The sequence below is a fragment of the Carcharodon carcharias genome, chromosome 18, assembly GCF_017639515.1.
Source record: "Carcharodon carcharias isolate sCarCar2 chromosome 18, sCarCar2.pri, whole genome shotgun sequence".
In the NCBI taxonomy this organism is placed as follows: Eukaryota; Metazoa; Chordata; class Chondrichthyes; order Lamniformes; family Lamnidae; genus Carcharodon; species Carcharodon carcharias.
Genome location: NC_054484.1, coordinates 70,480,864 through 71,634,296, shown reverse-complemented (window position 1 = coordinate 71,634,296; position 1,153,433 = coordinate 70,480,864). Strand labels below are relative to the sequence as shown.

At 42.6% G+C, this 1,153,433-nt stretch overlaps 6 protein-coding genes and 1 non-coding gene across 19 annotated transcripts; 3 read left to right on the top strand and 4 right to left on the bottom strand.

Moving 5' to 3' along the window:
- Positions 1-413,911: 413,911 nt before the first annotated feature.
- On the bottom strand, positions 413,912-424,438 carry LOC121290462 (putative nuclease HARBI1). The gene is made up of 6 exons (XM_041210900.1): positions 424,383-424,438; positions 421,373-421,472; positions 419,109-419,241; positions 418,286-418,365; positions 415,031-415,127; positions 413,912-414,384 (listed from the first exon to the last, which is right to left on the bottom strand). Exons 1-6 carry the CDS (start codon positions 424,436-424,438, stop codon positions 413,912-413,914), a joined length of 939 nt encoding a protein of 312 aa, XP_041066834.1.
- A 58,141-nt stretch (positions 424,439-482,579) lies between these two features.
- On the top strand, positions 482,580-976,809 carry caska (calcium/calmodulin-dependent serine protein kinase a). 7 transcript variants are annotated; one of them, XM_041210835.1, is made up of 26 exons: positions 482,580-483,191; positions 593,292-593,404; positions 648,713-648,818; positions 655,739-655,816; positions 681,740-681,812; positions 780,048-780,150; positions 795,781-795,956; positions 796,325-796,447; positions 797,818-797,901; positions 816,574-816,673; positions 835,560-835,681; positions 888,610-888,687; positions 891,225-891,305; positions 904,223-904,411; positions 909,025-909,103; positions 910,154-910,239; positions 922,665-922,733; positions 940,354-940,422; positions 942,432-942,467; positions 943,595-943,791; positions 948,416-948,531; positions 961,329-961,409; positions 961,532-961,612; positions 964,532-964,734; positions 967,341-967,424; positions 974,839-976,809. In XM_041210835.1, exons 1-26 carry the CDS (start codon positions 483,133-483,135, stop codon positions 975,013-975,015), a joined length of 2,763 nt encoding a protein of 920 aa, XP_041066769.1. In that variant the 5' UTR covers positions 482,580-483,132; the 3' UTR covers positions 975,016-976,809. The 7 variants fall into 7 exon arrangements, with proteins under 7 accessions (XP_041066769.1, XP_041066771.1, XP_041066770.1 ...); XM_041210837.1 differs by lacking the exon at positions 940,354-940,422; XM_041210836.1 differs by lacking the exon at positions 942,432-942,467.
- On the top strand, positions 652,759-652,971 carry LOC121290998. The gene has a single exon (XR_005945928.1). It is a non-coding gene; the product is annotated as a small nucleolar RNA U3 (small nucleolar RNA).
- Positions 709,536-774,470, bottom strand: LOC121290408 (probable G-protein coupled receptor 34). Of its 5 annotated transcripts, none has more exons than XM_041210845.1 (3): positions 774,301-774,470; positions 719,691-719,769; positions 709,536-710,535 (listed from the first exon to the last, which is right to left on the bottom strand). In XM_041210845.1, exons 2-3 carry the CDS (start codon positions 719,705-719,707, stop codon positions 709,548-709,550), a joined length of 1,005 nt encoding a protein of 334 aa, XP_041066779.1. In that variant the 5' UTR covers positions 719,708-719,769; positions 774,301-774,470; the 3' UTR covers positions 709,536-709,547. The 5 variants fall into 5 exon arrangements, with proteins under 5 accessions (XP_041066779.1, XP_041066778.1, XP_041066781.1 ...); XM_041210844.1 differs by lacking the exon at positions 774,301-774,470 and adding an exon at positions 750,546-750,627; XM_041210847.1 differs by lacking the exon at positions 774,301-774,470 and adding an exon at positions 744,788-744,822.
- A 20,372-nt stretch (positions 976,810-997,181) lies between the features above and the next one.
- On the bottom strand, positions 997,182-998,585 carry nyx (nyctalopin; the record flags this gene model as incomplete). The annotated part of the gene is made up of 1 exon (XM_041210899.1): positions 997,182-998,585. A coding segment is annotated over one exon (1,404 nt), but the record flags the coding sequence as incomplete, so codon positions are not given.
- A 26,819-nt stretch (positions 998,586-1,025,404) lies between these two features.
- Positions 1,025,405-1,087,699, bottom strand: ddx3xa (DEAD-box helicase 3 X-linked a). Of its 3 annotated transcripts, XM_041211446.1 has the most exons (19): positions 1,087,387-1,087,699; positions 1,078,384-1,078,444; positions 1,075,857-1,075,907; positions 1,060,090-1,060,143; positions 1,059,489-1,059,560; positions 1,043,843-1,043,963; positions 1,043,396-1,043,596; positions 1,042,424-1,042,523; positions 1,041,971-1,042,106; positions 1,040,770-1,040,861; positions 1,040,584-1,040,682; positions 1,040,347-1,040,507; positions 1,038,769-1,038,913; positions 1,037,303-1,037,447; positions 1,033,263-1,033,444; positions 1,032,918-1,033,035; positions 1,032,590-1,032,743; positions 1,028,961-1,029,070; positions 1,025,405-1,028,188 (listed from the first exon to the last, which is right to left on the bottom strand). In XM_041211446.1, exons 1-19 carry the CDS (start codon positions 1,087,429-1,087,431, stop codon positions 1,028,112-1,028,114), a joined length of 2,124 nt encoding a protein of 707 aa, XP_041067380.1. In that variant the 5' UTR covers positions 1,087,432-1,087,699; the 3' UTR covers positions 1,025,405-1,028,111. The 3 variants fall into 3 exon arrangements, with proteins under 3 accessions (XP_041067380.1, XP_041067381.1, XP_041067382.1); XM_041211447.1 differs by lacking the exon at positions 1,060,090-1,060,143; XM_041211448.1 differs by lacking the exons at positions 1,059,489-1,059,560; positions 1,060,090-1,060,143.
- Positions 1,087,700-1,130,976: 43,277 nt separating this feature from the next.
- Positions 1,130,977-1,140,157, top strand: rpl8 (ribosomal protein L8). The gene is made up of 6 exons (XM_041211864.1): positions 1,130,977-1,130,998; positions 1,131,627-1,131,773; positions 1,131,951-1,132,092; positions 1,133,526-1,133,744; positions 1,134,454-1,134,569; positions 1,139,951-1,140,157. The coding sequence occupies exons 2-6, from the start codon at positions 1,131,636-1,131,638 to the stop codon at positions 1,140,107-1,140,109; spliced, it is 774 nt and encodes a 257-aa protein (XP_041067798.1). The 5' UTR covers positions 1,130,977-1,130,998; positions 1,131,627-1,131,635; the 3' UTR covers positions 1,140,110-1,140,157.
- The last annotated feature ends 13,276 nt before the right edge of the window (positions 1,140,158-1,153,433 follow it).

The following is a 1,153,433-nucleotide window of genomic DNA, read 5'->3' as shown; positions in this document are numbered from 1 at the left end:
CGATTGGCGGCAGCTTTGCCCATTGGACTGCATGCTGTGCGCTCAGCTCAGGCGCAGACATTCTCCTAAGCTGTGCTGCAAGGCTGCACTGCTAGCTTGAACCATGATGGATACCGTTCCAAACCTTACGCATTGCAAGAGGCTGTGAGCGTCTCCACCAGTGTCTGCGCCATGGCCACCTTTTGAAAGGGGATTCTACAACTTTCCCAGTCAGCTAATTATTCTGCTGTTCCTTAAAATGCAATTAATTTGCAACCTGCACTTGAAGGGTGAAACGTTCTGGTTGCATTTGGTGGCAGATTCATGCTTTTGCATTGCTTGAGTGGGCAGAAAAGCTTCAGAGGCCGACTCCAAGCCTGGCAATGGAGCTGCTGCTGAATGGTCTCAGCTGCGGGAGAATGCTCATTTTGAAAGGCTTTTCCCAAGTGCGTGGTTTTTTCTCTCAACCCCCCTCCCACCCACCCCCAGTCCCAGCACGCATGTGCTTGTGTACTTCCTTCAATCTGTGCTGCTTTGCCCCCAACACCCAGCCCAGCCTCACCCGCACTGGAGCCCTTGCCCTGGCACCACACTGCAAGCCAACGGGGGAAAAGCAATTTGCATGTGCCCCCGATGAATGCACGGCGCCTCTTCCTTGGTGTTCTACAGCGATGCTCATGAGCATTGTGCAAAGTTGTGTGCACCCAGCTCTGAATTCATCCCGAAGTTCAGCTTGTCAGGTGCGTGTCTTTTAAAGGGAGTTGTGAATCACGCTGTCCTGAAGTTACCCTGATGTGGGCGGTAAATTTGATGTGAGGGGATGATTCCAGCATGAGGGCACAATGATGAGATGCAAATGCATTCAAATTAAATTCCCAACATTGGACAGTGGAAAACGTGGCTGGCCATTGATGGGTGGAGAGGATGATCGCAAACTGGTTTCGCAATGGCATGAAACCAATTTTTGGCCTTCCTGCCATATCATCTGCTCACGCTCGCCATGGGACTGGACAATTCTGCCCTGAGACAGCAAAATTCAGATGTGTAACACTGATTTTTCTGTTGCTGTGAATGCCGTTTTGCCATCAAAATAGCATCTGCAGCATTGTACACTCCTGATGCTGGCCATACCGCTTGCCATTTTGATGAGAGTGTTAGTGCGTGTGCGAGGAGCATCCATTGGAAGTAAGCTGAGCAAACAGATTGTGACATCATGCATAATACCACCATGATACCATTGCTGCAACCTTAGAGCTCAACGCTCCAACTACTGCCCCCTCTTAACCTCAGAAAACTGAACAGGCATTCAGCAGCAGGAAGGAATTCCCCACTGGTGCCCTTTAAAGGGATCTTCAACTACTTTCAGGTTAGTTGCTGGTTGATTTATTCTGTCTGTTGCTATGACTCCATAAGTGCTTAGTGCTTTCAATAGCTGTTTCAAGCTGAAACTGAATTTTGGGTGCACTAATAGGAATTCCCCTTGGAATCATGACTTGGAGAATGAATATAGGTCGTGGAGAGTGGAACAAGCTGCTGGAGGAAGGAGGAAGAGGAGAGAAAGAAGCATACTCAGCAGGAAGCCATACCCACACAGGGTGTTCAGGGGCAATACTCCTTCCTGAGTCTTAGTGAGGAGTCATGTGTGAAATGTACGTACTTCTATAAGGACATCCTCACTGAAATCTGCCACCAGGTGCAGCCACAACTGCAGCCTCAGAGCAAGGCAAGAATCACATTCCAATGGCTATGAAGATGACCGTATCCATAAACCTTTATGCATCTGGCTCTTCCAGTCTGCAATTGGAGATATTTGCAATATCTCACAGTTTACCAACATGGTTGTGTAAGTGAGGTCATTGAGGCTCTCTACTCAATGAGAACTAACTACATTCCATTATCTCTTGCCAGAGAGAACCAGGTGAAATTAACAAGCAGTTTGGCTGGGATTGCAGGCTTTGTCATGGTGCAGAGTGTCATTGACTGCACACACATTGCTTTGCAGTAGCCACAATGTCCAGCTGGTAAGTGACCATAGACAGTGAATCATGCAGATCACTGCTCAGTATCCTGGCAGCTGTCATGATGCCTTCATTCTGTGGCATTCTGCCGATAAGCCAAAGGGTGTCGGCTGAGCGATGATGACCATCTATTGACCTCCAGACATATGACTCTGGTACACAATCCACAGAAACTTGGGCAGCATGCTTAGTAATGAAATGTGATGGAGCAGACCATCATGGTGCTTGTGCAGCACTCCCACTGCCTGTGTGACGTTGAAGGATCCCTGGAGTAGTCAGAAGAGTGGGGGGCAAGATTCATCATGGTCTGCTGCATGCCGCACAACCTTATCATGACGACACAACCTTTTCCATGAGCTATATGCTGACCAGCTGAGAAGGAAGAGGAAGGGAGGAGGCCACCCTCTTCTGTCTGTTATTGACTTAACTAATTGTGGTACCAGTAAAATTCCACCTCAATTTCCCATTTACTAATAATGCCACGCTCTTAACTTCCTTCTGTCACTGACCACCACAGTCTCCTCTTGGCTACAATGCTACAGTAAAAGCAACCACAAAAGAAACATTCCAAACCAGACTTATAAATCAAACATTGCCATATTGCATACAAAAATCAACTAATCACCATTGTACAGTGGGTGCCTTTGCCTGTTCTAGTGCTCATGCACAGTGCCATCCTAGTGACTGCAGTATGGCTGGTGGAAATCTGCTGATTTTTAGTGGGTAAGCCTTAGGTTGTCTTGCAGGACTCCCTCGAATAGCTCTGGGTCTAGAAGCCCTGGCATCGGACTGCACTGGCATCAGACTGCACTGGCATCGGACTGCACTATCTCTGTATGACCGGCGGCAGCTTGGACTGGCTGGCTGACAAGCAACAGGAAGGGCACTGGCAGAGTGGCAGTGGTGGGAAGATAAATGCTCTCATCCTGAGGGAAGACAGTAGGTTTGTGCTCCATGGAGGCACTGCCACTCATCCTGGACAGCCCCTCAGCAACCTTAGTAATTTGCTGGAGGCCAGGTTGCTGGACTGCTGTGAGACCCTGCAAGGCCCCTTGAACACTTGTATCCACAGCTCTGATGGCAAGACTCATGGCAGCAAGTTCAGTTTGAATGATAGCATTTTCAGGTCACAGGCATTGAGTGGCTGCTGCTTCTGCTGCAATGGAAGCCACAACGTTGGCCAGCAGATGCTATATCATAGTTGGGCCCACAAGTGTGCAAATGGAGCTGGCCACTGCTTCCATGCTTGGAGCCCTGTGCAAAATTGTTGCTGGGCCCCTCCATGCTCCTTGATTTTGAATGCAGGTTTTCTGGCAGGCCTGCCAATGCAACAAGCATTTCAATCTACATACCCATTATCATTCTTCTGAAGCCCATCCCATTGAAGTGGTCATCTGAGTGCTCTACTCGTGTGTGACTCTGCATCCCTGGCACCTATGCTATCCTTGTCCCCTGACCTAACTGCAGGCCACTCATGTCTGGTGTTTCATCACATGCAGATCGCAATTTCATGCTATCCTCCAAGCTAGGCGTAGTGTCAGTATCTGGCTCTCAGAAAATGAGTAACAGTATTTTAGCATAGCCACTATTTCCCTGCTCTTCCTCTTTTTCTTCCACCATTACCTAACCAACCTGTGTTTCCTGTGTATCTGAAAGGAGAAAGGCACAAGGCTATGGTTGTGGTGAGGGGAGGGGGCAAGAGGTACATGCTTACACCACCTACCTCATTAGGAATGAGAATACTGCCATCATTCATTGTTTTAGCCCTGCCCGCTTGCTACTGCCTCAGCAAAGGCTGCTCCAATGATGGTGCTCAATCAGGGTAAGGACACCCATCTGTGTCTGTCTCCTGCCAGTTAGGTACTGCTGTCTCCACTTATGCAACACCTTGTCCAGTAAGTGAGAGGGAAATGCGTTTGTGAGTGCAGTGCAATATGACACTCGTGATTGAATAGCTGACAGTCGGTGCAAGCTGTGAGACAGGGGTATGAGGCTTGCAGCAGTGCTTTTTTTTAATTCATTTACGGGATGTGGGCATAGCTGGCTAGGTCAGCATTTATTGCCCATCCCTAATTGCCCTTGAGAAGGTGGTGGTGAGCTGCGTTTTTGAACACTGCAGTCCATGTGTTTAAGGAACACCCACAGTGCTGTTAGGGAGGGAGTTCCAGGATTTTAACCCAGCGACAGTGAAAGAATGGCGATATATTTCCAAGTCAGGATGGTGAGTGGCTTGGAGGGGAACTTGCAGGTGGTGGTGTTCTCATGTATCTGCTGCCCTTGCCCTTCTAGATGGTGGTGGTTGTGGGTTTGGAAGGTGCTGCCTAAGGAGCCTTGGTGAGTTTCTGCAGTGCATCTTGTAGATGGTACACACTGCTGCCGCTGCTCATCGGTGGTGGTGGGAGTGAATGTTTGTGGAAGGGGTGCCAATCAAGTGGGCTGCTTTTTCCTGGATGGTGTCAAGCTTCTTCAGTGTTGTTGGAGCCACACTCATCCAGGCAAGTGGGGAGTATTCCATCACATTCCTGACTTGTGCCTTGTAGATGATGAACAGGCTTTGGAGAGTCAGGAGGTGAGTTACTCATCGCAGGATTCCTAGCCTCTGACCTACTCTTGTAGCCACAGTTTTTATATGGCTAGTCCAGTTCAGTTTCTGGTTAATGGCAACCCCCAGGATGTTGATAGCAGGGGATTCAGTGATGGTAATGCCATTAAACGTGAAGGGGCAATGTTTAGATTCTCTCTTGTTGGAGATGGTCATTGCTTGGCATTTGTGTGGCATGAATGTTACTTGCCACTTGTCAGCCCAAGCCTGGATATTGTTGAGGTCTTGGTGCATTTAGACATCAACTGCTTCAGTATCTGAGGAGTCTTGAATGATGCTTGAACATTGTGCAATCATCAGTGAACACCTCCACTTCTGACTTTATGTTGGAAGGAAGGAAGTTCATTGATGAAGCAGCTGAAGATGGTTGGGGGCTAGGACACTATCCTGAGCTAAGCATATAAGTGTGAGGTGAAGCTATAAATATTAGGTATTAGCCATGATTGATAGAGATTGTTTTAGGTGAGTGATGGGTTTGATGCACAGAGCAGTGGCTGAAGCTAGTGCTACAGCTGTGTGATGTTATATATTTACAGCGTCTGTGTCAACACATGGGGAACCATGCTTCCCCACCTGAACAAAGAGGGCATCTGTTATTGCCTAAATGCACCTGTGGGCTGCTGATTGTGAAATGCTGCAGGGGTCTGTGACAGACCCCTGAAATGAACCTGCCACATAAAATAGAGCCACTGTCACCTTATGTGCCACTGGCAGGACATGCAGATCTGCAGACTGTGGTGTCAGATCTTGCTGCAGCATGGCACATAAATCTCCCACCGTTTCTCGAGAAACTTTCAGCTTTCTTCTACACTGGTTTTCTGTCATCTCCAGATATGATTTTCGGAGTCAGTAAAAATGTTCCAGGCCTTTCCAGAGACCTTACAATTACTTTATGATTTCTCCATAAAGTTATGTCACCCAAGTTGCGCCTGAGCAATTGCACTGGTGAAAATCGCTTCAGGTAGTGTCAGCCGCACTTTAAATGTCCTGCTGATTCCAGCACTTCCAGACCTGGGTCCCACCCACAATTTCAGAAGGTCTGTGAAGTTTCTGGGACTTCACAAAAATCTAGGCCCAAGGTAAGTAGAAGGAATTTCACAGGGTCGGGCTGGCAGGCCCTGGTGAGGGGGCTGAGGGGATGGAGGTGGGAAGTGGGCTTGAGAGGCCAGGGATGAGGGTAAAGGGGGAAGTGTAAATTCGGTGTGGGGGACTCTGATGGGCACAGATGACCATAAAGGAGGTCTGCCACCACTCTCCCCAACCTTGCCTGACACCAGTCTGTGCAGCTGAAGCTGCTGGGCTTCCCACATAGTGTTGGCCTCACCATGCCACAGATAAAATAACAACAGGGGGCAGGATTGACCACCTGAGGGCTTCACTAGGCCCAAGAGTGACCAGGTCACAACTGCAGAAACCCAACACCCCCACCGCACCCCCATCCCCCAATTCCCAACACCCTGTAAAACTTCACACAGGTTGGCGGCCCACAGTTAGGCAGCTGGATTTTATGAGCTCCCCATGCCTTCAAACCCACCAGCGAGAGAGCATAAAATCCAGCCCATGAATTTTATTTGAATTGTTTGTGAAATATTGGCGCTCTCTGTTTTAGAGATTCCTACATTCATTTGGAGACTATCCTTTTTCTTGTAAATTTCCAGTGGGATGTTCCCAATGAGGAATTACCCCTTTATGGTATATATATGTTGAAGGAGGAACAGGGGGAGGAACAGCAGAGAACCCAGATGGCAGCTTTAAAAAATAGCACTGCAGGGATCCAAATCCTCCCATGGATACTCGCCATCCGAGTGTATAATCCCTGATAATCTTATTTGAATAGCACAGCAGAATAGGAGTCTTTGATTAACCCCAGACGCTGTGGAAAAGCTTTATAGCTACGCGAGATCTAAAAATCTTCTAAAAAGGAAGATAGTCTTTAGTAAGGCTGAGAAAGTCACTACAGCAATTAATTTTTCAGCCACTACTTCATTTCAAGGTGTTGCAGTCAACCTCAGCCAGGTCAGTTAGTTCATTCTTGCAGGAGGCAACTCACTAATGATCTAAAAAGAAGAAAAGACTTGGATTTATAAAGTGTCTTTCACAATTGCAAGATGGTCCAAAGAACTTTACAGCCAATGAAATAGTTCTGAACTGTAATCACTGTTGATGGGGCGCCCCAGTTCATTACACAATACAGGTGCAAGGCAATTGAGTGAGCAGGCCCTTAATTTCATTATATTGTTCAGTTTTTATGATGCTTGAAGCAGTACACTGCAATTAGATAGCCATATGAGTCTCCATTATCAACCCATGCCATTATGTCAACTGGAAGAAGTCTCATTCCCATAATGGGAAATTAGTGTGCAACTACAGGTAAAGGTTATTGCATGATACTGCCCAATAGGCCAAGAGTAAATGTAAGAGACTGACAACAGAGTACAGGAGAAACGTGTTGACTCAGAGAATTAAGAGGCTGTAGAATTCACCTCCATCACCCAACACCTGAATGCCCTTAATCAAAGCTTGCACTGTGTTCTGTGGCATAAAAACAGAAGTTTCTGTAGTTGTGACTTGCTCTTGGCTACTCTGCATTGTTGAAAAACTGTCTCTGGTGCAAATGGGGAATAGGCTGCCAAACTTGCCAACAGCTGCATATTTACAGGGAGATTTGGCTGGTATTTCCTTAGCCTCCACTCCTACAGCATTCCCACCACCTCTTCCTCTAGCTGCCTTTAGTAGCATTTAGTGTTCCCTCTTCACTTGCCCATCTATTTACCTGAAGAGTACAAGTGAGATGATGAATAAAACAGTGTGGACACATTTCTGCTGATTGTCCATACTAAAGGGTCTATCATTGAATCGATTTTTTTTACTCTCTGCTTCTTTTTCGCTGTTTCGCTGGCTAGGCCAGCATTTGTTGCCCATCCCTAATTGCCCTTGAGAAGGTGGTGGTGAGCTGCCTTCTTGATCCGCTATATTCCATGTGGTGTAGGTACATCCACAGTGCTGTTAGGCAGGGAGTTCCAGAATTTTGACCCAGTGACATTGAAGGAAGAGCGATATAGTTCCAAGTCAGGATGGTGTGTGGCTTGGAGGGGAATTTGCAGGTGGTGGTGTTCCCATGTGTCTGTTCCCCTTGTCCTTCTTGGTGGTCGAGGTCACAGGTTTGGAAGGTGCTGTCGAAGGAGCCTTGGTGAATTGTTCATGGAATGGTTTCCACAGAGAAAGAGTGTCAGAAAGCTGAAATCTTTGGAAATTAGCATTTGTTCTACACAAACTGTCTGTTGGGGGAAAGACCTTCCACATCTCCTTCACCATCACCTCAGCTGAATGCTGAACTAATGGATAGAAATGTGCAGTTCCTTCTTCTGTAGTTTGTTCTTCCTTCAAATTATGAACAAATTGTTCCTGTACAAGGACAGAAATTTTACCTATCAAATAGGGACATTGATATTATGGAGGAGAAAAGTTTTCCCACCATGTTTCCTGCATCATGCACTATCAGGTATAGCATAAGCAGATTCAGGGTGAAGCTCTCTTCATTTTATCCAAAAATATATCTTAAGCAAAGAAGCAATCATAAAAGCAAAATACTGCGGATGCTGGAGATCTGAAATGAAAACAATAAATGCTGATAAAGCTCAGCAGGTCTGGCAGCACCTGTGGAGAGAGAAACAGAGGGTGGAATCATCCCAGATTTGCACCAAATGCGATAGCAGGTGGGAAAAAGAAAATTTTACCATCAGTTACAATAGTGACTTTTCATGCCATATTGTCTCAATCCCCCACATTAATTATGCATTCCCAGGAAATACGCTGTTTTGGTGGCGGGCGGGCTCTCATTTGCCCACCATGTCATCACCACGCCACTTCCTCATGCCGAGTGTCATACTTAAAGTGCAGCCGCGTGCACACCTCTCAGTGTTTCCAGCCCACGACTGCTGCACAGAAGACATGGTCCCGAAAGGCAAGAAGACTGCAACTCCCCGATTCAGTGATGTGTCCCTGGGATGCCTTTTGGACACTGTGGAGGCCCACCGTAATGTCCTCTACCCCGGCTCTGGCATCAGGATGGGCAGCAATCTTACCACTCAGGCTTGGTAGGCAATGGCAGTGGTGATCAGTGCCAATGCTGCACAGAAGAGGTTGGCCATCCAATGCAGAAAGAGGATAAACGATCGCATCCGTGCAACCAGGGTAAGGCAACCATCTCATCACTCTAAACTCACACACTTAAGCCCATCACACATTCACTGGCATCTCACTCACTGCCAGCTCAAGGGACATCACCACTCACTCTCTCACACACACCCTCAAATCTCCATTTGGCCTTATCTCCTCTGGAGACTACCTCCTCAGCCCTCAACATCTTGAGGCCACTTGCACAGATTACCTGTGTCCCCACACACACTCTAGGAGACCCCCCTTCCCCGGTATAGCCCTCGCCGTGCACCCTCTTTCCTCGCCTGATGCCAATTCTTTCACTTCCCCAAGCAAAGCCTAGTCTTGCAGCTGTTGAAAAGTCACCCCTGCCTTATGGCTGATCTGGTAGGTGGTGACCTGCCAATGAGCCCCCTGAAAGTGATGTGGTGCTGTCTGCGAAGCCTGTCACTGATAACTGTGAATGCTGATTGAAGCAAGGTAGGCAAACAAACCTTCCAAGTCCCAAGCAAAGTGCAGCTCGCCAGGTAAATGTCACTTATGTGCAGTTGTGAAGCACATTGACATGCTTGGATGATCCAGCATGGGGGATGATTCCAGCAGGCTGGACCTATAATGAAATGCAGATGTACTACAATGACGTTCCTGATGTCTGATGGTGGAAAACTCGGCCCACCATTGACGAGCAGTGTGGATGACTACAAACTCATTTCATGACGTTGTGAAATCAATTTTTGACCTTCTCGCCATATTGTGCACTCATGCCGCCAAATTTGCCTGCCTCCAAGGGGCATGGAAAATCCTGCCCAGAATTAACATTCTGAAGAAGAATCATATCAGTCTTGAAATATTAACTCTGTTTCTCTCTCCAAGAGAAGATCATTTCTTCTGAGCCATTGTGACTTTCTGTTTCCTACATTTTCTTTCCTTATGCTTTTTCTAATTGTATGCCAATTTAGTGGCAATTTGTGCCAATTTATGGATAATATTGTATCCTAGAGTTAAAGCAACTGGGAACTGAGTTGGGACTAGCTAAATTAATTTCAGTTAGGTCTTTACATTAGGCAAGAGAGAAGACTTTCATCCATTCATTATGAACTGGCATCAGCCCAAGTCCCTGAGGTGAAGGGCATTGTGGTAACCTATTGTAACATCCAACCCCCAAGCTGTTTTGATTTTGAACAGAAAACAAGTCATGGAGATTAAGCTGCTGGGTTATTATTACTGATTTATTTATTTATCACTTTCACCTCCACTTCCTTTCTATTGGCAACAGGATTGCATCATTATGCCAGCAGTAACGCTGGCACCAATTTTTCATTTATAACAGCATGGCTATTTTGGCGTTAATCCTATTTCTAATATAATGACTGTAAACTCACATCATGGGAAGTTAATTAATCATGGATTAAATGGATCAGTGTACAGCAGAAGATCACAATTTTATGTAATTCATAATGGATGGAGCCAATCACTGACAACAGTGATTGTTATACCACTTTTCTGTGCTAAAACTGGACATTGAAAAGTACATTTGAAGAAGGGTTTAATGTTTCGCCACTTTAAAGATATACCAAGTCACAAATCTGTCATATACGGAGAACCTTAACTCCTGGATGGGAAGCTGTCTGGACAAATGGGCCACTCGGCTGCTTTCAATAGCCGGCTTCCTGCTGGCCAGTTGTGGAACTTGAAGGTCAGGTCACTGACAGGCCACCTCAAGGTGCTGAGATAAATTGCAAGGATGGGGTGGAGGGCATTCAGCTGCATTTTGTGGGCAGGAGGGGGAAGAATGGGCCAGCAGAGGGTCTAAAATTTCTAATGCAATCTGGAGGGGCAGACCAGGCGCACCTCTGCAACCATTTAACATACCTGCTCTCCACATTAATCTCAGATCCTCCTCATTGTTCTTTCTTATCTTCCCTTTTTCCCCTGGCTCTTGTTTAAAAGCTGTTAATCACTTCCCACTCTGGTGAAAGGTCATCAACTCGGAATGTTGGGTGGAATCTTGTTGAGGCATCAGGGGTCTCAACTACCAGCTGCCTGTTTTCGGTAAGGCACACCAAAACACATGCCAATCAGGCAGTGACAAGGCCACAAGTGGACCTTCTCCTGGAATCTCACTCCAGGGGTTGAAGTCCCAACTTGCAAGAGCTGTCAGCCAATCAGAGGCCAGCAGCTCTTGTGCTCAGCAGCGCCATTGAGGCCATGGTTGCTGCTGGAAGAACATTGCCCCAGCCCACTCTACCCCCATCACCTGAGTCCTAGGATCATGGAAGATCCAGGCTACAGGTAAGTAATGTATTGGGCAAGTCAGTGTTTGCAGTGGGGACATGGTGATCAAAAGCAGGGACAGGAGATGGTTCTCAGCAGGCCCCCTTTCCCTTGGTCAGGCACTGATTGTCTTTGATTGAGAGAGCCCCACCCCACCCCAGACAAGTGACAAGTGGCTTCAGCAAACATTCCCGCCACATGGCGAAAGGCCTCCTGCAGCTGGATTAATACCAGTGACGGCAGGATGAGGTCCTAAGAGGTCACTAAATGGCCACTTAAGGGCCTCAGTTGGCGGTAGGGCAGGAAAGTCGACCATAGGCCTTCTCATCAAGAACTTAATTGTGGTGGAAATAGAAAGACAGCGGGGTTCAGGTACACCACCACCCCACCAGCAAATGCCCTTCCTGCCTCCAAGCTCGACACCAGCGAAAGCAGGAGATTCCATCCGTAACTCTGTTTCTCTCTCCACAGGTGCTGCCTGGCCTCTTCAGTGTTTCCAGGATTTTGTTTTTATTTCAGATTTCCAGCATCTGCAGTATTGTTCTTTTGGCTAACTGCTTTAATAAGTTAATTTTAAGACAATCCATTGTATTCTGCCCACCAACCACCACCCTCCCAACCAAACCCCACTATTAAACACTAATATCAAGTTTTAAGGGATCCTTACTGACTGATTCCCTGTGACATGACATTTTTGCAATATCCAAGCACACCACTTGAGTATAATTACTTACAAGCACCTTCTTAGGTAATCATTGAAAACACCAATGGAATGCTGAAACAATGTTTCAGATACCCTGGTGCTTCTAATACTATAACCTAACTAAGGATTTTGAGGGTTAATGTTGTATAGTGCATTCTATAAAACTTCGCCATCACAATTGAAGCTCCAGAAGAGAGATCCGAAGAAAACCATGAAGAGAATCTGGAAAATGCAACAAGTGGAACTTGATGCCACCTGCATCTTTCAATGCCCTCTTCAAATATCCCTTCAATGACAGTGCTTTAAATCTTCTAGCCAACTCACACATGTCACATTCAGGCCACTTGAGGAAACAAACTTTTGCAAGGACTACTATCCCTGCACATAACTTCATTGCAGCCAGGTTTTTGCTGGCAGATTGTAATAAAGATCAGTGTTTGCTTCCACAGTATTTCTGCACAATACTTCTTCTAGGTGCTAACTCAAGGGATCTAGAAAGTGACATAGTGTGTGAAATAGGCTCTGTGCTTCCTTCCCTTAACTCACACGGCCAAAATTCTCAAAGGTACCCCACTGCCCTAGCCTTGAACTCACATTTTCTCTAGTTTCTCTCCTATGTCCCTAATGCCCTCTCCAAGCATATCTTGTCCATGATGCCCATCTCCTGCTTCCTTGACCCTATTCTCACTAAACTCTGAAACCAACAATCCTTTCTTGCCCACACATAAACAGATATTATTAATGGTTCTCATTCCTTGGGCACATTTTTCCTCTCTTCTTCAAATCTGCTGTCACCAACACTCTCCTCAAAGAAACAATCCTTAACCCTCCTCCTTCCTTGCAAGCTACCTGCCCATCTCTAATTGTCCTTTCCTCGCCAAATGGTCATGAATGACATCCTATGTGACACCTTTCTCAACTTGTCTTGTAGCCTTTGGCAGTTGAACACATCATCCTCCCCCAGTGCCTCTCTATCATCATCCAACTGGGTGGGACTCGCTCACCTGTTTCCATTCTTGCCTATTCAGTCTTAGCCAGAGGATCAACTACAATTATTTCTTTTTCTGGTTCTTCGCAGTTACACCTTGTGTCCATAAAGATCTTCCCTTGGCCGCTTCCTATTTCTCATCTACATGCAATTTATTAGAGTTCTTTGAAGTAGTAACATGCACTGTGGATAAAGGGGAGCCTGTAGATGCACTGTACTTGGATTTCCAGAAGGCATTTGATAAGGTGCCACATCAAAGGTTATTGCAGAAAATAAAAGCTCATATTGTAGGGAGTAACATATTAGCATGGATAGAAAGTTGGCTGGCTGGCCGAAAACAGAGATTATGCATAAATTGTTCTTTGTCTGATTGGCAGGATGTGACGAGCAGAGTCCTGCAGTGATAAAAACAGAAAATGCTGGACAAGCTCAGCAGGTCTGGCACTGTCTGTAGAGAGAGAAATTGAGTCAACATTTCAAGTCTGTATGAGTTCTTCAGAGCTAAACAGAAGTAGAACTGTGATAGATTTTATACAGATTAAGAGGGGGTGGGGCAGGTGGAATGGGATAGAAGGTCAGAGATAGGTGACAGCTAAGGAGAGATTGACAAAGATGTCTTGGACACAAGACAAAGGGAATGTTAATGATAGTTGTAAAGAGTAAAGAAGGTACTGATAGTGACATAAAGGTAAGATAACACAATGTGTTAATAGCAGAATAAGGGTCAGCGCTCTGTGAAAGCACAACATAAAACAAAGTGACAGATGGCCCTGTGGGGGGAGAGGGGTTTTGGGGAAAAAGGATTAAAAATGAGTGAATAAATAAAAGAATAAAATAAAACTAAATAAATAAATGAATAATAAAAAGTGGGTTAAAAAAGGTGTCAAGGTGGAGGAGAGAGCCCATGGTCTGTAGTTGTTGGGCTCAATGTTAAGTCTGGAGGGCTATAAAGTGCCTAATCAGAAGATGAGATGCTGTTCCTCCAGTTTGCATTGTACTTCACTAGAACATTGCAGCAGGCCAAGGACAGACATGTGGGCATGAGAATAAGATGGTGTGTTGAAATGGAAAGCAACAGGAAGGTCTGTGTCATGCTTGCGGACTGAACAAAGGTGTTCCGCAAAGCAGTCACCCAGTCTGCGTTTAGGCTCCCAAATGTAGAGGAGACCGCATTGGAAGCAGTGAACACAGTAGACAATCTTGCAGGGGTCTGCTCTAGGGCCACAGCTTTTTACAATTTATATCAATGACTTAGATGAGGGGACTGAAGGCATAGAAGATAAATTTGCCTGTGATACAAAGATAGGTAGGAAAGTATTTTGTGAAGAGGACATAAGGGGGTTGCGGACGGATATAGGTAGGTTGAATGAGTGGGCAAAAATCTGGCAGGTGGAGTATAATGTGGGAAAATGTGAAGCTGTTCACTTTGGCAGGAAGAATAAAAAGCAGAGTATTACTTAAGTGGAGAACAACCAAGGTGCGGAAGGATCTAGGTGTTCCAATGCATGAGTCACAAAAAGTTAGTCTGAAGGTACAATAAGTGATTAAGCAGGTTAATGGAATGCTATCCTTTACAAGGAGAGGAATTGAATATAAAAGTAAGGATGTTATGCTTCATGCAGGGCATTGGTGAGAACACATCTCGTATATTCTGTACAGTTTTGGTCTCCTTCTTTAAGGAAGGATGTAAATGCACTGGAGGCAGTTCAGAGCAGGTGAAGAGTATCCTACAGTCAGCACCGCGGTGAAGCAATCTGGGAAGAGTGTCCTGCAGTCAGCATCATAGTCTGTACTGGAGTGCAGCTTTGAGAATTTGGTGAGGAGGGAACGAGGTGATCCTTTGAGTAGCATGAGCACAGTCAGGTAAGTATTTATTACTTTTATCATTTATAGTTTTTAAGGTCTTATTTTGTGGTTCATTGTTTGTAAGGGCTATATTCTGTAACACCGAGGAGCAGGGAAGAAGGGTCCGAGAGTAATAGATATTATTTAATATTATGGACCCTCCAAAAGGTTTAATTTAATTTAAAGGGGTAAGTCATGGTAGGAGAGCTCAAAGCCGTGGTGTGCTCCTCCTGCTCTATGTGGGAAGCCGGGAACATTTCCAGTGCCCGGGGCCAGCATATATGTGGGAAGTGTCTCCAGCTGCAGCTCCTGGAAGCCCAGGTTTTGGAGTTGGAGCGGCAGCTGGGGACACTGTGAAGCATTTGCGAGGTGGAGAGTATCGTGGATAGCACGTGTAGAGTGGTGGTCACACCGCAGGCTAAGACTCCACAGGCAGGAAAGGAATGGGTGACCACCTGGCAGATCAAGAGGACTTTGCAGGCAGTGCAGAAATCTCCTGTGGCTATTCCCCTGCAAAACAGATATACCGCTTTGGATACTGTTGAGGGGAATGGCCTCTCAGGGGAAAGCAGCAACAACCAAATTTGTTGCACCGCGGTTGGCTCTGCTGCACAGGGGAGGAGTAAAAAGTATAGGAATGCAATAGTTATAGGGGATTCAATTGTAAGGGGAATAGATAGGTGTTTCTGTGGCCGCAAACGAGATTCCAGGGTGGTATGTTTTCTCCCTGATGCTAGGGTCAAGGATATCTCAGAGCAGCTACAGGACATTCTAAAGAGTGAGGGTGAACAGTCAGTGGTCGTGATACACATTGGTACAAACAACATAGGTAAAAAAAGGGATGAGGTCCTAAGAGCAGAATAAAGGGAGTTAGGAAGTAAGTTGAAAAGTAAGACCTCAAAGGTAAAAAAACAAAAACAGAATTACCTGGAAAAACTCAGCAGGTCTGGCAGCATCGCCGGAGAAGAAAAGAGTTGATGTTTCGAGTACTCACGATCCTTCGACAGATCTTGAGTGAATCCAAAAAGGGGTGAAATATAAGCTGGTTTAAGGTGTGTGTGTGTGTGTGTGTGGTGGGAGAGAAGTGGAGGGCGTTGGTGCGTTGGTGTGGTTGTAGGGACAAACAAGCAGTGATAGAAGCAGATCATCAAAAGATGTCACAGACAACAGAACAAAAGAACACATAGGTGTTAAAGTTGGTGATATTATCTAAACGAATGTGCTAATTAAGAATGGATGGTAGGGCACTCAAGGTATAGTTCTAGTGGGGGTGGGGGGAGCATAAAAGATTTAAAAATATTTAAAAATAATGGAAATAGGTGGGAAAAGAAAAATCTATATAATTTATTGGAAAAAACAAAAGGAAGGGGGAAGAAACAGAAAGGGGTGGGGATGGAGGAGGGAGCTCAAGACCTAAAGTTGTTGAATTCAATATTCAGTCCAGAAGGCTGTAAAGTGCCTAGTCGGAAGATGAGGTGTTGTTCCTCCAGTTTGCAGTGGCCTTCACTGGAACAATGCAGCAAACCAAGGACAGACATGTGGGCAAGAGAGCAGGGTGGAGTGTTAAATTGGCAAGCGACAGGGAGGTTTGGGTCATTCTTGCGCACAGACCACAGGTGTTCTGCAAAGAAGTCGCTCAGTTTACGTTTGGTCTCCCCAATGTAGAGGAGACCACATTGGGAGCAACAAATGCAGTAGACTAAGTTGGGGAAAATGCAAGTGAAATGCTGCTTCACTTGAAAGGAGTGTTTGGGCCCTTGGACGGTGAGGAGAGAGGAAGTGAAGGGGCAGGTGTTACATCTTTTGCGTGGGCATGGGGTGGTGCCATAGGAGGGGGTTGAGGAGTAGGGGGTGATGGAAGAGTGGACCAGGGTATCCCGGAGGGAACGATCCCTACGGAATGCTGACGGGGGGGTGAAGGGAAGATGTGTTTGGTGGCATCATGCTGGAGTTGGCGGAAATGGCGGAGAATGATCCTTTGAATGTGGAGGCTGGTGGGGTGATAAGTGAGGACAAGGGGGACCCTATCATGTTTCTGGGAGGGAGGAGAAGGCGTGAGGGCGGATGCGCGGGAGATGGGCCGGACACGGTTGAGGGCCCTGTCAACGACCGTGGGTGGAAAACCTCGGTTAAGGAAGAAGGAGGACATGTCAGAGGAACTGTTTTTGAAGGTAGCATCCTCGGAACAGATGCGACGGAGGCCAAGGAACTGAGAGAATGGGATGGAGTCCTTACAGGAGGCAGGGTGTGAGGAGCTGTAGTCGAGGTAGCTGTGGGAGTCGGTGGGCTTGTAATGGATATTGGTGGACAGTCTATCACCAGACATTGAGACAGAGAGGTCAAGGAAGGGAAGGGAAGTGTCAGAGATGGACCACGTGAAAATGATGGAGGGGTGGAGATTGGAAGCAAAATTAATAAATTTTTCCAAGTCCCGACGAGAGCATGAAGCGGCACCGAAGTAATCATCGATGTACCGGAGAAAGAGTTGTGGAAGGGGGCCGGAGTAGGACTGGAACAAGGAATGTTCCACATACCCCATAAAGAGACAGGCATAGCTGGGGCCCATGCGGGTACCCATAGCCACACCTTTTATTTGGAGGAAGTGAGAGGAGTTGAAGGAGAAATTGTTCAGTGTGAGAACAAGTTCAGCCAGACGGAGGAGAGTAGTGGTGGATGAGGATTGTTCAGGCCTCTGTTCGAGGAAGAAGCTAAGGGCCCTCAGACCATCCTGGTGGGGGATGCAGATGTAGAGGGATTGGATGTCCATGGTGAAGAGGAAGCGGTTGGGGCCAGGGAACTGGAAATTGTTGATGTGACGTAAGGTGTCAGAGGAATCATGGATGTAGGTGGGAAGGGACTGGACAAGGGGAGAGAGAAGGGAGTCAAGATAATGAGAAATTAGTTCTGTGGGGCAGGAGCAAGCTGAGACCGGGGCAGTTCTGTTTGTGGATTTTGGGTAGGAGGTAGAAGCGGGCCGTCCAAGGTTGGGCGACTATCAGGTTGGAAGCTGTGAGAGGAAGATCCCTAGAGGAGATGAGGTCAGTGACAGTCCTGGAAACAATGGCTTGATGTTCAGTGGTGGGGTTATGGTCCAGGGAGAGGTAGGAGGAAGTGTCTGTGAGTTGACGCTCAGCCTCCGTGAGGTAGAGGTCAGTGCGCCAGACAACAACAGCACCACCCTTGTCAGCGGGTTTGATGACAATGTCAGGGTTGGACCTGAGAGAATGGAGTGCAGTAAGTTCAGACAGAGAGAGATTAGAATGGGTGAGAGGAGCAGAGAAATTGAGATGACTAATGTCGCGCCGACAGTTCTCAATGAAAAGATCAAGAGAAGGTAAGAATCCAGAGGGAGGAGTTCAGGTGGAGGGAGAATATTGGACGTGGGTGAAAGGATCCGTTGAACGGGGAGAGGACTCCTGCCCAAAGAAGTGAGCCCGGAGACGAAGACAGCGGAAGAAGAGTTCAGCATCATGCCGAGCCCAAAATTCATGGAGATGAGGGCGTAAGGGTATGAAACTAAGTCCTTTGCTGAGCACTGAACGTTCAGCATCGGAGAGGGGAAGGTCAGGGGGTATAGTAAATACACGGCTGGGGCTGGGATTGGAAGATGGGGTGGGGACGGAGGGACAGGGAAGGGTGGAGGGTCCTAGATGGGTGTTGGTGTCGATGAGTTGTTGGAGCTTGCGTTCCTTAGCACTTGAGAGAAAGAGAAAAAGTTTCTCGTTGAGGCGTCGGATGAGACGAAGAATAAAATGAAACTGGGGGCACGTGCAGCTTTGAAAAAGGGTATGGCGATGCTGCTGGAGGGAGAGGTCGAGTGTGTTCATATGGCGGCGCATGGCACTCAAAGGTAGTGATCTCAGGATTACTACCAGTGTCACGTGCTAGTCAGAGTAGAAGTAGCAGGATATATCGGATGAATACGTGGCTGAAGAGATGGTGTGAAGGGGAGAGTTTCAGATTTCTGGGACATTGGGATCAGTTCTGAGGGAGGTGGGACCAGTACCAACTGGGCAGGACCAGGTCTGATGTCCTAGGAGGAATATTTGCTAGAGTGGTTGAGGAGAGTTTAAACTAAAATGGCAGGAGGTTGGGAACCTATGCAAGGAGTCAGAGGAGGGGCATTCAAGGACAAGAACAAAAGACAGAAAGGGGCATAAGAAAAGAGATAAGCAGAGAAATCAAAGGCAAGAATCAAACAGGGCCTCAGTGGAAAGTAGTGGGAACAGGACAAGTAATGTTAAAAAGACAAGCCTCAAGGCTTTGTGCCTTAACGCGAGGAGCATTTGTAATAAATTGGATGAATTAACCACACAAATAGATGTAAACAAGTATGATATAGTCGGGATTACGGAGACATGGCTGCAGGGTGACCAGCGATGGGAACTGAACATCCAGTATTTAGGAAGGACAGACAAAAAGGAAAATGAGTTGCATTGCTGGCGAAAGAGGAAATTAACGCAATAGTGAGGAAAGATATTAGCTCCGGCAATATGGAATCTGTATTGGTAGAGCTGAGAAACACTAAGGGGAAAAAAACATTAGTGGGGGTTGTATATAGATCCCAAACTGTATTGGTGATGTTGGGAATGGCATTAAACAGGAAATTAGAGATGCATGCAACAAAGGAACATCTGTAATTATGAGTGACTTTAATCTGCATATAGATTGGGCAAATCAAATTAGTAACAATGCCGTAGAGGAGGAATTCCTGGAGTGTATATGGAATGTTTTTCTGGACCAATACGTTGAGGAACCAACTAGAGAACAGGTCACCCTAGACTGGGTATTGTGTAATGGGAAAGAAATAATTGGCAATCTAGGTGTGCGAGGCCCCTTGGGGATGAGCGACTATAATATGATAGAATTCTTCATCAAAATGAATAGTGACATAGTTGATTCTGAGACTAGGGTCCTGAATCTCAATAAAGGAAACTACGATAGTATGAGGTACGAATTGGCTCTGATGGATTGGGAAACATTACTTAATGGGATGACGGTGGATAGGCAATGGCAAACATTCAAAGAGCACATTGGTGAACTGCAACAATTATTTATTCCTGTCTGGCGCAAAAGTAAAACAGGAAAGATGGCCAAACCATGGCTTACAAAGGAAATTAGAGATAGTATTAGATCCAAGGAAGAGGCATAAGAATTGGCCAGAAAAAACAACAGACCTGAGGATTGGGAGCAGTTTAGAATTCAGCAAAGGAGGATCAAGGGATTGATTAAGAAAGCGAAAATAGAGTACGAAAGTAAGCTTGTGGGGAACATAAAAACTGACTGTATAAGTTTCTATAGGTATGTGAAGAGAAAAAGATTGGTGAAGACAAATGAAGTTATTTTTCAAGGATGTAACTAGTAGAGTTGATGAGGGGGAGCCAGTGGATGTGGTTTATTTGGACTTTCAGAAGGCTTTCGACAAAGTCCCATACAAGAGATTAGCATGTAAAATTAAAGAGCATGGGATTGTGGGTAGGGTATTGAGATGGATATAAAACTGGTTGGCAGACAGGAAACAGAGAGAAGGAATAAACGGGTCTTTTTCTGAATGGCAGGCAGTGACTAGTGGGGTACCACAGGGATCGGTGCTGGGACCGCAGCTATTCACAATATATATTAAGGATTTAGATGAGGGAACTAAATGTAATATCTCCAAATTTGCAGATGACACAAAGCTGAATGGGAGGGTGAGCTGTGAGGTGGATGCAGAGATGCTTCAGTGTGATTTGGACAAGCTGAGTGAGTGGGCAAATGCATGGCAGATGCAGTATAATGTGGATAAATGTGAGGTCATCCACTTTGGTAGCAAAAACAGGAAGACAGATTATTATCTGAATGGCTATAAATTGAGAGAGGGGAATGCACAACGAGACCTGGGTGTCTTTGTACACCAGTTGCTGAAGGTAAGCATTCAGGTGCAGCAGGTGGTAAAGAAGCCAAATGGTATGTTGGCCTTCATAGTCAGAGGATTCGAATACAGGAGCAGGAATGTCTTGCTGCAATTATACAGGGCTTTGGTGACACCACACCTGGAATATTGTGTGCAGTTTTGCATCCTTACCTGATGAAGGATGTTCTTGCTATAGAGGGAGTGCAGCAAAGGTTTAGCAGACTGATTCCTGGGATAGCGGGACTGACATATGAGGAGAGATTGAGTCAGTTAGGATTATATTCACTGGAGTTCAGAAGAATGAGGAGGGATCTCAAAGAAACCTATAAAATTCTAAGAGGTCTAGACAGGGTAGAAGCAGGAAAGATGTTCCCGATGGTGGGGGAGTCCAGAACCAGACCATTTAGGACTGAGATGAGGAGAAATTTCTTCACCCAGAGAGTGGTGAGCCTGTGGAATTCGCTACCACAGAAAGTAGTTGAGGGCAAAACATTGTATGTTTTCAAGAAGGAGTTAGATATAGCTCTTGGGGCAAAAGGGATCAAATGATATGGGGAGAAAGCAGGAGCAGGCCATTGAGTTGGATGATCAGCCATGATCATAATGAATGGCGTAGCAGGCTCAAAGGGCTGAATGGCCTATTCCTGCTCTTATTTTCTATGTTTCTATGTTTACTAGATTGATACCTGGAATGAGCGGGTTGTCTTATGAGGATAAGTTGGACAGGCTGGGCTTGTTTCCACTGGACTTTAGAAGAGTGAGGGTGACTTGCTTGAAGTATATAAGATCCTGAATAGTCTTGACAAGGTGGACATGGAAAGGATGTTTCCTCTCGTGGGTGAGTCTAGGGGACGCTGTTTTAAAATTAGGACAAAGGTGAGGAGAAATTTTTTTCTTTCAGGGGTTGTGCGACTTTGGAACTCTGCCTCTGAAGACGGTGGAGGCAGGGTCATTGAATATTTTTAAGGCAGAGGTAGATAGATTCTTGTTAGGCGAGAGAATCAAAAGGTTATTGGGGGTAGATCAGAATATGGAATTCAAAACACAAAAAGATCAGCCATGATTTTATTGAATGGTAGAGCAGGCTCGAGGGGCCGAATGGCCTAATCCTGCTCCTATTTTGTACATTCGTCTGCTGTCCCACAGTGAGATCATCTGAAATCAGAATCAGTTTCCACATATCTCACTCTCACCTCTCTTGTTTCTTCCCTGTCTTTGAATTGTAAGATTGCTTATCCGACATCAGTGTTGGATGAGCAGCAATTTGCTCCAACTACATATTGGAAAGACAGAACCCATTGCCCTTGGTTCACTCCACATAATCCATTGCCTAGCTACCAGCTGCACCCCCCTTCCTGGCAACTGTCTGAAGCAGAACCAGACTCTGACATTGTTGGTGCCATTTTTCACCCCACCACAGCATATCTGCTGCTGAAACCTATATCTATGCCTTTGTTATCTCTAGACTTGACTATTTCAACACACTCCTGGCCAGCCTTTCATGGTCTACCCTCTGTAAACGTGAGGTCATCCAAAACTCCACAGCCATGTTCTAAGATGTACCAAGTTCCCTTCACCCATCAGCCCTGTGGTTGCTTAATTGGCTCCTGGGTATAAGCAATTCCTTGATTTTAAAATTCTCATCCTAGTTTTCAGATCACTGCATGACCTTGCCCCTCTCAATATTTGTAGTTACCCCATCTCTACACCTCTCTGTCCGGAATCACCTGGTCTCGTTGGTGGCGGGCGTCATGGCTGGTATGAGCAAGAAGGCTAAAAATCAGTTTTACGCCATCGTGGAACCAGTTTGCAATCGTCCGCTCCACCCCTCAATGGCGACCCATGTTTCCCACCATCCAACGTCAGGAACTTAATGCATTTGCATCTCATCATTGCATGCCGGAATAATCCCTCCATGTCAAATTTACCACCCACGTCGATGTGACTTCAGAACGGCATGATTTATGACTGCCTTTAAAAAGTGTGCTCCTGGAAATCTGAACTTCGAGGCGAACTCAGAGATAAGTGCACACAACCTTGTGCAGCACTTGCAAGGATCATCCATAGGACGTCAAGAAAGAGGTGCCGCACATTTGGGGGTGTGGGTTGGAGGGTGCACAGGCAAGTCACTTTTTCCCAGCTGGTTTTCAGTGCAGTGCGGGGCAAGGGCTCCAGTGCGGGTGAAGATGGGCGGGGTGCGGCGACAAGTTGGGGTGTGGGGAGGTGGGGTTAAGAACTCACCGACTGAGCTTTTCCAACACCTTCAACCGCCATGTGTACGCTCTGGACTAAACTAAATCTCTGCCCCTTCACAGTGATTCGTCTTCCACCACTGTAGGGAGAAAGCAGCGGGTTACAACAGTGAGCAGTAACACGTGGAACTGTTTATCGTAATGTGATTGCTCCACACTGCAAGGGTACTAGACCAGTCCCTGGGCAAACTGCCAATGGGACTGAGTCTCACAGCACTGACTGTGTGTGCATAACAGGACTGAGTGTCGCAGCACTGACTGTGTGTGCATAACAGGACTGAGTGTCCCAGAGGGAGAGTGAGAGAAGTGGCCACTCACTTGGAAAAGCTTGTCAAAAGTGAGCATTCTTCCTCAACCGAGATTGTTGAGCAGCAGCTCCATTGACATGCTTGGAGTCGGGCCTCTGAAGAATTTCTGCCCACTCAAGCAATGCAAATGCATGAATGTGCCACCAAATGCTCCAGAACTTTTCACCCCTCGGGTGCAGACTGCAAAATAATATGCAGTTTAGGGGGCTGCAGAACAATTAGACGACTGGGCAAGGTTGTTTGGCAAAGGAAGGAGCACCACCCTCAAGATCAAGGTGCAGCAGGACCTTGTACACATATAGCTGAAGATCAAAGTGAGCCATCACTCATAGGCACTTCACTAGACCCAGGGTCTATAGATGGCGCCTGTCATTCCTGCAGATGACTGAGAACAAATGTCACCAAAGACTGCGCATGTCTAGGGAACTGGTCGGTCACATATGCCACCTGCTGCAGGATTTTGCGCCATGGGGACATGGAGGGCATCCATTGCAAGTGGCCATGAAAATGTCTGCAGTGCTCAATTTTTATGCCAGTGGCTTCTTCCAGGGCTCCACAGGTGACCTATGTGGGATCTCGCAAGCCTCCACGCACAAGTGCATCCAGGAGGTCATGGATGCCATCTTCATGAAGGCACGGATCTTTGTGCGTTACAATCAGGATCAGTCAAGCCAGGAAGCAAGAGCACTGAGACTTGCGGTGATCTCTGGTTTTCCACAACTGCAGGATGCCATAGACTGTTTAGGTCTCTGTGGCAACAAGCCGTCAATTACATCAACCGCAAGGGCTTCCACTCGCTGAATGTTCACCTGGTATGCGACCACCACAAACGCATCCTACAGGTCTGCGCACAATTCCCAGGGAGTGTTCACGATTCCTACATCCTTAGCAAGGTTCAGGTCCCTGACATCTTCCAGGGTTTACATAGGCTGCAAGGTTGGATCCTCGAGGGCAAAGGCTACCCACAGAGGACCTGGCTGTTGACACCTGTGTGGTGGCCTCAGGCTGCAGCAGAGAGATGGTACAACAAGGCCCATTCCGCAACCTGGACTTTGGTGGAGCAAATAATAGGTATTTTGAAACAGGTTTCAGTGTCTCGGGAGATCCCGTGGAGCATTGCAATTCAGTCCCCAGAGGGTGTCATGCATCACTGTTGCTTGCTGCTCATTACACAACCTGGCGCAGCAATGGTAGAAGACCTGACTGAGGAGGAGATGGAAAGCTGTATGTCTCCTTCGATAAGAAGTACATAGAAGGGGATGAGGGTGATGAAGTCCTCGAAGGTGAGGATGCTGGCAATGAGGCCATCGCACTGGCCAGATGAGGCAGGAGCGCTCATGAGGCCCTCATAGTCAGAAGAATCATGGAGGATGATGACGAGATGCAGTGAGGACAGTCCTGGCATCCTCACCTTGCATCTGTGAACATTTGACTCCTGTGTAGCTAATGGCAGTGCACATACCCTCAGTGCTCAGGGTCATGTCATGGAGATGCAGCAAAGGCCCTTATAGTTGAAAGATTCCAGGAGGATGATGACGTGTAGTGAGGACACTCCATAGATCTTCACATTGCCTTTGTGAATATCTGACTCCTGTCTGGCTGAGGGCAGCTCATTTATGCTCTGTGATCATGAAGATGCAACCATGAAACTTTAAGTGTACCTTTTCCGCAGTCTCACCAGTCAGTGCAATGGCACATTCCTCACAGTGGGTCACTGCGCGCCGCCCCCCACCCCCCCCACCTCCCACCCAGTCTGGGACCTCTCCCTGCTGTTGTAAGCCAAATTGTCTTGCATAAAAACAGATGGAGAGTGTTAGCAGGACGCATGGCACTGTTTGTGTGGTGAGCAGAGGTATGGACGGGATGAGGACGCGAGCTCCTGAGGATATGAGCCTGATGGAGATGTGAGGGTGTGTCCGAGAGTTAATGGTGTTGTCCCTTAAGGTGTGAGATCCCTGTGGATGTGAGTGTGTGAGTTGAGAGTGATGAGCTGGCTGACTTACCTTTCCTGCACTGCATGGCTGACCTCCTCAATGCTCCTGCGGTGCTGACTGCTGCTGCCAATGCTTCCCAGGCCGGATTGGTGACTCTGGTGACCTCCTGCAGCCAGAGCGGGAGCAGAGGACATCGTGGCGGCCTTCTACTGTGTCCACGAAGCACCCCAAAGAGGTGTCACTAAATTTGGGGGCTGCCATATTTGCTTTTGGACCACCTGTTGTGTGGAGCAGTCCTGGTCTGCAGACATGGGGCTGAGTTTTCACCTCATCATGTGTGCATGCGCCTGGCACGTACGAGCGTGAAATAGTGCACGACAGTGTCAGGTCAGCGTCCCGACATCATCGCGCTCTGACGCGATATTTCGGTCAGCGGGCATGCGCGAGCGTCGGCAGTATACCCGCCGACAATTAAGAGGACTGTTAAACCCATTAATAAATTAATTAAGCTGAATTTTTCCCTGCCCGTCCAACCTTATGGTTGGTGGGCAGGCAAAAAGGCCAAATAGCCTTTGGATTTTTGAGGAAACTTCATCCACAGGTGAGATAATATTTTACATGTTAATTAAAAATAAAATAGAAATTTTTAAATCTCATTTATAACCTGTGCCTGCTCATGTGACAGAATCACATGAGGGGATATGTTTTCCTTTTTCTAAAAACTTTATTTTTCATGTGAAAAATCTTCAGCTCCGTGAGGCAGCTCTGTGCCTTCGGGGAGCTTTCCGTGAGTGCACCATTAATTGGCCAGTCAGCACGAATTCACAGTCTGGCGGTCACGGGCAGCAGACCATTGCGTTGCCACTCTGGGGCCCGCCTGACGAGGGGAAAATCCTCCCCATGAAGTAGGCATGGGCTCCGACACATTTTAAATATGGCACCCGGAGCAAGGAAGCGCTGAAGTCATTGCTTGGCGGGCGAATCTGAGCCTGCCCGCCAGTGATCCAGCGTGTTTCCCATGAGTGCATTATTTATAAGGTGGGATGATACAGCATGAAAAGCTGCTATTGCAGCCAGCAGGTAAAACATCCTTTTTCCCACCTGCTACCGCATTTTGTGCATATCTGGGACGATTCTGCACCAACTTTAATCATTCCACCATTGCCAGCCATGCCTTGAACTCCTGAGGCCCAAGGCTCTGGAATTCCCTCCCTAATCCTCTCCCCCTCTACCTCACTTTCCTCCTCTAGATGTTCTTTAAATCTACCTCTTTAAACAAACTTTTGGTCATCTGCCCTAATATCTCCTGATATGGCTTGGTGTCAAATTTTGTTTGATAACCCTCCTGTGAAGCACCTCGGAACGCTTTACTATTTTAAAGGACCTGTATAAATATAAGTTGTTGTTGCTGCTCATGTGTAAGAATTATTTGGGATTAAAGTTGTCCCCTCCTCCCAGCTAATGATGCAGGCAGTACCATCTTTATTACTTACAAGGGGGTCAGGCCCTGCCTGTTTGCTGGTGCATATGTAGCAATTAGACATTGCTGATGGGAGGATCTGGATGAAAGACAATGCTATATCTGTGCCCACTCCAGCTATTTGCTTGTTTCTGGGCCCTGCCTCCCCATGACCACACAACAAAGGGGAAAGTTGAGATGAGAGAAGTCCTGCCTCTTGTTTCTCGCCCATTCATCTGCAAGCTTGTCAATGTCAGAAGAGGTGGTCCTTCCCAGTCTGGTACCCCAGACCTCTATGATAGGAATCTGAGCATTCATGGGAGAAGCAAGAATTTCTCTGATGTCCTTTGATATAGGGACAAATATGCAGATATTCCTGAAGTTGGTAAACACACCAAGGGGACCGCAGCGTCACACAAAGATGCATTGTCTTGTCCATTTGGGAGATTTACAGAGCAGACCTTTTGCAGGGTTTTTACATTTCAGCTGTAGAATCATATGTCTCTTCAAACATGTACTTGCTGAAACATGGTTCAACTGGAATCCCTTAGCCATTTGCTTTGAAGTAAGCCAATGTCATTAGCAAAATTCAAATCAATCAGTTCTCAAGCTGTTTAATTTCCATGATTACATCTAAAATGCCATTGCATGGTTTAAAGAGCTAGTACTGTTAAAATAACTAGATATTTAAAAACACTAAATCTTGTGTTATTGCTTTATAAATGCACACATTTACCCTCTGTTAACTATTTAAATAGCATTAAAGGCCATAGGCAAGATGATTTCCCCTAAGAATGTTGTGCTGTTTCGATGGCACCACTTAGGATCTTTGCCTGTGTCGTGCATGAAGACCATTGATAGCTTTTTCAGTCACACATGATGATTTCATCTATTTCCGGGTAACTGAAATATTCTGGTTATAATTGCAGCATCGATTTACTGAAAGGCATTCATATTTTTTCAATTTTTGCTCTATATTGCAACTTTTCTTGTGCTCCCAACTTGCATTGAGACATTACACAATTCTTTTTACATTAGTTTTCAATACAAAACCCATTCACACTTAAACTGTTCAAGAACTATAAGCAAGCAGCATCTTCCTATCATTAAACATCTTAATTAAAGCTATTTATCTTTGTTTCAGTGCGGATTGGATTAATAGTTTGAAGGCACTTTATCACTGTTATAATTGAAAATGTAGTGAAGGCAAGTTCCGCGAAAGACCTTTCAGCTGCTTCTTCCTGCTTCAATATCAATCAGAATCTGAACCCATTTCAGGTTTTAGTTGATTCTGAAAAACATATTGTAGGACTCAGCTATTGTCAATGGGTGCGAGGGCCAAAGCTGCTTCAAATTTAAAGTTATCCAGACAACACCAAAAAAAGGTTCAATTTGGATTACAAATAAACCTATTTTTCTAAAACCTGGTAATACATAAGGGTGGAATACTTCTTTGTCTGATCACGTTGATACATTCATTAATTTTTTTAGCATGGCTGAACCTTTTGGGGGTTTCTCGTCTCTGGCAGAGTAGAGCTGGGGTGCATGCTATCAATTTCTTTATGTCTGATGGCATGGAGAAGCCATATCTAAATCTGTAGCAAGCTAAGAGTCTCATGACCAGTCAGGGACTGAATCTGAATTGTGAAATATTCCAAATGCTTAACTTCTATTTCCAATTCACCAGTCAAATATAAAACATTAAGTATGTGGCATTAGGTATTCATTTGTTCATAATCACAAAACTATATTTAGCTCAAATCCACTTCCTAAACCACTGAATTATTAGAATACATCAGCATTTGCTTTTTCTACCGTATGTGCAAAAACTCAAGTCCATTAGTTCCAGGCAATCAATATCTTTATCAAAATTAAATTTCAAAACTATTAATAAACATGAACTCCTATGTCTTAAGAAAGAGATATTTGTGTAACATATATATTTTTTTCATTTATATAGTAAGATAACCTAAATATTTTTTAAAGAAATACTTTAAGCAAACTATCTCTGGGTCTTTGGTCCCTGCATACCTTCCAAAAAGATAGCTTTGTTGCCTAACAGTATTAAAAACTACACCATACGGTAGAAACCAATCACCAGATGTATTGTTAAAAGCAATATCTAGTTAAATGAGTAGTGTTCACAGAGAGGGTTTCCTTTGTTCAAGGGGGAAGAGAAGAATCATGAGACCCTATGTTATTTTCAGCCTTATTAAAACATACACAAATATTTTCATTAAACTTACATCTTCATTTGAAAGGTTACTAAAAATGTAACATCTTCCAAACAAACTTGAAGATAATGATGCCTGAGTGTCCAAAATAACAGGAAGCATTTTCAATTTCCATGTCAAAAGTGTCACCTGCCATACTGGACCGAGCTCCTCTGTAGGTGTCCAGTGCACATGTGAAATGACTCAGGAAGTTCATTATAATATTTGAATAGAACCCCAGCACTGGTTCTACGACCTTTGTGAGAAATTGCTCTGCCCTAGCATCTGATTCGCAATGTGATAAACTCTATTTGAAGCATTTATTCTCTCCTAATAGGTTAGTTGCTGGTTTGTTATTCTTGACTGCTAGTTAACTTCTGTGTACTTTCTGCATATTTTCAGACTTCCATTGTACAATTCTGACTGGAGTCTAGAGGCTTGAAGTTCAGTATAGCTTGAGCTTCCATGCTCAGGAAATAATTGTGATACGATTAACTCTGTCACTTCCATCCATGCTGCTCTATGTGTTGCACTTTATTGCACTGTGGTCATCTTCCCTAAATAGGCTAAATGGCCACTTGCAAAGCTATTCCTTCAAAGCCATATGGCTTAATAGGTTTGTTCTGCTCCCAGCCATCAGGAGAACTTTAAATACCTAGATAATCTGTCCTTCTCAGTGTATGGTGCTCTAAGTGATAAGAAAAATATTTGGATTAGCCAAACTGGTCGTACAGCATGAAGTCAGCACTTGATTCCCATCATATTTCTTGATCCACTGTGCTTGGAATGCTATTTTGGATTCCCTGGGCTGCCTTTTACAGGCGGGGAGGTGGGGGGGGAATGGCTGGCAGAGCTAGATTGCTAACTGCACCACCCCCCTCCCCGCCTCAGAAGGAAGGTCAGCCAGAAGCCGGCACGGCAGGAGCAAGCCCACCCTGCAGACATTACACACTGGCGGTGGGCTGAAATAGTTGAGCCTGGAACTTCCGCCCTTCAGTGGGAGGAAGTCCCAACCTTGGGAGCTGCTGGCCAATCAGTAGTGGGTGCTGCGGAACTGAAAGAAGGAGGATGAAAAAGATCATGGCTGCCTCAGAAAGTTAAGTCCCAAGGAGGGATCCGAGAGCTTAGGGAGCAGGGAGAAGGTAGTGGAGGGCTGGGTTTTGGATGGCAGGAGACGTGGAAGGAAGGGGGGAAATTACATCTGGTGGGGGCCCTGATGAGCACAGGGCAGCCCCAAATTAGGTGCCTCCTCTTCCTCCCGCTTTGTCATTTAGGCCTTAACAAATGGCCAGAGTATGCCTGCTTGACTGCCCATGCCAACCATATTTTGGTATGGGCAATGTATTATTCAGGTCGATATGCTTGTTAACAAGCCTGACTGACCTTTAATTATTTAACTGTGTATGGTGGGCGGGCTGCCAACTTAGCATAATATAGGAGTCAGCTCAGGAGTGGGCAGGAATATGGTAGGCTAACCAACCGACTAATTTAACCTGTCTCCCACTGCCAAAAACACGCCTGACGGTGACATGTAAAATCCAGCCCCATGTTTAATTTCAGAGAAAAGGAGAACCTCGGATATTCAGATTGTGACTAAAAATCTCACATCAAGGATTTGTCCAATATTGACAGCTCAAATATTCAAAGTAAGTAGTTAGAGATTAATTTTGCTTTTGCCTTTTGGGCACATAGAGGACAAGTTATAATCAGTACTTCCACTTCTAATGCTGTTTTCCTTTCAGCGACAATATGATAAAGTCAATACTTAGTTGCTATGGATACATTCCCATAGAGATGCTACCATTCTAATGCACTTTATAGATAAGAATTGTGACAGAGTTTCATAGGGCTGAAGCTTAACTCCCAAAAATGGGAAGTTGGGGGTCATATCAGGGGTTACCATGCAAAAATTCTGAAACAGAAGCCCCAACCTTCAAATCTGTCCACTTCTAGTTTCAACACAGGCAGGATGAGGAATGGGTGACTAATGCACTAATGGGATGTGGGTTGTCTATTTAAATATTATAATGAGGCTGCTTGCCTTCACTTAACAACCATTATATTTTAACTCTGTTTACCTGGGTTTCCAAAGCCTGGGGAAACCTAGGCCTGGATTTTCTGGCCCAGACATGGTGGGATACACTGGGGAGGATTTGGCGGGTCAGCTAAAAGTCCATTGACTTTTAACAGGAGCAAGATGATCCCAGCAGCAGGTGGGCCAGAAAATCCTGCTCCTCAAACCACAGCTACAAGGAGGTGAGAGGGTGAAGTGGATCCACCTGATCAGTGCTTTTGCAGCACTACTTGTGGGCCAAGAGAAGCAAGAGTGTTTCCTCCAAAAAGCTACCCAGTAAACAATCTTTGCAATTTGTCTGCTCCCCCTACCCACATCAGACCACTCAGACCACCACTGCCTCTCTTCAACCACCGTCTTCTCCCCCTCGTGACTGCTATTAGGCCCCCTTTTGACTATCATCAGCCTCCCAACCACCATTGGGCTATTGGATGCCACTCAAATGATAGGGATACCCACCCCTGCTATCTGAACAGCTCCCTCATTCCACGATTGGGTCTCTACTCACGGTTTCTCTCAGTCCCTGTCCAATAGACCTCCAGCCTGTCGATCAGGCACCAGGGCTGGAAATCAACAAAAAAAAATTAAAAAGGCACCCTGCAGTCAAAAACTGCCCGACATTCAGGAAACTCATTCTTCTGGGCTTCCCCCCTCACAATAACAACCCCGCATTAACCTCATTTCCAGGCTAAAATCCAGATATTGGTGCTGATTCTTCCACCTACTGAAGTTAAGGAAGTCACATAAGGGCACGTCATATATCCAATAAGCCATAATACAGTGACAAAGATTCTCTGTTTGACCTTTGGACTTGCTAAGAGTGCCTGGATTTTTGGCAAGTAAAGACACCTTCAGGGCCGTAATGAGGACATGCTCACTTATAGGAGTGGATTGTAATACTGCATCCAAGGAGGTTTTTCTTTTATTCTTTCACAGGATGCAGGCTTTGCTGGCTGGGCCAGCATTTATTGCCCATCCCTAATTTCCCTTGGGAAGGTGGTGGTGAGCTGCCTTCTTGAACCGCTGCAGTCCATGTGGTGTAGGTACATCCACAGTGCTGTTACAGAATGAGTTCCAGGATTTTGACCCAGCAACAGTGAAGGAATGGCAATATATTTCCAAATCAGGATGGTGGGTGGCTTGTAGGGGAACATCCAGGTGGTGGCTGCCCTTGTCCTTCTAGATGGTAGTGGTCGTGGTTTGGAAGGTGCTGTCTAAGGAGCCTTGGTGCATTCCTGCAGTGCATCTTGTAGATGGTACACACTGATGCTACTATGCGTCGGTGGTGGAGGGAGTGAATGTTTGTGTATGGGGTGCCAATCAAGCGGACTGCTTTGTCCTGGATGGTGTCAAACTTCTTGAGTGTTGTGAGAGCTGCATTCATCAAGGCAAGTGGGAAGAATTCCATCACACTCTTGACTTGTGCCTTGCAGGGGTGGACAGGCTTTGCGGATTCATGAGGTGAGTTATCGTCGCAGGATCCCTTGCCTCTGACTTGCTTTTGTAGCCACAGTATTTATATGGCTAGTCCAGTTCATTTCCGGTCAATGGTAATCCCAGGATGTTGGTAGTGGGGGATTCAGTGATGGTAATGCCATTGAACATCAAATATCTAGTGTAAAAATACAAAAACGTAACACCCTCCAACACTTCTGATCTGCACTGACACAATTAGAAATTGAGTCTGTTCCTCGTAAATGAAGCATCATTTTACTTAATGGATGTAAGTCATCCTGGTTTAGCATGATGTGTAACTGAAGATACAGTTTGAACAGTCAACTGGCTTGAAATGCGAATCCTTATCACAGGAATTTGGCTTACTGGTATGATGTATCCTTATGTTATTTCCTTTACTTGAGTAGGTTAAAGAATAAATACTATGGCTTAGATTTTAGCCTGGAGGTGAGTTCCATGCCGGTGGGGGTGAGATCCTGTTGTGTTGTTCCTTTAATTGCCCTGAGCTGGGTTTACATTTGTGTCTAATAGTAAAACTGTTGTTTAAGAGACATTTATTCTCAACAGGGCTTCCCTGTATGATATCATTCCACCTGCAGCGTTCAAAGTATCTTCACATTTCAATTACTTTAATCTTTAGCGGAGAAAAAAAAGGTTAATCAATAAAGCTTTGAAAATGGACACGTTTTGAATGAGTATATTTCTGAATTAGGAAATGGACTTTTTAATTAGGTCAATGCAATAGGAAGGATGTATTCATCACATATTAAGAATTATTTTGTGTCATTCCTCAAGAATACATTGTCAATTCTATTTTGAATTAGACATAAATTTCAGATATATATCTGTATAAAACACTATTAAGACAAGTTAAAGGTGACCTTTTGTAGGTTACATACTTTGTTTTCTGGACAATTACTGGGAACATTGAAGAAATAGAATCAAAATAAATACTCAAGGCTGGATTTTTGCTCCTGAGGCAGCTAGCTCGAGTTGGGAAATTTCCCAACTAGGCAGACTCGCTTTGGTTTAAAGGGCCCCGTTAGAACCAATTTCCGCTCCAGGATGGTGCGGCTGGGATCAAATCAGGCCTGCCGACCCTGGAAGCAGATTGTAGGTGGCCACGGGGACAGGTGAGTGCCAAGGCAGACTGATTAGAAGGCCCATATCGGTTCTCTGGGACATCATCCCAGTTGTTTTAGAAACTGTTAGGCCATTTAGCCCTCACCTGTCACACCCCCTCATTCCCCACCCAACCTCGATGCCACTTCCACGTCAATTCATGCCCTCCAACAAACCCCCATGCCTCCTCATATATCCCATGCCAACTCATGCCCACCACCCACCCCATACTCCCGCATAATCCCATGCCCACTCCATGCCTACTCATGCTTGCCCTCTCATACCCCAATGCCACTTCCATGCCAGTTCATGCACCTCACCCAACTTCATGCCACCTACATAGCCAATTGCCAGTACAATTGGTTACATGATTTGCAGAGACTAAGTGGTCTATTTCCACTCAGAAAGGTGAAATATTCAATCCTCTCTAATTTTCTTCTGCTTAGTTGAGATAACTTGGAGTAGAAATTAGTCTGGATCCATCCTGGGCCAATAGGGAACTGCAGAGGCAGCCACACCAGAGGCAGCAAGAGACCTGAGGATCAACAGAAACTGGCCACCCACTCAATATCACCAATGGGCAGACCTCAGAAACCATGTGTAGATGGAAGAAATAAACTTCTAACAATCTAATACAGCTCTCAATCATACCTACTTGATAGACTGCCTGAATCAGGGTTCCGCAGCCAAATGTAAGTACTTAGATTTTTTTTTAAGTAAGTACTTCCTGCAAAGTTGGGAGGAGCAACAGTAGTCTCCTGACTCCACAGAAAATACGATCACCCCCATCCCACTGTAGCTCGTACCAATATCCCCCAGGATTTATTGCCACCAAGACAGGCAGCCTGAAATTGATGTCTCCCATCGGGTAAGCTTCCTGTGTAGCTTGCCTCAATTATTTGGGTGACACCAGAGGACCAGTTTCTGTTGATCCTCAGGTCTCTTGCTGCTTCTGGTGTGGCTGCCTCTGCAGTTCCCTGTTGGCCCAGGATGGATCCAGACTAATTTCTACTCCAAGTTGTCTCAACTATGCAGAAGAAAATTAGAGAGGATTGAATATTCCACCTTTCTGAGTGGCAATAGACCGCTTAGCCTCTGCAAATATGTAACCAATTGCATTGGCAATAAATGGTATCTCTATCATAACTGAACAACGTTTCATTGAAGTGGAGTGCTTTGTATTGATTGTATAGCACAAAATATTATCTGTACAATCTTTGACATTTAATTAGATTACGGAGAAGAAATGTGGATCTGAATTAAACATTAAAAGCAATGTGTTAGAGATAACAGAACGGGAGAGAGACATGAGTGTTTCGATGGCCGGGCGCAAACAACATTGGTTGGGAATTTACAGGGCAGGAGTGGCCCTGACCTCCGGCCAGAAAGTCAGGGTCAACCTCACCTCGGCCAGTCATGGAAGCGCCGATTGCATTGTAAATTCATCAGGCATTTGAACCTTCTTCCCTTTAAGGAACAAGGTCCCTCCTCATAAGCTGCCAGCCGATCAGAATGCCTGCAGCTCTTCTGCCCAGCAGCACCATCAGGATTAGTAGACATTGGTGGAACTGCAGCAGGCCCTGAAATGAAAGTGAGTGGGGTTGGGCTCGCCGCAGCCAGGCAGACAAGCCCTGGAAAGAGGGTGGGAATTGTTTGTGGGGATTGGGGAGTAAGGTTTTTAAGTACATGGGGAGGGGGGTAGCAGGAGTTTTTTGGCCCTTGCGCCTGGGGAGGCCCATTTTTTGGCCACAGGGTGCCTGATCAAGAAGGCTCCCCTACCAAGCCCACAAGAAGGCTGCAAGGGCATACCTGGCAGTCTCCCTCCATGGCAAAGTGTCTACCAGCCACTTGTAAAATACCCTTAATGGGCCATTTAATTGTTTCAATTGGTTTAAGAGTGAACGGGCTGTCCGGTCTCCTCTCCATCGTTGATAAAATGCCAGCAACAGCGGGAAGGCGATGGCCACAACCCCCACCATCCCACCTGATTTAACACGCTTCCCAGCATGCTCCCTTGGGCCCTGGCCAATTGTGGTTCAGTTTTTGTCAACAAGGAAGGAAACAAAGAAAATATTGAAATGTTTAGATAGCATTACGATGAGTAAACCCAAGGAGGTAATCCTTGAAGTTGTACTTTGGCTCTGAGTGGAAACATTGTCTAGTTTGGGACTTAATATAATTACATATTATTTACAGCATATTCACAGGCATTCGGCCTAACAGATCCATGCTGGTGTTTGTACTTCACAATAGCATTTTCCTTCTTCATCTAACCTAATCAACATAAACTTCTATTAATTTCTTCCTTGTGTGTTTATCTAGTTTCTTCTTAAATGCATCCATGCAAGTCACCTCTTTGTAGTATTGATTTCCACATTTTAACTGCCCACTGAGTAAAGAAATTCCTCCTGAATTCCTGATTGGATTTATTAATAACTATCTTACATATATGGCTTCCAGTTTTGCTCTCGTTTGTAAGTGGAAGAGTCATGCTGGATTTTCACCGAGTCAGGATGACTTGGGAGCCCTTTAAAAATGGCAGTTGGAACCTGATTCCCAGATTCCCAACTTCATTCCCAGCATTTCTGATTTTCAGGAGTGCCTTTTAAGGATGTGGGCTGGTTCTGGTCAAAAGCCCAAACCCAGCACTCCTGACCTGGCTGGCTCCATTGCGGCGATAGGCATGCCCTAGTGCTCCACAACTTTCATGGGGAGTTGGGCCAGGTTTTCAATGCGTCATGGTTCTTAGGGTGTCATGAATCATAGCCTGCATGAGGGGACCTTTTAAAAGGTAAGTTCAGAAGATCCTCCTCATGCTCCCCCATGCCAAGCTATGCCCACCCCCCAAACAAAACCTTTGGTCCCTCATGCCCCCTCATGCATGCTATGCTAAGACATGCCTCTCCACCCACCCCCATGGCCACTCAAGGTCCTTATGCCAAGCTGTGGCACCTCCATGCCCATTGTTTCACTATACACTGTGTAGAATTAATGAGCCCAATAGTGACAGCAGTATGTGTCAAAAAAAGCTTTAAAAGAAACAGTAATTCATTCATAACATTCCACTATGTTAAAAATGTCCTTTTACTACAGGACAATAAAAGCGTCAATCATCCAGATTCTTTAAAGTTTCAACAGCTGAAACTGCAAGCATTTGAAACCTCTTACCCTTATGTAAATAAACATTGTGAAATTGACAGCAGACATCAGACAACCAGAGCTGTTAATCAAGCAATACTTTCTCTGGAGATCAGGGGCAGAATTTTTAGCTCGGTGTGCGGGTGTACTCCAACCCATTCGGATGCAAAATCACACGAGATGACATCGGGCGAGCGTCCCAACATCACCCGTGCTCGCACGATATTTTGGTCGGCAAGCACACACAAAAGTCGGAAGCACACCCACCGACAATTAAGAGGCCAATTAAGATCATTAAAGGTGCAACTGACTCCGATTTTTCGTGGTCCGTCCTACATTATGGTTGGCGGATGGGCGAATTGGCCAGGTGGACTTCGCACTTTTGAAGAAAACTCACTCAAGGGCGGGATGAGGTTTCTGTTCTTAAGTGAAAGAAAAATAAAAGTCTATTGACAGCATTTTTATCATGTAAATAAAAACAAAAAACTGCGGATCCTGGAAATCCAAAACAAAAACAGAATTACCTGGAAAAACTCGAGGACTCGAAACGTCAATTCTTTTCTTCTCCGCCGATGCTGCCAGATCTGCTGAGTTTTTCCAGGTAATTCTGTTTTTGTTTTTATCATGTATATGTTCAGGTGACTGATTGTGATGCTTGCACATTTTTTTCCTGATTTTAAAGACTTTATTTAATACTTTTCAGGTCTTCAGCTCCCTGAGGCAGCTCTCTGCCTTCAGGGAGCTTTCTGTCAGCGCTTTTCCGTGCCTGCGCTGATGCCAGCGCCTGCCCCCTTCCCGTCCCCATTCCAGCAGCGCTGAGCTTCTCAGTGTGTGTTTCACGCTGGCTGGCCATTAATTGGCCAGCCAGCGTGAAATCGTGGTCGGGGGCTATTTTCAGTCAGCGGGTTGTCCTCCTTCGAGGCCCGCCGACCTAAAAATTCTGCCCCAGGTGTTTTGTTACCCTAATGGATGCCTGGGCTCTCAACCAGAGTACATAATAAGGCTTGGCTGAGAGCTCAGAAATCCATTAGTCTGTTGAGTTTAAATGGCCTAGATGATTCATAATCCATGCCTGTGTGCTTCAGGCCTCACCCCATTTCCCCACAGGTGAAAGTGGGATTTGCTGTAACTGGGAAGGGACTCCTGGATCCGGGTTCTGTTTGCCATTTTTAAGTTGACATGACTCCACGAAAATCTGGCTCAATGTGCCTGAGGATAGGTGGCCTCTGCTAGCAAGTAGATAATTGTTAATTGGTAAGCAGAATTTCATGTTGGACCGGAAAAGAACTGCTACATTTTAAACAAGTTTAAGTTCATGAAACATGGGAGCCTGGCAAAGATGATGCTGGAAAAATCAAGTTTGGAAGTGACAAAGATGTAGTTAAGGATTTTAAAAACAGTGACAGTAAAGTGGGGTGGAGGCAGATTATATTGTGGAGTTGGAAATAAGCAGCCTTGACATAGAATAAAATGTAAGATTTGAAGATCAACACCAGCAGGATGACAAAGTTTGCATTGGGTGAGTGGCTGATGTTGGAATTAGTGACAAGGGGACAGAATGTATGAAAAGGGGCATAAACTATAGATTTAATCCTTCAATTCAACTCATTTATGCCAATGTCTGACAGACAGTCTAACTACACAAGAGGTGGTCACAGGGTTATGGAAGCCATAGCAAAGTAGCACTGGATGTCATCAATGTACATATAGAATGTACATAACGTGCCTGTGAATGATGTCACTGAAACGGCAGCATGGAGATGAGGAAGGGAAGAAAGCCAAGGGTAAATCTTTGAGGGAATATGGGCATTTTGATCTCTTTGCAACTGCTCCATCTCCAATTTGAAGGTAGCAAACAGCTTATTAACAGAAAACAGGGTTAAGCAGCCAAAGGATGAGATTTTAGTCACAATCACAACTGTTGCTCCTTAACAACACTGCACATGCATGCATCAGGATTATATTTAGTGCTCTTGCATATTGGACATACGTAGACTATGAATGTCTGTGAGCCTTACCTATGTTAGCTGAATATTAAGGATGTATCATAGCCTCTTTGCTTGCCAATGGATGCCTTTGCTTAGATAAAGGTCAGTTCCAATCGGAACTGTGCACAGACTAGAATAAGGTTTTCTCTTGATATTAATTGGTTGTCAATCTACAACCTTTTGTCACCATCAAGATATGGATCCAGCAAGAGAGCAGGTCCTTAATAAGATAAAAGTAAATATATATTATGTGTGGGAGAGGTGGAAGAATGCCAACACACATGGTGCATTTGTTTTACTGGTTCATAACTTGGAAACCAGTCACAAGCATGCTGCTCAGCCTGCTTCATTAATGTTTGTTTGTAGCTCCACCATATAACAGCCCAAGCATCTCTTTTTATCTTGAAGGCAAGTCATCTCCAGTTATCCATGCATTTGTGTCCATTCAATCACATTTCCTAGGTAGCACAGGAAATGAAAATGCACCTCTTGCAAGAAATTAAGGCTGATCAACTCTATTTTTTGGGCAGGGATAATTTGCAAGATGCCTGCACCCGTTGCAATGGAGGTGGACAGCATGCCAATTTATTGCTATCTCTTCATTTAAATGATTGGAACGTGCAGACCAGCATGACCCACACTGCTGGCTGGCTGTATGCTCAACAGAGGGCCTAATAGTATGCAAGACTAGCATGTGATGCAGTTAGCCTCCAGCTCTTAAAGGGAATCTACTCCTCTTAAAGAGACGCTACACCAGATAACAGGCTGTTACAGATTGATATTGCTACAAATCTGAGCAAGGAATATGAAACAACAGACCAGAGAGAGGGTTCCCAGATTCACAGATGTGGCATTAGGAATACCAAAGCATTACTGAGTTGGACAAACAAAGCCATGTTTTCACAGGACCTCAAGGCAGACACTTCACGAAGAATGGGAGCAGATGTCAGGGGAGCTCAATGCCCTGAGTCAGGCTCGAGGATCTAGCACCAGTGCCAAAAGAATTTTAATGATCTTACAGGTGTGCCCAAGATTAATAAATGCAACTTCACATGACATCTCCTACCCAGCAATCCACCAACCCCTCGCACTGCTCAATGCACCAGGTCATCATCGTAAGTCCAGCAACACTCACAAGCACTCAGGACTCATGCCTAACATTCACATACTCTACCTCACCCTCACACACCTTGAAATGCTGCCAGTTTCATACCCACCTCCTGCTGCCTCCACATACCTCCCGCTGTTCAACTATGGCAGGTACATCACCCAAATACAGTGTAACCCAATCACAGATATTCTACCTTGCAGAATACAATAACTCAATAGAAGGGACCACTTGAGTAGTTGCAGTGAGCCGACAGGACTTCATCCCTTGAGCCCAATGGAGTTGATGTTGCTGCAAATCATGAGGTGTCAACTGCAACTGAGCCTAAGGCATCTGGGGTTGCCAAGACCATCGAAGATGATGTAAGTTTCTGTCCTATGCCCCATCTCAACTTCCTCCTCACCCGCATCTTGCTATCTGACATGGTGCAAGCTGCGGATAGTGTAACCTTGCAACCCCACTTCAATTACTTTGCCCCAACCCTGTCCTCCTGCTTTCATGCTTTCAGATAAGCGAGAACCCCAGGTTGGCCTTCAGCAGTGCAGCCAGGAGGAAGAGCATCCCCACACCTGCACTGAGAAAGAACCATCACGTAACCTAACATCTGTACTCATTGGCTCAGATACTGGTACTGCACAAACTTTAAAGTCTGGTGTAGAGTCTGAACCTGCACTTGGTGAGTCACCTGGCAAAAGTGGGCTGCAGCCCCAGCCAAGGGAGGAAAGGATAGATGTGTGCCAGCTTCCCAGCAAGTGAGATCACAGATGAGTTCTGTTATTGGGACTCAGATGAGAATTTTGAAGGGGCGACCTATGGCACAATGCCGATGAACATGTACACCAAGATGCTGGGTACATTGGGAGGCCTGCCAGATAACCCTTTGGATCTGTCAGGACAGAGGGCATTGCACAGAACTTGGAACTCTTCCTTCGCACCATGGTAGAGGTGGCAAACTGCATGACAGTACTTGTGTATCCACCTCTGCTGCAACATCTGATGGCTGCTATCTCAGCTGCCGCTCTCACCTAACATCTCAGTGCTGCAATGGAAACTCACAGAAAGACCATGAGATCCATTCTCATGAATTCAAATCACCGTCTGCTTATGGACAGTTGATGAGGGACAATAAGTACAGTTTGCATGTCTCTCTCCTGTCCATAACAAGGCCATTTAGCTCCCTGAGTCTGTCCTACAATTCAATGTGATCATGATGCACCTGTCACCTAACTCCATCTACCAGGTTTTATATCATATCATTTAATAACTTTAGTTAACAAAAAATGTATCAATCTCAGATTTGAAATTAACAATTGGTCCAGCATCAATTGCTGTTTGCAGCCTAGTGTTCCAAATTTCTAACATCCTTTGTGTGTGGAAGTCTTTCCCAATTTCACTCCTAGTGAATTAGAGTCAGACCTTTCAGACTATGTCCCCTAGTCCTAGATTATTTTCTGTACCTGTTCATCATATTTTGATGATCACTTTGGACTTCCATTGTTTCTAGCTTTCCACCATTTAGAAAATATTCTATTCTATTCTTTCTAGGTCCAAAGAAGGTGAGTTTACATTTGCCTCCATTGAAATCGATTTGCTACAGTTTGCCCATTCACTTTATCTATTCAAACCTCTTTGTAAGTTTATGTTTCCAAATTACTAGGATTGTTGAAGTGTTGCCCCATGCAAGTGGCAGTGGCATCTTGGAGCACAAACCTGTTGGCAGGATGACAGAATTAGTACTCTCACCACTGCCAATGCTCCTGCTGTTGTCTCTCAGCCTGCCAACCAGACTGCTGCTGCCCATGCCAAGGTAGTCCAATCTGAAGCTGGGTCCTCAAGGTGCAGAGCTGCTGGGGGCACCCTGCGAGGTCATCTACAGTCCCCTAGTGGTAGTTTGTAGCCTTCCACCAGTCATGGTGCAGGCTACAGAGCAGCACTGTGTAGGTGCACTAGGCTAGGTAAAGGTACCCACAAAACAAGCACTAAGGGAATACACAAGGTGAATTAGTTGTCTAATTGAATGTATTCTTGAATAAAGATGTCAATGAGAAAATTTGTGGGTGACCTTTATTGTTGGATTTTGACCAAAGGAACACTGTGTTAGGGCATCTCAGATGGATATGATAGAGTGAATAGTGGTGCAAGGTGACAAGAGTAAATACTTTCATTGAAAAAAAAGTCTGATCATGTGCTGCCTTGCAGCCCATCTGGTTAGAAGGGGTCTAGAGTCTTCCACCTGTGCCTCCTTCTAGTTGCAAGATGCCGGGACGCAATGGCTGTGCTCTCATAATAGTAATATTGTGGAGATCACACAGCAGACCATCATGGACTTCAAGACCTGCTCTGATGTGTAGAGCATGGCTCTGCTTGCCTAAACCCCCTTCCCCACTCCCAAGCGGTCGAGGCAGCGGGATAATTGTTTCAGTAGGCCATTTGCCTGAGCTACAGTGATTCACGTGGTTCCATGATTTTCATCTTATTTGTGCTGTCTTCACGTGGTGGGATAGTGGAGGAGGCTTATCCCCCATCAGTAGAGGGGGTGGCCCTTGTCCCAGAGCAGCTACCCTCTGGTTCTTCTAGGAGGACGGAAGACAGATGGCTGACTGGTGCAGGATTAATGCAGTGTGGCTGCTGCCGGGGTAGTAGGCATTCACTGAGATGAAGGCCTTGGCATGGTCACATGCTTGCACATTTTCTGTACCTCTCCCCAGAGTCATGTAGGGCCAACAGAGCCATGTCTGCGGAATCAATGGCACCCTGCATCACTGGGAATCCCACTATCTTGGTGAAGGCTGCTTGTCCCTCCAGAGCAAGCAGATAATGTATTGGCCTCTGTGACCTCCCAGAAGCACTGATGGCCAGTGTATTGGGAAATGTTGGAGGTGTCACCTGCCCCTGCCCGGAAGTACTTGGACACATTTAATTATGTACCTCTGAAAAAGTTTACCATTGAACTGACCCTCTCCCTGTTAATGTCTGTAACAGTGTATCTTTTTAAATAGTCTTTAGAATGATCGACCTAAACAGAGTTGGTGTATTTGGTGAGCGCTTTGATGCCTTCAGAGAAGGTACATTTAGCCAGTTTTCCAGGCGGGATGAGACAGACAGTGCTCTGGGTCTCCCTGGCCGAGATGGTGTGGCGCTTGTTGTAGTGAATCAGGTGCGAAGCCTCAGAGGCGATGATCTTGAAAATGTCAACAATGAAGGAATTCATAACACTTGGAGGGGATCCTGGTGGGAGGGTGGACCTGGATCAGCCCCCTGTACACCTAAGAGGAATAGCTTTGCTTGTGAGATTTCCTCCACTTCTTGGGCGGCTTCTTAGTGATTTTAGTTAGCGACTGTTTCGACGCCTTGCAGGACACGTCGTCCTTAGCCACAGACTCCACCTCAGGCATTCCACTCAACTTGGACCAACTATGTCTTGTACATCAGTATGATCCAATAAAGGTTTAAAGTGTAAGAAACCTAAAAAGCAGCTTATCCAGCTCAGCACTGGGACATAAACACATATCAGGGCTGACATCTTTTCACAAAAGCCAGGATAAAACTGGTTCTGATTTTCAATCATTAATTTTAATGGGCAGAAAATTGTGAACAGCTTGTGCCCAATTTTCTGTTACCATTTCCACTCCACTGAGCTCTTACATTCTGGTCACAAAGTGGAAAATCTACTCAAAGATTTAATTTAATTTCCACTGACTCTGAAATGAATGCTGAGAATGAGTCTTTAAAGTGCTTGCTGTACTCCTACAGATGTTCTGATCTGTTAATAATAATCCCAAGTACAATTGTTTAAATATAGTTTAAGGTGGACATTTATAACTTTACTTATTTATCAACACAGAATGGCTGTCTCTAACATCTTCACCAGCATCATAAATGCCACCATGATGGATTTGCATTCCTCCTTGATACACACCATCATTGATTGGTTTGCAGAGTTATTCACCTCTGTTTTGGAATTGTGTGCCTAGTGACTACTTTAATGGGCTGATTTTTTTGGTGGAGGCTGAAGTCACAGTGCCAGGGCCAAAAGCAGGAGCTGACCAAGTTCCTGATTGCAGCGAGACCCTGTGGTGGCATTTTGCCAATTAAGTGGCTGCTGCCATAACCGTCGCACAACTGAGGACAGTAGCCCGCCGCCTCCTGCTTTTGGTCCAATCAGAAAGTCGGCAACTCAGTAGCACACCAGGAGCAGTGGCCATTACTCTGGCTGCATCACCAGGGAAGAGGGTGGCTGAATGCTAAGGTGCTTTACGAGAAAGTTAAGCTTTTCTTGAAATCAGGGACCAGGCATATGAGCATCACTGGCTAGGCCAGCAATTATTGTCCATCCCTAATTGCCCTTGAGAAGGTGGTGGTGAGCAGCCTTCTTGAACTGCTTCAGTCTATGTGCTGTAGGTACAGCCACAGTGCTGTTAGGGAGATACTTCCAGGATTTTGACCCAGTGACAGTGAAGGAACAGCAATATATTTCCAAGTCAGGACAGTGAGTGACTTGGAGGGGAAATTCTAGGTGGTGGTGTTCCCATGTATCTGCTGCCTTTGTCCTTTGTGGGTTTGGAAGGTGCTGTCTAAGGAGCCTTGGTGACTTCCTCCAGTGCTTCTTGTAGATGGTACACACTGTTTCCACTGTGCGCCAGTGGTGGAGGGAGTGAATGTTTGTGGTTGGGGTGCCAATCAAGTGGGCTACTTTGTCCTGGATGGTGTCAAGCTTCTTGCGTGCTGTTGGAGCTGCACTCATCCAGGCAAGTGGGGAGTATTCCATCACAGTCCTGACTTGTGCCTTGTAGATGTGGACAGGCTTTGGGGAGTTAGGAGGTGAGTTATTCACTGCAGGATTCCTAGCCTCTGACCTGCTCTTATAGCTACAGTGTTTATATTGCTAATCCAGTTCAGTTTTTGATCAATGGTAATCCCCAGGATGTTGATAGTGGGGGATTCAGTGATGGTAATGCCATTGAATGTCAAGTGACGATGGTTGGATTCTCTCTTGTTGGAGATAGTCATTGCCTGACACTTGTGTAGCATGAATGTTACTTGCCAATTGTCACCCCAAGCCCGGACATTGTCCAGGTCTTGCTGCATTTGAACATGGACTGCTTCAGTATCTGAAGAGTCACGAATGGTGCTGAACATTGTGCAATCATCAGCGAACATCCCCATTTCTGATCTTATGGTGGAAGGAAGGTCATTGATGAAGGAATTGAAGATGGCTGGGCCTAGGACACTACCCTGATGAACTTCTGCAGTGATGTCCTGGAACTGAGATGACCGACCTCCAACAACTACAACCATCTTCCTTTGTGCTAGGTATGACTCCAAATGGCAGAGAGTTTCGTCCTGATTCCCAGTGACTCCAGTTTTGCTAAGGCTCCTTGATGCCACACTCAGTCAAATGCGGCCTTGATGTCAAGGACAGTCACTCTCACCTCACCTCTGGGGTTCAACTCTTCCATTCATGTTTGAACCAAAGCTGTAATGAGGTCAGGAGCTGAGTGGCCCTGGCAAAACCCAAACTGAACGCCAGTGAGAGCGTTGTTGCTAAGCAAGTGCCACTTCACAGCACTATTGATGACCCCTTCCATTAATTTATTGATGATCGGGATTAGACTGATGGGCCAGTTGGATTTATTCTGCTTTTTGTGTACAGGACATACCTGGGCAATTTTCCACATTGCCAGGTAGATGCCAGTATTGGAACAGCTTGGCTAAGGGCGCGGCAAGTTCTGGAGCACAAGTCTTCAACACTATTTCCAAAATATTGTCAGGGCCCAATGCCTTTGCAATACCCAGTGCCTGCAGCCATTTCTTTATATCACGTGGAATGAATCGAATTGACTGAAGACTGGCATCTGTGATGCTGGGGACCTCCGGACGAGGCTGAAATGGATCATCCACTCGGCACATCTGGCTGAAGATTGTTGTGAATACTTCAGCCTTATCTTTTGCACTGATGTGCTGGGCTCCCTATGATTGAGGATGAGGATATTTATGGAGCCTCCTCTTTCATTGAGTTGAGATATCTTGCTGCAATTGTACAGAGCCACGTTGGGCAGGGAACCGCAGCCAAAAAGAGTGCGAAAGTGCAGCTTTACTCAGAAGCAGGAAGCAGCCACAGCCAGCAGACAAATTAAAGGAAGTAACTTATCAGCAAAAACATGGCATAATGATAACAGAGGTGAGGCAGACAACCTTCTAATGAATCTCAATTTAAAAAGATCAGAAATTCAAATCTGGTATGAAGAAATTACCAGGAGATTCTATCGTGAATAAATAAGCATGTTTTCTTTACCTTTATAGAACCACCCCTCATATGACAACAGGTGTCACACCTGCGAATTGTTGATGCAGCGCCGTATTTGATTGAGATTGAGCCTAATTATGCCAATCTCGGGGGGTAGGGTGGAAAGGAGTCAGGGAAGTCAGAAAATTGGACATGACTGTCACAGTCATGACAGGACATTTAATGTAGGACAGAAAGTATTTGTGAAAAATTTTAGAGAAGGTTGTTTGGTGAAATAAGTGCTGTAAGGGGACCACTTTCTTAACAGGTGAAAGTGGAAAATCATATGGAGACATGTGGATCATATAAGAGGAGAAACAAAATACCCAGAAATGATTCCACCAGCGTTCATGACTGAATCAACGTCTCCTGTTGAAAGAACTCAACTGAGTACAGATGTGTCTGAAGGGCTGGCCATACCTGAAAGAGTCGAAGAAACAGATTTGCAGGTACCTACTGAAGCACCAGATGCTCAGATGACTACAGTGTGGGAGGTTCTGGATCAAACATCAGAAACTGCAGAGTTGAGACTTTTTACATGCCTAAGGAAACCCCCAGGAAGACTTTGTAAATTATTGATCTGTGTGAATAATTTAATATTTTGAAAAAACTTGTAAAGTGTATTTCTGAGTAAAGGCGGAGGAATGTAGTAATCTGACATGTAATATATCTTTAAGACAAATGTTGTAATGTAAGATCACATGATCTTGATACCCAATAGCAGAGTAGCACGAGCTACATCTGTAATCAGTAGTCTTGAGTTAAAGTCTGAAGAGTAAAGACAGAGTTTTGAGTTGTAAGCACACAAGTGTAGCTGATGAGTTCCCTTTGTAAATAAACAGAATGTGTTTCTTCTAAAATGGTCTACAGATCTTCCTTGTCTTGGTATCAACTCGGTCACTATGAAACAAGCATGCAATTCAGATCCTTTAGCCCCAACAAACCAGGGCACTGGATCCAAGACATCTTTACTCTTGTACTCAAATCCTCTTGCAATAAAAGAACAAGATACCATTTGTCTTCCTAATTGCCTTCTGCACCTGCATGTTAGCTTTCAATGACTCATGAACGAGGACCTTTGGGCATCAAGACTTTCCAATCTTTCACCGTTTAAGAAGTACTCTGTATTTCTGTTTTTCCCACCAAAGTGGATAAAATCACATTTTTCCACCTATTCCATCTGCCATGTTTTTGCCTACTCACTTAACCTGTCTCAATTCCCTTGAAGCCTCTTTGCGTCCTTCTCACATCGCACATTCCTACCTATTCGCCAGTGCCAAAGAAAAATCATATTGGACTCGCAACGTTAACTCTTTTTCTCTCTTCACAGATGCTGCCAGACCTGATGAGTTTTTCCAGCACTTTTTTTTATTTCACATTCCCTAATTTTGTGTCAAACTTGGAATTATTACATTTGGACCAGGATTTTCCAGTCGTCGGGCAAGCTCGGCGGGGGCAAGCGGGAGCGGCCATGAATCAGACTGCTGCCCGCGATGGGCCACAGCTGCCATTTCACACTGGCTGGCCGATTAGCGGCCAGCTAGCATGAATCACACACTGTAGTGTGCAGTGCTGCCTGTGTTGGGGGGAGGGGTGGAGGGCAAGTGCGGAACTTCACGCATGCACGGGGGGTGCACAGAGCTGCCTCAGGAAGCTGAAGCTTTTTGAACATAAAAACAAAAAAATTAAAAATGTTAATAACATGTCCCCTCATGTGACTATGTTACAAATTAGGATGAATTTTTTTTAACTCACTGATTGAAACCCCATCCCGCCCGTGGATGAGATTTCGCAAAAAATCTAAAGGTCGCTTGGCCTTTTTGACTGCCCGCCAACCGTAAGGTTGGACAGGTAGTGAAAAATTTCATTTAATTGCAACTTTAATGGCCTTAATAGGCCTGTTGATTGTCGGTGGGTGTCCTGTCGACCGAAATATCGCGCAAGTGCACAATGATGTCGGGACACTCACCCAACGTCATCACACTTCATTTTACGCTCGTTCGGGTCGGGCACCTGACCGAGTGCAATATTCTGCACCTGGTCTCCACATCCAAATCATTAACATAGTTTGTGAATAGCTGGGGTCCAAGCACTGACCCTGGGGTACCCCACTAGTCACAGCCTGCCAACCTTAGAATGACCCTTTTATTCCTACACTCTGCTTACTGTCCATTAACCAATTCTCACTCCATGTCGGTATATGACCCCCAGTCCCTTGGGTTCTAATTTTGCTTACTAACTTCCTGTGTGGGATGATATCAAAGGCTTCTGAAAATCCAAATACACCACCTCCACTCTTTTCCCCTTATCTATTCTGTTAGGATATAGATAGTTAGGTTTGCCAAATATGATTTCCCTTTCATAAACCCACGTCAACCCTGCCTAATCCGACCATTATTTTCTAAGTGTTCTTTTATCACATCCTTTATAATATGTTCTAGCATTTTCCCTACTAATGATGTCAGGCTAACAGGTCTGTAGTTCCCTGTTGTCTCTCTCCCTCCTTTCTTAAATGATGGGGTTACATTTGCCACTTCCAATCTGCAGGAACCATTCCAGAAATTATACAGATTTGGAAGGTGACCACCAATACAGCCACTATCTCAACTGCCACTTCTTTCAACACTTTGGAGCATAGATCATCAGGTCCAGGGGATTTATCAGCTTTTGGTCCCATTAATTTCTCCAGTACTACTTTTTTACTAATAGTAATTTATTTCAGTTCCTGAACCTCTTGGGTCTCTAATATTTCTGAGTAGATATTTTCCATTTTTGAACCTAAATGCCATGGTGGATGGATTCTACGGCTCATTTCCGTACCCCAACCCCTCATTGCCCATTGTCCCCTAAGTTTCCTTCCTCTCCCCTCTCCCACCCCCATCCCAGTTGCAGTTATTGGTTTCTCTTGTATACATCGTATGCAGCCCTGCCTGAGCCCCGGATAACACCCTCCCAGAGAACGGAAGAAGGTAGGGAGGACAGCAATCCTACACCCCAACCAGTGTAGCGTATCACTGGCATTGCTGAGAACCCAGAGCAGTTAAGCTGTGAATGTTGCACTCACCTCAAAGTCGTGAGCGAAATGAGGGTCAACAGCTGCACTCCACTTACTTCCAAATTTTCCAGTTTCACCTGCCAGAAAATGCACCGCAGGCTGGAGGGGAAAATTCAACCCAAAGTATTTGTTTAGTTTCTCTACCATTTCCTTATTCCCCATTATAAATTCTCCTGTCTCTGCCTGTAGTGGGCCCACATTTGTCTTTGCTAATCTTTTCCTTTTTACGTAACTATAGAAGTCTTTAATGTCCGCTTTCATGTTTCTCGCTGGTTTACTTCCATATTCTATTTTCTCATTTGTTATCAGTTTCTTGGTCCTCCTTTGCTGAATGCTAAAAAGTTCCCAATCCTCAGGCTTACTACTTTTTTGACAACTTTATATGCCTCTTCCTTTGATCTAATATAATTTCTCTTGTTAGCCATGGCTGGATCAGCTTTCCTGCTGGGTTTTTGTGCCTGAAAGAAATATAAATTTGTTGTAAATCATGTATTAATTCTTTAAATACCATCATACCATAATTTCCCAAACTACCATAGCCAATTTTCCCCTTATACCTTCATAGCTTCTTTTGTTTAGATTTAAAAGCCTAGTTTTGGATTGAACTACACCACTTCCAAGCTTAATGTAAAATTCCAAATATTATGGTCCCTCTTCCTTAAGGGCTCATTTACAACGATATTATTAATTAGTCCTTACTCATTGCAAAATACCTGATCTAAAACAGGCCATTCTCTAGTTGGTTCCTCAGTGTACTGTTCTAGCAAGTTATCTTACATATATTCCAGGAACTTGTCCACCACAGCATTAGTGCTAATGAGGTTTACCCAGTCTCTATATAGATTGAAGTCCCCCAAGGTTACTATATTATCCTTGTTACATGCACCTTTAACTTCCTGATTTGTATCATACCCTACATTACCACTACAATTTGGTGGCCTAGAAAAAACTCCCACTAATGTTTCTGTCCCTTGCTGTTTCTTAGCTCCACCCAAACTGATTTCTACATCTTGATCTTCTGATCTAAGATCCTCTCTCACTGTACTGTACACTGTAATGTACTGATCCCATGTATCCCACCTCTTTTTCCTTTTGGCTTATCCTTCCTATATGTCAAATACCCTTGAAGATTCAGTTCCCAGCCTTGATCACCCTGCAGCCATGTCTCCATAATGAAAATTAGATGATACCTCTTTACTTCTATGTGTATCATCAATTCATCTACCTTGTGTGATTGCTGCATATACTCAGATAGAGTACCCTTAATTTTGCCTTTTTAACATTTTTCTGTATTTTGTCCCTATTGCATGCTGGCCTTTGTTTCCACTGCCTTCTAATGTTGCTTATTACTTTTGTTCCTACCATTACCAGCTTTGCTTTTCTCCTATCTGAATTCCTGATCAGGTTTCCATCCCCCTGCCAAACTAGTTTAAACCCTTCCCAACAGCATTAGCAAATCTACCCCCAAGGATATTGGTTCTGGTCCTGCTAAAGTACAACACATCCTCCTTGTACAGGTACCACACCTGCTCCAGAACCAGTCCCAATGCTTCAGGAATCTAAAGCCCTCCCTCCTTCACCATCTCTCCAGTGTTCATTTGCTCTACCCTTCTATCCCTGCATTCACTCACACATGGCACTGGGAGTAATCCTGAGATTACTGCCTTTGAAGTCCTACTTTTCCTAGCTCTCTAAAATCTGCTCTTAGGACCTCAACCCTTTTTCTACCTATTTCATTGGTGCCGATGTGGACCATGACCTCTGGCTGTCCACACTCCCCCATAAAAATGCCCTGCATTCATTCAGTGACATCCTTGACCCTGGCATCAGGGACCATCCTGGAGTCACGTCCAAGGCCACAGAAATGCCTGACTGTTCCCTAACTAATGAATTCCCTATTACTGTTGCTCTTCCACTCTCTTTCCTTCCCTCTTGTGCAGCTGCACCACCTGTGGTGCCACAGTCTTGGCTTTTGCTGCACTCCTCTGCAGAACCAGCACCCTCACAGTATCTAAAATGGGAATACAGTTAGTGAATGAGATGGATGCAGGGGACATCTGCACTACCTCCCTAGTCCTCTTAGACTGTCTGGCAATCACCCATTCCATCTCTGCCTTCCATCTCTCTTAACCTGCGGTGTGACAACCTCCCTAAATATCCTATCCATGTAGCTCTCAGCTCATGGATACGCCACAATGACTCCAGCATTGCTCGAGTTCTGAAACCTGGATTCAAGTTTCTTCAGCTGGTGACACTTCCTACACATTTTGGCATCCAGGAAGCATCCATGACTTCCCACTTGCTGCAGGATATGCATTCCACATAGCCGTACCTGCCCTGCCATGCCGTACCTTTACTTTACAGAATATTTATTATAAACTGGGGGTTAGGAAGTAGAATTACTCACCGGCTACTCAACAATCAGCTTTTACCCCTGTGACATCACTTTTTATTCCTGATGTCACATTTCAAACTCTGCCTGTGTTCTGCTCCCACTTTTTATGCCCCGCTCAGCTCTCGGTCCTTCCCATTGCTACTAATTAGGTAATTACTTATTTTCTTAATAATTTTTTAATTAATATCTCTCCTTACCACCACTTAACATACTACTTTAAACCTTAGTACTCCAATTAACCTTACCAGTTCAAATTAAAATGAAACAATAGATTCACCAGCTTCTTACCTCCCTTCTGTTTGGATCTCTCCAATACTAACAAATCTCATTGCTATTAATAAACCTTACTAATACTGAAAAACTCTATTAGTACTTAGTATACCTTGCTAGCTGTAATAAACTTTATGTAAAAATAGAAGATAAGACTCACTAGCTACTCACTTGTTATTTGTTATTAATAGCTAATATTTTAACAATTGTTAAACTCCCAGGTTTTTAGATTCAGTCCCTAAGGAGCAATACTCATCAGCCAAACAATGTACAGCTTCCCTATGATGTTACTGTTCACTTTTTTTCAAACTCAGGGTGCTCCTGTCACATCTTCAACCGGAGTCTCTCGTGTGGTCATCAATAATTTATATGTGCGAATGGGCTGCTATGCCAGAAGAGTGAATGTGTAATCAGCCTTAGTGCCACATAGCAACTGAGGCCAAAGTGTGTGGAAGTATGCCTTTTGTTTGCGCTTGGATGCAATGCGTGAATGACAGGCCTGTATGTGTGATGGGGATGCATGGAGACAATGGGGTTAGGTGTCAGTTGACATGTAACTGACACTGCATTTTGTCATACAGGACAAGCAGGCCCAGAACAGCAGGGAGAGGAGATGCACAGGAGAGGAGTTGTTCCTTAACTGACATTCTTGACAGCCACCAAGGAAGAGGCGATGGAGATCACTGGGGAGGAGGGAGCGTGATCTGTCACAGGCAGCGAGGCTGGGCCAGCTAGATGTAAGAAGGAAGAGGCAACCATCCTGCTAGAAGCAAAGATAAAAACAAAAAAACTGCGGAAGCTGGAAATCCAAAACAAAAAATAAAAAATACCTGGAAAAACTCAGCAGGTCTGGCAGCATTGGCGGAGAAGAGTACAGTTGACGTTTCGAGTCCTCATGACCCTTCAACAGAACTAAGTAAAAATAGGAGAGGGGTGAAATTTCCAGTTCCCTGGCCCCCAACTGCCTCTTCTTCACCATGGATGTCCAATCCGTCTACACCTCCATCCCCCACCGGATGGTCTGAGGGCTCTCAGCTTCTTCCTCGAACAAAGGCCCGAACAATCCCCATCCACCACTACTCTCTGTCTGGCTGAACTTGTTCTCACATTGAACAATTTCTCCTTTAGCTCCTCTCACTTCCTCCGAATAAAAGGTGTGGTTATGGGTACTCGCATGGGCCCCAGCTATGCCTGTCTCTTTATGGGGTATGTGGAACATTCCTTGTTCCAGTCTACTCCGGCCCCCTCCCACAACTCTTTCTCCGGCACATCGATGATAACTTCGGTGCTGCTTCATGCTCTCGTTGGGACCTGGAAAAATTGATTAATTTTGCTTCCAATCTCCACCCCTCCATCATTTTCACATGGGGTTCATCTCTGACACTTCCCTTCCCTTCCTTGACCTCTCTGTCTCAATTTCTGGTGATAGACTGTCCACCAATATCCATTACAAGCCTACCAACTCCCACAGCTACCTTGACTACAGTTCCTCACACCCCACTTCCTGGTAAGGACTCCATCCAATTCTCTCAGTTCCTTTGCCTCCGTTGCATCTGTACTGATGATGCTACCTTCAAAAACAGTTCCTCTGACATGTCCTCCTTTTTCCTTAACTGAGGTTTCACACCCATGGTAGTTGACAGGGCCGTCAACTGTGTCCAGCCCATCTCCCGTGCATCCACCCTCACGCCTTCTCCTCTCTCCCAGAAACATGATAGGGTCCCCCTTGTCCTCACTTATCACCCCACCAGCCTCCGCATTCAAAGGATCATCTTCCGCCATTTCCGCCAACTCCAGCATGATGCCACCACCATCTTCCCTTCAACCCCCCTGGCGGCATTCCATAGGGATCATTCCCTCCGTGACACCCTAGTTCACTCCTCCATTACCCCCTACTCTTCAACCCCCTCCTACAGCACCTCCCTATGCAAACGCAAGATATGCAACACCTGTCCCTTCACTTCCTCTCTCCTCACCGTCCAAGAGCCCAAACACTCCTTTCAAGTGAAGCAGCATTTCACTTGCACTTCCCTCAATTTAGTCTACTGCATTCGTTGCTCCCAATGCGGTTTCCTCTAAATTGGAGAGACCAAATGCAGACTGGGTGACCGCTTTGCGGAACACCTTCAGTCTGTCCGCAAGCATTACCCAGACCTCCCTGTCGCTTGCCATTTTAACACTCCACCCTGCTCTCTTGCCCACATGTCTGTCCTTGGCTTGTTGCATTGTTCCAGTGAAGCTCAACGCAAACTGGAGGAACAGCACCTCATCTTCCGACTAGGCACTTTACAGCCTTCCGGACTGAATATTGAGTTCAACAATTTTACATCTTAAACTCCCTCCTCCATCCCCACTCCCTTTCTGTTTCTTCCCCCTTCTCCTTGTTTTTTCCAATGATTAAATAGATTTTTCTTTTCCCACCTATTTCCATTATTTTTAATGTATTCCACCAATCATTTATCTATACCTTTTATGCCCTTTTAGTCTTATTTCACCCCACTCTCACTAGAGCTACCTTGTGTGTCCTGCTATCCATTCTTAATTAGCACATTCTTTTAGATAATATCACCACCTTCAACACCTCTTTGTTCTTTTGTCTGTGACATCTTTTGGTTATCTCCTCCTATCACTGCTTGCTTGTCCCAACAACCACCTCCCCATTTCTCTCTCTACCCACCCCCCCCACCCCCCCGCCCCCACCTTAAACCAGCTTATATTTCACCCCTCTCCTATTTTTACTTAGTTCTGTTGAAGGGTCATGAGGACTCGAAACATCAACTGTACTCTTCTCTGCTGATGCTGCCAGACCTGCTGAGTTTTTCCAGGTATGTGAAGTGATAAAAGTGTGATAATTCTTAATGTAATTTGTTTTGTGTTCCATGACAGGCCATCTCCATCCAAAGATCAGGCAGCAGCCACAAGAGGAGCCCAAAGACTCCACCTCTGGGGACGAAGAAGCCACTGCCCCAGAGGATGCTCCATCAACTGCCTCATCAGAAACCTCCAACAGCATGGTTATATCCACATGATCCATGGAGAGTGAATCTGGTGAGCACAGACTAGAAAAGTCCAAGCAGCTGAGGGAGGATATGACAGCTGAATTCCCAGATGATTGGAGGATTACTGGGGATCAGCCCCTTGCTGAGCACCACCCTGATGACAGGCCTTAAGTTATGGCCACGAGAAGTCTACTGGACATGCAGCAGAAGCTGGGGAGGAATGGTGGAAATGCCAGGAATTATGAGCAGCTTTGCATGGGGTACGGCGAAGTACATGCTAGCCATGAGTTTTGCTATGTCTCAGGCATGGCTTCATCCATAGAAAGGGCAACAACCATCATGGACAGCCAGGTTGAGCATTCCTTTGCTCTAGTCTTGGGCTTATGCAGCAGTGGCTAAGTGAGAGGGGCCTGTAGGAGCTCTTTCCCATCAGGGAGGCAGGGAGGTGCCATCATGTATACAGATGGAGGAGGAGCGCATGCCAGCAGCCTCGGTGGTTTCCTCTCAGTACACCCCCATGGTTAATGGCGTCTCTTCATCTTCCACCAATGACCCAAAAAGCTCCAGCATGGTGCAGGATATCCCCAGTAGGCAGATGCCCTCAAATCCCATGGTCATCCAAGGCAATGGGCCATCCCAGTGAGCAGACTGCCTCCACCTCAGCTGTTGATGTTGCGGTAGGAAAAGAAAAGTTAAAAAAATATGAACACAAAGGTAGCACGAGTGACTCATCCATGTGTTTATCACTTATAAAAATAGGCAGAATATAATGTCTTTTCTGATCCGGGGCCAGCATGTGTGCGGAAAGTGTCTCCAGCTGCAGCTCCTGCAAGCCCGGGTTTTAGAGCTGGAGTGGTGGCTGGGGACACTGTGGAGAATCCGAGAGGTGGAGAGTTTCATGGATAGCACGTATAGACAGGTGGTCACACTGCAGGCTAAGAGTCCACAGGCAGGAAGGGAAAGGGTGACCAGGCAAAGCAAGAGGATTAGGCAGGCAATGCAGGAATCTCCTATGGCTATTCCCCTGCAAAACAGATAAACCGCTTTGGATACTGTTGGGGAGAATGGCCTTTCAGGGGAAAGCAGCAACAGTGAGGGTGAACAGCCAGCGGTCGTGGTATACATTGGTACAAACGACATAGGTAAAGAAAGGGATGAGGTCCTAAAAGCAGAATATAGGGAGTTAGGAAGTAAATTCAAAAGTAGGACCTCAAAGGTAGTGATCTCAGGGTTACTACCAGTGCCACATGCCAGTCAGAGTAGAAATAGCAGGATATATCGGATGAATATATGGCTGAAGAGATGGTGTGTCAGATTCCTGGGACATTGGGATTGGTTCTGGGGGAGGTGGGGCCAGTACAAACTACATCTGGGGCAGGACTGGGACTGATGTCTTAGGGGAAATATTTGCTACAGTGGTTCGGGAAGGTTTAAACTAAAATGACAGGGGAATGGGAACCTATGCAAGGAGTCAGAGGAGGGGGAATCAAGGACAAGAACAAAAGACAGAAAGGGGAATAAGAAAAGTGATAGGCAGAGAAATGAAAGGCAAAAATCAAACAGGGTCTCAGTGAAAAATAGTGGGAACAGGACAAGTAATGTTAAAAAGACAAGCCTCAAGGCTTTGTGCCTTAATGCGAGGAGCATTCGTAATAAAGTGGATGAATTAACCGCGCAAATTGATGTAAACAGGTATGATATAGTCGGGATTGCGGAGACATGGCTGCAGGGTGACCAGCGATGGGAACTGAACATCCAGTATTTAGGAAGGACAGACAAAAAGGAAAATGAGTTGCATTGCTGGCTAAAGAGGAAATTAATGCAATAGTGAGGAAAGATATTAGCTCCGGCAATATGGAATCTGTATGGGTAGAGCTGAGAAATACTAAGGGGCAAAAAACATTAGCGGGGGTTGTATATAGATCCCAAACTGTAGTGTTGATGTTGGGAATGGCATTAAACAGGAAATTAGAGACACATGCAACAAAGGAACATTTATAATTATGGGTGACTTTAATCTGCATATAGATTGGGCAAATCAAATTAGTAACAATGCCGTAGAGGAGGAATTCCTGGAGTGTATATGGGATGTTTTTCTGGCCCAATACGTTGAGGAACCAACTAGAGAACAGGTCATCCTATACTGGGTATTGTGTAATGAGAAAGGAATAATTGGCAATCTAGTTGTGCGAGGCCCCTTGGGGATGAGAGACCATAATATGATAGAATTCTTCATCAAGTTGGAGAGTGACGTAGTTAATTCTGAGACTAGGGTCCTGAATCTTAATAAAGGAAACTAAGATAGTATGAGGTACGAATTGGCTATGATGGTTTGGGAAACATTACTTGAAGGGATGACGGTGGATAGGCAATGGCAAACATTCAAAGAACACATGGGTGAACTACAACAATTGTTTATTCCCGTCTGGCACAAAAGTAAATCAGGAAAGGTGGCCAAACCATGGCTTACAAAGGAAATTAGAGATAGTATTAGATGCAAGGAAGAGGCATACAAATTGGTTAAAAAAAACAACAAACCTGAGGATTGGGAGCAGTTTAGAATTCAGCAAAGGAGGACCAAGGGATTGATTAAGAAGGGGAAAATAGAGTACAAGAGTAAGCTTGCGGGGAACATAAAAACTGACTGTAAAAGCTTCTATAGGTACGTGAAGAGAAAAAGATTGGTGAAGACAAATGTAGGTCCCTTACAGTCAGAAATGGGAATTTATAATGGGGAACAAAGAAATGGCTGACCAACTAAATACATACTTTGGTTCTGTCTTCACAAAAGAGGACACAAATAACATACCAGAAATGTTGGGGTACACAGGATTTAGTGAGAGGGAGGAACTGAAAGAAATCAGTATTACTAGGGGAATGGTGTTGGGAAAATTGATGGGATTGAAGGCCAATAAATCCCTGGGGCCTGATAATCTACATCCCAGAGTACTTAAGGAAGTGGCCCTGGAAATAATGGATGCATTGGTGGTCATCTTCTGAGATTCTATAGACTCTGGAACAGTTCCTACAGATTGGAGGGTAGCTAATGTAACCCCACTATTTAAAAAGGGAAGTAAAGAGAAAATAGGGAATTATAGAACAGTCAGCTTGACATCGGTAGTGGGGAAAATTCTAGAGCCCATTATAAAAGATTTAATAGCTGAGCACTTGGTAAACAGTGGCAGAATCAGACAGAGTCAGCATGGATTTACAAAAAGGAAATCATGCTTGACAAATCTACAGGAATTTTTCGAGGATGTAACTAGTAGAGTTCATGAGGGGGAGCCAGTGGATGTGGTTTATTTGGACTTTCAGAAGGCTTTCAACAAAGTCCCACACAAGAGATTAGTGTGTAAAATTAAAGCCCATGGGATTGGGGGTAGTGTATTGAGGATGGATAGAAAACTGGTTGGCAGACAGGAAACAAAGAGTAGGAATAAACGGGTCTTTTTCCGAATGGCAGGCAGTGACTAGTGGGGTACCATAGAGATCAGTGCTGGGACCCGAGTTATTCACAATATATATTAATGACTTAAATGAGGGAACTAAATGTAATATCTCCAAATTTGCAGATGACACAAAGCTGGGTGGGAGGATGAGCTGTGAGGAGGATGCAGAGATGCTTCAGTGTCATTTGGACAAACTGACTGAGTGGGTAAATGCATGGTAGATACAGTATAATGTGGATAAATGTGAAGTTATCCACTTTGGTAGCAAAAACAGGAAGGCTTATTATCTGAATGGCTATAAATTGAAAGAGGGGAATGTGCAATGAGACCTGGGTGTCCTTGTACACCACTTGCTGAAGGTAAGCATGCAGGTGCAGCAGGCGGTAAAGAAGGCAAATAGTATGTTAGCCTTCATAGCCAGAGGATTCTAGTACAGGTACAGGGATGTCTTGCTGCAATTGTACAGGGCCTTGATGAGACCACACCTGGAATATTGAGTGCAGTTTTGGTCTCCTTATCTGAGGAAGGATGTACTTGCTATAGAGGGAGTGCAGCGAAGGTTCACCAGACTGATTCCTGGGATAGCGGGACTGACATATAAGGAGAGATTGAATCAGTTAGGATCATATTTGCTGCAGTTCAGGAGAATGAGGGGGATCTTATAGAAACCTATAAAATTCTAACAGGACTAGACAGGGTAGATGCAGGAAGGATGTTCCTGATGGTGGGGGTGTCCAGAACCAGGGGGCACAGTCTGAGGATACAGGGTAGACTATTTAGGACTGAGATGAGGAGAAATTTCTTCACCTAGAGAGCAGTGCGCTTGTGGAATTTGCTACCGCAGAAAGTAGTTGAGGGCAAAACATTGTATGTTTTCAAGAAGGAGTTAGATGTAGCACTTGGGGCGAAAGGGATCAAAAGATATGGGGGGAAAGGGGGAGCAGGCTCAAAGGGCCGAATGGCCTACTCCTGCTCCTATTTTCTATGTTCCTATGTTAATCATTTGAATTATTGAGTAGTCTTGGGGCCTGGCATAGTATCAGATCATCAGATCATCATCAGTCATGGTAAGCTCCATATTTGTCACAATATGATAGCTCAAGAGGAGATTGGGACATAGACATCATTCCTGAATGAGATGTGTTATGTTTTCATACATTCTTTATTGAATGTTCTTGCGAGTTGTTATTTCTGTGATGATCATTCTGTGGAGCCTGGCTTAAAATGCAGACACAACTGCACCCCCTCCATTTATTTAATATTTATTCATGGGATGTGGGCATTGCTAGTGGGGCCAGCATTTATTGCCTATTCCTAATTGCCCTTGTTCAGAGGGCATTTGAGAGTCAACCACATTGCTGCAGATCTAGAATCACATTTAGGCCAAACCAGGTGAGAACAGCACATTAGTGAATCAGATGGGTTTTTACAACAATCAGCAATCATGGTGATTATCAGGCTTTTAATTCCAGATTCTTATTGAATTCAAATTCCACCATTGGTCATGGTGGGATTTGAACCCAGGAACCCAGAGCATTACCCTGGGTCTCTGGATTACCAGTCCAGTGACAATATCACTATACCACTATCTCCCCATAATTTATGCACTCTAAAGGATATTGGACCACTTCACTCTCACCAACTATAAATGAGCCAGGTGCAGTTGCAAGCAAAGCACTTTAAAGATGGTGCTGGGTCAGAATAATTGGGCAAGGCAGGCTGTTACATGGTTGTCCTCGTACCCCTAAGATTTCCTTGGGACCAGCATACATTAGCGAGTGTGTTTGACAAAGCTCCACTCCCTGTTCTATTCTAGGTGGTAGAGGATGTAGGTTTATAGTTAACTCGGCAAGGGAGGATGGCTGGGTAAGATCTACATCCCAAAAAAGGTGATGGAGGTCTATAATGGAGCAATGGTCAAGCAGATATGTTATTGTTGAGCGAACCTTGTATAAATCAGGTTGCCCATCTCTCCATGGCTCCATGAAATCCATGAAAGGCTCACTTGAATTTATGGCCTCCTCATGCTCCGACAAATCCTCCTCATCTGAGGAGGGCTGATGTTCCTTGTGCCCTTCTCCTTGCAGCACCTGTTCACATTAAAACATCAGGTTGTGCAGTGCACAGAGACCTCTACTATTTGTGACATACTCTGGGGTGTATATTGCAAAGCCCCTCCAGACTAGTCAAAGTAGTGGAAGCACAATGGTGTGCTCAATGGTGGCTCTGGTGGAAGCATAAGTTGATTGCAGCGCTCCTCTGCATCGCTCTGGGGATTCCTCACTGGAGCCATCAGCCATGTATGCAATGGATAGATCTTGTCACCGAGGATCTATTCATCAACCTGGGCTGGGCCTTCAAAAAGCTGCGGGAGCCATGAGTTGCACAAGATATATGCAGCGTGACTGATCCCCGGGAAATAAGAACAGACCTGCATTATTCCTCTCCTGAGGTCGCACACCGGTTGTACGTTCAAGGAGTGAAAACCTTTATGATTTACAAATGCAGCTGGCTGTTCCCAGGGAAATTTTCTGAGCCACATGAGCAAAGTTGATGACACCTTGTACTTGAGGAAACCCTCTTGATCAGCCGAAAAATGGATAAAATCATTGGCATGACTAAATAGGTCATTGGTCACCTCCTTTATGCACCAGTCATGCCCTGGAAGCCATTGCTGGTATAGAAATTGAGTGCCACTGTAACCTTGAGGGTCACTGGCACGGTGTTCCTACCAAATCTATGTGGCTGCATGTCTTGATGAACAATCTGACATATCTCGGTGACTATTTCCCAGAACATCCTTAGATATTTCTGACATCTGGGAGTAATTTGTTCCTGAGGACACATTGATGCACCAGTGCCCATCGTCACCAATGCTTTTCTGGGATGTCTGCATCCGGACCAGCCTCCTCCTCTGGTGCTGCCTCTTGTTGATCTTGCAACCTCTGTTGTTGGACAGCAAGACCTCTCCTTCTTCGCATTCTCCCCTCCTGATCCCGAGGTTGCAAGGATATTGGGTGAATGAGACCCATGGTTATTGCAGTAATCGCACTGTGTGAAGAGGGCAAACATTCATAAGAGAGCATACTCGTCCATGATTTCCATCCATTGAACTAATTATTAGGGAGTTCCTCTAATCAGCCAATGGTGGACAACCTGAATTCTACCCACCCAAAACGATCCTTCTCCCACTTCAATCAAGATTACATTCAGAGGAGCTGTGTTTTATACAAGGCCCTAGATATGCTGTGCATGACCTATTAAACCTGTTCCTGTGCCTTCTACCCTCCTCCTCTTACCCTCACACTCACCCTAAACACCAAACATAACCTTCCATCATCCTTCTGTTACACTTGAACCTCTTCCTTTTGCCCTGGGCTCTATTACCAGTTCCCTGGACATTCCATCTCTCCTCCCTCTGTGTACATCCCTGACCATCCAAATTCATGGTCTGACCAAGAACCCTCCTGTTATCCTCTTCAATGCTTTTGTCCACTCCTGTGACCCATCCCATGAGACCTGCCAATACCTGACCCTGAACTGGCCCCATACCGAATACAACTCACTGCTTTGACTGTGACAGCTCCCTCCTTCTCAGCACCCTCAATTTTCCCCAAAGGGCTCCAACATTGCCAGCACTGACCCGCTCCCCCCCACTTTAGGCCCATCATCCACCTTACCATCCCTGCCTGGAACAGCCCGCCCCCCTCATCATTCCATTACGTGACTACCACACTCAGGACGTTAGGCCCTTCCCTCCAGTGCACCTGCCAGTACTGACCACCTCCCTCTATCACACCTACCGGCACCTGAATGTATGCCTTTCAACACCCTCTGACTTGTGGCACAGAGTTCAAAATGGACAACTGCTTACCTTAGTCACGAGTACACAAAGCCGACTGGTGTATGCCACCTTTAAATGATCCAGTGCCATGAGTTTCTCATGTTAACTTTATCCCGAAGGTAGGACTTATTAAAACCTGCTTCACAGTAATGAGTACTTGTGGCTTGCAAGTGTATTATAAGTATGAACCCCCCACAGGCCAGCAGGCTCGACATGCCGCAAACACACTACTGACTTTATCTCTGCATCTCAACCGCCATTAGGGAATTAAAATTTTGCACCCCATCAAATTAAGTCATGCAGCATGCCACACTCTGTGCTCTCGCAGGGTCCACAAAATTCACCCCCCACTCCCCCAACAACTACCTCCCCAGATTGCCAACTTTTGTCTGAATTAGATGTCCAACTTTTAACTATGTTTATTTGCATCCATAATCCCCTTGTGAAATTGGAATGGAAGGTTTCAGTGGTTGGGTTTAATTCTTTGTAATACCTGACTGGTTAAAAGCTGTTGATTAAAGCCTATGTCCACTTTGATTTTTCTTGGTGTGTGCAGCCATTTAAGTATTCAGGATTTTTACATTTTGTTGTGTGGCCCTGCATGCATGGTAACTTAAAGGGATCAACTTCTGGGTTGCTACTTGGCCGTGCAGCTTAACTCCTGCAAATGGCCCTCTCATTCGGCAGTAACCATTCAGCCTTAACTACAAGCTAGCATCCAGTCTTGCCTGGTCCAGGTGTTTTCCTAAAATTTATCTCCTTTAATTATTTTTTGACAATATAATTTATGCAAAATGATAAAGCCTGATAATGTTAGGAGGCAACTTTGTTAAATCCTTGAGATGATGCCAGCATTTTTTCAATGTTTTCTATTAGAAAGCTATTATTGTTAATGCTACCTGCAGATGCCTAGTCAAAGTGCGCTTTGGCAGAGGGCTGGAAGCAGGCCATCTGCTGACAAAGCAAACTACCAATAGGGAAAGAAATTAGGGTGTACACTTTAAATGGGATGTAATATTTTTTAAAAATACATTCACTTTGCATACTAAATGAGGTATTGCTATAACATAGCATTCATTCAAGTAATATCATTTTAAGTATAACAATTAGAAATAAGTTCTTTTTATTTCTTTGCTGATAGCTGGTTGCTATTTTTGATGGACAATTACCTGACATTCTTCATCTGTAGGTTTTAGACAAACTGATTTTTCTCATGAGGAAATTATTGATATTGAACTGGAGAATGGGGAGGATGTCATTCCCACTGTTGTTCCTTTTGTCTTTTGATTTTCTCCCTAAATGGTAAAGCTTTCTTCACTATTACTAAGTTTAATACTAAGTTTATAATCTCTTCCACACACTCCTTTAAGGCTTTTTTAATCTCCCTTGAATTCTTCTTGTAACCTTTAGCCACCTTCCTTAAATCATTCGCTGATAAGCCAGTACTAACCTTCATGGCACCCTCTATAAACTACCTCAAGCCATTTCCACTCCCCATAACCTCATGCAATCTTTTCTAACCTTCCTTTATATACTCCCTCAAGTTATTTCTGACATCAGAGATGGTCTTTTGTAATTCTTCATCCATCCCCCTCCATACTGTTCTGGTTATCATGATTATCATGACCTTGGTTATTCTTTTCTCTAACAACTTGCTCTTATTAAATTTTTTCTTCTCGCCTCACATGACCTCTAACAAGATATGGCCCAATCATCTTGTAACCATGTTAAAACACCAAAGTTTGCTCTCCTGCATGGCAAAAATTGTAATTCTGAAATTACTGATTACCAAGTAAAATGACTGATTGTTAATTTTATAAAATATGGAGTTAAAATCAACAGAATTAAAATCACTAAGCAGGTTTTTCAGTGAACAATCTGTTCTGCCAGATTACTGCCTGGGGACAAAGTTGAAAATTACCTAGATGAGTATCAACAAAAAGTCATTACAAAATCCTGAAATATAAACAGAAAATACTGAAAACTGAGCAGGTCAAGCGGCAACTGTGCAGAGAGAAGCAGAGTTAATGTGTGTAATTTTCCCATCCTTCCCACTGCAGGTTTTGAGGCAGGTGGGAGTGGAGAATCCAGCAGCAGTCAAAAAGTCGGAAACTCACAGCATAAAATAGCTTGTGATTCAACCGATGGCAGGTTAATAGCAGGTGGGTTATCCTGCTGCCTAGTGGCATGAATACCTTTTACATACAATACCATCTCTTGAATGCTCATTAAAACAGCTGCTCGCAGGAATCTTGTGATGCATCACATCAGCAGGAAATTACGTCAGCCTCAAATCCATTTGAAAAGGAGTGGCATGCACACGTTGGACCTCAGTTCACTCATGACTTCAAGGTGAGTGCAACATACATAGCTTAGCTGCCACAACACTGCGTCTGTCTTGTTGCAATGAACGCCACACTTCTAGAGCTGTAGGGTTGGTCTGCTACAGCTGTTTCCCTACATTGTCCCGAAGGTACTCATGCAGGCCTCCACTTCCAGACAGTGACCAGTAATGCGGCTGGGGTTAGGGAGTGCAGGAGTCCTCTACTCCCGGTGGCTGATACTGTTGTCCACAAGAACACCGCTGTGCAGTGGGCCTCAGGCAGAGCTCCGTTTTCAGAAATAAGCATTTTGACCGAGGTCGGGGGGGGTAGGTGGGGATGACGAACACGAGGGGGGCAATGTGGATGGAAGGCTGTGCAAGGACTGTAAAGGGGGGCAAGGGGGCACAACGGAGGACAGAGGGTAGGCCGAGGGGTGGGAAGCTAGAGCCCAACAGGGAACATGAAGCGCTTACATTCCAGGGTTGGTGGGGTGGGGGGGGGGATGAATAAAGGGATAACATATGCTTGACTGGAAGCAGATGCATGCAGACTCCAGAATAGGAAGGGGCGGTTGTTAGTCTGACACAAAAGGGATGGGTTGCACAGAGAAATAGAAGGTGGGGGTGGGGGCGGGGGGGTGTGTGGTTTGGGAGGGGCCACTGTAGCTCTCAATCATTAAGGCAATGGGGAACTCTGCAAAAGACCAAGTTCTTGGTCTGGGACTTGCAGTCAGGAATCACAGAGTACAGGCAGTCCAGAGACAATGTGGAAAGGAGTCACAGAGTACAGGCAGTCCAGAGACAATGCGGAGAGGAGTCACAGAGTATAGGCAGTCCAGAGACAATGTGGAAAGGAGTCACAGAGTACAGGCAGTCCAGAGACAATTTGGAAAGGAGTCAAAGAGTATAGGCAGTCCAGAGACAATGTGGAAAGGAGTCACAGAGTACAGGCAGTCCAGAGACAATGTGGAAAGGAGTCACAGAGTACAGGCAGTCCAGAGACAATGTGGAAAGTAGTCACAGAGTACAGGCAGTTTGGAGACAATGTGGAATGTAGTCACAGAGTACAGGCAGTCCAGAGACAATGTGGAAAGGAGTCACAGAGTATAGGCAGTCCAGAGACAATGTGGAAAGGAGTCACAGAGTACAGGCAGTCCAGAGACAATGTGGAAAGGAGTCACAGAGTATAGGCAGTCCAGAGACAATGTGGAAAGTAGTCACAGAGTACAGGCAGTTCAGAGACAATGTGGAAAGTAGTCACAGAGTACAGGCAGTCCAGAGACAATGTGGAAAGGAGTCACAGAGTATAGGCAGTCCAGAGACAATGTGGAAAGGACTCACAGAGTACAGGCAGTTCAGAGACAATGTGGAAAGGAATCACAGAGTATAGGCAGTCCAGGGGCTATGTGGACCTCATAATCAGAAGTCAGAGATAGGAGGCAGTCCAGGAATGCAGTTGGCATGCAGCAGGAGGAATCATTGGGAATATGGTGTACTCCAGCTTCAAAAAGGGACAAGGGCTGTGCATTCAGTAGGAAAAAAGCACAGCTTGGTGTACAGGGCTGTCTCACGGTCACTGTTCATGGGCTTGTCTGCCCTTGTACTGGGCTGGGGTGCAGATAGAATGGTGATGGTAATTGGAGGCATCTGCAACCTGTAGATTGGAAACACATAATTAAAGGGGGTGGGGGGTGGAATGTGAAGCTCTCCTGGAGGTCTTCACATTGGTAGTTGACTATGCACAGAGCCTCTAGGTGGGGAGGTTAAAGGTCCACATGGGGCATGGGTATGTCAGCAGTGATGGGTTGGGGGATGGGGTGGTTGGGGGGGTAGGAATGTCGACCACAACAACTATGGCATCCATATTACTGGGGACAGCTGGAGAACAACAGGAGGGAGCTCTACCTTCACAATGTGAGGTTCCAGGTATATATCATTCTGATGGACAGTGAGAGAGGTAATATCGAATTGTGTTTTGAAGTAATAGCAGAGAACCACCATCTTGCTGTACCACTGTTGGTGCTGTCTCAAATAGAAAGTACCAGCGAATCTGATCGGGAGGCGTCTGAGACAGTGTGTGGGAGGAGCACACTGCTGGGCCAAGGGTTCCTTTCTGGGGTCGCCTTCGAACTTGTTGGTGCCGCAAGAGTGAACATGAGTCTGCTTAGTGAGAAAGGAGGAAGACCTCCTTGGAAAGAAAGCTACTGAAAGCCAATGCCTTCATTAGCACTGTTAAGGGGGTACTCAGAACTCCGGGGCTTCACATCAGAGTCACTGCATCTCAAGACTAACACACAGGAATTTAGAATTTGGGAATGCAGGCAATAGTGAAGGAGGCACAGCTGTATCATACAGGGAATTCCATCAATGAAGGCCTGTCACGTGTTCATCAGATTTAACATTCCTAACGGGCCAAAGGGCATCTGTTCATTGACCATGAGCAACTGATTGGTCATTAATATGCCACATCAGATGTTGGACCACAGAGCTAGGTTGGGTCACTCATTTCATTTACACCTTGTCATTCAATGCAGGACTCCAGATGTTACACATGTGGGATGCCATCTTGTTCACCTTGATGTGTGTGCTGGCATCTCAGGAACGAGGCTCCATCAGCCACCATGTAAATAGGGCAGGAAAACTATAAAAACCTCTCAGCTGCCATACCTTTCATATTCTGAGCTTCACTTCCTTGACCCTTTAATCATTAATGTCTTCAATGTTTCATTTCCAAGAGAAGGCAAGGCACATATGGATCCAGGGCTCAATGCTGCCTTTGTCAGGATCCTAATGCAATGTGGTGAAGAAGGAAGAGGCAATGCCGAGTGCAGCTCCAGCAGGAGGCCACGCCTGAGGGACATGGTCAAATGGAGCCAGAGCACGAACAGAAGGGTCAGGAGGAGAGACTCAGACAACTAGGGTGACTCGTCAGACCTAGGGTTTATCGTAGAAGAACCTCCTATTTGCAAATGAGTGTCAGGCAATACTGTGCACATGTGTGCTTGTCCTGAGCTCTGGTACATCACATATGTCACATTCTTCATGAGGACCTGAAGCCACATGGAGTTGGAGGGTATCCCCTGCCAGTAGCTTTGAAGGTGACCGCAACACTCAATTTCTTTGCGTAGTAATTATGGTTTTATTTAGTGTGCAATGTACCTTTAATAATAATACTTGTTAGGAAAGATCACATGATCTGTAGTAATCAATAGGAGAGTAGCACGGGCTACCTCAGCAGACAGTGTAGAGATAGAGTCGGAGTTGAAAGCACATGTGTAATGGCTGCTGAGTATATTGTAAATAAACTTAATGTTTCCACCCAAAATACAACTCGGCCACCCTACAACACTTTGCCTTTGGGTCTTTCCAGGGGTCGACAGGGAATCTGTGCTGCATCTCTCAGTCCACAACACTTCGATCCATAGAGGAGGTCACAGATGCCCTTTACAAGAAGGCCCATCACTATGTCAGGTTTCCTCTGGACAAGGATAGCCAGAGTGCGAGATTCACCAGCTTTGCCACCATCCCAGGCTTTTCAAGGGTGCAGGGTGCAATAGACTATTGGCTATTCAGGCTCCATGGCAGCAGCCCCTAATGTTTATAAATCGTCACCGGTGTGTGATCACTGGAAGCATATTCTGCACGGTACCCTGGGAGCTGCCATAACTCCTACATCCTGAGTCACTCCCGGGTGCCTGAGATTTTGGAGAGACTGGTACATCTGCAGGGATGGCTGCTTGGTGACAAAGGGTACACACTGAAACATGGACTGATGACACTTGTGCATCACCGTCAGTCATTCCGAGGAGAAGTATAACGCTGCTCACAACACCACGTGCTCCCTTTTAGATCAGACCATAGGGTTTCTGAAGGTGCGTTTCAGATGCTTGGACCGCTCAGGTGGCTCATTCCAGTACACTCCCGACAGGGTTTCCCGCATCGTCGCAGTGTGTTGCACCGTTCACAATCTGGCTTTGCAAAGAAGTGACCCCCTGCCAGAGGGTGAATTGGAGGAGGATGAGAGCTCATCGGAGGATGAAGATCCGGAGACCCAGGAACCTCAGGAGGCTGCTGAGGGTCAGTATGATCGCAAAGATGCCATGGAGGAAGCAAGATGTGGGGGATGTGCCCGTGACACTTTAATTGCTGACAGGTTCCTGGAAGAGCTTCCACTTTGGGCATGGTCTGGGGCCTCAGACTTACGCTGGGCTCCTTGTGGGCCTCCATCTGCTGCTACCTAGAAAATAAAGAATAGAGTTTCAGTTGATGAGCATGAGCTATATAAGACTGCATGTGACTCACTTTGATTGTCAGGATGTGATGAATTGATGGAGATGTGATCTGTACTAGGTTGATGAGACAAACAGATATCCCCTTCACCGCAGGAGCGATCCCTGTCCTCCCCAGCCTCCTTGAACTCAGTGAGGGCAATGATGTTGGCCGCCTCTCCCCTTGTCTGCGATCTTTCCCTTCTGTTCTGTGCCAACCTGGCCTGTATGAAGAAGAAAGAAACGTATGTGATGAGAAGGGATGGAGCAGAGGCTGGGTGAGATGCATGTCCCCTGTGTGTGGTGAGCCCTCCCCAGGAAGGTCAGAGGATGGAGTGTGAGCATCATAATGGATGGGATGGTGGTAATGTGAAAGTCTCGGTGAGTGTTGATATGTGTCCTCTGCTAATGGTTGCGTGAGATCCCTGAAAAGAGTAGCCATTTCAGAGCATGATGCCATGATTGGTGTTTGATATTGGAGTGAGTTGAAGGATGACTCACCCTGGCAGAGTGGATGAGATCATTCATCCTCTTCCTGCACTGGACAGCGTTTTGAGCACAGTTGCCAGCTGCACTGGACATCCTGTGCAACAGCCTCCCAGGCTGGAGAGGTGAGGCTGGTATGTTTCCTGGATCTATCCCTGGGATACAGGACATTCCTGTGCACCCGTGCTCCTCTGATCAATGTTTCAAGGGCCTGGTGGGTGAAGTGGAGTGCTGCCTTCTTGCTGAGGCTTCCGGCTTTCTTCTTGTGCATGGAAGACATCTATAATGGTCTCATGGAGACGGGTGGGCTGGATAGAATGAGGTGTAAGTGTTTGACTGGCATTTAAATATGGCACCTGAACTTTTGACCCTGCCAGCTGACAGCAGGTGGGCAAATCAGCTCCAAACTGCCAGCTGATTCAGTTTGATAATTGCCTGTGCAAATTTAAAGAGCTTCGAAGTGTGGAATTGGGCATGAGGGGCTTTTAGCCATTCGGAGCAGCAGGGTGAGAACTGCCGAAACCAACTGCTACCGCGCTTAGTCTCATAAATGGAAAATTCCGCCCAATTTTTCAAGGCAACAACCTTTTGCCAGAAATATGAAGTTCTGTCTCTAACAAGGCTATGGGCCATGTGCTGGTAAATGGGATTAGGTAGGTAGGTTTCTCACATGTCGGTGCAGACTCGATGGGCCGAAGGGCCTCTTATGCACTGTGTGATTCTGTGATATCTGCTGTGCTGTTGTATTGCAGGGAAGCTGCAATTTTCCTTTGCAATCTGTAGTACTGTGTCATAAGGCAGTAATGATAGTATATATGAAGTAAATATACTTTATAGTTTTACTGATATATGTTTGGATGAAAGCCCTATTTGTTTTGTGTCATATATATTTGCTTGTTCTAACAGTTCTATGGAGTTACCACTGGTCTCCCATTGTATCTCCAATAGGAGACCGGCAGAAACCCCAGAGAAGCCTGTCGTTGTTTTGTGCCATTTCTCTGGGAATTGCGCTGGCCTCCTACAGTGGCACAACAGTAGACTAATGGCAGCTTTGCAGAATTTGAAGGCCCGTTATACTGGGGATGATCTTTTGTCTCCCATCTCTCATTTTTCAGATGAATGGCACTTCAGAAAAATCGCACTTAAAAAAAACTCATCACCTGGCATGATTCCATCAGACTCAACTCCTTCCTAATGGTGAGAGGTGGGTAAATTTACCTTGCTTCCTGAAGCAAATCACTAAGCTGGCTATTGTAGCTCATCAGTTAGAGAAATGGGGAAAGGATCTCTATATAGAAAGTTCATGGCAAAAAATAAAGATAGAAACCTTCCTTTAAATTATAATGGAATCTAACTCCCAGGAAATATCAGCACTGACCCTCTGCTTGCATGTGTGCTCATTTTTCTTAATAAAGAGAGCCTATTAGCAAAGGAAACTGAAACGCTTGAACTTCAAGTAGATATAATTGCCTGTGGTTCAACCTAAGCCAATATTAATCAATGTGTTGTATACTCATGGTGCGTTTCAACTTTCAGGATTCCCTAGCGAAGAACCTTGGCTATTCCATTTGTGTGCTGGATACTGCAGGTTCAATCCATTGAATAATATTATTTTCTGCCTGTGTAGTGGCTCTAGTTGAGGATGAAAGCTGGGCCTATAGTCCAATTCCCTTTGCCTCCCATTTTTACTGATAAATGGATAAATTCACAATATGTGTCTCACCTGCAGTGGCTTTAAGCACAGATTATGGAAGAATGGAAAATAAACTAAATCTAAAATTGAAAAATTTAGGTCTATTACATGGTCAATGCGCAAAGGCTAGTATTTTATTGTTGGCCTGTGCTACCATTGTAAGGTTTATGCATTTTCTGCATATTATCTGTCAGTGTAAGTCTGCTGCCCATATCTTAACTCATGCCATTTCTTAACTCATACTGGAATTTTACACTGGCAGGATTTTACCATCCCACTGAAGTCAATGGACTTTTGAACGGCTTGCCGCATTTTACAGCCCTGCCCCCCACTGCGATGGGGCCTTAAAATTCTGCCCCATGTCTCATTCATCCATGTGCTAATTGCACATCATTGGTTCCCATTCCAAAAATACTTCAATTCTAAAGTTCTCATCCTTGATTTTAAATCCCAGTAATCTCCTCTCATTCTATAAGCCTGAAATATCTGCACTCCTCTTGCCCACCCTAATTTTAATGACCCCACCACTGGAGGCCGTGCCTTCAGTTGTCTTGGCCCTAAGCTCTGGAATTCCCCTCCTAAACCTCTCCAATTCTCTTTATTTCTCTCTTCCTTTAAGATGCTCTCTAAAGCCCACTTCATTGATCAAGTTTTTGGCAATCTTTCCTGATATATGCTTTTGTGGCTGGTGTTGAAATTGTTTCTATTGGTAATGCTTTACAAGGTTGTAAGGAAGAGCAAGATAATGAGACATTGCATCACTTCCTGTGATGATGTATCCTGTGTCTCATTAACATATGACACAGTTAGAATTAACCCCTTATACTGCACCCCACCCCCACCCCCCCCAAAGTCTCTGACCTCCATTTCTTTTTCTAGGGACAACCGCCTATGGTGGTTTCATTCATCTTCCTCACCAGGTTCTCTGCTTCTTTGAAGGGGGTTGGGGATTTGAGTCCTGTGGATGAGGCTCTGCTGGGAAAAAGGAGAATTTGTAGATAACTCAAGTTCTCTGATCTGGCTGTCATCTGGACCTCTCAATAAACACAGCACCTGTTCAATTTGGTAGATGATTGCTTCGACTGTGTAGAAGGTTTCTTCTGTGTGGCAACTAGTGCACGTCTGTTCCATCTCACCATACCACTATTTGTTTGGATGAAGTAAGGCTGTCGATGTGGTAACCACTTGGCCATAGTGAGCTTGGTCTTGGTTCCAAATTGGCTCTCCTGGTTGGAGGTCGGACAGGTTGCAGGTTTGGTGACGTTTGTCATAGTTCTGGCTGGAACAATATGCATCCTCTTTCTTTCTCACCTTGTCCAAGTCATTAGCTTGTACACTTGACATGAGTGTGTGTGGTAGAGTAGGAAGTTGAGTTCTCAGTCTTCTTCCCATTAAAGGTTCAAATGGTGCTAAACCATTCTGAAGTGGAGTTGAACAATAGCTCAGAAGTGCAAGTTAGATGTCATTGTTCTTCTTCAGCAATACTTTTACAGTATGCACTCCTTTTTCAGCTTCACCTTTGGTTTGAGGGTACCTTGACGAACTGGTAGTATGGACAAATCCAGGCGATGCCTTGAACTGTTTAAAGCATTCATCGGCACACTGCGATCCATTGTCTGAGATTACAGGATCTGGGATTCCATGTGTTGCAAGTATCTTCGTCAGCGATGTGATCACTACTTCAGAACCCTACAGTTGTTTGACTTTTATCCATCAGGTGTAGCAGTCTATTATGATCAAAAACATTTTACCTCTCTGTTCAAAAAGGTCCATCCCAAGATGTTCCCATAGTCTTGATGGAAAACAAGATGACATCAGTGGTTATCTTGTCTCCTGACAATGAACAGCACAAGTAATACAGTTTGGCATCATCTCTTCCAGTGACTTTGAGAGACGTGGCCACCAAACAGGATATCTTGCTCTGGTTCGACGTTTTGTGATGCCCAAATGTCCTTGGTGCAATCGTTGCAGTATATCAAGGCTCAGAACTCTCGGAATGACTAATCTCTCATCATAGATGAGCAAATCATCAACAACACTGAGGTGTCCTCTCTGTTCATGGTACTGCCTGAGAATGGGATTGTGTGGCATGTATGCTGGTCATCATTTGATGCAGTCCTCTTGGACTTGAGTACATTCTTCATCGGATTTCTGTGCATCTCTGATTTAATTCAGTTGTTGCTGTTGAGTTGTGGTTGTTGTCAATGTAAAGGCTTCTACTCTTCAACAAAGGTGACATCGCCTTATTCAGGTCTTGCCACTGGGTTATGGGACAAAGCGTCTGCTGTAGTCTGCTGTTTTCCTGGAACATACTCTATCTCTGCATCAAATGGCATTATCCACAGTCTGAATTGTTGTACTCATGGAAGCATTTTTGCAAACTCCTTAGAATTTAAGAGTGTCATTAAGTGCTTGGGGTCTGTCTCTATCTTGAAGTGGAGACCAAGAACATAATCTGCAAACTTTTCACAAGCCCATGTAATATTCTCTATCACTACTTATCTCTGTTCGGTCTCTGTTAGTGAACGGGATGCATATGTAAATTGTCAACATTTTCTATTCGTCTGTACCTGAAAGAGTACAGCTCATAATCTTATAGAAGATTCATCTGCAGCAATGATAGTGGGTAGTTCTTGATCATTGTGAGCCAAGATATCAGCATCTCTTTGATTTTCTCAAAAAACCACTGTTATGCTTCCTCCCAGGACCATGTATTGCTTTGTCATAACAGCTGATGTAGTGGGTCATTGACGACAGCTGGATTGGGCAAGATTTTTCAAACTTAGTTTACTACACCAATGAATCTCAGGAACTCAGTCATGTTGCATAGAGCTGGAAACACCTTGCTCTTCTCTGGATCAACCCTGACGCTGGATGCATCCACATCATGCCCAAGAAACTTGACAGTTGGCTGCGAGAATTCACATTTTGTTGTTGTTGTTATCCATAGATCAGGACATCATCCATGCGATATACAGTCCTTCTAGGATACTTAACATTGTCCTTTGGAAGATTTCTAGCACTGATGTGAAGCTGAAGGATAACCTGTTAAAACAAAGCCTCCAACCATTGTAATGAAGGTTCTGAGCAACTTGAACTCTTTATCAAGGGGTAGTTGCCAAAAAAACTATTTGCATCTAGCTTTGTGAATATTGAATTCATTCCCAATTTTGCTTAGCTCTCGTCCACAAATGACACATATTGAACTTCGCTTCAACTGCTTTGTTCAACTGTGTAAGATCTACGCAAATTCTGATAGATCTGTTGGATTTTGACAGTGGGACTATCCCTAAGCACCAGCGTGTTGGTTCTGTCACATGTAAAGTAACCCCTTGTTTCAACATTATATCAACATCCTTCTTTACCTTTGAGTGGATTTCTGGGTATAAACAAACACACTAGCCTCATTTTAAGATGTAGAATAATGTGGTATGCTGTTTTCAGCTTTCCTAATCCTGTGAATAGCTGTGGAAATTCAGCTCTGAGGGTTTTAGGCAGACCTTCTCGGCTTTCCAGTTCCTCTGCTCTGCAAATCAGGTATAAGTTGGTACAGGCTTTCCTGCTCAAGAGTGAACAGCCCTGGTTCAGTATCAAATGTAAGGTTTCAGTGATTTATCTCTCTATATTGAACAGTTGTATTCAGTTGTCCTATGACCTTGAGTTTTGTACCTCCAAGACTCTGGCAACAATTCTGTCCCTGGTTCGTTCATATTTTAAGCTGCCATATTCACAGTTTTCTGCAAGTCTATGCAGATCATTGATAAATGTATCAACGGTTTCCCCTTGTCATTGGGTATGCTTGTTAAATTTAGTTTGCTCAGCAATGGTATTCTTTTGCAGATTTAAGTAGGCATCAAGTGCTTTTATTACTTCCTTTAATGTAGCTTTTTCTATGTCAATCCCTTGCCTGACTAGGAGTTCATCTGCAAAGCCACACATCACATACAATAACATCCTGACCTACTCACTGTTCAGTTTCGCAGCGAGCCCCAATGTGGCATGATATCTGGTAAATCTTCAGCACCAGTTCAGCCATGCTTCTGCTTGATTAGGGTGTGCAATCTGGTCGAAGCTTTCCAGTAATAGCAGAGACTTTTCCATGCTTGGCCTTTCACTTGCTGCCACCATATAATATTGTTGGTCTTGTGTTAACACAGAATATTTAGAGTCTGCTGAGGTAAGAAAAACACAAAGCTTATTGGAACATTTCTAACGATGACTACATTTTAACCATGACGTTGCACAAGAAAGAACAAGATTATGAGGCATTGCATCACTTCCTGTGGTGATGTATACAATGTCTCATTAGCATATTACACAATAAGAATTAACACCTTGCCAAGTTTCTAATTCTACCATTATACTACACCCATGGTTCCCAAAATAGGAATGGTTACGCTTTTGTCATGTCAGGGGTAAATAGTATTGATTCTCACGAGCGCCACATTGTTGGGACTCATGAAAATCAGGTTCAAAAGGAGTAGTAACAAAATGAGTTTCTTTAAGTCCAGCCACGGTATGTAAGCAATTTTAAGATCAACTACAACTCAATACCAAAATAATATTGACACAATATTGCAAATTCTACTTTTAAGTTTAACGAACTCCACTGAGTCATTTTTGGCTTCAAGAAAAACAATTCAAACTTTAAAGATCATTATGTGGTTGTTTCACTTTGTATATGATTGACAGTTCCTTTCTAATCCTGAATAGTAGGATATTCAAAATCCAGGAATAAAAGGCTGATTCTCTCTGAAATGAGGGGATCATTGTGAAATTCCCAGGGAAGAAACAAGTCTGTTTTAAACTATTTAAAGAGGACAAAATCATTTTGAATTTTCAAAAAATAGTTTAGATTATTGGAGACTTCTGTAGCAGTAAGAAATTTATTAACCCATTTAAGGTTGTAGTTACTGTTTTTCTCCACATTGCTATTTATCATGAGGAGTTAGATAATTGATTTTAACTTTAATATGTAATTATGTTACCCGACTATTATTTATTTACTTGTTTGCTTTTTATTAAATAAGTTTGCTCAATGGTTTTAAAATTAAAATGAGGACTGATTTAATATCAATTTGCTCATCAAAGATGAAAGATGAGACATCCAGCAGCAAAAAGCAGTTAGCGGTGTGGGCCTAGAAGTTTTGGATGTTTTGGCATTCCTTATTTCACCTGTAAAACAGGCAGAGTCATTAAATTTCAAGGCCATAATTTTCTGGTTATTGTCCCATGAATGGTATCAAATGCTTATCCTAAGGCGAGGTTGAAACTTTTGAAGGTTTGGGGATTTGGAATTGAGTGAAATAATCTGCAATAAAGAAGGTGGAAAAGGCACAAATATTTAACAGGGAACAGTATTAAAATACTCAATGCAAGATACATATTCAAAATACCTGCTTTGCAAGATAATATAGGCTGTTTGTTTAGTTGTCAAATTTTGTTTGATAATGCTCACTTGGGATGTTTTGCTATGCTAAGAGGAGCTATATAAGTGCAAATTGTTGCTGTTGTTTGTATATTTCTGTGGGAATGTGTGAGAATGAGGTCAAGAAAAAAGAGCTGGGCCCTACTTGGCCTGAACTATGACAATGCGATGACAAGGGGGTGAATCATCTGGACCAGATGTGAGCCAGGCAGAAGATTTTTTAATTTATTCATGGAATGTAAGCATCGCCAGCAAGATAACCATTTATCGCCTGTCTCTAATTGCCCTTGAGAAGCTGGGGGATTGAATACAACTGAGTAGGTTACCAGACCAGTTCATAGGACAGCTAAGAATCAACCACATTGCTGTGAGTCTGGAGTCACGTATCAGCCAGGTGTGGTAAGGACAGCAGATTTCCTTCCCCAAAGGACGTTAGTGAAACAGATTGGTTTTCACAACAATTTGGAAGATTGGTCACAATTACTGATACCAGCTTTTTGTCCCAGATTTCTGTAATTAACTGAATTTAAATTCCCTGCTGCCATGGTTGGATTTGACCTCATGCACTGAATTTTTAAAAGAGGTCGAGGTTGGGATTGGAGGGGGTTTGGGGGGGGCCTGTGATTTGGTGCCGATGACTTTTGTGTTGGTTTCCTGGCATAGTATCGACCCCGAGCCATTTTGAAAGAGGCCGGCTCACTGCCAACAAGCAGCAGGTAGTTAAATGCTATTAATTAGAAGTATTAAGGGGTCTATTAAAGTCCCATTCCACAGTGAATGAGATTTCCAGTCGGCATTGAGGGTAGTACACGTCATCCTGAACCACATCTAGGTCAATGTGATGGGTTCAGGGCAACTAGTAGGGAGCCACGATGAATCATGCAAAGGATCTCTCCCCATCCCCCACCAGACCTATAAAGGCTGCAAGGTCACAGCTGTGGCTGTTGACTCTCCCCTGGAGAATTGGTGGTGTATTGGTAATGGCACCAGACTAGTAATCTAGAGATCCAGGCAAATGCTGTGAGGGCATAGATCCAAATCCCACCATGGCAGCTGGTGGAATTTAAATTCAATTAATAAAACCTGAAAACTAGCTTCAGTAATAGTGACCATGAAGCTATCATCGATTATCATAAACAAGGAACATCTGGTTCACTAATGTGCTTTTGGGGAAGGAAATCTGCCATCCTTACCAGGCAGATCCACAGCAATGTGATTAACTCTTAACCGCCCTCTGAAATGGCTGAGCAGTCCACTCAGTTCAAGGGCTATTAGGGATGGGCAACAAATCCTAGCATTGCCCCCATCTAATAAAAAAAAATCAAGGCCAGTCCGGTAAGGCATTTTAAAAATTAAAGTTAACTTATTGGCACTTATCCCTCGCTGTCTGTATTCTCACATCAGCAGCTCCTATCTTGGCTGGTGAGACTGCGCCTTGGAGGACTTCCAGCATCGGAATCCCATTCACTGTCCCTGATTGGATGGTGAGTCCACTCCCTGGCCTTTGATTGGCTAAAGCTTTTAAAAATTGCGATGGGTGTGTCTAAAGTGCAGCATGTGGGATTGATACCTGGAACTCGCTCCCATGTCCAGTTCCCCTGATTAAAAATTCAGACCCTTTTTTCTGACCATTAGTAGAAGCTTCTAGATTACTAGTCCAGTAACTGCTGCTGTACTCCAAAGTATACCTCCTACCTATTTGGTTACAGCCAGGACATTTTCAGAGTTCAGCGGCTCATTGCATGAACATTTAGCAGTTAGCAACTGCATTGCCTGTGTTGGAATCTCATGGCCTTGTGGGTGGGAGATTTAGTATGATGCAAACTTTAAAACATGTGACTGGATTTTAAAGGGGGAAAAGTTTCTGAAAATCCCTACAACATGGTTAAAGCGAATTGGACCTCATAATCCTCTTCCTTACCAATATTTACCTGCACCTCCATAACATCATTGACACCATCCCCCACCAACACCTTGTGATGACCTTTGACCTGGAAGCAATACACAAGGAAAATTTGTAATTTATTTGAAATATCTTTGAAATCTGTAGTTTTTAAGAAAGTTTGAAAATGACTTGTAAGAGTTTGCGTTGATTGTAAAGGAATCCATTGGGCAAAATCTTCAGGTCAGCAAGCAGGGGCAGGGCCCACTCACCAACGCGTAAAATGACGTGGGAATACGTCAGTTATGTGTCCCAACGTCACCCCGCGTCATTTAGATTTTCAGTTTGGCGGGCACGCAGCCGAATCAGCTGCACACCTGCTGAACTGTCAATGGCCTATTAAGCCCATTAAAAAACTCATTAACCCAATTGATGGATCTGCCCATCCAACGTTAAGGTTGGCGGGCAGACTGGGAGCCCAGTTGGGCCTCGGAAAAAGCATGAAATCTCATCCACGGGTGGGATGAGGTTTCATGAGGGTATTTAAATTTTTATTAAAGGTTTCAATAAAAGTTATGGGCATGTCCCAGCTCATGTGACTGCGTCACATGAGGAGACATGGCAGGGAATTTTTTTAAAAACCTTCATTTAAAATTTTAAATCGGAGCTGATCTCCCTGAGGCAGCACTCTGCCTCAGGGAGGTCAGTGCGCTCTTTTGTGCGCATGCGTGAAAGAGCGCACTCCCGGCTGAGGGAAGCCCCCCCGCCCGCACAGGAGGACATCACGCTGGGTGGGCCTTAATTGGCTCTCCTACGCAAAATGGTGGCACCCCCCCCCTGACCGGGGACGTCAATTGGAAGGCTGCTCACCCTCGCCTACTCGTGCAGTTCCCCCCTGACAGGGGGGAAATTGTTACCCTTTGTAACTTTCTTGGATTATGAGAAATATTGGTCCATGTGATGTGATGTCATTTGACCTGGAACCAACTGGAAAGAAATTAAGAAAGAAGCTCTGTGGTCAGCAGACACAAAGAAGAGCTGCAGACAGGGAAGAGTCACAAATTGGTGGGTAGAAGCAATTAGCACAGAGATGCAGACAAAAAGAGAAGCAGAAAGGGGCAGAAAGAGGAAAATAGAGATTTCTTGTGAGGAGAAAAAGCAAATCACTCTCAGGAAAAGATCAGTTTTTCTGTTTGGCAGAAAAGGAGACAGGAGCTCTTGTAGGTACTAAGCAAGCTGGCTGAAAAGTGTTGAAACCTGGAAAGCTTTGTGAACAGCTCAGGTATGCCAAAGAGCTGGGTGTTTCCCAGAAGTGACCAAACCATGAACTAGGGTGTTATTGGTTGCTCGGATGAAAAGGAACTCTGGAAAGCTGAGGGGTTTATAGAAGTGTACCATGTTGATGATAATTGTCCCTGTGAAACTTGAAGGTGAAAGCTGTTGTTGATAGGACTCCTGACTTACCCTGTGTGAATAAAGAATGGCATATTGCGCGAGTGCCACATTTGTGCAGGGAATAATGTGGATGCATGTAGTTGCATTTTTTTATTCATTAATGGGATGTTGCCCATCCCTAATTGCCCTTGAGAAGGTGGTGGTGAGCTGCCTTCTTGAACCACTGCAGTCCATGTTGTATAGGTACACCCATAGTGCTGTTAGGGAGGGAGTTCCAGGATTTGGACCCAGTGGCAGTGAAGGAATAGCGATATATTTTCAAGTCAGGATGGTGAGTGACTTGGAGGGGAACTTCCAGATGGTGGTGTTCCCATCTATCCACTGCCCATGTCCTTTTAGATCGTATGATCCTGGGTTTGGAAGGTGCTGTCAAAGGGGCCTTGGTGAATTCCTGCAGTGCATCTTGTAGATGGTACACACTGCTGCTACTGTGCGTCGGTGGTAGAATGAATGAATGTTTGTAGATGTGGTGCCAATCAAGTGGGCTGCTTTGTCCTGGACAGTGTCAAGCTCCTCGAGTGTTGTGGGAGCTGCACTCAACTGCAAGTGGGGAGTATTCCATCACACTCCTGACTTGTGCCTTGTAGATGGTGGACAGGTGAGTTACTCGTCGCATGATTCCTAGCCTCTGACCTACTCTTGTAACCACAGTATTTATTTGGCTAGTCCAGTTCAGTTTCTGGTCAATGGTAACCCCCAGGAAGTTGATAGTGGGGGATTCAGTGATGGTAATGCCATTGAACATCAAGGGGTGATGCTTGATTTTCTCTTGTTGGAGATGGTCATTGCTTGACATTTGTGTGGCACTAATGTTACTTGCCACTTGTCAGCCTAAGCCTGGATATTGTCGAGGTCTTGGTGCTTTTGGACATGGACTGCTTCAGTATCTGAGGAGTCACAAATGGTGCTGAACATTGTGCAATCATTAGCGAACATCCCCACTTCTGACCTTATGATGGAAGTAAGATGAAGCAGCTGAAATGATGTCCTGGAGCTGAGCTGACTCCAACAACCACAACCATCTTCCTTTGTGCTAGGTATGACTCCAACCAGCGGAGAGTTTTTCCCCTGATTCCCATTGTCACCAGTTTTGCTAGGGTTCCTTGATGCCACACTCGGTCAAATGTGGCCTTGATGTCAAGGGTAGTCACACTTTTCTTACCTCGGGAGTTCAGCTCTTTTGTCCATGGTTAAACCAAAGCTATAATGAGGTCAGGAGCTGAGTGACCCTGGCGAATCCCAAACTGGGCATCAGTGAGCAGGTTATTGCTAAGCAAGTGCCTCTTGATCGCACTGTTGATGATCCCTTCCGTTCCTTTACTGATGATGGAGAATAGGCTGATAGGGCGATAATTGGTCGGGTTGGATTTGTTCTGCTTTTTGTGTACAGGACATACCTGGGCAATTTTCCACATAGTCGGGTGGATGCCAGTGTTGTAGCTGTACTGGAACAGCTTGGCTAGGGGTGCGGCAAGTTCTGGAGCACAAGTCTTCAGTACTATTGCCAGAATATTGTCAGGGCCCTTGACCTTTGCAGTATTCAGTACCTTCTGCTGTTTCTTGATATCACGCAGAGTGAATCGAATTGGCTGAAGCCTGACATCTGTGATGTTGGGGACCTCCAGAGGAAGCCGAGATGGATCATCCATTCAACCTTCTGGCTGAAGATTGTTGTGAATGCTTCAGCCTTATCTTTTGCACTGCTGTGCTGGGCTCCTCCATCATTGAGAATGGCAATATTTGTGGAGGCTCCTCCTCCTCCAGTGAGTTGTTTAATTGTCCACCATCATTTATGACTGGAAGTGGCAGGACTGCAGAGTTTAGACCTGATCCATTGGTTGTGGGATCGCTTAGCTCCGTCTATCACATGCTGCTTATGCTGTTTGACATGCAAGTAGTCCTTGCTTCACAAGGTTGACACCTCATTTTTAGGTATGTCTGGTGATGCTCTTGGCATGCCCTCCTGTACTCTTCATTGAATCAGAGTCGATCCCCTGGCTTGATGGTAATGCTAGAGTGGGAATATGCTGGGCCATGAGATTACAGATTGTGTTTGAGTACAATTCTGCTGCTGCCGATGGCCCACAGTGCCTCATGGTTGCCCAGTCTTGAGTTGCTAGATCTGTTCGAAATCTATCCCATTTAGCACGGTGGTAGTGCCACACAACATGACGGAGGGTTCCTCAATGTGAAGGCGGGACTTTGTCTCCACAACGACAGTGCGATGGTCACTCCTACCAATACTGTCATGGACAGATACATCTGCGACAGGCAGGTTGGTGAGGATGAGGTCAAGTATATTTTTCCCTCTTGTTGGTTCCCTCACCAACTGCCAAAGACCTAGTCTAGCAGTTATGTCATTTAGGACTCAGCCAGCTCAGTCAGTAGTGGTACTACCGAGCTACTCTCAGTGATGGACATTGAAATACCCCACCCAGTGTACATTCTATGCTGTTGCCACCCTCAGTGCTTCCTCCAAGTGGTGTTTAACATGGAGGAGCATTGATTCATCAGCTGAGGGAGGGTGGTATGTGGTAATCAGCAGGAGGTTTCCTTGACCACGTTTGACCTGATGCCATGAGACCTCATGGGGTCTGGAGTCGATGTTGATGACTCCCGGGGAACTCTGTCCCGACTGTATACCACTGTGCCACCACCTCTGCTGTGTCTGTCCTGCCAGTGGGACAGGACATACCCAGGTATGGTGATGGTGGTGTCTGGGACATTATCTGTAAGATATGATTCCATGAGGATGACTATGTCAGGCTGTTGCTTGAGTGTGAGACAGCTCTCCCAATTTTGGCACTAGCTCCCAAATGGTTAGTAAGGAAGACTTTGCAGTGTTGACAGGGCTGAAGCTGAGATTGTCATTTCTGGTGACTTGGTCGATACCAGGTGGTCTGTCTGGTTTCATTCTTTTTTGTGACTTTTTAGCAGTTTGATACAACTGAGTGACTTGCTAGGCCACCTAGGCATGTAAGAGTCAACCACAGGGAGTCACATGTAGGCCAGGCCAGGTAAGGATGACCGATTTCCTTCCTAAAGGGTATCAGTGTCCAAATGGGTTTTTACAACAATCAACAATGGCTTCACAGTCATCATTAGACTTTTAATTCCAGATTTTTATTGAATTTAAATTCAATCTACATCTGCCATGGCAGGATTTGAACCCGGGTACCCAGAGCATTACTCTATTTCTCTGGATTACTAGTCTAGCGACAATACTATTACGCCATCACCGCCCCCCCCTTTAAGATGTAGCTTTGTTGTATCAGCTATTTAAATTGAAATTTGCCTTTGGATTTGAATTATCATTTGCCTGTTAATTGATCTACCATCACCCACCATACATAAACTCCAACTCATGTAAAATGCATTAGCCTGCATTCTGTCCTGTAGTGAACCCTGCTCACCCATTATCCTCATTCTTGTTGAGTTTACAGTGTACCTAACATAATATCCTAGACCTCATTTTAAATCCATCCACAATTTCACACCTTCCTGCTTTGCACATTTTTCTAGCTTTACAATAATTCCTGGATCGTGACTCTAGCTTCTTATGCACCTTTGCTGTTTTCATCCCACCACAGGTGATAAAGTCCTCTGTTACCCTGGCTTTTCTATCTTGACAGCCTCTCTCATGTCTCTGTCCACAGCAACTGACCACTGTAATTAAAGGCTCTGACAACTAGGCAGTAATATATTTTCTTCCCACCACCCAAATCCCTGAACCAACCCCTCCACCGCACCCCCAACAAATCATTCTAAGCGTTTTCCAAAACGTTCATTTGCCAGTTTTTTTTTCTCTCTGAAGTTCTTAATCTGGAAAATGAGGGCTTAAAAATATTAAATTCTGAAAAAACATATTTCACAAGAACACATTTAAATTCATTCATAAAAGTATAATTTGTGTCCTTTGATTCATTCCTAAATCTTTTATTCAAACGCTATAGCTTTCACAAAAGCCTGAGTTTGGATCTGATATTTTTGCCCAGAGCTGCGTGGGCTGTTAGCTGAGTTTAGATTTTAAATCCATGCATGTGCAGTATACCCAATTTTAAAGGATGCATCAGCACTTCATTATGTATGCTTGGCTGAGAGTCCAGACAGCTATTGAACACTTGCTCCCCAGAGGAAACATTGTCTGATTGACAGCTCAGGTTTTCTGACCTCTGCTGTCAATTTCACAATGTTTGTTTACTCAAGTTAAGTGGTTTCAATGGTTTGTGATTTGTGATTTTTGAGACTTTAAAGGAACCGATGACGGACATTTTTATTAGCTTGTCGTGCAGACTTTTCAAACATAAGAGAAAGTTATCAATGAATTACTTTCTTTCAAAGCTTTTTTATTACACATACAACTATGGGCTATAGGTTTCATTTGTTCTAGAAAGTGTACAGTAGGTCAAATGGCGTGAAAGAGCTATAGCTTGGCATAAGGAGCATGAGGGGCCATAGGTGGTGGGTGGAAGGGCAGAGTTTGGTATAGGGGCATGAGAGGACATAGGGGTGCGTGGAGGGGCATGGGAGCATCAGATGTCATGGGGGTGAATAGAAGGGCAGAGCTTGGTATTGGGGACATGAGGGGCCATGGAGGTGCGTGGGACAATTATTTTAACTGGGACCCACGGCACCGAGGCAGGCATTTTAAACAACACAATCTGCACCCAGCAGCCCTGTAGCTGCCTTTGCAATTCTTCCCGGGTCGGCTGGCCTAACTGCAGCCCACACCCACCCCTCAGTAATGAAGATCCCGCCTTTGGAGGCATTTTTCCTGGTGACAGATGGGCCGGGCTGGGAATTTTCCCAGCTCCCCCTACCCACCTTGAGGATGAAAATCCAGGCCAATGTTTCAGGTCAAAATGGCCTTTCATCAGAAACCATTCTGATGAAAGGTTAACCTGAAATGTTAACTCTGTTTAATTTCACAGATACTGCCTGACCTGCTGAGTATTTCCAGCATTTATTACTTTGATTTCAGATTCCCAGCATCCACCGTATTTTGCTTTTGTATTATGACCCGGTTATAGTTTTCTTTTGTTCGTCTACAAATTTCATTAAGCTGAGGAATTGCCCCAATTTTAAGTATCAGCATACTTCCAGCAACTTTGTGGGAAAAACCTAAACATGCATGAATAAGTCTAATTAACAGGACATGTCAAGAGATATTCCACTTCAGTAAAATCTGGGTCAATATTTTCTAATTGTCAACATATTTGCCAATCAGGTGATAATGAGAGTTTGTTTGCTTCAAAATTCAACTAATGTTTATGTTACTTTTTCAAAAATTAATTCAAATTAAAATGAGGATGCTCACTGTTACTTTGCACTCCAGTAACAATTAGTCAGGTCTTGATATCTCCGGGACTCAACTTTGCATATGTTAAACTGGGCCTTGTCTACTTTATGCAAGTGTGTTAGCTGTCTGCTCAGCTGAACCGGTGACAGTAGCGAGAGCAGGCTCCCGGCAATTCCAGATTGGAAAGTGATTTAGATGATTGGAGACTTGACTTCCAGCAGACGGGAAGAATAATTATTATTACCTGATGATCACTTGCACTTTGACAATTACCATTATAATTAGCAGTACTTGTGAGACACAAAGAGGGTGATCAAGAAATAGAGGCCCAACTTTACTCAACTGTTTCAGTGGATACAAAAGCAAAATACTGCAGATGCTGGAAATCTGAAAAATACACAGGAAATTCTGGAAATAGTCAGGTCAGGCAGAATCTGTGGAGAGAGAAACAGAGTTCATGTTTAACGTTGATGAGCTATTGTCCATTTGTTTCAGAGGCTGCCTGTTGTAACTACAGTGTTCAATCTGTGTTTGATTAAAGAGTTTTACTATTGATACTCACTGTGCTTGATTGGCTAAGCCTGGGTGTGGACTCGGACAGTAAACAAACTGTAGAAAGAGCTGAAAGTCAGAGCTGAAGCATGAAGTAGACATTTTAAAGCATTGTAAATAAAACCTGTTACACACATACAGAAACTAGTGCATAGCTTTGAAAGATACAAAATATGCCCAAGTAACTCTGCTGGAGGTTGAGTGAAATGGCTGGAAACACCACCAGGACCCAGACAAACTGGGTCCTGTACAAGCACTTTCAATGAACAAAGCCTCTGTCCATTCTAAACAAGGGTATTGATGCAAAGGCAAGGAACCAAGCACAAGGACTCCCCATTGTATGAGTTCACAACCTTAGCCTCAATGAGATCCTGCATATGTTTGGAAGATGATATGTAGAGTGAGGTAAGATGCATGTGACCCACATTGGGTGAGTCGGGGTGGAATTTCTTCATTATAATTCATTTGCTCAGGGCACCAATTATGTCCTTTTAGGGTTGGGGGTGGGAAGTAATCTTACCAGGATCCTCAAACTGCCCAAGACAGCTCCTGCAAGTTCCTCATGTACCCCAACCCAATGAACTCCAGCAGCATCAGCATTGGAGCTCCACAGCGAGTACGGTCACCGAGCAACTGCTTGAAGCCCACTTCTTTGAGGCCAATAGGATTTAGTATGATGGTACGTGATATGAATGCATCTTATACAGGAATTTTGCTGAAAGAAACAGTTTAATTTAATACTCAAGAGTGCAGTCTCAACCTTTTGATTTCCCTCTCACGAACTGCTAGAGCTATGTTAACCTATGTAATTTGGCAAATATCACTTTCCCCGCAACTCTACTTTGCCTTCTTGAAGATCAGTGGTCACCAGTCATACAGGATAGACGCTATACATTCCCCATGGCTTTGACTTGTCTTTATTGATCAGAAGTGAATTTGATTCTCTTTCTATGTGGTTGATTTGGCCCTGAGCTAGTTTGGCACATTAGCGTAAAGGCATCTAGTTACAGTCTGATGACGCATTGGAGAGATGAGGAGCTGGAATAGCAGCAGGCTTTCAAATTGCTTTAATTCACAGTTGGTTTAAAACTGGTAGCATGAGCTATGGTGCAATAAACAAATTAACACTGTTTATATATTGCATTTTAATTAATAACAGCTGGAAAATCAGCATTTAACTGGCAACTGCCACATAACCCAGATGTCAGAAGAGGGATGTTTGTCAGTCTAGGCTGTGTAATTAACTATTCCCTGACTCAAAGGTCATTGTAAGCATCATGCAGAGAACTTAATATTTGTACTGAAAAAGCTGGCATTAAGTGCAATGCTTCAATAATATTGCATCATGATATTTCAAAATATGGGGAGGGAGCTGAAGTTCAATTTTGGTGGGGCTGCAAAATGAGCAGTAGTGGATTGGCCACCAGTTACAAACCCTGCCCAATGTACTCAAATTCTTGATCTGCGATCGATTGTTTTTCACTGTTGCCAAAGTTAGATTTCATCTCCCTGGTGTTTTTCATAGGCCGAATGCTGAGCTCTTAACTTGCTTGGCCACAGCCAGACCTGAGTGAAATTACTCTTATAAGAAACTCACCCATTAACGAGTGTACCCAATAGACAACGGGGCCGATTTTTTCACCTGGTAAAATCAGGGTTAAGAGGGTGGAAAGGGCCTGTAAATGGGGTCAGTACATTGCTAGTCTTACTGTCCCATGAAGCCAAGCAATCAATTAGCTGCCACTTTAAAGTGGGCCTACCATTGGTCAGAGGTAGTGTTGTTTCAGGTTTGGGTGTTCCTTTTTCACACGCAAATTGGCACCAAATGTGCCCCAGTCATTTCCACAAGTGTTAGAGGCCCAGTACAAAGAAAAATTGAAATTCTTTGTGTGGGGACAGAAGGTATTGGGTTGCTTCTCCGGGCAACACAAGAGAAATATGGACTTCTGCCCCTGGGGACCCTCCACTCCCCAGTTGTATACCCTACCCAACACTTCCTTTGCTGCTGGCCAGGTTGGCCTGATTCTGGCCAATGTTAATCCAATGAGATGCCTCAGGAATGTAAACATGGCCATTTCTTTGTGGCTGGGATAGGTGACAAATCAATGGTCTCTGCCAGTCAGCCTCCACTCCAAAAACTCAAAATTTGCCCGATTATTTAAGAAAATCAAAAACATGTTGCATTCCTCACAACCAAAGGCAAAGACAAATGAATTTTACATCAAGGTTAACTTCTGCTCCTCTTCTCCCCTTTCATTTGGTAAAATATAAAGGATAGAAAGCATGAGTTGCAACATCTTTTCAGGCACTGCATTCAAAATATAGGCATTTCCATTCTGCAGGGAGCAACAGAATAATGATGAACTAACATTTCTAGTTATAAATATGTAGCACTGCTGCCAACTTCTCACCTTCCTGCTGAATAGCACACATCACCAGAAAGGTGAAGAGCTGACAATCGTGACCCATGCTGCATATTTGTAACAGGAACTTTTACTTTATGCTCAGCATAAAAATCCAGATGTTCTTTGGATATCATGGCCTGTTTATTTTTCCTGCCTTTTACCACTTTCCAAATTCCTTTGATAAAAGCAAAATTGGCAATCTCTTCTTGGCCTCCACCTATCACTGGCCCCCTATTGAGCTCTCCTGTCCCACCCCCTTCTATCAGCTTATATTTCATCTCATTTCTATATGTCTTAGTTCTGATGAAGGGTCATGAAATGTCAACTGTATCCCTCTCCGCCGATGCTCTCAGACCTGCTGAGTTTTTCCAGGTATTTTTGTTTTTGTTCCAAATTCCTTACTTTGGTTGAAATAGCTTGCAGACTCACAAAGCAGAATTATTAGTCACTGACCTACTTCTCCAGTTGGCTATTCAAATTCTCTACTTGTCCATTGTTCACCAATATGCTTAAAGCTCTGGTGAAATAGCAATACCAGCTGCTTGTCTCCTATTGTGCAAGTATGAGTTAGGGATGCTGTTTTTGAAGGAGTTTGTATGATGGTCTATTCATTCAGGCCAACTGCCTGCACAGTTTTCTGTGGCACTGTGATGCTTGTTTGGTTAAATCTCAGTTTTAAAAAATGACTGATTAATAATCATTTTTTAATTCTTCTCTTTCCATTGATTGTCACTGATTCTGTCAACTTGTGTGAATTAACTCATGTATTATATTGAAATTGTTGATAAATGTTTTGTTAAGTAACTCACTCTACAATGATGAGGGTGCAATCCTCTCGACTCTCTGTTCTCCCCTCCCCCAACAGCTGGCCTCTTGAAAGTGCCAAAATAAAAAAAAAAATGGCCAGAGGATACAAAAGTAACACAAGAATAGTTTAGAGATTATTTTTTAACTGTCGCTTACCTCCTCATTTATACAGCACTGACTGTGTTTCTTTATGACCTGACTCCTCACTTTCATTAGAATATTGATTCTTTGCCACTGCAGGACATGCAATACTTCCTGAAGCCTTGCTTCCTTTGTTAAATCCTTTACCCTAAGATGGAGGTCAAAGTGAACTCATTCAATATCTGTTCAACAGACTTAACAGTATCGTAGTAATCTGTGGCGCTTGCAGTGAAATCTTACCAGTCAATCCCGTCAAGCAGCAAGGAGGAATCTAAGTTATTCCAAAGCTGCAAGTGCAAGAATAAGAAGAAAGAATGAACTTTAATTTATATAGGGTCTTTCCTTTCCTTGGGACATCCTAACCACTTCACAGCCAAGAATTATTTTTCAATTGTAGTCACTTCTTATGTGGGCAAAACAAGGCAGCAAATTTACATTTAGCAAGATCCCATAAACAACAGCAAGATAAATGACCAGTTAACTTGTTTTGGCAGAATTGATTGAGTGATAAGGGAGAGCTTCCTTCCTCTTTTCCAAACAGTGCCTTTGGATCTTTTACATTCACCTGAAGAGGCAGACAAGGTCTGAGTTTAACATCTCACTCAAAAGATGGCACCTCCAACAATGCAGCACTCCCTCAGTACGGCATTGAAAGAGTTATATATTCATTCCATGAGGATCGATATGGAAGGGATTCTTGTGAAAAAGACACAAAGATTTTATTCTCCTGGGCCTACCAGAAACAAGGCTGCCTGCCCACATGACCATATCAACATGGTGATCAAGATTCCTGTTCCCAACTAGCGCTCCACTGCTGAGGTGTAGGGACATGTGGTTCAGCTACACTCAATGCTTCTTCCTCTTGAAAAGGAAAAGCCATAATCTGTGGCAAACAAATATCACAGGTGGAGGAACATCAGATGGCAGCTTCCTGGTTCTGAGTGGAAACACTTTGGGAATCCCAGACAGGGCTGGTGCCTGCAGTCACCTTTGGTTTGGGGGATCGAAGTAAAATTTAACAGGGATTTGAGCTGAATACTCCCCCTTTTCCTTTTTTCTTTTATTCTGTACCATCTGAAGTTGGCAGATCTCCCCAGAAAAATCATTTCCTATATTTCTAAACCTTTACTAACAAACTTGTGAAGTGTCACATTTCAGCGATTTCTCTTTTATTATTAGCTTTCATTGTTAACGGAACTTCAACGACAGATTTGAAGGCTCCCAGGAAGCTGACAGCCAATGCTTGGGCTTGGAAAAGGCCTGTGCAGGAACTTAAGCCATTAAAATATTCGCTTAGCTGTTTCTTTTACTTTGTTTTATGATGGTTGTATTGGGTGAGTTCCGTCCTCATTTTATCGTTCTAATCTTTCTTTACCTGACCCAGTTTAGCACTTGCATTCGAGAGTAGAGTCTGTAGTATAAGGGTCTGGGATATAAAGGATTATTGTGGGACTGGGTACAGTACTGTTCACAGTCTGATGTAAAAGAACACGCAACCTGAGTCTAGAGGGCAGCCTTGGACTGGACAGAGATGTGTATTGGGGCAAACATGGAGACAGCACCCAGGTTAGACCTTGTTTATTACTCAAACAGAGCTTACTTCTCCACTCTAACATCAGGCACCCAGTGCTGGCTGACTCTTCACTATATACACATTTGAGTATAATTAACTAATCAATAACCAACACCTCTTCATCTTTATTACCTTAAGCTACTAGGTGTTTAACATCCATCATGGAATCTATTAGATACTGACAGATTCCCCTCTTTTCTTTAAACTAAATTGATATGCAAACGGGAACTATTCATAACAAAAAATACAAAATGAAAATACGTATTATCTTATTATATAATCAATCTTTCACATACTCCATATTCCCCCCATCTTGATATATTTTTTTTAATAAGGTTACAACATGAAAATTTCCCTGTTCTCTGACTCTATTATAACACAAGGTGTCCCTCTTTGAGGATATCCAACAATTTCTTTGGACAAGCAGTTCTTTTTGTGAAACAATCTGACAACTGGTGACTTGTGTTGACCCATTTTATTTTAGAAATCTCCTTCCTTTCCAATGTGAGGCATCATTAAAAATGGCTAATTTCATCCCTTCTGGGTCACCCAAGTCTGGAAATCTGAGCGTACATTCTTCTAAACTTAATTTCCTCAATGTCTTATTTGCTTTTAGCACTTCCCCAATGGTATCCTGATCTTCACTATCACTCGGCCTGCTCCCAGTTAGCCTGTTATCTCCCACAATCTGTTGCTCGTGAAGGTCCAGCATATACATTTGCAAAGTGTATGGTGCATCTTCAGTTTCCACCGTCTGTTCAGGTTCCTTCAATGTGTAATCAGTGCCAGTAAGCCATGTGGAATGTACTCTCACAATTTGGTTACCATGTTGCAAGATTATCATTTTGCCGTCAGTGCCTATAATTTTTATAGACATAGAAAATAGGAGCAGGAGTAGGCCATTCGGCTCTTCGAGCCTGCTCCACTATTCATTATGATCATGGCTGATCATCCAACTCAATAGCCTGCTCCCACTTTCCCCCCATATCCTTTGATCCCTTTCGTCCCAAGAGCTATATCCAAATCCTTCTTGAAAACATACAATGTTTTGGCCTCAGCTGCTTTCTGCAGTAGTGAATTCCACAGGCTCACCACTCTCTGGGTGAAGAAATTTCTCCTCATCTTAGTCCTGAATGGCCTACCCCGTATCCTCAGACTGTGACCCTTGGTTCTGGACTCCCCCACCTTCAGGAACATCCTTCCTGCATCTACCCTGTCTAGTCCTGTTAGAATTTTATAGGTTTTCCTGGGCCTCTCCATTCTTTCTGCCCTTCCCTTTTATAATATGCCATGTCCCTGGGCTTAAAATTAATTTCTTACTGCCTGATTCGATATTTCAAAGCTCTCCTGATGTTTTCTGAAACCCCTGCCTTAACAAACGCTCTCTTCCCTGCATGCATAGCGTTTAGTTGTTCTAAAAAAAATGGAACTAATGTTAGTTCCCTCCAAAGCCGGGGAATGGCCCTACATTATTGAAAATATCTTCAGATTCCTGCTATAAACTAATTGATAAGCCTCCAGGTCCGGATGGACTTCATCCTAGGGTCTTAAAAGAAGTGACTAATGAGGTAGTCAATGCGTTGGTGTGAATTTTCCAAATTTCCTTGGATCCTGCAAAGTTTCCATCAGACTGGAAAGTAGCAAATATAATTCCTTTATTCAAGAAGGGAGGGAGGCAGGAAACTATAGACAGCTTGACGTCTGTCATGGGGAAGATGTTAGAATCGATCATTAAAGAGGTTATAGCTGGGCACTTAGAAAAACTCAAGGTAATCGGATAGAGTCAGCGTGGTTTTGCAGAAGGGAAATCATGTTTAACCAATTTATTGGAGTTCTTTGAAGGACTAACATGTGCTGTGGATAAAGGGAAGCCTGTACTTGGATTTCCAGAAGGCATTTGATAAGGTGCCTTGTCAAAAGTTATTGCAGAAGTAAAAGCTCATGGTGTAGGGTTGACATATTAGCATGGATAGAAGATTGACTGGCTGGATGAAAACAAAAGTATGCATAAATGGGTTTTTGTCTGATTGGCAGGATGTGACAAGCAGAGTCCCACGGGGGTCTGTGCTGGGGCCTCAACTTTTTTGCAATTTACATCAGTGGCTTAGATGAGGGGATTGAAGGCATGATAGCTAAATTTGCAGACAACACAAAGATAGGTAGGGAAGTCTGTTGTGAAGAAGGCATAAGGAGTTTGCAGACGGATATAGGTAGGTTGAGTGAGTGGGCAAAAATCTGGCAGATGGAGCATAGATGGGCAAAGTTTTAAAGTGTTTTGCAAAACAAGCAAATGCAAGGTGAGAAAAAACTTTTTCATTCAGAGGTGAGCTGGCAAGATGCATATAGAATTGGCTTGGTCATAGAAGACAGGGGGTAGCAGTGGAAGGGTGCTTTTCTGAATGGAGAGTTGTGACTAGTGGAGTTCCGCAGGGATCAGTGCTGGGACTTTTGCTGTTTGTAATATACATAAATGATTTGGAGGAAAATGTAACTGGGCTATTTAGTAAGTTTGTAGACGACACTAAGGTTGGAGGAGTTGCAGATAGTGAAGAGGATTGTCAAAGGATACAACGGGATATAGATCGGTTGGAGACTTAGGTGGAGAAATGGCAGATGGAGTTTAATCTGGACAAATGCAAGGTAATGCATTTTGGAAGGTCTAATACAGGCAGGAATTATACGGTAAATGGCAGAATCCTTAAGTGCATTGACGGGCAGAGGGATCTGGGTGTACAGGTCCACAGGTCATTGAAAGTGGCAACGCAGGTGGATAAGGTAGTCAGGAAGGCATCTGGCATGCTTGCCTTCATTGGCAGGGGTATTGAATATAAAAGCTGGGAAGTCATGCTGCAGCTGTATAGAACCTTGGTTAGGCCACACTTGGAATATTACGTGCAATTCTGGTCGCCACATTACCAGAAGGATATGGAGGCGTTGGAGAGGTGCAGAGAAGGTTTACCAGGATGCTGCCTGGTCTGAAGGTTATTAGCTATGAAGAGAGGTTGGAGAAACACGGACTGTTCTCACTAGAGCGACAAAGATTGAGGGGGCGACTTGATAGAAGTTTACAAAATTATGAGTGGCATGGACAGAGTAGATAGTCAGAAGCTTTTTCCCAGGGTGGAAGAGTCAATGACTAGGGGACATAGATTTAAGGTGAGAGGACAAAACTATAGAGGAGATGTGCGGGGCAAGTTTTTTACGCAGAGGGTAGTGAGTGTCTGGACTTCGCTGCCAGATAAGGTGGTGGAAGCAGGTACGATAGTGGTGTTTAAGAGGCAGCTTGACAAATACATGAATAGGGTGGAAATAGAGGGATACGGACCCCGGAAGTGCAAAATGTTTTAGTTGACGCGCAATATGATCGGCGCAGGCTTGGAGGGCCGAAGGGCCTGTTCCTGTGCTGTACTTTTCTTTGTTCTTTGTTCTTTGTTCAAGTAGTTAGGGTTTGGAATGCACTGCCAGGAAATGTGGTAGAGGCAGGTTCAATTGAGGCATTCAAGAGGGCACCAGATGATTATTTAAATAGAAACAATGTGCATGTCTACGGGAAAAGGCTGGAGATTGGGAGTAAGTTAAAATGCTCAGAGAGCTGGTGCAGACATGATGGGTTGAATGACCACCTTCTACACCGTAACAATTCTGTAATTCTGTGATAATGTGGGAAAATGTGATGTTGTTCACTTTGGCAGGAAGAATAAAAAAGCAGAGAATAACTTAAACTGAGAATGACTGCAGAATTCCGAAGTGCAGAGGGATATAGATGTCCTAGTGCACGAGTCACATAAAGTTACTATGCCAATACAGCACATAATCAAGAAGGCTAGCGGAATGCTATCCTTCATTACAGGAGGAATTGAACATAAAAGTAAGGAGGTTATGCTTTAGTTATACAGGGAATTGGTGAGACCACATCTCGATTACTGTGTGCAGTTTTGGTCTCCTTATTTAAGGAAGGATGTAAATGCATTGGAGGCAGTTCAGAGGAGGTTTACTAGACTGATGCCTGGAATGAGCAGGTTTTCTAATGGGGAGAGGTTGAACAGGATGGAGTTTAGAAGATTGAGAGGTGACTTGATGGAAGTATGCAATCGTGAATGGTCTTACCAAGATAGATGTGGAAAGGATGTTTCCTCTTGTGGGTGAGTCCAGAACTAGGGGGCACTGCTTTAAAATTAGGGGTTGCCCTTTTAGGACAGAGATGAGGAGAAACTTTTGCTCTCTGACAGTTGCGTGACTTTGGAACTCTCTGCCTCAGAAGGTGGTGGAGGTGGGGTCATTGAATATTTTAAGGCAAAGGTAGACATTCTTGTTAGGCAAGGGAATCAAAGGTTATCGGGGGTAGATGGGAATGTGGAATTCGAAACAAAAGCAGATTAGCCATGATCTTATTGAATGGCGGAGCAGGCTTGAGGGAGTGAATAGCCTGCTTCTGCTCCTATTTTGTATGTCCATATGACATGGGCTGTAGCTCCCAACTATCTGAAGCTTGTCTTTTGCATGTACTGCCCACACTAGAGCAGTTGCCAATTTACAATTCAGTAAAAAAAATTTCCGGAGCATTTTGTCAATCACGATGTGATTTCTCTCACATATTCCATTGCTAATTGCAGTGTGCATTGCCACAATATTCAAACTTTCACCCACACTCCTGAATTCATCATTGGCAAATTCTCCTCTATTTTCCTTTAAGAATTTAGCTGGTGTTCCCAGCCCCGTCCCTATCCATCTTTTCATTATCTGATCGATAATTACTTTTTGGTCTTCACTATAAATTATTGTTGCCAGACTAAATCTAGTCGCTACATCTATAAAATGTAGAAGAAAAATATTTTTTTCTTTATTGCATACTTTGAGGTCCATTGCTATGGTTTCTTTAAATGGAAGACTAACTACTGGTCACAGTGGCGTTCCCCTGTACTTTTTACAAATATTACATTTTTCACCAATATCCTCTACAAGTCTAGTGTATTCCTCATCCAGTACCCCCGCATCCTTTGACAGAATCTTCAATCTATGGTCAGAGGGATGTGCAAATTGTCAATGTAGTTTTGTAATGATTTGTTTCTTCTCCTTTAAAACCCTATCCCCAGCTGCCATTAATACTTCTTTAACATTCTGCCTAGAGATGATAGGCCCTAAAGGAATACAATAATGGCCCAAATGTGTAAATTGCAAATCTACAGATCTCCCAAAAATAATTGTTTCATCATGCTCCATGTCCCTTGAAAAGGCCATTCAAAATTGTCAAGCAATCCAGAATCCGTTCACACATTTTAAGAGCTGAAAGCAAGCCATGGTACAGAGCAACCAACACTGCCCAGCTTGTAAAAGAACAGAGGAGCAGGGACACTCCAGGCCAAGGGAACCAGTACCCTAACGGAACACCGGTGGGCAACCATGCCTGTGCAGGCGTGATCAATGTCCGGCGATCTCAATACAGGTGTTTCATTTGTAACCTCATTGGACACTTCAGAGAGCCATGCAAAGCTAACATAACCAGACAAACAGATGATCCCAAGATGATTCATGAGGTCAAGGTACCACACCAAGAGGAAACACAACCATGCTTCTTGGTTGAGGTCAAAGATCAGGGATTTTCATTCTGGAAGAGAGACCTCTTGGTTAATTATTTCACAAACTTTAAATTGGACTTGGGAGCCAGTATTACGGTCCTCTCAGGCAAGAAATTGTGGCTGAGAGATGGTATGAGCGACAGACATGCATTTCTATGGGCCTGGAGGATTCCAACTCCCTGTTATAGGTATGGCAGTAAATAAATCTTCAAAGTCATGTACATCATCTGTAACCAGTCTTTTTCCCTTCAGAGCAGAAATGCCTATGTTGCCTTGAACCTTCCTAAGATGGCAGGAAACGTCAAAACAGACTTTGTCATCAATTACACAGAACAGCAAGTTCAAAAGAGCTCCAGCAGAAAAGATACTCTGGGACTTCAGCACTGAATCGTCTTCACTTTTTGGAGAACCAGTTTATCTATTTTCTTTGCAGGTGCGAGAAGCTCCTCATTGGTCAGAGCAGCCAACTATTCAGATGGTTACCATGACGCCTCGAATGGAAGACAGCCAAGAGATGAACTAGAAGCAAGAAGAGTCTCAACCTCCGGCTCCAATATCTGTTGGTAAGATACCTCCAGGTACCATGTCACAGATTCTGCATCCTCCAGCCAGTACACCGTTAGCCAGACAATATTGGAACAGAGAAGTGGCCATCAACCAACCGCAGCACACCTCAGTGAGGCCAGGAAACAAATCCATAAGAACGCCGTTGCACAGAAAGCTAAACTGCAAGCTGAGCCCATTGATAAGTCAAGCCCACACAATAGGAAGAGATATCATCCATCCCAATGTGCATCACAGCAAACCACACGTAGGAAGAAAAATGGAATGAGCACAATAGACAACAGCAAGTTCAATCTCCCCTTAAGGAACGAGATAAATCGATGACTATTGGTAACGCCAGGTGGGAAGTTGAGAAGGAGCGGTTCAACTCCAAAGAATTCCAGAAGAGTCACATGGACTCGAATTTTCCCAACATTTTCTGTTTTCATTTCAGATTTCCAGCATCTGCAGTGTTTTGCTTTCATTTTAGAGTCTACCACTCCTCTAACTATTGTAAGGGCAAGATCTGGAAGAATTATAAAGTCTCCAGACTGCCTGAACCTGTAAACACAGATACGTGAGGGAGGGAGAAGGGGTAGAGAAAGTAATGTAAATATGTTGGGTAAACAGGAATGCATTGTAAATACATTGGATAAAGACTTGATGGGAGGTGTCATATAAGGGTCTGACATAGAAAGGGTTAATATGAGACTGGGTATAGTACCGCCCACAGTATGATGTAAGGGAACACATGACTAGAGTCTAGAGGGCAGTCTTGGACTGGAAAGAGAGGTATATAGAGGCAAGCACTGAATCAGCTCCTAGCTTAGACTTTATACTGTATAAATGTAGAAGATACTCGTAGTTAATAAACGCTGTTAAACTATACAAGACATAGAACATTTTTGTGAGACCTACTGAACTACACACATCTTGCAGCAAGGCCATAGCTTGCTGACAAAAGGTTGCAGCCAGATACCCAGAAACACAAGAGATTGCCCAGGTGCCACACTTTCCCCTACGTCCTGTTGGGAGACATCTCAGCCTCTGTTCAACAACGCCCCCCATTTGAGAAGCCTCAGACCAGGGCAGAAAGCTGTGACAACTCCCACTTTCTGACACTGCCCCTAAATACTTTAGCTTGCTGTCACGTTTGCTACTGTCTTAAACAACAAAAGGCAGCAGCATGAGATGGGGCCTGCCACAATCCACAACTTGAATGACTTTGAAAGAGTATTTAAAGCGCGGGCAGTTATGTGAGAAGATTGCAATCAATTCCACGGAAAAATATTTAATGCAGAGATCACACATACATAAACATATTGGAAATGATTGACTGAGTTTCCTAAATAGGATTTCTTGGCGATAAGAAGATGACAAACTGAGATGCAGGTTCCTGGAAGAGTGCCAGTTAAAAATGTTTTTTTGATTGATTTGTTTATTCATTTATTTCTTCTGATTTATGAGTTTCATTTTTCCCTCTTGCATTCCTTCCCTGTAATCCATTTACTCCAGAGGCAGCGCAGGCTGGACACTTAGTCAGTGTAATGGAATGAAAATGATTGAAATTAGATATTTCTTCAAATTGCTGGAGAAGATTTCAAGCTTTAACTGTTAGACTGCATTGAAGTTCAGGGAGATACTTTACCTGGATCGGTTTTCTGTTTTCAGAAAGAACATCCAACAGTTGAATACTGAAGGCTACAAATCTCATATATTTATTTAAGCTTAAAAAAAAAATCACGGATTTGATTCTTGCCTGAAAACTGGCTAATTTCTCATTAAATATTCAAAATATCATCTAGTGAGACCAGCCCCATTGCTATGGTTAGTTTCTTGGTGACCATGGGGCTAAAGGCATCTGTTTCATATCAGTTTTATTTGTCAATGTCAAAAAGTGGGCCATTCTACCTTCTGTTGGGCTGAGTTTATGGTGCCTGCAGGAGCAGACTGGGAAGAGGGAGGGGAGGATGAAAACTCAGGAGGGAGGGCAAGGTTGGCAAGCTTGGAACCTTCCTGCCACTGGCATTCTGCTAGCAGGGAGGGGGGTGGATAATGGCCTTCCTGCCAATTGTGCCACTTAAATGACTAATTAAGGGCTTCCTCCCACTGCTACTGGCATTTACCAATGGCGAATGGGCCCTTTCCACCTTGGAAGACTGCCAGTTATACCGTGGGTGGCCTCCCTGTGGGCTCAAGTGGGGAGACCCTCCTAATTCGGCACATAATAAACATTGTGGTCCAGAGGAGCCCTCCGATAGCAATGGACATCCTCTTGGCAATACTCCCTGGCCCTCACCAACCGCCACCCCTCTCATCGGGGTCTCCCTGACTGCCCCCACCCTGACCCCACTTACCTTGTTCCAGGGCAGTGTCCATGCTGCTTTTCTGGGCTGGGTGTAGTCCCAGCAGTGGCCACCACTCCAGGTGACACTGCTGGGACTGAACAGCTGCCGGTCATCTGACTGGCCAGCAGCTCTTTTGAGGAAGGATTTCAGCCCTTAAAGGGATGGGAACCCTGATGGCAGCTTACTGGCTGCCTGATTGCCACAGAATCCAATTGGGGCTCCCCAAAACGGCCAAGGTGGGTTTTATGTCTTGGGTAAATGAGTTCATTGGCCAACCAAACTCTAACTACAAGCATTCCTAAGTTCTCCTTAATTGCTGCTTGCAATCAATAATGGGGAGAGACTGATGTAAGAATAAACAGTGATGGTTTATTGAGACATAGGACAGAGCACCAGGTCATACGTGCTCACTCAGAAACCTCCAGAACTAGACTTAATGTTCCCAAATGCCCATGCTGTACAGTGATTCATCAGTGCTGTCACATGATCAGTACACTTGCCTTCTCTTAAAGGAACAGGGCACCTCACTTTACCACAATGAGGTTATCCCCAGCTTTCTGGCCATCCTGACAAAATCCAGCCTATTGTTTCAATATCACTGTGGGTAGTTCCAGAGCTGCTCACTCCTCCATTTCTCTAGTTTAATTTAACTCCCTCTTAAAAACATATGTAACCTTAATTCCATTATAAATGCACTTGAAGAAAATAGCAGTTTGATTGTTCTAGGGCTGGAAATAGTCCAGTCTGTTTAAAGAAACTGCTTAGTGATAGCATGCTCACCTCTGTGATCTCACTTTGAAGGTGCTGTCTTTCAGATGAGATAAAAAGCTCAGTCTATGTCTGCCCTCAACCACATTATAGCAAGCGGGCCCAGGAGCGATTGCAAAGACAACCCCCGCCTATGATAAAGCCCTGACATCAATTTCACGCCGACTGGCCAATTAACGGCCAGCCAGTATGAACTTTGTGCTGCAGCACTCAGCGCTGCTGGGGTGGGGGTGGGAGGAGGGCGAGCACAGAAGTTTATGCATGTGTGCAATGAAAGCTCCCTGAGGCATAGAGCGTTCTTAGGGAACTGAAGGTTTAAAAACCCAAAAATAAAAAGCTTAGCAATGTTTAAAACATGTCCCATCATGAGCAGGGACATGCTATCAATGAAATTGAAACATTTTTATTCAATTTTTAATTGTTTTTGGAAACCTCACCCGGCCCATGGATGAGGTTTCTTAAAAATCCAAAGGCCACTTGGCCTTTTCGCCTGCCTGCCAACTGTAAGGTTGGACGGGCAGTGAAAAGTTTCAAAACAAAAAAACTGCGGATGCTGGAAATCCAAAACAAAAACAGAATTACCTGGAAAAACTCAGCAGGTCTGGCAGCATCGGCGGAGAAGAAAAGAGTTGACGTTTCGAGTCCTCATGACCCTTCGACAGAACTTGAGTTCGAGTCCAGGAAAGAGCTGAAATATAAGCTGGTTTAAGGTGTGTGTGTGGGGGGCGGAGAGATAGAGAGACAGAGAGGTGGAGGGGGTTAGTGTGGTTGTAGGGACAAACAAGCAGTGATAGAAGCAGATCATCAAAAGATGTCAATGACAATAGTACAATAGAACACATAGGTGTTAAAGTTAAAGTTGGTGATATTATCTAAACGAATGTGCTAATTAAGAATGGATGGTAGGGCACTCAAGGTATAGCTCTAGTGGGTTTTTTTTTTAATAATGGAAATAGGTGGGAAAAGGAAAATCTTTATAATTTATTGGAAAAAAAAAAGAAGGGGGAAACAGAAAGGGGGTGGGGATGGGGGAGGGAGCTCACGACCTAAAGTTGTTGAATTCAATATTCAGTCCGGAAGGCTGTAAAGTCCCTAGTCGGAAGATGAGGTGTTGTTCCTCCAGTTTGCGTTGGGCTTCACTGGAACAATGCAGCAAGCCAAGGACAGACATGTGGGCAAGAGAGCAGGGTGGAGTGTTAAAATGGCAAGCGACAGGGAGGTTTGGGTCATTCTTGCGGACAGACCGCAGGTGTTCTGCAAAGCGGTCGCCCAGCTTACGTTTGGTCTCTCCAATGTAGAGGAGACCACATTGGGAGCAACGAATGCAGTAGACTAAGTTGGGGGAAATGCAAGTGAAATGCTGCTTCACTTGAAAGGAGTGTTTGGGTCCTTGGACGGTGAGGAGAGAGGAAGTGAAGGGGCAGGTGTTGCATCTTTTGCGTGGGCATGGGGTTGTGCCATAGGAGGGGGTTGAGGAGTAGGGGGTGATGGAGGAGTGGACCAGGGTGTCCCGGAGGGAGCGATCCCTACGGAATGCTGATAAGGGGGATGAAGGGAAGATGTGTTTGGTGGTGGCATCATGCTGGAGTTGGCGGAAATGGCGGAGGATGATCCTTTGAATGCGGAGGCTGGTGGGGTGATAAGTGAGGACAAGGGGGACCCTATCATGTTTCTGGGAGGGAGGAGAAGGAGTGAGGGCGGATGCGCGGGAGATGGGCCGGACACCGTTGAGGGCCCTGTCAACGACCGTGGGTGGAAAACCTCGGTTAAGGAAGAAGGAGGACATGTCAGAGGAACTGTTTTTGAATGTAGCATCATCGGAACAGATGCGACGGAGGCGAAGGAACTGAGAGAATGGGATGGAGTCCTTACAGGAAGTGGGGTGTGAGGAGCTGTAGTCGAGATAGCTGTGGGAGTCGGTGGGTTTGTAATGGATATTGGTGGACAGTCTATCACCAGAGATTGAGACAGAGAGGTCAAGGAAGGGAAGGGAAGTGTCAGAGATGGACCACGTGAAAATGATGGAGGGGTGGAGATTGGAAGCAAAATTAATAAATTTTTCCAAGTCCTGACGAGAGCATGAAGCGGCACCGAAATAATCATCGATGTACTGGAGAAAGAGTTGTGGAAGGGGGCCGGAGTAGGACTGGAACAAGGAATGTTCCACATACCCCATAAAGAGACAGGCATAGCTGGGGCCCATGCGGGTACCCATAGCCACACCTTTTATTTGGAGGAAGTGAGAGGAGTTGAAGGAGAAATTGTTCAGCGTGAGAACAAGTTCAGCCAGACGGAGGAGAGTAGTGGTGGATGGGGATTGTTCGGGCCTCTGTTCGAGGAAGAAGCTAAGGGCCCTCAGACCATCCTGGTGGGGGATGGAGGTGTAGAGGGATTGGACGTCCATGGTGAAGAGGAAGCGGTAGGGGCCAGGGAACTGGAAATTGTTGATGTGACGTAAGGTGTCAGAGGAATCACGGATGTAGGTGGGAAGGGACTGGACAAGGGGAGAGAGAAGGGAGTCAAGATAACGAGAAATGAGTTCTGTGGGGCAGGAGCAAGCTGAGACGATTGGTCTACCGGGGCAGTTCTGTTTGTGGATTTTGGGTAGGAGATAGAAGCGGGCCGTCCGAGGTTGGGTGACTATCAGGTTGGAAGCTATGGGAGGGAGATCCCCAGAGGAGATGAGGTCAGTGACAGTCCTGGAAACAGTGGCTTGATGTTCAGTGGTGGGGTCATGGTCCAGGGAGAGGTAGGAGGAAGTGTCTGCGAGTTGACGCTCAGCCTCCGCGAGGTAGAGGTCAGTGCGCCAGACAACAACAGCACCACCCTTGTCAGCGGGTTTGATGACAATGTCAGGGTTGGACCTGAGAGAATGGAGTGCAGTAAGTTCAGAGAGAGACAGGTTAGAATGGGTGAGAGGAGCAGAGAAATTGAGACGACTAATGTCGCGCCGACAGTTCTCAATGAAAAGATCGAGAGAAGGTAAGAATCCAGAGGGAGGGGTCCAGGTGGAGGGAGAATATTGGAGATGGGTAAAAGGATCCGTTGAACTGGGAGAGGACTCCTGCCCAAAGAAGTGAGCCCGGAGACGAAGACGGCGGAAGAAGAGTTCAGTATCATGCCGAGCCCGAAATTCATTGAGGTGAGGGCGTAAGGGTATGAAACTAAGTCCTTTGCTGAGCACTGAACGTTCAGCATCGGAGAGGGGAAGGTCAGGGGGTATAGTGAATACACGGCTGGGGTTGGGACTGGAAGAAAGGGTGGGGATGGAGGGACAGGCAGGGGTGGAGGGTCCTAGATGGGTGTTGGTGTCGATGAGTTGTTGGAGCTTGCGTTCCTTAGCACTTGAGAGAAAGAGAAAAAGTTTCTTGTTGAGGCGTCGGATGAGCCGAAGGATAAAATGAAACTGGGGGCACGCGCAGCTTTGAAAAAGGGTACGGCGGTGCTGCTATGGGGTATGTGGAACATTCCTTGTTGCAGTCCTACTCCGGCCCCCTTCCACAACTCTTTCTCCGGTACATCGATGATTATTTCGGTGCCGCTTCATGCTCTCGTCAGGACTTGGAAAAATTTATTAATTTTGCTTCCAATCTCCACCCCTCCATCATTTTCATGTGGTCCATCTCTGACACTTCCCTTCCCTTCCTTGACCTCTCTGTCTCAATCTCTGGTGATAGACTGTCCACCAATATCCATTACAAACCCACCGACTCCCACAGCTATCTCCTACAGCTCCTCACACCCCACTTCCTGTAAGGACTCCATCCCATTCTCTCAGTTCCTTCGCCTCCGTCGCATCTGTTCCGATGATGCTACATTCAAAAACAGTTCCTCTGACATGTCCTCCTTCTTCCTTAACCGAGGTTTTCCACCCACGGTCGTTGACAGGGCCCTCAACGGTGTCCGGCCCATCTCCCGCGCATCCGCCCTCACTCCTTCTCCTCCCTCCCAGAAACATGATAGGGTCCCCCTTGTCCTCACTTATCACCCCACCAGCCTCCGCATTCAAAGGATCATCCTCCGCCATTTCCGCCAACTCCAGCATGATGCCACCACCAAACACATCTTCCCTTCACCCCCCTTATCAGCATTCCGTAGGGATCGCTCCCTCCAGGACACCCTGGTCCACTCCTCCATCACCCCCTACTCCTCAACCCCCTCCTATGGCACAACCCCATGCCCACGCAAAAGATGCAACACCTGCCCCTTCACTTCCTCTCTCCTCACCGTCCAAGGACCCAAACACTCCTTTCAAGTGAAGCAGCATTTCACTTGCATTTCCCCCAACTTAGTCTACTGCATTCGTTGCTCCCAATGTGGTCTCCTCTACATTGGAGAGACCAAACGTAAGCTGGGCGACCGCTTTGCAGAACACCTGCGGTCTGTCCGCAAGAATGACCCAAACCTCCCTGTCGCTTGCCATTTTAACACTCCACCCTGCTCTCTTGCCCACATGTCTGTCCTTGGCTTGCTGCATTGTTCCAGTGAAGCCCAACGCAAACTGGAGGAACAACACCTCATCTTCCGACTAGGGACTTTACAGCCTTCCGGACTGAATATTGAATTCAACAACTTTAGGTCGTGAGCTCCCTCCCCCATCCCCACCCCCTTTCTGTTTCCCCCTTCTTTTTTTTTTCCAATAAATTATAAAGATTTTCCTTTTCCCACCTATTTCCATTATTAAAAAAAAAACCCACTAGAGCTATACCTTGAGTGCCCTACCATCCATTCTTAATTAGCACATTCGTTTAGATAATATCACCAACTTTAACTTTAACACCTATGTGTTCTATTGTACTATTGTCGTTGACATCTTTTGATGATCTGCTTCTATCACTGCTTGTTTGTCCCTACAACCACACCAACCCCCTCCACCTCTCTGTCTCTCTATCTCTCCGCCCCCCACACACACACCTTAAACCAGCTTATATTTCAGCTCTTTCCTGGACTCAAACTCAAGTTCTGTCGAAGGGTCATGAGGACTCGAAACGTCAACTCTTTTCTTCTCCGCCGATGCTGCCAGACCTGCTGAGTTTTTCCAGGTAATTCTGTTTTTGTTTTGGATTTCCAGCATCCGCAGTTTTTTTGTTTTTATCTCTGTGTTTAATTGACTGCCACTGCTCTTCAAGAAATGCCTACCTCCTTGAAGAAGTTCTGTTCCTCTCTGCGACAAGATTTCCGGATCTCTCTGTTGCCTTGTTCACCTTCATTGCTTTCCATTTTTCTCCTAGTGTTTGACAAGGTGTTTACTAAAACTCGCTTTCACAGCCATATCTCCTTTCTCAGTGACTGTCTCCGTCTCCGACTTAGCCCACGTGGATTTCAACTGAAATTCCACCCCTCATGTTTCGAACCCACCCAGGATTACAGGTATCTCCGGGACATAAAACGTTTCTCGGACAGCTGTTCCCGTCACATTCTGAAATCCACTCTCAGTGCCATGCGCCGCCATATGAACACACTCGACCTCTCCCTCCAGCAGCACCGCCGTACCCTTTTTCAAAGCTGCGCGTGCCCCCAGTTTCATTTTATCCTTCGGCTCATCCGACGCCTCAACAAGAAACTTTTTCTCTTTCTCTCAAGTGCTAAGGAACGCAAGCTCCAACAACTCATCGACACCAACACCCATCTAGGACCCTCCACCCCTGCCTGTCCCTCCGTCCCCACCCTTTCTTCCAGTCCCAATCCCAGGCGTGTATTCACTATACCCCCTGACCTTCCCCTCTCCGATGCTGAACGTTCAGTGCTCAGCAAAGGACTTAGTTTCATACCCTTACGCCCTCACCTCAATGAATTTCGGGCTCGGCATGATACTGAACTCTTCTTCTGCCGTCTTCGTCTCCGGGCTCACTTCTTTGGGCAGGAGTCCTCTCCCAGTTCAACGGATCCTTTTACCCATCTCCAATATTCTCCCTCCACCTGGACCCCTCCCTCTGGATTCTTACCTTCTCTCGATCTTTTCATTGAGAACTGTCGGCGCGACATTAGTCGTCTCAATTTCTCTGCTCCTCTCACCCATTCTAACCTGTCTCTCTCTGAACTTACTGCACTCCATTCTCTCAGGTCCAACCCTGACATTGTCATCAAACCCGCTGACAAGGGTGGTGCTGTTGTTGTCTGGCGCACTGACCTCTACCTCGCGGAGGCTGAGCGTCAACTCGCAGACACTTCCTCCTACCTCTCCCTGGACCATGACCCCACCACTGAACATCAAGCCACTGTTTCCAGGACTGTCACTGACCTCATCTCCTCTGGGGATCTCCCTCCCACAGCTTCCAACCTGATAGTCACCCAACCTCGGACGGCCCGCTTCTATCTCCTACCCAAAATCCACAAACAGAACTGCCCCGGTAGACCAATCGTCTCAGCTTGCTCCTGCCCCACAGAACTCATTTCTCGTTATCTTGACTCCCTTCTCTCTCCCCTTGTCCAGTCCCTTCCCACCTACATCCGTGATTCCTCTGACACCTTACGTCACATCAACAATTTCCAGTTCCCTGGCCCCTACCGCTTCCGCTTCACCATGGACGTCCAATCCCTCTACACCTCCATCCCCCACCAGGATGGTCTGAGGGCCCTTAGCTTCTTCCTCGAACAGAGGCCCGAACAATCCCCATCCACCACTACTCTCCTCCGTCTGGCTGAACTTGTTCTCACGCTGAACAATTTCTCCTTCAACTCCTCTCACTTCCTCCAAATAAAAGGTGTGGCTATGGGTACCCACATGGGCCCCAGCTATGCCTGTCTCTTTATGGGGTATGTGGAACATTCCTTGTTGCAGTCCTACTCCGGCCCCCTTCCACAACTCTTTCTCCGGTACATCGATGATTATTTCGGTGCCGCTTCATGCTCTCGTCAGGACTTGGAAAAATTTATTAATTTTGCTTCCAATCTCCACCCCTCCATCATTTTCATGTGGTCCATCTCTGACACTTCATTTCCCTTCCTTGACCTCTCTGTCTCAATCTCTGGTGATAGACTGTCCACCAATATCCATTACAAACCCACCGACTCCCACAGCTATCTCCTACAGCTCCTCACACCCCACTTCCTGTAAGGACTCCATCCCATTCTCTCAGTTCCTTCGCCTCCGTCGCATCTGTTCCGATGATGCTACATTCAAAAACAGTTCCTCTGACATGTCCTCCTTCTTCCTTAACCGAGGTTTTCCACCCACGGTCGTTGACAGGGCCCTCAACCGTGTCCGGCCCATCTCCCGCGCATCCGCCCTCACTCCTTCTCCTCCCTCCCAGAAACATGATAGGGTCCCCCTTGTCCTCACTTATCACCCCACCAGCCTCCGCATTCAAAGGATCATCCTCCGCCATTTCCGCCAACTCCAGCATGATGCCACCACCAAACACATCTTCCCTTCACCCCCCTTATCAGCATTCCGTAGGGATCGCTCCCTCCGGGACACCCTGGTCCACTCCTCCATCACCCCCTACTCCTCAACCCCCTCCTATGGCACAACCCCATGCCCACGCAAAAGATGCAACACCTGCCCCTTCACTTCCTCTCTCCTCACCGTCCAAGGACCCAAACACTCCTTTCAAGTGAAGCAGCATTTCACTTGCATTTCCCCCAACTTAGTCTACTGCATTCGTTGCTCCCAATGTGGTCTCCTCTACATTGGAGAGACCAAACGTAAGCTGGGCGACCGCTTTGCAGAACACCTGCGGTCTGTCCGCAAGAATGACCCAAACCTCCCTGTCGCTTGCCATTTTAACACTCCACCCTGCTCTTTTGCCCACATGTCTGTCCTTGGCTTGCTGCATTGTTCCAGTGAAGCCCAACGCAAACTGGAGGAACAACACCTCATCTTCCGACTAGGGACTTTACAGCCTTCCGGACTGAATATTGAATTCAACAACTTTAGGTCGTGAGCTCCCTCCCCCATCCCCACCCCCTTTCTGTTTCCCCCTTCTTTTTTTTTTCCAATAAATTATAAAGATTTTCCTTTTCCCACCTATTTCCATTATTAAAAAAAAACCCACTAGAGCTATACCTTGAGTGCCCTACCATCCATTCTTAATTAGCACATTCGTTTAGATAATATCACCAACTTTAACTTTAACACCTATGTGTTCTATTGTACTATTGTCGTTGACATCTTTTGATGATCTGCTTCTATCACTGCTTGTTTGTCCCTACAACCACACCAACCCCCTCCACCTCTCTGTCTCTCTATCTCTCCGCCCCCCACACACACACCTTAAACCAGCTTATATTTCAGCTCTTTCCTGGACTCGAACTCAAGTTCTGTCGAAGGGTCATGAGGACTCGAAACGTCAACTCTTTTCTTCTCCGCCGATGCTGCCAGACCTGCTGAGTTTTTCCAGTGAAAAGTTTCATTTGATTATAACATTAATGGCCTTAATAAGCCTGTTAATTGTTGGCGGATGTGCTGCTGACTCCCACGCATGCCCGCCAACCGAAATATCACGCATCATTTTACGCTCGAACAGGTCGGGCACGCACCCACCTACTCAGCACAAATTTCAGCCCATTAATTCTAGCCAAATTTTTGCTCCTATGTCGGTTGCGCAGAGATAGAGAACACCCAGCTCTGCGAACCCAACCTTTTTAAAATGGCAGCCCGCAGTTCTGATTTTCGGTCCGGGGGCAGGTTGGATTAGAAGTCAGGCCCACTGCCCCAGAACGAGTGCAGAGGCTGCTGGATGCAGAGGCTGGCTGGGCCTCATGCTCCCCACCCACCCCCCCATGGCCCCTCATACCCCCATGCCAACCCATGCTCCTCTACTCAGTCCCCATTATTCCTCATACACCCTATGCCCACCACATCCCGCCACATCCCATGGCCCTTTATGGCTCCATGCCAGTTTACTGCCTTCGCATGCCAACCCATGCACCCACACACCATACTTTGCCCTTACTAAATCTGTAGCCTTTGACGGTTCTTTGACAGATTTTGTGCCAATGAGTTTATGCACTTTTCATGCACAATCATGTTTACTTTTAGCAATCCAAAAGGTGCTTTACCTATCCCAAAGGGTACCATACCTCTCCAAAGGGGTACCCTCGCTATCCAAACAAATCCACCAAGTTCAGGCTTCCTCTTACCTGTTTTAGTCTGCACACTCTGGGTTTCACAATCCTGGCCTATCAAAATTCCACTTCAGTGGAGGCAGCTGACCATCTAGATCAACAGCTGTAAACTGCGTATGCTCGAACTTAGGCCCAGTTCCACTCCTGCTCTGCGAAAATAGAAAATGCCATGTTCAGGGGTGGAGCTTAGAATTTACAGGCTGATCCATCATTTTCACCAGGATGAAGAGGCTCTCTTTCATAGTGAAAATCTAGGCCTCTGTTTCCTTTTCCAGAGATGCGGTCAAACCTGCCGAGTATTTCTAGCCTTTTCTGTTTTTATCCCAGTACCTAATGATGGTTACTTTGTCTGATATTCTTCAACAGAATCTGGCATCTCCATATAACTAAAAATTTTGCCACTGGTTGGTTGGTTTTCCATTCTGATTTTCTCACCAGGATGATTTATTATACCAGTGATTCCCTTTGATTGTACTCACTATATTAAAGTAATCCTTTTCTGAAATAAACAGGACTAAATCAAATGGAGGCAAACTGCCTGATTTGAATCTAACTTCTCTTCTTGTTTATCACACTAATAAATATAGATGTTATAATTTTAATTATGTACACCCTCTGAAGTAAATATTCAAATATAATGATTCCCATGCTATGTATTGAATTCCAGAATCGTTGGACTATATGCTAATTTTTGCAAAGTTTCATCAGGTTCTCACCAAATTGTTAGGTGGTGGTCCAAGCTTGGAGGAAAATCCAGACATTCCATTTGCTTCTATGATGGAAGTTTGTACTTGCTGGCAAGGTTATGGTGTCAGAAGCAGTGTAGCAGACTGTGGCCTGCTTATCTCATCTCCCATTCAGAGTAAAATGAGATAAGGATATGAAGTGATGAAAGGAATGCTGAACACTTGAAAAGGACGTGGGGGGTGGGGGGGGGGTGTGTGTGGGCAGGAGCAGTTTGTAGGAGCAGTGTCAGATTCATTCTTATCTGATTAATATTTTCTATTGTGATTTTGGCATGGTGACCCAAAGTAATTCTGACATTATGAATTAGATTTATGAGGCAAATCTGTATCAGTTACTTTTTTATCACATTAATAGCAGCTGCTGCAACCTTTTCCATTTATTCATTTCTTATAGTGTATCTGTCATGGTATTAACAACTTCACTCAATACTAGAGGTCACAAAAAATTATGGCACATTCCTATTTAATAACAGTAAATTAGAAGTGACACTGTAGATTTTATTAAATTAAGGTTATTGCCTTTGAATGTCTGGTCTGACAGTCATAAATGGTGCTTCAGTGCTTCCAGAACATGCACAGTCAGGCACTCAGCAATACCATCCTTTGTATTAATAATTCATGCCCTGCACATAGCACAAAACAGTAGGCAAGACTCAGTGCTTTTGATATTTCTGTTGTATGTGTGAAGAAATAGTCAGCACACCAAATGAAATTGTGCAAGATTAGAATAATATCAGTTGTGGCAGACCACAGCACCGAATTCTAATATAACAGTATCGTATTTAAAAGCCTTAGCAATGAAGAGGAAGAAAAACAAGGTAACAAAAGGAAGAACAATCCCCATCTCTGTACCCTTTATTTATACTCTACAGTAATCAGTTTTCCTCCAATCTTCCTCACAGTCTCTGATGTTTAAAGGAAAGTGCAATCGATCCGCATTTAAACTCAGTCAGATTAAATGTATGAAGATGATGAGCCTGGAATGCTAATGGTTTGATAGAGCGTAAATGCAGTGAATTTAACCAGTGGAAGTTGCAGTTTGGAAGGATGCATCAGTTTGAAGTTCTACCCTAAATTCTGCAGGAAATGAGTTGTAAGATAAGTTTGCCCAACCAGGATGTAACCATGCAAATGACACGTTTAGACTGAGATGACATCATCAGTCTTGAATCCTGACATCTTCACCCTAGGATTTGTCAGTTTGACTTGCCACATTATAAAACAAGGATTCCATTTACAGTATGATCTACACGACGACGAGCACGAGCAACAAAATATACAATTCTAATTGTATTAAGAGAAAGGATCACAAGTCAGTGGTGACACCTACTTTGCAAGTCTCAGTAAGAGTTCAACTCTGGACACATAGAAAGCTTCAATAAAAACAAACAGGTTTGAAAAATCACATTACAAATGCATTTTTGTTTATTTTATTGTTCAATAAGATGAAAAACAACTGTGCTTAGGAATTAAACAATTTTCCCATTTCAGGCACACTGCATCAGCATCAAGTATGATAAATCACATCCAGGTCTAAAGAAAGAGCCATTTAGTTTATCCCATCCTCAGAAGATCACCCTTGACTGCACTATTTTCACATTTCAGTTGACACAGTGAGCATGTCGTTATTCCACCCATCTTCCGTGGTTTAGCACATACTAATCAATTCCCTATTCATCTCTTTACCAAGGTTGTCTGGTCTTTTCTTTACACTTATATTTCTAAATTTCATCAAAGCTTACATAAAGCTTCTTTGTACCTGTGCTCATGTAGTGCAATGGTTTAGCAACTAATAGACTGTTAATAATTTTTAAAAATATTGTGAATACAAATTCTATATTTTTTGGAAAGTGAGTATGGAAATTTCTTTCTGAATAACTGCCACATCGTGATTCCCTCTACTGGGCTTATTTTTGTTGAATTAAGAGAAAATGCTGGAAGGATGAAGCATATCGGCAGATTTTGATTTCCTTTCATCACTGCTTTATCTTTCTAATGTCTTTTCAGTGTCAGGGTTGACTTTGTGTTTGGAGTAAGCCAATCACATTTCAAATGTTGTAAAAGTATAAAAAGGTAACCCCGAGCCCCGCTACTTTTTCAAGCCTGGATTTGCAAAGTTGGACTTGTAGCACAAAGTCTCCCTGGAAACCATTGGAGGATCAGGTCAAGGCACTGCAGTCCTTCACATCCAGTCATGAATGGTGGTGGAAATTAAACAGCCAAAGGAGGGAGGCGGTTTAGTGAACATTCCCATTGCCAACAATGGCAGAGTACAGTACATGCTTTCTAAAAGACAAGACCAAAGCATTCAAAACTGTCTGTAGCCAGAAGTGCTGGTGGATGATCAAGCTTTCCTCTTCCTGTGGTCTCCAACATCGCAGATGCCTGTCTTCAGCAAATTCGATTCACTCCACATGATAACAAGAAACAGCTGGGTGTACTGGCTATAACAAAAGCCAGGGACCCTGATAACATCCTGGATGCAGTGCTTGAAGATTTTTGCCCCAGAACTAGCCATGGCCCCCTAGCCAAGCTGTTCCAGTACAGCTACAACAGAGTCTAGAAATCTATTTTCTCCTTAAATATATTCAGTGACTTGGCCTCCACAGCCCTCTGAGGTAGAGAATTCTACAGGTCACCACCCTCTAAGTTAAGATGTTTCTCCTCACCTCAGTCCTAAATGGCCTACCTTGTATCCTGAGACTGTGACCTCTTGTTCTAGACACCACCCCCCCCACCCCAGCCAGAGGAAACATCATCCCTGCATCCAGTCTGTGCAGCCCTGTCAGAATTTTACATGTTTCAATGAGATCCCCTCTCATTCTTCTAAACTCCAGTGATTACTGGCCTAGTCAATCCAATCTTTCCTCATACGACAATCCTGCCATTCCAGGAATCAGCCTGGTGAATCTTCACTGGCTGGGCCAGCATTTATTGCCCATCCATAGTTGCTCTTGAGAAGGTGGCAGTGAACTGCTTTCTTAAACCACTGTAGTCCACGTGGTGTAGGTACACCCAGAGTGCTGTTAGGGAGTGATTTCAAGGATTTTGACCCAGCGACAGTGAAGGAATGGCGATATATTTCCAAGTCAGGATGGTGAGTGACTTTGAGGAAAACTTTCAGGTGGTGGTGTTCCCATGTATCTGCTGCCCTTGTCCTTCTAGATGGTGCTGTCTAAGGAGGCTTGGCGAGTTGCTGCAGTACATCTCGTAGATGGTAAACAGTGCTACCACTGTGTGTTTGTGGAGGAGGGAGTGAATGTTTGTGGACAGGGTGCCAATCAAGTGGGCTGCTTTGCTCTGGGTGGTGTCAAGCTTCTTGAGAGTAGCTGGAATTGCACTCATCCAGGCAAATGGAGACTATTCCATCACACTCCTCACTTGTGCCTTGTAGGTGGTGGACAGGCTTTGGGGGGTCAGGAGGTGAGTTACTCGCCCCAGGATTTCTAGCCTCTGACCTGCTCTTGTAGCCACAGTATTTATATGGTTGGTCCGTTTCAATTTTTGGCCAATGGTAATGCCCAGGATGTTGATATTTGGGGTATTCAATGATGTTAATGCCACTGAATGTCAAGGGGAGATGGTTGGATTCTCTCTTGTTGGAAATGGTCATTGCCTGGCACTTGTGTTGCGTGAATGCTACTTGCTACTTATCAGCCCAAGCTTGGATATTGTCCAGGTCTTGCTGCATTTGAACATGGACTGCTTCAGTATCTGAGGAGTCATGAATTGTGCTGAACATTGTGCAATCATCAGCGTACATCCCCGCATCTGACCATATGATAGAAGGAAGATCATTGGTGAAGCAGCTGAAGACGGTTGGCCTAAGGCACTACCCTGAAGAACTCCTGCAGTGATGTCCTGTGTTGTAGGGTGGCCAACTTGTGCTATTAGTGATAGAGTTGATCTGCAGACACGTATTGGGTGGAAACATTAAGTTTATTTTGAATATACTCAGCAGCAATTAAACGTGGAATGTCACACCTCCACAACTTCAGATTCTTTGTCAGGAACCTCCTTTTCCAAAGTTGCCTGAAAATCAGGTGCTTCCGTGGGCACTTCAGACTTGTCAGTCCTGGGCTAAGTACCCTCAACAGGAAACGCAGGCCTGGTCATGGTCACTGATGCAGCCATATGTTGATGATTTGTCTCTCTCTTCCTTAAATAGTCCACATGTTTACGGATGATCCGGCCTTCCGCCTCCACATGGTAAGACAGAGGTCCAGTCACCACGCTTATTTCACCCAGTAACCACTTTGGTCCTTCCCCAAAGTTTTTCACTTATACCAGCTCTCCCATAGTAAATTCCTATCATTACAATGTCCATCGTGTCGAGTTTTCTGACTTCCCTGACTCCTTTCCATCTTCCCCTCTAAATTTGGTGTTATTAAGCTCAATCTCGTCCTGAGACGGCATCTCAACAATAACTCTGCAATTGTGGTACCTGTTGTTGTGTGAGGGGTAGTCCTGTAATGATAAAGAAAACGTGCTAGCTTGGTTGCCAAGGAATCACCAGTTAGCTTTTTCATGCCTGCCTTGAACATTTGAACTGCTCTTTCAGCCAATCTGTTTGAGGAAGCATGGTATAGTACAGTTTTCACATGAGTGATACCATTGAGGCTGATAAGCCATTGAAACTCAGCATTCTTAAATGTTGTGCCATTATCAGAAACAACTGCTTCTGGCAGTCTGTGAATGGCAAAACTCTGACGTAGTTTTTCAACTGTAGTGCCCGACAATGGTGACTTCACCTCATATACATCCAACCATTTTGAATGGGCATCGACATTGAGCAGAAACATTGTTCCCAGGAAAAGCCCAACGTAGTCAATGTGTAACTGCACCCAGGGACTACCTGACCACTCCCATGGGGGTAATGGAGCTGTCACTGGCAACTTTTGCAGTTGCTGACATTACACACAGTGCTTTACTAAACTCTATTTCACCATCCATCCCTGGCCACCATAGATAGCTGTGTGCTGTGGTCTTCATTCAGGGAATTCCTGGATGGGCACTGAATAGTTCAATTAAAAGTGTCTCCCTTCCCTTTGGAGGAACTATCACTCGTGCTCCCCACAATAGGATGTCATCCTGGCTGGTTATTTCATGTCTTCTGTTGAAGTACGGTTTCATTTCATCACATGAATCCTGGGACTCACTACGTAGCACTTGTTCTCATACTTGAGAGAGGACTGGATCTCGACTTGTCCGGTCTCTGATCCATCGAGCAATCTGAGAAATTTAACAGTAAAACAAGTTCCTGTGGAATTGGGATGTGCTCATCATTTTCTTGTAAATACTAAGGGCGTTTGCGATTTGATTGCCAGGCCTATGTACGAACGTGTATACGTATGCTGCCAGAATTAAGGCACTATTAGTATTTCTGTGTCTTCTTTCTTTGTGCCTTCTTCTTTCTGTCATCAAGCAGGGTCTCTTCGAGTTTCTTCTGCTGTTCTTCCAGGTTTTGGCTTAAGACAGCCTGCATTTCTTCAGGTTGTTGAGTCCTTACACACTCCTTTTTCAAAACAGGAACGCTTCCAGCTTCCTTTTGGAGTCTCAGTGGCCAACGTAGGCTGATTTCCCTTAGCCAGTTTCACCCTAGGAGGCTTGGTCCTCTGCCTCTCTATAACAACACTGGTAGCTTTGCCGATTGGCTTCCATAATGGACCCAGCTTATGCCTTTTACTGGAATGTCTTCACCTGTATACACTTTTAGCTTGGCAACTGTTCATTCCAAACTTAATTGATGTTCACCAAGATTCAAATATCCGAAGGTATGTTCCCCAATTGCTGTAGTGGAAGCTCTCATGTCTACTTCCATTTTAGCAGGTTTGCCATTTACTTCCACTGTGACAAATATCCAAATTTCAGATTAAGCAACGAGTAAATGTCAGAATTTGTTGTTTCAGGCTCTCTTGCATTGTAGATTTCATTGGCATCTCCTTTTGTTTACAAGCCTGTTTGAATCTTTCCTTGCACTGCCTCATCATTTCTGTGACAATAGTAGTATTTGATTTTTTTAACTGCCAATCACTAAAAGACTGATTGTTTCCGCCTCTGTTAAAATTCTTCGATTTCTCTGCTAAGTTATTTTTCTTTATTCTTTGGCTAGTAGGGGCTGTTTCCCACTTATTGGCTGAGTCTTGCTTTCTCGTGCCACTTTTGGCTGAGGTTTCCCACCCGATGTGGAGGATGGTGCCATTTTGCGCACCCTGTATAGTTCGTAAGTCTCTTATAGCACTTTCCATGGCCAGCACTATCTCTAGCGCTTTCTTGAAATCCAGATTCACTTCAGACAATAATCTTGTCTGAATAGAGTCACCTTTCACACCACACACTAAACGATCTCTGGGCATGTTGTTCAGAGTCATACCAAACTTACAATGTTCTGTTAGCTGCTTCAAATTTGCCAAGTAGTATGCAATTGTCTCATCTGAGGCTCTGTTTCATGAATTAAAACCTGAACCTCTGCATCATGATTAAGGGCTTGGGTTGATAGTGACCCTTCATGAGGCCCACCAATTCATTGAAAATTTCCAATCTGGGCCACTGGGTGCCATCAAGCTTCGAATCAGATTGTTGGTTTTGCGCCTACAAGTACTCGAGGATCACTCACCTCTTCTCTTCCCACGTAACCTCGTTCGCTTGAAAAAAAGAATATGAGGCATTCTATGTATTAAGACCAATCGTCTGTGGCTGGTTCAAAAGGATCGAGTCTCCCAAAGTGTGGCATTTTGAGAGAGAATAACTTCTTCAATTCTAACGGAGTTTGCTACTTACAATCATTGGGTGAGGTACAATGATGATTTCTTTTTAACTCGATTTCTTCTGCTCAATCCTGTTTTATCCTCAGGGCCAGTTTGTTATAGGGTGGCCGACTTGCACTATTAATGATAGACTTGATCTGCAGACACTTCTTTGGTGGAAACATTGTTTATGTACAATATACGTGTGCTTCAGCTCCAACTCTATCTCTACACTGACTGCTGAGGTAGCCTGCGCTACTCCCCCATCAGTTACTACCAGGTCATGTGATCTTTCCTAACAAGTATTATTCTTACAGATACATTACACACTAAATAAAACCATAATTACTACAGCCTGCCACTCTGAAAAAGACGCATTTATTTCTACTCTCTGTTTCCTATCTGCTAACCAATTCTTAATCCATGCCAATGTATTACCTCTAATCCCATGTGCTTTATTTTTGCACAATAACCTCTTACGTGGGACTTTACCAAAAGCTGTCTTAAAATCCAAATATACCACATCCATTTGTTCTCCCTTAACTATTCTACTAGTTATGTCCTCAAAATACTCCAGTAGGTTTGTCAAACATAATTTCCCTTTCATAAGAACATAAGAAATAGGAGCAGGAGTAGTCCATTTGGCCCCTCAAGCCTGCCCTGCCATTCAATAAGATCATAGCTGATCTGTCCCAGGCCTCAACTCCACTTTCGTGCCAGTTCCTCATAGCCCTCACTCCATTAACTTTGTCTAACCCTGTTGATATTTTCTAAGTGCCTTGTTATCACATCATGTATAATACAGTAGCATTTTCCATTCTACTGATGGTAGGCAAACTGTTCTAATTTGCTCTTTTTTCCCTCAGTCCCTTTTTTAAATAGTGGGGTTACATTTGCCACCCTCCAATTTGCTGGGACTGTTCCAGAATCTACAGAGTTTTGGAAAATGATAACCAATGCATCCATTATTTCCAAAACCATGTCCTTTAGTACCCTGGGATGTAAATTATCAGGTCCTGGGGATTTATTGGCTTTCAGTCCCATTAATTTCTCCAGCACTATTTTTTAGTAATACTAATTTCCTACAATTCCTCCTTCTCACTAGACCCTTGGTTTCCTAGCATTTCTGGGAAGTTATTTGCGTCTCCGTCCGTGAAGACAGAAATAAAGTAGTTGTTTAGTTACTCTGCCATTTCCTTGTTCTTCATTATAAATTCTCCATTTCAGACTATAAAGGACCTACATTTGTCTTCACTAATCTTTTTCTTTTTACATGTTTATAGGAGCTTTTACAGTCTGCATTTTCATTCCTTGCAAGTTTACTCTCATACTCTCTTTTCCCCTCTTAATCAATCTCTTGATCCTCCTATGCTGAATTTTAAACTGCTCCCAATCCTCAGGCTTGCTACTTTTTCTAGCAGCTTTATAGAACTCCTCTTTAGTTCTAATACTATCCTTAATTTCTTTTATTAACCATGGTTGGGCCACTTTTCCTATTGTGTTTTTGTGCCCATATGTCCTGTCGACAAAAAGCAGGACAAATTCAATCTGATCAATTACCACTCATCAACCTTCTCATCAGCGAAGTCTTGGAAGGAATCATTGATAGTGCTATCAAGCAGCACTTACAAACCAACAATCTGCATGGCAGGACCACTCAGCTCAAGAATTTGCTACTTTGGTCAAAACATGGATTAAAGTGCTGAATTCCAGAGGTGAGGTGAGGTAAGTGTGATTGGCCCTGACATCAGAGCAGTATTCGACCAATTGTAGCATCAAGGAGCCCTAGTGAAATTTAAGTCAATGAGAATCAGGGGAGGTAACCTCCACTGGTTAGAGTCATACTTAGCACAAAAAAGATGGTTGTGGTTGTTGGCCAGTTATATCAGCCCCAGGATATTGCTGAAGGAGTTCCCTAGGGTAATGTCCTAGGCCCAACCATCTTCAGCTGCTTCTTCAATGACCTTCCCTCAATCATAAGGTCAGAAATGGGGATGTTGACTGATTGCAGTTTTCAGTACCACTCACAAGTCCTCCAGTACTGCAACAGTTCATGCCAGCATGCAGCAAGATCTGGCCAACACTTAAGCTTGGGGTGATAAATGGCAAGCAACATTCATGCCACAGAAGTGCCAGACAATGACCATCTCCAACAAGATAGAACCTCACCACTTTCCTTTGACATTTAACAGCAGTACTATCTCCCATCATCAATTTCCTAGGGTGACTATTGACCAGAAACTTAACAGGACCAGGCACATATGTGCTTTGACTATCAGAGCAGGTTAGAGGCTGGGTATTTTGCAGTGAATAACTTACCTCCTGACCCCTCAAAGTCAGAGTCCCCAAAGTCCACCATCTACAGGGCAGAAGTCACTTACCTAGCTGAGTTCAGCTCCAACAACATTCAAGAAGATCAACACCATTCAGGACAAAGCAGTTGACTTAATTGACAGCCTACCCATCAACTTAAATATTCACTCTCTCCACCATCGGCACAGTGGCAGCAGTGTGTACCATCTACAAGATGCACTGCAGCAACTTGCCAAGATTTCTTTGACAACAACTTCCAAACCAGTGACTTCTGCCACCGAGAAGAACAAGAACAACAGAAGCATTTGGGCACCACTGCCACTGGGTCAAAATCCTGGAACTCCCTCCCTCACAGCACTGTGGGTGTACCTATACCATATGGGTGCAGCGGTTCAAGAGGGCAGCTCACCACCACCTTCTCAAGGGCAGTTAAGGATGGACAACAAATGCTGGCCTTCCCAGTGAAACTCACAATAATAAATTGGGGGAGGCAGTGGCGTAGTGGTAATGCCACCAGGCTAGTTATCCAGAGGCCCAGGCTAATGCTTGCAGGACACAGGTTTGAATCCCACCAAGGCAGCTGGTGGCATTTAAATTCAGTTAATAAATCTGTAATTAAAAAACTAGTCTCGGTAACAGTGACCATGAAACCATTGTCAATTGTCATAAAAAACCTATCTGGTTTACTAATATTGTTAAGGGAAGGATGTTTGCAGTCCTCACCTGGTCTGGCCTACATGTGACTTCAGATCCATAGCAATGTGGTTGACTCTTAATGCCCTCTAAAACAGCCTTACAAAGTACTCAGTTATATCAAACTGCTACACAGCCTACAAAAGGAATGAAGCCAGAGATATCACTTGGCATTAACCTGGGCACCGGAAACGACAACTGCAAACCCAGCCCTGTCAACCCTGCAAAGTCCTCCTTACTAACATCTGGAGGCTAGTGCCAAAATTGGAAGAGCTGTCTCACAGATTTGGCAAGCAACAGCCTGACATAGTCATACTCATGGAATCACACCTTCCAGACAATGTCCCTGACACAACCATTCCATTCCAATGACAGGGCAGAACCACCACAGGTAGCGGCAGAGTAGTATACTATCCAAAGGGAGCTGCCCTGGGGAGTTTTCAACATCAGCCCTAGACCTCATGAAGCCTCATGGCTTCAGGTCAAACATGAGCAAGGAAACCTCCTGCTGATTTCCACCAACCACTACCGCCCCCCCCACACCCCTTCCACCCCACCTTCGTCAGCTGATGAATCAGTGCTCCTCCATGTTGAACACCACTTTGAGGAAGCTCTGAGGGTGGCAAGGGCACAGAATGTACTGGGTCAGGGACATCAATGTTCATCACCAAAAGTGGCTCGGGAACACCACTACTGCCCAAGCTGGCCGAATCCTAAAGAACATAGCTGCTAGACTGGGTCAGTGGCAAGAGGGGAGGGAAAAAAAAACAAGAGGGAAAAAGCCTACTTGACCTCATCCTCATTAGACTACTCTCGATCATCAGCAATGTGATGGAAGGGATCATCGTCAGAGCTATCAAGCGTCACTTATTCAGCAATAACCTGCTCACTGATGCTCATTTTGGGTTCTGCCAGGGCCACTCAGCTCCTGACCTCATTACAGCCTTAATCCAGACATGGACAAAAGGTCTGAAATCTAGAGGTGCGGTCAGATTGACTGCCCTTGACATCAAGGCAGCATTTGGTCGAGTGTGGCATCAAGGAGCCCTAGCAAAATTGGAGTCAATGGGAATCAGGGGAAAATTTTCCACATGTTGGAGTCATACCTAGCACAAAGGAAGATGGTTGTAGATGTTAGAGGTCAATCATCTGAGTCCCAGGACATCACTGCAGGAGTTCCTCAGGGCAGTGTTCTAGGCCCAATCATCTTCAGCTGTTTCATCAATGATCTTCCTTCCATCATAAGGTCAGAAGTAGGGATGTTCACTGAAGATTGCACAATGTTCAGTGTCATTCCCGACTCCTCAGATACTGAAGCAGTCTATATCCATATGCAGTAAGACCTGGACAATATCCCGGCTTGGGCTGACAAGCGGCAAGTAACACTCTTGCCACACAAGTGCCAGGCAATGAACACCTCCAACAATAGAAAATGTAACCATCTCCCCCTGACATTCAATGGCATTACCATTGCTGAATCCCCCACTATCAACACCCTGGGGGTTACCATTGATCAAAACCTGAAACAGACCAGCCATATAAATACTGTGGTTATAATAGAAGGTCAAAGGCTAGGAATCCTGCAACTCACCTCCTGACTCCCCAAAGCCTGTCCACCACCTACAAGGCTCAAGTCAGGTGTGTAATGGAATACTCCTCACTTGTTGGATGAGTGCAGCTCCCACAACACTCAATAAACCTGGCACCAACCAGCACAAAGCAGCCCATTTAATTACCATCCCATTCACCACTTCCAACATCCACTCCCTCCACCACTGGCACACAATGGCAGCAGTGTGTGCCATCCACAAGATGCACTGCAGCAACTCACCAAGTCTCCTTTAGCAGCACCTCCCAAACCAGTGACCTCTACCAAGGGCAGCAGATGCATGGGAACACCACCACCTACAAGTTCCACTCCAAGCCACACACCATCTGGACTTGGAACTATGGGCAGAATTTTCTGTGCCTGCTGGTGTCAGATGTCATGGTGGGCATGAGCAGTCAATATGGTGGGAAAGCCAAAAATTGGTTTCAAAACATCACAAAACCAGTTTGTGATCGCCTGCTCCACCCATCAATGGCAGGCCACTTTTCCCCGTTGGTCATCAGGAACTTCATTACAATACATCTACAGATCAGTATAAGCCCAGTTTGCCAGAATCATTACCCCCCCCCCCCCCCACCCCCCATCCCACCACCCCCCACCCCACGCTGGATCACCCAAGCACATTGACGTGAATGCAGGTTGGCCTGTTTCACAACAGCATATATAAAGCATGTACCTGGTGAGCTGCTCTTTGTGGGGAACCCAGAGCTAAGTGCACAGTAACGTTGCACAGTGCTTGCGAGGGTCACCTGTTGGACTTCAAGGTTGGGGTGCTGCCCATTCAGGCGAGGGCACGGGCAAGTTGCATTCTCCTGGCTGGCTGAAAGTGCAGTGCCTGGGGCAAGGGCTGACCTGCAGGTTGAGGCAAGTTGATGGCGGTGGCGGGTGCTAAGGGCTGCACTGCAGTTGATGGCACATGCGGGTGGGTGGGAGGGAAGTGGACACACATTAGGGAAACCTTGTATACAGTGACCATTCCTCCACAGCTGAGACAGTTCAGACGCAGCCACATTAATATATTTGGAGTTGGGCCTCCAGCTTACCTGCCCACTCAAGCAAAGCAAAGGCATGAAAGTGCCTCCAAGTTCTCCAGAGCTTTTCACCCCTCAGGACAGACTGCAAACTAATGAACATTTTAGTGGACTGCAGTGCAATTGGATGCCTGCACATATTGTATAATTCCCTTGCTAAAGCTGGCCATGGAGCAGTCACTGGTGTAGGCGTTCACAGCCCCTTGCAACGTCAGCATCCCAGTTTGGACCTGTCTCCTCATAGTTCAAGCTAACAGCGCAGCCTTGCAGTGTGGGTTAGGAGAATGCCTGTGTCTGAGCTGAGAGCACAATCTGCAGACCAGTGAGCAAAGCTGCTGCCAAACAGTCAGGCAGAGTGGGGTGGAGTTAGGTGGGGTTTTGGGCAGCCATGCAGTGCACAAAACTCTGGCCATCCAAGTGGCTGCTGGCACTCTCCAGAATGCATTAAGGGACCTTCAGACTTCCCAAGAGAGGTTCTTAATGCAGCCATGCTAACATAAACATGTCTCCCTTTCATTCTGCAGGAGGGGTACATCAGGAGCATGGAGTCTGGTGAACAAGATGTAGGCCTCATAGTTCACAGGGAGCGGAAATGAAGGAGAAGAGGGCGACAGGTTCACCTGGCTGGGTACAGGGAGGAGCAGCAACTCCAGGAAGAAGGGACGGGTGGGGCTCCTTCACACACCGAAGAGCCACAGCGAGCCATCACTGGTTGATACCTAGCTAGACCTGAGGTCTATAGACGCCACCTTTGATTCATGCAGATGACCAAGAACCAGTATCGCCAAAGATGGTACATGTCTAAGGAAATGGTCAATCACATTTGCCAGTTGCTGCAGGATTTGGCGCCACAGGGACATGGAGGGCATCCAGTGGCTACGAAAGTGATCGCGGCACTTACATTTAATGCCACTGGCTCCTTTCAGGGCTCCACAGGTGACCTCTGTGGGATCTCACAAGCCTCCACCCACAAATGCATCCATGAGGTCACAGACACCATCTTCGTGAGGGCACAAAACTTTGTTCATTTTGCCCAGGACCAGAAAAGCCAGGATGCAAGAGTGGATTTACCCAGATCTTAGGTTTCCCACAGGTGCAGGGTGCCATCGACTGCATTCACGTGCTGCTCAGATCTCCATGGCAATAAATGGTCAAATATGTCAACTGCAAGGGCTTCCACTCGCTGAATGTTCAGCTGGTGTGATACCATCACAAACGCATCCTACAGGTCTGCACATAGTTCCCAGGGACTGTGCATGACTCCTACATTCTCTGTAAGTCTCCGATCCCTGATGTCTTCCAGGGTCCACAGAGGCTGCAGGGATGACTCCTCGGGAACAAGGGCTACCCACAGAGGACGTGGCTGATGACACCTGTGCAGCGATCTCAGACTGCAGCAGAGCGAAGGTATAATGAGGCTCATGCTGCAACTTGCACTTTGGTGGAGCAGACCATCGGAATGCTGAAAATTAGGTTCTGGTGTCTGGACCGGTCTGGCGGAGCCCTGCAATACAGTCAGCAGAGGGTGTCTCACATCGTCATTGCCTGCTGCGCCCTTTACAACCTGGCACTACAATAGGGAGAGGAGCTGACCAAGGAAGAGACGGAGGAGCTGGAGGTCTCCTCCGATGAGAAGCACTTTGATGTGGACGAGGGTGAGGAGGTCCTCAAAGGTGAGGGTGACAGCAATGAGGTCATCACACTGGCCAGATGAGGAAGATGCACTTGGGAGGCCCTCATAGCTGCTAGATTTGTGGAGGATGATGATGACATGCAGTGAGGAGACACCATAGATCCTCACATTGTATCTGTGAACATTTGACTCCTGCCTGGCTGATGGCAGCACACATACCTTCTTTGATAATGCTCCTGTTGTGGAGGTACAGTGGAGGCCCGAATAGTTGCTTGATTCCAGGAGGATGATGACGACATGCAGTGAGGACACTCCACAGATCTTCACATGGCCTCTGTGAGTGTCTGACTCCTGTCTGGCTGAGGGCAGCTCACTTGCGCTCTGTGATCAGGGTCAGTTCATGGAGATGCAGCTGTGAAACTTTAAATGCACCTGATCTTTTGTCAGCCTTCAGTGCCTGACTCCTTCAGGAGCACACTGTCACTGGTCACAGATGCTGACAAGATGAGAAGCCGGACCATCATTTTGGTCTGAAGGCTGCACAAAGCACCAGGAAGGGGCCCTGGACTGAGACATCTGCCTTTATCTTGTGCAGGAACCAAGGTTTCACATTTGAGTGACATGAACACTGCCCATTAGAAAAAGCAGCCATAGGCAGGGAGACATTCTTGGGAGTTTATTTACAATAGTGTACATTAAGTACAAGTGATTCACACCCATACCCAGGCTGTGCAATTAATTCTTCTTAACCTTCCTAACCCTGTTGCCATGTCCTGGTGCTCCCTGGACATCCACAGCGTAGGTGGGGCAGCCTGTTGACTGTTACACCCTGGCTGTGATGTCCTTGACAGGTGTCCTCTGGAGGGCCAAAACCTGGAGGGCCCTGGATTGCTTTGGGGATCCTGTTGTGTGGCAGTGCCCACCCTCCTTGGCCTGTGGAGCCAGAGCTGCTGGGGTCACAGGAAGAGGGGATTCGGATGGGCCAGACACTCCCAGAGTCAACTGGGTGGATGGCCCTAGGTTGTGCTTCTGCTGATCCTCCTCCCTATGGGTGCCCAGGGCCCCTCACTGACTACTTGAGGAGAATGGGAAGCAGGAGTGAGATCGGGTTGCTCCACACCCTTCTCATGTTGACGCTGCTATAGCATCAGAGATGGAGTGCAGCTCCTGCAGCAGTGCAGGCCCGATGTCCTGGACCAAGGTCTCCATAGTGGCCACCATATTATCACTGTTGACCTCGATGCATTGTCATGCCACAGCGCTATCACCTCAGCCTGAAGGCGGACGGACTCCTCCATTGTGCCTTGCAATCTGAGAAATGCAGCAGACGTCCCTTCCTGATATTCCCAAGCTTACCTTTGCAGCTCCAGCAACTGAGATATGACCCAAATCCAGAGGCTCATCATCTGACCCGGACCGAGCAAATTTCTGGCCTCCAGCAGCTCTCCAAGTGCTGGAAACCTGGGAAGACCCTGCTGCCGCCTGCTGTGGATCAGACAGTGTGATGTGCTCACCAGATTGTGACCCCAAGGGTACTCTAGAACTGAGTCACACTGAGGTGCGTGTTTCTGCGCTAATGGGGGGTGTGTGTGAGTGCTGTGACAGGTCTTCAATTAGGGTGTCATCAGATTCTGCCAAGGTGTCTTCGGGGCTTGATTGGAGGCCCCGGGTTGTGGACTCCGTCGGCTGTTTCCCAGAATGGCCTGTGAAAACAAGGAGAGATAATTGTTTCCTGGGAATGCATGATTAATGAGGTGAGATTGGGACAAGACAGTGTTAACAGCCGCCAGTGAGGCTGGTGGGTAAAACATTGTTTTCCGCCCGCTACCGCACTTAGTGCAAATCAGGGACGATTCTGCACTTTATCACTGTTCCTTCACTGTTGCTGGGTCAAAATCCTGGAACTCCATCTTTAACAGCACTGTGGGTCTAACTACACCACATGGACTGCTGCGGTTCAAGAAGGTCAGCTCACCACCACCTCTGTAGGGCAATAAAATATAAAGCCAGCAATGCCCACAAGCCATGAAAGGTTGGAAAAAAAATAAAAGATCTAAATCCCAGCAGACCTTAAAAATGATTGACAATTTTTGTGGGGAATAATTCTGGTGAAGGTACTTAGCAGCAGTTTTGAAATGGTAGTTTTTAAGAATTAATTTTCCCACCTTTTCATGCCTTAAATCTGCCCCACATTGGGCAATAATTCTTCACAGCACACACCGCTGTATTGGGAAGGCTTTGCCAAGATAATAACTGATGGTAGTATGGTGTAAAATGGCAATTAATGTACAGTAGATAAGAATGCTTAGGATGTTGTTTTTGGGAACAATGAATGGCATTTTATTCTTCTGTAATTGTTATGTGGGGGGTGGATCTGAGATTTACTAATATTCAATGAACACCTGCTACACCATTCTTCCTGGCTATTTCTCTGCTCCCTCAATTTTCCTCTTCCCTTCTTCATCCTCCTTCTCTGTGAGAGCAACACTGTTAGCCTCCCCTGTAGCATACTTCCTTCTTTTTACATACTAGGAAGATATTTAGCAGGCAATAATTATGATAAACTTCTTTACTAGGCCTTAAAGCAGCCTCCATCAATGTTTTGGCATTCCAATAGTGTTCTCCAAAGTGTGTCTGGCTGTGGCATGGGCCTCAATGTTTTTACATGTCTACTGCTCTTATATTAAGGCTTTTCAGATAGATCATTAACTATGTCTGCAGAGGATAATTCTGGTCTTCTCAGCAACCACCAGTTCAAAAATAACCTGAACATAGGTTGAAAGGAAGCCCCTCCTGTTCATGGAACCTGTGAGGGCATGAGGAGCCCAGATGCCCACACGCGTTCCATTTATTCTGCTTTGGTTTCTTGAGAATCCTACTATCCAGTGAAAGTACCATGCTCTGCCCAGTTAATGTTTCTGTCTCACGGGTAGGTAATGGTCATATTTCCCCTTGGAAACATAACATCAATAATTAGTTTTATGAATCTGGAAGATAGGCTTCTTACCAGAATTAAACCCCAATGGAATTCAAGGGCCATTGGCAGTGTGGATACAAAATTGGCTAAAGGACAAAAAGAAGAGGAAGGTGTTGAATGATTGTTTATCAGACTGGAGGGAAGTATACAGTGGTATCTGCTTTGGGTCAGTATTAAGACCACTGCTCTTTTCGATATATTTCAATGACCTGGACTTGGGTGTAATTTCAAAGTTTGCAGATGACACAAAACTTTGCGATGTTGTATATAATACAATGGGGAGAATAGTAACAGATGTCAGTTGGACATAGATTGGTAAAATGAGCAGACATGTGGCAGATGTGGTTCAATGGAGAGGAGTGTGAAGTGGTATATATTAGTAGGAAGACTGAGGAGAGGCAGTATAAACTAAATGGTACAATGTTAAAATGAGCGCAAGAGCAGAAAAATCTGGGTATGTATGTAGATAAATCTTTGAAGGTGGCAGGACAAGTTAAGGAGGCTGTTTAAAAAAAGGATGTGGGATCTTTGACTTTATCAATAGAAGAAGGGATTACAAAAGCAAGGAAGTCACGCTAAACCTATATAAAACACTTAGGCCTCAGCTGGAGTTTGTGTTTAATTCTGGGCCATTTAACAGCCGGGGGTGAGCTGGCCAAGCGGAGACTATTTTAGGAAGGATGTCAAGCTTTGGGGTTGAATTTTATGCTGGGGTTGATGGCTTTGCCTGCTTGCAGGAAGGTCAGATGTGAGCCCGCTTCCACTTGGCCAACTCATCCCACAGCTGTTAAATGGCCTGAGACCCTTTAATTGGCAAGAGGCAGAACATCCTTCCCTCATCAGGAGGAAGTCCCGCCTCAGAGAGAGATGTCAGCCAATCAGAGGGCTGGCAGCATTCATGCCCCAAAAGCACCACCAGGAGCAGTAGCTATTTCTGGGACTGCAGCGAGGCTGACAGGAAGACAATCAGCATTGGAACTGGGACGTAAGGTGAACCTGGAGTCTCACCAGGGCCAGGTTGATGGGCCCCAGTGAAGCGGTGAAGGGGTTGGGGAGCATGGTTGGAAAGGCCAATGGGGGGAATGCTGGCTGGTGGTGGTGGTGGTGGTGATCACATCTTGAACGGGGCCTCCGATGGGCACACCCATCAAGGAGGCTAACCCAGCCCAGCACCAAGGCTTGCCAGCTTTAATGTGGCAGCCTTGTGACCAGGCATGGACCTTTCCCACCATGGGTAAAATCTTAGTGGAAGCTTTAGGAGACCTTTAAATGGCCATTAATTGGACACTTAAGGACCTCAAATGTCCCACAGGTAGGTGGGCTGCCTGGCATCTCCCCTGCTGCTGGTAAAACTGCAGGGTGGGCGGATGGTTAGACACTGGGAAGTGTAGTTGGCACAGAACCCAATTTTATAGCCCCCCTCCACCCACTGCTGGCCATCCCATCCATAGGGGTCCATGAAAATTCCAGCCTTTGAATAGGTCCAGAAGAGATTTACCAAAATGGCATCATGGATGAGGTACTTCAGTTATGTGGATAGATTGGAGAGGCTGGATTGTTCTTGTAACAGAGCAGGTTAAGAAGGTTGAGGTGTTCAAAATCATGAGTGGTTCTGGAACAGTAAATAAGGAGAAAACATTTCCTGTGGCAGAAGTTAGGTAAAGGAGGGACACAGATTTAAAATGATTGGCAAAAGAACCAGAACTGGAACGAAGAAACATTTTTCTATAGAGTGAGTTGTTGTGATCGGGAATGCACTACCTCAAAAGGGTGGTGGAAGCAGACTTAATAGTAACAATAGAGAATTGGATAAATGCTTGAATACAGTTATAGAGATATGGGTAAAGAGAAGTGGAGTGAGATTAGTTGAATAGCTCCACCAGAAAGCTGGCACAGGCATAATATGCTGAATGACCCCCTTCTTTGATTCTATGATGACTTCTTTAATGGCTTAGAAGGATCCAATAACATAAACACTGTATGTTGCAATAACCACCTCAGCTATGGGAGGAACAATTCAAGTGGTAGAAATTCTCTGCAGGTCAGCAAGGAATAAAGGGCAAATCTCAGTGAAAACCTCTCTGCTGAAGCGGTGGTAATGAAGGCAAGTCAAGTTACAGCGTCGGCGTTATAAATGCAAGTCCTTGGTTAATGACAAGTACAGATATAATGGGGACATTTTTAACCTAACCCACCTGTTGGGAACTTGATCTCCCACCTGAGATCAGGTGTCATGGTTTTACATGCTGCCTGATTTTACTCTTCATTAACATCAGTAAAAAGCAATATTGTGCGGGCTGTTCCATTTGGTCCTGTGGGTTTCCCTCCTGGCTAGTTAGGCCCTGAGTGTCTGCATTTCATGAGCCTGTCTTTTGGACCTGAAAAATGGCCTATCAGAACTCCAAGGAAATTTCCATCATCAGTATTTTGCTTGCTGCTACTAAAATTACAGCAGCAAGCAACAATGATAAGAGAAAGACTTGTACAAAAAATATATTCATGCAGAAAGTGCCTCTCTCCATCAGAACACAAACCGAGGAAAGGAGGAAAAGGTGAGTAAAAGTAATCACTTCTTCAGAAAAATACTTCAACATTTTCAACAGAAATCTAACTTAAAGAAACTAATTTCAGCAAGCTAGGCCGCAGGATTAGTTATGCACTTAATTGCTTGACAATTTTGACACCTTAAGATCTGTCACCCAGTGAGTCAAGTATATGGCTGTTGTTTAATTAGCCTATGCGGCAGCTCTGCAATTTTGGAATGTATTGCTAGATGTTAGCGAGGAGGACTAGTAGGGTCAATGTGTGAATTTGATGTCTGACACCTGTCACATAGAAATAGGGACAAAGGACTGTGGTTAACCCTTCCAAGTCATTTATCTGAAATTCCACCCTATATCTACCATATGCTGCCATGGCTTGGTTGTTAATACTCTTGCCTCTGACTTCAGCAAAATTATTGAAATGGTGGAGTTTCTGGGTGACATTTGGCTGCAGGAATGGATGGTCGGTGGTCTTTTGTTTGAAAAGACAGAAGAAACTTGTTCTTTGTTAACACTAGCAATGGCAATGGCAGAGACACAATCAATATTTTGCCTCAGTTTTCACGGTGGAGGACACTAGTACAATCCCAATAGGAACAGGTAGTGCAAAGGGTATTGAGACGGAGGAACTTAGAACAATCACCATCAGTAGAGAAAAGGTACTGAGCAAACTATTGGGATTAAAGGGTGACAAGTCCCCAGGACCTGATGGCCTACATCCCAGGGTCTTAAAGGAAGTGGCAGTGGAGATAGTGGATGCATTGGGTATAATATTCCAAAATTCCCTGGATTCCGGAAAGGTTCCAGTGGATTGGAAAAATGCTAATATAACGCCCTTATTCAAAAAGGCGGGGAGGCAGAAAGTAGGAAACTATAGACCAGTTAGTTTAACGTCTGTTGTTGGGAAATTGTTGGAATCCATTATTAAGGAAGTAGTAATGGGGCGTTTGGAAAGTCAAAATGCAATCCATCAGAGTCAGCATGGTTTTATGAAGAGTAAATCGTGTCTGACTAATTTGTTAGAGTTCCTTGAAGATGTGACAAGCAAAGTAGATAATGGGGTTCCTGTAGGTATATCTGGACTTCCAGAAGGCCTTTGATAAGGTGCCACACAAAAGATTAATACACAAGATAAGATCACATGGAGTTAGGTTAATACATTAGCTTGGATAGAGGATTGGCTAATCAACAGAAAGCAGAGAGCTGGGATAAATGGGTCTTTTTCTGGATGAAAATAGGTGAGAAAGTAAGTTGCAATGAAGAAATAAGAAATTTACAAATGGATATGGACAGGTTAGGTGAATGGGCCAAAATTTGAAGTCTAACGTGGGTAAGTGTGAGGTTATCCATTTTGGTCGGAAGCAAAAAGGCAACTTATTACTTAAATGGAGAGAAACTTCAGAATGTTTCAGTGCAGAGGGATCTGCGTGTCCTCGTGCATGAATTGCTAAAAGCTAGTATGCAGGTACAGCAGATAATAAGGAAGGCAGATGGAATTTTGGCATTTATTGCTAAAGGAATAGAGTATAGAAATAGGAAAGTGTTGTTGCAACTGTACAAGGCATTGGTGAGATCACACCTGGAGTACTGTGCACAGTTTTGGTCCCCTTACTTGAGGAAGGATGTAGTTGCATTGGAGGCGGTTCAGAGGAGGTTCACTAGATTGATTTCAGAGAAGCGGGGCTTGTCTTCTGAGGAGAGATTGAGCATTTTAGGCCTATACTCGCTAGAATTTGGAAGGATGAGAGGAGATCTAATTGAGATATATAAGATGCTAAAGGGGATAGACAAAGTAGGTGTGGAGCAGATGTTTCCCCTTGTGGGATATTCTAGAATGAGAGGCCATAGTTTTAGGCAAAGGGGTGGTAGATTTAAATCAGATATGAGGAGGAATTACTTTACTCAAAGGGTTGTGAATCTGTGGAATTCACTACCTCAGAGTGCAGTGGATGCCGGGATACTGAATAAATTTAAGGAGGAGATAGACAGATTTTTAATTAGTAATGGGTTGAAAGGTTATGGGAAGAGGGCGGGAAATTGGAGTTGAGGCCGAAATGAGATCAGCCATGATTGTATTGAATGGCAGGGCAGGCTCAAGGGCTGAATTGCCTACACCTGTTCTTACGTTCTTATGTAGAGATGAAATGAAAGAACTGCCCCATTATAAAGGAAAATTTGAAGCCACTTGCAAACTAACCTAATCGTGCAGTCAAATAGTTGTATTTTTAAATTCCATTCCAGGCTTGAATACTGAAATCAAGGCTGATACTCCAATGCAGTACTGAGGGAATGTTACACTGTTGGAAGTGACATCTTTCAGGTGAGACATTAAACTGAGGCCCCATCTGTCCTCTAGCTGGATGTACCAGGTGCCATTGTGATATATTGAAAAACAGCAGAACAGTTATTCCCAGCGTCCTGTCAAATATTTATCCCACAAGCAATTTCACAAAAACAGATAATCTGGCCATTATCACATTGTTTGTGGGAGCTGGTTTTGCACAAATTGGCTGCAATGGTTCCTACATTAGAATAGTGATAACATTTCAAAGTACTTCATTGGCTATAAAGTGCTTTGAAATGTTAAGTGGCTGTGAAAGGTGCTACATAAATGCTTGGAGGTCAGGACAAAAGAGTGAGATTGACGATGCCAACTCTCTTCACTATAATCCAATTCATGTGCAATTCATGTTCATCACCTTTCAATCATCTGTCATCCATCAACTATCCGTCACAAATCCTGTGGCCATAGCAGCAGGTGTGGATTCACTAGGAGCTGGAGTTATGAACCTGCACACAGGTGGCTCAGGCCACAGGGTCGTTTTTCACTCAAACGAAGAAGAAATGTAACTGGGCAGCCCCTGAGTGACTGAGCAATCCTTTTGGGACCATACTACTCACCTCTTTTGCTCAACTTCTACCACGTGAAATGTTCTTCCCGTAGCTGAGATGGTTATCGCACCATACAGTGTTTATGTTACTGAATCCTTCTAAGCCATTAGTATAAGGAAGGGATAGGAAGATTGCCCTTAACATTGTCTGCTTCATCTCCCTGGCCAGCAGGCCACAACTGGCAGGGATCCTTTCAATACGGTCGTAAGTCAATCTCAAAAAAGAATGCAGAGGTGACACTGGTTACCATTGGTGCATGGAACATGAGAACCTTCATGGAAAACGCAACAGCCAACAGATCTAAGACAAGCACTGCTCTTGTTGGTAGAGAGTTGGCTAGGTACAACGTCCAGATCACTGCCCTCAGCGAGAGGCATCTACCTGAGGAGGGTCAGCTCAAGAAAATTGGTGCAGGGTTCCACATTCTATTGGAGTGGCTGCGGAAAAGAAAAACAGTGCGATGCTGGAGTACGCTTTGCTGTCGTGAACCATCTCATCAGTGAGTTAGCTTGCCTTCCCATGGATGATGATAATCGTTTGGTGCTTAAACTCCTCCACACAGCAGCACCAAGCAAATCTAATCAATGTGTACCTCTACCATGACCAACCCTGATGAAGCTGAGGATAAATTCTGTGATGACCTCCATTCCTTGATTGCTACTGTGCCAAAGCCAGACAAGCTAATCATTCGTAGCAACTTCAATGTAAGAGTTGGTGCAGATCACCAGGCATGGAAAGAAGTTGTCAGAAAAAATAGGGTTGGCAGTTGTAACAGAAATCATCTCCTCGTGCTGAGGATGTGTGCTGAGCATGAGCTCTTAATCACCAACACAGTTTTCCACCTCCCTAATCACAACAAGATGAATTGATGCACCCCCATTCCATGCATTGACATCTAACTGTCACCAACAGGCAGAGGAAACAAGCAGGATGTGAATGTAATGAAAGCTATGTGCAGTGCTAACTGACGGACTGACCACTGTCTTAGCAATTCAAAGCTAACCATCAATGTCTATCCCCCCTGCCAAGATGCTCTCATGGCATGAAGGTCCCGAAGTGTCTCAATGCTTCAAGGCTCAAACAAGCATTCATGAAGGACTCTCTCTCAGAGAAACTCAAGAGTTGCCTGCGTACAGTGAAAATGGGCACTCACTGAATTGAGGATGACTGGGTGACCTTCAGGTGTACTCCACTGCTCTAGAGGCCCTTGGCTCTCGTAAGCATCAAGATTGGCTAAATGAAAACAACAAAGTCATTTAGAAACTTGTATCAGAGGAGAAACATCACCTCTACAGAGTTTACCACAATGACAAATCATCACTCTCCAAGCATGATGTCTACCAAAACATCTGCAGGGCTGTTCAATGCAAGCTCAGGGGGATGTAAGACATTTGGCTGAATCAGAAAGTAGACAAACTTCATCATATGCAGGCCACAAAGACTGAAAAAGATTCTATAACACTCTAAAAATCTGTCCACGGGTCCCAGTCTACTGGTTCATCACCAATCCTTTGTGCTGACAGATCAACAGTGTTTACAGAAAAAGCCCAAATTCTAGAAAGATTGGCAGAGCACTTTAACCACACCCTCAATTGGCCTTCATCCATCAATGAAGAAGCAATCAACAGGCTGCCACAGGTTGACATCAACTTATCTCTTGATAACCCTCCCGCGCTGTTGGCAACGAACACAACCTCCTGTCTAGTGCCAAAACTCCAAGAGCTGATGCTATCCTAGCTGAAGTCTACAAGGCTGGAGGTCAATGCTTGGTCAAGAAGCTCACTGAAATCTTTCAGTCTATGTGGAAGCAAGGAACCATCCCATAAGAATACAAAGTTGCCTCCATTGTCCACCTATACAAGCAGAAAGGAACTCGCCAATCTTGCGACAATCATAGAGGAATCTCATTCCTCTCAAACATTGACAAAATCTTCACCAGGATTGTTCTAAACTGCTTAGTGCAACATGTTGACCAGGATCTGCTGCTGGAGAGTCAGTGTGACTTCAGAAAAGGTTGAAGAAACACTGATATGGTATTTTCAGTTAGGTAGCTCCAGGAGAAATGCCATGAACAAAACTTTACATTACATTTGTTGAGCTGACCAAGGCCATTGACACTGTTAGCCATGAAGTCCATTGGAAGATAATGGAGAAATTCAGCTGCCCTGAGAAGTTCATCACAATGGTTCAAAAGTTCTATAGTGGCACGTTCTCACATGTCCTAGATGATGGTGAGTCTTCTGACAGGACCTGCATGCTAGCACCAACCCTCTTCAGCATGTTTTTCTCCACTATGCCCTCTGATGCCTTTCATGATGGTGATCCTGGCATCAAAATCAGGTATCACATGGACAGGAAACTGTTTGTTCTGAGATGTCTCCAGAGCTGGACATGCAATGTAGCATGGAGTTGTTCTTAATACATGTGCTAACTTTGGCTTTATGATCAGCACAAAGAAAACTTAAGTAACGTACCAGCCTGCTCTAGGAAAAAATGATCTCGAGCCTAAGGTTTCAGTTCATGACCAGAACAAATGAATGGTGGATAAGTCCTCTTATTTCGAGCTAGCACACGATGCATCTGCACCATAATTAGATGATCACAACTGAGTTGGGCTGATCATGTAGGCAGAATGCCTGACGCTCGCTTACCAAAGCGAATCCTCTATGGAGATCTTGAGACTGGGGTGCACTCTGGTGATCAAAGGAAGCGCTACAAAGGAAGAACACCCTGAAGGTGTTTTATGATGTGGACTTTGAGTCCTGGGAGAAGGTTGCTGCACCTAGTGCAACCAAATTAAAAATGGTGCCGCATCCTTCAAAAGCAAGTGCATATCAGCGGCAGAGACAAAATGCAATAAGAAGAATTCCTGGATAAAAACAAAAAACTGCAGATGCTGGAAATCCAAAACAAAAACAGAATTACCTGGAAAAACTCAGCAGCTCTGGCAGCATCGGCGGAGAAGAAAAGAGTTGACATTTCGAGTCCTCATGAGTTCTGTGGAAGAGTCATGAGGACTCAAGACGTCAACTCTTTTCTTCTCCGCCAATGCTGCCAGACCTGCTGAGTTTTTCCAGGTAATTCTGTTTTTGTGTTGAAGAGGAATTCCTGAGCCAGCAACTCGTCCAAAACTCAATCATCTGCAGGATCCTGGCTTATTTACAGAAGAACTTTCTGGGAGCAAATTGGTCTTAACAGTCACCAACGTATCTACCGGAACTCTACCAAACAGCCCAGAAGATGAAGATGGTCAACTTCATCTCAAAGGATGAACAAGACATAAATGCAAATCTTTTTTTATTCTTTTATTCTAAGACTTATCCTTGGCCTCTTCAGTTAGATAAAATTGAGCCACTTTTCCATGGAGATTGTACTCCTAAGGCTAATTCCATAAACTTGAGGTCTCCAAAAATGTTACTGCCCAAATCCTTACTCTAAGCAAGTCCAGTTCATCTATCACCACTGTGCTCACTGACCTACAATATACATGTTTTTGTTATATATCAACATGGATATCATGTATTTTAAAACGCAATCTCTGAAATTTGTTCCCCTTTTCTCTCATTCAAGTGCTGAGGTCAGAATTAAAATATTTATATATTTCTAGATTCTCTGCAAATGTCACTGTGGCTTGGCTGGCAGCACTCTTGCCACTGAATCACAAGGCTCAGGGTTCCATCACAAAAACAGATAATTTGGAGATTATCACATTGCTGTTTGTGGGAGTTAGCTGGGTGCAAATTGGCTGCCATGTTTGCTACAGCACAACAGTGACAACAATTCAAAAGCACTTAATTCGCTGTATAAAATGCTTTGAGATGTCAGATGGTCATGATAATTGCTATATAAATGGAATCTTCTTTTCTTTACCAAGTTGGTGGTAGAGGCAGAAACTTTAAACTCTTTTAAAAAGTACCTGGATCTGCACTTAAAGTGCTGTAAGCTGCAGGGCTATGGGCTGGGTGCAGGAAGGTGGGATTAGAAAGGGAACCTGGGTGTCCTCGAGCTGGCATGGACAAGATGGGCCAAATGGTCTCCTTCTGTGCTGTAACTTTTCTATGGTTCTATATAGGCATCTACAGAAATGACAATAAATATGTAGATGCTGCTTTGAAATAATACCATCAAATTATGTTTACGTGTAATTCATATTTTAACTGAACTGACTGAATAGAAACACTCTCAGACAATCTTAAATAAAGTTCCTATTTCAGTCCTTCTCATAGGGCCTACATAGGGCTTGTCAGAATTACACAGGAATTTCCCGAAGGCAACTGTTGATTAATCTCTACAGGAGAAAACTACAGGAGGCAACTTCAAGAATGTGCTTTGAAGGTTAACAAATTATCTCACATATATCCCTCCAGCTCCATTTCCAGATCTCAGTTGCTCACCTTTTCCTTTCTTTTTAAAATTCCTGTTGATTTCCCTTGCTGGCTTTGCTTTGTAACTGCATCTACTCTTCTATAGCTTTTCTACAATGATCAAAGACCTTACCCTGTGTTTCACTGGAGTAACTTTTAGATCAATGTAAAATATATTTTAAAAACTCTGCCCCTGGAGAAACGTCCCTACTCTTTCTAGCCCCACAAAAGAAGTTTAATTTTTTTTAAGAACTTTATTTTTGGCTTTTTGGGCCTCTTCTGATCTCGATCTTTGCCACTTGTGTCGAACTACTGCTGCTTTCCACTCAGGCTGCCAAGTTAAGGTTGCAACTGGGTCCAGATTATGTTATAGGCACTGAATATAGATATATAAGAAAGGACTCCTGTGTCTTTGGATAAATGTCCTTGTCACCTGCTCAGCTGAGCAGCTTAAAATCTCTAAAAGTCAGCTCACAGAAGCTCCAGAACAGTTATATGGTCTGGGCAATTTTAACTGCCCACCCATCTCATTTCTATCAGAACTTTATTTGTCCCAGTAAAGTTGAGCAGTATGAGGTAACATTCACAAGATCACCAAGGGGAAGCACAACAATAGGTAATAAAAGCACAAATTCCAAAGTCTGAAAAAACGACAGAGTGGAATTTAATGTTGGTGACTGGGAGCCCCACTTAGCAGCTGGAAAACTGGTGGAACCAGCTGGGAACAGTGAGGCCCAATGCCATCACAAGGCAATCAGGTACTTACCTGGGTAGCATTGGGTCTCTTGTCAAAGTAAGCCCTGAGCAGGGCAGAAATCCTGCCTGGGGAGTTGCCAGTGAATCTGAGGCTGGCAGCTCTCCAGTATCAGCTGTGGCAATGAGATCGGTGGCCATTGCCAGTATTGCACCCGGGCCTTCAGGTGATATGGCCAATGGACCCCTGGAGAGATGTGAGTGTGGGCGGGATAGGGGAAGCAGGGACGGGGTCATGGTGAAGGTCGAGGGGTTTTAAAAGCAAGGACGGGGGAGGGGGCTGACTTTCCACTAGTCATCCACCGCCCGACCCCCTACATCCCCACCCACTGCCGGGTGCCCCGAGCAGGCACTGGGTGCACAAGGAACAAAACCTGAAGGGGTTTGCTGGGTAGTCTTTCCAGATGGCGACTTCCCCGCCCACCACTGGTTGAATGCCACTAAAAAATTAAATGTGGCTCCCTTAGGGATAGGGGAAATTATCATGGAAATTAAAGATGACAGAAAAGTTCAACAAATGTTTTGTATCTGTCTTCACTGTAGAAGACACAAAATTCATAACAGATATGGTGGGGAATCAAGGGTCTAACGAGAGTGAGGAATTTAAAGTAATTAATGTTAGTGAAATAAAGTATTAATGGGACTAAATGCTGACAAATCCAGTAGATTTGATGGCTTACTGTATTTTAAAAGAGGTGGCTGCAGAGATAGTGAATGTATTCAGTTTTTAATCCAGAATTTCCTAGATCAGTGCTTCCCAAATTATTTTCCAATGTGACTGTACTTCAATATTTAAAATTTAATGTTACCCCAGACGCAACAAAAACACAACAGCAATAAAGCAGCAGAGCAACATTCAGTATCTAGTTATTAAAGTTTTGTGTATTATAGATCAATATATAATACATCATATAAATACTTTATGAAAATCTGTGTTTTTAAAGTATTTTGTAAGAGGGTTATTATTTTATGTACTCACCAGTCATTTACTTCATTTGAGCCGGTCGAGCTCGTGGATCTTGGCCAGGAAGCAGCAGATAATATTGACATTCAAATTTGCATTCAGCATTACTGATCCATAGCATAATCGTAATGCCAAAGTACAAAAGGCCGTCTTGACATCATTGATTTTAATGTGAGATGAATCAAATAACTTTTAAATTTTCTACTGAGGATTTCAAATGACACAAAATAATATTCACTGCTCCAGAAACTCTGCTGTTTCATTGTGCATTCTTTTACATACAAATGCAACTTTAAAATAAAATGAATTTAATTCACAAAGTATATACCTAACCTGAATGTGGAGCCATTTTCCTTCCAACCCAGAGCCTGGCTTTATGAGGAAAATGGCATAGAACTTAACGGCCAGGATTCTATGGCCCCTCACGCCCAGCGGGATATTACGGTCCCGTTGACTAGAATGGAGATTTAAATGGTTTGCCGCATCCCATCGGGGGGAGACACGCCGCAGCAGAACCGTAAAATCCTATCCAACATGTGACATTTACTGGCCATTTATGTTTCAGCCAAGCTCTCGACATTTCCCAGTGACTGAAGATTCAGTGAAGCCCCTTCCCTACTACTAAAAACACACACACACACACACACACACAGTAATCACCCCTTTCCTGACTCACCTCCCAAACATATATACACACTGTATTCAGTCCCTCTCACCCAATCCCCCCTACACACACACTATAATCAGATTTTCCCACCCTCACCCCCATACATACACACTATAATCAGCCCTTCTCCCCCATCCCAAACACACACACACACACACACACACACCAATCAGCCCTTCTTACCCACCCCCACACACATGTCAGCCAGCCAAAGGGCACTTCAGCTCTGATAGCCTGGACCTGAGCTGGTGTGCGGCCATTCTTAAATTGGCTTGTAGTAATCTGATGTGTAATATATCTTTAAAACCAATGTTGTAATGTAAGATCACATGATCTTGATACCCAATAGCAGAGTAGCGTGGGCTACCTCTGTAATCAGTAGTCTTGAGTTAGAGTCTGAAGAGTAAAGACAGAGTTTTAAGCACACAAGTGTAGCTGCTGAGTTCCCTTTGTAAATAAACAGAATGTGTTTCTTCTAAGAATGGTCCACTGGTCTTCTCTCTCTTGGTACCAGCTTGGTCACCCCGGACCAACGTGCAACACGGATCCTTTAGCTCCAACGAACAAGGGCACTGGATCCAACATGGCTTGAAAAGAAAAAAAATTTCTGAGACCAAAGATGAGCAGGGCAAGGGCAGTGCTGGCGGCTGCCTGGTGCAGGGTGCAATCTCAGAGGAAGGGAGCTCCCGGCCGCTTTCACTGTTTCCGTGACCCCAATTGGGGTTGTGTCTCGTGGTTTGGAAACCACTGTCCTAGATTCCAGAAAGGTTCATTCTGGAATGGATTGGAAACTGGCAAATGCAACCCCTCTAACCAAGAATAGGTGGGAGAAGAGAAATTAAGGAACTATAGATCAGTTAGTATGACATCAGTGCTTAGGAACATAGTACCAAGAGTAGACAATTTAACCTCTCAAACTGTTCCACTATTCAAGGTTGATATGTGACCTAACTTCATATGCCAGCCTTTGCCCCATATCTGTTAATACTTCCTGTTAACAAAAATATTACAACCTCAGACTTAAAGCTAACAATTTGTTACAAGGTTTATGAGATTTTTATGTTTTGGGACTGTGTTTCTAACTTAAGGTAAAATGAGTGAGGTGGGTTGGGGGGGGGGGCGTGGCGGGGGTGGAGGGGTATCATGTGACCTGTTCTGAAGTCTGCCTAACAGCAAGTCTGGGTGGTTTGATTGTTAGAGATTAAAGGGGGCCAGTTTGTTTTACTGGGAAGAAGGTGCAAGGTGTTTACTCTTGGAGACAAAGTCAGCAGTTGTATTAACAGTAGATTCAATGTGAGTCTCCAAAGTCCCAGAAAAGGGATTTTAAAAAAATTATTCTTGAGATGTGGGCGTCACTGGCTAGTCCAGCATTTTTTGCCCTTGAGGGCATTTAAGAGTAAACCACATTGGTGTGGGCCTGAAGTCAAACATAGGCCAGACCAGCAGATTTCCTTCCCTAAAGGGCATTAGGGAACCAGGTGGGTTTTTACAACAATCATTATCACTAGACTTTTAATTCCAGGTTTTTATTGAATTCAAATTCTACCATCTACCATGTTGGGATTCAAACCCAGGTCCCCAGAACATGCCCCAGGACTGTGAATTACCAATCTAGTGACAATACCACTATACCACCACCTCCCCTTGTAAATAGCTGTGCTTTAAACTGACTGTCCAGTTCCAAAACAAAAGAGAGTCAGGCTCTCAAGGATAACTAATCAGCATTTATACCTGGATTCAAGGTCTATGTGATTCACATTGACATAGAAACATATAAACTAGGAGCAGGAGTAGGCCATTCAGCCCTTCGAGCCTGCTCTGCCATTCATTATGATCATGGCTGATCATCCAACTTAATAACTCAATAGCCTTCTCCCGCTTTCTCCCCATACCCTTTGATCCCTTTCGCCCCCAAGAGCAAAATCTAACTCCTTCTTGAAAACATACAATGTTTTGGTCTCAACTACTTTCTGTGGTAATGAATTCCACAGGCTCACCAATCTCTGGGTGAAGAAATTTCTCCTCATCTCAGTCCTAAAAGTCTACCCATATCCCCAGACTGTGACCCTGGTTCTGGACTCCCCCACCATCGGGAACATCCTTCCTGCATCTACCCTGCCTAGTACTGTTAGAATTTTACAGGTTTCTATGAAATCCCCCTTCATTCTTCTGAACTCCAGCGAATATAATCCTAATTGACTCAATCTCTCCTCATATGTCAGTCCCGCCATCCCAGGAATCAGTCTGATAAACCTTTGCTGCACTCCCTCTATAGTAAATACATCCTTCCTCAGATAAGGAGACCAAAACTGCACACAATATTCCAGGTGTGGTCTCACCAAGGCCCTGTACAATTGCAGCAAGACATCCCTATTCCTGTACCTGAATCTTCTGGCTATGAAGGCCGACATACCATTTGCCTTCTTTACCGCCTGCTGCACCTGCATGCTTACCTTCAGCGACTGGTGTACAAGGACACCCAGGTCTCGTTGCACATTCCCCTCTCTCAATTTATAGCCATTCAGATATTAATCTGCCTTCCTGTTTTTGCTACCAAAGTGGATAATCTCCTCACATTTATCTACATTATACTGCATCTGCCATGCTTTTGCCCACTCACTCAGCTTGTCCAAATCACACTGAAGCATCTCTGCATCCACCTCACAGCTCACCCTCCCACCCAGCTTTGTGTCATCTGCAACTTTGGAGATATTATATTTAGTTCCCTCATCTAAATCATAAATATATATTGTGAATAACTGGGTCCCAGCACCAAACCCTGCGGTACCTCACTAGTCACTGCCTGCCATTTGGAAAAAGACCGGTTTATTCCTACTCTTTGTTTCCTGTCTGCCAACCAGTTTTCTATCCATCTCAATACACTACCCCCAATCCCATAGGCTTTAATTTTACATGCCAATCTCTTATTTGAGTCTTTGTCGAAAGCTTTCTGAAAGTCCAAATAAACCACATCCACTGGCATCTCATGAACTCATCTTCATCCTCATGAACTCTTCTAGTTACATCCTCAAAAAGTTCCAGTAGATTTGTCAAGCATGATTTCTCTTTCATAAATCCATGCTGACTCTGTCCGATTCTGCCACTGTTTTCCACATGTTCTGCTATTAAATCTTTTATAATGGACTCTGGAATTTTCTCCACTACCGACATCAGGCTGACTGGTCTATAATTCCCTGTTTTCTCTCTGCCTCCCTTTTTAAATAGTGGGGTTACATTAGCTACCCTCCAATCTGTAGGAACTGTTCCAGAGTCTATAGAATCTTGGACGATGACCACCAATGCATCCATTATTTCTAGAGCCACTTACTTAAGTACTCTGGGATGTAGATTATCAGGCCCCGGGGATTTATTGGCCTTCAATCCCATCAATTTCCCCAACACCATTCCCCTAGTAATACTGATTTCTTTCAGTTCCTCCCTCTCACTAAACCCTGTGTTCCCCAACATTTCTGGTATGTTATTTGTGTCCTCCTTTGTGAAGACAGAACCAAAGTATGTATTTAGTTGGTCAGCCATTTCTTTGTTCCCCATTATAAATTCCCCTGTTTCTGACTGTAAGGGACCTACATTTGCCTTCACCAATCTTTTTCTCTTCACATATCCATAGAAGCTTTTACAGTCAGTGTTTATGTTCCCAGCAAGCTTACTCCTGTACTCTATTTTCCCCTTCTTAATCAATCCCTTGGTCCTCCTTTGCTGAATTCTAAACTGCTCCCAATCCTCAGGTTTGTTGTTTTTTCTGGCCAATTCTTATGCCTCTTCCTTGCATCTAATACTATCTCTAATTTCCCTTGTAAGCCATGGTTTGGCCACCTTTCCTGTTTTACCTTTGCGCCAGACAGGAATAAACAATTGTTGCAGTTCACCCATGCGCCCTTTGAGTGTTTGCCATTGCCTATTCACCGTCATCCCTTCAAGTAATGTTTCCCAGTCCATCATAGCCAAATTGCACCTCATACTATCATAGTTTCCTTTATTAAGATTCAGGACGTAGTCTCAGAATCAACTACGTCACTCTCCATTTTGATGAAGAATTCTATCATATATTATGGTCTCTCATCCCCAAGGGGCCTCGCACAATTAGATTGCCAATTATTCCTTTCTCATTACACAATACCCAGTCGAGGATGGCCTGTTCTCTTGTTGGTTCCACAATCCATTGGTCCAGAAAAACATCCCGTATACACTCCAGGAATTCCTACTCTACGGTATTGTTACTAATTTGATTTGCCCAATCTATATGCATATTAAAGTCACCTATATTTACAGATGCTCCTTTATTACGTGTCTCTAATTTCCTGTTTAATGCCATTCCCAACATCACCACTACAGTTTGGGGGTCTATATACAACTCCCACTAATGTTTTTGCCCCTTAGTGTTTCTCAGATCTACCCATACAGGTTCCACATCGTCGGAGCTAATATCTTTCCTCACTATTGCATTAATTTCCTCTTTAACCAGCAATGCAACTCCATCGCCTTTTCCTTTTTGTCTGTCCTTTCTAAATACTGAATACCCCTGGATGTTCAGTTCCCATCCCTGGTCACCCTGCAGCCATGTCTCCGTAATCCCGACTATATCATAACTGTTTACATCTATTTGCGTGGTTAATTCATCCACTTTATTGAGAATGCTCCTCACATTAAGGCACAAAGCCTTGAGGCTTGTCTTTTTAACATTATTTGTCCCATTCCCACTATTTTTCACTGAGACCCTGTTTGATTCTTGCCCTTAATTTTTCTGACTATCACTTTTCTTATCCTGCTTTCTGTCTTTTGTTCTTGTATTTGATTCCCCTTCCTCTGACTCCTTGCATAGGTTCCCATTCCCCTGCCATTTTAGTTTAAACCCTCCCTAACCACTCTTGCAAATGTTCCCCCTTGGACATCAATCCCGGTCCTGCCCAGGTGTATCCCGTCCAGTTTGTACTGGTCCCACCTCCCCCAGAACCGATCCCAATGCCCTAGGAATCTGAAAACCTCCCCTTCACACCATCACTTCAACCATGTATTCATCCGATATATCCTGCTATTTCTACTCTGACTGGCACGTGGCACTGATAGTAATCCTGAGATCACTACCTTTGAGGTCCTACTTTTCAATTTACTTCCTAACTCCCTATATTCTGCTTTTAGGACCTCATCCCGTTTTTTACCTATGTCGTTTGTACCAGTGTGTACCATGACCACTGGCTGTTCACCCTCCCCCTTCAGAATGTCCTCTAGCTGCTCTGAGACATCTTTGACCCTAGCCCCAGGGAGGTAACATACCATACTGGAGTCTAATTTGCGGCCACAGAAACACCTATCTATTCCCCTTATAATTGAATCCCCTATAACTATTGCTTTCCCACACTTTTTACTCCTTCCCTGTGCAGCAGAGCCAACTGTGGTGCAATGAATTTGGCTGTTGGTGCTTTCCATTCCCCCCCAACAGTATCCAAAGTTGTATATCTGTTTTGCAAGGGAATATCCACAGGAGATTCCTGCACTGCCTGCCTAGTCCTCTTGCTTTGCCTGGTGGGAACCCATTCCCTTCCTGCCTGTGAACTCTTAGCCTGTGGTGTGACCACGTCTCTATATGTGCTATCCACGATACTCTCCACCTTGCGGATGCTCCACAGTGTCCCCAGCTGCCGCTCCAGCTCCAAAAGCTGGGCTTCCAGGAACTGCAGCTGGAAATACTTCCCGCACACATGCTGGCTCCAGGCACTGGCAATGTGCCCGGCTTCCCGCATAGAGCAGGAGGAGCACACCACGCGCTTCTCTTCAACTCCCGACTCCTCTCGCGCTTCTCTTCAACTCCCGACTCCTCTCGCACTTCTCTTCAACTCCCGACTCCTCTCGCGCTTCTCTTCAACTCCCGACTCCTCTCGTACTTCTCTTCAACTCCCGACTTCTCTCGCACTTCTCTTCAACTCCCGACTCCTCTCGCGCTTCTCTTCAACTCCCAACTCCTCTCGCGCTTCTCTTCAACTCCCAACTCCTCTCACGCTCCTTTACAACTCTGACTCCTCTCACGCTTCTCTTCAACTCCTGACTCCTCTTGTATTTCTCCATCTCCCCGCTCCTCTCGCGCTTCTCTTCAACTCCCGACTCCTCTCGCGCTCCTTTTCAACTCCCGACTCCTCTCGCGCTTCTCTTCAACTCCCGACTCCTCTCGCACTCCTTTTCAACTCCCGACTCCTCTCGCGCTTCTCTTCAACTCCCAACTCCTCTCGCGCTTCTCAACTCCCGACTCCTCTCGCGCTTCTCTTCAACTCCCGACTCCTCTGATGCTTCTCTTCAACTCCCGCATCCTCTCGCGCTTGTCTTCAACTCCCGACTCCTCTCGCGCTTCTCAACTCCCAACTCCTCTCGCGCTTCTCTTCAACTCCCGACTCCTCTCGCGCTTCTCTTCAACTCCCGACTCCTCTGATGCTTCTCTTCAAATCCCGCCTCCTCTCGCGCTTCTCTTCAATTCCCGACTCCTCTCGCGCTCCTTTTCAACTCCCGACTCCTCTGACGCTTCTCTTCAATTCCCGCCTCCTCTCGCGCTCCTTTTCAACTCCCGACGCCTCTGACGCTTCTCTTCAACTCCCGACTCCTCTCGCGCTTCTCTTCAACTCCCGACTCCTCTCCCGCTCCTTTTCAACTCCCGACTCCTCTCGCACTTCTCTTCAACTCCTGACTCCTCTCGTACTCCTTTTCAACTCCCGACTCCTCTCGGGCTTCTCTTCAACTCCCGACTCCTGTTGTGTTTCTCTAACTCCCGGCTCCTCTCGCACTTCTCTTCAACTCCCGGCTCCTCTCGTGCTCCTTTTCAACTCCCGACTCCTCTGACGCTCCTCTTCAACTTCCGACTCCTCTCGCGCTTCTCTTCCAATTCTCGACTCCTCTCGCACTCCTTTTCAATTCCCGACTCCTCTGACGCTTCTCTTCAATTCCCGCCTCCTCTCGCGCTCCTTTTCAACTCCCGACGCCTCTGACGCTTCTCTTCAACTCCCGACTCCTCTCGCGCTTCTCTTCAACTCCCGACTCCTCTCACGCTTCTCTTCAACTCCTGACTCCTCTTGTATTTCTCCATCTCCCCGCTCCTCTCGCGCTTCTCTTCAACTCCCGACTCCTCTCACGCTTCTCTTCAACTCCTGACTCCTCTTGTATTTCTCCATCTCCCCGCTCCTCTCGCGCTTCTCTTCAACTCCTGACTCCTCTCGCGCTTCTCTTCAACTTCTGATTCCTCTCGCGCTTCTCTTCAACTCCCAACTCCTCTCGCGCTTCTCTTCAACTCCCGACTCCTCTCGCGCTCCTTTTCAACTCCCAACTCCTCTCGTGCTTCTCTTCAACTCCCGACTCCTCTCGCGCTCCTTTTCAACTCCCGACTCCTCTCGCGCTTCTCTTCAACTCCCGACTCCTCTCGCGCTCCTTTTCAACTCCCGACTCCTCTCGCGCTCCTTTTCAACTCCCGACTCCTCTCGCGCTTCTCTTCAACTCCCGACTCCTGTTGTGTTTCTCTAACTTCCGGACTCCTCTCGCGCTCCTTTTCAGCTCTTGGCTCTTCTCGCTGATTGGTTTTGAGATGGGAAGGGTACAGAAGATGCCATTGTGATATCAGGTTACAGGATTTCCAGAAGAAAGAGAGCAATCAGAGGCCAAAAAAGTCTATGGTTCACCATGCCAGAATGTGAGTGGAAATGCATGTTTGGATTGAAAAGACAAAATTAGGCTGGAAGTTTTGGCTAGCTTTAGCCAGATGGAGAAGTCTCCAGTAATATTCTCTTTGTAAAGGACAGTTCTGGAGGCTAGAAGTTATCAGGCTGAGAAAGGAAAGAAACAGAAGTAAACCCTAAAGAGCTGGGAATCATTTTGGACTGATTTTGGGAGAATTGAATGTCTACTTAAAGAACAGTGTAATGTATGGCTACTATTGCTGCCAAAGCAATACAGACACAGTTGTACTGAGGTGACATCATTGCAAGCAACGGAGATCAAATCTCTACTCACTTCCTCAACCTCAGTGTGATACTTATCCTCTCCATTTAGTTTCTCGTTTCTCTTTAAGCAAAATTCAAACTCGCAGTAATCCTGATGAGAACTGAAACCAACTGTCCCTGTTTTTCAAATAGAGAGTCTGATAAACTGTAGCATCTTCAGGAGAGGAGGAAAAAGGGGAGAGAATTGAATAAAACTATCTTGGTGGTGGGGAGAAAAGAATTCTTAGTTTCATCTTATTATGTATCACAGGAAAACCTGTGTGAAAACCTGCAGAGAAATTACAGCATTGTTCCAAAACAGCAAGACTGCTCCTGTCACTTTTTTTGGCGGAAGAGGAAATCAGGCATTCCGACTTGCGTATCAGCTACTGGCTGATCCCATGCTACCTCCCTTTGTTGTAATAATGCAGCTCTGGTTTTCTTCAAGTGTGTTCTTTTACCACATTTTAAAAAAATGCTTTAAAATTATTTTATTTCGTGCATGTGTGGATATTGGTGGACATCCTTTAGACGTCATGCATTGGCAGGAGACACAGTGGTGATGCATACTTGTGAAGTGTATTTTTTTGGTTGTGCTAAAAATAGGAAGGGGATATTCTGTTCTGTGTTTTAAAGTATAAGCTGCCTACAAAGCTAGTGTTTAGTCATAGAGCTTTTATTCATTTGTTACAACGAACATATTAAAACATGAAATCTTATTGTGTCATCCTTTCTGCTATTAGCTGGAAGTTCGAATTTCTTTTTAAAAGTTATTTCTCTCCAAGGGGATCATAACAAAACAATGTAACATAAATTTCCCTTTGCAGAAGAGAATTTGAAGATGGGGTTGCGAGCCAGTGAAGGTAATATATTTGGATTTTCAAAAGGCACTTGATAAGATGTCACAAGGTTAGGTTTCATGGGGGTAGGAGTTATATATTGCTTTGAATTGAATTGGTAAATGGACAGAGAAGAGAGAGTAGGAATAAACAGATCATTTTCAGGTTGGCAGATTTTAACTAATGGAATGTTGCAAAGATCAGTGCTTGGGCCTCAGCCATTTACAATCTTTTCAATGATTTGGACTAGGGGTCTGACTGTAATGTATCCAAGTTTGCTGATGATACAAAGGTATGTGGAAAAGTAAGCTAAGAGGTGGATGTGAAGAGATACAGACAAGTTAACTGAGGAAAAGAAGATAGCAGATTGAGTATAATGTGGGGAAATGTAAAATTATTGGGTGGACTTTTCCATTGTGGTGTCTAAGGGCAGAATCATCCCAGATTTACGGGCAGGAAAAAGAACCTTTTATCCGCCGGTCCCAATGGCAGCTTTTCACACGCTATCATCCCAATCCCGCCTTATTAATCATGTATTCCCGGGAAACATGCTGTTTCACCGATTCACCCGTCACGCCATCACTTTGCCGTACCCTCACATCCGGCACTATATTTAAAGTGCAGCCACATGCACACTTCTCAGTGCTTCCAGCCCAGGACTGTTGCGCAGAAGACATGACCCTGAAAGGAAAGGAGACAGCAGCCCTTCGATTCAATGATATGCAATGCCTTTTGGAGTCGTGGAGGCCCACCATGATGTTCTCTACCCCCACTTTGGCCGCAGGAGGGGCAGCAACATCACCAACTGAATTGGGAGATGGCAGCAGGGTGGTCAGTGCCGATGCCCTGCAAAAGAGGACAGCCACCCAATGCTGAAAGAGGATGAATGTTCTCCTCCATTCTGCCAGGTTAATTCACTCTGCTCATTACTCTCAACTCACACACTCACAAACCCATCACATATCCACAGGGATCTCACTCACTGCCAGTTCAAGGGACATCACCATTCACCCTCTCACACACACCTTCATCGTCCTCATCCTGTCCACGGGATCACTCACCACCCACACAGGCCGGGCATACTTATCATCTGGCCTAGCAGCGTTCCTGCTTATACACTCCTTCTATATTCATGCAGGATAAGCTGGCATGCAAAAAAAGGGACAGGTCACAGACTGGTGAAGGAATGCCTGACATCAAGGTCCTCACGGATTTTGAAAATAGTGTAATCCAGCTGGCTGGCAGCGATCTGGACCATTCCTGTGCTGATGATGAGGTCGACGGTGCTCAACCAAGTGAGGATACAGCAGTGCAACATCCATTAGACAACCATGCTGTGAGTGATCTGTCCTGTTACGCAGTCCTCTGCCATGTGCTAATTATCTCTCCTAGCTTTCGCAGGCACATCTGGGAAATGGCCGACGGAATCCATGACCAAAACCCTGAAGATATCTCAGAAGAGGAATCTGCTGAAACCTTCATTGAAGACCTGTCACAGTGCTCAACCACACCCTCCAGCAGCGCAGAAACACACACTTCAGGGTGATCCTGAGGCCACCCTAGAACTAAGTCCCAATCTGGTGAGCACATCATGCTGTCTAATCCACAGCAGGCGGAGGCAAGGACTTCCCAGGTTTCCAGCACTCAGAGGACTGCTGGAGACCAGAAATCTGCTGAGTCTGAGTCAGATGAGGAGCCACTGGACTTAGTCATACCTCAGTTGCCGGAGCTGCAAAGGGGACATCAATAAAGGATCTCCGCTGCACTCCTCAGATTGCAAGGCATGAAGGAGGGGTCTATCCACCTTCAGTCTGAGGTGATAGCGCTGGCATGCCAACGCACCAAGGTCAACACTAATAGGTTGGTGGCCACCATAGGGACCTAGTCCATAGTCCAAGGCATCGGTCCTGCACTGCTGTGCGGGCTGAACTCCATCGCTGATGCCATAGCTGTGGCAGTGTATCCATGAGAGGGCTGCGGGGCAGCTCGATCTCACTCCAGCTTCCCTTTCTGCTCAAAGAGTCAGGTGAGGGCCCTCGAGCACCCATAGGGAGGAGGATCAGCAGGTGCATACCCCAGGGCCACCCAACCAGGTGACTCTGGGAGTGTGTGGCCCATTCTAATCCCTTCATCCTGTTACCCCAGCAAATCCAGTTCCACTGGCCGAGGAGGGTGCCACTGCCACACCTCAGGACCCCAAAAGCAATCCAGGGCCACCCAGGTCTTGGGCCTCCAGAGGATGCCTGTCAATGTCATCACAGACAGGGCGTAGCAGTCAGCGGACTACTTCCACTTCGATCCTGTGGATGTCGGGGGAGCGTCAAGATGTGGTGGCAGGGTTAGGAAGATTAAGAAGATGTAATTGCACAGCCTGGGCACATGTGTTAATCACTTGTACATAATGTTAACTTTGTTAATAAACTCCCAAGAATGTCTCCCTGCCTATGGCTCCTTGTTCTGATGAGCTGTGTTTGTGTCACTCAGATGTGAAACCTTGGATCCTGCACAAGATAAAGGCGGATGTCTCTGTTCAGGGCCTCTTCCCTGTGCTTTGTGCATCCTTCCCAGCACACTGATGGTGTGCCTTCACTGTCATTGGTCACATCAGTCATGCCTGCACCTTGATGGGGTTTATCCTTGCTGCCAGGGTGTCCTGGGCTGGCGGCACAGAGCTCCATCATTCTCTCTGTGCACTCCCAGAACCTTTGAGGTGCAGCTGGCCCCCATCTCATCAGCATCTATATCCTTTGACAGTGTGGTCCTGAAGGGTTCAGCTCATGAAGGATACCATAGGACTAGGAGAAGTTAAAATTTCCCCACTGCATATCCATGATATGACCCTGTTCATGAACAGAACATGAACATGCACGGAGCGCAAGTGAGCTGCCATCAGCCAGACAGGTGTCAAGCATTCACAAAAGTTATGTGACGATCTATGGAGTGTCCCCACTGCATGGTGTCATCATCCTCCTGAATGTAACAACTATGGGTATCCACTGCTTCTCCATCACAGAAACCTTATCACAGAGGGTATGTGCGCTGCCATCAGCTGGACAGGAAATATTCATGGATACAATGTGAGGATCCATGGTGTGTCCTCACTGCATATCATCATCATCCTGTATGAATCTAGCAGCTATGGGTGACTCCCGAGTGTGTCTGCCTCATTTGACCAGTGCAATGACCTCATCGCTGTCATCCTTGCCTTCCAGGACCTCCTCACCCTCATCCCCATCGATATCTTCCTCAAAGGAGGAGACGTGAGCTCCTCCATCTCCTCCTCAGCCAGATTCTCTCCCCGTTGCAGCGCCAGATTGTAAAGGGCGCAGCAGGCGACGACGATGTGTGACACCCTCTGTGGACTGTATTGCAGGGCTCCACCAGACTGTTCCAGGCACTGGAACCTCATTTTCAGCATCCCAAAGGTCTGCTCCACCAAGGTGTGAGTTGCTGCATGAGCCTCATTATATCTTCGCTCTGCTGCAGTCTGAGACCGCCGCACGGGTGTCATCAGCCACGGCCTCTGCAGGTAGCCCTTATCCCCGAGGAACCATCCCTGCAGCTCTGTGGACCCTGGAAGATGTCAGGGAGCTGAGACCGACTGAGAATGTAGGAGTCATGCAAACTCTCTGGGAACCATGCGCAGACCTGCACGGTGCGTTTGTGGTGGTCGTGCACCTGCTGAATATTCAGCGTGTGGAAGCCCTTGCATTGATGTAGTTGACTGGTTGTTGCCATGGAGATCTGAGCACCACATGAGTGCAGTCGATGGCACCCAGCACCTGTGGGAAAGCTGAGATCTGGGCAAATCCAACTGCTTTTGCATCATGGCTTTCCTGATTCCAGGTGAAAAGCACAAAGTTGTGTGCCTTCACAAAGATGGTGTCCATGACCTCATGGATGTATTTGTGCATGGAAGCTCGTGATATCCCACAGAGGTCACCTGTGGGGCCCTGAAAGGAGCCACTGGCATAAAAATTGAGTGCCGTGTTTACTTTCACAGCCACTGGCAATGGATGCCCTCCATGTCCCTGTGGCGCTAAATCATATAGCAGGTGGTAGATGTAACTGACCAGTTCTCTAGACATGTGCAGTCTTCAGTTACACTGGTTCTTGGTCATCTGCAGGAAAGAGAAGTGCTGTCTAGCTAGGTGCCTACCAGCAATGGCTCACTGTGGCTCTTCAATGGCGTGCACAGGAGCCCCAACTGGCCCGTCTTCCTGAGGGTGCTGCTCCTGCCTCTGCCCAGCCAGGTACCTCCATCACTGTCTTCTCCTTTGTCTCCGATCTCTGTAAACCATCAGGCGTACAGCTAGGTCACTATGCTCCATGCTCCTGATGTATTCCTCCTGCAGGATGAAAGAGAATGTTGCGTGGGTTAGCATGAGTGCACTAAGAGCCTCTTTTAGTTAAGTCTGGTCAGCATCCCAGAGAGTGCTGACCGCCACTTGGATGGCCAGAGTTTTGTGTGCTGAATGACTGGCCAAAACCCCACCCACCCTTGCTCCACTCCACCTGAATGATTGGCAGCAGTTTTGTCCATTGGACTGCATGCTGTGCTCTCAGCTCAGGTGAAGACATTTTCCTAACCCACACTGCAAGGCTGCATTGTTAGCTTGAACCATGGGGAGACAGGCCCAAACTGGGATGATGACATTGCAAGAGGCTGTGAGCACATCCACCAGTGACTAGCCCATGGCCAGCTTTAGCAATGAGATTGTATAATGTGCCCAGTCATGCAATTGTTCTGCAGTCCACTAAAACGCTCATTAGTTTGCAGCCTGTGCCTGAGGGTTGCAAAGCTCTGGAGCACTTGTTGGCACTTTCACTCCTCTGCGTTGCTTGAGTGAGCAGATAAGCCAGAGGTCCGACTCCAGGCTTGTCAATGCTGCTGTGCCTAAACTACCTCAGCTGTGGAGGAATGGTCACTTTATACAAGATTTCCCTAATGTGTAGCTGCTTCTCTCCCCCAGCACCCGGCACGTGCTTGTGCACTACCATCAACCGCTGTGTAGCCCTTGCCCTAGCACTGCACTGTCAGCCAGCCGGGAAAATATGACTTGCCTGTACCCTCGCCTGAATGGCATCTCATCCCTGAAGTCCAACAGATGACCCTCGCGAGCGCTGTGGTGGCAGGCAGCAAAGTGGGTGTGATTCCTGTTGGACAGATCTTCCACTTCTTAGCTTATTAATTTTGCATCAGCGAGGAGCTCGTCGAATCTTGTGGCTGGGTGGCAGTCGTTTGTCCGCCCCACCGTTACCTCATTGGGTCGCAGGTCCTGGTACCATATTTAAATGGCATCTGCACATACATTTACTCACTGCAGGCCAGGTGTGTGCTGATGGTCTAAATTAGCATGCTGACCAGATGTGCAAAACCATCTGCTCCAATCTTCAATGAGGCCTCTATAGGAGTTCTTGTCCAGGCCGTACAGGAACATGAGAAATAGGAGTACGAATAGGCCCATCAAGACTACTCCACCATTCAATATGATCATGGCTGATCTTGGGCTTCAGCTCTATTTTCCCGCCCATTCCCCATATCCCTTAATTCGCTGAGAGACTAAAAATCTGTCCATCCCAGCCTTAAACTTATTCAACGATGGAGCATCCACAACCCTCTAGGGTAGAGAATTCCAAAGATTCACAACCCTTTGAGTGAGGAAATTTCTCCTCATCTCAGTCCTGAATGATCGGCCCCTGATACTGAGACTGTGTCCCTGTGTTTTAGACTCCCCAAGTAATGGAAGCAGCCTCCATGTCCACCCTGTCAAGCCTCTTCAGAATTTTGTAGGTTTCAATGAGATCGCCTCTCATTCTTCTAAAGTCCATAGAATATAAGCCCAATTTATTTGGCCTCTCATTATAGGACAATCCATCTCCAATGCAAGTCTATCCTTTCTTAAACATGGAGACAAAAACTATACACAGCACTCCAGATGTGGTCTCACCAAAACCCTGTACAACTGTAACAAGTCTTCTTGTACTCCAGTCCCCTTGCAATAAAAACAACATGCCATTTGCCTACCTAATTGCATGGGGCAGGAACAGGCTGACACGATCGGCCTGCCGGGATAGTCCTGTTTGTGGATTTTGGGTAGGAGGTAGAAGCGGGCCGTCTGAGATTGGGAGACTATCAGGTTGGAAGCTGTGGAAGGCAGATCTCCAGAGGAGATGTTCAGTGGTGGGGTCATGGTCCAGGGAGAGGTAGGAGGAAGTGTCTGCAAGTTGATGCTCAGCCTCTGCGAGGTAGAGGTCTCTGCGCCAGAAAACAACAGCACCACTCTTGTCAGCGGATTTGATGACAATGTCAGGGTTGGACTTGAGAGAACGGAGTGCAGCAAGTTCAGAGAGAGACAGGTTAGAGTGGGTGAGAGGAGCAGAGAAATTGAGACGACTAATGTCGCGCTGACAATTCTCAATGAAAAGATCAAGAGAAGGTAAGAATCCAGAGGGAGGGGTCCAGGTGGAGGGAGAATATTGGAATTGGGTAAAAGGATCCATTGAACAAGGAAGAGGACTCCTGCCCAAAGAAATGAGCACGGAGACGAAGCCTGCGGAAGAAGAGTTCAGCATTGTGCTGAGCCCGAAATTCATTGAGATGAGGGCGCAAGGGTATGAAACTAAGTCCTTTGCTGAGCACTGGATGTTCAGCATCGGAGAGGGGACACTTCTTTGTCCTTTTGTCTGTGACATCTTTTGGTTATCTCCACCTATCACTGGCCCTCTATCCAGGTCTACTTGTCCCACCACCCCTTAAACCAGCTTATATTTCACCTCTCTTCTATTTTTGCTTAGTTCTGTTGAAGGGTCATTCGGACTCAAAACGTTAACTATACTACTCTCCACAGATGCTGCCAGACCTGCTGAGTTTTTCCAGGTATTTTTGATTTTGTTTTGGATTTCCAGCATCCTCAGTTTTTTGCTTTTTTTCCCCTTTAAAAAACCTTGTTGACTTGTTCTAATCATACAATACTTTTCTAAGAGCATTGTTAAGACTTCCTTAAAAGATTCCAGCATTTTCCCAACATTTGATGTTAGGCTAACTGTCCTGTAGTTCACTGCTTTCTCTCTCTCTGCCTTCTTGAAAAGTGGTGTAACATTTGCCAACTTCAATCTAGTGAGACCATTCCTGAATGTAAGGAATTTTTAAAAATCATAGGTAGTATATCCACTATCTCCGCAGCTATCTCTTACAGCCCTAGGGTGAAGGCCATCAGGTCTCGGGGATTTGTCAGATTTTAGTCCCTTAAGTTTCTCCAGTAGTTTATCTCTGCTGACATTAATCTCCCTAATTTCCTCACTTGTTTTAGCCCCAGGTTATCATCTATTTCTGGTATGGAACGTGTGTCTTCCATTGTGAAGACAGACACAAAATATTTGTTCAATGTCTCCATCATTTCTTTGTTCCCCATGATAATTCCCCTATCTCTGCTTCTAATGGACCAACATTTACTTTAGCTACTCTCTTCCTTTTTAAATATTTATAGAAGATCTTACAATTTGATTTTATATTTCTGACTAGCTTACTCTCATTCTTTTTTTTCCCCTTTTTATGCACTTTTTAATGGCCCTTTGCTGGGTTCTAAAGCACTCTCAATCTTCAGACTTGCTACTGTTTTTGCAACATTGTAAGCTTCTTCTTTTAATCTAATACCATTCTTAACTTCTAGAGTGAGCCATGGATAGCCAATGGTGAGCTGTTCAAATACCGGAAGGAAACTTGAAACAACTGTCAAAACCCATTTTGTAATTTGTATGTTTTGAGATGCAGGCTTTGAATTTAATAATATTAAGACGACCAAGTCTTGAGAAGGTTTTATAAAACTAAATTAAACATTTATTAATACAATAAAGGTTGTAAACACATACATATGTCTACAAAATTATTACTATAATAACTACAAAAATCCCCTAATTAATCTGACTCCTAGTTATACCTCTGTTAAGGCAACAGTAAAACGCATAGATTTAAACAGACCTCTGGCAAAGCACACTTTGGACAGTCACATTCAAAATGAGTTTCTTTCAGCTCTGGGTCCCTGCAGACAGACTTGAGGCTTACAGATTGGAAGCTTTAGATCTTAGAATCCCTCTCCTTTTTTACCAACAGCCTTCTCTACCTTTATACATATTTTCTTCTTTGAATGTAAATTTTCATTATATTACTAGGTTTTTTTGAACTTTCCCTCTTCTAACAATAAAACCCTTTCATAATGTCAATTTTATTAACAAGCTTTGGAAAAAGTAAACATATTATTTGGCTTCTTCTGGCTAGCTGTAATGTTTTAACCATTCTTTTGAATGGTTTATTTAAAAATGCAAATTGCCCCCTTTATACTTCACCTTGTAATTTATCTAATTAACATTTCAAACCTACTTCCCTTTTATACATTAAAGCCTCTAGACCAGTTGGCTTTAATCCAATTAAGCCACACACATACATACACACACACGGACACAGACACCACTAAGCTCTATTTTAAAATAATTTTCAATAACGTTATAGACATTATTATATCTTCTTGACAACATCCTGCTTACTGAGTTTTTGTTCTTCAATGGAATGTATTTTTGTTGAAAAATTTAAATTGTTTCTTTAATATTTCTCACTGTTCATTTACCTCAATACTTTATAGTCTACTAACCCAATTAACTTGCCAGTTCTCCCCTCATTCCTATGTAATTGGCTTTGTTTATGTTTAAGATTTTTGTTTGCAATTGTAATATATCACTTTCAAACTTAACATGGAATTGAATAGTGTAATGGTCACTATTTCCCAGTGGATCTTATACTATGACAATACTAATTAACCCTGCTTCATTACATAATACCACTGGAGGCTCTCTTTCCAAGGGACAGGAGCAGATGGTCCATCCACCTGACCACGCCGGCCTGGGAAGAGGTTGCCAGGGAGGTCAATGCCCATGGGAAACAAAAAAGGACCATCTTGCAGTGCAGGAAGAAGATGAAAAATCTGATGTGCTCCACCAGGGTAAGTGAACCTTCTCCTTACACTAAACTCATACTCTCATAAGAGCATCGGGCAGTCTAAGGGTTAGACTCCACAGGGATGTCACACACTACCAGCAAATGGGACATCAGCACTGCAGGTCTCCCAGCCACTTTAAGATCACCATCTCATATTAGATCCTTCACAAACAGCGTCTTCATCCTTATTGGGGAGGGCTCAGCACACATATCAAGCATGCATGTTTCTGAACTGCTCTTTCATCTGTAGTGCTCATAGTCAATCCATCTGTTCTTATCCAGGACAAGCTCCCCCATAATTGGCATAAGAGGGCCAAGACCAGAGAGAATACCCCAGAGCTGAGAGCACTCACGTCCCATGAGGTGCAGGTCACAGAGCTGGCTGGTGAGAACAGAAGTCGTTCCTGTGGAAGGCGAGATTGGCCACCCCTGACAAGCCAATGAGGCTACATCCAGTATTCATTGACAACATACAGACAATAATTGTGAGTGTCCTATAGTGTAGATACCTGCCTAGTCAATCACGGATTATCTCTTTCCCAGCTTGTCAGCAAGACAAGGTGAGGGAGAGTCTAGCAAGTTCTTCAGTCTAGCCCCTAGGCCATCTCCGATGAGGAGGCAGAGGATCCATATGATGAAGATCTGTCACTATATACATCTGCACCTTCCATCAGCGCAGATACACACACTTCATTGGGTCCTAGTTCTAGACCAAGCTCGGGGTCACTCTCTGGTGATCACCTCATGGATATGTGTCCATAGCAGATGGACGTAGTGACAACCAAGGTGTTATGACACAACAGTTGGTAAAGGCTGAGTTGTCTAAATCCCAGAGGTAAACTTAAACAACTGTAATAAACTGTATTTTCAATTGGTATGTTTGAGATGCAGCTCTGAATTCAGAAATAAAACCACCAATCCTCAAGAGGTGTTTTGTATAAAGGCAACAATAACCCATAAACTTTAAACAGACACCAGGCAAAGCACATTTGATCTTACGAATTCAAAATAAGGTTCCTTTGCAGACACAGTCCTAGACTTCCAGGCTGTTTAGGTCTTGAATGCCTTTGCCTCACACACACAAACTCCTTTCGGTTTATACCTAGCTTTCCCTTTGAATGTAAATTTTCCTTTGTATTATTGTATTTTTTAATTTTACCTATCCTAAAAATAATCCTTTCATTCCACCAATTTTGTTAGTAATATAAACACATTGCTTAGTGTCTCCCAGTTAGGTGCAAGATTTTACACATTCTTTTGAATGGCTTATTCAATAAATGTAAATGTACTCTTTATCTTCCATCCTTATATTTATCTAATTAACATCTCAAACTACTACACATCAAAGCACCTAGACAACCTGGCTTTAATCCAATTAAGCCACACACAGACACACACATAGGCACAGACCCTACTACAACCCAAATTTAAAAATAAGTTTGAAAAATATTATACACATTAATATCTCTTCATGACATGAGGGGTGGAACTTTCCGAGCTGGCTGGCAGTGGGCACGGTAGATGGAGGGTGCGGAAAATATGGCACGACCTGCTTCATATCGGTGTGAAGGTAGGTCGTGATCGTCCACTCAGCTTGCCGACAGCTGCATTTTCACCATCGGTCAGCAGGGAGCTATTTGTAATACATCAGCATATAATTAAAGGCCATCTCGCCAGGCTCTTGGAACCCTATCGTATCGGTCTGTCCACATCAGCGGGAAAGTACGCTGACGTGTTTCACAACAGCACACAGGCAACACGCACTTGGCGGCCTTCACTTTGGGGCAACTGAGGTGAGTGAGCAGCAGCGTTCTCCACAGCTCACCTGTTGTTTACAGGCCTCAGGAGCACTGGCGGCTGGGGGCAACTGATGTCTGGTTTCAGGGATGACTGCTGTAGGGGGCTGGGGGGGGTGGGGGTGGGGCTGGTGGCGGGGGGGCGCAGGGTGTTAGGGGGAGAGTGCTAGCCAGCCTCGGAGGCGACCGTTGTCGGTGGGGGTGGAGGGTGAGTCATGTGCTGCCCTGGCGCTGCATCCCACGCACCGGCAATCGAGGTGGGGGGGGCAGGGTAAGTGAGGGAAGCGGCCACGCTTTAGGGACACTGTATAAACTGACCAGGCCTCTGCAACTCAGACAGATCAAGTGCAGCCACAGTGATATGACTGGGGTTGGTCTCCTAGCCTGCCTGTCCATGCAAGCAACTCAGAGGCACCAAAGGGCCACCAAGCACTTACCCCCCTTGCCATTGGATTCGGCCTGATCTCGAGATTCCCACAGATGCAGGGTGCGCTTGACTGCGCTCATGTGGTGCTCAGATCTCCATCGCTACACTCCGTGGACTTCATCAACCAGAAGGGCTTCCACTCACTGAACGTACAGCTGGTGTGCGACCACCCAAAATGCATCCTGCAGGTGTGCACACGGTTTCCAGGGAGTGTGCACAACGCTTACATCCTGAGTCGCTCACAAATCCCTGCAGTCTTCCAGGGTCCACAATGTCTGCAGGGATTGCTCCTCAGGGGAAAAAGGCTACCTGCAGGGGCCTTGGCTGATGACACCTGTGTGGTGGCCTCAGAATGCAGCAGGGTGACGCTAAAATGAGGTTCATGCAGCAACTCGCAACTTGGTGGAGCAGACCATCGGGATGCCAAAGATGCAGTTCCGGTGCCTGGGCCGGTCTGGTGGACACCATCATCGTTGTCTGCTGCAACCTTTATAACCTGGCGCTGCAACGGGGAGATGAGCTGGCTGAGGAGGAGATGGAGGAGCTGCACGTCTCCTCCGATGAGGAGGATGCCGACGAGGATGAGGGTGAGGGGATCCTTGGTGGTGATGATGATGAAGGATGACGCTCCCACACTGGCTAGACGAGGCAGGTGCGCTCGGGAAGTCCTTGTAGCTGCTAGATTTGTGGAGAATGATGACAACATGCATTGAGGTGTCTCCATAGATCCTCATATTGCATATGTGAATGTTTGACTCCAGTCTGGCTTATGGCAGCTCTAATACCCTCTGTGAGAATGCTCCTGTCATGGAGATGCAGTGGAGGCCCTAATAGTCACTCGATCGCAGGAGGATGATGACGACATGCAGTGAGGACACTCCATAGATCTTCACATAGCCTCTGAGAATGTCTGATTCCTGTCTGGCCGAGGGCAGCTCGCTTGCACTCCATGATCAGGGTCATCTCAGAGACGCAGCCATGAAACTTTAGATGCATCTGATGCTGTGTCCGCCTTCAGCACCTCAGCCCTTCAGGAGCTGGTACACAGCATCACTGGTCACAGATGCTGGTGTGATGGGGGCCAGCCCCAACTTAAAGGTGCTGAGAGCACACAGAGAGTATGAGAGAACTCTATGGCGCCTGCCCCCTACATTCCGGCAGCAATGACCAGCACCGCTGAGGTGCAGGCATCAGTACCGTTTCCAGGGAGTGTGAGGCTGGACTATCACTGTGGTCTGAAGGCTGCAAAGAGCACAGGGAAGAGGCCTTGGACTCCTGCCTCTTATCTTGTGCAGAAAGGTGTCACACCTGAGTGACACGAACACTGCTCATCAGAACGAGGAGCCATAGGCAGGGTGACATTCCTAGGAGTTTATTGACAATAGTGAACAGTATGTACAGTTGATCAACACCCGTGCCCAGGCTGTGCAACTATTTTTACTTAACTTTCCTAACCCTGTCTTGGTGCTCCTGGACATCCACAGCAGAGGTGGAGGCAGCCTGCTGACTGTGATACCCTGCCTGTGATGACTTTGGCGGGCATCCTCTTGAGAGCTGAGACTTGGAGGGCCCCAGCCTGCTTTCGGGGTCCTGCTGTGTGGCAGTGGCACCCTCCTTGGCCTGTGAAGCTGGAGCTGTTGAGGTCACAGGAAGAGGGGATTTGGATGGGCCGGACACTCCCGGTGTCACCAGGGTGGATGGCCCCAGAGTGTGCACCTGCTGATCCTCCTCCCTATGGGTGCCCGAGAGCCCCTGGCTGACTCTGTGAGGGGAAGAGGTAGCTGGAGTGAGATTGAGCTGCCCAGCGCCAATCTCATGTAGGCTCTGTTGGAGGTCAACTATGGCATCAGCGATGAAGTTAAACCGGCTCAACAGAGCAAGAGTGACATCCTGGACCAAGGTCTCCATGGCAGCTGCCATCCTGCCAGTGTTGACCTTGATGCGTTGCAATGCCGGCGCTATCACCTCAGCCTGAAGACGGACAGACTCCTCCATCATGCCTTGTGATCTGAGGAGTGCAGCGGACATCCCTTCCTGATGTTCTCGAGCTTGCCTTTGCAGCTCCAGTAACTGTGACATGACCCAGTCCAGAGGTTCGTCATCTGACTCGGACTCAGCAACATTCTGGCCTCCAGCTGTCCTCCCAGTGCCAGACACCTGGGAAATCCCTGCCTCTGCCTGCTGTGGATCAGAAAGTGCGATGCACTCACCAGATTGTGATCCCGAGGCTACTCTAAAACTGGGTCCTACCAAGGTGTATGTCTTTTGTGCTGGTGGAGGGTGTGGGTGAGCATTATGACGGGACTTCAGGGAGGGTGCCTTCAGATTCCTTTTCAGAGGTTTCTTCGGGCTTGATTGGAGGCTGTGGATCATGGACTCCTTCAGCTGTTTGGCAAATGTGCCTGTGAAAGCATAGGGAGATAATTAGTGCATGGCAGTGGCCTGTGAAAGAGGACACTTCACTCACAGCATGGTTGTCTGATGGATGTTACACTGCTGGATCCTCACTTGGCAGGGCAGCGCTGACCTCACTGTCAGCACAGGACCAGTCCTGGTCATCGCCAGCCGGCTGGATGGCTCTGTTTTAAAATTCTGTCAGAACATTGATTTCTGGTATCCCTCCACCTGTCTGTGACTTTTCCCTCCTGTTGTGCGCCAGTTTGTCCTGCATGGATAGAGATGGGGAGAGTGTATCAGGACACCTGCCGGGCCAGATGATAAGTATGCCTGGGCTGTGTGGATGATGAGTGGTCCCATGGACGGGATGAGGACAATGAAGGTGTGTGTGAAAGAGTGACTGGTGATGTCCCTTGTAATGGGAGTGAGTGTGGGCCCTGTGGGTGTGTGCTGGGTTTGTGACTCTGTGAGCTGAGAGTGACAAAAAGGGTGAGTTACCCTGGCGGAACGGAGGAGATCATTCATCCTTTTGCAGCACTGGGTGGCTGTCCTCCTCTGCAGGACATTTGCACTGACCACCGCTGCCACTGCCTCCCAAGCCGATTTGGTGACCTTGCTGCCCATCCTGTAGAGATAGAGCACATCCCGTCGGGACTCACAGCATCCAGCAGTTTCTCGAGGGACCTGTCGTTGAAGCAGGGGGCTGCAGTGTTTATGCCTTTGCTTGTCATGTCTCCCAGGCAGCAGTGATGAGCTGGTGGTGATGAGCGTTTTGCTGGCTGCTGCCTTTTAAAGATGGCGGCCGGCGTGATGCAACAGCGGGATGACGGCGGGCAGGCAAATGAGACCCACCCGCCATCGAAACAGCGTATTTCACGGCAGTGAATAAATAATGAGGCAGGCTCAGAACGATACGGCTTGAAAACCAGCCATTTTGATTGGTAGGACTCCATGAATGCGTTCCAGGAATGGCTAGGCAAGAGGGGGACAGGGCACCTCAACCAGCCTCCAGGTGCCCCTTCTTCTCAAGGAATCAGAGACAGGCCCTCGAGCCCCCAAAGGGAGAAGGAGTGCCATCCAGACACCCAGGAGCCATCCATGCAGGAGTCTCCAAAGGTGTCCTGCTACTCCAAAGCCCCTCTGTCTGTGACCCCATCAACTCCAACAGGTCAGGCCAAGGAGGGTGCACCTGCCCAGAGCAAGAGACCCTGAGCAGGCTGGTGCCCTCCAGGCCTCAGGCCTCCAGAGGATGCCAGCCAAAGTCATCTCAGACAACAGGGCATAGCAGTCAGCAGGCTGCCTCCACCTCTGCTGTGGATGTCAGGGCTATACCTAGATATACCAGTTGGGTAAGAAAAATTAAGAAGTTTTGAATGCATACTGGTGGCACAGTTGTTTATTCACTGTATATAATCTGCACTATTGTAAATATATTTTGCTCTTATCCCTCAAAGTCTCAGGTATTGAATGGCTAATCGATGTGACCCAAGGTCTCACATTCATTCTAGGGTTTCAAATAACACTGCCCCCCCCCCAACCAAATTTTCTCCCATCTTGTCCCTCGGTTCCACTAAGTCTCACTCAACCTCATCAGAGCGAATTGCCTTTAGTTCCACATCAGCAAAATGAACAAAGGCCCTTCCTATATGAAATTGATGGTTGGACAATATACATGTAACCCTTGCATCTGAGGCACACATTATGTGACCTCACGAGAATTGTTCGTGGAAGGTTAGCCATTATCCTGATGTTGCCACACTGAAGCCTATTCTTTGTGGAAGTTTATTGAGACCCATGTTGGAGTCTTTTCACCCAAGTGCACTTTGCAATGGCCTTTATTTTATGACTGTGAGGCATTGGTAAAAGGATTATTCATCGTCGAGCACCATAGCCTTTCATGCCTCACTGCTGCGTTATTTCAGCTCCACTTTTAAGCCTGAATCTTCCTCTATTAGTTCCCGCTCTCCCCATGCATGACACTGAGCAATGGAAGCTGGCTCCACTCGGTGACATTTTAAATATCTGCTAGACAGGAATGAGTGTTTGGTGTCAGAGGTGTGTGCTCATCCTGCTGAAGCCGTCCAATTACCTGTGAGGATGTAACTTTGCTCCTGAACAGCTGCCTAATGTTGCTTGACGGAACCTCTCGATGAGGTCACAGAAGGTCAATCGATATGGAATTCATTACTTGACTGCGCAATCAGTGACTTAGGGTTCATAGCAAGGTTTGACCTTTGATAGATGGACAATGTCGAGGACTGTAATTATATGAAGGCAATGCTCCAGCACATCTCCTGAGTGCTAATCAGTTTCTATGAAAGGACTAAGTTATCTTTTACTGCTGCGTCAAAAGTAACTGAGCCATGTCTGTCCCAGATTCCAAAACAATGCAGGACGTAAACTTGGCAGGCTTTCGACGAATGCAGGGTAATGAATGTTTGTCAATAATCACACGATGGTCCTGCTGAACCAATCTATGAGTACAATGCTAGTATAACTTGCAGCTTTGTGCCCATGCAGCAGTTTGACAAATCACTGCATCCTGATGTCTGATGGCATCTTGGGGCTCAGTATCAAGATATGGCCTCTGAATTAATCATGCTTGAGAGCAGTGTTGGAGACATAGTGCTATCGTGGTGTAGCTCTGTCTTCAGATGTCCAAATGCAGCAAAACCTGGACAATATTCAGGCTTGGGCTGACAAGTGGCAAGCAACATTCACGCCACACAAGAATCAGGTAATAATCATCTCTAACAAGAGAGAATCCAACTATCGCCCCTTGATGTTCACTGGCATTACCATCACTGAATCCCCCACTATCAACTTCCTGGGGGTTACCATTGACCAGAAACTGAACTGGATTAACCATATAAATTCTGTGCTACAAGAATAGGTCAGAGGCCAGGAATCGTGCAATGAGTAACTCACCTCCTGACTCCCCAAAGCCTGTCCACAATCCACAAGGCACAAGTCAGGAGAGTGATGGAATACTCCCCACTTACTTGGATGAGTACAGCTCCCACAACACACAAGAAGCTTGACAATGTCCAGGACAAAGCAGCCTGCTTAATTGGCACCACATCCACAAACATTCGCTCCCTCCATCACCAACGCACAATAGCAGCAGTGTGTATCATCTACAAGATGCACTGCAGGAATTCACCCATGACAGCACCTTTCAAACCCATGACCGATACCATCTAGAAGGACAAGGGCAGCAGATAGATGGGAGCACCACCACCTGGAAGTTACCCTCCAAGTTACTCACCACCCTGACTTGGAAATATATCGCCACTCCTTCACTGTCGCTGGGTTAAAATTCTGGAACATCCTTCCTAACACCACTGTGGGTGTATGTACGCCACATGGACTCCAGCAATTCAAGAAGGCAGTTCACCACCACCTTCACAAGGGCAACTACAGATGAGCAGAAAATGCTGGCCCTGTCAGCGAAGCCACATGTCATGAATGAATTAAAAAAAAGATGATCAAGTGATAACCATTGACTAATGTTTTTCCTCTTGGAGCTGCCTTGCTAAGCTGCTGTCACACTGGCATAAGTGCATCAATGTGTGCAATTGCATTTCAGCCTCTTGAAGGCTGCCATGGCCAGTGACTTTTTCACATCATGGTTGAAAGGACTGCACTATGTGTAGTTACTTAAGCAAGTGTGCTAATGAAATGCTTATCCCATTACACAGTAGCCACGTACTCCATAAGCTACTGCACCTTCCAGTGGACCCCATCGTTTGGGCTGAAGGTGACTTATGTTTCCTCCATTATCATTTTGAGATTGATGACCTTTCATGAGCTGTTGAAGATGACAATGAAGTCTTGTTGTCTCCCTTGCATCGAAGTGTGAAGAGAGCTGCACTTGTATTAACTTCTCTTCACTTTCTTCCTCCATGTCTTCTGTGTCGTGTCTGTGCATTGGCATCCTCATGTGGTCCGTCTGAATCCTCGCCCCCTTTAAATTCATCCACTTCAACATCCTCCTTGTGCGAGGAGATGTGTAGCTCCCCCACGCCTCTCTGTGGCAAAGCATCCTCCTTCACAATGCTAGGTTGTGCAGGGTGAAGCAAACAATGATTATGCAGGACAACCTCCTGTGGTGAGTATTGGAGAGCCATGCCGGATTGGTCCAAACACCTGAAACACCTCTTTAATAGGCCAAAAGTCTGTTCTATTAAGGACCTTGTGGCTGAATGTGCAGCATTGTATCTCTCCTCAGATGCACTCTGTGGACATTAAACAGACATCAGCCATGCCTTTAGGTGTACTCCTTTTCATTGAGGAGCTAACCCTCTAAGTGCAAGGTCCCTCAAAGATCTGTGGCACCTGCGAGTGACTCAAGATGTAAGAGTCGTGAGAGCTCCCTGGGTACTTAGCACAAACATTCATGATCTGCTTTCTGTGATCACAGATTAGTTGGATGCTAAGAGAGTGAAATACTTTTTTATTAATGAATCTCACAGGCTGTTGCCAGGGGGTTCTCAAGGCTACATGTGTGCAGTCGATGGCACCCTGCACTTGCAGAAAGCCTGAAATTGCAGCAAATCCCATAGCTCTGATAGCCTGGCTTACTTCATCCATGCTAAACTGCACGTAATGGTGAGCTTTATTGAAAAGGGCATCTGTCGCCTCCCTTCTCCATTTACGTGTGGTCAATTTTGAGATTCCATAGAGGTCCCCAGTGGATCCCTGGAAGGATCCATTGGCAAAAAAATTCAAAGCAGGGTTAACCTTAAGAGCAACCAGCATTGGATGTCCTCCAAGTCCATGCAGCATCAGTTCCTCACAGAGAATGTGGCAAATATGAGCTTTCCCTAGACAAGTGAAGACAGTGGGTGGAATTTATTGTGTCTGCTGGCGTCGGGCACCATGGCAGGTGTGAGTGGACAAAATGGCAGGAAGGCCAAAAATCAGTTTCATGATATTGTGAAACCAGTTTGTTATTGTCTGCTCTGCCCGCCAATGGTGGGCTGCGTTTCCCGCCACCACATGTCAGGAACTTCACTGTAATACATCCATTTATTAGTATAAGCCCAGCTCACTGGAACATTCCCTCATGTCAAACTTACCACTGATGTCAGCAGGAAAACACACAGGTGCAGAACACATCCTGACAAGTGTGACGTGCAGAAGCTGGGACTTGCCATTAGGGCCTTGCTCACATCGCGGACGTCCGAGGAGCAGAAGATGCTGGAGCCTGACAGCAACGGGACCCTGGAGGAATGTGCATCACGTGTTGGGTGGATTCTCATGGACGTGGCTTCGCCATGAAGCAGTTCACGGAAGGTGGAATATCACCATTGAGGGTCTGCTTTGGGACTTCAGTGTCTTGGCCATGGTCTGCTATGGATGATTGTGGAGGGGGTGGAGAGTAAGGTCCAGCTGTTAGTAAGAGAGGAAGGTGTACCAGGGACGATGGGAGAGGAAGGTCTAGGTATGACTGGGAGAGGAAGGTGTATCAGGGTGTGAGGTTGTGGGAGTTGAACCAAGGTATCGAGAGGGGTGAGGTTGAAAGGGAGGGAACATAGGTATCAGAGGGTAATGTTGGGAGAGGGGAGGGAGTAAGGGGGAGGGGGGTAATGTGGGAGAATATGGCAACTGAGGAGGTAGGTGTAAGGGGGGAAGAAAGTATAAGGGAAGGAGTTCAGATGGGGGAAGGACTTCTGGGGGAGGAAGGAGTTCCAAGGGGCACAGGACTTTGGAGAGAAGGAAGGAGTTCCGAGGGGGAAAGGAGTCCGGCAGGGGGAGGAAGGAGTAAGGGGGAGATCCAGGTGAATGTGCAAGGGAGGGCTCTGTGGAGTCAATGACTGCTTCCTGGAGAGTGAAATGAGGGTGGGCATGGTTGGAGGGAATGATGAGAGTGAGAGAGGGCAGACTGAGCAGGTAGGGTGGGAGGGTGCAACAGTATCGGTAGAAGGGATGGCGAGGATGGTTGGTGGGGACTCAGAGACAGGCACGTACCCTGGGGGTGGGAAAGAGGAGGTTGGGGAGGTTAATGTGGATGAGAGTGGGATTTTTGGGAAGGTAGAGAATGTGCACATTCATTTGGACATCTCCGAAGGAAAAAGGTTGTGGCTGGTAGGTTGGGGATGTGGAAGGTGATGCTTGTGATGGGGAAAAAGACATGGGTGACTGGGCCAGGGGAAAGGGCGGGTGAGCTAAAGACGAATGTCACATGCACCATACTTCTAATTCCAAAAATGAATGGAGACTCGTGGTGGGCGGGAACGGTGCTGCATGGGAGTGTGATCAGTGGGTTGTTGGAGATGCCGGTCAGCTCAGATGGACAACTGAAAGTGAACCCCAGCAGGGAGCATTGAAAATACTCAGGTCATTGAGATGAGTGTGATGGAGGAAAGATCCACCTCCATGGGAGAGTGCTTGCACGAGGCTCCAAAAGGCCCTGTCACACACACACACACACACACACACACACACACACACACTTCTCCCTCTAGAATCACTTGTGGGCTGGCTACATGAAGCTGAACTGCTAGCTGGGGGGAGGTGGGGAGGGATACAATGGGAGGACTCCCGAAGCCTGTCATTGAAGCTGAAAGACAGCATTACACATTATTCAGTGAAATTGAATATATTTCCAGATTATAAAGCGACCAAGTGTGTTCACCCAAGCAACCAGTTGTAATCACAATTTCTCAACTTTTCTAGGCGTAACACTTCTAGCTGCTGCCCTGACACCCACAGCAGGGGTGGAGACAGCCTGTGCAATGGTTAGCCCTGTTGTCTCTGATGACTTCAGTGTGGGTCCACTAGAGAGCTGAGGCCTTGGGGACCCCAGCTTGCTTTGGCTAACCTCCTGTGGGCCAGCTGCCTCCGTCTGCGCTGAGAGGACAAGTTTGAGGGGGGGCAGAGTCAAAGGGGAGTCGAAGGGGGAGGACAGCCTCTGAGATTCCTGAATGGATAATCCAGGGCTGTCCAGCTGCCGGTCCTCCTCCCTTCAGGTGCCCGAGGACCCCGGCCTGTCTCCTTGAGGGGAAGGAACACCTGGAGGAATGTCGAGGTGACCCGTTCCCTCTTGCATGGCCACTGCAGGAACTCACTCAGGGCTAACGCAATGGGGTGCAGGTTTGCACACATCTCTTCATTCTACTGGACCAGGGTCTCCATGACATCTGCCATCCTCCCCATGGAGACTTCCGTAAGCGCACATGCGGGCATCACTTCATCAGAGAGCAGGCAGATGCACTCATCCAACTCCGGCGCCACTCTGCTGAGAGCTTCCAACAGCTCTGCGTGATGTTCCCCTGCCTTCTGCTGACTCTCCAGGAGGAGTTGGAAGGCTGAATCCAGAGGCTGATCATCGGATCAGACCTCACAGATGCCTCTTTCCCATGCAGTCCTCTGAGTGCTGGGGAGCTCGGCTGAACCTGTCTCCTCCTCCTGCGGACATGTGTCCGTGCAGTGACCACCAGATGGTGAACCCGTGCCTGTTCTAGATCTAGGTCCTACTGAGGTGTGTGTCCCTGTGCTGGTGGAGGATGTGGGCAAGGGTTGTTGATGGCTCTTCCAGACTGCTGATTTCCAGCTCTTCAATGGAGGAGGTGTCCTCTTGGCTAGAGGTGAGGATGTGAATGGAGTTGAGGGACTGGCTGGCTGAGGGTGTTGGTCGCTTGGCAGAGCTCCCTGTGAACTGAAGTGGAGATAAGTAGTGCATGGCAATAGAGTCAAAAGCAGGGGAGAGAGCCCTCATAGTTGTGTGGAAAGAGGGATGCTGTGGGTGAGGGGCCACTACAGCCCCCGGTCTGGGACCTCTTCCTGCTGATGTGAGCAGGCTTCTTCTGCGTGAAAACTGATGGAGAGAGAGTGAGCAGGACACATGGCACTGTGTGGAATGTTTGTGTGGTGAGTGGAGCCATGGTTGGGATGAGAATGCAACCCCCCAGAGGATATGAGCCTGATGGAGATGTGCGCATGTATTTGAGAGTTAGTGGTGTTGTCCCTTGAGGTGTAAGATCCCTGTGGATGTGTGATGGGGTTGTGAGCGTATGAGTTGAGAGTGATAAGAGTGCATTACCTTAATGGAATGGATGAGACCATTCATTCTGTAGCAGCACTGGGCGGCTGTCCTCTTTTGCAGGGTGTTGTGCTGACCACCGCTGCCACTGCCTTCCATGCTCGTGATGTCCTATACCACCTTACTTGCAGGACTTTTCCCAGAGTGGGAGTATAGGACATCATGGTGGGCCTCCACGGAGTTCAAAAGGCATTCCAGTGCCGCATCACTGAATTGGGGGGCTGCAGTCTTTTTGCCTTTTGGGGCCATGTCTTCTGTGCAGCAGTCCTGGGCTGGAAGCACTGAGAGATGTGCGTGCGACTGCACTTTAAATATGGCACCTGGTGTGAGGAAGCGGCGAAATGACAGCAGGGCAGGTGAATAAGAGGCTGTCTGCCAGACATTTCCTGGGAATTCATGATGAATAAGGCAGGATTTTTTTTCTTATTCATTCATGGAATGTGGGCTTTGCTGGCTGGGCCAGCATTTATTGCCCATCCCTAATTTCCCTTGAGAAGGTGGTGGTGAAGGAGGTGCCTTCTTGAACAGTTGCAGTCCATGTGGTGTAGGTACACCCGCATTCTGTTAGGAAGAGAGTTCTGGAATTTTGACCCAACGACAGTGAAGGAATGGCATTATATTTCCAAGTCAGGATAGTGAGTGACCTGGAGGAGAACTTCCAGGTGGTGGTGTTCCCATCTATCTGCTGCCCTTGTCCTTCTAGATGATAGTGGTTGTGGGCTTGGAAGGTGCTGTCTAAGGAGCCATGGTGAATTCCTGCAGTGCATCTTGTGGATGGTACACACTGCTGCTACTGTGCGTTGGTGGTAGAGGGAGTGAATGTTTGGGGATGTGGTGCCAATCAAGCAGGCCACTTTGTCCTGAACAGTGTCCAGCTTCTTGAGTGTTGTGGGAGCTGCATTCATCCAAGCAAGTGGGGAGTATTCCATCACACTCCTGAATTGTGCCTTGTAGATGGTGGACAGGCTTTGGGGAGCCAGGAGGTGAGTTACCTGTCACACAATTCCTAGCCTCTGACCTGTTCTTGTAGTTGTAATATTTATATGGCTAGTCTAGTTCAGTTTCTGTTGAATAATAACCCCCAGGATGTTGATAGTGGGGGATTCAGTGATGGTAATACCATTGAACATCAAAGGGCGATGGTTGGATTCTCTCTTGTGAGAGATGGTCATTGCCTGACACTTGTGTGGCATGAATGTTACTTGCCACTTGTCAGCCCCAGCCTGGATATTGTCCAGGTCTTGTTGCATTTGTACATGGACTGCTTCAGTATCTGAGGAGTTGCAAATGGTGCCGAACATTGTGCAATCAGCAGCCAACATCCCCACTTCTGACCTTATGATGAAAGGTAGGTCATTAATGAAGCAGCTGAAGATGGTTGGGCCGAGGACACGTTTGGATTGGGATGATATGGCATGAAAAGCTGCCATTGCGGCTGGTGGGTAAAACATTCTTTTTCCTTGCTGATACTGCACTTAGTTCAAATCTGGGATGATTCTGCCCACTGTCTTTTGCTCATCTCCACGTATGAGCTGTGTCTTCTGCAGACCCTTGGCCACACCAAACGTTTTGATAGATTTGGTCCCTCTCCATCAGCATCTGGGTCTTCCTGGAGCCCTGTTGGCTTTTGTTCCTCAGGGCGGGCTTGCCTGAGCTGTGCCAAACAGTGATGGGCCCTTCTTCTCATTCACATCAAGGCTATCAAGAAGGCAGCATTGCCTGCAGCCTGGATTCTCAACTTCTATTTGTTTCTGTGAACTGATAGAATTGAGCAATCAATGTTATTTCCTGTTGATTTATCTTCTTCCATATACAGAGCAGCTATGCATTCTCCAGCCCTTGACTTTCCCTTAGTTTGCACGTTGCATACCAAGGTCACCCCTTGCAGGGTGATATCATCCTGGAGGACAACAGGAGATTGATCTTTCCCCTCAGACATGATTGCGCATTTGTAAGGGTGTTCATTAAGGTCAAAAGACCAAGTCATAGGGTTGAACCACAGTCAGACTTGTGTTGGTTGTCCGCTTGTGGCCTTTACAACAACCATGGATACCCAGTCCACTTTTGCCCTGTCTGCAACATAGTGCCTTAAATGACATGATCAATGCACTGGGAAGATGAAGGCTTGTAGGGCCCTTGCTGCCTCTGCACAGCAGATGTGGCCACTGATTCTTGGAGCATGTATCCATTTTGACATGTCTCTGTGAGGATCAGATGCCAATTAAAACCATCTGCAGTGCAGCACCTAAACTTAATGGGTTGTTGCCTGAATGTGCACCATTAGAAAAGGACCCAAATACATTCATTGTGCATTGGACCCTCGAGTTCAGCACTCAGCTGAGCCATGCCCTCCAAAACAGTTATAGGGTTCCCCTTCTATCAGCCAAGAGTTGCTGTGCTGAACTCCAACCCAACACCCCGAGACCTCTCCTTGACCAATTATTTTCTAGCTTGATTTTTGAACTGCACCATTGGAAGGTAAAGTGGAAAATGGTGCTGCTGACATTTGTGTGGGAGACCAGCTTCCAACTCCCCCTATCACCCACCAAGTCCCTCTCATCCTCCACCATCCTCACCGCCTCCTAATTCCCCTTCCTCCTATCACTATCTAGCACCCACCCCACCCCCCACCACCCGTTACCCTTGAATCCATCATTTTCCATATTGATATTCTTGTTCTCCCCCCTGAACCTTTCAATATTGATGTCCTCATGCCCTTTATTGACCTGATCTCTCCCTTTCTTGAGGCCACATGCAGCCTGGATTTCCAGGACCCCTTTCCATGAGACAATCCAATACCTCATATGACATTTCAGCTTCCAGTTTACAGGATGCAGATGCAGTCTGTTCACTATACCCCCAGCAACTTTACCTCAGCCCTAGGACAGTCTACTCAATATGCCCCAACAGCGTGACCTCAGTCCCAGGAGAGTATGTTCAATACGTCCCTGACAATGTGACCTCAGCCCCAGGACAGTCACTGATTCCTCCTTGGACAGTCTTATAACTCTTGCCTCAGGACAATCTTTAACTATTCCACTCTGTTCCCTGATTTCTCCAACCACCATCTCTGCCTTCGTCTTCCCCCTTCCTGTTCACATTTCGCCAACCCTTACTCCCCTTCACTCCCTCTAGACCTGCTTTTGCCTTCTCCCTCCCGGTTGCTCTTGCCTCCCTTGCCCAGCGTTGGTGCAGCTTCTAATGCAAGCACCTGAATCTCACAGCAACGCTCTTAAAGATAAGTGAAAGCAACGTCTATATACCTCAAAGTCATTGATGAAGTAAAACTTGCCAGGTGCATGCCACTTATATGTAGTCAGGAAGCAGACTGTTCTAATTATCTGCTGCTGGGCACTTAATTTGGGGGGGAAACATGATTCCAGTGAGTTGGCCTTTTAATGAGCATTCATGAGATGCAAATGAATGCAAATGTGCTTCCCAGCATTGGTCAGCAGGAAACGCGGCCCACCTTTAACTCACCATCAAAATCAGGAGAACAAAATTCCAAACTAATTTCCTGCCAGCAGAAAACTGACTTTTGCCATCACGCCAAATTTTGTGCCCCCGTGTGCCACAATCCCCACCGCTGGCAGAAGTGGCAAATTCTACCCATCCACTTTGGAAGGAAGAATAGAAAAGCAGCATGTTTTTTTGCAAAGTGAAAGACTAGTAAATGCTACAATGCAAAATGATTTGGGTGTCCTTGCAATCGAATTACAGAAAACTAACATGCCGGTACAGCCAGCAATTAGGAAGCAAAATAGTATGTCAGTCCTCATTGCAAAGGGTTTAAAATATAAGAGGAAGGAAGTCACACTGCAGTTATATAGAGCTTTGCTGAGACCACACGCGAGTATTGTGTATAGTTTAGGTCTGATTACTCAAGAAAGAATATACTTGCCATGGAAGGGGTGCAATGTTGATTTACTTGATGAGGTCATCCTGTGGAGAGAGACTGAGTAGAATGGGCTTATGTTTTCTGGGGCAAAAACAAAAAAATGCTAGAAAAACCCAGCAGGCCTAACAGCATCTGTGGAGAGAAAAAAAAACAGAGTTAACGTTGTGAGTCTGGACTCAAAACGTTAACTCTGTTTTTTCTCTCTCCACAGATGCTGTTAGACCTGCTGAGTTTTTCCAGCATTTTCTGTTTTTGCTTCGGATTTCCAGCACCTGCATTATTTTGCTTTTATCTTATATTTTTGGGGTTTAGAAGAATGAGAATTGATCTCACTGAAACAGATATAATTCTTAGAGGGCTTGACTCAACTGATTCCTGGGATGAAGGGGTAATTTTATGAGGAAAGGGTGGACAGGTTGGACCTATATCCATTGGAGTTTAGATGATCTTACTGAAGGAAATAAGATCCTGTAAGGACTTGACAAGATTGATGCTGAGAGGATGTTTCCCATTATGGGAGACACCAGAACTATGGGACACAGTTTAAAAATAAGGCATCTCCCGTTTAAGACAAGGATGAAGAGAATTTTTTTTTATCTCAGGGGGCTGTGGAATTGTCTTCTCCAGAGAGCAATGGAGGCAGGGTCATGGAATATTTTAAAGGCTGAGCTAAATACATTCTTGATTGACAAGGGAATCAAAGAGTACAGGGGGTAGACAGAAAAGTGGAATTGAAGCCACAATCAGATCAGCCATGATCTTATCAAATGGCAGAACAGGCTCAATGGGCTAAATGGCCTACTCCTGCTCCTAATTCGCATGTTTGTATCTTCGTCTGACATGCTGTTTCCCCTGGCTGGAGAATATAGTAATAGGGGTTATAGTCTCAATATAAGGGATCAGTATTTACAACTGAGATGCATTCAGATTGTTGTGAATCTTTGGAATTCTCTACCACATGAGGCTGTGGTTGTACTGTTCTGGAGATTGACAGGTTTTCGTACTTTAAGGAGAAAGTGGAGTTGAGGTAGAAGACCATGAATGGTGGAGCACACTTGAGGGGCATTGTGAACTACTGTGCTCCTAGTTCATATCACTTTAAGTTCTTAAATAAGCTGCTTTTACTTCCTGCAGAAGAAATAAGATTAGATTTGAATCTATTATTCTTTAACAATCACCAACTTAACAGATTGAGGAAAATGTTCACCCATTTTACCAAATTAACATCTTGTCCATTGCTACTCAGATACTGACAAAATGGAAACCCTGAAGTAAAGATTTGAGTCATAATTAGATCAATGGAACCTTCATTTCCCAACAAACATAAAAGTTTGACAATGCAAATGCTTATTACCTTTAATGTACCCAAGATGGGAGAGAGACAGGCCTGCAAGAAAGCTATTGCCGTGGAATTTCCTTTTGCTCCTGCAATTTTGATCAGGCGTCAACCCTTTGGATTTTGTTTTCATATGTTGTAACAATTGGTTCACAGCATACTGTAATTAGTAAAAAGATTGTTGCTATGAAAGAGAATATTCAGAGTATATACATTTTCAACCCAGAAACCATAGGACAGTATACTAATTATTACTCACAGCTGGAAGCAAACCACAGAGGATCAGAGTTAACCATCAACCCACATGTTTACCTCTTTCCTAGTTCTTTATATAATTACTTTTTTAACACATGATAAAAGCAGAATATGTTATGAAGACCTGTGGAAAATGAGTAATATCTTGCATACAGTATCGATCACAACTTTATTGTTAATAGTTTGTTCCAGAGCTACCCGGCCAGCCCATTCATAGGATATAAATGATAATCCCATGGGGCTGGATAATGTATACTCAAGATCATCGTCTGTTTCAAGGAATTTTGTTAATCTGATTGTTATATTTTTCTTTAGTATGCATCTGCTGATTGTAGTGCTTTCCTTCAGTCCACTTGTTAGGAATCTTTCTTCTCTTCACTGATCACCCTGAAATACTTAATTTAACATAACCTGTTGATTATGCAGAGAAATTGTTTCTTGTCCATGTTCTTTTGCCTGACTCAAGCATAAACACAGTGGGAAATATGATCATGAATCCCAAATAGGCTGCTGCCTCATTTGCAATAAAGCTGAATTCACAGTAGCATTTTCAGTCAAAAGAGTACTATTTTTTTCAAGTAACACATGATACAAAGGAGCCTGTGGCACAGTATATTCATACACAAGTGCACTGAGCCAAGGAATCTCTAAATGTGGTGTAATATTGTGCTGCAGCTAATTTTTCAATGTTGAGATCTTGAGACTTGTATATTTAAATATGAACTCTTTATTGTTAACCTTTAACTATTTACAGATCCCAGGTTGCTGTCATGAATGGTGTTGTTACCTCCATGCAGGCTGGTTCTAGAGTGTTTTCTCTGGACTATTCTCTCGATCTATTACCATGTGACTCTATATATCATACCATGGGCGAGGCTGTTCTCTACTTTCACCTTAACCCCTGCTCTGCCAAGCACCTTTACGTTACAATGGCAAGCAGGTACATACACCATCATCCAACATCCCCCTTTCTTCCCCAAAGAAAACTTTCCTTTCCACTGGAGTACAGCTATTTTTAATATAATCATTACTTGCTATCCCTGCTCCTCCATCTCAAGTCTCTGATTTTATAAATTCAGATGGTCTTGAGGCTTGACAGTTCTTCCACATCTCTGTCTGTCATTTTTGGAGGAATGGTAGTAACACTCTATGTTTCTGGTACTTGGTTATCTCTATTTGATTCACTTTTTGAGCACCCTCAAGTTGTGTTTGTCTTTATTAACAACTTGTCTGCTTCTTCCAGATACTGTGGGTTTGTTCCATTCCTTCCAAAGGGAATGAGCACTCCATTCATTCCTAGAGTGGACTCGAATTTTCTTACCCCATCGTGTCTGCAGTGTTCTTGCTGAACGTATATGTTTTGCAAGTGGATCCTACATTTCCACTTGTTTCATAATTTCAGCCAAACACTTGTTTGCTGCTTTATTTTCAAATCCTTCTGCAAGCTCTTGAATCTTTTCCTTCTTCCAGTGCCTTGCGCTTCAGCATCAGATTCACATTTTCTGATCTTATTTCTGCCTTTTTTTTTCTGGCTGCAACAGAACTTTGTCCTAGTCCTTCATTTTGGATTCACTGTTTGCCAGGTCTATCTGCAGTGGAGTCTTAACTTGCTTTAGTTCTGTAAGTCTGCTACTCATGGTTTCATTATCTGCTCGCAGTTTGTAATGTTCTACAGATTTTCCTTTCAATGTCTTTACTTTTCCATTCAACTGCTTCTTCATCTCTTCAGTCTGTTTCTTGTGGCTTTTGGCTTCCTCCTGGAATATTGCACATTGCTGAGTCTTCTCTGACAACTGGTTCTTCAGTTTGTTCAGAGTGATGTTGAATTCATTTTCCGTCTCTTCGTAATTTTCCAGAAGACTAAACTTGGACGAAAGGATTCTTATAACACGTGAAAGCCTTTCAACAGGTTTATCTCTTCTTTGAGAAGCTCACTTCCTTCATCTTGAGTTTTCCTGTAATTCAGCAGGGTGTCCTCTAGTGTCTTCTGCTGATTTTTTTCATTTTGCTGTTTAAGACAGTATTCTTTGCTTCATGTTGCTGAATGGCCATGCATTCCTTTTGTATTTGATCTTGAAAAAGACAATCAATTGTTCTTTTAACTGTTTATTTTTCTGTTGACCTCTTGCCAACTCAATCCGGGCTTCAGTGCATTGTTTTGTTGCTACTGATAATTCCAATGCAGCTTTATCTGAAGTAAAATTCAACATCCTTTCTAGCTCTTCATGATTTTCCATGGCTACATATTGATTTTTCAAGGAATCCTTCAGAGTTGCATACCTTTTCTGCCTGCTGTTTTGCCTGGATGTACATCTGATTGCGTTTTCCTAACTTCAGCTTTGATTTGCCAACTGTGAAATTAAGGGCTGTTATTTCCTTCTGGTACCTTTGTGTCATCTCTGAAATGCGTTTGTTCAGATCTCAAACACCTTGGCTGATTGAAGACTTTAATCTATCGCATGTTTTCAAAGGTATAGGCTCAGACTCAGCTTGAATCTTGTGCTTTAAATCTTCCGGTTCAGCTCTGATGCAAGCATTTTCCTGTAGAACAGCTTAAATTACTTGCACATTTTGCTTCTTTTGAGTTACCTCAGATAGCTTTCCTTCATTCATAGCTATTGCTCACTCTGCACTGCCATCTGCCTCCCTTGCTCTGGGGTCTTTTGTTGTCTGTGGCACTTTATTAGGATTTGCCTTCTCTCTGGGGTCTCTTGTTGCCTTCGGCATTTTATTGGGAATGTGTTAGTCCTTCTTCTAGGCTCTGTGCTCTCCCCAACTTGGAGTTTAAAATGTTGTTGAGCATTGATTTATATGTTGTCTGCAGAGTACTTCACCAGAAAATGAACTAAAGACAAATAAAAACTTATCAACCTGCACTTCTTCTGAGCCCTAATTTAATCTTGTAAATCTCCTGTAGACTAAAAGTTGTCTTCTCCAAGACTCCCACTCTTCTGTCTGGTTTAGCTCTTTCCATAGCACAAATATATCTGGCTCTTCTAATTTTCCATCCATGGATGGTTTTTTATTTTGTATTTACTGCTTTAAATAGCATTTCCACTTTAAGACTGTCAGTGAGGTAACCATTCTTTTCACTAGGGCAATCTGTAGCTGTCAGCTTTCTGCACAGAGTTTCCCATGCTTTTTCTGATTTTAGCAGGCTTTCCGGCAATTGTGGCTGCATTTGTTTTTGAACTTCTAAACTTTAAAGGCAGGTTGTTTTGTTCTGTGATTCTTTCCTTTTTTCTGTAGGCCCTCTTTGGGGTTTTAGCAAGTTCATGGTCCAATTGGGGCCTGTTTTTTTTAACTTAAAGCAACAATACTTTTCTCCTCTGCACTGCCTGCCCTTTGTTTTTTTCGTTCAGGTAACTTTCTTTTTTTGAGCAGCTTCTTCTTTACTCTGCTGTTTTTCTTCTTAAACTTTAGGCTCTGCCAGCCAATTTTTACGGGTTTGTTTTTTTTAAAACCTTTGTTTTTTACTTGCAGCTCTCCTTAAGCTGTCCTCTAGATGCTAATTTCTTGGAACCACCACCTATTCTCAAACGAAAGTACAGCTACTTTTTTGTATTTTTGCTCACCATTTTGTGAAATGTGCCACTCAGGTTCTTGCAATTTTCTATAATGGACTTTCATTTTGGTGGATTCCTCACTTCCAAGTCTGTAGTGAAGCTTCTTCATTGTTTTCTTCAAGTTTTCTTCTTAGATATGTGTCTGTCTAGTTAAGCTTCAGTTGCTTTTGGTTTTTCATACCTTTGGGTGCTGTTCTGGGTTCATGCATTTAGCTGCCACCTTTCATGTCACCGCAGGTCACCATGTCAGATTATATTACTATCACTGATGTGATATCTTGTAGAAGTGACCACTGCTGCCAACCATGTTATACTATGCTGATATTCCACCGCTGCCTACCATGTTGTAATATGGTGCGCGGTGGTGTTTCAATGATGATGAGATCTGGAGATTTGTATATTTAAACATGAACTTTTTATTGTTAACCTCTAACTATCTACAGATCCCAGGTTACTGTCATGCATGGTGCTGTTACCTCTATGCAAGCCGGTTCCAGAGTGTTTTCTCTAGACTGTTCTCTCAGCCTATTACCATGTGACTCTATACATCATACTGTGGGTGGGGCTATTCTCCAGTCCCACGTTAACCTTTCCTCTGCTGAGCACCTTTACATGACAATAGCATGTAGGTACTTACAACATCATACAACATGTGTCTACATTGTCAGTTTGAAATCTTGACCTAGTTATCACTCCTGGTTATGCCACCTTCCACAGCCCCACTTAAGAACTTCCTTCCACTGTTTCATTCTGTTCAACCATCATGATATCATGTTTTATTTTTATCAGGTCAGTCAGATTTTCTACTCTCAACTGCAGGACATTTATTCTTAATGCTCTTTCAATTATCCTCAAGATATATGCCTCTGAATCTCTCTGCCATTCCTGCTCATGTCTTTCCCTTTCCCATTTCTAACATGCCTTGGGACACTTTGCTACATTAAAGGCTCAAACGAAATGTGTCATCATTTAATTTACATTGTTTTTCGCTGTCACTTCTATCTCTCTTATTCCTATTACATCTTTGCTTCCGGGAAATGGTTGTTGTTCAGCTTATCCCTTAAAGTGTATGACTCTTTCCTATGTAACTATATAACGTCATATTGCTCTTTGTAAAATTATAAAAGCTGCTGTTAACTCTCAAGTTCTCTAAGCCCTATATTTGTGGACAGTTTCCTTTCACCTTGCTCAATCTGTGACAGTTAAGACTCATACAATGACTTCTTTCTAATTAACTCAGGAATTACCCAATGTTATCCTCTTTCTCTGATCATTTTTTGCATATGAAAGACCTCCTTCTTCATCATCCATTCATTGATGATCGCAGTTCGTGTTTGCTAACATCCTTCAGGCCATACACTCTCAAGCGATCACAGGTAAAACCACCTTCCTTTGTGCTTATTTTTTCAGCTAATGAAGACACCAGCAACCTGAGCATCTTTCTTGTAGACTTAGGAAAGTAATTTGACCAGGTGGGTTTACCACTGTAGCCTCTCAAAGTCACTTCTGTCTCGGGTATATGACTAAACACTTTTAAAACTATCTTTTCCTTCTCTCCTTAGTCTCAAACTTCTGTTTTTCTCCCTCTGATTGTTCATAGTTTTGTATCAAGATAATCTCATCTAAATTATTCTTTCCTAAAACTTCAACATGTTTCCTCACATAGTCTCATATCTTTCTCAGCCTTTTTTTCACCTACAATTTTCAGGCTTTTAAAAGTTTGGTTTCAACTCATCATTACTATCAGATTTAATTCAACTTCTAGGGGCAGAAATATCCCAGTTTGCACTAAGTGGAGTACTGGGCGGGTAAAATGATTTTTTACCCATGGGCCGCAGTGGTGGCTTTTCACACTGTGTTGTCCCAAACCTGCCGCATTAATTATGCATTCCCAGGAAACACACCGTTTCCATGGCAGGCGGGCTCTCATATACCCACCACGCCATCACCTAACCGCTTAAGCACGACAGGCGCCATATTTAAAGTCCAGCCGCACGCACTCCTCTCAGTACTTCCAGCCCAGGATTAGGAGCAGGAGTAGGCCACCAGGCCCTACGAGCCTGCTCTGCCATTCAATAAGTTCATGGCTGATCTGAATGTAAACTCAACCCCACATTCCTGCCTACCCTCAATATCCTTTCACCCCCTTATTAATCAAGAATATATCTAGCTCTGCTTTAAAAATATTCAAAGACTGCTTCCAAAGCCTTTTGAGGGTGAGAGTTTCAAAGAATCACAACCCTCTCTGCTGCAAAGAAGACATGGCCCTGAAAGGCAAAAAGACTGCAGCTCCCAGGTTCAATGACGCGTCCCTCGAGCACCTTTTGGATGTAGTGGAGGCCTGCTGTGATGTCCTCTGCTCCCTCTCTGACTGCAGGATGAGCAGCAACCTCACCACCTGGCTTGGGAGGCACTGGCAGTGGTGGTCAGCACCAATGCCCTGCAAAAGAGGACAGCCGTTACAGGATGAATGGTCTCAGCCATTCCGCCAGGGTAACTCACTCTTCTCACAAACCCATCACACGACCACAGGGATCTCACACCTCAAGGGACAACACCACTAACTCTCACACACACCCTCACATCTCCATCAGGCTCCTATCCTCTGGAGCTCGCATCCTCATCCTGTCCATGGCTCTGCTCACCACACAAACATTCCATATAGTGCAATGTGTCCTGCTCACACTCTCTCCATAAGAGAAGCCTGCTCACATCAGCAGGAAGAGACCACAGACTGGGGGTGGAGTGGCCCACATTAGGGCCCTCACTCACTATGAGGAGTGTGCCATCGCACTGATCAGTGAGGACATGGACTGTGCCTGTGGTGACAATGAGGTCAGTGCTGAACACCCTTATAAGGATCCTGCACCATATTATCACTCTCTCAACGCATCTGTGAATGCTTTCTCCCCTGCTTTTGACATTGCTGACATGCACTACTTATCTCTACTTTGGTTCACAGGGAACTCTGCCAAGTGACCAACAGCCTCAGTCAGCCAGTCCCTCAGCTCCAGCCACGTTCTCAATTCCAGCCAAAAGGACACCTCCTCCATTGAAGAGCAGGAAATAAGCAGGCAGGAAGACCCATCACAGCACTTACCCACACCCTGCACCAGTGCAGAGACACACACCTCAGTGGGACCTAGAGCTAGAGCAGGCTCAGGTTCACAATCTGGTGGTCACTGCACAGACACATGTCCGAAGCAGGAGGAGGCAGGTTCATGCGAGCTCCCCAGCACTCGGAGGACTGCTGGCGATCAGGAAACTGAGTTCCAAGTTAGATGATGAGCCTCTAGATTTGGTCTTCCAACTTTTCCTGGAGTGTCAGTAGAAGGTGTGGGAACTTCACGCAGAGCTGCTGGAAGCCCTCAGCAGAGTGGCACGCGAGTGGGAGGAGTGCGTCCGCCTGTGCTCTGATGAAGTGGTGCCCACATGTGTGTGTATGGAGGTCTCCATGGGGAGGATGGCAGATGCCATGGAGATTCTGGTCCAGCAGAACACAGAGGTGTATGAAGACCTGCACTCCATCGCGGGAGCCATGGATGAGTTCCTACATTGGCAACACGAGAGGGAAATGGGGCACCTTGACATCCCTCCAGGTGCTCCTTCCCCTCAAGGCATCGGGCTGGGGCACCCCTAGGCTCCCGAAGGGAGTAGAAGCGGCAGCTGGACATCCTTGGTTCATCCATTCAGTAATCTCAGAGGCTGTCCTCTCCCTCCAAGCCCCCTTTGCCTGTGAGCCCCTTACCCTCGTCCTCTGTCACTGCAGAGGGGGCAGCTGGCCAGTGAGTTATTCTGGAGGGAGAAGTCTGTGTGTGGCAGGGCCTTTCAGAGCCTCATGCAAGTACTCTCCCACACACACACATCCTTCATGTATCACACTCACCTCAATGTCCTGAGAATTTTCAATGCTACCTGCTGGGGTTCGCATTCAGTTGCCCATCAGAGCTGACCTGCATATCCTCTCACCCAATGTTCACACTCCTAACAGCACCTGATCACGCCCACCATGACTGTTGTTTCACTTTCCATTTAGACAGCATGGTTTGGATTCGATTTTTTAGCCGCTCCCCTGTCTTTTCCCCTCCCCCAGTCACCCATTTCCTTTCCCCAATCACTGTTGACACCCAACCACCCCCCCCCACCACCCCTGCCCCCCCAACCCCACCACCACCCCCTCCGGCATCAGGTGAATGTGCCTGTTCTCTTCTTCCTGAAAATCCCACCCCCATCCACATTCACTTCCCCGACCTCTTCCTGCCCACCCCCAGGGTCCGTGTCTGCTTCTGTGTCCCCAGCAACCACCATCCCTTCCACCACTATTGTCAAATCCTCATCCTCCCACCCTACTGCCTCAGTCTGCCCTCGGTCATTCTCACCAATCCCTCGTTCTATATCCACCCTCAGTATGCTCTCCAAGAAACAGTCATGGACCCATCAGACCCCTCCCTTGCACGTTCACCTGGACATCCCCCACCTGCAGACCCCTTCCCCCCCCCCCCACCGCAGAACACCTTCCCCCACCAGAACCCCTTCCCCTCTCCAGATCCCTTCGCCCTAGGAACCCATTCCCCCCAGAAGCCTTTTCCCCCCATAGACCCTTCCCACCTTCTCCCCCGGGACCTCCTTCCCCCCACTTAGTTTTCCCACCACCCCCCTGCCCAGACTACCCCCTCCGCTTAGTTCTTTAGTTTCTCCCCCTTCCTGACTCCCTCAGACACCCTTACTTCTTTTGTCAACCTTAGTCCTTCCCCACCTCCTGACTCCTTCATCCAGCCTTCCCTCTTTCTCCAGTGTCATTCCTACCTCGAGCCTTACTCATACCCCTTTCCTGACTCCCTCAGATATTGTCACTTCTTCCTCCACCTTTACTCCCTCTCCTCTCCGCACTCCTTTCTCCCCCCCAGACTCCCTTCCCTCTCTGCACTCATGCCTCACCTTGGACTCCTCCCACTCTCTGCACTCCACCCCCCCCGAACTCCTTCCCTTACACCTTCCACCCCCCTTACACCTACTTCCCCAGTTGCCATCTTCTCTCTCATTCACCCCTCCTCCCCCTGTACTCCCTCCCCCTCCCAAACTCACACCTTTGACATCTTCATTCCCCCCAACCTCACCGCCACCCCCCCACCACCACCCCGACACCTTTATTCCCACCCCAACCTCACACCCCCAAAACCTTTTCCCCTCCCAGTCAATCCTGGACCTTCCTCCCCCACTCCCTCAACCATCGTTCACTGTGAGCAACAACAGTGACTTTCCAACTTCTGTGAGCAGCTTTGTAGCAGAGCCATGTCCATGAGAATCCACCCAGCATGGCCATGGATGTTCTTCCATGTTCAGCTGTTTTTGTCAGGAGCACCAATTTGTAAAAGCTTCTCCAGTATCCATTACTGAAGATGTAATTTTCAAGGACAAGAAAAACAGATGTCACCAAGTAGAGAGAATGAAATATAAAAGATCTTGTTGGCTAAAGTGGGAAACTTGGATTCAATCAACATGCTTCTTGTGAACACATTGTTATACTTACTTTTCATCTCACAAAATGTATGAACTCCTGAAATGTTTGTGCAAGCTACCAATTGGAGAGATGGTGTTTCCATTAAATTGCATTGGCTTTTCACATTAAATAGAATCATTGAATGGTTGCTTTGGACAGAGCTGGGACTGAGTTCCTTGCGGGGCATTTTGCTAGTGCTGTTGGGAGGGCTTTAAACTAATTCAGCAGGGATGTGGGAAGCAAGAGAAAATATTAGAGAAGAATACCAGGGTGCACCAAATACTGGGAGGAACAGATAACACTAGTATAGAGAATAGTAAATTAATAGGTGAAGTCGCGATGAGGGAGAAAGTAATAAAATCTATATCAGGGTTACTATTCATGTACGTAAATGCACAAGGTATAGTAATTAAGGCTGGGGAGTTACAGGTGCAGATTGCCATGTGGAAACATGATATTGTGGCGATAGTAGAGACCCGGCTCAAGGAAGAGCAGAACTGCGTGCTAAATATTCCTGGGTACAATGTGTTCAGAGAAAATATAAAAGGAAGGAAAGGAGGAGGGGCAGCTTTATTGGTTAAAGAGAGCATTGCAGTACTGGAGAAAGAGGATGTCCCAGAGCGTTCAAGGACAGAATCAATTTGGTTAGAGCTAAGGAACAGAAAGGGTGCAATTACATTGCTCGGTGTAGTCTATAGACCACCAAATAGTGGGAAGGATATAGGAGAACAAATCTGCAGGGAAATTACAGAGAGATGCAAGCATTATAAAGTCTCTATAATGGAGGACTTTACCCAAATGTAGACTGGGACAGTGGTAGTGGCAGAGAGGGCAAACGTTCCTAGATTGTGTTCAGCAGAATTTTCTACAGCAGTATGTGTCCAGTCCAACAAGAAAAATCACACAGTCTGACCTGGTTCTTGGGAAATGAAGTGGGCCAAGTAGATCAAGTGTCAGTGGGGGAACATTTAGGAAACAGTGATCCTTGTATTGTGTATTTTAGGATGATGATAGAAAAGGACGATAGGCAATCCAGAGTAAGAATAATTACCTGGGCGAGAGCTGACTTCGATGGGGCAAGAACAGAACTGGGTCAGAGAGACTGGAATGAAAGATTGACAGGAAAAACTGTAGTTGAACAATGGGCTACCTTCATAAAAGAATTGGTTCGGGCACAGTCAAGGTATATTCCATCAAAAGGGAAAGGTAGGGCAAACAAATCCAGAGCTCTCTGGATGAAAAAGGAGATTGAAATTAAGATAAAAAAGGTGTGCTAATGAGAGGTGTCAGGCAGAAAATACAATTGAGAACCAAGAGGAATACAGAAGTTTCAGAGCTGAGGTGAAAAAGCATATTAGAGAAGCGAAGAAGGATTATGAGAAATGACTGGCAGGCAACATAAAGGAGAATTCCAATGTCTTCTATAGGCATCTAAATAGTAAAAGGGTGGTAAAAGGAGGAGGAGGGCTGACTAGGGACCGAAAAGGGAACTTACGCATGGACAAAGGGGCCATGACTGAGATATTAAATGAATACTTTTCATTCGTCTTTACCAAGGAGGTAGATGCTACCCAGGCCATGGTGACAGATGAGGAAACTCTGTCAATAGAAGGGTTCAAAACTGATAAGGAGGAAGTGTTGACTAGACTGCTGGTACTTAAAGTTGACAAGGCAACAGGACCGGATGAGATGCATCCAAGGATATTGAAGGAAGTGAGAGCAGAAATTACATTGGCACTGGCCATAATTTTTCAGTCTTCCCTCGACACAGGGGAGGCGCCAGAGGACTGGAGAATTGCAAACATTACACCCTTGTACAAAAAAGGTTGTAAGAATAAGCCCAGCAATTACAGTCCATTCTGTTTATCTTCAGTGGTGGGCAGGATTCTAGAAACAATTAATCGGGATAGAATTAGCAGTCACATGGAAAATATGGGTTGATAAGGAAGAGCCAGCATGGATTTCTAAAGTGGAAATTAATGTTTAACTAACTTGCTGGAGTTTTTTGAAGAGGCAACAGAAAAGCTCAATGAGGGTAATGCTGTTGATGTGGTGTACACGGACTTTCAAAGGGCATTTGATACAGTGCCACACAACAGACTTGTGAGAAAAGTTATTGCTCATGGAATAAAAGGGACAGTAGCAACGTGGATACAAAATTGGCTGAAAATAGAAAGCAGACAGTAATAGTCAATGATATTTTTTGGGCTGGAGGAAGGTTTGTAGTGGAGTCCCCCAGGGGTTTGTATTGGGACGTTTGCTTTTCCTGATATATATTAATGATCTAGATCTTGGTGTGCAGGGGACAATATTAAAGTTTGCGGATGACACGAAGCTTGGGAGTGTTGTGAACTGACAGGAGGACAGTGTGGAACTTCAAGAGGACATAGACAAGTTGGTGGAGTGGGCAGGTATGTGGCAGATGGAGTTCAATGTGGAGAAGTGTCAGGTGACACATTTTGGCAGGAAGAACATGGACAGACAATATAAAATAAGGGGGAAATTTTGAAGGGGGTACAGGAGCAGAAAGACCTGGCGTATATGTGCATAGATCATTGAAGGTGGCAGGACAGATGGAGAGAACAGTTAATAAAGCATATAGCACACTGGGCTTTATTAATAGAGGTATAGAGTACAAAAGCAAGGAGGTTATGCCGAATTTATATAAGATACCCGTTAGACATCAGCTGGAGTATTGTATACAGTTCTGGGTGCCACATTATAGGAAGGATGTGAGAGAGTGCAGAAGACGTTTACAAGAATGATTTCAGGGATGAGAAACTTCAGTTACGAAGTTAGGTTGGAGAGGTTGGGCCTGTTCTCCTCGGAGAGAAGAAGGCTAAGAGAGATTTGATAGAGATGTTCAAAATCATGAGGAGGCTGGACAGAGTAGATCAGGAGAAGCTGTTCCTGCTCGTTAAAGAATCAAGAATGAGAGGGCACAGATTTAAAGTGATTTGCAAAATAAGCAAATGTGATGTGAGAAAAAACTTATTCACATAACGAGTGGGTTGAGTCTGGTATGCACTGCTTGGAAGTGTGATGGAGGCAGGTTCAATCGAGGCATTCAAGAGGACATTAGATGATTATTTGAATAGAAACAATGTGCAAGGGTACTTGGAAAAGGCAGGGCAATGGCACTAGGTCATAATGCTCATTTGGAGAGCCGGTCCAGACATGATGGGCCGAATGGCCTCCCTGTGTGCCATTAAAATTCTGTGATTCCAGCAAAGGAGACCATTTGACCCATCATGTCTGTACTGGCTCACTGAAGGAGCAATTCACCTAGTGCCACTTCCATCTTTTTCCCGTAGCCCTGCAGATTTTTCCTTTTTTGATCATGATCTAATTCCCTCTTGAATGCCTCAATTGAACTTGCTTCCACCACACTTTCAGGGAATGCATTCCAAGTCCTAACCACTCGTTGTGTGAAGAAGTTTTTTCTTATGTCACCATTGCTTTTTTTTTTGCTTCATTCATGGGAAATGGGTGTCAGTGGCTGGGCCAACATTTATTGCCCATCCCTAATTTCCCTTGAGAGCTGAGTGGCTTGCTCAGCCATTTCAGAGGGTATTTAACCACATTGCCATGAGTCTGGAGTCACACTTGGCCTGACCAGGTAAGACAGCAGGCTTCCTTCCCTAAAGGACATTAGTAAACCAGATGAGTTTTCACAACAATCAAATGTGTCATTAGATTTTTAATTCCAGAAGTTTTATTGCATTCAAATTTCACCATCTGCGTGGAGGGATTCAAACCCAGGTCCCCAGGGCATTATCCTGGGTCTGGTGTACTAGTCCAGTGCTAATACCACTACGCCACCATCTCCCTGCTTCTTTTGCCAATTACCTTAAATCTGTGCCCTCTAGTTCTCGATCCTTACACCAATGGGAACAGTTTCTCCCTCTACTCTGTCCAGACCCCTCATGACTCTGAATACCTCTATCAAATCTCCTCTCAACCTTCTCTTCTCCAAGGAGAACAGTGTCAATTTCTCCAGTCTATCTAAGTAACTGACGTCCCTTGTCCCTGTAACCATCTTCAATGCAATTCACCCAAAATCTACCTAACCAGCACAAAAGATCACATTTCAAACACAAATTACATCCAACACAATTAGTGTAAAAAAAACACACCAAAAACTAGCTTTGCCCACAAAACTGGCCACACGCAGTGCTGTTAAGCTTTTTTGGCATTTGATCACTAATAGGCCTTGGTTTAAAAGCTTCTAACAATATTTTTAATTTACTTCTATAGTGACTTATATACACAAACGTAACTAGCAAATAATCTGTATATTTCTTTTAACGTTATTTTCAGATATTTAAAATTGGAATACTCCCAAGTGGTGGACTAGACACAATTAACATTACTTATCTTTTGTGATAAACACAATTTCAGCTGCATTTATAAACCTGCACCAGGTTACCACCCTTAAACATATCAAAGAATTTTTCTTAATGTAAATTTTTCAAACAAAATGATTGATTGTGTTGGTTCATGATACATTTCACATTTGGCAATATGCAAATAAGTTTGAGCAGAAGATTGAGCAAGAAAGACTTTGTAAAACCAGCACAGTTTTCCGCACAATGTGCACCTGCATCACCAATTGTGCCCAAAGCGGAAATGCTTGGGCATGGTGTTTAACAAAGTTTAAAGTTGTATTATAGTGAATACAAAAATACCGAAGTCCTGGGCAGAAGGGATCTCAAAACATACTGGCTGCCAGTCTTGATAATGTTCATCTCTGAGTACTCAAAGTAATGAGAGCCACTTGTTTGAAATCAGTTTAAAGGCATTTAGTTACCATAATAGGCTTGGAGAGCTGCTTGTTTTTATTCTAGGAATCTACAGGCTTCAAGATGATTTGATTGAGCTCCTTAGAATATTTGGCTTGGGTCAATACAGATATTTTATTTCAATAGTTTCGTGAGGATCAGGGACATGCATATATGTTACATAAGCATAAAGCTAGGCTAGCAATCAGTAAACCTTTCTTTTCACAGAGGGTGGTTGACCTTATGAACAAGTTGTTGATTCATGCAGTGAGCGTGGATTTGCTGCACGCTTTCAAGAGAAAATTAAATGGATTCTTAACTCTGGCTGACATCACAACATACAATGCAGATCAGATATTGGATGGTGTGTCTCCCAGATTATTGTGGTCACCTGGTTGATTGGCATCAAAGTGGCATTTCTCAATTTTTGTATTTTCCTGAATAATTCTATGGCTTTATTATTTTTTTCTTTTTACATTTTTCAGGATGGATGCATACATGGGGATGGTGAGGTCATTGTGTCAGGTTGCTTCTTGACTGTATGCTACAGGTTCAATGGAGTAGCTGGTCATATCCTGTTCATTGATTTTGCATGCTCGTAACTAGGAGATGGAATATTGGGTTTGGCTCATTGGCCTCTGCCAGCAGCGGTGGGAGAGGAAGGACATGAGCCTGAAAACACTGCTTGAATGTGGGCATCTTAGCTCTGGGAACAATGGTTTAGAATTTTCTAAGAGATTGCTATAAACATTAAAATAGGTGTTTTGTAATTTATCCTTAGATGTCTCCAATAGATGGTGACAGATATCTTTTTATCTGTATCAGCCTCTTTCTCTGGGGTTGATTTAACCCTTCCGACCTGGTGGAAATTTAACAGCTGATCAATTAAAAACATATATGTTCAAGCATTGTATTGGTGACCGAGCATTGCCCAACTCATGAAATTCAATGTGGACAAAGCAAAATACTGCGGATGCTGGATATCTGAAATAAAAACAGAAGATGCTGTAAATACTTAACAGACTTGACAGCATCTGTGGAGAGAGAAACAGAGAGAGAGAGAAACTAGAGTCTTTTCTCAAGAAAGGTCCTTGACCTGCAAGATTAACTCTATTTCTCTCTCCACAGTTTCACTGCAGAATCTTATTTGATCATTTGGAGATTTGCCTGCTAATAGCACTGCCTCTTTGTTCCTGTTAGAAAGAGCCAGTGGAAATTTAGATATGTTGTGAATTGGGTATGGGAGGTCAGGGGCCTGGGCCCACCAGTAGCACATTTCCTTGGATCAAGCAAAGCCTAATAAAATTGGATCTGTAGTACTCTCTTCCAAGTGGTTCTACATGAAAATTCTCAGAAAGTCCTAATTGGTGGTATGAGCGGACAATATGACGTGATCAGTTTCATGACAGTGTGAAACCAGTTCACGATCATCTGCTCAGCCTGCTAATGACAGGCTGCGTTCTCCATCAGGAACTTCATTATAATACATCAGCATTTCATTATTAGGCCTGCCTGCCAAAATCGTTCTCCGCACCGCCCCCCCTCCAACCACTGGATTGTTCACCCATGTTGGCAGGAAAACACGCTGATATGTTTCACAACAGCACATAAGCAAATTGCACCTGGTGAAATGCATTTCACTGGGGACTTCAAGGTTTGTTTTCCTGCCTTACTTCTAGTCAGCATGCACAGTCATCAGCGCCAGGCTTCACAGACAGCACCACATCACTTTTAGGGGGGCTCACAGCAGGTCTCTACCGACCAGATCAGCCATATGTCGTTAGCTTTTCATTAGCTGCAGGGCAAGGGCTTGCTTGAGAAAGGGGGGGAAATGGCCTCAGGCAAGGGAAGAGGTTGCAGGATGAGAGCTGTACAAGGGAAGGAGGGTATCCTAAGGTGTTTGTGTGGGGGCACATGTTGATCTGTGCAAGTGGCCTCAAGATGGTGAGGGCTGAGGAGGCAGTCTCCAGAGGAGATGAGGCCAGATGGACATGTGAGTGTATGTGAGTGAGAATGGGTGGTGATGTCCCTTGAGCTGGCAGTGAGTGAGATGCCAGATGCCAGTGAATGTGTGATGGGCTTGAGTGTGTGAGTTTAGATAGATGAAATGGTTGCCATACCCTGGGCACACAGTTGAGATCATTCATCCTCTCTCTGTATTGGATGGCCAACCTCTTCTATGCAGCATTGACACTGAGCACTGCCACTGCCCCCCAAACCTGATTGGTAATGCCGCTGCCCATCCTGCAGCCAGAGCAGGGATAGAGGACATTGCTGCGGGCCTCCACGGTGTCCAAATGCCATTACAGTGACGCATCATTAAACCAGGGGGCTGCAGTCTTTTTGCCTTTTGTGGACATCTTCTCTGTGGTAGTCGTGGGCTGGAAGCACTGAAATGTGTCCGTGCAGCTGGACTTTAAATATGGCGCCCGGTGTGATGAAGCAGCGAGGTGATGGCATGGCGGGTGAATGAGAGCCTGACTGCCATCGAAACAGCGTGTTTCCTGGGAATGAATAACTAATGCGGCAGATTTGGGACGATACAGCATGAAAACCCACCATTACTCCTGGTGGGTACTGCTAGCACACTTAGTGGGAATCTGGAAGATTTCACCCAGAGAACATGGACTCTCTGTACTGCCTTCGAATCAGAGTTGTCAAAAGACGGTGTTCAAGTAATTTATCACTGTGGTTGACATCAATAATATAGTAATTTCCGCAGGTAGACAAATAATTTAAACCAATAGCAATTAGTGACAATTGACTTCCTCTCATTGACCATTGATGGTCGGGGAATTTCTTTGCCTCAGGACAAGTTATTTATTGCCATTAGACATTGTTGCTTTACAACAATGATATCTTTTCAGTTGAAGCTTCAGAAATTTAGCATTGTGAAAATCTAAACAAGGAGAATGAAATAAATTGCTTTTATATAGTACCATTCATGTTCTCAGAACATTCCGAAGTGCTTCAACCAAAGTCCAAATGACATCATCAGCCCCCATTTTTGAACACCTGAGGCCTTTATCTGCCTGTGGCGAGCACCTCAACATGTCTCCCAAAAGCTGGGATTTAAATTGCTGGCAGGCAGGAATAAATGGAGTGGTAAGTATTCTGCTTCTATATTAAAACTTACACAGATGAGGTTTAATTTCCGCCAACTCCAGCATGATGCCACCACCAAACACATCTTCCCTTCACCCCCCCGGCAGCATTCCGCAGGGATCGTTCCCTCCGGGACACCCTGGTCCACTCCTCTATCACCACCTACACCTCAACCCCCTCCCACAGCACCTTCCCATGCAATCGCAGAAGGTGCAACACCTGCCCCTTTACTTCCCCCCTCCTCACCGCCCAAGGGCCCAGACACTCCTTTCAAGTGAAGCAGCATTTCACTTGCACTTGCCTCAATTTAGTCTACTGCATTCGTTGCTCCCAATGCGGTTTCCTCTACATTGGAGAGACCAAACACAGACTAGGTGACCGCTTTGCAGAACGCCTTCTGTCTGTCTGCAAGCATCACCCAGACCTCCCTGTCACTTGCCGTTTCAACACTCCACCCTGCTCTCATGCCCACATGTCCGTCCTTGGCCTGCTGCCTTGTTCCAGTGAAGCTCAACGCAAACTGGAGGAACAGCACCTCATCATCCGACTAGGCATTTTACAGCCTTCCGGACTGAATATTGAGTTCAACAATTTTAGATCATGAACTCTGTCCTCCATCCCCACCACTTTTCCAATCCCCCTTTTTTCCAATTATTTATATAGATTTTTCTTTTCCCACCTATTTCCATTATTTTTAAATGTATTTCCATCCATTATTTTATCTCTACCTTTAGCCTATTTCAATCCCTTCCCCCCACCCCACCCCCACTAGGGCTATCTGTACCTTGCTTGTCCTGCTTTCTGACCTTAATTAGCACATTCCTTTAGATAATATCACCACCTTCAACACCTCTTTGTCCTTTTATCTATGACATCTTTTGGTTATCTCCACCTATCACTGGCCCTCTATCCAGCTCTACTTGTCCCACCCACTCTCCCCCCCACCCCCTTAAATGAGCTTATATTTCACCTCTTTTCTATTTTTCCTTAGTTCTGTTGAAGAGTCATACGGACTCGAAATGTTAACTGTGTTCCTCTCCGCAGATGCTGCCAGACCTGCTGAGTTTTTCCAGGTATTTTCATTTTTATTTTTGTTTTAAACCTCACGCATCCCGTTTTCATCAGGCATGGAGAGTTAAAACAGTGGGCTACAGTTTTCTATTCAGCAATGATAACCTATGGGGATTTTCCTCTTTTAATTTTATGCAAAATATCTCAGAGGAGGACAAACAGCTTTCCTGTCTGTTCAGTCGTTAGTAAGACGGAAGTATTGTTTCAGGATCTACAACCTTCAAATGTACTAATGACATAGCAGCATTACAAAACATTCATAGTGCAGAATTCTCACTTGATACAGAAAATTCTGGTGAGACATACTTGAGTTAATTCAATTTATTTTATAACATTGAGGGATTTATGTACTTACAATCAGCATCCTTGCTTCACAGCTCCTTGAGCCCTGCATCAAATTCTAGATGTTGACAGTTCAATTAGCCAATCAGGTTGCAGAACTCTTTGTTGAGTTTCCATTCAGTGTGTTAGAGCTAGGGATGCTGCACATTGATCTTTATCCATTTAAGCACATCTACTAACAACAATTATTTTTCAGTATTCTGCTACCATTCAAAGTTGCTGAAGTGTGTCTTAGATAAATGAGCTCTTCTGCTTGCTGGAAGTGCAACAGCAGAAGGAACTCAGGCAAATGGAAAAGGAGCAGAGATGTGGCACAAACACGGATAAGCTGTGAAACATGGCAGCTGTTAAAATAAAGAGCACAGTGTCTCCTGCCAGCGCAATATGGCCGTCTGTGCATGCGCACTGGTCTGTGCAGATGTCACTCTGTTGTCCCCAGCCTGCCAATTATTCTACAAAAGTGCACCCAAAACGTGAGTTTTGTAGGCAGGAAATGGATGCAGGTCTTAAGATTTTTAATATTTTATAATTATAGCTGAATGGCATAAAAAGTATTAAATAATTACAGTTCCACTAACATTGCTCAAATAGCAAAATTCACCCAGGAGGCAAGAAAAATATTGCTGATGCTGCAACTCGGAAACATAAAACTCCGGGGGCATTCAACACAAGATGCTGCCTGAGTGTCTCCAAGATTCATTAGTTTGCTGCTTTAAATTATCCATTTTATTTTTGCATTAGAATGGTGCAAAGGCTTTTTTTTGACACTGAATGAATTTCAGACCTGCTCTGCTGCTAGTCTGATACAAGGGGCCAGTCTTAAAGATGGGCCACCCCAATTAGTCACGGCAGCGTGGGTCTGTAAAACAATAAACTTGGTGGAGAAACACTTGAAATATGCATATGTGGCATTGGCAGCAAATGTAGCCAATAAAGAATAAAGAGACTTGCATTGATATAGCACTTTTCACAAACATTGGACATCTCAAAGCATCTTACAGTCACTGAAGTACCTTTTCAAGTCACTTATGATATAAGAAACATGGCAACCAATTTGCACTCAGCAAACTCCCACAAACAGCAAAGCGTTGATGGCCAGATAATCTGCTTTTGTGATGTTGATTGAGGGAGAAATGTTGACCAGGATACAGGGGATTGCTCTTCTTTGAAATAATGACGTGGGATCTTTTACATTGACCTGAGGGGGCTGCTGATGGTTTATAAAAGTATGTGCAAACCTTGGTTTAATGTCACATCTGAAAGACAATTGAGAAAATTAAATAAATACTTGCATGCTGTTAATAAATTTTGAAGTTATTTTATTGGTGGCAGCTTGAATTAGTAGCATTCTTACCTCTGGAGCAGATGATTGTGAGTTCAAATTATACTTAAGTAATTTGGCCTGACATCACAGTGAAATCTTGAGAAAATTCTGCATTTTTGCAGTTTGGTGCTAAACTGGCATCAACTGGAAGGGCAGGAAACTGGCACGATCTCGGTAATTTCCCATTGCAAATGACATTGGGCATACACTATGTCCAACCCATTATAGGTGGGACTATTAAAGATAGTTACAAATGATGGGAATATGGCACATTTTTTGTCATATCTGCCTTGGCAACCATGGATGCCAGGAAATGCCATAGTTACTGTTGGCCGCAGAGGATTAAAAAATTCAGGACCACCTTGTTTAGTACAACCAAATGTGCCAAGCCTGGTGGAAGGTTAGTAAAAAAATTGAATTTAAAAGAAATTCTGCCTGCATCATTGGGCACCATTTTCTGCTCCCACCCCACCCAAGGCGATGACCCACCTCCACCACCACGAGCTCTGGGGACCAGGGAATGAGAGGTAGAGGCATGGGGTGAGCTATGGCCCTGTCTCACCACTGCACTCCCTCAGCCTGCTGCTGTAATCATCAGCCAAAACTGACTTTTCAGTGAGTTCCCTCTAATCTCCATGCCCACCAACCCCTAGCCCCCAGCCCCCTTGTGCAGGCTATTGTTCTTTGACATGGAATTTATACCAATCACCACTCAAGTGAAAAAATGAATGAACATACCTAGGAAATTCCCATGTAAATTCCTTTACAAACTATCAACAGCCACAGCTTATTTTCCAAAGAAATATTGGAACATATCCCATGGAATTTCTTGGTCACTGGAGGTAATTTTTCCAACTTCAGATACTTTACTTGCCAAGGGGTCTACCAGAAATTCAAAAGTACACTGATAACTTAAATTGAATTATTTCTACTATCTGAAATGAAGTTATAACTTTTATTAATGTTCCTTGAGATATTTGAACAGAAGGAACGTTTGAAAAAATAAAAATTCCCTTACAGCAGTACACACATTTTTTAATATATGTTTGGCTCTGCGTATTCTAGCACATACAGCATTATTTCTCTCTTTCTCCTTGGACAACACTTAAATTGTCTCTGGGTAAGTTAGTAGCATAAAATGGCATCCAGCCAGTTGTACCCATTAACCTTTGCATCCACCTTATCCTCCATCAAGAATTTTGCTTTTAAAAACTAAGCTCAGAACAAAAGAATTGGTCTAAGGCGAACATACATGTTTGGTGTTCTTGGATATTCTGTGGGATTAATAGAGGCGACGATTGTGCAGGCAGATGCATTGCTCATTTTAACACTGGGGCCTCTTTAACAGTCGATGGGTGGGTTGTCCTCTTGATTGCCTGCAGGATATGTTAGCCCACTCAGTTTCCTGCACATTTACCAACTACTTGAAGTGGGAGATGTACCTTTAAAGCAAGGTTATATCTTGTGTTATCAAGTGGCATTTACTCACCAATAATCTGCCTACAGATGCTCAGTTTGGGTTCCTGCAGGACCACTTGGTTCCAGGACTGATTACATTCTTGGTCTAAACATGTATGCAAGGGCTGAATTCCAGAGGTGAGATGAGAATCACTGTTGTTGACTTCAAGGCAAACATGACACCAAGGAGTTCAAATATGGATCAGGGGAAATCCCTTTAAATTTACCCAAAAATCAGTATTTTTGTTAGTTAAATTGAGTAAATCTTTTGATTGTTGTTGAAACACAATCCTGCACTGGCTAACAATAACCTCATGGGTTATTGATAGGTCAGACTGAAAGTAGTTGAGGATCCAAAGGACAGGCACTTGGAGATCCTGCACAACTTAATGGTGGGATCTCATCAACATTTTGTAATTCTGTTTCCCATCCAGCAACCAACTAGATCGATAGCCTGACTGATAGATGGGAAAAATCGGTGCTGGCAGGAAGCTGCAGTCAGAGATCTCTGGGGGCAATCCCCAGCAATTGGGAGCTAGGTTGGAGAGGTGTGCTTGACAAGAGGGAGGATGAAGGTTTCCTTGAGGGACCTGGAGGATCACTGCTGTAGAGCCATCAGCTCACAGCTTGCTCTCACTACCACATTTCTCAACTCTTGGGAAACATGTGCAGAAATCATCAATTTTAAATTGGGCTTTCAACTGCACTGTGGGAGTCAATTTAAATATGCCAATTAAGTGGCCCAGGGGACATTTGGATGCCTAGTACATGCCACCGTTAAAAAGACAGCAGGAACATGAACAGCGTGTAGTCACTTTCTCGGTACTTAACTCTTCAATCGCCACCCTGACCATCCTGTGTCCATTGGTAGGGGGTTGGGGGTGGGGGTGGGGTGTGCGCAGTGCGGAGAAATGGGGGCCGTTTCATCCAGTGCAATGACTAACACCATTTTTTATTTTGGTTGTTAAATTATACTTAAAGTAGTAAGAATTTAAACCCCAGTGTTGGAGTTTGCAAGGGTGATGTGTCAGCTGGAGTTGTAAGATAACCTGCAGTCATTCTACTGTTCCAGCTGCATTTTATAACTAACACTCAAACTGATCCTATGTTAACATTTAGGTTTCCACTGGATACAACTTAACAAGCAAATTGTTGATGGCAGCAAATTTGTAACAAAAAAAAGGCATTCCCACTGGTTGCTATGTTAACTGTGCAAGGAGTGTCTTTATCAACAACCAGTGATTGTGTTGTTACTTTGTCAGAAAGCTAGCATTGAGTTTTATTTTTAAAATCTGCTGCTTTCAAAATTTGTTTGTAAAATTGTGCTTTTCAAGAAAAAGAAACCTTAGTTTGAATGCAGGATTTTGGATCGACAGATGTTTGTTAGGTAAGGGAATCAAGGGATATGGATCTAAGGAAAATTGAGTTGAGATAAGCTGTGATCTAATTGAATGTGGAGCAGGCTCAAGGGCTTGAATGGCTTACTGTTCTTATATTCCTATGTCAGCTGGGATGTCAGCATTATTAACTAAAAAGACGCAACATAACATTCAATTATGTTGACAGCAGCCAGTTTTTTTTAAATTATAGAAAGTTATTTTGTTTAAAAATTGCAACTCAAGGTCTGAGTAGCACATCATGAAAACTGTCATAGTATGTCACACCTCAATATCCTCAACCACAACTCACTTGTGACTTCAGCAGTTGTAGCTTATTAAATCAGTCAATTCATGCAATACAAATCACACATTACCACCCTTCATCATGTACCTTTGTATAAAGGGTACAGAATAAAAGACTGGAGATGCTGATATTCTTAAGCAAAACCAGAAAATGCTGGAAACACTTAGCAAGTCAGGACAGACAAAAAACTATGCCCAAAATGTTAACATGTGAGGTTAGAGCGACTGCCCTTGACATCAAGGCAGCATCTGACCGAGTGTGGCATCAAGGAGGCTGAGCAAAACTGGAGTCAATAGTAATCACTGGGAGAGGTCCCTGCTGGTTGGAGTCATACCTAGCACAAAGGAAGATGGTTGTGGTTGTTAGAGGCCAATCATCTCAGTTCCAGGACGTCACTGCAGGAGTTCCTCGGGGTAGTGTCCTCGGCCCAAGTGTTTTCAGCTGCTTCATCAATGATCTTCCTTCCATCACAAGGTCAGAAGTGGGGATGTTCGATGATGATTGCACAATGTTCAGCATCAACCTTGACTCTCAGATACCGAAACAGTCCATGTTCAAATGCAGCAAGACCTGGACAATATCCACGCTTGGGCTGACAAGTGGCAAGTAACATTTGCACCACAGAAGTACCAGGCAATGACCATCTCCAACAAGAGAGAATCTAACCGTCACCCCTTGACATTCAATGGCATTACCTTCGCTGAATCCCCCACTATCAACATGGGGGTTACCATTGACCAGAAACTGAACTGGACTAGCCATATAAATACTGTGGCTACAGCAGCAGGTCAGAGGATAGGAATCCTGCGATGAGTAACTAAACTCCTGTCTCCCCAGAGCCTGTCCACAATCTACAAGGCACAAGTCAGGAGTGTGATGGAATACTCCCCATTTGCCTGGATGAGTGCAGCTCCAAAAACTTTCAAGAAGCTTGACACCATCCAGGACAAAGCTGTCCACTTGATTGGTACCCCATCCACAAACATTCACTCCCTCCATTGCCGACACAGAGTGGCAGCAGTGTGTACCATCTACAAGATTCACTGCAGAAACTCATCAAGCCTCCTTAGACAGCACCTTCCAAACCCATGACCATTACCATCTAGAATGACAAGGGTAGCAGATACATGGGAACACCACCACCTGGAAGTTCCCCTCCAAGTCACTCACCATCCTGACTTGGGAATTTTTACCATTCCTTCACTGTCGCTGGGTCAAGATCCTGAAACTCCCTCCCTAACAGCACTGTGGGTGTACCTACACCACGTGGACTGCAGTGGTTCTAAAAGACAGCTCACCACCAGCTTCTCAAGGGCAATAAGGAATGGGTAATAAATGCTGACCAAGCCAGCGACACCCACATCCCATTAATGAATGAAAAATATTCTTCCTTTCTTTACAGGTAATGGCTGACTTACTTAGTGTTTCCAGCATTTTCTGTTTTATTCCCATGCGAAGAATGCCCAAATGATATATTTGTAAGGGAGTGTAGGGGCAGAGTGGGGGGGTTGTGCCTCCCTCAAGGGGCCCCCCTTCCACATCGGGAACCCTCCCTAATGCTCGATCTCTCCATTAAGACCTCCACCTCCCTCTCCCCACTCCCCCAGACTCACTTTTCCTCACTGCCGTGAGGGCCCACTCCCACCCCACCACCCACCCTCCACCAATCCCTCCACTCTTATCAGGCCCTGGGCTCTGGCACTTAGAATCTGGGGGCTGCTTGTAGTCCCGGTCCTGGCCACTGCTGCTGCTGGAGTTGCTGGGATAAAAAGTGGCTGGCAGCTCCCTGAGTGAGGGGCAGAAGTCCTGTTTCCAGCCAATTAATGCTCTTCAGAACATTATCTTTGGGTGGCAGGGAGGGAAACCCAGCACCTGAAAAGTCCTGCCCCATGTTAATACCACTGTAATTCAGTGGTTAATATTTTTAAATGACAATCTGATCCTCCAGAGGTGGTTTCTCATATGAACGCGTTGAAGTTGGAAGGCTGGAGACAGCTTCGTGATGTGCCGTCAATGTTCCCAGTTTTAACCCCACCCGCTCCCAAACGTACGCACTCCTGCACATTAAAATGCAGTCCTTAGATTCAAATTTTACTCATAGTGCCTCCTTATCATTTAAAAGGGGGGGGTAACACAGTGAGTGACAACAATGCTCCTCAGAAAAGACTTAAAAATTGTAACTTGATACTCCAACAGTACCATTAATAGCAGCATTACTGTAATATAGGGCAGAATTTTCCCATCCTGCCCGCGGTGAGTTTCATGGTGGGTGGGAGTGGAGAATCCAGCAGTAGGCAAAAAGTCGGAAATCCACCAGCGTAAAAGCAGTTTGCAATTCTCCCAATGGTGGGTTTATGGCGGGTCGGTTATCACACGGACTAGTGGTGTGAACACCATTTGTGTTTGTTAACATGTCATGGATGCTCATTAAAACAGCTGCTTGCCAGACCTTCCAATCTTCGGTAACGCCAGCGGGAGATTACGTCAGCCTCAAATCCATTTGAAAAGGGGTGGCATGCACAAGGCCGACCTCAGCTCACTGGTAACTTTGAGGTGAGTGGAACATACATAGCCTACCTACCATAGTTCTGTGCCGGTCTTGTTGCGATGAATGCCACACTGCTGGGGCTGTAGGGTTGGTCTCTTCCTGTTCTCTGCCTATATTGTCCCAAAGTACACCACTGTGCTGTGGTAATCATGCAGGCTTCCACTTTCAGAAACCCTTCAACCAGGCAGGGTTGATGAACACGAGAGGGGCAATGGGGAGGGAAGGCTATGGAATGGTAGTCAATGGGAAAGGCAAACACAAAGGGGGCCTTTCTGGGGTCGCCATCTAACTTCTTGTTGGCACAGAAATGAACAGGAGTCTGCTTGGAAGGAAAAAAGGAAGATCTCCTTGTGATGAAAACCACTGAAAGCCAATGGCTTCATTGGTGTTGCTAAAGGGCTACTTAGAACTCAGAAGCTTCACATCACAGTCACTGCATCTCAAGAGTAACACAGGAAAAATGTTGAATTTGTGAATGCAGGCAATAGTGAAGGAGGCACAGCTGTATCATATATGGCATTCTATCAATGAAGGCCTGTCACATGTAATCCAGATTTGACACTCCTAATGGGTTGAAGGGCATCCACTCATTGACCATGAGCAACTGATTGGTCATTAATATGTCACTTCAGAGGTTGGAGCACAGAGCTAGGTTGGGTCACTCATCTTATTTAAACTTTAGCATCCCACGCAAGGCTCAAGGCTGCGATGCCATCTTGGTCACCTCGATGTAGGTGTTACTGTCTCAGGGACAAGGCAGCATCAGCCACTATGCAGGTAGATATGGAAAGACTAGGAACTCTCACAGTTTCCAAACATGTCACCTTCTGAGCTTCACTTTCTTGCCCCTTGAATCATTAATGTCTTCAATGTTTCCGTTTAGAGAGAAGGCAAAAGCACAAATGGATCCAGGGCTTTGTCATGGTTCTAAGGCAATAGATGAGGTGTAGGAGGGAGAAGCGACTCCGTGTGCAGCTCCAGCGGGGAGGACATGGTCTAGGAAAGCCACAGCATGAACAGGAGGGTCAGGAGGAGAGGCTCAGACATCAGGGGCAACTTGCCAGACCTAGGATTTATTGTAAAAGAGTCTCCTATTTACAAATGAGTGAGAGGGAATGCCGTGCACATCTGCACTTTGTCCCAGGCTCTGGTACGTCACATATCCTGCATTCTTCATGAAGACCTGATGCCATGTGGAGTTGGAGGGTATCCCCTGCCAGTGGCTTTAAAGGTGACCACAGCACTCAATTTATTTGCATCTGGTTCTTTCCAAGAATCAACAGGGGACCTGTGCAGCATTTCTCAGTCAGCAACACATCGATGCATAAAGGAGGTCACAGATGCCCTTTACAGGAAGGCCCACCATTATGTCAGGTTTGCTCTCCTGCAGGAATAGCAGCACCTCGGCCCCACATTGCCTACATCTTGATGGTGCCCACCAGGGTGTGTGGCCCTTGAGTGCAGGGCCGAATGCAAGACCTGCTGGACCAAGGTTTCCATGGTAGTTGCCAGCATTCCCCTGGTGACCTCGAGGTGCTCACGTGTCAGAGCCACAACAACAGACAGAACGTGGACGGACTCCTCCATCATTCGCTCTAGTCTGCTGAGCGACTGTTGAGTCTCTGCCTGATGTTCCACCGCCTGTCGTTGAATCTCCAGCATAGATTTGGCGGCTGCTTCCAGAGGCTCATCATCTGAATCTGACTGAGTGGGTGACTGGTCTCCAGCAGACCTCCGAGTGCCAGAGTCCTGGGGTGTCCCTGCTTCCGACTGCTGCAGGGATGTGTCAGTAATGTGTCCCCAAAAAGTGAGGCCGAGCCTAATCTGCAGCTGTGTCCCACCGACGTGTCTCTGAGCTGGTGGAGGGTGGGTGTGAGCGCCATGATGGTTCTTCCAGAGCTTCCTTCTTGGATATAGTCTGTGGGCTCGCACTAGTGCTGGACTGACTTAGGGGCCTCGATCTGCTGGTGCATAGAAAATAGAAAAGAGAATTTCAGTTACTGAGAATGAGCTAGATAAGACTGCATGTCACTCATTGTGAATGTCAGGATTTGATGAAGTAATGGAGCTGTGATCCGCAATGGTTTGCTGGAAGGGGCCAATCTCCCCTTTCCCACAGGAGTGATCCCTGTCCTTCCCAACCAGCTCGACTGCAGCCTCCTCAAACTCACTGGGGGCGATGATATCAGCCACCCCTTCCTTGGTCTGCCATCGTTCATGCCAGTTGTGCCCCTGCTCCTGTATGAAGACGAAAGAAAGGCATGTGATGAGAAGGGATGGAGCAGATGTTGGGTGAGATGCATGTCCCTGTGTGTGGTGAGCCCTCCCCAGGAGGGCCAGAGGATGGAGTGTGAGCAACACGACAGATGGGTGATGTGAAAGTCTCAGTGAGAGAATGAATGGCGGTATGTATCCCTCACTAATGGGGGGGATCCCTGAAGAGAGCCACCATTTGAGTGCTTGAAGCCATGATGAGAGTTTGATATTGGAGGGAGTTGAAGGATGACTCACCCTGGCAGAGTGGATGAGATCATTCATCCTCTTCCTGTACTGGATGGCATTTCTTACGGGTTTGCCAGCCGTGCTCCGCGAAAGCCTCCCAGGCCAGAGAGGTGAGGCTGCTGCGCTTCCTGCAGCCATCACTGGTATAGAGCATTTGCCTGTGCGCCTGCACCCCTCTGATCAAGGCCTGGAAGGCCTGGTGGGTGAAGCGGGGTGCTGCCTTCTTCTTCTGGCTGTAAGACAACCTGGTGGGTTGGAGAGAGTGAGATTATATGTTGGGCTGGCCTATAAATATGGCGCCTGGACCTTCGAACCCGCCAGCTGATGGTGGGTGGACGAATCAGCTCCTGACTCACCAGCTGATTCAGACCGATATGAGCCTGTGCATAATCAATAACCCTCCAAGTGTGGAATCAGGTGTGAGTTCCCACCATTCCGGCCAGCGGGGTGTGCACTGCCTAAACTGCTCGCCACTGCACTTAGTTTCATTAATGGAAAATTCTGCCCATAAATTCAGTAGTGCTGCTGAGCCATTTTAAAGCAGGTGCATTCTTCTTTACATGCAGCCATTTATAACTGCAGGTTTTTTTGCTCATTCAGAAGCACAAGCAGAGGTAAAGAACTGACACCATGAGGAGGGTACTCAATCCCTAGAATTAGGCGCACATCTACATCTTTATCATTGAGTGGATTTCTGTCAAGAGTTCAGTGAGCATCTGAAATGTAACAGACCAATGCCAGTGACATTGAAGTTATCAGCATCATTCACCTTTTGCACCATGGGTATATTTTTAACACAACAGGAGCTATCTTTGGAATTAGCCATTTCTCTTTATTTAAAAGCATTTTCCAAGTGATTGCTGCATTAGTCATGCAGCCAGGTGCATACATCTGATTTCCTTTCATTGCCCAGCAGCAGTAAGCAGCAAATGTAATAAGAACTATGTGGTCTTCTCACTTCCCTCAGGTCCTAGGTGTTATCAATTGTGTTCATGATGTTTTGTATGAATTTTAAAGCCAAGGCATATTAAACAATTGCAAGAGCTTTAATCATCTGAATATTCATCATCTTTTATGATGCTGCCATCACATTGCTGCGTGAAACCATTTTCCCAGGCTCATGCAGCTTTTTATTCCTTCCTGCAGTTGTAATCTTATAAATTCTTTCCTCCTCTCTCACATATCAATTCAAGACTGGTGGTGTTGGTGGGGGTGGGGGGGTTTGGCAGGGGGGTGGGGGGTGGGGGGATGCGAAAAGCAAGCTATTGGAAAATGTCTTTTCTTAGCATGATTTTTTTTTCCAGAGGGATACAACCACATGTAAAAAGTTGTGAACCTTCAGGGAGAATTCCAGCGGGAGACATGACCCAAGTTAAACAAAAATTTTGGGAGATTCAAGAACTGTGTCCCATACTTACCTGCCTCAGTAATTGTGCTTATGTTTCTAAGAGATGAATAGGATACTAATGGTCAATTCTAGCTCTGATGTATCTTCACCAGCTTTGCAGTAACTGCTTAATCTCATATCATGCCTCTCCATTTGGGAAAGTGTACAGGGTGCATAATGCACATTGATATCAGGTTTTTAACTTCTGCTGAGCTTTGCCCAGATGATTTATCGTTCTCATTGGTTACCTGATTTATTTTTCCATAACCCCTTTGAATTGATTTTAATTCTCCCACTATCACCTAAAAGGATTTTAGAAAGATTTCCATTTGGCGTTGTAATTTTCCTGTTTCTACCTTATAACCACACATTCATTTACTTTATTTAAACTCTTCTTGGATCTTATATTTCAGAGTATAACCTGTTACTTTGTGTCTGTAAAGACCTGGGGCAGAATTTTATGCTCGGCTTGCAGGCGCGCCTGACCCACTCAAGCGTAAAATGGCACGCATTGGGCGTGCGTCCTGACATCATCACGCACTCACGTGATATTTCGTTCAGCAGGCATGTGCTGGAGTTCGCAGCGTGCCCACTGATAATTAAAAGATCTATTAAGGCCATTAATAAGTGAATTAAATTTAAATTTATGCTGCCCATCCAACCTTACGGTTGGCAGGCAGGTAAAAAGGCCAAGCGGCCTTTACATTTTTTTTAAAAAACCTCACCCATGAGCCGGACAGAGTGACAGAGTCACATGAGGGGACATGTTTTATTAAATTTTTATTGTCTTTACTAATTTTTTAAATAACCGCTTCAATCTCCCTGAGGCACGGAGCTGCCTCAGGGAAATTGAAGCTGTCTTTTGCGCGCATGTGTGAACTGTGCGCTAGGCCCTGCTCTACCTCCTTCCCCTGCCCGCACAAGCAGCGTTCAAAGCGCTACCACTCGCAATCCACGCAGGGCGGGCCTTAATTTGCCCGCCTGCATGAAATCGCAGTGCGGAGCTGATCGTGGGTGGTGGGCAGCTGCCTGACTGCCCCCGCCAAGCACCCCTGCTAAGGACAAAATCCTACCACTGGCCAATTTGGGACTAATCTTCTGAATTTATTTGTGCAAATTAGGTCCTTATGACTGAATTCATGACTAAGGGCAAGGGAAATTGATAGCATGCTGTTTATTTGTTTTAAGTGAGAGAAAAAGAAGATTAGTGATGGGCTAATAGGGAAGATGGATGGTTCAAGGGATGATGTAGCAGTTTTGAAAGGGAAGTTGAGGAAAAGAAACTGTTAAATGAAGAGGAAGAATCCAGTGGGCAGGGAGTCAAAGGGTCAGGAGGTGGGCCTCAGAAGAACATAAGAAAGAAGGAAAATAGATGTTTCACATGTATAATGGCCAGCATGTTACCGCCCCTCCTACCCGATGGAATATTATCAACATACATACGAAATAGGAACATAAATATGACATTCAGCCCCTCGAGCCTGCTCCGCCATTCAATAAGATCATGGCTGATCTGCTTGTGTTTTGAATTCCACATTCCCATCTATCCCCAATAACCTTTGATTCCTTTGCCTAACAAGGATCTGTTGGCCTCTGCCTTAAAAATATTCAATGACCCCGCCTCCACCACCTCCTGAGGCAGAGTTCTAAAGTCACACAAACTTCAGAAAATAAAAAATCTCCTCATCTCTGTCCTAAAAGGACAGCCCCTAATTTTAAAACAATGGCGCCTAGTTCTGGACTCACCTACAAGAGGAAACATCCTTTCGACATCCACCTTGTCAACACTGTTCAAAGATCTTGTATACTTCAATCAAATTACCCCTCACCCTTCTAAACTCCAGTGGAAACAAGCTCAGTCTGTGTAACCTTTCCTCATAAGACAACCCACTCATTCCAGGTATTAATCTAGTAAACCTCCTCTGAACCCTGTCCAATGCATTTACATCCTTCCTTAAATAAGGAGAACAAAACTGCACACAGCATTTGAGATGTGGTCTCACCAATGCCCTGTATATCTGAAGCATAACATCCTTAATGTTCAATTCCTCTCATAATAAAGGATACAATTCCATTAACCTTCTTAATTACTTGCTGTACCTGCATACTAACTTTTTGTGACTTATGCACTAGAACACCTAGATCCCTCGGCAGCCATTTTCCGGTTAAGTAATACTCCGCTTTTTTATTCTTCCTGCCAAAGTGAACAACTTCACATTTTCTCACATTATACTCCATCTGCCATATTTTTGCTCACTCACTAAGCTATCTACATCAGCCTGCAACCTCCTTATGTCCTCTTCACAAGATTCCTATCTATCTTTGTACCATCTGTAAATTTAGCTATCATCCCTTTGCTCCCCTCATCTAAGTCATACATATAAATTATAAAAGGTTGAGGCCCCAGCACAGAACCCTGTGGGACTCCACTCATCACGTCCTGCCAATCAGAAAAAAACCATTTATGCATGTTGTTTTGTGCCAGCCAGCCAATTTTCTATCCATTCTAATGTTACTCCCTACACTGTGAGTTTTTACTTTCTGTAATAACCTTTGATGTGGCACTTTATCAAATGCATTCTGGAAATAACTACAAAATAATCTCAAATTATGGTCCCACCGAACTGAATGGAAATTTAAATGACTCACTACATCCATCGGGGGGAGACATGCTGCAGCGGGGCCATAAGATTCTGGCCAATTGTCATAGAGTTGATTTTCCAGGCAACTTCTCTTGGTGAAAACATTTAACTTTATTTATAAGACAGCAGCAACAACTACACGTGTGCATCAAACTCCATAACTAAAGAAGAACTCTCTCCTGGAAGTTCCTTGTGCTGCTAACGCATTGGTTTACACAGATCATGTGATCTTACAACACAGGATTAGTCTTAAAGCTACAGTCCTATGTCTATCAAAACTATAATTACGACACCAATGTTATTTTCTCACAATAAAAAACAGAAAATGCTTGAAATTGACTGCAAGCCCATTAACACCAGAAATGAGAAAACAGGTTACATTTTCAAGTAGAAACCATGAATCAGAATTCAAACTGCAAACCTCTACCAGGCTGGACAAAATATGGATGCACCAATGCATTTGCGTAGGAAGGGTCACAAAAGTCATATTTATGAGCCACCCTTAGGGCAGCACTTTGCCCTCAGATGGTGGGCGGGCCCGACCGGCTCGGCAGCGGGCGGACAGCCGACCCCTGCCACTGAAACGGGGCCCGCCACCATTTTGAGTGGGCTGGCCAATTAAGGCCCACCCAGCGGCCTGCCCGACAGCGCTTCCTGTGTGAGGGTGGGGGGGGAGGGATTCCCCATCTGTCAAAGTGCACACTGCTCCCTGAGGCAAAGTCCTGTCTCAGGGAGATTCGTGACAGGTCAGTAAACTCTAAAAATTGAAAAAGAGTAAAATTATTAACATGTCCCCCAATGTCACACAAGATGGAACATGTTAATAATAAACACTTAAAAATTTATTACATTTTTAAAAAACGGACATGAAAATTCATCCCGCCAGTGGATAAAGTTTCATTAATAATCTGGAGCCCACTGGGGCTCCTGGCCTGCCCACCAGCCTTAAGCTTGGACGGACAGGTCTTTAATTATCTTAACTATCCTGTCAATGGCCTCAATTGGCCATTGATAGGTCGGCGGGCAGACAGCTGATTTCGCTGTCTGTCCGCCTTCCTAAAAATTTAAAGGGACCTGGATGACATCAGAGATTCCTCCCAACGTCATCCCGCGTCATTTTCCCCTCGGCGAGCTGGCCCCGCCCCCAAATCGCCGAGGGGAAAATCTTGGCCTTAGTATCATCAGGCCCTTCCCTCAGTTAAAAAAAACACAGAAACCTGAAGGCAACAAATGCAAGCATTGTCTTTAATTCCTCAGTGTTGGTTTCATACAGCACCATAAATGTCATCATCATAAAATATTTACAGGTGCTGGTGAATCAAAGCCATTTCCGCCACCTCCAGTATAATGCCACCACCAAACACATATTCCCCTCCCCTCTCCTTTCAGCACTCTGAAGGAAACATTCCCTCTGGTCCACTTTTCAATTACCCCAAACGCCCTCTCCCCTTCCCATGGTACCTTCACGTGTAAGTGCAGAGGATGCAACACTTCCTTCCTTTTACCTCCTCACTTCCCACCAGCTTGGGCTGCAAACATTCCTTTCAGGTGAAACAGCCATTTATTTGTCCTTCTTTCAATTTAGTATACTCTGTATCTGTTGCTCACAATGTGGTCTCCTCTGCATTGGTGAGACCAAATGAAGATGTGTGACCATTTTGCAGGACACCACCATTCAGTCTGCAAGTGGGGTCCTGAGCTTCCAGTCGCCTGTCATTATAATTCTCTACACCACTCCCACTCTTACCTTGGCCTCCTACACTCTTCTAATGAAGCTCAGCATAGGTCAAGGAACAGCATATCATCTTTTGAATTCAGCATTCCGGACTCAACATTAAGTTTAACAATTTCAGTTCACTAACCACTGGTTCCATTAGTTCAGACACCAGCTGTTGGTGATGACACTGCATGGTCATTTACACCTCCTCAAGACCACCCTTATTTCTTTTAATCACCCATTACCACCCCCTTTGCCTTACACAACCAACCCTAATCTCTCCTGTCCTCCACCCTATCATAAAACTTCCCTCTTGTTCATTCCCCTGCATCCCCCAGAGCTCAGACCTTTTCCCATCCTCTGTACTTCCTTGAAACTTGTTACATCTCTAATTTTTTTTTTAGTTCTGATGAAAGGAAATGAGTCTGTTTCATTTCCCTCTTTACAGACGCTGCCTGACCTACTGAGTATTTCCAGCATTTTCTGTGACTGTCAGATTGGAGAGCAGCACTTCATTCTAATCACATTTTTTGGATGAAATCGTCCCAGATTTACATCAAGTGCTGTAGCGGGTGGGTAATACGGTGTTTTACCCACCGGCCACGATGGTGGGTTTTCACGCTGTATCATCCCAAACCCGCCATATTACTAATGCATTCCCGACGCCATTTCCATGGGGGCAGGCTTTCATTCGCCTGCCATGCCATCACCTCGCCGTTTCATCACACCAGGTGCCATATTTGAAGTCTAGCACACATCTCAGTGATTCCAGCCCACGTTACTGCAGGGAAGATGTACACAAAAGGCAAAAAGACTGCAGCCCCCAGGTTGAATGACGCGTCATTGGAATGCCATTTGGACGCGATGGAGGCCCATCATGATGTCCTCTATCCCCGCTCAGGCCGTAGGATGGGCAGTGGTGTCACCAGTCCAGCGTGGTAGCAGTTGTCAGTGCCAATGCTGCACAGAAGAGGGTGGCCATCCAATGCAGATAAAAGGTGAATGATCTCATCCGTGCAGCCAGGGTATAGCAACCATCTCATTATTCTAAACCCACACACTCAAGCCCATCACACATTCACTGGCATCTCACTTACTGCCTGCTCAAGGGACATCACCACCCATTCTCACACACATCCTCACATGTCCATCTGGCCTCATCTCCTCTGGAGACTGCCTCCTTAGCCCTCATCATTTTGATGCCACTTGTACATGTGCCCTCACACAAACTCTGGATACCCCCCTTCCCCAGTATATCTCTTGTCCTGCTGCCTCTTCCCTTGCCTGAGGCCACTTATTCCCCTCTCCCAAGCAAGGCCTTGCCCTACAGTCATTGAAAAGCCAGCCAGATATGGCTGATCTGGAAGGTAGAGACCCCTCCTAAAAGTGATGCGGTGCTGTCTGTGAAGCCTGGTGCTGATGACGGCGAGTGTTGATTGAAGCAAGGTAGGCAAACAACCTTGAAGCCCAGAGCAAAGTGCAACCTGCCAGTTGCACATCGCATAGGTGCTGTTGTGAAACACTTTGGCGTGTTTTCCTGCCGACATGGGCTGACAATCCAACGTTGGGGGTGGGGGGGAATGCCGGGGGGGAAGTGTCCAGCGGGTTGGCCTTATAATGACATGCTGATGTACTGCAATGAGGCTCCTGACATCCGATGACGCAAAGTGCAACCCCCCATCGGCAGGCTGAGCGGATGATCACAAACTGGTTTCATGCCATTGTAAAACTGATCGCGCCATATTGGCCACTCACACCACCAAACAAATCCGATGCCAGCAGGCACAGAAAATCCGACCTTTGTGTTAGTGAGTCCTTAATCAGTCAATACTTAAGTCAGTGAAGGTTGGACTTGGGGCTCCAGGGCTCCCATAATATCTCACTTCATTTTCAGCTACAATAACATTCTGAAAATAAACAATGAAATTCTCAAAGCCTCATTGTTCCTGCTATTTAGGTTGGAGAATAGAAAATAAAATAGCTTGGTAAATTAACGTTAACTTTAAGTTTCACTTTTTATTTTTACAATTCTGATACTATAAGGGGAGGGTTACAAATACAATTAATGTAATCCCCCTTGTGAGTTTGGAAGATGCTGTCGAAGGAGTCTTGTGAGTTGCTGCAGTGCACCTTGTAGATGGTACACACTGCTACTACTATGCATCAGTGGTGGAGGGGGGTAAATGTTTAAGGTGATGGATGGGGTGCTAATCAAGCAAACTGCTTTACCCTAGTTGGTGTTGAGCTTCATGAGTGTTCTTGGAGCTGCACTCATCCAGGCAAATGGAGAGTATTCCATCACACTCCTTGTGCCTTGCAGATCGTGTTCAGGCTTTGGTGAGTCAGGAGGTGGGTTACTTGCCACAGAATTCCCAGCCTATGACCTAATCTTGCAGCCACAGTATGTATATGGCTGGTCCAGTTCAATTTCTGGTCAATGGTAACCCCCTGGATTTTGACATTGGGAAATTCAGAAATGGTAATGGCTTTAGAGAGGCTGGTGTGGAAAAAGTTTGTCTTAGAGACAGAAGCACCAAATGGATTATTTTACTGGATAAGTGAATTGAGCTGCTGCCTCACACAAATTGCTCTTTAGGTTTCTGTCTTTGGGAATATGCTAGAATCCATTATTAAGGAGGAAGTAGCAGGACATTTAGAAAATAATAATACCATCAGGTAGAGTCAACAAGATTTTATGAAAGGGAAATCATGTTTGACAAAGTTATTAGAGATCTTAGAGGATATGATAAGCACAGTGGATAAAGGGGAACCACTTGATGCAGCGTATTTGGACTTCCAAAAGGCAATTGATAAGGTGCCACATAAAAGGTTACTGCACAAAATAAGAGCTCATGGTGTTGGGGTGATATATTAGCATGGATAGAGAATTGGATAACTAACAGGAAATAGGAAGGCACACTAAAAGGATAATTTTCAAGCTGGCAAACTATAACCAGTGGATTGCCACAGAGATCAGTGCTGGGGCCTCAACTATTTGCGATCTATAGTAATGACTTGGGTAATGGAGCTGAGTGTGTTGTAGTCAAATTTGTTGATGATACAAAGATAGATAAGAAAGCAAGTTGTGAGGAAATACAAAGGGCGGGATTTTGACTACCGAGGTGGATAACTTAATTCGGGAAATTTCCCACTCGCCAGACCAACCTCGGAATCTAAACAAAGAACTCAACAAAGACAACAAATAGATGCTTTATCAGCTGGCCTGTCAATCAAAGTAGTCCAGCATAGATTCTGAGGGGGGTTGATAGGGTAGATGCTGGATGTTCCTCCTCATGGAGAAATTTAGAGCTTGGTGTACAGTTTAAAAATAAGGGGTCTCCCATTTAAGATGGATATGAGGAGGAATTTCTTCTCTCAGAGGATCATTAGCCTTTGGAATTCTTTATTCTAGAGAACAGTGGAGGCTGGGTCATTTAATATGTTTAAGGCTGATTTAGACAGATTTTTGATCTACAAAGGAACCAAGGATTTGGGGGACAGGCAGGAAAATGGAGTTAAGGCAAGAGTCAGATCAGCCATGATCTTATTGAATGGCAGAGCAGGCTTGATGGACCAAATGGCCTACTCCTGCTCCTATTTCTTGTTATCTTATGATTGCTGCTGCACAAATCACATTTATAAATCTATAGCCCTCAAGCTGCATCTGACCCAGAAATGCTTGATGTTTGACACTGCATGCCAAAATTATAAACAACTATCCTCACTTTGATAAGCACTATATCTCAATTCTCCCCCAAAACAACTGCAGTTGGAATACAAGCCTTGAAATTAAAAGCTAATTGAGCATTGCTTTGGATTCTTTGTGGGTTACAAAGAAGTTTACCTACCTGTACTGATTTGGGTAAATACTTCAGTGTCCACATAATGGCCCATTCAATAGGATTGCATTCATTATTGCAAAGCACTTATTAAATGTAATTATTAAAACTCCTCAAATAGCACAGAGAGCCTACACCAGCTGTCATCAAAGCAATTCTGTTGAATGATGCAGCCATCCAAGCAAGCAAAAGTCAGATTCATAAATGAAACTATAGGAGCTATGCCTTAGCAGTTAGAGGGAGAAGGGTGACAATCTATTGGATAGAAAGGAATGTTGATCCCCTTTCCATTCTCTCCCCAGAAATTCCTGACCCATGTCAAAGAACACTGTAACCCCTGCCAATGCAAGATGCCTACCAACTGCCTTCTGCACAGGTGCGTAGCTCTACGCATGCGCAGGAATCCAATGTTGTCACCATGCTGTCCCCAGCCTGCCAGGACCACTTTGTCATGCACTGATGAGACACTGCACACGGGCATGCTGACGGCAGAAGGATCATGCATGCGTGAATTTGAAAATTCAGTGATTATTTAACTGTGAAAAGGGAGATGCCTGCTCTCTCTCTCTCTTTCTCCACCGGCAGGCTCTCCACAAGTTCATGACAGAAGAGGCCACCGAACGGTGCAAGCGAGTTGACAACGGGCACCACACACGGGCACCACGCACAGCCACCATGGAATTTGACAAACTCCGTGGGGAGTCCTCCTGTAGCTCCCTATCCCTGATGCTTTCTTCAGACAAATCTCAACTACAAACCCCTACAAACCTCAATAATCCTACCCAGACATTATACCCTTCCCTATCTTTTCCTCCAACCCCCACACACCTGTGTGATTTGCATGTTACCACAATTCTGGCCTCTTTAGCATTCTTCATTGTTCCTAAATTGGAGCCTGTGTTTTCAGCTCCTAAATCCCTCATGCCTAGAAGTTAACCTCCTTTGGATGAGTGCAAATTGAAACGTTTCACAATTCTGCTCCGAATGCACGTTAAAAGGATGCCACTGTGATGATTTCAGCAGCATCTTTGGTCCTAGCCACTGCCTACTCTGTCGTCATGAAGCAACACACTCGAACTGTCCATGCATGGAGCATGCACACTGTTAGTAGGAAGCACAGCCATCACAGAAAGGCGTAATATGGTCTCTCACATTACCAGGGTACAGGAAGATGTCAGACTGGAAAATAGCTGTGCAGGATACCAACAGAACTGTTTATTTCTCTTCAATACTATGGGCAGATTTGTGGCAGAAATCAGCAAAATCCGATACTGGGTGGGGAAATAGGCATGTGACCAACTGATAGCAATGGTGGCTTTTTCCACCATATCATGTGCCACTTTGTTTAAAAAATTGAGAAGCACAGGTTTTCCGTAAGATCACTGGCAGGGCATCCTCTGATTCCTCTGCTCCGCCGTGACCTCAGGCCTTCAGTAAACTGGGCGCCAAATTTAAAGGCCGCCCCTGCAAAGAGCTAACACTCTTCATGGGAAAAGAAGCTGCTGGGAACTGATGGCTGCCAAAGGGAGGAAACATGTTGCCCCCAGATTTAGCGATGCCTCCCTCAAGTGCCTACTGGACACAGCGGAGGCCTGCCATGATGTCCTCTACCCCTGCTCTGAGTGAAGGACATCAGCCAAGCTGACAAATCCAGCATGGGAGGCGGTGGCAGCAGTGGTCAGCGCCAACGCCCTTTAAAAGAGGATAGCCACCCAGTGCCGAAAGACAATGAATGACCTCCTCTGTTCCTCCAGGGTAAGTGGCTCTTCTCATCACTCTCAACACACACACACGCACACACACGCACACCACACACACACACACACACAAATCCATCCACAGGGATCTCACTCAAGGGACATCACCATTCACTCTCTTACATGCACCTTCATCTACCCTGTGGATCGTGTCCTCATCCCATCCGTGGCACCACTCAGCACCCACACATGCCAGGCATCCTTCTCATCGGGCATGACAGGTGTCCTGCTTACACACTCTCCACCTGTCTTCATGCAGGACAAGCTGGCCCACAACAAAAAGGGAGAAGTCACAGACTGGTGGAGGAATGCCTGACATCAAGGTCCTCAGAGACTTTGAAAATTGAGCCACCCAGCTGGCCGGCGACAATGTGTACCATTCCTGTTGCTGATGATGAGGTCGGCAGCACTAAACCAAATGAAGATTCAGCAGTGCAACATCCACCAGACAACTACACTGTGGGTCAGTTCCCCTGCCATGCATTAATTATCTCTCCTTGCTTTCGTAGGCACATTTGGGAAGTAACTAAGGGGTCCACGAGCCAGGTCCTCAACCCAGCCTCAAGGACACCATGGAAGAGGAATCTGCAGACATCGAAATTGAAGACCTTTCACACCCTCCACCAGTGCAGAGCTGCACACTTTGGTGCGACCTAGTTCTAGGGTCACAATCTGGTGAGCGCATCACACTATCTGATCCACAGCAGGTGGAGGCAGGAACTTCCCAGGTTCTGGCACTCGGAGGACTGCTGGAGGCCAAAAACCTGTTGTGTCCGAATCAGATGACCAGCCTCTGGACTCAGTCATACCTCAGTTGCTGGAGCTGCAAAGGAAAGTTCGGGAACGTTGGGAAGGGATGCCCGCTGCACTCATCAGATTGCAATGCACAATGGAGGAGTCCGTCTGCCTTCAGTCTGATGTGATAGTGTTGGCATACCAAAGTAACAAGGTCAACACTGGAAAGATGGCAGCCACCATGGAGACCTTGGTCCAGGACTCCGGTCCTGCATTGCTGCAGGACCTGCACTCCATTGCTGAGGCACTTGCTGACATCCATCAGTGTCAACATGAGAGGGGGCGCAGGCATCTTGAACTCAGTCCAGCTGTCCCATCCTCTCAAGAATTCAACCAGGGACCATTAGGCACCCATAGGGAAGAGGATCAGCAGGTGCACAACCTGAGGCCATCCATCCAGGTGACTCCAGGAATTTCTGGCCCATCCGAATATTCTCTTCCTGTGACCCCAGCAGCTCCAGCTCCACAGGCCAAGGAGGGTGGCACCACACAGCAGAACCCAAAAAGCAGGCCAGGGCCCTCCAGGTCACACCCGCCAAGGTCATCACAGACAACAAGGCGTAACAGTCAGCAGGTCACTTCCACCTTCACTGTGGATGTCAGGGGAGAACTAAGACATTGTGGCAGGGTTAGAAAGGTCAAGAAGATGTAGTTGCATAACGTGGGCATGGATGTTAATCACCTGTACATAATGTTGACCATTGTAAATATACTCGCAAGAATGTCTCCTTGTCTATAGCTCCTTGTTATGATGAGAAGTCTTCCTGTCATTCAGATGTGAGATGTTTCCTGCACAAAATGAAGGTGCGTGTCACAGTCCAGAGCCTCTCCCCTGTGCAGGGTGTAACCTTCTGAGCACAGTGACCGTCTGGCTTCAAAGTCACTCTCCAGATCAGTGATACCTGCATCTCCATGTGGCTTGTGTTTGCTGCAAGGATCTCGTACCCAAGTGTCACAGGGTTCTGTGGTGTTCTCTGTGTGCTCCCAGCACCTGAGAGGCAGGGCTGCCATCTCGACACCATTCCTGACAAGTGAAGGCGTGGGGCTGAAGGGAACAGGTGATGAAGCCTGTCAAAGGATCAAGGTGTCTTATAGCCCATGTGCCTGCTGTATCTCAGCAGCATTTCCAAGATATGAGCCTCTTCACAAAGCGTGTGTGCACTGCCCTCAGCCAGACAGCGTCAGACATTCCCAGATGCAATGTGAAAATCTCAGGAGTGTTCTCGCTGCATCTCGTCATCATCTTCCTGGAATCTTGCAGTAATGAAGGTCTCACTAGTATGCCTACCTTGCCCGGCCATTGCAATGGCTTCATTGCCTGCACCCTCACCTTCCAGGTCCTCATCACCCTCATGCCCTTCGACTTCCTCCTCATCGGAGGAGACATGCAGCTCTTGCATCTCTTCATCATCCAGGTCCTCCTCCCTTTGCATTGCCAGGTTGTGTAGCATGCAGCAAGCCACTATGCTGCATTACACCCTCTGACGAGTGTACTGGAGTGCTCCACCAGATCTGTCCAGGCACCGGAACTTCATTTTCAGGATGCCAATGGTGTGCTCAACCAAACTCCAGGTTGCGGCATGAACCTCATTGTACCTTCTTTCCCCAGGAGTCTGAGGCCACCGCATGGACATCATCAGCCATGTACTTTGTGGGTAGCCCTTGACCCCAAGAAGCCAACCCTGCATCTTGTGTTGTCCTTGGAAGATGTCAGGGATCAGAGACCTGCTGAGGATGTACAAGTCACACACACTTCTAGGGAATCTTGCATACACCTGCACGATCTGTTTGTTATGGTTACAGACCAGCTGAACATTGAGAGAGTAGAAGCCTTTGCGGTTCACAAACTGGACGGCTTGTTGCCAGGGAGATTTAAGAGCCACATGGGTGCAGTCGATGGCACCCTACATCTGCAGGAATCTGGAAATCTCAGAAAATCCCAATGCTCTTGCTTCCTGGCTTGCCTGATCTCTGTTGAAGTTGACAAAGTTATCTGCCTTGTGTGCAAAAATGGCGTCCATGACACCCTGGATATACTTGTGGGCGGAGGCTTGTGAGATCCTGAACAGGTCCCCAGTGGAACCCTCGAGGGAGCCACGGCCGTAGAATTTGAACACGGCAGTTAATTTAACTGCCTATGGCAGTGGATGCCCTCCAAATCCCTGTGGTGCCAAATCCAGCAGAAGGTGGCATATGCGAGTGACCAGCTCCCTTCACATGCGTAGGTGTCAGTGACACTGTTCTTGTAGATCTGCAGGTAACACACATGCTGTCTACAAAGCCTGGGTCTAGCAATGCGCCTATGAAAGATGCTTCTGTGGGGTTCATCCTTTGTGTGCTATGCCACCCCTTAGTCTTCAGGGTTCTGCTCCTTTCTTTGGCGAGCCAGGCATCTCCATCTCATTAAGATAACAGCAAAACACTACGGGTGCTGGAAATCTGAAACAAAAACAAAAATTGCTGGAAAAACTCAGCAGGCCTGACAGCAACTGTGGAGAGAAAGACAGAGTTAACATTTCGAGCCCGTATGACTCACCTTCAGAATTTCTTCAGACTCTTCTTCAGTTCTGAAGAAGAGTCATACGGACTCGAAATATTAACTCTGTCTTTCTCTCCACAGTTGCTGTCAGGCCTGCTGAGTTTTTCCAGCAATTTTTGTTATCGCCTCCATCGCATTCTTCTCCTTCTTCTCTCCTGCCCATAAGCAATCAGGCAGACGGCGAGATCATCAGACTCTATGTTCCTGATGTTCTCCTCACTGCAGTATCAAAGAGAGAGACACAAGAGTAAGCGATTTTCTCCTAAGGACCATTCTTGGTTCAAGTCATTGCCTGCAGCTGCCTCTCAAGACCTCTTGATGCGTGTTGGAGAGTCCAGGCCATCACATGGATGTTCAGTGTTTAATGCACATGATGACTCACCATGCCCTCACCCAGCACTGCCCCACACCACATGACCGCGTGGCAGCAGCTTTTTGGCATCCTGAATTCTCACCTCAGGTGCAGGCATTTTCCTAACCTGGACTCCAAGGCTTCACGCTTTGCTTGGACCATGAGGGTAACCTTTTAATGTCAACTTTAATGTCAACATAATGCAAGGGACTAGGAGCGCACTCAACTTTCAGTGTTCCGTGGCCGCTTTTCTCAAGAAGATCCTCAAACATGGCCTGTCGCCCAGTAGTTCTGCAGCACCATAGCACTCATTCCAGTTTGAAGTGTGCATGCAAGAGGTTAACAGGAGAGGAGCAATCAATGGCATGGTCAGGAATTAGTGCTGCTTGAATGGGCACATTTGCTTGACTAGTCTGACTCCAGTATGTCATCTGAGCTCAAGATAAACGTTCTCAGCTGCAGATGAGTGCTCACCTTTGGCAGCGTTTTGCCCGGTCATTTTCTTCAATGCCCCCCCACCGCCCACCTCCGGTGTGTGTTTGTGTTCAAACTTCAGTCTGTGCTGCCACGAGCCCCCCTTGCACTGTAGCCCTTACCCCGATCCCCTTCGCTTCAGCTCTGTCGCCCGTAGCGCAAGGTTCCCTTTTCCCCCTTTCCCCTTTGCATTGTAGCCCTTAACCCAAGATACCCTTCTCTTCAGCACTGTTGCCCTTGCCCCAAGGTTCCCTTCTCCCCCTTTGCACTGTGGCCCTTGCCCTGAGGTTCCCTTCCCCCCAGACTTGTAGCTCTTGCTCCGTGGTTCCTTTACACCGGCACTGTCACTTTTGCCCAGCACCACAAGCCAGCCATGAAGAAGCTGTTGTGGAGTCGCCTGTGTCACCCTTCCTTCCGAATCTGCAGAGCTGCTTCCTTGCATTGGGATCATTGCAAGCGCTGCGCAAAGCTGTGTGCACTTACCTCCATGTTTCCTCGAAGTTGAGCTCGTCAGGTGCACGCCTTTTAAAGGCTGCTGTAAACCACACCATCGTAAAATCACACCGATGTGGTGTTTAAATTTGACATGGTGGGGTGGTGATTCCAGTGTGTGGCCACAATAATGAGATGCAAATGCATTCAAATTAAGTTCCTGATGTTCGAGGACGGGAAATTAAGGGGGGGAGGAGACAATCACTTCCTGGGAAATGCACTAGGGCCTTCTTGTGAGATTCTCCGATCTCGCCTCTGAACATGCCTATCACAATCGGGTGCAGAAAATCCCAGCCTACAGTGCACAAGAGTCACTTTTCCTCATAAACAATTTAGCAATACTTGCTAACAGGTGTGAATTTTGTACTACTCTGTATTTCTGGCATTATTCATCATTACCCACAAATAATATAGCCAGAGCTAACACTGATAGTCATGTCCTGGCCATAGGTGGAGTACTAAATGATACATGGCACACTTGGAGACACCCAAAGACAACTAGTGACCTGAAAACATGTCAAAGGGCACAGATTGTCCATGGGACCATACCAAAGAACACCAAACATCCCTGGGCCATTCCAAATCATACAGTAGACTATCACTGCTTCTGGGGCTTTACCAACAGATAGCTAGTACCTCTTGAATCAAGCCAATGGACACTCAGCACCACTGGAACCATGCTCAAAGTTACCCAACTATTCTGAAACCATGCCAAAGGGCTCCTAATCCACTTGAAATCATAATGAAGGGCACCTCTCGGAATCCCATCTAGCATTCAAGGTCTTCAGGGCAGATTGGGTAAGGGGAATTGGCAAGAATATTTTTAAGTGCAGCACGACTATTTTTTGCCAAGAATGCCCTATTTAATTTTTTGTTCAATATCAAGTGATATTGGTGTATAACAGTTTGTGAGCTTAAAGCTTCTGGATTCAACCAGATTAGATATGCACGAGTCAAACTCCAAATTATTTCCCATTTTCAGTGTTTATGAATTTTATTTCCATCAGAAATTCATCAGAAGACAGATATCACCTTGTAATTAGTGATTATGACACCACATTTTACAGATAAATTCTCTTCCACTTTGATATTTTCTATTTTACAAGAGATCATAAATATTCTGCACTTCTGCTCAAAGTAGCATCATAATACAAAATTAAATTCTCAAAGAGCATTTTTGTCAAGGTGATGAAAGAATTAGATGGAATCGTAGAATGACTACTGCACTTTTGGACCTTCGTGTCCATGCCGGCTCTTTGCAAGAGCTGCTCAGGAGTAAAATTCCTTTTGCTGGTTTAGATTTGTTGCATTAACACTGGTTCAAACATTAAATTTGAACCATCTCTTTATTTTGAAACTTGAATTAAGATATTCACCTGTTTTGTTTAAACTGTGTACCGAGAACAGTGCTACATAAGCACCAACCCTGAAAGATATGAGAGTTAATGGGAAATCTAAGAAACAACTAAATGAGTCCTGCTACCAAAGACAAGACAAGCTTGTATGCAGTAGCATTATTATAGGGAGGCATGTACTCCACACCCAATTTTTTTTCCATGCTAAATGGGCTACCAATCTGCTATGACTTCCTTTCATGCTACAAACAGAGACTAATTTTGTCCCCAGTGATTTCAAAATCAATCTGACAGAAAGAGATTTCTTGCAACTCATACAAATTTTTATCTACATTTTTCTCCCTATTCCAGTTAGTTCACATTCATTTTATCATCCTCAGTCCGACAGCTGTATCTCCAGACTGTGTATGAATACACACACACACACACACACAACTCCCTAGATAGTTCAGCTTCTTTGGAAAATCTGAATGCAAATAAGTGCCTCAAGATGTATAGAATGAAAAGGCCAGTAGGCTAAAAAAAAACTGAGTGCTTCCAACAGAGGTTATACGGTTTGTAATATCATGGACTCTCCCCAACTTACCTGATTTCCTGAAGGATGTGAAGCTAAAACTTCTGTTAGAATCAGACTTCTCAAGACTGATGTTTTCTTTTACAAATGGAAGGATTCGGCATGATCTGGAAATGTGGATGCTAACCTGGGATTTATTTTTATAAAGAAGGCCATACGTTCACCTGGGAACTGTAAACAAGCAGGCCTCTCCCAAGAAATCACCCGGCATATATGGTACTTGAGAAGGAGTTGTTTGTGTTGAACTGTAAAGAATTTTAATTAATGAAGCTGGGAGACAGAAAGGCAATCCCATGGGAGAGTGGGGGGAGAAAGCTTAAGTTATGAACCTGCTTGTTTTGATGGCAGTCTTGTTGGAGAATAAGCTGAGGGAAGAAGACTACCTTAACTGGCTCCCTCTCTCTACCTTGCATAAAATTGTGTGTGGCTATCAACCTGTAGCCAGAGAAACCTCATCTGAGTGTACTCATTCTGCATTTGGACCTGCAAAGCTGAGACCAGTGGTGAGAATGTCCAAGCCTCCACCAGCACCACATGAGAGAACTCCAGGTCGACAGCATCAAGACTCTGTGGGCTTGATCCTTTATCTTATAACGCCCAGCCTCCAAAGCCCTTCTCTGCAGAGAGACTCCATCTGTTCGTCCTTTGTTTGTCTGTGTCTGTGTGTTTGCGTGCTGGGGGAATTCTTTAGGAAGAGATAGATAGTTGTACTTTCTGATTACAACTGTGTGTTAACCAGTATTTGCAACTTGTTAAAAGAAGTTTTGTTTTAAAATAAATTAAACCTTCTTAGTTTTTGAAAGAAGCCTGGTCAGAGTCTCTTTTCTTCTTCTATACCAGAAGTATAGTTATACATTTGAGCATTTTGGTGAGAAAATTAAACATTTAAATTAATGGTATGGTCTGTGGAGTAGTGGGCCTTGATGATTCATGCACTCCTCCCATTCTGGTTGTAACACTTCGATAAATATAAAGTAGGCTGAAAGATCTTAGTCTCACAAGTTGCATTCCACAGACCACATTCCCTTTGTCACAGCAGGACAGGAATCGATGCCCCACAGAAAACACAGTCATTGATGTCTATTGGACATCCTTAAGATTTTAATTAATTCCCTGTTCCCAATTCCTTACTAAAGGAACTAATCAAGGCAGGGTCACTGAAGAACCCTAAAATCTGGATCAAACGTGTTCTCCTCAGTGCAAATTAATTTTTGGGAGGGCTTCTCAAAAGGCCTTAGACTTCCTTTAGCATTTGAAAAGGGCTAATGCCTGCATGTTTAAAGTGACCACCAGGGATGTCTGAATATCACCCAAGACAAAATTGCATTGGCAGAATTTCAGGCACCAGATGTAACCCCACAAAATTCAACCTATTGGCTCTGATTTCATGCCCAAAAATGATTCCCCTCCATTGTCTTTATTCTGACATCTTCTGCACATATCCCTTTCCAGTTGTGGAAATTATCCCTTTGCCTTGTCAGAATAGCAACAGCCATTAATAAAACTTGCCCTGTTTATATGTGTAAATAGTGCGCCCCATCTTCCTGATGGTTTAATATTGATTTTGTAATACAATTGATTCCGCTAAAGAAACTATGCAAAACATTAAAGCGTACTACTGTAGGACCTCCTTAAAAATTAACATTTTTCCTTTAATGAGGATTGACGTTTTTTTAATTGAATGAATTAATATGAACATCTGTTTTTTGTTGCTATTACTTTTTTTTATTTAAGTTTAGACAATGACCACTAATGCGGTCATTGGAGAAATATACTGAAGAATTTACTGAGACCAACAGTATAAGTGATTTAGTTAACATACAACCACATGCACATGCACACACGCTTGGGGATGCAGCACCTTGAGTTAATGATGGTATCAACCAATGTTAATTTAGCTCAATTACAGTATCAGAAGCAGTAAATTCTTTAAGACAGTACCCTGGATGGTACAATCAAACTGACTATGTTAAAAACATTTCAAATCAAGACAGAAATATGAAAAATATTTTCAAGTTTATAAAAATTGTTTGTGATAGTTGAACATTTGAAAGGGTCAGAATGATGGTCAGAATCCAAGCCTGAAAATTTACAAGGCAACACATTTTGGCTTGCACAAATGCATTGGACTCTGAACTCCGCTGCTGATTCCATTCAAGTTTTCAGGGACAGAGGGCTGTCCAATGATTTGTCTGGTTACAAAGGGTTGGGGATACATTTAAGCCAAATCCTTGAAAAGCCGTTGGAAAGTCTAGTGTAAGTACCCAGGGCTGAAGAAATATTTCGCTGGCCCATAATCCCTGTAAAAAGCAGATCTGATGAAAACCATTTATAACAAACTGTGTCAATCTTTAGGGTCCAGGCACAATCTCAGTCAGGACCCCCAGATGAGTAAACAGTGACTTAGAAACATTGCCAGAGGCTGAGAGTCAGCTATGCATTTGTCCTTTAGACTTAACAATAACAAAAACTTGTATTTATATAACGCCTTTAAAATAGTAAAATGTCCCAAAGGATTTCACAGAAGCATTACGAAATGAAATTTGACACCGAGCTTTTAAGGAGATTTTAGGGCAGATGGTCATTGAGATAGACTTTAAGGAGGAATGTGAGGTAGAGAGGCAGAGGTTTAAGAAGGGGGATTTCAGAGCTTAGGGGGTTAACACTGAAAGCATGGCTACTGATGGTCGACAGACTAAAATTAGGTATCCTCAAGAGGCCAGAAATGAAGTAGCACAGAGATCTCAGATGTTGTTCCAATGAGAGCAACGTAGATCAGCGAGCACAAGGGTGATAGGTGAACAGAACATAATGTGAGTCAGGATATGTGCAGCAGAGTTTTGGATGGTCTCCTGTTTAATAAGGATAGAAAGTGCTGATGTATAGCCTTGCAAGAGAGAGTAAGGAGATTAAAACATCACTGCTGTAAAAATAATTTTTTGCACAGTATTTTCAAATTTTCTCCCCGGGCTGAATTTTATCAGCCCACTGGGGACGGGCTGAGAGGCGGAAGGCTGGCAAAATAGTACAGGGGGGTGTTGGGGGATGGGGGGGGTACCTAATGTCTTCTCATCTCCATGCCAGCAGTGGGAAAGTTGGCAAATCAGCACCCTGTCGGGAGCTCAATTGAGGGCCATATCTCATCTCCGTGAGCATTCTGCCCATGTCGGAGGGGCACAATGCTGTGTAAGGAGACTTTACAGTGAAGTTAAAAGCAAAAAACTGCGGATGCTGGAAATCCAAAACAAAAACAAAAATACCTGGAAAAACTCAGCAGGTCTGGCAGCATCTGCGGAGAGGAGCGCAGTTAACGTTTCGAGTCCAAATGACCCTCAACAGAACGAGTTGCCAGACCTACTGACTTTACAGTGAAACTTGGCAGTCTTCCAGCAGGCTCCAGGGAGACCCGCTCATTTAGGGATACTCTGTGATCCATGAAAGGGCCCCTCCGGTGACAATGGCAGCCCCAGCAGCAACAGAATCCTTCCCTGTCCCCAGCCTGCCTTGTCCCGGCTACCCCCAGCCCCACTTACCTGTCTTCCAAGTCCCCTGGCCATTCAGACACCTTCTCCCTGATGTTGCAACCTCTGCAATGGTGGCACTGCTGAGGTTGCTGATCTGTGAACCCTCTGATTGGTCTGTCAGCTCTTGGGGGTGGGCCATCATTCTTAATAGAACAGAGGTGTGGTTTCAGCCACTCAGTGGGCTTTGCCAGCTAAATACTGTTCCAGGTTCTGGCATGCACCAAGCAGTGTTGCCTCCCACTTCCAGCCCCGACAATGGGACTTCTGGACTGTTAAGGCTTGTTGAGGTATGGGGTTGTGAGCAATGCCAGCTGTCCACAAGTGCTCATTCATCATTTGAGCCCAAACAATCGACATTTTGACTACCGGGTCAAACACAGTCCTGTTTTTACCTGATGTTTGCACACACAGCAAGGGTCACTGGATATTAATTGGGAATGGGAAATCTTCCTTGGCATGTTTTCCTTTATAGCCGAAAGGTACTGAGGCCATTCATAGAATTCCTGCTGATCCCTGGCTGAAATCAATTAACTAATCTAGATTGATGTTCAAGTCATATGTTTAATACCAAACCATGTGGTGCAGTTTCCCAGTAAGGCATCAGGGCACAAAAACATGGGCCAGGATTTTACAGTTGGCATGTGGGGGCGGGCCCTACATGCATTTGTGTAAAATGACACACGATATTTCGGAAGGCCGGCATGCTATGAGTTCAGAGGCTCACCCACGTTAACTAACGGGCCAGTCAAGACCTTTGAGGCAGCAATTGATTTCCATTTTTCACAGCCCGTGCAATTTTCAGGGCGTCGCATGGGCGCAACGGGCAGGTGGATAGGCCACATTTTCCAAAACCTCATCCACATGCGGGATAAGAGGGGTGAGTAGGCTTGCTAATGTGAGTTGTTAGAACTTTAAATTATTAGTTGCTGCTACTTGCTTGTGTGAACAGGACAACTTCATTTTGCTTCAGAGGTGCTTTGACAGAAAGAACAAGCTTCAGTTCAGGGCTCCGGAGGAGTTATAACACTTGGGGCCTTCCAGGTATCAGACAGCCTTCACTTAGCCTGGGAATGGGGATTGTGGTCTCCGCTGGAGGCACCTCTTTTGAGAAGGAGGAGAGGGCCAGAAGGGGGAAGAGGCCGTGTCCCTATTCAGCCTCCAGGGGAGCAACCTGTGGGAGGAGAGGAACAGGCACAAGGAGCGCAGGACCGACAGGAAGTCGAAAGTGGAAGGGGTCCCAGAAGATGCCACTATCCTGCTACCAGGGTTTACAGGCAGTGAGGCAGCTACCTCAATGTGTTTGAGGTGCAGTGCTGAAGGAGGCTTTGCCTCTCAAGGGTAAGTGACCTCCATCTGTCATATGATTGGGCATGAGATCAGCTCCAACTGTGTGGGCGGACACCCATGCCAGTGGCGCTGAAGGTCACGGTGGCCCTAAATTTCTATGCCTCCAGCTCTTTCCAGATGTCAGTGGGTGACCTTTGTGAAGTCTCCCAATCAGTGTCCACAGTTGTGTCAAGCTGGTGACAGATGCTCTGTTCAGGCATACATTGATTTTCATTCACTACCGCACGGACGAGGCCAGCCAGGCAGAGCAAGCCAGAGGCTTTGCAGTGATTGCTGGGTTCCCCCACATCCAGGGTGCAATTGATTACACACATGTGGCCATCAAGGCGCCAGCAAGTGAGCTGGGTGCCTTCATCAACAGGAAGGGCTTCCACTCCATGAACATGCAGATAGTGTGTGATCACAGGTTGCAGATTCTACAAGTCTGTGCAAGGTACCCAGGCAGCTCCCATGATGCTTACCCCTCAGACACTCCCAGGTGCCGGGGCTCTTCAGTGCTCCAGCCCGGCTGGATGGACGGCTGCTGGGTGACAAGGGCTATCCCCTCAAAAGGTGGCTCATGACGCCTCTCCGCCATCTAAGAACAGGTGAGCAGCTGTACAATAGGAGCCATGCCTCCACATAGGTGGTGGTAGAGAGAACCATCAGTCTTCTCAAGATGCGCTTCCGATCCTGGACCATTCAGGGGGCGCACTCCAGTACTCCCCAGATCGCGTGTCACTGATAGTGGTTGCATGCTGTGCTCTCCATGAACTGGTGCTGGAAAGGGGGGACACAGTGGAGGAAGAAGATGTTGATGCAGCTGCTCTGGCAGCAGACGATGAGTCCAATAGTGAGTCTGAGGTCGAGCACAGTCAGGAGAACGCTGAGGGGCTGGACGCTGACCTGGGCAACCTCCAGGGAGGCTGGGATACCCGGGAGGCTTTGATCCAACGCTTCTTCAGCTAACCTACCAAAGATGAACCAATGCTGCATGTCAGGGCTGCAGGCTCCATACTCAATACCTGAGAGCAACACTTGCTTGGTCAACAACATGCGCTATCTGCCATTTCAATAAAGCTCAATGACAAACAAGTCACTCATAAAATCATGGGATCCCCTTCACCTGCACAACTAATGATGCACTCAAAGGCTTGCTGAAAACAAACACATTTACTGCTTTGTAGTCTGGCATACATAAATCAAAGTAAATGAAAAGGTGTTCAACTCACACCACTTAGAAATAACTTAAAAGTGGGGCAAAAGAAAAACATTGGTTATAAGCCCATATTGTGCCTAAGGTGCTTTACATTTACGTTTGCGGGTGCTATGTCTAGGTGCTCCCCCCTCGCTGGCACCGGCATTGGAGACAGCCCGCTCACTCTGCTGTCCTGTCAGCCTTGATGACCTTGGAAGGGGTCCTCTGGCCCGTGGAGCCTGTGCTGGCCCCGCCTGGGAGGGAGTGGCCAGTGCCATGGCTGGCATCTCCCCCAGTTGCCACAGCCTCATTGGATGCCACAGTCACTGGCAGAAGGGTGGAGGAGCTGCTGCCATGATCTGGAGTGCCCTGAGAAGAGCCCACAGAGACGACAAGCAACTCATGCGCCAACGTTAGGTCACATTGGACCTCCCTGTTCACCATTGATGGGTGGGCACCGAGCTGGGATACTGGGTGCCCAATCCATCTCCCACACTGACACTGACCACCTGAGGTCATTGCCGCTGTGAGGCCTTCAGGTCTGAGCGCATCCCCAGGAACCCTTGATTGTTCTCCTGGAGGAGCCTCTTCATGAGAGTCGCCACTCTCTCCGTGGAGGAGGTAGTGCGCTTGGCCATGAGGGTCATTGCATTGCTCATGCTCTTCATGGACTCCTCCATCACGGAGACCATGGCACGCATTCCCTCATGTATCTCCGCTAGATCATCCCGCACACCCTGCTGGACTTCCAGCATCTGCTGCCTCAGGGACGACTCCAGGGTCACATCATCAGCCACCGACTGAGCATGTTCCTTATCCCCAGCAGTCCTCTGACTGAAGGCACCCTAGGCGTTCTCTGTCTCCAGCTGCACCTCAAGCGAGTGTGAAGTGCCCTCAGCACTATGCACTGAGATACTAACCGATGATCTTATTCCCACCAAGGTACTGGTACCTGCCTGGCTGAGAGGGTGTGACGCTGGTGTGTTCAGATCATCCGTGCCCCGGTCCTTCAGGCTCCTGAGACCGAGGGCGTTCTGGTGAGCCTGAAAGGAATAACAAGGACAAGTGACTAGTTGAAATAGTTACACTGTTAACGTGCATGCCTGGCACCCAGATCAGGATGCCCTCGTCTTTCCATTATCAATGGAGATTCCATGTTGAGGCTCACATCAATATACAGCCAACTGTAGGATGATTGCAATGACAGACGTTCTGACCTCAGTACACTGCACTCTTATGTCCCTGTGGCACCCCAACATCACCGCGGCCGGTTGACCTAAGTGTATGGCACCTCGCCAGCTCCTGTGCCTCCTGCTCATATCTGGTCATGATGAGAAGGCAGGGCTGCCACCCGCCAGTCCGCAGCCGCTCTGTGTTATTGTGAGCAGGCTTCTCCTGAAAGGAGAGAGGAGCATTGATGAGTCCACCCTGTGCCTGCATTACCATTGCAGCCTGGCCAACCCCACCTGAGGAAAACCTTGCTGGATTCAGCCAATTCATGACCCTGGAGTGCAAAACATTCATTCCAAGCAGCCAGGTCTGACCCCTTTGCCCAGATGCTGCCTCCATGATATTTGCCACTCACACTCTAAGAACTCTGAGGTCTGGGGGTGGGGGGGGGGGCGGGTTGCGGGGGCGGGGGGGGAGCATCTCACTGCTGTGCTAAGTGACCCAAACCAACACGGTGCTCACCCTTCCCAATCTCAGGAGGTCATTAAAACGCTTGCAGCATTGCACCCATGTGCACCTCAACACATCGTGGGAGCTGACCAGTGTTGCCACCTCCTCCCAGGCACATTTGGTTAGGTGTGGGGGCCTCCTCCTCCCATCCCTTGAGACAAGGATATCCCGGCATGCTGCCATCCCCTCCAGGAGGGCAGCAAGACACTCGTCAGGAAACCTAAGGGCCGACTGCCCCGGCAGACAGCCCTCCCACCTGCCCTGTTCTCCGACCACGTCCTGCATTGCTGATGTGCGAAGTCAATGGCAGCGTTAGCACAGCTGCCTGCTCCGTTTTTGAATAGGCCCCCGGGTCGCCATTGGACCTGTTGGACGTTGGCCTCCCACCCACGCTTGCCTCTTCCCGTTGACCTCAGGAGACGCGCATTACGCTGAGCGGGCCTTAATTGTCCCGCCCGCAGAAAATGGAGGTGCGCAACCGATCGTGGGCAGCGGTCGGGTTCCTGACTGCTCCCGCCAAGCCCGCCTGACACAGGAAAAACTCTGGCCATGAGGTATCTTTTGAAAGGATGAGTTTGCCATATTCCCTCATTTTCAGGAAAAAGTGAAATACAGCACATTGATTTTAATTATTAAAGGTACCCAGAAGAAGCCCATTTTCCATTGCTGAGTCATTAATTTAGAATTATAACCCGGTGTATATTTTTAGAAAAACATAGGCGCACCATTATTGCCTCAAGGCTATTGATGACTGTCAACAATGAAAGGGTAAAATGTTACAGCATTCTCAGCTGATGCAACCTACTGAAGCTCTAAGTTAATGTTTAATCCATCTTAGACTATCTGTTACAGTTGGCTTGTGTCCAATTTATACCATGTGCTAGAAACGTATAAATATTATTTACAGCAGAGCTGCCTTAAAGTTGCTTCTGCTGTTGGTGAATAATTTATGGAAAACTTCTTATTTCCCACAACACGGAAAGGTTCTTTTGAATATATTTAAAAATAAAGTAATTTATCTCAGTTATTTAAACATCCCCTGCACCCTTCTGTTCTGCTGAAACAAAACAATTTAAAGTCAGACAGGACCAGCTGACCTGAGGTTATAAGGGGCCATGCATTTTAATGGAAACTTCATTTCCAGGGCTATTGTGATTTACATTTCAGCTGCAAATAATCCTGCAGTGTTTCTGTGCCATGGCAAAACTGCTGCAAAAGTCTGAACTATTTAACAGTTTTAAATAGAGTTTGACAATGAGATGCGAGGGGAAAGAGAAAATATTTAACTATTCAGTCTTTGAAAGCCCTTTAAACTAATCCGATTCAACGTTTAATTTATAAAATGTCATTAATAAGCTTTCATGTTAAATTAACATCAAATACTTAGGGGGAGGATAGTGGTACTATTACTGGATTAGTAATAGAGGACCAGGCTAATGATCTGGGGACATAGGTTCATATCCCACAATAGCAGCTGGTGGAATTTAAACTCAATTAATGATTACAGTAATGGTGACCATGACAGCTATCATCAATAGTTGCGAAAATCCATTTGGTTCACTAATGCCTTTTAGGGAAGGAAACCTGCCAACCTTAGGTGCTCAGGCCTACATGTGACTCCAGACCCACAGTAATGTGGTTGACTTGTAACTGCCTTCCTTTCAAGGGAAATCAGGGATGGGCAACAAATGCTGGCCTTACCAGTAATGCCCATGGAAGAATAAAGAAAAAAAATTCATGTAGTATTATAAGACATAGGAGCAGAAATTAGGCCATTCGGCCCATCGAGTCTGCTCCACCATTCAATCATGGCTGATAAGTTTCTCAACCCCATTCTCCCACCTTCTCCCCGTAACCTTTGATCCCCTTACCAATCAAGAGCCTATCTATCTCAGTCTTAAATACATTCAATGACCTGGCCTCCACAGCCTTCTGCGGCAATGAATTCCATAGATTCACCACTCTCTGGCTAAAGAAGTTTCTCCTCATCTCTGTTCTAAAAGGTCTTCCCTTTACTCTGAGGCTGTGCCCTCGGGTCCTAGTCTCTCCTACTAATGGAAACATCTTCCCCACGTCCACTCTATCCAGGCCTTTCAGTATTCTGTAAGTTTCAATCAGATCCCCCCTCATCCTTCTAAACTCCATCGAGTATAGACCCAGAGTCCTCAAATTTTCCTCATATGTTAAGCCTTTCATTCCTGAGTTCGTTCTCGTGAACCTCCTCTGGACCCTCTCCAGGGCCAGAACATCCTTCCTGAGATACGGGGCCCAAAATTGCTCACAATATTCTAAATGTGGTCTGACCAGAGCCTTATAAAGCCTCAGCAGCACATCCCTGCTTTTATATTCTAGTCCTCTCAAAATAAATATTAACATTGCATTTGCCTTCCTATCTACTGACTCAACCTGCAAGTTAACCTTAAGAGGATCTTGGACTAGGACTCCCAAGTCCCTTTGCACTCCAGATTCTGAATTCTTTCCCCATTTAGAAAATAGTCTATGCCTCTATTCTTCCTACCAAAGTGTATGACCTCACACTTCCCCACGTTGTATTCCATCTGCCACTTCTTTGCCCATTCTCCTAACCTGTCCAAATCCTTCTGCAGCCTCTCCACTTCCTCAATACTACCTGTCCCTCCACCAATCTTTGTATCATCTGCAAACTTAGTCAGGATGCCCTCAGTTCCTTCATCTAGATCATTAATGTATAAAGTGAAAAGTTGTGGTCCCAACATTGATCCCTGTGGAACTCCACTAGTCACCAGCCGCCATCCTGAGAAGGACACCCTTATCCCCACTCTCTGCCTCCTGCCAGACAGCCAATCTTCTATCCATGCTAGTACCTTGCCTCTAACACCATGGGCTCTTATCTTACAGAGCAGCCTCCTGTGCGGCACCTTGTCAAAGGCCTTCTGGAAGTCCAAGTAGATAACATCCATTGGCTCTCCTTTCTCTAGCCTACTCATTACCTCCTCAAAGAATTCTAACAGATTTGTCAGGCATGACCTCCCCTTGATGAAAACATGCCGACTTTGCCCTATTTTACCATGCACTTCCAAGTTTTCTGAAATCTCATCCTTAATAATAGACTCTAAAATCTTACCAACGACTGAGGTCAGGCTAATTGGCCTGTAATTTCCCATCTTTTCCCTCACTCCCTTCATAAACAGGGGGGTTACATTAGCGATTTTCCAGTCCTCTGGGACCCTCCCTGACTCCAGTGATTCCTGAAAGATCACCACTAACGCCTCCACTATCTCTTCAGCTATCTCTTTCAGAACTCTGGGGTGTAATCCATCTGGTCCAGGTGATTTATCCACCTTCAGACCTTTCAGTTTTCCTAGCACCTTCTCCTTAGTAATGGCCACCATACTCACCTCTTCCCCCTGACTCTCTTGAACTTTGGAGATGTTACTCATGTCTTCCACTGTGAAGACTGACGCAAAGTACCTATTCAGTTCCTCCACCATTTCTTTGTTCCCCACTACTACTTCTCCAGCGTCATTTTCCAGCGGCCCAATGTCCACTTTTGCCTTTCTCGTACCCTTTACATATCTAAAAAAACTCTTGCAATCTTCTTTTATATTACTGGCTAGTTTACTCTCATATTTAATCTGTTCCCTCCTTATTTCTTTTTTAGTTATCCTCTGTTGGTCTTTGTTGGCTTCCCAATCCCCTGGTTTCCCACTGCTCTTTGCCACATTGTATGCTTTCTCTTTAGCTTTTATGCTGTCCCTGACTTCCCTTGTCAGCCATGGTTGCCTCGTCCTCCCTTTAGTATGCTTCTTCATCTAGGGATGAATTTTTGCTGTGTCTCCCAAATTACTCCCAGAAACTCCTGCCATTGCTGTTCCACTGTCTTTCCTGCTAGGTTCATCTCCCGGTCAATTCTGGCCAGTTCCACCCTCATGCCTCTGTAGTTGCCTTATTCAACTGTAATACCGTTATATCTGATTCCAGCTCTATCCTCTCAAATTGCAGGGTAAATTCTATCATATTATGGTCACTTCCTCCTAAGGGTTCCTTCACCTTAAGCTCCCTTACCAAATCTGCCTCATTCCACATCACTAAATCTAGAATTGCCTGTTCCCTATTGGGCTCCACCACAAGCTGCTCCAAAAAGCCATCTCATAGACATTCTACAAATTCCTTTTCTTGGGACCCACTACCAACCTGATTTTCCCAGTCTACCTGCATATTGAAGTCCCCCATGATCACTGTAACTTTGCCTTTCTTACCCAACTTTTCTATCTCCTGGTGTATCTTGTGCTCCACATCCTGACTACTGTTCAGAGGCCTGTACATAACTCCCATTATGGTTTTTTTACCTTTGCGGATCGTCAACTCTACCCACACAGATTCTACATCATCTGACCCTACGTCATTTCTTGCTATCGATTTAATTTCATTTCTTACTAACAAAGCAACCCCACCCCCTCTGCCAACAAGCTTACTTGGATATTTAGCTCCCAGTTCTGATCCTCTTGCAGCCATGTCTCCTTGATGGCCACCACGTCATACTTGCCAATTTCAATCTGCACCACAAGCTCATTTACCTTATTTTGTATACTGTGTGCATTCAGATATAACACCTTCAATCCTGTATTTCCAGTCCCCTTTCTCATTGTCATTTCTTTATCTGATGTGCTTGAAGTTAGATTCCTAGCCCTTTCCAAACACTATTTTATGTTCTGGAGACTTTAGTATCCTCTCCTAGGCTCTCCTTTCTTTTCAGTTTTTTCATAATTTTCCAAGAACTTGAATCCACCTCGCACACCCCGCCCCCCCACCACCCCGCCCCACCCCCCAACACGCTAGCCTGCTGCTTCGTTTCCCATTAGTCATACTTCTTGGAGTTTTACTTCCCTTCCCCACCACTTTCTAGTTTAAAGTCCTGTTGGCCACCCTATTTACCCTTTTCGCTAGAACATTGGTCCCAGATCGGTTCAGGTGGAGACCGTCCCAACAGTACAGATCCCTCCTGTTCCAGTACTGATGCCTGTGCCCTACGAAATGGAAACCCTCTTTCCCGCACCACTCCTTTAGCCACGTGTATACTTCCCTTATTCTCCTGTCCCTATACCATTTTGCTCATGGCTCGGGTAGTAATCCGGAGATTATAACCCTTGAGGACCTGTTCTTTAATTTAGTACCTAGTTCCTGATAATCCCCAAATGGGTCCTCTTTCCTAGTCTTACCCATGTTATTTTTCCCAACATAGACATAAAAACTAATGGATTCTCCCCCTCCATCTCAACTATCCTTTCAAGTCGGTCAGAGGTGTCCCTCATCCTGGCACCGGGCAGGCAACATACCATGCGGGACTCTTGATCCTGCTTACAAAAGATGCTATAAATTCCCCTAATTATAGAATCCCCTACAACTACCCCTTGTCTTTTTGCTCCCCCCTCTTGAATGGCCTCCTGTGCCACGGTGTCGTGGTCAGCTGGCTCATCCTCCCTAAAGCCCTGTTCCTCATCTACAGAGGGAGAAAGTACCTCACACCTGTTGGACAAGGTCAAGAGATGAGGTGTGGTGACATAAATCAACTATCCAGTATATTCACAAAGTGAAACTATTCTGATGAATGAGCTTGGACAATGGGTATTTAGGGTTATCATAGCTGAGCCTGGTTTTGTCCAGACCAATCCTGGATGCATTCTCAGCAATATGGGGATTGTAGTCAGACAGTATTTTTTTCTCTTCCTGCCTTAGGAGTTGTGAAGCCTTTCTTGAAGCTTCTGCAACCTCTGCTGCTGAAATCAGCAAACTCAGTACAGACCAATAATCAAAGCTTCATAATTCCATACCACATTTTCTATATACCTACTAAGACATTGGACAAACTTTATGGAGTGTATTTATTTCAGCAAGTCCAGTGGGGTTGCTCAATTTAAAATATCAAAGTCCAGGTTGCTAGACAGTTAATGATTAATTTATTGCGATGCATTGTAGTTTGCAATAGAATTTAGTTTTGTATAGGTCTTGGGTTAGGAGGTCTTGTGGCACAGTGGATAGTGTCCTTGCCTCTCAGCCAGCAGCTCCAGATTTCAGTGCCTGATGATCAAAGAAGATGGATTCATAATGTAACCAGGCAGGTTGAGTTCCTCTTTGTGAGACCTACTGAACAGGCATACAAAATGGTGTTCCACTCAGGTTGAGTATCAATTTGTAAATCCTTCCAACATGTGTCAATGGCAGGTGGTAAGAGTGGGAGAGATTCCTGGTCAGCTATCTACAGATGGCAACAGCAAACCATTGTAGTATCTTGCTAAGCATAACCATGAACCAACAAGGAAGCCCATAGTTGCCAATGCGCTTTCAGGATAACTATTAATTAACAATGAATTATTTTGAAATTATCTTTTTGCATGCAGGTTTTATGGATGATATGGTGAATAAAGGTACCACTAAACATACTAGAAACATTATTTTGTCCCTGTGTATGGTAGAATATTTTCATTTTATTTCCTTTGGTGTCCAATATTTTGACATATATCTTTGTGAATTTATTTTGCCTTGTGTATATGTTGGCTTTTCTGACAGAAGTTAATATTCTTCTGATCCACTACAGTAAAGTGGCAAGAATTTAAGGAGGATCATGTGATCCACTGAGATTCAGCACAGTTCCTAGAACTCCGAGCTGATCAAAGTTGATGTTAGATGGTTACATAGAAACTTTCCTACATTGGTAGGTAAGATCAGTAGGGCTGGCAGGCTCAGGAAAAATACAAAAGCAACACCCTGCCACCCTGCACTCCACTTCCACCACCTCCCACCCCCACCCCCGCCCCTGCCACACACACATACATACCCCTTCTCCACAATAAACACACACTCTTCCCCTGCAATACACACACTGAAGAAAGCAGCTGTCACTAGGAATAATGGAATTAAGGTGGGGATCATTAGGGTCTGAAAGTAGCTGGTATCTTACAGAGCTTCCAGCTGTCGATTGCAGAATTGGATAGCCACTGAAATAAATTCTTTACAGCTCAGCTTCTCTAATCTGACAAACTGAGTCAATCTGGTAGAATAAGTTACAGCTGCAGACAAAGATAACGTACAAGCTGTTCTCTTGCTAAGTTACTGTTTTATAATTTCAAATCAAGAAGCTAGTGTGCATAGACAATCTTAAAAACAGATTGTATAGGAAAAGCTTCCATCTCGAATCATCCCCAGAGCAGGAAGAAACAAAGATTAAATAGGCTTCCTTGGAAATATGTTCTTGTGGAACATTGTGTTCTGTGTCTGTTCAGTAAGTCTCACAAAGTGGTTCTGAGCCCTTTATGGTTGAACATTAAATATGCGTTGATAACACATAACAACGTACTGGTATACAGGGTATAGCCCAACCGATGAGCTAACTCCAAACTTGCTTCTACACAGGTCTCTGTCCAGTCCACAACTGACTCTAGTCTCAAGTCATGTGTCACTTTACATCACACTGTCGGTGATACTATTTCCCAGTCCGACATTAACTCTTGCAATGTCAGATACCTTTACACTACGCCTCCCCCAAACCTTTATGCAATATATTTACATTACAATCACACTACCCCTTTTTCCCCATCAAGTCTCTGACTTTATAAAATCAGAAAGTCTGGAGGCTTGATGATTCTTCCATAACTATTTCTAGTCACATTTGGGGGAGTGGTAGTCTCTGTTGATTTGGGCAATCATTGTTGATTTGAAGTTTGAGATGTAATCTATGTTTCTGGCACTTTGCTGCCTTCTACTGATATCTTTTTTCTGCTCCTTGGAGTTGAACTTCTCTTTGTCAACTTCCCATCTGCTCTGCTCAGGGATCACCAGCTTGTCTCATTCTTTCTGGAGAGAGTATTTACTCTGTTCATTTGTGGTAAAAACCCATTTTTTCTTTTTCTGTGTGATCCACTATTTTGAAGGTGTCTCCCCGTCATTTGAATGTTCCTCATCAGTGGCTTCACTTTGCAATTTGATTTTTATCGCAACATTATGTTCTTCCATGTGTCTCTGTGCCTTGCTGAGGTGTGCTCTGGTGAGTTAATGATGGCTGGTTCCTTGCTCCAGCATCGCCTTGCAGCTTTGCACATTGGTTGGAGGTTGCAGTATCTGTTTACAGGTAGTGTGGCAGCAACTGTTGGAGCCTGGGGTTGGGGCTCATTCTTCTGTTGCTGGTCATTTTCCTGTGCGTCTTCCACCCCAGCTACAATGGTAATTATTTGAAGATTTGGTTGTTCTGACCAAAGAGGAGCTTCTGCCTCTGGCAAAGGAATTGGACAAACCGGCGCTTCGACGAATGAAGACATTTCAAAGCTGAAGTCCCAGTCCAGAGACTCTTTACTGGTGGGCCTTTTGGGAGCTTGCAGTTCCGTGTAGTTGATGATAGAGGTTGCCTTGACGTCTTCTGCTATTTTAGGAAGTTTAAGGGAAACACAGGCGTTTCTGCTCAAAAGAGAAAAAGATTAGTTTCCGATGACATACATGACTTTGAATATCTGCTTGTCTCCATAAATAAGTGGTTCTAGAATCATTCCTATGACCAGAAGTCGGATACCTCCGGGCCAATAGAGTGGTGTCTCTGTTGTTCATAGCCAGAAGTCTCTCAGCCCCAGTTGTTGTCTGACAGGACTGTAAAATTGGGTCCCATGTCCAATTTGAAGTTGGTGAGGTGACCACTTACCGAGATATCCACATTCCAAAAAGAGAATCCAGGATCCTTGACCCAAGAAGCATGATTAGTTCTCTTCCTGGTGTAGTATTTCAATCTCATGAATTGGCTTTGGATCCTCTGCCCATCTCTGTATCCTAGCTTTGCATAGCTTTCCGAAGTGTCCCAAGCAGTTGCAGTTGAAACACTGCACTGGGATTGGTGGATGTTGCTGGGTATACATTACTGACATGGTCACCCATCCTCTTGTGGTTGGTTTGGGTACTGCCTTTCTTGACGTGGAGCTTTTCTGTCTCTCTGTTGCTTTACTAGATGGACAGTTGATGTTGCTTTGTACCATGGTTTGCTTTTGCCATGGAATATGGATTGGCACTGTTGGCAGGTTTCAGATTGTCTGACTACTTGGATGGCCTTTTCAAGAGTTAGATCTTCCTTTGCCTGTAGTATGTTTGGAACAGCATCATCAGCCACTCCAACAACAATTCTGTCCCTTATGAGTTCTGACTTAGGGTCACCATAGTCACAGCCTTCAGCCAATCTGTAAGATTCATTTATAAAAGAATCAATCGGTTCTCCAGGCTGCTGGACATATTTGTTAAACTTCGTTCCCTCTAAAATGTTATTGCTTCTTATATTAAAATATGCATTGAATGATTTCAGAACTTATTCAAATTTATCTGAATATTTGTTTATTCTTTGTCTCACAATAATATCATCAGCTATCAGATCTACTGAATGAGGTAGTGTTCAACTTGTTCAACTTATGTCATTTTACCTATTCCGAAGCTATCATGTACCTAAAGAGTTTTTTCACCAAAGTCCCAAATTTAGTGTTTGGTCTGGCCCTTAGATCAGTTCAAATTGATCTGGTAATGTTGATTTGTTGTCCATGGTTGCTTTAAGGTTCAGAGGAGTGCAGCTCTAAATGCTGTGTAGGTTTTTAAGATGGTGCCACGCCTAGCATTTCAAAGAGTCTTCCCGTGCTTGTTGCAGTTCATGCTTGCCCCACCCACCCTCCCCCCCACCCCACCACACAGGCAGTGCTGAGCACTGCCGCTCGCGCTTCATGCTTCCTGACTGCCCCCACCAAGCACCCCTGCCAAGGGCAAAATTCTGCCCTTGGTCTAATGTCGCACAAGGGACAACATCAAATGAGACTCTAAACTATTTTTTTGCTGAACACTCATCCATCACTTCAATGGGAGAATCCATCACAGTGCAGAAACAGGCCATCCGAACCATTTTGCCCGTGTCAGTGTTTATACTTCACAAGAGTTTCTTCCCATTACACCTGCCTTAGCTCAGCCTTTCAGCGCAGCTTTCTATTCCGTTTTCCATCATTTACTTATTTCATTTCCCTTTAAGAGTATCTAAGCTATTTGCCTCAACCACTTACAGCAGAAATTCCACATTTTAACCATTCCCTGAGAAAGAAACTTCTCCTCATTTCTCTTTTGGATTTATTAGTAACTGCCTTGTATTTGGCTGGTAGTTTGGATTCCGCCACAAGTGGAAACATTGGATGGAAACTTGTCCACTTAGCCCTTGCCAGAGCTTTGCCAAGGCTCTTTCACAGAGGCACCGCATTATTATCCTGCCTCTGGGCTTCCCAACCAATTGGGGAAGGCAGGCGGGCCAACGGGTTACAATGGCTTACTTGCATTTGGGTTTTTGAGACTGTAGGTACCACAGGAATGGAGAGACGACTTGGGAAGACTGCTCCTTGGATCTCTCACTCTTACCTGGAGGTTCTGCTCCCATATCTGAGGGATTGCAGTGAGATGAGCTCTCCAAAGAAGAGCAGGAAGGGGGCAACCTCTCCAACTAAGAAGATATGAATGGAAGTGACTGTAGAAGCATGGAGACAAGTTCATTTTTCAATTAAGGATGGCAGGTAGACTCTCAAAGCTGGAGGGCCAACCAGAGACCTTCCAGTTTGAAAGGGTTGCAGCAGGCCTTAATAGAAGGTAAGAAGAGAAAACAGTACCCTCTCTCCAACTTTTTTAAACCTTTGTCGCAATGACCTGCTTATGTCAAAAATTGGTTTTTCATCCACTAGCTCTGGCTGGAAACAAAAATTAAACCTTTAAGAAACAGACTTTTAAACTCACAGACTGAATGGTCTGTGCCTGCTAGTGTCAGGCATGTTTGGTGGTGTAAGCGGACAATATGGCAAGAAGGCCAAAAATTGGTTTCACAACGTTTGTGATCATCCGCTCAGCCCATCGATGGTGGGCCGTGTTTCCCGCCATTGGACATCAGGAATCTCATTGTAATATATCAGCGTTCCATTATAAAGCTAGCCCACTGGGCTCATCCCCGCCACACCCCCACCCCCTGCCCCGCTGAATCGTCTGTCCACGTCGGCGTGATTGCACATCAACCTGTTTCACAACAGCATATAGGGGTGTACTTGCAGGCTGCACTTTGAGGAGAACTCGGAGGTGAATGCACAGTAATGTTGTGGAACACTCACAAGGGATGCCTGTTAGACTTCAATGTTAAGGGGCATTGCTGGGGTGGGGGAAGGCTGTCCTGTGGTTAAATTGACTTTGAGTGGGGGGTGCAAAGGTTGAGGTAGTGCAGTTGAAGGTAGTGCACAAGCATGTGCAGGGTGGGGGGATTGGTGGGCAAAGGAAGCGGCCATGCATTTCAGACCCCTTGTATAAAGTGACCATTCCTCTCCATTTGAGACAGTTCAGACATAGCCACATTGATATGAGTGTTGGTCAGCACTCTCCAGGATGCGTTAAGGGGCCTTCAGACTTAACGAAGAGATGCTCTTAGTGCACCCATGCTAACCCAAACATCTCTCTTTCATCTTGCAAGAGGAGTACATCAGAAGAATGGATCTTGGTGAACTAGCTGTATGCCACGTGGCGTACAGAGAGTGAAGATGACGGAGAAGAGAGTGACTGAGGCTCCTGACTGTGCAGAGGGATGAGTAGCACCTTCTGGAAGGAGGGACTGCTCCCGCACATGCTGCCAAAGAGCCACAGTGAGCTGTCACCAGCCGGCACCTAGCTAGACCCAGGGTCTATAGACGCCACCTTTCATTCCTGCAGATGATCTAAAACCAGTGTCACCAAAGACTGTGCATGCCTAGGGAACTGGTCGCTCACATCTGCCATTTATTGCAGGATTTGGCGCCATGTGGACAAGAAGGGCATCCAATACCAGTGGCTGTGAAAGTGACAGTGGTGCTCAGTTTCTATGCCAGTGGCTTCCTTCAGGGCTCCACAGGTGACCCCTGTGGGATCTCACAAGTCTCCGCCCACAAATGCATCCATGAGGTCATGCATGCCATCTTTGCGAGGGCACACAAATTCGTGTATTTTGCCCAGGACCAGAGGTGTCAGGGTGCAAGAGCGATTGGATTTGCCCAGATCTCGGGTTTCCCTCAGGTGCAAGGGTGCGATCGGCTGCACTCAGGTGGCGCACAGATCTCCATGGCAACAAGCGGTCAACTATGTCAACCGCAAGGGATTCCATTCATTGAATGTGCAGCTGGGGCACAACCACCACAAATGCATCCTACAGGTCTGCGCACGGTTTCCAGGGAGTGTCCATGCCTTCTACATCCTCAGTCGGTCAGAGATCTCTGGTGTCTTCCAGGGTCCACAGAAGCTGCAGGGATGGCTCCTCAGGGACAAGGGCTACCCACAGAGGACGTGGCTGATGACACCCCTGAGGCTTGCCTCAGACTGTAGCAGAGTAAAGGTATGATGAGGCACGTGCTGCAACTCGCAACTTGATGAAGTAAACCATCGGGATGCTGAAACTGAGGTTCCGGTGCCTGGACCGGTCTGATGGAGCCCCGTAATATAGCCCACAGAGGGTGTCATGCGTTGTCGTCACCTGCTGCATCCTTTACAACCTGGCGCTGCAACAGGGAGAGGAGCTGGCTGAGGAGGAGATACAGGGCATCAACCATAATGAAGGTGAGGAGGTCCTCGTAGGCGATGATGACGGCCTTGAGGCCCTCACACTGGCCAGACAAGGCAGGCATGCTCTGAAGGCCCTCATAGCTGCTAGCTTTGTGGAGGGTGATGACGACATGCAATGAGGGGACACCATAGATCCTCGCATTGCATCTGTGAAGGTTTGACCCAGCCTGGCTTATGGCATTGAATGTTAGTTCTGTGATAATGCTCCTGTCATGGAGGCGCAGTGGAGGCCCTAATAGTCACTTAATTGTAGGAGGATGATGGTAACGTGCAGTGAGGGCACTCCATAAAACATCACATAGCCTCTGTGAATATCTGACTCCTGTCTGGCCGAGGACAGCTCGCTTGCGCTCTGTGATCAGGATCATATAATAGAGACGCAGCTATGAGACTTTAAAAGCATCTGATCCTTTGTCTGCCTTCATCACCAGCCCCCTTCAGGAGCACAGCCCCCTGTATCTGTGACCAGTGATGCACACAGCATCTCTGCGATGCCTGCCCATGACATTCTGGCAGCAATGACAAGCACTGTCCATGTGCAGGCATCAGTAATGTGTCCAGGGAGTGTGAAGCCAGACCATCACTTAGGTCTGAAGGCTGCACAAAGCACAGGGAAGAGGCCCTGGACTGAGACACCTGCCTCTTATCTTGTGTAGAAAGGTTTCACATCTGAGTGACATGTACGCTGCTCATCAGAACAAGGAGCCATAGGCAGGGAGACATTCTTGAGAGTTTATTATTATCATTATGTACAAGTGATTAACACCCATGCCCAGGCTGTGCAACTACATCCTATTGCAGCTTGGCTTAAATAGCCAAGTGGTTATGGTACTGGGTTTGTAACCCCAAGATCAAGAGTTCAAATCTCACAATGGCAAACTATGAAACAATGTAACTTCATCTGAAACAGATGGAAACGGGTTTGTACTCGAGAGTGTTACATCTTCTTGCACAGCGCGGAGGGGTTTCCTATACGGGGTGCTACTGCACACCTTTTACTTCCTTGCCCTCGCCCACCGCCCGGACATGCCCTGGTGTGCCTTTTTGCCGTCCAGCGGTGGAGGACCCCGTTGGGAGTGTCCACAGGAGTGTCCTCCCACTTTCCATCGGGGACCTAGGTTGGAGGGTGTTGCATGCAGCAGTCCCCTATAATCATAGGATGTGTCAGTTCACAGACTCCCAGGACACCTGCCCTTTTTGTGGTCTTGTGGAGTCCGTGGACCATGCTTATATAGGGTGTGGGAGGCTGCACTCCCTTTTCAGTTATTTAAAAAACCTTTTATTACTGTTTTGTTTGCACTTCAGCCCCACGCTCCTGATCTACGGACACCCGGTGCGGAAGGGGGTCGGGAAGGAGGAGGACCTCCTCGTGAACCTGCTCCTGGGCCTGGCCAAGTTGGCCATTAACAGGTCCAGGCAGCGGGCGATCAAGGGGGTCGTCCCACCCGATTGTTTGTCCCTCTTCCACGGCTATGTTCGCAGCTAGGTGTCCCTGGAGAGGGAGCACGCGGTGTCTGCCGGCACCTTCGAGGCCTTCCATGCCCGGTGGACACCGCGGGGACTGGGGTGTTTTAACGACCCTGATAATCACATTTTGGTTTAATGTTTGTAAGCTTCCCATAAATGTTGTCTTTGTTTTTGCAGTTTCCCTTTAAGGGACTGCTTTTTACTTTGTCCCTGTTTTATTAATTTAGTTTATTTGGTTGACTCAAAAGAGTTACATCTTCTTAACTTTCCTAACCCTGCCACTACGTTTTGGTGCTCCCCGGACATCCATAGCAGAGGTTGAGGCAGCCGGCTGACTGCTACGCCCTGTCTGTGATGACCTTGGCGGGCGTCCTCTGGAAGGTCGAGCCCAGGGGGGCCCCAGCTTGCATTTAGGTACCTGCTGTGTCCTCGGCCTGTGGAGCTGGAGCTGCTGGGGCCCCAGGAAGAGGGGACTTGGAGTCACCTGGGTGGGTGGCCCCAGGGTGTGCACCTGCTGATCCTCCTCCCTATGGGTGCCCGAGGGCCCCAGGCTGACCCCTTGAGGAGAAGGGGTAGCTGGAGTGAGATCAAGCTGCACCACACCCCTCTCACGTGCGCACTGTTGGAGGCCAACTATGGCATCAACGATGGAGTTGAGCCCGTGCAGCAGTGCAGGAGTGACATCCTGGACCAAAGTCTCAATGGTGGCCGCAACCCTACCAGTGTTGGCCTGCTGCATTGACGTGTCGGCGCTATCACCTCAGCCTGAAGGATGATGACTCCCTTTCATTCTGAGGAGTGCAGCAGGCATTCCTTCCTGATGTTTCTGTGATTGCCTTTGCAGCTCCAGCAACTGTGACATGACCGAGCCCAGAGGCTTATCCCAGGTGTCCTTATGATTCCCATCCTGGGAAGTCCCTGCCACCCCCTGTTGTGCATCAGAAAGTGTGATGCACTCACCAGAATGTGATCCTGAGGCTTCTCTAAAGCTAGGTCCCACCGAGGTGTGTGTCTCTGTGCTGGTGGAGGTTGTGGGTGAGAGCTGAGATGGGACTTCAGGGAGGGTGCCTTCAGATTCCTCTTCAGGGGTTGCTTCAGGGCTTGATTGGAGGCCCTGGATTCGGGACTCCGTCAGATGTTTGGCAGATGTGCCTGTGAAAGCAAGGGGAGATAATTAGTACATGGCAGTGCCCTGTGATAGAGGACACATCACTCACAGCATGGTCGTCTGATGGATGTTGCACTGCTGGATCCTCACTTGGTAGAGCACCGCCGACCTCACCGTCAGCACAGGACCAGTCCAGGTTCTTGCCGACCAGCTGACAGACTCTATTTTCAAAGTCTGTGAGGACCTGGATTTCAGACATTCCTCCACCAGCCTGCGACCTCTCTCTCTTGTTGTGTGCCGGCTTATCTTGCATAAATAAAGATGGAGAGAGTGTAAGCAGGATGCCTGCCAGGGCAGATGATAAATATGGCAAGTGTGGGTGGTGAGTGGACCCACGGATAGGATGAGGACAATGAAGGTGTGTGCGTGAGAGAGTGAATGGTGATGTCCCTTGAACTAGCAGTATTCAAGTGAGGGGCCTGTGGATGTGTGATGGGTTTGTGAGTGTGTGAGTTGAGCGTGATGAGAAGAGTGATTTACCCTGGCAGAACAGAGGAGAACATTCATCCTCTTGTGACACTGGGTGACTGTCCTCTTTTGCAGGGCATTGACACTGACCACCACCTCCCAAGGTTTAGCGGATTAGTGAAGTTGCTGCCCATTCTGCACCAGAATGGGGTTAGAGGACTTCACGGTGAGCCTCCACTGCATCCAAAAGGCACTCGAGGGACACCTCATTGAACCTGGGGGCTGCAGTCTTTTTGCCTTTCGAGGCAATCCTGTCTTCTGTGCAGCAGTCCTGTGCTGGAAGCACTGAGAGGTGTGTGCATGGCTGGACTTTAAATATTGCGCCCAGTGTGATGAAGCGGCGAGGTGATGGCTTGGCGGGCGAATGAGAGCCCGCCTACCATGGGAACAGCATTTTTCTCTGGAATGCAAAATTAATGCAGCGGGTTCGGGACAATACGGTGTGAAAAGCCGCCATCATGGCCAGCAGTTATCCTCACGCTACTGTACTTTGTGCAAATCTGGGACCATTCCGCCCAATGGGGCATGTGGAGGACTCACATATCCTGCCTCATTAACTAGGCATCAATGGCAATCACCTGAGATATTCAATTGTTGGAGCCAAACCATTAAAGGCTAATTGCTTGGACAACGAGACACTGGTTTAAGATAGCTTTCAAGACATGAGCTAATTAAATTACAGTTGGAATACACAGTGATACTTGAGTTATTGGTCAGTTGAAGAAAGTTATAAGCTAACGTCTTCATGTGTTTTAAGCATATGCTCTCTCTGCAGAACTGAACAAACAGCTAAGAAAGATCCTTCCTGCCTCCATCTCCATATAGCTTGCAGGCCTTTTGGTTTTGTCTACTATTGTTGGACTCTGCAGCAGGCAGAGGTTTTAAAGAAAAAACTCAACTCTGCAGCTGCGTCTCAAGAGCAAAAATTCATCCAACTGCAGCTTTAAACTGCCTTGATGCTGAAAGCAGAAAACCACCGGATTCAGCTGAGGCACCAAACTATGGACTGTATACCCTTTTACCCTTTTTTATGCACTCTAATTTGGCCAACCTATCCTTCCTCACTCTGTAATCTGTACAGACTCTGAGTATGTATGTGTGTGAGTGAACATCGATGTGTATTTTATTATTTTACTTAGCTTTATTATACTTAAATCAATCTAACTTTTTTCTTTGTCTGAACTCATGAAAACCTGTCTGGTTCTTTTATTTTAGTGTGTTATTAGTTAAATACTCACTCAATTGGTAAGTATACCCATTTCAAACAAAAAAAAACCGTTGCAGTTAAGCTAAAAGAGGCAAAGTAGGAGGGCCATTTGGCCCCTCCTCACCTGATTGCAACACCTTTAATTAAAAAATGGCTTTGCAGTTAAGCCACACTGGGGTGCTCCAGTGTGCTGTGTCGCTAATCTTGCACTCAGGCAAGGTGGGAGGGCTTTTAAGCAGCTAAACTGGCCCTATCCCTACTTTAATTTCCTTAAAATGTTCAATAGATATATTATTAATTATTTATTTGTAAATTACTTGATTAATTTGATATTGTAATTTCTCCATCTTCCTGATCATTTTAATAACTTCTTTCCTACATTTTTGTATTGTGTTTTTACCTCCTCTTCTTTAGTATCTAAGCACTACTTAAGGCCAATGCTCCAGTGCAGTACAGAGCGGGTGCTGCACTATTGGAGGTCCCATTTTATGGATGAGATGTTAAACTGAGGCCCTGTTGTAGAATCAGAATCCCCTCCAACTTTACTTTATTAAATATAAAAACCCCAAAAGACGTCACTTCATGGACATAAACACTGCAAAACAAACCAAACCTCAACACAGAGGCAGGTTGTACCGCTAGGGGTTAATCATCAAACATGTCAATACTGAAACCAAATCGATACCATGTAAAGATACTGGGACATTCTCATCTCAAAGACACAAAGCAGGTGTAATCAGAGAATCCAATTAAAGAAAATGGGAGATCATCACAGCAAATCGCCCTAGACAACAATCATCACACAAACAAACATCGACAACAACTATGGAGAAATAGGTCTTATCACATGCACGTTATCTTGAAAACCAGAGGCTCCACACTGGAATTGGGCCCATTGTTTCGGTTGTGGAAACAACATCGCGATGAATGGGTTGTCTGAACCAAGGCAGGGCCCAGGCTAAAGAGATTAAGGGGCGCTAAGCACCAAACATCCAAACAGAATGTGCTCCAGAAAATATATTTTGATGCTTATAAACAAGATTTTTAATAAAAAGACCAAGGTTGTGGGGTCTGGCACTGCAGTCACCAAGGAGGATCAGAAACGGTCAAGCTGATTCACGGACTTACAGCTCGCATCGGAACGACCAACCAACCGTGTCGGGAGTTGTAAGTATGAGCCAGGTCCATGGATTTTGGGTCTGAGAATTAAGGATAGCTTTAAGGGTAGTAACTAAATCCTGAAAGGGGGTTTGAGTTGGACCAAGTAAGTTTTGGGCACAGAAATGTGGGATTTTGCCTGTGGTTGTACTTTTCAGTAGAGTTTCATAAATGAGTTTGTGGTTTAGAGTGTTGTGTGGCATCATCACAATAGTTTACAGCTCTTGTATTGGGGCAGTGGAAGTGTTCTGTCAGTAAATAAGTTTGTGGTTGAGCCTAACCCCCTGTGTCCCTATGAGTTTGTCCTTTATTAGATCCTGAAGTCAAGAACCAACAGTAAGGGTAAACGAGCACCAATCGAACCCCTTTCACTATCTGCCCTCTCAGGTGGAGGTAAAAGGTCCCAGGGCACTATTTTGAAGAAGTGCAGGGGAGTTGTCCCCTTGTCCTGACCAATATTTATCTATATTGAGGATCAATCCTGCTCGTACAAGTGTCTGCCTACTGATGGTCTTGGCCTTCTATCCTCAATGCTGTTCTGAGAACTAATGGAAATTATTCTGTTCACTGCATCCTGTAGGCAGGAGTTCTTGACTTATGCAAAGTTCCATCTGCAAAGGAGGGAGTAATGCCATTAGCATTCAGGGTCACCTTGGGACAATTAGTAGCCAGAATCAGGTAGCAGTGGAATGAAGGAAAATGGACCAGACCTATACATATTTTTTTTCAGAAAACTATAACACACTGACTAGGCTCCATTATACTGACTATGTCACTATTAAACGTTGATGACTTTCAGGCATAAACTTAATTTGAAATACAACTACACACGTTAAGGACAACATCTGTTGGACTAACCATTTTTCAAAACTGAATATATTTCACAGTATTTTTAAATCTACTTGACACATTTGATGAAGATATGATGTAGATTTCCAAAAGTTCTGCAGAGGAAGGTGGGAATTCAGAATTAATCTCATTGTTTCAGGCTTGTCAGTGCCTTTTTATCTTGGTACCTGGTACCCACTGTGCAGTCAAAAGTTGGCAGTGATCCCAGCATAGGCAAATTACAGTTCTTTTAACTTTGATAAAATATTGTGCAGATTTGCATTGCACATTATGTCCTCTAAACAAAGGGTGCTGCTGTATTTGTGCATATTTCATTGGGTACTTAAATTTAGACAAGTACACTTGTGAAAATGCAATCAATATGTAACGACGAGTACATATTATGTTGCAGATTTAGGTCAGAGTGGTGCTATCAAAAATATTATTTATAACAATATTGGATACACATTTGTACAAAGCCTGGTTTGTTTGCTTTTAAAGATCAGACATTATGGGTTAAAAAAAATCTGTTCTCCTTAACATCTGTTGATTTCCTGGTTAGATGTCAGATCCTTCATTCTTTTAAAGCTTCCAGACGGCAGCATGCACTTGAGAGGGAAACTGAACAAAAACTCATTCATGCAAAGGATCCTGGAATCAAAAATCAGTTCATGTGCTGAGATGCCTCAGAATAGTGCAAACATGCCAAAGAGAATATTAGTACTTTTTAAATTAACAAAGTTAATCAACAGTGCCCTTCTTCCCTAACTGTCTTAAAGAAATTGCCTCTGACTTGTTAAAGATATTTGTCTTATACAATGAACTCTTCCTAATAAGAAATTATCGGCAAAGAAACGCGGGAAGTACAATATATAGAGCATAATAAGAATGAAGATCACTTGGAATAACTTGTTAAATAGCAAAGCATTCCCTTCCTAGAAGTCTCTGCTTTCTTGTATGACATGACATGACTTGTCCTTTCCTGGGGGTCTTCGTGCTGGGATCACTGCCAACTTTTGACTGCACAGTAGGTATCAGGTACCAAGATAAAAAGGCACTGACAAGCCTGAAACAATGAGATTAACTCTGAATTCCCACCTTCCTCTGCAGAACTTTTGGAAATCTACATCATATCTTCATAAAATGTGTCAAGTAGATTTAAAGTTACTGTGAAATATATTCAATATTGCAATTTAGTCTTAAGGCTAAATCTAAACATGAACTGGCAAGGCAAGTTAAGCCTTCCTCTTTAAACAGTAGTTCCTTATTCTCATACTTAAATAACACTGTGAAAACTGTGCCAGAAATTTGGTTAGAAAGACATCTTCATCTTTCTCTCCCTGACCCCCAGCATCTTTTGTTATCTTCTGCTATCATTTGAACCCTCCACAATTGATTTTAATGAACACTCAGCTCTCATCCTGTGATTTCAAATAGAGTTCACGAAAAGGCACCCCATCTTCGTACTCTCTCTTATTATCATGGCTGATGGTTCCATTTATTTAATAATGGAATTTGCACAACATATTATAAAAGGTTTAATCAAAAAATGTTGAGCATCATTACCTTGGGGCTACAATGGAGGCTTATTGTAGTTTTGCAATTGCAATTCCGGATCACAAAGCTGAAAATATATTGCACAACTTACATTAAAAAAAACTATGTTAATTACATTTTCTATATAACTATTGGTGATTTCCATGTCTACGGTATTGTTTCATGCTGAGCATGGATCCAAATCGGGAACAGTGCAGTGAACTCTTGGCTGTTGCTATGTGATGGTGCAACACTCTAACAGACTCATAAATGCCACCTCACATGGCTGTGGGAAAAGTGTCATAGGCATGAACTTTAGAAAGGCATACACTGAATACTGGTCTGGATAGAGTTCCAAACTCTATCAATAATTAGGCACTGCCATGTAGCCAGCTAGTCAGTAGCATCCAGGGGAACCTGACCATTAATATGGATGAACTAGCCAGACAGTGTCTTGTTAATGCTGCTGAAATTTCCATATCATCAAAAATAATTGGATATGGGCATGAGTGGCATATTCCCACCCACCCAAATTTTTGCTTCCACGAGGAAGGGAGTTTTAAAAGTTTAAAATTCACAGCGCATCAGGAAGCCAAAGGTACTCAGTGGCTGATTGAGGAACCCAGCACTAGGAAGGGGGCACTGAGAGCAATAGCCCTGCCCTTGCTGCCAAACTCCCACCTGTCATCACTCACCAATGATAATCCTCAGCCTCAGTGGATGTCACACTGGTAGTAGCCACCAATTCACCAGTGGCGTTGTCATGAAATAGGCCTGTCAGCCTCTGATTGACTGGCAGCTCTTGGCGGGCGAGACTTCTGCCCCTGGGGTCCTTTATCCCAGGGAAGGCCTGCTGCCCATCACTTAAATGCCTGAGAGGAACTTAATGTGGCAGGTCTCCTCTTAAATTGGTGACACAGGGCTCTGGCTGGCTCTCCAGCCAACGCCCAAGACTTCTGTCACCTGCATTAAAATACCACTCTACTTCTTTCGGGGCAAGCAATCACATACATTTTGCCACCAATGATGGCAATCAGGCTTAGTGGGCATTGTGGCTTTCACTGACCTTTCACATGTGTAGGGCATTATTGACTGCCCTATATGGTAATCAAGTCTCCAGATCATACAGGAGTGTTTGTGAACTGCAGGGGATTCCACTCTATCAGTGTGCAGTTGGTGTGCAACCGCAAAATAACTTTATGCAGGTGGGTGCAAGATATCCAGGGAGCTGCCATGATGCTTTCATTTTGTGCCAGTTCACACTCCCTGAACTCTTCACACTTTAGAACAGACTTTCAAGCTTGCTGTAGGGTGGCAAGGACTACCCACTTAAATCATGATTGATGATACCTATGAAGAGCCCAAGATTTGAGGTCCAAGAATGATAAAATCAAAATCATATAATGGCAAGGCGTGTCATTAGGCTAACTCTCGGAATGGTAAAGATGCAATTCAGGTGGCTCACAGGTCTGGAGGTGTCCCTCAAAAGCACCAGTCAGGGTTTCCAGAATGATAGTGGTGTGCTGCACTCTGCACAACATAGCACAGCAGGGAGGATTGGACCTTCGAGAGGAGCAAAGTACAATGTATAGTGCCTCTTCAGAAGATTAGGAGGAACGTAATGTGGCCATAGTTCAGTTGAAATCATGCCTGGTTGGGAAAACTGGGAAGTCAGGTGTAAATACAGTGGCTGGGTTAAGTAGCCAGCTGACAGACCAGCTCTACTTACATCCGGGTTCCCTGCTGCTGCCAGCTCTGTGAAACCAACTCCCAGCATGTCCCAGATGAAAACTGCCCTTAAAACAAACCAATGTGGTGATTCAGCAGAGACAGCCATCAAGGGAAGACCTTCCATGGAACTGATGACTGAAAGTTAGCTTTAATTGGAATTTTAATAGAATTAGAAAAAAGGAAGGCGGGAATGGAAAAGTAAAAGAACCAAGCACAAGAAGAAAGTTAATAGGTTGAATGATCTACAACCTGCCAAAGGGAAAAGCAGGACACAAGACAATCACATATGAGGAAGAGCATTTTAAATGATCCACACAAAGAGAAACAAATGGACCCAGTCCCCATTGTAACATCCAATTGTTTTTCAAATTTCTCCGGGGTTTTTTGCATTCCAAGAAACTGCACAAAACGGCAACAAAGATGAAATTATATTACTCCAACCTAAAATGTATTAATGAAGTTGCCTATTTCACATGTGTGAAATAGCTTCTAACTCCTGCACCAAAGCCTAGAATAAGTGATGATTGGGCAGCACTGATCCCTGCACAACTCATAATGCCTCATCTGCAGCTGTCTTGGGGCATAGAAGACATGAAAATTGGATGCTTGTCAAACAAACTTCTGTGCCTCAGTTGTCTAATTTTTAGTGGGCTCTCAGCCAAGCTGCCAAACAGTTTCAACTGGGGCAAAATTAACATTGACTCACCTTGATTAAATTCTGTTGTCCAGCTTTGAACAGCATGCTGGTGAGCCTGGAGCAATTCTAAATTATTTTATCTTTTTCTGGGGTAGAAAATTTGTGCATGGCCAGGAATTTCTTCAGACCTGCTCCTGTTCTGTCAGTCTAACTTCATTGGAAATGTGGTGGGAACCCCTTTTACGCTTTCAAACAGGGTCCCTGCCAGACTTACTGCAAAATTATGGCAAAGCTATGGGAAATTCCCAGGTACTATGAATAATTTGAAATGCAAACAGAAAGCAAGCATAAATTGACATCTATGTGTTTAGAAAGTTCAGAGGTATTGGTCTTTTCGTTTTGAAGTTTAGATATGAGGACAATTTGTTTAAAAGTTTGTTTTTTGATTTGTTAGGGTCCTAAAGAGTTAACAATTCTGAGCAGTCACTTTTATTGCAGTTATGTACAGCTGCTAAAAATGCCTCCCATTCAACATGAACTATTCTGTAGGTTACCATGGAAACAGCTCTACAATCTCACACAGCTTTCAACATCATGTCACAAATAATCACTGTAGTTCCACTGGAGAGGAAACATCATTTTAACACTGCACATTTATCACAGGCTGAGGACATGATAAAGCTAAAATTGTGTTTACAGAGTTGTAAGGAGGATGATGAGTCAAGAGAATACACTTGACATGGTATGTTCAAGGAGGTAGTTTTCATCACAGAATATTAAATAAAGCAAATAAGAAAATTAAGTTTAGTAAGAGCTAAGCCCCAGATATTGATTTTATATATGCATTCGTTGTAGATAGCCATTAGGTTCTGATCCAATGCGGAGCATAATATTTAAAATCTTCCTCTAATTAAATTGAGGATAATAGTCAAATGAAACCAAAATTAACAGAAGCACGATAACATGAATTGCTCCTGGCCCTCATAAAAATTGCAGATTGGACTTCCAGAGCTACCATTCAGTGAACCTCACATGCAAGTGCAAGAGCAACTTTGACAAATTATTTGCTAGACCAATGAACAAAAAGCCAGTAGGATATGGCATCTGGAAAAGTGAAAAAGTCAGTTTATTCCATTGACAAACACAAGTATTAGTTTACCATCGAATGGCATTAATGGTTGCTGAATGTTCTGAAGCACAGAGCATTCTGGCTTGTAAATTCCAGAAGCACAATGATGATGCTGAAAGTGTATCAGGCCTAAGCTTCCACCCACCAGGGTTATTTACACATTAGGGCCCACCAGTCCCAGTGTTACCATCATCCATCACCTGCCCCACAATCCTAATAAGATTTTAGAGCAGCATTTGTTACTCCTTTTCTACTCCACAGGTAGAATCAATTACTATTTCAGTACACAATCGTAAGGCCCACTTACAGCCCAGTGCAGTAAGTACACCTGCTTCAGCGGGCATATTTCACTGTCCATTTAGGTGGTGTTGTGAAATTACTGGTGCATCCAGGATCCTGCCAAGATCCCAAAAGCAGCATCAGCATGAGGAAGGGGTTGTTACAGGTGGAATAAGCATCACCAGGAGTTACAGTGGGAATGAGAAAGGGGTGGAGCCTCAGTTTCAACACGTTCTGTACCAACTTCCCTTTCCTCTGCTGCAAGAAGACTAGATGTCAGCCCCACACCAGAACATAACAGTTAGATTCCCACATTATCTGAAGAAAGCCTGTAAGGATGAGTGATTGTCATTTAAAATATTGGGGCTAAAACAGTAACAGTATTTATATTGTGTAACATTTCAGGCTATTTTTATACCTCACACCCTTCCTTTGCTACTTTTCTGGTAGAATGAAAGCAGACATGAAAGAGGGTACATGAGCAATCAGGCGTATTGTAAACATATGCAAATTTGGAAAATATTTTCCTTTGCTGCCCTACAATTATTTGCCAATATTTCCTTCCAGTTAATCAGGGTATGATTCCTTTCTATCTATTTGCTTTCTTTCCAGGCAACATACATTTGTCTTTGATTTTTCTTTCTCTATTCTTACATTGAGCCTAACTACATGCTTAGCAATAACCTGCTCACTGAGGCTCAGTTTGGGTTCTGCCAGGGCTACTCAGCTCCTGACCTCATTACAGCCTTTATTCAAACATGGACAAAAGAGCTAAACTCCAGAGGTGAGGTGAGGTGAGAGTGACTGCCCTTGACATTAAAGCAGCATTTGACCGAGTGTGGCATCAAGGAGCCCTAGCAAAACTGGAGTCAATGGGAATCATGGGGAAAACTCTTCACTGGTTGGAGTCATTCCTAGCACAAAAGAAGATGGTCGTGGTTGTTGGAGGTCAGTCAGCTCAGTTCCAGGATGTAGTAATTATGTTTTTATTTAATGTATAATGTAGCTTTAAGAATAATAAGCGTTAGAAGACATCAAATGCTCTGCAGTAAGCAATAGGAGAGTAGCTACCTCCACAGTCAGTGTAGAGATCAAGTTGGAGTTGAAAGCACACATATAGTTGCTGCTGAATATATTGTAAATAAACTTAATGTTTCCAGCCAAGAAGCAGCTGCAGATCAACTCTATCATTAATAGTACAACTCGGCCACCCTACAACAAACTTGTGATGAAGATGGGATAAAACAGGGTTGAACAGAAGAAATCAAGTTAGAAAGAAACCGGCACTGTACCTCACCCAGTGATTGTAAGTAGCAAGCTCCGTTAGAATTGAAGAAGTTATCCTCTCTCAAAATGCCACAATTTGGGAGGATTGATCCTTTTGAACCAGCCACAGCTAATTGGTCTCAATACATAGAATGCCTCGTGTTCTTTTTTCAAGTGAACAAGATCATAGGGGAAGAGAAGAGGCGAGCAATCCTCTTGAGTACTTATGGGAGCAAAACCTACAGTTTGATTCGAAGTTTAACAGCAGCGATTGCCCCAGATTTGAAGAACTTCGATGAATTAGTGGACCTTTCAACCCAAGTCCTCAGTCATGATGCAGAGGTTCAGGTTTAATTCATGAAATAGAACCCTGGGTGAGACAATTGCATGCTACGTGGCAAATTTGATACAGCAAATGGAACATTGTGAGTTCGGTATGACTCTGAATGCTATGCTCAGAGATCATTTAGTGTGTGGTGTGAAAGATGACACTATTCAGAAAAGATTATTGTCTGAAGTGAATCAGGATTTCAAGAAGGTTCTAGAGATAGTGCTGGCCATGGAAAGCATAGTAAGAAATTCAAAAGCAATGCAGGGTGTGTAAAATGACACCGACCTCCACATGGGAAATCTCAGCTAAAAGTGGCGCGAAAAGTGAGACTCTGCTGACAAGCAGGAAATAGGCCCGCTAGCTGAAGAAAAAATAAAAATAACTTAGCAGCAAAATTGAAGAATAATTTTAATAGAGGTGGAAACAAGCAGTCTTTTAATGATTGGCAGTTTTAAAAAACTGAATGCTACTATTGTCACAGAAATGGACATATGATGAGACAGTGCAAGGAAAGATTCAAGCAGACTTGTAAACAAAAGAAGAAGCCCTATGAAATTTACAATGTAGAAGAGCCTGAAACAACAAATTCTGACATTTGCTCATTGTTTAATCTGAAATTTGGAAAGACAGAACCAATATTTGTCACAGTGAAAGTAAATGGCAAACCTGTTAAAATGGACATAGACACGGGAGATTCCACTACAGTAACTGGGGAGCATATAAGACCATAAGACATAGGAACAGAAGTAGGTCATTGGGCCCATCGAGTCTGCTCCGGCATTCAATGAGATCGGTTGATCTGATAATCCTCAACTCCACTTTCCTGCCTTTTCACCATAACCTTTGATTCCCTTACTGATTAAAAATTTGTCTATCTCAGCCTTGAACATACTTAATGACCCAGCCTCTACAGCCCCCCGTGGTAAAGAATTCCCACAGATTGACTACCTTCTGAGAGAAGAAATTCCTCCTCATCTCAGTTTTAAATGGGCGCTCCCTTACTCTGAGATTATGTCTTCTGGTCCTAGACTCTTCCACAAGGGGAAACAACCTCTCAGCATCTACCCTGTCAAGCCCCCTAAGAATCTTGTATGTTTCAATAAGGTCACTTCTCATTCTTCTAAACTCCAATGAGTACAGGCCCAATCGACTCAACCTCTCCTCATAAGAAAATCCCTCCATCCCAGGATCAACCTAGTGAACCTTCTCTGGACTGCCTCCAATGCTAATATATCTTTCCTTAGTTAAGGCGACAGTATTCTAGGTGTGGTCTAACTAGAGCCTTGTATAGTTTTAGCGAGACTTCCCTATTTTTCCCTCTGAAATAAAGGCCAACATTCCATTTGCCTTCCCTATTACCTGCTGAACTTGTACGCTAGCTTTTTGGGATTCATGCACGAGGACCCCCAAATCCCTCTGTGCTACAGCTTTCTTCAGTCTTTCTCCATTTAAATAATATTCAGGTCCTCTAATCTTCCTGCCAAAGTGCATAACCTCACGCTTTCCCATATTATATTCCATCTGCCACACTTTTGTCCATTCACTTAACCTGTCTATATCCCGCTGTAGACTCTTTGTGTCATCCTCACCACTTGTCTTTGCGCCTACTTTTATGTCATCCACAAATTCGGCAATAGTACATTGATTACCCTCATCTAAGTCATTAATATATATTGTAAATAATTGTGGCCCCAGCACTGATCCCTGTGGCACTCCACTAATTACAGGTTGCCATCTTGAAAATGCCTCCCGTAACCCAACTCTCTGGCCAGAATTTTCCCGTCGGCGATTTGGGGGTGGGGCCCGATCGCTGACAGGAAAATGATGCAGGATGACTTCGGGAGGAACCCCCGACGTCATCCTGTTCCATTTAAATTTTTAGGAAGGCAGGCAATCAGCGAAATCAACCGACCTGTCAATGGCCATTTAAGACCATTGACAGGAATAATTAAGATCATTAAAGACCTGCCCGTCCAACCTTAAGGATGGCAGGCAGGCCAAGAACCCCAGCGGGCTTCTGATAAAACATGAAACCTCATCCACTCGTGAGATGAGGTTTCATGTTCGTGTTTAAAAACTTTAATTAAGTTTCAGTGCTTCTTATTAACATGTCCCATCTTGTGTGACTATCACATGAGGGGGACATGTTAATAACATTTTTATTTTTCTATTTTTAGAGGTTTTGAACCTGTCATTAATCTCCCTGAGACAGCATTTAGTCTCAGGGAGCATGCACGCGCATAAGAGTGCACTTTGACAGTTGGGGATTCCCTCCCCACGCCCCACACAGGAAGCGCATAGCGCTTCCCGTCAGGTAGGCTGCTAGGCTGGCCTTAATTGGCCCGCCCGCTCAAAATGGCGGCGGGCCCTGTTTCGGCGATGGGGTCAGCTGCCCGCCTGCCACCGAGCCGGTGGGGCCCGCCAAGGGCAAAAATCTGCCCTTTGTCTTCTATTAGTTAGCCAATCCTCTATCCATGCTAATACACTACCTCCAATGCCATGGGCTCTTATGTTATTATGTGGCCTCATGTGTGGTATCTTATCAAACGCCTTTTGGAAATCGAAATATATTACATCTACTGGTTCCCCTTTATCTATCCTGCTTGTTATCTCCTCAAAGAATTCTGATCAATTTGTCAGGCATGATTTCCCTCCCATGAAGCCATGCTAACTCTGGTTGATTAGATTATGCATTTCTAAATGCTGTGCTTTATAATAGACTCAACATAGACTTTTTGAATAAGGGTGTTAGATTGGCAGTTTTCCAATCCTCTGGGATTTTTCCAGAATCCAAGGGCTCTTGGAAGATTACTACCAGTGCACCCACTATTTCTGCAGCTATTTCCTTTAATATCCTAGGATGCAACCCACCAGGCCCAGGGGACCTATCAGCCTTTAGTTCCATTAGTTTCTCTAGTACTCTTTCTCTAGTGATAGTTATTGTATTTACTTCTTCCCCTGCTTTTGCCCCATGATTATTTCGTATTTTTGGTATGCTATTAGTGTCTTCTACTGTGAAGACTGATGCAAAGTATTTATTCAATTCCTCTGCCATTTCCTGGTTCCCCATTATTATTTCCCCAGCCTCATTCTCTAAGGGGCTTATGTTCACTTTGACCTCTCTCTTCCTTTTTATATATTTAAAGAAGCTCTTACTGTCCAATTTTATATTACTTGCTAGTTTCTCCTCAAAGTTTATTTTCTCCCCTTTATTTGTCATCTTCTGTTGTTCTCTAAAACTTTCCCAATCCTCTGGCTTACCACTAATCTTTGCCACATTGTATGTTTTTTCTTTCAATTTGATACCATCTTTAACTTCCTTGGTTAACCATTGTTGGTTTATCCCCTTCTTACAATCCTTCTTTTTCACTGGGATACATCTTTTTTGTGAGTTATGAACTATTTTCTTAAATGTCTGTCATTGTTCATCAATCTTTTTTCTGCTAAAGTCCTTTCCCAGTCCACTCCAGCCAACTCTGCCCTCATTCCTTTGTAATTACCCTTACTGAAGTTTAGCACATATATCTTCAGATATTTGGATAATGGTGAACATTAATTAAGCTCAGAACAAACAGCAACCAAGTTAAAAACTTATACAGGTGAAGACATTCAAACAAAAGGCATAAGCAGCGTCCATTATGGAACCAATCAGCAAAGCTACCAGTGTTTGAGATGAGGTGAGCAACCTTTGAAGAGAAAAAGAAAACCAATTGAAAGAACTTCACACATGACAAGATTCCCTCAGGTTAAATGTTGTACCTCTGGAAAAGTAGGAAGAGAAACAGAAAGAATTCAGCACTTCTCTGAACAAACAGAAGAATGAGTTGGCAGGAAAAACACAATAATGTTCAATTTTCCAGGAGGCAGCAAACAAATACAAAAAAGTGACAGAAGAACTGAAGAATCAGCTAAATGAAGCCAAAGATGCTTTGGAAACAAAAGTCACATAATTTTCCAAGAAGCAGACAGATAATGCAGTTTTGGGAGACTCAGCCACTGAGCTCAGACAAGTTGAGCTGGCATCTGAGAGAAGTCTGGCCAATAGTGAAGTCACAAAGAAGGCCGAGATTAAAGTCTGTGCTAGAAAGAAGAAGGCACAAAGAAAGAAGATACAGAAGTACTAATTGGGCCTTAATTCTGGCAATCAAATCGTAAACACCCTTAGTATTTACAAGAAAATGATGAGCACATCCCAATTCCACAGGAACTTGTTTTACTGTTAAATTTCTCAGATTCCTTACTGGTATGTGCTCGATGGATCAGAGACTGGACAAGTTGGGATCCAGTCCTCTCTCAAGTATGAGAACAAGTGCTATGTGGTTAGTCCCAGGACTCATGTGATGAAATGAAACTGTACTTCAACAGAAGACATGAAATAACCAGCCAGGATGACATCCTATTGTGGGGAGCACGAGTGATACTTCCTCCAAAGGGAAGGGACACACTTTTAATTGAAATACATCGTACCCGTCCAAGAATTCCCTGAATGAATACCATAGCACGCAGCTATCTATGGTGGTCTGGGATGGGTGGTGAAATAGAGAGTTTAGTAAAGCACTGTGTGCAATGTCAGCAACTGCAAAAGTTGCCAGTGACAGCTCCATTACACCCATGGGAGTGGCCAGGTAGTCCCTGGGTGAGGTTACACATTGACTACATTGGGCTTTTCCTGGGAACAATGTTTCTGCTCATTGTCGATGCCCATTCAAAATGGTTGGATGTATATGAAGTGAAGTCACCAATGTCGGGCACTACAATTGAGAACTACATCAGAGTTTTGCCATTCACAGACACTGGAAGTAGTTGTTTCTGATAATGGCACAGCATTTAAGAATGCTGAGTTTCAATGGTTTACCAGCCTCAACGGTATCACTCATGTGAAAACTGTACCATACCATGCTTCCTCAAACAGATTGGCTGAAAGAGCAGTTGGAACGTTCAAGGCAGGCATGAAAAAGGTAACTGGTGATTCCTTGGCAACCAAGCTAGCACGTTTTCTTTTTCATTACAGGACTACCCTTCACACAACAACAGGTACCACACTTGCAGAGTTATTGTTGAGATGCCGTCTCTGGACGAGATTGAGCTTAATAACGCCAAATTTAGAGGGGAAGATGGAAAGGAGTCAGGGAAGTCAGAAAACTAGACACAATGGGTATAGTCATGAGAGGAAATTTACCATGGGAGAGCTGGTGTAAGTGAAAAACTTTGGGGAAGGATTAAAGTGGTTACCGGGTGAAATAAGTGCGGTGACTGGACCTCTATCTTACTATGTGGAAGTGGAAGGCCGGATCATCTGTAAGCATGTGGACTATTTAAGGAAGAGAGAGACAAATCATCAACATATGGCTCCATCAGTGACCATGACCAGGCCTGCGTTTCCTGTTGAGGGTACTTAGCCCAGGACTGACAAGTCTGATGCTCCTGTAAGAGTTAAGGATACAGAACTGTAAGTGCCCACGGAAGCACCTGGTTTTCAGGCAACTTTGGAAAAGGAGGTTCCTGACAAAGAATTTGAAGTTGTGGAGCTGCAACATTCCATAAGTACCAGGAAACCACCTGAAAGACTGAACTTGTAAATTCCTTACCCAGTGCAAATGTTGTGTTGTCTTGAAAAAAATGTACTTGTAAATATAATATATATAGCTGAGTTAAAGGGGAAGGAATGTAGTATTTATGGTTTTATTTAGTGTGTAATGTACCTCTAAGAATAATACGTGTTAGGAAAGATCAATGATCTGTGGTAACTAATTGGAGAGAAGCACGGGCTACCTCCACAGTCATTGTGGAGATAGAGTTGGAGTTGAAAGCACACATTTAATTGCTGCTGAGTATATTCTAAATAAACTTAATGTTTCCACCAAATAAATGTCTGCAGATCAACTCTATCACTAATAGCACAAGTTGGCCACCCTACAACACAGGACATCACTGCAGGAGTTCTTCAGGGTAGTGCCTTAGGCCAACCGTCTTCAGCTGCTTTACCAATGACCTTCCTTCTATCATATGGTCAGATGCGGGGATGTACGCTGATGATTGCACAATGTTCAGCACTATTTGTGACTCCTCAGATACTGAAGCAGTCCATGTTCAAATGCAGCAAGACCTGGACAATATCCAAGCTTGGGCTGATAAGTGGCAAGTAGCATTCACGCAACACAAGTGCCAGGCAATGACCATTTCCAACAAGGGAGAATCCAACCATCTCCCCTTGACATTCAATGGCATTACCATCACTGAATCTCTCAAATATCAACATCCTGGGGGTTACCATTGGCCAGAAATTGAAATGGACCAGCCATATAAATACTGTGGCTACAAGAGCAGGTCAGAGGCTATGAATCCTGGGGCAAGTAACTCACTTCCTGCCTCCCCAAAGCCAGTCCACCACCTAGAAGGCACAAGTCAGGAGTGTGATGGAATACTCTCCATTTGCCTGGATGAGTGCAACTCCAGCTACTCTCAAGAAGATTGACACCATGCTGAGCAAAGCAGCCCACTTGATTGACACCCCATCCATAAACATTCACTCCCTCCTCCACAAACACACAGTGGTAGCACTGTTTACCATCTACAAGATGCATTGCAGGAACTCAACAAGCCTCCTTGGACAGCACCGTCTAGAAGGACAAGGGCAGCAGATACATGAGAACACCACCCCTGAAAGTTCTCCTCAAAGTCACTCACCACCCTGACATGGAAATATATCGTCGTTCCTTCACTGTCGCTGGGTCAAAATCCTGGAACTCACTCCCTAACAGCACTGTGGGTGTACCTACACCAGATGGACTACAGCGGTTTAAGAAGGCAGCTCACCACCCCCTTCTCAAGGGCAACTAGGGATGGGCAATAAATGCTGGTCTAGCCAGCGATGCCCACATCCCTTGAAGAATCAAAAAAATATTGTGGCCACAGCCTTCCAAATGTTCACCTATCTTTAGGCTGCCTTTTTTCTCTACTGTATCACCCAGAATCAGGCTAAGCAGTCTAAGAGAGCACACCACTCAATTCTTATAACACAGAGCCATCGGAAGCTCTGTACAGTTCTAACAAAGTTAAGAAGTTTTGTGGGAACTCAAGGGACTATAGAAAATTAGCTATTGATTTGAAACAAATAGCTACATGGCGGTGATGCATGCTGCCCCAAAAAATGCTTACATGATCAGAAATAAAATGATTGCAACTGCTTACAATCTGCTGTGTAAGAGAACCAGCCTATGCTTTAATCCTTCCAGTCTGAGAGTGCTTTGTGCTGTTTCTTATACTCAGAATTAAGAAACAAAAATGTGTGTATTCAGACAAAGTATTTTAGCACAAGCTAGTTAATTTATTATAAATCAGTAAGAAGGAGCCCTTTAAATTTATCATGCATGTTAGTATATTATAGAAAATAATGTATATATAGAGGATTGATGCCATTTTCATGTCATGAAACTGCTTCTGGACTTCCTTCCAGGCCCTCATTCTACTGAATGCTAAGACCACTTGGTCTGTTTTATATTATCACATCCTTTGTGCAAAGCATAATCTACTATCTGCGACATGAAAAAGATAAAAAAAATTTCCTCTTATCCACGTCGCAGTTAATCACCACCCAATTTTCCTCTTATGGAACTGGATGACACTTGTAGAGAAATTTTCCAACTATGAATGTAAATCAATGGAAATAGATCAAGCTGTATTACAGGCCTGCAGTGCAGAGATGACTATTTAATACCCAAGTGGAAAAGAGGCTTATATTGCGCAATTTTCTTCCTGCAATATACCACCTACTGTTCTTGTAATGTCACAGGCATTCAACATGATTTTATGAACTGGAAAACAAATCATAATTGCAATATTTAACTTTTATTTTGTTCACGAACAGCTGTAACATTCCCTGCTTACACCAGAAAAGTGGTAAATTAGTTGTTTGAGATCTATGAAAGAAACACTGGGTGGAATCTTCTGGTCACGTCAGAAGTGAGAAGAATGGCAGCAGGGGGACTTAATTTGGCGTGAGGCCAAAAATCAGTTTCCTGATGTTGGGATGAACTGTAAGAATTTTGATCTCAGGATTTTAAAGGCAGCTTAAAGGCAGGTCAAGATTCCTGATGAACAATGTCAGGAAGGCCTTTTGCATTAGCAGGTCATGCATGCTCATTAAAAGACAACCTTGCCGGAATTAAGTCCAAATTAAAGCTCCTTGCCAGCAAGAAATTAAAACATTCACTTTTACGACTGAACATGAGTGGTGTTCACCTGGCGAGGCAGACTTCTTCCATGACTTTGAGTTGAGTACACGCTGCTTTCATGTTCTCAGGGGCCACTCAAACTTGATACTTATCAAGTGCCAGTAGCATAGGCTGCCTGGAGGCTGGAAGGTGGGTTGGGAGTAGGGTGGAAGGCCGGAGCAGAGGCTGGAAATGGGAGGCATGCTAATGGGGGAAGGAGAGAGGCTGTCCAGGTGTCCTTTAAATATGGCACCCAGACCTTTGACCCCATAGCAGTGGAGAGGGTGAATTCCTGCCACCCCCTGCCAGGAGATGTGCCATATTCCACATGGATGCATAAGTAATGAGCTAAACTGCATAAGATTGCGTGTGGTTAACCATCCCGCCCCTCCCCCCAATGGAAAACACTGATTTCTGCTCTGGCCACCAAACTTAGACTTCAGAACGAGAGATTCCGCCCGTTATTACTGGTGCATTGTAATTGACCAGTTTTCTGTCAAACCTACTATCAAATTCATGCTTTGTGAAGTTGCCTGAAGGAAAATTACCATCAGCTGCAATTTCAGAAGAAAAGAAAAACAAATTGTAACATTGAAGAATGTCCTCCTTCATGACCACTGAGGGCAGGGAGATTCATGTGAGGATGATACAACTTGTCTGGACAGAGGTTGCAGAATCAGTCAATGCAACATACACAAGCAAAGAACAGTTACAGAGTGTAGAAAGTGGTTCAGTGATTTCACAAAGGTGGCCAAAGTGTGTCAAGACATCTGAGCCAATACATATCGTCTACCACAAACAAAGCTGTCATTCATCTCTTGATCCTTCATGCTGTCCCTCTCTCTCTGTCTCTCTGTATTTGGGTATCAGGAGAACTCACTCCTATGAAAAACATTTACAAACACTCAGCCACCACCTTTAATCCTCAGCCATACTCTCAACTCACTTTCTTGCCATCGTACTTAATCCATCTCGTACCAACAAAACTACTCCACCACCCGTTCCTTCCTGCCCGTCCTTTCAAAAAATCATATACCCCTGAATGTTTCATTCCCAGCTTTGATCTCCTTGTAACTATGTCTCCATAATGGCTATCAGATAATATCCATTAACCTCTATTTGTGCTATTAATTCAATTATCTTGTTCCGAATACTACATTACAATGTGCATATTAAGAGCCATTAATTTTCCCTTTTTACCATTTTTCCCCCTTTGACCCTATTTGCTGTTTTTTTTATTATGTTCGTACAAGCTGTCCCTTCCTTTCACACTCTGGCTATCATTACCTGAATAGCTGCCCTGCAAGGCTGCCATATCCTTTTGCTTTGTAAGCCTACATACCCCCTCTCCAGCACCTTCCCCCCCTCTATTTAGTTTAAAGCCCTCGCGAAAGCCCTAGTTAGACAATTCGCTGGGACATAGGTCCCAGCACAGATCAAGTGAAACCCATTCCTCCGTAACAACTCCGTAACAACTCCCTTCTACCCCAGTACTGACGCTAGTGCCCCATGAATTGAAACCCATTCCTCCCATATCAATCTCTGAGCCACACATTTAACTCTTTGACTTTATTTATCCTATGCCAGTTTGCCCGTGGCTCAGGTAGCAATCCTGAGATTATTACCTTGGAGGTTCAGCTTTTTAATTTAGCTCCTAACTGTTCAAATCCTTTCAGCAGGACCTCCTTTCTAGTTCTGTCAATGTTATTGGTACCAACATGGACAACGACAACTGGATCCCTCCCCTTCCACTCCAAGTTCCTCTCCAGCCCTCAGGAGATGTCCTTAAACCTGACACTGGGTAAGCAACACAGCCTTCGGGACTCAAGCTCACGGCTGCGGAGAACAGTATCCATTCCCCCTAATTATACTGTCCCCTACCACTACTACATTCCCATTTCATGCCCCCACTTGAATGGCTCCCTGCACCACTATGCCATAGTCAGTTCACTCATCCTCCCTGCGGTCCCCACTTCCATCCACACAGCTTGCAAGAACCTCTTAACTGTTGGACAATTGCAGGGCCAAAGCTCCTCGAATGCTACCCCATGGGTCCCCATACCTGCTTCACCTGCAGTCACACCCTCCTGTCCCTGATCACATACCAAATTTGAAGAACATAACCTGAGAGGTGTGATCACCTCCTGGAGCAAAATGTCCAGGTAACTTTTCCCCTCCCTAATGTGGGGCAATGTCTGCTGTTTGGATTCCAGCTCCTCAACTCGGATCCGCAGTTTCTACAGCTGCAAACGTTTATTGCAATGTTTGTTTTGGATCACCTTGGTGCCCAGCAGCTCCGCATGCTGCAGCAGCAACACATCACCCATCCTACCATCACTATCATGTTTCATTTACTTATTAATTAATTACTCTCAAATCCCTGCTCTTTATGCTTGAAGAATCCCCCACCCTTTACACTTCATTGTAATTCGTTTTTTTTATACACCAGTATCAATCTTATACTTAACAAGCTATTTTTAAGAAAAAGAGAGACAAAAAGACTAGAGACCTAAACAGAAACTAAAGACCTTACTTTTACTTTAAAGACTAGAAATACTCAACAATCCTACTCACCAATCAGCTGCTTTCCCTGTACTCACGTCACGTTGCGGTTCATAATGTCACTCCATCGCTGGTCTCACTGTAGGTAGACCTCTCAATCCCTGCCTTTTATCCTCTACCATTCACTTCTTGCTCAAAATATACTATTTTGAGCCTTAGAAATAGAATGAACGTTAATCACTTACCAGGTACTCACCAATTAACCAGCTTCTTCTTCTGTAGCAGAGCAAGAATCAATTCCTGGAGGTTAAAAAGATTTAGGCAAAGGCAACAAACACCTCTTTCCCATCCTCCGCTTAACTCCCTGAAGCGCTGTATGGATCTGGGTATCCTAGTGCCTCACTCACAAAAGGCTAGTACGCAGGTACAACAAGTAATTAGGAAAGCTAATGGAATGTTATCATTTATTGCGAGGGGAATTGAATACAAAAGTAGGGAGGTTATGCTTCAATTGTACAGGGCACTAGTGAGACCTCATTTAGAGTATTGTGTACAATATTGGTCACCTTATTTAAACAAGGATGAAAATGCGTTGGAAGCAGGTCAGCGAAAGTTCACCTGACCAATACCTGGAATGGGTGGGTTGTCTTTTGAGGAAAAGTTGGGCAGCCTAGGCTTGTATCCGCTGGAGTTTAGAAGAGTAAGAGGCAACTTGACTGAAACATTTAAGATCCTGAGGGGTCTTGACAGGGTGGATGTGGATGTGGAGAGGCTGTTTCCTCTTGTGGAAGAATCTAGAACTAGAGGTCACTATTTAAAAATAAGGGGTTGCCCCATTTAAAACAGAGATAAGGTGAAATTTTTTCACTCAAAGGGTTGTAAGTCTTTGGAACTCTTCCTGAAAAGGTGGTGGAAGCAGAGTCTTTGAATATTTTTAAGGCAAAGGTGAATAGATTCTTGGTAAGAAAGTGGGTGATAGATTATTGTGGGTAGGTGGGATGCAAATTTCAAGTTTCCATCATATCAACCATGATCTTATTAAATGGTGGAGCAGGCTCAAGGGGCTGAATGGCCTACTCCTGCTTCTTGTTCATATGTTAGCAACAGGATGCAGGTCCAAGCACACACCCAACAGCCACTAAGTGTTCTGCTGGACCTGGGTCTCCATTGCAGTTGCCAACCTCTCCATGGGGGAAGCCATGTGCTCGCATGCCAGAGCCATGACAGAACTCATTGCTGAGTGGATTCCTCCACCAATTGCTACCAGATGTTCCGCTGCCTGTCTCTGTGTCTCCAGCAGGTAACTTGAAGCCGTGCCCAGGGGCATGACATCAGCATGGGGCTTATCCATGGGCAATCTCCAACTGTTAGGAACTTCAGCTGTCACGTCCTCCATCAGCTGCTGCGACATGTTTGTGATATGACCCCGAGGCTAATCACGAACATATTTCCTCCATTGTGACTGTCTCTATGCTAGTGGAGTGTTCTGTCCCATCATCCTCAGAGCTGGAGCTCTGGCAGATTGCGGGCAACACGTCTCCTGACTGTGAGAATCTGTATAGAGAACACAAAGAATTAGCTTGAGGTTATGCACAATCCCATTTCCCAGTGCAGTGTCACACACATTGTGATAAGAGGTACGTGTATCTTTAAGGATGCATATCTTAAACTGTTGTCAATCATTATCCACCTCAACAGCATGTGATGTATTAGCTCCTTGAGTTGTATTCAGTCTGCAGCAGCAGATGGTAGGAGTCAGATGCATACACTTAGCCTCCTGGTTAACCCTATATGTATATAGTCTTATCTTCAAATAAAGAACCTACATTATTCTTTCACCAATCTTTGTTGTGTGATTGGTACTTTTACGGAGAAGAGAAGAACATAACAATGTGTAACTCAGCATGCCCAGTTCTCGACACCAGATTGGAGACATTCTTACTCTGTTGAGACATTCTCACTCTGGTCTTGCCATCAGTAGCTGAGAGTCTGCCCTGCTCCCCGGCCTGTTCAGCCACCTCCTCTTCGTATGACACCTGGAAATTCAACCTCTTGAGGCCTCGGCAGGATTGGCAACGTCCTGCCTGCACCCCCCACCGCCCCCCCGCCGAAAAACTGAATGGGCCCTTCGACTGTGCATACCGAATTGGTTTGTCACCACGAGATTGCATCCCACTTCCAAACGGAAGTCCCACTCACTTGTAGACACTTCGTCCTACAAAAGGATTTCGCCCAAACTGTCCATATTTCAGGAAAAGACACATTCTATGAATGCCTGGATCAGCCTCTCATTTGGTTGCTTTTGTGTCCTCATCCTCTTCCACAGCATAACACAACAATAAAGATGTTCCATGAAGAAATGTGCTAAACAGTATTTTGAGCAGAGCTGATTAAGAGTAGCAGCAAAAGCCTTCACTTACATGCAAATGTTCTTTAAAGAATACTATGCAGAGGGAAAACTACCAATGAGTTAACTAATGTCCTCCTCCATGTTATATTGGCCCCTGGGATACGTGTTACAGATTCTGCCACCATATTTATAGTGGTGTTAATTACATGGGGTTGGTTTCAAATGGAAATGAAGGACCATGGGTGAGAGAAGTTTGCCAGAGTCCTGTCATCCCATTTACATGCAGAGATAACTACATTTGACATACCTTAAAAGGGGCTGGTAGCTTCTTGGCAGGAAAATATAGATGCAGTTCCGGAGACAAGATTTGAGGTTATAACTTTGAGGATCTGTTCTGTTGTTTTTAACACCCCAAATCAACCAAAACATGGGGGGAATGGGTGTCTAACTGAGAGGAGAATCCCATGGTATTGTTCTTTTATTCTCTGGGTCAACATTTTCCATATAAAGTGATCTAGCATGTGCCAGTAGAAATATTTAAATTATTTCCTGATATAGAAAAAGGTAAATTCCACGATCATCCATAAGAGCACTACAGTAATGCCATATGAAGTTAAATGGTTTTGTCACACACATTGGAGTTAGCAGCAATGTTAGGTTAAAAAGAATTAAATTGCTTTATTATGCAATATAATGCATCAGTGATGTTTAAATATTAATATTATATTGAAAATTTTGCCATGTATTAAAAATGAAATGAAATGCATTCACCTAAGTCTACTTGCAAAAATTAAAGCTGATTCACTATTTGACTTATAGCACTTGCAGCACTTAAATTTGAAAATATTAGAATATGGCTGAATTACTTAAGCTAATCAGTTCTGCTGTCTCTAGTTGGTTAAGTTAGTATCTAATTCACCCGAAGTAATAATTTATTGCCCTGTTAAACCTATATTAGAATATTTAGAGCAGTTTTAAACTGACTTTATTCCCATCATTAAAGCAAGTTTGGTAACTATAGGGCCTAAAGAGTTTCATGGAAAATAGTTTCAGACCCATTTGAATTAGGTGTCAATGTGTAGGAGAAAGTGATTGGAAGAAAGAAATTTCAATCATATAACATCTTGGGACATCCTTTAGTTTTACTTTGATAGTTACAGTAGTTGGGACAGGTTAATGGTGTGGTTCAAAGGAAATGTGTAATCCCATTACCAGCAGCTTTGAAGGTATTGATGAATTTTAAATAAAAGCAAAAGCGCTGAAAAAACACTGGAAAGGTCTGGAAGAAGAGTTCCAAAGAAGAGCCATATTAGATGCAAAATGTTCACTCTGTTTCTCTCTCCACAGATGCAGCCAGACCTGCTGAGTTTTTCCAGCACTTTCTGTTTTTATTTCAGATCTCCAGCATCCGCAGTATTTTGTTTTTATTTGACTAATAAATTTTACTTCATTCTGATAAAGGGAGTGATTTTTTGACTTACAGCCAGAAAGCACAATCCATGGATTCCAACTGTATTTATAGGTAACATGCTCTGGAGTTATGCAGCACATTAATGCCAATTTTTGTGGCATACTGTTTTGACACAGCAGTTGGTAAAGGCTGAGTTATTTAAAATCCCAGAGGAAAACTTTAAACAACTGTCATAAACTACATCTTCAATTGGTAGATCTGAGATGCAGCTCTGAATTCAGAAATGAAACCCACCAAGCCTCAGGAGGTTTTTTATATAAACTAAATTAAACATTTATTAATTTAACAACAAATTTAAACACATGCAAATTACTACCATAATGACTATTAAACAAATCCCCAAATTAATCACTCCTCGGTAATCTTCCCTAAGGCAACAATAACCCATAGACTTAAACAGACCCCAGGCAAAGCACATTTTATCTTACAAATTCAAAATGAAGTTCCTTTCAATTTGTTTCCTTTGTACAGTTGTAGGCTTACAGGTGTCTTAGATCTCACATGCCTCTGACTCACACACAAAACTCTTTTCTGTATATACTTAGCCTCCCCTTTGAATACAAATTCTCACTGTATCACCAGGCCCTTTGATCTCCACCTCTTCTGACAATAAAACCCCTTTCATAGTACCAGTTTTATTAGTAATATAAGCATATTGCTTGGTGTCTCCTAGCTAGGTGCATGATTTCACCCCCAGCTTTTATATGGTTTATTCAACAAAATGCAAATGTACTCTTTACCTTAACTCCCTTACTGTTTAACATCTCAAAACTATTGTACATCAAAGCACCCAGGCTAGTTGGCTTTAATCCAATTAAGACAAACATACTCACACCCACAGACACAGATCCTACTACAAGTCCAATTTAAAATAATTTTCAATAATATTATATACATTAATATCTTCATGACACATGTCCAATTAAATTCTGCAGCAAGATTCTATGGCATATTACCAAGTGCACTCCACATATTTATGTCCAGAGAAAAATGTGTAAGAACAGCAATAAATGTATTAGCAAAAACAAATTTGGAGAACAGTAAGCGATTTATAAACTTACAGGATCTGACAAGGAGGAAAGGAGATGGAGGTGTGAGTAGAATAGAAGCTGATATAGCAACCAGCAACACTTAGCTTGGCCACCCTTGACAGATCATTGAACCACTTCTTACACTTCTGGCCATTCTAAAAATGATGGCCTGAGTGCCCAAGAGTCAGTCCTTTCTTGTCTGTTCCTTACTGATAAATGTTTATTCAAATGAATTCTAAATTTAAGTTGTGCAGCTTAAGCATTCAAGGTTTTCAGGCAATGGGCAGAATTGTCTTAGATTTGGACTAAGTGTAGTAGTGGATGGATGAATGGCGTTTTACCCGCCGGTCGCAATGGCAGCTTCTCAAACCGTATCATCAAACCCGCCACATTAATTATGCATTCCAGGGAAGCACGCTGTTTCCAAAGTGGGCAGGCTTTTATTCGCCCACCACGCCATCACCTCGCCACTTCATCACGCTGGGCATCATATTTAAAGTTCAGCCATGTGCACACCTCTCAGTGCTTCCAGCCCACAACTGCCACAAGGAAGACAAGATGGCCGCGAAAGGCAAAAAGAATGCAGCCTCTCCCCAGCAGCCCCCCCACCCCTCCCCCACTCCCGCTTTTGTTTGGCAGCCCCTCAAGCACCTTTTGAACGGAGGCCCACCATGGTGTCCTTGATCCCTTCTCTGGCCGCAGGAGGGGCAGTGGCATCACCAATCCGGCTTGGGATGTGGCGGCAGCCGTGGTCAGCGCCAATGCCCTGCAAAAAAGGACAGCCACTCAATGCAGAAATAGGATGAATGATCTCCTCCATTTCGCCAGGGTAAGTTACTCTCCTCATCACTCTCAACTCACACACTTACAAATCCATCACACATCCATAGGCCCTCACTCATTGCCAGTGAAAGGGACAACACCATTCACTCTTTCACAAACACCTTCAATGTCCTCATCCCATCCATGGGACTGCTCAGCACCTGCACAGGCCAGGCACACCTGTCATCTGGCCTGGTAGGCGTCCTGCTTACTTTCTCCATCTCTATTCATGAAGGACAAGCTGACACACAACAAGAGAGAGAGGTCGTTTACCGGTGGAGGAACACCTGACATCAAGGTCCTCACGGACTTCAAAAATAGAGCCATCCAGGTGGCCAGCGAGTATCTGGACTGTTCCTGCTCTGACAGGGAGGTCGGCGGTGCTCTACCAAGTGAGGATTCAGCAGTGAAACATCCATCAGACAACCATGCTGTGAGTGATGTGCTCTGTTTCACAGCCACTGCCATATAATAATTATCTCCCCTTGCTTTCACAGGTACATCTGGGAAACTGACAAGAAAGACCATGACTCAGGGCCCCCACTCAAGCCCCGAGGGAAGTTCAGAAGAGGAATCTGCTGAAACCCTCCCTGAAGTCCCGTCACAGTGCTCACCCACACCCTCCACCAGTGCAGAGACACAAACCTTGGTGGGACCTAGCTTTAGAGTAGCTTTAGGATCACAATCTGGTGAGCACATTGCACTTTCTGATCCACAGCACGTGGAGGCAGGGACTTTCCAGGTCCTCAACACTCAGAGGACTGCTGGGGGCCAGGATTCTGCTAAGTCTGAGTCAGATGATGAGCCTCTGACTCAGTCATGCCACAGTTGCTGGAGGTGCAAAGGCAAGCTCGGGAACATCAGCAAGGGATGTCTGCTGCACTCCCCAGATTGCAAGGCACGATAGAGGGGTCCGTCCACCTTCAGGCTGATGTGATAGCGCTGGCATGCCAATGCACTGAGGTCAACACTGGTAGGAAGGCGGCCACCATGGAGACCTTGGTCCAGGACGTCACTCCTGCACTGCTGCGCGGGATGAACTCCATCTCCAACACCATAGTTGCACCCCAACACCTTGTACATGAGAGGGGTGCAGGGCAGCCTGATCTCACTCCAGTTACCCCTTCACCTCAAAGCCAGGGGCCTTCGGGCACCCATAGGGAGGAGAAGCAACAGGTGCACACATGGAGCCATCATCTAGGTGACTCCAGGAGTGTCTGGCCCATCAGAATCCCCTCTTCCTGTGACCCAAGCAGCTCCAGCTCCACAGGCCAAGGAAGGTGCCACTGCCACAGATCTGCCTTCCAGGTCTTGGCCCGCTAAGGTCATCACAGACAAGACTGGAGTCAAACACTCACAGATGCAATGTGAGGATCTATGGTGTCTCCTCACTGCATGTCATCATCATTCCCTCCACAAGTCTAGCATACTGAGGGCCTCCCGAGTGTGCCTGCCTTGTCTGGCCAGTGCAGGAGCCTCATTGCCATCATCGTCAGCTTTGAGGACCTCCTCACCCTCATCACTGTTGATGTCCTCCTCATCGGAGGAGACCTCCAGCTCCTCTATATCCCCCTCAGCCAGCTCCTCTCCCCGTTGCAGCGCCAGGTTGTAAAGGACGCAGCAGGCAACGATGATGCATGACACCCTCTGTGGACTGTATTGCAGGGCTCCACCAGACTGGTCCAGGCACCAGAACCTCATTTTCAGCAACTTCATCAAGTTGCGAGCTGTAGCATGAACCTCATTGTACCTTCGCTCTGCTGCAGTCTGAGGCCGCCACAAGGATGTCATCAGCCACGTCCTCTGCGGGTAGCCCTTGTCCCCAAGGAGCCAACCCTGCAGCCTCTGTGGACCCTGGAAGATGTCAGGGATCTGTGACTGACTGAGAATGTAGGAGTCATGGACACTCCTTGGAAACCGTGTGCAGACCTGCAAGATGCATTTGTGATCGTTGCACACCAGCTGCGCATTCAGCAAATGGAAGCTCTTGTGGTTGACATAGTTTACCCCTTGTTGTGAGAGAGATCTGAGCCCCACGTGAGTGCAGTCAATTGCACCCTGCTGCTGTGAGAAACTCGAGATCTGGACAAATCCAATTGCTCTTGGATCCTGGGTTTCTTGGTCCCATGTGAAATGCTAAAAGTTACGTGCCCTGGCAAAGATGGCATCCGTGACCTTATGGATGCATTTGTGGGTGGCGGCTTGTGATATCCCATGGAGGTCACCTGTGGAGCTCTGAAAGGAGCCAGTGGCATAAAAATATGTGCCACAGTCACTTTCACAACCACTGTCAGTGGATGCCCTCCATGTCCCTGTGGCGCCAAATCCCGCAGCAAATGTGACCAACCAGTTTGCTAGACATGCACAGTCTTCAGCGACACTGGTTTTTGTTCACCTGCAGGAATGAAAGGCGGCATCTATAGACCCTGGGTCTAGCTAGGCGCCAACCAATGACGTCTTGCTGTGGCTCTTCAGTGGCATGTGTGGGATCCCCAGCTGCCCCTTCTTCCTGAGGCTGCTGTTCCTCCCTCTGTGCAGCCAGGCACCTGCATTGCTCTCTCCTCCATCGTCTTTGCTCTCTGTAAGCCACAAGGCATACAGCTAGCTCACCAGTTTCCATGCTCCTGATGTACTCCTCCTGCAGGATGAGAGACATGGGCGGTTTAGCTTGGGTGTACTAAGAACCTCTCTTGGTTAAGTATGAAGTTCCCTTTATGCATCCTGGAGAGTGCTGGACACCACTTGGATGGCCAGAGGTTAGTGAGCTACATGGATGCCCGAAACCCCACCTTCCTCTGCCTCTTGCCCTTTGACTGCTGTGCTCTCAGCTCAGGCACAAGTAAACTCCTAACCCGCAAGGCTGCACTGTTAGCTTGAAGCATTGGGAAGACTGGTCCAAACCAGGATGATGACATTGTAAGGGACTGTGAGCGACTCCACCAGTGACTGCTCATGGCCAGCTTTAGCAAGGAAATTGTACAATGTGTCCAGTCGTCCAACTATTCCACAGTCCACTAAAACATTCATTAGTTTGCAGACTGTGCCCAAGGGGTGAAAAGCTCTGGAACACTTTGTGGCACATTGATGCCTTTGCATTGCAGGAGTGGAGAGATAAGTTAGAGGCCCGACTCCATGCATATCAATGTGGCTGTGCCTGAACTGTCTCAAATGCGGAGGAATGGTCACTTCATACAAGGCGTAAATGCGTGGCTGCTTCTCAACCCACCCAACCCGCATGTGCTTATGCACTATCTTCAACCGCAGGGCAGCCCTTGCCTCCCCACCCACTCCTCCAATGTGCCTCAACCGCAGAGCAGTCCTTGCCTCCACCCCCAAGTTGCCTGAACTTCAGGAAAGCCCTTGCATCCCCCCCCCAACAACGCGTCTCAGCCTTGCAGTCCAACAGGTGACCCGGGCAAGCGCTGCACAATGTTACTGTGCATTCACCTCCAAGTTCCACTCAAAGTGCAGCCCGCCAAGTGCGTGCCTTATATATGCCTTTGTGAAACACACCGGTATGCAATCACGTCGACGTGGGTGGACGATCCAGCATGGGGGTTTGATTCCAGCAGGCTGGCCTTATGATGATATGTAGATGTATTACAATGAAGCTCCCAATATTCAATGGTGGGAAACGTAGCCCGCCATCGATGAGCTGAGCAAACCATCACAACGTCGTGAAACCAATTTCTGGCCTTCTTGCCATATTGTCCACTCATGCCACTGAGCATGCCTAATGCCAGTGGGCACAGAAGACTCCACCCAACGATTTTCTCTCTTGCTGACACATTGTAGTTTTTGACCAAACTGGCTAGTCATGTATCTAGGAATGAACCAGGGACTGAAAGAGATAATATCCATCTCCTGTCTCATTTCTTTTAGCAGGATCATGGTGCAGAGGGTCAAAGTTCCTGGTGGATTTTCCTGCCATTTGTCCTTATTACAATGAATTCTGGACATCACCTAGTGAAGAATAGTGATAGACTCAAGGTAGCATTGATATGGCCCAATTTCTGTAAAGAAAGTTACAGGGCTTATTGCCAGAAGCTTTATTCACCTTCAGGGCTCTCCTGCCCTTTTCAGACCCTTCACCTCCTCTTTGATGCTACAATAGTGGCTCCACTGTAGCTTTATTTTCCAGCCCAAGCAGGAGTAGGCTCCATCAATGGGGATCCCACCCAGAACTCACCCTGCATGGCAAATGACCTCAACCAGGGGAATCGAGTCAGGGTTCCAGTAGTCTAAGGTGAAGTGTGAAATCTTGGCCCATTGTGACACCACAGCGAAGAGGGGAAACCAACCCGGGTTTCATTTTGCAACTGCTTATCATTGTGTTTCCATGTTTGCTCCATTTCAGGTAATGTCCAAAGAACGGTATATTCCAAAGTACATCACTGATTTGATTAGAAACTTCAATTTCCACCTTGACAATTCAACAGGAAGAAGGTAAAATCGATCTCCATTGCCAGTCAGGCTGTCACAATCTTATTGGTCACTAATGGACTCAGTTTGCTTGTCTGTGCTACAAATAGATGTATTACTTATTTATGTTTAACATTAACTTTAACATTGTCTGATCATGTGACAGCACTCAACAAAGCACCATGTCTTACCACTATTTGGCCTGCTTCCAAGTTTAATTTAATTGGTGTCTTAAAAGAAATTTAAAGTAAAGGATTTGGTTGTGTGACAGGACTAATTGTAGCATTGCCAGTTTAATCAAATGTAATGGAATGGATAGAAAATCATATGTGACTGAACAAAAATACTCTTTACATGTAAATTCCCAATATCAACATGCCCTTTAGTAGGTATGCAGCCCCTGCCCATTTGTTTTGAAATGCCTGCTTTAATATTTTTGTCTTTAACAAACATGAACAACGTCATTCAAAACAGTTTCTTTGTGTTTGTCTTTAACAAATATTACTTTAATACCTTTAGAGTGATACGTTACTGTTCACTAAGAATAATTTGGTTTAAATCCAATACAAACAGATGATAAATTTTTGAGTTAATTTCTTTTCTTTCTGCCCTTTAATATTCACACAAATTGTTATCCTATTTCAGCAAGGAGAGCAGTACACAAGAAATGCCTGTTTTTCAAAAAGCATTGCATTAATGGATTGTGATATAAATATAATTGTATTGATACTTTTAAAAAATAACAAAAACTTGCATTTATATAGCACATTTAACATAGTAAAATCTCCCAAGGACCATTATCAAACAAAATTTGACACTGAGTCACCGAAGGCAATATTATCAAAATGATCAAATGCTTGGTCAAAGGGGTAGGTTTTAAGGAATGTCTTAAAGAGGAAGGAGAGAAAGAGAGGTAAACAGGTTCAGGGAGTGAAGTCTTGAGCTTAAGACCTCAGCAGTTGAAGGCTTGGCTGCCAATGGTGAAGTGAGTAAAATCGAGGATGCACAAGAGGCTAACGCTGGAGGAGTGCAGATGGCACGGATGGTTGTGGGACTGGAGGAGGTTACAGAGATAGGGAAGGGCAAGGCCATGGAAGGATTTGAAAACAAGTTTGAGCATGCTAAAATCAAGATATCACTCTACTGAGACCTAATGTAGGTTAGAGGGCACAGGGGTGATGGCTGAACAGGACTTGGTGTGAGTTAGGATATGAATAGTGAGAGTTTTGGATGACCTTACATTTATGGACAGTGGAAAGTGATATGCCAGCTAGGAGTGCGTAGGAATTGCCAAGTCTAGAAATAACAAAGGCATGGATAAGTGCAGATGATAAGATGATAAGGCAGGGGCAGAGTCGGGCACTGTTACATAGATGAAAGTAGGTGATCTTTGTGATGTCGCAGATATGTGGTCAGATGCTCATCTCCGGGTTAAATACAAACAAGATTGCAAGAAATCAGGTTCAGACAGTTGCCAGGGAAAAGGAAAGAGTCGGTGGCTAGGAAACAGAGTTTGTGATGAGGACCGCAGACAATGGTTGTTGCCTTACCAATATTTAGTCAAAGAAAAATTTTGCTCATCCAGGGCTGGGTGTTGGACAAGCAGTACATTGTCTATTTGAATAATTTATGGAGATCGATCTCATTGTGATAATTATTACTGCTTACTTTTAAATGGATTAGCATTTGTGTTATTATAGTGCATAGAGGAATAAATGCAAAGCTCTAATGGATGCAATATATATGCAACGCACAATGAGGAATACAACACATTTATTTTTATTATGCTGCCACAAACCTGACATACCACTGTAGAGCAGTATCTAGATGGATAGATTGCACAGATGTATAATGATCACAACTTGGCTCAATGAAGAATTGGTCAAATTATTCAAATTTACCACCTGAATAAACAGAAATGAGTCACTGATCCATTGAAGATGAACATGACTTACTACACCAGTGTCAATAAAGGGCACAAAGCAGTAACTAAACAAAGATCACACAAGAAATCATATTACACTGATCCTGAACTAATGTGTCAGTGCAAATGGAAAATTGGTTTCATTGGCACTCAACTGTCATTGTCAGAGATACATCAACATATCTCAGTCACCACTCTGTAAAATGTCAAAAGGGTTTCTCAATGTACTGTAAAGGGTTAAAAGCTATTATGCTAATAGCTAGAGTGCATCATCAGTGGTGTTAGATGATGTCAGACCACATGTAACTAGAACCTGAGGGAAGAAGCTTATAATGGAATCCTACTGAAGTCCATCTCTGTAAATAGTGTAAATAGTCAATAAATGTTCACTCCTTTGCAACAGCATGGTTTCCAGCTCTCTTCTGTCAAAGGCTACCAGAGCCCGGTCATGATAATAATACATGATGGCAGCGGTTTATGAACCATTTGCTAAGGACCTCAGCTGATGCCAATAAAGGCAGGAAAAGTGAAGGCTGTTGGCCCACAGAGCACACTCGAGAAATGCCCGGAGGAGCATTCAGAGCAACTAATCACTATTGGAGTCCCACAACAGCCAACCAGAAGTACAAAGAACTTTGGAGAAAGTCTGCCCAAGCCCCTGGACCTTCTGGAGGGCCTCGACCAAGTTGTGCACCGGAGAAACGGGCAGCGCCAATTCAGTTGATACTGGACTGCCTCCAGACTCGCTCAGAAACTAGATAAGGTTCAGGTCAGTGTTCTCTGTGCAATTGGCAACTGTGTCGACAACATCTTAAGAAGACAGAGATTGATGAAGAAACCTCTAAGTATGAAGAAGTCATCAAAGCCTTCAATTCCTACTTTGGCTATGGTGCAATACTATAATACACTGCGCAAAATTCAACCAGCACAGCCAGGAATCTGGAGAGAATATTGATTCTTTTGTAAATAACCTGTATCACTTAGCAGATAACCGTGAGTATGGGACATTGACAGAGGTGCTCATCAGAGACCACGTCATAGTGGCGGGGCGGGTCGAAGTTCACAAGTGAAAAAGTGAAAATCCTTCCTGCATTCACCAGACTAATAGACAGTAGCAATATGTAGGATTTCACTGACTCCAGCCACTGAAATCTACTGGTCATCAAGAACTGTATCCACAGCTTTGTCAGGCTTCTTATAGTCCAGAGACAATTTAGCTTTGTCTAAAGCCGTATAGTTAGCCTGACAGACTGAACTTTGCAAGTAAAGAAGGCTATTCATCTGGGGTGATAGGGAGTCTTCCTGGGGGCCAACTCAGTCCAATTCATGAACTATAGCACTATCAGCATGCCCCCCATTAAAACAAAGCCAGTATGGCATCATTGTTCCATGTCCACATTGTGGCAGAAAAGAACCTCATTGGTGCAAAGCTTGCCCAGGCATTAACACAAAGTGCTGCTCCTGCCACAAGCTGGGGCATTTTAAACTAGCAGCAGGAAAATTCCATTTTCAGGTCAAAAAGTTAGAGAGAGACCAATCAGATCAAGTAGTATCCAGAAAATAGAAGATATTGAGGAACATGAAGTGCCTTTCTTGGGTAAAGTTGCAAACTCTAAGGACACCTTTTGGACTGCAGACATCATGGTCAATGGCCACAAAACCAATTTTAAGTTGGATATTGGTGCAAGAGTGTCCATTCTGTCTGATATGGTACCATGGCTGAAGCCTGAATTTCTCCATCTATGACTCCACTGCACGGTCCAGGGGGCACTTTACTCAAGGTGCAAGGTAGGTGACTGCCACACCTCGCCATAGGGGAAGAGAAATTACAGAAATTCTCTGTTATCCCAAATCAGGGATGTTCATTACTGAGCCAGATAGCCTGCTCAGATTTACAAGGTAGAAGAGCTGAACAACTAGGATAAACCAAATAAGTAATAAAAGAGAATTGCTGAAATTGTTTACAGATCTGGGGAAGCTCCACAAGGCTTACCGCATTACTTTAAAGCCAAATGCCAAGCTGGTGTGTTTGTTTACCCCATGAAAGGTCCCCCACCCTCTCTTGAAAAAGGTGAAGCAAGAAACCAACTCCATGCTACACCAGGGAGCGACATTGCCAGTAACACTGCAAACTTCTTAATGGTCCGGCATGGGACCTGTACCTAAGACTAATGGCTCACTTCGCATTTGTGTGGACCTCGCACATTTGAACAATGGCGTAGAGAGAGAAGTCCACCGCATGATGTTGGGCAATGAAAGCTTGGCAAGATTGTGAGGAACTCAGTTTTTAATAAAGATGATGCCAATAAGGGCATCTGGCTGCTCCCGTTAGACAAGGAGTCAAAATTGTTAACCCCATTTATCACAGCCTTCGGCCGGTATTGTTTTAACCCCCTACCGTTTGGAATTGTCTCAGTACCTGAGATCATTCAACGTACCATGACTGACACTTTGGAAGAGCTGAATGAAGTTATCTGCCATATGGATGATATTCTCAATCATGGATCCATCATGGAAGAGCACGATGCCAGGGTGTGAATGGTGTTACGATGTTTACAGACCACAGGCCTCATACTTAATCATAAATACAAGTTCTCTAAACCCAAAATCAACTTTTAATTCACATTGTTGACCCATCTGGCATCCAAGCCAACCCTCAGAAAACTGCAGTCATCAATAATTTCCCAGCACCCCTTAAGATTACAGAACCTCAATGCTTTATGAACATGGTTAATCAGCTGGGTAAGTTCCTGCCCAATCTTGCGCACATCAATGAACCATTACAACAACTCCTGTAGCAGGATCTGGCCTGGTTCTGGGACGGACACCAGCAGAAGGCATTCGATACAATCAGGGACATGCTCATGTCCACAAAAATACTGGCTCATTATGACCCAGACCTACCCACCATACTCGCGGCTGATGGATTGTCTATTGACCTAGGGACCATATTGTTCCAAATTCAGCAAGACAGTTCTCACAGACCAGTATATTATGCCTCCTAGGCACTGGCTGAAACAGAGCAGTGGTACACTGTCATTGAAAAATCTGGCCATCACATGGGCTTTCAAAAAGTTCTTGGATTATGTCCTGGAATACAAATTTGTGATCCAGACCACCCATAAGCCACTAGGTACTCCGCTCAACACCAAGGGATTGGTGAAGATACCACCCTGCATTCAAAGGTTTCAATTACAGCTCATGAGGTTTGATGCCAAAATAGAATACATCCAGGGTAAGCACCAGACCACAGCTGATGCATTGTCTCACATTCCTGACAGGAAACCAGCATAAAGTCCTATGTCTCCTTGTCTACTAGATCCCTTCTGCTGACCACCCAGAAACTAGTAGAAATTTGAGCAGCCTAGAAAGCTGATGCTGAGTATGCACAGATACGGGAGTACTGTACTACTGGATGGCCTGTACATTCCTAACAATTGTATTCTGAAGCAGTACTTCAAACAGCATCATCAGCTTATCGTCATGAATGACCTGTTTTCTACAATGATTGGATTGTCATTCCCAGGGTCCTCAGGCTAGACATTCTCCAATGGCTGCACCAGGGACACCTGGGTATCACCAAGTGCAGGGCCAGAACCCACAATTCAGTCTGGTGGCCAGGTATCTCCAAAACAACTCATGATTTCCAATTGTATTACATGTACCATCCATAGACAAGACCACCAGGAACCACTGATTGCTTCCTCCTTCCCATCCCGATGGTGGGACCACCTCAGCATGGACCTTTTTGTCTGCAAAAGTAAAATCTTTCTTCTCATCATGGATTATTACTCTTGCTAGATTGAGGTCAAATGGTTACACGGGCCCACCTTGGCAGCAGTTATTACCATGCTCAAAGAAATTTTTTGCCACACATGGCATCCCCAATTTGGTTGTCTCTGATAATGGTCTCCAGTTTGTCAATGACTACTTCATATGCTTCACAGAGACATACAGTTTTGTCCACATCACCAGTTCGCCTAGGTACCAACAGACAAATGATGAGGATGAAAGAGGGGTCCGTACCATTAAATCCTTAGTGAACCTGGCCTTACTGAGTTACCAGTCTACACCACTGCAGAACTGTCTGGCTCCATTAGAACTCTTAATGGGTAGGAGATTATGTACACAGCTCCTGAGTCTCCCATATACCCTCCGACCATGCCTCAAGGCACCAGAGATTGAAAAGGTTGAAAGAAAAAGAGGACCACTACAGGGCACATCAGGCCCTGAGATACAACCATCGCCACCTAGTGCAGGATTTACCAACACTCTCACCAGGGCAGTCTGTCTGAGTTCAAAACCAGAACCCACCTGGCCACGTTTTGAGTCAGTCCATTCATCCACACTCCTACCTGCTGCACACTGACCACGACATCTGCCGGCAGAACAAATCCGCTCTGGTATGTACCAATAGACAGCCTCTACAAGAGTGGATAAACCACCCTGAATGGGCAGCTCTAGAGAAGCCCTACTGTGTTCGGCAGAGCATGTGTCAAGATGTGTGGCGGTCTGCTACATACTGCTCAACTTGTCCAACATGAGTTGACTGCTCTTGCCACCACAATGAGTAGCTGAGGAAGAGGAAGTAGAAGAAGAAGAGGGGGAAGACATACCTAGAAAGCCCCTTTCTGTCCAGGCTTTCCATGAAAAACTCATCTAACTGCGATACAAGTAACTGTAACCCCCCACTTCTCCGTTCAACAACAATCCAACACCTCACCTTCCGTTAGTCTTTGACAATCACAGAGTCCACTTGACCATCATACAAAATAAAAGCTACCATATTAGAAACATTCCACAACAAATTTATAAGTGAAATCATGCCATCACTCATCTGCATTTCCTTAGAGTCTGTCATCCATGAGCTTTTGCCTGGCCTAGTGCTTCCCCAGTGGTTTCAGGGTTCCACCATCTGAAGGATTCTCGGCTTTCATAATATATTGATGTAAAAAATGGCTATCTTATCCGGTTGAAAAATAATTTATTTTCTCTACAAAAATTTACAATTACAAACTTTTCTTTAATATTAATTCAGAACAATACTGGGAATCCATATAATGCAATAAGTTTGTTGCTTATTTGACTTAGCAGCAGCGCTAGAAAAATATCATTAAGGTTTTATACTAGGAACTCTACCATGTACTTTTTAAAGAGCTGGAAGTGTTGCCTTAAGTCTCTTAATGGTAATGAAACAGTGACTTTCAGCACTGATGATATAATGCCGTTGGAGCATAAAGTCTCATGGGTTAATTGGATGTGCCCTCTAAAATTGGTCAAATTGCTGTTTTGAGTTGTCTTCAGAAATTACATATCTCTGTGCTAAGCCCATATAGAAATGTACAAAGCCGTGCTGGTATTGTGAAAAATGCCTGCTGCCTAGCCTGCATTCTTCTGCCTGGCAGTAATTGGGTGGTGAAATTATCACTCTAATATTCCCTGCAAAATATGATCTTACTGTTTTTACATGCATCATATGAATCATCATACAAATTGCACAAAATTTATATCAGCTGTCTCCATATCTGCTATTGTGCTTGCTTATACTGCATGCTCAGCAGAAGAATAAAAATAACTTTTAAAAATCCATGTTGATTGCACCTTTTTTTTGGTTTGCTGATTGCGTTCCTTCAGTGTTCTGGATTGCTCTGCTAGCTTTCCAGCAGTACACAGAGATTTTATCACATAACATTCACAAGAATGCACATTTTGAACAATGGATTCAGAGGAAAGTATAAAACTGCAGAATATTAGCACAGCTATGTGAATATTTTAATTTTATATTATACAAAATCTATGACCTAACCAATGCAAAATGTATTCAATAATTGATAACCCAAATTAAATATGACCACATTCTGCATCATAAGTTGTCTCCATGGCTCCTGCACTAAGTGACTTGATTTCTATGCAGCAGGTTTTTACATTTTTGACTGGAAAGGTTTAAGTGTTGTTTTGAAATTTCTCCAAGCTAAATGCTGTATTGATATTAACATAATGCATATACTTGAGATGTTATGGTCTATCTAGCTGGAATATGTTATTCACAAATATTTTTTTAAGTATAGCCATTTTGAATCTGATGTCAGAGCTGCGAAATTCCTGTTAGTATTATTGTTTATACCGGCAGGGATTGTGTGGTTGAGTTCATGAACACACATGCTTCCTGCCTGCTCAGTACAGCTTTTGGAACTTCTGGGGACATCTTAGCAGACAGAGCGGTTTCTTGCGCCAGAGTCTAACATGTAAACCTGGCCATTAAAGGTATTTAAGTAGACAGTCAACATTGCCAAACTAATTGGCCACTCTTTCAATGCATTAGTTTCACCTAAAATTGCAATGAACATCTAAGGTCATTCTGGCATCTCATGTTGGGAATGAAAGCAACCTTTTGTTTTACAAAGAACTAAAGATATATGGCTTAAGCACTGCATTCGTGGTTTAGACAGGAGAGAGAACTAAGAATATTTTTAAGTGATATTTATCATGCTTATGTCTCAATGTAATAAGAACCAGTTATTTCAATTGCAGCCATACTAATCTACAAATTTATATATAAACTTGCAGTTAACTGGGACCAAAGCTATAGCATCATAATGCATTACCTTATTTAATATTAATTGTTAAGTTTTATTGTAAATTTATACTTTTAACAATATGTCACAGATATTAGTTGGATCCTGGGGCCCTCAATTTCCCTGGGCTTTGAACTGCCAAGAATCTGCATGTGAGCCAGCTATAACCGGGATTATGGCAATTGATGGTAATTGCCTCTTTAGGCTACCTCCTCCCATGCCTGCTGCAAAAGGCACTTCTGAGGGGTAGATGTTTGCCCCTTGAAGTGGGTGCCTTTTCTCTCTGAGTCATTGATGGAAGGATTTGCAGCACATGACCAGTCAAACCAGGCTTACTTAGTCAGTAATCCTCAAATCTATGCAGTATTGGCAACGGTCAGCTAACTTTGTTTCCCCATCATTATTTCAAGCATTTTCCTGTCTGTTAACTGCAATGAGCATCTAAGTTAAAGATTTAGTGCTGTTCTTTGTCATTCACTGGCCCAGCATGTGGGAGAGATTTACTTTAGCCCACCAACCACATCCAGGCAAATAAGTGTAAAACAATGCTCTCATTGAAAACTCTCAGAAACCAACTAAGTTTGCTGTGATGAGCAGATAAACAGGAATTTTGGGTGGAATTTTCTACTTCATGTGGTGGCAGGTGGGTTTCCCGGTGCATTTCCTACTGGGCGGTGGGGTGGGAACCCACACCCAATTTCACGCTCGGAAGCTAATTAATTGTGCATTGGTGAGTAGCTCACATGAATCAGATGGCGGGGCAGGCACTGATTTGCCAGCCCTGCCATTACCTAATGGGGTCGAAGGTCCGCGGACCATATTTAAACACCACCCAAACACACATGTTTCTCTCAGCAGGCCAGCTGTGTGCAGGAAACTTCAACATATGGCCGCACTCAAGAAAAATGCTGCACCAAGGTTCAGCAATGACTCCCTCAAGGCACTCATCCATGGAGTCCGCCAGCACTGGAGTGTCCTCTATCCGAGGGATGGCTCCAGGAGGCCCATCAGCCTCACCTTGCCAGCCTGGGAGGCAGTTGCAAGAGAGGTCAGCTCGTTGGACACCTGCCCAAGAAACACCATCCAATGTAGGAAGAGGATGAACCTTCAGCTCGCTCCAATCTCACACTCTCATTATGGCATTATACACTCAAAGGGTTACACTGCTCAGGGATCTCACACAATGTTAGGCGGAGACACATCAGCACTGATTGTCTCACGGACACTTTAACATCACAAGCATCCCATTTATCGTATTGCGCAAACTCCATCCTCAGCCCTTACTGGAGGATGCATGCATAATTCCCAACCTCTGATCCCTCCCTTCTCATCACATTCCATCCATTTGTCTTATGCAGGCCAAGCCAAGCTTGCCCACAACAAGAAGGAGAGATCCCAGACTGATTGAGGGATGGCCAATATCCTGGAGATCCCCAAATTCGAGGAGGAAACTGCCGAGTTGGCAGGGGAGGGCTGGGATTTCTCCTATGCTGAAGATGAGATCGGCCTCTCCCAGCAAGCCAATATGAATGAGCCCTCCATGGGTTGGTCACATCTTGACATTCACAGTGAATTCAGCCTGTTCATGAACTAAATCTATCTTCTCTCTCCTACAGGCAGCTGCAGGTCTAGACAGACCAGCACAGGCTACATAAGTCCCAGCCCACTTTAGAGGAGGATGATAAGGTTCCAATTGGAGAATACCCATCATTGCACCTCCACCAGTGCAGAGATACGCACCTCAGTGGGTTATAGTTCAGATTAGGCTCAGGGTCACTTTCTGGAGAACATCTCATAGACATGTCTTCACAGCAAGTGGAGGCAGTGACAGCCCAGGTGTCTGACACTCAGAGGACTGCTGAAGATCAGGCACTCACTGAGTCTGAGATGTTTTAAATTCATTTAGTGATGTGGGTATCACTAGCTAAGCCAGCATTTATTGCCCAACCCTAATTGCCCTTGAAAAGGTGGTGGTGAGTTGCCTTCTTGAACCGCTGCAGTTCCTGTGGTGTAGGTACATCCACAGTGCTGTTAGGGAGGGAGTTCCTGGAATTTGATCCAGCAACAGTGAAGGAACGGCAATATATTTCCAAGTCAGGGTGGTGAGTGGCTTGGAGGGGAACTTCCAGGTGGTGGCGTTTCCATGTAGCTTCTGCCTTTGTCCTTCTAGATGGTAGTGGTCAAGTATTTGGAAGGTGCTGTCCAAGGAGCCTTGCATCTTATAGATGGTACACACTGCTGCTACAAGTTAGTTAGTGGTGGAGGAAGTGAATGGTTGTGGATGTGGTGCCAATCAAGCGGGCTGCTCTGCTTTGTTGTGGATGGTGTCAAGCTTCTTGAGTGTTGTTGTAGCTGCACTCATCTAGTTAAGTGGGGAGTAATCCATCACACTCCTGACCTGTGCCTTGTAGATGGTGGACAGGCTTTGGGGATTCAGGAGGTGAGTTAGTCACTGCAGAATTCCTAGGTCAGAACCTGCTCTTGTAGTCACAGTTTTTAGATGGCTAGTCAAGATCAACTCTGGTCAATGGTAACCCCCCCCAGGATGTTGATAGGCATGAGCCTCTGGAAACAGCCATCTCTAACATGCTGGAGATGCAATGACAGACAGCAAAAAATCAGGTAGTGTTGCAAGAAGCAGTCAACAGACTAGAGTGAAGGATGGAGGAGTCCATCTGCGTTCTGTCTGATGTCGTGGTTCTGACATGCGAGTGTCTTGAGGTCTCCATGGGAAGGATGTTAGCTGCCTTGAAGACCTTGGTCCAGTAGATCCTGCCGGATTTGCACTTGGACCTGCGCTCCATCACCATAAGCATTGGTGGGATCCAATAGTGGCTAGGTGATGGGGCTGGGGCACCTTGACCTCCCTCCAGGTGCCCCTTCACCTCAGGTAGTAAGCCAGGGGTCTTTGGGCACTCACATGGAGGTGGACCAGCAGCTGGTGACCCAGGGACATTCAGCCAGGTGACTCCGAGAGAATCCAGCCAATCCCAATCCCCTCTGCCTGTGACCCTCATCACCTCCAGCTGAATAGGTCATGGAGTGTTCACTTGCCCCACAGCAGGGGACCCAAAGCAGGGCATTGCCCTCCAGGTCTCGGCGCTCTAAAGGACGCCCACCAAAGTCATCAAAGACAACAGGGGGTAGTAGACAGAAGGCTGCCTCCACCTCTACTGTGGATGTCGGGGATGCACCAAAACATAGTGGGAGGGTTAAAAAAATTAAGGGACTTTGACCTCACTTCTGGGTCACGGGTGTTCAATCACTGCACCTTTGTAAATACATTTGCTGTTCATGAGAACGGTGTCATCATTTGAAAGCATTGTGCGTGTGTATCTATGAGTCCTCTTATTACAAAGATGATCCATGTTCCCATTCAGTGATCGTCTCCCTTTGTGAGCCTCACATTAATGGGGTGTGCAGCTGAGCCATGAACGTTACTCGACCCTTGTGTTATGTCGGGGATAAATGTCAAACTCTTTACTATAAGTATTTGCAAAATGCGTTAGTAACCTCTACTCCTTACAAGACAACAAGGAGTTAGGTGTGTTCACTCCCCTTGGAGGGTTAGCTGTAATTGTTTCTCAAAATGAGAAGACTGTCTTCATTGGTAGTGCCAAAGGACAAGACCTGTAGCCATGATGCTCTCTCCAACCATGCACGCACCTCAGTGCCCACTGAAAGTTTCTCATTAAGGTGGTGATGACTGCATCAAGTCCTTTGATGCAGTGTTTGCATTGCTGTACCAAGTTTCACTTTGCTGAGCGCATGGATACAGGGTTCGCCGCTGACCTTTCCAAAGATTAGGGCCTGGTAAATCACGAGGGTTGAAGGTACAAGTCCAAATACTGAACTTGTTCTCTATGTTGCTGGTTGTAAAGGCCTTTCAGGGCACTGGCATGGCACTCAGGGACAGAAGGAATGTAGCCGTGTCCTGCTGCCTGCACCTTACTCCACTTGAAATCTTGTGGCTATCAGTGTGGCACAGGCACATCTTCCACATCGTGCCTCTTCAATGCTATCCTCACATGGAAGCTAACCCTCATCTCTCTCTTCAGTTTCCTGCCCTTCCTGCTCTTCATCACCTGAGGAGCTCTCAGCCTCTACCATGTCTCCCTCTGGCAAGGGATCTCCTCTTCGAAGCGCCGAGTTGTGAAGGGCACAACAGACAACACTCACTGTGGAGAGTACTGCAGAGCCCCATCTGAGCAGTCAAAACATCGGAAGCGCATATTCAGGACGCCAGTGGTCTGCTCGATGATGGATCATGTCGAGCTATGTGCTGCCTTGTATCTCTCCTCTGAGGCACTCTGAGGATAATGCACAGGCGTCATGAGTCATTGTTTCAGCAAGTACCCCTTATCCCCAAGCAGCCAACCCTGTCTCGATTGAAGCCTTTCAAATATGTGAGGCTCCTGGGAATGACTCGGGATGCTTGAGTCATGGGAACTCCCAGGGTACCTGGCACAAATGTGCATAATGTTACTTCTGATGATCACATCCAGTTGAACGTTCAGGGAGTGGAACCTTTTCCTGTTAATGAACATCAGGGGCTGCTGCCATGGAGATCTTAAAGCCACCTGTGTGCAATCGATTGCATCCTGTACTCTAGGGAAGCCTGAGATAGCTGCAAAACCCAGAAATCTAGCAGCCTGGCCAGCTTCATCGAGCGTGAACTTCACATAATTATGAGCCTAATTGTAGAGGACATCTGTCACCTTCTTGATACATTTATGTGTTGAGGACTGTGAGATGCTGTATAGGTCCCTGTGGACCCCTGGAACGATCCGCAGGCAAAACAACTGAGCAAGAGGGTGACCTTCAGGGACACTGGCAGGGAATGTCCTCTTAGTCCATAGGGTTTTCGATCCTCCCGCAGAATGTGACAGGTATGATCCACCACATCCCTTGACAAGCACAGACAGGCGCGGCATTGACTGATACTCATCTCCAGGTAAGAAAGTCTTCTTCACCTGTCACTGCATGAATCATCTCCATGGGATGGGTCTAACATCCTCATCCTCTGCTTCTTGCTGGGGCTCACCTGGACCATGGACCTGAGGCAGGCCTCCTCTCGAAGCTGGACTAGGCAGTGCTGGACCCTTCCCCTCCTCCTCAATCAGATCACTGCCATCAAGAAGGTAGCATTGAGCACAGGCTCCATTATTCAATCCTCCTTCTCCCTGTGGACTGATAAGTGCAACAGATTAATGAACACTGAACATAGTAGACCTCCAAATCGCTAACAGAAAGTCAATGCCATGCCCCAGAGATGCCCCAGCTACACTGCTAGCTTTTTGCTGATACAATCTTGCAGCTGAGGCACAAACTCACAGATCTTGGTGACCAAGATGCCAACCCTGATACTTGACATCTCAATCCCACAGAGGTTGGAAGGGGTTTGGACACATTCATGAAATATGCCATCTGATCAATGGTACTCCTGCAATCATTGATCTGGTATACTGATTAAGCTCACAGCAATGAATGGATGCCCTTTGGCCCGATATCCATGCCAGTTGAAGGAAGCATATTAGAGGCTTTGATTAATGATCTGGTAGATATGCAGCAGCTGTGCTTCCTTAACATTTGCCCGCATCTTCTATTCTTACGTACCTCCCTGTTAATGTTCAAATGAAGCGACTGTATTGTGAAGCAAATGACTCCTGCAGACTCTCATTGTAGCTCACCAAATGGCAGCTCCAATTGCACCTTCTCAAGGAACTTTTCCTCTTTTCTCTCAACTCTGACTATTTCAAAGTTGAGACTCTAAGCAGTCTGAGGGTATGACCTCAAAGAGCTCCTTAATCCAGCCATGGGCTCCTCCCACATTGTCTCAGATACCTCCCATGCAGATTCTTTTCCAGTTTCAATTTTAAACTGCATACTAACTTTGGGGTTTCAATATGGTGGTGCTTCATTTTTATTTTGAGACTAGCATCAACCCTCCCCCTGTCAGTCTTCGGGTCCCTCCAATTTCCCTGGAAGCTCATGACGTGCAGGCAGCCCTCTCTCTGGTGATTCTCCAGCCTCCCCCTGTAACCCTGGATCCCATTGTCATTGTGGTGGACATTCCAGCCCTCCCCCTGAACCCATCACTGTTGATGTCCTCATGCCTCATGCGGATCCCACCCCTCCCCTCTTAAGGCCATGTGCATGGTCACATACAGAGGAGAATCCCCCTAGGAGACCTTCAAGTACCCCCCGCCCCTTATTACAGGCTGCAGATACCTTCCCAAACAATGACCATTCCACCTGCAGCCCAGTACCGAGCCTGAGAAGCCCATCGCCACTGACTATAAGACAATGAACACGCCTTGCTCACCAAGCTGTGCCTTATCCCAATTGGCCCCACAGGCTTTGTGGGACTACAATGTGTGTGCCATGCTGAGCCCTGTATCATACCCTACAAAGCCTCAGAACAGCCTTTAATCTCTTACACTGACTACGAGATCCACAAAGCCCCAGGACTGCCATTAATCCCTCACTCTGACCTCTTGGCCCCAGACCAGGGACGATAACTGTCTTTCAATAAGCCCTCACATTCTTTCATGCCTGATCACAACACAGTCTCCCTTCTGCCCCCACCATCCACTTCATGAGTCTCTATGCAACCCATCCCTCTTGTGCCTCACTAACACAACACCCTCCCCCCACACCATCATTCCGGAGTATGCGCACAACCCCTCCCATTCAGACAGTTCAATTCCCATCCACCCACTTCTGTGTCTGCGTTCTAATCTTCCATGCCAGGCTCCAGCTTCCCCATCCTCAGTCTGCCCTCTGCCGTGCATTGTCCCCCCCACCCCACCCCAATTCCAACACCACAATACCCCATTGACCTCCATGTCTCCGTCATCCTTCCCCCCTCCAACACCACCCTATCATTGGCCCCCTTATCTCTGTCATCCTTGCCCCCCTTTCCAACCCGCCATACCCCAGTGACCTCCCCCCCCCCCCCAAGTCTGCACCATCCTTCCCCCAACCTCAGTTTCTCTGTTTCAGAGTGCAAGCCTGCCTGAGAGCCATTGTACACACTGAGTGCTGTCCTCCTGGAGTACGGAGTCACGCACTGTGAGCAGACCAACCTTACACCTTACCAGTGTGGCGTTACACTGCCATTGCAGAGAAACTGGAGCAGTGCTGTTGCAGGTAGGCTTTGAATGTTGCACTCACCTCGAAGTCAGGAGCGAAGTGAGGGCCGACAACTGCAGGCACTTATTTCCAAACGTGATTCAGACCAATCTAATTTCCCGCTGACATGGCACAAGATTGGGAAGGGGAACATGATTCTGGCGAGTGGCATTTTTAATGAGCTTTCACGAAATGCGTGCAAATGGTGTTCCCAACATGGATCAGCAGGAAATCCGAATGGCCACCAGCGATGAAAATGATGAGGGGAAAATTCTGAACTGATTTCCCACTGGCAGAAATCCAATTTTTGGCCTCTCTGAATTTTCCTCTCCCAACCACCATGAAACCTGCTCCTGGCAGGGCCAGAAAATTCCACCTTTCATGTCAGAGCCGAGGGCCAGAACTTTCTAGAGTGTGATTTGAGGGTGGGGCCCGCTCGCCAACGGGAAAATGACGTCGGCAGGAACCCTCGATGCCGTTCCGGTCCATTTAAATTTTCAGGAAGGCGGGCGGACAGCGAAATCAGCTGTCCACCCGCTGACCTGTCAATGGCCGATTGAGGCCATTGACAGAATAATTAAGATCATTAAAGACCTGCCCGTCCAACCTTAAGGCTGGTGAGCAGGCCAGGAGCCCCAGCGGGCTTCTGATAAAACATGAAACCTCATCCACTGGCGGGATGAGGTTTCATGTTCGTGTTTAAAAACTTTAATAAAGTTTCAGTGCTTCTTATTAACATGTCCCATCTCGTGTGACATTATCACATGAGGGGGACATGTTAATAGTGTTTTTATTTTTCTATTTTTAGAGGTTTTGAACCTGTCACTAATCTCCCTGAGACAGCACTTAGTCTCAGGGAGCAGAGCGCATGCGTGAAAGAGTGCACTTTGACAGTTGGGGATTCCCTTCCCCACCCCCCCGTACAGGGAGCGCATAGCGCTTCCCATTGGGCAGGCCACTGGGCGGGCTTTAATTGGCCCGCCCACTGAAAATGGCGGCGGTCCCCATTTTGGCGGCAGGAGTCAGCTGTCCGCCCACCACCAAGCCAGTGGGGCCCGCCCACCAAGGGCAAAATTCTGCCCTAGGTGTATTTTGCAAGAAGCTTTATGCACAAATAATAAATCACTGAAAGCAATTGTGATTTTAAAGAAGAAATAATATCTGAGGATCCACAGTGTATGGTCCACCCAACTGTACTGATATTGATCAACCTCACCAGCAGTCCTATATTAGTGCCTCTGGACCCAATCTGGAAGGTCAAGAGGGGTACCCTGACATTTGGGCAGTCCAGGGTCTCCATAAATTTTGATGAAGGTCTGTGCCCTGGAGAGAACACTTAGAGTTGACCACTACAACGCAAACCATCATCTCACAAGATGGAAAAGTCTAATCCAACCCATCTACACCTCCATCTCTAACCAGGATGATCTCTGCTACTTCCATGAGCAGTGCTGCAACCAGTCCATATCTACTAACACCCTTTTTCAATTGAATGAATTTCTTTCTCTCTTTAACTGCATCATTTTGTCAAAAGACAGGGCTGAAGCATTTGCAACCATCTTCAGCTAGAAGTGCCAAGTGGATAATCCATCATGGCCTCCTCCTGAGGTCCCCAGCATCACAGATGGCCAGTCTTCAGCCAATTCAATCCACTCCATATTGTAATTCACTCATGATATCAAGAAACGGCTGAAGGCACTGATACTGCCAAGGCTATGGAGCCTGAGAACATTCAACAAACAATATGGAAGATATGTGCTCCAGAACCAGCGGCACCCCTAGCCAAGCTGTTCCAGTACAGCTGCAACACTTGCAACTACCCAACAATGTGGAAAATTGCCCAGGTATGTCCTGTACATAAAAAGCACAACAAATCCAACCCAGCCAATTATCACCTTATCAGTCTACTCTCAATCATCAGCAAACTGATGGAAGGGGTCGTCAACAGTGCTATCAAGCGGCACTTACTCAGCACTGCCCAGTGACATTCACTTTGGGTTCTGCCAGGGCCACTCAGATCCTGACCTCATTACAGCCTTGGTCCAAACATGGACAAAAAAGCTGAACTCAAAAGATGAAGTGAGAGTGACTGCCCTTGACACCAAGGCAGCATTTGACTGAGATAAAAATGGAAAATGCTGGAAAAACTCAGCAGGTCTGACAGCATATGTGGAGATAGAAAGTGAGTTAATGTTTTGAGTCTGTATGACCAAGGGTCATATAGCTGTCAGACCTGCTGAGTTTTTTCAGCATTTTATATTTATATTTCAGATTTCCAGCATCTGCAGCATTTTGCTTTTAGCATTTGACTGAGTGTGGCATCAGGGAGCCCTAGGAAAACTGGAATCAATGGGAATCAGGGGGAAAACTCTCCATTGATTGGAGTCACCTAGCACAAGAAAGATGGTTGTGGTTGTTGGGGGTCAATCATCTCAGCTCCAGGACATTGCTGTAGGGTTCCTCAAGGTAGTGTCCTAGGCTCAACCATCTTCACCTACTTCATCAATGACCTTCCCTCTATCATAAGGTCAGAAGTGCGGATGTTTGCTGACAAATGCACAATGGTCAGCACTGTTCACACTCCCTCAGATACTGAAGCAGTCCATGTCCATATGCAGCAGGACCTGGACAATATCCAGGCTTGGGCTGATAAGTGGCAAGTAACATTCGCACCACACAAATGCCTGATCATGACCATCTCCAACAAGAGGAGAATCTAACCATATGCCACTTGATGTTCAATGGCATTACCATCACTGAATTCCCTACTATCAACATCCTGGAGGTTATCATTGACCAGAAACTGAACTGGACTAGCCATATAAATACTGTGGCTACAAGAGCAGGTTGGGGGCTGGGAATTCTGCGGTGACTAACTCACCTCCTGAATCCCCGAAGCCTGTCCACCATCTACAAGGCACAGGTCAGGAGTGTGATGGAATACTCTCCACTTGCCTGGACGGGTGCAGCTCCCACAACACTCAAAAAGCTTGACAACATCCAAGCCAAAGCAGTTCACTTGATTGGCACCCCTTCCACAAACATTCACTTCCTCCACCGCCGACACACAGTGGCAGCAGTGTGTACCATCTAGAAGAAGCACTGCAAGAACTCACCAAGGCTCCTTCGACAGCACTTTCCAAACCTGTGATCTCTACCATCGAGAAGGACAAGGGTAACAGGTACATGGGAACACTACAACCTGCAAATTCCCCTCCAAGCCACACACCATCCTGACTTGGAAATATATTGCCATTCCTTCACTGTCACTGGGTCAAAGCCCTGAAACTCCCTTCCTAACAGCACTGTGGGTGTTCCTACACTACATGGGCTACAGCAGTTCAAGAAGGCAGCTCACCACCACCTTCTCAAGGGGAATTATGGTGGGCAATAAATGCTGGCCCAGCCAGTGAAATCTACACCCCTTGAAAGAAAACATTTTTAAAAAAATTCCAGATAAGTGGTCTTGCCTATGAACCTAAATTGTTTTCAGCTGTGCCTTTTTTTATATGGAGCACTTTTTGTGTTGGTACCGTAGACTCATAGATGTTTACAGTTCAGAAGCAGGCCATTCGGCCCATCGTGTCCACACAGGTCAACAAAGAACTCACTACACTAATCCCATTTTCCAGCACTTGGCCCATAGCCCTGAAGGCAATGGCAACACAAGTGAATATCTAAATACTGCTTAAATGTTACAAGCCTTTCTGACTCAACCACCCTTTCAGGCATTGAGTTCCAGACTCCCACCACCCTCTGGGTGAAAAGATATCTGCTCAACTCCTCTCTTAGCCTTCTACCACTTACCTTAAATCTATGCCCCCTGTTTATTGACCCACTTAGGCCCATTCCTTGAATAGACCTAAAAGAGATTATCTAGTCATGTATCTCATTGCTGTTGATGAGATCTTTTGGTATGTGAAGTGGTGGCTACATTATAACTTGCTGTGCTGGGACATTTCTGAGGAAATATAAGGTTCTTCTTTAAATGCAAGTTCTTTCTTTCTCTATTTGCTGAATCACAAAAATCACTTATATCAAATCCCATATTGTTGTCTACTATGCCCTTACCCTAGCTCATCTGCTACTAAAATTTAATCCTGCTTATCCAGATCTGACTATTCCAAAATTCTCTTGCCTGGACTCCCATTTTCTGGCATCCTTAAACTTCATCTTATCTAAAACTCTGCTGTTCACATCATGCTTTATCTAACTCCAGCTTCCACTGAGCCTTCAATCCTATCCTTGCTGATCTACATTGGTTCCTAGTCCCCCAATGACTTACATTCAAAATTCTGATCCTCACATTTAAGGCCTTTCATGGCCAAACTCCTCCATTTCTCTGCAACCCCCTCCAGCATTATGTCCCTCACTGAACTCTCCTCCATCTGTTATAACTTCCTCGCACCCTTCGCACCACCATTGGTAGCGGTGTCTTAAGCTGCCTAGGTCCCACTCTCAGGAATACTTTTCAAAATCCCTTTGCATCTCCACCTCCATTTCCTCTTTTAAGACCCTACTTAAAACCCACACCTTTATTCAAGCTTTTGTTCATCCCTCCTAACATTTCCTTCATTGGCTCAGTATCCATTTTTTTAAATTATTTTTCCATGAAGGACTTCTGGGCATCTTTCTATTTTGTAGATGCTACATTAATGAAAATTGTTGTTGTTTAGTCCTAAAATGCTTGCAATCACTGCAATTTGCAATCCCTCTTCAACAGGCACCCAAAATGTTTTGATAGTAGACATGGGTATCCACCCAGAAATTCCAGCAGTCTCAGACTCCCAGCACCCTGGCAGAGTATATATAAAGCATCAGGATAGCAGATATTTAGCTCCAGTTTGTTTAAATTAATTATTAGCTGCAGTATTCTTATTATATTAATATTATGTTTCTGAGACTTAAAATAGTGATACTACCTCAGAGATAAAGGAAGAGGTGCCATAGCATTTTCATGTTCACAGTCAACCAAAGGGTAATAATTTAGACTCCCAGTAGTCTGTCCTGCTATTGTCAAGTTTAGGTACGATAATAATGATGGGGGAAAAGCTAAAAGGGAAGTCAGGCTCTTTCCTAGTGTGCTGAGCAAGGAAAATAGGCAGTGAATAATTGTGTTAATGTAAACATTTTGGCCCCTAGGTTCCATTGGGTTGCAATAATCCCAACGTTTATACCTGGACTCTGCACAAAGATGTCCTCCAGCGTTAACTCAGCTGGAGTTTATGGGGGTATAGAGAGGGCATCTCATTTGATGGACATGGCAGGTGCAAACATTTTTGTTGGTGCTTCCCTGTCATGCATAGTAGAAACTCTAGAACCCAGCCTCACATGGGAGTCAGATTGTCCAGGTATCCCCTTCCAACACTTCATCACTGTTCCTACAGACCCCAGGGAAAGGGACAATCTGCCCAAATCTTTTAAGTAAAATTCCAGATATTTTGTGAGTCAAGGCCCTTGATTGGGACTGACCTGATCACACCAGTGGAGCTCACGTATGCCTATGAGTGGACTGGTATGACTCCACTGACTCTGTTTACTCACCATCATTACAAATGCCAGGTACCAAATGAAGTTCAGGAGCCTGAACTCGCAGTTTAGGGAGTTACCTCTCCTACCCTTCATTTGTCCCAAAATGGTTGACGGAACTTTTTCCCATTACACAGCATAGAGAAAACCTCCATAAACAGAAGAAACTTGCAGCTAAATCAATAATTGGTTGTCACTAACAGCTTAATAAGCAGAGACATTTTTAATCCATTAATAGAAACATGAAAGACACTGAAATTCCACAGGGGTACCATTGATCTCCTGCTGTAACTCAGGCAGGCGACTGGTGGCATCGCTATGAACTTCAGGGCTTTTCATTTTTTCATCAAAAACTCAAAAATGTCTCTCTTTATTAAACATGACAAGGATTGCTGTAAGCTGTTAGTGACAATGTATTAAGAAATTATGTTAATTATACCCAATTAATGTATATGTAAATTTGGACACTTAAAATGTAATGGTCAACATTAGCCATAACATGTATGTTCAGGCTTTGTGAAACGTGTTATACAATATGACCAGCAAAGTCTTGACCCCAGGAAATAGGATACTGTGTTTTACATAAAGCGCACATATTTAGATTATGTATATGCAAATGTTAGATGTGTGAAGGTGGTTTTGGAAAAGCATTAGCCTACTAAATTAAACATAGGTAAAATTCTATTTCACTTCTCAAAACCTAACTTTTTACATTGCTATTTTTTCAATTTAAGTCAAGCTGTTTTACTTAGTTTTCTTGTAGGCAATTGTGTCCAACTTAAATATAGATGAGCATGCATGAACAGCAAATAATGCACAATTCTGGCTGTGCTGCTTTTTTGAAGTGCTGGCAATCTGAGTGTTGCTATTTTTAGTATCTACAAAAACCTAAGTTCAACAACAGTGAGAAAATCTATGCAAATCAATGTATAATTTTGTTAAAAATTTATATTTCTTGTCAGACTGGGGGCGATGCTGGCATAGCTAACTTCATTTGTGCCTCCCTAACTGCCCTGAGAATGTGGTAACTCAGGATGATGTGTGACTCGGAGTGGGGCTTGCAGATGCTGGTGTCCTCATGATATTATATTCTTGATCTTTTCCTTTCTGGTCAAGGACAGGGACTTGGTGAGTTCATGCAGTGTGTCCAGTAGATAAAACATTAGTCAAGAGGATGGATATTGAGGCCAGGATGGCGTCAAGCTTCTTGTATATTGTTGCAGCTGATCCACACAAATGGTGAATAATTCATCACCCTCTTCACTTTAGGAACAGGAATAGACCATTCAGCCCATTGAGCCTGCTCCACCATTCAATTAGCTCATGGGAGATCATCTACCTCAATGCCACTTTCCCGCACTATCTCCAGATCCCTTGATATAATTAGTCTCCAGAAATCTTCCTGTCTTGATCATGCTCAATGATTGAGCTTCCACCACCCTCTGGGGTAGAGAATTCCAAAGATTCACCAACCTCGGAGTGAAGAAATTCCTCCTGATCTCAATCTTAAATGGCCCACTGGTTCTAGATTCACCAGCCAGGGGAACCACCTTCTCTACACCCAGCTTGTCACACTGTAAGAATTGTGTAAGTTTCAATGAGATCAGCCCTCATTCTTTGAAACTCCAGGGAATACAGACCTAACCTCCTCAATCTCTCCTCATAAAACAATCCTGCCATCCCAGGGATTAATCTGGTGAAACTCCGTTGCACTCCCTCTATGGCAATACATCCTTCCTTAGATAAAGGGACAAAAGCTGTGCACAGTACTCCAAGCGAAGTCTCACCAAAGCTCTATATAACTTCATCAAGGCATCCTTACTTAAATCCCCTTTCAATGAAGGCCAACATACCATTTGCCTTCCTAATGCTTGCTGCTCCTGCATGCTTTTAGTGACTCATGAGCAAGGACACCCAGGTCCCTTTGGACACCTGCACTGCCCAATTTCTCATCATTAAAGAAATATTCTGCCTTTCTGTTTTTTTTCTACCAATGCGAATAACTTAACACTTATTCACATTATATTCTACCTCCCATGTTCTAGCCCATTCACTTAGCCTGTCCAAGTCCTCTTGAATCCTCCTTGCATCCTCCTCACAATTTACATTGCCACCCAGTTTGGTGTCATCAGCAAATTTGGAAATATTATACTTGGTCTTTACATCCAAATCATTTATATGGATTGTGAACAGCTGTAGACCTATCACTGATCCTGTAGGACTGCACTAACAACAGGCTGCCATCCTGAGGATGAACCATTTATTCCTACTGTCTGTTTTCTGTCTGTTAACCAATTTTCAGTCCATACCAGCACATTTCCCCCAATCCCATGCGCTCTATTTTTATTTACTAACCTCCTGTGTGGGACCTTATCAAAACCCTTCAGAAAATCCAAATACACCACTTCCATGGGTTGTCCTTTATCTATGCTGCAAATAACATCCACAAAAAACTACAACAAGTTTGTGAAACATGATTTTCCTTTCCTAAATCCATGTTGACTCTGCCCAATTTTACCATTCTTTTCTAAATGTCCAGTTGTTAGCGTAGCAGCCTGATGTTAGTGCAGTACTGCAGGATTAGTTCTAGGTCTACAGCTGTTCACAATCCAGATAAATGTTTGGATGTAGAGACCAATTGTAATATTTCCAAATTTGCTGATGACACTAAACTGGATTGGAATGTAAGTTGTGAGGAGGATGCAAGGAGGATTCAAGAGGACTTGGACAGGTTAAATGAATGGGCTAGAACATGGGAGATGGAATATAATGTGAATAAGTGTGAAGTTATTCACTCTGGTAGAAAAAAACAGAAAGGCAGAATATTTCTTTATAATCCTTTATAATAGATTCTAACATTTTCCCTAATACTGACATCAAACTAACAGGTCTGCAGTTCTCCATTCTCCCTCTTCCTGCTTTCTTAATTAGTGGGGTTACATTTGCTACTTTCCTGTCTGCAAGAACCTTTCCAGAATCAGAATTTTGGAAGAAAACCACCAATGTATCCAATATCTCTCTAGCCGCCTCCTTCAACACTCTGGGGTGAAGCTCATCTGTTCCAGAGGATTTATCAACTTCAACCTCTTTACTACCTCTTTACTAATACTAATTTCTTTTAGTTCCTCAGTTTCACAAGTCCCTTGGTCATCTAGTATTTCTGGGAGATTTTCTGTATCTTCTTCTGTGAGGACAGACACAAAGTTACTGTTTAATTTCTCCGCCATTCCCCTGTTTTCCATTATAAATTCTCCTGCCCCACCTCTAATGGGCCCACATTTGTCCTAGCTAACCTTTTCCTTTTCACATACCTAAAAAAGCTTTTACCGTCCGCCTTTATGTTCCTCGCTAGTTTGCATTCATATTCTCTTTTCCCTTTCTTAATCAGTTTCTTGGTTCTCCTTTTCTGGGCTCTAAAAATTGCTCCCAATCCTCAGGTTTACCACTTTTTCTGGCATCCTTATAAGCAACTTCCTTTGATCTAATGCAATCTTTAACTTCTTTCCTTAACCACAGTTGATTTCTCTGACCTTTGGGTGTTTGTGCCTTAGAGGAATGTATATCTGTCGCAGACCATGTTGTATTCCTTTAAATACTAGCCATTGCCTGACGACCGCTAAATCTTTTAGTGTACCTTCCCAATTTACTATAGCCAACTTGCCCCTCACACCTTTATAATTTCCTTTATTCAGATTTAAGACCCTAGTTTCAAAATGAACAATATCGCATTCAAACTTACTGTGAAATTATTTCATATTATATCACTATTTCCCAAAGGCTCCTTTACAGCAAGGCTATTAATTAAACCTTTCTCATTACACAACACTAAACTCAAAATAGCCCAATCCCTAGTTGACTCTTCAATGTACTGCTCCAGAAACCCATATCCTACAGACTCCAGGAGTTCCTCCTCCAGAGCATTAGCGCTGATTTAGTTAACCCAGTCTATGACCAGAATTTTGCCCTCAATGAATGGACTTGGCAGGGGTGAGCAGGAACGGACAGAAAGCCGACCACTGCCCACGATCTGGCCGTAACTGCGATTTCATGCTAGCAGGTCAATTAAGGCCTGCCCAGCATGAAACACGTGCTGCAAGGCCTCAGCGCTGCCTGTGTAGAGGGTGGAGGGCAAGCGTGCAATTTCACACAGAAGGGTGGGTGCACACAGGAAAAGCTTAGGGAGATGAAGATTTTTGAAAATATAAAGGAAAGAATTCAAAAATGTTAAAAACATGTCCCCTCATATGACTCTGTCACGTTAACAGGGACATGTTATGAATGAAATTTAAACATTTTTATTTAATTTTTATTTGCTGTTGGAAACCACATCCCGCCCATGGATGAGGTTTACTAAAACACTCAAAGGCCGCTTGGCCCTTTCGCCTGCCCGCCAACTGTAGGGTTGGACGGGCAGCGAAAAATTGAACTTAATTATTATTTTACTGATCTTAATAGGCCACATAATTGTTGGTGGGCGTGCTGCTGACTCCCACACGTGCCTGCCAACCAAAATATTGCGCAAGTGCATGATAATGTCGGGAAACTTGCCCGGCATCATCGCACATCATTTTACATTCGTTCAGGTTGGGTGAGCGGCCTGTGTGTAAATTGGAGTTGCCCATTATTACCATGTTACCCATGTTACATGCATCTCTAATTTCCTGATCTATACCATGCCCAATATTACCACTCCAGTTTAGTGACCTATAGAGAACTCCCATCAATGTTTGCCACCCCTTGCCATTTCTTAGCTCCACGTAAACTGATTTTACATCTTGATCCTTCAATCTAAGGTCCGCTGTTACCAATCTACTGATCTTGACCCTTATTAAGAGTGCTATCCCACCTCTTTTTCCTTTTTGCCTATCCCTCCCAAATACTGAATACCCTTAGATATTCTGTTCCCAATCTTGGTCACCCTGTAGCCATGTCTCCATAAAGGCAATTAAATCATACCAATAACCTCAATTTGTGCCTTCAAATCATCAACGTTTTTGTGAATGCTATGTACATTCAGATAGAGTGCCTTTAATTCTGCTTTGTAGATTTTGAAGAAGCTTTGGGATGATCAAGAATTGAGTCACTCAAAACAATAAATTGCTTTTATAAATTGATTTAATCCTGAAAAGCATCTCAAAATTATGAGATGTAAGGAAAAAGATTAAACCGTGAACCTACTCATCACCCTATTCCCTGCTCTTGTAATTATGTTGTTGATATGGCTGGTCCTGTATTTTAAAGTTTCTGGACATTAGTCACTACCTTAGGTTGATGGCAAGAGACTTGACAATGATGATAAAATTGAAGGTCAGGGAGGGTGATTGGGTCTTTTCTTATAGATGATCATTGATGTTCATGGGCATGTTAACTTCCAATTGTTAACTTAAGCCTGGATGTTGTCCAGGTGTTGTTATAGACTGACACAGGTTGCTTCATTATTGGAGGAGTTGTGAATGAAGCTAAAAACTGTTGAACCTTTCCTAACCTTATGATGGAGGGACGGCAATTAGTAAAGCAACTGTAGATGTTTGGACCAAGGTTGCTACCCTGAGGAAATCCATTAGCAACATCCTGTAGCTGCAATGATTGGTCTCCAACAATTCTTGTCTTCATTTGTATAAGATATGACAATGGAGGGTTTGATCTGCATTAAGCTCAGTTTTACAAGAGCCCCTTGTGCTATACCGCAACCATTTCAGAGCAATCACTGCCATCAAAAAGGAGTCTGCCAGTGCCTCTGAGGAAGGTTGGGCAATGCTGTAGCAGGATCGCCACTACAGTGTCCAAAGAATTGGTGAGGGGTCTTCAAGAGACAGAACAGCCCCAAATATAGCATGAGTTACAGCGTTGTAGACCTTGGCAGAGACCAGAGTTGACAAAGTTAAGTACCTGGAAGCCAGATTGGAGAGAAATGAAGCCTCTTTCTCCTCTATCCTCTCTTTCTGTTTGCAGACATCAGGATCATTAGTGCCATTGCCTGGAACTAGCACTACCTTCCAATAGGCAGGCTCGGGTAGCAGCATTAAAAGAAGAAGACTGGAAATAAATGGGATAGGAGGTCAAGTAGTGCACTCTGCTGACATTTACATTGCAATGAATAGGGAAAGAGTGTCCAACAATGGATATGGAGGAGGGAAATTTAGACCAGGCTGAAAATGGGGTGGTGGTCCTTACCACATAATTTTAGCCCCTTTCCACTAATATCCCATCCAGAATCTCACAGGATAATACTGGAAAATTTAGCCACTTAAGTATGCATTCGAGGTTCTGGAACAGCTGGCCATTCACCATTATTTAGATCTGGCAGACTTATTCAGCCTGCAATAGCCTAGGTCAGTGGCAGAGTGCCTCATAAACATCTCCTCTGGCTCTGGTGCATATATTAGACCCTTCCAGGACATACAGACCTTCATCCCAAACTACAGCACCAAAATCCAAGTGTCTTTGATCAGATACAACTGTATTGCAGGCGTACCTCAACTTTCAGGGTTAAAGTTAAGGAAGGGCGGACTAATTTTTGTCACACTTACATCCAGGATGTGAGGGATCATTTTCTCCATCCAGCATACTAGATCATAAGTGCAAAATGAGACTGATGATGTAACGCATCATAATTCTTATTATTCTCATCCCCAATTAAACATCATTTCTGTTGTTATAACTTACAGACAAAAGGAGTAGACCTGGCTAGATGAAATGATCCAATGAAAAGTGTTTAATAAAAGAGTACCTGGACAAAATTTGCTCATAGCTCGGGGATGCCAGCCAATTTGGGAATTTTTGTTTTGCTTTGTGGAGCACTTCAATCTTCCAAAATAAAGATTTTCTTATCATCAGCACATTTTTTGACTGCCACCTACAGTTAGAGATATAAACCAAGCAGCCTCTAAGTTTCGTGATTCTTCTATTTGCAATGTTAGTGGAGGACAAGGAGAAGAAAAAGTACAGAAGATATCAAAGGGAGTGAGGCAATATCAAAGAGGATAATACAAACCCACAGGCACCATAATTAGTATCTAAGCCATGGGGATCTCACAAAGGATTTAGTGGTGATCTGTATCTTTGTCCTGGATGATCTAAGTACTTTTTGTACAGACCTGCAGTTCATCTTAATTAATAAACGGAACAGCTCTGTCAGTGGCTGTCAAAGTCAGTACACTTCTCAACTTTTATGCCACTGATTTCTTCTGAGATATAACCAGGGACTTTTTAAAATTGATCGGCTTGCTGCCTGAACATACAAGTTCAACTGGTAATAGGGAATGCAAATGGAATGTTGGCCTTTATTTCAAAGGGAATGGAGTATAAAAATAGGGAAGTCTTGCTAAAACTATGCAAGGCACTAGTTAGACCATACCTAGAATACTGTGAACAGTTTTGGTCCCCTGATCTAAGGAAAGATAAATTGGTATTGAAGGCAGTCCAGAGAAGATTCACGAGATTAATTCTAAGTATGAAGGGATCTTCTAATGAGGAAAGGTTGAGTAGTTTGGGACTGTACTCTTTGGAGTTTAGTAGAATGAGAGGTGACCTTATTGAAACATATAAGATTCTTAGGGGTGCTTGACAGGGTAAATGCTGAGAGGTTGTTTCCCCTTGTGGGAGAGATAGGCCCTGAGGGCATAACCTCAGAGTAAGGGGTTGCCAATTTAAGACAGAGATGAGGAGGAATTTCTTCTCTCAAAGGGTAGTGAATCTGTGGAATTCTTTACCGCAGAGGGCAGTAGAAGTTCGGTCATTAAGTATATTCAAGGCTGAGATAGGCAGATTTTTAATCAGTAAGGGAATCAAGGATTATGGGGAAAAGGCAGGAAAGTGGAATTGAGAATTGTCAGATGAGCCATGATCTCACTGAATGGTGGAGCAGATTCGATTCTATCATGTTTCTTCAAAAGTATTGAGATGACTTTTGTGCAACAAGGCTTAAGACCCCACCTCAACTCACCAGCTCAACATTGCTACAACTGGTGTCATTCATTTCTATATGATCACTGAGTGAACTCTAAGGCTTCTGAAAGTTTTGCTGTATCAATAGACCTGGCACTGGAGTATGTGCCCAAGCAGATTTCTCATGCTGTGTCTGCACAAGTTTGCTATTCAGAACAAATCTTAAATTAAAGACCAGTAGGAGATTGGTTTGGATGCAGCGGAGCTGAGGATCCTGGATCTCACCTTCAATGAGGATCGATACTCAGAGGATTTTTTAAGGCTAGCTACACGATGACATCTTAGGCAGATTATTAGTAATGCATTCTTCTCAGCTTAAAATGGTATCCTTGAAAACTTCCATTACTATATCCCAAGGTCCCCAGCCTTCCTGATAACATAGTCATCCCATACTTGAGTATCTATCATCCTGCTCCATTAATAAAAATGTCAAACCAGCCTTGCAATACTTGATATGCTCATCAAACAACTAAACCAAATTAAAGTGCCCTTAGGACTGAGGCAACCATCATCTAATGACAAATGAGTCCTGGAAAGGCCTTGCTGGAGGCTGCATCTTTTGTTAAACTGAATGACTAGCTTGGTCTTGGCATTCTTGGCTGGTGGCCTGATAAACAGCAGCTACTTGTAAGATAGTTCCAGGCATCTCCATGCCTACTGGGCTGTGGTTTACAGGTCTAATGCTTTCCTTCAGATGCAGAAAACCTGAGAGAACGACTCCTGCAAGCTGGTCCTAAATGAAATTAGGGCTCTCTCTCGAGTTCATCCCTCAGGGCCCCCAGGGCCCATAAGGAGGACATACTAATATCCTGGAACATTTCTGTGAGGGCAGGATACTTACAGACACCAATGAAGAGCCCACATTCTCTGTTGATAATTTCAAAGAGGAAAATATTCCTATATATTGCCACCTTTAAGGCCAATGGACTCTGTGATGAACTATCTCCTACACATAGCCAGAAAGTGTTTTGTACTAGCTTGCCAGCATTAACTGGGTGCAGGGAACAATCCCTGTGCTGGAACAAATTGGCCCAAGGCACGCCTGATATTGGACCGAGGACCTTATTTTCACTAGGCTGGCAAGATGCAACCATTTACTGGGCAATCAGGGAGATTTCTGTAAAGAGGATTTCAATTGTGGGTCATTGCGTCAACAGTAGTGGCCCTCAGGTAGGTCCTGGGAAAAGACTGGAAGCCATCAGGAGAGAGGGGTGCAATTAGAAGAGGGGCATAAAGAGCATAAAAAATAAATTGTTAGAATTGTTTGATTAGACCTGGTTTCCATAATACAGTTGATCACTCTACAATTGCTTGCATTGCCAAATCAGTCTTTTAAACTTTAAATCCTCCCCTCAAGCTTTAAGTAACATTAGTGCCAAGGGCGTACAGACAACTATTGCACCCAGCACTGATTGGATGCAAATCCAACAATTTACAAAAACAAAGATTAAACAATTCTCTTTTAAACAAAATCTATGCCCTAGCCATGAGCGTAGATTTGCTCCATCATCCTTTGAGGCAGATTACTGTCAGGAGACACCAAAAAGAAACATTTTGCAAAATAATTAAGGCACTGGACACTTAAAAATAGTATCTTGACACTCTCATTTGTCACAATGACAAATACTTTGCATTTGTGATGTTTTAAATGCACGCTAACTTCCTTAAATTATATAATTTTGGAATATGAATCGGAAACAGATAAAATGCCTTGCAATATTTTAGGCAGCATCAAGAAACTGACAGAATGAAAATATCATGAAGGTGATGGTTGTGGGGAGGGGTGAGGGTATATGTAATTTCTTCACAGTGAGCGGAAACCACAATTATGCTGACAGGGATGATGTATGCACCCTCCAATGTCATCTTCCTTATATTAAGTATGCTATATTGTAGTAGGAATGCTTTATCTGATCCCTGTGGGGCTTTCATTCCTCCCATCCTGGAAAAGGGGCAGAGGAAGTTAAATTCAACTTTGACAAAGGTGCCAAACAGGTGATATCAGATGTAAAGCAAAATCAATCAGGGTGGAAAACTGAAATCCTCTCCTCAAAAACTGAAATCTAATCTGAACTTTTCTCACTAAGTGAAAAACACCCCCTTCCACCTCTCAACCTACTTCCTTCTGTGTCTGCCCCTAGAAAAAACTCTCTTCTAATTCACATTTAGCCACACTCAAAATCCCAACTGCCTAGCCTTTGGCCTTTCATTCAGCACAACATTTCTGCAGCTATTGATCTGCTCAGCCTTACACTCACCCTCACCTTTGATGCCCTAGTCTCCTTTAAAATCATTCTTTCTCACCCTAAACATTCCACCTGGTACAGCTCTCATCTCAGTTCCCTTAAGTCCAAGTGATGCCAACTGGATATGGTGGACAACTAGTTTAACCGTTCACTGCCAGATCTGGCTGGATCATATAAATCATAATTGGGTTCTACCCTCAAATGCTAAAACTGCTCCCTTTTCCAGGATCATTATGGAATGCAAAGATAATCACTAGCTTCTTTTCCCTTCTGCAAACAATTCTCTTCGACCCCTCCTCCCTGCCTCCTCCAACCTCACCTCCAACAACGAATGGGAGGTGCCTTTGTCACTAAAAGTGAGACCATTGGATTAGCTGCCTCTGCTGATTTCCTCCCTTGCCTTAGCCCACTAGGCCAAACTTCCTCTAAGGATAATCATTTCCCTAACCTTGAACTTGCATCTTTTTCTCTCCCATCTCCCCCCCACCCCCCCCACCGCCCCCCCACCCCACCCCCACCCCCGCCATGTCCTCTCCGAGTTCATCTTGTCTATGAGACCAAACTCCTGCTCTCTCGACCCTATTCCCACTAAATAACTGAGCGTCCAACTTCCCATCCTGGATCCCATGTTAGTTGATATTATTAACAGTACTCTTTCCTTGGGTACTGTCCCCCTCTTCTTCAAATTTGCCAATATCACTCCTCTCCTCAAAAACCAAACACTGACCTTCCATCCTTGCAAACTACTGGCCCATCTCCAACCTCCCCTTTCTCTCCAAATTCCTTGAGTGTGTTGTTATCTCCAAAGCCTGTGCCATCTTTTCTGGAATTCCATGTTTGAATCCCTCCAATGTTCCCATTCCTGTCAGAATAACAAAATGGCTCTTATCAAAGCCATAAATGACATCCTCTATGACTCTGACAAAGGTAAACTATCTCTCCTCATTTTTCTCAAATTTTGACACAGTTGACCACACCATCTGCCTCCAATGCCATCCAGCTGGATGGGACTATATTGCTGGGTTCCATTCTTATCTACCCAGTTGCAGTCAGTGCATCACCTTATTTATTCTTTCATGGCAAGACCAGCATTTGCCCAACCCTACTGAGTGGCTTGCTAGGTAATTTCAGAGGGCAGTTAAGTGTCAACCACATTACTAAGGACCTGGAATCACATGTAGGCCAGACCAAGTAAAGACAGTAGATTTCCTTCCCTAAAGGGGATTAGTGAACCATTTGGGTTTTTACAATAACCAATAACAGTTTCATGGTCACCATTACTGAGATTAGCTTTTGATTCCATATTTTATTATTTGAACTTAAATTTCACCAGCTGCCATGATGGGATTTGACCCCACATCATTATCCTGGGCCTTTGAATTACTGGTTCAGGGGCATTACCGCAATGCCACCCTCTCAACCGCAATGACTTCTCTTCCTGCTCCCGCATTGCTAACTCTGGTGTCCCCTGAGGATCTATCCTTGACCCCATCCTATTTCTCATCTACATGTTGTCCCTTGACGACATCATCTGAAAACGTAGCATCAGTTTTCACATATAGGTTGATGACACCTAGCTTTATCTCATTTCCACCTGTCTCTGAATCACTTCACTCTCTCCAATTTTCTGACCGTTTGCCCAACATAAACAGAAATTTCCAAAAACTCAATACAGTAAGTCCCCATTCAACAATGCCTGGTTTTACATTGTTTCACTTTAATCAGTTAATGGGGCCTATATTCTCGTTTAGTGTCACGAATTTCATTTTAAAGTCATTTCGCACTGGTCTGACGAAGGGCCTTGTGACCCAATCGGTGTCATTTTGGATTGGCTTTTCCCACTCTATAACCCTTTCTCTCACTGCCAGCCCTCCAACTTGAGGACTCTCCCACTCCCTAACCCACTCCCACGCTGCCGACACTCTGATTTTCAACCTCTCCCGCTCCCTAACCCACCCTCTCACTGATCCTTCATCTGCCAACAACCACCCCCACCCCCCCACACACCACTTCCTTCTCCTGAACCCTTACTGTGAGTGAGGGTACTGGAGATGAGCAACAAGAGGCAAGAGGAGCAGTTTTGAAGCCATTGTCTTCAGCTCCCATCACAAACTTAGTTCCCTAGTCACTGATTCCACACATTTCCCTGGCAACTGTCTGAGGCTGAGCCAAACTGTTCACAACCTTGGTGCCATAGTTGACCAAAGATGAGTTTCCAGCCACATATCCAGTCCATCAGTAAAACTGCCTATTTGCACCTCCATAAAATTGCCTGACTTTGCCACTGCGTCAGCTCATCTGCTGCTGAAAGACCTATCATGTTATATTACCTCTAGATGCAAATATTCCAAATACACTCCTGGCTGTCCTCACACGTTCTATCCTCCATAAACTTGAGAGTATCCAGAAACTCTGCTACCTGTGTCCTGACCCACACCAGGGCCTGAAGTTTACTTTTAGTGGGCGCACCCAATCGGCGGGCCCGGGAACAGTCGGGAAATGGATCGCCGACTGCGATCAGCCCCCGACCACAATTTCACGCTAGCTGGTCAATTAACGGCCAGCCAGCATGAAACAAGTGCTGAAATGCTCAGCGCCGCCAGGGTGGGGGCGGGAAGAGGGCGGGTGATGATATTTCCGCGGGCATGGTTAAGCACTGCGGGAAAGCTCCCTGAAGACAGACAGCTGCCCCAGGGAGCTACAGACCTGAAAATGCTGAAAAAGAAGTTTTAAAAGCTGAAGAAAGTGTCTATGCATCATAATCAATCACCTGAAAATATAACTGATAAAAAATTATTTTTATTTTATTTCAGCAGGGAAATTTCATTCCGCCCTTGGATGAGGTTTGATGAAAAATGCAAAGTCCGCCTGGATGATTCACCCGTCCGCCAACCATAAAATCAGAGTCAATTGCGCAGATAAAGGGCTTACTTGCCCTCTTAAAAGTCAGAAGCGCGCCTGCTGAGCGAGGGGACGATGACATTGGGCGTCACCTGGAATCTTCTCTTGCGATTTTACGCCTGGTCGGGTCGGGCACGTGCCTGTCTGCGGGACATAAAATTCTGCTCCAGGTCCTACTCGCCCATTATCCTTGCGCTCACTGGCTCCGGTTAAGCCATATCATGATTTTAAAATTCTCATCCTTATTTTTCCCTCCATAGCCTCATCCCTCCCTACCTCTGCAATTTCCTCCGTTCCACAACCCTCCAGGATATCTGCACTTGTCTGATTCTGGCCTCTTGAGCATCCCAATCTTAATCACTACACCGCTATTGGCACACCTTCAGCCGCCTGGGTATTAAACTCTGGAATTACCTTCCTAAACTTCTTGCCTTTCTACCTCTTTTTCCCCCCTTTAAGACAGTCCTTAAAAGTTACCTCTTCCACCAGCTTTTCGTCACCCGTCCTAATATCTCCTAAAGTGATGGCTGGGTTACAAGTTTTGTTTGCTAACAGTCCTGTGAAGCATCCTGAGAAAGTTGATGTTATTTTGATTCCTCAGTTTTCCACCCAGTTTTTCTCAGTGCCCTTGAGGATTTTATGCCCAGGCTTGCTATAAATTAAACATCATTTCCTGATATATCTTGTCATTTTTATGCTTTTGAACTTGCTGACTCCCTGCATCATGAGCATTGACTTGGTTTTTTCAGATTAATAGAATTGTAGACTGATTAATCCAACCTTGTGTCCAAAATCATCAGAGGAATCTTACAGAACCATAGTCCATGCCCCTGAAAGTGGAAATCGGATCAAAGATACTTTTATTTTTCCCAGGGCTCTGCAAAAGTTGCTATGGCTTGAACCCCTGATTAACATTTCTTAATTCAGGTTAAAATAAGCATTGCTGCCACCGCAGTTCATGGAGCAGATTTATTTTATTGTTAGGTCCTTTTAGTTGAAGGAAAGATAGAAAATGAAATTTACTTGAAGAAATGAAACCTACCTTCAATGCTTTGAAATGGTTACATGTAATTATGTATTCTATATGTATTATGTATATATATCATATATGTAAACATGCACAAAAACCCAAAAAAGAAGAAAAGCATGCTTAGATTCTTTGCATCTGTGAAGCTATGAGGAATCTGTCAAACACTTTCATTAATTTATGCTTTAATCAGCTAAACCTACCAATGCTTCATAGTCTTTAATGTTATCTTCTACACAGAAATGCTGCTGTTTTTCTGATTCTGCTGTGGACCTCCTTAAAGTGTAGCTTTTTCACAAATATGTATTAAAGACGCATGTAACCTTACTGCCCTCAGAAAATGTAAACATTATTACCAAAATATAGTATAAGAATTTTAATTTTCTCAATCATTCATACATCAGGATTTAGACATTATGAAGTCAAAGTGAAAATCACTTCAATAAAAGCACAAAGTACTGGGATACCCTGAAGGTCTGTTAGCCTATGGCCTTTTTATTCATTCATGGGAAATGGCATCACTGGCTACACCAGCATTTATTGATTGCCCTTGAGAAGGTTATGGGAAGCTTGAACTGCTGAATTCCATGTAGCATAGGTACACCCTCTGTGCTGTTAGGGAGGGAATTCCAGGATTTTGACTCAGCGACAATGAAGGGATGGCGATATAGTTCCAAGTCAGGATGATGTGTAGCTTGGAGGGGAAATTGCAGGTGCGTGGTGTTCCCATCTATCTACTGCCCTTGTCCTTCGAGATTGTAGTAGTTGTGGGTTTGGAAGGTGCCCTCTAAAGAGCCTTGGTGATTTCCTGCAGTGCATCTTACAGATGATACACACTGCTGCTACTGTGCATTGGTGGTGGAAGGAGTGAATGTTTGAAGATGGGATTCCAGTCAGGTGGACAGCTTTCTCCTGGATGTTGTCGACCTTCTTAAGTGTTGTTGGAGCTTTACTCATCCAGGCAAGTGGAGAGTTTTCCATCACACTCCTGACTTGTGCCTTGTAGACAATGGGCAGGTTTTGGGGAGTCAGGAGGTGAGTTACTCACCGCAGGATTCCTAGGCTTTGACCTGCTCTTGTAGCCACAGCTTTTATATGGCTAGTCCAGTTCAGTTTCTGGTCAATGATAACCCTCCTGTGCTAAGTATGACTCCGACCAGAGGAGAGTTTTCCCCATGATTCCTATTGACTCGTTTTGCTAGGGTTCCTTGATGCCAAACTTGGTCAAATGCTGCCTTGATATCAAGCGGAATCACGCTTACCTCATCTCGGAAGTTCAGCTCTTTTGTCCATGTTTGAACCAAGCCTGTAATGAGGTCAGGAGTTGAGTGGCCCTGGTGGAACCCAAACTGAGCAACAATAAGCAGGTTATTGCTAAGCAAGTGCCGCTTGATAGCACTTCCAAGCCTTCTATTACTTTACTGATGATCAAGAGAGACTGATAGGGCGGTAATTGGCTGGGTTGGATTTGTCCTGCTTTTGTTAACAGGACATACCTGGGCAATTTTGCACATTGCCAGGTAGGTGCCAGTGTTGCAGCTGTACTGGAACAACTTGGCTTGGGGCAAGGCAAGTTCTGGAGCACAAGTCTTCAATACTGTTGCTGGAACATCGTCAGGGCCCATAGCCTTTGCAGCATCCAGTGCCTTCTGCTGTTTCTTGATATCACGTGGAGTGAATTGAATTGGCTGAAGACTGACATCTGTGATGCTGGGAACCTCCAGAGGAAACCGAGATGGATCATCCACTCGGCACTTGTGGCTGGAGATTGTTGCAAATGCATCAGCCTTATCTTTTGCACTAATTTGCTGGGTTCCCCCATCATTGAGGATGGGATATTTGTGAAGCCTCCTCCTCCAATGGGTGGTTTAATTGTCCACCACCATTCATGACTGAAAGTGGCAGAACTGAGGAGCTTAGATCTGATATGTTGGTTGTGGGATCACTTAGTTCTGTCTATCACTTGCTGCTTATGGGCATGAAGGTAGTCCTGTGTTGTAGCTTCACCAAGTTGACACCTCATTTTTAGGTATGCCTGGTGCTGCTCCTGGCATGCCCTCCTGCATTCTTCATTGAACCAGGATTGATCCCCTGGCTTGGTTGTAGTAGTAGAGTGGGTGATATGATTGAGTACCATTCTGCTCCAAGCCACTCTTGGTGGTGGACATTGGGGCCCCTCCACCAGAACACATTCTGCACCCTTGCCACCCTTAGTGCATCCTCCAAGTGGTGTTCAACATGGAGGAGCATTGATTCATCAGCTGAGGCAGGGCGTTACCGAGTAATCAGCAGGAGATTTCCTTGCCCATGTTCAATCTGATGCCATGAGACTTCATGGGGTCCAGAGTTGCTGTTGAGGACTCCGTCCCGACTGTATACCACTGTGCCGCCACCATGCTAGGCCTCTCCTGCCAGTGAGACAGGCCATACCCAGGGATGGTGATGGTGGTATCTGGGACATTACCTGTAAGGTATGATTCTGTGAGGATGTCAGGCTGTTGCTTGATAAGTCTATGAGACAGCTCTCCCAATTTTGGCACTAGCCCCCGGATGTTGGTAAGGAAGACTTCTCAAGGTCAAAATGGCTGAGTTTGGCATCATCATTTCCGATGCCTAGATCAATGCCTCATGGTTCATTCGGTTTCATTCCTTTTAGGCTTTTTAGCAGTTTCGTACAACTGAGTGGCTTGTTAGCTAGGGCATTTAAGAGTCAACCACATTGCTGTGGGCCTGGGGTCACATGTAGGCCAGACCAGGTAAGGATGGCAGATTTCCTTCTTTAAAGGGCAATAGTGAGCCAGATGGGCTTTTATGGCAGCTGACAATGGTCATCATTAGACTTGTAATTCCAGGCTTTTATTGGATATAAATTTCACCATCTGCCATGTGGGATTCAAACCCAGGTCCAGAGAATTATGCTGGGTCTCTGGATTATTAGTCCAGTGGCAATACCACTACACCACCGCTTAATGCAAGTTTCAGTACCCCTCCCTGAAATTTAGCTGTTCCATACAAAGTTGGCACTGGGTCACGAGCATTCAAGATAAACATGTCTTCATGCAGGCTAACCAACAGTCCTTAAAGTGGAGCTCTTAACTTTAAAGCAATCCAATAGACAGTTGCCAGTCGCCATTTGGCCCCTCCATCCAAATCGCTCCCTCCCTATACCAATCATCCCCTTCCATTCCCATTCACCCACGTCATATTTAAATTGAGCCTCTCTCTTCCTTACAACCCTCAGAAAAATTCAGGAAGCTCATGCCTACAACACCTTTGGCTCAGAGACACAACATGCAAAGGAGCCCAGCTGTACTGAGGGTGATCCCAGGAAGAGTCAGGGAAACTCAGGAGAAATTTTAAAGCACAAAAATGGTGTAAATTACTTTAACCTGAGTATCGTGGAATAATACAGCACAAAAGGGGAACATGTGGCCCATTGTGTCTGCACTAACTCTTTTGAAGAGAAATCTAATTAGTCCCAGTCCCAAGCTCCTACCCCTGTTCCTGCATTTTTCCTCCTTTATCAAATTCCCTTTTGAAGGCTACGATTGAATCTGTATCCACCATCCAATCAGTCAGTGCAATCAAAATCCAAACCACTCATTGCAATAAAAGTTTTCCCTCAAGTTGCCTTTGGTTCTTTTGCCAATCACCTTAAATCTCTGCCTTCTGGTAATTAACTTTTCAGACTATGGAAGCCGTTTCTCTTTTTTTATTCAATTTAAACTCTTCCTGATTTCAAAAGCCTGTATCAAATTTCCTGTAAGCTTTCTCTGCTGTAAAGAGAACAACCCCAGTTTCTCTAGCCTATCCACAGGTAGGATTTTCCAGTCCCTTCCTGCCTGAAGTCAATGGACCTTTTGCTGGTCTGTCAAACTTTCTGCTCTGGGCAGGGTAGGAATGTACATTCCACATAACTATAACCTCTCATCCCTGGAACCAGTGTAGTAAATCCTCAGTGAACTTAATTCCTACACTGTCCAGTGTTATTAATGCACCAAAAACAGTTAGTAAATTCACACACAGGCTATGCTTTGTCAAAAATTGTGTGTGCAAATCAAGTCACTCGTTCAGCAGATATTATAAAAGATTTGGTGCCCCTAGTCAAGCTGTTCCAGTACAACTACAACACTGGCAACTACCCAGCAATGTGAAAATTGCCCAGGTATGTTCTGTACACAAAAGGCAGAACAAATCCAACCCGGCCAATTACTACCCCATCAGTCTACTCTCCAACATCAGTAAAGTGATGGAAGGGGTCATCAACAGTGCTATCAAGCGACACTTGCTTAGTAATAACCAGCTAATTGACACTCAGTTTGGGTTCCACAGGGGCCACTCAGCTTTTGACCTCATTACAGCCTTGGTTCAAACATGGGAAAAAGAGATGAGCATCAGAGGTGAGGTGAGATTGACTGCCCTTGACATCAAGGCAGCATTTGACTGAGTGTGGCATCAAAGAGTGCTTGTAAAACTAGAGTCAGTGGGAATCAGGGTGAAAATTTTCTGCTGGTTGGAGTCACACTTAGCACAACAGAAGGTGGTTATGCGTGTTGGAGCTCAATCATCTCAGCTACAGGACATCACTGCAGGAGTTCCTCAGGGTAGTGTCCGAGGCTCAACCATCTTCAGTTGCTTCAGCAATGACTTTCCTTCCATAAAAAGGTCAGAAATGGGATTTTCATGGATGATTGCATAATGTTCAGCACCATTCGGAACTCAGATACTGAAGCGGTCCATGTCCAAATGCAGTAAACCTGGATAATATTCAAGCTTGGGCTGACAAGTGGCAAGTAACATTCGCACCACACAAGTGCCAGGCAATGACCATCTCCAGCAAGAGAGAATCTAACCATCACCCTTGATATTTAATGGCATTACCATCACTGAATCCACCATTATCAACATCCTGGTGTTACCATTGACCAGAAACTGAACTGAACCAGCCATATAAATACTGTGGTTACAAGAGCAGGCCAGAGACTAAGAATCGTGCAATGAGTAACTCACCTCCTGACTCCCCAAAGCCTGTCTATCATTTACAAGGCACAAGTCTGGGGTGTGATGAAATACTCTCCACTTGCCTGGATGAGTAAAGTTCCAATAACACTCAAGAAGCTTGACACCATCCAGGCAAAGCAGTCCACTTGATTGGCATCCCATCCACAAACATTCTTTCCCTCCACCGTTGATGAACATGGCAACAGTGTGCACCATCTACAAGATGCACTGCAGGAACTCACCAAGGCTCCTTAGACAGCACCTTCCAAACCCAAGACCACTCCAATCTAGAAGGACAAGGACAGTAGATACATGGGAACACCACCACCTGGAAGTTCCCCTCCAAGCCATTCACGATCCTGGCTTGGAAATATATCGCCGTCCCTTCACTGTTGCTGGGTCAAAATCCTGGAACTCCCTCATTAACAGCACTATGGGTGCACCTACACCACATGGACTGCAGCGGTTCAAGAAGGCACTTCCTTCTCACCACCTTCTCAACGTCAATTAGAGATGGGTAATAAATGCTGGCCCAGCCAGCGACACCCAAATCATGTAACTGAATTAAGAAAAGTTGGTCATGCCTGGTTTAGCTAGCGCTCTCCATATAAATGTTGGCAGAATAAGGATATTACTCTGTGATGTCAACAGAACCAAAGCAAAAGCAGAAACAAACAGTTCAGCTAACAGGTGCAGAGGAGGAGCCTCGGAGATAAGTGACACATCTGCATCCCTCTCAGTCGGAGATGGAGAGTCAGGAAACTTAATGAAACCGGTGGCAGAATTACAAATATCTTCTCGATACACATATGCTGACTTAATTTAATCAATAACTAAACTATGAGTAGACTGAATGTAGTATATTCAAGACTGTGACTTTGCCATGACTAAAATTTATTCCTATCTTAAGTTTTCTAGGCCATATAGACACAGACGTTAAGTGTTGAGGGACATCCATGAGGAAAATTCCTCAGAGGACTTCAAACACTGGTAGCAGGGACATCTGTGGAGAATCCATTAGGGGGCTGGAATTCTCCTCCACCTCTGCACAGCTGGACTAAGATACTGAACCCCATGGGCCATCTTTTTTGTATTATTTCCTGGTATATGAGAAAGCTGGCATGGCCAACATTTGTTGCCCATTCCTAATTGCACTTTTTGACCTTGCTGCAGTCCGTCTAGTGTAGGTACACCCACAATGCTGTTAGGAAGAAAGATGTTGAGAAGGAGAATGCAAGAGGTCAGATACTGACAGACATGCCACTCAAACTCTCTGTAACAGCAGAGAGGCTGGAGTAGTGCAATTCAATTGCTCGTGGATTGGAGAGAATGTCTGCCATGGAGAGAATGACTGCCTCCATGAAGTTCCAAGCACAGATCCCAAATGAGTCCATGCAGAGACTTTACAGACTTTGGATGCAATATATTTGCTACCTTAAACAGGATGACAGATACATTATCCTTGGCCTTACAACACATCACTGATCTCCAACAATCTGGTGTGCAAGAGTTCTATCTATTCTTTAAAAAGTTTTATTCATTCATTCACAGGATATATGTATCACTGTGAAGGCCAGCATTTATTGCTAACAATAAATGCCTTTGCAAAGGCAGTGATGAACCTTCTTCTTGGACCATTGGAATTCACGTGTTCAAGGCACTCTTACGGTGCTGTAAAGGAGAGAGTTCCAGCGTGGTAGGAGTGTTGGCGCTGGCCCAGTAGCGGGATGATGATGAAAGGGGACATGGAAGTGGGGACTCCACACAAAGTGTCCCCACTTCTCACCCGTTTCCCTAACCCCACACCCTCACCGCACTCCAGCCAGCACCCAACATGCTGCCTCATCTTCCAATGGCTAATTCTGCCCCTGCAAAGGTATAGGGTGGAGCATATTTTGGTGGGGACCTCAGGGCTCCCAAAACCCAAAAGGGCCTAGGCACAATGCACTTTATAGTCAGGTGGTGGGAGTGGACCACAGCATTTCACTTGTTATGTTTCACACCAGGTGAACCTTTGCAACATTAGGGAATCCTTAGCATCGCAGACAGCAATTTAAGTGGCTGGTCTGACGATGGTTCATCCTCCTCTTCCTCCATGTTCTGCTCATCCAAAGGAGAGCAATGTGCCCATTCATCATCCTCAACTGCAAACCTCCCTCCTGTGCTATGCTGATTCCACTGCAGCATGTTGTTGGCTGCCATGGATGGTAATGATTTTCTTCATCTGATGTGCTGTCAAACACATCCAAGGTGCCTCCATCCTGAGGTTTGAAAAAAGCTGTATCCACACAGGCACTGTCTGTCAAACATTTGCTGGAGGGAACTGAGACAGCAGCTGCAGTAAGTGAGCTTTACTTCTTTTCTGAGTTTTGGTTTTGTAACTCTTTCGTGTACAAACATGTTTCCATCTAGTTCCTAGTCAGATGAAGTTACGTTGTTTCATAGTTTGCCATTGTGAGATTTGAACTCTTGATCTTGGGGTTCCAAACCCAGTACCATAACCACTTGGCTATTTAGGCCAAGCCCATTTGCTACATTGTTTCATAGTTTGCCATTGTGAGATTTGAACTCTTGATCTTGGGGTTCCAAACCCAGTACCATAACCACTTGGCTATTTAGGCCAAGTTTTAAATCCTACCAGCTATTGTGGTGAGGGTGATGCTGTGTAACTCTTTCGAGTACAAACACATTTCCATCTGTTCCTATTCAGATGAAGTTACATTGTTTCATAGTTTGCCATTGTGAGATTTGAACTCTTGATCTTGGGGTTACAAACCCAGTACCATAACCACTTGGCTATTTAGACCAAGCCAGTGCACGAAGATGTAACTCTTTCGAGTACAAACCAGTTTCCATCTGTTTCAGATGAAGTTACATTGTTTCATAGTTTGCCATTGTGAGATTTGAACTCTTGATCTTGAGGTTACAAGCCCAGTACCATAACCACTTGGCTATTTAGGCTAAGCGGTGATGCTGTGTAACTCTTTCGAGTATAAACACGTTTCCATCTGTTCCTATTCAGATGAACTTACATTGCTTCATAGTTTGCCATTGTGAGATTTGAACTCTTGATCTTGGGGTTCTAAACCCAGTACCATAACCACATGGATATTTAGGCCAAGTTTTAAATTCTACCAGCTATTGTGGTGAGGGTGATGCTGTGTAACTCTTTCGAGTACAAACACGTTTCCATCTGTTCCTATTCAGATGAAGTTACATTGTTTCATAGTTTGCCATTGTGAGATTTGAACTCTTGATTTTGGGGTTAAAAACCCAGTACCATAACCACTTGGCTATTTAGGCCAATCTCCAAGATGTAACTCTTTCGAGTACAAACCCCTTTCCATCTGTTTCAGATGAAGTTACATTGTTTCATAGTTTACCATTGTGAGATTTGAACTCTTGATCTTGGGGTTACAAACCCAGTACCATAACCACTTGGCTATTTAGGCCAAGCCAATGCAAGAAAATGTAACTCTTTCAAGTACAAACCAGTTTCCATCTGTTTCAGATGAAGTTACATTGTTTCATAGCTTGCCATTGTGAGATTTGAACTCTTGATCTTGAGGTTATAAGCCCAGTACCATAACCATTTGGCTATTTAGGCCAAGCGGTGATATATTTAAGGAGGGCTTGTACTTAAGGCCCATTCAAAACTTTGTACTAGGTGTAACTCTTTCAAGTACAAACATGTTTCTATCTGTTTCAGATGAAGTTACATTGTTTCATAGTTTGCCATTGTAAGATTTGAACTCTTGATCTTGGGGTTCTAAACCCAGTACCATAACCACATGGATATTTAGGCCAAGTTTTAAATTCTACCAGCTATTGTGGTGAGGGTGATGCTGTGTAACTCTTTCGAGTACAAACACGTTTCCATCTGTTCCTACTCAGATGAAGTTACATTGTTTCATCGTTTGCCATTGTGAGATTTGAACTCTTGATTTTGGGGTTAAAAACCCAGTACCATAACCACTTGGCTATTTAGGCCAATCTCCAAGATGTAACTCTTTCGAGTACAAACCCCTTTCCATCTGTTTCAGATGAAGTCACATTGTTTCATAGTTTGCCATTGTGAGATTTGAACTCTTGATACTCTTTCGAGTACAAACCTGTTTCCATCTGTTTCAGATGAAGTCACATTGTTCCATAGTTTGCCATTGTGAGATTTGAACTCTTGATACTCTTTTTGAGTAAACCTGTTTCCATCTGTTTCAGATGAAGTTACATTGTTTCATAGTTTGCCATTGTGAGATTTGAACTCTTGATCTTGGGGTTACAAACCCAGTACCATAACCACTTGGCTATTTAGGCCAAGCCAATGCAAGAAAATGTAACTCTTTCAAGTACAAACCAGTTTCCATCTGCTTCAGATGAAGTTACATTGTTTCATAGCTTGCCATTGTGAGATTTGAACTCTTGATTTTGGGGTTAAAAACCCAGTACCATAACCACTTGGCTATTTAGGCCAATCTCCAAGATGTAACTCTTTCGAGTACAAACCCCTTTCCATCTGTTTCAGATGAAGTCACATTGTTTCATAGTTTACCATTGTGAGATTTGAACTCTTGATCTTGGGGTTACAAACCCAGTACCATAACCACTTGGCTATTTAGGCCAAGCCAATGCAAGAAAATGTAACTCTTTCAAGTACAAACCAGTTTCCATCTGTTTCAGATGAAGTTACATTGTTTCATAGCTTGCCATTGTGAGATTTGAACTCTTGATCTTGAGGTTATAAGCCCAGTACCATAACCATTTGGCTATTTAGGCCAAGCGGTGATATATTTAAGGAGGGCTTGTACTTAAGGCCCATTCAAAACTTTGTACTAGGTGTAACTCTTTCAAGTACAAACATGTTTCTATCTGTTTCAGATGAAGTTACATTGTTTCATAGTTTGCCATTGTAAGATTTGAACTCTTGATCTTGGGGTTCTAAACCCAGTACCATAACCACATGGATATTTAGGCCAAGTTTTAAATTCTACCAGCTATTGTGGTGAGGGTGATGCTGTGTAACTCTTTCGAGTACAAACACGTTTCCATCTGTTCCTACTCAGATGAAGTTACATTGTTTCATCGTTTGCCATTGTGAGATTTGAACTCTTGATTTTGGGGTTAAAAACCCAGTACCATAACCACTTGGCTATTTAGGCCAATCTCCAAGATGTAACTCTTTCGAGTACAAACCCCTTTCCATCTGTTTCAGATGAAGTCACATTGTTTCATAGTTTGCCATTGTGAGATTTGAACTCTTGATACTCTTTCGAGTACAAACCTGTTTCCATCTGTTTCAGATGAAGTCACATTGTTCCATAGTTTGCCATTGTGAGATTTGAACTCTTGATACTCTTTTTGAGTAAACCTGTTTCCATCTGTTTCAGATGAAGTTACATTGTTTCATAGTTTGCCATTGTGAGATTTGAACTCTTGATCTTGGGGTTACAAACCCAGTACCATAACCACTTGGCTATTTAGGCCAAGCCAATGCAAGAAAATGTAACTCTTTCAAGTACAAACCAGTTTCCATCTGCTTCAGATGAAGTTACATTGTTTCATAGCTTGCCATTGTGAGATTTGAACTCTTGATACTCTTTCGAGTACAAACCTGTTTCCATCTGTTTCAGATGAAGTTACATGTTTCACAGTTTGCCATTGTGAGATTTGAACTCTTGATCTCAGGGTTACAAACCCAGTACCATAACCACTTGGCTATTTAGGCCAAGCCAATGCAAGAAAATGTAACTCTTTCAAGTACAAACCAGTTTCCATCTGCTTCAGATGAAGTTACATTGTTTCATAGCTTGCCATTGTGAGATTTGAACTCTTGATCTTGAGGTTATAAGCCCAGTACCATAACCATTTGGCTATTTAGGCCAAGCGGTGATGATGCCCTTCATGAAGTACCACATAATTGACTTGTTAGCAAATCAAAGCCCAAGCAATTAAAGGGACAGTCACAGTCTCGAAAAAAATTGGCTTACGGACAGAAAATGGAGACTAGTGTTGAACATTTGTTTTTCAGGCTGGAGGGTGGTATACACAGGGCTTGTCTTAGCATGTATATTCATGACCAAGACTTGGGTAAACAGGCCATAATTTCAAAGTTTGCAGATGACACAAAATTCAGCAATGCAGCAATGAATGAAAAGGATAGTAACATACTTCAAGATTTCAGACTGGTGAATTGGGTATAAACATGGCAGATGAAATTTGATGTAGAGAAGTGTGAAGGGATTTGTTTTGGTAGAAAGAATGAGGAGAGATTAATATAAACTGATATAATTTTAAAGGGGTGCCAAACAGACAGACCTGTGATGTACGTATACAATTCTTTGAAGATAGCAGAACAAGTTGAGAAGGCTTTTGAAAAAGTATATGGGATCCTTGACTTTAACAATAGAGGGATAGAGTACAAAAGAAAGGATGTCATACTAAACCTTCATAAAACACTGATAAGGCCTCAGCTAAAGTATAGCGTTCAATTCTAGGAACCCCTTTTAAGAAGGATGTCAAGACCTTGGAGAGGCTGAAGAAGGGAGAAGCAGGATAAGTGGGTTTGTGGCTTTGCCAGGAAAGTGCAATTCCCAATGGTGCACTCATTTGGGTCACCCATATCAATGGGGAGAGTTAAGGAATCATAAGGGCTACTATTCACTTAATATGTAGTTGGTGCGCAATCATGCAGAGTACATCATTTTGGTGAATGTTTGCTATCCTGGCAGTATCATTCTGAAGCAGACTGTTGTCCCTGCCATCTTCATGCTTCCAAGAACAACCAGAGGGTGACTGCTTGAGGAAAAAGGGTATCTCCCTTGAACATATAGATGTGATCTCTCCATCACTCGATCCAGTAAGGGCAACGTGCGTATAACTGGAACCATAAGGAACATCAGGGAGCAGGCTGCTGACATGCTGAAGCAACACCTCTGATACCTGGTCCACAAGGAGGAGCGGGAGAGTGTCCTAGAGTACAAACTGCACCAAGTGTTCAAGTTGGTGGTGGTCCGCTGTACCCTGCATAACATCACCAGCATGAGGGTTCAGCCATTGCCACCAAGATTCCGGAGGCCACCTTAGGAAGAGGAGGCATGGAGTGTACATCCTGAATCCCTTCACTCTGGATGACTGCCCGAGACTGCCTGCGCAGACTCCAGTTCCCAAAGAAGAACTTCCCTTTATCATTATGGATCCACTATTCCCCACCGTTACACCCATCTGAGACTCCCCATCACAATGTCACATTAACCAACATCCTAAAATAAAAGCCATCAATAACAGACTTTCCATAGCAACTTTCTCTAAAAATACATGCAAATATCCCATTTACTCATATGCATTTCCTTTGTGCCTGTCTTGAGGATGCCTCTGCCTAGCCTAGTGGTCCTACATGAGGTTGGGGGAGGCGGGTGTTGGGGGGGGTAGCTATGCTGGTGGTGGTGGAGACTTAGGCATGGGGCTGGTAAATGCTACCACATGAATGCATCTGTAGATCATAGGGTGCCCATAAAAGAGGTCTACGCCCCCACAACGGAGCCCACTGGGAGGCTACCAAGATTCACATGGCAGTCTCCCCACATGTCGGGTGTGGGCTTTCCCAATGTGGGCAAAATCCATGGAAATGGGAAGTGAGAAATAATTGGCCACTTAAGTGACTCAATTGTCCATTAGCTGGTGATCACCATTAGCAACATGGCATTGGCAGAAGAAAGAAACAGGCAGCCTCTCCTGATACTTTCCCCCAACACTTTGGTAGTACTCCCTCATCCCAGCCCATCCCCAAACGGTCCAGAAAATTCCAGGCCTGCGGATGGCCTTCTAGGGTGACCTTGAATAGCTCTGGGCCTTGAGGGTCCAGCTTCAAGTTGCAACACCTTGACATGAGCTGCAACATTCTTGGCTGACTGACAGGCAACAGCAAGAGCACTGGCAGATTGGCAGGGACAAGCACAAATGCTGTCATCCTGAGAGAGGACAACAGCTTCATGCTCCCCAGAGCAATTGTTCACTGATCCTCTCATAGGCCGGACTTCAACAATCCTAGTAATTTGTTTGAGTACAGATTGCTTTATTGCTGTGAGAGTCTTTGAGCACTGAGATCCACAGCTGTGATGGCAGTAGTTTCAACCTGCATGGCAGCAAGTATGGATCTCATGATCTCCATCTGTACTTCCACTGATGTACCGAGACACTGAGTAGCTTTCACCTCTGCTGCAGTGGAAGCTGTGAAAGCAGCCAGCAGATTGGCAGATCCGCAATTGCAGTCATGGAGTTGGCCACTACTTCCATACTGGAAAGGATGCGCTCCAAGTTCTGAACTACGCCTTGTGCCACGTTGAAGCTGAATTTCCTGATGCTCCTTATGTTACAATCCTCATAGAAACCAATAACATGAAAAGAAAGACATCCTGAAATGACCCCGATGAAATGAACCGATGGAAAAGATTTCATCTTTCAAAGCATTTACTAAACAGACAAACCCCCAAAATCAACATAAAATTAATCAAGCGTTAATAATCAAAGGAGAATGTGTAAGGTTACAGGGATAAGGCAGGGGAGTGGGGCTAGGTGGAATGCTCTTTCAAAGAGCCAGTGCAGACTTGATGGGCTGAATGGCCTCCTTCTGCACTGTAAAGATACTGTGATAATGTGAACTGATATTTCACTTGAAATAGTGAAGTTTACTTTAATAGTTGATACAATTGTCCCAGAGCTAAGACCTCACTCTATATTTTTACAAAAATTATATCATCATGGTGAATTTATACTTTTTTTTAAAAACTGGACAACGGCTTTAAAATGACTGAAGCCATGACTGGCTATGACTCAAACAAAAGGAGCTTCCTGGTATTCAGAACAGCTGCCACCTTGTTATCTCTGGAGAGACGCTAATGACACTTGTGACTGCAGAGATCAAACCCAAGGGAATTGTACAAAGACAATTTATATTTCCAAGGCCAAGACCCGGCCAATGGAGATGACAGTCTGATAGACAGTTTGATAGGACAAAGGACCCCAAAACCTCTTTTGAAATTATTAATGGTTGAAACGTTAATCATCTCAAGAATCCAGACAAAGAAATATACATCCTTTGTCCAAACAAAAGTAGAGAAGTCACATCACATGACCTCGCCTAGCTTGGAGAACCAGTTACTCTGTCTTGTGGAGCTGCAAAGCAGATTGCCACCATCCATCAACCAAGCAGCAGCTCAGAAAAGGGGCTCTGTGTAGGTTTGAATGTCTGGCCCCCATTTACACTGTTTCTATTGGAGGTTCTGAAATTCTGTACCATCGCCTGCAAGACTAATTCACCTTTGCTTGCCCATCTCATCATGAAAGTCATCTCTACTGGAAAAGTGAGTTATCCAGCATCAGCTTTCAACCTACCAACTCTGTGAAAGAAAAACCCTGGATTCTGGACACTGGACTTATGTGAAACTCTTTCTTTCTCTGTCCCTCTTTTACTGTATGAATGTACTGGGGCTATATAGAGACATGCCCCATCAGCACCTCCCTCCAGCACCCGCCCCCCCCCACCACCCCTAACGTTGAGTGTGTGTGCAAATAAACTAACCCCCTGATTTTACCTTAACTCCAGTTTGCTAATGGAAATTGGATCACACCCAAACTGAGGGACTGGGAAATACGCCGTCACTTAAAAAAGGGGGAAATCAAAATAAAAACCTCTTTCTGTTTATGGACGAATGGTGAAAGGAGAAATCAGGGCTGTTTAAATTAAACATTCTCTTATCCATAACACAACAAAGATACATCTCGCAAAAGTACGAGCATTCCCTTTCAGCATGTCTGGCATTATGTAACTGCCCAGTTCCTTAATATCCTGTACTTTAATCATGCAGGGGAAATCAGGAGTCCTATCTGACAACAGCTTTCACCCCCACCTCCCCCTGCAAATTTCATGGGTACCATCATTATCAGCAAGGCACAATTCTACAAACCCTCTCTCCCACAAGCCATGACAATCCTGATGGTGTAGCTTTTAAAAGTTCCTTTTCAATCAACCAACCAATAACACCCAGTTCACAGTTTAGCCATTTCCGGCAAAGCATCTAGCTCTTTAGCATCGCTGAGCTATTGCCACAGTTTTCCAGGTTTTAGACATTTTTAGCCAGATTGCTCATTGCCTTCTTGAGCTCCTGATTCCTTTACTGCCAAAACAGAAAAACTAACCTCTTCTTCAGAGAGATTTGCTTCTTCTCCAAAAAAGATCCTGTGCATTCTGCTGCTGACCACAAGCTGTAACCCAAAACTCCCAATTGCCTTTTTTAACCTAGGTTTCATCCACATAGCAATGTCAGCCAGATTCTAACTTCTCTGAAATGAGGTCATGGCCAGGAAATCCAATTATACCCACCTTTCCAAAATTCTCTTTACTTTCACTTCAGTTTATAGGGATAGCTTACAAATATAAGATTTTTGCAAAGTACAGTGTTTGTTACACTTGATGGTGAAAGGAGGCTGTCTATCAGACTTACCAATGCACCATGTATCTCAGTGTGCACGTTCATCAGTGTTCTTCTGTATGCCTTCCCATTAAGGTCCTCACCTGAGTCCTCTGAAATCAAACTCATCAGCAACCTCACCCTCTAGTGAGCTGGCACATGTACTATCCTTTCCTGCTGTCTTGGCTGCAGCCCATTTGTGCCAAGTGACTCACTACAGAGTCATAGAGTTATACAGCACAGAAACAGGCCAGTCAGCCCATCGTGTCTGTGCTGTCCATCAAGCATCTATCTATTCTAATCCCATTTTCCAGCACTTGGTCCATAGCCCTGTATGCTATAGCATTTCAAGTGCTCATCTAAATACTTCTCAAATGTTGTGATGGTTCCTCTACCACCCCATCGGGCAGTGTGTTCCAGATTCACCCTCTGGGTGAAAAATATTTTCCTCAAATCCCCTCTAAATCTCCTGCCCCTTACTTAAATCAATGCCCCCTGGTTATTGACACCTCCGTTAAGCAGAAAAGTTTCTTCCTGTCTATCCTATCTATGGCCCTCATAATTTTGTTTACCTCTATCAAGTCCCCCCTCAGCCTTCTCTACTCTAAGGAAAACAAACCTTGCCTAGTCTGTCTTCATAGCTGAAATGCTCCAGCCCAGGCAACATCCTGGTGAATCTCCTCTGCACCACCTCCAGTGCAATCACATCTTTCCTATAGTGTGGTGGCCAGAACTGCACACAGTACTCCAGCTGTGGCCTAACAAGTGTTTTATACAGCTCCAACATAACCTCCCTGCTCTTATATTCTATGCCTCGGCTAATAAAGCAAGTATCCTATATGCCTTATCTACCTGTGCTGCTGCCTTCAGGGATCTATGGACATGCACACCAAGGTCTCTCTGATTCCCTGTACTTCCTAGGGTCCTATCATTTATTGTTTATTCCCTTGCCGTGTTAGACCTCCCAAAATGCATCACCTCACAATTCGCAGGATTAAATTCCATTTGCCATTGCTCTGCCCATATTACCAGCCCATCTATATTATTCTGTAATCTAAGGCTTGCCTCCTCACTATTTGCCAATCCTGACTCAAACTGGCCACTAGCATTTGTTCTGTGCCAACAAATGAGCTGATGGCTGCAGGTGTTCAATCAGGTAATGGTGCTTTTTCTTTGGAGGACTGGCGCAGCTTGTTTTCTCCCATCTGGGCTGCTGTGACTGGGTAAGTGGAGATTCTTGGATATCTGAAATCATTAAATCAAAAGGGGAACTTGGGGGGTGGCGGGTGCTGAATAGGGTGTAAAGCAAGAGGTTCATGGTCACCACATCTGCAACTTGCACTTATTGCTACACAGCAGGATGAGGTTCAGGTATGAATTGTGAAGGGCAATAAGACAGTAACATACCATTATCCTAATGCTGTGTGCCAAAAGCTCTGTTGCAGCCAACGCCATGAAGCAGAGCACCATCGCCTATGTTGGGGGTTGAAGGTGAACCTGGTCCCCACCAGTAGTCTGCTGATCCCTTCTATTTCATGCCCTCTCGTGCTTAAAGAAAGAAGAAAGAATGTCAATGATTGTGTTGCACTGTGTTTGGGTGATGTGCCTGCCATACTGAAAACTGGAGTTGTGTAGAAGCTGTGGGAGATGGGTGTGACATTGGCAGCATTGTTATGTATGTGAGGGTGAAGTACGTGAATGTAAGGTCTGAGTCCTGAGTACTAGAGAGTGCTGATGGGTGAATGATGGGGTCTGAGAAGTGTGAGAGGTTGGTGGTGTGGCGGGTAGGAGGTGTCAAGTGAAAAATGGATTCACTGACCTTGATTATTCCCATGAGGTCATTAAACAACTTCTGGCACTGCTGGCAGGTCCTCAGGACAGACTCCAGGAAATGACCTCCTTGGCAACCGGCTCCCAGTCCCTTTGGAAAGCGGTCTTTGAAGGGCTCTGGCTGCCTGTGGAAACAAAGCATCTCTTCTCCTACTCTATGACTGAGCCTTCTGCTGCATCTGTGAACCATGGAGCCTTCACTCGACCCTGCTGCTTTATTTCCATTCTCTCCATTTGCAGTACTGACAGTCAGCAACAGAGTGTAGCTTCCCTTTAAGAGGAACACTTTCTTTAAGAGCTGGAGGCTAGGCAGAACATGTGCTAGTCTCATATGCTGTTAGGCCACTGTGTGTGCAGTAAGCCAGAGACATGGATCTTACTGGGTTGCACACATGAATCAGCAGAAAGTTTCTATGCTCCCTGCCTCAATGGGAACTGGTGCAGGCAGATTGTGAATTGTAAACCACCCCCCAGGCCCCCTGCTTGCCCCATGCCTGAAAATGAACTTAACAAATTTTCCTCCATCTCATCTCTATTTTTCCTTGATGGATACTTTTCAGTTGCTAATTTTAAAAGTCCAGCTTCTTGCATGTTTGAAAGTTAATTTTGTGTATTTTTGACCCTTACAGATGTGTTAGTGACCTTGCCAGCATTTTCATGCCCCTCATGTTTCATGTTGTCCAATACTGTTTATTAATTGTGGAAAATAATGAGATCTTTTTGAACCAGGTTTTAACTCTGTATAAAATATAAATAGTCCTGCTGCAATACCGAACTACAGAAAAATTAGCAAAATGTGTAGAAAAATAAAGTGGAGGAAGAGAAGAAATTCTATTGAAGCATACAGTGTTCATTATAATGATATAGATGTAGTTAAACCAGATTATTAATTTAATAAATTAAACAAGGAAAGTAGAGCCAGATGACATAAAGGGAAAACAGTGAAAAATAAATTTAGAAACCAGGAAATATTTCTTCAATCAAATTGATAAATGTTAAATGTTTGGAATAATCACACATGGAAGATAATAGGGGCACAATTGTTGAAGTTATTGAAAGTATAATTAATTGTCAAGATGGGAGAAATCTTGCTATAGCACTAGTCACATTTACGTTGCTACAAAGTGACTTGTGCTTGCCAGCAATGTCAATATGGCAGTTTAGTTCTGTAGTCAGAGCACAGGTCTGAATTTGTAAAACATTAAAATAGAAGAATTGAAACTCCTACCAATTGGAATTTAAAACATGATTTTTAAATTTGCATGTAGCAATATAATTCTGGTCACCCATAGCAGCAGGACATCAGATGAATGCCTATTAATGCAACTCAGCAACAAATTGTATTGAAGATGCTGTCTTTCTGTGTGCCAGTAGCACTTTGTGTTGAACAAAGCTTTTATCTTAAGTTTCCACTTTTACTTTCAATGCTTGATGTTGGAATAATTGGCAACCATTGACTTTCTAAGTGAGTGAGCACTGATTTTGGTCCTTCATTCACGTATCCTGGGTAATGTTGCTCATGTTTGTAGCAGCACAACTCTTCCGTATATTTGCTACATTGATACTTTTTTATTTTGTTGTTGCTTGTCAAACTTTGTTGCTCAATTTCAAATGCAGTCCTGAGTTAATGTGAAATCTCTGCACTGATCTTAAGACTCAGGTTTCAAGTGAGTTCTTGATCATATGACTACTGGAAGGTCATCAATCTGAAATGTTAACACCACGGATGCTGTCAGACCTGTTGAGCATTTCCAGCACTTTATGTTTTTGTGGTAATTGTAAGTTGAACCATTTCTTAATGATATGGGGATCATGTGACTGTACAGACGAATCAGCCCTTAGCGTGGAGAATCTTAGGGGCAGAGTTTTTAGCCTTGGTCTTGGGACAAGCATGTAGCCTCATCAGCAGTCTGTGAATAAGGTTTATTGTTTCTTACAAGAAACCAGCCCTGCATGCCAAGTTTATTACATTTGGCGATGAGGATAAATAACGCCAACACCAGCACCTCACCTCACAACTGTAAGTATTTCAATTTTTTAAGGGAAAAAAGAAAAGAAGTATATTCACCAGCAATGCCTCTCTTTGGCACAATTGACCTGTACAACTCATCTATTGAGGACTAGAGTCAATACATTGAGCGATTAGGTTTCTACTTTGTGGCTAATGAAATAACGATGGAGGGGAAACAGAAGGCAGTTCTCCTAAGTACCTGCTGGAGCAAAATCTGTAGTTTGATGGCTCCAAAAACGCCAAATTCCAGATCCTTCGCTGAGCTAGTTGACCTCATGAAGGCACATTTCAGCTTAAGCCCTCGGTGATCATGCAAAGATTCAAGTTTAACTCTCGAGTAAGGTACCCCAGTAAGTCAATTGCAATGTACATTGCGAAGTTAAAACAGTTGCACTGTAACTTTGGTGTATTTTGCACATGTCACGAGATCATTTGATGCGCGGCGTAAATGATGACACCATTCAGCACCTTTTGATTGCAGAAGTTGAGATAGGCCTGAAGCGCGCCATGGAGATAGCGCTAGCAATGGAGAGTGCGGAGAGGGACTCACAGGCTTTGCAGAGTGTGCAACATGGCTCCGTTCTACGGTTAGGGCAGGAACCTGCCACCGGGTGTAGCACAAAGCTAAGGGAGGCTACTGCGAAGCGGGACACGGTCCCTACCAGTAGAAAAATAAAAAGAAACACTGGAAGCAGCTCACCAGTAACCCTGAAGTTAAAGTGTTACCGTTGTGGGGGAAATCACACGTCCAAAGTCTGTAGGTTTAAAGAGGTTGAATGCCACTACTGCCACAAAAAAAGGACATGTTGGTAAACAGTGCAGGACTAGATCAAGACAGCCATTCAGACAGCAGATCAAGTTAAATGAAGTACATGGTATGGATGAGTCAGAAGTTACTGAGGCTGACATTTATTCCCTACACAATGTGAAGGCCAGGAAAACTGAACCAATCACTGTTACACTTCAAGTAAATGGAAAGCCTTTGCTCATGGAGGTTGACATAGGAGCATCAACCACAGTGATGGGAGAACACATCTTTAAATACCTCAGAGAAGATACCCAGCTATTGAGTTTGGAGAAAACTGCTGCTCAGTTAAAAACATATATAGGAGAAGCAATACAGATGAAAGACATCACCTCTGTACCTGTATCATGCAAACAACAGGCAGCTCAGCTACCAATAATTGTTGTAACAGGAGATGGTTCTGGGCTGTGATTGGCTGAAGGAAATCAAACTAAACTGGTCAGAAATTGTTTAGGTTCAGACAAGAAGAAATCCTGAGCTAACAAGGGAATATGATGGTGTGTTTTGGAATGAGGTAGGAGAACCAAAGGACCTTCACAGGAAGCAAGAATCCCTCAGGTCAGAGTTGGTTCCACGGGAAAATCATGAAAAGAGGCTAAACAAATGCAGTGCCATTACCTCAAGAGGTAAGTACTTGTGTTGAATTTTCTGGACTCTTCACCAGTCTGCGCGAAACAGATAAAGAATTGGACATATCGGGAACCAAGAAAAAATATTAGAGAGGAATACCAGGGTTCACAAAATACTGGGAGGAACAGATAGCACTAGTATAGAGAATACTAAGTTAATAGATAAAATCGGGGTAAGGGAGAAAGTAACAAAATCTAAATCAGGGTTACTATGCATGTATGTGAATGCACCAAGTATGGTAAATTAGATTGGGGAGTTACAGGCGCAGATTGCCATGTAGAAATATGATGTTGTGGCGAAAGCAGAAACCTGCCTCAAGGAAGGGCAGAACTGGGTGTTAAATATTCCCTGGTACAAGGTGTTCAGAAGAGATGGGAAAGGAAGGAAAGAAGAAGGGGCGGTGGTATTGAGCCGACTACGATGGGCCAAGAACGGAGCTGGGCCAGATATACTGGAACAAAAGATTGGCAGGAAAAACTGTAGTTGAACAATGGCTACCTTCAAAAAAGAATTGGTTCAGGCATAGTCAAGGTATATTCCATCGAAAGGGAAAGGTAGGGCAAACAAATCCGGAGCTCCCTGGATGAAAAGGGAGCTTGAAATTAAGACAAAGAAGAAAAAGTGTGCTAATGAGAGGTGTCAAGTAGAAAATACAATTGAGAACCAAGAGGAATACAGAAGTTTCAGAGGGGAGATGACAAAGCATATTAAAGAAGCGAAGAGGGATTATGAGAAAAGACTGGCAGCCAACATTGGAGAGGTTGAGGCCACTCTCCTTGGAGAGAAGAAGGCTGAGGAGAGTCCATAAGACCATAAGATGTAAGAGCAGAAGTAGGCCATTCAGCCCATGAAGTCTGCTCCACCATTCAATGAGATCATGGATGATCTGATAATCCTCAGCTGCACTTTCCTGCCTTTTCTCCATAACTCTTGATTCCATTACTGATTAAAAATCTGTCTGTCTCAGCCTTGAATATATTTAACAATGCAGCCTCTACAGCCCTCTGTAGTAAAGAATTCCACAGATTGTCAGACAATAGTACTGCTTTCACTAGCACTGAATTCCAAAGATTTGTGAGCCTAAATGGGATTAGACACGTCAGAACAGGACCGTATCATCCTTCATCCAATGAGTCAGCAGAAAGAGCAGCACAAACCTTTAAAACAAGCATGAAGAAACCATCAGAGTAAACATTAGAACAAGACCTTTATCTTATTAAGTAGAAGTGGAAAACAGGATTATTAGGAAACACGTGAATCATCTCAGAAGTCAAGAAACCCTCCAACAACCAGTTAATCCACCTGAAATCGAAGTCAAAACTTCAACCCCTGAGGTGCCAGATCGACAAAGAATAGACATACCAGATGTCTCTGTTGAAGTAAATAATCCTGAATTGCCATTGTGTAGGGATGTCCCTGAAGCTGCAGTTCCTGTTCACGTCGATCCAACAGAAGACCCTCCAGTTGTAGAGTTGCATCATTCTATCCAAATCTGAAAACTGCCTCAAAGACTAAATTTATATTGGCATGAACTGCTTTTAATTGTATATAATATGGGTCAAGATGTTATTGTGAATAAGAGGAAAAAACAAAATTAAAGGGAGAGGAATGTAGTAACTGTAAGTTGAACCATTTCTTACTGTTATGGGGATCATGTGACTGTACAGATGAGTCAGCCCTAAGCGCAGGGAATCTTAGGGGCAGAGTTTTTAGCCTTCGTCATGGAACAAGCACGTAGCCTCACCAGGTGTCTGTAGATAAAGTTTACTGTTTCTTACAAGAAACCAGTTTATTACAGTTTTTATTTCAAATTTCCAGCATTCAGAGTATTTTGCTTTTGCACCTATTCGTATGATACAGATTGATGCAAATAGACAATTTGAGGGATTGAGGGTCATGTGACAGTACCACCACAATAAGCAAACATGATTCCCCAAATCAGCCAATAGTGCAACAGCCTATCTAAAAAGTTAGCTTTAACCTGAAAAGGTTAACCTTTGTTGGTAACTCTAACTTGAACATATGAGTTTGAGTAAAATAACTTTGTTAACATGCAAAATCAATTATTGAAGATACGTTGAACCATTCTACCAGATAGCAGATAATGCCAGTTTGGGGTAGGATTGGGAAGTTGGGCAGAGCTCCAATTGGCTAGATACCTGGTCAAATTGCAATAATTGGAATTTCCTGCCAACCAAGAGTGTTTTTGCACAAAAAGTAGGAGAGCAACAATTAAATGATAAATTTACTGTTAATATCGATGGCACTTTCCAATCTTCTCTCTGGGAATACTTTGAATATTCAGCTAGACCATAAGACCATAAGGTGTAGGAGCAGAAGTAGGCCATTCGGCCCATCAAGTCTGATCCGCCATTCAATGAGATCAAGGCTGATCTGATAATCCTCAGCTCCACCTTCCTGCCTTTTCCCCATAACTCTTGATTCCCTTACTGATTGAAAATCTGTCTATCTCAGCCTTGAATATACTTAGTGACCCAACCTCTACAGCCCTCTGTGGTAAGGAATTCCACAGATTAACTACCCTCTAAGAGAAGAAATTCCTCCTCATCTCTGTTTTATATGGGCGCTCCCTTACTCTGAGATTATGCCCTCTGGTCCTAGATTCTCTCACAAGGGGAATCAACCTCTCAGCATCTACCCTGTCAAGCCCCCTAAGAAACGTATATGTTTCAATAAGGTAACCTCTCATTCTCCTAAATTCCAATGAATACAGGCTCAACCTACTCAACCTCTCCCCATAAGAAAATCCTTCCATTTTCCCACATTATATTCCATCTGCCAAGTTTTTACCCACTCACTTAACCTGTCTATATCCCTCTGTCGGCTACTTGTGTCATCCTCACCACTTGCCTTAATTTAGCTCCTAACTGTTCAAATTCTTTCAGCAGAACCTCCTTTCTAGTCCTATCAATGTCATTGGTACCAACATGGATGATGACATCTGGATCCCTCCCCTCCCATTCCAAGTTCCTCTCCAGCCCTGAGGAGATGTCCTTAACCCTGGAACCGGGTAGGCAACACAGCCTTCGGAACTCATGCTCACGGCTGCAAAGAACAGTATCTATCCCCCTAATTATACTGTCCCCCAACCACTACTACATTCCCATTTCCTCCCCCAACTTGAATGGCTCCCTGTACCACGGTGCTGTGGTCAGTTCGCTCATCCTCCCTGAAGTCCCTGCTCTCGTCCACACAGCTTGCAAGAACCTTGTAACTGTTGGACAGTTGCAGGGCCAAGGCTCCTCAAACACTACCCCCTGGGCCCCCATACCTGTCTCACCTGAGGTCACACCTCCTGTCCCTGATCACAGACCAAATTTAAATTAACTAATCTGAGGGGTGAGACTGCCTCCTGGAGCAAAGTGTCCAGGTAGCTTTCCCCCTCCCTGATGTGATGCAGTGTCTGCAGTTTGGACTCCAGCTCCTTAACTCGAATCCAGAGTTCCTCGAGTTGCAAACACTTGGTACAGATATGTTCGCTCTGGATCACCTTGGTGTCCAGCAACTCCCACATGCCGCAGCAGCAACACATCAGCCGTCCTGCCATCACTATCGTATTTTACTCCATTAAATAATTAATTACTCTAGTATCCCCATTCTTTACACTTTATTGTAATGATTTTTTATGCACAACAGTATCAATCTTGTACTTAACAAGCTATCTTTAAGAAAAAGAGAACAAAAGACCAGAGATCGAAACACAAACTATAGACCTTACTTCACTTTAAAGACTAAAAATACTTACCAATCCTGCTCACCAATCAGCTGCTGTCCATGCTCTTTTCCCTCTTGCGCTCTTTAATGGTTTCACACTCTTCTCTCACTTTCTCATTGTTAAAGGCCCCATTCCTCTCACACATGGTCCCTGTAAATGCTCACACTGTTTCTCCCACACTCGCTCCGTGTAAATGGCCCCGCTGTTTCTCTCACGCTCTCATTGTAAATAGCCCCGCTGTTTCTCTCTCACTGTAAATGACAGTTCTGCTTCTCTCACAGTCTCCTCACTGTAAATGGCCCCACAATTTCTCTTGCACTCTCTCGCTGTAAATTACCACACCGTTTCTCTCCCAATCTCTCACTGTAAATGGTACTAACTGATACTAGTAAATGGGCAACACAAATCCAGTATTCTGCTGATCATTTACTAAGTGAAATCTTAAACCTGTAATTTGTTTTGCTGCCATCCATATCCTTAATTCTTAATATGGGAATTGATATGTCTATTCATTTGTGGTTTGTGTTTCTACAGGTGGAAGAAGAGGATGCAATGAGGAACACAATGCAGATTCACTTGTATCAGAGATAAGCTATTCTCCAGGTCTCTATGCTCTGGATGTTACTGAGCTCCATCACAGTCTCCTACTCCTTAACACTAAGAGTGGAATCATCCCAGGTTAACAGTAAGTGTGGTAGTGGGTGGGTAAAACATTGTTTTGTCCAGCAGCTGCAATAGTGGATTATTATGCCGTATTGTCCCAAACTCGCCACATTATTTATGCATCCCTGCATGTTTCCCATTTCATTCGCCCGCCCGCCATCACCTGGTAGCTTCATCACACCAGGCTCCAGATTTAAAGTCCAGTCACAAGCACACATATCAGTGCTTCCAGGTCACGACTGCTGCACAGAAGATAGGATGGCTCTGAAAGGCAAAAATACTGCAGCCCCCTGCATCAGCGACACATCTCTGGAATGCCTTTTGAACGCAGTGGAGTCCTGCAGGGAGGTCCCATACGCCACTCTGGCCGCAGGATGGGCTGTCACCAACCAGGCTTGGAAGGCGGTGACAGTGGTGGTCAGCACCAGCGCCCTTCAAAAGAGGACACCCACCCAGTGCCACAAAAGGATGAATGATCTCTTTTGTTCCACGAGGGTAAGTCACTCTTCTCATCACTCTCAACTCACACACTCACAAACCCATCACACATCCACAGGACCCTCACTCACTGCCAGTTCAAGACGCATCACCATTCACTCTCTCACACACATTCTCATTGTCCTCATCCCATCCATGGGACCACTCACCACCCACAGACACCAGGCATGCTTATCATCTAGCCTGACAGGCGTCCTGCTTACACTCTGACTCCGAGAGTGTCCGGCCCATCCGAATCTACCTTTCCTGTGACTTCAGCAGCTCCAGCTCCACAGGCCTAGGGGGATGCCACTGCCACACAGCAGGACTCCGAAAGCAGGCTGGACCCTCCAAATCTCGGCCCTCCAGAGGATGCCTGCCAAGGTTATCACAGGCAGGGCATTGCAGTCAACAGGCTGCCTCCACTCCGCTATGGATGTCAGGAGAACACCAACATGTAGCAACAGGGTTAGGAATGTTAAGAAGAATTAGTTTTACAGTCTGGGCATGGGTGTTAATTACTTGTACACAATGTTCACTATTGTCAATTAACTCCCAAGAATGTCTCCCTGCCTATGGCTCCTTGTTCTGATGAGCAGTGTTCATGTCACTCAGGTGTGAAACCTTTCTGCACAAGATAAAGGCAGGTGTCTCAGTCCAGGGCCTCTTCCCTGTGCTCTGTGCAGCCTTCAGACCACAGTGATGGTCTGGCCTCACACTACTGGAAACATTACTGATGCCTGCACCTCGGTGGTGCTGGTCATTGCTGCCAGAATGTAATGGGCAGGCGCCGCAGAGAACTCTCATTCTCTCAGTGAATTCTCAGCATCTTTAAGCTGGGGCTGACCCCCAGCTCTTCAGCATCTGTGACCAGTAATGATGTGCCTCTGAAGGGCTCTGTTGCTAAAGGCGGACAAAGGATCAGCTGCTTCTAAAGTTTCATGGCTGCATCTCTATGATGTGGCCCTGATCACAGAGCGCAAGTGAGCTGGCCTTGGACAGACAGGATTCAGACATTCTCAAAGGCTATGTGAAGATTTATCAGCGTCCTCACTGCATGTCGTCATTATCCTCCACAAATCTGGCAGCAATGAGGGCCTCCCGAGAGCACCTGCCTCATCTAGCTCATCAGCGTCACCTCTGAGGTCTTCCTCACCCTCATTTGGGTCAGCGTACTCCTCAACAGTGGAGACCTCCAACTCCTCCATCTCCTCCTCTGCCAGCTCACCTTCTCATTGCAGCGCCAGGTTGTAAAGGGCGCAGCAGGCAACGACATAGTGTGACACCCTCTGCAGACTGTATTGCAGGGCTCCACCAGACTGGTCCAGGCACTGGAACCTCATGTTCAACATCCCGATGGTCTGCTTCACCAAAATGCGAGCTGTGGCATGAGCCTCATTATACCATCACTCTGCTGCAGTCTGAGGCCGCCGCACAGGTATCATCAGCCACGTCCTTTATGGAAAGACTTTGTCTATGAGGAGCCATCCCTGCAGTTTCTGTGGACCCTGGAAGACATCAGGGATCTGTGAGTGACCAAGGATATAGGAGTCATGCAACTTCCCTGGAAACTGTACGCAGTCCTGCAGGATGCGTTTCTGGTGGTCACACACCAGCTGCATGTTCAGCAAATGGAAGTTGATGTAGTTTACCGCGCGTGTTGCGATGGAGATCTGAGCACCACACCCTGAAACTGTAGGAAACCTGAGATCTGGGTGAATCCAATGGCTCTTGCATCCTGGCTGTCCTGGTCCTAGACGAAATGCACAAAGTTGTGTGCCCTGACAAAGATGGCATCCATGACCTCATGGATGCACCTGTGGGTGCAAGCTTGTGAGATCCCATAGATGTCACCTGTGGAGCCCTGAAATGAGCCATTGGCATAGAAATTGAGCACTGTGCTCACTTTCAGGGCCACTAGCAGTGGTTGCCCTCTATGTCCCCATCCTGCAGTAGCTCGAAGATGAGAGTGACCAGTTCCCTAGACATGCACAGTCTTCGGCGACACTGTTTCTCAGTCATCTGCAGGAATGACAGGCGGCGAATATAGACCCTGGGTCTAGCTAGGCCTCGACCAGTGATGGCTCATTGTGGCGTGTGCGGGGACCTCAGCGACCCCTTCTTCCAGAGGGTGCTTCTCCTCCCTCTGCGCAGCCAGGAGCCTCAGTTGCTCTCTCCTCCATCGTGTCCACTCTCTGTCGGCCATCAGGCATACTGTTAGTTCACCAGGTTTCATGATCCTGATGTAGTCCTCCTGCAGGGTGGAAGAGGGAGTCATGTGGTTAGCATGGGTGTACTAAGACCTGTCCTGGTTAAATGTGAAGGCCCCTCAATGATTCCCTTAGAGTGCTGGCCACCACATGGATGGTCACAAGTCACCTCAGCGGCAGGGCTGCCCTTAACCTCAACACCCCCAGCGCCCCTCAAACTTGAAGTCCGACAGACGACCCTAGGAAGGGCTGCACAATGTTACTGTATACTCACCTCCATTTCCCCTCAAAGTGCAGCCTGCCAAATGCACTTCACATATGAGCTGTTGTAAAACATATCGGCATGTTTTCCTGCCAATGTGGATGGGCGATCTAGCAGGGTGTGGGGCGGGGGGCAGGCGATTCCAGCGGACAGGCCGAATAATTATATGCTGATGTATTACAATGAGGTTCCCGACGTCCAATGGCAGGAAGTGCAGCCCGCCATCGCCGTGCTGAGCGGTCGATCGCAAACTGCTTTCACACCATCATAAAACTGATCGCACCTATTGTCCACTCCTGCCACCGAACACGCACGATGCCAGTGGGCATGGAAAATTCTGCCCTAAATCACAGTATACTTCAAAATGTTGGGAAAATATGCAAAATGTGTCTTGGGGAGGGATGTCTCTATTTGCCCCAGGAAAGAAATTGGGCATCATCAGAGTTCATTTCTTCCATCAAAAAATTCTGAATTCACCACTCCAAAAAATAACGCTTTTTCTACTTTAGTGTTCCCCTTCCATTTCAATATTGGGTGCATCTGCAGCTTAAGTTCACATGCCACGACACTTCCCCTTAATTTGCTTGGAAAAAGATGGATTAATTAAGGAAAGCCAACATGGCTTTGTTGAGTGCAAATAGTGTTTAAATAATTTGAATGAGTTTTTGAAGAGGTAACAGCGAAGTTTGATGAGGATAATGTAGTTTATGTGGTGTATATAGACTTCCAAAACTGAATTTACAAAGCACCACATAACAAGCTTGCCAGCAAAGTTGAAGCCTGTGGAATAAAAGGCATAGTGGCAGCACGGATATAAAGTTGGCTGAGTAACAAGAAACAGAGAGCAGTGATGAAGAGTTGTTTTTGGACTGCAGGAAGGTATACAGTGGGGATCCCCAGAGGTTGGTATTATGATGACTGCTTTTCCTGATTTATATTAATGTCCTACACTTGGATGTTACGAGCACAATTTTAAAATTTGCAGATGACACAAACTTGGAATTATTGTGAACTGTGAGAAGGATAATGATAGGCTTCAAGAGAACATAGACAAGCTGGTAGAATGGGTGGACACATGGTAGCTGCAATTTAGTGCAGAGGTATGCAGTGATACATTTTTTTAAGGAAAAACGAGATAAGGCTACGTAAAATATACAATTCCAAAGATGGTGCAGGAGCAGGGCGATTTGGGGGCTGTATGTACACAAATCGTTGAAGGTGGCAGGACAGGTTGAGAAAGTGGTTAATAAAGCAAATGGGATCCTGGGCTTTATAAATAGAAGCACAGAGTATGGTGTACCTTTATAAAACACTGGTTTGGCCTCAACAGGAGTATTATATTCAATTCTGGGCACCGCACTTTAGGAAGAATTGAAGGTATTTGATACGGTGAGAATAAATTTATGAGAATTGCTCTAGGAATTAAAGACTTCCGTTACGTGGATAGATTGGCAAAGCTGGGACTGTTTTCCTTAGAGGAGAGAAGCTTGAGTGCAGATTTGATAGAGATGTTCAAAATCATCTGGGGTCTGGACAGCATTGACTGAGAAACAGTTCCCACTGGCGGAGGAGTCAAGAATCAGAGGACACCGATTTAAGGTGATGGTAAAAAAATGAGAGGTGGCATGAGGGGAAACCTTTTTATACAGCAAGTGATTAGGGTCTGGAATTAATTGCCTGAGTGAGTGTTGGAGGCAGATTCAAACATGATTTTCAAAGGGGAATTGGATAATTATCTGAAGAGAAAACATTTGCAGGGTTACAGGGAAAAGGTGGGATAGAGCCAGCATGAACACCATGGGTCCAATACCCTCCAGAAGGTAACCATTCTACAATGCCTGAATCAGTCTTTGGGCAATTTGCTTATGCAATTCAGAAGTCCAGCACCTGTTTCTGCTTCTACTTTGGTTGTGTCAGCATCACAGACTAATATCTGTATTCCACCAACATTTTCTGGGTAGCGCTAGCTAAACCAGTCCTGACCTGCTGAAATGGTAGTCCTGATAATGAAAACTTTTGAATGGAAATAACCTAAATGTGGGTCTCAAAGATTTCAGGTGATGGGGCTATGATTATTTCCTTTGACAAATTGTCCCATTGTGGGGTTGTCATGGGGAAGAAAGATTGTTGAGATTCTATCTTGGAAACTTTAGTCTTTGTTAGTCTACCTTGTGTTTTGTTATTGCTGGAGGGCAGCAGTACCTGTTTCTGTCAATTCCCACCAGCCCATTCCATATTTTATAGAACAGTCAGTCTATTTTTCTCCTTCCTTTGCTGTAGTGATTCCCATTCCAAATCTTTGATCAAGGATGTGACACTGGTGTATTTCCCATAATGAAACCTGTTTGAAAAACTGGATTGGACACAAGCACAGTCTGCATCGAGCATGCTGCAGTCAGTTTGTTCAGACTCTTGGCAGCCAAACCAGCAGTTCCAAAAGGACTTCAATACAAATAAAAATCAGGAGAGATACCAAATAGGCTGCTGACTTGTTATTACCTTTTTCACATTGTGGAAACTAAAGGTCTACCCCAGAGTGTGTTTTGTTGTATTGTTTGCTGTGGTGTGCACTGTGTGATGTTGTGTGGTGTGGCAATTCTTTGCTTTGTGTTGTATTGTGTGGTGATGGGGTGTTGCTACATTGGTTCTGCACATTGCTACATTATTACATATTTTATGACATTTCAGCTCTGAGCCCGGTTCTGCCAAAAATGAATTATCTTATGTCTTGATTTTTGGCATCGCGTTAAATTTTGAAATCAACAATATAGGCCCGGTTCATAAGCCCCAGCAAAGCTGCACGCACTTGAATGTCATGCTAAAATGCAAGGTGAGCCAATTTGCAAAACTTTGTTGTGCTCCTGGCACACAGCACTAACTGGGAGTGCCATGAGGTCATGCAGGTTGAGGTCTCTGCTGACTGTAGATCTTAGAGCATCTTGCTGCATTCTCTTAAAAATGTCCTGCTACTCAGAAATGCTGGAGGCAAAACTGCACAATTCGCACACTGTTTTAAAGATCCAGCTGCAGGGAGTTTGCATCATAGCAGCAGGGGTAGTAGTGGTCGAAAATATAAGAGCAGTCTTATTTGTGACCTGAAAACAGGGCAGGTGAGTAACTTTCCAGAGTAAGTGTGCTGACACATGACTTGATTTACTTCCAATCTACCTTCACTGCTTTTCAAATTAAATTTGGTGTATTGTCACACACAGAAAAAACAGTGCACTCTGCCAACTATTTGCATACTTCGTACATGCACAGGCATGCTTACGTTGCATTAGGGCACTTTGTAATGTGGCTATATCAATGTTTCAACCCGTGTCCCTAGTTATATGCCCATGATTTAATTTGAAGTAATATTTTGGGAATTTTTTTCTCCATTCTTAATAATCTTATATACCTCTACAAGGTTACCCCTCAGATGCCTCCTTTCCAAGCTGAAAATAACATAGGGCAGAATTTTCCATTCTGAAGACTAAGTTCGAGGGTGGGCAGGAAATTCGGCATGATTGTCGCTGCGTGGAGGGGTAAGTGAGCACACGTGATCTTCCGCTCATCAGTTATGTAACCATGACGAGCTCAGAGAATCTCGTGGAGGGGCAGGCAGGAAGTCACATGGTCTGCTGTTACCTCGAAGGTCCATTTTATTCATTCATGGGATTTCATGACATTTCAGCTCTGAGCCCGGTTCTGCCAGAAATGAATTATCTTATGTCTTGATTTTTGGCATCGCGTTAACTTTTGAAATCAACAATATAGGTCCGGTTCATAAGCCCCAGCAAAGCTGCACGCACTTGAATGTCATGCTAAAATGCAAGGTGAGCCAATTTGCAAAACTTTGTCGCTGTCTCGGCCAGCATTTATTGCCCATCCCTAATTGCCCTTCAGAAGGTGGTGGTGAGCTGCCTTCTTGAAACGCAGCCGTCCATGTGGTGTAGGTATACCCACAGTGCTGTTAGAGAGTGAGTTCCAGGACTTTGACCCAGCGACAGTGAAGGAATGGCAATAAATTTCCAAGTCAGAATGGTGAGTGGCTTGGAGGAGAAGTTCGAGGTGGTGGTGTTCCCATGTGTCTACTGCCCTTGTTCTTCTAGACGGTAGCAGTTACAGGTTTGGAAGGTGCTGTCTATGGAGGCTTGGTGAGTTTCTGCAGTGCATCAAAGTTTGTGGATGGGGTGCCAATCAAGCGAGCTACTATTTCCTGGATGGTGTCAAGCTTCTTGAGTGTTGTGGGAGATGCACTCATCCAGGCAAGTGGAGAGTATTCCATCACACTCCTGACTTGTGCCCTGTAGTTGGTGGACAGGCTTTGGGGAGTCAGGAGGTGAGTTACTCTCCGCAGGATTCCTAGCCTCTGACCTGCTCTTGTATCAACAGTATTTGTGTGGCTAGTCCAATTCAGTTTCTGGTCAATGGTAAACCCCAGGATGTTAATAGTGGAGTATTCAGCAATGGTAATGCCATTGAATGATAGCTAGATTCTCTCATGTTGGAGATAGTCATTGCCTGGCACTTGTGTGGCATGAATGTCACTTGCCGCTTGTCAGTCTAAGCCTGGATATTGTCCAGGTCTTGCTCATTTGGACATGGACTGATTCAGTATCTGAAGAGTCACAAATGTTGCTGAAAATTGTGCAATCATCAGCGAACATCCCCACTTCTGACCTTATGATGGAAGGAAGGTCATTGATGAAGCAGCTGAAGATGGTTGGGCCTAGGATACTACCCTGAGGAACTCTTGCAGTGATGTCCTGGAACTGAGATGTTTGACCTCCAACAACCACAACCATCTTCCTTTGTACTAGGTATGATCCAACCAATGGAGCATTTTCTCCCTGATTCCCATTGACTTCAGTTTTGCTAGGGCTCCCGGATGCCACACTCGGTCAAATGCTGCCTTGATGTCAAGGGCAGTCACTCTCACCTCACCTCTTGAGCTCAGCTCTTTTGTCCATGTTTGAACCAAAGCTGTAATAAGTTCAGGAGCTGAGTGACCCTGCCGGAACCCTAACTGAGCTTCAGTGAGCAGGTTATTGCTAAGCAAGTGCCACTTGGTAGCACTGTTGATGGTCCCTTCCATCACTTTACTGATGTTGGAGAGTAGAATGATGGGGTGGTAATTGGCCAGGTTGGATTTGTCCTGCTTCTTATGGACAGGACATACCTGGATAATTTTCCACATTGCCAGGTAAATATCAGTGTTGTAGCTGTACTAGAACAGCTTGGCTAGGGGCACTGCAAGTTCTGCAGCACAAGTCTCCAATACTATTGCCGGAATATTGTCAAGGCACATAACCTTTTCAGTATACAGTGCCTTCAGACATTTCTTGATATCACATGGAGTAAATCGAATTGGCTGCAGACAGACATCTGTGATGCTAGGGAACCCGAGAGGAGGCCAAGATGGATCATCCACTCAGCACCTCTCACTGAAGATTGTTACAAATGCTTCAGCCTTATCTTTTGTACAGATGTGCTGGGCTCTCCCATCATTGAGGATGGGGATATTTGTGGAGCCTCCTCTTCCAGTGAGTTGTTAATTGTCCACCACCATTCATGACTGCATGTGGCAGGACTGCAGAGCTTAGATCTGATCCGTTTGTTGTGGAAAAACTTAGCTCTGCTAATGCTTGCTGCTTATGCTGTTTGGCATGCAAGTAGTCCTGTGTTGTTGCTTCACCAGGTCTCCACAAGGACTGTGTGTTGGTCGCTCCTACCAATACTGTCATGGAGAGATGCAGCAGGCAGGTTGGTGAGGATGATGTCAAGTATGTTTTTCTCTCTTGTTGGTTCCCTCATCTGCCGCAGAACCAGTCTAGCAGCTATGTCATTTAGGACTCAGCCAGCTTGGTCAGTGGTGGTGCTACTGAGCCACTCTTGGTGATGGACATTGAAGCCCCCCACACAGAGTACTTTCTGTGCCCTTGTCATCCTCAGCGCTTCCTCCAAGTGGTGTTCAACATGAAGAAGTACTGATTCTTCAGCTGAGGGCAGACAGTACGTGGCACCATATTTAAAAGGCACCCAGCCAGACATTCACTCATTGCAGGCCAGGAGTTACAGATTATTCCTACTGAGTCCTTGTGACTGCAGCTCATTCTGGAGAAACTGGTAGATATGAGCAACCACATCCCAGGACATATGAAGACACCTCCGCATTGCCTTTTGCTCATCTCATCTCAGGCCCTTGTTTCTCCTGGCTCTGTGCCAACCTGCAATGGGCCCTCCTTCTCCTCATCTGGATGAGACCCATTACCTTGGCAGCATAGAAAGATAAACTGCATGATCCCTTGACAACAATGACCACTCACCGGAGAGGAGAAGGTTTAGAGTCGTGAATTGGCTGTCATCCACCAGCCGTACCTCTTTGTGACATCCACCTCCCTCTCTCCCTTCGTCCCTTCCTCTGACTGCAACCAATGACAAATGGCACAGAATGAATGGCAGCTCCACACATTGCTAGGATTGCAAACTTATGAGACCCATGAGTTGGGGACAATCCTGCTGCAACGCAGGCTTAATCTTCAAGAAGAGAACACAAGTGAGCAACTTTGAAATCCAGATGCCTCATAATTATTAGAGTGTCCCTTTATTTGGCCACATATGCTGACCTTGAACTCCACCCACCCAAAAAGGCCAACTTCCCACCTCAAGGGATCTCACTGACTGACTAAATGTGTGGTCAAGGTCAGTTTGGAAAAATGGTGCATGCCCCCTTTCAAATTCACTCTACCACCTTCTACCCTTCCTTTGGCACTCATCAATTTCTCCCCATCACCATAGTCCCACCCAATATCACTGTTCCTCTCCCCTCTAACACCCTTGAACCTCCCCCCATTATCTTGGATCTGATCACGATCCACCTCCACATGCCTATCCTCCCCTCAGAGCCAACACCTGTTACCACACCTATGCCTACCCTGAACCTACCCCTCCCTCCTCTCACCAGTACCCTGAGTTCTACCCTCAGGACCCCAACATTAACACAACCAAGGTGGGCTTTTAATGAACTTGCATGAGATGCTCATGAATGCAGATAGAGTTGCCAATATTGTTTGTCAGGAAGTTCGACCTGCCTTTAGCCCACTTTGAAAGTCATGAGAACAAAACTTCAACAGCTTATCCCGCCTTTGGGAAACGGATTTTTTGCCTCTTGCCAAATTAAGTGCCCCTGCCCACCACGAATCTCACTACTGGTGGGAGCAGAAAATTTTGTCCAAAGTCCACCCAGTCTTTCTTCACAACCAAGATCACTGGCACTGAGCATTAGTTAGTAGCTGTTCCTTGCAATGCCTTCAGCATTTAAATGTCTCTTTTGTTACTTGGCAACCAGAACTGGTAACCATATCCAATATGCAATATGACCAGAGCACTATACAGTGTGATCATTACCTCCTCTGCCTTATATTTTACTAGTTTTGGTATGTAATTCAACTCCGGAGCCTCATATAAATTGCTTCAGGTGGGAAGCAGCAGGAAGTTGCTCACCGACACAAAGTAGATCACAGGACCAGATTCCTGGGGTATCTCATGGGGGTCCTGGTTTTAGGAAAGAGGGGATTTCCTAGGCAGGGGAGTTCTGAGCTTTCCTTGTGATATGTTTTATTTTTGTTTTCTTTGAAAACTTCTGTTCATTAAATTAAAAATAGTAGTGATGGAAAATATGGATCTTTGACTGACAGGCAAAAATCATCCAACTGGAAAACGAAGAGTCTTTTTGCTTTCCAGTTTGCATGGGGAGGCATGAGGAAGGGTCTGTTGGATAATCAACAGCAGGAGCAGGGTGGCAGGGCAGTTACACACAGGAGCTCATATGATGAAACATCCAGGAATACGTCCAATCTGAGTTAGTAACTCTACCCAGAGGAGTGAGAAAAATACTTTTCTCAGCATCTTTTGGGGTTGATCCTCTTCTGTTCTGGTTCAGCCTGGTTTGCTCACTCAAGCCTGAGTTAAAATTGCAATCGTCACTCAATGGCATCCTGGGCCTGACATTAATATGGAAAGAAGATGATATCCTTGAGCCTATTAAAAACATGTACAACGAGATCCAGGCATTCCAGCAAGCTTCACTTCTTTCATGACTTTGAGGTCCATAGATGTTGCTTTCTCCATCTTGGGGATCTTGCATAACTTCACTCATACGAATGCTGTTAGCAAACACTGCACCAAGACTGGACAAGGGAGGCAGGCAAAGGTGAGAAGGTTGGTGGGGTGGGGGGGTGGGGGTGTTGGTGGGAGTAGGGTGGAAGGGTGGAGTGAAGGCTGGGCAGGGAAGGCAAAGTGGGGAGAATGCCCAGAAAGTTGAGGGGTTGGGGGGCGCTAGGAGGGGTGCAATGTCAGTGGAAGGTGGGGGAGAATGTCCGGGGAAGGAGGAGGTGAGAGTGCCCACAGATCTCACTGTCCATGATTCCAGCAGGTAAGCAATCTGGGAAGTTTTAACTGGCCATTGATCTTATTTATGCTAGATAAGTATAGTTACAATGGGCCCTATATCTACTAAGACGCCAAAATCTCTTTCAGATCTATCCATAGCTATTTTGCTGCCATCCATAGAGTATGTGCATCATATATTTTTCATCCTATTTGTATAACTTTAATTTTGTCTATATTAAATTTCATCTGTTAAAGTTGTACCCACTACATATTTTGTCCAACTCATTCTGTAAGTTCTGAGTTACTTCCTCCAATTCCATTGGCCCTCCTGATTTAATATCAGCTGCAATTTCTGACCACATTGCACTGACACACTTCCTTTCTGTAAGTGCAAGTTGCACACAATAGCAAGGAGCAAGCATGATGGGGGGCTATGTGCTGTCCTAATTTGAAGAGTGGGTCATGGACATCATGGACAGGGGAGCGTCAGGAATGTACTGTCTCAAGAGGCTAGAGAATAGGTCCTACAAGGTTTTAAACCATTTTTCCCTTCTGCCCTTCTCACATAATTTTCATCATTACATGATGTATGACAAATTGCTACTGCTTTCAGGGCCAACCATCTGTCTCTGCTTACCCATGCTATTAAATACTCTAGTCACTTTCTTCCAGTTCAGCCCTCCAGAGGAAGAAGAAAGCAGGAATCATCACTCAAGCTTACACGCAGAGATCAGCTCAGAGACTGGACTTGTATACAGTTCACTGGGTAGACAGGGGCTTCTTCAGGTGGAGCTGCACCTAACATCAGCAAAGAAGGTCAGGAGGATAGGATGGCCCAGCAAGCTGCTTATCAAAAGGTCAGTTTGCACCCTAGTCCTGCTGCACAAGGTAAAGGTGAATATTTGGAGGAGCCAACATATATAAAAATGGTAGCAATGCACAGGGACTTTCTAAGTAAATTGGACTACCTCCCAGCAAGCTAGGAAACAATGTTGGAGAACATGAGAGTTCAATTCCAACTTGCACAGTGTGGAGACCATGCAGTCAAACATGGAGCAATTGATCAGCAATACCTGGATGACCCTGGGATTTAAAATTTAGAGGCCAATTTCCACAATGCAACTGATTATGGAGCACTTGATTACAAGGTAGAAACCAAAATATTTAGGCATTGTAGTTTACAAAAATGTTTCCAGTCTTATCCATAGACTTATGGGCAATTTTTCACCTGTTATTTCCTCCCTTACTGTTGAAGCAGGTGTCACAGCTGAAATATAAATGGTGTATAAATGGTATGACTCAACAAAGTAGGGCAGGGTCATGGGCACAACAAGTGAGTGGGCAGGAGTCCACAGTTATGTTTCTTATCTATTTTGACAGGTCCTTGAAAAAAGTCTGAGTACATAGAAAAGTTTATAATCGCTACAGAAGGTCCTTGGGAAAACATCCTAGTTCTAACTATCTTCAGCTGCTTCATCAGCAATTTTCAATTCATCATAATATCAGGAGTGGGGCGTTTGCTGGTGATTTGTTGTTCTCCTGAGAGAAGAGAAGGCGAAGTGGAGGTTTGATAGAGAAGCTCTTTCCAATAGCTGAAGAGTTGATAACCAGAGAGTACAGATTTAAGTTGATTGACAAAAGAATCCAAAAGGACATGAGGAAGTGCTTTTCTACACAATCAGTGATTAGGATTTGGAACCCACTGCTTGACAAGGTATTGAATGCAGATTCAATAGTAGCCTTCAAGAGAAAATTAAATAAATACTTCAAGGCAAAAAAATTGCATGGGTATGGAAAAATAAACAAGCTTGTGGGGCTAACTAGATTTTTCTTCAGTATAGCCAGTGTAGACTTGATGAGCCAAAGACCTCCTTCCGCGCTGCTGCATTTTTCTATAATTTCAGTATTCAGCTCCATTTACAACTCCGCAGAAAATGAAACAGCCCAGGTGAACCCACAGCAAGACTCAAATAACATCAAGGCTTGGTCTAGCAACTGAAGGGTAACAAATGCCAAATAATTGCCATTTAATGATAAACTGAACAAAAAAAAGCTCAGTCTTCCCCTCTAATCTTCAATGCACACACCTCCATCATCAATGTGTTAATGGTATCATCGACAAAAGCTTTACTGGACCAGCCATATCAAAACCATGTCTACAAGATCAGGGTATAGGCTGGGTAACCTGCAACAAACAGCTCAACTCTTGACACTTCAAAACTTATCCCCCATCTACAAAGGTTGTTAAGAATGAAATCCCTCCACCATGACTTCTATTATCTGGATGGGAGCAGCTACAACAACAATCAAAGCTTTACACCATTGAGGACACAGCAGTTTGTTTGATCAGGGCCACTGGCACTGGATTGTATAAGAACCCTTCCACCACTAGTGCACTGTGTCTATAATAAGTAGAATGTTCTGTAGCAAGTCACAAAGGATACTTCAACAGCATCCTCCTCCCCAGTGACTTCTATCACGGAGAAGATAGGTTGTGGGAGCAATATCACCTCCAGATTTCTCTCTAATTCACAGGCCATCATGATTTTGGCATACATCCCTGTTCCTTTATCATTTGTAGGATGATATCCTGGCATTTCCTAAGTAACACCATTGTGGGTGCACCAACACTACAAAGACGGCAATGACTGAAGAAGTCTTACTGTCACCTTCTCATAGTAACTAGGAATGTGCAAATTATTCACCTTGCCAATGTTCTACCATATACAGAGAACAAATTAAAAAATAAAAATCACTAATCTGCATTAGGTCACACTTATTGTTCAAAACGTTCATGTCCTGTTTCAGGCTCTTAGTGATAGTGGAGAGGGGAAAGCTGTATAGAGATACTAAAACAATTCCTGGACACAGGTGTACCAGATTCTAGGATATGCCAAAGAAGATTGAGTTAATATTTTTTACCCAAGAGAGTTAACAGGGTCAATGAAACTTGTGGAATTAACATGGGAACACCACCACCTGGAAGTTCCCTCCAAGCCACTCATCATCCTGACTTGGAAATATATCACCGTTGCTTCACTGTTGCTTGGTCATAATCCTGGAGTCCCTTCCTAACAGTACTGTGGGAGAAACTGCACCACATGGATTGCAGCAGTTCAAGAAGGCAGCTCACCGCCACCTTCTTAAGAGCAATTAGGGATGGGCAATAAATGCTGACCCAGCCAGCGACACCTACAACCTGTAAATGAATTTTTAAAACTAATTTGTACAACACAAATTAATAAGTTACTGATCAAATAGATTCAAAATAATTGCGAAAGAAAATATTACAAATAATTTGCCACCCTGGTAATAAGCAAATGCAAAATAAATTGCTTCAAAATCTCATTATTAGAATAAATACAAACTGATTCAAGTAGTAAGATATGCCGATAAAAAGATAATGAGATGAAGTTTTGATGGGAATAACAATTCTAAATAGGAAAAGTTGGTATAAAATATGAAAACTTGCCCCCAGGAAAATTTTGTTTCAGAATTCAACTAAATAACTGTAACACATTTTAGTCAATGATCGGATTAATAAAGAAATAAATTAATACCATATGACAGCATTCGAGGCCCTTTGCTCTAGACTTCAAGGAAATATGATTGAAGTTCTTAACATAATGCTTAAATTAGATTCAGTTCACATGAGTGAGCTATCTGAGTTAGATAGGTCAGAGAGGATCAAGGGACATGAGTATAGGTTATGTAAGCATACAACTGGGTGAGATGTCTGAAATGTATTTCTTTTCATAGTCTTCAACCTATGAAACCTATGGTTGCCAGATTCACTGCAAAGATTCAAAAAGGATCTGGACAACATCCTGAAAATGGTGGAGGTAACTATATTTAGAAGGGAAGTTCATTGAGGCATGTGTCTCCCTGTCTCCTCCTGTAACATTTTTTTATTGCATTTGGATGTTAGGCAGGAATAACACTGTTTTTCCTATGATTTTTTGGCTCTCTCAGAGGATTGCGTGGTCAGTGGCTGGATGGGGGCGGGGGGAGGGCTGATGAGAGTGATGATGTGGAAACGTTGCACACGGCAGTAAGGGACAAGCTTAATTTCCCAGAATGGCCTTTTCCTGTCTTTTGCATTTGTATTTTGTAATATAAAGGTCACTTCTGTGATTCAAGTAATATCTGGGACCCCAGAGCAGTGAACCCCTGAAACCGTGTTTCTTTTCTGTTTTCATCCTTTACTGGGGCACAATATCCAAAACAACTTGAATTTTTATAGTTTTTTTAAAAAGGAAAACGTTCCAATATGCTCCACAGGTAGCCATTGGGAATGGTACTAAGCCAGGGCAAGCCATTCAAACGTCCATTGACTTCGACGGGACCGTAAAATACCGCCGGCGTAAAATTCTGCCCTATGTTTCAATGAGTTCATCTCTCATCCATCTAAACTCCAGAGAATATGGGCTAAATTTGCTCAGCTTCTCATCAAAGGACTGCCCTTTCATCCCAGAGACCAATCTAGTGAATCTTCACTGTACTGTCTTCAGTGCAAGTAAATCCTAATCTAAATATGGAGACTAAAACTGCACATAGTGTTCCAGGTGCAGCAAGGTCTGTAGCAAGACTTCTTTATTCCTATACTCCTTTGCAATAAAAGCCAACATGCCATTTGTCTTCCTAATTGCTTCAATGTGCCTGCATACTAACTTTCTGAGTTCCTTGCACAAACATACCCAAGTCTCTTTGAACATCAACATTTGTAAGTTTCACACATATTAAAATATATTCTGCTTCTCTATTCTTACAACCATAGCAAATAGCCTCATACTATCTCACATTATACTCCATGTACTATCTTGTCCACTCACTTAACCTGTCTATATCTCTTTCAGTCTCTCTGTTTTCTCACAACTGTAAGGATTCCCCTTTTCCCTCAGAGGCCCTCCCAACACTCAAGTTCATGACACCAGATTCACAAGGGCATGGCTTGAACAGGATGACCAGCGAGACAAGTTTCCTCTGATTATTCACAATTGCTTTATTGAATCACCCACAACCCCACAGTACAAAACCCAAAATTTAAAATAACCTATTACCAGTACCTGACACAAAGTTACCACGACTTAGTTAAAACTTACAAAAACACAGGCAAAACACCACATTCTGTCCTGAAACCTTAAGAAAAAAAGCCCTCAGACCAAAATCACCAAGATACTGAAACAAGTTATAAGGTATTGGCAAAAAAAACCCACCAAGTTTTCGCCCTAAACCTTCACAAAATCCTCAAATCGATATCACTTCGATTTGACTGAGACTTACAATCCCCAATATGGCTGGTCTGTCCAGTGTTGACTGCAGGCCTGAGTCAAGGTGACCAAACTCGACCCTTCTTCTGATTGCAGCCCAAAACTTTCAGGCCAGTAGCACCACGATATGGCTGAAAACACTTACAATTTCCAACACGGCTGATCTGTCCGGTAATGACTATAGACCTGAGTTGAGGTGACCAAATTCGACCCTTCTCCCGACTGCAGCTCAGATACTCAGATCTACTCTGGTTTTATAATAAGTTAACTCAGACATGTCAAAACATATTTCCTGTTGTCCCAGTGTCCACTTAGTTGATACCACACAAAGTCCAGACAAATGTCATCAGCTCCTGCTGGTTGAAATAATACAGGGTTTTCCATGGAAGTTGCATCCAGATAAATATTATCATTTCTCATTGTATGAGCAATCCTCCTGCTTTCTGAGGTGGCACAGTAACAGCACAGTACTCCAACGTTAATTAAGGTTTGAATAACCCTGTTCTAGTGTTATTGTCTGTGGTGGTTGAGTAATTCCTTGAGTGTATTGTATTGATGATATGCCCTTTGTGCCATTGTATTGGGTAATCAGACTTCTGCATCACATTAGTCAATGTCCAAACCCTTTTGATGAGTCACTGTGTTTTCACTAAATGTCCAAAATAACCCCTTGCTGCCCAGCCCTGTACTGCTAACTGCAACTTATCTTTTTGAAATTTATACTTCCCATCATGAAGTCAAAACATGTTTATGGGTTTGAAATTATGTTCCATAAATTTCCCAGTTGGAGGGGATTTCAATCCTACATCTCCCCCCTTTAATATCTCTTTTATATGAATCTTTTATATGAATTTTATATGAATCTTCCACCGTGATGAGATATTGCAGATCTCAGCCAAACCTTACATTTTTACAGAATCTATACATTTAAATCCATCAGCCCAAATCTACCTTTAAATACTAAGATAAAGACAAAATACTGTGGATGCTAGAAACCTGAAACAAAAACAAAAAGCACTGGAAAAACTCAGCAGGGCCGACAGCATCTGTGCAGAGAAAGACAGAGTCAACGTTTCGAGTCCATACGACTCTCTTTCTCTCCATGGATTCTGTCAGACCTGCTGAGTTTTTCCAGCACTTTTTGTACTTGCTTCCCCCTTTAAATAACCCTTCCAACTTCACCTGTTTTGCCTTGTGTTTTAATTTACATGATAGTATAAGTAGATATAACACCATAACTAATCATACAATTACTAATACATGTGATACAATTCAAATCCAGTGATGGGAGGCTTCGATATTGAGATCAATAGCCCACCACAGCAGGGTAGTTATCATCCTGATCTCATCCCTTATTTTACTATTCTCCTGTTGGAGAGTATTATAATGTTTTTGTGAAAGCTTTTACCAGTTTTGTTAAACACTCAGGAATGGCAGGATATCATACCCAAAATGAGATATTACTGATAGGTCACATGTCTTTTTCCAACCATGGGTGACTGTAAGTATTTCCTCCTCCTTAACTAACTAAGTTACGTACATATTTATCGAAGCAGTTACCCATTTTACAACATCCCTTATCTTTCTTTGCAATTGCATATAATCATACAGACATCTAGCTTTCTTACATCTTCTCAAATCACACAGTAAATATAATACAATAATGAATTGCACAATAACAAAAAATGAGGAGCAATACAGATCCAGGAATGGATCTGAATATCACTTCCAAAATCCATCCCTAGTATCACTGATCTCTCTGGGGTGAGACAGCTTATCCATTGTAACTTGAATGTGATCTCTGAATATTATCAGTTTAGATTGATACCCCTTTCGGTATGACACTCCAGACCTGCAGATGACCTCACTCAATATCATTAAAAATTACATCATGCATGGTCTTAAAAGATCCTCCAGCTTTCCCTTTATCAGTATCCATCTCGTGATTTCCCACTCAAGGGTCTTGCAATTCCAGTGCTTTTCACATCTCAGAATTGTCCTAAATCCAAATAACAGTGTTGTTGGGCAGACAGATTTCTTGTAATACTTAATTCACTTCTTCCTCAAAAGAAACCTTTTTTCATATCCATAGAAACCACCTAGATGGTCTGTGTATGTTGTTTTGTTTTCCTAGAATCCATTTGAATTTCAGATCATTTTCCCTCAAAATGTTTAGAGTACCAATCCATATGAATTAAAATTAATTCCTCAATTCCAATTTCTTGTGCCCAGACTTATTCGGTTTGAAAAGTCTGATGCTCATTGGTCAATGCGTTAACATCAGATTTCCCACACTCAAGAACTTTGTTTGGGAAATCACCAATGGCCTGAATGGGTTAAGGCCAAATTCCTCTTAGTTTTCATTTTATTTTTAAAAAAGGTCTTTAGTTCATGACTATTTTGTCAAAACCACTACAGATCTTTTTACTTGCAGTTTACCTGTAAGAAAAACACAAAAAATACATTTTGCTCGGAGCAAAATGGGTTAATTTGTCCAAACATATCTGACAATTGAGAAACTTGAATATTTTATAATGCCCAATACAAATAACTTTTAAAGAAACAGCTTCTGTTTCTAGGTTTTGAATTCTCATGATATCTTTTATACACTTGCTCAGATTTCTTAACTTTCCCCTCAAACAGCATGTTAAATTACCCTTCCAATTGTTTAAAATTCCAAGCTCTCTTTTTTTCTTTCCCTTACTTTTGACAGTCTAAACTCAAGTTCCAATTAGCAGTATCCGATCTCAAAATTTTCCCTTTTCTAGGGACAAAATTCCCAAATCCTTAAACTTTGTGACAAGTTTCTAACCTAAAACCAATCCAATTAGGATTAGCCATGATCACTTCAAATATCTCAAATTCCAATCAACCTTACCAAACACTAAAAATACCTCACTCTCACATGTGTGAATTCGTATCCAGATTAAAATTCCCACATATTTATCAAAATACCCTGGAGTCATGATACTGGCCAGTAATCATGACTCCAGGTTCAAACATTGAAGATTTTACTTCACTAATTACACTTCCCTTTTCAGATAGATATCACAGCTTCAGGAGAAATTTTAAAACATACTCATATTCACGCAAAATCTTTATCTCACACACATTCTCTCACAATATTACAATTTGTGAAACACATTAGACAACCAACTGTTTGAAAACCACATTCAAAAACAGACTGTAAGTGGCAAAGCAACCTTTAAGGGCCACAGGCATTGCCTTGCAGACACACATAGAAATCAAAGGGACAAAAGACCCAGGGCAGAATTTTCCCAGAATTGCACTAAGTGCAGTAGCAGGCGGGTAAAATGGAGTCCTACCCGCCAACAAAAATGGCGGGTTTTCACACCGTATCTTCCAGAGCCCACCTTGTTATTTATTCATTCCTGAGAAACATGCCATTTCCATGACGGGCAGTCTCTCACTCACCTGCTCGCCATCACCCCACTGTTGCTTCACGCCAGCCGCCATCTTTAAAAGGCAGCCGCCAGCAAAGCACTCATCACCACCAGCTCACCACCGCTGCCTGGGACACATGGCCAACAAAGGCAAAAAGACTGCAGCCCACCGCTTCAATGGCGGGTCCCTCATGCGACTGCTGGATGCCGTGGAGACCCACCGGGATGTGCTCTGCCCCCACTCTGGCCGCAGGATAGGCAGCAAAGTCACCACCCCTGCTTGGGAGGCGTTGGCAGCAGTGGTCAGCACAAACGCCCTGCAGAGGAGAACACCCAGTGCCGCAAAAGAATGAATGATCTCCTCCATTCCACCAGGATAAGTCACTCTTTTCATCATCCCAACTCAAGCACTCACAAACCTATCACACACCCACAGGGCCCTCACTCACTGCCAGTGCAAGGGACATCACTATTCATCTTTCACACACACCATCATTGTCATCAGCCTGTCCACGGGACCACTTACCACCCACACAGGCCAGGCATACTTATCATCTGGCCCAGCAGGAGTCCTGATACACTCTCCCCATCTCTATCCATGCAAGACAAACTGGCGCACAACAGGAGGGAAAGGTCGCAGACATGTGAAGGGGTGCCAAGATACTGAAACAAGTTACAAGGTATTGGCAAAAAAAAAACAAGTTTTCGTCCTAAACTTTCACAAAGCCCTCAGACCAATATCGCTACGATTTGGCTGAAACTTACAATCCCCATCATGGCAGGTCTGCCAGTATTGACTGCAGGCCTGAGTCAAGGTGACCAAACTCGACCCTTCTTCCAACTGCAGCCCAGATACTCAGGTCTGCTCTGTTTTTATAATAATTTAACATAGGCGTGTCAAAACATATTTCCCGCTGTTCCAATGTCCATTTAATTGGTTCCACGCAAAGTCCAGGCAAATGTCATCAGCTCCTGCTGGCTGAAACAATGCAGGGTTTTCCATAGAAGATGTATCCAGACGAATATTGACTTCTTATTGTTTGAGCGATTCTCCTGCTGTTTGAAGTGGCACAGTAACAGCACAGTAACAGCACCTGGCTCCAAAGTTAATGTGGGTTTGAATGACCCTGTTCCAGTAATATTGTCTGAGGTAGTTGAATAATTCCTTGAGTGTATTGTATGATGAAACATCCTTTGTGCCACTGTATTGGGTAATCAGACTTCTTGATCACATTAGTCAATGTCCAAACCCTTTTGATGAGTCACTGTGTTTTCACTAAATGTCCGAATTAACCACTTGCTGCCCAACCCTGTGCTGCTGACTGCAGCTTATATTTTTGAAATTTATAGTTCCAATCATTTAGGTCATATAGAGAAATCAAATGATGGGAGGAGGCAAGTTTGGAATAAAAAGATCATCTTCAGGTTAATTTCCTTGGAAGGAATTTGAATGATTTATAACAAAGATAAGTCACTAGTATTCCTGAAGCTTCATTTTATTCAGATAAATCCACTGGCAAAGACTTGTCTCCCAAGTGGCAACGTTCTGTTCAAAGGATCATGCCAGTTGATGAAAGTACAACAAATACCAATTGATTTTTTTTTAATCAGTATACAATTGGTCAATACATGTCCATGGGTTTGAAATTATGTTCTATAAATTTCCCAGTTGGAGGGGGTTTTGATCCTATACAACTTACATTTCCACCTAGCTTTGTATTGTCAGCAAAACTATTAGAGTTAAAGTAATAGAGTTTTGGACATGTTGGAAATTATGAAGAGGAGAACTTGAGAAGCCAGCAAGTAGGACCTTGAAATAGCTTGAACTTGGAAGTGACAAACATGTGTACAGGTGTTTCAGTAAAGTGTAGATGTAGAAGTGATCAGTCTCGGGATTTAATAAAGTATGGACTACATGCTTTAACTCAGAACAAAATATTGCTCCAAGATTCTGGACAATCAAGTTCAGCCTGACAAAGTGTCCATGGAGGAGATGCAACCAATGGCAAGGGATCAAGATTCGAATTGGGGCCAAAGACAATGGTTTCAGTCTTCCCAATGTTGATTTAGAAGAGGCTGTGGCAATATCCTGACAGGACAAGTAGTTGATGAATCAAGAGTGGTAATGGCAAGATAACATTGAATGCCATTAGAAGCAGACCTGTGGAGCCAACCCCTTGCTTATGGATAGTGTTACTAAAGCGCTATAAATAGGTCTACAAAAGGTCAGAGTCAAGGATACATCCTTGGGGGCACTCCAGAGATGACAGTGCAAGGGAAAAAAGAAAATCTTGGTTGGATATGCAGTGGATGCATGGAAGAGTTATCCCATGGAGCTGAGTGATAAAGGAAAGATGTTGGAGGAGGTTGCCATGATCAATGCAGGCAAAAGATTCATCTTGGAGAATAAGTAGGGATAATGCTCCTAAATCAGAGTTACAAAGTATGTTCATTCATGCCATTCGCAGGGGCTGCTTTGGTGCTGAGAGATGGAAGAAACAACAGATAGATTCAAACAGGGGTGTTTTAGAGAGAGAAAGGCACAGAGCTAGGAGGCAACAATACATTCAAGGACATTAGAGATGGGGCAATAATTGGACAGGATGGAAGGGTTAAGACTAGTTTATTTAAGGAGGGAATGATGATGGCAGTATTGAAGAGGATGGGATGGTGCCTGATAAAAGGGAACCAATGCCAGTGTTAGATGACATGGGAGCCAAGAAAGGGAGTTGACTGAGCAGAAATTGAATGTTGAGGTGATCAAGAAAGCAAGTCGTGGCTCTCATGATGGTGGATGTGTTACAACTTTTAGACTGAGACAAATATTTCATGATAAATCCAAAATCTGTACTGTTTTATGTCATAGAAATATGTATATTCTTGCAAAATAAGAATGATTTTGAAGTTTTATGTGTTTCTCCAAAATCATTTAATTTTCAGTCTCTTTGTGAAGTAATCATATTGTGAACAAAAGCACTGGAAATAAATTGCTTTGGGATGGTGAAGGTATAATTAACAAACAAATTACAATTAAAGTTGTTAACAGAAGCCTTGACGTAAGAACAGATTGAAAGTGATGTTCAGATAGCAGAAATATTTATAGTCAGTCAACAGTATAAATGATCCTGATAGTTGGTGCAGTAGTTTACAAATGACCTTTGTTAAAAAATGTAACTGTGACACTCATTTTGTACTTTAGAGGCTAACCAGATAATCAATCAGGTTCAATACAGACAAAAATGGGAGAATTTTAAAGAAACTTAAAAACAAAACACAATCTATTTTTCATTTGAAAGGATGCAGATTCCTGAAATAAACACCACTTATTGGTGTTGTGAAAGTTTTATTTAAAGTATTTCAGATCGGTATTCAAAGAAAACAAAAAGGCTCAGGTACAACCAAAGCCAAAATATTAGGCAAAATTTTGTTGCATCATAGGGGGTCTTTCCTGCAGCTGGAGAGTTGGCGAGAGACCCACACTACCTCTTATCGGGAAGGCCCGCCAAACCACAAGCCAATCAGGCAGTGACGGGCCTTCCCCTGGAATCAAGGCCCTGGGGGCAGAAGGCTCATCTAGTGAGGGCTGCCAGCCAATCAGTGCCACTGAGAGGCTGTGGCTGCTGCCAGAAGGACAGGCACCAGAGTGCCAGGATCATGGAGCAACCCAAGCTACAGGTAAGTAATGTGGGGGTGGGGGGTGTGGATTTTTCCTGGATGGGGGTTGATGGGAAAGGGGTGCATTTGGGTTGGCAGCAAGGGCAGGGAGGGTGGCACTCAGCTGGCCCCCCCCCCCACTTTCCCGAAGTCCCTTGCTCGACGGACCTGTCACCTCATGGGTGACAAACTAGCCACACAGTTTTAGCCATCCTGCATGCCACATGATGACATGCTGCCCATCATTGGGCTAATACCAATGGTGGCGGGATGAGAACCTTAAGTGGTCATTAATTGGCCATGTAAGAGCCACAATAGGTGTCTCAATGGAACTTAATTCTGGTGGAGATACGAAAACGGCAGTGTTCCAGTACGCCACTATCCTGCCTAATTACATGCTCTTCCTCCCCCAAGCTCATCACCAGGGAGAGCAGAAGATTCGGTCCACTGTGCACAATTTTGGCAAACCTAGAGTAGTGTGGGTAATTTTTGTCTCCATATTTAAGGAAAAATATATTTGCATTGGAGCTGGTAAAGCAAAGGTTCACTAGATTGGTCTCTGGGATGAGAGCGCTGAGTAAATTAGGTCCATATTGTCTGGAGTTTAGAAGAATAAGAGGTGTCCTCATTTAAACATTTAAGATTATGAAGGGTCTTGACATGGTAGACACTGAGGCATTGTTTCTCCATGGTTGGGAAATCTAGAACATAAGAGCACAGTCTCAGGATAAGTGTGTGATTATTTACATATGAAAATATATACATAAAAACAAATTAGGAGCAGGAGTAAGCCATTTGATCCAGTGAGCCTGCTACGCCATTCAATAAGATCGTGGCTGATCTGATTGTAACCTCAACGCCACATTCCCGCCTACCCGCAGTAACCTTTCACTCCATTGCTTATCAAAAATCTATCTTAAAAATATTCAAAGACCCTGTTCCAAAAACTCATTACTCTCTGAGAGAAATACATTTCTTCTCATCTCTGTCTTAAATGAATAAATGCCCTTATTTTTAAATAGTGACCCCCCTAGTACCAGATTCTATCACAAGAAGAAACATCCTTTCCACATCTGCTTTGTCAAGACCTCTCAGGATCCTATATGCTTCAATCAAGTCACCTCTTACTCTTATAAACTCCTACAGATACAAGCTTAGAATGTCCAACCTTTCCTCATAAGACACACTTCCATTCCAGGTATTAGTCAATTATACCTTCTCTGAACTGCTTCCAATGCATTTACATCCTTCCTTAAATAAGAAGACCAGTACTGTTCACAGTATTCCAGATGTGTATAATTGAAGCATAGCCTCTCTACCTTTGTATTCAATTCCCCTTGCAATAAACAATAACATTCTATTAGTTTTCCCAATTACTTGCTGTACCTGAGTACGAACCTTTTGTGATTCAAGTACTAGGACACCCAGATCCTGCTGCATCTCAGAATTCTGCAATCTCTCACCATTTAGATAACATGCTCCATTTTTATTCTTCTTGTCAAAATGGACAATTTCACATTTTCCTACATTATACTCCTTTTGCCAGATGTTTGCCCACTCACTTAACATATCTATTCTCCTTGTAGCCTCCTTATGTCCTCTTCATAACTTACTTTCCTACATATCTTTCTGTCATCAGCAAATTTAGCAACAAACCTTCGGATCCTTCATCCAAGTCATTTATATAAATTGTAAAAAGTTGAGGTCATAGTACTGATCTCTGTGGTACACCACTCATTACAGAAAATGACCCATTTATTCCTACTCTCTGTTTCCTGTTAGCTAGCGAATCTTCTATCCATGCCAATACATTACTCACTACACCATGAGCTTTTATATTCTGCAAAAACCTTTGATATGGCGCTTTATCAAACCTTCTAGAAATCTAAGTACAGTACATCCACAGCATGTTATTTCTTCAAATTTGTTAAATTTGTTAAACATGATTTTCCTCTCTCATTTTGACTCTGCCTGATTACCTTGAATTTTTCTAAGTGCGCTGCTATAATGTCTTTAATAATAGTTTCTAACATTTTCCCTATGACAGATGTTAAATTAGATGTTAATCTAACTGGTTTGTAGTTTCCTGCTTTCTGTCTCCCTCCCTTTTTGAATTAAGGACTTTTATTTGCTATTTTCCAATCTAATGGAACCTTCCGCGAATCTAGGGAATTTTGAAAAATTAAAACCAACCCATTAACTATCTCACGAGCCACTCCTTTTATGGCCCTAGGATGAAGTCCATCATGAGCTGGGGACTCATCAGTCTGCAGCTCCATCAAATTGCTCAGTACCACTTCCCAGGTGATTGTAATTTTCTGAGGTTCCTCCCTTTTTTCCCTTTCTGGATTTACAGCTTATTTCTGGATGTTACTACAGTGAAGAAAGATGGAAATTACCTGTTCAATTCATCTGCCATCTCTTTATTTTATCTATAGGACCAAAACTCACAGTGTTAACTCCTTTCTTTTTTAAATATCTATAGAAACTCTTACTATCTGTTTTTATATGTATAGCTAGTTTTCTCTTGTACCTTAATTTTTTTCCTCCTTATTAATATTTTAGTCATTTTTTGCTGTTTTTTATATTCTGTTCAATCTTCTGGCCTGCCACCCATCCTTGCACAATTATATGCTTTTTATTTACTATCTTTAACTTCTTTAGTTAACCACGGTTGGTCGGCTCTCCCCTTGGAATTTTTCTTTCTCGTTGGACTGTATCTATTCTGTGTATTCTGAAATATCCCCTTAAATGTCTGCCACTGCACCTCTGTGGACTATCTCTTCACCTAATTTGCCAGTTCACTTTAGCTAGCTCTGCTTTCATGCTGTCATAATTGCCCTTATTTAAATTTAAACTACTAATCTTGGACCCACTCTTCTCTCCCTCAAACTGAATGCAAAATTCAAACATATTATGATCACTGCTACCTAGGGATGCCTTCACCATGAGGTCATTAATAAATCTTATTTCATTGCACAATACTGGTCTCGTATAGCCTGCTCTCTAGTTGGCTCCAGAATGTGCTGTTCCAAGGAACTATCCCAAAGGCTATCTATGAACTCCTCATCCAGGCTACCTTTGCCCATCTGATTTTTCCAGTCTATATGTAGATTAAAATCCCCCTTGATAATCATCATACCTTTCTGACAATCTTCCATAATTTCTTCCTTTGTACTCCTACTGTCTGGTTACTGTTAGGGGGCCTGTACACCACTCCCACAAGTGACTTCTTGCCTTTATCATTTCTCATCTCTACACAAACCATTTCTATATCCTGGTTTCCTGAACTTAGGTCATCCCTCTCTATTGTGCTAATACCATCATTAATTAACAGAGCCACTCCTCCACCTTTTTCTAGCTTCCTGTCCTTCCTAAATGTCATGTACACTTCAATATTCAGGTTCCAATCTATGTCATCCTGCAGCTTTGTCTCTTTAGAACTGAGATGAGGAGAAATTTATTCACTCAAAGGGTTGTGAATCTTTGAAACTCTCTACCCAGAGGGCTGTGGATTCATCATCATTGCATATATTTAATGCTGGGATAGATAGATTTTTGGTTTCTCAGGGAATCAATGGATATGGGGAGCAGATGGGAAAGTGGAGTAGCCCAAGGTCAGCCATGATCATATTGAATGGCGGAGCAGGCTCAACGGGCCGCATGGTCTTCTCCTGCTCCTATTTCTTCTGTTCGTATGTTCTTAAATTAATTCCCAGTAAGGAGTGAATGTGCAGTGTTATGCATTACTCAACCTAACAATTCAAAAACCACTTAAATATTTACAGAAAATGCTTTGGTCTTTTTCAGTGCACCAGCAGGATTCAGAATAATAGATTAAAATGCTTACTTTCTAACATTTAATTTACTCTTATCAAGCGGCCATGCATTCTGCTAAACATCTTAAAGACTATTTGGACCATTGCTTAGGTACAATTCCCTTTGTCGATTTCTACAAAAACATGGAATATTTCAATTTACATGTTCAGACTCTTCAAAATGAAGTAGATTTTATCATCCCTGTCAACTAAAATTGATCACAAATCATCAATCATGTTAAAACCACTCCTTTTTTTTCTATTGCTGTAACTCAAACTTCACCCCTTAGCCAAAACTAACAATATTAAAATTTGTCCCTCAAAAGCCTTCTTGCCTGGTTGGAAAGGTCTAAACTTACTGGAGTTCTTTGGAAAGGTAGGGTATCCTTTTGGAGAGGTAAAGCGCCCTCTTAGATATGGTTGGGACACCTTTGGGAGAGGTCAGGTGCCCTTTGAGAGAGATCAGGTGCCCTAAGGGATTGTTAAAAGTAAACACAAATGTGCATAAAAATTTCATAAACCCGTTGCGACTGTAAAGGTCATTGGAACTGTCAAGAAAGCTGTCAAGAGAACTGTCAAAGGAGCTGTCAAGAGATCTGCCAAGAGAACTGTAAAAGCAAGCTGTCAAAGGGATCTGTCAAGCTGTCATAGTTTTAAATCTCCTGCCCTTTAAATATTTGAAAAAAATTCTCTGCAATGTTAAAAAAAATCAGTGCTTGCTATTTCGCCCTGTCTGTTGACATAAGTCTGAGGGCTACCATTATATGATTAGTGTTGTATGACTGATTTTACAACCTATCATTATCCAATCAGGATGCTTGTCAGTTCAAAGTTTGCTTGACAGCTTATAAAAGTACTTGAAGTGGGACTATGGATACAAATGCTTGTTTTATAAGGAATTAAAGGAAATTAAATGTAATGAATGGGTTTTTATCAATGAGAGTGTTTTTGCTTTTATAGTGAATTCATCAGTAGGCACTTAAGAGCTTTATCTAATCTCAGCATGGGTCCTGAGATTTGCCCATGGTGGATACTGGGTGAGTTGGTATGGAGGGATTAAGGGCAAAGGGTAGTGATGGGGCATGGGTTAGCATGAACTGGCACTAAATTGGCATAGGGGTTATAAAGGGCTATGGGGATGATTGGGGGGCATGGGTGGGAAGGGAGGATATGAGGAGCCATGGGACTGAGTAGAGGGGCATAGGGTGACATGGATGGTTTGAGCAACTGTGGGGATGGATAGAGAGGCATAAGTTGGCATGGAGGGTATGAGGAGCCATGGAGGACTTGGTGGGAGCATGAGGTGTCGTTAGCTGGTATGCTAAGTGTGTGAGGTGTGAAGGATGAGGGGAGTGCTGGAGCAAAGTCTGAGGAACTCCTGGACTTGCTTGTAACAAAGATTGAGATGACTTGTTCAGTTGCTTGCCCTTTTATGTTTTCCCATCAAGCCATGCCACCACCAGGGTCCTCCTGCCCCGGCCCTGAACCTCTCCCTCTAGATTTTACCTCATGCTATCTCATCCTTGAGACCAGTCAACCACTCTCTTAAACCCATTCTCATTAAACTGTTGACTATCCAACTTCCCACCTAGCCCCCATGTTAGATGATATTGTAACTGATTCCCTCTTCTATTCCCAGTCTCCCTTCTCAACCAATGAAGGAAATATGTCCGATTGGCAAGCCAAACTTATGGTCCTCTGGATCAGAATCCATCATTCTCCTTCTCCCCTTCATTAGACTCCTTGCACATTGCATTTTACGTGATTCTAATATCTAAATATACTTTCATACATGTGTTGCTATCATACCCCATAATTCCCTGCTAATGAATGACCATGGTTTTTTGAAAGAATAAGCTAGTAGACTGTGTTAAACAGCATCACAGTTATTCCCATAGGAACACCATTCAAGTAGTAATCTGTAACTATTTAATGATAATGGCTGCAGTTTAAGACTTGAAATTAGCACTGAAAATAATCTGCAATTTGGGGTTATACTTTAATTAAATTATTATCTTATTGAAACCCCTCCAACATATGTTCCATGACTCTGCTGTGTGTGCCAGTTACTATGTTCCAGACAGCATGCTGATTGTACATTGTACATTTAGTTGCATCAGGTGAGTGTATAATTAATATCCATTGAAATGCCAGTATCCTGGCCTCTAGCTGAAAGGTAACAGCATTGGTCCTTGTCAGTTTATTTAATAACATATCTAGTGCATACATGATACCATCTAATGTTTCATGCGCTGAAGTTTTTATCAGTTTCTAAACATTAAGCAGGTTACTATAGTCCAGTGTTTTGTGTGATTCAAAATGGTATATTTTAGAACAATGTATGGTATGGAAAATGTCAGTTTTTGGATTTAAAATTTTTAAATACTGTTGAGGTCCTCAAAGGGTTAACATAGTAGTCTAACTGGCTTTGAGATAATTAGAAATGAGACAAATAAGTCTTAAATGTATTTGAATAAGTGTTATTTCAATTCCTATATTTTGGAGGATTGTGTAACTCATTTTGCATTCTAGACAGCATCTAAATTCTCTCAGAATCTTTCATTCATTTGATTTCTCAAGGACAGAAGGAATGAGCACTTAAGAGAAATTTGAGTTGATTCAGGAGAACCAACATGGATTTGCAAGTGTAGGTCAGGTCTAATGAACTTAACTGAATTTTTTAAGCAAGTAACTAAAGTAAGAGAAGGAGAATGTATATGGATGTAGTTTTTGTAGATTTCCGGAAGGCATTCAATATTTTTTAAAAATTCATTCTTGAGGTGTGAGAGCCACTGGCAAGGCCAGCATTTATTGCCCATCCCTAATAGTCCTTGGGCAAGGTTTGACATAAGAGATTGTCACTCTAACACTCATGGGACAGGATTTTCCCATTGGCTTGCAGGGGCCCCACATGTCCGCATGTAAAATGACGCGTGGTGATGTCAGGTGAGCATCCTCTCATCACCACGCACCATTGCAATATCTTGTTGGGTGGGTACGCAATGATATCTGCTGCGCTCCCGCCATTAATTAATGGGCCATTTAAGGCCCCTTACTCACCAATCGACACCGACTTTTCGGCGCCCGTGCAATCTTCAGGTCGGCGCATGGGCACAACAGGCAGGCGGTAGGACACATTTGTATAAACCTCATCCATGGGCGGAATAAGAGGGCTCACTGGGGTCACAAGTATGCTCTCTCAAGTTTTGATTTTTCAAAGTTATTGGAACTTTCCTGTGTGATCTGCAATATTTCAAAACGCATACCAGCTTCTTTGTCTGGACTCTTAACCTTCATGTCAGCACTCTGCAGCAAGGAATCTATTTTGGGCCTACAGGTTTCAGGAAGCCTTCCCTTAGCCTGGGAATGGGAGCTGAACTGTCTACTGAAGGCACCTCCTCTGAGGAGGAAGGGAGGGCTAGAAGGGGGAGGAGGCCAGGAATGCACATTCAGTTTCCAGGGGAGCCACCTTTGGAAGGACAGGCACAGGCACAAGGGGCGCAGTGCCAATAGGTAGACCAAGACGGAAAGGGCCGACTGCTGGCGCCTTGGACACTCTCTGACTCTGTTATCCTTCCAGAATGCAACAAGTCATTGAAGCACTTGCAACACTGGATCTAGGTGCACCACACCACGTCGCAGGAGCTCACCACCTCTGCCACCTCCTCTCAAGCATGTTTCATTTTGTGGGAGGGCCTCCCCCTCCCTTCCTGCGGAACCAGCATCTCCCGCCGTTCTGCCACCTCCTCGAGGAGGGCAGCAAGGCAGTCATCGGAAAAACGAGGGGGACACTAGCCCCCTGCCCTGCCCTCCGGCCTGGCCTGCCCTGATGGCCTCCCCTCCGGACTTGCATCACCTCCATTGCCTCTCAGCAGAGCCCTTCACCCAGCCATTGCGAGCAGCCTTTCCAAGGCTGCCAGCCCTTCTTTTATACAGGATGCCAGGTCGCCATTGGGCCCGGCTGGCTGAGCACGCCCACCGCTGCCCGCCTACTCCCACTATGCACGCGAGTCATGGAGTATGCTGGGCAGGCCTTATTTGGCCCACCCGTGAAAAACGGCGGCATGGACCCGATCACAGGCGGCAATCATGTCCGCTCCCCCCCACACTCCCAACCAGCCTGAAAACTGAAGGCAAATTATTGGCCTGGTGAGGGCATTGGCTCAGCAGTTGAAGCTAGAGTAAGAATAATGGTTATGGACTTCAATTGGAAGGAAGTGACGAGTGGTGATCTCATAAGGATCTGTACTGGGGCGTTATCATAATAATATTAAAAATGTAAATGTTTATTAATGACTTCTATAACCCAATGAAAACCATAAATCCAAAATTTGCCAATGACACAAAGATTGGTGGTACATTAAGTAGTGTAGACAGGAGCATTAAATTTCAAACAGGCATTGATAAATTAAGTGAGTGGCAAACTGTGGCAGATGGATTTCAATTCAAGTGCGGGACCGTACATTTTTTGACCAAAATGGATATATCAAATATTTTTTAAATGGTCAAAAGCTAGGAACAATGGCGGCCCAATGAGATTTTGGGGACAAACGGCACAAATCACTAAATTGTAATCGTCAGGTACAAAATATATTTAAAAGGGCTAATGGAACGTTAGTTTTGTAACTAGAGGGCTAGGGGCTATAATATAAAGGTAGGGGGCAGTGGTTGCTGCGGCTACATAAAGCTGTGGTTAGACCATATCTGGAGTACAACTTACAGGTCTGGGCACTGCACATTAGAAAGGATATAAAGGCCTTGGAAGGAGTGCAGGGCAGAGTCACAGGAGTGTTACCATGGCCTCATGGATTAGATTATAAAGAGTGATTACACAAACTGGGTTTATATTCCCTGGAATATAGGAAGTTAAGAGGTGATTTGAAAGAGGCTTATTAAGATTTAAAAATGAATTAATAGTGTAGATGAAGCAAAACTTCTTCTGCTGGTGGGGGACAAGGGATATATATATATATTCAAGTCAGGCTATTAAGGAGACAAGTTAGGAAACATTTCATCATACAAAGCATAGTCAGAGTTTGGAACTTTCCCCTACAAAAGCAATTGATACTAACTTAATAATTTTAACTCTGGGATATGTAAATGTGTTTTCAGCTAAGTGAATTAGGGACATTAAACTAATTAGGGTGGTTAGAGTTTGATTGTTTCATAGCTTCACACATTTCTCCCCCCCTGGGGAATATTTGGAAGGATTTGCAAGCTGATTATCAACCTCATGAACAGCTCTTCCATAGCCAATAAGTTCTGCAGTAGGACTTGAACCCAGAGCTTCTAGCTCAAAGACCAGGGCACTACCTACTGAGCCACAGGACCACCACTGAATGGAATTAGGTTGCAGGTCAACCATGATCACCTTGAATGGCAGAATAGGCTCGATGGGCTAAGTGTCCTACTTATTTTCCTTTGTCTACATATCCAGTTTTTATTTAATTCATTCACGGGATGTGGGCTTTGCTAGCTGGGCCAACATTTATTGCCCATCCCTAGTTGCCCTTGAGAAGATGGTGGTGAGCTGCCTTCTTGAACCGCTGCAGTCCATGTGGTGTAGTACACCCACAGAGCTGCTGGAGGGGGAGTTCCAGGATTTTGACCCAGTGACAGTGAAGGGATGAGGATATATTTCCAAGTCAGGATAGTGAGTGATTCGGAGGGGGACTTTAGGTGGTGGTGTTCCCATGTATCTACTGCCCTTGTCCTTCTGGATGGTTGTGGTCATGGGTTTGGAAAGTGCTGTTGAAAGAGCCTTGGGTGAATTCCTGCAGTGCATCTTGTAGATGGTGCACACTGCTGTTCCTGTGCGTCAGTGGTGGAGGGAGTGAATGTTTGTGGATGCGGTGCCAATCAGGCGGGCTGCTTTATCCTGGACTTCTTTGAGTGTTGTGGGAGCTGCACTCATCCAGGCAAGTGGGGAGTATTCCATTACACTCCTGACTTGTGTCTTGTAGATTGTGAACAGGCTTTGGGAGTCAGAAGGTGACTTACTCGTTGCACTATTCCTAGCCTCTGACCTGCTCTTGTAACCACAGTATTTATATGACTAGTCCATTTCAGTTTCTGTTCAATGGTAAGCCCCCCAGAATGTTAATAGTGGAGGATTCAGTAATAGTAATACCATTGAACATCAAGGAGCGATGGTTGGATTCTCTTTTGTTGGAGATGTTCATTACCTGACACTTGTGTGGAATGAATGTTACTCGCCACTTGTCATCCCAAGCCTTGATATTGTTCAGGTCTTGCTACATTTGGACGTGGACTGCTTCAGTATCTGAGGAATCATGAATGGTGGTGAATGTTGTGCAATCATCAGCAAACATCCCCACTTCTGACCTTATGATGGAAGGAATGTCATTGATGAAGCAACTGAAGATGGTTGGGCCAAGGACACTACCCTGAGGAACGCCTGCAGTGGTGTCCTGGAGCTGATATGACTGATCTCCAACAACCACAACCATTTTCCCTTGTGCTAGGTATGACTCCAACCAGCAGAGAGTTTTCCCCCTGATTCCCATTGTCCCCAATTTTGCTAGTTCCATCCCTCTGTTCAGCCATCCCATTCCCCAGCCTATTTGGCTGTCATTGTCAGCTGTCAATTCCAGGATTTGGCAATGCAATGCCCTGCTCTTGATCTCCAGTGAAAGAAAGCAAATAAATGCTCATTGGAACACTGCTATTTTATCCTTGTAACCTGCTCAAGGGTTCTTATATTGATAATGGGACTATTGCGTCATAAAGCTCTTCCAACAATCCTACTGATGCAGAAGATGTCCCACTTTCTAATAGCTTCCCCATATTTTATTCTGCTGGAGAATAAACTGTGGTCCATTTTGTGACTGATAAATGGTAATAATAAGGTAGTTCAGGGAACTGAGCAGGGGTGCATGGAGTGAGCTGGTCAGAATGGGAAATGACAAGAACCCCCAGGGGAATAGGAGGGATTAAGAAGTCAGAAGCATAGAGGTTATTTCTTTCAAGTTCCCAAGCTATCTGTGCCCACACTTCCAGATTTTCCTCCTAAAAAGTCAGCTTTAAAATTTCTAATTGTGTTTTATCAATGAGCCCTAAGCCCAAAAAAGTCCTAAGGCCAAATTAGCGATTTTGGTGGGGAACAAAACTGATAGTAACAAATAAGGCATTCATTATAAACTATGTTGCCTCCAATTGTCCTCAGCCCGGTTGCACAAAGGATGGCCGATCGATTAGTGCCTGTATTACACTGCATCTGGAATGTACAGAAGTCTGGATTTTTAGTGAGAAGAAAATTAACTCAACTATTATGTTCCCATCCATAGAATTAAACAGTCTGCTGGCATTCATGTTTATGCTCACGCATGAAGAATTGTCACCTGGGCAAGGTACTGGAGGGTGTCAATGCCTGTGGAACCAAACTACTGCACAAGTCATCCATTGGGACTGATACAAAATTGGCTTACGAGAAGAGAAGGATGTAAAATTATGTCAGTTCTTTTTACCTTGATTTTTCTCAGGGATTATTTTTGTAAATGTTATTTCATAATTGTTTCCTTACTTATCAATTTTTGGGACAGTAACTATGATAAATTCTAAATGATTTTTTGGGTACTCAGACTGAGAAGATAACTGTGATAGCATCATAGAATCATACAGCAGAGAGAGAGACTATTCGGCTCATCATACTTGACACTGCTCTTTGATGGAGCTATCTAATTAGTTCCATTCCCCTGTTCTTTCCCCAAAACTTTTAAATCTATCTGTTTTTAAGTATATCCAAATCTCTTTTGAAAGTCACAAATAAATTTGCTTCCACCATCTTTTCAGATAGAGAATTAAAGATCATACTTACTCATGCATAAAAGAAAGTCTCCTTATTTTCCCCTGGATTTTTTGCCAAATACATTAAATCTGTGTCCTCTATTTACCATGCTTCCTGCCCATGCAATCAGTTTCTTCCTATCTATTCTAAGAAAACCTCTCATAATTTTGAACATCTCTATTAAATCCCCTAATCTACTCCGCTTTAAGGAGAATAATCTCAGCTTCTCTAATTCCTCTACATAACTGAAGCCCTGTACTCCTGGTACCATTCTGGTAAATCCTTGTCCAAGGCCTTGTCATCCTTTCTTAAATGTGGTGCCTAGAAATAAAGGGGGGAATTCTAATCTCCAAGAACAAGTGGGTTGGCAGCAAGTTGGGTAGGGGGGTGGTTTAAAAAGTTTTAGAGCAGGAACGCAAGCTGGCTCCAACGTGCTCACTTCCCAATTTAACAAAGGTATGTTTAAATACCAGCAAGAAACATACTCGACAAAGGGATTTCATAATTGGATGTGGGCTCAGGAAACTGACCAGGAAAACTGACGACTTTGAACGGGGTACTTAAACTTGTCATTGTCCCATCTGAATAAAAGCTCATTTATTGCAGTTGCTGTTTCGGTACCCTCTGGCAAATGTTAAGCAGAGAGCATTTGTGAGTATACAGCATTTTTTAATCTTTGAGGCTTTCAGATTGACAAGGTCAGGATAGGAAACCTCGTTGGATACGTTTAACAACATATCATAAGAGGAAGACCATCACCATCCACATCAGCAACAACATGCTGTGATGGGGTCAGCACAAGCATGGGAGAGAGGTGCACAGGAGAGGAGCTGAGGTCACAGGAGAGACCATCTCTGCGGCAGTCAGGAAAAGACCCATAATTTTAATTTTATTTGTTCCTGGGGTGTGAACATCACTGGCAAGGCCAGCATTTGTTGCTTTCCCTAATTGCCCTTGAGAACATGGTGGTGAGCCACCTTCTTCAACCACTGCAGTTCATATGGTGTAGGTATCCACACACAGCTGGCAGGAAGGGAATTCCATATTTTTGACCCGGCAACAATGAAGTAACAACAATATAGTTCCAGGTGTGTGGCTTGGAGAGGAACTTGCATGTGGTGATCTCCCATGCATCTGCTGACTTTGTTCTTCTAAGTAGTAAATACTGCAGGCTTAGAAGATGCTGTTGAAGGAGCCTTGGTGAGTTCCTGCAGTGCATCTTGTAGATAGTACACACTGTTGCCACTATACGCCAGTGATGGAGGGAGTGAATGTTTAAGGTGGTGATGAGGTGTCAAGGGGGTTGCTTTGCTTTGGATGTTGTTGAGATTCTCAAGTGTTGTTGGAGCTTCACCTATCCAAGGAGGTGGAGAGAATTCCGTCACACTCCTGAATTGTGCATTGTAGATGGTGGACAGGCTTTGGGGAATCAGGAGATAGGTTATTCGCTACAGAACTCCAAGCCTCTGACCTGTTCTTGTAGCCACAGCATTTATATGGTTGTCCAGTTAGTTTCTGGTCAATGGTAACCTCCAGAATGTTGATGGTGGGATTTCAGCAATAGTAAAGCCATTGAATGTCAAGATGAGATAGATTCTCTTTTGTTGGAGATGGTCATTGCCTGGCACTTGTGTGACAAAAATCTTTCTTGCCACTTATCAGCCCAAGCCTGATTGTTGTGCAGATCTTGCTGCAAGAGGGCACAAACTGCTCCAGAATAGGAACAAAATGTGAATCATCCACAGAATAATTTCAGTTTACTACTATGTGGCAAAGGCTCTGGAATGGATAGTATTGAATTATCTTAAAATATGTTTTTTTTGCTGCACGACTCAGTGAAGAGGCACTGCAGATGCATCAATTGGGAACCAACATTTCTAAACTTACACTTTACAAAGATCAAATTTGCCAGTTTATGCCTGATCAAATCAAAAACTGTCTTCTAAATTACATGTTCTAAATAGGCCAAAACAAAAGAATATCACAGCTGACAAACTGAGAGGCTGGATAATGTAATTATTTGGTTTCTGCCTTGCAGCAAGATCCTTTAAGCATCTATATAAGAATTGCACTACTGCTACTAATTATGCAATGGTATTTGGCAACTCTACTGAGTTTTCTAGTACTGAACATAATGTTCTTCAGAAAGCAGCAGCATAGATTTAGATGCTAAATTGGTTATTTTTCAAAGCAAAATGGCAACTTCATGGGCCATATGATCTATATCCATCTTTTATTTCTCCAGGACCAAAAACCAATTTACTATCTATCACTTTGTCAATTCTCCAGAGTTATCTAGGATCTAGTAATGAGGTCAGGACATGAGATCAAAGACCCCCAGTAGAAATGCTAGGCATATGTCTTTATTATGGATGGATGCCTTCAATAGATAAGTCTCTGGAGAAAACTGGAGGAATTTTGGGTCTTTAACATCAGTTCCCAGTGCCTACCATTACCTTCCACATAGCAGTCCAAGAAGCAGCAGCAACTGAGGCAGAAAAAGGGAAAATCCACTGGGGAGTGGGGGTATTCTGATCCTGCTGCACAGCAATGTTATTTCAGGAGCTGGGCAGGGAAGGAGCAGCCAATGGCAGTCCCAATGGGGGCAAGAGAGGAGAATTGCAGTTGAGACAATGAGCGTGAGGCCTTACCACCTACATTTTCAACATTCTCCACTGGATGGTAGAGAAAGATTCCATCCACACTAGAGTAAGATAATTACACAAAAGCACATCTTCTAATATTCATGGTATTCAACATTGGTATCAGTCAGACAGAAGGCAGAATATTCCACACAGTGGGATGAAGAAAACAAAAAAGGAGTAGAATTCTGCAGTGTAATATAGAAGGGAAAATATTTAAATACATATATACATTTTTAAAGATACAGAATTACCCACAAAGTGGTTCAGTAGCAAGCTGTCAAAATGCATCATACAGATTGATTGATGAGTTGACATGACAGTCTCTGCTGGAATTCAGACTGAAAACTATTTCAAAGCTGTCTTAGATCATTTATTTTATTTATTTTGATGCCCTTCTGGAGAATGAGATGTTTTTTTCTCTCTCTTCTGCATTCTTCCTCAATTTCCTTCCATAAATGTAGCTTCAATTCCAGCCACCAAGGAACCAACCCCTCTATGATTAAGATGCTTAGTGTTTACTGTATTCGCTTTCCAACCAGATGATGTTGTGTTTGAAAGTGAGGGCTACCTGTCACTTGATTCCACTTAGTGCAGAGAAAGATTGTTTTAGTAGTTCTCAAGTGGACAATTATGTCAAACATATCTAACATCAAGGAGAGAGGAAATCTCTTTATTTCTCAGCTGAGTGACCTGTTGTTTGATTGTAGAAACCATGGACAAGAATCTGGATCTTTCTAACTGAGGAAAATCAAGTATACATAAAAGGCATTATAGTAATGGGAAGTGAACAAATGAGTAAGCTTTCTGAATTTCCTGGAGCAAAGGGTGACATTCCAACTCGCTACACCAATTATAGTTGTCTTGAATTCAATCCAAAAAAGATTTAGATTTTTTGTTTTTGCTTTAATGTTAAAGTTCAATATTTTGATCTATTTTTGTTGGGTCTTGATTTACATGCAAAAGATGAGCAGCACCTATGTGTATATTGTTCTCTTACAACCTTATCAAATTATAGTAAAACTGAACTTTGCTACAGCTAATGAATCTCCAAGAGGATTACATTTCAAAGGTATAAGTGTCTCTGGAGATTTGAGGTACTTTAAGGAGTTGGGGTACTTCCCTGAAAGCACTCCTCCTGCATAGCTACTGGTTGAATTCCTGGATATTGCTAGGCTATATATTGATGTGGACATCTGTACGGCCTTATGAAACTGGTGTGTATTCTTTTCCAGCAGACTTAGAGATTAATTGGTTTGTTTTCAAACCTTTGCTACCCATTTCTTAACTTGCAGCAAGTCCTGTTACCCTATCATCCCTGTGCTTGCTTGACCTATATTGGCTCCCAACATCTTGATTTTAAAATTCTCATCCATGTTTTCAAATCCCAACATGGCCTTGCCCTTCCATATCTCTGTAATCTCCTCAAACCCCACAACCCTCCAAGATATCTGTGCTTCTCTAATTCTGGCCTCTTGTGCATTCCCACTCACAATTGCTCCACCATTGGTGGGCAGATTGTTGTCCATGGTTTCTAAAATTAAATAACAGGTCACTCAGCCGAGAAATAAAGGGATTTCCTCTCTCCTTGAGGTTAGATATGTTTGACATAATTGTCCAGTTAAGAACTAGTAAAACAATCTTTCTCTGCAGCAAGTGGAATTAAGTGACAGGTAGCTCTTAAATCCAAACACAATGTCATCTGGTTGGAAAGTGAATACAGTAAACAGTAAGCAACCTAGCCACAGAGGGGTTGGTTCCTTTGTGAACCCAAGCTCTGAAATTCCCTCCCTTCCTTTCCCTCTTTCTACCTTGTTTTCCTCCTTTAAGGCCCTTCTTAAAATCTACCTTTTTAACTAAGCTTTTAGTCTTCATGACTTAATATCTCCTTATGTGGCTTGGAGTCATACTTCTTTCATAATTCTCCTGTGACATGTCTTGGGATGTTTCATTCCATTAAAGATGCTTTATAAATAAGTTGTCGATGCTGTTGTTGTTCACCTGTATATGTCAAAATTTGTAAATGATAGCAAAATGCAGAGAATGGCTAACTCTGGGGAAGAATGCAGTATAATACAAGAAGGCACTGGAAAACTTTCAGACAGGGCAGTTAAGTGGAAACGAACTTTAATGTAGAACTATGGGTATGCAGGTCACAATTACAAAATTTACAGATGACAGGAAACCTGGAAATATTGTGAACTGACACATGGCAGCTGAAATTTAATGTAGAAAATGTGAAATGATACATTTAAGAGGAAGCACAAACTGCTGAAGATGGCAGGGAAGGTTGAGAAAGCAATTAATAAGGCTTAGAGATGCTGGAATTTATAAATAGAGACATAGAGCAGAATAATACAGTCCCTTGCCTGCAGGTTTGCAAGTGGGGGGGCCCATAAGATACTCTAGTGGCCTTCCCACCGCCTCCTCCCAGCCCTCACCCTGCTCAGGCCTCAGGTGGGAAGAGTGTGGTGAATCCCTCAAGGGCCCCCTTTCCACATTGGATGACCCACAACCCTAAGATCTGCCCGTGTGGGTGCTCCCTGCCCCCTGCCTCTCCATCAAGACCCCACCCTGCTTTCTGCATACCCCAGGCCTCACCTCCCTTTCCCACCCTGAGACCACACCCTGCTGCCACTCCACCTTCTCATACTTATTTGATCCTGGGATCTGGGGACTGCCTGTAATCCCAGCCCTGGCCACTGCTGCCACTGGCGCTGCTGGGACTACACATTGCTGGGACTACAATCAGGTTAGCCAGCAGCTCAATGAGGCAGGACTTCCACCTGAGTAAGGGACAGAGATCCTGTTTCCAGCCTTCTTTGGAAATATAATCAGCTGCGGGGCTGCTGTGATCAGCTAGAATGCTATCCCCGCTGACTCTTTTGGTGGCATCCGATAAAACATATCCATAGAGTACAAAAGCAAAGACATTAGAGTGGACCTTTACAAAACATTGGTTGAAGCTCAACTGGAGCATTGTGTCCAATTCTGGGCAGCACACTAGACCGAATATGAAGGAATTAAAGATGGGAGAGAAAATATTTACGAGAATGGCTCCAGGGATGAGGGACTTTGTTACAAGGATAGATTGAAGAAGCTTGTGTTGTTCCCCTTAGAGAAGACAAGGTTGAAAGGAGATTTGACAGAAGTGTTCAAAATAATAAGGGGTCTATGTCATTACAACCACAAATTACTTATGGAAATATTGAATATTTTAAGGAAGACTTGTGTGTTTTTAAAGGAATACAAGAAAGGACACTGAGCAAAAGATGGCGGAAACTGTAAAGTGACCACTTTCTGGAAAAATGACTCTATGACTGTAACAAATTGGGGGCTCGGTGTCGAGATACTTTCCATGGACGAAACAAAAGATTTAGGGTGGGGAAAGTAAATTGTTCCTTTGAACCAATTTTTAAAAGCCGCAAAAAATGTTTTCTTGTGTGTCCCCCTACTAAAGTGTCAAAATGTCCACATTTGATGCCAGTGTTTTTACAGATGGAAGGGAAGTTAGTTATGAAAAGTTAACAGTTCTGACCCTCAGAGAGTTTGAAGAGCTAGGCATTTAGGATTAAAATTTTGCCCGAAAGCCAGAAAACCCAAAATTTTAAAACAGGTGGTCAATGGTCTACAAGTGGAAATTGAGGACAGTGAAACAGATAAAGCAGCAAGAGAGAGATTAAAATTGGAGCAGCAGAAATTAGAATTTTAGGAAAGAGAAAAGGAAAGGGAGAGAGAGAAAGAGGAAAGTGAAAGGGAAGGAGAGAAAGCGGAAAGGGAAAGAGAGAAAGAGGAAAAACAGGAAAGGGCACAGAGAGAAGAGAGAGAACTTCAGGACAGAGAGAGAGAGAGTTTAAACTAAAACAGCTCAAACTGAGGAGCAGAAATCCTACTGTGTCCCTTGAAAACACCACTTGCTCAGACTTAAGGGCAGAGGGAATCCAGTTAGCTCATTTAATCCTTAAGTTTGATGAAGTCGAGGTGGAAGACTTCTTTATCTCTTTCAAGTGATTAGCACAGCAGTTAAAGTGGCCAGTCCAACATTGGTCCCCACTACTGCAAAGTAAGCTTTCAGGAAAAGCTTACGACGTTCACTCCCTCTTGCCTCAGAAAGGTGCCACTGACTATGAAGCAGCAAAATGGGCTATTTTAAGTGTGTACCTGTTAGTGCTGGATGAGTATCGTCAGAAATTCTGGACCCTCAGGAAATGGCCTAACCAGGCATACCTGGAATTTGAAAGGCTTAAGCAGCTTGCAGGAACTTAAAACAGGAACAACTTATGAAAACCACCATGAAATAATTCTCCTTGAGGAGTTTAAAAACTCCATACCCTTCCCAATAAGATCACACCTAGAGGGACAGAGGGTAACAGGAGCAAAGCAGGAAGCCACACTGGCTGATGATTATGAGCTGATCCACAAAACCTTGTCCTGGAAGAGACGCTCCCCTAGTCACCCCAACCAACTGGAAAGGATAGAGCTGGAGCGAGTGATAGGAAACTGAGCACCCATGGGAAAGAGGAAAATGCCGGGAGACCTCCTCAGGACAGAAAGGAAGATGCTGAGCTGAAAAATGAGGCCAAGAAGCCCATATGTTTTAACTGCCGACAGGTAGTTAAGGCCAACTGCTGGGGGTTACGGGAAAAACCAGTTGATTTATCAGGGTACACACACCTCGTGCAGAGAATGGGAGTCAGTCAGAAAGCAAAGCAGACTAGACTATGGTTCTGTCTGCAGCTGCAAATCCATGTAGATGTACTCCTGAGTGTGCAGATGAGGTAAAACAAATACCTGAGCATTACAAGGATTTTGTATCCGAAGGAAGGGTGGCCATATTTCCCTAGGGTAAGGCAAGTAAGCTTATAGCGATACTGAGGGAATACAGGTGCCACACAAACTCTACTTCTGGGAAAAGACATGGCCTTTCCACCAGAAAGTGCAGTAAGAGCCAAGGTTTTGATAAAGCACCCCACAGTGTGTTTCCCTGCGGCAGGGCTGCCAAGTCATTGAGATCTCCATTCACATCAGTGGGACTGGAAGATCCTGCCAGCATGAGGGATTGGAAAATTCTGGCTGGGGATTGAAGGAGGGTACATGCCCATCCCTTTATATCGGGTGCATCTGGAGTGCGACCTTATGTCAGGACCATGGGTTTCGTCCCCAGTTTGCCTGTGGATGGGGTCGACCTGCACCTCGGTAATGGCCTGGTGGGATCAAAGGTTATAGAATCCCCAGTGGTCTCAGAGAGGCCACCTGACATCAGGGAGACAGACCAACTGCAGGAGAAATTGCTCGGCATTTTCCCTGAGCGTGTGGTAATGTGGTCTATAGCCAGGCAAGCTCCATCAGTGGAGGCTGAAGTAGCACCATAGACAGAAGACCCTATGGTCTGACTATCTGAGGCCTTTTTCAGGGGTCTAGGAGACCACAAGGAGGTAATAAATAGATTTTCCTTGGTAGCGGCCCAGCAAGCTGACCCACTTTTAGAAACATTAGCTCAGACTGCCCAGAAGCTGAGGCAGAAGCAGTCCCTGAATGCTACTACATTAAAAATGAGGTGCTAATGAGAAAATGGAGACCCCCTCATAGACCTGTAAACAAGGAGTGGACAGTGATCCACCAGGTAGTGGTGCCGCCGAGGTACCATAGGGAAATATTATGGCTAGCTCATGAAATTCTGATGGCTGGGCATGTCACTATATGCAAAACCCAAGCCCGCATCAGCCAGCAACTTTACTGGCCACATCTCCACAGAGATACAGTAGATTAACTACCAAAAAATGGAGCTTAGCAGGAAAAGCTGGAGCTCCCCAGTTGTGTTCATGCCCAAGCCAGGCGCTTCCACAAGGTTCTGCATTGACTACCAAAAAGTTAATACAGTGACCAGAGCTGACTCTACCCGATACCTCGCCTGGAAGACTGCATTGACAGGGTAGGTAAAGCAGTCTACATTACAAAGATAGATTTACTCAAGGGATACTGACAGTTCCCTTGACTGTCCGCCTTTGTAACTCTGGATGGATTATCCCAATGTTATAATCATGCCATTTGGACTCAGAAATGCCCCAGCCACCTTCCTACAGCTGATGAACCAGGTAGTGGCAGGCTTATCCAATTGCATAGTGTACCCAGATTAAAGACCAGCCAGCGTGAAAGGCGCGCTGAAAAGCTCAGCGCTGCCGGGAGGGGGGCAGGAAGAGGGTGAGCGCTGAAGTCAGTGCAGGCGTGGGGGAGTTTGGAAAGAAAGCTCCCTGAAGACAGTGAGTTGCCTCGGGGAGCTGACGAAATTAAAATCAATAAAAACAGAATTTAAAACGTGGAAAAAATGTCCACGCATCAGAACGAGTCACCTTTGCGTAGACGTTATAAAAATTCTGTGCATAGATTTTTTAAAATTTAATTACGATAACCTCATCTCACCCTTGAATGAGGCTTCCTGAAAAATGCAAAGGCCGCCTGGCCCATTCGCCCACCTGCCAACCATAATGTTGGAACGGCAGTGAAAAATCCCTGTTAATTGATACTTTAGTGGCCTGAATAGGCCTCTTAATTGTCAGTGGGCGCACTGCCGACTCTTGCACATGTCCGCCGTCCGAAATATCGTGTGAGTGCGCAATGACATCGGGGCGCTTGTCCAATGTCATCGCGCCTTATTTCACGTTCGAGCGTGTCAGACGCGTGCTCGCACGCCAAGCAGAAAATTCACTCCTTGGAAATAGTTCTCCATCGGTCCCAGCAGCATCACAAAGGTGCCAGTGGCCACTACCAGGACTGCAGTAAATGAGAAGCTAGGTACCCAGATCAGGTAGACCCGGTGGGCTGGGAGGCTTTGGGTAGGTTAGGGAGAGGAGTGTGGGAGGGAGCGGGTTTATCAGAGGGAGCGAGTAGAAAGGAAGGGGAGTTTCGACGTTAGGGGGGCCACCCTGTGGTCGGGGAAGGGCAGCCCCCAAAGTGCAAACCCTTCCTTCCTGCCCTTTAACCATCTCAGTCAGGCTGCCAATGCCAACCATTTTGTGGCATGTGCAGTGTCTTATCAGGGTCAATTGGCTTCATAATAAGCCTAACTGACCCTTAAGTACTTGTTTAAATATGGCAGGGAAACTGTCAATTTTGGTGCCCACCCACCCTTGGTATTATCAGGGTGAGCTTTGGGTGGGCAGGAGGTGATGGGGTGGCCACCCAACCTTTTGTACATGACTCCCCTCCACTGGGGACATGTAAAATTCAGCCCTTAGAGAGACCTATATGAATGAGCTCTATGAAGTCATAAATGGGGATGTTTCCACTTGTGGGAAAATCCAAAACTAAATGCAAGATAATTCCTAAGGAGTCCAATAGGGAAATAAAAAGAAATTTCTTTACTCAGAGAGTGCATAGAATGTGGAACTTGCTACCACAGGAAGTTATTGAGGCAAATAGTTTAGATGCTTTCAAAAGGAAGCCACACATATATATTAGAGAGAAGGAAATAAAAAAGATAGGCTGAAAGGTTGACACAAGGTAGATAGTGTAGAGAAGGCTCATGTGAAGCATAAACATCAACACAAATAATATGGGCCAAATAGCCTGTTCCTTGTGCTATATACTCCATGTAATTCTATGTTATATCTGAATCCTCTCTATAAATTATTGCCTCCAATTCACCCATTTTGTTTTGCGTAATTGATGTACCAACATCTTAAAATGTTTTTATTTATTGTTGCTATATTTTTGCTTATAATAGTTATATTACCCTTATGCCCATGATTATATGATCTCTGGCCATTTGTATTTTCCTTATTCCCTCATTTAGCTTGTTCTTTACTCTCTTTTCCTAATTCTTTTTATCATTAGATTACTGTATTTTCTAGCAGGCCTATCCCCCCACATTATTAGTTTAAAGAATTATCCACTACTTCAGATACCTTATTCGATTGAACCTTGGTTCCAACCTGTTTGAGGTGCAGCCAATCCCAAGTCAAGTCTGAGTGTGGTGACTGAGAATGAGAAACTAAAAGTAAGCAGGAAGCTTGTGGCTGCTGCAGACAGTATAAAGCATTGAATAAAACGCCTGGACAGGCACAGAAACTGGTGTCGTCTCTGAGGCATAAAACACAACATTGAGTACTTTGTATCAGTTGTACAGGAGCAGCATCTGCTAGAACTCCCTTACTACTCTCCTATGCTCCCCTTACCTGACTGACTGACAGTCACACTCACTACTTCCTGCACCTGTGCCTTTCTTTAGCGTATACTTAGACTCTAGTGTAAATTGTCCAGTGTTCCTCCTCCTCCCTCATTGTTTGGAGTATCTCTAGCTTGGAGTTCAGCTCAGTGACACTGAGCTGCAGTGTCAAGAGGCAGAAATTTTCCTTTCAGATGTGCAGTCTGGGCAGACTCCTTGTCATCCAACTCCCACATATAAAATCCTAACATGTTGGATGGAAAGGAGCTGGATGAAGAAGACTCATTTGTGCAGACAAGAAGGAATTTACTCTTTCAATGGAATTGGTATAAACCAGCAAATATGGAAGAGCTGCTTTAATTACCAAAAAAGAATAATTAACGGATTTGAGGTGCAGCTGAGAATAATTAATACAAATTGATAATAGAAAACTGATTCAGATAATGCTATTAACAGTGTTTTATTAAATTCCTCCTATCTCTTCCATACATTTGAGATATTTGCACCAAATATTCCACTGGCAATACTTTGTTGACTTTCTGAGATGTCATAGTCCGGCTCTGTACAACCTTTTCGCAAGGGTGTGGAGGAGTCGGGGTGTGGAGGAGTGGGGGTGGGGGTGTTGGGAGGACTGGGGGTTGGGAGGTGTGGGGTTGGGGAGGTGGGGAGGAGTGATGGTGGTGGGGGGTGGGGAGGAGTGGGGGTGGGGAGGTGGGCAGGAGTGGGATTTGGGGGGCAGGGGGGATGGGGAGGAGTGGGGGTGGGGGGTGGGCAGGAGTGGGGGTGGGGGTGTGGGGAGGAGTGGGGGTGGGGTGGTGGGCAGGAGTGGGGATGGAGGAGGTGGGGAAGAGTGGGGGTTGGGGGTGTTGGGAGGAGTGGGGGTGGGGAGGAGTGGTGGGGGGTGGGCAGGAGTGGGTGTGGGGGAGTGGGGAGAAGTGGGAGTTGAGGTGTTGGGAGGAGTGGGTGTTGGTGTTGTGGGGTGTTGGGAGGAGTGGGGGTTGGGGTGTTGGGAGGAGTGGGGGTGGGGAGGAGTGGGGGTTGGGGTGTAGGGAGGAGTGGGGTTGGGGTTGGGGGGTGTTGGGAGGAGTGGGGGTGGGGAGGAGTGGACGTTGGGGATGTTGGGAGGAGTGGGGTTGGGGTTGGGGGGTGTTGGGAGGAGTGGGGGTTGGGGGTGTTGGGAGGAGTGGGGTTGGGGAGGTGTGGGGGTTGGGGGTGTTGGGAGGAGTGGGGGTGGGGAGGAGTGGCGGTTGGGGGTGTTGGGAGGCACATTTCAATTTTTTCTCATACTCTGGAGGCCTAATGAGCAAATTTCAGAAAGATGAGGTTTGGCACAACATTAAACATGAATTAGTTTTTAAAAAATGACATGAAATAAACAACTTGTTGAGCAAAAAATTTCACAACAATAAATTGATTATTTATTACTCTTATTTAAACTTAAGACAACAATTCATGTGTGAAAGGGTGAGTGTGTGTGTGTCCAGCTCATTCTCAGTCTCAGATGCTGAATTACTCACCTTCACCACTGTGAGAGTGGGTGAAGATGCCTTTTGGTGTGTAGGGATGAGAGTGAATGAGAACCCTGAGACTGGGAGTGAACCAAACCCCTCCCTCTTACATATCCCCCCGTATCTCTCTCCATCTCTCTCTGTCTCACACACACACTCACTCAACCTCTCCCTCTCTCACATACACACACACTCATGCTCTCTCTCTCTCTCACATACACACACCCTCTCACACACACACACACACACACACACACACTTTCTCACTCTCCCCCACACACACACACTCACCCTCTCTCCCTCTCTCACATACAGGCATGCTCAACCTCTCTCTCTCTCTCTCACGCACACACATACATACACACATACATACACACCCTTTCTCACTCTCTCACACACAAACACATACACCTTCTTTCTCTCTTACACACATTCTCCCTCTCTCTTATACACACACACGCTCAACTTCTCTCTCTCTCTCACACACACACACACACACACACACACTCGCAACCTCTCTCTCACAGACACACACACAAAAACACTCTCTCTTCTCTCTCACACACACAAATCCACTCTTACATATACACACACACACCCTCTCACTCACACACACACTCACCCTCTCTCTCTCGCACACACACACACACACACACACTCACTCTCTCTCTCTCTCTCACATACAGACTCACCCTCTCTCTCTCACATACACATTCGCCGTCCCTCTCTCTCAGACACACACACACTCACTCACTCTCTCACACACACTCTCACTCTCTCTTACCCTCACATACACACTCACACACACTCAGCCTCTCTCTGGCTCTCTCACACATTCTCACCCTCTCTGTCACACACAGACTCACCCTCTCTCTCTCACATACACACACATGCACACACTCGCCCTCTCTCTCTCACACACACACACTCACACATTCACCCTTTCTCCCTCTCTCTCTCAGGCACACACACACTCACCTTTTCTCTCTCACACACACAAACACACTCATCCTCTCTCTCCCGCACACATACACATGCTCACCCTCTCTCTCACTTTCTCAGACACACAGATAATCATCCTCTCTCTCTGTCAGACACACACACATTCACTCTCTCTCTGTCAGACACACACACACACACACATCCTCACTCACTGACCCACCCAGCCTCACCACTGACCCACTCACAGTCACTCACCCACTGGCCAACCCACCCTCACTTAATCACTCACCCACCCTCATACTGACTTACTTACCCGCACTCACTAAATCGACTGCAGGGGTGGGGGAGGTGTGATGAGAGTGGAAGAGAAGCTTGAAGTGAGGCCTGAGGCCTCGCGGCACCTGAACACGGGTGCCCGCTGAGGGGAGCGCTGAGAATTGTTTGAACGTAGGGAGGAACCAGGGGAATGCGAGGCGAAACCTGGGAATGCAACCAGACCCAGGAGAATGTGGGGAGAACTGGGGCAATGCGGCTGGAGCTGGGAGAACACAGGAAGAACTGGGAGAATGTGGCTGGAGCCGCGCCAAAGCACCATAGGCCAAGGGGGAAAGTATGCCTCATGCTTGTGCTCCAGAGTTGCCAGTGTTCACTTTTCCTTCAATCACAGCCTGTTTCTCTTCCATGTTTGCTGCTGATAGTCTCGCTATTGAATCTATCAACAGCAAACGCGGGAGAGAAACAGGCCGTGATTGGAGGAGCGTTCCCTGCAAAAATCTTCAAACTCACTGACCCGTCCTACCAGCATTTTCAACAAATGCTGCAGGGGCCACATGAAGGGGCTTCGGGTCACAGGTTGAACAAACCTGTTATAGTCCATTACTTTGACTCTTCTTTGCATGTTGGAGTTAATTTGTTTTGAAAAAAATCAACTTTGGATTTATTGCTGAGAAAAGAGACATGCTGTCAAACCTTTTCATCTTGCACTCATCAGGACAGATGCAGGAATATCAAATTTCAAAGCAAACAATAATTTATATTGCATGAGAAAAGAGTGCTGATTTGGCAAGTGAACTTTGATTGGTTGAAGTGTTGCACCAGGGAATAGTTATCCCCCAAGTTTTTGTTTAAATTCAAAACAGACTAGACTGATTGGTGGAGGCATTGCCATAGGGAATGCATCAGAGAACAGTTGCCCCCACCCCCCCATAGTTTTGTTTAATTGAAAAAGGCACAATGCCTTCGGATTTGGTAAATTGTCTTGCTAAAATGAACAATTTAGCATATATACAATATAGTAACTAATGCACTTCAGTTGCCGTGGCAAGTTTTGTCTTCTTAATGCCTCAGGTGAGGGCAGTAAAAGGCAGGTTGTATGACATTACCACCATACTAAATGGAATAAATTCAAAATAGATCCAGCAGCTCAAAACTCATGGGGTGCTGTGGGCTATCATCAGCAGAATTGCAATCAACCACAACTTGCAAACTCATGGCTAGAGACATCCCTCACTCAACTATTACCATCAAACCAGGGGACTAACCCTGGATCAATGAGCAGTGCAGGACAGCATGCCAGGAATAGCACCAGGCATACCTAAAAATGAGGTGAAGCTACAACACAAGACTGCATGCATACTATACAGCTGAAACATAGACAGAGCTGAGCGATCCCACAACCAATGGATCAGATCAAAGTTCCCTAGTCCTGCCACATCCAGAATGGTGCTAGGACAATTAACAACTAACCAGGTAGAAGGTTCCACAGATATCCCCATCCTCAATGGTAGGGGTACCCAAGACATCAGTGCAAGTATTTTCAACCAACTTGAGTCAGATGTGCTGAGTGGGTGATTCATCTTACCCTCCTACTGAAATCCCCGACATCACAGATGCCAGTCTTCAGCTAATTTGATTCACTCCATGTGATATCAACAGCTGAAGGCACTGGGTGCAGCAGAGATAATGGGCCCTGACAACATTCCAGATGTAATACTGAAGACTTGTGCTCCAGAGCTAGCTGCACCCCTAGCAATGCTATTCCAATACAGTTACAACACTGGTATATACCCAGCAACATAGAAAATTGCCTGGATATGTCCTGTCCACAAAAAGCAGGACAAATCCAACCTGGCTAATTACCACCCCGCCAGTCTACTTTCAATCATCAACAAAGTGACGGAAGGTGCCATTGACACTGCTATCAAGCAGAACATACACAGCTCACTGATCTTTAATCTGACTTCTCCCAGAGCCCCTTGGCTCCTGACCTTGTAGGCTTAGTCCAAACATGGACAAAGGAGAAGAACTCAAGAGGTGAGATGAGAATGACTGCCCTTCAATCAAGGCAGCATTTGACCAAATGTCGCATCAAAGATCCCTAGCAAAACTGGAGCCAATTGGAATCGGGGGGTGGGGAAACTCTCCACTGGTTGGTGTCATACCTAATATGGAGCATAAGAAACCAGAGCACCATCAATCCTACTCCTCCACTTAACACGTTCATTGGCTTCAATGCCACTTTCCTGCTTGTCCTCCATATCGCTTGAGGCCCTGAAAGACCAAACATCTAATTTAGCCTTAAATGTATTCAAAGATGGGGCATCCACATCCCTATGAGATAGAGAATTCCAAAGATTCATGGCCTTTTGAGTGAAGACATTTCTTATCATCTCAGTCTTAAATGATTGGCTCCTTATCCTGAGACTGTGCCCCTGTGTTCTGGATAGACAGCAGAAACAATCGCTCCATGTCAACCCTGTGAATTTCCTGCAGAACCTTGTTTCTTTCATTGAGACCCAGAGAATGTAAGTCCTTCCATCATAGTATGATGATCTTTGACCTGGAAACAGTACAGTAAGGAAACTTTGTAATTTCTTTAAAAGGTCTGTAGAAACTGCAATTGTTTTTTATGAATGCTTGAAAAGGACTTTTAAGAATTTGCATCAACTGTAAAGGGATCAGTTGTATATTTCTTGGATGACATAATCTGTGTGACCTGGCGACCCTTGACCTGAAAGCAGTACGAACAGGAAGGAAGTTAAGAAAGAAGCCTGTGGCTCACAGACATAAAGCAGAGGAGCTGGAGTGTGAAGGTGATCAATACATGGTGCAAGTATAAAGACAAAGCAGACAGAGACAGAAGGAGGAATACAGGGAATTCTTGTGAGGGGAAGAAGCAAGTCACTCTGAGGAAGAGGTCGGTTTTTCTGTTTGGCATGAAGGAAGACAGGAACTTTTGGGTGTACTGTGCACGCTAGCTGAAAAGGTCTAAAACCTAGAAAGCTGTGTGAATAGCTCAGAGATGCTAAAGACCTGGGTATTTTTCCAGATCTACTGATTCATGAACCAGGGTGTTATTGGTTGGTCAATTGAAAAGGAACTTTGGAAAGCTATACCAACAGGACTGTCATGACCCAATGATAATCTTACCCATGGAAATCAAAGGTGAAAGCTGTTTTGGCTAAGACTTTTAACTTAGCCTGTGAGAACAGCATTTTGTGGAACTGTGTAGATACGTAATGCCACATTTGTGTGGGGAGTGATGCAAGTGCTTGTGGTTGTGTAACTTTATTGTATCGACTAGTTGAAGTGAAATTTACTTTTTTATTTTAAGTATTATATCTCTGTTAATTCATGTGTAATTTACATTGATTATGATTCTTGTTAAAGTAAAAATTACAAAAAGTGGAACCTTGTTGGTAATTTCCTCCTTTGGGGGTCATTTAGTAAATTTGGTTATTTTGGTTTATGGTTTCCCAATGAGGATCATATCAAAAGGATAACCCTCTTATGCCAGAGACCAATCTAGCAAACCTTTGCTGTTCTGCCTCCAATGCAAGTATATCCTTCCTTGATATTGAGACTAAAACTGTGCACAGTATTCAAAGTGTGTTTCGCCAAAGCCCTATTCAGTTGTAGCAGTTCTTCTTTATTCTTGTACTTCAACCACCTTGCAATAAGGCAAACATGCCATTGCCTTCCTAATTGCTTCCTGTAACCCTAACTTTCTGTGTTCCTTACACGAGTACACAAAAGTACCTTTAAATAAGCTTCCCGCCTTTGAAAAAAAATTCTGCTTTTCATGCAAATGTCGTACCCTAGGTTCAATGATGCCTTCCTGCATATTCTGCTGGAAGCTGTGAGGAGTAGGATGGCCATACTATTCCCCAGCGATGAGAGGAGAAAGCCTGCAGCAGAAACCAAGAAGGCTTGTTTAAAGGTGTAGAGGAGGTGCAGAGCAGGAATATTTTGCCACGTTCTGGACGCAGTGTGGGAAACAATTTAAATAACCCAAGCAGGTCAGGAGAGTCAAGTAATGTGGCACATTCACCTATATGGGCATGAACATCACCCTAACCCTCTCACACGGATATGAAAATCACCCTAACTCTCCCTTCTCAAGCCTATCTATTTATGCACTTCCACATATATCCATCTATCCATTCACCATCCTCACTCACACTCATCTTTATACAATTTAAAGTCTCTCCTGCATGATTGGCCTCACCAAATGCACTCCATCCATTGGTTCAACATATTACTTTATATTCATAGGTCTGTTCTTTCTTCCTCACAGGAGAAGAAAGCACAGAATACCAGGGAGAGGTAGAAAGCCAGAACTGGCCCTCCACAAATCTTGCAATTCACAAGCATGAGAAGGTGGCGATGAAGATCAGCAGAGTCTTGGTGTTCCTCACTGTAGATGATGGGAGATGGGAGTCTTCCCTCTATCTGGTGACGGAATTAAGTATCAGAGCGCCACATGTCATACAACACTCAGACATGTTGACTTGATTTCAACAGTGACTGAAATGTGATCATCTTCAGAATGATAAGTTGCAACATTTTTACCTTGATAGTACTCATTCATAAATTTTACCTCCAACAGGGCCCTCAGGAATGCAGCAAGTGTTGGTGAATATTGTCAATGACAATTCTTTTGAGGGTGCATTGTTACAGGATTCATGCAGACCATGCACCAGCTCAGATATTTACACTTTGTGGGACCAGTTGGAGAAATAATTGGGTTCTTATCTAGTGATTCTCACTTCAAAGGTGACCAAGAGCAGATGATGGAATCAGGACAGTTCACCTAGAATGTTGCAGGACATTCCGAGCTCTGCTCAGCTGGTCACCATTCCTGTATCCAGGAGGCCATCAATGAAGAAGGTTAGTCATTGGCCATCAGCAAACAACATGTGATGTACTGACAGGCATTGAAGCCACACTGTCAATGATTACAGAGCAATTGGAGGAGTTTGCCTCAACATGACTGGTGTCATGACAGCGGATCATAGCCCAAATTACTTATGGACATATTGAACTTTTAAGTAAGGTATGTGGGTATGTAGGGAAATGGTATTGGGGAAATTGATGGGGTTGAAGGCTGATAAATCCCCAGGGCCTGGTAATCTACATCCCAGAGTACTTAAGGAAGTAGCCCTAGAAATAGTGGATGCATTGGTGGTCATCTTCCGAGATTCTATAGACACTGGAACAGTTCCTACAGATTGCAAGGTAACTAATGTAACCACACTATTTAAAAAGGGAGGCAGAGAAAAAGCAGTGAATTATAGATCAGTCAGCCTGACGTCGGTAGTGGGGAAAATTCTAGAGTCCATTATAAAAGTTGAATAGCTGAACACGTGGAAAACAGTGGCAGAATCAGACAGAGGCAGCATTGGATTTATGAAAGGGAAATCATGCTTGATAAATCTACTAAAATTTTTCAAGGATGTAACTAGTAGAGTTGACGAGTGGGAGCCAGCGGATGTGGTTTATTTGGACTTTCAGAAGGCTTTCGACAAAGTCCCACATAAGAGATTGGCGTATAAAATTAAAGCGCATGGGATTGGGGGTAGTGTATTGAGATGGATAGAAAACTGGTTGGCAGACAGGAACCAAAGAGTAGGAATAAACGGGTCTTTTCCAAATGGCAGGCAGTGATAATGGGGTACTGCAGGGATTGGTGTTGGGACCCCAGTTATTCACAATATATATTAATGACTTAGATGAGGGAATTAAATGTAATATCTCCAAATTTGCAGATGACACAAAGTTGGGTGGGAGGGTGAGCTGTGAGGAGGATGCAGAGATGCTTCAGTGTGATTTGGACAAGCTGAATGAGTGGGAAAATGCATGGCAGATGCAGTATAATGTGGATAAATGTGAAGTTATCCATTTTGGTAGCAAAAGCAGGAAGGCAGATTATTATCTGAATGGCTATAAATTGAGAGGGGGGAATGTGCAACAAGACCTGGGTGTCCTTGTACGCCAGTCGCTGAAGGTAAGCATGCAGGTGCAGCAGGTGGTAAAGAAGGCAAATGGTATGTTGGCCTTCATAGCCAGAGGATTCGAGTACAGGAATAGAGATGTCTTGCTGCAATTGTATAGAGCTTTCGTGAGACCACACCTGGAATATTGTATGCAGTTTTGGTCTCCTTATCTGAGGAAGGATGTACTTGCTATAGAGGGAGTGCAGCGAAGGTTTACCCGACTGATTCCTGGGATGGCAGGACTGACTTTTGAGGAGAGATTGAGTCGATAAGGATTATATTCGTTGGAGTTCAGAAGAATGAGGGGGTATCTCATTGAAACCTATAAAATTTTAACAGGACTAGACAGGGTAGATGCAGGAAGGATGTTCCCATTGGTGGGGGGAGTCCAGAACCAGGGGTTACAGTCTGAGGATATGGGGTAGACCATTTAGGACTGAGATGAGGAGAAATTTCTTCACCCAGAGAGTGGTGAGCCTGTGGAATTCGTTACCACAGAAAGTAGTTGAGACCAAAACATATATGTTTTCAAGAAGGAGTTAGATATAGCTCTTGGGGAGAAAGGGATCAAAGGGGATGGGGAGAAAGCAGGAACGGGCTATTGAGTTGGATGATCAAAATGAATGGCAGCAGGCTCGAAGGGCCGGATGGTCTAAGCCTGCTCCCAGTCTCTATGTGTTTTTAAAAATATAAAAACATATAAGCAAAAGCTGGCTGAGACTGTAAAGTAACCACTTGCTGGAAAATTCCTATGTAGATTACACTTGACCAACTAGTCCAGAGAACAGAATGTCATATCTAAAAAGGTGCTAAGGCCTACTTCAAACATAGACACTTCAAAGGAAAAGATGCAATGCAAAAATTGAACTGTAATCTCCTGTAGTTGCAGAGATAATGAAGGCTGATTACCATCTTTGCAGAAACCATCTCCTGTGAGTTATATCCCAGACAGTGGACATGATGTGAGTTGAAATGATAGCAGATCTGGGCGAAAGACATGCTTGTTTTTTTCCCTTCCAGGAATACACAAGAAAAGGGGTTAAAAAGCCAACTGCAACCCTAGTTCTGTGTGCTAGTTTGGCATTCCAGGCCTAGTGTATGAAGGTGTGCTGTGAAGTTCACAGCTGAAGAACATTAACTAGGCACCCCTACCCTTGGTTCTTGAGGGTAAAAAGGTCCTCTCTAATTGCTGGAAGCAAGTCACAGGTCAGCAAAATCCACCGTCAAAAAGGAAACAGGACAACTTCTTTCAGCTAACCTGCAGAACCAAGAATTCCCAAAACAACTGCTCAACTGCCCAAAGTCAGCTCTACTGAAATCATCCAACTTAACAGCTGCAACGTTTTATCATTTACTCCTCATGGACCAGCCAAAGACTGATTCGTATATCTTTTTAACTTTTAATTCTGGACTAATTTCTCATTTCTAATCTGTATGTATGTGTGTTGCATTTTTTTTTCTCACACTTTAGTAACTAACTGAAGAAAGCCTGGTTAAATTGGCTCCTTTTAAAATATAACTACATTTGGACTGGGAAAAGGTATCCATGAAGGAAGGGATTCTTTTTTAAAATAACTTTGTTGTGACCAACCGACGTGGTTGAATAAACAAAGTGAGCCAATTTATTCCTCCTCACCCGGGAGCATACAATTTGGGGTATCTCATCCAGGATCATAACAAATTGAGGGAACCTCACCCGGGGTCCTGTCATAAGACTGGGTTTCTGTCCTAGGTGAGTATGTTGATGTTGTTTTCCATGGATAAAGTAACTAGCTGCACGAAGCATCAGATGTGACAATCAAACAAGTGCATGCAGGCCTTGAACAAGGACTTGGAGACTTTGGACGCCAGCCTAAATAGGATGACCAATACCCTTGCCTTTTTATTTCATCGTCCTACTAATCTGCAGCAAAGTGTTCTCCAGCCTAGTGGTTTTAAGGAAGTTTGGCTGGGCTATGAGAGAAATGATGGTAAAAGAAGACATGGACATGGAAACTCCACTAAAAATGCTTCACTTTTTATCTGTTGCTTCCCTCCCTCAGTCAGAGTCCAATATGTTGCTCGTGTCCTGATGGTTGAGTCTGCCTTTGCACAGGTACAGATGAAGCAGTCTTTGGAGGCCTGTCATAGGCTCCAAAACATAGAGGACATCAGCCAAGAGCATTTCAGCAGTCAGAGCCGAGATCTGAGCAGCCTGCCTCTACCTCTGCTCAAGGCACAGAGGTCGCATAGTGTAGAAGTGCTAGGAAAAAAAGGATTAAAGATTTGTAGTGGTACGCTCACAGATGCCTTAGACACTATTATATTGTTATGTTTCTGTTCTTTACTAGAAGAGCATAAATATAATTCTTTTGCAACACCTCCCATCTAGCCCATTCTTGGTTCACTGTCTGACAAGTGGTCTTTTCTGAAAGGGAAAAAAGGGATGCTTAGATGTTTGCAGGACTTTTTTGTGCTAGTGGCACTGGGGTTGAGGGCAGGTAGGATGCCAAAAGTGATTTTTTTTCCTGTAGTTATGAGGTGGGTGCAGTAAGGAACATATCTTTTTATTTCTGTTGGACTGCTGTAAAGAACATATCTTTTTATTTTCTGTTGGACTGTGGATTAGAATTACAATGGCTGCAATTTAAAGGACGTGTCCACTGGAACTGGGTGAGAGATATATACAATGTTGCAGTCCTGGAACAGAATGTGCCATGAATGAAAAGATGGTGCCTGAAAGGAATCCTGGACCAAGGGAGCTTCCTGACAACAGCATTTTAATTGGCTCCTGACCACATGACCAGGGTTTTGTGTGAGAGCAGTGCAGAAAGCCCTTGGCCTGCAACAAGAAAACATCTAAAATCTCTTTTCCTCATATCTCTATAACCTGCTCTCTCTCTCTCAGGAAACCCCTGTAAAAAGGAAATGGGGAAAACCACTGTTATAGACATTGAAAAGCAAGTTCTCAACCAGTGAACTAAATGCTGAAAGTGCTGGAAGACCACTGTGTCATCAACAAGAACTGAAAGGAATATGGAAGACATCAATCAAAATCAACCCATCGAGTCCTGAACCCTGGATTGGTGCTATTGAACTGTTTTATCCCACCCTTAAAATCCATGTTTTGTGTGCCTTATGTGTGTGTGTGTGTGTGTGTGTGTTTGTATGTGTGTATAGGGATTTAAGAAGGGGGTAGAATTTAAGTTATAGTGTTAGCAGTTAGCAGATCACATTTCTTTCTTTTGCCACTAGTTAAAGACAATTTGCTCAATAAACAGTTATTTATTTAAGTTTACAAACCTGGTGCTCGTATTCTATTAACTTAAATTAAACAGTTAGGTAGAATTGGGGCAATCTGGTGGTTTGGTCAAACTTTTCACATCTGTCATGGCTCAGGGAACAGTGGGGCTTGGTATTACAACGCACTATCCCCAGTGGGTCGTGAAAATGCACTGATGGAACCAAAGTAAAGCTTGCAATAACTAAGGCATCCTGGATATGCCAGACAGCAACGTGCCTTATTGCCCATATCACTTTCTTCTTTCTCATCTTGGTTCTCCTTCTCCCCCTCCTCAAATCCTCTGAAGAGTCTTTGTGCTTTGGTTTTCCTGCAAGCTCAAATCTTGCTGCTGGATGATGTTGTGCAGAGACACCGATTGCTGCATACTGAAGGGCTCTTCCAGGTCAGTCCAGGCAACTGAAGCACATCTTCAGTATGACAATAATTTGTTCCATGACACATCTGGTGCTGATATGACATTGAATGTTTTGCACCTGGGCCTCATTCCTCAGGTATCTGAGAGGTGTCATCAGCCACATTTTAAGTGGGTATTCCTTGTCTCTGAGAAACCAGATGGTAACTTTGCTTCTAGGTGCAAAGACATCAGGGATGATGAACTGCTGCAGGACAACACCACCATGGCAGCTGCTCAGGAATCTTGCACATGCCTGCATAAAGATATTTTTGGGCTGCACACCATCTCCGCACCAGCCGTTGTGGCTGATAAATACTCCTGCATGATCTATGGGTGCCAGCACCTGTGGGAAATCAGTCAGAGCTGCAAACTAGAGCACCCACTCATTCTGACAGGTATCAATGCAGACACACAAACATAGAAAGATTCATGTCAAGAATGAGGCCAGCCATTCAGCTCACCATGTCCATGCCAGCTGAAAAAGAGCCATCCAGCCTAATTCCCCCTTTCAGCTCTTGGTTCCATAGTCCTGTAGGCTACAGCACATCAAGTGCTCATCTAAGTGTTTATTCAATGTGATGAAGGTTCAGTCTTTACCATCATTTCAGGAGGTAATTTCCAGACACCCGCCACCAACTGGGTAAAACAATTCCTCCTTAAGTCTCCTCTAATCTTTTTACCAATTACTTTAATTCTATTCCCCTAGATATTCACCTCTCTGCAAACAGAAATAGCTGCTTCCTATCCATTCTATCTAAGCCCCTCATAATTTTATACACATCAATTAAATCTCCCCTTTGCTTAAAATAAATCAACCCATGTCTATCCAATCTTTCCTCATAGTTAAAATTCCCCATTCCTGGCAACATTGTCTTAAAACTGCTCTGTACCCTCTCCAGTGTGATCACATCCTTTCTGTTATGCGGTGACAAGAACTGTATGCTGTACTCCAGCTGTGCTTTAACTAGTGTTTCATACAGTTCCAGCATAAACTCCCTGCTCTTAGTTTCTAGGCCTAGCCAATAAAGGATAGTATCCTCTATGCTGTCCATTTTACATTAATTACCTGCCCTGCCTTCATCAGGAATCAGTGGACATGCACTCCAAGATTCCTCCGTTCTGCTATCCTTCTCAGAATCTGACCAACAAAGTTGACATAATTGGCAATTCTGGCGAACAAGCAATCAGTCACCTGCCTCACGCACTTGTGTTCCTCCAACAATGAGATCTACAAATGTATCTAGCAGATCCTAAGCAAAAATGTTAAGAATAGTGGTGACTTTGATAGCCACTGGAAAAGCATGGGTATCAGATTCGGCTGGTAGCAGGTCTTGTTGCGGCAGGCAGCAAATGTCTGCCACCACCTGACACGGCACACTAAGTATCCTGACATACTGCCTATCCTCTTCCTGTACACCACGTGTGCCATGTATGGCCTCCTCTGAGCTGCACCTCTCTATGCTGCCCTCTCTGCTACTCCACCCTTTCCCTGGAGTTAAATGTCTGTGTGGTACTGTAAATGGATATCTTCGCTGGCTGTTGGTCCAATCTAAGGCAGCATAAACAATATATCAGACTTCCAAACTGTAGCTCAGACCTCCAAAGTGCAGTTGAAACCTTAATAGTTTGTAAAGTAACCTTTCAACGAATGTACTGTGAATAAACTGTTATGATGTGGCAGGTGATATGGGCAAGGCAGACAAAATCCACAAGGGAAACTTGGCCATGTTATCACAATGGTTTTGCAATTTGTATTTATTACGAGAAGACTAGTGCACAGCATTCAGAAGTAGTGAGTCCACTAATAACTTTAGGGGCAAGATTTTACATGTTGGTGAGCGGGGGCGGGGCCTGCTCCCCGATGCATAAAATGATGCGCGGTGATGTCAGAGGGAACTCCCGAAGTCACTGCGCTCCATTTAAATTTTCAGGAAGGTTGGGGTGCAGCGAAATCAGCTGCGCGCCCGCCAACCTGTCGATGGCCAATTGAGGCCATTGACAGAGGCTATTAAGTAATTAAAGGACCTGCCGTCCAACCTTAAGGTTGGCGGGCAGGCCAGGAGCTCTGGCACGAATTGAAAACAGCATGAAACCTCATCCACCGGCAGGATGAGGTTTCATGTAGGTTTTTTAAAATTTTAATTAAGTTTTTCTGAAAATTATGGACATGTCCCAAATCATGTGACATTGTCACATGAAGGAACATGTTAGGGAAATTTTATTTTTCAATTTTTATCTTCTTGACATTTACAGCTGATCTCCCTGAGGCTGCACTTAGCCTCAAGGAGATGAATGTGATCTTTCTTGCGCATGCGCAAAAGAGCACACTCTCAGCTTTGGGAATCCCCCCGCCCGCACAGAAGAGCATAGGCGCTTCTGTGCGGACATCACGCTGGGCGGACCTTAATTGGCCCACCCACATAAAATGGCACTGCGCCCTCAATCGGTGGGGGAAATTCAGCCCTAGAGATTTTAACAATTAAATTAGAACTTTTATTAACAAAAGAAAAGAAATCAAACATAGACATAAGATTACAGCTACTTGATATAACAAATCCCAAAATTCCTAATAGACCTGGCTCCCAACTTTAAGGCAACGGTCCAAAATAGATTTTAAATTTAAATAAGCAAACCAACAAGTCACCGCCTACTCCACAATGGAATTCCAAAAGCTTTTAACACAGCTTTAGTTACTAGACACAACAGATTTCTGCAAAAGTGGCTAGAGGCTTTTCCCCAAGGCTGTTTTACATGGTGTACCTTTCAGGATGTTACATGGCCACCCCTACATAGCCTTCCATCCCTCTTTATATATGTTTTCTTCCTTTAATGTGTAAAATCCCATTGTTCTACATGTCTTTGGAAATTTACTTTTTCCATAATATAAAAATCTTTCGTGTTGCCAATATGATCAGTACCTTTGGGGAAAAGAAACATACTACTTGGCCTTGCTTATCATGTTAGATGTAAACTTCCTACCATTCCTTTGAAAATCAAACAACCCCTTCACTTATCTAAAAATGCAAATTTCATTCACGCCTTATCTGTGGAACCCACATCCTCGCTTGTCCATCTCCAATTCAAAAGTCTGCTTTAAATCTAACTCTTTTGATAATTTCAACTTTGAAGGCTATCTGGCTCTAATTTAATTAAATCATTCACACAGACAGGGCAGAATTTTACGGCCCAGTTTCAGCGGAGACAGGGACGTAAAATGTAGTGGGCTGTTATAAATCCCATTGACAACACCGGGAACATAAAATCCCGCTGTCATAAAATTCTTCCCACAGGGTCATCCACGCTCACACCCACAAACCTACAATAATATTATGAAAAATATTATAGTTTCAAAAGAGAACTCTTTCCCACTAGCCGGTAAGAATGAATGTGCGTGTGTGTGCTACCCACTGTGCCACAAGATCTCCAAGAATAAATGTCAAGTATTTATTGGCATATGTCCCTAAAATTGATTCAGCTCCTCAACTGCCACTATGTTCTTGCCTTGCTATCAGCGACGAGTTCCAGGAAGCCTGGGAAATCCACGAACCCATGTTCAAAAATCTAGGTCAATATCTTTTTAATTGAAGAACCTAAAAATGCATATTGGGAACCTGCCTCTCCAGAGGTGGCCCAATGTGCCCCCTTCTCTGGGCAATCTTCCTGGAGGCAGGTTGTCACCTGCTAAGGCAACCTGCCAGGCAGCAGCAGGTAGCCAATCTGCATAACTAACTGCCCATTTGTGGGCTGATTGAAGATGCTGCCAGAAATTATTCCTTACTGAGGACCAAACCCAGCAGGTTCCTGGAGGTGGCTGGCCTGGAAACTCCCTGTTTTAACATCGCACCACTAGAGCCATGGCCATTAGTGAGCCACAGCTGCTGCTACTGGCCATCCTATGGATGTGCTGCCCATCCATAGGGGTGACCTCGCAGCTATGGCCACTATTTATTTAATTGTCCTTTAACATTCAATGGCATTGCAATCGCTGAATCCCCCACTATCAACATCCTGGGGTTACCATTGACCAGAGACTGAACTGGACTAGCTATATAAATACTATGGCTACAAGGGCAGGTTAGAAGCTAGGAATCCTGTGGTAAGTAACTCACCTCCTGTCTCCCCAACACCTGTCCACCATCTACAAAGCACAAGTCAGGAATGTGATGGAATACTCCCCACTTGCCTGGATGAGTGCAGCTCCAGCAACACTCAAGAAGCTTGACACCGTCCAGGACAAGGCAGCCTGCTTGATTGGCACCCATTCCACAAACATTCACTCCCTTTACCACCGTGGACAGTAGCAGTACCATCTACAAAATGTATTGCAGGAACTCACCAAGGCTCCTTAGGCAGCGCCTTCCAAACCCACGACCACTACTATCTAGAAGGACAAAGGGCAGCATATCCGTGGGAACACGACCACCTGGAAGTTGCCCTCCAAGCCACTCACCATCCTGACTTGGAAATATATCACCGTTCCTTCATTGTCACTGAGTCAAAATCCTGGAACTCCCTCCCCAACAGCACTGTGGGTGTACATACACCACAGGGACTGCAGCAGTTCAAGAAGGCAGCTCATCACCACCTTTTCAAGGGCAATTATGAATGGGCGATAATTGCTGGCCCAGCCAGTGATATCTACATTCCATAAATAAATTTTAAAAAATTAAGTTTAACAAATCTTTAGAGCATGCTTAAAGTTAGAGGCATTAACGCATTCTCTTTCCAACAGTGGCAGAAACCACCTCTTGCGGTGGGGCTGCCTTCCTTCCAAAGCTGAAGGCCTTCTGATTCAGCCTGCAGCCTTAGGATACAACCTGCTTGCCTCTTAATTGGTTGCATCCAGGAAGATCTCCCAGACAGCGCCCTGACAGGCAGAGCAGGGTGAGGCAAAAACAAAAATAGCTGGAGAAACTCAGCAGGTCTGACAGCATCTGCGGAGAGAAAGACAATTAACATTTCAAGTCCAAATGACTCTTCATCAAAGATCTTTGAAGAAGAGTCATTTGGACTCGAAACGTTAACTGTCTTCCTCCCCGCAGATGCAGTCAGACCTGCTGAGTTTTTCCAGCTATTTTTGTTTTTGTTTCAAATTTCCAGCATCTGCAGTATTTTGCTTTTATCTTCAAGCAGGGTGAGGGCCTGGAAATGTTACCAACTCACACTCAGCCTAAGGGCAGAAGATTCCACCCGCAGTTTCAAAACATTCAAATTGTAATGTATCAAATAGTGGAAAATCACCCACTTAGATTTTAGCATAGTTCTAAAAACCATTTTCCCGTTGTTACTGCCAGTAGATATATGACTCTTATAAAATGTCTTATTACTTAATTCCCTGATGTCAAACTGATTTATTTGCATGATTGCATTTAATGGTGCAACTTACAGCCAGGAGTAAATAAAAACATGCAAAACAGTAAATCATGTACAAGCATTGAACTGGTAATTGGGTGTTAATATAATAAATTAATAATTTAAGAAAATAGCTTAGATGAAATAAAAATTCTGCCAGTAATACATATCCCTCATTTAGCTATGTGCATGAAACAAATGAGTAGCAATCTTTTGGAGGTGGTGGAAGCAGGTACGATAGTGGTGTCCAAGAGGCAGCTTGATAAATACATGAATAGGATGGGAATTGAGGGATACGGACTCCAGAAATGCAAAATGTTTTAGTTGACGGGCAATATGATCGGCGCAGGCTTGGAGGGCCGAAGGGCCTGTTCCTGTGCTGTACTTTTCTTTGTTCTTTGTTCTTTGTTTTGTGGCTTAATTATTTTCAAAAAATATTCTGGTGTGAAGTGGTATTTACCATTTATTTCTCTTTGTATATCCCTGTTCTTCCATTCATAAGAATAGAATCATCTATTCCTGAACCCATCTAGGTTCAGGAGTTCATAACAACTGCTATCAATGCTTCTTGAATTGGCTGACAAAAGGCAGAATAATACTCTTCAACAATTCCCCTTCCATAACGAAAAAAATGGCAAGTACACTACTATCATGAAGTATTTCATCTTCTAACCTGGTCAATAACTGGTGAAATCTGTCATCTGAGAACACTTGAATAAGAATGTCAGCTGAAGATGATGTCTACACCTGTAGCTTCTGGTTTCAGGACACACTGCTCCAACACTAGATCTATTGGTCTGCTTATGAAGCTGAAACTAAACTAATTTATTGATAAAGTATAAGACCATTTATCATGTGCAATATTTTATTGCATTTACAGGGAGAATTTGAATCAGCAGTCAACAAGTTAAAAGAACAAAAAATGCTAGTGTGTTGGGAAGCCGGCAGGAACTTGCCACCTTCTGCATTTAACTCACCTTTGTTAGTGGGAAACCCTTGTGAGACATTTGAGTATGTTAAAAGAACAGATTGTTGTATGTCTGTGACACCCTGCAAACCAATTTGCACATGGTGTCTGCAGCAATGATGACAGCAGTCTGAGCTTGCTCGACAGCAAGCTGAGCTTCAATGTGAGCAAAACAAACCTCTCATGACTTTAGTCTGAGCTTTCACTGCAATATTCAGGCATAGGGTGGTTTCTGATTGTGCTGCAATATGAGCTGAGATGTCAGCCACCAGACACTGCATCATGATTGGGTCCGTAAGTGTCCTCAAGGAGTTGGCCACTATTTCCACACTAGAAAGAATGGGCTTCAAGCTCTGAGCAAAGCCCTCTGTCATGTTGATGCCGAACTCCTTCATACTCCTTGATGTTGACCATAGACTTTCTGGCAAGCCTACTAGTGCACCAAGCTTTTCATTGTGCCTGCCCATCAACCTTTTTCTATAGGCAACCCCATCAAAGTCCTCATCTGAGTCCTCTGCAGCAGAATCCATGTCCAACCTGGCACTACAGTGAGCTGTACATGGCTGCAACCACTTGAGCCCAGTGTCTCATCACATGCAGAACCCACCAATCAGCTACTCTCTAAAGTACACATAGGGCTGGATTTTACAGGCTGCCATGGTCCCCATCTCACTAGCTAAAATGTTTGAGCCCACCAAGGCATGGGACAGCAGTCCCACATCAATTAAACGGCCAGTTGGCCATTAAGTGAGTTGAGGCAGGACTTCTACCCCTCAGGAACAGGAAGTCCCACCTTTGACAGCTGACAGCCAGTCAGAGAGCTGATGGCCAATCAGACAGGTGCAGCTCTCCAGTACTGGCAGCGCCACAGGGAGCAGTGACCACTGCTGGTACTATGCGCGGGGCTTGAGGAGGCGATCACTGATTGATTGGAACTTGATAAGTATGGTCATGGCAATGGCGCGTGTGGGGGCTGGGGTGGTTGGAGAGGCTAGGGGTAAAGGGAACCTGGGTGGAATAACACCTTGGGGGACCCTAAGGGCCACTGGAGCTCATTAATGAGGGATCCCTTTTGTTGCTGGGCTGGGCACTTGGCATGGGCCTTTCTTGCCTCCTTAAGACCTGGCAATGAGGGGATAGGTCCCTTAAGTGGGCAGCAAACCCATATAATCCAGTCCATAATGTCAGTGTCTTAACTGGTGGCTATGAAGAAATCACTGACCTTGGCCATGGTATGAAGTAATTTTCCTATGGCACTACATCCAGGTCCTTGGGATACACACTGCTTGCATTTACTTCAACAGCCATTTGTTATTGCCTTTTCAGAGTCTGTCTGGTGGGATCCAACCCTGTGGATAGAGGACATCTTTTTATCATCTCAACCTCCAGCATTGCAGCCTCCAGTGCTATGCCAGAGAACCTTGTGCATACTCTCTATTCTGTTGCACCATTAGTCAGTGTTATTCATAGAAACACAGAAAAGTTATGGTGCAAAAAGGGGCCATTCAGCCCATTGTGTCTTCACCAGCCAAAAAAGAGAAGAAGAAATGTCTTCCCTATACACTTCCAGCTTCTGCTCCAGCCGGAATGCACTTTCCATTTAAAGAATGAAAGTTGACTTTAAATGGTTCAAGCCTTGCAGGGAGTTAGGCCCCCTACTGAGGCGTACAACCACTCAGCTACATTTTGAGCACTAGGCTACATGCAGTTGTCATGTAAATCAGCAGGCAGCATGAAATTTGCATAGGAATGAACAGGCATGGGTTAATCACACGTCGCGATTCTCTCATACATTTTTAGGTGCTATTCAATTTTGCCCACAACGTTTATCAGCCAGGATCCTGAACAATGATTCCAATAGTTAGTTGTAGTTCTGCTGAGCTAAAACATATTCAATGACCATAACTATGATGATGCAACAGGGGGTTATAAGCCTTAGTGTCACAGGCAGAATTTATGTTTTTTTTTACCGCCCATGATCAATATGTTTGTATTCAAGAGGTGAGTTTTTCTTACCCCCAGGTTCAGTGCCCAATTAAATAATTCCACTAGCAAGCTTGTGAATTTAAAAATAACAAAGGTAATTTATTCTTACTCACCCCAAATTAAATGTGATGTCTCTCGCACAATGATTATATAGAATGAAGGTAATGTACTGTTACAGATTATAATTATGTCAGTCTCTGATTTATGTTCTCCAGCTCCCACATTGCAGGCCTATAAACTAAAGGATTCTCAGCAGAGTGTGATGTTTCTTGTAGTTGAATTTCTGGCAAGTTGGTTCTCAAGTGAACTTTAACTGGAACAGGTTGGGAGTCCTTCTCCTGGGTGGGTTGTTCCTCTTTTCAAAGTTTTGCTGTTAATTGCCTTGGCTGCTTGCTGATTTGCATCTAGTTTGATGGTTTTTGGTGTCTACAAGCAACTTCTTGCTGGTTTTAAAAACGGACTGCAAACATGGCTGTCTCATCATGTGACCTTTTACAAGTTCAAAGTCCTTTTCCAAATAAGATGGGTAGTTTAGGTTGATTGTACATCGTATTGTGGGTTTTATACCTTTAGAGCTTGAGAAAGCCAGTTTCTTTGTGTTTGAATGGCCCATTCAATTTTGGATTAGTTTCAGGAAAGAGCATCAATCCAACTCAGTCTGGAATGTTCCTTTTGTTCCCTCTTGAGACTGTGGAGTGGTTTCAAACCTCAGAAGAAGTCAGGTGACCCTCAGGCAGCCATCTTTTGCAGCCTTTTCTGTTCGATTTTAAAATATGAAAATTAGTTTAAAGTTCACAATATACTGGGGCATGACATTAGGAGTATGGCAATTGACAAATTGTCATTTAGAAAATCATCATATTAATCAACATTCACATCCATTATGCTAACAGATTAATACAACATAGACCCCATTCAGGGTTCCTGTCCAGTGCAGGGAGGAAGGGGAGTCATTGAGACAGATCTCACATTCTTCTTTCAATAAAATAATAGTGAATTGCCCATTTTTCAGGATAATTAGCAAGCCAGTTATGAAATCGTTGTGCATAACTTTGAAACATAATTCCTGAGAACACAATTTTTAGCAACAATACAAGCTAACAGAAATGATCTATTAAAACTTTTCAGGTGGCTAACACGCCACCTATTATACATGTTGGAGTAAATGACAAAATGTTTATTAATCCAGCTGACAAGCATACAAGGAGGTGGCTGGATAACAAGTAAGGAAAGCAACTTAACGACAAGGCTGGTTACTTCTGCAATTAGCATATTTTTGGTGGATAGGGCAGTCTAGATGTGCAGAGGAAGCTCAAGAGTGATAACATGTCAACGATTTTCTAACCATTCATTTTAACAGGCAGCATGCACCCAAATTTCTCCTCGACAGGGCACAAATTTGTAAATTACTTCCACTGTCTTAGTAGGTCTGCAAACGTTGCTTTACTTCAAGAAATAATAGCACAGAATACTACAGACATAATAGGAAGTGAGTGGAGCTGTTAAAAATATTGCCAAAGCATCGTACGGATACAAAGAAACGTTAGCAATGATGTAGCAAAAAAGGTGCCCACTTTCTCCATGTACTAAAAATGAATCTTGTTAAATTTAAAATAGGGTTATGCAAATTACCATGTCTCAGTCTTCAGTGCTTTTATGTTCAAAGAAAAAAAGTAGCACACAGCAGGGAGGCACAACATAGAACAGCTAGTGAAACCCCTCACATCAAAAGATTCATTTTGTGTGTATGTTGATTATTTGAGATGGAGAGTTCAGAAGGTATTGGGACTTGAGATTAGAGGGCAGAAAAAATGGTCTGTATTACATTGGCTACATATTCTACCATCTATGAAATATGTCAATTCAACTTGCCCATATACACTGATTGCACATAATAGTGCATGAAACGGAAATACAGATCCAAATGGATAGTAATAATTATGTACTCATCAAATCCCATCTGCTCTTTCTACAGGGAAAGGAGAACCCATTAGATTACGAGGTGCACATGAACGCCATTAGATGCCAACTGTGATCACCCCATTTGAAGAGGGAACAGCAAAAATTCATACATCATGAGAAAAGTAAATTATGATTATGATGATGAAACATTGAGCACTAGCGAACAAGGCTTGCAGTAATGACAATTGATGGAGTACCTGAAGGTGCAATTTTCTGAATGCCTCCACTGGAAAACCTTAGAAGACTTGCTTCCAAAGGCCATTACAGCAATAGCACCATACTGCAGTCATTTCTTTTCCTGCACATTACATTGGAACATGTTGTAGGTAATGTGGGGGAGCCCAGTAACTAGATGTGCAATACTACCTGTCATATAAGCAATGTCATAGAACACCAGAAGCATCCACTGAATTTGCTATTGTTAGCATATGCCAGCACCAGCAGCATCTGTGGTAGACACCTCAGTTACTTGCACCTCAAGCACTGAAGGAGTATCTCGTGTGAATGCACTTATCGCACTTCTACAATGGAAGTTTTGAAGGTACAAGTTCCAAGATGCAGTCATGCCTGCTTCAACTTATTTAGAGAATCATTACAAAAACCATGATAAAGGAATTCAAAAACCAAACAAAATTTTAGGACTTAATACTCACACAGATTGATGGGCATTGTATGGTGGTGCTTTTCAGCAAAGGCTTGCATGGAGTAGCAGAAGAACAGCAAAGCTCTGCACAAGTGACAGCTGGCTCAGAGATCAATAACCCCTTAGCATGAACAAGGTTATTCCCAAAGCTGATGCAGGCTCGTCAAGTATGTATCAATGTGGAGCATAGTGGTAGCAGATTCCTGCAGGTAGTGTTCAATAATATCTTTAAGAAATGTATGACAGATTGGGGCAGCCCAGAATTTAATCATGAGCCAGAAGAAATCTTTTGTCTCTGAACTCAGCATTGATGATAGGATATTTTACTAATTTCAGCAAAGCAAGTGATGTACACAACACAACTGTCCCTTGTGTGATTGTATTTACATATTCTGTTTTAGGATAACTCTCTGCTGGTTTTGCAATAAATGTTTAGAAAACACCCAATAAGTGTTATAAAATGTAAACCGCATTTGTTAAAAAAAAGTATTGAACATATTGATTCTTATTTGTAATCTTTATCTTGAATTGGTGGCTCAGGTTCAGGAGGTTCTACAAAGGAGTGTGACTGCAATATAAGACTTAAAGAAACACTGATTTAATAACTGTCACTTCAGAATCAAGACTCACAGCAACAGCCAACTTATTAGTCCAGGTATACTCTATGATGATTGGGGCTTTATACAGTTCAGTATTGGGAATTACTAATACTTAGTTATACATAGAGAAATGAAAATTATTTTCAAGTAATGCACATTTAATCGACTTCCACCACAAACAAACACACAGAGGAACACTTTAATTGTTACCTGGACTATCACAACTCAAACTTGTAATTAACTAGAGCAGTTTGTAGCTGAAGGAAAACTCTGATGAGAATTTACCAGAACAACTATTACTGTATGTTATGGACTTGATTTTCCAGACAGGTTTTTCATAAGAAACAGTGAACTTTATTCACAGGTCTTCAGCAGCAGTTACATGTTTCTATCAAGAACCACAACTAAGCACAAAAACTCCACCCTAAGGTTCCCCACACCAAGGGCTGATTCGTTCAAACTGTCACGTGATACTACATAGTGCAATAAGTCTTAAATCTACAGTCACTAGATTCCTTAAAGCTACGGTCACTACATTCCTCCCCCTTTAATTTTTTTTTGCGATTTGTATTTACGGGAACAACTACATTCATGACATTACAAATATATACCCCTGTGTTTTCAGGTGATCCAGCCCTCCACTTCTACGTGGTACGACAACAGTCCGGTCACAGAAACTATTATACCAGGTAACCAACTCGATCCACCACTGGAGTTTCAGACAAATACTGTTTCACCGACATTAAATTCTCGCTCTTGACTATGCAAATCATGAGTCACTTTTTGATTCCCTTGACTGTTCTCTACCTTCCTCTCCAAATTGGGAAGTACCTTGATTAATCTTATATGAAGGCGGCACTTCATAAGTAATTCTGAAGGAGTAGTGTGGGAGGTCATTCATTGTCTTTTCTGAACTATCTAAAACTTTGTCTTCTTCTGTCTACCACAAAGTTTAATCTCGTCATTTTGACTTCACAGTCCGCCAGACTTCTCTCAGGCAAAATCTCAGTTTGGTTCAGTACAGGGGTTCACCCACCCATTGCTTTATCACCCACTTGCATTTTGGAAAGTTCCACAACTTTTCCTTCTAATGCCCCTTTTGTTTCACTCAGCTGATTCTTCAGCTCTTCTGTCTCCTGCTTGAATCTTTTGGCTTCTTCCTGGAACCTTGAACATTGCTTCATCTTCTCTGCTAACTGGTACTTCAGTTTGTTCAGAGTGACGTTAAATTCATTCTGCTTCTCTTCGTAATTTTTTAGAAGTATAAACTTTGACCTGAGGGATCCTTGTAGTGTGTGAAAGGCTTTCAACAGGTTTTCCTTTTCTTTGCAAAACTCACTTGCTTCATCTTGAGTTCTGTAATTCAGAAGAGACTCCTTGAGTTTATTCTGCTATTCTTCATGCTGCTGTTTTAAGAAAGTTTTCATTTCCTCAGGCTGCAGAATGATTACACACTCCTTTTGCATCCTGTGACTCTCCAGCCTCATTCTGAAGTACCTTGCCTTCTTCCTTTTCCAACTCAAGAACTCTTCTGGCTTCCTTTTGAAATCTAACTGGCCAGTCAAGGTTAATTTCCCTCAACCAATCATGACTTAAAAGGGTTGGTCCTTCACCTGCCGTTACAATCAGAGGGAGCAGTGCTCCCTGGTGCTTATAATAAACAGGCACAGTGGTAATACCCTTCACTTGTATGGCTTCACCAGTATACATTTATAATTTGGCTGAAGTCTGCTCCTTATTCAATTGTTGAGTACCCTTGTTTAAGTATTTTTTTTTATCCATTCATGGGATGTGGGTATCGCTGGCTGGGCTAGCATTTATTGTCTATCCCTAGTTGCCCTTGAAAAGGGTGGTGAGCTGCCTTCTTGAACGTAGGTACACTGACAGTGCTTTAGGAAAGGAGTTCCAGGATTTTGACCCAGCGACAGGGAAGGAATGGCGATATATTTCCAAGTCAGGATGGTGAGTGACTTGGAGAGGGATTTCCAGGTGGCAGTGTTCCCATGTATCTGCTGCCCTTGTCCTTCTAGATAGTAGTGGTCGTGGGTTTGGAAGGTGCTGTTGAAGGATCCTTGGTGAATTCCTGCAGTGCATCTTGTAGATGGTACACACTGCTGCTACTGTGCATCGGCAGTGGAGGGAGTGAATGTTTGTGGATGTGCTGCCAGTCAAGTGGGCTGCTTTGTCTTGGACGAAAAGAAGCTTCTTGAATGTTGTTGGAGCTGCACTCATCCAGGCAAGTGCCACTTGATAGCACTGCTGATGACCCCTTCCATTACTTTACTGACAATCGAGAGTAGACTGATGGGGAAGTAATTGGCCAGGTTGGATTTGTCCTGTTTTTTGTGTTCAGGACATACCTGGGCAATTTTCCACATAGCCGGGTAGATGCCAGTGTTGGAGCTGTACTGGAACAGCTTGGCTAGGAGCGCGGAAAGTTCTGGAGCACAACTCTTCAATACTATTGCCAGAATATTTTCAGGTCCCATAGCCTTTGAAGTATCCAGTGCCTTTAGCTGTTTCTTGATATCACATGAAGTGAATCGAATTGACTGAAGACTGGCATCTATGATGCCAGCTTCCGAAGGAGGCTGAGATGGATCATCAACTCGGCACTTCTGGCTGAAGATTGTAGCAAATGCTTCAGCCTTATCTTTTGCACTGATGTGCTGGTCTCCTCCATCATTGAGGATGGGAATATATGTGGAGCCTCCTCCTCCAGTGAAACTGAATGTGGCAGGACTGAAGAGCTTATATCTGATCCGTCGGTTGTGGGATCACCTTAGCCCTATCTATTACTTGCTGCTTATGCTGTTTGGCACACAAGTAGTCCTGTGTTATAGCTTCACCAGGTTAACACCTCATTTTACATATGCCTGTTGCTGCTCCTGGCATGCCCTCCTGCACTCTTCATTGAACCAGGGTTGATCCCCTGGCTTGATGGTAATGGTAGAGTGGGGGATACATTGGGCCATGAGATTACAGATTGTGTTCGAGTACAATTCTGCTGCTGTTGATGGCTCACAGCACCTCGCGGATGCCCAGTCTTCAGTTGCTAGATCTGTTCAAAGTCTATCCCATTTAGCACAGTGGTAATGCCACATAACACAAAGGAGGGTAACCTCTATGTAAAGGCAGGACTTCACCTCCACAATGACTGTGCGGTGGTCACTCCTATCAATACTGTCATGGATGCATCAATGGCAGGCAGGTTAGTGAGGATGAGGTCGAGTATGTTTTTCCCTCTGCTGGTTCCCTCACCATCTGCCGCAGTCCCAGTCTGGCAGCTATGCCCATTAGGACTCAACCAGCTGAGTCAATAGTGGTGCTACTGAGCCACTCTTGGTGATGGACATTGAAGTCCCGCACTCAGAGTACATTCTGTGCCCTTGCCACCCTCAGTGCTTCCTCCAGGTGGTGTTCAACATGGAGAACTGATTCACCAGCTGAGGGAGGGTGGTTCATGGTAATCAACAGGATGTTTCCTTGCCCATGTTTGACATGATGCCATGAGATTTCATGGGGTGCAGAGTCGATATTGAGGACTCCCAGGGCAACTCCCATCCAACTGTATACCACTGCGCCACCACCGCTGCTGTGCCTGTCCTGCCTTTGGGATAGGACGTACCCAGAGATGGTGATAGTGGTGTTTGGGACATTATCTGTGAGGTATGATTCCGTGAGGATGACTATGTCAGGCTGTTGCTTGACTAGTCTGTGAGACAGCTGTCCAAATTCTCACACCGGCCCCCAGATGTTAGTAAGGAGGACTTTGCAGGGTCGACAGGGCTGAGATTGCCGTTTTCGGTTCCGGTGCCTAGGTCGATGCCGGGTGGTCTGTCCAGTTTCATTCCTTTTTTGTGACTTTGTAGTGGTTTGTTACAATTGAGTGGCTTGCTAGGCCATTTCAGAGGGCATGTAAGAGTCAACCACATTGCTGTGGGTCTGGAGTCACGTGTAGGCCAGACCAGGTGAGGATGACAGATTTCCTTCCCTAAGGGGCATTAGTGAGCCAGATGGGTTTTGACAACAATGGTTCCATGGTCATCGTTAGACTTTTAATTCCAGGTTTTTATTGAATTCAAATTCCACCATCTGCCGTGGCAGGATTCGAACCTGGGTCCCCAGAGCATTACCCTGGGTTTCTGGATTACTAGCCCAGCGACAATACCACTACAATGGTTGATGCACCGGTGTCTACTTCCATAATCAAAGGTTTTCTATTGACCTGCAGAATAACAGTGATTGGCTCTGTTTTCCCTACTTCCACATTAAATAGAGAATAAACATCAGAATTAGTGGTTTCTGGTTCTTCCACATAATGTACTTTGATCACTTTAGTTTGCTGCCTGGGAGTCTGTCTCAATCTTGCTTTACATTGCCTCAGTATGTGCCCTCTTTTATGATAATAATTGCGCTCCACTTCTTTAATGTGGCAAGTTTCAGGTATAAGGTTACTTTCACATCAGTAACAATTCGTTTTCCGATTTGCTGCTGAGCTGTCACCTGTATATTTTTAAAATTTTCGGGTGGCAGGGACTGTCTCCCACTTCGCGGCTAACTCCCAGGTTTTTTGCACCACACCCGGCTGTCTGTTCCCGCCCCAATGGAAAAATGCGTCATTTTGTACAAACTGTAAGGCCTGCAAATTCCGTTCAGTGTTTTCCATTGCAAGCATTGTTTCCAATGCTCTTTTAAAATCAATATTTACTTCAGCTAATAACCGTCATTGAATGACATTATCGTGCACACCACAGACCAAACGATCCCTTAACATACTGTTTAGGGTCTCCCCGAAATCACAGTGTTCAGTTAGCTGTTTCAACTTCACTATGTATGTTGCTATGATCTCCCCTAGGGCTCTTACTTTCAAAGTAAATTTGAACTTTTGCATGATTATAGAGGGTTTGGGTTGAAAGTGACCCTTTGCGAGGTCTACCAACTTGTTGAAGGTCTTTAAATCAGGATAATTCTAGGCAATCAAACTATGGATTAAGTGATGTTTTACTCCCGCAGACTCTTAGGAGAATTGCTTTCCTTTTTTCCTCCGCCGTTACTTTGTTTGCTTGGAAAAAGAAACCAAGGTGTTCTCTATATTGACTCCAATCCTCTGTGGATGAGTCGAAGGGGTCAATCTTGCCAAAAAGTGGCATACCTGGTGAGTTTATCTTCTCTTTCTTCTGTTTAAAACAAGATAGTCACATTCACTGGGTGAGGGAGAGCACCAGAACCAATTTATCCTCATCGCCAGTTGTTATGGACTTGGTTTTCCAGGCAGGTTTCTCAGAAGAATCAGTGAGCTTTATTTACAGAGCTTCAGCAGCAGCTACATGCTTCCATCAAGAGCCACAACTCGACACAAAAACTCTACCCTTAAGGTCCCCCATGCTTAAGGCTGATTCGTTCACATTGTCACATGATACTACACAGTACAATAAGTCTTAAGGCTACAGTCACTGCATTCCTTAAACCTACATTTACTACACCATGATATCTTTATAGGGCAGAAAACAGTGTGCAGCACATAAAGATCAAAGTACCCAACTGAAACTAGTTTATTCTGGTTTGCCTATATATAAATACACACACAAATGGCCACAAGAGGGTGCTATTACACTATTACAACTTCTTGACTTATCCATAATAATACGCAGTTTGTTGGCTATCTGGGCTGTTATATCGGTCAGTTTAATGGGTGCGTCTGTTGGTTTAAGACTTTCCTCCTTTATTCCAGGCTTCTACAAATGGACCAAAAATTGTTATATTGTTATATTTATATGAACTGTTATACTTATATTTATCAAAACTGTTATATACACTTGGTATCTTAATGTGACAATAAAATGTTACAATAAGGGGTGCATCTGTCAGTGGATTTATTTGGTGGGCAGTGCCTGCATTTAGTTGTTGGTGCCATTTTCAACTGGGAAGAAGGTGAATAGTGGAAACGAAATTTTTTTAACGGGATTAGATGCATGACAAATTTGTAGAAGTGTTGTTTCAGGGAAGTGGTTGATCATTTTTAAACATTAATTCCATTTATTGCAATAAACTGAGATATGTGAGCATCATACACAGGGGGACCAATTTAGTTTTTAGCACCAATTTAGACTGGAACAGAAGTATCTGGTGGAAATGAATTATTTTTTAACACGATTAGATGCATGACAAATTTGTAAAAGTGTTATTTCAAGGAAACGGTTGATAACTGCAAATTTCTTAAAATCTAATTCCGTTTATTGCATTAAACTAAACTTTGAGATATGTGAATGTCGTCCGCATGGGGCACATTTATTTTTTGGCACCATTTTAAATTGGGACAGAGGGGAGTGGTGGAAATGAAGAGTTTTTTTTAGTGGGATGAGATGCATGACAAATTTGAAAAACTGTTGGGCAGAATTTTCCATTCTGGAGACCAAATGCAGTGGCGGGTGGGATAAGTGGCACGTTTCCTGCTTGTACACTTGGAACCTCATTAATTACACATTGGCGAGCCACTCTCCGAATCACATGGTGGGGCAGGCAATGATTCATCCACCCCACCAACACCTTATGGGGTCTAAGGTCCTGGCACCATATTTAAACGTCACCCAAACACATATATTCACTCTCTGCAGCCCAGCTGTGTGGTCTGCACATTCTGAGATGGCCCCCAGGAAAAAGAAGTCATGTCACCCCTAGGTTCAGCCATGACTCCCTGGTGACTCTCCTCAACATCATATGCAAATGCCGTGATGTCCTCTTCCCGAGGGACAGAACCAGGAGGCCCACCAACCTCACCTCACCGGTCTGGGAGGGGCTCACAATGGAGGTCTGTGCTGCTGGGACCTAAAAAAGAAATGCCCTGCGGTGCAGGAAGAAGATGAATGATCTAATCCACTCCAAAAGGGTAAGTCAATCTTTTGCTCACTCCAAACCCACACTCTCATAATGACATCAGACACTCAAAGCAGGGATCTCATGCAGTATTGGCGAAGGCGACATCAGCACTGAATGTCTCATGCACACTTTAACATCACCACCATCTCATCTATCATCTTGCGCAAACAGCATCTTCAGCCCTTACTGGGAAAGGCTTAGCATACACAGCAGGCATGCATGCTTCCCAACCTCTCCTCCATCTCTTCTCATCACTTTCCATTCATTTGTCTTCATGCAGACAAAGCTGGCCCACAACAGGATGGAGAGATTCCCAGATGGGAGGAGGGACAATAGACATCCAGGAACTCACTCCCTTCAAGGAGGAGACAGCTGAATTGGCAAGGGAGGGCAGAGGTCGCTCCTGTATCAACCTAGTATGAATGACTGACATGCAATGTTGTATTCTGCCTGCTTGTGAACTAAAGCTATCTTCTCTCTCTTACAGGCACCAGCAGGCCCAGACCCAGGTCCAGCAGACCATCAGCCCCAGCCCCCAGTCCTCCTCAGATGAGAATCCATTCAATGAAGACCCATCACTGTGTTCACCTGCAGACTGCACCAGCACAGAGACACACACGTTAGTGGGTCCTACATCTAGACTAGGCTCAGGGTCATTTTCTGGAGAACACCTCACTGGCACACCTCCACAGCCCAGGTCTCTGGCACTTGGAGGACTGCTGGAGAACAGGCACCTGTTGAGTCTGAATCAGAGGATAAGCCTCTGGAAACAGTCATTGCCCACATGCTGGAGATGCAAAGACATGCAGCAGAATATCAGGCAGAGTTGTAAGGGGCAGTCAACAGAAAGAGCACAGAATGGAGGATTCCAACTGCGTTATGTCTGATGTCATGGCTCCGACTTGCAAGCACCTCAAGGTCACCATGGGAAGGGTGGCAGCCACCTTGGAGACTTTGGTCCACCAGGTTCTGTCAGATTTGCACTTGGACTTGCACGCCATCATTCTAGCCATAGGTGGGATCCATCAGTAAATAGGTGAGAGGGAAATGGGACACCTCGACCTTCTTCTAGGTGCCCTTTCTCCTCAAGGAGTCAAGCAGGGGTCTTCAGGCACCTAAAAGGAGGAGGACCATCAGCTAGACACACCAGGGCCATCTATCCAGGAGTCTCCAAGACTATCCAGCCACTCCCAAACCCACCTTCCTGTGACCCCATCAGCTCCAGCTTCACTGGCCGAGGAGGGTGCCCCACAGCAGGAGGCCCAAAGCAGGCCGGGGCTTTCCAGGCCCGAGACATCCAGAGGATGACCGCTGTAGTCATCTCAGACAACAGGGCATAGCAGTCAGCAGACTGCCTCCACGTCTGCTGCAGATATCAGAGATGCACCTAAACGTAGTGGTAGGTTATGAAAATTAAGAAATACTGAGAGCACAATGGTGGCACGAGTGTTCACTCGCTGTATATATCATGCACCTTTATAAATATATTTTGAGTACATGATAATGGTCTCATCGTGTGAATGCCTCTTGCATTTGAATCTATGTGCCCTCTTATTGTGAGGGTGACCCAAGCTCCCACTCTGTGATCACTACCCTTTGTGTGCCTCAGATTCGTGTGATGTTTAGCAGCCTCATGTTAGTCTCTCACCCCTTGTGTCATGTAAGGGAGAAGTTTCAAGCCACATCCTGAAAGTGACAGCACAAGAAGATTTGATCATTTAAGCCTTGCAACACACCATAGAGTTATGTGTGCTCAGGTGAATTGGACTATTAACTGGAATGTTGTATCATCAACCCTGAAGTGTGTTCATTGTGAGTGTGAAAGCACATGGACCTGGAGCCATTATGGTCTCCACAACCATATACAAATCTCTGTGGCTGATGAAAGTATCTCCTTCAGGTGACAATGACTGCACAATGTGCAGTTGATGCTGGCTGCACACTGTTGTGCTGCCCTTCACCTTGCACACCTGCTCTATGCAGCTTTGGGTGCTGACCTTTCCAAGACTGAAGCCTTTGTGATCATTCAGGGTTACAGGTCCAAGGCCGAAGGCTGACCTTGTTGCAATGTCACTGCTTGTAAAGGCCTTTTTGATCAATGGCATGGCACGAAGGGAGAGGAGAAATATGCTTGGGTCCCCTTGCCTGGATCCTACTGAAGCCTTGTGGTTATCAGTGTGCCACAGGAACATCTTGTTTGTCCTGCCGCTGCAATGGCATCCTCACGTGGGAGTTGACCATGATTGCCGTCCTCAGGTTCCTGCCCTTCCAAGTCCTCCTCCTCCGAAGAAATCTTTGCCTCCTCCATGTCTCCCTGTGGTAAGTGATCTCTCTTTTGAAGCACCAGGTTTTGCAGGGCACAACAGACCATGATGATGTGGGACACTCTCTTTGGATAGTACTGCAGAGCCCCACCTGAACAGTCCATACAATGGATGTGCATCTTCAGTATGCCAATGGTTTGCTCAATGATGGGCCTTGTCACAGAGAGGGCTGTGTTGTATCTCTCCTCTGAGGCACTTTGAGGATGATGCATGGGTATCATGAACCATTTCTTCAGCGGATACCCCTTATCACCCAGTAGCCAACCCTGTAGGTGCTGTGTCCTTTGAATATCTGTGGCACCTGGGAAAGAATCAGGATGTAGGAGTCATAGGAACTCCCAATGTACCTGGCACAAACGTGCATGACCTGCTTCTGATGATCACACATGAACTGAATGTTGATGAAGTGGAGCCATTTCCAGTTAATGAAGGTCATGATGCCAGGGAGCTCTTAAAGTTACATGTGTGCAATTGATTGCACCCTGCTCTCTTGGGAAGCTGGAGATCACCACAAGTCTCAGAAATCTAGCAGCCTATATAGCTTCATCTGTCGTGAACTTTACATGATAATCAGCCTTACTGTAGACGGCATCCATCACCTCCTTTATACATTTATGTGTTGAGGACTGAGAGATGCTGCATAGGTCCCCTGCAGATCCCTGGAATGAGCTGCTTGCAAAACAATTGAGAGCGGTGATGTACTTCAGGGGCACTGGCAGGGAATGTCCTACCAGTCCACGTGGCGTCAGATCCCCCCACAGAATGTGGCTGATATGAGCCACCACATCTCTTGTCAAACATAGACGTGTGCGGCACTGTCACTTGCTCATCTCCAAATAGGAGAGGCCATATACCCTTGGTCGTGCCAGTCGCCCCTCAACCTCTAGATCTTCTTGGTGCACCCCTGGACCATGCACCTCAAGCTGGGGCTCTTCTCTAAGTTGTACCAGATGGCAGCGGGCCCTTCTTCTCCTCCTCAATCTGAGCACTGCAATCAGGAAGGCAGCACTGACCACAGCCTCCATTCTGCAATCTTCCTGCTTCCTGTGGACAGGTAGAACAAAGAGATGAATGTAGCCAATAATTACAGACCTCCCACTCCAAGCCAGAAAGCCACTGTCATGCCCTTGGGCTGTGCTTGTGCTACCTCCCTTTCCCTGTTCCAGCCTTGTAGGTGAGGCGCTCCAGCACCAATCATAGGTGTCTAGGAAGTCGCTCCAACAACTTGACATTTCAATGCCATATAGGATAGAAGAGGGTTGAGCATTTTGAGCATCACTAAAAGCCTAACTTGGATTTGAGATTATCTCTGCCTTGCACTTTTGATTGTATGCCTTGTGTGCTGTGACCTATGTCAAATGGGCAATGCGATTTGCAGAGTTTGCTAGAGCTTCCTGCACATATCCAGCAGATGTGCTCCCTTAATAGCTGGCTGTCTCCCTTCCCTTTTCTCATTCCTCTGATGGTTAAGTGCTCAATGAGACAATATCTAGTGTGACCCCAATGCCTAGTGTAGTCTCGCTTAAAAGCACACCATGAGTTATTAGTTCCAGCTCTAACTTTTCAAAAAATTCTTCATGAATTCTATCAGCTGAGCCATTATCTCCATGTTGAAATTCTATTAAGTATGAGGTTTCCCCCTGAAAAAGCCCCGGAGTCCAGCTGCAGACTCCTCCCACACTGCCTCAGATTCTTCCTTTGTCAATTTTTTTCTAGTTTCATTTTTAAAGTGCATCATTGATTTGGGGCCTCAACATGGTGGTGCTGCACTTCTACTTCCAGATCAGCTCCAACCCTCTTCGTCACTGTTCACATCCCTCTAATCATCCTGGAACTTCACGATGTGCAGGTAGACCTCCATCCATTCACTCTCCAGCCTCCACCAGTAACCCTGGATTCTGCCTTGTTTTTTATTTCAAGAATGCGGACAGACCGTCAACATAAAGGTATCTGCACTAACTGAATCCTATCAAGATATGTTCCAACATGTGCTATCTGACCTTCAACTCCCACGTCAGGTGACCCCACATCTAGTACAGAGTACCGCATAGTATCTAATACTAGAGTCCACTACCACAATCAACTATTATCATGATATTTCCCTTTTTTTAAAAAAAACTTTTATACAACTCATGTACACAGAGTCTCTTATCTATTCTTTTCACTCTGTTTTGATCAGTCTGTTTTGTCTTTTACTCATTTCTGTATCTCTGGATTTTTTACAACCATTCCACTGGATGTTCCGAATGGTGACAGAGGTGATTTTGAAGGACAAGGGGCCTGCTCCAGCTCTGTGCCACTATCACCCCTTGGATAGTTTTCAGGACCCTCAGGCTTTGTCTAGCTATCTGTGGCTTCACTGTTGCATTCTGGTCTTTGATCATCAGCTACACTTTCTGCTTCAGAGCAGGGTTGCGTTTCATTTGTTTTCCACAAGTATTTTCAGTTTCTTCTGTACTGTTGTCAGTTTGGAGTCTGCACTATGTAAGATCTTGATTCTCCTGTGATTTCTGTGACAACAGCAGGATTCTAGATCCCTTCATGCTGAATCCTCACTGTCTCTCCCATGTTCAGGTCAGGCAGACGTCAGGCCCTTCAATCAAAGTACTGTTTCTGCTTCAGCTGTCTCAATTTGAGCAGATCCTGCACACTGTAGCTTACTGGCTGTGGAATTAACAGTTGGGGCACAGTTGGAAGCTTAGTTCTTAGTCTTCTCCCCACCAGGAGCTGGGCTTGGAGATGATCCAATGCCCTCTAATGGAGTATCCCAGAAATCCAGCAGAGCCAGGTAGGGATCTCTTCCGTCCGCCTTTGCCTTCTTCAACAGGTGTTTTAAGGTCTGCCCGGCACGTTCCACCATTCCGTTGGATTGTGAATATTTGGGACTTGATGTAATGTGGCAAAACTCCCAGCCCTGTGCAAATTTGTGAAACTCAGTGTCTGAGAATTGTGGACTGTTATCTGAGATGAGTACTTCAGGTATGCCATGGCAAGCAAAAATTGATTTTAAATGATTTATTACAGTGATGCTCTTAATATCATTTCACAGCAACACAGACTCAAAAACATTGAGTAATAATCTATTGCTAGTAGGTACTCACTGTTGTCAATGCGAACAAGTCCACTCCAATTTTCCGCCAGGGCCTCTCTAAAGTGGTTCTTTTTGTTGCGATTTACTGTATTTTTGGCACACTGCACAGGCATTCACCATTTACCCACTTTATGCTCCCATTCCAGGCCAATACATTACCTCTCGAGCTCTTCTCCTGCATGTTTCTATGCCAAGGTGAATCATGTACGCGCTGCAGCAATTCTTTCCTCAGTTTTGCAGGAACTATGATCTTTTCTCCTTTGAAAAGTATTCCTTCTGCTACATGAAGTTCCTCACGAAATATCCAGTACTCTTGTACAATAGAAGGGATTCCGCTCCAACGTGTGGGCCAGGCAGTTTGCACAATCCACTGCTGTTTTCTCAGGATGGCATCGTTCTTGGTCGCTTCCCTGATCTTATCCAATTTGGTTACAGCCACAGGAAAGTTCTTTGTCAGCATGTGAACCTGTGCTTCCGTTTCTTTATCCTCTTCCTCCGTGATGGGTAGGTATGCAGGTGAAAGAGTGTCTGCAATGTACATTTCCTTGCACAGTTTGCATTTAACTCTGACCTTGTACTTCTGCAGATGCATTAGTAATCTTTTGATTCTTGGTGCTGCGTTTCAGTCCTTGCATTTGAAGCGTATGCCACTGATGCCTCATTTTGCAAGAGCCTTTGAAGCATCCACTGAGATCTTGATAAGCTGACTGACATTGTAATACTTTAACACTGGTGCCTGGGTCAGTGTTCTCTTCAAACTGGTCAAAGCTTCCTGGTGACTCCATTTTCAGTGCCATTCCACATCATTTTGCAGACGTTCTCTGAGATGCGCTGTCAGGTCTGACATATTCGGAATGAATTTCCCAAGATAGGTCACCATTCCCAAAAACCTCTCCAAGCTTTTCTTATGTTGTGGCGGTGGCATGTTCACAACAATTTTGATTTTACTCGGGTCCGGCTTCAGTCCCTCACTTGTTAGCACATGTCCCAAGTATTTAATTTTATGAAGATCTATTTTGCACTTTGCCTTCTTCAACTTGTTCCTTTCTCTAGCTTTAGCCAGCACCTGCCCCAGTCTGTGGACGTGTTCTGCTCATGAGGCTCCCCAGACCAGCACATCATTGATACAGGTTTCCATGCCCTCTAAACCTTCAAATAGCTGCTTCGCTGTTCTGTGGAACACCTCTGGAGCTGAATTAATACCAAAAGGTAAGCATAAAAACCTGTATCACCCGTATAGTGTGTTGAAGGTACAGAGATAGGAGCTGCGTTCATTCAACTTGACCTGCCAGAAGCCTGAATTCGCATCCAATACTGAATAGTATTTAGCATCAGCTAGCTTACACATGATCTTTTCTGCTGTAGGCAGCTGATAATGATCTCTTTGTGCAGTCTGGTTTAGGTCTCTGGGATCCAGACAGACTCACAGATCCCCATCTGATTTTTCTACAATTAAAATTAGATTAACTCACTTTGTCGGTTCTTCAATTTTCCTGACGATGTGAAGTTTCTCCATTCTGTTGCACTCAGCTTTCAGTCAGTCTCTCAGCATCACTGGTATTTTCCTGGGCGGGTGCATTTTGGGTGTCACAATTTCATCAATCTTGATGGTGTGTTTTCTTTTTAAGCAGCCAATCCCCTGGAAGGCATCTTTATACTCACTCAGGATATCATCAGTGGTGACAGTCATTATTCTATTGATTAGCTTTAGATTTTCACCAGCTTTGATTCCAAGAATGGGTTTTGCATCAGTTTTCACCACTATGAATGGAAGCGCTTGAGACTGTTTTTTGTAGTCCACTTTAAGTGTGCACATGCCTTCTACTGCAATTTTTTCACCTGCATACTTAGGCAGCTTCACTTTTGTTTTAGTTAGCTTTTTCTTTTGCTTATCTTAAGCTACACGCATATGGGAATGACATTTGCTTGTGCACCTGTGTCAAGTTTGAAATTCATCATCATGTTGGCAATTTTGAAATCACCCTTCCATTCGTCTTCTTTGGAAGTTGTTGTTACTGCACCAAAGAAAAGTTCAGTTTCAGTGTCTGTGCCAATCATCTGCACTTTCTTCAATTTACACATTAGCAAAGTGATTTAGTTTATCACAGTTCTTAGGGTGGACAACTTCTTGGTAAATGCTCTGTTCCACATCGGCTGCATTTAAATGTTTTAATAGCAGTTTTGTTCTTTTTACCTTCAGACTGCCTATTTGTTCTTTCCCAGGGCTGTTTCTGTTTAACTGCACCTAACTGCTTGACGTAATACAGCTTATCACCTTATGGCTTCTGTTTAACCTGGCATTTTTTTGTCTCTGCAGCTCGTCAGATATTTATTGTTTTCTCCAGAGTGAGATCAACTTCTCTCAAAAGCCATTCTCTCGGAGTGTCATTTGCGATCCCACAAATTATTCTATTTTGGATGAGTGATCCTTCAAGCTCTCCAAATTCACACAGCTCAGTCATGTACTGACTAATGTTGTCACTGCCTTGCATGCACATAAAAAATCAGTATCTTTCATAGGTGATATTTTTCTTAGGGCTGCAGTAGGCTTCAAATTTTTCCATTATTTTTTTCAAGTCATTTTGTTTCTCATCGCTTTTGAAACATGAATGTGTTATAGACTTTGAGGGCTTCTTCCCCTGCTACATGAAGAAAGATGGAAGACTGTATCTGAGGGTCTTCTTTATCACTGCCCATCACTGTGAAGTACAGCTCAAATCGCTGCTGGAACCTCCTCCAGTTTTCAGCGAGATTGCCCTCCAAACTGAGCTGTGATGGTGATTTCAGAACCTCCATTGTTGCATTTAGTTTTCTCCTGACACCAGGTCTTGTTTTTTTGTTTCAATGATGCACACAGGCCTTTGACATTGTGGCTGAGCTAACTTTATTGATAACATATTTTCCTAACATGAACACATATCTGCACTAACTGAATTCTATCAAGACAGGTTCCAACATGTGCTATCTGACTTTCAATCTCCAGGTCGGGTTACCCCGTATCCAGTACAGAGTAGCATATAGTATCTACTACTGGAGTCCACTACCACAAACAACTATTATCATGACAGAGTCCATTGTAATTATTGTGAACATTTCTTCTCACTCCCCTGAACACATCACTGTGGACGTCGCCATGCCCCATGTGGACCTCACACCTCACCTTCCTGAGGCTGTCTGCATGGGCACATTAAAGAGGTGCCCACACCTCCCACTCATGAGAGCTTTGAGTACACCCCCTGCAATTATTACATTTTCCCCATTTACAAGCTGCGGATGCCTCCCCTGACCAAAGCTTTGCCATCTGCAGTAAACACAATTGTTTTCCATTCTCCATGTCTAATTTCATCTATGCTTTTTTTCATTGAAGATTTGCTCAACAATAGAAGTATCCCACTGGAGACCACATCAGTACTGATGAACAGATTGATCCCAGTTATCTTGCATGGGAGGACTACTTTTCTGGAAGACGCTAGCGTGTTGTCATCACTAAACCTAAAGCACGTGGAGCTTCCATACTCCTTAACCTTCTGCCGATCTACCTCATTGAAAGATTCCAGATAGAAATTAAGCCAAACCACCCATTTGTGGTGCAAGTACAACCACCATCCAGCACCGCGCAGTTGAATGAATAAGCAAACCAAACATTCATCACCAGATTCAAACTGCCAGTGTCCAACACAATTCGTTCATGGCAGTCACCATCATCATTCTTGTGTCGGAATTATCTGTTTCATGCACTGCTTCAAAAACATGATTCTTTCGCTGAGGGCAATTCATTGTATAATGATACTTAGAATCGCACCAATAAATCATTCCCCGTGCATTTCTTAGGTTCAAGAGCCTACGGTCACCACCCACTTTTTGTCTCAATTCTCAAATTGGCTAAAAGTATGACTGTCTTCAGACTGCCTATCAACTTATGAACAACCCCATCTTTGTACTGAAATCTGCATCTAATATTTTGGCATTACCAAACTTCGGTAACCATGAAGTCTTCCATCCTTTGCTTTACAGCAGAGTTGTCTGTATTTGATAGAAATGTAGCTGGAAATGACAGCTTTCCCCCCAATTTTTTTTTAGGGCAGCAGCCACCTGATCTAGGAGCGTGTCTTTTTTATGAAATTGAACCCCAATCAAAAACCAAAAGTCTGTGAACATGAGAAATGCATGCACAGCCCAGTAACTTGAAAATCAATACAGACTCCGGGATTTCAAGGTTAAACTTTTTCAGTCTCTTATACCACTTATCAAAGTCCATAATATACTCTTCCATGGACTGATCATCTGTTTTCTTAAATCTATTAAAAGTTGACTGTACTCATATGCTTTCAACAAATCATTCTTTTTGTAAATCTTATCCAAAATATTGTAATAGAAGGGTTAATCCCTCTTCATTGTCTAAGTCATCCACATCCAATTCTAAAATCATTTACTCCTAATCTTATATTTTGCAGGTAATGACAAAGCCAAGGCCCTACCTGGCTTCCTTCAGGGTAATGAGGTAACCCGTATCCACATTTCAACTTAATTTTTCTATTGCTGACATAGTCCAACCTCCGAAAAAGCTGGTGGATATTGTCATGAAATCCATTGACCTTTGGGTCCCTGAGTGCTAAATTAGCAGTCTGTGGAGATTATAACATTTAACATGCAGAATGTTCCAATGCTGGTTACATTGGTTCCTGCCTAGTAACAAGGGTGGACCCTCTTGCAGTGTTGTGATAGGTCACCAGATCAGTTCAAGGGTCAATGAATAGCTCTCCTTGAGGCAGTCAGTTTGAGGCAGTCTGCCAGCCAACAAGTATCACAAGACAAAAGGGACAGAAACAGGTCCCAGTTTTAAGTTAAAAGAAAGGAACAGAGAAACAGGCTATACCTTAAAGAGCTGCAGGGATCACACTTTAAGTAAAGAGGGCCATTGGAGCAAAGGTACTCCTTTGGAGCAGTGGTGTTCTGCTTGGCATGGTCATAGATCTGAGAGTGCACTTGTAGCTAGTGTTAGTGTGCACTCGGGAATCCGGGGAAAAGGAATCTCAGAAGGCAAGGTTGAACCCATGTGAGGTGGGCCATCATTAAAGCCATCCAAGTGGGAGCGAATTCCAAGGCAGGATCTTCAAATGTGGAGATTGGAAACCCTCATGAGAAAGACAAAGTTTCAATGAGATTTTTTGGCTCACAATGTGACAAGCATCAGGCAGGGTTGTTGAGAAATCCATGGAATCAGATTTAGTTGCATCTGTCATTTATTGTGTGGTGTGTTCCACCACAGTTCACTTGTTAATTCACATGTACCTCATACTTACCCTGAATGTTAGGGTATAAGATAAATATTTGTAAATTGTTTTATCTTTCTGAACCTGTATAGTAAAGTTTATTTTTGCTTGTCAAAACTCGTGGAATCTTGCAAATTTATTCACTTGGTAAGCATCTTGTATTTCAAACTTTATCCACTATAAACAAGGTGTTATTGATCCCTAATCAGATCTCCACAATCGCCCACCATGTCCTGTGGTCTGGCCAAGGGCCATAACACTAGTAAAAACCTAAGATTTTGCATCTCCTTCCCCCATTCTGTTACAGGTTGTCAGGAACAGTACGCTTCTTTTTCTCACAGAGGATAGAGACAAAAACGTCTTATTCAACAACCAGTCACCGGAGCTTAATAAAGGCAAAATACTGCGGATGCTGGAAATCTGAAACAAAAACAAAAAGTGCTGGTAAAACTCAGCAGATCTAACAGCATCTGTGGAGAGAGAGACAGAGATAACGTTTCAAGTCCGTATGGGTCTTCTTCAGATCTAAAGGGAGGTAGAGATGTGGTGAAATATATATTGATTAAAGGGGGTGCAACCATTGAAGCTGGATAGTAGGCCAGTGATAGGTGGAGGCAAAGGAAAGATGGCAAAAGATGTCATAAACAAAAGGTTGAAATGCAGACTGGGTGACCACTTTGAGAAACACCTTCGGTCTGTCCACAAGCATGACGCAGACCTTCCTGTCATTTGCCATTTTAACACCCCATCCTGATCTCATGCCCACATGTCCATCCTTGGCCTGCTGCAATGTTCCAGTGAAGCCCAACGCAAACTGAAGGAACAGTACCTCATCTTTTGATTAGGCACTTTACAGCCTTCCAGACTTAACACTGAGTTCAACAACTTCAAACCATGAACTCTCTCCTCCATTCCCACCCCCCTTTTCATCCCCTTTTTTCCATATTCATTTCTACTTTTAAAATTTTTATTAATTTTTTTCCACTTATTTTCATTGTTATTATTTTTTAAATTTATTTCCATTTTCATTCATTGTTTCATCCCCAGCTTTTAGCCTATTTTCAATCTTTCTTCCCACCACCATCCACTCTCCCCACCCCACCCCCACTAGGGCCATCTGTCACTTTCCAGAGTGCTTAGCCTGGTCCGGCCATTATCACATTTTACTTTCTTAATATCACCATTAGCACCTCATTTAGCCAGTATCACCACCATTCACGATTCTTTGATCTTTTGTTTATGACATCTTTTGCCATCTCTCCTTTGCCTCCACCTATCGCTGGCCTTCTATCCAGCTTCACTGGTTCCATCCCCCTTAATCAGTATATATTTTACCACATCTTTGCCTCCCTTTAGATCTGAAGAAGAGCCATATGGACTTGAAACGTTATCTCTGTCTTTCTCTCTCCACAAGTGCTGTTATACCTGCTGAGTTTTTCCAGCATTTTTTGTTTTCGCACCAGAGCTTAATGTTCATCCTCTGCCACCATGTTAAACTCAATATTTGTATTTTGAGGAAAGACTGAGTCTGAAGCCAGCTTGTATATTAAGACAGATTTATTCCCAAACCTACAAAGTAAAGATACAGACTCTTACCCCCAAGCAACCAGTGTGAACACCTTTCTATACTTTTGTAATGAAGCCCTAAAACTTCCCCAGTTGGGAACAGTTCCTTTTGGTTACCAACGTAAAGCATGTACTCTATTGCAGCATGATTCCAACAGTCCATTGTGCCATCTGCATTTGAGCTGCTTTGACAAATTAGAAGACGGCTGCTGGGTGACAAGAGCTGTCTGATGATTACATGGCTTATGCCTCATGTTTTTGATGTGCAACACATGCACTCATGTGCAGTGTGCATACAATAAAAGCCATGATGCCCCACAATATGTGACAGAGTAGAGCTTTGGTGTGTGGAAACAATGCTACTCCTACCTGGACTTCTCTGGAGAAGCCATGCAGTACTTGGCAGAGCTGGTGTCAAGATTCATGGTTGCGTACTGACAACTGCATAATGCAGTTGTCCAACTTTCAGTGGAGGTGACTGCATGTGGCCTTGGTGGATGTCCCCAAGCAGCTCTAGGCCTAGAAGGGCCTGAGCCATGAAGGACCATCGCAGCATAGGCTGGCTGACAAGGTCACTAGTGGAATAGCAGCAGTAAGAGGAAGAGTGCTATCATCCTGAAAAAAAGGACAACAGATTCATGCTCCATGGAGCCACTGACACTCACACAGGGTGCAGCCTCAGTAATCCTAGTAATATTTTGGAGGATAGATTGCTGGACTGCTGTGACACTCTGCAAGCCCCTTTGCATACTGGTATCTGTAGCCATGATGGCAGCTAAGTTTGTGTTATGATATTAGTCTGAGCTTCCACTGTAGCACCCGGAGATTGGATGGCTTCTGATTCTGCTGCAATGGGTGCTAAAAATTCTGCCATCAGATGCTGCATCCTGGTTAGGTCTTCCTCTTTAAGCAATCTAATGGAGTTGTCCATCACTTCAATACAGGAAAGGATGGTCTCCGAGTTCTGCACAAAGCCCTGAGCTAAGTTGGTTCAGGATACCTCCATGCTCCTTGGCATTGACTGCCAACCTTTCCACCAGGCTTTCCAGTGCCAAACATTTGGTTATGTACACCAATTTCCCCTTTAATCTCTGTTTGCTGTTCGTAGCCTGCTTATTTCATTGCGTGGTCCCTTCAAGGTTGATGTGCAGCAGCACATGCACCGATCTTAAAGGGACACTGCTTTTGGGCAGCTTTGTTTGTTTTCTGTGCAGCACATTCTCAATTGCTGAGTGGCCATGCTCACGTGCAGCTTAGAGGGGCCATTGATGTACACCCATCAGCAATCTTCTATAGTCTTCCCCATCAGAGTGCTCATCTGAATCCTCTACAGCAGAATTTGTGTAGGACCTCAAGCTCTGGCCCACACTACCCTTGCCCCCTGCCCAGGCTGCAGACCACTCATGCCTGACATCTTACCACATACATATACTACCATTAATCTTGCATCTAACATACACATAATGTCAGTGTACGAGCTGGTGCCTGCAAGAGGGATGGCATTTCCTCCTTATCAGTGTATTCGTGTTCTTTTGCTCTTTCTCCTCCATCATTGCCTAGTCACGTTACAGTTCCAGGGTATTCAAAAGTTGAAAGGTACAAGGGTAAAGTTGTGGAGAGGAGATCCCTTTAGGAATTGCCACCATGATGTTGTGGAGCGGCTTGTGCACTCTGACGATCCCTTGAGCGATGCCATTGGGAGGTCCTTGCTCCTGGTAGAACCACCAAAGTGGGTAAGATCAGGGGGAGATGTCAGACAAAATGCGGTCCAAAAAGTCCTCAACAGCAGAAGAGGCGAAGGAAGTCTGTGCATCTTACCAGCTGTGAAGACAGAAGAAGGCTGCGGCTGCGAGGTGGTCCAGGTCATTGTGGTTCAACACATCATTGAAATCTGACCACCTACCCATCCAGACTGTTTGGCAATGATGGTGCAACTCAGTCCCCACATTAAACAGTCACACACAGACTTCTTCCAGGGTCCGTTTGCCAAGTTCTGTGGTGATGGAGAATTGACGACAGGGACAGGGTTGTGAACCTGCAAGTCCCTAGTCAAGAATCTGCATACAGGCAACAGATGTATGAATGTTGTTGGACACCTCTGTTAAGGCGGAAGTGTCTTTGGGCAGCAGAATCTGTGCCTGAGCAGTTGTCTTCAGGATGCTCTCTACTCATCCCAAATGGGGAAGGGGCAAGAAAAAGTGTACCAAAAATAGGCGGTCCTACTTTCTCCTGGCTGGTGAACCAGCAGGATCAGCATCTTCGTGGTCAAAGAAAGAAAACTTTAAATTTTGTAACTTGGAATGTTAGAACACTTATCGATAATATCAAGAGTGACAATATCATTCTTGACATTAAAGTAAGAAAACTGTATCATTTGAACTATCAAGACTCCTAATTGACATTGCTGCCCTCAGTGAGACCTGAAGCAGAAGGAACAAGCAGGGGGATACACTTTCTACTGGAAAGGAAAGACTGACAGTGACCAACATGCCAATGGAGATAGTTTTGCCATCCGGAAAAGAATCTTGGATGCATCGCCTGAACTCCCCAATTATATTGCATAGTAAGACAACAGTGTTGGTGAGGAGAGGAGGGGAAACAAAAGGTCCATGCTTACACTGTCTGTAGCTTCTAAGTCAGAAGAAATAGTAGGATGATGGGGAAAGTAGGATGTGAGAAGGAGGATTATGTACAAGGATATTGTAATTTTCTATCATTCCAGCTACGCCATTAGTCATGGCCTCAGCAATAGCTGCTCTAATAATGGCGACCACCATCTTTTCCATGAGGGTAAGGACATGCCCGCATGCCTGCAAGCTCTGCCTGCCAACATACTCTTCAAGAGGAAGGGTACAATAATGTGTCAATGAGTGTGAGGATATGTGTTAGCTGATGTGGTTGTTGTAATTGAATGGCTGGTAGCCTGTCCAAGCTATGAGAGGTGGATGTGAGGCTTGCAGCAGTTCTAACTTTGTGACTGTGAGGTAAAGTTGTGAATTTTAAGTATAAGTTCTGATTGATAGATTGCTGTCAGTTGAGTGATGGGGGTATGATGCAACGAAGTGCTTGAGGCTAATGTTACAGTTGGTGGATTATGATATTTGATTATCCATTCACTGACCTTAGCCACTTATGTGAGGCCACTGGACTTTTTGTGGCACTGCATCCAAGTCCTCAGGGCTTGACTTCTATTATTGCCTTCTGAGACTTTGGGCCCAATTTTAACTCTATGTAACTGAATGGGTTTTAAATGAGTTAAAATTGTGCCCTTTGTTTGGAAGGCCTTCTGACCCACTATGCATAGAACACATCTGTCCTCCTCTGCACCTTCTTGACCAAGACCTCCAGTGTGCTGTCAGAAAATCTTGGAGCCTACCTTCTCCCATGTTGTGCTACTCTTGTGTCTAACTCAGGTTAGAATCAGTAGAAAGACTTTGAGCACCTGCTCTAACTACAATGCACCTCCCCTTTAAGAGATGCAGGCTGGCTTTACATGGTACAGGCTAGCTTTTAAGTGCTTGTTATGTACAAAAATTTTCCAGAGGGGGGACATATTGTTACCATTTTATAATCTATGCCAACAGTGAAAATTTGACCAATTCCAACTTTCTTCCAATTGTTATAATTTCACTCTTAACAGCTGTTTAACTAGAATAACTATCAACTTCAGCTCACAAAGACCCACAAAAGCAAATGTTGATGAGTGAGGTCAGTGCACGTATCCAATTCATCTTTCCATAGAAATATTAATCTAGAATTTACTGTAAAAATAACATTAAGGCTAACAGTGCTCACTATTATTTATTTACAAATTAGATAGCAACTTCAGGCGAGTGTGGCTATACAGTTAAATGTGAAAATCTTGAATGACTCCAGAATATTTGTCTCCATTATCATTCCCAGAAATTGATCACTTTTTGTGTGAAGTGGTCCTTCCTAGTTGCGGTGCATTATTGTTTCTCATCCTCCTCGACCTCTCTATAACCTTTGATACAGTTGACCACACAATCCTGTTCAAACTGTGTTAGCTACTCCTGATTTTGGATCTCCTGTTCAGGCATGCAGCCACTCAACAGTGCAGTTTGTGCTGCCTGCATGCCATGATCATGTCAATTCGCAGGCAGCACAAAGTTGGTGATCTCCCCGCATCGGAAGCATCAGGAGAGGGTTAACCTCGCATCACAATCCCTGCAAAACAAAAACAGAATTACCTGGAAAAACTCAGCAGGTCTGGCAGCATCGGCAGAGAAGAAAAGAACAGCATCCGCAGTTTTTTGTTTTTATCACAATCCCTGCACCTGTTTTGGGAGCTATCGAATTTAACACCTGGAGAATTTACAAAAAATGGTGCTGATCAAGGAAAGCACAATACAACTGTTTCATGTGCATAGATATAGGTGGGCCACAGATAAAACTTTAGATTCACAAGACTTTATGTTCTATTATGCCTTGCTGTGTTAATGCACAAGACATACACATTCATTCACACCATTTCCACTACGGGACATGAATGACATTAGATGAACTCCTCGCTTACCTATATAAAACCTCTATTTCCTGCCTTTATTGGACAAAAGTGTTCTCATTACAAAATGAGTTGGCCTCATATGTAAGGGTCTGCACTACTTATAAACCATTTGCACGTTAATTTTAACTGTCACACCATACTTGTCTCATGTTATGGTGGTAACTGAATGCTTCCGCTACAACATGCTTGGGACAAATATTTGTTCACAATTCATATCTTTTTAACTATCCATTATTTATTATAGTTCTCTTACCTTGCTGAGTCTTCAGTATTTGAAGAGGATGGTTGGCCATGTCAATGGTTATAGAGTTCGAGGAGGATGAAAAATAATAATGCACTACAGCCAGGAAGGATCACTTCACACAAAAAGTAATCAATCTCTGGAAAGGGTAGTGGAGCCAAAAATTCTAGAGTCATTCAAGATTTTCACATTTAACTGTGCATTGCACTCGCCTGAAGTTGCTATCCAAATACGAATAAATAACAGTGAGCACTAGTAGCCTCAATGTTATTTTTACAGTAAATTCTGGACTAATGCTTCTATGGAAAGATGAATCGAATAGAGTCACTGACCTCATTCATCAACATTTGCCTGTGTGGGTCTTTGTGAGCTGAAGTTGATACTTATAATAGTTAAACAGCACTTGAGTGAAATTAGTATGATTGGAGGAAAGTTAGAATGACCAAATCTTCACTGTTGACATAAATGATAAAATGGTAAAAATATCTCCCCCCTTCCTGAAAAACATAGGGAATTTTCCCAAGAGAAATGTTCGTTTTACACTAAAAATAGCGCTATTAATACTTAAGCAAAATCGGAAAATACATCTGCTAACTATAGAATCATAGAATAGTAAAGTGCAGAAGGAGGCCATTTGGTCCATTACGTGTGCACCAACTCTTTTGAAAAGCAATCCAGTTGGTCTCATTCCTACGATGTTTCCCCATATACCTGCAATTTTTCTCTCCTTCAGGTATTTACCCAATTCCCTTTTGATGGCCACATTGACCCTGTATCCACCACTCAATCAGGCTGTGCACATTGCATAAAAATGTTTATCCTCATACAGCCTCCGGTTCCTTTGCCAATCACCTTAAATCTGTGCCTTCTCGTTATTGACCTATCAGTTATTGCAAATAATTGCTCTTTACTTATTTTCTTATGATTTTAAACACCTCTATCAAATTTCCTCTTAGACTTAGAATTCCATTCCATTCTCCCAGTTTCTTCATCTCTGTTGCATCTGGTCTGATGATATAACCTTCCATACCAACGCCTCTGATATGTCCTTTTTTGTCTTCAACTGAGGGCTCCCCCCCCTCCATGGTTGACAGCGCCTTTGACTGTGTCTGACCTATTTCCTATACTTCTGCTCCCAGCCTTGCCCTCCCTCCCAGGGCTACTATAGAGTTCCTCTTGTCCTCACCTTCCACCCTGTATTCAACAGATCTTTCTCCACCATTTCCGCCACCTCCAGTATGATGCTACCACCAAATACATCTTCCCTACCCTCCTCTTTTAGCATTCCAGAGAGACTTTTCTCTCTGCATCACCCAGATCCATTTCTCTTTCATCCCCAACACCCCATCCCCTTCCCATGGCACCTTTCCATGTAAGCAGAGGAGATGTAACATCTGTCCTTTTACCTCCTCTCTCCTCACTGTCCAAGGCCCCAAACACTCCTCCTTTGTACATGTTTTTATTTCAATTTAGTATGCTGTATTTGTTACTCATGACGCAGTCTCCTCTAATCTGGGGAGACCAAACACAGAACGGGTGACCACTTTGTGGAACACTTCCACTCATTCAGCAAGCATGACCCAATCTTCCAGCTATTTGTCATTTTAATGCACCACCATGTTGTCATGCTGACATCATTGTGCTCGTCCTATTACTGTGTTCCAGTGAAGCTAAACAGAAGCTCGAGCAAAAGTAACTCATCTTTTTGGCACTTTACAGCCTTCTGGACTCAACAATTTCAGAGTAGACTGTCTTCTCCCCCCCATTTTGTCTCATTTTCTTTGTAGGTTTCAGTCTTATGCTTGACAAATTTGCTGGAATTTTTCGAGGATGTAACTAGTAGAGTTGATGAGGGGGAGCCAGTGGATGTGGTTTATTTGGACTTTCAGAAGGCTTTCGACAAAGTCCCACATAAGGGATTGGCATGTAAGATTAAAATGCATGGGCTTGGGGGTAGTGTATTGAGATGGATAGAAAACTGGTTCGCAGACAGGAAACAAAGAATAGGAATAAACGGGTCTTTTTCCGAATGGCAGGCATTGACTAGTGGGGTACCGTAGAGATCGGTGCTGGGACTCCAGTTATTCATATTAATGACTTAGATGAGGGAACTAAATGTAATATCTCCAAATTTGCAGATCACACAAAGCTGGGTGGGAGGGTGAGCTGTGAGGTGGATGCAGAGATGCTTCAGTGTGATTTGGACAAGCTGAGGGAGTGGGCAAATGCATGGCAGCTGCAGTATAATGTGGATAAATGTGAGGTTATCCACTTTGGTAGAAAAATAGGAAGGCACATTATTATCTGAATGGCTATAAATTGAGAGAGGGGAATGTGCAACGAGACCTGGGTGTCCTCGTACACCAGTCGCTGAAGATAAGTATGCAGGTGCAGCAGGCGGTAAAGAAGGCAAATGGTATGTCGGCCTTCATAGCCAGAGGATTCAGGTACAGGAACAGAGATGTCTTGCTGCAAATGTACAGGGCCTTGGTGAAACCACACCTGGAAAATTGTATGCAGTTTTGGTCTCCTTATCTGAGGAAGGATGTATTTGCTATAGAGGGAGTGCAGCAAAGGTTTACGAGACTGATTCCTGGGATGACAGGACTGAAGTATGAGGAGAGATTGAGTTGGTTAGGATTATATTAGCTGGAGTTCTGAAGAATGAGGAGGGATCTCATAGAAAGCTATAAAATTCTAACGGACTAGACAGGGTAGATGCAGGAAGGATGTTCCCTATGGTGGGGGAGTCCAGAACCAGGGGTCACAGTGTGAGGATACAAGGTAGGCCATTTAGGACTGAGATGAGGAAAAATTTCTTCACCCAGAGAGTGGTGATCCTGTGGAATTCGTTACCACAGAAAGTAGTTGAAGACAAAACATTGTATGTTTTCAGGATGGTGTTAGATATAGCTCTTGGGGCAAAAGGGATCAAAGGAAATGGGGAGAAAACGGGAGCAAGCTATTGAGTTGGATGATCAGCCATGATCATGATGAATGGCGGAGCAGGCTCAAAGGGCCGAATGGCCTATTCCTGCTCCTAGTTTCTATGTTTCTATGTTAACCTTGGTTTTCTCGTTTTTGCTTTCAGACAGCAGCTGTTCATTGTTCTGCCATTTAGACCTTCTCTGGACTCATCTTTTGTTTCTTAACTTATCCCATTGTCAACTCTTTTGTCATTTAATGTCCCATCTTCTGACTGATCATAGATCTTCCCTTTTGTTTTTTTCCACCGTCCCCTGTTTCACCTCCTTAAAAGCAATTACATTGCTGAGGTTTCCCATTTCTGACAAAAGGTCACAACTTGAAACAATAACTCTTGTTTCTCTCTTCATAGATGCTGCCAGACCTGTGGAGTATCTCCAGCATTTTCTGTTTTTATTCCTCCTAGACTTCTTTGTTATAAGGATTCTCTAGCTTATCCTAACTGTAATCCCTCATCCCCATCTTCTTTTCTGTATCCTTTCCAAAGCTTTTACGTTCTTCTTAAACTGTGGTGCCTAGAGTTGAATGCAATAATTTGCCAGAGCTGAACTAGTGTTTTATTTAGGTTTAGTATCACCTCCTGGCTTTGTACTCTATATCTCCATTTAGAAAGCCCAGGATTCCATGTTTTATTAACCGTTTTGTTAGCCTCCTAACACCTTCAAAGATTTGTGCACAAACTTCCTCAGGTCTCTCTGTTCTTGCATTCTTTCAAAATGTATCTTGTATTGTCTTTCCTCAATCTTCCTACCAAAATGTATCACCTCACACTTCTCTGCATTGAATTTTATTTGCAATGTGTCCACCCATTCCACCAGCTTGTCCATGCCCTCTTGAAGTCTATTACTATCTTCCTTACTGTTTACTATACTTACAAATTTTGCATCATTTGCTAATTTCAAATTGTGCCCTGTATTCCAAAATTCAAATTATTTTTGTAAAACAAAAGCAACAATGGTCCTAAGTACTGATTCTTGGGGAGTCCTGCTGTATGACTTCCACCAGTCCAAAAAAATAGCCGTTCGTCACAAGTCTCTATTTTCTATCTCTTTGTCAATTTTGTATCCATGTTTCTACTGCCCCCTTTATCCCATGAGCTTCAATTTTGCTCACAGGCCTAATATGTAATACTTTATCAAATGCTTTTGAAAGTCCATGTACAGCATCAACTGGACTGCCCTCACCTACCCTCTCTGTTATCTCATCCAAACGTCAATTAAATTAGTCAAATCCAATTTGCATTTAATAAATCTGCACTGGCTCTCATTTACTAGTCCAGGCGTGTCCACCGTGGCAGTTAATTTTCTCCTATATTATTGTTTCAAAAAGCTTCCCTACCACTGACATTAAACTAACTGGTCTGTCATTGCCAGGTTCATCCTTTTTCCCTTTTTGAACAGGCTGTAATATTTGCAATTCTCTAATCATCTGGCACCACCTCTGTATTTAAGGAGGATTGATCAGCAACTCTGCAATATCTGCCCTTACTTCTTTCAGCAACCTAGGATACATCTCATCTATCCAATTTTAGTGTTGCCAGCCTTACTAATAACCCCTCTTTGTCTATTTTTATCTTATCTATAACACAGCAACCTTCTATTTTACCATAGCTTTGGCAAAGACCACTTCCTTGGTAAACGCTGATGCAAAGTATTCATTTAGTTCCCCAGCCATGCATTTTGCTGCTATGAATAGATCTTCTTTATGCCTGTAGAAGGCATTTGGATTCCCTTTTATGTTAGCCACCAATCTATTTGCATACTTTTTGTTTGCCCTTCTTATTTCCTTTTTCACTTCACCTCTGTACTTTTTATGTTCAGCCTGATTCACCCTTGGATTATCAAGCTGTCAGTTATCATATGCCCTCTTTTTCTGCTTCACCCTATTGTCTATTTGCTTCATCATCCAGACAGCTCTAGATTTGACTGCCCTACCTTTCCCAGTTGTAAGAATGTAACTAGATGGCATCTGAACCTTCTGCTTTTCAAAAGGTTCTCCGTTACATTTCTGCTTGTCAGTCTTTGATTCCAATTTACTCGGAATATATCCCTCCTCAATTCATTAAAATTAGCTCTCCTCCAGTTAAGCATTTTTTGTTCTTCTCCATAAGTAAGTTAAACTTTACAATACTATGATCACTATTTCTAAAATGCTTTCTGACTATGGCATTTTCCATTTGGTCCACCTCATTCCCCAGGAGTAGATCCAACAACGCCTCCTTCCTCATTGGGCAAGAGAAATACTGATCAACAAAATTGTCCTGAACATACTTCAGAAATTCCCCACCTTCTCTGTCCTTAACAGAATCACTGCCCCTTTCAACACTGGGGTAGTTAAAGTCCCCCATCATCACTACTCTAAGGTTCTTGTACCTCATAGTAGCTTCTTTTAAAATCTGCTTCTTTAACTCTTTCCTACTATTTGATGGCCTATAAAACAACCATGTCGCATAACTCCTTGGTTGTTTCTCAAATTCAACCAAATATTTCCTACCTTTGATCTACCAAGCACATTCTCTCTTTCTAATAGAGCAATATTTTCCTAGTTCAAAATTGCTACCCCGCCTTCATTTTATCCTTCCCTATCTTTCCTGAATATCTTGTATCCAGGAATATTAAGCATACAATCTACCCTTTTTAGAGACAAGTCTCAATTATCACCACTACATTTTATTCCCAAATGACTATTTGCAACTGCAGCTCAGCAACTTTATTAACTACACATTCTGCATTTACACACAGGCACACTAAATCCAACTTAGACTTCTTTCTTAAGATAAAAGCAAAATACTGCGGATGCTGGGAATCTGAAACAAAAACCGAAAATGCTGGAAAATCTCAGCGGGCCTGACAGCATCTGTGAAGAGAGAAAAACAAAGTTAACATTTCCAGTCCATATGACCCTGAAGAGAAGTGGAAATGTGATGAAATTTATACTGTTTATGGGGGGGGGGGGGCGGTGGCAGGGCAGGTGGAGCTGGACAGAAGGCCAACGATAGATGGGGACAAAGGAGGGATTCACAAAGATGTCATAAACTAAGGGACAAAGGATTGTTAATGGTAGTGGTTAGTGCTAAAAAATGTGCTGGTAGTGGCATAAATGTAAGAAAGAACAATGTGATCATAGCAGAATAAGGATAGCATTGTGTGAAAGAACAACATGGAACAAGTAACAGATGGCCCTGTAGGGGATGGGGTGGAGGAAAGGGGGCAGCGGTGGGATAAAAAAGGATAGAAAATTGAATTAAAAAGGGGATGAAACTACAGATAAATGAATAAAAATAAAAATAAAATAAGTGGCTGAAGAATAAAAATGAATGTGGAAGAAAGGGGATTAAAAAAGGGGGTGAGGATTGAGAAGAGAGTTTTATGGTCTGAAGTTGTTGAATTCAATGTTAAGTCCAGGAGTCTGTAAGATGCTTAATCGGAATATGAGATGCTGTTCCTCCGGTTGGCGCTGGGCTTCACTGGAACATTGCAGCTGGCCAAGGATCAGCATGAGAGCAGGGTGGTGTGTTGAAATGGCAAGCAACCGAAAGGTCTGGGTCATGCTTGCAGACAGAGTGGACGTGTTCTGCAAAGAGGAGACCACATTGGGAGCAGCGGATTCAGTAGACAAAAATGAAGAAGGTACAAGTGAGGTGCTGCTTCACCTGAAAGGAATGTTTGGGCCCTTGGATGGTGAGGAGGGAGGAGGTAAAGGGGCAGGTGTTGCACTTTCTGCGATGCATGGGAAGGTGTTGTGAGATGGGGATGAAGTGTTGGGGGTGATGGAGGAATGGATCAGGGTGTCCTAGACGGAATAGCCCCTATGGAATGCTGACAGGAGGACTGAGGGGAAGATGTGTTTGGTGGTGGCATCATGCTGGAGTTGGTGGAAATGGCGGAGGATGATCCTTTGAATGCAGAGGCTGGTGGAGTGAAAAGTGTGGACCAGGGGAACCCTATCATGGTTCTGGGGAGGAGGGGAAGGTGTGAGGGTAGAGGCACGGGAGATGGGTCGTACACAGCTGAGGGCCCTGTCAACCACAGTGAGGCGGAGGTCTCGGTTAGGGAAAAAGGAAGACATGCCAGAAGCGCCATTTTGGAAAGTGGCACCATCAGAGCAGATACAATGGAGGTGAAGGAACTGAGAGAATGGCATGGAGTCCTTACATGGGGGGGGGGGGGGGTTGCTGAGTAGGACTGGAACAAGAAATGTTCCACAAACCCCATAAAGAGACAAGCATAGCTGAGACCCAAGCAGATACCCATAGCCACAGCTTTTATTTGGAGGAAATAGAAATGCTTCTTTCTATTTTCTATGATGTCACCTAATTTTGCATTATTTCTAACTTTAACTTTGTCAAGAAGATATAATAATGTCTATAATGTTATTGGAAATTATTTTAAAATAGAGTTCTAGCAGTGTCTGTGTCTATGTGTGTGTGTCTTAATTGGATTAAAGCCAGCTGGTCTAGAGGCTTTGATGTATAGAAGAGAAGTAGGTTTGAAACGGTAATTAGATAAACATTGGGAAGTTACAAGGTGAAGTGTAAAGGGTGCAATTTGCATTTTTAAATAAGCCATTCAAAAGAATGGGTGAAATATTACATCTAGCCAGAAGAAGCCAAACAATGTATTTACTTTTTCCAGAGCTAATTAATAAAATTGGTGCTATTAAAGGGTTTTATTGTTAGAAGAGGTGAAGTTCAAAGAACCTGGTGATACAATGAGAATTTGCAGTCAATGAGGGAAATATGTATAAAAGAAGAGAAGGCTGCTGGTAAAAAAATTAGGGATTCTGAGATCTAAAGCCTCCAGCCTATGAGCCTCAAGCTGCTGTCTTCAAGGACCCAGAGCTGAAAGAAACTAATTTTGAATGCGAATGTCCAGAGTGTGCTTTGCCAGGGGTCTGTTTAAATATATGGGCAGGATTTTCCCATTGGCGAGTGGGGGCCAGGCCCACTTGCCGAAGAATAAAATGACACGCAGTGACGTCAGGCAGAACTCCTGATGTCACCGCACCCCATTTAAATTTTCCGGTAGGCGGGGGCGCAGCAAAATCAGCTGTGGCCAATTGAGGCCATTGACAGAGTTATTTAGCTAACTAATGGACCTGCCTGTTCAACCTTAAGTTGGCGGGCAGGCCAGGAGTCCTGGCGGGAATAAGAAAAAGCATGAAACCTCATCCACAGGCGGGATGAGGTTTCACGTAGGCTTTTAAAAATGTTATTAAAGTTGTTGTAAAAGTTATGGACATGTCCCAAATCCTGTGACAGTGTCACATGAGGGGACATGTCAGGATTTTTTTTTTCTCTATTTTTAATATTTGTCACAGAACAGCCGATCTCCCTGAGGCAGCACTTGGCCTCAGGGAGATGAGTGTGCTCTTTCGTGTGCATGTGCGAAAGAGCGCACTCTCGATTTAGGGATTCCCCCCCACCCCCGACCACATAGGGAGCACATAGCGCTTCCATGTGGACATCACGCTGGGCAGGCTTTAACTGCCCCACCCACGTAAAATGGCACCACGCCTACAATTTAACTTCGCCCCAACAGGGAGAAAACCCTGCCCTATGTGTTTTATCGTTGCCTTAACGGAGGTGTAACTGAGGGTCAGATTAATTAGGGGATATTTTGAAGTTATTATTGTAGTGATTTGTAGGCATATGTACGTGCTTACAATCTTTTCATCAATAAATGTTTAATTTAGTTTTATAAAAACCTCTTGAGACTCGGTGGTCTCATTATAACTGAATTAAAAGCCTGCATCTCGAAACATACAAATTGCAAAACTTGGTTATGATAGTTGTTTCAAGTTTCCCTCTGGAATTTGAACAATGCAGCATTTACCATCAGCTGTCATAATAATTGGGGGCTCTTTGCGGGATATATTTGAAATTCCTTGATTTTTGGGGATTGGTGAATCTTAAGATTACAAGTACCAGAAGTACTTTGAATTCAGGAGTTGTTGTGAGGTATTTTTGAAGTGGTGAGACTGCAAAAATGGCTGTAACCATGGTGAAATCTTTTTTGGAAGTAGAAGGTACACCTCTGATTGGGTTACAGAAGGTATCCAAGAATAAGTTAAGAGTTGGCAGATAAGTTACAATTGGAGCTACCTGCGGGGGCTAGGAAAGCAGATATAATTGAAGTGATGGCGCAACATTTGAATTTGGAACTGATACCTGACACTAGTGAGTCACAGCTGGAGATAGTGAGACTTCAGTTAGAAATAAAGAAGCTTGAACTTGAACGAGAAAAGGAAATGAAAAAGCTTGAGCTAGAGGCAGCAGGAAAGGAAAGGACATTTCAAAGGGAACAAGCAGCAAGGCAGGAGAAATAAAGGAAACTGGAACTGGAATTCCAGGCAAGAGAGAAGGATATAGAAAGAGAGGCAAGGGAAAGAGAGAAGGAAAGAGAAAGGGCATACCAGTTTAAAAGGCAGTACACCAGGGATAACTCCCCTGCTGTTCTTTAAAATGCCATGAGATCTTTTATTTACAGCTGAGGGGGCAGTCAAAGTCTTGATTTAATATTTCATCCAAGAGACAGCAAATCCAGCAGGACAGCATTCTCTAAGTACTTAAGTTGTGGAGTAGGACTTGAAGCTGTAGCGTTCTGACTCGGAGGTGAAACTGTACCAACTGAGACACAATGGTCACTGTGATAGCAAAACAATTTACTGTCTTGGATAATTAAGAGCTAAATTTGTGGAGCATCTATGTGTTACAATGATGATTTTCTCCAATTGACATTTAAAATTATTTGTTGCAGTGGATGTGTTATTAGCTGACTTGCTGAAATGTACAACGTGCATTTTATTCTTCCGAGTCATATCTAATATGACTTCTGTCACTGCAAAATATGCAGTCCCCCAAACAACAAACGTCACCAGGGGCTGAAGTTCCACTCCCTTTGTCTTACAGCACTGAAGTTAGGATGGCTGTCAGCAACAATACTGTGAGGGAAAAAGCATATAAATACTTGAGTCTAAATCTGAAAGTCAGCTGACTTTCAGCATTCCCCTTCCAATGGTAGCGCCACTATCTTCCTAGCACCTTCCATGTCACAAGAAAAAGATATGTAACTCACTTGGGAAAGACATATAACAAAATTGATTTCCTTTTGCAACAAACTGCAGCAGAGTAGCAGATTTTGGTGCAACTGCAGTTTTTCTGAATGTGCCTCAAAACAATTTACCTTTGTTTCGGAAATGCAACTAAAATTACATTGCAGAGTAATTTTAAGAACCTATGTTGCCACAAGGTGAGGCTCCATGCCAGCTGAGGAATTGTAAAATCATCTCATATCATTAAATCATTTGAGGTTCAGAGCTACTCAATAATTAGAGAATAATGGGTATTTGAGAGTAGTTCCAAGACAATAATGTAACCAACAAGTGAAGATGACATCATAAGCCATAAGATCAAAGCTTGAGTGCTTAATAGCAATCATTTAAAACCTAAAATTAAATTACAACCTTGAACCAACTCCAGGACATAAGGGCCTATAAGTCTGACCATGCCCAGTTTCAGACATGCAGGGGCAGGGCACTGCACACACTTGTTACTGTTGCAGCACACAATATTTGTGCTGCCTGCTCACTTTAATCATGCAGGCTTGCAGCCAGTGCTATCCATGCTACTCATTAGCTGCATGATTGTACGGTGGCCAGATATCAGGTGTCTATGCCACCATATAAATGCAGCTGGCGCCTCTTAAAGGAAAAATGGACTTTAGCTACAGGCTTAGCTTAGTGGTAGCGATCTTGCCAAGAGTTCAGAAGGCTCTGGATTTAGGTCCCACTCTAAGCACTTGCGCTCAAATCCAGGCAGACATTTAAGAGCAATAATGAGAGGGCATTGCATTATTGGAGATATCCTCTTTCATTTGAGATGTTAAACTCAGCAGCGGTTCAAGGATGATGTCTACGCGGGGTTGAAAGTTTCTGCCACGGGCCTTCATGTTCCTGACCAGACCAATTGTTGACTCACAGGTTTTTAGGTACATTGAACAGGATGTCCCATGAGGTAGTGAGATCAGGAGTGCTTCCTTTTCTTTCCTTCTCTACCCCCACTCTGCCTCAATATTAAGATACTGCGACTTAAAGCATGATGCAGTTTGATGAGCAAGCACCTCCCAGTAATTAATGTCAATGCTGTCGCCTTCAAGGAGAGCTTCAGAGTATCTTGGGAGCATTTTCTTTGGCCTCTCCTGAAACATTGGCCCTTTGAGTGTTGAGAAAACAGGAGGAACTTTTCAGCTTTTCAACTATCTGGACACAGTGTCCAGTCGATTGAAGTTGATTTTGCAGTTTTGCCTGAATGCTTGTGGAGCCGTCTTCAAGAAGGACATTAGCATTTGCTCGACGGTTCTCCCATTGATTCTGGAGGATGCGACTGTGTCGCTGATACACAGTCCAAGTCCCATTGCAGTACAAGAGCGTGGTGATGGCAACTGCTCTCTGCTCTATGGCCCAGATTTTCATGGTAAAAATCCCAGAAATGGACAAAAATTCTAAATCTCACCCCCAAACACAGTATGTTTCATTTCACAGGAGCGGGAGTGGGGTTGGACCAGGATTTATGCTTGCGTGGTTTACGGAGGCAGCTGGCCATTTATCACGAGCTAGCTCCACTGAAGTGGAATTTTGGTGGGTCAATAGTGCAAAATCCAAAGTGTGCAGATTAAAACAGGTAACAGGAGGTCAGAACTTGATGGATTAATTTGGATAGCCAGGGTACCCCTTTGGAGAGCTAAGGTACCCCTTTGGATAAAGTCTTAGGACAACTTTGGGAGAGGTAAGACAGCCTTTGAGGTGTTAAAAGTGAACATGATTATGCACTTTTAACGCAAACCCATTTAGAACTGTCAAGCTGTCAAGAAACTGTTAAACAACTATCCAGCTGTCAAAACTGTCATTGTCAAACAACTGTCCAGCTGTCAAAGAACTGTCAAGCTGTCAAAGAGCTGTCAGTCTGTCAAAGAACTGTCAAGATGACAAAAAAACTGTCCAGCTGTCAAAGAACTGTCTAGCTGTCACGGTACTGTCAAAGCTGTCAAAGAACTGACAAGCTGTCAAAGGATTGTCCAGCTATCAAAGAGCTGTCCAGCTGTGACAGAACTGTCAAGTTGTCAATGACTTGTCAAGCTGTCTGTCAAGAAACTATCATATGTTTCCGAACATTACTGTGGAATACTTTAAAGCAGGCTTATGTGTGTATGTGTATGGTTCTATGTGTGGGGCTAATTTAATTAAACTAAAGACAATTAGACTACAAGGTTTAAATTATAAAAAGGAGTTAGGTGTAAAACAGGCATTTGAAAGGGAGATGAATAAGAAGGTGAGATCTCAGCAGAGACGGTGTGAATGAAATCCGCACTTTTAGGGAAGTGGAGAAGTGTTTAATTTTCAAAGGGACATGGAAAATGTTTACAACTGGCAAATTAAGTAAGGCAAAGTGATTACGTTTATTGTTCTCTAAAGTGCTGGGCATAATGATAACATAAAATATTTTTATATTATGTGAAAAGTAACTTCTAAAGGCAAGTTGAAACAATAGGATTTACAGATCAAAAAGGGAGAAATATAATTAAAGAAGGATGGAAGGCTGTGTGAGCTGTGGCTGTGTGAGAACTTGAAATGTGCGTCATGTGAAACAGATTTGGAGAAAAAGCCTCTAGCCACCATGCAGAATTTTGCTGCCTCAGTAACCAAAGTTGTATTGAAAGCCTTTGGAATTCCATTGTCCAGTGGGTGCTGGTGGTAATATTGCTGCATGACTATAAATTTAAAATCTATTCAGACTGTTGCCTTAAAGGGGGTGTGTTGTTGGGAATCTGGTTAAGTAGAAAATTTTGGAACTGTTATAACTGTGTAACTGTAAGTTTGTGTGGGGAGGGAAACTCCGAACATTAAATGATATAATTCACAGTCTGTGCTGTCCCCTCTTTCCGCCCTCCCCCGCTGAGTTTCATCACTTGACCTTGATAGCTCACGTGATACGATTGCAGTTCTCCTTTCTGCATGTTCACTCTTGAGAGTTTCTATGAGTTGCAAAATTTCAAGTTTGCTTTCTTTGATCACAAAGATGATGATCCTGCAGGGTCTGGTCTCCCAGCCAGGAGAAAATGGGACAGTCCATTTTTAGGGCACCTTTTCTAGCCCATCCCTATTTGGGCTGAGTAAAGGGTATCCTAAAGAGGACTGCTTAATCACAGATGATGCTCCCAAAAGACATTTCCGTCCCAAGGTGTTCAATGGCCTTCATGCATCCGTTGCCTCTGTGCAGATTCTTATCTAGGGTCTCCCAGGTTCTATAGCCCTGGCCGGTCGCCAATTCTCCATCAGCACAGAACTTGGCAAATGGACCCTGGTAGAACTTGAAAGTGACTTTGTTTAATGTGGGGACCTCGGGGTCACATCATTGTCCACATGACCTTATTGGTGGCCAGATTTCAGCGAGATGTCAAACCACGATGACTGAGATCCACCTTGCTATTGCAGCCTTCTTCTGCCAACACAGCCTGTGAGCACACCTTTGCCTGTTCTGCAGCTGAGACGCAGCCCAGGTAGATAATAGGACTCTTAGTCCCAGGGTCATGGTCAAGCATCACATGGCATGTTAAACTAAATCCCCATCTGCCATATCAGATTGATGTAAGATAACTTGGAATTACTCAAAGAAGAGCAGAGGAGCTCATTGAGCCTTCTAAGCCTGGCCAACATTTGTTGCTGAACCAATGCCACCAAAGCAGATTAAGTGGAAGACATGTTGGACGTTATGGGCAGGAGGTAAGTCACAGCCTTGGCAAGGAACATCACTAAAATAGATAATGTGCAGGGTTTTTCACACCATGCCCACCTTTTTCTAAGATCTCAGCCATGGATAGTGGATAGCATTCTCACCTCTGAATCAGATGGTCATGGGTTCAAGTTCAATTCCAGGGATTTGAGTATATAATCCAGGTTGACAGTTCAGCACAGTACTGAGGGAGTGCTGCATTGTCTGACATTGACCTTCTAGTAGAAAAATTAAACCAGTGACCAGCCTATCTTCTCAGGTGGATGTAAAACATCCCATGACAGGGGTATTCTCTCTAATGTCCTGCTTTATATTAATCCCTCAATCAACAAACAAATTATCTAGTAATTAGAAAATTGGCTAACCCAAAAACAAGTGTAAGGATTTCAGTACTTAATTAACCACGCCTGTTGGTAAATTGGTAAACAGTAAATTAGTTCTGCCTGCTCTTTTAAATTATTTCTGCATTCAGGCAGCACTCGCCCCATTCTTTTTTGGCAGCATGCGTCAGCAGGGGTCTGATATTGCAAGTGGTTAGCACGACGTAAAGGCAGCCTGCACCTCTTAAAGGGGAAATGCATTGTGGCTCCAAGAAGGAGTGAATTTTTTTCAAGTCACTCTGTGCTGTGATATCTTGAGCAACAGATGAACATGCGAGGGAGTGAGTACCCAAGTTTTCAGACAATTCACTGTATGTCGATCAGGAAGAGGTGGAAAAAAGGAGAGACATCCTGTATCTGCAGGAGAACAGGAGGGCCTCAAGACATGTGGGACTGTATTTAGTCCTACTGTTGCAGCACCCACCAGTGGGCTCAGAAGTCATGAGATCTGGCACAGATCCATGACAGTCAGCTGAATCTGACAATGTGGCAGCAAGCTCATGAATGTGGGTGAGGCACATTGCTGCCAGATCACAGGGTGGGGGCAACTCGGAAAGCCCACATCATCTTATAGTCATGCAGGAGATCATGCCATACTTAAAGGGCAGTCAGCCCTGTGTCAAAAGTTGGAAATTGTCTCACAGGCTTTTTAAGAAAGCTTTATGGTTTAAATCTCCAACATCTGAATTTATGTTGCTCCAGCACAAAAAGACATTCCAAAGTCAAGGGAGAAGATTCATAGATACAAACATATGAATTAGGAGCAGGAGTGGGCTACTTGGCCCCTTAGGCCTGTTGTGCCATTCAGTAAGATCATGGCTGATCTAAATTGTGACCTCAACCCCACATTCCCACCCACACCCAATAACATTTCACCCCCTTGCCTAATAAGAACCTATCTACCTCTGCCTTAAAAATATTCAGACTCTGCTTTCACCACCTTTTGAGGAAGAAATTTCCCAAGGTTCATGACTCTCTGAGTGAAAAAAATTCTCCTCATCTCTTAAATGGGTGATCCCTTATTTTTAAACAGTGACCCCTGGTTCTAGATTCTCCCAAAAGAAAAAACATCTTTTCCACATCCACCCTGTCCAGACCATTCAGGATCCTATGTTTTAATCAAGTCATCTCTTGTTCTTCTAAACTCCAGTGGATATGAGCCTAACCTGTCCAACCTTTCCTCATAAAACAGCCCACCCATTCCAAGTGTTAGTCTAGTAAACCTTCTCTGAACTGCTTCCAACACATTTACATCCTTCGTTAAATAAGGAGACCAATACTGTACACAGTACTCCAGATATGGTCTCACTAATGCCCTGTATAACAGAAGCACAACCTCTTTGCTTTAGTATTCAATTACCCTCGCAATAAACAATAACAGTTTATTAGCTTTCCTAATTACTTGCTGTACCTGCATACTAAAGTTTTGTGACTCATGCACAAGGACACCCAGATCCCTCTCCATCTCAGAGCTCTGCAATCTCGCACCACTTAATATGCTTCTTTTTTATTCTTCTGCCAAAATGGACAATTTTACATTTTCCCACATTATATTCCATTTTCCAGATCTTTGCCCACTCACTTAACCTATCTATATCCCCTTGCAGCCTCCTTATGCATTCTTCACAATTTACTTTCCTATCTATCTTTGCGTCATCAGCAAATTTAGCAACCATAGTCCCTTCATCCAAGTCATTAACATAAATTGTAAAAAGTCAAGGCACTGATCCCTGTGGCACACCACTCATTACATCTTACCAATCAGAAAATGACTCATATATGCCTAGTCTGTGTTTTCTGTTAGCTAGCCAATCTTCTATTCATGCCAATATGTTATCCGCTACACCATGAGCTTTTATTTTCTGAAATAACCTTTGATGTGGCACCTCATCAAATGCCTTCTGGAAATTTAAGGACAGTGCATCCTCTGCCATCACACAAAATCATTCAGTGGCATCAACAGGTTCAACTGAGGTCTGAGATGTCACAGTTCAGCCAGCACATCCCCTCCAGCACTTGAGCATATAGAAGGACAAGGATGATGATCACCATGCTGCCACTACCTCTTCCTTTCCTTGCAGGCAGCCCCCTAACTGTCCTCCCCTTAGGGGCTCAGATCTGTGATGCTACTTTAAAAGATGACCACTCTGCACCTCAGTGGGCTGCCCCTTTGAATTTTTGTCCCAGTATTTCTAGATTCTGAATTTTCTGCCTGAGGCTCCAACCTTCAGAGTGCCAGATCAGCAAGTTTTTACATGGAGAAAATGTCTCCAAGATCAATCCAGTGTCCTGTGAGTCAGTCTCCTGGAAGTCCAAAGAACCTCACACTGAGTCAAGGAAGCCACATGTAAGACACCAGCCGAGATTTTCCGTGCCCTCCGCATCTGGCGTGTTTGGTGCCCTGAACGGACAATATGACGAGAAGGCCAATAATCGGTTTCACAACGTCATGAAACCAGTTTGCGATTGTCTGCTCAGCTCGCTGATGGCGGGCTGCATTTCTTGCCTTTGGAAGGTAAGAACCTCATTGTAATACATCAGCATATCATTATAAGGGCAGCCCACCGGACTCATTCCCCCCTCCTCCATGCTGGACCGTCCGCCAGCCAACATCTTTCACAATAGCATATATAAGGCATGCACTTGGCAGGCTGCTCTTTGCTTGGGACTTCAAAGTTTGTTTGCCTACCTTGCTTCGATCAGCACTAGTAGTCATCAGAGCAAGGCTTCACAGACAGCACCACATCACCTTTAGGGGAGCCCAAGGGTAGATCTCTACTTACCAAATCAGCTGTATGTGGGTGGCTTTTCAATGGCTGCAGGGCAAGGTCTTGCTTGGGGAAAGGGGAAAAGTGGCCTCAAACAAGGGAAGAGGCTGCAAGACGAGAGCTATACTGGGGAAGGACTGTATCCCAGGGTGTGTGTGGGGGCACATGTTGACCTGTGCAAGTGGCCTCAAGATCGTGAGGGCTGAGGAGGCAGTCTCCAGAGGACATGTGAGGATATGTGTGTGAGAATATTGGTGATGTCCCTTGAGCTAGCAGTAAGTGAGATGCCAGTGAATGTGTGATAGCCTTGAGTGTGAGTTTAGAGTGATGAGATGGTTGCCATATCCTGGCTGCACGGATGAGATCATTCATCCTCTATCAGCATTGGGTGGCCAGACTCTTCTGTGCAACATTGGCACTGATCACCACTGCCATCGCCTACCATGCTAGAATGGTAATGTAGCTGCCCCTCTTGCAGCCAAAGCAGGTCTCCACGGCATCCAAAAGGTGCTTGAGAGCTGCAGCTTTCTTGCCTTTCAGGACCATGTCTTCTTTGCTGCAGTCCTGACTGGAAGCACTGAGTGCAACTGTACTTTAAATGCAGTAACTGACATAACGAAGCGGAGAGGTGATGGCGAGGAAGGCGAATGAGACCCCGCCCACCATGGAAACGACATGTTTCCCGGGAATGCATAATTAACGCAGCAGGTTTGGGATGATACGGTGTGAAAAGCTGCCATTGCGGCCAGCAGGTAAAACCTTGTTTTACCCACCCGCTGCCGCACTTAGTACAAATCTGGGACCAATCTGCCCACCATCTTTCAATGGGCTGTTTACTTAAGGCAAAAGAGACACTTGTGAGTTTCACTATATCAGGCAGGGAGGATTAAACCATATCAAATTGCATTTAAATTATATGCAAGTGGGCAATCAAGCTCACTAAAGGGCGAGTTTCCCGTTTTGTTACCTTCCCACCACTGATTTAATCGTTTACAGTTTTCCTGCTACTAGGAATCTGACATGTGGCCTTCTGCGCAATTCTGTGCCCACCCACCATCTTGCCTGCTCCAGCAGACTCCACAAAATCCAGCCCATGGTTCAGTGGCAATAGGAACAAGTAATGAAGGAGGTCAATGCCAGGTGCATTGTTCCAATAACATGAATGCAGTGCAGGAAGGAGTGCAACCATCTGACATAAGCTGTCAAAGTGAGTGAGCTCATATACAAATGGCATATCCTAAAAACTGCACCACTAATCTCATCCACTGCTCAATTCGCCACACCCTCATCACCCACCCTATCAACGATCTCTATCAATCAGGACTCATGCCTAAAATTCTTATGTTTTACTGCACCCTCACACTCTCAGCACTGTTGCAAGCCTCATACCCACACCTCACAGCTCAAACACAGAGGCAGCTGTTCAGCCATGACAACTACATCATCAACTATATTGCAGGGCATTCACTGAGACACTGCCCTTTCTCTTGCAGGAGTTGGTGGCATATCAAAGGAAGCAGCAGGAAAGAATTGAAGGAGGACACATGTACCTGCATGTTTCAACCCCCATAGGGGACCAAGTGCTGGCCATCATTTGAGGAGGCATCGCTGAGGTCACGGCCACTGTCAGGGCTGGAGGGATTGATGATGAGGGTCTCTGCATACTTAATCCCCCTTCTCTAATCCAACATCTCTTCTGATTCACAAGCTTCAGACCATGCGCTTCTTACTTTCGCCTCTCTCTCACTGCAACCCCAACTTTGTCCCTTTTCTTTTCAGATTCCCTAGTGCTGAAATCTTCCCAGTCAGTGGAGAAAGAGGAAGAATACAGTAAATGTGAAGAGACACTGTCACTATAACTTAGACCCACTGCCAGTAGCTTAGAGACTGATACTGCATGTTTTTTAGAGGCTAGAAAAGGGCAAGGTTCAACATTAATTCTGCTGCAGAGGAGTCAGAGGACTGCGGTGGGCAAGGCTACAGAAGGAAGCTGATGCGTGTACATAACCAAATGTTTGGTGCACTAGAGCGTCTGCCAGTAGGTTCGGGATCAATGTCAAGGAGAATGGAGGAGCCCAGCACCAATTTGATACAGGGCTTTGCACAGAGCTTGAAGCCTATTTTTTCCAACATGGAAATGGTCACCTCCATTAGCACATCTGCGGAGCCCACCAAGATGCTGCACCTTATGGCCAATGTCACAGGTTTCACTGCAGCACAATTAGTTTTGATCAAAATCTGAGTGGTGCAGGAAACTCAGCTTGCTGCCATCATGGCTCTGGACACCACTGTTCAAAAGGGCTTCCAGGGCCTCTCAGAAAACCATCAATCTGTTCTCCAACAGATCAGTAGGAATGCTGAAACACCACCCCAAGAGAGGGGCAGTGGTTCAATGGAGCACAACCCATCTGTTTTCTCCCAGGATTACAGTATTCCCGACTCCTAACCCTGCCACTTTACCAGTGGCCTTGCTGTTGCCTATTAACCAGCCAGTCCAGAGGCTAAGGCCCAGGCTGGGATCGTATAGCCTGACGTCAGGCCCTCTATGCCCAGAGCTATTCAAGGTCATCTGCTGTCTCCTCAATTGAAGATCAGCAACTTTTCACCACACATGCTACAGACAATAGGGAAGTAACTCATCGCAGCTCTAGGAATGAGAAAATCATATTCCAGTTCATATTGAAGACAGGCACTAATTGATTGCATAAGGGTAATTAGGCTACTTTTGTATGCATATGTTTGAATTTATAAATATGGATTAGAATGTGCATTTTCTGGTGATTTTTTTGTTGAATATTCAGTGACAGATAAAAGATAAAGAGCATGGGACTGTTAGCGATTGGAGAGGTGTGGTTAAGGTGATTCATACTGCTTATGAATTATTTGATCACATAGAGCCCGGGCAGAAGAGATCTATCCACCTTGTAGCCTCCATTTCTCTTTGTATTCATCTAGTTCCTGTTACACTACCTCCTTTTCCACTTCCTCCTTTTTCTTCTCTTTCTTGTGCTCCTGCTCCTTATCTGATAGATAGTGGTAAGGGCTGTTCCCTCATAATGACCAGTTTGGGCAACATGTTGCATACTATCACAAATCTTTATATCCATTTACTGAGTACTGCAGGACTCTTTTGCTCAGTGGCCAGCCATTGACTGTCTTTGAAAAGTCAACAGAAAGTGATCTGATTCCAAAAACACATACAATTTCACCAGCAGCCAGGAGAATTAATCCAGCAACTAATCTGTGCCTAGTTCATGATCCCTTTAATTGTGTTGATGAGGATCTTTTATTTTATTTAACATGTGTTCAGCTGGGTGAGGTTAAGATAGGGCCTAGGCTGGAGCATGGAGTTTGAAAATGAAGCATTGTAATCAAATCAAAGCACACTGATTGTGTCTGCTCTAAATACTGCCAATGGTCATTAGGTGTGCATGTGCAAACTCCTTTAACAAGATGGTGCCTGCGCACTTCCATTGGAAATGCACATGTGCAAGTGAGACCTTATTTTTGAGCTTTTAGATGCCTCTTGGCGTGTAAAAATGGGAGCTATAAAGCCCAATTTCTGCCTCATTGTCACATTGTTGTTTGCAGAATCTTGTGCATGATTTAATTGCCGTGTTTCCTACATTACAACAGCAACCTTCAAAAGTACACCATTGGTTGTAAAGCACTTTTGGACATTCTGGGGTTATGATAGGATCTATAAAAATGCAACTTCATTCTTTCTTTTATTGATAACACCAGGAAAGTGTTGGTCTACTGTGAACAGGGAAATGCAGTTGAAGTCATCTGTTGCAAGCTGAAAGAAGCCTGGGACATTTAAGTTGAGGGTTACAATGACCTTGACAGCCACAGGTGGCGCTATTCATTCCAGGGTTCAAGGCTCAAGTTGTGCACGTGACATAGCTTGATTATTGCCCCCCAGGTGAAGTGAAAGTGATACTGCTTCTGAGTAAAGCTGAAGCAAGAGAATTGCTCCCTATTTACCTACTGTCAGTATGGCTTTCTGCCAGTGCCCTCTAACTCCGTCTTGTGGCTGCTGCTTCTTTGTGATGGCTGCATTGCTGCTGCCCCACATCCTCCAGCCCTGATGGCAGTCCTATGAGACCACCCATGACTGCAGCCAAACTATCTGAGAGGCAGCTAACAAAAATCTTGTTCTCAGCAGTCAAAGTGACACATCAAAAAATACCCAGAACTTAACTAGCAACCTGAAGTGAGACACTGGCAAATGACCTATAACTACTGCATGATTCCCATAAATATCAATTGTAAAGGTGCCTTCCTGATAGTTAGCACCAAACTGTGCTGTGCATGTACATATGGCAAGTCAAGTACTAGGGCATTTAAATACAGGTGCTACAAGAAATGTAGGACCCTCGTTTAAATAAAATATTCCAGCCATTAAATAATCTGAACATGTGTTCCTGGTGCAAGGACATCCACCATTATGGCGGCTGGCATACTTCCATCTGGAAATGCATCCATGTTTCCTAACACTATATTGGGACCTTAATAGGCCAGTTTGTGCCCAAGATTCACACACTGTGTGGCCAACTCACAAAGAACAAAGGAAAGTATAGCACAGGAACAGGTCCTTTGGCCCTCCAAGCCTGCGCTGATCATATTGCCTGTCAAACTAAATCATTTTGCACTTCCGGAGTCCGTATCCCTCTATTCCCATCTTATTCATGTATTTGTCAAGCTGCCTTTTAAACACCACTATCGTACATGCTTCCACCACCACCTCTGGCAGCAAATTCCAGGCACTCACTACCCTCTGTGTAAAAAACTTGCTCCGCACATCTCCTTTAAAGTTTTCTCCTCTCACCTTAAATCTATGTCCCCAAGTAATTGACTCTTCCACCCTGGGAAAAAGTTTCTGACTATCTACTCTGTCCATGCTACTCATAATTTTGTAAACTTCTATCAAGTCACCCCTCAATCTCTGTTGCTCCAGTGAGAACAACCCGAGTTTCTCCAACCTCTCCTCATAGCTAATAACCTCCAGACCCAGCAGCAACCTGGTAAACCTCCTCTGCACCCTCTCCAACACCTCCATATCCTTCTGGTAATGTAGTGATCAGAATTGCTCGCATTATTCCAAGTATGGCCTAACCAAGGTTCTATACAGCTGCAGCATGACTTCCCAGCTTTTATACTCAATACCCCTGCCGATGAAGGCAAATATGCCATATGCCTTCCTGACTACCTTATCCACCTGCATTGCCACTTTCAATGACCTGTGGACCTGTACACCCAGATCCTCTGCCCATTGATGCACTTAAGGGTTCTGCCATTTACTGTATAATTCCTACCAGTATTAGACCTTCCAAAATGCATTACCTCGCATTTGTCCGGATTAAACTCCATCTGCCATTTCTCCGCCCAAGTCTCCAACCGATCTATATCCCATTGTATCTTTTGACAATCCTCTTCACTATCTGCAACTCCTCCAAACTTAGTGTCGTCTGCAAACTTACAGTTACATTTTCTTCCAAATTGTTTATGTATACTACAAACAGCAAAGGTCAGTACTGATCCCTGCGTAACACCACTAGTCACAGCTCTCCATTCAGAAAAGCACCCTTCCACTGCTACCCTTTGATTTCTATGACTAAGCCAATTCTGTATCCAACTTGCCAGCTCACCTCTGATCCCGTGTGACTTCACCTTCTGTACCAGTCTGCCGTGAGGGACCTTGTCAAAGGGCTTACTGAAATCCATGTAGATAATATCCACTGCCCTTCCATCGTCGATCATCTTTGTCACTTCCTCGAAAAACTCGATCAAGTTAGTGAGACACGACCTCCCCTTCACAAAACCATGCTGCCTCTCACTAATACACCCATTTGCTTCCAAATAGTAGTAAATCCTATCATGAAGAATCTTCTCCAATAACTTCCCTACCACTGACGTAAGGCTCACTGGCCTGTAATTTCCTGGATTATCCCTGCTACCCTTCTTAAACAATGGAACAATATTGGCTATTCTCCAGTCCTATGGGGCCTTACCCATAGCCAGTGAGGATACAAAGATTTCTGTCAAGGCCCCAGCTGGCCCTGGGGACTTATCCACCTTAATATTCTTCAACACGTCTAACACCTCCTCTTTTTTGATCTCAACATGATCCAGGCTATCTGCACACTCTTCCCTAGACAAATCGACTGCTAAGTCCTTCTCTTTGGTGAATACTGATGAGAAGTGCCCACTTAGTATCTCTCCCATATCTTCTGTCTCCACACACAGATTCCCACCTCTGGCCCTGGGTGGGCCTACCCTTTCCCTGGCTACCCTCTTGCTTTTTACATATGTATAAAAGGCCTTGGGATTTTCCTTAATCCTGGTTGTCAATGACTTTTCATGACGCCTTTTAGCCCTCCTAACTCCTTGCTTAAGTTTCTTCCTACTTTCTTTATATTCTCCACGGGCTTCATCTGTTCCCAACCTTCTAGCCCTTACGAATGCTTCCCTTTTCTTTTTCACTAATCTCACAATATCCTTCGTTATCCAAGGTTCCTGAAACTTGCCATACTTCTCCTTCATCCTAGCAGGAACATGCCGGTCCTGAATTCTTATCAACTGACGTTTGAAAACCTCCCTCGTGTCAGTTGTTGGTTTGCCTTCAAACACCCGCCTCCGGTCTCAATTCCTCAATTCCTGCCTAATATTGTTATAATTAGCTTTTCCCCAATTAAGCACCTTAACCCAAGGACTCCTGTTATCCTTATCCACTAGTACCTTGAAACTTACTGAATTATGGTCACTTTTACCGAAATGCTCCCCTCCTGAAACTTCGACCACCTGGCCGGGTTCATTCCCTAATACCAGGTCCATTATTGCCCCTTCCCTAGTTGGACTATCTGCATATTGTCTCAGGAAGCCCTCCTGGATGCATCTTACAAATTCTGCACCATCGAAACCCCTAGCACTACGTGATTCCCAGTCAATATAGTGAAAGTTAAAATCACCCACCACAACAATCCTATCGCTTTTACATCTTTCCAAAATCTGCCTACATAACTGTTCCTCAATCTCCAGCTGGCAATTGGGAGGCCCCAACATTGTGACTGCACCCTTCCTATTCCAGAGCTCTACCCATATTGCCTCGCTGCATGAGCCCTCCGAGGTGTCCTCCTGTCGTACAGCTATGATATTCTCCTTAACCAGCAGTGCAACTCCCCCACCTCTTCTACATCGCTCTCTATCCTGCCTGAAACACCTAAATCCTGGAACATTTATCTGCCGATCCTGTCCATCCTTCAACCAAGTCTCTGTAATAGCAATAACATCATAGTCCCATGTACTAATCCAAGTTCTAAGCTCATCTGCCTTGCCTGTTATACTTTTCGCAATAAAACAAATGCAGTTCAGACCCCCAGTCCCATTGTGTTCAGTAATTTCTCCCTGCCTTCTCTTTCTCTTAGTCCTACTGGCCATATTCACTAGTTCCCAGTCATTTATTTCACCCACTGACCTATCGCTCTGGTTCCCACCCCCTGCCATACTAGCTTAAACCCTCCCGAGTGACACTAGCAAACCTCACTTGGCCATATTGTTTTCATCCTTTACAATAAGCACCGACAGTTCAATAGTATGGGCAGTGTTTTGGGTTCATTTTTATGCTAGTGTCTTCCATCAACAGAATCGGTGTCGGTCACAACATGTTCACTGAAAGATTTGTGATGTTATGCCATGAATACAAGTATATTGAGACATAATTTGCAATTGGTTGTGAGAAGATACTAAAGGTTTGTACCTTTTGTATCTAATTTGTATAAGAAAACAATAGTCATAACAATTTTTTAAAGAATCATTATGGGGTTATTGTAAATTTTAAAAATATACACTGCTGAAGAGAAAACTTCCAAGTAACTAAATTTGAAATAGATGTGGTCAGACATTCTCTGGATGTTTTATATCGCACAAAAACAAGGACTTAGTCTTTTATGAATTCCTGATAAATTTTCATAAGATTTTTATGTTCTTCCTTCCATTCCCCAGGGTGTAATTTCAGCAGCAGCATATAAAAATAAAGAGATAGTGTTTGCCAATTCTTTTTAAAAAGGAACCACACCTTTGAGCCCCTGATGTTTTCACAGGTTATAGAACTAACAGTTGACATGTAAGTATCACTATATTAAAATTCCAAAACTGCTTGGCTGATTAACTTCAGCAACCATGCGGTATGAGCAATTATGAGTAATTATGATGGACAGGCATTGAAACTGACTGCAAATAAATCCAAACTGAAAGGGTTCCAGTGGGTGAAGCTCAAATAGAGATTCATTTAGATTAATTTTAGGTTCCAATTTCTCTTTTATCGAATGGTGAAACAACAACTTGGAACTCAACCAGAACAAAAAGTTGCAATCAGAAAAAAATATGACAGGCACAGAGGGTTGACTTGTCAGGTGCACAAGTTAGCTTGAGAAATTGTATTGTGCATCTAATGGACAACACATTTCCATAGGCCAACTGCCACTGAGTTAGGGTAGGAAGTGGCTTTTCAGTTATACAATTAAAAATGTGTAGCATATTTTTATCTTTCAAAAAGTAAAATTCTTTTTGCAAGATGTTAACCTACTTGGTACTCACACAGCTATGATTCCTTTTTTGTTTTAATTAATTTCATGTGTTGCTTATTTAAGATCAGGGTGAACTTATCCCAAACAAATAGGAGCAATCCTGAGTCACATCTTTTGAGACTTCTTTCCTTTCAGGTATCTTATATCTTTAGTTTTTCTCTAATAGACTATTCTATAATACAGGAGAAGTTTGTCCTGCTGACTGTTATTCCAGTATACTTCACTAAAATAATTCAGATAGAAGATACCAGACAAAATTAGCTAATCTTAATCTGACTGACAGTACCGAGATTTTCCACCTTGGCAGGGCTGAAGTACAAGTTGGGCTTATGACCTGACAAAGATCCATTTTTGACCATTATTAATTTTTTTTAAAGAAAAATTGGGCCCTTTTTTCCAGGCTGTGTGGGGATGGAGGAGCCACTTCCATTATAATGTGCAATGCATCACTTTGCGAACAATTCCACAGGTCCTGGCAACACAATTAATTTTTGGGTATCCACCGCCATCATAACAACACTGGTGCCAAGGACTAATAGAAGTACTTGATGTTGGGCGAAATTTTCCGAGACCACTGCTGTCGGGCATGTGGTATCATGCGTGGAAGATACGACGCGACCTGCTTCACAACGGTGTGAAGGCAGGTCGCAATCGTCTGCTCAGCCCACCAGCGGTGGGTAGTGTTTCCCGCCATCGGTCGGCGGGGAGGTAATTGCAATACATGAGCATATAATTAAAAGGCCATCTGGCCAGGCTCTTGGAACCCTGACATATCATCCGTCCAAGTCAGCGGGAAAGCACGCTGACGTGTTTCACAACAGCACGCAGGTGATGTGCATGTGACGACCTTCACTTTGGGAGAACTGAGGTAAGTGAGCAGCAGTGTTCTCCACAGGTTGCCTGTTGTTTACAGGCCTCAGGGGTGCCGGGGAGGTGGGGGAGGGGGTGGGCAGGGGCAACTGAGTCCTGGCCCGGGAGGCGACTGCTGAGGGGGAGAGGGTATCCGGGGGCAAGTGCTGGCCAGCCTCGGAGGCTACCGTTGTCATTGCAGGAAGAGGTCAAGTGCTGCCTTGGCACTGCATCCTGCGCACAGGCAATCGAGGTGGGGGGCAGGGTAAACAAGGGAAGTGGCCGTGCATTAGGGACAACTGTATAAACCGACCATGCCTCTACAACTGAGGCTGATCAGGCGCAGCCACTGTGATATGATTGTGGTCCAGCTCCTAGCCTGCCTACCCATGCAAGCAACACAGAGGCACCAAAGAGCCACCAAGCATTCCACACCTTACCCCCACACCCACACATCCACCACACCGGCACAGACTTCGCGTCCACCACCACTTTATTAGAACATGAAGCAGTTGGACTGCACACTTTGTACAATCTCCTCGCCAGTGTGGCCATGTAGCAGTCACTGCTGGAGACGGTCACAGCCCCTTGCAATCTCTGCATCACCGTTTAGACCAGTGGTCGCCATGTTGCAGGCTGACAGGGCAGCCATGTAGCAGTCATCTCTGGCCATCCGAGGAGTGATCAGCACTCTCCAGGAAGCATTAAGGGGTGGTCACACAGGGCCAGGAAAAGTGCTAAGTACAGCCATGATAACCACGTCTCTCTCTTTCATGCTGCAGGAGGACCACGTTAGGATCCTGGATCATGGTGACCTAGCTGTATGCTTGATGGCCTACCGAGACCATAGAAGACAGAGGAGAGGGTGACTGAGGCGCCTAGCCACACAAAGGCTAGAGCAGCAAATTCATGAGGAAGGGACAGCAGGGGCTCCCGCACATGCTGCCCAGGGCAACGGTGAACCGTGGCTGGTAGGCGCCTAGCGACACCCAGGGTCTATAGGCGCTGCCTGCCATTTCTGCAGATGACTAAGGACCAGTGTCGCTGATGACTGCGCATGTCTGGGGACCTGGTGGCTCACATCTGCCACTACTGCAGGATTTGGCGCCAAGGGGACATGGAGCCACTGCCAGTGGCTGTGAAAATGACCACAGTGCTCAATTTCTATGCCAATGGCTCCTTTCAGGGCTCCACAGATGAACTTTGTGGGATTTCACAATCTGCCACCCACAACTGCATCCATGAGGTCACGGATGCCACCTTCTCCATGGCACACAGCTTTGTGCATTTCGCCCAGGACTGGGACAGCCAGGATGCAAGGACCATTGGATTTGCCCTGGTCTAGGGATTCCCACAGGTGCAGGGTGCGATTGACTGCACTAATGTGGCGCTTAGGTCTCAGTCGTTACATGCGGTGGACCTCATCAACTGCAAAGGCTTCCACTCACTGAACGTACAGCTGGTATGCGACCACCAGAAATGCATCCCGCAGGTGTGAGCATGGATTCCAGGGAGTGTGTTTGGCGCCTACATCCTGAGTCGCCCACAAATCCCTGTAGTCTTCCAGGATCCACAGAGGCTGCAGGGTTGGTTACTTGGGGACAAAGGCTACCTGCAGAGGCCAGGACTCATGACATTCTTGCAGCGGCCTCAGACTGCAGTACAGTGATGCTATAAGGAGAATCATGCAGCAGCTCGCAACTTTCTGGAGCAGACCATCGGAATGCTGAAGATGCGGTTCCGGTGCCTGGACCGGTCTGGTGGAGCCCTGCAATACAGTTCATAGTGGGTGTCACCATCGTTGTCACCTGCTGTGCCCTTTACAACCTAGCGCTGCAATGGGAAGAAGATCTGGCTGAGGAGGAGATGGAGGAGATGCGTGTCTCCTCCGATGAGGAAGATGCCGATGGGGATGAGGGTGAGGGCTTTCTCGATGGTGAAGATGATAGGGATGAGGATCTCACACTGGCAAGACGTGGCAGGCACGTTCGGGAGGCCCTCATAGATACCAGGAGGTAGCTATGTGGAGGATGATGATGACAGGCAGTGAGATGTCCCCATAGATCCTCACATCGCAGTTGTGACTCCAGTCTAGCTTATGACAGTGCCAATACCCTCTGTGTGAATGCTCCTGTCATGGAGATGCAGTGGAGGCCCTAATAGTCGCTCGATCGCAGGAGGATGATGACATCATGCAGTGAGGACACTCCATTCATCTTTACAAAGCCTCTGAGAATGTCTGACTCCTGTCTGGCCGAGGGCAGCTCGCTAGCAATCTGTGATCAGGGCCATCTCAGGGATGCAGCCATGAAACTTTAGACGCATCTGATGCTGTGTCTGCCTTCAGCACCTCAGCCCTTCAGGAGCTGGTGCACAGCATCACTGGTTGCAGACGCTGGTGTGAAGGAGGCCAAACCCGCCTTAAAGGTGCTGAGAGCACAGAGAGAGTAAGAAAGAACTCTGTGGTGCCTTCTCACTACTTTCTGGCAGCACCGCCAAGATGAAGACATCAGTAATGTTTCCAGAGAGTGTCAGGCTGGACCATTACTGTGGTCTGAAGGCTGCACAGAGCACAGGAAAGAGGCCCTGGACTGAGACACCTGCCTTTTATCTTGTGCAGAAAGTTTTCTCTTCTGAGTGACAAGAACACTGCTCATTAGAATAAGGAGCCACAGGCAGGGTGACGTTCTTGGGAATTTATTGACAATAGTGAACATTATGTACAAGTGACCAACACTCGTGCCCAGGCAACTACCTGCCTAACTATTTGCCTAACTACTTGTGCAACTACTTTTGCCTAACTTTCCTAACCCTTGGTGCCCCCCCCTCCACCCCCCCCCCCGGACATCCACAGCAGAGTTAGAGGCAGCCTATTGACTGTGACACCATGTCTGTGATGACTTTGGCGGGCGTCCTCTTGACGGCTGAGACCTGGAGGGCCCCAGCCTGCTTTCAGGGTCCGGCTGTGTGGCAGTGGCACCCTCCTTGGCCTGTGAAGCTGGAGCTGTGGAGGTCACAGGAAGATGGGATTCGGATAGGCCAGTTACTCCCAGACTCACCTGGGTGGATCGCCCCGGAGAGTGCACCTGCTGATCCTCATTCCTATGGGTGCCTGAGGGCCCCTGGCTGACTCTGTGAGCGGAAGGGGTAGCTGGAGTGAGATCGAGCTGCCCAGCACCCCTCTCGCATACACACTGTTGAAGGCCAGCTATGGCATCAGTGATGGAGTTAAGCATGCGCAGCAATGCAGTAGTGACTTCCTAGATCAAGGTCCCCTTGGCAGCCACTGTCCTACCAGAGTTGACCTCGGTGTAATGCTGGCGCTGTCACCACAGCCTGAAGATGGATGGACTCCTCCATCGTGCCTTGCAATCTGAGGAGTGCAGCAGAGATCCCTTCCTGTTGTTCCCTAGCTTGCCTTTGCAGCTGCAGCAACTGTGACATGACCTAGTCCAGAGGCTGGTCATCTGATAAAAGCAACATACTGGGGATGCTGGAAAGCTGAAACAAAAACAGAAAATGCTGGAAAAACTCAATTAACTTTCTAAGTTTAACTCAGAGTGCAAAGTGTAAAATTTTCACATACCGTCACCTTCCACATGGAAAATCTGATGATAATGTGGTGGAAGCCAAAAATGTCTGCTGGAACCCAAATGAGCTCCACTCACCACCATCTCTGCACGCAGCAAGTAGGTAAGAATTGGACTGCAACTGCCCCAGCGAGGGAGAGGCAAGGAAATCCCAGTCAGGGTGGTGAGGCAACAACAGGTCTCCTACGGCATGCCTGCTGAATTTCAGACAGTACTGCAAAGAAAATTCTCCCCAAGTCACTTGGGAATCTAGGCTTCTGCCAAAGAGTTGTCTGAAAGCACATCAGCTGCCCATCCTCCTGGCAGGACAAAATATGTTTTGCAGAGCAACTTAAAAAGATTGAGAAAATTGCAAATACAATGCAATACTTTTGTGTGAGTGAAGTGAAGACTCGAGCAGAGATACATCTACTCCTCCTGATCCTGCAAAGGAAAGTCTCTGACTTGCATCTTGGGCCTTTTCAGCCTCGTGACAGGTGCCAATTTGCTTTTACTAGGCAAGGAACACACAGCAAATTTCCCAATGAGGACTGGGTTAAAATGCATTCAGTGTCTTACTGATGAAATAAATTCATGAAGCCCCCATCTGCTTTACGTGGGTTTTCAACTGTAGATAGATCCTTATGATCAGATTATGATCAACTTCCTCAGTCTTAACTTTCCACCTGCCCAATCTTTGCGGTGAGATAGGATTAAAGTTACCTCCATAGGCATTAAAAAAAAGACAGATCCAGGGCCTAGTAATGATTAACACTTTTAACTAGTGGTGACTCTGCAGGCAACATAATTAAAGTAAGAAGTTAAATAAAAGTTAAAAATGTGCTCAAAGTTTTATTTTTTGATTGACTTTATGGAATTAATAAAGTATAGAGCACCTTTTGCACACCAAAGACCCCAGGTTATTGACACTAGTCCCATCAGAATTTATTCAAAAAAGAATGTGTTTGGCTAAATAGTTGGATTTTAAGGAGCAGATTTTAACCTACTTGCCCAAATAAAATTAGGTAATTGGGAAGTTGAAAACAAGCGGATTACTTGCCTGCTCAACTCTTTCCTACCTGCAATATTAAGTTACAAGGTTCTACATGTAGATGATGTACTCATCTAAAGGCGTAAGCCTCATGAATTTATGCAAATTGAGATCTATTATCTCAACAGGACATTTTGCTTTCTTATGTTACAGTTCTGAATTTTAAAGGATACAAGTAGAATATCCCAGCCTGTTCATCTTTTCTATTGTGAGGAATCCGTCTTTGGAAAAATTGAAGGACATTCAATTTTGGACCTTCTTCTTCCTGAGTTACTTTTAAAAGTTTGTAATATTAATTTGGGCTGTGACGATGCCATTCTTCAAGAAACTACGGGTCAAGATAGATGTCCAGCAGAGAACCCCTGGAGAGGGAAGAGATACTTTGTATATCTAAGTTAACAAAGAACTGCTGTTGCCAGCCTAATGACTCTTGCTGATTGGTCAAAAACACCTGGCCTAAAAATTCTTAGTTTTTAAAAACTCTCAGGTAGAGTGTGTGGGTGTGCCTCTGAAGCAAGCTAAAAGGAAAAGACTCTTTCGCTCCCTCTCCCTGCCCTAACTTTGTGTTAAACCTTCCTCAGGGACGTCTCATTGGAATAAATAATCTTTTTTTTGAAAGTCTGCAAAGTTGTGATAAGTAAGAGACATCAAGGACAGTTTCACCAACAAATGCGTCTTAAAGAACTTCCAGTTGAATTCTGTTTGATCAACAGCATTGAGATCTCTTCGAATTTTATCCTTTTAAAAGAAATGCTCCCATCTTCCAACCTCTGCAGGGGGCTGTTTGTTTTGTTCTCTTTTGTGTTTGTGTGTGAGTGTATGGGGGTTTGAACATCTGTTATTAAAAAAGGGAAAAATCATTACACTCTTAACTACAACTTGTACATTAACCAGTTTTATAACTTGTTTTAAAAAAGAAGTTTATTATATAATAAATCAATTTTTTTTAGTTTACCAAAAAAAACCAGATTAGAGTTTTTTAATGCTGGGAGTAACAGTGTCAAAGGTAAATAATTGGCCAGTTTTGTGAGTGAATTAAAGATTTAAACTTATTGTTGCAACCTGTGGAGAAGTGGGGCTAGAATTAACTGCACAATTCTCCCATCACAGTCCGTAATGCTATCCCGATCACAATAGAGGCTTGACAAAACCTCACTAATGGGTTATGTTATGGAAGTTAGTCCAGGTTTAGTATTTCTAACAGAGTTAGCAAATGTAAATTATTTTTGGACTAGAGGAGGTGTAAATTAAAAATTTTGTATTCATTTTCCACTGCTGCCTAACTTAGTTTTAATAAACTTGATATATAATCAATGGCCTAAGTCACATTTTCTAATAATATATTCATTCTTATGATGTCTAAAGACAAGGAGATGCCTTGTGTCAATTCAGTGGAAATCACAGTGGTAAAGATTTTTGGCTCACCATAGGGCCAAGATATTGTGCAGATGAGAACACTTTTGTTTGTAAGAGGGCACAGGCACAGGATAGTATTTGCCACTAAGAACATGAAAAACATCTGATAGAATAGCAAAGATTTTGCAATTTTTTTTCCTCCCAAAAGTGAATGAAACAGCATTTTGACACACCACTTTTACGTCCTACACTATTCAACCCTAACAAATTGTCTCCCTTGGGATTTTCATGGTTCTAGCAGTTTAAGAGTCATCACATACCACAGTTGATCATCTCCCTCAGTTGTTACAAACCCAGATGATGTTAATACTGGACAAGTCAGATCCAAGAGTGAAACCTGGCTTGATGCATCCTAACTTTTATGTTTTTTTTAGAAACCGTGGAAATAATGTCCTGAACAAATTCACAGGAGTTTGCTGATGAATTTTTAACACAAAGGCTAAAACATTTATTAAACAACAGAAATGAATTATATTACACTAGACAAAAAGGCTGGAAAGATCTCAATACAAACACAAGAAAATAATTAAAATCAAAAATAAAAATACCTGGAAAAACTCAGCAGGTCTGGCAGCATCTGTGGAGATGAGCACAGTTAACGTTTCGAGTCCACATGACTTCAACAGAACAAAGGAAAAATAGAAAAGGGGTGAAATATAAGCTGGTTTAAGGGGGGGGTGGGGGTGGGACAAGAAGAACTGGATACAGGGCCAGTGATAAGTGGCGATAACCAAAAGATGTCACAGACAAAAGGACATAGAGGTGTTGAAGGTGGTGATATTATCTAAAGGAATGTGCTAATTAAGCGTAGAAAGCAGGACGAGCAAGGTACAGATAGCCCTAGTGGGGGTGGGGTGAAGGAATCGAAAAAGGCTAAAAGGTAGAGATAAAACAATGGATGGAAATACATTTAAAAATAATGGAAATAGGTGGGAAAAGAAAAATCTATATAAATTATTGGAAAAAACAAAAAGGAGGGGGAAAATCGGAAAGGGGGTGGGGATGGAGGAGAGAGTTCATTATCTAAAATTGTTGAACTCAATATTCAGTCCGGAAGGCAGTAAAGTGCCTAGTCAGAAGATGAGGTACTGTTCCTCCAGTTTGCGTTGAGCTTCACTAGAACAATGCAGCAAGCCAAGGATGGACATGTGGGCATGAGAGCAGGGTGGAGTGTTGAAATGATTGGAAAAAACAAAAAGGAGGGAAAAGATGTTGAAGAGTCATGCGGATTCGAAACGTTAACCGTACTCCTCTCCACAGATGCTGCCAGACCTGCTGAGTTTTTCCAGGTATTTTTGTTTTTGTTTTTGTTTTGGATTTCCAGCGTCTGCAGTTTTTAGCTTTTATCTAAAATGATTCAAATATTCACTATTCCTTCACTCCAGCTATCTCATTACAGACACATACAAACTCAGAAAGATAAGACAATTCACCATATCTGTCTTATACTCTGACATTCAGGGTAAGTATGCAGAACATGTGAGCCAACTGAAGAACTGTGGAAAGACACATCACTCAAAAGTAAATGATAGATGCGACCAAAGCAGATTCTATGGATTTCTCAAAAAACACTGTGAGCCAACTGGTGTCACTGAAACTCTGGCTGGATTTTTATGGACCCCTCATGGCAGGGACAGGGCTGTAAAATGTGATGAGTCATTCTAAACTCCATTGACTTTGGTGGGACCATAAAACCTGCTGCCGTAAAATCATGCCCTCTGTCTTTCTCACAAGGGTTTCCAATCTCCACTTTCAAAGAACTCACCTTGGAAATCTCTCCAAATGTTGCTCCCACTTGGATGACTTCAACAAGTATCCACCTCCAGGTTTGGATCTCGCTTCTGAGATTCCTTTGCTCTGGATCTCTGCGTACATTCAAGCTTCACCATCCAAGCACACTTTCAGATCTATGGTTGTGTCAAGCAGAACCCACTGCCCCAAAAGACCCACAGTAAGGATACACCACCTGTTGGCTGTCTCCTAAGACTTTCTGGGCTTCTCTTGATCCAATTTTGCTTCAAATCTGCTCCCTGTCTTTAATTTGGAGCCTATTTCTCTGCTCTTTACTTTTAACTTTATTTAACGGGACCTTTTTTCATATTCCTGTCCTTGTCCCTTAATTTGGGACTTTCTTCTGGGACATCTTTCTGCCCCACTCTCTGGTTTGGGACTTTCTTCTTAGTATGGGACCTTCTCCCTGTCCCCCTCCTGTGTCCAGCTCTCTGGGACACACTCTCTGCAATGGCGCTCCACTTTAGCTCATCTGACCTGTCTTTTCGTGCTGTTTCACTTTTCTTCCTCTTATTCTTTTGCACATGCGAGCAGGCCCGGGTCCTACCCTGAAAAAACTGAACTGCACATATGAGCAGGGCCATTTCCTGGCCTGAAGATGTGGAAGACACCAACTGCACATGTGCAGCCATTTCCAAGCTGGCACATGGATGAATTCAATGAACTGCTCATGCATCGTAGAGTCAGAGTCATAGAAGTCTACAGTACAGAAAAAAACCCTTCGGCCCATCCAGTCTGTGCCGGTCAAACATGTACCTAACTATTCTAATCCCATTTTTCAGCACTAGACCCATAGCCTTGTATGCCATGGGATCGCAAGTGCACATCCAAATACTTCTTAAATGTTATGAGGGTTTCTGCCTCTAGCACCCTTTCAAGCGGTAAGTTCCAGATTCACACCCTCTGGGTGAAAAAGTTCTTCCTCATATCCCCTCTAAACCTCCTGCCCCTTACCTTAAATCTATACCCTCTGGCTATTGATCCCTCCGCAAAGGGGAAAGATTATTTCCTGTCTACACTGTCTACGCCCCTCATAATTTTATACACCTCAATCATGTCCCCCCCTCAATCTCCCCTGCTCCAGGGAAAATAACCCCAGTCTATCCATTATCTCCTCATAACTAAAACTCTCCAGCCCAGGCAACATTCTGGTAAATCTCCTCTGCACTCTCTCTAGTGCAATCACATCCTTCCTATAATGCGGATTCCAGAACTGCACGCAATACTCTAGCTGTGGCCTAACCAGTGTTTTATACAGTTCCAGCATAACCTCCCTGCTCTTATATTCTATGCCTCAACTAATAAAGGCAAGTATCCCATATGCCTTCTTAACCACCTTATCTACCTGTTCCACTACATTAAGGGATCAGTGGACATGCACACCAAGGTCCCTCTGATCCTTGGTACGTCCCAGCATCCTACCGTTCATCGTGTATTCCCGTTCCTTGTTTGTCCTACCCAAGTGCATCACCTCACACTTATCCAGATTAAATTCCATTAGCCACTGATCAGCCCATCTAATCAGCCCGTCTATATTCTACTGTAATGTAAGGCTATCCTCCTCACTATTTACCACCCCACCAATTTTCATGTCATCCATGAACTTACTGATCAACCCTCCTACGTTCAAGTTTAAATCGTTTATGTATACCATAAACAACAAGGGACCCAACACCCAATCCCCGTGCAGCCATCTCACAGCTGGTGCATGTGCACGAGACAAGAAAACAGACAAAGTCTCGAACCGCATATGTGGGGCCAGTTCCCGGCCAGTACATGCGCAGACGTCCTGAGGCCCACTGGGAACTGGATCTCCCAAAGTCCCAATCTAAACTCAAGGTAAATGAGTTCATTACACAATGCTTATCCTTACATACCTGAATCCTATTCCATCTAATATTTTCTTAAAGATGGCAACATGTATAACAGTAATTGCTTTTACTGAGAAACCTGTTCTACCTAACTTGTGGGGAAAGTTTATGAGTTAAAGCCTGGGATTGTCCATGCCTGCCAGCACCGGGTGTTCGATGGCATGAGCACACAATATTCCGCGATCAGTTTCACAACAGCATGAAACCAATTTGCAATCATCCGCTCAGCCCACTGATGACAGACTGCGTTTCCTGCCAAGAGACGTCCGGAACCTCATTGTAATCTATCAGCGCATCATGAGAAGGCCAGCCTGCCAGACTCATCCTTACCAGCTGGATTGTCCGCCTACATCGGCGGGAAAACACGCCGTTTCACAACAGCACCTAAGCGGCATGAGGGCTGCATTTCACTCGGAACTTTGGTTTGTTTGCCTACCTTGCTTCGGTCAGCATTCACAGTCATCAGCGCCAGGCTTCACAGGCAGCACCACATCACCTTTAGGGGGACTCACAGGTAGGACTCTACCTAGCAGATCAACCATATGTGGGTGGCTTTTCAATGGCTGCAGGGCAAGGACTTGCATGGGGGTGGGGAAGAACTGGCCTCAGGCAACGGAAGAGGCTGCAGGACGAGAGCTGTATTGGGGAAGGAGGGTATCTCAGGGTATGTGTTGGGGCACATGTTGATCTGTGCAAGTGGCTCACGGTAGTGAGGGCTGAGGAGGCAGTCTCCAGAGGAGATGAGACCAGATGGACATGTGAGGGTGTGTGTCTGAGAATGGGTGGTGATGTCCCTTGAGCTGGCAGTGAGTGAGATGCCAGCGAATGTGTGATGGATTTGAGTGTGTGAGTTTAGAGAGATGAGATGATTGCCATACCCTGGCTGCAAGGATGAGATCATTCATCCTCTACTTGCATTGGATGGCCAACCTCTTCTGTGCAATATTGGCACTGATCATCACTGCCACCACCTACCATGCTGGACTGGTTCCACTGCCCGGACATCATGGCTGGCCTCCCAGGCATCCAAATGGCATTCCTGTGACCTGTCATTAAAACTGGGGTTTGCAGTCTTTTTGCCTTTCGTGGACATCTTCCCTGCAATATTCGTGGGCTGGAAGCACTGAGCTGTGGTAGGTATGGCTGGACTTTAAATATGGTGCCTGGTGTGATGAAGCAGCGAGGTAATGGGGGGTGGGCGAATGAGGGCCCACCCACCATCTAAACGGCATTTTTCACAGGGATGCATAAATAATGTGGCGGGTTTGGGACGATACAGTGTGAAAACCTGCCATCTTAGTGAAAATCTGGGATGATTCCATGCAAAATCTTTTTTAAGGCCTGTTAATTTTATACATATTTACTATAATCTTATAATTAAAATGTCAATTCTGCTCAGCTGGTAGCACTCTCAGCTTGAGTCTGAAGGTTCTAGGTTCAAACATTGCTCCAGGACTGGAGCACAATTTAGGCTGACACTTTGGTATTGCATTGTATTAAGAGCGGTACATTGTTGGAGATGTTGCTGTCTGAATGAAACATTAAACTGAAGCCCTATCTCCTTATTTAGGGCTTTAAAGATCCTGTAGCACTTATTGAAGAAAAACGAGGAGGGACTAATTTTTGTCTTTAGCTCTAAGAGTGGAATTGTCCCAGATTTGCACAAAACGTGGTAGTGGGCGGGAAAATGTCATTTTACAAATTTTCGCGCCATATCATCCCATTCCCACCTCATTATTTATGCAGCCACAGGAAACACACCATCTCACTGACAGACAGCCTCCAATTTGCCCACCATGCCGTTACCTCGCTACTCCCTCATGCAGAGAACCATATTTAAATTGCAGGCAAGTGCACACTTCTCAATGTTTGCAGCCCAGGACTGCTCTGGTGAAGACATGGCCCAAAAGCCAAGGGGAGTGCAGCCCCCTGACTCAGTGACATCCCTGGGACATCTACTGGATGCCATGGAGGCCTACCACAATGCCCTTTACCTCCGATCTGGCCGCAGGAGGCCCATGAGTTTCACCACTCCAGCTTGGGAGGCAGTGGCAGAGATGGTCAGTGCCAACGCTGTACACAAGAGGTCGGCCATCCAGTGCAGAAAACGGATGAATGATCTCACCCCTGCCACCAGGGTAAGGCAACTCTTCGCTCATACACTCACAAGGCCATTCCACATTTAGTCATTTCACTCACTGCCAGCATCACCACTCACTCTCTCACACACTCCCTCACATCTCCATCTGGCCTCATCTCCTCTGGAGGCCTCCTCAGCCCTCACCCTCTTGAGGTGACTTGCACAGATCAATATGTGCCCCCACACACACCCTGGAATACCCCCTTTCCCCAGTACAGCCCTCATTCTGCAGCCTTTTCCCTTGCCTGAGGCCACTTTTCCCCCCTCCCCAAGCAAGGCCTAGCCCTGCAGCCATTGAAAAGCCACTTTATGGCTGGTCTGATAGGTAGACACCTTCCCATAATCCCCCTAAAAGGGATGTGGTGCTGCCTGCGAAGCCTGGCGCTGATGAGTGCGAATGCTACCTTAAGCAAGGTAGGCAAACAAACCTCGAAGTCCCAAGCAAAATACAGCTCACCAGGTGCATATCACTTATGTACAGTTGTAAAACACAACTTCATGATTCCCGGATAATCCAACATGGGGATGATTCTAGCAAGCAAGGTGTATAATGAGATGCAAGTATAATGAGATGAGTATTTCGGCGGCGGCAGGAAACTGCCATTGATGGGTTTCACGATGGCATGAAACCAATTTTTGGCCTGCTCACCATATTGTCCTCCCCTGCCCACTATGATGCCTGACGCCAAAGGGGCCTGAAAATTCCGGCCTAAGTCAGCTTTAATTTAAGAACTGCTTGAGTCTTAAGTGCTAGAAGCACACAATTTTCTGGGCTAACCCAATTTAAAATTATTCCCAACACCAAGTGAAAGATGAAATGGATTTAGCAATAGCACCATTCAGAGAAGAGAAGAATTGTTCGCAATTCAAATTCAAATTGACAGGAATAATTAAAATGAAGTATTATAAAGAAGGGGGAGGGAAATTTTGAAAGTTTTTAGAGAACATTGAGAACATTAAAATACATCTCAATGCACCAGTAGTTTATTCCAAAATTGAAAGGGCAAAGATTAAGAACTTGAGAGCACAAGAAATAGCAGCAGGAGGAGGCCATTTCAGCCCCTCAAGACTGGTCCACCATTCAATAAGATCATAGGCTGATCTGAATGTGCCTTACCTCTGCTTTCCTGCCTTCCCCTGACTTCCTTGAATAGCCCAACCAAACTGAATGTAAAGGAACCTGCAGGTGCAAGCATGAATCTATAGCCAACTGACAATGCAACCCAGCACATGCTATCCTTTTTGATGGCTGCTGAAGTGATGCTGCCAAAGATGCTTGTGAGCACCTTCCTCCTGCAGGACTATCCAAAAGGCCAACAAGAAAATCCAAGGCATGCCTGACTTCTACGTGCTTGTACTTGTGCAAGATGTTTACCGTATGATAGCTGCAGGTGTCAATACAATGCAGCTTGGCATCTGACCTGCCTCCTGTTTTGTTGACCCTATTCCAACTAAACTACTGACCACCAAACTTCCCTTCTGGTTTCCATATTAGCCAACATTGTTAATGGTTCTCACTCCTTAGGTTCTGTCCTTCCTTCCATTCTGTTGTAAACACCCCTCTCCTTAAAAAGACAACACTTGACTCCTCCATCCTTGCAAACTACTGCCCCATCTCCATCCTAAAACTGTCTGAGGCTGAACCAGACTGTTCGTTAGTTTGGTGTCATATTTGGTGAGTTTTCAACCACATACCGCACTGTCACTAAGAACCCAATTTCCACCTCCATAACATCGCCCATCTTTATACCTTCTTCTGCTACTGACATCTGCATTCATACCTTTGTTACCACCAGACTTGACTATTCTAATATAAAAGCAAAGAACTGTGGATGCTGGAAATCCAAAACAAAAACAGAAACAAAAATACCTGGAAAAGCTCAGCAGGTCTGGCAGCATCGGTGGAGAAGAGCACAGTTGACGTTTTGAGTCCTCATGAAGGATCATGAAGACTCGAAATGTCAACTGTGCTTTTCTCCACTGATGCTGCCAGACCTGCTGAGTTTTTCCAGGTATTTTTGACTATTCTAATGCAATGCTGGCTGGTCTCCCACATTCTACTCCCTGTAATCTTGAGTTTGTCCAAAACTCTGCTGCCCCTGTCCTAACTTGCAGCAAATCCTGTTCACCTTTCACCTCTGTGCTTGTTGGCCTACACTGACTCCTGGTTAAGCAATACCTCAATTTTTAATTTTCATCTATGAATTATATCCCTCAATGGCCTGGCCCATCCCCATTTCTGTAATCTTCTCCAGCTCTACAATCCTCCGAGATACCTGTGTTCCTCTAACTCTAGCCTCCATGAGCACCCCTAATTTTAATGTTTAAGGTTTACTAGACTAATACCTGGAATAGGAGGGTTGTCTTATGAGGAAAGTTGGACAGGCTAGGCTTGTTTTGCTGGAGTTTAAAAGAGTAAGGGGTGATTTGAATGAAACATATAAGATCCTGAGGTATCTTGTTAGGGTGTATGTGGAAAGGATGTTTCCTCGTGTGGGAGAATTTCAAACTAGGGGTCACTGTTCACTGTTTAAAAATAAAGGGTCACCCAATCATGACAGAGACGAGGAGAAATTATGACTCTCAGACGGTTGTCAGTCTTTGGAGCTTTATTCCTCAAAAGGTGGTGGAAGCAGAGTCTTCTGGGGTTATCAGGGGTAGGTGGAAATGTGGAGTTGTGGTTACAATCAGATCTTATTCAACGGTGGAGCAGGCTTGACGGGCTGAGTGGCCTACTCCTGCTCCTAATTCATATGTTTGTATGTAATTGCTCTATCATTGATGGTTGTGCCTTCAGTTGCCTATGCCCTAAGCCCTGGAATTCCCTCCCTAAACTTTCCACCTTCCTATCTCACTTTTCTTCTTTAAGATACTCCTTAAAATCTAAGGTTTTGATCATCTGTCCTAATATCTCCTTATGTGTCTTAGTATCATATTTTGTTTACTTTAAAGGCACTGTATAAATACAAGTTGTTGTTAACAATCTGCTGACAGACACTGAGAGTCATTCCAAAGTAGGTTTGTTAGAGTTTGCAGAAATCTTTGGCGGCATTTTGGAAGTTGGATTTAAACAGTCAATGCTAGCTGATAACTTGGCATGCTTCATTTTGTGTAGTAATGTGTAAAGTCAGATATGTGATCGGATTGCTTCTGAAGAACCTTCCAGGATAACAGCTGGACAGGCCTTCAAAACGATGTCCATGGGTCTGTTGCTGCAACTTCTGAGAAAATAAACCCCAACCAACACAGCAGAAGGCATGTTATCTCTCCTTGCAGATGTGGGAGGGTGGATGCATGTGAGAGGATGCACAACCTGACCTGCATGCATTCCTCTGCCGATCCTACTCTTCCTCCAAGCATGTCAGATCCAAGTTCTCCAGTGATAAAGCCTCTGGCACCAACAAATAAACTGAAGAGAAAACAAATGTCAACTGGAGTAAAGGTTTATTATAGTCTAAGTTTCAGCAATTAAAAAATGCCAAAAAATACAAGAAAGGCTATTAAAGGGCTTAAAAATCAAGCAGCTTTAAAATCCATGGAACTTTTAAAGGCCTTTCCCTTGCTTCATTTTTGACAAGTTTCCATGAGTATGCCAGGTACTTGGTGCCCAGCCCAGGGATGCAAGATGGCAGTGCACTTTTTATAATGCCTGATCATATGGGAGTTCTGCAAATTACCCAATGATCCACCTCCCCAGAAAATTCAATAATGCTTCTAAGTTGTCAGGACTAAATCCCACTCCATTTCTCAACTGTTGCCACCCTATTATTGATCACAAAATAAAGAGACAAAAATCCTCCATGAGCTTTCTTGGTATCCTGGTCAACATTCTCAACACCACCATAATTGGTATTTGTGAGATTGTGCGAAGTGTAAAGTGACTTCCATGTATGCCTACACAATTTACATAAGGTCAAAGTAATTCAATATATATGAAGAGTTTTGTAACATTTCTGAGAGGTGTGACAAGGAGAAATGTAAATGTAATTTATTCTAAATCATAATTTTCCATCTACGTTATCCATTCTTTAAGATGCCTCTCTTTAATCTTTTTTGAAAACAAACTTAGTTCTTTGAATATGTGTCTTTTTCAGAAAACAAAAGCCTCAGGTCATTATAAATGCACATTCCTCTTTGCAATAGATATGCAAGAGTGCCAAAGAGAAATTTGCTTGCTATCAATTTGTTTCTCATTTTCATGATTTAGTCAATGCCAAATCAATGATGCCCTTTTTACTGTCACCATCATATATGGTGCAATTAACATCCCTTGTGGTAGTAAAGTATGAGCAACATTGAAAATGGGCTGTCAAATGTATATCATTGTCAGTCCTGAAAATATCAAATCAATAATTCTGTCAAGAGGGTTTGACCATCATGTAGTCCACTGACATTTCTTCTATAAGGGCACCAGCCTCTCTTGAGTTATAACAGTCAGCTCAGTAATAACATCTGATCCATGCTGAAGCAAATCAATTGTAAAGATGGCTGTAAAAGTTGGTTGAAGAGTAGAGATTTTCAAGAAGTTTGACTTTACAGATCACAGTCAACTGATTGTACTTAAAGAAGCTTGTACGAACCAAGTTCTGATGAAAGATTAATGGCCTGAAACATAACTCTGTTTCCCCCTTCGTACAGAAGCTGCCTACCTGGTGAGTGTTTTGGGCATTTTCTACTGTTATTTGCTTCAGCTAGATTCTGTATGGAAGGCTTCAGAGAAAAACTCACATCTTGCTCAGGCTCAGCACAGTCCAAAGCTACAGAATTTACTGGAGTGTATAAAGCTGGACTATTCATTACTAGAATCCATCCTGCACAATGCTGAAGTAAGAAATGTATTTGGAATATTAGTCTTCTCTATATGCATTAGACTTGAAACCAGATGTGTTATAAACCATTACGGGAGTACTGTGTTTGTGCTTGGAAAGGGATAGCAGTATATATTTCTTTATCATTATGCCAATAATGGCATGTTGCAACGTATTTTATATTATTGCATTGCACTGTATATTTGTAAAGAATAAAACATATTTACCAAACACTTTTTCTTGAAGATAATTGCCTTTGATCTAAGATCACAATAATTGTGGCAGGCACAAAACCATTTTTTTGTCTGAACATCTTGCATGAATTCAAAAGGGCATGGAGTACTCTACCAGCAAGTTTTGCACCCTATTTCTGATAGTGTCATCAGCTTGAAGGAGGTTTAAAAGTGTGTTAACTTTCAGCTTTAGTATTGTTAACAGTATACATAAGGCAATAAGAAAGAGTGGATATTATGTTATTTATTCTCAGCCACCAACAACGGACAGGTGTTCTATATTCACTATGGTTGTCTCTAGCTATACCTGTGCTATGCTACATAACAACCTGTGTCAGCTGTGGTTTAGTAATAGTATTCTCACCTCTGAGTCCAGAAGGTTGTGGGTTTAAATCCCACTCTAGAAACTTGAGCCTATAACCTAGACTGATACTCCAGTGCAGAACTGGGAGTGTGCTGCATTGTTGGAGGTAGTAGGCTAGAAATTTGGATATCTCTATTTTCAGACACGAGGGCTGTAACTCGTGGTATACCCATACTAGCCCTGATGGAGGTTGGGAGCATGTGATTTTGGGCCTCCTACCTCATTTCCATGATTGTATCAGACAGATCAGCTTCTGTGCTGTATGTAAGGCTTCAGAGCACACTGTATCAATGTTTTTTGCATATCACAAAGGGCCAACAAAGTGATGTGAGTAAGCCATATGCTCCAGGTAGCCTTCCACTTTTATACGCACAGTCCCTGTAAAAGGTAAACTGTATTAATGGAGGGAAGACACAGACTCTATAAAAGGTAAACTGTATTAATGGAGGGAAGGCTACGGCAAAATCACAATGGAAGACATAAGTTGAACGGAGATGTCACAATGTGCCAGGGAGATATTCAATTCATTGATGCTTCATGGAAGCACTGGTGACACAAGTAGAAAGCAAGAAAAATGCCATGGGAGGTAAGGGGATGAGGCCAGATTGCAAAGGTGGTTAATGTCTAGTGTGTGGGATCAGAAACCTGGCAGCAGTGCTGAAAAAAATGTAATTCCCTCATTCAGGTGGTCAAGGAGAGTGAATGACTCTGCTTATTGCCGTTCACACTGTTCAATATACCACACCCTTATCACTCATCCAACAGCACGTCCTAGCACTCAGGATTCACCCCTGACATCCTTATACCACACCTTACCCACAATCATTTTACAATTTTGCCAGCGGTACACAGACCTCTCCGTGCCTCCACAAATTAATTACTTTTTGAAATTCATTCATGGGATGTGGGCTACGCTGGCTGGACCAGCATTTATTGCCCATCCCTAGTTGCTCTTGAGAAGGTGGTGGTGAGCTGCCTTCTTGAACCGCTGCAGTCCATGTGGTGCAGGTACACCCACAGTCATGTTAGGAAGGGAGTTCCAGGACTTTGACTCAGTGACAGTGAAGGAACGGCAATATATTTCCGAGTCAGCATGGTGACTGACTTGGAGGAGGATTTCCAGGTGGTGTTCCCATCTTTCTGTTGCCCTTGTCCTTCTAGATGGTAGCGGTTGAGGGTTTGGAAGGTGTTCTCTAAGGAGCCTTGGTGAATGGCTGCAGTTCATCTTGTGGATGGTACACACTGCTGCTACTTTGCGTCGTTGGTGAAGGGAGTGAATGTTTGTGAATGCGGTGCCAATCAAGCGGACTGCTTTGTCCTGGATGGTGTCCAGCTTCTTCAGTGTTGTGGGACCCGCACTCATCCAGGCAAGTGGAGAGTATTCCATCACACTCCTGATTTGTGCCTTGTAGATGGTGGACAGGCTTTGGGGAGTCAGGGGGTGAGTTACTCATTGTATGATTTCCAGCCTCTGAACTGCTCTTGTAGCCACAGTATTTATATGGCTAGTCCAGTTTAGGTTCTGGACAATGGTAACCCCCAGAATGTTGATAGTGGAGGATTCAGTGATGGTAATGCCATTGAACATCAAGAGGTGATGGTTGGGTTCTCTCTTGTTGGAGATGATCATTGCCTGACACTTTTGTGGCGCGAATGTTGCTTGCCACTTGTCTGCCCAAGCCTGGATATTGTCCAGGTCTTGCTGCATTTGGACATGGACTGCTTCAGTATCTGAGGAGTAGCAAATGGTCCTGAACATTGTGCAATCATCAGCGAACATCCCCACTTCTGACCTTATGATGGAAGGAAGGTCATTGATGAAGATGGTTGGGCCTAGGACACTACCCTGAGGAACTCCTGCAGTGATGTCCTGGAGCTGAGATGACTGACCTGAAACAACCACAACCATCTTCCTTTGTGCTAGGTATGACTCCAACAGGTGGAGAGTTTTCCCCTTGATCCCCATTGACTCCAGTTTTGATACGGCTCCTTGATGCCACACTCGGTCAAATGCTGCCTTGATGTCGAGGGCAGTCAATCTCACCTCACCTCGGGAGTTCAGTCCATGTTTGAACCAAGGCTGTAATGAGGTCAGGAACTGAGTGGCCCTGACGGAAACCAAACTGGGTGCTAGTGAGCAAGTTATTGCTAAGCAAGTGCCGCTTGATAGCCCTGTTGATGACCCCTTCCATTACTTTACTGATGATTGAGAGTAGGCTGATGGGGCTGTAATTGGCCAGGTTGGATTTGTCCTTTATGTGTACAGGACATATCTGGACAATTTTCCACATAGCCGGGTAGATGCCAGTGTCACAGCTGTACTGGAACAGCTTGGTTAGAGGGATGGCAAGTTCTGGAGCACAAGTCTTCAGTACTATTGCCAGAATATTGTCAGGGCACATAGCCTTTGCAGTATCCAGTGCCTTCAGCCATTTCTTGACATCATGTGGAGTGAATCGAATTGGTTGAAGACTGACATCTGTGATGCTGGGGACCTCCGGAGGAGGTTGAGATGGATCATCCACTCGGCACTTCTAACTGAAGATTGTTGCGAATGCTTCAGCCTTATCTTTTGCACTGCTGTGCTGGGTTCCTCAATCATTGAAGATGGGGATACTTGTGAAGGCTCCTCCTCCAGTGAGTTGTTTAATTGTCCACCACCATTTACGACTGGATGTGGCAGAACTGCAGAGCTTAGATCTGATCCGTTGGTTGTGGGATCACTTAGTTCTCATTACCACTTGTTGTTTGTGCTGTTTGGCACGCAAGTAGTGGTACAACTTCACCAGGTTGACACTTCATTTTTAGGTATGCCTGGTACTGCTCCTGCTACACTCTTCATTAAACCAGGATTGATGCCCTGGCTTGATGGTAATGGTAGACTGGGGGATATCCCAGGCCATGAGGTTACAGATTGTGTTTGAGTACAATTCTGCTGCTGCTGATGGCCCACAATGCCTCATGGATGCCCAGTCTTTAGTTGCTAGATCTATTCGAAATCTATCCCATTTAGCACGATGGTAATGCAACACAACATGATGGAGGTTATCCTCAATGTGAAGGTCATCTCCACAATGACTTTGTGGTGGTCACTCCAACTGATACTGTCACGGACAGATGCACCTGCAGCAGGCAGGTTGGTGAGGATGAGGTCAAGTATGTTTTTCCCTCTTGTTGGTTCCCTCACCATCTGCCACAGACCCTGTCTAGCAGCTATGTCATTTAAGACTCAGCCAGCTTGCTCAGTAGTGGTGTTACTGAGTCACTCTTGGTAATGGACATTGAAGTCCCCCACCCAGAATACATTCTGTACCCTTGCCACCCTCAGTGCTTCCTCAACTTGGAGAAGCAGTGGTTCATCAGCTGAGAGAGGGCAATATGTGGTAATTAGCAGGAGGTTTCCTTGCCCAAGTTTGACCTGATGCCATGAGACTTCATGGGGTCCTGAGATGATGTTGAGAACTCCCAGGGCAACTCCCTCCCACCACTGTGCCGCCACCTCTCCTGGGTCTGTTCTGCCGGTGGGACTAGACGTAACCAGGGATGGTGATGGTGGAGTGTGGGACATTATCTGTAAGGTATGATTCTGTGAATATGGCTATGTCAGACTGTTGCTTGACTAATTTGTGAGACAGCTTTCCCAATTTTGGCATTAACCCCCAGATGTTAGTAAGGAGGACTTTGCAGGGTTGACAGGGCTGCGATTGCCATTGTTGTTTCCGGTGCCTAGGTTGGTGCTGGGTGGTCCGTCCAGTTTCATTCCTTTTTCGAGACTTTGAAGAAGTTTTTTTAACAACAGAGTGGCTTGCTAGGCCATTTAAGAGTCAACCACATTGCTCTGGGGTCACATGTAGGCAAGACCAGTTAAGGACGATAGATGTCCTTCCCTAAAGGGCATTAGTGAACCAGATGGGTTTTTACAACAATCAACAATGGTTTCATACTCATCATTAGACTTTTAATTCCAGATTTTTTTCTTGAATTCAAATTCCACCATCTGCTGTGGTGGGATTCAAACCCAGGTTCCCAGAGCATTACCCAGGTCTCTGGATTACTAGGCCAGGGGCAAAAACACTACGCCATCGCCTCCCCCTACTCAGCCAAGAGATAAGCACCCAAGCACAGTGATGCACAATCACTGACATTTTGCTCTATCTCTTTCAGGAGAAGGTGGCTCACAACAAAAGGGAAATTCAGGGGACCTGTGAAAGTCAAGCATGCCTGCAAACCCTCAGTGCCCTTGAGGGGATGGAGCAATGAATATGAAGATGCCAGAGACAGTGGTACCTGGTGCCACTGAGGACACTATAGATTATGGTAAGTTGCTACCTTTTGCACCTTTGCACTTACCTCTCGCCCTCATCCTGAAGATGCTACAAAATAGAAATTGCAGGTGGTGCGATTGTGTAGCTCCTGCTTTCCTACCCCTTCCCACTCCCTCACCCAACCCTCTCCTTGTGCATTTGTGCTTCCAAACAGTCAAAAAGTAATGCCTGGTCAGCCTCCAAAGAGTCATGAGGAAGAGGAGGCACCATCATTTGACCTTACACTCACAGCCACCAGCTCAGATACTTGCACTATGCAAACTTTAGACGCTAGTGCATGTGGTAGGGCATCAAGCATGAGTGGGCTGCAGCCATGCCAGGGGTGTGAGACAAGTTCTGCTGCAGGTGACTTATATGAGGATCTACTGCAGTAGACTGCAGGAAAATGCAAATGACGATGCTCATTGAGATGCTTGGTGTATTGGCAGGCCTGCCAGGTAACCTCCACTCACTTGCAAGGAGCGTGGAGGATTCTGGTTCCAGTGTAGCACAGGGCATTGTGCAAACCTTGGAGCCCATCCTTTATACGTTGGAAGTGGTAAGTAACTCCGTACAGTACCACCAGACTGATCCATAATGGAGTATCTGGTGACCACTGTCTCAGCTTTCACTGCAGCACTGGCCTCCCTACATCTCACTGCATGAGGTTCGCAGTTCCTACCATGCAGGCTCAGACTACTGCCATCATGGGTGTGGATCTCAGTGCTCAGAGAGGCTTGAAGGCTCTTAGTGTAGTCCAGAACCCTGAACTCTACCAGGATTGCTGAGGTTGTGCACCCATGAGAGTGCACTGTCACTGTGAAGCACAAACCTGCAGGAAGACAAACCTCTCTCAGGAGGACACTGCCACTCCACCTTGCTGTGGCCTCTCAGCCAGCCAGTCCAGATTGCCAGCCATGTCAAGGATGTGCATTCCAAAGCCAGGTCCTCAAGGCCCAAAACTATTCAAGGGCTTCCTGCAAGGCCATCTACAGTTCCCCATGAAAAATCAGCAGCCTTCCATTAGCCATGCTGCAACCACTGGAATAGTACTGCACAAGAGCACTAGGCCAGGCAATAGCACCTGCAAGACAGATACGAAAGAGATGCACAAAAGTCAATAGTTCTGCTTTTTTGGTATTTTTAATATGATGCTGGATAAAGTTATGGAATGAAGGATTTTGCTGTTGACCTTTATTGATTGCTCATGGCCAAGGGGACTTTGCGATGGGGTGTCAAATATAGATGGAAGGTTGAGAAACGGTGGGTCCATGTTGGGATGGGGAGGTTCCTTTTAATTGAAGCGATGTCTTACAATATTGAGTCTCTCACTGTCCAGTTGCAGGTGGTTGATGTGGCCTCCTTGCCGCTTCTTCCTCCCAAGGTGGCCTCCAGAACCCAAGAGGTAGTAGCTGGGCCCTTAGAGCACCTAGGATGTGGAGGATGCAGCATACAAACACAAATATGAGCACCCTCTCTGGTATGTACTGCAGAGCTCTCCCTTAGCAATCTTTGCAGAGAAATTGTTGCTGGAGGAAGTGATAGCTTACTCTATAATGTTGCAGGTCTCGCCATGGTTCTCATTGAAGGTCCTCTGACCTCCTGTGTTGAGACTGCAGAAGGAGATCATGAGCCATTTTGGAGGGGGTAGCCTTCATTGCCAAGAACCCATCCTTCAGTGCATCTTGAGGACTCAAAGACAGCAGGCTGTGTGGACTGGCACAGGATAAATGTGTTGTGGGTGCTGCAAGGATAGCAGGCATTCACCAAGATGAACTACTTGGTATGATTGCACACCAACTGCACATTCAGAGAATGGCACCTCTTGCAGATGTGAGGGGCCTGAAGAACCGCATGCACCATCAGTAAGTCCACTATCCTGGTGAATCCACGTGTCCTTTAATTATGGTGTTTCCTCTTCAGGAAAAGAAGATGAGGTTTGGTCTCCTCTTTTCCAGTGTCTCCATGATCTCCAAGATGTACCTGTGAATGTCAGCTGTGAGATGCAACTTATGTCATCTGCTCCTGCCTGGAAGGATGGCAATCGTCACGGTCACTGGGAAGCCCTGCTTTGAGCCTCTAGTGGTAATTGTGAAGGGGGTAGCACAACAGTGGCAACCTTCTTAGTGAAGTATAACCTCCTCATACAAGCTAAGTAGAATTGGTGGCCTTTGAACACATTTTGTCAGGAAAGCCCTCCATGGAGTTTCTTCTTTCTTCTCCCTCCTCACATAGCTTCCCTCTGCTTCCTCCTCTTCAAGTTCTGGTCACACTGCAGATCTTGAGGTACTGCAACAACTGTCCCCATACCTGAGTAAGGCACTGGTCTTTCTTCCTTTACTATTTGCAGCAAATATCTTAGAATAGCTCCAGCAAATCATCACAGTGCTTCCAGAAACTTTGCATTTGTAAAAGTAAGTCATTTTTACCTCACATGGAACTTGTTGAGTGGCCATTTAAATAATTCCAGAACAGGGCCCAGTTTGCTTCATAATGCTTCATTCATGAGTGATTAATATAGATGCTGCCTGCGTATGTGTTGACCAAATCTGGGATTCTGGTATTGCATCAGCTGAATGACATTATGATAGTGTCCATTCAAGGTGTTCAATCACACACAGATGTATCACTTGTTCCATTTTAATGTAGCAACTCTGGGAGGAATGTGCAGGAAGCAGCTAGTGGCACACCCCGCACATACTTTAAATTCACTTATGGGATGTGGGCGTTGCTGGCTAGGCCAGCGTTTATTGCCCATCCATAATTGCCCTGGAGAAGGTGGTGGTGAGCTGCCTTCTTGAACCGCTGCAGTCCACGTGGTGCAGCTACACCCACAATGCTGTTAGGAAGTGAGTTCCAGGATTTTGACCCAGCGACAATGAAAGAAAGGTGATATATTTCCATGTCAAGATGATGAGTGTCTTGGAGGGGAACTTCCAGGTGGTGGTGTTCCCATCTTTCTGCAGCCCTTATTCTTCTAGATGGTAGTGGTCGTGAGTTTGGAAGGTACTGTCTAAGGATCCTTGGCGAGTTTCTGCATCTTGCAGATGGTACACACGGCTGCCACTTATCATTGGTAGTGGAGGCAGTGAATGTTTCTGGAAGGAGTGCCAATCAATGGGCTGCTTTGTTCTAGATGGTGTCAAGCTCCTTGAGTGTTGTGGAACTGCATTCATCCAAGCAAGTGGAGACCATTCCATCATACACCTGACTTGTGCCTTGTAGGTAGTGGACAGGCCTGTGGGGAGTCAGGAGGTGAGTTACTCACCACAGGATTCCTAGCCTCTCATCTGCTCTTGTAGCCACAGTATTTATGTGGCTAGCCCAGTTCAGTTTATGGTCAATGGTAACAATGTTGTTAGTGGGGTTTCAGCGATGGTAATGCCATTGAATATCAAGGGACAATGGTTAGATATTCTCTTGTTGGAGATGGTCATTGCCTGGCACTTGCGTGGAGCGAATGTTACTTGCCACTTGTCAGTCCAAGCCTGGATATTGTCCAGGTCTTGCTGCATTTGGACATGGACTGCTTCAGTATCTGAGGAGTCAAGAATGGTGCTCAACATTGTGCAATCATCAGCAAACCTTCCCACTTCTGACCTTATGATGGAAGGAAGGTCATTGATGAAGCAGCTGAAGATCTTGGGCCTAGGACACCACCCTGAAGATCTCCGGCAGGGATGTCCTGGAACTGATATGATTGACCTCCAACAAACACACCCATCTTTCTTTGTGCTAGGTATGACTACCACCAGTGGAGAGTTTTTCCCCCTGATTCCGATTGACTCCAGTTTTACTAGGGCTCCTTGATGCTGCATTCGTTCAAATGCTGCCTTGATGTTAAGAGCAGTCACTCTCACCTCATCTCTTGAGTTCAGCGCTTGTGTCCATGTTTGAACCAAGGTTGTAATGAGGTCAGACGTTGGATGACCCTGGCAGAACCCAAACTGAGCATCAGTGAGCAAGTTATTGCTAAGCAAGTATATTTGATAGTACTGTTGATGACCCCTTTATTGATGATCGAGAGTGGACTGATGGGGCAGTAATTGGTCAGTATAGATTTGTCCTGCTTTTTGTGTACTGGGCATATCTGGGCAATTTTCCACATTGCCGGGTAGATGCCAGTGTTGTAGCTGTACCGGAACAGCTTGGCTAGAGGCACGGCAAGTTCTGGAGCACTAGACTTCAGTTCTAATGCCGGAATATTGTCAGAGCCCTTTGCTGTATCCAGTTCCTTCAGCCGTTTCTTGATATCACGTGGAGTTAATCAAAATGGCTGAAGACTGGCATCTGTGATGCTGGAGACCTCTGGAGAAGGCTGAGATGGATCATTTACTTGGCACTTCTGGCCGAAGATCATTGCAAATGCTTCAGCCTTAGCTTTTGCACTGATGTACTCAGCTCCTCCATCATTGAGGATGGTGATATTTGTGCAGCCTCCTCCTCCAGTGAATTGTTTAATTGTCCGCCATCATTCACAACTGGATGTGGCAGGACCGTAGAGTTTAGATATGACCCGTTGGTTGTAGGACCACTTAGCTCTGTCTATCATTTGCTGCTAAAGCTGCTTGGCATGCAAGTAGTGTTGTAACTTCACCAGGTTGACACCTTATTTTTAGGCATGCCTGTTGCTGATCCTGCATAGGGTCTGAAGTCCCTCCAGACTGTATACCACTGTGCCACCACCTCTGCTGGGTCTGTCCTGCTGGTGGATCAGGACATACCCATGGATGGTGATGGTGGTGACTAGGACATGATCTGTAAGACATGATTCCATGAGTATGACTATGTCAGGCTGTTGCTTGACCAGTCTGTGAGACAGCCGTCCCAATTTTGGTACAAGCCCCCAGATTTAGTAAGGAGGACTTTGCTGGGTGAACAGGGCAGAGTTTGCCATTTTCATTTCCAGTGCCTAGGTCAATGTCGCTCATTTTCATTCCTTTTTATTGACATTTTAGCTGTTTGATACAACTGATTGGCCATTTCAGAGGGCATTTAAGAGTCAACCACATTACCGCGGATCTGGAGTCACATGTAGTTCAGACCAGGTGAGGACAGCAGTCAATGTTCTAGTGACAATACCACTACGCCATCGTCTAACGGTACTTTGCAATTCAATTTCACACCCTGTCTTTCACATGAGATGAGGTCCCACAAGATATCACATAATACTATTTTAAAGTGCTGGGGAGTTTACCCAGGCATCCTGGCCAATATATATCCGTTAAGTAACATCACTAAAAATAGATCATCTTGTCATTATCACAATGTAGTTTGTGGGCCAATTGGCTGCTGATGATGATTATACAGATGGGTGGGCGAGGCATGAAGGGATTTAAACACATGAGATTTTTAAAGCTGAGGCATAGGGGAACGAGCAGATATTGGTCAACAGAGATGGGATGAGTGGGACGAAGCAAGCAGCAGAGTTTTGGAAGAGCGGACATTGATGAGGCCTGGAATATGGAGGCTGGCAAGACAGCATTGGTATCATGAAATAGGCAGATGACAAAGGCACGGAAGAGGAGGTCAGTAGCAGATGGGTTTACAGTACTATCTTCAACTGGATCTGCAATCGCTCCCGCTCATTCGCCAACAGTGTGCAACGCAATAAATCGTTTCAAAATGTAAAATATGTAGTCAAACTAAGTTTTCCATTTACATGCACGAGAACGGTGTCTTTCTTTCGGGCTAAAAAATTACCTAACCGCTGACAAGGTGCAAGTTGACAACCTAAGCAGCAAAAACCAAGCGCGCGCACTGCGCAGGTGCTATAGGCATTCCGGTTGACGCATGCGCAGTGTTGGGCCAGGATGGGCTGGTTTGCAGCTGCAGCGCATGCTCAGAGTTTACCTACTCCCGATCAGCTCGGTGCTGACGCAGCCAGAGTGCGGGCAGCAAAAGGAGCGGGCACTGATTGGTGGTTTGAGCTCCGACCAACCGCCGCCGCCGCCTGAAAGCGAGCGGCGCACCGACAGGGGACGGGCCGATATCAACAGCAACACTGCGGGTCTGGGAGAAGTGCTAATATGGTTTAAAGAACGCCGGCTGTGATATATATATATTTTAAAAAAACCTTCCTTTCATTGCGAATAATTCCCGGGGCTTGGCCTGGGTTTCCAGGGAGCAGTTACATCCCGAGAGCAGAAGCCTTGGACTGTGGATTATCGGGTTTTTCAGCCAGTGAGAAAGAGAAGGTGGGGTCGCCAGAAGGAGAGCAGCGCCGAGCGGAGCCGAGCAGCCTGCTTTACCCGGCTGCTTCACTATCAATCAGTCTTTTCGTTTCATTGGCGTTGTCTGGAAAATTTCATTTTTTTTCTGTTTTGTGTTGAATTCCTTAACTGATCTACAAGGGAAACGGTTTTTTTTATCGAATTCACCGATTGGAGAGTTTTTTTCTACTTTGAAATCCCATTCTCAAAATTCTGATTTTAATTATCGACTATGGCCGACGACGACGTCCTGTTTGAAGATGTATATGAGCTGTGTGAAGTGATTGGCAAGTAAGTGTGTTTCATATATGTATATTTAAGTGGAAAATAAAACTGCAGCCAGAATGTGATGGGTTGTGGTTTCATTCGTGGGTTTACAGGACAGGCCCTCCCTTTTCTAGTGGATTACAGGATAAGGCCGAGACAGGATTTATTTAGTTTTTTTTGCATAACCGCTAAAATAACTCTGAAAATTAATTTAAACAAATAAAATTTAGAAATCAAAGCTATGCGTTCAGAAATCAATATTCATTTTCTACCTTTTAATGTAAAAGTGGTACAGCCGGTTGTAGATATTATTTACTCCTTTAATGTATGAACAGAAATTTAAATATCGATACCGTTGCTATGGTTGTAGTCTTTTGCATCTGAATGATACAGTGACTTCTTTTGAAGGCGCGTGCATCAGGCATTTATCTTCCCGGGAAATAGTAAGAGTAGCTTCGGTTGTTTCCCGCAAAACCCAGAATTAGCAGTGTCACCTGCATTAGTGTGCTATATTGTAATTCGATTCAGAAAGATTATTGTTTGTTAGCGTCGTACATTTTCTTAAACTGAATTTAAGATGCATTTTCGTTGTAGTGAGGGCAAAAAGGTTCTAGTGAAGTAGTAATTCCAATAGTGATTTTTCTATTACATTGGCATAATAGTTTGTAATTTATCAGCAGATTTTCATTGTTCATTTAAAATGTTTATCCATGCTGTCAATGTCCTCCTTGCAGGTTGGGTCATTCCGTTATTTCTATTGATTATTCAAAAATAGCACTGTAGGATATGGAGTATGCATGTGTATTACTATAATACTCATTTTCGTATCTCATTTTATTTGTTTAGAAACTTATTGAGAAATATTTACTTTTAACCATGCCCAAATGGTGGAATTGTTTTCTATTTTCCTTGGCCTACTCGGAGAGATGTAAAATGTTTTCAGTACTGTTATGTAATCAGAATGGCGGATATTTTCAAAAATCCATAATTGAAAGTAAATGATCAAATTTTGTTTCTTTTGATCTCATCTTGGGGGAAAAAAACATTTTTTACCACCAGCCTCTTTTATTTTTTATTATGTAGTTCAAGGGGTGTTATTGCCTCTTACATATAATCTGTAAAGATTTCCTGTCCCAAGTAAATTGCACTAAAGGCCCTCCAATGCACTGTGTCTAAACACCTGGAAGGGTCAAGCTACTTCATGAAAGTTTTTTTTTAAAGTGATCTTGTATGTTTTATTTAAAAATATATGTAATTTGAACCATAACTGAGTTGTTCAGCTGTGAAAGTAATTCATGTCTATAATTTCATCTGAATTTCTAAATTTTATTTTATGGCATATGTAGTAGTAGCCTTTTTGATTTGTTTGCCGTTCCAGAAGTGTCTGCTATGACTTTCTTCTGAAGATATTGTCGTGTGTGTGAGTAGTTGAGAGGGTACCATCATAGATATATAAATATTTTGATATGGTCATGTCTTGACAAGAAGCAATGATAACTGGAATATTTTTGAAACTGTGTTCCTGTGAAATGACATGGGCAAATATAATTTATAAATATACAATAAAACAAATTTGTGATCATATTACTTCGATTTGATAGTTGAGACCATATTCACAATAAAGTTGTTTTCCTTTATAGTTTTACTTGAAATTGCATTTCATTGTGTGGTACTGAGTTAAACCGCATTAATCAGTTTTACAGTAATTAATATAGGTAGGGAAATGGGAAGGATTGTAAAATTCTCATCCTTGTGTTCAAATCCCTCATGGTCTTTCAATTTCTGTAGCCTCCTCTAGCTCTCCAACCCTCAGGGAAATATGTGTTCTGTGAACTTTGGCCTCTTGTGCATTCCCTACTTCTCTCATCTCACCATTGGCAAGTATGCCTTCAGCCGCCTGGACCCTGAGCTCAAATTTCCTCGCTAAAGCTCTTTGCATCTCCAACACACTCTCCTCTCAAAACTCTGCGACTAAATTTTTGGTCACCTATGCTAATGTCTTTGACTGTTTTTTGTCACAATCATATTCCTATGAAATGCTTTGGAAAACTTTTCTATGTTAAAGCTGTTACATGAACGCATTTGTTGAGAAGGTGATTTTTTTGTCAAAACTCTTATTTCAAACCTTTAACGTGTTGACCTTTTGAAGGACTTTCAATCATGTTTGGTAAAAAGTACATAGAAAAGGTTGTCAAATCAATTAATAATCAGCAGTGAAAGCTCTGGAACCCTTCAAGAGGAAGTTGGTTTCTGTGATGGGGGACAGTAGGTATGTATAGAAAGATAACATAGTTGGTTTGAAAGGTCTGTCGTGTCCAAACTCATTCTTGTTGCTTGTTAACTATAATAACATTTTGGAATTTGGATTTTTTTAAAAATAAGTGCCCATTTTGTAGTAAAAGTGGGAAATACTCAGCAAGTCAGGCAGCATCTGTGGAGGAAGAGGCAGAGTTAACTTTTCAGGTCAATGCCCTATCACCAGAACTTGGAAAAGTTAAAAATGTAAGCGTTTTGTTGTAATGGGCTTCTATTTTTTTCACATTGGTTCCTTTTTTAAAAAATTAAAAAACCTTGTAACTATACCATTACACCAGATAAAATGAACATATAAAATTAGACATTATTAATTTTTTGTTTACTTTGAGCCTGACTTGACACTCTTGACAGCAATCTGTGGTGCTAAACTCTAGTTAATCCTTCTGAAATGTTATTCTAAATAATATACAAGTGGAATAACTCGCTATTTCTCCTCACCTCCCCCATCCCCAAACTTGCAGTTAAATGTTTTACTTTGGATTTTATTCATTTTTTTAAATAAAAGACAAAAGCTTATTTAAAAGACTTAATCATAATGCTCATAAAGCTCCTTGGAAATTTGTAGTAGACATGTTTTACTAATTTTCATGGAGTCAGCTTCCAGATGTAGTCTGAAGAGAAATTTGGAGAGGGAATTCAACAGCAGAGGACCTGGATAGCAAAAGGAACAGCTACCAATAGCGGAATGAAGGAAATGGAGATGCAGTCAAGAGACTGGAGTAGGAAGAACATAGTAGTTCAATAAGCACAGAGTGATGGATCAGTGAGATTTCATGCAGGCTAGTTTTTTGGATACTGAGAAAGTTAAGGGATGTGAGGAAGGTGGAACTGAGGTAGAAGGTCAACCATGATTGTGTAGAATGGTAGAACAGGCTCAATAGGTGAAATGGCCTACTCTGGCACCAATTTCTTATAGGCATAACGTTTTGGGCTGACCTGATGTTTATGGAGGATTGGAGGTTGGCTGTGAATTCCTTGGTACACTGAGTTTGGAGGTAACATAAGTATGGATGTGGATGAGGTGGGCAATATCACGTGTACGTGGGTGATCTTTGTGATTATAGATTACTTGCAATAGCCTGCTCACTGACACTCAGTTTGGGTTGCACCAGAGCCATCTAAACATGGTCAAAAGAGCTGAACTCTAGGTGAGATAAGAGTAATTGCCTTTGACATCAAGACAACATTTGATTGAGTATGGCGTCAAGGAGCCGTAGCAAAACTGGAGTCAACAGGAATAAGGGGGAAAATTCCCCACTGGTTGAAGTCATACCACAAAGGAAGATGACTGTGGTTGTTGAACGTCAAACATCTCGATTCCAGGACATCACTGCAAGAGTTCTTCAGTGTTAGTGTCCTAGGCCCAACCATCTTCAGCTGCTTCATCAATGACTTTCTCTCCGTGATAAGGCCAGAAGTGGGGATGTTTGCTGATAAGAATATTCACCAATTGCAGCTCCTCAGATACTGGAGCAGTTGGTGCCCAAATGCAGGAAGACCTGGACAACATGCAGACTTGGGCTGATAAATGGCAAGTAACATTTGTGCCACACAAGTGTCAAGCAATGACCACCTCCAACAAGAGAGAATCCAACCACCTCCCCTTGACATTTAGTTGCTGAATCTCCCCGATCAACATTCTGATCCAAAACTGGACCAGCCATATTAGTACTGTGGCTACAAGAGCAGGTCAAGAGGCTGGGAATTCTGCAATGAATAACTCACCACCTAACTCCCCAAAGCCTGCCCATCATCTACAAGGCAGAAGTCGGGAGTGTGATCAAATACTCTGCACTTGCCTGAATGAGTGCAGCTGTAACAACACTCATTTAATACCTGCACTGTCCAGTGTGTACCACCTACAAGATGTACTGCAGCAACTCACCAAGGCATCTTCGACAGTACCTTGCAAATGCACAATCTCTACCACCTAGAAGGGCGAGGGCAGCAGCTGCATGGGAACACCACCACCTACAAGTTCCTCTCCAAGCCATATAGTGTTCTGACTTGGGACTATATCGCCATTCCTTCACTGTTGCTGGATCAAAATCCTGGAATTCCCCCCCCCCTTCCCTAACAACACTGTGGGTTTTTTAGCACCACATGGGCTGCAACAGTTCAAGAAGGTGGCTCACCACCACCATCTCAAGGACAATTAGGGATGGAAAATAAATGCTGGTCTAGTCAGTGGTGCCCAAATCCCATGAAATCATTTTTTAAAAAATTCTATGGAGTTGGAAACTTGGCTCAGGGTCAAGTAGAATTCTGAGGTTGTGAATAGTGGTTCAACTTATGATGGGAGAGTTGGAATTCATGGTGAGGAGATGGAATCACTGGTGAGGTTTGGGGCTTGTGGTGGGACATAAAAGATGGTTTGACAGCAGCAAGTAGATGGGGGGAACAAAGATCCTTGTGGGGGTGGGGGAGTGTTGTGTGTGGACTTCAGAAGTATGAGTTGGAAGGAGAAATCATTACTGGGGATGTTCTGGCTGTGACCTGAATTGGTATAAGTGGGGCTTAGTAACAACAAAGGCATTGGAGATAGATAATGTGGTCAATTGTGACAGGTTGCAGAGATTGAGAAGGACATGGGATAATAAACCATAGTTGATTGCAGAGGGAGCCATTTATGACTTTGGTTCGGGGCACCACTGTGTTGTAGCAGGAGTGAAAACTTAATTGGACGGATTCAAACTGGAGTTGTAAGATGGGCAAGGATGGGAGGTGACAATTTGTTCAGGGACTGGGGAGAGGAAATGGCAGGTGACTGGTTGTTTGCAAGGACAGAGTCGGAGGTTTTTTGAGTATGGGAGGATGGTGGATTTAAAAAGGAGGGAACAATACCTGAAGAAAGGGAATCATTTGCAATGTCGCCTATGCATTGGGGTCAGGGGGGATGTTGGGTGGTCAGCAGATAATGGGATGACGTCAAGGAAGTGGGCAATTGGTCTCTTGGACAAGATCTTGAATAGACCCTGAGGGTTGATAGAGAAACTAGAGTAAGACATGGATCATTGGTGGTTGAGTTTGCAGAGTGGGGGCCTACAGCAGATGCAGTTGAACAGATGATCTCAATCTTGGAGAGAGAGGCCTCTGATCACTTTTGTCATGAAGATATATTAATATCTATAATGGAATTTTTTTTTATAAATCAAGTTTAGTTGTGTCTGTGTATGTGTGTCTTAATTGGATTAAAGCCAGCTGGCCTAAAGGCTTTGATGTATGGAAAGAAGTAGGTTTGAAATGGTAATTAGATAAACATGGGGAAGTTTAGAAACATAGGGGTCAAGGGGGCAATTTGCATTTTTAAATAAACCATTCAAAAGAATGGATGAGATCTTGCACCTAGGTAGATAATGCCAAGCAGCGTGTTTATTCTTTTCAGTTTACTAATAAAATTGGTGGAATGAAACAATGTTATTAGAACAGGTAAAATTAAAAGCCAAGTGATTCAAAGAGGAAAATATGTATAAAGGAGATTGTGGGTAAGGTCGAGGCATTTGAAGATGCCTCAAGTGTGAGAAGCCTCAGCCTGCTGTCTGCAAGGACCTAGAGCTGAAAGAAACTCATTTTGAATGGGACTGTCCAGGTTCTGCTTTGCCAGGTGTCTCTTTTGAATCTGAGATTTAGCGTTGTTTGACTCAGTCAGATTAATTAGGGATTTTTTGTTATTATAGTAATTTTGTAGACGTACGTATGTGTTTACAATCTATCTTGTATTAATAAATGTTTAATTTAGTTTTATAAAAACCCTAGAGACTCGATCTTATTACTACTGAATCCAAAGCCTGCATCTCAACATACAAATTGCAAAAATGGGTTATGCCAGTTGTTTCAAGTTTCCCTCTGGGATTTGAACAACTCAGCCTTTACCAGTGGCTGTGCCATTATAATTGGGGGCTCTTTTGCAGGATATATTTATAATTCCTTTCTTTTGGAATTGGTAAATCTTAAGGCTACGAGTACGAGAAGCACTTTGAATTCAGGAGTTGGTGTGAGGTATTTTTGAAGTGGTGAGACTGCAAAAAATGGCTGTATCTGTGGCTAAATATTTTTGGAAGTAGAAGATATAACTTTGGGTTACAGAAAGTATCCAAGAGTAAGTTAACAGAGTTGGTGGATAAATTACGATTGGGGTTACCTGCGGGGGCTAGGAAATCAGACATAATTGAAATAATAGCATTTGAAATTGGAAGGAATACCTGAGAGAGAATTTTCCAAGGGGTGGTTCATTGGAATGGGCTCAAATTCAGTTGCAAATGAAAATGATTGAATTAGAAGAAAAAGGAAGAGGGCATTCCAAAGGGGAAAGGCAGGAGAGATGAAAGAAAACAGGATAAGGAGTTAGAAATTATGAAGATAGAGAAGGAGGAAAGAGAAAAAAGAGGGAGAGGATTGTTGGCAGTTAGAGACTCCAGAAGGTGAGGAAGGATTTATCTCGAGTAGAACCCAGTCAGGAGATGTTTAAATTTGTACAAGCTCTTCCAAAGTTTGAGGAAAAAAATATTGAAGCATTCTTTATTTCATTTGAGATGATAGCTAAACAGATGAAATGGCCACAGGAGAACTGGAGAACATGAGGTATATGCTTCACTGTCTGAAGGAGTATCGGTGAATTATGATGTGTTAAAAAACGCTATTTTGAGTGCATATGAGTTGGTTCCTGAAGCATTCAGGCTGAAATTTTGGAATATGATAAAAGGGCCTGGGCAAACTTTTTTGTTGAGTTTATAGAGTAAAACAAAGTAATTTTGACCGCTGGATACGAGCATTAAAGATAGAGGCAATGTATGCAGCTCTTAGAGAGGTCATTCTTTTGGAAGAGTTTAAAGATTCAATTCCTTCAGTAGCGAGGGGAACAGAGGGTTGGTTTTGTAAGACAAGCAGCAGAGATAGTTGATGATTGAGTTAGTGCATAGAGCTAAATCTTTTTTGTCACCCTTTTTTAAATCAGGGAAGGATAGAAAGTGGAAGGTGAAAGGAAGGTAGGTAGTCAGGGAAGAGAAGGAGTAGGTGGCAGTTCCCAGGAAGTTTTTTCTCAATGAAAAGGAAGGCGCTGAGGGTAGGAGTGACATTCACAAGTGTTTTCATTGTAATAAAGTAGGGCACACAAAGTCAGTGTGTTGGAAATTGCAGGGAAAATCTGGAATTTTTGGGCTGCAGAAAAGTTCTAGAAGTCAAAGGACAGAGTTCTGAGGTTCAGGTACAGGAGAAACCATGGTTTGTGTACAGGTGAAATGGGGAGAATCAGTGATAGGTAAAGAATTGGGAATGTGTTCACAGTTTACCGAAGGGAGTTCTGAGGAGCAGGTTGCAGAAATGTTTAAAGATTTTGTGTGTGAAGGGAAACTCAAATGTATAGGGTAGAGTAGGTAAAGATGTTAATATTTAGAGACACGGGCTAGTCAATCCTTAATGTTGTGGGATAATATTTGTTGTTCAGAGGGAGTCTTGCAGGAACAGGTGATGTGAGATTAATGGAGATGCTAAATCTATTCCATTGTGGAAGGTCAATTTTAAAGAGTAAGTGGAAAACTGGCAAAGTGACTCGGGCTGGTGCAAAAATTGCCCATTACAAGGGTTCAGCTTATTCCGGGTAATGATATAGCTGGATCACATGTGGTTGATGCTTATGGCATTTGAGAAGCCTGTAGAAGTGTTTTCAAAAGAGGTGTTACAGGAGGAGCATCCTGGATTGTTTCCTGATTGTGTGATAACGAGATCACAGGCACACAGGTTGAAAAGAGAAAGGCAGGAAGGAAGTGTTGAAATCCAATTAGCAGGCACTGTGTTTGATAACATTGTTCAGAAAGAGACAGGAGAGGACAAATCGGCTGGAATGTTTAATTCAAGGCAGTTAATTAAGTTGTAGTAGGATGATTTGCAATTAAAACAGTTATATCAGAAAGATTACTCGGAAACAGGCAAAATGTATTCCAGAATGTTATTTTCTTAAGGGTGATATTTTAATGAGAAAATGGAGGCCAGATCATGTCTCAGCAAATGAAAGGTGGAGGGAGGTACATCAGATTATTATCCCATTACAGTATAGAAATGGGATTCTGAGGATTGCTCATGAAATTCCAATGAGGGGACATTTAGGAATTAGAAAGACACACAAAAAGTACAGAAACATTTTTATTGACCAGGATTGCATAGGGATGTAGTCAACTTCTATATAACATGTTATACATGTCAGTGATCGGGAAACCACAAGCAATGATTTAAGACGGCGCCTTTAATCCTAATACCAGCATTTGAAGAACCTTTTACTAGGGTCATGATTGATTGATTAGACCTTAAGACTAAAAGTGGAAATCAGTACTTACAATAATGGGATGTGCCTACCAGATTTCCTGAAGCGATACATTTGAAGAAATATTACAACTAAGAAGATTGTGGAAGAGTTAACTAAATTTTTTTACAAGACATGGTTTACCTAAAGAAATAAAATTTGAACCCTGATCTGATTGTATGTTACAGCTGTTTAAGGAAGTAATGAACAGTTTGGGGATAAAACAGGTTAAGTCAACAGCTTATCATCCTGAGTCACGAAGGACTTTGGAAAGATGGCATCAAACTTTAAAAACTATGATGAGAGCGTACTACCAGGATTATCCACAGGATTGGGGTAGGGGAATTCCATGCTTGTTATTTGCTAATAGAGACGTTCCTAATGCATCGACTGCTTTTAGCCATTTTGAACTAGTTTATGGTCATAAGGCAAGGGGACCACTAAAATTGATTATGAGAAATCGGTGAGTCAAAATCCAGAAACCACTCTCCTGGATTATGTGTCAAACTTGAGAAAGAGATTAGACAGAGCATGTGAGTTGGCTAGGGAACATTTAAAGCTATCACAGCAAGTGATGAAAGTGAAGACAGATAAAGCTAAAGCTCAGTTTTATTGCTGGAGAGAAAGTGCTAGTTCTGTTACCAGTACTGGGGGACGTATTAAAGGCAAGGTTTAGTGGGCCTTACAGGATTGAAAAGAAATTGGGTGAAGTAAATTATTTAATAAATACTCCAGATAGAAGAAAGAAGTGGGTGTGTCATGTAAGGATACTTAAAAATATTTTGACAGAGAAGAGGACCAAAAGAAGCTATTAGTGGTAGTAGATAATGAGAAAGAAGATTCTGAAATTGATTTTCCTCTAAACAAATTGCATAATGAGGGGGTACTTGAAAACATAAATGTAATATTGAGTTACCTTCCAGACAAGGGTCAAAGTGATTTGGAAAAACTATTACAGTTATGCAAAGCTATTTGTAGAAATAAGTTGGGGAGGGCAGATTTAGCTATACAGGATGCCTCTGACATTTAATCTTTGCTAAGGCAGCATCCTTATAGATTAAATCCGGCAAAGTTATCACAAGTACAGAAAAATTGATTTCATGCTTCAAAATGATATCGAGTCTAGTTGCAGTAACTGGAGTTTGCTCATTGTATTGGCACTGAAACCGGATGGAGAACACAGACTGTGTGGACTATCGAAAGGTGAATGCGATGACAAAAGCAAATTCATATCTTATACCACGGTTGGAAGATTGTCCCACTTTCTCAATACAATCAAAATTTATCAGTAATGTTGACTTGCTAAAGGGATATTGGCAAGAATAGTTATTGGAGGGAGATATTGGCTTTTGTGACACCAAATGGGCTGAGTTTAAAGTTGGTATGAAGAATGCACCTGCGACATTTCAAAGATTGACAAAGTAATTGAAGGTCTAGGCAATTGTGCTGTTTATATTGATGACTTAATAGTTTTCAGTCAGATGTGGGATGAACATTTTACAGCATCTGGAAGAATTATTTACTCGATTACAAAAAGTAAATTTGGTGATGAACTTGGCTGAAAGTGAATTTGAAAAAGCGCAAGTTACGTATCTAGGTCATACCTTTGGACATGGTAAGGTGCTCCAAGGGATGTGAAAGTCAAGGCTATCGCGGATTTTCCAGTGCTTACAACAAAGTGAGAAGTTTTGAGATTTCTGGGCATGAGTGGGTTTTACTGGAAATTTGTACCAAATTTTAGCAGTGTGGTTGCTCCACTGACTGAACTATTAAAAAAGAACAAAAAGCTTTGATGGACGCAGGAGTGTCAGAAAGCATTTGATCGTTTGAAAACTGTATTAACTACGACACCAGTTTTGGCAGTACCCAATTACGCCAAGCAATTTAAGTTGGCCGTTGACACAAGCGACATAGGCATTAAGGCTGTACTGTTACAAGAAGATGACACCGGAATTGAAAAACCGATGGGGTATTTTTCACCAAAGTTGAATGCACAACAAAGAGGATATTCAATGATTGAAAAGGAGATGTAGGGTTTCATGTTAGCATCATAGCATTTTGAAACCTGTGGCAAATAATTCACCGAAAACAATTGTTTATACAGACCACAATCCTTTAAAATTTCTGGACAAATTTCAGGACAGAAGTTAAAGGCTATTCAGATGGAGATGATTACTGCACCCATTTAATCTACAGATTCTACATGTTGCTGGTAGAGAAAATCTGATTGCAGATGCGTTATCAAGAGTTTCAAGCTTAAAGGGAAAATTGGACATTTTAAAACCTGGACACTGAACTGGAATGATTTCTGCTGATACCAAGGATTTGTGTATATAATGTAAATGCTTGCATCTGGTAGTGTAATAAGTGTAAAAATGAAGCTACCTTTTAAAATGTTCATTTTTTAATAAGGAGGGAGATGATATTAATGTCTATAATGTTATTAGAAATTATTTTTTAACATAGTGTGTGTCTTAATTGGATTAAGGCCAGCTGGCCTAGAGGCTTTGATGTATAGAAAGAAGTAGATTTGAAATGGTAATTAGAAAAACAAGGGGAAGTTTAGAAACATAGGTGTCAAGGGGGCAATTTACAAATTTAAGTACACCATTCTAAAGAACGGGTGGAATCTTGCACCTAGCCAGAAGACGCTAAACAATTTTTTTTTTCAGTTTGCTAATAAAATTGATGGAATGAAAGGATGTTATTGTTAGAGGTAAAATTAAAAGCCCAGTGATGCAATGGAAAATGTCCATTCAAAGAGGAAGATATGTATAAAGGAGAAAGGATATTTCTGTGTAATGTAGAGGTTTTTTAAGATCCATCAAGTGTGAGAAGCCTCAAGCGGTTGTCTGCAAGGACCCAGAGCTAAAAGAAACCCATTTTGAATGTGACTGCCCAGATTGTGCTTTGTAGGCGTCTCTTTGAACGTATGAGATTTACTGTTGCCTTAAGTGGGGTCTGACTGAGAGTCAGATTAATTAGGGAATTTTTGGAGTTACTATAGTAATTTTGTATGTATATGTTTACAATCTTTCTGGTAATAAATGTTTCATTTAGTTTTATAAAAATCTCTTGAGAATGTGGTCTTATCACTACTGAATTCAAAGCCTACATCATGAAACATACAAATTGCAAAAATGGGTTATGCCAGTTGCTTCAAGCTTCTGTCTGGGATTTGAACAACTTAGCCTTTACCAGTGGCTGTGTCATAATACCTTTGAACATGTTGGAGGTGAAGTAGGCAGCAGGGGAGGGGAGTTTAAGGAGACAGAGGCCATGGGATTTCATTTGCTGTCCAGAGTTAACGTTTCAAGTCCATAGGGCTCTTCAGAGGAAGAGGCTTACGGACTCATATGGATTTGAAACGTTAACTCAGTTTCTCTTTCCACAGATGCCGCCAGAGCTGCTGAGTTTTTCAGCATTTTCTGTTTTTATTTCAGATTTCCAGCTTTTATCTAAGGCCTGATGGAGCTTGATTTGGTCAAATAAAATCTGGAGGTGGATGATTAAACTAATTGTGCACTAGATTGCTCAATTCTACACTCTTGAGAGACCAAAGGTTACAGCCATATCATGTGAAATGATCAGAGTGTGGGAGAGATGCTTTTACTGGGCATAGAAGCTTCAAAGCTAGAGCAGAGGGAGTGGTTAGGTGGATAGGCACCTGTGTAGCCGGCGACTGGAAGATCAAAGGCTAGATAGTAAGGAATTTGAAAGAGCAGTTGTAAATGGCTTGGGCATATAAAGAAGGAAGTGGAGTTTGAAAGTGGTAGAAGGATATGGCTGATAAAAGAAATGATCAGGTCTGTGATTGGGAGTAGCAAAGTCATATGAGCTGGCAAATTTGAGGGGCTGGCGATGCATGAGGTAGGAGAATTTATATGGAGGAAGAAATTGAGGCAGGACAGTGAAATTAGAGAGCTAGTAAGCTGAGCTGGGACAGAGTTTGAAATCACCAAGGATAACAATGCAGAGGCGGAGGGAGGATATCTGAATGAGAAACTTGGGTGAGGCATTTTTTCAAAAGGGAGGATTTTAAAATGGAGGCTGGAGAGGTGGAACAAAGTGAAGTGCTCAAAGGAGGTGACACATCTGAAGAGTGGCGGTAAGAAACTTGGTACTAAAGAAACTTGAGCTTTACGTTTTCAAAGAAGGTGGCCTCACTACCAAGTGGAGTGGTTGAAATGGATATAATTAGTGCATTCAAGGGAAGGCTATATGCGGGAGCAGTGAAGAGAGATATAGGGGCAGGACAGGGAGTGGGAGGAAGTTCATGAGAGGTATAAAAACTGACATTGACCAGTTAGATCAAATGGCCCTTTCCTGTACCACAGATCTGTCAGATTAGTTGGGAGTACTAGACAAAAACAATATTTGGAAATTGTGTACTAGGTTACATATTTAGCAAGCAGTTTTGACAGGGAACATTTGTTGGCATTGAAAATTGATGGATGGATAAATCATTCTGTTCAGCAAAATAGTTATTTTACCATGCAAGGATTGTAAAACAAGGGACACTATATTCAATTTTCAGCTTTGTGCAGGTTTGTCTAATTTTTAATCATTGATGCTGAATGCATTTTGGTGTAGTAGCTACTGGAATCATAAATAATCATAATTGTCAAAGGCTTTTTTCAAGGAATCAGAGATTAATGTAGAACCAAAATTAAACTAAGATGGGAGAATTGAGGTACAGAGGAAAGAATTTTTATTTGCTAAGTTGGAGAAACTTCATAAACACGTGGCTATTCTGTCCATTGTGCCTGTGTTAATTCTAGCCCCATGTCAGAGCAATCTACTGCAATCCTCTTGTACCCTTTAATTTTTTTCTATATAATCATCTGAAACCATCTTAAATGCCATGATTGATGTTTTCAGAAGCCACTTATAACCCATATTTTAGTAACAATTTGCACAAAAAATCCTTCAAAACAGCGTTTTTAATCTTTGATTTCATGAGCTTATGTCCCGTGGTAACTTACTTACTGACCAGTGATCACCACTTACCCTGTCAAACAGGTTCAAGTTTTGAAGGTGACCTTCCACGACGACCCCTCGCCCCCCCCCCTCCCGCAACCTTAAATGTTTTAAGCTCTTAACAAACACTCAATTTTCAAATGTCTCATTGTAATTATATCCACTGGTCCCAGGTATCATGTGTTCTGCCCTGTTCCCCCATGCTATTAAAAATGTTACTATTTGGGATATATACCATCATCTTTTTTCCAAAATGTGCTCCTTTACAGTTATTTGCATTTGCAGCTTATCTTGCCACTTTTATTTCTTTGACTTGTAATTTCCTGTATTCTTCATTGCAATTTGCCATGCTGTCTAATTGGATAACTATTTTATCTATGCCCATATCTCCATCATATTTGTGTATGGAATGCCACTAGCTTCATCTTTCCTATCCAGGAAATTCATTTTTCCTGTCCTTTGCTTTTATTCTTCCTACATCCTTTATCCAGGTTGTTATTAGTATCTTAATTTTTGCAAAAGGTCTTTATTATATGTTTAGCAAACACCTTTTGAACGTCCATATGCACCACACTGCTTTTCATAATTATTGATCTTGTGGTGTGACTTGGTGGGCAAAAAAGTTAAGAAATGTCTGTTCCTGCATTGTTTTTTTTTACTGGTCCTGTGCTTTTTCTCATTTCTTTCACTTTTACTTTTTCCTCTTGCTTTCTTTTCTTTGTACCCTCTGTCATGGTATCACTCTCTTTCACTCTTTCTGACCCTTGTAATTCTTGCCTGTTTGTCCTATCTGTGTATTTTTTCCATTCTTTTCGCATGCCTCAGGCTTGCTAATTATGTGATTTTATTCAATTGTTAGCTTTTACCATTTAGATCAGAACTGGATAGAGTTTACAGGATGCCGTGGCCTTTTTGCCAAAGGCCAGTCTGGCTATTAATCATTAAAAATTCCTGGTGAATTTTCTCTCTCTCTCTCTCTCCCCCTAAAATACGTTTGCACTAGGGTTTTTTTTTTGATCGGGATGGGATGGAAAGGTTTTCTATTTTTGAGGTTCACAGCAGATTGAATACCCTTTTCTCTCTGGAAATGTTCAGAAAGGCCAGCAATTTCTTTGAACAAAAAATTATTTTATGAGTGCAGTAGCATGTAGTTATGTTACTGGACTAGTGATCCAGAGACATAAGATCAAATCCCACTATAGCTGCTGGGGAATTTTAAATTCAATTTAAATAAACCTGGGGTAAAAATCCAGTATCAATAATCATGACCATAAAACTGCAACTGAACCCCATCTGGTTCACTAAATTTCTTTCTTGGAAGGAAATCTGCTGCCCTTGCTCATATGGCCCACAAGTGACCCCAAACTCTCAGCAATGTGGTTGACTCTTATTGGCTCCTTAAACGGCCTAGCAAGCTTTTCTACTTCCTTCATTACTATGACAGCAGAGCTAATGCAGTGCCACTAGGAGTCTTCCCTCCCTTTTCAAGTTGAGGGAAAGAGGGTGTTTTGATCTGGGGCATGTTATGTAAACCTCCAGTAAAGAGGCCCAGCTTGTTGCTTTCCAGTTATATGAAGATGGGAAATCATCTACACTTGTTGACTTCATATAGATGCATATCTGGCAGATGGAATGATATACACCCTTTTTTTCATTCTCCAACACCCTCCTTGCAATGATGCGTAGCATTTGTGAGACATACATCAGTCAACATGATATGAGGGGAAAAATGGCGGTGTACTTTCAACTGGCTCCAAGTTCTACAAGAATAGTGACTCAACCAATGGCAATTTAAGACACGTCAGGTTCGCCATGAACTGGGAGTCTGACTTCACTACCAACAAAACACTTGAAAAATGTAGTATGCTGCTGTTTAAAAAAAAACTCTGCCAGAAGACTCGACATATTATATCCTATGTGATCAAAGTACACAATTGCAACAATATATAAACTTGTATAAATTTAATTAAACGTTTTAAAGCCTGCGCAAAATATATGTTTCCCTAAACAACAGTCACTACACTTCATCAGTACTACTTTGGCTGTAAAGTACTTTGGCACATCCTGAGGTCAGGACAGGTTATATAAATGCAGGTTCAAATGGCCTTATTTTAAAAACTGGTCTTTTTTTTAATAGTCTTCCTTCCTTTCCTTTCCAAAGAAGAAAATAAAGTGTGACTGGCAAGCCACAATGCAAGGTTTAGATATGATATGAATAGGAATGATATCAAGACTAGATGTTGGACAAACAGGTTGGCACAGAGGCATTGGATGATTCAAAATAAGAACTGAACTATGAAGGTGAGGTGTTGAAGGAAGATCGTGTCATTGACTACAGCATGGTCAAGGTTGACGAGAGGGTTAAAGCACAGTAATTATAACAGAAACTGGGGATTGGAGAGATTGAGTCACACTTGATGGAGAGGTGGACTTGTATCATGAAAACAGCAACATGTTTATGGACCTTGAAGAGGAAGAGAAGATTTGAGGTAGCATGCTAGTTAGCCAGGGTATCAGTTTGAGGGTGCACGATTTTGAGAGGAAGCGAGGTGGACAGTATCTGAGAAGAAGGAGTCTTTATAATATTGGCTACTGTGGAACCACGTAAGGAAGTTCAGAAATCAGGAATTAAGTGGGAATTCGTTTGGAGGAGTAGGAGCTAGGTCATGCAGATGAAATGAACTTGGAGTGGGTAAGTGATAGTGTGGAGGGGTTAGGCTGGGGATGGGACTGGGACTGTGTTGTGCTTAGGTTTGGAGGGAATGAAATAAACAGACAACTGAACAGAGCATTATCTCTACTTTAGAGGTATCTGACTTAGCCCCTCACACAGGTTAGAAGTGAAAGCAGAGGGGGCACAAGCAAAAGACTTAAGAACGTGGCAGCTGAGGAAAGGAGCCAGGCTTTTCTTTGCTTTTTGTGATTGCCTGAGATTAGTGGGACATCTTAGCAGAGGAGCTCAAGACTGGTAGAGCTTGATGTGTTTGAGCTAGGTCGAGATGGATGGCCAAGATTGTGAGCAAGTTGCCACATGAACATAGTGAAAGTGAAAAAATCACTATGCTAGGAGAGAGTTTTGCTGAGGTCAAGGGCATCAAGATGGAGGTGAAAGATTGGTTGTATGTTGTAGAGGTATCATGGTGAATAGAAGACCAAAAACTACGCATTGCATTGTTCAAGATTGTGGTTCTAAATAACTTGGGAGAGTTTTTCCTCGGGGCAATGCAGAAGAAAGTGATGTTGAAATAAAATGTAAGGCAATGTAGGTGGTGAGAAATACAAGGAAGTGGGTAAGGAGAACTTGTCAGTGGTCATGGGAGCAGACACTAACGGATATTGTTCTTTGATTGTGTACCACAATTCACAAAACCCAAAATACCACTGGTCTCTTTAAATTAATCAATTTATCCCACAGGCCTATTTCGGGGACTATGTGCTTAGTACAACATTGGCATTACTGTTCATTAATAAAATCTTTGTAGAGAAAGGATAGTGATGATCTACAGTGAATTTGGAGGTAGAAGAATGCAGATGATAGTGCACTTGCTTTGCTGGAGAAGCTGGTGAGCTGCAGTATTGACTCTTGCACACTCTAAACCTCTAAAACAAACAATGATGTCAAGCGTCTTTTGTGGTACCTGTGGAATTATTAAAAACTTGACACATATCGAAATACTGTAACCTGAAATCTACACTGAAAGATTGTAATGAAATGCTCTTTACCTGTGCTTTGTATCTCAAAACATGACAAAATAAAGATAGCAATCAGATCCTAGATTTTGATCTAGAAAGGAACAAAAGGGAGAAATTAAAATATTCAATGTGTAAAATGCTGACCACCAAATCGAGTATCACTAATCATTTTGTTAATGTTACTTTAAGCCAAATTTAAATCCTACATCCACATTTATAATTTTAGCTAGAATTCTAATTGAAACAAATAATGCAGGTTTACTAAGCAAGGGCTAGAAGTTACAATAACAACTTTCATTTATGTATTAAATGAATGTATTAAAATGTCCCAAAGGAGTGTAGTAAGGCAAAATTTGACATTGAGCCAAAGACATAGTTACATATAGCCAAGGGTTTGGTCAAAGAGGTATATTTTACGGAGGGTCTTGAAAGAAGAGAGAGTTGGAGAGGTTTAGTGAATGAATTCCAGAGCTTAGGGCTTAGACACTTGAAGCCACAGCCATCTTTCGGTAGGGTGAAGGAAGTGAGAAATGGGCAAAAGTACAGAGCCGGAGGTGCGGAGGAGGTTACAAAGATGGAAAGTAAATAAGTCTGTAGAGGGAATTGAACACTAGGATGGGAATTTTAAATTTGAGGCATCTGATGACCGGGATCCAAAGTAGTTCAGTGACCACAGGTGTAATGGGTGATCGGAACTTAGCGTGAGTCAGGATGCAGGCAGCAGAACTTTGGATGAATTGATTTTTACAGAGGAGGTGGAACATGGGAGATAAACAGAGCTTTGGAATAGCAGAGTCTGATGTTAACGAAAGTATGTATGAGCTTTTCAGCAGCAGATGGGCTAAGGCAGCGAGGGAGATAAATGATGCTATTGAGTTGTAAGTAGGTGGACTTGTTGATAGAGGATTTGAGGTCAGAAGCTCAGCTCAGGATGTGATAGGTCACGAAGATTATGAACAGCCTCGTTCAAAAAGAAAGAAAAGCTTGCATTAATATAGCGCTGCCACCAGATGTCTCAATGTGCTTTACGGCCAAAGAAGTACTTTTTGAAGTGTAGCCACTGTTGTGGCGTAGGCAAAAGTTGTATCGGTTTCAGGCAATGATCAGGGAGAGATGGAATTGGTGGCTTGGGATTGAAGTCGGTGGAAACCGAAGACCAATGGTTTCAATCTTTTCAATATTTAATTGGAAGAAATTTCTGCTTGTCCAACACTGAAATTTTGAAAAAAGTATGGCCAATTAGATGCATAAAGGGATTGAGAGTAGTGGTGGTGAGGTGGAGCTGGATGTCATCAGCATATATGTAAAATCTGACAATATGTTGTCAGGTGATGTTGCTGAGGCCCAGCATGTAGATGAAGAATAGGCATGCACCAAGGATAAATCCTTGGGAGACTTCAAAGGTAATGGAATGGGAGAATGAATGAAGCCATTGCTAGAGATTCTCTGGCTATGGATACAGTTGTAAACTGACTAGAACACTCCAATCTGTAAAGTTCCCTGACTAAACAGTTAACTGATTTTTGAGTAATTCAGAAATCACTTCAATCAGTTTGACTTTGTGGCCTCAAAGGGACACTGCTGTATTGCAGTAGAATAATACAATGTATATTTCGTAATATCATGCTCTGTTTCTTGTAAAGTGTATTCGATTTTGCTTTGAGCAGTTCCCTGAGAAAACCGTTAGAGTTTAAAAATATTTATTGAATATTATCTAGAAATACTCATCATAAAATGATGGTAACTTGTGTCCATATTTTTGTAGTAAACCCCAAGTCAGTGTGGCCAAAATACTCATCAATTTAACCTGGGCGAGATGGCATACATCTTACTGAGGATGAAGAAGACCAGGGGTAAGGTCCTGTGGACCTGGAAGCATGCACATTGACAATCTTAGTTTAATTGGGGACCTGGAAGCATGCACATTGACAATCTTTGTTTAATTATGTTGACTCATCTGATAGCCCAGTTAATCTGACTTTAATAAAGAAAATATATTGTAAAGGATAGGAAAATAGGCAACTTGCATAGCAATAATTTAAACATTCAGTGATATATATGGGGAAGATTGTACCTGGAGAGCTTTTTGAATCTTTCAAGAACTTTGCTCAAGTGAATAGAGAAACTCACTATAATGTAGCTTGCACAGACTTTCAGAAAGCTTTCAACAAAGTTCCACATGAAATGCTCCCAAATAAGCTTGAAGCCTCAAAAATTAAGAATAGAACGTGATTGGGTGAACATATTTTATTCTTTTTTAAATAAAGGAAATGTGATTTATTTCTGAAATGGACTTGCTGAGGTGAGCATACTGAGTGTCATCTTGTTGGGATTAGTGCTTGGATCCCAGTTGCTTTTAATCTTCATTAATGACTTTTATACCAAAGTTAACTGCAAGATTGTCAAATTTGCTGAAAGGTTTCAGATAAGGGGAGCAGTAGAGATGGAAGATGCTGTTAGTGATTTGCAGAAAGATTGAGTTTGGTTCTAACTGGATAACAATATAAACAGAAGCAGTTTTTTACTCAGAGCAATCCAGAACTAATCATACTGTCCCACTTTCCCCATAGCCTTCTATAGTTGACAAATCAAATTTAATGCTGATAAATGTAGAATATTGCATTGCAGTCCGAAAACCTGTGTGAATAAATATAGGAAGAGTTAATTTGAAGCAGTATGGTAAGGTTTAAGACTATTTGTGGTGAGTAGATTCATCAGTTTCAACATCCAGACATTATCACAAAGCAATTATAAAAGCTGTCTGGATTTTGAGGTCATATACTATTTTCTAGCTATAACATTCTATAATGCTAGGATTTTATACTAGTTGGACTGTATTTGGAGAACTGAAAACATCACCATGACAGATACCAAGTATAAACAAATGAGCAATGACTTAGAAAGTTAAAGCACGTCAAGGGCTATAGTTTTGAAAAATGTAAAGTAAGCCCTCAAAGATATGTAAAATATTAAATGGTGTAGAAAAAGTAAACCCAACAGATTACTTTAAATACAACAAGAAAATAGGACCACACAACATAAACGTAAATGGCATTTAGATTTAAAACCAGTGTATTATTAGGAAGAAGAGCTTTGCTATTTAAACAGTGATAAATGTCTGGAATAATTTGTGAAACAAAGTAATGGCAAAAGAAACATCAAGACTGTTCCAAATGGAATCTCTGTTAAGAGAAGAGTTATGGTACTAGGCGGATAATGTTTGATGTCCCAAATGTCCTTTTATTTACCTTTGACCTATGGTCTTGTGTGAATTTATAGACTCAGTAAAAGTTAGTCGGATGTGCAAAAAGCCTCTTGTGGCTAACTCATGGACTGACGGCATTAGCATGCAATGATGATGGATTCTCATGTCACTTTGACAGATCAGTGCTCAGCAAGCACACCAGTTGTTCACTGTCGAGGTTGTTATCATTCTCATGTGATGTTCAGCCAAATCTTGATTTGCAGATCCGATCGCAAATATTATATATGAAGCCACTATTGGAGAGGTGGGTGGAGGTAATGGCTCTGGCATGCTTGCTTATCCTATAGGGACCTGACTCTGTTCTCTTCAAATGTTGAAATTGCTTGACGATAGAGACTCTTCCATTTGGATCTGTCCAAGGTTGTTTGTTCCCACGTAGTGGAGTCCAGCTTGCAGGCTCTGAGATTTGCTTTCAGAATGTGTTTGAATCTAAGTTTGGTACGTCTTATTATGTGGACTCCTGTGGCTGTTAATACCATCTTTGATATGTGGGAATCCTTCATTTGAACCACATGACAAACCCAACAAAGTTGAGCCCTGTTGGAGCATGCTCTCAATACCAAGTATGAGGCACCTTGCAAGAAATTTTAAGCTTTAGGGATTTTGCCCTGCTGCTTGACATTGCAGTGAAGATGGAATGCACCTAGTTGCTTTATGTGACACTGTTAAGTTGTCCATGCCTCACGACCATAGAGAAGTGATGTGAGAACCACTGCCTGGTAGACTTTGATCTTTGTTTTGCGATAAACTTCTGATCCTTGGCCAGACTCTGAAGTTGTTGGTAAGACCCAGTTAGGGGCAATAACATTTTGTTAAAGTAGAGGAAGTATGAGATTCAGGACACTTGTCCAGTGAATAAAGCCACAAGATTACATTGGTTTTGAATAAACAAAAATAAACTTGACCATACGAGGTCAGAAAGATAAAACAATTTACAATATCTAACATTCACGGTTAATAGGAGGTACATGTGAATCAACAAACAAACTGTGGTTGAACACACCACACTACACAAATAGCAGATGCGGCCACAATGGAGTCCATAGATTTCTCAACTATCCACCCAGACGTCAGTAAAAACACGGAGTTAACCAATCTCACTGAAACTCAGTCTTTCTCATGAGGAATTCCAGTCTTCACCTTCAAAGATCTAATCTGGGAATTCTCTCAAAGTGGCTCCAACTATGATGACATTGACAATGGCTCACCTTGTAGGATTTCAATCTCGTCTCCCGAGATTCCAGTCCCCTGGATTTCCGAGTGTACACTCAAGCACTAGCTCTCAGGTGCAATTTCAGCTCTTTAGCCACACCGAGCAGAACACTACTGCTCCAAATGGGTACCTTTGCCCCAATGGCCTGCACATGGAGTCACCAACCTTCAGCTGCCTCCTTCACTTAGTCTCCTCCCCTCAGCCTTTTTCCCTGTTTGAGTCTGTTTCTTAGTTCTATTTTTAACTGAACTGGGACCTTTTTTCTGTCCCTGTCCCCTCACTGGGATTCTTCTTTTGGGAGCTTTCCCTTTGGGACCTCTCCCTGCCCCCTGCCTAAGACACTTGCCTGCAATAGCGCGCTACTCCCAGTCACCAGATCCGTTTTCCCGGTCTGCACATGTGCAAAAGCTCCATTGTCTGTTGGGAGTTGAAGTTCCCAACCTCCTCTCTCAACGTTAAGTTTGACTTTCATAACGAACACCATGCTCTTTTCAAAGCCTGTGGGTGAGCCTGCTGAAAGCTGAACTTGCTTTTGCCAGGTGATGGATGATTGAATCATCTAAGGTGGTGGTGTTGGAGGGGATAGTCCCATGATTGCAGAACCTCTGAACTGACTTGAGGGGCGTGTATTTAACTTAAAGACTTTTCCTTTAGAATGGCATAGAGATTGTCACCAAAAAAAATCAATTCTAGGAAATATTAACTTTGTGTAAATGACTTTTTTTAATGACCATCTGATTTAGCTATCCTTAATAGATATTTTGGCCCGGATCTTCCGAGGAGTGTCAGTCGTTGTCGGATTACCACTCTGCTTGAAAATTCCCTTGGCTTGATGCTGCTCCACGTTTCTTCCAGGACTTTGAGTCCAGCTTTTCCAGAAACGCAGAGCACAGTGTCCATTAGGGAACTCAAAGTGGAGTAGAGTAGGGGGAAGACAAGATGTGCCTCCTTTTTGCGGCTCTAGCTTCCGTATGGTAGGTTTAAATGTCCAGTCGTTCATGAATGGATGTATGTGTGAGTGAATGAATGATCAGGGTGGGTAGGCGGATAGAGGTGGAAAGATGATAGGCGGGTGAGGTGAGCAAGTGGGTAGGGCGGTTGAGGTGGATAGATATTTGGCTCTGGTTGTGGGGAGGTAAGGTGGTCGGTTGGAGTAATTGGGTCAGGTTGGGGGGAGCAGGGTAGGGTGGCTGGAAGGAGTAGTTGGATTAGATCAGGGAATTGAGTAGTGTGATTGGGAGGGTTAGTTGGGTCATCTTGGGCCGGGGTGGGGGGCTAGTTGGGAGGAGAAGTGAGTAGGGGGATGGTAATTGGGTCGGGTCAAGGTTATGGGGAGTGGAGGTCATTGTGGGTGATTGCAGGGAAGTCCACTCTGAAGTTAACCCAAGTGTTAGACTAGGTTTTAATCTGTCTAACATGTCCTGGGTAAGTACATCCGAACTGTTCCAAATCTCCAACTCTAGTTCAGAGTCGGTAACATGAACGGTCCTGGGGAGCAGTACAATTGTCCATTGGAACTTGAAACTTCCTGAGCAATTTCCACGTAGGTCTGAGCATCGGCACTTGTACAGGATCCCAATGCACATCTTTGGTCATTTGTTAGGTCTGACAATCTGGAGATAAGACGGTTTGGCCCATTGTTACAATCCCTGAAGAGACGGATGACTTTTAGGAAGAAATTTGAATCCCTAATGGCTAACTTAAAGGAATTGCATGACAAGACTTCAAGTTTTAAGACTTTTATTGCAACACACAAGCTGGAAGCAACATTGACTAAACACTATTTCAGTGAGCAACTTACACTCTCATCTACAGAAAATAACTCCCTTTTACTTCTAACACAACTGAGAATTCCAATCTATAGCTATACGTTACACCACACTCCCTGTGGAATTACAGTCTTCATAGCAAATGTTCCACAGTTGCTTCTAGCTTCCAATGGGTTCACGTTTCCCTGTTTTGCCGAGTAGTAACTTTGACAGTCTCCAGGCACTTCCCTCAGTTTTCAGAGAGCTTCCAATCCACTAGCAGCAGTAAAGCCTGCTCAAAAGATGCCTCTTCCTCCCCCACACCCCGGCCATGCCAGGAAGAATCTGCTGGTTTCCTTAGTTAGCTGTGGGATGTGTCTCTTCGACTAGAGACTGTCTCCCTCCAACATCTTGCTTCAGTAGATCACAGACAACTAGCAGCATTTTCTGTCTGCTGACCATAGGGCCATCCTTTTCTTCTTTTTTACCTCTTCTTCCCAAAAGCAAGGAGATGGAAAGTTTGTTAACTGTCAGCGCAGCTTGCCTTTGTTCCAAATTGTGAGAACTACGCCTTGCTCAACTTAGTCTCTTGACTTGGGCCCCTCTTGTTACTGTAGCAACTGAGCCAGACTTGGTGTCGGACAGAATTGATTACAGATCATATTAGTTCCTAATGTCACCCTAGATTAAAGATGCACACTCTGTGAGGTAGGACTGATAGATGCTTTGCAAGGTCTTTTGCCCTGGCTATGTGGTTCGTGGAGGGAAAAGTTGGAGAACCGCTGAACTAAGTTGACTTCATGGCTATGTTTCATGACGAGCAATTAACAGCACTGGAATTTGAGGTTTTGACACCTTGCAGTGGATCAAAATAGTCTGTGGTACAGGATATTTCTTATACAGCTTTTTGTCATTTCCTCATTGTAAAACATTTATTCACAAGAACCAAAGCAGTGGAGCAACTTATTGTTATGATCCTTGGTTTTTGGTCAAATTTAGAGTCGCACTACTCTAGAGCTTCCATTTAATGAAACTCTGCTTATATGAAGGAGCAGCTGATGGTTGTGGCATTGCTAGAATTCAGTAAAACCTCTGTTGTGGAAGCCATTCTATGTCAAATGGTAATGCTTTCCTGACCTGATAGTACATTTGCAGCTTCAAATCTTTGAGTCGCATAGATGCCAGCAGATGGAAGCAGCAGATAGATGGGAGCACCGCCACCTGAAAGTCCCCTCCAGGTCAGTCACCATCCTGACTTGGAAATATATTGCTGTTCCTTCACTGCCGCTGGGTCAAAACCCTGGAACTCCCTTCCTAACAGCACTATGGGTGTACCTACACCACATGGACTGCATTAGTTCAAGAAGGCAGCTCACCACTGCCTTCTCAAGGGCAACTAGGGATGGGCAATAAATGCTGGCCCAGCCAGTGAAGTATGGATCCCATGAATGAATTTTTTAAAAGTTGCAGTTTTCATTTGCCAGATCATTAACATTTAAACCACTGAATGTTCACATTGCTATTTTAAACCTGTATAGCAGTGACATTTATGCCCTTTTGTACCTGGAGGTTGGTGCTACATTAATTTGAGAATGGTCATACCTATGTTATGTGCACATTTGTGTTGGCTATATACATGTACCAACATTATTTTTTCTAACTTTTAAATGCTCTGAGTGAAACTTGGATCTTGCCAAGTAACCTTCTTTACATTATAATTTCCTATATGTGCCCTGTGGTCTTTCTAATGTGGGCCTCCAAAGTTTTATGCCACTCTTGGCTTATAACAGGATAATTGTATGGCGTTTGAAAATTAAGAATTGGGGTCATGTGGCAACTTCCTATATGAAGCAAGGTCTCCTCCATTCTGTCAACATTTTCTTAACAAATGCTGGAAGAAACTAGTTAGGCCTTTTCTCCAAACTTGTTTTCCTATTTGAATAAGTTCTTGGCTTTCTTGCTGTGGCAAGAAATGAAAGGTAAAGTAACCAGTGGTACAAAAAATAGACAACCCCATCCCCAATTTGTCATTTTTACTTTTGGAGTATGAAGCTTTCAAATTTGTTGGAAAATGAAATGAAATTGTATGTGATTATCTGAAGTTGTGTTCTTATGTTTATTTTAAACTGTAAAGGTGCATGTTTCTTCTGACTTCCACTGAGGAAACATTAGTACTCTTGTTCCTAGCTTTATCATAAACACTCCTGTCATTTACTTACTCCCAAATTAGTGAGTGCTGTTTTGAGTAATACTCTTATTTATGGTAGTACTAAAGACTAGTACTGCCTTGTGAACAAATGTATTTCATTTACCAAGTGATTTTAAATAGCCTTTGAATTTGTATTCCTAATCAAATCTTAAACCAAATGTTTCACTTCTGCCAGAAATCTTAGGCAAAAACTAGCACAAGTGTGCAGGGGCTGTTTCCTTTTTGCAAATGACATCACAATTAGGAGCAGGAGTTTAGGCCATTCAGGCCCTTCGAGCACACTCCACCATTAAGTAAGATCATGGCTGTTGTCCTACCGCAACTCCACCTTCCTGCAAAATCCCCATAGTTTATAATTCCTTTACTATCCTCAAATATCCCTCTCTCCCTCTTTGCTCGTCTGTCTTTTCCCTTTTTTCCTTGAATATACTCAATGACTGAATATCCACAGCTCTCAAGTAGAGAATTCCAAAGATTCATAACCCTTTTGAGTGTAGAAAGTTCCCCGGTCTCTGTTTTGAATCGCTGAACCCTTATTCTGAAACTCTGTACCCTAGTTTATAGATTCTCCAGACAGGGGAAACACCCTCTCAGCATCTATCCTGCTAAGCTTCTTGAGAATTTTGTATGTTTCAATGAAATCGCCTCTGTCTGCTCAATCACTCTTCATTGGACAATTCTCTCATCTAAGGAATCAGTCCATATTTGCTTCTTGGCTAAAAGCAATTGTTTTTTTTTAAAAAAAAGGCTTCTGATAGTTTTCTAGTGATATTTGCACCTTTTAGCCAAATGTTGGGCATGATATCTAGTTGATCACAAACTGAATTGTGCTAATGTCAGTTGGAAAGAATTTTAACCAAATAAAGCTGTGGTCTTTTACACAGTAGCTTCCAATATCAGTATGTTCTGTTTAAATCCTGTACTAGTAAAGATAAAAGGCGCGCTCTTATTTTCAAGGTCCCATGACTGCTTTGTCAAACCACGAAGTGTAGATTTGCTGACCATAATGGTTGAGTGTATAGCAACTATTGTACAAGAAATGGCAATCTTCAAATCTGGCTGGTTTTGTTTTTGCCTGCTTTATCCCATATTTCAACCACTGAGTTTTTTTTCTGAATTCTTTATTGAATTTATTAGTGATCTTCTATTTATGGCCCCTAGTTTTGAACGCACCACAAGTGGAAACGTCATCTCTACATTTGCTCCATCAAACTGCTTCATAATTTTAAGGGCCATTTGTGTGGTCATCTCTCAGCTTTTTATCAAACAAAACGTAAGTTTTTCTGGATCCACTATTCACGTCAATGTTTTTATTCTGGTCTCATCAATTCAGGCAGCTACTTTGGTGTTACTGTAGGACTATGTGGGTGTGCACTGGGACATGGCAAATTTGTTACAATGTAAAAGCAATGTGTGAAGTTTACAGAAAGCTTTTTTACTGCTTAATAGAGATTGTCGCGTCCAGTCAACCTTAAATTTTCTGAATACATTTCTTCAAGGAGAGTTTTAAGATGAATATAGTTTGTGTTTTGATTAGACATTAAAATCCACCAATTTGGAGAATGTTCTGTTAAAATGAAAGAATCAGATGGGATTGTTTACGAACATAAGAAATAGGAGCAGAAGTAGGCCATTTGACCCCCTCAGGCCTGCTCCGCCATTCAGTAAGATTATGGCTGATCTATTTTGTGTTTCAAGTTCCACATTCTCATCAAACAAGAATCTATCTACCTCCGCTTTAATATTCAATGACCCCACCTCCACTGCTTTCTGATATGCAGAGTTCCAAAGTTGTACAACCCTCAGAGAAAAGATTTGTCCTCATCTCTGATCTAAGGAGGCAACTGCTAATTTTAAAGCAGTGCCCCCTAGTTCTGGACTCTCACTCACACAAGAGGAAACATCCTTTCCATGTCCACCTTGAAAAGACCATTCAGGATCTTATATACTTCAATCAAGTCACCCCTCTCTTCGAAATGCCAGTGGAAACAAGCCCAGTCTGACCAACCTTTCCTTGTGGACAACCCGCTCATTCCAGATTTCAATCCAGTAAACCTCTTCTGAACTACCTTCCAACGCATTTACATCCTTCCTTGAATAAGGAAACTAAAACTGCACACAATATTTGAGATGTGTTCTCAGCAATGCCCTGTATAACTGAAGCATAATATCCTTACTTTTATGTCCAGTTCCTCTTGTATTAAGGGGCAACATTCCATTAGCCACCTTTTAATTACTTGCTGTACCTGCATACTAACTTTTTGTGACTCATGCACGAGAATACCTAGATCCCTCTGTACCTTGGAATTCTGCAGCTGTTCTCAGTTTAAGTAATAATAATGCTTTTTTTATTTTTCCTGCCAAAGTGACTAACTTCACATTTTCCAACATTGGGCAAAAATTCAGCAGGTGGAGTACAATCGCTCAACCTGTCTATATCTGTATGCAACCTCGTTATGCCCTCTTCACAATTTACTTTCCTACCTATCTTTGTGTCATCTGCAAATTTGGCTACCATGCCTTCGCTCCCCTCATCTAAATCATTAATATAAATTGTAAAAAGTGGAGGCCCCAGCAGAGGCCCCTGTGGGGCTACACTCAGCACAATCAGAAAATGACCCATTTATGCATATTCTCTGATTTCTGCCACCAATCTTTTATCCAGGCTAATATATTACCCCCATGAACCTTTATTTTCCGCAATAACCTTTTGATGTGGCACCTTATCAAATGCCTTCTGGAAATCCAAGTAAGGTACGACTACAGGCTCCCCTTCATCCACAACGCATGTTACTACTTCAAAGAACTCCAATTAATTGGTTAGACAGGAATTCTCTTTCACAGAACTATGCTCAACCTTCCTGATTACCTTGAGCTTTTCTAAGTTTCCAGCTATACCTCAATGATCAATTCTAACACCTTCTCCACAACAGACGTCAAACTAACTGGCCTATTTATTTATTTTCTGCCTCTCTCCCGTCTTGAATAGAGGAGTTATATTTGCTATTTTCCAGTCTGATGGAACTATTCCAGAATGTAGCACACTTTGGAAAATTAACACCAAAACATCTTCTACTACATTAGCTACCTCTTTTAAGACCCAAGGATGAAGTCCATCAGGACCTGGAGACTTATCAGCCTGCAGCTCGATCAGTTTGCTCGGTACTGCTTCCCTAGTGATTGTAATTTCACCAAGTTCCTCTCTTCCTTCCACCTGCTGATTTACAGCTGTGACTGGAATGTTTTTTGTATCTTCTATAATGAAGACAGAAGCAAAACATTTGTTCATTTCATCTGCCATTTCCTTATTATCTACTATTAACTTCCCATTCTCACTTTACCTACTCTCCCTGTTTAAATACCTGTAGAAACTCTTGCTATTCGTTTTTACATTTCCATCTAACTTCCTCTCATACTCTTAATTTCTTTCTCCTGATCTTTTAGTCATTCTCTGTCGTTCTTTATATCCTGATTAATCATCTGATCTGCCACTCATCATTGCGCTGTTGTATGCTTTTTTTCCTTAAGTTGATGCCTTTAACTTTAGTTAACCATGGATGGTAGGTCCTCCTCTTAGAATGTTCCTATATAGTAGGAATATGCTTAGTGAGTAATCTGAAATATCCCCTTAAATGCCTGCCATTGATTGCCTGTTGATCTATCCTCTAGCCTAGTATTTAGGAGGAAGTAATGGTGTAGTGGTATTGTCGCTGGGCTAGTAGTCCAGAGACCGAGGCTAATGCTCTGGGGACCTGGGTTTGAATCCTACCACGGCAGCTGTTGGAATTTTAATTCAATAAAAATCTGGAATTAAAACCCTAATGATGACCATGAAACCATTGTCGATTGTTGTAAAAACCCATCTGGTTCACTAATGCCCTTTAGGGCAGGAAGAAAATCTGCTATCTGTACCTGGTCTGGCCTACATTTGACTCCAGACCCACAGCAATGTGGTTGACTCTTAAATGTCCTCTGAACAAGGGCAATTAGGGGTGGGCAATAAATGCTGGCCTAGCCAGAGACACCCACATCCCACGAGTTAATAAAAAAAATCCCAGTTTTCATGTCCACGTAATTGCCCTTATTGAACTTTAAAATACTTGTCTTAGACCCACTCTCCTCCCTTACAAACTGGATGTAAAATTCAATCATTATGTGGCCACTGCTACCTAGGATGCCTTCACTCTGAGGTCATTAATTAATCCTGTCACATTACATAATACCAAATCTAGTATAACCTGCCCAGTGGGCAATAGCAGAATGTGCTGCTCTAAGACACTATCTCGAAAGCATTCTATGAACTCCTCATCCAGGCTACTACCGCCAATCTGATTTTTCCAGTTTATATGTAAATTAAAATTACCCATGATTATTATTGTCCCTTAATCACAGTTACCCAATATTTCTTCTTGTATACTTTGTCCTACTTTGTGGTTACTATTAGGGGATCTGTAGACCATTCCCACTAGTGACTTTTTTCCCCTACTATTCCTCATCTCCACCTAATCTAATTCTACATCCTGATCTCCTGAACCAATCTAACTATTGCATCAGTGCCATCCTTAGTTAACAATGTTACCCCTCCACCTTTACCTAGCTTCTTATTCTTCTTGAATCTCATCCATCCCTCAATACTCATAATCCTTGTCTTGGGAGATTGAAAACGGTACCAGAGGAGAGGCAGCCGGGAACCTGAAAACGGCGCGAGTCCTAAAACACATCTGTGTGATTTAAGAAATGGATAACTTGTAGTTGTAATTGTGGGTGGTACTAACATCTGATAAGCAGACTAAGTTGTGGTATTCATAGGAATTATTCTAAATTAATTAAGAAAATTAAAATAAATTAGTAAATAAATACTGTAGTAAACTAATTTATGTAAGTTTTAAGGTATGTCAGTGCATCCTGCGGGAAGTTGTGCCGGCACAAAGTGCCCTCGATGACTACACCTGCAGGAAGTGCCACCAGCTGCAGAAACTTGAGCTCCGAGTTGCAGAGCTTGACCGGCAGCTGGAGTCACTGGTGCATCTGTAAGGCTGAGTGTTACATGGATAGCACATTTAGAGAGGTGGTCACACCACAGCTAAGAAGTACACAGGCAGAGTATCAGGCAGGTGGTGAGGATTCCCCTTTGTCTATTTTGCTCTCTAACCACTTTTCCATTTTGGATACTGGTGAGCAAGATGGTTCCTCAGAGAACTGTAGCAAGAGTGAAGTTCGTGACACCACAGGTGGCTCTGCTGCACAAGAGGGGAGGTGGAAGGGGGAAGTGCTATAGTAGTAGGGGAATTCCATATATGGGGAGCAAACAGGCGTTTTTGTGGCTATAGATGTGACTCCAGGATGCTACGTTGCCTCCCTGGTGCCAGGGTCAAGAATGCTACAGAATGGCAGCAGGACATTTTCTGGTGGGAGGGTGAGCAGCCAAAGGCTAGGACCAATGACACAAGTAAGAAAAGGGATGAGGTCCTGAAAGCAGATTTTAGGGAGTTAGGAAGTGAATTAAAAAGCAGGACCTCAAGAGCAGTAATCTCAGGATTACTCCCAGTGCCACATGCTAGTGAGCATGAGAATAGGAAGATTGAACAGTTCAGTAGGTGGCTGGAGAAATGGAGTAGGGAGGAGGGCAGACTTTAGATTTCTGAGGCATTGGGACCAGTTCTGAGGCAGGTTGGACCTGTACAAGAAGGACTAATATCCTCATGGGAGGTTTGCTAGTGCTGTTGGGGAGGGTTTAAACTAGATTGGCAGCGTGATGGGAACCTGAGGGGCAATTCAAAATGGTGAGGAGAAAAAGTCTTAACAGGAAGTAGGGAAGTATCAACTGATAATGAAGATATATCAGAGAGTAGTATCAAGGTAGATAGAATACTTGGAGAGTTTGATAGAGTTAGAGTAGGCAATAGTAAGTCATTAGATGTGGTCAGAATAAGGGGGAAAGTAAAAAAAAACCTAAATTGGAGCTAATGTGAATGTATGAGAATGCACAGAGCATGGTTAATAAGGTTGGTGAATCGCAGGCACAGGTTGACAAATGGAATTATATTATTGCTATAACAGAGATCTGGCTTAACAAAGAGCAGGACTGTGTTAAATATTCCTGAGTACAAGGTGTTTAGGAGAGACAGGAAAGGAAGAAAAGTGGAGGAAGTGGGTAGTGGCAGTATTGATTAAAGATGGCTTTACAGTACTGGAGAGAGGATGTTCTAGAGGGGTCAAGGATGGAATCTCTCTGGCTATAGGTAAGGAATGAAAAAGGTGCAATAACATTGAGTGATGTATATAGATCACCAGCTAGTGGAAGGATTGTGAAGAAACAAATTTGCAAAGAAATTAGAGAGGTGCAAGAATTATAGAGTAATCATAATGGGGAACTTCAGTTATCCAAATATAGACGGGATAGGAATAGTACTAAGAGACAAGATGGACAAGATTTTATGGAACAGGTTTAAGATAATATTCTGCACATATGTTTCCGATCCAACAAGAGGGCAGGTACTGTTGGACCTGGTTCTGGGGAATGAGTTGGCCCAAGTGGATCAAATATCAGTGAGAGCGGTTCTAGGAGACAGTGATCATTGTATCACAAGGTTTAGGTTGGCCATGGAAAAGAACAGGGCACATTCTAGAACAGGTATAATTAATTGGGGGAACACCAAGTTTGAATGAATGAGAAACAAAAACAGAAAATGCTGGAAAAACTCAGGTCTAACAGCATCTATGGAGAGAAAGACAGAGTTAACGCTTCGAGTCCGCATGACTCTTCAGAGCTCTGAAGAAGACGGAGTCAAAGCGTTAACTCTGTCTTTCTCTCCACTGATTCTGTTAGACCTGCTGAATTTTTCCAGCATTTTCTGTTTTTGTTTCACATTTCCAGCCTCTGCAGTATTTTGCTTTTATCTTCGATGGGATCAGAATGCATCTGAGTCAAGTGAGTTGGATCAAATGGTGGCTGAACAATGGGTCACCTTCAAAGAAAAGGTATTGCAGGCAATGTCAAGGTATATTCCCTTGCAGGGGAGAGGTAGGACAATAAATCCAGAGCACCCTGGATGACGAGAGATAAAGGTGAAGATGAAAAGGAAGTGCCGTACGACAGATTTTGGGTAGAAAATACACTGGAGAATCAGGCTGAATATAGAAGGACCAATGGGGAAGTCAAGAAACTAATAAAAACAAGGAGAGAGCATGAAAAAAGGTTGGCAGCTAACAGGAAGGGGAATCCCAAGGTCTTCTATAAGCATGTAAATAATAAAAGGGTAGTAAAAGAAAGATTAGGGCCAATTAGGGACAAAAAAGGGGACTTGCATGTGGAGGCTGAAGAAATAGCGGAGGTATTGAATGAGTACTTTGCATCTGTCTTTATAAAGAAAGAAGATGCTACCCAGACCAAGGTGAGAGGGGACGTAACTGGTAGATGAGAAGAATTTATAATTGAGAAGGAGGAGGGGTTAGAAAGGCTATCTTTACTTAAAACGTATAAGGTACCAGGACCGGATGAGATGCATCCAAAGGTACTGAGGGATGTGAGACTGGAAATTGCAGAGGCACTAGTGATAATATTCTAGTCTTCCTTAGACACACAAGGGAGGTGCCAGATGACTGGAGAATTGCAAATGTTCCACCCTTGTTCAAAAACGGGTGCAAGGATATAACTGGCAACTACGGACTAGTCAATTTAACTTCTGTGGCGGGGAAACTTCTGGGAACCATTGTTCAGGTAAACTCAATAGTTACTTAAGCAAGTGCAGGATAATTAAGGAAATCTGGCATGGATTCATCAAGGAAAAATCATGTTTAGCTAACTTGCTGGAGTTTTTTTGAGGTGGTAACAGAGCAGGTTGATGAGGGCAATGCTATTGATGTGGTGTATATGGATTTTCAAAAGGCATTTGATACAGTGCCACACAACAGACTTGTGAGCAAAATTCTAGCTCATGGAATAAAAGGGAAAGTAGTCAATTGGATAAGAAATTGGCTGAATGTCAGGAAACAGTAATGATAAATGGTTGTTTTTTCCAGATTGGAGGAAGGTTTGTAGTGGAATTCCTCAGGGGTCAGTGTTGGGATCCTTGCTGTTCCTGATATGTATTAATGACCTAGACTGACGTGCGGGACATGCTTTCAAAATTTTCAGATGATACAAAGATTGGAAATGTTGTCAACTTTGAGGATCATCTTGAACTTCAAAAGGACATAGGCATGTTGGTGGATTGGGCAGATGAAGTTCACTGCAGAGAAGTGGGAAGTGACTCATTTTGGCAGGAAGAATATGGTGAGACAGTATAAAATAAAGGGAGAAACTCTAAAGGAGGTACTGGATCAGAGGCACCTCTGTATACGTAGATAGGTCATTGAAGATGGCAGGGCATGTTGAGAGAGCAGTTTATAAAGCATATAGTATCTTAGGCTTTATTAATAGGGGCATTAAGTGCAAAAGTAAGAACGTTATGTTGAACTTGTATAAGACACTGGTTTGGCCTCCTTTGGAGAACTGCGTTCTGGGTGCCATACTTGAGGAAAGATGTAAAGGTATTGGAGAGAGTATAGAGGAGATTCACAAGAATGATTCCAAGGATAAAGAACTGTATCTATGAGGATAGTTTGGTGAGATTGGGATTGGTTTCCTTGGAGAAAAGAAGGCTAAGAGGAGACTTGATAGAGGTATTCAAGATCCGGTGGGGTATGGACAGGGTAAATAGTGAGAAACTGTTCCTACTTGAGCATCAAGAACTAGGGGGCACAGATTCAAAATAATTGGCGAAAGGATGAAATGTGATGTGATGATAAAATCTTTTCACCCAGAGGATGGTTGGAGTCTGGAACGAACTTTCTGAAAGATTGATGGAGGCAGGTTTGATCGAGGTATTCAAAAGGGAGTTGGATTGTTACCTGAAAAGAAATAATGTGCAAGATTACGGGGATAAGGCATGGTATTGGGACTTGTTGGAATGCTCTTTCAGAGAGCCAGTGCAGACTCAATGGGCGGAATGGCCTCCTCTGCACCATAAGAATTCTGTGATACTGCAACCATGTCTCTGTAATGGCTTTCAGGTCATACTTATTTACTTCAGTGTGCACCATCAATTAATTTTCTTTGTTATGAATGCTTCGTGCATTCAGATACAGAGCCTCTAGTTTTGTCTTTTTGTTACACTTGTAATGTCAATATTGACTGTTTAACCATAGAAAAGTTACAGCACAGAAAGAAGCCATTCAGCCCATTGTGTCTGCACCAGCCATAATGAGAAAAAAGAAGCTAGCCGCTCATTTTTATTCCCACTTTCCAGCACATGGTTCATAGCCTTGCAGCTACAGCACTTCTGTTGGTGTGTTCTTTGGTTTTTCTCTCTCTCCCTTCTTGCCATTTTCTGACCCTTGTTTCCCATTTTACTATTTTGCTCTCCTGCCTTGACTCTACCCCTTGATTTTCTATATCTATCCAAGCTTGATCCATCACTTCCCATTTGTTCCTCTCTCCTTCCCTAGTTATGTGGCTTGCTGAATTACTGGTCCCATCACAGTTCCGGTGTAGACCGCCCCAACAGTACCGCCCCAACAGTACAGCCCCCACTTTCCCCTGTACGGATGCCAGTGCCCCATGAACTAGAAGCTACTTCTCCCACCCAATCTTTGAGCCATGCATTATTCTTCTAACCTTATTTGTTTTATGACAATTTGCACGTGGCTCAGGTATGATCCATGTTATTAACTCGAGGTTCTGCTTAATTTGGTGCCTAGCTCCTCATACTGATGATGCAGAACCTTCTTCCTCACCCTGCCTACGTCGTTGATACCTACGTGAACTGCAACAACTAGATCCTTCCACTCCCACTACAGTTTCCTCTTCAGCCCTGAGCAAATATGCTGAACCCTGGCGCCAGAGAGGCAACACAGCCATCTGGACTCTCACTCTTTGCTGCAAAGAATGGTGTCAATCGCTATCACTATACTGTCCCCTACTACCACTACATTCTTTTCTGGGGCTTGGCCTAAATAGCCAAGTGGTTATGGTACTGGGTTTGTAACCCCAAGGTCAAGAGTTCAAATCTCACAATGGCAAACTATGAAACAATGTAACTTCATCTGAAACAGATGGTAACGGGTTTACTCGAAAGAGTTACATTCTTTTCTGCTCCCGCCACTTGAATGGTTTCCTGTATCACAATGCCATGGTCATTCATCTCATCCAACCTGCATCCCCGACTCTCATCCGAACAAGCTGAAAGAACCTCAAACCTTTTGGATAATTGTAGAGGCTGAAACTCCTGCTCTCTGGGTCCCCTTACCTACCTCAGTTTCATTCACGGCCCCCTGACCACCTTCCAAATCTAAGGGGTGTGACTGCCTCCTGGTAACCCAAAATGTCCAGATAACTTTCCCCATCCCTGTTGTGTCGCAATATCTGCAGCTCGACCTCCAGCTCAATGACTCGAGCCAAAGCTCCTCAAGCTGTAGACACTTACTGCAGACATCTTTGCCCTGGATCACACTGGTATCCATGAGTCCCACATGCCGCAGCCATGTCCTGTCATCCTTATGTTTTTATTCAATTATTTATTTTAATTTATATATCATTTTAATCTTACCACACATTCCTGCACTATTTTAAACCTTAGGAATAGAATAGACCTCAACCACTCAGATCACCAAACAGCAAGCTTTTTCCCCTGAGGCAGAGGAAGAACTAGTTCCTGTAGGGTGAAAAAGTTAGAAAAAAACAAAGAAGCACCTCCCTCTCTCTTTCTCTCTTCTCTCTCCTCCCCCCCGCCCCCGCCCCCGCCCCAAAACCATCGAACTCCCTCAACTAGCCAAACTCTCAGCACTCCATTGAGGTCGCACTGAACTGTCTGACTTTGTGCTTTGAAAATAAAAACACCAGCTGGGCCCAGGTACAGAAAAGGCAGTTCAAGCTAGTTTTCTTAACTATCTACAGCTGTTCTCCAGTGGATAGCTTCTAGCTCCCTACTAGGGCCCCTGGATGCAATTTACAATTAAACAGTTCTTGCAGTTAAATGTTAAATGCTAAATACAAACAATATTAATAATTTAGAGATTTAAGGTTCCTTTAACTCACCAAATTCCCATCACTCTGAGGTCGCATTCCTGTCAAGTTTCTTTAAATCATTCTGTGTAACACAAATATAATCTGTTATTTTGTAACGCCTTTCTGATTTGCCTATTTCTTCAAACTATTTTTTTCAAAATGGAATGCTGTTATTAACTTGAGAAACATTAGATAAATTCCTGTTTTGTTCATCTTTGAAGCATATTCTCTGATTAGCCGAACTAAGACACTTTTCTTAGCATAAAATATTTTTGCTTTAACAGTAGGTTGTTTATTTTAAAATCTGCAAATTCATATGTATGTCATATTAAAAGTTCCATATGCTTTGTGAGTAGGTGGAACCGTTCTAAAAGCAAATTAGTTACATGTTAAATCATAACATATCCTAATTGTGTACTTTATGCATCAAACTTGCTTAAATAGAATCTTGCAGCATAGGAAACCATTTGGTCGAATGGATAGTTCCTAGGCACGATTAGTCCCACTCTTCCCCCATAGCCCTGCAAATATTTCCTCTTTAAGAATATACCTCATCCCCTTTTGAAAATTACTATTATGAAAATTAGCTTTCAGGCAGTGCATTCTAGACCAAAACTTGCATTTTTTTAAAAAGCTCATTTTTCCTCTTTCCCTGCACCCCCACAACACACATGTACACACACTTGGTTCTTTCACATATTACCTTAAATCTGTGTTCTCTGGTTGCCAACCCATTTGCCAGTGGAAATAATTTCTCCTTGTGTTCTCTCTCAAAATTTCTCATAATTTTGAACACTATCTATTAAATTTGTCTGTGTTTTCCTTAGAACAAAGAAGATTAATTCTAACTTTTCTTGATTCTCCACATAACTGAAGTCCATAGTCCCTAGTATAATTCTGGTAAAAGTCCTCTGCACCCTCTCCAAGGCCTTGAAGTCCTTGTTAAATTGGATTGCTCAGATTTTGACACACTACCCCCAGTTGAGCTTAATAGGTGTTTTTTTTTTAAATTTAAACACTTTCATTATTGTGGCTTTGCTTCAAAAAGTAATCCATGATTTCACAGGGTTTTGGGGCATCCTGAGAACGTAAATAGTAAGTTTTTATATATTGGCATGGAGTGGGATCTCCTTGTATTTTTCTTTCTCTAGAAAGGCTTTTGTCATAAGTGCATTGCCAAGTAAGGGACGAGATAAAAAACATCTAAAACTATGAAAGTTTGAAAGGTTGGGATGAGGTATGTTTTTTGATGGTTTTTGAGGGATCTAGAATGAAAGCTTCTTTATATAAGATTCAATGTCAGATTTATGACCGAGCAAGAGTAAATTACACTCAATTTGAGAGGTTGAGTTCACTTTCAGGGTTGATGGTTGAGTCAGAAGTTCTGTCAACTTTCAGGATTAGATTGACTAGGTGGGTAAAGAAACAAACAGATAAAGGGATATGAGAATAGAGTGAATTAATGTGATTATTTGCTCACAAAGAGGATTAAACCCTGATGTGGACTAATTGGGCTTAATGACCTGTTTTTGTGATGTTGCTTTTGTTATCCTGGACTAGTCTATTTTTCAATCTGCCTTCCAAAAGGTGCCACTTGGCACCTGCAAGGTTATTGTATCCAGTACATACAACAAAGGGTTTATTGTTACAATCCCATTGTTTTGCCACAGTTTAACATCTCAGGATCACAGTAATGTTATAGCACAGAAGGTAGTCATTCGGCCTGTTGTGTCTGCACCGGCCTTCCAATTGAGCAGTTCAACGCATGCCATTCCGCCACCTTCTTTCCGGTCACCCCACATGTTATTTTTCAGCTAACTGCCTGATTCCCTTTTGAATGCCTTGATTGAACCTGCCCTCACCGTAGTCTCAAGCATTGCTTACCAGACCTTATCACCCACTGCGTGAAAAAGTTTTTCCTCGTGTCACTTTTTTTTGCTTCTTTTTCCAATTACTTTAAATCTGTGCCCCCTCATTCTTGATCCTTTCACAAATAGGAACAGTTTCTCCCTGACTACTCTGTCCAGACCCCTCATGATTTTGAATACCTCTATCAAATCTCCACCCAGGAAAACCGTCCCAACTTCTGCAATCTGTCTTCATAACTGAAGTTCTTCACCCCTGGAATCATTCTTGTGAATCTTCTCTGTACTCTTTCCAGTACCTTCAGATCTTTCCTAAAGTGCAGTACCCAGAACTGAACGCAGTACTCCAGTTGAGGCCAAACTAGTGTCTTATACAAGTTCAACATAACCTCCTTCCTCTTGTAGTCTATGCCCCTAATAAAACTTGGGATACTGTATGCTTTATTAACCGCACTCTCAACCTGTTGTGGCACCTTCAATGACTTATGCACATATGCACCCAGGTCCCTCTGCTCCTGCACACGCTTTAGAGCTTATATTGTCTCCCCTCCTTGTTCTTACCAAATTGAATCACTTCACATTTCTCCACATTGAACTTCAACTGCCACTTGTTCGCCCATTCCACCATCTTATCTGTACTTTTTGAAGCTCTACACTATCCTCCTCCCATCATAAATGCTTCCAAGTTTTATCATGTACAAATTTTGAAATTGTGCCCTGAATGCCAAGGTCTAGGTCATTAATGCATATCAGTTAGAGCAAGACAATGACCATCTCCAACAAGAGCGAATCTAACTGTCGCCCCTTGAGGTTCAGTGGCATCACTGAATCCCCCACTATCAACATCCTGGGGGTATTACCATTGACCAGAAACTGAACAGGACTAGCCATTTAAACACTGTGGCTACGAGAGCAGGCCAGAGGCTAGGAATAGTGCGATGAGTAACACTCCACCTGACTCCTCAAAGCCTGTCCACCATCTACAAGGCACAAACCAGGAGTGCGATGGAATACTCCCACTTGCCTGGATGAGTGCAGCTCCCACAACACTCAAGAAGCTTGACACTGTCCAGGATAAAGCAGCTCTCTTGATTGGCACCACAACCACAAACATTCACTCCCTCCACCACTGATGCAAAGTAGCAGCAGTGTGTACCATCTACAAGATGCACTGCAGAAATTCACCATGGCTTTTACGACAGCACCTTCCAAACCCATGGCCACCACCATCTAGAAGGACAAGGGCAACAGATAGATGGGAACACCACCACATGGAAGTTCCCCTCCAAATCACTCACCATCTTGACTTAGAAATAGATCGCCGTTCCTTCACTGTCACTGGGTCAAAATACTGGAACTTCCTAACAGCACTGAGGGTTACCTACATCACATGGACTGCAGCGGTTCAAGAAGGCAGCTTACCACCACCTTCTCAAGGGCAACGTTGGATGGACAATAAATGCTGGCCCAGCCAGCGAAGTCCACATCCCATAAGTGAATAAGAAAAACATTACCCAATGGGGAACTCCACTACAAACCTTCCTCCAGCCCGAAAAACACCCATTAACCGCTATTCTGCTTCCTGTCACTCAGCCAATTTCATATCCATGTTGCTACTTTTGCTTTTATTCCATGAGCTATAATTTTGCTCACAGGTCTGTTGTGCAGCGCTGTATCAAATGCCTTTTGGAAGTCCATGTAGACCACAGCATTAGCTTCATTAACTCTTTGTTACCTCTTCAAGAAACTCCAAGTTAGTTAAACACAATTTTCCCTGAATCCATGCTGCCTTTCCTTAATTATCCATGTTTGTCCATGTGACTAATTTTGTCCTGAATTATTGTTTCTAGAAGTTTTCCCACCATTGAAATTAAACTGACTGGTCTGTAATTGCTGGGCTCATCTTTACACCCTTTCTTGAACAAGAGTGCAACATTTGCAATTACCCAGTCTTCTGGCACCACCCTGAGTCTAAAGAAGACTGAAAAATTATGGCCAGTGTTTCTGCAATTTCCACTCTCACTTTTTATCTGGTCCTGGTGTTTTATCAACTTTTAATTATAGACAGCCTGTCTAATACCACCTCCTCATCAATTTTAAATCGTTCTAGTGTATTAATTACCACCTCTTTCACCATGGCCCGAGTAGCATCTTCTTCCTTGGTAAATACAGACGCAAAGCATTCATTTAATACCTCAACTATTCCCCCGCATAAATCTCCTTTTTCCTACTCTTCAACCATGTCCGGCCCATCTCCCGCACATCCGCCCTCACACCTTCCTCTTCCTCCCAAAACCATGATAGGGTCCCCCTTGTCCTCACTTATCACCCCACCAGCCTCCGTGTTCAAAGGATCATCCTCCGCCATTTCCACCAACTCCAGCATGATGCCACCACCAAACACATCTTCCCTTCATCCCACCGGCGGCTTTCTGCAGGGATGATTCCCTCCTGGACACCCTGGTCCACTCTTCCATCACCCGCTACACCTCAACCCCCTCCCACAGCACCTTCCCATGCAACCGCAGAAGGTGCAACACCTGCCTCCTTACTTCCCCTTTCCTCACCATCCAAGGGCCCAAACACTCCTTTCAAGTGAAGCACCACTCCACTTGCACTTACTTCAATTTAGTCTACTGCATTCGTTGCTCCCAGTGTGGTCTCCTCTACATTGGAGAGACCAAACGCAGATTGGGTGACTGCTTTGCGGAACACCTTCGGTGTGTCCGCAAGCATGACCCAGACTTCCCTGTCGCTTGCTATTTCAACACACCACCCTGCTGTCATGCCCACATGTCCATTCTTGGTCTGCTGCAATGTTCCAGTGAAGCTCAGCGCAAACTGGGGGAACAGGACCTCATCTTCCTACCAGGTACTTTACTGCCTTCCAGACTGATTATTGAGTTCAACGATTTCAGATCATGAATTCTCTCCTCCATCCCCACCCACTTTCCGATCCCCCTTTTTCCAATAATTTATAATTTTTTTTACAACTATATATTTTTTTCTTTTCCCTCCTATTTTTAAATTTATTTCGATCTATTGTTTCATCTCCACTTTTTAGCCCATTTCGATCCCTTCCCCCACCACACTCACACCACCAGGGCCATCTGCCACTAGCTTAATGTCCCCAATAGCACATCCTTAAGATAACATCACCACTGTCAGCACCCCTTTGTCCTTTTGTCTATGACTTCTTTGGCAGTCTCTTCTTGGCCTCTACCTATCACTGGCCCCCTATCAAGCTCTCCTGTCCCACCCCCTTCTACCAACTTATATTTCATCTCATTTCTATATGCCTTAGTTCTGATGAAGGGTCATACGGACTTGAAACGTCAACTGTATCCCTCTCTGCAGTTGCTGTCAGACCTGCTGAGTTTTTCCGGGTATCTTTGTTTTTGATCATATTTCTACATGTCATTCTGTGCCTGTAGCTCACCAATCTTAATAACCACACTACATGCATTCACATACATGCTCATTAACCCTTATTTAGACTCTACTTTCTCCCTTACTCTGACCCTACCTAATAACTTAATATTCCCTACTCTAGTGTTATCTGTCTTTTCCAATATCCTGTGTACCTTGGTATTTCTCACTGATAATTCCTCCTGGTTCTCCACACCCCTGCGAAATTAATTTAAACCCTCCTCAGTAGCTCTAGCAAATCGCCCGCAAGGAACTCCGTCACTTTCCTATATAGGTGCAAATCGTCCAGCCTGTACACATCCCATCTCTCCCAGAGCCAGTCCCAATATCCCAAAAATCTAAAGGACTCCTTCCTGCACCATCTCTGCAGCCATGCACTCATCTGCTTTATCTTCCTATGTTTATACTCATGTGTGGTACTGGGAATAATCTGGGGATTATTACTTTTGAGGTCCTGCTTGCAAATATCCTACGTAGTTCCTTAAATTCTGACTGCAGAGCCACATCCCTCTTTCTGTCTATGCTGTACATACCAATGTATACTACAACTGCTGGCTGTTCATCCTCCCCCTCAGGGTGCTCTGCAGCTGTTCATTGACATCCTTGACCCTGGCACCACGGAGGCAACACACCATCCTGGTCTGACGCTGTAGAAATGCTTGTCTGTTTCCCAAACTATTGAATCACCTATCACCATTGCTCTTCCAGTCTTCGTTGTACCCCCCTGCACAGCTGAACCACTCATGGTGCCATGGACATGGCTCTGGCTACATCCCCCAGTTAAACCATCACTCTCATCAGTATTCAGAACTGAATGCTGGTTGGAGAGTGGGAAGCACATCACAGGGAAGCAGATCAGAAATAGTCACCAGCCAATCATCTATTTACCTTTTATAAATGAGGGAATTAACTTTTTATTTCTTTTAAAGTAAGGCTGGCTACTACTAGTAAGTTGCATTAAGTATTATTAATGTTTATCAGTATTACTAAGGCTTATTAGTATTGGTAAGGTTTGTTAATAGTAGTAGTTTATTGGAAATAGCAATGTTATGAACTAACAGGAATGGTAGGGCTGCTCCAACCTCGAGAGCACATCCTGTGCTATGTGGGAATCCCAGGACACTTCCAGTGTCCTGGATAATCATTTGTGCAAGAAGTGTAGTCAGTTACACCTTGGTTTAACTCTTCATTTAATGGACCATACACACTATGCTGGAGGCTGTAGCTAGATTATGTGCTAAACTGGAGTGAAATTTATACACTCAACCCCCTGTCTCCAGTACATCAAGTTGATATTTGGAGTATTTAGACAACTGAACTAAAATTTTTTAATTGTTACTTTGTAGTTAATAGTTACATTTCCCAGTTGATGCTTTTTATATTTGGGTATAAAACATCTTGTTTACCCTTTCCCAACTTTCAGTTTTCCCCTTGAGAGATCATATCAGCTGGTGGAATTTAGGGGGCTGGTTAGCTCAGTTGGCTAGATGAATAGCCTCTGGTTCAGAATAATGACAATGGCATGGGTCCAATTCCCCCTCTGGCTGAGGTAGACTTGGAGCCTGCTTCTTTGCATTGCCCCTGAAAGTGAAAGGCAAAGACAAACCGCCACTGACAAAAACTGCCAAGGAAAACAACTCCAGATGAAGCATCAACAGTGAGCCATGGACCTGCTTTCGAGTTGAGCACTCATTTTGGAGAGGAGAGTGTGGGAGGAGGACCCTGGGACAGGCAATTAGGAGCCCCTAGAGGAGAGTGCGAGCGGAGGACCCTGGGACAGGCAGTCAGCAGCACCTAGAGGATCTAGTCTATCTAGATTCTAGTCTATACTCAAGTAGGAGTAAGGGTAAAATAAAAGCAAGGGTCCATATTCTATTTAGTTAAGATATGCCTGGGAGCTCAGTCCCATGATTTTCACATCCTGCGCTACATGGGAAATCCTAGACGCTCCTGGCGGTCTGGATGGCTGTGTGCAGAAGGTGCCTCCAGCTGGAGCAACTGAAACTCCGGGTTTTGGACCTTAAGCAGCAGCTGGCGGCGCTATGGTGCATTCACGAGACTGAGTTTGTGGCTAGCACCTTTTTCAGGGTGGGGTTGCCATGCAGCTTAAAGTACAAGCAGAGAGGGAATGGGTGACTGCCAGGCAAAAGAAGGGGAGCAGGCAAGTAGTGAGGGAATCCCCTGAGTGCACCTTGCTCGCAAACCATTTTTCAGCCTTTGAAAATGGTGAGAGTGACAGTTCCTCTGTGGAGGCCAACCAGAGACAAGGCCATGGCACTGTGGGCGGTCTGGCTGCTCGGGGAGAGGAATAAGTGTGGAAGGACAATAGTAGTAGGAGATTCGTTAGTGAGGGGAGCAGACAGGTGGCCGTAGACATGACTCCAGGATGATATGTTGCCTCCCAGGTGCCAGGGTCAAGGATATCACGGAATGGCTGCAGGGCATTCTGAAGAGGGTTATGTGGTCCATGTTGGGACCAATTACTAAGGAAGAAAGAGAAATGAGGCCTTGCAAGCAGATTTTCAGGAGTTAGGTAAGAAATTGAAAAGCAGGACTTCCAAGATAGTAATCTCCGGAGTAGTGAGTATAGGAACAGCAGGGTAAAGCAGATGAATGCATGCTGGAAAGATGGTACAGAAGGGAGGGCTTTGAATTCCTGGGGCATTGGGACCGTTTCTGAAGGAGGTGGGACCTATACAAGTTGCACAGGTTACATCTGAACAGGAACAGGACCAACATCCTCACGGGGAGTTTTGCTAATGCTGTTGGGGTGGATTAATACTAAATTGGCAGGGGGATGGGATCCTGAAAAGTAGTTCAGAGGGGAGAAAAGCTGAGATGGAATTAGAAGTTAAAACACTAGTAAGTGAACCTGGAAGGCAGAGGAAACATAGGCTAGACGATAAAGAAGTGAGTTTAGCAAGGCTAAATGGAATATATTTTAATGCAAGGAGCTTGAGGAATAAGACAGACGAGCTGAGGGCCCAGACAGGCACATTGAGAATATGATATCATAGCTAAGACCCAGACTTGGCTAAAAGAAGGGCAGGATCGGCAGCTCAACATTCCTAGTTATAGGGTATTCAGATGAGATAGCAAGGGGGATAAAAGAGCGGCAGGGGGAGGTCGCATTATTGATCAAGGAATCAATTAAAACAGTGAGGATGGATGATATCTAGGAAGGATCATCAAATGAGGTCATATGGGTAGAAGTAAAAAACACAGAAAGGGCAAACATGCTGTTGGGTGTGTACTACAGGCCCCCAAACAGTCAGGAAGAGAGAGAGGATCAAATATGTAATCAGATTTCAGAGAAGTGTAAGAATAATAAGGCAGTAATATTTGGGTAGTTAAAATTCCCTACTATTAACCTGGATAGTTCTAGCGTGCAAGGTAGGGAGGGAGCAAAATTCTTAAGTTGCTTCCAAGAGAACTTTTTTAGCTAGTACTTAGAAAGTCCAACAAGGGGGGGGCGCAGTTTTGGGTCTAATATTTGGAAATGAGCCTGGGCAAGTGGAAGGCGTATCAGTAAGGGAGCGTTTTGGAGATAGTGACCATAACTCAGATTTAGGATAGTTATGGAAAAGGATAAGGTTGGGCTAGGGATAAAAGTTCTAAACTGGGGGAAGGCGAATTTTATTAAGATGAGACATGATTTGGCCCAAGTGGACTGGGAGCAGCTACTTGCAGATAAAGCTGTGTCAGAGCAGTGGGAGGCATTCAAGGAGGAAATAACGAGAGTGCAGGGCAAATATGTTCCCATAAAGACAAAGGGAGGGACCAAGTCTGGAGAACCCTGGATGTCAAGGGACGTTAAAGGTTAGGATTAAGAAAAAAAGCGAAGCTTCTAACAGATACTGAGGGCTCGATATGACATCTAGAGGAATATAAAAAGTGCAGAGGGGGAACTTAAAAAGAAAATTAGGAAAGCTAACAGAGTGCATGAGAAAGCATTGGTGGGTAGAATAAAGGAAAACCCAAAAGGGTTTTTTAAATATATAAAGAGCAAGAGAATAACTAGGGAAAGAGCAGGGCCAATTAGGGACCATAGAGGAAATATGCGTGCACGTGTGTGTACCTGCGGACCTGGGAGATGTGGGAAACCCTCAATGAAAACTTTGCATCGGACTTCACAATGAAAAAGGACAACGCAGGTCTAGGTATCAGGGTGGAGGACTGTGAAATATTAGATGAAATTAACATAGTGAGGAGACACTAGCAGGTTTGGTGGCCTTAAAAGTGGATAAGTCCGCAGGCCTGGATGAGATGTATCCCAGGCTGTTGACGGAGGGAAGGGGATAGACATCAGGGGCCCTGGCAGTAATTTTCAAATCCTCTGGCCATAGGTGAGGTGCCAGAGGACTGCTAATGTTGTCCCATTATTAAAAAAGGGAGGATGAGATAGACCTGGAAATTACAGGCCAGTCAGTCTAACCTGAGTGGTGGAGAAGTTATTAGAATTCTGAGGGTCAGAATATATCTGCACTTGGAGAGACATGGATTAATCAGGGATAGTCAGCATGGAAATTGGTAGGGTGGTAAATAGTGAGGAGGATAACTAAACTGCAGGAGGATATCAATAGACTGGTCAGGTGGGCATTGGCAATTGGAATTCAACCTGGAAAAGTGAGAGGTAATGCACTTGGGGAGGGTTAACAAGGCAAAGGATTACACAATGAATGGTAGGACCCTGGAAAGTGCTGATATCAGAGGGACCTTGGTGTGTATATTCACAGATCCCTGATGGTAGCAGGGCAAGTAGATAAGGTGGTTAAGGCGGCATACGGGAGACTTGCCTTTATTAGCCGAGGCGTTGCATACAAGAGCAGGGAGGTTATGCTATGTATAAAATGCTGGTTAGACCACAACTGGATTACTGTGTGCTGGTCACCATATGATAGGAAAGATGTGATTGCATTGGAGAGGGTGCAGAGGAGATTTACCAGGATGCTGTCGGCTGGACAGCCTGAGGTATGAGGAAAGGTTGGATAGACTGCGGTTGTTTTCCTTGGGGACCTGATAGAGATGTATAAGATTATGAAGGACATAGGGTGGATAGGAAGGCACTTTTTCCAGAGGGGTCAGTAACCAGGGGGCATAGATTTAAGGTAAGAGTTAAAAGACTAAGAGGGGAGTTGCGAAATGTTTTTACCTAAGGGGTGGTGGGAATCTAGAACTCATTGCCTGAAAGTGTGGTTGAGCCAGAAACTCTTGTAATATTTAAGAATTATTTAGATATTCACTTGTGTTGCCATAGCCTCCAGGGCTATGGACCAAGTGCTGGAAAATGGAATTAGTGTAGTCAGATCTTTGTTGACCTGCGTGGACACGATGGGCTGAATCACCTCCTCCTGTGCTGTAAATGCCTGAGCCTGAGATCTTGGCAACCCATCTACTGTGGCTGAGCAAATGCTAATACTATGATAGACTGTTGGTAGCTGACATACAGGACTTTTCCCATTAACAGCACTTGAGCAGACTTCCACATGGCTGGCAACAGGGATGCAATTTTTCTTGGATCTCCCAGTCAGCTGCCAGAAGAGCAACCTCTTCCTTCTGAAGACAAATGTAATTGAACTGTTTAATGCAAGACTTCTTTTATTCTTTCATGGGGTGTGGGCATTGCTGGCTAGACCAGCATTTATTGCCCATCTCAAATTGCCCTTAAGGTGGTGGTAAGCCACTTTCTTGAACTGCTGCAGACCATGTGGTGTAGAAGCACCCATAGTGCCTTTAGGCAGGGAGTACCAGGATTTTGACCATGACAGTGAAAGATCAGGAAGATATCTGCAAGTCAAGACGGCGTGTGGCTTGGAGGGGAACTTGCAGGTGGTCATGTTCCCATGCATCTGCTCCCCATGTCCTTCTAGATGGTAGAGGTCACTGGTTTGGAAAGTGCTGTCGAAGCATCCTCGTTGAGTTGCTGCAGTGCATCTTGTAGATGGTACGCACTGCTGCCATTGTACATTGGTGGTGGAGGGAGTGAATGTTGAAAGTGGTGGATTGGCTGCAAATCAAATTGCTTTGTCTTGGATGGTTCAAGCTTCTCAAGTGTTGCTCGAGCTGCACTCACCCAGGAAAGTGGACAGTATTCCATGACACTCCTTATTTGAGCCTTGTAGATTGTGGGCAGGCTTTGTGGAGTCAGGAGGTGAGTTACTCACCACAGAATTCCCAGCCTCTGATCTACGCTTGTAGCTACAGTGTTTATATGGCTAGTCCAGTTCAGTTTCTGGTGAATGGTGGCACCCCCCTGCTCCAGAATATTACTAGTGGGAGATTCCGTGATGGTAATGCCATTGAACGTCAAGGGCTGATGGCTAGATTCTCTCTTGTTGAAGATGGTCATTACCTGCCACTTGTGTGGCATGAATGTTACTTGCCCACTTACCAACCCAAACCTGAATGTTGTCCAGGTACTGCTGCATATGGACACGGAATGCTTCAGAGCCGGAGGAGTTGCAAATGGTGCTGAACATTGCGCAATCATCAGGAAATATCCCCACTTCTGACCTTAAGATGGAGGGAAGGTCATCGATGAAGCAGCTGAAGGTGGCTGGGCCGAGGACATTGCCTAGGACATTACCCTGCAGCCATGTCCTGAGACTTTTGTTTAATTTTTTTCACTGGATACAGGTGTTGCTTAGCTAGGCCAACAGTTGTTTCCCATCCCTAAAGAGAAGATGGACCTCTAACAACCACAACTATATTCTTTTGTGCTAGGTATGACTCCAATCAGTGGAGAGTTTTCCCCCTGATTCCCATTGATGTCAGTTTTTTGCTAGGGATCCTTAATGTCAAGGGTGGTCATTCTCACATCACTTTTGTAGTTCAGCTCTTTTGTCCATGTTTGAACCAAGGCTGTAATGAGGTCAGGAGCTGAGTGATGCTCAGTTTGGGCCCCACCAGGGCCAGTGATCAGGTTAATACTGTCCTGCTGGTGGGACGGGAAATGTGTTGTGATGCAAGCACAAGATGGACCTGTCAAATTCCCTGGCTTGTCTGCTGTGTTCTGTTATGTTATTTCATGATGTGATATTCCTGAGCTTATCTACTGACCTCTTTGACAGACTGCTTTTGCAGTATGTGATTGACTTGGAACCTAAAAGTATTGTCGTGTTTGCTTACTTGCTTACAATACAAAAAACTAGGTAGGATTGAAATGAAGTTTCTTGGCAAAATGTGGGAAATGGTTATTGTTGCTTGGGATCCCTTGCTGGGACCACTATTTATACATAAATAATTTGGATTCAACTTGGAGATTTGGTGCTGTTAGAGATTGCGAGCTTGTATAAAAATCCATTTTATATTGAACCGCATAGTTAAAATTCTAGCACAAAAAACCTGTTAATATTGCTGATATTTGTTCAGACGTCACAAGCAACCTGCTTTTGAGGTCAGATTACACATTATTTACATTAGAAGCTAACTTATCTGTAACCAATCATAGTGGTCCATTTTATACATTGCCAAACCTAAACACCAGCCTGCTAACTTTTGTAGTACGGACATCAGAAATTTCTTGTGCAACCTGAAGTCCTTTTGTTTCACCATTGGGAGCTAGCATTCAACCATCTAGGCAATAAGCTCTGGAATTCCCCCTTTAAATTTGTTTCTCTCCACCTCGCATTCCTACTGAAAACTCACCAAGTTTTTGAACATAGAACAAGGAGTAGGCCATTTGGCCCCTCTAGCCTGCTCTGCCATTTAATAAGATCATGGTTGATTTGATAGTAATCTCAAATCTGCATCCTGCCTACCCCCAATAACCTTTCACCCCTTGCTTACCAAGATTCTCTCCAGCTCTGCCTTAAAAGTATTCAAAGACTCTGCTTCCACCACCTTTTCAGGGACAGTGTCCCAAAGACTCACGACCCTCAGAGAAAAATTTTTTGCCTCATCTCTGTTTTAAATGGGCGACCCCATATTTTTAAACAGTGACCCCTGGTTCTAGATTCTCCAACAAGAAGAAACATCCTCTCCACATCCACCTTCGCAAGACCCCTCAGGATCTTGTATGTTTCAATCAAGTCGCCTCTTACTCTTCTAAACTCCGGATACAAGCCTAGCCTGCCCAACCTTTCCTCAGAAAACATCCTGTCCATTTCGGGTATTGTCTGTAAACCTTCTCTGAACTGCTTCCAACACATTTACATCTTTCCTTAAATAAGGTAACCAATATTGTACACAGTACTCCAGATGTGGTCTCACTAGTGCTTTGTATAACTGAAGTATAACCTCTTTACTTTTGTATTTCATTCCCCTCGCAATAAATGATAACATTTTATTAGCTTTCCTAATTATTTGCTGTACCTGCATATTAGCCTTTTGCGATTCATGCACTAAGATACCCAGATCTCTCTGCAATCTCTCACCATTTAGATAATATGCTTCGCTTTTATTCCTGCCAAAGTGGATAATTTCTCATTTTCCCACATTTATATTCCATTTGCCAGATCTTTGGTGACTCACTCAACCTATCTATATCTTTTTGTAACCTACTTTTGTCCTCTTCTTTCCTACCTATTTTTTGTGTCATCAGCAAATTTAGCAACCAACCCATCCATCTCTTCATCCAAGTCATTTATACAAATTGTAAACAGTTGAGATCCCAGCGCTGATCCCTGTGGCAATCCACTTGATACATCTTGCCAACCTGAAAAAGACCCATTTATGCCTACTCTCTGCCCCCTCTTAGCCAGCCAATCTTCTATCCATGCCAGTATGTTATCCATGAGCTTTTATTTTCTGCAATAACCTTTGATGTAGCACTTTATCAAATGCCCCCTGGAAATCTAAGTACAATACATCGACCGGTTCCCCCTTATCCACAGCACGTGTTACTTCTTCAAAGAGCTCCAATAAGTCAGTTAAACGTGATTTCACAAAACCATGTTGACTCTGCCTGATTACCTTGAACTTATCCAAGTGCCCTGAAATAGCTTCTTTAATATTAGCTTCTAACATTTTCCCAATGACAGATGTCAAGCTAACTGGCCTGTAGTTTCTGGCTTTCTGTCTCCCTTTCTTTTTGAATAATGGAGTTAACATTTGCTATCTTCCAATCTAATGGGACCTTCCCCGAATCTAGGGAGTATCAGAAAATTAAAACCAATGCATCAACTATCTCATTTGTCACTTCTTTTAAGACCCTAGAAAGAAGCCCATCAGGACCCCGGCACTCGTCAGCTCCAACAATTTACTCTCAGTCAAAAGGGAAGTGTTATTCATTTACCTGAGTTCTTCCCTCCCTTCCATTTTCTGATTTGTAACTGCTTCTGGGATGTTACTTGTATTCTTTATAGTGAAGACTGATGAAAAATACCTGTTCAATTCATCTGCCGTTTCCTTGTTTTCCATAATCAGTTCTCCAGACTCTCTCTCTATAGGACCAACACTCACTTTGTTAACTTGTTTCTTTTTAAAATAATTTTGGAAACTCTTACTATCTGTTTTTGTATTTCTTGCTAGCTTTCTAATTTTTCCGTCCTTATTAATCTTTTAGTCATCCTTTGCTGTTCCTTATATTCTGTCCAATCTTCTGACCTTCCACCTATCTTTGCACAATTATATGCTTTTTCTTTAAATTTGATACTGTCTTTAACCTTTTTAGTTAACTACAGATGATGTGTCCGTCCCTTGGGCTTTTTGTTAATTGCTCAAATGTATCTATTCTGCGTATTCTGAAATATCCCCTTAAATGTTTGCCACTGCGTCTCTATTGACCTATCCCTAAACCAAATTTGCCAATTCACTTTGGCCAGCTCTGCTTTCATGCCCTCGTGGTTGCCCTTATTTAATTTTAAAAACGTAGTCTCAGACCCACTCCTCTCAAACTGAATGTAAAATTCAATCATTTTATGGTCGTTGCTACCTAGGGCTGCCTTCACTATGAGATCATTAATTAATCCCATCTCATTGCACCAGCTCTAGTACAGCCTGCCCTGTGGTTGGCTACAGAACGTGCTGTTCTAAGAAACTATCCCAGAAACATTCTATGAACTCCTCATCTAGGCTACCTAGTCACCCTTCTAATATATCCTTTGATTCAGCATCAACAGTGGACTGTACTACAGTGAGGAATGTTGGGACATCTTTATATGTTAAATGCGCTAAATCATAGAATGGTTAGACTGAGATAATTCAGCCCATTATGCCCTCTAAGAGCAACTCAGCTCATCCCACTCCCCTGCCTTTTCTCCGTACTCCTGCAATTTTTTCTCTCCAGATAATTATCCAGTTCTCTTTTGAAAGCCATGTTTGGATCTGCCACCATCACAATCTCAGGCAGTACATTCCAGATCCTAGCCACTTGCTGTGTGTGTGTGTTTTTTTTAAAAGGGGTTTTCATCATGTTGCCTCTATTTTTTGCCAGTCACCTTAAATAAGTGTCCTCAAATTTTCCACCCTTCTGCCAATGGGAATGGCTTTTCCCTATCTAATCTGTCCAGACCCTTCATGATTTTGAACACTTGTAACAGATACCCTCTCAACTTTCTCTTCCCCAAAGAAAACATTTCCACATTCCCCTGCCTCTCGACATAGCTGAAGTCTCTCATCTACAGTACCATTCTCCTGATTCATTTTTGCACTCCCTCTGATGCCTTCACGTCCTTTCTAAAGTGTGGTGCCCAGAACAGTACTCTAGCTGAGGCAAAGCAAATGTTTGGCTGTCGTGCTTTTTGTTTCCCTTTCTTACTCATGCACATTATCTGCCTCTCTGCCTCACCAACTGCTTCCCCATCGCCTTGCTTGTCAACCTTGATTGGGTGCAGATTACGTGTCAGGATTGAGTGATCTGATGTATTTGGTGAGACCATGTCTGGAGCTTGGTAGGATGTTTTGGTCTCCTTACTTAAGAAAATATATACTTGCCATAGAGGGAGTGCAGAGAAGGTTCATCTGACTGATTTCTTGGATGGCAGGATTGTTGTTTGAGGAGAGATTAGGTCGACTAGATCTGATTTCGCTGGAGTTTAGAATAATGAGAGAGATCTCATTGAAATTTACAAAATTCTAACCGGGCTGGACAGACTGGATACAGAGATGATGTTTCCTCTGGCTGGGAGGTCTAGAACAAAGGGTCACAATCTTAGGATACAGGGTAGGCTGTTTAGGACTGAGATGAGGAGAAATTTCTTCACAGGATGGTGAACCTGTGGAATTGTCTACCGCAGAAGGCTTGTGGAGGCCTCGTCACTAAACTTATTTAAGAAGGAAATAGATTTCCAAATTCTAAAGGCATCAAGGGTTATGGGGAGAGAGCTGGAATATGGCACTGAGATAGAGGATCAGCCATGATCATATTGAATGCAGAGCAGGCTCGAAGGGTAGTATGACTTACTCCTTCTATTTTCTATGTTTCTATAAAGAAGGAACTTGCATTTATGAAGTGCATTGTGGATCTTGCTCTCTCAGCTACATAAACATTGTCCTTTCACTGGGATTCTCTTTCACACTCATTCTCCTCTGCCTTTAGTCTTTCATTTTCCATTTCTGCCCCTTCTTTCTTTGGTTGTCATAATTCATAGCCATTGTTCTGTTGCATTCAGTTTTAGATTTTACACTGCTTTGATCACCAGTGTAACTCCACATCCTAGGTGACTGCTACTATTTGGTTAACAGTTTGAGGTCTTTCCTCCTACCTACCTTCAGTTGGACCCAACAGCAAGCAAGCATCTCTGTCTCTTTTTTATTTCTTTGTGTATGTAACCCATTTGTCAGACAAGTCCTGCTGAGGGCCTGGGGCCAAGGACGACCCAGTAGAAGTGTGAGGTATTTGTTGATCACTGCAATAGGCAAATTGCTTATTGAGTATAGTCTTTGGGAAACCAACGCCAAAGCTATTAGCATTTTAACCACCTTTCATTTCGTTGCCATTTTTAAAATAAAAATTTGTACGAATATGCTTTGTTTAAACTATAATCCTTAAATGTAACTTTTTTATTTTAACCACTTTCTATGGGAAAGTGGTCAAAAAGTCCCAAAATGTGATGCACACCTCTTGTAACATTTTTCTTATTCTTTCATGGGATGTGATGGCTGCTGGCAAGTCCAATATTTGTTGCCCATCCTTAATTACCCTTGAGAAGGTGTTGATGAGCCAGATTGAACTTCTGTAGTCCATGTATAGTGCACTCACAGTGCTGTTCAGGAGGGAGTTCCAGGGTTTTTACCCAGCAATAGTGAAGGAGTGGCAATAAAGTTCCAAGACAGGATGGCGTGTGGCCTGTAGACAACTGCTGCCCATGTCCATCTAGTTGTTAGAGGTTATGAGTTTAGTAGGTACTGTCAAAGGAGCCTTCTCTCCACAGAATTCATAGCCTCTGACCTGCTCTTGTAGCCACAGTATTTATATGGCTAGTCCAGTTCAGTTTCCAGTCAATGGTAACAGCCAAGATGATAGTGGAGAATTCAGTGATGGTAATTCCCTTGAGTGTCAAGGGGAGATGGTTGGATTCTCTCTTGTTGGGAATAGGTATTGCCTGGCACTTGGCTTGAATGTTAGTTGCCCACTCATCAGCCCAAGCCTTATGGTTGTCTAGGACTTGTCGCATATGGACATGGGCTGCTTCAGCATGAGGAGTTGCGAATGGTGCTGAACATTGTGCAATTACCAGCAAACATCCCCACTTCTAACCTTATGATGGAGGGAAGAGCACTGATGAACCAGCTGAAGATAGTTGGGCCTAAGACACTACCCTAAGAAACTCTTAAAACAGTGCCCTGGTGTGAGGTGATTGGCCTCCAACAAGCACAACCATTTTCCTTTTGTGCTAGATATGAGTCTAACCAGTAGAGAGTTCTCCACCACCAGTACCCACTCCTGACTCCCATTGACTTCAATTTTGATGGGGCTCCTTGCGGCCACACTTGACCAAATGCTGCCTTGATTTCAAGGGGAGTCACTCTCACTTCGCTTCTTGAATTCAGATTTTTCATCTCTATTTAGAACCAAGCCTGTAATTAGACCAACAGCAGAGGGGTCTTTGCGGAACTCAACAAAGCATGAATGAGCAGGTTATTGCTGCGTAAGTGTTGCTTAATAGCACCGTCGGTGACACCTTCCATCACTATGCTGATGATCAAGAATAGATGATGGAGGGATAATTGGCCAGATTGGGCTTCTGCTTTTTGTAGACAAGACATACCTGGATAATTTTTCATGTTGTCGGGCTGGCACCAGTGTTGTCACTCTACTGTAATTGCTTGGATAGGGGTGTTACTAGATCTGGAGCATTATTGCAGGGATTTTGTCAGGGCCCATAGCCTTTGCTATATCCAATTCCTTCAATTGTTTTTAGATATGTGTAGTGAATTGAATTGACTGATGACTGGCATCTGTGATGCTGGGGATCTAGGGAGGTAGCAGGTATACATCATCCAATCGGCATTTCTGGCTCTGAAGATAGTCGCAAATGCTTCAGCCTTATTTTTGGCACTGACGTGCTGGGCTCCCCCACCTTTGAGGATGGGGTGATTTGTGAAGCCTCCTCTTCCTGTTAGGTGTTTTATTGTCCACTGCTATTCACGACTGGATATGGCAAGACCGCAGAACTTTGACCTGATCCATTGGATGTGGATCGCTTCACTCTGTCAATCACGTTCTACATCCACTATTTAGAATGTAGCTCTGTATTGTAACTTTACGGGATTGGCACCTCAGGGCACCAGGTTTGCCTGGTGTTACACTTGGCATGATGTCCTGCACTTGTCATTGAACCAGTGTTGAACCCCTGGCTTGATGGTAATAATAAAGTGAGGGATGTGCTAGGCCATTGATGTGAAAATGTTTAGTTTCATATATCATGTGATTTAGGGGTATAACTTCCCGTTTTAGGAATTTTAATTTTAAATGTAGGTAAATGGAAACATCTGATAAACTGGTCAACAACCCTGAAGTAAGTGCAGTTCAAACAGACCTGGGGTAATTACAGTTCAAGGAAGAAGCTTTATTGTGTTGCAGGGATAGTGATAAAAGGTATTCGCAGTTAGATCCAAAGTAGCCAATGCAATCTTATCTGAAGGAGCCAGTTTGTCTTGACACATCTCTGAAAACGCTTCAAAGCCGAGTGTAAACCAGGGAGGTTTGTTATTCATGTAGGTTCCCCAGATCAAAGAAGCTAAAAGCAAGTTGTAATCACTGGGTTTCTCGTTGGAATCAGTAAGTCTAGAATAAAGGACTGTTACCTCCAGTGGAGAGAGAAATTATTCATGTGGGTTCCCGAATCAAACGGGCTGTTTTGAAGGTTAAAGAAAAATTAATTTGCATTTCCGTTGGAAACACCCCATGACTACCATGCTGCTATTGAGGGAGGCTATACTGGAAGGTACTCGTTTATGTTTTGGGTTTTTCTGTGTTTTCTCATAAACACACAGTTTTCTCTTTTTCTCTTTCTCTGCGTATCAGGAGTCATCTTGGAAGGCTGAGAGATTGCAGTGGTGTTCTTCTGGCAGCCAGAACAGGAGCTGTAGCCTACTGAGCAAGAAGGCAGTGAACCCCTTGCTTGAGCTGGGGTGTCCAGAGGTGCTTAGAGTTGGAAGGTTGTCTGGCTGATTGCTTGTGGAAGGGTTACAAGGAATCTCGGACCTTTGAGAATAGCAGGAGCACTGAGGAGAATCAAGTGAATTTCTAAGAGCCATGGCACACCTTGGTTTGATCCTGGGAGGAGTGAGAGTCCTCCAGATTGTGGAAATTGTGGGGAAATTCTTGGGTAGGATTAAAAATAAGTGGTCTGTTCAGATTTTTGAGTTTAAGTAATTGTTTACGAAATATATATAGTGTTAAATTAGTACTTTGTTAACTCTCGTACAGTAGAAGTTTTTGTTTAAAACGTGAAACATTGGGGATTGATTTCTTTCGGTTAATAACAGAGTTTGAATTTCTTTTCAAAAGTTAATCTTCCTTGAGATCATAACACCATGGAGTTAGATTGTGGTTGAATACAAGTCCTACTGCTGATGGCCCACATTGATCCCAGTTTAGAGTTGTTAGATTTGTTCTGAATCTATTGTATTTAGCATGGTGGAAGTGCCGCACAACACAATGGATGATATCCTCAGTGTGAAAATGGGACTTGACACCAATTTCTAAGTCCAATTCTAATGCCTGCCTGTGAAGCATCCTAAGATTTTTTAAATTAGTGATGGTATACACCATCGGCTTTTCAAGGGTATTGGACTTAATTAGGTTGTTGCCATGGGTGGAAATTTGGATGAATTTATTCCATATGCACAAAATAATGGATCAGTATAGGGTTAGAACAATGAGTATTCCAAGAATGAGGAATGTAATAAAATTGTTTTATGACAGAGTACATTGTTGTCTATTTGAATAGGATCTAAGTGATTGTACTGGATTCATCCTAGGGTTATTGGAGAGCTGCCAGAACCAGTGGCAAATATATTTAGGCTTCATTTGAGAAGCTGGATCAGCAAAAGTATTTATTTCAAAAACGAACTCTGAGGAGAATTAAGGAATTGCAGATGGTTAGTTTCACAGTACAAAGACAATTCTAGACACTATTGCAACAAATGGGTTGACCATTTAGGTGATATGAAATAATGGTTAAGTGTCAGGGATTTACAAAATGGAAATCCTGACAATTTTTTGGTAACTTAGGGATGACAGTGCAGATGGCACTGACTTTGATTGGAATGTAGTAACTATATTCAGTTACTATAAATTGTAATGGAAAGCTAGTTGAAAAAATTAACAATCTAAGATTTGGCAACAATAAAATTAAGAACATCAAAGACAATGTAAAATTCAAAGTACGGTGCAGCAGGTACCTATAAGTGTTAGTCATCACTGACAAAGAAAAGGCTGAGAAACTCAGTCACTGCCTCCAGGTCTGCTTATGAAAGAGCTGAAGTAAGGAGCTGAAATCTCTAGATGTTGTTCAGATTGTATTGAATAAGAAAAAGACACAAATAACCGGAAAATGCTGGAAACACAGCAGGTCAGGCAGCATCTGTGGAGAGCATCAGGGTTAACATTTCGGGTTGTGATGACTCTTTTTCTACACAAATGCTGCCTCACCTGTTGAGTATTTCCAGCATCTGTTTTTATTTCAGTTTTCAAGTAACTCTTTCGAGTACAAACCCGTTTCCATCTGTTTCAGATGAAGTTACATTGTTTCATAGTTTGCCATTGTGAGATTTGAACTCTTGATCTGGGGGTTACAAACCCAGTACCATAACCACTTGGTTATTTAGGCCAAGCTAAAGAAGATGTAACTTTTTCGAGTGCAAACAGGTTTCCATCTGTTTCAGATGAAGTTACATTGTTTTCATAGTTTGCCTTTGTGAGATTTGAACTCTTGATACTCTTTTTGAGTAAACCTGTTTCCATCTGTTTCAGATGAAGTTACATTGTTTCATAGTTTGCCATTGTGAGATTTGAACTCTTGATCTTGGGGTTACAAACCCAGTACCATAACCACTTGGCTATTTAGGCCAAGCTTTCAGATTTCAAGTATCTGTAGTAATTTGCTTTTGTACAGAATTGGCAGCAGTATGCTCAGATGAATCTAATTGAAGTTAATAGAGGCAGGGTCTTAATAAATGACTGGGTAGAGGGCTATAATGACTCATCCTTCATCACGGCCCTGTGATGAAGCCCTGGGGCCCACAAGGCTGTATTGGGACAAGTACTCTTCCGCATGGAGTCCACAATCCAAACAGGCCATTCAGTCAACTGATCTATACTGATATTTATATTCCATTTGAGCCACCTTATCTAATTACATCATCCCACCCTGCTTTGTATCCCTCTATTCCCTTCACGATTTGTGCATTAAATCTGCCCTATTGGTATCTTCATTTCATGTTAGAGTCTGTGCTTGATATCAGCTTTAGCAGGGATAGTTAATACTGTAGAACAGTTTGATTAAATGTGAAGTTGTGCACTTGGGGATATAACATAAATGGTGATTATAGAATTAATAGGACAATATTTTCAAAGATAAATCCGGAAAGGGATTTGGAAATGTCTGGATGCGATTGTGGAACCAAATGAATTGTTGAGTTGCATTGTATAAGGAGAGGAACAGAATTGATCAAAGTACAGTAAACTTATATCTGGCACTTTAGTAATGTTATGATATGGCAGGTGGCATTTGCCAGGCTGACCAAATCCACAAGGGAAACTTGCACGCTACCATAATGATTTTGCAATTTGTATTTATTACGAGAAGGTTTATGCACTGAAGTCAGAAGTAATGAGTTCACTACCACCATTAGAGATTTTAAAGATTCAATTAAAACACTTATTAACAAAAGAAGAAAAAAAACTTAAACACACACACGATTAGTTACACAGTTATGACAGTTCCCAAAAATTCTACTTAACCAAACTCCCAACTACACACCCCGTTTATGGCAACAGTCCGAATAGTTTCCAAGTGTATAAATTTAATATAATAAAGCTATCTAGCAATATTACCACAAGCACCCACTGGACAATGGACTCCTAAAGGTTTCTAACACTACTTTGGTTACTGGAACAGCAAACTTCCGCAAGGTGGCTAGAGGCTTTTCCCCAAGTCTATTTCACAGGGTGCACTTTTCAAGACCTCACACAGCCTTCCATCCTTCTTTGAATATATTTTATCCTTTTTGATTGTAAATCCCATTGTTTCCACTTGTCTTTAGAAGCTACTTTTCCCAGAATATTAAAAAACTACCATGTTCTCATTATGGCCAGCAGTTTTGGGAAAAATCAACGTAAGGCATGGTTGTTATTTATCTTGCCAGTTGTAAACATTTTCCATGTCCCTTTTTAAAATCAAACACTTCTTCACTTGCCTAAAAATTAGGTCACTGATCTGTTGACCTCACCCTAGCTTTACTCATCGCTATTTCAAATGCTTGTTTTATACCTCAGTACTTTGATAATTTAAACGTTGCAGTCTAACCGTCTATAGCTTAATTTAATTAGCCCCACACACAGGGACCCCCCCCCCCATGCATGACGGCCCCACGCGCGCCGTGCGCAACCCCCCCCTTTCATGTGCATGCACACACAAACCAACCCCCTGCACACACAAAGCAAACCCCCCACCACACACACACACACACACACACACACACACACACACCCCAACCCCCCCACACATGTGCGTGTACACAAACCACCCCGCCCCCCATACACACACACAAACCAATCCCCATGCACATGCAAATGCAAACCACCCCACCCAGACACACGAATCACCCCCTCCCACACAAATAAACCTACCCCCAACACACAAACCACCCCACCCATGCACACGCAAACACAACCCCCCCTCAACACACACACAGACACACACAGACACACACAGACACACACAGACACACACAGACACACACAGACACACACACACACACACACACACACACACTCAGACACGCACACCTGCTTTCAAGCATCCCACAACAATATAGGAAAAATATGATCATTTCTTGGTACCTCCATCCTTATGGAACAATGAACTATCATAATTTTAAGAGGGTTTCATTTCTCAACCCATTTCGCAATATTTCCTATACTTGCCTATCTACAGAAAACTGTTGCAGTACCAGGTGCATGCATTAACATGACAATATATACAATACCTTTGTATTAACAGAGGTCATTTCAGTCTAGTGTCCACGTTTCAAATGTCTTTTTGTACTTGAACTAACTTTACTGGATTTAATCTAAAAGGTTGTTACCTTATTGAATCCCCCACAAAAACATCATGTATAGCTAAATTTGTTTTCTCTGGCTTATTCTCACAAATAGCTTTGTGTGACTGCGATCGTTTTTCCAAGTCACTTTGACAGTTGCCTGGAAGGTAACACAATATTACTTTTTTAAGTACTCCCTCATTGTCCAATTTGATTAGAGGAAAGTCAATTTCAGAATCCTTCATTTCTACCTCTCTCTTTATCTACCACTACTAATACTTCTTTTGGTTATCTTCCCTGTCAAAGTACTTTTAAAGCATATTTACATGACACACACTTTCGTTCTTCTATCTGGGGTATTTGTTAAATAATTTACTTCACTCAGTCTCTTTTCAATCCTGTAAGGCCTACTAAATCTTGCCTTTAATGGTTCACTTGATACTGCCAACAAAGCTAACACCTTTTCCCTAGCAACAAAACTACAAGCTTTTGCCCTCTTATCTGCATTTGTCATCTTCACCTGCTTTGATATCTTTAAATGTTCCTTAGTTCACATGCTCTGTTCAATCTTTCTCTGAATTTTGTCCTATAATCCAGGAGAGTAGTTTCTGAACTCTGACCCTCTAGTTTCTCCTGAATCAACTTTAGTGGTTCATAGACCATAGACTAAATCCTGTAGATTTGTTAGGGCATCCCCAATAGCAAATAACAAGAATGGAACCCCCCAATCCCAGTCCTGTAGGCAGTTTTGACTACAATCCCTCATCATAGATTTTAAAATTTGATGCCATCTCTCTAAAGCACCTTGTGATTCAGAGTGATAAGCTGATGACTTAAACTGTTTTATCCCCAGGCTGTTCATTACTTCCTTAAACAGCTGTGGTATGAAATTCAAACCCTGATCCGACTGTAACCCATATCTTGTAAAAAAAAAAATTTAGTCAACTCCTCTACAGTTATCTTTGTTGTAATATTTCGTAAAGATATCATTTCTGAAAACCTTGTAGACACGTCCATGATTGTCAACAAGTCCTGATTTCCACTTTCGGTATTTGATTGTGCAGGTCCCCTCCCTATCAGGACCCTGGTAAAAGGTTCCTCAAATGCTGGAATCGGAGTTAGTGGTGCAGGTTTAATCACTGCTTGAGGTTTTCCTGTCACCTGACGTGTGACATATCTACAGAATTTGACTACATCTTTATGCAGTCCAGGCCAATAGAAATGTTTTTGTATTTTTGCCTGAGTTTTCCTAATTCCTAAGTATCCAGCTATTGGAATTTTCATGAGCTACTCTCAATATTTTATTTCTGTATCCAGTTGCTATTTAATGTACTACTGGCCTCTTCTCATCTGCTGGCAAATGAGGCAGGCCACATTTCATCATTTACACATTACCTTTAAGGTGATAACATTCTGCTATACATTCTGCCTCTGCTTCCGAATAAATTGTCCGATATAACTTCCTTATTCATGAATCCTTCTGCTGTAACTCTACTAATTTCACTGACCCAAACATTTCTGCCTTATTCTCTTCAACCTCTCTTCTTGAGCAATCTTTTCGAAAACAGATCCAGCTCATTGGATGTCAGCATCCTTTCCCTGCCTTTTTGATTCTTCCTCCTTCCTGTTTCAACCTTGAATTTGTGATCCCGTTACTACACTATATCTGGAAACAATCCAGGATGCTCTTTATGCATCATCTTTGTTGAATACACCTCCATGGGCTGCTTGGCTAGGGTAGGCACTGCCATCTGTGACCCAGCTATATCATTACCTAAATAAATTTAACCCTTGTAATGGGCATTTTTTCCACTGTTCCAGCAATCACTTTGGCTGTTTTCAACTTATTCTTTAAATTAACCTTCCACGAGGAATAGGTTTAGCAGCTCCATGAATTACACTTATTACTATTTGTTCCTGCAACTCTCTCTGGACAACTACTAGCACTATCCCATAACATTAAGGACTGACTAGCCCCTGTATCCCTTCAAATGTTAACATCTTTGCCTGCTCGTATGCAAATCACTGGCTTACTTGCCTCTGGACCTCTAACAGTTCTGTAATTTTGGACAGTAGCTTTAACTGTAATCAACTGAAAATGAATTTTCCATTAACCTACAGTAATGTCCCAAGTAAATTGAATACCATTCTGTGAATACAACACTGTTTCAGTTTACCCAAACAACTGTATTTAGTATTGATATCAACGTCCATCCAGGACCCTCCACCCCTTCCCGTCTCTCTGTCCCCGTCCTGTCTTCTAATCCCAGCCCTTGCTGGGTATTCACTATACCCCCTGACCTCCCCTCTCTGATGCTCTGATGCTGAACGTTCAGTCCCAGCAAAGGATTCAGTTTCATACCCTTATGCGCTCATCGCAATGAATTTCAGGCTCAACACGGTGCTGAACTCTTTTTCCACCACCTTGGTCTCTGTGCTCACTTCTTTGGGCAGGAGTGTTCCCCGTTCCCTGCCCCTCCCCCCATGCCCCGCCCCTTTCATCCATCTCCACTTCTCCCTCCACCTTGACCCCTCCCTCTGGCCTCTTACCTGCCCTTGATCTTTTCATTGAAAACTATTGGTGTGACATCGGCCATCTCAATTTCTCTGCTCCTCTCACCCACTCTCAACCACCCACTCCTTCTGAACTTGCTGCATTCCTTTCTCTCAGGTCCAACTCTGACTTCGTTATCAAACCTGCCGACAAGGGTGGTGCTGTTGTCTGGTGTACTGACCTCTGCCTTGCAGAGGCTGAGCGCCAACTCTCAGACACTTCCTCCTACCTCCCCTGAGCCATGACTCCACCACCGAACATCAAGCCATTGTTTCCAGGACTGTCACTGACCTCATCTCCTCTGGAGATCTATGCTCCACAGCTTCCAACCTCAGTCTCCCAACCTCGGACAGCCTGCTTCTACCTCCTCCCCAAAATCCACAAACAGGACTGTCCCGGTAGACCAATCGTGTCAGCCTGTTCCTGCCCCATGGAAATCATTTCTTCCTATGTTTATTCTGTTCTCTCTCCCCTTGTCCAGTCCCCTCCCACCTACATCCACAATTCCTCTGATGCCCTACATCATATCAATAATTTCCAGTTCCCTGGCCTTAATCACCTCCTCTTCACCATGGACGTCCAATCCTTCTACACCTCCATCCCCCACCAGGATGGTGGGAGGGCTTTCCATTTCTTCTTTGAACAGAGGCCCAAACAATTCCCATCCATCACCACTCCTCTGTCTGGCTGAACTTGTTCTCTCGATGAACAATTTCTCCTTAAACTTGTCTGACTTTCCCCAAATAAAAGTTGTGGCTATAGGTACCCGCATGAGCCCCAGTTATGCCTGTCTCTTTATGGGGTATGTGGAACATTCCTTGTTCCAGTCCTACTCTGGCCCCCTCCCACAACACTTTTTTTTGGTACATGGATGACTGTTTCGGTGTCACTTCATGCTCTCATCTGGACCTGGAAAAATTTATGAATTTTGCCTCCAGTTTCCACCCCTCCATCTCTTTCACATGGTCCATCTCCAACATTTCCCTTCGCTTCCTTGATCTCTCTGTCTCAATTTCAAGTGTTGGACTGTCCACCAATATTCATTTCAAGCCCTCCGACTCCCACAGTTACCTCGACTACAGCTCCCCTCACCCTGCTTCCTGTAAGGACTCCATCCCCTTCTCTTAGTTCCTTTGCTTCTGCCACATCTGTTCCAATGATGCCACTTTCCAAAGCAGCGCTTCTTACATGTCTTCCTACTTCCTCAACTGAGGTTTCCTACCTATGGGGCCCTCAACCATGTCTGACCCATCTCCCATGCCTCTGTCCTCACACACTCTCTCTCCCCCCCCCCCCCCCCCCCCCCCCCCCCCAACCATGAACCATGATAGGGTCCCCCATGTCCTCATTTTTCACCCTACCAGCCTGTGCATTCAAAGGATCATACTCTGCCAATTCCAGCATGATGCCACCACCAAACACATCTTCCCTTTGCCACCCCCCCGCCCCCAACTGTCAGTATTCTGAAGAGACCGTTCCCTCGGGGACACCCTGGCCCACTCCTCCATCACCCTCAGCACCCTCCCATAGCACCTTCCCATGCAACCCTAAAAGGTGCCACACCTGCCCATTCATATTTCCCCCCCCACCCCCTCACCATCCAAGGACCCAAACAGTCCTTTCCCCTATTGCATTTGCTGTTCCCAATGCAGTCTTCTCAACTTTGGAGATACCAAACGCAGACTGGATGATCACTTTGCAGAACACTTTGGGTCTTTCCGCAAGCGTGACCCAGATCTTCCTGTCACTTGCCTTTTCAACACACCATCCTGCTGTCATGTCCACATGGTCCAGCCTTGGCCGGCTGCAATGTTCCAGTGAAGCTCAATGCAAACTGAAGGAGCAGCACCTCATCTTGCAGCCTTCCAGGTTTAACATTGAGTTCAACAATTTCAGACCATGAATTCTCTCCTCCATCCTCACCCTTTTTGATCCCCATTTTTCAATATTCATTTTTATTTTTTTTTTTTTCCTACTTATTTTTGTTATTTTTAAAAATCTATTTCCATTTTTATTCATTGTTTTATCCTCAGCTTTTAGCCCAGTTTCTGAATAATAACATACCCTTAATTCAGTAATAGCATAATTGCGTTTGAAGAGTTTGGATTATGTGTGTTATGTCATGATCCCCTTAGAGACCTTAACTTTTAAAACTTCCACTTATTAGCTGACAGAATGACATGACAGGATTTCACGTTTTGGAACTTTTACTGTAACAAATGACTAAAAAAAATATTGTTGATTAAACACTTTCCCTTTTGGAGGCAACTAATACTAACTACAGAAAGTAATGTTCCACTTTTTAAATTTATCACCTATTGCACATTCCAAGGATTTGCTGCCCTTTTAGAAAAGTGTGCAGAGTTGCTCAGCTTCCAATGGGATTCTCCTATCCCCATTTTGCCGAGCGTAACTTTGAGTGACCATCTCCAGGCAATTTCCTCCGTTTTCAGAGAATTTCTTTAAATCCACCACTAGTGGTAAAGCCTGACCACACCAGGACAAATCTCCTGGAATCCTTAAGCTGCGAGTTGCCAAACTTTAACTAGAGGCTGTCTCCTTCCTGTATCTGGCCATGGTAATTTGCGAAGCCGTGCAGCCTCCTTTCTCTCCTGACCAGGCAGAACTCTGCTATCTGTCTAAGATATTCATTGAGTTGTAGGGAAGCCTGTAACCTAATTGAAAAATGGCTTCCTTCACCCTCTTTCCCATACCAGTGTGAAACGCTTTAACCTTTAATTCATGTAGAAATGCTAATTGGCTATCCTTGACCCAATTCTCTTTCATCTTAGAAATAAACGGATAGGTTACAGCCCAGTACCTTCAGCACCTTTTTCTGGAACTTTGGGAGACTGAGTCTCCCCAAAGACTGCTGCCATTGTCTCCAAGTGTAAATATCTTGCCCCTTCTCAGTAAAACAATCCACGCCTTCCTTTAATCTCTTATCAGCCAAGCCACCCAGGCATATTGTCAGACAGACTGCAGAACAGGTCACATGATCCCTCTCCATTTACTCTAAATTTAAAGTTACAGTCCAAAAATATTCCTGTGGCACCCAGATCACATAGGCCTGTTGCTGGTCAGTGCAGCTTCATGTCATCCTGCATTCCAAAGCGTCCTGTTTTACCTTAAATTAAAAGAGACAGGTTAAAGCATAATTGTCTTAACTGCTAGAGTAGACTAGACTTTATAACACTATGCAAACCTTTCAATCTGTTTTCAGAAGTTGTTTGATTGGTAAATGAATAGGCCCACTGAAATATATCAGTTATGGTTGAATTTTGTTGGGATCTTATGTATTGTAATGTTAGCAGGCATATAGTGCTCCATGGTTGTAATCATGCTGCAGTTAGCAATTTGAGATCAGTATTTGTGACCTGTAACATGCAACCATCAGTCAAAATTCTAACAACAACAACAACTTGCATTTGTATACTATCTTTTAAGATAGTAAAACAACCCAAGATGCTTCACAGGATTGTTAGTAACTAAGATTTTTCACTGAGCTACATAGAGATTTTAGGACAGGAGACCAAAAGCTTGGTCAGATATTTTTATGGAACATGTTAAACAGCAGCGAGACAGGCTTAGGGAGGGAATTCCTAGCCAACCGATGGCATGGCCGCCATAGGTGTAGCAGAGAAAAATGGGGATCCTCAAGGGGCCAGAATTGCTGTAACAGTGATTCTGGAGGGTTGTACAACTGGAGGAAGTTAGAGATAGAAAGGAGTGATGCCATGAAGAGATTTGAAAATGAGGATGAGGGGCATTTCTTAACCAGGAACCAGTTTGGTTTAGTGAGCACGGCTGTGATGGGATCCTAGTACTTGATGCAGGTTAGGAAATGGGCAGCAGAGTTTTGGATGAGCTTAAGTTTATGAAGGGTAGGACATCAGAGGCTATTAATTGCTCATATGTATAGATTGGGGGTGGTAAGGGCAGCCACAAAAGAGCTCTGTGCATTTATGTTAGGATGCATGTGCAGAACTCGTTTGCCTGCTGCAAATTTTTAAAGCTTTAGGTTATGTGGGAACACTTATGTCCTCGTTGTATTAAAAAGATTCCACAGAAGTATAAAAGGTTCCAAGGTGGTCAAATAGATCTGGTGCAGAAAGCACTCAAGATTTTGGCTTAAAGGTGCTTTGGTATTGCCTCCCCTTGTGCTATATTTCCCGTCTGTCACTTACACACTTCTCAGTTGTGTGCATCCTGTCTCGTTGCATGTGCTTTAAATGAAAGTCACTTCAGAGATTTTGCTCTTTGCAAAGTAAAGTTCCAGTTCAAGACTAGATTCTATTTAATATTAACATTTTTAACCATAAGTTGTTTAATAGCTTGCCTTTTGAAATCTTGAAAAGTATATTTTTTCAAACCAGTTCTTGGCTTTGAACCATAGTTCTTGCCAATTGCATAATGGAAGTCTCTGGAAGTTGTGAGCAAAACGAGCAAACGGGAAATGTTAATCCTCACAGTCAGCTCTATTTTGTATACTTTCATTTAAATAATTCGTAGGAAATAATTTTTGCTGGCATTGTCCTTGCATTCACACCTTCAGAAACATGTATCAAGTGGCCTTAGCAATTTGTCACAAATTATGGGAAAAAAACACTTCTTACATCCACAGATTGAGCTTGGTGCTGTTACTTCATAAATTAAAACTAACCTGTACCCTGTAGAAAGAATTTATGTTTGGTTGCTTCAAGTCTGTTTCAGTTCGGCTCTTGGAAGTGTCATGAAAATATAATTCTCATAATATTATTGCTTTATTGTAAAGAAAGGTTAATAGTGGGGTTTGGATTGTTTCTGTGTGTGTGTGGGGGGGATGTAATTGAATTGGAGACAGCTGGTCTGGAGGCTTTGATGCATTAAAAAAGAAGCTCTGTTTGAAATGCTAATTATGTAAACATGGCTGAAGTTTAATAATGTGAGGTGTAAGCAAAATTTGCATTTTTAGATAAATTAGGTTAGTTTGAATTGCCGAGATTGTAAGATGTTACACATTGCTGGAAGAAGCTAAGCCAAACAGTGTGTTTATTTTTCTTAAAGTTTACTGATTAAAATTAGTACCATGAAGTAAAGTTGCAAATGGAATTTACATTAAAAAGGGCGAAACATGTATACAGGTGATGAGGCTGTGTCAGAGGAGAAGGCATTCTAAGATCTAAAACAAGTATGAAAAGCCTTCAACCTCTTGTGCATTAAGTTGCTGTCTACAGGAATCAACGCTGAGAAAACTCCCTTTGGAATCTCATATCCAGGGTATTATGTTGCTTTGTCTGGGTATGTTTAAATCTATTTGTTTTTACTGTTGCCTTAATAGTGGTGTAACTGGGGGCCAGATTAGTTAGGGGTTTTAGGAGTTATGATAGTATGTTGTAGACCTATGTATGTGCTTGAAATCTTTTTTTTGTTAATAAATGTTTAATTTAGTTTTCTTTAAAGCTTCACCTCAAGTCGTGGCAATCTTATTACTTCTGAATTCAGGGCTCGTATCTCAAAATAAAATGCAAATTGCAAAACAGTTCTGACCACGTGATAAGGTTTCCCTCGTGGATTTGATCCACCTGGCACACATCATCCACTATGTCATAACAAAATTGGGGGCTCTTTGCGGGATATGTTTGAAATTCTTTGATTGGTTTGGTGTTGGTGAAGCACTTTGAATTCAGGAGTTGGTGTGAGGTATTTTTAAAGTGGTGAGACTGCAAAAATGTCTGGATCCATGGCTAAAACTTTTTTGGAAGTAGAAGATATATCTCTGGGTTTCAATAAGTATCTAAGGATGAGTTAACAGAGTTGGTAGATAAGTTGCAGTTGAGGTTACCTGTAGGGGCAAAGAAAGCAGACATAGTTGAAGTGATAGCACAGCACAGCATTTGAAGTTGGAAGGGATACCTGCCACCCGTGAGTCATGGCTGGAGATTGTTAGACTTCAGTTAGAAATGAAGAGGCTTGAATTTGAATAAGCAAAGGAACTAAGAAAACTTGAATTGGACGCAAATGGAAAAGAATTGGAAATGAAAAAACTGGAAGTAGATACAGCAGAAAAAAAAAAGCAGAGAAAGAAAAAGAAGAGAAAGGACATTCCAAAGGGAACTGGCGGAAAGACAGGAGAAGGAAAAAGACAAGAAAGGGAATTTGAAATGGTCAAGTTAGAAAAGGAACAGAGAATGAAGGAAAGAGAGTACCAGCTTAAAAAGCTGGATTTTAAAAAGGAGACATCAGATGCTGAGGAAAGCTCTGATGATGAGAAAACCTTTAACCTAAAACCCAGTGGGGTGATGTTTAAAATTGTGCAAGCTCTTCTGAAGTTTGAGGAAAGATCTGGAGATGTTCTTTATTTCATTTGAGAAGATAGCTAAACAGATGAAATGGCACAGGAAAACTGGACATTGTTACAATCTAGGTTGGTGGGTAGAGCACATAATTATGCTTCACTGTCAGAAGAAATGTCAGTGGACTACGATGTGGTAAAAAAGGCTATTTTGAGTTAATATAAGTTGGTTCCTGAGGCATTCAGGCAAAATTTTAGGAATATGGGCAAACTTATATTGAGTTTGATAGAGTAAAACAAAGTAATTTTGACCAGTGGATGTGGACATTAAAGATAGAGACAATGTATAGAGACAACTCTTAGAAAAGTAATTCTTTTGGAAGAATTTAAAGATTCAGTTTCTTCAGGAGTGAGGAATCATGCAGGAACAGAGGGTTAAAATGGTAAGCAGCAGAGAAAGCTGGTGATTGAATTAGTTCATAGATCTAAACCTTTTTTCCGTCACTTTTAAATCAGGGAAGGATAGAAAGTGGGAAGGTGAAAAGAAGGTAGTCAGGGAAGAGGAGTAGGTGGAAATCCCCAGTAAGTTTTTTCTTAAAAAGGAAAGTGCTGAGGGTAGAAGTGACATTCGAAAAATTGAGGTGTTTTCATTGTAATAAAGTAGGGCACACAAAGTCAGTGTGCTGTAAATTGCAGAGAAAATGTTAGAATTATTGGGGTGCAGAAAAGTTCTGGAAATCATAAGACTGTGGGTTCTGAGGTTCAGACACAGGAAAAAACAGTGGCTTATGTACAGGTAAAGCAGGAAGAATCAGTGATAGGTAAAGAAGTGGGAATGTGTTCACAATTTACCCAAGGGAGCTCCGAGGAGCAAGTTGCAGAAATGTTTGAAGATTTTGTATGTGAAGAGGGAGTCTTTCCATGTGCACAGGGCGGAGTAGGTAAAAATATTCAAATTTTAGGAGACACAGGGGCTAGTCAATCCTTAATGTTGTGGAACAGTGACAATTGTTATTTAGAAAGAGTATTGTGAGAACAGGTGATAATAAGTGGGGTTCATGGAGATGCTAAACCTATTCCATTTGTGGAAGCTCAATTTAAAGAGCAAATGGGAAACAAGTGAGGTGATTGTTGGAGTAGAAGAAAAATTGCCAATTGCAGGGGTTCAATTTATTTTAGGTAATGATATAGCTGGGTCACACGTGGGTGATGCCTATGGTAGTTGAGCAGCCTGTAGGGGTGTTTTCAACAGAAGTGTTACAGAAAGAGCATCCTGAATTGTTTCCAGATTGTGTGATCACAAGATTCACAGGTTGAAACAGAAAGAACTGGAAGTTAAAATGCAGGGAGAAAGTGTGGAAGTCCAATTAGCTGACACTGTTTTTGATTTTAAAAAAAACAGAAAATGCTGGAAAAACTCTGGAGGTCTGACAGCATCTGTGGAGAGAAAAAAACAGAGTTAATGTTTCAAGTCTCTATGATTCTGTTAGACCTGCTGAGTTTTTCCAGCAGTTTCTGTTTTTGTTTCAGATTTTCAGCATCCGCAGTATTTTGCTTTTATCTTACTATTTTTGCTAAGATTGTTCAGGAAGAAAGAAAGGAGGATAATACAGCTGAGGTATTTGGCTCAAAGCAGTTGGTAGAGTTACAGGAATAGAATATGAAAATAAGTCAGTTATATCAAACAGCTTACTCAGAAACAGAGGCAGAATGCATTCCAGAATGTTATTACCTTAAGTGTAATGTTTTAATGAGAAAGTGGTGGCCGTATCATATTTCAGCAGATGAAAACTGGAGGGGAGTGCACCAAATTGTTGAACCATTTTGATTTTGGAATGAGATCCTGGGAATAACCCATGAAATTCCAATGGGGGGACATCTAGGAATTAGAAAGATATGGGCAAAAATACAAAAACATTTTTATTGGCCTGGATTGCATAGTGATGTAGTCAAAATCTGTAGAACATGTCATACATGTCAGTTGATAGGGAAACCACAAGAGTGATTAAACCAGCATATTTAATTCCAATTCCAACATTTCAAGACCCTTTTACTAGGGTCATAATTGATTATGTAGGATCCCTCCCTAAGACTAAAAGTGGAAATCAGCACTTGCTGACAATAGATGTGTCTACAACGTTTCCTGAAGCTATAGCTTGAGAAATATAACAAGAAATTTGTGGAATAGTTGACTAAATATTTTTACAAAATATGGTTTACTAAAAGAAATGTAACCAGATCAGGGTTCAAATTTCATGTCACAGCTGTTTAAAGAGGTAATGAATAGTTTAGGGATAAAACGGTTTAGCCCAATAGATTACCATGCTGAATCACAAGGGGCTTTGGAAAGATGGCTTCAAACTTTAAAAACTATAATGAAGACGTATAGTCCGGAGATGGTATTATCAAGTACCGTTATCGGAGGGAGCAAAGGAGATATCAGCTTTTGTGACGCCAGATGGACTATATCAGTTTAAAGTAATGCTATTTTGTATGAAAAATGCACCTGCAACATTTCAAAGACTGACAAAATAATTGAAGGACTGAGCAATTGTTCTGTTTTATATTGATGACTTGATAGTTTTCAGTCAAACATGGGGGGAGCAATTACAACATCTGGAAGAAGTATTTACTTGACTACAAGGAGCTAATTTGGTGATGAACTTGGCTAAAAGTGAATTTGCAAAAGTGCAAGTTACATATCTAGGCCATACCATTGGACATGATAAGGTGGCTCCGAGAGATGTGAAACTCGAGGCTATCGTGGATTTCCTGTGCCTACAACAAAGTGAGAAGTTTTGAGATTTCATTTATATAAGCGACATAGATGACTATGTGGGGGGGGCGGGGATTAGTAAGTTTGCAGATGACACAAAGATTGGCCGGGTGGTTAACAGTGAGGTTGAGTGTCTTAGGCTACAGTAAGATATAGACGGGTTGGTCAAATGGGCAGATAAGTGGCAGATGGAATTTAACCCTGAAAAGTGAGAGATGATACACTTTGGAAGGAGTAATTTGACAAGGAAGTATTCAGTGAATGGCATGACATTAGGAAGTTGTGAGGAACAAAGGGACCTTGGCATGTGTGCCCATAAATCTCTGAAGGTGGAGGGGCATGTTAGTGGGGTGGTGAAAAAGCATATGGGACACTTGCCTTTATCAATCGAAGCATAGATTGCAAAAGTAGGGAGGTCATGTTGGAGTTGTATAGAACCTTGGTAAGGCCACAGCTGGAGTACTGTGTGCAGTCCTGGTCACCACATTATAGGAAGGATGTGATTGCACTGGAGGGGGTGCAGAGGAGATTCGCCAGGATGTTGCCTGGGATGAAACATTTAAGTTATGGAAAGAGGTTGGATAGGCTTGGGTTGTTTTTATTAGAGCAGAGAAGACTGAGGGGCGACCTGATCGAGGTGTACAAGATTGAGGGGCATGAACAGGGTGGATAGGGAGCAGCTGTTCCTCTTAGTTGAAGGGTCAGTCATGAGGGGACATAAGTTCAAGGTGAGGGGCAGGAGGTTTAGGGGGAATGTGAGGAAAAACCTTTTTACCCAGTGGGTGGTGACAGTGTGGAATGCACTGCCTGGGGGGGTGGTGGAGGCGGGTTGCCTCACATCCTTTAAAAAGTACCTGGATGAGCACTTGGCACGTCATAACATTCAAGGCTATGGGCCAAGTGCTGGTAAATGGGATTAGGTAGGTAGGTGTCGATGCAGACTCAATGGGCTGAAGGGCCTCTTCTGCACTGAGAGTTTGAGGTTCTGCGATTGAGTGGGTTTTACTGGAAATTCATACCAAATTTTAGCAGTGTGCTCGCTCCATTGTCTGAACTATTAAAGAAGAACAAGAAGTTTCAATGGACACGGGAGTGTCAGAAGGTGTTTGACAGTTTGAAAACTGCATTGCCTATGACACCAGTTTTGGCATTTCCCAATTTTGCCAAGCAATTTAAGTTGGCTGCTGGCGCAAGCGATATAGACATTGGGGCCGAACTGTTATAAGATGATGAAACTGGAATTGAGAAACCAATAGAGTATTTTTCATGAAAGTTGAATGTACAGCAGAGAAGATATTCAACGATTGAAAAGGAGACTTTGGGCCTGGTGTTAACAGTGCAGCATTTCAAGATTTGCGTTGCAACCAATTCATCAGAAACAATTCTTTATGCAGACCACAATCTTTTAAAGTTTCTGGACAAATTTTGAGACAGAAGTACAAGGCTGTTCAGATGTAATTTAGTACTGCAATTATTTAATCTGCAGATTATACATGTGGCTGGATGAGAAAATCTAATTGCAGATGCATTGCCAATAGTTTGAAGCTCAAAGGGAAAATTGGACATTTAAAAACCTGAACACTGAACTGGAACGATTTCTGTTTATACGAAGGATTTGTATGCATATTATGTTAATGCATGCATCTGGTAATGTAATAGTGTGAGTTTATAAATAAGTATTAAGAGGTAGTGTGAGGTTGGTTAAGAAAATAAGCTATCTTTAAATTATGACAGTTCATTTTCCCATAAGGAAGGGCGTGTCATGAAAATCTAATAATTCTCATAATCTTGTTTTATTGTAATGGTAGGTTTAATAGTGGGGTTTGGATAGTTTCTCCATGTGTATGTGTGTGTGTGGATGTAATTCAATTGGAGACAGCTGGTCTGGAGGTTTTGATGCATCAAAAAAGCTCCGTTTGAAATGCTAAATATGTAAACATGGCTGAAGTTTTAGAATGAGAGGTGTAAGGAAAATTTGCATTTTTAGATAAATTAGGTTGGTTTGAATTTCAGAGATGGTAAGAAGCCAGAAGAAGCTAAGCCAAATAGAGTGTTTATTTTCCTAAAGGTTACTGTTGAACTTAGTACTATGGAAGATTTATGTTATGAGAAAAGTAAAGTTGCAAAAACGTATGGGAACAATGGAATTTACATTTAAAAGGGAGAAACATATATAAAGGAGATGAGACTGTGTCAGAGATGGCGCTCTAAGATCTAAAACAAATGTGAAAAGCCTCCAACCTCTGTGCATCAAGTTTCTGTCTGCAGAAACCGAAGCTGAAAAAACTCGCTTTGAAATCTCTTATCCAGGGTATTGTGTTGCTTTAAGATAAAAGCAAAAAACTGCGGATGCTGGAAATCCAAAAATAAAAATACCTGGAAAAACTCAGCAGGTCAGGCAGCATCTGTGGAGAGGAACACAGTTAACGTTTCGAGTCCATATGACTTTTCAACAGAACTAAGTAAAAATAGAAGAGAGATGAAATATAAGCTGGTTTAAGGGGACAATTAGAGCTGGATAGAGTGCCAGTGATAGGTGGAGATAACCAAAAGTTACCATAGACAAAAGGACAAAGAGGTGTTAAAGGTGGTGATATTATCTAAGGAATGTGCTAATTAAGGGTAGAAAGCAGGACAGTCAAGGTACAGATAGACCTAGTGGGGGAGGGGTGGGGTGCAGATAGACCTAGTGGGGGAGGGGTGGGGTGAAGGAATCGAAAAAGTCTAAAAGGTAGAGATAAAACAATGAATGGAAATACATTTAAAATTAATGGAAATAAGTGGGAAAAGAAAAATCTATACAACTCATTGGAAAAAAAAGGGGTGATAAGAAAGGGGGTGGGGATGGAGGAGAGAGTTCATAATCTAAAATTGTTGAACTCAGTATTCAGTCCAGAAGGCTGTAAAGTGCCTAGTCGGAAGATGAGGTGCTGTTCCTCCAGTTTGCGTTGAGCTTCACTGGAACAATGCGGCAGGTTAAGGATGGACATGTGGACATGAAAGCAGAGTGGAATGTTGAAATGGCATGCGACAGGGAGGTCTGGGTAATGCTTGCGGACAGACCGAAGGTGTTCTGCAAAGCGGTCACCCAGTTTGCGTTTGGTCTCTCCAATGTAGAGGGAACCGCATTGAGAGCAACAAATGCAGTAGACTAAATTGAGGGAAGTGCAGGTGAAATGCTGCTTCACTTGAAAGTAGTGTTTGGCCCTTGGACAGTGAGGAGAGGGGAAATAAAGGGGCAGGTGTTGCACCTTCTGCGGTTGCATGGGAAGGTGCCGTGGGTGGGAGTTGAGGTGTAGGGGGTGAGGAGGAGTGGACCAGGGTGTCCTGGAGGGAACAATCCGTGCGGAATGCTGCCGGGGTGGGGTTTGGGGGGGGGTGGGGAGTGAAGGGTTGATGTGTTTGGTGGTAGCATGGTGCTGGAGTTGGCGGAAATGGTGGAGGATGATCCTTTGAAATGCAGAGGCTGGTGGGGTGATAAGTGAGGACAAGGGGGACCCTATCATGTTTCTGGGAGGGAGAGGAAGGTGTGAGGAGAACTCTCTCCTCCATCCCTACCCCCTTTCTGATCACCCCCTTTTTTCCAATAATTTATATGGATTTTTCTTTTCCCACCTATTTCCATTAATTTTAAATGTATTTCCATCCATTGTTTTATCTCTACCTTTTAGCCTTTTTCGATTCCTTCACCCCCACCCCACCTCCACTAGGGCTATCTGTACCTTGCTTGTCCTGCTTTCTACCCTTAATTAGCACATTCTTTAGATAATATCATCACCTTCAACACCTGTCAGAGGAACTGTTTTTGAAAGTGGCATCATCAGAACAGATTTCCAGTTCCCTGGCCCAACTGCCTCCTCTTCACCATGGACGTCCAATCCCTATACTACTCCATCCCCCATCAGGATGGTCTGATGGCCCTCTGCTTTTTCATCGAACGGAAGCTCGAACAATCCCCGAACTATTCTCCTCTGTCTGGCTGAACTTGTTCTCACACAATTTCTCCTTAAACTCCTCTCACTTCCTCCAAATAAAAGGTGTGGCTATGGGTACCCGCATGGGCCCCAGCTATGCCTGTCTCTTTATGGGGTATGTGGAACATTCCTTGTTCCAGTCCTACTCCTGCCCCCTCCCACAACTCTTTCTCCGGCACATCGATGATTACTTCGGTGCTGCTTCTTGCTCTCGTCTGGACCTGGAAAAATTTATTAATTTTGCTTCCAATTTCTACCCCTCCATCATTTTCACATGGTCCATCTCTGACACTTCCCTTCCCTTCCTTGACCCCTCTGTCTCAATTTCTGGTGATAGACTGTTCACCAATATCCATTACAAGCCTACCGACTCCCACGGCTACCTCGACTACAGCTCCTCACACCCTGCATCCTGTAAGGACTCCATCCCATTCTCTCAGTTCCTTCAACTCCGTCGCATCTGTTCTGACGATGCCACTTTCAAAAACAGTTCCTCTGACATGTCTTCCTTCTTCCTTAACCAAGGTTTTCCACCCACGGTGATTGACAGGTCCCTGAAACATGTCCGGCCCATCTCCCGCGCATCCGCCCTCACACCTTCCTCTCCCTCCCAGAAACATGATAGGGTCCCCCTTGTCCTCACATCACCCCACCAGCCTCCGCATTCAAAGGATCATTTTCTGCCAACTCCAGCATGATGCTACCACCAAACATATCTTCCCTTCAACCCACGCCGGCGGCATTTTGCATGGGTCGTTCCCTGCGGGACACCCTGGTCCATTCCTCCATCACCCCTTACACCTCAACCCTCTCCTATGGCACCTTCCCATGTAACCGCAGCAGGTGCAACACCTGCACCTTTACTTCCTCTCTCCTCACAGTCCAAGGGCCCAAACACGCCTTTCAAGTGAAGCAGTATTTCACTTGCGCTTCCCTCAATTTAGTCTACTGCATTTGTTGCTCCCAATGCAGTTTCCTCTATATTGGAGAGACCAAACGGAGGCTGGGTGACCGCTTTGCAGAACACCTTCGGTCTGTCCACAAGCATTACCCAGATCTCCCTGTCACTTGCCATTTCAACATTCCACCCTGCTCTCATGCCCACATGTCCGTCCTTGGCCTGCTGTATTGTTCCAGTGAAGCTCAACGCAAACTGGAGGAACAGCATCTGATCTTCTGACTAGGCACTTTACAGCCTTCCGGACTGAATATTGAGTTCAACAATTTTAGATCATGAACTCTCTTCTCCATCCCCACCCCCTTTCCGATCACCCCCTTTTTTCCAATAATTTATATAGATTTTACTTTTCCCACCTATTTCCATTAATTTTAAATGTATTTCCATCCATTGTTTTATCTCTACCTTTTAGCCTTTTTCGATTCCTTCACCCCCACTCCAGCTCCACTAGGTCTATCTGTACCTTGCTTGTCCTGCTTTCTACCCTTAATTAGCACATTCTTTAGATAATATCGCCATCTTCAACACCTCTTTGTCCTTTTGTTTATGACATCGTTTGGCTATCTCCACCTATCACTGGCCCTCTATTCAGCTCTACTTGTCCCATCCCACCCAGCTTATAATTCACCTCTCTTCTATTTTTACTTAGTTCTGTTGAAGAGTCATACGGAGTCGAAATGTTAACTGTGTTCCTCTCTGCAGATGCTGCCAGACCTGCTGAGTTTTTCCAAGTATTTTTATTTTTGTATTGTGTTGCTTTGGCTGGGCCTGTTTAAGTCTTTATTTTTACTGTTGCCTTAATGGAGGTGTAACTGGGAGCCAGATTAGTTAGGGGTTTTAAGAGTTATTATTGTATTAATTTGTAGACCTATATATGTGCTTGAAATCTTTTCTTTTGTTGATAAATGTTAAATTTTTCTTAAAAAAAAAACCTCAAGTCATGGTAGTCTTATTACTTCTGCATTCAGGGCACGCATCTCGAAATAAAATGCAAATTGCAAAAAAGTTGTGACCGCATGATACAAGTTTCCCTTGTGGATTTGATCCACCCGGTACACATCGCCTGCCACATGTCATGAAGCTATTAATATATATAGTATTTTTGGAAAATATTTTTCTTTTTAAAATAGAGGTTTAGTCTGTGGGTGTGTCCTAATTGAATTAAACCCAGCTGGTCTGGGTGCCTTGATGTGTATTATTTTTGATGTGTGAGAGAGGGGCCATTTGCATTTTTTGAATAGAGCATTCAAGAGTGGGGTGAATTCTGACACCTAACAAGCAGAGACCAAACAACATGTTTATATTACTAATAAAATTGGTGCTATGAAAGGGGTCTTATTGTTAGAAGAGGCTGGTGATACAGTGAGAATTTACATTCAATGGGCTGTGCTAGGAATAACAAGATAACCGTTGTGTGTGTTTGTAGGGCAGAGGCAATGTTAGGTCAAAAGCAGCTGTAAACCTCCAACAGCCTCGACAGGAACCAAAGTGAAAAGAACCTCATTTTGAATTTGTAAAGTGGAAATGCTTTGCCTGGTGTCTGGTTAAATCTTACCTTAATGGCGATTACTTTGGGAATTTATTAAAACTTATGATCGTAGTAATTTGTAGCCATGTGTGCACATTTAACTTGTGTAAAATAATAAAATGTTTCATTTAGCTTAATATAAAACCCCTCGAACTGGTGGCATGATTCCTGAATTTAGAGCTGCATCTGAAACATAACACTTAAAATTATAGGTGATGACAAGTGTTTAAAGTTTCCCTCTGTGATTTTTAAAAATAACTCAGCTTTACCAACTGCTCAGTCATAACACACATCATAACAAATGCTGGGGGTGCAGTTAGCCGTGTAGACTCCCATTAAGAGAACTCTGAAGAAGAGTCACATGGGCTAGAAATGATAACGCTGTTTCTCTCTCCCCAGTTGCTGCCAGACCGGAGGTTTTCCAGCATTTTCTGTTATTTACGAGAACAGTGCTTTTTTTAAAAAATTATTAGCTCCTGGGATGTGTGCATTGCTGGAATGGCCAGCTATTGTTGCTCATTCCGGATTGCTTTTGAGAAGGTGGTGGTGAGCTGCCTTGAATTGATGCAGTCTAGGTGCTGTAGGTATGCATACAGTGCTGTTAGGAAAGGAGTTTTATGTTCTTGACCCAGTGATAATGAAGGAATGGCGACATAGTTCTTAGTTGGGATGGAGTGTGGCTTGGCCGGGCCAGGTGGAGTGGGGGGTCAGGGAGTCGGGCGTTGGCATGGGGACTTGCAGGCAATAGTATTCCTGTGCACTTTGCTGCCCTTGTTCTTCTGGGTGGTAGAGGTTGCAGGCTTGGAAGGTGTTGTTGAAGAAGCCTTGGTGAATTGTTGCACTAGATCTTGTAGATCGTACACAATTCTGCCATTGTACACTGTTGGTGAAAGAAGTGAATGTTTAAGATGATGGATGGGCAGCCGATCAAATGTTGCTTTATCCTGAATAGTGCTTGTCCTTATCCTTGTGTGTTGTTGGAGCTGCAGTCAGATGGCGAGTATGCCATCACACACCTGACATGCTTTGTAGATAGTGGAGAGGCTTTGGGGAGTCAGGCGGTGGGTTACTCGCTGCACAATTCCCAGCCTCATGTTCCTGGCTTGTGCTTTGTAGATGGCAAAGAGCCTTAGGGGATTCAGGAGCTATGTTAGTCGCTACTGATCTGCTCTTGGAGCCACAGCATTCGCATGGATGGTCCAGCCGGGCTTCTGGTCAGTAGTAATGCCTAGGATGCTGATGTTGGGGAATGCAGTGCTGATAATGCCATTGAATGTCAAGGAGTGAGAGTTATATTCTCTCTTGTTGAAGATGTCATTGCCTGGCACTTGTGTGGCACGAATGTTACTTTCCACTTAGCCCAAACCTGAATGTTGTCCAGATATCACTGCGTGCTGGCACAGGGTGCTTCAGTATCTGAGGAGTTGTAACTGGTACTGCACACTTCAATTTTCAGTGAGCATCCCCATTTCTGCACTTGTGATAGGGGAATATCATTAATTAAGCAACCAAAGATGTTTGGAGCAAGGGCACTGACCTGAGGAACTCCTGCAAAAAACCTGGGGTCAGATGAATGGCTTTTGTCCTAGGTGCGCCTCCAGCCAGTAGAGGGATTCCCCCCGCCCTTATTCACATCGACGTCAATTTTGCAAGGGCTCCTTAATGCCATACAGTCAAATGCTGCTTTGATGTCAAGGACAGACATTCTCACCATACCTCTATTTATTTTTCTCATTACTGTATGATCAACCGTTTCCTCTGCAAGTATTTTGGAAGTCAGCATCTTTCGGCAATGATATTCAGCTGACTTATCTGTAACACTGCAAATGGAAAGAAGAACTGCTGTTGGGTTACTGAATTCCTGGATTGCATTGAAAATCATTGAAGACGGTGGCGTAATGATGAAGTCATTGGACTAGTAATGCAGTGGCCTTGGCTAATAATGTGGCGGACATGGGTTCAAATTCCACTATGACAGCTGTGGAATTTAAAGTCAATTAATAAAAATCTGGAATATAAAGCTAGTCTTAGTAATGGTGATCAACAATCATCAATTGTTGTAAAAACTAATGCCTTTTAGGGAAGGAAACTTGCGATCCTTACCTGGCCTGATGTGACAACAGACCCACAGCAATGTGGTTGACTCTTAAACTGCCCTCTGAAATGGCCTAGCAAGCCACTCAGTTCAAGGGTAATTGGGGATGGGAAACAAATACTGGCTGTGTCAGGCATGCCTACATCCCACGAAAGAATAAAGGAAAAAAATAAATCCAGCCTACTGTGACAAAGACACAACCAGAATTAGATACCAAGGGTTTGATTTTTATTTAAAGTTTTTGTTTTAATCAATTTGAGAACCTTGAGCAACAGTTGGATTGAGATGAGTAGAGAGCTTCCATCATGATTCAGTCATAATTCTAGATATTTTAATATCAATGCATAGAAAAGTGGCAAACACTATCTATTCTTGTTTTACCACAGCCAGAGCTTGGTTTGAAATAAAACTGCAGCCTAGATTTCATCTTCAGGGGGAGGTGGCGGCATACTGGTATTGTTGCTGGGGTCCCTGGTTCGAATCCCACCATGGTAGATGGTGAAATTTAAATTCAATTAAAAATCTGGAATTAAAAGTCTAATGATGACCATGAAATCATTGTCAATAGTTGGAAAAACCCAGCTGGTTCACTAATGTCCTTTAGGGAAGGAACTCTGCTGTCCTTACCTGGTCTGGCCTACATGTGACTCCGGACTCATAGCAATATGGTTGACTCTAAACTGCCCTCTGAAATGGCCTAGCAAGCCACTCGGTTGTATCAAACCGCTAAAGAATGTGAAAGGAATGGAACCGGATGGACCACCCGGCATCGACTTCGGCATCGGAAACAACAACAACCAAACTCAGCCCTGTCGACCCTGCAAAGTCCTCCTTACTAGCATCTGGGGGGTCGTGCCAAAATTTGGAGAGCTGTCTCACAGACTAGTCAAGCAGGTTTGGATCCATCCATCCACCCCCCCACCCCCCCACAAATCAAGCGTTAGTGTGCCAGGGGTACAACACCAGCAGCAAGCTCTGAGGTTACCAGTTCTTAGGTAATTAAGGAAAAGATACAAAGCTCTGCAATGGAGTAAACAAAGAATTTCATGTCAAGTTATTGTTGAAGGATGCTATTTCATGTCCATTTTAATGAAAGCATTAGCAAGACTATTATTCCACAGTAAACTATAGTAATCCTGAGCTATTGTTTTACTACTGTTTATTTTTAAGAAGTCTGTTATGCTTTCATTCTTCCATTAAATTAGATATGGTTCTATTGTATAAGTTAGAATGCACGTTTTTGCTCCCTTTTATAAACTCGAGTCTCAGAAGAGCTATAGAACCAGCTTGAATTTAACATTCATTATATCAGCCACTCTAGTAGCAGACCACTGATTTAGTGACAAATTCAAGAGGAAAGCAAGTGTGGTGGGAATATCTCCTGTTTCACTGTATTATAATTTTAAATGTTTAATAATTTGCTGCCTTAGTTTTGCTTACCCATAGAGACTGGCAGTGTGACTTCCCCAGAAGGAAATGCTTTGCTTTACTGCTGATTTTTTTTAGGGGCTGTCATATAATTTAGATGCCCCATTACAACCAATTACTGTAGTTTGAGTTACATATTTATTTTTACATTGCCACCTACAGGTGCAGACCTTTAGAATCTTGGAACTACTGTCCATTTTTAATACAGATTTTTAGCATGAAATAAGTAATATTTTAGTGTTTTCCTTGTTGCAGCATGCAATGACATATGCATACAAAATAATTCTTGCTCTGTGGAATTCTAGCTTTTTTGGAGCAGTTTCACCTCTGATTCAGCAAGTCTTGTGTTCAAACGCCACTTTCAAGAGTGAAAGATTCTGCACCATCAAAGATGCTATCTTTCAGATGAGATGTTTAACCGAGGCCCTGTCATCTGAGATGGGCATATAAGATTCATAGTACTGTTTGGAAATGAGCAGAACTGATTTCCCAATGTCTTACCCATGCTTAGCCTTCAATTTAAACCACAAATCAATTAACTGGTCACTTTTTGCTTGTTTGTGGGACCTTGGCGTGGGTCAGTTGTCTTCCATGTTTGTTTACATTGCAACTGTGACAAAACCTCAAAAAAGTAATTAATTTACTGCAAAGCACTTTGGATCCTCTCAAGCCATGAAGGGCACCCATATGAACAAAAATTCTTTTAATTTTCCAATAACAGTCAGGATGTACCAGCTATAGTTTACAGTTGCAATACGATATGGAGTATTTGTTATGTGTTTTGGCTTTCATTCTAGATATTTTTTTTCAGATTGTGTTTTAAAACTTTATTACTGGTGAGCCTTTAGGCTGTTAGCTGTCCAGTATCTAGGTAATTTGTAATAAATTCAGGAATTGACAAAACATGTCTCATTACTAAATTTTTGGTTGATGGTTCTGTTATGTGCCCGTATGTGATCACCTTTGGCTTCAGTTGGTGGTTAAAAAAAATCACTTCACCATAGTTTAAGTTTTAAAAACTGCCAAATACCAGTACGAATAAGTGAACAAAACCAAGAACATAGTATAGATCCACAGTAGTTTGAGGCTTAAAAAAGAATGCGAGAGTCACATCTTATATTAAATTAGTTTAACTGGACTATTTACAAGACCTATGAGCATTAATCTTTGTGGTCATTCATAGCGTGAGCTTATATTTATTTGCTTCTCGGGTGTTAGGCAGATCACTCAGTTTGAATAACACTGGTTGAAATACTTCTTTAAAAAATGATTGCACCAAAAAAATGTTAAAACCAAAAATAGCTGCCATGGCTGAAGTAAACACCTAATGTGTGGCTAACTGTCTTTATTCCAATGTTAAAAGTATCCATGGGTGACTTTTAGTAATTAAGAAGGCAACACTACACAAGCTTTCTCAATGTCAAATCAAGCATACAAGATCTAGTTTATGTTATAAAGTGTACTAGGCTTTTTGTTTAAAGTATCAGAATCATGTATCCAAAAGAACGAAAAAAAAAATCAGTGCCTTTGGAAACGAATACAGTTTCCAAACTCTAAAAATCAGAACCAAAAAAAGTGCATGTATTGCAATGTTCAGATTGTGGGAAATAAATTGGGGAATTAGAAACAGTTATGTCGCAGGATGATTAGAGATTTAACAGCATTAACAGGAACAATAGCCAGGATTTTCGCCACAATGGACAGCCTCTGTCATGGCGAAAATCATGGAAATGGTGAAATTTCTAAGCCCCACCTCCGAACCCGGTATTTCCGTCTTTGCTAGGGCAGGACTGGAGTTGAGTGGGGGTTTGCGCTTGCACAACTTGCAGAGGCAGCTGGCCATTTAAATCACCTCCACAGAAGTGGGACTTTGGAAGAACAGGCGTGCAGAATCCAGTGTGCGCGGATTAGGACAGCTAAGAGGAGGTCTGAGCTTGGTAGATTTTTATGTAAGGTAAGGGTTCCTGGGCACCTATGGGACAGATACAGCACCCTTTGCAATTGTTAAAGTGAACATGATTATGCATTTCTAACACACACGCTCATTGGAACAGTCCAGGAGATATCCAGCTGTCAAAACTGTCTAAGAAGTGTCAAAGCTGTCCAAGAGGTGTCAAAGGATACAAGATGGCATGGAGGGGATAAAGCCAAAGTGAGGTGGGTGTCATGGCTTGGCATGTGTTGGCACGAAGTTGGCATTGAAGTGGCTAGAGGGACATTAAGCTGGTAGAGGGGCACTCAGTTGGCATAGGGCTGGGAGGGCATGGGTTGGGCATAGGGAGTGTGTACAGGGTGAGGGGAGTGAGGTCTAGACAAATTTTTAATTATTGGAACAGTGCCAGGGCACAGAGACAGGACTTGTGCCCAGCCTGCCTCTGCACCTGGCAATCTATGGATTTGTTCCGGGGTCACCATCCCTGACTCCTGTTTCAGCCCACCCACTCCGACCAAAAATTCCACCATTGGGGGACCTTTTTTAAAGGTAGAGTTCATTGAACTGGGAAATCACCTGACTCTGCGCTTCCAACCTGGGGATGAAAATCTAGGCCTATGCCACAAACTGGGCAAGTGGGGTGGTGAAATTAGCCTATCAGTTTACAATATTTTTCAGAGGGATAGGATAAGAGAGGGGAGGAGTGGCAATACTGGTGGAAGAACATAAATGCTGTTGATGAATGCAGATCTCTTAATTATTGGAAAGACCAATCAAAATGATGAGTAGGCGTAACATTGTTATTTCTCTAAAAATCGACATGATAAAGTTATACCTTAGTGTGTGTAAAATAAAAAATACATTTCGGCATGGTGACTGGCTGGTAAGACAGCTTGGGAGTATAGGCTCTTAAGCGTTTCGGTCTCGACCTCTATTCATTCACTTAACCAGATAAAATTGCGTGTAGATGAGCACCAGTAACCTGAGGGAAACTTCAGAAGGAACCAGCTACTAGATGGTTTGATTAGTCCTTCACCCCTAAATCAAGGTTGAATGACCGATTTGCATGCCAGGACCACTACCGACCCCCAGAATTGATTAGATGTTGATTAGTTTATGTCACCCTCTTAATTCCTCTGTTATTTGTTGATAACACTTTAGACTATGTTAGCCTTCACATCTCCTGATAGGTTGGGAGAATTGGCCAATGTCTTGCAAATTAAGTTTAACTTAGAAAGTTGCAGTGTTTTGCTTGTGTGCAGGCCTAATGCAAAATTTGCATAACACATGCAGGGAACAGAATTGAAGGCTGTGGTGGGCGTTATAACGGATGACACTCTAACGTTCGCAAACAGCGCTATATCTAAAGCAAACAGGGTTATAGAGTCATTACAGCAGAGGCCATTCAGTTCCTCAGGTCTATGCCAGAGTATGAGATTGTATTTGCAGGACAGTTTGCTATAAAATACAGCATTTTGTCTTTGTCTTGATTAAGTTTAATTTAAAATATTGTCAAAGTTTTGACCCTCTTGCATGGTGGAGAATATTGATCCTTTGTTAAGGGTGCACAGGAGGCTACAGTATTGATTTCCAGTTTGAAGCACCTTAGCTACCCAGATTGGCTTAAAGGTTGTCTCTACACTTGGAGAAATGTAGACTTAAGCAATATGATAGAGATTTATAAAATAGTGAAGGGATTAGATTGTGCTTAAGTGGACCAATTATTTTAACTAGATAGGTTAGGAAGGAGCATAGGTCATGCCAATCGTTTGTCCCTCTGTGGACATTTCTGGATGGATAATGGAGGTTACAAGCCTGGAATTGTGAAAGCTTTTGGTGCTATCGTGAGATGCTACAGTCTTTCTGGATGAATGAGCTGAATGACCATTCTTGTGTATATCTTGTAAAATTTCTCAGGGTTTTTTAAAGTTTTCTTTCACTTTTGCAAGGATCAACATAATTCACATGCTATTGTAAATTATACTTGTGAAGGAACAGCAGTAGCTCCTCATCACTGTGGAATATCAATTGTATTGTTGCTGTTCAGTTTATTGAGTTGCCCGCAGATGTATCTAGCAGATGACTTTAGAGGTGCAGCACTAAGCAGGTATAAGTAGAAATCTGAAAAATGCATATCGTATTTCATTATTAAGTGCTTTCTAAATTCCATTTAGTGGTGCGCCATTGCAGATATTGACACTTGCAACTTTCAAAGACAATTTTGGCTGCTTAAAGGAAACTTGCGCTAATATTCTAGAAAGCGGTGTTTACTCTCAGTGCCTTCTCAAGTGTTCCCCTGTCATCTTTGTCACGATCATGTAAAAGGCATTTGCTCAGTGGTCTATGAACTAAGAATTTGTTTGCTTGTATGTAGCCCCCTTAATTTGCGAGTGGTTCAATTTAAAAATAACCAGAAAAGCTTTAGTTTAAACAAGATAAAGGTTCATCTACTACTGCAAGTTACTCAAGTGTAATAAAGTTATTAACTAAAATACAGGTGCAAAGATTAAAATGGGGGAAATATACTAGTATGGATTGAGAATTGACTAACAGACAGAAAACAGACAGTAGGAATAAACGGATCATTCTCAGGATGGCAGCCTCTTGTTCATGCGGTACTACAAGGATCAGTGCTGGAACCACAGCTGTTCACAATCCATAACTGAATTGGGTGTGGGGACTAATTGTAATATTTCCAAATTTGCTGATAACACCATCTCAGTGGGAACTGCAAGTTGAGAAAAGGAGGCTTCAAGAGGCCTTGGACAGGCTAAGTAAATGGGCTAGAACATTGCAGATGGAATATAATGTGAATAAGTGTAAAGTTATTCACTTTGGTAGGAAAAACAGAAAGGCAGAATATTTCTTGAATGGGGAATTTGGGAAGTGCAGATGTCCAAAGAAACCAGAGTATTCTTATTCATGAATCACTGAAAGCTGGCATGCAGGTGTAGTAAATAATTAAGAGGGCAAATTGTATGTTGGCCTCCTTCGCAAGGGGGTTTGAGTACAGGAGTAAAGATGTATAGAACCTTGGCAAGACCTCAACTGGAGTCTTGTATACAGTTTTGGTCCCTTTATCTAAGGAGGGATTAACTTGCCAAAAAGGTTTACCAGATTAATCCCCTGGGATGGTGGGATTGTTTTGAAGAGAGATTGGGGAGACTGGGTTTGTTTTCACTAGCGTTTCAAAGAATGAGGGGTGACCTCATTGAAACTTATAAAATTCTTACTGGGCATGACAGGGTGGATGTAGATGAGATGTTTCCCCTAACTGGTCTAAAACCAGAGGGCATAATCTCAGGATGAGGGGTGGGTCATTTAAGACCAAGCATGTTCAAAACAGAAATCGATAAATTTCTGAAGACTAATGACATGAAGGGATATGGAGGTAGTGTGGGAAAGTGGTGTTGAGGTAGATGATCAGCCATGATCTAATTGAATAACACAGCAGGCTTGATGGGAACTCTTGTTCCTTTTTCCTATATTTTTTCCTGCCAGTATCAAAGGAGTCCTGGGTTTTCACAACTCTGGAAGTTTGTTATATTGTCCAAGGCATCCTTGAAGTATTAATGATTCTCTTAATGACTGATTCTGAGATAACACAATTCAACAATGTTTTAGCAATCATCTCTGGAGATAGATGTCTGTTGTGACTTCCATCTTGAAAGGACTTTTAAAAATTAAGGTTTTTTTAAAGCAGCAAAGTACTTTTAACAATATTTCTTAAAAATCCACAATATCATAACTGCACAGTCATCCAACATCTTGAACTGTTGATGTCAGCTAAGTGGTTTTAGTACAGTGTTGCCCAATCAAAACTGGAGTAGTCACAGGTATGATACTGTTTTAGCCAGACACTAATTTTAATGGAAAATGCTTTGCATGCATTCAAACAAAATGCTTCATGTACATATTTTAATCAATAAAGATCTGCCATTATTTACTAACCAAGGAAGTAAACTACTTATGATTTTAAAAACAATCATACTCTGCTTTTCATACTGCTTTACCAGTAAATGTACAAAAAGATTGAAGTCCATATGTATGCACCATGTCTTAGAGTTTTGAGATTTCTACCCAACAGCAATGTCTCATTTTTAATTTACTAATCAGAAAACCAAACATCTGTTTCTGGATTCCCAATTAGCCACTAACTGTGGCTAGTGGTTACTGTATTGGACAACACTATTTTAGTTCATGAAAGATGGCATCGGTGTGGACATGACTGCCTACATGTATTCCTGCTGTGCTTCCCATCTTGGTTTCCTAATATCAAATGTAATTTTGTTAATTAAAAATGAATTAATTAAATTGTGACAAAAAACTCCAATCACCCATTGTTTGGATTCTGGAGCAGGGAGGATTTTTGGTATTTATTGACCAATTTCCAATAGAATGGGTGTGTCGGGCAACCAAAGACAAAAGCAAGGCAGGTGATCACATGATGAATACACCAAGCAGAGTTGGCTACCCTAAACTACAGGTCGCTTATCCCTTAGCCGAAGCCCTTGGGGCCGAATGCATTTCGGTATTCAGATATTCTGTTTTTGGATGTGATACCCACCCCATACCCCTCACTCAGTTGCCTCTCAGGCACACCAGGGTCAAGTTTCTGCAACAACAACACTTTATTAGCAATTGATAACGAATTATACCTTTTTCTTTTCTCACTATTATCCATAAGGGTATCTGATGGTCTTTTTGACATGTTCATAGTGGAGAAAAAAGCACAAAAGCTCTAAATAACCACAAAAATCGCAAGGTAAGGCGACAGCATGTGACTGTAAACAGTGCAGACAAACAACTAGAGTTCTTGTGTTAAGGTCAGGTGTGGTCGGCGAGGTTCGTGTTGCCTCATGTTAGAGTCCGTTCAAAAAAACGTTTGGTTTTTGGATAGGTTTGGTTTTCAGATGTAAAGAGTATTTGACTGTAGTGATTTTGGAGAATTAAAGAAAATCTAAAATAATTATTCCCAAGGAACATTTGGTTAAAAGTAGTCAACTGGCATTTTTAATGCTGGAGCTTTTCAGTTGAAATCATAAACTTTTCAATGAATGAAAGTAGAATGCAGCTAATAGTTTTTAAGGTATTTGGCATATATTATTTATGACATTTTTATTGATTTATGATTTTTACTTATGTTTTACTAGTGAATCTGTATAAAAGTCGCTTTTCTGCATGTGTGCACTTGAAAATTTAAAACTTCTGGTTAACATTTTTCCTGTCATCATTTGGTCATGCTTTTCTGTCATGTTGGAACTTGCCTATTGATTTTAATTGAGTGCTACAGCTTGACTTCACGGTAGGCAGTACTCGTATGTGAGTTATCCTAACTCGGCTAACTGATGGGGCTTTCACTGTGTCACCTGGCCTGAGACTGACTCTACTTCAATCTTTCATCTCTGCCTGTTCTTGCAGTCAGCAGGAACTTACGGTGTCTCTTAAGCAATTTGGAAAAATAATAAATTTATTTTTAAATGCTTGAAGTTGGCTCTAAGACAGCAGAAATCTTTTTATGACTGTAGGGTTGCGATTTCCTATATGAGTTCCTTGCGGTATTTTAAATTTTTTTATGGAATGCGGACATCGCTCGCATTTATGCCCATTCCTAATTGGCCTTGAGAACGATTCTTTTTATATTTGCTCCTGAGATGTGGGTGTCGCTGGCTAGCCCAGCATTTATCGCCCGTCCATAATTGCCCTTGTTCAGAGGGCATTTAAGAGTCAACCGCATTGCTATGAGTCTAGTCACATGTAGGCCAGACCAGGTAAGGACAGCAGATTTCCTTCCCGAAAGGATATTAATGAACCAGATGGGCTTTTACGCCAGCTGGCAATGGTTTCGTGGTCATCATTTTAATTCCAGATTTTTATTGAATTCAGATTTCACCATCTGGTGGGATTCGAACCCAGGTCCCCAGAGAATTACCCAAATACCAGTCCAGTGACAATATAACTATGGCACTGTTACTGGTGTGCTGCCTTTATGAACCACTGCAATCAATGTGGTGTTGGTGCACACACATTGCTGTTAGGAAGGGACTTCAGGATTTTGACCCATCGACAGCGAAGGAATGGCGATTATAGTTCCAAGTCAGGATGGTGTGTGGCTTGGAGGGGAACTTGCAGGTGGTGGTGTACCCTTGTATTTGCTGCCCATGCCCTTCTAGATGGCACGGGTCGTGGGTTTGGAAGGCGCTGTCAAAGGATCCTTTGAGTTGTTGCAGTGCACCTTGTAGATGGTACACATTACTGCCACGGTGCTGTGGTGGCGGATGGGGTGCCAATCAAGTGGGCTGCTTGGCCTGAGTAGTGCCGAACTTCTTGTGTGTTGTTGAAGCTGCACACTCATCCGGGCAAGTGGAGATTATTCCATTACATTCCTGACTTGTGCCTTGTAGATGGTGGACAGGCTTTGAGGAGTCAGGAGGTGGGTCACTGCCTCTGACTTGCTTCTATATCCGCAGTATTTATATGCTGGTCCAGTTCAGTTTCTGGTCCATGGTAGCCCCTAGGATGTTGATAGGTGGTTCAGCGATGGAAATGCCATTGAATGTCATGGGGAGATGGTTAGATTCTCCTTGTTGGAGAATCTGGCACTTAAGTGACAAGTAACATTCATGCCACACATCAATCCAAGCCTGAATATTGTCCAGGTCTTGCTGCATTTGGACATTGACTCCTTCAGTATCTGAGGAGTTGCGAATGGCATTGAACGTTGTGCCAACACCTGTGAACATCCTGCTTCTAACCTTAAGATGGAGGGAAGGTCATTGAAGCAGCTGAAGATGGTTGGGCCTAGGACACCACCCTGAGACACACTTGCAGTGATGTCCTTGGACGGAGATGATTGACCTCCAGCAACCACAACCATCTTCCTTTGTGCTAGGTATGACTCCAACCAGTAGAGAGTTTTGCTCCTAATTCCCATTGATTTCAGTTTTGCTAGGGTTGCTTGGTGTCACGCTCTATCAAATACCTTGATGTCAAGGGTAATCACTCACCTCACCGCTTGAGTTCAGCTGTTTGTCCATGTTTGGACCAAGGCTGTTAAGAGGCCAGGAGCTGAGTGGCTTTGACTGAACCCAAACTGAACATCAGTAAGCAGGTTACTGCTGAGTAGGTGCTGCTTGATAGCACCGTTGACAACACTTTCCACCTCCTTACTAATGATTGAGAGTAGACTAATGGGGAGGTAATTGGCTGGATGTATTTGACTTGCTATTTGTTGTCAGTGCATAACTAGGCAATTTTTCACTTTGCCAGGTAGATGCCAGTATTATAGCTGTATTGGAACAGCTTGGCTAAGGGCACGGCTATTTCTGGAGCACAAGTCTTCAGCACTGTTGCCAGATGCACACTATCGCTTGGCATTTCCTTCCATCCAGGATGCTGAGGTGCTTCCGGTTGTTACACCACCCTATCATCATCTAGACCCCGTACCCCCACACTATTCTCTGGCACTGCCCAGGATTTCCAGTTATCACCTGCTGTTCCACACCATGCTCACCATTCAGGACCTCATGCTTGAACAAGTCTCTGGTTCCTGTGTCTCAGTGGAAAACTACAGTTTCCACTGTAGATTCCTGTGCACAATTCATTGCTCACAATGGCTTTTAGATGCACATAGGCAGATTGGCCACCCATTACAGGATTAAAAAGTTCTTTATTAATAGAGATTTCACAGTGGAAAATCCTCTACATTTTAAAATCTTGTGGAGGGAAGGGATTAATCCTCCTTAACTCTCTTCACCTTCCCCCAACACACTCTCCCTCCTACATGTTACCACTTGCTGAACCTCCCACACCCATGCTTTGTTTTCGCCATTTCCTCCTGTCATTTTCTCCTGCCCCTAACTCCACCAAGCTCCATTCCTGCTCTCCACGTGATTCCTCATAATTCTTAATACAGTGTACTTACATTTCCCTGTTCCTTTGCGATACTTGTTGACATCTCAAACTGAGGGCTATACATTCCCTCCCTTGCTGCTAACTTACCATGCCAAACATGATTACCTTTCCCCTTATCTCTTATGTTGTATTTTGCTGCTTTGCCATCTAGCTGCCTCAACCAAGCACTTGTGCTTACTCTTCCACCCCCGCCAAATCCCCACTACCTATCGCCTGTGTCTGACCCTACCCCCTTTCACCATGACATTACCCCTATGCTAAGGATCCCACTTGTGCTCTTGGAATTTTATGGCCCCATCGTGGCGAGGATAGGGTGTAAAATGTGGTGAGCCAGTCAAAAGTCTATTGACATCAGGACGGTAATATCCTGCCAGTGTTAAATTCCGTCCCAACACCCTCTCCTAGTCCCAACATACTTTGGTTCTAGGTGATGCCAGATCCTGCAACCATCCTCTCAATTCTCCCAGACCATCACACCCACCCCAATACTATTTAATTGCAACATACCATGAGGCCTCTCCCACAATGCCCTACCACCACCCTTTTACCTGTGTTACACCCTGAAATAATATTCTCGGATGGTGGTGCTCCCTCTGATGACACTAACCACTACCACTGGAGTAGTTTTACTTTGGGATTCTCTTCCTATACTGTGGCAGCCTGACACCATCTTCTCCTCTGAAACTGCTGCACGCATATCGTATTTCTACACTCAGACTAATAAAACATGATCGTAAATGGGTTAACACCCATTTTAAAATAAAAGCAGTTTCTACAAATTCTTCAGAGAAAAGAGAAGGGTTTCACTGGGGTGAATAGAATTAATTGCACAGATCTGTTGAAAAAAAGGTAATGAGGGGCAAAAAGAGAACTGAAAAATACCTTTTAGCAGAAACTGAACATACAATAAAACAAATTATTTCAATATCATAACGACAGTTAAGAGAGCATCAGAGTGAGGGGAGCAAATCATGAAAGGTGCTAATGGATTCAACTAAGGTGAGCACAAGAAATAATTATGCATGGCGACTTCCTCCATGTATTCACAAGGGAAGACCTGAGCAACCATGGATATGCAAATGCTAATCCAAGTAGAATCAACACTTCAATATAATAGGACTCAAAGCACCTGTCTCTAAAGATTAATGGCATTTATCTCAGTGCTGAGAGGGGTCAGGAGATTTGAGGATGATTGGCAGTTTTTGAGGAACTTCATGGACAAAGGATTGGAAATTGGCTTAGTGACAAAACCGATACTGGCAGCTACAGATCCATTAGTCTAGCTTCCATTTCATGTAAAATAAGGGAATTGGTTATCAGGAATACACTTGGGCTTAATAGCAGCAATAGTTATCCAACAAAACAGCAGCCAATGTGGGTTCAGAAAGGAAGAATCTTGCCTGATCAATTTCCTTGGCTGAGGAAATAACATTGGACTGTGGTAAGCTATACAGTAAGGCTTTTGACAGTTTTAGATAATGCTCTAGCTAAAATCAAAGCTTAGGGAATAAGTGTAAACCTTGAGAAATAGACAAAAAAAAACTGATGAAGGCTAACATAGAACACCTCAAAAATATTCGTTATATCAGATGGGTGGGTGGGAATTGTGGTGCAGAATGAGGGCCCCATGTTTTTAATTTACATAAATTACCTGGATTCAGGACACCCTGCAAAGTAGTAAGATTTGCCACTTGTATAAACAAAGAATTGAGAAACTCAGAGTGAGGCCAGGTGTCAGAAGAACTGGAAAAGCTAACCTGATTTGAAGTATGAAAGCTTAAAGCAGCAAGGTCCCAGAGAACAATTTCTCTAAGGGATGAGAAGAACTACTTCATTCAAAAGAAATAAGAAAATAGTCTGCCATTATTTCAAATTTCCTTCAATGTTTTGAGATTACCGATTATTAATGTACTATTAGAAGAAACAGATAATTGCAAGAAAATGTAAAGAATTGTGATTGTTTATCAATTTCTTTGTTGGATAGGGATTGGGTTGTTTTGAGATATTTTTGAATGTCGGTAAAAAGCCATCACTGCAAGGTGGTATCTTAATTGTTTGTTATTTGCAACACAGCAGAACAATATTGGACCCAATTATATTTAATGGTTGAATTATTTGATGCAATTTTATATTTTCATTTCCTTTGAAAGATATATGGATGAGTCCAACAGTTTAATGACCAGAAAGTAGCAGGGTGATGCTGTAAGAGCAGACCTCACTCAGCACCTTTTTCTAGTAAAAGGTAATGAATGTTAATGGTGCAGGCATTTTGTGATTTTGTTTTCCTCCCCCCATCATTTCAATCAAATTTTGAAATAGCTATGCAAATAATACATAGTTACATTGAGTCTACAGCACAAACAGGCCATCGGGCACACCTGGACTATGCCAGCACGTAAGCTCCACACAAACCTTCACCCACTCTTCTTAATCTACCTCTATCAGTGTGCCCTTTTATTCTTTTCTCCCCTTAAATGTATTTATACTATTTGCCACAGTGATTTCTTATGGTAGTGTGTTCTACATTGCTCATTACCGAAAATGAGTGAGAACATTCTCCTGAATTTTCTAGAGGATTTATTTTAATACTTAGATTTGGTCTCCCCCTTAGATGGAAACATTTTCTACATGTCTATCCCACCAAACCCTTTTATTATCTTAATCTCTGTCAGGTCATCCCTCAGTCTTCTCTTTCCTAGAGAAAAGATTCCCAGCCAATTCAGTCTGCCTTGATATTAGTAACCTAACAGTTCTGTTTTCATCCTTCTGATTCTTGCCTCAACATTTTATGCTGTGGTGTCACTACAATTTTGTCAAAAACTGGTAAAACTTAATTTTCAACAATTGATCCCATAACTTTTGCATTAAATTCCCCCAAATTACTACTTTTTTTACTTTCTTTGCCTTTAAGTATCTTTGGCTACATTTCCCTTCCACCCATCATTCTGCAATTTTTATTTTCTTCAGCTGCCAATTTGATATTTTTGTAGTCAAAGAACGAGATACATAACATGCTTCCAGGCTGCTGCAGTGCTCAGTTGTTAACTTGAAGGAGGCGTTGGGACTATCCTAATGTGACGCTTCCTCTGATTTCCTTTTTCTTCCTCCCCTCTCAGTTAGGAAATGCTGCATTGTTTGCTTGGTGCCTCATTCCTCTAGGTTTTGGATTTAATTAAGAACAACATGAGCAACCTTTAAATTGTCTGCCCACTCCCCATGGCACTATTGTGCACTTGCAATAGAATCGCTATTCAAAAATGATCCTTTCCATCTTAATACAATTTAAATACCCTTTTTGTGCCACAGTGTTTTAGTTTGTGCTTATTACTTTATAATTATAGAAAATGAGATCAAATTTTATTAATATTTCACAGGGCTACAAACAAGTGGCCATTCTTTGCCTGTGAAGTGCTTTGGCTAAGAAGATGAAAAGCATTATGTAAATGTAAATTTGTTATTTATAAACAAATTAATTTGTGCATCATTGGGTTATATTACATTATAATTTCAGATATTAAACATTTTCTTGTGCTCAAGAATAAAATCAATAAATTTAGGCCTGATGTTCATGTTATAATCTTGGGGTTTCAGGATTAAGAAATATCAGTGGTGCAGTATATTGAAACTTTTTTTTAAAAAAAGCAAGTTTGCAATTGTGAATTATGCTGTTAATGCAAAAGAGTATACTTCAAAAAGAACTACGTACACAAATATGATCTTAATATTTTAAGTGGCTAAGAACTGAGTTTTGGTGTGTTTACCTCAGTCAAATTTGAAATGAAATATAATGATAACCTAGATTTAAGTCAATACATGGCAAACCTTATCATATTTTTGAGGCTGTGTTGATGTTCATTTGTATTCCATGTCAAACACTCCGCCAACTAATCGAATGTTCAAAATGCAGTTTCCACTTAAACCATTTTACCAATGAACACATCTTGAAACGGCAATAGACGTGCACAACTGTAACATTCACAGAAATTGTGCAACAGATAAGGTTTGCATCCATATTTATTTTTTTACAATAATGTTATAACTTGTTAGAGCACAAAGTCATCAGGTGGTGCCACCATGTGGCAATAAGCAGGTTTGATGCACCCTGCTGCTGAATTCCTAAGCTCTGCCCTGAAGTCCAAGAAACTTGAGGCAATTTCCCAAAAAAGATAAAGTAAATTGATGGGCAAACAGCTTGTCACACTATTGCACTTCCCAGCAGTTGTTAAGAGCAATATTGGTAGAATGCTAGGAACAGACTCCTGAACAAATACTAAGGGTATTGTTCAAAAGTTAATAGCTTACAGTTAGGTGCATATTCTAGAATTTTGCTATACTTACTTTTCAGAAGGCAGAACAACTTTAGAGAGCCTTTCCTTCTAATTAATTAAGCTAGACAGAGACCATGACACTTGATTTATATGCAGTCTGTAGAAGGAGCATGTTTGAAGTTCATATTTTAGCTGCTGTTTTCCCATTCCCTTTCTTTCCCCTCTCTCCTACAAGCATACTTGCTTTGAAATGGATAGGTAGCTAATAAAGGAAAAAAAACAAAGTCTTGATGAGAGAAAGGGATAATGTATTGCAGAAAAGGTGTTTTAATAGATTCGGCCATTCTCATTACACTTTTTGGTCTGGGAGTTAACTGTTAGAAGGGAACATTTATTTCCTGTGTAGTGTGGATGCAGATTTGTTTTGATAAGTAGTTTGTGTCGCCAGCTATGTTTTATTGTGTTTGGAGAATTAGGACACAATTTTTAACTTTTTTTGAGTTGTATCGTGAAAAGTGTCTTGTAAAAAAGTGATAAGAATGTCAGGGTTTATTTCAAGAAGTTTAAGCTACTCATTACCCTCAAAGCAGATAAGAGTCTTGCACTATGCCTGAAAATGAAAAATAAGGATAATATTGGAGGATAAAATACGGTGCAAATTAATTTCTCACTTTTTCTTCCAAAAATAGGCACAATAGGGCCAATTTTCATCCGCTCGTCTTTCAGCCCTGATTAGCTAAGAACTTGTACAAATCTAGCCAGAATTGTAATTATACAAAAGCATACATTTTTTGTGTTAATTGACTGGCGTTATCATTCACAGCTCGAGTTATAGATTTGGGTGTGTACAAGGCAATAAACTGGCGGTGGGACTAGAAAATTGCATGTAACTGAAATTGCAAAGCAAGCATATGATAGGGGACAGAAATCCTTGCAACCGGTGACAACATTCTAAAACATTTGGTTGTTTGGTAAGCTTTGTGACAGTTAAGGAGGAAAGTAATAAGATGTGACAGGAAAAACATGAGAAATGATGCAGAGCATGGAGTAAGTGGTGGAACAGTCCAGTGTCTCATCCTCCTTGGCTTGTTGTGGTGATGTTGCGTAAAATAGTTGTGAAGATGTCCCATTTGTCATTCTGTGGACCTATCTCAACAGGTCAATAGTGTGAGGATTTCTGTCTCCTATCATACCACTTGCTTTGAAATTTCAACTGCGTACAATTTTCAGTCCTACCATAAATTTATCTCACATCCAAATCTATAACTGGAAATGTGGATGCCAGTCAGCTGACCCAGCAACAGTGCCGCTTCCCTGTAAGGTGCCACAGCTGACCATAACTGTTATTGGCTGCACTTCCTCTATTGTGTCCTGGATGCTTCTATAAAGCTCTGCATCTGACTCTTTGCTGACTCAAAGCATAGTTCCTCATGGTTGTTACCAGCTAGGTATGCCAAGTTATGCTGGTATGGTTAGTGGCACTTTGATGGGTGCAACTGATCAGGCTGCTCCTTGATGTACCTTCTTTCATGTATTACTATTTAAAGGATCACTTTTTTTAGGGGCATTCCAATTATACTATCAAATACAATGGTGAGTCAAGCTTTAAGATTGCCTTTCTGTTGCCACGACCTCCTTTGGAAATAATAACCTCCTGCTAAACCAAGAAATTTGCATCTTTATAGAAATAGATAAGGGTGCAAGTGGGTGGGTTTGCTATATCTTTGCAGCCTGACGGCAAGGATTTCTACAAGTATATAAAAAGGAAGAAAGTAGTTAAAGTGAATATTGGCCCCTTGGAGGATGAGACTAGGAAATTGATAATGGGAAAACAAGGAAATGACAGAGTCTTTGAACAGTATTTTATACCTGGCTTCATAGTAGAAGACACAAAAAAGCTTCCTCAAAAATGGAGAAAATCAAAGGATAAAAGATGATGGCGGAGAAGGAATGTAAAACAATTGCTATCACTGGGGAAAAAAATACTAAGAAAACTAATAGAACTAAGGACTGTCAAATCCCCTGGACCTGATGGCAAGCATCCTAGGGTCTTCAGAGTGTCTTTAGAGATAGTGGATGCAATCTTCCAAAATTCCCTAGATTCTGTGAAGGTACCAGCAGATGGTAAAATGATAAATGTAACACCTTTATTCAAGAAAGAGGAAACTATAGGCCATTTAGCCTAACATCTGCTATTGGGAAAATGCTGGAATCCATTATTACGGAAATAATAGGGGAAGTAGTAGTAGGATAGAAAATTCGAATACACTTAACCAGAGTCAACATGGTCTTATAAAAAGGAAATAGTGTTTGAAAAATGTATTGGACTACTTTTGAGACTGTAGCAAGTAGGGTGGATAAAAGGGAACCTTTATTGAATTTAGTATAGATGTAGTGTATTTGGATTTTGAGAAGGCATTTGATAAGGTACCACATAAAAGGTTAATACATAAGAGCTCATGTTGTTGGGGGTAATATATTAGCATGGATAGATGATTGGCTAACAGGAAACGGTCATGATAAATGGGTCATTTTAGCAGGTTGGCAAACTGTAACTAGTGGGGTGACATAGGGATCAGTGCGGGGGCCTCACCTATTTACAATCTACCGGTGTATTAATGACTTGGATGGAATGTATTGCAACCAAATTTGCTGATGATACAAAGGTAGGAAAACGATTTGTGAGGAGGACACAAGGAATCTAAAAAGGGATATAGAAACATAGAAAATAGGAGCAGGAGTAGGTCATTTGACCCTACAAGCCTGTTCCACCATTCAAAATGGTCATGGCTGATCCTCTATCTCTGCTCTACTCCCACTCTCTCCCCATATCCTTTGTTGCCTTTAGAGTCTAGAAATCTATCACCTCAAATATATTCAGTGACTTGGCCTCCACAGGTCTACCACCCTCTGAAGAAGTTTCTCCTTATTTCTGTCCTAAATGGCTTACTCTGTATCCTGAGACTGTGACCCCTTGTTCTTGACCCCCCCCCCCCCCAATAGAATTAGAGTAGGCAATTGTAAGTCCTTAGATGGGGTCAGAATAAGGGCGGGGGGAGGGAAGTAAAAAAAAAAGCCTAAATATAGTTTAATCTGCATGTATGAATGCACGGAGTGTGGTTAATAAGATTGGCGAAGTACAGGCACAAGTTGACAAATTGAATTAAACTATTGCTGTAACAGAGACCTGGCTCAAAGAAGGACAAGAATATTCTTGGATTCAAGGTGGTTAGGTGAGTTAGGAAAGGAAGAAAAGCAGTTGGGTGAGTGGCAGTATTGGTTAAAGATGGCATCACAGTACTGGAGAGAGAGAGGATGTTCCACAGGGGTCAAGGGTGGAATCTCTCTGGCTAGACATAAGAAATAGCATTGATTGGTGTAGTATTTAGACCACCCACTAATGGAAGTGATGTAGAGAAACAAATTTGCAATGGAATTATAGAACGATGCAAGAATTATACAGTAATTATAATGGGGGGACTTCAGTTATCCAAATGTAGACTGGAATAGGAATAGTGCAAAGGGACAAGAGGGGTGCGAGTTCCTCGAATGTGTTCAAGATAATTTTCTGCAGCAGTATGTTTCTGGTCCAACAAGAGGTCAGGCACTGTTGGATCTGGTTCTGGAGAATGAGTTGGCCCAAGTGGATCAAATAACATTAAGAGAGCATTTAAGGGACAAGTGACCATTATGTCATAAGGTTTAGGTTGGCCATGGAACAGGTCAAGAAACAATCCAGAGCAGGGATAATTAATTGGAGGAAAGCCAACTTCGATGGGATGAGAATGATTCTGAGTTGTGAGAGTTGGAATCAACTGTAGGCAGAAAGGATGGTGGCTGAACAATGGGCCACCTTCAAAGAATAAGTATTGCAGGCAAAGTCAAGGTATATTCCTTTGCAGGGGAAAGGTAGGACAAATAAATCCAGAGTACACTGGATGACAAGAGGGAAAGAGAGGTGAAGATGCAAAGGAAAAAAGTGCACATATGACTGTCAGGTAGAAAATTAACTGGAAAATCAGGCTGAATATAGAAGAACCAGAGGGGAAGTGAAAAAAAACTAATGAAAAAAGCAAGGAGAGAGCATGAAAAGAGATTGGCAGCTATCATAAAAGGGAATCCCAAAGTCGTCTTTAAGCATATAAGAAAATAAGGGTGATAAAAGAAAGGTTGTTAGGGATAAAAAAGGGAACTTGCACGTGGAGGCAGAAGAAATAGTGGAGGTATTAAACGAATACTTTGCATCTGTCTTTACAAAGGAAGAAGATGCTAATCAGGCTGAGGTGAGAGGCGAGGTAACTGGTAAACTTGAAGAATTTATAATTGTGAAGAAGGTGGTGTTATAAAGGCTATCTTTACTTAAAATAGATAAGGAACCCGAACCAGATAAAATGCATCCAAGGGTACTGAAGGAAGTGAGAGTGGAAATTGCAGAGGCACTAGTGATAATTTTCCAGTCTTCCTTAGACACATGGGTGGTGCCAGAGGCCTGGAGAATTGCGAATGTTACACCCTTGCCCAAAAAGGGGTGCAAGGATAAAGCCAGGAACTATAGACTAGTTAGTTTGAATTCAGTGGTGGGGAATCTTCTGGAAACTAAAGTTCAGGAAAAAATAAATGGTCACTTAGACAAGTGCAGGATAATTAAGGAAAGCCAGCATGGATTCATTAAGGGAAAATAATGTTTAAGTAACTTGCTGGAGTTTTTTTGAGGTAACTGAGAAGGTTGATAAGGGCAACGCTGTTGATGATTTGTATATGGATTTTCAAAAGGCATTTGATACAGTGCCACACAACAGACTTGTGAGCAAAATTCTAGCTCATGGAATAAAAGGGAAAGTAAGCACTAGGATAAGAAATTGGCTGAGTGACAGGAAGCAGAGTGGTGATAAATGGGTGTTTTTCAGCTTAGAGGAAGGTTTGTAGTGCAGTTCCTCCAGGAGTCAGTGCTGGGGCCCTTGCTCTTCCTGATATATATCAATCACCTAGACTATGGTGTGCAGGGTTTGATTTCAAAATTTGCAGATGATACGAAGATTGGAAGTGTTGCCAACTGTGATGGGGATAGCCTTGAACTTCAAAAGGACATAGGCATGTTGGTGGATTGGGCAGACAAGTGGCAGATGAAGTTCAATGCAGAGAAGTGTGAGGTGATTCATTTTGGCAGGAAAGATATGGTGAGACAGTACAAAATAAAGGGATGGCCTCCAAAGGAGGTGCAGGAACAGAGGGACCTCAGTGTATATGCACATAGATCATTGAAAATGGCAGGGCGTGTTGAGAGAGCAGTTACTAAAGCATATAGTATCTTAGGGCTTTATTAATAGGGGCATTGAATACAAGAGTAAGGAGGTCATTTTGAGCTTGTATAAGACACTAGTTAAGCCTCATTTGGAGTACTGCGTCCAGTTCTGGGCTGTGAAGATATTGGAGAAAGTACAGAGGAGATTTACGAGCATGATTCCCGGGATGAAGAACTGTAGCTATGAGGACAGATTGGAGAGGTTGGGACTGTTTACTTTGGAGAAAGGAAGGCTGAAAGGAGACTGGATAAGAGGTGGTCAAGATACTGAAGGGTGTATGGACAAGGTAAATAGAAACTGTTTCCTCTCAAAACTTCTAGAACTAAAGGGCACAGATTCAAACTAATTGGCAAAAGGAGTAAAAGTGCTGTGAGAGTTTTTTTTCACCCAGAGGGTTGTTGCCATCTGGAACGAACTTCTTGAAAGGGTGATGGAGGCAGGTCTGATCAAGGTATTCAAAAGGGAATTGGATTGCTACCTGAAAAGAGAGAATATGCAAGGTTATGGGGGTAAGGCAGGGGAGTGGGACTAGGTGGAATGCACTTTCAGAAAGCCAGTGCAGACTAAATGGGCGCCTCCTGTACTGTAAAGATACTTTGATACTGTGATTTATAAAAGAAGCCTATTTGAATAATTTTAATCATTTTTTAAAAAGTGGATCCCTGACTTAACTTTCTACTTTTTGTCAAGGATTTATCTTTCAAATTGAAAAGGCTATGTTTTTATACGTATGCTGTACACTCCATTCTATGAATACCTTGCAAATACATGCTCTGTTTTGTGATTAGTCACATGGCAAGGCACACTCCTTGTGCATTGAAACTGCCTGAAATGAGTGCTATTGTCCAGTTTATAATGAAAGAAAAAAAGCAAACTTTCATTTATATAGCATCATCATGAGCTTGGGACATCACAATTGGCTTGCAACCAATGAATTAATTTTTTTGCAATCTTGTCACGTGTAGTGTAGTGTAGTAAATGCAACAGCCAGTTTAAGCACAGCATGTTTTCATAAACAGCAATGTTATAAATGACTAGAATAGCTATTTTTAAATGTTGGCTGAGGAATAACTATTGATTCGAAAACTGGGAAAATACTGCTACATTTTGAATAGTGTTGTGGGCTCTTACAATCCCCTGAGGAGGCAGACGAAACCTCAGTTTAATGTCTTATTCGAAAGGTGGCATGTCCAACGATGCGGAACTCCCTCAGTAAGGCTGCATTTATTGCATATCTCGAGAGTCTTTAATAATGAGATGATGGTTCTTTATTTTTTTTATTTTAGTTGTGTTTTAAGAAGCTGTTGCATTGATTGCACTGAACGCTTGAGATTTATTGGAAAGTTAGAAAATAATTGCTTTTTCTATTGCATAAAGTAAGTATGACTGCAAGAAATCTTAAGTAGCTTATATCGATTGTTATTTGAAATAACATTTTAATCCTGAAATAATATTGATCTATGTGCTGCTTGTAGAATTATCTCTAAGTCGACGTAGATCACAGATCACAGAATCTCAATCTTTACCGTGCAGAAGGAGGTTATTTGGCCCATCGAGTCTGCACTGGCTCTCAGAAAGAGCATTCTACACGGTCCCACTCCATTGCCTTATTCCCGTAAGCCTGCACATTTTCTTTTCAGATAGCAATCCAATTCCCTTTTTGTTAGAGATATTTAAGATCCTGAGGCATACGGATAAGGTGAATAGTGAGAAACTGTTTCCATTCAAGAAAGCATTAAGAGCTAGAGGCCACAGATTCAAAATAATTGGCAAAAGGAGAAAAGGTGATGTGAGGAAAAATTTTTCACCTGCAGAGGATGATTGAAGTTTGTAACAAACTTCCTGAGAGGGTGGTGGAGGCATGTTTGATTGAGGTATTCAAAAGGGAATTGGATTGCCATATTTTGGGGGAAATTGTTTTAAGGTCTTACTTAGCCCATGAATACAGCAGTAACCAATTAAATTAGAACGTTGTTTTGGTGTATGTATTATTTACAAAATGCTGTTTTTCCATTATTCATAATAGTTTCTTATTAGGGGTTAAAGCCCTTCACCCTGGAACTGAAGTGATCCGAAGCACTTGAGAGCTTACTTTGCAGAAGTCGACTGTTTAAACATATTAAAATGTTATGGGAGATGCATATGCTTGAATTGGAAAAATCAAAGTAAATGAAAGCCACCTTTATTTCTATGCAGTTTAGATTTTCCTTTCCTTTTACTTCTCTAGATGGCAGTGAACCAGGTTTGGTTCCTTTTGAGAGTGAGGTCATGTGGGCCTTCTCCTTGGTCATCACAAATCCAGCCTTTTTTATTTCAGGTGAATTATAGTCTGTTTTTAAGTGTATTGCTGGAAGTGCAAGTGTTGCCAATGTGAGTTGGTACAGTCGATCAAAAAAGATGTAAATATACTTTGGACAACCGGTTAATGTCCAAATTTTATTCGAAAGGTGGCATGTCCAATGATGCGGAACTCCCTCAGTAAGGGGATTCAGGGGGCTCAGGTTCACAACACATTAAGAAGTGCACCTTAATTGTCGAAAGACCATTAGAAACAACTAATTTTATACTGGGTGTTATGGCAAATGTATAGAATATAAAAGTCAAGATGTAATAGTGAATCTGTATAAAAGTTAATTTGTAGACAGTAGTGGTGGATTGCTTTCCTGAACTGCTGCAATCCATGTGACACGGGTGCTCCCACAATACTATTAGGTAGAGATTTTAGTTCAGGATTTTGACCCAGCAACAATGAAGAGATGGCGATGTATGCCCAACTCGGGGTAGTTTGTGACTTGGTACAGATCTTTTAGATAGCTGTGTTCCATGTATGTGTTTGCTCTTATCCTTTTAGGCAACTTGAAATGAGGCAGTAGAAATACAAAGAAAGACTTGAAAAATTATTTTTATTCAAAGAAAATGGAAACAGATTTGAAAGAGGTATTTAAAATTCTGAGGGGATGGAATGAGAGAACATAGTTCTAAATCTTTTACATATGTTTTTATATCAATGATCAGGAGGAATGTTTTTACATAGAGGATTGAGTCTACAATGCTTCACTGGAGTTACTGATTGAAGCACATTTAAGAATGGATTAGATAGGTAATTGGAGGAAAAAAGAGAATAATGTGATCTGAAAGCAAAGCGGGCACATGAGATTCAGACTGATGCTTGCATGGAAGATACATGGCTGCACTGCCAGTTGCTATGTTGCCATTTCTATGTAATTCTTAATTCTTTAAAAATAATCAGTATAAAACAATCAGTATAAAGTGTACTTGAATAATGCTTTGAACATTTCCCTCTTATTTTCAAGAACGACAAAGTAGATTTTATTGGAGGCTGAGAAACATTGCTATTTAGTTTACTTAAATCCCACTGACAAATCCTGAGACATTATGCACTTTGCAAATGCTTAGACTTAAGGATCTTCCTTCAAATAATGGTAACCACACTGAGCAAAAATATTAAGTCCAAGCTAAAGCTTTTGGGAGGGGCTAAAGTATTCAAATAAGAACTACTGATATTTTTGTGTCTTTTAATACAGTCAATAAATATGACTTACTTTTTGTGAAGTATTTGCTGTTGTCCAGAAATTGCCTACAAATTTTGTGGTAATTGCTGATTGTTAAAGCTCATCAACTTCATGCCTAAAATAATTTGTTTTTGTTTGCTGAGTACAAAAATTGAAATGTGTTGTGTGTAGTTTAATCCTATAACAGTATTAATTCACAGTCTAATCCCACTCTCCTGCTCTGTCTTTATACCCTTAAATATTCTTTAAGCAGTTTTCATAGCCTTTCAAACTCTTTGTCGACAATTTATGACAAAGAAGTATGCATTTTATCCAACTGTGTAAAGAAAAATTCTTGGCTCCTTTTTGAATCCTTTATCTTGTGGTAAATTTTGGTCTGTTTGTTAACATTTTGTTGATTCGTGAGAATAATTCATTAATATTAACCATATCATTTGTCTTCCAGAATCTTGACTATCTCTTTTTCAGTTTTACTTTGAACTTCCTGGCTCTAATGAAAGAAATTTTAACCTCTCACGCCTCTTCATAACAGTAACTTCTCATCCCTGATAACGTTCTACTGAATCTATGCTGCACTTTTTTCACACTTTCATATCTTTCCCATAATGGAGGGAGGCGGGGCCAATGAGCAAATGGTAATGAACTATAAGTTTAAAATGTGCAATTGCTGCAAGAATCACCCCAGCAGATAAACATGACAGATATTACTGGAGCCAGTACATCAGAAATAATTTAAGCTGTCCTATAATATATAAATATGTTGAAGAAGAATAAATTGTTCATCATTCAGCATAGTACATTTATAGTTGGACTTCCTTGATTTGCAAACGGAGTAGAGTAGGGTATTTCCAAGAATTTAACAATTGCCTGTGCCAAAGATGATATTGTATTCTACAGCTTACAGCGTACGTATCCCTAACAGCATGTTTATAAAGGTGACAGGCATCACAGATTTCAATTACATTTTCTTGAGCAGTGTTTCAGTTAGAACATTTTAGGGCTGTTCGCTTGCAAAAATATATTTTGTCAATTGATATTTTAAATCACGAAACTCTAATCTATTTTCAACATCAATCATTCTAGCAATTCACTTGTATTTTCAAGCATACAGGATACCCAGGTTTCTAGGACTGCCCCTCAGGTTTTAAACATACCACATACCAATAGCACTCATAACATGGTCCCCATTTAAAAACTAAATATTTTGCATCTCTAGGATCTAGGCCTCCATCCATACCCACCCAGTTCTGAGATGTTGCCACAGTTGAGATACAAGCTCTGTTTTGTCTTGTTTTATGTTAGATGCAACTGAATACTATTAATATTAGTCATTTGGTAATACAGATCCTGAGTATTGCTGAAGAAAGAAACATGTTGAAGCTTTTTATCTTGCATTCATCAGGGCACTTCGCAAAAATACCAGTATAAGGGAAAGCAACAATTTATACTGTATAAGAAGAGTGCTGATTGGTTGGCAGGTGGACTCTGGTAGAGGTGCTGTCATGGAGAACACACCAATTGATAGTGACTGACAGTTAACTGCCAAACATTGTTTGAAATTTAAACCAGGCAGCTTGACCCTGATTGGTCAAGTCATTGTCTTGAGGAATGAGTCAGTGAATAGCTGTCAATTAATTTGTTTTGCTGAAACAGGCACAAGGTGTGTACATGTTCTTCCTATCTGCAAAGAACATGGCCCTGTGTATTAATATATAATATGTAGCTTCCGGTGCAGCAAATGCATCACACTGCCAGCCAATCAGTACTTTGTCCTCATACAGTATAAATTGTTGTTTTCCCTTTATGTTGGTATTCTTGTGAAGTGTCTTGTTGAGTGCAAGATGAAAAGCTTTGGCATGTCTTTTTTTTCAGCAGTACACAATACTGTTAACAGATCAGGGTTATTCCAGTGTCCGTGCAGCACACAGACTTAATTGGAAAGCAGAACAATGGAACTCTTAGTTTTAACTGAACTAATGGCTTTGAATTTCATTCATCCCTTCTTCTTTTTCCCCTTTTGCATGCCGCCCCTACCATTTAGCAGCTATCCAGAATAACACATTTGAAATTGAACTCGCTAATGACTATAGATTCCTATTGGTGGTAATAGCAGTTGAACAACTATGTTTCTACAACATTCCTCTGTTCCCTATTTTAAAGAGCTATTGAGCATATCTGTGTTTGAAACATTGCTAAGAGTAGTCCTTGCACAAGACAATGTTCGGGATTGTGACCTCAAAGAATTAATCCCCTCTGCCCTCTGTGCTAACACACACACCTCAAATTTTTCAAGTCTGTCTTCATATTTGTATACTCTCATGTCAAGCAACACCTTAGTAAAACTGCATTGTATCCTCTTTTATTACTTCAGTGTGCTTCATATTGTGGAGCCCAAAACTCTGCATAGTACACTGTGTGGTCTTAAAATTTCATATGGATTCGCCATTACATCTCAACTTTTATGTTCTCCTTTGCCATAAAACACAAAGTTCTGTTAACTTTATTATGGCCTTTTCTGGTTTTGTGAACCTAATCTTTCCAAAATCCTTTTTTTTTTTACATCACCCAGCTTTCCCCATTCAAAGTGCAATTATTCTTTTTATATCATTATGTTCACTTCTGCTGAGGTGGTCATTCACTTTTAAGTCACCTGCGATCTATTTCATTACTCATAACTAGATCTAGCAACATCGAGCCATAGGGCATAAGAACATACTGCTTGTGAAAGGAGTCCTTCATATATACTAGGAACCCATTTTCTTTGCTCTTTCCCAATCCATCTACAGATTTCCTCTTCCATTTTCGTTCCACAATTTAAAAAAAACAAAGACCAAAACTTAAACATTGCAATTAATTTCTAAAAATCAAAATTCAGAGATAATATCAAAATGCTTGGAATGGGTGAACACTTAACCAACCGCAGCCATTATATTTTGGAAGGAGAAAACTTATTTTATATTGTAATACATAAAATGATTGAGGGTCTATTGATGTCAGAAGGGAAGGAGAACTGATGCTCTGATCCAACAGCTTCACAGTGGCAGAAGATGTTTTAACTATTGCACTTCGGTATAAATCTGGTAGGCCTTTGATGTTTGTAATCAGCAAGATTAATTCTATGAAACACATCCATGTTCCAGTTGCCTGACTGCACCATGCTTGTCAACTACTCTACAGTATACATCTAAATTTGTTCTTTAGCTTTGTAGGAGAGTTGCTGATATGCCACATCAATTTGTAAACCCACCTGGAGATATTCCTATAATGGCCATTTATTTTACCCGAGTGATTAAGTTAAATAATAGCAAGTGGAGCCTTTACATTTTTAACAAGGAATGAATTCTCATTAGTATTTCACTCAAATTATATATCAGTTAGTTCATCCCAGTCTGATTAGATAATGTGTGGAATGTGCTTAGGATGGATCATGCTGGTACAAAATCAATACTTGCTGAAGTCCTAATAATTAGTGAGAATGCCCTTTCAGGTCAGCTCTAGGTTTTTGTGGCTATTTTAAGTGTTTTCTTTTGGGACTTTGTTGCATTCATGTAATTGTCAGAGTAATGCTATTACATTGTGCCTCATGCATTATCTGCTTTAAAAAATACCTTCTAATAAAGTACCCAATAGTTATCTAAGATTTTAAGTTTTCGTTGATGATTTAAATGGTCTCCAACCTGAATAGACATATGTAAATCATTAAATATTAAAGCACATTATGCAAATCAGTACTAGTTTGAATCCATGTAATCTGGTTGGAATGCACACCTCTACTACTAAGTCACTTTAACTATCTTGCTTGAATGCGAATGTGTTTTTCTTTTATTAAATGTAATGTCTGGAGATTACATTTATTATTGAATTGACAGGATTGCCCTTCTATAGAAGCTAGAAGTGGTTATCAAGCACAGTTAAATTTACAGTTAATGGTTTCAAACCACCTAAAAATAGTACTATTATGTAAATCTCATTTGTCAGTTGCATATTCTGCAGAATTAAGGCATTTGAAAAGTGAGCTGATTAACACAAAATGACACAAACCTATGCAATGAGTGACATGTTAGGGTGATGCTTACCCTACTAAATAAGTGGAAAATTCATAGAATTGACTTGTACTGAAGCTGTGAATTGTACCTTTGGCATTCATTTCAGATGTTTCTGTAGTTGAAATCTCTGCATTGTTTGATAACTGCAGATGTGATTACTCAGGATAATTGATGTTCAAGGCCATTGAAAGGATCATTGCCTATCAAATCAACTAAAGTGTAAATGTAGATACTGATGAAATGCTTGCAACTCGAGAACACAGGGTTTGTGCATAACTAGCAAAAGTTGATGAAAGCAATTAGTTGATACCCTGAAATAAAAACAGAAAATGCTGATAAAACTCAGCAAGTCTGGTAGCATCTGTGGAGAGAGAAGCAGAGCTAACGTCTCAAGTCTGTATGACTCTTCAGAGCTGGAGAGAGGCAGAACTATAATGGCATTTATACTGTTGAAAAGAGAGGGTGGGGCAGGTGGTTTCTAGTTGATACTCTTATTTACTTTTGTCAGTGTTAATGAAGTGTAAAGTACATTGTACTAGAGGAAGTATACAGTTAATTGCTGGGGAAAAACTACTGGTTTAACTGTAGTTTAAAGTAATATGAAAATATACTGCAAATTATATTTTAAAAAGCTTCTGAAAAATCCTATGAAAAATATAATTATTGGGAGAGATTTTCTGTCGGCCCCATCCATGTTGTTTTGCTCTACTGGTTAATTAAATACTGATTTGCTGAACTACAGTATTAAAAATTTGTATATTATTTAGACTTTTAAAAAATGTAGAGTATTTAAACTTTTTTTTAAACTTGTGCCTTTGAATTTCAGGGGACCATTCAGTGTTGTGAGAAGATGTATCAACAGAGAAACAGGACAGCAGTTTGCTGTGAAGATTGTAGATGTGGCCAAATTCACCTCCAGTCCTGGCCTGAGTACGGAAGGTATGGGAATTTATTATTTCCTAACTACAAAAGTATGGAACCTGATTGTTGTTGCAACTTAATTTCTTCAAAAACATTTAAATATAAAAACTATATTTCAGCTGTCTGCTTTAGCTGTTTTTGGCTCTGAGTCTCTTGCTCATCCTTTGAGGAGAAGATGACCATGTTCTTTATCTGGGGTGCTTAGTACGGTACTGGTGGGTCATAGATGATTGCTTAAAGCTGACCTGTGCCTGGAATGTTCTGCTGCCACTTGGACAGGATACCTCAGACGATTGAGTTTTGGGCGAGTTGCTGGCTCGGGATTTCTTCTTTTTTTTCTACTTCTGATGTGCATTTGCTTTCAAAGGAGGCTGCACCATTTTTATTTGACTGCAGCAATCCTGGATGAGCTCCTTCCAGGACTGGAAGTCAATATCAAAACTCCTCTAAGTGAAGCCTTCAAAGTGCCCTTATGGCGCTTCCTTGGATCACTGTGAGAGTACACCCCAGACTCAAATTCTCCATTGGTAAGCAAGGGTCAGGCACTATGCCTACATGACCAGCCCAATTCAGTTGTGGCTGCCTCAATATGGTGTGGGTGCTTGGCATGCCAGCTTAGGTGAGCACCTCAGCATCTGGTATTTGTCCTGCTATAGAACCATATGCCATCTGGTCATAAGCTTTTGAAGATAGTTCAAGCGGACGTGGTTGAGCTTCTTGGCATGATGCTGGCATATAGTCAAAGTCTCTCTTGCGTAGAGCAGAGTGGGGAGTACTATTGCTCTTATCGCCTTGGTTTGGTTGGAAGACTTCTCCCTGTTTGTTCCCAGACTGATGTGCAAAGTCTGCTAAAGTCTTGCTTTGACAATCTTGCATGTCTCATCGTCGGTATGGACAGCTTGAGAGAGAGGTGTGCCACCGAGATACGTGAACTCATCCACAGGTTCTGGTTGTGGACTGAAGTTTTAAGCTGAAGATGGAGGCTTTCCTAGAGCAGGCTGGTACATTCCTCAGTTTTCTTTATGTTGATCGTAAGGCCAAAGCTGTCGCATGCATGGAAGAACTAGTCCATGCTACATTGCATGTCCAGCTCTGAACTGCAGCTAATGTATAGTAATTGGCAAACAGGAAGTTGCAAAGTATGTCCTTGAAGACGTTGGTTTTTGCCTGGAGTCATCTTGGATTGAGCCACTTCGTGCCCATGTGACATATGATTTTGATGCCAGCAGCAGAATTGTACTCAACCACAATCTGAAGTCTCATGGCCCAGTATATCCCCAACTCTACCATTACCACCAAGCCAGGGGATCAACCCTGGTTCAGTGAAGAGTGCAGGAGGCCATGGCAGGAGCAGCACCAGGCATGCCTAAAAATTAGGTATCAACCTGGTGAAGTTACAGCAGAGGAGTCCTTGCATGCCAAATAGCCTAAGCAGCAAGCGATGGACAAAGATAAGTGATCCCACAACCAATGGATCAGATCTAAGCTTTGCAGCTGTGCCGCATCCAGTTGTGAATGGTGGTGGACAAATAAACAACTCACTGTAGGAGGGGCCTCCACAACTATCCCCATCCACAATAATGGGGGAACCTAGCATGTCAGTGCAAAAGATAAGGCTGAAGCATTTGCAACAATCTTCAGCCAGAAGTGCCAAGTGGATGCTCCATCTTGGCCTGCTCTGAAGGTCCCCAGCATCACAGATGCCATTTTTCAGCCAATTCGATTCACTCCATGTGACATCAAGAGACAGCTGAAGGCACTGAATACTGCCAAGGCTATGGGCCTTGACAATATTCCGGCAATAGTACTGAAGACTTGTGTTCCAGAACTTGCTGTGCCCCTAGCGAAGATATTTCAGCACAGCTACAACACCGGCAATCTACCCAGCACTGGAAAATTGCCCAGATATGTCCTGTACACACAAAACAGAACAAATCTAACCTGCCCAATTACCGCCCCATCAGTCTGCTCTTGATCATTAATGAAGTGATGGAAGGGGTCATCAACAGTGCTATCAAGCTGCACTTGCTTAGCAATAACCTGCTCACTGATACTGAGTTTGGGTTCCACCAGGATCACTCATCACCTGACCTCATTATAGCCTTGGCTCAAAAGTAGATGAAAAAGCTAAACTCCAGAGGCTAGGTGAAAGTGACTGGCCTTGACATCAAAGCAGCATTTGACCGAGTAATCATCTCTGTTTCAGGACATCACTGCAGGAGTTCCTCAGGGTAGTGACCTAGGCCCAGCTATCTTTAGCTGCTTCAGTGACCTTCCTACCATCATAAGGTCAGAAGTGGGGTTGTTCACTGATGATTGCACAATGTTCAGCAACTTGTTCATGGCTTCTCAGATACTGAAGCAGTTCATGTCCAAATGCAGCAAGACCTAGGCAACATCCAGGCTTGGGCTGACAAGGCAAGTAAACATCTGTGTTTCAAAAGCGCCAGACAATGACCATCTCCAACAAGGGAGCATCTAACCATATCTCCTTGACAGTCAATGGCACTATCAACATCCTGGGGGTTACCATTGACTAGAAACTGAACTGGTCTAGCCATATAAATACTGTGGCTGCAAGAGCAGGTTAGAGGCTAGGAATCCTTCAATGAGTAACTCACTTCCTGACTCCCCAAAGCCAGTCCACCATCTACAAGACACAAGTCAGGAGTGTGATGGAATACTCTCCACTTGCATAGATGAGTGCAGCTGCAACACTCAAGAAGCTTGACACCATCCAGGACTAAGCAGCCCACTTGATTGGCATCCCCTCCACCACTGACAATGGAGGCAGTGTGTACCATCTACAAGATGCATTGCAGAAACTCACCAAGCCTCATTAGACAGCACCTTGCAAACCCATGACCACTACCATCTATAAGGACAAGGGCAGCAGTCACATGGTAACACCACCACCTGGAAGTTCCCCTCCAAGCCACTGAAAATCCTGACTTGGAACTGTATCTCTGCTCCTTCGCTGTTGTTGGGTCAAAATCCTGGAAGACCCCCTCCCACCCCACTAACAGCACTGTAAGTGTATCTACTCCACATTGACTGCAGCAGTTCAAGAAAGCAGCTCACCATCACCTTCTCAAGGGCATTTAGGGATGGGCAATAAATACTGGTCTAGTCAGTGACACCCATACCCCAGGAACGAATATAAAGAAAAAATAGTCCTATTTCTCTTCTCTTTTTCTCCATAGTCCATAGGAAATGTTTTCCCTTTAAGCATTTATCCAAACTTCTATTGAAAAATATTATTGAATCTGCTTCTACCAACCCTTCAGGAGGATAGGGAGATCCTGGCCAAAACCATTGCAATTTTCACCCTTCCCTCAGTAATCTAGGACGCACTCTATCTAGACTTCATGATTTTCCTGAGTACTTTTAAGTGTGTCTATATATTTTTATCATATTCCATTACTACTTCCTCCTTTGTTACATTGGCAGCATGCTCTTCTTTAGTGAAGACTGATGAAGTAACCACAGACATGCCCTCTATCTCTAAAAGGACATCATCTTTTATGTCCTTTCTCAGTTCAGCTCTTGTTTTGAATACCCTTGTATGAGTTTATGCATTCATAAATTACTTTTGGGTTCCCTTTTATGTTAGCTGCTTATCTATCCCCATATTCTTTATAGGTCCCCTTATTCCTTTTGTGATCTCTCCTTTACTTTCTGCGTTTTGTACAAGTGGCTTCAGTTTTGATGGCATAAAAAAAGAAAAGTACATAGCACTAGCGAAGGTATTTAAGGACCCCCGATTTCCATTGAGTGAAAATTTATTGTTACTAATTTTTTGCAATTGAGGGAAAAGATAGTGTTGAAGTCCTCCCACTTCTATTACTGTCATCCATCCAATCCACCCATCTTGCTGTGCATCTTCGTACACCATTGACTAGCAGTTTAGTCATTTAAACTTCTGGCAGTCAAATAAAAAGAAATCTAACAATTAAAAAACACTTTGGGACATTTCTCTCTGACTCATAAAGGCATTCAAATGAAGTTATAGAAGGCTAGTGAGCCTCGCTGCACTCTGATATCACAATCTCCCTACCATAACTCGAGAACTAGTCGAGCTGCAGGGAATCTGTACTTGCCAAATTCTTCTTCGGTAATCTGTTCCAAAGGGTTTTGACTCAAAGGGAGTGGGGGGATACTTATTAACATATAACTTAACTCTTGGCTTAAATCTATTATAATTGTGCCTCTAGAGCTCCCAGCTTTATTCATTTTAATAACTTATTCAACTGTGCAGAAGCTCATTACCTCATCACATTAAAAGCACCATATCTTCTCTAAGTTTCTGTTTCCTGAATGAAAACAGATCCAACTCTAGAAGGCTATCATGCTGTCCTTGGATACACTGAGGAACCATGATTGTCCACAAATTGCATCCACACATTACAAGAGTTTGTTGCACTGTTGCCCTTCTAAATCTGACTTAAAACTATAAACAGCATTTGTTTGAACAGCCACTAGCATCAGATTCTGCATACTTGCTATACATAGTCAGAACCATTATAACAGAAAAGGAGGCCATTTGACTCATCAAGTCCATGCCAGCTTCCCGTAGCCCTGTAAGTTTTTGTTCAAGTTCTCATCCAGTTTCCTTTTGAAAGTTTTCATCTTTTCCACCTCCTTGTGGGCAGAGTTCCAGTTCCCTATCACAAATTCACTGGAGGTGTCTATAGTTTAAACTTTCCATTTTTGTGTTCAAATCCCTTCATGACCTCATCCCTCCCTATTTCCTGTTAAGTTCCTCTAGCAACATGAATATTAAAAGTCTGTCCTTTACCAGTTCTCACTTCTGTAGCCTCGGGCCAACTGTCTCTTTCTGATTTGAGGTGGACAAAACGACAAAGCAGGTTAGCTTTTTGTTTCATAGGTGGGTTAAGCGAGTATGTGGGGAGAAAACAACCTAGGATGGATGTTGTGATCTTCATAAAAAATGAGCTCTTAGTTTTGATGTGTCTCTAGTCAATGAACAATTGACTGCAGCTAGGCTAAGGTGGTTAATTTTAATGTAGCTAACTTGTGGCGGCTGGCCTCATCTTTCTCACTGGTATTGAAGTTTCCTAGACCATTTTCTGGATCACGTTTTCCCCACCTGATAGGCAGCATAGGGTCTATTAGCTGAATTGTGTCTGATCTGTGGATTCATCACAAAAAAAATCAAAAACATCAGGGCTTCCACAGTGAGTCATTCAGGCAGAGATGAGTTTTCAAGATCATAGCATAGGCTGAATGAGGCTCATTTCTCAAACTCAGGATTAGGCAGGGGAAGGAAGATTCCCCACAGTGGAAATAAGCAGGAGGTTATAAAGCTTCTGGAGTCTGGCCAGAATAGCTAAAATTGAATCTAAGATTGGTGGGAGAGTACTGCAATTATCATAGCATGAATTTGGGGATGTTTATGTATGTACAAAGACAAGAAAATGAAGTGCATATGGAACCACACTGAGCTTTGTAGTGCAATGATTGTAAAATAAAAGCTGATGTAAATTTTGATGGGATTTAAACAGGTTACTTATGCTTTTGCTCCAAGGTTTAACTGCGAGTCAAGCTTCTAGACACATTAAATTTCCTACCTAAATGCTGTGATACGCGTTCGAAGACTCATTAATATTTGCATTTTCGTCTAAATTACTTTCAGAATGAATGAAGCTATGAGCCCTCATTAAGGGTTTACTATTTAACTGCAAAAGTTCAAGGAGCCATGCATTTAAACCTGGAAAGCATTCCTGTAATTACTGTTACTAACATTTTTTTAAGTTCAGAAAAACAGAATGAAAGACAGGTTAGCATTGACCTTATTTGCTGAAGAGTAAATATATTTCCATATTTTACCAACATGTCATTCACAGGGGTGGTGGTGGCACAACACCTGGACCCCTGAACCCACATTTTTACATAATTTATAAGTTAAATAGGGAAAATGCTAGAATCTGTTATTAAGGAACTAATAAGACATTTAGAAAATCATAATACAATCAGGCAGAGTTAGCATGATTTTGTAAAAGGGAAATCATGTTTGTCTAATGTTCTTTGAGGAAATACTGATAAGGTGGATAAAGGGGAACCTGCAGATGTAGTGTACTCCGATTTCCAAAAGGCAAATGATAAGGTGCCATATTGAAGATTACTACACCAAATAATAGGCTATGATGTAGCAGGTAATCATGTTAGCATGGATAGAGGACAGGTTAGCTAAAAGGAAGAGGAGAAAAGGAATAAAGGAGCATTTTCAGGCTGGCAAGCTATTACTAGTGGAGTTCCACAGGGATCAGTGCTGCAGCCTCAACTATTTACAATCTATACCAATGACTTGGATGAAGGAACTGAATGTATTGTAGTTAAATTTGCTGATGATACAAAGGCAATAAAGTAAGTTGTCAAGAGGGTATAAAGAGTCTAAAAGGGATTTAGATAGGTTAAGTGAGTGTGTAAAAATTTGCCAGATGGAGTATAATGTGAGAAAATGTGAACTTATCCACTTTGGCAGGAAGGGTAGAAAAGCAGAATATTATTTGAATGGGGAGAGACTGCAGGACTTTACAGTAGAGAGAGACCTGGGTGTCCTGGTACATGAATCACAGAAAATTAATCTGCAGGTGCAGCATGATTACGAAGGCAAATGTCATTTATATCTAGAAGAATTGTGTAAAAGTAGGGAAATATTGCCTCAGCTGTACAAGGCCTTAGTTAAACTGCATCAGGAGTACTGTGGTACAGTTTTAGCTCCTTACTTAAAGAATATAATTGCATTAGAAACAGTACAGAGAAGGTTCACTTGACTGATTACTGGATTGAAGGACTTATCTTGCGAGGAAAGGTTGGACAGGTTTGGCCTGTATCCATTGGAGTTTAGCAGTTGACAGGTGATCTAATTGAATCATGTAAGATCCTGACAGGACATGACAGAGTGTTTCCCCTTATGGGGAAGACTGGAACTAGGGTTTACAGTTTAAGAATAAGAGATCTCCCATTTAAGACTGAGCTGAGAATTTTTTTCTCTTGAGGATCGTTAGTCTGTGGAGTTCACTCCCCCAGAGAGTAGTGGAGGCTGGGTCATGAATATATTCATGATTGAGTTAGACAACTTTTGATCAGCCACAATCACACCAGCCATGAGCTTATTGAATGGTGGAGTCAGCTCAAGGGACCGAATGGCCTATGCTTTCTTAGACTAGCTCACCTCCACAAGTTTCATTAAATGTAAAATGAACTAAATCCTTATTTCTCGAAACAAACAGATTGAGCTATTCTCTATAGCTCAAACTTTAAAACCAAGTTTGGCAGTGAAACTTCAACAGAGTTGATTGTAGTGCTCTCTCTTACAATAATATTGGCCTGTATTTGTATAGTGCCTTTTTTGAAAATCATCCCAAGATGTTTCATAGAGGCATGATCAAAAAATGGATGCTGAGTCAAAGAAGGCAATATTATAAATGTTGCACAGTAGCCTAGTTAAAGGAGTGAGTTTTATAAAGGGTCTTTAAAGGAGATCAAGGAGAAGGAGAGATAAAAGGGTTTCGAGGATGAAATTCTGGAGACCGAGGCCTAGAATGCTGAAGCTTGGTCAAAGGGAGTGTGGGTGTGTTAATGCACAGAGCCAGTAGAACAGAGTTCAGGGACTCAGTAAATTGTAGGTTGGACGAGATTGCAAAGATGAGTTGTCAATTTGGAAGCTATCTACCTCAATGCAAAGAGAGGAAAGCTAAGGAATAGAAGGGCAGAAAGTCTGATGGCAGAGGGAGTCAATCCATGAAAGAGACAAGATGATGAAAGAATGCCTGAAGGCAACGTTAACTCAAAGAAGTGATGGATGGATAGAATCTGTGAAAGCAGATGGAAATTGGGGGATCTAAAAGCACTAGATTAGTATATGAAAACAAAGGCAAAATGCTGCAGATGTTTGGAAATCGGAAATAAAAACAGAAAATACAGCATCTTGGAATGTACTGTTGCCCGAGAAACATTTCTGCCAGAACAAATGAGCTGCAGTTTATTGGTTTAACAGTTAAAGCTCCAAAATGAAATCTCAAAAGTAGTCTTACTCCAGTTTGCAACAGGCACAAACTCTTAGTGCCTACCTGTACATGTTGATAGTTTGTCCATTGTTGTCAGTATTGGTCAGCTCCTGCTCAAGAGTCTAAAAAAAATGGTTAAGCATTTAGTGAGAGGAAATCCTATTAAAATTGAGTTGAAGTGTCTCTGCAGTGTCTGGAGTAAAACAGAGGAGCTGGAGGTAATCAGGCATTGGGAGGAACTAGACATAGTAGAGATTCTGAGGCAAGCCTATAGGAATATCAAGATTGGGAATTAAACGCTGCAGAGAAAACCTGTTTAGAAAAGATAGGGGGCGGCAAACAGGAAGGTGGAACTGTACTATTTGGGATAACAATGGTAGTAGGGATAAAGAGATGAGATGAAAGATAATAAAGGGTCATTCGCAATAGGTGTAGTCTATAGACCACCTAATAGTGGAAGGGAGGTAGAGGAAGAATTATGCAAACAAATTAGGGAATTGAGTAAAAAATGTTGAATAATAATCATGGGGGATTTCAACTACCATGATATTAATTGGACCGAAGAGACCGATTTAGGGGAAAAGGGGATTGAGTTCCTACAATATGTACAAGACTCCTTTCTAACCCAATATGTAAAAAGCCCAACAAGGGAAGATTAGTTATAGGAACTAGTAATGGGGAATGAACTAGAGCTAATAAGAGAAGTAGAAGTTGGGGAACATCTCAGCAGTAGTGACCATAATATAATACGCTTTAAGATGATAGAGAAGGACATAAATAAATATGACGAAACCCAATTTAATAGATTAGAAGAAAGCTGGTTTTGCAGGACTAAGAAAAGAATATGGGAAGATAAAATGGGAAACAACAATGGGAAAAGTTTAAAACGGCATTCAACAGAGTGCAGGGAAAATATACTCTGCTGAAAGGAAAGAACAAATTAAACATTAGTGGGTCTCCACGAATGAATAAAGACTTAAAGGAACAATTGATGGTTAGAAAAAAGGCATAAATTAAGTACAGAGACAGAAGAAGATTGCCTAATAAGAGAAAATATAAAGACATTAGGAAATAAGTTTTAAAAAAATCAATTCGGAAAGCAAAGTGGCACTATGAAATTAAATTGTTCATGAACATTAAACAACAATAAAATATTTTATGGCACACCAGTAAAAAAGACTGTGATGAGAAGAGGATCAATAAGGGATGGACAGGATAATACCACAGAGCGATGGTAGAAATATTAAATAATTATTTTGTTCTAGTATTTAGCAGGGAGATAGAACAGCTAGACATGATGTTGAATGTTGAGATGAATAATGAAAGAAGCATATTTTAAAATAAAAAAAGTTAAATCAACTGGCCCAGATGAATTGCATCCACATATTTTAAAAGTATGTAGGGAAGAGATAGCAGAGGCATTACTCTACATATCTAGAAAAAAAAATACCATGCCAGAGGACTGTTGGCTCATGTAATTTCTATATTTAAGAGGAAGGACACCCCATATCCAGGGAATTATAGACCATTCAGCTTAAACCGCAGTGGTAGGAAATATAACGGAATCCTTATGATAGGAAAGAATAGAAGAACATCCAGAAGTGAGGCATATAATAATGAATAGGCAGCATGGATTTCAAAATAAAAAATCCTGCTTGGCCAATCTTATTGAATTATTTGAGGTGATGACAGAGGGTAGACAATGGAGGTGTATTTGGATCTTCAAAAGGCCTCCAATAAGCTGCCCCATAATACATTAATAAATAAGGCCAGACAATGTGGAGCTGGGACACGTGCCATAATGGATTGCTAACTGACTTCAAGACAGAGCAGAGAGTGGGAATTAAGGGCACGATGAAATTGCGATGAGTCAACTTGAATGACACGAAATTCCAGTTATGTTGAAGTTGTCAATCATTCCCACTAGCAGAAAAGCAAATCCCATAGAATGATGACCATTATGAGCCAACATTCCAAACTGGTAACTCTGGATTAGCCAGATTTGCCTAAGCTTGTCATGTGATCGCATCAACCAATCAAAGTGCAGTTAGACCACACAAAGCGTGAAATCATGGAGCACTGGGCCAGCCATCATTTGACATCAAGATCTCCCTGTGAAAGGACATGAAAAGCCTGTGATTTTGGCTAAACCTGTGAGAAAGTCGAGTGTTGTCGATTGGTGTGAATCGAATCTCAGTGCAGAACAGGCCCTTCGGCCCATCGAGTCTGCAGTGACGTGAGAAACACCTGACCTACCTACCTAATCCCATTTACCAGCACTTGGCCCTATATAATGACGCACCAAGTGCTCATCCAGGTACTTTTTAAAGGATGTGAGGCAACCCTCCCAGGCAGTGCATTCCAGACCGTCACCACCCTCTAGGTAAAATTTTTCCTCCTCCTCCCCCCCCCCCCGCAAACCTCCTGCTCCTCACCTTCAACTTATGTCTCCTCATGACTGACCCTTCAACTAAAGGGAACAGCAGCTCCCTCTCCACCCTGTCCATGCCCCTTATAATCTTGTACACCTTGATCACGTTGCCCCTCAGTCTTCTCTGCTCCAGCAAAAACAACCCAAGTCTATCCAACCTCTCTTCATAACTTAAATGTTTCATCCCAGGCAACATCCTGGTGAATCTCCTCTGCACCCCCTCCAGTGCAATCACATCATTCCTATAATGTGGCGACCAGAACTGCACACACTACTCCAGCTGTGGCCTCACCAAGGTTCTATACAACTCCAACATGACCTCCCTACTTTTGTAATCTATGCCTTGATTGATAAAGGCAAGTGTCCCATATGCCTTTTTCACCACCCCACTAACATGCCCCTCTGCCTTCAGAGATCTATGGACACACATGCTAAGGTCCCTTTGTTCCTCACAACTTCCTAGTGTCATGCCACTCATTGAATACTTCCTTGTCAAATTACTCCTTTCAAAGTGTACCACCTCACACTTTTCAGGGTTAAATTTCGTCTGCCTCTTAGCTGCCCATTTGACCATCCCGTCTATATCTTCCTATAGCCCAAGACACTCAACCTTACTGTTAACTACCCGGCCAATCTTTGTGTCATCCACAAAGTTACTAATCCTACACCCCACATAGTCATGCATGTCATTTATATAAATGACGAATAATAGGGGACCCAGCACACACCCTTGTGGTACGCCACTGGATACTGGCTTCCAGTCACTAAAGCATCCTTTTGTCATCCTACAACTAAGCCAATTTTGAATCCACCTTACCAAATTACCCTGTATCCCATGTGCATTTGCCTTCTTTATAAGTCTCCCATGTGGGACCTTGTCAAATGTTTTGCTGAAATCCATATAAACTACGTCAACTGTACTACTCTCATCTACACACCAGGTCACCACCTCAAAAAATTCAATCAAATTTGTTAGGCATGACCTCCCTCTGACAAAGCCATGCTGACTACCCCTGATCAAACCTTGCCTCTCCAAGTGGAGATAGATACTCTCCTTCAGAATTTTCTCCAATAGTTTCCCTACCACTGATGTGAGACTGACTGGCCTGTAGTTCCATGTTTTATCTCTACAACCCTTCTTAAATAGCGGAACCACATTAGCTGTTCTCCAGCCCTCTGGCATCTCCCCCGTGGCCAGAGAGGAATTAAAAGTTTGGGTCAAGCCTCTGCAATCTCTTCCCTTGCCTCCCTCAGCAGCCTGGGACACAAATCATCCAGAACTGGAGATTTGTCAACTTTTAAGCCTGCCAACACCTCCAGTACCTTGTCACTCCCAATATCAATTTGCTCAAGAACATCGCAGTCTCTCTCCCCGAGTTCGATACCTTCATCCTCATTCTCTTGGGCGAAGACGGATGTGAAATATTCATTCAACACTCTACTGATGTCTCCTGGCTCCACCCATAGGTTGCCCCCTTGGTCCCTAATAGGCCCTACTCTTTCCCTGGTTATCCTCATCCCATTGATACACTTGTAGAATATCTTGGGATTTTCCCTACTTGTACCAGCCAGAGTTTTTTCATATCGCCTATTTGCTCTCCGAATTGCTTTCTTAAGCTCCACCCTGCACTTTCTGTACTCCACTAATGCCTCCGCTGATTTGCTTCCCCCTGTAACTGCTAAAAACCTCTCTTTTTCTTCTCATTGTATCCTGACTATCTCTGGTCATCCATGGTTCTCTGGGCTTATTACACCTTCCTATCACCCTATAGGGAACATGTTGAGCCTGCACCCTCACCATTTCCTTTTTAAACAACCCCCCCCCCCCCCCCCCACAGGTAGCTGTTTCCAGTCTACCTTGGCCAGATCCTGCCTTATTTTACTAAAATCCACTCTTTCCCCCAATCCAAAACATTTTTTTGCAAGTTGTCTATTTCTTTGTCTATACTAAGCTTAAATTTTACCATGCTGTGGTCGTTTTCACTAAAATGCTCCCCCACCATCTCAGCCACCTGTCTGGCTTCATTCCCCAGAATTAGGTCTAGCACTGCGCCCTCCCTTGTTGGACCCTCTACATATTGACCTAAAATGTTCTCCTGTACACATTTCAAGAAATCCACTCCATCCAATCCCTTAACACTGCCTATCCCAATTAATGTTGGGAAAGTTGAAATCACCTTATATATAACATAATATATAATTACCCAATTATTGTTTTTATACACCCCCGCAAATTGTGCACATATTTGCTCCTCAATTTCCCCCTGACTATCTGGGGGTCTATAATAAACACCTAACAATGTGGCTGCCCCTTTTTTATTCCTAAGCTGTACCCACAAAGCTTCATTCGATGCCTCTGCCATCATCTCTCCTTACTCCAATAACTGACCCCTTAACTAATAATGCAATACCTCCTTCTCTTTTACCCCCTCCCTTGTCTCTTCTGAAGATCCTATATCCCGGAGCTGCCAATCCTGCCCCCTCCCTCAACCACGTGAAGGTGAAGTTGATACAGCAAGTCAAACTGTGGCACAAAGCAGAAAATGGGCATCGCAAACGAGTGGGAGATTTAACCATAAAAGTTTGTCCACTATTATGAAACACAAAGTGAACATCTTGGAACAGTTCAGCAAGCAGGCATTCCCTTCAGCAAGGAAGGGGATGAGAACGGCTGCCTATACTGATGTTGAAGAAGTTCAGTTAATGTGGCTCAAGGTAGCCTGAGTGGGAAACGTTTCATCTCTGGCCAATCCTGCAGGAAAAGGGAGTCACCCTCGCAAAAAAGCTGGGCCACATGGAGTTCTCCTGCAGCAACAGATGGCAGGACCAATTCAAGATGAGACATGGCATCATCTTCCACGTAATATGTGGTGAGGGTGCGACAGTTATGGCAGCAATGACAGATGATTAGCTCCAAAATAGTCTTTCCCGTGTCTTGCATGAATATGCACAGCGAGACCACCTTAACATGAATGAAATTGGTCTATTTTATCATCTTTTGCCAGCCTGCTTTTTGGTGATGGTGGAAAGCAGAGCAAGGAATGCATCGCTGCTGTGGTTGTGCCAACATGAATGGCACTGAAAAGCTGTCGCTCCTTGTGATAAAGAAGTCCAAGAAGCCACATTGCTTCGATAATGTCAAGGCACTACCTGTGCAGAATGAAGCTAATAAAACTGCCTGGATGGCCTGGATCACCCAGATGAAAGTGGACAAAACCTATCAGCGAAAGATTGTCATTGTTACAGACAACTGCCCTACACACCTCAACATTGTCGGCCCGAAGAGCATCAAGCTGATGCTTATGCCTTCGAACACCATGGCCAAGCTCCAGCCATCAGATCAGGAGGTGATTAGGAACCTGAAAACCCACTACTGATGGCAACTGATCTCTCCAGTTAGCGAGACCATTGAGAAGCAGGAATACAATCCACCTGTTCTAGAGGCTATGTTCATGATGAAGTAGGCGTGGAAGATCAACTGCTTTCACCATGCTGGGTTCAAACAGGTTACAGTGGCACAAGATGTCAAGAGCGAGGAGGAGCAGGGTGAGGCCAACCAATCCAGTGACACGGCATTTTTTACCCACCTGCGGGTGACTGACATGGAAACTCCAGCAGAGACAGCCACGGAAGCTTACATAGAGTTGGACGGTGCCGTACACTGCATGACACAACTGACACATGATGCAAGTGTAGTACTTGCCCACCTGTTTCCCTAGTCGCTGTAGCAAAGGCTGTAGCGCTGCTCGGGGATTTCACTTTGCAACCTGAAAACATTGTTTGACTGCATTGAAGACGGTGGACTATATCTTGCGTGTCCGAAGACAGCACACTAGAAAAAATTAGAGTTTTTCCAGAGCTAACTCTTTACATTTTTCAATATAGAAGGCCGGAACTTTGCAAGGTCAGGCCATTGTAAGGTGTGAACAAATTGAATAAAGACTTTCTCTCACGTTTATTGCTTGTATTTTCTTTTAGCATTTGAGTCTGTTGATTTTGACATAGACAGTGTTTGTAGGCATATGAGGTTACATAGAGATACATTCATGTGGGAATGGGCCCTCATCGGCTATCACGAAGCTTTGGTTAACCTGAACTTGTGGGTGGATCCCTTGGGATTCAACTCATCAGGATTTTTCTGCAGTTATTCAGATTGACAGAAGGTGGAAAATGGGTGTTTCACAAGGACTCTGCTAAGACCACTGCTGTTCACAATTTACATTAAAGATTTGGACTTTGGAATTGACGCAATTTCTAAATTTGTGGCTGACAGCAAATTAGTGGTGGGAGGGAAGGTTGGGCAATACTAACAAAGGAAGCAACAGTGACATGAGGGAAAAGTTGTTGTTCAGTGAGTGGTTAGAACTTGAAATGCCAAGGAGTGTGGTGAAGGCAGATTCAATTGTGGTTTTCAAAAAGGAAGAGAACAATTATCTGACAATTTTCAGAGGCTACTAGGAAAAGGCAGAGGAGTGAAATTGAGTTGTTCTTGGAGAGCTGGCATGGATACGTCAAGTTGAGTGATGTCCTGTGCTGTGAACATTCTATTCAGTCCCAATTGAAGCTCTCAGCTATGATATTGGTGGACTAATGCAAGTTATAAAAGTTCCATAGAAAAACATAGAAGCATAGAAAATCGCAGGAGCAGGTCATTCGGTTGTTTCAAGCCTGCTGTCATTCAATATGATCATAGCTGATCCTCTATCTCTAAGCTGTACTCCTGTGCCCTCCCCATACCCCTTGACGCCTTTAGAATCCAGAAATCTATCTCCTCAAATATATTCAGTGATTTGGCCTCCATAGCCTTCTGTGGTAAAGAATACCATAGGTTCACCACCCCTTGAGTGAAGAAGTTTCTCCTTGTCTCAATCCTAAATGAGGTCTACCCCACCATATCCTGAGACTGGGACCCCTTGTTCTAGAGACCCCAGCCAGAGGAAATATCATCTGCAGACAGTCTGTCCATCCCTGTCAGAATTTTATACGTTTCAATGAGATCTCCTCTCATTCTTCTAAACTCCAGTGAATACTGGCCCAGTTGGCCCTATCTCACCTCATACAACAATCCTGCCATTCCAGGAATCAGTCTGGTGAACCTTCATTGCATTCCGTCTATGGCAAGTATATCCTTTCTTAGGTAAGGAGACCAAAACTGCACACAATACTCTAGATGTGCTCTCATCCTTGCTCTTGTACTCAAGTGCTCTCACAATGAAGGCCAACATATCATTTGCTGCCTTAACTGCTTGCTGCACCTGCATGCTTGTTTTTAGTGATTGGTGTACAAGGGCACCAAGGTCCCTTTGTACATCAACATTTCCCAATCTACCACCATTTAAATAATACTCTCCCATTCTGTTCTTCCTGCCAAAATGGATAACTTCAATCTTATCCATGTTATACTGCATCTGCCATGTATTTGCCCACTCAATCTGTCTAAATCGCCTTGAAGCCTCTTAACACCATCCGCATCGCTCACGTTCCCACCAAGTTTCGTGTCGTCAGCAAACTTGGAAATATTACATTTGGTTCCCTCATCCAAATCATTGATATATATTGTGAACAGCTGGGGCCCAAGCACTGATCTCTGCAGTACCCCACTAGTCACCACCTGCCACTTTGAAAAAGACCCATTTATTCCTACCCTGGTTCCTGTCTGAAAGCTAATTCTCAATTCGTGCCATTATATCCAAATCCCATGTGCTTTAATTTTGCACATTAACTTTTCATGTAGGACATTATTGAAAGCTTTCTGAAAATCCAAATATACCACATCCACTGGTTCTCCCTTATCTGTTCTGCTAGTTACGTCCTCAAAAAAAAACTGCAGTAGGTTTGTCAAGCATGATTTCCCTTTCATAAATCCATGTTGACTTTGTCTAATCCCGTTGATATTTTCTAAGTGTCCTGTTATCACATCCTTTATAATAAACTCTAGCATTTTCCCTACTACTGATGTTAGGCTAAATGGTCTGCAATTTGCTGTTTTCTCCCCACCCTCTTTTAAAAAAGTGAGGTTGCATTTACCACCCTCCAATCTTCTGAGACTGTTCCAAAATTCTGTAGATTCTGGAAGATGACAACCAAAGCATCTGCTATTTCCGTGGCTGCCATCTTTAGTACCCTGGAATGTAGATTATCAGGCCCTGGGGATTTATTAGCTTTCAGTTCCCTTAATTCCTCCAGCACTAATGTTTTAGTAAGACGAATTTCCTTCAATTCCTCCTCACTAGACCCTTGGTTCCCTAGTATTTCTGGGAAGTTACTTGTCTCTTCCTCAGTGAAGGCAGAACTAAAGTAGTTGTTTAATTGCTCTGCTATTTCCTTGTTCTCTATTATAAATTCTCCCATTTCAGACTGTAAGGGACCTACGTTTGTCTTCACTAATCTTTTTCTTTTTAAATATTTATAGAAGTTTTTACAGTTTGCTTTTATGTTCCTTGCATGTTTACTCTCATACTCCTATTTTTCCCCCTCTTAATCCACCTCTTTTTGTCCTCTTTTGCTAAATTCTAAACTGCTCCCAATCCTCAAGCTTGCTGCTTTTTCTAGCAACTTTATATGAAAGGTGATTGCGTGATGAGGGCAACCCCATTTAATTTGGCCTCCAGAAGTTGGTTGTTGTCCAGGTACCTTTTCTACAAAGTCATCTTTCCATGGACAGTCCATGTTCTCTGTAGTTCAAAACATAGGGGCAGGTGATGGCGTTGTGGTATTGTTGCTGGACTAGTAATCCAGAGACCCAGGGTAAACTCTGAGGATCAGGGTTCAAATCCTGCAGATGGGGGAATTTGAATTCAATAAAAATCTGGAATTAAAAGACCATGACCATGAAACCATTGTCGATTATTGTAAAAACCCATCTGTTTCACTAAAATCTGCCATCCTTACCTGGTCTGGCCTACATGCAATGTGGTCGACTCTTAAATGCCCTGTAATAAATGATGGCCTAGCCAGTGATGCCCACATCCCATGAATGAATATTAAAAAAAATTAAATCATTCACAATGTAATCTGGGAGATCGTGTGCCACTCTGAACAATAACCCTGTTTACCATTGCTATATACATTACAAATCACAAATTTCAGTCCATCCCAACTGGCAGGCAAATAACAAACTGACTGACAGCTATAAATCGCAGGCTACGAAACCACATTCAGGTTTTCAAGAAATAAATCTAAACTGAAGCAAGATCAAACACTGCAGATTTCATATTTAACTTTATTTAGCTTGGTCACTGTTTCAAATTAATAAAACTTTTCAAAATTCTTGTTTTCGATGCTTAATTTTGTCTAGCCTACGTAATAAAACATTTTGTGTTGAGAAAATCAGCTCTCCATTTGCTTGTATGTATGTAATGGGTCAGATTTTTCAGTCAGTGGCAAAATTACTGTACTTACTGTTGACCTTGAAGGAAGCTGGCCACAAAGACCTAACAAGCTCTGTGGCGTGGATTTCACCATTCCCAATGTTAATTTCATTCTGGTGCCAGTTAAGAGGATCTCTCCTGTCCGACAATAATTGTTATCAAGCAGACTAAGTAGCTAATCGTATTCATAAATTTTCACATTTAGCAAACCATGGAAGTAATATGCAGGGTTTATCACACTTTTTATAATTTGACAAAATGAAATGAAAATTTGGTGCATAAACATAGCATTGAGGTAGAAACTGAAATATCAAACAAAATATATACCTTTTTTAAAAAGGCCTATGGAATTTATTTCATGGAATGGAGAAGTTTGACATTATATAAAATTGGGAGAGAGGTTGTTCAATCATTATCGCTTAGTACACTGTTTAAAAACCCAGTTATGTCAGAGAATTCTCAAGTCTGGTTGTGAAGAAGACAGAGACTGGGATGCTTTGGTAGAGACTGTTTATTACTCACCGTAGAGCAATCTCCACTCTAACACAATCCCTGGAGTTCTGGCTGAGTCGTCTTTATATACACATTTGAGTATAATTAACGAATCAATACTCACCTTATTACCTTAAACTATACGATTGATGGATATTAAATAGCTAACCTATTAGATACTAACAAGTTACACCTTCTTAAGGTATAACCTTTTACAAGGATTTTTAAAGCAAACCTAATGACATCATAACTGGAAATTCACATCATTTCAGTGATTTCTATATGATTTCCATCTGTGAAGACTTCAATAATACATGCTGTGGAGGAGCAAAGAATCATTTGCAGTGGCTTCTGGATTTTGTTGTTTTACTGCATTTAAAGGCACCAGGTACAAGAGGAACAGTGGGGCCATTAACAGCGAGAGAGTCTGAAAGCAGCGTGAAAGGATAGAGTAGTAATCAAAGTATGGGGTCACAGGGAAACAGTTAATGATTGGCAGGTGAGTATTTTGCACATTTTTTTGAAAAGTGTAATTAATGACTACGGTTTTATTGATAGCATCGTTTACTAGCAGCAGTAAAGGTTATTGGGAGTAGTAGTGTTTATTAATTATAAATTAATTAAGAAAAAGTAATTAATTAACTAACCCATAATGAAGATGGCAAGGGAGATAATGTATTGCAACTGCAGAATGTGGGTGCCCCTGGACACCAGTATGATCCAGGACAAATGCGTCTACAGTGTCTGTGGCTTGAGATTCAGCTCAGAGTCATTGAGCAGGAGGCAGAGCTGCTGGCAATGTGATGCATCTGAGAAGGGGATAATTATCTGAACATTTTATTTCAGGAGGCGGTCACATCCCTTAGGATAGGCAGAACTTGAGTTGGTCAATAGAGGAAGGTGTGACTGCAGGTCAGGCAAGTATGGGGACCCAATATGTAGTGATGGAGGAGTCTCAGCCCCTGACTTTGTCCAACAGGTACGAGGTGCTTGTTACCTGTGTGGATGAGGAGAAGGACAGCAAGGTGGATCGGTGGGCTGACCATGAGATGCTGAAGGATGCCATTCAAGTGGGTGGAGTAAAGGGGATAATGACAGGAGTCAGTATAGTCAGGGGAATAGCTACTGTTCTTGGCAGCCGTGACAGGGAGCTCCAAAGGTTGTGTTGCCTGCCTGGCACCAGAGTTAAGGAAATCTCCTCACGGCTGGAGAGAAACTTGAAATGGGAGTGAGAGGATCCAGTTATCGTGGTCCATGTGGGAAACAATGACATAGGTAGGACCAGGAATGATGTTCTGCTAAGAGAATTTGAGGAGTTAGGGTCCAAATTAAAACACACAACTTAGCAATCCAGAGATGACTACATTCAACCTGAGCTATGTGCCAATTGGCATAGGGTTAAACAGATTACAAAATTAAATGTGTGGCTCAAAGAGTGGTGTGGGAAGAAGGGGTTTTGATTCATGGCGTATTGGCATCAGTACTCACAAAAATGAGCTATTCCGTTGGGATGGGCTACACTTGAACTGGGCTGGGATCAGTGTCCTGGCCAGTCGTATAACTAGGGCTGTGGACAGGACTTTAAAAGAATAGGGGGTGGGGATGGTCTGGGTAAAGGGAAACTTAGAAGTCCAAAGCGAAATGTCGAGGTATCGGAACACTATAGTGATGTGGGTAAAGACAAACCAGAGTAGAACATGAAGGGACAGTGTGTTTGACAAAAATGTATGTCAGTGAATAAGGTCATTGCAGGCAATAGAAATTTTAAAAATGAAATTAAAGGTTCTTTATCTGGATGCACAAAGTGTCTGCGATAAGATAGATGAATTAGTGACACAATTTGGATCTAATCGCCATTACAGAGCCACGGTTACAAGGTAATCAAGGTTAGGAAATAAATATTCCAGGATACATAATGTTTCAAGAAGACAGAATGGTAAAGGAGGTGGGGTAGCCCTTATATTAAAGCATGGCATAAGGACATTAGTGAGAAAAGATCGGGCCTCGGAAGATCATGAAGTAGAATCAGTATGGATGGAAATTAGGGATAGCAAGAATTGGAAAACACTGGTAGGAGTAGTTTATAGGCCCCCTAACAGTAGTTACATCATTGGGCAGAGCATTAAATAAGAAATTATTGGAGCCTGTAACAAAGGAAATGAAATAATTCTGGGGGCTTTAATCTTCATATCGACTTGGACAATTAAATTGGCAAGAATGGTGTAAAAGCTGTCTGATCCGATGGCAGTTTCTTGGAGCAATATGTAGTGGACTCAACTATGGATAAAGCTTTCTTAGATCGAGTATTGTGTAAAGAAGCAGGGTTAATTAGTAATATCATAGTAAAAGATCCACTGGGAAATAGTGACCATAATACCATTCAATTCCATGTTAATTCCAATCACAGACAGAAATCTTAAACTTAAAGCCAATCACATGGGTATGAGGAGAGAAGTGGCTCCGGTTAATTGGGTAAATAGACTGCAAGTTATGGACGTAAATGAACAAGCATTTAAACAAACAATTCAAAATGTTCAACAAAAATACATTCCATTGAACAACAAAAATTTAGCAAGAAGGACCCTTCCGTGGCTCACTCAGGAAGTTAAGGATAATAGATTAAAAGAAGAGGCTTTTACAATGTTGCAAAAAACAGTAGCAGGTCTGAGGACTAGGAGTGTTTTAGAAACCAGCAAAGGTCCACCAAAAAGTTGATAAAAAGGGAAAAGTAGAATCTGAGAGTAACCCAGCCAGAAATGTAAAAACAGATTGTAAGAGCTTTATAAGTATATACAAAGAAATGCAATAGCTAAAATAAATGTTAGTCCCTTAGAAGCAGAGACAGGAGAAATAATCATGGGGAACGAAGAAATGGTAGATTCATTGAACAAATATTTAGTCTCTCTTCACAGTGGAAGACACAAGTTCCATACCAGAAATAGACAATATCATAGGGGCTTAATAAGAGTGAGGAGTTTAGGGAATTTCACATCAGCAGAGATAAAATGTTGGAGAAACTTAAGGGTCTAAAATCTGACAAATCCCCGAGACCTGATGGCCTTCACCCTAAGGCTCTAAGAGATAGCTGCAGAGATAGTAGATGTGCTACCTATGATTTGCTAAAATTATTTAGATTCAGGAATGGCCCCACTAGATTGAAGTTGGCTAATGTTACACCACTTTTCAAGAAAGGAGGGAGAGGGAAAGCAGTGAACTAACATCAGTTGTTGAGAAAATGCTGGAATCTATTATTAAGGAAGTCTTAACAATGCTCTTGGAAAAGCATTGTATGATTAGAAAAGTCAACAAGGTTTTAGGAAAGGGAAATCCTGTTTGACAATTTATTAGTTTTTTGAGGATGTAACTAGTAGGGCAGATAAAGGGGAGCCAGTTGATGTAGTATGCCTGGATTTCCAAAAGGCATTTAGTAAGATGCAGCACAAAAGATTAATAGGTTTAAAAAAAAAAAGAGCTCATGGAGTTAGGAGTAATATATTAGCATGGATGGAGGACTGGTTAACAGAAATCAGAGTGGGCATAAGCGCGGCTTTTTCAAGTTGGCAGGTAGGGAATAATGGAGTTCCATAAGGATCAGTGCTGGGGCGTCTGCTATTTGCCAAACTAGGTGGAAAGCTAAGTTGTGGGGAAGACACAGAGGCTGCAAAGAGATATAGACAGGTTAGACGAGTGGAAAACAAGATAGCCAACGAAGTATAATATAGGGAAATGTGAAGTTATTCTCTTCGGCCGTAAGAATAAAAGAGCAGACCTTTTTTTAAAAGGGTGAGAAATTTGTAGGTGTTGATGGTCAAAGAGACTTCGGTGTGCTGTTAAAAGGAACGCCTAAAGTTAGCATGCAGGTGCAGCAAGCAATTAGGAAGGCAAATGACATGTTGGCCTTTATTTCAAGGGAATTAGAAGACAAGAATAAAGAAGTCTTGCTACAGTTGTATAGGGTTTTAGTGTGACCGCATCTGGAGTAATGTGTGTAGATTTGTTCTCCACCTTTTAAGAAAGGATATACTTGCATTGGAGGTGGTACAACGAAAGTTCACTAAATTGGTCCCTGGGAGGTTGTCCCATGATGAGAGGCTGGAATTTAGAAGAATGAGAAGCGATCTCATTAAAACCTCCACAATTCTGAAGGGGCCTGATAGGGTGGGCGCTGAGAGATTGTTTCCATTGGTCGGAGAAATCTAAAACATAGGAGTACAGCCTCAGGATAAGGGGCCAATGATTCAGGACTGAGATGAGAAATTTCTTCACTCAAAAGGTTGTGAATTTTTGGAATTCTCTCCCCCAAAGGGTTATGGATGCTCCATTATTGAATACATTTAAGGCTGAGATAGACAGATTTCCAATCTCAGGGAATTAAGGGATATGGGGAGCGGGCATGAAAATGGAGTTGAAGCCCAAGATCAGCCATGATCATATTGAATGGCGGAGCAGGCTTGATGAGCCATGTGGTCGTCTACTCTTATTTCTGACGTTCTTAGAAGTTGTTGTCAGTTTCACAGAGAAATGTTGGGGTACTCTGACAATTTTGCCGTCGTTACAACCACAAAATCCAGGCCGCTATTTTTTTTTTGGATTTGTGATTAATGTGTCGCATGGAATTTAGTGATTATCTGGTACTATTGATCTTAGCCTTTTTTTCCCCCATGATATAAAATTGTAGAAACTTAAGAGTCATAGAGTTATACAGCACAGAAGTAGGCTATTTGGCCCATCATGTCCATGCTGGCCATCAAGCACCAACCTATTCTAATCCCATTTTCCTGCACTTGGCCCGTAGCCCTGTATGCAATGACATTTCAAGTGCTCATCTAAATACTACTAAAATGGTGAAGGTCCCTGCCTCAGGCAGTGTGTTCCAGATTTGGGGGCGTAAAGATTTTTCCTCAAGTCCCCTCTAGACTTCCTGCCCCATACCTTAAATCTATACCTCCTGGTTATTGACACTTCTGCTAAGGGGAAATGTTTCTTCTTACCTACCCTTTCTATGCCCCTCAGAATTTTGTGTACCGCTACCAGGTCCCTCCTCAGCCTTCTCTGCTCTAAGGAAAACAACCCTAGCCTATCCAGTCTCTCTTCATAACTGAAATGCTCCTGCCCAGGCAACATCCTGGTGAATCTCCTCTGCACCCTCTCCAGTGCAATCACATCCTCCCTATAGTGTGGCGACCAGAACTGCACACAGTGCTCCAGCTGTGGCCTAACTAGCATTTTATACAGCTCCAACATAACCACCCTGCTGTTATATTCTATGCCTCACCTAATAAAGGCAAGCATCCCATATGCCGACTTAACCACCTTTATCTACCTGTGCTGCTGCCTTCAGGGATCTATGGATATTCCTGTACTTCCTAGGGTCCTACCATTCATTGTGTAATCCCTTGCCATGTTAATCCTCCCAAAATGCATCACCTCACACTTCTCAGGATTAAATTCCATTTGCCACTGCTCTGCCCATCTTACCAGCCAATCTATTTGGTCCTGTAGTCTAAGGCTTTCCTCCTCCCTATTTACGACACCAATTTTTGTGTCATCTGCGAAGTTACTGATCATACTTCCAAACTTCACGTCTAAGTCATTAGCGTACATTACAAACAGCAAGGGTCCCAGCACCAATCCTTGCGGTACACCACTCGTCACAGTCTTCCAAATGCAAAAACATCCTTCAACCATCATCCTCTGCCTCTTGCCACTAAGCCAATTTTGGATCCAAATTGCCCTGGATCTCTTGCAGTAGAGAAAGATTCCATTTCACCATACCATGCTGTGTTTGCTCTTTGACAGAACAGTTATATTTAAAGGTGCAGCCCTGTTTTTTGTCTGTAACTCATTCCTTATTCTCACATACCTGTTGCATACGCTTATAAAATTATTTACGAAATTAGCTTTCGTCATTTTTTCAGGTGGGGCTTTCCAGATCAGAATGAGATAACTCAGAATGAAATCATTTCTCCTCATCTCCCCTCAAGATCTTTTGTCAATGATTTTAGATCTGTGATCTCTGTTCATTGATCTACATCCAGAATGAGTGTTTTTTCTGTCCCAAGGAATATAGTCCTCTCTTTGTAAATGAAGTCCTTCAATCCTGGTAAAGCTCTTTCTAAACCCATTACATTTTTCATGAACTGTGGTGCCTAGGATCATCCACAATACTCCAGCTAAGGCCTAACCAGATTATAAAGACCAAGCATGATCTCTTAGTTTTTCTATTCTATTCCTCTCTTTGTAAAGCCAAGTTACTGAAGTACTCTTTCAACCACCTTATCAACTTGCTAGTCCATCTTTAAGAATTTGTATATGGGCACCAAAATCCCTCTGCTTATTTACAATTATCAAAATTGTGCCATTTATATTATACTGCCTTTCCACATTTGTCCTCCCAAATTGTCGCTTCACACTTCTCCACATGCACCCCATCCTATGTGTGTCATCCTGAAGTTTACAACTATCCTCATCACAAAACTTTGCAAAATAGTAGATAGTATCATCTGCAAACTTGATAATGCTGTACACCCAAATCTAGGTCATTTATAAACATTGAAAAAAGTAATGGACTCAAAGCTGAGTATTGGGGAACATCACTGCAAACCACCTCCCAGTATGAACAACATACAGCCACTGCCACCCTTTGGCTCCAGTCAATGAGCCAATTTTGTATCCATACCACTACTTTCTCCTTAATTACATGGACATCCACCTTTGTAAGAACTTAAATATGAGCACAAGTATGCACTTCAGCTCTTTGAGCCTGCTTTGCCATTCAATATGATCATGGCTGATATTCTAACCACAGCTCTGGTTTCCCACCTTATCCCTATAAGCCCTGGATTCCATGAATTCAAACATCTATTGATCTGTCTTGAATATACTCAATGGCTGAGCATCAGCTCTTGAGGATAGTGAATTCCAAAAATTCACAAACTGTGAGTAGAGAAATTTCTCCTCATCACTGCCCTAAATGATTGACCACATATTCTGAGACTGCGATCCTGAGATGCTCATGTACAAATTCTTAAAAATGGACCAGCAAGTCGATAAGGTGGTTGAAGGAGCATTTCGGTAACTGGGCTTTACAAATAGAGGAATAGAAAAACTAAGAGATCGTGCTAGGTCTTTATAATCTGGTTAGGCCTTGGCTGGAGTATTGTGGATGATGCTAGGCACCACTTTTCAGGGAAGGTGTAATGGATTTAGCAAGAGCTTCAGGATGATACAGGATGGTAAAATGGACTGATGGGGTTCACGTGGAGAAATGTGAAGTCCTCCCCAGCCCAGGGGAAATACCTTAACAGTCTCTCAAGCCCCTTAAGAATTTTATGTTTCAATGAGATCATCTCTCATTCTTCTGAGCCCTAGCAATGTAAGCCTGGTTTTTTATTCTTTCATGTGATTTGGGTGTCGCTGGCTAGGCCAGGATTTATTGCCCATCCCTAATTGCCCTCGAGAAGATGGTGGTGAGATGTTGTCTTGAACGGCTGCAGTCCATGTAGTGTAAGTACACCCACAGTGCAGAAGGATCTGGGTGTCCTAGTGCATGAATCACAAAAGGCTAGTATCAAGTACAGCAAGTAATTAAGAAAGCTAATAGAATGTTATAATTTATTGGGAGGAGAATTGAATACAAAAGTAGGGAGGATATGCTTCAGTTGTACAGGGCATTAGTGAGACTACATTTGGAGTACTGTGTACAGTATTGGTCACCTTATTTAAGGATGTAAATGCATTGGAAGCAATTCAGAGAAGGTTTACCAGACTAATAACTGGAATGGGCAGGTTGTCTTATGAGGAAAGATTGGACAGACTAGGCTTGTATCCACTGGAGTTCAGAAGAGTAAGAGACAACTTGATTGAAACATATAAAATCCTGAAGGTTCGGGGTCTTGGCAGGATGAACGTGGAGAGAATGTTTCCTCTTGTGAAAAAATCTAGAACTAGGATCACTGTTTAAAAATAAGGGGTTGCCCGCTTAAAACAGATTAGGCGAAATTTTTTCACTGAGGGTTGTGAGTCTTTGGAACTGTCTTCCTGAAAAGGTGATGGAAGCAGAGTCTTTGAATATTTTTAAGGCAGAGGTGGATAGATTCTTGGTAAGCAAGGGGTGATAGGTTATCGGGGGCCAGTGGGATGTAGATTTCAGGTTACTATCAGATCAGCCATCATCTTATTAAATGGCTGAGCAAGCTCGAGGGGCCGTTTGGCAAACTCCTCCTTGTTCATAAGTTAGGAAGGGATTTTGACCCAGCGATAGTGAAGGAATGATACAGTTCCAAGTCGGGATGGTGTGGGGCTTGGAGGGGAACTTGCATGTGGTGGTGTTTCAATGCATCTGCTGCCCTTGTCCTTCTAGGTAGTAGAGGTCACAGGTTTGGAAGGTGCTGTTGAAGGAGCTTTGGTGAATTTCTGCAGTGTATCTTGTAGATGGTACACACTGCTGCCACTGAGAGTTGGTGGTGGAGGGAGTTAATGTTGAAAGTGGTGGATGGGGCGCCAATCAAGTGGGCTGCTTTGTCCTGAACCCATCCAGGCAAGTAGAGAGTATTTCATTATACTCTTGATTTCTGCCTTGTTGGTGGTCGAAAGGCTTTGTTTACTCAGTCTCTCCTCTTAGGAGAGTCCCCTCATCCCAAGAATTAGTTTTAGTGAATCTTTGCACTCCCTCCAAGTCAAGTATATCCTTCATTGTGTTAGGAGACCAAAACAGTTGACAAGGTGTGGTTTCACTCTTGCACTGTAATCACTTTGTAGTAAAGGCTAATGTACCATTTGCTTTCATACTTTCTTGTTGTACTTGCATATTAATTTCCTGTGATCCATGTACAAGGACAAACAGGTTTCTCTGAATACCAGCATTTCCTAGTCTCATACCTTTTTTTAAAAAATTCTGCTTTTCTATTTTATTACCCAAGTGTATGATATTATATTTTGCCACGTTATATTTCACCACATTATGTTGCATCTGCCACGTTGCCCAGTCATTTAAGTTGTCTATATCCCTTTACAGCTTCTTTGCCTCCTCTTCACACCTTTCCCACCTAACTTTTTATTAACATCAAGCTTGCATAGATTACTTTCAATCTCCTCACTAAGCTATGCATATAGATTGTAAATAGTAGACTCTGGAGCACTGATTCTTGTTGTACCGTATTAGTTATAGCTGACCTATCTGAAAATGACTCGTTTATTATTACTCTGTTATCTGTCTGTGAACTAATCCTCAATATTACCTCCCATCCTATGAACCTTAATTTTGTGTAATAACCTTGTGTGACTTATTGAATGCTTCTTGAAAACCTATGTAGACTAAATTGCCACCCTTATCTACCCTACCAGTTACAGCCTTTAAAAGCTCTAACAGGTTTGTAAAACACTTCCTTTTTCATAAATCCAAGTCTGCCTAATCTTTTGATTTTTGAAGTGCTTTATTGCCAGGGCTCTAAAAATAGTTTTTAGCATTTTCTCTACTACTAATGCCATGCTAACTGGCCTATGGTTCCTTGTTTTTTCTCTCCCTCCTCTTGACTATCCCAATGGGCATTTTGTTGAATGCCTTCTGAAAGTCCACGTATACAAACACTACTGCACCCCCAATTGATCAAACTCCTCTTCTTCCCCTTTGCATAAAATATAAGTTAATCTGTCATGATTTGCCTTTTTTTAAAAAAAATCCATGCTGGTTCTCTTTGATTAACCCGTGCTTTCCAATGAAAATGTATTTTGTCCCTAATGATGGTTTTCAATGACTTGCCCAGCACTGATGTTTATCTGACAAGCCTATTCATTTTCTGGTTTATCCCTCTCCCCTTTCTTGGATAATGGTTTGACATTAGCAGTCCTCTGGCACTGTTCCTATATCCAGTGTCCATACTATTTCTACCTTTGCTTCTTTCGGCAATCTAGGATGCATTCCATCTGGGCTAGGTTACTTACCAGCCATCAGCAATGCTAATCTTTTAAGCATCAGTTGGTATCCTTCCCATGACTTCCCTCTCGTTTTAGTGTAACCTTCACATTATCCATTCCTATGTGGAGACAAGTGAGCATTTTGCATTTAATGCTTTAGCCATTTCTTCCACATGAGGTCCCTTAATAGGCTTAACTTTTTCCTGAGTTATTTGCTTACACTTTACATGCCTATAAAATATTTTGGCATTCAATTTGATGTTGCCTGCTCATCTTGCCTCTCTTTAGGCCCATATCAACTTCTTCAATTATTCAATTTCTCTCCTGGTGTTTGACAAGGTGTTTACTAAAACCAGCTTTCACAGCCATAATTCCTTCTTCAGTGACTGTCTCCGTCTCTGACCTACCCCACGTGGATTTCAACTGAAGTTCCATCCCTCATGTTTCGAACCCACCCAAGATTACAGGTATCTCTAGGACATACAATGCTCCTCAGACTGCTGTTCTCGTCGCATTCTGAGATCCACACTCAGTGCCAAGCGCCGCCAAATGAACACACTCGACCTCTCCCTCCAGCAGCACTGTCATACCCTATTTCTAAGCAGCCCGTGCCCCCAGTTTCATTTTATTCTTCATCTCATCCGCGCCTCCAAGAAACTTTGTCTCTTTCTTTCAGTTGCAAAGGTACGCAAGCCCCAACAACTCATCGACACCAACACCCATCCAGGACCCTCCACCCCTGCCTGTCCCTCTGTCCCCATCCCGTCTTCCAATCCCAGCCCCGGCCGTGCATTTAGCATACCCCCTGACCTTCCCCTCTCTGATGATGAACTTTCAGTGCTCAGCAAAGGACTTAATTTCATACCCTTGCACCCTCATCTCAATGAATTTCGGGCTTGGCACGATGCTGAACTCTTCTTCCGCCATCTTCGTCTCCGTGCTCACTTCTTTGGTCAGGAGTCCTCTCCCCATTCAACGGATCCTTTTACCCGCCTCCAATATTCTCCCTCCACCTGGACCCCTCCCTCTGGATTCTTACCTTCTCTTGATCTTTTCATTGAGAACTGTCAGTGTGACATTAGTCGTCTCAATTTCTCTGCTCCTCTCACCCACTCTATAGAACCTGTCTCTCTCTGAACTTTCCGCACTCTGTTCTCTCAGGTCCAACCCTGACATTGTCATCAAACCTGCTGACAACCTGCTGTTGTTGTCTGGCGCACTGACCTCTACCTCGCAGAGGCTGAGCATCAACTCACAGATACTTCCTCCTAACTCCCCCTGGACCATGACCCCCACCAGTGAACATCAAGCCGTTGTTTCCAGGACTGTTACTGACCTCATCTCCTCTGGAGATCTTCCTTCCACAACTTCCAACCTCACAGTCTCCCAACCTCGGACAGCCCGCTTCTACCTCCTACCTAAAATCCACAAAAAGGACTGTCCCAGCAAACCGATTGTGTCAGCCTGTTCCTGCCCCACCGAACTCATTTCTAGCTATCTTGACTCCCTTCTCTCTCCCCTTGTCCAGTCCCTTCTGACGTACATCCGTGATTCCTCTGACACCCTACATCATATCAAAAATTTCCAGTTCCCTGGCCCCAGCCACCTCCTCTTCACCATGGACGCCCAATCCCTCTACACCTCCATCCCCCACCGGGATGGTCTTTTGGCTCTCCGCTTCTTCCTTGAACAGAGGCCCGAACAATCCCCATCCACCATTACTCTCCTCCATCTGGCTGAACTTGTTCTCACACTGAACAATTTCTCCTTAAACTCCTCTCACTTCCTCCAAATAAAAGGTGTGGCTATGGGTACCTGCATGGGCCCCAGTTATGCCTGTCTCTTTATGGGGTATGTGGAACATTCCTTCATTCCTTGTTCCAGTCCTACTCCGGCCCCCTCCCACAACTCTTTCTCCGATACATCAATGATTGCTTCGGTGCTGCTTCATGCTCTCGTCTGGACCTGGAAAAATTTATTAATTTTGCTTCCAATTTCCACCCCCTCATCATTTTCACATGGTCTATCTCTGACACTTCCCTTCCCTGACCTCTCTGTCTCAATTTCTGGTGATAGACTGTCCACTAATATTCATTACAAGCCTACCGACTCCCACAGCTACCTCGACTACAGCTCCTCACAACCCACTTCCTGTAAGGACTCCATCCCATTTTCTCAGTTCCTTCGCCTCCGTCGCATCTGTTCTGATGATGCCACTTTCAAAAACGGTTCCTCTGACATGTCTTCCTTGTTCCTTAAGCAAGGTTTTCCACCCACGGTGGTTGACAGGGCCCTCAACCACGTCAGGCCCATCTCCCGCGCATCCGCCCTCGCCCCTTCCTCTCTCTCCCAGAACCAAGATAGGGTCCCCCTTGTCCTCACTTATCACCCCACCAGCCTCCTCATTCAAAGGATCATCCTCCGCCAACTCCAGCATGATGCCACCACCAAACACATCTTTCCTTCACCTTGCGCCCCCCCCCCCCCGCGGCATTCCGCATGGATCGTTCCCTTCGGGACACCCTGGTCCACTCCTCCATCACCCCCTACACCTCAACCCCCTCTCACGGCACCTTCCTATGCAACCGCAGAAGATGCAACACCTACCCCTTTACTTACCCTCTCCTCACCATCCAAGGGCCCAAATACTCCTTTCAAGTGAAGCAGCATTTCACTTGCCTCAATTTAGTCTACTGCATTCGCTGCTCCCAGTGCTGTTTCCTCCAAATACAGACTGGGTGACCGCTTTGCAGAATACCTTTGGTTTGTCCACAAGCATGACCCAGACCTCCCTGTTGCTTGCCATTTCAACACTCCATTCTGCTCTCATGCCCACATGTCCGTCCTTGGCTTGCTGCATTGTTCCACTGAAGCTCAGCGCAAACTGGAGGAACAGCACCTCATCTTCCGACTAGGCACTTTACAGCCTTCCGGACTAAATATTGAGTTCAACAAGCTTAGATCATAAACTCTCTCCTCCATCCCCACCCCCTTTCCGATCCCCCTTTTTTTTCCCAATAATTTATATAGATTTTTCTTTTCCCACCTATTTCCATTATTTTTAAATGTATTTCCATCCATTGTTTTATCTCTACCTTTTAGCCTATTTCGATCCCTTCCCTTCACCCCACCCCACCCCCACTAGGGCTATCTGTACCTTGCTTGTCCTGCTTTCTACCTTTAATTAGCACATTCCTTAGATAATATCACCACCTTCAACACCTCTTTGTCCTTTGTCCTTTTGTCTATGACATCTTTTGGTTATCTCCACCTATCACTGGCCCTCTATCCAGCACACACACCCCCCCCCCCCCCAAATCAGCTTATATTTCACCTCTTTTCTATTTTTCCTTAGTTCTGTTGAAGAGTCATACGGACTCGACACGTTAGGTGTGTTCCTCTCTGCAGATGCTGCCAGACCTGCTGAGTTTTTCCAGGTATTTTTTTTTTGTCTTCAATTATTAAGTTTGAATACTCTATCCTTTCCCTTCAAGTGAATATATGTAGTTTGTATTCTGAACTGAGATTTATTGAGTCATTTATGGCTGAGAAGGAGGTCATTCATTCATTCAGCCCACTGAGTCTATGCCAGCTCCCTGCAGAGCAATCCAGTCAAACGCATTCCCCTGCTTGGCCCCCATAGCCCTGCAAGTTTATTTCCTTCAAGTGCCCACCAATTTCCTTTTGAAATCATTGATCCTTTCTGCAACGAGCTATCTCATAGGCAGCAAGTTCCAGGTCATTACTGCCCACTGTGTTTTTAAAAAAAAGTTCTTCCTCAAATTCCCCCTCCCTGCAACTCTTGCCCAAAATCATAACTTGCTTCTCTAGTTCTTGTACAGTCAGCTAATGGGAGATTTTTTTCCTCGTCTACTAATCTTGTACACCTCTATCAAATCTCCCCCGAAACTCTTTTACTCAAAGGAGAACAACCCCAGCCATTCCAACCTAACCATGTGACTGAAGGCCTCCATCCCTGGAACCATTCTGGTGAATTTCCTCTACACCCTCTCAAGGACTTCCATATCTTTCCTGAAGTGTAGTGACCAGAGCTGGATGCAATAATCTAACCAGAGCTTTATAAACGCTCAGCATAACTTCCCTGCTTTTGTGCTCAATGCCTCTATTTATGAAACTCAAAATTCCTTATGCTTTGGTATACATGTGGATCAGACCAGGTAAGGTTGAGATTTCCTTCCCCAAAAGACATTAGTGAACCAGATGGGTTTTAATAACAACCGAATTTCAATTCCGGCTTATTAATTGAATTGAAATTTCTTCTGCTGCAATTTGAACCTTTGTCCCCAGATCATTAGCCTGGGCCTCCAGATTTCTAGTCTGGTGACATTACCACTCTCCCACTGTATATGTGTAAAAAAAAAAAAAGCAGCGGTCCTAACACTACCCCTTGGGGAGCACCACTGTCAGCCATGTTCCAGTCCTAATAACCATCTACCATAAGTCACTGCTTTCTGTCTTTAAGCCATTTTTTTTATCAATTGGACACTGATCCTCCTATTCCATAAGCCTCAATTTTATTAATCAGCCTTTTATTGGCACCTTGTCAAACACTTTCGTAAAATCCATATAAACAACATCTACCACATTCCCTTCATCAACCTCTGGTACTTCATCAAAAAATTCAATTGGATTAGTGAAACACGATCTACCTTTTACAAATTCACATTGGCTCTCTGTAATAGACTCAAACATCTCAAAGTGCCACATTTGCCACACTCTCGCACTTCCCCCATATCTAGGGAGACTGGAAAAAGGCAAGCCCTTCCACTATCTCCATCCCCATTTCCTTGAGCAACCTGGGATGCAAGCCATTGGGACCAAATGGCTTATCTACCCAAAGCCTTTCTAGTCCATCACCTCTTTCAAATTTCACACTATGCATTGCCTCCACTATCTCTGCTTATACTAATAGTCGGATTCCTCTTCCTCAGTAAACACTGATTTTTTTCTTTAAAAACTCTTCAGGTATTCTAGTCTTGCCCTGTGCACCTAAGCATATATCACCCTTTTTCTCCCTAATAGGACCCACTCCTTCCCTTACTACCCACTTGCATTTTATGTGCTGGTAGAAGATTTTTAGCTTCCCATTTATGTTGCCTGCCATTCTATTCTTATGTTCTCTGCTTGACAGTCCTCTTCACCTCCCTTCTCAACCTATTGTATTTGACCTGGCTTTCGCTTGAAGAATTCACCTGACGAGCATCGTGCACCCTCCTTTTCTATTCATCATAACCTTTATCTCCCTTGTCATCCAAGGAGCCCTGTTGTGGCTCCATTACCTTTCACCATTGCTCGAATGTAACTAACCTGTACTTGAAGCATCTTTTCCTTAAAAATCACCCATTGTTCAGATACAGTTTTTCCTGTCAGCCTCTAGTTGCATTTTACTCTGACTAGATCCCTTCTCATCACATTGAAATTAGCTCTCTTCCAATTTAGAAGTTCTATGTTAGATTGTTCTCCATTAATAATGTAAACCTTACGATGCAATGATCGCTCTAACCCAAACGTTCCCCCAGAGACACTTGCTCCATTTGGTCCATCTCATTTCTCAGCAGTGCCTCTTCTAATTCAGCTGAGAACATAGTAATCAAGGAAGTTCTCCTGAAGACAGTTCAGAAATTTCTCCCTCCTTTGCCCCTTTTATCCTTTACTCTAACATTATCCAATTGATATTAGGGTTATTCAAATCCCCCAGTGTCACCTCTCTCTAGTTCTTGCACATTTGTGATTTCCCTACAGATTTGTTCCTCTACCTCTGTCACTATTTGGATGCCTATAAAACACTCCTAGTAGCATGATCTTACCTTTCTTGCTTGTCAACTCTAACCAAATAGACTCCATCCTTGCCCCATTAATGAAATCCTTTTTTCCAATACTACAATGACTTCCCTAATCATTACTGCCACCCAACTTCCTTTTTTCCCTTCCTTTTTTCTGATCACTTCATATCTTTGCATATTAAGCACCTTGCCTTCACCATTTTTAAGCCACGTTTCTGTTATAGCCGCTACATTATATTCCCACACTATTTGTCTTTGTAATTCACCAACCTTATTCACCACGCTAAATGATAGGATTAAGAGAAATTTAAAAAGGGAAGGAAAAGCAAGTAAAAATGTACGAAAAAAGACTGTTTAAATAGCTCTTAAAAGATTTTTAACACCTGGAATCAGATTCCACAGTTCAAGCTGTGAGCCAAAGGGTTTGATTAGCACTGCAGTAACAATTATCATGCCATTAAAAAGTACTTGCACTATTAATTGCCAGACCAACTACTGTGGTAAGTTTAATGGTTAATTAGTGTGTAAATCCAGCCAATTCTTATAAATAGTGGGGAGGCTAAGGGCAAAGTGTCATTGTGTGCAAAGCAAACAGTGAAGTGGCATAAAATGACCAAGCTCTGGAAATTGACAATTCACATCATATCTTTTATTTCCTTTAAATTGCTGGGTGATTTGCACATTAACAATGACATGTCATTAACACATCTTTTATTTTTGCAGCAAAATCTGGCCCATTCATTTTCCTGCTCTGCCTTCAATTTGAATTTTATGACAAACAGGCCTAGCACTTTGATGAAGTCTTTGGGAAAGCCCTTGGTCATTGAAATTTCTGGCATGATTAGCAGAAAAGAACCAAACAGATTTCAGCAAAGTCTAATCTTGAAATTATTTCCATCAAATTACATATGTCAATTTAATCATGAACTGTTCAATCTTCAAGCTATCAGAACACCATTTTATATATATTCTTTCCAACCAGCTATTTTTTACCGTTCTTGGTTTGGCATCTTGTTAATTGTGAAGTGCAGAATAGACCTTGAAAAATCCTTTGACATTGATGAGTTTTTGTCCCTGCTTTTGTGGCGAATAGTCATTTGATACAGACTTGGATTTCATTTAAGGCTATTGTTAGGTAAATATTGACACAGTGACTTGGACAATTTTGTTTTTTCTTCCTTACCCTATTGAAGCGTGCATGATGTATTCCAGTATTTCCAACAGAGCTTACATTTACATTTGACACAAGATTGCTTAAAGAGCAGGTTAAAAGAAAGGCCAACAACTACTTCAGTTTATATAATGCCTTTAACATAATGAAAAGTCCCAAGGTGCTTAAAGAAGGAGCCTGCATTTTTGCAGCACCTTTCACAACCTCATGTCACAAAGTGCTGAATAGACATTGAAGTGTTTTTGGAGTATGGTCACAGTTGTGATGTAGGGAAGCACATCAGCCATTTGCACAGAACAACATTCCATAAACAACACTAAGATCAATGACCAGATAATCTGTTTAAGTAATAAGTATTATTAGTCAAGATACAGGAGAACTACTCTGCCATTCTTCGAATTCTGCCACCTTGGGTTAATGTTGCATCTGAAAGATGTTACCTCAGGCAATACATTGCAGCCTAGATTATGTGTTCAATACCTGTGGTGGGCCTCAAACATATAATCTTTTGACTTAAACGTGAGAGTAGTAACACTGAGCTAAAGTTGACACCTATGTAAGGGCTTGTACAAATGAAGTTGTTGAATGGATTTCTCTTCAAATATCCTTCCTTCTGCATCCCTTAATGTCCTGCACCATTGCTTGATATTCTGAGAGTTAATGCAATATCTAGCTTGCAGAATTCTTCACAAAAGCAGCTAAAACTCAGTATTGCTGGAATCCATTGGTGGAAAATGGGCGTTTACTCAAAGGAATCGAGAAGCAGTGTTACCTAATGTTCAATGTGCAGGATTACCTTATTTTAGGCAATAGATATATTCCTGGAAACCACTGCTTAAAGCGAAACTACTTAAGTCAAAGCAGCTGTTTAAATTTAAATATATATAATATCAGGAGATGTGTTCCCAACCTAAGATTTTTGGCCCAAATATGTGAAATTATTTATAAACCAAAAATAGATAAGACATAAAGCACACAATGCACATTCACAAAAACAATTAACACACCACCAATGAGGTGGGAGTGAATTACTAGGAAACCAAAGACAGAGGTTTCTCTCCTGTCTTTTTGCTTTGAAGAATGTTCAAATGGATTGTTGAACCTTGAGGGAGGCTCAGGACTGCAGGGAGAGGATTGGGAAAGACTTTGAGCTGGGCGGTGGGGAAATGGGTATAAGAAGATTCGGGACCACTGTATAAATCTGTATGAATTTGTCTTCCCAGATTTAAAGATTTTTATATTAAAAAAACTTGCATATTGCCCCCTAGGTTTTGTCAGTAGTGAAATAAAGATATAATATGCTAAACCTAAGACATAACAGGGCTTAGAGGCACTGGTTATAAGGAGAGACTAGACAAATGGTGTTCTTTTCATTAGAACAAAGATTGGAAGATCTGATAGAGATGTTCTTAATTATGAAGATTATAATAAGCTAGTTAGGGAAAATATTTTACTGATCAATGGGTTGGTAACTAGAGGGCTTGAATTTAAAATCATCAAACGAACAAGGGAGAGGTTGGGGCAATTATATTTTACTGTGTTCTTAGGACATGGAGTGACCCAACAAAATATTGAAGGCAAAATTTATAATAGATTATAAAAAGGGAAGTTGATAAATATTTAAAAGGGTATGGGGATATGTAACTTGATTAGGTAGTCAGTGAACTAGAGCAGGTATGAGATCATCTATTTGGGTTACTGCCTTGTAATTCCTCTCTTATCTATTAATTTTTCTCATTTTAGGAATTTGGAAGAAATTATGAAAAATGTAGGGTGGTTTTGCCTTTCATTTTAAAATAAGCTCCTATTGAAAATTCTAGGAAACTGGCTTCTGCATGTTTTTTAGATTGTTAAATCTTTGCTTCTGTCTCCTGTAGAACAATCACACAAGTGCATTATTTGTTTTTACAGTATCTGTGAAAGTTGACGAAGTGCTTGGCAGCAACCATCATTTGGAAGCAGCTGTTTCATGAGGGATTTCTGTTGTTTTTCCAAGTGAAGCATATGCTTCGGAGATATTCAAATGAATCTTGGTAGCAAAACTCCATTATTAAGTACTCATTCTTTTGAGCATATTTTAAATTTTAAATGGGAGCGATGATCTAAGACACACACCATTGTACATTTGTTACTAATCAACCAATTTTCTATCTATTCCTGCTAGAATCCTTGATAAATCCTTGTGATGAGTATATAATTTCCCAGTTCCGAAAAAGAGTCATATTGGACTCAAAACCGTAACTCTCTCTGTTTGTCTCTCCACAGATGCTGCCAGACTTCCTGAGTTTCTCCAGCACTCAGTTTTTATTTATAATTCCCCAGACTCCCTTAACCCCCATTTCTGTATTGAGCAGAAACACTGACAAGGGCCTGTTGGGCTGAATGGCCTGTTTCTGTGCAGTAAATACTATCTAATACAGTTGTGTAAAATTATTTTCATCTTGCAGTACTTTTAATGGAGAATAGTTAGTTAATTTTAGATGCACTTTGTGCAGTTGTTCTTATCAGCTAGATAATGTTCTGTATTTTATGGTTGATGTTATCACCTTTCAAACTGGCACAGTTGATGCATTTTATTCATAAATGTTGTTTCCATACTGGGTTTTAGTATTTTTGAAGATGGCCTCTCATGATTTTAATCACCTCTTGATCATGCCATGACTGGCATGTCAGCTGTAGCTCAGTTGAAAGCACTCTTGCCCAAGAGTCAGAGTTGTGGGTTCAAGTCCCACACCAGGATTTGAGTATAAATTTAAGGCTACATTGCAGTGCAGTACCAAGGAAATGCTTCACTTTTAAAGGTGTGATCTAATCCAATGTCCCATCTGCCCCCTCAAATGGATGTAGAAATCCCAAGGCACTATGTTGAAGAACGTGGGAATTATCTCTGCTGTCCTCGCCAATATTTATCCCTCAATCAACATCTCAGAATGGATTATCTGGTAATTGTCACCTTGCTTGTAGCAGCTTGCTATGTAAAAAGTTTCCTACATTACAACAGTGACACCCTTTATGGATATCCGGTGGTTATGGAAAACGTTATATACTTGCAAGTCTAGCTATTCTGATCCATGGTAAACTGCAGATCTTTATCAACTGATAAATAATTCATTCCTGAAGTCAATATTACAATTCATTTTCTCTGGACAATTTAAAAATGCTATCTTTCTTAATTACGCATCCTACATAATTTTCTTAGCACTGACCCACACTGATTTTTGTCTACTGTTAAGGTATGGAAAGAGGACATAAGAGTACAAAGTTAGGAAGGTGTCAATTTATGTAACTGGTGGGGAATGCAAGTCCAAAATATGAGCGCAATATAAAAGTAATATAGTGCACAAAGCATTAACTGCTTTTTGCAATATTGAAGCAAAGTAGAGTGATGCAATCAACTAGGAGCAAATTTTGCTTATCCGGTAGTTCATTGTTGACCTATTCGTTAGCCACTAGCTACATGTGACTAATTGGGTATCCAGATGTGGCTAATTGCATTTTTGATTAGAAATTTAAGAAAGGAGAATAGACACTTGGGGCGAGATGTGTATTTATGCTTTAACTTTTTTGTGTACTTGGTAAATTTGTAAGGTGAAAAGCAGGCTGCAAGAGTGCTTTTTGATAGTAGCTTTTTGGTCACTTAAATTATAAGACCATAAGACATAGGAGCAGAAATTAGGCCATTCGGCCCAGCGAGTCTGCTCTGCCATCCAATCATGGCTGATAAGCTTCTCAACCCCATTCTCCCGCCTTCTCCCCGTAACCTTTGATCCCCTTACCAATCAAGACCTTATCTATCTCAGTCTTAAATACACTCAATGACCTGGCCTCCACAGCCTTCTGTGGCAATGAATTCCATAGATTCACCACTCTCTGGCTAAAGAAGTTTCTCCTCATTTCTGTTCTACCTTTACTCTGAGGCTGTGCCCTCAGGTCCTAGTCTCTCCTACTAATGGAAACATCTTCCCCACGTCCACTCTATCCAGGCCTTTCAGTATTCTGTAAGTTTCAATCAGATCCCCCCTCATCCTTCTAAACTCCATCGAGTATATACCCAGAGTCCTCAAAAGTTTCACACATGTTAAGCCTTTCATTCCTGGGATCGTTCTCGTGAACCTCCTCTGGACCCTCTCCAGGCCAGCACATCCTTCCTGAGATACGGGGCCCGAAATTGCTCACAATATCCTAAATGTGGTCTGACCAGAGCCTTATAAAGCCTCAGCAGCACATCCCTGCTTTTATATTCTAGTCCTCTCGAAATAAATGTCAACATTGCATTTGCCTTCCTAACTACCAACTCAACCTGCAAGTTAACCTTAAGAGAATCCTGGACTAGGACTTCCAAGTCCCTTTGCACTCCAGATTTCTGAATTCTCTCCCTATTTAGAAAATAGTCTATGCCTCTATTCTTCCTACCAAAGTGCATGACCTCACACTTCCCCACATTGTATTCCGTCTGCCACTTCTTTGCCCATTCCCCTAACCTGTCCAAATCCTTCTGCAGCCTCCCTGCCTCCCCAATACTACCTGTCCCTCCACCAAATTATGTGGAACATGGGGAAGAACACTGGACCAGCAGTGTGGAAACATCAACAACATTCTGCAGAAAGGGAAGTTGTCATTATGGACAGCTCGTATTATAAGAATAACTGCTGCAGTCCAGCAGAAGCAGGCAAGAGCCATGCATAACAAATAGCTTTGTGCTTTTGGTTGGGGGGAAGAGGAAAAAAAACCTATATGTTATCTTTGTATGAAGGTCCCTTTTAATAAATAGGTGTCTCTGGAATCTGATTTCTGGTAAAAACACCTTAGTTCCAATGTTACGACCGTGGCTGCTATTTGCTGAGCAAGCCAAATCCCAGAGGGAGACTTGTTTTACTAATCATAACACTTTTTTTTTCTTTGAAAGCGAGGGGAAAACTACTAATCCCAGAAGCATAGAACTCCAGTAACAATTTTAGGATTATAAAATTAGAAGATTTATTAACAAGAAAAGAAAACTTAAGCACACAAGATTAAAATTACATGGTTAAACAGTCTTACAAAACATTCTGCCAGAAAACCCACTTGGTCAAAGTACACAAGTAAACTACTTGGCAGCGGCTCCCTTATAGATTTTTTAACCATAATATTACCCAAAGTAAAAACTGCTATTACTTAATAAGTTATACCACACAACTCCTCACTCTTTCACTCTGTCGTGGAAACGTAGGATGTTCAGAAACAGACTACTTTCTAAAAGCAAAGACTTTGCTGGTTTGAAACTCGATGGCTACTTCAAATTCACAACTTTTCTCAGCAAAGATGGTCTCAAGACATCTCCCTATGTGGGAATGGATGTTATTTTTTTTCTATTTTGGGGAATATTATGTTATTCTGTAAAGAAGGATGTGTATGTGTACAGCTGTGCAAGAGATTGATGGGTTGTCTGGGGGGTTGGAAACATAAAAAGGGATAGAGGTGTTAAGTGTGAGTTACAAGTTAATAAGTTCATCTAACATTTGCATTTTTAGATAAGTTGAGAGTTTGAATATCAAAGGGGAATCACCGGTATCAAGAAACATGTTTGCATCTTCCAGGAGTTCCACTGGTAAACAGTAATGGGAATATTTTATTTTATTGAAACGAAAGCAAAGACAAGATGGAAACATGAAAGATCCTATATTTGGAAAGGTTTTGAGTTTCAAAAAGTCGTGAGAGCAAGGGAACAGAGGTGAAAGGGGAAAAAAGGTATTTTAGAGTTACTGTGGATAGCTGGATATAGCTGTTGAGTTGGAGCTAGGTGGAGATAGCTGGAGCTGTTGACCTATAGCTAGAGCTCTGGGCTAGGAGAGGATGCAGTTTGAATCACCCATCCAGTCAAGCCAGAAAAGTCTTGGGTTGCAGCAAGCAGTTTTATTCTGAAGTTGATTCCACCACAGAGTGGAAGAGGGTAAAGATCATATGGTACATGTTTATTGAAGCTACAGCAGTTTGCCTTGTGTAAAGTTACTGGATTTCATTGTAGACATCTATAAGGGAGTGTTGCCTGGAAGGTGTTTACTTGTGGGTTTGACCAAACAAAGTTTTTGGGGGAATGTTTTGTAAGACTAACCTTAATTGTGTAACTGTAATTTTGTGTGCTTAAGGTTCCTTTTATTTTTGTTAGTAAAGCTTCTGGGATTTTTAAAAAAACAAATAAAAGTGTTACTTGACCTCTTACTGCTGAGATCGGTACTTCATCTTCTCGTTTTCAGAATACAAAAAGGGTATGAGCTATAAACTAAGTTTCCCTCTGGGATTTGGTCTGCGCAGCAATTAACACCGGCTGTGGTCATAACACCCCACACAGCCAACAACTCAACGAAACATCTTTCCTTAAATATCCTTTTCCCCTTTGATCTTAGACTCCATTCCTCTAGGCACCCCTTTGAGCTCAATTTTTCCAAAATATAAAATTATTTCATGTCTTCCTATTGCTTTCAATTTCTGGTAAAATAAAATGTAATAACGTTCCCTCGTTTACCTATGAAACCTTTGTAAGTTGTATAAGTCCTTTGTCACTTCTAAACTCCCTTTGAAATTTAACAGCTAAAAAGTCAAGTGCCTCTTTATCTTATGCAAATTTCAAACACAACCTTATTTACTCATATTTCATCTTTATCCTAGCCTCTCATTACAAATGCATGTCTTTATTGCCTTTACTTTTCACCTCTCTGTTCCCACAAACAAACTGTCTTTACGAACCTTCCTCTAGTTTAATTGCTCACTCAGTCTCACTCACAGCCTACTTTACAGAATACCACCATCTTCCTAAAAATATTTTAAAAATCCATCTTCGCACCAATAAATGATTGTGACAGATTGCCTGTAAGATGAACAATAGAGAAAAGGGCCAGAAAGTTTATTATAGGTTGGGCAGGTTCCTGGACGAGGGGCTGTGATGATCATTGTGGTTCTGTCTTCATGCAGTTTCGTTTTAGGTTTTAAAACAAGCTGGCTACAGAAGAAAAAAGATCTTGAACAGAGTTCAGCTGAAGTTTTTTGTTGGTGACAGGAGTTTAAACCTCATGTTAACTGAAGGACTTCTAACAATGAGTTGGACTTTTGGTATAGCCAAACTGTCAGAGAGTGAGACAGAGGCAGAAAGAGTTTTAGACACAGAACTCCAGAATTAAAGAATGTCGGAACCAGAAGAGTTCTGACCCAAGTTGGCTACACTTAAGATGCTAGGGACATCTGTGTTAAAATGGGTATTTGCAACTGTAGGACAATTGTAGCTGATTTGTAGGGAAAACTATGCCAGTTTGCTGGTTCCTACTGCTGGCTGCACTCCTGAACTTGCACTGAAGTCCTGAGTTCCATCTAGTGGCAGAAGTTGGTCGGTGCAGATAGTCAGGACTTCAGCTGCTATTTGCACTGATCAACTTCTGCCAATCAATGGAGCCTGGTCAGTCTTAAAGTTCATTATGTATGTGAGTTTACTGGAATACCTTTAAATGTTTTACATTGTACAGTATTGTATATTGTACATCTTTTATATTTGGTGATGTATTTTGTTTTGCCATTCAGCTAAGAATGCACAGTGCTGTTCATATGTTACAGTATTTCAACTTGTACATTGGTTTTTCCGGGCAAAACCATGTCCAAAGGACCCCAGCTCTGGCTTTAACATTGATTCCTATGGTAATCTGTGAGTCACTTAGCTGTTTCACTTAAAAGGCTTAGAAGGTGTCTCACCAGCACCTTCTCAAGGGCATTTAGGATGGGCAGTAAATGCTGGCCTAGCCAGCAACGCCCACATCCCGTGAATGAATTTTTAAAAAGTTGTGATTTCCTTCAGGAATGCAACTACAACTCTAAGTGAGAACTCCTTGTAGTTATAAAGGCAAACATTTCATTAGCCTTTATTTTATAGAACTCTATAATCCAAATTTAATGTAGCAAAGCACTCCAAGTCACTTAAGAGAATTATCAATATGAATTATCACCAAGCGACAGAAGGAAATATCAGAATAGATGATCAAAAGCTAGGTCAAAGAGGTAAGCTTGAGGAAAAGGAGGAGAACGAGGTAGAGGGGTTTAGGGAGCAAATTCCAGAGCTTGTATTCAAGGTAGCTAAAAGCACAACTGCCAGTGCTGGAGTGATAAAGTCAGGGTTGTGTAAGATGACAGAATTGAAGGAGTGCAGAGATTTTGAAGGCTTATAGAGCTGGAGGAGTTTCGAGAGAGAGGGCAAAGTTATCGAGGAATTTTAAACAAGGATAAGAATTTTAAAATGGGGACATGTTGGATTGAGAGCCAGTGTAGGTCAGCAAGCACAGGCGTGATGTGCTTTAATTTTAAATAACATTCCCGTTCTTATGTGAAATCTCATTGAATTCCTTTTGGATGTCCATGTAAATGCTATTCCCCATCTACTATTTCAGTTACTTTAACAAACATAATTGAATTTTTCGACAGACTTAGCCTACCCTTTACAAATTCATTTTGGTTCTCCCTAATCAACTCAAATTCCTCAATGGTCATTCGCTCTGTCCTTAATTATAGCTTCCAATAACTTATCCACAACAGGTATTAGACTGACAATTTCCTGATTTTCTTTTTTCTCTCTCTCTCTCCTTTCTTAAATAATTGAGTTAAATTTGCAGCTTTCCAGTTAAAGGGACAGTTGCTGAATCAAGAGCACTTTGGAAGATCAGTGCTAAGGCATCTGTAATTTTCTTACCTACTTCCTTTAAAACCCTGAATACCATCAAATCCCAGGATTTTGTCGGTCTTTAATGCTATTACTTTTTCTTGCTTATGTTAAATTGAGTGACTACATTGGAGTAAGCTAGAATTTAAAAAAAAAGGTGCAGGTATTCCCGGGATCAGCTAAGACAAATGGAAGGGTTCAGTTGCTCAGCTGGTGGAGTTGAGAATTTGTGCATTGATAATGGCAGCTGGGATTTTTTTTTTTGGCATTTGATTAGACTGCTTTGGACTTGCTTCTGACTATCATGGACAATTTGACCTCGCCCTCAATGCAGAGTGAACGAGAACTTCTCAAACTTGTTTTTTATGGAGGAGTAGGAAAGAAAAGAGCAAGAAAGGATGAATGAGGCAGCATTAAGGACAAACGAGCCCAGCAGATATGAGCATCACCATACCTCTCCTGCTGCACTCCCCAACCCATGCCTGCTTGAGGGTATTCAGGCCGCACGGATCCCATGTAATAGTAGGCACCTGTCTGTCCTGGGAGATGATGGACTGCGTCCAGAGTGTATGGCACTTCTGATTGAACACGGTCTGCTGTGGAGGCCAACTCGTGAGTGGCAATCCCTTCTACAGCTGGCACAGATGAATAGTATTGGTCGGAGGTCAACTAATATTTTTTCCTATCGCCAGGCTCTCTTTTTTCCAACCATCTGGTCGTTCCTTTTGTCCTCTGATTTTTCCATGCTCTTCCTGACTGCTTGTCTTCAGGCACCCTGGTCAGCATAAGCACTTACCATGTATCGACTCCGATCTTGGTCAACTTGAGGTCTCACTTGCAGACATCCTTGTATCGCAGGCATGAGTGACCTGTTGGTCTCGTGTGGATAGCAAGCTTGCCTGGTACACATGGAGCTTTGTATTTTTGGTTAGCTTGCTTTTGGTCCACTCTCACCTTCTCATCTCATGATAGCTGTGGCCTTGACAATCCTGGTGCTAATTTTGTTATTAAAAGACAGTTTGCTGGTGATTGCTAATCCAAAGTATGTGAAGCTCGTGCCTTTGGGAATTGTGCTGTCATCTGTTCGTGCACATGATTCAGCCAACGGAATCACCACTGACTCAAGGGCAAACGTGCTGGGGACCCTTGCACACTGGTAAACTTTCATATTTTGCACTCTGACCTGCCAGGAGATGCCGGAAATTCACCTGAGGCAGCGGAGGCGGAAGCCATTCAGCCGCTTTTCTCGGCTTGCATAAGTTGTCCATGCTTTGCTACTGTAAAGGAGGATGTTGAGAACACAAGCCTGGTCAATGCAGAGCTTTGTATTTTTGGTTAGGTTGCTTTTGGTCCACTCTCACCTTCTCAGCTTTAACATGTTAGCTGTGGCCTTGACAATCCTGGTGCTGATTTCAGCAGCAAGAGACATCGTTGATCCAAAGTATGTGAAGTTGTTGACGACCTCTAGAGAGAGGTTGTCGATGCCGATGGAAAGTGGAATCTCTGCATCCTGAGCCACCTTGGTCTTCCTAATGCTGATTATCAGTCCAAGCTCTTTGTAGGCCAGGGAAAACTGATATACAAGCTGCTGCAAGTGAAATTCAGAATGGGATGCCAGCATCGGTAAACAACTCGTAGACCAAGACTTTACGCATTTTGGTCTTAGCGTCAAGTTAAACAGCTTGCCGTCAGCTCTGGTATGCAGGCGTACAGTAGCAGCACAGAGAAAGACTTGCCAAAGAGAATTGGTGCCAGGTTGCAGCCCTGTTTTGCCCCGCTGCTGATTTGGAAAGCATCTGAAGTTACTCCATTGTGACTGACGGAACTGTGCATGTTCTGATGGAAAGAAGAAATGATGCCCAAGAGGGCAGCTTATTTTCCATAGTAGTTTGAAGAATCCATCTTTATTAACAAGATCAAAGATCCTGGCAAGGTCTACGAAGGCAATATAGAGCAGTCTGCGCTGTTGCGGCACTTTCCTGTAACGGCTGAAGTGACAAAATCTTGTTGTCCATCAATCTGCCAGCCCTGAAACCACATTGAGACTCAGGGTGTGATACCAGTAATTAAAATCTGGCCAGAGCAAAGCGAGGAAAGACCTTCCCCAGAACACTTAGCAAGGAGATACCAATCGGTAATTGTTGCAGCCATTATGATCCCCCTTGTTTTTGTACAAGGTGACTATGCATCACACGTGTCTTGAGGCAGAGATCTTTCTTTCTAACATTGACATTGAAATTCATGGAGATGCTGCAACATTGTGGGTTTTCTACCTTAATAATTTTAGGTGGGATCCCATTGTGTCCCCAGGGCTCTACCATTAGCCAGACAGTCAGTGGCTTTATTGAGCTCTACTGTGGTGGGCTTGCTGTCTAGCTCCTCCAAGACAGAAAAGTAGGAATGACAGCGAGAGCTTCTTCTGTGATAACATTGAAGTGCCTCTGATCCGCTGACACACTGCACCCCACCCCCCCGCCCCCCCTCCCCACTCCGCAACAGAGTCTAACCGCCCTTGCCCCCTAAATCCTATCCACTTGCCTTAGATACTTACCTTTTCCCTGGCCTGTGAAGTACATTTAAATTTCAATGGACCTTTAAACTTACCTGGTTTACAGCAGCTAGTGCTGTAAAAAAGTGAGCATGGCTTCCTTCCCTTTTGATTCAGCTGCACTTCAACATTAGATCCCAGGGATATGCTGCACTGCCTGGATCTTGCCCGACCTGATCAGAAGGTTGGGTGAGATAGGTGGGATAAAAAACTCAGATAAGAAAGTGGGGACAGAGTGGCAATCAGACGCTGATTGCCATTCAAAGGAAGTTCAGGCCCATTAGGGTTTCTAGCCTTTCCCTGCTTTTCTAAGCATTTAACCCTTTTCCCCCTGAATAGGACCCACTCCACTGCTTACTACCTACTTACTATTTGTGCTGGTAGCAGATTTTTAGTTTTCCTTTTATGTTGACTGCCATTCTATTTGTTTGCTCTCTCTTTATCAGTCTTATTTTCCTCCTCTTATGAACATATATACGCATGTACGAAATAGGAGCAGAAATAGGCTATTCGGCCCCTCAAGCATGCTCTGCCATTCAATAAGATCATGGCTGATCTGTTTGTGCTTTGAACTCTCCATTCCCATCTACCCCTGATAGCCTTTGGTTCCTTTGCCTAACAAGAATCTATCTAACTCCACCTTAAAAATTTTCAATGACCCTGCCTCCACCACCTTCTGAGATGCAGAGTTCTATAGTCGTACGACCCTCTGAGAGAAAAGATTTCTCCTCATCTCTGATCTAAGAAGGCAACCTCTGATTTTAAAGCAGCGCCTTCTAGTCCTGGACTCATCCACAAGAGGAAATATCTTTTCCACATCCACCTTGTCTTCTAAATTCCAATGGAAACAAGCCCAGCCTTTCCAACCTTTCTTCATAAGATAACCTGCTCATTCCAGGTATCAATCTAGTAACCCTCCTCTGAACTGCCTTTACATCCTTAAATAAGGAGACCAAAACTACACAGATTCAAGATGTGGTCTCACCAATGCCCTGTATAACTGAAGCATAACATCCTTTTTATGTTCAATCTCTTGTAATAAATTAATAGCCTTAATTACTTGCTGTACCTGCATACTAATCTTTTGTGACTCACGCACTAGAACACCTAGATCCCTCTGCACCTCGAAATTCTGCAGTCATTCTCTGCTTTTTTTATTCTTCTTACCAACGTGAATGACTCCACATTTTCCCACATTATATTCCATCTGCCAGATTTTTGCCCATTCACTCAATCTATCTATATCTGTCTGCCACCTCCTTATATCCTCTTCACAACATACTTTCCTACCTTTCTTTGTGTCATCTGCAAATTTAGCTACCAAACCTTCGCTCCCCCCATCTAAGTCATTGATATAAATTGTAAAAAGTTGAGGCCCCTGCAGGATTCCATCCATTACATCCTGCCAATCAGTAAAAAGACCCACTTATGCATACTCTGATTTCCGCCAGCCAGCCAATCTTCTATCCATGTTAATGTGTTAACCCCTACACCATGAGCTTTATTGTCCGCAATAACCTTTAATTTGACAACTTATCAAATAAATTCTGGAAATCCAAGTACAGTACGTCTACAAGCTTCCCTTTATCCACCGCACATGTTACTACTTCAAAGAGCTCCGATAAATTGGTTAAACATGATTTCCTTTCCACAAAACCATGCTGCCTCTTCCTGATTACCTTGAATTTTTCTAAGTGCCCAGCTATAACCTCCTTAATGATTTATTCTAACACCTTCCCCATGACAGACATCAAGCTAACTGGCCTATAGTTTTCTGCCTCCCTTGAATAGAGGCATTATATTTGTTACTTTCTGGTCTGAAGGAACCTTTCCAGAATCTAGCAAATTTTGGAAAATTAACACCAACGCATCTACTACCTAATTAGCCACTTGTTAAGACCCTAGGATAAAGTCCATCAGGACCCAACGACTTGTCAGCCCGCAGCTCCGTCAGTTTGTTCAGTACTGCTTCCCTAGTGATTATAATTTCACCAAGTTCCTCTCTCCCATCCACCTGATTTACAGCTATTACTGAAACGTTTTTGTATGCTTTATAGTGAAGGCAGAAGTAAAGTATTTGTTCATTTCATCCGCCATTTCCTTAATATCTACTATTAACTCCCTATTCTCACTCACTAGAGAACCAACACTCACTTTCCCTACTCTTTTCCTGTTTAAATACCAGTCGTAACTCTTGCTTTCCGTTTTTACATTTCTAGCTAGCTTCCTCTTGTACTTTAATTTCTTTCTCCTGATTAACATTTTAGTCATTCTTTGTTGTTCTTTACATTCTGACCAATCATCTGACCTGACACTTATCTTTGCACAGTTATGTGCTTTTTCTTTAACTTTGATGCTTTCTTTAACTGCTTTAGTTAACCACAGGTGGTGGGTCCTACCCATAGCATTATACTTATTCTGAGCATTTTGAAATATCCCCTTAAACGCCTAGTGTCCCAGTTCACTTCAGCTACCTCAGCTTTCATGCCTACATAGTTGCCTTTTATTGTAGTTTAAAATACTAGTCTTAGATCCGCTCATCTCCCTGTCAAACTGGATGTAAAATTCACTCATATTGTGGTCACTGCTACCTAGGCGTGCCTTCACACTAATTCATTCTGTCACATTACACAATACCAAGTCTAATATAAGCTGCTCTCTGCTTGGTTCCAGAACATGCTGCTCTAAGAAACTATCTCGAAATCATTTTATGATCTTCTCATCCAAGCTATGACTGCCAATTTGATTTTTCCAATTTATATGTGGATTAAAATCACCCATGTTTTTTGCTGTCCCTTTATCACAGGCAGCCAATATTTCTTTTTGTACATTTTGTCCTACATTGTGGTTAATGTTTGGGGACCTGTAGACCACTCCTATTAGTGACTTCTTTCCCCTACTATTCCTCATCTCCACCCAAACCAACCTAATATCCAGATCTCCTGAACCAAGGCCATCTCTAAGTATTGCTCCAGTGTCACAGTGCTACCCCTCCACCTTTACCTAGCTTCATATTCTTCTTGAATGTCACATATCCTCAATATTCAGGACTCAGTCCTTGTCATCCTGCAGCCATGCCTCCGTAATGGCTTTCAGATCCTACTTATTTACTTCAATGTGCGTTATCAATTCATTTACTTTGTTGTGAATGCGACGTGCATTCTTGACTGTTATATTTTTAGGTTTTTTTCTCTCTGTCCCTTCCTGCATTCTCTGACCCTCATTTCCTGTATTGCTATTTTGCTCCTCTGCCTTGACTCTACACCTTGATTTACTACATTTACCCAAGCTTGATCTCTCAACCCCCTTTTATAGTTTAAAGCCCTCTCTCTTTCTCTTGTTATCTGACTCACTAGAACACTGGCCCCAGCATGGTTCAGGTGTAGCCAGTCCCAACAGTATAGCCCCCATTTTGCGCAGTATTGATGCTAGTGCTCCGTGAGCCGGAGCCCACTTCTCCTACACCAGTCTCTGAGCCACACATTCATTTCTCCAATCTTATTTGCCCTATGCCGATTTATATATGGCTCTGGTAATAATCCGAAGATTATTATCTTTGAGGTTCTGCTTAATTTGGTACCTAGCCCCTCATACTGACAATGCAGAACCTCTTTTGTTGCCTTGCCTGTATCATTGGCACCTACATGGACCATGACAACTATATCCTCCTCCTCCCACTGCAAGTTCCTCTCCAGCCCTGGGCAGATGCCCCGAACCCTAGCACCGGCTGGCAGTGCAGCCTTCTGGACTCTCGTTCTTTGTTGCAGAGAATAGTGTCAATCCCACTCACCTTACTGCCATTACTTTCCTGTTTGTTCCCCCCACTTGAATGGCTTCCTGTACCATGTTGCCATGGCCAGTCTGCTCATCCACTTTACAGATCTTGCTTTCATCCGCACAGATTGTGAGCACCTCAGATCTGTTTGACAGTTACCAAGTCTGAGGCTCCTCCACTGCTGTCTGCTCAGTCCCTTTACCTGCCTCACTCACGGTCACGTCCTGCTATCCCTCACTGCTGTCTAAAATAGACTACCTTGTTCTAAGGGGCGTGACTGTCTTCTGGAACAAAGTGTCCAGGTATTTCGCCCCCCACCCCCCTTATGTTCTGCACTGTCTGCAGTTCAGCTTCCAGATAATAATCCTGATCCGGAATTTATCTAGTTGCTTGCACTTTCTGCAAATGTGTTTGTCATGAATTGCCTTGGTGTCCAAAAGCTTCCACATTCCACTGCTACAACATAACAAGTGTCCTGCTGTTGTTGCATATGTTATTTAGTTAATTTAATTACCACCTTCATTAATTTAGAATAATTCTTATGTATTCTGCACCTCTCCCCCATGAACCTAATTCGCTACTCACTCTGTCTCCATCTCACTCAGGAGAAGTCTGCGCTGCCAGGTAGTTCCCTGTTTAACAGAGCTGGTTGCTTTCAGTTGATTGACAGATAACTTCCACTAGCAGACCGTTCCCTGTTTAATGAGCTAGTCTAACTTACTTGAAGGTTATTAGTTCTATGTCAGAGCCTGATTCTTAATCTATATTTAAACCTGAAAAAAAAACTTGCCAAAACTTACCACGTGTACCTAATTTGCAACTCACTCAGCCTCCATCTCACTCAAGCATAGTCTCCTGTCTCCTCACGTGCCCTTTCACCTCCACTCTCTTTAAATTATTCAATTTGACCTGGTTTTCACTTGAAGAATTCACCTGACAGTGCACCATGCACCCTCCTTTTGTTGTCTCATCGTAATCTCTATTTCCCTCATTATCTAAAGGATCCTGTTTTTGGTTCCCTTACTTTTCGTCCTTTTAGGAATGTACCCAGCCTGTACCTGAAGCATACAAATATAGGAATTAGGAGCAGGAGTAGGCCACTTGGCCATCTGAGCCTTCTCCACCATTCAATAAGATCATGGCTGATCTGATTGTAACCTTAACTGCACATTCCTGCCTACCCCCAATAACCTTTCACCTCCTTGTTAATCAAGAATCTACCTAGCTCTGCCATAAAAGTATTCAAAATCTCCGTTTCCACATCCTTTTAAGGAAGAGAATCCCAAAGACTTAAAGATCACCCATTGCTCCATCGTAATAGTTTTTCCTGTTAGTCTTCAGTCCCATTTTATCCTGGCTAGATTCCTTCTCATTACATTGAAATTAGCCCTCTGCCCCTTTAAAACTTCTCTATTGGATTGTTCCTTACTCTTCTCCATTACTAATCGAAACCTTATGCTATGATGATGATTCTTACCTCAATGTTCCCCTATAGGCACTTGCTGCACCAGGCCCACCTCATTTTCCAGCACTAGATCCAGCAATGCCTCCTTTCTACTTTATGTTGAGAACATACTAATCAATGAAGTTCTCCTGAATGTATTTCAGAATTTCCTCCCCTCCTTACCTATTATTCTAACATTTATTCCAATTGATATTTGGGTAATTCAAGTCCACCAGTTTCTCTATTCTCTAGTTCTTTCACATTTCTGTAATTTCCCTACAGATTTGCTCTCTAACCCTCTCTCACTATTTGGAGGCCGATAGAATATTCCAAGTAGTGTGACCTTCCCTTTTTTGCAACTCGACTCTAAGCAAAAGGGCATCCCTTCTTTCTAACACTGCAGCATCTTCCCTGATCATTACTGCCATGCCACCTCCTTTTTTTCCTTCTCTATCTTTTCTGAGCCCTTTTTTCCTTGCATAGTAAGCACCCAGTCCTCCCCATTTTAAGCCACATTTCCTTTTCACTACTTCATATTCCCTTACTGCTATTTGTGCTTATAGCTCACCAACCTTATTGATCACACTTTGTTAATGTACATGCATTGTAATCCTGTCTTTGCATTCCTCATAATCCTTCTTTGTCTTCTCCTATCTAAGATAGTACTACCTCCTCCTCTAGTATTTTACCATCTCTTTAGAGACTGGCAACTTTTAAAAACAAATTTGAATTCCCAGTTATTAACTGAAAGGACCACACAACAAGATTTCACATTTTAAAGGGAAAAGCTTTTACTGACAAAAGAAAAAGCACCATTAACCTCATTTATGCCTTAAATCAAAATTCTGAACAGAACTCTTTTTCCCTGTTCTACTTTTAATTTTCAACCAAGAACTCCTTTCTTTACTTTGAGTTTCTTTAATGACCCTTCACTTCCTCTGGAACCAAACCAATGTGTGTCTCAGCTCACAGGGATTCACTCTGATTCTCCTTATTTTCTCAGCCTGGCATTTAAACTTCCAGAGCTCATCCTCTCTGCAGGGATACCACTGCTGATCTTTTCCGCTAGCTTTACTTGGCAGATCTGGCAATTTTCAGTTTCTCGTAAATTTGCACTTTTTATTCTGAGCATGGGTTCCACTTGTATTTTGCATAGTGTATCACAGAAACAGCAGCTCTTCCACCCCCAGTTTCTGCTTCTCCTCTTCCCAGCAGATAGATTGCCTTCTCGTAGACTGCTCCCAGACTGGCTACCCAAAAACAGTAGAGATATAGTAAACAAAAAAACCTTCCCTTCAACCCATTTCCTTGGCAATGTGACACACACGACCTATCTTCAGATAGAAATGCAAATTACTTATCTTTAACTTTAAACCTCTCATTTGATCTGAAAAGTAAATGTTACTTTAAAACCTTCCCTTGTTTGCCATCAAACCTTCTCTGAATCCCCCACCATCAGCATCAGAGGGGTTACTTTTGACCAGAAATGTAAATGGACCAGCCATATAAATACTGTGGCTCCAAGAGCAGGTGAAAGGTTGGGAATTTTGAACAAGTATTTCGCTACCTGGCATCCCAAAGCCTGTCTGCCATCTACAAGGTGCAGGGAAGGAGTATGGTGGAATACTCTCCACTTTCCTGGATGCGTGCAGCTCAAAAACGAAAGAAGCTCGGCTCCATCCAGAACAAAGCAGCCTGCTGGATCGACACCACATCTTCCCTCCATCCAAGGTGCTCAGCAGCAGCCGTATGTGCCATCTATAAGATGCCCTGCACAGCATCAGCAAGTTGCCCTCCAAGCCACACACCATCTTGACTTGGAGATATATTGCCATTCTTTCACTGTCGCTGGGTCAAAAACTTGGAACCCCCTTCCGAAAAGAACTAAGTGTATACCTATGCAAAATGAACTGCAGCAGTTCATGAGCAATTCTGAATGGGGCGACAAATGCTGGCCTAGCCAGCGACCGTCACTTCTCATGAAGGAGTGAATAAAAAAAGTATTATGGGGGAAAAGCCAGGGTTGTGGGGCTAATTTGATAGCTCTTCGAAAGAGCTGCCACAGGCACAACAGACTGAATAAACAACTGCAAAAACTCGCATTTAGGTATCGTATTTTACATAATAAAACATTCCATGGCTCATGGAGCCACATAGACTTATTAGGCCAAATGATGGAAATTTTTGTCAGAGAGATAGGTTTGAAGCTGCATCTTAAAGGAGGAAAGAGGGGTAGAGAGATTTAGGTAGGAAATTCCAGATCTTAAGGCAGAGGCAGCTGAAGGCACATCTGCCAATAGGGGAGTTTAAATTGGGAGTGCTCAAGAGGCCGAAATTGGAGAAGCATACAGATCTGGGTGGGAAGGAGGAGATTAGGGATAAGGGGGAGAAAGGCCATGGGGGGGATTTGAAAATAAGGATGAAAATTTTCAATTGTGGCATTGCTTAACTGAGGACTGGTGTAGATCAGTGAGCACAGGGATGATGGATGTACTGGACTTGTTATGAGTTAGGACACAGGCAGCAGAGCTTTGAGTGTTCTGGAGTTTGCAACAGGTAGAAAAATCAGCCAGGAATTCCTGGCTGGTAATGTTACTGAGGTGGAAATGGGCAGCCTTAGTGATGGTGTAGATTTATGGTAAGAAGTTCATTGAATATTATATTTGAGAATAATCTGCAAACTATCATTCTGTGATTCTCTGATTTAGGATTTGGGGAAGAAAATTTATATCTACTAATGTCACCAAATCCCTTATTCTTTCATGGGCTGTGGGAATCACTGGCGTGGCAAGCGTTTGTTGCTCATCCCAGATTGACCTTGAACTGAGTGGTTTGCTAGGTCATTTCAGAGGACAGTTAAGATTCAACCACATTGCTTTGGGTCTGGAGTCGGATGTAGGCCGGACTGAGTAAGGACATTAGTGAACCAGATGGGTTTTTACAGCAATCACTATTGCAGAGGGGCCCTCAAACAAGCTTTAGGCCCTTTGTAATCATACGTCTAATGCTTATTTCAGCCACAGTCCCTGGAATGCTGTTTTTACCCTGAAAGCAATATGGCAGACATTGCAGTTCTGGATTGAAATGATTGTGTGCTTCCTACCAACCATATTGGAGCCTTAGGAAGCTGCTTAGTACCCAAATAAAGCAGGTGCTGTGCAATTGAATTACTTGGCCTCTGTTCACTCATCACTGGTATTATCTTTGTGAATATACATTGTACTATTCCAATGGCTCCAGATCCTTTCTATAAAGGGCTATCTAAAACCTAATGCAAAACTTAAGATAACTGATCTGAACACAATCTTGTAAAACGTCATCATCAGCTCTGTTCTCGTCTCTACTTGGGCAGGATGCTAGTTTGTACTACTCTAATTGCACAGTCTTCAATAGCAGGCTGTGTTCTTGGCTGTGTATCTCTAAGAATAAGTTCATGTTGATTGGTGATTTCTCAATTATAAGTGAAAGCTGTACATAACCTATTCAGATTGGCACATAGTGGGCGCTCTGTCTATAAATTGGGATCAGTTGCATTTTACAAATGTATTTTCTTGATAACAAGTACAGTGCAATCTTCAAATATTCCTAAACTATAGTCCTACAGTCATAATGTAATTTATCCATGAATATTATAAATTTGTAACCATAATTATATTTTTCTTTTCTCAGATTTGAAGAGAGAAGCCAGTATCTGTCATATGCTGAAACATCCACACATTGTAGAACTACTGGAAACGTACAGCTCAGATGGAATGCTCTATATGGTTTTTGAATTGTAAGCAAACTGATTTGTTTTCTCTCTCCCTATTTTTACATGTTCACTTGTCAGCTGGGATCAGTTGGTAACACTTTGAATGATTGTGGTTTAGGACCCACTCTAAACGTGAGTACTTAATCATGGAAAGCAAACCAGTACAATACTGAGGGGTGTGTCATTGTTAGAAGTGCTGTTTTTTCATAAGACATTAAACCATAGGCTGGCCTGTCTGTTCTGATGATCCAAATGGATGTTAATAATCCCATGATATTGAAAGAAGAGTAGGGAAAAGGAAGTTGTATCTAACTAACTATTAGAATTCTTTTAGGCAGTTACAAGGTTACTGGACAAGGCCATCCCGGTTGTCAGCTTGTACTTGCTAAAAACCTTTGATAAGATGCCCCACAATAAGTTACTGTACGTGGCAGAATCTTGTGGTATCAGTAAAGAACTGTGACAATGGATTAAGAATTAGCTACATTTAAGCCTATCAGTCCCCCTAACTAGTACCAAAGGCAGATGGTTGAGGTTATTGGAGGAGAGTCATCTCAGTTCCAGGACATCACTGCAGGATTTCCTCAGGGCAATGTTCTAGGCCCAACCGTCTTCAGCTGCTTCATCAATGACCTTCATTCCATCATAAGGCCAGAAGTGGGGATGTTCGCTGATTGTGCGATGCTCAGCTCCAATCGGGACTCCTCAGATACTGAAGCAGTCCATGTCCAAATGCAGCAAGATCTGGACAATATCCAGGCTTGGGCTGACAAGTGGCAAGTAACATTCGCACCAAACAAGTGCCAGGAAATTACTATCTCCAGCAAGAGAGAATCTAATCATTGGCCTTTGCCATTCAGTGGCATTACCATCAGTTCACTCCCCCACTATCAACATCCTGGGGGGTTTACATTGACCAGAAACTGAACTGGACTAGCCATATAAATACTGTGGCTACAAGAACAGGTCAGAGGCTGGAATCTTGCGGCGAGTCACTCATCTCCTGACCCCCCAAAGCCTTCCACCATCTACAAGGCACAAGTCAGGAATGTGATGGAATACTCCCCACTTGCCTGGATTAGTGCAGCTCCAACAACACTTGAGCAGCTTGACACCATCCAGGACAAAGCAGCCCGCTTGATTGGCACCCCATCCGCAAACACTTACTTCCTTCACCCACCAACAAATAGTGGCAGCAGTGTGTACCACCCACATATTGCACTGCAGGAACTCACCAAGGTTCCTTAGACAGCACCTTTCAAACCCATGACTACTACCATCTAGAAGGACAAGGGCAGCAGATACATGGGAACACCATCACCTGCAAGTTCCCCTCGAAGCCACTCACTATCATGACTTGGAAATATATCTGCGTCCTTCACTCTCACTGGGTCAAAGTCCTGGAACTCCCTCCCTAGTAGCACTCAGTGTTCTTACACCACATGGACTACAGTACTTCAAGAAGGCAGCTCACCACCACCTTCTCGAGGGCAGTTAGGGGTGGTCAATAAATGCTGGCCTAGCCAGCTACGCCCACATCCCGTAAATGAATAAAAAAGAGCTGTGGAATCCCCCATGACAGCTGCATTTCAATACTTTGCTGTTCTCCCCTGTGCTGTCCTCCTCCGTGCAGTCCCTTGTCCATTAGTAACATTTTTTGGACTGCACTCATTCAGGTTTGGAACTCTGAGCTTAAGCTCATGCAATTGGAGACTTTTGCTACGCAGTTGGTCTGTCATACGGCAGATGGAATTTAATGCAACAGTGTGAGGTGGTGCACCGTGGAAGGAATAATGAAAGTATTGCTGAAAGAAGTGACGTGCTGTCAAAGCTTCTTGTTTTTCACTCATCAGGACAGGCACAATGCCAAATTTCAAAGGGAATAACAATTTATACTCCATAAGAGGGGTGGTAATTGGTTGGCAAGTCAGCTCTGGGCGAGATGTTGCCATGGCAAATGCACCAAGCTGCTCCCCATGCTTTTGCTTATTCAAAAAAGGCATGATGTCTGAACATATTCCTTTTGCCTGCAGAGGACAGGTCCTTTCATATGAATATAAGTAACTTCTAGCAAGCATAAATAGGATACATTGTGAGCCCAACTAATAATCAATTTAAAATCATTAGTGTAATTCTTAGCACACTTGGGATTGTTCAGCAAATGTTGTCCAATCGTGGAATCATATCTAACATTAGACATGATGTTCTGAGTTTTGCAAGAACAGGTTGGTTGAGTGCAGTCAGTACTCAACCTATTGCAAACAGCCAAAGGGATGTGCTGTCTGATATGATCCTCCAGTTGTTGGGAAGTATACCCTAAATACTTAGCAACACACCAGAACTGAAATTCATATACGACATCACTCACGTGTGGTAGGCAGAATGCCTTTTTGGTTTGACGGCAGCATCCTGTTTGTGGAAAACACAACTTGTGTTGCCACTGCATAGAAGCAATGTGAAATGGTTAGCTTTACCTGCTCAAATTTGAGATACTTCATCTTTCCAGGGTAATTTGAGCTAGACTGGGAACTTTCAGGGCTGCCAGTGGCAGCCTATGAACATACAAATTAAGAGCAAGAGTGGGCCATTTGGCCCCTCGAGCATACTCCACCATTTCATAAGATCATGGCTGTTCTGATTATGGCCTCTACTCCACGTTTTGCCTACCCCAATAACCTTTGACCCTCCCCCTTGTTAGTCATGAACCAACCTACTTCTGCCTTAAAATATTCAATGATCTTGCCTTCACTAATCTCCAGGGAAGAGAGTTCCAAAGATTCACAACCCTCAGACAAAAAAATTTTTCTCATCTCCATCTTAATCGGAGACCCCTTATTTTTAAACTGTGTTCCCTAGTTCTAGTCTCTCCCACAAGGGGAAACACCCTTTCAGCATTGACCCTGTCAAATCTCCTCAAGATCTTGTATGTTTCAATAGGATCACCTCTTAATCTCCTAGACTCCAATGGATACAGGCCCAGCCTGTCGATACTTTTCTCATAAGATAACCGCAGCCCCACCCCCCCATCCCAGGTATGTTGGATGAACTATCTCTGAATTGCTTCGAATGCACAAGGGTGAGGGTGGGGCGCAAGTCGGGTTCAGGTGGTTGGGGTTTGAGTGGTTCAGAGTGGAGGGGGATCATTGGGTGCTCGGGAGTTCGTCGGTGTGAGGGGGTGGCCGGGTGGGGGTTAGTTGGGGTTGAAGGATAATCAGGTGGGAAGGGTCCAATGGGGGGTTGGGGTGTGGGTGTCAATATCATAGTTACCCAGGAGTTAGAAATCCTTCTAACTTTTCATGGGTAACTATTCTGCTGTATGATCTCCTGGGGAATGGAAGTTCTGGGCCAATATTTACTTTCAAAGGGAATTTGATATTTTTAAAAATTCTTTCACGGAATATAGGCGTGCAGGCTAAGTCAGCACTTATTGGCCATCCTTAATTTCCTTTGAGAAGGTAGTGGTGAGCTGTCTTCTTGAACCACTGCCATTCATGTGGTATAGGTATACCCACAGTGCTGCTAGGGAGGGATTTCCAGTATTTTGACCTATGGGGAAGAGCACTGGTCTAATTGGATAGTTCTTTAAACAGCTAGCATGGACATTAATAAATAAATGATCTATACTGTATGATTCTATGATCATTTTACCCAAATTTTAGTATAGGATCACCTGTGACCATTGTTGCAGAGGCATATGTATTGAGTCTAATGATGGATAAGCTGTGAAGCTCTCGCTCAATCAGAAAGCCAAGATTTTGCACAACCTATTCCACCTTACTGAGTGACTGGAGAGGATGATGAAATTAGTGACATGGGAGCAGAATTTGAGATGGAGGTGGTGCAGAAAATGATAGTTTTGGTGCTCTTGATGATCAATTGGAGACACTTGATTCATATATAACTTAATGGCAAATTCACAAGGAAACAAACTTACATTAATTGCAGAAATGGCATTGTAATGGTATTAACAGTGTTCTCCAGGGATCATTTCTATAACTTTTTACTTGAGAAATGTGTTCTTAAAAAGGCTGGTGTCTCAAACCAGGAGGAGGAGATATAGCATTTCTTTTTGAGCATGAAGCTCAGTATTGCTTTTTGCAAGAGCTTTTAGCCATTGATTATCATTCCTTTTTCTCATTGAGAAGAAATTTGAGGAAGGAAATGCATTCTAAGTGGAAAAAAGATCAGATACCTAGCCATATGAGCGGCCTTATAGCGATTATTGTCAGTGGAAGAGACCCAACGAGGTTTACATATGTAATTGTAATTTGAGGGAAATAATACTGCATTGCAAAAAGCATTTATGATTTCAGTGTTACTTTTCTGTATGTAGAATTTTTCTTATGGCTACTCAAAAGAGCAGGCCATGTTTTTACATTTGTAAACCATATCCCACCTCCATTTTTTTGTACTGATGGAGAATTGTAAAGAATAAAACCCACATTGAATCCTGTTTTACAAGAGGAAGTAACCCAGCTTTTTTCCTTGTATAATAGTCTAAAATATGAATTTTATGTTGCAATGTTCATGGGCATTGTATATTTAGCAAATGCAGCATCTTGCATGTTACACAAATGAAATTCTTCATTTTAAAGTTTGGCATTGCATAATATTTATATCATATAATGTATTCCCCCTATGGAGACCCCAAAAGCACTGTAGCTTAGGGTTCCCCTATGGAGAGCACAGACCTACAGAGGCCATGAAAACGTCTTGACCTAAACAACAAGGGATCTGTGGGAAACGGTACATACCAGCTATGGTATTTAAATAACGTGAGGCTTTTAAGGCTCCTTGCAGGAAGAGCTCAAATTCTGAAATGAGCCAATACTGTTGAATACTGTATTTGGAATAGGAACAAAGTCAGTTATAGCACACCAAGCAGAAATCTAATACTAAGAAACAAATGCATGGCTCACCCAGGTGGTGTTTGGGGTAGATTGTACTCTGGCATCAGGGCAGTTGTTTTAAGTTGTTGTGCCTTAGTTTCACAATTTCTCTGCCATCGAGCATGAGGATTGGTTCATTTTTATAATAAAAAATGATGACTGGTGATTGATAAGCCATTAACTTATCCAAGTTGCTTCCTCATTATCTCTCATTTAGAATGGGCCAATAGAAGGCTACGAACAGTGAAACTTAGGGTTTGTGATGTTCACCTGCCCAAAGGTTACCTCTGTTCAAGCTGTTCTTCTGTTTTGCCAAAATGCACATGCCCCTCTGTCTCCATCACCCTGACCCCCCTAACCAACTGTCCAACTTGCCCTTTCTAACAAACTGTTCGTCACATGCTCACCTGGTCGCCCAAATAGGTAGCAACCTACAATTTAGATGTGATTGTAATTTCAGGAAATAATACTGCATTGCAAAAAATATTTATGGTTTTAGTGTTCCCTCTGTGTGCTTATCTTTCGCTGGGAAGTAGCATGTCTGTTTCCTTTATTATCTCTTCCTATGCTTTGTTCAGGAAGTTTTAAAAACAAAGCATATGATACAGAGCTGAAAGCATATTTAAACTGCTATTGACCAAGTTTAATTGCATGTCGGTTGGCCAGGCTAAATACACAGTTATTTGGTTAACATATTGAATACATTATTTGGTAATACAGAGTTGACATTTTGAGTTGATCTTTCTGAAGTGAAGGGGTTAATTTGAAATGGCTGCCATGGTATTATGTAATATTTGCATTTATAATGTATGCTAAGTGCTTACACCAGCTGCATTTCTTCCATTTGTTTATCTCAGTAGTCAAAAAAACAGCAAAATGAATGGTTGACACAAGCAGTGAAAATCAGAATAAAATAATTTACAGCACTGAAGGAGTCCATGTATGCTGTATGTCGCTTTAATGGCTTTTCTTTATTAGGGGTGTTCAGAGTTGCATTCAGTACTTTGCGTGGACTAACCAATGTTTTATAAAAATTATTATTTTTAAAAACTTTTTTGGCTTCAAACTATAAATCCTAAAATGCCATTGGCCTTTTTATGACTCATAATCTATCTGCGCTTTCAGGAAATTATTTACCTGAAGCCCTGTGTCTGCTCATTGGCATATTTCAACATCTTTCCATTAGATATATACTTTTAGAATGCACTAACTTTCACTTCTTCACCTTAAAGTGCATTTACTACCAGCCTACTCACTAAAGTTTGCTTCTTACAGTCTTCACTGTTTGCCAAATCCTCAATTTCTGTATTATAGGAAAATTTTGATTGTGCTCCCTATGTTGAAGTCCAAGTAATATATTACATGCTGAGAATGGTAACTGATCCCAGTATACCATTTACAACACTTCTTTAATCTTAATAGCCCTCTTCTGCTGTGAGCCTTTTTTTTCTGTTGAGCATCTTTTTATTCCTAATGCATCTTGTATTTTACCATGCCAAACCTGGATTTTTGTAAAAAGTCCCCATGAAACACTTTTTAATAATAAAGTCCTTCTGAAAATGTATATGCATAACATCTACTGAATTCTCTCTATCCAATCAACTAATCAGGATATGATTAAGTTTGTCAAACATGACTTGCCTTTACAGGTTTGTGCTAGATAACCTTAATTAATCCATACATTTCTAAATACTAATTTTATCTCAAATTATGGATTTTGAGTTTGCCTGCAAATATTAGTTTGACTATGCTGTTATCCAAATTTAGAGGGAGGCTCCAAAGGGCTGATCTTTATTTAAGAACTTTTTAGTAACAAATACTGTTGCAAAGATATTTGGTAACAAAGGAACAATGCAAGTTTGTTTACATTTATGTATTTATTGGCTCTCGCTGTAAAAACCGATACAGGTGAATAGAAAAGATGAGTTAATCTGCAGAGTGGATGGTACAAAAATCTTAAATTAATTCTCAATCCATTATTTTGTATAGGTATTTAACTAAACTGGAAAGGTTTCTTGAAGTACACTATTAAATTTGTGCTTTGTTTTGTTACAGTATGGATGGTGCAGACCTCTGTTTTGAAATTGTGAAACGGGCAGATGCAGGTTTTGTTTACAGTGAAGCCGTAGCCAGGTATGTACTTGATTGTTTTGAATCTAAGGATATCTAACTAACAAAATTCTAATCTTTAGGTGGATTCTGTAGTTTTGACTCAATTCATTGCTACTAAAATAATGGTGCAACGTGTTGGTGCACCAATGTGTTGTACAACAAAGTGGCAGATGACTGGTTTGTTCTCTCTTTAAATCACCTGTGAAGGATTTTTCTCTGTGTATAGAAAAGCCACAAACATGTTAAGAAAGAATGTAGCTAAGAATTTTCCATACATTGTACAAGAGAAACTCTTTCCCACCTGTTTATCAGTCACAGAAGTCATCACCCTGTCTCAGTGAAGAAAGAGCAGGAGTCAAAAGGAAAGTGGGGAAATGGAATAAATAGATGGAGAGAAGATAGGTGAATGAGTTACTCTGATTATATATTATGCACCTCTTGTTGGATACTTCAGAGTTAGCATTAGACTACATGATGTTGCTTGCCGCCTTTTTTTGGGAATGGTGTACTACAGAGAAAGGACTAAGCAAAAAGTACAAAGATAAATTTAATAATTCACATCAGGTGCATGTTTTTTGCATGAACTTGTAATAGTTAATACTGGTTCTGGCAGTTTGATTTGCAATTCAACATTATTACACAGGCTAGTCATTGATGAACAATTCTGTTTATGACACTTGCTTAACTTATAAAATGAAAACTGAACACTGATATCTGAAATAAAGCAAATTCTGTCAATATAAAGTTGATTAGCATCTGAAGATAAGTTAATATTTCAGATGGAATTCCTGTTAAAGCATTGATTTTTATCTTTTGCGTTATTATTTTTGGTCCTGGGAAGTTATTATCGCTGTCAAGGCCAGCATTTATTGCCCATCCCTAATCCTCCTTGAGACTTTGAATTGCCACAATCCATGTGGTGTAGGTATACCCACAGTTCTGTTAGGTATCACTGAGTGGCTTGATATCACTGAGTGGCTTGCTAGGCTATCTTAGAGGGCAGTTAAAAGTCAACCACAATGCAGTGGGTCTGGAATCACATATAGGCTAGACCAGGTAAGGATAGCAGATTTCATTACGTGAATGACATTACTGAATAAGATGGGTTTTTGTGACAGTTTGGTAGTTTAACGGTCACCATCAGTGACGCTATATTTTTATTGCAGATTTTTTTTTCCCTATCAGCTGAATTTAAATTCCCCAACTGCTGTGACTGGGATTTGAACTCATGTTCCAGGCCTCTTGAGTATTCGTCCAGCAACATAACCATTGTACTACCTACTATATCAGAATTGTGTAGCCTGGTTTGACACTTCTCTTGAACAATAATCCCCACAAAATAATTCTGAAGGATATTTGAAGCTAAGCCTTTGGTACATTTAACAAATACCATTCTCAAACATAGAAAATGAAGCATTTAATCTCTGAGAATGTACGGCATTTCTTCGTATATGTGAAAGGTACTGGTTGTGTGATAATTTGTACGTCCTGGCATGGATTATGAGTTATACTGGAGTTTTAAGTTTCACCCCTACTGAAGGCAAAATTGGAAGTCTCCAGTTTTTATTGTTACGATCCAGTTAGGGACCATTGACACTTAAAAAGAAATCCAAACACTTGTTTTAACCAACTATGCCAAAGATTTCACTTTTTTTAAACAAAACAAACAAAAAGACTTCAAAACAAGCACCATGAACTCGACAGTTTGGTTTATAACTCAGTTTGTTTCTTACTTCCCCCAAGAATTTTCTTGTAAGACACATCAACCTTAAAGTTATTTACTTCTGTATGCCACAGTCCTCTGGAGAATTTTCCTCAGCTCCAACTATTTCCATCTCTTGACTCAAGGCCTCAGATCCTTGTTCTGGTTACTTTTCCAATACTTCCAAACCAATCTACAGGTTCGAAAACAAAAAATGCTGGAAAAACTCAGCAGATCTAACAGCATCTGTGGAGAGAAAGACAGAGTTAAAGTTTTGAGTCCGTATGATGGACTTGAACCTGCTGAGTTTTTCCAGCATTTTTTGTTCTTGTTTCAGATTTCCAGCATCCGCAGTATTTTGCCTTAATCTACTGGTTACTTCCTTTCACAATAAAACACAATGAAGCCCACTATGGATTCTCCTGTCAGCTTCAGACTAGGGCAGTCTAAAAGCTTCTGTTCCCTCACAAAATTCAAACCAAGATTAAGCCTCAGCCGCTTTTTACAGTCATTGATAAAGTTAGTGCTTTACTGTGCATAACATTTACCCCAGCGCTTCTGCTTTCTGTCCTGAAATCACTGTTTTCCCCCCTACCACCTCCCCAAGCTCCTGTTCCCACCTTCCATTATTACTTTTAAAGTCCCTGATCTCTGTTGCCACCACTGGGCACTTCTGCTCCTCTTCCCTTTGCTTGCATTCCCACCCTCAGCTCACACTGAAGTCCTGGGACGACTTCAGCTGCTGTCTGCACTGACTAACTTCTGCCACTAGATGGAGCCTGAACAATCTGAAACCAGGTGAGTAATTTTCTTAAAGTAATGTATATTGTCCTTTTATATTTGGTGATTTATTTAATTTGCAAATTATTTCAGCTAGGAATGCACAGTACTGCACATTAACAGTATGGTATTTCAACCTGTACATTTTTTTTGGGCAAGAAATTTCCAAAAGAACCTAACTCTGATTTTAACATTGATTCCAATGGAAACCTATGATTCACTTAAGTCATTTCACTTCAAGTTGTGATTTTCAGGAATGCAACTATAGCTTTAAATAAGGACTTGCTGTAATCACTAAACACATTCCAATTGCTAAAGTTAAAATAGATGGCTTCTCTTATATGTAATGTAACTTTAGGTGAGACCTATTGTGCAACCAAGGAAAAATTACTTAGCAAGTGTCTGCTTTGAACTCAGTACTCCATATTATGAATTTATAAATGTGCCAGCACTGACCTTCAAATTTTGCAAGTGCTGTTATGGAAATTACTCTTTAAAGATGAAGCTTGAATTGCCATTTAAATTTTATGAATTTGAACTGCTTTGATAGTGGCGGTGACGGGATCAGCATGTGCCGGTGACATGTCATCTTGTATCAGAAGGGGAAAACCCAATGATTTCTTCGATGACCTTGTATTCTTCCTCTAGCTCATGGTTTAAAACCTATGCATCAGCAGTCACCTATGATAATACCAATATCAAATACAATCTCCAAGATTGTTTGGGTTAAAGACAGAAAATTTTGGAAATACTCAGTGGGTCAGTCAGAATCTGTAAATAATTGGAGTTTGTTGTTGAGTTTTAGTTGCTAGTGATGCCTTGGCTTATATGTTAATTTGAGGCAAACCTCTCAGACCACCCAGAGCTAGAATTGATTCTGTTCTCTGATGAATAAAGCAACTATGGAAACTGTTCTTGAAAGAATTTGCCCTGATGTTGCCAATTGTTAGGAATTTAACATGCCCTGCATGCAATTTTTGATCTTGGTATTGGTTTTAATTTTAAGTGTCAGGTTGCTCTTCTATGTGTACTCGGGTTCAGTTAAATTGGGCTCACCTACTTGAAGCTTGCAAGCCATAAGATGGCTTGTTACCAATATAATGGTAACTCAAGATTTATGTATTTATAACTCAATATATTCTATGTAATGATCAAATAGTATCACTTTGGGTTTGCAATCATATAGAGCCTTGATGAGACTGCACCTGGAGTATTGTGTGCAGTTTTGGTTGTCTTACCCAAGGAAAGATATACTTGCTATAGGTGCAGTGCAACAAAGGTTCACTAAATTAATTCCTGGGATGGAGGGATTATCCTGACACAAAGCTGGGTGGGAGGGTGAGCTGTGAGGAGGATGCAGAGATGCTTCATTGTGATTTGGACAAGCTGAGTGAGTGGGCAAATGCATGGCAGCCGCAGTATAATGTGGATAAATGTGAGGTTATCCACTTTGGTAGAAAAACAGGAAGGCGGATTATTATCTGAATGACTATAAATTGAGAGAGGGGAATGTGCAACGAGACCTGGGTGTCCTCGTACACCAGTCGCTGAAGGTAAGCATGCAGGTGCAGCAGGCGGTAAAGAAGGCAAATGGTATGCTGGCCTTCATAGCCAGAGGATTAGAGTACAGGAGCAGGGATGTCTTGCTGCAATTATACAGGGCCTTGGTGAGACCACACCTGGAATATTGTGTGCAGTTTTGGTCTCCTTATCTGAGGAAGGGTGCTCTTGCTATAGAGGGAGCGCAGTGAAGGTTTAGCAGGCTGATTCCTGGGATGGCGGGACTGACATATAAGGAGAGATTGAGTCGGTTAGGATTATATTCGCTCGAGTTCAGAAGAATGAGGGGGGGATCTCATAGAAACCTATAAGGTTCTAACAGGACTAGACAGGGTAGATGCAGGAAGGATGTTCCGATGGTGGGGGAGTCCAGAACCAAGGGTCACAGTCTGAGGATACGGGGTAGACCATTTAGGACTGAGATGAGGAGAAATTTCTTCACCGAGTGGTGAGCTTGTATAATTTGCTACCACAGAAAGTAGTTGAGGCCAAAACATTGTAAGTTTTCAAGAAGGCATTAGATATAGCTCTTGGGGCAAAACGATCCAAGGATACGGGAGAAAGTGGGAACAGACTATTGAGTTGGATGATCAGCCATGATCATGATGAACGACAGAGCAGGCTCGAAGGGCCGAGTGGCCTACTGTTCCTGTTTTCTATGTATGTTTCTATTACCTACTGAACTTGTATGCTAGCTTCTTGTGAATCATGCACGAGGACCCCCAAATCCTTCTGTGCTGCAGCTTTCTCTATTTAAATAATATTCAGCTTTTCTGTTCTACCTGCCAAAATGCATAACCTCATTTCCCACATTATTTTCCATCTGCCAAGTTTTTGCCCACTCACTTAACCTGTCTATATCTCTGCGTAGATCTTTGTGTCATTCTCACCACTTGCCTTCCCACCTATTCTTGTGTAATCTGTAAACTTGCCGATAGTACATTTGCTTCCCTCACTCAAGTCAATTATTTATGATATATGTTAACGTGGCCCCAGCACTGCTCCCTGTGGCACTCCACTATTTACGGGCTGCCATCCTGAAAATGCCCCCTTTATCCCAATTCTCTGTCTTCTATTAGTTAGCCAGTGCTCTATCCATGCTAATATATTACCCCAACACCATGGGTTCTTATCTTTTTAGTAGATTTATGTGTTGTACCTTTCCGAACGCCTTTTGGAAATCCAAATATATTATATCTATTGGTTCCCCTTTATCTATCCTGCTTGTTACCTCCTCAAAGACTTCTAATTTGCCAGGCATGATTTCCCCTTCATGAACCCATGCTGACTCTGCTTGATAATATTATGCATTTCTAAATGCTCTACTATTACATCCTTTATAATAGACTCCAACATTTTCCCAATGACAGATGTTAAGCTAACTAGTCTATAGTTACCTGTTTTTTGCCTCCCTCCCTTTTTGAATAAGGGTGTTAACATTGGCAGTTTTGCAATCCTCTGGGACTTTCTCAGAAGTGGAAGATTACTACCAGTGCATCCACTATCCCTGTATCTACTTCCTTAGTATCCTAGGTTGCAACCCATCAGGTCCAGCGGACTTATCAGCCTTTAGCCCCATTAGTTTCCCGAGTACTTCTTCTCTAGTGATTGTTATTGTATTTATTTCCTCCGCCTCTTTTGCCCCTTAATTATTTAGTATTTTTGGAATGTTATTAGTGTTTTCTACCATGAAGACTGATGCAAAGTATTTATTTAACTCCTCTGCCATTTCCTGGTTCCCCATTATTGTTTCTCCAGCCCCATTACCTGAGGGGCCTCTGTTCACTTTGGCTTCTCTCTTTTTTTTTTATATATTTAAAGGAGCTTTTACTGTCCATTTTTATATTATTTGCTAGTTTGCCCTCAAAGTTTATTTTCTCCCTCTATTACTTTTTTGGTAATATTTTGCTGGTTTTTAAAACTTTCCCAATCATCTGGTTTACCACTAATCGTTGCCACATTGTATGTTTTTTCTTTCAGTTTAAAACTATCCTTCACTTCTTTGGTTAACCAGGGTTTGTTTATCCCCTTCCTTGAATCCTTCTTCCTCACTGGGATATATCTTTGTTGAGCATCATGAACCATTTTCTTAAACATCTGCCATTGTTCAACGACCATCTGTTCTGCTAAACTCTTTACCCAATCTACTGCAGCCAACTCTGCCCTCATTCCTTTGTAATTACCCTTATTTAAGTTTAGCACAGTTGTTTCCGACCCCAGTTTTTCACACGCTCTAAATTCTACCATGTTATGGTCACTGTTTGAAAAGGGCACAGAGAGCGGCAGGGATTTCAGTTTGAAAAGGGTGCGGAAAGTGGCGGGGACTTCAGTATGGGTTACTTGCTGAGAGTCAGAGCAGAGCAGACCTGTGGGAGACAGTCGGGAGCTGAGCAGCGTGCTGATTCACTGTTTCAGCTGCTGTGAGGCTGCAGTCTGGGAAAAAGAAAAAAAAGCAACTGTGATGTCACAGGAAGCTTTTAAGTTGATTGGCCAGTAAGTGCTCAGTCTAAGGGACAGTGTGTGAGAAACCAGCTTAGGACAGGTGAGTTAAGGTGGATCTATAACAAAAAGAACTAACATTTTATAATAAACCAAAATTTTAAAACTTTAAACTTAAGATCAAACAATGAAGATAACACAGCAATAAAAATAAAGTAATTTAAACAAACATCTAAAACACATACCTTGTAGTTAAGAAGCATATGACCTTTAGTTGTCAGTGGTACTGGCATTCAATAAACACAGTAAATTGTAGCATACATAGGAAGAAATTAATTAAAGTAAATTACGTAAATAACATAAGTTAGAATGGCAGGACAGGTGTTCATGTTGCAGCTGTGAGATGTGGGAGCTTTTGGATGCCGAGACGATCCATGACAAACCACGTCTGCAGGAAATGTAAGCAGCTTGAGGAATTCTGGATCAGGATGATTAATCTGGAAGCCGAAATGCAGACACTGCGCAACATAAGGGAGAGGGAGAAATACCTCGATACTTTGTTTCAGAAGACAGTCATACCTCTTGGAAGAGAGTCATCTGTTTTGGTCAGTGAGGAACAAGAGTTTGTGACTGCCAGTGAAGCAGGTAATGGGACCGAGGAGACAGTAGGAGAGGAGCCTCAGGCTCTTCAATTGTCGAATAGGTTTAAGGTGCTCACAACCTGTGTGGATGTAAACGAAGTCTGCAAGGTGGATGAGCTGGCTGGCCATAGCACTATGGTACAGGAAGCGTTCAAGCGGGGGAAGCAAAAAGGAATGTAGTTGTAGGGGATAATATAGTGAGAGGGATTGACACTGTTCTCTACAGCAAAGAGCAAGAGTCCAGACGGCTATGTTGCCTGCCTATTGCCAAGATTCGGGACATATGCTCAAGGCTGGAGAGGAACTTGCAGTGGGAAGGGGAGAATCCAGTTGTCGTGGTCCATGTAGTTACCAATGACATAAGTAGAGCTAGGAAAGAGGTTCTGCAAAGTCAGTACGAGGAGCTAGGTACCAAATTAAATAATCTTTGGATTATTACCTGGGCCACATGCAAATTGGCATATGGCAAATAAGATTAGTGAGACAAATGCATGGCTGAAAGACTGGTGTGGGAGAAGTAGGTTCTGGGTTGTGGTGCACTGGCATCTGTACTGGGGAAAGTGGGGGCTGTACCATTGGGGCAGTATACACCTGAACCATGCTGAAACAAGCGTCCTCGCAAATCGCATGACTGGGGATGTAGAGAGGACTTTAAACTAAACAAGAGGGGTGAGGAATCAAGCTTGGGTAAAGTTAGCAATTCAAGGTGTAGATTCAAGACAAGAGAACAAAATAGTAATACGAGAAATGAGGGTCAAAGAATGGCAGGAAGGGACAGAGTAAAAAACCTAAGAATACACCAACAATCAAGACTAGATGTTGCAAAGGTAACAAAAAGACAAAACTGAAGGCTCGCTATCTGAATGCACATAGCATTCATAACAAGTAAAGGAATTAATTGCCCACATTGAAGTAAATAAATATGATCTGATCGCAATTACAGAGATGTGGCTGCCGGACGACAATGATTGGGTCCTTAATATTGAAGGGTACATGATGAAAGGGGAAGGTGGACATTCAAGAAGAATAGGAAGTTAGGTAAAGGTTGTGGGATAGCACTGTTAATCAAAGAAGGCATTCGTGCAATCATTAGAGATGACCTTAGCTCAGGAGATCAGGATGTAGAATCAGTTTGGGTGGAGATGAGGAACAGTTGGGGGGAAAAAAGTCATTAGTGGGAGTGGCCTACAGGCCCCCTAACAGCCACAGTGTAGGACAAAGTATTCAAGAGAAAATATTGTGTGCTTGTGATAAAGGGACGGCAATAATCATGAGTGATTTTAATCTACACAAACTGGAAAAATCAGATTAGCAGTAGTAGCCTGGATGAGGAGTTCTTAGAATGCTTTTGAGAGAGTTTCTTTGACAGCATTGTTTGGAAACCAACCAGAGAGCAGGTTATATTAGACTTGTTATTGTGTAACGTGACAGGATTAATTAACGATCTCAGAGTAAAAGCACCTCTAGGTAGCAGCGACCACAATATGATTGAATTTTACATCCAGTCTGAAAGGGAGAAGAGTGGGTCTAAGACTAGTATCTTAAACTTAAATAAGGGCAACTATATGGGGACGAAAGCTGAGCTTGCTGAAATGAACTGGGAAACCAGGCTAAAGGATAGATCAATAGAGAAACAGTGGCTGACATTTAAGGGGATATTCCAGAGTATTCAGAATAAGTACATTCCTACTATAAAGAAAAATTCTAAGGGGAGGACCCGCCATCCGTGGTTAAGGAAAGCATCAAACTTAAGGAAAAAGCTATACAACTCTGCAAAGCTGAGTGGCAGGGACAAATGATTGGACAGAATATAAAGAATGGCAGAGAATGACTAAAAGGTTAATGAGGCGAAAGAAATGAGGGGAAGCGAGCAAGAAATGTAAAAACGGATAGCAAGAGCTTCTTCAGGTACCTACAAAGGAAAGGAGTAAGTAAAGTGAGTGTTGGTCATCTAGACAGTGACAGTGGGGAGTTAATAGTTGATAATAAGGAAATGGCAGAAGAAATGAATAAATATTTTGCTTGTGTGTTTACTATAGAGGATACAAAAAAACATTCCAGTAATAGCTTCAAATCAGGAAGTGAATGGGAGGAAAAAACTTGGTGGAATTGAAATCATTAGGGAAGCAGTACTGTGCAAATTGATGGAGCTGCAGGCTGGCAAGTCTCCGGGTCCCAATGGACTACATCCTATGGTCTTAAAAGAGGTGGCTAATGAGGTAGTCGATGTGCTGATGTTAATTTTCCAAAATTCGCAAGATTCTGGAAAGGTTCCATCAGCTTGGAAAGTAGCAAATATAAACCCTCTATTCAAGAAGAGAGGGAGGCAGAAAATAGGAAATGAGAGGCTAGTTAGTTTGACGTCTGCCGTGAGGAAATTGTTAGAATCGCTCATTAAGGAGGCTATAGCTGGCCACTTAGAAGAGCTCAAGAAAATTGGGAAGAGTCAGCATGGTTTTGTGAAAGGAAAGGTTTGTTTAACCAATTTATTGGAGTTTTTTGAAGGAGTAACATGCGCAGGGTTAAAGGGGAACCTTTAACTTGGATTTCCAGAAGGCATTTGATAAGGTGCCACATCAAAGATTATTACAGAAAATTAAAGCGCATGGTGTAGTGGGTAACAGATTAGCATGGATAGAAGATTGGCTGGCTGGCAGAAAGCAGAGAGTATGCATAAATGGGTCTTTTCCAGGTTCGCAGGATGTGGCGTTTCACAGGTGTCTGTACTGGGGCCTCAACTTTTTATGATTTACATCAATGCCTTAGATGAGGGGAGTAAAATCATGGTAGCTAAATTTGCAGATGACACAAAGATAGGTGGGAAAGTATGTTGTGAGGAGGACATGAGGTTGAAGGTGGATATATGTTGATTGGGCAAAGATCTGGCAAATGGAGCTTAATGTGGGAAAATGTGAAGTTGTTCACTTTGCAGGAAGAACAAAAAAGCAGAGTACTACTTAAATGGAGAATAGCTGCATGATTCTGAAGTGCAGAGGGATCTAGGTGTTCTGGTACGACTCACAAGAAGTTAGTACACAGGTACAACAAGTAATAAGAAGGCTAATGAAATGCTATCCTTTATTACGAGAGAGATTGAACATAAAAGTAAGGAAGTTATGCTCCTGTTACAGAGGGCATTGGTGAGACCGCACCTCGAATACTGTGTAGTAGTTTTGGTCTCCTTATTTAAGGAAGGATGTAAATGCACTATAAATGGAGGCGGTTCAAAGGAGGATTACTAGATTGATACCTGGAATGAGTGGGTTGTCTTATGAGGAAAGGTTGGACAGACTGGGCTTGTTTCCACTGGAATTTAGAAGACTGAGGGGTGATTTGATTGAAGTGTACAAGATCCTGAACGGCATTGACAAGGTGAACGTCGAAAGGATGTTTCCTCTTGTGGGCGAGTCCAGAGCTAGGGGGCACTGTTTTAAAATTAGGGGTCACCTATTAGGACGGAGCTGAGGAGAAATTTTCTCTCTGGGGGTTGTGTGACTTTGGAATTCTCTGCCTCAGAAGGTGAAGGCAGGGTTATTGAATATTTTTAAGGCAGAGATAGATTGATTCTTGTTAGGCAAGAGGATCAAAAGTTATTTGGGTTAGATGGGAATGTGGAAATTGAAACACAGTAAGATCAGCCATGATCTTATTGACTGGCGGAGCAGGTGCGAAGGGCCGAATGGTCTACTCCTGTTCCTATTTCTTATGTTTCCTAGGGAATCTTTTACTCAGATCATTTATTAAACTTGCCTCATTACACATTACCAGATCCAAAATAGCCTGATCCCTGGTTGGATCATTGGATATATCATTCTAGGAAACTGCCCCGACTACACTATGAATTCTTGCTCATGGCTACCTCTGCCAATTTGATTTTTCCAATCTACATGAAGATTAAAGTCACCCATGATTAATGTACTGCCTTTTTTACATGCCCTCATTATCTCCTGATTTATTCTTTGTCCTATAGCTACTGTTAGGGGGCCTACAGACTACTCCCATCAGTGTCCTTCCCTTTTGTTATTTCTTACCTCCACCCATATGGATTCTACATCTTCCGACCCAAGATCATTTCTTGCTATTGTACTTCTTCCATCTTATACCAACAAAGCTATCCCACCACCCTTTCCTTCAAAAAGTCACATACCTCTGAATATTTAGTTCCCAGCTTTGATCTGCCTGTGACCATGCATCGGTAATGGCAATAAGATTATACCCATTAACTTCTATTTGTGTCGTTAATTCATTTAATTCGTTCTGAATACTATGTGCATTTAGGTAAAGAACCATTAATTTTGCCTTTTTACCATTTTTTCCACTTTTGACCCTAATTGCTGCTTTTTTTTTTTAAAAGTTTAATGTCCCCTCCTGACATGCTCTGGGTATCATGACCTAAATAGCTGCCCTGCAATGTTGCCATATCCTTTTGATTTGTAAGCCTACATAACCCTTCTCCAGATTCTCACCCCCCCCCCCCCCCCACCGCCCCCACCCCCATTTAGTTTAAAGCCCTCTCTACAGCCCTCGTTATTCAATTTGCCCACCAGAACAACTCCCTTCTAGCCCAGTGCCCCATGAACTGAAACCCATTCCTCCCACACCAGTCTTTGAGCCACACCTAACTCCTTGCATTTTTTGCTCTATGCCAGTTTGCCTGTAGCTCAGGTAGTAAACCCGAGATTACCAACTTGGAAGTTCTGCTTAATTTAGTTTCTAACCGTTCAAATTCTTTCAACAGAATCTCCTTTCTAGTCCTATCAATGTCCTTTGTACCAACATGGATGAAGGCAACTGAATTCCTCTCCTCCCATTCCCAAGTTCCTCTCCAGCCCTGAGGAGATTTCCTTAACCCTGGCACTGGGCAGGCAACTCTCAATCATGGCTGCAGAGAACAGTATCTATTGCCCTAATTATACTGTCCCCTAACACCACTAGGCTCCTATTTCTTCCTCCCACTTGAATGGCTCCCTGTACCAAGGTCAGTTCGCTCATCCTCCCTGCAGTCCCCACTCTCGTCCACACAGCTTGCAAGAACCTCCTAACTGTTGGACAATTGCAGGGGGCTGAGGGTCATCAAACATACCCCCTGTGTCCTTATACCTGCCTCACCCACAGTAACACCCTCCTGTCCCTGATCATAGATCAAGTTTGAATTACCTTGTCTGAGGGGTGTGGCTGCCTTCTGCAGCAAATTGTCCAGGTATCTTTCCCCCTCCCTGATGTAGCACAATGTCTGCAGCTCAGACTCCAGCTCCTCAACTTGGATCTGAAGTTCCTCGAGCTGCAAACACTTACTACAGATGTGCTCACTCTTCTAGATCACCTTGGTATCCAGCAACTCTCACATGGTGCAACAGCAGTCCATTTAATCTTTCCTCATAGGACATAGAAAATAGAAGCAGGAGTAGGCCATTCGGCCCTTCGACTGCTCTGCCATTCATTATCATGGCTGATCATGCAACTCAATAGCCTGCTCCCGCTTTCTCCCCGTATCCTTTGATCCTTTTCGCCCCAAGAGCTATATCTAATTCCTCTTTGAAAACATACAATGTTTTGGCCTCGACTACTTTGTGGTAGTGAATTCCACAGGCTCACCACTCTCTGGGTGAAGTCACAGAGCTCCAGAAACAAAGCCCGTTTTATTCTTCAGTTGTATGTTTCCTGCATTATTCTAAGAATATGAAGGCTCTCTTGCTCGGATGCAGTTCAAGGAAGCCAATATTTAATGTGCAAAGATGTACTGCTAAGATATTTTATAAATGACTGCATTCAGGTGCATCAGTAGGGGGATCCAGATTCAATCTGTTGAGATTGTTCAACTCCTTTGAGGAATAACAGATTTCTACTGATGGAAGAAAATACAACCTGAAAACATACTTCAGGAAACATTCCTGACTCTCTCAATGAAGATGCAATCACATTCGGCTTTGCTGACTATGTCACCAGCAAAACCTTTGGTCTCTCCCATCCTGGTCGGCCTTCATCTTTACTACCTCAAGTCCAAAGGATATAGATTTGAGCATGCCTAGTTTAGACATCTGTCATCAGGTTTGGCTGAACCATATCAAGCATTATCAGGCCTTGTTTTCCTCTACCAAAATCACCCATGTTTCTGAGATCATTCTGAAATGCAAAGATAAATAAGGCTCTTTTCTCCACTGTCAGCCACATCCTTACATCCCACTACCTGTCCCACCTTTGCCTCTAACTGGGAGGGTGTGGAACTCAAGGACTTGTTTGTCAGCTGTCTCCTGCTTCCTTTCCCCAAGGTTCTCTTAAGCCCTAGCCCTTCTTTTGCTTTTCTTCTATCTCCTTTCATTCTTCCTTTGAGCTTATCTTGTCCAAGATCCAATTTATACTCTCTTGACCTAATTTCTATAAAACTGCTGACTATCCAATTTCCATTTTTGGCTCCCAAAGCACCCCTAACCAAAGTTACAAACAAATCTTCTGTTACGACCCTGTTAAGGACTGTTAACCTTTAAAGAAGAAATATGAACACCCAGCAATTAACTGACAGAACTATGTTACAAGAGCAAGTAAGAAGTTGGGCGTTCAGTGGTGAATGGCTCGCCACCTGACCATCAAAGCCTTTCAACTATCAACAAAGTGCAAGGCAGGATTATGATGGTATCCCCTCCACTTGCAACATTGGGTGCAGTTCCAACACTCATAGAAACTATCAGTTTGATCAACACTCCATCCATTCCCTCCACTATTAACATAATGTGGTTGCAACCTGTAGTATGTGCAGCAACTCACCAAAACTTCTTGGCACACCTTCCAAGATGTGACCTCCATCATGTAAATGGGCAAGGACAGCAGGTGCTTTGGAACATCACCACTCTCATATTCCTCCCTGAGTCACACCCTACCCTTCTTTAGACGTATATTGTCTCCATTGTCAATGGATCAAAGACTTGGAATACTCTACCTAACAGTACTGTGGTACCTACCACCTTCACCACAAAGATTGCAGCAGTTTGAAAAAGCTGCCTGCCAACTAGAATGGGCACTAAACACTGGTATTGGCAGAGACATATCAAGAAGTGTGCCATCATTACCCCACCTGACCTATACATGACTCCAGTTCCACACCAATGTGGCTGACTAAGGGACTGCCCTCTGAAGTAGCCTAACAAGCCACTAATTTTCAATGAACCACTACTTGCAGCAGTTCAGGAAGATGGGTAACAAATGCTACCTTTGCCAGTGAGGCCCACGCCCTTGGAATGATTTATTTTTAAAAAGCCTTCTTGAATCTTTCTTGTAATTTGCTGGTGGGATGAAAGATTGATATCCTGAGAGAAAAATAATACATTCAATAGTATTATTGATTGAAAGTATTAGTTTTTATTCATGAGTTGCTTTACAAAGCAGCAGCTGTATTAAATGTGATAGTTTTGCTACTATTCCAAGTTACTGAGTAGATTAGGCAGAAGAAGTTCAAAGTTCTTGCTGCTGGTATATGTAATTTTCAAATGGCTGAAGATTACAAGATTGTTGGTATTGTTCAAGCTCCTTTGAGGAATGACAGATTTCTGCTGCTGGAAGAAAATGCAATCTGAAAACATACTTCAAAAAACACCCCTGACTCTCTCAATATGGTTGCAATCACATCTAGCTTTGCTAACTATGTCACCAGCAAAACCTTTGCTCTCTCCCATCCTGGTCAGGGGATCCCTGACATGGCCTCCATCTATACTACCTCAAGCCCAAAGGATGTAGATTTGAGCATGCCTGGTTTAGACATCTGTCATCAGATTTGGCTGAACTATATCAAGCATTATCAGGCTTCACTTTCCTCTACCAAAATCACCCGTTACAACAACAATCTTGTAACCTGATGCATTTTGATGAAATAAGCTGAGATTGATAGGTCAGAACAGTCTTAAAATGTGTGATCTATATTTGTATTTTCACTTACGTTCTTTTGGTATATATACAGTATTTTGAGGCCAAAGTACAGGAATGTGTGAGAGCACTGCAATATTTACAGAATACTTTTGTGTTCTCATACTTAGGTTGCTAAATCCTGGTGTTCCTTCTCAAACAAAACTTAGCCTTTTTTTTTGACATAATGAACTTGACTCTGTGTTGGTTTGCATCATGTATCACTGTATTAGAACCTGGTGTTCACACAACCTTTGAATTATTCAAAAAGTTGTAAGTCACATACCAAGTCAATTTGCTATTTACCTCATCGCCACACATTTTTCTCAGATTTGTGTATTCAACTAAAGGTTGGACTAACTTGAAAATATTGCATATTTTAGTTTTCTGATCCGCTGCTCTGTACATTTCAGAATTTTAAATACACTTTCTCTCTAACACTTTCATTAATTTCCATTTCATTCATATTGGTTTTATCTTCATATTTAGTGCTCAATTGATTGTATTACCTCTGCAATATAAAAACAAAAACCTTCAGAACATTCCCATTTTCTCTCCATGTTCTTCCATTGAAGTCTTTCCAGTTATCCAAGTTTAAAGAGAAAAAGTCCAAGTTGTCAAAACACAGTGAAACACTACTCACCCACCTTTGCAATCAGAGAAACTTCTCCTTACCCCTCTACTTATTTGCTGGCCTTTTTCCAGCTCTGTCATGTAACCACTTTTCTCCTAATAACAAGTGTAATTGTATTTGTTGTAAGTCTGTTAAATATCTCACCAAATGCTTTTGAAAATCCATATAAACTGCATTCTCTAAATTTCTTTGGTTATTTCTTAACAGAATTTTAAAAAGTTGGTCAAGCGCAATCTTCCTTTTCTAATCCTTATTGATTGACCCTGATTAATTCTTATTTCTGAGTGCATAGTAATTTTATCCTGTATTATAGATTCCAGGACCCCACAAATCCAGCTTGGTTCTGCTGCAATATCTCCCAGCTGAATAATAATAATTGCTAATTGTTCCACTTCCACCTGGAATTATTCTATGATCCCAATATGCATCTCCTCTGCGAAAACTGAGGAAAAGTATTTTAGTGTCCCTGCCATAACTTAGTCCCCGCCCTAAACTTGCCTCTTTCATATATTTCATGTTACTTATGTGCCACTTTCATGCTACTTACATTTTACTTATAGAAAACCTTTTGTTTGCGCTTTTTACTTTTTTTCTTTATTTCCCCCTCAGCCGTACTAATCTTTTTTGTGGCTTTTATCATTTATTCTGTATTCTTGGTTTAAAACTTGATATAATCTTCCCATTCTTCTGTGAAATCATAATTTTCAATGCAGTTTTTTCACTGGAATGTACTTGATTTTGGGCCCTTCTATCTCTTGTTTCAATATTTTCCATTCCTGATAAATATTTCTATATGGCAGTTTACTTTCGATTAAACCTGGGCAAAGTTTTGCTAAAATTTGTTTTTTCACAAACACCCATGTTCGTTACTTCTCAGCTTTCTGTTCTTAATTACTTTAATTATATTCTGGTTCACAAATGGTCTCCTACCTTTTGATAACCTATTTATTGTGCGCCATTTCAAATGTCGTTTCAGAACAGTGCATATAGACCTGAGAACAGGTAAACCTTCCTCTCCAGCTATGAAAGTTTTTAGTACGGAGCAGAAAATACTATTTGGACTTACAAACTTTTTCAAAATGCTCCATTAACCAAGTTTTCGGCCACTTGTCCTAATATCTCCTTTATGTTGCTTGGTCTCGACTGTTGTCTACTAACTACTGTACTATTTTGTTCTGTTTGTTGTTCAGCTGCAAGCTTAGTTGCTCGTGCATGTTCTGTGTCTCTATCTCAGTCTCCTCCCTATCCGTGAATGAAAATTAAATTTGCACTTAATTTCTGTCCTTTTTCACAGATACCCTGTAATACAACCTTAATTTCATTTTGAATATAGCGCATTTTAACTTTAACCAACTTAATACTTATAGTGTCTGAATGTTTTATAAGTCCTTAATTGTCAAATGAAGCTAATGTTAACTTGGTGGCCTCTGATTATGTTTTGAAACAAAATCCAGATGTGCTAGGTGACAAGTTTACCACTCTGCATTCAGTAAGAAAGAACCTGTACAAATTTAGATAAATTGTGACCTATTTGTTGACTTTTAATTGTCTGTCTCTGAGCTTTAGCCTTGACAACCTAGATCTACCAGTTCTTTTGAAGAATGCTGTTTCGTATAGTATTGTTTTCTCCGTTTTTTTCCCAGAGTTCAGGTTGACTGACACTTTTTCCATTTTTTCACATTTTAGGGAAATCTTAGGGTACTTCTCTTACAAATCCAAATATTACTTAGAGATCTCTGACACAAGGAAGCAGCAAATCTACTCAGATTCTTGGCAATGTTCAATATCCAAAACAGGTCACTCTCAGATTTCGTGTATATGTGACTTCAATCGCACAATATGTGCTTGACTATGAGTTCCCTCAATTCACCTAACTAACCACTAAATTATCAGAGTCAGCTAGTGGTAGACAATAAATATAGTCTCAGCAGCATTTCTCTCACCCTGAGGAAAAAATTATGTACATAGTTTATTTCATTTCATAAGCTACTCCAAGTGCTTTACAGGAGTTTGGAAGACAGAAGTAGCAAGTGGGTGTTTTGTTGATTAGCATTTCTCAGTTACTGTCCTCAATGAAGTTTATAAATTGCCTTCTTTGTTGTAGCCAATTAAATGTTCTACCGCTTGATATCTTTCTAATTAGGTTATTGGGGTGTGGTTTCAATATAATTTACAATAAAAGCAAACCAATAATAGAGATAGTTTTTTTAAAATAAGGCCTTGGATTTCTGGTCATTGGCAAAGCGACAATGCTCACTGCTGACCTCAAAGAAAGCTGACCACCAAGATTTGCCAATCTTTGGGAAAATTTCCTTTTCCCCACATTACTTTCATTCTGACGTTGGTTCAAGCGGATCACTGTCCAGCAATGGTGATGTCATCAATAGGCTAAATAGCCAATCACGAACAGACGAGCGTACGAAATAGGAGCAGAACTAGGCCATCCGGCTGCTCAAGCCTGTTCTGCCATTCAATAAGATCATTGCTGATTTGTTTCTGTTTCGAGTTCCACGCTCCCATCTACCCCCAATAACCTTAGATTATTGTTAGGCAAGGGAATCAATTTACTTCTACCTTAAAAATATTCAGTGATCTTGCCTCCACCAAGGCAGAGTGTTCCAAAGTTGCAAAACCCTCTGAGAAAAAAGTCTCTTTTCACCTATGTCCTAAAAGGGCGACTCCTAACTTTAAAACAGTGCCCCCTAGTTCTGTGCTCACCTACAAGAGGAAACATCCTTTCCATGTCCACATTGTCAAGACCATTCAGGACCTTTTATACTTCAATCAAGTCACTCGTCATTCTTCTAAACTCCAGTGGAAACAAGCCCAGTCTGCCCAATCTTTCCTCATAAGACAACCCGCTCAATTCAGGTATCCATCTAGTAACCCTCCTATGAACTGCCCCCAATGCATTTAAATCCTTAAATAAGAGGACCAAAACTGCACACACTATTCGAGATGTGGTCTGACCAAATAAGGAGACCAAAACTGCATACTGTATTCGAGATGTGGTCTCACCAATGTCCTGTATAACTGAAGCATAACATCCTTACTTTTATCTGATGGCTCTCCGCTTCTTCCTCGAACAGAGGCCCGAACAATCCCCATCCACCACTACTCTCCTCCGTCTGGCTGAACTTGTCCTCTCACTGAACAATTTCTCCTTAAACTCCTCTCACTTCCTCCAAATAAAAGGTGTGGCTATGGGTACCCACATGGGCCCCAGTTATGCCTGTCTCTTTATGGGTTATGTGGAACATTCCTTGTTCCAGTCCTACTCCGGCCCCCTTCACAACTCTTTCTCCAGTACATCGATGATTACTTCAGTGCTGCTTCATGCTCTCGTCTGGACCTGGAAAAATTTATTAATTTTGCTTCCAATTTCCACCCCTCCATCATTTTCACATAGTCTATCTCTGACACTTCCCTTCCCTTCCTTGACCTCTCTGTCTCAATTTCTGGTGATAGACTGTCCACCAATATTCATACAAGCCTACCGACTCCCACAGCTACCTCAACTACAGCTCCCCCACCTCACCCCCACTAGGGCTATCTACTTTGCTCATCCTGTTTTCTACCCTTAATGTCAACTATTAGCACATTCCTTAGATAATATCACCAACTTCAACACCTCTTTGTCCTTTTGTCTATGACATCTTTTGGCTATCTCCACCTATCACTGGCCCTCTATCTAGCTCTACCTGTCCCGTCCCACCCCCCCCCTTAAACCAACTTATATTTCACCTCTTTTCTATTTTTCCTTAGTTCTGTTGAAGAGTCATACGGACTCGAAATGTTAACTGTGTTCCTCTCCGCAGCTGCTGTCAGACCTCCTGCGTTTTTCCAGGTATTTTTATTTTTGTTCTGGATTTCCAGCTTCCGCAGTTTTTTGCTTTTATCCTTGCTTTTATGTTCAATTCCTCTTGTAATAAGGGATAGCATTCCATTAGCCTTCTTAATTACTGCTGTACCTGCATACTAAATTTTTGTGACTCCTGCACTAGAACACCTAGATCCCTCTGCACCTCAGAATTCTGCAGCAGTTTTTCTTTTAAGTAGTACACTACTTCTTTATTCTTCCTGCCAAAGTGAACAACTTCACATTTTCCCACATTATACTCCGTCTGACATATTTTTGCCTACTAAATGTGTATCTGTCTGCAATCTCCTTATGTCCTCTTCACAATTTACTTTCCTACCTATCTTTGTGTCATCTGCAAATTTAGCTGCCATGCCCTCACTCACCTCATCTAAGTCATTGATATAAATGATAAAACATCCATTTTACCAGCACACATCCCTGCAGGACTCCACTCCTAACATCCTGCCAATCAGAAAAAGGCCCATTTATGTATAAGATAAAAGCATAATACGGTGGATGCTGGAAATCCGAAATATAAACAGAACATGCTGGAAAAACTCAGCGGGTCTGGCAGCATCTATGGAGAGAGAAACAGAATAAACGTTTTAATCCGTATTACTCTTCTTCAGAGCCGTTTGTACATATTCTGTTTTCTTCCAGCCAATCAATCTTCTATCCATGCTAATATATTACCCCATACACCATGTGCTTTAATTTTCTGCAATAACCTTTGATGTGGCACTTTATCAAATACCTTCTGGAAATCCAAGTCACAGTGCAGAATTCTCATTGACAGCAAACTAGGAAGTAAAAACCACTGACTAACCTTCAGTTTTTAATAATTTTACAGACAGCAAAATAAAGTTTTGCCATATATATGAAATTAAGGTAGAAACTGAAATATAAAACTTTAATTTAAAAATAACATTTTAAGAATCTATGGATTGTTTTTCTCACGGAGAAATTTGACATGCCACAAACATAGAATTAATTTTCTGACCACAGAGGTTAATCAACAGTAAGTAAGAGCTTATTATGTTGTTAAAAATCCAGTTACACCTGACTCAACTAGGCATAACTTTCAAGTGTTTTTGCATTGTGACTAATAGCATAAAATTGGAACCTCTCATCAATTCAGATGATGTCAGAAGATTTCAACATGCAGGCACTTCAACCGCACATCCTGAGGAACAGGAAATCACTGACAGCATCTTCAGCATTTTCGCGTTTAACTGTTTAGCGCACACCAGAAGTTGCTGTCATTTTCACAATTTGCAATGACAGCGAATGCTGACAGGTTCTCTATCACTATGCCCAGAAAATCTGAGCCAATAAATACATAACATTTGGGTTTGCAAAGAAAGTACCCTAAAGATGCTCTAAAATCTATCTTAAACACCTGTTATGGATAGGAGAGAGAGAGAGGCAAACTGCACAGATTTCTTCTTACCACCTGTCTGTAAACAGAAAGTGTTTTGAATTATTTTTAACGTATGCAATGGCATATTTTTACAAGCCCTCAATTTGTGTGAACCAATTTACTAATAACCCTCAGCAAAGCCACGTTATGGTTTACTCAAAAGGTTAGTTTATTTCACATTCAAAAACCCAGGGGAGGAGTGTCAGCCACTTCTCACTTCACTCCACCCCAGCATGCCTGCGCGTGCACACACGCACAATGGGGGAAATAGAAAAAAAGGAGTTTTACAGTACAAGGACCATAAAAATGAATATTAGTTCACTTGATTTCCAGCGCCCAATGAGGAATTATTTCACTTAGGATTCCGAGGTCAGCTGGCTGAAGACAGGAGTTGTCGGGTTCACTTTGCAGTTGGTGCAGATGAAGTGGGTGCACAGAGACTGGGTCATGTCAGCAGGTAATGGTAGGAAATCTTCCAGCAGAGACAGGCTTGGAGGAGCTGAGATGGTAACCAACTGCTTGCTCAACCAGGTGGCTGGAGTCATTGCCAGTTGATGTTAAAGCAGCAGCTGAACATTTCCCAGTTCTCAAAGTTACATAGAGATTTCAAGATGGTCACTCAGGTCATGTGACTCCCCCCCACAATGGCTTCCGAAAGGAATGTTTATCCAATGTCTGAAGTGGCTTTGATTTCAGGATTGATAATGTCCCAGTTGTTAGTTGTTGAAAGAGTTACCATCCATACTGAAGGTCTGGTGTTGGGAAACCATTGTCTAGGCGGACCCACTGACTCCACTAGCAAGGTGAGCTTATCGGATGCAAATGATGTCCCTTTGGTTCTCTTTTGAAATGGACCTGGACGCTCCCAGATATGATATGAATCTGGCAGCTCTGCAAGCATAACAAGTTTCAATGTGCATATTTCCTGCTTTTTGTGATTACAAAGAGTCTGTACAATGAAGTATGAAGTACCACCGGCTGAGGAAAGAATTATTTTGTTCTTTTGTTCCTTGGTTCCAGAGAAAGAACCAGCCCTGTGGTTATGTGGCTTGAAGCAGCCATCTTTTTGGTTCAGCAGGAAATCCATTTTTTAAAAAATAGCAAAAAGAATAAAGTTCTGGAATTCTTTTCATGTTCCAGGGACCCAACAACACCTATGTGTGCACTTTCCTTTTGGCAATTTAACTGCTTTTTATTGAAAGGTCACCAACTTTCTTTATGTATTTGGGCATCATCCTATTTCCAGATCAATTGCTTTTGTTTCTTGCAGTTTTTGTCAGAATCAGCTTAATTTGATATTTAGAATTCAAAAGGCAAAGGAAGAAATCCTTTAAAGACTGAATTGCTAGTCGGTCACACAGCTAAAAATGCCTTTTTTTTGCATTTGCCAAATTCAACAAATAACTTCATTGTACATTTTAATTCCCTGTGAAAGTGGATGAATAATTTTGCCTGTGTGAATTACTTAGAAAACAATTCTCTAATATCACAAAGTCCCAGTCACAGTTGATAGTATTTCTCAGCCAGTCTTTGAAATCATTTTTATTGGAGTCTTCAAAACAAATCGATCTGGAATCTCAACAGGACTTAAGTCAGATAGTTTCCATAGCTAATAAAGAAAAGAAGCAAAGCTCTGCATATGAAGATTGATTGTAATATAATACAAGAATTGTGAACCATTACTTTGTTGTATGAGGTGCTAGTAAAGATTAACCATTGTAAAAGTATATGTTATATTGCTATTAGTTGCCCATTTTATTGCTGTTTAATACATTTATCAGTTAAAGTGAGATTTAGCATAGTATTATTTTGTTCCCTTGAAAGGCTAGAAGTATCCTTTGAAGGCATAAGACAGAATCACTAACTGCGCAATTTGTAAAGGCGACTGTTGCTATGAACATTACAAAATTTTATCTCGTGACCAGCCATATTATAGACTGTTTCAAAATGTGATCAAACTCCTATCTCTTATTGCCAGGAGCAAGTTAAAACAGCTCAAATGAATCATAATGATCATATTCCAAAGCAATTCAACATTTTAATTAGACTGAAATAAAAACAAAAAAACTGCGGATGCTGGAAATCCAAAACAAAAACAGAATTACCTGGAAAAACTCAGCAGGTCTGGCAGCATCGGCGGAGAAGAAAAGAGTTGACGTTTCGAGTCCTCATGACCCTTCGACAGAACTTGAGTTCGAGTCCAGGAAAGAGCTGAAATATAAGCTGGTTTAAGGTGTGTGTGTGGGGGGCGGAGAGATAGAGAGACAGAGAGGTGGAGGGGGTTGGTGTGGTTGTAGGGACAAACAAGCAGTGATAGAAGCAGATCATCAAAAGATGTCAACGACAATAGTACAATAGAACACATAGGTGTTAAAGTTAAAGTTGGTGATATTATCTAAACGAATGTGCTAATTAAGAATGGATGGTAGGGCACTCAAGGTATAGCTCTAGTGGGTTTTTTTTTATATAATGGAAATAGGTGGGAAAAGGAAAATCTTTATAATTTATTGGGAAAAAAAAAAGAAGGGGGAAACAGAAAGGGGGTGGGGATGGGGGAGGGAGCTCATGACCTAAAGTTGTTGAATTCAATATTCAGTCCGGAAGGCTGTAAAGTCCCTAGTCAGAAGATGAGGTGTTGTTCCTCCAGTGAAGCCCAACGCAAACTGGAGGAACAACACCTCATCTTCCGACTAGGGACTTTACAGCCTTCCGGACTGAATATTGAATTCAACAACTTTAGGTCGTGAGCTCCCTCCCCCATCCCCATCCCCTTTCTGTTTCCCCCTTCTTTTTATTTTTCCCAATAAATTATAAAGATTTTCCTTTTCCCACCTATTTCCATTATATAAAAAAAAACCCACTAGAGCTATACCTTGAGTGCCCTACCATCCATTCTTAATTAGCACATTCGTTAGATAATATCACCAACTTTAACTTTAACACCTATGTGTTCTATTGTACTATTGTCGTTGACATCTTTTGATGATCTGCTTCTATCACTGCTTGTTTGTCCCTACAACCACACCAACCCCCTCCACCTCTCTGTCTCTCTATCTCTCCGCCCCCCACACACACACCTTAAACCAGCTTATATTTCAGCTCTTTCCTGGACTCGAACTCAAGTTCTGTCGAAGGGTCATGAGGACTCGAAACGTCAACTCTTTTCTTCTCCGCCGATGCTGCCAGACCTGCTGAGTTTTTCCAGGTAATTCTGTTTTTGTTTTTAATTAGACTGACCTATTGTACTCATTTATTCGGCTGCTGGGATAGGCTTGGATTTTCAGAAGGAAATTATTTCATAGAAGTCTATATGTTAGCCCAATAAAGAAAATGAAGACCAGTAAAATTATTGTATATACTTGCATATAATTTTAGGTTAAAGAGGGTTTATAAAGTGGGGCACCTTTTACACAAATCATTGCGGTAGATGATATCATAGCTCACTTTACAGAGTGTGCCCATCTACTCTGATCCTAGTCCTGTGCTCCTATCTCTTGCAGCCTCTCTGCTGAGGAGAGGTGGAAAAGCTTCTGCTTTGAAGGCTATAATACCAAATGAAATACTTTTTGTTCAGTCATAGAGGTTAGAATATTGTGCTGCAGTGAAGTTATCATATTTTCAGATACTGTTAAATCGGAAGAATTCAAAAACTTCACTGAATCTTGTGTTTCAGTATATCATTTCACCTATTGGGGGGGGTTGGAAATCAGTTCAGTGTATCAAGAAGTTTTTTATGTTACTCTTCTGCAGGAATGTATTTTGATTTTAATATAACTTTGAATAGTACAGTTGTGATCCTAAATGCTTTGCACTTACATTTTGCTTCACTAGTCCTTGTCTTAGTGCAAGAGGTTGCTTATAATGTACTTTAGTGTAAGATTTACATTGGGCGTAATTTTACGCCCCCATCAAGGCGGGGGCGGGGCTGTCAAATGCGGCGAGCCATTCAAAAGTCCATTGACTTCAACGAGTCTGTCAAATCCTGCCGGCGTAAAATTCCACCCATTGTTTTGTTTGGATAAGGTACTTCATGAGGTTTATCTTCCCTTGAAAAAGACCAATCTGAATTTCTGCTGTCTGGGGAAAATCACAGTATTTCCCACTTTTTCAAAATAAATTGGAAGGAAATATACCTGGTTGATTAAGGCTTAAGCGCTCTGTAAGCAGGATAAACACCTTTGTTCACCTGGGTAGTTTAATTTTAGAAGACTAGGTAGCTCCATTATTAACCAACTATTCGTAAACTGGTTAGCAAATTGCATGCTTTGTTACGCCCTAGGAACGTTGAACCCACTGGACAAAATTAAAGCTGTCTGCTTGTGCAGTAACCACTTCTTTGGGTCAAAATGTCCCGGATGTTTCTTCACAAAATGTTGGGAATATTCTGTTTGTGTGTGAATTGAACAGAAAGGAATCTAACACTTATCATCTGTTGCACTGCAGTGTCTGGTCTTAAGTAAATACTGGATGGTACTACAAATGTCACAGTTGGTGTTTCGTGAATGAATTACAGAATTATTTTTAATACAAAATGAACATTCTATTATTTAATGGCCTTTATACATAAGCACTTAAACAATGGATTTGCAAAGAAACATTTCAGTTTTCTGCTACAGTGTTCCTCATGATGCAGCAATTGTATCTCATGATGGTGGTGCAACACATTGGAGCAATAACACACTGTGCCACTGAATAAGATGCGAGTCTGTGCTTAAAATTCCCTTCAAATAGTCTTAACATGCGATAGAGAAAGGTGTCATCCTATAGGGATGGGAAGAATGTTTCTGGCAGTACCACTCTGTCTTCCAGGATGTGCAAATTTATGGACCTCTGAGAAGACATGAGTGACATTGGAACAGGTGTCATGTTTGCCTCTCCCTTTGGGCATTGGCATGTGGAATTATATAGAAGTATTATGGGACAAATGTAAAGTTTAAATTATTATATAGTATGTTCTGTTTTTGACTGCTAACTCTGAGATATGCATAATTCTAACCTTTTTTGTATTTGTAGTCACTACATGCGACAGATACTAGAAGCACTACGCTATTGTCATGACAATAATATCATTCATCGCGATGTGAAGGTAAGTTAATTGACTGATGCTATTCTGTTTGCAGAAAAAGCACTGTGCTGAGCCACATTCAAGAGAAAGTATAAATAAGTTATCTCAAAAATGAAACCATTTTGCATAAAGATTTGCAAGTCAAATCTAAAATGTCTGCACATTGTATATTAACTAAACTGAGTAGAAAAATAGGTAACTACTTATAGAATCTCAAGTGAAATTCTCTTTGTGGTCAGAGACTAGTTTCTCCTGTGTTGCAAGGTTTGTTATATGGGTATCAAAGCCCTGTTGAGCTCACATTACCAGAACTCTGCTGCGCTAAACGCCACTGCAGCTGAATAAATTTTTTGTTGTTTGTTGCTGATTTGGTACTTGCACTAAATGCTATTGAGGTGACCTAAGCATACCAGTGGTTTTAGCATAATGTACATCTATATTGCAGTGCCGATTGTACTTATAAATCAAAACAAATTTTGGATCATTACATATGTAAATCTCATCATGTGAATTGCTAAGATAAAAGCAAAATACAGCAAATGCTGGAAATCTGAAATAAAGACAGAAAATACTGGAAAAACTCAGCAGGTCTGACAGCATCTGTGAAGAGAGAAACAGTTAACATTTTGAGTCCATACAATAAATGTGATAAAATGTGTACTGTTTGAGGGATGGAGCAGGTGAAGCCGGATAGAAGGTCAGTGATAGGTGGAGACACAGAAGAGATTGATAAAGATTGGCAAAGGGAGTGTTAATGGTAGTGGTAAGGGCTAAAGAAAGTGCTGATAGTGGCATATAGGTAAGAAAGCAGAATGTGAGAATAGCAGAACAGGGTCAGCACTCTGAAAGAACAACATGGAACAAGTAACAGGTGGCCTTTTGGGGTGGGGTTGGAGGTGGTTAGGGAAAAAGGACAGAAAAAAGGATAATAGTGATCAATGAATAAGAATAAATGTGAGTAAATAAAAAATGATTTTTTAAAAAGGGGTGAAGATAGAGGAGACAGTTCATGGTCTGAAGTTGTTGAACTCAATGTTACGTCCAGAAGGCTGTAAAGTGCCCAATCGGAAGATGTGATGCTGTTCCTCCAGTTTGCGTTGGGCTTCACTGGAATGTTGCAGCAGGCCAAGGATGGGCATGAGAAGAGGATGGTGTGTTGAAATGGCAAGCGACAGAAATCTGGAACCAGTGCAGCCCCCTCTACATTGGGGAGACCAAACGCAGACTCGGTGCTCGCTTTGTAGAACACCTTTGGTCTGTCCACAAACATGAGCCACTGTCTCTTGCTGCACATCCTCCCATCCCACTCCCAAAAGGGCCATCTCTCACTTGTTCTTATGTTTTGTTTTCACAGAGTACTGACCCTTGTTCTGCTATTCACGCATTTTTGCTTTCTTACTTTTATGCCACTATCAGCACCTCCTTTAGCCCTTACCACTATCATTAACACAGCCTTTGTCTTGTGTCCATGACATCTTTGTCAATCTCTCCTCATTCCCCGCCCATCGCTGACCTTCTATCCAGCTTCACCTGCTCCACCCCTCTTAAACAGCATAAATTTAATCACATTTCTACTTGTTAGCTTTGAAGAAAAGCCATACTGACTCGAAACATTAACTCTGTTTCTCTCTCCACAGATGCTGTCAGACCTGAGTTTTAGCATTTTCTGGTTGTATATGTGAATTGCTTTTGGACTGAAATCAACAATTGAGACCAATTTTGCTTGGAGGAACCTGGATCAGTGTTACTTGGAAGTATAAGCTATCTGTCATTCCCAAAACCATATCAATATAGATCAGTCATGATCTTATTGAATTGCAAAACAGGTTTGAGAGATTGAATGATCTACTCGTTCCTCTCTTTCTAAATGGGTTATTGTATCCTCACCTAGAAGTGCGAGGAGTTCATGGATTTTCTCATCACCAAGAAAGGGACCATTCATTCACCTGCACTTTTTTTTCTCCAGCCCACTCTGACCCACAAAGCCAAACCTTCCCCTCAGACCGTTTCTTACCCTATACGCTTGTTTTTGTCTAGCTTCTCTTCTGTCTGTTCCATCCATGACTTCTCTAAGCTTTCATCTTGTCTGTGAGATATGCTGCTCCCACGTTCAACTCCATTCGCACTAAACTCTTGACAAACCATTTTCCCCTCATGGCCCTCATGATAGAAGATATTGTAAATGGTTCCCACTCCTCAGGCATCGCCCATCTTTTTCATAAATCCAGCCTTGACCTTCTGCTGTTGCTACCTTCTGCTGTTGCTAACTACTGTCCATCTCTAACTTCCCTTTTCTCTCCAGAGTCCTTGAATGAGCTGCCTCTCAAATCTGTGTTCATTTCTCCCGACAACGATTTGAATCAATCCAATCAGGCTTTCCACCCTTCCCACATCACAGAAACAGATACAGCCAAAGTTGTGAATAATGTTTTCGCTGTAACTGACTATTGCATTATCTCCCCACCCCATTTTTCTGGACTTCCTCACAGCAGTCAACACCATCTCACTTGTTTTCCTGCTTGGTGCCACTGGTTTACATGATCCCACTCCCATTTATGCGAAAGTTGTCAGAGCATCCCTAGTAATCATTTATTCGCCTAACAGCACACCATCACCTCTGAAGTTCCCTCAGACCCATATTTGTCCATGACAGTCCATATCTACATGCTGCCCTTGGCAATGTCATGCCATGAGGTTAGCATACACATGAAATCCAAATCCACCTCCCCACCTTCTCTCTCAGATTCTCTATGGCCTCTGCCCTATTAGACTTCTGGTCCAACATCCAGCCTTGGATTACTATAATTTCTCCAGTTAAACATTAGGCTTTGCCTTTGGTTCCTGCTACAAACTCTCGACTCTCATCACCAACTTGGCGAACTAAAATGCTTACAACTTCAATATTCTGTCTGACTGTGAGCAGATCATCCAACCTCATATACCCCCCACAAAAGGCTATCTATTTCTACCTCTGCCATCACTCGCCTCTTGCCACACCACCCCCCCCTCAGCCCTTCTGTCGCCAAAATTTCATAAGTGTAATCATTTCCAACCTCAATTACTGGAGTTCCCTGCCCAGCCTCCAATTTTCCATCCTTGGTAAAAACAATTCATCCAAAACTCTGCCTCATGTATTCACCAGCAGTCCTGCTCACCTTATACTACTGTTCTCGCTAAATTACATTACAGATGTGGCTACAAGGTAACCAAGACTAGGACCTGAATATTCAAGGGTACATGACAAGTCAGAAGATCAAGAAGCTAGGAAAAGTTGGTCGGATGGCTCTGTTACTTAAGGATGATTTGAGTACAATAGTGAGAGATGGCCTTATTTCTAAAGATCAAGCTGTAGAATCAATTTATGCAGTGGTAAGAAATAGCAAAGTTAAGAAATCACTTGTGGGAGTAATTTAGAGGTCCCCTAAAAGTAACTAAACTGTAGGACGAGGTAAACAGGAAAAAATAACAGGGCCTTGTAAGAAAGATACACTAAGAACCATGGGTGATTTTAACCTACATATAGATGGTCAAATCATTTTGGCAAAGGTAGTCAGGAAGATGAGATCAAAGAGTGTTTCTGGGACACTTTCTTAGAATAGTACATTCTAGAGTCAACGAGGAAAGCAGGCTATTCTAGACCTGGTAATATGCAATGAGGCAGGATTAATTAATGACCTCATAGTAAAGGAGCCCCTAGGTAGCAGTTGTCATAACATGATTTAATTTTGCATTCAGTTTGAGAGCAAGAAGAGTGAGTCAAAGACTAGTGTTTTGAACTTAGAGGGGCAATTACAAAGATATGCAGACATAGCTGGCTAAAGTGAACTGGGAAATTAGGTTGGTAGAGTTGCAGTGGCAGACATTTAAGGAAATATTTCGTAACATTCAGCAAAAATAATTCCAGTGAGAGAGAAATGCTCTAAGAAAAGGATGCATCATCCGTAGCTAACTCAGAAAGTTAAAGATTGTATCAATCTGAAAGAAAAAACATACAATTCTGCGAAGATTAGCAACAAGTCAGTGTTACGACCGGGATGGGAGGAGTGAGTGAGCTATCAAGCCCCAATACTCAGCAGGCCAGCCCATTAATTTAAATGTTTAATTTTCTCACCGAAATAGCCAATTGTGTACCGATACCTCTAGTACCCAGAAGAAAAGCAACTTTGACCTGGCTTCTTTCAAAACTCAGAATGGTTAATTTATTTTAAAACAAAACTTCTTTTACCAAGTTCCAACTACACACAATTGTAGTTGGGAAGTTTAACTATTTATCTCTTCCTGAAGAATTTCCCCAGCACGCATGTGTGCACAGACAGCCAAAAGACAAACCAATAGCGTCTTTCTGCAGAGATGGGCTTTGGAGGATGGCGTTATAAAATAAAGGATAAAGTCCAAAGGGTCTCACGCTGTTGAGCTGGAGTTCACTCGTGTGAAGACAAGCTGCTGATCCCGCTGGATGCCTGGATGTTCTCACCACTGGTCTCAGCTTTGCAGGTCCAAATGCAGACTAGTTACACTCAAAAGCGGATTCTCTGGCTACAGGTTGATAGCCACATGCAATTTTAGGCAAGGTAGGGAGAGGGAGCTAGTCAAGGCAGCCTTCTTTCCTCAGCTTGTTCTCCACCAAGACTGCCTTCAAAACAAGCTGATTCACAACAATTTTTTTTCCAATCTCCCATGTGATTGCCTTTTTGTCTCCCAGTTTTTCATTATTTAAAGCTCTTTGCAGCTCAACACAAACAAACAACTCCTTCTCAAGTACCATATAGGTCAGGTGATTTCTTGGAAGAGACCTGCTTGTTCTCAGTTCCAAGGTGAACTTATGACCTTTTCAAAAAAAATCCCAGGTGAGCATCCAAATGCCCAGATCAAGCCAATCCTTCCAATTTGTAAAAGAAAACTTCACTGTTGAGATGCTAACACAGAAGATTGGACAGAATATAAAACCCAGCAAAGAATGACTAAAAAAGTAATGAAGAAGAAATTAGAGTTGAGAGAAAGCTAGCTAGAAGTATAAAAACAGCTAGTAGGAGCTTCTACATGTATTTTAAAAGGAAAAGAGTAACCAAAGTGAGCATTGGTCCTCTAGAAAGAGTATGGAGAGTTAATAATGAGAGATAGGAAATAACAGAGTGTTGAACAGAGATTTTATGTCTGTCTTCACTGTAGAAGACACAAATAATTTGAAATACTTGTAACTAAAGAGGTAAAAGTGAGGGAAGAAGTTAAAGCAATTACAATCAAAGGGAAAGGGTACTGAGAAAACTATTAGAACTAAAGGTTGACAAGTCCCCAGGACTTGATGGACTTCATCCTAAGTTCCTAAAAATGGTGGCTGCTGAGATTGTAGATGCATTGGTTGTCATTTTTCAAAATTCCCTAGATTCAGAAATGTTCCTGTCAGATTGGGAAATAGCGAATGTAACACCTTTATTCAAGAAAGGAAGGAGACAGAAAGCAGGAAACCAAGGCCAGTTAGCCTAACATGTATCATAGGGACAATACTAGCACCAAATGGAGGTTATAGCAGGCCACTTTGAAAATTTTAATGCATTAATGCAAAATCAATATGGTTTTGTGAAAAGGAAATTGTATTTGAATAACTTATTAGAGTCCTTTGAGGAAGTAAGAAGCAAAGTGAATAAAGGGGAACCTGCAGATGTAGTGTATTTGGATTTCCAAAAGGCATTTAATAAGATAACACATCAAAATTTATTAAATACAACATAAAAACTAATAGTGTAGGGGATAACATGTTAGCATGGATAGAGAATTGGTTAGCTAACAGACAATAGAGAGTAGGGATAAATGGGTCATTTTCAGGTTGGCAAGATATAACCAGTGGAGTGCCACAGGAATCAGTGTTGCTGCCTCAACTATTTATAATTTATATCAATAACATGGATGAAGGGACCAAATGTATGGTAGCTAACTGCTGATGATACCAAGATAAGTAGGAGAGTAAGTTTTGAAGTAAACATGAGTTTGCAAAGGGATGTAGATAAGTTAAGTGAGTAGGCAAAGATTTGGCAGTATAATGTGGGAAAATGTGAACTTGTCCACTTCATCAGGAAAAGTATAAAATCAACATATTATCTAGATGGAGAGAAATTGCAGAACTCTGTGGTACAAAGGCATCTGGGTGTCCTGGTACATAAATCACAAAATGTTAGTAAGCAGATACAGCAAGTGATTAGGAAGGCAAATGGAATGTTGTCGTTTATTACAAGGGGAATGGAATGTAAATGTGGCTAAGTTTTGCCACAGTTGTATAGGATGTTGATGAGACCACATCTGGAGTACTGTTACAGCTTTGGCCCCCTTAAGAAAGGATATAATTGCATTAGAAGCAGTACAGAAAATCACTAGAATAACTCCTGGGATTCCCTTCACCACCTCTGGTGGCATTCCGTGCGGATCGTTCCCTCAGTGACACCCTGGTCCACTCCTTCATCACCCCCTACTCCTCAACCCCCACCTACGGCACCTCCCCATGCATACGCAAAATATGCAACACTTGCCCCTTCACTTCCTCACTCCTCACCATCCAAGGGCCCAAACACTCCTTTTAAGTGAAGCAGCATTTCACTTGCATTTCCCCCAACTTAGTCTACTGCATTCGTTGCTCCCAGTGCGGTTTCCTCTATATTGGAGAGACCAAACGCAGACTGGGTGGCCGCTTTGCAGAATACCTGCGGTCTGTCCTCAAGAATGACCCAGGCTTCCCTGTCGCTTGCCATTTTAACACTCCACCCTGCTCTCTTGCCCACATGTCTGTCCTTGGCTTGCTGCATTATTCCAGTGAAGCTCAACGCAAACTGGAGGAACAGCACCTCATCTTCCAACTAGGCACTTTACAGCCTTCCGGACTGAATATTGAATTCAACAACTTTAGATCTTGAACTCCCTCCTCCATCCCCACCCCCTTTCCGTTTCTTCCCCCTCCCTTTTGTTTTTTCCAATAATTTATATAGATTTTTCTTTTCCCACCTATTTGCATTATTTTTAAATCTATAACTTTTATGCCCTTTTAGTTTTATTTCACACCACCCCCACTAGAGCTATCTGTACCTTGCCTGTCCTGCTGTCCATTTTTAATTAGCACATTCTTTTAGATAATATCATCACCTTCAACACCTCTTTGTTCTTTTGTCTGTGACATCTTTTGGTTATCTGCTCCTATCACTGCTTGCTTGTCCCTACAACCATGCCCCCCCCCCACTTCACCCCCACGCCCCCACCTTAAACCAGCTTATACTTCACCCCTCTCCTATTTTTACTTAGTTCTGTTGAAGGGTCATGAGGACTCGAAACGTCAACTTTGTTCTTCTCTGCCGATGCAGATGGATTTGTTGTTCCTCTGTCACAAGGTCTTGTGTTTCTGACTGAGGATAGGAGCAATGGCAGATTGTAGAGTCTTTTTTTTTTTGCCACGGCAAAGGGTTTTATATGCATTGTTTCTATTTGATCTCAGCACAAAGCTACTTGTTGCTTATTTAGTTAGGCTGAGGATTGGATTTTCAGGTTCCTTGCAATTTCATAGGGAAAATTTCTGTCTGTAGTGTTATGTCTTTCTCTCCAGGTTACGTTAATGAGCCCAGCTTGGCTGGTCAAACATTGCTGGTATCTGAGATTTGCCTGGTTTAGAGTTTGAATTACTAAGTCTGCTACACAGTTGTCTGATCACTGGACAAATCATCTTGGAGAAAGAGGGGCAATCATGATTTAGACAATTAGGGAGTGCTGGTTTGACCTATGACTAAGCTGATATCAGGTACCAGGACGCATTGATTAACTTCCAGTCATCGTCAACAGCATCTTTGCAGCTGGTGCTATGGTTGCTCCACATGTAAATCCCACCTTCTAAATTATGCTTTTTTGGTATATGGCTATATGTGTGGAGGATATATGTGAGGATATAAATGAAGATCGGTTATGTACTGTGTTAAACCATCTTCATTCTTTGAATGATGATCATCAACTCACATTGATCCCACTCTTGCAACTTTAAATAGGGCTGACGTATAGTTTTAGTTGTGATGGAGTTAAAGGTTTGTTCAGGTAAGTTCAGGTCAAAACATACTGGAGCTGTGATGAGTCCTGAAGTTTTATACAGTGTGGCAGATTGAAATCTCATGCGGCATGCATATCTGCAACATTATGACTTTTTTGTGCCTGCAAAGCACAAAATTTCTTGAGAATCAATCAAACTAACCCTTACTCCTCCAGTATGTGGAGATGCATGTCAATCAAAGGATGACAAGTTAAGACTTTTCTATTGTTCTATGGACACTGAATTCTTTATGGTGAGTGTTCTTTTACTGCCCAATATCTAGTTAGCATTATCTAGGGGCTTTAATAATAAGCACTGGATACTGTAATCTTGCACACAATGCTTCATGCATTTCTTGTATCTTTTGGAAGGCTGATTGAAAAACAATCTAATGAAATGTAAATGTGTAGTGACACTTGTTAACCAATAAACTATTTTATTTTAATTATGAATGAGCAGAATACCATTTCACCATGCGATTTATTTATCCCCTATTATTCCCCACATCTTCAAAATAATTATTTACATAAACTATGCTACTTGGTATGGGTCTCATTTTACAAAACGCCATCACTGAATTGATTTCAATGTTCTTCTGGTCAGCCTTTCAATCCCCATGTTCTATGAACTTCAGCTCATCCAAATTTCAGGAATGTGTATCTTATCCTGCACCATGTCCCGCTCAACCAACATCTGTGTTCAGACTTTCATTGTTTTGGAACTCACAACCCCTCATTCAAAATTCTCATCCTTGTATTTACGCTTCTTCATGATTCTTCTTGCTCCCTATCTTTGTAATCTTCTCTAGCCCTTCAGGAATTAATTCTCCACTCTGGCATCTTCTGCAACCTCACTTCATTCATCACACCATTTGTGTCCATATCTTGGGCTGCCAAGACCCTGTGCTTTGGCATCCCCTTTGTCAATCTGCCTCTCTGCCTCCCACATCTCCTTTAAGACCTTTCTTAAAACGCACTTCTTTGATCAAGCTTTTGGTCACCCCTCTTAAAATATTCTGTTAGGTTGGCATCAGTTTTTTGGTTGGTTATACTTCTATGACACATCTTGGGATGTTTTTCTATGTTAAAGATGTTAAGTAAATTTAAATGATTGATTAGTCATAGTGTAAAGTTTGGACCATGATATCAAGAACAACAACTTGCATTTATGTAGTGCTGTTAAGATTGTAAAACATCTCAACACAATTCACAGGAACATGATTAAACAAGATTTGAGTCTGAACACAGGAAATATTAGGTAACGCAGATGACCAAGAGTTCAAAGAGAACAGTTTTTGGAGTATCTTAAAGGATGAAGGAAAATTGAACAGGTGTGGTGAGGGGCTGGTGGGAGAATTCCAGATCTTAGGACCTTGGCAGCTGAAGGCACAGCCATCAATAGTGGAGCAACTCAAGTCAGGGATGAACAGGAGTGCAAACATCTCAGAAGGTTGTATGGCCGGAAGAGGTTATGGAGATCAAGAGGGGCAAGGCCATGAGGGATTTGAAAATTGAGAGATTACTTAATCGAGAACCAATGTAAGGTCACTGAGTACATGAATGATAGGTGAACAGAACTTGTTGTGAGTTAGCATGTGGCAGCAGAGTTTTGGACATCATCAAGTTTACGGAGGGGGTAAGAATAGAGGCTGGCCAGAAGAGTGTCAGGATAGTAAAAGTCTAGGGATGACAAATGTTTGGATGAGGGTTTCAGTAGCAGATAAACCGAGATGGGGCAGAATCTGACAATGTAAAGGAGTTGTAAATAGGTGGCCTTAGTGATGACGCAAAAGTCAGAAACTCATCTCTGATCAAATGTAACACCAAGATCGCAAACAGTATTGTTCAGCCTCTACCGCACTTAATAGTGGAGTCGGTGGATTAGGAATGGAGTTGCAGTAGGAAAATTGTAGAAGATGGCTTCGGTCTTACCAATATTTGATTGAAGGAAATTTCTACTTATTCAGTGCTTGATGTCAGCCAAGCAGTCTGATAGTTAAGACACAATGGTGGGACCAAGAGAGGTGGTGGTGAGGTAGAGCTGGATGTCGTCAGTGAACGTATGAGACTTGATAACTGTGTTTTTGGATGATGCTGCCAAGAGACAGTATATATCTGAGAAAGGGCCATGGATAGATCCTTGGGGACACCAGAAGTAATGTGCAGAAGAGGGAAGAGAAGCCGCTAACTATGACTGAAGGAGAGGTGTTTGATGAGTGTGATATGGCCAACCTTGTCAAAGACTGCCAGAAAGTCGAGAAGGATGAATAAGGATACTTTACCCTTGTTATAGTCATTTAAGATGTCACCTGGGCTTCTCTGCTCCTGAATAGACATTTTCTTTTGGCAAGAGAGGAAGACAAAAGCTTGACCTGTGACCCCTCTCACACTTTTGGCACATCGAGCTAACAGTTAAAGCTACAACTATGAATGATGAATCATCTCAGTGATAAACTATCCCAGTTTGGAAGCCATGGTAGTTGCATTGCACTGCTAAATTCTTAGATGGAACCCAATCTGATATTCTGAATGCAAACCTGCATATGGCATTGTCTGATACCCCAACTAATGGTCCTAATCAACATCCCAGATATTTTGTGTTTCTGGAATTTAACCCCATGAAACAATTTTAACTCAATTTATATCATATCCTCATTAACCTCAAAATCCATGCCCAGCCAAAGAAGTACAAATCTGAAATGTGACATTTATCACTCTTTTAGCAAAATATTCCAAATGATGTACAACTTCCCCAAATGTCACCCAAATATGTTTCAAATTAAGGAGTTTAGTGTAATACACTATAGTATGACTAAATCTGAATTACTGTGCATTATAATCATCTGCTTTGCAAGGTGATTAAGGTGAAACATTGACTTCCTAATAATAAAAGTTGTTACACTCATTGGTGTATCAAGAGTTTTTTATATTTCAAATATCTAGAAAAATGTTTCTGTTCAGTATTTGTAGAACCCTTTCATAATGTAATTTGTCACAAAATATTGCCATTACAGCAAAACCAGTCACAAGGTAGGTAAGTATTACCTTAAGTTACAATAAGCTCATTTGGAAAGTTTGCTTTTTATACATTATGAATGACTCTCATATTTTGGAATGAAAAGGGCAAAGAACAAAATCAGATTTTGTCTTTAACAGGGAGTGGAGACAGAATTATAACTTGGAATTGAGATTGGGAAAGCTCATGTGCACAGTCCAAAAAAAGCAGGATTAATTTCACGTTAAGATAAATCTATCTGAAAGACTGGCAGCTCTCTAATTGCCTGGTTTCCATTTCTCTCCCTTTTAAATAATGGAGAAAACTTTGCAATTTCCCGTTCTAATGGCACAATTCCAGAATCAAAAGAGTTTTTGACAATTGTTATAAATGCACCTGCAGTTTCTTTTTAATATGTTTGAATGGGAACCATCAAGTCCTGGAGATTTGTCTAACCTATCTCATCATTTTCTTAAATAGTGGCCAGGATTTTGCAGGCAGCAGCAAAGCAAGGGTGCTCACCACTGACCTAAAAAAAAAGGGCCTTTCCATGAGATCTAGCGATCTCAGTGTCAAGAACTTTACCTCCTCTCTCCGTGTAGTGGATTGTAGCATTCAGTAATGGGGATTTTTAGCGTGGAGTTGACTTGATGTCATCAAACTATCCAAGCTGCCAATCCCCAAAAATTCTCACAGATAGCTAACCAGAAAATGAAAAGCACTAAAATCTAAATTATTTTGAAAAGACTTTCCATAGAGCAAAAAAGATGGGACATACACATATGTCGAAGGTTAAAGTTAAAATATCACAATGAAGCTTTATTTAAAAAAAAATTTTGTTTAAAAACAATTGAGTAATTAATCATAATACAGATATTTAACACCAATCCACAAGTAAATTATTTTTTCAGGACCAGATCTGTTGTACAGTAACAGTTATTACAAGATAAATGTTGCAAAGCAATGCATAGATAGCATTGTATGATTAAATCTGAATTAGTGTATTACACTAAAAACCCCATAATTTTTTAACGGGATTTTTAATGGCAATGTGAGGGGGAAATGAGGAAGTTCCCACTACATCGTGATTTCATTGATTCTGGGAGAACCTCCCCTCGCCCTCAGAACTTGATAGAGCTATGGATGACAGATTGCAACTTCAAAATTTCTGCATTAAATCCTGAAGTTACACTCAGTTTCAGCTCCAGCTGAGACCTCGCCTTCAAATACTGCAGCAAAATCCTGGCCAGTAGTTCATCTCCTTTAATTTTCCTTCTGGAGTTTTGTACTTTTCCTCTATCATTAACATGGATACAAAGTTTTCATTTTAGAAGTCTGCCATTTTCTTTCGCTGATTGCAGTGTGACCTGTCTTGTTAATGGACCTACATTTCGCTGAGCTGATCCCTTCCTCTGTTTATTTAAAAATTGCTTAGCTTTCACATCTCCAAGTATTTTTTTTTACATGTTGTCTTTTTGTAGCTCTTAATACTTTGTGTCCTTTTATAGATTTCTACAGTTCTGCCGGTCTGAGAGGTTTTCACTATTTTTATTTGTGCAAGTCTCTTTTTTCACTTTATGCTGTACCTTGCCTTATTTATTAACTATGGCCTGCTAACTGCACAAGTGGCACCTTTGCCTTTTAGGGATACACACCTGTATGTTGAAGTCGATGGAGAGCAATATTGGGCGGGTTGCAAAACAAGCATTTCACCCAATCCTGTGGGTTTCCTGCTTGGTGAGGTAGTTTAATATTATCCCCTTTGTTTTCTCCTCATTTGTGGTTGAATTTCTGACTTTGACTGAATGGCGGGGCGGGGGATGCAGGTGTTGGGGGAGGGGGGGTGGAAACCAATTATGTTGCAGGATTGTATGAGTGAACTGACCTCACTTCAACTTAATTACATTTTATGCAATTTTTTTTCCCTTCCCTCATCAAAGACTGAATACACTCAAAAATACAGTAAAACAATCAAGTCAGAGGGAGTACCGCTGCATTAAGTTTCAAGGGAGTGAGGTAGGCTGGATGGCCTCTACTTTAATGCCAGGAGTATTACAGGTAAAACGGGTGAGTTAAGGGTGAGGATTGGCACATGGAATTGTGATATAGTAGCCATCACTGAGACGTGGTTGAGGGAGGGGCAGGATTAGCAGCTCAACATCCCAGGATATAGAAACTTCAGACGAGACAGGGAAGGAGGTGAAAAAGGAGGAGGCATTGCATTATTAGTTAAGGAGTCAGTTACTGCAATAAGGAGAGACGATATCTTGGAGGGGGTATCGAATGAAGCTTTGTGGGTAGAACTTAGGAATAAAAAAGGGGCAGCCCTTAGGTGTTTAGTTAGGTGTTTATTATAGACCCCAGATAGTCAGCAGGAAATTGAGGAGCAAATATGTGCACAATTCGCAGAGGTGCGTCAAAACAATAACAATAGGATAATTATATTAAGTGATTTCAATTTTCCCAACATTAATTGGAATAGACATAGCGTTTAGGGTATTGATGGAGTGGATTTCTTGAAATGTGTACAGGAGAACTTTTTAGGTCAATATGCAGAGGGTCCAACAAGGGACGGCGCTGTGCTGGACCTAATTCTGGGGAATGAAGCCGAACAGGTGGCTGAGGTGGTGGTGGGGGAGCATTTTAGTGATAGAGACCACAACATGATACAGTTTAAGTTTGTTATGGACAAAGGAATAAAGTTGCAAAAAGTGTTTTGGGTTGGGGGAGAGTGGATTTAAGTAAAATAAGGCAGGATCTGGCCAAGGTAAACTGGGAACAGTTACTCGTGGGGAAATCTACAGAGGACCAGTGGGGGGTGTTCAAAAAGGAAATGGGGAGGGTACAGGGTCTTTAGGGGGGATGTGAGGAAAAACTTTTTCACCCAGATGGTGGTGACGGTCTGGAATGCACTGCCTGGGAGGGTGGTGGAGGCGGGTTACTTCACATCCTTTAAAAAAATACCTGGATGAGCATTTGGCACATCATAACATTCAAGGCTATGGGCCAAGTGCTGGTAAATGGGATTAGGTGGGTAGGTCAGGTGTTTCTCACGTGTCGATGCAGACTCGATGGGCCGAAGGGCCTCTCCTGCACTGTGATTCTGTGAAAAATGTTCAGATCCATTTATGTATCATGTTTGCATATCTGGGGATTTTTGGGAGTCTAGTTCAATTTTTATTTTATGGAGGGGGAGAGATAATGTAATGATAAATTTGTTATGTTGACTCTTATATTTTCCAAACTGTCTGGCTGTCAGAATTTCAATTTATATTTCTTGAGTAGATAGCAATGCTCCTGCTATGTTGCGTGTGTATGCAGCACAAAAATTTAATAAATTTAAATGTGGAAAAACTGCAGTGCACAACAACAGTTTACAGGGAACATTAGCAGTCACTATGTAGAAGGTTGGGTGCCCAGCTCCATTTGCCACAAAGCATCTGTGGCGGTCATTCTGCTCAATCGTGCTCTCCTCAGACAAAGTCAAATTGGTTTTACAGAAGGGAAAACGCATTTGATAAATTTTAGTTTTTTGAGAATGTAACTACTAGAGTAGATAAAGAAGAACCAATAGATGTATTTCCAAAGGCACATAATAAGGTGCTGTACAAAAGGAAAATAGGCAAGATAAGGGCTCATGAAGTTGGAGGTATATTAGCATGGATAGAGGATTGGTTAATGGACAGGAAGTAAAAAGTAGGCATAAATGTGACATTCTCAAGTTGGCAAGCTGTGACGAGTGGAGTGCCGCATCAAATCTATATTGATGACTAGACAAAGAGAGTAATGTATCTAAGTTTCTCAATGGTACAAAGTTAGGTGGAAATGTAAGCTGTGCAGAGAACACAGTGAGGCTGCAAGGAGATATCGACAGATTAAGTGAGTGGACAGCAAGATGGCAGATCGAGTATAATGAGAGTAAGTGAGGCTAGTCGTAAGAATAGAAAAGCAGAATATTTTTTAAACATGGGAAGTTGAATGAAGAATTAAAATGGCAGACGACTGGAAGCTTGGGGTCACACTTGTGAACTGAATGAAGGTGCTCTGCAAAATAGACATCCAAACTGTGTTTAGTCTCCTGATGTAGAGGAAACTGCGTCGTGAGCAGTGAACATGGTATACTAAATTAAAAGGAATAAAATAAATTGCTTACACTTGAAAAGGGTGTTTGGAGCCTTAGACTGTGAGAGGGAGGAGGTAATAGGGCAGATGTAGCATCTCCACTGTTTGCATGGGAAGGGAAAGTGGTGTTAGTGTGTTAGATTGGACTAGTGTGCCTTGGAAGGAATAGCCCCTCAAGATTGATGAAAGGGGAGTGGAAGGTGTTTTGAGTGGTGCTGTAATGGCAGAGGATAATGTATTGAATGTGAAGGCCGGTCGAGTAGAAGATGGGTGTGATGGGAGCCATATCGTGATTCTGGGAGGGTCAGGAAAGGGGTGAGAACATTAATGCTCCCCTTTCTCTTGCACCATCATCTATTTTGTCATTTAATCTCACCTGTTTTCCATCCTATCACAGACCTTCCTTTTCATTGTTTTCCTCCCCTCCCCCCTCTTGCCCTGCCTCTGTACATGCTCAAAACTTGTTAGACCTCTTAACTTTTTCCAATTCTGATGAAAGGTCATTGACATGAAACATTAAGTCTGTCTCCTCCTTGTTATGCCCAGTAAAGGCAATGCCATATTGTTATGATGTGCCAGGTGGACCAAATCCACAAGGGAAACTTGGCCACACTATCACAACGGTTTTGCAATTTGTATTTATTATGAGAAGATTTCTGCACTGAATTCGGAAGGAATGAGTCCATTAACACCTTTAGAGATTTTAAAAATTAAATTAAAATATTCATTAACAAAAGAAAAGATTTCAAGCACATACATAAGATTACAGTTACTTAACACTATAACAAATCCCAAAATTCCTAATTAACCTGTCTCCCAACTGCACACCCTCTTTAAGGCAGCAGTCCAAAATAGATTTTAAATTTAGATAGGCAATCCAGCAAGTTTACCACAGCACCCACATGACAGTGGAATTCCAAAGGTATTTCTCCAGCTTTGGTTACTGGACACAGCAGACTTCTGCAAAAGTGGCAGCAGCCTTTTTCCCAAGGCTGTGTTACACAGTCCTTTTAGATGTTACATGAGCTCCCCAACATAGCTTTCCCTTCTTCTTTATATATGTTTCTCTCTCTCTAATCTGTAAATTCAATTCTTCTATATGTCTTTGGAAATTTATTTTTCCCATAAAATAAAAATCTGTCATGTTGCCAGTTTGGTCAGTATCTTGTTAGTTGTAAACATCCTATCATCCCTTTGAAATCTAAACAACCCCTTCACTTATCTAAAAATGTAAATTTCCTACATGCTAGGCCCTCATCTATGTTTACTCATTAGCATTTCAAATGCCTTTTACCTCTAACTTTTTTGATAATTTCAACCTTGCAGTCTATCTGTCTCCATTCCAATTAAATCTCTCAGAACCATACACACACACACTCATAAACCTAATTTATAGTAAACCACAATATTATAAAAAATACGATAGTTTCTTGAAAATAGTCATAACTTTTAAATATGGGCTCTGTTTGTATATAAGTTTCTGGATAAAAGCAAAAAACTGCAGATGCTAGAAATCCAAAACAAAAATAAAAATACCTGGAAAAACTCAGCAGATCTGACAGCATCTGTGGAGAGGAATACAGTTAAAGTTTCGAACTCATACGGACAATTCAATTCAATACGGACTCAAAACATTACCGTATTCCTCTCCGCAGATGCTGTCAGACCTGCTGAGTTTTTCTAGGTATTTTTATTTTTGTTTTTGTATAAGTTTCTGGAACTTTTATTTAAAATAGAAACAGCTGTTAAGATGGCCACCAAGGATCAGATGACCTTTGCAACTTAACACTGAAGCTTCCAGAAAGTTACTAATTGCATCACCCTAGGTAGGGACCTGCCCCCTGCAATGGACATATAAAGATGAATACTATCTGTGGAACTTACACTAGCTATGGCCAGTAGGACTAAGAGGAAGGGCAGGCAGGGAGAAATTACTGAACACAATGGGACTGGGGGTCTGAAATGCATTTGTTTCAATGTGAGAAGTATAACAGGCAAGGCAGATGAGCTTAGAGCTTGGATTAGTATTTGGGACTATGATATTGCTATTACAGAGACTTGGCTGAAGGATGGACAGGATTGGCAGATAAACCTTCCAGGATTTAGATGTTTCAGGCAGGATAGAGAGGGATGTAGAAGAGGTGGGGAAGTTGCACTGCTGGTTAAGGGGAATATCACAGCTGTACGACAAGAGGACACCTCGGTGAGCTCATGCAGCGAGGCAATATGGATAGAGCTCCAGAATAGGAAGGGTGCATTCACAATGTTGGGGGTTTACTATAGGCCTCCCAGTTGCCGGCGGGAGATTGAGGAACAGTTATGTAGGCAGATTTTGGAATGATGTAAAAGCAATAGGGTTGTTGTGGTGGGTGATTTTAACTTTCCCTATATTGACTGGGAGTCACTTAGTGCTAGGAGTTTGGATGGTGCAGAATTTGTAAGGTGCATCCAGGAGGGCTTCCTGAAGCAATATGTAGATAGTCCAACTAGGGAAGGGGCAATACTGGACCTGGTATTAGGGAATGAACCCGGCCAGATGGTCGAAGTTTCAGTAGGGAAACATTTCAAGACCATAATTCAGTAAGTTTCAAGGTACTGGTGGATAAGGATAACAGGAGTCCTCAGGTTAAGGTGCTTAATTGGGGGAAGGCAGGAACTGAGAAATCTAGACTGGGGGTGGATGTTTGAGGACAAATCAACAACTGACATGTGGGGAGCTTTCAAACGTCAGTTGATAAGAATTCAGGACCAGCATGTTCCTGCTAGGATGAAGGATGAGCATGGCAAGTTTCAGGAACCTTGGATAATGAAAGATATTGTGAGATTAGTCAAAAAGAAAAGGGAAGCATTTGTAAGGGCTAGAAGGCTGGGAACAGATAAAGCCTGTGGAGAATATAAAGAAAGTAGGAAGAAACTTAAGCAAGGAGTCAGGAGGACTAAAAGGAGTCATGAAAAGTCACTGGCAACCAGGATTAAGGAAAATCCCAAGGCCTTTTATACATAAGTAAAAAGCAAGAGAGTAGCCAGGGAAAGGGTAGGCCCATTCAGGGACAGAGGTGGGAATCTGTGTGTGAAGCCAGAAGAAATGGGAGATATACTAATTGAGTATTACTCATTAGTATTCACCAAAGAGAAGGACTTAGTGGTTGATTTGTCTAGGGAGGAGTGTGTAGATAGCCTGGATCATGTTGAGATCAAAAAAGAGGTGTTAGACGTCTTGAATAGTATTAAGGTGGATAAGTCCCCAGGACCAGATGAGATCTACCCCAGAGTACTGAGGGAGGCAAGAGAGGAGATTGCTGGGGCCTTGACAGAAATCTCTGTATCTTCAATGGCTATGGGTGAGGCCCCAGAGGACTGGAGAATGGCCAATGTTGATCCAATGTTTAAGAAGGGTAGCAGGGATAATCCAGGAGATTACAGGCCTTGTGTCAGTGGTAGGGAAATTATTGGAGAAGGTCCTTCGTGACAGGATGTACTACCATTTGCAAGCAAATGGGCGCATTAGTGAGAGGCAGCATGGTTTTGTGAAGGGGAGGTCGTGTCTCACTAACTTGATTGAGTTTTTCGAGCAAGTGACAAAGATGATCGACAGTGGAAGGGCAGTGGATGTTATATACATGGATTTCAGTAAGGCCTTTGACAAGGTCCCTCATGGCAGACTGGTACAGAAGGTAAAGTCGCATGGGATCAGAGGTGAGCTGGCAAGATGAATACAGAATTGGCTTGGTCATAGAAGACAGAGGGTAGCAGTGAAAGGGTGCTTTTCTGAATGGAGAGTTGTGACTAGTGGAGTTCCGAAGGGATCAGTGCTGGGACCTTTGCTGTTTGTAGTATACATAAATGATTTGGAGGAAAATGTAACTGGGCTAATTAGTAAGTTTGCAGACGACACTAAGGTTGGAGGAGTTGCAGATAGTGAAGAGGATTGTCAAAGGATACAACAGGATATAGATTGGTTGGAGACTTGGGCGGAGAAATGACAGATGGCGTTTAATCCAGACAAATGCGAGGTAATGCATTTTGGAAAATCTAATACAGGCAGGAATTATACAGTAAATGGCAGAACCCTTAAGTGCATTGACAGGCAGAGGGATCTGGGTGTACAGGTCCACAGGTCACTGAAAGTGGCAACGCAGGTGGATAAGGTAGTCAGGAAGGCATATGGCATGCTTGCCTTCATTGGCAGGGGTATTGAGTATAAAAGCTGGGAAGTCATGCTGCAGCTGTATAGAACCTTGGTTAGGCCACACTTGGAATATTGCATGCAATTCTGGTTGCCACATTACCAGAAGGATATGGAGATGTTGGAGAGGGTGCAGAGGAGGTTTACCAGGATGCTGCCTGGTCTGGTGGTTATTAGCTATGAGGAGAGGTTGGAGAAACTTGGATTGTTCTCACTAGAGCGACGGAGATTGAAGGGTGACTTGATAAAAGTTTACAAAATTATGAGTAGCATGGACAGAGTAGATACTCAGAAGCTTTTTCCCAGGGTGGAAGAGTCAGTTACTAAGGGACATAGATTTAAGGTGAGAGGAGAAATATAGAGGAGATGTGCGGGGCAAGTTTTTTACGCAGAGTGTAGTGAGTGTCTGGAATTCGTTGCCAGAGGAGGAGGTGGAAGAAGCATGTACGATAGTGGTGTTTAAGAGGCAGCTTGACAAATACATGAATAAGATGGGAATAGAGGGATTCGGACCCCGGAAGTGCAAAATGTTTTAGTTGACGGGCAATATGATCGGTGCAGGCTTGGAGGGCCGAAGGGCCTGTTCCTGTGCTGTACTTTTCTTTGTTCTTTGTTTACCGAAAACACAAATCCAGACTCCGTGTCTCCGAGTTGGAACTCTCACAATGAGGGCTGGGCAGAAACCAATTTGTATGGAGTAAGTGTCAAGAACTCATCCATTGTCTCCATTACACAGCAACGGCTTTCAGTTTTAAGCCATTCCGGGTAGATACTACCATTATAGATTATGTGACCTACGAAGCCAGCTGGAGATAGACTTTTTAATCTGAAGACCCAGAAAGACAGCATTCTTCAAAAAACAGAGATGGCAGCTGCAGCAAAAGCCTGTGTCATCTTTGCCTTAAGAACCTGGAGGCCATACATCTTAAAAGAGCCTCCCAGCCTGATTCCAAAAACTTCAAGTCCACCTTTAAAGAAAATGGGCCCCCTGATACATAAACCACAAATACCTAGCTTTGTGACCTGCTTAACATTCATGTATTTAAGGGAATCCTGATATCCAAGTCCAGCTATTTAAACCTAACTAAACTACAACTCATGGAAAAGACTTTCTTTACCGGGCTTGCAATGATGGCTCTCCTACATCGAGCCAGACACATGAATTATACTTTTGTTTATCATTTGTAAAGGAACGCTGTTCTCTGTAACAGTATCTTTCTCGAGTGTGAATAAGTGATGTGGCAATTAGACTTTTGGGGTGAATACGAATAAATAATCTTCTTTATCTATTCCCATGAAAGCCCACTGCTGGTTCTTTAAATTGACCACATGCAAAAGAAGGTTTAGAAACATACACATCTACCTTTCCAAAAGAAAACCTCTCAAGTTTACAGACAGTAAGGGAAGGGAATTGGGGATTTGGATTTCTCTCTCTTCTGTCTGTAAAACACTCTGCAGATATAAGACCTGCCCAGTGCTTCCAGCATTTTAAGTGTTTATTTCAGATTTCCAGCATCCACAATAGTTTGCTTTTCTTCCTGTTTCCATAAATATGTGCTCCCTTTTTGTGTTTCAGGTTCACCACAGCAAAAACTGACAAGTGTGCAACTCGATTCTCTTGAATTCTGAATCCTGCATGCCTAAAAGATGACATTTAATGCAACCTTACTTTGAAACATTTTCTTATTGGGTTTTTGTTGCCTTTCCTATCATTTGTGTTGATTAGCAAAAATTTCACATATTCCAAAGGAAGCCACTTTGAAATCATTAAATCCATTGAATGCCAAGGGGAGGTGGTTAATATGTATCTCATTGGAGATGGCTATTAAATGGCACTTGTATTGACTGGATGTTACTAGTCTAAATCTGAAAGTTTTACAGGTCCTGCAGCATATGGGTGTGGACTCATTCATTAACTAACAATGAAGCTGAATCATCAGCAAACCACTCCATTCTGACTTAATAATGGAGGAAGATTATTGATGAAGCACCTGAAGATAGTTTGGCCTAGGTCACTATCTTGAACTCCTACAGTGATCTCCTGGGACTGAGATGATTGGCCCTCAATAACTACAACCGTTTTCCTTTGTGCCAAGTATGACTCCAGCCACCGAAGTGTTCTCCCCCGATCCCTAACATTCAGTGGACTGCTGCAAAGACAGTCACTCCCAACTCACCTTTGAGATTCAGTTCTTGTGTCCATGATCAAAGTTGTAATGCAGCCTGGAGCCCAGTGGTACTGACAAAATCCAAAGTTGGCATTTGTGAGCAAGTTATTGGTGAATAAGTGTTGTTACGTGGCATTATTGATGAATCCTTTCATTAATTTTCTAATGATTTAAGAGTAGGCTGACCATGTAGCATTGGTCAAGTGGAAGTTGTTCTGTTTATTGTGGGCAAGACATGCCTGGACAACTTTCCACTTTGTTGGGTAGATGCCAATGTTGTAGCTCTACTGGGACTGGGAGCTCTAGAGTACAAATTTACTGCACTACAGTCGAGATGTTGTCAGAGCCCGCAGCTTTTTCGATGTCCAGTGCACTCGGCTGTTTCTTGATATTGTTTTGAATAAACTGAAATGGCTGAAGAGTAGCATCGTGATTATGGGTACCTCGGGAGGAAGTCATGGATGGTTGTCCATTCTGCACTTCTGATTGAAGATGTTAAAAACGCATAAGCCTTGTTATTTTGCGCTTAAATGCTAGGCTCTGCCATCATTGAGGTTGGGGATATTTGTGAAAAACACCACCTCGCCCCATCAGTTTCTTACTTGACCAGCACCATGTGTGATTGGATGCAGCAGGACTGATGAGCTTTGACCTGATCTATTGATTATGGGATTGCTGAATTCTGCCATAACATGCACCCTCATAAGTTTGCATGTCATTGCGTGTTGTAGCTTCACCTAATTTGCACCTTATTTTAGGTGTGTGTGACTGGCATTGTTTCTGCCATGCTCTTCTCAATTTCTCATTAAACCAAGGTTGGTTGTCTAGCTTAACAGTAATGGAGAGTGAGGGATATGCTGGAACATGAGGTTGCAGACTCAGCTGGATTAAATTCAACTGCTTTTGATGGCTCCCAGTGCTTCGTGGATATCTGGCTTTGAGCTTGCCAGAACTGTTCTCAATCTGTCCCGTTTAGCACAGCAGGAGTGCGGGTTCCCACTTCTCAGTACCCACCAGTAATAGATATGCTGATGGTCCTATGAGCCATCAATCTGGTCAAGAGGAAACAATTGCCGGTCTTTCAGCCTGGTTATTCTACTGCGGGGAGGCAACTTTACTGTCTCCAAAGTTGAGGTGGTGTTAGGCAGTCACCCCCTTTTAGCAAATATATTATATAAAGACCACTCTGCTCCGATTGATCAATGCGTACACCCTGACACTAAAGAATGAGCACCTGGCTGTCTTCCAGTAGCTCTCACTGCTGCTGGTAACGCTCAGGCCACTCATTTTGGGCAGTGACGTCAACTGCATCATTAATACAGCTGGGTGATTCACCAGACCCACAGAAAACTGGCTGCTATATCCAGCCTCCTGAAGGATGGAATTGGTAAAAGATGCCAAACTGCAGTGACTTCAGTAACCCTGCACACTGATTGTTGTAGATACATCTGGCTGATGCCAGACAGGACTGTCTGTCCCAGGACAGATTTCCTGTTTGTGTCACAGTCAGATCCACCAATATCAAGCTGGTGTTTTTCTCTGACCACTTCTTCCTACTGGCCCACTCTCACCTACAGTAAGACCTGAAGATTGGCAAAGAAACATGGAAGCTGAATGAGAAACTGTTGTCCCCAGAAAACAGAGGAACTCAAAATAGATTACAAATGGTGAACCACGAAACACCTCCTTGAGCCCCTGGAATACTTGGTGAGAAGCAAACAAGGTTCTTCCTCAAAGGTGAGTGAGAGACTAAGGAAAATATCCCAACTGCGAGAAGCATATAGAATCTGCTTCTGCTGTCGATGGAGGTCAATGTCAGGGAGGATCTGACCCTGGTGAAGAGCCAGCAGCCTCGCTGTTTGCCTCAGAGGCCCCCTAAGCCGCCTTCGATCCAGAGACTGCTCCATGGAGCAGGGTGAGATGTGCTTGCGTTTTCTCTTCCAAAAGGTGCTCAGAGGAAGCTCTGAGATCAGTAACCTGAATCGCAGCCTGACATAAAAGAGATTGGGAAATCTTTTTCAACTGGGCTGTACAATGTGCAGCCTACAGATAGCCCGGCCTCCCAGCCCTTCCTGTTGTCTATCAAGGAGGCCCTGGATGACAGCAAGTGAGAGAATCTGGATAAACCGCTAACTCTGGATGAACTGGCAAGGGCTTCAGGTCCTTCAAGACAAGTAAAACTCCCAGAAGCAATGGTTTGTATTTGACTCTGTGGGACTGGATCAGCCCAGACCTGCTGCCGGCAACATGTCAGAAAGGCATCATCTGCAACAATGGTAGAGAGAGAAAGGAAATCTGAAACTGGCAGTCCATTCACTGCTTAAACATGGACTACAAAATTTTGTCCAAGGTCATCGACAATTGGGTCAAGTCTGCCTTGGAGTCGGTGATTCACCCTCATCAGACTTGCACTATACCCGGCAGGAAGATCTCTAATAGTCGCTTGCTACCCAAGAACATGATTGCCTCAGTACAAGAGAGAGGAGTGAAAACCTGCCTCATCAGCTTGCATGAGGAAGAGACTTTTGCCAGAGAATTGCACACCTACATGATGGACATACTCCAACTGGGTTTGAGTGAGGCGGGAATCAGCAATTGGATCTAATTGCTCTACGCAAATATCAGGTGTGCAATCTCAATCAAGAGAGAGCTTTCTGATCAAATCTGGAGTCAGATAAGGTTTTCCCACTCCTCTGACTCGTGTGTGCTGTTTCAAACATTTTGCTGAGACCCTCAAGAAGGATTTGGGCATAAGAGATGCTCAGGTCAAGCCCTCCCTGTACATGGATGACTCTGCCGTCTTCTGCTTGAATCTGCTGTCAGTTCACAACCCAATGAGCATCTGCGACCAATTCAAACTCGCCTCAGAAATCAAAGTAAAATGTGGCAAGAGCAAGGCCCATGCTATTTGCGATCTGGGCTGTCTGACTCTGTCTCCTTCACTATCGGGTCAGACCTGAGGGTGCTGAGGATACTGTTAAGAGGAGCCAGGGCATACGGAGAAAAATGGTAGGAGTATATAGCCAGGGTCTGTCAGAAACTGGGCATGTTAGAGTTGGACTCCCTCTCTATTGTGGATAATAACCTGGTCATCAGGTGCAAAGTGCTCTCGATGTTGCTGTACATAATACACCTCTGTTTTGCACCTTGGTTGTCACCATTCGCTTTAACTGGAGATTGAAAATGGACTGTTTTTGCAGGGACATTATGTAGAAATCTCTAGATAAAGGAGCGAGGGAAGATAGTCACCTTTGTATGCGACTACATCAAGCTATGCATTGAACCTTTGTACGCAAGCACAAAGTGTCACTACGTGCTGAGATTCTACCTGTCCCCGGTTTTCTGAAGGATGTGTCTGGCCATTTTGCTGTGTACATTCCCTTCAGCAGGCCCATACTGTACCACCTGTCCCTCCTGGAAAAGATAAAAACTTTCAACAACTTTAGATCTTGAACTCCCTCCTCCATCCACACCCCCTTTCTGTTTCTACCCCCTTCCTTTCGTTTTTTCCAATAAATTATATAGATTTTTCTTTTCCCACCTATTTCCATTATTTTTAAATATTTTATGCTCCCCCCACCCCCACTAGAGCTATACCTTGAGTGCCCTACCATCCATTCTTAATTAGCACATTCGTTTAGATAATATCACCAACTTCAACACCTATGTGTTCCTTTGTTCTTTTGTCTGTGACATCTTTTGATGATCTGCTTCTATCACTGCTTGCTTGTCCCTATAACCATACCCCCCTCCTCCACTTCTTCCCCCCCCCCACCACACACACACACACACACACACACACACACACACACCTTAAACCAGCTTATATTCCACCCCTTTCCTTGGATTCACCTAGTTCTGTTGAAGGGTCATGAGGGCTCGAAACGTCAACTCTTTTCTTCTCCGCCGATGCTGCCAGACCTGCTGAGTTTTTCCAGGTAATTCTGTTTTTTGTTCCTCCTGGAAAAGTTTGTGTAGAGAAATACCTTGGACCACAAGTTATCGGTTATCCACACGTAACATCCTCAAGGCCCTGCGGAAAAGTAGATGATGGATCTTGTCTGTTCCCTGAGCAGTGTTACAATTATGGGGTTATTAAGATTATGTTTTGGCATGTGTCTTTAAATTTAGGTTAAAATGAAGGGGTCATATGACTATTCCGAATCCTGCCTGACAACAAAACTGGTTAAGTCAAGCAAGGTGCAAAGTTCTCACACCTGGGAACAAAAGGTAAGGGCAGCTGTAAATAGACTTGCTGGCTCCAAGCTTTTTGGCACAAGAGAAGAGAGAGGAAAAGAACAGCAGTTGGTGTGGTTAGCAGAGAGAAGAGGCTACAGGTTCTTTGCAAGCAACTGAAGTCAGATGTGGGAGGGAGATGGTCTCCAGTTGAAGAGATGCATTCCATAGCCTTCTAAGAAATCCAGGAAATTTGCCCTAGTATGGCAGAGAGGGGAGAAGAATCATTGAATTAAGCTTTACTGCTGGTAATGGATTTGGGAAACTCCTAAAACTGAGGGAAGCACCTGGAGGCAGTCACTCAAAGTTACTAGTTAGTGAAATGGAAAAATGTTAATCCATTGGAAGCTGGAAGTGACTGTTGTCTGTTTGCTCTAAGGACTGTAATTCTGTGGTGTGTGAGATGAGTATAAAAGAGGAACATTTCTTTCTATAGTTTTAAGTATAAGTTGCCTACAAAAATAGCATTTAGTTAATGGTGTTTTTAGTTATTTGTCACAGTAAAAATCTTAAAACGTGAAATCTTCTTGTGTCATCCTTTTCAGCTATGAACTGAAAGCTTGAATTTTGTTTTTCAAGTTATCAGTCTCAATGAGGCTGTTAAAATCAATCGTCAGAATGCCCTGTCGCCAAAATTGTCAAACAAGCACCAAGACACAGCTTAGCTGGTGAGAAGGGCCCTCCCCAGTAGATCCTTAATGCAAACGCAGTCTCAGGGTCACTGTACACTGTTCTCAAGGTGGCTTTGGTGGGTAAGAGACCTTCACCCACCTCCTTCTGGAATGTGTCTTTACAAAGAAGGTCTGGAATGAGATGCAGTGGTTTTGTCAAGGTTCATCCCAAGCAGCACCATAATGCAGGGTATGTGCTGTTATGTTCTGTTCCCAGAAACCCTCAGCAAAATAAACATTAACAGCTGCTAGAAAACTTGGTGAAAGATGCTTTTTGGTCTGAATGAAACTTGTTGGTCTTCCAGTACAAAGAGTGGTCTACAACAGCGTTTTGCAGACTGCCACATGCCAGAATTCAGGGCTACATGCTAAAAGGCGCACTGAAACCTGGGGCAACTGTTGCAAAGACTCAGTGGGGAAAGGCCACAAACTATTGCACACAAAAGCGCTAGAACCCGTGCCAAATGCTGAGGCTGTGTGCACCAGAGAATGTTTGACATGAAATGTATATTGTAAATATAACCTGTAAATGTAGTGAAGCACCACCGAGTACCATATTGAAAGAAATTGAACTGTTTTGCACATTAATAGTTCAAATTTGGCATTACGTTATACACTTGGTGAAATTTTATGAGTAGAGTGTGTTTTTTTTGAGGGAACACCAAGATTCCCATCATAGTGTTCTCACTACCTGGTGCAGACCAGTTTAGCAGCTATGTCCATTAAGACTTGGTCAGCTCAGTCAGTGGTATCAAGCCACTCTTTGTGATGGACATTGAAGTCATCCACCGAGAGTATATTCTGTGCCCTTGTTGCCCTCCTAGCTCTCTCCAAGTGGTGCTCGGAAACAACTTGGTGAAAACAATCCACAGGTGTTTCTTTAATTGACATAATCATAGTACATATTATAAACGTTTTAACTATGTTGATAATTTAAGGCAGCAGTACATGCATTCAGCATGTGTATTCAGATTATTCACTGTCACATTTCAACAGCTTCATTTTCACAGTCACATCCCTGCAATGCTGTTGATTAATTCTAGTTAAGATGGTATAATGGTGACATGGAATTAGAATGCTGATGGTTATAATGCTACTGGCATTCTACAGTTACTTAAGTTTGAACACTGTATTTGCATATTGATGAAAACCAAAGCAGTTAGCACAACTTCAAAAGTATTGCCTTGTAGCCTATTATTTTTTCAAAACCTCCATTTTTACTTCTAGTTTTCAAATGGAATTAGATAGTTAAGTAGAATTTAATTACTTCACAACTCTGGGGGAGGGGGGGAAAAAATCACATATGGTTCAATCGAAAGTTGAGTTTTATTCACAGCCTAGTTTTGTCTTCTGAAGTCGTGTTTGTCCATTGGTATTGTCAGTGTAGCTTATTTTCCTCTGAGTACACTTTGATTTGCAAAACTTTGAAAGAAAGCATAAATGTAGTAGTGGATGAATGCAACAACTTAGAGCAGCAAGTAGAATCACACCACTCTTCACGTTGTTCAGTTTCTCCTGCCATTGGCAGTTTACATCCTCAGATGCAACAATTATAACTCGTTGAACATGATATGGCACAAAGCAGACAATGAATAAAATGATGGATGCAAAAAATTTTCTGTGGACTTTTAAGTTACTGGCCTGACTTTTGGCTACCATACTGTTCTTCTTGATTTGATGAAGATGGTAAGCCAACATCATGTAAAAAACAATCAAGAGTAATAATGTTAGAAAAAAGAAGGCTGCACCAAGAATGTGAGGATTCTTAAAGAATCTTCCTGTCTTGTTAATGATCAGATCATAGCAAGATTCTGCAGTTACCATTGAACTGACTGCAAAGTACGATAGTAGTAAAGGTAAAATACACATTGCTGGTACAATCCAAGTAAAAACACATACAAGTATGATCACTTTAGGTTTGATAAAATAGCACAGAAGGACAAATCTGGGTCTTGCTACTATTGCATATCTGCTGATGCTAGTCCACAGCAAGAAAAGTATGCTGCAGTACATATTGACATAGAAAACTGAAATTGTTACAAATGATGTTAAAATGCATGCAAAATCCTTACGGCCCCACGAATCACTCTTTAAGTAATATATGGCTCGAAAGAGAAGACTGCAGGAGAGAAGTAAATCAGAAGCAGTCAAATTTTTCATGTAGATGAAGGTTGCAGAATTATCAGCTTGTTTGAAGGCCCATATTGTTGCGATATTACTAATGACTCCTATCAAAAATATTATTGTGTATAGGCCTCCCACTATATGTCTCTGAATGCTGTCAGCAACAAGAGTACACTGACTCTCCATTAACCTGTGGAAATAAAAACAAGAAGCATAATTATTGAGTTAGTTTATATTGAGCAAGTCCTTTTGTATGTGCCATCTCAAAGCTTCTGTACAGCATTGCATCAAAGGTGAGAAACTACTTATGTAGAAAAAGTTGAATTTAAATCTCATTCTCCGCCAAATTGTCCTGATTTTTATTATCCACAAGACCATTCAGTTCTTAGTTGCCATTAAGGAATTTTCTCTCTTTACAAAGTAAGATTTTTCTTTATTTTAAATCTTACTGGTCCGCTTCATGTAACAATAAATGAACTATTCTGGAGAAGAAAATTTGGAAGTATTTTTCCCCATTCATTGTTTCATGTCATTAAGAGGAAAAGCTTTGTAATATACTTTTGTTTTCAATGTTGTTCTTTGTTTTTTTTCATTAACAAATCCTGTTGTACTTTGCTGCCTCTTTCTGTTCAGTAACAGCTCATATATGTGTTACGCACTTTATTAACAAGTAAATTTTTCTCACTAAATGAAGTGTGGCACTCTATTATAGTGCTCCCACCTTTATATTGTAAACACAGTACTATCTGGTCTATTTGATTGTTGAGAAATGGTTGCAAACTGCTCAGTTTTAGAAAACATTGATTGATTTTACCTATACCTCCAGCGAAATTAAGTTTTATGTCTAGCTTTAATCAAAAGATGTGATTAAAATTCAGTATAATTTGCAAATATTGTTCCTGCAATTGTTGTAACATTAATATAGTAAAGGTTGGGTCAACATAACTGGGGGAACTCAGAAAACTGGGAATATAATCTTCAAAGAACAGAAGGAAGAGGTAACAGCTGATCAGGGCTTGAGTAATTTAATGCCTGGGATAACCTACTCCTGATGTGGCAGTAAGGGAGACAGAAATTTTGTTAAGAACACAATTAAACATCTGTTTGCATTGAGAAGTTATTTTTGTGTCATGCAGATGACAAACTAGTTTCATTCTGGCCGAGTGCTACTGCTGCTCTGCTAAGAACAGGAAATCTTAACCTGACCATTCTGGACTATTACTACCATTGTTGTACTTTGCTATTCTATTAATGTGTCAACTACAAAAGGCTTTTGCGGAATAATCGAGGAAAGCCAGTATGTGTTTGTTAAAGGTAAATCGTGTTTATCTCATTTGGTTAAGTTTTTTGATGAGGGTAATGATGCGATATACATGGACTTCCAAAAAGTATTTATAAAGTGTCACTTAACAGGCATGTGAGCAAAGTTAAAGCCCAAGGAATAAAAGGAACGGTGCTGCATGGATATGAAGTTAGCTGAGTGACAGGGAACAGAGAATTTCTTGGGCTTCAGGAAGGTGTACAATCGTGTTCTCCAGGGATTGGTACGAGGACCACCACTTTTCTTGATCTATAATAATGACCTAGACTTGGGTGTACAGGACACAATTTCAAAATTTGCAAATTATACAAAACTTAGAAATATTGTGAGCTGTGAGGAGGATATAGACAGGCTGGTGAAATGGTTAGACACCGGGCAGATTGAATTTAATGCAGAGAGCTGTGAAGTGACGCATTTTGGTAGGAAGAATGACGAGCGGCAATAAAAAAAATAAACAATCCAATTCTGAAAGGGGGTGCAGGAGCAGAAGGACCTGGAGATGTATGTGTACAAAGCAGGACAAATTGCGAAAGTAATTAATAAAATGTTATAAATAATGGCACGGAGTACAAAAGCAAGGAAGTTATGGTGAACATTTCTAAAACATTTGTTCGGCCTAAGTTGGAATATTGTGTCCACTTCTGGGCACCACATTTTAGGAAGGGGTGGATTCGTTAGCATGGGTGCAGAAAAGATTTGTGAGAATGGCGAGATGAGGGAATTCAGTTATGTGGATAGATTGGAGAAGTTGGGACTGTTCTTCTTAGAGAAAAGAAGGTTGAGAGAAGATTAGATATAGCTGTTCAAAATTATGAGGGGCCTGGGCAAGTAGATGGAGAAACTGTTCCCATTGGTGAAATGGTTGAGAACCAGAGGACATCGATTTAACGTGAATGGCAAATGAACCAAAGGCTACTTAAGAAAAAACCCTTTTAAACAGCTCGTGGTTAGGATCCGGAATACACTGCCTGAGTGTGTGGTGGAGGCAGATTCAATCATGGCTGTTGAAAAGGAATTTTATAACTATCTGGGGGAAAAAAATTGCAGGGCTACTTGGAAAGGACAGTGGAGTGGGGCTAGCCAAGTTGCTGTTGCAGAGAACTGACACAAACAAGTGCTTGAGAAAAACAGCGAGGCCATTTGCAGCGAGAGTGAGAGAAGCAGCGGGGTCTTTAACAGAGAGTGAGAGGAGAATGGCCTTTAACAGTGAGTGTGTGCGAGAAGAGTGAGACACCATTAAAGAGTGTGAGAGAGAAAAGAGCACAGAGAGCAGCTGTTGGTGAGTAGGATTGGTGAGAATTTCTAGTCTTTAAAGTAAAACTAAGGTCTTTAGTTTGTGTTTGGGTTCCTAGTCTTTTTTTTCTCTTACAGCTTGTTAAGTATAAGATCGATACTGTTGTGCATAAAAAATAATTATAAAGTGTAAAGAGCGGGAATACTAAAATACTTAATAATTTGAATAAAATACGGTAGCGATGGCAGCGCGGGTGATGTGTTGTTACTGCAACATGTGGGAGCTACTGGACATCAAGGCGATACAGAGCGACACATCTGTACCAGGTGTTTGCAGCTCAGGGAACTTCGGATCTGAGTTAAGGAGCTGGAGTCTGAAGTGCAGACATTGTGCCATATCACAGAGGGGGAAAGTTACCTGGACACTGTTCTAGGGGATGGTCACACCCCTCAGTTAGGTCATTCAAATTTGGCCTGTGATCAAGGACAGGAGGGTGTGATTGCAAGTGAAGCAGGTAAGGGGGCCAAGGGGGTAGGGTTCAAGGTTCTTGCAAACTGTGTGGACAAGAGCGGGGACTGCAGGGAGAATGAGCGAACTGATCGGCACTGTGGTACATGGAGCCATTGAAGGTGGGGGAGAAAATAGGAACGTAGTAGTGGTAGGGAACAGTATAATTAGGGGGATAGATACTGTTCTCTGCAGCCGTGAGCGTGAGTCCCGAAGGCTGTGTTGCCTGCCCGGTGCCAGGGCTAAGGACACCTCAGGGCTGGAGAGGAACTTGGAGTGGGAAGGGAGGGATCCAGTTGCCGCCATCCACATTGGTACCAATGACATTGATAGGATTAGAAAGGAGGTTCTGCTTAAAGAATTTGAACAGTTAGGAGCTAAATTAAAAAGCAGAGCCTCAAGGTAATAATCTCAGGATTACTACCTGAGCCATGGGCAAACTGGCATAGGGGAAATAAAGTCAAGGAATTAAATGCGTCGCTCAAAGACTGGTGTGGGAGGAATGAGTTTCAGTTCATGGGGTACTGGGGCAGAAGGGAGCTGTTCCAGTGGGATGGGCTTCACTTGAACCCAGCTGGGACAAGTGTCCTGGCGAACCAGATAACTAGGGCTGTAGAGAGGGCTTTAAACTAATTGGAGGGGCGGGGGTGGGTTCTGGAAAGGGGTTATGTAGGCTTACAAAGCAAAAGGATTTGGCAGCTGTGCATGGCAGCTATTTAGGTAATGATACCCAGAGTGTGACAGGAAGAGACAGAGTGTACAAACATAAAAAAAACAGCAAATAGGGTCAAAGGGGGAAAAAATGGTAAAAAGGCATAGTTAATGGCTCTTTACTTAAATGCACATAGTATTCAGAACAAAATAAATGCATTAATGGCACAAAGAGAGGTTAATGGGTATGATCTTATAAACATTACGGAGGCAAGGTTACAAGGAGATCAGAGCTGGGAACTAAATATTCAGAGGTATGTGACTTTTCAAAAGGACAAGCAGGAAGGAAAGGGTGGTGGGGTAACTTTGTTAGTACAAGATGGAATAAATATGATCACAAGAAACGATTTTGGTTCAGAAAACGTAGAATCCATATGGGTGAAGGTAATAAATAACAAAGAGAAGAGGACACTGGTGGGAGTAGTCCATAGGCCCCCAAACAGGAGCTATTCTGTAGGACAGATAATAAATCATGAGATATTAGAGCATGTAAAAAAAGGCAGCACATTAATCATGGATGACTTTAATCTTCATGTAGATTGGGATAATCAAATTGGCAGAGGTAGCCACAAGCAGGAATTCATAGTGTATTTGGAGCTGTTTCCTAAAACAATATGTTGTGGATCCAACCAGGGATCAGGCTATTTTGGCTCTGGTAATGTGTAATGAGGCAGATTTAATCAATGATCTCAGAGTAAAAGATACCCTTAATAATTTACCTTAATATGGTAGAATTTAGCATTCAGTTTGAGAGTGAGAAACTTGGGTCAAAGACAACCGTTCTAAACTTAAACAAGGGTAATTACAAAGAAATGAGGGCAGAGTGGACTGAGATAGGATTTTAGCAGAAAAAACAATTGATGAACAACGGACATTTAAGAAAATAGTTCATGACTCACAACAAAAATATTACCCAGTGAAGAAGCAGGAGGATCCAAAGAAGGTGATAAACCAACCATGGTTAACCAAGGAAGTTAAGGATAGTATCAGATTAAAAGAAAAGACATACAACATGCCAAAGATTACTGGTAAGCCAGAGGATTGGGAAAGTTTTAAAAAGCACTGGGATCAGTGCTGAGACTACAATTATTTGCAATATATATATTAATACCTTAGATGAGGGAAATATATGTACTGTCCCCAAATTTGCAGATGACACAAAAATAGATGGGAAGGCAAGTGGCGAGGCTGACACAGTCTACAGAGGGATATAGACAGGTTAAGTGAGTGGGCAAAAAAGTGGCAGATGGAATATAATGTGGGAAAATGTGAGGTTATGCACTTTAGCAAGGAGAATAGAGGAGCTGAATGTTATTTAAATGGAGAAAGACTGCAGAAGGCTGCAGCATGGAGGGATTTGGGCATCCTTGTGCATGAATCCCAAAAAGCTAACATACAAGTTCAGCAGGTAATAGGGAAGGCAAATAGAATGTTGGCCTTTATTTCAAAGGGAATGGATTATAAAAATAGGGAAGTCATGCTAAAACAAGGCACCTAGAATATTGAACAATTTTGTCCCCTTATCTAAGGAAATATATAGTGGCATTAGAGGCAGTCCAGAGAAGGTTCACTAGGTTGATTCCGGGTATGGAAAGATTTTCTTGTGAGGAGAAGTTGAGTTGGTTGGGCCTGTACTCATTGGAGTTTAGAAGAATGAGAGGCGACCTTATTGAAACATACAAGATTCTTAGGGGTCTTGACAGGGTAGATGTTGAGAGGTTGTTTCCCCTTGTGGGAGAGTCTAGGACCAGAGGGCATAGCCTCAGAGTAAGGGGTTGCCCATTTAAAACAGATGAGGAGGAATTTCTTCTCTCAAAGGGTAGTCAAGCTGTGGAATTCCTTACCACAGAGGGCTGTAGAGGCTGGGTCGTTAAGTATATTCAAGGCAGAGATAGACAGATTTTTAATCAGTAAGGGAATTGAGGATTATGGGGAAAAGACAGGAAAGTGGAGTTGAGGATTATCAGATCGGTTATGATCTCATTGAATGGCAGAGCAGACTCAATGGACCGAATGGCTTACTTCTGCTCCTATGTCTTAAGGCCTTATTGGCTGAATAGCCTCCTGTGCTGTAACCATTCTATGCTCCCATGATTCTTTTTGATGCATATTGAGGAAACCTTTTTGTTACTGGAACAAAGCTGGAAATTTTTAACTGGTGAATGCAAATCTGGCTAAGGTGGAAGACAATATCTGCATCTGTCTATATGGATGAAAGGGCACTAGTTACTGATTTAGTATAAGAGTGTCCAAGCTTTTGGCCTTCATGGCTCACATAGGTACATAACATGGAGTATCAGTGGCCACTTATAGAACTTAAATGAAAATTAATGGGGACCCAAATTTAGGTCAGCTTGCTGATACTAACCACCTTGGTATTTTGTTTTCATATTTACCAAACTTAACAAGGCATTGTGCTAAGGACAATAAAATTAAGTACAATCCAATGAATAAGAATTAAATGCAAATAGAACTGAGTTGACAAAGTCAAGGTTGCTAGCTTGCGGCCCGTGATCAGCATTTTTAACGGATCTAGTGCATGGGATGCTCTGTGGCAGTTGAATAAATGTGCCCTCTGCAGAAGATAAGGAAAATTATAATTTTCTCACGTGTCTGTGTGTTTTAATTTTTACTAAAATAATCTACATACCACCTTTTCCTAAAACCTCAACTACATATCTAGTTTGGAAGATTGCTAGATGGGTACTGCAAGGCTTCCTACTACTCTAGCTTAGTATGTTGATGCACAGCCACACACTTTCTACAATGTTAATTTTACTCTAGCTCTTTAAATCACAGATTTAAAATCTCCTCAAGTAACTAACTGTATTCATTATCGTCATTTCCTAATGCAATTAAGCATTTAGTCTGAAAAATTGCATTGCTGAATCTTCTCACTTTGAGGGATTTGTCAGCCGCATGCTTTGGTCACTTTGCAGAGTGGATAAGTTTTTCATATTTCCTGATTTGAAATTTGTGCCTAAAATTATGTAAGCTTCATTTATTCCTGAACTTACAAAGGAAAGATTTTGTCATCCACTACCCTTTCATGAAAGTGTGTTTTATTGACTTTAGATTTTTTTAATTCTTTCACAGGGTGTGGGCGTCACTAGGCCAGTATTAATTGCCCTGAGAGACGGCGGTGAGCCACCACCTTGAACCACTGCAGTCCATGTGGTGTAGGTTGACTCTCAATGCTATGAGGAAGGGAATTCCAGGATTTTGACCCAGCGACAATGAAAGAATGACGATATAGTTCCAAATAAGGAATGTGTGGGGCTTGGAAGGGAACTTGCAGGTGGTGGTGTTCCTATGCATCTGCTGCCCTTGTCCTTCTAAATAGTAGAGGTCGTGGGCTTGGAAAGTGTTGTCGACGGAGCCTTGAGTTGCTGCATTGCATCTTGTAGATGGTACACACTGCTGCTGCCACTGTTAGTGGTGCAGGTAATAAATGTTAAAGGTGATGGGTGGGGTGCCAGTCATGCGGGCTGCTTTGTCCTGGGTGGTGTCAAGCACCTTGAGTGTTGCTGGAGTTGCTACTCATCCTGGCAAGTGGAGAGCATTTCATCACATTCTTGACTTGTGTCTTGTAGATGGTAGTTAGGCTTTGGGGAGTCAGGAGTTGTGTTACTCGCCACAGAGCACCCAGCCTCTGACCTGCACTTGTAGCCACAGTATTTCTATGATTTTTGGTCTGTGGTAACCCGCAGGATTATGTTCGAGGGGGGTTCAGCAATGGTAATGCCATTGAATGTCAAAGGGAGATGGTTAAATTCTCTCTTGTTGGAAATGGTCATTGCTTAGCACCCGTGTGGTGCGAATGTTACTTACCACTTATCAATCCAAGCCTGAATGTTGTCCAGGGCTACTTCGTGTCTGAGGACTCGCGAATGGTACTGAACATCCCCTCTTCTGACCTGACCTTATGATAGAGGGATAGTCATTGATGAAGCAGCTGAAGATTGTTGGGCCTAGAACACTACGTTGTGGGACTCGTGCAGCGATGTCCTGGGACTGAGATGATTACCTCGAACAACCACAACCATGTTCCTTTGTGCTAGATATGACTCCAACCAGTGGAGAGATTCCCCCTGATTCCCATTGACCCCATTTTGCTAGGGCTCCTTAATGCCACACACATCAAATGCTGCCTTTAGGTCAAGGGGTAGTCACTCTCACCTCACTTCACCTCACCAGTTCAGCTCATTTATCCATGTTTGGACCAAGGTTGTAATGCAGTCAGGAGTTGTGACCCTGGCAGAACCCAAACTTGCGGGTCAATGAACAGGTTATTGCCGAGTAGTGCCACTAGATAGCATAGTCAATAGCACCTTCCATCACTTTGATGATCTAGAGTAGACTGATGGAGCAATAATTGGTTGGGTTAGATTTGTCTTGCTTTTGTGGACAGGACATATCTGGGCAACTTTCCACATTGCAGGGTAGATGCCAATGTTGTAGCTCTACTGGAACAGCCTGGCTAGAGGCGTGGTTAGTTTTGGAGCAATACTACTGCCAGAATGTTGTCAGGGCCAATAGCCATTGCAGTATCCAGTGCCTTCAGACGTTTCTCGATGCTGGAGACCTCTGGAGGAGGTCAAGATGGATCACCCACTCAGCACTTCTGGCTGAAGATGATTGCAAATTCTTCAGCCTTGCCTTTTGCACTAATGTGCTGAGCTCCCCCATCATTGAGGTTGGGTATATTTGTGGGGACTTCTGCTCCAGTTAGTTGTTTAATTGTCCACCACCATTCCCAACTGGAAGTGGCAGGACTGCAGAGCTTACACCTGATGTATTGGTTGTGGAATCACTTAACTCTGCCTGTTGTGTGCTGCTTTCACTCTTTGGCCTGCAAATAGTCCTGTGTTGTAGCTTCACCAGATTGACACCTCAGTTTTTCGTATGTCTGGTGCTGCTCCTGCTGTGCCCTCCTGCGCTGTTCATTGAACCAGAACTTTACTGTTCAGTTTTAGTAACACAAAGCCTGTCCAGTAACTGAAATCATTTAATGTTTTTAGTGCCATAATATTGAGTTTATCCAGTCGAAAACAGCGACTGATTAATTGTTTTAGTGAATGGTTTATCATATTCCAAGGCTCCAGCAGCAAGAGTTTTAGTCAGTGTATTGCATGAAAGTGGATTTCCAGAATGATTGGCCTTTGTAGTATCTGGGAATGCTATCCAACACAAGTTGGAGTTGGGGCAGTGATATTACTCCCACACTTTTGCCTCTTACAGAAGGAATTGTTTCTATTCCCATTACAAACCTTTGCATCAATCAAATAAATTGAGCAACCTACCCACATTATTTGTAGAGAATGTAACTTCAGCAAAGATGAATATATTTCTCAGCACTTTTATCTGTTTGAAGTTTTGATCTGGATTCACTCAATAGTTTTTTAAACCTTGACAGGTACATTGCAAAGTTCCTGTCAACAGGCACAGCTCAAATTGCATACTATTTCTCAAGCTCAAGAAAACTTTGACTTGAATATAGTTTTCTTGTGAAACCCATGTCCATACGTGGATGGCTTCTAAACTGATCTTGCACGATGGCTGCAGTACTTACATTTTTGTAGCATTCATTATGTTCAGCGTGATGTTTCAAAGCAATTTTATAGGGTGGCAGATTGTGTGTTGGCACCAAGCTGAAAGGGGATAAAAGAGGGTGTTGGTTAGGTGAGGTCAACACATAGTGGAAAGGAAGGATCTTGAGATTTTTGAAACTAAGAAGGGAGGTGACGTCAATGTGGAGGAACTGGGGGTGAGTATTCCAGAAAGTGGAGCATGTTACCTGAATGATCAGACAGCAATGGTGGAGGGAATGGAGTGGGGCCATAAAGAAAACAAACCACTAGGATTTTGACTCTTAGACATTTCAGAAAGTGTCAAGAAAGTTTGTAGAAGGACCCATAGTTATTATAATGTTCTCCCTCCAGATTGGTGCAGAGGACTCCCACTGTCATAAGTAGATTCAGAGCTCAAAATGGGACGAGTATTAAATGAATAAGTCATCAATTTTACCACAGCAAAGTCTTATGCTTATAGCAAGTCATTATACCATCTAAAGAAGGATCTTTCCCAGCACTTGCAAATGGAGCATTTTTTCCCCAACCAGTAATAATGCCACAAAATATTAAGAATTAACTCCTTTAAAACAATACCTCCTCAACTCAGATACATGTTGACACATACTTGTAATCTACACCGCACTTACCTCAATATTGAAACTCAAATTTTAAAGTTAACCTGAGCAAAATCTAGACTGAATTAGACCACATGGCCTTATTTTGCACCTGTCCTTATTAACACAGTTGAAATCAAAGTGAAAGTATAAGGAATCATAGGATTCAATTTAAATTTTTTTAAATTGCACATTTTGGAAATCTAGAATAAAATCAAAAATGCTGAAAATAAACACCATCTAAAAAGAAATGACAGGTTAACGTTCTGGGTAGAGACCATTTATTAGAATCAGAACAGGAATGCTTGCTGTAACATAGATGCTGCTGGTTGACTAAAAATTGCCATTGGTTGAGACCTTGGTGCAGGTTGCTTACCCCATATCTCATTTGCAGAAGGGGGTGGTGAGGTGAAACTAAGAAGAATTCAGGAGAGTCTCAAGGGATTCATTCCCTCATTAAGATGAAAAATTACGGGAAAATATGGATTAAAAAAATATATAAATGAACAACTCTACATGGTAAGCAGCTTTCTTTCTTTAAAATACTGCAATGGAGCTACCTCAAAGTCAGCACTAAGACCATTCTTGTTTCTTACATAAAATTATTTCTGCAATATTTTATAAACTATTACCATAGAATGTAATTTTAAAAATGCAGAACACTTAGCCAAGTGTTTTTATCCACTTGCGCCACCTGGTCTAATCCTCATGCTCCAAAAATCCTTCAATATTTATCTTTTTTTAAGCAAGTGCCTAATTTATAGGTTTGCTCCTAAAATGGTTTGTGGTTGAAAATTCCGTCTTGATGTTTTCTAACTTCCCCCTTAATTCTTATCACTCTTGTTATGACCATAAATTTGTCCCCTCTTACTTCCATTTTCTTGACCAATGGAAACATCCTAACACCCCTCAATCTTGAAGATATCTATCAATTAGCTATTAACCTTACGAGCTCTTATTTAAAAAGAACTCTCAAGCCCCTCATCATAATGGTAATCTCCCGTCCTTGCTAACATTCTAGAGAATTACATTGAACCTTTTTGCATTGCTATTAAAGCTGTCTTATAATTGAATTCCCAAAATGAGGTGTCAACCTGGTGGAGCTATAACACAGGACTACTGGCGCCAAATAGCATAAGCAGCAAGTGATAGACAGGGCTAAACGATCCGACAACCAACAGATCAGATCTAAGCTCTGTAGTCCTGCCATACCCAGTCGTGAATGATGGTGGACAATTAAACAACTCATTGGAGGAGGAGGCTTCACAAACAACCCCATCCTCAATGATGGAGGAGTCCAGCACATCAGTGTAAAAGATAAGGCTGAAGCATTTGCTTCAGCCAGAAGTGCCAACTGGATGATCCATCTCAGCCTCCTCCAGAGGTCCCCAGCATCACGGATGCCAATCTTCAGCCAATTCGATTCACTCCACGTGATATCAAGAAACAGCTGAAGGTGCTGGACATTGCAAAGGCTATGGGCCCTGAAAATATTCTGGCAATAGTTCTGAAGACTTGTGCTCCAGAACTTTCCGTGCCCCTAGCCAAGCTGTTCCAGTATAGTTACTACACTAGCATCTACCTGGCTATGTGGAAAATTGCCCAGGTATGCCCTGTACACAAAAAGCAGGACAAATCCAACCTGGCCAATTACCACCCCATCAGTCTACTCTCGATCATCAGTAAAGTAATGGAAGGGGTAATCAACAGTGCTGTCAAGCGGCACTTGCTTATCAATAGCCTGCTCACTGACACCCAGTTTGGGTTCCGCCGGGGCCACTCAGCTCCTGACCTCATTACAACCTTGGTTCAAACATGGACAAAAGAGTTGAACACCCGAGGTGAAGTGCAGGTGACTGCCTTTGACCTCAAGGCAGCATTTGACAGAGTGTAGCATCAAGGAGCCATAGTAAAACAGGAGTCACTGGGAATCTGGGGAAAAACTCTCCTCTGGTTGGAGTCATACCCATCACAAAGGAAGACGGTTCTGGTTATTGGAGGTCAGTCATCTTAGCTCCAGGACATCACTGCACGAGAGCGTAATGCTCTCAGCCCAACCATCTTCAACTGCTTCATCAATGGCCTTCCTTCCAACATAAAGTCGGAAGTGGGGATGTTCGCTGATGATTGCACAATGATCACCATTCATGACTCCTCCGGTACTGAAGCAGCCTATGTCCAAATGCAGCAAGACCTGGACAATATCCAGGCTTGGGTTGAAAAGTGGCAAGTAACATTTGCACCACACAAGTGTCAGGCAATGACCATCTCCAACAAGAGAGAATCCAACCATCGCCCCTTGATGTTTAGTGGCATTACCATCACTGAATACCCCACTATCAACATCCTGAGGGTTACCATTGAACAGAAACTGAACTGGACTAGCCATTTAATACTGTGGCTACAAGAGCAGGTCAGAGGCTAGGAATCGTGCAACCACCTGACTCCCCAAAGCCTGTCCACCATCTACAAGGCACAAGTCAGGAGTGTGACGGAATACTCCCCACTTGCCTGGATGAGTGCAGCTCCCACAACACTCGAAGCTTGACACCATCCAGGACAAAGCAGCCCTCTCGATTGGCACCACATCCACAAATGTTCGCTCCCTCCACCACCGACGCACAGTGGCAGCCGTGTGTACCATCTACAAGATGCACTGCAGGAATTCACCAAGGCTCGTTAGAGAGCACCTTCCAAACCCCCAACCACTACCATCTAGAAGGACAAGGGCAGAAGATAGTTGGGAACACCACCACCTAGTAGTTCCCCTCCAAGTCACTTACCATCCTGACTTGGAACACATATCGCTGTTCCTGCACTGTCACTGGGTCAAAACCCTGAACTCCCTTCCTAATAGCACTGTGGGTGTACCCACACCACATGGACTGCAATGGGTTAAGAAGGCAGCTCACCACAACCTTCTCAAGGACAACTAGGGATGGGCAATAAATGCTGGCCCAGCTGGTGAAGCCCACATCCCATGAATGAATTAAAAAAAATGTTACTTAATGGTCCAATTAAACATCACTTTCTTGCTTTATTTTTCTATGCCTCTAGATACATACTGTTTGCTGATTTAAGGTCTTTTCTACTTCTGCCGAGCAAGGTTCCTCCCTCTGCATATTTAAAAGCTTGAGTAATCAGGAGCATAAACTCTGTCCAATGCTGTTACTTTTCATAGCCCAGGTTGAAACCAAATATAGGCTGAAATAAGGGTCTTCCAGATCTGTTATCAGTTAGTTAATTGAGCATCTAAACATAGAGCAGTAACGCTGTTGTGTTGTTTCTGTTCCTGCAGTAACTAATTTATTTACTGATAGTGAAATATCGCAAATTTAGATATGCAAACATTTTTGAATTCGTGCCGGAAGACGAGAATATGCTAAATTTAAAGAAGTCAACATACCTGTAGTACAGTGCTCATGTCTCTGAATACAGTCAATGTTGGTCTTACAAACTATGCTATTCTGAAATATATTAATTCTGTATGATTAAATAAGCATCAGTAAATGTTTTCAGGATTAATTTGAACTTTTATAAACAGCCAGTTCAAGTGAAACACCTTAGCTCACAATGGGGGAAAATAGCTTGTGGCCTTTGATGCAACAGATACAGGATGTTAGTTTGTCTGGGTTAATGTACTTCTGCTATTTTAAACATTCCACTTCCTTGGTATTTTCAGTTCCTTCAAAAGTAATGTGTTTTTGAATAGGAATTCAACAAGTTTCATTTCCAGTTCAAAGTAGAAGTGATTTGCAATTTTAAAAAATAATTCTGCTGCTTTTGAGAACTCTATGTACAAGAGTATTTTCAATATGCATTAATATAGGAGCATTCCAATTGCCTCATTATTTCCATTGACTTAATTGTGACCTTTTAAATTGATTGCTACTTTCCAATGTGATAGAACCTGTGTAAAAAGTACAATGTGTCAAACTGCACATTGGATTGGTGCAGTGAATGGACTAGCTACAAAGTCTTTAAATGATAGCTGAGAAATGGGAATAATTTCTGGTTCTGGCCAAAAGTTAAGAGAAGTAGTGTCTTGGTTTTCAGTTAACCTGTGCAACATCACTTACCCAGGACAGGGAATATGGAGTTCACTCCTGTTGACCAGCAACATCCTAACATGCTTTCAAGAAATTTAGTTTTATACTTCTATCCATCGTTACTCTGATGCAAGGAACTCACATTACTTAGAATCAAAGTACTTTTAAGCCAGTTACTCTTGAAAACACCTGTATAGATGATACAAAAGCAACATATTGCAGGTCCTGGAAATCAGAAATAAAAACTGAAAATGACAAATACGTAGCAGGTCAGACAGCATCCGTGGAGAGAGACATGGTTAATGTTTCAGGCTGATGATTTTTTTTTGTCAGGATTATAATTGATAACTGTTTTAGAAGAAACAACTCTTACTTGGCATGATGGAATGATTTCACTACAAGTGTAGATGATTCAAGCAAGATAAGTGCTACAAAATGGTGTATGCAACCACAAATTAGTGAAAGGAAATGCTTCCACTTAAAGTCATCAAGTTTGAAAATCAGAAGATGAGTATTGCTAAAAAAAAGAGACTTTTTGCCTTGCGCTCATCAGGACAGATTCACAAGAATACCATTTCTCAAAGGGAACAACAATTCATACTGCATGAGAAGAGGGTACTGATTGGTTGGCAAGTGGACTCTGTGTTCAAACTCCTGTATTCCCAGCTATCCCACCACTAACCAGTCCTCGAAAGCGCACCTAGCTGATCCACTGCGCGCACATTGTGGGATATCTAACAACTTGGCCGATTTTCTCATGCAGCATAAGTGTCTTGTAATGTTGCGAGGCCTCAAGGTCAACCCAGAGATACATATCTGTAAGTTAAGTTCCATAATGCGCTATCTTATCTTTGACTGGTTCAGCATAGCATGAATTGGCCAAATGGTCGAGCGAGTTGCAACAACCAGTTCTGAGCAAGTTTTCCACATACACTGTGAAGGATTCCTTCACCCTGAGAAGACCATGTAGGACTTGCATATCGATAGCAGTGTTGGGTACATATGCTCATTTGGATCACCTCTAGGCCCAGCTCTCACCAACATCTTTGTTGGTTTCCACAAGAAACGTTCTTTCAATGGAATGACGTCTAACCACCTACCTTTTGCATATTTCTGACACACAGATTATATGTTTGCTACAATCCTTACACGCCTTTTAATGGGCTCTGTCCTGTGCTCAAATTCACCTTTGAAATGGAGCAGTCAAATGACCTCCCATGCTAGATAAGAAATTTGCCAATGCGTTCTCTACTACTGTCTACCACAAGCCCACTTTCACTGGTCAATATAGGCAATGGGATTCTTACAGTTCCATGCGCTAAGAGATTGGCTTTATGTCAATCTCATAAATAGGGGTGGTGCCATTTGCTCACCATGCAAGCTTGATGCTGAAATAGGGCACATCAAAGCTATCCTGTGGGATAATGGCTACCCTGATCAGATCATTGCCCACTGTATATCATGCAAAGAAAAGTCATTAATGAGCTAAGACCGTTATTTTTGGTCCGGAAAAGTGCTCTGTCTACCTTAGGGCTACCCTGTAAGGTGTCTCAAAAATTTAAGCAACAGGGGAAGCTAGCCATTTCATATTGCTGCTATGCAGTTGCAATACAAGTGGCATTCTCCACTAGCAGGATGCTGCTGTCAAGCCAAAAAGATATTCTGCCTTCCACACAAATGAGTAATGTGGTATGTGAATTTCATAGGTCTTAGGAGCAGGAGTACACCATCCAGCCCTTCGAACCTGTATTGCCTTTTGATGAGATTCAAATTGTGGTTTCAATTTCACTTCCCTGTTTGCCCCCCGCCCCCCAATAACTCTCAATTCCCTTGTCTGTTAAAAATTTATTTAGCCCGACCTTGAATGAATTCATTGACACATCCTCCACTGCTTTCTGGCGAAGAGAATTCCATAGACCAGCAACCCTCAAAGGGAAGAAAACCTATTTTTTAAACCTTATCCCCTAGTTCTAGTCTCCCCCACATATCCACACGATATCCACCCTAAGTTTACTCAAGATCCTATATGTTTCAATAAGATCACCTGTTGTTCTTCTAACCTCCAATGGACATAACCCCAACTGCTTCAATCTTTTTTCAGTACCGGTGTGATGTCAGGTATGTAGGCCATACATCCCAATAACTGGGGGATCACATCAAACAACATGTCCCTTTGCAAAAACAGAATTACCTGGAAAAACTCAGCAGGTCTGGCAGCATCATTGATGCTGCCAGACCTGCTGATTTTTTCCAGGTAATTCTGTTTTTGTTTTGGATTTCCAGCATCCGCAGTTTTTTTGTTTTTAACATGTCCCTTTGGCTGTTCGTAACAGGCAAAGTACTGACCGTATCAACCAACCAATGCTTAGAAAACTCATAACATAGTGTCCAACAACAGATGTGATTCCACTATTGGACAACACTTGCTAAACAATCCTGATTGTGCTAAGAATTACACTGGCAACCAATTTAAGATTTATCACTCAGGCTTGCAGTGTGGCTCACTTACGTGTGCTAGAAACTACATATATTCACACACTGGGCCCTGTCCTTTGCAAACAGAAGAACATGTTCACGTATTGCACCTTTTTCGACTCAACAAAAGCCATTCCCTGATTCATCCCCTATGGCAATTCTTTAACCAATCAGTTGACCTGCCTGGTTTGAATTTGGAAGCTTGGCAGTTTAACTGTTCCCTGGTGCATTCTCAGTGGCAGTGCCCCTACCAATCAGAATCCACTTGCCAACGAGTCACTGCCCTCTTCTCATGCAGCATAAATTGTTGTTCCCTTGAGATTTGGTATTCTTGCAAATCTGTCCTGATGAGTGCAAGACAAAAAGCTTCAACAACATGTCTCTTTCTTTCAGCAAAACTAAAGTTCTGTAAAATTAGAACAATTCTTAATAAAATGAATCTTGTTGACTTTAGCTAAACCTTCAGAGGAACTCTGAGAAGGTTTAGTACCAAGATGTGCAGTGTGCAGGCCCACCACCACGTGGATACACCCTGGTGCTGGTGAACCAAATGCCCCAGTTACTGACAAATAGCACAGTAGCCTTGTGGATATCTTGAGAGAGTTGAGAGCTAAGGGAGTATGCCCTGACAAAAATTCTGGAGTGGTACCCAAAAGCAGACTGTCTAAATATGTCATTTTTCCAGCAACTCCTGCAACCAAACGTAGTGCTTTACATTCCTTTAGACCCAACCGAGGAGGTCTGGAGGGGGCACCCTGATGTTGGACAGTTCAGGGTGTCCTTAAACTTGATTCAGTCTTGCGCCCTGGCGAGGACATTCCAGTTTCGCTGCAGAGTGTTAACACAACACGGGAGGCAGCAGCTAGATGTGATATGCCCCACTCGATTGGTGTAGAGAACAGGTGCTACAGGCTGTTTCCGATGGTGGGAGGAACCATAGTGTCCCCCTGGCCAGCCACTGCCCACCTCATTGAGTAGCCTCCAACTCATAAGGTGCTGACCCGCCATGTTCCACCTGCTTCAGTGGGTGCTTGGAGTATGTACTCAACAAGTGGACTGCATTCATTGCACCATGCAAACAAACAAAAGAAAGGGGATGCCAACTCTTCAGTTGGCAAGCTGAAACATCAGGACCATGTGTGCACAATTGACAGACGACTTGCGGCTGTTCGATAACATGCATCCTGTGATTGACATGGAACTTGAAAGGCTGAACATTAACTTAGCTTCCCTACGAAAGACAAGACTTGCCGTGAGAGGATCACTGAAAAAAAAAATTACATACAAAAACAGAATTACCTGGAAAAACTCAGCAGGTCTGGCAGCATCGGTGGAGAAGAAAAGAGTTGACGTTTGGAGTCCTCATGACCCTTCAACAGAACTAGGTGAATCCAAGGAAGGGGTGAAATATAAGCTGGTTTAAGGTGTGTGTTGGGGGAGTTGGGCGGGGGGGCGGGGGAGTGTGGGGGGGGTGGGGGGTGGGTGTGGTTGTAGGGACAAACAAGCAGTGATAGAAGCAGATCATCAAAAGATGTCACAGACAACAGAACAAAAGAACACATAGGTGTTGAAGTTGGTGATATATATCTAAACGAATGCGCTAATTAAGAATGGATGGTTGGGGAATTAAGGTATAGCTCTAGTGGGGGTGGGGGAGCATAAAAGATTTAAAAATATTTAGAAATAATGGAAATAGGTGAGAAAAGAAAAATCTATATAATTTATTAGAAAAAACAAAAGGAAGGGGGAAGAAACAGAAAGGGGGTGGGGATGCAGGAGGGAGTTCAGGACCTAAAGTTGTTGAGTTCAATATTCAATCTGGAAGGCTGTAAAGTGCCTATTCGGAAGATGAGGTGTTGTTCCTCCAGTTTGCGTTGGGCTTCACTGGAACAATGCAGCAAGCCAAAAACAGACATGTGGGCAAGAGAGCAGGGTGGAGTGTTAAAATGGCAAGCGACAGGGAGGTTTGGGTCATTCTTGCGGACAGACCGCAGGTGTTCTGCAAAGCGGTCACCCAGTTTACGTTTGGTCTCTCCAATGTAGAGGAGACCACATTGGGAGCAATGAATACAGCAGACTAAGTTGGGGGAAATGCAAGTGAAATGCTGCTTCACTTGAAAGGAGTGTTTGGGCCCTTGGACGGTGAGGAAAGAGGAAGTGAAGGGGCAGGTGTTACATCTTTTGCATGGGCATGGGGTGGTGCCGCAGGTGGGGGTTGGGGAGTAGGGGGTGATGGAGGAGTGGACCAGAATGCCGATAGGGGGGATGAAGGGAAGATGTGTTTGGTGGTGGCATCATGCTGGAGTTGGTGGAAATGGCGGAGGATGATCCTTTGAATGCGGAGGCTGGTGGGGTGATAAGTGAGGACAAGGGGACCCTATCATGTTTCTGGGAGGAGTGGAAGGCGTGAGGGCGAATGCGCGGGAGATGGGCCGGACACGGTTGAGGGTCCTGTCAACGACCGTGGATGGAAAACCTCGGTTAAGGAAGAAGGAAGAGATGTCAGAGGAACTGTTTTTGAAGGTGGCATCATCGGAACAGATGCGACGGAGGCGAAGGAACTGAGAATGGGATGGAGTCCTTACAGAAAGTGGGGTGTGAGGAGCTGTAGTCGAGGTAGCTGTGGGAGTTGGTAGGCTTGTAATGGATATTGGTGGACAGTCTATCACCAGAGATTGAGACAGAAAGGTCAAGGAAGGGAAGGGAAGTGTCAGAGATGGACCACGTGAAAATGATGGAGGGTTGGAGATTGGAAGCAAAATTAATAAATTTTTCCAAGTCCCGACAAGAGCATGAAGCAGCACCGAAGTAATCATCGATGTACCGGAGAAAGAATTGTGGAAGGGGGCCGGAATAGGACTGGAACAAGGAATGTTCCCCATATCCCATAAAGAGACAGGCATAGCTGGGGCCCATGCAGGTACCCATAGCCACACCTTTTATTTGGAGGAAGTGAGAGGAGTTGAAGGAGAAATTGTTCAGCGTGAGAACAAGTTCAGCCAGACGGAGGAGAGTAGTGGTGGATGGGGATTGTTCGGGCCTATGTTTGAGGAAGAAGCTAAGGACCTTCAGACCATCCTGGTGGTGGATGGAGGTGTAGAGGGATTGGACATCCATGGTGAAGAGGAAGCGGTTAGGGCCAGGGAACTGGAAATTGTTGATGTGACATAAGGTGTCAGAGGAATCACGGATGTAGGTGGGAAGGGACTGGACAAGGGGAGAGAGAATGGAGTCAAGATAACGAGAAATGAGTTCTGTGGGGCAGGAGCAAGCTGACACAATTGGTCTACTGGGACAGTTCTGTTTGTGGATTTTGGGTAGGAGGTAGAAGCAGGCCGTCCAAGGTTGGGCGACTATCAGGTTGGAAGCTGTGGGAGGAAGATCCCCAGAGGAGATGAGATCAATGACAGTCATTACATGTTCATCTGGCAAGGGATGAGTTCAGAGGAAAGACATAAATAAGGGTGTAGGCTTCATTGTCAGGAATTTGCTATTCTTGATGATTAAACCCCCCAGCTCCCTCCAAAATGGCTTGGAGCACATTCTCTCCATCCACCTCTCAACTCAAACAAGGACAGTTAATTTCATACATATCTATGCTCCAATGCTGTGCTCCACTACAGAGGCAAAAGACTAGTTCCATGAGGAGCTTGACGCTGCTATCAGCAGGATCCCTAAGTCAGAACACCTTTTCCTACAGGGGATTTCAGTGAAAAGGTAGGTGGGCACCATGAGGCATGGCCCTCCTACCTCAGGCACAGGAACGTGGGAAAGCTAATGAGAAAGGACATACACAACTTGCTTTGCTGCTACCATGAACTTTGTGTAACTAACACCTTTCAGAACAAAACATGCTGCAAGGTTTCCTGATGATATCCGAGATCAGGACATTGGTACCAACCGGATCTGATCATCACCAGATGTGACCCTCTGAACAATATTCTCAACACATGCAGCTGCCACAGTGTTGACTGATATAGATCACTTCCTGGTGTGCTCCAGAATCAGGATGTAAACCTTGAAGCTTTTTCATTCAAATCAGAAATGCCATCCTCGTATCTATGTTAGTCATACTACCAACCCAGATAAAACCCAACAGTTCCTTGACTCAGTTGAACAGGAGCTCTCTGGCACTCCAACGATGAGTGAAGAAGCAAAATGGCATTCAGGACACCATCTGCAATGCTACTGTCTCACCAGATTGGAAGCAAGATTGGAAAAATGTTGACTGATTCAAGACTAATGCCTCTGTGGAGGAACTTGCCATTGAAGCCAAGCAGTCCACTCTTCTTAATTGCATGAGGGATCCAAGCAAAAAGACTGCATAAGAAATGCCCGAAGTATAGTCCAACAGACTGTTAGGGGTGCATCATTGACTACTGGTTACAATATTGCCAGAATATCCAGTAGTCTCTCAACATGTGATGCTAGTGAATGTACGAAGGGATCAAAAAAGCAACAGGTCCATCAGCAAAAAAAAAACTCCATTGAAAACAAAAGCATGGGAGGTCATCACAAACTGCAATAAATAGATGAAGAGATGGGTGTAACACATTGATTTGTATTCTATTGAGAACACTCACTAAGGAAGCTCAAGACATTGTAGAAAACCTGCCTGTCTTGGTAGAGCTGGATACCAAATCCAAAGTGGAGGAGCTTGGCAAAATAATTGACTCACTTGAAAAGCTGTAGGTGCTGATGTTATACCTACTGAACTGGCACTCATGCAGCATCTGCACGAGCTTCGTTATCTCTGCTGGGGGGAAGGGACCAGTGCCCCAGGATATGGGTGATGCAGAGATTATGACCCTGTACAAAACAAGGGTAACCGCAGTGATTGTAACAACTGTCAAGGCATCACCCTGCTGAGCATTGTGGGAAACGTATTCGCCCTTGTTGCACTCATCAGACTTGCAGATCCTGGCTGAGTGCATCCACCCCAAATTGCAGTATGGTTCAGAACCAGAAGATCTACAATTGACATAACCTTCTCAGTCTGGTAGCTGTAAGAGAAATGCAGTGAACAAAGGAGATCACAGTATATTGCCTTCATCGATCTCACCAAGGCATTCGACCATGTGAGCAAAAGCGGTCTCTTCAAGCTCCTGGAGAAAATTGGCTGTGTGCCAAAGCTGCTCAGTGTGACCTCCTTTCCATGACATGGGTAAGGTCAGCTATAATGGGGCAATATTGGGACCCTTTGAGATCTGCAGTGGGGTCAAAAGGCCTATGTTCCGGCACCAACAGCAACAAAGAAGAAAATATGCCATTAGGTCATCTACAGAGGGTGCCTACTTACCAGAACTGGCAGAAATTTTTTACTTGATAAAATCAACACATGCCACCAAAGCTGCAGCCATTATGTCCAAGTTGAATAAGAGAGCGTAGAACAACAGCGACCTGACTAAAAGCGCCAACCTGCGAGTCTATAAAGCCTGCATCTCCAGTGCATTCCTCTACAGTATAGAGACCTAGACAAATAATCTAGTTAGGAAAAAAGGCTGAACAGTTTGCACCTTTATTGTCTCAGACATATATTTGGCATTTCTAGGCAGGACAAGATGACCAACTCAGATCCTGTAGCTTGTTAATACATCAGTATACATTCATTGCTAAGCCAACAACGTCAGCACTGGCTCGGCCACGTTCATCAGATGGATACCAGCCATGCACACACAGACCTCCTGTACGATGAGCTGGTCACTAGGTTATGACCTCTTGCTCCTGGGTAATATACCACCGCTGCAAGGACACCTGCAAGCAAGATATAAAAGTGCCCGACATTGACGCTGACAACTTGGAGGCAGTCGCTGATGGCTATATGGAAGCTGACTGTTTTGAGGGGCATTGGAAGAGGCGAGCAGAGACAACAGAAATAGAAAGCTCAGCTGACCAAAAATAGGACTTATAGAAAACACAGGCCTGCAAATCATGCACCTTCTCAATCCACTGTCTTCCTCTGCAGAAAATATGGCAAAGACTGCCATGCCAGAGTGGGGCTCCTGTGCCATTGTAAGCGATGCTTAGCACACAGAGTTTACCACCATGGCACAAAACATCATCTCATAAGACAGAAGGCTGCTTGTGCAATGTTGACTTTGGGGTAGGGTTGCTTCAAGCCTGATTATTAACCTAGAAATATTATTAGAAAACAGGAAAACGTTTCAAGAAAATATGTTCGTAAAATTGTTAATGATGGCCAGACAGCACCATCTTGAATAGAATTTTTCAGATAGTGATATCTATGGAGATATTATTGAGAATATTGGTCTTCCAACATCTAAAATTTACAGATGTTGGTGCTGCTTAATTGAAATTTTATCCTTGATGTATGCATTTCCAAGTGTTTGAAATAAAACATTGCATATAATGGCTTTAAGGCATTAAAAGGAGTATGTTTCACAGGTTTTAAAATTTATAGATACAGAACCTAATCAAATATAGAGACACTTGTAAGAATAACAAAGAAACCTTGCCAATTCTCATAACTACAGCAGATAAAGGAGGAGGAAGTTACCTTAGTCCTTGGTAATTACTAGAATACCTCTATTTAACTATATGTGCCATCTATATGTATTTGGAAGTAAATATTTTGGAAACCTGTTATTTTGCAAATGAAAATCAGCAGGACCAAACATCTCCTGCTAGGCATAAATACAAAAGCAAAATAATGCAGATTCTGAAAAAATTCTGGGGGGAAAAAAGTGCTGGAAACACTGAGCAGGCCTGGCCATATCAGTGGAGAGACAAACAGTGTTAGCACTTCAGGCCGATGACCTTTCATCAGAGTTGGAAACAGTCCAAGATGTAAAAGGTTGTAAGCAAGTACAGAGACAGGGAAAAGAGTAGTAGGGAACAAGAACAAAAATGAAGCTCTGTGATAGTCCCCTCTGTCTAGCTTCAGCACCCTGCTGGGGTTCTAAATCATGTAATTTTTCTGCCCCTATAAATCAAAGTAGTTGGATGTTGATGCATTGAATAGGCAGGAGTGCCCTTCATTCAGCCACTTTGACTTCAAGAAGTACACCAAAAGCAGAACTTGGGTGGGAGACAGGAAAATCTGAAAAAAAAGTTGTGGAGTGGGAATAGTGTGGTGCATACCAGCATGGACTTGAAAGGAGGGAAGGAGTGATAGCATTTATGAGAAATGAGTGATGGGGCTTGAGGGGGGATTGAGTGTCAGCATGAACTGAGTGAGAAAGAAGAGTACCTGCATGGACATTGGAGGAGGGTGTTCATGTGAACTCCTATTTTATTATGGATTCTACTTTCATCATAGCCTCTAATAGCCCTCTGTATATAAAGAAATCTGTAGTGAACTGAGAGATAAATGTCATTCTAAGCAATAATGCAGTGTGTTTCCCTGCTGGTAGCTGAACGGTGTCTTCCTGAATGTTAATGGAATCAGTTTAAGCAACATGAGTCAGAAAAAACTGAATTAGACATTGTTTGCTAGGGGTTAATAAATAATTGGTCCTCCTTCTGTCACGTGAGATGATGGTTTGCATCTTGGTGGCCAACTGTCTATTTAACATTGCCTGGTGCGGCTCAGGTACCGCATTCTGACATGGCAGTTGTTGCAATCACTAAAGAATATGCAAATAAGGTACACATGTCACTGGGAAACCAGGATGCAAAGTCACGTGTGACCAGTCTGTGCAGCAGTAGTTGCAGCTTTTGCTGTGATTAGTGACGGCTTCAGAATTCCTAGAGTAGACCTGTTTAGTGAGCTATTCTGTAACGTACATATGTTAGTTGTAACCTTCAAATAAGTCAAACTTATTTATAGTTTACCAATCATGTGTGAGAGATTGGTAAGTTTCCGTAAAGAAGCCATAAACACCACATGGTGGCAGCGTTGAGAGTTTGAAAACCCCAGGAGGAGCCACAGACTAGATTTGGTGCAGTGCAAAGGCTTTATGGACATTGAACCCCAGGAGACAGACTCCATTTGCAGACAGTATTTTGCAGAACAGTGAGTACCTGATATGTGTGAGAGCCATTAATGTGTGAATTAGTGGTTTAATTAATTAATTTAATAAATCAGTGGCAAGTGGGAGCACTGAGTCAGTTCAGTGTTGCACTGTGCAGTTGGTTTTGAATTGGGCAGAAAAGCTGCAGGGCAGTTAAGACATCCTCGGATGCCATTCCCACACAAAAGGCAAAATTGCATGAAACTGGCAAACAGTGCCACTGTTAAATATGCCAAAAACCTGAACTGCAGCCAAAAAAAAAGGGAAGAGAATTAAAAAAAAAACAGCAGCTGTGTTGCTGAACCTCTCCCCAGACTAGAGGTGTTACAGATCCCCATAAGTTGAGAACACCTGTAAAAGACAGGGAATTTCAGGAAGACGACCATCGAAGCCCCTATCATAAATTGGAAGGCCACAGATGTCCTATCTGAATTTAGGCCTTTTAAACAAAAGATAGAATTATGCATTTTAGATTTTAGAACTGGCTAAACAAGTGGAAATGAGGGTCTGCTTAGAGTTAGCACTTTGGGCTTGTTTGAGGAGGATCAGAAAGACCCTGTTAAGCTGTGGAACATGTTGGAGGATCAGCTTCGTGTGAAGATGAACTTCAGAATACACTGGCACTGATGGCTTACAGACAACAGCTGCAAGGATCAATTGCTCAGTTCATCAGGTACCTTGTTAAAGGCAAGAACTGTGATTTTTCAGAAGCTGATCTGTCTGAACAGATAATGGAGCTAGTTGTAGCTTCAATGCCTATTGAAGCCTTCCAAAAAGACCTTTAGGAGAAACAGAAAGGTCAAGGTATTGATACACTTCTAAAAGATGACAGAAAATGTGAAACCACTGTGGCTGGGCAGCAACACCTGAGAGCATTGGGTGCAGCTATTAGCATTAGTGCAGTAGCCAGGACACAGAAAGCAAGCAAGCTGTGTGGGAAGTGCAGTCTCCTGCACCAAGCGTGAAACTGTCCCAACCGTAAAACTGTCCTACGTTCTATGACCTTTGCAAGGAATGTGGTATTAGAGCAGATTGGGCTTGCTAATGCAAGAAATCTGATTCTGGAGGTACAACCAGAGATTACTTTAAGATATATGACCAAACAAAAAGTACGTGCGGCATACCAGCAGCAACAATAGTGAGTGCACCAGACACCTACATGAATATAAGCATGTATGCAAGGTTAGCAGCAAGACAGACCAGGGTGAAGATAGTAAAAAAAATCTTCAACCTGGAAGTGATCAGCATATTGTCAATGTGACACTGTGTAATGAAGTTAAATGGACGCTTTTGCTACTATCAACTATTGCATGCCCGAAGAAAAGCAACAAAAACACACAGCCAAATTTGGCACAGGAGCGAGCGCAAGCATCCTATCGGTCAGAATTCTGAAGGATATGTGTCTAGATCATTGGGAATCAATGGTACAAACTATGACAGCTAAACTACAGTGGATTCTCCATTCATTGCATTGGTATGTTGACCTTGAAGACAGCTATAGCGAGTTGATGTGGAAACCACAACTATTCTAATTGGTGGACACGAGCGGACCAGCAGTAGCCAAGTTACTGGCATGTGCGCAACTCAACTTTGTGACCATACACAAGATAACCAGTGCACCTATTGCAGAAGAGGCCAAAAATAATCACATTGAGTCAATCCATGACCTATATTCAAGCAAATTTGATACTATAGGAAACTTCGGAGGTGATGCTGTGCTACACCTCACAAAAGATGCAATCCTGTTGATTGATCACTCTTTCAAAGTGCAGTGCGCACATACAAAAGAAGCTTAAGAGCGTGTTGGATGACTTGGAGTGTAACAGCATTATCTATCGTGCACCAGCACACTGGTGCAGCTCTATCATGTGTATTGAAAAGATGGCACAATTCTGGTATGCTTGGACTCAAGACCCAGATGCCTGCAAAAGATTCCAATGTTAGAGGAAATGAATCCCAAACTCACAGGAGCAAAGTTTTTCTCTAAGTTGAACGCCAAACATGGATATTAGTTGGTTCATTTGACAGAGGGATCTCAAGAAATCACTGCTTTCAGGATACAGTTGGGAAGATACTGCTTCCAGAGATTACCTTTTGGTTTTACCATTAGCCAGGATCTGTTCCAACAGCATCTGGACAGAATTACAGAAAATGTTCCTGGATGAGTATGCATTGCTGGTGATGTTGCAGTGATGAGCAAAACCAAAGAGCATGACCAAAATTTACATTCACTGGCAGCAGCTCGTTGTGAAGGACTGATCTTCAACTGCAAGAAATGTCAGGTGAATGTGCGTCAAATTAATTTTTTCGGCTCCATTTATTCAAGTTCCAGGATCCGTCCTGACCCAGGCAAACTCGAAAATATGACATATGCCCACTGTCCAGGACAGAGAGAACTTAAGATGCCTCAGATTCTTCAACTTCTTAGCATTATATATACCGAACTTCACTGAAAGAGCATCACTACTTAGGGAGGTATTAAGGAGGGATGTTCCATATGTATGATAGGAGGAACATCAACATGTGTTCAAGTCAGTTAAACAGGCATTGTGAGAGGAACATAACATAAGAAATAGGAGCAGGAGTAAGCCATTCGGCCCCTCAAGCCTACCTCACCATTCAATAAGATCATGGCTGATCTGCCCCAGACCTCAACTCCTCTTTCATACCAGCTTCTCATAGCCCTCAACTCCCCGATATTTCAAAAATCTAACTACCCCCTCTTTAGGTATTTTGTGATCTAGCCTCCACAACTCTGTGGTAGAGAATTCCAGACATTCACTACCCTTTGAGAGAAAAAATTCCCTTGCATCTCAGTTTTAAATGAGTATCCCCTTATTCTGTAACGAAGGATGAACCACCTGTGGTTAACAAAGGTGGTCAAGGAGAGTATCCAATCGAAAACTAAGGCATGCAAAGCGGCGAAAACTAGTGGTAGACCAGAGGATTAGGAATTTTTTAGGAACCAGCAACGGTAGACTAAAAAGCTAATAAAGAGGGAGAAAATTGATTTATGAAAGTAAATTGGCAAGAAATATAAAAACAAACAGCAAGAGCTTCTACAGGTAAATAAAAAGAGAGTGTGGCTAAGGTGAGCGTGGGACCTTGTTTATTAGCTTTTTAGTCATCTGCTGCTGGTTCCTTTAAAAAAAAAAATTCCCAATCCTCTGGCTTACTACTAGTTTTTGCTGCTTTGTATGCCTTAATTTTTGATTGGATACGCTCCTTGACCACCTTTGTTAGCCACAGGTGGTTCATCCTTCTCATCAAGTCCTTTTTTTTTGACCAGGATAAATTTTTGCTGAGCGTTATGGAATATCTGCTTAAATATCTGCCAGTGCTCACTCACTGACCTTCCCCTTAGCCTATTTTCCTAGCCTGCTTTCGCTTTAGACAACCCTTTCTTCATACCTCTGTAATTGCCCTTATTTAAGTTGAGGACCCTGGTTTGAGACCCGAGTTGCTCGCCCTCAAACTGAATTTGAAATTCTACCATGTTGTGATTGCTATCCCCTAGAGGATCCTTAACTACAATATCTCTTATTAATCCCACCTCATTACACATTACTAGATCTAAAATAACCTGTTCCTAGGTAGGTTCTGCAACATATTGCTTTAAGAAACAATTCCTGATGCACTTTCATTTTTTATGTTACCCCTGCCAATCTGATTTGTCCAGTCAATATGCAGATTAAAATCACCCACGACTATATTGCACCTTTCTTACACGCCTCCATTATTTCCCAATTTATACTTTGTCCTACAGTAAGGCAACTCTTCCGGGGCCTATAGACGACCCCCACCCATCACTTCTTCCCCTTGCTATTCTTTATTTCCACCCAAACTGATTCCACATCACGATCTATTGCACTTACATCACTACTCACCACCACACTGATACCTTCCTTTATTACCAAAGCTACCCCATATCCTTTTTCCAGAACATCAAATACTCTTGAATATTGAGTTCCCAGTCTTGGTTGTAGTGCAACCATTTCTCTGTATGTGCTCTACAATGCTACAGCCCAAGAAAGGAGACAGTCTTCAAGGTTAGATTCAAAAAAGATCCCATACATATGTATTTGGTAAACAATTCATTGTGAAAACTGACCGCAAATGATTGGAAGTGATTTGGTGCAAGCTGTTGTCAAGTGCACCACCCAGACTACAGCAATTTCCAATAAAAATACAAGATATGACTGAAATCCATTACAAACTGAGTAGCAAAATGGTTATTTCAGGCACATTGAGCAGGTGACAAAATCTGAAAAACTGCAGATGTTCGACCTACGTGTAGATAACATAGATAATGAAGTAGAAGATGTAATCAGTGTTGATCTTATGAGTTTTGGTCAAGACAAGTGCAACCAACTTCAGGAGGGAGTAGCAAATGATCCACGACTGAAGGCATTATGAAAAGTAATTGTAGAAGGCTAGCCTGATATGGCACAAGAAGTGCCAAAATACCTAAGTTTGCTTCTACTAAAATGTTTTTGGCCGTACAGAGATGAATTAGGTATTTAAGAGACATGATTTTCAAAGGAAAGCAAGTGCTTGTATCTGAATCTCTTTGCCAGGACATGTTGTCACAGCTGCTGGGCATATGGACATCGAGTGAATAAGGTGTGCCAGGCAAGTGCAATTGTGTATTGGCCGGTGATCAACAACTATATCGAGAAGGTAGTGAGGATGTGCAAAACATGCCAGAGTCACCAATCACATCAAAACAAAGAAGCACTACACTCTCGCAAGGCTCCATTGCAGCTTTGATCCAAAATTGTAACAGATATATTTGCTGTCTGTGACAATTCTCCCAGTCACTGATTACTTTTCCAAGTTTCTAATCATCAATTGAAGGATACCTCGAATGCATCCGTGGGGAACATAGTGAGCAACATTCTCTCTTCAGTGCATCTAAAGAGATTATACTGGACAACAGGCCACAGTATACTGGCAGACCTTTTAGGGACATGTCTGCCAAATAGAACATTAATCATGTGACAGCCTCACCACACTATTCCAGATATAATGGTCTTGCTGAGCGAATGGACTGTACCGTTAAGGCATTAATTGTGCAGAGAAACAAAACACTCTCTCCATATTTTTATGTTATACTTGAGAGCGGCACCTTTAGACATAGGTTTGTCATCACTATCGGAAATCATGTTTAGGAGACAGGCTAGTACAACTTTGCCAAGCCATCCCCATCCAAATTCTCAGGAACAAAGGAAAAACTTTTCAAAAAACAAAGGAGAATGCAGACAGTATACAACCGACAAGCAGGTGCAGAACTTTCTAGTCTGCGTAAGATTCAGATCATACATGCCACCCAGAGAACCTGGTTACCTGTGGAAGTATCTAAAGTGTGCAATGAGCCTAAATCCTATGAAGTCACAAAACCAAATGGGGTGATGTTAAGGAGAAACAGAAACCAGCTAAGAGAATTGCTCAGCTGTATAACACCCAGCACTCCAGTTGCGTCTATAACACATCCAAAGATGAACTTGGAAAGTGAAATTGTGGAGGACCACGATGAAAACAATCAGCATTCCAATAATACACAGGATGCCAATGCAAGAACACCAAAGTGATGAGCCTAGATCTCAGGAAGGTTATACCATCACGAGATCTAGGAGGATTAGTAGGACCCCTATACGTTATACAGATTCTTATATCTTTGCTCATCAATTAAGACTTTGTCTATTATGTACAGTTTTTGCAACCACTGTCAATATATCTAATGTTATCATAGCGGGGGAAGGGGAATGTTATAATGTCACATTAAGAAAATATGCAAGTGATATACACATGTCACTGAGGAACCAGGATGTAAAGCACCATGTGACCAGTCAGTGCATCAATTGTTGCTGAGAGTACTTGTGGTCGCTGAATCCCTAGAATAGGCCTGTTTGGGCTACCCTACAACATTCATGCATTAGTTGTAGTCTTCAAATAAATTAAACCTACTTATAGTTTACCAATCGTGAGTGTGAGATTCGTGAGTTTGCGTAAAGAAGCTGGAAATGCAACAGCAGTCTCTGCCACATTTGCTGCAGAATGAAGACAGCAGGCTGAAAACGTTCAGGATTCGGTGGCCCCTGTGTTCTTTGGGACCTGCAGTCAGCTGAGCTTTGTTTCTCCTCACCCCTTCCATTGCCTCCTATTTGTCAGTCTCCAGAGGTCAAGGCAGTTGGTGACTGTCTCCCAGTTGTCTATTTCGATGTCTGTCACCTTCATATCTTGCTTGCAAGTGTCCTTATAGCATTTGCATGTTTGTCTAGCAACCTGATGGCCAGTTCTCTGTACAGAAGGTCTTTGGGCATATGGCTGTAATTCATCCAATGAACATAACTGAGCCAGCGCAGACATCGTTGGTTTAGTAATGAGAGTATGCTGATGGAATTAGCATGCCCCAGGATCTCTGAGCAAGTGACCTTGCCCTATCAAGAGATGTCAAGTATACGTCTGAAACAGCAAAGGTGGAAACTGTTCAGCCTTTTCTCCTGACTAACGTATGTTGCCCAGATCTCACTTTAGAAGAGTGCACAGGGGTCACAGGTTTGGTAGGTTCAGTTTGGTGTTCAGTTCTTGTTCCACATTCTTAGCTTGGACATAAGCATTGCAAAAGTTGCATATGTTATGTTGATTTTAGCATCAAATGACTGATTGCTAGTGATAGTGGAGCCTAGATTTATGAAGCTATCAATTACCTCCAGAGTCACATTATCAATATTAATTGATGGTAATATGACAGCCTCTTGACCATGGCATTTGTGTCCCTGATGTTCAAACCAAACTCTTTACTGGTGTAAGAGAGTCTGTCCATTTGTCGCTGAAAGTATTCCTCATTGTGGAATGCTAGTGAAACATCATCGGTGTAGAGCAACTCTTTGATGAGGGTTTAGCACACTTATGTCTGATATCAGGCAGACAAGACTGAAGAACTTTCCAACAGTTCTGGTATTTAAGTAAACAATTAGTAGGTAGCAAACCTGACTGTACAACTTAAATAAAAACACAAAATGATGGAAATAACAAAGAAGCCAGCCAGCATCTGAAAAAAAAACAGATGAGGAAATGTTAACCTGCATTTTCTCTTTCTGCATGGATTTCCAGCATTCAAATGTTTTCTTTCATTTTTACAGAAACATTTTTCTAAAATAAATTGGTTTTGGGTTATGTGGGAACTATGCTTGCAAGTTACTTAGCTAAGGCTTGGAAGAAGACCCTTTCAGATTTTGTAAGAACACTGCGATCAGTATCCTGACGACCTTTATCAAGGGCACCAACCAAATTCCTAATTCTTTCTCTTTAAATTCTAGTTAAGGGACCATCGAGTTGACCACCCGCCCAACCTATGCCTCGGAATGAATGATTTAACTCTCCAAACTACCTTGCATCAACCAATTCGGGTTATATTAGCATTTATCTTTATCTCTTATTAAGATACTCGAGCTGCTGAGTTCCAAAAAAAATATATACGTTAATTATTAACAACTGTTTGTTAGCTTCAGAAACATAGTTAGCAACACCTGACCATAAACATTCGGCATGCAAATAATTTAGAAGGTAGATTTGACTAACAAAATGAGTAACACATTATATAGAGCGGTTTGGTTGTATCACAGTAACTCAGTATTAATTTATTTGCACTATAACAATTTATAGTTTTTGTAAAAAAAAAGCCAAATTGAAATAAATTGCCGACATTAATTTGGGATTATGTTCCTTAAATAGATCACCAGTTAACAGCATTAGATAGCCAGTCTATTGGATAGATTAGAGTCTCTGTCCTGGTAGTTCAGTGTTTCCAGAAATTTTATAGACGCATCTTTCTCCATACGCAAAATAAAGATGATAAACAAAAAGAATCCAAAAAGCAAAAACAGGAAATTGTGTCAAAAACATTCCCTTATATGCTTTTGTCTTTTCAAAAAGCAAACCTTCCATTTAATCTGAGTGATCTGTCAGAAGAGTCCTCTTTTTGGTATCAGTTACTTCAAACAGCTATATTGGTGCCCTGATGACCTCCACTAGCTGAAACTGTAGAATCCAGGCATGTTAGGTGACAAATTAATTTCCCTAGCTTTTCAGTCTCTTCACAATAAAGAGCATTGCATTATTTCTGTTATGGAGTTGCTCACTTCTATCTCCTATTAAGCTATCTCTGAACTTGTGACATTGATAGCCTTTCCTCCTTAGGTTTTTGAAGAAGTCTGGTTACTTTTAAGTATCCAGAATTTTGGCAATATTCCATTTACACTCTAGTTACTGATTTCATTTTTAGAGCACCTTTAATGGAATTTTCAGGGTGTTGTATCTAAACCGAAGCATGTGATGAGACCCTAAAGGGGCTTCAATTTTTAGACCTTTGCCTTAATATCATAAAAGACTGATGCTTTAATTGTCAATAATTCCAAAGATTGCTTTTCTCCTCTTTACACAATTATATATTGAACACGGACACACTTCATTCAACGTTTGGTGTAGTGCATGTTACTTTTACATTTTCATCCCAGTGGTGGAAAAAGTGCTCTTCCCACCCAACTTTGCACCTAAGATAACAAGTTCTTGATAAATGGTCAAATAAGTACTACAGAACTTTCTTTTCCCCCAGGATATGTTTTGTCGATAAATTATGAAATAAGCATTCCACACCTCTACCACAAGTAGTGTCTCAAAACCAGCAACTTTGGAGCTAAGTCCATGCTGGATTTTGGATCTTACCAGCTTTTGGAGGAAAAGTTCAGAACCTTAATTCACTTAACAGGAGACACATGAAATCAAGTGACTAAGTTTCTTTTTATTAAAGTTTTAAAAAAATACATAATAGCGAAGAAATAACATTTGAAAAAAAATCAGTAATAAGCTAAGTAAAGCTGTGCTGGATTTGGGTCAAACTGGGTGGTGGGGTCAAGGGTCACTTGGAGCACAGGAAAAGACTAGCACACGAAGCCAATAACTATTCTGCATGCCACCACGCCAATGGAGCACCTAGCTGAATTGTCCCGGTAAATTATTTTACTCATTTAATTACAATTAAAATGAATGCATGCCAGCTCATAAAAATATCCGGTTTTCAGACAACTCCAGTTTTCAGATACTGGATTTAACAAACTATACCTATGATATGAATTGTGATTCATTTTCTTTTAATTGTTAAATTTTGTGAAGTCATTCAATGAGAGAGTCTTTTTAATGTGAACAGTGCCATGAATTTCTCTATTAAATTGTAAAACTGTTTATCCCACTGCCTAAGGCCATTAGGCATAAATGAAAGTGGCATGTGCATTCATCTGGCCTGCATTCTCAACCAGCCTCAGTTGTTTTATTCTGGAAATGTAAAGATTGTTCTCAAACATCGCACCTCTCTTTTGCTACATAGAATTCTAACTCCTTGGGTGGAAAGAAGTTTGAAATCCCAAAAGCTAATTTTTGTCCTTGCCCTAAGTAGAATGTCACCTAAGGTTTGATAGTTAACCAAGTAGTTGAAATTCTAATAAGAAAGAAGCATTTGTATAATATTATATCACATTTTTGAGAAACCTCTAAATGCATTTAAGTATCTCAAGTCCCTGCTACTTAAGTAAACATGGAGGCAATTTGTGCAGAGCAAAATCCCCAGCAGTATGAGATGAATAGCTAATTAATCTACTTTTTGATGGTGTTGGTGGAGAGGGAATTATTGGACAGGATACAGAGAGCACTATTGTTTAATAGCCATATGGACTCTTTAACATCTGAACAGTAGACAGGACTGTAGTTTAACATCTCAACCAAAATACAGTATTATTTGTAATGCAACATTCAATATTGCAATGTCAGCAAAGACTGTGCACTCAAGACTTGGATTTGGTCTTAAACCCACAATCTTCTAATTTAGGTGATTTATGTTATTTACATCTGTGACTCACTATTAACATGGTGGTTTAATGATCTCACCCAGACCAACATGTCCCCTTTAAGGCACAATGTGTTAACTCACCATAGTGCTGTACATTGCACAAAAAGATCAACTGTGGTCAGGAAATCTTGCTGATGTGTAAAACTGTATAAAAACAGAATTATAACAAAAAAGTGTAGCATCCTTTATTTACATACATATCATTCACATCAGTGTATTAATGAAATCTCCAAAAAAATTTGATAGCATTCCTCTGAAGTACCTTGTGGTGTTTTAATATGTTACAGGTGTTATATAAATACAAGTTGTTGTATATGTTTATCTTGACACAGGCTGGCTCTAACACTTCAAATTTAGCATGAGAAGATGCTCAAACTGTGAAATGCATGATTTTCTTCCCATGTAGTGAGGAGGAAGCTAGCACCTAAATAGACAAAATATTTTCACAAGTGGAATAATTTCTGTATTTCACAATTCCTAGGGAAGAGCAGGGGAGTGGAACTAATTGGATAGCTCTTCAAAGAACCTGCACAGACATGTTGCATCTACTTACTATGCTGTATGATTCAATGATTTTGTATGAATAGCAGTTAGGCTTGCCTACCCCCCAGTGGGAATTTTGTCTGTTTTCAGCTAAGCAGAAAGAAAAGGGAAAAAAAATATCTGGAAAACTCAGCAGGTCTGGCAGCGTCTGCAGAGAGGAACACAGTTAACGTTTTGAGTCTGTATGACTCTTCAACAGAACTAAGTAAAAATAGAAAAGAGGTGAAATATAAGTTGGTTTAAGGAGGGGGGGGGTGTAGAGCTGGATAGCGGACCAGTGATAGATAGAGATAGCCAAAAGATGTCATAGACAAAAGAACAAAGAGGTGTTGAAGGTGGTGATATTATCTAAGGAATGTGCTAATTAAGGGTAGAAAGCAGGACAAGCAAGGTACAGATAGCCCTAGTGGGCATGGGGTGGGGTGAAGGGAAGGGATTGAAATAGGCTAAAAGCTAGAGATAAAACAATGGATGGAAATACATTTAAAAATAATGGAAATAGGTGGGAAAAGAAAAATCTATATAAATTATTGGAAAAAGGGGGAGGATTGGAAAGGGGGTGGGGATGTAGGAGAGAGTTCATGATCTAAAATTGTTGAACTCAATATTCAGTCCGGAAGGCTGTAAGTGCCTAGTCGGAAGATGAGGTGCTGTTCCTCCAGTTTGTGTTGAGCTTCACTGGAGCAATGCAGCAGGCCAAGGACAGACATGTGGGCATGAGAGCATGGTGGAGTGTTGAAATGGCAAGCGAAAGGGAGGTCTGGGTTATGCTTGCGGACAGACTGAAGGTGTTCTGCAAAGCGTTCACCCAGTCTGCATTTGGTCTCTCCACTGTAGAGGAAACCGCATTGGGAGCAACGAATGCAGTAGACTAAATTGAGGGAAGTGCCATCGGAGGGGGTTGAGGTGTAGGGGGTGATGGAGGAGTGGACCAGGATGTCCGGGAAGGAACGATCCCTGCAGAATGCCGCCGGGGAGGGGGGGAGGGGTGGGGAGATGTGTTTGGTGTTGGCATCATGCTTTTAGCCTATTTCAATCCCTTCCCTTCACCCCATGCCACCCCCACTAGGGCTATCTGTACCTTGCTTGCACATTCCTTAGATAATATTACCACCTTCAACACCTTTGTCCTTTTGTCTATGACATCTTTTGGCTATCTCCACCTATCACTGGCCTCTATCCAGCTCTAAACCCCCCCCCGCCCCAACCTTAAACCAGCTTATGTTTCACCTCTTTTCTATTTTTACTTAGTTCTGTTGAAGAGCCATACGGACTTGAAACGTTAACTGTGTTCCTCTCCGCAGATGCTGCAAGACCTGCTGAGTTTTTCCAGGTATTTTTATTTTTGTTTTGGATTTCCAGCATCCGTAGTTTTTTGCTTTTATCAGAAAGGAAAGGACTCTCTGAAGGTAACTGTCAGTGAATAAGTGCCTAGCAGAAATGCATATTTATCAGTTGATCATGGTGTTGTATTAGTAAGTAACTAGGAAAGTTGGCCTCCAGCTAAAAGAGGAAGGAAGATGGTCAGAGTGGAGCCTAAAGAGGAAAATGTGTGTGGAGAGGGAACAGTGAAGGAAATGAGAACTTTATTTTGTACAACTAGACAATTCTGAACATTTATTTTTCATGTTGGCTAGAAAAGGGACATCCTTATGTATTTGAAACAGTTTTTAAACAATCTCTAAAAGACTTCTTCAAAAATTGTATGTATTATGCACAAGACATTTTATATGTAAATAAAGGTGTTTCTAAGTATAGTACAGTTATGAGGGGGAGACAGTTCTGATGATTTTGAGAGTTGCATATTTTTCCTAATGTGCATATTTGTCTTCAACTGGTTCTGTTGTGAGATTTTTTTATATAATTTATTCAAGGCATCATAAAACCTTAATCTTGAGGACTGTAATCCTACAGGCACTGCTACCTCATCCGGAATGCTAACCTTATAGATTTTGGGTTTGAGTCTCCTGCATATATACAGGTAGTGCATTTTACAATAAGTAATATGTTACTTTTTCCAACCTGGCAAGGCTTGACTGTCAGTTTCATGTGCTGACATGACTTTGATAGTTCTTTGATCTAATGAAGAGATTTTATGTTGAGTATGCTGAAAACTCGCAATACCTTGTCTTGGTTTTAGAGAAGTTTATTTTGGACTGTAATCATGTAACATCATGTAGTACTGCCAACAAAATCTGTCCAAATGCTCTGGAAGATAGCTAATGGGTGGAGGATCATACTGTCATTTTGAAAGAAGCTAAAATCCTCCAGAACAGTCTGGAGTATTTGAAGTGGCAACATTCTAGGGAGCTTTTTTAAAAAAAAAATCAGAGTGCTATGCCAATGGATTGGTCCCTCCACCAGTTCTCTAAGTGGGTGTTGGATCCCTTTCTGCCTTTGGAAGTAGTTCTTCTACGTTTCTCAACTGCTTCTCTTACAACAGCCAAAAGTATTCTTTGTCAATTTATTCTTCTCCAGTGTTGATAATTGTAGAGGTCACCATTTTGAGATTGTCATTGTCTTTCAATCAGCATATTTTACTAATGCATTCTTTTAAGATAATTTTGTGAATGACCCAACACTACTGTTCAGAGCATCTTTATAAAACTTGTATTGTTTAGCATTTACCAATGCTATCCAATATAAATTTAATTTACTGCTTTGCCTTTACTTGTCTTTCCCAATTTTGTCTATTTTGTTTTAAATTCTGGTAAAGCTCTCATTTTAATTAAAACTTGCGTTCCTTCTCCCAGAAGGCAAATCTGTTGCCTACAGGAGTAGGGGGAAAGTCCCTTTCTGTGTGTATCCTGCTGAACAAACTGGAGAATGATATGCATGTAGATAAGTGTATATAAACCTGGTTAAATTAATTTATTAGAACCAGGTGCTTCTCATCTGCAGCCTTGTGTTTTCAGGTTTTCAGACTTTGCCATGGTTTCAAAATATAAGATATTATACTTTATCTGTTACTTTCTTTATCAAAATTAAAATTGTATTTGCCTAGTGGGGCGTGAAGATATGGATTTTTGACTAACATAAGGTTGTAAAAATTTCAACATTCAAGTTCATCCCTGTACTAAGACATGGCTGGATAAAACTACAAGTTGGATCTTTCGTGTAATCATCCAGAATGATATAGTCAGTTCCTACCACTACTGTTTATTAAATGAAATGGTTCCAGAAACATTGAATGAAGTGTTACAGTTGGAATCATTTTATAATGTATACACATGATAAGTCCTGTGCTTGTATAATGGATAGCTGCATATAAGTGACATTTATGAATTAGCTAATAAAAAGTTGTTATTTGTCATATATTTCATTTTGTCTGCTCAGAATCCATACTGAGCACTTTCGGGTCAGATGTAGCGTAGCTAGTGGTAAGACAAACTTCCTCCTTTCTGCCACAAATGCCTTAAAAGGGAAATGTATTCTGTGTGTTTTCATAATTTAACTGTTACAATAGACATATGTACTGATGTGTCCATCATCATTTATCATCAAGTTTTACATTTCCAAAAAACAGATTTTCTTTATAGTGCTTTCATTGGGGTGGCATATTATTTCCAGTAGCAATATGAATGGCATCAATGGATTGTGGTAGATGGATAGACTTGCCCATTAATGTTACAAAAACAGCAATGTATTGGTTAGATGCCTGCATAAGCCAGTTCCCTGGATGCCTCTAACTAACATTTAAAATATTAAATGTGAATGCCGTCTGATCATTCATTAAGTGCGAATATTTCCCTGCATAGTATTTAGAATTGTGTGATAGTTAAGTAAAATGCAGATCTCCTTTAGTACAACTTCAAAAGAATGTTACCCGCAGTGAGATATTTTAATAACAGCCACTATGATGGCTTCTCTGAGTGAGGCTACCAGTTACGTAAAGAGTTACCCTCTTGACTTGTTGTCCAGCAACTGGATTGAGACTCCTCAAGCTTATTCACTTAGCACTTACATTTCTAGTAAAGGGTAAAGCTGGGTCATGGGATGGAGGGGCACTGTTCATAATCCACTTAATCACATAGTTGGACAGCATTTATAATAATTAAACTGATATCCCTGGTTCCTTTATCAAAAAACAGAAAATGAAGAAGTGCTTTAAGTGAACACCTTTTGGGATTGGATTTTTCTTGAAAGAATCAAATTTTCAGAATTTTTAGCTCTTTTGCATATTAAAATGCCAATATATGTCATTCATGAATATACAGACTAGTTCAGGTCATTTATATCCGCAAACAAATCTGAAATCATCTTAGTTTCTTGATTTAAAAAAAAATAGAAATATGACTATATACTTCAAATTGTTTGAGACAAGCCCATAAACCTCAAAGACTGGCGATACTGTAGCTTTTTAAGTGCTCTCACTTCGCATGTCTTTCTGGAATTTCTCGCTTACCAAACTCAGTACTGATCTTCTAACAGTTTTAGAGAGCAGAAAGTACATGATTGGGTCCAAGCAACTGTTGAAAGCAGAAAGCAAGAGTGATATCTCATTTGTTTTATTCAGCACATTTTTCCAGTAACAGCTTGTTTGGTGGAGCTGAGATGCGATGTAGAAGAACCGGGAGATATGATATGGAACGAAGCAGACGGTGAAAATGAAAGGAACAATGAATGTTTTTGTTGCAGCGCTGCTGAGAATTTTGCTGTTGGGAAAACCAGGCTTTTCTACACTGAGTTTAGAAAGTTTTTTTGCAATTTTTCCATATGAAAAAACGAGGCAAAAAAATATAATCCAAAAATTAATCACAATAACAAGGTTTATGTATGCTTTGAAGTGATCTCTTTCTCTGTAATGGAAGCATTTGGAATTGTCAGCTGTTCTGGGCTCCAAAAGCATTGGTACAATAGTCAGAATGGAGACAAACCAGACGGCAGCACAAATCATTGTGCTTTGCGTGGCATTCCGAAATTTATAGTGCTGCAAAGGCCTTGTTATTTTTAAGTACCGATCCACACTGATGAGTCCTAAAAGTATAATGCTAATATACATGGTCATGTAAAATAGATTGCCTACAATACTGCAGAACAATTTTCCTAATATCCATTGGTTATGATTTGCATGATATGCTATTCTGAAAGGGAGGCAGGAAATTGAGAGGAGGTCTGCAATTGCCATATTGATCAGATAGACATGGATGGAATTTTTCTTGTTTTGAATGAAGAAAAATATGCACAGTGCTGAAATGTTGCTGATCAGTCCAGTTAGAAAAATGAGAGAGTATGTTACAGAAAACATTAGGAAGCTCTCATGTATGGTGCAGTTTTGGTCAGCTGATGTATTCACCTCCATTCTTGCCTTAAGTGATTTATTTCCATTTTCTGACAGCCAGTAGCTCATTGGCAGATTGGTAGTTCCCATATTTTCAGGCAATGATGATAATTTGAGAGGAAGTGTCTATTTCTGTAATGAAATGGAATCTCTATTAATATGAAGCATATTAGATGGCAAATGACCAAGGCAAAGTATATTTGTAAGACATAATTTGTAGGACGTTTGTTAGACCAACCAGCCTAACATCGGTTGTGGGGAAACATTTAGATTCCCAGATCCAGCGCAAAATTAATGATCACTTGAAAGAACATGGGTTATTAAATGGACGTCAAGCATTTGTTAAAGGCAAATCATATTTTTGATTTGGCACCTTAGTTATGTGGAGAGACTAAAAAAGCTGGAATTGATTTCAATAAAGCAGAGTAGATTATGGGGAGATTTAATGGAGATGTTCAAATTGTGAGGGGATTTGGTAACTGTTTCCACTGGCAAAAAGATGGAATGCCAGAGAACGTAGATTTAAGATATTTGACAAAAGAAAAAGCAGGATGAAAATTTATTTTATGTTGCAAGTTGTCATCTGGAATGCACTATCTGAAAGCCGGTGGAAGCGGATTCAATTGTAACCTTCTAAAGCAAATTAGACATATACTTGAATGGAAACTTTTGCAGGGCTGCGGGGAATGAACAGGGATTCAGATTAATTGGAAGTTCTTTCAAACTGCTGGCATACATATTATGGGTTGAACAGCCTCCCATGCATTGTGATTCTATGATCAAGCTTAAGTTTTAACTGGGTCTGTTCAGTGTTCGTTAATGTAAAATGTTAATTTTAAACAGGAGACCGTTGATCCCTGCCTGCAACAAGTAACAAAAGAAACTGCTGCAGAGAGACACCTCACATGTTCATAGTGGCACTCTTCATATTGCATTCTGAATTGACTTTAATCTCTAAAGCTAGAAAGGCTTTTTTCTAGAATTAGATTTAAAATTCTAGAAAAAAGCATTGTTGACCACTCCTTCGGTCTAGCTTCTATCCTGCTTATTGCTGTTGACCTGTGATATAGACAATAAAGCATTGTCTCTGCACCAATCTGATATAGTTGATCAAACTTTCCTCTTCCAACGCATTGCTTGCCTCTGTTATTCAGCTCTTTGGGACTCTTCTTGTGTGGTTCCACTCCATTTTTGCTCGAACGGAACCAGCACGTCTTGAGCAATGTTGTCTCTGCCCTACCTTAAGAATCTGTCCTTAACTAACTCCTCTTCCTCATCAGGATGCTGCTCCTAAATTCATAGGCATAGGATTAGCTTCCATGTGCATGGTTAGGATATCCAGCTGTATCTTTCCATTATCTCTCCAGACTCCACAACTATCTCTGCACTGTCAGACTACCTGTTTGACATCAAATTGGATGAGTAAAAAATTTTGTTTCAATTTATATTCAGGAAGACTGAATCCAAAGTTTTCGGCGCCTACCATAAACCCCATTCCCTTTCTACTGATTCCATTCCTTTCCTTGGTGGTAATTATTTAGGCGGAGGCAGATCATACACAACCCCAAAAAAACCCAAATCCTGTTCAACAAAGAATAGTGTGGAAAGAGCAGGAATGGTGTTGGAATTAGGGAGAGGCAATCGCGTAGTGGCATTGTCGCAGGACTAGTAATCCAGAGACCCAGGGTAATTCACTGGGGACCCGGGTTCGAATTCAATGAAAATCTGGAATTAAAAGTCTACCAATGACCATGAAACCATTGCCGATTGTTGTAAAAACCCATCTGGTTCACTAATATCCTTTAGGGAGGGAAATCTGTTATTCTTACCTGGTCTGGCCTATATGTGACTCCAGACCCACAGCAATGTAGTTGACTCTTAAATGCCCTCTGAAATGGCCTAGCAGGCCACTCAGTTGTAACAAACTGCTATAAAGTCACAAAAAAGGAAAGAAACCGGACAGACCATCCGGCATCAATCTCGGCATCGGAAACGACAGTGGCAACCTCAGCCCTGTTGACCCTGCAAAGTCCTCCTTACTAATATCTGAGGGCTAGTGGCAAGATTGGGATAGCTGTCTCACAGACTAGTCAATAACAGCCTCACATAGTCATCCTCACAGTCATACCTTACGGATAGTGTCTCAGACACCACCATCACCATCCCTGAGTATGTACTGTCCCATCAGCAGAACAGGCCCAGCAGAGTTGGCGGCACAGTGGTGTACAGTTGGGAGGGAGTTGCCCTGGGAGTCCTCAACATCAGCTCCAGACCCCGTGAAGTCTCATGACATCAGGCCAAACATGGGCAAGGAAACCTGCTGATTACCACGTATTGCCCTCCCTAAGCTGATGAGTCAGTGCTGCTCCATGTCGAACACCACTTGGAAGAAGCACTGAGGGTGGCAAGGGTGCAGAATGTACTCTGGGTGGGGGCCTTCAATGTCCATCAAGAGTGGCTCAGTAGCACCACTACTGACCGAGCTGGCCAAGCTTTAAATGACAAAGCTGCTAGACCGGGTCTGCAGCAGGTGGTGAAGGAACCAACAAGAGGGAAAAACATACTTGTCCTCGTCAACCTGCCTGTCACAGATGCATCTTTCCGTCAACCTGGTGAAGCTATAACACAGGACTACTTGTGTGCCAAACAGCATAAGCAGCAAATGTTAGACAAGGCTAGGCAACCCCACAACCAACGGATCAGAACTAAGCTCTGCAGTCCTGCTACATCCAGTTGTGAATGGTGGTGGATAATTAAACAACTCACTGGAGGAGGAGACAGCTCCTCAAATATCCCCACCCTCAATGATGGAGGAGCCCACCACATCAGTGCAAAAGATAAGGCTGAAACATTTGCTACAATCTTCAGCAGAAAGTGCCGAGTACTCTCAATCATCAGTAAAATAATGGAAGGGGTCATCAATAGTGCTATCAAGTGGCACTTGCTTACTAATAACTTGTTCACTGATGCTCAGTTTGGGTTCTGCCAAAGCCACTCAGCTCCTGACCTCATTGCAGCTTTGGTTCAAACATGAACAAAAGACCTGAACTCCCGAGGTGAGGTGAGGGTGACTGCCCTTGACATCAAGGCAGCGTTTGACCGAGTGTGGCATCAAGAAGCCTTAGCAAAACTGAAGTCAATGGGAATCAGGTAGAAAACTCTTGGTTGGTTGGAGTCATACATAGCACAAAGGAAGATGGCTGTGGTTGTTGGAGGTCAGTCATCTCTGCTCCAGGACATCACTGCAGGAGTTCCTCAGGGTAGTGTCCTCAGCCCAGCCATCTTCAGCTGCTTCATCAATGACCTTCCTTCCATCATAAGGTCAGAAGTGGGGATGTTCGTTGTTGACTGCACCATGTTCAGCACTATTTGTTTCGACTCTGATACTGAAGCAGTCCATGACCAATTGCAGCAAGACCTGGACAATATCCAGGCTTGGGGTGACAAGTAATATTCGCACCATGCAAGTGTCAGGCAATGACCAACTCCAATGAGAGAGAATCCAACCACTGTCCCTTGATGGTCGATGGCATTATCATCATTGAATCCCCCACTATCAACATCCTGGGTGTTGCCATTGACCAGAAACTGAACTGGACTAGCCACATAAATACTATGGCTACAAGAGCAGGCCAGAGGCTAGGAATCATGTGAACAGTAACTCACCTGACTCCCCAAAGCTTGTCCACCATCTACAAGGCACAAGTCAGGAGTGTGATGGAATACTCCCTACTTGATTGGATGAGAGCAGCTCCTGCAACACTCAAGAAGCTTGACAGCATCCAGGACAAAATAGCCCACTTGATTGGCACCATATCCACAAACATTCACTCCCTCCACCACCGACGCACAGTAGCAGCAGTGTGTACCATCTACAAGATGCACTGCAGGAATTCACCAAGGCTCCTTCAACAGCACCTTCCAAACCCACGACCACTACCATCTCAAAGGACAAGGGCAGCAGATAGATGGGAACACCACCACCTGGAAGCTCCCCTCCAAGCCACTCACCATCCTGAATTGGAAATATATCACCATTCCTTCACTGTCGCTGGGTCAAAATCCTGGAACTCCCTCCCTTACAGCGCTGTGGGTGTACCTACACTGCACAGACAGCAGTGATTCAAGAAAGCAACTCACCACCACCTTCTCAAGAGCAACTAGGGATGGGCAATAAATGATGATCCAGCCAGCAAATGCCACATCCCATGAATGAATTAAAAAAAAATGTTAATATGGGGAATGTTACAAATCAGGTTGAACATCTGCGAAATAGTGATTATAATATAATTAGGTTTAGTAAAGTAGTTATGGAAAAAGACAAAGGAAAATCAAAGGTGAAAATATCCAGTTAGAAAAGAAGTCATTTCAGTGATTTGAGAATGGATATAGCACAGGTAGGCTGGAAACAAGTATTGGCCAAAGAAACATTAAATGAATCTTCAGGGCAGAGGTATTTTAGGTACAAGCCAAGCATATTCCCAAAAAGAGGAAAGATAGATCTAGTGCTCCCTGGATAAGAATAGGAATAAAAGGTTAAAATAAAACAGAGAAGGGGGATTAATGACAAATGTCATATACAAAATTCAGCAGAAAACCATACAGAATACAGCTCGTTCTGGATATAAAAAGGGCAAGTAGAGCATACAAAAAAGATTAGCGGCTTACATTAAAAGAAGGCAAAGATTTTCTCTAAATTTATTTTTTTAAACGAATGTTAAAGGAATGGTGTGGCCAATTAAGGACAAAAAGGAGCATCTTGTGGAGGCAAAGGACATGACTGAGTACAGAATGAGCACATTGCATCTGTCTTCATAAAAGAAGAGGATGAAATTAATATCATGGGAGAGGAGAAGGGAGCAGGGATAATGGAGAGGATAAAAATAGAATGGAGATGCTAAATAGGTTGGCATCAATCAAAATTAACAAATCACCTTGTCCCAGTGACATGCATGACAATGACTGCAGCAACTACCTTCAAGAAGGGAGATAAATCATGTTATGAAAACTATCAAGGTATTTCCCTCTTATCCATCACATCCTGTGGCTGAGGAAATCCTCCCAGAGACACAGTATGGCTTTAGGCCTTTCAGAGGAACCTCCGAAATGGTCTATGTTGACAGACAAATCCAAGTAAGATGTTGAGAGCAATGCCAGGAGCCCTTCTTTGCATTCATAGACCTGACCAAAGCATCTGACTTAGTAAATCATGAGGATTTGTGGATTGTGTTTCGAAGATTTAAATGCCCAAGAAACTTCTTTACAATCCTGCAATTGCTTCTTGAATTTATGACTGCAACTTGCTTGAGTGGGAGATCTAGACTGGGGTCTAGCAAGGCTGTGTGATGGCCCCATTACTATTTACAATCTATTTGACAGTGGTCATTCACCTTATCAAAAATCAACTGCCCTCTGGTGCACGTATAATGTACCCTCTAGATGGAAAACTCTAACATCAGCTGCCTCCGTAAAACTAAACTGACCACCGTAAATATACATGATTCGGAGTTCGTAGATGAGTGCAGTGTTGTTGCCAAGTTTGCATCAGATTTGCAAGCTACTCGATCTCTTCAATTCAGCGCACAAAAAACTCGGCCTGTGCTTAAACGTTGCCAAAACAAAACTCATATCAATCCACATCTGGTCAGCCAAATATTCCATCTCCTATATATGTTGAACAGGAGACTCTGGAATATGTTGAGCACTTCCCATACCTTGGCAGCCACCTCTCAAAAAGCCACCATTGATGAGGGGATCCAGCACCAAATCAACTGCGCCAGCATAGGCTTCTACAAACTATGGCAACAAGCATTTGACAACAAAGACCTCTGCAAGTCAACCAAAGTCCTAGTCTACAGAGCAGTTGTCAACACCACACCCTTGTACCTGAGTGAGACCTGGACAGCCTATCAGCAATTTATAAGAGCACTGGAGAAAGTCCATCAGCAATACTTCTGCCACATTCTCCAGATTGAATGGGAGGGCTGTTGAACAAATGGTCTTGAAACTGGCTCCACAAGCATTCGGGTAAGATTCCTGCGTAATCAATTTCGATTGCTTGGACACTGTGCCCGAATGACTAAAAACAGTCTCCCCTTAAGGTGTTTTCTCAACTCTCAAATGGCCAACATTCCAGGAGAAGACACACAAAATGTTCCAAAGACACTCTGAAGCTCAACAGCATTTACATTAATGACTGGGAGGAGCTTGCTACCAGTCGTTCAGAATAGCAACAACTTGTCCATCAAGCTACATCAAGCTTTGAGTCCCAATGTCTTAATGATGAGGCAGAGCAGCAGCAGAGAAGGAAAGAAAAGGAAGCAAATGTTCTAGCCTGCATCCAAGTACCTCATTGAATGTCCTGCCTCTTTTGCCCAAAGATCTGCAGGTCAAGAATCAGCCTGTTCAGTTAAATGAAATTTGATGGCAGAAACTTGTGATCCTGAGTAGACCTCGAATCGAGGGCCTGCTGATGACTACAAGAGTCCTAGGTCGCTAAGGAAAACTAAGGTGGAAATGGCAGAAGCTCTGACCAAAATCTTTCAATCCTCCTTGCTGATGGTAATTGTGCCAGGAAACTGGAGGATTGAAAATGTTACCCCGCTGTTCAAAAAGTGAAAATGGATAGATAAATCTGGGTTGAAATCTTTTCGGCCCCTCAAAGGCGCAATGGCAGGCAAGGGAGAAGGGTGTAAAATTGGGCTCCATTCCAGCAGCACATTCCCAAATCTGTCCCTACCCACCACCGCTGTAAGTTTATCAGCAGTGGAGGAGGCTTTGGGTGGTCTGCTTGTGCACAGGCCAGTTCAGACTCTTGAGTAACCAGTTAATGGCTATTTAAGGGCCTCCTGCCACCGCTGGGATTTTACCCACATCAGGACAGTTCCACACCAATTAAAACCAGTGAAACCTCAGTGTAAGGTTGGGGAGTGATTGGGGGTGGACCCTCTTTGATGGGCACTGTGTCCATCAGTGGCCCCTCCCCCAAGATGTGAACCTTCCTTTCCCAATGCATTTTCACCCCCCAGCCGCACCCCTTGCCCTTTCCAACCACCCCCCCCCCCCCCCCCCCGCCCGGCCAGGGCCACACTGACAGACCCTGGTGAGACCCCAGATTCCCCTTACATCCCAGCTCCAACGCTAAATGCCTTCCCCTCAACCTTGTGGCAATCCCAGTAGTGCCCACCAATCCCAGTGGCGCTGCTTGGACTCCCCTCCGATTGGCTGGCAGGTATTTGATGCAGTACTTCCCCTTGGTGAGAGGAGGATGTCCTGCCTCAAGCCAATTATAGGGTTGTCATCTGTTTAATGGCTGCAAGGTGAGCTGACAAGGTAGAAGCAGGCTTCTCCAACTTTTACACAAGGGGTCTAAATCACAGCCCCCCAGCATAAAATTCAGCCCCTGGTGACTAAAGGCCAGCCAGTCGGTCAGTTAGTAATGAGAAGATTCCTCGAGACCATTGTCAGGGACACAATTAATTCTTATTTGGAGAAACATAAAGTAATGGGGGACAGCAAGCATGAATCTGTTAAAGGCGAATCATGGAGACTAATCTGGTTGAGTTATTTGAAGTAACAAGTTAATGATGGTAGTGTAGTAGATATAAATATGGACTCACATAAAGTACCATGTGACTCTTATTTGGAAAATGTAAGCATAATTAAAGGGCCAAGGTTAACTTGGGTATTTAATTGGCTAAGGGATAGGAGACAGAGAATTTGGGAATGGATGTTTCTCTGATTGGAGAGAAGAATGCGGTTGGTGCATATTTTTTGATATATTTATGTAAATATAATATTGACTTGGGTATTCAGGGCATAATTTCTAGTTTGCAAATGACACAAATCTCATAAATGTAAATATAATCAGGAGGATAATAGCAGATAGGACATGAGCAAGAGTGGTGAATTGGCAGACACCAGGCAAAAGAAATATAATGCAGAGAAGTGAAGTGATACATTTGGTAGGAAGCGTGAGGAGAGGCACTATAACAAAATGGTACATTTTTAGAAAGGGGAGCAGGAACAGTGGGTGCACGTACATAAATAAATCATTACTGTTGTCTTGGCAGGAAAACACAGCATTTTTTTAAAAGGCATGTCGGATGCTTAGTTTTATTATTACACACACAGTTCAAAGCAAGGAAGTTATTTGAAACCTTCATATTACACTGCTAGGCCTCAGGTAGAGTATTGTTCAATTCTGTGCATCACACATTTTAGGAAGAATGTCAAGGGTGTAGAAGATGGTACTAGGGATGAGGAACTTCAGTGATATGGAGAAACTGTTGGTGTTCTTGTTCTCATTAAAGCAGTTAAGTTAAGAGATGTTCAAAATCATGCACGATTTTGATAGAGTAAGTGAGTTTCTAATGGCAGAACGGTCAGTAATCAGACGACATCGATTTAAAATGGTGGGCAAAAGAACCAGAGGTGACATGAGAAGGAAAAAAAATGATGTGCAATAAGTTGTGATCTGAAATACATTGACTGAAAGGGCAATGAAAGCAGATTCTACAAATTTCTCTTCATTTCCCCCTCTAGTTGTTTTGACAGTTATGTTAAATCTATAACCTCTGGTTACTGATCCAGAGGAAACAGGCTCTCCCTATACCAAAGCCTCTCATTTTTAATACTTCTATTAGATGTTCCCCTTAACATTCTCTGTTGTAAGGAAAATAACCCCAGTTCCACCAATCTCTTCATATAGTTGATGGCCCTCCTCCCTTGCATCATCCTGGTAGACCCTTTCTAAGGCCTTGACATCCTTCCTAAAGTCTGTTGCCCAGAATTGTACACAACTAGCTAGTGATTTGTAACTGTTTTTCATAACTTCCTTGTTTTTGTATTCAATGCCCCTATTTTCGAAGTCAAGAATTCCATACGCTTTCCAAACTGCATTGCAAACTTTCCCTGTCACATGAAGATTTGTGATGTGCACAACCGGTTCTCTCTGTGCTTGCCCCCCATCTCCCTGCCCCCATTCACTTCAGTAGTACAACTTCAGTTGAGTACAAAGCCTCTAATAGATTACCAACCTACCAGGCACTTCACAAATTTACTATTTGTGTAATTCTGTAAATCTAGCCTCCCTCTTCTCAAAAAAACCCCTTGACCCCATCCTCCTTGCAAACTACTGTCCCATCTCCAACCTCCCTTCCTTCTCCAAAGTCCTTGAACGTGTTGGCACCTATCAAATCCGCTCCCACCTTTCCCATAAATCTATGTTTGAATCCCTCTATTCAGGTTCCTGTAACAGTACCAAAATGACTCTTATCAAAGTCACAAATGACATCCTGTATGACTATGACAAAGGTAAACTATCCCTCCTCTGCCTTTTTGGATTGTCTGAAGCCTTTGACATGATTGATCACACAAATCTCCACCATCGCCTCTCCACTGTCAATCAACTGAGTGGGACCGCACTCACCTTGTTCCATTCTTACCTGACTAATCACAGAGAATCACTTGCAATGACTTTTCTCTCTTCACCCACACTGTTACCTCTGGCATCCTTCAAGGATCTCCCCTTGGCCCCCTCCTATTTCTTATCTATATGATGCCTTTTGATGACATCATCTGAAAGCACATCATTAGTTTCACAAGTACGCTGATGACACCCAGCTCTACCTCACTACCACCTCTTTTGCCTCCTCCACTGTTAGTAAATTATCAGACTGTTTATCTGACATTCAGTGCTGGATGAGCAGAAATTTCCTCCAATTAAATATTGGGAAGACTGAAGGCATTGCTTTGGTTCCCATTCCAAACTCTGTTTCCTATCTACTGACTCCATCCCTCTCCTGGCATCAGTCTGAGATCAAGCTAATCTGTTCACAACCTTGGTGACACATTTGGTCTCAAAATTGGCTTCCAACCTCATTTGTACTATCACTAAGACCACCTATTTCCATCTATGTAATATCGTCCGCCTTCGCGCCTATCTGTTGCTAAAACCCTCATCGTGCTTTTGTTACCTCTTGAGTATTCCAAAGCACTCCACATTCTGCCCAACCCCCACCCCTGTGAACTTGAGGTCATCCAAAATTCTGCTGTACCTGTCTTAATTCGTACTAAGTCCGGTTCCCCTGTCACCCCTGTGCTCATTGACATATGTTGGCTCCTGGTCAAGCATGTCTTTTGTTTTTAAAATTCTCATCTTTGTCTACAAATTCCTCCATGGACTCCACCCTCCATACCTCTGTAATCTCCTTGACCCCAACAACCCTCCAATATATATCTGCGCTCCTCTTGTTCTGGCCGCTGATTTTAATCGCATTGTCACTGCTGGTTGCATCTTCAGTTGCCTTGGTCTCAAGTTCTGGAGCACCCTGTCTACACCTGTACACACTACCTCGCTTTTCTCCTTTAAGACACTACTTACAACCTAACTGTTTGACCAAGCTTTTTGTCTAATATGTAATCATGTTTTATTAGTATAAAACAAATGTACAAATGATCTAATATGATCTAATATCTCCTTATGTGGTTCAGTGTTATACTTTGTTTTACAATGCTCTTATGAAGTGCCTTGGGATGTTTTATGTTTCAGAAGCCATATAAACATAAGTTGTTGATTTGCATTAGGAGGGGTGAACATTGCCATTCATCTTCTAAAAATTGATTATTTAGCCAGAAGAGTGGATCTTTACTCACACCAATGTAATACGCAAAACTATCCACAATTGGCAGAGTGAAATTTGGGCCTGCAAGTCATGCAGTACAAATACTGAACTGCACTCAAGTATATACAGCATGCAATATGTGAAACAGTCTGGAGGTTAACCTATTTCCTTTGCACCAGTTCCTTTTGGTGTTTTGTTCTTGAACTTTTAACTGACTTTGTAGTATTTATTGTAAAATACAGTAACTTAATTTTGCTTAGCCAGTGTCTACTGAAATTGGTGTAAGCTTAGATACTTCCATAATATTCAGTTGCTAAGCAGAAAACAAAACTAAATTTAAAATATTTTAGTCATTGTATTTTTATAGGATTGCATTGAAAAGCTAGCCCTCTCTCTCCCTCTAAATCAGTAACTAAATCAGGTATGTTATAGCATCTAGATTGTAACATTTTTAAAGCATTTACATGAAAATATTGACCAATTTTCTTCACCCAACACCATAACTGTGGGAAAAAAATCACAAATTTTGGCAAAGACATTGTCTATCTAACATTGCTTCTGTACTATATGATTCCTTATAAGTGACATCGATCTATTCCTGTTTGTATTTTTTTTATTTGATGTTTCACAGGAGTTCTTTAGTTAAACTTCCATGCTTTACTATGTTTAAAGGAATAATAATCATGTTTTATTAGTATAAAACAAATGTACAAATGCCAAGTGTGGTTTTTAACATTTAGAGCCCATGGGCTTTGATATTATGTTAATTGTGTGAGGGTATTTACTATTGCATATAGATGTGCCAATGCCTTTGGGGTGTCCTTTAGGGAAGGAAATCTGCTGTCCTTATCTGGTCTGGCCTACCTGTGACTCCAGACCCACAGCAATGTGGTTGACTCTTAAAACTATCTTCTGAACAAGGGCAGTTAGGGATGAGCAATAAATGCAGGCCTAGCCAGTGATGCCCACATCCCATGAATGAATTTTTAAAAATGTGTGTAATGCATCATTCAAACCACAGTGTGAACGTATGGCCTATATGCCTTAGCTTTTCCAATAAAATGCTGAATTAATTACGGCAGTAATATAAGCAACCCTAAAACCACAAAGCTGCAATAGCAGAGAATCTAGTGCTTTATCTGTATCATCTAACTTGAATGATAGGTATCAGTTAAGTTACATGAAGCCCTGCTTCTCAACATCTGGGCTTGCTCAACATCCACTTTTCCTCTGTCCTACTTGTGGTCAACACCCTCTATTTTATATTGGCAACTCCCTTTTAGTGTTGGTCACAATAGCGAAACAGCTGTCAAGAAGAGTCATTTTCAACTTAAATGTAAACTCTCCATGGTTGCTGCTGACCTGCTGAGTATTTCCAGTATTTTCTGTTTTTATTTCTGACTTCCTGCATCCACAGTATTTTACTTTTCTTTTAGTAAAGAAACCTGACTACTAACATTCAACTTAAAATACTAAGACACTTTGTTCACCAATTCTTTGGTAACCTCCCATTATTAATTGTCATTACAAGATGTGCTGAACCAGGCTCACCACTCCACATTCACCCTCCTTATCTGGTTTTATTTATTTTTGCGCACCTATATTCATTTTATCTGTTAATTCTTGGTTTCCTAGTCTATAAAGGTGTTAGGCTATTCCCTATTCTTTCAATCTCTAGCAAGTGTTTGTCATCTTCCTAGTTCTGCTTCAACTTAAACGCTACCATAATATTGGTGATGGAACAGCATTGATAACCCAGAGGTTGAGTTCAAATAGTCTCACCATGACAAGTTGTGAAATTCAGTAATATATGGCCAACCATCAGGAAATGACCATGAAAAGTTATCAGATTATTGTAAATCTAATCTGGTTCACTGATGTCCTTTACGGAAGAAAATATACAAATCCTACCCGTACTGCACAAGATAGATGCCAGTCCCACAATACTTAGTTGATTCTTATTCCTCTCCATAGTGTTTAGCATCTCTAAAAGTAATTCCATATGCCAACCCACCAGCTTCATCAGAAGGCAGCTAGGAAATAAATGTGACCTTACCAGTATTGTCCACATCCTGACTATTGAACTAATTGTGCATTATCCATCATTTCTCAAAGTCATTGTATAGGACATTTGTCTCAATTGATTAAGGGTAGGTTTTCCATCAAAATACATTTTGTTTACTGAATTTATAATCATTTCTGTTTTATTTGTAACTAAGTTAAAGATCTCTGCGCTTCTCCATTTCTGACCTCTTGCACATCCCTGATTTTAATTGGTCTGCTATTGGTGGGATTAACTCAGCTTTGGGTAAAGCTGTGGCAGATGCATTCCATGTGGGAAAGTTTGAGGTCGCTTATTTTGACCCTAAAAAGATAGTTCAGAGTATTGAGGTGATTAAGCTGATTAAAGATTTTGATAGGATAGATTGAAATTATTTCAGCTGCCTTGTTCCTAAATTCTGGAATTCCTTTCGTAAACCCTTCCACCTCCACCTCCCTTTCCTCTTTAGGATACTCTTTAAAATCTACCTATTTGGCCAAGCTTTTGGTCATCTGACCTGATATCTCCTGCTGTGGCTTGGTCCCAAATATTTCTTATTATTAACGCTCTTGTTTTGCACCTTGATGTTTCGCTACATTAAAAATGCTATTTTTTGCTGCTGTTCAATTAACAATTAACAATTAAATGCTCCTGCAGCAATTTTTGTGTTTATAATTTTGACAGTGTTATCCAGAACATTGCTTAAAAAAAAGTCCCCTTGTGTAAGCCTCTTTAAATTTATATTTATCAATGCTTTCAGTCCTCTTCTGCAAGGGAGTCTATAGATTGAGTTTGCCACTCAATCCATTGTGCACGTGTGATTTTCAATGCATGCTTTGCACCGCTAGTGAGGCCCAATAAATGGCATGTTCAAGCAAATTGCAGGCAGTTGGTTATGGTCACATTCTTAATCCTTAAATTGAGACATGCTTTGTTGTTCTCAGCTTGTGTCTGCAGCCTTTCTTTTACTGGCTTTTGGACTTTCCATTTTTGACACTGTCAGTTCCTTTAAGTGGATGTGGATGTTACATGACTTTGTATAAACTCCAGACCAACAATCCTCTGTACCAATGGTTATAGCTGGGGTAATCCCCTGATGTGGCAGATGAGTCCTAGGTCTTAACTATTCTATGATTCTATATGTCAGACCTTGGTAAATTAAACCATATCCTCAACTGTGGCTTTAAAAACATGTGAATGCAAGTGAATGTTATATTACAGAATATATCATAAAATTTGCCAGCTAGTGTCTCAGGGCCAAGCTGGTTTAAGAATTTGTTTAGCAAGTGTAAGTTTGCACTGACTTCTGTAATTCTGGGCAGGATTTTCCCCTCCATGCACTAGGTGCAATGCCAGGCAGGAAAAGCAGCATTTTTCCCGCTAGTCATAATGGCATGTTTTTGTACCTTATTGTCTGCTTCCTGCCTAACTAAATATGCATCAGCAGGAAACACGTCGTATCGCTGGAGGGCAGCCTCTGATTCAACTGCGATGCCATGACCTCAGTGGATCATCATTCTAGGCGCCATATTTGAACCACAGCTGCACACAGCTTTCTCAATGTCTTCAGCCCCGGACTGTTACAAAAGAGAGGTGGCCTCGAAAGGGAAGAAACATGCTGTCCCCCAAGCTCAGTGATGCCTCACTGGGTCGCCACCTTGATGAAGTCGAGAATGGCCAGAGGAGGTCCACAAACCTTTCAACTGTGGTTTTGGACACGGTAGCCATGGTGGTCACCGCCAACCCAGCACAAAGCAATCCAGTGCAGAAAGAGAATGAATGATCTCATCCGTTCTGCCAGGGTAAGTCAACTAGCTCATAACTTTCAACACTCTCATTCACAAGCCCATCAGACATTCGCAGGATGACACTCCACAGGGATCTCGTATGCTGCCAGCTCAAGGGACATCACCACTCACTCTTCCACACACACCTTCACATCTCCATCTGGGCTCATATCCTGAGTACCTCACATCCTCATCCCGTGCACAGCTCCACTTACTGCCCACACGAGGCAGGCATCCTTATCTTCTGCCTTGGCATGGGTCCTACTCTCAATACTCCATCTGTCTTTATACAGAACACGCCCGCCCACAATAGGAGGGAGAGATACCAGACAAGTAGTGGCATGGCCAAAATAAAGTTCCTTGCTGCCTTTGAGGAGCATCCTATTGAGCTGGCCAGAGCAGACCAGGACCGTTCATGTGGCAACGGTGAGGTTGGTGGCACACACTCAAGTGGGGATCCTCCACCAGCTGATCCCTCAGATAACGATGCTTGCATTGTCCTGTTTTTGAGTTGGCTGCCATACACTAATTATCTCTACTCTCTTTCATAGGCACCTCTGGAAAGCGCCCCAGGGACATCATGAGCCAGCCTCCATCTCCAGCCCTGAGGACACCTCAGATGAGGCGTAAATGACTGAAGGCTCACCCACACCTTCCACCAGTGCAGACACTCACTCTAGACCTCGGAGTCACAACCTGATAAGCACAGTACATAATCTGTTCCATAGCAGGTGGTGGCAGGGACATCCAACATTGCCAGTCCTCGGAAGACAGCTGGAGGCCAAGATTTCACTGAGTCTGAGTTAAGCACCCTGCACCTTTTGGAATCCAGAAATATGAGCAAAACCCAATGTCCTGGCTAGTTCAATCTCTAGCGAAGTGTACATAATTCTGGGCCGTGGCAAAAAGGGAATCTGTTACCCCTATATGCACATGTGCATGGAAGCTTGAGAAATCCTACAGAGATCCCCAGTGGAGCCCTAGAAAGCCACTTGTGTGGAAGTTAAGAGCAGCAGTGACTTTCAGCCACTGACAATGGATGCCCTCCCAGTCCCCGTGGCATCAACTCCTGCAGAATGTGGCAGGTGTGAGCCACCAGATCCCTGGACACGCAGAGGCATCAACGACACTGTCTCTGACTCATCTGGGGAAAAGAGATGCGTGTTCTATGCACCCTCAGTCTTGAGAGCTGCCTATGCGCAACATTTCTATGAGCCTCATGCTCTTCATCCAGAGGCGAATCTGCTGCCCTTTGCTCATCAGAGTGAAGCTCCTCCTTTTGGTGAACCTAGCGCTGCTGTTACAATCTTCTCCACCCTACCTCCCTCTCTGCCTGTGATTATGCAAGCAACAATAAATGCAGCCTCCATCTTCCTGAAGGTCGTCTCTCTGTAACATCAATAATAAAAATAGACCCACAGACATTTACAACACAGAAGGAGGCTATTTGGCCCATCGTGTCCACGCCAATCAAAAAAGATCTGACTACACTAATTCCACTTTCCAGCGCTTGGCCCTTAGCCCTGGAGGCTATGGCAATGCAAGTGAATATCTAAATAATTCTTAAATGTTATGAGAGTTTCTGACTCAACCACCCTTTCAGGCAGAGTTCCAGACTCCCACCACCCTCCAGGTGAAAAAAATTTCTGCTCAACTCCCCTCTTAGCCTTCTACCTCTTTATTAAATTATGCCTCCTGGTTATTGACCCCTCTACTAATGGAAAAAGTGCCTTCCTATCCACCCTATCTATAACCTTCATAATCTCATACCCTCGATCAGGTCCCTCCTCAACCTTCACTGCTCCAAGGAAAACAATCCTAGCCTATCCATACGTCAGACCTTCCAGCCCAGGCAGCATCCTGGTAAATCTCCTCTGCACCCTCTCCAGCGCAGTCACATCCTTCCTATAATGTGGTGACCAGAACTGCATGCAGTTCTCCAGTTGTGGCCTAACCAGTGTTTTATACAGTTTCAGCATAACCTCCCTGCTCTTGTATTCTACGCCTCAGCTAATAAAGGCATGTATCCCATATATCTTCTTAGCCACCTTATCTAACTGCCTTGCTACATTCAGGGATCTGTGGATATGCACACCAAGGTCCCTCTGATCATCAGTACTTTCCAGGGTCCTGCCATTCATTGTATAATTCCTTGCCTTGTTAATCCTCCCCTAGTGTATTACCTCGCACTTTCCCAGGTTGAATTCCATTTGCCACTGCTCTGCCCACCTGACCAATCCATTGATATCCCCCTGCAGTTTACGGCTATCCTCCTCACTGTTTACCACCCTACCAATTTTCGTGTCATCCGCGAGCTTCTTGATCATACCCCCCTACATTTAATTCCAAATCATTTATGTACACCACAAACAGCAAGGGCCCCAGCATGGAGCCCTGCAGAACCCCACTGGAAACAGACTTCGTCACAGAAACATTCTTCTACCATCACCCTTTGCTTCCTGCCTCTCAGCCAATTTTGGATCCAACCTGCCACTTTGCCTTGGATCCCATGGGTTCTTACTTTCTTGACCAGTCTGCCATGAGAGACCTCATCAAAAGCCTTGCTAAAGCCCGTGTAGTCCACATCAGATGCATTACCCTCATCACTCCTGGTTACCTCCTCAAAAAATTCAATAAAATATGTCAAACATGACCTCCCCTTAACAAATCCATATGACTATCCCTGATTAACCTACGTCTCTCCAAGTACAAATGTATTCTGCCTCTCAGAATTCTTTCTAGTAACTTCCCCGCCACTGAGGTTAGACTGACTGGCCTGTAATTTCCTGGTCCCTTTTTTAATAATGGGACAACGTTAGCACCTCACCTGTGGCCAGAGAGGATTTGAAAATTACAGCTAGGGCCCCTCCTCTCTCTCTCTCTTAATTTGCTCTAATATTTCACAGCCCTGCACCCTGATGTCTATACCTGCATCGTCCTTTTCCATTGTGAAGAGCGACGCAAAGTATTAATTGAGAACTGTACCCACATCTTCCGGGTCCCCACACACATTATCTCTATGGTTCCTAATTGGCTCTACCCTTTCCCTAGTTATTCTCTTGCTCTTTATATATTTTAAAAACCCCTTTGGGTTTTCCTTTATTCTACCTACCAATGCTTTCTCATGCGCTCTCTTAGCTTTCCTAATTGCCTTTTTAAGTTTCTCCCCGCGCCCCCACTGCACTTTTTATACTCCTCCAGGAATTCTGCCGTATTGAGCCCTCGGTATCTTCCTTAATCCTAACCTTTATGTCCCTTGACATCCAGGGTCCTCCGGACTTGGTCCCCCGCTTTGTCTTTACGGGAACAAATTTGCCCTGTACTCTCGCTTTCCACCTGCCCAGGCTCATTTCTGAATATTAGGCCTAGAACTGCCCCCTCCCTTGTTGGGCTTTGTACATACTGGCTAAAAGAGTTCTCCTGGATGCAATCTCATACTATTACTGCCTTATTATTCTTACACTTCTCTGAAATTTGATTACATATTTGATCCTCTATCCCTCCCTGACTGTTTGGGGCCTATAGTACACACCCAACAGCGTGTTTGCCCCTTTTGTGTTTTTTTACTTCTACCTGTATGGCCTCATTTGATGATCCTTCCAAGATATCATAATATCAAGATAACAAGACATGAGTGTGCACCAGTCACTAAACGTCCTATTTGTGTTGGTGACTTGTGATTGACTGTGGGTTCAAGGGCTTGGTTCCAGTGTCAGCACCTAGTCGCTACTATGATTTCCCAAAGCGCCCGCCCCCCCCCCCCCACCGCCAAAATGACCAACTGCTATGAGATTGCTTTGACCACAAACTTGGATGTGCTGCTTTTAGCCCAGGTGCTGGGATCCTCATTCAGTGCACTCTAAGAGCACACTTTGAAATACACATGAGGGTGAATGTTTAATGAGGGAGTGAGATTATTTGAGGGGGGTTGCTGCTGAGGGTTTCCATCTGTGAACCTGCCAATGCCAAGATTCTGAATTCCTGTTCTTAAGACATCAGCTTATCCAACTGCCCACTTGCTGTTGACTTCATTATCACTCTGGGGAATTTCCACACTTGGAACAAGAGGCTATCACAAGGAGATTGATTAGTGGCACAATTCGGGATTAGTCTCATGAATGAGCTTCATTGTTTAACTCTTCTGATTCCCTGCATTGTCATTTAAAGGCTCCTAACATGTCTCAGCTGTACATTTTCCCTCATTTGGGAATACGTGCTTCAGTTGGTTGTCCATTTAATCGGCCCCCCAGTGCAGTGCACCACTGCTCCAAGACACGCTCAGAGCCTGCCCCACCAGAGTTTTTTCTGTTTAATTTTCTACTGCACCATCACTTCAGGTTGCAAGATGATGGTGCTCAGGTTTTACTAACAGACCAGTTTGGACCCTCCAATAACACTCAATCCTCCCCTGTAATCCTTGATCCCATTGTGATTGTGGTGGATATCCCTGTGTCATTCTCTATCGTTTGAGGTGGATGTGCCTATGCCCTATGTGGACCTTACCCCTCCCCATCTTGAGGCCTATTGCAGACATAGGGACTACCCCCCCGCCATGAGACCTTCGAGTGCCCTTGCAATATCTTTTCCAATCTGTAGGCTACAGATGCCTCCCCTGACTATAATTGTGCCATCTGCGGCCCAGTATTATGCTAATAAACTCCTGAACTGATGCGTGTGAGGTTACAACCATGCACTGTGCACAACATGCTGGGCATAACTAACACTGGACATGACTGACAACCCCTCCCCCTTCCTGGACTGGGACAAGGACAGTCTTTGCAACCTCAGCAATGTAAACTGAAGCATTTATTCACTCTGTGATCCTCCCATTCTGGCCCCAACTCGCTTATATCCTTCTGTAAGTGACACACTCTACATTCTGGCCCAAAGGATGCTTCCACCACACCCCCACCACCCCACCACACCCCCTAGTAATGTGTCTGGGTGCAACCTTCCCCAGTCTTCCACATTCCCCCCTCCCCCAGGGGAGCCCTTGCCCTCCAGTCCCTTCCTTTGCCTCTGTCTTGTCTCCTGTTCTCCCCCCCACCTCTGGTCGAGTGCTTGCCTTCTAGCCTCTTCACTTGCCTCTGTCTTTTTTTCCCTCCCCCACAGTCGAGCCCTTGCCCTCCAGCACATTACAATCCAACCTCACCTTACTGCTTTTCTGATACGTAGAGCTTTGCCTCTGAAACTGCCCCCCGAAAGCACTATGGTGTTGCCAATGAAGCCTGGCATGGAGTCAGAGGTGCCACAAGCATGCACAATGCACGGTAGGTGAAAGACCTCGAAGTCATGAGTGAAATGCAGTTCGCCAGCTGGTGTGTCCTATTGATCCAGCATGGGGGTTATTCCAGTCAGCTGCCATGATAATGAGCATTCATGAGATTCAAATGGCATTCCCACATGGCGCAACAAGAAACACATGCTGTCATTGAGGTCTGGAGTGGATGGTCGCAACCCACTTGATTGGCACCCTATCCACCCCCATTCAACATTCGTTCACTTCACTACTGATGCACCGTGGCAGCAGGGGGCACCATCTACAGGATGCACTACAGCAACTCACCAAGGATTCTTCAGCAGCGCCTTCCAAAACCCATGAGCCCTACCACCTAGAAGGACAATGGCAGCAGATGTATTGGAACACCACCACCTGCAGGTTCCTCTCCAAGCTGCACACCATCCTGACTTGGAACTATATTGCCATTCCTTCACTGTCGCTAGGTCAATATCCTGGAACTTCCTACCGAACAGCACTGTGGCTGTACCTATACCACATGGACTGCAGAGGTTCAAGAAGGCAGCTCACCATCACTTTCTCGAGGGAAACTAAGAATGGGCAATAAATGCTGGCCTAGGCAGCGAGATCCACACCCTGCTAAAGAATTTTTAAAACTCTGCCGCAAAAGATATTTGAGCAAGAGAATTATGAAAGTTCTGAATAACTGTCTATACCCTTCCTAATCCTTATTCATTATAACTTTGTTCTCTGCGGCTTAAATAGTAACCATTTCTCATGCCCGTTATATCATATATTGTTTAGAGAAGAAACTCGATTTATGAAAATAATGTCTGTTAGCTTTTTCTCACAAAAGCAAGTTTAAAAACCCAATTTGAAACCAATATTATTTATATGCTGATTATTTTGGGATGAAATTGAGTATTTGTTTAGATTTTCTTCGTTCCTTTGGTTACTTGGGGATGAATGCCACTTTCCTGAATATTCTTATCTGCTCAGCCTGGAGATATTTGTTTTTAACTAGCAATTCTCTCTCTGTGAAGGAATAAATTGTACCCTGTAAGTTATGTAAAATTCCTAAACATTATCTTCTCTTTGAGCGGTTTATACATTTTGAAACATTTTCCTCTACTCCATTTTTGTGATGTTTTTAGACTGCACAGACATGAGTTTATACCATCCAAAGCAGCTGTGAGATGCAAGATTGTTGTAGTGGAACAGCATAGTTGAGATTAGGAACTCAAAAGTAAGAGAAGTTTACAGTGACGACCACATCCCACCACTCCATTTGGCTGCAGAATGCTACATCATTTAATGTAGGAAATCATGAGAGAGAGTCTGAGAAACTGAGCTGCCCATAACACCTTGGATCTAATCAAGGTGAGTTGGTTTCAAAGGCAGCCACATGGAGTAAGCTGCATGCTTTCACTAAGCATTTTTTGGCTCCTGGGTTTTTATTGTCCTGCCCACTGGCGGGAACTTCTGGTCCCGCCAAAGTCAATGGACTTTTGACTGGTTCGCTGCAACCACTGAACCCGCCGCTCAGGGGCCGGAAAATCCCAGCCTGAGTCTCATACAGGGCTGGATTTTCATCTTCAAGGTGGGTAGCAGGAGTTGGGAAAATTCCCAGCTTGGCCCACCTGCCCCAAGAGAAAGTGCCAGGAAAGACAGGATTTTCATTGTGGTGAGATGGGGGAGGGTTGATGGGCAGGTGCGGACTGCAGTCAAGCCAACCGACCCAGAAAAGAGTCATAGAGGTCCACAGCACAGAAAAGAAAAGGGTCCTTTGGCTCATCAAATCTGCGCCGGTCAAACAAGCACCCAACTATTCTAATCCCATTTTCCAGCACTAGCCCATAGCCTTATATGCTATGACATCATAAGTGAGCATCCAAATACTACTTAAATGTTATATCTGCCTCTACCACCCTTTTTAGGCAGTGAGTTCCAGATTCCCACCACCCTCTGGGTGAAAAAATTCTTCCTCGCATCCCCTCTAAACCTCCTGCCCCGTACCTTAAATCTATGCTCCCTGGTTATTGATCCCTCCGCCAAGGGGTAAAGTTCTTTCCTGTCTACCCTACTTATGTTCCTCATAGTTCAGGGGCAACCACAGGAGCTGCCAAGGCAGGCTGTTCAAAAGGCCCACCTCAGTGCTGTGGGACTTCATCCTTGTTATGAAAAAAGGAAAGTCCTCCAGCCCTCATTTTCCCATGCCCTTTCCATGGCCCCTCATGTCCCCATGCCAAGCTATAGCACTTCCAGGCCTATTCATCCCCTATAAACTGTGTGGAACCAATGAGCCCTATATTGATCATAGAATGTATAAAAAAAACTTTAAAACAAAAGTCATTCACTGATCACTTTCCACTTTCTTAAAGAAAGCTTTTTATAGAGGCCAATAAGAATGTCAATCATCCAGACCATTTAAAATATATATAGCTGAAATAGCAACCACTTAAGACCTCTTATTTTGTGTAAATCAACAATGTGCAATTGACAGCAGAGTACAGAGAGCCAGAGCAATGTTTTCCCTGGAGCTCAGGTGTTTCAGCACTCTAATGGATGACTGGGCTCTCTGCTAAGAATGGCATGGGGGAATGAGGGGCCATAGGGGGTGGATGGTGGGGGGCACACTTTGGCTGGGGGGAGGGCATGAACTTGGCTTTCAAAAGGTTCCCTCATGCAGACTATGGTTCATGACACCCCTTGAGTTGCTGTGCTCCATGACTCTTGGAAAAGCTGACCTGACTCCATGAAAACTGCGGAGGACTAGGACGTGCCTATCCCGCAAAGGAGCTGGCCAGGTCTGGAGTGCAGGGTGTGTGCTTACAATCCAAACCAGCTGGCACCTTTAAAGGCACCCCTAAAAATCAGAAACCCCAGGAATGAGCCAGGAATTCCAGACTCAGATTCCAGCTGCCATTTTCACCTTCCCCCAAAGTCTCCCCGATTCCATGAAAACCCAGCATATTTTCTCAAACTCATGAAAATTCGATACAGTGCACCAATCCTACTCAAAGAACTCATCTGTTTTTTTTACTTGAACATACTTATATTTGATAATTTGGCTTGGTGGTTTTACCTCAACTCTAATTCAACTTGTGCATTCAATTTGTACTTCAAAATTTGGACAAATAATCTTAGGCTGACGCTTCAGGGCAGTGTTGAAGGAGTGCTGCATTGTTGAAAATGCCATCCTTAAGATGAATTTCAAACCAAGTCTGTTCGATGGGTATAAAACATTCCTTGGCAGTATTTCAAAAAGAGCAGCGAGCTAGTTCTTCAGGTGTTCTCATCAACATTGATCTCCAATTAAAACACATTTACTGGTCATTTTATCGCCTTTGTTTTTTTTTGAGAGACCTTGATATGCATAAATTGGCTGCTGCATTTGCCTTGTAAAAACACCAATCATTGCACTTCAGAAGAAAATTAATTAGCTGTGATGGGTTTTGGTTCATCCTGAGAATTGAAAGTACTATATTAAAACAAATTAATTCTTTGTATGCTCAGTTGCAACAAATAGGGAAGAATCTCAGATTATTTGCTGTCGAAACGTTTAATATCACTTACAAATATATTCATGCAGAATTCTTGAAGGGATGTCTGATGATTTCCTCTTTCAATTACTGCATCGCACCCCCCCTCCCCCCACCCTCTCTTATACAGTGAAGTAATCTTACTGGTGCAAATTGTTAGAATGTTTTTTTAATTCATTTCAGTATTTTGTACATTGCTATTTATATGTGAAATATTTCAGAACTTTGAAACAAATGCTGCGTAGATGCTGTATGAGCAATTGGAGAAGGGTTTTTCCATGCCAGTTATTAACTGTGCACCCTTCTCCCCCGCTGTCAATGTTTCCAAATACCACTGAAAGTTCAGTGTCTCATAATTTCATTTATCTGTAACTATTTCAGTTTGATTGTTTGATGTAAGTTGTTATTTTTAAAAATACTTTTTTTTCAAAATTGCAGTGCATTTTTTGTTTCTCTTATAGCAAACAGTCAAGAAACATCCAAACTCATGGTAAATTTTCAAAGTAAGTTCTATATAAATGAAGCTTATCACGTACCTGTGAAGATGTCTTAATCCTGTCCGTAAATGGACACGGTGTTAGTTATCAAATCAATTAAAATTTCTTTTTCGATACACAAGGATCTTGAAGTTAGCTTTTCATAAGGAGGTGCCCAGTGTTCGAACTGCTTGATGTAGAGAGACTTAGCTGAAACCTATTCCTCTTTTATTTCTAGTAGACTAAATGCTTATGGCTTTTCGTTCTACTGTGGTAGTTCTGCTGACGCTGTACATTTTCCTGTTTGCATCTGTTTCCTTTCCCCTGGCCATGCCTATTAAATGGTATTTTAGAGTAAAATTAAAATTCTTCTCTATGATAATGCTCTCTTGAATTTGAGTTGGACATACATAATGACAGTGATAATAGATCAGTGTGCCCTTGGGTATGTCACAAAGAGATACTAATGTATATAATGTTATTGGAAATTATTTTAAATTGGATTTGTAGTAGGGGCTGTGTCTGTGGGTGTGAATGTGTGTGTTAATTGGATTAAAGCCAACCAGTCTGGGCACTTTGATGTATAGTAGTCTTGAGCTGCTGAACAGATAGGTAAAGGGGACATCTGCATTTTGTTGAATAAACTATTGAAAGACTGGGGGTGAAAATCTTACATCTAGCTAGGAGACACCAAGCAATATGTTTATGATACTAATAAAAGTGGTACTGTGAAAGGGATTTTATTGTTAAAAGAGGTGGAGTTCAAAGGGCCTGCTGATACCATGAGAATTTGCATTCAAAGGGGAGGCTATGTATATACAGAAGAGTTTTGTGTGTGGAAGTCAGAGGCATGTGATTTCTAAACGTCTGGAAGCCTACAATTGTCTGCAAAGGAAACAAATTGAAAGGAACCTCATTTTGACTTTGTAAGATAAAACATTCTTTGCCTGCTGTCTGTTTAAAGTCTATGGGTTATTGTTGCCTTGGTGAAGATCTTAGGAGTGATTAATTTGGGGATTTGTTTAATAGTTATTATGGTAGTAATTTGTAGATGTGTGTGGGTTTAATACCTTGTAAAAGTAATAAATATTTAATTTATATAAAAAGCCTCTGAAGGCTTGGTGGTTTCATTTCTGAATTCGGAGTTGCATCTCAAACATACCAATTGAAAATATAGGTTATGACAGTTGTTTAAAGTTTCCCTCTGGGATTTTAAATAACTCAGCCTTTACCAACTGCTGTGTCAATAACATGTATAAGAATTAAATTAGCTTTAATAACCCCAATAATATAGCATGTATGATATAAGTTTTTTTTTAAAGTAGATGTTTACTCAGAGAACCCCTGCATCTCTTAGGTTAATGCCATGTAATTTTTAACACAATTACTCAATATTTTATCCAACATATACTTTTTTTCATTCAAAGGATGTGGGCTTCGCTGGTTAGACCAGCACTTATTGCCCATCCTTAATTGCCCTTGAGAAGGTGATGGTGAGCTGCCACCTTGGACTGCAGCGGTTCATCTCTCCTTGTAAGTATTCTGACATGTTTGACCAAGCCATCCACCTTCAAAGTTTCTCCTCCATTGTTCAGTTCAGTGGTATTACCCTCACGGTTCCACCTTTAACTATCTAGGTGAGGTCAAGAGAGTTGTCTTTGCTTACATCTGGCAGAATGAAAAGTAGCACACTGTTGTTTTGGGTCATGGTTGAGCTAAAAGTCATGGAGAAAGGCCCAGTCCATTTTGATAGACCCAGCTCTATTTTGATCTGACTGTCTGCATCCCCAGGTTTTGTGGCAGCTATTAAAATCTGCCAACACAAATGAGAAAGTGTGGGGCCTTTGGAAAAAATATTTGGCCAGGATAGCTAGTCATAACCACCCATACCAAAACTATCATAGAACTAATTCCCAGAAGTTGACAACACAGGTGAGAAATTTCATTTGTGCAAAGGACAAGTTTGCACTGAATCAAACTGGAATATTATCCTGGAAATTGACCATACTATTGTCAAATTACTTATAATTGACAATACAACACAATGCAAGAAGATTTAAGTTGCGTTAACATGTTGCTTGTTTATCTCCAGTGACCCAACAGGGTTCATCTACTGAATAACTGAATTATGCAGATCAGGAAATTTCCAGACTTAGTTACTGCTAAATTAGTTGAATTCAGCCAGGTTGGAGACAGACCCTCCAACTGCAAATGAGGGAGGTGGGGCGAATAGTGTCATGGTTATAACTCATTTTGGGGGGTTTTGTCTGTAACTTAATTTACTTTAAAAGAATAACAAACCAATAAAAATATCAATATTGGAATTGGATGAAAGAATATGTAGTTAAATATAAATTTTTTAAATCAATATTTATGGAACGTGGAACCTAATTTATGTCTGCTAATTTAACTTAAATTTTTGAAGGTGGTATTTTTGGCAGCTTGATTGCACCTCAGTTGCAAGAACAATGAGACTGCCATGTTTTGCAGACTAACTGGAAAATGCTAAATATAGGTTGTATGTTTAGTTAAGCATTCTGGAGTTCAGCACTATTATTTTAGAGGACCAGTGAAGACTTTCCTGAGCTTTCCTGGAGGAGGTTATTTTAAAAAGTCAGAAGTCTATCATTTGCTCTGTGAAGGAGATCAGCTTCGTGAGCTAATTTGTGTTCATATGTTATTGCTATAATGTCACCTTTTGCATGTTAATAAGATGTTGTTTAAACTTGATAATATTATCCTGCACGCGCACACTGGTTGAAATGATTCTAGTGGCTTTACCTGCTTATCAGCTGATTTGGCAATTACTGGCCTGCTAATTCTGGTGCTTTTTTTCATCCCTCCACTCCTGAAAATAATGCATTACAATTATGCAGAGCGCAGCAGCCTTCTGGTGGCCATAGTTACAGCTTTGGGTTTACTCAATTCAACTGACCTATATTCTGCAACAGATGTCTGGCATAATTCTCTCTTGACTGTACCAAATAACTTAATGTATTTCCCATATCTCTAAAGACTTCTTACACTAGTAACTGGAAGGCTAATGGACGTTTTTTTTTAAAGAAAAATATCAAGTAAACCTTAAGTCCAATCTATCCATTTTCAGAGTGGTGTCATGGCTATGGATGTTTTCACTGATGGTCAAAAGAACTATCATTTAGATACTTTTGGTGGTTAAGAGCAAGGTTGCATACAATTTATGTTTGGTTGCATGTCCACGTTTTCCATAGATTTTAGCAGACAGTCTGATTTTCTGATAGTCTGCTTACACTGCACCTGAAGTGTATATGTTCTGGTAATAGGGACAAAACCAAGTGCACATTACTAACTTCCTTTGCTTGGCCTAAATAGCCAAGTGGTTATGGTACTGGGTTTGTAACCCCAAGATCAAGAGTTCAAATCTCACAATGGCAAACTATGAAACAATGTAACTTCATCTGAAACAGATGGAAACGAGTTTGTGCTTGAAAGAGTTACTAACTTCTCTTTGTGGTCTGAAGTTAGAAGAATGCGCACAGACCTTTATTGTCCAACTTTTGGGGCAGCTATACATGAACAAAAGACATAGAAGTTGTGGTAAACCATTATAAATTACTGGTTAAACTTCAGTTGTAATATTGTGGCACCACATTTCAAGAAGGATGCCAAGGATGGGGGTAGATTTACCAGCAGATTTACCAGAATTGTAGCAGGAATTAGGGACTTTAGGTATGTGGACAGGCAAGAGCACCTGAGATTGTTCTCCTCAGAGCAAAGAGATTAAGGGAATGGAAGTGTTCGAAGTTAAGTAGGATTTTGATGGAGTAAATAAAGAAGAACTGTTTGCACTGGTGGGACAGATGGCACAGATATAAGATAATTGGCAAAAAGAAAATCCAGTGCAGAAATGAGATTGTAGCAACTAACTGCATAAAAGCAATCTGGAATGTGTCACCTGAAAAGGTGGTGGAAGCAGTTCATCAGTAATTTGCAAAAGGGAATTGGATAAATACTTGAAAAAGAGAAATTTGCAGTACCTTGGGGAATTAGCTGAGAAGTGGAACTCATTAGATGGCTCTTTCAAAAGAGCTGGCCACAAACACAGTGGGCCGAATGGTGGCCTCCTGTGCTATATGATTCAATGTATTTTTGAATGTTGACACAAGCTAATCTCTCTCAGGCTTTTTTGCACTTGACTGGGGAAAATTGATGAGCGTGGTTAATACCACAAGCAGCTCAACAAGCCCGTGTGAAAACTTCTGTTATCAAATATTCATGTTATCTCAGAAATTTTGTCATTTTTGCTTATAAAATATAATTGGAAGAATTTGCAGCCAATTTTAGTTTACAGTATTAGAAAATGCTCTCGAAATGCAGCAACATAACAGGTCAGTAAAAATTACAATATATGAGGGTCTCTCAGTATTCTAATTATAAAGCTGAAAGAGTTCAATGATTCTTAAACTGCTGCAGCTTGGCTTTTTACCAAGCCAAAGGGCAGTCAGCCCAGCAGCGGTGCAAGTACGACACTTTTCTTTATTACTGCAGATCATTCATCATGTACATTGTTACAATGTGTAAATTTCTGAAATGTGTTGGTAACTTTAAGCTCTCACTACATCTCAGTTTGTATTTATCCATTTGGCCTTTGTAATGCATACACATGTGGTGCAATTCAGCAATGCAGTACCATGTTTCTGAGCTTTTTTTAAAAAGTAAAACAAGTGCAGGCATTGTTTTAAAATATGGGTCGAGACTAGAGTCTAAGACCACTGCAGAGTCTAGTCGACGGTTGGAACCAAACCAATATCCTATTGTGAAATGCTTCTGCTTTGTTGTATAATTTGTCTGGAATGCTACTTCCCTTTTCTTATATAGTGGTCAATAGAATTTATCTTTGTATTTATCTATGTTTAATCTTTACCAGAGCACCCAAACGAGAAAGTATTTCAAGATAAAGGGATATTCCACATTACAAATCATCAGTGGCCTTGGACTCAAGTCTTGGGTTGTATTAAAAAGAAAATGCCTGCATGTATTTTTTTTTAATGATTTTCTACATTTAAGAAAACAGCTCAGAAACATGTTGCATTGCCGGCTTGGCTTCCAGTACTTAGCATTCGGCTTTTTAAATGAGAATAATTGAAAAATGGTAATTGAGGAAGAGGTTCAGGAATGGATGTTTTCATCCCTAAGCCCTCAGTGGGGGACCAGGTTCTCATATGCTTGTATTTTAAATGTTTTAAGTAAATCTTGGATGTATAATGCCGTTTTAGGACGTTACTGTGGTTTACCTTTGAATTATGTATTCACTTACCTGACACAATTATACATATTGTACACCTATGTTCCTGTATTCTATGGTCAAAACTTCCTAAGTGCTGATATTTTGCATAGAATCAACTTTTCAGTGAAAGCATTGAAACATAATGGATGGAAATAGAGGGATGAGTGAAATAATGCAAACTTTTGCTGATTTCCATGAAATTGTCACTGAAGAAGTTCTACACAAAGTGTGGTCCTCGACTGACTCGAACTACGTTTAGAAGCATAAAGAACCTTTGAAATGAACCATACCACTATGTAAAAAGGCATAAATCTTTTGTAATTAAAAATTATATGGCTGCTTCTCTCACCTGTGTTCAATTTAACTATAGTTATGATAGTGAGTTGAAACACTTTTTTAGGTTTTCAGAGTAATGAAGTAAGTGGAAGTTTCAAATTCAACAGCTTAGTCTTTTTCTACTATAAATCTAAAAAGAGGAAGTTTTATTCTTGTCAATAGCAGTTTTCTTTATGCACAAACTATTTGATTCTTTCCCATGCAGCCACACTGTGTGTTACTTGCTTCGAAGGAAAACTCAGCACCTGTGAAACTCGGTGGATTTGGAGTGGCCATACAATTAGGAGAATCTGGGCTTGTTGCTGGAGGTAAGCGCAGTTACTTTTGTGCCTTCTAAACAAGATACTGCAGAAATTTGAAATGAAAACAGAAAATGCTGGAAATGCTCAAGACAGGCAGCACTTGTGGCGAAAGAAGCAAAAGCTAATGTTTTAGGTTGATTACCTTTCATTTTTTGGTGAGTTTGAAATTAAATTGGAACTTGGAATGTCATTTGCTGTCATAGAACTGATCGATATTGCAACAGCAACTTATATTTATATATTGCCTTTGCTGTAGAAAAACGCCCCAAAGTGCTTCAAGGAAGAATAATCAGACAAAAATTAACACTGAGCCAAAGAGGGATACTACATAAGAACGTAAGAAATAGGATTGGGAGTAGACTATGCCCCCTGGAGCCTGCTCCGCCTTTCAGTACGATCATGGCTGATCTTCAGCCTAACTCCATTTTCCTGCCTGCTCCCCATATCCCTTGATTCTCTGAGAGATCAAAAATCTATCTCTCTCTGCCTTAATACTCAACAATGGAGCTTCCACAACCCTCTGGAGTAGGGAGTCCCAAAGATTCGCAACCCTCTGAGTGGAGAAATTTCTCCTCGTCTCGGTCTTAAACGATCGCCCCTTATCCTGTGGCTGTGCCCCATTATCTTGATTCTCCAGCCAGGGGAAACAACCTCTGTGTCCACCCGAGGCATCCAACAGAGATGATTAATCATCTGCACCAGCAGAACCAATACACCAGCAAAGGAGTAAGAAACATGAGTGAAACCCAATAGCTAAGAGAAGTCCAGCAAACCATGGTGGTGAAAGTTAAATCTGCAGAATCAATGCAGATGGCTGAGCAAGTCCAAGGAACTGCTTTGTGGAAGTGACGAGCACACTGGGTCAACAGTAGCAGTTGACGTACATTGGCTTCTGGTTAAGCCTCAATTTTAAAATTCACATCTGTTTTCAAACCCCTCCATGCCTCATCGTTACATAACTATAATTTACTCCAGCTCTACAATCCTCTGATATCTCTGTGCTCCTCTAATTCTGACCACATAAACATCCTTGTTTTCATCATTCTGCCATTGGAAACTGTGCCTTAGCTGCCAAAATCTTAAACCCCTCTACCTCTCGTTCCTCCTTTAAGATGCTCCTTAAAACCGTACCTCATTGACCAAACTTTTGGCCATCTGCCCTAGCATCTCCCTGTATGGCTTGGCGTTTTGTTTGATAAAGCTCCTGTGAAGCATCTTGGGAAGTTGCATTATGTTCAAGACATTGTAAATACAAACTGCTGCTGCTGTGGTGGTGGTGGTCTGTCCTTCCCAGTCTGGGGATGAGTGGCATTATAGTTCTGAAGGATGAGTAGAGTTAGCAACCACACAAAGCAAGCAGCAAAGCAAAAGTCAGACAAAGCAGAATCAATGACAGTATGGGACCAAACAGGAACAGAGCAAAGCTAGCTCAGTATGGAGTGTAAGGGGCCAGATTTAGCAGTCCCATCTCGGGCCAAAGGGAGTTGGGTGGGGAAAAAACCGGTGGTGGTGGTGGCAGCACAGATCCAGAAATCTTGCCCCCATTTCCAGTGCTGCCTATTTTCATTGCACAGGAAAAGGGCTGGGTTGGCAGCCCGCATGAACAGTGAATGACATTGGGTGTGTTGTTAATTTGATTGCAGAGATTGATGGAATGGCAGCCCTCCCTCTTAATAGGCCTATTAGGTCTGTCTGTGGGTGCCTTGATGGAAACATGTGCAGTCAACCACATAAGGGAAGAAAGGAAGACTGCCACTGAAGATAGCTGCAGCTTCCTTGCACCTGCAGGCCATTAAGATAGTGCAGCGACTATGTCAAGCACCACCAGGAAGGTTCCCAGGAAGGCAAGAGGCAGTAACTCAGGAGACAAGGCCAAGGAGGAGGACCTATGAATACCATAAGCAATGGGTCTCTTGCAACAGGCTCACCTACCTGGAGATGTCCAAGCACCAGTGAAGGAGGAGACTTTGACTGTCCAGGGAGGCAGTGACCAACATCTGTGCCTTCCTTTAATGATGAATTGTTCCCACCCATCAACGGGCCCTGTAGGTGTGACAGTGGCCTTCAACTTCTTCACCTCAGGTTCATTTCAGGGCTGTACTGCTGACCGCTGTGGGACCTCTCAAATGGCTGCTCTCAGCTACATTCACATTGTCACAGATGCCCTCTTTGCAAGAGTAGCTGACTTGATTAGCTTTCCAAATAATGCTTCCCCCCGCCCCCCACCCCCAAACTCCAAAGTGTAAGAGGGCAGTTTGTTTCCCATCAATAGCTGGCTTCCATCCAGTCCAGGCTGTGGTTGACTGCACAGGTTCCCATCAAGGCACCCACAGACAGACCTAATAGGCCTTTTAACAGGCAGGGCTGCCATTCCATCAATGTCCAGCTGGTGTGTGACCATAGGGGAGATGGTGGCATTGTGTTGATGTCACTGGACTAGTAATCCAAAGTTCCAGGCTAATGCTCAGGGAAACGGGATCAAGTCCCACCGTACCAGCTGCTGGGAATTTAAATTCAATTAATAAAATCTGGCATATGAAGCTAGTCTCAGTATTGGTGACCATGGAACAATTATCGCTTGTCGTAAAGATCCAGCTAGTTCACCACTGACCTTCGGGAAGGAAATCTACCATCTTTACTTGTCTGCCCTACATGTGAATCCAAGCCCACAGCAATATGGTTGATTCTTAACTGCCCTCTGAAATGACCTTGCAAGCCACTCAGTTCATGGGCAATTAGGGATGGGCAACAAATGCAACCACATCCCATTAAAAATACAAATAAACATCGGAAGAACTTTCTGCCACCTTGACAGTTGCCAGACGACTTTATACTGAGGGAGTCAAGCCTGCCTCAGCTCTCCAAACCAGGGTACATGGATGGATTCTGGATGACATCGGGTACCCGCTGAGGAGGTGACCCTTAACTCCCCTGTGAGATACTCAAGCAACAATGGTACAATGGGAGCCACCTGCATACCAGAGCACAAGATGAGATTATGATACCTTGACCACTCTAGTTGGATCCTACAGTACACGTCTGGCAGGGTCTCTCATCTGGACATCATGTGTTGCATGCAACACAACATGGCACAGCAGAGGGACTGGCGCCAATGGAGGTAGAGTGCAAGGAAGGCCCCATATCATTGGAGAAGGAGCAGAACAAGGAAAGAGGGAGGACCAGGGAAATCTGAGGAAGAAGACTAAGGTGAGGAAGGCAAACCTCAGAGATGGCACTACAAGGGCAGGAGGATGTAAAGGGTTCCATGCAGGGTCCCATTGTTACAAGGGGCTTAGTGATTCAGCAGCAGTTCAAGTGAGGGACCCTGAGTAAATAATGATGAAACACAAGCCTGGCACTGGAAAAGGCCTGAGCCTTCACATGGAGGTCGATCAAGCCAACATTTTTCACAGTGCCGTTGAATATAGATGGACTACTGGCCCCATCGCCAAATGCACTGGTGAGCACCTGATGAATTCTGTTTGTTGTAAATACTGTTTGTTGTAGAACTGTAAATACTACGCAGACCATTGCATAAACCTGTTAATTTAATAGTGAATGAAACAATTTATTCTCCCAACACATATATATAACACATCAAGGTGACCCACTCAGTAATCAAGGTGACATGGTGCCCTCTGGACACATACGCTGCTACGAGGTGCTGCCCTTGTTGCCTCGCAGGTGATGGAGACAGCCTGCTCACGTCTCTGGTTATGTGGCTGTGAGGACTGCGGTGATGGGCCTCGTCGTTGAAGCCCTTCCTGCAACTATGCCGTGTGCATTTCTGCAGGGGCAGCCATTGTCACTGGGAGCTGCATGACTGATGCTCCCTCTCAGTCGGGTCATGGAAGCCGAGGATGGTGAGCTTCCCATAAGCTTCATGGAACCCTCATCCTCTGCTTGAACATCCTCAGTCCTAGGTGTGCTTTCCTGCTGATTTGAGGGAGTCTGCTGCTAGGACGCAGCTGGCATTCCCTTCAGCCACCATTGGGCCACCTGTGCTACTGTTCTGTTCAGGGTGTTTAGCTCCACATGTACCCAATCTGTCCAGGTCCTGCACCATCTGGTCCAGGCCACAGAGGAGCCATCTACCCTGTGCAGGACATCACGCTGATCTTTCATATACTTCAGGATGCTTGTATGTGGCTGGCCATCATGTTGGCCACTCTCATGGGCGGAGCTCATGCGATGGGATCCCTGAGCCATGGTCAAGCTCATTAGCTCCATGGACTCCTCCATTCGCAGTGCATTAGCTCGCTATACTCGCGGAACTCCAGACATCGGCTGCTGCTCCAAGTACTGAGCTATAAACTGTGACTGCTGATGGCCTTCCTCAGTGGAGCAGCAGTGTGACAGTACTCCCCCCTCCAAGGGGGACTGTCCACTGATGTCTCTGCATCAAACTCCTCCTCGTGCGCAATAGTGCTGTGCTTCTTAGCCAGTGGCAAAGACTCTAACACGATGCATGGACCCACTATGGAGTGCACGTATCTGTGCTGGTGCACTAGTCTGATGTGACTCTGCTTTCTCGGACTTCTTCCCTCCTCCTGATGTCCGATGTCCAGTGCTCAGCATGCTATCAAACTAGACTAGAATTTCCTTGCAAATACAGTGCCACGCAGCCAGCTCCGCCAACCCCCACCTCTGCCAACCCAGCTGCTTGATAGCTGAAATATTCTAGTATTAGAGTAGAAGAACAACTTGGGTCAGTAAGTGTGTTTTCCATGTGCTTAGTGCTTCATTAAGTTGGTGTAATTTATAGTGGGGGTTGGGGATTTGTGGTCTGATTACTAGTGAAGTGTTCACCTCTGACAGAGGCAGACTAGCATCACCATGGCTATGCAAATCTTTTTTAAAAATTCATTCATGGGATGTGGGCTTTGTCGGCTGGGCCACCATTTATTACCCATCCCTAGTTGCCCTTGAGAAGGTGGTGGTGAGTTGCCGCCTTGAACTGCTGCAGTCCATGTGGTGTAGGTACACACACACTGCTGTTAGGAAGGAAGTTCCAGGCTTATGACTGAGCGACAGTGAAGGAACGGCAATATATTTCCAAGTCAGGGTGGTGAGTGACTTGGAGGGACGCTTCCAGGCGATGGTATTCCCATCTATCTGTTGCCCTTGTCCTTCTAGATGGTAGTGGTTGTGGGCTCGGAAGGTGCGGTCTAAGGAGCCTTGGTGAATTCCTACAGCGCATCTTGCAGATGGTGTACACTGCTGCTACTGTGCTGCAGTGGTGGAGGGAGTGAACGTTTGCGGATGTGATGCCAATAAAGCAGGTTGCTTTATCCTGGATGGTGTCCAGCTTCTTGAGTGTTTTGGGAGCTGCACTCATCCAGGCAAGTGGGGAGCATTCCATCACACTCCTGACTTGTGCTTTGTAGATGGTGGACGTTTTTGGAAGTTAGGAGGCGAGTTACCCATCGCAGAATTCCTAGCCCCTGACCTCTTGTAGCCACGTTATTTATGTGGCTACTCCAGTTCTGTTTCTGGTCAATGGTAGCCCCCAAGATGTTGATAGAGGGGGATTCAGCGATGTTAATGCTATTGAACGTCAAGGGGCGATGATTAGATTCTCTCTTGTTGGAGATGGTTATTCTCTGGCACTTGTGTGGCATGAATGTTACTTGCCACTTGTCAGCCCAAGCCTGGGTATTGTCCAGGTCTTGCTGCATTTGGACATGGACTGCTTCAGTATCTGAGGAGCTGCGAATGGTGCTGAACATGGTGCAATCGTCAGCGAACATCCACACTTCTGACCTTATGATGGAAAGAAGGTCATTAATGAAATACAAATATGGCATGCGTTGATACTGTACAGCAATGGTCAATGGGGCCAGAGCTCCTTGAGGTGCACACATGCCTTGGGATGAAGTGAGGCTAGGTAGCCATGGATGTGCTTAGTGGTTGGCTTCCTCTTTTCAGGTTGCAGGGAAAGGGGGGGTGTGGGGGTAGCTGAGGCTTGAGTGTGGGGAGCAGGCCCTCAGCTGGGTGGCTGCTCACACTTGTAGCGCTGTGCTGTGATCTGCTGCACGTTCAAATGAAAGTGTGTAGCCGCTTGCGAGGGAGAGCAGAGACGAGTTAGATCAGCAGTCCCTCAGAATTGGATGTTCTCAAGCCGCAGAGCAAGAGGTCAAGGGAACATGCAATGGCTGCGATATAACTAAGGTTTGCTTCATGAAGGCCAACTTTCACAGGGACATTCAGCTATTAGCCAGCAATGACATCAACAATGGCAATAACTACTCAGGTCAAAGTTCAGCCTGTACTCCCAGTACTAATTGAAACTTCAGCAGAGACCTCCCTGTATTTCTTGCGGCACAAAGATGGTGGCTGAGGCAGCCCTTTTATTGGTCTTGCAATAGCTTAGACCCACCTCAGTTTGCGCAACCATTTGTGCCCCTTTGCTGGTGCAGGAGGTGACAGGCACAACTCCAGTCCCTCCACGCACCATCCCTTCTCCCCTTCCCCTCCCCCAAATGAAAATCTCAGCTGGCACTGCCGGACAGAGGCAGGATTGCAACATCAGGAAATTTCCCAATTCGCACCTCCAAGATGAAAATCCAGCCTTAAATATCCTTAGTGAGCAGCAGAAATCTGAAGACATAGGGCAAGCCAGGTACTTATAATACAACCCAATAGAGAATACAGTCTTTGCACAAGGCGGCAATGGAGGTTGCAAAGGGATCCTGCAAACGAAGTGGATTTCCGTTCAGTATCCACAAAGCAGCAAAGAAACTGGAAATTCATTGAAGTACAGTCAGAATCTCAGTGATAGACAGGGAATGGGCTGTAGGCTAGAAAAGTTTACTATAAAAAGCAACTAAGCAGCAGAATAGAGTCATGGCAACCAAATCTTATAGTGTGAGACTGTCTACTTGGTAACAGAGGAACCTGGAGAAAAGGGCAGAGCAAAGGAAAGGTACTTTGCTATAGGAAGATGTGAAGGAATCAGTAGAATCAATTTGGCTAGCTCAAGAATGACATTGGCAGAAGGTTGATGCTAGATATCTTGTTCATCCTATTGGTTAGGGAATGGTGCTTGTCTTAAGAAAGTTCAGCTAATTCTTTGTTGAGATGCAATATGAAGTGTGAACAACAGCTAAAAATGTGCAATTAATTGAACATTTACATATTTTCTACCAATATCATTCATGCTACATTTATGTATTTTGCAGTGAAGTTCTTGGGCAATGAAGTTCTAAGAAATAAGTGGTAGTCACTAACTGTGATAAATTAGCTCCTGTTAGAACAATGGTGCACCAATGGCAAGTGATAAGAGCAGGAGACATTCCTGGTAAGCCATGTGATGGAAAGAAAATTGAAGTCTCTACCATCACTATTCATAGTTCCAGACCACAACGTGCTTGTAAAACTGCATGTTGCCACAGCAACTCTGACTCCTTGGGAGGCCAGTTGGCTCAAGGATAGCTAATGTTGATCAGATTGGTGTCAACAGCACTGAGTTCAATTCCTGTTCTGGCTGGGGTGGATTCCGAACCTGCCTCTTTGCCCTAACCATGATGGAGGTTGCATGGCTGTGGCTCAGACCTGCCTTCAGGCAGAGAAATGAAGAGGAAAAGTAGTGGCCCCCAAACTTGTTTGGTTGCATACCTTTATTCAGATTTACCAACCTTATGGACATCCCTACACGCAGTTCCTTTTTTAACTCTAATGACCATACATTTTGTAAATCATTATAATTGCAGGTAAACAAATGTCTAATAATTTTTTTTACTTACATTAGTGTGATGGATGAGCTTGTTTATTGGAGCATTAGCATAAGAAGTTGAGAGAAATGGGTGATGATTTCAGTTGCAAACTGTTTTCAACGCACACATGGTGCCAATACTTTAATTTCGTTCCAGTGGGTGCCGAAAATCCTCTTTTACAAAAGTACGTTGTGGCAAATGGCATCAAAGCCATTCTCTTGATCTTTTAGAGTCAGCTTTTCACATCACGTGGAAATTGCAAGCAAATTTGATACAAGGTAGTAAACCCAGCTCTGTGTTGGCCATGGAGAGGGAAAGTAATCGTGTAACTGCTGTGCCTGTTCAGTGTTATGCTGTTTAGTGTCATCTTTAATGCTGTCCTGCAAGTTTAGCTTATTAGTTGTCATTAATTTGTGCAGACTTGGAAGTATTTCAGTGTTGTTTCCCTCCACACGAGTCCAAAATTTAACTTTTTAATCATGTCGTCAATTTTGCCCTGGCATAGAATATTGTTGTGCTCAGCCTTTGATGTCCTATATTTAGCTCATTTAGGTGAGAAAATATCTGACAAGTAGCCTGGACGCAAGAGCCAGGCCACATCATGCAGACATACAGAGAGGGAATAGGTGATCTCCGGAGAATACCTTCACCTCAAAATGCAGTTCAAAGAACCTGTTCAACATTTTGCCATGAGAAAGCCAGCAAATGTCTGGTGGGGTAGCAGATTGACGTGTTTACTTCCTATTACATTACATAGAGTGGAAAAGATGCACAAAATCAGGGGATGGGTTTTTGTAAAGTTAACTTTTCTCTCAGCATTGGCCAGCATCTCCTTTAAGTTGGTAGGCATGTTCTTAGTGGCAAATGCTTATCTGTATATGCTGCATTGTACCCATGTTGCATTTGGGATGACTGCTTTCAGAAGTCACCGCTCCACTGTGCCCCCCCCTGTCATTAAGTTAGCTCCAACAGTGCAGATTCCAACACCGTTTGCCCACAAACTTCCATGTTCAGTGATGAAGCTATCAAGCAGCTGGAAAATCTCAGCTGTTGTTCGAATGGGTAGTGGTTTGCAAAATAAAACGTCCTCTTGTATTGACCCTGTGTAAATATACTTCACATAAACTAAGAGATAAGCCAGGTTTTCCACATCTGTGGACTTGTCCAGATGCAGAGCAAATGATTGCTGCTAATTATTCAGTTCAGTATTTGAGTCAGAACATCATCAGCCATGTCATCGATGTGTCAGGGCAAAATGTTGTTTGACAATGGTATAATTTGAATGACCTTCCTAGCTTTCCCTTCAATTACAGTGTGGTATTAGTTCCTCAGCTATAGTATGATGCTTCTCTGACCTTGCTACTCTGTAACTCACAAGGTATGATGTTTCAAGAGTATTTGGTTTGTCATCTGCTGCAACAGAGAATAAAACTTTCTTGCCAACCAAAAGTTGTGACATTGCTCATTCAGAAAATTTTTGTGGTTTGTCATTGTATTGCCCGTGTTTCGTTTCTAAATGTCTGTATAAAAGAGACTCTTTTAAACTACTGTTCTAAAGCATCTCTCCACATGGTTTAGGATCTTCATCAGGCCTAGTCCAAACGAATCCAATCTCAAAGTATTTTTCGTCGTATTTACGTTTCTTTGTTTCGCTTTGCGATCCAGGGCAGAGCTTTCATGTGGAAATAAGTCATTATGACTGCTTGTAGTTTCATTCTCATCGCTAGTAGTTTTTTTTTTTAAATGTACCCTGTTTTTAGACGTCTGGCCATTTTGAATGGTTAGGTTCTCATGTTTGGCATTTACCCTATACAAATGGAGAAGGTACAACTCGAAAAGCTCTAATAGTGGCATACAGTTTGATGCCATGTTATAAGTTCATTGGATGCAAACTGTGTAAATATTTTCTTCATTTGCTGTAGTCTTATTGGTACATTTGAAAATTAGGGAAATACTCTAGCTTCATTTCTTAACAATACGACGAAAGAAACTAATTACAAAGTTTTGACCATGTTGTAAATGCATTTGCTAGCTAATAGATACTTTATTTGCATTCATTGATGTATTAAAACAAAGTCTGCATGACACAATTTAAGTACCCCTAAAGAAATTATCACGCTCCAAGAAGATTCGCATACGCAACTTTGCCACCCACTGTGTTAGAGAAAAGAATCTAGTGGGGAAAACTGCACTTTTTGCAAGACAGATGCCCAAAAACCTCATTAGAATTTGCTAATTAAGAACAATAACAGGGAGAACCTCATTCAATTAATTAGGACAACATGGCTGCAATCTTTATTTTGGTCATCATAGATTGAGTAAATATTAATTACAGATCTTTCTCCTCTTTCCCTAGGCTTCGTTTTCCCATCCTCCCCTATGGTCCCCTAGTCCTTTCTCCTAGCTAGTAACATGCCTCTTATATCTTTCTGCTCACAGCTTGTTCTTTGCCTTTGCTGGCACATGCTACTTTGAAACTTCGTATCATCTAGTCCTGTAGAAGAATGTTGATGTACACTCATTCTGTGGAATGATTTTAATGTTATAGCTGCATCTTACACTTGTCTGTGTAATAATACAAAACAGAGGATGGTGAGGGGGAATGACCCATCTATATGACATATTTAGAGCTTAAGAAATATCCCCCACCCTTACTAAGTCAGATGATTCTAGATTCAGCCATGAGAAAAATTACTTAACCAATGTTGTCTTATCTTATCAAATTCCCTGCCTTACCTGTTTACAATGCATGATCCAAGGGGGTGGGGGGAATAGTGCAGAAGAAGTTGCTGCTTGGCACTGCTGTCTCATGTTTTGCCCAGTTTGCTAATACTATAACCTAGCAAATCATTTGTTTTCAAATGAATGTTATGCTTTTATATTTTGGGACATTTTTGTTGGCCTTTGGCATGGTAAAATATGTCAAGAAGTAAATATGGGTCTTGTAATTTATTTTGCACATTCCTTATCATTTTCCATGGCCCTATTTGTTCACCCATTACTTATTTAATACTAATTATCACTTATAAATAAAACCACACTCTCTTTGAATTTGACAGATACACCTGAGACAACTGGTAATGCCTTACCTGAAATTATTTATTCTGGCATCCCGCTGGTAGACAGATATGGACTTCAGGTGTCACCACTCTTTGGAATATAGTTTTAGGTAATTTCTTAAGTAATTAGGGTGATTTCTAAATATTTTGCGATATCTGTCTATTTAGTTCATCATCATTTCCAACCTTATAAGGACAATATAACAAAAACAGAAGCAATTGGTGTCTTCCATCAGTTTATTACTCATGCTTTGCTTAGCTTGTTTCTGCATTTTGGATTCCTTGCTATGTGTATTGTACCCAGATTTTTTAGAGTAAATTGATATAGGAATCATTGTATGAATGCTTTCAAATAATGGGCCATAACTTCCGAATAGCACCGGAAAGTGCTGGCCCACAGAGATTAGAATTTAAGACCACTTACCCGGTCTCAACTTGCGTTGCCACTTCCATTCGCCAGAGCTGCTTGGGGCCTGCATTGAAAGAATCCTTGCAGGCCCCAGCGAAGTCTAGTTCCAGCGTATTCAAGGGGGCCACAGCCCCTTTTTTTACATCACTTGCTGCCATAAAGCAGGTAACTTTAAGGGCCAGGGAAATTGACAGGCCGAGGGAAGTTAAGTGTCCAAGGTAAGTGGATAGGATTTGGGGGTTGCGGGTGTCTGGAGGTTGGGGCGTCCGAGGTCAGTGGTTGGGGGTGGGGTGGGTTGTCGTGGAGGTGGGGGATGGCACGAATCATATGGAGGGGTGGGGGTGTGGGGGAGTCCCCTGGGGTGGGTCTGGATCTTTACAATAGTTACCCAGAAGTTAGAAGTGGTTTTAATTCTTCTAACTTTTTGTGGGTAATTATTGGCATAACCCCGGAGGAACCATTGAAGTTTGCGCTTTAAACCGCATTTTTGGATGGTTCCCAGCGCAGCACAATTGTCCAGAGGAAGTTAGCACTTCTGGGCAATTGCCTGGGAACTTGCCAAAGGGATTCCCATTGCATTCTTGGAGTTGACCCCCCAAATCTGACGCTGTGGAATGCAGAAGTTACGGGTAACTTTTGCATTTTTGGAGGCACTTGGTCAATATGTTTTTGGTCTAACAGAGTAAATCAGTGGCTTATAATTTGTAGTCTAATGGAGCACTTTTAAATATAATGCTTACAAAAGCCCTTCCAGGTCCAAACGTTTGTGTATTTTTGTTCTGTGTGTTCTTTGAGGCATACTGGAAGCCATTGCTGATATGTCTATGGTAGGATGGCCCTAATCTATGCAAAGATGATGTGGTGATAGAGACGAGGGATTTTTCTCCCAGAATCATATACTATCCATATGATATTTAGTTCTTTGTTTAACTCTTAGAAAGCTCACTACTCCATACCCATATTCTGCTTTTGTTTTAGGCAGAGGGTAATGGTCGAGGGGTGTTTTTGTGATTGGATGCCTGTGCCCAGTGGGGTTCCACAGGGATCGGTGTTGGGTCCCTTGCTATTTGTGCTTTATATAAACGATTTAGACTTGAATGTAGGATGGTTGATCAGTAAGTTTGCGGATGACATGAAAATTGATGGGGTGGTAAATAGTGAGGAGGATAGCCTTAGATTACAGGAGGATATAGACAGGCTGGTCAAATGAGCTGATCAGTGGCAAATGGAATTTAATCTGGATAAGTGTGAAGTAATGCACTTGCGCAGGACAAACAAAGCACAGGAATTCAAGATGAATGGTAGGACTCTGGGAAGTACCAAGGATCAGAGGGACCTTGGTGTGCATGTCCACCAGTCCCTTAAGGTAGCGGGACAGGTAGATAAGGTGGTTAAGAAGGCATATGGGATACTCGCCTTTATTAGCTGAGGCATAGAATATAAGAGCAGGGAGGTTATGCTGGAACTGTATAAAATGCTGATTAGGCCACAGCTAGAGTATTGCATGCAGTTCTGGAATCCGCATTATAGGAAGGATGTGATTGTACTAGAGAGAGTGCAGAGGAGATTTGCCAGGATGTTGTCTGGGCTGGAGAGTTTTTAGTTATGAGGAGAGATTGGATAGATTGGGGTTATTTTCCCTGGAGCAGAGGAGATTGAGGTGCACAAAATTATGAGTGGCATAGACAAGAAGGAATTTTTCCCCTTGATGGAGGGATCAATAACCAGGGGGCATAGATTTAAAGTAAGGGGCAGGAGGTTTAGAGTGGATGTGAGGAAAAATTTTTTTCACTGAGGGTGGTGGAAATCTGGAACTCTCTGCCTGAAAGGGTGGTAGAGGCAGAAACCCTCAATATTTAAGAAGTATTTGGATGTGCACTTGCGACGCCATGTCATACAAGGCTATAGGCCTAATGCTGGAAAATGGAATTAGAATAGTTAGGTACATGTTTGACCGGCACAGACTCGATGTGCCGAAGAGCCTTTTTCTGTGCTGTAGACCTCTATGACTCTATTTGCCAAAGATCACCTAACTGGCTCACCATTTTTTTAAATTATGGCAATCGTTCATGCTCGTGGATGAATGTAGATTGAAAATTGCCTTGTTAAGGTGCATTTTAACTAGGAGAGAGAAATAAGAAACATAGACTTACAGCACAGAAGGAGACCATTTGACCCATTGTGTCCATGCCAGAAAACATTAGTGAGCAAAACAAGGAGGACAGGTTAGGTTATGTAACTCAAATAACCTTATTTATACCAATACACAGTACATAAGAAAAAAATTGAATGGACTGCAGATGCAAATTTAACTTGGAAGTTATGACATGGCAGCTATTATGGAGACATGTGATTGGGAACAAAATTTACTAGATTATGAATTCAACAGGAAAGATTAGATAAATGAGCGAAGAGGGGTGGTGCTTAATGATTTTGGATGGAAAAACGAAATAGAAAAGGATTTAATAAAGTAGTGGAAGTTCAGTACAGGCCCAGTGGTAGGAGCTGTGAAGTGGTAGATTGTATAAATATAGAGATTAGACAAGCACGTAGTAGAGGCAGGATGGTTTTAACTTATAGATTGGGATAAGCAGACAAGCATCTGTCAGAAAACTAGTAAGTTTTTTACAAATGTCAAGATAATTTTCTGCAGCAGCATGTCCGGGAACCAACTGGGGGCATGCCATATTAGATTTAGTAATGAGTAATACTCCAGGTTTAGTTAACAGCCTGGTTTATGAACGTCTGTTTAATGACCAGAATATGATTGAGTTCGACATAATGTTTGAAAGGGAAAAAAGCAGCTACTAAGGTTCCAAGGTAAGGCTGACTTCAGTGGAATGAGATCGAGGCTGTCCACAGTGAACTACTCAAATCTGTTAGTAGGTAAAATGACAGAAGACGAGACGTTTGAGATCACATCTCGATTAACGTTTTGGTCTCCTTATTTAACGAAGGATGTTAATGCATTAGAGGCGGTTCAGAGAAGGTTTACTAGATTGATACTTGGAATGAGTGGGTTGTCTGATGGGGAAAGTTTAGATAGACTGAGCTTATTTCCACTGGAGTTTATAAGAGTGAGGGGTGACTTGATTGAAGTGTATAAGACCCTGAACAGCCTTGATAAGGTGAACATGGAAATGATGTTTCCTCTTGTGGGTGAGTCCAGAACTAGGGGGCAGTGTTTTAAAATTAGGGGGCGCCCCTTTTAGGATAGAGATAAGAAATTTTTTTCTGAGGGTTGTGCGACTTTGGAACTGTTTGCCTCTGGAGGCGGGATCATTAAATATCTTTGATGGAGGTAGATAGATTCTTATTAGGCAAGGGAATCAAAGGGGTAGATGGTAATGTGAAATTAGTAATACAAACAAATCAGCCATGATCTTAATGAATGGCAGAGTAGGCTCGAAGGGCCAAATGGTCTACTTCTCTTTTGTATGTTCATATGATACAGAACCAGTTTATATAGCTCTATTTACCAAAAGAAAGTTATGGATGACTAAAGAGGTAAGAGACAACATAAAACTAAAACAAAAAACGTACAGAGCCTGGCCAACAGGAGAGGTACAAAGAACATCAAAGGCTGAAAAAACAGAGTTACTAAAGAGTTTTTTTTAAAAATTGCAAGGGATAATAAATAATAGAACAATTTTTTACTATTAGGAAAAGGAGAGTAGTCTTGAATCTACCAAGAGGCCTAGAATGGGTCATCTGTTGTTCAGTGTTTGAACATCTCTCTCTGATCTAGAAGATAAACATTGGTTGGTTTTTAACTGTAATTCACTTCAAGATTGTTCGAATTCCACTTAGATGAAAGCAAAGCTCTGAAGAAGAGTCATGCGGACTCAAAACTTTAATTCTGTTTCTCTCTCCACAGATGCTGCCAGACCTGCTGAGCTTTTCCTGCATTTTCTGGTTTTATTTCGAATTGCACTTACTTCAGAGTTCCTCATCAGTTTCTCAATCAGATGTTCCATTTACCTGCAGTTAGAACTTTAATTCCTAAAAGTTATACCCTAAAACATGCAAACCATGAACCAGATTTTCATTAACATCATTACAGAAGAATTTGGCATCCTCCATAAGATAATCACAATCCAGGTCAATTCATTATTAGCTTTTTTGGATTTTTCTTGCAGAAAAATTAAGAAACTAGCACTTGAATTGATGTTGCAGAATACTACTGCATAAACATGTTCATCAATGAATTTCTCCTCTCTGCTATTTTAACAGATGCTTTAAAATTAATGCGTTGATGTCACAATGAAAATGAGAGAGAATTTCAAATAAAGATATTATGTATTTTATACTAATGTTTTTCCATATCTCTTCACTTTCCATTTTTGACCAAAATGTGTGATCGCAATCTGGCACGTTGCCTATTGTTTTAAAGGGGCTCGTGATGATAATGTCATGGCTTTGAAAGTTGGCCTTTTTTTACGTTTCCACTTAGGTCGTGTAGGAACACCACATTTCATGGCACCAGAAGTTGTCAAAAGGGAACCATATGGAAAACCAGTTGATGTTTGGGGTTGCGGAGTTATACTTTTTATTCTTCTTAGTGGCTGTTTGCCATTTTATGGAACAAAGGAAAGATTGTTTGATGCTATTATTAAAGGAAAACATAAGGTAAATGTGATTTTTTTTTTCTCTTATGGCATCCCCTACCTCTGAGGTGCTCCACCAAACACTGATAGATATATTTTATACTTCCTCTGAAGCATATGTAGTAGAATTCTATCTTTTTCATTACTTTTGTGCCTCAGATTCTTATTACTTCTTAACTATGTGTTTTCCTTTTATTACTCCTCATCTATTAAAATTAACTTTTCACACATAACAGCTTTTTGGTCATCCAGCATCTTACAAATGTAGTTATGAGAATTATACTTAGGTTACAATTGAATGGAAGCAATGGATTGAAAGTTGAGATTTTATGGTTAATGCTGACAGAGTCACAATGTCAACTGAGTGTTTCTCAATTTTTTTTCATATAGATGAACCCTAGGCAATGGATCCATATCTCCGAGAGTGCAAAGGATTTGGTCCGTCGTATGCTCATGTTGGACCCTGCAGAAAGGATAACTGTTTATGAGGCACTCAACCATCCTTGGCTTAAGGTGCATTTTTTTTTTAATTGTTTATCGCCAGTTGATGTTCCAGTTTAGGCACAGCCATTTTTCTAAGCACTAGGAGATAACATTCACATAGATGTATTTGGAAAGCAATTTTTATTCACCAAATTGGTAATGATATAATTTCCTAAATACAGTTGATTAATTTGTTCATATTGGTTTTAGCATAATGGATGGATTATTTGCAATTGGTTGAATAATAAGGGTACTTTCAATAATGTAATGCAGTAATTCATTGCTTAACGTTGTAGTTGTATTCCTAAGAAGTGCAACTTTAAATGAAACAATGTTAAGCGAATAAGATTTTCCCATTACAACCAATGTAAAAGCTATAGTTAGGTTCAGGAGGACCTTCATCGTCAAAAAAACATTAAAACATTATATCCTGAAGATTTAAATACTATATATTCCTAAATTGCTATATTTGTAAATGGAATAACTTCTAAATTAAATTATTTAAAAAACATAAGCAAATATGCCAACTCTTTCTACTTACCTCCCACTCGTTGACCCTCCTGCTCCCCAATCCTCCTGCTTGCCAACTCTCCAGCTCCCCAACCCTCCCACTCCCCCTCACTTGCCACATCCCTCACTGCATCCCTCTCCTGAACCTTTGCTGTGACCGAGGGCTTGGGAGATGGGTAGTGAGATGGAGGGAGGGAGCGAGAGGAGCTGTGCCTGGGAGGGCTAGGGAATGAAATGGTGAGTGATCAGGGAGTGGGAAGGGTAGGGAGCAGGAGGGTTGGAGAGGAATGTGGCAAGTGGGATAGGCAGCAAGCGGGAGGAGGAGGGAGCGGGATGGGGACCAAGCAGAGGGTCAGGGAGTAGGAGAGGCCTTTCCAAAATGGCATCAATCAGGTCATGCTTGCTACGTCAGCCCAGCACCAGTGACACTAAAACGGAAATCCCAATGCTGAGCGTGCATACCGGCCCTATTGTATCCGTGACATGAAAACAGAACGACTTAAAATGGGGCGCATTAAAATGGGGAATTACTGCATTGTCCTTGTTATTAACTATCTAATATGGCATATAGCACAATTCTTTGCAGAAGTGCTTTTTCAGTTTTGAAAGTTGAATATTTTATTTTATTCCTGCATCGATAAACTGGGGATAAACTTGAGACCATTTGAGCCGAAGTGTAACATAGAGCAACTAACACGCTATCTTAAAACTATTAAATTTTGGATCAAAGAAGCTGGGTCTTAATGAGAGTTTGAGAAAATAGCATACAAAATAACTACTTAACTTCTCAGTGTTACTTAACCTCATTGGCCCCAGCAAGAACAATCAGTTAAAATCAGTTATTTAATGTGATATAGTAAAGGTTTTAACTCATGCATAATGTATTGCAGGAACGAGATCGTTATGCATACAAAATTCACCTCCCAGAAACCGTGGAACAGCTGAGGAAATTTAATGCAAGAAGGAAATTGAAGGTAAGGCCAAAAAAATTAATATTCAGTTACTGATACAGAAGCACAGTTTCCTTCCCCCCCTGCCCCACCCCAGTGCCATTGAGTAAAACTTAACTTTTGCATTTACATAGAAGGGCAGCACCCACAGCGAAAAGTTAAAGTTTGACCTTAACATATAGTGCTTATTTCTTAGATTGGTATCCAAAGAGGTTCCTCCTAATACCGTTTGTAAAGCTGCAATATGGAGCAATACGCATGCATTTCCCAAAGCAGAAAACAATGGAAACAATTAACTGGTCATTCAGTAGTGAAATTAGAAAGCATTTTTCACACTAAGTGTAGTTGGAAATCTGGAATTCGCTTCAAATATTTGTGAATGCTGGGTCAGTTGAAAATGTTATCGATGAGAGTGATAAATTATTGCACAAGAACTGGTAAATGGAGTTGAAGTACAGGTCAACCATGATCTAATTGAATGGGGGAACAGTCTCAAGGGGCTGAATAGATATTCCCGATCTGTGGAAGAAAGAGACAAGTTAATTTTTGAGTTGTAACTCTTTATCAGAACAGAAAAAATCGTGAGGAACAGAGCAAGGGGGAGAAAAAGAACAACAAACATACACACCAGAGTGTATGTGTATGATGACCTGTAAAGTGCATAAAAAGAAAATGGGAGATAATTAAATGCCTACAGTGATACTAACATGCAATGATAAAAAGGAGCTTAATAGATTTCAAGAGATCAAGAATGTATGAGTAGCTAAAATGTTGGAATATAAGGCAGGTTTGAAATGAAATGGGTTGGAAAGGAGAATGGGATCCAATAGCCTGCAAAAGCATAAAAGAAGGATGACATGCAGAATACAAACTGCCTCTCTATAATAGTAGTCCAATAGAGATTACCCACTTAAAGCACCAGTCCACCACCTCTGCCTTCCACCAAAATTCCAATAGCGTATAATTGTATATCACCAGTTTCGCTTGTGGAAAAACAGAAGTGATCACTTTATTCATACTATTCACAAGAGCATTCCAAGCTCACTGTCATCTGTCACTTCAGTTCCTCATCCTACTGTGACCCCTCCAACTTTGGCCTTCTACATCGTTCAAATGAAGCTCACCACACGTTCGAGGAAGAACACTTTAATTTTCTATTAGAAATTTTGTTGCTCCCTTGCTTTAACATTTGCTTTAATAACTTGAGACGTTAAATGTAACTCCAACTTACTTTATGCCAGAGAATGCTGGCAATGTGAGCTAGGTGTATTGATGTTTTTGAGGAACAGAGGTGCACCAGTGCTAAGTTGGGAACCATCTACTAGAATACCATGCTGACAGAGCCATAATGTCATAGATGTCAACCTGCTTTTTTTTTATTCTTGGACCACTCATCAGCCTCAAGTATTTAGATGGTAGCCGGAACTATATATTATTTAGAGTCTTGTGTATGGCATGCACTTCTGTTGTTGACACTTGTCTTATTCCACTGTGTCATACTTTTATAATAGGACATTTTTAACATACTGCAGTTTGAGAGAGTTTTGAACCACAACTGTATTCTGAGCATGTGAAGATTATAGAATATCCCAGCATGCATTATGTGTATCAACAGGAGTTTACAGATAGGAGCACCTATCTCTTCACCCTGTGAGGATATAAGAGCTTATTTGTTATTTTTCGAAATGACTGGAAGAGCTCTTTAAATCATGAATTTGTTGGACAGAGTAGCTGTGAAGAGAATGTTCCCACTTGTGAGAGATCCAAAACCAAAGGACTTAAGTACAAGATGGTTAATAAAGCCTAATAAGGAAAAATGTCTTTACTCAGAGTGATTAGAATGAAACTTGCTACCGCAGAAAGTCATTGAGGCAAATAGCCTAGATGGTTTCAAAAGGAAATTAGTCAAATACGTGAGGGCAAAGAGAATAGAAAGATATGATAAAAGACTGAAATAAGGTAGAAATAAGAGGAAAGTCAATTGAATTACAGACACCAGAGATTAGTGGCCTGTTCTCCGTTGTATATTCAATATAATTCCATGTAAACTGGAGATTGAATTATTCAAGCTTCTGTTTTAGGCAGACCATTTATTTTAATGTATTAATGTGCAGCTTTCTGTTATGAACTGATCAGACAGACACCTGTGAACAGTAGCATGGCTGAATGATTATAATTTCTTTGTTAATGGTTGGAAAAGAAAGCAAATTGTTTATAAGAACTGTATTGGTATTGAAAATTCAGTTTTAAAAAATCTATTCTAAACTATGCTATTTACTGTGTTTACAATAAAAACTTTGAATTGCAGCTGATGTATTTCAGAAATGTGATTGTGAGGTCGAAAGGAATTTGTTTATATGTACTATATATGTGTGTGCATGTGTCTGTGTAAAAACTTGGAAACTACATAAATGATAAACCTCTGAGCATTTAATGAAGTAATATTTTATTTGTTTATGGAAAAATAGTCTTGGTAAAAACTTCTTAACCTCTCTGCTCCAAGGAGAACAACCCTGACTTCTCTAGTCTCTCCCTATAACTGAAGTCCCTTATAAAACAAACAAAGACTTGCATTTATATAAAAGCAAAAAACTGTGGATGCTGGAAATCCAAAACAAAAACAAAAATGCCTGGAAAAACTCAGCAGGTCCGGCAGCATCTGCGGAGAGGAACACAATTCAACAGAAGAGTCATACAGGCTCGAAACGTTAACTGTGTTCCTCTCCGCAGATGCTGTCGGACCTGCTGAGTTTTTCCAGGTATTTTTGTTTTTGACTTGCATTTATATAGTGCTTTTGCCAATCAATAGGATGCCCCAAAGCGCTTTGCAGTGGGTGAAGCAGGAGTCAAAATTTTCAAGGGCTCTTTTTGAGAAAAAAAACTGCCTCACTTAATTTTCTCGAGGGCTACGTTTTGATTTTCAGCGGCTACTTGTTCATTTTTACATGAGTTCAGGATGCTATTCTTCCCTAGTTCCTTGGTATTTCTCTCAAATTTGAATTCTACGTACAATTCCCAATTTACGATTCTCAAATTCCAACTATTTGACACAATGAAACAGAAATCAGACAGGCATAAGAAGCAGTTTATGTATGTTAGTGACAGACCAAATGAATTTCTGCATGGTTGATCATGGTGAAATGCAATGCATTTCTGGAGACCCTGTAATGTGGCTCATGCAGCTTTAAAGCACTTATGAATGATTAAATCAAGCAATGGCATTCTTGGGAAGCTGCAGAATATGAGATTTGAAAAATGGAATATGCCATCAAAAATAATAAGCACAGCTGGTATGAATGAATTCAGTCACACTGGCATCAACTCATTGTACAGTAGCTTGCCACTGATTGTTCAAACTACTATACAAATATATCACAACATAAGCAAATGTATAATAGTTCTTCCAAAAGGAACTTGTCCCTTGTTTCATTTCCTTTACAAGATTCCTGATTCTAGTGCGCATTTACATACTGTAATGTTTACAGAATCAGCTTGAGAAAGGTGTTTAAAATCATGAAGGGTTTTGATAAAGTAAATAAGGATAAAACTATTTTCACTGACATAAGGGTCAGTCACCAGAAGACAAAGGCTTAAGATAATAGAAAAAGCAATAAGAGACACCATGAGGGGACAATATTACAGAGCAAGTTATCTGGAAGGTTGTTGTAAGCAGAACTATTGCTTTCAAAACGTATTTGACAAATATTCAAAAAGGAAAAAATTGCAGGGCTGCAGGGACCAAGCATGAGTAGGACTAATTAGAAAGCTCTTTGAAAGAGCTAGAATTAATTTAATGGGCCAAATGGTTTCTGAGCTGTATCAATCCATGAGGCTCCTCTTTACCTTAGATGTATCAAGCCCATTTCTCCACTTTCCGCCAGGGATACTGAATGAATGACTACTTGGTCGTTGTATTGATTTGTAATCTCGCGTCAATTGGAGCATCTTAGTCACATGCTTATTGACGTTTTTGCTTCCCTGTCAGAAAATACTTGACTGCATTCCCTCAGTTTTCAGTAGATACATTCTCTGACTGATTGGGCTACATTTGGCAGATACAGGATGTCATATAACCATTTACTGTCATTCCACAACGTTGGTGGACTGGGTACCAACATATTACATCCCAATGCCAACACTTGTTTATTTTTTTATTCATTCTTGGGATGTGGGTGTCACTGACTAGACCAGCATTTATTGCCCATCCCTAATTGCCCTTGAGAAGGTGGTGGTGAGTTGCCTTCTGGAACCGCTGCAGTCCATATGATGTAGGTATATCCACAGTGCTGTTAGGGAGGAAGTCCCAAGATTTTGACCCAGTGACAGTGAAGGAACAGCGATATATTTCCAAGTCAGGGTGGTGAATGGTTTGGAGGGGACTTCCAGGTGGTGGTGTTCCCATGTGTCTGCTGCCCTTGCCCTTCTAGATGGTAATGGTCGTGAGTTTGGAAGGTGCTGTTGCAGGAGCCTTTGGGAGTTCCTGCAGTGCATTTAATAGACGGTATACATTGCTGCCATAGCGTGTCATGGCGGAGGGAGTGGATGTTTGTAGATGAGGTGCAAATCAAGCGAGCTGCTTTGTCCTGAATGGTGTCAAGCTTCTTGAGTGTTGTTGGAGCTGCACTCATCCAAGCAAGTGGAGAGTATTTCATCACAATCCTGACCCCTGCTTATAGATGGTGGACAAGCTTTGGGGAGTCGGGAGGTGAGTTACTCTCCGCAAGATTCCTAGCCTTTGACCTGCCCTTGCAGCCGCAGTATTTATATGGCAAGTCCAGTTCAGTTTCTGGTCAATGGTAACCCCCAGGATGTTGATAGTGGGGGATTCAGTGATGGTAATGCCATTGAATATCAAGGGGCGATGGCTAGCTTCTCTCTTGTTGAAGATGGTCATTGCCTGGCACTTGTGCGGTAAGAATGTTGCTTGCTGCTTGTCAGCCGAAGCCTGGGTATTGTCCATGTCTTGCTGCATTTGGACATGGACTGCTTCGGTACCTGAAAAGTCGCGAATGGTGCTTAACATTGCACAATCATCAGCAAACCTTCCCACTTCTGACCTTTGATGGAAGGAAGCTCATTGATGAAGCAGCTGAAGATGATTGGGCCAAGGACACTATCCAAAGGAACTCCTGCGTTGATGCCCTGGAACTGAGATGATTGTCCTCCAACAACCACAACCATCTTCCTTTGTGCTAGGTATGACTCTAACCAGCCAAGAGTTTTCCCCCTCACTCTCACCTCATCTCCTTTGTCCATTTTTGAATCAAGGCTGTAATGAGATCAGGAGCCGAGTGACTGTTGGAATCCAAACTGAGCGTCAGAGAGCAGGTATCTTGATAGCATTGTTGATAAACCCCTTCCATCACTTTGCTAATAATGAAGAGTAGACTGATGGGGCAGTAATTGGCCAGGTTGAATTTGTCTAGCCTCTTGTGTACAGGACATACCTGGGCAATTTTCTACACAGCCAGGTAAATGCCAATGTTGTGACTGTACTCTAACAGCCTAGCTAGGAGCGCAGCAAGTTCTGGAGCACAAGACTTCAGTACTATTGCCAAAATATTTTAAGGACCCATAGCCATAGCCTTACCCTCCTGAAGGGAAGGGGTTATCAGGTTGTTTTTGCCGCTGTGCCCCTCCAGCTCACAGCTTCCCCCACTCACCACCTCCCTCCCCATCTCTCCCGCCCTTTGCCTTTGTTTTTTGAATTGAAAAGCAATCAAGGCAGGGTGGAAGGGTATGGTGGCCTGCAATACATTTGAATGCTAGCGTGCAAAGAATTTTTTGTATATTTTCTTATTTTGTTACCATCCAAGTCTCCTAGTTTTCTTGCAATGTAATGGATGGAACTGCAAATAATTTGAGCCGGATAAAAAAAATACTAACTTATGTGTAGTAACTTACACACTGCTCTGACTCCTCCGGCTATAGGTTGCCCTTCTCCTGCTCCTGCTGCCCCTACAATCATAGATTATGTCTCTGGAGGAGTAGCAAGAATGGGAGGGAGAGAACCTTAATTTGAAGGAGTTGGAGCAGCAAGCATGGAACTGCTCACAGACTCTGTCTCTCTCATACTCGCTACTCCTCCAATATGTACGGGGCAGACCCTTCTTTCAATATTTTGAATTTTTCACCCATCTTCGTGAGGTTCTGAGGGCGAATTCTATGCTGCCCCATGTATTTTGAACCCTGTACTGATGCATTTTTGAACTGTGATCACTGTTACCTTGAAGGAAACCCAGCAGCCAATGTATGCACAGTAAGTTCCCATAGACGACAATGGATTACGAACCAGAGAAATTGTTTTTTGTGATGATTTAGGGATAAGCATTGGCATGGATAACTCCCCTGCTCCTCATCAAAATAGTACCACAGAATCTTTTACATCTACCTGAGAGGGCAGAGGGGACCTTGGTTTAATGTCCCATCCAAAAGAGAGCACCTCTGACAGAGTAGCTCTCCCTCAGTACTGCACTGGAATGTCAACTTTGATTTTCATACTCGAGTTTTGGAATGGGATTTGAACCATTTGCCTTCTGACTCAGTAGAGAGTGCTATTAACTGAGCCACAGCTGACAACAAAATTTGAAAGAAGTATCGCCCAATGCCCAATCCATTCCAGTAAATCTCTCCTGAACCCACTTAAGGCCTTGACATCGTTCATAAAGTATGAGTTCCAGAATTGAGCACCATATTCTTTCTGAGACTTAACCAGTGCCTTATAAAGAAGCAGGACTTTCCTTGCTTTTGTATTTTATCCCTCTATTAATAAAACACAAGGCCACTATATTTTTTTTTAAACAGTCTTCTCAACTTGCCGTGCCACATTCAAAGATTTATGTACATAACCCCACCCAGCCAGGTGTTTCTGATCTTACTTTCAAAATTGTACAATATAGGTCCATAACTTCCGTGCTTCCCAGCATCGGGTTTGGGGGTACCCCAAAGATGCACTGGGGCATCCCTCTGGTAAGCTCCCAGACAAGGGTTTGCACAGCAATTGTCCAGAAGTGTGCACTTCTTCTGGACAATTGTGCTGCGCTGGGAACCATCCGAAAATGCGATTTAAATCGCAAACTTTGATGGTTTCACCAGTAGTTACCCAGAAAAAGTTAGAAGAATTGAAACCTCTTCTAACTTTTGGGTAGCTATTGTAAAGACCCAGACTGACCCACACAGGACTCCCCCTATCCCAACCCTGCCTCCCCCAAATCCCTCTCCAACACCCCCTACCACCACCCCCCACCACCCCCCCCAACCGGACATCGGATCTCTCCCCCAACCTCTGCCCCGACAATTCAGACACCCCGCTGAGACCTCCAATCTCTCAGCCTCCGAACGCCTCCCGCCAGACCCACCCCGATATCGGACCCTCTGACCTCCGGATCCCCCCACCCACCCCAACCTCCAAACCCCGGCCCCTGGCCCCTCTCCCCTGATCTTACACCCCCTGCCACCCTCCTGATCTCAGAACCAGACCTGGTCCAATGCCTCCAGACCTCAGGCCACCCCCCACCTCAACCTCGGAGCCCCCTCCCACAACTTCAGACTCCTCTGATCTAACTCCCCATGACCAGACACCCCCAACCCCCAAATCCTATTCATTATCTTAGATACTTACCTTCCCCCGACCTGCCAATTTCCCTGGCCCTTTAAACTTACCTGTTTTACGGCAGCAAGTGCTGTAAAAAAAAAAAGGCGGCATGGCCTCCTTGAATACGCTGGATGTAGACTTCACTGCGGTCTGCGAGGAGTCTTTCATTGCAAGCCCCAAGCAGCTCCGGTGAACAGAAGTGGCAATGCAATTTCAAGACCAGGCAAGTGTGTATTTCTCCTAATTTCTGTGGGCCAGCAATTTCTGACGCTAGTCAGAAGTTACGGCCCATAGATTCATATTGTCTCTCCTCATTCTTCCTACGAAAATGTATCACTTCACTCTTTTGTGTATTACGTTTCAGATTGAAAGAACTTTTGCTCTATTTCAAGATAAATGGAGATAACAATTTCATTTCAAATATGGCAAATATGTAGCTAATTATTTTTCTCTTTTTAGCACCAACTTCAAATCTTAAGTATATTGGTTTAAACTTAAAATCCTGGACATATGCCTTAAAAAGTACAGTCAGCACATTAAGCTCATGCTTTTGACAGTGTGTGAATCTGCTTTAACGTACACTCTTGCAGCTGAATTATACTTACAAAATTAATAACCTAATCATTTGCATGTGATTCTGGAAACTGTAACATTAATGAAAGCTTAACTCAATAGAGGCATTCTCAGCTGTGTCAGAATATCGTGGCTTCAAGCCTTACTCCAGAACTTAAGCTGGTTACGGGCAGGTTGACGCTTTATTATAGTTGCGAAGGAGTGTTGCGTAGACAATGGTGTTCTTTTTCAGATGAAATATTAAACTGAAACCCAATCTGGCTGTTCAAGTGGATATAAAATATCCGAAAGCAAATTTTCAAAGAAGACCAGATAACTTTCCCAGTGTTCATACCAACATTCACCCCTTAACCAACATGTAGATGAATTGGCCAATTTACAGCTTGATCAAAGGCATAGTTTTTCAATCATCCTAATAAAGATGGAGTAATGGGGCAGAGAGTCTTGGGGAGGGAATTCCAGGGCCAAGAGCTCAGGCAGCTGAAATAATTTTATTTTACAGTGCTAATTCTGTCTTTTTCTACCTTGGGCTGGATTTTACCAGAACTTTCTGGCAGGCTGAAAACTGACAAAAAGAGCCAAGAAGATGGAAGATAGGGTTTCCATCATCTTCCTGTCACCACGCCATCTTTCCAGAGGCAAAAAAGGTTTCAGATGGCCTGCTTGCCTGGAGTCCAATTGAGCCACTTAAGTGGCCAGCTAAGGGCCTCTTCCAGCCTCTGGCATTTTACTAGCATTTGGGGCACCCACTGTCATATGAGACTGCTGGGTAAACCCTGGCAGCCTCCTGGGGGAGAGGTGGGAATGCTCTTTGGTCATTCTGTGACCTGCATGGGCACCCTGGCAGCAATGGCAGGCCCTGTGGCAATCTCCTGGCAGAAGTGGCCGCCCCCCCCCTGCAAGAATGGCACCATCTACCTGACTGGCTGTGGTGTCCCCAGACCCCACTTACCTGTCTTTGTGTGTAAATAGCTATCAATACACCCCCATCCTGCAGTTGCAGCTGCAGCAGTGGCAAACACTAGCAATGGCACTGCTGAGCTACAGGCTCTGGCCTGTAGCTCGGGAGAGAGCAACCATCTTTAATAGAGGCAGTAGCCCTGCCAACAAGATGCAACATCGGGTCCCTCTGACCACTAATATGGGCTCGCCGCCTTCTTTACCCCTGGCAGTAGGGCCCTCTGCTGCCTGCATAAAATCCAGCCTGTTATTTCTCAAAGTGCAGGCAAAATTGGGGTTGCCCAATTTTTTAAAACCTGATTTTCTTAGCCCTTGCAAACATTATGTAGGAATGCAAATCTAAATATTGTCTTGAGCATACTAATTGAAAGCAAGTATGTAAACATCCAATGCGAGCTCCTAAGGGTATATAAAAATAAGCAATGAGCAGTAAACAAAAATGAGATTATCCATATATTTTCAATATTCTTTTCAAATGTTATATTGAATTCCTAAAAAATGTGACAATAGATATTTTTAAAATGATAGTTTCCAGATAAATTATACTTACCTATATCGTGACATTTGTGTATTTGAATGTTTTCTGATGGAAGTCCACTCTAAGACGTTGAGTTCAAGGATTTTCGAGAGCTGTCACCATCACTTTTATAAGCAGACTCCACGAATTAGGCTACAACTGCCATGAAGTATCTGTGCTTACAATTGACAGCAAGGCTTGCCATTTATGGAATGTGAGAACACCTGCAATTGCAGTCCAACCACCCATACCCCTCCCTCTTCATACATTCCCAAGCCTGTCAAGTGAAGCAGAAGTGAAAATTTACACTTTATTTTACATTTTATTTTATTTATTTTTGTAATGTATTTCAAATCATTAAAGTAACAGGTTCTGAACAAAAAACTGAAATTCCTATTGCTGGGAAATCATGGAATCCATGCACATGCGAAAGAAAGTGTGGACTGCAGGTTTCAACTGGGACAGAATGGGAGGAAGCCAGGTGTGGTGGATTTGGTACTTAGATTCCAAAATCTCTGACCTCCTGAGAGGAGGCTGAGATATACTTGAAAGGGATGAGGCTTGGGATTGGCCTGGCATCTGGCGAGGCCCAGCATTCAGGAACACTTTGGATTTCATCTTTAGGAGCACTGGGAGGGTGGACCCAAATAGGCTCTACGTCTACTTGACGTGCATGGGTGGAAGAGGCTTGAGATCCATCAGTATTTCATATGAGTAGATTAAGAATACTTGGGATCCAGAAAGCTATACGGTTGCTAAATCTTTGTTGCACTTGGGAGCAAGCTGAGGGTCTGGCATGTGAAACCCACAGTCAATATGTGGGAACACTGACGGATATTAGATCTTGGCATTCAGAGGTCCAGTAGTTGGGATTACTGGATCTGTGGCTTTTGTGCAGTCTAGGGTTTGGCAATACTGAGAATGAGGGATTTGACAATATTGGTGGGATGGCAGTGAAGATTAGCCATCAATCGCTGGGGTAAATTGGAGACGAGTAGGGGAGGTTAGCTAGGATTTGGTAGATCTGAGGAAATGGCTGAAGTACCTGGATCTTGGGAATACTGAGTTCTGGTACTTGCCAGCACAAGTAGAAGGAAGGAAATGTGCAACATTTTCTAGCATTGAAGGAGCAGGATCATGGATTTGGCAGCAGTTGGACAGGGTTTTGGATGTTTGCTAGCACTGGAGATAGCCATACAAGGTTATGGGCCAAGTGCTGGAAAATGGGATTAGAATAGATAAGTGGCTTGATGACCGGTGTGGACATGATGGCTGAAGGGTCTCTCTCAGTGCTGTAAAACTCTATGACACTATGGAGATATAGGATCTGCCTCTGGCAGTTATGGGGAGGATCTTAGGGCAGCAGCAGGGAATCTGGCACTGGTCAGCATTGATAGAGGAATAAGGTTTCTGTGCTTTGCCACGAAGTGGAGAAGAATCTGGGATTTTGGTTCTGTGCAAAAGCTTGGCCATTATGTTTGATGTTCTGGTGGCTGCCCCTATAAAACAATCATTATGCAGAGAGAGTTTTAACAGATAGTTAAAGCCAAAGTTTTTCAGTTGGCCTGTGCTTATAAAATGTGGCAAGATTGTAATTTCCCTTATAGCTGGCTTGAGGTTGACGGAAGATTTTTAAATATATACAGATTTTATAATTGGTTCAGTTTATATTTGACTGACAACTGATTTTTAAATTTGAGTAGCAAGCTATTCAAAATCCAAGATTGTCCTAGTAAACCATTTCCCAGCAGATACGAAAGAATGTTTGCATAGAAGTAAGTTGCAGTTGAAAAATAATGTTAACAGAGCAGTTTAAAGACTTGAAAGAAAATAATTTGAAAACATCAGTTTTGAATCCTGTTTTTAAAAAAGGGAAATACTGTGTGTATGTACTATTATTCTTTCCACTGAAGAAGACGGATGAGAGTTTCCACTGTAAATGTTTAATTATTTGCAATTTTTTTATTTGTATAGAATACATTAAGTTCCATTTCTTACATGTTAAATGAAGTTTACTGTGGAAATCCTTGGTAGACAGCCGTGACTCCCCTGTACTCTCGCCTCTGAGTCAAAAGATTGTGGATTGAAGTCCCACTCCGGAAGTGAAAGCACAAAATCTAGGTTGACACTTCGATGCAGTCTATCAAATGAGCCATTAAACCAAGCCACCTCTCAGGCGAATGTAAAAGATCCCATGGCATCATCTCAAAGAAGCGTCGACTATTCAAAGGCATTCTCCCTGATGTCCTGGCCAATATTTATCCTTATTGTAAATGGTAAACGGATTGTTCACCATTATCGCATTGCTGTTCATGATAACTTGCAAATTGGCTGCTGTGTTCCTTATATTAAGAAAATGACTACACTTCAAAAGTACTTCATAGACTGTAAAGTGCCTTGGGGGCATCCTGAGGTATGAAAGGGACTATAATTGTAAGATTTCCTTTCTTTGCTTTCGCATCACTTTTGAAAATTGAAGTGAGATATTGTTAATACACAACAACCAATAGATAAAAGCAATTACTAAATGAGATTTCTGCTCACCATCCTGAGCACATTTCTAGAAGTTGACCTAGATGTCAAGGCAAAATAGACATTCTCAAGAGTTTAGAAGCCACTGTTGGTTGCAATCTAAAGTATGAGTCAAATAATTTAGTGCAATAAGTTTTCAAAGTGGCATAAACATAAAAGCAGCACTGTCGGGCTAGGTTCTGGGATTTGGCAACAGTGGTTTGAGGGAGGAATATGACACTTGGTAACTGGGTAGAGGATCTGAGAGTTGGCAGTACAGGGAGATTACTGGGATTAAGGAGTATTTTGGGACTAGTCAATGAATGCGAGTGTAACCCAAGAACATGAGAGCAGCAACAGCATAACAAGAAGCTACATTAGGAAGTGAATGGCACCTGCAGCCACAGCAGTAGATTAAAAAGCACTACAGCCACGGTAGTATCAAATGATGGCCACAATAGAAAGACATAAAGTTGTCATCCCAGGACTGGATACCATCTTCATGGCTGCATAGAAGGATAGAAAGTGGTTCCTGTAAAATCTCCTGATGTCAGTGCCTCTTCTACAGCAAGGTCGACAGCGAGAGTGTTGAATAACTTGGTTAATTTTATACGGCTCAACATCTGTGACTGGCAGTTTTTCTTACCTGACTACTTCATGATTGATAGGTTTTCCTTGCTGTAACTTTTTTGAACAAAGCTCCATTATTTTAAAATTTATTTCCATCCATTGTTTTATCTCCACCTTTTAGCCTATTTTGATCTCTTCCCCTACCCCACCAATTAGGGCCATCTGTCACTTGCTCGTCCTGCTTTCTACTCTTAATGTCACCATTAGCACATTCCTTAGCTAATATCACCACCGTCAACACCCCTTTGTCCTATTGTCTGTGACATCTTTGGCAATCTCTTCTTTGCCTCCACCTATCACTGGCCCTCTATCCAGCTCTACCGGTACCACCCTCTTCAACCAGTTTATATTTCACCTCATTTCTATTTTTCCTTTGTTCTGATGAAGTCATACAGACTCGAAACGTTAACTGTATTCCTCTCCGCAGATGCTGTCAGACCTGCTGAGTTTTTCCATCTATTTTTGTTTTTGTTTCAGATTTCCAGCATCTGCAATATTTTGCTTTTAGCATTGCTAACCTGACTGTTTAATCTAATCAGATACTTGTGCGACATAGACTTGCCACATCTGAAAGCTCACATGTCATGATTCTCACAAGTCCACAGAACCATAGAAAATTTACAGCGCAGAATGAGGCCATTCAGCCCATCATGTCTGTGCCAACCAGAAAAAGATGAATAAAAAACTAGCTGTTCGTTTTAACCCCACTTTCCTGCACCTGGTCCGTAGCCTTGCAGGTTACAGCGCTGATGCAGACCCAAGTACCTTTTAAATGAATTGAGCATTTCAGCCTCAACCATCAATTTAGGCAGTGAATTCCAGGCGCCTTCTGCATGAAAACATTTTTCCTTGTGTCCCCTCTATTCCTTCTACCAATCACCTTAAACATGAGTCCCCTGGTAATTGACCCCTCAGCTAGGGGAGACAAGTCTTTACTGTTTACCCTATCTAGACCCCTCATAATTTTGTACACCTTAATTAGGTCACCCCTCAGCCTCCTCTCTCCTAAGAAAAACAACCAAAGCCTATCTTTCCTCATAGCTACAATTTTCAAGCCCTGGCAGCATTCTTATAAATCTTCTCTGCACTCTTTCCAAAGCAATTATGTCTTTCCTGTAATGTGACCAGAGCTGTGTACACAATTCCAGCTGTGGCCTAACCACTGTTTTATATAGTTCCATCATTACATCCCTGCTTTTGTACTCAATACCTCGTTGGGCCTGGGTCCCCCCCTCCCCGGCCTGGGAGACCGTGCTCTCTCTCCCTTTCCCTCTCTCTCTCTTTCTTACACACCCACACACTCTCTCGCCTGCGTGCTCTCTCTCGCGCCCGTCCACTCCTCCCCCTCTCTCTTTCTCAACCGTGCGCCTGCTACTCCTCACTCTCTCTCTCTCTCTCTCCCTCTCTCTCACATGCCCTCCCTTTCACATGCATGTCCACTCCTCCCTCTTTCTCTCTCGCCCGCACGCACGCTTCACCTCACTGTCTCTCTCTCTCTCTCACACGCCGTCCCTTTCTCTCACGCGCCCCGTCTGCCCCCTCTCCGACCGTGCGCCCTCTGACCGCGCCCCCTCTGCCCCTCTCTCCATCCGTGCCTGCCCATTCCCCCACCCCTCTCTCCGACCTCGCCCTCTCTCTCTGCCTCCCTCTCTCCCCGGGCGCATGCTCTCTCTGACTCTCTCTGTTTCTGTCTCTGTCTCTGTTTCTCTCTGTCTCTGTCTCTGTCTCTCTCTCTCTCTCTCTCTCTCTCTCTCTCTCTCTCTCTCTCTCTCTCTGGGTGTGCACTCTCTCTGGCCCTCTCTCCGGTCACACGGTCTCTCTGACCCACTCTCTCTCACTGGGCGCGCACTCTCTCTGACCTCTCTCTGTCTGTCTCTCTCTTTCTCTCCCCGGGCGCATGCTCTCTCTCTCTCTCTCTCTCTCTCTCACTCTCAGCGCGCGCTCTCTCTGGTGTGCACCCTCTGTCTCTCCCTCCCTCGGCGAGCTCTCTCCACCCGCATGCTCTCTCCTTTCTCTCCCCCTCTTCCCTTCCCCTCCCCCCCCCCCCCCTTCACTCATGCCTGCGCTCTATTGCTCTTGCCTATGTGAGAGATGGAAAATCCTCAAAGAATTGCGAAAACACTGGATTGCAGATACGTTTTCTTGACTTTGTGTTTACTTACCACTGGCCTCAGCCTGCATAAGCTCAAGATATTGCAGATTCAGCTTTAATGTTTTATTACTCATTGTGCACATGTCACACAGCTGATTTTTTTTGGAAAGTGCACAAACAAAGTGCATAAACAGGAAAATAAAATCACTCAGCCACATGACAGGATGTGTTTCGACACTTCTTGAGAGTTGCCTGGTTGCATGCAGCTCTCTTAAAGTATACAATTGACAAAATGTCAGCAAACATAATGTTGCACATCCTGATGAATGATTAATAAGTTAAGTGTTGCTGATGACAGTGCTGTCAGGTGGCACTTACTCAGCAACAACCTGCTCAGCAGTGCTCAGTTTGGATTCTGTCAAGGCCACCTAGATCCAGACCTCATATGGACAAAAGAACTGAATTTCCAGAGGTGAGGTGAGTGAGCTGCCCTTTACATCAAGGTAGCATCAAGGAAGCCCTAGCAAAATTTGAAGCCAATAGGAATTGGGCTGAAAACTTTCCATTGGTTGGAATCATGTCTAGCACAAAGGAAAGATGATTGTGGTTGTTGGAGACCAATCATCTCAGCCCCAGGACATCGCTGCAGGAGTTTTTCAGGATAGTTTCCTAGACCTAACCATCTTCAGCTGCTTCATCAGTGACCTTCCAACATCAGGTGGAAGTACGAATGTTCACTGACGATTTACTGAAACGTTCTGTGTCAGCATTCAGCAAGATTTAAGCAACATTCAGGCTTGGGGTGATAAGTGGCACGTGACATTCATGCCACACAAGTACCAGGAAATGACCATCTCCAATAAGAGTGGCGCTCATCATTTCCATTTGATATTCAACAATATTACCATCGCTGAATTCCCCCACCTTCAACATGCTGGGAGTTATTATTGACCAGAAATTGAACTGGACCAACCATGTCAATACTATGGCTACAAGACCAGGTCAGAAGCTGTGAATTCTGATGTGAGTAGCTCACTGCCTCTCCAAAGGCTGTCCACATGGCGCAAGCCTAGAGTGTGATGAAGTACTCTCCATTTTTTTGGAGCTGCATGCAACCAGGCAACTCAAGAAGCTCAACATCATCCAAGACAAAGCAGCCTGCTTGATTGGCACCCATTTCATCATTCTCTCCTTCCAGCACTGGAGCTCAATAGCATGGATCTTATTTTGGAAGGAAACTCCTTGGACAGTACCTTCCAAACCCACGACCCCTACCACCTCGAAGAAGAAGGGCAGCTGATGCAAGGGAACACCACAACCTACAAGTTCTCCTCCAAACCACATAGCACTGGAGAACTATGTTTTATCACCATCCCTTCTCAGTTACTGGATCAAAATTCTGGAACATCCTACCTATCAGCACTGTGGATATATCAACACCATATGGGCTGTATGGTTCAAGAAGGTGGCTCACCACCACCTTTGGGGTTTGGGCAGAGAACAAGAGGTCCTTGTTCACACCATCTGCCACTTGTTTATCATGCCAGATAGCAGAATAAGAGCGAGCTTGGTGTTGAAAGATGGCATAAGACAGGAAAGTACTATCATCCTGAATGCCCTCAACAATAACAGATGTCTCAGATTCTGTTGTAGCTTGCCCTATGATGTGAACATCCATCTCCTCCATAGGACTCAGGAGATGCAGGCATTCTTGTCCCCACATTCTGCACTGTTCCTTTCTATTTTGTACCATCTTGCCTGCAAGAGAGTGGAACGGAGGTCAATGAGTGTGTACCACTGTGTTTGGGTGCGGTGTGTGCTATAACTGAAAAGCTGGAGGTATGTGTAAGCAGCGAGACTTTGTTGTGAGGCTGGAAGCATTGGTAGGTGGGTGAGGTAGAGCACCTAAATATCAGGAATTAATCCCAAGTGCCAAACACCAGTGCTCGTTAATTGATTGGGGGTGTGGTCCATTTAGCAGTCTGAGGGGCTGATAGAGCTTTGGGTAGGAGGTGTCGTGTGAAGTTGCATATACTGATCTTGACCACAGGTGTGAGGTCATTAAATTTCTTGTGGTGTTACTGTCAGGTCCTCGGGGCCATATACTAGTAGTTGATCTCCCGATGTTTGCTCCCAATCACTTCTAAGCACAGTCCTTGAGGGACTCCTGATCTCCTGCAGAAGCATGGCACCTCTCCCCTTGTCCACCTCTACCACTAGGGCTTCCAGCACTTCATTTGTGACCATGGAACTCCCTCTCTATCCTGATGTTCCATTTTCCTGGTTTACAATTGCAGCAAAAGTATTTACCAGCAGCCTCCTGTAATTCAGTGCCTTTTCCCTTTAGAAGGTATGTTCTATTAGCACACACTGCTCGGCTCCCTCTGGCAATAAAGTCCAACATACCATTTGCCTTCCTAACTGCTTGCTGCACCTGCATGTTAGCTTTCAGTGACTTATGAACAAGAACTCTCGGGTCTCTTTGGACATCAACACTTCACAATCTCTCACCATTTAAGAAATACTCTGTTTTTCCTACCAAAGTGGATAACTTCACATTTTTCCACATTGTATTCCATCTACCATGTTCTTGTCCATTCACTCAGCCTGTCTAAATACCCTTGATGCCTCTTTGCATCCTCCTCAAAACTCTAAATGCAGGTGCAGACAGCAGCACAACAGACACTTAGCCCCACACTACAACCAGATAAACGTCAGCATGAAATTTGCAAGCTATCTACATCCACTTCATCAGGCATGAGGTGGTTGTGAATTACGACCCTCGTACCCAAAAAAAGGCTTAGACCAATTCTTAGCTCACTATATTGTCAATTTGATTTTTCTGAATATAAAACTTAGCATGCGTATTATTCAGCTGTATATTTGGCTAGTGGAATGGCATGATAACTTCCTGCCATATAGATAGAACTAACCTTGAAATTATTACCTGATATCGGGGGTAGGCAGAATATTGGCATTGAGGCCGCAATCAGATCAACCATGATCTTATTGAATGGCGGAGTAGGCTTAAGGGGCCAAATAACTTACTCCTCCTAATGCGTATATTGTATTTATAATTTTCCATAATCTTCCAGAGGATCAATTCCATGATGTATACTGCATGTTGCATGAAATGCCACCTTGTAAATTTCACTAGTAAAATATTACTTCAATAATGAATATAAAAGAGAAAGGAATACCCACATATATTTCTCATTTTAAATATCTAGGTAATTGATTAAATATCAGTGATGGACTTTAGTGTACTGGGGTCAGTTTCATCACAAGATAAAATTAAATTATAGATGAGATAAACAAGTTTTTTTTTCTTTTGAGTTCCAAATGCACACAGTGAAAACAATCTTATTTTAATAAAACAATTTTTTTCTGTTGTTTGTGATTATGTTGACTGCAGCTGCAACTTTGCAAATAATTAAGTGAAAGGTGAAGTTGAATGGAAGGTATATATACATGATGTGTGCTTTGTAAAGGTGCTTCAGTTAGTCTTTCACTCTGTCTGTAACCTAAATTATAATATGTTGTGATATGGATTCCTCCATAATTACTCCAAAACATAAAATTATTACATGCCAGATTATTGTATCCTTTTACTTTTCAATATCACAAAGGATTACAATGATGCTCCTCTTGTGACTAATCGATTTGTACCTAGTAAAGCTCAGCATTAGCTTTCTTTATCAACCAAGATATTGAGGATGACAGAGTGAATATTAGCCCAATCATGTTTTTTCTTGGTTCAGGCTATCATCTCAATCAAACAGCCCAATAAAGTTAGTATTTTCATTTAATTTATTTCAGGGGGCAGTGCTAGCAGCTGTATCAAGCCACAAGTTCAATTCTTTCTATGGAGACCCTCCTGAAGAGCTGCCTGATTTCTCTGAAGACCCCACTTCCTCAGGTAATTTTTTCCATTCTAGAGAAAACCTCATGTTAAAGCTAATCCTGATGGAGCAAAATGCTGAAGCTCCACAACAAAAACGTAATTTTTGTATCTATTAAATCCATGGCCCAAATTTCCCGGTGTCCAGATTGTTGAATGTGGGACACAAGTTGGGAGATGTACATCAGGATCCCACATCACACATGTGGAAATTGCCTGGGAAGTTTAAGCTTCCAGGACCCTCCGTGAAAGCTTGGGGTCGGAGACTTGGATGATACGTGGGACTTATCTGCATACCCATCCTGGAAATATTACACAGTTGAATACCTGGTCTAACTCAGTGATTAGCCAGCTAACTCAACTGAGCACCACAACTGATTCCCCACAATACCGCCCACCCCCCCACTCAACATCCACCCCCTCATAACCTGACCATTCACCCACTAACCCACTCACCCGTTCATCTACTAATCCACTCGCCCACCCACCCATCCATCCATCAAAAGACTTGAGATTTTTTAAAAGTTAAAATTGAATATGGTAGCTCATGCCGTAAAAAGGGTGCATGTTTTCTTCTTCCCCGACTCTCCTACATTCACCAGTCTTCCACATGAAAGACTTCACTGGTCCATTTCTGCTTTGGCTAAGATCAGAAATCCCGGATGAAAATGGGTAGTATTTTTGGGTTGGAGATAACTCTGTGACCTGAAGGCCTTGGCCCATATTTCCTTATTGACACAGAACATTATCTTTAACCATAAATAATGAAAAACAATTGTCGTACAATTATTGGGAAAGGAGGGTAGTGGTGCTCAGTTGAGTTAAAGTATAAAACTGTCCCAGGTGGACTTGTGATTAGGATATAGATGAGGTTAAATCAGAAAGAAGTAGATTTCTGTTCATTCCTTTGTGTGTAACTCTCTCCATTTTATGTTCTATTTAATTTCCTTCCGAGGTAAAGATATTTTCCATCTTGAGCATCTCTTTCCTTGTCGCTTCAATCCCAGCTTCTCATCACACTCCCTCATTCTCAACTCCTCCTCTCCCACTACCTCTCCCTGTCTCTCCTATTCCCTCACACAGTCTCCTCCTCAATCCTCACCATCTTCCTGTACACCCTCTACCCCCTCCCTCTCCACTGCATCATCTCCCCCTCACTCTGCGCCACACCGTCTCCCCCTCACTCTGCACTGCACCATCACTCCTCCCACCCCTTCCACTCCACCATATCTGCCCACTCACCATTACAATGTCTCCTCACCTCTTGATCGCACCTTCTCTCCCCCACTCTCGACTGCACCGTGGCTCCGCCCACTGGACCATCTCTCCCTGGCTTACTCCACTGCACCGTCTCTCCCTCCTCCCTACTCGGTCCACCGTCCCATCCCTCCCCCTGCCCACTCCACTACCGTCTGTCGGTGCCGCCTGCTCCATCGTACCATGTCTCCCCCTGCCCACTCATTGTACCATCTCTCCCCCTCACCCGCTGCACTGTAGCGTCTCTCACCACCTCCATCCTCACACCTGCCCCTTCATCTCCACAGAACTATCTCTGCTGTGCCACCTCCCCCTCTGCGCTGCCGCCTCCCGCACCCCCTTCCCCATCATGTTGTCTCCTTCCCCATCATGTTGTCTCCTTCCCCATCATGTTGTCTCCTTCCCCAATCAAAAGTGCAAATTTTCAAACTTGTTGCCGTCATTTGAATTTATATATTCAGACATAAGTATTCGTTCCACACCCACTCTTTGCCTGTGTGGTTAGAGCCCTGTATCTGGTAATCTATAATTAGACATTTATAGCTATTTTACTTCCTGTGTAAATACAATTTAGGTTTGAGCAGCAGTGCACTAAATTAACTTAGCCGTTGTTGCCATTTTGTTTTTGTGTGCTAATAATGTTGCTCGCTTTAGATTTTGTAATCAATACACAAAGTTTATGAAATCAAAGTTAATAGTGTAACTTGTAAACTGTGAACTAGCAGCAAATTGAGTAATCTCACCGTGCCTGTCTTTGAAAGACCATTGGCTTGTGAAAGGTATTGAAATAAATTATAATAGTGTGACAAAATGCTGTTAAGGTTGGCAATGAATTATTTGTAATTTACAGAAGTGTGCTAATGGTACCATCCCCAAAAGCTTAACCATCCCCAAAAGTATACTTGTATTTTTTAAATATCTGATCCATTCAATAATGAAGTACTTTCCTGAAAAATTGGTGTTGATTTATCTTCCCAGTTGTAACAATTGAAATGTCCTGCTTTGAAATTGTAATATAATAGTTACACTATTACAGCGGTTTAAAAAAAATGTTCATGGCTTATGACTTGATTTGATCGGTCCTGAAGTTATAACTGCTAATTTCTTATTTCATCGCTTATTTCATCCAATGTTTCACTTCTGATTTGATCCATATAAGTAAGTTTATTGTTACTGATACCAGCTTTGATGTCAAGGTAGACATTCACTGTTGCATAATACATTTTTCACCAGCACTTTGGTAGCATTTGAACACTGATATGGATGTTCACAAATAATCGCTGTTTTGTGAAGTTTGGAAGTAAAAAAACAACTTGCATTTTATAGTGAATTAGCTGATTGCCTTTTGTTTTATTTGTTTTGGTGGGGAGATGATGAAGTTAATTTTATACTCAGACATTGGTTTCTATTCTTGCAAGAGATCAGTTAGTAGATTGGTTAACAAGACAACTAAAGTTATTTCCAAACAAAATTGATCTAAAACAACGTTGTCCAATCAAAATTTCTGAGTCGTCACAGATATGGCTATGTTGATACCATTTTGGCCACATATGCTATTTTTAAGCCTTGCATTCACTCTAACAGTGCAAGTAAATGTGCTGCACATGTATACATTTAATAAACATCTGCCATCATTCAATAACCATGGAAGTAAAATGCTTAATGTTTTTTTAAAACTCATACGTTCTGTTTTTCATCTTACCATTTTACCAACAAAAATACAAAAAGATTAAAGTACACATGCATACACTATATGCCTCCAAGTATTGAGATTTCATACACGAGTGGTGTCTAGCATTCATTTTTAATTTACCACAGTAATCAGGCAATTATTTGTTCTGGATTCCCAACTAGCCATATGAGGCTTTTGGCTACTGTGTTGGACAACACTAAATGAGAGCATTCATTGACCAGTGATGGCTTCAATCCTGAAATTATTCAGCAAAAACCTAAATCACTTCCATTTCAGTTTCAAAGGGATAAGAAAATTCACTCAACTGCCTTCTAGTGTGATGATTTTTGAAAAGCTCTTAATGTTTGTTATTTATCCAAATGCTGCCCACTTACCTAGGACTGCTAGCTGCAGAAAGTAGGTATCTACTTGTTTCTCTATTTAAGGCATTTCATACTGCATAAACTGTGTGCCTTCGTGTGTGTAAATTTCACTGTCTCTCCTTTCACAGGCATGGCACAGAGGAGATAATATTGAGTTTCATGCTGTCAATTCCTGACATATAAATGTGCTTCACAATCTTTCTTTGCATTGTTCATTATAATCAGGATAGTTTTAATTGTTATCAATTGTCTTAAAATAATATAAAAGCCAAAAATCTAAATAGAATAAAATCTAAATATAATAATGTTTGACCTAACATTATGAACCTCATGCAGTTTGTTCTGGTTGGTCAGATTTGCTTTGATGCAAGGCCAATGTTATGGTAACAAATGTATTACTTGACTACCTGATGTATATTCACTAGAATTTATAATTTGGACAGAGCTAAGGATGAAGCCTTGTTTAAATTGACTTAAACACAATAAGCCATAAATTCACTACGATGTCCTGAATGTGTACATGTTGAGAGTAACACCATTCCCAAGATTTTATTTGGTGTTCGTGATAATGGTTGTACTGAGAAATGAAAAGTTACCACTTTTGGCTCTCTGTCAGCATCAGGCATTCCCAGGCCAAATATAGTACAGTCAGGTGCAAAGTAAAATTCAATTTACAGCGCTTTACATGGTGGTAATGTCAGTCAAAAAAAACCCTCAATTTTTCTGTCAAAGTGTCGAATAAGTTTCAAAACTTTGCTGAACTAACAAGTTTGGGGCTTTGAATCCATGAATACTGAGAATTGCAATACCTAACTCATGTGTCAAAGAACCTCTACAACCACGATAAAGAGGAGGCTAATAGTAAGGATACTATTTGAACCCAGTTCCCAGCAACATAATAAGGACACAAGTTGAACCCAGTTCTCAAAAACAGAGAAGTGCAGTGACTGAACTGCAACCCAGTTCCCCATTTTTATGATGTGTCTAAGCATTTGATCATTTCAGTGATTAAACTATTTACTAAACTTAAGTTGGCTAAGTCCTGGATATTTGCCATTGGCAATGGCAGTGGGATGTTGATATGTTTATTTCTTCCAAGGGAGCAAACCTTTATGAATTTTAGATTCGGATTTACATTTGGCCAAAGACTGCTTATAGATTAACTATTTTGGGGAAGAACAGAATGCAAGGTTATTCCAGACCTGCTGATACAATCTGTTCACAAATTTGCCTACACTGAAAGCTGGGCAAAGCTGTGACTAATTTTTGCAAAGCTGCCAAAAACCTGCTCATGTAATTGCACACCAGCCATTAAACACACTCTGCAGGGCAATGCCTAGTAGATTCTTGCAATGATCTGTTCTAGATCAAAGAAAGTACTTTGTATTATTAAAAAATGCTGCTTTCAGGCTAAATGTTAAGTCTCAAGTAAAAGAAAGATAAACAACAATTTCCATTTATAGCACATCTAGGATGCGTCACAGAAATCTAATCAAACAAAAAACTAATTCTGAGACAAAGGTGCAGACAGCAGGGGTGATGAACAAGTTTGATCAGAGGTAGATTCTAAAGAGGGCCTTAAGGAAGGAGAGGAAGGTGGAGGGACATTAGGAAGGAATTTCAGAACTTGAGACCTAGAAGACGGAGGACAGAGTTGCCAATATTGATGCGAATAAAGGCAAAGCACAAGAGTTAGAGGAACAGAAAGTTTGCAGGGCGGGGAATTGTAGAGATAGAGGAAATTACTTAAGTAGGGAATGGCAAGGACATGAAACAATTTAAACATGAATAAGAATTTTTAGCTTGAGATGTGGGGGTCCAGAAGTCAATGTAGGTTAGTAAGGAGGAGGGCCAAGGCTGAGCAGGACTTGTGTGGAATGGGATACAGGCAGAAAAGTTTTGGATGAGCGGAAGTTAAGGGAAAGTGGAGAACGAAAGTCGCCTAGGAGAGCATTGCAACAGTTGAGTCTGGAGGTGACAAAGGAATGATAGAGGGTTTAGGCGGAAAATGTGCTGAGATAGTGGAAAAAAGGTGGAAGTAAGCAGTATTTGTAAAAATTCAATGGGATCAAGAGTATGGTTGAGCAGGAGAAAATGTCTGAGGAACAGAATAGAATCGGTGACGATGGTACAGAATTGTGGCAGAGATCAAAGACAGATTTCTTTCCGATGTTTAATTGGAGAAAATTAAAGACTGATGTTGGGAAATCAGTTTGGCAACATAGACACAATGGACAGATTCCAAGAAAGGTAGAAAGGTAAAGCTCTCCGCATACAAGGGGAAACTGGCCTCATGTTCGCAGATGATGTTGCCAAAAAGTGTCATGTAGATGAGGAAGAAATGAAAGCCAAATCTTTGGGCACAACAGACTAGTGGTGGTGAAGCGGACAAAGATGCCATTCCTGAAGATGCTCTGCCTGTGAATAAGTAAGTAAGGTGAAAGTGGAAGCAAGTGAGGGCAATTCCACTGAGGTGATCATTGGAGGTGAATGGTGTGGCTGTTTGTATATAAGCTGCAAAGAGATCAAGGAAAATGATGCAAAATAATGCACCTTACAGTCAGAGGATGGCAATGGTGAGTTTTCTGGGCGTTCCATTACTGTGGCAGAAATGTAAATCTGATTGGAGAGATTCAAGCAGAAAAGATGAGCACAGATTTCAGTGGCCACAACACATTCAAAAACTTTGGACTGAAAAGAGAAACGGTCAAGGGTTATGGGATGGTGATAGAGGTTTTGAAAGTGAGTCCGATGTGGAGAGAACACATTTACAAGCTCAGCTAGCATGGGGAAGGGAAGTTGGATGACCAGTATTTTAGTGAGAATGGGGTCACGGGTTAGGAGGTGGGTTTCATGGATGATATGAGCTCAGAGGTGGCATAAACGGAAATAAGGGAGAAACTAGAAATAAATCCCAGTTTAGACTGGAAAAGGTTTGACTTGTTGGGCAGGGGTTGGTCCATCTAGCTGTAGTGGTGAATAGCTAAACCAGTTGTGTGCCAGATAGGATCAAGTTTGCATACCTTGGATTTGATGGAGTGAGGATGGGAACCATACTGAATCATAGAATGATACAACACATAAGGATGCCATTTGGCCCATCATGCCTCTACTGGGTCTTAAATAAAGGTATCCACTCCTCTTGCTTTTTCTGCATAGCCCAATACATTTTTCTCTTCAAGTATTTCTTCAATTCCCTTTTGAAAGTTAATTTTGAACCTGTTTCCACCTCTCTTTCAGGCTATGCAATCTAGATTACAACAACTGAGTTTTAAAAAAATGGTGCCTCAACTTATCTCTGGTTCCTTTGCCAATCTGTTTAAATCTGAATCCTCTGCTTACCAATTCTCTGCCACTGGGAGCAGTTTCTTCTTATTTGCTCCATCAAATCCCTTTGATTTTGAACACCCCTGTCAAAAGTCTCCTCTTAACTTTTTCTGCTGTAGAAGAACAATCGCAGCTTCTCCAGTCTTTTCACATAACTAAAGTCCCTGGTTGTATTCCATTAAATCTCTTCTGCACTTCTAAGGCCTTACATATGAACAAGGAGCAGGAGTAGGCCATTGATCCCCTTGAGCCTGCTCCGCCATTTAATAAGATCAAGGCTGATCTGATAGTAACCCACTCGCCCGTTCACCTGCTTGCCCGTCCACCAACATTTACCCACTCGCCCATTGACCAGTGTTCACTCATTTACCCATCCAGCAACATTCAGCAGCACCACCCGTTCACCAGCGTTAGATATACATGTAGTCAAGAAGGTATACTTATGTCCTCAATCTCTCCCATTGTTATATGGTCTACTTAAGCTCTTCGATCACTTTGTTACTATATAAGCAGTGACCATTCAACTTGTCCAGACCCTCAGGACATGGATGAATGAACCCTAAACATTTCTTCGCCCCCAACCTTGCCATAGGCCTGCATCACAAAGCATCATCAATTAGCAAAACTGAATGTTGTTTTAACTCATCGTGTGCTGAGTCCACACAAAAAAACAAAGTACAAGGGTAATGTGAACCCATTTGTTATACCTTCAAAATTTGGTCACGCACGTAGTATTTAGAAAGGAATAAGGTGCAGTATCTTCTCAGGGCACCACGTGTAACAAGCAGAAGCGTTGGTGGGAGGATTTGGATGGTGAGGAATGCAAGGAAGTGGTTGCCGGTTGGCTTTTGTGTGACAGATATATGCATGAGTATTCGTGTCTGGAAAAAAAAGAAGCTGAGGGGTGACCTAATAGAAGTGTTTAAAATTCTGTAAGGTTTTGATAGAGTGGCTACAGAGAGAATGTTTTCACTTAAGAAGAGCATAAGTAGAGGCCATCAATATAAAATAGTAACCAAGAAATCCAATTGGAAATTGAGAAGCAAATTCTTTACCCAAAGAGTGGTGAGAATGTGGAACTCACTTTCACAGAGAGTTGTTGAAATGAATTGTATAGATGCATTTAAAGGGAAGTTAGACAGGCATATGAGGGAGAAGGGAATAGAGAGTTAAAATCTTAGATTTAGAGGAGAAAAGCGAGGGGAGGAAGCTAGAATGGAGCATTAACGCCAGCATAGATTGTTAAAACCGAATGGCCTATTTCAGTGCTGTATACATTCAATGTGATCCTATGAGTAGAGCAGCTATAGCAGATGACAAGATTAAGGAGGCCATGAAAATGCTAAGTATTCATATGGAGAGAGTGGTCTCAGGAGTGTAGTTAACTTCAGAGGGGAGAGGCTTACCACAATTTTCTCAAGGGAAATTATGGAGGGGTGGGCAGCAGATGCTGGCTTTGACAGTGATACATTTAAAAAATATCAAGATTGCAACATTGAAATCACTCACTGAAGAATGAGAAAAGAAGGGAGGATAGCTGAGTGAGAATTTGGAGGGGTAATGAAGGACAATGAAGATTTGAAAGAAATGCAGAGAGCTATGCAGCAAAGTGACGAAGTAGGATGAGAAAGTACCAGAGGGATAGAATGGAGAAACCCAAGTGTGATTTGGTGATGAGGGTCATACCTGCAGTTTGGACAAGGCAGGTGATAGAAATTTTGGCCAGTTGGCAAGGCTTTGACATAGAGTAAGATGTTCTCATCCATGAATTAGGGTATTCAATGCAATCATTGAGCAATATGAGTATGGGTGCAAAAAGGCTTGTTCACAAGAAAATAGGGGGAAATGTGGAGATGATTGTTGGTCTGCTGGAAGAATTCAAGGGGGGTTGTAAGATGTGTGTAGTTTGGTAGGTCTTTCAGAGGTTCTGAGTCTTGCATAGTTTAACAGTATGTGTTATTAACTACTCATAACTAAGACCTTATATTGTATATATGTACAAAGTTAGGAGCTGTCACCATGCTTGCCTCTTTACATGTCTGTCCGATACAATACTGTCCTCTAGACTCAGGTTATGTGTTCCTTTACATCACAGTGTTGGCAGTACTGTACCTATTCCCTTGTTAACCCTTTGTATGCCAGATCCTTAGTATGCACCTCCCCCAAGTCTTTATTGAAAGTATTGCAATGCATTCCTGCATTCCTGTTTATCCAACATATTTACATTACTTTTTCTTCACCTTCTCTCCCCCTCAGGTCTGTGTGTTTACAGGTTCAGGCAGTCTGGAGGCTTTATAATTATTCCAGATGTTGGAGGAGTGGTAGACTCTGTTGTACTGAGTAAACTTTGGTGAATAGGAGGTTGTTTTGAATGTCATTCTGGTGCTTAGTTGGTTGATCTTGATTCTTTTTTCATTCTTTGGAGTTGGACTGCTCCTTATCAACTCCCCATCTGGTGTTATTGTGGTTATTGGTTGATCCCATTCCTTATGGGGAGAACAAGCTTGCAGCTCATCTATAATGCTCACTCTGTCTTCCTTCATACATGCGGTTCACTGAGATGCATATTGAGATGGAAGATATCTCTTCCAACTGTGTAGGTGTGACTTATCAATGGGCTCACCTTGAAGTTTCTGTGCAACAACATTCTTATTGGTTTGCTTCCTTGCCTCCCTGAAGTGTGCTGCAGTCAGTTGATGGCTGTTTCCTTGTTTTAGCATCGTTTGGCTAATGATTTACTGGCCAGAGATTGAGGCTCTTCCTGCTGATTCATCTCTTGGCTGTCTTCCATTCTAGGTGTCGTGGTAGCCATCTGAGTGGTTGGCTGGTCTGACCAATGAGGAGCTTCTGGCACCTGCAAAGAAAATAGACAAATTGGCTCTGCAAAGGGTAAAGACAATTCAGAGCTGAAGTCCCAATTGAGAGTATCTTTTCTGTTGGGGCTCTCGGGAACGTGCAGTTCTGTGTAATCGACGACAAAGGTTGTTTTGACATCTTCTACCATTTTAAGAAGGTTCAGGACAACACAGGCATCTCTGCTCAGAAGTGTGTCTGTCACTCATTGCCAGAGACCTGTCTGCCACAGTTCCTTGTCCGAGAGGACTGTAACGCTGGCTCCCATGTCCAATTTAAAGTTTGTTAGAAGAATGAAAATCCCTGATATTTGACCTCACCCATGAAGCACAATTATGTTTCCTCTTGATGTGGTATCTCAATCTCGTGAATCATCTTTGGATTATCTGTGCATCTATGGGTTAGCTTTGCATATCTTTCTGAAGTGTCCTATGCAGCTACAGTTGAAACACTGTGCTGAAACTGATGGACATTGATCACACCTTTGAAACCCATTTGGCTCCACTGTGCTGGCCTGGTCACCTACCTTCTAGTAGTCGGTTAGTGTATTGCCTCTCTTGGCCTGGAGTGCCCCTGTTCCTCTGCTGTTTTATTAGCTGGACAGTGGGGGTTGCTTTGTATCGTGTTTTGCTTTTGCCCTTTAAGGTGGATCTGTGCTGTAAATGGATTTTGGATTGCCTTACGAACTGGCCTTTTCAAGAGTCAGATCTTCGTTAGCTTGAAGCATGTCTGAGAGTGCATCATCCACCACTCCAACAATAATTTTGTCCCTGATTAGTTCTTATTTCAGGTCACCATAGTCACAGCTTTCACCATTTTCTATCACTCATTAATGAAGGAGTCTACAGATTCTCCTAGCTTTTGGACACATTTATTAAACTTTGCTCTTTCAAGGATCTTGTTACTGTTCCAATTAAAATATGCCTCAAAAGATTTTAAAACTTCATCAAATTTTGCTGAAGATTAATTGAACCTTTGTCTAGTTATATCATCGTCCTATTGGACCTACTGGATAAAGCAGTGTGTTAACTTGTTCAGCTTCTGTCTTTTTGTCTAGACCTGATGTAACCATGTATCTAAAGAATTTCTTTCTCCAAAGTCTCCAATTTTGTGACTGGTTTGGGCCTTGGATGAGTCCAAAACTGGTCTGGTAAGGTAGATTTTTGATCCATGGTCATTTAAAATTAAAACTGTGTACAGCTTTAAATACTGTATGGAAATGCAAGATGACACTGCAGTACGCTTCTCAGCAAGGTTTCCCGCTCTTGTCGGTTTTGGCGGGATCCCATAGTAATGGCATTCGTGATTTCTGTGTTTTAAAATTTTCTGCGATTTTTCTGGTCGTGAAACCATTGATTCCCGGCTTTTGTTGCGCATTTTAGCTGCTGATTATTTTTTAATTTAATTTGTCTTTTTGTTCAGAGCGAGCTGGTTCAAGCACTGACTGGGAACCCGGGCTGTTCACACTACATTTTAAAACGGCAATTTTGACTTGTTGCTGAATTAAAAGCTTTTTAAAACTCGTTCTAGTCAAGTTTTTTAGTTCATTCCTGCTAGGTCTCCTGACTCTGCACTCATTGGGTTATGAAGCTGGACTTCCATGGGATTCAGTGGAGTCTTCTGCAGCGTGGAGTTATTTCTGCTTCCAATCCTGCTTTGGAGATTTTCTCTGGAGATCTCCTTCTGCACCTTTGCTTCTGGTGCTCTTTATCAGGTCAGAATGGTGTTTTTTCAATCTTCCAGGTTTTAAATTTCTTCTCCAGTTTTTCTGTTAGCTGCCACCATGTTGTAAGATGATATATGTAGTTTGTTAGGTCTCAGGAAGAGGTTCTGAGTCTTGTATAGTCTAGCAGTAAGAGTTTATTAACTACGCATAACTATGTACATGTATATAGTATAAGGTCTAAGCGAGGAGTTGCCTCTACACCCATTTCTGTCCAGTACAGGACTGCCCTCTAGATTCAAGTAATGTGTTCCTTTACATCACAGTGTGGGCAGTACTGTTCCCAGGTTAACCCTTTCTATGCCAGACCCTTATACTACAGGGGACACTGGTGGGTGTGGTGTTTGGGCAGGAAAGGAAGTTGGCAACATTACCGAAGATTTATAGGAAGATCAGCAAGACAGGAGGAAGGGACAAATTGGGGTTGTGCTGTAAGGAGGCCATGATAGGTGCCTCATTGAGCACTTCAGTGAATGCAAAGAGAGGCACAGAGCTCTGGCCTTAAGCCTTGTGCAGTGACAGGATAGTAGGACAGTAGAGAAAAAGTAATTAATGGTGATAGGGTTGGGGGAGTCAAAGTACCTGAAAGGAGATAGAAAGCTGGCATGTTTGGTTGACAGGAAGGAGAGGAGGCATGAGAGAATAGTGCAAGAGTGGGAACTTCAAATGGAGATTGAAGTAATGGGCTTGGATTCGGAACAGCTGCCAAAGGGAAAAAACACATCGAGGTTTCTTGGGCACAGCAGAGATAGGAAGATACATTTCCTGGTCTAAGTAGAGAATCTTTCCCCTTAATCTAAGTGCCATGTATCAAAAATTGTTATACTTAATGTCTTAATGTTATGAACCAATTAAGCAGCTGTGTTAAGAAATGGGAGGTAGTTCTCTAAATTGAACTTTATTAAGCATTGGGATAAAGCACAAGGAACTGACCCTCTGTTTATTCATAATTACAATATTATCATTGACAGACTAAACAGGAAACTACAAGATTGCGCAGTTAAAGAATAAGTGTAATATACCTGCACGGTAGCTCCTCTGTTCTGATGTGAATGCCCTCACATACAGAATCACTCCAGGCTGTTTCCTACCATAAGGACTTTGCTGCTGTGTGGACATGTTTATCAAAATTAATCTGGTTTAAGTGCTGCAATAAAATATGAGATGTTTGCAAGCTAAGCAAAGACAGAAAAGGGGCAATTGAATGTGTGATTTTTTTTTTAAATCATTGACACTTGTGTAGTTAACCAAACACCTTGCAATTTGACTGTAATTAAAACCAGTTGTTGTCATCTTTTATAAATCACTGGTGGGTTGGGGGGGTAGGGTGGGGGCTAAATTTGAAAAATTGCACCATTTTGGCCACCATTCCAAAGAATATTACTGCATTTGAGATGATTAATTGGAGATAATTCTGGAAATTATGAATTAAGATTTATGGACTGGCTTTTATTTGGATTTGGGGAATGAGATGACCAAATCATTAAAGTACTGGGATAGACATAGTTGGTGTAGATGTAAGCCTATGATGGGGTATGTTGTGCGTGATCTATGGAAGATGAGGCTTGACAACTGAACAGCCTTTTTAAATTTTGTTCATTTATAAATAGTGCAAATCACCTGTTGGTGTGAACCATCTGCTTTTTGTCATATGTGATAAATGGTTCATACAAGTGCCAAATTCCACCTAATCAGAGGATTTTCTTTGTAGGGATGAAAGAGATTTTAATGAATCCACATGTGTCGAGAAGTAAGTGTTAAAGCATGGATAATAAATTTTCTCCCCTGCTGTTAACTAATTTCATAAGTTACTTGCATGGTGCAAGAAGTTGTTTCCAAGTGTTATTAAGCATTTGTCCTCACCAGGAATCATTTTCATCAAAAAGCCATTCATTTCTTGGATCTTCTGCCAAGAAGTTCAGAATATAATCTTAACTGATAACTGACAAAATAAAATATCTTTGAGCTAATATTTTTAAAATGGAGGGGATAGGATTGGTGCATTTTATCCAACAACTATACTTGGCTTTATATAGTGTATTTAACATAATAAAACATTTCAGAGATGGAAATGGCTGCAAGCTGAGAAATGAGGATCAAGATTAATGAGGTCGCCAAAAACATAATCGAGGAGGTACATTTTGAGGAGGCTTTTGAAGGAGGAGAGAGATGTCACAAGGCAGAGGGATGAGTGGTGATTGTTCCAGAGAATGGAAATGAAAAGGCTGAACATTCTGGAGCTGCTGGTAGAATGAGGCAAAGGAGACCAAGAAGGTCAGATTCAGAAGACTGAAGGATACATAAGCTTGATATGCGGATCAATGCGGTTGCAGATTTGGAGAGGAGCAAGGCCATGGAAGGATTTGTAAATGAGGACTGATATTTTGAAATTGGTGCATAGAAATCCATTGAAGGTTGATTAATCCAGAGATAATAAGGCAACAAGATTTAATGTAGGATAGCTTGGGGGATGATAGAGATTTGGACAAGTTATTGTCTATAAAGAGCAGAGCAGGGTTTTTTTTATTTATTCTTTCACAAGATGTGGGCGTCACTGGCAAGGCCAGCATTTTTGCCCATCCTGAATAGTCCTTGAGAAGGTGGTGGTGAGATGCCTTCTTGCGGCCCATGTGGTGTAGGTATACCCACAGTGATGATAGGAAGGGAGTTTGGGATTTTTACCCAGTGACTGTGAAGGAACAGCAATATGTTTTCAAGTGAGGATCATGTGTAACTTGGAGGGGAACCATCAGGTGGTGCCATTCACATGCATTTACTGCCCATGTTCTTATAGGTGGTAGAAGTTGCATGTTTTGAAGATTCTGTCTAAAGTGCCTTGGTGCGTTACTGCAGTGCATCTTGTACATAGTACACACTCTTGCTACTGTACATGGGTGATGGAGGGGGTGAATATTTAAGGCGGTGGATGGGATGCCAATCAAGCAGGCTCCTTTGCCCTGGAAGGTGTCAAGCATCTGAGTGTTGTTGGAGCTGCACTCATCCAGGCAAGTGGTGAGTATTCTATCACACTTCTGACTTGTGCCTTGTAGATGGTGGACAGGCTTTGGGGAGTCTGGATGAGTTACTTGCTGCAGAATTCCCACCGGTCTGACACGCACTTACACCCACAGTATTTATATAGCTAGCTCAGTTCAGTTTTCGGTCAATGGTAAACCCCCCCCCAGAATGTTGATAGTGGGGGATTCACTGATGGTAATACCATTGAATGTCATGGGGAGATGGTTAGATTCTCTTTTGCTGAAGATGGTAATTTCCTGGCATTTGTGTGGTATGAATGTTGAGGGAGTGAATGTTTGTGGATGGGGTGCCAATCAAGCAGGCTACTTGTCCTGGATGGTGTTAAGCTTCTTGACTGTTGTTGGAGCTGCGCTCATCCAGGCAGGGGGAGAGAGAGTATTCCATCACATTCCTGACTTGTGCCTTGCAGATTGTGCACAGGCTGTGGGGAGCCAGGAGGTGAGTTACTCACCACAGGATTCCTGGCCTCTGACCTCTTGTAGCCACAGTATTTATGTGGCTAGTCCAGTTCAGTTTCTGGTCAATGGTAACCCCCCCAGGATTTTGATAGTGGGGAATTCAGTGATGGTAATACCATTGAATCTCAAGAGACGATGGTTAGATTCTCTCTTGTTGGAGATGGTCATTGCTTAGCACTTGTGTGGCGTGAATGTTACTTGCCACCAGTCAGCTCAAGCCTGGATGTTGTCCAGGCCTTGCTATATTTGGACATGGACTGCTTTAGTATCTGAGGAGTCGTGAATGATGATTGCACAATGTTCAGCACCAGCGAACATCCCCATTTCTGACCTTATGATGGGAGGAAGCTCATTGGTGAAGCAGCTGAAGCTGGTTGGGCCTAGGACACTAAACTCCTGTAGTGATGGCCTGGAGCTGAGATGACCGACCTCCAACAACCACAGCCATCTCCCTTTATACTAGGTATGACTCCAGCCAGTGGAGAGTTTTCCCCCAATTCCCATTGACTCCAGTTTTTCTCGGGCTCCTTGATGCCGCACTCGGTCAAATGCAGCCTTGATGTCAGGGGCAGTCACTCTCACCTCACCTCGGGAGTACAGCTCTTTTGTCCATGTTTGAACCAAGGCTGTAATAGATCAGAAGCTGAGTGGCCCTGACAGAACCTAAATTGAGTGTCCATAAGCAGGTTATTGCTAAGTAAGCACCACTTGATAGCTCGGTTGATGACCCCTTCCATCACTTTACTGATGATCGAGAGTACACTGATGGGGCGGTAATTGTCTAGATTGGATTTGTCTTGCTTTTTGTGTATAGGGCATAACTGGGTAATTTTCCACATTGCCGGGTGGATGCCAGTATTGTAGCTGTACTGAAACAGCTTGGCTAGGGATGTGACAAGTTCTGGAGCACATCTTCAGTACTGTTGTCAAGGCCCATAGCCTTTTGCAGTATCCAGTGCATTCAGCTATTTCTTGATTGCATATGGATTGAATTGAATTGGCAGAAGACTGGCATCTATGATACTGAGGACCTCAGGAGTAGGCCAAGATGGATCCACTCAGCACTTCTGGCTGAAGATGATTGCAAATGTTTCAGCCTTGTGATGCCACTGATGTGCTGGGCTCCCCCATCATTGAGGATGGGCATATTTGTGGAGCTTCCTCCTCCAGTTAGTTGTTTAATTGTTCACTGCCATTCATGACTGGATGTGGCAGGACTGCAGAGCTTAGACCTGATCCATTTGGTTGTGGGATCGATTATCTCTGCCTGTTGCATGGTACTTCTTCTGTTTAGCATGCAAGTTGTCCTGTGCTGTAACTTCACCAGGTTGACACCTCATTTTTAGGAACACCCTGTACTGCTCCTGGCATGTGCTCCTTTTGAAACTAGGGTTGATCCTCCAGCTTGATGGTGATGATAGAGTGGGGGATATGTGGATGAATATAATTATGTTGTTGCCAATGGCCCACAGTGCCTCGTGGATAACCAGTTTTGAGCTGCTAGATCTATCTGAAATCTATCCCATTTAGCATGGTGGTAATGCCACACATGATGGATGGTATCCTCAATGCAAAGAAGGCACTTCGTCTCCACAAGGACTTGGTGTGATGGTCACTTGACCAATGCTGACATAGATGCATCGTGACAAGTAGATTGGTGAGGACAAGGTGGAGAAAGAGTCTTCCACCATGTCAAAAACTGCAGAGACATCAAAAAGGATTGTACAACACAGTTATTGTCATTGGTGACTTTGACCCAAAAATAAGCAGGAAATGGCATGAAGGGCATCAAAAGGGAATATAAAAAAGCCGGGCATGGATCTAGTGGTGACAAATTCTTTAGCAAGGCAGGTCAGGTTGAAGATAGAGTCATAGCTGGGAAGATAAAAGTGTCAAGGGAGGCATCTGGAGGAAGAGGAGTGAGGACTATATAGACGGATAGGCTGAGCATTGCTGAAATCATCAAAGTGACCTGAGTACAGTGACCAAAATGCTACAATGAGATAGTGGTGATAGGCAGGGCATAGATTGCATGATTAAAGATTGGTATCCTCATAAAATTAATCTAACCCTCGAAAGACCATGTAGATGATGATGGGGCTGTGCATACGAAAGCCAAAATAAAAGAGTAACAGTCAAGCAGCTGCGGGAGCTTGTAGAATGGAAAGTACAATGCCAGTCTCATTTGGTATCTACCTTCAAGCTTTGGAAGAGTCCAGAGATTGTTTTGCTGTAATTGATGGGAAATGCATGTGCTGCCAATCCCTTGAAGCTTGTCCCGCTCTGCTGCCATAACTTCAGAAGTTTGGCACTAATCCCATTTTCATATGTTGCATCAATAGAGTAGGAGTACCCCTGAGGAAATCCTAAGAGAGAATTTAATAAAGTTTCAAAGTAAATAAAGGAAAAACCTTTAGAGTGTATTTAGTTGGAAGCTTTAGGAAATAATATTTTTTTCTTTCAAGTGAAAATTTTAAAGCTATACTTGTAATATTTAAACCAATTCATATTGGTAAGGCATTAAAGAAAAACATACTAACATACATGATCCAGCAGATTAAATTAAAGCACGTTGTTGGAGCAGAATTGAGAGTTTTACTATGTATACAATCATGCTATAATTGACCTGGGAATGCTTAATGCTGGCATTGGGTTCCCAAAGTGAAAAAATGTCCATGGAGCTGACATCCCTCGTTGTTGAACACAGAAGTTCATCAAAAAATAAATGAGCCAATTATCCACCGTAGCCTTTCAGAGACTAAAGTTTTGTATTTTCTTTCTTAAAATGTTTCCTTTTTTTTGTCAACAAATTAATCAACATTAAATGACAGGGCACTTGAAGTTGTTGGTGTTTTTCTAGTGCTGTTTTCATTTATGTTGATTTTAATATGTTAGGGCTTTAAGGAAAATTTAAGATCAGCTGATGGTTCTATGGATAGTTTAATGTAACTCTAGTGTCATTCTGACAAAGCAGATCTTGGACTGTACTGAATCAACAGAACTACTAAAACCCAAGGCAATGCAAGAATTGACATCAGAATTTCTTCTTTGGAGATGAAAAATTAAACTGACACTTTAAGATAGGGCTCATGGGATGTGGGCCATCATTGGCTCAGCTATGCCAAATAGCCCTTGAGCTGAGTGGTTTGCTTTATTTAAGAGTCGACCATATTACTGTGGAGTCACATATAGGCCAGATAAGAAACCTGCAGGTTTCCTTCCATAAAGGACATTAATGAAACAGATGGTTTTGTTTATAATTCCTGATTTTTTACCCTGTGACGGGATTCGAACACAGATCTCTGGATTACTAGTCCAGTGAAAATACCACTATGCCGCCACAACCACCATTAGGCTTCATGTTCAATCTCATTTAAAGGATGGCCACTTGGTTGACTCATCTTTGGAGTCATATTTCAATATATATCTCTGCCTTCATATTGGGAAGGATAAGGAGAAAAGATCTTGGGCAATCATAGAATTCTTACGAAAAGATATGAGTTTTCTTTTCCCCATTTTACTATCTCCTAACTTTCAGTTTTTCTGCTGTTTCTCAATCATTTTCTACTTTATCTTTTACTTAGCTCGCTACATCAGTTTTATCTTCCTGTTATTTCTTGTTCTCCTTCACAATTGCTGGCTCAAATTATAATATGTTCCATTTAATTTCACTAATGTTGCTGCTAAAGCTGAAAACAATATACTTACCCTATGATTTCAGAGAACGGATAGAGAAATGAGCATTGTAGATTGAAATTGCTGCTTACTAATTAGAAGTTTCCTAGTTTTTTTATTTCAATCTGTTTTTCATTTTTTTGAAAACTAAGTACAGAAGGCATTAAATAACTTCATTTTTAAAAGAAGCAACAAACTAGCAATAAAACAATTTTTTCTATGTAGATATGTCATTTTCATCAACTGCATCTCTCAAAACGTAGCTTTACATTGATGAATATTTATTTTTTGTTTGTTTTACTTAGCTATACAGTACCATGCCTGGAAAGTGATAAAACATATCAGCGATGGTAGCCATTTTATCACATCACTTTTATTCCTGGTTTTTAGGCCATACTATCATCAATCTGACCATTCCTATGTCATTTTCATCTGACTTGGTAAATGAACAACAAAATGCAACATCAATATTCATCCCTTCAAACAGCTCAAAAGTGTGATTTGTTTGAATCTGCAGGGGCTGTTTCACAGGTACTGGATAGTTTGGAGGAAATCCATGCACTAACAGATTGCAGTGAAAAAGACTTGGATTTTTTGCACAGCGTTTTCCAGGATCAGCACCTTCATACACTACTTGATGTGAGTTTTTAACCTTTTGTTCAAATATGGCTTCAATGTTCTTTTCATGGGTCTCTTTTAAAATCTTTCTTTAAAATATTTGGTAATTATTTCAGTGTGATCTGATCATTTTATTATGTGGAATATTGGGGAGTTGGGAGCAAGATTCCATTCTCAATTCATGGTGGCACTGCTTGTGGAATAATCCAGGTACGTGGGGAACCAGATGATTTAAATTCTCAATTTTTAAAAATCAACAAGGCATTTTTTTAAAAAGAGATTGTTATAACATTCAGACTTACCTTCTCATGAAACAGGGGCAGGAACTCAAAAGTCCTGACAGGCGTTGATAGTTACGCACATGGCCGGATTAGGACATAAGACCATAAGATATAGGAGCAGAAATTAGGCCATTCGGCCCATCGAGTCTGCTCCACCATTCAATCATGGAAGATAAGTTTCTCAACTCCATTCTCCCGCCTTCTCCCCGTAACCTATGGTCCCCCCTACCAGTCAAGAATCTATCTATCTCAGTCTTAAATACACTCAATAACCTGGCCGCCACAGCCTTCTGTGGCAATGAATTCCGTAGATTCACCACTCTCTGGCAAAAGAAGTTTCTCCTCATCTCTGTTCTGAAAGGTTTTCCCATTACTCTGAGGCTGTGCCCTCGGGTCCTAGTCTCCCCTACTAATGGAAACATCTTCCCCATGTCCACTCTATCCAGGCCTTTAAGTATTCTGTAAGTTTCAATCAGATCCCCCCCCTCATCCTTCTAAACTCCATCAAGTATAGACCCAGAGTCCTCAAATGTTCCTCATATGTTAAGCCTTTCATTCCTGGGATCATTCTCATGAACCTCCTCTGGACCCTCATGTGGCGGGCCCAGTGCATCTGCACAAAAAGAAAACAGGATCATGAAATCGGGAACAGAGCACCATTATCGAGAAGTGTTCCAGGAAGGGGACAGGGAGAGGTCCCAAAGTTAAGAAGAAAGAGACTCCAAGCAGAAAAAGGGCTGCAGTTGTCAGACCTCAAGTGGCGAGGGCTCAGGAGGAGCCCTGGTGATGGAAGCAAGCTCAGGAGATGCCTGGCGATGGAAGCGGGCTCAGGAGATGCCCTGGTGATGGAAGCGGGCTCAGGAGATGCCCTGGCCATCGAAGCAAGCAGCAGGAGGTTTGTGATTCTGCACTGTGGGCCATTGATCAAAGATACCCCTTTAGAGCAGAGGTGTTCGGTTCAGTGTGGTCGAACAGATGATGTACTTGAGTTGGTGTCTATGTCACTATGTCACTTTATCTATGTCACTTTGTAGCCTCCTTACGTCCTCTTCACAATTTAATTTCCTACCTATCTTTGTATTGTCAGAAAATTTAGCCACCATTCCTTCGGTCCCTTCATCCAAGTCATTTACATGAATTGTAAAAAGTTGAGGCTCCATCACTGATCCCTGTGGCACACCACTCATTACATCCTACCAACCAGAAAAAGACCCATTTATTGCCAACTTGCTGCTTTCTGTGAGCTAGCCAATCATCTGTCCATGCCAATATGTTACCCCCTACACCATGAGCTTTTATTTTCTGCAATAACCTTTGATGTGGCACTTTATCAAATGCCTTCTGGAAATCTAAGTACATCCACTGGTTCCCCCTTATCCACAGCACGTGTGACTGAAAAGGACCAAATGTATGATAAGTAAATTTGCTGATGACACCAAGATAGAAAGGAAAGTAAGTTGTCAGGAGGAGGTAGAATCTACAAAGGGTTATAGACAAGTTAAGTGAGTGGGCAGAAGTTTGGCAGATGGAGTATAACTTGAGTAAATATGAATTTGCCCATTTTGCAGGAAGAATAGAAAAAAGTGTACTATTTTAATGGAGAAAGATTGTAGAACTCGGGATCTGGGTGTCCTGGTACATGAAGTTAGTATGCAGGTACAACAAGTGATTAGGAAGGCAAATGGAATGTTGGCATTTATTGCAAGAGGAATGGAATGTAAAAGTGGGAAAATTTTACTGCAGCTACTTGAGACCTTGGTGAAACCACATCTGGAGTACTGTGTACAGCTTTGGTCTCCTTATTTGAAAAAAAGATACAATTGCTTTAGAAGTGGTACAAAAAAGGTTCACTCAACTCATTCCTGGAATGAAGGGATTTCCTTAAAGAAAGGTTGGACAGGTTAGGCCTATACCCATTGGAGTTTAGAAGAATGAGAGGTGATCTTATTGAAACATGTAAGATTGTGAGGGGACTGGACAGGTTGGATACCAGGAGGATGTTTCCTCTTGTGGGGGAAACTTGAACTCAGGGACATAGTTTAAGAATAAGAGATCTCCCTTTTAAGACAGAGATCAGGAGAATTTTTTTCTCTGAGTGTCATTAGCGTCTGGAATTCTCTTCCCCAGAAGGTAGTGGAGGCTGGGTCTTTAAATTTATTCAAAGCTGAGTTAGATAGATTTTTGTTAGAAAAGGGAGTCAAGGGTTATGGGTTGCAGACAGGAAAGTGGAGCTGAGACCACAACCAGATCAGCCACAATCTTATTGAATGTTCAAGCAGACTTGAAGGGCTGAATGGCCTATTTCTGCTCCCATGTCCTATGTATGTTCCTAAGTTCTAGTTCTTGTCTCGTTCCTGTGCCCCTTTAAAACAATTTCAGCATCTTTGTAATCAGTTTCAAATGTCTTACCTTATCCCTGTCCTGTGTGACCTCTAAGAGCCTTCTATCCTAAATATTGCCAAAAGTTAAAGTACTGTAATTTGTTTTTTCTGTTACATAAAACCTCAAAAGGAAGGTAAAGCTGAGCTATTGAACTTTGAAAGCTATGTGTATTGCATATATGAGCTGGTCCACTTTCGCAATCCCCCATTTAAATCACCTGAAGATTAGTCTTTTTTTCAATCAAGTCTTTTCCCTTCCCTCTGCAACAGTTTTCACCAAGTGGCTCTTTTTCCTCAGTGTTTTTGACTTCTTAGCTTGCTACCGTCTACATTACTACCTTCTACTTTTCCTCAATTTCACAGGAACTCTCCCAATAATAATTTACCTAGTGCCACTCTCTTACCTTTTCCCTGTAGCCCTGCAAATTTATCCTTTTCAGATAATTTTTGAATTCCCTATTCATCACCATCCACAAACGTTCACCCCCTCCACCACCAACGCGCACTGGCAGTTGTGTGTACCATCTACAAGATGCGTTGCAGGAATTCAACAGGCCTCCTTAGCACCTTCCAAACCCACGACCACTACCATTTGGAAGGATAAGGGCAGCAGACACATGGGACTGTACCACAAGGACTGCAGTAGTTCAAGAAGGCAGCTCACCACCCCCTTCTCAAGAGCAATTAGGGATGGGCAGTAAATGTTGGCCGAGCCAATGACACCCACACCCCATGACTGAGTTTAAAAAAGAATTCCACAATTGAATCTACCTGCACCACACTCTGAGTCAGTACATTCCAGATCACTTGCTGCTTGGGGAGGTGGTGGCGTAGTGGTATTGTCACTGTACCAGTAATCCAGAGGCCCAGGCTAATGCACTGGGGACATGGGTTCAAATCCCACCATGGCAGCTGATGGAATTTAAATTCAGTTAATAAATCTTGAATATAAGGCTAGTCTCAGTAATGGTGACCATGATAACTACCATCAATTGTCTTAAAAACCTATCTGGTTCTCTAATGATCTTTAGGGAAGGAAATCTGTCATCCTTACCTGGTCTGGCATGTGACTCCAGATCCACAGCAATGTGGTTGACTCTTAAATGCCCTCTGAAATGGCTTTCAGCTCCAGGGCAATTAAGGATGGGCAACAAATGCTGGCCTTGCCAGAGATACCCATGCCCCTTATATAAAAAAAAATTTTTGTCATGTCACCATCAATTATTTTGCCAGTCTCTTTAAATTTGTCTCCTCTGGTTCTCAATCCATCTGTCAGTGGGAACAGTTTCTCTCTATCTACTCTGTCTAGATCCCTCATGATTTTGAACTCCTTTATCAAATCTCTTCTCAACACTCTCTTCACAACCCAGTTCCTCCAATTTATCCACATAACTGAAGGCTCTCGTCCATGAAGCCATTCTCATAGATCTTCTCTGCACCTTAAGTGTGGCGCCCAGAACGGGACACAGTATTTCAGTTGAGACTGAACAGTGTTTTATGTAGGCTTATTATAACATCCTTGATTTTGTACACTCTGCCCCTATTTATAAATCCCAGGATTCCATACGCTTTATTAATCACTTCCTCAATCTCTCTTGCCACCTTCAGTGATTTGTGCGTATATACCACCAGGACCCTTTGCTCCTGCACACAATTTCAGAATTGTATCTGCTGTTTTATAGTGTCTCTCCACATCCCATGACTAAGTTTAAAAAAAAATTCCACAACTGAATCTGCTTGCACCAAAATGAACCACCTTACACTTCTCTGTTAAATTTCATCAGCCGCTTATCTGCTCATTCCACTAACCTGCCTATTTTCGAAGTTTTAACACTATCCTCCTTATAGTTCACAATACTTCCAAGCTTCGTGTCTTACGCAAATTTTGAAATTATGCCCGGTACACCAAAGTCTAGGTCATCAGGAAGAGCAGGGGTCCTAACATTGACCCCTGGGAAAAACTAAAATAAGCCTTGCTCCAGTCCAGGAAACATCCATTCACCAATACTCTTTGTTTCCTGTCACTCAGTGAATTTTGTATCCTTTTTGCTACTGTCCCTTTTATTCCATGAGTTCTAACATTGCTCATGAGCATATAGTGAGGCACTTTATCAGACTTTTGGAAGTCCATGTACACCACATCAATGGCATTACCCTCATAAACCCTTTCTGTTACCTCATCAGGAAAAAACTCAAGCAGGTTAGTTAAATAATATTTGTCCTTAACAAGTCTGTGCTAGCTTTCCTTAATTAATCTGCATTTGCCCAAGTGACATTTAATTTTGTCTCAAATCAACATTTCTAAAAGCTTCCCCACCACCGAGGTTAAGCTGACTGGCCTGTAGTTGCTGGGCTTGTCTTTACACCCTTTTTTTGAACAAGAGTGTGACGTTTGCAATTTTGTAGTCCTCTGGCACACCCTGTATTTAAAGAGGATAGGAAAATTATGGCTAGTGCCTCTGAGATTTCCACCCTCATTTCACTCAGTATCCTTATATGCATCTCATCTGGTCCTGGTGCCTTATCAAATTTAGGTACAGTCAGCCTATCCAACACTACCACCTTATCAATTTTAAACCTTTCTAGTGTCTGAATTACCTCCTCTTTCATCATAACCTGGGCAGCATCTTCTTCCTTGGTAAAAATGTGTGCAAAGTATTCACTTAGCACCTCGCCATGACCCACCTCCATGAGTAAATCCCCTTTTTGGTCCCTAATCAGTCCCTCTCCTCCTTTTACTCCCCATTTACTATTTAAATGCCCATATTTATATGGTACTGCCTTTTATTTTCAATGTCTCTTCTCATACTCTCTTTGCTTCTCTTATTTGCTTTTTTGATTCCCCTCTGATACTTCTATATTGAGCAGGATTCTCAATTGCATTATCTACCTGACATCTGTTATATGCAATCTTTTGCTGTTTGATCTTACTCCCTATCTCGTCCAGGAAGCTCTGTATTTGCTTGTCCTACCTTTCCTAATGGGAATATAACGACTGCACCCAAACTATCTTCTCTTTCAGGACAGCCTATTGTTTGGTTACAGTTGTGCCTGCCAATTTTTGCTTCCAGTTTATCTGGGCCAGATTTATTTTCACCCCGTTTGGAGTTGGCTCTCCTCCAATTAATTATTCTTTCTTTGGATTGCTTCTTGCCTTTTCCATAGCCAACTGAAACCTTACGATATAATGATCACTGTCCCTAAATGTTACCCTACTGACACTTGATCTACTAGCCCAAACCCTTCCCAAGAGCCAGGTTCAGATATGCCTCCTTTCCCACTGAACTGGAAACATACTGATGGAGAAAATTATCCTGAACACATCTAGAAACTCTTGTTCCTCTCTGCCCTTTTGCACAACTACTGCCCTAGTCTATATTAGAATAATTAAAGCATCCCATTATAACTACTCTATAATTCTTGCACTTCTTTGTAATTTACTTGCAAATATGTCCTTCTACATCCTTTCTGCTAGTTGGTGACCTATAGACTACACCAAGCAATATAATTGTACCTTTTAGTCCCTTAGCTCTAGTCATTATCACCACAAAATCATATTTCCACTTGGTTACTTGTGCCTGCAGTTTACCAACCTTGTTTACCACACTCCATGCATTCACATACATGCACAGTAACCCTAATTTAGACTTTATTACTTTCCTCCTTATTCTGACCCTACCTAATGCCTTACTATTTCCCATTCTAGTGCTACCTGTCTTTCCCAATTCCCTGTGCACATTGGTATCCCTGCCTAGTATTATCTCCTGGTTCCCACACCCTGCCATGTTAGTTTAAACACTCCCCAAGAGCAGTAGCAACTCACCCAAAAGAAAATTGGTCCCAGCTCTGTTTAGGTGCAAACCCCCTCTGGCCTGTACATGTCCAACTCACCCAGAGCTGGTCCCAATGTCCCGGGAATCTAAAGGCCTCTCCCCAGCTTCACATTCATCTGCGCTCTCCTAATTCTCTTTCAAACCTGGTACTGGGAGTAATTAGGAGATTACTACTTTTGAGGTCATATTTGCTAATTTCCTACCTAGCTCCTTAAATTCTGACTGCAGAATTCTGGTGCCCAGTACTACATACAGTACTGTAACTCAAGTTGTGGTAAGATTTTATTTAGGGTTATCAATACCTCTTGACAAAAGCTAGAATGCGTTAGCATTTTTACACCCCTATCAACTTCCCTTTAATATCCTGTTAATCTGGAACTCCCAACTTATTTTTCTCTTCCACAGTACCATGCCTGCTAACATCCAGAGTGTAAACATTGCTTTTCAACTGAAGTGCATTACCTCATAATTACTGATGATGAATTCTACTTTTTAGCCAATACACCCATCTAATAGAAATGTAGAAAAGCAAGTGAAGAGGGCACTCAGGAGAGCACATACCTCCACCCCATTCTGTTAGCTCAATGTTATTACAATTATGCAGCTTTTCCTTGAGGCTTTTCCCTGCCTGGTTGATGCTCTGTAACTACAAAGCTGAAAAAAGAAGAGTTTGCACCTCACTGAAGTGTAATCAAACAACCTGCTCTGAAAACTCTGCTCACATTTTGACAGCCTGTGACAAATTGCCCCACAGCAGCTGAGACAATCCACAACATTCTCCAAAAAAAATTCATCCTACCTCCCAATGTTAACAGATCCTTTAAAAAAAATTTCTAGATCCGGAACTAGAAATTAGTCAGTTCTTCCTTGGGCCATATCCTGTGTATCAAGTTTCTTTGAAATCTTTCCATAGGTTTTTTATATATATAGGCCCGTAACTTCCATGGCATAACATTCAAAGTTGGCTTGCCACTCCACTCCTGTTGACTTACCTGGAAATGAAGCAGCTACTTTCTCGCCCAACCTTCCAAAACAGAGGGAGATTATTCAGCCCATCGTGTCTGCCAGCCAAAAAAAAAAGAGCTATACAGCTTAATCCCACCTTCCAATTCTTCGTCTGCAGTCTTGTAGGTTACAGAACTTCAAATGTAAATCAAGATTTTTTTAAATACAATGAAGGTTTCTGCCTCAAGCAGGAGTTTGAGGCAGTGAGTTCCATTTCCACACCACACTGTGGGTGAACAGCTTTCTGTTGAAACACACCTAAACCTCCCACCTCTTCCCCTAAATCTATACCACCTGTTATGAACCCCACCCTGGGGGGCTTCCTGCCCACTCTGCGTGGACCCCTCAATTTGATACACTTCTGCTCTTAGACTCCTCTGTTCCAAAGAAAACAACCCTAGCCTATCCAATCTTTCTGCATCCTCGTAAATCTTCTCTGTACCCTGTTATGATCCCCATAGAGAACGATAACTTTTAAAAATATGTTTGAATTTCCGATGACCAACTTAAAGGAATCTCACAACAAAGTATCAAGTTTTAAGACTTTTACTGTAACAAACAAAATAAAAGCAACAGTGATTAAACAATACTTAATAGGCAACTAATGCACTAAACTACAGAAAAGATATCACCCCTTTAATTTTAACATGACCAAAAACCGCATGTCACACTAATACTTCACTGCCTGCTATCTGCAGAATTGCAGTTATTACAGGAACCAGTCTAGTATCATTCCCATTTTCCAGTGGGTTTGCTGCTTTCCGTTTCATCGGGTCATAACGTCAAGTGACTGTCGAAAGATGCTTCTCTTAGTTTTCTGAGAAGTCCTGAACCGAATACCAGCAGTAAGGTTCAGTCCAACAATTCTTTTCCATCCTCTGGCCACGCCAGAATGAATCTTCCTGATTCCTTTGCCTTTGGTCTCTTTCACCAGAGACCATCTGTCCTTTTGCATTTCTATATGGTAGCTCACAGAGAACTCTCAAATTCTTCTCTGCTAACTACACCAGCTGCAACCTTTGTCTCTCTTTGAGATCAATCCCCCTCTCTCTCTTTCTCTTTTCTGCCCAAAACTTGGAGACAGCCTATCCACAATTAGCCCAACTGCTTTTGTCTTTGTTTTCAGCTGTGAACGTTTTACACTTTGCTCCCAGTAAGTCTCACCCTGGCCCTTTCTGGACCCATAGTAACCATGCCTCCCAGGCCTGTTACCAAGCAGAATTAGACACAGATCACATGATTCTCTTCATTTTACTTTGAATTAAAGAGACGGTCCTAAAACATAATCATCTTATAAAACTTCAGATTCATAACAACCTTCAATGGTGCACACATCTTTCTATCATCTTTTCTCCTTGGGTAGTCCCTTGGGATAGCGAATGACTTGTTTCCACTCTGATTCCACTGTGAAATGGCTGATAAGTCCGATGCCTGATCTGCAGTTTCTGACATGCTGGGCAGATGCGTTGTTTAGAGGCTTGTGTGCTGCCTCCTCATGTTCCCAACAAAAAGTCTCAATGCGCTTGGTGCCTTTCCTGAATTAGCCATCTCCATTTTGATCAGTCACAAGCCAAGGCCCCCCCATGAGTCAGCAGGTGTGTTTGACCTCTTCAGGGATGCATTGTGGTCATTCCTGAAGCATTCTGTGTTTCCTTTAGTGCGGTGACAAGAACAGTGCTTTAGGCCAGCTAGTTTTCTATACAGTTCCAAGATAATCTCCCTGTTCTTATACTCTATGCCTCAGCTAATAAAAGTAAAATATCCCACATGCTGTCTTGACCACCTTCTCTACCTGTCCAGCACCTTCAAAGATCTGTCAATATGCACTCCAAGGTCACCCTGTTCCTCTACACTTCTCAGCAGACCACTTTAAAGAGGAATAATATCTTGGAGAGTAGCAGGATAAGTTGTACCTGATTTTGTGTGTTAGAAACATCTCTGCCTTTCTAAATTATGACTTTTTCCAGTAATTTTTCTGCCAACAAAGTTAGGCTGACTGTCCTATAATTATTCAGTGCATTCCTTCCTCTCTTTTTAAGAACTGGAACAACTTTAGCAATCCTCAGGTAGGTCAGAAAATTGGACAGATCTTAGAAATCAGTTCAGAATGACCACAAAATAATGAAGGAAATCTTAGTCAGAAAGAAAGCTAACTAGAAATATAAAAGCAGAGAGTAAGAGATTCTACATACAAATATTTTAAAAGGAAGAGAGTAACTAAAATGAGAGTTTGTTGCTTAATATGACTGGGGAATTAATTATGAGAAACAAAAGAATGGCAGAAATGTTAAACAGGTATTTTGTGTTTGTCTTCATTGTAGAAGACACAAAAATCATCCCAAGACTACTTGGAAATCAAGAGATAAAAGGGATGCAGGAACTTAAATCAAAATCACGAGGGAAAAGGTACTGGGAAAACTATTGGAACTAAATGCTGACAAGTCCCTTGGACCTGATGGTTTGCAAAAAGATTGGCTGCAGAGATTGTAGATGCATTGGTTGTGATCTTCCAAAGTTCACTAGATTCTGGAAATGTCTCAGCAGATTGTAAAATCACTAATGTAACACCCCTTTTCCAGAAAGCAGGAAACTATAGGCCAGTCAGCCTAACATCTGTCCTAGAGAAAACGCTATAATTCATTATTAAGGAGATATTGGCAGGACATTCAGAAAATCATTATACAATCAGGCAGAGTCAATATGGTTTTTATGAAAGGGAAATTATGTTTGACTAATTTATTGGAGTTCTTTGAGGAAGTAACTAACAAGGTGGATAAAGGGGGAACCTGTAGATATGGTGTACTTGAATTTCCAAAAGGCATTCAACGAGGTGTCACATCAAAGGTTACTACACAAAATAAGAGCTCGTGGTGTAGGGGTTTCGATATTAGCATGGGTAGAGGATTGGTTAGCTAACAGGAAACAGAGAATAGGAATAAATGGGTCATTTTCAGGTTGGTAAGTGGAGTGGCACAGGGATCAGTGCTGGGACCACAACTGTTTACAATCTATATCAAGGACTTGGATGATTGATTGCTAAATTTGCTGGTAACATCAAGAGAGGTAAGTTGTAAGGTGCTTACAAAGGGATTTAGATAGGTTAAGCTGAGTGGGCAAAAATTAGGCAGATGGAAAATGAGAACTTGTCCACTTGGACAGGATAGAAACGCAGGATATTATTTGAATGGGAGACTGCAGAATTCTACAGTACAGAGGGATCTTGGGTGTCCTAGTACATGAATCACAAAGTTAATATTAGGGTACAGGAATTGATTAGGAGGGCAAATGGAATGTTGATGTTTATTGCCGGGGAAATAGAGTATAAAAGTAGGGAAGTATTGTTGCAGCTGTATTGGGCCCTGGAACCGCATTTGGAGTACTGTGTACTGTTTTGGTCTCCTTAAGAAAGGATATAATTGCATTAGAAGAAGTTCAAATAGGGTTCACTCAATTGATTCCTGGAATGAAGGTGTTACCTTATGAGGAAATGTTGAGCAGGCTGGGCTTATGCCCACTGGAGTTTGGAAGAATGAGAGGTGATCTTATTGAAACACACAAGATCCTGAAGGGACTTGACAGAATGGATGCTGAGAGGATATTTCCCCTTTGTGGAGGAGTCTAGAACAAGTGGCCACAGTTCAAAAATTAGGGGTCTCCCACGTAAGGCAAAGATGAGAAGAATTTTTTTCTCTGAGGATTGTTAGCCTGTGAAAATCTCTTCCCCTGTGAGCAGTGGAAGCTGGGCCATTTAATATATTCAAATCTGAATTGGACTGGTTTTTGAGCAGCAAGGGAGTTGAAGATTATGGAGGGCAGACAGGAAAGTAGATTTGAAGCCACAATCAGTTCAACGAGCCTAATGGCCTACTTCTCCTAATTCTTGTGTTCTTTGTGTTCTCCAGTATCACACCTGTACCCAAAGGATTGCAAAATGATGGTCAGATCCTCTGCTATTTCCTTCCTTGCTTCTCTTAATAGCCTGAGATACATCTCATCCAAGCCTGGAGAGCGATCCACTTTCAAAGATGCTAAACCTCTTAATATTTCCCTTCTCACTCTGTTGATGCCATTTAATATGTTGATGTCATTTAATATTTCACACTCCTCCTCCTTAACTAGAATGTCTGCATCATCGTCCTCTTTTCTGACAACAGACATATTCATTGAGAACCATGCCCACTTCTTCCACCGTTACACCTTTTTACTCTAAGCGGCCCTACTCATGCCATAGTTATCCTCTGGCTCTTTATATATTTATAAAACAAATTTGTTTTTCTTGATTTCCCAATATTTTTGCATGTCCTCTCTTTGCTTTCTCAATTTTGCTTTTAATTTCACTTCTGCACTTTCTATACTCCTAGGTTTTCTGCAGTATTAAGCTCTCTCTGGCAGATAGAAGCTCCCTTCTTTTCCCTTATCCTACTCTTTACCCTCTTTGACATCCAGAGGAGTCTAGTTTTGGGAGTTCCATCCTTTTTTTCTTTCTGGAAGCAATTTGTTTTGAGCCCTCTCTCTCCTTAAAAACCTCCCATTGCTCTGACACTGATTTTACTTTTGTCAAACCACATCTCAGCTGAGTAAAATTGGCCTTCTCACAAATTAAAAATTTTTACTCTTGCTCTAGCTTTTGTCTTTTCCAAAATTGCATTAAACCTAACTGAATTATGATTCTGCCACCAAAATGTTCTCCCACTGAAACCCTTTCTGCCTGTCTAGCATCATTTCCTAAAACTAAATCCAGAACTACACCCCTTGTTCGGTTTGTTGTACGCTAGCATAAAAGTTCTCCAGAATGCATTTGAAGAATTTTGTGCCCTCAATACCTTTCACATTGAATGTATCCTAATTAATGTTAGGGCAGTTGAAATTCTATGAAATATTACTGTCTTTTTTCCTGTGCTTCTAAGCAATTTGCCTACACATTTGTTCATTCTGCCTCTGACTGAAAGCCTATAATATACTCCCAGCAGTGATAGCTCATTTTTGTTCCTTGGTTCAACTCATTTGATAATCCTTCTCACATCTCCTTTCACAGCTGTAGTTGTTTCAATATAGCTCCACAGCTCCCTTTTGAGAAAGGGAGATCTACCCTGACCAATATTAATACCTTGATCAACAGTTAAAAACAGATTATCTGATCAGCATCACATTCTTGTTTTTGGGACCTTGCTTGTTCTGTGCAAAATAGCTGCCATATTTTGGAAGTTACTTCATTAGTTGTAAAGCACTTTGGAACGTGCTGAGGGTGTGAAAGGACCTCTATAAATGCAAACAGGCTTGCCTACCTTGTGAGGTAGATGCCATGTGTCCCAAATCTAGTGCCAGTGTGTGACAAGGTGGAATCCCTTTCTAGCTCCCGACCTTTTAGCCAAACATTGATTTCCCTAATCAACTTGTTCTTCTCTATACTAGCATATGACTGGGAAGTAATCCTTCATTAGCACCTTCTGATCTTATTTCCTAATCTCTTAAATTCAATTTGCGGGACCCTGGGCCTTTTTTTTTAACTTGTCATTAGCTCCTTCATGGATCATGGTGAATGGTTACTTTCTCTCTTCCAGTGCAAAATCTTTTCTGGTCTATACGATATGTCCCTTACCCTAGCACTTGAAAGACAATACACTCAGAACTGAAAGAAATTAAAAGTAAAAATACTGTGGATGCTTGATATCTGAAGTATAAGGTGCTGGAAAAACTCAGCAGGTTTGGCAGCATCTGTGGAGAGAGAAACAGTTAACATTTTGAGTCCAGAACTGTTGGCCTGGACTGCAAAGTACCAAGCAGCTCTCTAACTATTGAATCTCTATCACTACTTCATTTCTAGCTTTGTTGCAAATCTCCACCCACACCCCTCACCACCCTTGACTGAGCTAGCTCGTGTTTGTTGTTGCCATTGCTATTTAATTGATGATCTTGCCCATAGTCCTCATTTTCCCCACTGGAAACTAGAGTTTAAAATCTACAAGCTTTGGGTGCTTCTGCCCCAAACTTCCCTTTCAGCCTTACCCCACCCCTCAGTTGTGACCCATCTTTCCTCCTCCGTTGCAAGTTCTCTAATTCTCATTGTTTGACTATCCTCTCAAATGCTCACTGAAAAAAAATTCTGTCCTTTCCTGGAAGACCGGTCTTCTCAAGTTTTTAAGATTTTGAGCTCAAACAATATGAGTTGGTGAAATCCCCATATATGTGTTGGTTCACAAAACTCCTGCATCTTACAGGAGTGGCATATCATAGTTCTTTTGATGTTACAATCATTTTGTTTAGTCTGTTCAACTTTCAAATTTATATTACTTATGTATAGTATTAGCCTGTTTAGCACATCCTTCCCTGTATGCAACTAATTTTGTCAAAATCTCATTTTAGAATTCTACTTTTTTTTTCCTGTTACAATCACATTCCATGATGTGCCTCAGCTTAAGGTGGAGTTCTCACAGGAGTTCCAATTCCAATCCAAGTAGGAAATGATAACTTTTAAAAAGGAATTCGACCTTCCAGTTAATAGCTGAATGGATGGCATAACATGATTTCACGTTTTAAGATCTTTGCTGTAACAAAAGGATGAAAGCACTATTGACTAAACACTATTTTTGTAGGCAACTTGTACTATAAATTTCGGAACAGAACTTTCACCTTTTTCTTCTAATACAATCAAAAAGAAACATTTTACAGGTATATGTTACACTGTTCTTTTGGTAGACAATCAATTCTCCTGGAACCAGTCCATAGTGATTCTTAGCTCCCAAGGGTTTACTGACATTCTTTTCCTTTCCAAGCCTGGTAACTTTTAACCCCACAATTGTTCTTCACAGTGAGAGTTTTCCTGAATATTCTTTCTCTAGCTTAAGCTTCCACCCTCATTTTAACTCCTCATGAATTTGTTCTTTTCAGTCAGAACATGAGCTCCCACCCACATTCTTGCATGGTAAACCATAAAGACTTCCAGCCTCCCGGATACTGGTAGACTGCCTGTGACTGAGTGTGTCAGGGATATGTTAGAAACTCTTCCCCTCTCAAAGCCAATCTCCATGACAACATGAATCAAATGGGCCTTGTATCCAGGTAGAAATACTGATTAGCTATCCTTGATTACCCAACTCTCTTTTATCTTAGAAGCAAATGGACAATTTAAAGCATAACTGTTTACAACCCAACATTCTCCACACCTTCCTAGGACTTCGGAGAGTAGCAATTTAAGCACTGTAAGCATAGATGCTGCAGCAATTGTCTCCATGTATGACCACCTTACATCTTCTTTCCAGCAAACAACTCAGGCATCTCTTTAATCCTTAATATTCTTAACGTCATTAAGCCTTTTGTTGGGCAGTCTTCAGAACAGGTCACATGACACCCCCTTTTTACCTTATATTAAAGACACAGTCCCAAAACATAACAATCTTATAAACTCCATATTCATAACACAACAGCTCCCCTTAATATATCACTCTGACACAATTAATCAGTCAGCCCCAACTACACCATACCTAACACTTGGCTTGTGACTTACTTACAGCGTATTGTCAGTAGACTTGTAAATACATAAGTCAAATCTGTCTCTACACAGTGGTGACCAGATTCATAGTGTCAATGAGGAAGGGAGTGGTGATCCCACTTCCAAATCTTTTAATGTGCATCAGTTTATTTTAAGCTTTCTGTGACCAGTGACAGCCACTGAACACATCATGTAATATCAATCTGGAAAACCAAATTCTAATTCAACTCCCTGTGCATATATTTTTAGTGGACCACTCATATTTGTAGTTCCCTCCTTTGTGTTTGTTTATTCACATAGCTTTGAGATACTATTGGCCCAAACAAATGAATCAAAAGTTAAGTTCCAGGTTAGCTCAAGAAGTGCAGGTTCTGTACTACCTACTTTCAGCTCATCTCCTACTTGGCACCAAGTTCTCATTCTCACCAAGTTCCCATTTTAGACATCCTTACTGCCACTGTTTCTACCTCATTTTTACCAGCTAACTCTGTGGTATGATTTTGTCTGTACCTTTGAAATAGTTAATTTCCTTTAGGAAATTAAAAACTAAATGTCCTTTGCTTTTCATTAATTTCAACTATTTAAAATTGAGTTCGCTTTCAACAGTCATTCTTATGCAGTACAGCATTAGGTGGCCAAAATATTTGAATGATTCTGTGCAGAAACGGATTATCTAACAAAGACTAAAGGGCTTGCAGTCAATTGCTTGCAGGGATCTTTAAAAATTGTAACTCTGCCAAGTGGAGCATTCCTCTAGCTCTAAACCTTCCCTGCCTGGTACTGTACCCTCACTGACCTCACATAGTTGAGTATTATTTGGCCAGCACTAGAAATTTTCAATGATTGTCAGAAAAACTATATTTTAAAGCAGAATATAAGAATCAAGCAGGAATGCATCCATTCAAAAATAACGACAAAGGATAATTTATTATATATCATTTGATAAGACAAAGTTGTTCTGGAATTAAGACTTGAATGATTAATTTTTTTTTAAATTCATTCATAGGATGTAGGCTTCGCTGGCTGGACCAGCATTTATTGCCCATCCCTAGTTGCCCTTGAAGCTGCCGGAAATGTTTTATGAAGAGGCTTTTACAGGGCTGTTAAATTTCTGTAGTATAAATTTTTCAGCTCAAATGTTAGTGCACTAATTACAATGTGTAGAATATTTTGTATTCATTTCCAACAAAGCCTAGGCAAATGCTACACACCCTCGTTTCATTCCTACTTTGCGTGGCTGCTTTGTTCAGTCTGTCTCTGGCCTCCAGCCAGCCAAATGTCCTGTGTGGAATGGGGCAGTAAGAAAATCTGAGAGCTAGTCTGTTTTAACACACATATTTTGTCTGTAAAGAGCAAATCGCAAGATCTTTTTAAGGTTACCAGGAGCTGTGTGCATCAAAGGCTTTCAGAGCCAATCTTTTAGGATTTGTCTTTCCTTTGAGGACCGATGCCATGGGGAATTCTGAACACAGATGTCACTGGATTTACAAGTGAAATTTCACACAGGGAGGAAACAATAATCATCTTTTGTATATTTTGGAACCGTTCTACACCGATAGCTTTGTAAGTGACTGGCTGTGAGAACTGCTGATTTAAGGCGTTAACCAGACAGAGACTAAGTTGCATTGTTTCAGGACACTATTTTAACTGAGGAAACCTATTGGTTCTTTAGGTGAGTTCAAGCCCATGGATGATTTGTATGTGCAAATGCACAGTACATTTGAATGTGAATATTTTGTTAACTTGCTGGCATTTTTATTTATCTGATTTTAGAGTACCCATCATGTCTAGTGTATAACTTGAGATACATTTGCCTGGACTCCACTAGCTTTGGGTACATGGTAGAACTCTGGTTTTTGAAGGAGCAAGCATTTACCTAGCAGATGTCTCTTAGTGAAAAGATTGGACTGGATACTTCAAAGTATAGGGTTATGCTGCTGATTCAAGTTGGATCCAGTTTGAAAAAAAGCAAAACAATGCTTGAGTCTTCGCTGCTTGTAACTTTGACATTGATAATTTACTGCTTGGTAGAGTGCCGCACAAGTTCATTGAACCTGCGTTTTCCATCACATCCCTGCTTTTGGGTTTATGTTTGGTAAGTTTATTCTAAGCCAGCATTATTACCCATCTATAGTTTAGAGCTTCCTGTCTATTTCTGATTGCACATCATGTTTATGCACTGTCTAACACTGCTTTTAACTTGCAGCTTATCTAAGTTTTTAAGCATGTTCTCTTGGAGATTTGCCCTCAGTAGAAAATGAATGTTAATTCAAATACTGAATTGATTGTACATTACAGAATCTTTTGTTTCAAATTAGAACAAAGTTGTTTTTGACCTAATAAAGCACTGCTCGACATACATATTTTTAATTACAAATCTGACCTATAAAGAGCTGACCTTGGCTATAGAAGCAATGGGACACAATTTGTCCAACTGTTAGGTAGGAGATAAATCATCTGAGTTTAGTGCTTCCAATCATTATTGAATAACTTCTTATCTGAAAAGTATGTATTTGGGAACATCAAGGAAGGACAGACTTGGATAAAAGCAAAATGCTGGAAATCTGAAATAAAAACAAAAATAGCTGGAAAAACTCAGCAGGTCTGACAGCATTTGCGGAGTGGAACACAGTTGACGTTTCAAGTCCGTATGACTCTTCATCAAAGCTAAGGAAATAGAGAAATGAGGTGAAATACAAGCTGGGGGGTTGGACAGGTAGAGCTGGATAGAGGGCCAGTGAGAAGTGGAGGCAAAGAAGAGATTGCCAAAGATGTCATAGACAAAAGGGTGTTGACGGTGGTGATATTATCTAAGGAATGTGCTAATGGGGACATTAAGGGTAGCAGCCAGGACAAGCAAGTGGCAGATGGCCCTAGTGGGGGTGGGGTGGGGGGAAGGGATCGAAATGAGCTAAAAGGTGGAGATAAAACAATAGATCGAAATAAAAATAGGTAGGGAAAGAAAAATATATATTTTTTAAATTATTGGAAGAAGGGGGATCGGAAAGGGGTGAGGATGGAGGAGAGAGTTCATGATCTAAAGCTGTTGAACTCAATGTTAAGTCCGGAAGACTGTAAAGTGCCTAGTCGGAAGATGAGGTGCTGTTCCTCCAGTTGTGCGTTGAGCTTCACTGGAACATTGCAGCAGGCCAAGGACAGACATATGGGCATGAGAGTAGGGTGGTGTGTTGAAATGGCAAGCGACAGTTCCGCAAAGCATTCACCCAGTCTGCGTTTGGTCTCTTCAATGTAGAGGAGACTGCATTGAGAGCAGCGAATGCAGTAGACTAAATTGAGGGAAGTGCAAGTGAAGTGCTGCTTCACTTGAAAGGAGTGTTGGGGAGGAGGGGGGGAAAGCAAAGGGGCAGTTGTTACACCTTCTGCCGTTGCATGGGAAGGTGCCGTGGGAGGGGGTTGAGGTGTAGGGGGTGATGGAGGAGTGGACCAGGGTGTCCCGGAGGAAACAATCCCTGTGGAAAGCCACCAGGGGGCTGAAGGGAAGATGTGTTTGGTGGTGGCATCATGCTGAAGTTGGCAGAAATGGCGGAGGATGATCCTTTGAATGCGGAGGCTGGTGGGTGATAAGTGAGACTTGGAGCCTGGCTGTGATTGAACAATCTGTGCTACCACCCAGTTGTTTAGGATCAGGCTTGAAGGTTGGTCTCATGGGCAAGGCACTAGAAACCTGTGAGCACCCATGGGAACCTTTCTAGGAATCACTATTTATGGGAAGGAGAGGAGCATATTGTGAAGAAAAATAAACCAGAGGTGTGTTTATTTCAAACCTACCAAATGAAGGAGAATTGTGATTTCAGCAAGCAGCTTCAATTTTTAAAAATGACGGAAATATAATCGCCTAGGATATTGGAGCTTCAGCTGACCAAGCTTCCCAAATTTTAGTTTAATTTCCAAATTATTACTCTGGAGGTGTGGCACTGCTACTTCGCCACAAGTAGTATAGGAAAATCTGAGTGTAGTTGATTTTAACAAGCAATAAAACAAAAATTGCTGGAAGTGCTCAGTAGCCTGGCAGCATCAGTGGAGAGAGAAACAGAGTTAATTTTTCAGGCAGATGACCTTTCATCAAAGCTGGGAGATCTGTATTTGTTTTTAAGCAAACTCACACACACTCATCCTCCCTCCCTCTCTCTCTCTCTCTCTCACACATATACACCCCTGTCTCGCGCACATGCTCACCCCACTCCCTGCATCTCGCGCCTGCCCCTCCCACTCTGGCACCCGTACCTGCCCCTATCCCCTCTAGCGCACACACCCGCCTCCCTTTGCAGGCACCTCCCACACCCCCTCAGACACAACATCAATGGCAGGGAGGAAATGGTGCAGTGAGAGGGGAAAAGAGACCTGGAGCAGGCCTGAGACCTCCAAATGTGGATGCGCACCAAAAACCAGGGGAAAACAGTGAGAGGGCTGTGGGTTGGCAGCAGGAGAGGGGGTAAGGTGATGGGAGCCAAGGGATAGGCGGCGGGTGCCGGGGAATGCATGAGGAGCGGAGGTTTCTCTCTCTCTCCCTCTTCCCACCCCCCTCCCCACAAACTCGCAGATGCCGGTTTTCACTGCTGCTCCAATCGCTGCCTGTTTCTCTCTCATGTTTGCTGCTGATAGGCTCACTAGTGGTTGATTTTTTTTTTACATTATGCATTTAACTTGAAATTGTCATGCACATTGCCTGAAATCCAATACACAACACACCTGTTTTATTGGTTTCTTTTGTTGTCATTTATTTTTTTTAATTGCTCACACCTAATGTGAACCAAATTTCCCTGGTATACCATATGAAATAGGAGCAGGAGTAGGCCATTCAGTCCCTCAAGCCTGCTCCGCCATTGAATAAAATCATGGCTGATCTGTTTGTTTCAAATTCTACATTCCAATCTGCCCCAAAAACCTTAGATTTTTGTTAAGCAAGAGAATCAATCTATCACTGCCTTCTGAGGCAGAGAATTCCAAAGTTGCTCAACCGTCAGAAAAAATTTCTCCTCATCTCTGTCACAAAAGGGCAACCCTGAATTTTAAAACAGTGCCTCATAGCTCTGGACTCACCCACAAGAGGAAACATCTTTTCCACATCCACTTTGTCAATACTGTTCAGGATTTTATATACTTAATCAAGTCACCCCTCACTCTTCTGAATTCCAGTGGAAACAAGCCCAGTCTATCTAACCTATCCTCATAAGACAACCCACTCATTCCAGCTATCAATCTAGTAAACCTCCTCTGAACCACCTCCAATGTATCCTTCGTGAAAAAAGGAGACACCAACTGCACACACTACTCAAGATGTGGACTTTCCAATGCCCTGTATAACTGAAGCATGACATCCTTACTTTTATGTTCAATTCATCTCATAATAAGGAATAGCATTCCAATAGCCTTCTTAAATACTTGTTGTACCTGCATTCTAACTTTTTGTGATCATGCACTCGGAATTCTGCAGCCATTCTCTATTTAAGTGATACTCCACTTTTTTATTCTTCCTGCCAAAGTGGACAACTTAGCATTTTCCCACATTATACTCCATCTTTTTCCATTTTTTCCTCCACATTCAACCAATCGATATCCATCTCCAACCTCCTTATGTCCTCTTTACAACATACTTTCCCATCTACCTTTGTGTGTTTCGTATACTTAGACCTTGAAATATAGACAACAAGCTTCATAGTTTTTTACAATTCTGCAAAATGAATATTGACCATTTTATCTAATTATCAATGTTTGTTTAATTCAATAAATTATTCTGCCCTTCCTCAGTTTAAAAGAAATGTTGATTTGCTGAAGATTTGTAGTTGATCATAGCACATATAGTTGTTATAATTCTCAGGAGAGTGTTGAAATGAAATTGGGAAACAGTGAATATTTTGCCACAGTTTCCAAAATAGCAAAAATTACTGAGACTTTTGTGCTGAATGAACAGGATTCTATTAAAACTGTTTCTACTTAAGTTAAATAGTGTTATGTTGAGTGTTCTTTGCTACTGTTAAACCTTTCCAATTGATACAGCTGTCATCATTGCTATTGATTGTTTAAAACAGCGCTTGGAAAACACTTTTTACTTCCTGCTTGGTGAATAGGAACTTGAGAAGATTAGCTTTTCTTTGTTTACTTCTCTGGTTAATATTCAATGAGATAAGTTTACCTTTGATATAAACCTTCTCATTAGGACAAGAAAGAGCTGTAGTCTGTTCCAAACCTCTTAGCAGCCTTGGTCCAAACATGGACAAAAGAGCTGAATTTTAGAGGTGAGATGAGAATGACTCTGCCCATGATATCAAGGCAGCCTTTGAGTGTGGCACCAAGGGACCCTAGAAAAATTGAAGCCATAGGGGATCAGGAAGAAACCTCTCCACTGGTTGGAGTCATACTGGCCCAAGTCATACCTAGCACAAAGGAAGATGGTTGTGGTTGTTGGAGACCAATCATCACAGCCCCAGGACATCACTGCAGGGGTCCCTCAGGGCAGTGTCCTAGACAGCTTCAACTGCTTCATCAATGATCCCTCACAAGTCAAAAATGGGAATGTTTACTGATTATTGCCAATTGTTCATTTCCAATTGTATTTCCACATGCAACAAAACCTGGATAGCATTCAAGCTTGAGCTATTAAGTGACTAACAACATTCATGCCACACAAGATCTACGCAATGACCATATTCAGCAAGAGAGAGTCCAACCACCTCACATTGATGTTCAACTGCATTACCATTGTCTAATTCCCCATCATAAACATCCAAAGGCTCAGCATTGATCAAAAACTTCCGTCAATGACAACTTAAATTTATATAGCACCTTTGTTATAATGAAACATCCTAAGGCACTTGACACCAAGCCACATAAAGAGAGTTTAGGTAAGGTGACCAAAAGCTTGGCCAAAGAGGTGGATTTTAAGAAGTGCCTTAAAAGGAGGAAAGTGAGGTAGGGAGGTGTAGGGAAGTTATTCAGGGTTTGGGGCCTAGACAACTGAAGGAGTCCAGGGGTAAGGAAGGATGAGGCTTTCAGCAGCAGATGGGCTGAATCAGGGGAAAAGTTGTACAATGTTACGAAGGTGGAAATTGGAGATTTAAGTGATGGCAGGAATATGAGGTCAGAGGCTCATCTCAAGATCAAATGTGCCACCAAGGTTGCAAACATACTAGCTTAATCTCAGACTGTTGCCAGGAAGAGGGTTGTAGTTGGTAGTTAGGAACATAGGAAACAAGAGCAAGAGTAGGTTATTCGGCCCTTTGAGCCTGCTCAGCCATTCACAAAATCATGGATGAATTTCTACCTTAATGCCATTTTCCCGCAGTGTCCCATATCTCTTGATGCCTTTAAAACCTAAAAATCTGTTGATCGCTGTCTTGAACATAATTAATGAGCCTCCACAACCCTCTGGATAGGGAATCCCAGTGATTCACCACCCTTTGAGTGAAGTAAAGTTAGGGAATGGAGTTTGAAGCAGAGGCTGAAAACAATGGCTTCAGTCTTCCCAGTATTTAATTAGAGAAAATTTCAGCTCATCTAGTACTGGATGTCAGATAAGCAGTCTGATAATGTAGCAATAGTGGAGGAGTCAAGAGAGGTGAAGGTGAAGTAGAACTGGGTGTCGTCAGTGTACATGTGAAACCAGCCACATAAATACTGTGGCTACAAAAGCAAGTTAGAGTCGGGACTGACTCCCCCAAAGCATTTCTATTATCTACAAAGAACAAATCTGGGATTGTGGTGGAACGCACTCCACTAGCCAAAATGAGTACAACACTTGAAATTTGACGCCATCCAGAACAAGGCAACCTGCTTAATCAGCATCTTATCCCTCCACCACCTGCACAACATAACTGCAATGTATGCTATCCACAAGATGCACTGCAGCAACCTCCAGGTCACACAACACCTTGCTTTGGAAATGTATTGCCATTCCTTCATTGTCATTGGATCAAAATCCTGGAACACCCTACCCAAGAACACAGAGCATCTTCACCAGAACCCAATGGTTCAAGAAGGTAGCTCACCATCAGTTTTTCGAACGTAGCAGGGATAGGTAATAAATGCCTGCAATGCTCAAATCTTTGAATGAATAAATCATTTTTTCTAAAGGCTACTTATCAGAAACAGCAAGGAAGTAAATTAAAAGCCTTAAGTTTTATTTTTTTTTAAAATGCTTATCAAGTTGTTGAATTTTATTTGAATGGTCCCTTATCAGTTAATAATTGTAATGCCACAAGGCACTTAATAAAGAAGATTAATAAAATGATCAAGAGGAGTTTTTAAGATGAAGTTCATTTTATTGACTCAAAACCAATTGCTGTGGATTCTATAAATCTGAAATAAAAGCAAGTTAGGCAGCACCTGTGGAGGGAGAAACGAAGTTAACATTTCAGGGCCGTGACCTTGCTTTAAAGAAGCAGTGTAAATTAAGTTGTTAATACCTAGTAATATTTCTTTATCTTGCACTGCTGAGCTCAGTAACTAATCAGTTAGGTCTTTGATGTGAATATTTATTTTGGCAGCAAATAAATTATCATGTATTATCACTCAGTTCATTTGCATATATATTATGAAGCATTGTTCCTGAATGCATTTTCCTTCCTAATGGATCACTGTAATATTAAAATCTCCCTCACAGAACCATGATAGGGCTCCCTTCATCCTAACCTTCCACCACACCAGCCTCTGTATTCAAAGGATTATCCTCTGCCATTTCTGCCACCAGGAAGGGGCATCTTCCCCTCCCCACCCCTTTCAGCATTTCATAGGCACCATTCCCTTTGCAGTACCCCGGTCCCCAATACCCCGTCCCTTCTAACACCTTTCCATGCAAGCACAGGTGATGCAACACCTGCTGCTTTACCACCTCCCTTCTCTCTGTCCAAGACCCTAACATTCCGTCCAGGTGAAATAGTGCTTTGCATATATGCTTCTTTCAATTTAGTATACAGTATTCGCTGCTCACAGTGTGGTTTCCTCTACATTGGGGACCCCAATGCAGACTGGGTTACTGCTTTGCAGGATACCTTAGTTCAGTCCGCAAGCATGACTGAGCTTCCAGTTGTCTTGTCATTTTAATTCTCCACCTTGCTCTCACTTGTTTTTTTTGTCATCTCTCTTTCCCTCTACCCTATCACAGACTTTCCCTTTTGTTTTTCTTCACTCCTTTCACTTGCTCAAAACCTATTACGTTTCTAAATTTTCCCAGTTCTGATGAAAGGTCTCAGACCTGAAATGTTAACTATGTCTCTCTCTTCACAGATGCTGCCCAGATCTGCTGAGTATTTCCAGCATCCACAGTCTTTTGCATCACTGTAATATCAGTTGGTTTCATGTTGTATTTATATCTGTGGTTTTAATGTGAAGGGCTTACTTAGCTGGTAGTACTTGAAAGCCAAGTTGCAGATTTTTTAATACCGATATGCCAGATGATCCATCTTTAACTGGGTTGGCAGCAGCAAGTGATGTTTGTAGTGATTCCCAGTTATTACATCATGACTCTCATGTTTCTGGCCAGATTCTAATGGCCAGTCTTCACATGTGGCAAAAAAAAGTCCATAAATGAGGTCAGTTTACAAGATTATCTGTTCCACCAATTAAATGTTGGAGGTTAGTGCCACTTTCTCTAGAGCTATGCTAAAATGTAAAAACAGCCATAGATTATATATTTTACCAAGGTTTCTGCTTTCAGATATCTTTGATCTAAAATATGGGTTTGAATTAATTTTGGAAATTGGGCAACCCCTCTTTCTACTTTTCTGCTTTCCCCTTTCCCAATTCTCAAACAGGCTGTGCCTGCTTCATAGAAACTGTTGAGTACTCGGTGTCCATACTGTCTCTTTACCAACAGCGTACCACTCCCTCAACATTGTACTTTGTAGAGTTATACATTTAAATATTGGCTTGAACTCATCCTTCTGAATCAGAGGCAAAATTGCAATTGTGAATCGAAACAGTTTAGATTGGGCAGATAGGTATCAGATGAGATTTAATGTGGAAAAGTGTGAGGTGATATACTTTGGAAGGAATTATGAGGTAATTAAATATTCATTAAGAAGTTAAGCTTTAAAATGACTGAAGAGGCAAATAACTTGAAGTTCAGGTGCTAAATGTGGTGCTGTTAAAAGTATACAGGTTGATGTTTTGAAAATAAGCATATACCATTTGAGGTTATGTAAATGAGTGTGTACTACAAAAGCAAAGATGCAATGTTAAAATTGGTAAGCTACAAAAAACTTTAGGTTGATTGCTGTTCATCAAACTGAAACCACCAACAGAATGATTTAATGGGTTTTTATATTTTACTACTTCTAGTAATCAAGTGCTTAATAATTGTTATAATACCATTTAGCTCAGATGCCATATGAAATCTCCCATTGGCTGCATGTAATGCACGAGCTGTAGTTTTCCCACTCTTGGGCTAGAGATATTTTTCATTACAGCAGAGGGTTGAGGAAATGCAATAGAAGTACTTAAATCTTTGAAGGGTTTCAGTAATTTGTGGCCATGAATTTAAGATCTTCACCAAAAGCGCAAAGGGAAGGAAGAAAGTGACTCAACTTGGACTGCATGACCAGGAAGACGATGAACATGGGATCTTTATAAACTTTTGGAAAGGAAATGGATGAATAATTGAAAAATAAATTGTTAAAAGCATATGAGGAAAAGATTGTAGATTGGGATTAAATGGATAATTGTTCAGCCAGGTGTGATGAGATAACTGGTCTCTGTGCTGTAAAATTCTATAATTCTGTCCAAAGCCTGCTTTCCTGGGATAACAGTTTTGGTACAACACTTGATCTCAGTGCTATGGGTTAGACATCATAAAACATAATAGTTCTCAGTGCTATTCAGTGATCCCTGCTGGAAAGTGCATATTTGTACATGCATATTTTTAGGAGAAGAACATCATGTTTGTGTGTCTTGCCCTAAACGGTTGAAAAGCCCCTGAAGCAGTGAATGCCAAGCCTCATCATGAAGAATAGTCTGTTGGATGAGATACCTGAGGCTACCTGTATCCACAAAAGCCTAGTCCAAAGTAAGTTATTGCAACATGGGGGAAAATTAGAAAATTCCACTTTGGAAATGAAGGACGACGCAAATCTGACTTTTCATTACCAGCGGATTTATGAAATCCTATCACTTGCAGTTTAATGTGATTTTACTTATTCAATGTTTCTCTACCGGTTTTCTCACCTCCCCTTTACTCCTGGCGCTATTTGGAACTTAGAACATAGCAACTAGGAGCAGCAGCAGGCCGTTTGGCCCTTCAGCCTGCACCGCCATTCAATATGATCATGGCTGAACCTCTATCTCAATGCCATATTCCCACTTTCTCTCCATTCCCGTTGGTGCCCCTAATATCCAAATATTTATCAATTTCTTTCTTGATTATACTCAGTGACCCGGTCTCCACAGCCTTCTGTGGTAGAGAATTCCACAAGTTGACCACCCTCTGAAGAAATTGTTCCTCATCTCCATCCTAAATGGCCTGACCCATATCTGAGACTGTGGCCCCTGGTTCTAGATTCCCCAACCAGGGGAAACATCCTCCCTGCACCCAGTCTGCCTAGCCCTGTTAGAATTTTATATCTTTCAATCAGATCCCCCCTCATTCTTCTAAATTCTAGTGAATACAGGCCCAGTCAAACCAACCTCTCCTCATATGATAGTCCTGCCATCCCCGATATCAGCCCAATGAATCTTCGCTGCATTCCCTCAATGGCAAGTATATCCTTTCTTAGGTAGAGAGACCAACACTGCACACAATACTCCAGGTGTGGTCTCCACAAGGCCCAGTACAACTACAGTAAGACACCCCTACTTCTGAACTCCAATCCGCTTGCAATAAAGGCCAACATACCATTGCCTTCCTAACTACATATATATATTATAGCTGGGGCCCAAGCACTGATCCGTGTGGTATACCACCTGTCACCTGGAAAAAGACCCATTTATTCCCGCTCTGTTTCTGGTCTGTCAACCAATTCTCAATCCATGTCAGGATATTACCCCTGATTCCAGGTGCTTTAATTTTGCCCATTAGCCTCTTATGTGGGACCTCATCAAAAGCCTTCTTGAAATCCAATTACACCACATCCATTGTTGCTCCTTTATCTATTCTGCTAGTTACATCCTTGAGTCAATTTCCTAATCTTTTCTTAAAAGAAATACCCAAATTCCTGGAAGCAAACTTCTGGAAATAGGGTCTAGAGCTCCATTATACAAGGCCTGTGTTTCCTTTACAAAGTTTCAGCATCTCTGGATGCTTCAATTAAGGTGAAGTTGTTTAACTTCTGCAAGACCCAAGATCCAATAAACCTTTCTAATCCATCTTTCAGATGAAGCTCCATCTGCCCTCAAGTGGATGTGAAAGATTCCATGACATTATTTTGAATACTCCCGTTCACAACAAAAACAAAAATACCTGGAAAAACTCAGCAGGTCTGACAGCATCTACGGAGAGGAATATAGTTAACATTTCAAGTCCAAATGACTCATTTTTGTTTTTGTTTTGGATTTCCAGCATCCACAGTTTTTTGCTTTTATCTTAGAGTTATTCCTGTTGTTCTGGCCAATATTTATCCCTCAATCAGCATCACAAAAACAGATTGTTTGGTCATTATCTCATTGCCGTTTACGAGAGCTTGCTGTGTGCAAATTGTATCTCACATTTCCAATATTACAACAGTCCATTTCAAATGTACTTCATTGGCTAGATTAGAAAGGCAAATCGTAGGGTAGGGAGAGACAATAAGAAATAGTAAGGTATTTGTTGGGGTGAGTGTAAAAGGGAATGCAGAAAAGTCCAAATTAAATTTACTATGCATGTTTGTAAACACAAAAGTGTGGTAAATAAAGTTGGTGAGCTTCAGGTGTAGATAGCCACATAAGAATATAACGTCAATAATGGAGACCTGGCTCAAAAAACTAAATATGCCTAAATAAGAAGGAGAAGTGGTGGTAATAATTAAGGAGAATATTATGATGCTAGAGAGAGAGAGAATTCCTGGAGGGCTCAAGGACAGAATCTATTTGGTTAGGGTTATGAAACAATGGAGGTATCATTACACTACTGAGTACATTCTATAGGCCATCAACCAGTGGGAAAAACATGGAGAGGAAAATTGCAGAGAGATGCAAGAACAAGCTGGGGTTGTTTTCCTTGGAGTAAAAGAGAAGAGATTTGATAGAGATATGCAAGATTATGACAGGTATCAAAGAAAAGTTGTTCTCAGCTGATAGTACATAGACTAGGGGACACAGATTTAAGGTTTTAGGCAAGAGATGCATGGGGGAAACGTGAGGAATTATTTTGCGCAACAAGTGGTAATGACCTGGAACTCGCTGCCTACAAGGATAGTGGAAGCAGAGATTATCAATGATTTCAAAAGGAAATTGGACAGGCACTTCAGGGAAATAGACTTGCAGAGCTGTCGGGAAAGAGACTGGTTGTATTAGTCTACAGAGATCCTCATGGACTTGATGGGCTGAATAGCCATCTTCTGCACCATAATGACTCTGAGCAGAATTTAAAGAAGACTTTGGGAGCAAAAAATGTGGCAGGTGGGCTGAGTTAATCAGGCAGGAACCAAAATGTCAAAATCACCTCAGAGACGTGGCAGTGGCAGGTTGAGCCTTGCACCATCGTGGTGGTTTCCTACTCGTGCAACATTTGCCTGCCATGAATACTCATTATATTGAAACTTTTTGAAGCTAAGTGCTACCTTCAAGAAACATAACAAAATTTGAAGATGCCACTCACCTTTCCCAAGGCTGTCCAAATTTTTCCCCCACACTCCAAACACAGTCAGACTCCGCTGGCCTTTTCCTGTGCCAAATTGGTGCAAAAATGTCCCAGACCCACTAGGCACTCACTGCTAAAAATGCATGAGAAAGCATTGGTAGGTAGAATAAAGGAAAACCCAAAGGGGTTTGTTAAATATATAAAGAGCTAGGGAAAAAGTAGGGCCAGTTAGGGACCATGGAGGTAATGTGTGTGTGGACCAAAAAGACGTGGGCACAGTCCTCAATGAATACTTTGCATCGGTCTTCACAATGGAAAAGGACAACACAGGTAAAGACATCAGGGTGGAGGACTGTGAAATATTAGAGGAAATTAACAGAGAGAGGAGGTGCCAGCAGCCTTAAAAGTGGATAAATCCACAGGTCCAGGTGAGATGTATCCCAGGCTGTTGAGGGAGGCGAGGGAAGAGAGATCAAGGGCCCTGGCAGTAATTTTCAAATCCTCTCTGGTCGTAGGTGATTTGCCAGAGGACTGGAGAACTGCTAATGTTGTCCCATTGTTTAAAAAAAGGGAGGAAGGGATGGACCTGGAAATTACAGGCCAGTCAGTCTAAGCTCGGTTGTGGGGAAGTTACTAGAAAGCATTCTGAGGGACAGAATATATCTGCACTTGTAGACTCGGATCAATCAGGGATAGCTGCATGGACTTGTTAAGGGGTAGTGTTTGACAAATTTGATCAAATTTTTTTGGGGAGGTAACCAGGAGCATTGATGAGGGTAATGCATTTGATGTGGTCTACATGGACTTTAGCAAGGCTTTTGATAAGGTCCATCATGTCAGACTGGTCAAGGTGGTAAGAGCCTATGGGATCCAAGGCAAAGTGGCACATTGGATCCAAAATTGGCTGAGAGGCAGGAAGCAGAGGGTGATGGTAGAGGGATATTTCTGTGACTGGAAGTCTGTTTCCAGTGGGGTTCTGCAGGGCTCAGTGCTGGGGCCTTTGCTGTTTGCGTACATAAGTGATTTGTACTTAAATGTAGGGGGTATGACCAAGAAGTTTGCGGATGACACAAAAATTGGTAGGATGGTAAATAGTGAGGAGGGTATCAGTGGACTGGTCAGGTGGGCAGAGCAGTGGCAAATGGAATTCAACCCAGAAAAGTGAGGGGTAATGCACTTGGGGAGGGCTAACAAGGCAAGGGAATGCACAATGAATGGAAAGACCCTGGAAAGTACTGAAGATCAGAGGGACTTTGGTGTGCATATCCACAGATCCCTGAAGGTAGCAGGGCAGGTAGATAAGGTGGTTAAGACGACATATGGGAGACTTGCCTTTATTAGCCGAGGCGAAGAATACAAGAGCAGGGAGGTTATGCTGGAACTGTATAAAATGCTGGTTAGGCCACAACTGGAGGACTCTGGTCACCACATTATAGGAAGGATGTGATTGCATTGGAAAGGGTGCAGAGGAGATTTACCAGAATGCTTCCTGGGCTGGAGGGTCTGAACTATAAGATTAGATTAGATTGGCTGGGGTTGTTTTCCTTGGAGCAGCGAAGGTTGAGAGGGGACCTGATAGAGGTGTATAATATTATGAGGGGCATAGGTAGGGTGAATAGGAAGGCAATTTTTTCCATTCGAGAGGTCAATAACCAGGGGGCATAGATTTAAGATAAGAGGTAGAAGGCGAAGAGGGGGACGAGAAATTTTTTCACCCAGAGGGTGGTGGGAGTCTGGAACTCTGCCGCAAATGGTAGTTGAGTCAGAAATTCTTGTAACATTTAAGTATTTAGATGTTCACTTGCGTTGCCATAGCTGCCAGGTCTATGGGTCAAGCACTGGAAAATGGGATTAGTGTAGTCAAATTTTTGTTGACTGGCATGGACACAATGTGCCAAATGGCCCCCTTCTGTGCTGTAAGAGTCTGAGTCTATGTTTTCTGATGTTAAAGAGCACTTCGGGCTCACCATCTGTCCCATGCGGTTTGGCAGAATTGATTCTTTGGATCCAGTGTTGTCCTGTCAATGCATCTGGACTGGGTCGTCTCCTCTTCACAGTTGCAATTGCTGCTTGGAGGAGGCGGACCTCAGCAACCCCCCTCTGCAACCTCATTGAGGTTCACAGTACACAGTTTGGGAACCTCTGCTTTAACACTCATTGTTATGCCACTATTGTACTTGACAACACTGTCAAGAAATGTATAATTAACTTCCAGCATGGTTGATTTCCCTTGCCAGAAAGGAACTTAAAGAATGTCTGGTGAATCTGTGACTAGCAAACTACAGCAAGAGTTCTGCTAACTCCTGGTGGCTTGATAATTTACTTGGCCCCAAATTTCTTCAATGTCAGTCCTACTGTTGTTCCACCAGAAAGTTATGCCATTCACCAGCAATGCGAGTTATACACACATTCCTGGGGTAAGTTAATTTGAATATTCAGAGCAGCACTAGTGGAACTTGAATATCAAAACTATGTACACTATAAACCTTACATTAACTGGAAACCGAGTTTGATTAAATTATCACATTTAACTTCTCCATTTCCAGTGTTCCCAAACATTTCAAATATTCTGAACTAAAAACAAAAGTTGCTAGAAATACTCAAGCAGGTCAAGCATTATCTGCAGAGAGAGAAAGAGTTAACATCCTGATGAAAGGTCATCTCGACCTGAAATGTTAACTCTGTACAGATGCTGGCTGATCTAAGTATTTTGATTTTATTTCAAATGTTCTCATTATTTCAAATTCTTTCAATTTTGCTGGAGGATTTTTGGTTAATTCATATGGAGATTTTCAACATCAACCCTTGTAACATCAGGCGTAATGTCCCTTTTTCATTGAGTTTTCAGATGGGTGGGCTGTTGTAATAAAGCTGTCGATATTACATTCTTCTGTGTGTAGGATGTACACAGATATAATGACATCAGCTTTAAGTTTGCATAAACCAGTGCTCAAAGGCACAAAGTATTTGCGCTAATATGCTGTCAATTTCTGATCTTGACTGTAAATTCCAATAGGAAATATGCTAGAAAGCAAGATACATTGTTAGTTAAATACAGAATGACAATATAATTTATTTAAACTCTTATACAACTTTAGAATGACAATCAAATGTAGCCTTTCCAATGATACAGAATCTGTAAAATGAAGTAGCCTTTATTCTCAAGCCGTCAATATTCAATGATTTATCTTCCTATAGTAGGCTGACTATAAATAACCAAATATGCACAGCTGGAGGCGGGCAGGGTGCTAGTGACGTAAAACCAGGTGGAATAGCATGGGATACCATGCCCATGGCCTACCTGCCTGTGATGGGCTGTGTTGGCAGCCCACCTTAAGTCAGTTGAGGCCCTTAAGTGGCCTACTAATGGCTACCTCCCACTGCCACTAGTATTTTACCAGTGACAAAGGTTTCCCACACCTCATGGTGAGGGATGACCTGCCCGTGGCCTTGGGAATGTGGGAAGGTCTCTCCTGTTCAGCACCCTGTGGCCCATAGAGGCAGCTCCCCCAGTGGAAAGGATGCTGCCTATGCTTTAATCCCTCCTCTCTCTCCCTCCCTTCACCAGGGTCACACTGCTGGAACTGGAGAGCTGCTGACCATCTGAGTGGCTGGAAACTCTTGGAGGCAAGACATCCTGCTTTATGGTGGTGGGAGCTGTGACCTTGGGCAACTAATTGCCTGAGTTATGCAAATTTTTTGTGGCTTCCTAGGCCAGCAAAGGTGGGCTTGCCCCCAACTTTCCAGGTGATGGGGCAGGGCCAGCACCTTCTTGTAAAATCCAGCCCCATTTGTGGGGTCAACTATGTACAACTCTTTCCTCTTGCGCTTTTCCCCCCATGCAAATATAGCCCTGGAATTTGATACAAATTTAACATGGAAGAAATATTTCACACTTTTGACAGTTTGGACTGGACCAAGTATGACACTGGAACAGACAAAGATTTATTTGAATACTGGCAGTGGGTGTGCTCGCATACAATTACAGGTTTGGCATTCAGAACCAGAATTCATAACTTCATATGATGCTTTAATATATGATATAACCAACAAACCTTCAGTAAAACTGAAGGTCATTCTTTCAAAGTAAGTACCTGGAAGTATGACACACTATTTGAATTAAAGTTCCAATACAGATAATTGGCATTGGCAAATAATTAAATTAGGAAGCTTTAATGGGCTGCTTATGCCTAGTAATACACATTTCTCAGAAGTTAATGCAACTTAGTAATAAATCTGGGTTAAATGATAGTGTAGACTTTAAGAATGTAAGAACATAAGAAATAAGAGCAGGAGTAGATCATACTATCCCTTGAGTCTGCCCGGCCATTCAATACAAACATGTCCGAACTTCTGCCTCAACTCCACTTTCCCGCCTACTCTCCATATCCCTTGATTTCCTGAGACAAAATCCTGTCTATCTCAGCCTTAAACACATTTGACAATGGAACATCCACAACCTTCTGGGTTAGAGAATTCCAAATGTTCACAATCCTTTGTGAAGAAATTTCCCTTCACTTCAGTCTTAATGGCTGACCCCATATTCTAGATTCCTCATCCAGGGGAAATAACTTCTGTGGCACCATGTCAAGCCCCTTTAGAATCTTGTATGTTTCAATGAGATTGATTCTCATTCTTCTAAACTCAAAAGAATATAGACCTAGTTTACTCAGTTTTAAATGGGCAACCTCTTATTTTTAAACAGTGACCCCTAGCACTAGATTCTCCCACAAGAGAAAATATCCTTTCCACATCCACCCTGTCAAGACCTCTCAGGATCTTATGTTTCAATCAAATCGCCTATTACTCTAAACTCCAGTGTTGTTCATTGCTTGCTGTGCCTGCATACAAATATTGTGTTCCTTATATGACTACATTCAAGTCTCTGAGCATCAGTGTTTACAATTGTCATGCCTTTTAAAAATATTCTGCTTTTCTATTTTCACCAGAATGAATAATTTCTCAATCTCCCACATTATACTGCATCTGCCACCTTGTTACCCACTCACTTAACTCTTCTATATCACTTTGCAGGCTGTGTCCTCACAGCTTACATTCCCATCTAGCTTTGGATCATCAGAAAATTTAAATACATTCCTCTTGGTCTCTTTATCTAAGTCATTAATATAGATTTTCTATAGCTGAGGCCCAGCACTGATCCTTGCAGCACTTTAGTTATAGCCAACCAATTTGAAAATGCCCCTTTTTGTCCCTACTTTTCACTTCCTGCCTGTTAACCAATCCTTGATCCATGCTAATATTTTACCTTCAACTCCATGAGCCCTTAATCTTGCGTATTAACAAGAGGGGGAAAAACACAAGATTTCAACTACACAGTTAAATTTAGTCTTAACATTTCCTAAAAGATTTCTACTTAACTAGACACCCTTTCCCAGGCAACAGTTCAAAGAGATTCTTAATCTATAAAACATCCAGTAATATCACAACAAGGCACCCACTGTTGCTATAAGAGAGGTATTTCAGAGCTTCTCTTCCTCACTCGACAATTCTGAAGCTTTTCACAAAACCTTGCTTTCTGGAACAAGTGAGCACTTCTCTGGGGTGGCTGGAAGCTGATACCTTAGTACACTGTTAAAGATCTCACATGGCCACTCCCATATAGCTTTCAATCTTTCTTTAAATATACTTTATCCACTTTTTATCTTTAAACCCTTGTGTGGCACCTTGAGTAGCTTTTGGAAATCTGACAGCTAGTTTCCCCTTTATTTACACTACTAATTACATCCGCAAATAGCTCCTTAAAAAATTGTTAAACATGATTTCCCTTTTGTAAAGCCATGTTGACTTAATCTAATCATATTATGATTTTGTAAGTGTATTGTTAACACTTCCTCAAGAATAGATTCTAGCATTTTCCCCAACAACTTATGTCAGGCTTACTGATCTGTAGTTTTACTCACCCTTCTTTCTTGAATAACAAGGTTACATTTGCTAACTTTCAAACTGCTAACCAGTTCTAGAATCTAGAGAATTTTGTAAAATCATAACCAGCTCATCCACTTTCTCTGCAGCTACCACTTTTAGAACCTTAGGATATAGGCTGTCAGGACCTGGGGATTTTTCAGCTTCTAGTCCCATAAGTCTCTCCAATGCTTTTTCTCTGCTGACCTTAATTACCTCAAGCTTCTCTTATTTGCCACGTGGTTGCCCTCCATTTCTGGTTTGTGTCTTCTACAGTGAGAACACAAAATATATTTGTTCAATGTCTCTCCCATTTCCTATTCCCTATGATAATTTCTCCTATCATAACCTTTAAGGGGCCAATATTCACTTTAGCTACTCTTCTTTCTATATTGTTGTTATGGACAGGAGGGAGGGTAATTTAAACAGCCCTGATTTCCTCATTCACTACCCTTCTGTAAACAAAGGTTTTTGATTCTCCCCTTTAAGTGGTGGTGTGCTTTCCCCAACCCTCTATTAATAACCCCACAGCAAACTCGAGGTAAGGTAAAAGAGGGGAAGTTTATTTTACAGTTATGATATGACAGGTGGTAATTACCAGGCTGACCAAATCCCAAAGGGAAACTTGCCCAAGCTATCACAATGATTTGCAATTTGTTTTTGCACTGAAGTCAGAAATAAAGATTCCACTGCCACTTTGAGATTCTAAATATTAACTAAAAACACTTAACAAGAGGGGGAAAAAACACAAGATTTCAACTACACAGTTAAATTTAGTCTTAACATTTCCTAAAAGATTTCTACTTAACTAGACACCCTTTCCCAGGCAACAGTTCAAAGAGATTCTTAATCTATAAAACATCCAGTAATATCACAACAAGGCACCCACTGTTGCTATAAGAGAGGTATTTCAGAGCTTCTCTTCCTCACTCGACAATTCTGAAGCTTTTCACAAAACCTTGCTTTCTGGAACAAGTGAGCACTTCTCTGGGGTGGCTGGAAGCTGATACCTTAGTACACTGTTAAAGATCTCACATGGCCACTCCCATACAGCTTTCAATCTTTCTTTAAATATACTTTATCCACTTTTTATCTTTAAATCCATTGTTGAAACTCACCCTTCCAAATATAATATATTTCATGTTTCCATCTTAACTTTGCTTTTGAGTCAATAAAACATGGTTTCCCCTGTACTTGTTTACCTATGAACTCCTCCAAGATCCCCCTGTCACCTTCTAATTCCTCTTTGAAATTCAAACAGCCTCAACTTCTCTACAATGCAGATGTTAGCTTGTTCATTTCAAAATGCCTGTTTTTACATCTAACCTGTTTGATGATTTAAACCTTGCAGTCTGACTGTCTTCAGTTTAATTAAATTAGTCTCTCACACAAAGAGGGAAATGGCTTCACAACATCCGTCCTTTTGCATTCATACAATAAGAGGGATAAAGGGAAAGAAAGGGGTTCAGGGTCAAGACCATGATGAAAATAAGAATTATGATTTCACGTGAGTCCAGAATCAATGTCTAAGGAAGGTAGGTGGCTCTGTCTGGCAGACTTCTTGGTCTTGGTCCTAGGAAATTGGTTGCAGGTTGAGTCCGTTGAGGCAAAATATTCTTGTATCCTGGAAATTAGTTCACTCTGTAGTCAAAATACAGGGTTCTTTATGGAAATCACAAAGTGATGGAGGTCAGAGTCAGGCTGCTAGCCTGGAGCCTGGTTCTCTTTGGAGGTTTAACTAACTGAAGATAAAATTCAAAAGCTGTATAAAGAGATTCAGACAGCTTAAGTTTTGGTCATAAAAACAAAAAACTGCGGATGCTGGAAATCCAAAACAAAAACAGAATTACCTGGAAAAACTCAGCAGGTCTGGCAGCATCAGTGGAGAAGAAAAGAGTTGATGTTTCGAGTCCTCATCTGTTGAAGGGTCATGAGGACTCGAAACGTCAACTCTTTTCTTCTCCGCCGATGCTGCCAGACCTGCTGAGTTTTTCCAGGTAATTCTGTTTTCGTTTAAGTTTTGGTCATGTGGCAGGGTAGTTTCAAGTTGAGCTATTCTGTTAACGAGGTCCCTGGTTGAAATCCATTGTGTTTTGGAGCAGGTAATGGTGGGGCCATTAGCACAACATTGGAGATTAGAGTCAAAAAGCTCTACCTTTGCTCAGAGCTGGCTGGTGCAGACTTATCTATTACCCTTTGTGTTGTCTTAGCTGGAATGTTTATATGATGCAAGGCGTGTTACATTCCAGGGGATTTGAGGTGTTAGCCTTTTTTTGCTTTCATACTGCTCAGAAGCTTCCAGAAACCAGCTGCAGTCGTTTTATCAGCCCAGTAATTGTCTATTTTGAAAAACCAAAAAACTAATTTTATAAAGTAGCCAGGGTGATGTAGATATATCTATACTCCCTGTTTCCTGGGCAGAACAATGTACTTGTAAAAGCTCTTTTCATATCTTATTTTTTGGAGGTCCTTTGCTGGGTTCTAAAACACTCCAACCCTCAGGTTTACTACTAATGTTTTCCACATAAGCCTCTTATTTTAATCTAATACTATTCCTAACTCCCTAACAAGCCACAAATGGATCATTGAGGTTTTTTTATAAATCAAATGTATTTTTGGTGAACAGATGAATTGTTTCTTCAAATGTTTCCCTCTGTTTCTTTACCACTATACCTTTTAGCCTCATCAGCCAATCGCTGTTAGGAAGCTCTCCCCTCATACCCAATGTTTAAGTTCAAGGTTCTTGGTTGGGACTGGAGTATTTCGCTTTCAAACTTAATGTGGAGTTAAGTTGTAATACAATCAACTTTTCCTATTGAATCTTTTACGCTTGAGGTTATTAATTAACCCTGCCTATTAGATCTAAAATAGCTTTCTCACTAGTTAATGCCACAAAGTATTGTTCCAGGAAACTGTTAAAGGCTATCTACAAACTCATCTTCCAAACTTCCTTCACCAATTATGAAGATTAAGACCCCTCACCTTTTTACATTCCCACATTATTACAGATTCCCTTTGTTTCAGGCCCCAGTTATTTCTTGCTTAATGCACTATCCAGCATCAAACCACCATTCTCTCTTTATGTAGGGTCCTCGTTATCTGAGGGTTACTCATCATGGCTATATGACACTATGATATCACAATGGGGAAAAGTAGAAGAGCTAAGAACTAAGACCCAAGAACTACTCAGCCAGTATGATGATTGAATTTGCACCAGTGGCATTATCAAGCACCAAGCTCTAACCAACTTGAGCTAATTGGCCCTATTACAGCTATTTTAGGGGGCATATAAACTAATCCCACCAGCATATTTTTAACCTTTGTTATTCCTAATCTCCAGTCATTAATTCTGCTTCCTTATCTTCTGAACCAGGATCCTCTCATTACTGTCCTTGTTATCCTTTATTATCAGAACTCTCCCTCGTTTCCCATTCTGTCTATACTTTTGAAATGTTGTGTAACCTGGAATATTTGTTTCCCAAACTTGTAATCATGGCTCTGCAATGATGATTAAATCTAAGCCATTTATCTCTCTGCTGTTAGTTCACCTCTTGTATTGTGAATGCTTTTCGCATGAAAAGCCTTTACTATTATTTGCGTTACACATTACTGTTAAATTCTATCCTTTCCTGTCCCACTCTGCTTGTCTTTACTCAAATCACTGCATTGTTCTAATGTCTCAACTTCTCTTTAGGATTTCCAAATGTCCCTTCGCCTGTCCCCTATTCTCTACCCACCTCCCCACCCTATTTAGTTTAAAACCCTATTCATATGTAACGGTCATGCTAAAAATAAGAGATTATAAAAACTAGTCTTTTACTATCAGACTTTTGGGTGAAAAAGTGTGATACCAGTTTTTCACAAAACTGGTAAGTATCACTTGTCTCTTCTCTATTCACATTTCTCTTTAAAATATTGAAATATAGGCATCACTGGCAAGACCACTTTTACTGTCCATCCCCTGTTGCCCCTAGAATGTGGTGGTGGGGCTTCTTGAATCACTGCATGTAGAAGTTTAACATAACTGCATGACTTGCTAGGCCACTTCAGAGGGCCGTTACCCAGGGTGAGTTTGGAGACATGTATAGATCAACTGCCTAGGTAGGTTTCCTTCCCTAAAGGAAAGTGAACCAGTTGGGTTTTTACAATCCAACAGCTTCTTTTGTCATCTTTACTGATACCAGCTTTTTATTTCCAGCTTTTCTGAACAGAAATTACATACTCAAACCACTGCGATAGGATTTGAATTTCCACCCTTTAGATTTCATCCAGGTTTCTGAATTATGAGTCCAGTAAATTATCCACTACACTGCTGCACCCCAAATTAATTGCTTATTTGGGAACAACCATTAAAGTATAAACTTACATTTGAATAGCTCCTTTCATGATGTTCCAAAGCACATTACATTAATTACTTTTGAAGCGCAGTGACTTTTTAATGCTGATAAGTTTATTGTTTAACAGCCTTTAATTGTATATATTGGAAAAGAGATGGTGAAATGACTCAGGGTTCTAAATTAGGGAGAAAAAACTAATTTGCAGTTACAATCCAATGGCAAAACCAGTCTGCCTGTATTAAAATAGACACAGGGTCTGCTTTCACTAATACAAAAGGCAATACAAACAGGCTGTATAACTCTGTGGTCTGCTGACATTTCTCAAATAGCATGGGTAATAGCAGTAGAACATACAATTTAGTTAAATGCATTAGAAGTGGATGCAACTTGCTCAAAAAACTGGAAGTTTTGGGAATTGTGCACAAACAACTTGAGCAATAAATTTAAGAAATGAATGGCATACTTGAGCAATTAAATATTGTGAACATGCATCAGTTCTTTACAATTGTATGGTAATATAGGTGAAAGGGGACTTATCAAAAAATTGTTTTGTCTACTTGGTTTTCATTTACAAATAGTCATTTGATAGTACAGAACTTGAGTATTGCTTAAAAAAAGACATTTTTGTTGAAGCTTTTCATCTTGCACTCAGGACAATTTGCAAGATTATGAAATGTAAAGGGAACAACACTTACATTGTATAAGAAGAGAGTGCTGATTGGAGAGTGTTGCCTTGGAGAATGCACCAGTTGTTTGAAATTTAAACCAGGTAGCTTGACTCTGGTCAAGGTATTGCCGCAAGGAATGAACCAGCAAATGGCTGTCACTTATGTTGTCCACTTAAGGAAGCCATAGATATTTGTGTTGCAGCACTATATCATGATCGAGACTTATCATTGCATGAATCAGTATTCATTCGAACGTATGAACTCTGCAGCTCATGCAGTTGAGTTCAATTTTAATGACACCATGCATGCCCAAATAGGTGTTGCCATGGGATCCCCTCTCGGTCCAGCTCAAACATCTTTGTTGGGTTCCATGACAAAAGTGTCTCTGATGGAATGACACCTGACAACCTACCCCTTATATATTTATGCAATGTGGATGATTCATCTATTATTTATGTAAGACATGCAGATTTAAATCTTAATTTCCTTATATCTTAATGGGCTCCATCCTGTGCTCAAATTCGCCTGAAATGGAGCAGGCAATTCAACTCCTTTTCCTTGACACCAGTTGAGAAATCTGCCAGGGGGATCCCTACCAAGCCTACCTTCACTGGTCAGTATACACATTGGGATTCTTAGTCCCATGCACTATAAGATTGGCCTTACCGACAACCTTGGAAATAGAGCCATTTACTCACCATGCAAGCATGATGTCGAAATAGAATGCATCAACGGTATCCTGCAGGATAATGGCTACCCTGATGAAATTATTTCACACTGTATATCGCACATGAACGTGCCTAAGGCAGTCACTTTCAGCCCTGAAAAATGCCCAGTTGACCTCATCACCCTGGAATGGCAAGCTATCTCAAATTTGATCAACAATTTAACAGCAGGTTTCACACTGCTACTTTGCACTAGCAACATGAGTGTTATTTGCCACTAACAATGCTGTCATCAAACCAAAAAGAGTAATGTGGTGTATGAATTTCAGTGCCAATGTAATGCTGGGTATGTAGGCCATATGTCCCAAAGACTGGCATATTGTATCAAACAACATGTCCCTTCCACTGTTTGCAACAGACTGTACCCAATCAGCCTGTGCTTGCAAAATTCAAAAGTGTCCAACATTAGATGCAATTTGACAATATTTGCTAAATAATTCTCAAGTGCGCTAAGAATTATGCTGACAACCAATTTAAGATAGTTAGTCAAGCTCGCAGTGTGGTGCATTTGGGTATACTGGAACTTACATGTAATACATAGGGCCCTGTTCTTGGCAGACAAAGAACATATACACACATTGTGCCTGTTTTAGCAAAAAAAAAGTGACAGCCATTTGCTGACTCATTCCTTGGGGCAATGCCTTAACCAGTCAAGCTGCCCGATTTAAATTTCAAACAATGCTTGGCAGTTTAACTGTCAGTTACCATCAACCAGTGCTTTCTCCTTGGCATTGCCTCTACCAGAATCCATCTGCTAACCAATCAACACTCTTCTCATACAGTTTAAATTGTGGTTCCCTTTACATTTAGTATTCTATTCACCTGATTAGTGCAAGATGAAAAGCTTCAACAGCATGTCTCTTTATTCAGCAATTTTCATTTATGTCTTAAGACAATGTAGAATGTCAAACTGTACAATATAAACAGATTTATGTGCATTTCTCTGCACTGAAAGGAGCCAAACTTTTGTGTTCCAGGAGGACTTTGGACTTTTCCAGATTAGAGTTTATCTGGCAACTCAGTGTTGTGAAGTTTTAAAATTAGCGTTTCTGGCAGTTCAACAGAGCTCAGATACTTTCCATAGAGAGAGCAGGAAAATCAGGTCAGGTAAAGCCTTCTAATAACTAATTCAGTAGCAACTTGAATAAATGCCTACCGAATAGTGTTGTTGAAAACAGGCAAAACAAAACTGCATAAACCCATAACCTCCTTTCCATGAAGCAGAGCCCTGCACCACTTAAACTGAGTTTACGCTACTACCCCATTGCCAGCGCCCAATGTTTGTCAAAAAATTATGTTGTATGAACTAGGTAGTTGCATGATATTTATACAACAAACGTACCTGACTGCAGCCAAAGTCACAACAAGGTTATGGGAAGCAGGTACAGCAAATACTATAATACTAAATCACTTCTGGAGTTCTGTTTTTACATGCCATGAGAAGCTCTGATGCTTTGAGGCTATTACCTAGTGAATTTGTGATGAAACTTGGATGAGAAAAAGTACTGACATTTCTTTCTTGTTTCTATGGGAGGTTTTCTGGAAGGAGGGAAATGATTTGTACTTTGAAATTAGGCAGAGCTAGTAGGTACAGAGTTGGCTTTGGTGCACTACCTCAGATCAAAAGGATGTTGCTGGTTGTGTATTTAAAGTCTCTGTTAATTAAAATTCTAAGTTTGAAGAATTAGAACAATTAGTTGAAAAGCTGTACTGTTTTCATAGTTTGCCACTAAATTCCATGGTGGAATCAGGACTTGCTGGTAAAAAGGAACACTTGACAAGATTCATGGAAGTCAGTGCTACCTATAGAACAAGTCAAAATGAGCCATTGCCTTCAGGAATGATGGGGTAAAAAAAAAAGGAAAAAAATGGAATACTATTTTAAAAGAAAAGTCGTACCCTCCTTTGTAACAAGAGACTGCAGTGAACCTATTGATGACAGTTGCTGCCAGTAATGGTTTTTTATTAGTTCCAGCACTGCACTTTAGAAGTGAGTTCAGCTCAAAATAATTCAGACTGAGGTATCTAAGAGGTTTAATCTTGTACAGAGTAGTTTATGTAAAATCAAAATTAACGTGATTTTGCTCACAGCAGGTCACAGAACCACAGAATTGTTACACAGTGCAGAAGAAGGTTATTCTACTCACCATGTCTGCACTGGCTCTCCAAATGAGCATTATGACTCAGTGCTATTCCCCTGCTTTTGCCCATAACCTTGCATATTATTTAAATAGAAACAAACAATCATCTAACACCCCCTTGAATGAACCTGCCTCCACCACACTTCCAGGCAATGCATTCCAGCCCCCAACCACTTGGTGTGGAAAGTGTTTTCTCACATTGCATTTGCTTCTTTTGCAAATTAATTTAAATCTGCACCCTCTCATTCTCGATCCTTTTACGAGCAGGAACACTGCTTATCTACGGTCAAGCCCTCTCATGATTTTGAGTACAACCATCAAATCTCCTCTTAACCTTCTCCTCACCAAGGAGAACACTCTCAACAACTCCAATCTATCTTCATAACTGAAGGTTCTCATCCCTGGAACCATTTTTGTAAACCTCTTCTGCACTCTCTCCAATGCGTTCACATCCTTTCTAAAGTATGGCACCCAGAACTGTATACGATACTTCAGCTGAAGTTTAACTAATGTCCTATTCAAGTTCAGCTTAACCTTTCTCTTGTATTCTATGCCCTATTAATGAAGCTTAGGATTCAGTATGCTTCATTAACTGCTCCCTCCACCTGTCCTGCCACCTTTTTTGACACATGCACCCAAATCTTCTGGTCCTGCACACCCTTCAGTTGTACCCCTTATATTGTATTGTCTCTCCATGTTCTTCCCATCAAAATGAATCACTTCACACTTCTCGGCATTGAACTTTATCTGGCACCTATCTGCCCACTGCACCAACTTGTCTAATCCCTTTTGAAGTTCTACACTGTCCTCACAATTTACAGTGCTTGCTTCCAAGTTTTGGATCATCCGTAAACTTTGAAATTGTCCTCTGCACACCAAGATCATTAATATATATCAGGAAAAGCAAGGATCCCAATACTGACGCCTGGGGAGCACCATTACAAACCTTCCTCCAGACCAAAATATCCATTACTCATTGTTTCCTATTACTCAGCCAATTTTGTATTCACACTGTTACAGACCCTTTTATTCCATGAGCTATAAACTCTCTGAGGTCTGTTATGTGGCACTGTGTCAAATGACTTTTGGAAGTCCATGTAAATCACATCAAACAGCATTATCTTCATCAGCCCTCTGTTACCTCTTCAAAAAAACTCCAGCAAGTTAGTTATACAAGATTTTCCCTGAAATCCATGCTGGCTCTTACTAATTAACCAACATTTTTCTGTGTGACTATTAATTCTATCCTGAATAATTGTTCCCAGAAGCTTCCCCACCAAAGTTAAACTGACTGGTCTGTAATTCCTGGGTTCATCCTTACAACCTTTTTTAAACAATGGCGTAATGTTTGCAATTCTCCAGTCCTCTGGCACCTCCCGAGTCTAGAAAAGACTCAAGATTATAGCCAGTGCCCCTACAATTTTCACCCTCATTTCCTTCAGTATCCTTGGATGCACCTCATCTGGTCCCAGTGGCTTGTCAACTTAAGTACCAACTGTTTATCCAATACCACCTCCTTATCAGTTTTGAACCCTTCTAGTGACACAGTTTCCTCCTCTTGTCACCACGTCCTGGATAGCATTTGCTTCCTTGGTAAAGACAGATACAAAGTATTCATTTAACCCCTCAGCTATGTCCCCTGCCTCCATGTGCAAACCCCCTTTTTGGTCCCTAATCAGCCCTACTCCTCCTCTTACCACCCTTTTATTACTTATGTGCTTATAGAAGACTTTGGGATTCCCCTTTATGTTGGCTGCCAGTCTTGTCTTATAGTCCTCTTTGCTTTGCCACCTCTCCTCTGAACCTTCTGTATTCAGCTTGGTTCTCAATTTCCTTTTTCATCCAGGGAGCTCTGGATTGGTTTGCCCTACCCTTTCCCTTTTGAGGGAATATACCTTGACTGTGGCCAAACCATAGGCTATAGTGTCTATGATTCAATATTAAAGCCAAAATAAATGAGACTTGGCAACAACTAAAACAAAGTTTATTGAATCTGATACTTAAAATTATTTTCTGTGACATAGTTTGACATGAAAAAGGAGAGCAGAAATAGATTCTGTTTCCATTCATGTCTCACTTAAATCTGGTCCTGACACGTAATCAAGATAACATCGAAACTGCAAAAATTGAAGCCTGTAGAGACCAGAAGATATAAAAGATAGTAATTGCTGTTAGTAAAGCTGGGGACAAAAATAATTGACTTCACAACTAAGCTTCAAAAGGAATAAGAAATTAGCTTAATTAAATTAAAATTGATAAAGCTATCAGTTTGAACAAAAACATAACATTTCTAAACAAATGTGTTGCATACCAAGATAAGTTTATATCCAAGAAAAATAAGTAAGTTAAGTAAGCATTCAAAGATGAACGAATCTGGCCAATTCAAATAGGAATATGGAAAAAACAAATAGCATGAAGCCTACAGGGAGAAGGAGGGCAGACAGGAAACTCTGGGAGGAGCATAGGAATTTTCTAAACTAGTTAAAGGAGATATTAAAAATGCGGGAAGCATTAAAAAAAAATTCAAAATGGAAGTTAAATGTATCTACCAATCTATAATTATAGAATAACAGCACAGAAGGCAGCCATCCGGCTGATTGCATCCATGCCAGCTCTCTACAAGAATAGTTCACCTAATCCCGCACAACCCTGCAAATTCTCTTTGACTGATATGGAATGCTATTGAATCCATGTCCTGCTTTTCTGAATCCCCAATTAAAAAGGAATTATACATCTCCTAATGTTTTCCTTTTGAAAACCAGTTTTTCAACATTATCAAATTACACAACATAGGAAACAATATTCAATGGTATTGCTTTTAATTAGGTTTACTGAAATGATTGAACTGACCATTGCTGCAGTCAGCCCTTACGCAATAGTCCAGTGATACTTCTGGATTTTAACATTACATATCAGTAAAAAAAAATTATGCTGTTTTAAAATGCAAATACTATGACTGCAAAAACTAAACAAAAGTGGATCATCAGCATTTTAGTGTTGGTATGGAATGGGTGCAGAATTGTGCACTTAATGATGCATTGATAATATTTATCATGATAGCTGCAGCAGCTTAGAAAGTCCATAAGCCATAGGAGAAGGATTAGGCCATTTGACCATTTCCTGCGAATTACTACCATAAGATTAGCTTTTCTCAAATATTTAAACAAGAAATCTTCTGATTCTGGCTGTAAAGGTGAAATAACAAAATGAATCAATTACTTTGTCATTATGTCTTATAATAACAAACATCAGTCCTGATGCACCCTCCACTTGCTCCCTAATTTTCCTTTCCCTCTACCAACCCCCTGGCTCACTCTTGGGCTTCACAAAAAATGAAAGGAGCGTTTTTATGCTGTTTAAAATCATTCCTCCAGTGTTTCATGCACTACCAATATGTATAAACACATTGCAAATACAACACAGGAACAGATCATTGGGCCCAAGCAGTCTGCCCATTTTTACCCTCTAAGCAAGCAAGTAGTTTGGATATTTATCCACCTTGTTCCCATATCCATTTAAGACTTTTCCTTTATCCACCAATATAATCTGAACTTGAAAATTTAGATAGTTTCTGCCTCAACCAATAACCTACAGCCTTATAACTCTTGAAAGAGTTTCTCCTGCTCACTTTGTAAATATCTTGCATTTAGTTTTGTATCCCCTCTTTCTTGACCCCTTAACTTTTGGAAACAGTTTGCTTCTGTCTTGTCCCATGCTTCCATAATTGTAAAAACTTCTATTATATCTTCCTGGAATCTGTACCCTAAAGATGGGCAATTTTTCAATTCTGTTTCCATTGCCTCATACCAGATAGCATCCTAGTGAATCTGGATTGTACCCTGTAAAGCTTTGATATTCTTCCTGGTGCAGAGCCCAACACTGCGTTCCATACTGAGCTCTTAAGGTTTCACATAGGCTCGTTACCTCTTAGCATTAATACACTATACCTAAAGAAAAAATCTAATTCTCTTAATTTGTTTGCAGTCTTGTATAATGTGTACTTGAGTGCAGGACCCACAAATAGCCAGAGCTTTTATATGCTTCAGTATGAGTCAGCACCTTGAGAAACAAAAATTATGGTGGGAAGTGGTGAATGCAGAGAAAGGTGGCTTGCTGTTGTTTGAAAAGAGAAGTCAGAAAATTGGCTTCACATTTGTTGTACCCTTAAACCAAAATCACTCCTGAGATGCTCAATCAGGCACTGACCCACAACAGTAGCCTTTGCACTGTACTTTTGGTACCAGCAAAAGCCAAAAGTGTAACAGAAGGACAAAAATGTTTCATAAATGTATTAATTGTCTCTCTTCTTCCTTGTTTTTTATTTGAAGAGCATTAACAGGAGCCCACTGTCTGCATCCATTGATCCCATCTACAACTTGCCATAATCAGGAAAAGTACGAGTAGCTTGCCTTGCATGTGAAATTTTCCTCCGTAGGATATGCCTCTTCATTCTATGGAGAGAAAAGCAGAGTTAACATTCAGACCTTTCATCAGAACTGGAGAAAGTTAGAGATGAAATAGGTTTTGAGCAAGTGGATTGGATAAGGACAAAAAGGTCATTCTGTGATAGGATGGAAGGCAGGAGAGATTGAATGACATAAGAGTTAGTATTACGGAGCCAAAGAGAATGGTGATGGGTCAAGAAACAAGATGTGCCTAGGTAGGTGTGCTACTGCCTGAAAGCAAAAATAAGAGAAAAAAACAGAACCTGCTGCTCTCACCGTGCTGAGATTCACTCAGTGCCATGCATCACCACATGAATAATCTTGACCTCCCTCTTCAACAGCTTCATCTCACTCAAAATCATCCTGCTTTGTAATTTAATTTCACCCTTCGACTTCTGACACTTCAACAAGAAACTCCAGGTGTTAAGGATCACAAGCTCCAACAATTCATGAATACCAATGCCCCTCTGGATCTCTTCCCACTCATTTCCCTCACCCCTTGCCATGTAAGATTTCCTACGATTTTCCCCTTGAACAATCTGTCCTTAGGAAAGGACATAGCTTTATCCCCTTACGCACCCACCTTACTGAATTTTGAGCTCAGCAAGACATTGAGCTCTTCTTCCTTCACCTCCATGCCTGTTTCTTTGGCCAGGAGTCAATGGACCCTTTCACCTGTTTCCACTGTTCTCCTTCCATCTGGGCCCTTCTCAATCAGGATAACATCGGATGTCTCCATTTCTCCACTTCCTTCACTCGCTGACCTGTCTCCCTCGGAACCCTTGCTGCACTTTTCTCTCAGGTCTAACCCTGAGATTATCAAACCTACTAAAGGTGGGGCGGGGGTGGGGGGGTGGCGGCAGGGTTGCTCTTGATATCTGGCAAATTGATTTCTACCCTGCAGAGGCTGAACACCAAGTCTGACACTTCTACCTTCCCCTTGACCATGACCTCACCACTGAACATCAAGCTATTGCTTCCAGAACAGTGACTGAACTCATTCCCTCTGGTGATCTTCCCTCCACAGCTTTCCACCTCAGTTCCCCAACCCCATTAAGCTCACTTATACTTCCTTCCCGAGAAGGATAAACAGGACTGTCCTGGTAATCTATCATTTCAGCTTGTACCTATTGCACTGAACTGATTCCTGCCTTGACTCCAATTTTTCCCCCTTGTCCAGTCTCTCCCCCCCCACATCTGTGACTCTTCCAATGCCCTCTGTCACTAAGTTTCCAGTTTCCTAGCTTTAACTGCCTCTTCACCATGGAGGCTCAACTAGTTCCCATTGACCACCCTCCTTTGCCTAGCTGAATTTGTTCTGAATAATTTCTTCTTGAATTCTTCCAAATAAAAAAGGTGTTGCTTAAGAGTACCTATGTACCTAGTTATGAAAATCTTTTTATGGGATAGGTGGAACATTTCTTGTTCAAGTCCTAGTTGGGCCCCTCCCTCAACTCTTTCTGGTGCATCAGTGACTGCATCAGTGTCCTGTTCTCACCCTGAATTGGAAAATTAACTTTACTTCCAATTTCCACCCTTCAGTTCAGTTTCGCATTCCCAGCTCCAACTCTTCCTATCCCTTCCTTGACTTGTGTACATTTTTGACCATAGACTATCAACTAATTCCTTATAAGCCCACTGACTCCTATAGCTACTCAACTGCACTTCCCCACACCCTGCAAGGACTCCATTCCATTCTCCCAGTTCCTCCGGTTCCACCAGATCTGTTCTGATGATACAGCAGCATTTGATATGCCTTTGTTCCTCAAAAGAGGATTCTTCCAGACTGTGGTTGTCAGGCCCTGCAGCTACTGTACTGGAACAGCTAGGCTAGGGGCACAGCAAGTTCTGGAGCACAAGTCTTCAGTACTATTGCTGGAATATTGTCAGAGCCTATAGCCTTTGCAGTATCTGGTGCCTTCAGCCATTTCTTGATATCTCATGGAGTGGATTGAATTTGCTAAATGACTGGCACCCGTGATGCTGGGGTCCTCCACAGGATGCTAGATGGATCATCCACTTAGCACTTCTAGCAGAAGATTGTTGCAAATGCTTCAGCCTTATCTTTCACACTGATGTGTGAGGCTCCCACTCATTGAGGATCAGGATATTTGTGGAGCCTCCTCTAGTGAAATTTTAATTGTTCACCATCATTCATAACTGGATGTGGCAGGACTCCAGAGCTTAGATCTGATCCGTTGGTTGTGGAATCGCTTAGCTCGGCCTATCGCTTGCTGCTTGGCAAGTAGTCCTGCACTGTAGCTTCACTAGGTTGACACCTCATTTTTAGGTATGCCTGGTGCTGCTCCTGGCATTCCCTCTTGCACTCTGAGCCAGGGCTGATCTGGCTGGTGGTAATGGTAAAGTGGGGGATATGTCAGGCCATGAGATTACAGATTGTGGTTGAGTACAGTTCTGCTGCTGCTGATGGCCCACAGTGCCTCATGGACACCCAGTCTGGAGTTGCTAGATCTGTTCAAAATCCATCCCATTTAGCACGGTGGTAGTGCCGTACAACATGGAGGGTATCCTCAATGTGAAGGCAAGACTTCATCTCCACAAGCTCTGTGCAGTGGTCACTCCTGCTGATACTGTCATGGACAGATGCATCTATGGTAGGCAAGTTGGTGAGGATGAGGTCAAGTATGTTTTTCCCTCTTGGTTCCCTCACCACCTGCAGACCCAGTCTAGCAGCTATATCTTCTAGGACTTAGCCAGCTCAGTTTATAGTGTTGCTTCCGAGCCGCTGATAGACATTGAAGTCTGGCACCTAGAGTAAATTCTGCACCCTTGCCACCCTTGGTCCTTCCTCCAAGTGATGTTCAACATAGAGGAGCACTGATTCATCAGCTGAAGGAGGACAGTATGTGGTAATCAGCAGGATGTTTTCTTGTCCATGTTTGACCTGATGCCATGAAACATCATGTGGTTCAGTGTTGATATTGAGGACTCTCAGGGTAATTCCCTCCCAACTGTATACCACTGTACCACCACCACCTCTGCTGGGTCTGTCCTGCCAGTGGGACAGGGCATACCCAAAGATGTTGGTGTCTGGGACATTATAACATATGATTCTGTGAGTATGGCTGTCAGGCTGTTACTTGACTAATCTAAGACAGCTCTTCAAATTTTGGCACAAACACCCAGACATTAGTAAGGAGGACTTTGCAGGGTCGACAGAGCTTTCATTCCTATTTGATGTCATCTAAGTGGTTTGCTAGACCATTTCATAGGGCATTTAAGAGTCAACCACATTGATGAGTCCACTTATCACATTGGGTGTATCTTTGGGCTTAACAGCATTCCTGTTGTTATTCTGCAGGAGTAAAACAGTATTTCAAAAAATTATAGTAATTACAATTTCACCACAAGGGCTAGATAAATAAACAAAACTGAGAATGAATGTAACAAACTTAGTTGAGATCTGGATTTCCGCTTCAACTAACTGTTAAAACATCACCAGCCATTTTACAATGACTTTATAAATCTGCGGGGACAAAGTGTAATGCTGCCCTGCAAGCTTCAAAACCAAGTATCTCTGCTGCTTTTAAGTACAGGATAATTTAAGGGGTAGAATTTTGCCCATGCCCAATCTCATTCAGTATTGATTACAATCATCAAATTTTTATATTAAGTTTTTTTTTAAAAGAAAAAGACCTTGAAATTACATTGGGTGATTATTGGTGGTTAAACACTTGTTGCACGAATTGTGCAGCAACTCTAATGTTGGTTATTTTAAATTGATTATGTCTTCGAAATAGGAATTGCAATAAACTAATATCCAACTAGGGCAATTTCAAGGCATTTTTCTTCCAACTTGAAATTCAGATCAAAAATAGATTCTTCATTTAATCAGTGCTGAAATCTACGGGGCGAAAATTTGGTTGTAGGCTGTTTTGGGATGTATAACCAAAGGAGCACAGGCAGGTATGGACAGAATTAAATTCCAGGTGAGCATGGGGGAGGGGGAAACAACAGGAATTATACTCAGGACCTGTTTGAGATATTCGATACCAGGTCCTCTCCAGCTACTTCACTCTGAACTGAATGCCTGACTTATTTATATGCATGCTAATTTTCCTTCCCTGTAGGGAAGTTCTCTGCTCCGTAGCACTGTACATTATTCCACCTCTGTTGTTAATGGCTGGTGCAATTGAATGATCCAGTTCTGCCAGCATTGTAGTATGATGTAGTTTCCTATTGATAGAGTAGTTGCTGGTGTATAATGTAATTGTGGTCACTAGTGCATTCATATAAAGGTGGATGTCCTAGTAGTAGGAAAGTATCAGTCAAAACTCATTGATGTTTTCAAGCAACAAAAATAGGTTTTAAATTATATAGCAAATAAAGTCAGTTTTAACAGACTCTCATGTCAGTGAGTATTATATGATTCATAGCATATTATATATCATTCATTGCCTATCTAATGTCAATACAGTGCTGGTTTCAGAAAGAATCAATCACAGAATTGTTACAGTGCAGAAGGCAGCCATTCAGCTCATCATGTCAGCACTGGCTCTCCAAATGATCATTTTACCTAGTGTCATTCTTCTGCCTTCTCCCCCTAATCCTGCACATTGTTTGAAAAGAAATAATCATCTAATCCTCTGTGAATGCCTTGATTGAACCAGTTTCCAATACACTCAGGCATTGCATTGCAGACCCTAACCACTCGCTCTGTGGAAAAAAGAATTCTCATATCACTTTTGCTTCTTTTATCAATTACCTTAAAAATATAAAATAGTAAAACATAACCTATATGTGTGGTGGTTTTGTATCATTACATATACTTAAGAGGTTTGACGTAAAATTATGCAGCTGTTTATAGAAGTTTTAATTCCTTGAAATGTGGGAATAAACTCTTGTTTCCACTTGTAGCAGCTATTTAAAGAATCACATGGAGAGAACCGATAATTCCTGCTGTTACAATCTTGTTAACAACCATTAGCATTTTAATCAATCCCAAAACCCAGCAATTAACCAACAGAACTAAGCCACAAGATTTCACATTTAAGAAAAAAATTGATATAGAAATTAAATAAACATGCACCACAGACTTAACATTATACTTTATAAAGACTTATGCTATGAACTTAATCTACTTTTCTCAAGAGTTCCTCATGTTCCAAAATTTTAAATGTTCAATCACTTTTCCTGGGACCAACTCAAAAAGATATCACCACTCTCCAGAATTCATTGATTCTCTTCAGTGTTCCATCTATTCTCCAAAGTACAAAACTTCATCAGGATCCTTCTGTTGGCCTTCAGCTATGCGACCCTTCAATTTCCTACCAACCTCAACTTTGGATTCTACAGCTCCAGCATGGGCTTCCCTGTGACTCCTGTGTAGTGGGAGTAAAACATCAGCAAACATCCATGGTTACCAATAGCCCACTGCTTTGGTTTCAAGCTGCAACCAAGCTCATTACTTCCAGAAATCCAGTTGTAACAAGGTTAACTGCCTTGGTTCTCAGGTCAAAATGCAAGTTAACTACCTTAATTCCAAAAGGTTTCCTTAATTCTGGAAAACCATGCAAATAACTTGCCCTTTACTGGAACAACTGCAAACTTCATGTCTCTAGTTCTTTAGCTAAGTAAGCCCACCTACCGTTTATGATCTTACCTTCCTAGCTATTAACCTTTTAATTGTAATAGACTACAAGCTTGTTTGAATCACATTTACATCAGGTTACTTTAACCAGTTACCCCCATTTCTTCCATAAAACTAAAAGTTATATTCTAAAGCATGAATTATGAACTAGACATTCTGAAAACTGCACAATAAAGGCATCAGTTCAGTGCAAATATACCTCATTTCACAGAGCAATTTCTTAAAGTGAACTAAGAATTTTCCCTGGTCAAAAATGGTATAATACATTGTGCTGCAGAGAGAGGGTTGTAATTTATAACAGAGCAATTTTTGTAAAGGGAAGCAAAAACAATGTTCTGTTCATACCTATTTTGAAATTTGCTTTTTTATTTTTCTCTGCTAGTTGTACGACAAGATCAACACAAAGTCATCACCACAGATTAGGAATCCACCAAGTGATGCTGTCCAGAGAGCCAAAGAGGCAAGTTGCACATCATTTTAGTTATGCTGTAACCGTTTGTGCATTAAATTGGTATTCATATCTTGATCATTCTGAGCCAGTTGGCTCTTGTCATAATAGATAATGCTTGTGGTAACATTGTCACTTGAACTTGAAATTTTGGGCCAATACCTGATCAATAGTCCTATGGTTAGCCTGGTGTAAGTTGGAGACATTATTGAACCATAAATAATTAGTGTATACTCCACAGGTAACTATTGCAGATTCTGCTATATACTATGACCTTGAATTAACTCATGTGTTTTGCTGCAGGTGGCTCTCCAAACAGTCATATCCAATGCCCAGGGTATGGTAGCATATATCTCCTACCAAAATTGGCCACCTTATAGGCCCAGAAACCTTGTACTTTAAGGCTGAAGGAACAAAACAAAGTAATTAGTTTGAAAGTTATGCTTATATATATGTAGTATACTACATATCTTCAAATAACTTTAGAAAAAATACATTTGTTAATGACTGATGGGGAGGCTGATTTCAAACAGGACTATGATGGGGTCAGTACAATTGGTCTCAGTGCCCTGGCTTAGGGAGAGAAAAAAAACCAGCCTGAATAGTTGTTAATTTCTACCCTGTGGTATTGGGAATGTGCATGTGTTATCATTTGGAAACACCATTCAGCTTGGCTCTGTTACCTACAACAATTGCCTGCCAAAACTCATTTCCACATGTGCACCTACAGAATACTCACCAGGGCAACATATCCAATATCTGTTTCTTTTATATAAGTCATAATATTATAAAATCTACAGCTGGTATACAAAATAAATTGATGAAAAACAAGGTCAGCAAAACTTTTCAGACAAAACAGTGACCTTGTAAAAGCTTAATTGAAGCCTTGTTACTCTAAACACTTGAAGTAGCATGTTGTGTTACCCACAATAAGAGGTTGTGGTGGAAGAATTAATCCAGGCAGGTCTCTTGGTTAAAGCTGGTTTATTTCCAAGACAACTCCTCAGTGCTACTAACTTCCACCCAAAGTGTTCCAGCTGTACCTTCTTATTCTATTCATTTGGGATAATTAATGCCCATCACCTATTTAACTACCAATTGGTTTTAACAAGATGATTGCCATATTAACATTGTGTGAACCAAGACAGTCAGCAAGAAATCACAATAACAATGTAGTCAAAACTGGAAAGCCTAATTTCAACTCGAGCTTCCATTGGAATGTGAAATCAACAAATTAGTCAAACAGAATTCTAATAAGCACTTTATTTTTCTGTATAAAACAAGGGAGTACATTGGCAAAAGTATTCTTCATGGATTTTTCTTACCCTTTAACCAGTAATATATACCTATTTGTTTTCCACCTGCTACGAGAAGAACATCTTTCATACCACTATTACAAGATATCTTGTACTAAACTAAGCTGTTCTTACTGATGCAAACAATTCTTGTCCAGTCGGAATGAGGAGCAAATAAAGTAAAGCAATGGATTCTAACAGTAGTAGTACAAATAACACAATGTTAACTCTTACCCCAGAAATCCTGTTTACATTTTTAGCTGTTGCTGCTCCTTGCTCATGCTCCACTCTGACCCATATAAGAGCAGAGAAAATTTTGAAAGAATGTGCTCTCAAAATCTACTCTCAATGCAGGGCCAAAACAGTTCTGCAATGCATGCCAAAACTGTGGAATCCATCTTGTTTATATGGATTCCACTAAAATAACAAAGAAACAGCCCAGTTTTGTATGAGCAATTTTAGATTCCTGATTTGCAGGTTACTATCTGGCTACTGTAACTTCTTCAATAAAATTGGAAACCTATTTAATTATCTTTGCTGATGAAAAATTGCTTTGCTGACCCCATGTGGGAGATCAGAAAATATCTTACATCCTTACCTCAGGGACAATAATTGCCACAACTGACAACTTTGAAGCTACAGCCCTTAAGAAAGTCATCTTTTTGCTGTGTTTTGCCATCCCATACATAATTGCTGCATCAGGTATGAACTTACAGCAATGATTTACTCTTGTAAATCCTCGCCATTGTGAATGATGGCTATCCTGGCAGTGCTACAATGGGACTTTCATTGCAGCACCAGAAGAGTTGCCGGGGGAACTAAAAGGGCAAAAAAGATTAATTAAAAATTAACTTTATGGCCTACCACTATCTTCCAGCAGCTAGTCCCACAGGGCAGAAACAGCGCACAGCAGGAAAACCCATCACAAACTTAGGCAGTGTGCAGGGAAAGGACAGCCAGCAGGGGCAGAGGAAAGAAAATCAAAGTCAGGGTGGTAAGGCAGCAATGGGTATCACAGCTTCATTTTCCTGCAAAGCTTACAGCTGCTTTGCAACAGTGTCATGAAGGAAAATCCAGCTAAGTCATATAAGATTCACTCACCATAAAATAGCTTTGTTTAAAGTTATCTTAAACAAAAATATCTGTGTGCCTTCTATTCCCCCAAACTAGTTTTCAACTTCAGTTTGTGGTATAATTTAATTTTGCAATTTCCTCACATGCAGAGGCTTGCTAAAAATTTGTTGGATCTTGCAGGTGTTGGAAGAGATTTCATGCTATCCAGAAAACAATGATGCAAAGGAATTGAAGTGTATCCTAACACGGCCTCATTTTATGGTAAGTGTTACTCTGTTCTGTTGATCACACTTCAAAATAAAGAAGTAAGATTGTCACCGAATACTATCTAGTTTAAGTAATTTAAGTGACCCACTCACTGGCAATCTGGTAAAGTAGTGAGTGCTTGTTTTTTTTTTATTAATAAAGCACTATGGTTAAGAGGCAAAGGAATGCCCAGAAACTCTTATATTTATTCATTATTCTCCTCCATGTTGTAGAAGAAAAATTATTTAGTTAAATTTTGATTTTCTTTTTCCCCCAAAAGAAGTCAGTTTTGTTGACTGCATGGAATCTGCTTACTCTGAAGAACATTCTGAAGCTCTTTTGTAGGTGAAGTGTGGTAGAATGATTTTAACAAGCTTAAAAACTATTCCAGAGCTGTTAGGAAACTACACTGGAAACCAAGAAATCTTTAGGACATAACAGCTCCCAGGCCAGTTTGAACTTGCTGTTTCTTGATGCCATTGAGATGCAAGGGAACACACCCATTTAAGGCTTAGCAGCAAGAGAGATCCAACTTGGGGTCTCTGTCAAGGTGCTAAGACCTCACGCTAGATACTGATTTCCCCATGGCTAATTTCTAAAATTTTTAAAACTGGACAAAGACTTTAAGAATAGCTGAAGCTATGTCCGTCTGTGACCCTGAACAAAAAAAGCCAACTGGCAGGTTCGAAGAAGCTTATTCCTCCTCATCTCTGCAGAGAACATAACGACCTCATGTGGGCTGCAGAGACCAATTCAAGATAAACTATACACAGGCCATCCACATTTCATAAGCCAGGTCTGGCCAACAGGAGCCAATTCGTCTGCTAGGACATAGAACCCCACAACCTCTCTTTAAGACTTAATGGTTGGAACATTAACAATCTCAGGGACCCAGACAAAGGGATTCACACCCTTTGTCAAAGCCAGAGTGGAGAGGTGGGAATCATGGGACATGACCCCATAGCTGATGAAACCATATTGCCTTTTTGAAGTGCAAACTCAGTCTCCCATTTTTCCCACCTACCTAGCAGCAGCACAGAGAAGGGACTCTGTCAGGCTGAATACCTAGTCGCAACTACACTGTTTCTACTAGATCTTTTTGTACCCCTGCCTACAAGACTGTTTCATCACTGCGTGACTATCTCATTGTGGAAGTCTGCTCTGCTGGAAGAGTGAATTATCCAGCATCAGTTCAGGCTGCTGATCTCTGTAAAGCAGTCCATGCCCAAATGCAGCAAGACCTGGACAATATCTAGGCTTGGGCTGACAAGTGGCAAGTAACTTTCGTGCCACACAAGTGCAATGACCATCTCTAACCAGAGAGAATCTAACCATCGCCCCTTGACGTTTAATGGCATTCCCTTCACTGGATCCCCCAGTATCAACATCCTGGGGGTTACCATTGACCAGAAACAGGAACTGGACTAGCCATTTAAATACTGTGGCTACAAGAATAGATCAGAGGTTATGAATCCTGTGGCGTGTAACTCACCTCCTGACTCCCCAAAGCCTGTCCATCATCTGCAAGGCACAAGTCAGGAGTGTGATGGAATGCTCCCTACTTGCCTGGATGAATGCACCTCCCACAACTTCAAGAAGCTTGACACCATCCAGGACAAAGCACCTGCTTGATTGACACCACATCCACAAATGTTCCCTCCCTCCGCCACCGACCCACAGTAGCAGCAGTGTGTACCACATACAAGAATTCACCAAGGCTTCTTAGACAGAACCTTCCAAACCCAGGACCACTACCATCTAGAAGGACAAGGGCAGCAGACAGATGGGATCACTATCACCTGCAAGTTCCCCTTGAAGCCACTTACCATCCTGACTTGGAAATATATCACTGTTCCTTCACTGTCGCTGGGTCAAAATCCTGGAACTTCCTTCCTAACAGCACTGTGGATGTACCTACACCAAATGAACTGAAGTGGTTCAAGAAGGTACCTCACCACCACCTTCTCAAAGGCAACTAAGGATGGGTAATAAATGCCGGCCTAGCCAGCAATGAATGAATTAAAAGAAAACACCAGTGGGCTTTGATTCTGTGCTCACATGAAACAATTCTTTTCTCTGTGGCCTTTGCCCTGTAAATCTTTCTTTCTCTATTCCTCTTCTACTGTGAAGTAAAAAGGAGGTAACATTGTCACCCTCCACCCATATTTGAGTGAGTGCAAATAAACTAGCCTTCTGAGTTCATCCTATCTTAAGTTTGCCATGGGGTTATTTATAGAAAATTGGATCACACCAAAACTGAGGCATTGGGAAACACACCACCGCCTAGGGAAAGCAAATCAAAATACCTTTCTGTTTACGGATTGACAGTGAGAGGAGAAATCAGGGCTGTTTAAATTAACCCACCTCCTATCCGTAACATATCTCTCCCACTACCAAAGTCGATGTTCTGTTAAATCAAGTAAATCTAAATTCTTCCAAATATAATGAGCACTTTGAATAAAAATCACCTTTCTTAGACTTTCCTGCCCATTTAAGAAGGATAAGCTTTAATTTAAGTAAATCTGCTGTCATTGTTTTCAAATATTCTCATCCCCCCATCCAAGACTCTTTCCCCTGCCCCCCACTTTGATTTCAAGAGAGTAGTACAGCCAGCCACTGTTAGTGCTTTTCTTTGCAGAGGTCACTGTCCAATATAGACTTCCTTGTTGATTTTTATCCTCCCTGGTTTATATTGGAATCACCCTCTCCACAGAGAACTGTCACTGAGATCAGAAACTTATCAAAGTGTGAAATGGAGTAAGCATCTACTTCACTGCCCCAATCTGCAGAATGACCCAACCATGGGTTAATATTTTATGGATATGTCCCTCCAAAAAGCAATAAGATAAAGTGTTGGGGTCTCAAAAGGAAAATCTGTTTTCCAGTCTGCACAGATATTTACACTGAAACTCCATATAGAGGACAAATTTTGTCTGGGAGAAGTGGTTCAAAATTTTCCACCTACTAGTAGGTTTCGCCAGGGAGCAGGATTAACATTGTTCATGGAAAATCTTTAATGCATGGATTCATTAACAGTGATATCAGCATTTGTTGAACTAATTTTGTGGTGTTCTGACTCATGCAGCAAAGTAAGAATTGACTGGTAAAGGATTGAAGTTTGTCCTGGAAACCATCAGTGTCTCTTTATATCTGAAAATGCTCTTCTTTTGAGCATTAACTTGTCACCTGAATAACTTAATGTATAATGGCATTATAAATATGCAAGTAGACTGGGAAAATCAGGTTGGTAGTGAATCCCAAGAAAAGGAATTTGTAGAATGTCTACGAGATGGCTTTTTGGAGCAGCTTGTGGTGGAGCCCACTAGGGAATAGGCAATTCTAGATTTAGTGATGTGTAATGAGGCAGATTTGATAAGGGAGCTTAAGGTGAAGGAATCCTTAGGAGGAAGTGACCATAATATGATAGAATTTACCCTGCAATTTGAGAGGAAAAAGCTGGAATCAGATGTAACGGTATTACAGTTGAATAAAAGCAACTACAGAGGCATGAGGGAGGAGCTGGCCAGAATTGACTGGGAGGTGGGCCTAGCAGGAAAGACAGTGGAACAGCAATGGCATGAGTTTCTAGGAGTAATTTGGGAGACATAGCAAAAATTCATCCCTAGGGAGAAGAAGCATACTAAAGGGAGGACAAGGCAACCGTGTCTGACAAGGGAAGTCAGGGACAGCATAAAATCTAAAGAGAAAGCATACAATGCAGCAAAGAGCAGTGGGAAACCAGGGGATTGGGAAGCCTACAAAGACCAACAGAGGACAATTAAAAAAGAAATAAGGAGGGAGCAGATTAAATATGAGGGTAACCTAGCCAGTAATATAAAAGAAGATTGCAAGAGTTTTTTTTAGATATATAAAGGATAAGAGAGATGCAAAAGTGGACATTGGGCCACTGAAAAATGATGCTGGAGAAGTAGTAGTGAGGAACAAAGAAATGGCGGAGGAACTGAATAGGTACTTTGCGTCAGTCTTCTCGGTGGAAGACACAAGTAACATCCCGAAAGTTCAAGAGAGTCGGGGGGCAGAGGTGAGTATGGTAGCCATTACCAAGGAGAAAGTGCTAGGAAAACTGAAAGGTCTGAAGGTGGATAAATCACCTGGGCCAGATGGATTACACCCCAGATTTCTGAAGGAGATAGCTGAAGAGATGGTGGAGGTGTTAGTGGTGATCTTTCAGGAATCACTAGAGTCAGGGAGGGTCCCAGAGGACTGGAAAATTGCTAATGTAACCCCCCTGTTTAAGAAGGAGTGAGGCAAAAAACGGGAAATTACAGGCCGATTAGCCTGACCTCAGTCATTGGTAAGATTTTAGAGTCCATTATTAAGGATGAGATTTCAGAATACTTGGAAGTGCATGATAAAATCGGGCAAAGTCAGCATGGTTTCATCAAGGGGAGGTCATGCCTGACAAATCTGTTAGAATTCTTTGAGGAGGTAATGAGTAGGTTAGACAAAGGAGAGCCAATTGATGTTATCTACTTGGACTTCCAGAAGGTCTTTGACAAGGTGCCGCACAGGAGGCTGCTCAGTAAGATAAGAGCCTATGGTGTTAGAGGCAAGGTACTAGCATGGATAGAAGATTGGCTGTCTGGCAGGAGGCAGAGAGTGGGGATAAGGGGATCCTTCTCAGGATGGCGGCTGTTGACTAGTGGAGTCCCGCAGAGGTCGGTGTTGGGACCACAACTTTTCACTTTATACATTAATGATCTAGATGAAGGAACTGAGGGTATCCTGGCTAAGTTTGCGGATGATACAAAGATAGATGGAGGGACAGGTAGTATTGAGGAGGCAGGGAGGCTGCAGAAGGATTTGGACAGGTTAGGAGAATGGGCAAAAAAGTGGCAGATGGAATATAACGTGGGGAAGTGAGAGGTCATGCACTTTGGTAGGAAGAATAGAGGCATAGACTATTTTCTAAATGGGGAGAGAATTCAGAAATCTGGAGTGCAAAGGGACTTGGAAGTCCTAGTCCAGGATTCTCTTAAGGTTAACTTGCAGGTTGAGTCGGTAGTTAGGAAGGCAAATGCAATGTTGGCATTTATTTCGAGAGGACTAGAATATAAAAGCAGGGATGTGCTGCTGAGGCTTTATAAGGCTCTGGTCAGACCACATTTAGTATATTGTGAGCCATTTTGGGCCCCGCATCTCGGGAAGGATGTGCTGGCCCTGGAGAGGATCCAGAGGAGGTTCACGAGAACGATCCCAGGAATGAAAGGCTTAACATATGAGGAACGTTTGAGGACTCTGGGTCTATACTCGATGAAGTTTAGAAGGATGAGGGGGGATCTGATTGAAACTTACAGAATACTGAAAGGCCTGGATAGAGTGGACGTGGGGAAGATGTTTCCATTAGTAGGAGACTCTAGGACCCGAGGGCACAGCCTCAGAGTAAAGGGAAGACCTTTTAGAACAGATGAGGAGAAACCTCTTTAGCCAGAGAGTGGTGAATCTGTGGAATTCATTGCCTCAGAAGGCTGTGGCAGCCAGGTCATTGACTGTATTTAAGACCGAGATAGATAGATTCTTGATTGGTAAGGGGATCAAAGGTTACAGGGAGAAGGCGGGAGAATGGGGTTGAAAAACTTATCAGCCATGATTGAATGGTGGAGCAGATTCAATGGGCTGAATGGCCTAATTTCTGCTCCTATGTCTTATGGTCTTCTGGTCTAAATACTAATTGATAGCTACTTTAGAATTTCATAAGTAAATGTTTAATCACAAGCAGCCACAAGTATTGCAGTGGTAACTACATCAATGTGGCTGAGATAACACAGTTGTACCAAAGCAAAGCAAGGGCATTAGGATCATAAAAATGGAGGAGCAGATCACTGGTTTGTTATGGGGCAAATCGCGTAAATGAATTTTCTGTCTTGCTGCAGTTTATGTGCAGAAGGGTTGTTTGAGCCTACAGGACATGCTCACATTGCAGTGTTATAGATAGGCTAACAATTTTTTTTTTATTCATTCATGAAATATGGGTACCATTGGCAAGTCCAGCATTTAATCCCCATTCCTAATTGTTTTTGAAAAGGTGATGGTGAGCAACCTTCATATGAACCTCTGTAGTCTGTGGTGAGGGTACTCCCAGAGTGCTGGTTGGAAGGGCATTCCAGGATTTTGAACCAACGGTGATGAAGTCACAGTGATAATTTCCAAGTCAGGATATTGTGTGGCTTTGAGGGGAATTTGCAGTGGAAGTGTCCTTGTACTTCTCTGTGTTAGAGGTTGTGGGTTTTGAAGATGTGGTCAAAGGAGCCAAATTGCTGCAGTGCATCTTGTGGATAGTATGAATTGCAACTACATTGCATTGGTGGTAGAGGGAACGAACGTTGAAGGTGCTGGATGGGGCGCCAGTGAAGCAGGCTGCTTTGTCCTGAATGATGTTGAACTTCATGAGTGTTGTTTGAGCCGCATTCATCCAGGCAAGTGGGAAGTATTCCACCACACTCCTGACTTGTGCCTTGTAGATGGTGGACAGGTTTTGGAGAGTTAGGAGGTCAGTTATAGTAAGTCTCCACTTAACGCAAACTCACTAAATGTTGTTTCATTTTAACGTTGTTACTAGTGTTAGTATATCTGTTTAACATTGCCAGTTTCACTTTAATATCATTTGCCACAGACTTTTTCTTCTATGGCCTGTTTGATCACATGACTTTTCCTGGAGTGCTTCCACCTTCGTACTCAGTTCCTCTTCCTCCTGCCCTTGCCCACTCCCAGCCTTGCTGACTCTCAGCCTCTGTATTTACCTTAGTCCTCAGGGTCTGTTCTTCATTGGCTCCCGACTTTGGGCTACTCTGCTGGCTTTGCTTCTGGCTTTGCTTTTGAACTTGCACCATCTAGTAGCAGATGTTGGTCAGTGTGGGTAGTTCTGGGACTTAGGTTGCTCCCTGCACCAACCAACTTCTACCACCAGGTGGAGTCTGTTCAATCTAACAGTACTGTAAATGACTTAATTGTATTATATATTGTATTTCTTTTACAAGTAGTGATGTATTTTATTTTCCAAGTTAGAGTACTGAATACATGTATGGTACAGTATTTCAACTTGTGCATTGTTTTTTTCTGGGCATGAAATGTCTGAAGGAACCTGCTCTTGCTTTAACATTGATTCCTATGGGAACCTATGATTCACTTAAAGTTGCCATTTTCAGGAACGCAACCGCAACTTTAACTGAGGACTTACTGTACTTGCCACAGAAACCCCAGCCTCTGACCTGCTGTTATAGCCACGCTATTTATATGGCTGGCCCAGTTAAGTCCTGGTCAATGGTAACCCCATAAATGTTGATAGTGGGTGATTTAGCAATGGTAATGCCATTGAACATCATTCCCACTTGATGGAGGTGGTCATTATCTGGCACTTGTGTAGTGCAAATGTTACTTTCCACTTAGCAGTACAAGCCTGGATATTGTCCCAATCAGCAGGGAAAAAGGCAATTAGCAATAATTAGCCGTAATCAGCTGTCCACTGCTTCTTGGCAGATGGCTCAGGGTCAGGATCATTGCAAGAAATTGGCCTGGAGGCCAGTATCATGAAATTGCTCACCCATCTGCCTCAATCTCCGTCTCAACTAATTTAAAAATCTCAGCCTATGAGTGTATAGCCACACAAAAGAATTCAAAGCTACCTCGCATTCAAATGAACAGGCTGTACACGATGAAAAAAAGTTAGCGGTGACATTACTGACTACAATCATTCTCACATTCTTCAGTATGGAAGTTGTGCCAGTGGACTGGAAGGTTACCAGTGATTATTTCTGCTCAATAAGAGTGAAGGAAATAAACCAGGTAATTATAGGCCAGTAATTCTAACATTAATAGCAGGTAAACTTCCAGAGACCACAATGAAGGCTCCTGCCGTATTAAATTATTAATCCTATTCCATTGAGACCGAGGGATACCAAAGACACTAAACTTTTCAAATGGATTGTATCACAAGCTTGCAGCATCAGAGGTTTTTGTTTTATATGTTCATGGGATATGGGCGTCGCTGGCTTGGCAAGCATTTAGTGCCCATCCCTAATTGCCCTGGAGAAAGTGGTGGTGAGCTGCTGCCTTGTCCATATGGTGTAGGCATACCCACAGTGCTGTTAGGGAGGGAGTTCCAGAATTTTGACCCAACGACAGTGAAGGAACAGCAATATATTTCCAAGTCAGGGTGGTGAGTGGTTTGGAAGGGAGCTTCCATGGTGGTGGTGTTCCCATGTGTCTGTTCTCCTTGTCCTTCTAGATGGAAATGGTCGTGCGTTTGGAAGGTGCTGCCTAAGGAGGCTTACGTAGTTCCTGCAGTACACACTGCTGCCACTATGCGCCACTAGTGGAGGGAGTGAATGTTTATGGATGGGATGCCAATGAAGTGGGCTGCTTTGTCCTGGATGGTGTCAAACTTCTTGATTGTTGTTGGAGCTGTACTCCTCTAGGCAGAGGAGTGGAGAGTATTCCATCACATTCCTGACTTGTGCCTTATGGTTGGTGGACAGGCTATGGGGAGTCAGGAGGTGAGTTACTCACCACAAGAGTCCTAGCCTCTGACCTGCTCTTGTAGCCACAGTATTTATGTAGCTAGTCCAGTTCAGTTTCTGGTCTGTGGAAACCCCCAGGATGTTGATAATGGGGGATTCAGCGATAGTAATGCCATTGAATGTCAAGGGACAATGAGTAAATTCTCTGTCACTGGAGATGGTCATTGCCTGGCACTTGTGTGGCAAGAATGTTACTTTAAATATCCAGCTCAAGCCTGGCTATTGTCCATGTCTTGCTCCATTTGGACATGGACCACTTCAGTGTAATCATCAGCAAACATCCTTACTTCTTACCTTATGATGAAAGAAAGGTCATTGATGAAGCAGCTGAAGATGATAGGATATTACCCTGAGGAACTCCTGCAGTGATGTCCTAGAACTGCGATGATTGACCTCCAACGAGCTCAACCATCTTCCTTTGTGCTAGGTATGACTCCAACCACTGGAGAGTTTTCCCCCTGATTCCCATTGACGCCAGTTTTGCTAGGGCTCCTTGATGCCACATTCGGTCAAATGCTGCCTTGATGTCAAGGGCAGTCATTCTTATCCCTGCAATATTCAAACCCCAGGGAAATGGCATGCCACTGGAGCTCTGTCAAGAGCAGGTGAAATGAAGGGTGTAAAACAACTCTGAAAGGGTCACTAACCTGACGTTCAAACATTAGCAGCATAAAACAGAGGCAAAGTTTTTTTCAAAAAGAAAGCACTTAAGCAAATTCAAAATGAAAATAGGACAGATGTAAAAGTAATAAGGAAAGAGTATAGCGAAGTAAGAAATAAAAGGGAACAGCCATCGATCGTAAAAAGAAGGAAGTCAAGTTGATTCCTACTATCAACTTCATCTGCTAAAATAACAATATTGCTATTCCTGCCGTCTAACATTGTGAGATCATCAACTTACAGAAACACTTTGCTCACAAAGATTTCAAATCATGTTGTGGTTTAATGCTGCCTATAAACTACTTCTCATGCTTGTGCAAGCCCCTGTAGTGTACATGGTTAGTTCTTTTCGTACTCTGAGTGATCCGCAGTGGTAGTAACATAGGAGGGGGTAATATGTTGTGGCTCACAGGGTGCAAGCGTTCAGTAATCACTACAGGCTGTGACCCCAGAGAGCCCACGTGCAGATTGCAGCAATTTGCTGTCTGTTGGGGAGTCTACCCAACTTCCTTTATGGAGTAAGGGTAAGCAATTAAAACACGGGTCATAAATGCTATCATGAGAACTAGCAACATATTTCATAGGCATAAGCACCACAGTATATGTTACTAAGCTACAGTTCTGCAGAAGTGCAGACACTAGGAAATCACAGATTCAAGTGAAGCCTCTATCCATTTGGGATCTCACTTTGCCCAAGATGGAGAAGATGGCTAAGCCCAGTACTTCCTTGGGTGTAATGTAGAAAGTGTTGTTGTGCCACTTCTTGCCATATCCATTCACCAACTTGAGTTAATTTTCATCAACCTGTCATGAACTTTTTCTGTGCCTATTTTCCAAAAGCTTGGGGCTCTGTGGGAACTCCTCTTTCATCTTGCACCATCCTGCAGTTCCACAATGTTTTTTCCCTGCTTCAGTGACAAAAAGTACTTCCCCTTTAAGCTTCTACACGCCTGAAGTTCTCACCTGTAAGTTGTCAATGGGATGTATATTTTGCACTGGCAACCCCTCTCCTCCATGTAAAAAAAATGGGTGGCCCATTAATTGAGGATGGTTCCCAACTGACTGCTGCAGACAACCATTGCCCCATTCTGTCCAACTCCAAGTGGTTTCACACAGGGAGACCAATATTAGCTCTAATGTAAATGGTTCAGTTCTCAATCATTTGTTGGCCATTTTGAGGTGGACAAGAACAGTTTGGTGCACTGCTTAACTTTGTAATTGAGACCGGAAAGGCCTACAGTATGATTCTAAGCAGTCTTCTGTTTCTGTAAATGTATGCCTTTTTCCTTACATTAAAATTATAGGACATGGGAACTTAAGGCTGCTGAATGCTGCTTGGAATGAAACCCTATCCTAATCTGGAAGTTTTTCTTTCAGTTATCTATTTGGGTTTGTTTTAAATTCAGTTTTCTCTAAAAAAAAAATATGATGTACTAGTAGCACTTAACTTGATCTTGAAATTTCTATGATCTCACCTTAATCTATTAGTGGAGTAGAGGAAGAACATTCAGCATATTGGAAAGCATTTGGCAAGGGAACTGCATGGTGCTGCAGTCTGGTGTGCATGTCAGGTGACTACTCTCTGAGAATGTTGTACCTGAAAAACCTGTTATGATTATGATCTCTTGAGAAAGAGAATTTTGTTAATGTACTTTTTGTGAAAAAATCTGAACACATACCTAGGTTTGAAAATATAAGAGAATGGTTTTATATTTTTATATTGATTTGCTGTGATGCCTAAGCAGAGAATGCAGCTTTTCTTTAATCATATCTCATAGCCATCTTCAGACTTGGCTCCTTGATATACTGTCAGTAATCCGATCAACCACCATAACTTGCATGGTGAATTGCAATGGGCTTATAGCCTTTCACTCGCAAATAGACAATCTGACTACTGCAAGTTTTCCTTCTATGATTTTAGCCACTCATCTAGTTTGCACATCACATGGAATTAATGAGATAAATAAAACAAATCTATAAACTTGTCAGTAGTCAAATTTTATAAAAGCTTGAAACATACAGTATTGCCAAGCCCCAGAGTATAAAAATGAAAAACTGTAGCAAAAACAAATCAAAACTGCCAAGTAAAAATCATAACTTTTTAAGATTGTCAAATAGCTTCAGATTCTATGCTGCCTTTATAGCAATCACATCGTTTTTACACACATTTCCCATACCTTCTTCTTCTACTATGACAGCGGTAAAAGATACATTGGTTAGCATTGCACAAAGCATCAACTCAGAAGCAAGGAGGCTAGAATAAAAATTGTACCACCTCTATATCTTCAATTGGGGGTCAGGGGTTTTGAACCTCTGTCTTGCCATTAGAAGGTTATCTTTCTTAAGTATAAAAGGAATATATATCTCATTATTTTTCAAAATTTTTGTGACACTGTCACCAAATAATAGCTGACAAAAATCTCTTAGAAGTTGGGAATACATGCTTAGAAATTTATGCAGTAGCATTTTGTCAGTATTCAACCAATTCATCCTTGGCTTATCATGTAAACACACATGTTTATACCAGCTTGGAAACAAGTCCACATCTAATTTAGCCACTTGCGCAGCCACTGTTCACAATGGGCAAGGTACAGACCGTACCCAACCAACCTGTGCTTGTAAAACTCAAAACACAATGTCCAACATTAGATGTGATTCTGCAATTGGACAACCTTTTGGTAAATAATCCTCAGTGTACTAAGAATTACGTTGACAACCAATTTAAGATTGTCAGTCGGGCTCGCAGTTTGGTGCATTTGTCTGTACTGGAAGCTACATGTGTTAATATACAGGGTACTGTTCTTTGCAGACAGAAAGAAAATGTACACACTTTGCACCTGTTTCAGCTAAACGAAATAAGTGACAGCCATTCGCTGATTCATTCCTCATGGCAATGCCTTGACCAGGGTCCACTTGCCAACCAAGCAGCACATTCTACTCCAAAAGTATAAATTGTTGTTTTCCCTTGTATTGATTTTCTTGCTAAGTGTTCTGATGAGTGCAAGATGAAAAGCTTCAACATGCCTCTTTATTCAGCAATACTCAAGCATCTATTTTGTTAGTGCCTGAGCATTCAAGCCAGAATCATTTTGGTAATTTGGTAGTTTTCTAAATTTAAAAGTACAGTTTATTGAGAATAGTTATAATGTGCTTTTAATAACTTATGATGTAACAAAGCTAGTGTTTTAGGTTTGAAAACTTCATTACTATATACAGCCAGCAAACAGAGCAAGATCACAATCAAAACTCTTATGGCGACTGTGTATATTGTTGCAATGTTGGGGACTCAGCATTAAAATTCCAAAGATTGTTTATATTGGCCAGATCTTATGTGGCACTGAATTGTCTCAAATCTGAATCATCACTTCTGGTGGGGCTTCATTGATCCAAAGGCAATTCTGAGTTCCTGATTCAGATTATTTCAACAGCAAACAAGAATTAAAGTTTTTAATAGATGTAATTTTCATTTGTTACTATAAATGAGCTATTACGATTGTCAATATTTCTCTATGCCTTAAAAATAAAGAAATTAGATTTGAGGAAGAACTACCTGTACTTCTCCAGTGTTGCTTGTGGGCAGGGAGTTGATTCAAAGCACTCTACATTAAGGAGGGAAAAATATTGGACAGAAAAGAGGGAAATGAAGAGGGTAAAAGGACAATAGCATGATTAACAAAAGATTTTGTTTCTTTATTCAATTTAATTTTCCAGTTTTATCTTGTTTTAAACAACCAGGCCTTGCTGCAGACTCATGATGTCGTGGCACATGAGGTGTACAGTGATGAAGCACTGAGAGTTACACCACCACCAACTTCTCCTTATTTGAACGGTGACTCACCAGAAAGTGCAAACGGAGACATGGACATGGAAAATGTAACACGTGTTCGGCTGGTCCAGTTCCAGAAAAACACAGATGAACCTATGGTAATATAGGATGCCACTCTCTAGTTTTCTAATTACTTTTACTAAATTTTTTGTCTATATGCGTTAGCAGAGGTATCTAATCATTACAACTGTAATTTAGTTCACATGAGACACCACAGCAGTAAAAATAAGCAACTAAATTAGTCATTTTTTCTTTGTTCTCTTGTATGGGCACTTTAAATGATGATGAACTTCTTTTCAGTAGAAGTAGTAACTGCTACCTCTTAATATAAAAAATCTGAAAGAGAAATGAATAAAGATCAATGTAGATTAACTAGACTGTGAACAGTCTAGACAAATGCATTTTTTACGTTGATTTAGAACACAAATTTACAAATTAGCCACTCTTAACACTGTGAGAATCCCATTGTTGCTACTGCCTAGTTGTGGGCATTAACTCAGGCATATAATGAAATTATATTTTGGTAAGAATAATATTGTGCAAGAGTTCACATTGCCTTTATTTATCAAGTTATTAATTAACCCTTTTCCAAGCCCACTGGTTTTTACTACACAGTATATTTAGAGCATTAAATTGCAACAATGCATTTGTTTGAATTACATCATTGATAAATTTTCACAATTTTATAGCTGACTTGAAACACCAAATATTTTTGATTACACAAGTGTGAAAATTGTCCAAGATTCCTGTTTCCACTGCAAAAATGTGTGTGGATCTTGGCTGTGGACAGGATTCAGTTCAGCTATGATGTTTTGCAAATGATTAACCTGACGACTAATACTTGTAACCAGTAACTGCAAATGAACTGCTGAACAGTAGAATGTTATGGAAAGGAAGAATATCAGTTTACCTCTGTTCATACACCAACTGGTTGAAGTGGAAAGGAGTCATAGTAGATGCGTTGGAATATAGATGTGTGAAATAATTATAATAATTTGTAATACCACTGTATACTACACCTATAAATGAAATATAATACTATACAAAATAAGACACCAGTGCCACCTTGTGATGTAAACCTAGACTTGAAATTTCTGCTACAAGACAGTTATATACCTAGGATGACCAAATTAGGGTTTTTATGCAAGACTATATTTTTTTTAAAAACTGAACAATAAAACTCTATAGAAAAATGGTTGCAACAGGACCTTTTGTCTAACACAGGAAATACTTCCAACTGGAACTTCCTGTCCATAGTGATCCGCAACATTGAAGTCAGCACAGTATTCAAAAGCCCAGGTGGGTCAAGTGAAGTTTTCAACTCCAGTACTACTGCTCAGCTGACCATAATGATAAATGACCTTTCAGCTGAAAGTTATCATTTAAATTTAGTTTCCCTCTCTCTTTGTAAATTCCAAGATTGGTTTTGGGATTTCGAAGTGATTTTTGTCAGGAAGTACACTGCTTTGACCAGGTTTCAGATCAAAAAGGTTATTCTTCAAAGGAAACTGATTTTAGAGATTATTTTTGAATGGATTCTATTGTCTAAATTTTTGATATAAAATGTTCAAATGAATTTAGTATAGCTCTTATAAGGAAGTTGTTTATTGGAATGATATAAAAGCTTTTGCTATCTTGTACACTACTTCCAAACATGATATTTATATAATATATTATGAAGTAATGCACCTGCAAAACTTTGTTTATCTTTATTCTTTACTATGCTAAATAAACTCATTGGTTTAAATGAGTTTAATTAAACATTTTTGCATTTTCATATTTCAGAGCAATATGCTTCTTACCACTTCCAAATCAATAATTAAAATTGTAATATAAATTATGCTTTATAAGTTAGTTCTTCCAAATATTTATGATTAAATACAACTACTTTATAATTATATGAACATAAGAAATAGCAGGAGAAGACCAAGCGGCCTGACGAGCCTGCTCCACCATTCAGTATGATCATGGCTAACCTTGGGCTCCAACTCCACTTTCCTACCTGCTCCTCATGTGGGATTCACTGAGACCAAAAGTTCATCTATCTCAGCCTTAAATATATTCAATGATGGTGCATTCACATCCCTATGGGGTAGAGAATTCCAAAGACTCTCAACCCCTGAATGAAGAAATTTCTCCCCATCTCAGCCCTTTATGACCAGCTGCTGATCCTGAGACTGTTTCCTAGATTCCCCAGCCAGGGTGAACAACGTCTCAGTATCTACACTGCCAAGCCCCTTCATAATCTTGAATGTTCCAATGAGATCACCTCTCATTCTTTTAAACTCCAGAGAATATAGACCCAATTTACTTGGCCTCTAGCCATAGGTCAACCCTCTCAATGCAAGGACTTTGTAAAGCTTTGCTGTATCTCTCCCATGCAAGTATACCCTTCTTTAAAGATGGGAAACAAAATTATGCACAGTATTCCAGGTGTGGTCTCACCAAAGCCACCTACAATTGTAGCAAGACTTCCTTACTTTTGTACTCCACTCTCCTTACAGTAAAGACCAACATACATTTGCTTTCCGAATTGCTTTGCCGTACCTGCACGCTAAGCTCTGGTATTCCTTGTACCAGTACATCCAAGTCTCTCTGAAAATCAACATTTATAAGTTGCATGCCTTTTTAAAAAAAAAGCATTCTGCTTTTCTAGTCTGATGACCAAAGTGTATAACCTCACACTTGCCCACGTTATACTTTGCCTCCAAAGTTGCCCACCCTCTTAACCTGTCGATATCTCTTTGTAGCCTCTTTATATCCTCCTCAGGGCTTGCATTCCCACTCATTTTGTATCATCAGCAAACTTAGATACATTAATCTGTCTCTTCATCCAAGTTATTAATATAGATTGTAAATAGCTGAGGTCTCAGCTCTGATCCTTGCAGCCCTCTTCTAGTCACAGCCTGCCAACTTGAAAATTACCTATTTTCCTTGTTCTCTGCTTCCTGTCTGTTAACCAATGCTCTATCCATGCTAATACCTCTCCCAACCTTGAGTCCTTATCTTGTGTGTTAATCTTTTGTGTGGCACCTTATCAAATGCCTTCTAGGAATCCAAGTATACTACATCTGTTGTTCCCTTATATCTACCCTACTAGTTAGATCCTCAAAAAACTCTAATACATTTGCCATTCCCTTTCATAAAACCATGTTAAGTTGTTCAATTCATGCTATGCTTTTCTAAGTGCATTGTTAAGATTTCCTTAATAGTAGATTCTGTTATATAGCGTTATGCAAATTATAGTAAAATCTTTTACGCTTTTTCAGTTTTATAACATGAGAAGATAGAAAATGTAAACAACATCAACAAAATATCCATCTTCCGTTGTACACATATTTAGTCCCATAATATAAATTCAATTCTGAATATTGGTCCAATCTCTGTTTGCCTCCAAATTATTTTTATGGGATCTTGTGTAGTGTAGCACAAATATGTCTGCAGTTTGCTACTGTAATTGTAAAGGATACCATAAAGTGGATATTCTATGTTAAGAAAGACAGACCCTAATTTAGGAATATTGATTCCTGAAAGATGCAATCATATTTAGTGTCTGACTCCAGTGATGGAATGTAAGTTTCTACCATGGATAGCAAGCTCCCAATTTCCTTTTATGCCATTTTAGGGAACCCCTAAGCAGAAACTATGTACTTCCCACAAAGAGGGTGGAAGTAAGGGCGCATGGCAAATCAACCCAGACATCTCATTGTAGCTAATCACTGAACCATATAGCTCTTGACCAAGCATGACACATCTCTCATTCCCTCACTCTTTCATTCTTTCTTTGTTCCATTATCAATCTTCATTATCATCAGCTATCTTTTTCTATCACTATCTATCTCCATTTCTACCTTGAGATATATCTCTATACATAGAACGTGGGTACTGTTTCTGCCAACTATAGAATGTTCCTTAGAATACATCACAGATATAGGGCAGAATTTTGTCGTCGGCGAGCAGGGGGTGGGGCCCACTCGCTGATGCGTAAAATTACGCGGGATGACGTCAGGTGGAACCCCTGATGTCATCCTGCCCCATTTAAATTTTCAGGAAGGCGGGGACGCAGCAAAATCAGCTGCAGGCCTGCCGACCTGTCATTGACCAATTGAGACCATTGACAGGATCATTTAAACAATTAAGGGACCTGCCCGTCCAACCTTAAGGTTGGCGGGCAGGCCAGGAGTCCCGGCGGCAAACAGAAAAAACATGAAACCTCATCCATTAGCGGGATGAGGTTTCATGCAGGGTTTTAAAAAGTTTAATAAAGTTATAGTGTAAATTATGAACATGTCCCATCTCATGTGACGTTGTCACATGAGGGGGCATGTTAGGGAATTTTTTCTTTCTATTTTTAATCTTTTTCAAAGTGAAAACGATCTCCCTGAGGCAGCACTCTCGCTTTTGGGGAATCCACCCCGCCCACACAGGAAGCGCATAGTGCTTCCCGCTGGATGTCAAGCTGGGCGGGCCTTAATTGGCCCACCCATGTAAAATGGCGGCAGGGCCCGCTTCTCCAGCGGGGATCGGCTCCCCGCCCGCTGGAGATTGGGTCGCGCCCGCCCGCCCAACAGGCAGAAAATTCTGCCCATAATGTTTGTATGTGGCAAAATATTAAAATGTTTAGCTTTGAAACGGTTTTGTATACAGCTGTTATATTTCTAATTAATTATGTCTTATGCCATGTTAATTTTCTCCATATTCCTTTACCTAGGGGATCACTTTAAAAATGAATGAGTTGAACCACTGTATCGTAGCAAGGATAATGCATGGAGGAATGATCCATAGACAAGGTAAGTATTAGAAAGTCTATATGCATCCACAAATTTAGCCATTACCGTTCCAATAAATTAAAGTTGTATTCATATTTCTGGGGGTAATGTTCAGTCTATAATTTTTTCATCAATGTTTTGCCCTATGCTTCCAAGGGACAGTGTTACAAAGAATTAATAAGTATGAGTCAAAAAGAAAACTCAGGGAAAACTTTCTCACACGTGGGACAGTGGAATAACTTATTAAAGAAAACTATTGAAACAGACACTATGGGCAGAATTTTGCCCTCGATGGGCGGGTGGGCCCCACCGGCTCAGCGGCGGGCGGGCAGCTGATTGCCGCCAAAACTGGCCCCGCTGCCATTTTAAGTGGGCGGGCCAATTAAGGCCCTACGCTATACACTTCCTGTGCGGAGGGGAGGGATTCCACAGCTGTCAGAGTGCGCTCTTTTGCGCACGCGTGCGAAAGAGCGCACATCTCCCTGAGGCAAAGCAATGCTTCAGGGAGATTGCTGAAAGGCTGGCAAATATAAAAAATAGAACAATAAAAAATTCATTAACATGTCCACCTCATGTGAAAATGTCACACGAGATGGGACATGTTAACGAAATAAACAAAAACTTTATTAAACATTTTTAAAACCTCCATCAAACCTCATCCTGCCACTGGATGAAGTTTGTAAAAAAAAAAATCACCTACCCGCCTGCCCATTGGGCCCGTGCGCCGAGCCGAAGTTCGCACGGGCCCCTCAAAATTGTCAACGATTGGCAAGTTAGGGCCTTAATGAGGCTTTTAATTAATGTCCAGCTGCATAGCCCGCCCACCGACCGAAATATCGTGATGCTGCACGCTGATGTCGGGACGCTCGTGTGACGTCAGCGTGCGACATTTTAAGTGCTGGCGTGCGGGCTCTGCCACCTGCACGCCAGCCAGAAGATTCTGCCCTATGTGTGTGTTCATGAGATGCATTTCTGGAAAGGGAAGAGTTTGATTTATGAAGAAGGAAATGAGATTTTCCTGTGCCTAATTAAGAAACTTAAGTTCTTACCTGACTCTTTTTAAACTTGTAGGAACACTCCATGTTGGTGATGAAATCAGAGAAATAAATGGCATCAGTGTAGCTAACCAGACAGTGGAGCAGCTTCAAAAGATGCTTGTGAGTATATAGGAGCAGCTTTGCTTTTTTAAGGCCAATATTAAGTTTGAAATTTTTTAATGAGTTGGATTTGTATTTTGCCTGGATATTAGGGATGTAAGGACTGGGCAGTGTTGTCCTTTCACCTCTGAGCTCTACACATAAATCACGTAAAATAGACTGGTTGAGTTTACTCTTTCTGCTGGTTAGACAAATAAAATTATCCATTGATACAAGTTTGACCTTATTCACCTTATAGAGCACGAGTATTATTGATGTGCGTTTAACACATTATTGGGGGAATTTTAAGCAACTTTATTCGCATTTGGATGCAATTGTTAGAAATTTCAGGTCTGAACAAAGTATTCTCTCTGGTTTAGCAAAACCAATTTTTCCTCCATTGTGCACAAACCCTCCCCACCTCACCCTAAGAAGACCCCATATCTCCCACATGCAGGAACATACTTTTACTGTCCAACAAATGAACCCAATTGTGTGATCCAGAGAGCATAACAGTAAGACCCCTTATGTGTACTGGCTTCTGCAACACCATATATATCTCTCCAATCTTTCCAATGGCAGATTGACCAACACCATACTAAGTGAAAGGTGCATTATGAACCAACAAATTGTATTATATAACCTGTAGTATATTATTGAATAGAAAACAGTTGTCTGTGAAATTCAATCTATTTCCTATTGTACTTCACATCGTGGAAGATATCAAAGTGTGCCATTCTAACTCTGTGAATGAGATAAACTTACATTACAAAAGCTAATAATCTCTGAAACTAACTGGCACTAACCTTTACCACCACAAATCACATCTGATGATGCCTCAGCTTTGAGTCTTTCATAGCTTTCCTCTGACTGTAGAGAAAACTAAACCCTTATTAATATTACATTGTTCCAGCTTCTAAAATCTGCATACTGCATTTATTCCATCACAGGGGAAGCTAAAAGCTGCCCTTCCCCTGCTCACATTTGAGGGTTGTAGGGTTGTCTCCTCATTAAGCTTCCAATCATATCTTGAATAAGGAACTTCATTCCCCCTCCTGGGGCAGGATTTTCCCGTAGGTGAGCGGGGGGCGTGGCCCGCTCGCCAACACGTAAAATGACACGTGGTGACATCAGGCGGAACCCCTGACGTCACCGCGCCCTATTTAAATTTTCCAGTAGACGAGACCATTGACAGTAATTCAAGTAATTAGTGGACCTGCCCATCCAACCTTAAGGTTGGCGGACAGACCAGGAGCCCCAGCGAGAATGAGAAAAACCTCATCACGGGTGGGATGAGGTTTCATGTAGGTTTTGAAAAATTTTAATAAAGATTTTGTAAAAATTATGGACATCTCCCAACTCATGTGACAGTATCACATGAGGGGACATGTTAGAGAAATTTTATTTTTCTGTTTTTAACTTTTTTACATTTAGTGCCGATCTCCCTGAGGCTGCACTTAGCCTCAGGGAGATGAGTGCACTCCTTCGTGAGCATGTGCAAAAGAGCGCACTCTTGATTTTGGGATTCCCACCCCGGCCCACACATGAAGCACATAGCGCTTCTGAGCGGACGTCACGCTGGGCAGGCCTTAATTGGCCCATCCACATAAAATGGTGCCACGTCCCCAATTGGCAGCGTGCCTGTGTGCGCCTACCTTTCAACTTCGCCCTTGACGGGGGGAAATCCTGGCCCTGGTGTAGAAAACATGGCACCTACATAAAATCATTGTTGTGCTTCATGAAAGGGTAATTTTAATATTGCTAATGCAACTACAAGGGGTGCAGTGATGATTCCCATTATTTCAAACCAATGCATTATCCAAGGATTCTGAGGATGGTGTTATGCCTACCAATTTGCCCTCACCAACATCCCAGATAGCTCACATGTTTTGGGGAGTTAACAATTTGGGATCCAAATTGGACAGTACAAGGGCAGTACCGTCTTGAGATGCAGCTAGGCAGAAGTTTTCTCTTTAATTAATGTGTGGGAAGTAAGTAAGTAGACTTGCATTCTTGTGTTTGGTGCCAATGGGAATGTTTAAGTTGGCGATAGAGACATGTCAGTGCAGTGTGGAATATGATATGTCAGCTCTCATATGTCAGTGTATCCATCGTCAGCACATTTCCCCTAACTGTCAGAAAACCAACCTTCTGGAAGTGGAGGATCTCTGCTCAAGCATCAATTGACCATAAGAGAGTATAAGGGCTGTTTTCTGGATTGTATTTTCTAAATGTGGTCACCAAAGAGGCAATGCTGCGTCACTCAGAGCCAGCAGATACTGTAGGAAGAGATAAGTGGATCATCAACACGAGGGATAAGAGAGAGAGACAATGCTCATAGATACCAGGAACCCTGGGCTGAATTTTGCCGTCGGCGAACAGGGGGCGGGGCCTGTTCACCGACGCAAAATCAGCTGCGGGCCCGCCGACCTGTCAGTGGCCAATTGAGGCCATTGACAAGATCATTAAAATAATTAAAGGACCTGCCCGTCCAACCTTAAGGTTGGCGGGCAGGCCAGGAGCCCCAGCGGGGAATAGAAAAAACATGAAACCTCATCCACTGGCAGGATGAGGATTCATGTAGGGATTTAAAAAATTTAATAAAGTTTTAGTGAAATTTATGAACATGTCCCATCTCATTTGACATTGTCACAAGAGGGAGATGTTAAGGATTTTTTTTTTCTATTTTTAATGTTTTCACAACTGTCAGCAATCTCCCTGAGGCAGCACTTAGCCTCAGAAAGATGTGCACTCTTTCGCGCACATGCGCGATTTGGGGAATCCCCCGCCCGCACAGGAAGCGCATAGTGCTTCCCACCTTAATTGGCCCACCCACTTAAAATGGCGGCAGAGCCCACTTCTCTGGCGGGGATCAGCTCCCCGCCCGCCGGAGATTGGTTCGGGCCCGCCCGCACAGTAGGCAGAAAATTCTGCCCCCTGAATTGCTGGAGTTGTTGAAAAGAGACAAATGGCTGGATTCTCCTCTTCCTAGTGAATACCAGCATGGAGCAGGCTCCACCTGATGCTGCCATGAATCTGACCCATTTTCTTCAGTGGGGCCTGTTTGTTTATGCAAGGTAGGGCGGCAACAGCAACCTTGCCAACAGGAGTGAATGTGTCAGTGTCCGGTGGACCTACAGCACTATCAGCTAAACCTTCTTCTACTCTAGCAGCTTTATTAATCTTAATCTCCCTCTTTAGTCTCAAACCTATACTTGCCCCAGCCTTCCACATTTTAGGTTTGTATCCATCCCAACCACTCTGCTTACACTGTTTATGGAAGTAGACCTGTTTAGAATTAGGCAAAGGTTGCCCTGTCTCTTTTTTATTGTCTTCTTTGCTTCAGTGCTCCAACTCTGTGATTTTTGTGTACACCCTTTGCTTTAAATAGTATAATGTTTGATTGGCCAACAATTGCTTTTACAGATGTTAAACAGTAATGACTTAATAGTTTCACTAAACTCTAATCCTCTGTTCTACAAGGTAGGCTTTTAAAAATCATCAAAAATTTCTCCTTCAGGGAACTTTGCCAGTTACCCAGTTAATAGGATTATGTAAGTAGCTATCTCCAGTGTTGGCAAATACGTGTACCAGGAGACAAAACAATATTCTTTCACCCCTATGACCTGCATTTGAGTCTGACTTAGACCAGTCTGCTGTATGTCAGAGTCCTGTGTGAAATGAAATTGGTTCAACTCAAGCCATTTCTTCATGAGTAGAGATCAATGGCACAGCTGCCCATAATTCACTTCAGTGTAATACTAAATTGTCAATTTTATTCAGTTAGACCAAAAGGATGTGTGATGTGCAAAGAGAATAAAATTCATATGGATGCAATAAAAATACCTTTTTCAGTTTGATGGGATAGAACAGATGCAGATAAACTCTGCATGGGCCATGCTGTGGTTATATTAATCTAAGGAATAAATTCCTTTTCCCAGATAGAAAGTACAATTCCCTCACCCCTGGAGGGATTTAACAGTTCAAGCGGATACCTATTTAACTATATTTTTCACCTCCCTTGCCACCTTAGAAGATTTGTGCACATATTCTCCCATGCCTTTCTGTTCCTGCACCCTTTAGAATTGTACCCTTTAGTTTATTTGTCTCTTCTCATTCTTCCAAAATTTATCACTTTACATTTCTCTGAATTAAATTTCATCTGCTATGTGTCCACCAATTCCAGCAGCCTACCTGTGTGCTCTTAAAGTCTATCACTATCCTCCTCACAGTTCACAATGCCTGCAAGTTTAGTGTCATCTGCAAAGTTTGAAATTGTGCTCTGGACGCCTAAGTCTAGGTCATTAATATAGATCAAGGACAGAATTTTCTGCCTGTCAGTTGGGCGGAGTGGGTGCACACCTGATCGGCGCCCCCGATCGGGTCCACGCCGCCATTTTACATGGGTGGGCCAATTAAGGCCCGCCCAGCATGATGCATACCCAGAAGCGCTGAGTGCTCCCTGTGTGGGCGGTGTGGGGGTTGCCTGAGTCGAGAGTGTGCTCTTTCGCGCATGTACGCGAAAGAGCGCAGAAATTCCCCTGAGGTACAGAGGTGCCTCAGGGAGATTAGTTTTAAGTCCAAAAAGTTTAATAAAATGGCAAGAAAATTTTTCTGACATGTCCTCTCATGTAAAACTGTCACATGAGCTGGGACATGTGCATTAATTTCAATAAAAATTTAAAATCATTCATGAAACCTCATCCCGTCCATGGATGAGGTTCCATGAAATATGTGAAGACCGCCTGGGCTCTTTGCCTGCTGCCAACCTTAAGGTTGGATGGGCAGCTCCGTTAACTATTTTAATTGACAGTTCAATGGCTTTAATAGGCCTTTGATAGTTCGGTGGGCGTGCAGCCTACTCGGCTGCACGCCTGGCAAACTGAAAGTCTGAATGACGCGCCATGGCGTCGGGATGCACACCCAATGTCACCAGCATCATTTCACACCTCAGCGAGTGGCCCCATCTGTGCTTGCCGAGCTGAAAGTTCAGCCCCAAGAAAAACAGCAGTCAGTCCTACTACTCACCCCTGAGGAACACAACTTTATACTTTCTACCAGTCCAAGAAATAACTGTTTACCACAATTCTCTGTTTCCTATCACTCAGCCTACTTTGTATCTGTGCCACCACTGTCCCTTTTGTTCCATGGGCCTCAAATTTGCTGACAAACCTATTATGAAGCACTTTATCAAATGCCTTTTGAAGGTCCATATACACCACATTAACCACATTACTCGCTGCCACCTCATCAAAAATTCAGTTGAATTAGTTAAACACAATTTGCCTTTAACAAATCCTTAATTAAGCCTCCTTGTCCATGCGATTGATAATTTTGTCCCAGATTATCTTTTCTAAAAGCTTTCCAACCAACAAGGTTAAACTGACTGAACTATAATTGCTGGGTTTATCCTTATACTGTTTTTTGAATGAGGGTGTAACATTTGCATTTCTCCAGCCCTCTGGCACTACCCCCATATCTAAGGAGAATTGGAAGTCTGGTCCTGGTGACATCAATGTTAAGTACAGTCAACTTTTCTAATAGCTGTTCTTTATCAATTTTTACCCATCCAGTCTCTCAATTACCTCTTCCTCTCTGTGATTTTGGCACCATCTTCTTCATGGGTAAAAGCAGATGCAAAGTATTCATTTAGCACCTCAGCCATGCCTCCATGTGTAAATCCACAATTGGCCATAATCCATATTGGCCCCACTCCTCCTCTAACCAACCTTTTACTATTTATATCCCTGTAAAAGATTTTTGGATTCCCCTTTGTGTTAGTTGCCAGTCTCGTCTTGCACTCTGGGCAGAATTTTGCCGTCAGTGAGCAGGGGGCAAGGCCCACTCGCCGATGCTTAAAATGACGCAGGATGACAACGGGCGGAACCCCAGACGTCATCCCGCCCCATTTAAATTTTCAGGAAGGCAGACCCGCAGCAAAGTCAGCTGCAGGCCCACCGACCTGTCAATCGCCAATTGAGGCCATTGACAGGATCAGTTATACAATTAAAGGACCTGCCCGTCCAACCTTAAGGTTGGCAGGCAGGCCAGGAGCCTCATTCACCGGCAGGATGAGGTTTCATGTAAGGTTTAAAAAAGTTTAATAAACTTATTATGTACATTATGAACATGTCCCATCTCATGTGACATTGTCACATGAGGGGGACATGTTAAGGAATTTTTTTTTTCTATTTTTAATATTTTTAAAGGTGTCAGTGATCTCCCTGAGGCAGCACTTAGCCTCAGGGAGATGTGCGCTCTTCCGTGCGCATGCGCAAAAGATCGCATTCTCACTTTTGGGGAATCCCCCTGCCCGCACAGGAAGCGCATAGCGCTTCCCACTGGACGTCACGCTGGGCGGGCCTTAATTGGCCCACCCACGTAAAATGGCAGCGGAGCCCGCTTCTCCAGCAGGGATTGACTCCCTGCCTGCCAGAGATTGGGTTTGGCCCACCTGCCTAACAGGCAGAAAATTCTGCCCTTTTTTTTTTCCCTTTATTGCTGCCCTTTTTCACTGCCCCCAAACTTTCTATAGTCAGCCTGATTGTCATTTGTACTATCAACCTGACATCTGTCAGTACGGACCCTTTTTCTGCTTCAATGTGCTCTGTATTTCTTTCAAAAACCCAGGGAGCTCCAGTTTCGGTTGCCCTATATTTTCCTTGAATGTGCCTGGAATGTACCCAGATCATCTCTTTAATATTCCCTTCCTTGTTGGATCAGAAATGTACTGATCAAGAAAATTCTCCTGAGTACACTTCAGAAATTCTTCACCCCCTCTGCTCTTTACACTATAGCTATCCCAGTTTATGTTACTATTATTAAAGTTCCCCATTATTATTACTCTATAGTCTGGCACTTCTCTGTAATTTGCCTGCAGATTTGCTCCTCTAAATCTTTCTTACTAGTTCGTGGACTGCACCCAGAAGAGTAATGACTCCTCTATTGTCTCTTAATTCTAACCAAATAGATAATGTCACTGACTGCTCCAACAAATGGTCTCTCTCCAACACTGTAATATTCTCCTTATTCAACCCTGCCACACCACCTGCCTCCTTTTCTTCCCTATCTTTCCTGATCATTTTGTCTTCAAGAATCTTTAATACTCAGTTCTGCCCCTTTTTGAGCCAGGTCTTCATTGTTGCCACAACATGATATTCCCTTGTGGCTATTTGCAGTTATAGCTGATCAACCTCCTTTACCAAACACCATTCATTTACACACATGCACTGTATATCTGAATTACATCTTGCTGTATTTCCTCTAAGTCTGACCCCACCTAATACTCCACTATCTCTTACACCAGTGCTATCTCCTCCCAATCCTTTGTGTGCCTTGTTTATTGTTTCTGATGCAACATCCTGGTCCCTATTCCGTACCACCAAGTTAGCTTAAACATTTGCTACAGCACCAGCAAATCATCCCTTGAGGACAGGCTTATCCAACGTTTTTGCTCAGGGGCCACATTTGCATATTTTTCTCACTCAAGGGGCTGATGAGCAAATTTCAGAGAACTAAAGCTTGGCCCAACAATAAACTAAATTTCCAAAAAAATTTGAGGTTTTAAAGAAAGAAACAATTGCTGAGCAAAGGTGCAACAATGTCATAGCAATACATTGTTAAGTTAAAAAAGAGTAATTAATAAAAATGACCAGTGTTTGAGAGGGCCAGGGTGTGTGTCCAGCTCACTCCCAGTCTTTGGGTGCTCACTCACTTCCCCTCATCCACTGTGAGTGGGTGCATGTGTATCTGTTGGTGTGTGGCGGTGAGAATGAGTGAGAAACCTGAAACTGGGCAGAAGGCAGACTCTCACTACCCCCTCCCAACACACACACACACACACACACCCCACAGACACACACACACCCCCCACACACACACACACACACACACACACACACACAAACACGCTCTCAGTCCCTTGCACTACCCCTCCCCCACACACAGCCCCTCACACTAACCCCCTCACACATGGTCACTCCGGCCCTTGCACTCCACCCCACACACACGCATAGTCACTCAGTCTCTTGCATTTTCCCAAGCCATACGCGCACACACATTCTCTCTCACTACCCCACACAGGCACACACAGTCAGTCACTCACTCTCCACACTGTCCCCGCCCATACACACACACACACACACACACGCACACAGGTACACACACCCCCACACACTCAGTCACTCGCTTTCACTCCCACACTCAGAAACTCTCACATACACATGCACACACACACGCACACATGCACACACACACGCACACACACACAGACGCGCACACACACACACTCACACTCTCAAACACACACACTCATTCCCACACACATGCTCTCAGGCACACTCTCTCACTCCTGCACACACACTGTCACTCCATCACGCCCATACTCACTCCTACACACACACACACACACACACACACACACACACACACACACACACACACACACACACACACACACACACACACACACACACTCTCATTCCCTCACGCCCATACACACTCACTCTCTCCTGCACACTCACTCTCTTCCACACACTCTAACTCCCCAACCTCCGCCCATCAAAACTTTGCTCTCCTCAGGCCTAATGTACCTGGCTCTGCAGGCTCCAGTCCCATCATTGCTTGCCTCCACGGGCTCCAGCCTCACCGCTGCTTCGCTTCCCTTGATCCAGCAGCCTCAACACACTCACCAACGCCAGAGTTTGCTACTCCCAGCAAATGTGGGAGAACCAGCCTGTGATTGGAGCAGCAGCACCATGCAGAATCTTCCACTGAAACTCACCTGTTTGGCTGAAATTTTGAAAACTGGCTCCGGGGGCCACATAGAGGAACCTCAAGGGCTGCATTCAGCCTGTGGGATGTATGTTGGACGAGCTTGTTCTACACCATCTCTCCAGCCACCCATTCATCTGCTCTATCACCCTATTTCTATACCCACTGATGTATGGCACCAGGAGTGATCCAGAGATGACTACCTTTCAGGTCCTTCTTGCAAGCCTTCTTCCTAGCGCCCTAAAATCTGCATGCAGGACCTCATCCCTCTTTCTACCTATGTTGTTGGTACTGATATGGACTACAGTCTCTGGCTATTTACCCTCCCCATTTAAGAGACATAGAGTACAAAAGCTGGGAAGTTATGATAAACCTTTATAAAACACTGGTTTGGCCTCAATTGAAGTATTAGGTCCAGCTCTGGACAGCACGCTTTAGGAAGGATGTGATGGCTTTAGAGAGGATGCAGGAAGTATTTACAAGAATGATTCTGGGGATGAAGGACTCAGTTATGTGGATAAATTGGAGAAGCTGGCATAGTTCTCCATAGATAAGAGAAGGTTGAGAGGAGATTTGAAAGGGATGCTCAAAATCGTGAGGGGTCTGGGCAGAGTAGATACCCAGGGTAATGCCCTGAGGACTCAGGTTCAAATTTCACGACGGCAAATGGTAGAATTTGAATTCAATAAAAATCTGGAATTAAAAGTCTAATGATGACCACGAAACCATTGTCAATTGTCGTAAAAATCCATCTGGTTCACTAATGTCCTTTATGGAAGGAAATCTACTGCCCTTACCTGGTCTGGCCTACATGTGACTCCAGACTCACAGAAATGTGGTTGACTCTTCATTGCCCTCTGAACAAGGGCAATTAGGGATGGGCAATAAATGCTGGCATAGCCAGCGATGCCCACATCCCATGAACAATTTAAAAAGATAGAAATAAATTGTTCCCTTTGGCAGAGAACCAGAGGGCATAGATTTAAGGTGATGGCAACAGAACTAAAGGGAACATGAGAAAACATATTTTTATGCAGAGAATGGTTAAGGCCTGGAATTCACTACCTGAGGGTGGTGGAAAGGAATTCAGTTTTGGCTTTCAAAAAGGAATTGGATAAACACCTGAAGATCAAAGTTTTGTGGGTTACAGAAAAAGGGGGGAATGGAACTAGCTGAATTAAGCTTGCAGAGAGTCAGTTTGGACTCAACAGGCCAAATGGCCTCTTGTGCTATTACCATTCCATGCCATACGTTCCTTTCTGGTCCAGAAACTCAACGGGAAAAATGGCCCAACCATGGCTAACAAAAGAAATTTAAGATAGTATTAGATCCAAAGAAGAGTTAAATAGAGCTGCTAGAAAAAGTAGCAAGCCTGAGGATTGGGAGCAGTTTAGAATGCAGAAAAGGAGGACTAAGAGGTTGATTAATAGGGGAAAAGTAGAGTATGAGAGTGATCCTGCAAGGAACATAAAAGCAGATTGTAAAAGCTTCTATTAAGAAGAAAAAGATTGGTGAAGAACAAATGTAGGCACATTACAGTCCAAAATGGAGAATTTATAATAGAGAACAAGGAAATGGCAGAGCAATTTAAACAACTACTTTAGTTCTGTCTTCACAGAGGAAGAGACAAATAATTTCCCAGAAATGCTAAGGAATCGAGGGTCTAGTGAGAAGGAGGAATTGAGACAAATTAGTATTACTAAAAAAACAGTGCTGGAGAAATTAATGGGACTGAAAGCCAATAAATACCCAGGGCCTGATAATCTACATCCCAGGGTACTAAAGGAGGTGGCCATGGAAATGGTGGATGCGTTGGTTGTCATCTTCTAAAATTCTGTAGATTCTGGAACAGTCCTGGCAAATGTGAGGGTGGCAAATGTAACCCCACTATTTAAAAAAGGAGGGAGGGGAAAAACAGCGAATTATAGACCAGTTAGCCTAACATCAGTAGTAGGGAAAATGCTGGAGTCTATTATAAAGGATGTGATAACAGGACACTTAGAAAATATCAACAGGATTATACAAAGTCAGCATGGATTTATGAAAGGGAAAACGTGTTTGACAAACCCACTGGAGCTTTTTGAGGACATAACTAGCAGAATAGATAAGGGAGAACCACTGGATGTGATGTATTTGGATTTTCAGAATGCTTTTGATAAAGTCGCACATAAGAGGTTAATGTGCAAAATTAAAGCACGTAGGATTGGGGTAATATATTGGCATGGATTGAGAATTGGGTAGCAGACAGGAAACAGAAAGTAGGAATAAATGGGTCTTGTTCCGAATAGCAGGCAGTGAATAGTGGGGTACCACATGGATCAGTGCTTGGGCCTCAGTTGTTCACAATGTATATCATTGATTTGGATAAGGGAACCAAATGTAATATTTCCAAGTTTGCTGACAAGACAAAACTAAGTGGGAATGCGAGTGATGAGGAGGATGTTAAGAGGCTTCAAGGCGATTTAGACAAGTCATGAGTGGGCCAATACATGACAGATGCAGTATAGTGTGGATAAGTTTGAAGTTATCCACTTTGGTAGGAAAAACAGAAGGGCAGAGTATTATTTAAATGATGATAGATTGGGAAATGTTGACGTACAAAGGGATCTGAAAGCAAGCATGCAGGTGCACCAAGCAGTAAGGAAGGCAAATGGTATGTTGGCCTTCATTGCAAGAGGACATTGCAACAGGAGCAAGGATGTCTTACTGCAGCTGTAAAGGGCCTTAGTGAGACCACATCTGAAGATTGTGTGCAGTTTTGGTCTCCTTACCTAAGAAAGGATATACTTGCCATTGAGGGAGTGCAGCGAAGGTTTACCAGACTGATACCTGGGATGGCAGGATTGTCGTATGAGGAGAGATTGGGCCGACTAGGCCTGTATTCACTGGAGTTTAGAAGAATGAGAGAGGATCTAATTGAAACATACAAAATCCTGACAGGGCTGGACAGACTGGATGCAGGGATGATGTTTCTTCTAACTGGGGTGTCTAGAACAAGGAGCTACAGTCTCAGGTTACGGAGTAGGCCATTTAGGACTGAGATGAGGGAAACTTCACACTGAGGCTGGTGAACCTGTGGAATTCTCTACCACAGAGGACTGTGGAGACCAAGTCACTGAATATATTTAAGAAGGAAATAAATACGTTTCTAGACACTAAAGGCATCAAGGGGTATGGGGAGAGAGCGGAATTATGCCATTGAGATAGAGCATCAGTCATGATCGTATTGAATGGTGGAGCAGGTTCAAAGGGCCGAATGATCTACTCCTATTTTCAATGTTTTTGTGTTTCATTCTATGATTCTATACTGAGATAAGTTTCTCCTCCTTGTTTGATTCAATTACATGATGATTTTCTGCCTGTTTCTCATTCTTGAGTCAAATAGATGTTTGGCCAGAAATAACTTATCTGCAGAAGATTACTGAGCTTTCTATATCCACTGGTTATTTTATTTTTGTTTGTGCATCAATATGAAGACAGATGTAAGCATCATATAGCTGATTCTTTTATGATTCTTTTACAGAAATAAATTGACTAAGTGAAAACATAAAACTTTGTTGTGGAACCGTACAGCAAAACCTCGGTTGCTAAAATTTAGTAGCTTCAACCTGCACATAGTGTTCAAATGCCAGACTTGGGTTTTAATGGATATTCACTTTTTTTCTCCTTTCCAGAGAGAAATGAGAGGTAGTATCACCTTCAAGATTGTGCCAAGTTATCGCATTCAGTCTGCTTCCTGTGAGGTAACAAACTTAAAAATTAGATTTTCTTTATACTCCCCCCATTTTGATGACTAACTGCGTGCTGACTGGTGATTGTTAAAGCTTTCTGTGAAGATTGGTTCCGCCTGTACGGTTCACTATGCACACCAATTTTATAACAAAGATAACGGAATAGATGAGTGGATCTCACCATTCAATCCCTTCTTTACTAATATGACACAGGTAAAACTTTTATTTTTGCTGAATGAAAACACAGGTGAATTTGGGCTATTTCAATGGCTAGGTGTTTACTTTAATGGAACTCCATAAATTCCTTTGGTCTAAATTAATTATTTTGTATATTTTGCTTTGGATATACCTGTAATTACTAACTAGTAAATCGCCTGTGGCCTTGCTCACGGTTAAGCAAAGTGAATGGTATGTCTTTTAGCTTTGTTTGTTGTAACAGGTTGCGGAAGGTTACACTGCCTCCTCTGGAACAAGCATTACCTATAGATTTCAATATATGTCTAGGGTCATAACTGCACTCAGTTCAAGGATTTTAGTACATAGATGCGATTCCGATATGGGCAGGGTAAACTTTGCCAATTAATTAATAAGATTACATGAACTGTATTATGTGATATTTGTCTCTAGTATTGGGCACTATGTGCACCATGAGACAATACAAGGCTCTTCCATCTCTATCGCCTACATTTGAATACAACTTGGACCAGTGTGCTGTACTTCAGCATCCTGTGTGAAATGGAATTGGTTCAAATGAAGCCATTTCTTCTTGGGTACAGGTCAAGGATGGTTCTAAGATTCTGCCAGGGTAACCTAGATAGTGACTGATGCAGGGATTAAGATCTTCAATTGATTTTATTTGTTCTAAGTGAATTGACAATGATGAGGCATTATGCTGATCCCAATATGTTGACAGTGTGTTAAGAAGTCAAAACTATGGGAAGGCACAGTGGCAACCATCGCTAGTAAAAATATGTTTTATTAAAAAATACAAAACTGAAATAAAGGATTAGTTAGCATTCAAAGAGAAAGACAGGTTAACATAAACATGATACTTCAATGAAACCCAAGGGCACCATCTGCAAATTTGAGCTTAAATGCTATTCTTATGTGCTCCTCAACACTGCTTTACACAAACATTCCACTTTTAATCAGGAGTTTCTTGAAATTTCTAGCTCCAATAATTTCCTTACAGCATCTAAAAAAGTAGGTCATGAGTTTCGTTACAATATCTAAAAAGTTGTTATAAAAATGGGTAAAATTGCTGAATGAGTTCTCAAAACAGTAGCAAAACTCCCACAAAATGCCTTAATTAAAATTTAATAAAAAGGGATTTGATTTATTCAGTTCTATCAACCAGAGATCCTAATTGCAAATAGAAATCAAGGAATGGGCCTATCAAAATATAGATAAAAGTCCTCGGAACCCATGTAGTAAAAATAGAAATTGACACTAATTGTAATATATTATGAAATGCCAACCGAATGATGGCATGTAGTGTATAATTGTGAGTTTTCCTGACCATTTTGGTGGGTTTTTAATTCTTTCATGAGATGTGAATGTCACCAGCAAAGCCAACAATTGTTGGTCATCCCTAATTGCCCTTGAGAAGATGGTGGTGAGCCGCCTCAATGAACCGCTGCAGTCAATTTGGTAATCAGGTACACCTTCACTGGTATTAGGAAGGGAGATTAAGAATTTTGACCCAGCGACACTAAAGGAATGGCAATGTGGTTCCAAGTCAGGAAGTGTGGCTTGGAGGGGAACTTGCAGGTGGTGGTGTTCTCATGCATCTGCTACACTTGTCCTTCAAATTGGTAGAAGTTGCAGGTTTGGAAAGTGCTGTCAAAGGAGTGTTGGTGAGTTGCTGCAGTGCATTTTTTATATGCTATACTCACTGCTACCACTGTGCATTGGTGGTGGAGGGAGTGAATGTTTAAGGTGGTGGATGGGGTGCCAATCAAGTAGGCTGCTTTGTCCTGGATTGTGTCAAGCTTTATTGGAGCCACACTCATCCAGGCAAGTGGAGTGTACTCCATCACACTCCTGGCTTGTGCTTTGAGATGGTAGACAGGCTTTGGTGAGTCAGGAGGTAAGTTACTCGCCACAGAATTCACAGCCTCTGACCTACTTTTGTAACTACAATGTTTATGTGGCTGGTCCAGTATGCTTCTGGCCAGTCTGTGGGGTCTTGACAGGGTGAATGTGGAGAGGATGTTCTTCTTGTGGGTGAATCTGGAACTAGGGGTCACTGTTTTAAAATGAGGGGCCACCCATTTAAAACGAAGATGAGGGGTTTTTTTTCTCTGAGGGTTGAGTCTTTGGAACTCTCTTCCTGAAAAGGCGGTGGAAATAGTGTCTTTGAATATTTTTAAGGCAGAGGTGGATAGATTTTTGGTAAGCATTGGAGGTGATAGGTTATCGGGGGCAGGCAGGATGCAGATTTGAGGTTACTATCAGATCAGCCATGATTTTATTAAATGGTGGAACAGGCTTGAAGGGCTGAACAGCCTCTTCCTGCTCCTTGTTCGTATGGCAGCCCGCAGAATATTGATGGTGGAAGACTCAGTAATGATATGCCACTGAATTTCAAGGGGAGATTGTTAGATTCTCTCTCATTGGAGATACTCACTGCCAGGCACTTGTGTGGCGCAAATGTGACTTGTCACTTATGAGCCCTAGCTTGAATGTTTTCCACATGGTTCACATGGGCACAGACTGCTTCGGCATCTGAGGAGTCACAAATGGTACTGAACACTGTGCAATCATCAGTGAACACAGAGGGAAGATCATTGATGAAGCAGCTGATGAAGGACCTAGGAAAATACGTTGAGGAACTCCCACACTGATGTCCTGTATGCTCAACATGCATTATTTAATTGGTAAAGTATTTATAAGTAGATGAATTGCAGTTCTTCAAAAAATATTTTTTCCTCGTAACTTCTCCTTTGAAATGAGCTAGCAACGAAACTATCTCTGATTTAATTTCGAATCCAACAGAATGTATTTTCCCTAACGAGTGAATGATTTTGTTCTAGATGATAGTTGGGTTCAATGTAGGAACAAAATAGTTAACAATAAAGGGAGCTAAACTAGGAAAGGTGCAGTGCAGATTCTGGCTCCAATTAAACAAGCAGAAAAATTAGCACACAGGCCCACAAATCAGCAATGGGAAATCTTTAAATATGCGATGAATAGAATGTAAAATATTATACCTTTCTAATGATCCCAACCGCTCATTCACCTCTAAAACAAAAGCAAAATGCTGTGGATTTTGGAAATCAGAAACAAAAACAGAAAATGCTGTAAACACATAGCATCTGTGGACCGAGGAACCTGAAATAATAGTTCCCTTTCTCTCATCATGGATGCTGCCTGATCTGCTGAGTGTTTCCAACATTTTTCGTTTTCACCCTTTCACTTCTGCCTCGCTCCGCCCTCTTTAACCTGCAATATCCCTTTAGTTCTTCTGATCTCTCTCGCCCAATTTCTCTCGTCTACTTCAGCTAAGGGTACTTTTCTGTCTCATCTATCCATTTGTGTTTCTACTTGCCTCCAGCGCTACTTCTCTCATTCACTACGGATAAGACCGAAAGAATTGCACCTAGTGATTATTTTTAAAAAAGAAAAAGAAAGCATGGCATTTATATGGCACCTTTCACAACCTCGGGACCCAAAGCATTTTACAGCTGTTAAAGCACCTTTGAAGTCTGATAATGTGGGAAATGCACCAGGCTGTTTGCACACAGCAAGTCCTACAAATAGCAAAATGATAATGATCAGAACTGTTTTTTTGTGATATTGATTGAGGTACAAATATTGGCCAGGACACCAGGTTTAAGTCTCCTGCTCTTCTTCAAAATATTGTCATAGGATCTTCCATGCCTACTTGAGTGGGTTGACAAGCCCTTGATTTAACATCCCATCCATAAGACAGCACCTCCAAGAGTACTGCACTGGAATGTGCATCTGGATTTTTGTGCATAAGTCCTGGACTGAGACTTCAACTCACCTTCAACCTTCTGACACGAAGGCAAGAGTGCTACCAACTGAACAGAGCTGGTGTTATATTGATTGGGGAAACTTCATTTTTACTTTGCTTTAATTTCAAAAACATAGAATTTCTAGGCTCTGAATCCCATTAAACTAGCTGGGGATTGCAGGATCCCATGATTGCAAACCCCAGCTGGAGTCTCCTGAGATGTTTGCATAGTTCACTAGCCACCTTTGGTGGTAAAAACTGAATACTCCTCAATACAACATCAGAACATGAATGTTTTAACTCTCTGTTTCAAGACCAGGATAATTAGAAGAACAAATATTTAATCCCATCAGGTTCCTCCAGCTTCAACTACCTTCCTATCTAATAAAATAAAAGAAGCACATCACTATTCAATCCTGAAATTCCAGGCTACCTTGATATTTTCAGGTTTCGGAATTTACCCAAATTCCCAGGAATTGTACCAGGATTGTATCATTGTACTTCAGTTAGTACAATAACTACAACAGTGGTTATATTGGTAACATTTTAAAAGCAAAGTTGAAATAACAAAACCAGAGGAAAAATTGAATGCGTACAAAATGCAGCCTTTTTTTTAGAAGGAAAGGTACATAAAGACTAGAAGAATCTTGTGGGATTAAACAGTTTGCAGATATTTCTATAGGCACCTATATATTTATCATTTTTCTTCAAAGCCTACATGGACACACTTTTTTGTAGGTCTGTTTATTCTGCCAAAGTTAAGGAAGCCAGTTTTAGTAATGTAAACACAAGGAGCTAGTACACATACATCTGTTCTGCCACAACGCAAAATGCAGAAACCCCAGACATGGAAATGCTTTTTTTTAATGTTCATGGGATATGGCCTTATTGCCCTTGAGATGATGATGGTGAGCTGTAATCTTAAACCACTGCAGTCCATGTGGTGTAGGTGCACCCATAGTGCTGTTAGGAAGGGAGTTCCAGGATTCTGACCCAGAGACAGTGAAGGAATGGTAATATAGTTCCAGGTCAAGGTGTGCAGTTTGGAGGGGAACTTGCAGGTGGTGGTGCTCCCATGTATCTGTTGCCTTTGTCCTAGGTGACAGAAGTCATGGGTTTGGAAGGTGCTGTCGAAGGAGCCTTGTGTGAGTTGCTGCAATGCATCTTGTCGGTGGCACATGGTGGAGGGAGTGAATGTTTAAGTGGTGAATGGGGTGTCAGTCAAGCGAGCTGCTTTGTCCTGAACCATGTCGAGTTTCTTGAGTGTTGTTGAAGCTGCACTGATCCAAACGAGTGGAGAGTATTCCATCACACTCCTTTCTTGTGTCTTGTAGATGGTGGACAGGCTTTGGGGAGTCAGGAGGTGAGTTACTCACCACAGAATTTCCAGCATCTGACCTGCTCTTGAAGCCACAGTATTTATATGGCTAATCCAGTTCAGTTTCTGGTCAATGGTAACCCACAGGATGTTGATAGTGGTTGATTTCAGCAATGGCAATGCCATTGAATGTCATGGGGCGATAGTTAGATTCTCTCTGGTTGGAGATGGTCATTGCTTGTGTGGCACAAATATTATTTGCCACTTATCAGCCCAAGCCTGAATATTGTCCAGTTCTTGCTACATATGGACACAGACTGCTTCAGTATCTGAGAAGTCACAAATGGTAGCCTCCCTGGTACCAGGGTCCAGGATGTCATGGAGTAAGCTGCAAGACATTCTGGGGAGGGAAGGTAAACAGCCAGTGGTCGTGGTACACATTGGTACCAACAACATAGGTAAACTAAGGGATGAGGACCTGCAAGCTCAGTACTGGAAGTTAGGAGATAAATTAAAATGCAGGACCTCAAATGTAGTAATCTCAGGATTACTCCCAGTTCCATGTGCTAGCGAGAGCAGGAATAAGAGAATAGACCAAATGAACACGTGGCTGGAGAGATGGTGTAGCTGGGAGGGATTCAGATTGTTGAGGCACTAGGACCGATTCTGGGAAAGATGGGACCTGTACAAACTGGACAAGCTGCATCCAGGCAGAGCTGGGACCAGTGTCCTTGCAGGGACTTTTGCTAGTTCTATTGGGGAGTGTTTAAATTAGTGTGGCGGGTGGATGGGATCCCAGTAGGATCAGATAAGTCAGATTCAGATCAGAAAAATGGAGGTAGAACATTAGCTAGGGACGTTGTGATAGACATGGAGTTACAGGAGAAGCAAAGTTTACAAAGTGTTCAGCAAGGGAAATTGGCAGGGTTAAACTGTTTATAATTCAATGCAAGGACTATGACAAACAAGGTAGATGAGTTAAGGGCACATGGCAGCAGGATGTCATTGCTATAATGGAGACCTGGCTAAAGGAAGGTCAAAACTGGCAGCTTAATATCCCTGGTTATAGAGTCTTCAGACACAATAGAGTAGGAGATAAAAAAGGAGGGGGGTAGCACTAATGGTTAAAGAATCCATTCCAGTTGTGAGGGGATGATATACTAAATGGGTCAACAAACGAGGCTTTATGGATTGAGCTTAAAAATAAAAAGGGGCAGTCGCACTACTGGGAGTATACTACAGACCCCCAAATAGTGAGAGGGAGATAGGAGAACAAATTTGTAGGCAAATTTCTGCTTGTAAGAACAAGAGGCCAATAATAGTAGGAGACTTCAACTATCCTAATATCAGCTGGGATTCAAACAATATAAGGGGCACCGAAGAAGAAAAATTCATGCAGTGTGTCCAGGAAAAATTTTTCAACCGATTATGACAAACCCAACGAGAGGAGATGCAATTCTATACTTAGTCTTGGGGAACGAAGAAGGGCAATTGGATGAAGTGACAGTTGGCGACCATATCGAGGACAGTGATCACAATTCAGTTAGATTGAGCATTACCATGGAAAAGGACAGAGATAAGGCAGGAGTAAAAGTCTTGAACTGGGGAAGGCAAATTTTGCAGAAGTGAGAAGGGACTTGGCTGGGGTGGACTGGACAGCACTGCTGGAGGATAAAACAGTGGAAAACCAGTGGGAAGCACTAAAAAGCGAGATCCTAATTGTACAAAATAGACATGTCCCCTACAAAAATAAGAGTGGTCCTGCCGAAACTAGACCCCCCTGGTTGTCCAGAGGAATACAAGGGAAGATCAAATAGAAAAAGAAAGCGTATGATAGGCACAAAGAACTAAGCACTGCAGATAGCCTAGACAAATATAGGAAGTGCAGGGACGAAGTAAAAAAGGAAATAAGGAAATCAAAGAGAGTGCATGAAAAAAGATTAGCAAGTAAAGTTAAAGGTAACCCAAAGATGTTTTACCAATACATTAATGCTAAAAGGTTAGTTAAGGACAAAGTGGGACCTATCAGAGATGAAGATGGAAACTTGTGTGTGGATGTAGAGGCTGTGGGAAGGGTTTTGAATGAATATTTTGTCTCTGTGTTTACAAAGGAAAGGGAGGATGTAGATATAGTAGTCCATGAAGAACTCTGCGAGATATTGGACTGGATAGTCATAAAGAGAGAGTAAGTACTCAAAGGGTTGAAATCCTTGAAAGGTGATAAGTCACAGGGCCAGATGGATTATTTCCGAGGCTGCTGAAGGAAGTCAGGGAGGAGATGCTCTGACATGTCCTCCTTCTTCCTTAACCGAGGTTTTCCACCCACGGTCGTTGACAGGGCCCTCAACCGTGTCCGGCCCATCTCCCGCGCATCGCACGCTTCTCCTTCCTCCCAGAAACATGATAGGGTCCCCCTTGTCCTCACTTATCACCCCACCAGCCTCCGCATTCAAAGGATCATCCTCCGCCATTTCCGCCAACTCCAGCATGATGCCACCACCAAACACACCTTCCCTTCACCCCCCTTATCGGCATTCCGTAGGGATCGCTCCCTCCGGGACACCCTGGTCCACTCCTCCATCACCCCCTACTCCTCAGCCCCCTCCTATGACACCACCCCATGCCCACGCAAAAGATGCAAAACCTGCCCCTTCACTTCCTCTCTCCTCACCGTCCAAGGACCCAAACACTCCTTTCAAGTGAAGCAGCATTTCACTTGCATTTTCCCCAACTTAGTCTACTGCATTCGATGCTAAAATTTATTAATTTGGCTTCTAACCTCCACCCCTCCATCATTTTCACGTGGTCCATCTCTGACACTTCCCATCCCTTCCTTGACCTCTCTGTCTCAATCTCTGGTGATAGACTGTCCACCAATATCCATTACAAACCCACCGACTCCCACAGCTATCTCGACTACAGCTCCTCACACCCCACTTCCTGTAAGGACTCCATCCCATTCTCTCAGTTCCTTCACCTCCGTCGCATCTGTTCCGATGATGCTACCTTCAAAAACAGTTCCTCTGACATGTCCTCCTTCTTCCTTAACCGAGGTTTTCCACCCACGGTCGTTGACGGGGCCCTCAACCGTGTCCGGCCCATCTCCCGCGCATCCGCCCTCACGCCTTCTCCTCCCTCCCATAAACATGATAGGGTCCTCCTTGTCCTCACTTATCACCCGACCAGCCTCCGCGTTCAAAGGATCATCCTCCGCCATTTCCGCCAACTCCAGCATGATGCCACCACCAAACACATCTTCCCTTCACCCCCCTTATCGGCATTCCGTAGGGATCGCTCCCTCCGGGACACCCTGGTCCACTCCTCCATCACCCCCTACTCCTCAACCCCCTCCTAAGGCACCACCCCATGCCCACGCAAAAGATGCAACACCTGCCCCTTCACTTCCTCTCTCCTCACCGTCCAAGGACCCAAACACTCCTTTCAAGTGAAGCAGCATTTCACTTGCAGTTCCCCCAACTTAGTCTACTGCATTCGTTGCTCCCAATGTGGTCTCCTCTACATTGGAGAGACCAAACATAAACTGGGCGATCGCTTTGCAGAACACCTGCGGTCTGTCCGCAAGAATGACCCAAACCTCCCTGTCGCTTGCCATTTTAACACTCCACCCTGCTCTCTTGCCCACATGTCTGTCCTTGGCTTGCTGCATTGTTCCAGTGAAGCCCAACGCAAACTGGAGGAACAACACCTCATCTTCCGACTAGGCACTTTACAGCCTTCCGGACTGAATATTGAATTCAACAACTTTAGGTCGTGAGCTCCCTCCCCCATCCCCACCCCCTTTTTGTTTCCCCCTTACTTTTATTTCCAATAAATTATAAAGATTTTCCTTTTCCCACCTATTTCCATTATTTAAAAAAAAAATAAAAAAAAACCCCCACTTGAGCTATACCTTGAGTGCCCTACCATCCATTCTTAATTAGCACATTCGTTTAGATAATATCACCAACTTTAACTTTAACACCTATGTGTTCTATTGTACTATTGTCGTTGACATCTTTTGATGATCTGCTTCTATCACTGCTTGTTTGTCCCTACAACCACACACCCCCCCTCCACCTCTCTCTCTCTCTATCTCTCCGCCCCCCACACACACACCTTAAACCAGCTTATATTTCAACTCTTTCTTGGACTCGAACTCAAGTTCTGTCGAAGGGTCATGAGGACTCGAAACGTCAACTCTTTTCTTCTCTGCCAGACCTGCTGAGTTTTTCCAGGTAATTCTGCTTTTGTTTAGGAGATGCTCTGAGGCTGATTTTCCAATCTTCACTAGATACAGGGGAGGTACCGGAGGACTGGAGAAATGCAAATGTAGTTCTATTGTTTAAAAAGGGATCAAAGGAAATGCCAATTATAGGCCAGTTGTCTTACATCGGTGGTAAGCAAATTAGTAGAATCAATCCTGAGAGATAGGATTAACTGTCATGTGGAAAGGCATGGACTAGTCAGGGATGGTCAGCATGGATTTGTTAAAGGAAGGTCTTGCTTCACAAATTGGATTGAATTCTTTGAGGAAGTGATAAGAAGGATTGATGAAGGTAGTGCAGTGGATGTTGCGTACATGGATTTTAGCAAGGCATTTGACAAGGTCCCACATGGCAGATTGGTCAGGAAAGTAAAAGCCCATGTAATTCAGGCTAAGGTGGCAAACTGGATAAAAGGCTGGCTTTGTAGCAGGAAACAAAGGATAATGGTCGACGGATGCCCTTACGAATGGAAAGTTGTCTCAAGTGGTATTCCACAGGGCTCAGTGTTGGGACCCTTGCTGTTTGTGTTATATATTAACGATTTGGATGTGAACGTGGGGGGCACGATTGGGAATTTGCAGATGACACAAAGATTGGCCGAGTAGTGTATAGTATAGAGGATAGCCATAATCTCCAAAATGATGTGGATGGGTTGGTGGAGTGGGCGGTAAAGTGGCAGATGGATTTTAACATAGAGAAGTGTGAGGTCGTACATTTAATGAGCTCAAACAGTTACAGGGATCACACAATAAATGGGAATATACTAAGGGCTGAATTTTTCCGTCAGCGAGAAGGGGGTAGGGCCCGCTCGCCGATGCGAAAATGACATGGGATGACGTTGGGGGAAACTCCCAACGTCATCCCGTCCCATTTAAATCTTCGGGGGCGCAGCAAAATCAGTTGTCCGTCCACCGACCTGTCAATGGCCAATTGAGGCCATTGACAGGATAATTAAAACAATTAAAGGACCTGCCCATCCAACCTTAAGGTTGCTACCTTCAAAAACAGTTCCTCTGACATGCCCTCCTTCTTCCTTAACCGAGGTTTTCCACCCACGGTCGTTGACAGGGCCCTCAACCGTGTCCGGCCCATCTCCCGCGCATCCGCCCTCACGCCTTCTCCTCCCTCCCAGAAACATGATAGGGTCCCCCTTGTCCTCACTTATCACCCCACCAGCCTCCGCATTCAAAGGATCATCCTCCGCCATTTCTGCCAACTCCAGCATGATGCCACCACCAAACACATCTTCCCTTCACCCCCCCTATCGGCATTCCATAGGGATCGCTCCCTCCGGAACACCCTGGTCCACTCCTCCATCACCCCCTACTCCTCAACCCCCTCCTATGGCACCACCCCATGCCCACGCAAAAGATGCAACACCTGCCCCTTCACTTCCTCTCTCCTCACTGTCCAAGGACCCAAACACTCCTTTCAAGTGAAGCATCATTTCATTTGCATTTCCCCCAACTTAGTCTACTGCATTCGTTGCTCCCAATGTGGTCTCCTCTACATTGGAGAGACCAAACGTAAACTGGGCGACCGCTTTGCAGAACACCTGCGGTCTGTCCGCAAGAATGACCCAAACCTCCCTGTCGCTTGCCATTTTAACACTCCACCCTGCTCTCTTGCCCACATGTCTGTCCTTGGCTTGCTGCATTGTTCCAGTGAAGCCCAACGCAAACTGGAGGAACAACACCTCATCTTCCGACTAGGCACTTTACAGCCTTCCGGACTGAATATTGAATTCAACAACTTTAGGTCGTGAGCTCCCTCCCCCATCCCCACCCCCTTTCTGTTTCCCCTTCCCTTTTTTTTTTACCCAATAAATTATAAAGATTTTCCTTTTCCCACCTATTTCCATTATTTTCTCCCCACCCCCACTAGAGCTATACCTTGAGTACCCTACCATCCATTCTTAATTAGCACATTCGTTTAGATAATATCACCAACTTTAACTTTAACACCTATGTGTTCTTTTGTACTATTGTTGTTGACATCTTTTGATGATCTGCTTCTATCACTGCTTGTTTGTCCCTACAACCACACCCCCACTCCACTTCTCTCTCTCTCTCTCCGCCCCCCACACACACACCTTAAACCAGCTTATATTTCAACTCTTTCTTGGACTCAAACTCAAGTTCTGCGAAGGGTCATGAGGACTCGAAACGTCAACTCTTTCCTTCTCCGCCGATGCTGCCAGACCTGCTGAGTTTTTCCAGGTAATTCTGTTTTTGTTTTTCTTAAGGTTGGTGGGCAGGCCAGGAGCCCCAGCGGGCTTCTGAAAAAACATGAAACCTCATCCACTGACGAGATGAGGTTTCATGTCGGTTTTTAAAAAGTTTAATAAATTTTTTGTGCACTTTATTAACATGTCCCATCTCGTGTGACATTTTCACATGAGGGGGACATATTAATGATTTTTTTATTTTTCTATTTTTAAACTTTGCAAACCTTTCAGCGATCTCCTTGAGGCACCACATAGCATGCATGCGAAAGAGCGCACTCTCGCATTTGGGGAATCTCCCCCCCCCCACCCCGCCCACACAGGGAGCGCATAGCGCTTCCATTCGGGCGTCACGCTGGGCAGGCCTTAATTGGCACACCCACTTAAAATGGCGGCAGGGCCCACTTCAGTGGCGGCAATCAGCTGCCTGCCCGCCGCCGAGTCAGTCGGGCCCACCCGCCCGTCAAGGGCAAAATTCAGCACTAAGAGGGATAGATGACGTGAGAGATCTTGGCATACAGGTCCCTGAAGGCAGCAGTTCAAGTAGACAAGGTTGTAAAGAAGGCATGTGGAATGCTCTCCTTCATTGGCAAAGGTATAGAATATAAAAATAAGGATATAATGTTGGAATTGTATAAAATACAGGTGAGGCCACAACTGGAGTAATGTGTGCAGTTCTGGTCACCACATTACAGGAAGGACGTAATAGCTCTGGAGAGAGTGCAGTGGAGGTTTACAAGAATGTTGCCAGGGTTAGAAAAGTGTAGCTACGAGGAGAGATTGGGAAGGTTGGGGTTATTTTCCTTAGAACAAAGAAGGCTGAGAGGTGACTTGATTGAGGTGTACAAAATTATGAGTGGAATAGATAGAGTGGACAGAATAACATTGTTTCCCTTGGTGGAGAGTTCTAGAACCAGGGGACATAGATTCGAGAGAAGTGGCAGAAGGTGTAGGGGGGACATGAGAAAGAACGTTTTTACACGGAGGGTAGTGGGTGTCTGGAATTCGCTGCCCAAGTTGGTGGTAGAGGCAGAAACTCTAAACTCTTTTAAAAAGTACCTGGATCTGCACCTTAAGTGCTGTAAGCTGTAGGGCAATGGGCCGGGTGCAGGAAGGTGGGATTAGAAAGGCCACCTGGGTGTCCTCGGGTGGGCATTGACAAGATGGGCTGAATGGCCTCCTTCTTCTGTGCTGTAACTTTTCTAAGGTACTGAACATTGCACAGTCATCAGCGAATGTCCCCACTTCCGACCTTATGGAAGGAAGGTCATTGATAAAGCAGCTGAAGATGGCTGGGCCTAGGACACTACCCTGAGGAACTCCAGCAACGATGTCCTAAGACTGAAATGATTGACCTGCAACAACCACAACTGTGTTCCTTTGTGCCAGACATGATTCCAACCAGTGGAGAGTTTTCCCTTGATTCCCATTGAATTATGTTTTACCATGGTTCCATAATGCCACACTCCGTCAAATGCTGCCTTGATGTCAAAGGCTGTCAATTTCACCTCACTTCTTTTGTCCACCTTTGGACCAAGGTTGTAATGAGGTCAGGAGCTGAGTGACCCTGGTGGAACCTGAACTGAGCATACCATGCAGGTTATTAATGTGTAATAATTACTTGCTAACACTGTCGTGACCCCTTCCATCACTTTGCAGATGATCAATAGTAGACTGATGGGGCAGTAATTTTCCATATTGCTGGGTAGAGGCCATTGTTGCAGCTGTACTGGAACAGCTTAGCTAGGAGTGCAACAAGTTCTGGAGCACAAGTCTTCAGTACTGTTCCTGGAACGTTGTCGGCGTCCTTAGCCTTTGCAGTATCCAGTGCTTTTAGATGTTTCACAACATTATTTGGAGCGAATCAATTTGGCTGAATACTGGCATTTGTGATTCTGGGGGCTCATGAGGAGGCTGAGGCGGATCATCCACTCATCACTTAAGGCTAAACGTTGTGGCAAATGCTTCAGCCTTCTCTTTTAAACTGATGTGTTGAGCTCTCTCATCATTGAGGATGGGGATATTTGTGGAGCTGCCTCCTCCTGTTAGTTGTTTAATTGCCTACCACCATTCGTAACAGGATGTGACTGGACTGCAGAGCTTAGATCTGATCCGTTGGCTGTGGGATCATTTAGCTTTGTCTATTGCATGCTGCTTCCACTGTTTGGCATGCAAGTAGTCCTGTGTTTTAGCTTCGCCAGGCTGATACCTCATTTCTAAATATACCAGGTGCTGTTCATAGCATGCCTTCCTGCACTCTTTATTGAACTAGGATTCATACGCCAGATTGGTGGTAATGGTATAGCCAGGGACATGACGGGCCATGAGGTTACAGATTATAATTGAATACAGTTCTGTTGTTGCTGGAGGCCCACGGTGCCTCATGGATGCGCAATTTTGGCTTAGATCTGTTCAAAATCTATCCCATTTAGTACGGTGGTAGTGCCACGTGATGGAGGGTATCCTCAATGTGAAGATGGCACTTTGTCTCCATCTGGACTGTGCATTGGCCACTCCAAATGATATTGTCATGGACAGATGCATCTGTGACAGGTAGGTTGGTGAGGACCAGGTCAAGTAGGTTTTTTTCCCCCTTGTTGGTTCCATCACCACCTGCAGACCCAGTCTAGCAGCTATTTCCTTTAGTACTCCACCACCTCAGTCAGTAGTTGTGTTACCGAGCCACTCTTGGTGATGGTCCCCCACCCAAAGGACATTCTATGCCCTTGCCACCCTCAGTGCTTTGTCTAATTGGTATTCAACATGGAGGTGGGGTGGGGTGTTTTGGTGGTAATCAGCAGGAGGCTTACATGCCCTTGTTTAATTTGATGCCATGAGACTTCATAGGGTCCAGAGTCGATGTTGAGGACTCCCAGGGCAACTCCCTCCCAACTGTACGCCACTGTGCTACTACCTCTGCTGGGTCTGTCTTGCCAGTGGGACAGGCCATACCCAGGGCTGGTGATGGTGATGTCTGGGACATTGCCTGTAAGGTATGATTCGTTGGTATGACTGTCTGACTAGTCCGTGGGACAGCTCTCCCAATTTTGACACAAGCCCCCAGACTTTGCAGGGTTGACAGGGCTGGGTTTATCATTGTTGATTCTGGTGCCTTGGTTGATGCCAGGTGGTCCATCCGGTTTCATTCATTTTAGACTTGTAGCGGTTTGATACAACTCAGTAGCTTGATAGGCCATTTCAGAGGGCAGTTAAGAGTCAACCACATTGCAAGAGGCACATACATTCCAGACCAGGTCTGGCCAGGTAAGGATGGCAGATTTCCTCCCCTATAGGTCATTAGTGAATGGATGAATTTTTATGACAATCGATGATAGTTTCATGGTCACTGTTACTGAGACTAGCTTTATATTCCAGATTTATTAATGGAATTCAAATTCCACTAGCTACCATGGTGGGATTTGAGGAGTATTTTGATAGCAATTGTCAGCAGAAACTGGCCAGTTTTTCCATTCCTGGCTCAGAGTGCTGGGTTCTACCAGATCCCTTGCTAAGATCAGTTTGTTCAGCACAGCCTGGGAATCAAATTTAGGATTGAAGAAAGGTCATTGAAGATGGTTGGGCCTAGGACACCAGCCTGAGGAACTCCTGCAGTGATGTGCTGGAACTGAGATGATTGACCTCCAACAACCATCTTCCTTTGTGCTAGGTATGACTCCAACCAGCAGAGGGTTTTGCCCCTGATTCCCATTCACCTCAGTTTGCTAGGGCTCCTTGATGCCACTCTCAGTCAATTGCTGCTATGATGGCAAGGGCAGTCACTCTCATCTCACCTCTGGAGTTAAGCTCTTTTGTCCATGTTTGAACCAAGGCTGTAATGAGACCAAAAGCTGAGTGACCCTGGTGAAGCCCAAACTGAGTGAGCAGATTATTGCCAAACAAGTGCCGCTTGGTAGCACTGTTGATGATCATTTCCACCGCTTTACTGATGTTCAGCGATAATTGGCTGGGTTGAACTTTTTGAGGACAAGACTTACCTGGGCAATTTTTCACATTGCTGGGTAGATGCCAGTGTTTTTACTGTACTGGAACAACTTGGCTAGGGACACAGCATGTTCTGGAGCATAAGTCTTCAGTACATTTGCCAGAATATTGTCAGAGCTCATAGCCTTTTGCAGTATCAAGTGCCTTCAGCCCTTTCTTGACATCACATGGAGTGAATCAAATTGGCTGAGGACTGGCATCTGTGACTCTGGGGACGTCCGGTGGAGGCCAAAATGGATCATCCACCCAGCACTTTTGGCTGAAGATTGTTGCAAATGCTTCAACTTTTTCTTTTGCTGGTCTTCCCCCATCATGGGGGTTGAGGGATGGGGTATATGTGGAGCCTCTTCCTCCAGTGAGTTGTTTAATCGCCCAATATCATATATGACTGAATGTGGCAGGATTCCAGAGCTTAAATCTGACCCCTTGGTTGTGGAATCGCTTAACTCTGTCTATCACTTGCTGCTTTTGCTGTTTAGCACATAATTAATCCTGTGTTGTAGCTTCATCAGGTTGATGGCTCATTTTTAGGAATGCCTGGTGCTGCTCCTGGCATGCCTTCCTGCACTCTCATTGAACTGTGTGGTTTAACTACCCACTCTATAAACTCACTGATTCTATTCCTAATTAAATTCTAAGCTTTTTTTAAAAATTAGCCTTGTTGTTCTCCCCTTCCCACTACCCCCTTCCCCCACCCCAACCAACATAAAGTGTGTTGTGGTCTCTGGACAGCATGCAATTGAAGTACTGTACCAGGAGGCAAACTTAGCAAACACGTGCTTAGAATTGGACCCATGTGACACACAGTTCTAACTGTATTGGAGTCAGTGTAATTCTACAAGTTCAACAAGCACAGATGTAGAACTTCCTCCTATATACATGAGTCAAAAGGAAAAGGTTGGAAATAGGAAAAATATGGCAGAATGACTTATAAGCAGGATTTGCATCAAGATTTGTCATATTTGATTTGTGTACCATTTGCTTTGGATATTCTAACTTAGAGTTGGCATTAAAATAACCAACTCTCAATTTTATTATTTATGAACTGTGAAACCTTGAGCTTGATGTTGTGTGCTAGATATGATAGAAATTCTGTGTGACCATTTACAGATATAGAAGAATTCCTATAAGAGCAAGTAACCTGATTTCATCTTTCTGAAATATTGTAAATGTGCTTCTGCTCCATATCTGAATTCAGATTTGATCCCTATTTAAAGAAGAGCATACAAAGTAGGAGCATGAATAGCCCATATGGCCCCTTGAGCCTCCTCCATCATTCAATAAAATCTGATTTTCTATCTTAACACCACTTCCCCATATCTCTTCATTTCTTTGATGTCCAAAAATTCATTGAATGTACTCAATGACTGAACTTCCATAGCCCTCTGTGGTAGACAATTTCAAAGATTCACAACCCTGAGTCAATAAATTCCTCCCCCTCAGTCCTAAATGGCTGATCCCTTCTCCTGAGACTATGGCCTCTAGCCAACCAGGAGAAACAGCCTCTGAGCTGCTACCCAGTCAAGCCCTCTAAAAATTGTATACATAATACTTCATTTAAGTAGGCTTTTAACCAGCAGCTTTTAGTTTAATACAACAGTGATTGTGAAACATAAATTAACTAGGCAGCTGTTCAATTCCAAATATATTTTTGAAAAATCTGCTTAAACCAAAGCTTTATTTCATTACACGCAACTAACATACATGAAAAAAATAGAACAAATGATTCCTATTTAGAAACAACTAAATTGGGCCTCAATCTATTCTTTAAAACAATGTGTAAAATTCTGACATGTTTGCGGTTGTGTATATAAGGTGCTACTGAACCTTCTATCTCGTTGCAGAGAGATTCCCCCTCCACATCCAGACAATCCCCAGCTAACGGCTATAGCAGCACTTATAATTCTGTTTCGGTAAGGCTTCCATTTACAACACAATCCAAAGTTCTGTTGCCAGTGGTGTAATTGTGTTAGTGTTAAGCAGTACCTCTGTACCAAAGAATTTTTCGTATAGTAAAGTCCTGCCAGTTTTTAATATCAAGTGCAGAGAAGCAATTGGTAATGTCATTTGTTTCCTGGTGATTTATGAAAACCAGTTTTCAACTGTGGATCGGTTTCCAGTGCATCTTGCTTCCAAGATGCATTGGCACAATCAATAATTGGAAATATTCCTTTACACTTAGATTGTTTCTGAAAAAGGGCAAAAATAAGATGGGGCATGGGAGCAGTAAAGAGAAATAATTTGTGTAATGATTGTGTCCAATTGAAAGTTGGTGCAGCATCACAGCAAAGTCTTTAAACGCATGGTTCACATGAGAGCTCTGAGAAGTATGGTTTAGTTTCCGCTATCTGAGTTCCCAAATTGGTGTGCTCACTGCTGCCGTGGTACATGCACATTACGATGTGAAGCTGAAGCCTGGCCTAGCAACTTAATGCTACAGATTGTCTATTAGTAATGAAGAATATGGGATTGATAGTACATTTTCAACACAAGTTCTTATTTTATCAGCATTGAGCTTTCCTAGAAGAACAGCAATCATACAAGATGTTCTTGTTTATTGAAAAATGTTCATAATTTATTTTGTTTAAGAGAAAGGGGACAAAAAATAAAATTTTCACTAAATTTGTACAGTTGGCATGCAGAGCTCTGCAGGACTGCAACACATTTGAGTAATCACCACACACAATTATTTTAATTTTAAGAAAAGGACTAATATGATAGCTGATGGATTAACTACTAACAATCATCCTGCAGTTTAGTTAGGATGTTGCTGTCTCTTCCATATTCCTGTGTTCAGTGAGTTGTCAGTTTACAAACCTTTTTCACCCACCTATGTTCTGCCAGTTTTCTTCCCACCCCTTTTCCTTTCCTGAAGGTGCTCCTTGCTCAGTTCCTGTTCCATAAGTGACCATCACCCAACTTCATCCAACTGGATAATGTTTCTGTGTGAATGTAGGTAAAGAACATCAACAGGCTTATTCCTGCATGGAGAGAATCACACCTGAAGCTGATCCTGTCCTCCTCAATATCCTGGATAGCAGTCAGGAATATGTAAGGGGGTGGATAATTTTCCCCCTCCATAACCCAGGAGCACTAAAGTGCAAGTTGTACGAGTCATTTTTTCCCAGTGTACGCTTACTTTACAGAATTTATCAATACAACATTTCATGGGAAGGAAATTGAAAGACATATTAATCCTTGTCACACTGATTTTCCTCCTTTTGGCCAAACCAGGAATGGCACTGGGAGAAGATCAAGAACAGGTATCCACCTACACATTCAGTTGAAAGAGAGTGCAAGGGCTAGGGATCTAATTGAAATATGTACAGATAATTTTCGAAAGGATGTGAACTTAGTGTATTTAAAGTTAATAAATAGGCAATGATCTGCAGAAAGACTCAAATAATGTAGTAACAAAACTCAATATCTGAATCAAAATGACCCAGTTAGCAAAGCTACACAAATTTACTAAGTTTGGTTTACATAGCCTAAATCCCATTCTAACCTGTTTAAACAACAATACTTACGGATAAGTAATACTATATCAAAGCAGTAACTGTTTATTCATAATTAAAATATCTAGAATATATTGTTTTGAACAATTATTGCAATGTTTCTGCAGCTCAGCTGTATACTTGTGTTGAAGATGTTGACTATGCAATGGGAGTAGGGGCAAAACTGTTCACAGTTGGTATCTGCTTTCTACAGCTTGTTGCTAAGCAGCTTGGCCTACTTATTCATTCAATCATTTTATGTAATGGCTTGATGCATTATGCAAACTGATGCTTATAAACACCTGATTATATCATAATTTTTGCAGTAATAAAACATATAACAAATGCAAAATATGGTAGAATTGTCATAGTTTTGCTTTGAAGGTGAAATGAAAATCTCTTTTCCTTGGGTTGACTTTATCCTACAGGACTTGCCCTCAACTACACAACCAAAAGGACGACAGGTGAATAGTTCAACTCCATAGAAACTTTATAGTATCCGTAGCCTAGTACTAGCAGTCAATCCATTTCTCGTTCAATATTTTGTATGTTGAAGTATTTAACTTTTCAGTTAATTATATTGTTAAATCTATAACTGGCCTGAGTAAAAATGTCAGCAGCTGTCTGAATATTGCAGATCATATAATGATGGAATACAGAATGAGGCCATTTAGCCCATAGTGCCTATGCTGGCTCTTTGGTAGAGCTATCCAATTAATTTCATTAAGTCTGTAATATCCTCCTCATTGATTACTACATTTCAGAGTTTTGTGTCATCTGCAGACTTGAAATGATGCCACGTATACCCAAGTTGAGGTTATTAATATGCATTAAGAAAGAGTAGTGGTACTGACCCGTGGAGAACACATTGTATATTTCCCTGCAGTCTGAAAAACAACTGTTCACCACTTCTGTCTGCTTTCTGTCCCTTAGCCAATTGTGTAATTGTACTGCCATGGACTCTAATTTTGCTAACAAATCTATTATATATTTTGGTGCATGCTTTTTGAATATCCATGATACCCTCATCAATCTCCTCTGTTACTTCATCAAAGAACTCAGTCAAGTTAGTCAAACATAATTTGTTTTAGTTAACCTTCATTTATTAGTCCATATTTTTTTAAATACCGATTCATTTTGTTCCAAATCATTGTCTATAAATATTTCCCCACCATCGACATTCAGCTGATTGGCCTATAGCTGCCGGGTTTATCGTTCTCCACTATTTTAAACAGGGGTGTTTGCAATTTTCCAGTCTTCTAGCACCATTCCTATATTCAAGAAGCATTGGAAAATTGTGTCCAGATTCTCCTCTTTATCCATTCTTATCCTATACAATATTGCTGCTGCCTCCTATATAAAGATATAGAAATTTGTAAACTTTTGATCAGATTATGTAAAAATCATAAGCAGCTCACCTTATTGAAAATGTTTAGAATTGCTTATACCTTTATCCTTACATTTACTGTTGTGCTATTGTATTTGACAGATTTGTTTGACAGTTTTATGTTTGTTTTAATAATGATTAATTCCCTGGATTTGCAGTTCAACGCGTGTTGCATTTTCTTATAAAGCTCCATTTGTCTCATAGATTTATGTTCGAGCACAATTTGAATATGATCCATCAAAGGATGATCTTATACCTTGTAAAGAGGCTGGGATCCGGTTCCGAGTTGGAGAGATCATACAGATCATCAGTAAGGATGATCACAATTGGTGGCAGGGCAAATTAGAAAACTCTAAAAATGGTACAGCTGGACTCATTCCCTCTCCTGAACTCCAGGAATGGTATGTCTGCTCAGTCATCTTTTGTCATCAATTTAATGAAACTGACTTAATTACCTATCGTAGTTTTTCCAATCAAGACATGAATGCTGTATTATAAATATTACCTACCATTCCATAACTTGTCTCAACCACTTCATTGCCTCTCTGTTGTCATGCTGTTTATGCCACATCCCATTTTGGATGATGCACACTTTTCTTCAGCTGAATGTTGGTAAGAGTGCAACCATCTATTCTCCACTACATTACATAACTTGTAAGGTTCAGGTTTGTGCAGTAGTAACACCAATTACCACATCCTGGCCTAGTTTTTAAGTGTGTAATGGACCAATTCAGGGTTGGGGGGTGGTGGCAGTTGGAGGGGGTGGAGGGGAAACTGAACTTCCATGTTTTGTTTTATTCGTTTTTAAGATATGAAAACCTCTGGCAAGGCCAACATTTATTGTCCATCCATAGTTGCTTTGAGAAAGTGGTGGTGAGCTATCTTCTTGCTGCAACCCATGTGGTGTAGATGCACCCATAATGCTGTTAGGAAGGGAGTTCCAGGATTTTGACCCAGACACAGTGTAGGAACGGTGATATATTTTCAAGTCAGGATGGTGTCTGACTTGGAGGGGAACTTGCAGGTTGTGGCGTCCCAATGTACCTGCTGTCCTTGTTCTGCTAGGTGGTAGAAGTTGCGGGTTTAGAAGGTACCATGGCAAGTTGTTGCAGTGCATTTTGTAGATGTTACACTGCGGCCACTGTGCATTAGTGTGGGAGAAGTGAATGTTTAAAGTGGTGGATGGGGTGTTGATCAAGCAGGCTACTTTACGTTGAATAACATCAAGCTCCTTGACTGTTGTTGGAGCTGCACTCACCCAGGCAAGTGGGAAGTATTCCACCACACTCTGGGATTGTGCCATAAAGATACTGGACAGGCATTGGGGAATCAGGAGGTGAGTTACTCAACACAATATTTCCAGCCCCTGACATGCACTTGTAGCCATAGAAGATTGGTGGCTGGTCCAGTTAGGTTTCTGCTCAGTGGTAATTCTCTGGGATGTTGTTGATGGGGTATTCAGTGATGGTAATGGCATTGAATGTCATGGGCAGATGGTTAGATTATCTCTTGTTGGAGATGGTCAGATCCTGGCACTTGCGTGACGCGAATGTTACTTGCCACTTGTCAGGCTAAGCCTGAATTTTGTTCAGGTCTTGTTACTGCAGGCTTGAATTACTAGAGAATCTGAGGATTTGCGAATGTTGGTGAACACTGCAATAATCAGCCAACATTCCCACCTCTGAACTTTGATGGGGGGAAGGTCATTGATGAATCAGCTGAAGATGGTTAAGCCTAGGACAGTACCTTGAGAAATTCTTGCAGCAGTCTCCTGGGGCTGAAATGATTGGCCTTGAACAACCACAACCATCTTCCTTTGTGCTAGGTATGACTCCAACCAGCAGAGTGTTTTCCCTTAATTCCCATTGATTTCAATTTTGCTAGTGCTCCTTGATGTCAAGGGCAGTCAGTCTCACCTGACCTCTTGAGTTCAGCTCTTCTGCCCATATTTGGACCAAAGCTGCAATGAAGTCTGGAACAAAGCAGCCCTGCCAGTATTGTGTGACACTACCACCGTGTGATACTAGGTCTGTCTATAGCATGCTGCTTCTGCTGCTTGACATGCATGTCGCTCTTTGTTGTAGCTTAACCATTTTGGCACCTCATTTCTAGATATGTCTGGTGATGCTCCTGGCATGTTTTCTACTCCTCATTGAACCCAGGTTGGTCCCCTGGCCTGATGGTAATGGTTGAGTGAGGGATATGTCAGACCATGGGTTACAGATTGTGGTTAAATACAATTCTGCTGCTGATGGCCCACAGCACCTCATGGATGTCCAGTTTTGAGCTGCGACATCTGTTGAGTTTAGCACAGTGGTATTGTCACACAACATGGTGGAGGGTTTCCTCAGTGTGAAAGTGAGATTTTGTCTCCAAAATGACTGTGTGGTGGTCAGTCCTACCAGTACTGGCATGGATAGCTGCACCTGCAACAGGTAAATGGTTAAGACAAGGTCAGATTTTTCTCTCTTGGTGGTTCTCAGCAGGCTCAGTATGGCAGAAAAGTCCTTGAGAGCTAGGTTAGTAGTAGTACTATCATGTCACTCATGGTAAGGGGCATTGAATTCTCTCACCCAGAGTATATTCTGTGCTTTTGCTATCCTCAGTGCTTCCTCCAGGTGGTGTTCAATATGAAGGAGTGCTGATTCATCAGCTGAGTGAGGGCAGTAAGTGGTAATCAGCGACGGTTTCCTTGCCTATTTTTGACATGCTGCCATAAGACTTCATGGGGTCCAGAGCCAATATTGTGAAATTGCAGCCACTCCCTCCTAACTGTATACAACTGTGCTGCCAAGTGTGGTGGATCTGTCCTGCTTAACGGCATGATTTCATGAGTGTGACTGTCTTGACTGTTACTTGCTGTCCCTTGTGGCACAGGTTTGCTAATTTTGGCACAAGTTTGCAGATGTTAATGAGAGGGACTTCGCAGGGTGGACTGAGTTGAGTCTGCCTTTGTCATTTCCGATGTCTAGGTCAATGCTGGGTGGTCTGCCCAGTTTTATCCTTATTCAGCTTTATTTAGTGGTTTGATACAACTGACTGGCTTGCTAGGCATTTTCAGAGTGCCAATTAAGAGTCAACCACATTTCTGCAGTTATAGAGTTACATGTAGGCCTGATCAGGTAACAACAGCAGGGGCTGAATTTTGCTGTCGGTGAGCAGGTGTTAGGGCCTGCTCGCTGACACGGGATGATGTCGGGGGGATCCCCTGATGTCATCCCGCCCATTTAAATATTCAGGAAGGCAGGCCCGCAGCAAAATCAGCAGTGGGCCCGCCGACCTGTCAATGGCCAATTGAGGGCATTGACAGGATCATTAAAACAATTAAAGGACCTACCCGGCAAATTTTAAGGCTGGTGGGCAGGCCAGGAGCCTCGGCGGGGAATTGAAATATCATGAAATCTCATCCACCAGCAGGATGAGATTTCATGTATGGATTTAAAAAGTTTAATAAAGGTTTAGTGTAGATTTTGAACATGCCCCATCTCATGTGACATTGTCACATGACGGGGACACATTAAGGATAATTTTTTTTCTCTATTTTTAATGTTTTTAGAACTGTCAGTGATCCCCCTGAGGCAGCACTTAGCCTCAGGGAGATGTGCGCTCTTCCATGTGCATGCTCAAAAGAGCGCACTCTCAATTTTGGGGAATGCCCCCCCACCCGCACAGGAAGCGCATAGCGCTTCCCGCCGGACATCATGTTGGGCAGGCCTTAATTGGCTGGCCCACGTAAAATGGCGGCGAGGCCCGCTTCTCCAGCGGGGATCGGCTCCCGCCCGCCGGAGATTAGGTCAGGCCCGCCCACCCAACAGGCAGAAAATTCTGCCCCAGATTATTGAACCAAATGGGTTTTTATAAATTATAGTTTTATGATTATTATTAGAGACTAGCATTTTATTCTAGATTTTATTCATTAATTAAATTTAAATCCTGCTGCCATGGTAGGATTTGAACTCAGGTCTCCTGAGCATTTGTCTGGGCCTCTAGATTACTAGTACTAAAGGACTAGTAGATTAGGCATCGCTCTGGAGGTTATAGAGATATATGTAAACTAATTTTAATACTGTATGTGATGCAGTGATTCTTGTGCTGCTGTGACAAGGCAAGAGAGATAGGAGCAAAGTAGCAAGCCAGGATTCAGTAACAAACATGTGAGGATAAGTGATTATTCAGAACAATCTTTGCACAGATACTCTATGATCCCCAGAGATTTCCTCAAAATTAAGTGGAGTAGAATTCACAATAAAGTAGGTTGTACGTAGCTTACGGAAGGTACAGACTTGAAAGTGCAAATAGCCTATTCTCTTTCTATGGCTGGAATTTAATGCCCTCTCCCGTTGCAAATTTGGTGGTGGGGGGCATTTAATTAGGCGTAAAGGTAGCAGATGGGGACTCTACCAGTTTCCTGACACTGCCCTGATGAAGTATTCACCCAGCGGCAGGCAGGAGACTCGTTCATTTTACTGGGGTTGCTTGCAGGCTCCTTGGGTTGGGGGGCAGGGAGATGGTGGTGTCCCTCAATCAAAGGCACTCAGTTCCTGATTGAGGAACCCAGTATAGGCAAGGGGTGCTGAGGGTTCGATGAAAGCCGTCCCCCTGCCCTTGCTGCAGACCCTGTTCTCCTCTCTTCCCGCCATCATGCCTGGGTCAATCAGTGATCCTAGACCTCAGGTGCATGTAATACTGGCAGTAGTCATGGCCTCTCAAGTGACACTGTGAAACAATGAAGAGATGCCAGTCCCTGATTGGCCAGTAATTTTCAGCGGGCAGGACTTCAGACCCCCATGGTCCTTGATGCCAGGGAAAGCCCACTGCAGTCTATTTAAGTGCCTAATTGGCATTTAATTCGGCAGGCTTTCCTGAAAAGATGTGAAGAGGGAATTTTGCCAGCTCCCCAGCCGACAGGCGAGACCCCCCCCCCCCCCGCCACAACCAACCTATCACCCCTATTAAATAACGCCTTATGCTTTCTTACAATGACAACCAGGACCTAATTTGTTTTGTTTTTGTTTCCACAACAAGGCGTGTTGCATGTATAGCAATGGAAAAGACCAAACAAGAGCAACAGGCTAGCTGTACCTGGTTTGGAAAGAAGAAGAAACAATACAAGGATAAGTACTTGGCCAAACACAATGCAGGTATTTAATGTTTAGTTTGGTGCTGAAATTCTTAATTTCTGTTGCATCTACACTTACTGTTAAAAATATTTTATGCTTAAGAATAAAATAATAAGGTTCATACTGGATTGGTAAACAACGTGAGATTTTCTAATCAGCATATTTTAATGCCAACCATGATCCATTCAAAATAATGGGGTTACTGCCACTATTAAAATATTTTCCTGGCTTGCCCTCAATTTTAATCCAATTGACGTAGAGATTTTCATGGATTTTATATGTGTCAGTGGTTACTTTTAAGGATTAAGAACTTAACAAAAATAAAGCATTCCAGAGAGTTAAGACTTAAATTTTAAGATATCATTGAATTATTGAAATAAGCATAATTTAGTATTAACAAATGGAGAAAAGCTGCATTGTCAACAAATCCATCAAAATCACGTTTTTGTTATCCATTCAGATCCACCGTATTACCTCTTGAACCTGTTGTCAGTTGTTCCATTAAGCAATCTGAGCATCTAACTTCTTTGAAAGTTGGCTCACACTGCACTTTTTCTATTATTTGATAGCAAAATCCAGGTATATAACAATAGTTTTCCCTTGTGATCTGGCTTGGACTGTCACGTTTTTCGTGGATATATTTCTTCAGTCATTTCAACAGTGAATCAAATTACTCCTAGATGAGCCAAAGCTTACTGCGTCATTAAACTCTGTTATTTCCCGGTAAAATAAACAAACAGCCATGGTTATGATCAGATGTCTTTATTAAATCATCTAATCATAATGATGGCGCTATGTTACTCCGCTTCAGTAGGACATCTTTCTTAACTTAAAAACATAATTCCTCTTGACGTAGGGCAGAACAGCCTCCCTACACAGTCGTCTGTATTTTCTGCACCCCTTTACTGTCTGACTGCCAACTACACAATATTGAGGCTTGAGCTTAATCCCTTGGCCAAAGAGCTACTAAACATGTCTACACCTGCACCCCTTTCCTTTGAAGCTAGCTTTATGTAAAGTTCAACAGAAAGGAACATTCCATCTCCCCCGCCACCCACTTAATGAATGTGATCCCCTGAATGTTTCTGATCATCCAGAGTGCATGGATTTAGTGCACATTACAGCAAATGCCATCAATCTGAGGCCTTAGTGAATCCTAACATGATTAAGCAGAGTCAGCACTGTTTTATGAAAGGGAAACCATGTTTGACAAATCTGTTACGGTTTTTTTGAGGATGTAACTAGTAGGATGGGTAAGGGAGAATCAGTTGATTTAGTGTATTTGGATTTTCAAAAAATACTTGAAAATGTGCCACACAAAAGGTTATTACACAAAAATTAGGACTCATGAGATTGGAGGTATTTTTAGCATAGAACAAGGATTGGTTAATGGACAGAAAACAGAGTTGGAATAAAGGGAACATTTTTGGGTTGGCTGTAATTTGGGGTGGGTACCACAAAGATTGGTACTTGGGCCTCAGCTATTTACAGTACATATTAATAACTTAGATGAGGGGACAGAGTGCAACATATCCAAATTTGCTGATGATACAAAATTAGGTGAGAAGATACGTGGTGAGGACAAAGAGGCTGCAGAGGAATATAGACAGGTCGGGTAAGTGGAAAGAACATATCAAATGGAGTACAATGTGTTGAAGTGTGACATTATCATGGTGAAGTGTGAAGTCATTTGCTTTGGTAGAAAAAGTAAAAAAGCAGAATATTTTTTAATGGTGAGAGACTGGGGAATGTTTGCATCCATAGTGACCTTCAGTGTACTTGTACATGAATGACAGAAAGGTAACATGCAGGTACGGCAAGTATTTAGGAAGGGAAAAAGGCTTTTATTTCAAAAGGATTGGAGTATGACAATAAAGAAGCCATTACAATTACACAGGGTATTGGTGGGGCCACACCCGGAGTACTGAGCGTAGTTTTGATCTCCTTACCTAAGAAAGAGCAAACTTTTCCTGGGAGCAGTTCAATGAGGGCTCACTAAAATGGTTCCCGAGATAAGGAGATTACCTTGTGAGGAGAGATTGAGTAGCCTAGGCCTAAATTCCCTCCATTTTGGAAGAGTGAGAGGTGATCTAAATGAAACATATAAAATTTTTAGGGGCTTGACAAGGTGGATACTGAGAAAATATTTCCTCAGCAAGTAAATCTAGAACATGGGGTCACATTCTCAGAATAAGGGGTTGGCCACTTCACACTGAGATGGGGGCGAGATTTCTTCATTCTGAAGGTTGTGAATCTTTGAAATTCTCTACCCCAGGCACCTGTGTATTCTCAGTTGTTGAATATATTCAAGACGGAGGTCAATAGATTTTTGGTGACTCAGAGAGCCAATTGATGTTATCTACTTGGACTTCCAGAAGGCCTTTGACAAGGTGCCGCACAGGAGGCTGCTCAGTAAGATAAGAGCCCCTAGTGTTAGAGGCAAAGTACTAGCATGGATAGAAGATTGGCTGTCTGGCAGGAGGCAGAGTGGGGATAAGCGGGTCCTTCTCAGGATGGTGGCTGGTGACTAGTGGAGTTTCACAGGGGTCAGTGTTGGGACCACAACTTTTCACTTTATACATTAACGATCTAGATGAAGGAACTGAGGGTATCCTGGCTAAGTTTGCAGATGATACAAAGATAGGTGGAGGGACAGGTAGTATTGAGCAGGTGGAGAGACTGCAGAAGGATTTGGATAGGTTAGGAGAATGGGCAAAGAAGTGGCAGATGGAATACAACGTGGGGAAGTGTGAGGTCATGCACTTTGGTAGGAAGAATAGAGGCATAGACTATTTTCTAAATGGGGAGAGAATTCAGAAATCTGGAGTGCAAAGGGACTTGGGAGTCCTAGTCCAGGATTCTCTTAAGGTTAAGTCGGTGGTTAGGAAGACAAAAGCAGGGATGTGCTTCTGAGGCTTTATAAGGCTCTGGTTGGACCACATTTAGAATATTGTGAGCAATTTTGGGCCCCGTATCTCAGGAAGGATGTGCTGGCCCTGGAGAGGGTCCAGAGGAGGTTAACGAGAATGATCCCAGGAATGAAAGGCTTAACATATGAGGAATGTTTGAGGACTCTGGGTCTATACTCGATGGAGTTTAGAAGGATGAGGGGGGATCTGATTGAAACCTACAGAATACTGAAAGGCCTGGATAGAGTGGACGTGGGGAAAATGTTTCCATTAGGAGAGACTAGGACCTGAGGGTACAGCCTCAGAGTAAAGGGAGAATCTTTTAGAACAGAGATGAGGAGAAACTTTTTTAGCCAGAGAGTAGTGAATCTATGGAATTCATTGCCACAGAAGGCTGTGGAGGCCAGGTCATTGACTGTATTTAAGACCGAGATAGATAGGTTCTTGATTGGTAAGGGGATCAAAGGTTACAGGGAGAAGGCGGGAGAATGGGGTTGAGAAACTTATCAGCCATGATTGAATGGCAGAGCAGACTCGATGGGTCGAATGGCCTAATTTCTGCTCCTATGTCTTATGGTCTTATGGACTCAGGGAGTCAAGAGATGTGAGGATAGTGTGGAATGGTGAAGTTGAGGTATAAGATCTGCCATGATCTTGTATGGCGGAGCAAGCTTAAAGCGCCAAATGGGCTACTGCAGCTCCTATTTCTTAGGTTCTTATGAAAAGCCCACTTTTTTTAAGAACTAGGAGGAGGAAGAGGAGTAAACCATTCAGCCCCTCAAAACTGCTCTGCTATTAAATATGATCAGCCTTAATTCTCCTGCTTGGAACGTTCTAATTGTAGCATGTTTGTCTGCCCATTCTTTCATTTTGGAAAGCTTTAAGTGTTCTCATACTACTTTACATGCTCCCATGAGTCTTCCTAGAAAGATGGAAACATAATCCAACATGGTGGATTCATCTTTCTGTTTTAGGAATTTTTCCTTAATCACTTTTAATGGACCCCTTATTTCATGACCATTGATCAATTCAAATGGACTAAAAGTCCAGTAGATTCATTCAGAGAATCATAACTTCAGAAAAGCAATATGAACTGTTAATTTCTAACTCTATAACTTAAACTCTACCCCTTCTTAAATCCCTTTACACACACATACAAGACACATAAGACACACAAAAACATTGATTTTAAGGGAAGGATAAAACAGTTCAATAACACCAATTCTTGAGTATAGGATTCAATCGGTTGATTTTGATTGATGTCTTCCAAATTCCTTACAGTTCTTGTTGATGACATAAGGTGGTCTTCCAGCACTTTCAATATTTAGTTCACTGGTTGAGCACTTGCCTTTCAATGTCTCTAACAGTGATTTTCCCCTTTGCCTCTTAACAGGGGTTTTCACAGAGCAGGTTATAGAGATATGAGGAGAAAAAGCCAGCTAGCTATTATTATAGGATTGCTGGAATCTTACACACACAGGAGATAGAGGTTTTAGGTCTTGTTCCTTTCAAGCTAGGAGCTATTCTGCACTGCTCTCACACAAACCCTGGTCACCTGCTCAGGAGTCAATTAAAACATTGTTGCTAGGCAGCTCCCTTGGTCCAGGACTCCTTTCCAGCACCATCCTGTCTTTCATGGCACAGTCTTGTTCCAGGACTGCAACATTGTATATGTCTCTCATCCTGTTCCAGTGGACATGTCATTCAAATTGTAGCCATTGTAATTTTAATCCACAGTTCAACAGAAAATAAAAAGATATGTTCATTACGTGAGCCAGACAGAGCAAGAAACTCCCATCCCTGGAGCATTTTGAGTCCACTGGTGTTACCCAGGGTATCAAAGGGGGAACTGCAATTTGACCTCTAATATCCTTGAATTAATGCAGGGAAAATAATTAACCATAATACTTAGTCCTGATTTACCTAGTACCCACTGGACAATGAACCATATCCACATTAGGACAGAACAGATACAGCTCTGATGCCACCCCATCTCTCTTTCTATAATCATTACTATGCCCGACTTGGTTATCTGGACCTGCAGGTGAAGAATAGCCACTAAGGCAGAGGACTGTTAGCACCACACATGGAACCAACCATATCTCATTTACAGCCTTCAGAAAAGGAGAAGAAAGTTGCAGATGGGGTGGAAATTATTATAATTCATTGTTCTGTTGTCAGCAGAAATATACCATAACAACATGTATTTACATAACACCTTTAATGTAGAAAAACATCCCAAAAGGTCTTAAAGGTGCATAATAAAAATACTTGGATGACTGTTCAAAAAAGGTGTTAGATGATGTGACCAAAGATTTAGTCAAAGATCTGGGTTTCAAGAGGGAGAGTGAGGTGGAGAACCCCCAGAGGAGTTTAGGAAGGGAATTCCAAAAGCATAGAGCCTAGTTTGCTGAAGATGAAGGTGAACAAAGAAAAGTAGGGATGCAAAAATGACCAAGTCAAACAAACAAAGTTGGAGAGGTTTGGAGAAGGGATTTAAACGCAAGAATGAGGTATTGGGAGCTGAGAGCCAATGTCGGTCAGCAAGAGCAAGAATAATAAGGAAGCAGAAATTGGTACAGAATAGGATATAGACAGCAGAGCTTTCAATGCGTTGAAGTTTGTGGAGGGTGGGGATGGGGAGTCTGTTCAGAAAAGTGTTTGAATAGTTGAGTTTGGAGCTGATAAAGGATTGAATGAAGCAGATGGGCTGAGGTAGAAGCAAAGATGGTTGATATTCCAGAGCTGTATGTAGGTGATCTTTCTCATGTTGGAGAGGTAGTCTGAACAACTTAAAGACAATGGTGGTTCAAGTGAGGTGGTGGAGAAAAAATTTCCCCTCGAACCCCTCTGAACCTCCTACCTCCTATCCTGAAACTATGTTCCCTGTTTGTGGACCCTGCAACTTTCTGCAATTTCTCTAATGCCTTCACATCCTTCCTCAAGTATGGTGACAAGAATTGGACACAATATTCCAGTCGAGGCTGAACCAGTTTTGTAACGATTCACCATAACTTCCTTGCTTTTGAACTCTAAGCGCCTATTTATAAAATCCAGGATCCCTTATTTAGCAGCTTCTCAACCTGCCCTGCCACCTTCAATGACTTATGTACATATACACCCAGGTCCCTCTGTTCCTGCACCTGCTTTGGAATCATATCTTCATTTTATTTTGCCTCCCTTGGTTCTTCCCATCAAAACTTATCACTTCATAAATCTTTGTTAAATTTCACCTGCCACCTGTCCTCCCATTCCACTGATCTACCTGCCTTCTTGAAGTCCATCATTATCTTCCACAATACTTCTAAGCATTGTGTCATCTGCAAATTTTGGTATTGTGCCCTGCACATCCAAGTCTGGATCATTAACATAGATTAAGAGAAACAGTGGTCCCTGTTTCGATTCCTGGGAACCCCATTGTATACCATCCTCAGTCCATAAAACAACCATTCACCACTACTCTATTTCCTGTCACTCAGCCAAACTGATACCTATGCTGCCACTGTCCTTTCTTTCCCATGGGTTTCTAACTTTATTACCTCATCACAATCTCATCAGGTTAGCTATATGTGATTTGTATTTTACAAATCTGTGCTAGCTTTCATTCATTAATCCACCGTTGTCCATGTAATTGCTAATTTTATCCCAGTTTATCATTTCTAAAACCTTTCCTATCACTGAGGTTCCACTGACTGATGTGCAGTTGATGGGCTTATCCTTACACCCTTTCTTGACTAAATTTGTAACATTTGCAACTCTCCAGTCCTATGGCACCACCCCTCTATCTGAGGGAGATTGAAAGAATGTGACTAGCACCTCTGCAACTTCCACCCTTACTTCCTTCGGTATTCTTGGATGCATTTCATTCGGCCCTGATGACATCAACTTTAAGTATAGCCAGCCTTTCTAGTACCTCCTCTTTATCAATTGCTAGTCCATCCAGTGTCTTAACTACTTCCCCTTTCAGTATGACTTTGGCGGCATTTTCCTGTTAAAGACAAATGCACAATACTCATTTAGCACTTGAGCCATGCCCCCTGACTCCATGCGTAAATCCCTTTTTAGTCCCTAATCAGGCCCACTGCTCCTTTTACTACCCTCTTACTATGCCTATAGAAGACTTTTGGATTTCCTTTTATTTTAATTGCCAGTTTCTTCTCATATTCTCTCTTTGCTTCTCATTTCTTAGTTTGAGTGGTAGGGATGGATTTGGTAAGCAATAGCACCTCCTAATGTTACACTGTAATAAGAGTTCCATCATATTTTACTGAAAATTATACCCTTGTAATTTGTATTATCAACTTTATATGCAAGAAAATATAACTAACCACCCAAGATATATCACTATAGCCAGCTCAATCTTTGGCATACAGGTGCTTTATTTTAACTGCTAGAGTGACAGATAATCATTCACAGAAACAGTGTAGTTGTTGACCTTACTCAGACGTATTTCAATCATGAATCTGGACATAAACATTAAGTTAAGAAAACTTAGCCACAATGAGTATTGTTATCCTGGACCAGTCCCTCAAGTTTTTGGTAAGATCCAGTTTGGGACCAATAACATATTGTTTAAAGTTTGTGATTCAAAACATTTGCTAAGAGAATAAAGCCACAAGATTCCACAGATTTTGAACAAACAAAAATAAACTTTACAAGATCAGAAAGACAAAACAATTTACAATATTATCTTATGTATTCGCGGTTAATATGGGTGCATGTGAATTAACAGGCACCCCACACTGTACAATAAATAGCAAATTCAACCAAGACAGATCTCTCAAATTTCTGAAGAGCTTGGGTGGGGGGGCGAGCGCGAACACAATCAGCGCCCCCGATGAGGGCCATGCCACCATTTAACGTGGGCGGGCCAATTAAGGCTGCCCAGCGTGATGCTCGCACAGGAGCGCTGATTGCTCCCTGTGTGGTGGGGGTGGGGGATTCCCTGAGTCAGGGCCTGCGCATTTTTGCGCATGTGCGCAAAAGAGCACAGAAATCCGCTGAGGCACAGATCAGTTTGATATTTAAAAACTGAAATAAAGTAATTAAAAACTTTTAAGACATGTCCCCTCATGTGACACTGTCACATGAGCTGAGACATGTCAAAGAATTATTTTAATTAAATTTTAAAACACTTCATGAAACCTCATCCCGCCCGTGTTCGGCAGGCGCACAGCTGACTCGGCTGCGTGCCCACCAAACTAGAAATCTGAATGACGTGCGGTGATGTTGGGACGCCTAACATCACCGCGTGTCATTTTACGTGCCAGCGAGAGAGCCCCTCCTCCGCTCACTGACCAGAGAATTCAGCCCTATGATTCAGCCAATCTTGTTGAAACTCTTTGTCCCCCAGAGGGACTCGACATGACCCCAACCATTTAAATGTAATGGTCTTCAAGCTGCTTTAGTTGTATTTATCCCCTTTTCTACAGCTCAACTTTAATCTTCCCAGAACTAAAACTTTCCTCTAAAATATTATTATGAAACATGAACTAGGTATTTATAACAGTACCCAAGTTCAACTGTTCACCAGAGCTGAGAATCAGAGTCTGCTTTGAATTATAAACTGATGCTCTACATCTAAATTTGTACATACCTAATCTGTGCTGTGTTGACACACCTTTGACAGCACACAACAACTGATTGCTAAAAGTGGTATCACAGCCCATGGGCAGGATTTTCCGCCCGTCGGGGGCGAAGTTGAAGGGTGGGCACGCACAGGCGCACTTCAGATTGGTGCCCCCAATCGGGGGCACGACGCCATTTTACGTGGAACGGGCCAATCAAGGCCCACCCAGCGTGACGTCCGCACAGAACTGCTGTGCATTCCCTGTATGGGGGGGGGGATCCCAAAATTGAAAGTGCGCTGTTTTGCACGAAAGAGCGCACTCATGTCCCTGAGGCTAAGTGCTGCCACAGGGAGATCGGCTTTAAATGTAAAAAAGCTAAAAATAGAATAATAAAATTTCCCTACCTTGTCCCCTCATGTGATACTGTCACGAGTTGGTTTATGTTCATAATTTTTGCAAAAACTTTATTAAATTTTTTTAAAACCTACATGAAACCTCATCCCACCCGTATATGAGGTTTCATGGTTTTTCTAATTCCCGCCGGGTCTCCTGGCGTGCTACCAACCTTAAGGTTAATTACTCTGTCAATGGCTTCAATTGGCCATTGACAGGTTGGCAGGCACACAGCTGATTTTGCTGCGCCCCTGTCTACTGGAAAATTTAAATGGGGCGCGCTGACGTCAGGTGTTCGCCTGATGTCACCTTGCATCATTTTACGTGTAGGCAAGCAGGCCCCGCCTCCCCCGCTCGCTGACAGGAAAATCCTGCCCCATGATACAATTGCCACAAGCTGAGAAAACAGAGAACCAGCAGAAACTTTATTTGCAGTTACATAGAACCTAGTCTTGAATGTATTACAGACTTAATAGTCTCAAATTGGCCTTGGGTTTGTATGCATATTTGTGATAACACGATCATGTACATACTACTCCCAGAAAAAGTCAAAACTGCACACATCTATCGATCAGCCTAGCTGTCTGTTATTTGATCTACATAGAATTAAGTTAACTCCTTTTGCAATCTAATGTGTTTGTTGCCGTTCTGTGAATATTAAAATATACCTTCCACACATTGCATTTTATTTGTAATGTAATATTTGATTTGCTTTAATGTGGGTTTTTGTGCGTTTTAAACGTTTTGGTTGTAATTTAACAATACAATGCAACATTGCTTAAACAATGATGCTTATACATTTTTCATGCTGTCTTCCACCCAATGGCTTCTATGCATGTAAGTAACTGTGATTGATGTTAACTTTTCTCCCTTATTCCATCATTTTTTTAAATTTTTGTTTCTCTCATCAATATTTAAAAATTAAAGCTGCATTATATTTTGTTGGAAAACCCAGTTTCTTTATTAGCTTAATGAAGATCAAACTTTTGAAAAAAAATTTTTATTCATTCATGGGATGTGGGCTAGTCCAGCATTTATTGCCCATTTCCAATTGCCCCTTGAGAAGATGGTGATGAGTTGCCGTCTTGAACCGCTGCAGTCCATGTGGTATAAGTACAGGGTGGAAGGAGTTCCAGAATTTTGACCCAGTGACAGTGAAGGAACGGCAATATATTTCTGAGTTCAAATTGATGGAGGAATCCAGGAGTGCAGCAATTACATTCCTCACTTCACTTATGTTAATGCAGGTATGATGTCAATCAGCAAATTTGCCACCCTATTAACCTTGATCAGAACTCAACAAAACCATTTGGTGGACAATAAAAGAACCCTGAACTTCTGACACCTCACTGCCTTAACATGTTTTCTCTGTCATCTGTTCAAGCAGTGGCATTAGGTGCGAGCCCCACATCTCAGCTTATTCTTTTCCCTCCTCTCCCATCCCTTGCCCTCCCATTCAGTACTGTAATGACATTTTGTGTCGGCCCTCCAGTAAGCTGAGAAAATGGCGACATTGTTAGCAGTAATTCATGGTGGAATGAGAGTACAAGTTACTTGAAGAAAGGTGGAGTAACGAAAATACGTATTCAGGTTCTATTTATATGTCTACTATTTAGTTATCTTCCATATTGAAAGCGACATACTTCTCTAATTACTTGGTTCTCAGACTTTTGGTTGAAGGGGCTCCATCTATCCAAATTATAATGCAATACCCATAATATGAAAGTGCTGCATGTAAAGAATGTTTTCATAATGCTTTTTAAAAATCAAGTATTTACTTACATATATCAGTGAGATGGGTGTGCTTGCTTCTCACTGCAGAGTCTGTTTATCCTCAGCGAAGAGAGCAGGAATATGGGGAGAGCAGAACGTAGAAAAAGTACTAAGGAAACAGGAGAGAGCAAGAGCCTGGGGTTAACAGGAGCACTGGCTCAGCAAAAACATGGAAAGAGCAAGAGCAAGGCATGCTTCGGCTGCCACTCGTTCTTGCTGTATACCGCGGCACTGTCACATTATTTAGTGGACCCCCTGAAAAATCTCTACGGACTGCCAGAGGTCTGTGGACCCTGGTTTGAGAACCACTGCTCTAATTGAGGGCACCACTGGAGAAACATTTCTGCCACTGTGACGACTCCAATGGTAATATCACACTGTAATGGCTTACAAATGTTCAAACTGCAGAGAAATGCATTATTAAGTAAACATTAATGATCTTAATTAGCTACACTGATTTAGGACGTGTAGGCTAAATGCTTGTGTCAATGCATAATAGTACATTATGAAAATATAATGCAGCTTTAACTGAATGATGGAATTGCCATGTAAGACTCATAATTTCCCTGTAAGTACACCAGAAATAACAATGTTTATTCTAATTTGCAACAGCAATAATGAACTCTACTTTTCACTATGAACTATGTGACTTTAAACCATTAACAACTCTGGTGGCATTTCCTTTCATAAAATATTGTGACTGAAGATGAAGTCTACTGTGTCTTTACCATTTACCTTAAAATTGGAAAAATTATTATTGCAGATGGTGAAGGCTCCTGTTGAAATATCTGTTCTGTTTTGTTTTATTAATATTTTAAGTCATTTCTTTATAGTTTGATTTATTTGAAGAACCTTAAACTTCCCTTCATGCCTCTTGCCTGCCTGATACAATTCATTTGTCTCAACTAGTTGCCAAAAACCCTCCCATTACTCTAATGCTCCCCCCGCTTCTAACAGGATAATTATGTTATCAGTATATAAGAGAGACTGGAACCACCCAACTTCCCAGTAGCTTTCCCTCAATCTGTCTTTGGCAAGACTAGCAGTATATCAAGTGGGCACTTAACAGCTAGGAAAGGAGAGAATCTTGCAGACGAATTAGTATTAGAAGGGGCACACATTGATGAATGTTATGGAATCTGCAGCACGCCCATTTTGTTGGTGCATTAAGTCCCCCAGGTCCCTGCCAACACCAGCTAGATAGCCACAGATCATACAAGCACTTCTTCAAGCCCTGGCTTGGAATTGTTCTAAAATGCCTAATTATTTAGAATGGTTCCATGTATGTGAGTAACGTTTCAAAAGTTGAAATTCAACGTATGTTTCAACTTACTTCTTTTTCTAGTTGCCCACTTTAAAATGTATTTTTGAGACTATCTGCTGAGTTTTCATTTTTTCATATTAACCTTTATGGAAAAATGAGTTCTGTTGCAACTTTCCCTCTCTCCAGGAACAAAAAAAGATATCCCTTCATTTCCTTCTGCTTGATTGCAGCTTAGATTTTCTTCAGAAGCTCAATGCTATAAAATGTCAATTGGCACTAAGGAAACCGCCAACAAAAACTAAGAAAGTCCAGTAAAAGTACTTACAGAAAAAATAGGAGTCTCTATTTCATTCTTGTAACTGATTAAGGTATTCAGCAAAATAATAGGTCATTCAAGATACATTTTCCCATACCAAGGGAAGTTTGCTGTTAAAAAAAGTTAATGTTTGATGATGCTGTTTAGTTTATATTTTTAGTTTCTTATAATGCTACATATTATTTACAATATGCAGGCTTATCCCATGAAAAGCAATTTTACTGTAAACAAAATGTGTACATACAGCATCTTACAATCAACCATTTTGTTTTTCACTAGATTTCATCTAAAGAAAAGAATCGTTCCAGTTTTAGTAACACCCATTATTCAATTATATTATCAAATACATTTCATCTCATCTCAATTTTTAATATAACAAGTATTTAGTCACAGAACAACATATGTTATACTGCAGTTGCTTTAGAATAAATGATAATTATTTTCAAATTGGTGCATCAAATCATAACAAATATGAAACCTCATCTGAAAATTTCCAGGAATGCTAAAACTTTTCCCTTGTATTTTAGTTGCTTTGTAAAACAATTGTAATGCTCATGAATGCAACTTATTCTCTCAATGGGCTTCCCTTTCAGTCTTTGACCAACTAGATCTTGTTACATACGAAGAGGTAGTAAAACTGCCAGCCTTCAGAAGGAAGACACTAGTGTTACTAGGTAAAAAAAAGTCATAATTTAGTACAAAAATTGTGGAATGGCAATTACAAAGCAATACTATTTAAATTCATTTTAAAAGTGAATAAAGACTTCTATCATTTTTGCCTTTTTTTGTGGAAAAGGTGCCCATGGAGTAGGGCGAAGGCACATTAAAAACACTCTGATCACAAAGCATCCAGACAGATTTGCGTACCCTATTCCACGTAAGTGGCGGTTTTTGAAATGTTGTGCTTGTCTGAAGTAATTAGTTGTTAATTTCTTAAATCAAAGTTGCTATGGTTTGTTGGACCGCCATAAATGTTATATATGATGTATTGTATCCACACAAGCATAGGTGATCTTTCTCAGGTGAAAGATCAAAACTAATACCATATTACAAAGTCTTAAAGGTTTGTACTGCCATGCATTTTCATCCAAGTTGGAGGATGGCCTATGCTATGGAATTCTCACAAAGTCAGTGGTCTTCAGAGTGAGTGTCAGACACAAAAATGGGCATTGTTGGTATTCTATCATCACAATGATGCAGTGTCTCCATCTTTTCTGGTTCTCTCTCTGATGAACTGGCTAAGAACTGACACAAACCCCCCAACTGTGATAAATAAGCACAAATGTATGCAATCTGAGATCAAGTTTTGCTTAGCAGCCAATTTATTATACATACATTTATATGTTTGTTGTATATATTTTAAAGACTGGTAAATGATTGTGTTGAACTCTGTCCAATGCTTTTCCAGTTCATTAATTACTGGGTTTAATAATAACTTCAAGTGACATTACTGCGGGATATTTGTAAATATATTTTCTTCCCCGCCTGATGACAGTAATGGGATACAATCCCACAGGGGCTAGTATAATCACATACTGTGTCTTGGCCTGTAACTGAACTGTTGTTGTTTCACAGCAGAATGATAGAGAGAAATTTAGTAAAGTCAATAAACTATTTTTACAAGGAATGAGTGGACATTAGTCCAAATCTTGCTAGAGCAAGGTATCTTGCTGTACATCTGCTAGACATTCTCCTGCACTCATCAGCTTGAAAATTTTTTTAACCTCTAAGTTAGCGGAAGTAGGAGTTGATAATAGTGGAGCGAGGGCAACTGGTACCTTAGGAAATGACTGGTTCAACAGCTGAGTAGTGTAAATCGACCAGAAGTTTTGGCGATTTGCAAACATGCCGTATCTCCTCTTCACCTGAAATTACTGGATGTTATGAGCATTAAACATGGGGAGCATTATTTTCAAAATTTGGGCCATCATTGAGCAATCCTGTTCTCATTGAACTTCCTGGGCAATAGGGTAAATCAGTAAACTTAAATAAAATGACTTCTGTTATTTGTAGAATACTAATAAAAAAAAATCAAACTTTTGGTTGTTTTTCAGAATGTGATTTAGCTCATTTCAGACAACAAAGCAAAAGATTCCACAGTTGGTCTCTTCCTTTGGGTTAGGGAGGGAAAGAAAAACCCAGATCCCCACTGTTGAGCACTACCTAGTGGATTCTGTTAAAAAGTGTGCCAGTCCCCATTATTGAATAGCCTTCTGTTACCTCACACAAAAAGAATGGCTAATGGGGAAAGGCAACTTCATAAACTACACTTATCCAAAATCCTGCCTGTATACTAACTCTCACCATGGGCTGGATTATTTAGGGCACAAGTGGGTAGGGGCTAAAAATCATGCTGCTGGCCAGCATACCAGTTCCACAGTTCCATCCTGCTCCCGGGCCATTTTCCCAGAGGCGGGACAGGGGTGTTGTGGCACAAATACCCTCTCATATTCAGTGGGTGAAAATTGTCCCTGCTAATGGCCACTTAAGGCCAACTATTGAAGGCTGACTAGCATTTTCAATCAGCCTCTCTGTCCCCACAGATGGAGGGGGACTGTGCACCTGACTGGAGCCAGCCTCCCAGCAGACCAGGAGGCAGGCAAACGGATAGGTTGAGAGGCTATCTAGACACCTAGGTTCAGCTACAACCTTAGGTTGTCCTGTGGAGGTGTTCTTCTTCTTCCCCCCGCCCCCCCCGCCGCCGCCCTCAAAGTGGTGGCATAGCTGCTGGATCCATTTTCTTTATTTTAGATTTCAAATGGCTTGAAAGAGGGCACCTCCCTCATTTACTTGCAATGGCATCCTGCTGCTGCTTGAGGACCTCCTGGTAGGCCCCAAGTTCGCGAGCCACCCAACATTCTTAATTGGACAATAAACCTTCTGGCCACTAATTTATCAATTTGGGAAAATCACAGGTGAGGTCACAGGTGACCCCACATTGCGGGCTTCTAACCCCCATTCGAGCCTGCCAGCGAGATCCTGAAGCCTACAGTGAAAATTCTGCCCCATGTCTTACTCACCAAGCACTTCTGTGCTCGTTGACTTATATTGGCTTCCAGTTCACCAACATCTCCAACTGAAAATTCTCGTACTAGTGTTCACATCCCTTTGTGGCCTCAACACACCCTACCTATGTAACCCCCTCGAGCCCTAAATGTTTTCGGACCTTTGTGTTCCTCCAGCTGCAGCTTTTTCGACATCTTCTGCTTCCTTCATCCACCATTGGTGGCCATACTTTCAGCCATTTAGGCCCCAAGTTCTCTCCCTAAACCTCTCCACCTCTGTCTCCTCATTTAAGATCTGCTTTAAGACCCTACCTAGAGCATACCCACTTGACAAGACTTTTAGCCACCCTTCCTATTGTCTACTCTTTTGACTTGGTGTCATTTTTTTATCTGATTACACTCCTGTGAAACACCTCTGAATGATTTTCTATGTTGAAGGCATTATTTAAATAGACTTCATTATTGGCATGATGGCATCCAGCCTCATGTCTCAGCATGTCAGTACTCTCAGTTGTGGAGAACAATATAGTATATTTGTTTATAATATATGCTATAGCTAAATCACTTAATGTTATGCAATTAGTAAGATATAAAAATCTTCAGATGTGGTCATATATTCATTAGGTTTCAATGTAAACCTGTAGATGTCTAGAATAAAGCTTAATATAGTTTCTGATTTAAACTGCCGTGCTTCCAGTGAAGAAATGTAGCTTGAGGAGCCAGGCATGAGTTGGAGCCTTAACTTGTACCAGCTACATCTCTCACTAATATAAGATTATTTGTCTTCATAGACACTACCAGACCTGCCAGAAAAGATGAAGAAAATGGTAAAAATTACCATTTTGTTTCACATGATCAAATGATGCAGGATATTTCCAATAATGAATATCTTGAGTATGGCAGCCATGAGGATGCAATGTATGGAACAAAGCTGGAAACGATACGCAAAATCCATGAACAAGGACTGATTGCAATACTAGATGTTGAGCCCCAGGTATTGACGAACAGTTGATGGTCAGTTATGGATAAGAACAAAAGATTTGAATGTGAAGATTTCCTTTAAAGGCCTTGTTTATCCCACAGCCTGGGTTTAAGGAGTTTAATGTTATTAATGGATTAGCCATGGCTGATACCAATAATGATGTCTCTTATTGACATGGCGTACAGTGTTGCAAGACAGGTGTTCATGTACAATTTGCAAGAGCCATACTCTGCATTCATGTGCCTTTATTGTTTTTACCATCAAATATTTTCTTATGGATGAAAGAAGAAAAACTATGGTAATATTAGCAAAGCATTTAAATACATTTTATTGCTTATTTTCCATTAATTGCCCACATATGAAAGAAGCACTGATTTGTTTTCGGACAACTATCTGGATAATTTAGCTATAATGTTAAAATGTATCTTGTAATTAGATAAAATGCCAAGTACAGTACAAGACTCCTTGGTGACCAAAAAAATTTAATAAATGGTGGCTGAACCATTGAAAACCCCTTAGTGCTGGGTTAATTGATTTCATCTGAGTGCAGTAGGGATACTACAATTGGACTCAATCTCATAGATCATAGAGGTGACATTGGAACAGTTCTGCCCTCCTGTCAGTGTACAGTGACCTCTGGTGGAAGTGCATGTGTATGAACTTTGGTTGAGGAAAGGAATGGGCTTACCCAATATTCTTGGGGGGTCTTTGCAATCAAATAGCTCACTATCGAGGTGTGTCTACCTGGTTGAGGTACTGAAGACAGCAAGCATCATGCTACCTGTACCCCAGCAGTAGGTAATGCTTTCAGGAAAGGAGGAGGGGGAAAAAGTAACAAAACTACATTATGAGATACTATGATAAAATATAGACAACATTTTGCTGATATTCATTAAATCATCCGTTCTTTATAGGAATTTGCTGTTTTCTAAATTTTAAAATGTGAGATCAGGACAACTCTTAAATTTTGTGACTTAAAACTGTATACCTTTTTCTGCTAGATTAGGATTGTTTGCAATGCTGATGGGAATCTAAAATGTGGCATATGAATCTGGACCATTTTAATAATAGCTCTCTGCTTACTTCATTTAAATATTCATCGAAGCAACAAAATGAATCAATGCAATGTTCTTACAGGTAACGAGAATAGATTTTTGAAGAAACTTCTGATTTGCCAAAGGCCCTGACGACCAAACCAGTGTTGAGCCACTGCAGACCGGGAAGATCCCTTATTTGATTCACAAATTAATTGATCTTACATAGGGAGACCTAACATAAGCACCCCAAGGGTAAGGAGGATATATGAGACAGGGATCCCCAGCTCTTGATTACAATCAATAGACCCCACCCTGCTAGAAAATATCACATATCTATGAGCGTAGTTATGAAGCCCTTCAATGCAAACAATCAGCCAACCTCACACATGAAGAATCGCCATTGAAACCTAAAACACAATACATGCAGGAGCCCAGCGTCTGCAGGTCTTTACCTCAGCACATGTTAGAGCCTTGAGGATGAAAGGGGGTCAAGAACACTGGAGTAGATAAAAATATAAAATAAAAGCAAATAACTGAAAAAAATATATATCTTGAAAACCTTCAGAGCTGCTGCTGCCTTAATTGTATTTCCAGATTTTCCAAATATTTGAATAACAAAAGCTCTTAAGGTGATTTGAAAACATCTTTTAATCGACTCTCAACAATGTAGATTTATGTCAAATCAAGTTTTATTCAGTGCTTTATGTACAGTGGATCATAGGAAGAATTGGAATGTTGATGAGATTTATTGTCCTATTAAAACAAAACTAATCACTTTGGAGTAGGTGGAAATTCGCAATAAACACTCCCATGGAGCCACTAAAATTTATCAACGCCTATCCCAGTAGAACATCTGCTTTACAGATTTTTAACAAAATATGCTAAAAGTTGGTAAAAGTTTTTGCAGTGTTCCGTAAAGGTAATGAGGATGAGGTTCTCATTTGGAGAGGTTAAGAATTAATTCAGTTCCTCTAAAATAAGTTTTAAAAAAAACAAATTGTAACTCTCATTTTATCTGCTGCTAGAATTTGTCGAGAGACTACAAACTAATTAAGAATAAGCATATTTACAGTCCCTATTTCCCCAGTCAGTTCATTCTGTTTCATCTTAATTTACATATTAGCAATTTACTCTGTTTCAGGGAATAATATTGATTTGGTCATTGACAGACTTCCTGGAGTGTAGACCAGAAAATGTTGCCTGAAATGTAGTTACCTTGTGGTGCATTATGTGCAGACAAAACAATATGTTCTGGGTTCCTATACAAAAATCAAGTAGTTTTTCTAAATCTGAAAAAATGATGGGTCCACTATTACCTTAAATATGTTTACCATCATGTGTTCTTGTCTTCGTTAAATTTTATCAAGTGTGTCGGGGACCAAATAAGTGAGCTTTGCCCTTGATGCAGACAAAATTCCATTTTCTATGAATGATGCACTCTTCTTCTACTGGAGCTGAGGGGTTCATGTGTCGGACATTTGTGTGAATGTAGTACATGAGATGTAAATTTAACCACATCGCTAGTTTAGTTTAATGCTCAACTCAAGTTTACTGATCCTCTTAACTCTTCATCCCATACAGGCACTGAAGGTTTTGAGAACTGCAGAGTTTGCCCCATTTGTTGTTTTCATTGCTGCCCCAACCATCACTCCTGGCATGACTGAGGTAAAGCAACAACTCTTTAGCTTTATCTTAGTTTAAATTTTATGGATTTTGTATGCCCTGCCTGATATTTTAATCTTTCACTGAATGGGAATTAATTGATCTATAGTGGTGATCTTTGAATGCTTAAATGGATATCCAATTACCAATTTAATATTCTGACAACGATTCCATATGCTTCTTAAAAATTCATTCTTATTAAACTGTTTGAACTTGACTCTGAGCCACAACTATAGTTGAACAAAATGTCTTTTGCTGACCAGAAATGCTTTGTTTAGCAATGGTGTTAACAGTTTTTCTCCCAGAGGTGATTTTTAACTGTTGCTTTCACTGTATAATGGATATGCAAACCTAATTCAGTTTCAAAAAGATAACATTTTTATGGTACGATAGATACTGATGATAGTGGTTGATAGACTATACAGTTAGTTGGTGAGAGTAAAACACTAATATGTCTGCTATGAAATATTTAACACCCTTAATGCCAACATCAACTATGTCCTAATAGACTAGTTTTTTAATGTTTTGATATTATACTTGTATGTCTACATCTAATTCATTCAGTTTAGCTTCAGGTAACTTCTGAACTTATGGCAAAAACTTTTATGAAAGGCATTCTGCTTGCTCTTCTCCATTCAAATTGCAGCCTAGCCTGACAATTGAATTTGCAGGCCGCAGACATATTTCTGGAGTTCTTAGCTCGGCTGCACGCTGCAGCCCTTTTAGATAATGGAGTATTCCATCAAAAGCTGTGGGCAATACCTTATCTGTCTTGTAGAAGTACTCTTTTGTTCTAAAAATGAAAGACTTGCCATTCCTGTATCACTTTTCATGACCACAGAACATCTCAAAGTTCTTCGCAATTAATTAAGGCCTTTTGAAGTGTAGTCAATGTTGTAGTTTAGGAAAAAATAAGATTTATGGATGAATATTTTGTTCCTCAAGGTAGTGAAGTAGAATTTTTTTTGTATTTGAACTCAGTGTTCCTAAAAACAACTTACATTTATATAGTGCCTTTAGTGTATTAAAATGCCCCAAAGCGCTTCACAGGAGAGTAAGCAGCCAACAAAGTTGACAATGAGCCAAACAAGGAGTCATTAGGACAGGTGGCCAAAAGTTTGGTCAAAGATGTAGGTTTCAAGGAACATGCTAATGGAGGAGAGAGAGAGATGGAGAAGTAGAAAGGTGTAAGGAGGTGAATTTTAGAGCTTAGGGCCCACACAGCCAATGTTCAACTGTCAGTAGTGGAACAGAGGAAATTGAGGATGCACAAGAGGTAGGAATTGGAGGAAAACAGAGTTCTTTGCGCGTTCTGAAGAAGGGTCTTAACGACTCGAAACATTAACTCTGTTTCCTTCTCCACAGATGCTGTCAAACTTGCTGAGTTTTCCCATCATTTTCTGTTTCCAGTTCTGAGAGAATTGTTGGACTGGAGGAAATTACACATATAGGGATCAGTGAGGCCTTGGGGAATTTGAACACAAGAATGAGAATTTTGAATTTGAAGCATTGGACTAGGAACCAATGTGGGTCAGTGAGCACAAGGGTGGTGGATGAATTGAATTTGGTCCAAATTAAGATACTACAAAGATTTTTTTTGAGTTCAAGATTATGGAGGGTACAGGACTGAAGGATGGCCAGGAGAGCATTAGAACAATCGATTCTGGAGGTAACAAAAGCATGAATGAGGGCTGAGGTGGCGTGGAGACAGGAAATATTTTGAAGGCGCAAGTAGACATTCATGGTGATAGAGAGGATATCTAATCAGAAGTTCACGTCAGAGCCAAATAGGGCACCATGGTTAAGAACGATCAATTTCAGCCTGAGGTTGTGACCAGGCAGGTGGATGGAATTGGTGGATTGGGAACAGAGTTTTTGCAAGGTTGAGAGAAGTGGTGAGATATAGTGGTGGTGAGATATAGTCAAGTGCCATCATGTGCAAACTGATATCGTGTTTTCAGGCAATTTTCCTAAAGGGCATCAGATAGATCAGTAATGGGAGGGACCAAGGATTTGTGGGACTCCTGAGGTAACAGTGAGAGTGCAGGATGAGAGGCCGTTACAAAGAAACATTTGTAGATCATTTACAAGGCGGTGTGGGTGTGAATCAATACTCTTTCTCTGTCCCTTCAACTTGACTCCAAGTTCATCAGTATTGATATTTGGATAGTTTTGTAATTCCTACTCCAGCCATCCTTCTGGACTCTCTGAATAAGATTGTTATTTCTATTTCTATACTATTTCTATATTATGGTAAGTTTGGTGGTATAAGTCCATGCCCACCAGGAATCAAATTGGGACTGTCCAAACTCATTTGATGTAAGACTGCAGCAGCCAAAAGGAAGAAGACTGTCGCACTGGATTGCAGCCCAGGACCCACAGGTGAATTTACGAGATCACCGTTCCACTGCTATCCAGTCCCCCTCAAAAAGGCACACATTTTATCAGCCAATTGTGGAGCAGTATTAATGAGTTTGTAGACCAGTCAGTTTGAAGGAAGAAAGAAGCATGGTAGCAGCTCACAGCAGTGGGAGCCTAAACTGGTGGTGAGGGTTATGAAAATGAAATCTTAAACAAAGGAATTTGCAGCAAAGATACCCCATGACATAGATGATTTGTAAGAGGTAAACATTATTCATAGAGCTCACTTTTTCTGTATGCAGCCTCTGTTTCACTTTCTCTCTTCCTTTTTAACTGTTTCTATATTTTTTATTTAAACTCACATATTATGTTTATTTTCTTGCATCCTTTCTGATTTTTACATAGCTCCCAAGGTGGTGCAAAAAGCTACCTGTAAGTATTTGCATTAGCCAGGGATGTTTGTATGATTTTGTTTTAGCTGTAGCAATTAGTGATGCTTTAGTTTTCACTGAGAATAGGTTAGCTTTTCTTCTATTCGATGTATATTAGAATGTGACATCAAACTACTTTTTTTTACTGCTTCCTCTCTAATTCTTTTAATTATTTGATCAAAAAGCAGCAAAAAAAGTCATCCCACATTATTGATGACAGTCACGATGCAGACAGATTTCCTTAAACAGATTGTACATACAAACTGGGAGTAGGCCATTCAACCCCTTGACCCTGCTGCACCATTTAATGAGATCATGGCTTTTCTGATTGTAACTTCAACTCCACATTCCCATCTACCCTCTATAACCTTTCAACTCTTTGCTTATCAAGAATCTATCTGTCTCTGCTTTAAAAATATTCAAAGACTTTGCTTCCACTGCCTTTTGAGGAAGAGAGTTCCAAGGACTCATGACCCTCTGAGAGAAACATTTTCTCCTCATCACTGTCTTAAATGGGCAATCCTTTCTTTTTAAACAATGACCCCTAGTTCTAGATTATCCCATAGGAGCATCCTTTCCACATCCACCTTGCTGATACCCCTCTGGATCTTATATGTTTCAATCAAGTCACCTCTTACTCTTCAAAACTCCAAATACAAACCTAGCTTTCTAACCTTTCCTCATAAGACAGCCCACCCACTCCAGGTATTAGTCTAGTAAACCTTCTCTGATCTGCATTTACATCCTTCCTTAAATAAGGAGACCTAATACTGTACACAGTACTCCAGATGTGGTCTCACCAATGCCCTATATAGCTGACTGTGAATCTTCTATTTGAATATTGCTGAAAAGAGAGATATGTTGCTGAAGCTTTTCGTCTTTCACTCATCAGGACAAACGCAAGAATGCCAAATTTCAATTGCGCACAACATTTTATACTGCTGGAGAAAGGGGTGTTGATTGGTTGTCAGGTCAACTCTGATTGGCCGAGGCATTGCCATCTTCTACTCATTACTTGAAAGCATTGTTTTGATCTAACCATATGGTTCCATGTCTAGTTAACCGTACGTACACTATTTTGTCATTTAGCATTGCTGATCAAACAGAATCCAGAAAAAAAACTATATATTTGGTAGGAAAATATTGGGTGGTTTAGTTAAACAAATCCTTTATGATAGATTTAATGTTGTCTCCTGAGAAAAACACAAATTTGAATGAAGCAATTTGCATATTTTAACCAATTTTAGTTAATTGATATCTGCTTTGCCAGTTTCACACACAAGAATATTATTGCATTTATGTAACACATTTAATGTAGAAAAAAGGATTTCAAGTTGCTTCACAAATGGATAAAGAAAACAGATTTTTTTTATTCGTTCATGGGATGTGGGCTTCCCTGGCTGGCCCAACATTTATTGCCCATCCCTCAGTAGCTTGCTAGGTCATATTGGAGGACATTTTAGAGTCAACCACATTGCTGCGCTTCACATGTAAACCAGGTGGGTTGTTACGACCATTTTAACGATTTTTTTTTCCATTGAGTTCAAATTCACCATCTACCGTGGTGGGATTCAAACCCAGGCATTACCCTGGGTATCTGGAGTACTGGCCCGGTGACAATACTACTACACCACCTTCCCTTATCAAACCAAAGAGAGCTAAATTAGGAGGAGTTTAGTGAAAGAAGTGTGCCTCAAAGGAGGAGGAGGTGGAGGAATTTGGAGAGATTTCCAGTAAATGGAACCTAGGCAGCTGAAGTGGTCAGGTAAAGGGAAGTAGGATCCATAAGATGCTGAAAAGAGAAGAACAGAGTGGGGAAAGGGGTAGGACAGTTGTAGGGCTGGAAGCAGTTACACATGGAGGGAGGGATTGAGACAATGGATGGATTTAAAGATGAGGATACAAGTTTTTCATTTCATGAAATGGGAAACAAAAACTCATATATGTCAGTGAAAAGGGATGGTGGATGGTTAGGATGGGATGTGTGCAGCAAAGTTGGCAAAACTTAAATTAATGGAGGTTGGCCGATAGGAAGCCAGCAGGAAAAAACATGGATAAATGCATCCATATGGAGGGCACAAAACCTCTCCAAACCTGCTAATGTTTCATGAGTTCACCAGATAATATTCACGTGATATTCTTCCTCTGCTAAATCATTGTGCCATCCATATATAGCTTTATATAAAGAAGCTGTCATATGAGAGCTTTCCAGCAATCTGCCCCAAACATGGACAAAATTAACAGTCACTTGGATAAATGTGGATTGAGCAAGGAAAGCGAGCACAGATTTGTTAAAGGCAAACTGTGTTTAACTAACTTGTTCTGAGTTTTTTCATGAGTTAACAGAGAGGGATGATGAGGGAATTGCAGTTAACACAGTATCCTTGTACTTCTGAAAGGCATTTGATAATTGTCAGCAAAGTTAAAGCCTATGGAATAAAAGGAACAGTGGATACGAAGTTGGCTGAGTGACAGTAAACAGTGTAGTGATGAATAGTTGTTTTTCAGACTGGATAAAGGTGCACAGTGGTATGGACTGGTTTTCTTGATTTGTAATGATGACCTATACTTGGGTGTGCAGAATACAATTTCAACATTTGCAGATGACACAAATCTTAGAAAGATTGAACACTAATTTGTCAGAGGACATAAGCTGATGGACCATGTGGAAGAATGAAGAGAATCAATATACAATAAAGGATACTTTTCTAAAAGGGAGGTGCAAGAGCAGAGGTGCCTGTAGGTGTAGGTGTATGTGCACAAATTGTTGAAGGTGACAGTGCAGGTTGAGAAAGTGGTTAATAAAGCGTATGATATCCTGAGCTTTATAAATAGCGGCATAGAGTACAAAAGCAAATACTCTGTTTCAGCCTCAACTGGAGTATTGTTTCCAATTCTGGGCATCATGTTTTAGGAAGGATGTTAAGGCATTAAGGAGGGTGTAGAAAAGATTTACAAGAATGGCTCCTGGGAAGAGGGACTTGAGTTATGTGAATAGATTGAAGCTGGGGCTGTTCTCCTTGGAGAAGGGAATGTTGAGGGAAGGTTTGATAGAGAAGTTCAAATTCATGAGGGGTCTGGGCAGAAAGAGTTAAGAACCAGAGGACACCCATTTAAGGTGAATGGCAAAAGAATTGAAGGTGACAGGAAGAAAAACTTCTTTATGCCACGTGTGGTTAAGATCTGGAATGCACTGCGTGTGTCATGGAGGCAGATTCAATCTTGGCTTTCAAAAGTGAATTACTTGAAGAGGAGACATTTTCAGAGCTATGGGGAAAGGGCAGGGAAATTAGATTAGTTGAATTGCTCTTGCTGAGAACTGGCACAGTTCTGAAGGGCTGAATGGCCTCTTTCTGTGCTATAATTATTCCATGACTCTATGACCCTGTACTTTGGTTTACTTTTGAATATTGGAAATATGGAAATACATGTACAGCAGCTTTTCTGTCTTGTCTGCTATATTACTGTGGCAAACTCTATCCCGCAGACATCAGATCCAAGAGTCCGAATTTAGACAGTAAATGTTATTCAAAACCAGCCAATTGATCTGGGCCACACAGGGTTTTATTGCTTTTTCAGGCTTAATCCGGTAAATGCAGTAATCCGCACATATCCTGTCCTCTATAATGCATTGCATTTGATTAATCATCTATTAACCAGATTAGTTCTTCATGTTAAAACTCATTAGCAAACCACTCAAAAACACAAGCTTACTGAGCACGTGGTCTGCACTGAGCTGTTACTGATGAGGAGGAAGAGTCTTCAAACATAGCCTACCTGGTTTATCTCTTGAATAAAACAAATACTAAAGAGCCTCTGTGGCTCAGGTGGTACTCCTGCCTCTAAGCCAGAATGCCCTGGGTTCAAGTCCCACTCCAGGATCTGTTGGTCATGGAAAAACCCAGCTACTGGTGCAGGCAAGCCACTGTGTATTGGTGCCAGTGCCCCGCCTGGAAAAAATGAGGTGGGTTAGCAGCAGAAAGGGCATCTGGCTGTAAAAGAACGACTAAATCCAAAAATGATGGTTGATATGAAGAGTGATCAATCAATATTGTGGTGACCCGCTCCAACATGGGGAAAAATACTGAAAGAGGAAGAAGACAATGACTAAAATATTTCACACATCTGGATTCAATAGAGTATATATGACCTCAATGTTAATCAAAATTGTGGAAAACAAGATATTCTGATTTATACTTAGGCCTTTTTTAGACTGAAATGCCTTTATCAGTTCAATACATCATGGAGAATGTGAAGTTCTGTGTATAGCCTGACAGGCAATTTGCTTTTACTTGCAGCATTATGTTTCTCCAGCTTACCAATTGGTTGATAAATACAACCAAAAATGATGCAAAACACCATCATTTTATAATATGAAGATCAACAATGAACAATTACATAACATAGTGAATCACATATGTGTTGCTCTGACAACACTGCTGCTGTAAGAAAACACATGCCAGTTTATCCTTGACTCAGTCAGTGCTGGTTCAGCCAAGCTTACCAAATGCTAATCTGTTTAGCACATCCTTATCCACTGTTTTAGGAAGATTCCACTTGATTCTAACATAAATGGGCTCCTGTTATACATGAATTATAATTTAATATGTCTTTCTATTCCTCAGGATGAATCTCTTCAGCGTCTGCAGAAGGAATCAGAAATTCTACAGAAAACATATGCACACTACTTTGATCTAACCATAATCAACAATGAAATAGATGAGACTATCAGGCATCTGGAAGAAGCCATTGAACTTGTGTGTACTACACCACAGTGGGTTCCTGTATCCTGGGTATATTAAGGACTATACAGAAAAACCATGAACTTTATCATTCCCTAACACCATCCTGACATTAGACTTTGTAAATGACCTTGCATCAAGTCTTGCCCTTATAGACAGCCTAGGTTAGTGTGCCCTAAATTTTTTTGACTATTGTCATGTCCTACTAGATGGATTGAGAGAGAAAAAAATTACCAAATGCATATAGTGATGGTGTCCCTTTTTAAAGCTTGTGAGGGTTGTACTTGTTATCAAAAATCAGATCTACATATGTCTTCTGATCTATCCATTCCAAATGTTCCACTTGAATCTGCCAAATTTATTTGAATGCTTGTTTTCACTGACCAAATCCCACAAACCTACCCAATTTCTGAAGTAAATGTTTTTCAATTACTATGAATCTATTTAATTTGACAGTATAAGTAGTACAGTCCAACTACCCTGCTGACTATTTGAAACTTAATTTAAATTTGGTGATAAAGCATTATAAATGCAGAATATAAATGTTTTAAAGTCCCCAAATAACAATCAAAAAGTTATAGGCACAAGCATTAATTAATATTTTAAGCCTGCAAAGTTATAGGTGTAGTAAGAGCATGAAGTAGGTTTGATTTTTTTTTTAACATAAGCCAGTCAAGGCTGATAAAGGGATGCCGTCATTTACAATTTAAAAATGTACAAACATTTTAGGAATTTGGATCAGGTTTTACTGCATGTGGACAGTTACAAGCATTCATGCTGTTGGTGTATCTGTGTTGGAAACTGTATTCTACAGCAACGTACATTCCATTTGTTGGAAAAATTACCCAAGGGAATTATTATTCAAAAAACTGTAAACCTATGCACATCCCTTGCATTGTGGGCAAGTTTATAAATGACTGATTTTTAATCATGTAGTGAAACGTGTTTGTACTTTGTTGCAATTTAATTTGTTCTAAGGGGAAGAGTTTTGCCATTTCAAATAAGTGTCGTCTTTGAATATAAATATTTTAATTACGTTCCGTCTGGAAAAAAATGGTTTAATTTTTATCATTGAAGTAAATGTATTAAAAATGCACAAATTTACTAAAGAAATAGTGTGCAAAGAAAAAATAGTTTGTGGTCAGATATAAGCAGTTCAGCTCACACCACTACTTCATTCAGACTGGCCTACAATGCTTCTGAAAATGACAACAAACACAGCAACTGCAATTGGGCATTTTAGAAAAAAAATTGTTCCTTTTACGTGGTCAGCTTTTTTTTATTTTTTTATTATTCCCTAATTGTCTTTCTACAAGCTTATATTGAACTCACCCTAACCCAGCTTTGTAAAATTAAATAGGCTGCAAATATCGACCTTCAGAGCTGCCTAAGACATGTTTCAATTACAGGGCTGTAAGTTCTATACTCTTGTAACTGGTCACTGGTAAGACCAGTATGGTGCTGGCTGTTGGGAACTGAACAGTACCTCTGATCATGTAATATAAAAATGAAAAGACTGTGGAAAAATGTAAACAGAAATGAAGCACAACGTCACAACTGGAATTTATTGAGCATTTTCATATTTTCTGGAAAGTCCATTCAGATGTAGAGAAATGGTATTTTATAAAACTGTTCCCACCAGGATTTTAGAGCACAGACATTGCCTTAAGACATTTTGTAACTTAATTCCTGCTTTCTTTGATGTAATACCATTCTTAACAGAATTGGAAGGATATTTAGATATCTGTTACACATTTCAAAAAGTGCATATTGTTCAATATTGCATAAATGCTGTGGATGCTTTGAAACGCAATTGGCCATGGAAATTTGTATTAAAGGACAAGTGGTACAGCTGAGATTCTTGAATAATTGAAAATATAGATCAATTATAATGGGAACTTTTTTAAAATCATGAATACTTTAATTACTTTTTTCAATCTATATACAAACTGAATAATTTTATAGCTTGTGCTAAATATTTCAACTACAAACACTTAAACTGAAACAATTTGATTTTACTAATATTAATTAACCAAATGACGTTAATTGAATACAATTATGTTTTTATCTGCATTCAGATGTTAACTGTTTAGAAAACATGTCATTGATTTTCCTATCGTGGAACATAAAATGTGTAAATCTTATAGAGATCCAGAAATATCATCCATCATGACCAAGTGTAATTGAGAATAAGTGCAATGTTTCAGGTAAAGTAGGAGCACACTCTTCTCCCATTTGTACTATAAAACATACACAATTTAAAGCTTTATTTGTGCTTAAGCAGATGGAGTTGATCAAATGCCATTGATAATGTACATGATAATTACCAGATAGCGTAATTTCCAAATCCCATAGGCACATGCTCTTCTCTAGTCTGGAGGCAAGTAGAAATTCTGCAATGTAAATTTATCAATATCTGTATGCTTCATTACTGCCTAAGGCAAAGCATGTTTCATGCGATGCAAGCTGGCTGATATCCTTTCTTTTCTCCTTCCCCAAGATGGAACATCTTTCTTTTACACATCAGTCTATATGAAAATTAACAGAACTCAACCAACCCTGAAAAAGGTTTTTCATCGGCACGTCTACAAACGACGTATGAATCAAGAACCAAACTGCATCCAGGCCAACGTCATCCAGTTACTTCTTTTTGGCAGTAATATCTGCCTGTACAATCGAAAACTTGCTTAACATTGTGAAGCAGATGATTTTTAAATGCTCTGTCTGTTGGTAATTAGCAAAGTTCTGCGGGAAGATGTCCCAAGTTCCCTACTGTTTGGTCTATTTGGAAATGATTTGGGAATAATTATTTTATGTATAAAATATGTATATTTAGTGTCAGTCTTGATTCAGTGGTACCACGCTCACCTCTGAGTCAGAAAATAATGGGTTCAGGCTGCACTACACATTGATGCTTAAATTCCATACTGGAATAGTGCTGCACTGGCTGAGATAACTGCCCTCACTAGACATAAAACGTCCCATAGCACCATTTGAAGAAGAACAATGGCATTCTTTCAAAACTGTAGCCAATGTTTATTCCTCAAAATAATATTGCAAAAACAACTACCTGGTCATTTATCCATTTTGTTTTGCAGTGAACTACCTGCCACATTTCCCTACATTACAATAATGGCTGCAGTTCAAAAAGGTACTTAATTAGGAATTCCTGAAATTGTGAAAAGCACTATACGAATGTAAGCTGTTTTAACTTTCTATATATTTAAAAATATTCCATTATTCCCTGTCATATTTTTCCCATTGTATGTTTTTGATAGTATCCTAGTGTAATGAAAATCAGTGATAAAAACAAAAAAACTGCGGATGCTGGAAATCCAAAACAAAAACAGAATTACCTGGAAAAACTCAGCAGGTCTGGCAGCATCGGCGGAGAAGAAAAGAGTTGACGTTTCGAGTCCTCATGACCCTTCGACAGAACTTGAGCAAGTTCTGTCGAAGGGTCATGAGGACTCGAAACGTCAACTCTTTTCTTCTCCGCCGATGCTGCCAGACCTGCTGAGTTTTTCCAGGTAATTCTGTTTTTGTAATGAAAATCAGTGCTCATTTTGAACACAGGAGATCTACAAGTTTATAATATATTTGGAATTTCTAAGCTTTTTGTGGTGAAAAAGAAGAATAAGTAGTATTCAAAATGTGTTTAAATTACTTTCCATATCTCTAAACCGGAGTGCAACTGAGCTAATTGGGTGAAGACTTGGGCCAAAATTTTGACCTTGACGGGCGGGCGGGCCCCACTGACTCGGCGGCGGGTGAGCAGCAGCTGAACTCCGCCACAGAAATGGGTTAGGCTGCCATTTTACGTGGGTGGGTCAATTAAGGCCTGCCCAGCGGCCTGCCCGACAGGAAGCGCTATTAGGTTAGGATTCCTAAGATTTAAAAAAGCACAAAAATTGGTGGCAAAATTAATACACTACATGAAAAAGCAACATAAATATGTGATTAATATAATTAATTATTTAAAACACATTAAGGATGGCAGGACAAGTGATGTGTCAAGGCTGCAGCATGTGGGAGCTCCTGGATAACATTACAATCCAGGGCAAACACACCTGTAGTAAGTGTTTGTGGCTTGAGGAACTTTGGTTCAGCTAGAGGCTGAGCTGCAGACTGTGCAACGCATCAGGGAGGGTAAAGTTACCTGGATGCTTTGTACCAGGAGGCAGTCACACCAGTTAGGATAGGGTCTCCTGATTTGGTCAGTGGTCAGGGACAGGAGGGTATGACTGAGAGTGGGGCAGGAGTGTAAGCCTCTGCACTTGTCCAATAGGTTTGAGATTCTCTCAGCCTGTTTGGATGAGAGCAGGGGCTGTCGGGTGAATAAGCAAACTGACCATGGCACTGTGGTACAGGAAGCCATTCAAGTAGGGGTAGCAAAAAGGAATGTACTAGTAGTTGGGGACAGTGTAGTGGGAGGGATTGACACTCTTCTCTGCAACAAAGAACGAAAGTCCAGACAGCTGTCTTACCTGCCTGGTGCCAGGGTTCAGGACATCTGCTTAGGGCTGGAGAGGAACTTGCAGTGGGAGGGGAGGATCTGGTTGTCATGGTCCATGTAGGTACCAATAACATAGATAGAACTAGGAAAGAGATTCTGCATAGAGAGTATGAGGAGCTAGGCACTAAATTGAAAAGCAGAACTTCAAAGGTTATAATCTCTGGATTATTGCCTGAGCCATGTGCAAATTGGCATAGGGTACATAAAATTAGGGAGATGAATACGTGGTTCAAAGGCTGGTGTGGGAGAAATGGGTTCCGGTTTGTGGAGCACTGGCACCAGTACTGGGGAAGGTGGGGGCTGTACCATTGGAACAGTCTGCACCTGAACCATGCTAAGACCAGTGTTCTTGTGAACAATATAACTAGGGAAGTAGAGAGGGTTTAAACTAAATAATGGTGCAAGGGATCAAACGTGGAAAGATGCGGTATATCAAAGTAGATACAAGGTAAGAGAGGAAAATAGTAATGTCGGAAATGAGGGTCAGAGAAAGGCAGGAAGAGACAGAAAACCTAAGAATCAAGACTAGATGTCACAAAGATAACAAAAAGATGCAATATCTGAAAGCACGTAGCATTCATAACAAAGCAAACAAATTGGTAGCACAAATTGAAGTAAATAAATATGATTGATAGGCATTACGGAAACTTGGCTGCAAGATGACAGGGATTGGGTCCTTAATATTGAGGGGTAAATGACCTTCAAGAAGAATAGAAAGCTAGGTAAAGGTGGAGGGGTAGCACTGTTAATGAAGGATGGTATTTGTGAAGTAGTTAGAGATGACCTTAGTCTGGAGATCAGGATGTAGAAAGGGTTTAGGTGGAGATGAGGAATAGTAGGGGAAGTAAGTCACTAGTGGGAGTGATCTACAGGGCCCCTAACAGTAACCACAATATAGGACAAAGTATACAAGAAGGAATATTGGGTACTTGTGATAAAGGGACAGCAATAATCATGGGTGACTTTAATCTACATATAAACTGGAAAAATCAGGTTGGCAGTAGTAGCCTGGATGAGGAGTTCATAGAATGCTTTTGAGAGTGTTTCTTAAAGCAGCACGTTCTGGGACCAACCAGAGAGCAGGTTATGTTAGACTTGGTATTGTGTAATGTGACAGGATTAATTAATGACCTCAGAGTGAAGGCACCCCTAGGTAGCAGTGACCACAATATGATTGAATTTTACATCAGTTTGAAAGGGAGAAGAGTGGGTCTAAGACTAGTATTTTAAACTTAAATAAGGATAACTATGTGGGCATGAAAGCTGAGATAGCTGAAGTGAACTGGAATACCAGGCTTGAGGATAGAACAATAGAGAAGCAAGAGCAGGCATTTAAGGGGATATTTTGAAATACTCAAAGTATATTTCTACTATAAAGAAAAATTCTAAAGGGAGGACCCACCATCCATGGTTAACTAATAAAGTTAGGAAAGCACCAAACTTAAGGAAAAAGCATATAACTGTATAAAGATGAGTGGCAGGTCAGATGATTGATCAGAATATAAAGAACATCATAGAATGACTAAAAGGTTAACCAGGAGAAAGAAATTAGCGTATGAGAAGAAGCTAGCTAGAAAAGCAAAAATGGATAGCAAGTGTTTCTACAGGTATTAAACAGGAAAAGAGAAGGTAAAGTGAGTGTTGGTCCTCTAGAGAGTGAGAATGGGGAGTTAATGGTAGATAATAAGGAAATGGCGGATGAAATGAACAAATACTTTGCTTCTGTCTTCACTACAGAGGATACAAATGACATTCCAGTAATAGCTGTAAATCAGGAGGCAGAAGGAAGTGAGGAACTTGGTGAAATTATAAACACTAGGGAAGCAGTACCGAGCAAGCTGATGGGGCTGCAGACTGATAAGTCTTTGGGTCCAGATGGACTTCATCCTCGGGTCTTAAAAGAGGAGGCTAATGAGGTAGTAGATGTATTTGTATTAATTTTCCAAAATTCCCTAGATTCTGGAAAGATTCCATCAGACTGGAAAGTAGTAAATATAACCGCTCTATTCAAGGGAGGGAGGCAGAAAACAGGATACAATAGGCCAGTTAGCTTGACATCTGTTGTGGGGAAGGTGTTGGAGTCAATCGTTAAAGAGTTTATAGCTGGGCACTTAGAAAAGCTCAAGGTAATCAGGAAAAGTCAGCATGGTTTTATGAAAGGAAAATCACGTTTAACCAATCTATTAAAGTTCTTTGAAGGAGTAACGTGCAGTGGTTAGCGGGGAGCCTGTAGGTGTACTGTACTTGGATTTCCAGAAAGCATATGATAAGTTGCACATCAAAGGTTATTGCGGGAAATAAAAGCTCATTGTGTAAGGGGTAACATCTTAGCCTGGATAGAAGATTAACTGGCTGGCAGAGAATAGTGTGTGCATAAATTGATCTTTTTCTGATTGGCAGGATGTGATGAGTGGGGTCTCTGCTGGGGCCTCAACTTTTTACAATTTACATCAATAACTTAGATGAGCAGAGTCAAGGCATGGGAACTAAGTTTGCAGATTAACCAAAGGTAGGCTGGAAAGTATGTTGTGAAGAAGACATAAGGAATTTGCAGATGAATATAGGTAAGTTGAGTGAGTGAATAAAATTCTGGCAGATGGAGTATAATGCAGGAAAATGTGAAGTAGTTCACTTTGGCAGGAAAAATTAAAAAGCGGAGTATTACTTAAACGGAGAACAACTGCACAACTCTGAGGTGCAGAGGGATCTAGGTGTTCTGCATGAGTCACAAAAAGTTAGAATGCAGGTACATCATGCAATAAAGAAGGCTAATGGAGTGCCACTGTTTATTACAAGAGGAACTGAACCTAAAAGTAAGGATGTTATGCTTCAGTTATACCTCCCACTTCATAATTTTTTTCCTCCACTAAACCCTTGACCACCTAACTTCTCATTCACCACTAGCTGGTATTGTTAACAGGCACCTCTCCTCTGGTAATGTCCACCTCTCTTTGGAATCTGCCATCGTTATTCCTCTCCTCAAAAGACACACCCTTGACTGCTCTGTCCTTGCAAACCATCTCACCATCTCCAAAATCCTTGAACATATTTTTGCCTGGTTTCTATTCCTACCACAGCCCTGAACGGGACCTTATCAAACTCATAAATTATGTCTTATGTAACTGGTGCACTATCCTCCTCATAATTCTTGACCTGTTTGTTGCTTTTAACACAGTTGATCATGCCATCTTCCTTGTGCAGTTCTATTCTTATCTAAGTCTAATTCTAAGCCATAGCCAGGGAATCTCCTATCACAACTTCCCAATCCCACACCATTATCTCTTGATCCCCCCAAGGATTATACTATTGGCCCCTTCAGTTTCTCATGTACATGCTACCCCTTGGTGACATGATCTGAAGCAAGATGTCACATTATGTATGTACACTGATGCCACCCAACTCTACTTCACAAACTCCCCCTTTCTCAAGCCCTCCAATGTCTCTCAATTGTCAGACTGCTTGGCTAACATCCAACAACAAGATGAGCAGAAATTTCTTCAGATTAAAAGTGGGGAACCTCAAAGCCATTACCTTTAGCCCCTACCCTAAAACTCCATTCCCCAGCCACAATTACCTTCCCTCTTGCTGACCACTGTTTGAAGCTGATCTCGTCTGGTTTAACTGTAGCATCATATTTGGCTCTGAACTGTAGTTCTGATCCACTCCATTATTAAGAAAATGTACTTCCAACCCCCTCCACCACCACCCCCCCCCCCACCCCCCCAAACTGAATATTGCCCATTTCCAATCCTGACTTCGCCAATTGCTGCTCAAACCCTCATCTGTGTTTTCTATAACTCTCCTAGTTGGTCACCAATCTTCCACCCTCCATAAACATCAGCTCATGCAGAACACTACTACCTATAGCCTTACACGCACCAAGTCCTGTTCATCCATCACTCTGTGCAAGCTTATCTACACTGGCTCCCAGTCCAACAACACCTCAAATTTGAAATTTTCATTCTGTGGTTTAAATCCTGCCATGGTCTTGCTCCTCCAGTCCTCAGAGAACTTTGCATTCCTCCAATTTTGAACTCTTGTGCACTGATTTCCTTCACCTGACTGTTGATGGCTGTGTATTTATGAGTCTAGTACTTATGCTCTGAAATTCCTTTTGCATGCCTCCCTACTTCTTCACATTTAAGGCATTCCTTAAAACCTTTTTAGCCATGTTTTTGATTATATCCATTGTATAGTAGTAGCAGAGGAGGGGTTTGGGAAATGGAGGAAACAGAGGGGCAGGAAGTCTAGTGTGGCAGGCAGTCAGTGGCATCTGCTAAAACCAGGCAACACACCAGGCACCTGTCACTGCTTGTCCAGCTAAAATCCATCTTACTTGTAAGGGCATTAGCTTGCAGGGTTATGTGATACCAAGGGCTGCATCTTCCAGTTGGCGAGCGGGAGGCGGGGCCCACTCGCCGACCCATAAAATGATGCAGGGTGACGTCAGGCGGGCATCCTGACGTCACATCGCAACGTTTATATTTTCAGGTTGGCGGACACACTGCTGAGTCAGCTGCACACCTGCTGACATGTCAATGGCCACTTAAGGCCATTAATAAAGTAATTGAATCAATTAATGGACCTGCCTGTCCAACCTTAAGGTTGATGGGCAGGCCGGGAACCCAGTCGGGCTTCTGAAAAAACATGAAACCTCATCCACGGGCGGGATGAGGTTTCATGAGGGTATTAAAAGTTGTATTAAATGTCTAAATAAAAGAAATTGACGTCCCAGCTCATGTGGCACATGAGGGGACATGTCAGTAATTTTTTTCTTCTAATCTTTATTCAATATTTCAAACCTGAGCTGATCTCCCTGAGGCAAAGCCTCAGGGAGATGAGTGCACTCTTTCGTGTGCATGCGCAATAGAGTGCACTCCCGGCTCAGGGAATTCCCCCCCCCCCCCCCCCCCCCCCCCCCCACCGCACAGGGAGCACATTGGCACTTCTTGGCGGACGTCACGCTGGGTGGGCCTTAATTGGCCTCACGTAAAATGACAGCGCGCCGCCGATTGGGAACCCACCCACCCATGCCTCCCGCCCGATGGGGGGAAAATGTTGCCTCAAGTTAAAAAATCCCAAGCACCTGCTTGCCTCTATTAGGACACAGCTGATGGTAAATGCTGAGTTGTTCAAATCCCAGAGGGAAACTTGAAACAACGGTCATAACCAATTTTGCAATTTGTATGTTTCAAGACATAGGCTTTGAATTCACTTATAATAAGACCACCAGGTCTTGAGGTTTTTATAAAACTAAATTAAACATTTATTAATTAAGATTGTATCCACATGCATAAGTCTACAAATTACTGTGAAAATAACTTAAAAAAATCACCTAATTAATCTGACTTTCAGTTACACCTCCGTTCAGGCAACAGTAAAATACATAGATTTAAACAGACCCCTGGCAAAGCACACTCTGGACAGTCACATTCATAATGAGTTGCTTTTAGCTCTGGTCCTTGCAGACATTGGCTTGAGGCTTACAGGCTGGATGCTTTAGATCTTAGAATTCCCCTCTTTTACCAACAGCCTCTCTTCCTTTATCCATATTTTCCTTTTGAATGCAAATTATCATTGTATCACTAGGCTTTTTGAACTTCTAACAATAAAAATCTTTCAAAATGCCAATTTTATTAGCTTTGGAAAAAGTAAACAGATTGTTTGGCTTCTTCTCGTAATATTTCACCTATTCTTTTGAATGGTTTATTTTAAAATGCAAAGTGCCCCCTTGACACCTATGTTTCTAAACTTCCCCTGTTTATCTAATTAACATTTCAAAACTGCTTCTCTTCTATACATGAAAGCCTCTAGATCAGCTGGCTTTAATCTAATTAAGCCATACACACACACAGACACAGACACCACTAAAGTCTATTTTAAAATAATTTCCAATAACATTATAGACATTATCTTCTTGACATCCCCCTCTTTATCAAAAAAAACCCATCATAATTGTAAAAGACTGCTTCGTTTTTATTAACCCATTTTAAACTACCTCCTACGCTTATCTATATACTTACGTATTATACTACCAGATGCATTTATTAACATAATATATATACAAATCCTTGGTATCAGCAGAAATCATTCCAGTTCAGTGCCCAGGTTTTTAAATGCCCAATTTTCCCTTTAAGCTTCAAACTCTTGGGGCAGAGATTTCCCCCCCGTTGGGGGGGAAGTTGATGGGTGGGTGCATGCAGGCACGCTTCCAATCGGCACCCCTGATCGGAAGCGCGGCGCCATTTTACATGGGTGGGCCAATTAAGGCCCACCCAGCGTGACAGCTGCAGGGAAGTGCTATGTGCAGGCGGGGGGGATTACCTAAAATTGAGAGTGCACTCTTTCGCACCTGTGCACGAAAGAGCGCACTCATCTCCCCGAGGCTAAGTGCTGCCTCAGGAAGATTGCCTCTACTGTCGCCAATATTAAAAATAGAAAAAAAAACCCTTACATGTCCCCTCATGTGACAATGACACATGAGTTGGGACATGTTCATAATTTCCACAACAACTTTATTAAAATTTTTAAAACCCTACATGAAACCTCATCTCGCCGGTGGATGAGGTTTCATGTTTTTGCTAGTTGCCACCGGTGCTCCTGGCCTGCCCACCAACCTTAAGGTTGGACAGGCAGGTCCACTCATTACTTCAGTTGATCTGTCAATGGTCTCAATTGATTTTGCTGCACCCCCACCTTTCTGAAAATTTAAATGGGGCAGGGTGACGGGAGTTCCGCCCAACGTGATCCTGTGTCATTTTATGTGTCAGCGAGCGGGCCCCACCCCCGCTTACCGACGGTAAAATCCTGCCCTTGATAACGCGTCTGTAATCAGACTTTCTCTACCAGCAACATGTATAATCTGTAGACTAAATAGTTGAAGTAACAAATTCCATCTGAATAACATTGCACTTTTGTCTCAAAATTTGTCCAGAAACTTTAAAAGATTGTGGTCTGTATAAACAATTGTTTCTGCTGAATTGTTTGCCACATAGATTTCAAATGCTGCAATGCTAACACCAAACCCAACATCTCCTTTTTGTTCATTGAATATCTTCTTTGTTGTGCATTCTACTTCCGTGAAAAATAGCCCATCAGTTTTCCAATTCCAGTGTTGTCATCTTGTAACACTATGGCCTTCAATGCCTATATTGCTTGTGTCAATGGCCGACTTAAATTGCTTGGTGTAATTGGGTACTGTCAAAACTGGTGTCGTAGTTAATACAGTTTTCAAACGATCAAATGCTTTCTGACGCTCCTGCGTCCTTTGAAACTTCTTGTTCTTTTTTAATAGTTCAGTCAGTGGAGCAACCACACTGCTAAAATTTGGTACAAATTTCCAGTAAAACCAACTCATGCCTAGAAATCTCAAAACTTCTCATTTTGTTGTAGGCACTAGGAAACCCACAAAGGCCGTACCTTTCACATCTCTCAGAGCCACCTTACCCCGTCCAATGGTATGGCATAGACACGTAACTTGCGCTTTTGCAAATTCACTTTTAGCCAAGTTCATCACCAAATTAGCACCTTGTAATTGAGTAAATAATTCTTCCAGATGTTGTAAATGCTCCTCCCACGTCCCCTGAAAACTATTAATTATCAATATAAACAGCACAATTGCTTAGACCTGCAATTACTTTGTTCATTAATCTCTGAAATGTCGCAGATGCATTCTTCATACCAAATAGCATGATTTTAAACTGATATAGTCCATTTGGCATCACAAAAGCCGATATCTCCTTTGTTCTATCTGACAACATTACTTACCAATACCAAATCCTTTTAGCAAGTCAATCTTTGTGATAAATTTTGATTGTCCCACTTTCTCAATACAATCCTCTAACCGTGGTATAGGTTATGAATCTGCTTTTGTCACCGCATTCACCTTTTGATAGTCCACAAACTGTCTTTGTGTTCCATCCAGTTTCGGTACCAGCACAATAGGTGAACTCCAGTTATTGCAACTTGAATTGATTTCATTTTGAAGCATGAAGGCAATTCCTTTTTGTACTTGTGATAACTTTGCCAGCTTTAATCTATAACGATGTTGCCTTATCGAAGATGAAACTTCTATAGAGACATCATGTACAGCTAAATCTGACCTCCCCACCTTTTTCCACAAATAGGTTTGCGTGACTGCAATAGCTTTTCCAAATCACTTTGACAATTGTTTGAAAGGTAACTCAATATTTCATTTATATTTTAAAGTACCCCCTCATTATCCAATTTGATTAGAGGAAAATCAATTTGAGAGTCCTACACTTCTACCTCTTTCTCATCATCTACCACCACTAATACCTCTTTTTGTTCCTCTTCCCTATCAAAGTACTTTTAAGCATATTTACATGACACACCCTCTGCTTCTTTCTTTTATCTGGAGTGTTTAGTAAATAATTTACTTCACTCAATTTATTTTCAATCCTGTGAGGTCCACTGAATCTTGCCTTTAATGAGTAACCCAATACTGGTAACACTTTTTTCCAGCAATAAAATTCCGAGCTGTGGCCTTCCTGTCTGCTTTCACTTTCATTGCTTGCTGTGATATCTTTAAATGTCCCCTAGCCAACTCACATGCTCTGTCTAATCTCTCTCTCAAGGTTGTTACGTAATCCAGGAGAGTAGTTTCTGAATTTTGATCCACCAATTACTCATAAATCAATTTCAGTGGTCCCTTTATCTCATGACCATAAACTAGTTCAAAAGGGCTAAAACCAATCGATGCATCAGGAGTGTCTCTAATAGCAGATAACAAGAATGGATTCTCCCATCCCAATCCTGACTGTATGCTCTCAATATATTTTTTAAAGTTTGATGCCATCTTTCCAAAGCCCCTTGTGACTCTGAATAATAAGCTGTTGACTTAAACTGTTTTATCTCCAAACTGTTCATTACTTCCTTAAACAGCTGTGACATAAAACTTGACCCCGATCTGATTGTATTTCCTTAAGTTAACCATATATTGTAAAAAAAATAGTTTACTCCTCCACAATCTTCTTTGTTGTAATATTTCTTAAAGGTATTGTTTCAGGAAATCTGGTAGACACATCCATTATTGCCAGTAAGTACTGATTTGCACTGTTAGTCTTAGGGAGGGGTCCTACGCAATCAATCATGACCCTAATAAAAGGTTCTTCAAATGCTGGTATTGAGATTAAAGGTGCCAGCTTAATCACCCTATCACCTGACATGTTCTATAGAAATTGACTACATTCCTATGCAAAACAGGCCAATAAAAATTTCAAAGAACAAAGAAAAGTATAGCACAGGAAGAGGCCCTTCGGCCCTCCAAGCCTACGCCGATCATATTGCCTGTCAAACTAAAACATTTTGCACTTCCGGGGTCCATATCCCTCTATTTCCATCTTATTCATGTATTTGTCAAGCTGCCTCTTAAACACCACTATGGTACCTGCTTCCTCCACCTCCTCTGGCAGCGAATTCCAGACACTCACTACCCTCCGCGTAAAAATCTTGCCCCGCACATCTCTAAAGTTTTCTCTCCTCACCTTAAATCTATGTCCCCTAGTAATTGACTCTTCCACCCTGGGAAAAAGGTTCTGACTATCTACTTTGTCCTTGCCACTCATAATTTTGTAAACTTCTATCAAGTCGCCTCTCAATCTCCGTCGCTCTAGTGAGAACAATCCAAGTTTCTCCAACCTCTCCTCATAGCTAATAACCTCCAGAGCCGGCAGCATCCTGGTAAACCTCCTCTGCACCCTCTCCAATGCCTCTGTATCCTTCTGGTAATGTGGTGACCAGAATTACACGCAATATTCCAAGTGTGGCCTAACCAAGGTTCTATACAGCAGCATGACTTCCCAGTTTTTATATTCCATTCCCCTGTCGATGAAGGCAAGCATGCCATATGCCTTCCTGACTACCTTATCCACCTGCGTTGCCACTTTCAGTGACCTGTGGACCTGTACACCCAGATCCCTCTGCCTGTTGATGCACTTAAGGGTTCTGCCATTTATTGTATAATTCTGACCTTCCAAAATGCATTCCCTCACGTTTGTTCAGATTAAACTCCATCTGCCATTTCTCCGCCCACGTCTCCAACCGATCTATATCCCATTGTATCCTTTGACAATCCTCTTCACTATTTGCAACTCCTCCAACCTTAGTGTCGTCTGCAAACTTACTAATTAGCCAGTTACATTTTCCTCCAAATCATTTATGTATACTACAAACAGCAAAGGTTCCAGCACTGTTCCCTGCCTAACAACACTAGTCATAGCTCTCCATTCAGAAAAGCACCCTTCCACTGCTACCCTCTGTCTTCTATGACCAAGCCAATTCTGTATCCATCTTGCCAGCTCACCTCTGATCCTGTGCGACTTTACCTTCTGTACCAGTCTGCCATGAGGGACCTTGTCAAAGGCCTTACTGAAATCCATGTAGATAACATCCACTGCCCTTCCATCATCAATCATTTTTGTCACTTCCTCAAAAAACTCGATCAAGTTAGTGAGACACGACCTCCCCTTCACAAAACCATGCTGCCTCTCACTAATACACCCATTTGCTTCCAAATGGTAGTAAATCCTGTCATGAAGAATCTTCTCCAATAATTTCCCTACCACTGACATAAGGCTCACTGGCCTGTAATTTCCTGGATTATCCCTGCTACCATTCTTAAACCATGGAACAACATCGGCCATTCTCCAGTCCTCTGGGACCTCACCCATAGCCAGTGAGGATACAAAGATTTCTGTCAAGGCCCCAGCAATCTCCTCCCTTGCTTCCCTCAGTACTCTGGGGTAGATCCCATCTGGCCCTGTGGACTTATCCACCTTAGTATTCTTCAAGACGCCTAACACCTCTTTTTTGATCTCCACATGATCCAGGCTATCTACACACACTTCCCTAGACAAATCGACCGCTGTCCTTCTCTTTGGTGAATACTGATGAGAAGTACTCATTTAGTATATCTCCCATTTCTTCTGGCTTCACACACACATTCCCACCTCTGTCCTTGAGTGGGCCTACCTTTCCCTGGCTACCCTCTTGCTTTTTACTTATTTATGAAAGGCCTTGAGATTTGCCTTAATCCTGGTTGCCAATGACTTTTCATGACCCCTTTTAGCCCTCCTGACTCCTTGCTTAAGTTTCTTCCTACTTTCTTTATATTCTCCATGGGCTTCATCTGTTCCCAGCCTTCTAGCCCTTCCCTTTTCTTTTTCAATAATCTCACAATATCCTTCGTTATCCAAGATTCCTGAAACTTGCCATAATTCTCCTTCATCCTAGCAGGAACATGCCAATCCTGAATTCTTATCAACTGACATTTGAAAGTCTCCCACGTGTCAATTGTTGATTTGCCCTCAAACACCCACCTCCAGTCTCAATTCCTCAGTTCCTGCCTAATATTGTTATAATTAGCCTTCCCCCAATTAAGCACCTTAACACGAGGACTCATGTTATCCTTATCCACCAGTACCTTGAAACTTACTGAATTATGGTCACTTTTACCGAAATGTTCCCCTCCTGAAACTTCGACCACCTGGCCGGGTTCATTCCCTAATACCAGGTCCAGTATTGCTCCTTCCCTAGTTGGACTATCTACATATTGTCTCAGGAAGCCCTCCTAGATGCACCTTACAAACTCTGCACCATCCAAACCCCTAGCACTAAGTGATTCCCAGTCAATATAGGGAAAGTTAAAATCACCCACCACAACAACCCTATTGCTTTTACATCTTTCCAAAATCTGCCTACATAACTGTTCCTCAATCTCTAGCCAGCAATTGGGAGGCCTATAGTAAACTCCCAATATTGTGAATGCACCCTTCCCATTCCGGATCTCTACACACATTGCCTCGCTGCATGAGCCCTCCGTGGTGTCCTCCTGTCGTACAGCTATGATATTCTCCTTAACCAGCAGTGCAACTCCCCCACCTCTTCTACATCCCTCTCTATCCTGTCTGAAACATTTAAATCCTGGAACTTTTATCTGCCAATCCTGTCCATCCTTCAACCAAATCTCTGTAATAGCAATAACATCATAGTCCCAAGTACTAATCCAAGCTCTAAGCTCATCTGCCTTGCCTGTTATACTTCTCGCATTGAAACAAATGCATTTCAGACCCCCAGTCCCACTGTGTTCAGTAATTTCTCCCTGCCTTCTCTTCCTTAGTCCTACCAGCCATATTCACTAGTTCCCAGTCATTTATTTCACCTGCTGACCTATTGCTCTGGTTCCCACCCCCCTGCCATACTAGTTTAAACCCTCCCTAGTGACACTAGCAAACCTCGCAGCAAGGATATTGGTGCCCCTCCAGTTTAGATACAACCCATCCTTCTTGTACAGGTCCCACCTGCCCCGGTAGAGATCCCAATGATCCAGATATCAGAAACCTTCCCTCCTACCACCATCTGTTCAGCCACATGTTTAGCTGCACTATCTTCCTATTTCTAGCCTCACTGGCACGTGGCACAGGGAGTAATCTGAGATTACAACCCTAGAGGTCCTGTTTTTTTAACTTTCTGCCTAACTCCCTGAACTCACGCTGCAGGACCTCATTAGTCATTAGTACCAATGTGTGCCACAACCTCTGGCTGTTCTCCCTCCCTCTTCAGAATGTTCTGTACCTGATCAGAGACATCCTGGACCCTGGATCCAGAGAGGCAACATACCATCCTGACGTTTCTTTCACAGCCACAGAAGCGCCTATCTGAGCCCCTGACTATAGAGTCCCCTATGACAATTGCTCTTCTGTGCTTTGACGCCCCCCTGCTGAACAACAGAGCCAGCCGTGGTGCCATTGTTCTGGCTACTGCTGTTGTTTTCCCCTGATAGGCCATCCCCCCAACAGTATCCAAAATGGTATACCTGTTAGAGAGGGGGACAGCCACAGGGGATTTCTGCACTGACTGCCTGCCCCTTCTAGCAATCACCCATCTATCTGTCTGTACCTTGGGTATGACCATGTCTGCAAAACTCCTGTCTATGACGCTTTCAGCCACCAGAATACTCCTAAGTGCATCCAACTGCTGCTCCATCCAATCCATGCTGTCTGAGAGGAGCTGCAATTGGGTACACTTCCTGCAGATGTAGTTGTCTGGGACACTTGAAGCGTCACAGATTTCCCACCTTCCACAGGTGAAGCACTTCACCCCAGCAACTGCCATTTCTATAACTATTTAATAAATTAATTTAAATCTAATAACTGCTTATTGACTCCTTATTAACTATATGTTCCCTAGGGCTAGATATCTACTATAAATGCTAAATTCTAAGAACAGTAATCACCTGCTTCTGATCTAGATACCTTCTACTTATTAATTAAGTGATTAATTTATTTGGTTTAATTAGTTTCTTGGTGCTTTTGCCTGTCTTTCTAATTACTAAATGTTCCTCCATTGGAATTTCATGAGCAATCCTCAGAATCTCATTTCTATTCCCAACTGGGATAACAATCTGATGTACGTCCCTCCAGCTTTCATTTGCTGAGATATGATCCAGCCTCTACTTTCTCATTAAAATATCACCCTTATGGGACATTCTGGAATTTTGCCTCTATTTCTGAAATAACTTTTAATTGCAAACTTGTTTGCTGCAATTCAATTAACTGCCTTTTCCTCTGCTGTGTCTTTCTGAATAAGGTTATCCAACACAGTGTCTGTAATTGGATTTCAATACCTTCTTCCTGCCTTTTGAACTGCCAGTCCTCCTTGTTTTTCTTGTTTTAACCTATTAGCTTATGACCTCGTTATCACACAATCTGGAAACAATCCAGGGTGCTCCTTTTGCAACACCTCTGTTGAAAACACTTCTACAGGCTGCTCAACTACCAAAGACATCACCCACATTTATGATCCAGCTATATAATTACCCAGAATAAATTGAACCCCTGAAGTGGGCAATTTTTTCACCACCCCAACAGCCACTTCATCTGTTTTCCACTTACTCTTTAAATTCACCTTCTGCAATAGAATAGGTTTAGCATCTCCATGAACCCCACTTATTGTCACCTGCTCCTGCAATACTCCCTCTGAACAACAAATGTCACTGCCCCACAACATTAAGGATTGACTAGCCCCCCATGTCTCTTAAAATTTTAACATTTTTACCTCCTCTGCCCTAAACACATGGAAAGACTTTCCTACACACAAATTTATAAACATTTCTACAACCTGCTCCGCAGAACTCCCTTGGGTGAATTGTGAACACATTCCCACTTCTTTATCTACCACTGAGTCTCATTGTTTTATCTGTACAGAAACCGTTGGTTTTTTCTGTGCCTGAACCTCAGAACCCACAGTACTTTTACTTCCAGTACTTTTCCGCACCCCTATAATCTATCAGATTTTCCCTGCAATTTCCAGCACACTGACTTCATGTGACCTACTTTATTACAATGAAAACACCTCAATTTTCAAATGTCACTTATACCCCAGCACCTTTTTATTCTGAAAAAAACTTCCTGGGAATTTCCAGCTATTCCTCTTCCCTGACTACCCGCCTGCCTTTCACCTGCCCACTTTTTATCCTTTTCTGATTTAAAAGGGTGATGAAAATAAAGTTTAGCTCTATGAACTAGCTCATAATCATCAGCTATCTCTGCTGTTTGCCTTACAGATTCAACCCACTTTAAATTCGTTCAAAAGAATTACTTCTCTAAGAGCTGCACATGTTGTCTCTATCTTTAATGCCTGTATCTACCTGTCAAAATTACTTTGTTTTACTCTCTCAAACTCAATATAAATTTGCCCAGGCTGTTTTCTCATATTCCTAAATTTCTGCCTGTATGCCTCATGAGCCAACTCATAGGCACTCAAAATAGCCTTTTTTAACCACATTATAATTCACCAATACCTCTTCGGACAGCGAAATGTATACCTCATGTGCTCTACCCACCAACCTGGATTGCAACAACAATGTCCAGTTCTCCTGTGGCCATTTCATCTCTGTTCTCAAATAAAACAAAGAACGCTTCAATATCTTTTTCCTCAAACTCTGAGAGAGCTTGTACAAATTTAAACATCTCCCAACTGGGTTCTGATCTGGAGATGAGTCCTTCTTCACCTCGTGGTATCTCTTTTTTAACTGCCAGCATTTTCAGTTGGAATTCTCTTTCTATCTTCGCTTTCCTCCTTTTCTAGCTTCACAATTTCTAATCCCCTTTCCTGTTTTCTTTCTCTCTCCTGCCTTTCTGCCTGTTCACTTTGGAATGCCCTTTCTTTTTCCTTTTCTTCCAATTCAATTGTTTTCATTTGCAACTGAATTTGAGTCCATTCCAATGAACCACCCCTTGAAGAACCCTGTCTCACAGGTGTTCCCTGTGCTATCACTTCAATTATGTCTGATTTCCTCTCCTCCCCGCCCCCACCCCTTGCAGGTACCCCTAATTGTAATTTATCTGCCAACTCTGTTAACTTATTCTTGGATGCTTTCTGTAACCCAATCAGAGTTATATTTTCTACTTCCAAAAAAGATGTAGCCATGGGTACAGCCATTTTTGCAGTCTCACCACTTCAAAAATACCTCACACCAACTCCTGAATTCAATGTGCTTCTCATACTCATAACCTTAAGATTCACCAGCTTCAAACCAATCAAAGAATTACAAATACATCCCAGGCGAGCCCCCAATTATTATGATATAGCTGATGGTAAATGCTGAGTTGTTCAAATCCCAGAGGGAAACTTGAAACAACTGTCATTACCATTTTTTCAATTTGTACATTTCGAGATGCAGGATTTGAATTGAGTTATAATAAGATCACCAAGTCATGAGGTTTTTATAAAACTAAATTAAACATTTATTAATTAAAAGAATGTAAGTACACACATATGTATACAAATTACTATGATAATTTTTTAAAAATCCACTAATTAATCTGATTCTCAGTTATCCATCCATTAAGGCAACAGTAAAACACATTTAAACTGACCCTCGGCAAAGCACACTCTGGACAGTCAGATTCAAAATGAGTTTCTTTCAGCTCTGGGGCCTTACAGACAGTGGCTTGAGGCTTACAGGCTGGAGGCTTTAGATCTTAGAATCCCTCTCCTCTTTTACCAACAGCCTCTCTTCCTTTATACATATTTTCCTCTTTGAATGCAAATTCTCATTGTATCACTAGGTTTTTGAACTATACCTCTTCTAACATAAAACCCTTTCATAACACCAATTTTATTAGTAAGCTTTGGATAAAGTAAACACATTGTTTGGCTTCTTCTGGCTAGGTGTAATGTTTTAACCATTCTTTTGAATGGTTTATTTAAAAATGCAAATTGCCCCCTTGACACCTATGTTTCTAAACTTACCCATGTTTATCTAATTAACATTTCAAACCTACTTCTAGACACACACATATACACACATAGATGCAGACACCACTAGAATCTATTTTAAAATAATTTCCAAAAACGTTATAGGCATTATTATATCTTCTTAATACCTCTTTGTGACACTGTTGTGAGAGACACTAAACTCTGGCTATATGAGCACCTGGTCTCAAAGCTCACCTCTAAATAATATATTCCAGGAGCTCTCATTTCAAGTGCCTACATTTTCTCGAGCTATAGAAGGAACATTTGTTGCAAGTATAATGGAATGACCTAAAGAAGGAATTTGTATTGCCTGTCATTGATATTCTAGATATCTTTGTTCAACACAGATGGTATATACTCAGCATATAATACAAAGGAAGACTTGTTATTATGAAAATCAAAACTCTGGGACAATAAAGTCTTCTGTCCTCAAATAAAATTCTGTTTAATATACCAGCCTTTAAACAAATTGTATACAATGTGTGATAACACTTCGTTCAAACCTCTATCTCAACAGGAGGCTATTTTCAGCATTTTCTTTTTAATTCTATGTAAATTGTCATTTCACTTAGTTAAAGGAAACGGACGTTTAGAATTACTTCAACGTACATTACAAGTTGCGTCTTTCATTTGTTGCTTCCGGACAGTAAAACAGTCGCCATGCACGATTACCCCAATCCTCCCAGATTATCACTGATAACAGATCAAAACATAAATCCATGGGTAAAAAATAAACTAGTTATTATGGTCAACATCCAGTCTATATCAGCTATATTTTGTTTTACTAAGGATGTATTCTGTAATAAATTCGTGTAAATGAATTCTTACAAGATACACTTACAATGTTTGCATTACAAAAGCGACACCATGTTCACAGATATATTACCCCATGTCATTAATAAATTACAAAATATCATAAAGTCGTCATTATCTGTATAATTAAACATGACATGCGGCATTCTGGCGCCTCCTTACACACTTGTAGTTAATGTAAAAATAAAGCAGTTGGTGTGAAATTGCAAAATGCGATATGTGAACTAAAGACACCGCTTTTTATGCAAAACTTTAATTTAACTATAAACCACGACATGATTAGATCAAAATGATCACACGGATTTGTTGTTGGGATCAGTCCCAAAGCGCGACAGAATGTTTGCCTGTGGCACCAGATGAGTTGGATAGTTTTGCAATGACAGGAATTGGTGGCTCTCGATAGCGAAAACATTCTGCAGTTCAAACACAAGGCCGAATTTCCGTTTATAATCACAACTTGCCGACGAGCTCAGTTCATATTCAACTTTCCTAATTGTGCATTTTTTAAAAAGGACGCCGAGTGCATTCGAATGGATTCCGCGTGGTCCTGCCTGTATAGACTTGCAGTGAAATACCAAAAACCGGGCAACAGCGGAATGGAAAATTAAATGCTGTTTCATATATAATAAAGTAAAAGTATAATGACTGTAAAGACAATATGATTATGTGTATTATTAGGATGAATTTCGACATTAACTGCTGCAGACACCTCCTCATTGATTCCGCCCTGGTCGGACACATTCCTAAACATTTCGGTGGTGTTCTCGGTATCCTCGTACATTTTTGGAAAAAGCAATTTAGAGATGAGACTACTGAACCTATTCTCGGTGGTGGATCTGAGCCATTCTGTCGGGGTTGGGGTGTAAACTGTCTCGTTCTGTTCCACCGGATCCAGGCAAATACCCTCTGCAGATTTGGTGAAGAGGACTTTACTCAGGTCCATACCGGCGACTGAAGATGGGGAGGCGCACGGGATGTCCCTAACCAGTTTGTAGTTCTCCATCCATTCCTTCAACCACTCCATCTTACAATCACACTCCCAAGGATTCCTGAAGACATAGAGCCTGCCTATGAAGTACACCGGCTGAAAAACTGAAAGCGGCAGTGAAGTCAGGTTATTGCTATTCAGATGCAAGGAGATCAAACTGGTCAGATTTTCAAAAGCCCCTTCTTCGATGTAACTGATGGTGTTTCGGTCTAGGTAGAGAACTTCCAGCTCACCTAACTCACTAAACCAAGTACTGGACACGTTCACCAAAGTGTTGCCTCCCAGGTTTAACATCTTCAGACATCTGAGTTCTTTGAAAGCGAACTCGGGAAGATTGCTCAGGAGATTATCGTTAAGATAGAGATACTCCAATTTCACGCAGTCTTTAAACCCTTTGTCGTGGATTACCGCAATTTTGTTGTCTTGAAGATTTAAATATTTCAGGTTGCCTAGTCCTTGCAGAGAATTGTATGCCACTGCTTCAATCCTGTTCCGCTCCAAGTACAAACGGGTTAGACTCTCCGTCCCCCTCACTGCTCCAGGTATTCTCCTGAAGTTATTCTGCCACATTGCTAACTCTTGCAGCGAATTGACTGCAATAAAGATCCGGTCTGGGATATTAAATAGGTTGCAATTAGACAAATCGAGTTTCAGTAGGCGTTTGAGGCCAGTGAATGTTCTGGTGTGCAGGTATCTAATGTACTCGTTGTGTGCCAATTTCAATTCAGTAAGATGGGGCAGCCCTTTAAAAGCGCCTGGGGTGATGAAGGAGATGTTATTGTAGTTTAAGGATAAAGTTCGGAGGGCTGGAAGAGTACCAAAGGCCTTCTCTGCCAAAAATTTGATACTATTTTTATCCAAGTTGATAGCGGATGCCTCACATGGGAATTCTTGGAGGACTTGGGGCAGTCCGGCTCGATCGCAGAGAACCGCACAGCTCCGTTCCTGAGTGCAGGTACACGCGGGAGGACATAAACGAGCACAAGCCCAAGGGGCAGAGACAGGCAGAGTCGCAAGGAAAACCACTGAGAAATAAATGAAATAGTAAGTGAAGTGCAAATTGCCATACAAAACAGACGAAGACAGAAATTATAGAACAAAGGAAATGGATGAAAATATAAGGGCTCAGAAGCGAAAAAGGAAAATTCAGATCAGGAGGAAACGTATATATATAACGGCAGAAAAATAAGTACAGTGCAATTCTTCAATTCATTTTCTTTTGCTAAAACCAACTTTTCAAATAATCCCTTTTAGTAAGTTCACATAGAATTACAATATGCAAAGAATTTACAGCACAGAAAACGGGCCATTTGGCCCAGCGGGTCTATGTTGGTGTTCATGCTTCACCCGATTCCCCTCCCATCCTTTCATCTAACCTTATCATCACATCCTTCTACTTAATTGTAAACTCTTCATTAAAATTATTTAGGCAAATTGCTTTCATTTATTCTTGATTACCTTCTCCTTTCCCGAAGCCGTGATTCATGTTCGGTACTGTACTGCTGAAGTCCCAAGTGAGTGTATTCTTCATCTAGGAAGCTAAAGGTGAACAAACTATTGGAAAATGGCGGGCATCGCTGTCGAACCTAATCCAGTTCTCATTCTACAGCCATCTGCACTTACCATCAGATTCCATTATAGGATCAGGAACGGCAACTGAGTTTTCTTTTTCTGTTTGCCCCTTTGGCGTGTGGGCACTGAGGGCAACTGCTTTATCGTACCTCTTGGCTCAAAGAAACCTGGCTACGGGGCATCTTAGTCATGTAGACTGAGGCGATCAAGGAGGTACAGGGGGAAGATTTCATGTTCTCAAAAGCAGGCACAAATGTTACAATGTTGAAACATATGTTGAAACGCCCTTGGGGGTATGGCAAACCCATGAAAGGATAAGGGGATTATAGCATATCCTGAGAAAGACACGATCAGGAAGAAAAATATATTAGCAGAAAGTGTAAAGTGGGGGGTGGGGGAGATGCAGCAAGAATGAAATTGGGATCCCAAGCCAAAAAGTAATAGAAATGTTTAAGAAAAATCATGCGGAAGACGCCCGGACTATGAGAAATACACAGCCAGCGGGGTTAATGAAATAAATAAAAACACAAAATGCTGGAAAAACTCAGCAACTCTTGATGAAATAAATGACTGGAATATGACTCTGGCAAAATCCAAGAACCCACAATTTCCATCTTATATTTGTCATTGACTTCTCGGCTGGCTGCAAAGAAAATTCACATACGGGTTAAGAAAAGGACTTAATAGTTAATCAAATTGAATGGTAAAATGACTTACCATTTAAAATGATCAGATGCATCCCTGTGCTTTTTCATCTGTAGCATCTCTTAGGATAGAGATGTGCCGGGCTGACCTTTAACGAGAGCTATCTAAAAAAATACAAACGAAATAAAATCGCGTGTAGGTCGCCAGTACAACAATGTACTCCTTCTGCCAAACAACCTAAGATCAATGAAATCCAGATTCACAACATGTAACAGGCACATGTGAAATGTCAATAATGAGAACATGACAAATCCTTGTTATGAATTAACACTTTTGTTTATTGATTAAAATACTATACATGATACGTACCGTGAACAGAGTCTGTTCTCGCGTTATAAATCAATAGCAGTGATTCCTGTCTCGATTGAACTCCGAGTTTAAAAAATTCAGGAAGCTTCCGGCAATTTTTCTAAAAGCCATCACTTAATGCATCGACAAATCTGTAGTGTAGAAGGGATTAGCCACGATCGAGCTAAATGTCTCCTGCGGGTCAAACTGATAACGCCTGTAAGCCTTGCTAAAAAAAATTCTCTTGAAAATCACAGATTGTTCCTGCCTGTATCAATAGTTTCAACCCAGACTCCACATAGCAAAGAAAGATGAAAATCCATGCGATTTGACGTTCGTCGAGTCCTGATCAGGCAAAGGATGATCAAAATTTTAGACAAAATAACTTCTTTGTTTAACTTCCCCGGTATGTTTTACATACATACATTTTTATAGAACCTTAGAAGAAACGCGCCAAAGCACTTCACGTGCGATGAATTATTTGGCAGCACAGTGATATTGTTGTTAAATAGGTTAATGTAGCGGATATCGTTCACACAGCAAACTTCCATCATCATCAATGTGATGGGGGAAATCCCAAGTTTCTATGGCAGCTTGAATGGTCTCCCTTCTCCGTATTGACTTATGTAATGCCTTTATGGCATATGTCGATTTGGCAGCATTGATGCATCTGAGTTAGAAGGTTTACTCCCCACTCCAGAATTTGAACATGGCATTTAGATAGAACCATAGAAAAGTTACAGCACAGAAGGATGCCATTCAGCCCATCTTGTCCATGCCAGCCCGAGGACACCCAGGTGCCCTTTCTAATCCCAACTTCCTGCACCCAGCCCATAGCCCTGCAGCTTACAGCACTTAAGGTGCAGATCCAGGTACTTTTTAAAAGAGTTTAGAGTTTCTGTCTCTACCACCAACTTGGGCAGCGAATTCCAGACACCCACTATCCTCTGCGTAAAAAAGTTCTTCCTCATGTCCCCCCTACATCTTCTGCCACTTATCTTGAATCTACGTCCCCTGGTTCTAGAATTCTCCACCAGGGGAAATAATTTTATCCTGTTCACTCTATCTATTCCCCTCATAATTTTGTACACCTCAATCAAGTCACCTCTCAGCCTTCTTTGTTCTAAGGAAAATAACCCCAACCTCTCCAATCTCTCCTCGTAGCTACACTTTTCTAACCCTGGCAACATTCTTGTAAACCTCCTCTGCACTCTCTCCAGAGCTATTACATCCTTCCTGTAATGTGGTGACCAGAACTGCACACAATTCTCCAGTTGTGGCCTCACCAGTGTTTTATACAATTCCAACATTATATCCTTACTTTTATATTCTATACCTCTGCCAATGAACGAGAGCATTCCATATGCCTTCTTTATAACATTATCTACTTGAACTGCTGCCTTCAGGGACCTGTGTACCTGTATGCCAAGATCTCTCACTTCATCTACCCCACTTAGTATATTCCCATTTATTGTGTAAGCCCTGTAAATGTTTGACCTCCCTAAATGTATGACCTCACACTTCTCTATGTTAAAATCCATCTGCCACTTTACCGCCGACTCCACCAACCCATCTACATCGTTTTGGAGATTATGGCTATCCTCTATACTATACACTACTCAGCCAATCTTTGTGTCATCTGCAAATTTCCCAATCATGCCCCTCACATTCACATCCAAATTGTTAATATATAACACAAACAGCAAGGGTCCCAACACCGAGCCCTGTGGAACACCACTTGAGACAACTTTCCAATCGCAAGTGCATCCATCAACCATTACCCTTTGTTTCCTGTTACAAAGCCAACCTTATATCCAATTTGCCACATTACCCTAAATCACATGGGCTTTTACTTTCCTGACCAATCTGTCATGTGGGACCTTGTCAAATACCTAGCTAAAATCCATGTACACAGCATCCACTGCACTACCTTCATCAACACTTCTTGTCACTTCCTCAAAGAATTCAATACAATTTGTGAGGCAATACCTTCCTTTAACAAATCCATGTTGACCATCGCTGATTAGTCCATGCCTTTCCACATGACAGTTAATTCTATCTCTCAGGATTGACTCTGCTAATTTGCTCACCACCGATGTAAGACTAACTGGCCTATAATTGTTTGGCATTTCCTTTGACCCCTTTTTAAACAATGGAACTACATTTGCATTTCTCCAGTCCTCCAGTACCTCCTCTGTATCTAGTGAAGATTGGAAAATCAGCCACAGAGCACTTGCTATCTCATCCCTGACTTCCTTCAGCAGCCTCGGAAACAATCCATCTGGCCCTGGTGACTTATCACCTTTCAAGGATTTCAACTCTTCGAGTACTTCCTCTCTCTTTATGAATATCCCATCCAATATCTCGCAGTGTTTCTCCTGGACTACTATATCTACATCCTCCCTTTCCTTTGTAAACACAGAGATAAAATATTCATTCAAAACCCTTCCCACATCTACACACAATTTTCCATCTTCATCTCTGATAGGTCCCACTTTTTCCTTAACTAACCTTTTAGCATTAATGTATTGGTAAAACATCTTTGAGTTATCTTTAACTTTACTTGCTAATCTTTTTTCATGCACTGCCTTTGATTTCCTTATTTCCTTTTTTACTTCGTCCCTGCACTTCCTATATTTGTCTAGGCTATCTGCAGTGCTTAGTTCTTTGTGCCCATCATACGCTTTCTTTTTCTGTTTGATCTTGCCATGTATTCTTCTAGACAACCGGGGGGACTAGATTTGTACCATTCATTCTTGTAGGGGGCATGTCCACTTTGTACAATTAGTATCTTGCTTTTTAGTGCTTCCCACTGGTTTTCTACTGTTTTATCCTCCAGCAGTGCTGTCCAGTCCACCTCAGCCAAGGCCCTTCTCATTTCTGCAAAATTTGTCTTCCCACAGTTCAAGACTTTTACTCCTGCCTTATCTCTGTCCTTTTCCATGGTAATACTAAATCTAACTGAATTGTGATCACTGTCCCGGATATGGTCGCCAACAGTCACTTCACCCAATTGCCCTTCTTCGTTCCCCAAGACTAGGTCTAGAATTGCATCTCGTCTCATTGGGTTTGTCACTAATTGGTTGAAAATATTTTCTAGGACACACTGCATGAATTTTTCTCCCTCGGTGCCCCTTATATTGTTTCAATCCCAGTTGATATTAGGATAGGTGAAGTCTCCTACTATTATTGGCCTCTTGTTCTTACAAGCAGAAATTTGCCTACATATTTGTTCCTCTATCTCCCTCTCACTATTTGGGGGTCTGTAGTATACTCCCAGTAGTGTGACTGCCCCTTTTTATTTTTAAGCTCAATCCATAAAAGCCTCGTTTGTTGACCCATTTAGTATATCATCCCAGTTCACAACTGGAGTTGATTCTTTAACCATAAGTGCTACCCCCCTCCTTTTTTATCTCCTACTCTATCGTATCTGAAGACTCTGTAACCAGGGATATTAAGCTGCCAGTTTTGTCCCTCCTTTAGCCAGGTCTCCATTATAACAATGACATCCTGCTGCCATGTGTCTACCTGCGCCCTTAACTCATCTACCTTGTTCGTCATAGTCCTTGCATTGAAGTATAAACAGTTTAATTCCATCAATTTCCCTTGCTGGACACTTTATAAACTTTGCTTCTCCCTATTTGTGGCACAGCCCAATACTGAGAAAGTGCTGCAGTATGTGAGTTGCCATTTTCAGACTGCAAATTAGATTGAAACCCTATCTGCCTTTTCAGTTGCACATAAAAAATCTCAAGACATTATTGAAAGAGCAGGGAATTCTATTAATATCATGGCTTACATTCCTCCTCCCTCAACCAATATCACTGAATACAGATTAACTGGTCATTCATCTCATTTGTTGTTGTGGAGCTTTGCTTTATGCAGGTTGGATGCTGCATTTGATTAAAATACACTCCAAAAATTACTTAATTATGAAACACATGTTCAGGACATGATAAGCAGCTACATAAGCAAACTTTTTATCTAGTTCAATTCTGACCTAACAAATTGCTTGAGTTTACAGTTCTTAATGGATGAAATAGCAGATTGAAAACTTGGTTTAGCAATTACATGCAAGCAAAATGTAAAGCAGACAATGTCCAATAATGCCAAGATAACTGGATATGTCAGCAAAATACTGCGGATGCTGGAAACCTGGAACAAAAATAAAAAATGCTGGAAAAACTCAGCAGGTCTAACAGCAGCTGTGGAGAGAAAGGCAGAATTAACATTCTGAGTCTGTATGAAAGGTACTTGGAAAATCACAGTACTAGGCAGTGTCAACCTGGTTTTATAAAGGGAAATCATGTTTGACAAATCTATTAGAAATTCTTTTTTATTCATTCGTGGGATGTGGGCATCATGGGCAAAGAACAGCATTTGTTGCTCATCCATAATTCCTCTTGTGAAAGTAGTGGTGGTGAGCTGTCTTCTTGAACCACTGCAATCTGTGTGATTTTGATACTTCTCCATTGCTGTTACGTACGGAGTTCCAGGATCTTGACCCAATGACAATGAAAGAACAGCAATATATTTCCATCAGGATGGTGTGCACATTGGAGGGGATCTTGCAGGCGGTGGTATTACCAAGGGGAAGTTGCCCTTGTTTTTCTAGATGGCAGAGGTCAGTTTGAAAGGTGCTGCCAAAAAACCTCGATGCATCTTGGTGCAGTGCATCTTACAGGTAGTACAAACTGCCGCCATTGTGCTTTGGAAGTGAAGAGAGTGAATGTTTAAGATGATGGATGGGGTGCCAATGAAATGGGTTGCTTTTTCTTGAACGGCTTGAGCTTCTTGTGTGTTTGGAGCTGCACTCATCCAGGTTAGTGGAGAGTATTCCATCATCTTCTGACTTGTGCCTTGTAGATATTAGAAAGGCTTGCCATAGAATACCCATCCATGAGAATACCTGCTCATGTAGCTAATTAATTTACTACACTTGTCTAGATAAGTTTCTGGTCATTGGTGACTCCTAGAGTGTTGATGATGTGGGTTCAGCAACGGTTTAAGGTAACAAACACAGGGTGAATTGGAAGAATGAGTAGCAGAAATGTATTTTGAGAAGGCATTAAAATAAGATGTTACACAAAATGGTGTTTCATTAGATTAGGGCTCATGAGCTTGGGGGTAATATGTTAAAATGGATTGACAATTGGTTAATTACATAAAACAGAGAGCTGGAATAAATGGATCATTTTTTCAGATGGTAGAATGTATCTAGAGGAATGCCACAAGGATCAATGGTTGGACTTCAACTATTTGCAATCTATATCACTGATTTGGATGAAGGGACTGAGTGTATTCCACCCACATTTGCTCATGATACAAAATTAGCTGGGAAAGTAAGCTGATGGAGCAGCAAAGAGGCTACATACTTTACATAAAGTATTCTTCACATTCTTTATATCACATACTTTAAATAAAGGCAATTACAAAGGCATGAAGACATTAGCTAAAGTGGAATTGAAAAATAAGTTAAAAGGTAAGATTTAGGGAAGAAGTGTTAGACATTTAAGGGGATATTTCTTAGATAGAAAGATAGACAAAGATATATTTAATTATGAAAGAAAGATGCTACGAGAAGGATGCACCATCTGTGGCTAACTAAGGAAGTTAAGGATGTCATTGAATTTGGAAGAAAAGGCATACAATGCTGCAAAGATTAGTGATAGGCCAGAAAATTGGAAAAATTTTAGAAGCTGACAAAGGATGATGAAAAATTAATAAAGATGAAGAAATTGAAATATGAGAGAAAACTAGTAATAAATATAAAAACAGATAGCAAAAGCTTCTGCAACTATATAAAAATGAAGAGGGTAGCTAAAGTAAAGTAAAGTAAGCATTGATCCCTTACAGGGTGAGATTGAGTCACAGAATCTTTACAGTGGAGAAGGAGGCCATTCAGCCCATTGAGTCTGCATTGGCTGTCTGAAACAATATTCTACCTAGTCCCACTTCCCTACCTTATCCCTGTAATCCTGCACATTCTTTATTTTCAGATAGCAATCCAATTCTCTTTTGAATACTTCAATCAAACCGGTCTCCACCACAACTCTCAGGCAGGAGAATTTTTCCTATGGCAGGTGGGCTGGGCAGGAGCGGGTGGGGGCAAGCGCGAAGCCCATTGCCGCCTGCGATCGGCTGTGCGCCACCATTTTACACATAATGCGTGGCCGGTAGCGAGTGCTACCTGTGCAGGCGAGTGGAGGAGGGAAAGTCAGGGCCTGTGCGCTTTTGCGCATGCGCGTGAAAGAGCGCAGCCATCTCCCTGGGGTACCGAGCTGCCTCAGGGAGATTGAATGGACAATAAAAGACTTTAATAAATGATGTTAAAAGTTATTAAACATGTCCCATGTGACAGTGTCACATGAGTTGGGAATTGTTTGTGAAGTTGGGAAAATTTATTTAATTGTTCCATAAAAGCTTCAAGAAACCTCATCCTGCCTGTGGATGAGGTTTCCTGAAAAATGCGAAGGCCACATCGGCTCTTTGCCTGCCCGCCAACCTTAAATTAAATGCTTTAATTACTTTCTTAATGGCCTTGATAGGCAATTTACATATCGGCAGGTGTGCAGCCGCCTCCGGCGTGCGCCCACTGAACCAAATAACGAGATGACGCACGATGACGTTGGGACGCATACCCATGTCAGGCCTGCCTCCACCCACCAGAGAGGTTCAGCCCAAGAAGTTCGTTCCAGGCTCCAACCACCCTGTTTGAAAAAATTTTTCCTCACATCACTTATATTCCTTTTGCCAATTATTTTGAATCTGTGCCCTCTAGTTCATGATGCTGTCTTGAGTGGGAACTGTTCCTCACTATTTACCCTGTCCATACCCCTCAGGACCTTGAATACCTCTATCAAGTCTCCTCTCAGCCTTCTTTTCTCCAAGGAAAACAGTCCAAACCTCTCCAATCTATCCTCATAGTTAGTCCTTTATCCCTGAAGTCATTCTTGTGTACTTTCTCCAATGCATTCACATTCTCCTCAAATATGGTGCCCAGAAGTGGACACAGTATTCCAGATGAGGCTTAACTAGTGTCTTAAACAAGTTCAACATGACCTCTTTATTCTTGTACTCAATGCCCCTATTAATAAATCTTAAGCTACTATATGTTTTATTACTTGCTCTTTCAACATGCCCTGCCATCTTCAATGACTTATGTACGTATGCACCGAGGTCCCTCTGTTCCTGCACCTCCTTTAGAGTCTCTCCCTTTATTTTATACTGTCTCTCCATATTCTTCCTGCCAAAATGAATCACCTCACACTTCTTTGCACTGAACTCTGCCACTTGTCTGCCCATTTCACCAACATGTCTATGTCTTTTGAAGTTCAAGAATATCATCATCACAGTTGACAACTTTTCCAATCTCCGTATGTCCTGCAAATTTTGAAATCATGCCCTGAACACCACAGTCTAGGACATTAATATATATCAAGAAGAGCAAGGGTCCCAACACTGACCCCTGGAGAACTCCACTTCTGACCTTGCTCCAGTTGGAAAAACATCTATTTATCATCACTCTCTGTTTCCTGTCATTCAGCCAATCTTTTATCCAAGTGCCTACTTTCCCTTTTATTCCACCAGCTAAAATTTTGCTCACAAGTCTGTTGAGCGCCGCTGTTATGGCACAGCCGATGGTAAATGCTGAGTTGTTCAAATCCCAAAGGGAAAGTTGAAACAACTGCCAGAACTTGTTTTGCAATTTGTATAAATTTTGAGATGCGGGCCTTGAGTTCAGTAGTAATAAGACCACCAAGTCTTATAGGTTTTTACAAAAGTAGTTTAAACATTTATTAATAGAAGAAATGATTTTAAATACATACATAGATCCATAAATTATTACTATGATAATTTCTAAATCCCCTAACCAATCTAACTCCCAGTTACACTTTCATTAAGGCAACAGTAAGACACAAAGGTTTTAAAAGACCCAAGCAAAGAAACATGATACCCTGAACAAGTCAACTTCCAAATTAGTTTTCTTAACTTCAGACCTTTGAAGACTGCAGCTTGAGGCATAGATGCTGAAGGCTTTGTCACATACCGGTAAGATCATTAAAATGCCTTTCCTCACAGCCCTTGCTCCTTCTTTGTGCATACCTTTCTCTTTAAATGCAAATACCCATTGTTTCACTATGTCTTTGGCTTTATCTCCCTGATAATAAAACCATCTCATAGCACTAAGCTTCACCTGTAACCTTTAGGAAAAATAAACACACCGTTTCTAAACTTCACCTGGCTAGGTGACACATTTCACCCCTCCTTTGAAAACAATCTAGTCTGGTTTATTTCAAAATGCAAATGTTCTCTTGACACCTATGTTTCTAAATGTCCCCATGTTTATCTAATTAACATTTCAAACCTAACCTCTCTTCTTAGATCAAAGCACCCTGACTAGCTGCCTCTAATTCAATTAAATCACACACACACACATATATAGACACATCCCACTAATACTCCATTTTACAATAAATTCCAATAACATTATGAGAATCATTATATCTTCGTGACAGGCACTGTATCAAATGCCTTTTTAAAATCTATATACGCCACCTCTATAGCGTTGCCCTTATCAACCTTTTTTGTTACCTCTTCAAAAAACTCCAGCAAGTTAGTTAAATATAGCTTTCCCTTAATGAATCCATGCTGGCTTTCCTTAATTATCCTGCACTTGTCTAATTAATTATTGATTATGTCCTGAATCATAGTTTCCAGAAGTTTCCCTACCACTGAAGTGAAACTGACTGGTCTATTGTTGCCAGCTTTATCCTTGCACCTCTTTTTGAACAAGGGTGTAACACTCACAGTTCTCCAGTCCTCTGGCACCTACCCTGTGTCTAAGGAAAACTGGAAGATTATTACCAGTGCTTCTGCAATTTCCACTCTCACTTTCCTCAGCACCCTTGGATGCATCTCATCTGGTCATGGTACCTTAAGTAAAGATAGCCTTTCTAATGCCTCCTTCTCAATTGTAAATTCTTCAAGTGTACCAGTTACCTCCTCTCTCTCCTCGGTCTGGGTAGCATCTTCTTCCTTTGTAAAAACAGATACAATGTACTCATTCAATACCTCCAATATTTCTCTTACCTCCATGTGCAAGTCCCCTTTTTTATCCCTAATCGGCCCTACTCTTTCTTTTATCACCGTTTTATTACTTATATGCTTATAGAAGACCTTGGGATTCCCTTTTATGCTAGCTGCCAGTTTCTTTTCATGCTCTCTCTCCTTGCTTTTCTTACTAGCTTTTTCACTTCCCCTCTGACCCTTCTATAATCAGCCTGATTCTCCATTTGTTATACCTGACATCTGTCATACACAAACTTCTTCCTTTTCATCTTCACTTTTACCTTTCTCGTCTCCAGGGCACTCTGGATTTATTTGTCCTACATTTCTCTTTCAAGGGAATATACCTTGACAGTGCCTGCAATACTTTTTCTTTGAAGGTGGCCCATTGATCAGCCACTGTCTTTTCTGCCAACATTTGATTCCAACTCACTAGACTCAGATGCATTCTCATCACATTGAAGTTGGCTTTCCACCAATTAATTATCCCTGCTCGGGATTGTTCCTTGTCCTTTTCCAAGACTAACCTAAATCTTATGATACAATGGTCACTGTCCCATAAATGCTCTTCCACTGTTATTGGATCCACTTGGGCCAACAGTGCCTGACCTCTCATTGGACCGGAAACAAGCTGCTGCAGAAAATTACCTTGAACACATTCCAGGAACTCGTGCCTCTCTTGTCCCTTTGTACTATTCCTATCCCAGTCTATATTTGGATAATTGAAGTCCCCCATTACAATTACTCTATAAGTCTTGCACCTCTCTGTAATTTCTTCACAAATTTGTTCTCTACATCCCTTCCACTGGTTGGTGATCTATTTACTACACCAGTTAATGTGATTGCACCTTTTTCATTCTTTACTTCTAGCCAGAGAGATTCTGTCCTTGACCCCTCTGGAACATCCTCTTTCTCCAGTACTGTAATGCCATCTTTAATCGATACTCCCACTAACCCCTCCCCCAACTTTTCTTCCTCTCCTGTCTCTCCTAAACACCTTATACCCAGGAATATTCAATGCACAGTCCTGCCCTTCTTTAAGCCAGGTCTCTGTAATTGCAATAATATTATTCCATTTGTCATCCTGTGCCTGTAGTTCAATCTTGTTAACCATACTCCTGTGCATTCACATATATGTACAGTAAGCCTGTTTTAGGCTTTTTTACTTTCCCCATTTCTCTGACCCCATCTAATGACTTACTATTGTCTTCTCTAATTCTATCAAATTTTCCAAGTATTCTATTAACATTGATGCTACTTTCTGATATATCCTCCATATCAGGTAATACTTCTCTATTTCCCCCTGCCAATCTAGCGTAAGCCCTCCCCAACAGCACTAGCAATCCTCCCCGCGAGGACATTAGTCCCAGTCCTGTTGAGGTGTAACCTGTCCTTCTTGTACAGGTCTCACTGCCCCAGAACTGGTCCCAATGCCTCAGAAATCTAAAGACCTCCCTCTTATTCCATTTCTCCAGCCATGTGTTGAACTGCTCAATGTTCCTATTCTTATGTTCACTAGCATGTGGCACTAGGATTACTACTGAGATTACTGCTTTTGAGGTCCTGCTTTTTAATTCCCTTCCTGACTCCATAAAATCTGCTTTCAGGACCTCATTCCTTTTCCTACCTGTGTCATTGGTCCCAGTGTGGACACGGCCTCTGGCTGTTCACCCTCCCCCCAAAAAATGTCCTGCAGCCGCTCTGTGACATCCTTGACCCTGACATCAGCGAGGCAACTACCATCCTGGAGTCACGGCTATGATAGCAGAAATACCTATCTGCTCCCCTGACTATGGAATCCCCTACTGCTATGGCATTTCCACTCTTCCTCTTCCCCTCTTGTGCAGCTGAGCTACCTGTAATGCCATGAACATGGCTCTTGCGGCAGCTCTCTGAGGAACCATTTTGCTCACCAGTACCCAAAACGGAAAAGCTGTTAGAAAGCGAGATAGCCTCAGTGGGTTCCTTTTTATCTTAGATCCTCTGGCAGTTATCCATTTCCTCTCTGCTTGTGCACTTCTTAGCTGCCTCTCTAAATGTGCTATCCACACAATCCTCAGCCTTGTGGATGTGCCATTGTGACTCCAGCCACCGCTTGAATTCTGCAACCCGGAGCTCAAGTTTTTGCTGCTGGTGACACTTCCTGCAGATGTAGTCATTGTGCCTGCACAATTTCCCACATCCTGCCGGCAAACCTTAAACTTTATATAAAGTGTTTACTACAGAATGGTATAATATAATATAATAACTCACCTGTCACTCACCAATCGTCTATTCTGTGGCAAGTCCGGAAAGGCTTATATTTACTAACAACCAACTTACAGGAATCCTGTGATATCCCTTTTAGATTTAATCTGTAAACTCCTGGCTCTCTCTCTCTTCTCTGCTTTATGGGTTTCTCACCATGAAATCCTGCTTCTTTACTGGTTTCCCCTGTAGCAAAGTAACAGCTAGCCACTGGAAGCTGAGGAAAGGTGGGAAATGAAAATATCACCTCCTTCCTTCTTTACCGAACTCCCTCACTCACCAAACTCCAACTTAAGCACTTTAATATGCACAAAGCAGTATTCCAGTGCAAACAAAAGCAACACTGAAGGTGGTCTGTTTTTATGCTCTCTGATTCAAGCTTCAGAAAACCAGTTTAAGCCATTTATCTAATTAACTGGCTGCAGCTCCAAGCAGAGCCTATATGCTCTTGATTTAATGCTGGACTACATCTCAGCTTCTCCCAACCCAAACAACAACTTTTAGTTAATTGATTAATTAAAAAGCCTAGATTGTAGGTAGAAATTAACCCTTAAATTAAGTTAATTCTTAAAACTCTGTCACTCACCAAATTCCAACTTAAGCACTTTAATGCACACAAAGCAGCACTCCAATGCAGACCTGGGGAATTAATAATGTAAACAAGGAAATGGCAGAGACTTTGAACAAGTATTTTGTAACTGCCTTCACCATAGAAGACACAGAAAGGATCTCAAGAATTCTACAAAATCAAGAAGCAAAAGGAGGAGAGTAGCTTCAATCATGATCACTAAAGAAAAAGTGCTAGGAAAACTAATGGGACCAAGGGTTGACAAGCCCCTGGACCTGATGGCCTGCATCCTAAGGTCTTAAAGGAAGTGGCTGCAGAGATAGTGGAAGCATTGGTTGTAATTTTCCACAATTTCCTAGGCTCTGGAAAGGTCCCAGCAGATTGGAAAACCACAAATGTAATACAAGAATTAAGAAAAGAGGAAGAGAGAAAGTAGGAATCTATAGACCAATTACCATAGATCATGGTGTATAAATTGACTATTGAAGCCTCCAACAATGGAGGTTGGCATATACACCAAGTATTAAATGTGCACTGCCACTGTGAGCATGGGTAGATGCCATTTTGAAATGCTAAATAAAATGACACTGGTCATTCATATTGAATTAATGTGACATGGTTTATTGAATGAATTAATTGTGTAAAGATACCATTAACCACAATCATAGAGTTTTAAGGTCATCAAATTTGTTGCCTTCGGCATCTAAAACAAAGACTTCAGGGTAACTTTGGCTATACATCATAGTAAGGATCCCACTTGGGATCAGATATGGCGCTTTCAGAATCATCCCTCCACAGCAAATCATCTTCCTCTCCATCCATTGAATTGGATATTCCACATTTTTGGAATGATTTGATGACACTTGGTGCACTAATAGCATCCCACAATTTGCAAAGGCTATGAGCCTGGCAATATTCCGCCAATAGTACTTAAGACTTGTTCTCCAGAACTTGCTGCGCCCCTAACCAAGCTGTTCCAGCACAGCTACAACACTGGCATTTACCCAGCAATGTGGATAATTTGACCAGGTATGTCCTATCTGCAAAAAGCAGGACAAATCTAAACCAATTACCGCCACATCAGTCTACTCTCTATCATCAGTAAAGCGATGGAAGGGGTCATCAACAGTGTTATCAAGCGGAACCTGCTTAGAAATAACCTGCTCACTGATGCTCAGTTTGGGTTCTGTCAGGATCATTCAGCTCTTGACCTCGTTACAGCCCTGGTTCAAACATGGAAAAAACAGCTGAGCTCCTGAGGTGAGGTGTCAGTAACTGCCCTGGACATCAAAGCAGCATTTAACTGAATATAGCATTAAGGAGCCCCAGCAAAACTGGAGTCAAGGGCAATCAGAGGGAAAACTCTCCACTGGTTGGAGTCATACCTAGCACTGGAAGATGGTTGTGGTTGTTGAAGGACAATCATTTCAGCTCCAGGACATCACTGCTGGAGTTCCTCAGGGTAGTGTCCTCGGCCCAACCATCTTCAGCTGGTTCATCAATGGCCTTTCTTCCATCGTAAGGTCAGAGAGGGGATGTTCGCTGATGATTGCACAATGTTCAGCACCAATCACAACTCCTCAAATACTGAAGCTGTCCATGTCCAAATGCAGCAAGACCTGGACAATATCCAGGCTTGGACTGACAAGTGGCAAATAACATTTGCACCACACAAGTGCCAGACAATGATCATCACCAGCAAGAGAGAATCTAACTGTCGCCCCTTGACATTCGAAGCCATTACTATCGCTGAATCCCCCATTATCAACAGCCTGGGGTTACCATTGACTGGGAACTGAACTGGACTAGCCATATAAATACTGTGGCTACAAGAGCAGGTCAGAGGCTATGAATCCCGTGGCGAGTATCTCACCTCCTGATTCCCCAAAGCCTGGTCCACCATCTACGAAACATAAGTCGGGAGTGTGATGGAACACTTTCCACTTGCCTGGATGAGTGCAGCTCCAACAACACTCAAGAAGCTTGACACTATCCAGAATAAAGCAGCCTGCTTGATTGGCAGCCTATCCACGAACATCCATTCCCCCCACCACCGACGCACAGTGGCAGCAGTGTGTATCATCTACAAGATGAACTGTAGGAACTCACCATGGCTTCTTAGGCAGCACCTTCCAAACCCACGACTCCTACCATCTAGAAGGACAAGGGCAGAAGATACGTGAAAACACCACCACCTGAAAGTTTCCCTCCAGCCACTCACCATGCTGACTTGGAAATATATCATTGTTTCTTCACTGTTGTTGGGTCAAAATCCTGGAACTCCCTCCCTAACAGCACTGTGGGTGTACTGCAGTGGATCAAGGCAGCAGCTCATTACTTCCTTCTCAAGGGCAATTAGGATGGGCAATAAATGTTGGCCTAGCTAGCGATGCCTACATCCCATCAATTAATTTTTAAAAATTGATAATGACACCACATAAAACATCAGTTAGGGCAGCATGCACATTTCCACTCTTTGTGAAGGTTTTTTCTTCATCAACCAACCACCTATTCTTTTCAGTGTAAATAAGGTCCTTGAGTACCTTGTTCAGGCATGCATCCAAAGGTTAAACTATGCACAGTAGACCCCCTGGTATATATGCAATGTGGGTGTTATTTCTTCACAAGCAATCTCATCAGTTATATTGGATCGGAAAACATCCCACATTAATAAGCTGAGTTCCTTATGTAAGCCTCAGAGATGCCTATTCCATGCATTATCCATCCATAACATCACTCCATCCTTATCTAACCAACCATTGTCATGGATATGCACAAACTTCTGCAGGGAATTTGATGCTCAATATATTTTATGTTTGAAAATTATCATGGACTTTAATTTCATTCCATCAGCCATGGAGGCTCGTATCACCGTGCATCTCATCTTTTCATGTCCTGTCGTTTTCATTGGAATTGTTTTCAAACCTTTCCACTCCACAGTTTGGTTACTGGGCACATCAAAGTTTCTGGGCGTTTCCTCCATGTTGCTGTTGTAACTTACTGGGTACTCGTGCTTTTACCACTGTCTGAAGATGAATCGCTGGAAATTGTCATTTTGGCAGAGGTCTTTTGGTAGTCTCTAAGCAACCTTGATCTTCAACCATAACACTTCCATGAAGCAGCCACAACTGACAGTTGGTCTGAAATCTTTGCTGGACTCAGCATTTGATTTGACCCACTTAAGCGTGCACGTACACACTGCATTTCTGGTGATGATATAACCATTCCAATGAGTTTCAAGGGCCCATTCTGATAAATGCTCCTCAAGCTCAGCTTGATAATTGTTCCCTGTTCTGATGACACATTTGATCTTGGGCACCTCCTTCAGGGCAGATTACTACTACTATTCTTGCACCAGTTTTTCATTAACAAAAAATTCCCTTGCTGCAGCACGAGTTAGCAAATGTTATGGCTTTTAGATTGAAAGCAGCTTCGTACTTCATTCATTTTGCTGGAGGACCCATTTTTGTTCTTCACTTGCTTTCCCAAGCATGGTCTGCTCTGTTGGGTGTGCCTTAAATTCTTGTAAGTCTACTTAACAGAACCCATATTGCCTGCTTGATCCAATATGCCGACTTATATGATAAGCAAAACATACATTTCTGGGGTGAAAAATTGAGATTGACTACTAATGCGTTTTGTAGCTAAAAAAAGTGGGTCGACGTTACATATGCTGAGTATATGCAGAAGCATGTTTTTGGTGGCAAAGAAATGGGGCTGTCTTCAATGCCAGGCCAATTTATACACCACGATCTACAGCAGACTCTCATCTGTCATTGGGAAAATGCTAGAATCCATTAGCAAGGAGGTAGTGGCAGGGGTGGATAAAGGGAAACCTGTTGATGTAATATATTTATATTTCCAAAAGGCATATAAGGTGCCACATAAAAGATTACTGCAGAAGCTAAGAGCTCTTGGTGTTGGAGGTGATATATATCAGCATGGATAGAGGATTGGCTGACAGTTAGCAGAGTCAGGATCTATGGGTGATTTTCAGGCTGAAAAACTGTAGTGGAGTACCACAGGAATCAGTGTTGGGGCCTTAACTATTTACTACCTATATTAATGACTTGAAGGGATAGACTGTATTATAGCCAAGTAGCCAAAATTTGCTGATGACACAAAGATAGATAGGAAAGCAAGTCTTGAGGAGGATACAAAGAGTCTGCAAAGGGATATAGATAGGTTGGAATTGGTAGGTGGCATATAATTGGGAAAATGTAAGGTTGTCCATTTTGGCAGGAGATTAGAAAATCAGAATATTATTTAAATGGAGAAAGACTGCAGAATGCTGCAGTACAGAGGGATCTGGGTATCTTTGTACATGAATCACAAAAACGTTAGCATGCAGCAACAGCAAGTAATTAGGAATCAAATGGAATGTTGGTCTTTATTGCAAGGGGGATGAAGTATTAAAGTAGAGTCTCACCACAGCTGTACAGGGCATTGGTGAGACCAAATCTGGAGTGCTGTGTATAGGTTTGGTTTCCTTACTTCAGGGGAAGCACAGTTGCATTGGAAGCAGTTCAGAGAAGGTTCACTAGGCTGATTCTTGGGATGAAAAGGTTGTCTTATGAGGAAAGGTTGAGCAGGCTGGGCTTATACTCATTGAAGTTAGAAGAATGAGAGGTGGCCTTGTTGAAACGTAAAATTTTGAGGGGGCTTTACAGGTTAGATACTGGGCGGATGTTCCCTCTCATGGGCGAATCTAGAACTAGGGGGCATAGTTCAAAAATAAGGGTGTTCCCATTTAAGATGGAGGTGAGGAGGAATTTCTTTTCTCAAAGGGTCACTAGTCTTTGGAATTATCTTCCATAGAGAGCTTTGAGGCTGGGGTCATTGAATATATTTAAGGCTGAGTTAGATTTTTGATTGACATGGGAGTTAAGGGTTATGGGGACAGGCAGGAAAATGGGGTTAAGGCCACAATCAGATCAGTCATGATCTTATTGAATGGCAGAGTTGGCTCGATGGGCCAAATGGACTGTTTCTGTACCTATTTCTTATGATCCAGTGGGCAAGAAAATGTCAGATAGGGTATAATTTGAGAAAACGTATAATTATCCACTTTGGTAGAATGAATAAAAAAAACTTTTTTTAAGGTGCAAGACTAGTAAATGTTGGTGTTCAAAGGCATGTGGGTGACATTGTTCACAAATCACAAAGTTAACATACAGGTGCAGCAAGCAATTAGGAAGACAACTAGCCTTTATTACAATGGGATTGGGTATGTGTAAAGAAGTCATGCAAAATTATATCAGGTTTTGATGAAACAACATCTGGTGTACTGTGTACAGCTTTGGTCTCATTACCTTACAAGGGGTGCAAAAAAGGTTCACCAGAGTGAATCCTCGGATGAGAGACCTGACCTATAAGAAAGTGAGTAGAATTTTTCTATGTTCCCTGAAGTTTAGAAGCATCAGAGGATATCTAATTGAAATCTATGAAGTTCTTAGAGGGCTTGGCATGGTAGATGTCAAGACACTCTTTCTGCTGTTTGGGGAGTCTAGAACTAGGGGTCAATCTCAAAATAAGAGCTCGGCCACTTAGGTCTGAGATGAGGAGAAATTCCTTTGCTCAAAAGTTGTGAATCTTTGGAATTCTCTGCCCAGTCATGAATGATCAGTTATTGAGTCTAAGACAGAGATTGGTTAATTCTTGGGCACTAAGGGAATCAAGGGATATGGGGAGATGGCAGAAAAGTGGAGATAAGGTAGTTCAGCCATAATCTTGAATGGTGGAGCAGGCTCAAGGGGCCACAAAACTATATACAAAGTAACTGACATAGCTTATTCAAGATCATTTATGAATGTCCCTTGGCTCAGGGGTATCAAAAAAGCCAGCAAATCCAGGCTTTGGCTAACTCAGTAAAAAAAAAATTAATATAGTTGGAGATGTGGTCAAAAGCTTGGTTAAAAAGTAGGCTTTAAGGAGTGACCACCTATACTAATCTTTCTCTTTGATTTAGTGCCAAATTGTCCTCCAAAGCACATTGGGATGCTTCACTACATTAGTTTTGTATAAATGTAAGTTGCTGCTGTAATAATGTGGCCTCAGGCAATTCCTCAGACTCACTTTCCTCCCATAATTCCAGTTGGGGAAAGTGTGTAGGTTGTTAAATCAAATGTAAAAAAAGGATTATCTATGCACCAGAGTGAAGGGGTCAGAGTACAAAGTCAAGCTCATTTCAAGGTGCTTTCTTGGATTTGGGAGTCTTTCCAAAATCTCTTAGGGGGAATACTTCTGCTTTGCTTTTACTAGCCTTGAGGAATATAGTTTGAAAAGTACCAACTGTGGCCTCTCACTGGCAGTGCATCAATACTAACCAAAAGCAGCTTTGGAATCTCTAAAATGATGGATCCTTGTTTGAAGACAATACCAAGTTTAGTCTAATTATTGCCATCGTGAAGGGATCAGATAATTTTCATTTGTTGGCTAGCAACCATTTGGGTTTTTAAAAGGGGTATTAAATATGAGTAATGAGGGCATTAAATATAAGGGCAAAGAAGTAATGATAAAAAGTTGTGCAATGCAGTTCTAGGTATCAGAATCCTGTGTGCATTTTATTGAAAGGGCATTGTGATAGCCTAAGTGCACTGTGGAAGAAGTTTACCACATGGACAGCAGTAGCTCGTGAATACAGGCCAACATCACCATTTGAAAAGCAATTAGGGATGGATTAAAAACTGAAGATAATACCAGAAACACCAATATCCCAATAACAAATAAAAGAAACATAGATTCACCATCATACCAGGGGTGGCTAACTTTAGTTACAATGGCTCACTTCCTGAATTTTTAAAAAAATTCGTTCATGGATGTGATTATCACTGGCTGAGCCAGCACTTATTGCCCATCCCCAATTGCCCTTGTTCAGAGAACATCTAAGTGTCAACCACATCTGGAGTCACATGTAGGCCAGGCCAGGTAAGGACAGCATTAGTGAGCCAGATGGGTTTTTATGACAATTGGCAATGGTTTCACAGGCATCATTAGACTTATAATTCCAGATTTTTACTGGATTCAAATTCTACCATCTGCCCTGGTCGGATTCAAACCCTGGTCCCCAGAGTGTTCCCCCTGGGTTTCCAGATTACCAGTTTAATTTCAATACCACTATGCCCCTGCCTCCTTTTTGCTAAAAAGCTCCTGGAAATGTAATTGGTGTCTGACTTTATGTGAAAACTCTGGAGACTGGAAACCTTTTCCCAAACATTTTGTGACAAATTGTTGGATATAAGGAACAAAGAACTTTTAGATGGAAAAACAAGTTAGCAGAATGGAGTAATTCCTTGGACGTTACGTAACATGGAGAAAGATCATATGAAGCGCCAAACTGCAGTGTTGTGCCTTTATATCTATGCATGCCCGTGTTAAAATTTCCTGTTTGACACATTTCTCTTGTGAAGGATAACCTGTACTGCATTTCATCTCGGGCAGAAATAAAACTTGAGTTACACACAAATCAGAATTCTCTTAATCAGCAAAATTATGGAAATAAGACAGGTCTACTGGCTTCTAAAAATATCTTAGATGCATCTTGAGAAGATATATACAGGACTTAACCACTCCAACAATAACCTGCCTTTTCAGAGGTTGATGGACCACTTTCAGAAAAATTGACATTAGCGCCATCTGGTGGGCAGTGCTAGTTATTTTTGTTCCACAAGCTGCATTGCCTTCACTTTACAAAACACAAGTTAAATTGCAGTATTATGAAACCTAAATTAGAGTAAATAATGTTCAACTTGTAAATATATTAAGACGCAGCAATTAAGTTCATCAATCCCGCATACTGTCTGCACTAGAATTTTTCCCCCCCAATGCTCAAAGACAGAAAGCAACAAGTTATGATAAAGATAAAAACAAAAAAAACTGCGGATGCTGGAAATCCAAAACAAAAACAGAATTACCTGGAAAAACTCAGCAGGTCTGGCAGCATCGGCGGAGAAGAAAAGAGTTGACGTTTCGAGTCCTCATGACCCTTCGACAGAACTTGAGTTCGAGTCCAAGAAAGAGTTGAAATATAAGCTGGTTTAAGGTGTGTGTGGGGGGGGCGGAGAGATAGAGAGGTGGGGGGGGGGGGGGTGGTGTGGTTGTAGGGACAAACAAGCAGTGATAGAAGCAGATCATCAAAAGATGTCAACGACAATAGTACAATAGAACACATAGGTGTGTTCTATTGTACTATTGTCGTTGACATCTTTTCATGATCTGCTTCTATCACTGCTTGTTTGTCCCTACAACCACACCACCCCCCCCACCTCTCTCTCTCTCTATCTCTCCGCCCCCCCACACACACACCTTAAACCAGCTTATATTTCAACTCTTTCTTGGACTCGAACTCAAGTTCTGTCGAAGGGTCATGAGGACTCGAAACGTCAACTCTTTTCTTCTCTGCCGATGCTGCCAGACCTGCTGAGTTTTTCCAGGTAATTCTGTTTTTGTTATGATAGAGGACTTTTTTTGGACTCGAGGATAGTGGTTAGTGCTAGGACAACTGCATTTTTTGCTATTTATAAATGACTTGTACCTTGGAATACAGAGTAAAATTTCAAAATTTGCTAATGATGTCAAACTTGGAGTGAGGATGGTACGAATTGCCTGCAACAAGAAATAGATAGGCTTTCAGAATGGCTGACAAATGGCAGATGGAATTTAAGAAGTGAGGGTGATGCATTTTGGCAGGAAGGATAGGGAGAGATAATATAGACTTAATGGCACAATTCCAAAGATTGTGCAATGAAGGGGGTCCTGGGGATGTATATGCAATTTTTGAAGGTGGCAGGACAGTGAGGATCGCTCGCAAATGGGATCTTGGGCTTCAGACACTGAGTACAGAAACAGGGAAGTTGTGCTATACCTTTCTAAAGCACTGGTTAGGCCCCAACCAGAATAGTGCCTACTTCAAGGATGCTTGCAAATAGGACATTAAGATCCTAGGCATTAACGAGCTGATGGAAAGAAAATGACACCTCCTGTGGGCTGGCATGCACCACCACCATGATAACCAGTGGCTACAGCAGCTTGCCAACAGACTCAATGCTAAAAGCAACAAAACACACCACCACCTTGTAGCTTCGTGTGTGGTACTTGTGGCAGAACCTGCCGCTCAAGGATTGGCCTCTTCAGTCATCAGCAAAGGGGCACTATACGAAGACAACTCACCTGCTATGGATTTATTTGTTGCCTGCCCATCATCTTTCATAGATGGAAGGGAGTCAGAAAAGGTGATCGAGAGGGTGTAAGAGGGTTCCAGGGCTGGGGGTAAATAAAAGGTCCCATATCTCTATTTTCCCCTCACTCCAAAGAGACTGCTACTAGTGATTCACTTGTAGTTTGTTTTCCATATTCTTACCTGTTGGAAACTGATTTTTACTTTAGTTTGCTGTTTCCCATGGCTTTGTTCTCTAAAGCTCCAAGTTCATAAGTTTCTTCATTGCCAAGTGCAAATAAGGCTGAACTGTGTTTACCTAACAATGGACACCCATTCCCCAGCATCACAGAATCAGATGTCTGTACTTGGTTAACTACAATTTGAATTTCCATGGGCATTTGGAAGTCAAGAAAGGAGATTCCCAAAAATGTATCAACATCAGCACTGTAAATCACCTATATTGCTACCATAGTATGTGCATGCTGAAGCTTTAGTACAGGGCACAATAAAGATGATCAACACACTGATACATAAAACTATTGTTCTGAACTGTGCCCAAATCTCAAGTGACTGTCTAACAATAGGGCTTGAAGAAAAAAAAAGTGATTGCCTGCTCTGTGCTCCTTCATTCCTTTCACAAACAGATGTGGATTGACAGGAGGCTGCCTCCAAATGCATCTATGCTAAACTAGCCAAGTCAGAATGATGCCAAAAGAAATATGGATATTAGCAGACCAATAATAAAACTGAAAATTTGGCAGTGCTGAATCACCTCAATGCTTGGGACTTTGTAGAAAAACTTTACAATTCTTATTCCAATTAAAAAAGGAAGAAATTAATAACCCAAGTGTTTTAATGCAAGCCAGATAGCAGAGTTTTCATACTGGGTGGCAATTCAGGCACAAATTGCATTGTTTTGACAGTGGTTTTCCCTTCAAGTTTCTGTTCGAACTCAAAAACATAATTACTGAACACAATCTGCAATGAACTATTAGTCAACTGGCATCTTAGAACTTCAAATTTTAATTTGGGAATATGTTTTCTAACAAGAATGGTATCCTAGTAAGTTAACTTGTGATAAGCATAAGCTTACTTAAACTAACCTCTTGTTGAAAAGCCTTTTAAGTGTAGGGAACTCAATTCTAAATAATTGAGGCTCCATAAACAATCTCATCCTTAATAAAGACAGAGCCCATCACGTGTAAAAGATGGCTGAAGGCATTTGCAACCATCAGCCAGAATTGCAGAGGTGATAGCAGAAATGGATCATCCAAAGCTTTCCATGATTATAGTCTTCAGACAATTTGATTCACTCCACATGATAAAGTAGTTGAACATTTTGGATACAGCACAAGGCTACGGGCTTCAACTTTATCCTAATTGTAATGCTTGAAGACTTGTGCTCCGAAACAAGATACTTCTCTAGCCAAGTTATTCCAGTACAGCTACAATGCTGGAATCTCTCCAACAAACTGGAAGTTTGCCAGCTATGCCCTGTCCAAAGAGGACAAATCTCATCCAGCCAACTATTGCCCCAGTTTACCCAAAGTGAAGTTCTGCCAATGGCACTATTAGCAGCTCACTGACATCCAGTTTTAAGTTCCACCAGGATCACTGCTCTAGCCCAAACATGGGTGGAAGAACTAAATGCCAGATGTGAGGCAAAAGAGACTACCCTTGACTTCAAGGCAGCACATAATCAAATATAACATCAAGAAGCCCTGGCAAAATTGAAATCAATGAAAATCAGGGGAAACTCTCCATTTGCTTGACTCATAGCTGGCACAAAACAGCAGTTGTAGCTGTCAGAGGCCAAACACAGCCACCCAAGGCATTGCTTCAGGGCAGTATCCTAGGCCCAGCTAACTTCAGCTGCTCCTAAGTGACCTTCCCTCCAATGCAAGATGTGAGGATTTTGCATGATTGTTCAGTGTTCAATTTAATTTGCAGCTCTCTAGGTAATGAAGCAATCCATACCCATTGCAAAAGTTGCAACATTCAGGTTAGGGCTGATAAGTGGTAAATAACATCTGCACCATAATAACCATCTCAAACTAAGACAGTCTAACCATCTGCCCTCAACAATCAACAGGATTACCACTATCTTATCCTTCAACATCACAGGGTCACCATTTACTAGAGGCTTAACAGGACCAGTCACAAATACTGTGGCTACAAGAACAGGTCAGAGGGTGGATGTTCTGTAGCAACCACCCCCCCCATCCGCCTCCAAAACCTTTCCAATGTCCACAAAGCACAAATTAGGAGAATGCAGTTCAGCACTACCATTCAGGATGATGAAGGCGGTTCAGCACTACCATTCAGGATGAAGGCGGTTCAGCACTACCATTCAGGATGAAGGCGGTTCAGCACTACCATTCAGGATGAAGGAGCCTGCTTGATTGGTATCCCATCCACAACCTCATTCACTCCCTACATCAGTGCACTGCAGCTGTGTAGCATCTACGAGATGCACTGCAGCAGTTTGCCAAGGCTTTTATCAGCAGCATCTTCCAAACTGCCATCTCTACCACTTGGACAAGGGCTATAAGTGCATAGGAACATGACCTATTTCAAGTCACACATCATTCTGACCTGGAAATCTACTGCTGCCCTTTCAGTTCCTGGGTCAAAATCCTGAAATTCCAAGAGCTATGCATATTACACTGATGGAATTCAAGGCTGTGGTTATCCATCACCCTGAAAAGGCAATTAGGAATGGGCAATAAATGTTTGCCTTAACAACCACATCCCAAGAACATTTTCTTTAAAAGGTGACTCGCACTACATACCCATTTATTACATTGTGGTCAGTTTGAGTAAGAACTTTATTCAAAAGCCAACAAAATGTGCCCATTAGTAGCCTTGGCCTTGAAGAGAGAAAAAACTTAAGAGCCTCTTCAAAAGCTTGCTATCAAGCACAATTAGCAGGAACTCAATGGTGATTAATTCATTTTGGAAGCATGTCTGGAATTTGATGCCCACTAGGTTGGTGGAGACTATTAATGGCTAAGGAAAATGGATGGGACAAAAGAAGAACTAGACTTGCAGGACTGAAGGGAAATGGGACTGACTGGACTGTTGTACATAGAACCAGCATGGGCTCTATGGACTGCTTGAACACCGGTGCTGTTGTGACTGAGTCTATGTTTTGCTGGTTTTGAAAATATGGCCAGTTCTATATTATAGTGGTGCTTAAAGATTGCAGAAGTCAATTCTGCAGCCTTGGATTCTGGTTTAGCTGAGAACAATGCAACCTAGTGAAAAGTACAGGCTAGTTTATCTAACCTTCTCAGTTAAAGCCCTTCATCCCTAGCATCAACGAAGCTGAATTACCCTCCCATGGTCTTGAAATCTTAAAAAGGTGGCTGAAAGACAAGCCAAAGCACATTCTATTGTTTATCAGAAACTTTAGATCCAAGTGCTCTCTGGATAAAAAGCTTTACATGTTAAGATTTGTGCCCCTGAATTCATTTAGCTGACATCTCTTCCTAAAATGGATTACCTGAATTTCATTTCACATCTACTCAGCTGACAATTTGGTCTCAACTTCTCAACAGCAATTAGATAAATCACCCTAAATATTGCTCAAGTACTTGGAGGGAGAAGCACTGGCCACAACAGAAGTTCATATCTACACATTACTATTGAAGATTTACACAATGACCAGAGGGCAAACTAAACCACAGTATAAAGTCTCATCTGAAAATGCAGCACTTCCTCAGTCCTCTACGCCAAAAAAGTCAGGCACTTTATTGATCATTGCAATAAGAGATCTACATGAGAGAATAAGCAAATATGGAAGAAACAGTATTACCTAGTGGTAATGCAGCACTTGATATAGCACTGTTACAAGTCATGAGCAATTTCTCTCAACATCAGAGGGTGAACATTTAACTGGCTTGAAGGCGGCGGCTGGAGGACCAGATGAGCTCAAGAGCAGAGAGATCCCGATTTTTAAATAAATTGTACTCAACCTTATTTTCTCAGGATCCAGAAACTCTGCCAGTGCAGCTCAATCTCCAATGGTGGGCTTACTGAAGTTTGGGTCCCACAATATGGATTGATAAAACAAAAGTTATCGCCAAGCTACAGCTGACTTACAGCAAGCCTAAATTTTCCAATGTGTGTGTTTTAAAAATGTCAAAACTGGAGATTTTTGATATTTGTACAAAGTTGAGACTAAGCTTAAACTTCATTCTCTAGAATTTGCTCCATTCCCACAAGTCAGCACAAAACCATTAGTTGATGCAGCTCAAAACTTTTATTGATAAAATCATACAAGTAATGCACAGCTGAGTCTTCTTGTGCAATGTAGAGCATAGCATCTAAACTAGTGAAAGCAAATTCTAGATCTACAGTGACTAAAAGGTATTCAATGCACTGAGCAAGACTGGACACATTCATGCACTGCAATAGTTATGTTGTTGGAAGTTACAGTATGAAGAGCATTTCTACAATTTATGAATGTTAGGTCTAAAAACTACCACTTGCTTAGAAGTGTCAAGTTGAATACCCAAGTCACTTAATACACAAATGCAACTAAATGCAACAATAAATTGATAACCACATGTATTAAATTTGCTCTTTGCCAGACATTCACTAACATAAAAAACAAATTGGAGTACCTCAACATTTTGCCATTTTCTAAACATTTTCCTCTAGAATTTTAAGAAACTCTGTCCAAACCTTGGCATATTTTATTTCAGTTTTGATCAAATTACCCACATGAATGAATTTGATAGGACAATGGGAATTAGCGGCAATCAAGGCCGACGGTGGGTTGTGGTTCAGTTTCTGACTCTGGGTCCAATATGACCTTAACAATAAGAGCTCACGCTACCCCGAAATATATGTATATATATATTCACGCATACGTTGACATTCAACATTCAAGTGCCAGTGTTTTTGGACTGTCTTTTGGTCAAGTTACTTTTTCGGGTTTTCTATGAACTTTCAAAGAATCACTTTTAGGCTTACAAAACAAAAACACAAAAATTAAATATTTGTCAAATGAATAAATATTACACAAAACTAGCAGCAAAAATACCTAGATCTGTTGTGTGCAAATAGTTAATTCCCAACTGTTAGACCCCCATGGTCCCAAAATAGTCCTGGTTTGGTATCTAGCCTCTTTCCCACCCCCTCCCCTTCTAACTAAGCTGCGTTTGACAATCACTGCAAAAAAAGACTTGGAGGTTCAAGAAAATGCATGCAAGACAAGACATCTGTATATAAAATATTCTTTGAATGTGCATTAAAATAAATTTGTTAAAGGTATTTAGATCTCTTATATAAAACCTGATGGGCACAATGTATAAGGGCCTAAACCTACCTGTATAGCACCATTCATCACAAGAGATTAGCTCAATACTGTCAGTGCATCTACTTTCCATTGATGAGAATTTCAGTACAAGAAGGCACAACACACTTAGATGTATTGCACTTGATAAGTTCTTTTGCTACTTTTCAGTTCATTCTCCACCACCTAAGATTTCCAGTAGTTTTTATACTGGCAGCCTGGCCACTTAAGCTAAGAAAAAAACTACCCTATCTTGGCAGTTTGAAGTCAACTCACCTGACTGCAACATTGTGCAGCTCAACATTTAAACAACAGGTGGGAAAACTTATCTTTGGCCAGATTTAGCGGATTAAACTGACAATTCGTCCACATAATGGACAGTGCAAAAGGAAACCCACTCCACTATGCTGTAGCGGATATGCGATCGATTGCCAGCGTTGGCACCTTGTGCAGTAATGTGTACATTTCCATTCTCTGTGATCTCCAAGCATCAAACTTCAGACCCTAGTGGAGCAACTTTACAGAATCTACAGTAAACAGTTAAATGCGGCTTTTCTGAACTTTGTAACGCAGCTTGAATATACACAAATGTAATTTTTTTTCAGTAAAGAAGCCTGCTGCAGAGATCTTTCTGTTCGTTCCCCTTGACCAAAAAACAACACTAGCATGCGTATCAGACCAAAATCAGCCGAGTCTGCCTCTACAGTTGCTCGGTGCAATGGTCCATTTAGCCATTCTGAAATTTCAATTTCCTTTTATATACGGCAGGCATTTTAAGATTTCTAATGGATGGGATTTTCATCCATATCTAAAAACTTCAAGTTTTCAAAATCCCCTAAAAAAATACATTCCTAGCTACTTTCTGCCCACTCCAGGCAAGCCTGAATTAGTTAACTAGCTGCCTTTAAATGTTGTCAAGTTACTAGATGTCAAGTTTTCTGAACTTTTGCATTTGCTTAGGTGTAATCTGAAACAGCAGTGTATTAAAACTTGACACTGTACACATTGTTGGAATGGCTTGTAAAACTACCATGTCCCCCAACAGGTATCTATCCAGGATAGAGTGAGCAACATTGGTTCCCTACATTAGGGATCAGAATGCTGCAAATGCCCCAAGTTGTCTTTACAGGTCACGCATGTCAAGGCCGTAATGGAGGTTGCTGCTTATTTTCAGCCTTGTAACAATGTTAAGTGCAACTGGGTAAATGACTCAAAGCCATTTCACCCTGCTTCTGCCAAGGTTTGTTTTGCCCAAGTCTCTCTCAGATTGTGCTAGAGAATGATTGTGAGAACTCAGGCCCAATGAACCAGTAGGACATCAAAAATAAAAGTTCCTCTATAAAGGCACAGTACATTAACATACAAATGATCCTCAGTTACAGAGAAATAAACTTAAACACAGCACACAGTTTAAACATCTATAGCCAATATTCTAGTGCTGTTTATGGCCACATTTTCTCCATGGTCTAGGGTTTGTGTTCCTCTGCTACTGCTTTCTCTTTGCATTTGAGCTCCCTTTAAAAAATCCAGAGAATCACAGCTGGTAATGTACTGTGAGTTCTTGAAGCTACACAAGGTATAGTCTGGCTCAGTTACATGTGGTTTCCATTTAGCTTGTTTGGCAAGGTGGCATCCACTGCAATATATTCTTCAGTTTCCCCACCAATCCACCTGGGAGTTGTAAGCTCCACCATATCCATCAGCATTGTAATAGTTTCCATATCCACCTGGAAAACAGATGTGCTCAGTTAGAGATTTAAAATTTCTACTTCAGTCTGTGTGCCACTTGCTGCTTATTGAAATAGCAATTGACCGTGGCACCCTGCAATAGTAAAGGAAAACGTTATCCGGATCATTGTACTGGTTGCTATTCAGGCTCTTACTGGAGTCAATGTTAAGACAGATGGATGCTGAGCATGGGGAGTGGTTACTGACTATACAATTTTAAAAGCCTGCTGATATTGTACTGGCTCAAAAGAAATGACCACAATACTACACAAAATGCACTTGTGTAACTATAATCCAAAAGTGGCAACTGCCTTTAGGTGGAAGACAACCTAGAATCTAGAGCGCAGCACAAGTTAAAATTTGAAGGAACAAGGCAGTCCCATCTACAAACTTAGCTCAATCATATGGCTATTTTGGCAGCTAGGATCTTCAATTTGCAATACTCCCAAAATAAACAGCAAAAAAATATTCACTGCAGCTTCAATCTAAGGCAAACTTAATTATTTTCAGTATTCAATTAGTTTAAGTTTCTACTTTAGGTTTTTAAATTCTATTCCGTAAACATCCAATTTTAAGGAGTTAACTATTAATACAAGTAACCAGCAATCTCAGAAACCCATCTCCAACATACAAAATCTTTGTTAAGACAAAAGCTTTGTTGTTGACAACTAGGAAAACAGGCTGCACATACCTCCTCCATTTACAGTATATTATGCATGCTAAGATTTTGGGCAAGTAAATTCTAAGTACTAGACACAACAGATACCTTACCTCCTCCATATCCTCTGGGTCCACTGTGGCCAGTGCTGCGGTTTCCACGAGTATTGAAGCTGCTGTTGGTCTGCCTGTAATCTCTGGCACCAAATCCTGCTCCAAACCGACTGCAATGCAAAATTCGTATGCTTTTATTAAGAACTTATTAACATTGCTTCACTCAACTCTACTATTCCAGTTCCAATATTCTTATAACTTGCATGTTACAAATGGTTTACAAGTTCAAAACTGGGAGGCTGGAAGTGAAAGGTTAATTAACCATAAATAAATGCACCGTAAGTAGCCTGAGTTTAGAGGGAGATGGTAGAGGCAAGCAGCAACTGCTTCTGGTCTTCAGCTAATGCAATTGTTCAAGCCCATTGCCAACTCGAATTAAGCCTACCATTTCATTATAATAAGAGTTCATGGTATCTGGACAGTGAAGTTGTTAGAACAAATTGAATCTAGATTTTCCCTTTGCAGCATATCAAGAATATTTTGTTGTGGATTGGAAACCCCTGCAAATAGATTATGAAATATGAAAAACCCCAAAAACCAGACAAGTACTGTGAATAAAAGCTAAATCTCTCAGGCTATATTGTAATAGGTCAATTTCAAACATTCCAACAAAAACTGAATTAAAGGACTAGAAATGGTGACATCACAACAGTGGCACAAGATAATTGTCATCATGTAACTCAATCAAGAAATGAGGATTGTTACAACCAAATGCCCCAGACAACAGCCACCACACATTCACTGCATTCAAGGAAAGAGAGAAACTTTTACATGTAGATCAGCTTGGAGCCAGAGATGCCTCACCTTGGTGGAGTCCATTGTTTTCAGTTATGGAAATATCAGCACTAAGTTTGTCTGTCTGGACTAGGATATCTAACAGATTTGCTGATGGTTGCAGAGTGTTCAGCAACATTCATGACCAGATACTGAAGCAGTCCACATCCATACGCAGCAAGACCTGGACAATATCCAGGCTTGGACTGACAAGTAGCAATAACACTGATGCCATACAAAAGCCAGGCAATGACCATCTCCAACAAGAGAATCCAACTATCTTCCCTTGACATTCAATGGCACTATCACCGAATCCACCCGCCACCCCACCCCAAACTAACATCCATTGACCAGAAATGGAATTGCACCAGCCATAAATACTGTGGCTACAAGAGCAGGTCAGAGGCTGGGAATTCTGCAGAATTCTCCTCCTGACTCCACAAACGTGTCCACATCTACAAGACAAGTCAGCAGTGTGATAGAATACTCTCCACTTGCCTGGATGAGAGCAGCTCCAACAACACTCAAAGCTGGACACCATCCAGGACAAAACAGCCTGCTTGATTGGCACCTTATTCACCAATGTAAACATTCACTCCCTCCACCACCGATGCACAATGACATCAGCGTGTAGCATCTACAACATGCATTGCAGTTACTCACCAAGCTCCTGCAACAACATTTTGCAAACCTGTGACCTCTACCACCTAGGAGGACAAGGGCAATAGATGCATGGGAACACTACCATCAAGCCACACACCACCCTGACTTGTAACTATATTTACCATTCCTTCACTGCCACTGGGTCAAAACCCTGGGACTCCTTAACAGCACCATGGGCGTTCCTACAACACATGGACATAACAGTTCAAGGTGGCAACACACCATCTCAAAATAGCAACAAAGTCTGGCCTAGCCAGCGACACCAATATCCCCATGAACAAAAAAAAATGCGCTAACAGAACATGACCGTGCTGGATTATGTACATGTGAAGTGAAGTACTGCCAGTCCTTTTGCTTTGCAAACTATTTTCTAACATGCCCCCATTCAAACTCTGCCACCCTCTGAAGGGAAATTTGGGATGGACAAGTGCTGGTATTGCCAGCAAAGCTCACATCCCAAGAAATATATAACTCTTGAAAAGCAACATCACCCTACCCTAGACACCAGCAAACAGCAATTATGCACATGCCAAATGTTACTATGCTGTATTATAGATCAACCTATGATAATACACGTAAAGCTTTTGACACCGGTCAACAACGAAGGGTTATGGAGCATCCTCTTCAGTTTCAGCTGCCTCAAAGTTTGTCACCATCCTCCACCTGCTCAATGGATCCACCACAGACTCAATCCACATTTGGGCTGGGGTCAAGCAAGGCTGTCATTGCACCAAAGCTCTTCTTAATCATCCTTGCCACAATGCTCCATCTGAACCTCAGCAAGCATCCTGCTAGAGTGGAGTAACAACAGAACAAGCAGGAAGCTGTTCAACCTCCGCTGCCTGCAGGCTAGATCCAAAATCGTCCCATCTTGTGTCATTGGACTACAGTATGCAGAGGATGCTTGTGTCTATGCACACTAGGAGACTTAGTTCCAAGCCATCGTCAACTACATTAAGGCATACGAAGCATCGGCCTTAAACTAAACATTAGCGAGACAAAAGGTACTCTACCAGCCTCAGCCCGCCCCCTCCACACTGCACTGCGCCACCACCCACCCACACTCCCCACCTTCAAGTTCAACACAATCTTCAGTGTGCCAGCACAGCCTTTGGAAAAGTGAAGACCTCAATCCTGGCACCAAGCTCATTCTACAGAGCAGTAATGATACCTGCCCTCCTATATGGCTCAAATGTGGACTATGTACAGTAGGCACCTCAAAACTCTGTAGTACCACCAGCACTACCTCTGCAAGATCCTGCCAATGGATTTGCAGAATGGGTGCACCGTCAAGTGTTCTCACTCAGGCCAACATCCCCAGCATTGAAGCATTGACCATGCTCAATCAGCTCCACTGGGTGGACTACGTCATCTGCATGCCTGACACAAGACTCCTGAAATATGCGCTCTACTCAGAGTTTTGACACAGCAAGCGAGCCCCAGGAGAGCAGAGGAAATGCTTCAAGGACACCCTCAAAACCTTAAAAGAAGTGCAACATACCCACCATCTGGGAATCCCTAGCCCAAGGTCGTGTGAAGTGGAGGGAAAGCATCTGGGAGGGAGTTTAACACCTAGAGTCTCATAGCCTAGGGCTAGCTGAAGCCAAGCACTGACAAAGGGTTGCGTGGCAACCCACCCACCTGCTCCCCTTACAACTGCCTGCCCCATCCGTGAGGCTGTAGGTCATGCACTGAACTTCTCAGTCACCCAAGAACTCATTTTTAGTGTGGAAGCAAGTCATCCTTGATCCTGAGGGACAGCCTAAGACGCAAATATGATAACCTTTTTGGAGTAACTTCTATTAAGTATTTTCACATGTACTTGTGTAGGTTTCAGCATGGCTCTCCATATTCCCTGGTGACAAAAAAATTCAGTGAAGCCCCTCTCCCCCACTGAGCGCCCACCACTAACTCACCAAAAAGTGCCCCCTCTTCCCAACTCCCCTCCTCCCTCTCACTCAGCAGCCCTTCTTGCCAAACACTTCAACATCTCCCCGTGGGAATTTCTCATCCCTGTTGAATTTATATATACACATTCTAAGCATGCTAGTTAAAAGAAGTTTCTCCTGAATATTTTACTGGATTAGTTACTACATTATTGATCCTTAATTTTGAGTTGATACTTCTGTAAACTGTGAAAAGGAAAATGCAGAAAGAAAGCATGGTCAGGAATTTTTTTGCCTGCAGTTTACCTCTTTGATCGTCCACGACCAGTGCTCCTATGCTGCTGCTCATACGCCAGGTTTTCTAGCCAGGATGGTACTTCTTGCTTAGCTTCCACAAGCAGATCCAAAAGATCTTTAGTAATATTGCTGTTCTTCTCATTAAAGAATGAAGTGGCAAGACCTAAGAAACAAAAGTAGTGCATATTAAATCCATGCAAAAAACACGGCATTTTATTTTAAACATTATTGCAGGATTAGTGGTGCACTTAATACAAACAGATACATTAAGATAGTATTTAAATATATCCCCTTTTATAAATAAAATTTGGCAACCAGATCAATTGATGCAACATACCAAGGTTGCCAACACGACCAGTTCGCCCAATGCGATGTACATACTCCTCAATGTCACTAGGTAGGTCAAAATTTATAACATGTTTGACGTTAGAAATGTCAAGTCCACGGGCTGCAACCTGTGAATTGGAAAATTATATTTTACTCAAATCAATACAAATTACACTGACAATTCAGCTCATTATCTGGCTGACAGTAATGAAAGCACCATTAGTAATTTGGGTATTAAACTGGACGATACAAACCCTAGCAATGTATGATGCAAAAATCTAAATAAGCTCAAATGCATACAGGTTACACTAGTTCAACATTGTTTAACTCAATTGAGAATTATTTTGACAAGTACCGCAGTGGCAACCAGGATTGGGCATCTTCCAGAGCGGAACTGATGTAGAGCCTCTTCTCTATCTCTCTGAGAGCGGTCACCATGGATACTTGTACAAGCATAACCTTCACGGTAAAGGAAATCCTCCAATGAATCGGCACCCTTCTTAGTCTCCACAAAGACCAGTGTGAGAGAGTCTTTCCCTAAAAAGAGAATTAATTGGTTGGACATCAAATAATGAAGGATAGCATCCCTGGTTTGAAGGCAAATCTAAAAGACTTTTTCCTAGTGATGGGTGAAAGACAATTTTCCGTTCAAGTTTCTAATATAGAATGGAACAAAATCACAAGAAATAGGAACAGGAGTAGGCCATTCAGCCCTTCAAGCCGAAATGAGGTCATGGCTGATGATCTACCTCAACACCATTTTTCTGCACAATTCCCACAAGTCTCACCCCTTGATTCCAATGTGGAAATCAATCAGAGTCTTGAATATACTGAACGACAGCCTCCAGAACCTTCTGGGCAGGGAATTCCAAAGATTCACCAGCCTCAGTGAAAAAATTCCTCAGTCCTAAATGGCCTGTCTCTTATTCTGAGACTGTGCCCCCTGGTTCTAGACCACTACCACCACCCCCCCACCCAACCAAGGGAAACAGCCTACCTGAATCTACCCTGTCAAGCCCCAGAGAATTTTGTACATTTGAATGGGATCTATTCGCTGGAGAGTAGAAGGATTAAAAGACCCAGTCTATTTAACCTTTCCTCATATGAGAATCCCTCCATCCCAGGAATTAGCTTAATGAATCCTCATTGCATTCCCTTTCTGGCAAGTACATCTTCGGTAAGACCACCAGAACCGCACACAATACTTCAGGTATGGACTCACCAAGGCTCTATATAATTTGAAGGCATCTTTACTCCTATACTCAAATCCTCTTGAATAGAAAAACATACAATTTGCCTTCTTAATTGATTGTACTTGCATGTTAGCTCAGTAACTCGGAAAAGGATACCCAGGTCCCTTTGGACATCAACACCTCAACCTCACCTTTTAGGAAATATTGTATTTCTGTTTTACCTACCAAAGTGGATTACCTCATTTTTCCACTTTGTATCGCTTCTGCCAAATTTGTGCCCATTCACTCAGCCTCTCCAAATCCCCTTGAAGCATCAATGCATTATAATCAACTCACTGGCATCTAGTTTGTCCATCTGCAAACTTGGAAATATTACATTTAATCTCCACATCCAAATTATTGATAGATTACGAATAGCTGAGGCCCAAGCAGTATACTAGTCACAGCCTGCCAACCTGAAAGTGACCCATTTATTGTTTTCCGTCCATTAACCAGTTCTCAATCCATGCCAGTATATCACCCCAGAGGCCATGTGCTCCAATTTTGTTTTCTAACCTCGTCTGGGACCTTAGGAGCTTTCGGAAATCTATACCACATCCACAGGTTCCCCTTATCTATTCTGCTAGTTACATCCTCAAAATCTCCAACAGGTTTGTTAAACATGATTTCTCTTTCACAAATCCACGTCAACTCTGCCCAGTTCTATTTTTTTTAATATAAAGAACTTTATTACATCCTTTATAGATTAACATTTTCCCTACTACTGATGTCAATCCAACAGGTCTGTGGTTCCCTGTAATGTCTCTCCCTTTTCTCAAATAGCAGGGTTATATTTGCCACCTTCCAATCTGCAGGAACCATTCCAGAGTCTATACAATTTTGAAACATGGCCAATGCATCTACCATCTCTGCAGTCACCTCTCAACACGCTGGCATGTAGATCATCAGGTCCTGTGGGTTTATCTTCGTTAAGTCTAATTTCTCTAGTTTATTTTTATTGTCTTGCAGTTCCTCATTTACACCAGTCCCTTGATTCTCCATTACTTCTGGGAGGTTTTTAGTATTTTCCTCAGTGAAGATGGATCAAATATTTTTTTTTTTATTCATGGGATGTGGGCTTCACCAGCTGGGCCAACATTTATTGCCTATTCCTAGTTGCCCTTGAGGTGGTGGTGGTGCCTTCTCGAACCAGTTTGATCCATGTGGTGTAGGTACACCCAGTGCTGTTAAGGAGGAAGTTCCAGGATTTTGACCCAGCAGCAGTGAAGGAACGGTGATATATTTCCAAATCAGGATGGTGATTGACTTGGAGGGGAACTTCCAGGTGGTGGTGTTCCCATCTATCTGCCCTTGTCCTTCTAGATGGTAGTGGGTTTGGAAGGCATTAAGGAGCCTTGATGAATTCCTGCAGTGCTTCTTGTAGATGGTACACACTGCTGCTGTGTGCCAGTGGTGGAGGGAGTGAATGTTTGTGGATTATGTATTGTTTAGTTTCTTTGCCATTTCCATATACCTCTAAATTCTCCAGGCTCTTGCTTGCAATGGACCCACATTTGTTTTGCTGATCTTTTTCTTTTAACATACTTGTAGAAGCTTTCAGAGTCTGTTCTTAGGTTTCTCACTACCTTACTGTACTTTCCCTTTCTTACCCACTTTTCAGTAGCAACAGTTGGAACACTTTCCTTGCTGGATTTTTCTGCATTGAGGAATATATTTGTTTTAAAATATGTATTAATTCTTTAAAAACGTTAGCCATTACCTGTCTACCATCTACTACAACAAATTTGCCATTCATACCTTCATATTATTAGGTTTAAGACCCCAGTTTCTGATTAAACTGCACCACTTCCAAACTCAACATCAAATTCTATCATACAGTCACTTTCCTAATGGCTCCTTTACAATGAAATTAAATTAGCCCTTTTCCATTGCACAATACTAGATCTAAAATAGCCTGTTCCCTAGCTGGTTCCTTAACACACTACTCTAGAAAACCATCTTGCCTACATTTCAAGAATTCATCTTCCACAACATTAGTACTAATGTTTACCCAGTCTATGTAGATTGAAATCCTCCATGATTACTTATTACTCTTGTTACACGCCTGATTTCTTGATTTATACTGTGGTTTACTTACCACAACTCCCAATGTTTTATGTCCCTTGCTGTTTTAGTTCCACCCAAAATTTTTACATCATGATCTTTAGAAGAGGTCTTCTCACTACAGTACTAATACCTCTGAATAAAGATTTGCCCCAACACCTTTCCCTACTTTCTTGGCCTTCCTAAATGTGTTATACCCTTGGATATTCAGGTCCCAGCTTTTGTTTCCTTATAGCCACATCTAACAGCCATCAGGTCATACATATGAATTTCCATTTGAGTTGACAATCTTGCTGCAGGCATTCAGATACAGAGCCCTTAATCTAGTTATACATGTCCGCAGCACAGTTCAAGTGTAGACTGCCCCGACGGTACTCTTCCAACTTTTCCCAGTACTAGTGCCCCATGAATTTTTAAAAATCGCATCAGTTAATTTGAAGCAAATAAATATCCAGAATGACAGTTTTTCTGTGCTAAAAAATGCATACACCACAGTAATAGTCACTTCAAAAATGGATTCCAAGCTGTTAATGCTGGAGGCAACTGCTGCAATGGAAGTCACTCCACAATCTTTCAAAATGAGAAAGTCAATTTGCAGATCTCTAATAGCAACCAATCTTGAACAATGCCTAAGTTTTATAGCACATGCAAAAACTGATCCAGGATTGCCTGTATGATGACAATGGTCAACAGGAACTGCCTTTTAATTAGCCCCATACTGTAAATTAAATCAGACATGGTACAGCGATGCCAAAGATATTTTAGGGATTTTGTAAAACAAGTGGATCTCTTGTAATGGGGGCGGGCGGGCGGGGGGGGGGGCAGACAGGAAAGTGGAGTTGAAGCCACAGTCAGATCAGCCATGATCTTATTGAATGCCAGACCAGGTGCAAAAGGACTGAATGGCCTATTCTTGCTCCTAAGTTATATGTTTCTATGTTAAGAGTGCTGGGGCTGGTATTACTGAATAGGCTATAAATTGGTTCAGGAGAAGATCCTTTCAGGCTTAAGTGGAGGTACTGACTTGATTCAGCATTTAAAGGAAAAAAAGCTGGAGACTTATTCTGTCGAGTTCTCTTTAAAACTTAGTTACATTTACCTGTGGCATTCAAGAGGTCCAACAGGAATGAGCGCTTGTCTTGTTCCTCCACCCACACCACTTTCTGAGTTATGTTTTCAGATGTGGAACCCACACGACCAACTGCCAAGAATATGTATTCATCAAGAAAGTCACGAGCAAGTATCTAAGGATGAATTTGCGTGAGGAAGAGTCAACCACTGGACTATTAAAAAATGCAATATTACAAGTCTTAAATTCTTCATACCGTTTATTCAAAAATAAATGAAGCTTGTCCAAATAGTTACACATTAAGGTATATTAAGTCACCAGCAGTTGCCATTTTACTGAGTGCACTAATATAAGCAGCTCATTATCGAATTAAATGAAACCATTTTACTACATGTTACTTCATAATGTATAGCATCCACAATTAAATCACCATGCTGCAGCTTTACATGTCTTGCCCAAATAAATTAATCATCAAGTCTGCCAACCTCCACAGATTACTGAATGTAAGCAACCTGCCTGTTTGGTAGGAGAAGAAAGCCACCTAAAGAAATTGCATTGTGCAATCACATTATCTTCCACTGCACTGGGCAGTTTTGTTTAGGGACATGGTTGCATCCAAGCACAGCAAAGGTGTCAAAACAGGAAGGTTGGATGCCAAACAAAGAATATTTTGGGCACACCTAGGTGAGGTTTACTTGAAAAATCAAGTTATTTGCTCAAAATTCTTAGATGGGCAGCAATAACAAGGTGTGCAAAGATTGGTAGCGTATCAGCGTTTGAGAACTAGGTCACCAAAATGCATGTTCTGAGTATGTTTCCTTACACTACCTTGCAAATACCATTGTTGTTCCTAGTTAACCTGCATCACAATCAAGTTTAATACAACTCTGGCAAGCTGTAGCTTAAGGTATATCTAAAACTAACTTCATGGGTTTATCGTCTTGCTTGCAGTTACGGAGGATAAAAGGAGCCATGTTGACCTTAGATATTAATCACTTTCAAAAGAGCTTCATTTCCCAATGAAAGTAAAACTCAAAACAAAGGATGAAAGCTTACAACTGCCAAATCATGGTACCAAGCAATGCATTGATTTTGCCTGTAAAGATTAAGCAATCAGATCTTAAAAGAATTTATTTATATGCAGAAAGTACAATTACTTGGTTGTATTTTCTAGGCATCATTCAGATGTTTTGGATGGCGCCATTCTCAAAACTGTACACAAATAATTTTAAATGGACAAATAATCTTAAGTGGCAACAGCAACATTGGAGGTGGAAGCACAATACAGAAACCACCCTAACAGGGGATCTTCAGTCCCAGAACAATAGAACTCTCCTGTTCTCCTGGTAAAACTGAGACTGCTCAAGGCAGAGCACGATCATAACATCTATCAGCCCATTTATCCTGGTGCCACTTGGAAGATAAAATGCTCACACAACTAACTTTCATTCTCAAGAGTGTAACACTTAAGTGACAGTCTCAGCAATATCACAAACCTGTATCTCTTTTGGAAATGTTGCACTGAACATTAGAGTTTGCCGCACATCTTTTGGTGGCATTGCATCCTGCTCAACAATACGGCGAATCTGTGGTTCAAATCCCATGTCAAGCATCCTGTCAGCCTCATCCAGCACCAGATATCTAAAGAAAAAAGGGCAAAGATATTCAACTCTAGACTGAAGGACAAAGCTTTAAATTTCTGCCATTTTCTATGAAGCTACAAAATCCGTCCCCTTTACAGGCCAAACATTGAAAAGTGGTCTGAATGACAAGTCACTTGTCTAAAACTTACTCAGCGGATTACAAGTTAGACTCTTATGTGTAGCTAAGTAATATGATGCTAAGACATCAGGCAGCGCTCATCTCAATAGCACTGAGGAGCTAAAAGCTAATTAGCATTGCTAATTCTTTTCCTTGCAACCAAAGTCCATTTTCAGCATTAGCCAACTCAGCAATGGGCCAGTAGCTGGCATCCTTCCATCCACAAGAGATCATGGACAAACATTTCATTTAGGTGGGGTGTCTTTATTTGGTGCACTTTTGCTGACAGCTGTGAAAGCCAATCCTGGAGGCAGCTTCTACATACGAAGTTGGCAAGCATTGTCATCTTTGGCACTGGCACATGTTGCCAAGCTGTAGCCACACCATTTTCCTCTTTTGCCAGCTGCTGACTCCTGGATGACAGTGTTGAGAGGCTTCATGGTCAGTTTCCTAGAAATCCTAGAAGCAAAGCCTTGGGGACCCCACTGATCACCTGGCTGCAGCTACATCATACAGAAAGGGTATGCAACCATATTTCATGCTATGGATGTGCCTGATCCACAGAAGTTTATGTTTGATTAGACTTGGGAGTTCTGCCTTTAAGACTGCTGCATTTGTGATTTTGTCCTGCCAGAATATAACCCTAACACATCATAGACATGGAAGATGGAAATTAATACGCTTTCTGATAGCTTGTTTCTTGTCACTCAGCCAACTTCATCCATGTACGGCCCCTTTTTATCCCGTAGGCTTCAACTTTGGCAAGCTCATGTGGCACTTTAAATGCCTTTTGGAAGTCCTGTGCATGATACATGCTGCGTTGCCTCATCAGCCCCCTCTACCTCATTAAAACACTCAAACAAGTACACCATACTAGAAGGCTACCAATGAAACCCCTCTTCAAACAAGAGGCAGGGATTCACCAATCAACTATGGAGATGAAAACTCATCAGCAATGCACAATGTAGAGGCTCGATTAATTAATACCAACTTCATCTTTCTAAGTATGGACCTGCAAAAAAGAGAGTCCGAATTCCAAATATGACAGTTTTGATTTTTTTAAAATCGTGGATATTATCTGATCTCTGGCACAATATCAATATGCAGATAACAGAAGTCAGGAGAAGTGGTTAGAAGATTCTCATTCAACATCTTGCTGCCCAATGGGGGGGGGGGGGGGGGGGGGGGGGGGGGGGGGAAGAGAGGAAAGAGGCAATACATCATTTACTCAATAAGTGCATAACTGGAGTATTAAATTCAGTTTTCTATTAGAACAAAAGCACAAGCCATTTTATATAAAGACTTCAACATACTTGCAATAGTCTAATCCAACCTTTCCTCTCTCAATCATATCAACTAAACGTCCAGGAGTGGCTACAAGAAGATGACATCCACGTTCCAAATCTCTGATCTGTTGTCCAATGTCGGCTCCTCCATAAACGACAGAAGGGCGAACTTTAGAACGATATGCAAACTGCAAATAAAAATTTTAAAATGTAAACCAGATTCTGCTAAAATTATGAATAGCAAGAGCTATTTTAAAACCTCACCTTCCTGGATTCATCATATATCTGTACTGCAAGTTCTCTGGTAGGTGCTAAAACCAAAGCAATTGGATATTGCTTACGACGACCATATTTAGAGGAATCCTGTTGGAATAGACATGTGCTAATAAGGGTACAGAAATATTAAAATGAATACTGCTTCTGAATTTGAAAAAAATTAAGATTGCTTACTTGCGCTTTTGCATTCTTTAAGGCTTCACCAGGGCCTTCTGCATAGATCTGGCTAAGAATGGGAAGCAAAAATGCTGCAGTTTTTCCAGAGCCTAGAGGGTAACATGAGGAATCTTTGATTATTGAATAATGCAAGTCTAATTGCTTCAAGTGTAAAAAAATTACACTAACCCTCTATTTGACTTATTGATCTGTCATTCTACAAATATAACTCATTAGAAAGCCCAAGTGCATGAATTGGAGGGTAACCTATTGAGGGAATTGGTTAAAGGGTAGGAGTTAGAAGCAATAATGGGCATGTGCTCCAATGCACCTAATGGTGTATCTATAATTTGTGCTGGGTCCTCAATTGATCATTTGTGTAAAGCTTTGAAGGAATGGGTTGTTGTATACTGAAGTTTGCCAACACGAGGTTAGGTTGTACAAGTTAAGCACAGACAGAGCAGAAGGTGCCAAAGGGGCTTGATAGAACTGAGCAAAACTTGATTACCTTTTGCTGGAATTCCATCTGCCACAATTTTGGACCCAAGGCAGCCTAATCATTATTTTCTAAATTCACAGGCTGGGAACTGTGGTAGCAGAGGTCTATGGGGCCTTGCACAGAAGTCAGAATGAGGAAAGGTGCAAAAAGAACAAAAAATGCAAACTGAGCATTAGCTTTTATTTCAACCAAGTGGAATCTGAGAAGTGATATTGCTGCTGTATAAAGCTAGAGTTGGACAATATTTAAGAGCACCAGGTTCAGATCTGAGCACCGAACCTCAAAACTGTTGATTCACCTGCAGGCTAGGACAATTGGAAAATCAAAATTGGAGTTAAAAGATTTGTTAAGCAATGGTTTATTGGTTATGGAATCAAGGCAGGCAGGAGATACAGGTCAGGTCAATTTATGTAAAGGGGCTGGGGGGGCATTGAGAGGAGTTGTTCTCAATGGTAACTAAAAAAGCTACTTCTACATTTCTAAAGTGAAATTGCAGATTCAATTGAGGTACAAGTCTAGTCAAAACTTCTAACCAAACATTAAAAAGCATTCAATTTTAAAGCGGCTCAGCATGAGTTTACATATTTACACAAGTGTGGCCAAAAATCATGTACAAGAAATGAAGAACCAATGTGTCAAATTAGTATTGTGGTGGCCACAAATTATACCATTAAATTATTAGTACTACATGTTCTACCAACTTTCAAGAATTATACTTGCCTGTTTGAGCACATGCCATCAAATCCCTCTTCGATATAATGATGGGGATCGCATGTTTCTGCACAGGGGTTGGACGATCATAGCGACTCAACTCAATGTTACCCATTATTATTTCTCCCATGTTTACATCCTGGAACTAAAAAGCATAATTCAAGCTGAAAACTGCATTAATGTATCTGCCTCCGTCCACTGTTTTGAACCCAATTTTGTTGGACTTTGAACATTATGGACGACGAAGGTGGCACCTCCCAATGCTACTTCGGTTTAGCCATTATGGTAAAACCTGGTTATACTTCACTTCCCCTGACCTCAACAATTCTTGTGTTTTCTGGCTCTTCATGGGTGCTGCTATTGCACTACGACCCAAATTTATATCTGGAACACAATCTCAATTGATTTTTTTTTTAAAAAAGGCAAAATGTAAAAGTATTAGTCCTCAAGGAATGAACTTACAGTTTCAATATGAGGAGGAGAGTTTGCACCAGTTGCTTCAACAGGAATGTCATCATACTTCTCAAAGTTGATTCCCGTGTTGCTTGCAGAAAACAACTCCCTAAACACAGAAGACACATTTTTCAGGAAAAAGGGCAGTCTTAACTTTATTCCGATTATAGCACTGCTGCAAGCCAACACGCATCCAACACTTGCAGCAAGGGTAATTACGAGACAAACGCTCCAGTCAGCGCAAACACCAAAATGGGAAATATTTCCAAATTGATAGTTTTTATAAAGTAGGGAAATCTCAAATGCTAATGCTTTATAAACAGGGATAACTGCAGATTATTCCCCATCTCTGCAACCTTTACAGGCCACCCTCAAAGATCCACATTCTACTATCGAACTCACTTCATTCTACACTTGCCTATCATATGCAGACCTCCAAATGCATTCCTTCCAAACCCAGCATCTCTAGTTTCCCCACACTCCAAAGATCTGCCCTGGGTCCCCAGTCATGCTGACCACTGGCAACATCACCCAAGGCAGTATTAGCTTTCAGACAAATTGACTTCAATTCTTGACCCATCCACTGCTTCTGTACTTTTTTAACAGTCAGCCAGATATCCAGTCTTGGACTACCCACAATTTCCTCTACTTAAAGACTAGGAAACTGCAAGCATCTTTAGCCCGCACTATAAACCACTACCTCTATTTTTCACCAAATCCTGAACACTCATACTACCATCCTCCATGACCTGCAATAATTCTCAATTCAACATAGTCAATTCAAAGTTTGTACTGTTTAAATTCCTTCACAGCCTCACCCCCTCCCAGTCTTGAATCTCCTCCAGTCCTGCAACTGTCCAACAAATTCTGTTGAAACTCTCAATCTTTCTCCACCTTCAACTAGTTGATAGAAGTTGCCAGGGCATACATACAGATATAAAATTCTCAAATTTGCCGAGTAGGTAAGAACTCAACACCTACTGTTCCATACGTTCATTTGGTGGGAGCTGTTTGGACCAATCATCATCATCCCGTTTGTCTTCTACCCAACGGCTATTTCCACCACCTTCACGTGATCCAAATCCGCCACGATCCATTCTGCCATATCCTCCACGGTCATTGCGGCTTCCAAAGTGATCATAAGCACTATCACTAGCATTTCCTCTGCCACGGTCCTCATACCTGATGGAAGTAACATTCCAGCAGAAAATGCTCATTGAGTAACAGCAAGACAACATAGAAAACAACCAGGTCGAACTTATGAAGCACCATTACAAGCCTACACACAGCCCTTTCAATCACTGATAAGAATAGCCATTCTACTCAAGTATAGGAAAAACAAGCCAAATATAGAAGCATCAACTAAAATTACACTTTGAAATTAGTAGAGCAGGATACAAAAAGTCACTTGAATCAAGTTCAGCTTACCTTCCTCTTCCTCGATCATTGAAGAAGCTAGATTTTCCCCGATCAGCACGCGATCCAAAACTGCTGTATGGATCCCTGACTTCCTTGTTACTCCATCCTCCGTCTTTATCATAGCCAAAGCCTGTTATTTTAAACAAGTTCACAATTAAATCACTGCTATTGAGCTGGTTTTCAAAGCAAGTGCCAAATTTAAGCCAAGAGATCCCAGAGGGGGCAGGAAGACAACAAAACCTATTCTTGGCATCCACAGTCTAGAGGCATGGTCACTGAAATCTGATGAGCCACTGTGCTGATTTAGGTGTCCAAAATCCCCACAAATACCAGGCATTTTATATTTCAACAGTTCTATTGAATTCCAAGTGTTAACTTTTCTGTTGTGCCAAAGAAAGATGATGTTGCACCATTGACTCCAAATCTCTTCCAGAACACTTCGAACTCCTACCTGAATGCTTATTGAGTATCTATTCCGCAATATTCTTTTAAGGGCAAGTACAATTCTCACCACCAGAACTACAAGCTCTACAACCAAGAACAGGCCAATGTCTCAAATACAAGCTTTTCATTTATATTTTATGCCTCCGAAAGAGTGCTCAGTGCCTTATAAGCGTAGTATCACACAAGATTGTCCAATGGCTAGTTGTGTATCAGGAAATATGCATTGAGGATATTTTACAAAACTTCTCACCTTGTGCTTGTTAACATGTTTTGGAGTAAAGTCCATGTAAAAAAAGCTTGGCAGAAGTACAAATTAAAGCCACTTACTCGAAAAAAGTGCTCAAGGTTTAGTTCATAGCCAGTTTGCAAGGGGATAACTTTCTGGTCCAGGTGGGAATTAAGCTAAGCTTATAACTCGCACAACATTCTATAATCAACTGCATTCTGTAAAAAAAAGCAAGTATCCACTTCAAAGTTGTCAACTTGGAATTAAATATTACCTTCTGACTAAAATCCGTGATGGGAAAGGGGAGGAAAAGGAGGGTAAAAAGAAAAAGGAAACTTCACTACTTCCAAACCTCAAACGCTTGAGCAAAGTTTGCAGGCTTTATATACCTGTTTAAAACTAAGCCAGTTTGCATTTTTGGGGAGCTTCAGATCTACAATTTAAAAGTTGTCTGAGTAGAGACTATACAGCAGTTCTAAGCTATTCTCAACCTCTACATTAAAGGAGAGATGTCCCATTTGACTTAAGCTTAGCACCATAGAAAGTCATCTTTGATCATGTGATTTTGCCCTCCACATACTAGTTGAATTCTGCACCATGGCTTGGGTGTGCCTTCTGTTGTCTGGTGCCCCTCCTATTCATAGTACTTTCATGAAACTCAGTGGCTTGCTAGACCCTTTCAGATGGCCATTTAGATTCAATGCTGTGGATCTGGATCTTAGGCCAGACGAGGTAAGGAAGGATTCCTCCCAATAACAGTGAAGTATGGTTTTAAATAAACTGGTAGTTTCTGGTCGCCATAAATGTAGTAGCTTTTCTTTAATTCATGGGATTACTGGCTAGGCCAGCATTTATTGCCCACCCCCAATTGCCCTAGAAAAGGTAGTGGTGAGCTGCCTTCTTGAACTGCTGCAGTCCACGTGGGATAGGTACATCCACATTTAGGATTTTGGTGGAGGGTGAATGTTTGTGGATGTGGTGCCAATCAACCAAGCTGCTTTGTCCTGAATGGTGTCAAACTCTGCTTTGGAGCTGCACTCATCCAGGCAAGTGGAAAGTATTCCACCACACTCCTGATTTGTACCTTGTAGATGGTGGACAGGCTGTTGGGAGTCAGGTAGTGAGTTAATCACCGCAATATTCCTAGCCTCTGACCTGCTCTTGTCGCCAGTATTTATATGGCTAGTCCAGTTCAGTTTCTAGTCAATGGTAATCCCCAGGATGTTGATAATGGGGGTTTCCGTGGTTGCCTCTTGACATTCAATGGCATTACAATGTGTAGATTCTCTTGGAGATGGTCATTGCCACTTATGCAGCCAAAGCTTGGATACTGTCTCAATCTTGCATTTGGACATGTATCTGAGGAGTCACGAATGATTGCAATGTTCATCAACAAATCTCATACCACTTCTGACCTTATGGTGGAAGTAAGGTCATTGGTGAAACAGCTGAAGATGCGTAGGGCACTACACTGAGGAGCTCCTGCAGTGATGTCCTGGAGTTGAGATGATTGACCAACAACCACAACCATCTTCCTTTGTGTTAGGTATGGCTACAACCAGCAGAGATTTCACCCAAATTCTCATCGACTTCAGTTTTGCTAGGGCTCCTTCATGCCACACTGTCAAATGCTGCCTTGATGTCAAGGGCAGTCACACTCACCTCTGGAGTTCATCTCTTTTGTCCATGTGAGTCAAGGATGTAATGAGGTCAGGAGTCGAGTGGCCCTGGCAGAACCCAAACGAAGTGTCAGTGGACAGTTTATTACTAAGCAAGTGCTGCTTGATGGCACTGATGACCCCCTTCCATCACTTTGCTGATGATGAGTAGATGAACAGGGCAGTAATTGGCTAGATTGGATGTCCTATTTGCATAAAGGACATACCTAGGCAATTTTACACATTGCCAAGTAAATGCCATTGTAGCCGTACTGGAACAGCTTGGCATGGGGCACAGCAAGTTCTGGAGCACAAATCTTCAGTACTATTACTGGAATATTGTCAGGGCCCATGGCCTTTGCAGTATCTAGTTCCTTTAGCTGTTTGATATCATGTTTAGTGAATCGAATTGGCTGAAGACTAGCATCTGAGATACAGGGGGCCTCCAAAGGACACAGATGGATAATCCACTTGGCACTTCTGGCTAAAGACTGTTGCCAATGCTTCAGCCTTATCTTTTGCACAGATGTGCTGGGCTTCCCCCATCATTGAGGATGGGGATATTTGTGGAGCCCCCAGATTCAATTAACCAAATTTAACTTCCCCAGATACTGTGGTAGGATTTCTCATTATAGCCCAGATCAGGATTATTCATTTATTGACAGTTATGCTGAAGCACGTGATAAAGTTACAAACCTTAAAACAAACATTAACTAAAGCAGAAGCCTCAAGACAGCATACAGCTTGTGTGAGTGACCAGAGAAAAACAAATTTCACATCTTACCATAATGGGGATTTGCACTTGCAAATACCATGACCATTGTACTATAACCACTGGCTACATTAGGGAGGGTCTAGCTCAGTTTATTAGATTAGTTTAGTTTATAGGTTAAATATGAAATCCCAATGCCAACTCAATTTATGGGCTTAGGAACAACCTGATGGGCAAAAATAATTCAATATATCAATGAATTTTGCAAAGAGCAACAGGCCTTAAACACTGGACTAAGTTGGCATATGCCTAGAAACAAGTTACATCACTTGGTTCCTTCTACAGGTATTTGCCTTTGGGTGATTTATCGGTGTGATCAACAGCTACCTGGGTACTTGTGGCAAGCTTTACAGAAGATTCCCTCATTAACTATTCTGTAGCTGTGATGTGACATGTCAGTACAAGAATTGGTCCATATGAATACAAAAAAATCATTTTGCACATTTAACAGTTATTGTCCTAGTCAGCTACCCTCCAGAAAAAAAGTGTTCGCAATATGCCAAGAATTCAGCTGTACACTACAGGTTTTGATTGGTGCTTGAACCAAATATGGAAAGGTTGAAATCTGACTCCAAATAAAATGCAAAAGAACTGAGCGGAAGAGATTTACTACAGGCAAAATGAGGGGCTTATGAAGAGATTTAGGGCACTGGGATTAGTTCCTTAGAACAGATTTTTTTTAAAAAGTGTATAAAATATGGTTCCCCCCACCATCTCCATTCCTTCTACAGCAGGGAAAGTCTAAATCAAAAGCCACACATCCTCTGCAACTGAACATGGTCTGCCAGTGACTTGCCAGCTTTGGTATGGACTTCACCATCCAACATCTCCACTTTTCAGCTCAGCAGGCTTCATTTTTACTTAGCCAGTCATTGCTGGAATTCCAGCAATCATCTTCCTACAGCTGCAGTCACTTGAAGTCTCAACCACCTTTCCTTCACCCCTTTATTCTCTCTCCACAAGTTGTCCCTTGGGGAACAGTTGCCAACATAACTGTGTAAACAATCTACCTTGGTCAACCCCTCCATTTCCTATCTGGTGTGCATTCCTACAGACAATTTTAACAGTATCATTAAAAGATAGTAGCTTGATGTAAAGCAAAAATTAATTTGATGAAGGTGAGGAACAGCCAATACATGAGCACATGCGAGATGATGATTGGCAGAGGTTGTGGGCTTTACAACACCCACTGTTCTGGAACATTCTGGTCAACAACTAAAAATCAGTCAAGGAACTAGACGCTCCCTAACGTAGTCAGTAGTTACGGCAATCAATTTTAACTGTTTCTACTGAAAATGCTCTCAGACCTAGCTTTCATGCTGGCAATGATTTTACTTGAACTCTTCAGAGGCCAAACTTTGCAGATTTTTAAACAGTGCCAGCAGTGACTGCCATCTATGAACAAGATCCAACTGAGTTTTGAAATCAAAAGTTCTGAAATACCACACAAGCCCTGCTGACCTACATTGCTAATTAGGAGCCAATGGCTTGATTTTAAAGTGATCAGCCAGGTTTTCAATTACGTTGCCTCACATCACCCTCAAGATTTCAACACTCCAATTCTGACCTCTTGTACATCTGTTGCATTCAGGTGTCCATGTTTCAATCTCTGGAATTCTCCCAAATCTGGCGCTTAATCATCTGCCTTAATCTCATGGGCTGGTGTTAATTGCATGATTATGCTGTGAAATACCCTATTTCTCATTGTTACATATATTACATCAATGCAAATCACCATCGCTGCAAAAAAATTACACAATAATTGGAATTAGTGTTGAAATCCAGACTACAGCTGTATGCACAAATTACTAGCATCAAAGGAGATTGTAAAAAGGTGGGAAATACAAAAATGTAAGATTGCAAAGTTTTCAGCATGTTTGATGAGTTTTGAAAAAAAACCTCATTTCCCCTCATTAATTCTACAGTCGATCTGATCCAACATTGACATAATATACCACAAGATGTTAGTTTTGCACACCTGATCCAGCACTTTGCTGGGCACCAGGATTGAATGTTCGATTTTGATAACCTCCATGGCCACTTGTGTCATTTTGACTGAATCCTCTACTGTTGAGACAACGATCATGGTCATAACCATTTACCAAACGGTCTCTTCCATCATGGCACCCATTCATTGAACCATTTCCTCCATGTCCAGAATCCCAGCTTGGTGAATCTTAGCTTGCATGCATGTTAGCTTTCGACAACAAAAGATTCAATCTCAATTGATTAAACATCAACAGCACAAACTGCACTCTTGCACATTTGATAGTGCACAACTAGGATGCTAATTTTGCTTGTTTCCTACCAAGTTCAATATTTGAAACAAAATAGCTTATTGAAATCAAGACAGCTGCTTTTAGCAAATAAATGTCATGACAAAACTGCAAGGTAAATTCAATTAATTTCACCCACTAAGCTGTCAGCAATTCTAATCAAATTCCTTGCTATCTGTACCAGTTGATTTGGACATCAATTCTTACCAAAAACAGCACTGAAGACAATGTAAAAAGCACAATCTGACTATATTTAAACTGCCATAACTTATTACTACTTTCAAATTTGCATTTACTAAATGTGAAACAATCACATTTCATGGAGTAGGTCTTACTGACCCGAAGAAAGCAATGTTCTAAATATATTTTACATTCATGCTGATCTGATGCAGTCTACAGAATGTTTCATGCAACATCCAAATATCATTAGCTGGCTGCATCCAGCAGAACACCAATTACATTTCATTACACTTTGAAACACCTGAGCAATGTTGCTCATGGTAAATGGAAAATGGTTCTACTCAAATGTAGAAGCAGACAAGTTAATATGATGTGAGCACTTAAGTATAGAGGAAAAACAATACCAATACAGTTTATTCATCAGTTCCATTTCACCAACGAAGGGAGGTTACCAACTTGTGGTAAATGGGACCTGTCAATACATTAAAGAGTGCAAACTCAAGTTTATAGAAACAACCTAACAAATACATTTACAGCTGAAGCCTAATTAAGCTCTAGACAAGTGAAAGTGCATGCTCATCTGGAGGATTCTTGCAGTTGAGCTCCTCGGTATCAGTACTACCTGTTGGGCATTGTTCATACACCTTTGTGGCACCTTTTACCCATATGATTCAAACAATTTCTAACAAATTTAACTTCTACTTTATGCAAGCCAAACCACCAGGAACTAGAGTACTTTCTCCCCTGGTACATTAGCAGGGTATTAACAGCACCACTGGATCACCTGATAATTCAGCAAGTGAACCTACAATTTGAATTGGAACAGCAACATGCCAAATTGTATTCCTCATTTGTTCTGAATTAACAGATCTCAATCAAGGCAGTAAATGAGCTACGATGACCAGAGGGTACCTCAACAAAACAATCTGGGTTTACTGAGCTGCATCATACATCCTTGGACAGCTTCCCACAACTATTTTCTTTCTAAATCTGTATGTTTCAGAAACACAGCACATTCGAACCACTGTGTGCCAGCTTAGAAAGCTACCCAATTAGTCCCACTGTTCCTATAGATCTGTAAATTAAGCACAGACATGAATATTTCTTCTTAACTTTGCTTATATCTTCACCCAGTCTAGGCACAAACTGACAAGGTGCATTTCCTTATGCCGGAAAAGTTAACTGTCAGGTCAGTTGTCAACTTTTTTCTAAAACGCACCTATCCTTCTGCTGACAAAGCCAAACTTACAAGATGTCATTTGGAACTTGTGCCTATACTAGTTATGAAACCAAATCCAGCTTGAATTACTGCTTAAATTTAAAAAGTGCAGGGCAGTAGTAAGTAGGGACTGAACTATGCAGATTACCGATTCAGAATTAAATCAAACATGTGGAAAATTTGAAACATCAGGCATTGTTCAAATGTAGACGACAAAGAAATTACAGCTACACAGATGCAGCTTCTTGAATATCACTAATAGATATATTATTTTTGTCCTTTTGTCAATCGAAAGAGTAGTGGTTGGCTGCAAACACAGGAATTCAGAATGGATTAAGATAGAACTTGCACTGTCCTTTTAATGCTCCTAGTACACAATAATCCTGGCTTCAGCATATTACATTTGGCAATTGGAGCAGCTTTCATTTAGAAATTCACGGCTTCCAAATCAATACCTTCCACATCATAAAAATGAGTTATTTAATGGCAAGACCAAATTATTTTACATTTTCTTCCAGGAGCTGCTACATGTAAGTGCCACTTTAACCAAAATACCTTATAGGTTATTAAACTGAATTTGAAGTGGCACACAGGGAATCAAGCCAAAGTTTGCAATCCTAATGTCATGTTGCAGTGGCAGTCACATTTAAACTTAGCATCACTATCCTACATTGTGGTGACGGTGCAACTCTACAAACCCAACATCCCTGCCGCCGACGTGTTCACCTTCCTCCCCAGGTACATCGACAAGGTTGGGAGCTGCACCGAGATTAGAGACGCCTTCGGGATTTGGACAAGCAAACACCAGGTCAAGGTCACGCTTGAGACCAATGGTAAGGGAGCCATCTTCCACCCTCCTTCCAGCTTCACTATTGGGGGAAGCCGTGGCTACCTTGTCTGGGCATCCCAAACTTTGTCGCTTATGCGGCAAGGCTGGTCATGTGGCGGCCAATTGCAGTGCTACCCTCTGCAAGAACTGCAAGCAGGAAGGGCACCAGACAAAGGACTGCAAACAGACTAAGTGCTGCAACCTGTGTGGTGAGGCAGGCCACCTCTACAGGACCTGCCCCAATGCTGCCTCACTTATGCACAAGCAGCCAAAGCCAATAAGGGGGAAGGAGATGAATTGCTTCGTGTCACTACTAGTTAATTAACGTGTATGTCCCAGCACAAAAGGGCGAGCGGCTGTCAGTCTTTCAGCAGCTCCCACTGCTGCTGCCGATCTCCAGGCCAGTCATTCTGGGTGGTGACTTCAACTGCATCATTGACATGGTTGGACGATCCAGCAGGGCTGATAGTAGATTGGACGCTATGTCCAGATCCCTAATGGAAGCAGTCAAGGATGCCAAGCTGCTCGACATCTTCAGCAATCCTGCAGACGGAGCGCAGTGTAGATACACCCAGTTGCGGCCAGACGGGTCCATCCATTCCAGGATAGACTTCCTGTTTGTGTCCTGTGCGTTCGCAATCAGATCCACTAATGTCAAGCTGTTCTCTGACCACTGCCTCCTACTGGCTGACTGTCATTTAGAGGAAAACCAGAGGGTGGGTGGGGGGGGATGGAAGCTAAATGTGCAACTGCTGACCCCAGAGAACATTGAGGAGCTCAAGAGACATTACAAAGGTTGGAGAATCGTGTAACCCCTGACACACTGGTGGGAAGCGATCAAGGCAAACATCAAGAGGTTTTTCATCCTCAAAAGGCAACCAGAAAGCTAGAAAGGAACAGAAGGAAATGTCCCGACTTCAGAAAAACATGCAGAACCTGTTCCGGCTGCAGTCGATGGAGGTTGATGTCAAGGAGGAACTCCAAGAGGTGAAGAGCCAGCAAGCCTTGCTCTTTGCCTCGGAGGCCTCCAAGATCATCTTCCATTCCAGAGTCCCTCCGTGAAACGGAATGAGACATGCTCACGTTTCTTCTTCCAAAAAAGGTACACAGAGTGCTCTGTGATCAGCAGCCTGAAGGAAGACGGCTTAGTAAGGTCATCGCAATCTGACATTGAGGATCAGCAAATCCTTTTATGCCGGATATGACGTGAAGCCCACAGACAGCACAGCCTCCCAGTCCTTCCTGTCCTCTATCACAGAGGTCTTAGACGACAGTACACAGGAGACCCTGGACAAACCGCTAACTCCTGATGAACTGACAAAGGCCCTTTGAGTCCTTCGAGAAGAGTAAAACTCCCGGAAGCGACGGCTTGCTGGCTGAGTTGTATTCGGCTCTGTGGGACTGGATCGGCCCAGACCTGCCAGAAGTGTACGAGAGTATGCTTCTGGCCGGCAGCATGTCAGAAACCATGAGGAAAGGCATCATCACCTTCATCTACAAGCACAAGGGGGAAAAAGGGAGGAAATTAGAAATTGGCAACCCATTTCACTGTTGAATGTGGACTAAAAGATTCTGTCCAAGTTCATTGCCAATCGGGTCAAGTCCACTCTGGAATTGGTGATCCACCCTGACCAGACCTGCACTGTGCCTGGCAGGAAGATCTCTGGCAGGCAATCGTATCCCTGAGCAGCGCGAGGCTATGTGCAGGACAGGGGTGTAGACATCTGACTCATCAGCCTGGATCAGAAGGCCTCTGACAGAATATCACACACATACATGGTGGATGTGCTCTCCAAAATGGGGTTATGGGGAGGGAATTCACAATTGGATCCAACTGCTCTACACTATCAGTAGCAGAGTCTCAATCAATGGGTGGGAATCAGGTAGCTTTCCTATTAAATCTGGAGTCCTATTAAATCTCTCGCCTGTCCTGTTTGTGTATTCCATAGAACCTTTTGCATCAGGAAAGATCCGGGCATAAGAGGAGTGACAATCCCAGGCAGTGGAGGCACTCAGGTCAAAGCCTCCCTGTACATGGACGATGCCACCGTCTTCTGCTCGAATCCGCTGTCGGTGCAGAGACTGATCCACATCTGCGACCAGTTCAAACTGGCCTTGGGAGCCAAGATAAATCGTGGGAAGAGCGAGGCCATGTTCTTTGGGGACTGGGCTGACCGATCTTTTGTCCTTCAGCGTCAGGGCTGACGGCCTAAAGTTGCTGGGGATATGGTTCGGAGGGACTGAGGCATGCGTTAGAAACTGGAAGCAGTGTCTATGGTGCAAAGAAAACTGGGCATGTGGGAGGGATGCTCCCTCTCCATTGCGGGTAAGAACATGGTCATCAGGTGTGAGGCACTCTCGCTGTTGCTGTACGTGGCACAGGTCTGGCCCATTCCAGACTCCTGCCCGATGGCAATCACCCGAGCCATCTTTCGCTTTATCTGGAGATCGAAAACAGATCCTGTCCGCAGTGACACGATGTAGAAGCCTCTAGATAAGGGCGGGGAAAATGTGCCCAAGATCGCCCTCACACTGATGGCCACCTTTGTGTGGCTGCATCAAGCTGTGCGCAGACCCTCAGTACGCAAGCACCAAGTGTCACTACGTGCTGTGGTTCTACCCATCCCTGGTGTTGCGAAGGATGGGTCTGGCCACGCTGCCACAGAACGCTCCAAGTAGTTGGACTGTGCCGTACCACCTGTCCCTCGTGGAGAAATTTATGCCAAGAAACACCTTTGACCACAAGTCCGTCAGGCAGTGGTCAGCACGTAACAACTTAGAGGCCCTGCGGGAAAAGGAGGGTGGATCCTGTGGGATGGTTCCCCAAGCGGACTGTCAAGTCATTGGCAGATTGCCTCATCGCCAGAACTTTCCAACAAGCACCAAGACGTAGTTTGGCTGGTGGTGAGAAAGGCCATCCCTGTCAGATCCTTCCAACACGCCAAGAGACTCACCCCCTCAGCAAGTTGCCCTTGAGGTGGCTGTTGTGGGGATGAAACCGTCGTTCACATCATTGTGGATTGTGCCTTTGCAAAGGTCTGGGAGAGAGATGCAGTTATTTCCGTCAAGGTTCACCCCGAGCAGTTCTGTGACACAGGACTCTGCTCTATGGGCTGTTCCCGGGGGGACACACCGAGACAAACATCAACTGCAGCTGGAGGATCATCAACTCAGTGAAAGACGCTCTTTGGTCTGCCCGAAACTTGTTGGTCTTCCAGGGTGAAGAGTTGTCCCTGACCGAATGTTGCAGACTGGCACATTCCAAGGTCCAGGACTACATGCTGAGGGATGCACTAAAGCTTGGGGCAGCTGCTGCAAAGGCGCAATGGGGAAAGGTCGCTGTCTAAGTCCTTTCTGTCATAGTGCACCAAGGGGCTGGGAACTGTTGAGAGCCCCTCAGGCTGTACAGCTCAAAATGAATGTATGCAGTGAATACCAATTGTATTGAAGCATCTCAGGAGTGCAACATGATGTATGTTGATAACTCCAATACCATTGTTTGATTGTCTGCATTGACCATATTGAAATGATTGTAATATTCATTGATTGTATTGATGCACCTCATGATCCATGCGTAGAAGTTGAATCTGATTTTATTTTTGTGATGGTGATTGAAATGTTTTTCCGGATGTTTTATGAATAAAGTATATTTTTCAAAAAAAGATCAGTATCCTACAAATACTTTGGTTCCATTCACCCTGTCATCTGAGCTGCAGCATTGATGATCATACATTGCAAAATTACGTGGATTGTTCAGAACTGAAAGTGTAGAAGTTTAGCGTAGTAGTGTAAGGAGTTGCTTTTTGCCTTTTATAAGAACACAAGATTAAGCCTGTCCTAGCATTCAATATCATGGCTGATCTGTCCCAGGCCTCAACTCCTCTTTCATGCCAGCTCCTCACAGTCCTGAATTCCCCAATACTTCAAAAATATATCTACATCCTCTTTAAATTCTTTGATCTAGCCCCCACAGCTCTGGGGTAGAGAATTCCAAACATTCACTACCCTCAAGAAATTCTTTTGCATCTCAGTTTTAGATGAGTGTCCCCTTATTCTGTAACTATGCTCCCTAGTTCAAGATTCCACCACTAGTGAAAACATCTTCTCAACATCTACCCCATGAAGCCCACTCAATCTTGTACGTTTCAATAAATCGCCCCTTCTAAACTGAATGAATGAAGGCCTAACCTGTTTAGCTGTTCTTGCTAAGTCCCCTCATCTCAGGAATCAGCCTAGTGAATCGCTTGAACTGCCTCCAGTATATCCTTTCTTAAATGAAGGGACCAAAACTGTACACAGTACTCCAAGTGTGGCCTCACCAACACCCTGTACAGTTGTAACAAGACTTCCCTATTTTTAAAACTTCAACCCCCAATACATCTGCCCCCTTAATTACTTGCTGCACCTGCATGCTAATTTTGTTTCATTCACAAGAACACCTAAATGCCTTTGTGCTGCACTTTTTTGGAATCTTTCCATTTAAATAATATAGTCTGCCTTTTGATTCTTCCAAAGGGCATGACCTCACATTCCTACAGGAAACTCCATCGGCCAAATTTTTGCCCACTCACTCAACCTATCCATATCCCCTTGCAGGTTCCTTATGTCCTCATCACATGCCTTCCCACCTATTTTGTATTATCAGCAAATCTGGACACATTAATGACTTGGAGGAGGGGGTAGAATGTAGAGTAAATTATTGAGGCCTTACAACCGATCCTTGTGGCACCCCACTAATTACATCTTTCCAACCTGAAAAAGATGTATTAATTGAGGTTGTCATTTGTTAACCAATCCTCAATCCATGCCAATACATCACCCCCAAAAGCATGAGCTCCTATCTTGTGCACCTTATCGAGTGCCTTCTGGAAATCCAAATGCACTACATCTACTGCTTCTCTTGATCAACTCTGCTTGTTATATCTTCCAAGAACTCTAGCAAATTTGTCAAATGTGATTTCCCTTTCACAAAGCCATGTTGACACTGATTGCATTAAGCTTTTCTAAACTCATGGTTTATGCAAGTTTGAGGCATTATTAAAATGTTGTTCATTGCTTTAACACCTCATGCCACATGTTTAAAAACTTTAAAAGGTAATTACCCATAAACACAGGACCAAGGGCCAAACTGTTTCAAAAAGTGAGATTTCGCAATGGTGCCCATTCAGTTGGGGCAAACTACTCCTGTACTGAACAGCAGGTTGCCAAGTAACATTAAAGCAAAAATTAAGATTAAGAAATAAACACATTAAAGATGGCAGGCAACACTGCCAAAACTGTAGTATGTGGACAGCAAGACTATCCTGTATTCCCACATCTGCTAGTATCACTGCTTCAATTATTCCTGCTCATTGGGCTGGAGTGCAAGTTAGAAACACAAGGGAGGGTGAAGAAATTTGTTAGTGTTAAATTGAACAGTTACAATCACAGAAGGAAAGCACAGGTCGGGGATGTGCAACCATCAGGGAACAGGGACTTGAGGTCCCACAGATACTCCCTGTTAACATGTACAACACACTGAAGAACAGTAGATAGACTGCAGGGCGGACAGCCACAATGCAGGTGAAGGCATTATGTCTCAGAAGGCTATGCACATAGCAAGGGGGAAAGAGAAAACACAATGAAAATGTGTTAGTGATAAGGATGGTGTTCTTTGTAACCATAGACAAGGATTCAAAAGGGCATGCTGCCAGGATAAAGATATGAATGAGGAAGCTGGAGGAGGAACTCAGTCATCAGGGCAGTGAATGAGCTAAAATGACCCAAAGGTTCCTCAACATGACAATCTGGGTTTATGGAGCTGCATCATACATCCTTGGATACATGGTCTTGGAGGGAGAGATTCTAATAAATACAGATCATTTCTAATGAAATGAACCTAACTTGGGATAGAACATCTGGTCTGTATAGATTGTAGCTGTGCAGTTTAAGTTAGACAGAAGTACTATGACATGTATTTAATAATTCACTAGAAAAAGATACTGCCTGAAAGGTCTGCCAGAGGACTAGTGTCCAATTTATACCTATTTAAAAGGGAGATGCAGTAGCAAGTAAAAATGGAATCCACTAAAACAAAAACTTAAACTAAAAAGTGAATAATCAGAATGGATTTCAAAAAGCAAAGTGTTGTAGGAGTTTAAGTTGATCAAGCAAGAGGAGAACAATTTTAAATTCGATGACGACAAAATTCATGGGATTGGACAGTCACTGAGGACAATTACGTAATCATTTGGCAGTTCAGAACTTGCTAGATTTAAGCTTTTCATCAGAACAATCCGCAAGAAAATGCCAATGTCAAGGGAAACATTTATACTGCATTAGAAGAGAGTGCTTACTGGTTGCCAACCAATCTTAGACAAAAAGATCTTTCAGCCACATTATATATAAATTGGCAAAATAGGCAGATAAAATAAAAAATCTTTGCCAAGTCAAAGAAACGTAAGATTACATTACTTGGAAAATCCAAAAGCAGCAGAAGAGATGCTGCAGTATGAATTCACGTTACTCAAGTGAAAAAGACCAAATGCAAGCTCGTTTCTAGAGGGATAGAACTGAAGTCGTGTTAAACTTGTATTAAATCTTGCTTACACTCTACATTCTTATAACTCCCCCACCAGAACCAGGGGTCACAATCTGAGGATATGGGGTAGACCATTTGGGACTGAGATGAGGGTGGTGAGCTTGTGGCATTTGTTACGACAGAAAGTAGTTGAGGCCAAAACATTGTATGTTTTCAAAGGAGGACTTAGATATAGCTCTTGGGGCAAAAGGGATCAAAGGATACAGGGAGAAACTAGGAGCAGGCTATTGAGTTGGATGACCAGTCATGATCATAATGAATGGCGAAGCAGGCTCGAAGGGCCAAATGGCCTACTCCTGCTCCTAGTTTCTATTAATATGGCGACCATACTGTAGAGTGCAATAAAGATTTAAAGGATGATATCAGAGTTACAGGTTGGGTCACTTAAAGTTGGGAGTGACCTTAAGGTCTTTAGAGTTGAGTAGACAGTGTTTCCATTTGTAGGGAATGGAAAACTACAGGTCATAAAATACAAGATTTAATTTCTTAGTTAAAGAAATCAAGAAGAAACTTCTTCCCCAGAGCAATGAGAATGTGGTGAGTGTACCTGCAGTAAATAGTGTCGGTTTGTACTATGTATTCTGTTATTCTAAGCACCAGGAAATCATTAAAAACAAATTTAATCGTATTCAGATAGATTAAAATCTCATGCAGTGGGTAACAAATATTAAACGTAGATCAGGCTCAAAACAAATTGAACATTTCATCAGTTATGAGTCCAGCTCTACATTCAAATGAATGCTAAATGTTAATATGTGTTCCAAAATCATTGTATTGTGGCCTTAGAAGTCCATATGGGTATACGGAGCTAATCAAGACTAACCAACTGCAAAAATGTTGTGCACAAAACTAGTTCATCAAAACTAAAGTTGACTCAGTTGAGTGCTCATGCTACAAGTAGGTAACCTGGAATACAAAGTAGATGACATTCTACAGCAAGCAGGTAGGTTAGAGGCACAAAAATCCAACTGTGGATTTGTGCCAGTATATTTGGAATCTAGCATGAATTTCAAGATAGTTATTTTTAAAACTGCTGTTAAACATGCACACAACACAGGCTTTAATACAAATTAAGCAGCTTCCATCCAGATTAGAAGTATGGCAGTAAAATATCTGCAATTTTAGGAACTGTCAAATGTGATGTACTTTTTCCAAAGATGTGCATTTGCGTTCAACATAATGGATGCCAATGGAGAAATTGTCAGAGCACACTATGAACCATCAGCCCCATTCATCAAGTTACTGCATTAACCTTTAGTGTCCAAGTATGTTGTCCCACACTACTTCAGAGATCACTGACTTATTTGTAGGCCCCAATAAAGTTATGTTGGGAAAGGTAGTTACTTAACCACTAACCAGATTATCAAACTGAATATGTATCTACCAAAATAGCAAAATGTAGTGGTGCATGCAATTGTTAGTACAAAACTGCATTTTATCATGCACCAGTACAGTACACCAAAGATCGTACCAGATCGGTCCAGCCAGACATCATTGCAGTTCTGATGTATGTCCACCTCTTGCCAGGGACTTCTTGGGAAAGCTGAGCAACAGTATAAGCCATTATTCAGAATCTATCCATAACAAAAACAAGAGGGGGGTGTGGTGCGTGCCTTCAAACATTACTGGATACATAGCTCTCTTCTATTAAAAACAGCTGGTTGTGGTTTCCCTAATAGATACGGGGTGACAGTGCAATTTGCAGGAAAAGCTCAAAATATGGTTTAAACAAAGCAAAGTAGCATTCTTTTCTTGGGTAGAGTCAAGTTTCTAAGCAGGTGGTTATTGCTGTTAGTGCTGTCATCTGTGTCAAAAGAAAACCCAAAATCTACTTGCAGATCAACCTTAAAAGCCAAAGTTTAAGCCAAGTTCAATTTTCATATAATGGGACTTGAATTAGCATTAATTTGGTTAAGTTCAAGGTAGGGAAATTTAGTTCAAAACTGGTAATTGGATGTTACTTAATACAGTAACAATGAGACCAGCTCTGCATGTGAAAGATCTTACAATATTCAAAGCCAAATTTCATGCCTTTTCACACACTATTTAAGTGCAAAAAAGTGCAGACTTACAAATCCTCAACATTGGAAAATTAATAGAGCGATTTGTTCCAAGTGGATTATAAGCTGTAAAAGAAATGGGAACTGTCAATTCACCAGATGCAGCAATACCATTATATTTTAGCCAACTGCAAACATTAAACTGCATTGCAATTTGGTGCAGATTAACTTTGTACGTCTTTTGCTAATAATATATAGTAAGCATCATGATTTGCAAATAGATAGCTTTTAAAAGCAGCTCACTAATGCAAAAGCATAGACCATATACTGCATGGTTCCACGTAGAGGCTAATCTTTTCCACCTTGTCCTCTTGCTATGGAGAAAATTCCAGACTACAAGCAGAATGGTGGCGTGCTTGCAGAGAGAATGAAAACATTCCACCTTTTGTACCTGTAGGACCAAGCACATTTCCGCAGTGGGCAATCTATCCATGGAACTGAAATGCTTAACAGAACTGTTCTAAAATACAATCTGATCTAAAGTCAGGCAGCTGTATTTATAGAAGAACAAAGTGCAGTGTATTCTGAAGATACTCAAGCAGGTCTGGTAGCATCTGCAGAGTGAATAATCAACATTGCATCCAGTAACCATTTGTCAGAACAGTTCTAGGTTCAATGACAGGAAACAATTGACTTTCTCTTCAGCTTCTACCAGGCAAGTATTTCCAGCATTATTTTCCCTGTATCTCTATTTTACTAGTTCAATAAGCCCAATGTGTAAAAGTTCATCCCAGTTGTATACTTTAATTTCCAGGGTACTAACTTTGCCTGGTCTCTAATCATCTCTGCATTCAAAGTTGTTCAATTTAGTATTCAATATTATGCAAATATTTTTCCAAATTGCAGAGCCACTAACAAGGACTTCAGCAGAGTCACAGGCTCAATACCAGCTCCAGGGCTTAAGCTTGTTAGATTGTACTAAGCAGTCTTGAGGAAGGGCTGCACTGTTATAGGTACCATCTTTTTGACAAAGCCCTAGGTCCAATCAGTTGAGTAACCAGAAAGTAAGATTGCATAACACTATTCAAAGAGCAAGATTTTTCAGTATCTTGCCAACATTGCCCCCCTCAGCTCCATTACTTTGTAGATCCTTGGCCTGCAAAACCAGGGCCCATATTTACCCTTCAAAAAAATAATTGCCTCAGAACAGTTTGAGGGTGCAAGGGGTTGCACAAAAAAAATCAGCTTCAATTATAGCTCATTCACTCAAACAGCTTCATTTACATTAGGACTGTTGGAAAAGCACTCGATGCTTCCAGAACCTGCATTTATACAGCTCCTTTAAAACATATCAGAACATTCAAAGCACTTAAGAGCCTCAATAAAGAATGCCAAGGATCTAGAGGAAAAGATGACCAAAGCTTGGTCAGAGGTTAAGAAACTTGAGGTGGGGAAAGATATTTAAAGAGGGAAGCCCAGAGCTTAGGGTCAAAACAGCTGAAACTACAGCTGCCAATGGTGGAGTCATTAAAATAACTAAGGAATCTGCAAGATGAGAATGGGAGAATTACAAGAAATGCAAGGCTTGTAGGATGCAGTGATTGCAAAGCAAGAGGTCATGGAGACACTTCAAAACTAATGTTTTAAAATTCAGTTGTCGTCACATCAAGAATCAGTTGAGTGAACAAGATTTGGTGTAAGTTAATATACAGTAGGGAGGTTGACTAGAGAACTTGACATGTTAATGTTGGAGGTGGGAGGTACAAAGGCATGGATGTGGGTTTCAGCAGATGAGCTGAGACATGGTCAAAACTGTGTCACAAATAGCAAAGGAAGAAATCATTCAATCCATCACATGTGCTGGCTGAAAAAGAAAGCGTATCCAGCCTACTCCCACTTACCTTTTCTTGGCAGTGCCCACAGGGATACAGACAAGTGCACATCCTGACTTTTAAAATGTGATGAGGGTTTCTGCCCCCACCATTCAGGTGGTGAATTTCAGACCACCCCCCACCCCCCCCACCCCCAAATGTGCACTCTAATCCTCTTGTAAGTTTAGGTATGTCTTGCTATTAACCCCTCTAAGAAAATTGCTCCCCCTACACACTTCCTAGGCTTTCAAATTTTATACAGCTCAATTAAATTCCCCCCTCAATCTCCTCTGTCCACAGAAAACCATTTCAACAATGGATAGCCACAATTCTCCAGTCCTGACAACATCCTTGTAAATCTTCCTTGTATCCTTTCCAATATGGTCACATCCTTTCTGTAATGCAGTGAGCAGCATTTTGGCAACAGTTTATAAATAGTTTTAAAAATACAGTTCTAGCATTTGACAAGTGCCACAAATAGCTGGTTAACAAAATTAAGCCTCACAGAAGAGGGTCAGCTTAGATGAAAAATTTTGGATTAAGGACAGAAAACATGAGTCATGGCAAATGGTTGTTTTAAAGACTGAAAGGTAAAATACTATGACGTTTAAGGGCGAGTGACAGGTCTCTGCTTTCAACTTAAAAAATTCATTCATGGGATGTGGACTTCACTGGCTGGGCCAGTATTTATTGCCCATCCCTAGATACCCTTAAGGTGGCAGTAGCTGCCTTCTTGAACCGCTGCAGTGCATGTGGTGTGGTACACCCTTGTAAATGACTTGAACATTGGAATATAGGGCAAATTTTCAAAATTTACCATACCAAACTTGGAAGGTTTGGCAAAATGAGCATTCCAATTAACCTTAACAGGACAGATGGACTAGCAAAATGAATAAGCAAGCAGCAGATGGAATGTAATAGAGAAGTATGAGGTGTTGCATTGAGCAGGAGAGATAGGGAAAGGCAATACAGACTTAAATGGTGCAGTTCTAAAGCAAGTGCAGAGGTTCACAAGCATATAACTTTGAAGGTGGAAGGACACAACAGTTGTTGGCCAAGCACATATGATCATGGGCTTCATAAAAGTATCAAGTACAAAGCAGGGAAATTATACTGAGCTTTATGAAGCTTCAGTTAGGCCACACCTATAGTACTGCATCCAGTTCTGGTTACCACACTTCAGGAAAGCTATGGGCATCTTTTTGAGTGCAGAGCAGATTTACCAGAATGGTTGATTCCAGGGTAAGGGTTTTAACTACAAAGTTAGGTTAGTGAAACTGGTTTTTTTCTTCACAGCAAGTGAGGGGAGATCTGATCTTCTAAACCTAATCAAACCAAGTAAAGCTGGTCTCGTAGTTGATACAGCTTTCCTCCTCAGTGTCTGCTGTGAGGTTGATAAACTGCAAACCTCAAACATGACCCTGACATAGTGGTATATGATTTAAGCTATAACAGGCCCAAGAGCCAAGCTTTGCAGAACCCCAATGGAAACAGTCAATACCAGTTGTCACACTTGCCTGCCATGGGACCAATTATGGATCCAACTCAGCATCTGCTTTTACTTTTCTGCCCAGTCTGCCATACAGGACCTAGCCACCCACATTGATTTTAACAAGACTTTTGACAAACATGTTACCCTCATCAACTCATCTGAAAAACACAGGTCAGACATGAATTTCCCTTAAATCCATGCCTATTGTCCTCAATGTAATGCTTTATCCTGTCCCTTGGAACCTTTTTCAATAATTTTCCACCAGAGGTTAGGCTGACTGATCTGTAATTACTCAAGTTTATTCCCTCTAACATACAATGCCAGCAGTCTTTCTGCACCATGGTTGTAACCAGAGGGGATTGGAAAATGGTGAGGGCTTCCACCATTCCCTTCCTTGCTTCTCTTAGCCTGGGATATATTTTATGCAGGTCTCATCCATCAGCTTTCAAAATGCTAAATCACTTATTTTCTGTGTTTATCCCATCAAAATTTCTCACCTACAATGTTTGCATCATCACAGAATGTGTTCATTAAGAAGCATGCGTGCGTCTTTGGTCTCCACAAACAAATTGCCATGTTGGTCTCCAAAAGGCCCTACTCTTTCATTGGTCATCCTCTTGTTCTATGCATTTATGAATATATTTGGGTTGTTCGATTTAATTTGCTAACATTTTTCATGCTTCCCAATTCCAACCCTGCACTTTCCATACTCATTCTGCAATGAGTTCTTGGTATCTGACAAGTTTTTTTTTTGCCTCAACTTAATCTAGCTCTGGCATCAAAGGGTACTAGATTTGAAAAGTCCTGCCCTCTGCAAGGAAGACATTATGCATCCTCTACCTCCTCCAAGAATGCCTCCCAATGGTTAGACACTGATTTACTGTCAAGCAGCTGTTTCCAGGACACTTGTCAAATGATCTCAGCTTTGCAAAATAGCCCTTTACAATTCACTCAGTCTCTATATCCTTACCCATAACTACACCAAATCTAACCGAATGATTATCAGCACCAAAATGCTCTTGCAAATAAAGCTATGGAAAGGGTACTTTCCAAAATGAAGTCTGGAACAGCCCCTGTTCTTGTTGGTCATGCGCAAGTGTCAAAGGAATGGAGAGAGGAGAGTAGTAAATATTGCTTGAAGGGTTGGAGTTAAAATGCAAAACCAGATATTTAAATATAAGGATGACTATTTAAAATTGTAGTTTGGGGACTGGGTGCCATGTAGGTCACAAGAAGCAGATTAGAGGAAAAGGACTGATATCGGCTAGCCAATACAGTACTGCAATAAAAATCACTTCAAGTAGGCAAACATTTGTTTGAGCAAGACTTAGTACCTCCACTTACAAAAAAGGTGGCACAGCAAGCTAGCAGGATCCATAAAAATTAAGTACCACTGGAATACTCAACAAGTGCAATCTCCTGAAAAGAACTTTAGAAATACTTTCTAGGCTGTCTTCAAACAGCAGTTATGAAGGTTTAATTGTGCAGGGGCAGATAAAAGCAACTAACTACTTTGATCTTTACAACTGTAAACCTGTATTTAGTTCTAGCATGGGGAAAAAATGGTAAACTACAAATGACTTGAAAAGGCTTAATATCTAGAGATTTAGAACAGCTACATGGGTAAGCAACTGTTCAGTAGTACAGCTAGAACTAGCTGTACCACTGAACAGAGTCTACATGAGAGTTTCTGTCAAGCTATGAACTGGCATAGGACATTGCTCAAGCATCTCCTACACTTAATGTGATCTAGATTAAAACACATACAACTATCCTACATGGCTTGATAATTTGGGGGAAGAGAGAAGGGGGGGGCGAGAGGCAACCACAAGTGAGGGGAACCATCTAGCACAGGTATTCACAGGAATATTCAGGTTTATATTCACAGGAATTAAAACCTTCATTTCCTGCCCTTATTCCAAGGAACATTATTTTAATACCTTTAGGCTTGAACCATGACATCATAATACCAGGTAACACCAGTTAGGAACCAGTTTATTAGTCCGGAACTTAGTTTGTAAATGTAGTTGCGATTTACCTCAAGAGCTTCTGTACTCAGGAATTTTTAAAGGCAGGAGGAATTTGACAAATTAACACCCAAAAAGAGATCGGGGGACCAACTCTTGTCTTGATATTGGGTTCTTTCCCCAGAGAATAGCATGAACTATTGCTACCCTCACATAACTTGATCCATGTTGTCTAGCCTATTCAACTGAGTCAACTTAATCAATCAATACAGACTAAACAAATCTAGCACAGTTTACCACTTTCAGGTTCTCCCTGACACCATTTATTCTGCAGACCTTTCTGCAATTATATTTACTTTGAATAATGAATATGAATAAGCATTAGTTTGTGAACTGAACTGTACTGCCCTTGACATCAAGGCAGCATTTCTCCAAGCGTGACATCAAAGAGCCCCAGCAAAACTGGGGTCAATGGGAATCAGGGGGAAAACGCTCCACTGGTTGGAGTCATACCTAGCAAAGGAAGATGGTTGTGGTTGTTGGAGGTCAGTCATCAGTTCCAGGACATCGCTGAAGGAGCTCCTCAGAGTAGTGGCCTAGGCCCAACCGTCTTCAGCTGTTTCATCAATGACCTTCCTTCCATCATAAAGGTCAGAAGTGGGGATGTTTGCTGATGATTGCACAATGTTCAGCACCATTTATGACTCCTCAGATACTGAAATAGTCCATGTCCAAGTGCAGCAAGACCTGGACAATACAATATCCAAGCTTGGGTTGACAAGTGACAAGTAACATTTGCACCACAAGTGGCAGGCAATGACCAACTCCAACAAGAGAATCCAACCCATCTCCCCTTGATGTTCAATGGCATTTCCTTCACTGAATCCCCCATTAACATCTTGGGGGTTACCACTGACCAGAAACTGAACTAGCCATATAAATACCGTGGCTACAAGAGGTCAGAGGCTAGGAATATAATGTGACAAGTAACTCACCTCCCGACTCCCGAAAGCCTGTCTACCATCTACAAGGCACAAGTCAGTAGTGTGATGGAATACTTCCTACTTACCTGGATGAGTGCAGCTCCTACAACACTGAAGCTGGACACTATCCAGGATAAAGCAGTCCACTTGATTGGCACCACATCCACAAACATTCACTCCCTCCACCACCGACACACAGTAGCAGCAGTGTACAAGATGCACTGCAGGAATTCACCAAGGCTCCTAAGACAGCACCTTCCAAACCCACGACCACTACCATCTAGAAGGACAAGGGCAGCAGATAAATGGGAACACTGCCACCTGGAAGTTCCCCACCAAGTCACTCTCCATCCTGACTTGTAAATATATCACTGTCCCTTCACTGTTGCTGGGTCAAAATCCTGGAACTGCCTTCCTAACAGCACTGTGTGTGTACCTACACCACATGGACTGCAGTGGTTCAGGGCAGCAGCTCACCACCACCACCTTCTCAAGGGCAAATAGGAATTGACAATAAACGCTGGCCCAGCCAGTGAAGCCCACATCCCGTGAATGAATTTTAAAAACCTGTAGAAGTAATGCTGTCACACACAAAAATCTTGTTAAAATCCACTTCATGTTACTAAGCTTTGTAACCAAAAGTGTAACTTCATAACAGTTAATGTTAAAATTGCATTATTAAACTTGTATACAGATTAAAGTATTGGTTATGTGTAGATTGTAGTTACAACAATCCAGAATCCAGTTAGGGACCAGTAACTCTGAAGGACAGTCTGAAATCCCAGTTACCCACTAGGAATAGGCCATTCAGCACTTCACACCTGCTCCACCATTCAATATGATAATGGCTGATCCTCAATCTCAATGCCATATTCCCACTTTCTCTCCATACTGATGCCCCTAATATCCAAAAATGTATCAATTTTTGAATATAGTCAGTGACCTGGCCTCCACAGCCTTCTGTGATAGAGAATTCTACAGGTTGACCACCCTGAGTGAAGAAGTGTTTCCTCATCAGTCCTAAGTGGCCTGCCCCCTATCCTGAGACTATGGCCCCCTGATTCTAGACTCCCCAAGAAGGGGAAACATCCTCCCTGCACCCAGTCTACCTAGCCTTGTTAAAATTTTATGTTTCAATCAAATCCCCTCCCATTATTCTAAACTCCAGTGAATACAGGCTCAGGTCGAACAAATCTCTCATGACAGTCCTGCCATCCCTGGTAGCAGGCTAATGAACCTTTGCTGCACTTCCTCTATAGCAAGCATATCCGTTCTTAGGTAGGGAGACCAAAATTGCACACAATACTCAACGTGTGGTCTCACCAAGGCCCTGTATAACTGCAGTAAGACATCCCTACTTCTGAGCTCAAATCCTCCTTGCAATGAAGACTAACAACCATTTGTCTTCCTGAACGCTTGCTGCACCTATTTACTTTTATTGAATGGTGTACAAGGACACCCAGTTCCCTTTATACATCAAAATTTCCCAATATATCACCATTTAAATAATAGTTTGTTTTTCACACCGAAATGAATAACTTCACATTTATCCACGTTATACTGCATCTGCCATGTGTTTGCCCACACACACATCTAAATCACCCTGAAGCATCCTTGCATCCTCTACAACTCAACCCCACCCAGCTTACTGCCATCAGCAAACTTGGAAATATTGCATTTGTTTCCTTCATCCAAGTAATTTGTACTTATCGTGAATAGCTAGGGCCCAAGCACTGATCCCTGCAGTAAACCATTAGTCACCATCTGACACCCGGAAAAGACCCACTTATTCCCACACTTACTGATCTGTCAACCAATTCTCAATCCATGCCAGTATATTACCCCTGTTCCCATGTGCTTTAATTGTACCCACTAGCCTCTCATGGGACCTATCAAAAGCCTTCTTGAAATCCAAATGCACCACATCCACTGGTTCTCCCTTATCTATTCTACTAGTTACATCCTCAAAAAGCTCCAGATTAGTTAAGCATTATTTCCCTTTCATAAACCCATGCTGATTTCATCTAATCCCATTAATGCTTTTCCCCAAGTGTTCCATTACCATGTCTTTTATAAAAGTCTCCAGAATTTTCCCCACTACTGATGTTAGACTAACCGGTCTGTAATTGTTTTTTCTCTCCCTCCTTTTTAAATAGTGGAGTTACATTTGCCACCCTCCAGTCTGTAGGAGCTGCTCCAGAGACAACAGAATTTTGGAAGATGACTACCAATGCATCCAATATTTCCAGGGCCACTCCCTTTAGTACTCTGGGGATGTAGATTATCAAGCCCTGGGGATTTTTCAGCCTTTAACCACATTAATTTCTCTAGCACCTTTTTTAAAACTGATTTTCTTCAATTCCTCCCTCTCAACAGACCCTTGGTTCCCTAACATTACTGGGAAATTACATGTCCTCTTTTGTGAAGACAGAACCAAAACTTGGTGTTCAATTCTGCCATTTCTTTGTTCCCCATTATAACTACCCCTAATTGACTGTAAGGGACCTACGCTTGTCTTTGCTAATCTTTCTCTTCATATATATAGAAGCTTTTAGAGTCAGTTTTTATGTTCCTTGCAAGGTTATTCTCAAACTCCATTTTCCCCTTCTTGATCAATCTTATTGTCCATTTCTGCTGAATTCTAAACTGCTCCCAATCCTCAAGCTTGCTGCTTTTTCTGGCAAATTGTATGTCACCTCTTTGGATCTAATATTAGCCCTAATTTATTTTGTAAGCCACTGTTTACTTCTGCACCAGACAGGAATGAATTATTGCAATTCATGATTAAGTCCCTTAGATATTAACCATTGCCCTATCCACTGTCAACCCTTTTAGTAATGTTCCCCAATCCATCATTGCCAACTCCCGCCTCATACCCTCAGTTCCCTTTATTTAGATTCAGGTTCCTAGTTTCGGATTAACTTCTTCACTCTCCATCCTAATGAACAATTCTATCATTTTATGGTCGCTCTTCCCCAAGTGACCTGTACAACAACATTGTTAATTAATCCTCTCTTACACAATACCTAGGATAGAAGTCTAGGATAGCCTGCTCTGTAGTTGGTTCCTCAATGTCTTGGGTCTGTAAAACCATCACATACACGCTCCAGGAAATCCTCCTGGACAGTACTATTGCTAGTTCGTTTTGTCCAATCCATATGTAGATTGGAGTCACCCATGACTACAGTTGTACCCTTATTGCATGCATCTCTAATCTCCTGCATAATGCCTTCCATTACTGTTTGGGGGCCCATAGACAACCTCCCATCAACGTTTTCTGCCCCTTGATGTCTCTTATCTCCACCCAAACAGGTTCTACATCATGATTTTCCAGCCAATATCCTTCCTCACTATTGCATTGATTTCCTCCTTTACTAAATGCTACCCCATCTCCTTTCTCTATTTGTCTGTTTGTCGCCCGTTTTTTCTGCCTTCCACTTTTTTATTCTTGTTTCCCCATCGTCTCCCTGCTCAGGTACCCTTCTCCCTGCCATTCTAGTATAAAGCCATTAAGATTTCAGTTAAAAAATAAACTAAAAATCAGAAAAACAAAATAATTTACAATCTATACTATTCAGAATGAATTCAAAAATTAGGTTATCAACAGGCAGACTGTGGTCAAACAGGACACTACATATTACATAGCAGTTGCAACCAAGACAGATCCTACAGATTTTTCAGCTACCCACCCAGTGGCCACTAAGTCAAAATTTCATTAAAACTGGTCACCTGCACTAAGAATTTCAACTCAAGATCTAGCCTCTGTATTCCCTCAAAAGCCATTCAGACTTGACTGCCTCAACAACTGCTCACTTCCTGGTGGTTCAATCTCTCTAAACTGCATTCCAAAATTACCTACTCACTTTTTCAGGCCACTACCTTCACCAAGCTGGTACTGCCCCAGGGCTTCTCCGAACTCCAATTTCTCAGCTGCAGAGCTGTGAATGGCTCTCTGGGCTCCTAAGCCCTAATTGCCTGGCATGAAACCGGTGACCTTCCACCACCTTCACTGGTTTCTAGAATTTTCCTAATCCTCTGGTTGATCACTAACTTTTGTTGCATTGTTTATGTTTTCTTTCAGCTTGACACCATCCTTAACTTCCTTAGTTATCCATGGATGTTGCATCCTTCAGTCTCAATATATTTTTGTTGAGTGTTAGGAACTCTGTCTAATGTCTGCCACTGCTTCTCCACTGTCCTACTTCCAACTTATTTTTCCAGTCCACTTCAGCCAACTCAGTTTAAAAACACTTAGTTCCAAACTTCTCACTGAATTTTTTAAAAATTCATTTTACAGGATATGGGCTTTGCTGACTACGCCAGCCTTTATTGCCCATTTCCAACTGCCCTTGAGGTGGTGGTGAGCTGCCTTCTTGAACTACTGCAGTCCCCATGGTGTAGGTACACCCACAGTGCTGTTAGGGAGAGAGTTCCAGCAATTTGATCAATGTGAAATGCTCTTGTGTGCACTCTTACCAGAGGACCCCTCACTACGGAGGGTCATTAATTAATCCTGTCTCATTACATACTACTAAATAGCCCGTTTCCTGGTTGGTTCCAGATGCACGTTCTGAGAAACTGTCCCAAATACATTCTATGAACTCATCCACCAGACTATTTCCCCCATTTGATTTATTCAATTTAAAAGGACAAAACTTCCCACGATTATCATAGTTTTTTTTATATAAATACAATTCACCATTTTACCTTGGTTTGTACCCTGTCCTACATTGTAGCCATTGTCAGGAGCCTGTAAACCACTCCCTCTAGTGACTTCTTACTGTTGCTAATTATCACCACAAAAAATGATTTTACGTTCTGATCCTCTGAACCAAGATAATTTCTCACTACTGTTCAGGTCCTAGCTGTAGCCAATTTGCAGAAATGTTTATGCAATGCCCATCATATCCATATTTCTATTTGTCCCATCAATTCCTCTATCTTGTTATAAGTGTGGCACATACCAATAAGAGCCATTAAATTGCCTTAACATTTTTCCCCCACCTGACCTTATTTGCTGGTGCAGTCCCTTGTTTATACACTGTGCCTCCAGTCACACTGGTTGTCATCACCTACATTCCTACCATACAGTAACTGACTTGTCCTCTAACTTTAGAAAATCTCCCCTCATGTGAACATCCCCATTCCACAATTTAGTTTAAATCCTTCTCTACAACCTTAGTTACACAATTTGCTGGTACACAAGTCCCACATTCCCCAGTACTGGTGCCTGTGCCCATGAATCAAAATCCATTTCCCCCACACCAATCTTTTGAGCCACACAGTAAACTCTAATTGGATTGACCCTATGTCAATTTGCTCATGGCTCAGGCAATAATACAGAGATTACCACCTTTATAGTCCTGCTTTTTAATTTGGTCCCTAGTTCATTCTCCCCAAGCAGAACCTCAGTCCTACCCATGTCATGGATACCCACCTGGACTACAACTGAATGTTTCTGCTCCTGGAGTTCCTCTCCAGTCCTGAGACATCATTAAACCTGACAACAAGGCAACAGCCTTCAGGACTCAGACATAGCTACAAAGAACAGTTTCTATTCCCCACCTAACTTCACTGTCACCTAGTCACATTCCTTTATTCTCCAACTTAAATGGCCCTCTGTACAACGCCATGGTCAGTTTGCTCATCCTTCCAGCAGACCTTGCTCTCATCTACACAAGCAACAAGAACCTCAAACCTGTCAGACAACTGCAAAGGCCTGAAACTCCTCCACTGCTACTTTCTGGATCCCTTTGGCCTTCTTCTTACAGTTATACCCTACTGTCGCTGACCACAAACCAAATTTGAAGTGTCTGGTATTATGGAAGTCAGGCTCACTTTCTCATGTAGGGCAAAGGTCAGGAACTGGCTGCACATGCTTAGATCTGTACCCTTTAAGTTTTCTGGACAGAGGACAGGCTCAGCTTGCCTGTGCAGATGGGAAACAGCACGAAAACTGGGTGATGTGATTGGGAGCAGAATGCCATACAGTGTCCCAGGCAGGGGACTAAGGCACCCCAAAAGAAAGATCTTGGACAGGATAAAGTCCCAAGCAAAGCCATGAACATCCAAGAAAGCAGCTGAAGGTTGGTGACTCCAGGCTGCAAGCTGTTTGGGAAAAGGTACCTCTGAAGCAGTGGCATTCTGCTTAGCACAACCAAAAAACTGAAGTTGTTTGTGAGTTGGTGCTTGACTGCACTCTCAGGAAACCATGGGAACAATCTTATCTGTCTTTAGTGACGTCTGAGTGGGGTGTGGAGAAATCCACAGACTCTTAGTTGTATTTGCCATTTATTGTGCAGTACTTCCCACCACAGTTTGCCTGTTAATTCACAGGTACCTCATTAATCCTGAATGCAATATCTATCCTATACTTTAACAAAGCAAAGTTTTATCTTTGACCTATAGTCCTTGCATAGTAAAGTTTATTTTTGCTTGCGAATCTTGTGGCCTTATTCAATGATCAAGTGTCTTGAATTTCAAACTGTACTTTAAACAAAACATTGGTGCCTAACTGAATCCTACCAAAAACTTGGGTATCTGGTCAGGGATCATAACACTAGTCTAAGGGGTGTGATGGCCTCCTGGAACAAAGTGCCCAGGTAATGCCGCCCTCTCTGATACATTGTAATGTCCAAAGCTCAGACTCCAGCTCAACTCAGTGGAGCCAAGTTCCTCAAGCTGCAGATACTTACAGTAGATGTGAGTGCTGCAATTCACAGGATCACCTACTCAAATGCTACAGCTAAGAATGCCAAGGAAAGAACTGAAAATGCATAGGGACTGGCCATAATCTTCTAATCCTTAGATACTTGGATGACAGCAGAGGACTGGACAATTAGAACTAGAAAGATAAACCCAGCAGTGTTTACACATGCTATATACAATAGAAAGCCGTGATTCAAATTAGCAAATATGCCTTGCTCGGTCTTCATTCAGGGTTATCAATTTTGTAACTGAATTGCCATTTTCTTCACATCCAATTGGTTGAACGAGTGCTGTCATTCAAACTAAGCACAAAGCTTCAACCAGTAAAAATAGTTATCAATTGATCATGTTAATTCCTCAGTTAGTCAAGACAGATCTAATAACTTTCTCAACCTTTCAACCATGTCAGATAACATGGGTGAATGCAACTAGAGTGCCAGAGACTTTGGGGTTGAGAATAATCAATATTTAAGACAAAAAAGGTATACTTATCCCCTCATTCTCCCGAGTACAAGAATTCCAGAAGGTTTAAATGCCCATCCATGAACATTTAGGTTCGATTATTCTAAATTTAACAGATTCTAGAGAGAGCTGAAACAGCATATTGCTTTCATTGCCTCATTATACTTAAAAGACCAACTTTGGAAAGATCTTCTACATTCAAGCTATTATCTGGCAAGCCAATGTATGTTAAATTAGCTCAGAAAAGGCTTTCAAAATACTGTCTCATTTGAAAGTACTCACCCTCAAGTTGCTGTCCTTTTCATAAAAGGTGATAAGCCAACTACAGTAAACATGTAGCTTTTATAATTAATCACTTTCATTCTACCTACCTGAAACCATTGAAGTCTGCCACTTGTAAAAGCCAACAAATGGTGCTAAATTAGACAAAATGTAAGTTCAAGCTATATTAACAACACATTACAGAAGTTCCAGTATTTAGTTACGTCAGCTGTCATGGTTTGAATAATATTTGCACCGGAAAGTCCTGCACCAGTTTGAACATTTGTGTGCTATTAATTCATAAGTGTAAAATAACTTTACATGAAAGTAGGAGTATGTTATCACCACTGCTCTGAGCCAGAAGCACAATCTGAAAAGGTACTGTATGTACAAACACTTCTTCCTTCTTCCACCCTCCTATGGATCAATAAAATTCAAACTTCATGAAGGTAATTACAGTTAATGATTTTAGAAAAGAGAAAGTTTATGAAAAGAACTGGATAAACGAGGCAGGAAACCAAATAAACCGCTTTGTAAGATAGAAGCACTCAAAACAGTGGCCATATTAAAAGCATTTGCCGCCTTCAATGCATCAAGTTTAAAATTAAAATGCAGGACACCCTGACCTCACTGATCAACTTACTCTATTTACTATAGGCACTCTCAAGATTGGCACAAATATGCATCTGACCCCACATGATAGTTGTCAGTTTTTCAAATATCAGGAAGAGATTCCACAGTACAAATTTTGCATTTTCAGCTATTATGCATCAAAGCAAATTCTTAACGTAATCACAAATCATTCATTTATGCATTGTCATTTACATGTTATTGCAGAGGGAATCATCATGACAGTAAAACAATGCCATAAACCAAGCTTGCTATGAATGTTTCATTGCAATCAGCTAGATTTCTCCCAGCTGATAAAAGCATTCTACCAGACATGACATGTTGCACAGTCTTTTCTGTAGTGTGCAGTTCAAATACACAAACCTGTAGACATTGAGAAAAATCAGGGCTGCTTATCCACCCCAACAGGACTTTTCAAAAACTAAAAATAAACCCCAAAAAAAGCACCAGCAGCTGCAAGTCAGACTGGAAGAATGAACCATGTTAGAATTCACACCAAGGGCAGCAACTTTGTCATTTAGACAAAGTTTTCCATATTAACATCCTGAGGGAAGAAGGATCAACTTGCCCAAATATCATGCAGCCTGCTTGATATAAAATCTTCTGCAATGCGAATTCTAACTTACCATACCTAGTGGCTGAGGACAATGCTGACCCCATTTAAACACTATCTTGAACCAACTGTCTAGAAATAATTTTAATCAGCCAGAGGGGTAGTTGGGGAAATCCCAAAGTTTCAACTTGTTTCTGATTGGGACACATGTCTGTCAAATCAAAATTCTCCTCCACCCATGTGTAAAAGATTTAGGATCTAGTTTGACCTGCAAGTTTGCCAACACCCCAACTTATGTCCCCAGTTCTCATTTAGGTAGAAATCCTTCACCAGATTCCACCCACAATTCCAATGTTTTTGGCAGGTGGCATGGGGTGGCAGCATGCCATCTTCTGCTCAATTCCATCTGTCAGAGTTCGAGACATGCTTTGTACAAGCTGTATGATGGAAAGTAATTGATGCATATCATTGCTAAATTAAAAACTCAACAACTTAGGTAGCAGCATAAACTAGCAGCTGCAAGACATCGGTGGAACATTTTTCATCAAATCGTAGAAGATAGATACGCTCCAGACTACATGAAGTACAGAAAACTAAAAGCTTCTAAAAGTGAAATAAAAAGTGAAGCTAATAAAATTAACGGACAAAGATAAAGCACCAGAAACTAAGGCCAGGGGGAAGAAAAATATCCCTTGCAGTCTAAGGCAAAATATGATTTAGCAGAGGGAGAATACTAAAGGATGCAGAATCTTTAAAGAGCATAATCACCAACACATACAATTACCAGCTGTATGCTCCCAACTTTACCTGATCATTTAAATCAGGTAAATTTCAAGCAAGGTACACAAAACATGAACTCAATCTATTTTAACCATTATTCCTCAAGATCTTGAATGAGTTAAATCAACTTACCATTCTTGGATGCCTCTTTATTTCTTAGGTGAGGAGGAATATAACGCCCTTCTATATTAAAAAAAAAATCAACATTTGAAACTTCGTTAATGGCAAACCTTTCCAATGTTTAAAAATCTCAAACCACCTTCTCAAAAAAAATTCCATGTCATCCATCAACACCATAATTAATAATAATGGTCATGTATCCTTGACTTTGTACTTTTAAGCACCTGATGAGAATTAGGTAGGGTACGCTTCCATTATGCTTTCTTTCTCAGGCTAAATTGACATTGGTGGGCACCAACTATGTAACTCCTTCAGTAAGGGTACCAATGATCCGTTGCTGTGCAGTCAGTAACACTGACAGATTTAGGATTACAATTTGAAGATTTCAATATAACCAAACATTTGATAAGGGATATATTAACCATAAACATCACCCAGCAGGGGTGCTTTCAAGAGATCACATTACTCCAAATAGCTTAATTGGACCTCGAGGGAAATCAAATATGACCTTCAAATCCCCATTCCAGCTGCTGGGCAAGAACATATAAATTTTATAGCAGACACCAAAGATATTCCTTTGAGAAATTTGGATTATTCAAAATTTACTTAAAGTCATTCCACAAATAAAATTCCAAGTTAGAAATGACAATGGGAATAAACATGATTGCTAAAAATTCATCCCCAACTTTAGTAGTTAATTTTCAAAAGCATGTGTACACCTCTGAAACATTTCATAAAGTCCCAATCACAAAAGAATACCAGAAGCACAATTACTAGATTTGATCATTTTCAGAAACAGTAATCAAGTCACATCCAGAGTGAATATCATGAACCAGGATATTAATGAAACTGATTGGAACATTGTGCATTGGGTCTGGAGAATTGAAGAGAGGGGTTGCTAACAAGATTTCCTTCAGTGAAGGTGAAAAATCATCTGAATTTAGCATACAGCCTCTGGTACTTGTATATAGTTATGTCAACAAGTCCTCTAGTATTTCACCTTGAGATGTTCTTACAAGTTGAAACAAGGCCTACTGGACTGTATGACAGTGCATTTGCCCACATTACCATCAGAGAGCTAATTTAGACTGAGCATGCATAATTTAACCCTTAACCCTCAATATCCTTGCTGTAATTATCTGCTCTCCATGCTCAATGGCCGTTACATCTTTTCTCAGATGTGATACCCAAAACTGAATGCAGAGACCTCATGATGGAGTCTGAACAGGGTTCTATAAAGCCAATCCCCTAGAAAATAACATTCCTTTCTGGTTACTTTTTGTATCTGTGCCTTAGTTCAGATGTGCACGTGGAACCCTAAATGCCTTTTCTTCTCCACAGCTCTCAAGAGTCTAAGGATCAAATATCAGATTTCCATCCAACATGGACGACATTTCCACACATCAGAAACTGGAATTGGTATTCATTCCCTGCTTGCTGACATCTACATAACATAATAGCATCTGTAAATCTGACCCCTCCAAAGTATAACCAGTGGAGCTGAGGCCAGAGCACAAAACCAAGGATCTCTTGTCTCACCAGGCTAGTCAGGGAACATTCAATTTATCCCCACTTGACCTCCCAATTACCAACCCATATCACAATTTTACTTCAATCCTAAGCACTCATTTATTTTAATCTCTGGTGCCGAACCCGGTCAAATGCTTTCTGGAAACCCATATACAAATCGTACTAGCGGCTTCATAAAACATAGCTAGATCAGTCAGACGTGAACTACCATTCACAAATCCACGATCATACTCAGACTTAAGAACTTCTCCACAGCTGATGTTAAACCAACAGGTTAAAGATTGCCCCTCCCTTAAAATAATGGAGTGTCATTTATAAGTTTTCCCAATCCAAAGTGGTATAATTCTTGAATTCAGACAGGAAAATTGTAACAACAGCTCCTTTAATGCCACAATAAGAATCAGGATGAGAAGCAGAAAACTGCAAAAAGCCACAAACATCCTCCCATTGACTTGCATTTAGGTCTTCCTGTACCACTGGTGGTGTGTCATCTTCCTATTGTGCTTTTTTTTGTACAAAAGACTTTTTCCTGCCTTTGTACAAGTTTTCTTTTAGCTTGGTAGTCATTAGCTTATTGAGGGCGGTTGCATACCAACTTAAACACTTGTGGGTTATCTGCTAGTTTCGTATTGGACCAAACACTTTCCAACGTACCGGCAGATTTACGCAATAACAGTCCAGCCGAATTCAACTGACTCGGTTGACTTAAACGGTGTTTTGGCTCCCATTGGCAAACTGTTCTTTTCCTTCACAGTAAAGAAATTCTGGTTAGCTTCTGATAGCTAAATCTGATATGGCTGGTCGTCTTCTCTATCCCCATAAGATTTACTTTTAGGTTGACAACAAAAAAGTGAACACAGGATTTTACTTCTGTCTAAGTCAGTAGAAGAAAGGAACACTTAATGTTTTACTACAGGCTTATAGTTCAGCCAATTAGTATCCCAGATACATGATAGAGCATGACTGCAGCTCATGTGATGGAAATATCTGCAAGAAAGAAGCTACTTACTGCCTGCCCCACCAGCACTCTGGGCATCACCTGCTGATGACGTCAAGTCTAGGCCAGCAAGCTGAAATAGAACAAACGCAAGTCAGTGGACACAAGTTTAGGTTCAATTAAGCAATTACTATACCAATCTCTTCAGTAATTATGGATTTCACTTAAGTATTAAGCTATGAACTTATGGAAAGATTCAGATCTACACACAGACTGCAATAACTACCATTTCATCATGCCAAGCAACCCCAGGCATTCATTACATTATGGGGCTTTTAAAAATGGGATGTAATGTAATTAGCCACATTCTGGCACAGGTAACAGATTGACTCATTCAAGAAAAGGTGAAGTAGTCAGGAGGGTGGGCAACATCGTGTGCTCTGCCTGAAGTCTGTCTGTCCTGTGCCGGAGTCTTTTCATTTTACAACTGGGCTGAAATACATGGGGAGAGCAGGCAAATTTGCCCTCAATGTCACAAGCAAAAAAAAAAAAAATAGGGGTTGGGTGGGGGAGAAACTTTAAAAGTTGCCCCCACATATCACTATATCCTGGCTCCTCCAAAGCACCAACAGGCCTGAACTGCTGGTGGTGGAAGAACTAAGAGTCAAATGATACTCTTTGCAGAGCCTTTTCCTCCCTTTGGATTTTTTAATTTTACATCTTTTTGCAGTTTTTTTTTAAAATGGGGGAGGCAGCTGTTTCTGGCAGGTGCCAGGGAGTATACACTGGATAAAAAGCAAAATACTACAGGAGCTGGAAATCTGAAATATATCTAGTATATCCTGGAGTTGTTTTAGTGACAGAGGCAGGGGGCACATGGAAGAAGAGGGTGTGGAAAAACAACATTGTTCACTTTCACACTTACAGGTTGTTATTTTATTTAATCGATGTATTCCCAATTCATTTTAAAAATCCATTTAGTCTCTAAACCCTACACCTGGCTTTCAAATTTACAAGCTACTGCTAGAATAACCAAACAAGTAAATCAAATCATTTTGAATGGCATTTTTATTCTTTCACAGGGTGCGTGCATTAATGGAGAGGCCAGCTTTTATTGTCCATCCCCAATTGCCCTCCACAAGGTGGTAAGCCGCCTTCTTTAATCATTGCAGTCCACATAGTGCAGGTACACCCACAGTGGTGCTTGGGAGGGAGTTCCAAGATTTTGACCCAGCAAGTGAAAGAACAGCGATATAGTTCCAAGTCAGGATGATGTGTGGCTTAGAGTGAAACTTGCAGGGTAATGCCGTTCCCATGCATCTGCTGCCCTCTAGTTGGTAGAGTTCACAGCTTTGGAAGGTGAAGGCAGCTTGGCAAATTACTGCAGTGCATCTTGTGAATGGTACTGCTACAACTGTGCACTCATCCAGGCAAGTGGAGAGTATTCCATCATACTCCTGACTTGTGCCTTGTAGATATACAGGCTTTAGGAGAGGGGTCAGCCGGTGTGCTACTCATGCAGCCTCTTGACCTGCTCTTGTAGCCACAATATGTATATGGCTAGTTCAGTTCAGTTTCTGGCCAATGGTATCTGATTTTGATAGTAGGGATTCAAAGATGCAATGCCACTGACTGTCAAGGGGAAAACTGCTTTTTTGTCCATGTTTGGATCAACGCTGTAGAACAGGAACAAAGTGGCTGCGGCAGAGCCCAAACAGTGAGGTTATTGCTGAGTAGGTGCCACTTGACAGCACAAATGATCATCCCATCTATCACTTTGTTGAGGATTGAGAGCAGACTGAGTAATTGGCCAGGTTGGATTTGTCCTGTTTGTGGACAGGACATACCTGGGCCAAATTCCACATGTCCAGACCTGAGCTTAATATCAGCAACCGGAGATAACAGTGCAAATGAAGGAAAACTGTCCAGAGTCTTTTGTTCCTTTAATGAAGACATCACCTTCAAAAAGAACCTTGAAACCGAAAAAGTAGCCCCCATAAAAAAATGTTTTAACCCCTTACAATAAAGTCACACCATTTGTAGGGGTTATTTACCCATGAAACCTCACAAACGAGGAACAAGTTTATGAATGGGACTCTTCAATTAGATATGTTCCAGCCATGCGAGGGCAGCACTGGTTTGAGAAGTTATAGTACGCCACAATAACAAGTTTCTCTTCACTGAAGCCATTAGACCTGCTGTGCACATTGCACACTTTTGCCTTGTTTCTGATTTCCAGCACTGGCAGTTTTATTTGCAACCTATTTAAAAATTGTGGTCAAAGAAAGAAAAGCCACAGGGCCAACACGCGGTAAAATATATCCTGGAAAATTCCTCTCCAATTCCCACCTCCCCCAGGTCACAAACTCGCCAAGGAAGTCACACGAGTCAGATTACAAAGATTTATAAAGACACTTATATTCTGTATGTGATTTCTGTCCTCAACAGGAACTAGCCTTGTTCTCAAATATTCAGCGAGTCAGCACCTACCACACAGCCTGTATTATATTCCAAAACCTCATTACTGAGAAAAGACCTAGTATCCAGGCTACTCCTGCACTCGTTTAAGTGTTCACTGTTTTTCCCAAATCTGTTAACTTGGAATAAGCTATAAAATTACACAGACAAATCTGATTTGTGCATCTGCAAATAGTCTTTGTGAAATAAAAGATCTTTTGCAAAATTTGGGCATTTCAAATGTGAATAAGTGAACACCGTACACCGCATCACCCATCGCGTGAGCAAAGTACAAAGCAAAGGCAAGTGAAAACGCAAACAAGGAAGTCACAAAAGGCAAGACTTCACTAACTTCAATTTTCAACACATCCAGTATTGAAATGCAGCAACAGGATTCTAGAAAATAATGTTCAACCTTCTTTCCTTGAGCTACACCCAACCCTTGAAAAAAATGTGCACTCTGCCCATGCAAAGACATCATTTGCTTTTATTTCGCTATCCAGATCTTAGACAGTAAGTCATCTGCACTGATAATTTGCACTCCATCTTAAAACTGCATAAATTAACAGGAATCAAAAGTTCCAAGTCAACAGACTAGTAGAAATTAAGCAATTCTGAGGCTCAAATCTCCCCACGCCCCCCGTCTCACCACTACAAGCCTCGTAGACTTGTGTTCTTCTACGCAATATTAATCTGTCAACCATTGGTGGCTGTGTCTATGCCCTAAACTCCAGCATTGCCCCCATGCCTCTATGACACTCCTTTAAAAAGCTAATCCCCTTGTCCAAGCTTTTGGCTCATTTGTCCTAACCTCTCATGTGGTTCTGTCACATTGTTTATTAAAGTTCCATCAAGTACCTTGGTGTTAATTTAAGTGCCCTATATAAATGCAAGTCAAATACACCTCGGCCATTTATATTCACATGTTGACTTCATAAACACCACTTCATAATTGAAAGCAGCAACTGAAACTGGACATTACATCCTTTTACCAGTGATAGCATCAACACCCGAGTTTCATGAGTCCCTCAGTTTGATCATGCTGCAGGGAAATTCATCTCCAATCAGCTTCAAACTCCCAGATTACATTTATAAAGAGAAAAATCATGAAAATTGAAGAAGTGCATCCGTCCAATTGTTCCCACCAAACTCTACTCCACCCCCAAATGGACAGCTGCTTGGCTATTCAATTGTTAAAACTTCCTCTGGAGTTCATGCAGCTCTATGGAGCTGCACTCCAAAGACTTAATGCGAGAGATTGAGAGAAACGCCAAGCCATAATTGAAGAAATAGTAGACATGAGATTCTTTGACATATGGTACTTAGTAGGAAGCGTTCTTTCCAAAGGTACCATTTTGATGTTGCTCCAGTCTAGGAAACAGATTCTCTCCCTCAACATATGCTATTTAAGCCAAGAATGAAGTTTAGTAGCTCAACCTAGTGAAATCTCTCCATGTGCAAGTGCTTATCCTTGCTCAATTTTCTGCTCTGGGGTCACTGGTCAGTAAATGATACCTGTGGATCAGGGAGTGAGAAAAGTAACTGTAGAGCCTCTACACAGAGCAGGCAAGAAACCAAACCTGCCTAACATGCCTCAGTGAAAAATTTACAAGGATGTTACCATAAATACATCAGTATCCATATCAGGAAAGGATCGACAGGCTTGGTCTATGCTCACTTAATGGGGAAGTCAGAAAAAACCTCTTTATCCAAAGCATGTTAAGAACGTAGAACATTCTACCATGGATTGGCAAAGCAAACAGTATGGATACATTTAAGGGGGAAACTAGACAAGCAGATCAAGGAGTGAGCAGATGGTTACAATGGCAGATTTACAGGAAAAAAGATGGAGGCATGAGCAGAGCATAAACACCAGCATGGGCTGGCTGGGCCCCCTTACAACACTACAGTTATGTGGCACCAACAAACTTTGACTGAGCTTTGGTATTCGATGAATACTCTCAGAAGTACAGTGACTCCTATACCACTGCCTGGCAAACACTCCTGAATACTTCTCTCCAGTCTAAAAATCTCCACTTTCTCTTTAGCCAATACTGTTACTGCCCCGTTAGTACCACAGATAGGGAGCTGTGTCAAATATCTTGTAGTTGGACTTTCAAAAAGGTATCAACCACACTGTTCTCAACCCTGTTACTTTGAACAACTCAATCAAATCAAACACCAATGAAAGTTCAGTCATGGAACTTCAACTGTTTCTCTCCTTAAAGATGCTGCCAAATCTGCTTGAACTGAAGAAATCTGCATTTTCTACTCTAGAAGAGAATATAGCACACAAGCCATGTTCCCTGCCTCTAGAACAACTACTTTTTGGTCCCTAATCAGCTTCACCCTGCTGACTGCTTCAGGGGTTTGTGTTCCTTTTACATTAGTATCTAATCTTGTCTCACTTTGCCAATTCATAGGTACAGTCTCAAAACCAGCAACCTCAGGACCAAGTCTGTGCTGGGTGTGGATTTGCCAGCTTGAGGCAAGGTGATGGTTGTCCTCAGCCTCTCACATACTGCAACATGTCTGCTCCTACTTAGCCCTGTCATTTGTCTTGCTTGGTCCTAGAATCTGGCTATTTCCCTCTGCTATTCTGCTTTTCATTCTAAAGATCATGTAAATATACATTCCATGGGTGGTTATAAGTGCTACTTACCTATCAGTAACAGCAAACTGTTGTACAGTACTTTTACCACCCTTACAGCTAAGGTCTGGGCTGAGTCAAGGGTTGCTTCGAAGAGTCAGAGGGCAGGAAATGACAGGTGCACAATACTGCATGGAAGCAGTCATTTTGTTCTTCATTCCACTTCTGGCCAAAGAGCACATTTGGAATTTTTGCTTTCTACCATGGATTTGTGGTTAATTAACTTGCAAAATAGTACAAATGTTGTGGGACTGAATGCTTAAATCACTAAACTTTTAATTATACACTCGTCTCCATGGGGTATTATAGGAACATAGGACTTAGGAGCAGAAGTAGACCATCTAGCCTTTGAGCCTGCATCACCATTTGATAAGGTCATGGCTGATCTGATTGTGGTTTCAATTCCACTTTCCTGTTTGGCCCCCATAACTCTCAACTCCCTTGTCTATTAAAAAATCTATAAAACTCAGCCTTGAATAAATTCAATTACAAACTTCTACTGTTTTCTGGGAAACAGAATTCCACAGACTAACAACCCTCAGGGGAAAAACCTTATACTTAACCTGTGTCTCCTGGTTCTACTCTCCCCTAAAAGAGGGAACATTCTCCCAGTATCCACTATCAGGATCCTGTTTCAATATCATCTCCCGTTCTTCTAAACTCCAATGGGTGTAACCCCAACCTATCATAGGACAAGTCCTTCATCCCAGGAACAAGTCAAGTGAACCTTCTCAACTGCTTCTAACGCATGTTTTTTTTCAAATAAGGAGACCAAAACTGTACATGATAATCCAGATGTGGTCTCACCAAGGTCCTGTGCAGCTTTTCTTGCATGGCCCACTTAAAAATGGTTTTCAGATAAGGTACTATACCTGTATTAGATTTCTATTTTCTATATTCAGCGTGGTTCTCTGCTGTATTCTGAGCCTTACAAATCTCTCAAGTCTCCTCAAATTTGAGCTTTAGACATCCAAGTCTTCACACTCCTTCATGGGAGTGTGTGCCTACTTTGTGACTAAACCATCTCAAACAATTATCCAGGAGACCTCAATTTGGTATTATTATGCATTTACCCCAATGACAAGTAAACATCCTGTTATGACCAATGCCAACTAAATAAAATCACCAGGTGCTATATTTGCAGAGATTCCTTCTAAGACTGCCCTACCAAAAAAACAAATACATCTGATTTCCTGAAGTGGTAAAGAAAGTCATGTACATGTTATATTGGGTTCATTCACAGAGCTAACTGAGCTCTATTATTCACGTATAAATTTTCAACCACACATCCGGATCAGGAAACTGCTGTACAAGACACCCTGCCCCTATAGAACCTGCTCAAGAACACCATGTGTACTTCAGTGTGAAGTTGCCTCATTTAACCAAGATACACAAATTCTCAAAAAGCTGGGCATATCCATTGCAGTATAAGTAATTTTTCAATGGTGTGGCAAATGTTAATTACTGCCATCTAATTAACTTCACAAATTGTAAGAGGGTCTCATTCCTTCAGATACCATAGAAGATACTTTTAAAATCAATTATCCGTTGCAATAACTCAATCTTTCCCTTCCTGTAGGTGACTTGAAGTTGAATAAACAGAAGGACTTCCTGGTTCACAGCATTGCTCATTAAGAACTCTACCTGGTTAGGCAGAAGCAGTTGATCGGACACTGCTTTTTTTCAATTCAATGTTTTGACTTGAGTACTTCTAGTGCACGATTCCATTACAAACCTACATGCAAATAAAAAAAATCTGACCTATTATTAATTTAGCAAGTGCTAGTGTCCAACTCCAGTTGGAAATACCTTTTGCCTCTCTCGAACACTGGGATTGAATCGTCCTCACACAAAATTTGAAGTATTCTCGCCGCCTACATATGAGTTATATTTCGTTTAAGAAGCTCACATTGGCTCTTGCAAATTTGTTGCTCTGGAAATATTGTTGGTACTTTGCGATCACGCGATGCTCAACCCAAGGCTGGAAGTCACCCTGACCTACTTCTGCAATTCAAAGCCTAACGCCGGAAATTATGATCGACGGTTCGCAAAAATCCGTTTGATTAGGGATTAAGACAGTCCTTTTTTAAAAATTGAGACACTGGCGTATGACTGCGACAAGATCCGCGCAGCGAAATGATCTCTTTTAGCAAACGGGTCACACGTTGCTGAGCCAGCGTTTTCTACACCACATTGTAGTCTCAAAAAACCGCACGGCAGGAGAAAATGGCATCGCATGTTCGTTACGTTTACAGGAAACTTAAACCTTTGTGACGAACCTTCTCCACCCTTTCCACAATTGCCCGTCAGTCTCCAACATGTACACGCCCCGTCTTCGTCAGAGAAATTAATCACTGACAACTCCATTTTAATTTTATTTAACCCCCCCCCACGCTTCCCCCCCCCCCCACCCACCCCCCCGTCCATTGTACATTTCCTATCCCTCTGGCATTCAAAACAGTTCTGCAATCCCTCCGTGGAAACACTACTTAACTTTCAACAAAAACGTTTAGGACCTTTTCCGAAACGATTTCATAACCTGCCCGCAGGAAGAAGTGTCCCACTCCAGCTCATAAGGTGCTGCGCCAGACACAATGATGGCGCAGTTTCCTAGCGCACGGATACCGAGTAAACAAGAAAGGCCAACAGCCAAGGCATTGAAGCTGAATCTCCAGCACTTATCTGCCCTCCGAACAATTGAAATACCTGATTACAGAGCCAATTCTAAACACGCATGTACTGTCTCCGGTTTTATTATTTATTGTTCAAAATCCCGAAAACATACAAACACCAGCCCACAGTTAATCTATTCATCTCGAATCCAATCACATTTAGGATTTAGAAAACTTGTGCAAATATCGTACATAAACAGGGTTAGGAAAGTAAGGTATTGGGAGCTAATCCACGCACTCCGGAGGAGGATAGTAAATACGAGGAAATTACATAATTCTCTCAACTACCGGCTTTTCAATGTAAAGAAAGGAAATACCAAAGGAGGTACAGCCACGAAAATTTAGACCGAAAGAATCTGACAATTATTTTTAAGTGAGTCAATCTGGAATTAGTCAACTGGCGCGACGAATGATTAAAAATAACTAGTTGTAAAGTGACTCAAGTGGAGCTGATTTTGATGGATTTTTTTTTCCATACCAAACAGGCCAAGGCCAACTCTTCATTTCTTATGCATTCCCTTGTTAAAATACCAACACTCGAGCTTTAGGGAAGAATAATTTAGCAGAGTTAATGACGCCGAGATTGAGACTTCAACTGACAGCCGAAGGCCTTTGAAACGATGGGAAATGTTGAGGGGGGTGGGGGAGGGCTTGCAATTTACCACAAAGGCCGCCATTACACATTTCACTAGTTAATTTTTCCTGCGCGCAGAAAAGGAAACCAATACCAACTACCCCACCCCCACCCAAAAAAATCCCAATGAAGAAGGTCATATACTCAAAAAAATCGAATCAACGGATCAGAAGTCGAAGGGGGGTAGGGGGTTGCCGTTTAGAAAGCGTCTTCCCCTCACCAGCCGTGATCGAAACAGACAAAGACCACGGCTCGGGTTATTTCCACCACATTTTTGCGCCACATCAAGGCCCGGGCCATCGAGAGAAACCGGAGCTCATCAAAATCCAGGGTCGGATTTAAGGGGATTGGATGACAGGATCACCCACTCCTACTATCCACCAACCTTTCTTTTTAGGGGTGGGGGGGGGGGGGGGGGAAGAGGAGAGAAACTTTAAAAAACAGACTCCTCCCCACCAGCTACAGCCCCGGCGACTTCGAGAAAGACAAAAGCCGCCATTGTGGGCGAGCGCCCCACGGCCAGGAGAGGAGAGAAACGGGGAGGGAGGTGGGGGGAGGGGGCAGGGTGTGCTCCCCTTCCCCCACCCCCCCCCCCCCCACCAACTCCATCACCTTTAAAATTCACCATTTAAAAATAAAACGCGGAGCTCAGAGCCACTCACCTGCTGATCTAGATCCAGTACATTTCCGATGGCCACATGACTCATAACTAAAAAATAGCGAGTAAAAAATTTCCGACCCAGAAAAAAAGGAAAAAAAAAGTTGTTTTTTTGGGGGGGAGGAGGGTTGGGAACTTTTCCTTGTGGAAATCTTTCCTTTCCCCTTTCGATTTGTTTTGCCAGCAACAGAGAAACAAAGAGTAGGAGACCCAGATATATTGCCGATCCAGCACTCGGTACCGGTGTCGCTGATCCTCCGCCCGCTGCCGCACTCTCTCCGTCGTCCCTTCCTCTCTCGTTATCGTCAATTCGCGTTAAGGCCGCCGGGAAACGGGGTTGGCCACGTGACACTCATCCCAACCAATCAGCGAGCCGGCCACTCGAGCGCGCTCGGGACTTGATTAAAGGACGGCACCAGTCTCGCGAGAACCAGCTCAGACCCCGCCCCTCTGCAAATATCGCGAAGCTTGAGCTCCTCTTTTCTCCTCCTCCTCAACCCCCCCGTTCCCTTTCTCCGCAATGGTCAATGGTCGGATATGTTTCCAATAGCAAAGTTTTATTTGGTTAGATGAAAGGAAAATACTGCGGTGGCTGGAAATCTGAAATGAAAACAGAAAGTACTGGAAAAATTCAGCACTGAATACGGACTCGAAACGTAACTCTGTTTATCCCTCCAGAGATGCTGTCAGACCTGCTGAGTTTTTCCAGCATTTTCTGTTTTTATTTGGTGGTACCATCCACTCCTTTTCATTTAAAGTTTTACTCTGAAAACTATATATCTTAAAAAAAACCCCGAAAACCAGGGGACTACAAGCCAGTCAGTCAATGGTGGAGAAACTATTGGAAGCAATTCTGTGGGACAAAATTAATCTGCACTTGGAGAGACAGGGATTAATCAAGGACAGTCAACATGGTTTTATTAAGGGGAGGTCATGTCTGGCCAATTTGATTGAATTTTTCAAAGAAGTGACCAGGTGTGTAGATGAGGGCAATGCATTTGATGTAGTCTACTTGGACTTCAGCAAGGCTTTTGGTAAAGTCCTGCATGGGCGATTGATTGTGAAGGTAAGAGCCCATGGGATCCAAGGCAATTTGGCAAATTGGATCCAGGCAATTTGCAAATTGGCTGAGTGGCAAGAAGCAGAGGGTGATGGTCGAGGGGTGTTTTTGTGACTGGATGCCTGTGTCCAGTGAGGTTCCACAGGGATCGGTATCGGGTTCCTTGCTGTTTGTGGTATATATAAACAATTTAGACTTGAATGGAGGAGGGTTGATCATTAAGTTCGCGGATGACACGAAAATTGGTGGGGTGATAAATAGTAAGGAGGATATCCTTTAAATGACAATAGAATATAGACAGGCTGGTCAGATGGGCTGATCAGTGGCTAATGGAATTTAATCCGGAGAAGTGTGAGGTGATGCACTTGGGCAGGACAAACAAGGCATAGGAATACACGATGAATGGTAGGACCCTGGTAAGTACCGAGGATCAGAGGGACCTTGATGTGCATGTCCACCGGTCCCTTAAGGTAGCGGGACAGGTAGATAAGGTGGTTAAGAAGGCATATGGGATACTTGCCTTTATTAGCCGATGCTTGGAATATAAGAGCAGGGAGGTTCCAGGGAGCGGGAACTGTATAAAACGCTGGTTAGGCCACAGCTAGAGTATTCTGTGCAGTTCTGGAATCTGCATTATAGGAAGGATGTGATTGCACTAGAGAAAGTGCAGAGGAGATTTACCAGGATATTGCCTGGGCTGGAGAGTTTTGGTTATGAGGAGAGATTGGATATACTGGGGTTATTATCCCTGCAGCAGAGGAGATTGAGGGGGTACATGATTGAGGTGTATAAAATTATGAGGGGTATAGATAGAGTAGACAAGAAGGAACTTTTCCCCTTGGTGGAGGGATCAATAAGCAGGGGGCATAAATTTAAGGTAAGGGGCAGGAGGTTTAGAGGGGATGAGGAAGAATTTTTTCACCCAAAGGGTGGTGAGAATCTGGAACTCACTGCCTGAAAAGGTGGTAAAGCCAGAAACCCTCATAACATTTAAGAAGTATTTGGATGTGCACTTGCGATGCCATGGCATACAAGGCTGTGAGCCTAGTGCTGGAAAATGGGATTAGAATAGTTAGGTACTTGTTTGACTAGCGCAGAATTGATGGGCCGAAGGGCCTTTTCTGTGCTGTAGACCTCTGTGACTCTATGAGAAAATGCTGAGAATACTCAGGTCTGGCAGCATCTGTGGAGAGAAAAACAGAATTATTCAGATTTCTAGCATCTGCAGTGTTTTGTTTTTGTGTCACTACCATGTGAAGTGGTTGAGGTGAGTTGCCTCACTATTTCTGGGTGCTAAGCTCACCCTTCCCTAATATTGACAGACCAGGCAATGTATTATATTGTTTCTTCAAACAGTTTCAATGGCTGAAATTTTTTAGTACTTCACCATAAAGATATCCATAATTTGCAAGACTGGGATTATAATGAAAGTAACTCAATGTGATGAGCCTTAAATCGATTGTTAAGGGAAGATGGTGTCTTACTAACTTAATAGAATTTTTTGAGGAACTAACAAGGAGGATTGATGAGGGTAATGCTATGGATGTTGTCTACATGGATTTCAATAAGGCGTTTGACAAGGTCTCACAAAGGCCTTTGATAAGGTGCCGCACAAAAGATTAATACACAAGATAAGATCACACAGAGTTAGGGGTAATATATTAGCTTGGATAGAGGATTGGCTAACCAACAGAAAGCAGAGAGTCAGGATAAATGGGTCTTTTTCTGGATGGCAAGCTGTAACTAGTGGGGTGCCACAGGGTTCGGTCCTTGGGCCCCAATTATTTACAATCTAAATAAATGACTTGGATTCAGGGATAGAAGGTACTATAGCTAAATTTGCAGATGACACCAAAATAGGTAGGAAAATAAGTTGCAATGAAGAAATAAGAAATTTACAAATGGATATGGACAGGTTAGGTGAATGGGCCAAAACTTGGCTGATGGAGTTTAACGTGGATAAATGTGAGGTTATCCATTTTGGTTGGAAGAATAAAAAGGCGACTTATTATTTAAATGGAGAAAAACTTCAGAATGCTTCAGTGTAGAGGGATCTTGGTGACCTCATGCGTGAATTGCTGAAAGCTAGTATGCAGGTACAGCAGGTAATAAGGAAGGCAAATGGAATTTTGGCATTTATTGCTAAAGGAATAGAGTATAAAAATAGGGAAGTGTTGTTGCAACTGTACAAGGCATTGGTGAGACTGCACCTGGAGTACTGTGCACAGTTTTGGTCCCCTTACTTGAGGAAGGATGTAGTTGCACTGGAGGCGGTTCACAGGAGGTTCACTAGATTGATTCCAGAGAAGCGGGGCTTGTCTTATGAGGAGAGATTAAGCAGTTTAGCCCTATACTCGCTAGAGTTTGGAAGGATGAAAGGAGATCTAATTGAGGTATATAAGATGCTAAAGGGGATAGACAAAGTAAACGTGGAGTACATGCTTCTCCTTCTGGAGCATTCTAGAATGAGAGCTCATAGTTTTAGGCTAAGGGGTGGTAGATTTAGATCAGAGATGAGAAGGAATTACTTTTCTTAAAGGGTCGTGAATCTGTGGAATTCACTACCTCAGAGTGCAGTGGATGCCAGGATGCTGAATAAATTTAAGGAAGAGAGAGACAGATTTTTAATTAGTAATGGGTTGAAAGGTTATGGGGAGAGGGCGGGAAATTGGAGTTGAGGCCAAAATGAGATCAGCATGATCGTAATGAATGGCAGGGCAGGCTCGAGGGGCTGAATTGCCTACTCCTGCTCCTAATTCTTATGTTCTTATGAAAGTGAGATCTCATGTGATACATGGGCAAGTGGCAGGTTGGATCCAAATTTGGCTGAGCGACAGAAAACAAAGGGTAATGGTCAATGGATATTTTTGCAAATGGGAAATGGTTTCCAGTGGTGTTCCACAGGGCTCAGTGTTGGGGACCATGCTATTTGTTGTATACATTAATGATTTAGACTTAAATGTTCCTAGGAGTGCATGTCCAATGGTCCTTGAAGTGGCAGGACAGGTGGACAACATGGTCAAGAAAGCATATGGAATGCTTTCCTTTATTGGGCAAGGTATTGAATTTAAAAGCAGGGATGTAATGATGGAACTGTATAAAACACTGGTTAGGCCACAGCTGGAATTTTGTGTACAGTTCTGGTCACCATGTCACAAGAAGGAGATATTGGTCTGGAGAGAGTGCAGAGGAGATTTACAAGAATGTTGCCGGGGCTTGAAAAAGGAGAGATTGGATAGGCTATGGTTGTTTTCCTTAGAACAGAGGAGGCTAAGGGGTGACCTAATTGAGGTGTACAAAATTTTGAGGGGCCTAGATTGGGTAGACAGGAAAGACTTGTTTCCCCTAGAGGGGTCAATTACCAGGTGGCATAGATTTAAGGTGATTGGTAGAAGGATTAGAGGGGACATGAGGAAAAGCTTTTTCACCCATAGAGCAGTGGGCGTCTGGAATTCACTACCCAAGTGGTGGTTGAGGCTGAAAAGCTCAACTCATTTTAAAGGTACCTGGACCTGCATCTGAAGTGCTGCAACCTGCAAGGCTACAGACCGGGTGCTGGAAAGAGGGATTAAAATGAGCAGCTAGTTTCAATTTACTCTTTCTGGCCAGCACAGACATGATGGACTGAATGGCCTCATTTTATGGTAACTCTTCTATGGTTCTAAAGAGAACAAGGGATACAGGGGTAGTGCGGGAAAATGGCATTGAGGTCGAAGATCAGCCATGATCTAGTTGAATGGTGAGGCAGGCTCGAGGGGCTAAATGGCTTATTCCTGCTCCTATTTCTTACGTTCCACATACTAATGACCCTTTGAGAGAAGAAATTCCTCCTCATCTCCATCTTAAATGAAAGACCCCATATTTTGAAATTGTGCCCCATGGGTCTAGATTCCCCATAAAGGGTAACATCCTCTCAGCATCTACCCTGTCAAGCCCCTCGGAATCTTATATGTTTCAATAAGATTATCTCTCATTCTTTTAAACATCAATGAATATAAGCCCAATCTGCTCAGCCTTTCCTCATAAGACAAACCTCTCATCCCAGGAATCAGTCCAGTGAACTTTCTCTGAACTTCTTCCAATGCTAGTGTGTCCCTCCTTAAGTAAGGTGACCAAAACTGTACACAATACTGTCTCACTAATTGCCTGTACAGTTATAGCAAGACTTCACTGCTTTTATACCCTATCCCACTTGCAGTAAGGGCCAACATTCCATTTGTCTTTCTACTTCCTTGCTATTCCTGCATGCTAACTTTTTGTGATTCATGTATAAGGACACCCAGCTCCTTCTCCACCACAGCAGTCTGCAATCTCTCTCCACTTAAATAATATTCTGCTTTGCTATTTTTCCTACCAAAATGAACAACCTCACATTTTCCCATATTATACCCCATCTGCCAAATTTTTGTCTACTCACTTATCAATATCCCTTTGCAGATATTTTGCATCCTCCTCACAAATTGGTTTCCTACCTATCCACATATCATAGCAAATTTGGCTACAATACAGTCGGTCCCTTCATCCAAGCAATTAATATAGATTGTAAATAATTGAGACCCCACACTGATCCCTGTGGCTCTCCGATAGTTACAGGTTCCATCCTGAAAATAACCCATTATCCCAACTTTCTGTTTCCTGTTAGTCAGCCAATCCTCTATCCATGCTAAGATATCACCCTCAACACTATAAGCTCCTAGCGTGTGTAGATTTTGTAAAGAACACAGACAGCAGCAGAGATTTCTTCAGAAAGAGCACAGAGAGAGGTGGAGTCTTCATTTAAAAAGAACAAGGTGAGCAGGGAAACTTCATTTTAAAAAGAAGGTGGTAGAGCTGCCAGTCTGTGGACCAAATGCATTCTATGAAAAACAGAGTGTGACGTGTGTGATTGGTTCGTGAGTATTTCTTTCATTTATCTTCTGAAACCCAGGTAATTTATTAGTAATTGTAAGGTTTAATTAGTCGTAGTAAGGATTACTAGCAGTAGTAAAGCTTATTAGTATAGTAGAATTTATGAATTATAAATTAATTAAGAAAAACTTAATTAATTAACATATAATAAAGATGGCAGGGCAGATGATACTTTGTGACTACAATATGTGAGAGCTCATGGACACCAATGTGATCCACAGTGACCATGTCTGCGGTAAGTGTCTGCAGCTTGAAGGGTGTGACTGTGAGCGTGGCAAGTAAGGGGATTGAGAAGGTAGAACAGGAGGAGCCTCAGCCCTTGCAATTGTCCAACACGTTCAAGGTTCTTGCAGCATGGATGAAAGCAAGACTGCAAGGTGGATGAGCAAACTGGCCATAGCACTATGAAACAAGGAGCCATTCAAATGGAGGAGTAAATAGGAATGTTGTGGTAGAAGGGGCCAGTGTAGTCAGGGGATAGACAGATCTCTGTAGCCGAGAGCAAGAGTCCAGAAGGCTGTGTTGCCTGCCCGGTACTAGGGTTCAGGACATCTGCTCTGGGCTGGAGAGGAACTTGCAGAGGTAGGGGGGAGAATCCCATTGTTGTGGTCCACTTAGGCGCCAACAACATAGATAGGACTAGGAAAGAGATTCTGCTTAGGGAGTAAGAGCAACCAGGGGCTAAATTAGAAAGCAGGACCTCAAAAGTAACAATCTCTGAATTACTTCCTGGGCTATGAGTGAATTGGCACACAGTAAATAAGATTAGAGAGATGAATGTGTAGCTGAAAGACTGGTGTGGAAGAAATGGCTTCTGATTCATGGGGCACTGACACCAGTACTGGGGAAAGTGGGAGCTGTTGGGACAGGTTTCACCTGAACCATCCTCGGACTTGCATTCTGGCAAATTGTATAACTAGGGCGGTAGAGAGGGCTTTAAACTACATAGTGGGGGAAGGGATCGTGTGAGGGATATGTGGTAAATTACAGGGAAATGACAAGGAAATAGAGAAGGATAGTAATTTGGATAATGATTACTAGAATGCGGCAGGAAGGGACAGAGCATACAAACTTAAGACTGTGCCAGCAGATAAGGCCAGAGATTGCAAAAATTATAAAAAGGCAGAGTTCAAGGCTTTGTATCCAAATGCACACAGCATTTATAACAAAATTAATTAATTGTTAGCACAGATAGAAATAAATATGTATTACCTGATAGCCATTACAAAGACATGGTTGAAAGGTGACCAAAGCTGGGACCTGAATATTGAAGGCTATTTGGCATTGCAGAACAATAGGAAGCTAGGAAAAGATGGTGGGGTAGGTCTGTTAATTAGGGATGATACTCGTACAGAAGTGAGAGATCACCTGAGTTTGAAATATTAAGATGTAGAATCAGTTTGGATAGAGAAATAGGAAAGGAAAGGGGTCACTTGTGCAAGTATTTTTTAGGCCCCTAACAGTAATCACACTATAGGACAGAATATACAGGAAAAAAAAATAAATGGGGTGTGTAAGAAAGGTACTGCAATAATTATGAGCAACTTTAATCTTCATGTAGATTGGGCGGATCAAATTGGTAAAGGTAACCTGGAAAATGAGGTCATATTTGGGACAATTTCTTACAGCAGTACATTCTAGAGCCAACCAGGGAAGACGCTATTCTAGAGCTGGTACTGTGCAATGAGAGAGGATTGATCAATTACCTCATAGGAAAGGAGCCTGTAGGTGACAGTAAGCATAACATGATAGAATTTCACATTCAGTTTGAAGGTGAGAAAGTATGGATAGGTATTTTAAACCTAAATAAAGGTAATTAAAAGGATATGAAGGCAGAGTTGGCTAAAGTGAACTGGGAAACTAGATTGTTAATAGTATGTTACTTACGTTGTTTACATTGTTAAGATACACTGGTGAACATGGTTTATTTAAGTACTTTGATCAATATAAACAAGGGACAGCTGGGATGCTGGGTGTTGGTGAAGATGTATGAGACTGAACAAAGTCAATAAACTCTGTTGGTAAAGAAAAGCTCTGTGTCTTAGTTTTGTCTTCACGAACTAGCTTGCATTCTGTTATCATTGGTAGCACAGAATGATTGATCTAAAGCTGAAGATTGGAAACTAAGGGGAGGATTTTCCGTTCCTTTGGCGGGCGCAGCAGGCGGGCCCAGGAGCAGCCGGGAAAAGGTCCGCCACCCATGATCAGCCCCTGACCTCAAGTTCATGTTGGTTGGCCAATTAATGGGCAGCCAGCATGGCAGACGCACTGAAACACTGGGCGCTGCCGGGGTGGGGGCAGGAGGAGGGTGAGCACAGAGGTCTGCACATGTGCGGGGGAGCACAGAGCTGCCTCAGGGAGCTGAAGAATTGTACAAAGAAAAATAAAGATTTTAGACATGATATAAACATGTCCCCGCATGTGACTCAGTCACATGAAGAGGGACATGTTTACAATGAAGTTGAAATTTTTTTTTTGGTTTTTTTATTTACCGTTGGAAACCTCATCCTTTGTAAAAAATGCAAAGGCCATCTGGCCTATTCACCTGTCCGCCAACCAAACAGTTGAACAGGCAGCGAAAAATACAAATTAATTACTTGCTTAAGGGCCTTAATACGCCTCTTAATTGTCGGTGGGTGTGCTGCCGACTCTCGCACACACCCGCCAACCAAAAGGTTGCAAGATTGCGTAATGATGTCGGGACGCTCGCCCCACGTCATCGCGTGTGATTTTACACCCGACCGGGTCGGGTGCGCACCTGCCTGCGGGACGTAAAATCCTGCCCTAAGATTTATTTTCAGACAGAATGTGTAATTGGAGTTACTTAGAGAATAATGGCTGAAACCAAGTGTAAAATATCAGTGTGTGATATTCCATCGTTGTTCTGTAAAGCTTAATCTTATGATCAATGGAAGGATCAAGTGGATATGTGAACATAGGTTACATCCTTACCAAAGAAAAAATATATTACCAAAGTATGGCCTTGGCGCTTTCACTTCCCATTAGAAGCTGGATCAGGTGCAATATTTTTTCAGAGCTGTGGGCTTATCAATTTGACACTGAGGGAAAAATTTGGAGAAGTTCCTAAAATTTATTGACAAAATTTATAAGAAAGATGGTCTAATAAATGCATATGAGGCATGGTCAGACTTTGATAAATTTAGAAGGATGGATGGTTATTCCATAGAAGAATATATAATCAAATTTAACATATTATATACAAGATTGCAGAAATTCGATTTGGAAATCCTAATTCAGTGCTAGCTTTCAAATTGTAGCATTGTGCTAAAGTATCGAACATGGCTAGGGTCCTGGTCTTGACTGGAGTTAGATTCTCAGAAAGAGGTATACTTTTGGAATTGATGTCTGAAGCTTTAAAAAATTACAGGGTAAACATTCTTTTCCAGCTCCTTTCATGGCACCAATAGAACATTCAGCGGTAACACAAAAGATGGAGCATTCGATGCTGACAGCATTTCTTGACCTTTTAGATATGGACACAAGCATCAATATGAAAGAAGAACCACAAAGAAAAGAAATGAGGATAGAGAACCTTTTAGTAGCTCCAACAAACGACAAGAATTGGGTAACTATGGCAGGAGAATAAACCCCAGGCTTCAAGGTGATTTAGACAGGTTGAGTGAGTGGGCAAATACATGGCAGATGTAGTATAATGTGGATAAGTATGAAGTTATCCACTTTGGCAGGAAAAACAGAATGGCAGAGTATTATCTAAATAGTGATAGATTGAGAAATGTTGATGTACAAAGAGACCTTCGTATCCTTGTACACCAATCACTGAAAGCAAGCATGCAAGTGCAGCAAGTGGTTAAGAAGGCAAATAGTATGTTGGCCTTCATTGCAAGAGGACTTGAGTACAGGAGCAAAGGTGTCTTACTGCAGTTGCACAGGGCCTTGGTGAGACCACAATTGGAGTATTGTGTGCAGTTTTGGTCTCCGTGCTTAAGAAAGGATATACTTGCCATAGAAGGAATGCAGCGAAGGTTCGACAGACTAATTCCTGGGATGGCAGGCTTGTTGTATGAGGAGAGATTGGGCCAACTAGGTCTGTAATCACTGGAGTTTAGAAGAATGAGAGGAAATCTCATTGAAACATGTAAAATTCTGATAGGGATGAACAGACTGGATGCAGGCATGATATTTCCTCTGGCAGGGGGGTCTAGAACAAGGGGATACGGGGTAAACCATTTAGGACTGAGATGAGGAGAAACTTCTTCACTCAGAGGGTGGGTGAACCTATGAAATTCTCTACCACAGAAGGCTGAGGAGGGCAGGTCACTGAATATATTTAATAAGGAAATAAATAGATAGATTTCTGGACTCTAAAGACATCAAGGGGTATGGGGAAAGCGCAGGAGTACAGCATTGAGATAGAGGATCAGCCATGATCATACTGAATGGCAGAGCAGGGCCAAATGACCTACTCCTGTTCCTAATTTTTATGTTTCTATAAATAACCGGGGAACAGTAAACAGTGTTTCAGATGTGACTTGAAATATCATTATCCGAGGAATTGTCTGAAACGGAATAACAAGGTTTTTGAAATGACACATGACAAGGAAGAATCAGAAGGGGAAGATGATGATACTCATTAATTAGAAGGAATTGTACTGGTCACCAGAAGCTTTAGTTCAGTAATGGGCATTCTAGTATTGGACTCAATCAATTGTACTGTGTAAGACAGTGGGTGCATGTCCACAGTATTTGGAGTGGATTAGTTAAAGTGTTACCTGGATTCTCTAAATAGTAAAGACCGAAGTAAGGTTAAGGAATATGAAAGTTCTACTTAATTCATGTTCGGGGACAATAACACGATAAAAGTCACTAAAGGACAGGGGTGCTTCCATGCAAAATAGCTGGGTAAACCATTTTATCAGCACAGATGTAATATCCAGTGAAATACCCTTACTGTTGAGTAAGCTGCCTATGGGCAGGATTCTTCGCTGAGTAAGCAGGCGTTCACCTGACCTGCTTGAGCGTAAAATGACACGCAATGATGTTGGGACACTCCCCCGACGTCATCGCACACTCACACAATATTTCGGTCGGCAGGCACGCGCGCAAGTCGGCAGCGCACCCACTGACAATTAAAAGGCCATTAAAGATTTAATTAAATGTTATTTTTCACTGCCCATCCAACCTTATTGTTGACAGGCAGGCAAAAAGGCCAAGCGGCCTTTGCACTTTTTAGGAAACCTCATCCAAGGGCAAAGGTTTCCAACAGCAATTAAAAATAAAATATAAATTTTAACATTTCATTAAGAACATGTCCTTGCTCATGTGACAGAGACACATGAGGGGACATGTTTTTTTAACACCTTAAAAGTCTTTATTTTTTATTTCCAAAATTGTTCACCTCCCTGAGGCAGCTCTGTGCCTCAGAGAGCTTTTCCAGTGCACACCTGCAAGCATGCATGAAGTTCGCACTCGCCCTCCTTCCCCCTCACCCACCCACAGGCAGCGCTGAAGCACGCACTTCACTCTAGGCAAGCCTTAATTGGCCCGCCAGCGTGAAATCGCGATCCAGTCCCAATCGCGGGCGGTGGTCAGCTTCCCGAACACTCCGTCTGCCCAGCTGAGCCTGTCCAACAAGGGGAAAATCCTGGCCTGTGAAAAACGGTCAAATGAAATTAGATATGGAACATAACAAGGAAATTGTTTTTGGGAAATCTGAAGATTTACAATTTACACAATCGGACATTATTGTATCCCCTAAACAGGACCTAACATTTCTAATCACGATGTTAAAGAAGTGTTGATGACATCAGGGGGTCGGAGTTTATTGGAAAAAAGGCAAATTGTTTTAAAACTATATCGGCAGTGTCCCCATCCATCTTGTCATAGGTTTAAAAATTCTATTAAAGGACGCAGATGGATGATGAATATATTAAACTTATAGAAGTGATTAGTGAGAAATGCAATGTATGGAAAAAATATGAGGACACCATCACGGTCCATAGTAAGTCTCTCATTAGCAAGAGACTTTAATGAAATTGTAGCAATGGGCTTGAAGGTATGGCATAAGGACAAAAACATTTTTCTTTTACAATTTATAGACATGGCAACTGGATTCAGTCAACAGTTATGTATAGTAAAGCCAAAAAAAAAATTGTCGACAAGATAATAGAAAAATGAATAGGAACTGGACTGTGAGCACTAGCTAAATTCCTAACTGACAAGAGTATTGCCAACTATGAATTTAAAAGTATTTGTGAAAATATGAATACCATAGTAATGAACACAACAGTGGAAAGTCCCATTGGTAATAGTGTTTGTGAAAGAAATCGCACAGTAATTGGTGAGAAGCTTCACAAAATCTTAGCTGACCAACTGAGCTGTAAACTGACATCTGCCCTGGTGTAGGCAGCCCATGTGAAGAATTCACTTCAAACACTCAAGGGCTGTAGTTCCTATCAATTAATTTATGGGAGAAATCCAAAAATACCTTTGGTGTTGTGGGATCATTCCTCTGGCATTGGAAGGGAGTACAGTTAGTTCAATTTTTTTTCTGAGCACTTGAATGCCCTGCAGGCAAAGAGAAGTGCATTTACCAAGATTGAAGTTTCAGAAAAAATTGTATGAGCCTTGTGGCACCGCATAAGGCCATCAGAAACAAATTTTAATTCAGGGAACATGGTATATTACAAAAGAGAAGGGCAGAAAGAGTGGAAAGATCTGGGTAAGATTATAGGCAGTGATGGAAAACAGTAATTTTATAACATGACAATCAAACTGTTAGGGTACATTCCTCCAGGCTAATTGGCACTGATTACACATTTACAGAATCTGAACAGGTAATAGAAAGTGAAGGGCACCACACACATATATTGGACAATTATGAGCAGCAGATTTTGGCAGATAAAGGGCTGAATGAATACGAACAAAGTGATACTGAAGCACAGGATAAGACTATTTATTCCAAAGGACAACTACCCAAAGTTGGCACTAGAGTAACATGTAAGTCAGTAGGGGCCAGTGAATAGCGGGATGCCACCATTATAGGGAGAGCAGGAAAAGCCACTGGCAAATACGAGGATTGACTGAGTGTGCAAGATGAGGATTAGAAGGTAAGACCCATGGATTTGCAAAATGAAGTAACGATGTGGAAGGCCAGAAAATATAGTGTGAGTTCTGACCATATCAACAAAATGCAAAACAAAAAATAAAAAATAGCTGGAAAAACTCAGCAGGTCTAGCAGCATCGGTGGAGAAGAATACAGTTGACGTTTCGAGTCCTCATGACCCTTCAACAGAACTAAGTAAAAATAGGAGAGGGGTGAAATATAAGCTGGTTTAAGGGTGGGGGAGGGAGAAGGGGGGGGTGGTTGTTGGGACAAGCAAGCAGTGATAGGAGGAGATAACCAAAAGATGTCACAGACAAAAGAACAAAGAGGTGTTGAAGGTGGTGATATTATCTAAACGAATGTGCTAATTAAGAATGGATAGCAGGACAAGCAAGGTACAGATAGCTCTAGTGGGGGTGGGGTGAAATAAGTCTAAAAGGGCATAAAAGATATAGATTTAAAAATAATGAAAATAGGTGGGAAAAGAAAAATCTATATAAATTCTTGGAAAAAAATTAAAAGGAGGGGGAAGAAACAGAAAGGGAGTGGGGATGGAGGAGGGAGTTCAAGATCTAAAATTGTTGAACTCAATATTCAGTCCGGAAGGCTGTAAAGTGCCTAGTCAGAAGATGAGGTGCTGTTCCTCCAGTTTGCATTGAGCTTCACTGGAACAATGCAGCAAGCCAAGGACAGCCATGTGGGCAAGAGAGCAGGGTGGAATGTTAAAATGGCAAGCGACAGGAAGGTCTGGGTGATGCTTGCAGACAGACCGAAGGTGTTCTGCAAATCGGTCACCCAGTCTGCATTTGGTCTCTCCAATGTAGAGGAAACCGCATTGGGAGCAACGAATGCAGTAGACTAAGTTGAAGGAAGTGCAAGTGAAATGCTGCTTCACTTGAAAGGAGTGTTTGGGCTCGTGGATGGTGAGGAAAAAGTAAGTGAAGGGGCAGGTGATGCATATCTTACATTCGCATGGGGAGGTGCTGTAGGAGGGGGTTGAGGAGTAGGGGGTGATGGAGGAGTGGACCAGGGTGTCACGGAGGGAACGATCCCTATGGAATGCCACTGGGGGGATGAAGGGAAGATGTGTTTGGTGGTGGCATCATACTGGAGTTGGCGGAAATGCTGGAGGATGATCCTTTGAATGCAGAGGCTGGTGGGGTGATAAGTGAGGACAAGGGGGACCCTATCATGTTTCTGGGAGGGAGGAGAAGGCGTGAAGGCAGATGCGTGGGAGATGGGCTGGACACAGTTGAGGGACCTGTCAACTACCGTGGGTGGAAAACCTTGTTAAGGAAGAGGGAGGACATGTCAGAGGAACTGTTTTTGAAGGTAGCATCATCAGAACAGATGCGACAGAGGCGAAGGAACTGAGAGAATGGGATGGAGTCCTTACAGGAAGCGGGGTCTGAGGAGCTGTAGTTAAGGTAGCTGTGGGAGTCGGTTGGCTTGTAATGGATATTGATGGACAGTCTATCACCAGAAATTGGGACAGAGAAGTCAAGGAAGGGAAGGGAAGTGTCAGAGATGGACCATGTGAAAATGATGGAGGGGTGGAGATTGGAAGCAAAATTAATAAATTTTTCCAGGTCCCGACGAGAGCATGAAGCAGCACCGAAGTAATCATCGATGTACTGGAGAAAGAGTTGTGGGAGGGGGCCGGAGTAGGACTGGAACAAGGAATGTTCCACATCCCCCATAAAGAGACTTTTTGTTTTGGATTTCCAGCACCCGCAGTTTTTTGTTTTTATCACCAAAATGCATGCCATTCCTAATGATGGGTCCAAAAAAGTGCTGAAAAAGTGCCCAGTCTACCTCAGATTACTCTGGAAGGGCAAGGTATCTCAAAAATTTAAGCAACAGGTGAAGCTAGCTGTTTCATGCTGCTGCTATGCAGTAGCAACACAAGTGGTATTTACCACTAACAGGATGTTGCCGCCAAGCCAAAAAGATGTTCTGCCTATCACATAAATGAGTAATGTGGTATAGGAATTTCAGTGCCAATGTAATGCTAGGTATGTGGGCCATATGTCCCAAAGATTGGTGGATCGTATCAAGCAGCATGACCCTTCAGCTGTTCGCAATGGGCAAGGTACAGACCATACCCAACCAGCTTGTGCTTGCAAAACTCAAAACACAGTGTCCAACATTAGATGTGATTCCGCAATTGAACAACATTTGCTAAATAATCCTTAGTGTGTTAAGAATTACACTGACAACCAATTTAAGATTGTCAGTTGGGCTCACAGTGTGGTGCATTGTGTGCACTGGAAACTACATATATTAATACACAGGGCCCTGTTCTTTGCAGACAGAAAGAACATGTACGTAACCTAACGTCTTCATCCCTGGAACCATTCTTGTAAATCTTTTCTGGACTCTCTCTAAAGCTTTCACATCCTTCTAAAATGTGGCGCCCAGAATTGGACACAATACTCTGCTGAAGCAAAACCAGTGTTTTGTGAAGGTTAATCATAACTTCATTTTTGTACTCTATCCCACTATTTATAAAGGCCTGGATCCTGTATGGTTTATTAACCTCCCCCCTGCCCTTCAATGATTTGGGTACATATATCCCTTTGGGTACAAGAATCCCTCTCCTCCAGTGACCCCTTTATAATTGTAACCTTTCTGTTATAGCTCTCCTCATCCTTCCCAGGAAAGTGAATCACTTCACACTTCTCTACATTAAATATCCATCACATGTTCAGCTATTCCACCAGTTTATGTCCTCCAGAAGTCTATCACTATTCTCCTCACAGTTCACAATACTTCCAGGTTTTGTGGCATCTAGAAATTTTGAAATTGTGCCCCACACATCCATGTCGAGGTCTTTACTATGGCATAAATAATAAAAAACAGAAAATACTGGAAATACTCAGCAGATCTGGCAGCATCTATGGAAAGAGAAACAGAGTTTCAAGTCGATGACCTTTCATCAGAATTGAGTTCTGCTGAGTATTTCCAGTGGCTTCAGTTTTTGATTTCAGATCTCCAGCATCTGCAGTAATTTGCATTTGTCATTAATATAGCAGCTATGACCTTTTATAAATTACTATTCTTCATCTAGCCTTCAGAGGGTGTCTCCTTTGTGAGGCATCCCCTCTCTTTCTCTCTTCCTACAGATACTGGCTGCTCTCAGCTCGGACAGTGAGGTTTCTGGAGGGCTTCTTATTGGGTCTCCGCTATAGGAGCCCACTCACCATACTTAATTGGGTGGAAAATGTTCCTCTTCACCATTAATTTACCAATCCAGCAAAAATCAATGTTGGGTGACTGCTCCCGACATAGTGTATTTGACCCCAATATTGGAGCCCTGGCTCAAAATCAAAAATGCTGCCCAGGGTCTTTCATCATGCCCTAGATTTTAGGAGAATTATTGTCCTGTTTCAAGCTCTTGATTTCAAGCTCTCTATCAAAACCATCACTCATGTGGAGGTTTTCAGACAAAGTCAGCAATATTCAAGAACTGTTTTGTTGAACATTTCCCCATATAATCATAAATAAATTACTGAATTCCAATTCGTTGTAATAAGGCACTATATAAATCCAAATATATATTATTTCATACATTGGGTTGCAATTCTGTCCTGGTACATTTTCATGGATTGATTAAGATAAAAATTGCAAAAAGTCATGTAAATCATAGTTAAAATCATGAAAATTACATTAATATTCTGTGGTACCCAAAATATACCTTTATTTTATTTATTCACTCTGTTTCTGTCTCTATTTTGCTTTTCTCTCCTCCCTTTTCATTTTTTACAAATATTAAGTTTAGGACATAGAGTTCAAAAGTAAGGCGATAATGATACACCTCCAGTTTGGCTTTAATTGGGGTATTGTGTCCAGCTCTGGGCTCCACACTCTAGGAAGGATGTGAATGCATGAGAGCAGGTGCAAAAGATTTACAAGAATGAACTGAAGGACAAAATGAGGAAAAACATTTTAATGCAACGAGTGGTTCAGATCTGAAATGCACTGCCAGAGATACTGGTGGAGGCAGATTCAAATCATGGCTTTCAAAAGGGAATTGGATAATTATAGAACATAAGAAATAGGAGCAGAAGTAGGCCATTTGGCCCCTCGAGCCTGCTCTGCCATTCAAAAAAATCACAGCTGATCTGATTGTGGCCTTAACTCCACTTTCCTGCCAGCTCCCCCCTAACTCTTGCAGACAAAAATCTCCCTAACTCAGCCTTGATTATATATTCTCTAGGGTAGAGAATTCTAGAGATTAACTACCCTTTGAGGGATAAAATTTTTCCTCGCCTCTGTCTTAAATGGGAGATCCTTTATTCTGAAACTATGCCCTTAGTTCTTGATTCCCACAAAAGGTGAAACATTAGCTTAGCATCTGTCAAGCCCCCTCACATAAGTTTCGATAAGATCACCTCTCATGCCGCTAAACTCCGAAGAGTATAAGCCCAACGTGCTCAACTTTTTCTTATAAGAGAACCCCTTCATCCCAGGGATCAACCTAGTGAATCTTCTCTGAGTTGGCTGCAATGCAAGCATTGTCTTCCTTAAATAAGGAGACCAAAACTGTTCGTATTACTGTGGTCTTATCAACACCCTGTACAGTCATAAGAAGGCTTCCCTACTTTGATACTCCATCCCCCTTGCAATAAAGACCAACATTCCATTTGACTCCCTAATTACTTGCTGTCCCTGCATGCTAACTTCTTATGATTCATGTACAAGGTCACCCAATGCCTCTGTACCGCATTCTGCATTCTCTCTCCATTTAAATAATATTTTGCTTTTCCATACTTCCTACTAAAGTGGATAACCTCATATTTCCTACATTATAGTCCATCTGCCAAATTTTTGCCCACTCACCCAACCTATCTCTATTCCTTTGCAGACTCTTTTATGGAGTTTTATTCTCACTCTGAAGCAGGCTGGAAGGCAGTGGTTGGGCTGGGGGGGGCGGGGGGGGGGGGGGTGCAGAGAGGTGCATAAAATTGTTGTGATTACCTAGTTCACAATTCATATGTTTTATAATATAACTTTTAGTTTTGGGATTAAAATTTTAACTGTTGAAAATGAGGTATCTGGTTGAGAAGCTTGTAAAAGCAACCCTGAAATAAATGCAATTCAAACAAGTTTGGAGTTTATTACATTTAAAAGATTGGGGTCATGTTAATTTATGAGATTGACAGCTAGAAATGTAAGATTTTAAACAGCAGGTGGGCTTACTTACCTAAAGATCTGGAAACATGACCTTTGTCGTATTTCCTGTAATGGATAAGTTATTAATGTGAGTTCCCAGAATTAAGGAAAGCTTTGGAATTAAAAGGCAGTTAATTTTCATTTTTATCTGGGAACAGGCAGTGTATGTCACATTGTCATGGAGATGGGTGGAGTTTAATAAGTTTCTTTGTTTTGAATTTATATTTGCGAATTCAGTTAGGACATAGCCAGCAGGCAAGGCTGGTTGATGTTTGGAAAGCAGCTAAAGGTTTGTAGCTTGTAGCTCCTTGGAAGTTGAAAGATTAAGCCAGACTTACACCTGAAGTAGAGTAGATGTTAGATCTATCATCCAGGACGCAGCCTGCAAGTGGAGCTGGTATTCAAGTATAAGACAAAGTTGAAAAGGGGAAAAATGATTGTAAAATTTAAAGCTCAATAAAAGGCAGTTAACTTGGTTACTTTTGGAGTTCTGGAAGTAATGAGCTTGGTTGCAGTGTGAAACCACAGCAGCAGACTAATGGAAAACAAGGGTATTTTTCTGATGTTTTACACCACTGTGCAAGAGTTGCAGGGAGGCCCATGCTGGAGCTGTAGAATCCAGAGTTGTGAGGTTGGTAAAAGACATTGGAAGATCGCTTAGCCAAAAGCTAATGGAAGGCTCCCCATGAGATCTTGTACTTTGGTGAATGGTTGGAACACAGAGGAGAAACCAGAGTCAATTCTGGTGATCAGTGATATGCCTTTTGGGTTGTTCCCAGGAAAAGTGAATGAATCTTAAAGATTTTGTAAGATAAGGGTACACTGGAGGGAAAATAAAAACTGGAACTGAGTTTATAGCATACATCATCGTAAGCTATAGTGTTAAATTAATAGGGATTGCTTCATTTAATTCTTTTTGATATACAATAAGGTGTGTTTTGCTTTAAAAATGTGAAATCTTGTGGCATGCTTCTGTCAGTTAATTGCTGGGTGTTCGGATTTCTTCATTAAACAGTGATGATCCCTAACAGGATCATAGCATAATTGGACAGGAAGGTGCGGTATGGTGACCCTGTCGCCTTCCTGACTCCACCCTGATTAAGTCACAGCCTTCCTGCTTGGAAGCCAGTTGAGGTCCTTAAGTATTTAACCAGCAGCAGGCAGGGGCCATGCCATGTCAGCAATCCTCCAGGCATGCCTGTGGTCTGGTTACGAGTGGTGGGAATGGGGGATGGGGTCCAACAAAAAACATAGACATGGGCCCCCCACAGGTGAAGACTCCAGCCTGGCCTAAATACTGACTCCCCTTTCCCTGGTGTCACCGGGGAATGAAGCTGCCCCACCTACCTTATTCCTGTGGTTCTATTGCCGATTCTGCAGCCTGGGCCTGCTGTGTTCTTCCTAGCAAAATAAATTTCTTAACACTTTCTCTGCATTAAATATCATCTGCCACTTGTCTGCCCATTCCGCCTCCTAGTCTATGTCCTTTTGAAGCTCTACACTATCCTCCTCATTGTTCACAGTGCTTCCAAGTTTTGTATCCTGACTTAAGCGACTAAAATCTGTGAAATATCCAGGATCTGATGGTCAACATCCTAGCGTTCTAAAAGAGGTGGCTGCAGAGCTGAGAGATTTGCTGGTTATGATTTTGCAAAATTCCCTAGATTTTGGAATGGTCCCAGTGGATTGGAAGTTAGTATATGTGACTCCACTTTCAAGAAAGGAGGGAGAGATAAAACAGGGAACTACAGGCCACTTAGCCTAACATGAGTCATTGATAAATTATTGGTATCACTTATTAAGAAAGTCTGAACGATGCATTTAGAAGGTTATAACATTATCTGACAAAGTCAATATGGTTTTACTAAAGGAAAATCATGTTTGACAAATTTATTCGAGTTTTTTGAGGATGGATTTAGTAGGGTAGATAAAAGGGAACCAGTAGATGTAGCATACTTTGATTTCCAAAAGGCAGTCTATAAGGTGCCCATAAAAGATAAGGGCTTATGGAGTTGGAGTTAATACATTAGCTTGGATAGAAAATTGGTGAACAGATGGGAAGCAAAGAGTAGGGATAAAAGGGTAATTTTCAAGCCTGCAATTAGACTATTAGAGTATCACAAGGATTAGTGCTAGGGCCTCAGCGATTTACAGTCTATATTAATGACTTAGATGAAGAGACTGAGCATAATGTATCTAAGTTCGGTGATGATACAAAGCTAATTGGGAATGTAAGCTGTGAGGAGGACATTAAGAGGCTGCAAAGAGATATAGATAGGTTATGTGAGAGGGGAACAAGATGAAATGTGGAGTACATTGTGGAGTACGCTCCTGATTTGTGCCTCATAGACAATGGACACATTTTGGGGAGTCAGGAGGTGAGTAACTCGCTGTAGGATTCCTAGCTTCTGATCTGCTCTTGTAGCCACAGTATTTATATGGCTAGCCCAGTTCAGTTTCTGGTTAATGGTAACCCCCAGGATGTTGATAGTGGAAGATTCAGTGATAGTAATACCATTGAATGTCAAGGGCCAATGGTTAGATTCTCTCTTGTTGGAGATGGTCATTGCCTGGCACTTGTGTGGCATAAATGCTACTTGCCGCTTGTCAGGCCAAGCCTGGATGTTGTCCAGGTCTTGCTGCATTTGAACATGGACTGCTTCAGTATCTGCGAAGTTGCAAATGGTGCTGAACATTGTGCAATCATCAGTGAACATCCCCACTTCTGACCTTATGATAGAAGGAAGGTCATTGATGCAGCAGCTGAAGATGATTGGGCCTTGGACACTACCCTGAGGAACTCCTGCAGTGATGTCCTGGAACTGAGATGATTGATGTCCAACACCACAATCATCTTCCTTTGTGCCAGGTATGACTCCAAACAGTGGAGAGTTTTTCCCTGATTCACATTGACTCCAGTTTTGCTAGGACTCCTTGATGCCACACTCAGTCAAATGCTGCCTTGATGTCACGGGCAGTCACTCTCACCTCATCTCTGAAATTCAGCTCTTTTGTCCATTTTTGAAGCAAAGCTGTAATGAGGTCAGGAGCTGACTGACCCTGGCGGAACCCACATTCAACGTCAGTGAGCGGGTTATTGTTAAGCAAATGCTGCTTGATAGCACTGTTGATGACCCTTTCCATCACTTTACTGATTGAGAGTAGACTGATGGGGCAGGTTGGATTGGTCCTGTTTTTTGTGTACAGGGCATACCTGGACAATTTTCCACATAGCAGGATAGATGTCAATGTTTTAGCTATACTGAAATAGCTTGGCTAGGGGTGCGGTAAGTTCTGGAGCACAAGTCTTCATTACTATTGCTGGAATTTTGTCAGGGCCCATAGCCTTTGCAGTATCCAGTGCCTTCAGCCCTTTCTTGATATCATGTGGAGTAAATCAAATTGGCTGAAGACTGGCATCTGTGATAGTAAGGACTTCCGGAGGAGGCCAAGATGAATCATCCACTCAGCTGAAGATTGTTGCAAATGTTTCAGCCTTTTATTTTGCACTGATGTGCTGGGCTCCCCTATCACTGAGGATGGAGATGTTTATGGTGCCTTCTCCTCCAGTGAGTTGTTTAATTGTCCACCATCATTCATGACTGGATGTGGCAGGATTGCAAAGCTTAGATCTGATCCGTTGGTTGTGGAATTGCTTAGCTCTGTCTATCGCTTGCTATTTATGCTGTTTGGCACACATTATCCTGTGTTGGAGCTTTTTCAGATTGACACCTCATCTTTAGGTATGCCTGGTGCTGCTTCTGCCATGCCTTCCTGCACTCTCACTGAACCAGTGTTGATCCCCTGGCTTGGTGGTAATGGTCAAGTGGGGGATATGCTGGGCCATGTGGTTTAGATTGTGGTTGAGTATAACTCTGCTGCTGCTGATGGCCCACAGTGCCTCATAGTTGCCCAGTCTTGGGTTGCTAGATCTGTTCGAAATCTATCCCATTTAGCACAGTGGTAGTGCCACTCAACAGGATTGAGGATCCTCAATGTGAAGGCAGGACTTTGTCTCCAAAAGGATTGTGCAGCGGTGACTCCTACTGATACTATCATGGACAGATGCATCCGCGGCAAGCAGGTTGGTGAGGATGAGGTCAAGTATGTTTTTCCATCTTGTTGGTTCCCTCACCACCTGCCACAGACCCAGTCTAGCAGCTATGTCCTTTAGGACTTGGCCAGCTCGGACTATAGTGGTGCTACTAAGATAGTCACTGAGAAGTTGTTCTCCCTGCCTGGGAAACCTAGAATACACGGGCATGCTCTCTGGTCCCCTATCCTATCATTTAGGACTGAAATGATGAGAAATTTCTTCACTCAGAGGATTGTGAATCTTGAGAACTCTCTGCCCCAGAAAGTTGCGGATGCTCCATTGATGAATACATTTAAGGCATTGATAGAGAGATTTTTGGGCTCTCAGGGAATCGAGGTGTATGGAGAACAGGTGGGAAGGTGGAGTTAAGTCTGATGATCAACCATGATAGTGTTGAATGACGGAGCAGGCTCAAGGGGCTGTACAGTCTCAAGCTCTTATTTCTCATATTCCTATAGTTAAACATCCCAAGGCATTTCCCAGGAGTATTATCAAACAAATTTTATTGAATGGACCAGGTGAGTGCAGTGCCACCCTGCTGGACAAAGGTGGATAGATGTTGGAGGAGAACGGTGTGGTGTCAAGATCTGCAGCCAGGTTGAGAAAGCCAAGGGATAGTTTATCTTTGTCACAGTCTCATAGGATGCCATTTATGACTCTGATTAAAGCCATTTCAGTACTCTGGCGGGGCAGAAACCTGATTGGAGGCATTGAAATATGGAGTGCCAGAACAGAACTTTGCGCTGAATGAGCAGGTCCCAAGGACAGAAGCAGAGGTATCGTCCACTCCTGCTGAATCCTGACTTCAATCTTGTGCTGGACAACCAATTAATGCCAGTACTGAATTGGCTCAAATCAGAACTGCCCCATTCAGATTTTGGACTCATTAACGTACATTTATCTTATTAGGAGAAAAGGATGCACAGCACCCTTGAACGCTCATTGACAGGTGGTGGAGGCCCAATCTTGCAATGCTAGTCCAATTGGAAGAGCTGACTAGCCAACAGGGGGCTAGATCAAATGTCAGAGGACAGGAGGGGTGAGAGTGATGGTAACCCACTTTCAGCAATGGTGGTGTAGGAATTTGATGGGCATAGGGCATAGGGGAGGGGATGGCTGGTCATGGTGTGTGGTCATGTCTGTAACCAAAGAACATAAGAAATCAATTAGGTGATGCAGCTGTTACACAGTCTCCCTCCTTACTGTTGGTGTGCAATCACCACTCTTTTTTAAAAATCCATCAGGTCACTCCTTGTCCTGACCATTCAACGATTCTGAGGGTCTGCCATTGATGTCTGAGGAGGTGCAGCAGACCTCAGAAGATGCACTGTCCCATCCTTGCCCCACACCTTGCACCACCTCAGATTCTCTCATCTCGGTGGGATTGCATGCATCTGTCTAGGGTGTAGCATCAACTGGGTGGAGCATTGCACAACTGCCAGACCATCTGCCGAGACCGTGATTTCCCAAGACTCCTGACGCGGGGAGGAACATGGGAGATCAGGAAGATACTGAGCCCCATGCAGATTACAATCCACTGGATTCCATCAGGCAATAAATGCCGGATTGCCGGGGAGGCCCATGGAGATCTGGTGGCTATTCAGGAGGGTATGAGTGCCCTGCAACAGTTAGTGGAGGAGTCTATTCAGGTCAGGAGCACTGCGATCACCCTCTTGGCTGAACGTGTGACATTCTCCATCGAGAGATTAATGACTCTCACACACCCAGCAATTCAATCAAGGGTTTCTGGGTATGTGTTCAGGCCACCATCAATGAGTCCAGCAAGATAATGCCAGTGTGAGAGATGGACCAGGGCACCTAGAGTCCCAGCCAGGTTCCAGTTCAACTACGGTGAGCAGGGAGGTCCAAGCAAACCTCATGTTAGCAGACGAGTAGCTGCTCTCTGCATCTGAGGACTCCACTCCATGAGCTCCTGATGGTGACAGCAGCTCCTCTGCCCCACTGCCAGCTGCCAGTGACACTAGCACCTCAGGATGCCGTTGCAACAGAGAAGGCATCTGTCACTGTGCAGGAGTCTCTCACACATTCTGGGCCCTCATGACCTCAGGTAACCAGAGGATGCCTGCCAAAGTCATCCTGGATAAGGGGGCATCAGAATCAGCAGCCTTCCTCCAGTGCAGCTGATAGCAATGGGGAAGCACCATGGTGCAGCACTCGGGGAGGGAAAAATGAGGATAAAACTTTAAACACAGAAGACCCTACATGGGTGATATATAGATGTGTACCTTTAGTGTCATGTTGTTCAAATGCACTTCATTAAATTGCTGTTTTCTAATAGATGTTTGTGTGGTGTTTATGAGTGGGATGAAAACTATAGGACTTGGGTATCTGAGGCCCAGAAAGAACTTGAGACAGATGGTGAAGAGACCCCAGGTGTGATGAGGGGCTTCTGAGATGCCAGTCAAGACTCTTGATGTGGCTCCTTAGTGATGTTTCAGGAGGCTTGAGGCACATTACTGGAAATGTCTCAAATTCGGGGCATCCCATGTCTCCCAGCCACCAAGAACTTGCTGCCCTGCCTGCTCTTCCACATGACAGTGGTCCCTCAAGGTCCTCATCTGAATACCTCTTGGACTCCTCCTCTGATGTCTTATAGCATCCCTCCAAGTCCTCTACCTCCATCTCCTCACCCTGGGAATGAGCAAGATTGTGCAGAGCACAGCAGCTGACGACTATCAATGATCTATTGTGGAGAGGCTGCAGTCCCAGAACCTCATTTTCAGTTGACCAATGGTCCTTTTGATTGTGGCCCCTGTGGAGACATGACTGGCACTATACCTCTCCTTATGGATGTCTGACAGGCGTCATCAGCCACCTCTCCAATGGATACCCTTTTATCACCCACCAACCAACCATTCAATCATGCAGGGCTTGAAAAGCCATGGCAGCTACGAGTGCTGTAGAATGTAAGCATCGTGGCGACTCCCAGGCTACTGTGCACAAACGTGTAGAATCCGCTGCTGGTGATTGCAGACAAACTGGAAGTTCAGCAAGGGAAACTCCTTACGATTAACAAAAACCCCTGGCTGGCCTGCAGCTGCCTTGATTGCCACATGGATACACTAAATGGCACCCTGTATCTTTGGGAAACCTGCGATTGTCCCAAAGCTTCTCTCTCTTTCCACTTGGCTCTCCTCATCTATTGTAAACTTCCCAAAAGCCTCCACCCTCCTGAATAAAGAATCTGTGACAACTTTTATGGAGCAGTCGGTAGAGGATTGGGACACTCCACAAAGATTCCCTGCAGGTCCTTGGTAGGACCCAAAGCCTAGAAGTTAAGGGTGACAGTAATTATCAATGCGATTAGCATTGGGTGCCCTCTGACACAGTTTGATACTATCTCCACACCAATCAGCTTGCATGTTGAAGTGGCTGTGGCCCTTGAGAGGTGAAATGTTCTTCTATATTGTCTCTGTTTTGTCTAAGTGATTCGAGCGCTGGTAGTAAATTTTGCTAACAGGGTACTGGTGCCTCCACTGGCCTTGTCTTCCATGCAGCCCTCGTTGGCCTCCAACCCCTTCAGCATCTTGCGGTCGGGCTTGATGGCAGATGTGTTGCTGCTGCCCCTGGCCAGCTGGCCTTCTCACCCTTCCTCTCATCTCTTTCTCCTCGGATGAGGTGCCCCCACCAGAATGCACAATCCCCATTTGACTCAAGGGGGTTTTTTGAGCTGCAGCCAAACATTTTCACAGCACAATCTGACAGAGGTTCCCTCAAGCTATGAGCCTCTAAAATAAATAGAGGTTGTGGCAAATGACAACACCGTGGATGAAAATAAAAAGCAGAAAAGCCTACCAGACAATACTGCAATTTAGCAGCAGACTCCTAATTTCTTGCTGTGCCATGATGCTGCGAGCATTTATCCCACCCTTGATCAACAAAGAGGTGCGTGTAGTGATTATGCCCGCCCATTCAGCCAGTGCGCTGACCATAAACTGCCTGTGTAAAATGTTATTCAGTTTTTAGATAAAGTGGATTAATTGGCCTTTAATTAAAGGCAGGTGGGCTTCCGATCTTTGAGCTCACCCGCATAACTTAATATCTAAATCAGGTGATGATGAGTTTGGGAACCTTACCTGTTGTCATGACATTCAATTTTACGGTGAATGGGGAGGGACATCCACCTGCCCCTGTACTGTTAAATTCTGACCCTGGAAATGATGGGCACAGATTTGGGAAGCAATAACATGTTCCAGGATAAAAGCAAAGTACTGTGGATACTGGAAAACTGAAACAAAAACAAAAATTGCTGGAAAAACTCAGCAGGTCTGACAGCATCTGTGGAGAAAAAAACAGAGTTAACATTTCGAGTCCAGATGACTCTTCTTCATAACTAAAGAGAACTTCAGAAATAAACTAAACCTTTTGACCTTTTGTTTATGACATCTTTTGCAATCTTTCCTTTGCCTCCACCTATCACTGGCCTTCTATCCAGCTTCATCTGTTCCACCACCACCCACCCCCCCTTAAACAGTATATATTTCACCACATTTCTACCTCTCTTTAGTTCTGAAGCAGAGTCATCTGGACTCGAAACGTTAACTCTGTCTTTCTCTCCACAGATGCTGTTGAACATGTTCAAGGACTTTGGAGAAGAAAAGGAAGATAGAGGTGGTGCACGGACAGAGGCCTCAGGGCTGATTTTTTGAAAGGGATGATGACAGCTGATTTGAAGGAGGATGGTATCAACTATCGACAATCTATATTGATGATTTAGATGAAGGAACCAACTGTATTGTAGCCAAATTTGCTGACGATACAGAGATAGATAGGAAAGCAAGTTGTGAGGAGGACACAAAGAGTCTGCAAAGCGACATAGATAAGTTAAGTCAGTGGACAAAAATTTGACATATGGGGCTGAATTTTGTGTTTGTCGGATGGGCGGGCCCGACTCACTTGGCAGCGGGTGCAGAGCTGATCGCCGCCAGCGAAACAGGCTGCGCTGCCATTTTGTGCGGGCAGGCCAGTTAAGGTCCACCCAGCACGTTTCAGACTCTCGTGTTCAGCGGGAAATTCAAATCTGTGGTGGGTGTGTTCAGACCGCCGGTTCCAATGGGAAACCGGCAGTCTGTATAAAGAAAGGCCAGGCAGCCTCCTTTAGGCTCTTCACCATGGCTAACGACTGTGCTCCAGAAGAGGTGAGGGCAGAGGAGGAGGAGGGGGGCAGGCTGCAGGGTAGGCCAATGTGCCCCTCGGTTCTCCGCTGCCGTCCTGGAAGAGGTGTCAAATCATCGGGAGGTGTTGTTTCCGGAGGATGGGAGGAGGAGGGCCCCCCACGTGACCAGGCAGGTGTGGCAGGAGGTGGCAGAGGCAGTAAGCTCTCAAGATGCTGTGTGATGCACAGGAACCCAGTGCTGCAAGCATTTCAATGATTTGTTGCACTCTGGAAGGGTGAGGGGTGAGTATCGTGTCTGCCTTGGCCATTTTACCCAGCAGGTAGCCTTAGCCTTTGAGGCCCACCTACCGCAAACGCCACCCCCCCCCCCCCCCCCACCTGCTCCCCTGTCTTAGTGTCGTTACTGCATTGGGCATATGGCACACACTGGGTGGGCAAACAGATAGTGACCATACTTACATCAGTCTTAGTGGTTGAGCAGAAGATGGGTTCTCCCTACAGCATATGTTGGTGTTTGTCGCATTTGAGTAATCTGGGGGCAACCTGCTGGGGAGGCAGCTAGACACACACTCAGAACTCCAACACATGTCATATTGATGGTGATGAGATGGTGGAAGGGGAGCCTCAAGGTGTTGTGGCCAAGAGCCATCTGCTGGCCTCGGTGCCGCACCTAGTTGCGCCTCCTTGCCGTGGGCACTAAGACCCATGTGTTATTCAAAGTGATGGATGCCAAATGTGTCCAAGGTGTCCATTAGGGGAGGGGGTTGGGAGCAGTTGTACTATCTTCTGGTGGCTGATCACCAGTAGTGTGGACAGGAGCTGCTGGAGGCCTCAGATGGGCCACTGTGGTTGGGGTGCGGGGTGCGTGTGCAGAGTACATGAGCGATCAGCCCCAATAAATGCTCTTCTCTGTTCTGCAAGCAAAAACAGAGAACAATAGCCGGGAGCATCTGCGGACTGGTGGTGGCCAGACCGTGCTGCAGCACTTCACCACTTATGAGGAGCAGGCCATGGAGCTGGGGAGGAGGCAGGCGGCCAGGTCAGCAGGTGTTGGCGAGGTTGGGGTCCAGCGGCCAGGTATTTGAAGGCCACAGTCCCATCCACTCTGTCTCCCCACCATCCAAATCGCTGATGGTTGCTGCAATCATTAATGCAGCAACACAACGCATTCACAGACTGATACAGTCAGATGTGTGGGTCATACACAAAGGTCCTTTGGTCCCTTGAGGATGCGCATCTCTAGCACCTTCCAAAGTCGCCTTATCCCATTTGTGACCACTATCCCCATGGCCTAACATGCCATGGCATTGCTGCTGCACATCCAAAGACTTATAGTATCTTAGGAGGTTTGTACCTCCACCACCCTTTCAGCCAGTGCGTCCCACATTACTCTGTCCAAAAGGTCCTCAGCACCTCACCTGTCAACCTCATGGCACTCAACTTAAATAAATGCCACCACGTTAGTCATCCCTGTGCCAAGGGGAAATGTTACCTTATGTCCACCGGCTCTATGCCCCTCATAACGGTATGAAGGTCAATAATGTGACCTGTCAATCTCCTGTGCTCCAAGGCAAATGTCGCAAGTGTATGCAATGTTTCCTCATAACTCCAACTCTCCAGGCCAGCATGAATCCAGGTCAGGAACCTCTGCACTCTCCCCACTCCAATGCCATCCCTCTCATGAAGCCTTAGGTCACAAGTGAATGCAGAAGTGTAGATGTGGCCTTGACAGCGTTTCCTGCACTTGCAACATGACCTCCCTTTTCCTACATTCTATTCCTCGGCTAATAAAGGCAAATTTGGCTTTGAACTTGTTAAATGCCTTATGTTCCTGTTCTGCTACCTTAATGGGTCTGCCCAGCAAGGTCCCCCTAATCGTCGTGACTTCTCATGGTCCTACCATTACTCATGTATTCCCATACCTTGCTTGTCTTGCCCAAGTGCTTAACCGCATATTAATCCACATAACATTCCATGTGGTATTCCTTAGACCATCTGACCAGCCTGTCTGTATGTGCGTGAAATGTTTGGGCCTCCTCTTGACTATTTACCATCCCACCAATGTTCGTCTCCTTAGGTTCTTGAAGGTTGAACTTATTATGAGGCTGGGGGGAAAGGGATGAATGGTGTTACTGACTGAACGCTAACTGATGCACTGTCCTTGTTGTTAATTTCAGCATCACCACCACATGGCTGCCAGCAACAAGTCCAGAGCCCCCACCCCCTCCACACCTGAGGGCCAACACTTGCAACTTGCATCACATAATTTCAGCGAGCCAGGCACCAGCGCAGCGACTACCACATCAGTGGGGATCATGATGTTGGCTAGTGTCCCAGGGCACAGTAGAGAGGGCACTTCACAATCGTTGGAGGAGATGGCACAGACAGAGAGTGCCGATGGCGCCAGCAGTCGGAGGACTGCAGGGGACCAGGCACATGCTGTGTCGGGCAGTGATGATGTGCCTCTGGAGATGTCAGCCATGCAGCAGTTGCAGGACAAGCGGCATGGTATGCAGGAGCATCTGGCAGGGTTGCATGAGAGTGTGCTTCACTTGGTCTCTGTGATAGAGGAATCCAGGCAGAATGTCAGTGATGGCATGAACCTCAGGACAGAGTTTCAGGCTTCCTCCGTTGAGAGATTGGCGACTCTCATGGAGAGGGGCTTCCAGCAGATTGAGACTCTCCTGATTGGGTTACGCTCTGACCTGCAAGCCCTCACAGTGGTGATGGTCACAGGTGTCATTCGCATTGTGGGAGATGTTATGGGCACCAAGTGTCGCAGCTCAGTGCCCAACCATCTGCGGTGAGCAGGGAGGTCCAATGTGATCTCGCATCAGCGCAGCAGCTGCCTGTTGTTGCTGTAGTTCCTCTCAGGGCGCTCCAGATGAGGGCAGCAGCTCCTCCACCCCTCTGCCAGTGACCATTGCATCCATTGAGGCTGCGACAACTGGGGAGCTGCCAGTTCTGGAACAGGCCACTCCCTCCCAGGCGGGTCAGCACAGGCTCCATGGGCCAGAGGACGGCTGCCAAGGTCATCGAGGCCAACAGAACGGCAGAGTCAGCAGGCTGTCTCACATGCCACTCCAAGCGATGGGGCGGCACCTAGACTTGGCTCCCACAAAGGTAAGCATAAGGCACATTAGGCACTCCATGAGTTTGTCATTGGTGATTTTGTGTTGGCCCTAGATTAGGGAATATTTCATTATGCGTCAGAGCGACGTTTGTAGTTTATTTTGGTGGCAATAAAGTCCATTTTTCTGACCATGGCTGAGGGTCTATCCTTTGTGCTGCATTTGTATCATGAGTGTTTGAGTGGACATTGATGTTTCTGTACTAAGCCCTGAGTTGCAGCTGATGAGGTGAAAGATGTAGCACCTAAGTGCCATGTATGGAAGCGCCATGCAATGCTGGTCCTGCAGATCCATGTGTGTGGAGCTAGCTGAAGGTTCATTGGATTAAAGTCTCCCGGATGTCCCTGATTCCTTGGTGTTGTAGCGGGTCGGTGTGCTGCCCCTGTGCTTCCTCATCCTCTGAGCCACTGTTGGATTCATCATGTGCAGCCTCATCCACTGCGTCAAGGTCTTCATTGTCAACTGCATCCCCCCTTTTCAGTGCAAGATTGTGCAGAGCACAGCATGCTACCACTATCACAGAGATGCGATCTGGGGGGGTACTGGAATGCGCCCCCTGCATGGTCCAGGCAATGGAAGCACATCTTGAGAAGACCGATGGCTCTCTCCACCATAGCCCTTGTGGTGCCGTGACTCCTATTGTAGCGCTCCTCAGTTTCTGTTCTTGGATGGCGGAGAGGCGTTATGAGCCACCTTCTGAGGGGATAGCCCTTGTCACCCACCAGCCAACCATCCAGCCGAGCCGGAGCACTGAAGAGCGCCGGCACCTGGGCATGTCTGAGGATGTAGGCGTCGTGGGAGCTGCCTGGTTACCTTGCACAAACTTGCAGAATCTGCATCCTGTGATCACACACTATCTGCACGTTCATGGAGTGGAAGCCCTTCCTGTTGATGAAGGCACCAGGCTCACCTGTTGGCGCCTTGATGGCCACGTGTGTGCAGTCTATAGCACCCTGGACGTGGGGGAAGCCAGCAATGGCCGTGAAGCCTCTGGCTCGCTGTGCCTGACTTGCCTGGTCGCAGTGGAAGTGGATGAAGGTCAATGCCCATCTGAACAGGGCGTCTGTAACCTGCTTGACACATGTGTGGACAGCTGATTGGGAGACACCACAAAGATCACCCACCGAGCCCTGGAAGGAGCCAGATGCATGGAAGTGGAGGGCAACTGTGACCTTCAGAGCCGTTGGCATGGGGTGTCCACCCACACAGTGAGGGGAGATCTCAGGGCTAATCATCTGACACATATAGTTCACTGTCCCCCTTGACAGTCGGAGCCTCCTTCGGCACTGCACCTCAGTCACATTGAGGTAGCTGCTTCGCCGCCTGTATACCCTGGCAGCAGATTAGTGGCGTCTTCTGCAGCCCCTTCCACTTTGGACAACCTCTTGTCCCTGCGCCCCATGTGCCTGCGCCTGTACTCCCAAAGGTGGCTCCCTGGAGGCTTATTGTCCACGCCTGGCCTCCTCCTTATTCTATCCCTCCCTTCCTCCTCAGAGGAGCTGCCTCCAGTGGAGATGTCAGAACCCATACCCAGATAAATGGAGGCCTCCAGAAAGCTGCAGGTCCGATAAAGATTACTGTCTGCAGACTGCTGAGCTGAAGCTTCAAAATACAGAGAAAGCTGTTGGAAATCGATCTGAACTGCTAACAATCACACCGGCAAGTTTAAAACACTTTCTGCAATAAATACTTCAGATAAAACATTAACAACCCCTCTGAGCATACATACCCTGCCCGTGGATGAGGTTTGTTAAAAAATTAGTTACCCGCCTGCCTGTTGTGCCCATGCGTCAAGCCAAAGATCGCACGGTTTCCTCAAAATCAGCATCGATTGCTGAGTTAAGGGCCTTAACAAGGCCTTTAATTAATGGTGGGTGCGCGTCGTGCTTCATAGTGCGCCCGCCCAGCTAAATACCGTGATGGTGCACGCTGATGTCGGGACGCTCGCCCGATGTCAGCGAGTGACATTTGAAGTGCTGACGTACGGGCTCTGCCACCCGCACGTCAGCCATAAAATTTTGCCCATGGAGTTTAATGTGAGAAAATGAGAGGTTGTCCACTATGGTAGGAAGAATAGAAAACCAGGAAATTATTTAAATAGAGACAAATGACTGAATGCTGTGGTACAGAGGTATCAGGGCGTCCTTATACATGAATCACAAAATGTTAGCATACAGGTACAGCAGCTAATTAGGAAGGCAAATAGAATGTTGGCCTTAATTGCAAGGGGAATGGGGTATAAAAGTAGGGAAGTCTTGCTACGATTGTACAGGGAATTGGTGAGACCACTGTTACGACCAGTCCCAGGTGAGGTCCCTCAATTTGTCAACTTCCCAAATGGGACCCCAATTTTGTTATGTTGACGGGTGAGGTGGACTGAGCAGGCTCCCTTTCTTTATTCAACCTCCTCAGTTGGTCGCAACAAGGCTAATTTAAAAGGGATCCCTTCCCCTTCGGATACCTTTGCCCAGTCCAAATGCATTTTTTATTGAAGGAGCCAATTTAACCAGGCTTTCTTGAGTCAAAGAAAAAGTAAGTTTATTAATTATTAAAGAGCCAATAAAAATAATAAAAATGCATCACACGTACACACAGATCAGAAATGAGAAGTTAAGAGTCCAAATAAAAGTTAAAAAAAAATAAACAAATCAGTCTTTGGCTTGTCTGTGAGGCATAGATGGGGAAATGTTGCAATCGTTAAGTTGGATGATTCAGATAGAGCTGACTTTGGCAATTTTGGAGTTGGTTTGGAGACACTTGGCTTCTGCTGAGCCTTGCCTCCAGCAACAGAGAGAGAGAGAAAGAGAAAGAGAGACTTCACCTGTAACTGCAGGGTTGACTGGCTGGTCTTCTTATGCTGTTACTCTCACAGCATGCTCGCATACGCTGCACTGCTCTGCAGCTAGCTTTTTAACCCATTTTTCCCTGTGCATTCCTGTAAGGGAAGAAACCTTACAGAATCATCCCAGATTTGCACAAAGTGTGGCAGTGGGTTGGATATAGGACTTTTTACCTGCTGGTTGCAATGGCGGATTTTCGCATTCCTGCAAAAGAGGACAGCCACTCAGTACCAAAAGAAGATTAATGATCTCCTTCTTTCCACCAGGGTAAGTCACTCTTCCCATCACTCTCAACTCACACACACGCAAACCCATCACACATCCACAGGGATCTCACTCACTGTCAGTTCAAGGGTCATCACCATTCCCTTTCACACACACCTTCATCTGCCTTGTGGATTGGGTCCTGATCCCATCCATGCCACCACTCACCACCCACACATGCCAGGCATCCTTCTCATCTGCTCTCACAGGTGTCCTGCTTACACTTTCTCCATCTGTCCTCATGCTGGTCAAGGTGGCACACAACAAAAGGGAGAGGTCGCAGACTGGTGGTGGAATGCCCGACATCAGGTCCTCACAGACTTTGAAAACAGAGTCATCCAGCTGGCTGGCGACGATCTGGACCATTCCTGTGCTGACAGTGAGGTCAGCAGTGCTCAACCAAGTGAGAATCCAGCAGTGCAACATTCATTAGACAACCATGCTGTGAGTCAGTTCCCCTGTTCCACAGTCCCCTGCATGCATTAATTATCTCTCCTTGCTTTCACAGGCACATCTGGGAAGCAGCTGAGGGCATCCACGAGCCAGGTCCTCGATCAAGCCCTGAATACAGCTCTGAAGAAGAATCTGATTACACCCTAATGGAAGACCTGTCACAGCTCAACCAAACCCTCCACCAGTGCAGAGACACAAACCTGGGACTTAGTTCTAGAGTAGCTTGGGGTGACAATCTGATGAGCACATCATACTGTCTGATCCACAGCAGGCGGTGGCAGGGATTCCCAGGTTTCCAGTACTCGGATGACTGCTGGAGGCCAGAAATCTGCTCAGTCCGAGTCTGATGAGGAGCCTCTGGACTCGGTCATACCTCAGTTGCTGGAGCTGTAAAGGCAAGCTTCAGAACATCAGGAAGAGATGTCCGCTATACTCCTCAGATTGCAAGGCACGATGGAGGAGGCCATCCGCTTTTAGTCCGAGATGATAGTGCCGGCATGCCAATGCACTGAGGTCAACATTGATAGGGTGGCAGCTGCCATGGAGATCCTGGTCCAGGACATTGGTCTTTACTGCTACACGGGCTGAACACCATTGCTGACACCATAATTGGCCTCCAGCAGTTTCACTGCAAGAGGGAGTGTGGGCCAGCTCAATCTCTCTCCAGCTTCTCCTCCTGAAGGAGTCATCCAGGGGCCCTCGGGCACCCATAGGGAGAAGAATGAGCAGGTGCACACCCCAGGGCCATTCACCCAGGTGACTATGCTCCACAGGCTGAGGCGAGTGCCACTGCCACAGAGCAGGACCCCGACAGCAGGCCAGGGCCCTCCGGTCTCAGCCTTCCAGATGATGCCCGCCAAGGTCATCACAAACAGGGTGGAGCAATCAGCAGGTTGCTGACTCCACCTCCGCTGTGGATGTCAGGGGAGCACCAAGATCTAGCAGCAGGGTTAGGAGGGTTAAGCAGATGTAGTTGCACTGCCTGGCGCAGGTGTTAATCACTTGTACTTAATGTTCAGTATTGTAAGTAAACTCCCAAGGATGCCTCCTGACCTATGGCTCCTTGTTCTGAAGAGCTGTGTTCCTGTCACTCAGATTGAAGCCTTGGTTCCTGCACAAGATAAAGAAGGTCCAGGGCCTCTTCCATGTGCAATGTGTAACCTTCAGATCAAAGTGATGGTCCAGCTTCACAATCACTGCACACATTATTGATGCCTGCACCTCGATGGTGCTTGTTACTGCTGCCAGAATGTTGTGGACAGGTGTCACAGAGTTCCATCATTCACTCTGTGTGCTCTCAGCACCTCCGAGGTGGGGCTGGCCCCCATTTCTTCAGCATCTGTGACCAGTGACGCTGTGCTCCCAAGGAGGTCACGTGTTGAAGGCTGACAAAGGATCAGGTGCATTTAAAGTTCCACAGTTGTATCTCTGCAATATGACATTGATCACAGCGTGCAAGTGAGTTGCCCTCAGCCAGACAGGAGTCAGACACTCACAGAGGCAATGTGAAGATCTATGGAGTGTCCTCACTGCATGTCATCATCATCCTCCTGGAATCTAATGACTCCGCTGTGTCTCCATGACATGAGCCTGAGCACTGAGGGTATGTGCGCTGCCATCAGCCACACAGGAGTCAAAAGTTCATAGATGCAAGGTGAGGATGTCAGGACTCTCCTTGCTGCATCTCGTCATCATCCTCCATGAATCTTACAGCTGTGAGGGCCCCTGAGTGCGTCTGCCTCGTCTGGCCAATGCGATGGCCTCATCGCTGGCATCCTTTCCTTCAAGGACCTCATTACCCCCTTCGACATCCTTCTCATTGGAGGAGACATGAAGCTCCTCCATCTTCTCCTCAGCCAGGCCCTCCCCTCATTGCAACACTAGGTTGTAGAACATGCAGTACGATGATGCACGATACCCTCTGAGGACAGTAATGCAGTGCACCACCGGACCTATCGAAGCCCCGGAACCTTATTTTCAAAATTTCTATCGTTTGCTCCACCAAAGTTTGGGTTGCACATGGACCTAGTTGTACCGTTGCTCTGCTGCAGTCTGAGGCTGCTGCACGCGTGTCATCAACCAAGTCCTCTTGTGGAAAGCCCAAGGAGCCAACCTTGCAGCCTCTGTGGACCCTGGAAGATGTCAGGGATCTGAGATCTGCTATGGATGTAGGAGTCGTAGATGGTCCCTGGGAATCGTGCACAGGTGGGATGTGTTTGTGGTGGTTGCACACCAGCTGAATATTCAGCGAGTGGAAGCCCTTGTGGTTGACGTGGTTGTCTGCTCGTTGCCGTTGAGATCTAGCACAGTATGAATGCAGTCGATAGCACCCTGTACCTGTGGAAAACCTGAGATCTACGCAAATTGCAGCACTCTTGCTTCCTGGCTTTCTTGGTCCCGGGTGAAATGCACAAAATCTGTGCCTTCACAAAGATGGCGTCCATGACCTCCTGGATACACTTGTGCGTGGAGGCTTGTGAAATCCTGCACAGGTCACCTGTGGAGCCCTGGAAGGAGCCACTGGCGTAAAAATTGAGCGCCATAGTCACTTTCACAGCCACTTGCAGTGGATGCCGTCCATGTCCTCATGGCACCAAATTCTACAGCAGGTGGCATATGTGAAAGACCAGTTCCCTAGATATGTGCAATGTTCGGCCACACTGGTTCTCGGTCATCTGCAGGAATGACAGACTCTGTCTATAGACCCTGGGTCTAGAGGGGCGCCTACGAGCAACAGCTCACTATGGATCTTCAGCTACGTGCGCAGCAAGTCCTGTTGCCTTTTCATCTTGAGGGAGGTGCTCCTCCCTTTGCTGAGCCAGGTGCATCCACCACTGTCTTCTTCTTCTCTGGTCTCTGTAAGCCATGAGGCAAATCAGTAAATCACCAGGCTCCATAATCCTGATGTTCTCCTGCAGGATCAAAGAGAGAGATGCATGGGTTAGCATGCGTGTACTAAGAAGCTCTCTTGGTTAAGTCGAAAGGCCCCTTCACGCCTGCAGGAGAGTGCTGGCGACCACTTGGAAGGCCAGTGTGTAGTCCGTTCATTGGCTGTCCGAAGCCCCACCTACCTCTGCCCCACCCCATTTGACTGATTGGTGCCAGCTTCGGTCATTGAACTGCATGCTGTGCTCTCAACTCATGCGCAGACATTCTCCTAACCCACACTGCAAGGCTGTGCTGTTAGCTTGAACCATAATGGATACTGGTCCAAACCTTAACAAAGACATTGCAAGGGGCTGTGAGCACCTCCACCAGTGACTGCGCCATGGCCACCTTTCACGAGGGGATTCTACAACTTGCTCAGTTGGCCAATTGCTCTGTTTCCCCCTAAAACACACATTAAGTTGCAGTCTGCACTCGAGGGATTAAAAGTTCTGGAGCATTTGGTGACACTTTCATGCTTTTGTGTTGCTTGAGTGGGCAGAAAAGCTTCAGAGGCCGACTCCAAGCATGTCAATAGAGCTGCAGCTGAATGGTCTCAGGTGCGTAAAAAAGCTCACTTCTGACAAGCTTTTCCCAAATGTGTGGCTGCTTCCCTCACCCTCCCTGCACCCCTGGCAGTCTGTGCTGCCTTACCCACCATCCATGCCACCTCCCCTGCCAGTCTGACCCACACTGGAGCCCTTGTCCCTGCACGACTGAAAGCCAGCCGGGAAAAAGTGTCTGTGCCCCCTGCAAATGCACGGTGCCTCTTTCTTGATGCCCTACAGGCGATGTTCGTGAGCGCTGCACAAGGTTGTGTGCACTCACCACCGAGTTCTCCTCGAAGTTCAGGTCACCAGATGCATGCCTTTTAAAGGCAGTCATGAAGCACGCTGTTCTGAAGTCACGCTGATGAGGGCAGTAAATTTGACGTGGGGGGATGATTCTGGCGAGCAGGGCTTATGATTATGATTATGTATTAAAATGATGTTCCTGATGTGCGGTGGCGGGAAACGCAGTCTGCCACTGATGGGTGGAATGGAAGATCACAAACTGGTTTCATGGCGGTGCAAAACAAATTTTTGGTCTTCTCACCATATTGTTCACCCCAACCCCCCTGCCCACTATGACGCCCGACACCAACGGGGCCAGGAAATTCCAGCCATGTTTTTTTTTATTCACAGGATGTGAACTTTGCTAGTTGGGCCAACATTTATTGCCCATCCCTAGTTGCCCATGTGAAGGTGGTGTTGAGCTGCCTTCTTGAACCACTGCAGTTCCTGTGTCTTGCACTCACAGTTTGTTTTCTTTGATCTCTGACCATTTTACACATTCTAAGATATGAATCAACAGGAGATGGATTTTAGATGCCTGCTGAGATTGGTAATCAGTCTTTTGTCTCTGCAACCAGAGGATGTTAAAGTTCAGTCTTTTGCATCTTTCTTATCTCCCTTTCAAGTGTCTCTGCTTGAAGAAGGCCGTGACACCTTTTCAGGTGCGACATTTCATGTTCTCTCAGGACAGGTCTGTTAGTATAATCCACATAGAAATTTTCCAGAAAGAGGTCACTTTATACTATCAGCCATCTTTTGCTCAGTGTCGTTGCTTGTATTGCTTAAAAAACACACAAGTCTTCCTTAAAATGTTCAATATGACCGTAAGTAATTTGTAGCTGTAATTGGCTTTTATGATACCACACCTGGAGTACTGTGTACAGTTTTGGTCTCCTTATTTAAGGAGGGATATTTGGATGCAGTTCAGAGAATGTTCACTTGGTTGATTCCTGGGATGAAGAGGTTGTGTGAGGAAAGGATGAGGAGGTTGGGCCTATACTCATTGGTGTTAGAATGAGAGGTGATGTTATTGAAACATATAAGATTCTGAGGTGACTTGACAGGGTAGATGCTAGAGGATGTTTCCCTTCTTGGGGAAATCTAGAACTAGGGGGCACAGTTTAAAAATAAGGAGTCTCCCATTTAAGATGGAGATGAGGAGAAATTTCTTCTCTCAGAGGGCTGTTAGTCTTTGGAATTCTCTTCCCCAGAAAGCAGTGGAGGCTGGGTCATTGAATATATTCAAGGCTGTGTTGGACAAATTTTTGATCTACAAGGGAATCAAGGGTTATAAGGGGCAGGCAGGATAGTGGAGTTAAGGCCACAATCAGATCAGCCATGATCTTACTGAATGATGGAACTGGCTTGAGGGGCAAAGAGGCCTACTCATGCTGCTATTTCTTATATTTTTATGTAACTATTGATTCCTAAAAATTGATCCATTGATCTTTTTGTCTGGTGTAGTGTGGGATGTCATAGGATAGCTGTTACATCTTCCTACACAAAAACAATCGCTTTACCAAAAATAAATTAGTTCACTCTTTAATGCACCAAATTCGGCTTTGCCCTTATTTAAATACTGCAGACAAAAAGTGGATGTCCAGCTGCAGCTCACCAATTGGGAACACAGATATCTGGATGGTTCTGCACTTAGCCAGCCAGGTCAAGCTTGGAGAGGCGATCCCTTTAGAGGTGAGAGTTTAGCATTGAATGCACCAGCAGCAAGGTGGAGAGTTTTGTGCGACCAGGGAAAAACTCCTGCCTCTCCTGGAGCCTCAAAGTAAAGGAGCTTTTTCCCTGATCCCACAAAAATAAAAACTGAAAATTTGCTGGGTTTCGTTTTTAAGTTCCCTCTAGTGGTTATTTTAAGGATTGCTGTTAGGCCACTCTTGCCTGGCATAATGAGGGCAAACATCGCCAATTGAACCTAATTTTTGCATTCAAGGTCCTACAATTGGCGTAGGACCCAAATTCTTATTTAAGCAGCTGCATGCTGGTCTCAAGTGTGCAGTCTAGACACTAGAAGTTCACAGTGCATTCTGACGTTGTAGGATGATGCAAAGTTCAGAGGTTTAACGCTAATTTTATGCTGGAAAACAGGTAGCCATGTGCTGAATTTCTATGTTGAACATCCAAACTGTGGTATCAGACATATTACTGACTTATAAGAAAATAAGATAAGGAGTGTTAGCCTTAGGGTGGCCACTGACAGAGGTCAAGAATACTGGATATCAGAATGGCAGCGCTGTGGCGCAGGGAGAAAGATGTCATCTTCACTGCACCATGCATGTACATGATGTCATCATGGGCCTCCCATCTACAAGCTTGTGTGTAATCTTCAACTGGATAATAATGACCATGCAAACAACAACAAGGAATGAGTACAAGCCCATGCCAGTGCTCCACTGTGGCAGAACTGTCAGTGTGAGGCTCAGGGACGGTCATGTTCAAGATGTTCAACACAATCATTTGTGTTGTTAGTGACTCCAATATAAAAATACTGGCCATAAAGGCATCCAGTACCGGACAGTGGATAGACAAGCTGAAAATCAAACTCTCTGGTATAAAACTGGATGAATGACCACTCTTGTCAGCCTTGACTCAGTTACAGCACTTTATTGTTGATGGCAGAAGGGTGTGGGTTCAAATTTCATTCGCGAGACTTGAGCACAGAACCCAGGCTGACACTTTGGTGTAGTACCAAAGGAGTGCTGCATTGTCAGGAATATCGACTTTTGAATGAGGCGAAAAATAAGTCTGCCCTCGCAGGTGTACATAAAGCCTCCCATGGCATTATCTGATCTTGATTGCTGTTGGGTAAGAGATAAATCCAAGCATTTCTTTGCTCATTTTTACATAGTGTTATGGGATCACTAGAGCAGGTGCAAGGATTCATGTTTTTAGGAAGCATAATATCTGCAGACAGAAGGCCCAACAAAGAAATAAGAACAAGGATTGCAATGGGAAAGGCTGTACTTAGTAAGAAGAGACATGTACTAACCAGAAAGCTGAATAAACAACTTAAGAAGTGACTTGTAAAGAGCTTGATTTGGAGTGTTGTTTTGTATTGATGTGAGACTTGGACTTTTTGGAAGGAGGACAACAACTTGCTAAATAGATTTGAAATATGGGTATGGAGGAGCATTGAAAGGATCAGCTGGACAGAAAAAGTAACAATCGCGAAGTGCTGAGGAACATAAGAATGTAGGACTTAAGAGCAGGAGTAGGCCATTCAGCCCTTCAATAAGGTCATAGCTGATATGATTGTGGTCTCAACTCCACTCTCCTGTCTGACCCCATAACCATTAACTTACTTGTCTATCAATAATCTATCTAACTCAGCCTTGAATAAATTCAATAACCCAGCCTCCACTGCTTTATGGGGAAGATAATTCCACAGACCAATGAGAGAAAAGAATTCTCCTCAACTGCGTCTTAAAAGGGAGACCTTTTATTTTTAAACTGTGTCCCCTGGTTCTAGTCTCCCCAATAAGGGAAAACATCTTACTGGCATCCACCCTATCAAGTCCCCTCAGGATCTTCTATGTTTTAATGAGATCACCTCTCATTCTTCTAAACTCCAATGGATATAGGCCCAACCTGTTCAAACTTTCTTCATAAGACCTTTATCCCAGGAATGAGTCGGGTAAACCTTCTCTGAACTACTCCTGAAACAATTATATCTTTTTTCAAATACGGAGACCAAAACTGTATACAGTATTCCAGATGTGGTCTCCCCAAGCTCCTGTGCAACTGCAGTAAAACTTCCCCACTTTTATATTCCATTCCATTTGCAATAAACACCAAATTCCATTTGCCTTCCCAATCACTTAACAGAATCACAGAATTTTTACAGCACAGAAGGAGGCCCTTCAGCCTTTTGTGTCTGCATCAGCCCATGAGCATTTTACTTGGTGTCATTCTCTTGCCTTCTCCACATAACCTGCACATTGTTCCTTTTCAAATAACAGTCTAATTCCCTTTTGAGTTTCTCAATTGAACCTGCCTCCATCACACTCTCAGGCAGTGCATTCCGGATTTTAATCACTCACTGTGTAAAAAAGTTTTATCTCATATCACTTTTGTGTCTTTTGCAAATTACTTCAAATCTGTGCCCTCTCGTTCTCAATCGTTTCATGAGTGGTAACATTTTCTCCCTATCTACTTTGTCCAGGGCCTTATGATTTTGAATACCTCTAGCAAATCTCCTCAAAATCTTCTTTTCCTTAAGGAAAATAGTCCTAACTTCTGCATCTGCATATTAACCTTTTTGTGATTCATTCACCAGGACATTTAGTTCCCTCTGTACCACAGAGTTCTGCAGTCTATTTCCATTTAAATAGTACACTGCTTTTCTATTTTTCCTGCCAAAGTGGAAAAGTTCACATTTTCTCACATTATACTCGATCTGCCAAATTTTTGCCCACTCACTTAACCTATCTATATCCCTATGTAGACTCTTTACCTCCTCATAACAACTTACCCTCCTACCTATCTTGGTGTCATTGGCAAATTTAGCTATCATACTTTTGGTCCCTTCATCCAAGTCATCGATACAGATTGTAAATCGTTGAGGTCCCAGCACTGATCTCTGTGGCACTCCACTAGTTACAGCTTGCCAACCCGAAAAAAACCCTACTCTCTGCTTCCTGTTAGCTAACCAATCCTTTATCCGTGCTGATATGTTACTCTATTTTTTGTAGTAACCTTTGATTGTGGCATCTTATCAAATGCATTTTAGAAATCCAAGAGGAGTGTGAATGAACAAAGGCATTTCCTAAACATAATTAGGAAAAGGCAGAGACATATTCAGAGCACATCTTAAGAGACGTTACAGAGGGAAGATCTCAAGGAAAAAGAGGAAGGAAGAGAATATCAATGTTGGATAGTTTGAAAATTGGAAATGAAAAGACTGACAGAGGATAGAGAGACTTGGAGAAGACTATGCACCAAAGCCTTTGGGCAGAGCACACTTGATGATAGGATTTGTTGCAGCCACGTGAGAGGGCAGAGACTTGGGCTTAATATCGCATCTAAAAGACAGCATCTCAGACAACGCAGCACTCCCTTCGCACCAAGTTGAATGTCAGCCCATGCGTTCAAATCTTTGCATGACTTGAAACGTTAACTCTGTCTTCCCCTCCACAGATGCTGTCAGGCCTGCTGAGTTTTTCCAGCATTTTTTGTTTTTGTTTCAGTTTCAGATTTCCAGCATCCGCAATATTTTGCTTTTACCTGAGAGTGCTATCATTGAGCTAAAGCTGACACATCAGCACTCTACGGGGAGAAAAGAAAATCTTAATTTCAATTTTTTAAATAAAATATTCATAATACATGTCCTTAATACGGGGAAGAAATTGCTTTTATCGGAAAATGGGAACTCTTTACCCGTAAATAAACCGGGAATCCTCAGAAATCAAGCTGCTGGTTGATAACTGAAAAGCCGCAGGCTCATCGGAAATAGAACAAAACTACAATTCCCGTCATGCAGCGCCAAAGACACGTAGAACCTTTTCTGATTTAACAAAAAAAGCGCTTTCAATTTTTCCTTGACAAAGAATAGTGTCTATAATCTTCAAAATAATCGTCTTCAATTTTTGTGCATTATTTGTGGAGAAATATAATTTTTCCAGGCCACGCACTCGATGGATCCGGAAGAAGTAGTCGCGTGGAGGTGATGACTTCCTTTTGCTTAGGCGTCCGCTCGAGGTATGGGTAGTGGAGACTGGCAGTGGCAGTGAGAATCCAACTGCAATCTCTCATTTAATCAGCCATCCGTTTAATATTTTCCAAGCAAATTAATCAGTGTCATGTTGATGTTACTGCCGTGAATATTGTTTATCAAATATCCTGTTAGATGGAAGTTTAAAGTAAATTTTGGTCCAGGCTCCTGTTCTAAGTAACATGGAGCCCGACTGTGAAGACGCAGCAACTTTGGATGGATAACGAGGAAAAACTACTGACCGTTTTAGCTTTTCCCCCCTCCTCGTTATTTGGCATTCGTAGGGATTGGGCTTTAAATTGACTCCTATGGGAAAGTGGGGGTTGGAGGGAAGATAAATTGAATTCAGACTTCAGGCTTAGTTTATTTTTGTAAAAAGTTGGAAAATAATTTATAATGTATAACTTTAATAATCTTAAACATGTTTACTACACACACTTGTAGTTTTACATTTAATTGACTACGTTTCAGCCTTGCCAAAAGGTGGAACACTTAAGTCACTTTTAAATGGAAGCAAAATGTCTGGAGTTTTGAATACTAATTAGGTTGTTATAACTTTTGGAACAGCTGGGGGGTCTAGAAAAGAAATCACATTTTAAATTTTGTTTTTTACAGTAGTATACAATGGGTCGTGTAATCAGAGGTCAGAGAAAGGGTGCAGGCTCCGTCTTCAAAGCTCATGTGAAACACAGGAAAGGTCCTGCAAAGTTGAGAGCTGTGGACTTTGCTGAACGTCATGGTTATATCAAGGGCATTGTCAAGGCAAGTATTCTTTCAGGAAGGATTTTGAATTTTTTTTAGATAATCTTTCTGTCTATGGAATTGAGTGTTTAAGGGTAAAGCAATAAACACTTCTCTAAAATCAGCTTAACTGCTTAAATGGATAAATTCATGGCAGAGTTAATTGCAGAGTGATTAGGTTCCTGGTTTGTTTTGCAGGATATAATTCATGACCCTGGTCGTGGTGCTCCTTTAGCAAAGGTGGTGTTTCGTGACCCTTATAGGTTCAAAAGAAGGACTGAGTTATTCATTGCAGCGGAGGGTATCCACACTGGTCAGTTTATCTATTGTGGCAAGAAGGGTAAGTTGAGAGAAATTATATAATTGATTTTTTTCATTTAATGTAGTTTACCCATGCCATGCAAACCTGGAAGGCTCTAGGTTAATCCTGCTCTGTATTTAGCTGGTTGCCAGAAAAAGTAAATTTGTGACAGACCCGAGTTTAAAACATTGACATTTATAAAATGCATATGGCAAGGAGGGGAGGGGGGTGGGGGTGGGGGGTCAGTTTTTGAAGCACAACACTTGTGATATTTCATGTCATGAATATTTTGCATTATATTAGTTGTGATTAAACTCATCCTGTCATGTCATATACTACTTGAATCCTCTAAGATTTGACTCCAGGATGATGTGCTCCACCAGAGTTCAGGCCTCCAGTCAGATGCCTGAGTGCCATCTTGACTGCCTCACATTCACATTCTTGATGTTAACAGCAACTGACTTGAAATTCTTCATGTTTCTTAAAATTCTCCTTGCAGTTTTGTAGGTTCTTTTAAAAAGTTTTTTGGAAATGACTCTTCCCATTGTTGGAAAGATGGATGGGATTCCTACAAATGTTTTCTTCTCCCTCTGTGTCTAAGTATTCCTACCTTGACAGCTACTGAGGAAACGCTAAGCATGCTCTTTCCTCTATCAATGCTCACATACTGACACAGCCTTCAAGGCCATGGAACCTACTTCCTAGTTGTCATGTTTATCTGAAGTGTCTATCTCTATGTTCCCACATCAAATGCTCTCCTGGTTCACAATGATTCTTGCCACCCTATATCTCTTCCTGTGCCTGTAGCCTCCCCTGCCACCTCCATCCAATCAACCCCAGCCATTTACAAAGACCCAATTGTCAATTGGGACCACTATACCAACATTACCGAACTGCTGTAGATTCCTCAGTTCTCAGTCGTTTTTTGCATTGTACCTGAAACATGTAAATTTCTATCATCGCATGTATCTTGGAACTTTTTTTAAAAGTAGGCTTTCTGTTTACTGCATTTCTTGATCTGGCTTCTGCTCAGTAATAATGTGGGGTGGTGTGGATTAATATTTCCTGTAAATCCAAATGGCATTCCTACCAGAGATTGGTGGGATTCAACTCCACATTGGCATTTACTTCGATAACTAACTTGGCTGCATATTTTGTCCATATCAAAATACCAAGAAGCTTGAGATGAGCTGCAACCACGTGATACATGAAATACTTGTCTGTAAATATTTACACAAATGAAAACTGGTTTAAAATTAATTGTATTTTGTTTCTGATTTAATCAGTGATATGTGTAATACAACTTATTACAAATCTTTGCAGTGTCTTGATATCTAGTTTGTCGAAGCTTTGACAAAAATGGTTTTTAGCAATGTGTATAAATATTGTAATTATAAGCAGTGTGCTGTGGAAAGTATCATAATTGTACCAAAATTGTAGGCGCAAACTTGCAAAATCTTTCTTGCTTGCAGCTCAGTTGAACATTGGAAATGTCCTCCCTGTGGGTACTATGCCAGAAGGTACCATTGTGTGTTGCCTGGAGGAGAAGCCAGGTGATCGTGGTAAACTTGCACGTGCTTCTGGTAATTATGCCACAGTCATCTCCCACAATCCTGAGACCAAGAAAAGTCGTGTCAAGTTGCCATCAGGTTCTAAGAAAGTTGTTTCCTCTGCTAATAGAGCTATTGTTGGTAAGATTTCATTTACTCCTCTCTGACAATTTTTTGAAAAGTTAGTCTTTCTAAAAGTTCTGCAGTTTATAATGATAAATATTTATTGCATATATTCAATTTTTGGATTTTAACATGTAAATGAATAAGTGAGCTACATCCAGAATTAGGAAGAGAAAACATTTGGTTCAGGATTTATATTTCCTGTAAATCAAAGTGGCATTCATTCCAGTCAGAGATTGGTTGGATCTAACTCCACATTGGCATCTACTTCAATAACTAACTTATCTGCATATTTTGTCCATGTCAAAATATCCAGAAGTTTGAGGTGAGCTGCAACCATGTGATGCATGAAATACTTGTCAGTAAATATTTACATAAAAATGAAAACTGGTTTAAACTTAATTGTATTTTATTTCTGATTTAATCAGTGTTATGTATAATACAATTTATTACAAATCTTTAGTGTTTTGATATCTAGTTATTTAACAATTGCTACAATGAGTAAATGACAAGTTACTTTAAGTCAATTGGTAGTACAGAATTTGAGTATTGCTGAAAGAAAGAAGAGACATGCTTCTCTTTTTCAGCAATACGCAAGTTATTTTTAATTCTGGTGACCTTTTATTGAAGTGATTGGGGTAGTAACATTTGAATAATGGGTAACTTAAGCTACTTACCATGCAAATCTCTTTGTATATTACTAGTCAAATATTTACTTTGATTGCAGGCGTTGTTGCTGGTGGTGGTCGTATTGACAAACCCATACTGAAGGCAGGTCGTGCTTATCACAAATACAAGGCCAAGAGAAATTGTTGGCCACGTGTCCGTGGTGTGGCTATGAATGTAAGTGAACAGTTATTAAGTGTTCCCATGTATGGTTCACCTCCTGCTCTCTTGGGCCTCATTCTTGCTAAACTGCTGACCACCCAACTTCTCGTCCTAGCCCCCACGCTAACTGACATTTTAAATGGTGTTCTCTCTCTTTCAAAGCTACTGTTGTTACCTCTCCCAAAAAAAACCCTCGACCCATTTGCTCTTACAATTCCCTTCTCCATTTCCTACCTCCCTTTCCTCTCCCAAGTCTTTGAAGATGTTGTTGCCTCACAAATCATGTCCATTTTTCCTGCAGCTCCATATTGAACCTCTCCTGTCAGATATGGCTGCAACCTAGGTCATATTCTCTGTAATTATAGTGCACTAATCTTCCTTGTCTATTATTATTTCTCTGTAGTCTGTCACCAGGTTAACCACATCAGTTTCATGCAACAGCTGCTCCTCGCTTGATCAAAGTTATTTTATTGATTCGAAGTCAGCGAATCTGTCAAACAATGGTTCTCTCCCACACCGTTGTCTCTAGAGTCTACCCAACAATCTATCCATGGCTCCCTGCAAATCCTCATTTACACGCTGTTTCATGTAAAATCATCCACAGACATGTCAGGTTCTACATGTATGCCCCCTCTTCTACAGCAGTCTCATGTTAAAGCTGACTTTTCAACTTTGGTGTCGATCCACCAATGGCAACTGTGACTTCTGCCATCTGTGTCCTGAGCTTTGCAATTCCTTCCTTAAACCTCCCACCTCCCTATCCTTCTCATTTAAGATTTTCCTTAGAACCTACCTCTTTGACCAAGCTTTTAGTCACTCCTAATATCTCCTTTGTTGATTTGGTGTCAAATTTTGTTTGGTTACACTGCTCTGAAGTGTCTTGGAACTTTTTCTACATTAAGGGTGCTATATAAATGCAAAATTGTTCATAAAGTTCTGATCTAAGGCATTGGATTATAATTTCTGCTTAGAATTTTCTTGCGTCTATTCTCATTCTGGCTGCTACTCGAGACCTGAGGTCATCAATTCTATTTCCACTTTTATCACCTTCCCCTTTTTTACTTTTTTCTTTTCCCTGGTACAATCCTCATCTTTGCATCCCTTAGACTTAAGTAGCCTTGAACTAGTTCTGCCATTCACTGCCAGATCTGGCTGGACCACGTAAAGGCACTGTCGGATTCTGCTGTCATCAGCCAAAGTTGCTCACAATTCCAGAATGATCCTGGAATACAAGGATAATTCCTAGCTTTTCTCTGCTGCAAACAAAGAACAAAGAAAGGTACAGCACAGGGACAGGCCCTTCGGCCCTCCAAGCCTGCGCCGATCATATTGCCTGTCAAACTAAAACATTTTGCACTTCCGGGGTCCGTATCCCTCTATTCCCATCCTATTCATGTATTTGTCAAGCTGCCCATTAAACACCACTATCGTACCTGTTTCCACCATCTCCTCTGGCAGCGAATTTCAGACATTCACTACCCTCTGTGTAAAAAAACTTGCCCTGCACATCTCTAAAGTTTTCTCTTCTCACCTTAAATCTATGTCCCTTAGTAATTGATTCTTCCACCCTGGGAAAAAGCTTCTGAGTATCTACTCTGTCCATGCCACTCGTAATTTTGTAAACTTTTATCAAATCGCTCCTCAATCTCCGTTGCTCTAGTGAGAACAATCCGAGTTTCTCCAACCTCTCCTCATAGCTAATAACCTCCAGACCAGGCAGCATCCTGGTAAACCTCCTCTGCACCCTCTCCAACGCCTCCATATCCTTCTGGTAATGTGGTGACCAGAATTGCACGCAATATTCCAAGTGTGGCCTAACCAAGGTTCTATACAGCTGCAGCATGACTTCTCAGCTTTTACATTCAATACCCCTGCCGATGAAGGCAAGCATGCCATATGCCTTCCTGACCACCTTATCCACCTGCGTTGCCACTTTTGTGACCTGTAGACCTTTATACCCAGATCCCTCTGCCTGTCGGTGCGCTTAAGGGTTCTGCCGTTTACTGTATAATTCCTACCTGTGCTAGACCTTCCAAAGTGCATTACCTCGTATTTGTCCGGATTAAACTCCATCTGTCATTTCTCCGCCCAAGTCTCCAACCAATCTATATCTTGTATCCTTTGACAATCCTCTTCACTATTTGCAACTCTTCCAAATCATTTACGTATACTACAAACAGCAAAGGTCCCAGCACTGATCCCTGCGGAACCACTAGTCACAGCTCTCCATTCAGAAAAGTACCCTTCCACTGCTACCCTCTCTCTTCTATGACCAAGCCAATTCTGTATCCATCTTGCCAGCTCACCTCTGATCCCGTGCGACTTTACCTTCTGTACCAGTCTGCTGTGAGGGACCTTGTCAAAGGCCTTACTGAAATCCATGTAGATAACATCCACTGCCCTTCTGTCGTCGATTATCTTTGTCACTTCCTTGAAAAACTCGATCAAGTTAGTGAGACACGACTTCCCCTTCACAAAACCACGCTGCCTCTCACTAACATGCCCATTTGTTTCCAAATAGTAGTAAATCCTGTCACAAAGGATCTTCTCCAATAATTTCCCTACCACTGACATAAGGCTCCCCAGCCTGAAATTTCCTGGATTATCCTTGCTACCCTTTTCAAACAATAGAACAACATTGGCCATTCTGCAGTCTTCTGGGACCTCACCCATAGCTAGTGTCATCTTAAACTGTCATCTTAAACCGCACTTCCCTTCCATCTTTGCCTCTAACGAGTGCAAAGAGCTCATGAACTACTTCTCTCACTAAGATTGAGACAGTAGTTCTGCTGTCTCCTCTTCCCCGGCCTGCCAAGCCGAACTTCTTTCAGGTACCCTATTTACCCAGGACCAGATAGGTTCCAAGGTTTTAAAGGAAGTGCACGAATTATAATCTTCCAAGTTCTCTCTTCAGGAACCGTTCCTTTTGATTTATGCCTTTCACTATGCTATTTAACAAAGTGAGAATGGGAAATCAGGGAAACAAATCATTTAGTCTCATCTGCTGTCAGGAATTTGCTAGTGTCTATAATTGAGGATCAGGTGACACAAATTTTCAAAATGTTCAAACTGATCAGGAAGAGCCAATGTGGCTTTGTAAAAGAGTAGGTCACATCTGATGAACCTTATTGAATTTTTTTGAAGAGGTGACTAGAATACAAGGGGTTGGGGGGTGTGGAAGTAGCTACCGTTGTACCAAGTCCTGGTTAGACCACACCTGGAATACTGTGAGCAGGACTGGGCACCAATCTTATAAAGGATGTATTGGTTTTGGAGTGAGTGCAGCATAGATTTACTAGAATGGTAACCTGGACTACTAGGGTTAAATTACCAAGAGTGGTTACACAAACTAGGGTTGTAATCTCTGGAATTTGGAAGGTTAAGGAGTGATTTAATCAAAGTTTTGATCTACCTTATTTCCACTGGTTGGGGTGTCTAGGACTACGGAGCATAGTCTTTAAAAAAAAATCTTTCAGGAGTGAAATTAGGAAACAGTTCTGTACGCAGTTTGGAACACTCTTCTGAAAATGGCAATTTGTGTTAATTTTTAAATCTGAGATTGATAGATTTTTGTTAACCAAAGGAATTAAGGGATTTGGGGCTAAAGTGGGTATAGGAAGTTAGGTTCCAGATCAGCCATGGTCTTATTCAATTGCAGAACAGTTCCTGTGCTAAATGGCCTACTCCTGTTCTGATGTTCACTGAGCTTGCACCTTCCTTTAGTTTCTCTCTTGTCGCTTCATGTTAGCTGATACTGCTAACGGTCTCTCTTTGGGTACTGTTCCCCCCTCTTTTCCAAATGAGGTAACATCATCCCACTCATCAAAAAAAAGGTGACCCCCTCCGTCCTTGTAAATTACCGCCCCATCTCCAACATACCTTTCCTCTCGAGTCCTTAAACATGCCCATCTTTCCTGGAACGACATGTTTGAATCCTTCCAATCAGGTTTCTGTGCTGCTAAGGCATTGAAACAGCTCTTATGGAAATCAGAAATGACTTTTTTTAACAATGTGTTTTTCTAACAATGGTAACTATATCCTTTTGGCATTCCTGAGTCTTTGAGATAGTTGACCACACAATCCTCCTCATATCTCTCCACCTTTCAGCTACATGGCTGCACTTGCTTGATTCTATACTTATCTATTGAGTCTTAGCCTGAAAAATCACCTGCAATGGTATGAATTTCTGCTCCTGTACCATCAACATTGGTGTCCCCCCAGGATCTGTCCTCTACTCCCTATTTGACATATGCTGCTCCCTTGCCAACATCATTCAAAAATGTGTCATCGGTTTCCATATGTACATTGATAACCTCCAGCTTTACTCCACCATCTCTAAATTGTCAAACTGCTTGTCTGACATCCAGTCCTGGGTGAACAGAAATCTATTTCTGTCTGTGAAGCACTGGGAAATTTTATTATGCTAAATGTGCTAGCTATATAAATACAAGGTATTTGTTAATTATAGTATTTGGTCCTCTAAATTTGTTTCAACTACTTTGATCAGAAATGATTTATTACAAGTTATCTTTATTCTAAAATTCTTCTGGGATTTAGTGATGGGTGATTTAGGAGATTTCAAAGCTTGCTCTGATATGATTCTCAGCTGGCAGTAGTTGCATCTAGATATGTGAACCATTCACAATCATTTATTTTAGTTGCGTGGAAGAGTCAAAATTGACTGAGTCTGTATATCACCTTGGTCTTTGTGATCTTAAGCACAGCAATGCACAACTTGCAGTGAAGGCTTGAGACTGTGAATGCAGGCTGAATCCGTTTATTGTTAGATTAAACCCATTGATGTTGAAAAGCAGAGAGATTTTGGAATTCCAAGCAGCTCAAGTAGATGGGACCATAAAAAAGCTTAATACTGTATTCTGCAGCAGCAAGTACAGAATATAAAAGCAAAGATGTATTGATGTGTACTAACATTTTGTGTGTAGGAGTAGTCTGGGCTCTTTATACCTTTATAGGGCCGACGTTGAAGCAACAGAGAGGATACGGTGTGGATTCGATCAGGTGTTGTTTCATTAGAACAGAGAATTAGTTGTTTGAAAGTTGTTTAAAATGAAGGAATAAATCAGTACATATAGCCTTTCCAATCATGGGGACTAGAACAAAGTGACATAAGTAAATATTCAAGCAAGAAATTTACCAAGAGTAGGAGGCTGTGGATAGTTTGAAGCAGAAACCATGGCACTGTTTATTATAGGTTGGATAAGTGGTTGGGTCATATGGAATTAAGACATTCACAGGTTGTGGGTAAGCACCACACGTGCTGAGTAATTTAATTTCCAGGTTGTAATTTCTATTAGCTTTGGTGTATACAAAATTGCATTTACCGACAAGAATTGTGTGGTACAGGATTTGTTAACCCATCTTTTTTTTTCCCACAGCCTGTAGAACATCCTTTTGGTGGTGGTAACCATCAGCACATAGGGAAACCATCAACTATCAGGAGAGATGCTCCAGCTGGTCGTAAGGTCGGTCTCATTGCTGCTCGTCGTACCGGTAGACTGCGTGGTACTAAGACCGTCCAGGAGAAGGAGAACTAGTTAATGTAACTGCACAAATTTGCCACAATAAAAATGAATGAAAAAACACCACTTTGTTACTAGTATAAAGCTGGTAGTTATTTACAAGAATAATTTCGGAAATATACTGTCCAGTACAAAGACTATGCTGGTGTTTATGTTCCATATAGGCCTCCTTCCACCTTTATGTTATCTTACCCATTAGCATAATTTATTCCTTTCTCCTTCAATTATTTATCTATGGGGGAAACGATGGTGTAGTGGTATTATCACCGGACTTGTAATCCAGAGATCCAGGTAATGCTCTGGGGACCCAGGTTTGAATCCCACCACAGCAGATGGTGGTGGAATTTGAATTCAATAAAAACCTGGAACGGTTTAATGAGGACCATGAAACTGTCATTGATTGTCATAAAAACCCACCGGTTCACTAATGTCCTGTATAGAAGGAACATGTGATCCATTGCAATTGACTCAAATGTCTCCTAAAATGGCCTAGCAAGTCAATAAGGAATGTGAAACTGGATGGGCCACCTAGCATCAACCTAGGCACTGTAAATGACAACGACAAACTGAACCCTGTTGACCCTGCAAACTCCTCGACTGGGAGATGGGAGAGGTGCCTCACAGAATCAGACTTTACAGACACCACTGCCAGGACAGACCCAGCAGAGGTGGCAGCACAGTGGTATACAGTCAGGAGGGAATTGCCCTGGGAGTCTTATGTCAACTCAGGACACCAAGAAGTTTCATGGCATCAGAAAACAGGAGCAAGGAAACCACCTGCTGATTACCAAATATGACACCCCCTTCAGCTAATGAATCAGCACTCCTCCATGTTGAACACCACTTGGAGGAAGCACTGAGGGTGGCAAGGGTACAGAATGTACTTTGGATGGGGGACTTCAAGAATGGCTTGGTAGTACCAGTACAGACTGAGTTGGCTGAGTCCTAAAGGACATTGCTGCTAGACTGGGTCTGCAGCAGGTGGTGCAGGAACCATCAAGAGGGAAAAGAATTCTTGACCTCATCTTCGCCAACTGTGGATGTATCGGTCCATGCCAGTATCGGTGGGCATGACCACCACACAGTCCTTATGGGAATAAAGTCCCGGCTTCACATTGAGGATACCCTCGTGTTGTTTGGCACTAACACTGTGCTAAATGGGATAGATTTTGAACAGAAATAGCAACTTATCCATGAGGTGCTGTGGGCCATCAGCAGCAGAATTGTACTCTACCACAATCTGTGACCTCATGACCTGGTATATCTCCCACTCTACCATTACCACCAAGGGAAGAGATCGACTGTGGTTCAATAAATAGTTCAGAAGGGCATGTCAGGAGCAGCACGTGCATGCCTAACAATGATATGTCAACCTGGTGAAGCTACAACACCAAACAGCATAAGCAGCAAGTGATAGAGCTAAGCCATCCCACAACCAACAGATCTGATTCAAGCTCTGCAGTCCTGCCACATCCAGTCATGAATGGTGGCGGACAATTAAATAGACTAGAGGTTGTAAAAAGAATAAAAGGATCAAACTAAAGGCTCTGTATCTACACAAAGCATTTGAATCAAGACCAATGAACTGAGGATACACAGAAACAAATAACGACTGCAGGAGGACATGGATTGGGACCTGAATATTAAAGGATATAGGACACTTAGGAAGAACAGGAAATGAGTTAATGATGGTATTAACACACTAAAGAGGAATGACCTAAGTTCAGGAAACCAGGATGTGGAAACAGTTTGGGTGGAGATTAGAAATAGTATAGGTAAGAAGTCACTTGTGGCCCCTAACAGTAACCATATGGTAGGATGCACCATAAAGGAAGAAGTAATGGGAGCTTGTCAGAAAGGTACAGTGATAATAGGAGATTTTAATCTACATGTAGACTGGAAAAATCAGATGGGCAAATGTAGGCTAGATGAGTTCATAGAATGTTTCCAGGTTAGTTTCTTAAAAAAAAAGTTCTAGGGCCAACCAGGGAGCAGGCCATACTAGACCTGGTATTGTGCAACAAGATGGGATTAATTAATGACCTCATGGTGAAGGTGCTCCTGAGCAGCAGCAATCATAATATGATTGAATTTTACATTCAGTTTGAGGGAGAGAGGAGGGGGTCTGAGAAAATATAAAAAATGACAAAAGATTAATGAGGAAAAAAGAGTACAAGAGAAAGCTAGCCAGAAATGTAAAAACAGATAGTAAGAATTTCTATAAATATTTTAAAAAGAAACGAGTTAACAAAGTGAGCGATGATCCTATAGAAAGTGACTCTGGATAATTAATAATGGAAAACAAGGAAATGGCAGATGACTAGGTATTTTGCATCAGTCTTCACCATAGACGATACAAGTAACATCCCAAGGGCAGCTGTAAATCAGGAAATAGAAGGTAGGAAGGAATTCAGGAAAATGACAATCACCAGAGAAGTGATACTGAGTAAATGGTTGGAGCTGGGGGCTGACAAGTGCCCAGGTCCTGATGGATTTCACCCTAGGGTCTTAAAAAATGTGGCTAGGGAGATAGTTAATGCATTGGTTTGGTTGACAAATTTGCTGATGACACAAAGATAGACAAGAAAGTAAGTTGTGAAGAGGACATAAGGAGGCTATAAAAAGATATAAATAGGTTAAGTGAGTGGGCAAAGACCCGGCAAATGGAGTATAATGTGGGAAAATGTGAAATTGTCCATTTTGACAGGAAGAGTAAAAGAGAAGCATACGATCTAAATGGTGAGAGATTGCAGAGCTTTGAGATGCAGAGGGATCTGGGTGTCAGTGCATGAATCACAAAAGGTTAGTATGCAGGTACAGCAAGTAATTAGGAAAGCTAATAGAATATTATGATTTATTGCAAGGGGAATTGGATACAAAAGTAGGATGGTTATGAGCACTAGTGAGACCACATCTGTGTACAGTATTGGTCACCTTAGGGAAATACTTTGGAAGCAGTTCAGAGGTTTACCAGACTAATACCTGGAACGGGCTTATGAGGAAAGGTTGGACAGATTAGGCTTGTATCTGTTGGAGTTTAGAAGAGTAAGAGGCGATTTGACTGAAACATACAAGATCCTGAGGGGTCTTGACATGGTGGATGTGGAGAGGATGTTTCCTCTTGTGGGAGAATCTAGAACTAGGGATCACTGTTTAAAAATAAGGGGTCACTCATTTAAGATGGGGATGAGGCAAAAAAAATTTTCTTTCAGAAGGTCGTGAGTCTTTGAAACTCTCTTCCTGAAAAGGCAGTGGAAGCTGAGCCCAAATATTTTTAAGGCAGAGGTGGATAGATTCTTGATAAGCAAGGGGGTGATAGGTTATTAGGGGTAGGCGGGATGCAGGTTTGAGGCTACTATGAGATTTGCCACAATTTTACTAAATGGCGAAGCAAGCTCGAGGGGCCGAATGGCTGACTCTTGTTCCTTGTTTTTATGTTCATATCTTCGTATGCACTGGAGGAGAAGGCTCCACAAATATCCCCATCCTTAATGATGGGGAAGCCAAGCACATCAGTGCAAAAGATAAGGTTGAAGCATTTGCAACAATCTTCAGCCAGAAATGATAAGTGGATGATCCATCTCAGCCTTCTCCTGAGGTCCCCAGCATCATAGATGCCAGTCTTCAGCCAATTCGATTCACTCCTTCAAGAAATGGCTGAAGGCACTGGATACTACAAAGGCTATGGGTCCTGCCAATATTTCGGCAATAGTACTTTAGACTTGTGCTCCAGAACTGGCCGCACCCCTAGCCAAGCTGTTTCAGTACAGCTACAACACTGACATCTACCCAGCAATGTGGAAAATTGCTTTGGTATGCCCTGTACACAAAAAGCAGTACAAATCCATCCCAGCCAATTACCATCCCATCAGTCTACTTTCCATCATCAGTAAAATGAAGGAAGGAGTCATCGACAGTGCTGTCAAGCGGCACTTGCTTAGCAATAGCCTGCTCACTGACACTCAGTTTGGGTTCCGCCAGGGTCACTCAGCTCCTGACCTCATTACACCCTTTGTCCAAACATGAACAAAAGAGCTGAACTCCAGAGGTGAGGTAGCAGTGACTATCCTCAACATCAAGGCAGCATTTGACCGAGTGTGGCATCAAGGAGCCCTAGCAAAACAGGGAAAAAATAGGAATCAGGCGAAAAACTCTCCGCTGGTTGGAGTCATACCTAGCACAAAAGAAAATGGTTGTAGTTGTTGGAGGTCAATCATCTTAGTTCCAGGACATTGCTGCAGGAGTTCCTCAGGGTGGTGTCCTAGGCCCAACTATTTTCAGCTGCTTCATCAATGACCTTCCTTCCATCATAAGGTCAGAGATAGGGATGTTCGCTGATGATTGCACAATGTTCAGCACCATTTACGGCGAATATTGAAGCAGTCCATGTCCAAAAGCAGCAAGACCTAGACAATATCCAGGCTTGGGCTGACAAGTGGCAAGTGACACTTGCGCCACACAAGTGCCAGCAATGACCATCTCCAACAAGAGAGAATCTAACCATCACCCCTTGACATTCAATGGCATTACCATCACCAAATCACCCACTATCAACATCTTGGAGGTTACCATTGACCAGAACTGAACTGACCATTGAACTGAACGAGCCATATAAATACAGTGGCTACAAGAACAGGTCAGAAGCTGGGAATCCTGCAGCAAGTAACTCACCTCCTGACTCCCCAAAGCCTGTTCACCATCTACAAGGCACAAGTCAAAAGTGAGATGGAATACTCTCCAATTGCCTGGATGAGATAATCTCCAACAACACTCAAGAAGCTTGATACCATCCAGGACAAAGCAGCCCGCTGTTTGGCACTCCACCCACAAACATTCACTCCCTCCACCACCAACATACAGTGACAGCAGTGTGCACCATCTACAAAATGCACTGCAAGAAGGCTCACACCAAGGCTCCTTAGCACCCTCCAAACCCATGACTACTATCACCTAGAAGGCAGCGGACACATGGGAACACCATCGCCTGGAAGTACCCCTCCAAGCCATTCACCATACTGACTTGGAAATATATCACCATTCCTTCACTGTCACTAGGTCAAAATCCTGGAACTCCCTCCCTAACAGAACTGGCTGTACCTACACCACATGGACTGCAGCGATTCAAGAGGGCAGCTCACCACCGCCCTCTCAAGGGCAGTTAGGGATGGGCAAGAAATGCTGGCCTAGCCGGCAATGCTCACATTCCATTCTTGAATAAAGCAAAAATACACACTAAATTATAAAATTAGATTCCAGGTTTAGTTTGAGAAGACCCAGATTTATGTAATATCTTGCTATATCAGGAAGCATAGGGACTTTTCTGCAGTCAAATTATCACATTCGTTTTGTATACAGCTAGATCCCACAAACTACAGAGATTCTTTTTTAACTGTCTTTATTGATGGAAAGTTGGTGACACTCAGCAACAGGAAGACATTGTCATGGACAGAATGCTGACATTGTTACACACATACATTGCTTTTAAATATTATGTAAATGATTTGCAGACTCAGGAGTGAGTGCACAACCAATTTAAGTAAGCTGTTAAGAACCTCTTCATGAATGGTGATGGACAAATAACCAGCTAACCAGAGGAGGAGGCTCCAGAAACGAGGGTGTTGATGAAGGAGCCCAGAAGTGCTGAGTGAATGATCCATCTCAGACTCTTCCTGAGGTCCCCAGCATCACAGATGCAAGCCCTGGATACAGTAAAGTCTATGAGCTTGACAACATCCTGACTGTACACTTGACTCATTTGAAGTAAGAGAAGGCCATTTGGCCCCTTGAGCCTATTTCAAAAGTTGTACTGAAGATGTATTCCAGGATAGCTGCATCTCTAGCCAAGCTGTTCCAGTGCAGCTACAACACAGGTATTTACCCGACAATGTAGAAAATTGCCCATTAAGTCCTGTCCAAAAGAGGACAAATCCAATCCGGCCAATGACGGCCAATGAACAAAGTGATGGAAGGTGTCATTGCTAGTGCTATCAAGCAGCAGTTATTCAGCAATAATGTGCTCACCAATGCTCAGCTTGGGTTCCGCTAGGGCCGCACAGCTCCACACTTCATTACAATCTTGGCTCAAATGTGGACAAAAGAGCTGAATTCCATTCTAAAATGCTCCCAATCCTCCTTACTACTTTTTAGGCCACTTTATAAGCCTCTTCCTTTGATCTAATACAATCTAAGTTCTCTTGTTAGCCATGATAGGATCACTTTTCCTGCTGGCATTTTGTGCCTCAAAGGAATGTAAATTTGTAGTAAACCATGTATTCATTTAATTTTTAAAAATTAATTCATGGGGTATGGGCGTCATTGGCTGGGCCAGCATTTGCCATGTATGTAAGGTATGACGGGAAAATTTGCTGTGGTAGTTTGGGAATCTACGGTAAAAGATATGACGGTAGGCAGGCAATGACTTGCATTCAACATGGATTGCAGCGGTTTAAGACGGCAACTCACCACCACTTTCTCAAGGGCAATTAGGGATGGGCAATAAATGCTGGCCTAGCCAGTGAAGCCCAGATCCCATGAATGAATTTTTTAAAAAATTAATACATGGTCTACAACAAACTTACATTCCTTTGAGGCACAAAATCTCAGCAGGAAAGGTAATTCAACCATGGCTAACAAGATAATTTAGATTGTATTAGATCAAAGGAAGAGGCTTATAAAGTGGCCAAAAAAGTAGTAAGGAGGATTGGAAGCATTTTAGAATTCAACAAGAAAGCTGATAGAGAGAAAAATAGAACAAGGAAGTGAACTAGCCATAAACATAAAAATGGACTGTAAAAGCTTCTATAGGTATGTAAAAAGGAGAAGATTAGCAAGGACAAATGTGGGCAGGGACAGGAGAGTTTATAATGGGGATAAGGAAATGGCAAAGAAACTAAACAAAGACTTTGTATCTTGTCTTCACGGAGGATGTAAGAAAAAAATCTCCCAGAAATACTAGAGAACCAAGAGACTTGTGAAAAAGAGGCACAGAAAAAAGTTAGTAAAAAAGTAGTACTGGAGAAATTAATGCGATTAAAAGTTGATAAATCCCCTGGACCTGATGATTTACATTCCGAATTGTTGAAAGAGGTGGTTGAAGAGATAGTGGATGCGTTGGTGGTCACCTTCCAAAATCCCATAGATTCTGGAACGGTTCTTTCAGATTGTAAGATAGCAAATGTAACCCCACTATTTAAGAAAGGAGGAAGGGAGACAACAGGGAACTACACACCTGTTATCCTGACCTCAGTAGTAGGGAAAATGCTAGAATCTATTATAAAGACTGGACACTTAGAAAATAATGGTAGGATTTGGCAGAGTCAACATGGATTTATGAAAGGGAAAGCATGTTTACAAACCTGTTGGAGTTTTTTGAGAATCTAACTCGCAGAATAGGTAAGGGGGAACCAGTGGATGTGGTGTATTTCAGAAGGCTTTCCATTATGTCCCATACAGGTTAGTAAGCAAAATTAACACAATGTGAGATTAGGGGTAATATATTGGCATGGATTGAGAATTGACTAGTGGGGTACTGCAAGGATTAGTGCTTGGGCCCCAGCTATTCATAATCTATATCTTTGATTTGGATGTGAGAACCAAATGTCGTATTTCCAAGTTTCACACAAAACTTGGTGGGAATGCAAGTTGTGATGCAACGTGGCTTCAAGGGGATTAAGATACGTTAAGTGAGTTGGCAAGAACATGACAAATTGAATATAATGGGAAAAAAGTTATCCACTTCAGTTGGAAAATCAGTAATGCAGAGTATTTCTTAAATGGTGAGAGATTGGGAAGTGTTAACATTCAAAGGGACCGGGTTCCTTGTTCATAGGTCACTGAAAGCTAACATGCAGGTGCGGCAAGCAATCAGGAAGGCAAATAGTATGTTGACCTTTATCACAAGAGGATGTGAGTGCAGGAGTAAAGATGTCTTGCTTCAACTGTATAGAACCTTGGTTAGATGACACCTGGAGTAATGTGTACAGTTTTGATCTCCTTACCTAAGGAGGAATTTACTTGCTATAGCGGGAGTGCAGCAGAGGTTTGCCAGACTAATTCCTAGGATGGCAGTACTGTCCTATGAAGGGAGATTGAGGGGACTGGGCTTGTATTTGCTAAAATTTAGAAGAAGGAGAGGTGATCTCATTGAAACTTACAAAATTCTTATGGAGCTAGGCAGGGTAGCTGTAGAAAGGGTGCTTCCCCAGGCTGGAGGGTCTAGAACCAGAAAACACAATCTTAGAGTAAGAGGTAGGCCATTTAGGGCTGAGATGGGGAGGAATTTCTTCAGTCTGAGGGTGGTGAATCTTTGGAATTCTTTACCCCAGAGGGCTGTGGAAACTCAGTAAATGAATGTATTCAAGACAGAGATTGATAGATTTCTGAACATTAAAGATATCAAGAGATATTGAGATAGTGAGGGAAAATGGCGTTGAGGTAGAAGATCAGCCATGATCTAGTTGAATGGTGGATTGGGCTCGAGGGGCCATATGGCCTACTCCTGCTGCTATTTCCCATGTTCTTATGATCGAGCATGGTACCAAGAAGCCCTAGTAAAATTGAAGTCAATGGGAATCAGAGGGAAAATGCTCCCTGGTTAGAGTTATACCTAGCACAAGAGAAGATGGCTGCAATGTTGGAGGCCATTTATTTCAGCACCAAGGTAGTGTCGTAGTTGCAACCATCTTCAGCTGTTTCAACAATGACCTTTCCTCCATCATAAGGTCAGAAGTTTGTTGATGATTGCACAATGTTCAGTGCCATTCCCAAATTCTTATGTACTGAAGCAGTCCTAGTCTGCATGCAGGAAGATCTGGAAAACATTCAGGCTTGCGCTATTAAGTGGCAAGTAACATTCAGGCAGTGCCAGGCAATTACCATCTTCAACAAGAATCAATCTAACCATCTCCCCTTGACATTCAATGACATTACCATCACTAAATCCCCTGTCAACATCTTGGGGTTACCATTGACCAGATATTGAACTGGACCAACCATATAAATGCTGTGGCTATAACAGTAGATCAGAGGCTGGGAATTTTGCAGTAACACACCGCCTGATTTCCCAATGCCTGTTCACCATCTACAAGGCACAAATCAGGAGTGTAATGGAATAGGTTCCACTTGCCTGGATGAGTGCAGCTCCAACAGCACTCAAGAAGCTGGATACCATTCCAACCAAAGCTTGACTGGCACCCCATCCACCACCTTAAACATTCACTCCTTCCACCACAGGCACACAGTGGTAGCAATATGTAACAACATGCCAAGCCTCCTTCAATAGCAACTTCTAAACCTGTGACTTCTGCCAGCTGGAAGGGGAAGGGCAGCAGATGCTTAACACCACCGCCTGCAAGTTTACCTCAAAAACATGCACTGTCCTGACTTGGAACTGCATTATCGTTCCTTCACAGTCAGTCGGTCAAAATCCCGCAACTCCCTCCCTAACACCTCTATAGGTGTACCTGCACCACACGGACTGCGATGGTTCAACAAGGTAGCCAAAAACCACCTTTTTTCATTCTTTCATGGGATGTAGGCTTTGCTGGCTAGGCCAACATTTTTATTGCTCATTCCTAATTGCCCTTGAGAAGCTGGTGGAAAGGAGGCGGGGTAACAAAATTGACTGGGAGAATGTTGCACTATTGGAGAGAGGATGTTCAGGGTGGTCAAGGAAAAAAATCTATTTGGATAGAGTTAATAAATATGGGTGTATTCTATAGGCCCCCAACTAGTCAGAAAGATAAGGAGGAACAAATTTGCAGGAAAATTATAGGGAGGTCCAAGACCAATGAGGATGGAGGCATTGCTGGATCTGGCTCTGAGGAATATGGAAGATCAAATGGATCAAGTGTCTATAGGGGAATACTTAGGGAACAACGTCAACTAATATTGATACAGTGCCTTTAACATAATGAAATATCCCAAGGTGCTTCACAAGAGCATTATGAAACAAAATATAACATGGAGCCACATAAGGCAAGATTAGATCGGATGATCAAAAGCTTGATCTAAGAGGTAGGCTAAAGGAGACTCCTAAAGGAGGAAAACAAAGTAAAATGGCAGAGTCATCAATGTGGTGCAATTAAAATTGGGGTTGCTCAAGTGGCCAGATTCCTTGGAGGGCTGTGGGCCTGGAGAAGATTACAGAGATAGGGAGGGGCAAGGCCTTGGAGGGATTTAAAACAGGGATGAGAATTTTAAAATCTGTTTAGAAGACTTTTTTTGACCAGGAAGCGGATGTAGGTCAAAGAGTACAGGGTTGATAGGTGAACAGGACTTCTTGCCGGTTAAAACATGGGCATTAGAGTTTTTGATTACATCAAGTTTACAGACCATAGATTATGGGAAAGCAGCCAGGAGTGCTTTGGAATAGTTGAGTCTATAGGTAACAAAGGCATAAGAACATAAGAAATAGGAACAGGAGTAAACCATTCGGCCCTTTGAGCCTGCTCCGCCATTCAATACAATCATGGCTGATCTTCTTGTGCTTCGATTTCCACATTCCCATCTAACACCAATAACCTTTGATTCACTTGCCTAATAAAAATCTATCTACCTCTGCCTTAAAAATATCCAATGGCCCTGCTCCACCACCTTCTGAGGCAGAGAATTCCAAAATCGCACAACCCTCAGAGAAAAAAATTCTCATCTCTATCCTATAAGGGTGACCCCTAATTTTAAAACAGTGTTCCCTAGTTCTGGACTCATCCACGACAGGAAATATCTTTTCGATGTCCACCTTGTCGAGGCCAATCAGGATCTTGTACACTTCAATCAAATCACCCCTCACTCTTCTAAACTCCAGTGGAAACAAGCCTAGTCTGCCCAACCTATCCTCATAAGACAACCTACTCATTCCAGGTATCAATCTCGTAAACCCCCTTTGAACCGCCTCCAATGCATTTACATCCTTCCTTAAATAAGGAGACCAAAACTGCACACAGTATTTGAGGTGCAGTCTCAACAAGGCCCTGTATAACTGAAGCATAACATCCTTACTTTTATGTTCAATCCCTCTCGTAATAAAGGATAGCATTCCATTAGCCTTAATTACTTGCTGTACCTGCATACTAACCTTTTGTGACTCATGTACTAGAACACCTGGATCCCTCTGCACCTCAGAACGATGCAGCTGTTCTCCATTTAAGTAGTACTCTTTTTTTTGTTCTTTCTGCCAAAGTGAACTTCACATTTTCCCACATTAAACTCCATTTGCCAGATCTTTGCCCACTCACTCAACCTATCTAGATCCATCTGTAACCTCATGTCCTCTTCACAACATACGATTCTACCTATCTTTGTGTCATCTGCAAATTTAGCTACTATGTCTTCACTCCCCTCAGCTAAGTCATTGATGTAAATTGCAAAATGTTGAGGCCCCAGTACCCCTGTGGGGCTTCACTCATCATACCCTGCCAATCAGAAAAAGACCCATTTATGCATACTCTCTTGCCTTCTGCCAGCCAGCCAATCTTCTATCCATGCTAATATGTTACTCATTACACCATGCGCTTTTATTTTCCATAATGATCTTTGATGTGACATCTTATCAAATGCCTTCTGGAAATCCAAGTACAGTATGTCTACAGGCTCCCCTTTATCTGCTGCGCATGTTACTCCAAAAAAACTCCAATAAATTGGTTAGATATGATTTTCCTTTCACAAAACCCCATTCTTCCCCATTGTCTTGAACTCTTCTAAGTGCCCAGCTATACCCTCCTTAATGATTGATTCTAATAACTTCCCCACGACAGACATCTACCTAACTGGCCTATAGTTTCCTGTTTTCTGCCACCCTCCCTTCCAGGATACTTTCCAATCTGAATGAACCTTTCTAGAATCTAGTGAATTTTGGAAAATTAATACCAGCGCATCAACTACCTCATTAGCCATTTCTTTTAAGACCCTAGGATGTAGTCCATAGGGACCTGGAGACTTGCCAGCCTGCAGCTCCATCAATTTGCTCAGTACCATTTCCCTAGTGATTTCAATTTCACCAAGTTCCTTTCTCCTGTTCACCTCCTGATTTGCAGCTATTACTGGAATGTTTTTTGAATCCTCTATAGTGAACACAGAAGCAAAATATTTGTACATTTCTTCTGCCATTTCCTTAATACCTATCAACTCCCCATTGTCACTTTCAAGAGGACAACACTCCCTTTACTTACTCTTTTCCTTTTTAAATAACTGTAGAAACTCTTGCTATCCATTTTTACATTTCTAGCTAGCTTCCTCTCAGACTCTAGTTTCTTTTCTCCTGATTAACCTTTTAAAAAGTCATTCTCTGCTATTCTTTATATTCTGTCCTGCCACTCATCTTTGCGGAGTTGTATGCTATTTCCTTAAGTTTTATGCTTTCCTTAACATCTTTAGTAAACCACGGATGGTGGGTCCTCCCCTGAGAACTTTTCTTTATAGTAGGAATCTACTTATTCTGAATACTCTGAAATATCCCCATAAATGTTGGCCACTGCTTCTCTACTGATCTATCCTCCAGCCTAGTTTCCCAGTTCACTTCAGCTAGCTCAGCTTTCATCCCCACATAGCTGCCCTTATTTAAGTTTAAGATACTAGCCTTAGACCCACTCTTCTCCCTTTCAAACTGGATGTAAAATTCAATCAAATTGTGGTCTCTGCTACCTAGGGGTACCTTTGCTCTGAAGTCATTAATTAATATCATCACATTACACAATATCAGGTCTAATATAACCTGCTCTCTGGTTGGTTCCAGAACATGCTGCTTTAAGAAACTATCTTGAAAGCATTCTAAGAACTCATCATCTGAGCTATCACCGCCAATCTGATTTTTCCAGTTTATGTGTAGATTAAAATCACCCATGATTATTGCCATCCCTTTATCACAAGTACACAATATTTTCTCTTGAATACTTTGTCCTACACTGTGGCTACTGTTGGGGGGCCTATAGACCACTAATGACTTTTCCCCTCTACTATTCCTCACCTCTACTATTCCCCATCTCCACTCAAACTGATTCTACATCCTGATCTCCTGAACCAAGATCATCTCTAACTATTGCAACAATGCCCTCTTTGATTAACAGTGCTATGCCTCCACCTTTACCATGACTGTGGGTTTCAGCAGCTGATGTGCTGAGATGGGGCAAGATTGGACAATGTTGTGGAGATGGGAATAGGCAGTCTTAGTGATGACATGAATATGAGGTTAGAAGTTCATCTGGGGTCAAATGTGGCATCAAGGTTGTGAACAGGCTGGTTTAACCTGATTCTTTCCAGGGAGAGTGATGGAATCAGTGGTTAGGGAACAGAGTTTGGAGCGGCGATTGAAAACAACAGCTTGAATCTTCCTAATGTTGAACAA

Excerpts from the sequence above, each read along its gene's own strand:
- LOC121290462 (XM_041210900.1), bottom strand. The coding sequence starts at position 424,438 with ATGAATCTTGACACCAGCTCTGCCAAGTACTGCATGGCTTCTCCAGAG. Across the intron at positions 421,473-424,382 it reads GCTTCTCCAGAGAAGTCCAG|ATTTAAGAAAACAGATGATC; the intron begins GTAGGAGTAGCA and ends AACTTTTAATAG. Across the intron at positions 419,242-421,372 it reads ACCTTGAAATCCCGGAGTCT|AAAGTGCAGATGATTGGCAC; the intron begins GTATTGATTTTC and ends TGTAAATTGAAG.
- caska (XM_041210835.1), top strand. The coding sequence starts at position 483,133 with ATGGCCGACGACGACGTCCTGTTTGAAGATGTATATGAGCTGTGTGAA. Across the intron at positions 648,819-655,738 it reads CTCTATATGGTTTTTGAATT|TATGGATGGTGCAGACCTCT; the intron begins GTAAGCAAACTG and ends GTTTTGTTACAG. Across the intron at positions 967,425-974,838 it reads TCACTCCTGGCATGACTGAG|GATGAATCTCTTCAGCGTCT; the intron begins GTAAAGCAACAA and ends TCTATTCCTCAG.
- LOC121290408 (XM_041210843.1), bottom strand. The coding sequence starts at position 750,620 with ATGGGAACTACCAATCTGCCAATGAGCTACTGGCTGTCAGAAAATGGA.
- ddx3xa (XM_041211446.1), bottom strand. The coding sequence starts at position 1,087,431 with ATGAGTCATGTGGCCATCGGAAATGTACTGGATCTAGATCAGCAG. Across the intron at positions 1,078,445-1,087,386 it reads TACTGGATCTAGATCAGCAG|CTTGCTGGCCTAGACTTGAC; the intron begins GTGAGTGGCTCT and ends GTTCTATTTCAG. Across the intron at positions 1,059,561-1,060,089 it reads TTTTCCAATGTTGAGGATTT|CTTTCCCAAGAAGTCCCTGG; the intron begins GTAAGTCTGCAC and ends ACTGTTGCTCAG.
- rpl8 (XM_041211864.1), top strand. The coding sequence starts at position 1,131,636 with ATGGGTCGTGTAATCAGAGGTCAGAGAAAGGGTGCAGGCTCCGTCTTC. Across the intron at positions 1,131,774-1,131,950 it reads ATATCAAGGGCATTGTCAAG|GATATAATTCATGACCCTGG; the intron begins GCAAGTATTCTT and ends TTTGTTTTGCAG. Across the intron at positions 1,132,093-1,133,525 it reads TATCTATTGTGGCAAGAAGG|CTCAGTTGAACATTGGAAAT; the intron begins GTAAGTTGAGAG and ends TCTTGCTTGCAG.